Source organism: Lissotriton vulgaris, chromosome 3_1 (genome assembly GCF_964263255.1).
Source record: "Lissotriton vulgaris chromosome 3_1, aLisVul1.2, whole genome shotgun sequence".
Classification (NCBI taxonomy): domain Eukaryota; kingdom Metazoa; phylum Chordata; class Amphibia; order Caudata; family Salamandridae; genus Lissotriton; species Lissotriton vulgaris.
Genome location: NC_141689.1, coordinates 466,801,872 through 467,790,523, shown reverse-complemented (window position 1 = coordinate 467,790,523; position 988,652 = coordinate 466,801,872). Strand labels below are relative to the sequence as shown.

The window sequence follows — 988,652 nt, the reverse complement described above, 5'->3', positions numbered from 1 at the left end:
TCGCTGCTCACATTCGGTGGGACTGTGGGGTCACGAGTTCGAGTCTAAACTTTCTCTTCAATGGCACTTGCTCGGAGGGAATGAAAAGTAAAGGGAAGGCGTGAACGTGCCACCTTGGGATTCCTGACCGCACCCACCTCCAAAGCCCCCCGCCCTCCATTTAAACCAGCAGAGAGCACAGCAGCTACATCACTGCCACCAGGGCACACAATAACACGCGGATGCCAAAATACAGACATATGACGTGTACCCCTCAGTTTGCACTACAGACAGTAGCCCCTGGGGCCGCAGAGCTATACTTAGTTTACATACATTCATTCATTCATAAATCTTTATTTCGGTAATTTGTTACTATAAAAGATAAGTATACAATTTATAAATTGTTAAAAATATAAGACAGTAAAATCATAAAAGATACATCAGAGTCCAAATGACAGATTCATTAGAGGAGGGAGTCACGTTCCTACTACAGTAAGAATCAGTGTCCAGCCTTAAGACACTGACTTCTCAGAAACCACATTGCTCCTAGGAATTTGGCCACTGCAAAGACAATCTGGTCCGACAAGTCTGTTTTCAACACTCTAAGGGCCAGATGTAGGTAGGCTTTTACCGGGTGGTAACGGCCGAATTCGGCCGTTACCACCCGGTAAAAGCAATTTGACATGTAGGTCCCTGTAATTTACAGACTCGGTAAATTTACCGATAGGTAAATTTACCGAGTATGTAAAATACCGAGTCGGTAACATTATGGCTACCGGTAAATTGGTATGTAGGTGGGACTCTTCTGAGTCCCACAAGCAGTACAAAATCGGTATTTTACCATCAAATAATACTTGATGGTAAAATACCGTTTCAGGTGTGCATGCACATGTGTGCATGCACACCTATGCCATATGACAGGCAGACCTGCCCTTAGGGCAGGTATGCCTGCCACATGGCACCCGAGCCTCTTTTGGGGGTGCCAGAGGGTGTCAAAGTGACACCCCCTGCACCCTTGTGGCTATCGGTATTTACCGATGTGGTAAATACCGACCGGTAAATGCCCGTTCATTCCTATGGGCTTCAAAGCCCATAGGAATGCATGGGCATCAACTGGTCGGTATTTACCGCATCGGAAATTACCGACTGTTTCCGATTCGGTAATTGCACATCTGCAATTACCTACATCTCGGTATTTTTATTTTCCGACCTCTTAAATACCGAGTCGGTATGACTCGGTATTTAAGAGGTCGGAAAATAAAAATTACCTACATCTGGCCCTAAATGCGGCCAGGCACTCTGCAAACCCCAGATTCCTGCATACAGGGACAATCCATTTCTTGCGGGACGTGCGATATGCCGGGCAGAAAAAAATTATATGCAGCTCAGATTCATTGGCCACTCTGCAAGCCGGACATATACTAACTGCTGGTTCACTCCACTTGCTGGTTAGAACTCGAATTGGAAGGGACCCATGTCTCCATTGCAAATAGAGCTTCCTGAGTAAGGCAGGATATAGGTTGTCCAAGGCTGGTTCAAAACTGTAAGTGTCCTTGATGCGTAAAAAAACCTCAGTGAGTGTCCCAAGGTTTTGCCGACGACAGAGTGCCGCTAGTTTGCTGTCGTAGTAAACCTTTGCCAGTCTCTTTTTGGGAATTAATGGACAAGCGGATGAGGGCTCAGACCAGAGTGTCGATAGGCCTAGTCCCTCCAGCTCAGTTTTGATAAATTTAAGCCATTTAATTTTCCCAGCGTTAGGCATGGCTAGCACCTCCTGAAGCCCCTGTCTATAGGTAATCAGTTCTGGGACTGCCCACAGCCTACGCTAATACATCAGTACCAATTCTTCAGCAAGAGGTCGCAGCCCTATATCTAACCTTAATGGAACAAGTGGCGTGCTGGGAGGAAGTGCTACGATCCGCCTAATAAACTTATTCTCCTCTCTGACCAAGTCTGGAGAGGATACATGACCCCAAAGCTCACAACCGTACATGGCCGCGCCCCTTGCCTGTGCCCTGTAGATCTGGAGGGGTGGGCCAACGGGTTTAATGGATGATATATTTTTTCCCATAAACTTTAGGACCCCCCTGTGTGCTTAGTTTACATACATCTTGGTAGTACGAGAGTCAACAGAGCTACCCCAGAGGTGCCACAGTTTTCATTAATGTCTGAGTCAACACAGATCTATACCAGGTCACTCTGCTCTCATCAAGGGCTTAGACAGAAGAGCTACCTCCAAGGTTGCACAACTCCCAGTAACGTTTCAGACAGCAGTGCGGTTATATGGATCTTATGATTGCCTGAGCCAGCAAATACTATAGGACCTTCCAGAGCTCTCATAAACATTTGGGACAGCAGGGCTTCCGCTTAGGTTACACAGATGTGGGGAAGCCATGGGCAGCACAGCTGTTTCTTAGCATACACACAGATCTCTGTAGCAATTAGGATAACAGATCTGCCCCTCAGGTGACACACCTCTCTGTAATACCGGTGACAACGGAGTTACCCCCTGGGGTTACAGTACACTCTGTGACTGCCAAGACTGAAGAACTATCGCTCAGTTTCCATAGGACCCGGACCCCCCAGCATTGTCCCCACCTCCCCCTATCTGACATTAACATGCAAGCCCACAATGAAATCACCATGAGATTTATGTGGGTTAAAACGGCCATGTTTATTCACAAACAATGCATAAACATGACAAGAAATTTACATGCATAAATGATATTTCAAAATTACACTTTTAATAAAGACTTTTATGATGGCTCTTCTCATGTCCTCCAGCACCAAGGGAGGAGCCCCATCTGGTTCGCCACTCGCAACTGAGTATCCTACGCCAGGTGCCGCGCACCTGCCCCTTAGAGTGGTGGGCCCCAACCTCTGATCCTTGTCCTCCATTACCAGGGCCCACCCCTCGACCACCAGGCTGCCCAGGGACCCAGGAGGCTCGAAATCTGTCGCCCTAGCCTCCCCAGCCGGTGGTAACTTCCTCCCAGCGGAGAGCTTACCATATCCCCCCTCGGTGCTGGCCAATGGAGTACGCAAGGCGGACTCCCGTCCATTGTGTTAGTCACTGTTACTGATCGCAGGTCTCTTTCCCGCAACACGCCCCTCTAACCACTAATCTAAGGGACGGGTGGGTGGGAGTTCACGAAGGTCGGGGTTCCGGAGACGGGGGGAAGCCGGTTTCAGCGCTGACGTGGGGTCTGGGTGATTGGAGTGGTAGCAGGGACAGAGACCGAGGACCCGGGGCTTGGACCCTAAATAGGACAGAGGTCTCCGCCCCCCACCACTCCGGAAGTGCATCACCCATTGACCCGGAAGTGAAAGGCGGCCGGCTGCCCATTGGACTACCCGGCCGCCCAACCACAAGAGTCCGGAGGCTGGGCCCGGGGGGGCCGGATCCTAAGGGCGCGCGTCTCGATTTTCCGCGCTTGGCATAGGACCCGGACCCCCCAGCATTGTCCCCACCTCCCCCTAACTGACATTAACATGCAAGCCCACAATGAAATCACCATGAGATTTACATGGGTTAAAACGGCCATGTTTAGTCACAAACAATGCATAAACATGACAAGCAATTTACATGCATAAATGATATTTCAAAATTACACTTTTAATAACGACTTTTATGATGGCTCTTCTCATGTCCTCCAGCACCAAGGGAGGAGCACCATCTGGTTCGCCACTCGCAACTGAGTATCCTACGCCAGGTGCCGCGCACCTGCCCCTTAGAGTGGTGGGCCCCAACCTCTGATCCTTGTCCGCCATTACCAGGGCCCACCCCTCGACCACCAGGCTGCCCAGGGACCCAGGAGGCTCGAAATCTGTCGCCCTAGCCTCCCCAGCCGGTGGTAACTTCCTCCCAGCGGAGAGCTTACCATATCCCCCCTCGGTGCTGGCCAATGGAGTACGCAAGGCGGACTCCCATCCATTGTGTTAGTCACTGTTACTGATCGCAGGTCTCTTTCCCGCCACAAGGGTGGCCAAGGCCCTCAGGTCTGACACCCTCCCCCACCTGCGCTCAGAAACACCGACCCAAGTTCCATGGTAAACTATCTGTGCCCAAGTCAGATAACTGCGCACCATCGTGGTGATACCTTGTGACCCCTGAGGTCCAGGGCCGGACTGGTGAGTCCGGGCACCGGGCAATCCCCCGGTCGGCTGGAGGGGTGTGGGGGCCGGTTTTCGAAAAAGGGGGCCGGTTTTGTGGTTGGGGGCCGGTTTTCAGTCCGACCGTCACAGCCTGTGACGGTCGGACTGAAAATCGGCCCCCAGCCACAACAGCGTCACTCACTTCGTTGGGACAGTTCCGATTCCGAAGCAGGCCTGCCCCGAATACCAGTGCCAGCAAGCCCGATTGACCTGTCCGGTGTGCACACATCGCTGAATGTGCAACCTAACAAAACAAATGACGGAGGAGGAGGTGCCTGTGCGCAGCGCGCAGTCTCTGTCTCCTCCTCTGCGTCTGCGCGCCTCAGTCTCTAGGGTTAGGCTGGATGGTGTAATGAATTCCCGAGCCGCATGCGCATTAGGTAATTAACTGCGCGTGACTGCCACAGGAGTGACGAGAGCCAAGGAGCAGAGGTGAGCATGGACGTCGTCGGTACTTAGTTGAAGGCAGGGGGCCATAATTTTATTCTACTGCCGCCTAGCCCGACCCCCGTGTCTGCCACCAATAGCTGTCAGCAGGCCTGTCCTGAGGTGAGTCCGTTTTCCTGCAGTCACACAGCACACAAGGACACGGAAATATAGGGCTGGCCAAAAAGATAGATTGTCAGACAAAGTGATAGAGACTGCTCAAAATGTGACTGCAGGAACGCAAGAGTAACCTTCAGACACTCGACAATGGATATAATTAAAGGGACTGAAATGTCAACGTTTACTTAATTTCGGTCCGGTTTTCAGAGAAATCCCTTCTATTTGGTGCCAACAAACAGGTTTCCATAACACTTAAACCAATCGAAACAAAGGCATCCAGAAACCCATAGAAACAGATACAAACATGTATGCACAACACACAATAACAGGCACTCTATACAGGTGGCACACACGTAAGCATGAAAGAAAGGATGGTAATGAGTGGGAGGGCACATTCTTACAGGCAGCATGGCCAGCACCGCTAGACATCCCTGTACAGAGGACAGCAATCATACACACAACAATGAACACTAGAGAACAGACGGGTCCTTTCAAACAGAGACCAGCAGGCATCTAAAAAAGGCATGGTATACCTTTACATAGGGGTCAACACGCCCGCACCACTGCACACACACTTACAAGTATTAATGCACATATAGACCAGACCTGCAATTACAGATAATACACACGGGTATATGGACAGAGAGACAGGCGGAGTCCCGGCCCGAGAGGTTATAACATATCAGCCAGGTACATAGTCACGTCGCGCTGCTTGCTTCTTTTAATTAGAAATGCAAATGCAATTAGGATCAGGTTCGCACTCGCAGAGTGATATTGCTTATGCTCATTTTTCACAGTTATAAGCAAGAGGCCACCAGGACATAAAGTTGCTGCCACGAATGGCCGTCTTCCTCCAGATTGTAAAGGACGTAGGTTCATAGCTGCCAAGGTTTCAGATTGCTATGTGTGACATTTTTATAATTTTACTGTAATTATGAGTGACATTTCAACGACTATGAGTGACTCTTTCTCGCAAGCAAATCCAGCAATGAAGAGGTGGGAAACCTATACTTATTAGAAATTACACCCACTTGAGAACAACACTCGATCTTAAAAATCTTGGAAGTAAGTGCTCAGGGTTACCTGGGTTAGGCAAAACATGAATGCATATACTTTAAAAAAAACGTAACTGTGGGTTTCCTTTCAGAGTTTCAAAACCTATTTCAATGATTTAATGTAGCAGATATTCTTGGAAATAGATTTTTGGGGTATGCAAAAAATGAATAATATACTTAAGACTACTGCACTTTCAGAAGTTCAGCTCTACCAGGGCATGATGAAAACGCACGGATTTGTGGCTATTAAGCAAACAAACGAGACTGAGGCATGGGTAAGGATAGCCAGTAAGCTGGTATCGCAACCATTTGATGGCACAACATTGGTTGCCATTGGAGAGGGATGAGTTGTTTGTGTACTTACCAGAGATGAACAGGCCAATTGCGACCAGGGGTTGTTGCCTGGGTTGTCTGCCAGGCTAGTTCCTTGATACCTTGCAAGTGGTGGGAAAGAGCTATATAACTACAAACCCTTTTTCAACTCAATTTAAGCCCCATGCTGGAATGTTCAGGTGAGGATTGGCGGGGGGGCTTGAGATGGCTGTTTCCTTGACAGCCAGCCTCACTGTAATGCCCACACCTCGTGGGGAGGGTAGGTGTGTATGGCAGACTGTGGCTCAGCACCCCCAATCCTTTGCGGGGAGGGGGCACTTCTGTGTATTTCCTCTTCGGAGGAGCTGTGCCACGGATCGCCTGCCTCTGCTAATGCAATAATTGAATTACCAGCCTATACACACGTAAAGGAATTACACTGCATTAGGCGCCACAGAAAGAGTTTGAAGAGCAACGCTGTTAGCACAAGCACCACTTTAAATATCGGGTGTTCCCACCGAGCCCAAAAGAAATGACGTTATTCCTGTCCTACATTAAACATAATGAAATCAGAGCTCCCGTGACCAGACCTCCGTTTTGAACACAAGTCAGTGACCACAAGGAAGTTCATACCGGCGTCTCCTTACCTTGGCTCTAAGTGACACCATGTAAATTCACTGCCCTGAACTCCCCGGGGTCTCGTGCCTCGGAGTCTGGAAGCGGACCTCCTCTATCTGCCGTCTCAGTTCTGCATCAAACGGGGAAGCCGGCTGCAGCAGGGGCCTACGCGTTGATGTTGCAGTGATTTGAAGATATTTGCTGCTCCTCGAAAACGAAAGCGCCGATACGCAAGATCACCTCATCCTGCCTCCCTGCTGCGGTGAGAGCGGCGATGTCAGGAGGAAGGAGCAGGAGCTAAACAGAATTTAAAGAAGCGCGGGCGGCAGGAAGTCAATTAACGTCACCAGTGGGCACTGCTGTGACGTCAGTTTAATTTCGGCGCCACGTGCTTCTACAACTTGTAACTTTGTAGCGGTACTTTTCAGAGCTGCAACCAGATCTAGCCAGGCCCAGCCCCGTTAGCCTCTGCCTGCTGGAAGCAGTGTGCGCACCGCGCTGACAGGTGCTGTAGCTCAATTTATAATGTGCATTTTTATAGCAGCACAGAACGGCGCTATAATGCGTGACAATGCATTTCAGTGCGATGATGCGGATCACCACACTGAAATGCATTAGCGTCACACTCAATGCGTGATACTTGACAGGACTGTAGGTTATCCAAGGGGCCAAAGTGGGACTAATTCCGTCCCTTTTTCATCAATTTGCCTATTGGTTTTGTTGATGTCATGAGACTCTGATAAACAATAAAGACTGTGCACTCAAGCTGCAGTGGGACCTTAGTTATTTTGTCACAGTATCGCTTCTTTGTTCTTAAAACAAAGAAAGAGCTCTAAGGCACTAGGTGCACCTTAGGTAGAAAAGGTGTAGAATTCATCTCCTACACTTCAAATTGCATTGAAAAAGAGAGTTCGAAGAGTAGGTTCGCCATTTTGAGTCCTAAAGTATGTATTTATTTGGTGTGAGCATACACACAGTTCTCTTGAGTAGCCAACTCAACTGAGTCCACAAGAACGCATGCATACAAATACACCAGCATTCCAATTAGATCGCAAGGACCAACACTGCCATGAGACTTGCAAGACACACTTGACAGATGCGCTCAACACATGATAAGACACACCATCATGTTCACAAAGTCGTTTTTTAGTAATACAATTTCCAGGAGCATCAGATCTTATCAGCTCAGACCATCTTCAGCCCGATAATCCCTGGAGAAACACCCTCAGGGATGGAAAACCCAGAGCACAGCCCGACCATGCATACCGCACCCGGAAACCAGGCATCTTCAGACAACACAGAAGCACTGGACAGAAAGATATGAGAGGAGGCCAGATGATTGACAGCAGTAAATCATGGTGGAACCAGCAATATCTAGTCTAGGACTTGCAATATCTAGTCTAGGGGAAGATAGGAGCTCAGAGTCTTACAGTATGGGTAATTGTATCACAGTGTCTACCTCTGATTCGAAACATGCCTCCCTCACTTGCAGAATAGTCCTCACATCTTACTAAATGCAATAATTGGGGCAGAGAGTGACTGAAAGAAGCAAACGTGTTACGTGACTGACTATGTACCTCATAACTTGTAAGTTATAACCTCCCGGCTCGAGAGGTACGTACACATAAGTCACTCATGTCACGCTGTTTGCTTCTTTCAATTACAAATGCAATTAGAGGATCATTTGCACTCGCAGACAAAATCCCACACAAGCTGCCTGTAAGCATTAAAAAAAACGGAAGCACTGCACTGGCACTGGCACTGCCCGCTGAGAAATGGATCAGGCAATGCTCCCATTGTCTTCTTCGCCGGGCCGCCCTGGTCTTACCCAGCCTGGTGATGTAGTGGTATGGTTCTCTTCTCCGCTCCGGAAAGAGTAACCAGGTCAAGGGTGCCCACAAGTCACATCGCCCCAATTCGGCTATTATTATGAAAGTGCTGCTGTGAAAGACTTAACTAGGGATAAATAAGACGTTTAGACGTTTTTATGATGTGCAATCTGAGCGCTGCCGCTTGATATTGTACCCCTTAAAGGGAGGAGTGTGGGATGGCAGCAGGGGATAGATTCAAGGATGGGCAAACAACCGTATGAAACAAGCTACAATGCTACAACTGCGGCTCTGGGCATCAGCTCTGGAGGATCCATCCCACAGCAGCATCGCAGTTCAAAGGGACCCTGAACGTAGGCAAAACACGGACAAACACAAAACAGTCAGTAACCCTCAGATATCGCTCACTCGCACAACACAACCCCTTAATACATCTGTGCCAAACCATCGCCATCCGTATTCACACCTGTCCCGTCCCATCCCCTGCACTCACCGCGCCAAGCCAGCCTTCTTCATGATGATCCTTGTAACCAGCATGATTAGGGTGACCAACTGGCATTGGTGCAAATTCAGGATGGTGAGTGTAAGAATTCAGGACAAAGGGTCAAAATTCAGGACAAAAATTCAGGACAGAACGTCAAAATACAGTACAAATCTTTTTGGCAAAAGGTACGTTTTACATACACATCAGAGGAGGCCCCGCAATAATATATAGGTAAATAGACAACCTACAGAAGTTCAAGTCAAAATATGTTTGTATAAGGTTGAGACAATTGTGGATTTCAAAGTTTTTCACGCAACTTTGGGCAAATGTGCAAGTCTTTTGTGGTATTTCATATGTTCATGATCTAGTTATATGGTCACTGCGCTGGGTTTTCTATATGTAGCAATAGTAAATTTGTCTCGAGTAGCCCATGTTTTTCGTATACATGTAACAAGTCTAGCATTTTTCGGTTGCATTGTAGATGCTGCTTCTCTTAACTGAATCTTTTTTCTATTTCTTCAGTCCCAGTTTTTGTTTGTTACTATACTTTTTGGCCATGCACTCTCCTCAGATCATCACTTTGAATAGCTCCTATTTATTTGCGCTGTATTATTTAGCATTCTCCTTCAACCTTCTCAATAAGGCCCGAACAGTGAATCTCCATGTTGGGATCTTAGTTCTGCCTTGTGCCCGATTTTACCATACCTCTGATCTAGAATGGTAGAGCAGGAATTTGGCCTAATATGCAGACTCTTCCTATTTAAATAGGAAGTCCTTTGTAATAATGATGTATTCCAGGTAATTATGAGTGCCATCTATTCACAAATATTAACAGGTTGTTGTACCCTCCAGAAGTGTATCACACTTATTTCATCGATATTCTTTGATGGTTGCACTCTGGACATGAAAAGCATTTGACTTGTGCATGTTACCGTAAACATTTTGAGGGCCATTTATAAATATCAAACAATACAGTCCAATAACCAGAGTTGACCTCCTTGCGTTGGCTCTCTTTGAGCCTGCTTTGCACCACGCACACACCTTTGTACCATAGTGAAAGGCTGTGAGCATTATGTCTACTGTCTAGCATAGGTTTCGCACTGAAACAACAAGTAATATCCATCCACTACAAAATCCTATGCTTAGGAAAACTTTAAAATGTTTACTGAACTGTATTTATGCTGTACTTTAGAGCATACATGCATTCTTGGAAAACCTCAAGAAGGCATCAGCTTTTGTCTTAAATCCAGGTCTACCTTTGTTAGTAGGTAGGGCTTTACATCAATACCCATGGGTAGTTGCTTGGGGACTTGCTCCGACATCTCATCCGTGAAGCACCCTCTTGACACAAATTAATGCAAAGTGCAATTGAATATAACACTTGTTTGAGAAGAAATACGTTATTATGTTTTATAGTATTTAATATCATATGAAGGATGTGCTACTACAGGCAGGACATGTTAGCTGTTTACAATGTCAATATGCCTACAATCATAATGTTGTGCACTGTTGCACTTTACATAAGATGCTTTATTTTAGCACTGTTTACAAAACTCAGGATATAAAAATCATTTAATGTTTGCACATTGTCTTGTACACTTTTTACTCTGAACCTTTGCACAATTGTTTGAAGTTCAGTGTGTTTTTAAATGTCTTTATGCTATTTTATATGAAGAATAAATTGGTTATATTTAAATTCATGTTTCATGCTCGACATTTCATTTGTTAGTGTTCTCTTTAGGAATGTCTGTGATTTAGGATTCGGTATCCTGGTGCTCTATAGGTAATCATTTACTATGCATTAAAAGTGAATACAATCTAATATGTAATGAGAAATGTGTTGAAAAATGCTCTGTTTTGGCCTTTCTGTCTCCCAAATTTTCTTGGGGGGGAGAAGTTCAACTCCCCAAACTCCCCATAGTGGTTGCTCACAGCGCTTGCTCGCTACACACCATGTGGGGGGGGGGGGGGGGGGGGGGGGTTGGTCTCACTTTTACTTTGTTCTCTCTGACTCACTACTTGTGTCTATTTATGGTGCTCTCTGAAAGAATGCCTATGGATACATATGACTGGGTGGGTAACCTGGTGTTCTTTAAGGTCATCATCTACTGTTTACTGTGCTTTGAAAGTTGATACAATTTGAATATGTACTGAAAAATGTGCTGTAAAATTCACCATTTTGGTCTGTCGTTTTTTGAAAAATTTCCCCCAAACTCCCCTAGTTGCCGTCGGGCTCGCTCGCTGCGCTCGCTCGCTACGCGCCGGACGGGGGCTGGCTCGCTACACGCCGGACGGGGGCTGGTCTGGAAAAATTTGCCAGGGCTGCTTTCAGTTCCCAGTCCGGCCCTGCTGAGGTCATCCGGTCCTGGCTATCACGCGGGCGGCCCTTCACTGAGCACAACCCTGCCAACTCTTCATAGACATTTAACATTGACTTCCCATTTAGATTTTAATCTTCCCGCACAACCGCCTACCAGCTCGCATCTTCTCTGCCGAGCATCCGTGCAAGGTGCAACGCCCCTGCGCCCATGAGGATTGGGCCCCCAAACGTCTGATCCTTGTCCACCCTTCCCAGGGGGCCCGCCCTCCGACCACCAGGCTGCCCAGGGACCCAGGAGGCTCATAACTTGTCACCCTAGCCTCCCCAGCCGGGGCCAACTCTCACAATGGAGAGCCTAGGGAGTACGCAAGGCGCACACCCATCCACTCCGTCGGTCCATTACCTGCTCAAATGATCTTTTTACTTCACCAAAGGGTACCCGGGCCCTCAGGTCTGTCGCTGTCCCCTTCAGGATGAACAAACCTAACACTCTAGGTCAAGTATTCGTACCAGTGCTTGATCACTGGATTCCATCCCTGCAATAAATTACCTCACCGGGAATTGTTCCGTGTATAATGTGACACGAGCGGCCCTTCGCTGAGCAGAACCCGGCCTTATTCCTTCTTAAGCCGCCTCGCCGAGACGTTCCAGGCTCATGGCCGTGCTCCGGAGCCCCTTCGGCCCTTGTATCATGCCGGACCGTGCGATTTCACCGGGGCAAGACCCTCGCCCGCCTGGCCTTCTCCGTTAGCGGCGCCACTTTGACAGTCCCGGGAAGGTGCCCCTGTATCCCTACCCTCTCGGTAGGGCATCCTAATGCATAGAAGAATTGGAAAATTATGCACATCCATGGCAAACATCGCAACCATCATTTAACAGCAACCCAGGCTGAATATGAAGTATTGGCTGAGTGAATGCCCAAAATATTCATTGTACACGAAATGTAGACCAAGCGCTTTCCCTGTCTGGGTGTTTCCTGCCCCGCCTTTCTTTTAATTTTAATATCCCGGTCGAAGATGAAACTATGCTGGCTGCCACTGACCCACGCAGGGTTTAGCGGGACCCCCTTCCTTGTTTGCCTCTACTTCGGCATCGTGATGATGACGGTTCGCCTGTCTGCTCTTGCCAAGCTACCAAGTGGGTGAACAGGGGTTATTTAAGGAGTGTATCCCCCTTTCCATGACTAGAAGCAAGGGTCCCCATTTGGACAAAGGGGCAAACCATTGCCAACTAGAGAACCCCATTTCTAACAAGTACCCTTTGCCATCCAGATCATACTCATTTATGTTTTTCTCGCTTTTTCAAGCCGGTTTCAGCGCTGACGTGGGGTCTGGATGACTGGAGTGGTAGCAGGGACAGAGACCGAGGCCCCGGGGCTTGGACCCTAAATAGGCCACAGGTCTCCGCCCCCCACCACTCCGGAAGTGCGTCACCCATTGACCCGGAAGTGAAAGGCGGCCGGCTGCCCATTGGACTACCCGGCCGCCCAACTACAAGAGTCCGGAGGCGGGGCCCGGGGGGGGCCGGATCCTTAGGGCGCGCGTCTCGATTTTCCGCGCTTGGCATTGCCATCACTTGGAACTGCGAGAGCAGAGCAGTACTTCATTTACACACATGTAGGTAGTGCGAGGGGCAGCAGAACTATCCTAAATGCGTCACAACGCTCATTAATGTCTGCGTCATCACAAGTCTGCCTTAGGCTACACTGCCCTCATCAAAGCCTTCGATAACAGTTTCTTCACTGGTTTCACATTTCTCAGTAATACTCTAAACAGCAGAGCTATCGACTGGGTCATGTCTCTCTCATTAATGCCTGAGACAGGAGGGGTCTATCCAGACTCCAAAGTTGTCATCAACAGTTGGGACAGCAAAGCTACCCCACAGGTTACATGGATTTTATGATTCCAGCCAGGCGGAAAACTAGAGCCAAATTTCGGGGGGAGGGCTGAAAAATATTCCGGGGGGAGGGAGGGGCAGGCTAATTCTTCCAACGACCACAGACAGAGTGACTGAAAGAAGGGGTGAAAACACAACAAACGCCTAATTTACAAGTAAATGGTCATTTAAAGACCTGTTAAGTACTCGGGTGTGGCTGCAATTAGATGCTCGCCAGCCCGCGAAGCTGTGTCAGCCTGGGCTGACACACACGATGGGGGTGGGGGACGGGGAGGGGTGGGGGGGGATGAAGCCCCATGGGTGTTGCGCGCCTGCTTCCAGCAACAGCTGTCCCTCGCAGGTAAGCATCCATACGCGGAGTTAAGCGTCAGGGTACACAGCTCTCACTAGGCCGTAAAACAGTAGTGCTATACCACTGGTTATTCTCGGGTTACACACCTCTGAGTAAGAGTTGAGATAGCAGAGCTGTCCCTCAAGCGAAATTGTCCTCAATATATTAATTATGTCCTCGTCTATGAAGCACTCAGAACCACCTAAATGAGAGCGTTCCGCCAGGTTACACACTCATGCTCAATGGTTAGATTCTAGAAACATCCACAAGTGGACCCATGGTCATATGTACAAGCCCCTGTCACCACGGGAACGTCACTTTTTGTGACGTTCCAGTGGTGATAGGGGCTTTGCCTTATGTACAAGGCAGCGTTGAGCTATTTAACGTGGCTTAACACTACCTTGTACACGAGGCACTATTACACACTATGTTTAGTGGGAAAGGGGCGTGCAGTGGGTGTTGTGGTGGGCGGTCCACGGCAATACCCATTGTATTTGACACTGCCCCCTATGAACAAAGGATGGCGTACATCGGAGGCAGCGGCAAAATTAAGATCAGGAAAACCCTGGTCTTAAGGTGACGAAACGAGGAGAAATGCGTTATTTCTCCTCGTTTTCCATTTTTCCATGTGTGCTGCCTTGTGCAGCACACATGGAAAAAGCAAAATGCAATGGGTTTTTTATGTACAGGAAGGTGTCCCTTCCTGTACATAAACCAACCTTTTTAAAAATGCCAACACACATAAAAGTGACAGAATGGCATTTTAGGATTTTTTATGTGCAGGAAGGTACACCGTCCTACACATAAGCAATCCTCCCCTACACACAGACACCCTTGCACTCTAGTGCAAGGGTGCCTGCGTTGGCGCTAAGTTGTGACACTTAGTGCCATTGCAGGGGGAAACGCAAGGCTGCACCTCATTCTTGCAAATATGGTGCAGCCTTGTGTTACCGAAGTGGCTGGCGTGTTGTTAAGCTCAGGAGGCTAACGGCACGCTCCGCCACTTCGTCGTACATATGGCCCCCAGTTGTCAGTAATACTTGAGACAGCAGAGCTGACTGTGAACCTATTACAGGGCCATTGAACGTAGTCAATTTTGCAACCACAAAGTTTTCAACATAGTTATGGATTTGGGCCATTCACACAGGATCCATCATCTGCTGCATAATTTGCAGATTTTAACAAACCATGTTTCTAGCTCATAAGGATGAAAAGTATCTAAAAAGCGGGACACCAGATCCGACGCAGTGGATGGCTCTTAACAAAGGTTGACTGGTCACATTTCAATTTCTTATTGTTGTATTTAAGTTTTAAACCAGCACACATTAGGTGAAACCTGGGCCCAGACAGTGGTGTTAGTAAATGACAAAATAATGAAGTAAAGCTATCGAAACATTGACAAATGACACATGATCTGGCTTCAGATGACAGAGCTAGCCTGTGTTAGATTAACAATCTCTCAGAACAGTAAACCTTGCCACAGCACTAAGGGCTTTAGAGAGCAGAGCTATATCTAAGTTTCGACGGCTCTCACTGACATCATCTTCGCCTCAACACTCAAAACCATTCCATTCAAGTAAATAGGATTCGCTTTGTCGACACTTACTTCTGTTTCTACCTCTCACCACTTCTTGAGGGAAGTCGGTTCTGAGCATTTCATACTGTGTGAAAAAGAACAGTCATATGCTGCCGCCCCTGTAAACCTCCAGCCTCGAAGTCCAACACTCCCCTTCAATGCTTTTGTTGGGAGTCGTTGATGGCTCCAGGGATGATAGAGCCGATCGCGCATTTTTGGGTACGGCCCTTATGGTCGCCAAATGAGATATTGCCACTCGCTGGAAAAATCCAACATCCCCTACATTCTCACAATGGCAAAGGGAGGTGCACTGGTGTGCATAACAGGAGAAACCAGTCTATGTAGCCCAGGGTTGGCTATGAGGTGGTAGAGTATGGAGGAAGTGGCTCAGTCAATTATCCTAGGGGTGCGAATTAGGGACAGCGAGCTAGTGTTGCTCTATGTAATGATATCACGTAATTTCCCACCGTGTAAGTGGTCATATTTTGTAAAGATTCTCTGATATCCTTTAAATGTGTCTTGTTAACTTTTTATTACAAAGATCAGTAAAATCAATTTATCAAAAAACAAACAACCTCTGCCTCAGTAGCAGCGCCTCCGAAGCACGTTAATGCCACCTCAGCATTTCAACCCTCTCTGAAGTATGTTAATCCAAATGTTACTCATCCCAGTACAGTGGTGCTCGAGTCTGGTAACAGTAAGCACATGTGCACATTACATTAAACAATCAGACACTGTAGTGGTTTTTTCAAGAAGGGACACGGTGCACTATAAATCAGTCCATAGAGCTTCAATTTTCAAAAAATAGTCCTTTTTATTGTATTTCAGAAATTCTTAAAAGGCCTCAGCCAACGCGTTTCATTCCAGATTGGAACTTCTTCAGGGCTAAATCGGTGGTAGATAAGCGAGAAAATATGTAGACGTAGAAAAGTCTTGAATAAAGTGCGGGTCCACCCTTGGTATTACACAACGCGACGTTTGCTTCGTGGAGCAATCTTTGAGAGAATGTAATTGCTATGCGGATTCACGATCAATATAATGGCAACCCTCCTAAAGTTGATATGCAACAAGAAAGCAAGACCCCTTCCACAAACACCAATATATATTTTTAGGTGAAATGCAGAGTGGAAAGAACAGAGGAGGGTCTAGGTCACCAAGGATTGAGGGTCATCCAGTTAGCTCGAGCGATAGTAGGGGCATGTATAACCCCAAAGAGATGTAAACGACACCAACTCCTTCCCTTATACAATAGAAGAGGCGTCCAGGAGTTGTGTGAGTGGTATTGGCGTAGAAATGAATGCTTTAGCCAATGTGAAGGGTTTATTTAAACTTTATTAGTCCCGAGCGTCGGGAACACAGCCGTTTACAAGCAATCGTGATCAGCACTAAAAATGGCCACCGCTAATGCCCGGCATGCATTGGGGTCCGTGCTCGAAACACTAGAGCGCAACACCACATATCTCCCCCCTTTGCAAAGAGGGAAGAAGACAGATGGGGGAGGGGGGGACAAGGAGGAATTCAATGAACAATGTCTTATTTGACCATCATGTCAAAGTCCTCGAATCTCTTCGGCAACTTGATCAGTCTGCCCAACCTTGTGCGTGAGTGTGTCTGGACAATGTCCACTCGCTGGCCACTCACTGGGGTACCTCTGCCCCAAGACGCATCGGTCTGCTGCGACCTTTCTCTTCCGCTGGTACCTGGGCTCCGTGGTGTTGACTCACTGGGTTCGTCCACGCCATGACTCCTATCCGGGGTGTCCAGTTCTTCACTTCCTTGGTTGGGCGTGGTTGGGTCTCGATCTGCTCCTTCTGGTGTCTGTGTCGTATCCAGCGGGTTGCTTTCTTCCAGGGCAGTTCGATTCATTCCTGATGGCTTTTCCCACTTCATGATTCGGTTGCACCTTGCCATCTTGTCCAGTGACCATACCTTCCCATCATTCAGAAGGGCTGAGCTGGTGTATGGCTCTACAACTTGTAATGGTGGACTGAACTTATTGTCTCCTTTCTTCTATAAAACACAGCTCGTTTCACCCTGACCCACTCGCCCTTTTCCAGGGTGACTTCCTTGACATTGTGTCTTTTGTTGTAATATTCAGTATATAAGGTCTGCGCTTTGTTAATATTGCGACGCACCACTGCCAGGGACCACTTGCTTTGGATGATTAGTTGTTTTCACGCTAGATTGTCTCTTGTGAAGGGGTCATGTCCGCGTAATATCTTGAAAGGACTGTACCCGGTATTTGCTGGGGTGATGCAATAGGCCCATATCATTCTTTTGAGTTCCTTCTCCCAGTCCATTCCCGCGCTTATCGCTGCCTGCACCGAACCCATGATAACTCGATTGAACCTCTCTGCTTGTCCATTTCCTGCTGGGTGGTACACAGGGGTGTGCTTGACTTCCATCCCATTGCGGTCCATGAATGCCTCCCATTTTGCTGACACAAACTGTGGCCCATTATCACAGGTCACGACCTTTGGGATACCTTCTCTTAAGAACGTGGTGGTGAGGAAGGACAGCACCACTTCTGTATCTGCCACTTGACAAACATCCACTTCCGGCCACTTTGAGTATTTGTTCATTAGCACAATTGCATACTTGGGCACCCCATTAGAATCCAAGATGGGGCCCAGGATGTCCACTGACAACACTTCCCATGGACTGGAAGGACAGGCGAATCTCCCTAGTGGTGGACACAGCAGGACTTGTGCTTTGTCTGCATTGTTGCATTGTACACACATCATGACATGTTTTTCCACCTGACTGTCTATAGCAGGCCACCAATACGCCTGCTTTGTCCTTGCCTTCGTTTTTACTATTCCCAGGTGTCCTCCGTGCAGAATGGTAAGAAGATGATCTATTAAGGGCTGCGGGGGACCACCTTATCTCCTCTCAGTAGGAACACTGGGTTGTCTGCTATGGATAATTCTTCTCGGACTTCACAAAACTTCCTTAAACTGCTGTCTAGGTACTTTTTATCCGGCCACCCTTGTGTCACCTTTCTTATTTCTTTACAACCTTAAGCGTGTCGTTGCTAGCGTAGGCCTCCTCCCACTCATTTTTTATTTTTTTTGAAATATATTTTTATTGCAGGAATCAGTAAAAAAAATTACAAAGTGGACCGGCATTATAAGTTCAGACGAAAATAGTAGAATATATCCCACCCCCCCTCAGTAAGATATTCAGGTACACAGCCATTCAGCCCACAACCGAGGGTCGGGCGGCGATTATCAGTGAGGGCCCAATAGGAGGTCGAGGCCGGTCCGGATGAACCACAGTCCGTCATCTGCTTTTCCAAACCATCCTACAAAAAAGGGAGCGAAAGAAAACCCCCCCCAAAAACCCTATGAACTAAACAGAACCCTCCCCAACCCCGACATCAGTGTATGGTAATAGATGTAGAAGGAGCCATGGGAGAATCCCCCGGGAATGCTACAGACATGTAAAGTACTATTGTCTATCGGGACTCGGGCCGAGCTGCATCCTCACTTTCAGAGTCGCTGGAAGCGCAATAATCCCTAAGGGCCTGCACCAATGTCTCCCATTCTAACGCTGCCTCCTGCGCCTTCTCGTTGTGTTGCCTCCTAGCCAACTGGTATCGCAGCGTGCTTTCCCCTGCCGCCCACTTCGAAAATTTGCTGTGCCACCGAACCCCCGTTGGACCAACCCTTGCCTTCCAGTTCCTGGTCACCTCTCGTTTAGCGAGGAGAAGCCCTAGATCGATGAATTTACTAGAGATTTTATTTTTGGGGGTATGCGGAAACCAGTGCAGGAGCCCCACTGCCGCATCAACCGATAAGGATCTCCCCGTCACCCTCTGCAGGGTGTCCCCCACTTCGAGCCAATAGGAGGACAACCCCGGGCAAGACCACAGCATGTGGAGGAGGTCTGCTCCAGGCGCTCGGCACCTGGGGCAGTCCGCAGAGTCCGTGGCAAAGTATTGCTGGATCTTCGCCGGGGTCAAATATGCTCTGTGGAGTACATAGAAGTGGACCAATTGAAAGCGGGCGTGGCGCGTGCCCTTCCAGGCCCGCCTCATGAGTTGTGACCAGGTCGTCTCCGGAATCTCCTTCCCTACGTCCGCCTCCCAGCGGGATCTTAAGGTGGTGAGGGGGGTTAACCCCTCGTTGACCAGTCTGTTGTACAGGCATGTGACCGCCTTGACCGTGCCCGCGGACATCATAACATACTGGCACACCGGGGATGTAGGAGGTTCCTCCAGTCCGTTCTTCCAGTGCGCCTGAATCGCTCGGACCAGGGCCGTGTGCAGAAGAAAGTCGCCACGAGGACATCAAAGCGGTCAATGAGCTCCTGAAAGGGTAGTAACGCCCCATCCTCATAGAGGTCGCCCACCAGCTGCAGGCCCGCGTCTTCCCAGTCCGCTAGTCGTGACCAGTCACCGCCGTGAGGCAGGGCCGTCAGCATACCTAGAGGTATTTCGGGTGCATACGGCAGCCGCAACTGTCCCCGGGCGTGGGCGCGGTTCCAGCATAAGCGAATGGTCTTTTCTTCGAGCGTCAGGTCCTGCAAGGCCAGACGTTGTCGCAGCGCGATGAAGGAGATAACATGCCTAGCCATCCCTGTGCCCCTCCCGGTCTCTGGGCCTCGGAACTCTCTGGCGACCTCCTGAGTGAAGGTCTGTAGCTGCGCTGCCAAATAATACTTCTCAAAGTCCGGCACCGCAAGACCACCCTCAGCTTTCGGCCTCATTAGGGTCTTGAGGGCCACTCTCCGGCGGCCCGAGCCCCAGAGGAATCCCACCACCATTGACCGCAGTAGACGAAAGGTGGCCGGCGGGACCCAGACCGGCAGCACACGGAAATAGTACAGCAGCCGGGGGAGCGCCACCATTTTTAGCAGAGCGATTCGCCCCGCCACTGAGAGCGGCAGGGTAGCCCAGAACTCCATGCAACCACGCAGTGCGCGAGTGCTACGAGCTATGTTCCCATCCAGGAGGTCAGTCGGGTCGTGGTAGATGTATCCCCCCAGATACTTGAAGCAGTCAGGTTCCCATCTAATCTCTCTACTGATGTCGGGGCTGGGCGTTCCCCTGTGAACCGGGAACAGACAGGTCTTGGCCCAATTCACCCGAAGGCCGGAGACCTCCCCAAACGCCATGAGCGCCGATGCAGCCCCATTCAAGGCATCAAGCGGGTCCTCAAGGAAGAGCAACAGGTCATCAGCGTACAGCGAGACATGATGTGGGCCCGATGGTGTCCGCAACCGTTAAAGTGGACCCCCGATCGGAGCAGCAGCGCCAGCGGCTCCACCGCTAGTGCGAAGAGAAGCGGGGACAGTGAACAACCCTGCCTCGTGCCTCTTTTCACCGGATATTGCGAGGAAATTAGCGGGCCTGCCCGTACCCTGGCCGATGCCGAGGCATACAATACCGTAGTCCACCTGACGAAGCCCTCTCCCAAGCCGAACCGCAGTAGTACACTACGCAGGTAGTCCCATTCCAGGCTGTCAAAGGCCTTTTCCAAATCCACCGAAAGGACCACCGGGCACAGGGCGCCCACGTGCGGTTCTCCCAGCAAACGGAACAGCCTGCGGATGTTCATGGTCGTGTTCCGCTTGGGAATGAATCCAGCCTGGTCCTCGTGTACCAGAGAGCGCATGTGACCAAGCAGCCTCGATGCCAATATGCTGCTCAGTATCTTATAATCGACCGTCAACATGGATAAGGGACGGTAGGACGCCGGGTCAGATGAATCCCTTCCCGGTTTGAGAAGGGGAACCACCAAGGCCTCACACATCGAGCCGGGGAGTCGACCCAGCCGTTTCGCCTCTCTGTAAACTATTAGCAGCCTTGGTGCCAGGAGGTCAGCGTAGGCGGCGTAAAATTCAATCGGAAGGCCGTCTAGGCCCGGGGTCTTATTCCTCGCCATCCTTTTAATGGCGCTGCGGATTTCACCCAGTTCGATGTCGGAGCCCAGAGCTTTCGCTACGTCCGGCTCCATCGTTGGGAGCTCCAGGGGACGCAGGTAGTCCTCAATCAGGTCGGGGTCCCTGGGTGAGCAGCTGCGGTACAAGTGTTCATAGTAGCGCAGGTAACAACTCAAGATCTCAGGCTGAGTGTACACTTCGGCCCCCTCCGCCGTGCGCATGGACGTCGTGGGCACAGCGGCAACCCCGGGAAACCAGCGAAGGTCCAGCAGGAGAGGGTTATGATCTGAAATAGTCCTGGTCAGATATTCAGACCAGATCGCTGCTGAAGCCAGCTCCGCCGAGCCCAGAAACCCGTCCAGTCGGACGTGCAACTCGTGCAGGCCCGAGAAGTAGGAGTAGTCCCTAGTGTCGGGGTGTTGCGCCCTCCAGATGTCCGTGAGCCCCCAGTGTGTTTGCCATTCCCTCCTACCTTTAGCCACACGGCGAACCGGAGAGTCAGGGAGGGGGGGGTACGAGCGGTCGGCCTCTACGTCCACTATTGAATTAAAGTCCCCTCCGACCAGGAGGGGCCCAGAGAAGAAGTGGGCCAATGAGCCCAATAACCTGGAAAGGAAGGCAAGCTGGTCCACATTAGGCGCATAAACACAGCAAACGTTTAGGTCCCTCCCCCCCAGTGTGCCTGAGATGGCTACGTAGCGACCCTCCGGATCCACCACCGATTTCGTAACCTGGAATGGAACCCCAGCTCTGATCCAAATCAGCGCCCCCCTGGCATACGCTGAGTATGAAGTATAGAAGACCTGCCCTCTCCACCTACGCTGTAGCGCCGCCCCTTCCGCCTTGTTAAGATGGGTCTCCTGCAGCAGCGCCATTTGCACCCCTCTACGCACTAAATAAGCGTGGACTTTGTGGCGTCTAGACATAGTGTGAAGTCCCCGTACGTTCCAAGTAATGCATTTCAAATTAGTAACATCAGCCATTGTCCCATAACGTTCGTTCTGGGTCTCCCCACCCTGGTCTCAACAAAGAAAGAGCAACAATCAACCCAACACTGATGGCGGCCATTTTCCCCAAACCAAAAAACAACAACTCCCGTTCGGAACGAACCCCTGCCCACCCTCCCCAGAACAGGACCCAAATAGTACCATCTAGTTCCCATCCAAACCATACTCCCAACAATCCCACAATCCCCGACTAATCCTGCGGTCGCCACCGCAGGAAGGCCTTAAGGGCTAGGTGCGGGCCGGGCGCCGGTAATGGGCCCTCGACTCCCGAGCTGCCGAGACTAAAGTGAGCCCAAAACACAAAGCTATGTCACGAGCAGGGCACCCCTCCCCTATTTTCACCGGAGTTCATGGGCAATCGCCTACCCCTGCCACCCTCGCTGCAGACCCCCACCCAAACGGAAGCAGCTCACCCCGTCATCCCTGTCCATCCAAAAGGTCCTCGACCGAGTTCGGAGTGATCACCGGCATGTGGGCACTGTCGGTCACCGATTCGTCCGAGTCCGTTGGTGCCCCCTCGTCTCCAGGGTCCGTTTCCTCGGCAATGGGGCCCTCTCGCGAACCAGACAGCGTAGACAGTACCTCCAACACTCCCTTCCGTTCCGCCGATGTCTCCACGGTAGAAGGCCTGCCTGCCTGGCCACGGCGACCCCGAAGCCTGTTGGACCGCCGTCGCTGTCCAGGGTCTGCTGCCAATTGGGATGACGAGCTGAAACCATCTTTACCAGCCCTGTAGAGTTCGAGCCAGTTACAGACTTCCTCCGGGGAATCAAAGAACTGGGTCTTGTCGTCCACGATTATGCGGAGCCTTGCGGGAAAAAGGAGCGAGTATTGGATGCCCTCGCTCCGGAGTTCGCGCTTGATCGCCAGGAATGAGGACCGTTTGCGCTGGGTCTCGTACTTGTAGTCCGGGAAGATGTTTACCTGGCTATTCTCCACCTTGTAAGGGCCATTATGTCTGGCGGCATTAAGGACGAGGTCTCTGTCTCTGAAATGCAACAAACGTGCCACCAACGGCCGTGGGGCGCGGCCCTGCTGCGGCGGCCTCGCTGGCACCCTGTGTGCACGCTCCAGGGTGTAGAAGGAAGACAGGCCTTCCGGGGCCACCGTGTCCCGGAGCCAGGCCTCCAAGTAGGCCACCATATCGCCATCTTCAATCTTTTCCGGCAGGCCCACCTCTCGAATGTTGTTTCGCCTGTTACGTCCCTCCGCATCCTCCGCTCGCCGCTCCAGGGCCTCAATCCGGGATAGGGCATCCTTCATCGTCGCGGCTAGGGTCTTCTGCGCGGGCTCTAAGGTCTTTACTGAGCCCTCCACTTCCTTGACTCTATCCGAGAGCTTGCCATGGTCCGCTCTAAGGAGGCCCAAGCTCGTCACCACCTGGGCAATGTCCTGCTGGAGGGCCGAGCGAGTGGTTGCTATCGCCTCCAGGACCCGGTCAAATTGTTGTTGCAAGTGAGGACCACCAGAGCTCTCCGGGTCCCCACAATCATCTTTGTCCGGCGCCTCCGAATCCGAGGCGGCTGGGGTGGTCCCCTTAGGTCCTTTCGGTTTTCCCATGGCACTGGAGTCCCACGGTGGAAAGTCAGTCAGATGCACCACCGAGTGCGGGCGTCGACTATGTCCCTCCCGGTAGCCTGTCGTGGAGCCGAGGGTCGTCGATCTCCGTCTCCAGGGCCTGTTGGTCTTCTGCAACCTCGGGCCGCGCCACCACCGTGTCGTCGGAGGGTGCTGAGGAGGAGGCGGGGACAAGCGCGCCAGGTCGGGTAGGCCCGCTTGGCCGATGAGGATCTGGAACGAGGGTCACCAACGCCGCCGGAGACTTTGTGGCGCCGAGGCGCCGTGCTGCCCATGGAGTTCAGTCGCTCGGCGGGGTGCAGCCGGGTGCAGCACAGGGGGTCGGCTCCACACCCAGGGCCGCCAGACGTCCGTGTTCCGAAGTCAACGATAGTTCGGTCCTCAGACCGTCCGGGATCGGTCACCGTGCTCAGATTCCGAGTAAAGCGACACCCAGGCCATCACATCATAGGGAGATAGGAGGTGGAGGGTGCGCCGTGCCCAACGATGCTCCTCTGGGTGAAGGGTCCCGGCCAAGGAGTCGAGAAGGTCCGGGCGCCATCTTGGGTCGCACTCCGCGGGTCCTCAAACTTCGATTTTCCGTCGGATCAATCGGTTTTCGAGTTTCACCGGGTGTCTCAGCAGGTCCCAATCAGTCCGATCATCAGTTTGCGGGGGCTAGGGTGCCCCGCGGACTCCGATCTGCAGGATCAACGCGGGCTCAGTCCCGGAGCCGAGCTCTCAGGCGACCATCGCCATCGGCGTCCAAGCCACGCCCCCCCGGCCTCCTCCCACTTATGTGCGCTTATCACTGCTTCATGGTCCTGTGTGAGTGCAACCATGTTTTCTTCCCACTCCGTGGGTTCTTGGTCCTCCGCTGGTTCCATTGCCACGGTCCTGCTCAGAAAATCTGTAACCTTGTTTCTGGTGCCGGGGAGATACTCCACCTCGTATACATAATCTAGTAGTCTCAGGGTCATCTTCGCGATGCAGAGAGTCTCTTGTGCATACCCGCAGGAGGTCAGGACTCTCACCAATGGTTTATGATCCGTGCGGAGCAAGAATTTCGAGCCCCATAGGAATTGTCTGATCCGCTCCATGGCCCAGACTGCTGCCAACATTTCCTTTTCGATCACACTGAATTTTTCCTCGTTGGGTGCTAGTGACCATGATGCAAAGCTTATTGTGGTGACTTCTTCTTCTTGAGACCTTTGTGTTAGCATCGCGCCTAACCCCTTGTCGCTGGCTTCTGTGGTCAGAATAGACAGTGCTGCCTGATCAAATCAGTTGAGAGGAACTGCAGCGCAGATATAAAGTTTCAAGAAGTCAAACTCCCTTTGCTCTTCTTCCGATCATTTGAAGGTATTCCTCTCCTTCAGGAGTTGTTGCAAGTGGTGTGTCTTTGACCCGAAGTGGGGCACGAACTTGCTGTAAAACTCCGCCATCCCTAGGAAGGAACGGACATTTTCTTTCTGCTTTGGTGTGGGTGCTTCTTTGATGGCTGCTACATTTGCACGTTTGGGCTCTTTACCCCTTACGCTAATCTTGTGGCCCAAGTACGTCACCGATCCCACACCAAATCTGTATTTTTCCCATTCTGCAGTGAGTCCATTTTGTGCTAGTACCATCAGGACAGCCTTCAGTTTTGCATCGTGAACCTGTTTTGATTTTCCCATGACGAGAATACCGTCTTGGAAGTATTGCACTCCCTCTATCTTCTGGAACAGCCGGTGCATGAGCTTTTGAAATACTGCGGCTGCGGACGCTAAGCCGAACTGCATCCTTAGGAACTTGTAACACCCAAACGGCGTGATGAATGATGTCAGGTGACGAGGGGTGCAGAGCAATTTGGTGGTACGCTGAGGTAAGGTCCACCGCGGAGAACCACTTAACTTCCTTTGTTTTTACCAACATCTCGTTTATCCTGGGTAGTGGGAACTTGTCTACCACTATGTTCTTGTTGAGTTCCCTCAAGTCTACACAGAGGCGCACTTTGCCATTTGGTTTTTGCGCGACTACCAGTGGTGCGAGCCATTCTGCACTTTCGATGGCTTCGATGACCCAGTTTCTTTCCAGACGATGTAGTTCCTCCTGCACAGCATCTCTGCTCATGAAGGGGATATTGCGAACCTTGTGGCTCACTGGTTTCGCTCCCTCTCTGAGGCAGATTTTGTGGGCGAATTTCGTCAGTCGACCTATAGTCCCTTTGAAGACTTCGGGATATTCCTCCTTCCACTTGTTTTCTTTGTAAGTTTAGACTGTGTCTGTCATGAGGACTTGGGTCGCTCCCCCCGGGTTCAGTTGGTTGCCGAGAGCCCCTTGGTCCATCCACCCTAGGACTGAAGGTCCCTCATCTGCGACATACAATTTTCCTTCTGCTGTCCGCCCCTTGAACTCGAACATCAGTGGTCGATAATCTACCATGGGTATGGTTCACCTGTGAACGTGACAGGATGTATGTCCGTGAGGACCAGATGGGCACCTACTCTGGGTTCGAAGTTTGATTCCATAACTTGCATTGGATTATGGTGTACATGGAGCCTGAATCCGCTACCATGGTCATCTGCACTCCTCCAATCGACATTTGTAACGCCGGCTTCCTGGATCTGGTGCAGTCTATTCCGAGTACTAGGTCATCTATGCACAGGACTTCGTCTTCTCCTTCTTCTCCGGGGACCTCTTCTTCTCTGTCCGATCCCTGAGAGACGTACTTCACTTCCGCTTTTCTGGGCTTGCGTCGGCATACCTTTTCATAGTGTCCCATTATTCCACAGTATGAGGACTAGGCTCTGAAAGCTGGGCATCCCTTATTGTTGCCTGCATGTGTATAGCAGGTGTTTCTGCTGTCCGCTCGCTTTCTTAGGGGTTTGGGGAACCTAGAAGGGTATTTATTCTGGTACCTCGCACTTTGCGGCGTCTGTTGCTGCGTCACTTCTTGTTTGCTCCTGTCCGAGATCTTGCACACAGGGGCCTTGTTGATGTTTTCTCTTCTCGCTTCTTCAGCGCACCTCTTTGACAGTTCAGCTTTCTTCACTAGCGCCACAACTTCCTTGAGGGGGGCATCTCCGTTGACCCATAACTTTTCTTGGATCGCTGTGTTTACTGTGTGCATTATGATCTGGCTCCTGATAAGTTTGTCGTGAATTGCACCGAACTTGCATGTCACAGCCAGCTTCTGTAGTGCTGCTACGTACTCATCTATCGATTCTCCGCTGTTCTGTTTCCGTTGGTAGAAATTGCATCTGTCGATTGCGGTGCACACTACTGGGCGATAGTGGGCATCGAGATCCACATCTGTGTCGTCCAGGGGTCTGATCTTCTTTACAAGGTTGTCATACACTCTAAGGCCTCCTGGGCCTAGGTTGTGCAGGAGGATTTTCTTTCTCCTTGAGTTGGAGAACGCCCCTTCGCTTTCCTCCTCCAGCGCGGATAAGCAATTCAAGAAATAGCGCTTCTAGCCTTCTCATGGCATCGCTGGATCACCCGTTCTGGGCAAGAAAGGGACTAGATTGGTGAGGGAGCACGACTGTGCGCACATGTTGGGAGCGTTGTGAGGCTGTGGGGTCGGCTGTGCTGCTGCTCCTGGCAGGCTCCCTGGGGCTTGTCTTTCACTGGATTCTGCTGCTTGCGTTGATGAAAGGTTGCTAACCCTCTCCTGGGCAATGTCTCAGTGCTCCAGCATTCTTTGCCCGCCCTGGGGCAAGGTGACTGACTTTGGCTGGATCACTGAACGCTTTCACTTGTCCGATCCTACCTCGTGCAAAAGCGTGCTGCTGTGTCACTCTCTGGGCACTCACTGTTGCTCAGGGAGCAGTGTACGCCTACCGTCCTTCAGGTTGATTTGGTCTTCCGTATTCCTACCCTCTGCACGTGGGGCACTCTGGATAGCTGGACAGGGTGTGGGTAGTTCCCCTCTGCTGAGCCTGGCTCCCTAGGACTACCCTTATGCCGCTCCGGCCTTGGGTCCAGTCTGCTTGCTCCCCTGGAGTCTGTGGGCGCTTGCAAGGCAGGGGACACGGCGCCGATGTGTGCTGCCGATGGCCTCTACAGTGCACTCTCACTCGGGGTGTGGGCGTGTCCTCTGCCGCGCTCGGGCGTGGTGTGCCGGTGCTTCGTGGGTTCTAGGGTGCGCACCGCTAGCGGGAACATGCGGTGGTACCCCTCCGAGCCTCATCGCCAATTGTAGTGGTATCGGCATAGAAATGAATGCTTTAGCCGATGTGAAGGGTTTATTTAAACTTTATTAGTCCCGAGCGCCGGTAACACAGCCGTTTACAAGCACTCGCGATCGGCACTGAAAATGGCTGCCACTAATGCCCGGCATGCATTGGGGTCCGTGCTCGAAACACTAGAGCGCGACACCACAGACACACTTGTAAAGGCGCATGCAAAACCTAAACAGGCTAACATAAAAGACCCCCCCACACCCACATACACAATACTACTCTCTTCACCCCAAACATACATAATTTAATCTGACCAGGTCTGGCCTCTGCCTCTTTGTGACGGTTCCCTCTTCCGGCTTGGCAGTGGCAGAGACAGCACCAGCAGCGAATACTGACAAGCCCTCGCATGCTCATCAGTCTGCAGCAGAGGAAGAAGGGCCCCTTTTATGCGGATAGCTCTCATTTAGGTGATTCTGAGTGCTTCACAGAACCCCGCCCCTCCCCCCCCTCTATATGTGCACCTGCACCTCTAAACCCCAGGAGTAGAAGAGAGCTAGCCTGGACATGTCTGCACAGGTTTCTGCTCAGTGAACCCTGGCCACTAGCAGAAACACCGGCAGCACCGCAGGAGCGATGGGGGACTTTAAGCCCCAGGGAGCCGTGCTTTCTGTTTGGAGCAGGGGCTGCCCGATGTGCAAATAAGCGCCTACGTCTTCCCGCTGTGCGGGCTGCGCCCGGGCCAAATGTGGGCCTGTCCTTGCCCGTCATTGCCAGAAAGAGGCAGGGCCACCTTATTTTGATTTGCGGGCCAACTAACTGTGAGTTCAATCTATACCCCTTTAGCTGCCACACCAGTCGAAGATCTGGTCTTAGGCCATTTGCTCAGTTGGGTTGTTTTTTGGATACCTTGGGCTGTTTGATGCTGCTTGATCACGGGTACAAATTATTGGACAAAAGTTGATGTTTGAGATAAAATGAAACACAATGTATTAAATATAAGATGCATTGAGAGGTGAATAAATGTTTAGACTAAGCATTGATAATTTACGAATACAGTACAAGATACTGATAATAGTATGTTTACCCACAGGATTTCTTTAACCACAAGGCAACCATCAAGTGCAGCTGATCAAGAGAGACCAAAAAAACAGTCTTGAAAAAGATGGCACAAAATTGAAACAAAAGCCATCGAAACGCGTCGACGCCATACAATTTGCACAATTGAGTAATCGTGCCTATCCTGTATACTGCAAGAATCAAATGTGCTTAGGATTGGTTGCTCTTTAATTTGAGATACTCGATGTGCTAGGTCTTAATGACAAATCATATTGTCTTCTTGTTTGTCTGTCCCTAGTGTTGTGTTTTTTTAATTGATGTAGTATATGGCACTGTCTGTTGTGGTTTGAAATTAGTATCTTGTGTTGACAAATCGAGTGTCATTTAGGACTATATACATTTTAGTTAGCACAAACTTTGATTAAGTATAACTGTTTTTATTGTGTGAATTTTTATGTTTTTAACAAAACAATAAATTTGATATAAGTTTTTATATATATATGTTTTTGTCATATTTGTTTAATGTAAATGTCCAATATTAACATTTGTTATACAAAGGTGGGGGTTGAACCCATATAGTCACGGGGACCTGGGTGCTATGCTGTACATATAAGAGGGGTCCCCGTAAGGGAAGTGTATTGTGAACGACATACACTAAAGTGAAATTACCAAAGGATCATTTGGATAAACATAGACAAAAATTATGAAGTTGGTACATATGATTTATTACCAAGAACACAGCAAAAATGCTGACAAATTAATGGATTAAATTATGCAAAGTGATAAGCCCCAAAGGGATGAAGGGAAGGTGGTGCTCTGGGAGGTGAAAAGGGAGTAAAAAAGTATTGACACAGTGTTAAGAAGGTTAACATCCAAATTCAAATACAGTACAAAACAATTACCATACAAGTGCCCAATTACAATTTTATAGGGCAAATTTCACACATAGTCAATAAATATATTCAACGGTCACAGCTAATCGCTCAGCAAATTGGGAGTGTGCCGGAATCTCAAGAAAGAAAAGTCGACGTTTCGACCCCTATTGGTAGGCTAACTAAAAGTCCTTAAGCGGGGTCTTCATCAGGACATCATACTGGAGAAGGGGAGGTGAGGGGCAGATCTGTGTAAGGAATAATTAGATTTTAGTATACAATGAGGACGACAGTGGTTCATCCTATCTATTTAGAGCAAAAAATAAAATAAGTTTACCATGGAGTACGGCCCAGCCGGGCTCTGTACAGGGTATGGCCGCCACACCAGGGAGTAGTGGTCAGTCCAAAGAAGTGGGAACCTCAGCTAGAGAGGAGACAAACATAACTGTAAAAAGATCGGCTAATCTAATAAATAATGAATAAAATACTTCTGTATTAAGGGGTTGTATCCAGAATCATTACGTGAATATTAAGTTACACAGCGGGACACAAATAGTCCTGTTTATTACCTACAAGTCGAGACCTCAGACTATTTGACAAAAAATCTGTTTATCCATATCTACAGCCAGATTACTACAAACAGGATAACCAGGGTCGCTTTACTAATCGTGGCCGTGGTGGTTACAGAGGACGAAGGAATTTCACTACCTTCTCTGATTCCTCATATAGTTCGGGCAGCGACGGAGAGGCAGGACCTAGTTATCCCTACCCAGCCTATCCCCCTCAAGACCCCTTCTACCAACAATACCCTCAACAATTCCCACCTCATTTTTTAGACCGAGGACGAGGACAATGGCGCCCTCCACGAGGCCGTGGGAACAACTGGCCTCGCGGGCAAACAAGAGGACAGCAACAGAATCAGGCGGGATGGGATGCCGGACGAGGCAAGCAGCAGAAACAGGTGACCTTCCGTCCGGAGCCTCATGGGGAGATATCGACCCGCAGGAACACATACAGGTGGTAGACTCTGACAGTAGACCTGATTCTACCGTGGCAACCAACATCAGCCCTGTGATTAACATCTCTAAACATACCCTCCAGGAAGAAGAACTTAAGGTCCTCGGCCGAGGACTTTCGTATGTCCCCACTGCTTCGGTTAACACATTTTTGCTCAAAACTGAGTTATACAGCTTCTTCAGGAGAATAAGACTACGATATTTTTTCCGAAATCAGACTTCAAGACCACAGTACTCTGTAACTGGCCTAAGGACACCGTCCACCTTTTTTCCACCAACATACGCCATGAGTAGTCGAATCCTTGCCTTTGAAGAAATTGTCACGTCAGCTGTAGACCAATCCCTCAAACAGCACAAATTCCTGAGACTCAACCTACCTGGATCTGAGAAAAAGGCCCTGACTTCCTTAAGTAACAACAAAAATGTAGTCATCAAACCCGCGGATAAAGGCGGTGCCATTGTGATACAAGATCTCCCAGACTATAAGGCGGAGATCTACAGACAATTGTCAGATGGCATCAGTTACCGGTTGCTACCCAGTGACCCCTCGCAGGAACTGGCCGATACTATCCTGAGAGTTACACAAAAAGGATTTGACACGGGTTTTCTGAGTAAACAGGAATTCGAATTCCTTAATCAGAAGTTTCCAAGAATCGCCACAATGTATACTCTTCCGAAGGTGCACAAAAACCTAAACCAACCCCCAGGACGCCCAATTGTATCTGGCTGTGGATCACTGTTGGAGCCCCTATGCCAATACGTGGATTTCTTCCTTAAGCCTATCGCCCTTAACACCAGGGCTTATCTACGGGATACCACTCAGGTGATCAACTTGATAGACGAGAGACCTTTTGACCCCCAAAAGACATTTCTTGTTACCTGTGACATCATATCACTCTACACAAGCATACCACAGCAAGATGCCTTAGAAGTGATGCGAGAGGCCTTAGATACTCGAATTGCGCCCGTTTAGGTTCCCACACAATTCATAATTGAACTGTTGGAGATTGCCATGATGCACAATTTTTTCATTTTTCAAGAAGACTTTTATTTACAGACCAAGGGGGTAGCCATGGGGGCAACTTTTGCTCCAAATTTGGCTATAATCTACATGGATTACTTCGAACATCAACATATCTTTCCTGTTACCAATCCTTTCAAAGCCCATTTATCACTCTGGGTCAGATACATCGATGATGTTCTGTGTATCTGGGATGGAAACCAAGACCAACTTCTACTTTTTCACGACTGGCAGAATACCCGGAACCCTCACATCCAGTTTACAATGGAATCCAGTAACGACACCATACCTTTTCTAGATATTACGATTTATGTAGAATCAGATCACCTCCAAACAACACTGTATAGGAAGCCAACTGAGCGCAACTCGCTATTACAATATGAGAGTCACCACCCAAGGGGCCTCAAGGATAACCTCCCAGTAGGACAATTCCTACGAATTAGGAGAAACTGCTCGACCCGAGCCAACTATCTCAAAGAGTCGGAGGTCTTAAGTCAACGCCTCATATCACGAGGTTACCCCTCCAGGATGGTCAAACGAGCCAGAAAACGGGCCTGGTATAATCCCCGGGACTCACTTCTGAATCCGGAGAACTCGACACGTGGAGCGACTGATCGAGTCATCTGTGTAACAACTTTTTCGACACGGAGCAATGATATAAAAAAGATCATCAATCGTAATTGGCCTCTGGTGGCTGATGTCATCAATCATACGGAACTGCCTCTTCACTCTTTCAAGAGAGCCAAAAACATAAGAGACATGGTGGTCCATTCCTATCTAGAACCAGCAAGTCAACCCACCTTAACATCACTCTGGAATTTGCCCCCGGTGGTCGGACACCACAGATGTGGAACGTGCACAGCCTGTGATACGACCATTCAAACCAAAACTTTTGACCATGGGGGGAGAACGTACAAGCTCAAACATCACACGAATTGTAATTCAGCTGGTGTCATTTACATGATTCGATGCCCATGCAGCCTTGTATATGTGGGCCAGACTCAACAAAAAATCAAGTCTAGGATTTCATCCCATTGCAGTAGAATAAGATGCAAGGTAACAGGTGCCCCTTTGGTTGACCACTGGGTGACAGCAGGACACTCAGTCACAGACCTACGTTGGCTTGTGATTGAGAAAGTTACCTTAGGGAGAAGAGGAGGGAATTTCCCAGCAATATTAAATACACGTGAGTCAAAATGGATGTCCCTTCTGGACTCCATTATTAATGGCCTGAATGAACAGGACAGCAGTCTAGCACAGTTAGCAGCCTTAGGACAACGTTAATACAACCTTAGCTGTTGTTCACTTGAACTGTTTTCATTCTAAGATGACTGTTTAGAGCATTATTGTAAATGTTCACTTGGACTGTTTTTATTCTAAGATGACTGTTTAGAGCATTATTGTAAATGTTGTACACCTTGACCTCCTTTTAGAGTAACATATATGCAGTAGCATGTTTATTATTCTTTGACTTATTGCTCTTTGTCTTATTGTTTGTCTGGTTTTATCCTCCTGTGAGAGAGATACACCAGCTATTTCTCTCCCTTCAACAAAAAGTTAATGTGACATTTGGTTTGTCTGTCTTTTTCCTCCTGTAAGAGAGATATACCTGTAAATTCATTTTCTCCCTTCAGCAAAAAGTTATTTCAATACCTGGTTCTAAAATTCAAAAACCCGGTTTTTGCCCCCTATGTGAGGGATGCTCCAGCAATTCTTGAGCATACCTGTGAGTTAATTCGTAAAATGTTTTAACACAAAAAAACCCCGTTTTCCTGGCATTTTTCCAATTCAATCCGGATAGGTATGCCTATCTCGTAAGTAACTCCTCTATTTCCATGAACTTGCCGTGTTGCATTCTCTACTTTGGCCACTCCCCAAACTCCGCGTTCTAGTCACTGCGGAGTTCGCGATCACATCGATGCAGACTACGCTGCTAGCCTTGCTGTGAGTATTGGCCCTTTCTATGACAGTTTTGACCAATTGTTGGTGTTCACCAAACTGATAGAACTGTGTCCTCACTTTCAGGAGTTACACGCAAGCGCCGAAGGCCCCAGCGTGCAATCCCTAACTGTGCCACTTGTGCCAGGCAGATGTGAGTAATTTCCGCCGTCTTTGTCGGCAACCCACGCGTCTCGTTTGTTGTTTAACATTTAGACGATACAAATGTATCCTCCATTTTCAGAAATCCACACGCGAGCGCCTGATTTAAAATCCTGCTCCTATTCACAGTGTTTGATCTTTCCCCGCTCGTCCATGTAGGACGGAGTTTCAAAAAACGACCTGTGAGTAATTCCGCATTTATTTTTCAGTGATGACGTAATGCGCGACCTTTGTGCTGTAATAACACAACTGTGCCCTTGTCTCGTAGGACTCACACGCTAGCACTGGAGTCTAAAGCACGCTTTTTAAACAGCGCTGCTATTTTCACTCTTTATGCGCGCATATGCTACCATCAGTGTCAGGTCACGGACACGACTCGCTAACTGTTTTCTCTAAAACGACAAAAATATATATCATTGATTTTCAGAACATACACGCGAACGCCGTAGGTGCATCCCGCCTCCAATTCACTACTACTACGCTCTACTATCATAATGGAGTCTAATTAATGAGTATTCTAGTGAGTATTAGACATAAAATTGTTTGATCATGAAAATTATTCTTTGTGGCTACATAACTGTAGCGGTTACCATGTATGTTTACCATATCCAGTATTCTCCTCTTCCAGTAGAATACTGAAGCAGCGCTACAATTTGTTCCTATGCGTCACACGTAGACCTGTTTCACTGACAGGAGCACAGGACTTGTAGGTAATAAACAGGACTATTTGTGTCCCGCTGTGTAACTTAATATTCACGTAATGATTCTGGATACAACCCCTTAATACAGAAGTATTTTATTCATTATTTATTAGATTAGCCGATCTTTTTACAGTTATGTTTGTCTCCTCTCTAGCTGAGGTTCCCACTTCTTTGGACTGACCACTACTCCCTGGTGTGGCGGCCATACCCTGTACAGAGCCCGGCTGGGCAGTACTCCATGGTAAACTTATTTTATTTTTTGCTCTAAATAGATAGGATGAACCACTGTCGTCCTCATTGTATACTAAAATCTAATTATTCCTTACACAGATCTGCCCCTCACCTCCCCTTCTCCAGTATGATGTCCTGATGAAGACCCCGCTTAAGGACTTTTAGTTAGCCTACCAATAGGGGTCGAAACGTCGACTTTTCTTTCTTGAGATTCCGGCACACTCCCAATTTGCTGAGCGATTAGCTGTGACCGTTGAATATATTTATTGACTATGTGTGAAATTTGCCCTATAAAATTGTAATTGGGCACTTGTATGGTAATTGTTTTGTACTGTATTTGAATTTGGATGTTAACCTTCTTAACACTGTGTCAATACTTTTTTACTCCCTTTTCACCTCCCAGAGCACCACCTTCCCTTCATCCCTTTGGGGCTTATCACTTTGCATAATTTAATCCATTAATTTGTCAGCATTTTTGCTGTGTTCTTGGTAATAAATCATATGTACCAACTTCATAATTTTTGTCTATGTTTATCCAAATGATCCTTTGGTAATTTCACTTTAGTGTATGTCGTTCACAATACACTTCCCTTACGGGGACCCCTCTTATATGTACAATATTAACATTTGGGCTTGATTAGCTAATAATCCTGCCAAGGGAAACTTTTTCACTCTACTGATGCTGCTTGATGCCAGCTTGTTGTCTATTTACTGCCTAACTACCGATCCACGTCTACACTTTATTGCAGATACATTTTAGAACTGACATCTTATTTGCATTTTATTAATACAGCGATATGCAAACGGTGGCCAGTTACATCAGCTTCTAATGGTTATTGCAGTTGCGATTTCTGTGTTCACTAGGCTGCATGCTGGGTATAGTAGCTTTAACTCCCAGCAAGTAAGGGCTCCGGGGAGTAACTCTGGCAAGATTACAGATTTGTAACATACAAAGTCCACACAAAATCTCTAGGGGGCAAAGAAAGACCAGAGACCCAGTAAATTGGGGACGGAGGGGTACAATCGAAATTAAAATCCCACAAAACCAGCAAAGCACGCAAATCAGCAGGTGGTAGTTGCGTTCTTGATCGCATAGACGATCTTCTTGTTGAATGCGAAGATATTTTAACCCCTTCAGCAGATTTACCCTTGACCTCTTGTCACCCTTGCCCCCTTACTCACCCAATAACGCTATTAATGCTAAGCCTTGCCAGCCTAAACATATACCATGTATGTTTAGAAAGCCTAAAACACGCATCGCAGAAAACTGTTCTCCTAACCATTTATTAGTGTCTCACACTCCAAACTATGTTGGAGAAGAGGCCGAGGAAGTGATACATTCCAGACCTCCTCCTACGGTTTCTGACAATGCTTCAGTTGATACTAGTTTAGCTACTGATCTTATACTTTCAAATAGGTTTCTCCCACTCTAGTAGATACACGAGTCTCTGGTGATAGTGGTGAGGGGCCTAGGTGACTCCCACAGTATACATAACGGGAGTCAGGAAACAAGAGTTAACCTAGGTCCCCGAGATACTCTAGCACAGTCCATATACGAGATTGCCACCACTGGTCAGGTCTTGAAGGATCAAGATTTTCTTAAGATCATAGTTGATCTGAGGTCCGAGGTGGACTTTCTGAAAAAGGCCATCCAAGAGTTAACGGATGAAATTACATTTCGAATAAATAAAGGTGCTACGGAAGCCCAACCTTTTAAGCAGCCTCCAGCAAAATCTTTAACCTGCACTACTATTTCTGATAGCTTGATGGCTCCAACTCCCGGACTGGTTCTCCACCCTCAAGAACCCCTCTGACCCTATGCCTAGGAATATTAAGTCCGATGTTAATATTGCCTGCAGACATACACCTGGCCTGTTGCAAGCCAGTGGTCTCCAATTCCCGCCCCCCCCTCATTGATGCTCACTTCCGGCAGGCCATACCTGGCAGGTAAGTTGCACCACAAGGGCCCCCCAAGAGTATTTTTCTGATTAATGTTCCCAGATTATCGACATCCATATGTTATGAAAATGAAGATTCCCTTATCAGTAAAATGTACATTGATAGGCCATGTGAAGGGGTGTCGCTCAATAATCAGAGAGGACCTCTATGGGATCAAAAGGATTAATGGAGTTAATTCCTTGTCAGACTCTATAGAGCTGCTTTTTGGTGATGTGAACCTTGCCCACGATTTAATCACATTGGAAGCGAGGGTCAATCCTTCTAGTTACACGGGAATACAGATCAAATATCGCCCTCTAACGCGCCCACTATAGCCACCTATTCACAGTCTAGCACTTCAGCAGAGCCTTAGATTGATTTTCGATGCAAATGATTTACTTGCATACCAAACTTCATCATCAGGCTCTACATTACATCCTTCTACTCTATTCTCTTATCCTCTTGAGACCACCTACCCTGATGCTTCAATCTTACCTCTAGTCATTGCCCTGCGCACTGCGACTGGCGAAGGGGGCTTGACTGCATCAAGTGGCCACAGTGAGGAAGGAAATCCCGCTGGACTCCGGATTGGATCTCAAGTAGGAGTTATGGGGTGGGTGTAAACCCTGTAGTTTTAGGTAAAAGAGTTCACAAAACCAAACTCACCCTACTGTCATGGAATGTTGCCGGGGTGAGAACAAAACTCACACTTGCCCATTGGACCCACTATGTCGAAAAGCATTACATCTGCATTCTACAAGAAATGTGGTCCCCTTCGCCCACCTTTATCCCTGGGTACATCACACACCATCGCCCTGCGATCACTAACAAATCTGGGCGCTCAGCTGGGGGTTTACTGATTCTTATCAAAATTGATCTTTAGTGTTCTGTCAAAGAACTCAAAACTCACAGCCCAGATATACTAGCTGTCCAGATAAGGACAGAGGATGGGTTGGGGTGGATCTTTTCAACGTGTACGCCAGAGGGACAAAATAGGGGCGCACTTTATCCACCGCCACCCTCCACGAGTTGGAGAACCCTTTAGACGCTAGAAATACCCAATTACTATTAATAGTCGCAGGAGACTTTAATTTCACTTTCGAACCACTTGGGCAGGAGGACCTGTGTGGTAGTAGGGAGGAGGAGGAGTTATGGCTTATTTCCCCTGTGGACCTTACTCCCATTAAGAAATGGTCCCAAACGGCTCTGCAGCTCAAAGCAATAACTCTTGAATTTGGTTTGAGGGCTACCAGTGGGCGAACCAACTCTGATAAGTCAGGAGCAAATACTTAAAAACATATATTTTTTTTATTATTTTCAAACATTAAAAGTCACGTATTCTGGTTAGTCTACAATAAAGCCATCTCTCAAGCATGTGCATAACATCAAAATAATAATTCTATGGCAGGACCGGAGGCTCGGATTATGCTTTTCTTTCTCCGCCATTTACTAACAATACAAAATCACAGCAGCCCAAGAAAAGCTCTTATAGGAACAAAATTATCTTTTTCCAAGAAAACTTGAGAAAAAACACCAAGTATCATAAATTTAGCACAAACGTCTCTGAAACAAACTACAAGTCCCAGTAATCCAACTTGTAAGGACTCGAGGAGAGTCTCTTCACAGTGTCCATTATCCCTATATAGGAAGTCCCCTCTCTCTGTCCTTCCTCTTTCTTCGCTGCTCACGCAGCCAGTTAAGTGTTTATCTTTTCCTCCTGGGGTGATGTAGTGTTTCTGCCTCAGGTTGGGGGTTTACTGTGTGTATTTTAGGGTCTGTTGGTGCGCTGTTACAGCTTTTGCCTTTCAGAGACCCGAGTGCGTCGCGGGAGCGTTTTTCCGCTTCTTTCGCGACTTTTATTCCCATTTCGCTGCGCGGCGTGTATTGGCCGCTAGAGGGCACTGCGGCGTCTCGTTGGTCTTCAGCGTGGTTTCTCCTCAGAGGAGCCGCGCTGAGGAGACCAATGAACGCGGAGCCTTGCCCTCGTGTCCCCTCACATACGCCCGGTGCTGTCTGGGTCTGTAGCCCTCACTTTAGTGATCTTTTGTCACATTTGAACGCCCTACAAAGGGTCTGTATTGCGGTTCTACCACGTTTATTCCGGTTTTGCCGGTTTCAGCACTCCATAGCTCCTGGTGTGGTAGCGCGCTGTGGGGGGGCAGACCTGGTCCCTTGTGGTGGGTCGGCGCGCTGTGTGGGGTCTGGGTGCGCCATAATTGCTGTCAGTCCCTGACGCCCATAATCTGTGCAGTCCTTTGGTCTGTCTAAAATCCTGTTGACCTCCACTCCGTTGGGGCAGTGTTTGTGAACCCGTGGGGTGTCTCTAGTTAGCGATAACTGTGGTGTGGACTCCCAGGGTGGCTTTAGTCATGGAGGATGAATATTATGAGGAGTCCCATTCATACCTTAATGATGATGAGTTCTATCAAGCGGTTGATAGCTCCATTTACCGGTGTGTGACTGAGGTGGTTGGCCCTATGGAGGACCGCCTTTCAGCGCGCATTGTGGAGGAGTGTGCCAAGTTAGCTCGCGCTGACCTCCCAGGCCCTTCAGGGGAGGGCCCCCCAGCCCCGAAGAAACCTTGCACAGAAGGGTCTTCGGAGGGTGTCCAAGGGGAGGGTAAGGGCGCCTTTGAGTGTCTTCGTGACGCTTTCTTGTCTAAGGCGACCGCGCCCCCGTGGAGCAGCCCTCTGCCCCTGACCCGGTGGCGCCTTCTGAGGTTGCCCCTTCCTCTCCTGATAAGGATTCCCCGGATTCGGACGAGGATGGTGAGTCTGAGCGTTCCTGGTGACCTTCGGGCTCGGTTGCTGAGTTGCCTCGGGATAGCTCGGGCATGCTGGACCCGGATGAGATAATTCATCCGCGGTCAGCTGCGTGGGCCCCGGGTGACAAGGTGGCCAAGTTCGTTGCAAGCCGGCTGCGCAAGCCACTAGAAAAGGAGGCCAGGGGATGTTTACGGGGGGAATGCCCTAGACCGTCTTTAGAAGGCAAAGTGGCCATGACACCAGACCTTGATGCCAAGATGGCGATCTTTTTGGCAAAGTTCATAAAGGACCCGCGCAAGGGCATAGACCGTTCTTGGCAGTCTTGTCAAGATAAGTTGCTGGATGCAGTGGGTCCGATCACCAAAATCCTGGATATGGCGGAGGAGGCCAAGGTCACGGGTGCAACTATTTCCCCGGAGGTGCTGTCGAATTGGGCGCAGAGGGTGATTATTTTCTTGGGTAACGCCAACTGCGCCCTATCGACGGAACGCCGAAGGTCCTTTTTAATTAAGCTTGACCCGAAGCTGTGGGATTTGGCCTCTTCGGAGGCAGGTGCTGTTGCCCAAGGAGGTCTCTTTGGGGAGCCCTTTATTAAGGAGTTGGGCAAGTTTGTCTCAACCTTTACTTCGCTGGATAAGGCACAATCCAGCATTAAGCGTGTTTTCCAGCAGCGTTTTTCCTCCGGGGCTGGTCGCAGCAGGGGCCGTGCGACCGGCCGTGGCGGGCAGAATGCCGGCAACAGAGGGCAAGGCTCCGGACGAGGGCAGTATAATACATCTGCCAACTATACAAACTTCTATCCCACAAGAGGACGGCGCTTTGGAGGTCAAGGCAAATGAAAAAATGCCGGAAACAACCCTGTTACCGGTGAGTGTGCTTCCTGCGGAACAGGTTCGCATTGGCGGCCGTTTAGCGGCCTTCTGGGGGGCGTGGGTACATCTTACTGCGTACGCGCGGGTGTTACAAACCGTCCACGGGTTCCATATCGAATTCTACGATCAGCCTTTTCAGGTGAGTGCCCCACCTCCGATGGTGTTCTCAGAGTCCGATGCGTTGTTGATAGACGAAGAGGTCGCGGAACTGCTTCGCAAAGGGGCCATTCATCATTCAACACGTCATCCCTCGGGGTTCATCAGCAACCTACTCTTGTGGACAAGCCCGGCGGAGGCCGTCGTCCAGTTATCAATCTCAGGGAGTTCAACAGGTGGCTGGTGTATCGCCACTTCAAGATGGAAGGGATCCATCTTTTGTGCGATATCCTTCTTTCACGGGATTGGTTGGTGCGGTTGGATTTAAAGGGCGCTTATCTGGTAGTTCCCATTCATCCCCCGCACCGCCGTTTCCTGCAGTTTGTCTGGAAAGGACAGGTGTTCGAATTCGTGGCCCTTCCTTTCGGACTGTCTTCCGCTCCCTGGTGCTTCACGAAAGTGTTGCATCCGGTGGTGGAGTTTTTGCGCGGCCAAGGCATCCGACTCATCGTCTACTTGGACGACATTTTGCTTTTGGATCAATGCCCTCAGAGGTTGCGGGTACAGTTGCAACTGGCAGTGTCACTTCTGCAGAGGCTGGGGTTCATTATCAACGAGGCCAAGTCGGTTCTCGTTCCCTCTCAACAGATAGAGTTCTTAGGTTTCATCATAGATTCTGTCGAAGCCAACCTCAGTCTGCCTGCTCGGAAGTTGTCCAAGATCCGGCATGTGTTGCGACAGACGGTGGGGAGGTCCCACACGTCCTTGAGGCAGATCGCCAGAGGGGTTGCCCTTCTGTCGTCGTCCATTCAGGCTATTTTTCCAGGGCCCCTTCATTACAGGGCCCTCCAGCGCCTCAAAGCCTTTCACTTGCGCAGGGGTTTGTCCTACGATCAAGTGGTTCCTCTCTCGGTAGAGGTGAAGGAGGAGATGACGTGGTGGCTTTCACACATGGAGGCCTGGAATGGTCGGGCGATTTTTGGTTCAGTCCCAGATCTGGTTATCGAATCCGATGCCAGCAGGGCCGGTTGGGGCGCACGCTGCAGAGATTTTTCCACAGGCGGCGCCTGGTCCCCGGAGGAGCAGAAGTTGCACATCAACTGTCTGGAACTTTTGGCGGGGTCCTTTGCCGTACATTGCTGGACCACGGATTCAGTGCAGTTGTGCGTCCTGCTGAAGATGGACAATGTCTCAGCCGTGCGTTATGTCAATCATCTGGGAGGTCCTCAGTCTCGTGCGCTAGCAAACCTAGCGAAGGAGCTTTGGACCTATTGCCTGGACAATCATGTGTCAGTGCAAGCGGAGTACTTGCCGGGCCAGTCCAACCAGGTGGCGGACTGGCACTCCAGATATCTTCGGGGTTTCAGTCAGTGGAAGCAGGATGTTCAAGTTTTTCAATGGCTGAACGGCCTTTGGGGTCCTTTTTCGATAGATCTCTTTGCATCTCGGTTGGACCATCAACTTCCGAGATTCTTCAGTTGGAGACCGATCCGGCGGCGGAAGCCACGGACGCATTTCTTCAGGACTGGAGCCGGGAGTCTCCTTATGCGTTTCCTCCCTTCTCCATGGTGACACGGGCAGCGGCACAGCTTCGCTGCCAAGGGGGAGAGCTGGTCCTAGTGACATCGCTCTGGAGGTCTCAAGTGTGGTTTCCAGTTCTTCTGGAACTTTCTTGGGATTCTCCAATCCTACTCCCCAGTTTCCTCACCTGCTTCTCAGCCCGGATCAGGAGCCTCATCATCTCCTCATGCAGGGTTCTCTCCACCTCATGGTATGGAGGCTTTCAGGGGACGCTGGTCGCTCCCAGGGCTTTCGCGACCGGCTGAAGGACTTTTGTCAAAGTCCTGGGCTCCCAGTACGTCGAAGCGCTACAAATCCGCTAGGACTAAGTGGGTACGTTGGTGTCTTCAACGAGGCCTGGATCCCTTGGTCGCAGGAGTGGTTCCCATACTAAATTTTCTAGCTGAATTGGCTACGGCGAGTTTGGCATATCGCACGATTAATGCCATGCGTTCAGCGATTTCTGCTGCGCATCTGCCGGTGGACGGTTCTCCTGTGGGTGAACATCCTTTTGTATGCAGGCTTTTACGGGGTATCCGGTTGTCCTTACTGCCGGAGCCTCGTTACTCCATCCTCTGGGATGTGAATGTAGTGTTGAACCTGTTTCTGTCTTGGCAGTCTAATAGATACTTGTCTTTAAAGGAACTGTCGGCCAAATTGGCCATGCTTTTATGTTTGGTGTCCTGCCGCAGAGTGTCAGATGTACGGGCGCTGGATGTGTCCGCACGGGTATTTTCACCTGATGGCGTCACCTTTACGATTGGCCGTCGCACGAAATCTGGCTCTAGGACGATTACGTATCCTGCTTTTGTGGATGTTCCGAAATTGTGTGTAGTGCATTGCTTGAAAGCGTATGAGGACATCACTTGGGATCTCCGCCCTCCGGGCGAGCGTCAGTTGTTGATTGCCTTGCGAAAATCACACCATGCAGTCTCTTCCCCCACCATAGCCAGGTGGGTGTGCTGGATCATGCAGGAAGCAGGCATAGATACTAAACGTTTCGGAGCTCATTCTGCCAGAGGGGCCATGGCCTCTAAGGCTTTTGCAGTAGGTGCACGGTTGGAAGATTTGATGCGGTGGCGGATTGGTCCTCAGAGTCCACTTTCAAGAAGTTTTACTTTAAACCAGTGGTGGATGTTGCCCGTTTGGTGGTGAGTAAGCTTTAAACTAGCATAATCCGAGCCTCCGGTCCTGCCATAGAATCGAAATTTGCCTAGCTAGTGTAACGGTAAGTTTCAATTTTATTAAGGACACGGAGGCGAGGATTATCCCACCCAGATCGTCCACATGTGCCGTCCCACCCGTATTTCAGTAAGTACGTAGGTTTTCCAGTTTTCTGTACTGTTGGATTCATGTCTGAGGTTGCCTCTGCTTCTGTTTGCTGACATGCATCTTGTTGTACAACGCTGACGCGGTTGTTTTTTTCCACTAGGAAATGACGGTGCCAAGAAGGACCAGTGAAGATGAAGCGTAATTCGCGAAGAAAGAGGAAGGACAGAGAGAGGGGACTTCCTATCTAGGGATAATGGACACTGTGAAGGGACTATCCTCGAGTCCTTACAAGTTGGATTACTGGGACTTGTGGTTTGTTTCAGAGACGTTTGTGCTAAATTTATGATACTTGGTGTTTTTTCTCAAGTTTTCTTGGAAAAAGATAATTTTGTTCCTATAAGAGCTTATCTTGGGCTGCTGTGATTTTGTATTGTTAATAAATGGCGGAGAAAGAAAAAGCATAATTCTCGCCTCCGTGTCCTTAATAGAATTGAAACTTACCGTTACACTAGCTAGGCAAATTTCGATTCAGTCACAGTAGTTTCGAAGATTGCGCCATATTCTGTTGCAGTTACATTTCCACAGTTGGGGAAAGACACAGTTCCCCCCGATACGCATTTCACTTGCCCAATAGGAGCAAATACTTTTAATCAGACCACCAATACGAGCCACATTGATTATTTTCTGTTCGATTTGAGACTATGGCCCAAATGTAGTGACATGGTTGTAGTGTCCACTATGGATAGCGATCATAATCCCCTTGAGCTGACTCTCATTGGGCTAGATACCTAAATTCCATTGTTACTAGTCTTGTCACCAGGGTAGTTCATTCCACCAACATTATTAGGCACCTTGAATGGGCACATGTGGTCATGGACCCGGAGAAGTTAGACCTAATTACCACCAACTAGGAGGCTAGCACTAGACGGATGGTCGGTCTGCTTGAACCTCTGGGTGATCTCGCCAAGATTGCTGACTGTCATAATAACTTTTTTAACTTGTTGGCTACTCATTTTAAAATCTAAAGACGCTCACAGGGGGTGAAAAAAACCCAAAATCACAGTTTGCTTGATTCACGCGAGAGTGCGGGGACATTAGAAGCCAAGTGGCCACTGCAATTCGTTCAAATAATGTGATCCAAGTGTGGGAAACCAGGCGATCCTACAAAAAAGCGATTTCTTAGGCCAAAAATGATTGGGAAGTGGAGCGTTGGTTACTGATCAGTGATGCTTGCGTGAAAAAAGATACACAGGGCCTCATTTATGAAAAGTGACGCATCACTTCATGAAAACTGTGATGCGTCACTTTTCATTGCGCCCTTCTTGCGGCATGCTGGATGCGTCATATTTACAGTATGACGCATCATGTCGCAAGGAGTTACAGATACGTCAGTATTTCTGACATATCTGTAGGCGCAAAAATGATGGATTGCTGGAGTGTGTCACAAAAGTGATGCAACCCCAGCAAAGTGTCCTTTCACATGGGGCAAGCCATATGTGAAATGGCCTGCATCAGTCTTACTCCTGCTGTGAGGCAGGCGTGAGATATCGACACAATGATGTTCTATAAGTGACACAATGAAATCTCATAGATTTTACTGCATCACTTCTACGAGGCTTACCTGTGTGGAAATGCCCCACCTGAATACATTATACCTGACGCAGGTATAATGTAGCGCAGGGGTTTACAAAGTGACGCATCTACTAAGATGCGTCACTTTGTAAATAGGACGCAACAGGGGGCATGTTTATGCCGCCGTTGCGTCACATAAAGTGACGCAACTGCAGCGCAAAACTGATGCAAGGCCTCATAAATAAGGCCCACAATGTTTCTGGCTTCTAATAACTAGGGGAGAGGAAAATAGGTCCCAGACACCTGACAATAATAAGTCTGTCGAGGAATGGCATCGTCATTTCTCGTCTCTATATACTGGGGAGCCTGTCCATGCTAACGATGACCAACAGTCATTTATGATTGTCCTGAGATTGATGGGTCTTTTCACCCTAACTGAAATAAGATTCAGTATTAATGCAATTATTAGATCTAAAGCCCCCGGACCGGATGCCATCCCCGGTGACTTATTTCTCAGCAATGTTGAGAATTGGTCATTGTATATTCTGGAGCTGGCCAAGGGAATAGCCGCTGGCTCTGCAATTCCATCCTCATGGAAAGGGGCTGAGGTAATCCCAGTGTTCACGAAGAGTGATCGCTCACTGCCTTTAAATTACAGACCCATTTGCCTGATCGACAGTGCCCAAAAGGTCTTTGCCCGAGCACTGCTTATGAAAATTTAAACTTGGTTAGAAGACAACAATATTCTGTCCCCTTTGAATCCGGGTTTAGACAGAAAGTCAGCACTGTCGATCAGGTTTTCCACTTCCTATAACTAACTTGGAAGACAGTGACTTTCTCTTGGGGAAGTTTATATGTTGCTTTCATTGATTTATGGTCTTCATTCAACCTTATTCCCAGACACAAACTTTGTTGTGTCTTGAAGGATATGGGCATCCCTCCTGAGATCTTAGCATTGGCCGTTCGCCTGCATGAGAACAACTATGCAAGGGTACGCTGAGGTAACCAAGGCCAACTGTCAGACCCGATCAGGGTCAATCAAGGGGTCAGACAAGGGTGTGTAATGGTCCCCACTCTCTTCTCACTCTTTATTAATGGCTTTGCAGTTTCTCGCTGAGAGCCCAGCAGATGCTCCGACTCTGGGGGAGTTAAGGTGACAACCTTACTTTTTGCAGACAACACTCTTATAGTTTCCAAGACCCGAGTGGACTGCAATCCCTTCTAAAATACTTCGAGTCCTTTTGTGTGCCAAGAGGTCTTGAGATAAACACTGCAAAGACCAAGCTCTTAATGATAAACCCTCTGATAAACCCTCACTGATTCTTTAAGGGGAAGTTGTTTCTAGAGGGGAAACCTCTAGAGAGAGTGAGTACCTTTGACTATCTGGGTGTCACTCTCTCTGATGACCTTTCCTGGAGACATCATGTTTTAATTTTTTTTTAAATAGTATTTTGTCCTCATTTACCTCAAAGCCCAAATGAACAAACAAGTTGTCCGTACCAATACTCGATGGTTCTGAGAAGGATAGGCTTTAGATTGGAATCTTGTAACCAAAGCCCGCCTAAAGGTACTTTGACGTCACTAACCCCTTAACCCCTTCCATGCTCATGACGAGCTCAGCTCGTCATGCAGTACACTGCTTGTGTGCTCATGACGAGCTGAGCTCGTCATGAACAATGGGATTCAGAAATCATCAGCACAGAGGGGGAATTGCTGTAGCAGCGATGGTGTTAAAAGGGGCAGGGGTGGGGCGTGGCCAAGATGGCAACGGAGTAAGACGTGCCTGCGAGCTCCTCCGGCACCCCGAGCCTTTCATAGCTTTGTTTAGCGGCATTGGGGCGATTTCAGCCTCGGCTCTGACTCTCCTGGGTTCGCTGAGGTGTCCTGCATTGGTTAGCTCCTTCTCCCGTCGAGCTACGACATGGGACGGCGGACTTAGCCGAGGTGTTACTTTGGTGACGCACGAGCACCGGAGCGGCCTACGGGACTTTGTCTGGGCGACATCGACTCTTCACACGAGGGGACTCGGGACTTTTGCAAGTTACTGAGTGAAGAGCTTGCTTTGCGAGTCCCCCCCACTGGGATTGTGGCGAGCCTGCCTGTGATCCCGGCGTCTTAGCTGGCTGTTGTCGCCGAGCGGAGGTGACGAGGAGGCGCCGGCCTGTCTGGGGCTTTGCTGGACAGCGCAGAAGACGAACGGACGGAGAGGTGGTGCCATCTTGCCTCTCACCATCTGAGCTGAGGTGTTGCATCATGTCGACGAGGAATCGCCTGAATAAACCGGGGAAGGATGGTCCCGGTAAGGGGGCATCTGGATCGCCCCCCGGCCCTAGCAAGTCGCCGACCAAAGACGACGCTGATGGCCCGGTCACGAAGGCCTTCCTGATTGAGCTTTTTTCCTCCATCAAGGAGGATATTACGGAGCTGAAAGCACAACTAGCCTCCGACCTCCGTGAGGTCTGCCGTGATGTAGACGGCATCGGCGAGCGTGTAGCGACCTTAGAGGACCACGACTTGGGCCTCAGTGGGGATGTCCATCAACTACAGCAAGATTTGCTCCAGCTCCGCGAGCAAAATCTGGACCTCCAGACCCACTGCGAGGACTTGGAAAACCGGTCCCGTCGCAATAATATCCGAATACGAGCGGTGCCGTGGGATGGGGACGGTGGAAACCTGCGGGAATATGTGGAGGCTCTCTTTTTGCACATTTTGGCGGAGGACGATCGCAATGAAGTCAAGATGGACAGAGTACATCGGGTGGGCCTGCCACGTGGCGCGCGCTCGCCGCCTCCCGACATCTTGGTTTGTGTCCACGACTTTCAGCTGAAGGAATCGATCTTGCGGAAGGCGAGGGATGCCAACAATTTGCTTTTTCGTGGGCACAGCCCTCAACTTTTTCAAGACCTGGCGCCTTCCACCCTGCAAAAGCGACGGGACTTCCGGCCGATCACGGCCTTCCTGAGGGAGCACGGGGTGTCCTACTTCTGGGGTCACCCCTTTCGGCTTATCTTCCGGTGGCAAAATAGGCTGGTGCAAGTGCGAACATTAGCGGCCGCCAGGGAGCTGCTCGGAATGGAGGAAACATCTGCATCGGCGGACGCCAGCGCCTCTCCAAGAAGACGTCAACGTTCCCGATCCCCAGCGTGGCAAAGAGTGGGCCGACATGGCGTAGCAGAGGGGCCATCTCCGTCGGCAAGCCAGAATGAAAGGGGAGAAGCTTTGGCCTCGGTGGCCCAGGTGACTGAGTCGAGCCGAGTGGACAGCTCCTCGGCGGCCTAGGCCCCCTCAACAGCGGCCCGTGGGGGCCGGGGGGCTCTACCATCTCAGGTACTCTGTGGGACAGTTCTCCGCTGGAGGGTTACCCCGACCCTGGATTCGGGGGGGCATTACCAGGGTCTTCTACCCCCGACCCTTACGGTCATGTCCGACTTTCATTGTTCTCTTTCTACTTTTTGCTTTCCCTTTTTTATGTTTTGTTTCTGAGGCTCCTGTGGGTTTAGGTAGGCTTGTTGGGGACGGATCCCGGTGGTGGTGGCTGGGGACCTGGTATGGCTGTGGTATGTCTGGTTTGTATCTGGCGGTGGGCTGCATTGATTGGAGCGATGGGGGGGGGGGGGTGTTGGACTCGATGTTGCCTGTTACAATAGGCTCCTGGAACGTTAAAGGCCTCAATTCTCCTCAAAAGCGCCAGAAAGTGTGGAAGTATATTCTTGATCATCAGCTAGATGTGGTGGGCCTGCAGGAGACTCATTTGGCCCGTAAAGATGAATCTAGACTTAAGCACAAGCAGTATCCCCTGATTTATAAATCCTCAGCCACTACTAAGCACCGAGGGGTTGCGCTTTTGTTCCGCTCTTCCCTTCAATTTCAGCCTGTGGGGGTGCGGGGGGACAAGGAGGGGCGGTGGTTGATGGTGAAGGGTATGCTCATGGGTAAGCTTTGCACGTGGGTGGTTGTTTATGCTCCAAATAGGGGCCAACATGGGTTCCTTGAGGCTCTTCTGAGAGTGATTGGGGACTTCGGGGAGGGAGCGTTGATTGTGATGGGGGATTTCAATTTGGTTTGGGATAAATGTCTTGACTGTTCACATCAACAGAGGACGGAGACGGGTCTCTTTTCCCCGGAGTTGCGCGATACTTTGTTGAGTCTGGGCCTTATTGATAGCTGGCGCTCCCTCCACCCCCACACTAGGGATCACACGTTCTATTCACATGTTATTATTATATTATAGAGGCTTTTGTAGCGCGCTCTGTTACTAAGAAAATAGTATCCTGGCGCGAGGTAGGTGAGAGGCAGAGCAGAGTGATTCCGTGTAGAGAGAGGAGTGAGACCCTATACAGTGATGTTAAAGAGGTGGGTCTTCAGTCCCTTCTTAAACACAGTAATGGATGGGGCTGTTCTCAGATGGAGAGGAAGGGTGTTCTAGGCTCTCGCAGCTCTGACAGAGATGGATTGGCCACCAAGCCTGCTGTATTTAAACTTTGGTACAGTCATTTGGTAGAGATTAGTTGATCTGAGAGGACGGTTGGGAACATATAGGGAAAATCTTTTCCTCAAATAGACTGGGCCGGTTTGATGGACAGCTCGGTATGCGAGGACAAGGATTTTAAATGAAATCCTATGAGCAACTGGGAGCCAGTGAAGGGTGCGGAGAGGTTGACGAACACTTAAACTTTTGGGTATGCTAAACAAACGCCGCACAGCGGCATTTTGAATAACTTGGAGACGGTGGATCAGGTAGGCTGGTAGGCCACAGAAGAGGCCATTCGCGTAATCCAATCTGGATAGTATAAGGGCACGAATGACAGTCTCCTTGGCCTCTCTCGGGAGGAGAGGGAAGAACCTGCGTAATGTTTTAAGTGTGGAGAAGCAGATCCCAGTGAGTTTTTTTAAATGATCCTCGAATCTGAGGTCATTATTAAACCAGACTCCAAGGTTTTTTGCGGGGCCTCCGATGGATTTGGGGCATGGCAGATCGGCAGGCCAAAGAGAGTCGCCAAAGTTGTCTGGGAAAGAACCATATAGCAGGATTTCCGATTTGCTTTCGTTACATTTTAGTTGGGCGAGGGCTAGCCATCGAAAGACAGATGATAGGCAGGATTGGGCTCCCGACGTATCCAGGTTGTTTTTTGGCCATGTGAACAGAAGTTGAGTGTCGTCAGCGTAGGCCATCATTTTTGCTCCCAGCTGTTCGGCGAGATAGATGAGCGGGGTCAGGTATATATTAAAAAGCAGGGGGCTAAGGGTAGAGCCCTGAGGTACGCCAGTTGCAAGTTTCTTGGGAGAGGAGGCAAAGAGCGGCATCCAGACTTGCTGAGATCTATTGTCTAGAAAAGATGTCAGCCAGTCAAGGGCGGAGCCTGTAATGCCTATGGTTGCTAGTCTGGTGAGCAGGAGGGAGTGAGGGACCGTATCGAAGGCGGCAGAGAGGTCTAATAAAATCAGAGCCGCTCTGCCACCTCCGTCCAGACACTCCCGGATAGCCTCGGATATTTCAACCAGTGCCGTCTCTGTACTGAAGGCTGCTCTGAAGCCTGATTGCGCTGGATGAAGTGCCTGGGAAGTTTCTACAAATTTGTCCAGCTGTGTGAAAGCGACCTTTTCACATATTTTTGCTAGAGCCGGCAACAGTGATATGGGCCGGAAGTTAGCGGGGACAGCGGGATCTAAACCATTTTTTTTTAAGAGTGGGAGCAATTTAGCTTGCTTCCAGCAGGCCGGAACAGTGGCAGTGAGGAAAGAGCGGTTAATGATATGTGTTACCTCATTGCCGACTGTGTCTGCAAGACGCGCAAACACTCTGGCAGGACAGGGGTCAGAGGGGGATTCTGATTGTAGGGCAGCAAGGATACTAACAATGTCTGTTTTTTCTACTGGGGTGAACTGGTCAAATTGTTCCTTAGGGGCAGGCATCACGGGGGACGGAATGACCAGTGAGGGTGGAAAGCTATTGCATACAGTAAGTAAATCGTCCTGGATTTTGGTGATTTTATCAACAAAGAACACAGAGAGTTCTTCGCACCATTTCTCCGAGGAGGTAAGTACAGGTTGGGCAGCACAGGGTGAGGTAAAGCTTTTCACAATGGCAAAGATTTCCCTACTATTGTTATTGGCCTTAATTATACGCCCTTCATAGTATTGGCTTTTTGCAGATCTAATCGCTGCATAGTAATTCTTTTGCGCCATCCTCAAGTCCTTTTTAGCCTCGGGGAAATAGGCTTGTCTCCATATCCGTTCAAGTTTTTTGCAACCTGATTTAAGATCACGGAGGGTGTGGGAGAACCAAGGTTTGGAAGGGGTAGAGCGCAGTCTGCAAACCCGACCTGTTTTTATTGATGCAGCAGTCCCACATTCAATCCATGAATTGAATGAACTAACGGCTGACTCAATTTCAAGAGGAAGAGTTGGGCGGGAGGTGTCTAGATGTTTAGACATGATCTCTACGTTAATTTTCTGTTTGTGAGCAGCTGGGTGATTGATCTCGGCCGGGCTGGTCAGGGTCCAGGAAAATCTAATCAGCATGTGGTCTGACCAGGTCACTATTTCAGGGTGAGATATGTCAATGTCAAAATTGGTACAAACCAGGTCAAGGACATGTCCACCTGAATGAGTGGGTGCCTTAACCCATTGTTTAAGCTGGGCCATGGCGAAAGCTTCGTTTAAGCGGGCCGTGTCAGGAAGATCTAGATTATCCACATGGATATTAAAATCCCCCAGGAGAAGGTATCTGGAGTATCTCAAAGCCCGTGGGACTACTATGTCCTCCAGTGTACCCAGGAATTTACCTGCATGACCTGGTGGTCGGTAAACCAGAGTGCCCCCTAAAGTTAAATGTGCCCCAAGTGATAGTGAGAAATGAAGCATCTCGGCATCAGCTGGGGGGCCCTGAAGGTCAAGAGAGAGTGTCCATTGTTCTCTGAATATGGCTGCTATGCCGCCACCTCTGCCTAATGGGCGATCATTTCTAATAATTTTAAAACCCCGTGGGATGGCAAATTCGACCGCAGGGCTGCATGTCTCATTTAGCCAAGTTTCTGTGACAAAGAGGAGATCGAACTGATTGTCGCTCAGTAATTCAAAGATGTCATCGGTGTGCTTGACCAATGATCTGGCGTTGATCAGGCCTGCACGGATGTGTGATGGATCATCGGAATGCTGAGTAGGACATGTAAGAATGGGCTGAAAGCGAAAGTTGCAGGTTTGACAAACCCGCGAGGGATTGTCAGCAGCCTCCCATTTGTTACTGCAAGGGCAGGAGTTCGCTCTTAGTGCCATAAGGTACTCACGGGAGTAGCGAGTTCTGGTCCTGTGGGGTATAAGTGGGGCACTGACAGGGGGGCTGGCGCTGGCCGCGTCCGGGACACGGACGGGCACAGACGGGCCCTCCTTTGGCGCTCCTTCGGTGCGCAGACGGCGCGCCCGCTGCGCGTGGCTGCTGCGCGTCTTAAAGTGCATGACTATTTGTAGGCAAAATCCCACCCTCCGCTGGACCACTAACTCGGGTCCCGCAGGGTCCGGCCCACACTCAAGATGGCGGCCGACCTAGCCCTCCACAACAATCGGCACTTGGAGCCGCGGTGGAACAGGGCTCAGGGGGACCTAATTAATGCAGTGCTAGTAGCGGTAGATTTTTAAAATGTACACACAGTAATAACACAGTAATTTTTAAAATCAATTAAAAGTGTTAAAAAGAGTCAGAGTAAATGCATCAGTGGGAAACAGGTAAGAGCAGAGGAGAGCCCTCGCAATCTGCTCGCCTTCTCAAGCGTTGTAATGAGGTGCTGCCACCGCCTCCAAACAACGCACAGCCCCACGAGCAACAGATCTATTTGTAGGCAAAACCCCACCCTCCGCTGGACCGCTAACTCGGGTCCCGCAGGGTCCGGCCCACACTCAAGATGGCGGCCGACCTAGCCCTCCACAACAATCGGCACTTGGAGCCGCGGTGGAACAGGGCTCAGGGGGACCTAATTAATGCAGTGCTAGTAGCGGTAGATTTTTAAAATGTACACACAGTAATAACACCACACATATTCCCGTCTTGACCATGTTTTTGTGCATCAATCTCTACAGGGCGACCTGCGCGATAGCAACATTTTTCCACTTTCGGTTTCTGATCATAGCCTTTTGGCGACGTGCTTGATCTGGGCCCCAGAGTCGTCCCCTCACCGCAAATGGTATTTCCCGGCATCCCTTACGCGGGATGAGGAATCCTGAAAGAAGCTTAGGGCGGCCATTGGTGAGTTCTTTGAGCTTAATAAGATTGGTGACACCTCGGTCTTCACCCAATGGGACGCCTTCAAGGCGACGACACGGGGCACGTGCATTGCATTGAACTCCGCCCTGAACAGGCTTCGTCGCGAGGAGAGGGAGGCGCTGGAGGCGGAACTGACGACGTTGGAAACTGCGCATAAGCAGAATCCTTCTAGAAAGACCCTTCGCCCTCTTGCTGCGGTGCGGGGGAAGCTTAGGGCGCACTATAATAATCGAGCTGAATATACCCTCCTGCGCCTACGGCGCCTCTCCTATGCTCAGGGCAACAAAGTGGGGAAGCACCTAGCACGGCAGCTCCGCGATAAATGTGAGAGGGAATATGTGGGTGGCATTCGGACCCCCTAAGGGGTAGTGGAACACAGGGATGCGGTTAAGGCAGAGCTTTTCGGCGACTTCTATGCCGCACTATACTCGGTGGACCGCTTGGTGCCGGCCGCTCAGCGAGCATACTTGGAGGCCCTGTCGCGTCCGCAGGTCTCCAAGGAATGGAACGAGCTCTTGGAGGCCCCCTTTACTAGGGAGAAGGTGCTGTCAGCCATTCGGTCCCTCAAACCGCAAAAGGCCTTGGGCCCGGATGGCTATACGGCTTCCTTCTATCAGACGTTCGCATCCGAGTTGGGAGACCACTTGGTGACTCTTTTCAATAACATGAGGGAGGCGGGCCATACTTCGGGCACTATGGCGGAGGCTATAATTTCGATCATTCCCAAGGCGGGGAAAGACCCCTCTAAATGTGAATCATACCGGCCCATAGCCCTATTGAATGTTGATGCCAAACTGTATTCTTCTATCCTAGCCACCCGGCTCAAGGACCTTATGCCTGCCCTCATCCATCCGGATCAATTGGGCTTTATAAAGGGTCGCCAGAACCATGATAACACTAGACGGCTGATCCATCTGATCGAGAAAGCTGAGCGCTTTAAGATTCCAGCTGTTCTGCTAGGCCTTGACGCTGAAAAGGCATTTGATCGGGTGGACTGGGACTTTCTCTTTGGTACTCTACATGCTTTTGGCTTTTCTCCCAAATTTATAGACATGCTTCGGGCCAATTATCATGGCCCGCGCTAGAGAGTTATGGTGAATGGTCATGTCTCACCCTTTTTTGCTCATTCCCGAGGCACAAGGCAGGGCTGCCCCCTATCTCCCTTACTTTTTGCGCTCAGCATTGAGCCTCTTGCCATTAGGGTACGAGAAGACCCAGATATTGTGGGTCTCCCCTTTTCGGGAGAACAACACAAAATATCTTTGTTTGCTGATGATGTCCTTTTGTCGCTAGCTGACCCCGGGACTTCCCTCCCGCGGGTGCAGGACGTGCTATCCCAGTTCGAGGCAGTGGCGGGTTTTCAGGTGAATCCCGGCAAATCATACATTCTCAATCTCACGCTTCCACCCTCTGAGGTGGAGCGCATTCGACCGCTTACGCCCCTGTCCTGGTCTAGCTCCTCCATACAATATCTCGGGGTCCGGCTGACCTCCTCCATCGCCACCTTGTATGCAGCTAACTTCCCTCCTCTGCTGACTCAGATACAGGCTGAGCTGAATCGATGGAAGCCTATGTTTATCTCTTGGCTGGGACGCGTGCATGCTGTCAAGATGACGCTGCTCCCCAAGCTTCTTTATCTGTTCCAGGCCCTCCCCATAACCTTGGACGGGGTTTTTTTTCGACGTCTAAAGACTATGGTTCTGCGTTACATCTGGCAAGGGGGCCGTGCTAGAATCTCCTTTCTTACGCTTCGCCGTCCATTGAGGAAGGGCGGGGCTGGCCTTCCAGACATGCTTCTTTACTACAAAGCGGCACAACTCCGGGTGCTGACTGAATGGACCCAAATGGAGTCGGAGAAGCACTGGCTGCATATGGATAGGAGTGTGGCGGGTCGTTCTATATGGGACCTGGTTTGGAAGGCGAAGGGGGATCGGCCTCGCAACGCATACATTAGCACCCCTACGAGCACCACTCTGAAGGTCTGGGATTCGGTCTCTAGTGATGAAAGATGGACCTCCTTTCCTTCCCCCTTCACACGTATTCACTTTAACCCAGCGTTTCCGCCGGCTCTTGTTGAAGGGCCCTTTGATGGGTGGAAGGCGGGGGGCTGCCACACACTTACAAATCTGTTCCATGGCTATGAGCCGCTCACCTTCCAAAATTGCATGTGTGACTATGGAGTGCCACCTACTGAGCGCTACCGGCACGCCCAGTTGCTGCATTGGGCATTGTCTCCGGAGGTACGGGAGGCCGCAACGAGGCCTCCCATGGATTTCGAATCTTACATCACACGCACATCATCTATGAAGGGGGTGATTTCCTTCCTCTATGATTTACTGTTAACCACGGCTATCTCACCTCGCCCTAGATACATGGGTCTGTGGGAGGAGCACCTGGGGCGGGATATCTCCGACGAAGAGTGGTCTCATCTTTGGCGAGATCTGCACAAATTTAACCATTCTGTCGATCTGCGAGAAGCACATATGAAGACCATGCTAGATTGATATCTGTATCCGACCCGGTTGAAAAAGATTTTTCCTTCCGCGTCTGACAGATGTTGGCGAGGCTGTGGTCTCCTGGGGGACTTTCGCCATATCTGGTGGGATTGCCCCATCATACGCCCCTATTGGGAGGAGATTCTGTCTCATATTAGGGAGATCCTGGGCTACCCGATTCCAGATTCCATTGGCTTCGTGCTCCTGGGCCTCCGGGACCCGCTTCTGGAGCACCAAACCAGGGCTGACAAGCACATCCTTTGACTCTGTTTGGGAGCGGCCAAATTGACTCTGGCTGCTGCATGGAAAAAGAGGGAGGCCCCAGCTCTTTCCCTTTGGTTCGCTAGGTTATGGAGGTTGCTGAGTGTGGAGCGTATGGCGGACATTTTCAGAAATAACTTTAAGAACTTTACTTTCGGATGGGGCCCACAGGTCCGCTTTCTCTCTCGAGGAATGCCGTCAGCGGTTTGCCCGCCCACCATACGTGCCCTACATCTGTTTCAGGTGTGAACTATGCTTGTGTGAATGGTTGTTGTCAGGCTGCCACCAACGGGGGGAAGGATGCACCGGGGAGGTTGGAGCGTCTGAGGGGGGGGGGGGGGGTTTGGTTTGTTTTTCTTTTCTGGAGGGGGATGTAGACGATTTGATTTTTTATGGTCTTCTTTGCCGCGTTGTCTTCCTTCTGGCCGAACCGCTTGGAGGCGTACATGGACTTGGTCGACTAAGCTTCTGACTTGGATAGCCTTGCCCGATGCCAGTGCGGGCTTTCCCCTCCGGGTTTTCTCGGGGGGCTTGACATTGTCCCGGGCAGATTTTTGAACTCTTTTTGAACTCTTTTTTCCTGCCCTGAGTGATGACGCTGTTCGGCCCTTCTTTACTGTTACTGCTGTTCGGCCTTTTGCATTGGCCCCTGCGTGGGCACTTCTTTGATTTGCAATTCATGTGCTTTCATCCCTTCTCTCTTCTGTTTATTCTATCTTTCTATTCTCTCAATAAACATATCTTTAACAAAAAGGGGCAGGGGTAACTCTTTATCTAGGCCCACAAGAACCTGATGGACCTCGTCGTTGGCGATCAGGATATATGGGGGTGCTCAACATAGTCCAAAGAGTATCCAGGAGGCATAATCATAGGACCTCGGAATAATTAAAACAAAGATGTGCCTCTCATTTATATTTGGCTCTTCTCCACTTTAGCAGCAGATCCCAGAATGCTGTCTTTTTCCTGCTACAAGCTGTAGACAGGTCCATCATGGATGTTTCAAATATGAAGCCAACCACTCTGCAGGCATAGAAGGGGAGGATTCAATCCAGTGCTTCCATATTTGTCTTCTGGCTAGAAAAATAGCATAAAATAAGAAGGATCTAGCTGGTCCTTTAATTTGTTCGATGAGGCCAAAAATGATCAAAGCAAGGTCTATATGAATGGGGAAGACCAAAATATCCACCAAAGGCTTCCCAACTTCAACTAAAAAAACTGCATTTCTCACATCTAACAGGAGTCCCCCTCACAAATGTATTCAATCTCAACAGAGAGATAGAGGCCCTATCGGTTAAGAGGTGGTTTCTCTTTAACCAGACAGGTTTTACTATACCAAAGAGAGTCTTAAATGAATCCTGCCTTAGTTGCTCACACTGTTCATTTGGTAAGAGTATGCCCCATTGTGCATCTGCAAGATTGAATTCACCATCCACGGCCTCCTCCATAGACCAATACCAAAAGGAGACCTCCATTCTCCCCGGTGGCCTGGCTACTAACTGATGTTCCAGGGAGTTACCCGAGCCAATGGGATTCCTCAGGCTATGTTGTGATTGGACCCAGCTCTGTAGCTGAATATACTTAAACTTTGAAAGGCCCTCTACCACTCTTTCTCTAAATTGCTCCCATGAGATAAGTGTACCCTCATAGGCCAGGTCTCCCCAAACCATCAGACCAGCTTCTCTGAGAGGTAAAGCGAGTCTGTCCCTCTAGCATTCAGGTGCACCGGGTGAATCCCAGAGTGGGGCTAAACTTGAGAATGAATTAAGGCCCACAAGATGCTTAATCTGGCCTATGTTCTAACCGTTGCCTTGAGGACTTTGAGTCTAACCTTCTTGAAGAATTTGGATTCACCAAATTTAAACACAAAGCCCTCTTCAGGTAGGCCAGCTCCCCTTAACATAGCCAAGAACACACCTCCATCTGCAGTGCTTTCTGGCATTCTTAACAGTATCCGAGAGTGTGATAACTGGAAGGCCCAGGCATAATATTGTAGATCAGGAAAAGCAAGACCACCTTTCTCTCTCCTATGCCTCAGCTTCTTCCAGGCTATTCTTGTAGTTCTATATACCCAGACAAAAAAATGTATGGCCTGCTGAAGTTTATCAATAGCGGAATTTTCAAAATGTAGGGGGATTGAATTAAAGAGAAAGGTTATCTTAGGGAGAACCACCATTTTAACCAAATTCAACCTCTCAAGAATAGTTATAGGAAGATGTGTCCAGGATTTGCTCTGTCTCTGATACTCCCTTAACAATAGTGCTAAATTACCTTGAGAGATTTTACTAATGTCCTGGACAATTCCCAAGTATTGCATACTGGGGCTGACCTGTAGCTGACTCCCCTTGAGGTTCCATATCATGACCTCAGTCTTTCGGCGTTTACCTCATACCCAGAAACCTGCCTGTATTCCTGTGCCAATCTAATCAACGCCAGGAAGGTTGCAGCCAAATTTGCAGATGAAACCAAGATGTCATCAGCATACAGGGGCACCTTCCTCTCCCACTCTCCATATTTAAAGGGCATGATACTAAGATCTTCCTGAGCCTCTGAGGAAAAGGCTCAATACAAAGATCGAAAAGGAGAGGGGAAAGGGGGCAGCCCTGCCTGGGTCCCCTAGTGATCTTGAAGGGTTTGGTCAGATTGCCATTGACCAGCAACCTTGCTGATGGATCTTGATATATATCAGCCGAATAGTCTGACAAAATTTCTTGCCAAGTTAAATTTCCCCAAGGCTTCTGACAGGTATACCCAATTGATCCTATCGAAAGCCTTGGTAGCATCAAGTGTCAAGGCCGCAAGAGGAAGTGAATTAGTACTGGCAATATCTATCGCCCCGATAAGGCCGTAAGTAAGATCTGATAAATGTCTACCTTTAAGAAACCCCTTCTGATCGGTGTGAAGGACATCACTCGCCACTAACCCCAACCTAGTCGCCTAAATCGTAGTGAAGATTTTATAATCTGTATTCAACAGCGAAATGGGCCAATATGACCCACGATTTGCTGGATTTTTACCAGGTTTCAAAATCAGAATGACTGTAGCGTCGTTCAAAGACTCTTGGGGCTTTAGGCCGTCTGATAAGATCTTATTAAATAATTGAGTCAAGACCAGACTTATCATCTCGCCCAAGGACCTATACAATTCAGCTGGAAGCCCATCGGGCCCTCCTGCCTTCCCTCTTTTACAGGCAGTTATAGCCTTCCTTACTTCTTCCTGTGTGATGACTTGTTCTAGTTCTTCCTGCTGTTTAGGACTCAAAGATGTCACTGTGGTCTTATCCAGCCAATCTTTAGCTTTGGGCCTGTCTACACCGTGGTGATCTTGCTATAGATCTTGAAAGAAATTAAAGAAGGCCTCACGATCTCTTCATCAGAGGAGAAGGCCTGTCCTCATTTTCTACGGTGATTTCCCATATCTGATTATGAAGCCTGGCCATTTTTGCCTTCCATGCCAGGAATTTTTCTGCTGCTTCCCCATATTTAAAATGGGCGATCTTACTTGCCTTCCATCTACGCATGAGCCTTCTTTGAAGAATACTCTCCAATTGCTCCTTCAATTTACTAAGTTTACCCAGAGCTTCTTGCTGCCTTCCCAGCTCAACCTGGCCATTGAGTTCCATCTCTACTACCTTCATTTCTGCCTCTAAAGATGCAATCTCCCCTCTATACCTTTTGTTCCTAAAGCTCACCCGACTAGTAATAAGTCCCCTTAGGAACACTTTGAGGGAGTCCCAGACCACGGTAATCATGGCTGAACCTAAATTAATCTTCAGGAAGTATTCAATCTCCCGGATTAGGAAGCAAATCTCTTCCTACTCTAGAAGTAACGTTCGGTCAAAAGAACAAACTCTGGGCTGCTGGGCCTGCCCCCAATCAAGGTCCAATAGTATACTTGAATCATCTGAAAGATGTGACATCAAATATTTTATATCTTTGACTTTGCCCCTTAAAAGATGGCTAACCAGGATATAATCAATTCTTGATTTGTGTTGATACTTGTTATTACAGTATGAGACACCCAGCTGCTGACATGATCTTTCTCTCCAAACATCACAAAGACCAGTTTGCGCCATCATGATCTGTAAATATGTCCTAGATTTGAAAGGGACGGCTGCTCTACTACTTACAGATTTATCAAGAATTGGATTCAGAACTATATTATAATCACAGGCCATAATAACAGGATCTGGGAAATCTAGAAGATGTAAAAAAATGGTCTTAAGAAAGGAGGGGTCATCTCGATTTGGACCATAATAGCCAATCAAAGTGAGCAGGAAACCCATTAATGTAAACGTCAGTATTTCCCAGTAACTAGTCACAATATCGAGAAAAAAAATATCGACTGGACAGAATATCAAGTTTTTTATATCGAATGGACAGAATATCGAATTGCAAAAATATAGTGGCGCAGAAAATTGAAATGCAGGTAAGAAATATCGAATTCCACAATATCAAAGTTAGTAATATCATTTTTTTTTAGTGTTTTAAGTGTTAGAGTATGTGTTAAAAGTATGTATTTTTTGTCATGTATGTTTGAATTTTGTAAAAGTAATGAATTTTATGTTAGTTAATGTTTGTGTAATTTAATTCCGTAGCGGGTTGTGGGTTTTTACGGGAATAGGGTGGGAAGTAATTTAATTATGATATATATGTTTAGCATTATTTAGAATTAATTAATTATATGTTAATTTTTTTGTGTAATTTAATTCTGTAGCGGGTTGTAGGTTAATAGGGGAATAGGGTGGCAAGTAATTTAATTGAAAGAAAGTAATTTATTATTTTATTACTTGATATTTAAATATTTAATCATTTATATTGTTAATTAAGTTAATTAATAATAAATAATTATACATTGATTAATAATTAATTGGTAATTGTGTTAATTGTGTAATATTTATTATTAATTAGTAATTAATTAGATATTAATTATTAACAATTAATTTGTAAGTATGTTAATTAATTATATTGTTAAACATAATTCGTTAATTAAATAATTGTTAATTAATTACATTAATTTATTAATATGTTACAATATTGTAGGTGATGTTTATAGGGGAAAATGGTGGGAGGTAAATACATTTTTACAAAATAATTAATTGTTAATTAATATGAATTATATTTCAGGAGTGGGTATATTAAATTATAACCCTATGCTATCCAACACCTTCCCTACTGTTGCACTCACTGGAGTGGGAATAGTAATTTTTACCCTCCCCCTATCCAACGCTTTCCCTACTGTTGCACTCACTGGAGTGGGAATAGTAAATTTTACCCTCCCACTATTCAACACTTTCCCTACTGGGAATAGTAATTTTATCTTTTACACTATGCAATATTTTAGTATTGTCATATTTAATGTAGTGTAAAATATAAAAAAAAAATGTAATTCATTTTAATGTTTTCACTTATATATAATTTATGTTTATATTTATATTATAAGTTATTTATATATATGTAATTATATTTAAAATTATGTTTTAACATTTAAATATTAAAAATATTAATTACTTTTTAATATTATTAAGTTAATATATATGTAATAAAAAATAAAAATGCATGTTTTTTTAACGTACATTTATTATTTATTAATTTTAAGGTTATTTAAGTATTTTTAAGTATGTTTTACTTAATTATAGTTATTATTTCTTTAATTATACATTAATTTCAGATTTAAAAATACGATATTTTAGCAAACTATAATATTTACAACGATATTTAGGATTCAATATTTTTGTACTTCCCTGTTTGTAGATAGGAATTCAATATTCTGGTAGTCGATATTTTGTCAGCGATATTCTGGCAGATCGATATTTTGATAGTCGATATTCTGTCATTGATCCGTATTACCCATCTGCCACATGGGTCTTCCAAATGGTGTAAGATCGGGGCATTTATTTATTTATTAAAGAGGATAAGAACCCCTCTGATGTTCGCAGTCTGGTTTGTAAAGATAAATGAGTCCACCCCTTTTGTTGTTTTAAAAAATGTCATTAGTTTCTTCCCTAAGGAGGTTTGTTTCCTAGAGGACAATGACTTGCGCAGGTGAGTCTTTTAAATATTGTAATATCTTAGCCCTTCTAGATCTCACGTGCAGGCCATTGACATTCCAGGACTGTATCTGAATTATGGTCATGGTAGTCTAAATCTGAGGCCCCAGATCCACTCAAAACCAGGAAATGATCAACACCATTTTTTTAGATTTTGCTGGAGACATCATGTTAAGAGGCAGAACCGCCAGCTAAGGCGTATCTCAGGGACTCTGATCAAAGAGCATACGATTTCATCGAACAAGCCAATAGCTGCCACACTATGCATTAATGATTACAAAGCAGTGGGAGCAGTTCTCTATGGGGTGGAACGCTGGGGGTTTGAAAAGCTGGATTCACTCTTAGTAACCGAAAATAAATTCTTGAGATCACTTTGCTCCCTCCCACAGAGTACCCACCTGCAACCGCTGAGATTAGACATGGGCAGATTTTTAATTGTACAAAAAGCACAGCTACGCCCTCTGCTCTTTTGGCTGCTTTTAAAAACCCTATGCTATCCAACACCAAATTGCAGGCGCCGGCAGATAGACAGAACTCCTGAGGCGGAAGCCGGGAGCAACGAGCGAGCCCTTTGAAAAATTTACTTTTATTGTGTATATCTTGTGTACTTGTGTACTTTTAAAAACTTACTTCTGGCAACATTCTCGCTATTACCCCTTCCCCGCACAGCCGATCTGAACGCTGTCGCGGGCCGCCATACCTTGCCACGTCATTCCGGGGAAGCCTGGTGAGGCCACGCCCCCTTCATCACGGGCCACGCCCCTTCCTGTTTTCCACCTACATAAACCATGTGCCTTCCACAACCTTTTCCCTACCCCCACGTAGATTCTGTTATCTCCACTTTCCCCTCACTCTGTTCTGTCTACCAGCGCCAGGAAGCTTCGGTGTCAGTGCGCTTTATAAGCAACACTTAACATAACATAACATAACATAACACCCCGGTGCTGCGCCCATACGTTTCTTCTTTGAACGAGGTCTATGCGTTGGACCACTATAAGACAATTGGCTGGCTGACCAGGGTGAACTTGTTGCAGTCCACTCTAGGGATGGGAGGCTCATGGGATACCGATACTCCATAATCTCTCCCAAATAAAGCCCCGGTCAAACAATCCCTCAGTTTACATCTATCCGATGGTCGCTTGACACTTGATTTCATGGAGTTCAAGATGGAAGGCTCCTTCGAGCAATATTTAGAGGTTATCAGAAATCCCTAGGATAGGAAACTCTACATGCAATTTAGATTTGGTTCCCTTCCTGTTAACACTTTTGTTGCCTCCTGGTGCCAGCCTTCTTCCAGATCCCAGCTCTGTCCAGGCCGCTCTCTTGCAGCGGAGTCCATCAGTCACATCCTTTTTGCATGTTCTAGGTATCACTATTTGGAATCTAGGAGGATAGCTCCTGTTTGTAGACAGCTAGGCACACACTGTCACAGTGATGCGTTATGTATCCTAAATTCTGATTCTAGCATATTGATTGTCTGTGCTGTTGCTAAATTCCTAGGCAAAATGTGGATCAGTAGGAGGAACACATTGACCATGCCAATTAATATAACTTTTATGCTTTTTAATATTCTTAAATGATTTTGTATATGTATTTGATTGGCTTTGAACTAATCTTAGAACTGCATATGCATGACGGGCCATGCCGTTAAATCCAACGGTATAGACTTTTGCTGATACAGTTCTTTGATATAACAAAACCTCTGTTTTATTATTTGCATTGGATGATCTGAGCTGAACTAGCTTTTGGAAATTTGTAATCAAATTTCGTTCTCTTTGCCCTTTAGGCACTGGCATTCTTAAGGCGTTGATTCGATAACTGGGGAAAAGGCTGATTTTATCAATCATAGTACTTGCTTTGTATGATGGTTATACATTTTTTATAATCAATGCACATGCACTTTTGTGGACTTCTTTCATCCCTAAGAGTATTAGGAAATCTGGACTCTCAAAGGAAAATTCTTCATGTCATTCCAGATTACTATTTTAAATTTGAATGTTTTACTATGTTTGTAATTGTACTGTATGCATGTGACACTTTTATGGCTGCAACGGCCGAAATAAAGTTATTGACTGAATGACATGTTAATTTATTCAGATTTTAACCCCTAAGATTTTAACTTTTAAAAGCAATTCTGAAAAGGAAGTTGTGGTATACTGTCTACCAATGGCATCCTGCCTCTCCCGTAGAATGGAATGTTCCCAGAGGCAGTGATGCTGCATTAGATTCTTCAAGAGTGTTTTCTGTTGAGCATTAATTCTAAGGACACTTTTAGTTCCTTATTCACATCTCAAAGTGTTAAACTCATCTTTTCTGTGATTGTTTAAACAAATGCATTTATATGGGGATGGAGAAGTGTGGTATACTGTTTACCAATGCCATCCTGCCTCTCCCTAGAATGGTATGTTCCCAGAGGTAGTGATGATGCATTAGAATCTTCAAGAGAGCTTTGGCAGTTGAAGAGTCGTCGTTTGTGAAGGTGCTTAATAAAGTGTACCTCTTACCTCAAGTTGACTCCGGCTCATCCTTAAGAAGATACTACAGAATTCAACAGACAAAACTATTTCGAGACAAGAGCTCGGATGTGCCAATTCTCCTGTCGCCTGCCCGGCCTAAAATGCAAAGTGTTTTCATGTAATTGTAACGCCAAACCTTTATGGTATGAAAGACAAGTCTGAATTTTGTCACAGCAGATTTGATTCAATTCACTGAAAACTGACACTTACTTCGTACTTAGGAGTGCAGTAAGCCCACACGAAAAAAACTGTAACAAAAATGTGTTAAAGGAAGGTACATTTTGTCGGCACTGATCAATTCAGCAAATACCTTTATAGTTGGTCTTGTTATCAACAAGGCCTCACCCCAAAAATATATATAACACCGCTAAAACCCGTTAACATTACATATTTTATTTATGACCCTGGAGTAGCCTCACTTCATAAAAGGTAAATTTACCTTTCATGACTACTTCGAAACGACACGTTGCCACATCAACACTACATCTTCTACAAGTAAGGTAACACTTTGGCATGATGTCCACATTGCCCAAAAGATTACCTTTAAGGGCCTCATTTATGTTTTTTTTGTCATGGGGCAGTGCAGCAGACCTTCATGCTGCGCTACCCTACAGCAAAAGAAAAGGGCAGGAATGTGCATTTCCTGCACGTTTCCTGCGGTTGATCCTAATACTAATGTTTTTCATACTTACACTGCGACTGCCGTGCCTGCAGATTACGCTCCATATAGGACACAGGAAGTTTTGAATTCTGCTTGGCAGCACGGCGTTTGATTTAAAGACGCCCTCCCCCAAACTTTGATGGCGGTCAGAATGGGGCCGTTGTCAATTGCAGGCGCTTCTTGGACTGTTTTAGCTGGTTATATCCCGCACCCTAATGCGGCGCGTTCTACAGCTGCTGAATTAAGGCCCCTTTATGCCTCTGCTGTGTCAGTAATAAGGGGTCTGGTTCATTATATTACCCACAACTTCCCGGGTGGGACCCCTGGTGTTGCGGCGCATCCAGTTGGACCTAATGGGCTGAAGCTTAGTCCTGTTATGGTTAATGCGGTTATGGGCAAGCGTCCCCAGGATAAGGATGAGATGCCTTTTTGGCTTGCCGAGAAATTTGAGCAGCTGGAGGCAGTATTTCCTAATACCACTCCTGTGGAAAAACACAGGATGCTTACTATAAGTTTGAAAAAAGACTTAGTGCCAGGCGTAAATGAATGTACCACATGGGGTGTGATTTTTGCGGCAGTCTATTCTAGGTGCTTCGGCACCCCGTCAATGTCTGTCCTGCCCTCCGTCATTAAACGTGTTCAGGATGAACACAGAAAGGAGGCGGCTGTAGAGTTGGGAATGCGACTCGTGGGAGCGTTTGACACGGTTTGCGATCTCGTCCTTGCTAACGTTAAGGGGGATGCGGTAAGTTTCCAGGTGTCTAATGCTTTGCGCGATGTTCCAGAAGCCGAGAAACCCCGTCAGTTACCGAAAATTATTACGGAGGCTTATAAGCCATTGGCCGTAATAGTTTGGGTGTTAAGCCTTTTTGCTAAAAAACAAACAGAGCAGCAAACTCAGTCGGCGTCTTCTGATAAAGATAATCGCCAGAAAGTTCCGAAACAGAATTGGAGTAAGAATAGAAAACAGGGGAAGCAGCAACAGAAACAGGGGTCCCGTCCTGCTTCACCTACACCTGCCTCTACTGAGTGTACATAGGAGTTGCGCGACCGAACTACGATTAAGTCACCTGATAGATTTCAGGTTTCTGAACAACGTTCTCCTCGCTCTTTGCAGGAAACATCGGTCTCACCCGCCGATGGAAGAGGCGGTGGCAGAGAACAATGTAATGTAAATGTAATGTAATGTAAGGTAAATGTAAATTGATACTTGTATAGCGCACTACTCACCCGCAAGGGTCTCAAGGCGCTTGTACGAATACCGCTGTGGAACCCATCCTGGCTTTCCCTGTGAGGCGTCCACTCCTGGGCACCCCCAAGGTGGAGGCCAGGCATCCTTAGCGTTGTGGGGGCCATTGTGGAGATTAAGCAAGCTATTGCCCAGAGTTGCAGAGTGGGACTCCATGATTGGAATAGGCACCGAGGCGAGAATTAGCAGGTCCGTGGAATTTTGAGCCCAAGACCCGCCTCGGCGGGGAATTGAACCCTGGTCCCGGGCCAGACCTCTGCATCAGGGTCTGCCGCTCTAACCATTGAGCCACACTTCTCCAACAGAGCCGTGAGCAGCCTCCCAAGGCTGACGGAAAAGGCAAGCAGGACGACTCACCTCGGCAAAGGCCTCAGTTTCAAAAGAAGAAAGTTGCAGCTTTAATACCAAGATATGCCACAGATAGTGAGAACGCAGCTTCGGAATCTGACATGGGCACTGACACTGTTGGACAGCGTAGCAGAGTTTACCATAGTGTGAGAGGCGCTGCGTCCACTACTGAAGGTGACAGTGACTGACACCTTTGTTGTAGTCGAAACAGACACCACTAGAGTGGCAGCCGCTGAAAGGCTGTTTGAAATTGACCTATAAATTGAAGGCGACATAAGTGCTGTAAAAGGTTTTTTTGGGGAAAATCTTACTACTACCTATGACATTTTGTTGGCGGAGGTCGACTGTCCCGCACCGTTTGTCTTGGCTGCTCAGCAAGGTGGGGAGATAATCCCTAGAGCAGGCCATGCATTTTGCAGAAGTTTGGGCTAAGGCACTTGCGCTGGTGGTGTACCTTACTCACTGTGGTTGAGACAAATTTTCCCCCAGACATGAGATACCCTTACGGTCTATGCCACAGCCTCAACCCCAATACCCCATGCGATGTGAAGGGAAAGCTCCCGTAGAGGAAATACTTGAGCAATTGGAATATCAAGGTGTAATTGAAACATGTGTGTCTCCGATGAATAACCCTCTTTTTACTGTGACCGAGCCTGATGGCTCGTACCGTTTGGTGTTGGATTACCGCCACCTGAACTCCCATAGTCGTACGTGTGCGGTACAAAATACTCACAGTTCTGCTCTTGTGGATAGTCTTGTGCACAAAAGGTTCAAAACCACACTTGACATATTCAGCTTCTTTGCCCACAATCTGTCCCCTATTAGTAGTCCATGGACATCTTTTATCAGTGGTGGCGAACATCGCCAATTTCATCATTTAGCTATGGGCTATAAAACAGTCCTGCGTCTTTGCCGCCCGCATAGTCTCTCTTTTAGAGGGACTCGACGCAGATGCATGTTCTTATGTGGATGACATCTATCTCACAGATGATGAATTATGGCCGCATCTGTGCCGTGTTGACCGCATGATTTGCCATTTTGCGGATTTTGGCTATAAATTTAACTTTGTGAAAAGTCACATTGCAGAGTACACAGTGTTGTTCCTGAGCTAAGAGCTCAACAGTGAAGGTCGAGGTTTAGCTCCTCACTTCCTGGAGAAATGCACACTTTTGCGCGCTCCCACAACACTGAAAAAAAAACTGCAATCTTTACTGGGCTTTTTGAATTTCGGGCGTACCTATATTCCCGAATATGCCCAGCGTATCAAGCCGCTTTACGCCTTGATACAACCTACTTTCTCCAAATCGTGCTGGCTGCCTGAACATTCAGCCATCTTGCAATCTTTGTAGGCTGATCTTCTAGAATCTAAATTCTTGTTGACTCATGATCACCACACCAACCTGGTGATAAGAATCGTACCAGGGGCGGTGGGTTTCATGTACCTCAATTTTAATGAGGGTCACACAGTCCCTATAGCTTACAAGTCACACTTGTACACTTCGGCTGAGTTGCGATTTTCCACTGTGGAAAAAGTTTTGACAGCAGACGGCGATTCTTAAGGAATGTGCACTGTCGCAGGGAAAACGTATTTTGGTTGTTACTCCGTATCTTGCCTTGGAGGCAGTGATAAAAGCCAGTGTACCAAATTCAAAAGCTTGGCACCAACGGTGGATACAATGGGCCACGTCCTTGACATCTACAGATGTCACGTTCATTTTTGATTCCTCCCTGCAGACTCAGGAGTTCTTGCAGTATGAATTTTTTCATTCTGCTCCTCTGACCATGCGCCCACTTGAGGATTTTCATTGTATCATTTACCCTGACGGAAGCGCGCAAGCGGCTACGAGTGCAAAGCACGCATATTCTTCGGCCTGCGCAATTGTGGTTGGTACTATGGTGGATGGTGAATTCAAGTCCGATGTTGTGCATACACAGACATTAGGGGACTGTACCGTCCAATTGGCAGAGCTTCGTGCTCTGATGCTTGCATTGGAGTACGCAGATCCCAGTGTGACTACTCTTATCGTAAGCGACTCTTAATACTGTGTTCAATCATACAATGACAATCTACCCTTTTGGACTCAAAATGATTATCGTAACTCCAAAGGTGGCATAATAAAACATAAAATAATATGGGTTTGAGTGGCTGAGCTTAAAGAACGGCTGCCACTCGTCTTTGTAATTAATACTCTGGGTTACCACCATGTCGGAGTTCACGCTGTTGGCAATTGTCTTGCGGATGAAGCCGTTAAGACAGCAGTTGCAGCATACTCAGTAGCAAAAGTTACACGTTCCAAAAGTAAGATTGATGGTGACATCTTGGCAGCTATTTCCGCAACAGAGAAGAGAAGTAATTACCCAAGAGGTATCCCTTCTAAATACTCTAATCATTTAAGTCCTGATAAAGTTCCTCATGTGAGAATTAACGACGTTGGTGACAGGTTAATCCCCCAACGCGGACCGCAGGCAGTCTTTGATTACAGCAGCCCATGGTGGGATGGCCTCATCGCATGCCGGAGTGTCAGCTACTGTATCTCTTCTACAACAACGTTACTATGTCCTTCAAAGTGACATTTGTCAGCAGATTAAACCTTCTTCTGCTACACGCCCGCCCCAAACACAGTTGTACATATCTAAAAAACCACTTGCGTGTGTTTATCTAGATCACTGCGGTTCTTTTTCATCTGATACTGCGTATAAGTACATATTAGTTGCAGTTGTTTCTTGCACGTGCTTTGTCTGGGTATGGCTGCAACGCTGGGCTGATTCCAGAACTGTCGTAAGGGATTTGCGTGTCTTTGTGGGAATTTTTGTGTGTGGTACCTTCCATTCGGACCAGGGTCCAGCGTTTGCCTCTAAGGCATACAAGGATGCCATGAGTTCTTTGGGAGTCCAGGTCAAACTTTCGTCTCCATATCGGCCTGAGGGCAATAGTGTTGTGGAGCGGATGAACCGTGACTTAAAGCAATCCTTAACAGCTAAGGTATTAGGTACAGGCCGAGACTGGATAACCCACCTCAATAGCATACAGCGTGCACTAAATAATCTCCCTAGAAGGTCTCTGGGTGGGCGGACCCCATACGAAATGCTATTTGGTATCAAAATGTTTGTTCCGGACCTTGTGGGTCTAGACATGGCGGCGTCTGCTGCATCCTTTGGCGTAGAAGAACATTCTACGTAAACCTCAAAAGACCAGAGACAGTCTTGCAAAGGAACATTTGCCCTCCACATCTGATGCTGCGAGGCAGATTCCGGTAGTCAGCTGGCTACTCCGAGTTGGAGAACTGATCCGAGAGAAGGTCGAGAACAAGAAAGAATTCGGCCCCTCCTATCGAGTTCCAGTTCCTGTGCTTGGAGTGCAGGGTACAAGAACAGTAATTTTACCTCCTCTTCCAGGGCGAAAGGGGAACAGGTACATCTCCATTGACAATGTCAAACTACACAGGGTGTCCGATTCTTCTTAGTATGACACCTGTGGTCTCGTGCCCAGCAATGATGCAAAACTCTGTTTTGGCCCCGGATACTGCCATCGGGCCTGATGTTGCCATTGAGATGAATACAGTTTCAAATCTTCTATTGAATCCACCTGCTGGTGATCCTCTTAATGATACTGAATATACTTACCCTATTGACTTGTCTATGCCTGATTTGGAGACCCATGTGGCTAATCAATCACGTTTTTCATTTGACACTGGCTCTACCACATCAGTCCCCTTCAAAAGTTTCGATTTTTGCTACTTGGTTTAAAAAACATTTTTTGATTCCCCCTTGGACTTACATTTGCCTGGTGCTTTTTTTCAATTTTCTTATTCATGTCAATTGGATTTGTGGTGTATTTTTTTCGTTTTGTGAATGGACACTACATTCAAGAAAGAACTACAATTAGACTAATTGATGGGACTTTGGCTCCCCACTCCTCATCACACATTATGATGAGGGACCAGATATTTGTGAACATAACTGCTTGGCCCATTTTAGATGGGATGCTGTAAAATTCCAGATTCATGGTCCCACAGAGGTCAATAATGTCCCTAATGTACTTCGTGTTTCTATGGGGGATGTGGTTAAACAAAATATTCGCTCTGATGATTGGGACATCCAGGCAGTACAGGCTCTATTTCCGATTTGAAATATTATGCTGCCTTTGATGTTGAAGATTTTATATCTAGATTCTACTAATTATGGCGATTTGTTCTGTTACCAGCACTATGGAAGTCACTTTGTGCATAAAGCAAACACGTTTAGGAATGTGGTACACACAGTGGGAAAATTATTCCGCACCTGTTGAAGGCAGCTCTAAAACTCTTTTAAAAAATGTTTTCCTACTTTACTGATTTTGATCAATCAAACCCAGATGCATTTTATTTTAAGATGACTGAGAAGTCCGCTTCCAAGGTTAGACGACTGCGCCAACACACTCACCCCGCTCAAGAAATCCCCCAACAGCCGCACCAGCAAGAAAGCCAACTGGTTCACCGAAAAGCTCCAGGCCTCCAAAAGTACATGCCGAAAACTGGAGAAGAAATGGCTCCACAACCGTACAACGGACAGCCAAGCAGCACACAAGGACGCCACCCGCAGACATCACCACCTCATCAGACTAGCCAAGAGATCTTCCTTCAAAACACGCCTAGATAATAACGCACACGACAGCAGAGAGCACTTTAGCATTGTGAAGGAACTCTCCAATGCCAACGACATACCACCATCACAAGAACTGTGCGACTCACTGGCCACCTTCTTCCACCGCAAGATCACTGACATCCACGACAGCTTCAGCACCAAGTCTACCCCGACCACGCCACACCTCACCCCTCCTGTGAACACCACCCACACCAACCGCCTGACCTCCTGGACCAACATCAACAACGACGAGACACGCAAGGTCATGAACTCCATCCAGTCAGGCTCACCATCAGACCTCTGCCCACACCACATATTCAACAAAGCAGACACAGCCATCGCACCCCAACTACAGAAGGTCATCAACATCTCCTTTGAGACAGCTACATTCCCGGAAAGCTGGAATCACGCCAACATCAGCACCCTCGTCAAGAAGCCCAAAGAGGACACCAAGGATCTCAAGAACCTCCGGCCCATCTCCCTGCTCCCATTCCCAGTGAAGGTCATCGAGAAAATCGTCATCACGCAACTGGCCCGCCACCTCGAGGACAAAAACATCTTAGACCCATCTCAGTCTGGATTCATACAAAACCACAGCACCAAGACAGCCCTCATCGCCGCCACAGACGACATCAGGTGCCAACTAGACAATGGCGAAACATCAGCCCTTATCCTCCTGGACCTGTCAGCTGCCTTCAACACGGACTGTCACCGCACACTAAAGACTCGCCTCCCTGAAGCCGGAATCCAAGAGAAGGCCCTCAACTGGACCACGTCCTTCCTCTCTGGCAGAACCCAGAGCATCCGCCTCCCACCCTTCCGTTCCGAAGCCACAGACACCATCTGCGGAGTGCCAGAGGACTCATCCCTCAGCCCAACACTGTTCAGCATCTACATGGCCCCCTCGCACAAGTGGCCCGCCAATACAACCTCAACATCATCTCCTACGCCGAAGACACCCAGCTCATCCTCTCCCTCACCAAGGACCCACTCACTGCCAAGACCAACCTCCACGAGGGAATGAAGGCCGTCACAGATTGGATGAGGAGCAGCCGCCTAAAGCTGAACTCGGGCAAGATGGAGGTCCTCATCCTCGGACCCATTCCCTCCGCCTGCGACGGCTCATGGTGGCCGACCACGCTGGGACCGGCACCTACACCCACCGACCACGCACGCAACCTAGGATTCATCCTCGACTCCTCCCTCTCCATGTCGAAACAGGTCAACGCCGTCTCCTCCTCCTGCTACAACACCCTCCGCATGCTCCACAGGATCTACAAGTGGATCCCCACCGAAGCCAGAAGAACAGTGACCCAGGCCCTCGTCAGCAGCAGGCTGGTCTGCGGCAACGCATGCGATGCAGGAATCCCGGCCAAACACCTGCGACGACTACAACGCATCCAAAACGCCTCCACCCGGCTGATCCTCAACATCCCCCTCCGAAGCCACATCACCCCCCACCTGAGAGAACTACACTGGCTCCCCGTCAACAAGAGGATCACCTTCAAGCTCCTCACCCACGCTCACAAAGCACTCCACAACACCGGACCAGCCTACCTTAACAGCAGACTCAGCTTCTAAACCCCTGCCCGCCAGCTCCGCTTCGCCAGCCTCGCTGCTGTCCCCCGCAACCAACGAGCAACCTCCGGCGGCAGAGCCATCTCCTTTCTCGCCGCCAGGACCTGGAACACCCTCCCCACCCACCTGCGGCAGACCCAAGACCTGCTCGGCTTCATGAAGAGGCCTCAAGACCTGGCTCTTTGAGCAGTAGCAGCACCCCCTCCCTCAGCACCTTGAGACCCTCACGGGTAAGTAGTGCACTTTATCAGTAGATTGATTGATTGATTGTAGAAATTTGCAATTGCACGGTTCGTGTAATGTAATGGGACCAAATCTTGCTTGTGTTTTGAAGGGCAACCCCACCCCAGCTATTACACACTTTCACGTTGCTTGCAAACGGTAGTTATTTGTTAATAAATAATGAAGATTTCTGTGGTATGCTTGCGGGAATTCCACACATCGTTACTGTTTCCCAACGTGTAGTTTGCTGTAAAAATGTTCTGTTTCCTCCTCCACATGGGAGGCTTGATGTTTCCATCTGGCCTTCTATTCCGACCTTGAAAGCAGAGTTCATCAAGATGAGTTGAATAGGGGCTCATTTGTCACAGAAAAAAGTCACTCGACATCTGCAAAACATTTGTCCTTCACGTTGCTAACACTCGTACTGAGGTACATGCTTTATTAAATACAGTCCTGCCCCTGCATTCCGTTGCTTTGATTTACACAATCTTTAATGCCTCGTCAACCACGGGCCTGGCACACTTTTTTTAAAGTAGTAAGTTCTGGCCTTGTGACCTCATTCCAAGCTATATTTGGTGTGATACCAGCATTTCTTAATTTGATTTTTTCGAGTGTCTTTGGCGATTTCCTGTTAATTCTCGCTTTGGGAGCGGGCATACTGCTGTTACTTTGCTTACTCCAAAATGGAAGCACATTCTGTGCCCCATGACGGGCTGCCCCGGCACCTCCAACTTCGGAACTGGATGCTTGAATACTATGGATCGCTATCTCTGGCGACTCTGAGTGTGGCGTATGGTTTATTTTTCAGGTTCTCTTACTTTACTTGCGTGCAGCCTGTTTTCCATTGCCTGGATTGCGGATTTGAATGGGCCCTAGATTTGTGTCTCTGCAACACAGTGCCTCCTGGCCCGGATTTTAATCTACTAATAAGTCCCTTAGTTGCTCATGAACTAAATTTTTCTGCTTTTGAGATTATGGCCTGGGCAGTGGCTCATGGGGTCCTGGGCAATTAGAACATATAGACTGCGGCCCAAGACTTTCTGGCATGCAGTTATCTCGAAGAAAGCCCTAGTTGTCCTCTGATGGTGCTAGAGGCTCCGGCTATTGAAGAACATGTATGTTCATTTCCATTACTGAATTGGATGGCTGAAATATTCACGGATGATAACAACGACTTCCTGCTGGAGGCGGTTGCAACATACTGTGCCTATACACTGTTGGATTGAAGTGAGACTTTTTTGCTTCATAGACACGTACGGGACTCGTGATTTTTTCAATGATGTCTTACATTTTTTTTCAATTCTTTTGAAATCTTATTCACACCATGGCCACCCATGAATGTTTTAATAAATTGGATAATTTTTAATTTGTTTTTTTACTCACAATTATCATGTTTGGCAACATTTCTGAACTTGGTTCTGTCTCATTCGAACTTGAACTCTGCGTTCTATAAATATTGCCCCCTTTATTATGCGTTCTCCGATCAAGGGAGGGTGTAGTGTGGCCTAAGCCTGGTTTGAAAGCATGTTATGTTAGCATGGCTTATTAGAAGTTTAAACTCTATTTTGCCTTTTGCCGCTTTTGCACACGACACTGCATATAGCTGTTTTTGTAAGTTAGGCTTTGTGAATGTCTGCACATGAGAAAAGGCTTGTTTTCGACATCCCTAGACTTGCATTGTGCCCCTAGTCTGCACAGTGAGTGCTGAAGACGTCAAGGTTATCAGACCATGGTAGCTGTTGTTCAAAATGATCGGCTAACGTTTTTAGACACAACAAATGGCAGCTGCGAGCCAACTGAAATCCTGGCGCCCTTATTATGGCACAGTTGCCATGATTTCACACACTTGGGAGATTTTCTTTTTCCAGGGATGCAGAGAGCTTTTGCTGATCCTGATGTGATTTACTCTTGCTGAGCTGAGAGGTAATGGAGTCCCCCATCCAAGCCTAAGAGACCTTCTATAGCTTATAAACATAGGGGCATATTATCAAGGGGGGTTATCTCTGCTTTTTTGGCTTTAAAAGCCAAGAAAGCGGAGATCAAATTATCTCCCTATTACCTAGCTGTCGCTAACACCAGTTAGCGACAGCTAGTAGGAGATAGCGACCATCTTGGGCCCCACTTTGCATGTCAGTGATATTTATCACTAATGACATGCAAAGTGGGCGTGCCAAGATGGTAGCGACTGAAAACAGTCGCTAACATCGCTATCTCCTATTACCAACTTTTGGAGATATTCGCGCTAAGCGCGAATATCTCCAAAAGCTAACACCTGCCCTGAGCAGTTCTTAGCCATGTTATCCAATGGGAGGTGGATAACATGGCTAAGAGCATTAGCTCGGTAATGCATGAATATCGTTGACTTTTCAGCGATATTCATGCATTGCGGCGATTTTTATCGCATTTGCGATAAAAGGTTTATTTGCGGTAAAAATCACCGCAGCTCGGCTGTAAATTTTTGTCTCTAACCAAGCAATAGCGATAATTATCGCTATTGCTTGGTAATATGCCCCATAGTTCCTATATAGGTAGGTTGTTATAACTAGGCGCTATAAGACCTGTTTTCACCATCATTTTAATATGATTTCTCCCTTTGTATTTTATGGAATTGTAACAATGCTGATCATATTATTTTTAATCATATGTCTGCTTATGTTGGCAAAGATACTGCACCTGAGAGCACGTCGTTAAAATAAATATTTTAACCTTACTAGTGTCTCCTATTTACTCCTGTTGTGGACTGGTATGAGAGTATAACAAAAGAGTGTTCTCACTTCCCACCATTCCTGAGTTTGTTCCTAAGTCGCATGTTCCAGGTTGTCTAATCATTGGTTACTTTGCTATAGGACGAAGAGCTAATGTGACACTGATGCTAGCTGGTTGGGGTTTTCTAGGTACTGAGGTGAGTTTCTGGTACACCACAATTCACTGATGTCCTGGGTCTCTGTGCAGTTCTGTGTAGGAGCAGGATCCTTGCAACACTACTAAACTAAGACAAAATCCTAACTTTACGACTTTCTGTATTCACAAAAGGGATTTAGTAGTAGTAACGTTAGGATTTTGTCTCAGTTTAGTAGTAGTAAAGTTAGGAATCCTAATTTTACTACTACTAAATGCCTTCTGTGAATACCAAAAGTAGTACGTTTAGGATTTTGTCTCAGATTAGTTCTGTGAATCGGCCCCATTCATACAAATGTAATATACGTCAGTGTGATGCCAAAGCTGTCCAAACTCATAAAACTTCTTTCATGTTTGGCAGGATACAACTTTGCCACAACTCATAATAACACGTGTAGGCTTTGTCTCCTCACATCGCAAACACGAAGTTTGCTCTTTAATCATACAGAAAGCAAGACCAGAAAAAAGTCATTTGGACTCGTGTATGTTTTCACGTGATTTAGAAATAAGTCTCACATTTCTAAAGGCCTTTTCTTATTTTATTCGTAATTATTTAGTACCTGTAATCATCAGTAAGTCAACACAGCACTTTATTGCATTTCGTCTTTCCTCTGAAGGTGCATCCCTCTCAACAAATAAAAGGGGCATTTTTTTAAACACATGGCGCTGTCCAAACTGTTTCGATTCGACTTTCTGGCAATGTTTGCCTCGAATTTTTCCCTATTTAACACATCAAAATAATCATTTATTCTGACTGTGGCAAGCGGCTCCTGCGAAGAGTGGAACGGATGGGTCTCTCTCTGTATAATACTGACATTGATTTCCATGAAGCGTGTCTGGGGGAAGGAGGGAGCTGGGACCCCTCCCCTTCTAGTGGCAATTGCTGCGCTTTGACTTCAAGGTGTAGGGTAGGCTGGGGTGGGGTCACATTGCACTTGATAGAGGCCAACCTACATATTTCTGTGCGAGGAACTTGCAAGGTCAGGCAGACGTCAATACTTTGTTGCATTCAGATCATTTCCTCCCAGGAAAAATGTCTGTTTTTCATTATTAGAGCGGAGGTCCACGACCCGATTTATTATATTTAGAAGAAAGGCCATGAAGTGAAGAAGAATTCATTTTTAATACCGCACATTCACTGTTTCTAGGCGCTGCGAACAGATGTTTCCCAAGTTAATGACGCATGTTGTTTTTAAATGCGCGGTGAGATTAGAATGAAGTACACCGCAGTGCAGCTTTAAAACACAGAAGAGGGAGACCCAGTTTCGTGGAAGGAAAGCAACACCCTGTAGCATTAGAATTAGTATTGTCGATTCAAACAAGCACTGTTAAAGCCAGCCAGCAGCACCTGAAAATCATGAAAACTGGATCAGCAAATAAATTGCTATAACGGGAAAGCAAAAACGACATGCTTGAAAAAGAGGACAGGGGGTTGGGTGGGGTTAGAATAAATAGTACCTACATCGCAGTGGACGGACACTAATAAAGTGGAATTAATCAGTACTGGGTCGGTGTTCCTCAGCTAGGAAGGAAAGCAACACCCTGTAGCATTAGAATTAGTAGTGTCGATTTAAACAAGCACTGTTAAAGCCAGCCAGCAGCACCTGAAAATCATGAAAACTGGATCAGCAAATAAATTGCTATAACGGGAAAGCAAAAACGACATGGCTTGAAAAAGAGGACAGGGGGTTGGGAGGGGGTAGAATAAATAGTACCTACATCGCAGTGGACGGACACTAATAAAGTGGAATTAATCAGTACTGGGTCGGTGTTCCTCAGCTAGGAAGGAAAGCAACACCCTGTAGCATTAGAATTAGTAGTGTCGATTTAAACAAGCACTGTTAAAGCCAGCCAGCAGCACCTGAAAATCATGAAAACTGGATCAGCAAATAAATTGCTATAACGGGAAAGCAAAAACGACATGGCTTGAAAAAGAGGACAGGGGGTTGGGAGGGGGTAGAATAAATAGTACCTACATCGCAGTGGACGGACACTAATAAAGTGGAATTAATCAGTACTGGGTCGGTGTTCCTCAGCTAGCCAATTATGAGGCAGCAAAGCAGAGCAATACTGGAGTCAACCTGTGGTACGCAGCAGGCTGGATCAAAGTCCTATATTGAATACAACATGTCTCCAAGAGAGCGCATGCATGCTGCCTAGGTTCGACCTAAAAAGAAGTGGGGGTACTAACCAAGTTAGGCAGTGTGCAAGTGACATGGTGTGTGACATCACAGCGCATAACATCATGGTATGTGACATCCCACTTGGCCTCACCAGAAGTGACCTTACAGGAACTGACATCCCAAGAAATGACATCAGATAAAAAGACCTTACAAATTTGTTTAACAGGTCTATCATGAGTACACTTAAGTGCATTATGAGATTTAACAGACAAGATTTTTAATCAGGGTTGTGCCAAAAAGTGGGACAAAACCAACGCAAAATCTGGGCCTCAAATAATACATTATTTTTTTTAAACACTGCCACAAAGAAATTGGCAACAAGGAGAAACATGGCAGTAGATCTTTTCTACTTAATTGGTTGCAAAGTCTGCATTTTAAAATATAATATGGGGCTAAGGCCCCATGCTGCGAAGATCTTTGTGTGCCCAGTAAATCTCAGGGAATAATAATAATAATATTCGTAAAAAAACTCTGGAGTTTAACGCTGTGCTGTAGAGATTAGTCTTTTGGGTAGTCCCAGATTTGAATCAAAGTAGTATTAAATGTTAATGTGTCTCCCACACAGGACTTCATGTGACATGCAGATAACAGATATTTATTTAGGTAGACAGTTAAGTGGGTTACTTTTTTAAAAACAGAGAACCATTTGTTACAAGCAGCTCATAAATTGTAATCCTTCTACTATAGCACAGCGAGCTACGAAAGTCGTGACTTCTATACCTTATCGCCCACATTTTCTTATGTAACACATATTGTACATTGATTCACACACTAATATAATTTATTTTCAATGTATGTGTATGTTACGTAAAGCGCTCTGTCACCCTGCATTGAAGTGAATAGCGCTACAAAAAATAGTAGTATTTAAATTATTTGTGTAAATACTAGGGCAAGTCAACACATCTGACATTCTTCTAGTGCATGCACTTACATACAGTGACTGAACAAAGTCAAAAGTATGTCTCTCTTAAGTACCTGTGAAGTGCCATCAAGCTGTGTGCATTTATTTTGCTTCTATTGCATTTGCACCTAAGTACAAGGCTCCAGACACTGCCCAGGAAAAGATAATTTTGGAACAAAAGGAGACATTGTTGTCCCTTAACTTGGGCTTTATCTTTGTCCCAGCTTGAGGTGAAAATAACAAACCCCCACCTCCGCCTGCACCTTCCTGCTGGGAATGGAAAGCAGACAGTGTGCTGGCGCTGTGGAATGCGTCCCTGTGTCTGAAAATTTCAATGGGACAAGTTCAGCATGTTTCATTGAGACCCAACTTCTTGGCAGGGGTCTACCCTGTGAAAATGGTGGGTAGATGCCATCTGCCCATGTGTACCCTTGACTTATGCCCTGACTGCCACCTTCCACAAAAGCCCACACAGACACAGCCAACTCTCAAACCTCAAAATTCTCTAACTCAATACCTTTCTCTCCACCTCATAGCCCCCCAAAGAAAGGGCCGTTTTTATTGTCGGGCCAGGCAAGTTTAATGGCCTTCTGTCTAACACTGTCACCTTGTTTAGATCTGTCAAGATACAGAACAGCGCAACCACTAACTGTAGCGAATGTGTTGAGTTACAAGACACACACATGGATTTCAGCAACATGGATGAAAAGGTAACTTTCCAAATGAAATAAGTCAATTTTAAAGCTGCATTAAGTGGATTGCACTAGTCACATTGGACGGAAAAGCTAGGCACAGGTCTCAAAAAGGTGGATATTCTTACTCTATGTGAACTGATTGTTTCTAAAATCCAGTGCATTGCGAAAAATAAATGGAATAGCATCACTGCAAAAAAGTATGCAACAGGCTATAGGAGATGAAGTCGACTTCAGATACATGCACCTTTTCATTTAAATGTGAAAGCTTTCACACAGCAGACCTACAGGCTTTGCCAGTACTTGTTAGTAGCATCAGATAAATAAGTAATAGTATTGGCATCGTTGTTAATATTTAGAAATAAAAAAGCAATTCTGAAAATAAGAGACTAGGGGCCAGATGTAGGTAATTCCTATTTACCGACTCTTAAATACCGAATTTTACCGGTTCAGTATTTAAGAGTCGGTAAATAGGAAGGGGGGAGATGTAGGTAATTCGAATTTAAGAATTACCGAATTGGTAGGATTCGGTATTTACCGATTCGGTAAATACCGAATCGGTATTGCCCATTGATTCCTATGGGCCATGAAGCCCATAGGAATCAATGGGCAATAACGATTCGGTATTTACCGAATCGGTAAATACCGAATCCTACAAGGGTGCAGGGGTGTCACTTTGACACCCTCTAGCACCCCAATTCCGGACTTGTGTGACATGTGGCACACAGACTTGCCCTAAGGGCATGTCTGTGTGTCACATTGCACAGGTGTGCATGCATGTGGGTTGCTCAAGCTCAAGCCCGTCGTCTCCACAAGCGGGAAATTCAACTGCAGCCACACCACCTCTCCTGGACTGACCACCATTGTACACATCATGCCTTCACCAGGCCCACCATACACCACCACCATCATCGCCCGGCACCCGTCGCAGCTGGATCAAGGCTGCAGAAGAACTTCTCGTCAACTCCCTCAGCACCACCACTCCGCCAACGTTTACAGATGACAACACCGCAGTGCGCAACATCCACCGATGGATCTCCAACTGCCCGACGCCCTGGCACCCCTCAAGTGAAGACCATGCAAACAACACTTCAAGAAGGCCAACTGGTTAACTCCTGCACTACACTAGTCCAGACGAAACTGCAGACGTCTCGGGAAGAGATGGAGCCTTAACAATACCCCGGAAACTCACACAACCGTCAAGTCCACCGTCAACGCACATCACACAGGGGAAGAGGAAATCCAATGGATTGATAGGTTTTGTGCAGGTAGGTGTCCCTTCCTGTACAACATCAATCAACTCTGCAACACCATGGCACAAGGGTGCCTGTGTTGGCGCATGGCAGCCATTGTGCGTTAATGTAGGGGGAAAAATACAGGGGGGCTCATTCATGAGACCCTTACAACAGTTTAAAGCCCCTGGTGCATCATTTTCTTGACGTACTTGCAGTATTAATTTTGCACCACGTTCCGTCGTATTTACAAAGTGATGCATCTAGGCATATGTGTGACCTTATGAAGCCCTGTGCCACATTATACCTGCATCAGGCATGATGTATGCAAGGTGGGCGTTCCCACTCAACCAAGTCTCATAGGAGGGGCGCAGTGTAATCCATCAGATTTCACTGCAACAATTCTAGGACGCCACTGCGTCAGAACCTTACACCTGAATAGCTACAGGCGTAAGGGTGACGCAGTGCCACATGGATAGGCTGGCCCCATGCATTGCTGGAGTTGCGTCATGTTTGTGACACAACTGCATTAATTGCAACATGGAGCGTCATACACTGAATACAGCGCATCCATGGTGTTGCATGAAAGGCGCAGTGAGAAGTGTTGCAACGCTGTTTTGTCGCAGCACTGCAACACACACTTTTCATGGATAAGGCCAAGGAATGCACCCTATCTTAGTGATTTTGTTTTGTCGCACTGTAGCGCAGCAACATTCCTTGCAGCTCTGTCCAGCACCAAAACCTTCTGAAATGAGGCCCCAAGTGTTTGCACCAATTTTAAGACAAGCTATTTTCTGGTCTTAAAAACAGCCTCTAACTGATGTTAGAGGCAGTTTTTGGGGTTCCTTGTAAATATCGTGAAGTGGGGTTAGCAGCAGTTTTTGCATGGGAACGTCCACCTTGGATATAATTTTCGTTAACTCCCACTTACAGAAGTGGCGATCCTAAAAATTTACGTTTACATCGGAAAAGTGCTGCAAACTGCAGTTAGAGGCAACTTGTAAATATGGCGATTAAACTAAAGCTGCGGTTACGTCAAACAATTGATGACGCTGCAGCGGCGTTAAGTCCTTGTAAATATACCCTTAAAACCAATAGTGTACCAATCATGCCTGTTCTCTTCTTCACGGTGTGTACAAAAGGGTCCCAGAACATAGGAGATCAAGGACAAATTATAAACACATTAATGAAAAAACATATAAACCTGAATTTATTACACAATTGTCAATTGATTACAATGTGTAAATGTAATAAATCATGTTAGGTTCATAAAATGCAATCAATTATTCAAACAACATTGGTGCCCCAGAAAAAGAGAAGGGGAGGGAAAGTGGTGGTGATGAAAGGACTGCAGAATGATAGGAGTTGTGACATAACATTGGTCAAAGCGACCTCGGTAGACAATACAATAAATCGGTATTAGAAAAACATTATGAACCAATGGTTCAAAGGACTATTACATATGTCATACTTCCTAAGTATTTCACTCAATGATACATAGGGAAGGAAGGTGACAAGAGGGAGGTTGTCGACGTTTCGACCCACGAGTAATTGCAGGTGATTACTGGAGCCTTGCTAGGGGGTCTTCATCAGGACGGAATGGAGAGATGGGGCAAATTACCATAAGGTGATCAGAATTCTGGTCACGGTATGGAGTTTTCATAATTGGCGAGGAACATCATGGGAAATATTTATAATGACTGATGGTCAATAAATGTTCCACAGCAATGGAGATAGAACGTTATTCGGTCCGTGTGTAAGGATTAAATGGATTAGGTTATCAGTTAGACAGGGCAGACCCCGCTGCCAGATCGGGAATCTGTTGGATTAAAACGCCAATGCGTATCTCCTAGGTCCCGTCGAACCGATCGGGGATCTAGTGTCGAAGAAAAATCCTCCGATGTGGTATTCGTGCGCACTCTCTTTTCACTTTATCCTTCCAGACATATTCTCTCACATCTGCTTCACTTAAACACACACACATCCCATTCACCTGTGAGCACTGTATTTTCTTTTACTTTTGCCTGTCAATATTTCAACAGGAGCTTTGATTCCCCTTCATACTCTTGCATATAATTACAATTGGTACACACCGTCATTGCTCTGTTCCCTCAGAGTGCTCGTACTACTTTTAGTCTCACCTCCAGTGCTTTCACTGATGGCCTGCTTTATTCACCCACCAGCAACCTACATTAACACAGATAGCTACAGGCAAGATGGTTCAAAGTATGCACAATAAAATATTGATATGTTGTATGCAAAAAATACAACAACAAAAAATCCAGGAAAAATGAACACTCTTAGGGAAGTTTAGTAAGCAAGACATGTGAAATGTAAATAGGAGAAATCTAGCTGGCATGACTGACATGGCTTGCTGTAAAAGGATTTTACAGTTGTTGTTGAGATATCTTTCAATGCTGTGCCCTGTAAAGGATACCAAAATAGAGCCCATTATATAGTCCTTCCAAAGTCAGATTTTAATTACTTCTGGGCCTGAGACACAGATTGACCTGCTTCACTCAAATCCTAACCCTTGGTGTTTGTTGCTCACCTTGCTTTGGCTCAGCCCTGCTTTTTATTGAATGCCTTCCCCTGCCATAGGCCTCGCTGCCATATTGTAGCGCTACGAAGCTATGTAGAGGAACACCTCCCCTGGGCCTCAAAGTGCTGGATAATAGGTGCCATGCCCAGGAAAGCCCCCTGCCCCAAACTAGGTCCCATCTCAGCCATGATCCAGCACTGTGAGGACCAGGGCATGGGGGGCCCTCTCCTGGGCATGATAGCACTACAGTGTAGATTTGAAGCTCAGGGCATGAAAAAGAATTCAGTAAAAGGCAGGGCTGTAGTAAGGCAAAGTGGGCGACGTAAACCCAAAGTCATGCAAGGCTTTCAGTGAGGCAGGTTCTCATGGTCTCATTAGAAGGGTCTAACTAAAATCTGACTTTGAAAAGGATCTGCTTAATGTCTTAACAATTACTGTAACAAGATTAAGCTGCTCCACAAGCTGTGAGGCCCAGAGCAGTGGGTTTCCGCCACTGGTCTTCACAGTCATAGTGCAGTGCAGTGCTGTGCGGCCCAGAAAGTGGGAGGCCTGACTTGGGCCTTACGCCACTGGAAAATGGCTGCAAGACTTAGTGAAGGTGGTCACATTTTATGACCTTGCTGCAGTGAATTAGCTCTGCAAGGCCAGTAGTGTTGTGAGACTGTGTGCTAGGACCCTTGCGGATCTAGGCGGGACTCAACAGAGGAATTATGTAAGTTGCTGGGAGGTTCTTAAGGAGTTTTTATTAACAGTTATAACGAAATGAGTGCAGTGTGTGATCATATGCTGAGGAATAAAGATTTCTATTACAGAGCTCAAGTGTGTGGCATATTCATTTGCATGCTCCCGGGCTGGGGAGGATGCTACATCTGGCGACGAGTAGGGGATGCGTGCCCAATTAAATGAGACTCCTCTCTCTGAGAGTTTGCAACCGTACAGAAAACTGCTCATGTTTGCCATGTGTGCCCAAATTGATGCAAATCTGTTCGAAGTTACCCTACGCTGAGTCAAAGTTCCGTTCCAGCCCAGACACACCCCTTGAAGAAAGTGAAAGCCTTGCGTAGGAGAACTGTTGGCAAGCCCACCAGAACCCACTGGTAAGGCCGAAGGAAAAGATACTGAGCTGGATATAACACAGAGTCATCATCCATGCAAAGCAAATGCTAGGAGCAGCAATAACCAGGTACAAAAGTACAAACGTACTTACCAGCACATGACCTCGAATTGGGTGTGACGACCTAGGTCCAGTTGAGGGGCCGATGCGTGCATAGCGGCCAGTGGCATCCTGCGCAATAAAAGTGATAGTAGTATTAGAAGTTTTCAACGGCTGCAGAAGGGAGAACAAAATACACGGTAGCCAAGTTACTGAAACCATCATCGTCATTCCACAGCGCCAAGAAGCAGATACTAGCGCCAGGTGAACTGAACAGGAAGGACGCAGACGATCATCATCCCTCCCTACTCCTCAATCCCTTACAAAATCACCAGCACTATACCGAAAGGCTCATTCTAACCCTCTTCAACATATACATGACACCTCTGTCCAACATGTTCAGGAGCCACAGACTCAACATCCTCTCCTACGCCGATGACACCCAACTCATCCTGTCCCAGACAAACGACAATCAAAGACAGGTTTAAAAAATGCATGAAGGATGTGGCCATTGGGATGAACAACAACTGTCTCAAACTCAACAAGACAGAAGTTCTCATCTTTGGAAAAGGCAAGGATACCCTATGAATAACGAATGGTTGCCACCTGAGTTGGGCCCTACCCCAAGCCTGCCCAATAACACGACCACAACCTCAGTCTCATCCTCGACAGCCAGCTATCCGTTAAGAAACAGGCCATCAATGTCTCCTCCGCATGCTTCCTCCCCCTACACATGCTCAGGAAGGTCTTCAGATGGCTCCCGCCCAACAGCTGGCGAACTGTCATGCAAGATCTCGTCACTAGCAGACTCTTGCGGAAACTCCAGCCACCCAGAACACAGCAGCCAGACTCATCCTCGACCTCCCCAGACAGACGCACATCACCCCTCACCTTAGCAAATGTTAGTAACTACCAGTCATGAAGAGATGCCAGTTCAAGCTGCTCACCCACCAACGAAGGGCAGGCCATACCTCAATAAATGAGTGAACTTCCACTATCCTACCAGGGAACTCCGTTTCCGATTCTTCTCTCTAGTAACTACCCAGCGCATCTGTTGGTTGAACAGTGGAGGCAGCTCCTTCTCCCACCTGGTGGCTAAGACCTGGAACACCATCCACCTACACCGCAGAGCAGCTCTGTCGCTTCAACAGTTTAGGAAGGACCTCAAGACCTGGATGGTCAACAACTAGCAGCGGGCAGTCGAATCCCATAGCAGGACCCTACATTGCTTTATTTATTTATTTATTTATTTATGTGCTTGTATAGCGCAGGACTCGACCCCCTGAGGGGTATCTCCGCGCTTATGTTCTTCCCGAGGTGTCTGAATCAGAAGCATGCAGTGCACAAATTTAAGAAGTAAGTAACAGGTGTGTCTTTAGGGATTTCCTAAAAGCTTGGAGGTTGGTGGTTTGCCTCAAAGGAGGGGGCAGAGTATTCCAGAGGGTGGGGCCCTTGTATGACAATGCTCTACCACCCTGTCTTGCCCTCTTGACTCGTGGGATCTGAAGTAGCAGTTGGTTACTAGAGCGCTGGAGACGGCCAGGTTTGTAGAGATTACATTTTTCTGCCACATATTTGGGGCCTGAGCCAAAAAGGCTTTTATGTATTATACAGCAGATTTTGAATTTAACCCTCTGCCGGATGGGCAGCCAGTGAAGGTTTTCCAGGAGAGGGCGTGAAGGGGACCTGGCTGGAGCATTAAGAACCAGTCTGGCCGCCGTGTTCTGGACTACCTGCAGTCTACTAAGCTCTTCTTCATTGGCAGATAAAAAGAGCCCGTTACAGTAGTCAAGCCTATTGACCACAAGTGTCTGAACCAGTGTTTTCCTGTAGCTGTCGGCAAGAAACGGGAACACGCGCTTCAGGAGTCCGATAACCCGAAGGCAGGAACCAGCTACCTGATTTGCGTGCTCCTTTAATAGCAACGCCTGGTCAAGTCGTACCCCTAGATTCTTCACTATCTGTTTGGGGCAGGGAGCTGGTCCCAGGTCTGGTGGCCACCATTCAGGGGACCACAGGAGAGGTGCCTCCCCAAAAAGCATGACCTCCGTTTTGCCCATGTAGGCAATTGGAGGCCATCCTATCAGATACTGCTCTCATACCTGCGGCAAATGTATGTTTGACTGCCGGTGTAAGGGTCTGGAATGGAAACAAGAGCTGAGTATCGTCAGCATACGATACTGGAGTGAACCCATATTTTCTCACAATGTCAGCCAAGGGAGCCACATACACATTAAAAAGTGTAGGGCTTAGGCATGAGCCTTGTGGGACTCCCTTGGTGAGCTCCCTAGAGATAGATTGATGCTAGCCCAACCGGACACTTTGTGAGCGGCCCGAGAGAAAGCTCTCAAGCCAGGACAGAGCCAAACATCTTATCCCCACCTTCTGCCTACGACATTCACAGTTTGAATACCAGGCAGAAGCAGATTACCTAAGAAGGCAACCATTTTCGCAGGCAGGAGATCCATAGGGGATCCAGTTTTAATATGACTGATCAGAGAAGTGACATCAGATTGGCTGACCTCTGGGAACACAGTCAGTGGGTTATTTTTATGCGCTGGTAGTATTGGGGGAGGGGTGCTAGCAACAATGTTGCTAAATTTTGCGGCTTTTGTAATTTTTCCGTAGATTAGCTCTATTTTATTCTCGAAAAACAGGGAGATGTCATCACACAGTGTTTGGGAGAAGTCATCAGGGCTCTAACAGGCCACAGGTTTCACAAAGGACTGTAAGATCTCATAAAGTTCTCTGGAGGAATTACCTGCTTCAGCCAGCTGTACAGTGAAACAATTCTTTCTGGCCAACTTAATGTTTTTATGATAAGTGGCCAAGGCATCTGAGTATACTTTCTTACTTTCTTCCGTGTGAGACTTTCTCCAGGTTTTTTCGAGCTTTCTGCACCCCTGTTTCTCCACCCTGAGCTCTTCAGTAAACCACACCTCTTTTTTAGACGTGGGGTACTGTTTATGTAGCTTCAAGGGAGCCAACAGTTCAACCGCCTCTAAGAGGGCTGTTTTGAACTTAGTTAAACCAGATTCCACGTTATCTGTCCCTAAGATGGTGGGTTCCTTCCATACCCTCTGTAGCTCATCCAATGTCACTTTGTGCCACTGTCTTCGCAAAACGGCAGGACGGGGTTTTAGAATTGGTTTGTCAAGGCCTAGAAGGGAGAATTCAACCATGAAATGGTCTGACCGGCATACTTGGGTCATTAACCGACATTTAATTTTGGGGCAATTGGAAAAAATTAAATCCAGAGTGTGTCCCCCTATGTGTGTGGGGCCACTATTCTGTATTACTAGCCCCAATAATGAAAGATCGGAAAGCAGGGACAACATATCAATGCTTTGAGACCCCCACAGGTGAAGCAGCCATGCTATACAAATCTTGATTGATAGATTGATTGACTGAATGGATCGGGACGTTCGATGAGTTCATAGATGTGCTGGAAGAAATAAACGATAAAAAAATCATTAAGTACTTAAAGAACCATGCTGGTGATGGAGTGAAAGAAGTGATAAAGAAAATATCACAAGCTGATATACAGTATCATACCGTCAAATCAAAGAAGCTTTGGAAGCCAAGTTCAATACGATGCCAAATGTTGACTATGAAAGGTACATTTTCAATCAAGCAAGGCAGCAAGATGGTAAAATGATGGATGAGTTTGTTGTGAGACTTGACATTCGTATCAAACACTGAAAATTTTATGAGTTTAATGACGAAGAAGTCATACGCCTCAGAGTCATCAATGGCTTTCAGTTAGACTCATTCAGAAGATGCATGTTGAGAGAGGAGCTCAGTTTGGAAAAAGTACTAATGACTGCAAGAGCCAAAAGAACAAATTGACAAGCTGCTGATATGGAAGCTGGTACAGCGAAAAGTGAATCAGCATTTATCATAAAAAGTAAGCAGAAGTACAAGGTACATGCATGCTAGTCAATGTCTCCCAAAAAGATGTGGATTTTTGTTTGCCCATGAAGGGAAATGTTCCGCTATAGGACAGACGTGCAAAGGTTGAGGGAAAGTTCACTTCATAACCGTCTGCAAGGCAAAAGAGAAACCAACTGCATCACAGCAAGAAAAGAATATAGATGGCAGAAGGTTCCAGAAGCGTGTTAGTCATGCCCGCAAGGCCATAAAGCAAATTCAGTTACGACATGTACAAACCAGAGTCGATTGTGATCAAGTTAAACCTACAAAGCCTCTTCAACGTCATTATCAAGCACCATTGAAGAAAATGGATGTGCTATGATGATATCGACCAAATAACGACATGCACAAGTTGGTCGGGCTGCTTGCAGAGACGAACATAGGACAAAGACAAACTCAAACCAATAAACAAAACAACAGAACTCCTTTGGACACTGCCCCACGATTACTACTAAAGTCAACAGTTGACCCATCACCTTTATCATAGACAGTGATGCATCAATTAACGACACGCCATTCGAAATGTGTAACAGCCTCTCTCCTGTGCCATCCCTCAACCCGTTCAACACAAAGTTATACATGTGGGCTGCCACCAAACTGTGGTAACCATGCGACATAAAACAACTTCAGTGCAAGCGCCAATTCACATTCTTCAAGGAACTTCATCAAGTGCATGTCTGCTCAGTTTTGCCACTGCTGCAGATATGGGACTGATATTCTTCAATTATAACCACCATACTTAATCTGATATTGTGAGTCAGCTTCCGCCACTGATTCATGGAGGGAAGGCTTAAGAAAATGAAAGTGCAACTCCATATCAATGAGGACATTTGCCCAGTTACCCAGCAGCACTGCCAAGTCACATTTCACTTGCAAGTAGCAGTTGAGGTAAAACTAGAAACACTGCTGCAGCATGACATCATTAAGATCACTACATGTCCTTCACCTAGGGCCCATAGTGCTAGTGCCAAAAACAATAGAGAGAGAAATACATCCTGATCCACACATAGCAGACATGATCATGCAACTCAACAGTTCCAAAGTCTACTCCCATCTTGGACAAAACAAGGGATACCCTCAACTCGAGTTGGAAGAGAACTGTAAGTACATACCTACTTTTCGAATCATGTTGGTATGTTCAGATGTAAAAGGTTGAGTTTTAGAGTGTAATCAACTGCAGAAATATTTCAGGATGTTGTACGTCGAATAATTCAACCTGGCGCGCATGCTTTTAATTATAGAGATGACATGTTGGTATTTGGGGCAACACAAAATGACCATGACAAGGCTCTTACACAATTGTGCCAGTTACTTGCTGATGCAGGTCTCACTCTGAATGCAGCAAAGTGTGAGGCTCACAAGACCAAACTAAAATTCTTTGGGCACATATTCTCTGATGGGGTAATGACTCCTGACCAGATAAGGTGCAAGCACTGTCAGCTTCTTGCCTCCCACAAGATCTCCATGCTTCATCCTACTTAGGCATAGCCAGTTATTGCTCAAGGTACATTTGGGACTTTGCTACTGTGAGTGCCTCATTGAGAGACTTTTCAGAAAAGGGGGTGGTGATGAACAGAGTGTCTGAATTAAGCAGACCACTCTTACCCAGTCCAAAGATCAGGGCTTGATCCATCACCGTTATTTATCTCACTGCACCATCCCAGCTCAGAACCTGGCTATATGCAAATCAGTCTGTCCCTGGCCCAGTGCATCATGGGAACAGGGCAGACTAAACTACCAAGCCAATTCTTCACCAGAAAGGAGACAAGCTACCGGGGACCGGTTTCTGGCATTTCAGCCGTCTTCGGCCCGGCTTGCTTGAATCCTGATGGTGCAGTGAGAAAGGGACTCATGTCTGAGTATACCCTGCCACACCTATAGTGGCCAAAAACGATTCAGAAAAGGGGGTGGTGATAAACAGAGTGTCTGAATTAAGCAGACCACTCTTACCCAGTCCAAAGATCAGGGCTTGATCCATCACCGTTATTTATCTCACTGCACCATCCCAGCTCAGAACCTGGCTATATGCAAATCAGTCTGCCCCTGGCCCAGTGCATCATGGGAACAGGGCAGACTTAACTACCAAGCCAATTCTTCACCAGAAAGGAGACAAGCTACCGGGGACCGGTTTCTGGCATTTAAGCCGTCTTCGGCCCGGCTTGCTTGAATCCTGATGGTGCAGTGAGAAAGGGACTCATGTCTGAGTATACCCTGCCACACGACTTGGCAAAACAATATGTCCCTTTCCAGTGATCTCCTGAATGTGATCAAAGCTTCATTGCTGGATTAAATCTTTTCTCACAAAAAGATATTTCCAGATACACTGCCCACCCTTCAAATCATCTTCTCGTGACGTGAGCTATGGGGTTCCACAGGGCTCTAGTTTGAGCCCCACATTGTTTAACATCTATATGGAGCCCCTGGCTCAGGTCGTAGAGAACTTCGGGGTGGGCATTGTCAGCTACGCCGATGACACCCAGCTTATGTTTAAGCTCACTCCTGACACCGAGAAATATGCTTCCAACTTCTCGGAATGCATGGCTGCTGTCGCCATGTGGATGGCCAGCAACTGCCTCCGGCTGAATGGAGATAAAACAGAGGTACTAGTGATAGGGAATAAAACCTCACTATGGTCTCAGGCGTGGTGGCCCACAACTTTGGGCGACTGCCCTCGCCCTGTTGAGAAGGTCAAAAACTTAGGAATCATGATCGACTCTGATCTATCAGGAAAATCCCATGTCAATAAAATAATAGGCAAATGCATCGGTACGTTAAGAATTCTTAGAAAAATCATCGACCTCATCCCTACTGAAGCCAGAAAATCCATCGTACATGCGCTTATTACACCTCATTTGGACTATGGGAATGTCCTCCTTTTAGGTTTGAATCAAAAACATCTTCACCAGCTTCAATGCTTACAAAATGCGGCCGCTCGCTTGGTACTGGGTCTTCCCAAAAGAACATCAGCCAAGGCGGCATTGTCCAAATTGCACTGGCTTCCCGTTAGGGAGAGAATCAAATTCAAGTGCCTCTGCTATGCCCACAAGATAGCCCACAACAAAGGTCCCACCTATCTAAGAGATCTCCTGACTATCCACCGCCCTATCAGAGACCTGAGGTCCTCGGGAATGTCTCTATTCAAACTCCCCCGTGTCCACAGAGCGAAAATTGGTGGCCGATCTTTTCGTTACCTCGGAGTGAAACATTGGAATGCCCTACCTGTTCACTTAAGAATGGAACCTTCAAAAACTCTTTTTAGAGCCAAACTGAAAACCCATCTTTTTCCCCAATAAGCCTGTGATGATCTCCATCCGTTCCCTTCTTGATTCTTTGTGAGTTTATTTTCGGCAATCAGCGTGGGGATACACAGTTGTGCAGCCATGCGCTTTATAAATGTTTTATTATTATTATTATTAAAATAATAAAACGTGTGATTGAAAATACAACCGAGATGGCCTATTTTGACCCCAAGTTACATACTGAGATCACAGCCCATGCGAGCTCGGTGGGGCTAGGGGCCATCTTGCTAAACACAATGGTCATCCGAATGCTCAAAGATGTAGTTTGGCATATGCAGGTCGAAGCCTGCTTGACACAGAACGTGCCTATTATCAGCCGCAGAAGGAGAGTTTGGCTGTAGTGTGGGCCTGCAAACATCAACCAATCAGCATTTGTATAGCGCAGCACTGTCATCTGCGTGTTGTGTTTCAGTCCCAGAGCCAGGTCTTGAGTCTCTTTCTGAAGTCTGCCAGCGAGAGGGCTGTACAGAGATGGAGGGGCAGGTCATTCCAGGTCTTTGCTATGGTGTAGAAGGAGCGGCCACTGCTGCAACTGCAACAATCTAGGGGGTGTGCAGGTTGTGTGTGAGGGCGAAGGTGGCAGAGTGCAGATGTCTGGAGGGTTGGTGAAAGTTGACTCGATGGACCTAAGTCAAAGGTCCTAGTTTATGGACGGCTTTGTAGGCGTGCATTAGGAACTTGAACTGGCATCTCTTGTGTATGGGGAGCCAGTGGAGATTTCTCAGGTGGGGCGCGGTGTATCCATTTGGGGAGGTCCTGGATGAGTCTGGCTGCAGTGTTCTGTAGGGTCTGGAGCCTTCTGAAGAGTTGGGTGGAGATGTTGGCATAGAGCGCGTTGCTGTAGTCGAGGCAGCTGGTGACAAGGGCCTGAGTGATGTTCTTTCTGGTGTTGGCTGGGAATCTGCGAAACATGCGAAGTGAGCGGTAGAATAAGGTGGCAACTGCGTTGACTTGCCATTTCATGAGGATGATCCCTAAGTTACTTGCATGGTCATTAGGTGTGGGGGTTGGTCCAAGTTAAGCTGGCTACCAGCTGTGGTCCCAGGTAGAGGTGTTGTTCCCGACGATCAGTACTTCTGTTTTGCCGGCATTGACTTTGAGGTAGTTGTCTCTCATCCAATTGGCTATGTTGGTCATGGCATTGGTGAGCCAAAGGACTAGTTAAGTGTCATCTACGTAGGAGTTTATGGTGAGGCTGTGGGAGCTGACGACGTCTACGAGGGGGTGTCATGAGGGTGTTGAACAGTGTGGGACTGAGGGATAAATCATTTTCATGTGTTTCTATACGGAAAGCGTTTCACTATAATAGCAGACCACCAAGTATTTGCTCACTATTCTGGAAACCCGAAAGCCTAGATGCCCCCTCACATTGAGAGGTAGGAGTTGCTACTGCAAGAGTACGATTATACATCTGTACACAAGCCAGGTAAAGATCAGAACCCAGCTGATTACTTTTCACACATACCGCTACACCGTCACAGTTCGACATTCAAAACGGCGGAGGAGTACATCAACTTTATTGCAATGTCCAGCACACCAGTAGCCCTATCCGTTGAACTTCTTTTGTCGCGGCCCCTCGATGCGATGGCGGTGGACTCTGCGACGATGTTCGCAGCGACGAGATGTGGTCCGCAAGCAGGTGGTGCGGTGGTTCTCATAGTGAAGACAGGCTCTGCAACGATATTCGCAGTGACAGGAATCTTCCCTCACCAGGGCGATGCACTCCGCAAGCGAACGATGAGCCAGTTGTTGCAGCGGCAAAAGGTGCTGCAACGAACTTCGCGGCGACGGGAATTCTCTCGCACTGTCAACGATGTGCTCCGCAAGCGAGCGATGCATGCAAAATTGTAGATCTTCTTTTCTTCTTCTTATCCAGCTCCCCAAACAGCAGACAACAACTCACAATGCAGAGTTCAGGGAGAAGCCGGGGGTGAAGTCCTTTTGTTCCTGGGACTTCTTAACAGGAGGCCAGCTCTCCTCAGGTCCATGGAGATCTCTTCCAGCAGGGGACATAGCAACAGCAAAGTCCTTCTCCTCTCCTTGGCAAAATAGCAACTGCAGGTCAGCCCACAAACACACAGCAGGACAGTCCCTCCTCTTCAGTCTTCCAGCTTTTTTCCTTGGCAGAGGTTCCTTTTTGATTCCAGGATGATCTAAAGTCTTGGGGTCTGGGTACCCCTTTTTATACCAATATTCTCTTTGCTCTCGGAAGGCAGAGATACCTTTACCTAGTCCAAACCAGTTTTGGTCAGTCCTGGAGCACTCTGTTTACATGACTTCTTCTTTCCTTTGAGAGAGAGGGGCAGGGTCGTCAAGCGCCCAGCAGTAGGTGGAGCCAGCATTGTGGACGGCAGGCACAGCCCTATTCAGGCCCAGGTGCTATCCCCTCCCACCACTCAAAATGCAGATGAAGCGATCCAGCCTAGTGCTGACTCACCCAGCCTCCTGGAGCCATCAGACCAGACAGTCAATTCACAAACAGGCAAAGGCCCCCAGAAAGGTCAGACAAGAAAACAGCCACTTTCTAAAAGTGTTTTTTTTTTGAACACAGGATTTAAAAACCATCCATCCTAAAAGATGGGTTAATACATTCTGAGTTCAGGGATACCAGACTTCAATTTTCTATCTTGCTTTTATGGGAAGATATGCAGGTACACATTATACACAGCATTCCCCATTCTAGCCCATGGGCAAGATAGCCTTTCAATAGTGAAAAACGAAATTGGCAGTATTTCACTATCAGAGCATGTCACCCACACTAGTACATGCTCTACCTTTCACATACACTGCACCCTGCCCAGGGGGGTACCTTGGGCCTTCCATAGGGATGTCCAATGTGTACAGAAAGGGAAGAGTTAGGCCTGGCCAGCGGGGACACTGGTCAGGTCAGCTTGGCAGTTAGCAACAGCACACAGACACTGCGGTGGCAGGCCTGAGACACAATGTTAGGGCTACTCATTTGGTTGGCACAATCAGGGCTGCAGGCCCACTAGTAGCATTTGAATCACCAGCCCTGGCACACTCAGTACACTTTACTAGGGACCTACTGATTAAACAAATCTGCCAGTAAAGGATAACCAATCACAATAACAATTTAAATACAGAGAGCATATGCACTTTATCACTGATCATCAGTGGTAAAGTGCCCAGAGTTCTATTGCCAATAAACACATGTCAGGAAAAACAAGGGAGGAAGAAGCAAAACATTTGGGGATAACCCTGCAAAAAGGGCCATTTCCATCAGGCATGCTTTGCATGGGAGGTGGATTCTTGGGTTACGACCACAGGGTCGTATCAGTAAGGTTTTTGCCATTTTTAGGTGAACATCGCTGGATTTCAAGCAATGTTCGCCCTTTTTCCCGCCATCGCTGGAATTCTTATCGCCAATGCGCTGAGCGTTGTTAACACAGCCCCAGCGCTTTGTTGAGAAAGTACAGAGAGAACTAAAAGAGAGCCATCAGTGCAACTGCCTTTACCCAAAGTAACACAGCATTGAATGACAATGTCTGACCTTTCTGCACATGCCAGGGAAAGTGTTGCAGTTAACTTCTTTGAGCCCTTGGAAACAGACATCATATCACGGTTGTCATTGATGAGTATTCACGCTTTCCTTTAGTAGAGGAGTTATCATCAACCACACATGACAAGATCATCGAGTGGCTGGATGATATCTTTGCAGCGTGGCGGTATCCCCGGAATTCTCAAATCTGACAATGGTCCACTGTTCAATAGCAAAGAATTCAAGGAGTTTCTAGTCAAACTCAATGTAAGATCCAAAAGAGTACACCTCTGTGGCCCCAAGCCAATGGTGTTGTGGAACGATTCATGGGTACCCTCAAAAGGGTAGTTCAGCGAGCATCGATGGATAGAATTGAGTTAAACACGGTCCTGTGTCAAGCCTTCTGTGCTTATTGTTCAGCTCCTCACTCCACCACTGTGAGAGTCCTGCCGCCTTCCTATTTGGGAGAGCCATTGGACCCAAACTGCCACAGTGGACAGTATACTGATCTCTGAATACTGACAAGGTTCATGTCACAAACATTTCTCAAAATTGCAAGTTGAAAACCTATGCCGATCAGCGTTGATGAGCTCAGGATACATTTTTCGATGAAGATGACTGGGTCCTAGTCCAGCAGAAACAATAGTGGAAAATAGACACTACATTTGCTATCGATCCTCTGAGGGTTGTGACGTGCGTAGGACACATGGTGATGGAACATCGTCCCAGAAAGTCAATCACGCGATAGTCATCACACTTTAAGCACCTACCTCAACGTTCGTTAGCACCTGCAATGATGAATGAGGTGATCCCGTCTAACAGTCCAGATTAAGCACCAGAACCTGTGCCAACGGTGCACAATCAAAGTGCATCTCAACTATATCAGACCACTCGATCAGGCCAACTTGTGCCAGCACCTCAACAACTTATTGAAGAAATATAATGTGACTGTTGTTTGTACTTTTCATTTGACAAAGGGGGAGATGTAATGTTGTGAGAATGTGCGATAGGGCACTTGCAGCTCTGGGCAGACTCAACAGAGGAATTACATAAATTGCTGGGAGGTGTTAAGGCTATTAACGGTTATGATGTAATGAGAGGTTAGTGTGTGATCGAATGCTGAGGAACAGAGATGTCTATTGCAGAGCTCCATTTGTGGCGTATTCATTTGCATGCTCCCGGGCTGGGGAGGATGGTACAAGGCCCCGGGCAGTGGGTACCTCCCCCCTAGGTCTCAAAGCTGTAGTGTAGCACTTTGTTGATAAACTCCGTAGCTAGCCCTGCCGTGAGAGTCTGATATGGTTAATTCCTCCTTCACTGGCACACTTACACTGATTTACATGCATTTGAATATATTCACAATTACAAATGGCACATCATAATTACTTTCTGAGCTCTATACAGGGACCAAGCATGATTGGATGAACAGATATTCTGAACTCATTTGTGAACCACTGGCAGCCACTGTGATCACCTCCCATAGTCACTATACTCAACTCAAGTGCTCTTAATCATTGGCAGTTATAAACACCCACTCACAACCTGAGCTCACACAAACACCTCTGGGCGAGTCTGTTCACAGTATGCACAATGCAAGATTGATATGCACATTAAAAAATACAAAGACGTTTGAATACTTTTAGGCAAGTAAATTAAGCACAACATATGAATTTTAAATGGGAGCAACCTCACATGACTGTCATGACTTACTGTCATGTTTTTCATGATGATTGTTGGAATATCTATCAATGTTTTGAACGATAAACTATTAAAATAGAGCACAATGTACACTTCTTTCAAAGTCAGATTATGATTACTCCTTGGCTGGAGACCCAGAGGGACCTGCCTCACTGAAAGCTTTGATCCCTGGTTTATACTGCTTAACTTGCTTTGGTTAAACCTTGCCTTTTTATGAACGCTTTACCCTGTCCTGGGCTTTGCAGCCATAATGCAGAGTCCCAGGAGACAGTCTACCTTCCCTGGGGCTCAGAGCCTTAAATCAAGACCTTGATGAGACCTTGTGAGGGGGGAACCCTCTTCTGGTCTTCAGACCCATTTTATCCAGGGCTTAAGTCCCAGGGAAAGAGGCCCTGAGTCTAGGCTTTGTAGTGCTACATTATGGCTGCGAGTGATGCCCTTTAAAGGAAAAACTGCAATGGGTAAACAAATCAACCCTTGACGGCTTGGGTAATATAAAATAAAACAGGTAGGTGTGCCAACAAGGGATTTGTTTGTACAATTAATTTGAATTATTAATGCTTTTTTACTTCAAGCAAGCTTTTATATTATGCTTGCAAATTAATTTCTTTTAGAGTATTTATCTGAACCACTAATATAGTTTTTAGTTTCCTATAAATATGAAAACATCAGCAGGTGTCAGAAGAATACATGAAAAAGATTTGTCAATAAATAATGTAACAAAACATGTATACTGAAAAAATAGATTTTATCGAATTGAAAAAATATATTAGGGGGTATTTGGATTTATCAAGCACCCAATGTAACCGGAAGTTGCATACATAAAAAAATATTAATTATACTTCTCAGTGACAATTGTGTACACTTTGTTCTGAAATAAGGCTAAGGCAAAACAAAGGAATAAAACAAATGAGTATTGCTATACAAATGTGGTACAGAAAATAAGTGTAGTTGTCGACGTTTAGGTCAATGGGCTGTCATCTATTCGACCATCTTCAGGACTGTAGGAGTTGTAGTGATAGCCCCTTATAAGAACACTTTAAGGATACAGTATCGATGGACAAGCAAGTATTTGTTCTGTACAAACTATCTTTTCAGAAGCGTTCGATCCGAATCTGAATATTATCGTAGCGATATGAGTAAAAGTCTAAACTCGTCTGTGTTATGCAGGTCTCTGGATATTCTATTGATCCTGGCAATTCATGCATCAAATGGAGATCTGAATGATATTGCGACAGTTGGGTTTTAATACTCTGTAAATTCGCCAAGAAAGTACGGCATTAGTAGAGAACACCGCTGATAATGCTACCACAAATGTCGTAGAGGTGTCATACATGGACCTGGCGCATATTGACCATGAACCAAATTTTGTATTTACTGGGGGCAAAATACTGAAACAAAACACGCCGGATCCTTACTTTGAATATTGTGAATACATTTTCTGCATTGGTAATACTCATGCACGGTGCAAAGAAATGAATTAAGTTGGTCTACTGGCCTCCCTCATTAAGCACAGCTATGCAACTGAGAGAGCGCAAACTGACCTAAATGTAGAAATACACCACACTTACACGTAGTAAGCACAAGTCATGAAGAGAAATGCCATGAGTGCTGATAGTACCTACATCTATATTCTGAAATGTGTAGTTAATGTAGAGATTTAAGTAGAAGTGGAACTAATGCAGAAATGTGTGAAACTATATGATTTTATTAGACGTGATTGTTCCTGAATCCATGTCGTGTAGCTGCTAAAATGTAAGATGGCATACGGTTAAACGTAGAACGTGGTAGGCCTCAGGGCCAGAGCTAGAAGGGAGGGGGAAGGTGGTTCATTTCACGACATGGATTGCACTAATGTTTAGTAATAACGTCAATAGGCCATGATTTATAGATGTGTTTACCGAATAATAGAATAGGAGTACTAACATGCTATTAATTAAAGAAGAAGTTGAATGCTATAATCATTATGAGAAATGCTGTAGGCCTGAATTGTTTAAACAGTGATTTACACATACTGGTTTGGGCCGAGGAATGTTGCAAACTTAGTTGGAAGTCTATGAGAATTGGGGTTTTGGCTGCCGATGTCTGTCTACAAGAGAAAAGGGGGGATCCAATTATAATTGAATGAATAGAAGTTTGTTCTAGAGACGGACCAGACATGGAGGAGGGTTCCAGAATGTTTTAAGGGGTATCAGCGGGCCGGAGAAGAGTCTGAGAAGCAAGGTCAACTCTAACCACGAAGCCTCATCATGGAAAAAGCCAGAAGCTACACCACGTGAGGGGCGTCTCACGAGGGGCGTCCCAAATGTTGTTATGTTTTTGCATTAGGGACAGCACCCCTGGGTGGAGTTAGAGCAGATGCCTGAGGACCCTTTAGAGAGCGGATGGGTAGGCAGAGAGGGGTCATAACTGGAGAACTATAGGTTTTCACCAAGAGCTTGAGAGTGGGTGACTTCCCTTGGGGGTCATTCACTGCTGACACCTTTTGATAGGTTGAGACCTGGTTAAGTAGGGATACCATCTAGAGCAGGGTAGGGACAGCCTAACCTGTATTTTCCCTCCGGCTGTAAATGACTGAGAGATCACAATACGTGTCTATGCTAATAGCCCTTTTATTTCTAGAATTGGTTCTTGTAGTTTCCGTTGCTCGTCTGAGGGCTTTCAGAGAGCACATGTATGTAGTTGGGCCTGTTTATCTTGTGAATCTCATTCTGAGATGCCTGTATCTTCAACTTATATTGACTTTATAATAAATCTTTGAAAGCTAGAAGTCGTTTGTGATCCTTTGGGCGGAGTCCTTTATTGGGTGAACTAACTTGGTAAGAGATGCACTTTCTTCCCTCAATGACAGGCAATAAAGGTTCAGTCGACCAGACCGGGGTTTTAGATCAATAGTGATAAGGTATCGATCAAAATCTCGCCCTTCCAGTTGGTAGCAGAGGATGGTTGCCTTCTTGAGGAAGGTGATCTAGGCCAGGTTAGATTATCCCAAGGCCCCTAGAGACCGATGATCGGAAGAACCGCCCGCCGAAGAAGGACCGGATGACGTGAGACAGAAAAAGCAGCAGTATCGGTCGAGAGTGAGTATAAAGGGTCATGCGTGCTAGATTGCGGTGTTTTTGTGTTGTATCTATGTTGTAATGTCTGGCGGAGTTGAATGCCTGTAGAGAGACTGTGGAACAGGTTGTGAGCGCGCGCAACCGGTGAAAATCTTAAGTTCAAGGAGAGCTTAAGTGGTTCGGGTGTATTGGACACCCAGAGTAATTGTCAACAAGTGTGGAGGGGGTCATGAGGTACCATTGATCACCCGAAGGACCAGATAGGGGGAACGTAAGAGTGAGTGCGTGAGTAACGGACGCTGGTCGGAAGTTACTGTGTGTGTAAAGAACCTATCAGAGAGACGATAGAAATCTCGTCAGTTGTGTTGACAATTACAAATAGACTGTGGACGTACAGTCGAGGGAAGTGACCGCTTGGTCGGAAGTAGTCATTTTTCGGTGTATGAATGGGACGCGTGCATGACCGCGAAGAGAGCTGAGAAAGGAGGGGTGCTGCTGCGAAGCGGAGACTAGTGACGTCAGAAAGTGCCGCGCTGGGATTGGCCGGCCGGTGAAAGACCGCGCTGCGATAGGCCAGCTAGCAAAGCCGCGCTAGGATTGGTGGATTGTCATCAGGAAGTAAACAAAGTATTCAAGCTGGAAATTTTGCGCATAATTATGAAGTGTTTTAAATGGTTAAGAGCGCTGTTTAAAAGAGAGAGGCGGAGATCTTATGAAGGGGAAGAAGCCCCGCCGGAGGGTACGCCGGCTTATTATATGGCGGCAAATGTTGGGCTGCACACAATTCTGTGGATTTCAGAGTGGAGTAAGATTACAGACGGAAATGAGGAACTGACGTTCCCAAAGTACGGGACGTTCAGATTAGAGGTGTTACACAGATTAAAAGCAATTATGACCGCAACGAGACCCTTGCCTAGACCGACCCAGTTTGAAGCCCTTAATGCGTGGATTAGGGCGGCGCATGAAAAGAACATGAACAGACGACAAGAAAGGGTGAAACGATCGGTAAGGGTAGTACAAGATGCAAAGTGGGATGCGGATGCTAAAAGATGGAGAGTGCATAACATAGAAGTAAATAAATTGTATCCAGTGTTAGAAATGCCCGGGAACAAAAGCCCCCTAGAAGAAGATGATGAGAGCGAGACAGAGGACAGCCTGATAAACAGATTATTGACAGACAGGCCACCCCCGTATAACAGAGCAGGGGGAGATGTCGAGAATAGTGAGAAAGGGGGGGGCAATGCAGGACAGCATGGGCCGCTTCCCAGTTCCGATTGGGATCCCGCTGCAAAGAAAGAACTGTCCCAGCCTAGCCAAGTGCAGCAGGTAGTCGGGAGGTTTGTGGTGCAAAGGGCGCCAGAAACGGAGTGTGCCACGTCCTACGCATTACCCGATGCACTACAGGTACCTGTTACCATAGGTCCTATAGTATCGATATATGACCCAGAGAGAGCTAGAGGGGAAGAACGGGTACGGAGGGACAGAGAAAGAGCAGAGACGGCAAGGAGGAACGATACGATTAACTCCCCAAGCCTGTTGCCGATACCAAAAGATTGGAGCACCCCAGTACACACAGCAGGAGATCCAGGGGGCCATAGATGACCAGAAGAGATGAGGGGATCAGGACGGAAATCCTTTCAGGAGCTAAACGAGTACATGAAGAAGTGGGATGAGGCAGTTGAGGCTCACAAGAGCATCATAGCTGCGGAAACTGGAAGAGAAAGTCAGGATAGCAGAGCCCGGACTCACTGCGGGGCTGAGGAGAGCAGCCCGGAGTGGGACGGGAGGGAGAACGAGAGTAGGGGAGTCACCCATTGGGCCCGGAGTGGAGGTAGATCAGGCCTAGAAAACGGGGGCCCAGAAAACGGGGGGGTGTCTCGCCCACAACATAACGAAGGAGACCGAAGGACTCGAGAGTATAGAGACAGCTTTAAGTGTATTCACTGTGTGCCCGGCAACAGAGAACAGAATGGGAGTTGCGAGAGGTCGCACCATAGTCCCTGTGATGACGGCCATGAGCGAAGTCCAGGGAATATGGGGAACCAGGAAGGATCGTATCAGATACTGAGTGATACTAGACCGAGAGAGAATGGAGACCGGAGAGAGGATAGCAGAGAGGCATGCTGCGAAAAGAGAGAAGAGAGAGAGAATGGGCAAAGTAAGATTGGGGGTAACAGGCCAGTATTCCATCACCTTCCAAGATCGGATGGCAGAGCATGGGACCTAGAAAGGTGGGAGCAAGGGAGAGCACTCCTTAACTCTCCCGAACCCAAACGTAGGGCCCGGAGTTGGGATGGGAGAGAAACCTGTGAACCTCCCTCGAAAGAGATATTGCGAGCGGAGATAAAAGCCAAAAGACTCGATGTCTCCAGCTTAAGGTCAGATCTGGATGACATGGTAGATGGTACCCTGCCCTTAGAAAGAATGGAAATGTATGAGCAGGAGGAAATTCTGTTCATGGCAAAGGACGTAACTCGAAAGGCGAGAGCAATTCATGAGAAATTAGTGGAACTAGCAGGCAAATATATGGTGGACCTGTCAAGGACCAAAGCATTACAGGGTAACCACAGGCTACATTACACAGATCGAGACCTAGATGAGAGGAGAACCATCGGATTGAAGACGCACATAAGGGAACTGATTACTGGAATAAGGACATGGAGGGCACTAGATAAGTGGGAAGAGAGGTGGTCCAAGGAAGGGACCGTCAGGAGAAGCACACTTGGTATGACACCAGGAAGACAGCAGGGAGTAGAGGCATACCCTTTGAGGGAAGTTGCAAATGGGACCTACGTCCACGTCCCGTGGAGTAGGGGAGATTTAGCCGCTTTTACCACCTCCTTCCCTAAATTGCGGGAAAACCCAGTGGAGTGGTACAAGCAAGTTGAGAGATTCGTAAAAATCTCAAAGGTCCTATGGATAGATCTGAACACGCTGTTTGACATTGTAGTGCCCGGAGATTTGTGGACGGCATGCAAGGTTAGCGCTGAGTGGCCCATAACTGAGCCAGAGAGAGATGCTAAGACTAATGGGCCGTCTGAGATTGTAATGGCAAAATTCGAGAGAGTAATGACTTGGCTGAAAGATAAAGTGCCAATGCAAGACATAGATTGGGTCAAAATAGACCGAACAAGACAGGAACCCAAAGAGACAGTCCACGAATACTATGAGAGATTGCTGAAGGCGTTTAAACAGTATAGCGGTCTGGATGTAATGGATCCAAAGGACATAGGGCAATTTGTGTCCAAGTTCGTCTTGGGCCTGAGACCGGATATTAGTTTGATGATCCAGCAACACTTGATTTGTTGGCAAAATAAGCCCCTAGATGAAATACTGAGATATGCCAGGTATTGCTGTGATGAAATAGACTCCAAGGCTAAGAAACTAAAGGAGAAACTGATGGTGGTACAGATGCAGGCAGCAGGGAAGGGGGGACAGCAGCAACAGCAACCAGGAACAGGTACTGGGGGAAGGAAACAATATAGTCAGAATAAGGGCAATGAGGAGAACTCCACCTTTAGACCTAGGATAGATATAGCTGCCTTAAAGAAAACGACAAGGTGCCACCAGTGTAACGAGGTGGGGCATTGGAAACGCGAGTGTCCCTATAATGTTGAGATAGGAGAACAGGAGATAGAGGAGGAAGAGACCCAGAGTGCGCCTACAAGAGGGGTAACGCAGTACCAGGGAAAGGTGCTCAAAGGGGGGGGGCCTCCTCCCCGAGCCCAGTTCCCGCAGGCACCCAGGGTAGCGACTATGGGTAAGACATATAGGCAGATGCCCCTGTTTGTCGGGGGAGAGGAATGCTATTATGTGGACCCACTAACGGGACAGAGAGTGGAAAGAGATGACTGCACTCTCGGGGCAGCTTTAGAGGTGGACCAGAGGGGACCCTATGTTGAGGCCGAAGTGGCAGGGTTCCCCACGACATTTTTAGTGGACACAGGAGCCACTCGATCCACGATCAGATCAGCCGCAGTTCCAGGCCTGCCCATGTCTGGAGAGACCATACAAGTAGTGGGGGTCGCTAACAGGAGAATGACCAGCCCACTGACCGAGCCCGTGCAGGTGAAAATAGGGAGGTACAGTGATGAGCACCAGTTTGTGGTTTGCGATTCTAGTCCTGTATGTCTGCTAGGAAGAGACCTTTTGTGCAAACTAAATTGCACCATATACTGCACACCACAGGGAGTGGAGGTATTGACTAATGACGATGATGCTGACTTTAAAGTCGCAAATTCCAGAATATGTGTGGAGCTGTATCCCACTCTGACAGTAGATGAGCTCCCCTGGGATCTGAGAGAGACAGTGTCCCCAGAAGTGTGGGATTTCACTGGCGAAGAGATTGGGTTGGTGAAAGGAGTAGACCCAGTGAAAATTGTAGTGAAACCTCATGCTGAGTTTCCAAGAACACCTCAGTATAAATTGACTCCAGAAACGATTGCAGGCATAAAACCCGTGATTGAGTCCATGATTAAGCAGGGAATACTGAAGGAAATCGTGGGTAGTCCATGTAACTCCCCGATTATGGGTTTGCAGAAACCAAATGGGAAATTCCGGATAGTGCAGGACCTCAGAAAGATTAATAACATAGTCGTTTCATGTTGTCCAGTGGTACCGAATCCATCAGTGATACTGTTTCAGATACCGTTCCAAGCAGAATGGTTCACTGTAATTGATCTTTGCCAGGCTTTCTTTTCGATCCCTTTGGACGAAGAGAGCCATTTTCTTTTCGCATTTAAGCTGGAAGGTCGCGTCCTAACATGGTGTCCTATTCCTCAGGGGTATACAGAGAGCCCATCGATCTTTAACCAGCTTCTGAAGAAAAATCTTGAAAGTCTAGTGCTGCCCCAGAGGTCAGTTCTGGTCCAGTACATAGACGACCTTCTTGTGGCGTCAGAAACAGAGGAAGCTTGCAGGGAAGACTCTATTGCGTTGTTAAATCACCTAGCTGAAAATGGGCATAAGGTGTCCCCGGGAAAATTGCAGTACTGCCTGACAGAGGTGCAGTACTTGGGACACAGAATTGAGAAAGGTAAACGAAAAGTGTCACCAGATAGGATAGAGGCCATCATGAAGATGAATGCGCCTAAAACACAGAGAGAAGTCAGGATGTTTCTAGGGATGGTGGGATATTGCCGACAGTGGATTGCAAACTTTTCACTGAAAGCAAAACCCTTGCAAAAACTGACGCACAAGGAGGTGAGTGATCCGGTACCATGGGACAAAGACTGTTTGATGGCGTTCCTACAGCTGAGAGAGGACTTGTGTCGTGCTCCGGCTCTGGGAATGCCAGATTACGATAAACCATTCTTGCTCTACTGTTGTGAGAGAGAGGGTTGCGCGCTGTCTGTGTTAGTCCAAATTCATGGGAATGCCCGTAGACCAGTCGCTTATTTCTCTGCTACTTTAGACCCAGTAGCCGCAGCGTTGCCCGGATGTCTCAAATCCGTTGCCGCAACAGGTGTCAGCATTGAGAGGTGTGAAAACATAGTCATGGGGCATCCGTTAGAGGTGCATGTGCCCCATTCTGTTGAATTATTGATGACCAGGACCAAAACACAGCATCTGACAAACAGCAGGCTCACGCGCTATGAGCAAGTTATTCTTGCTGCAGAGAACGTGACCCTCAGGAGATGCTCTGTTTTAAATCCTGCTACCTTGATGCCGCTTCCAAACGATATTGAGGATGATGATGAATGTACAGACCATGACTGCCTCGATGTGACTGAACTATGCACCAAACCAAGACCCGACATCGTAGATGAGCCACTGACTGACCCAGACGAAATTTTCTTTGTCGATGGCTCATGTATAAGAGACGAAGTTGGGCAGTTGAGAGCAGCTTACGCTGTTTGTACAATTACTGGAGTTGTGGAAGCTGGATGCCTGGAAGGAGTACACTCCGCTCAGGTGGCCGAGATTATTGCCCTGACGCGTGCCTGCCTGGCAAGCAATCAAATTCGAGTCACCATATACACTGACAGCCAATATGGTTACGGGGTAGTTCATGATTACGGGCAGTTGTGGTCTCAAAGAGGTTTCATGACCTCTTCAGGCTCTCCCATTCGCAATGGAGAGTTTGTGCGCCTGTTGTTAGAGGCGTTGCAATGTCCAGCAGGTATCGCAGTTGTGAAGTGCACCGCACATACCAGAAATATGGACTTCGTGTCACAAGGCAATAGATATGCCGACGAAGTCGCGCGGTATTGCGCGGAAACAGGGTACTCTTTCACAGAGGTGGAAGTGGGTGGAATAAATGTAAGGACTGAATTAGCCATGATATTAGAAACTGTTGATACTTGGGACGAATTGAAAGACATGCAAGAAAATGCTCCTGATTGTGAAAAAGAAACATGGCAAAAAGCAGGATGCGTGGTGGGTGAGGCCCATTTCTGGGTCTCAGCAGATGGCAGAGCAGTGTTGCCCAATGAGATGGTGAGCCCAATGGCCAGACACATACATGGTCCTGTCCACTTAGGAAGAGATGCTATGCTGAGAGTGTTTAGACAGACCTGGTACAACCCTAAGTTCAGAGTAGCAGCTGAAGCAGTGTGCCAGCGTTGTGTGACGTGTCAGCAGTTGAATGTAGGGAAAAAGACACCAGTTGCACTGAGCCACATAGGGAGGTCAGGAGGTCCATTCAATCGAATGCAGATAGATTTTATTGAAATGCCAAGGTGCAACCGCCTCCGCTATGTCCTGGTGGTTGTTTGCGTATTCTCCAGATGGGTTGAGGCATACCCTACACGTAGGTGCGACACCCTCACAGTAGCCAAGTTACTGCTTAGGGAGCTTATCCCGCGCTTCGGGGTGCCGGCCTCTTTGGAATCAGATAGGGGAACGCATTTCAACAGCGAGCTTGTGAAAATGATTTGTGCGGCTCTGAATATAGATCAAAAATTACATTGCAGTTACCGACCAGAAGCCTCAGGAATTGTGGAGCAGATCAATGGCACCATCAAGGCCAGAATCGCAAAAGTGTGTTCATCAACATCCTTGAGTTGGCCTGACGCTTTGCCATTGGTCCTTATGAGCCTCCGTAGTACCCCAGACAGAAGAACGGGGCTGACACCACATGAGGTGTTAATGGGGAGAGCAATGAGGTTGCCATCTGTCCCAACTACTGCACTGTTAAATATCACAGATGATATGATCCTGGACTATTGTAAGGGGCTGTCTGACGCCATTCATTCTGTGTCCCTTCAGGTGCAGGCTGCCGAGGTTCCATCGTGCCAGGACCCGTGTCATGACCTGTTGCCTGGGGACTGGGTCCTGGTGAAAAAACACGTGAGAAGAAGCTGCCTGGATGTTCGTTGGCGTGGGCCTTTCCAGATCATCCTGATCACGAACACGGCTGTGAAGGTGGGAGGCCTGCCCAATTGGATCCACGCGTCACATACGCGGAGGGTTCCAGCACCTCTGGAAGAAACAGCTCCTCTCTCGGATAGACGTCTAGCTGCGGACCGAGAAGCCATAGAGGGGGCTAGCCAAGCTGTAGAGGTGCCAGTGGAAGCAGGGAACGAGTCTGACCAAGCTGAGGACGGTCAGTACAGCAGCGAAACAGACGACGCTACTGAAGGAGAAAGTAGCTGGGAGTACGAGTCAGACACTGACAGGTCTGACAGAGAGCGTGAACAAACCAGAAGAAGAAGGAGTAGAAGGGTACGTGGAGAAGCTGATTGGCCGCAAAGAAGGAGCTCTAGCCTGAGGTCAACTCCGGAGAGAACCCTTCCTCCGATATCAGAAGACTCAGACCCGGAAGAAGGTGCTCAGGGCGCTGAAGCACCGGACTTGAGGAGGTCAAGAAGAGTGCGTGTGCCTAACAGAAGATACTCCACCCCTGAGTGGACATATCTGGCGACAAATGTCTTCGAAACCGGAGATAGGGAGGATCCGAGCGGTGGTAGTGTCCAGTTCTGAGCCCATCGTCACAGTGGAAATAAGACTGTTAGTACCCGGAGTCGAACAAGAAGGGTCACTGACATTCATGCTCCCCCGTCCTCCCCGCCTCAGCAAGTTAAAGCACATGTTTCTCACAGAATTGCAATTCCCCGATTTTGGTACAAAAATAACAGCCCATGAAGAGCACAATCTTCGTTTGGAAATATTGAACTTTGCTGTCGAAGCTGCAGGCGACCGCCTGATAGTTGATGCTTAAAAGACTTTGTAAATAAGCGTGAAGAAAAGAAGATTACCTAGCGCCCAGGAAGCAGAGAATCTTAGGGACTTTCCCTGAGTTGATGGAGAAGGGCTAGGGTTGTCTATATTGAACTGTTAAAGGACTTTTGCGAAGAAGGTTGTCAGCTTCCAGTTGTGTGGTTCTAAGAGCAAGAAGAGTAAAAGAGACTGTAAAGGAACGAAAAGAAAAGAACTTTGTGCTGGGTTACAAGAGAGCCATACTGTCTGACGAAATGGAAGCCGGCACCCAGAACCGCAGAGCTAAATGTATAATAGGCACACTAATAGTAGGAGTGATAATATTAATAGCTTTAGTGGTAACTGTTTCCTATGTAGAGGGACGTGATGAGGAGGCAAAGGTAACCGATGTGAAATCTGTAGAGACGCTTACCCCCACCGTTGCTGGGGAGAAAAGGGAAAACACTCGAGAAAAAGCGTTATTAGCTGCAGAAGCCCGCAGGTTACATGTAGATGAGTCCCAAGGTGACTTTAGGTCAAATGCTTATGCTAAACTTCTATATGAATACGTGGATGCCATGGAGGTTAAGGACTGCTATGTTTGCATGCAGTTGCCGGCGTCTGTAGATGAAGGCATTCGATATCATCACCTCCCGCTGACATATGGCATTACATGTAGCTTGTTGCTTAGTATATTTTATGGGAGAGATAGTTTTGAATACTATTTCTCCAATTATGATGCAGTGTTACCAGAAGTCCCAAATTATAAACAAATGAATAAATGGGACTACTGGAAAAGTGAAGACAGGTTGGCAAAGTTTTTCATTCCTTGGATTACCTTAGATACTTCACATGCCCGTAGAAATAATCTGACATGCAAGGTGTCAGAAGTCGAGAAGAAGTTCATAGGGCAGGTGGATGATCGAAATAGGAGACAAAAGATTTTGAAAAAATCAGGACAATGGAAAACAGATTGGACCGAAGAAGAGAAGGCACACAAGAGAAAGGGTAGTAGTGGTCCGATAGCTTTGGATAAAACGCAGAGAGGAAAGTTATGTCTTCACAGAGCCAAAACGTATTATGAAAATGTATACGTGGGAGAAGTTAGCTGTGAACATGCTTTCAATTTAGAGTACTATACCAAGGACTTCCTGAAGGGAATGCAAGTGATTCCAAATGTATATTTTGTATGTGGAAGAAATGCCTACGTGAGGCTACCTGACAATTGGTATGGCTCATGTTACTTGGCAATTATCTTCCCCAAAATATATCATGCCCAAGACTTAGAGATCATCGAGGGCAAGACATCATCGAGAGGAAGGAGAGATGTAGGAGATGTAGAAATGATTGGAGATGTCTTTGGAGCTGTGTTCCCTATTTTGGGATTAATCCTTAATGATGTAAAAATTAGACGACTAGCAACAGTCGTAGACAGGTTGTCTGCCAGCACTGCCCAGTCCTTAATGCTGGTAGAAGGAGAGATGCAATCGATAAGGGCTATGGTTCTCCAGAACCGTCTTGCATTAGACGTCCTATTAGCAAAAGAGGGCGGAGTCTGTAAGGCTTTGAAGGTCCAAGAATGTTGTACTTACATTCCAGACAATTCAAAGCCCCTTGAGAAAGTTATTAGGAACATAACTAATATTCACAAGGAGATCAAAGACCTGAGTAGAGAAAATGTCTGGGAAAAGGTGGGCCATGGAATGAGTGAAGCTGGAAGTTGGCTCACCACCTTAGGCAAAAGCTTTGTGTGGTCTATCTTAAAACCTATCATCATAATATTGATCTGTGGGATCGTGTTATGGGGATTGGTGAGGGTATTCAAATGGTACCGAGCAAGAAGGTCAGAGAGAGCCCAGAGAGAACAGCTGCAGAGATTGGCTGCCATACAAGATAGTCAGTACAGGAGTCTGAGGGCTCTGGAGACGCAGAAACGAGTTATGCTAGCAATCACTGCAGTTTAAATGTTAATGATGACCCCGAGAGGTCATCAAAGGGGGGAACTGAGAGAGCGCAAACTGACCTAAATGTAGAAATACACCACACTTACACGTAGTAAGCACAAGTCATGAAGAGAAATGCCATGAGTGCTGATAGTACCTACATCTATATTCTGAAATGTGTAGTTAATGTAGAGATTTAAGTAGAAGTGGAACTAATGCAGAAATGTGTGAAACTATATGATTTTATTAGACGTGATTGTTCCTGAATCCATGTCGTGTAGCTGCTAAAATGTAAGATGGCATACGGTTAAACGTAGAACGTGGTAGGCCTCAGGGCCAGAGCTAGAAGGGAGGGGGAAGGTGGTTCATTTCACGACATGGATTGCACTAATGTTTAGTAATAACGTTAATAGGCCATGATTTATAGATGTGTTTACCGAATAATAGAATAGGAGTACTAACATGCTATTAATTAAAGAAGAAGTTGAATGCTATAATCATTATGAGAAATGCTGTAGGCCTGAATTGTTTAAACAGTGATTTACACATACTGGTTTGGGCCGAGGAATGTTGCAAACTTAGTTGGAAGTCTATGAGAATTGGGGTTTTGCTGCCGATGTCTGTCTGCAAGAGAAAAGGGGGGATCCAATTATAATTGAATGAATAGAAGTTTGTTCTAGAGACGGACCAGACATGGAGGAGGGTTCCGGAATGTTTTAAGGGGTATCAGCGGGCCGGAGAAGAGTCTGAGAAGCAAGGTCAACTCTAACCACGAAGCCTCATCATGGAAAAAGCCAGAAGCTACACCACGTGAGGGGCGTCTCACGAGGGGCGTCCCAAATGTTGTTATGTTTTTGCATTAGGGACAGCACCCCTGGGTGGAGTTAGAGCAGATGCCTGAGGACCCTTTAGAGAGCGGATGGGTAGGCAGAGAGGGGTCATAACTGGAGAACTATAGGTTTTCACCAAGAGCTTGAGAGTGGGTGACTTCCCTTGGGGGTCATTCACTGCTGACACCTTTTGATAGGTTGAGACCTGGTTAAGTAGGGATACCATCTAGAGCAGGGTAGGGACAGCCTAACCAGTATTTTCCCTCCGGCTGTAAATGACTGAGAGATCACAATACGTGTCTATGCTAATAGCCCTTTTATTTCTAGAATTGGTTCTTGTAGTTTCCGTTGCTCGTCTGAGGGCTTTCAGAGAGCACATGTATGTAGTTGGGCCTGTTTATCTTGTGAATCTCATTCTGAGATGCCTGTATCTTCAACTTATATTGACTTTATAATAAATCTTTGAAAGCTAGAAGTTGTTTGTGATCCTTTGGGTGGAGTCCTTTATTGGGTGAACTAACTTGGTAAGAGATGCACTTTCTTCCCTCAATGACAGGCAATAAAGGTTCAGTCGACCAGACCGGGGTTTTAGATCAATAGTGATAAGGTATCGATCAAAATCTCGCCCTTCCACCTACTATTGACTCTCAGAGAAAACTACAGCCCTGATGAAGTTGTTAAATCTGACGAGACACGTGTTGGCTACTTGAACACTGAAAATGATCTGCAATAAAAGATATCCGGAGTCCAAGATTTGGATGACTACAACTCTCGTATGGATATTGGAATTATTCAAGAACATAAGCTTGATGAATACTAAATTGTGAAAACATTTTGTTATATAATTTGTACGTAGTGTGTGCCTGAGGTTTGGTTTGAATAAATGGAAGGTGTTGACTTAAATAACATAATTTTGTTACGTCTGTATCCTGCTCTGCTGCTTTGTAACTAAGTTTGTGCTATAACAGTCCGCAAACACACATAACGCACAGCTTACGGAGCTTGGATAAGAACTGAATATGCCAAATTATCCTGGTGATGGTACTTTGTAATTATACCTGTTGTTTAATGAATACAGTAACTTTTATCTTTTAAAACTTTTGTCACTGAAATCGGTTTTGATAATTTTATTAGCTGAATATATTATTGTGTATTATTTACATGTTGACCTCAAGGATGTTTTATGTAATATCTAACATCTACTCACATTCATTCATCCAGCCTCGTCTTAGTACTATTCACAAGATTTCACCTTACAGCTGAAAAATAATGAAAAATGAAAACCCATGTCAGTTTGATTGATTTGTTTTAAAATCCATGTCAACTGGTTTCATTCAAAGCACAACCCATGTCAATTCATCTTATTCGAGTTGGCCATATGTTCCAAATTTACATAAAGAAGCATGAGGATGGGAGGGCGTGGCTTGCCATCATTGTAGTATCGTGCCCGTAACGCAACGGTCACATACTCAACGTGGAGGTCATGTGACCTCAGTTTGATAAAAGTTAGGTGCGCGCTCACGCACGCCATTCAGGCTGCGGAGGCAAGCTTAATTACATCAGCACTACCGACTCCTGTGATCATTTAACTGTGCCCCATAGGCCCATAGCCAGCATTACCCCCAGTGTTGTCCCCCAGTCAGGTGGCCAACACAACAATTGGCGACAAGGGTGGTGAAGGACTGGGTTTTTCTAAGACCCAGCGGTGCCAGGGATAACACCTAAAACCTTCGTGGGTAACCTGTTCCGGCGTACAAATGACAGAGACACGGGACACTTCCTTCGGCGTCAAAGATTCGAGATTTATTACTGCAGGGAACACAGAAGTCACAAGAAGTACAACACATGTAGGTTCGAGGAGACTGCTTCGAATTGTATCTGTGGATCACTCTTTTTATGCAGTTTTTAGTCATAGGATAACATGATGGACAAAAGATTACAACCCGGTTCCCACAGTAAATATCATAGGGGTTCGCTTTCATGTATTCAGGGCCCGGAACATAATTACAGTAGCATTTGGCAGTTCCCAACTGTAAAAGTACATCTTCCCACCATTAGCACATTCCGTTCGGCTGTAAACGAATCAGGGAAGAGACAGAAACAGATGCAGAGGAAGACGAGGATAGCGAACAAATCGAGGAGAGTGTAAAAGAGGTGGTATCAGGAAACACGATTGCAGGGATCAAAGGAGACGTGCCTAATGAATACACAACTGAGACAATAGACCGGCACGGCAAGATGAGCCTCGAGCGGGGCCATCTGCCTTACAGTGTCACCCCCCTCATCATAAAGACACCCTCAAAGGAACACGTGTCTTCCGCAAGAGTTTGGGAATCCCAGGGTCATGAAGCGGACAGCGTCCGTTCGCTGGCTACTTGAGGGCAAGAAACAAAATGGATGCCGTATCTAAAATGGAACCCGTGGGTTCAGATGAAGAAACCCACGAAACAAACGAACGATTTAGGCTAGCACAGCGTAAACGCGTACACCCACTAAACTCGTCATTTGCGGTTCATAGATACCAGACTCGACCATGTTCGGGCGAGTCGAAAACACCACTTACGATTGTCACGGAACCTCAGACGCTCCTTTTGCCCTCATGTAGGCAAGCACTAGTCGGAATCAGAATCGATCTCGATATTCATCAGACCATCCAGATGCTGCTGCAACATAATTCTATCCATCAGCGTTCCTTTGGTAACAGGCGGCCGCCTTATACACGTCGTAGCACAGAGGCCACATAAGGCAGGACCACACTGCACACAAAGACAACACGTGAACAGGAATGCTACAACAACCCCAATGATCATCAGAATCTTCCAACCCCAAGTCGACATTAGGCCCCAAAACCACCCTAGTAGCGTCCAATCCCCTACGTCCACGTGTATGGACTCGGAGATTTTATGCAACTTCGAGATGGCTTTATAGACAGTCGGAGCGTTGTCAGGAATGAAAATACAACAGCTCGAATGGATCACCTTACATACTCCACCTCGATCTGCTAAGACGACGTCTAAAACCATACGATTTTGTAACGTCATAAGCCTGTCAGCCTGAAGCTCTGCTGTAATGTTGCCAAGGGCACTCGCAGTGATATTAGCGGTCGATTCCACCACTCGAGTCAACTGTCTCAGGTTCCTACTATTGATCATAGGTCCCCAAAACGGCAAGAAACCCTTGAAAAAGTCTCCTGCTTCTTGACCGGCAGTGTCTTCTTTGCTAATCACGCCTCTCACAACTCTAGTCTTGTGATAATCTGAGGCAACCGTGAAAGTCGGTGGCAACAAATTTGCAATATAACAGGTGCCCGAGAAGTCAAGGGGCAACCATGTATATGCACGGTCGTAACAGACAAAGTACGTACCCTTGGCAGTCAGGAGAACAGGGGAAGAGAGCATTGGTAAAACGTACGTTTCAGTGCAAGCACTCTCCCCAAGGTGAGCTCTCAGGCTTCGGCCACGACCTTTCAAACAAAAATTACCAAGGTGGGGTACGATCCATATTGGAGATGAACTTTTGAGCTGTCTATCGCCCACGAGCACACTATACTCAGCCTCACTCAGATCCCTATAGGCTCGCACCTCTTCCTCTGGGATGAGCGATGAGTCATAGATATCCCTATCTAAATCAGCAATCGCTATTGCCAAAGACTTATGGTACAGGCCGGGACCAAAGTGTGGAGAACGTGGCTCTCGATTGGGGTAAGAATCTAGTGCGCTTCGAAACATTGTTTGGAATGCTCGAGATGAACCCTGGGAACTGTAAGGAAGGACCGAGTACGGAATTCCCTTATCGGTGGTATGTGGCATTAACCCACACACCCAACAATTGGTAGTGTTCATCACCAACTGATGCTGATGAAGGAGCTGAACGAAGGAATTGTTCATAAATTCCGCACGTCTAACCTGCTCGTGTTGGGGTAGGATGTGGAAGGAATGAGGAGAGACAGTGGAGGTAGGTTTAGGGTCAGAAGAAGGGGTAGGTGAGGCAGAAGGCAACAATGACTGTATCATGTAATACACCCCACCCACCAATAACGAAGAAACAGTTAGGAATAGAAGGAACACCTGAAACATGAAGCATTTAGTACGTGCAATTCTATGCAGTTCGAATCTTTGAGCTTGAGCCTTTTCCAATTCCGACAGCTTCGAGAAAGCCATCCTCTAAAACCGTCCGCAACGTTCTTGACGCACTTCGTTCTGTGTAGCAATAGTCAATCCCCAGGAGTTCCTAGGAATCGACGGCCTCCGACCTGGTGTCAGGACCTACTAACCAGAAGGAAGTACCCGCACAGCCCTACGGTCCACCCGGATGTAAAGTACTTTAATTAAACAGTATATACAAAATCTCCTAGCTGTGGAAACAAATACACATGTGCAGAAAAAGACTCAAGATGTACGAAAATCACAGTTATTCAAAAATGTTCGAAGTGGTAATGGGGTAACGTAAATGTCAGGGGAGAAAGCAAAAATATTTTTTATTTGTCTCTGGTGTTGGAACGAAGAAAATATCTGCTTCTCCCTGGACGAGTCTGATCTTCAAACAGTTGGTCAGATGCTAAAACAGAGTCCTGTCGGCCAGACAATTGTTCAGATCTTGAGTCCTCCGATGACAAATGTTCAACAATATCGTCCGGCTGCACTGAGGTATCTCCGACAGGCTGAGCGTCGCTGAATGGGACAAAGTTCGGTACAACCTCAGCTTCAGACGAGGCGATGCCCTTCCTCACCCACGAGTCCGCTGGCAAAGGTATAGGGACCTTCTTGGTGTGGGTGGCATGCACCCAGTGCTTGCGCCCCTCCAAACAAACAGCAGTCCTCGTGGCAAGGAGCACCTGATAGGGTCCAATGAATCTTGGCTCAAGATTTCTTTTTCTGCCAAAATTCCTCGTCACCACCCAGTCTCCGGCCTGTAGCTGGTGGCCTGGACCCTCCGTCTGCGTCGGTAGTGCTTCAAAGACCTGTTGGTGAATTAAACTCAGTTTAGCAGTCAGATCATGAAGATAATCGATCAACATTGGGTACTCAAGATCAGAAAACACACTGGGTCTAGGGACCCCCCAACATTGGCAGGACGGCCGAACACAATCTCATATGGGCTGAGCCCTACTCGAGAGTGTACAGTCTCCCTAGTTGACAGAAGAGCTAAGGGCAAAGCGTCAGGCCACGAGAGACCAGTCGTAGCCTGAATCTTCGCGAGTTTTAATTTGAGGGTGCCATTGTACCCCTCAACCAAACCTGCTGACTGGGGATGATTGGCGCTGTGGAATTTCTGTGTAATTCCAAGGCCCTTACACACACTCTTCATCACACTCCCCACAAACTCACTTCCGTTATCAGACCATACAATCCGTGGCATTCCATACCGAGGAAAGTATTCCTTCAGTAGGACTTTCGCAGTAGACAGGGCAGTATTGTCTTTAAGAGGGTAGGCTTCAATCCATCGGGAGAATGCGCAAACCACAACTAAAACGTATTTTAGGTTATTGCATCGCTCCATATGGATGAAGTCTAACTGGATCACCTCAAAGGGACCTGAAGGAGGAGCAAAATGGCCAGGGGGTGTAGGAGTTCCCTTACCAGGATTGTACATCATACATATCATACAATTCTGGACCAATCTCTCAGCACACCTAGCGATACCATCATTCTTCCATACAGGGGACAACAACTTACAGATACCTTTCGCACTAATATGTGACAAGCCGTGTGCCATCGTCACAACAGCTAGCACATACGCATCCGGCAACATCCACCTCTTATTCTCGGACAAATCGATCCAACAGCCATTCGCATCCAGCTTTCCCGTACTCTCTTTCCACTTAGTCTTTTCAGTCTCAGTGGCCTCATTCTGAATCGCTTTCACACTCTCGATAGTGTCTTCACACATACCAGTTTCTGCAGGCCACCTTACCGAACTCGTCACATACATTCTAGTTGTAAGATTCCTTGCAGTCTTCTTAGCAATCTCATCAGCGAACGCATTGCCACGACCAACATCATCCGTCACCTTACGGTGTGCACTACATTTAATAATCGCTACCTGCTTGGGCAATGTAAGTGCATCCAAAAGATCATTCACAAGCTGTCCATGCTGAATCTTTGTACCATGCGATGTCATAAAACCTCTCTCTCCACAATCGTCCAAAGCTGTGCGCAACACCAAACGCATACTGGCTGTCCGTAAACACATTCACCCGTTTCCCTTTCGACAAAACACACGCTCTGGTCAAGGCAATCAGCTCTGCCGCCTGTGCAGAATTCTGTTTTAATCTCGCAGTCTCCACAACCGTACTCAACGTCACCACAGCATACGCAGTCGTCACAACACCATTCGGCAACTTAAAACATGAACCATCCACATACAAGGTACCATCGGGGTCTTCCAAAGGAGTGTTTTTCAGGTCCACACGACCTTTTGTTTCCTCCTCAGTTCGTAGGTAACAGTCATGGGGTGCTACCTCATCTGATTCCATACTGATTGGCAACAAAGTCGCCGGGTTTAGGACATTGCAGCGCTTTATTTGAATGTGACTTGCCAGAAGCGTCAACTCATAACCAGACAACCTTGCACTCGTCAGATGTTGAGTTTTCGTACGATTTAAGAGAGTGTCAACTGCATTCGGAACCATCACCGTAGGCATATTATCCATGACCAATCCTGCAGATTGTCGGATGGACACCGCAGCTGCCGCTGTTGCTCTCAAACAACTCGGCAATGCTCTAGCTACCGGGTCCAAGGTCGAGGAAAAATATGCACATGGACGCTGCTTACCACCGAATTGTTGCGTCAAGACACTCAACGCACACCCTTCCCTCTCGTGAACGTATAGTGTAAACGGCTTACTGTAGTCAGGAGTACCTAACACAGGGGCCGAACACAACGCATCACGCAGTTCAGAAAAACTTTTCTGACATTCTTCCGTCCATGGTAAAGGAGTTGGAACATCCTTGCACGTAAGAGCCACCAATGGTTTCGCTAGCAATGAAAAATTCGGAATCCATTGCCTGCAGTATGACGTGATACCTAAAAAGGCACGCACATCTCTCTGAGTTGTTGGCACAGTCATACGAGCAATCGCTGCAATTCTCTCTGGGGTCAACCTTCTTCCCTCCTTTGACAATAAGTGACCTAGATAGGTTACTTCTTGACAACAATATTGCAGTTTAGAAGGTGACACCTTGTGATGTAAGTCACAGAGATGCTGCAACAACGACACCGTGGCAATTTTGCAAATGTCCTGTGTGTCCGCAGCCACCAATAAGTCATCGACATATTGGATCAAGGCCGCACCGGCCGGCAACACAAACGTGTCAAGTTGGCTCTTCAAGGCTTGGCTGTATATCGATGGGCTCTCACAGTAGCCCTGGGGAGCGCGTTTAAACCTAAAGCTGCGGCCACCTAGAGAGAAACCGAAAAGGTCCCTACTCTCCTCAGCAATGGGAATGCTAAAGAAAGCATTCTTCAGATCGATCACTGAGAACCAGGATGCAGATGCTGGAATCAGAGTCAGTAAAGCCGTAATGTCGGGCACCACAGGGAACTGAGGAATCACAATTTTATTCACCTCCCGTAAATCGATGACAAAACGATAAACAGGAGGCTTAGATGGATCAGTGCATTTCAGAATGGGCAGCACAGGGCTATTACACACGTTTCCCCGAGTCTCCTCGATAACATCTTTTTTGATCAAATCGTAGATGATCACTAACAGCGCTCGCTCACCATCAAGGGAGATACGATACTGGGGAATACGTGGTAAACGCACACTGGATTTCAGGTGAACAACATAAGGGGAGATGTCAAGCAGGCCCATGTCATTGGGACCCGTTGCCCACAAAGATGCAGGAAGAGAACTCAATTCCGGTGGGAGCTTATCGATGGACAAGTACATAGGAGAGATAACTCTCTCACCCAATGTAAGCTTTACTCCCGCAGGAGAACAATACAGAGTCGCATACAGACGTTTCAGCAAATCCAGACCCAAAAGATTTTCACCACAGCCAGTAGTCAAAATCAAAGGAGCTTGCAGCTCACGAGGCCCAATTGTAAGGGGCGAAGGGCGTGAAACCGGATTGCTAACAGGGGCGCCAGAGAATCCAACGGAAACATTTGTTAAGCCAGACAAAGGTGCGCCAGGGAGTTTCGAATGCATGATGGAACTTTTCGCTGCACCAGTGTCCAACAGAAAAGGCTCAACTACGCCCGAGGTGGCAACTGCGACGTAAGGCCCTCTCTGATCAACCGGAACTGATACTACTCCCTCTCCTTTTCTATGGCTGTCCTAGTAATTACCGTCGTCAGTTTCCTGATCGACGTAATAATCGTCCACCTTATACTGTGCGGATCTGCCTTGCGATGATCCACGCTGATCAAAACAATTATTAGAATCAGAAGAATTATTAGAACGTTCATTTTGATTTTGCGTGACACCACAACCTCTACCTCGTTAAGCCTGCTGAGGACCACTACGACCTCCTCTAGATGAATTACCACTATTTCGGTCACACAAAACTGGACAATCAAATTTCAAATGACCCTCGTTTCTACAGTAGGCACACTGATTGTACCCAAGCATAGATGTCTACGAAGAAGAGTCATTTCGTGATTGTGGCCTATTTGACTGAGACTGCGATCGATTCCGCTGCTGCGAATCATTCTGATTCGAACGCGGAGGATACGCTTGTTGCAACAACACTTTTGTTGTGAGCTCTTTCGTCTTTTTGTCCGCACGATCATTTTCCTCTTTCTCTCTATTCTCATAATATTGGGCCGTAGCCAATATCTGAGCAGAGGTGGAAACAGCCCACGCACTCTCTGAATTCTTTAATTTGTTGCTTAGGTCCGGTAACAAATTCGACACAAATTTGTCCACGAACAACCTCTGACCTCCCTCAGTGCCCATATCTTGACCACTATGATCAATGAATGCCTCCTCAAATCTCGTAAAGAAATCGGAGACACTCTCATCCTTCTTTTGCTTGCAAGTGGACAATTTGTCCCAATTAACCTTCATAGCTGGCATAAGCGTTTTCATAAGGATGATTATTCTGTGTGGCAGAACGGTAATGAGCTGGTCAGGCTTAGCCCCACCGACTTGCAAGTCATCTGCGGCTCGAAGTGCAGCCCAGTCACCACCTAATTCTGCTGCATGATCCTGCTGACGAATCTTTGCCCATACCGGTTGCGGTACGACATTGCCGAACAGCAAATCGATGTCGGCAAGATTCATTATTGTAGCATCCACTAGCTGCTACAATTCTTTATAATACCCTGCAGGATTTTTGCGAGGGTCAGGCAAAGATTGCTTCACCTGCAAGACTTCCGATCTTTTCCACGGAAGATGTATCCACACTCTCTGGAAGTGTGGCAGGACCGCAGGATTTCCACCAGGATTACCTGGCATCCACACTGGTGGAACCTCGCGCATGGGATACTGACCAGGCGCTGCTGTCAGTCCCTCAGTTTCATCTGAAAACAATGCACGAGGCGTCATAGTGGGACGAAAAGACAGTAGGTGCTCGACTGCACGTCGAACATTGCTACCCACAAGTATTCCGCTCGCAAACTGAAGCTGAAGGTCAGTCAGAGCAGTCAATACATCGTCAGGTGCATCAACCGATATCACATCGCATAGGAACTTACACATTTCTTCAAACACGTATCTTTGTGTCGGCTCATTGAATTGAGAAAACGTATCAGCAACCACACTGGCAGGATTCCTAAAGGGATATCGAATCCAATTTGTCACCATATTATATAGCGTGTCACGTTCCCTACCACCAGGGAGCTGACTTCGTCTTTGGGGAGCATCAGAACCCGCGGACCCAAGTACTGGTCCAAGAGAAGAGAAAAAATTGGCAGCAATATGAGGAATGCGCCGCCCAACAGACGAGGAAGAAGAGAGAAGCAAGGGGGTAACAATAGAAGAGTCAGGAACAGAAGGAACAGCGGGAGTAGCCACAAGAGTAGAAGTAGCGGGAACAGGAGTATGAGAAGGTATAGACGGAGGAGCAGTAGGAACAGGAGCAGGTGGAGGAACAGGAGCAGGTTGAGGAATAGGAACAGGCTGAGGAACAGGAGGAACCACAGGAACTGTGGTATCCTGTGCATACGGAGGTGGCGACTTCAATAGATAGGACAACAAAGGGTCCTCTACTACTTCCTCTCCCTTCTTATCCGTACCCGTCGGTAAAGCGGGGTAACACTTATCCACTGTCATACGCTGCAACCTATCAAAAACTTCCTTTTCCTTCTCCTCCTTATCTCGCTGAAACTGCTCTGCATTTCTCATTGTTGTAACGATACCTTCCCTCTTATTATGTTTAAGCTGCTTGACTTCTTTCTGCTTGGCTTCTTTACGCCACAACCGAAAAATATCAAACATGGCCGGCCTTGCTTTTATTTGGAACAATTTAGCTTCAAGATTATCTAAAAATCGGGGCCTCAAAACTACCATGAGGTGGCCAACTAAGGACACCGTCTTTTTTAGTGTAGCGAACCCAACACTCATTGAATGTGATCGGACCCAAACCATGTCGACTATATAATTCGTAAGTTGGAGTTCCAACCGGAGGTATCGGACACAAGTCCTCCAGCCGGGAATCCGCACCACAACCTCTAAAGCAACTGAACAAAGTACTACGGCCAGGCATCGTGCACACTAACCGAGTTTCACAAACGTCAAGGGTTATAGGATTACAATGTCCCTGCAAAAGTGCAAAAACCCTCGGTTTTTGGCGACTGCAGACGTCAAATAGCACAACAAAGAACAAAATACCAAGAACCACAAATGCAATGGAACCATGCAACAACTAAGCACCCACAACAACAAAGGACTCTGGGAGCGACCCACAAATACTTAACTCAAAGATCAGTGGCGTCACCAGGAAGGCCCGTCAATCGTCTCGCTGTACCAAGGTCTACGCCAGGCGCCAAAACAGGTCTACAGTCAGGGCAGCAGTCCGTCGCAGCCATCAGGAGGTGGGGATCTTCGCGGGAAAAGTCGTCGGGCCACTTGTTTCGACAACAGGATCGATGAAGCGGGGTGCACCTTCCCTCGGAGATTTCACACGAAGTTCCTCACGATCGTCGGGCTTTGGACCGGTACCGCTGATGTAGCCCCACATTGGGCGCCAACTGAAGGACTGGGTTTTTCTAAGACCCAGCGGTGCCAGGGATAACACCTAAAACCTTCGTGGGTAACCTGTTCCGGCGTACAAATGACAGAGACACAGGACACTTCGGCGTCAAAGATTCAAGATTTATTACTGCAGGGAACACAGAAGTCACAAGAAGTACAACACGTGTAGGTTCGAGGAGACTGCTTCGAATTGTATCTGTGGATCGCTCTTTTTATGCAGTTTTTAGTCATAGGATAACATGATGGACAAAAGATTACAACCCGGTTCCCACAGTAAATATCATAGGGGGTCGCTTTCATGTATTCAGGGCCTTGAACATAATTACAGTAGCATTTGGCAGTTCCCAACTGTAAAAGTACATCTTCCCACCATTAGTACATTCCGTTCGGCTGTAAACGAATCAGGGAAGAGACAGAAACAAATGCAGAGGAAGACGAGGATAGCGAACAGATCGAGGAGAGTGTAAAAGAGGTGGTATCAGGAAACACGATTGCAGGGATCAAAGGAGACGTGCCTAATGAATACACAACTGAGACAATAGACCGGCACGGAAAGATGAGCCTCGAGCGGGGCCATCTGCCTTACAGTGTCATCCCCCTCATCATAAAGACACCCTCAAAGGAACACGTGTCTTCCGCAAGAGTTTGGGAATCCCAGGGTCATGAAGCGGACAGCGTCCGTTCGCTGGCTACTTGAGGGCAAGAAACAAAATGGATGCCGTATCTAAAATGGAACCCGTGGGTTCAGATGAAGAAACCCACGAAACAAACAAACGATTTAGGCTAGCACAGCGTAAACGCGTACACCCACTAAACTCGTCATTTGCGGTTCATAGATACCAGACTCGACCATATTCGGGCGAGTCGAAAACACCACTTACGATTGTCACGGAACCTCAGTGGTCGTGCCCTCGCACCAGTTGGAGTGGCGGCCACGAGCGTGTTTTCCTGCTCGCTGTGCTTGTGCCCCGACGTGTGGCGGTGAAGAGCTGTGCGGTCCTGGCGTCCCGTGAGGGGACTGAAGTCATTGTTGAAGTAGCCTGGTGAGGCCAATTAGGTGAGCCCGCCCCAGCGCCTGTCTCCAAAGCTGCTCATCGCCCGCGTGGCCCACCATGTGCGGCGCCTCACGGTAAAGATCCCAGAGGTGTGCGGGCGCACAGAGGTGCTGCCCTGCTCATCGGCACCTCGTGTGTGTTCTGTGCGGAGCGCTTGGCGGGCCTGTGCTCGTGTGTGCTGCCCCCGTGCCCCTGTGTCATCAAAGGGGCCCAGGAAGGAGGCACGCGACAACGCCGCACACGGGGGCAATTAAGGCCTCAACACAGGCCTGGAAGATTTGGCCTTGACACGGGCCTTTCCATCCCTGGAGTGGAGTGAGAGGCCTCTGCACAGGCAAAAGGGGAACAAAGGCCTTGTCACGGGTCATATAATTCAAGGCAGGAGGGTACATGCAGTGCCTGCCCACAAGCCATAAAGGGGAGCACAAAGCCCAGACACCGCTTCGGCACTAGACTACCATCAGAGCAGGGCTGTGAGTGGAAGTGAGCTGAGGCAGTAGACGGCCCGGGAGGAAGAATCAAGGGGGGGGACCTTGCATCAAGCCCGGGGTGCACGCATCGCCCCGCCCAGGTAGCAGAAAACCCAGTGAAGGGCAGAGAGGACGCCCACGCTGAGAGCGCAAAGCTGCTGTGGGGAGGAAATCACAAGAGAATAAGGTGCTCACACAGTCAAGACTTACAAGGTCCAAAGCATCAGCCATGTCCACGATACCGGGCATAGAGCCGTTCATAGTGGAATGGTCGCCTTCAACACTAGCACCCAAGTGGAAAGACTGTGTAGACCGCCTGCTAATCTTCTTCAAGGCCACCAAGGTCCATAAGGACCAGAAAAGAGCGATGCTGCTACACCTTGGAGGCAAAGACATACATAAAATCACTAAGATGCTTGTAGAAGCCACGCCACAGAATCACCACACATTAATAAATGCCCTCAATGGACACTTTGAGCCAATGGCCAATCAGGACTACGAAAGACTCATATTTAGGTAAGCGCACCAGCTTCCCAAAGAGTCGTTGCACACGTACCGCGCAAGACTCAAAAACCTTGCATCCACGTGCCGATTCCAAGACGAGACGGAAGAGATAAGAGGTCAGGTGATTCAGGGTTGTGCCTCCGCCAAACTTCGTGAGCGAATTCTAGAGAAGTCCGGCAAGTCCCTCACGGACATATTGACCCTAGGTCGCACCAAGGAGTTATCCAAGGCACGTGCAGCACACATGGAGGCACCCCTCCAAGCCCCAGTGAAGATTGAATCGGTGAATGCGGTCACGACCAAGACCAAGACCACGTTGCGATGGAACAAGAGAGGACCAGGGACAGCAACCGGGGGACCAGCTAAAACATGTGGATACTGTGGTGGATCTCCACACCCCGCAACAGAATGCCCGGCCAAAGGAAAAAGGTTCTCCGGATGTGGGAGATTCAACTATTTTGAGAAGGTGGTCAATGCACTGCCCGAGGGCACCCAGTGACATGGACGACGATGAGGAGGAAAAGCGGGTAGTCCACAAAGTACACATGGTTGGTGCTGCCTCACTGAAAGCGCGACGGTTGCCGCAGTGAAACATTCGTGTGGGGTCCCAGGACATCATGGCTGTAGTGGACACCGGCGCCACCATCAACATCATGGCTTCTGCTCTCCATCGAACCATGTGTCCGGCTCCCAAGTTGTGTACTTCAGCAATAACGGTGTTCACGTATGGCCAAGACACGCCCCTGAAAATAAAATGTCGCTTCAAAACGTCTATTTCCCATGGAGACAATGAAATCACCACCAATGTCTACATCACAGAAGATGGTCAAGGGATGTTGCTCGGTGCCGTGCAGCAGAGGACTTAGGGGTGGTGACGTTTGCATTCAGCGTGCATCACGAGTCAATTCAACAATTGCTAGATGACTTCTCAGAAGTCCTCGAGGGAATCAGAAGATTCAAGGGTAAAGAAATCCATCTACATATCGACCCAACGGTCCAACCCGTGGCTCTACGGCACCGGAGGATAGCTTTTCATCTGCGACCCCAGGTAGAAGAGGAACTCAAGAAGCCGGAGGCCGCGGGGATCATTGAGAAGGTGACTGGGCCCACACCTTGGGTCTCTCCCATCGTTGTCACTCGGAAACCTAAGCAGCCCGGTGCGGTGAGGATCTGTGTAGACATGCGGCTCCCTAATGCTGCAATCAAACGGGAATGACCTATTACCCCAACTATAGACAATCTCATCAGGAAATGGCCGGCACCTGTTGGTTCGCCAAGCTTGATCTACGGTCAGGATTCCATCAGTTGGTGCTAAATGAAGCATCCCAAAACATCACCACCTTCTCTACCCACGTGGGACTTCGCCATTATACACGGTTGAGTTTCGGGGTGTCCAGTGCGGCGGAGGTTTTTCAGAACATCATACATGAGCTGATCATGGACATCCCCGGTGTTATCAACGTCAGTGACCACATCATGGTCCATGCGAAATCACTTCCTGAACATAAACCTCGCCTCACGCAAGTGCTTCGTCGGCTGCGAGATGCTGGACTTACCCTGCAACGTGAAAAGTGAAAATTCCTGAAGAAAAAGCTACAATTCTTAGGCTACACCTTCTCCTCAGAGGGAGTCAACCCAGATCCAGAAAAGGTCTGAGACATCAAAGACGCAGCCGCTCCCGCCAGCGTGACGGAAGTCCGCAGTTTTTATCGGTATGGTGAACTGTTGCGGCAGGTTCATTCGTGACTTAACCACCTTGACAATACTGCTGCAGGTACTTACTAAGGACTCGTCCCGTGGAAGTGGGATCCGGAACAAGCCAAGGCTTTCAAGGAGATCAAGAATGCACTCTCGGAGGCCACAACGCTCGCCAACTTCGACCCGGGGAAGATGACCCAGATAGTGGTGGATGCGGGACCCCAGGGTTTAGGAGCTGTATTGCTGCAAATACGTCAGGAAAATGACTGGGCCCCCGTGGCCTTCGCAAGCCGGTCCCTTACCAAGACTGAACAGAGATATTCTCAAATCGAGAAGGAGGCCATTGCTATTCACTGGGGGTGCCGTCACTTTCACCTGTATGTCACGGCAAGACGTTTGTAGTGACCACAGACCACAAACCTCTCGTGGCTCTGTTTTCCGGCACTTCTACTAAACCACCAGGATCGAGAAGTGGATGTTGCAACTTCCAAATTATAACTGCAAGGTAGAATATCAACCTGGATCTCGCTATCCTGCAGACTACCTGTCTCGACACCAGCGAGCAGCAACAGCCCTGGAAATGGAAGAAGCGGCTGACACCAAAGAGTATGTCAGGTGTGTTGCGGCCCGCTAATGTCCACTTCCCTTATCTATGAGTGATCTCACAAAAGCGACCTCCAAAGATGACTGCAGAGGGCCAAGGCGGCTATCCAGAGTGGCAATTCGCACAAGGCTAAAGAGGAGTGGAAGATATGGACTCCATCTGCCCAGTGGATAATGGAGAGCTTATACCACGTCAGAGATGAGCTCACCGAAGACACGAAGGGATGCTTGCTGAGGGGACATCGGCTGGTGATCCCCACGTCCTTAACGAATAGGTGTGTTCAGCTTGCTCACATCGGACATCAGGGCATGGTAAAGACTAAATCCCGTCTCCGCAGCAAAGTGTGGTTCCCACTGAAGGACGAACTGGTGGAGGCTACTGTCCGTTCTTGCTCATCATGTCAGGTGACGGGGGAGATGCCACGTCCTGCCCCCATCATTGCAGAACCTCGGCCGATGTCTCCGTGGTCCTGCGAAAGTCTGGATTTCGGCAGTCGGCCGGATGGTCGGCATACATTTGTGGCCATTGATGAACATTCAAAGTATCCCGAAGTTGAGATAATAGCTTCTCCTAGTGCCAATGAGGTAACACCGAAGACTGAAAAGATCATTGCTGCCCATGGCCTCATCCAGGAGCTGCAAATAGATAACGGGCCTCCTTTCCAGGGGCAGGAACTGGCAGCTTACCTCAACAATCTTGGCATTTGACACCGCCAAAATACTCCCAGATGGCCTCAAGCCAATGGTGAAGCGGAAAGGTTTATGAGGACTCTCAACAAAGTGATTCGAATCGCCTATGACAAAAGACAATCTATTGAGCCGGCTATCTTCACGTTTCTGAGAAGCTACCATCAGACGCCCCATACCACCACGGGCGTCGCGCCCACTCATCTGCTTATGGGCCCGGTGGTCACCGACTTCATACCTCATCACCCGCACTGGCAGCCGCCAATACCCGATGATTCCCGGGTTGATGCTCGGCGTAAGGAAGCGTACTCTCAAGTCAGTCGATGGAGGAAGGCCAAGTCTCGGCAATTTGAAAAGGGGAACTTGGTACTATTAAAGAACCAATTTGCCAGAGGCAAATTTCAGATGCCATATGAAAAAGAACCTTGGACTGTGGTTAATGCCAAAGGAACCCGGGTTATTGCATCCCGTGGCTGAGAAACTGTTGCCCGAAATGTGTCGCACTTCAAGAAGTATCACAAAGAGGTGCTGGCCTCGCCCCTGGATCTGCCTGAAGTTGAACATGGCCCCCAGTCAGAGAGTGGGGCCGGTTAATTAGGGAAGGCGATGGAGTTAATTCCACGGGAGGACGGTGGTGAATCCAGCACTCTCCTTCATCTCAACAGAATGATGTCTGCCGTGCGGAACTGGAGGTATCTCCGAATCCGCCTGGGGCTGGTTGCTCTGGGTCCATGGCTCAAGCTTAGGATTCTGAGGTATCCAATCGCGGTCTGTCTCAGTACAGCCTGCGAAGAAATCCTGAGCCATCCTGCCGATTGAAGGACTATCTAACGTAAGACTGTTCTGGTTTTGGTGTTAACTGAATATGATTATGATGCCAGGTTTAAAATGTATAGTTTGATAACTTAGCTGGCAGTAGGATTCCATGCTTATGTGGTTTTAATGTTTGTTGGGAAGGAATGTAGTAGTGTGCCCATGACGCAACGGGCACGTACTCAACATGGAGGTCATGTGACCTGAGTTTAATAAAAGTTAGGTGCGCCCTCACGCACGCCATTCAGGCTGCGGAGGCAAGCCTAGTTACATCAGCACTCCCGACTCCTGAGATCATTTAACTGTTCCCCATAGGCCCATAGCCAGCATTACCCCCCAGTGTTGTCCCCCAGTAAGGTGGCCAACACAACAATCATGACAGTGTAGACGTGCTCTGAAAGAGCTCCGTGAGGTGGCCCAACCTAGGGAAAATCCTGCATCATCCTGGCTCATGCCTGCTATGAAAAACAGTCTCCTGGGACGCGAGAGATCCTGCGCTACCCTACGAGTGGTTGCGGCCGTTTAGGGACTCCGGTGTTTGCTGGAACGGAGCCCGGACTTTAGAGAGGGAGCAGGCACCATCTTGGTTCTCTGAAGTATGACAGGGCCACGTAGACTGGGTCTCAGCCTGATCAGGCCACGTCGAAGCGGCTTCGGCGCATTATAACCCCTGCGGAGGACGGACTGTGGAATTGGCCTGTGGGTAGAAAATGGGCCGAAACGCACGGACAACATGACGCTCAGCCAGGTGGTAGCTGCGCAGCCTTGAGACGCAAGTGCTGCTGCGTGGACGTGTGAAGACCAGGCCGCCCGGGAGCAGTAATCGGCGCCAGAGATGATCAGAGGAGCTTTTAAATAAAATTTAAAAAAGACAGGTGAGTGACTGCCCCCTCTTGCACTCCTTTAAGAGGAATGGCTCTACTGCGGGTTCCCAGGGTTAGTGAAGCTGCGGCGGGAGGGTCGGATTGACAACTGTTCGCCCCGGGACCTGTGAGGCTGCTGAGAGGCCACCGCCCAGTGTATTGTCATGGCTAAGGGTAGTTGAGGAACAGAGAAGAAGCCGCCGGCCAGTGCTTAATTTGCGCCGGTGCCTTCGGGTGCTCGGCTCCTGCACCTAATTGCCGGCACTTGGAACAGCTGCTCATTTAAAGGTGAGCATGAAAACAGTTATCTAATAATTCAATACATGTTTAAAACAACTAATACCAGCCACCCAAACCCTTTTTAAAGCTTAAACAGTCTGAATCCTCGCACTTGTAGCAGTGTGATGGTTAGTAATTGTGTAAGTTCTGTTACTAGCAGCGCTGGCACTGGCAATTTGTGGTGCAAACTGTGGTGGCCTCATCATGAAGGTCCGGCACTTTTTTGTTTACAAATTAAGCCCTATTGGCCTAGGAAAGATTGTGGTGAGTGTGTATTTGAAGGTGCTGTTTGCATAGAGGGGATTGGGACCACTATGGCTGATGGATGCTGGTTGGCGTTCTTCCCGGTAAGACTATAAATACGCAGGGATATGAGAGGTGCCCCCCAACATGATACTAAAAGTGGAGTGCGGCGCAGGATCTATAGAGAAATAATGTGATGTGGACCTTGACTGTGATTTGTATGGTGGCCAAGGTCAGCCAGATCCCACGCAAAAGAGATTTTTGAAGGGGGTGCACACTAAAAGACTGAGGAGATTGCGGTGGGGTTTGCGCTCGATAACACCGAGCATTGGAGGGGCTAAAGTATCTGTGTACGGAGTGTCTATTGGATTCCCCTCCCTGGGCGAGCCCCACAGGATTCTGGTAGGGACACTGTACTGGTAAACATGGGAGAGGACAAGATATCGAAGGCACGGACCAACAAAATCTCTAACTATGCACAGCCGATATCCCATGGCCCGAGGCCAGGGAGGAGAACCCTGTGCCGGGTAAGGGGACAGCAGAGGGAGGTGTCGAAGACCTTCCCACACTAAAAGATGTTATTCAAGCTATCCAATCGACCAGGAACGACATGGTCCTAAAAATAGACCCAGTAGCCTTAGACGTTAATCTATTGCGGTGTGATCTTCGGAACGTCACAGACAAAGTGACTGCTACAGAACGCCTTAAAGCTGGAAGTGAAAAGTCTTAGCGCCACGTGGTGGAACTGAAACAGCAGGTCATAAAACTGGATGATAGGGCTGAAGACTCAGAAGGAAGGTCGAGAAGAGGGACCCTGAGATTTATTGGTTTCCCGAGAAAGAAGAAGGCCCCTCCATGGAACTGTTTCTTGAGGAATGGATCATACATGAAATGGCTCCCAAACAGTTGTCCAAGTTTTTAATATTGAAAGAGCGCACAGAGCATTGGTGGCTCCGCCTAGACCTGGAGCGCCCCCCAGGGCTATCATTGCATAGCTTTTCAACTTTAGGGATAGAGATTTTTTTCTCCAGTTTTCGCGATGTGGGCGGCGCTTCTTCTTCAAGGGCCATTAAATCACGGTGTAGCCCGATTACACCCAAAGAGTCCAGGAATAAAGGTAGACCTTTGTTGCAGTCAAGCGGAGACTAAGAGACTTGAATCTAAAATACAGCCTTATGTTTCCTGCCAAACTGAGAGTGGAAAGTGCTGTTTTTCTTTTCGGCAGCGGAGGCGAGGGTCTTGCTAGACACCAAGGCTTCTGAGGGGAGACGCCTGGTGGCATCCACGGCCTCCACTGGAGCAGAAACGCTGAGGACATCCCTGAGGGGCTACAGACATTCTACACGTTAGACACAGCCCAGACAGACGGCAATCATATGGGTGAATTTAATGGTTTTCCCTTTTACTTCCCTCTGCTAATTTCAGTTTGATTGTATATGGGGAAACCATGGAGACTGCTATTAAAATTAAAGGCATGGGCGGCCGTTGGAGTAGCGATGCCCCCACTAGAGTCCAGGCCCGCCAGGCAAGCTTGAGAGCAATCTCGCACCCTGGTGTAGTCAGCTCTCTTGCACAGCACACAGTGCCAGTTACGACAGGGTTGAGTTTTGGCCCTAGGTCAATCGAACCAATATTTAAATGTTTATTGAAAGGGGGGGTGGTATGGGGCGGTATGGGCTGCTTCTTCTATGGAACATAAGGTACACAGTGGAATTCTCACAACTGCACACGGGGAGGGGAAGGGGTTGGGTTTGTTTACTTTTCAAAGTTTTTTACTGTTCGTTTTTTGCAAAATCTTGGCGTCACACACGGAGTACACTATGCCAGACAGTCTACTAGGTCGAAATGTCGGACTCAAAGGGGAGCGGGTGGTAGAAATTGGACGTATAGGGCCTTGACGCCATGTCAATGCAAACGTTGAAGATATTAAATAGGAATGTTCAGGGCATTGCCGGACTTGACAAACGCCACAAGGTGCACACATTTTTAAAGAGGTATAGAATAGCAATTGCAGGGCCTCAGGACCGCACATATGGGGGACTATATAGCAAGTGTACGGAAACAGTGACGGGGTCAGCTGTATGCAACTTCGTTTTCCGGCTATGCATGAGGGACGCTGGTGTGAGTGGCACCGGGGGTACCATTTCAGCACCCCTACCATGTCCTGGACCCTAAAGGGCATTAAGTCATTTTATTCGGGTTGTCGGAGGGCAGGGAAATTTGCATTGTTAATGTTTATGCGCCTAACTGTGACTGCCCCGACTTCTTCTCGTCAGTCATGAAGGCAGCAGCACCGTATATGGGTGCGGAACTTATTCTCTTCTGTGATTTCAATTGCATCTTTGATGGGGAGTTGGACACAGAGTCCTCTAGAGAGAACACCAAACCTTGCATGTCGAAGGTTCTCGCAAGGCATGCAACTGAGGGATGAATGGCAAGCGCATCACCCGACTAAGAGAGTTCTCCTGTTACACTCCAGCCGCTAATATATTTACTCGAATTAATTTTTGCTGCCTCTCATCTGCCCTTTCCGTCACCACAGAGGGCATATCCTACTTACCTCAATACTTCTCTGACCACGAACCATTGTTGCTAACCCTGAAAAATGGGCTCGGTAGACCGGCATTCCACTATGGTGGCTCCGGGCGGAGGCACTCACAGATCCCCCATATGCACAGACAGTAATGGAAGCCTTACAACATAATTTTGCAAAGAATTGGGGATCAACAGATAACAGATCCACAGAGTGGGAAGCTATGAAGGTGGTTATCAGAGGGATTTGTATGCAGACCACTTATGGGGTCCAGAGCCAACTCAGTCATGATATCGCATCCCTAGAAACACAACCAAAAACCCTGGATGATGATCTCCGTGAGGCGCCAATGGGTGCGACTGAATGGACGCGGGTCCATGGAGAGTTGCTAGAGGCCTGGTCCAGACTGGAGAAGCATAGGTACACTACCTAAAGACAGAGGCTGCATATGAGGGGGACAGGATGGGAGCGCTCCTGGCGCAATTATTTAGGACGGAGACGGAACATGCACCTATTCTGCAGCTCTGGCACAGGGAAGGGAACATGGTTTGCACACAAGTCGCGATTCTTAAAGAATTCACAACCCATTTGCGACACACATGCTCATCTTCCGCCCAGATGGGGGTATAAACACTGCAGGACTTCTTTGAAGGGTTGGCGCTGCCCACACTGGGGGATGAGGAGGCTGAGGCCTTACGGGCACCAATTTCCAAAGAGGAAGTACTGGCATCGATTAAGAAGCTGAAGTCAGAGAATTGTCGCGGGAGCGGTGGGCTCCCGGCGAAGTTTTATAAACAAATTCACCCCACAGCTGGCTGACTGCCTCTTAAAATTGTTTAACGAAGCCCTGGCTCACGGAAACCTTCCCAACACTATGAGGGAGGTACTGGTGTCCATGATTCCCAAGCCAGACAGAGACCTCCTCTCCCCTGGCTCCTACAGGCCCATCTCTCTCCTTACTATTGATGGAAAAATACTAAGTGGCGTGTTGGCGGCACGTCTTCTGCCATATGTGGTCTTACTGATCCTCCCGGACCAGGCCAGATTTTTTCCCAGCCGAAACACCAAACACAATTTACGTAGACTTGCGCATATATAGCAAGCCCCTAATTTGAGGGAAATGAACTGGGCCTTATGCATTCTGGATATTCAACAGGCCTTCCATTCTGTTGAGTGGGACTATTTGTGGATGGTGCTTTGCATGATAGGGCTAGGGGAAAAATACATACGATGGGTGAAACTGTTATACTAATAGCTAGGGTACGCCTTCAAAACCATGTATCGGATAGATTTGAGCTTCAAAGGGGTACACAACAGGGGTGTCCCTTATCGCCACTTCTTTCCGCTCTTGCGATGGAACCTCTGGTGATCACCCTTAGAATTAAGTTGGAGAAATGGGGGATCCAGTTGGGCAATGCTATCCATGTGGTGTCCATGTATGCCGACGATACGTTGGTATATCTTCGACATCCTGAAGAGGCAATATCTGTGCTTCTGTCGGAGCTGACCGGCTTTGGTGAAATATCAGGATTATGCCTCAATCCAGAGAAGTCTAAGCTCTTCTCTATGGGACGCCTGGTTGAGAAGGAGGAAAGTGAACTTCCCCCGGTGGGAATGAGCTGGGTCAGTGACGAAGTACGCGACCTGGCAATCAGACTGGCACACATGCAGGCGGTCTATTTGAAGAGAAATAAGGGGAGGTGTGTTCAAGGCATCCAAAAATCGATTGCGTTCTGGCGAGACTTACCGCTATCTTTGATGGGTAAGCTAGCGCTGATAAAAATGGGGATCCTATCACGCTGTCTATACATCATGCAAAATTTGCTTTATACTCAGGAGTACTTCCGACAATTAGATCGCCTAATGGTAGAACTGCTGTGGGCCTCCAAAACGAAAAGAGTAAAACTAGATACACTTCATACGACATGGCAACAAGGGGTTCTTGAGGTCCCTCTGCAGGGCCTCTATTATATGGCAGAGCACCTCCAACATGCAGTGCACTGGTTGGACGAGCACGACAACTAGGCAAAGCGGTTGCTGGCGAGTACACATCGGGGGATCCCATTCCCTGACCTCCTCATGCTAGGGTTGAGGGTGCCTGACCGGCTCCCATACATTATCCGACATGTAGCCATGCTCTGGGAAGTTCAATTAAAACTGTGATTAAAATGCCATGTGCTCCAGATCCCCGCTGTGGGCCGTGTTACCATTTAACAGATTAGTCATACCAAGTCAATTACTAAATGGACAGAAGGAGGCTGCCATGTTATGGGTTATTTATACTCTACTCAACAGTTCCTTGCTCGGGAAGATGCAGAATTTATATTCGAGCTGAGCTAGGGGCAATACCTTCAATACGCCAAAATATCAACAGTCGCTTGTGATCTGTGGCCGATGTTTCCACAAGAACCACCTATATCGGCTACCCTGCAGGCTATTTCAACTTTAGAGGGAGGACGCAGATTAGTTTCCTACATCTACGGGCACTTTGCCGGGATGCCCCGGCTGGTCCCCTACCAGTACAGGCAAAATGGGACGTGATAGTAGATGATCCCGGAAAATGAGTGGAGGAGGGTGCACAAAGGAGTCCAACAAATCAGTTCTAATGCTAGATTTAAACTCACACAATATAATATTGTACATCAAACCTACCTGACTCCACGAGTACTACACAGAATATACCCAGACCGCCCAACTAACTGCCCCAAATGTGGTCACACAGATGCCCATTTCCTACATTTGACTTGGGATTGTCCGGAATTGGTAATATATTGGGAATCAGTGATTGTTAGATTTGGTCTCTAGTTGGCAGAGGTAGGTACCTTTGAACAAATAGGGACCCTTGCGTCTAGTCAGGGTAAGGGGGTACACTCCCAAAATAACCCCTGCTCACCGCCTTGGTAGCTTGGCATGAGCAGACAGGCTTATCTCAGAGGCAGTGTTTAAAGCATTTGTTAACACATACAGTAACCCAATGACAACACTACAGATGGACACCACACAAGTTGTAGTATAAAAATAAGTATTTTTATATAGACTTAACACAAGACCACAAACGACAAAATCCACAATACTGTACTTAAAAAATGGTAGAATTAGCTCAGTTCTCTTAAGATGTAAAATGCGACACCTGGAGTTCAATGTACCATAGGATGCATAACGCTATACAACGAAAGTGTTGCAGGAAGGTGATGCGTCAGTTCCTTACACACAAGAACGGTGATACCCCGGTCCCTACTGATACGTAGGGGATGCGTCGGCTCTTCTCTGCAAGGGGAGGTCATGCGTCGGTTTCTTATTGAGTTTCCGTGGCAATCCAACCAGCAACGCTGCGATGTGATGAAGAACCGATACAATGCGACAAAGATGGCATCTTCTTCTTGATGCGACACGATGGGTGCACGCCAGACGGCCTTGCGGCGACTTAACAATTCTTCTGAGCCGCGACTGGCCTTGAGACACGCTTCCCGAAGATGCAGCGACATCTGGTGCGACTTTGATCCTCTTCTCCGGAGATACGAGGCGCTTCAGTGATGATGCGACAGCTGCAGCGGTGGTGACACGCTTCTCTGGTGATGCGACAGCGTCTGATGCAGCGTCGATCCTCTTCTCCGAGAATGCAACAACAGCGGCTGTAGCGGCGACATGCTTCTTCTTCGTGAGTCGCGCTTCCAGCTCCTTGCAACACACAGTTCCTCAGAAAGCCTAACACAACTGTAGGCACTTCGAAAGAACTCTTGGGTAGCTGGTGGGTAAAGTCTGTTGTCCCTGAGACTTCAGCTGGAGGCAAGCTCTATCTCAAGCCCTTGGAGATCTTTCACAAGTTGATGAAAGTACGCACAAAGTTCCTCTCTCTTCGCTTTGGCAGTTAGGCAACCATTGCAGGCCAATCCCTCAAACAGCACTTCAGCTGAGGGATAGTCTCTCATCAGTCTCTCTTGTGCCTCTCCTCAGTAAAGGTTTCTTCTCATTTACCAAAAGTGATCTAAAGTTCTGGGGTCTGGGTCCCCCTTTTATACTCTTTTTCTCTTTGCCTAGTCCAAACTGGTTCTAGTCTCAGTCCTGGGGCACTTTGTTGACAAAACTCCTTCTTTCCTTTCACAGTATAGGCCAGGGCCATCAGACGCACCACAGGAGGTGGAGCCAGCATTGTGGAGGGAAGGCACAGCCCTATTCAGGTCCCAGGTGCAACACCTCCCTCCCATCTACATGCAGATCTCTCTTTTCATCCCTGAGCTGACTCACCCTGTATCCTGTAATCCCCAGCCCCTGTCACTCAAACTCCAGAAACGGAATACACAACCTAGCTGAGGCAGGCTTGGATAGTTAGGCAAGAAAATACCTACTTTCTAAAAGTGGTACTTTCAAACACAGAATGTTAATGTTAAAACCAACTTCACTAAAAGATGTATTTTATCATTCTAAGTTCAGGCATACTAAATTCGAATTTCTGCCCATTCTGGCCTATGGGGAACAGGTAGCCTTGCAATAGTGAAAAACGAAAATGGCTGTAATTCACTATTAGCACATGTCACACACATCAGGTCATCAGGTCATGTCCTACCTTTTACCTACAATGCACCCTGCCCTGGGGCCTACCATAGGGGTGACTAATATGCAGAAAAGCGAAGGTTAGAGACTGGCAAGTGGGTGCACTTGCCCAGTCAACATGGCAGTACCAGTCTGCACACAGGCTCTGCAATGACAGACCTGAGACACACTTTACAAGCTGCTTCTGTGGGTGGCACAACCAGTGCTGCAAGCCCACTAGCAGCACTTGATTTACAAGCCCTGGGCCTACGCAGTGCACTGTACTAGGGTCTGACAAGTAAACCAAACCAGCCAATCATAGAGTCACTAATCCATACATCAATTTATAATAGGGAGAGCATATGCACGTTAGCACTGATCAGCAGTGGTAAAATGCCCAGAGTCATAAAACCAACAAAAACAGGTCAGACATAACACAGGAGGAAGGCAAAAAGTTCAGGGATGACCCTGCAAAAAGGGCCAAGTCCAACAGTGATAGACAGTTTACAAAAAGTTACAGGATGGACGATACCTCACTCAGTTAAGGACTGTTTATTGTTATGATGTGTAGTTTCATGATAACACAGTTTTTGCCCGGATCCAGTAATGTGTCCCATTAATGTATGATTGTTACAGCAAATATGCCATATTTTGGAATGCAATGTGCAGGCATTATTGTCATGAGCTCCTGTGATGTATATCTGCTGGCATGATTTTACTGTGATTCTAGGGGAAAAAAAACTGCAATAAACATAATATACATTTTTTTTAAAGAAGCATGAACATACTGGTATTTAGATTTTGTATGGCATGAAATGTGGTCCCTCTGAATGCCAACTAGTGTTTGGTATTGATAGTAAAAAGGAGTGAATAAAAAGGAGAAAATATTAGAATACTTAAATCATACTAATGGCCATTATTTTAACTGCATTTAAAAATTATGTCAACCACAAAATGACTACCTACATGCCTATGGGTGAAGTAATCAATTACAGCAAGAAACGTTGCTGCTTTCATTAAGTTGGTATGCATCCAAAGAATTGTCAAGGTCTTTTTAACTAAAAAGAATTTATTAACAATGTAAAATGTATTATATATTACAGTCTGAGATAAATCCAGCATGCCCTATAAGAGTAATAATATGTTACTGTGCAGACACCATGCTTTTACCATCCATGAAAACAAACTAAGATCATATTTTGCTTTACATTTCAGGGGATTGGTTTACTTTTGAACACCATTTTTAGACAGGGTGACTTCATTCTTTGGACAATACATCATTGGGTTTAAAGGAAAAAAATACATGTAAGCATGATATAGTAATGGTGATAGTGTATTTACAAGTCATACATGCTCTTCATATATGCGCAGGTCCTTAACCTCTGTATAAATATTAACAGAAAAATACATCTGTGGTTATAAATTAATATATCTTTCTTTTTAACTTGTCTGTGGTATTATTCGGTTTCTGTGTGGAAGACTAAATAGGATTGGTAACACAACACAATGAGATAATTTGTGCCCGTTTGAGATTTGTTCTTGCTTAACAATATATCTGTTATTTGGAGGTACCCACATTTTCCTGCATTTCACAATTTCACACATAAAATTGTTTTTATTGTTAGTACATTTTACCAGGATGCTAAGGGATATACAGTAGTCATAGCATGGCACGTGAATAATTTGCCCAGTTTGCACATAAAGCAAAATTAACGTAGTGCGTTTTATCATACTTAATGCTGGCGTCTAGTCATCAAACAGTTGATTGCTAGCATGCGGGGTGAAATAAAAAAAAAAAGAGTCCGTAAAAAAATGGTAACAATTTATGATCTTTCTCCGGTTTGACTCCTGAAATGGAAGTATTTCATCTGTAAATCTGGTGAGCAAGAAAAGGTGGAGTGGAAGAGATTAAGCACCATAGAAAATCGTGGATGCATAACTTCAAACTAATAATGTTCTGCTGTGGTACAGGTTACTGGCGGCTTCAGGGATTCTCCAAAGCAGACCTGTCAAATATAGTGAGGCCATTAGACAAAAAATCGATATTCATTGCAATTGTGGTTAACAAGTGGCTCGTTTGCAAAACGGTGCAGTTGTTTGGCATGCCGCAACTGGCCAATCACACACAGCGCTTTTTAAAATAAATTCTAAAGTCAAATTATATTGAAATCATTGACGAGGTGGAAGTCTTGGTATTATGAAGCCGTGTTGATTAGCTGGAGACAAGACAACACAATCCAAAGAACTTTCGCTTCCGTCTTCTCACTGGTGGGTAAGGAGTCAGGTTCAGGAGGCTGCTGTCATCTGAAATAATGAAAGGAGTTCACTTGTTTAGTGAGGAAAGGACAAGTCCACAGGCACAACTACTATTCACATGTTCAGGAGTACAGAGTCCTTCCTATTTTAAATCTGTTTAAATCCAAACGACTGTCAACGAAATAATATGTAAATGTTTACATTAAACATGGCTACAGCGAACATCCATGGCCCTTGTTCCTCTAGGGTTTGATTCACAAATCTATTTTCTGTGAGTGGTTGTGGAATGTGTGGCTCAGACCTGAAAATACAGGAGTATGAAATGCTTATTCTAGTACATGAACATAAATCTTTACATGGGGGATTGGGTGTGACATGATCTGGAAACAAGGGTACAAATACTGCCAGACCTACGCCACCACGTAAGTGACAATGCTGACATATGAAGAATGAAGCATAGTGTTGTGTTCTGACTTTGTGTGTTCTCTTTGGAATGGCAGGGTTGGAATTCTCGAGTGTTTTGGTACGTGGGTGCTAGGCTTGTCAGTTGCTCGCGGACACCTGGAGCTGAGTGTGTTCGCTGTGCTGTCTAGAATAAATGAGTACCTTCTTCTACACCGTGCGTACCCTCTTCATTTCACTGCTCAAAGGAACCCACTGCATTTTGGCAACAATTGGGTCTGTCTAGAATAAAGGAGTACCTTCTACACTGTGCAAGAACACTCTTCATTTCACCGCTCACAGGAATCCGCTACACAAAGACACAGATACTAAACATAACCATTGACACTGAGATATTCACGCAGAGAGACACTGACATGGGGACACTGTCATTGGGACAGACCATTCAATGCTGACGGTGTACCCCAACCTGGTTTACCCAGGAGCAAGTCTCTGGAGAGTTTCTGATTTACAGTCACAACAATCTTGTATTTATGCTGAGAACTACTTCATTTATGCCCCTGAGACTCAAAGCAGGGCTCTCTGGTTCGTAGTGGTGCAACATGTATGCCTTCCCTACCGAGTGTAACTAACTCAGCTCAAAAGATTGCATGAGTCTGGCTATGGCGGCAGGATGTTAGTTGATAATAGCAGGACAGGACATTTTAACTGTAACCAGCAGAAGAGAGCAGCTTAATGACCTGACCAGTTCTAAAGTTCTACCCAGTCTTATGTAACTTAGGACCACAAGTATCAACATTTGTAATAGCGAGGACATAATTGCGATTTTCAGCACATCCCAATTAGGTAATCACTATTACAAATGTATGAAACTCCAAGAGTTTCATATAGCGATTCGTAGAGGGTCGCAAATCGACCTACCTCATTAATATTAATGAAGTAGGTCGTAATTTATGACCCCCTAGGAATCGCTCAAATCACCGGGATGGTGGCCTACTGGGGTCAGCAGACCACCATGTCCTTGATTGCTCTTAAATTAAGCAATCTTTTATTTTTTTTTAATGCAGACCGTTTTTCTTAAAGGAAAATGAGCTGTGTTTAGAAAAAAAAATTAATAGTTCACTTTCCATTTTTAGGTCTCGCCTGGCGTTAGCAGCACGCATGCACTACCCTCCCTATGCGAGAGCCTATTGGAATCGATACGGATTCAGATGTGCACGCGGACGGACAGAAGATGTGCACGCGTACGGGTCACGACACCCTGTCCAGTTTTAGCCACGCCCACCTGGACTGGAGGCTTCACTGGCAGCATGACACTCTAGACACTTTTTTTTACACCAAAGCCATTGTTTTCTTCTTCATGACGGGGCCCAGAAATCTGCCAAAACGCCGCGTGCATTGCTTCGAGTGAAAAATGGCATGACTAAACTGGCCAAGCCACTGGTGGAGCCGGGGCGCGCTCCTGGGCTCTATATGGAGCGTTCTCAGAGCCGCACCAGCCTGTCGCTTCCTTCGAGTCCCTGGCCATCTACTTCCCCTACATGAACTTGTTTGATAAGAAAGATGGGGCTAAGTCTTGCAATGCAATGTCTCACTCACCACCCTCGCTCCATAACCTGCTTTAGGATGGTCAGTCTGTGGCTTGTGATGTCTCACACATCACCTCTCACAGGAAGTGCCCTTTGAAGATAAGACCTACTGCCACATGCATCATTGTTACATTTTGCGATTTCTTAATTGCGAAAATTAAGGAATCGCAATTAAAAAATAGCAAAATGCTATGCATTAAGAAATCGCAATCTTTTTGCGATTCCTTAATTTTCCATAATTGCGATTCACAATTTGCTAATCGCAATTATGGAATCCCTTCCCATTGATTCCTATGGGCCTAGAGGCCCATAGGAATGAATGGGAAGCCATTCTCATTTTGCGATTCGCAATTAAGGAATCACAAAATGAGAATGCTATTTCAAGGGTGCAGGGGTGGTGTTCCAAGGACCCCCCCCCTGCACCCCTGAAATTTAACTTTAAGAACATTTTTCACACACACATGCCCTAAGGGCATGTGTGTGTGTAAAATGAAACTTTCAAAAATGCACTTTTGTGCATTTTTGAAAGTTTTAGCAAATTACCATGAAGTTCAACTTCATGGTAATTTACCTCTTCCTATTTGCGAATTCCCCCCAAAAATATTCATGCATTGCATTTAAGAAATCACAAAGTGCGATTTCTCAAATGCAATCGCAATTTAAGAAATTGCAACATAATTGCGATTCCTTAAATTGCTAAAAAATAAAAAAAATGATGCATCCCAAAAAAGGAAATTGAATTCGCAAACAGCCGTATTTTGCGATTCGCACTGTTTGCAAATGCAATTTACCTGGATGCATGTGGGCACATGTCCTGAAATGTCTCACTCACCATGCCCCCCCTTCAAAACACCTAGAGTTTGGAGGCGAGGCGATGTCTTGCAATATTTCACTCGCAACACAAACACCGGCCTGGGGTTTGGAGCTATGTAACATGCCTCGTAATGTCTCATCTTTCGTCATCTCCCCCCAAAAGACCTGCATTATTTGAGACCACATATTTAAACGTGCCACTCTCACAGCCCTTTTACTCAAACATTCGATTAATGGAGGCCAGTCAATCTTCTATGACGTCTCGCTCACAACCCTTCTTCCCGCTCACCTGTAATTTCGAGCTCAGACATTGTTTAGGAATACCTCACACATAACCCTGCCTCCAAACGCATCACTTTTGGGGGCACTTGCAGTCTGGTCTTGCCACACCTCACTGACCAACCAGTCTCCTGAACACAGGCATTCTAAGAGGCCAGTCCATGCTTTGCAAAATGCTGCTCACCACCCTCTTGCCAAACAACCTGGGGTTTGAATAAAAGTCCAAACCTTGTAATACCTCACCATTTGCTCTCTCTTCTAGCCACCGGATTTTGAAGGCCAGTCCATGTCTCACTCACCACAAATCTCAACAAAAGCCAGGGGTCTGGACAGTAGCAAAGCTAGGATGCCATTGGAACTGGTTCAAGCAAGGAAAATGCTCCCTTTAACTGCAGCTGGGCAGTTAATACAGCAATAAGTGTGGTTCGATGTGCCCCGGTGCCACAGCACCTGCTGAACCAATAGCAGTTATGCCCCAGGGGGTTGTAACCCAGTCCATCTGTTGCACCGTCGGACTGGCCGCCCTTCCTCTCTCTTTAAATGGCTGATCTTTGTCCTAAATGCTGAATTTCTAACACTCGATGCCAAGTTCTTTCTATCAGATTTAACATATGTGCGGCATTACGGTTTTGGAGGCTGAGTGAATAAACACAGACACGGAACACTTGTGGCGAGGTTGCATCTGTGGTGGCTGGAGTGCATACAACAAAGAAGTGTCCACAATTGTGTGCATGAAACACGCACACCTCCTTTAGTGCACTTGCAGGCATCTGGAAGGGGGGGATTCACTGGGTTGTTAACTAGAGTGACCAACCGTCCGTAAATTTCACGGACAGTCCGTAATTTGGACCTCACGTCCGTTGTCCTTAAGGAAACCTTTTACGGACGCCTTTTGTCCGTAATTTTGGCCATCACAGGGAGCAGCACTGCTCCCCTGTGAGAGGCCTCACCTTCCTGATGGGGCGCCTCGCGCTCCTCCTTGAGGAAAAGAGCAGCCCCTCCCCGCCCATTGTCATTCTGTATGGGGCTGATGATTGCCACATACAGAAGACAATGGGGCAGTCTGGGCTGGTAAAGCATGTGGCGGCCTCCTCATGCCTCGGTGTACAGCAGGGCGTTCTGTAAAATAAAAGGCAAAACGCTAATGCTGCAACTTTAGCACCGTGAGAAAACAGTGTATATAAAGAATCCTGTAAAATAAGTTAAAAAGAACGGGTTATCGTTCATCATCATTTTTTAACTGAAGTATTTTCAATATTATATCCAACAAAGCCATGGTTGCTGCTTCTTTTTATTTTAAGCAACTAACAACCATTGACAAAGCCAATAGTCCTGGTTTTTGTTGGTGTAATGATACTTGCTGTATTATATATCAGGATGTAATGACAGAAACAACATAATACCAGTCGGGCGAAACACTACGCTAGCGCTGATTTTTAGCATAGGTGTTTTAAACTACGCCCTTAATTACATCGAACACCCCCTTTGAAGAGACCCCCCAGTTTTTTTTACACCACTTCAAGCCCTGGAAACAATGCCAAGTCACAGTCACCTGCATCATGTGTGACTCATGACTACTACGTTTTCAGACTGCCTATGTGCAGGGGCATAGTGAACTTTCCCCCACCCCACCCCTTGCTTTAGGAACTACAGCGATGGTGAAGTTCTTCATGGGTCTCTTCTGTCTGCAACTCTGTAGACAAAGGCTCGGCTCATAATGTGAAAAGGTGGGTGAGTAAATAAGTGAAGGAATGTGTGAATGGCTGGATGGATGACTGAAAGGATGAATGGATGAATGAAAGGGTGAATGGATAGATAAAAGAAAGGATGGATGGATGAGTGGAAGTATGGATGAGGGAAAAGGTAAATAGATGGATGTATGGGTGGAAGGGTAGATGGATGGGTAAAAGGGTGAATGGGTGTATGAAAGGATGGTTGGATGAGTGAAAGCTTAGACGATGGGCGAGTGAATGGTTGGATAGATGAGTGAAAGGATGGATGGATTGAATTGATAAGTGAAATGGTGAATGTATGGATGGATGAGTGAAAGGGGTAGATGGACAAAATGATGAATAGATGAGTGAAGAAGTGAAAGGGTGGATGGATGAGAGAACGGATGGATGGATGAGTGAAAGGATGGATGAGTAATAGGATCAATGGATGGAATAAATGAATGGATGAGTAGATGGATGGGTGGATGATGGATGGATGGATGAGTGAAAGGGGGATGGAGAGAGAAAGGGAGGATGAATGACTGAAAGGGTGTATGGGTGGAAGGATAAGTGACTGGGTGGGTGGATGAGTAAGTGAATGAATGAATGGCTGGTTGGGTGAAAGGGTAAATGGCTGGATGGATGAGTGAATAGATGGATGGGTAGAAGAGTGGATGGATGACTGTACGGATGGATGGGGTGAAAGGGTGGATAGATGAATAATGGATGGATGACTGAAAGGGTGGATGGAGGGATGGATGAGTAATGATGGATGGAAGGATATATGGTGGATAGGTTTGAAAATTGTTAAATATGTTTGGATATAAATGGGCATATATATGAAAGGCTAGAATGAATGGTGAAAGACTGAATAATAGATAAAAGAATGATTACACCTTGTAGCACCCATTATCTTAAGTAGCATTTCCTATACATTGACTTTCACGTTAATATGAGACATTGTCTATATATAAACACTATAAGAGAAATTAAATACACATGAGAGACGGTCTAAGTGAAGATGAGGGGCACCATTGAAGGGTGATAGCAAGGCAGGACTGGCCGGACCGGGCATCGGGTGTTTCCCTGGGAGGCTGGAAAGAGGGGGGGGGGGAGGGGGGGGAGCGGTTTTGTCACTGGGGGCTTGCACTGCAAAGTTCCTTATATATCCAGTAGTTTTCAATCAACAATCAACAATAAAAGCGGCTTCACTTATATTCAGGTGTGGTTCACCATTGGTGATTAATGTACCTGCTGGAGCGAGATGCGAATTTTGAATTGTCTAAGGCAGCAAGCTGCAGCCATACTGAAAAACCGTGAAGTGCACGATTGTCTCAACCTAATATAAACCTATTTTGACTTGTACTTAGATGGTTGTCTGTTTACTTACATATATACTATTGCGCGACCACCTCTGAAGTATCTGTAAAACTTACGTTTTGTCCAGAAGTTTTGTCCTGAATTTTGACCTTTTGTCCTGATTTTTTGTCCTGAATTTTGACCCTTTGTCCTGAATTTTTACACTCACCATCCTGAATTTGCACCTATGCCAGTTGTCCACCCTATTGTTAACGCAGGTGCGTAATGCGGCAAGCGGTGTCTAATGTAGGCCTGCAGCCTTTAACCTGTGAGCCTCGTGTTGGCAAGCAGAAAATTGCATTTTACAGTGACAGCTTTGTATTTGAAATAGACAGTGACGTGAAACGTGATATACCCAGCTGTTTTTGTATAAATGGATCATCTTGCTAGAATGATCCTATCTGATACCCGCAGTATGTGAAATAAGCAGCTATACCCTGAATTTCGAACAATTATTTGAAAATATCAGTATATCGCTAGATGAAATGTGCTCTTTCTGTGACACTTCAAGAATGGCGATGGAGGCCATATGGTTCGGGGGTGTGCCGCCACTCGTCGTCATGCATCCACGTCTTTTCTTTATGCTGATTTTCTGTTAAACCTTTCAAGAAGCCAAGAAAATAAAAAAAAAACAATTTGCGGTGCACAATGAAAAAAAACCGCACTGATTGTAGGCAGGACCAGGACACTAACAATGGCATCTTGGGACCAACTGTGACATTTTCATAGAAAGTACTGGAATGTCAGCTTACAGGCTGTTTTTCAAAAGCTAGATCGATGCTAACAGAGTCTCAGAATAGCGTGTGCATGAGCGCATCGCACATTCCGCTCCAATGTCGTACTTCTGTATTTGCAGAGCTGCTGTTTACTCACAAAATACATTCTGTTCTTCTCTGAAATGTGAAATATTTGCATATAGTGTCTGTTAATGTGTTTCCCGGTGCTTAATTTGTAACACCCCCCCCTCTCCCCCTCCCAAAAGGACCCAAAGTTTTTCTCTGGACCCTGCCATCGGTGATGCTGAAAGCCTTTGCTGATGAATACCATGGTTGTCTGGTCTTGATTCCACCTACGACTCCCACTTCCACCACCCTACATTTCCTGTTTCTTTATCTCACTCCTGTAAGATCTTTTTCAGCTCCCCTTTCTCCCTTTGTTACAGTTATGATTTCTTTCTCTTTCGTCCTTTCTTCTTCCTTGTCCCCCTTTTTTTCTCTCTTGCTCGGGAACAAAGTCTGATTAGTCTAAAACAAAGTCTAAAGGCTGCGGATGACATCAGAGCCATACGAGACCAGGGGGGGACAGCACTCCTGGTACTGCTGGATCTTTCGGCGGCCTTCGACACGGTCGACCACAAGATCTTAGTCGACCGTGTCGAACGACTGGGGGTCCAGAAAACTGCTCTGGACCTGCTTGTATCGTTTCTGGTCAATAGATCACAAGCAGTATCTCTAGGACCCTACCAATCATCGAAGGTGTCTCTGCCGTGTGGGGTCCCTCAAGGCTCATCCCTGAGTCCGACACTATTTAATATCTACGTGTCGGACTTTGCAAATTTCATCAAAGCATTTGGGATGAGCCTGACCTCCTACGCCGATGACACCCAATTGGTACTGGCTATCAAAGGGGACGGGGAGGAAGTGGCCAATCGATTCACGAGAGGAATGATGGCAATAGGTGACTGGATGGCCACGAATTGTCTGAAACTCAATTCAGAAAAAACTGAAGTGGTCATCTTCGGTCACCTCTCCCCGGGCTGGTCACCTGTCTGGTGGCCACCGTCTTTCGGTCCCCCGCCGAGTCCAGCTAGCAAAGTGAGAAATCTAGGCGTCATCTTCGATGCTGGCCTCAATTTTATGGCACATGCGAATAAAACTGCGGCTTCAGCTCATATGAAATTGAGAATGATTAGGAAAATACTACCTTTCCTACCGAACACGGCCGGGAAAACACTGGTCAGCTCACTAGTCCTGTCCTCCTTGGACTATTGTAATGCTCTATTCTTAAATGCCCAAGTCCGAGTGACAAATAAGATGCAGTCAATCCAAAATGCAGCCGCACGAATGCTGGCTGGGATCCCCAAGTTCGCACCAGTTACAAACATCATTAGGGTTCTCCATTGGCTCCCGATACGCAGCCGTATCAAATTCAAATCGCTGTGTATCGTTTACAAGTCACTCAATAATCAAGGTCCCCACTTTCTCAAACAGAATCTTCTCCATCATGTCCCAACCCGATCTCTTCGTTCCTCTATTCAGAACTTCTTGGCTGTGCCTTGCACTAGAACAGTCACCTGGGGTGACACCCTTCCTGCACATATCCGAGCAAGTCCCTCCCTGTTCACATTCCGCAAACAGCTAAAGACGTGGTTATTTGACCATTAGCCTTGTATATCTTCTTTACCCCAGTTGCTGATCCATCCCTTAACTAGCGCCTTGTATATCTTCTTTACCCCAGTTGCTGTTCCATCCCTTAACTAGCGCTGAGACGCCCACGGGTATTCGCCGCGCTCTACAAATGTCAATAAATAAATAAATAAATAAATAAATAAATTACAAACAAGCATTGGCATAGCCAATAGGTCTTGCCTGTGGGACCCTATAAGTGTTTAGTTATGCAGCACAATATCCTTGGTGCAACAACATCAACTGTTGCATGGCTAAACACTTATAAGGTCCTAATGGCGAGACCAATTGCCTATACCAATCTGTGTTTAGGAGCAGGCAGTGGTCTCACTGCCTGCTCTTAAAAAAAGCTTTTGCATACATTCACAAAGGGGAAGGGGTCCCTCTGAGACCCCTTTCCATTTGCGGATGGGTTACCACCAACTTAAAGTTGGTGATAAAATGCTAATGTTTTGTGACCGCATTCACAGTCACAAAACATTCATCCACACCATTACGATTTGGTATTTGGAAGGGGTGCCCTAAACACGCCCCTTCCAAATACCGAATCGTAAACCCATTTTGCGATTCAGTAACAGGTTACCGAATCGCAAAATAGGGTTTGATACATGTGAAAAGCATTTTATGTGTTCGAAAACAGGCCAATTCTGAGAACTGGCTCATTTGCGAATGCAAAAATGCTTGATATATGTCTCCCTTAGTCCTTTGCTACATTCTGTACGCATGGATGGAGAGCATGTATGTCAACCTGGTGTGCAAGGAAGGATGAACCTGGTGTGTGTGGGTAGTGATTGAGCTCAGTGGAATCCACTGTGGATTTCTACTGCAGGCATGCTGCACAAAATGGGGTTTGGATGTAAATTACCAGACTAGAATTGCGTATTGCTAGCATCCTAAAGCCTTTATGAAAAGTAAGATTGCGAGACACATGGGGAATTGAAACAGCATTCTCTTTAGATCTGCAGAACCAGCTTTTTGCAGCGTCCTATTATTAAGTCCTTTCCAGTGTTACCACCATTAGATTGAGGGAAGGTGGAGGGTGCGGGGGAATGTCCTTAGAAGTGTAAGTTAGACTTTTGTCAGTGGCAGCCCTTTTGTTACCCTGGAGTTGAGTTTCTGAGGAGGGTAACAAGTATGAGGTGTGAGGGCTTCCTTGCCCATTGACGATTGTGCAGTGTTTTTGTTTTCTCCCAATAGGAATTTTCAGTCTCAACTCCTTGTGGCTGTTGTTACCTGAAGACAAAGACTGTGAATGACCTGTCTGAAAATAGATGCACAAAGTGGCAGAACCTTCTTAATGCTGCACCAGGGCTACAGTTATGTAAGACACAAACTCTACAGAATTCCATGGCTGGTGTTTTGACAGCCAGAGTCACAGCTTGGTGAGGAAATATCACCTGAAAAAGTCTTCAGTCATCTGCTGGAAGTGTTGTGGATCTGCTTTAGAAAGGAGTCACCCTTGTTTGCTATGAGAGTGGTGTCCACTGTAGGAAAAGTCTGCCCATAGAAGAAATTCAGTCACATCTACATGGTGGAGGAGCTGACCATAGAAGTGGAAGGATAATGGAAATTGAAGCAAGAACCACACCATAAGCAACAAGCATTGCCAATTCCAAAAGTCTGACTTTCGGGGAGCCAGACATAGTCGTGGTGAGGATTTCTAAGTTCGGAATTGGGGCCTGATGGCAGACCGGGTTACTCCATCTCAAACGTGACAGATATCCAGTCCGCCGTATTACAAGTCTATTATATCCTATGGTATTTGTAACACAGCAGATGGGATATCAGTCAAGTATGTGACAGAGTAACCCGCCCGTCAAACTCTCAATCAGGCCCTTTCTCACTTATGAGAGTACCTGCAGTCTGGACACCCTTTGGCAAAAGACCGCTGAACACGATTTGCTGCTGCAGAGAAGAAAGTAGTGTAAGCTACCGCAAAGTCAGGTCAACCGACGGTGCACCTTGGGCGGATTGAGGAGCAGGTTGGTTCCAGTCTTTCTTTGGTTCTAAGAGCAGTATTTATACAAAATATTTCTGAGTCTAAAGTTTTGGATTTTGGCTATCTTGGCTCCTTTACCACCATCACAAAGGGTCCAAGACTTGAGGGACACCTCTCAGGCTGGGTCCTGCTGCAGGTTCAAGATGGTCGGAGCCTGTTATGTCCTTGTGGCCCTGAACAGGAGGCCAGCAAACTAGACCTTGTTGTCACTCTGGGAGTCCTGGGTTCAGGTGATGAAGCAGGGCTCAAGCAGCAGGGCAGGCCTCTGAGTTTTAAAGATAGGCTCCCTGTAGCATAGCAGTCCTTCCAGTGCAGCAAAGCAGTATTGTGGAGTAAACAGCAGGCCACAGCAGCAGGCAGTCCTCTGAGAGTACTGCAAGTCCAGAAAGTGAACTGAAGAGTGGGTCTGAGGGTCCTATTTTTAAACCTGGTGGCTTCTTTGATGTGGTAGAAGTTTATAAAGGTTTATCTTTGAAGTCCTTGAAGTTTTCTGAATTCTCTGCCCTGCCTCCAAGCAGGCTGCATGAAAAATGCAGTGGTGAAAAGTTTTATGGGTGAAGGCAGAGCACAGCCTATTCGGTTTCAAGTAGAGCTCTGCCCCGCTCCGCGCTCCCCCATTTTGCCAATTCATGGCCAATCCAGGCACACCTAATCCCTCTATTGCTTGGCTGTCTGGGATGAATAACAGTTCAACTGCACACTACATCCAATCATTTGACCGAGGAACTGGAAACAGGCACCAATTGTTAGAGATAGGAAAATGCCAACTTTCTAAAAGTGGCATTTTCACAATTGTAAATTATAATCCAACTTTGCCATAAAAGAAGGTGTTGAATTACAAATTCTTAGACACCAAACACAACATTCCTACCTGCTCTCAATTGAAAGTTATCACTTATTAAATGTAAATCTTGCCCCAGGAATTCGGAACGCTCTTCCTCCCAAAATCCGATCGAACCTTTCATCCTACTCATTCAAGAAACAAGTCAATGGGTTATTACTGAATAACCAGTTGCAACAATCAACCTGAGGACCCCATGACTATTTTTGTTTCTTGTTGACAACATGGGTCTCTCATGCACTGTCGCAATTTTTTTCACTTTCCAGGTACCACGTTTGGTTTGCTCTTTTTTGTACATGTCCTTGTTAACGTATCTTATGTTTATTATATACGCTTTTACTTGCCAATCTTATCTGCTTTTTGTACAGCGCTCTGATACCCTTACAGGTCATGTTCTATATAAAACTTTTCAAATAAATACATAATTTAACTCAACATTATCCTATGGGAGAGTCAGGTCTTCTAGTAGTGAAAAAAAAGTTATAGAGTGTTTTGCTATCAGGACATGTAAAACTTAAACGTGCATGTCCAACTTATTGAATACACTGCACCATGCCCTCTGGGCTGTAGGGCCTACCCTAGAGGTAACTTAAATATATTATAAAGGAAGGTTTAGGCCTTGCAAAAAGCATGGAAAATCACTTGAGAGGGTCTCACGGGGATCCTCTGGAAACATGCAGCAGCCGAGGTTAAACCAAATGGCATACATACAAATCTGTATGCCCCCAGAGGAGAAACAAATAACATGAGATGTTGTTTTTTAAATTTTTATAATAATTCCTTTATTTAGATATATAAAAACATATCTTTAAAAGATTCTACCAACACATTAAGTACAATTTTGCAGATTAAAAGAATTAAAAAAAATAAAATAAAAATAAAATAATTTGGCCTTCTTATCAGTGCTTACTGCAGTGTGCCAATTTAAAAATTAGCACTCCCGGACAATGCAGATAAAGTTAAAGTACATATCATTCTATACAGTTATCAGCAAGGCACTAGTCGTTTCTAATTTTTCTAAAACACTGTAAACTTGCAGAACGAATTTGGCCAATTTTAAATTTAAAACAGTGTTCTCTAAGGACAGAGCAGCAATAATGGCGTACCTACAAGTCCGAACTCCCAGCCTGTTCCATTCTGACCTGAGTAGGCCTCTGCGTTGGAGAATAAAGAAAGGGCATGTACAAAGCACGTGCAAAAAAGTTTCATTTGCTGCCCCACACCCTCTGCACATTAGATCGTCCCTTTTTCGACGCCATACTGGGAGATTTTGAAGGAAACGCCAGTCTCCCAGTTTAAGGGCGATCAGGCATCGCTTTAGATGATAAGAAAATGTTGTCGAAAGGTAATTGGCCGGGGATAATCGTTTATAAGAGTTGGCTACTGCCCAGGCATGACTGTGTTTCGCAAGAAGAGCTTTGTCCATGATCAGGGATTTCAATCTTATACCTTTTCTAATTGTGTTTTTGAAAACAGTCTGGCTTGGATTAAGAGCCCAGAGACTCGCTGCAGACATTTGTTGAATGTGGTCATTTAGGAGGCGGCCGATTGATCCCCCCGGATTGCTCACACTGATTTCGTTCCCAAACTAGGAATTCCAGGGTACCTGCTTCTGCCTGTCTTAATTTGTGGATCAGGTTAAGATATGAGCCAACGTTGGAAGCTTCATAGTTAATTAAGCCCAACTCTAGTCTGACCTGTGCTGGCGAGAAAGAACTCGGCAGGTGAAGCAATTTCTTGTAGAGTTTAGTTGTTAGTTTATTTAAGGTATTGTTCATTTTACCCTTAAAAATCTCTATGCCATACGAAAGTGTTGGCCCGATCTTTGCTCTGAGCACTTCCAGTAAAGGCAAGACAGTGGGGCCTGAGAGTCTCCTCGACAGCTTAGCCAAGGATACCAATAACGCTGTAGCCTTGGCTGCAATCACAGTGTTCTGTTTGGTGAAACTGCCCCTGGAGTCCAAATGGACCCCTAAGTATTTGTAAGATTGGCCGATTGAGAGGCTTTCTTTATCTATTGTCCAGCCTCCACCGCTGTAGCGTTTTTTGCCAAATGGAACAACCATCATTTTTTTCATGTTGATTTCTAGTTGATTGTTGGCCGTGTATTGCATTAAGGCATGAAGGAGTCTTTGTAGCCCCACTCTGGTGAGACTGAACAGTGCCAGGTCGTCGGCATATAAGAGATAGCATAATGCCGTACCTCCTACTTTTGGTGGATGGCTGATTACCTTCTCTAGAGAGCTTGATAGGTCAGCAATGAATAGGTTGAAGAGGAGGGGGGCCAGCACGCATCCCTGTTTGACACCACGAAAGGTCGAGATTTTCCGGGAGAGATGCGAGCCAGACCCTAACTTCACTCGAACCCATGTGTTGGAATACAGCAGGATGATTGGATTCAGGATATTGTCTGGAATTCCCCACTGCCTCAGTTTTTGCCACAGTGCCGCCCTGGGCACCCTGTCAAATGCTGCTTTGAAGTCGACAAAGCAGCAAAAAATCGACCTGGAGTTTGAAAGAGCTTTGTCAATGATGGTGGAGATTGTCAATAAGTTTGTCATTGTACCTGATTTGGCAACGAACCCTGTTTGATTCAGGGCAATCAGATTATTGTCCTTTGCCCATTGTCTAAGATCCTCCAAAATGAGGCCTGCAAAGTGCTTTGCCTCTATATCCAGCAGGGCGATTAATCTGTAATTGTTCGGGTTGACTCGTGCTCCAGCTTTATAAATGGGATGGATAATAGCACCGCTCCAAGAATCCGGAATTGTTTGAGAGCTCAGGGTGTAATTAAAGAGGTTTAATAGCACCATAGACCAGAAGGGGATGTTGTGATTTTGGATGAAGTGGAACTTTTGCATCCTTGATTAGCACCAAGGTCTCAGAAATATTGTGTAAGGGTGAACAATCCACCCAGATATATTTATTCAATCCTCTAAGATCCACACACATTCTTCTCTTTTTGCCACCTTCCTTTGGCGCACGAACCACATGGTCAAGCCATTCCAATGCCTCAATTTCCTCAATCACTCCCAGATTCAACAATTGTTTTAATTATTAAGTTGTTCCAACATCATATTTTGAACCTTCTTCACTTTGTACACACAAAGAACAGCACTGTTTCTAAATGATCTTATTTTTCAAATTTCTGATCTTACCAAACTGCTCAGCAAAGACACCTGGAAACTCAGCTAGAAACATGGCATCTCCCCCTTAACAAAAGAGTCACACTTTCAGGTGAATTGGGATTAAGAGTTATCCCCATGTCACCCTGATGTCACCTTCCCAACAAGTTATCACCATGTCTGGCTACATACGCCTATCCTGCAGATTCCCTAACTTGGATTTTCATCACCGAAGAACAGCTATACTCACACATCCATAACCTACAACATTACTGTCCTTAGGAGATAATTCTGTGATATTCTTACCAGATATGCTGTTCCAATTAGGTCAAAATTCTTGGGGTTGGTGGGTCCAGATTTCTTTATTTAGGGTGGCTTGAGAACATTTCTGCCCCAGTTGGGCATTATAGCGGGATGCATGCGACCTGGCCCGGCATAGGGGTAGGCATTTTTGATGTTATTGTTGTTCAACAAATGTTCATGGGAGGAGGGAAGCGAATTGTTCTTATAAGTTTTCATGTTTAGGTTTGTTTCTGTGGTATACACCGCAGTACCTTTAGCATGGGCGTGCAGGGCTCGGGTTGGTAGCGTTGTGAGAACACCTTGTGATGGGCACTGATGATACATTTTGGACCTGGAATGTACGGGGATTGGACATGCGCACCAATAGGAATAGGTTATTAACTTTCGTCGAACGCCATCATATATCAATTGCCTGCCTTCAGGAAACCCACCTGGATGATAACGGTGCAGCCAGAGGAGCTAAGAGGTGGTGAGGCCAGATTCACCATTCCTCCTTCTCTACATATGCCAGGGGTACCCTGATCTGGGTGGCACCTGGCATACCATTTACACTGATATACAGTGAATCAAATGTGAATGGTCGTTATGTAATTTTGAGAGGCTTACTAGATGGCAGGGACATTGTTATCTTAAATATATATGCACCAAACATGGATGACTTTGCATTCTATCAGGCCATTCGGGAACTATTGTCCAACGAATTAGACGTTCCATACATATGGATGGGCGACTTTGATTGTGGCCTGGACTCAGCCCTTGAAAGATATCCCCCCAAGACAGGACCAAAACCCAGAATGTCCCAGGTGCTCAGAAGGTCATGCACGATCTGGGGGCCCATGATGTGCGGAGGGAAACCCACCCTACACTCCCACTCTTTACATGCCATTCACTTACACATGGAACACAAAGTAGGCTGGACAGGGTACTGGTGTCGATGTGCCGGCTTTCCCAGACCCACCTGGCACGCTTTTTGCCCTGGTACGAAGTTTAGTGAGGTGGGGGTCCCCATGTTGAGCCCGAGGCGTTGGAGATTCCCACCCGATTTGCTCAAGAATGAAGTGGTGAAGGCCTCTGTATCCAACACAGTAACAGACTATCTGTCGACAAACTGGTGGGGTCCCACTGGGAGGCTACTGAGTGGAAGGCTTCAAAGGCAGAGATCTTCGGGCGAGTATGGGTCTGGTGTGCGGGGTTAGGCAGCAGTTGCTTGGCGAGCTAGAAAGAGAGGAGAAAGCCTTAACTGACACACAGGTAGGGCACCTGACTGACTCTGAGGTGGGCGAGAGGGAAAGGAAACCGCATGAGTGTATAGCCGACATCTAGGATAGACTGGATAAGTACACTTTGACTCGTTACTGTCAAAGACTACATGCCAAGGGCGACAATTCAGGTCACCTACTGGCATGGATTCTCCGATGTGAGCGCCCTCCCCCATCTGTTACAGCTCTGAAGGCCGAGGGTGGGAATATAGTACACTCCAGGGCCAGGATCCTAGAGGTGTTCCAACATCACCTACAGAAGGTATATACTGCAGACCCCGGAGTGACAGCAGAGAGGTATGTCCCTGTGATTGGTGGGCTGGCACTCCCGGGGCTCTCGCCCACTATAGTTAAGGAGCTGGACGCCAATATTATAGCTGAAGAAGTTCAGGAGGCCCTTCGGGCCATGCCGGGGGCTAAGGCCCCTGGTGCAGATGGGTTACTAATGGCCTTTCTGCAGGCCTATTCCAACCAGCTTGTTCATCCTTTGCTAAAAGTATACGAGGAGGCATTTGAGGTAGGGTTATTGCCTCCGACCATGCGCAAAGGGGAAATTGTTATGCTTCTCAAGCCATGGGGAAATGAACAGGACTGCTCATCATACCGACCTCTAACAATGATAAACTCAGACGTAAAAATTCTATGCACATGGTACACCTTGTCCATGAAGACCAATGTGGTTTCATACCAAACCCGTAACACAGGCATGAATATTAGTAGACTAACGCATGTTTTGCATGAAGTAAGGCTAAGACACGATGACCTAGCCTTGGTCTCCATATATTTGAAGAAGGCCTTCGACTCAGTGGATTGGGGGTATCTATTGGAGGTTCTCAGGGTGGCTGGTTTTGGCCCGCAGTTCAGACGATGGGTACAGATCTTGTATACAGCGCCCAGCGCTAAGATTCGAGTGGGGCACAGCAGGTCGAGCGAGTGGCACCTGGAGAGGGGGACGCAATCTGCTTTCTCCACTTATGTTTGCACTGGCAATAGAGCCCCTGGTGACATGGGTCTGCAGGGACTTGGTTCACTGGGGAATCAAAGTCCGCGAGGCTTCTTATATCATATCATTTTATGCAGATGACGCGCTATTCTATATCTCCTCACCACAGGAGGAGGTTCCAAGGCTACTGCAGGTGTTGGAAGAGTTTGGTGGGTGCGTGTGGTTGCGGCTCAACAAATCGAAATCACTGATATTTCCCCTGGCTAACCTGGAGGCCTGCTCTGTGGAATCTCTCCCTAGATTGGGCTTACATTGGGAAAGGGAGTACTTCAGGTACCTGGGTGTGCAGGTGGCGGACGAGGATACACAGATATTGCAGCTCAATACCCACAAGACTATAGATGTATTAAAGGGGTCAGTGGACTTTGGAACACTCTTCGGCTCTAGGCCGGTAGGTTGGCGATAGCCAAGATGGTGGTGTTGTCCCACTGCCTGTACATGTTACAGAACACCCTGTGTCCCATCCCCAGGCGAATATTCCGCCTGTATTGGGCTGGTCGTCGCAGTAGAGTGGCACTTGCCACACTGAATCACACATATGAGGGTGGTGGCCTTTAGGCACCCAGAATGGAGATCTATTATTATGCCAGTCAACTGCAGCATAATGGTTTGCTGAGGGGGACAACTGGGAGAAAAGGCTGCTCCAGGATAGAGTGCAGGTTATTGACCTGCCATCCCTCCTCTTGCAGGGTGCGGGCACCTCTGCTGCGGTGCTATATGTGGTCAGACAGACCGAGCGCATTTGGCAAACATTTGCGGAGCGAATCTTGAAACAAGCCCGCTCCATCTAGAGTTGACGGTGTGGGACTTTGCACCGGTCAGGAGGGTAATGTCCAATATGTCATACGGAGCATGGCAGGAGGGGGGTTGTGATGTTCTTGCAGATCTGTACCCGGGCGAGTGCTTTATTACATTCGAACAAGCCTGTGACGACTTTGGATTGGGGCAGGGACAATACTTACAATACATCGCCCTAGCCAATATATTCAAAGAAATATGGCCCATGCACCCAATGATCCGGCAGCTCACGCAGACACTGGATATCCAACTTATGTGTGGGTTGGGAAGACGCACCATTTCGCTACTGTATAGGGCCATGAGGGAGGACGCTAATGCTCCCCCCCTGCGGCGTTTGCCACTTGGAACGCAGACCTGGAGGCGCTACTGGTGGATAAGGACTGGAGTGCGGTGGGTGCCCTCACTCACACAGTCTCCTGTAACACCTGTTTCCGGTTAATTCACTACAACTACATGCACCACACATACATGACCCCAGAAAGAATACATTGCATGGCCTCAATAGGTCCAACTCGTGCCCTAGGTGCCACAAGGAAAGGGCTAATTTCCTGCAAATGGCTTGGGAATGCCCCAACGTCAATAGCTTCTGGACGGAGGTGGTGGAGCACATCAAGGGCAAAGTGAATAGGCGAGTGTAATTGACCCCCACCTATTGCCTATTGGGGTTAATACGGAAACCTAAAAGGCAAAGCAAGATAGTTTATAGATTTCAGCAATTACTTTTGGTGCTAGCAAGGCGCAGAATTGCTATTGTGTGGATGGGGGTGCAGGCACCCGAGGTTTCGGCATGGATACATGATGCAAGTGAGTGGACATTAGCTGAGGAGGTGCATATGAAGAGGTGTCGCAGGGCAAAGTGGTTGGAAGTAGGCCATTACCGTTTTATCAAGAAGGCTTGCTTTAATGTCTTGAAACGCCTTATTGGCCGCCACCGTCCATTCCCACTTGTGTTCTTGCGGCGTGAGTGCCCTCAGGGGTTCCGCCAGAGCCGCCAGGTTGGGAATAAAACGGCCGCAGTAGGTGGTCATGCCCAGGAAGCTCTGCACTTCAGTGGGAGCCGGTGATGTGCCTCTCTCTCTTCACAGCCGCGTTGAGGAGCCTCATATCAACGCACAGTCTGATCGCCCCTGGTTGTTTTGGCTTGGGCGCCACGACCAGCGGGGATACCCAGGTAACGGACCTGATACCTTTTCTATCACTCCGAGGTCTTCCAGCTTCTTCAGTTCTTCCTCCACCTGTGGCCGGATGTTAAATGGTACTCGCCTGTGTCGGAGGGCTACTGGGCGTACAGATGTATCTATATGTAGACAAAATTTCTTCCCTTTCAGTTTCCTCAGGCCTTGGAATAGTGCGGGGAATTCCCTCAGCAGACTGTCCGCATGTGACTGATTCGCGAAGAATTCGAGCCCCAGGTCCTCCGCCGTGTGGCAGCTCAGTAGGGTGCCCTTCTTTCCTTCCGTAATGTGAAAACATGTCTCCGTCGAATAATCCCCGTTCACAACGGTGGTCCTGATTACTCCTCGCAACGGTAGCGGGTCTGTCCCCGTAGGTGTAGATCTGTGCACTGGAGTGTGCAAGGGCGTGCTTCGGTGACATCTTATCGTATTGATCTGAGTCCATTACATTAACCGACGCCCCGTGTCGATGAGAGCTCTCACTTCTATGCCATCAATGGAGACGGAGCACATGGGTGGCGGTCTCCTCTTCGTGGACCCTCTGCTGACATAGGAGATGACGTACACCTCATCATCGTCATAGTCTTCATATCGAGATTGCCTTTTCTGGGCCTGATTGTCGGGGTTGGTGGGTCCTGGTCTAGTGATAACTGTCGGATGCGCTGCAACAGGTATATGGGTCCGTGAGCTGCGCAGGATCTGGGGCATTCGGCCTATATCTTCCTCCCTGGCACACTACCGCGAAGTGGTTTAGCCGGCCGCACTTCAGACATGTCTTTCCTTTCACCCCGCACGTCGCTGTCGCTGGGTGATCTTCTCCACAGTACGCACACTGACTTCCCCGGGCGGGTGTGTGCTGTTGGCGGTTTGTCGGGGGCCTCCTCTGGATAGCTTCGATCCTTTCTTCTTTGATTGGTGTTGTTCTTGTCGAAGCTGGCGTGGCCACCGGTGTGCGTAGGGCAATCTCCATTTCCTCTGCCCTTGCGTCAGACAGTTCGTGCGAACGGGCTAGAACAAAGATTTCATCTATCGAGATCCCAGGTTGCCAGAGGATTAGTTTCCTTAGTAGCTTGGATCGACACCCCACTATGATCTGATCTCTGATCTCTTCTCTTGTGTTGGTGAAGGGGCAGGTGCTGGCCAGCCGGCGCAGCTGTGCATAAAACATGTCCACCGACTCCGATTCTGTTTGCCACGCCCTCTTAAATTAGAATTTTTCGAAGTCGTTGTTGAGTTGGGGAGAAATGAGTGTTGAGCGCGGTAACTGCTGCGTTGTAGACATCATCGGCCCCGGTATTGGGGAGTGTTTCAAAGAGGTCGTAGATTTCTGGTCCTCCGTACGGGATGAGGAGGGACCTCTTGACCCTCCCGTCGGTCTCTTGGGTGCCTTTGAAATAGAGGTTGAGCCTCCTGAACCAGGCCTTCCACCTGGGTGCCGCTGTCGCTGGGTCTGCGGCCTCGCTGAATGGGGGAAGTGGTGCTACGCCCGTGTGAGCGTGACCGTGTGGTTGCGGGGCGGGCATGACAGCTTGATTCTGGCCTCCTCCTGCTTGGCCCGAACCCGTCGCTGGATTCGACATGTCTCAGCCTTACCTGGTGCTTTTCACGGTTTGCCTGAGTGACTGGCGGGCAGCTTCGGGCCTACTTCCTCCCAAGTGGTCGCGGGCGCGCTTTCCCTGACGCTGCTGTGCACCGACGCAGTTCACCTCTCGGCAGCAGATGCAGCGGGGCTGCTTAGGCCACTCTTCTACACATGCTGTGGTGTGCGTGCTTCCGGCGCTTGATGACAGGTTGGGGCAGGGCAGCTGCCAACTGTGTGACTCCCTCTTGCCCTTGTGGAGTTGCCACTTCGACCAGGGGGCTCCTTCAGCCTAGTATTCCTGTCCAGATGTGTGGATTTGCCAGTGTTTGTATGCAGGTGGGGTGTTCTCAGGTTTGCCAATGCTTGTTTGCATGTGCAGGCTCGCCAATGCTCATTTGAAGTAGCAGGTTTGCCGATGCTTGTTTGTATGTTAGCCAGTGCTTGCTGACAGGCGCCTCCGCTCGCCGGAGCGTGGTCTGGGCCTCAGGCTGTGCCTGCTTCGCACGGGATTCTTCCGCGCCATGGGAGGCGCGCGCAGGGCCAGGCAGGCCGGGAGATATCGCGCAGGTGGGCAAAGATGAGATGACTCACCCCCGTTGTCGCGCTCGGCGAGTCCCGCCAGCCGAAGGTGCTCCCTGTGAGGAGACGCGTGGGCGGGCCTCAAGCTGGAGCGCGTGCAGGCGAAATGCTGCCAGACACCGGAGTAGCGCGGGTGGGCTCCGCGGCTCTTCTCCCAGTCAAACGTGCAGTCGCTCCGCGTCAGGAGGCGAGCGGGCACGCAGGCGTCCAGACCGGCCTCGTCGCCAATGTGGAGGGCCAGGACAGGGCCTGACATGTGGATCGCGGCCCAGGCAATAACAGAGACACAGACACTGTAGCTGGTTACTGGCCGGAAGACCCTGAGCGGTATTCCGCTTTATTTATACCCCCGAGGTGAGCCCGCCCCGAGGGGTGTGGGGATGCGTGTGCGTGTGCTACATTGTATGGGAGAGCCCGAATGGCTCTCTACAGGGGCGTAGAGCGACACCTGGCTCCCTCTCTGTGGCTCGTTTTTGGGTAAATCGAACCTGGGCCTTCCCGGGACATGTGCTCCTACCTCCTGACGGGGCCCACATGGGGGAAGGGCTGCCTCTGTTTCCAGGGAGCCTTGCCTCGGCATGGAGTGGAGGCGGCCCCGGTCTGTGTCCAGTTGCAGCCCCACAGCTGCAAGTGCCCTGGCATGGTGCAGCTGCTGCGCAGGGAGCGCTTGCAGCTCACCACAGTAGAGTAGCGGGGGCCTTGCGGAGCAGAGATGAGTCTGCATTGCACGTTTGTTGCCCTCCACGGCACTGGCTGCTAGGAGCTAGCCTTTAAGTAGGTCTCAGCCAGGATGAGTCTCCAAGGGCACCTTGCTGGGGGGGACCAGACTGCAATGGGTGTGCGCTCTGTGGAATTTGCCTGGTGTCGGCAGGAGTCAAACATGACGCCCGATAGCAATGGCATGGGTACTTAATTGCCAACACCAGTGTGTGAGACAGTCTGCCACAGGGTGACTGTCAAGCCAATTTAGAGATCCATACAACAAACGTTAATTATTGATCACACACATGCCTTTCTGGACGTGTGGCAAGCTTGCACATTTTGTGGTTCCGGGCCTGGTGTGCTGAATTGGGAGGGGGCAGTGGGTGGCCTATCCTAGGGTGGTCAGCGGTGGCCCAAGTGTGCCATGCGTGCACTGGTGCTACACTGATTAGTTTGAATTGTGCGACCTCTGAGAAGCTCTGAATCTATCTGGCATTGTCTTATCATTTCAGAACTGAAACTTTCAATATTCTTAAAAAAAAACGTATTTACCTTGCTACTATCAAACACGGGCAAAGTCAGTAGCCCTGGCTGGTTATAGGTAAGGTCACGGACCAGAAACATTAGGCCACTGGGTAGTCAACAAAGTAACGCGTGAGCATGAAGAAGGCCCTATTTTATTCCTGAAGGCCCACTTTGTGCTAGTTAATGGGGAGGACTTGTACAATAGATGAACATGCCTGCTTTATGAATACTTTCTTTCAATTAGAAGAGATGATTGCCTGTTTCGGGGTCAGTTGGGCGGATAGTCACTATACTTCTTTCACAGTCTCACCATTTCAGAAGGGTAGCACTTTCAGTATACTACTCCAACGAAGCCATATTGGGGCCCAGTGAGCTTAAGCATCCGACAAACATTGAGAAAGCCAAGAGTTTTGGCTTCTAAGTGTAGTGTCCACTTGTTAGTATATATCTGGTCAATATTCTTACAACAAGGCCAAAGTTGTTGCTTATTGACCATAGGAGCCCAAGATCGAATGCCGAGTGAGGCCACAGGTCCTGTTACACGTCTTATTAATTATTGGCAACTCAGGCCAGCCATTCGCAATGCAGGTTCAATAATTGTATCTTTCCTCTGCATAATATGAGCACAAAATAGTCCCAGGTTAAGCCCGTCTTTTGTCTGCGAGTAAAGGTAGGGGATTACGCCATGTTCAGTATATGCAAGTGAATGTTGTGAGGTTGACAGATTCAGCGACCACCGTAAGTGGGAGTTCTGCACAATAGCCATAGGCCGTCGGGTGGCGCAGGCAACAAGTTTCACCCAGCCGAAACAAAGCAAGACACTCTGGGTCTGATGCACAATAGACATACATTCGCAAGCCGGAGCGACAACATTCAATTGCCCTCGTAGTTATCACCAAAATTGCCAGGGCTGATGTCTGGTCGACGCCACTAATGATGGGCATGTTGCTTAAGTTAAGCTATAATCACCCGCCCTTTAGCCATGGCAGCCTGGCAGGTGTGGGGAGTTGTCACCTTACAAGTGTGCTGTGCTTTAGAAAGTTGGGGAAAAACAAGGGGCAATAATGTAGTAAGGAACACTAGACATTCCCAGATCCTAGAAAGGGCAGGTAGCTGGACGTACTGTTCATCCCTTGTTCCCACTGACTGGTCTGCCCCCCTGGTACACATTAGCAGACGTTTGGGAGAGCCAGACCTCACCTAGAGGTGCCTGGCTTAGGTTTTAGGGACAAGTCCAATTTGTCACATTTACTGAACGTCTAAATGTTCTAGTATCTCGCAAGCTTGTGCAGGCTGTGGTGTCCGCAGAGTTGTCAGGTCAGCATCCCCACCTTGCATTCAGCATTCCAACAGCACAATAGTTGATAGAACATGGGAAACGCCTTCCCAAATCTGGCACTAGAACACAGGGTTAGTCAGGGCTAACTTGTCTGTTGGGCGACTTGTGCAAGCGAAGGCTCACTACACTTCTTGCACAGTCACACCAGTTCGGAATTGAAGCATTGCCTTAGGTATCCCTGGGCATATAGGAAGGTCAGACAAGCAGCCAGGGGGTTAAAGAGCAGGTGTACTCTGCTCTTAGCATAGTATATGTCAGGCTGCATCATCTCACCTAGGAAGCAAGCACTTCTTTGGGTCCTGGGTTGGATGGATCCAGACAGGACATCAAGTAATAATTGAGCTATGCTAACTGCCGGTGAAGTTAATTTTATCGGGGAGCAATTGAGCGCTGCAGGTGGCCATTCCTTGCTTGAGATAGATGATAGCTTAGGTCCCCGTTAGTACTCACATACTGGTCCAGTGGCTACTGGCCCATCGCATCCCAGGTTGGGAAGTTAACACTGTTAAAAAACAGGGTGGACTACGAGGGTACGGGACTGGTGCTTTGGAAACCCTGACGAAGCAGGGGAGATCCTGGCAGTAGGCCCAGCACTTCACCAGTTCTCCCCCACCAGGGGTATTAAAAGTATCCCTGATTTTCACCATGTGAACAACACATAAGAAGGCTTGGGATACAATTTCACCTGTCCGCTGAGCTACAGCGGGTTGTTCCATTGGGGGAAAACTACAGCAGAGACTGGTAGGGAGGAGGTCCCCCGACACATCCTGGCCATCCACTTTGCTGTTCACAACAACTGTGCATGTGGGAGTCCAATTACCTGTGCAGAGATCATTCAGAGTTGCAAGCGTGAGATTCCCCCTATGTCAACTGGTCACATTATCAGCAGTAAAGCTGCCTGGGATGTCTGAGTGCAGTCACCACATATCAAACTGAACAGGCAACAGTCCAGCAGGAAAGGAGGGGTGTTGAATTGATTGCCCACTTAGCAATATGACTATTGCATAGGGGGAGGAGGGTGATTCAAGGGACACGGGTGGTATGGCGACGACGCAAGACGATCAGCTTATGCTGGGATAGGAGGTTCCGCATTACCAACCAGAAGGGTGGCAAGTGGCAAAAAACAGTAAATAGGTTTAATATATATGTGTCTCTGGCCTTACAGCTGTGTGGAGCCAGTCTCATTTAGAGGTATGCCCAGGTGAAAATTGTGTAGTTCTTAAGGTTCTCATGACCAATGAGGTTTTTGGTATCTCCCAGCGGATCCACTGAAGGTGCACTGCAGCTAAACATGAAACTGGGAATCTGGGATTCCGACACGTTTGCGGGTTTAAGAATCCAACGTCCTTCGATGGACAGCAAGTACTGTGCATCTGTGATCCAACAGCAGTTAAGCAAGCGGGTGCGTAAGATGTCACTTAACGAAAGGATGAGGTGTCGCCAATAGTGGGCACAATACATATATTGTTTCAAACCAGATGTTACACCATTAAGGTGTTCACCAGGGTTTAGCATTTAAAGGGGACTGTGCAATTGTCTGGTCAACGGGGCGAAGTAAGTGCACCTCCGAACCAAGTGTAGGTGACATGTTCCTGCAGTCAAGTTCAAATGCCAAGCCCGGTTAGCTATATTAGCTACGCTGGGTGGGGACGCTGCCAGCCAACATAGTGTGCTGCTGTCCCAATAAATGGGGAAACAAGGTGTCAAGCAAAAAAGGCTACGATGTAAAAAGAACATTTGGCTCGTCCAGTATTTAATGAAAATTAGAACTTAATGGAGAAGGTCATTTTCCACTGCTGGGGCTGCACAGAGTGGGCAGTGTGAACCTCCCCCCCCCCTTTTTAATATTCTAGGATTGGGGTAAAGTAGGACTTAGTCAATCCTGAACCCAGTTTGTTCAGCTACTGTCACCACGGTAAATCAATACACCTCTTTAACTCGCTATTTAAAAGAGCCTCCAAGGGAGCTCCCGGTTTGGGGGATTACCTTTTTTGGTAGTTATCCCCGTATAAACCGCTCCTTCCGGCTCCTTACCTACTGGATCCATAGCAGCAGCGGCCCTGGCACTGCCTGGATCGCAGGATCTCCTCATTGCCCAGCCGAACGGCCGCCATCCAGCAGGACCTCCCCCACGGCTCAACGGAGCTGCTGACGAGGCGCTACCGGCCAACGACGACCCCCCGTGCAGCCTCTAGCACCGCGGATTGTCCGGCTCCTGTCCTGCCTGGATCACGCTAGTAGGACTGCAGCCGATGTCGCTAGGCGCCCCCCAGCTCTCCGACGGACTCTCGCGGTAGGTCACGCTGACTGGAGCTCGGGCCCTGGAAATAAACACAGATCACCGGGTCAGTGCATGACAGCCGACCCCCAGCTGCACGATCTTGTCTCCGGGTGGCCTCCACCCTGCCAGCGCTTCCGCAGATGGGATTGGCGCTCGCCTGTGCGGGAGAAGAGATGGTTAAATAAGGAACATCGCCTTCAGTACTTTTAGCCCTAATATTGCCTGGACGCAAAATGGCGCCGCCTCTCTACTACGAGGATGTCGGTTTTCCTAAGTACTGTGGCACTCGTTCTGGACCAGAGGTGGGTGAACGAAAATCTTTTTTTTTTATTAATAGGAATAAGGGTGACTGAGAAATATTGCGGCTTATATGAATACAGGCCGATGGCTGCCTGACCCTAAGATGGCGGCTCTAAGAGGACACTGTAACTGCATCCCTTTGCCTGACCTTAAATGGGGAATACTATACCAACGTGACCACCCCACTCCAGCTAGCCTTTGAAATCACCACAGAATCTAACAGCTTCTGATGCCCAGTAACCTGCTGAGGCCATGAACTGACCCCCAAGCCTCGCAAACCCATCTCCCTAGTGCCTCTGCTGCCCTGAACAGGATCCCAGCACCCCCTGTGCTCCTGTGAGCTCCGATGCTTACTAGCCCCTGTCTGCCCTGTCATCATCCAGGTCCGAGGCCTCGCGACTTCACTAGTCTCTCAGCTCTCCATTGCAGCCCCACCCCTGCACATGGCCTCCTCCGTTCAGCGCTAGCACGCGTGGACCCTGTCATGCGACCAGACAGCAGCTCAACTGCTAACTGACTTGTGTCGCTGCTTAAGTACCCACCCTAGCCAGCATGTCTGGGCCCAGCCTAAGTGCTAACGGGGAAATCCCTCTTGCTCTGGTTTACCATCCCAAACTCTCCAAAGCCACTGCAAAAACCTTCAAGCACTCCACCCTGAAGAGCCACCCTGAGACATTGATTTCCGACCTACGTTATAGCACGGATAAAGGCCCAGTCATCAATGACCTAATCTTCTATTCCAAAAGGACCCCTTACTAGCGAAAAACCTATGTGCAACCAGGAACATCCCACATGGCACTAAGCTTACAATAGCACCCTGCGCAACCCTGCGAGCTGACCTAACAATCACCCTCTATAAAAGCGGCATTGTCTTGATCCAAGCCTCATCCAGAAACCTCAACAAATTTGCAAGCATTTTTACCAACCCCAGTAACCATGTGCGCGACACTAACAGGGTAACTAACACTTGCCCCGACGCCCCTCTGACCAGCCCGCCTATCATCCCTAACCACCCATTAACCACCTAGGGTTCCCAACACCGATCATCCCTTCCCCTCTTGCTTGGCGCCTGACCGTACCAGGAGAATCATCCTCGCATCTTAGATCCCCGCCCCGCCAGCTCCCCAGTCTAACTGTGAGTATCATACATCTTCAAACACCTGCGACACCTCCTGAAGAGTCTCTACCACTGCCCTTCCTAACATCGGTAACTTATCTCCTAGCCTTGCCAATAGAGTAGTCTCCAGACCTTTGGTCTGCCCCTCGCCAGTCCCACACGCTAACCATGGGACTGGTTTGCCGCCAGAATCCCACGGTATAGAGCGATCTACCCTTTCGACCCGGTCTCCTATGCATACCGATACCAGGGCTCCAGAAATACTGCCCACGCCCCCCTAACACCTTCCCCTTGCAGGGAGTCTGATAGCACTGGCCCAGAGCTACTGCCTCCCTGCCCGCCAACACCCCCCTCCTATAGGGATTTCAAAACCCTGCATTCCAGAGCTGCTACGTTAACTCAGAATATCCATATCTCCATACTAGACCTAATGAACCTCCTGCACCTCGTTGAACTCTCCCTTGCCAACCTCAAAACCCAGTGGACCTCCACCCCCCCCACACATCACGAGACCCCCAAGCACCCACTACCGTTACCTTCGAGTCATCTTCGCCCTCGCAAGCGACCATGCCACCTCTCGGAGGAAGAAACCCTACCTCTCGCCCTCTCCTACAACTCTACACTTGCCACCCCTAGCTCACTAGACCTCACTGAAATCCTTGCCATCCTCAGCGACTACAGCTCTGCCCCAATACCCTTTGCCTGCTAGACACCAGAACCGCACATGCCATCCAGTCTCTTTTAACACCAACAGATCGGCTACCTTCCGCAACAGAAGTGTGGGCAAAAGCAACCTATTGTCGGTACACTTGTCCACCCTAACTCAACACTCCCCCTGATTCCTCTCTGTCTGGCCTCTTAATCAACTGCGAATCAGCGTTTAAGCATGTCGTTGACATTGCTGCACTCATCATGAACAAAAACTTTGACTTAGCTATTCTAACAGAATCATGGCTCAATTACTCTTCATCTCCATGCCTGGACATCTTAGTCCCTCCTGGCTAAAACATTGCTACACTGGACAGGCAATCTAACAAGAAAGGAGGAGGCATCGCCTGCATCTACCGCTCCAACCTCAGTGCCACAGAACTCATGGCGGATTCTACCGACTCGTGTGAATGTCTTGCACTCTCCATCTGTAGCAACTCCACTCCTTTGTGCAAGTTACACATCATAAGTTAACTAAAGATAAACGCTATTATACATTGGAAGGAACATATCCTTATCTGAAGCAAGATTTCTATAAACAGAACCACTACGTTGACGAGATTAGACCTACCCCACAGAGAGTCAACAATTTCACTGACTCCTCAGACTCAGAAAATGAGGGACAAAGTAACTACTATGAGGCAGAAAATAACTATAACCAATACAGCGGCCCACGTACTAAGCAGCCTTTTTTAGCCAACAGGGGCCCAAGACGGGGCAGACCCAGAGTCCATTTTCAAACCCAGTCCAGGGGCAATTTCCAGCAAGCCCATCACCAACAACAACATCATCAGCACCCCCATCAACCACAGGAACCCCAATTCATACGGGAAACACGGAATCACCAATACTGGGGCCAGGGGATATAATCCCCATTTTCAATCTGTCCTCTAGACATTTAGATATTCATACTGAGTCTCTACTTTCCAAAGGTCTTTCATATGTCCCTCATGCCCATGTCAACGTATTTGAACTACAGAAAGACATTATTTCTTTCTTCAGAAAGATTAGACTAAAAAAGTTTTTCTCTTCCTCTGCATCAGATATCACAGATATGACTCAGAGAACCGGCCAGCTATCCTTACCTTCCACCTTCAACCCTTCGCTAGACCAGCTAGGGCCAGAGGTGGCAAGTTTTGAATTGGTTGTCCTACAACAACTAGAAAGATCCCTTCGGTTCATACCCAAACCTATCTATAACCTGAATAAAGAAGAATCAAAAGCTCTACAGAATCTTAGAAAGGATAAGAAGCTGATAATCAAAAGCTGCGATAAAGGCGGCGGTATCGTGCTGATTGATAGTGATAAGTATGAACGAAAGATGTTATCTATGCTATCGGACACTACCACTTATTCTGAGGTTAGAAGTAACCCTTTAGCTGCAACATCTAAGAAAATACTGAACCTTACACTTACAGCTCTTACATCTGGAGATATTAATCAAAAAGAATTTGATTACCTCAACAGCCATCAACATAAGACAGCATGCATATATGGCATGCCTAAGATTCACAAAGACCTGATCGACCCCCCCTATAGACCAATTGTCTCGACAATTGGCACCAATACAGAACCACTCTCTAAATTCATTGACTTTTACCTACGACATCGTGGATTTACCAACTTCAATCTCTGAAGCCCTTTGGGCTCAATGATAGAACCGAATTGAGTTGTTATTTATAACCTGACTGCTTGATATATTGAACCCTCGTTCTACATGTACATTGTCATCTGCACCTTGTTGTTATTACTTTGTTGTCATTTATTTTTCTGCTTTATTCACCATTACAAGATGGCCACCACGGTTTCGCGTTCACTCGGGTGTCTTTTCTTTATTTCTAACACTTTCAACCCTCCCCACGAACTCCGCAGTACCTCCGCGAAGTTCGAGACATGTAGTCTGCTTCTACAAACCCTACACAGTAAGTTATCGTGACCGCACGCCGGGCAGTTTTACCCGTTTTCACAAGCGTCTCCGCTTGTATGATAACCGCTGATTTTCCCTTCTCGTTGTTTGCAGCACTGACGTGAGCCGCTGACTTATGTGGAAGTGTAAGATTCATTTCACATTGTTTAATCATCCCTATTTCACCACCGCTCCGATTTTTGATCACTTGTTAAACCAGCACTGCCTTTAGGATTATTTAACACTCTGCACAATGGGAGTTACCCCCCCCCGTTTTTTGCATGTTTATCCACCATTCCACCTTCCCCTTCTTAGTCAATCCGGTACACATCAATTCACGAACTGTCGTTCTTTTGACCGCATGCTTTAATACTCAATTTCTTGAACCTGCATGCACCGAATTTCTTCTTGGTATTCCTCCATTCACGTGTTTTTGACAGCATGTGCACAACTTTTCAATTCGCTCATTTTTTCGTTGATCTAACATGCAGTTATTGTATCCTTCCCACAGTGCTCCTTGATAAAGGACTACACGAGTCCGAAATGCATTGGAGCATACCTTGCAACATTAATCATTGGATTACTGTCAATGGAATACATGGCGTGATGTAACGCCACTGTACAATGGACAACTTGAATATGTACTAAATATACACAAACTTTGAAAACATTTTTATTTGAACTGTTTCTTGAATCAGCGACGCTGAACTCTAAAAGTGTGCCCATACACAGGGATGTGCTTACGTATTACGTGACACACTGTTTCGTTATATTTCTGGACGTATTGGCTAGTTACGTCACCTGTTGGAGCACCTTCATTGTGTCTCATCTCATCAACCGTCCTTCACAACTTGTGTTTATCTCACATTTGCTGTGCGCCTGAGCCTCTTCTCTAGTTTTACTTTTACCTACGACCTCATATACCCAGTATCCCTTCTTATATTAGGGATACAGGGTCTATGATATCAAAAATAGAGAACCTACCCTTTGACCCCAATAAAGACCTGTTGGTCACAATGGATATTGAAGCCCTATACAGCAATATCCCGCAGAAGGAAGCCATACTTACCACTAGTTGGTTTATTGACACCTTTAACATTGCATGCCCAAAGGATTTCCTATTAAAACTGCTTCAGATTGTGTTATCTGAAAATATTGTTGAATTTGGAAATTCTCTATTTCGCCAAACGAAGGGCGTTAGTATGGGGGCGTCTGTGGCACCCTCCATCGCTAATATCTATATGGCGGCCTTTGAAACGAAATTTGTACACAATGAGATAGCGCCATTCTACGAGTCTATCTCCCATTGGTCCAGATACATTGATGACATCTTCTTCATCTGGACCAGTGGGAGAGACTCTCTTTTAGAATTTCTTGAATGGATCAATCTGACGGACGCAAATCTGAAATTTACGGCACAGTATAGCGACATTCAAGTTGAATTCTTGGACATAATTATCAAGAACCAAGACAACAAACTTATTGTAGACTTATTTATCAAACCTACAGCGAGGAATACTCTTCTTCACTTTAAGAGTTTTCACCCGCGGTGCCAAAGGGAGAGCATCCCTTTTTCTCAATTTCTTCGAGTCAGAAGGAATTGTTCAAATCTGGCAGATTTTGATGTCCAGGCTAAAGTCATGAGACAGAAATTCCTCAACAGAGGTTACCCGCATAGGTTGATCCGAGACTCATACAAACGAGCCAGATTTTACGATCGGGATCACCTACTTAGGACGAAACCGCCAGCAACTAATGACCAACTAGTATGCATAACGAAGCGTTCGACCCTAGACAATACAATAAGGCATATTGTGACCAAAAATTGGCATATTCTGAACTCGAATCCCTCCTGCAATAAACTAGAGAAACCCATCTTTGCACATAGGAGGAATAAAAATCTCAAAGATCTGGTTGTTCACTCACGATTTACATCAAACAATTCCCAGTCAGAATTTGTACAGAGGTCAATTAACAATAATTTTCCAGTTAAAGGTACGGTCAAATGTTCAGCCTGTAAATCCTGCAGCAACATCATTGAAGGTGAGTCTTTTGAACATAATGGCTGCCATACCTGTGCTACTGACATGTGGAACTGCAAAACTGCTAATTGTATATACTTTATCCTGTGCCCATGTCAGCTTGGCTATGTGGGCGAGACCTCTAGGTCCGTACAAACAAGGTTGACAGAACACAGGTCAGCCATTCGGACCAACAAACAGCTAGCGCCATTAGTGAAACATTTCACAGAAAATAACCATGCTCCAGACAATTTTAAATGGCGCATATTGGAAAAAATTAGACTCCCCAGTAGCAAGGGAGGCGACCAAGTCAGGAAAAAGAGGGAAGTGTTCTGGATTTTCTCCCTGGGAACTTTCAAACGAGGCCTCAATGCTGAAATTCCCTGGGAGAACGCGATCCTATAGGTATCCTTAGCCACTATTATTTTTATGTACTAAATATAACCTATGTAGCTGCCTTTCCAACTGTATACCCAATAGGTCTTTCATAAACTTAGATTACCCTATTTATTAGGGTAATCTAATTTGGGATTGATTTATTAATCAATCCCAAATTAGCTCTAGATCGAATCAGGGCAATATTAGCCATGGATGTACTAAAGGTTACCTATGTAGTTGCCTTTCTGTCTGTATACCCAATGGCTCGAATTAAGGTTATTTTAGTTTTATTTTGTGATAACTATTGGTAAGTTCAATTATGCTGTTTATCACCCGTATCCTACCACTTTACCACTGTATTTATATGCCCTTCTGTTTAGGGCTAACACGCATCGGGTTTACATCAGCTATAGATGTACTTAAGGTAACTCATGTAGTTGCCCTTCCGTCTGTACACCCTATAGCTCGAATTAAGGTTATATTAGTTTCATCTATTTTTTGATAACTACTATTAATTTTAATTACGCTGTTTATTACCCTCTATATAATATGTATAGTGCATCTTACCATCTCTGCAATGTATTTACGTGCCCTCTTGTTTAGGGCTTATAGATATTATCGATACAGTTCTTATTGAACAGCATATGCTACGGATATTGTCTAGTTTCAATATCCTTTCGAAGCCGCTCTATTTCTGAAGCAGAACGGGATTTAAATATATGTGATGATGGATACATCACATGTGATACTGACAACAAAATACGCGGGGAGTCCCGTGCCATTTACCTTTTCTGCGCACTTATGAGCGCCATTTTGAAACAGGATCGGTTTGTGTGATTTTAGTCCTACTTCGATCATACTACCGTCATCACCACGTCTTTTTCCCGCGTTAAAGACTCCCTTTAAATACGGAAGGTTCCCAACGTTGGACACTTTGTATCTTCGAGGAGGACGAGCCCCCACATGCCGGAACACGGAGCAGCTACATCTTGCTGTCCGCGAGTAACCATTCGTTTTTCGGTAAGAACCTCGTTATGGGGTAAATTGGGAGTACGCTTAGATCGTAGCAGGCTTTTTGGTGTGTTGCAATTTTGCAACATTGTAAACATAATTAAACTTAACTAACTGAGTAATCTGATTTTATTCTTTCAGAGTGTATCTTTTAATTCAACACCACAAGGCGCCATTCCGAGTCGACCTATTTGAAGTGTGTCTAACACAAGCGCCGCTTCATTTAATATTAAGGTAACCTCAAATAAGGATTGTTTGGGGCATGTTATTATATTCAAACAGCCCAGATTTGTTATACTGTCTCAATATGCAACCAACATTGAGACTATTTGGAAGTAATTTGCCATTACGATTTCCTTCTTTCAGAGCCCATTTTATTAGTTTTTATTCACGAGATAAAGTGCCATCACCTTGCTTCAAGCGTCAAGCCTACCAGCTTATGTAGCATCTTGATGAAGGTAATTATTATATTTACCGTCCTTCAAGAGCAATTTTATTTTCAAACCCACGCTGTGACAATGGTCATAACTCATGATGAATAAGCCTATTCTGTTTTCGTTCTTATCCATAGTGTATTTTCTGTACCCATCGATATGGGACATCTGTAATGCCTATATAAAGAATAAACTTCATCAACAACATTCACACATCGCATGTGGAATTATAAGGTACAAGGTTGGCACTACCATTTCCTTGTTTTTTGGTATACTACATCAGTCAATATGTTTGCATAGTCAGCACCTATCCCCCCCTTTTTCGTGTTGGTCTCCCATCGTGTTCATTTGCTTAATAGTCAGTGGACTCTATCTGGAAGTCTTCAGTTATCACTTGAGATCCCTGAGGGTCTTAACGTTATCATACACAGATAGCATGACCAGTATCTTAAGACAAAGTCATGTAATGGCTACATCCTGCATGAGCATGCATATTTCGTGTCCCATCCTTCTAAAATTATAACCTCTGCAGCGCCATCCACATGTCAAGAGCAAGATGTTGAGCCAATGTGTTTGTATATAGATTAATAATTCGGTATGTCCACCCGTTACTAATATTTAACTCTATCAAAAGGATTCCCTCTATCAAAAACTATTCCGTAAACGCATCACTATTGCATGAAGATTCCCCTTGGATGTTTTTGCTGCATGGATAGATTTCTACCGTTGTGAGTATACCCTTGTTAATCGAGCACTTGTGTTAAAGGCCTGGTATGATATCCTTCCAACAAACAGTTTTCTTAGAAAATAATCTGTAACTGATGCACACCTTTGTATACTTATTGTGTGCTAACAGCTTCAAAGATTGAGTCTGAATTTTATGAATTTGGAAGTGATTCTACTTCAGTCTACAAATAGGAACCTGATTGTATTCCTCTTCATTGTAAGGGGGTACCCTCGTAGACCAAGGGGTGTTATTCTTAGTTAAGTCAGATACTGTACAATCGTCAGACATTATGTGGCTTATCAAAGGCTTTGAGTGTACATAACAATAGTCATGGTCAGTCTTTAAGTTAGGAATGAGGTTTTAAATATGTTAGTAATAATAAATGAAAATGTTGTTGTTATAAATTCTATGAATGCTTAGATAACATAGATATTCTTTTATAACTGTGTTTCAGGAATTAAATTGTGTCTCCTGAAGAAGGCGGTCCCCTGCCGAAACGCGCGTCGAGTTCTTATGCTTGTTTTATTTTTGTGATTGCCTGTATACTTTTGTCAATATATTCCTTTATTTTGTGTATTATGAATTTTATGTTAACTTTTTATGATTATTGTATGCAATTTTGACAAAGACATTTTATATACCCATCATATTGTTTGACCTTTGTCATTTCCAATATGATTTTTAAATATACCAAATAAAAATATACTTTTTACATAACTTTGCCAATCCTTTCCTACTGCTCCTTCTTGATAACTGGCCTGACTTATCTGTACACTGATATACCTAGACGTCCTAGGAATTTTTTTGCATCTGTTGCTACCCTGCCCTAGGAGTCTATAGATTTTCACTACCCAGGGGGTCCTTGTTATTCTCAGTTGCAAGTTACACATCATCCATCATCCCCCTGGCACGAACAACTCCTTCACTGACCAACTCATGGAACTTATTACTGCTAAGTTCTCCTCAGACTCTAAAGATATCTTCCTGGGTGATTTAAGCCTGCATTGGAATGACTCCAAGGACCCTCATGTCAACGCCATCAAAGACCTCCTGTTCGATCAAGCCCTGACCCAAGCCCATTCACTCCCAACACACTCGAAAGGGGCCACCCTCGACTGGATCATCTCTAAGGAATCAACAGTCAAGCTTATCTCTATAGACCCGTGTGACTGGTCTGACCACCACGCCATCACATTCCTACTACCTGGCACTCACAAGATAAGGGCACCACAACCAGTGATTCCTAAACACTGGATTAGAGACACTAGAAACCTAGACCACAATGAACTGAAGGCTCGCTGCACATCTAACCCCGCCCTCACATTTCTCAACGGTCAATTACCTCAATAATCATTACTCTGCAACCATCTCGAACATCATGGATGAACTAGCCCCACTAAATCTGAAAAGAACCCAAACAAAAGATAAGAACCCCTGGTTCACTGGACCCCTCAACAATGAGAGGAGATGCCGAAAGCAAACGGAAAGAGTCTGGTGACAGCACCCCTCTGTCGCACATCTTAAACTTCTCCGCCAGGCCAGAAATGCCTAAAACAAGAACATCCTTAACTCTAAAAAATAATTTTTCAGATCCGAACTAGAGAACGCCAAGAACAGACCTCGCAAGCTCTTCGATCTGGTCAAAAACCACTCCAATAAACTGGTCAAAACCTCGAAAGAAACACCCAAGTCTTTAATATCATCAGAGGAATTCTCCTCCTTTTTCACTGACAAAGTCACGGCCTTAGAAAATGAACTTCGTGCCGCCACATACTCTCTTTCCCTTCCAGGCATGCACCCTCCTCCTGAGATGCCCCCACAGACTTCACCTAAGAATCAAGCACTTTGGACTGACTTCAACCTCTATGACGAAGACTTCGTATCTAAAATCCTATCGTCCCTAAAACCGAATAACCATTTCAACGACCTGCTCCCCTCCAACTGCCTAGTGGCCATAGCCCAATCCATTATTCCTAGCTGGACTGCAATAATTAACGCCTCGCTCCAGCAGGGTTCCATTCCTGACTCTCTGAAAGCCGGCCCAATCCTCCCTATTTTGAAAAAGCTGTCGCTGGACCCTGCCATTCCAGACAATTTCAGACCTATCTCCAGCATCCCCCTCTTAGCCAAAGTGTTGGAGAAGTGCGTACAACAGCAACTAAGTCAACACATCAACAACTTCCACCTTCTCGTTGACTTCCAATCTGGATTCAGACCTGGGCACAGTACTGAAACGACCATGCTCCACATAGTTGACAACGCCCTCCTAGCTTTGGACCTAGGGAAAACATGCCTTCTAATCCACCTATCTTTCCTCGGCCTTAAGCGCTGTCACCCACGGAAAACCAATTGAACGCTTCAAACTCAGGATGGGTTTGAATGGCTCTGTTCTAAAATGGTTTGGATCCTTCCTCCAAAACCGATTGCAGCGATTCCTAATCAATGGCAACCTCTCTGCTTCCTCTCCGGTCAAAGTCGGAGTCCCCCGAGGATCAACCCTGTCCCCTACTCTCTTCAACCTCTACCTCGAACCACTTGCCGAAGTATTACGCTCAGCAAATATCTCCTACCATATGTATGCTGATGACACCCAGCTCTACATCAAAGCCTCCTCTCTCGAGGATATTCTCTCCCTGAATGAGGCCCTGAAATCAACCGTCCATTGGCTCACCTGCAATCAACTCAAGCTCAACGCTAAGAAAACAGAATTTCTCTTAATTTCCCCACCAAAAACCAATCCCAAGACGCAGATATGGGTCAAGGCTATCACAGCCCTAGATTGCCCACCGACCATCGTGGACTCAGCAAAATCTCTGGGAATAACCCTTGACTGCAAGTTGAACATGCAAGACCACATCAACTCAATGGCCAAATCAGCCAGATTCCACTTGAGCTACCTCTGGAAACTGAAACCCTTCCTTGACACTGATGACCTAAAAAATGCAGTCCAGGCGCTAGTAATCTCTAGACTGGAATATGGCTGCTCGACTCTCTCTGGTTTACACAAGATCTCCCTGGCACCCTTAAAAGCCTGCCTTAAAACTGCCGCCAGACTTCTTACTAGCTCAAAAAAATTTGATCATATAACTCCACACCTGAAAGCATTGAACTGGCTTCCGTTCAAGGCCAGAATACAACTTAAACTAACCTGCATTACACACAAGGCCTTATACTCAAACTCCCCTGCTTATCTCGCACAGAAACTAGTGGTATCTGGCGGAATCAGAAACTCCCGGTCCGCCAGAGACCTCTTACTCCAACCTGCAAGGTTCCGGAAAAAAACAAACTTTTAACTGGGCTTTCTCTGGATCCGCTCCAAGAATATGGAACTCTCTCCCGCCAGCCATCAGAAGAATCCACTTTTTGGCACATTTCAAAAAAGAGGCCAAAACCTTCCTTAATGGTAAATTCCTCTCCTAAATGCTGCCTCCTACCAATACATAGACCTTGACCAACTACCGACTCCCTTCGGAATACCGCGCTACCTCATCAAGAAATCTGGGGCCTTATCTGGAGTTATTTAAATGTAAACTGTATATACATGTCCTCTACCCTTAATGTGATTCCTTGCCTAAAGTGATCCTTTGTAAAGCGCTCTGATACCCTAATGGGTCACGTTTGCGCTCTATAAAACAAAAAATAAATAAATAAATGTTAGGCACCATATTGCAGACCGTGCACACTGTAATAAATCAGGCAGATTCACTAAGATGGTATGCCTAAGGGGTTTCACCACAGAGGGAGCTGAGCAGGAGAAATTCCCATAAGGAATAAGGGTGTGTTACCGCTCCAACGCATCTTTTACAACGTAATGCTGTTACAACGCAGCTATTACATCGCAAATACCATTACAATGCATGCCATTACAACGCATGGCATTACATAGCAGATGCTATTACAACGCATACCATTACATCGTAAGTATTGGTAAGTATTTTTTTTTTTTTTTTATTTAATATTTTATAATTGATTTAATTATTATTAATTATTAAAAAATATTTATTTCGTTTTTAAATATTATAAATTAAATATATTAATTTAAGTATTTTTTAAAATAAGTATGAGTATAGGAGTATATGTTTTGGGGTACTGATGTATATGTTTTGGGGTGTTTGGGTATTTTTAGGTTTTAGGGCAGTGTTTGGGTTTTGGGGTACAGGGGTGTTTTTAGGTTTTAGGGCAGTGTTTGGGTTTTGGGGTACAGGGGTGTTTTTAGGTTTTAGGGCAGGGTTTGGGTTTTGGGGTACAGGGGTGTTTTTAGGTTTTAGAGCAGGGTTTGGGTTTTGGGGTACAGGGGTGTTTATAGGTTTTAGGGCAGGGTTTGGGTTTTGGGGTACAGGGGTGTTTTTAGGTTTTAGGGCAGTGTTTGGGTTTTGGGGTACAGGGGTGTTTTTAGGTTTTAGGGCAGGGTTTTGGGTTTTGGGGCACAGGGGTGTTTTTAGGTTTTAGAGCAGGGTTTGGGTTTTGGGGTACAGGGGTGTTTATAGGTTTTAGGGCAGGGTTTGGGTTTTGGGGTACAGGGGTGTTTTTAGGTTTTAGGGCAGGGTTTGGGTTTTGGGGTACAGGGGTGTTTTTAGGTTTTAGGGCAGTGTTTGGGTTTTGGGGTACAGGGGTGTTTTTAGGTTTTAGGGCAGGGTTTTGGGTTTTGGGGCACAGGGGTGTTTTTAGGTTTTAGAGCAGGGTTTGGGTTTTGGGGTACAGGGGTGTTTTTAGGTTTTAGGGCAGGGTTTGGGTTTTGGGGTACAGGGGTGTTTTTAGGTTTTAGGACAGGGTTTGGGTTTTGGGGTACAGGGGTGTTTTTAGGTTTTAGGGCAGTGTTTAGGTTTTGGGGTACAGGGGTGTTTTTAGGTTTTAGGGCAGTGTTTGGGTTTTGGGGTACAGGGGTGTTTTTAGGTTTTAGGGCAGTGTTTGGGTTTTGGGGTACAGGGGTGTTTTTAGGTTTTAGGGCAGGGTTTTGGGTTTTGGGGCACAGGGGTGTTTTTAGGTTTTAGAGCAGGGTTTGGGTTTTGGGGTACAGGGGTGTTTATAGGTTTTAGGGCAGGGTTTGGGTTTTGGGGTACAGGGGTGTTTTTAGGTTTTAGGGCAGGGTTTGGGTTTTGGGGTACAGGGGTGTTTTTAGGTTTTAGGGCAGTGTTTGGGTTTTGGGGTACAGGGGTGTTTTTAGGTTTTAGGGCAGGGTTTGGGTTTTGGGGTACAGGGGTGTTTTTAGGTTTTAGAGCAGGGTTTGGGTTTTGGGGTACAGGGGTGTTTATAGGTTTTAGGGCAGGGTTTGGGTTTTGGGGTACAGGGGTGTTTTTAGGTTTTAGGGCAGTGTTTGGGTTTTGGGGTACAGGGGTGTTTTTAGGTTTTAGGGCAGGGTTTGGGTTTTGGGGTACAGGGGTGTTTTTAGGTTTTAGGACAGGGTTTGGGTTTTGGGGTACAGGGGTGTTTTTAGGTTTTAGGGCAGTGTTTAGGTTTTGGGGTACAGGGGTGTTTTTAGGTTTTAGGGCAGTGTTTGGGTTTTGGGGTACAGGGGTGTTTTTAGGTTTTAGGGCAGGGTTTGGGTTTTGGGGTACAGGGGTGTTTTTAGGTTTTAGGGCAGGGTTTGGGTTTTGGGGTACAGGGGTGTTTTTAGGTTTTAGGGCAGGGTTTGGGTTTTGGGGTACAGGGGTGTTTTTAGGTTTTAGGGCAGGGTTTGGGTTTTGGGGTACAGGGGTATTACGACTTTATATAAATTAAATTAATTAAATTAATTTTATTTAATTTAATTACATTAATAACTATATTTACAATTATTAATTTAATTTTATTAATAAACGATTATAATTAAATTATATTATTTAAAAATGTTTAATTATTTAAATTCTTTTAATTTTATTAAATATAATTATATTATGTATTATTTATAACTAAATTAAATTATAATTATATTTATTGTAATTAATTACATTATATTATTTTCTATTTATAAATTTTTTATATTTCATTAATTATATTATTTTAAATATATTTAATTAATATCAATTTTAATATTAATTAAATTACTATAATTAAATTAATTACTGTTTTAAAAATGTTATATTATTTTTATTATTTTAAATTAATTTAATTAACTTTATTACATTTTTTAAAAAAAAGATATACTTACCTATACTTACGATGTAATGCCATGCGTTGTAAAAGTATCTGCTATGTAATGCCATGCGTTGTAATGGCATGCATTGTAATGGTATTTGCGATGTAAAAATCGCGTTGTAACGGAACGCGTTGTAATACATCGCGTTGTACTGACACCAATCCGGAATAAGGGATGCAAGAGCAGGAGGACACCCTTGCTCATTGTCACGTACTTCTAGTTATGATCATTCCTGTGTGTCATGATTAAGCAATCAAACGGACTGTGCAAATGTTAAGTATAAACCTTCTTGCCCTAATAGCCAAAGTAGGCAGGTGGGTTGTGGGAGCGGTCACCTAACAAGGGTGCTGCTGTCCCACAGATGGGGGACACAGGTGTTCAGGCACACATGGTGCTAGAGGAACGGCAGCTAGGTGAAATCAACAAATAGATGCGGCAATGTGAGCCATGGTGTCTGAAAACGTCCCGCCCAGATTTGGCACAGGTCTGAGGCATGTGAGACAGTGGAACTTTCCAGCAGGAGGGTGAATAGTTCATTGCAAAAGATCGCAGGCCAAAGGGGCTTTGGTTTCATCAGACACTAGCTGATCCAGGCTAACATCAAGGGATATTGTGAAATTGATGGGGGAGGGGGGGTCCCACCAATTTCTTAGTGACACACCTAGGGGGCAACAACCTCATTGCATTTGGGAGGAGGTCTCTTTTACAAACCATAAAAACTGACTTAGGGGAGATCAGTAAATACATGGGTCAATGTGAGCTCTGGCGGTCTGAGATTATTCCCCGCAGGGTGTGGCGCAGGGCTAAGTCAGAGGAGGCCGTTGAACATTCCAGGAAGAGAGTTAATAGTTCAATGCGTAAGTTCACAGACCAGAGGGGTCTTGGTTTCATCAGACATGAGATGATCCAAGCTAATGTGAAAAGGTACTTTGATAAAGATGGGGTTCATTTGTCACCAGTAGGGATGGATCTCTCCCTTTTAGATCTGCAGGAGGCCCTAGAGATGAGAGGTTGCAGGTAGAGTATAGCTGTTTTAGTGGGGGGCTCTGGCGGCGACGGGGGCCACCACCAGAACTGTGGCAGAATTACAGGGTGATCTGGAAGCAGATGAGTACAGAAGGGTACCTCTGCGTGGCACAATAGGGGTGCCACAGCCAAATACCAGGAGCCTCATGGCAGGTTCTGGGAAAACCGCGTTGGCGCACCATTAGTCCTTCAGGCGGTTGTGGACCTGAACAACCGGGGTCTTGCCTTGCTAAGCTCCGCCCTGAAAGGGGCATGAGTAATAAGGGACCAATATGTCACATGATACGGAAAGAGGATCACCTCATAAGGTGTAGCACTGATTGGGTTCTCCACAGTGCTTGGCTCATCAGGCGGGCATGGCAGCATAGGTTGGTTCAGCTGCCTGCCCTTGGATCGCCTGTAAGATAACCCACCATATTGCATACTTTTGTATGGAAAAAACCTGCAGCAATATTTTTCCAAACAAAAGTTGTGTTATGTTTTTATTTATTCAGCATGCATGCTCTGTTGTTTTGAGGGTGGGGTGTGTTGCCAATATTGGTATTATGCGGCTGCCCGAGGCCCACGCAGGGGGCCACCCTAAGTGAGCGGCCCCTTTAGTGCCATTTGGGCACCAATCCACCCCCTCCGATGACGGGACTCAGGGAGGAGTCCTCCTTTGCCTGTGGCACGCTAGGTGCATCACTTCCTGCGCGTCAAAGAACTGGGGAGGGTATATATGCATCCCCCCGCCATACTGGCGTACTCTGTTGCTCCAGGCATGCTATCTCCCACCCTACCTCTTACCTGGCATGCGGGTGGCAAGCAAGTTTCCTTGAATTTTGTAATGTTTTCCTTTTGTGTTGCAGGCGGAGTTACAGGGTGATCTGGAAGCAGATGGGTACGGAAGGGTACCTCTGCGCGGCAGGTGCCAGAGCCAAATACCAGGAGCCTCATGGCAGGTTCCTGGAAAATCGCCTTGGCGCTCCGTTAGTCCTTCGGGTGGTTGTGGGCCTGAACACCCGGGGGCTTGCCTTGCTACGCTCCGCCCTGAAAGGGGTGTGAGTAATAAGGGATCAATGTGTCACGTGATCTGGAAAGAGGATCACCCTATAAGGTGTAGCACTGATTGGGTTCTCCACAGTGCTTGGCTCATCAGGCAGTACAAAAGGGGGTGGTGATGGACGGAGCATCTGAATCAATCAAACACTCACACCCAGTCAAAAGATCTGGGTTTAATCCATCACCGTTCTTTAGGGTCAAGGCTGATTTGCATATGGCCATTGTCTGACCTAGGGTGGTGTGGAGTGCAAAAAAACGATGGATTTAGGCCCAGATCTTTGTACTGGGTTGAATGTAAGACATTGATCTGCATTCTATCCATCAACTGTGTTTTTTGCAATTTTCACCCCGAGTGGGCTGGGTATGCTCAGACGTGAGTCCCAGGCTCTCCACATCACTGGAGTCAAGCTATCCAGGCTGAAGAAGGCTGATAGCCAGAAACCGGTCCTTGGATGCTTGATTCCGGTCTAGGAAAGACATGGCTTGGTAGTTCGAGCTGGACTGTTCCCATGAGGCACAGGGTCAAGGCTGATTTGCATATAGCCATTGTCTGACCTAGGGTGGTGTGGAGTGCAAAAAAACGATGGATTTAGGCCCAGATCTTTGTACTGGGTTGAATGTAAGACATTGTTCTGCATTCTGTCCATCAACTGTGTTTTTTGCAATTTTCACCCCGAGTGGGCTGGGTATGCTCAGACGTATGTCCCAGGCTCTCCACATCACTGGAGTCAAGCTATCCAGGCTGAAGAAGGCTGAGACCAGAAACCGGTCCTTGGATGCTTGATTCCAGTCTAGGAAAGACATGGCTTGGTAGTTCGGGCTGGACTGTTCCCATGAGGCACAGGGTCAAGGCGGATTTGCATATAGCCATTGTCTGACCTAGGGTGGTGTGGAGTGCAAAAAAAACGATGGATTTAGGCCCAGATCTTTGTACTGGGTTGAATGTAATACATTGTTCTGCATTCAGTCCATTAACTGTGTTTTTTGCAATTTTCACCTCGAGTGGGCTGGGTATGCTCAGACGTGAGTCCCAGGCGCTCCACATCACTGGAGTCAAGTTATCCATGCTGAAGAAGGCTGATAGCCAGAAACCGGTCCTTGGATGCTTTTTTCCGGTCTAGGAAAGGCATGGCTTGGTAGTTCGGCTGGACTGTTCCCATGAGGCACAGGGTCAAGGCTGATTTGCATAATGCCATTGTCTGACCTAGGAAGGTGTGGAGTGCAAAAAAACGATGGATTTAGGCCCAGATCTTTGTACTGGGTTGAATGTAAGACATTGTTCTGCATTCTGTCCATCAACTGTGTATTTTGCAATTTTCACCCTGAGTGGGCTGGGTATGCTCAGACGTGAGTCCCAGGCTCTCCACATCACTGGAGTCAAGCTATCCAGGCTGAAGAAGGCTGATATCCAGAAACCGGTCCTTGGATGCTTAATTACGGTCTAGGAAAGAAATGGCTTGGCAGTTCGGGCTGGACTGTTCCCATGAGGCACAGGGTCAAGGCTTATTTGCATATAGCCATTGTCTGACCTAGGGTGGTGTGGAGTGCAAAAAAACGATGGATTTAGGCCCCGATCTTTGTACTGGGTTGAATGTAAGACATTGTTCTGCATTCTGTCCATCAACTGTGTTTTGTGGCTCATCAGGCAGGCATGGCAGCATAGGTTGGTTACAGATGCCTGCCCTTGAATCGCCTTTAAGATAACCCACCATATTGCATACTTTTGTATGGAATAAACGTACAGCAATATTTTCCCAAACAAAAGTTGTGTTGTGTTTTTATTTATTCAGCGTGCATCCTCTGTTGTTGTGCGGGTGGGGTGTGTTGCCAATATTGGCACTAGAGGCACAACACAGGGACACTGAAATTGCCTATCCCATTAGGTCTCAGGGTATAGAGGCTACCTAACACAAGCATTGGCAAAGCAAATGGATCTCCCCTATGCAAGACATACTTACTTTGACAATGTATTTAAGCCATGTCGTGCAGCAGCGTGGCTGCGCAGCAGGGCTAAAAGTTAGAAAGGAGGCATTGCCACGTTTTATCACATATTTTTTTGCAGCGGGGGGCGGTGGGGGGTGACAACATGAACAATGGGAGGGAACATGAAACGTAGGGTTGGAGGGAACTAGGAGCAAACAACATGGACGCAAGTTGCAGATTGTTTGATGCCACTGCTAAAAGCAGTAAAATGCATGCACATTCCAGGAACCTGATGACGCTATCAAACTTGATACAAATGTGGGGGTCCTTCAGTACCGCCAGGCTATGATGACCAGAGTCTGAAGCATGTTTGTCGAAACTTTCACAAACTATTCCAGAAAAGGCCACTAGATGGCAGGAGTATCCACATGGACAAAACGGACTAACACGGAACAAAACACACACACACACCAAAGAAGGATAGATCAGCAAGTTTGAAATAAAGATGAGTGAAAAGGTACACACGGGGAGAAAGACAACGAATAAGACAAGAGAAAAGGTGAATCAAAAGAAAGAGATAAGTAAGAGAAAATTGCTGCCAATGCATCCGCTCAGACACAGCAAAAAACTCTGGTGCCTCCGCTCAGACACAGAACACTGTCTCAAATCGATTGAACAAGTATGTGTACCAGGTAATAAGAAACACAGCTGGAAACCAAGTAAACACATATGACAAAAACACTAGCGTAGGATAACTAAGAACAACGGAAAGAAATATGAGGAGGATAAGCACTTTCTGGTGAGAAAAAGGGCAAACAAAAACAGAAATATACAAAAATCTGTCATCTGTATGTTACATGATGTGCTATTTAAGGGGTATGTTACAATCTATTATCAATCTATTATCAATCAATTTAATCTCGTGAATTGAGCATAGGAGGCGCTCCAGTGGGCTCCATGCAGAGACTTATCTGCTATCCTCTTAAATATAACGATCACTTTGAAATCATCAGAAAGCAAAGTAAACACAGAGCTCTCTGGGAGACACAGCTTGTCACTTGACCTGTTTTTGGATGCACAGAGATAAGAACACGTTTTACAGGGTTGTTTACAGAAATTGAGCTCCGGAAGAATACTGATGAATACGGTTTTGGCACAGGAGGGACCAAGTGAACCTGGAAGAGTCTAAGCCAGCATATGGACAGCAAAAATGCGAGTTACAAACCACAAAGCCAATGGCAAACAATGGGCAGAATGCATTCCCAGGATATCTTTCTGAAACTCCCCAAGATGTCTATTGCATACCACACAGATGCACTGTTGCGACCTAAAAAGGAGAGGCAGTCCTTAGAAACGAGGATTCAGAGCATAGCACTAAGGGCACTCACCTGGCGTTACCGCACTCACACCTCCCCTCCAGCAGTTAAACTCGAGCAGGGTTAACGGTAATGTGGGAGGAAGTAACTACAAGTCATCCACTACAGTGCCGCGGGTTGTGGTCCAAGAGCACTCATCATCATACAAACTTCAGGATACATGTAAGTTGGTTTGTAGCTTTATTTCAGTTACAGGCATGTGGATCACCGGATTCTCCAGCCCACTTACAACCGCCGCTTCCTTCTCTCTCACCCACCACCAAAATCCCTTCCCCAGGGTACCATCACCCAAAGTTCCCTTTTATTTAAATCTGCCACTTTCCTCATCTAAAATGTATGGGAGTCTAACGGATGATGCACTTTGTATGGGAGCAAACGAGAACATGGAAGGATGAGATGCTGAGAATTAGACACCCAATAGAGCACTTCAGTTTATGGTGAGCAATGAGCATGAGCTGTCTCTGCTGCTGAACTAACCAGACTGTCTTTTAAAATATTCAACTACGAAATCGAGCTGCCGATCATAAAACTGATACAAGAGTTCCACCTAGTGGGCATGAGGGAATCATAGTCTAAGAAAAACGTGAGAATTCTTCGCGCCGTAGTTTTGTGAAACTGTTTATTACGCTGCGTGAAATGTTGAACTGATGAATAAACAGCTCACTCCCATTTTGATGGTCTAGTGGGCTCAGGCAGGAACTACCAGACAAGTCTTTTAAAATATATATATATATACTTAATTAAAAAAATAATTTCCTACATTGTAAAAAATAGTACTACGTTGAAATACCAAAGCTAATAAAGCATTCGAGTCTTTTAAAGTCTACAAGATATGTATCTGGAAAAACTCACAATTAGCAGACTACATTACTAGAGAGAGAACATTATTTCAGATACCAAGTCGAACAATATGGCCCCTGTAGTATCCGGCTGGATACATTCTAGTGTTCCACCAGGATGTGACATACACTCTACACCAGAGGTCTTCAAACTTTTTGATGCTGAGACCCCCTGTCAAAATGTTTTAGGATTAATGACCGCCTCCTGACAAAAAAACGTAGTACTCCTCTTCATTGACAACTATGGACAACCATAAACGCACCAAATTCCCATAGCAAATCCTTTTTACAGTGAGGAAATAATATTAACAGTGTTTAGCAAACCAAGGGTCAGTGAGTGTGGGGGTGTATTCAAAGGTGTAGCTGAAAAAAAGGACCTCATCTATGAGGAATTGACATAGGGCAGCGCCACAAGTCTTCTCGCTGCGTTGCCCTATGCCAATGTGAAACAGCAGGAATGCACATTATTTATGATTCATGGTGTTCTTTTTGTCCTTTCCCCGTGCGTTGGTGCACAAATTGCTGTCTTACGCCAATGTAGGCAGGATTGTTTTTGTGCAGGAAGGGGCACCTTCCTGCACAAAAACAATTCAGAGAGGGGTTTTCCTCTTTCTATGTGTGCTGCAGAATGAAGCACACATGGAAAGAGGAAATAACGTGGAGAAATTAATACATTGTTCCTCATTTTGCCTGCTATCAGGAGGAGTAAGGTTTTGCCACTGATCCAGGTTTACATGGTTTTGTAAATCTGGCGCAGCGTCAAAATCCACAGGTGTTGCATGGGAGCACCCCTTGCAATCTCCATGTAACTTGACATACAGTAAGACACCGCAGCAAGTTGCACTGCTTTGTCTTCCTCCATATCTATGAGGCCATGTAAAGCCACAGAGTGACTTTGCGTTGCCTCATAGATATAATTGAGACACGTGTGCTGCCGGAGCTTCAAAAAAAGTGACTCTGGTTGCGCAAGCCTCTCATAAATCAGCCCCAAAATATTTTGTTAGTTCTTTAGGTCTTTCACCATCAGGTAGAGTACATATAAAATAATAGGTAGCGTAAATTAAAAATACATTTGAAAAAGTTGTTACTTGGAGGGAAATGCACTGTAGTACATTATGAAACCGCTATTAGTTAATGCGCTGCAAAGGTCTGTGTATAACCAGAGAGCCGCAAAATTTAATTTGGTTGGTGCAGTGAAGAATAGTGACTTGTGCATTTTTAGTGCTACGAGGTCACAGCCTTTGACACAAAGTACTTTGAATGTGTAAGTCATTAGTTTATGCTTGCATTTTAGGATAAAATGGAGCTTCCAAAATGTAGATTTCAGTAACACATGACTGTAAGTAATGCATTTTTTCTTTTTTTTAGAACTGTCCCTTCAACACCTCCTCAGGGGTACTAAGCGCTGTGTAAATACAATTACGATTAAATGCATGTATTTCACAGTTCAGTTGTAAAACTCTTAGTGCTACCACTAAACAAAACAATTCTTTGCCATCACAATGCTTGAAGAGAATCGGGCAATTAAAGCCCAAACTGCTCCCAAGCACCTTTTACATTTGCAGATTACCAAATAGTGAAAGTTTGCATTTTATTAAGGAACGCAGGCACCCTGACACAAGGACTGATTACCTGTCTGCCAGGCCTCTTCATTTCACAGCACAAAAGCCTCAATTAATTTAAGATGAAGCATTTTAAAGATCAGAGTGAAGCGTTCCAGATAGTGAGCACAAGTTCTGGATTCCAGACAGAAACAAGTCCTGGAAATACGCGACCCACTTCCAAAGACTCTATGGCCCCCCTGGGGGTCGTGCCCCACAGTTTGAATACCTCTGCTCTTCACCCACCCACCATAGGCGTCACCTGTCAGCTGACCCTGTCAATAAAAGGGGCCGGGCGCACATGCCCTGCGCTAGTGTTAGTACCCAAGTATGCTGTGTCAGCGTGGTAATTTCTCCAGCATGCGTGTCTAGGGCCCGAGATACCACAATGGCGACGAGTGGGTCTTATCCAACGTGTGAGGGAGCAGCTGCGTCCCGGTTCCTTGGGAGGGGGAGTGCTGCTTGACCATAGGGCACCTCCACACTTGCAGCAGAAGCGACAACAGCACTGGAGCTGTGTTACGCCAGGACATGCGCCCTCCAGTTTGCCCCTGCGCCCAACGGCATGCGGTCCCGGCTGTAGCCAGCTTCCCGTACTGGTCAGCGCAGCAAATGTAAAGACCAACGGAGCTAGCAACACATGAAGCCACAGTCTGCTAACTGAAGCCCGACACCCCCTCCTGCACCTATGGCGCAGCCATCCTAACTGGCTCTGCGTTGGGAACGTGAGTATCATGAAAGGGAGGAGTTCCGTAGCCAGCACCACAGAAGAAGCCCCTTCAGGCTGCCGACGATCGCTGCAAGCGATACAGACCCATACCAAGCTATGAAGGACCTGCGCAGGTGAAGGGCAGCACTGCGTTTCGAAGCATGCACGTGGCTGTCCCACACAGCGAGAGACTACCCTGCCCACAGGTGAGAGAAGCGCGGTTCTGCCCCACCATGGCCAGCACGGTCCCCCCCCCCCTAGAGCCTGTTGTACGGGGGTCAGAATGTAGGAGAGCCCCAAGAGCTACGAAGGCAGCAGTAGCATAGTTTCCACGTCACATCGCCACTCACTAGCCTGCATGTAGCGGCTGCTTCAAAAAAGGACACCCTGTTGTTGGCGCTGCGTCGACCCCCGCACCAGCGCGGCACCGAGAGCCCACAACCATGCCCAAGTAGTGACTCCAAGGAAAAGTTTTTTTTTCAAAAAACAAGGGGACCCAATGAGTTCCTAGGGACCTTGGGCAATCAACTTTTAAGGAGAACAACGGTCCTTAGGGTTAGAATTTTCAAATTCAGATGAGAATATAGACTCCAATCAGTACTATATCAGTCAATTTTTCAGTACCAAGCCGGGCCTGAAATTTTTATTCAAATATAATCATAGATAGAAGGACCACTGAAGGGGTCTAATACGGAAACTAATAGGGTACAAGCCTGTACCTATCCAGAACACACTCGAACAGAGTTCGGGGGTGGAAAAGGTAAGAAAAGAAGTAAAGAGGTAAAGAATATCAGGCAAAAAAGGAAAGGGGGAGCCAACTGTCCCTTGCAACATTAGCACATTTTGCAAAGCAAGCTCAGACAGACAATTACTGTAACAAATATTAACACGATGGCAAGGTTACAGAATTGTGAAAGTGTTGACGGCGTTTCGATCCCTGGCTCCTAGTGAACTGGGATCATCATCAGGACTTAAATCATATTGCCTGTTTGTACCTTTTGTAAAACCTCTCAGAGCGAGATGTGCTCCGCTCCTGTAGATCAGGGCACAATGGTTTGGGTTGGAGAGAGGATTGGTGCCTCGGGTTCCTGTAGCGAGGACTTATAAGTAATACTAATGTCCCCCCGAACAACCAGAGCTCAAGGAGGCGAATCACCCAGGAACAGTCTGTGCATCCCAGTCGAACTACAGCCTGCCGAAGTCAAGCACACCCGGCCATTAGAAGATCCGCCCTTGGGAACTACACAAGACTTGACTGTGGTCCTGTTGGGAGTTCTGCAGCAACCCCTAAGCGTGGCCTACGTAATGTCTCACACAGCCCACGCAGTCACGTGGCTGTCCAGGGGACAAGGGCCTCGACGTAGTTCCCGTGCGGCAGGAGGCCAAGTAGGAGAGGTGTGTCGGTTGCTGCTCAACGTCAGGCGCTAGAAACGTGAAGGTCACGGCTGAAGACTGGTCACCCACAAGATCGCCGGGGGAAGGCGCCTAACCCGACTCCAAATGGCGAGGACGCCCCGACGAAGACACCACCTTCAGAAGCTACTTGAGCGACTTGGCTGTGAGTCCGTTGGCAGTTCCTCAGCGACGCCTTTTCGCAGGACCCGCGAAGACCCGCACGGTCCCATCTCAGCCAGCAGGGAAAAGCCCTCCAAGAGGCTCCAGTGGCAAAGGAGTCAAGGTGAGAGAGGCAAGTCGAACGTCGCTCAGCAATCAGGGGTAAGGAGAGTCACCGTGCTCGTCACCTCACAGGAAGGCCTCACTCACAGAGATCGTCTCCGACACCAAACTGGATTTCACCACAGCTCCAGATGCAATGACACTGAATTTTTATATATAGACTTCAACACCGCAAGACCAGGCCGGTCTAAAGAACATCACCAAGGCAACTGAAGGCATCCAGACCATGCAATCAGAGGCTCCAGAGCTGCCTGGCTGACCGCCTGTATAGACTCATTTGGTGCTATGTGTTATTTATCTGTTTTCATTACAGGTTGGACTCTTGTTTTTTTCCATTGATTTGGGAGGGATGTAGTATCTGGCTGGATACATTCTAGTGTTCCACCAGGATGTGACATACACTCTAGACCCACCCACCACAGGCGTTGATGGAGCAAGGTGGAGAAACAAGTTTTTGTGTACTCCTTGAGAAGTCATATTTCCATAATTATAACTTGAACTAATTGAGTGTCGCATGAAACTAATCAACCTAGAATAAAAGTTGCACCTACACAGATACATGTGGGAAACTAATTATGCTTATGTTGCAATCATAAATAACTAATCCTGTGATTTTGTCATGTCCTAAACTAATGAGCAGCTTTAACATAACGGAATGCAGCATAAATGTGCTTTTTGTTTTCGTATTTTGTGGCAAAACGAGAGGATAAGTGACTATATTATGCTTAAGTGTGGCTATTTGCTTGGTAATTACTAATAGGGAAACCTTAGAAAGGGGGGCGGTAAACAGAAGGGTTGAAATACTTAAAATATATGTTTGTCTGTGTTTGTTTCTATGATAGTTCCCATATTTGATTCGTGAGGCCTAAAAAAAAATGAAGTCACTCGATTATTGTGGTCACAAAAGAAGTACGCATGCGCAAGCAAAGTCCGAGTCTGAATGCGAGCTGCTTGTGCCTGGAGTGACTACGGTTCAAGGACAGAATAGCCTGGAAGTATAGATGGCTGCCAAAATGATGAGCACAATGGTCAGAACGTGGGAATACATGGCAAAGTTGCGAGTGAGGAACAGGACTTACCCGGACTTGGGCCAAAACAAAGGACCCATTAGAAATTTGCAGACGGAAGGGAAAGTAATAATGTGATGACGAGATGATGCTCATCCACCCCAAAATTCGTCCAATCAGAACTCGAATTTAGGCTGAAAGTTGCACTTTTAGACAGAGAGAGCTAGTGAAAAAGGTATAAAAAGTGCTGATTTTAGTGAAGAAAAAACTTCTCTTCGATTTCCTCCAGAGATGCTGCTGGAATGCTGATATTCCTGAGATGTAAGACTCTGAATAGTTTTTCTATTTCTTTCCAAAGGGAGATGCACTTTAGTTGCAGGTTTAGTTAGGGAAGTTAGGAGAATAAATGATTATTTGGGAACTATCTGTCTTTTGCTAATACTTGCCTTATAAATTAAAACGAAAATGTTTATTTCAGAGTTTTCTTAAATAAATGGATCTAACTGTCTTGATTTCAAAATTCTTATTCTTTAAAATGTCAATTTTGAAATAAATAAATAAATAAAGTGAATACACTTTAGACATGCTAAATTTGCTCTTAATTAAAATTAGATAAATGGAGAATTAAGCTGGTCTTGAGTTTTCCTACGTCTAATTTTTACTAGCAAATCCATTGATCTCAATGGTGGTGTGTATAAATAAAATGTCGAGTTGAATGAAAACCATGGTAAACTCATCTAAACTGCAGGTGTAAATAGTATAAATATTTAATTTTAGTATTAGATACTCCACTATGATACAGCAGCTTTTCCTTGAATCTCACCGATCCATGAAGTAGGGTGGAAGTGTTTTATGAGTGATTTGCAGTGTCATGAGCCCCACTGACGTGAATATGTTTGATATGGTACTTCAGGAAAAGGTGACATGGTTTTAGAAATTATTTCCGGAGAAGCGCTGCATCAGTAATTAGCTTGGTAGCAGAGCATTAGTTGCATTAGAATTAGCTAGGATTATGTATAAAGTGTCATAAAAGGGTTTTTGATGTACAGAATTATGACTAACATCTGTTGAGTTCGTATTATGTTATATGTAGTCCTGAAAAGGCTTCCGAGGATTGCGTGAAGCTGGTTACTCTGTCTGCAGGCAGAGGAAGTGTGACAAGTGAAGTCGCACATCGCAGAGTCTGTTTCAAAAAAGTAGTATCGTCGTACACTGCGGTGGTATCGTCGTATATCACTGTTTAGGGACACTACGTGTGAAATGATAAATGCATAGGGAGGACAGTCTATAAAATCTTGGCTTTCAAGTACAGGGATCATTGCGTATCCTGATTTAAAACTTACTGCTGAGAGAGTAATAGAGCTTAACCCAAGCTTGTGAGAAGGGTAAAGTCAGAGGCAAGCGCTGTTTTATCAGCGAATGTAAAATTCTGAGGCAGAGAAGAGGTAAGTGCTGGCTACCAAAAAATACAGAATACTTGCATAATTGAGAAAATCTATCACTTTGCTTAGCGAAACAGACAAATGGAGTTGTTTTGTATAAGTTACTAACCAATTTAGTTGAATATCTTGTAAATACGGCTTGTGGAAAAATCCTGTAAAGGAGGGGTCAGTCGGCGCTGCAGAAGCCAAAGCACTGGTGACGTCAAAAGTGCCGCGCTGGGATTGGTCCTCGTGACCAAGACAGAGTAGGAGCTGATTTGTTCATCATGAAAAGCAGCAATATTATTGTTTAAGCACTAAGGAGACGTATCTTGTTCTAATTGGCACTTTAGTGTAAACTGCGCTGTGATAGGTTGGTGTTACGGAACAGCAATCAGGAAGTGTGCGATCCTTTGAATCACAGGGAATTTACAGAAAAAATGATTACTATTACGGAGAGGAAAGGAAGAAACCTTCATGGTTTAAGAAATTGAAAAGTGTGTTTGTGAAAGACCAGGAGATAGTCACAAGAGAGGGAAAGTTACTTCCTCTGACAAAAACGCCTGCTTCCGATACGTTGTCAAAATATGGTTACCATACGTGTGTTTGGTTAGAGAATTGGGTAAGATATACTAAGAATGATGGTGTACTAGCTTTTCCAGAGGGAGGATCATTTGATGTGGCAGTTTTGAGAAATTTGAGAGTAAAGATGATGAATTTTGAACCAAGACCCAGACCGACTCAGTTTGAAGCTTTAGTGTAATGGGAAGATGAGATGCATGAATTAGAAAGTGAAAGATTGAGAGGACATATCAGACCAAGAGGAAGATTTCGAAATCTATGGTGAGAGATACATGAGAGTAGAATGCATAGATGGAGAGATGCTGATATGTGTGATGGCAAGTTTCCGTTCAGATTAGTGGAAGATTATGAATGGCGGAAATGACCAGAAAAGAAGAACAATAAAGAAACAGGAAGTGAAAGGTATGGAGACAGTGAATCAGAGGATGCTGTATTAGAAGAAATATTAAATAGGAGACGGCCACCATATCAACCAGGTTCTTTATGGACTACACCTAATGCTCCAATTGTAGATGAAAGAATAAATGAGACTCCAAAACAATTTTCTAATTTTAAAGATGTACCAGAAAGAGTAGCAGTAAGATATAATCCGAATCCTCCAATGACAGAACCAAGACTTACCGGTACCTCCATGCAAATGAATGAACGAGCAGAAAAACGAGTTGAAGAACAAGCCAGTACTGCTGAATATATACGAACTACAAATGCATTGACAGAAAAGATACAGGAACTTACGAAAAACATAGAAGCAGTGACAGTTCCAGTAATGACAGGACCTGTAATTCCAGTGTTTGAAAATCAGAGAATAAAAGAACCAAGTTTGACAATTCCTTTACAACCGAGTCTGCAAAAAGTAAAAGAAAACATTTATCCAGATTTATCAGAAATAAGACGAGCAAATAATGTAAATCCGCCAGATTTAACTTTTAACCAGAGTTTATCATATAAGTATGCGACCGGAGCAGAATCTGATTCTGCTACACCTGAAAAGAGCGTAGAGAAAATAGATTTAACACAGACCCCTGTAGGACCATCAGAAAAGGAATTAAGTGATTGGATTAAGACTTTGAAAATAAAAGAGCATGAACCTAAAGTATTGGACGTAGCAAGATTAAAAGTTGATATGGAAGAATTATTTATTGGAACAATTGGGACAGAAAGGCTAAAAACATACCAAGATGATGAACTTATGTTCATGTGTAAAAGCATTACATGGAAAGCAAAATCTGTACATGATCAATTGGAAGGGCCAGCAGGGGCGTAGCTAGAGCTTGTGGCGCCCGGGGCTACCCCTCAGATTGCCGCCCCCTTGGGGGGGGGGGGTGCTGGGGACAAAGGACGGTGAGCACTTGAAAGATGTCCGAGTCTCCGAGAGACACGTAGTATTGCTGCTAACAGTTACCTCGATCATGCAAGTTACATGCACATACATGACACGGTCAAAGGCTAGATAGATTCGTTGCCATCAGATATTGTTGACAAAAAGTGTGATAAATAAATGAGCATATGCATCAATCTATTTTGTTCTTAGAGCAGCCACATAAGCCACGTTCAGTCTGACACGTTTCACACTGTCAATCAGAGCCGAAGAACACCCATTCACATAATCAACCCGAGCAGTGCCTTCCATCAGACTTTTGAATGAGTGCCAGAGACTGCCATGTACTGGTGGTCCAAGAGGTAATCTCCCAGTCCCAGAAATTCTCTGCCACCAACAGGACAACGCTTTGTCCTCCGAACCATGCTACCAACCAATAGATTTCCATAACTATTTTGACCACTGCACTGCCACATAACACTACCGCACATCCTCAGTCACCAACACATCATACCATAATCCTCACTCGCATAATACTACTTCACAGCAAAAGACTACCACCAACCGTCACCACTCGGCTACCCACCAACAACACACTAACGCCCCATTGGACCGCCTTAAAATATCTCTGCATCACTTTACCACTATATCATCTCAATACCGTCCCACACCACCACGCTGGCAACCCCACCTCAGCCCTAGACACTCCCCAATCAACACACAACCACCTCAGCACTACCAAGTTAGCACCTTCCAGAACCACAACACTATTCACTACCACCCAATGCAAATCACAAGTAAGCCAAGAACTACATTTCTCCAACAATATAATCCAACCGCATTACTGTATGGCGCAGTCGTAAAATAAATGCACTTCTAACCCCGACTGCAGTAAAACTGGTCTAACAATACCACCATCCTCTATTCCACCACAGCGCTATAACAAATACCACCTGACCTGAGAGACCTACATTACCATCTGTCACTACCAAACTATGATTCCCCATCACTCCACTACATAATCCCTTTCTATTACCTTGTCATATCACAAGCATCAGCACCCCCTCACATTACAACCACTTCACCTCTGGCAACCACACTATCAGTGTTACACTGCCACCTGACTACCAGCTCAGAGTTCCACACACCTACCCCACCACTCCACTAACTTCCAGGAAATTCCACCACTGAGCCCCAGCATCACACTGCCACCCGGTGAAGTAACAGTCCAACACTGCACAACTAAGGTAGCACAACAGTATTGCATCCCTCACCCTTACAACGCCACCACTACAACCAGCAAACCAGGTATTGCTGCTGCTGAAGCGACGTCATGTGTAAGCCACCAGTCTCCCACCTCAACAGGACTTGGCAAAACCAAGCAGTGGCTGGTTCTCAAGGCAACATGGTTTGCACACACATGCAATAGTGTCACTATCATTTTAATGTCGTTTTTCCTTGCAGGTTGTAGGGGAATTCTAATCTGCAGTAGAAGTGCATAGACCCAAAATCTAATGGCAGAGTGCAAAACGAGTCTGGGTGCTTGTTGGAGGAACAGGTAAGTAAGTGTAACTTGGTGCCGCCCGTCGTGCACGGTGCAATCATTGTAATTGGACGGACGGACAATTCTTTATTAATTTCTTTCTCTCTCTGAGACACCAGTTCACCAAGCCGAGAATCTATTATAGTAGCACAGTTGTCAAGTCTATTGTAATTTCATATTAAAGGTGTTTATCATTGCCCAAGGGTGATGTAGGTGACCTTTTATGGAAAGTTTAGAAACTATATTTCATACTTCAAACACAATAGGCTTAGTATTGCATACAAAACAGCAGTAACTGGAATATTAAATACAATTAATTACACATTAGGTTCAGGCTCACAACCACTACTTCATCAAGTCTTTTTTCTGAATTGGCTCTAATTCTGATAATGGTTGTAATCTCACTTATTGCAGAACTACTGCTGAAGAAATAAATCAACTCAGTAGACTGAAGAGGGTACTTAAAGACAAGTGTGACACAGGAAGCATTTCTGTCCTGAGAGCTTTTCCATATAAAATGAGCACCATGAATGCAGCCGGCACTCTCTGCTGATTCACTTGAATAATAGCACCATGAAGAAATAATGGTCAGAAGCAGAGTAGCGCGCTGTATATACACAGGGTGCCTTTTTGCCTAAGAGCCAAACCCGAAGGTTTTTCAGGGTTACATAGGAAAGTAATAGTGTTGAGGCCGGGCCAGTTCTGAAACAGAAACGTGAAACACTCAAAAGAGTTTTTTTGAGTCTTTTGTGAAAAAAAGCATTTGATAATTTTCTGTGTACAACCTCTAACACATAACGTAATTATTGAAACTTTAATGGGTCTGTATAAGTTGTGTGAATTAAGTTATCCTCTTTTCTGCCTGTCTTTTCCACCATCAATCATCGTCAAACTAAGCCTCACCTTTAATTATTTTATAGTTGCGTGCGTGCCACGGCGCTCACCACAAAAGAAAGCAGCAGTCTGGGCAAAAAGAATGGTGGTCTCTCCACGCACTCAAACACTCCTCGACATGACATGATGGGGCAAGCGCAGGGGGCTGTGACAGTGAGCGCCTAATGCGTCACACTGCTACGGGCGGCGAAGGGGCTGACCAAAAATGTTAAAGGGCCGTCATTGGTTGCGCTCGCGCGCGCTACCACTGGATTGGCGGTCCTGGAAGACCAGTGTGAGCGAGGCTGGGAGGGGGGAGGGGGCCAACAACGATCGTCACAGACAGTGAATGCGAACGAACCGATTTCAGTGGCACTGGTGTATTTATTTTGATTTTATTGTGCCATGCAAATTGAAATAATGCAATCCCTAGAAATACGTAATTGTCTCTGTGCTAACGGGCCTCGGCCACTGGTCCAGCGCAAAGTGACAGTCAGTGCACGCCAGCGCGGCCGCCTCTAAAAAGGTGCCGCCTGGGGCGGACCGCCCCCCCCCGCCCCCCCCTAGCTACGCGGCTGAGGGCCAGCAAATGAATTTTAAATAGAATTTGCAAAGAATAAAACGTTGCAGAAATCCTACAGAGTAGATTTTTCAGAAAAAGACCTTGAAAACATGAATACTGCAGGAAGATTAACCCAAATAAAAGAATTAATAGTTTTATTACGGAGATGTGGAGATGTGAATAAATGGAGAGTGAAATGGGCAAAGAAGAGAGAGGAGACTAGTGATAAATCTACATTAGCATTTCCAGTTCGAGAGAAAGAGACAGTTGCAAATGAGTTCCCAGTGAGAGAAATACCAGGTGGAGGATATGTACATGTTCCATGGAGTAGACAGGATATTTTATCATTTACGAATGATTTTCCCAGACTGAGAGAGAAACCGGAAGAGAGGTATCGACAAGTAGATCGATTTGTACAGGTTTCAAAGGTATTATGGGTTGATTTGGATGGTTTATTTGACATAGATCTGCCAGCAGACTTGTGGACTGAATGTAAAATATCTATAGATTGGCCGAGAGAGGAGTATCCTCGAAACAAAGTGACAGGTGCCCCGTCACCTGAAGTAATGCGAAAATATGAACAAGTGATAGTATTTTTGAAGAATAAAATTAAACCAAAAGAGACAGATTGGGTTAAAATAGACAGAACTACACAGGAACCAAAATAATCTGTACATTCATTTTAAGAAAGATTATTATTGGTATTCAAACAATACAGTGGATATGAAGAGCTGAGTGAAAAGGATATGAGTCATTTCATATATCGATTTGTATATGGATTAAGGCCAGAACTTGGAGACATGATCAGACATAATATGATTGGATGGCAGTCAGGATCTGTGGATGATGTCTTGAGAAAAGCCAAATATTGTAGTGAAGAAATTGATGATAAACAAAAGAAGTTAAAAGAAAAGGCCATGTGGGCACAAGTGAAGGTAGCAGAACACCAAGTAGCACAATTGGAAAATAAAAATGCTGATGCAAAACAAGGATAATTAAAAGGAAATTTCCAAAAAACAAAATTAGTAGGGAATATAGATGAGCTTAAGAAAAAAATCCCTTGTCATAATTGTGGCAGGATAGGGCACTGGAAGAAAGAATGTAAGTATCCACCAAGGGCTAATCCGGAAAATACATAATTGAATCCACAGGTGCAGAATGAGGTAATTTAACAGCAACCGCAACAGCAGCAGATAGTTACTCAGCAAAGTCAGGTGCCACAACCGCCACTTCCACACAGTATAAATCAACAGAGATACAGTGCAGAGACAGGATTCAGCAGAGTCGAACAGGTAAACAGATCACCTAGTGTGAATGTGATTTCCCAATATTGGCTGCGAGAAGAAGGTGGAAGTGAGTCGGATGAAAGTTTCTGACGGTGCCTGAGAGAGGGAGAAGAGTGTGTGCTTGTAGCCACTCTTGAGGTAGATCAGTCCGGTCCATTTGTAAACGGAAAAGTGAATGATGTAGAAATAACTTTCCTTGTGGACACTGGTGCTACCCATTCTACTGTTAGATCAGTGGAAGTCCGAAATCTTCCTCTCTCAGGAGACCACATCCAAGTTGTAGGTGTAGCTAATAGACAGATTAAAACTTCTCTGACACAACCATTTGAAATACAAATCGGAAATTTCAAAGATATGCACCGATTTGTGGTGTGTGATAGCAGCCCTGTAAATTTGCTAGGACGAGACATTCTGTGTAAAATGAACGGTGATATATACTGTTCACCAGATGGCATAGAATTGCAAACTCCAGATGAAGACAGTCTGTATAAAATGACCATGTTAATGATTGAGGCAGAACAAAATAAACTATTCCCTGTGTTTGATCGAGAGAGGATACCGGAGGAATTGAAAGGAGTAGTGACAGAAAAGGTATGGGATTTCACAGGAGAAGATATTGGATTGATGAAAGATGTAGATCCTGTAAAAGTCTCTATAAAAGAAGGTGTGAGTTACCCGAACATCCCCCAGTATAAAATTATGACAGAAATAATTGAAGGAATAACTCCAATGATAAATAAAATGATTGAGCAAGGATTATTGAGAGAAATAGAGAGCAGTCCTTGTAAATCCCCGATAATGGGACTAAAAAAACCTAACGGAACATTTAGGATCGTACAAGACCTCAGAAAGGTAAATAAAATTGTTGTCCCATGTTATCCAATTGTACCAAATCCAGCAGTGATTCTATATCAAATTCCCCGTGATGCAGAATGGTACACTGTGATCGATCTGTGTAATGCGTTCTTTACTGTTCCAATGCACCCAGAAAGTCAGCCAACTTTTGCGTTCAGATTCGGAGGAATTTTGGCATGGTGCCGAATTCCTCAAGAGTATACTGAAAGCCCATCTATCTTTAACCAATTGTTAAAGAAATCATTAGAGAGTTTGAGCATGCCTGGAGAGTCTGTATTGGTTCAATATATTGATGATCTCTTAGTGGCATCAAAGACAAAAGATGCATGCGTAACTGATACCATTGCATTGTTAAATCATTTGGCTGAAGAGGGACATAAAGTGTCTCCATCTAAATTGCATTTTTGCCAGAAGGAGGTGCAATACTTAGGTCATAAGATTGCTAAAGAATCAGACAAGTCACTGTAGAAAGAATTAAAATGATTCAGGGAATGCAGCCACCAAAAACTAAAAGACAAGTTATGTTATGTTATGTTATGTTATGTTATGTTATGTTATGTTATGTTATGTTATGTTATGTTATGTTATGTTATGTTATGTTACGGCTACTCCGATAGAGTGTCCCGGCGCTTTTTTATTAGTGACCAGAAAAGACAGACGACACACAACAAAAACAGGTCCACTACAAATGCGTAAGGGGGATCCAAGTAAGGATGTTCTTGGGAATGGTGGATTATTGTAGACAGTGGATTAGTGAATTCTCATTGATTGCAAAGCCATTGCAGAGATCAACAAAAGCAGATATCAGAGACCCTATAATTTTGACCAAAACTGAAACGGAAGCATTTGAACAGCTGAAAACAAGCTTATGTGAAGCACCAGCTTTAGGATGCCTGACTATGAAAAGGAATTTGAATTGTACTGCACTGAACGAGAAGGCTGAGCATTGTCAGTATTAATTTAAAGACATGGAAAACTGAGAAAGCCTATAGCGTATTTCTCAGCTGTTTTGGACCCTGTTGCAAAAGCATTGCCAGGCTGTCTGAAAGCAGTAGCAGCTACAAGTGTCAGACTTGAGCAAAGTGAAGGAATAGTGATGAGGATTTCCTGTAAGGGTGTATGTACCTCATTCTGTGGAGATTCTCCTCACGAGAACAAAAACACAGTATCTGACCAATAACAGAATGAACTGATATGAAAAGATAATTCTGGGAGCAGAAAATGTGACAATCTCTAGATGTGTGAATGTAAATCCTTCCACATTATTGCCTCATACCATGGATACTGAAGTGAGGAATGAGGTTGATCACAAGTGCCTAGATGTTCTTGAATACTGCACCAAACCAAGACCAGACACCAGAGATGAACCTTTGCCTGAATCAGACTATGTAATGTTTGTCGATGGTTTGTGTCTGAGAACAGAAGTCTGAGAACAGATGAGGGTGCCTTAAGCGCACCATATGCCGTCTGTACTGTGGCAGATGTACTGGAAGCTTCTTGTTTGAAGGGAATACGTTCTGCTCAAATAGTGGAATTGATTGCTTTGATTCGAGCATGTGAGCTGTGAAAGGAAATCAAGGTAACCATAGTGACCGACAGTCAGTATGGTTTTGGGGTTGTCCATGACTACGGACAACTGTGGTCCCAAAGAGGTTATTTAACTTCTACAGGTTCCCCCATTCGGAATGCAGAGTTTGTGAGAATGTTGCTGGATGCAATCCAACTGCCTGATAAACTGGCTATTGTTAAATGTCCAGCTCACAAAAGGGGGGATGACTATATCACCCGACTTAACAGGTATGTAGACACAATCGCTAAATACTGTGCTAAGAATTCTGCATCTATCAATAGGGACCGGGAGAAAGAGCATGTTTCAAGTCCTTTAATGCTAACTAATGTAGTTGACACTTGGCAGGAAGTGAGGAAAACACAGGAAGAAGCTGATGAGGAAGATAAAAATATCTGGCTAAAGGCAGGATGTTGACAAAGAGAGGAAGATGAAATATGGGTTTACAAAGATGAAAGACCAGTAATGCCCGATAGCATGATTTCAAATATGGACCGAATGTACCATGGTCAAGCTCATATTGGGAGAGATGCCATGCTTCGCTTATTCAGACAGACGTGGTACAATCCCAAGTTCAGGATGATCGCTGAGAGCCTGTGCCAGAGATGTTTGATATGTCAGCAGTTTAATCCAAACAGGAAAACAATTCTGAGTTTGGGAACCATAGGACGGGAGGGAGGTCCATTTACACGAATGCAATTGGACTTTATTGAGTTTCCGCCATGTAACAGACTCAGATATGTTTTGGTGATCATCTGTCTGTTTTCTCGATGGGTAGAAGCTTTCCCCACAAGAAGAAATGATGGGCTAATTGTTGCAAAATTACTTCTAAGAGAAATAATACTGAGGTTCGGTTTTCCAGTGACAATTGAAATTGATTGTGGCCCTCATTTTCAGAATGAACTCATACAAATGGTATGTGAAGCACTGGACATTGGCCAGAGACTGCATTGGGCTTACCGACCTGAGGCTTCAGGGGTAGTTGAACAGGTAAATGGAACCATTAAAAAAAAGATTGCAAAGATGTGTTTGGCAACAGGACTGAAGTGGCCCGATGCCTTGCCACTTGTGTTGATGACATTAAGGAGCATTCCTGACAGGAAAACTGGACTGAGTCCCCATGAGATCTTAATGAGCAGGTTGATGAGACAAGCATTTGTACCAGTTGATACATTGTTGACAATAAATGATGACATCATACTGGATTACTGCAAAAATCTATCTGACTTGGTGACTTCTGTGTTCCATCAGGTGGGAACTGAATCGAACACGAAAGAGAAAAATCCAGCTCATGATCTAGTTCCTGGAGACTGGGTGCGAATAAAAGTATACCGCAGAAGAAACTGCTTGGTACCTCGTTAGCAGAGGCCAAGACAAGTCATATTAGTAAGCACCACTGCAGTTAAATGTGCCGGATTAAAAACATGGGTACATGCTAGCTTCACAATCCGTGTGCCTGAACCTGAAAATATAAACGAAGAAGGTGAAAGTACAACTGACTCTGAAGGTGAACCAGAGAAAAATCCAGATACAGAAGATCGACAGGAACCTCGACATCTGGAAGTATCAGATACTAGCTCTGCATCTGAAGGAGAAGGAGAAATTTTGGAAGTACCGAATTCTGAAGATCAATCTGAAGATCAAGGATTGGTAAAGACAGACACCAGTAAGGACACTGAGCAAGGAGAAGATCAAACTGGTGAAAAAGAAAATTCTGAAGGACAGTCTAGAAGCTCTGAAAGCAGGAATGAAAATCCTGACACTGGAAAAGCGGAAACAGCTCATGAAGAGGATGAGATTCAAAGTACCAGCTATGGAAATCTTCCTAACGGAGTGAAAGGACTGTCTAAAGGGAAAAGTGACTCTGAAAATGAGAAAGACGTTATGAAAATTATCATAAATGAAACTGTCGAAGACACTGAAAGTGAAACAGATGACAGTGGAGATGAAACTCCATTGAGAAAAAGTTCAAGAAAAAGGGCTTGGAGAGTGGAGCATAACACCACGGAGCCTAAGACAAAAAGGGTTTGCAAAGGAGATAATTGGCCTAAAGGAAATGATGGACTGAGATTTAAACTGGTTAACAAAGAAAGACAACAAGAAGAATAAGTTAATGAAATAACCAGTAAGAGAGAAGCATTGGGAAAGAAAATAGAAGTTGTTCAGAGGCCAAAAAGAGTGAGGAGACAAAATCAGAAGTACAAATCACCTGAGTGGAAATATATTGTCCTGCCTCCATTTGAAGAAGTAAACAGTAGTCAAGAAAACTTGAATTGCCCAAAGAAAAATGGGAAAAGTGAGTAAAGGACTGAATTGCAAAGAAAGGTGGCAGTTGATCAAAGAAATAAGGTAAAGGTAAATCCTGAAATCCTGATAATAAGAAAAGACACTGTAAGTGAAAAGTAAAAGTTTGTAAGTGACACAAGGTCGAAGAGATTTTGTTAGAAAAGAAAAAGATTGTAAGACACAAGGTCGAAGAAAACCTGTAAGAAAATTTTGCTTTGTAAAAAAAAAAAAAAGGTTAATAACGAACATAAAGCAAAGTGTTCTATTTTTAGAAAATGGTGTCGATCATTCCTAATTTGTACTGGATTACTAATATTGATATGGATAATATTAGCTATTGTTATTCCTTTTCAAGATAACCTAGTGAAGTTGAAGCATAATGAAAGTACAGGTGAACAGGATGTGGAATTAAAGTCTAAAAAGCAGCATGTATATAGGCCAGAATTACATCAAGATAGCTCAATTAGTGACTTTACAAAGAATATATTTTCAAGATTTTTATCTGAATATGTCAGGACAATGGATGCTAGCGACTGCTATGTTTGTGTAAAGTTACCTGCATCTGTTTCCGAGGGGGTGACAAATCATCACCTTCCGCTGACATATGGAGTTACATGTAGTGTGATTGCAAGCCTGTTTTATCAAACAGGGAAGCTTGAATATCATTACTCAAATTCAGACGCAGTATTTGCGAAGTTGAAAATTGATAAAACGTTAAATAAAAAGAAATATGCTACAGTTATGGGAGAATACTTTTTATAAATAGATGAATTAACACACGATTATGCTTTTAAGAATAATTTGACATGCAAAATGAGAGTGGAAGAGAAAGCCTTTTTAGATATGGTTGAAGAAGAAAGGCTGGGTTATAAACGTAAAGAAAAAGTAAGACATGAGAAATCTAAATATTGGACATTCGATGATGAAAATTTTGATGAAAGATATGTGAATGTAGCTATAAACATAGATACTCCATTGTTAGGGAAATTCTGTATTAGGAGAGATAACACTATGTATGACAACTATTTTGTGGGAGCAAGTCAATGTAAAGACACTTATAGAATTCTAGGGGGTTGGGGATTTAAAGGGGGAAGAGATTCAGTTTTTCCTGGCAAAGATGCGAGTGAGAAACAGGACTAGGCCGGACTTGGACCAAAACAAAGGACCCATTATAAAATTTGCGGACGGAAGGGAAAGTAATAATGTGATGACGAGATGATGCTCATCCACCCCAAAATCTGTCCAATCAGAACTCGAATTTAGGCTGAAAGTTACACTTTTAGAGAGAGAGAGCTAGTGAAAAAGGTATAAAAAGTGCTGATTTTATTGAAGAAATAACTTCTCTTCGATTTCCTCCAGAGATGCTGCTGGAATGCTGATTTTCCTGAGATGTAAGACTCTGAATAATTTTTCTATTTCTTTCCACAGGGAGATGCACTTTAGTTGAGGGTTTAGTTAGGGAAGTTAGGGGAATGAATTATTATTTGGGAACTATCGGTCTTTTGTTAATACTTGCCTTATAAATTAAAACGAAAATGTTTAATCCAGAGTTTTCTTAAATAAATGGATCTAACTGTCTTGATTTCAAAATTCTTATTCTTTAAAATGTCAATTTTGAAATAAAGAAATAAATAAAATGAATAAACTTTAGACATGCTGAATTTGCTCTTAATAAAAATTAGATAAATGGAGAATTAATCTGGTCTTGAGTTTTCCTATGCCTAATTTTTACTAGCAGGTCCATTGATCTCAGTGGTGGTGTGTCTAAATAAAATGTTGAGTTAAATGAAAACCATGGTAAATTCATCTACACTGCAGGTGTAAATAGTATAAATATTTAATTTTAGTTTTAGATACTCCACTATGATACAGCAGCTTTTCCTTTGAATCTCACCGATCCATGAAGTAGGGTGGAAGTGTTTTATGAGTGATTTGCAGTGTCATGAGCCCCACTGACGTGAATATGTTTGATATGGTATTTCAGGAAAAGGTGACATGGTTTTAGAAATTATTTCTGGAGAAGCCTGCATCAGTAATTAGCGTGGTAGCGGAGCATTGATTGCTATGGAATTAGCTAGGATTATGTACAAAGTGTCATATAAGGGTTTTTGATGTACAGAATTGTAATGTAATGTAATTGTTGTTTGTATAGCGCCGGTTACACTCCAGGGAGCATCTTAGCGCTTCAGAGTGTGAGAGAACATGGTGGCTTATTGTTCTTGTGGTGAGAAACCCTTGATTAAAATGCTAGATCATATTTTTGCATTTTGTATCGGGCAAGGTGTAAATCCAGGTCTTAAGGGTTTTTCTAAAAGTTGTTTCTGTAGAGATTTGTCGGAGAGGTGATGGTAGTGAGTTCCATGCTCTGGACCCCAAGACAGCCAGGGCTTTACCTCCTCTGGTTTTAAGTCTAAACTTGGGAATAGTCAGAAGGTGTCACCTTGGGACCTCAGACACCCGGAGGGAGCGTAGCGTTGGAAAATGCTTTCGATGAATTTGGGTCCTCTTTTATTCACTGCCCTGAAAGTGATTAGCAAGATTTTAAAGAGCACCCTTTTATGTATAGGCAACCAGTGCAGGATGGTTATGGTAATTGTGGCTGAGATTCTTCTTTTCCATCCCAGCACTAGTCTGGCCGCTGCATGCTGCACCATTTGTAATTAATGCCAAACTGTCCTGTTAGTTCCTGCGTATGTGCTGTTGCAGTAATTTATGCGAGATGTAATGAGGGCTACTGCCACCGTCTTCCTTGCAGCGAAAGGGATTAGATCAAAAAATTTCCTGAGCCCTTTTATTATGCCGAAGCAGGTCCCTGCCATGGCTACTGCTTGTTGTTGAAAGCTCAGGGATGGATCGAATTTTATCCCTAGATTTCGGACAGCGTTGGCTGTATTAGGAGGAACGGTTGCATCTTCTGGCCACCATAGAGCTGGGTTGAAAGTGTTTCCCTTCCCAAACGGTAAGATCTCGGTCTTTCCAGTGTTGCATTTAAGGTGATTAGTCTTCATCCAGTGAAAAGTGGCTTTTAGGCAGTTCTTAAGTCTTGTTTCTACTTCACTGATTTCATCCTCCATCACTAGGATGAGTTGTGTGTCATCCGCGTACGAGATGGTGGCTATGCCGAAAGATGATATAAGGGAAATCAGGGGGGCCAAGTACACATTAAAAAGTGTCGGGCTCAGGCAGGAGCCCTGCGTTACACCTGAGTTTATAGGGATCTCTTCTGATTTGAAATGGCCCAGGGTGACCACTTGTCGCCTGTTTGTTAGGAAGTTTTTTAACCATCTCAGTGCCTTTCCAGTTATCCCTGCCGTGGCTAGTCGGTCTGTCAGGATGGAATGTGACACCGTATCAAACGCCGCGGACAGGTCTAAAAGTATAAGGACTGCTTTTTTTCCCTGGTCTAGCGCTGCTCTGAGTGTTTCCGATGAGAATATTAGAGCTGATTCTGTTGAGTGATTTCAGTGGCGTAGCTAGGGGGGGGCGAGGGGGGCAGACCGCCCCAGGCGGCACTGTTTTGGGGGCGGCGGCGTGCGGCACTGGTGGTCCGTTGCGGCGGCCTTTATCATTTATTTGGGAACACTCACTGTCCCCAAATAAATATTAAAGGCCGCCGGAACGGACCACCAGTGCCGCACGGCCGCCGAGCCGCCCTGTTTGAAGTGAAAGCATGCTCACCTGCTTACGCACGCTGCATGCACGCACGCACACGCACGCAAGCTGCACGCACTGGTGTGGTGAGTGCGCGAATCGCTACCGGTTCACTGAGGTCAGGACATGCAGTCTCTTGGGCAATGCCAACCTCCCATGCACTGCCGGGCGGCATGCTGCCTCTTCTGGCGCCCTGCCCCTCGTGCGCCATAGGAGCGGGGCCGGTCTGCAGCTGCAATATATGAATTCAATGGCTGTATAGCTGAGACAGGACACATGAAGGCGGGAGGCAGGAGGTGCAAGCTGGCGGCCGTTATGCTCAAAAGGCAAATCCCGCCGCTGACTGTAGTTGAAGTTCCCGACCCGAGGCACCGCTAGTGTTCAATGTAGCTCTGAGGTGCCAATAATGTATGCAGCCCCCTCAGCCGATCACGCCACACGAGAGAATTCCTGCAGCTGAGCCTCAAGAATTCTGCGCGAGTCCTGATTAGACCACGGCCGCGCTGTGTGAGTAGTAGTGTCAAGGTAATTAACTTCATTTAACTTCTGTCACCCCGCCCACCATCCTTAGCTCTCTCGTAACAATCCTCACCATTAGAAAGAAAAATAAAGTAGCTTCGGTTTGCAGCCATCTGAGATTAACACTATCTTTCAAGCCGAGATGTTTTACTTCACAGTACTTCGTTTATTCTCTTAATTTTTTACATTCTATGAGCATTTGATAGCGATCCTTGACTTCAGCTCTATTATGATTGTGGATGAAATGTTTACTGTACCCTTAGCAGGCTGGCTGAACAGTCTTCCTGAAAAATTTCATCATGTTTTGCTTTGTTTCTTAGCATTTATTTTCTTTGCCGACTTCCTCTTTGTTTTTCATAATTACTTAATTGTTACATTTTGTTTATTTGGAAATGGGCAGCTATGGATTTTATTTTATCCTCAGTAAAATAGAACGCACGCAGGAAGCGTGCTACCTGGATCGTATTAAAGCGCTATCAAGTCTGCATGCTCATTTCAAATCCATTATGTGAAAAAAATATCCAAAATGGAGTTGCCATTATTTTGAAAATAATGCTCTACAAAAGAAGGCACCCTTCTTACATTTTACTAGAATGTTTATAGCAGATGAAACGTACTGGATATTTATTGTTTGAAATGAAGTTATGTTTACTGAGATACAGATTGGGAATGGTAGAATGCAGACTAGTGAAGGGACTCTTGAATACCAACTGAAGTTGTTATATTATCATGCTTTTCTCTACCCCATCAGGGATATGTAAACGAGTGGATGCTGTTCATGAAGGTTTAAATACTGTGTGTGTGTGTGTTCGTGTGTGTGTATTCTTCCTTACTTTGGATTAACTATTTAGTCCATGTAGTGCCCTTATATAGATGTAGAACAGCGGACGGAAGAGTCAAAGAACTCCAAGTGGAAAGTTATGTGGCACGTGTCATTTTCAGCAGTGTGTCTTCTGATGGAGGAGCACTGTGCAAGGGATCCTCGTCATTCCAGGAGACTGTTACTCAGAAGGATATTTTCTGAGAATCCATCACAATGAGACTCCAAACAGATGTTTAAATTACCACTACTTTACCCACCATGGTGGACTATATACAACTGAGTCTTCTGTAGCATAAATATTTTTTATCACCCTCAGTAAACACAACCAAATTCAAACCCTAACCACACATAAACTCTTAATCCTTACACTACGCCTTGCCCACACTCTAATATGTATAGTGTCACCAACACTTTAACGTACCTTAATAGTACTACTCCCCACTACTTGTAGATCTGTGATGGACTGCTGCTTACTGCTCTGCCTGCGTTGCTGATTTTCCTGCAAGGTGCCTGCTCCACTGTCAGTGGGTAGCGAAGTGGGCATGGTGTAGGATCCTGGCTGATTTTGTTTTTGTTGTGGCCGGCACCATAGGTATGTCAGGTGAGAGCACATCTTTAATATGGCTCTCATGCTCCTAGCCCCCCTACCCCCGGACAGCATAATCACTGTCTTTCACTGATGCTGCAGGCCGCCCTTATAATATGTTGGTCACACTCAAGGAGCTGAGAGGCCGCAAGTACATACCGCTTACTGGCTACCATATTTCTTATATGAACAATTCCTATACTGCAGCACTTCAGCTTGACACTGAGGAAGCGCTATAATGTGTGATAATTATATTTAATGTGGTGAGTTGGAGACTTGGCTTACCCTTGATGTATGGCACTATAGGCTGCTGTAAAAGGCAAACTTCACCCGGACTTGAGCACCTTGGATTGTGACTTGATTTTGCTTGCGAGGAAGTGTCACTCATAGTCGTTGAAACGTCACTCATAATTACATTGAAATTATGAAAATGTCACACATAGCAATCTGAAACCTTGGCAGCTATGAAGGTTATGCTGAATACCTGAATGCTATTTCCACGGCCACCGAAATTACGCATTACCTCCTCACCCGTCTTACTCCTCACAATCCTTACCCATATTAGTGATTGTTTTGCGCATGCAGGCCTTGTTTACCAATCTCAGCAATAGCATTAAAAAAAGTACCCAATATAACTTCATCCTATGACTTTACTGTTCCCTCCTATAGAAAAGGAGAAAGTACACCTCCGAACTTCTTGTATTATCCAGGGTATATAAAAATGAAGCTGTAGTCTGTTTGCGTGTGTATGAAGAGGGAGGGTCGCTAACTAGAACTGTGACAAGTCATATATGCGATATTACCCAAGAACATCAAACAGCTGGTGTACCAGTTCAAATTAAAACTCTTTAGTCATATATTCAGCAACACCAGTGATTTATTCACATTTATAATTTGAGCTATTCTCATGTACGCTGATGAGGTATGTTAATCGAATACCCATGTTTTTAGGCCCTTCTTGAAATCCTGCAGGGTGGCAGTCTGTGTGTTCTCCTTTGTAATGCCGGACACTGGTGTATTCAACTGTGTTGCCGTGGACCGTGTCATGTATGTGCATGTAACTTGCATGATCGAGGTAACTATTGGCGGCAATACTACATGTCCTCCCCTGACACCCTCCCTCCCCCCAGGGGCGGCAATCTGAGGGATAGCCCCGGGCGCCACAGGCTCTACCTACGCCCCTGAGTGATTTGCTCTGAAACCAGCCTGATTGGGGTGCCAGATGTTGTTGGCCTCTAAGAAGGTGGTGAGCTGTTGGTTTACTACCTTTTCTGTGAGTTTACAAAAGGTGGGGAGCAGGGAGATGGGTCGTAGATTAGTGAGGGTGGTGGGGTCTGATGATGATTTTTTTTGTAAGGGTCTTACATCTGGTAGTTTCCATTCCTCAGGGACTACTCCCAAAGAGAGAGAGGAGTTGATAATGGTATTAATGCTAGGATTTACAATTTCCACCATGGTGTGGAGAAGTTGAGAACAAAAGGGGGGCTACGGGTCGAAGGGAGAGCCTGATTTGATTTTTAAGATTGCTCTCGGCGATTCTTCCAGACTGACTTCCTGAAAGGCAGTTAGTTGGCTAGTCCCACTATTTCTGTTTGGTTGGGGCTCTTCTGAGGGGAGGGGGTGTGGGAAATCTTTAATGAGTGTCTGTATTTTCTCATGAAAGTATTCCGCTATTTTATTGCACAGGGTGTGGGAGGGGGGAATGTCTCTCTGCATGGTTTTGGGGTTGGTGTATAAATTGACAATATTAAAGATGTATTTTTGTTTGTTGTTGCTGTTTGTTATTGCATTGGTGAAAAAGTCCTTTTTAGTAGTTTTTATCATCCTGTGATAGTGACGGCGGGCCACTTTGTAGCTGAGCTGGTCAGTTGTATCGTAGTTTCGCCGCCAGCTTCGCTCTAATGCTCTAACCTTCCTTTGTTCCTCCTTTAGGCTTTGGGAGAACCAAGGGGCAGAGGATCTAGGTTTCTTTTTATGTTTTGGTTTAGATGATGTTTTGTCATTATTCATAGATAGAGCACCCATCCATTTCCTGAAAGACTGGCTATCTTTCTCAGGGTCCCCTACTGGTCTGGTTTCTAGTGCCTAGAATTATGACTCACATCTGTTGAGTTCGTATTATGTATGCCGTGTCAGTGTGGTCATTTCTCCAGCATGCGGGTCTAGGGCCCGAGATACCACAGCCCCGATTAACAAAGCTATAGGACATAAATCTACATGTAGGAGCGAATATGGTTCAGTTTATTCCTGAGGTCAGGCGCGATTTTACGCCAATGCAGCATACAATTAATTATGCAGTGCTAAACCCAAAAGAACGAGTGGAGAGTGGTAGGTTACCAGTCTGTCAACAACAACAAACTTGTGAGCTTGCTGGAATTCAAAATTACTCTTCGACCCCACGCCAACCAGGTCATCAGGACCACATAGCTTCACTTAATTCAAGCTTTTCTATTTCATGAGAACCGATCATGGCATTTCACTGTGTCTTGGATAGAAAATGACTAGTTATAGTTCCTAATATTCTAATAGATTTTCAATTCCTAGAAATACTCATTGCATAATATACAAAATTAAACATAATACATAAAAAATCCCTCCTTTTTAAAAATTAAAAAGTCAAAAAATTTTGACGTGGCATTTCAGTGGACAACGGAATTCACCACCTTCTTAAGTACAAAGATTTTTATCATGTAATCATTCTAAAAGACAGAGAAATACATATAATTGCTATACATCTTGAATTCTAAATAGGAGATCAATTCTTAATGTCCGTTTGTTTTGAAACAATTGTCACAGAAATATTCACTATATCTATATTCATTGGTTGTTATATTTAAATACCCCCTCTTATTGAATGAGGTATACCCATTACTTGATAAAGACATCAGAATTATATTAGGGAGAATACATTTCACCACCAGTTATTTGTTCTAGCTATCATAAATCTTTTAGTTTATAATACCTGAACACTATAATACTATATATACCTGTGTATGTTTTACTTTCACAGGATGTCCGTGATACACTTTGCGGATCAGATAAAACGGCCTTTCAGGTTCTGTCAAGGTAATAATGTACTTTATACAGCACATGAAAAGTAAAAATAGCGTGACATTATATTGAGCGAGAAAAACGTTTCCGTGTGTATTGTCTAGATGTCTATAACTAAGGACCCACTTTGTTGTCATGCAAATGATATCATAACTCGAGTTATGATAAACCCCTCAAAAGCGTAGTGTACTATAGCATGAAAATAGTATACATTTTATTTATAAAAGTGTGAGTATTTAATTTTAGCAATGAATCTGTTCCCTAAATAGAACAACAACTGTTTACCTCATAATCTGGTTAGTTATTGGAAATATAATCCAAGTTGCTGATATGATAAAAGCAACCCCCTTTGTTTTATTTGTGTTTACAGGGGCTGCTTAAAATTGCTGTTCCTGGTACTTCTACTATCTAGAAATCTATAAAATATCAATACAAATTGTATCTGATGTTAAGATGACAGCCTCACCTTTGTGCAAGTTATCGTGTTCTTTCATCTTCATTTTTTATAATTATTGTTAAAAAAAATCTCTTGTTTGGGTAACAAAGCAGTATTTTAACAAGGAATGTTGTGATCTCACCTAACTTCTCCGAAACTCTCATATCTATTTCTCTATTGATATGGGTTTATAGATATAAAACACTCCTCCCCACTAGGTACTTGCAAGGCCTGCCTCAAGTGGAGTGCAATCTAATTACTTTCTAATGTTTTTAGCTCTCTGCTGTATTTAAGCCTCATGGATAATATACATACACTCTAAAATTATAAGCGTGCTCTTAAGTTACCCAGGGACACGTTACCTGTCCTGATAATCCTGTAGGCTTCCTAGCTGCCGTCACACACCATGAAACACATTCAGTGTTCATGAAAGGTAGGCACGCACTCTCCTATCAAACAGTTTTTAAGGGCATTAAACTAACTGCCCTATAAAAACAAATGTATTAATTTATTTAATGCTAGTAGCATCTTTCTTACCTCCCACAGCTGTCATCTGGCATATGCTTCTGCTTTCGCACCTCATACGACAGTGACTAGTATTTATATCCTATACCCAACGGCCGCTGAAGTGGACATGCATGGTTCGCTAAAGTCCGTATTTGGGGCCATATATGGGACAGGCATGAGGTAACAAATATATAGTTCGCATTTATATATTTTAAACACCCTATTTAAATAATCCCTCATACAGTTGAAAAATATAATTTCAGCAGATTATACATAACAACTGGACAGGAGCTTTATACTGAACCATAATGGAGTCGCGAAATGTATTTACTACTTTCACGCATGCACAAAATAAGATGGTCAAAAACCACGGCCATTAGTGATCCAGGCATACGAAAATTCTATTTGTATCTCATATTTTGCCCCTTATGCTACTTTGAAACAAAAAAAATCTATATATTAGAACCAATAGTGAAATAGTTGTCAGTTAAAATAATTGGTTATCTTCTTTTAAACAGCGAATGCCCTATCTTATAATTTGTACGGAGACAACTGGATACAATGAAATACGCGCTTAATACAATATTAATATTAAACAATGTCTCAGCCATCGGACAATCAGGCTAAGAATAGTCTGAGCAGTTTTATATTTAATCACAGGAAAAACCATTATCTTCATACAGTTAGTCATTTCCAAGAAATCACAAAAACTACTTGTAGTGTCCCAAAATACATATAATTCGATAGGCTCATTTAATTATTTGATGGCTACTGAGACCATATCTTCTAACCTATCAGACAAAAGGGTCTTTTTTTAATGAAGTGATTTTATCTCATTAGTCTTTCCCATTCCTCTCTGTTGTTTAAATTATATTTATGGGTACTGAATTTCAACATATATTATTCTCGTTCCTTTCTTTTAACATCAAGGTTTCCTCTACAAGCTGTACCTATTATACACTCCATGATACACCACTGTAATTAATTTTCTTTGTGTTTGCTTTTAACCTAATGTTCTACCAGAGGGGCATTTTTTCTCATAATACTAATAGCTGATATGCTCGTTCAGTCTCAACAGCATCTCTCTTCCGGTTTCACCTACTTAGCCTTTTTTACAGGGCATATTATTAGCATCAAACACTCATAATTGAACACTCCAGATGGAGCTACCTCATCCCAGGAACACATGCTCACCAAATGAAATGTTTTTCTTGAGGAACCCATGCTGAACATTTGGCCCTGCCATCATGTAAACCAAATCGACTAGATTCAAGCTTATTGATCCCCACTTTAACCTCCGCTGCATTAATTAAAGAAAGCAAGCGGTCCTGAGGAAGGTGGATTAAAGTGCATTTAACCACTGAAACGTCTGTCCGCCTCATCACTTTCCAGTTGGCGGCATAACCATGGAAAATAATGAAGGAATCTCGCCATGAGTTACATGTTGCAAGCCATATAGTAGCTGGAAAATCATGAATGTTGTGTGTGTATGTGTACGTTTGGTATGAAGAATACCTTCCCTGGCGCTCTTCAAAAAAGAAGCTAAAACCTTCTTAATGAGCAAATTCTTCCAATAACGCTCCCTTGGTGCACATACTGCCTTTTTCGTGATTTTTTTCTTTCACTTGACCTGCTACTTGTAACAACTCTCACTCCTTCCAATGCGCCCTGATCTTTGTACATATCTTTTACGTCCTATTGTAATCAAATTGCTCGCTGATTCTGGAACTGTATTGACACTTGCATATATCCACAGCTTTGTCCTACGTTTGTCATTTCCCTAACCCCCATCCTTGTATCCTGCCTATGTCATCCTATACTTGGATCTGTACCATTTATTTTATATATATCTTCCTTGTGCCCTATTGTAGTCAATATTTACAACAAGGGGTGGTGAGGAACAGAGTCTCTGAATTAAGCAGAAAGCTCTCACCCAGTCAAGAGATCAGGGCTAGATCCAACACCGTTTTTTAGCTGACTGCACCATCCCAGTTTCAGAACCTGGCTGTATGCAAATTAGTCTGTTCCTGTCCCAGTGCATGATGGGAACAGGGCAAACCAAACTACAAAAGCCAATTCTTACACTGGAAAGGAAACAAGCTCCCGGGGACCGGTTTCTGGCATTACAGCCGTCTTCGGCCCGGTTTGCTTGAATCCTGATGGTGCAATGAGCAAGGGTCTCACATCTGAGAATACCCTTCCACGCTTAGGGTGGACAAAAATATTTACAACAAGGGGTGGTGAGGAACAGAGTCTCTGAATTAAGCAGAAAGCTCTCACCCAGTCAAGAGATCAGGGCTAGATCCAACACTGTTTTTTAGCTGACTGCACCATCCCAGTTTCAGAACCTGGCTGTATGCAAATTAGTCTGTTCCTGTCCCAGTGCATGATGGGAACAGGGCAAACCAAACTACAAAAGCCAATTCTTACACTGGAAAGGAAACAAGCTCCCGGGGACCGGTTTCTGGCATTACAGCCGTCTTCGGCCCGGTTTGCTTGAATCCTGATGGTGCAATGAGCAAGGGTCTCACATCTGAGAATACCCTTCCACGCTTAGGGTGGACAAAAATATTTACAACAAGGGGTGGTGAGGAACAGAGTCTCTGAATTAAGCAGAAAGCTCTCACCCAGTCAAGAGATCAGGGCTAGATCCAACACCGTTTTTTAGCTGACTGCACCATCCCAGTTTCAGAACCTGGCTGTATGCAAATTAGTCTGTTCCTGTCCCAGTGCATGATGGGAACAGGGCAAACCAAACTACAAAAGCCAATTCTTACACTGGAAAGGAAACAAGCTCCCGGGGACCGGTTTCTGGCATTACAGCCGTCTTCGGCCCGGTTTGCTTGAATCCTGATGGTGCAATGAGCAAGGGTCTCACATCTGAGAATACCCTCCCACGCTTAGGGTGGACAAAAATATTTACAACAAGGGGTGGTGAGGAACAGAGTCTCTGAATTAAGCAGAAAGCTCTCACCCAGTCAAGAGATCAGGGCTAGATCCAACACCGTTTTTTAGCTGACTGCACCATCCCAGTTTCAGAACCTGGCTGTATGCAAATTAGTCTGTTCCTGTCCCAGTGCATGATGGGAACAGGGCAAACCAAACTACAAAAGCCAATTCTTACACTGGAAAGGAAACAAGCTCCCGGGGACCGGTTTCTGGCATTACAGCCGTCTTCGGCCCGGTTTGCTTGAATCCTGATGGTGCAATGAGCAAGGGTCTCACATCTGAGAATACCCTTCCACGCTTAGGGTGGACAAAAATATTTACAACAAGGGGTGGTGAGGAACAGAGTCTCTGAATTAAGCAGAAAGCTCTCACCCAGTCAAGAGATCAGGGCTAGATCCAACACCGTTTTTTAGCTGACTGCACCATCCCAGTTTCAGAACCTGGCTGTATGCAAATTAGTCTGTTCCTGTCCCAGTGCATGATGGGAACAGAGCAAACCAAACTACAAAAGCCAATTCTTACACTGGAAAGGAAACAAGCTCCCGGGGACCGGTTTCTGGCATTACAGCCGTCTTCGGCCCGGTTTGCTTGAATCCTGATGGTGCAATGAGCAAGGGTCTCACATCTGAGAATACCCTTCCACGCTTAGGGTGGACAAAAATATTTACAACAAGGGTGGTGAGGAACAGGGTCTCTGAATTAAGCAGAAAGCTCTCACCCAGTCAAGAGATCAGGGCTAGATCCAACACCGTTTTTTAGCTGACTGCACCATCCCAGTTTCAGAACCTGGCTGTATGCAAATTAGTCTGTTCCTGTCCCAGTGCATGATGGGAACAGGGCAAACCAAACTACAAAAGCCAATTTTTACACTGGAAAGGAAACAAGCTCCCGGGGACCGGTTTCTGGCATTACAGCCGTCTTCGGCCCGGTTTGCTTGAATCCTGATGGTGCAATGAGCAAGGGTCTCACATCTGAGAATACCCTTCCACGCTTAGGGTGGACAAAAATATTTACAACAAGGGGTGGTGAGGAACAGAGTCTCTGAATTAAGCAGAAAGCTCTCACCCAGTCAAGAGATCAGGGCTAGATCCAACACCGTTTTTTAGCTGACTGCACCATCCCAGTTTCAGAACCTGGCTGTATGCAAATTAGTCTGTTCCTGTCCCAGTGCATGATGGGAACAGGGCAAACCAAACTACAAAAGCCAATTCTTACACTGGAAAGGAAACAAGCTCCCGGGGACCGGTTTCTGGCATTACAGCCGTCTTCGGCCCGGTTTGCTTGAATCCTGATGGTGCAATGAGCAAGGGTCTCACATCTGAGAATACCCTTCCACGCTTAGGGTGGACAAAAATATTTACAACAAGGGGTGGTGAGGAACAGAGTCTCTGAATTAAGCAGAAAGCTCTCACCCAGTCAAGAGATCAGGGCTAGATCCAACACCGTTTTTTAGCTGACTGCACCATCCCAGTTTCAGAACCTGGCTGTATGCAAATTAGTCTGTTCCTGTCCCAGTGCATGATGGGAACAGGGCAAACCAAACTACAAAAGCCAATTCTTACACTGGAAAGGAAACAAGCTCCCGGGGACCGGTTTCTGGCATTACAGCCGTCTTCGGCCCGGTTTGCTTGAATCCTGATGGTGCAATGAGCAAGGGTCTCACATCTGAGAATACCCTTCCACGCTTAGGGTGGACAAAAATATTTACAACAAGGGGTGGTGAGGAACAGAGTCTCTGAATTAAGCAGAAAGCTCTCACCCAGTCAAGAGATCAGGGCTAGATCCAACACCGTTTTTTAGCTGACTGCACCATCCCAGTTTCAGAACCTGGCTGTATGCAAATTAGTCTGTTCCTGTCCCAGTGCATGATGGGAACAGGGCAAACCAAACTACAAAAGCCAATTCTTACACTGGAAAGGAAACAAGCTCCCGGGGACCGGTTTCTGGCATTACAGCCGTCTTCGGCCCGGTTTGCTTGAATCCTGATGGTGCAATGAGCAAGGGTCTCACATCTGAGAATACCCTTCCACGCTTAGGGTGGACAAAAATATTTACAACAAGGGGTGGTGAGGAACAGAGTCTCTGAATTAAGCAGAAAGCTCTCACCCAGTCAAGAGATCAGGGCTAGATCCAACACCGTTTTTTAGCTGACTGCACCATCCCAGTTTCAGAACCTGGCTGTATGCAAATTAGTCTGTTCCTGTCCCAGTGCATGATGGGAACAGGGCAAACCAAACTACAAAAGCCAATTCTTACACTGGAAAGGAAACAAGCTCCCGGGGACCGGTTTCTGGCATTACAGCCGTCTTCGGCCCGGTTTGCTTGAATCCTGATGGTGCAATGAGCAAGGGTCTCACATCTGAGAATACCCTTCCACGCTTAGGGTGGACAAAAATATTTACAACAAGGGGTGGTGAGGAACAGAGTCTCTGAATTAAGCAGAAAGCTCTCACCCAGTCAAGAGATCAGGGCTAGATCCAACACCGTTTTTTAGCTGACTGCACCATCCCAGTTTCAGAACCTGGCTGTATGCAAATTAGTCTGTTCCTGTCCCAGTGCATGATGGGAACAGGGCAAACCAAACTACAAAAGCCAATTCTTACACTGGAAAGGAAACAAGCTCCCGGGGACCGGTTTCTGGCATTACAGCCGTCTTCGGCCCGGTTTGCTTGAATCCTGATGGTGCAATGAGCAAGGGTCTCACATCTGAGAATACCCTTCCCCGCTTAGGGTGGACAAAAATATTTACAACAAGGGGTGGTGAGGAACAGAGTCTCTGAATTAAGCAGAAAGCTCTCACCCAGTCAAGAGATCAGGGCTAGATCCAACACCGTTTTTTAGTTGACTGCACCATCCCAGTTTCAGAACCTGGCTGTATGCAAATTAGTCTGTTCCTGTCCCAGTGCATGATGGGAACAGGGCAAACCAAACTACAAAAGCCAATTCTTACACTGGAAAGGAAACAAGCTCCCGGGGACCGGTTTCTGGCATTACAGCCGTCTTCGGCCCGGTTTGCTTGAATCCTGATGGTGCAATGAGCAAGGGTCTCACATCAAGTCATTGCTGATTTTGGAACTGTATGGACTCTTGTATATATCCACGGCTTGTCCCACTAGTGACTTTTCCCTATACCCCATCCCTGTACTTTGCCCATGCCTTCATGTACGTACTGTATCTTTCCTTGTAAAGCGCTCTGATACCCCAACAGGTCATGTTCGCGCTATAAAAATCTTCAAATAAATAAATGTGATAATTGTGTGCGAGGTTAGGTTTTATGTGAAAATGGTAAGGGGACATGTTATAATTTGTTATTTTGTATGTAAAAATTGCACAATCATGCTCTAGTTGCACATTTAAGACAAATTGCATAGTTGTTGAATAATTTATGATTTGCACTGTATATATGATCACGGAAAAATGATGGTTTTAATACCTGAAAAAAAAATGAAAAATATGGTCTATGAATTTTACAGTACATTATTTTTACTTTAAAAAATTAAAATGAATGCATGCATCTTGTATCTAGTGACATTGTAAGCAAAGGGTCAGCCTGTTCAGAGCTTCATATAGCATTGTATAGTAGGTGTTGGTCGAGTGGGAGGTTGTGTATAAGTACATATTTTTGTTTCCCCTTTTCTCCCAGACCACACGATTCAAATTGAGGTTCCTCAAAGATCAACTCTATCCCCTTCACTATTTAACCTTTACATAGAACCATTAACTGAAGCACTGCATAAGGCGAACATTTTGTTTCACATCTATGCTGACGACATCCAGCTGTATATGAAGATATCATCTCCGGAAGAGATCAACACTATGAACCATGCACTCCAGAAAACTGTTGAATGGCTAGCGGACAATCATCTTCAGCTCAACTAAAAAAAAAAAAAGAATTTCTTCTGAACTCCCCTCCGAAAAGTTCAGCCAAGATTAGAGAAAGGACCAAGATGATCACAGCGCTAAACGATGCACCGACTATAGTTGACTCAACCAAATCCCTTGGTATCACACTGGATAAAGATCTAAACCTGCGAGCACCCATCAACACGATGGCAAAATAAGCTAGTTTCATCTGAATTACCTCAGAAAACTGAAGCCACTCATTGAATCAGGTGATCTGAAAATGTCAGTCCAGGCACAAGAATTGAATATGGATGGGCAACGCTATCAGGACTCCCTAAGGTCCTTAACAGCACCCCTAAAAGCTTGTCTCAATGCAGCAACTAGACTTATAATGGGAACAAGAAAATACAACCACATCACTCCTCACCTGAAAGCGCTTAACTGGCTGCCATACAAAGCAAGAATAGAGCTAAAAAGTGCTTGTATCACTCACAAGGCAATACACCACAAAACTCCACATTATCTAGCCCATAGAATTACTCTATCCGGCTGCACCAGATTCTTGAGGGGATCAAAGGATTTTCCGCTGAAACCATCATTCTTCCTTTAGAAAAAAACCTATGAAAGATCATTCTCAGGAGCAGCACCAAGGATTTAGAATTCGCTCTTACTGAATGTCAAAAGAATCACCTATGCGCCACGATTCAAAAAGGAGACTAAGGGGCAGATTACGATGGCATTGCATTGGCAAAAGGGACCGCCCGCCACAGGTGCAGCAGTCCCGCTATACGAATCAGGATGCGCATTGCGGCGGGCAGTGCTGCAAGCAGCACCCGCCACAATGTAAAAATGCATGTTGTGCATTTGAATGTACAACGTGACAGGCTCCGTGCAGTGCCTGCCACCTTGTACATGCAAATGCAGGGGGGTATCATAGGTACCTCCCACGTGTAGCCCCCCAACCCCACCGGGGCCCGCAACTGGCCCCAAAGGCTTTCTCCGCCTGTCTTTTTGCGGCTCGTAATGCCCACGGCGGTGCCGGCACGGCACCACATAAATGCCCCCATTCTACTGGGTCCTGCAAGGCGGGTGGAAAAGGACCTTTCCGTCTTTCCGTCCGTCGCAGTACCATTCACATTCCCACCGCCATCCTAATGTGCCGGTGGGAATTTCAGGGTTGATGGGCGGTGGCGGTCCACCCGCCATTGTAATCAGCCCCATAGTCCTTTCTGGTTTGTACATTTCTCCCATAACGACCAACAGGGACGTTTAACTTGTTATGGAAATGTGCTGTAAAAGAGGCGATACTACCAGATGTTCAAATTATCTATTGTGAGCAGGAATACGACCCTACTAGACACAGAACAAAGAAACTGTTCACCTCCTGAATTAAGATACTGTAATTAACTTAACCCGAACGGCTAGCCTCATCACCTAAAAAGAAGTACAAGGCAATCTTGAATTTACTCTAGTATCTTATATTATTAATCATTATATTTTCATGTATGGTTAATTATATGCCAATGGTTAGCGGAACACATAGACATATTCTTGACGTGAAAGAATTGTATAACTGCTGATATCAAAGTGGTTTGAAATGTAAAGCTCTCTGACACCCAACTCTGGGTCTGGTTTGCGCTATAGGAAACACTGAATGAAATAAAATGAAAATAGTCCCTTAATGTTTCCCCGTTATGGTACATTTACTTTGAGAATCATTGAACATTTAGGAGCACTTAATGCCTAGGAACATATTGCCCACCTTAGGCAGAGAGACAGATTTCAAGGAAGGGTTAAGAAAGCCATACGCACTCATGCGGATGCTAGAAAGGATACAGAACAGAAAACTTGGAGAACTGATATTACTGCGGGAGCTAGATTATGCCCTGCCCTAACAAGTGAGGAAGAGAACAAAGGTAAACGAAAGGATAAGAAAAGAAGAAATGTAGCTGAGGACAGAGATAGAGATTCAAATGAGGATTTTATAACCAAATTATTATTAAACCGTCCACCCCATACAATGTGACCCAAGCTGGTGGAGCGATTAATGCACATACAAGTAAGAATTTTTATGCAGTTACTGCACCAGTATATGCAAGTTCAAATTTAATGGGAGAGAGTTAAGGAATGACAGCCACTTTAAATTCAACTACTTTAAATGCCCCAGATGCATTGACTGTTCTTGTCACAATTGGTTCTGTAGTTCCTCTATATAATCCTGGACCAGCAGGAAATACTACACATAATTTGGCTCTTCCTACTGGGATGAGTACCTAAAGTAACAATTATGTGAACTCGACAATGAGAGCAATTTCTCTAGTTCATTAGGTTTCGACACAAGGGAATACCCAACGTGCTGCAAGTACAGACCATATAGTAAATTAGACTGGGTTTGTTTGAGCCAACTGGAAGGTTTTCCCAAAGAGCGCCACCCTTTTTCTTGGCCAACACAAATGTGCTTCCAAGTGTTAATAACAGTACCCTTAGGACAGAAGTGCCAATGGGGTTCATCAAGTTCTGACATGTTACTTTTGAACTTACCACCTGATGCAAATTGCGGTTCTTTTAGCAGAGAAATAATTCTTAATACTCCGATAGAACAACCAGGTCTTACTGCCCGAGAACTTGATGATTGGTTCAGAAGTATAGACACCCTGACTAGTTGTGGGCATCGAGGACCAAATGGAAGGAATATCCATAGAGGGAAAAGACAATAGATGTGGCTAAACTGAAATTAGAATTAGATGAAATCTTGACATGTCCCAATTAAACGTCTATTGTGAGGATGAGCTATTGTTCATCTGTAAGGATATTACTAGACGTGCAGAGTAAGCTCATGAAATTTGCCTGAATTGGCTTACAGATATGAAATTGACCTACAGAAATCTAAAATCTTACAGAGAACCTATTGTTTAAGCTTTAATGACCCTAATCTCTCTAACATTAAACCGTCAGGATTGAAATGACAGATCATGGAATTAATTGACTATGTCAGAAAATGGAGTGAGCTGGATTGATAGAAAGGCAGGTGTGCAAAAAAAAAAGAATTGAAGAAAGTCAAATTAGAGCTGCCACCATCTGGAACTGAGGAGGAGGATTAGGATATACACATGCTTCCAATGAGAAAAGTGCATGGTAGACGTTATGTCCACATACCTTGGAGCAGGAGTGATCTTGTGTCATTTACAAAAGATTTTCTGAAATTGATAGAAAACCCAAATAGAATGGTGCAGACAGGTTGACTGGTTTGTAGAGATATCAAACATTCAGTGGAAAGATCTGAATACCTTATTTGAAATTGTGGTTCCAGGTGACTTGTAAATTGAATGCAAAATTGCAGAGGAGTGGCCTGAGACAGAGCTTATGAGACATCCCATATCAAAGACTCCATCGCTAGTGGTGATGAAAAAGTATCATCAGGTGATTACCTTCTTGAAATTGAAAATATCTCTTAAAAATATTGATTGGGTAAAGATTGATACAACAACCCAAGAGTCAAAAGACTAGCGGGAGAGAGACTATTGAGAATATAGACATCGGAAATTTTGTGATATGCAAAATACTGCAATGACGCATTGGAGACGAAATATAAGATATTGAAAGATAATTCAATAATAACAAAGATGAAAGCTGCACGGCAAGGTCAGAATCAGCAGTTTGTTGTGAATGCTGGTCCCATGCAGAGACTGCATCAACTGGGAGCTCCCATGATGCAAGGGGGTCATGGGTTTCAACAACAAGGTATAGTTTTTGGTGTCCCAAATTATCTGAGTACAGGGATTGATGTGCCTACTTTGAAGAAAACTAATCCTTGCCACACATGCGGCAAGTTGGGGCACTGGAAGCGGGAATGTCGTCTTAATGTTAGAAATCAGGTTCAAAATGGTAGATTTGCGCAATCTCAAGGTAATAATATGGTTCAGATACAGCAAGTACAGAGGCAGAGAGTACAACATTTTAACGTGACCCACAAATCAGGTAATGCAAACTCTACAACCCCCTTTGCCACATTCGAATGCAAATGCTTCTATATTTGTTCCACATCAGGTACCCAATGTAAACACAAATACTTTTGTGAATCAGGGTACATCTCATCAGTACTCTATGATACAAACGGATGAGGATTACAGCTCAGACCTGTCGCAATGATGGTGCCTAAAGGGGGAGGAGGTTGGCGCAACCTTAGAGGTAGACCAGAGTGGGCCATTTGTGGATGGTAAAGTGAATGGCCACCCCACATTATTCTTGATCGATAGTGGTGCTACCCGCTCTACTGTGAGAACAGCACAGGTTCCCAACCTACACCTCTTGAGAAAAAGAATCCAAGTTCCATCCCTCAGCCCATCACTCAGCTCATCCCTTAGCCTAACCACCTACAATGTCTACCTGACACCACTCACAGACAGCATCAGATCGCACAACATCAACGTCATCTCCTACGCCGACGACACCCTGCTCGTCCTCTCGTTCTTAACTGACCTCCCCCCCCTCGACAAAGACCAACTTCTACAACTGCATGAAGAACTTCTCAGCCTGGACAAAGGACAACTGCCTGCAACTCACCATGGACAACATGGACAAGACTGAAGGGCTGATCGTCAACAAACACACCACCCTCTGGAACAACTCTGGTGGACGTTGGAACTTCGACCCACCATCACGCCAAAAGACAATGCCCTCAACCTCGGCATCATCCTCAACAGTGCCCTCTCCATGAAACGTCAGGTCAGCACCGTTTCTCCTTCCTGCTTCCGCATGCTCAGCAAAATCTTCAAGTGGTTCCCGATCAGCACCAGGAAGACAGTAACGCAGGCCTTCATCACCAGCAATGCACTCTATGTAGGCACCACCTCCGAACTCATGCAAAGACTCCAGATGATCCAGACGCAGCCGCTAGACTAATTCTCAACCTGCCTTAGAGAACTCCAATCACCCAGCACCTGAAATACACTTGCTCCCAGTCCAGAAGAGATGCTATTTCAAGCTCCTGGCCCACGCCTACAAAGCCCTTCATGACCAAGGACCCACATACATGAACCACTGCTTGCACTTTATCCAACCACTCAGGAATCTCCACTCTGCACACCTCACATAGATCCCTGGCACACGCCACTGCCGCTCCAGAGGATGCTTCTTCACACATCTGGCAACAAAAGCTTGGAACACCCTCCACCTCCACATCACACCACACCTTCTCGGACAGACTTCAGGAAGGAGCTCAAGACCTGGCTCTATTCGACTGAGATCTGCAGCAAGCGCCTGGATACCCTATTGGGTGACAAGCCGCACTCTACAAGTACAACCTGATTGGAGTTGTAGGAGTAGCAAATAAACAAATGACTAGCCCCGTTCTCAGAAGTAGTACTTGTCAGAATAGGGTGCTTTGAGAAGAATCACTGATTTGTGGTGCTTGATTCGAGCCCTGTAATTCTGCTCAGACAAGACCTTATGTGCAAGCTGAATTGTTACATTTACTGTACTCCAAATTGCATCACCTTTCAGACTTATGCTGAAGACGCTGCCTTCAAACTTGTCAGTCAGAAATCAGAGATCGGATTTTACCCCATGTTGACAAAGGATGATTTGCCCTCAAAGTTGGAAGACTCAGCGTACCTGACGTCTGTGACTTTTCAGGGAAAGACATAGGTTTCATGAAAGGTGTTGAATCAATCCACATCACAGTGAAACCTAATGCTGAGTATCCAAGAATCCTACAATATGATCTGACCCCTGAAAGGATTGCTGAGGTTACTCCTATGATTGAGTCTATGAATCAGCAAAGCATTCTGAAGGAGATTATGGGGAGTCCATGTAACTCGCCCATTCTGCGTTAGCAGAAACCCACCAGTAAATATCTCATGGAACAGGATTTGAGAAAGATCAACACCATTGTTGTCCCTTGTCCTGTGGAACCGAACCCAGCTGTGAATTTATTTCAAATTCCATGTGAGGCTGAGTGGTTCTCTATCACTGATTTATGCCAAGCCTTCTTTTCCATACCGTTGCATGAGGATAGGCAATTTCTCTTTGCTTTCCGGTTCAGCAGCCGTGTTTTGGCATGGTGCAGTGTCCCACAAGGGTATAGGGAAAGTCCATCTATCTTCAACCAGAAACTTCAAAATAATCTGAAGTTTTTGGTGATGGCCTATCACTCAGTCCTGGTCCATTACATTGCAGACTTGTTGGTGGTGTCATATACACAGGAGGCTTGCACACGAGACACAATTGCTCTGTTGAACCACTTAGCTTAGAATGGACATAAAGTGTCTCCGGCCATTCTGCAGTACTGTCAGAGAGAGGTCCTGTACTTAGAACATCACATTGAGAAGGCAGCGAGAAATGTGTCATATAACAGAATCTTGGCGATTCTGCAAATGAATCCGCCAACTAACCAGAAGGAAGTCAGGGTGTTCTTGGGAAGGGTGGGCTACTGTTGGGGACAGTGGATTCCCCAAATGTTCTCTAGTAGCAAGCCTTTACAGAGGCTGACACACAGAGATGTATCAGACTTAGTACCATGGGATGACATTTTCATGCATGCCTTCTCAGAGCGGACTGAAAGTCTCTATTGTGCCCCAGCACTGGGAATGCCTAATTACAATAAATGTTTTGCTTTGTATTGTAGTGAGAGGGAGGGCAGTGCTCTCTCAGAGCTAACTCAAACGAATGGGAATGCTCGCAGAACCGTTGCATATTTTTCAGCTAGACTTGACCCAGTAGCTGCTGCTTTGCCCCACTATCTCAAAGAAGTGGCTTGTACAGGTGTCAGCATCGAGCAGTGAGACAGCATTGTTACAGGTCATCCTCTAAACGTTTCTGTTTCCTATTCTGTGAGAGGTGCTGTTAACTAATACCAGGGGCACTATCGCTACAGGTTTAGTTGCATTCTTACCAGGGGCTACCCTTACCCTTCCTGTCTCTCCTGGCACATACATTTCTGAGGACACCAACCTGTCACTCACTATGGTGTGATGGCACATGGGTCAACCAAGTCAATAGCAGGGATCCCATTTACCTGAATAGAGTGCAAGGTCCCTTTCCCACCCTCAGTGATCTCCAGTTTACAAACTGGACATGCCTTCCAGCAAAATGCTAAGAGGACCTCCTCATCTGAGGAGCCCTCCTCTATGGCTACACTGGACAGCAGCCCAGTGCTAACCACCTTCTTGGAACAGGGAGGATCATCCCTGAAGTGACCTGATAAACAAAGCACACCCTGTTGACCAAGTAATTTTTCAGCCCATGGTTCCCAGGACCAGGACTCAGCACCTCGCTTGGCAAAGTATGAGCAAATCATACCTGCAGCGGAAAACATCACCCTTAGGAGATGTAATACCCTTAATCCTGCTAGTCTCTTACCTGTACCTGGGAATTATGTCATGGGAGGGGAGACTAAGCATGACTGTCTTGATGTTACTGAAATATGCACTGAACCGAGACCCGACATACAAGATGTGCCACTGCCTTAATCAGATTATGTGATATTTGTTGATGGCTTCTGTTTACGTGACCATGAAGGAAGCCTAAAAGCTACCAACGCAGTCTCAACTGTCTCAGGTGTGGCCAAAGCCTCCTACCTTCAAAGAGTATTTTCTGCATAGGTGGCTGAACTGATTGCACTTACTAGAGCATGCTGTGTTTTAGGCCCACTGACAGTGACCATTTTCACTGATAGTCAGAATGGCTTTAGTGTTGTCAATGACTTTGGACAGTTATGGTCACAAAATGGATTCATAACCTACTCGGGGTCACCTATCTGCAATGGGGAAAGTGTACATAACCTGGTGAAGGCATGAGGTGATAATGGACAAAGACATGAGATTGACAGCTCTGCCTGCAAATGCACATGTGACTATTAAAGATGACAAGATTATTGATTACTGCAGTGGCTGATGTGGTGCATTCTGTGTCTCATCACATTGGAGAGGCTGAAGCACCGCCTCAACAGGAGCTACACAATGACCTAAGTCCCAGCAACTGGGGTATGATGAAGAAGCTCATGCGCAAATCGTGCTTGGAACCTCTGTGGCGAGGCCCTGACTAGGTCATTCAGGTCACTACAACAACTGAGAAATGCAGAGGTATTCCCAACAGAATACACACTGCCCTTACGAACAGAGTTCCTTGTCCCCTTGATGAGTTAACAGCACCTTCCCCTGAATGCTAGTGGTTACAGTGAGACAAAGGGAGCAGGTTAGTCAAGCTGTTGGGGACCAGCAAGGAGCTGGACAGCACTTGTTCAGCCTTAAGGGGGGTGTGAGAGAGTCATCAGTTGAAGTTGGTACCGGAGGGTGTCATCCTGTAGTATTGACTGTGCCAGATTCAGACCCTGGTGAAGGACCTAATGCAGTAGTACCGCGAGTTGTGTGTGAATACCAGTGGCCAAGAAGATAAGAAAGAGGGATACACAGTTTGCCTGAAGTGCATGTGCCATACACTATCCTAGAGGATACTGAATGATCTGGTCTAAGTGACAATGATGAAGAAGGGCCGGCAGAAAGGAGAGCAAAGAGGTCAAGAGTATCCTATCCGAGGTACTCCTCACCTGAATGAACATACCTTGCTGCCAACGACTGTGAGAGAGAATTTTGGACATTTTACTATAACAATTTCGCTTTGAACTGAGCCTCTTCGAACTGAACTTTGTGGCTGAACTGAGCTTTGAAATCGCATTGCCACTAAATGAATTGAGTCAATTTATCTTAGATGTGATCATTATTGAATTCGAATCGTGCATTTATTTGAAAGAACTTAATAGATTTTGCCCAAAACTACTAAGAAGAGTATTGATGCCAGAGTCTGATGAGGGAGCATAAGGTTGCCATTTAGAAGAACACAGAATTGGACTAAAGAAGTCTACCAAAGAACCTTTGTACATATTTTTCTGAAAAGACACTTGAACTTTGCTTTTCTGTTTGCACAGGTGGAAAACTAGCAAGAAGACTGGGCTGCGATCTTTCAACCAAATGGTCTGGCCTCAGAGAAACCATGGCGCTTAGCCCTAATACTGGTAGACGTAGAAGTTTATGTGTTGTTCTAACATGGGTATTAATTGCTTTGCTTGTAATGTTGCGCTTAGCCACCCTTTCTTATGTAGAGGGGTTTAAGTCTATAAGTGCCCCTCAACTACCATTTTCAACTGAAGGTAGTTTCCCTTCAATAGATAATAGAAACTTATATATAGATGGATCTAGAGGAGACTATTCATTGCATGCTTATTTCAAATTGCTTTATAAATATGTTGATACTATGGATGCTAGGGACTGTTATGTGTGCATGCAATCGCCTGCCTCTCTAGCAGAGGGTATTACATATCACTATATTTTCTTGACTACTGGGGGGTCCTGTAGTTTGTTGATGAGTCTTTTCTGTGGAAAGGGACGTCTCCAAAATTAATATTAAAATTATGATTTAGTCTTTTCAAAAATTCCTTGGCTGAAATATTTGAATTGTCAGGCTGATGCTAAAACACTGGATAAAGTTTTACATTGCTTTAAATCCACCATACTATTAGATAAAGCTTATGCACAGAGACATTATCTGACCTGAATATTGACGGTTGTTGAGAAAAAATGTATAGACTCAGTAGAAGATATTATAGGGAGAGCAGCAAATCATATGAATGCAACAACATGGTCTAAAGAAGAGCTTAAGCATAAGGTAGCTGGAAACATAGCTGCATTATCATTAGATTGACAACATCATGGGAAGCTGTGTGTTTTATTTTGTATGTGAGAGTGATGTGACTACACTTTTGAAATTCGTGAAAATTGTGATGGAGCAGACCCTGTTATTTCAGGAGTCTACTAATTTGTGGAAAGAATGCTTATTACAGGTTCCCAGGAGGTGGTATGAAACATGATACATGTAGATAGTTTTTCCAAAAATCTATCATGTGGGACACCTTGATGATCAAATAGGGGAAGGAAATTTAAGAATCTAGGGGCTGATTACGATGGCTGCCGTTGGCAGGTTCACCGCCATCGTAAGGCCAATTACCGCCTGCCAGATTAGGATGGCGGGTGGTGTGCCTGGCGGTTGGAAAGCCCGTCCGCCACGGATCCAACAGAGGCAATCGTTATGATTGCCTGTCGGACCGCACAGCATCCACAGAATGGTGGGGTGCCTAGCAGGCACTGTCCGCCAGATCAGGATGCTGGATCCCCACCAGCCTTTCTATGGCGGTTCAACTGCCATGGAAAGGCTGGCGGTGATGTACTTTGGGGGCCCCTTGCGGGCCCCTTTGTGCAGAGGCAGTTGGTGTGTGCACTTGGTTGATGCCCCCTACATTTCCCTGTACCATGTGGCAGGGACCACATTGAGCCTGCCACGTAGTGCAGGGAAATGTAAACAGTGCTTTTTTAACATTGCGGCGGGTGCTGCATCCAGCTTGTCATGCCATTTGCAGCCGCCGTGGTGGCGGTCGCATCCTAATTTCATTTGCAGGACCGGCGCCTTGTAGGTGGGTGGTCTCCATCCCGAGACGATGGCATCGTAATGAGCCCCTAAGAGAGGTTCCAGAGCTAGTGAAATTGTGGAAGACATCTTTGGTGCTATATTACCATCTGCAGGAGTGATACTGAATTTGCATAATATTAGAAAGCTTTCCAAAGTAGTTGACAAGTTGTCTACTAATATGGATAGTGGATTTTTAGTTATAGTTATAGATACTGAAATGGTTGCGACTGGATCCATGGTTTTGAAGTAGACGTGCATAAGACGTTCGTCTCGTGAAAGAGAACGGAGTCTGTCGGATTTTACAAGTTCAACAATGTTGTACTTGGAGGTATTCAGACAGAATATTGCGTTGGAAATGTCGACGTACACAAATATCGAGTTGGAAATATCGTGACACAGAAATAATGACAGAAAGAATATTGTGGTCAAGAATATCGAATTTAAGGTAAGAAATATAGTTTTTAAAAATATGGAGTCATTAATATTGTTTGCAAATATATAGCTGTTTAAAATACAGATTTTTTAAATTAGTGTTCTGTATTTTGGCTTATATTTTAAATGTATGTGATGTTTTTTTGTATAAGTAGTTTATGTTTTTAATATATGTGTTACATTTTTAGTATTAGCAGTTATCAATTTTATTTTAATTCAATTTAGCTTTTTTTAGTTCTGTAGCGCATAGTGAGGTAATAGGGGATAGGATCGGAAGTAATTTAATTATAATAAATTAACTGTGGGAAGTAATTAATTTGTAATTAAATATGAACTGGTTGTTAAATAATAATAATTAATTAATTGATAATTCATTATGGCAATTGTGTAATTTATTTTTAATTTCTTAATAATTAGTTGTTCATTTATATTAATTTATTGATTAAAATGTAATTATGGAAATTGTGTGTTTTATAGGGTTAAAGGATGGGAAGTAATTTATGTTTAATTAGATGTTAATTTATATTAATGAATTGATTGTAAATTAATTTTAGGTGATGGTTGTGGGGTTTATGGGGTAAAGGGTGGGAAGTAATTTATGTTTAATAAATTAATAATTAGTTCTTAATTAATAATAGTTAACTAATTGACATTTTAGGCATGGGTTGTGGGGTTTATAGGGGAAAAGGGTGGGGAGTAATTTATGTTAACTAATTAATAATTAGTTGATCCTTAATATTAGTTAATTGATATTTAATTAGGATAATTGTTTATATTTTTTTGTGGGTTTTACTTTTATAGGGGTAAAGGGTGGGGGGTAAATTAATTTTACTTACTTCATAATTGGGTGGTAAATACTATTAGTTTTTTAATTGAAAAGAAGTTTTAATTGTCTAATTAACCTTTTTACAGTTTAATTTTAGCTGTGGTTTGTGGTGCTTAAAGGGGTTAAGTGTGGGACGTTTTTTTTTTTGAAAACCTTTATTTAACATTTGCACACATATACAAACCCGGGCCTACAACCCCAAGGACTGGCCGCTAAGCAGTTGAGTATAGTTTCACAGTCGATTTCAAAGCAATTGTCCCTGGGGATCGTAATAACTCAGTTTACAAAGTACAGTGGGTGCGAGTGCAGTTCGTTGCGAATCAGGATAGGAGGTTTTCATTTTTCAATATAAATAGAAATGATCAGGTATCATATAGTGTCTCGGACCATGGGAATGGGGCGAACAGGAAAACGATGCGTCCATACCAGGTTCGCTACAGTAGAAATCAACGGCGTTTGGAAATGCGACATCAGGATAAACAGCACATTATTAATATCCACACCGTCATCGTTGGCCGCCCCCCAGCACCCAGGCCCCAGAGAGGTCTAGGCACAGGTGTAGAGATAAGGATACAGAAAAAGCCGAACCCACTACACTAACCCGGAAAAGAAAGGAAAGAGAGGCAAGAGAGAGAAGAAGAAAAAGAGGCCATAGAACAGAGACAAAAACAAAATACCCACCCCCGCAACCCTGCAAATGACTACGGCCACCCCCCACGCAGCGTGTCTGTTGCCCATCAACCGAAGCCCAAAATATAGAAGAAAGGGAAAGAGAAAAAGTAAGAAAGCCCCAATCGAAAGGGGAAATCGGAGGAGGGCATAATATTACGGACTCCCGGTCTCCTTCCCCCAACCTAGCCAACCCTGCACCGGAGTCTGTTAGGACAGTAAAGCAATCCCGTCAACCATAATTTCACCTCGATAAACCCAGATAAGGATCTCAACCCTGACCCCTACGATCAAATGTACTGAAGTCGGTAATTGAGAGAAGTCCCTTACACACAATGTCCCATAAGTCGACAGAACAGGAGCGCATAGATGTAGATTGCTGGTACCGCCATCGCCCCTCCCCATCTCCGAGGCCAAGCTCCGTCTCATCCGCCATCTTGAAAGACCGGTGGAGAAGGGGGATCGACCAGGTCCAAAACAGCATACAGTACAAAGTGAAGGGTACCACAGTGGGGACGTATAAATGTTCCGAAGGGTGCAGGATCGAAAGTTGAAACAGTTCAATCGGGTGTCCAGGCACACTCCAGTCCGGCAAATCCGTCACAATGGGGGCGAACACTATTTCCACCGCCGGGTCTAAATACGCCTCCGAAGCGTCCATTGCGAAGTGGGCTGGCTGCCGGGTCGCAAGCATCGAGTTAGGGTCCGGTCTCGAGACTGTGACCGCATCCATCGTAGACAACAAGGCGCGAGTCTGGGCTTTGATGGTGCCCTGAAGCGCCATAAGTGCCTCCATCACGGTTAACAGAGACGGGCCAGATCGGATCCGCTCCTTTAAACCTAGTCTGTCCTCAGGCATGGTGGTCCCAACGGAGAGGCGCCTTCTCCGGGGCAAAGCGAAATGGAGCAGGAATAGGTTAGGAGGGAACGGCGGTCAGCGAGCAGTGGTACGCGGCAGGGCGTCGATCCGGGGGGCTCGGCGTTATGGATGCCGGATCCCCGGTCAGGGACCCTCACAAGACAGTACCTTGCTTCATTCGTCGCCTCACACGCTATAGGGCACCAGGCAGCCGATGGTATCAAAACATTCGAGAAAAAGTTTGAGTGGACCAGAGACCGGGCCCAACCGCATGCAGCAGCCCGTTGTTGTTCAGCTCGGACCCGGCAGGGTCAGCACTAAAGATCCCGGCTTCCCAGGAGGGATAGGCCTCACTACGTTCCTCGACGTATCTTCGCTCCACGACGGCGGAAAACCTCCGGGATTGCACCACTGGAGTGTGGGACAGATCACCCACACAAATCCGGTGCAGGTAAGCAGGATTGTCAACAGGTTAGTGAAGCGTAGGACGGAGGTCAGCGAAGCCGGGAGACTATGCGGCCATCTTAGTTGGTGTCGTAGCTCCTCCTCAAGTGTGGGGCGTTTTTATGAGTTTTACTTTGTTTTTGAATTAATATTTCTTTAATTGGTAATTAATTATGTTAATTATGTAAGTGCTTTTTTAAAATGTAGATGTGGGTTGTGAATTGTGAGGTGTTATTGGGTAGAAAATACAAAAAAGTAAAATGATGTAATAATTAATGTTTTATTTTTTACTAAATAATTTCAAATGAAAGATATTTATTTTTTTGAAAATTATTTTTATTTTATTTAATATAATATGTGTAGGTATTTACCATATGCATTTAACATTATAATATGTTTTTTAATTTGTAATATTAAATATATTTGCATTTACATTTTTTACATATTTATATTTTTTTAATTTATTTTGTTTTTATTGAAATATTTTGTTGTTAATATTTTGTTTGTTTTTAATTTGAACTGTCTCGAGTGAGAATATTAAATGTTACCCCTCCGCAATCCAACACTTTCCCTACTGTTGCACTAATTGGAGTGGGAATAGTAAATTTTACCGCTCTGCATTCAACAATTTCCCTACTGTTGCACTGAGCGGAGTGGAAATAGTAATTTTTACCCCTCTGCTATCCAACACGTTCCCTACTGTTGCACCCATTGGAGTGGGAATAATAATTTTTACCCCTCATCTATCCATGACTTTCCCTAATGTTACAATTATTGGAGTGGGAATAGTAAATTGTACCCCTCCGCTATCCAACACTTTCTCAAATGTTGCACTCATTGGAACGGAATAATAATGTTTACCCGTCCACTATCCAACTCTTTCCCTACTGTTACACTCACTGGAGTGGGAATAGTAATTTTTACCCCTCCGCTATCCAACACTTTCCCTATTGTTGCAATCACTGGAGTGGGAATAGTAATTTTTACCCCTCTGCTATCCTACACTTTCCGTACTATTGCATTGACTGGTGTGGTAAATTTAAATTGAAAGATTTTTAAATAGTTTGAAGTTTTAATTGTTTTTGAACAGATTTTACGTTATTGGTATATATATATATATATATATATATATATATATATATATATATGTTTGTAAATTTTTATATAATTTTTTTATGTATGTGTGTTTAACTTTTGTAATTAAGTTTATTTGTTAAAATGTATATTAAATCTACTTCTTTTTTAAAATTACTCTTATCATTTAATATATTTCATATCTATTATTTTATATACGTATATAAAAATCAATATTTTGTACTATATTTTTAACATCAATATTTTTGTTTTGATATTTTTGTACTTACCTATTTAAGTATAGATTGTCGATATTTTTGCATTCAATATTTTTGCATCTATATTTTTTACGTTGATATTCTGTCAGTGAATCGTACTTAGATTCCCGACAAGAGTAAAGACTTGAAGAAATATATTAAGAACAATATTGACTTAAAGAGAGAACTGAAGGGGTTGTAGCAGGTGAATGGAAAGCAATAGGGAATGAACATTCTGTTATAGGCAGATGGTTTGGAAACTTATAGAGTGGGATTATCGGAAGCATCTTAAAACACCTACTTATTATTGCTGTTTGTGGAACATTCTTGTTTTTAATCTATATGGGATACAAATATGCACAAGTGAGTGGGAATAAAGAGAAAGAAAGCAGAAATAGAACTTGAAAATAGACAGAACAAATACTATGATGATATGAAGTTTGTGGAGGAATCCAGAAGAAAGATGATAAAAACAATTAGATTGTGATTTGTCCATCTGATAAGAGATACTTAACTTGATGGGATGGCTTTATTCTCCAATAGAGGGGGGACAGGAACAGCGTAATTATGGCTCTATCCTTCCACATCACAAATGCGCAAAATAAACATGCACTAACCTATGTACTTTGTGTGTCCTAACAATATTAATGTAAAGTCTTGCACTTGACATCACTGTAGTGTAGTTCCTATATTCCCAATAGGCTCTGCGCATTGGAATAATATATTCAGTAGTGTAGACGTAGGACTGAGGTCGACTAGGTCTCTACTGACTATATTAGACTTAAGGTTTGCTAGCTAGCTCAGAGGTCACTAGAAACTTTCTCGAATAAACAAGGAGGAGTTTAACCTCCCTGGATAGACAAGAAGGGATTAGCTTCCGACAACCATATAACATGACAACTTTGCTCCCTCAGAATAAGAGTATATCTCTAGAGTCGTGTGAAAACAATAGACAGCTATTTCACTCAGTCAATTGTGCGTTCTTAGTTTCACCAGAGTGCAGAGAAGCGAGAGACGGGCGTTTTCAATAAAAGGTATAATTTATTGAGCAGTCTTCCTTCTCATGCAAGAGAAATGAATTGCCAGAATTGCAATACATAATGTAAAGTAAAGTGCTTACAGTAAAAGGAGTATTATGAAATAATACTGTAAAAGCATTGATATGGTTTCTTAGCCATAAGATACTTTAAAATGGATAAAATATATACATACATATATACATTGACTAACATACTCAACTGGTGCTTCTAAAATACGCCTACCCGGGTGTACCTGACCTAAGCCTAATACGTGGGAAGGAGTAAGTAAGTAGCAGTTTAAGTTAAGTTGGTTTTGCCAAGAATCTGATTCAAGAATTCTCTTTAAGGGTTTAGTCAGCACTGTAACTTGGGAATAGAATGTAGGAGGTCTGGTATCTCTTTCCTCAGGACTCGATATTCCAGCAACCCGCTAGGGTAGGCTGGAAACGCCGGAGCTGGATTTTCTCAGCTGGAGAAAAAGACAGCGTCTTTCTCAGCGCGTCAATGAGGAGGGGCAGCGTCCGTGGCCTCTCGCATCAGCTGGGCTCTCGGGCAAGTAGATAGCTGCTCTGCTCCAAAACCACCACCGTGTGCTTGCTTAAGGCAACGTTGGTATATTTATACCTGAAAGGTGCCGAGTTTGACGTAAGGTTTGGACATAAGACGTCAATAAAGATGTCACTAAGAACTGGCCGTTCTTACAGTGCTTCACAGGAGTTCTAGGACGAAATCAAAACAAAAGCAAGTGGGGATTTCCCAGGTTGCTGGAGGTTTGGTGTGTTGAAAGAACTCATTGTGCTTTCTAGGAATCCGAGGAAGTAGCTTTGCCTTGCTTTGGACTGCCAGGGCTATTTACTAAATATGGATCTGATTCTCATGCCATTATAGGGATATTATTGATTATAGCCGTACAAGGGCATAAAATAGTAATATTCATTAAGGTTCCTAGATAAAAACACAATACCCACTCCATGATCTAATGTCCATCATTACTAAAACTAAGCAGTATTAAACATTTAAAGTGCATGTGTATTCCAACCCACCCCAAAATACATTTTTGCATTTGAAATGGTGTATGCGAAATACACGAAAGTGAATATTGGTACTGTACGCTTTTCAAGCAGTGTGATCATTCAGTTAAACATGCTTATATATATTAGCTGAACGATTTGCGAAAATTACACATGAAATGGCTCTTAATACAGAAAAGAAGGTCGAGACCATTCCATCACATATAAATACAGTTGCTGTAAATGTGCTAGAGGCTGAGGTAATATTGTCTCTAGAGTTTCTAAAAATAGAAGCTCTGTTCTTTAAGAATAGTTCTACTTTAAGCAGAGTACATGTGCCAGAAAAAGGTAAATATTTTTTAAGTTTCAAAAAAGAATTTGCTTTCAGGGGAGAAAGATAGTTCCAAATGTTTTCAGTAGCTTTTGTTTATCAAAGCTGAAGGCCGAATTCAGAGTTCATGGGAACGCTGTGTGCTCGTTGCTTAAAAGTTTATTCTTTCTGTTCAGGGGAGAACATCATTTCAGACAGACTCACAAAAAATTGGTCTACATATTCAGGTGAGAGTTCGACCAAGTTTGAAAATGCCGCAACAGTGCAGTCGTGAGAATGATTGCCATCATCGATGTCAGGATCAGCAATGCTCACAGAAGGTCGTACCTGGGTGATGTTGCTCTCATCTCGTACTTCACTGCCACCTAATCGTAGTGGTGAAGTCTCAACGAATGCCGTCATCAGGATTGGTAACCGCTGGGGACAACACGATGCATGAGCCGTAACTGGACATAGCAAAGTATCGATATCCATTGGTACAGCTGATTGTAGTGTAAGACAGGTGTCCAACACGCATTCTTCTCCGCATAGCATACATCGAAGCACAGGTAGGATGCAGTTTTGCCATATAGGTCTGAATGAAAGAAACCAGGTCATATTCAGATCTCTTAGCCGTGCTAATCCAAGGACTCTAGTTATGCGGTCCCGATAGCGTATTGCTAGGATCGTTTCTCCCATCGTTGCTGGAGTCTTGTCTGCGACTTGGCTTGCCATATCGGAGCAGAAGGACCAAAAATAAAATTCCTGCTACGAGTCCCAAAAGTAGTGGTAGGCCGCCAAAGACAGAATGGACAAAATTGGGAAACATGCCCAGAACTGTTTCGAAGGGTGTTAACAGTCCCGAAAAAATTGTCTTAAATATATGTGGGATACCACTGGTATCAGACATATTTAGGATTTGGCTTAGCATTTCTACGAAATGCACGGGGCAATTTGTTGATAAAAGAGTATGTATCTCTGCCGCTGTCCTTGTAACTAGAAGATCATACGTTTCTTTAGATGACGTTAAAGGTACGGATGTCTGTAAAAGAACAGACTTCATTCTGCTTAAAGTATCAATTCGAATAGAAGAGATATTCAAAGAAGGCCAAATCGTCGCCTCTGTATCTGGAGTGCTGTTTGGATACAATACTTGCATACAGCAAGTGACCATGGAACTAACGCTTACGAGATAGTCTTTTCCTGGCACCATGCCACAACAGCTGTGGTCCACTATTAGAATGTAACTCCCGTTAGAAAGCCGTCTAAAGAATGGCTCTATTTGTGTTGCAGGTGTGCCGTGCTGGTGACATAAAAGGTTATTTGAAGTCCCCTCACAGGCCCCATGCAGATTAATACCTTGGCACAGAAGTATACCGCTTAGCGAATGTTTACAATTGTTACCACTAAGAAATACATTCTGTTTCTTCCCACTATAACATGTGTGTGTGTATGGCAATTTCCATGATGACTTAATGTACCCTTTACCCAACCTTTCATACTGGCCCGCTGGTATATATTCTTGGCAGTATTTAAATTGGAAAGTTGTTATCGGAATTGTAATTATTCCGTGTATTATCCATTCAATGACAGGTCTTTCTGACATTGTCAATGGTAATCTCTCAAGTTTTCCAATGCTCAGAATCGTATAGTCTGCTCCTTTTTGTGCCTAACTGATTTGTTTATCATTAAGGTTAAAGATAGAGAATAATGACGTTGTGTTGATCAAACGCCATGGCACGTAGCCTGAACGCATATTTTGCAACGTCCAGCCTAGCTGTACAATAGAGCGTAATTGGGACTGACTGTGTTGTAACATTAGTAAGTCCTAATCTATTATATCGATAGCAGATGATACAATACTGTCCAGTGAATATATTCTGGAGGACAGAGTCATTAACCCATTGTTCACAACAGAAAGAGATTTTTCCAAATTAATACAATCAATTTCTCGTATTTGTTCTGCTGTCTCAATTTGCATTACTTTCCATGCTCCGTTGTACGCAGCGTATATACCCGCCGCTATGAAACATTTTTGACGCTGTTTGCGTGGTCCCATTATGAAATCATGCAAGTCAGCACCGTCTTTAAGTAAAGTCAAGTGTTGCTTAATTTCAGCCAGTGTGGATATCTGTAGCCATTCAAGGCTTAGTTTCCCTACACTGTATGTTGTTACTATCCCTGGATGTTGTCTCTGGGAGTATCTAGGGTCTGGTCTGGTGATTTTGAACCCCTGTATTTTGTTAAGGAATCTATCTTGACAGTTATTTGTGTCTGTTGGCCAGATCAACCACTTTTTCCAATCAGGATGTATTCTGTTTTGGTGTAAAATATGGGATACGTCTATCTCAATATCTGTAGTGGTATTACTATCAGGTATTGGCTTTGGAATAGACGGTTTGTTTAAGTCTTTTATCTTAGCTAGGCCAAGACAAGTAGTCTGTTGAATGGTGTCATTCAAGAACATTATTTGTTCTGAGATCATGCAGGCTCGAAATAATGCTTCTAAACCTTGGACCTGCCATTCTTTTGTACCCCAGATGGTTTTTGTTTCAATGCTGTTTTTCCAGAAATCAAAACCAAATGTAATCATCTTTTCATAAAATGTTCAGAATAAATCAATTTAGTATTTGTCAACATAGTTTTTATCCCTGTCTTATCTAACAGTTTATAATAAAAAATTTCTGCATCACTTGTGTTAAACCCTGAGAAGTATGGGAATTTCTCATAAAATGTTTTCAAACTGCTTTTAGGTGGAGTTGCACAATGTTCCCATTGATTATACTTAAAAACATTTCTAGGTTGAGCAGATTTATGCAAATAGTGGTGTGCAAAGTGGTTATAGCAGTACATTTGTTCATAGTTCGATGAACCCTGTAAATAATCATGTTCTGTAAATTTTTCTGACATTACTAAATCTGACATCATATAATTTATGCTTTCAAAATCCCAATCATCAGAGAATGTACTTGGTTTTACAAAGTCACTTATAGAAACCCTTAATTGATGTGGATATTTCCAGAGTTCAACCGGGCCATAGATTTCGTAATCCGTTTTGTCCCAAGCTACCCCACCGGGTATTGGAATGGCTGTGACATTCACTGATGATAGTTCTCTTTTCTCCAAATGAGATGACTTGTGTGGCTTTAGGACCAAGTTGATGTTCTGACTTGCTGTGTCCATTGTACTGTATTTTCCCTCAATGAATTTTCCCAAACAAAATACCATGATGAGCCAAAGCAGGAGGAAAAGTACACCTAACACAATCCAAAATTCAATCCATGGAGAAATCAGATAGGTTTCTTTGAGTTGGTGAAAGACTTCAGTTACTTTATCTTTGAAAGTTTTTGTTGTTGGCTTTTCTTATGGTTCGCTTGGATCTTCAGAAAAGTTATCGAAATTGATGAAGTAGCCTGATGCAGTTCTGTCAATTGTTGGAATTGCTTTCGATTTTTTTTTTGCTTTTTCAATTTTCTTTCATTAGCATAGTCTGAGGCTACATCGTTGTAGACTGGTGTTTCTTAACGAACTGTTTCAATTTGGGTTTCAAGAGGCACAAGTTCCATGGCATTGTTGCATAGTCCTTTTTTATTCACCGCAGGTTTATCAAATGTGATTAGTCTCTCAGTTTGAACCTCTTGGATTGTAGCAAATTTTTGTATTCTGCTATTTCTTGGGAGTCCACTGGGCCTACTACTTATTATTGACCACATGATTGTGGTTTTACCAGGTCGATGGATACAACTCGGTTCTCCTTTTTATCAGCAAGGGGCGATAGTGCAACTGATCTTGTTCCGCTGACAGCTAAGACAGGTACTGCTTTTCTGTAAGAAGGCCCAAATTCCTTCTTCACCGCGATCTTCTCTCTGACCAGATCCCCAATCTTTGGAATCCAGACAGGCCTTGCTGGGACAGGTGGTTTATCTTCAGTGGCTGTTGGCTGCTGTTTTAACTTTATGTTGCTCAGGGCTTTTCTGGTTTCATTTAAGTCCTGTAAAACAGCCAAACGATCTTTGATGTCAAAGCATTTTTTCTTATCTTCTACCACTGAAGTCTGACTATCTAAATACTGAATATACATTCTAATTCCGAACAATAGTTCGTACGGGCTGAAACCCAGGATGGAAGGGACAAGAGTACTGCAATGCAATGCCCATGCTGGTCATGGCCTCCTTATAAGCTCAAGAGCTGAAAGCAGGACCCTGGTCAGATTGTAGCATGCCAATTGCGTATGTGCCGATAAAGACTCGCAAATCTTTTATAACAGTTCTGGCGTCAGCCGAGCGCTGGGGTCTGTATTTTTAAGTGAATCTAGTCTTAAAAGGAAATTCATGCGACGCTGGAATTTACGTATAGTTAGCCTTATGCTGACTACAAGAAGGGCCATGGCAATACTCCGGTCGGTTCGCTTCTGCGATCTCTGTTACAGTTTGGACAACTCTTTGCAAATTTGTAATGTTGCATGCTCATCCCCGGCCACCAGTATTCTGATTGTAATTCTTTCAGAGATTTCTTGATCTGTTTGTGCCTCGGACCTTCACCCATGTGTGCGTCTGCTATTAATAAGACTCTCCTGTTCGTGTTTGGAATTACTCTATCCCCCACTCCAGGGATTCGAGCAAAAGGAACGGAGTTTGCATCAATTATGTATGTATAATTGAGTGGATAGTTCATGGGTAGTGCTGCACAGTCGCCTTTTGAAGACATTTTTACCGCCAGCATGGTTTTCCCGTCTATGCATTTTTCTGAACGCTTTTTTGTGGCTACGGAAGCCGGTTGAGTTGCTTCTGCTGTGGCTGTATTAGCCAATGAATTCCCTGCAATGTGAACACCATCACGTTGATGACTCAGTGTATGTATCACGTGAGTCTTTCGTAGTTCTTTCTGCAAAATAACTACCTGTTCCCAAAGCTTCTTATGCTTTATTGTGGCACCTGTGTCATCTTTGTAATCGTTTTGAACCCAGTTCTGCAAGTCATTATTGTAAGATTTGACGCAGAAATGTGAATCGCACACTATATGGCCGGGATACCCGTCACCCCCTCCCAACACAATCCCCACGGATGGGAAGACGGACACAGTTCTTGAACTTTTGGAAGGCGGGAGGGAGTTACCCTCCCGGCCGTATTTATTAAAATATGAAACAAAATTAAAACATTAAAATAACAGTTTCATATCATGTACAATTTTCCATTTATACATTACGATGTTTATTGGCTAACCTTAACAAATCTCTAATACAAAGGTTCTCCTAGCCGAGTCTAAACATCCTGCAAATGCATACTCTCTAAATAAAAATTGTACATCCTAACATTACGGGCCAACGGCAAGGTCGTAACCGGTGTCAGATCCCTAATACCAGAACTCCCCCCTCACTTGTGAGGGGCGGGCGCACAGAGGACTGCACCTCTGTGCCAACTTCCAATTTCCCTTGTCTTAGCGGGGGCCCCTTATTTAACTCGACGCCATCTTAGTGGTCGTCCGAGGACTCGTGTGAGGTGTCTAGAAGGTAGCGTAGACCCCCCTCCCACCCCACACTTCTTACCACATCCGCCATCGCGGATGTCCTGGCCCCGGGAAATTCGTAGGAGGGGCCGTAGCCGCCTCCTCCCCTGGGAGGGGCCTATGACCGCCTTCCCTTTAGGTGACCCCATACTCAGAGGGTGCCGCCTCCCCCCGGGCGCTCCCATCCATAATGGGTGGCGCCCCACCCCTAGGGATCTTCAAATTACTGCTCACCGATCATGACCTTACCGCCACAGGCCGGATAGTTGACCGGCTATCCGGACCCCCCACAAACTCCTACTAAAGGTCATGGACTCACAAACCCTTTAACCATGCTATGAAGTCTCCTATGAGTAAGACATTCCCCTCCCGGGACAAATGGACCCCATCTTCGAGATACATGTGGTCCCCCCGAATACATCCATGCGGAATACAATGCAACTGTCCTGAGCGAAACAACCTACTAAGCTTGTTATTGACTTTCTTAACTGAATGATTCAGAGCCGTCACAGAGAGGGCCCCCCGCCACACCTTCCTGGGAATCATGTGTGACCATGCTATCGTGCACCCTGGAACCCTTCTCGCCAACCAACTAACAGTGGATAGAACTCGCTCGAGCAGTACTCGTCGACCAATGGCCACCAAATCATTTCCTCCCAGGTGTACTATGATTACAGACGGCGGTGACCTTGTCCGCCCTAACAGTCCCTCAATAAAACATTGAAATTGGTCAATACAGAGCCCGCCCCTTCCGTGGAAGGTCACCCTGTACCCGTATTCCCCAGCCATGTGAATCATGTCACCTGCTTTGAATACGTCCCCGGCACGCCTCACGTATGAGTGGCCAACGACCCACACCACTCTTCCCTCAGCCGGTGATCTTTGACCGCTGGTCCCCAGGTGTCGGGTCAACTGCACAGTCCGCCCCGCAAAGCCTGCTCGCGAAACTGTAAACCAAACAGAAAACAAGAAGCGTGAGTGCATGACATTGGCTTCACAACATGTGCAACCGCACATACCTTTTATAACAGTTCGAGGACCAACGCCCCAATTGTTTCACTTTTTCAACACTCAGACCCCTGGCTGTAGCCTCTGTAGCAGCCCCTATCCGGAAGGAATGGGTCCCAAAATCGCTCGGGTCCAAGCCCGCTGCCGCGATTGCCATTGTTAGCACCCGCTGAAACTGAAACCTAGTCAGCGGGGTGGCGTCGGTGTGTCTCAGCAAGCTTCCCCCCCGCGATACTGCCCTTTGCGCCAAATACACCTCCACGCATTTCACTGGGCACGTGGGGGACCCTTGAATGCGCTGGACAACCACACTGTCCCCGATAGCTCCCTGATCGGTTTTGGACCTGGCTATTGTGACTACCATTGAATCACCCTTGATCAGAATGTGTTCTCGACACAGACCTCCCCCCGTATCTTGCTTGTTCCTCGCTACCAGCTCGCTTACCCGCATAGCCCCATGGAATGCTAATGCAAAAGCGGCCCGGAACAGCACTGCCTCTGACTGGGATGAACATGTCGCAGGGAGTACGGACATTAACAGGGACAATCTTTCTAGCCCGATCGGGCGCCTCACGTCCATTCTACGACCCTCGAGGCGTTGCCACCCACGCAGTGCCTTTTTTACTAGAAAGGACGATGTGGGGTCCTTGATGCCATGCGCCTGCGCCATGAAGGCAATGGCGGCCCGGTGCACATTGGCCGTTGCCGCTGATCGGCCCGCCTGGTGGAGTGACACTAGGAACTTCAGGACATACTCTTCCTGCCCCCAATGATCCCCCCTAGCTGGACCCAAAAATGACCAATAGGAACGGAACGCCCCTTCGTATGCCTTCCTTGTCCTGGGTGCTAGACTTGCTCCCACGAGGTCCTGTAATCCGGGGCACCGAGTAACCAGAGAGCTTCGGGAAATGGTGCCGCCACCAAGTCCGCGGAAGGTAGATAACCCCTGAAGGCCTGCATGTGGGAACGAGAGAGTGCATCAGCCGCCTGGTTCAGTACCCCCGGCACGTGCCTTGCCCTAAACTGGACGTTTAGTCTCAAACATAGTAGAACAATTTCCTTTAGTAATCTCAAAATCCATTTGCAGCGTGCTGCTTGATTATTGATACATTCAACCACGGTCATGTTGTCGGACCAAAACACCACTGTGCGATCACGAAACCCATCAGGCCATGTCTTCAAGGCCACAAGAATGGGGAACAGCTCAAGAAACCCAATATTACCTGTGAGCCCACTGTCGTGCCACCACGTCGGCCATGTTTGTGCCGACCATCGATTACCGAAGATGGCGCCAAATCCCACACTCCTCGCCGAGTCGGTCCATAAACCCAGCTCCTCGGAGGAAGCTGGTGGCTTGTTCCACACGACACGACCGTTGAAATCCGCCAGAAATGCCAACCATATGCGCATATCCTGGCGAACCTCTGCAGACAGTCTTGTGCGGTGGTGCCCATCCTTGAGACCGACCATGGCTTGTGCGATAGAGCGGGAAAAGGGGCGAGCCATAGGTAACAGTCTAAGGGCAAAGTTAAGCTGGCCCACTGCTTGTTGCAACTGATGGAGGGTCACCTTTTCTTTGTTGATGCACAATTCTAGCGAGGCCCTAAATTTCATTACTTTTTCCCTGGGCAGACGGAAGCATCCCTCCACTGAATCGAGCTCAATTCCAAGAAACTCGAGTGAAGTAGACGGCCCCACTGTCTTCCCCGGTGCCAATGGCACGCCGAATCGTTTCATGAGATCGCAAAATGCCTGCAAAGCCTGTGCACATTCCGTGTCACCGGCCGTCCCCAAGAACAAAAAATCATCAAGGTAATGCATAACCTGCGTATAGCCCGTAGCTCTGGTGAACGCCCATTGCAAAAAACAACTGAATTTTTCAAATGAGCACAAGAGATGGAGCAACCCATTGGCATACATTTATCCATGTAGTAGCGTCCTTGAAACACAAAACCTAGCAGACGCTGATCCTGAGGGTGTACCGGGAGCAACCGGAACGCTGATTCAATATCTGATTTGGCCATCAGCGCTCCGGGCCCCAGGCGATTCAACATGGCGACGGCCCCATCGAAGGATGCATACCGCACCGAACAAACTCCTGGGTCAATCGCATTATTCACCGAGAGACCCCTCGGAGCCGACAAGTTATGAATTAACCTAAACTCACCTGGGTCCTTCTTGGGAACTACTCCCAACGGTGAACAAATGAAGTTAGCGACTGGCGGTTGCCCATATGGGCCAGCAACCCGGCCACGGGCAACCTCCTTTGCAATCTTAGCCTGCACCAGCGCTGTATTCTGCTGAACCGATAGTTGGTTCTTACACTGCGATTGCCCCCGAAAATCCCCCGCCGGGATGTGGAAACCATTCGAGAAACCGTCTCGCAACACCCCAGCGGAGACATGATCAGGGTATTCATTCAGCCAAGGGATCATTGCCATGATGTCTACGGGGGTAGGTAGTGGTGCCCCTCGGTCGATGTTAGACCTGTTTGGCCCCTCCTCTACCCCCTGCATCACCATTCTTGGCTCTGCACGAACTCTCAGGGTGTGAAGATTGTCCGCACCCCGCACACTCATGCCTGAACTTACATGTCACTTGTGGCCTCGTGCACTTGCCTCTGTTGAAGCTCCAACAGACCCCTTTCCTACCCGAATTCCCCCCATTCCTTGATTGTTGGTCACTATTGGTGCCTGCTTGAAAGGGCGCCGCCGAATAATGGCGGGCGGGCTCCGCCCCATTCCCGCCAAGCGAAGACGACTTCGTCGTGCCCGGCATGAGCTGCTTCTGCCACGAAATGGAGTCGAAACAATCCCACGTCAGAGATGAGTCGTGCTCCTTGGCCTTACGAAACTTACTATCATAACCCAACCATTGATTGCCTTCATATGACCCATTATACGTGTCTGGTAGCAGGCCAATTCAGTCAACACCTCGGGCTTACGTTCCCCCATGATCGCAGTGAACATTGCAAATGCCCTGCCCCAATTAGAGATCGTCTCATCCACCCTGAATGCCGCCATTTTTGCACGCCATACGCTCGGGTGCAACAAGTCCTTCTGACTTTTGACGTGCTCTATCTCGTGGTGGTCAGTTAAGAGAGAAAACATGTTCACATATTTATCAGCCCAAATCATTTCTTTCGTGGCCAGCGGGATATGTTGGACCACCTTTTCCCTCCTCGAGGGTAACGATCCCTCCCCTGCCATCGGCAACGGCTGCTTACCCGAATCGGTAGCTGATCCTGCTGTTGTTCCAACGCCAGACTCCGGTCGTTCCGAGGGAACCTGAGGGGAAACAATAGGGAGATTCGCCTTCGCAGCATCTCTCGATTGCCGCAACTGCTTCATTAGTAACCTGGCCTCTTCGGCCTTGTCTCCTGGCGCCGTAGTCCCCTCTGTATTTCTTCCCAGCCATGCGGCCAACTGGGCGGCCAACTCCGGAGGCATATCCCCCTCATTATTGGGCGTAACTACAACGGGGATCGGTTGTCCCGCGTCCGGGATCGGAACGGGGGCCTCCACTGGACTCACCGGGCTTGCCGAGGGTGACTCGGGAACTGGGGCCTCCCCCCCTGCCGCCCTATTCCTGGCCCTTTTACCTCTCCCTGCGGGGACTACTCCCGGCAATGCTGGTCCGATGACCTTCTTCGGTCTGCCCGTATTATTCATTGCCGCCATCTGTTTCTTCATGTTCGCCATGTCTTTCACCAGCATGCGAAGCATCTGTTCGGTTCCAACCATCTTTCCGAGCTTCTTGCCAGGCATTGTCGTCGGATATTCGAAACTTGCTGCTCGACGAGGTCCTGGATCCAAAGATTCGAAATCGCTGAAAGAGAAACACAAAAATTACAAGTTCTCAAAATTGGCTCCTTGTTTTGTCGAGGGCTCACGTGCAACGAGGAGGTGCAGCTTCCAAGAACAGGAACAAGAGGATGTTTCTTAGGATCGTTGCTCCTTTCATTCTTCCTCGGGAGGGCGTGTACCCTCCTCCGGCCTGCCTACAGGGCGTGGCCAACGGTGTAGGTGTCTAGGACAACCCCTCTTGGTCGGGAAAAGGCGCGCCCCGGCTACGCCGCTTTGGGCATACCAGCCGAGACACGCCCCCCGCCCAAAATGGTTTCCCAGGTGGATCAGGGCACCCTACCATACGTTCGGGGGGACCGAATTGGTCGCCCCTTTCCATTAGTGTCGGGAATTCACGATCAGCATTTTCAAGCGCCATCTTTAAAGATCTGATTTCAGCTCGCTGAGCCGAACAGTTTCTCACTGATTCAGTTTTTGTTATTTTTGGTCTGAATTTACCACAGCGCCGGCGACCTTTAACAATCGCGCACGCTGCATTGTAGCATTTATTATCCAAATCGTAATGTTGTGTAAATCTGTCCGTATAGATTATACAAGAGTACTGTTAAAGAGGCAGAATTTCGATTGGCAGAGGATATTCTTCTTCATATTTCAAATCTTTCAGTTTTTTCATGTTTGGGTCAAAATAGTATTTCACGTCTTCTGCCGCAAGAGAATTTTCCCACTGTATCCATTTTGGATCTAATGCCACTGTTTTTAGATTAACTGGGCTTAATAACGCCTCAAGGGCTGATTCTGCTGTAAAAACAGTAATTCTTTTGCCTTGGGCTTGGGCTCTTTCTTTTGCTACAGCAGTTTGAACCGCATTTATATTATTTTCTGTGAGACTGAATGTTTTTTCAGCTTCTGTGTACAAATGTGATTTGTAAGCTATTGGTACCGTTTCTCCCTCATTAGAGGTCAGGTACGTGAATCCGCATCTTCCTGGGATGACTCGGATTACAAGGTTGCGTGTATTGTCGCGAGTTTGTAATTTTGTTTTAGTTAACATGTCTGTTTGCAATGATCTCAAAATTTCTGTGTGTTTCTGAGTCCAATTAATTGTTTTATAATCAGGTTTTATTAATTCATAGAGAGGTTTAACCCTCTCTGCATAATTTAGAATGTAAGTTCTTCCGAAATTCAGGAAACCTAGTATTGATTGCAAGTTCTTCAGCGTTTTTGGTGCTTGGAGTACAGCGCACTTCTCTAAGAAGTTGTCTGCTAGGCTTTTGCCTTCACTTGATATTTCATATCCTAAAGATAGGACTGTTAAATGGGCAATTCGTGACTTTTTAAAGTTGAATTTGTAACTCTCAGCTGCAAACCCAAGTATTAAGGTGTTTACTCTTTTCAAGTGAGTATCCAGGTCATCATCTGTGAGATAGATGTCATCGACATAAGATAATGCCTCATCATCATATATTTGTAGTAACTATGTTACCCTTGCTGAGAATAATCCTGGGCTATTCTTTTTTTTTTGTTGTGAACCTTTATTCGTCTTGCAATCAATTACAGGTACGGGCCTACAACCTTCACAGCCGGCCGCGAAACAAGGTAAAAATGTAGCAGTCAATATGAAGAATCAGAGCAATTCAAAAGCCAGAGCGATATATATATCAGGAGACAACATATGAGCATATGGTCAGGTCCGAAGTCAGGATTACAGAGGTTCATTTTTAATATAGGGAACTAAAGAAGTGCCATACAATCACACGTGGTCCTACAACACAGTACGCAAATCAGGATATTCACAATTAACATAAATACCGACGAAGTAGTGGGGATACGGCACACAAATCAGGAGATACATTGGCACAAATCCGAGGAGAGCAATCCCCAACCCCACCCCTCAAAGCAATACACGTCACAGGAACCACAAACGAGACGACACTATAGAAAAAGACATAGACTAAAGGGCCATGGAAACAAAAAACGGACAACCCCCACCCCCCTACCCCCACCCTGCACACCCGCGGAAGACCAAGGCCTACCCCCCAGCCGCGTGCCTGTCGCCCTAATGGAACCCGAAATTTAGAAAGAGAAGAGAGGAAACAAAGAGTATGGATGGAGGAGGGCCCTCATAGTCGCCACCCGGCCCCGCCCATCACCCCTACACATAGAGAAAGTCCAAAAGCAAAATGGAGGATCGCGGAGAACGTCAAGTACCAAGCACATCAAAAATACAACCCCAGTACCACCACACCCAAAGCACCGTCAGTTAACGTGAGGGCCGCCGAAATCTAAAGTGCATCACCCCTGGCCTCGTCTAACAACGGAGCCACCCAATGATCCCTTGTCAAACAAATTACAGTACTTTTTGAAGGATCTGAAGGATCCAAGCGAAGCAGTCCCAAGTAATACCAAAAAAGGGGGTAGCAACTCGAGTCCATCCAGTTGTATGCAACTAAAGTCCGAGGGCGGAAGTATCACGCCCGCAGGTGCCACAAAGCCCAAGCACAGTAGTACCATCCATGAAGAGGAAATATCACTGTCCGGCGAGTGCCACGGTGTTATTGAGGCTACCCGAGTAGAAGAGCAGCAGTGCGTCCCTAGGCTCAGGTTAGGTATGTGTCCCCAAGGAGCATTCACGTGTGCATCCGCACTGTCCAGGGGGGGCAAAGCAACCAGGTCTCTCGGCAATTCCCGGAATCCAGGCGGGGCCAAAGTCCTCCCCAAGGAAGTAGAAACGGGCCCAGAGGTAATCCATTGAAATCGGACTGCGTCCTCACAGGGCGGCGAAGCAGCAATGGCGGCCATTTTTTCGATCCAGGCCCCTGACGTTACAGATCAGGGACTCACGTAGATCCGTTAAGGCGGCCAGGACATCTTTGGGTGTGGGCTCCATTGTGAGCCGCCAGCATCCCATCACCATGTTTACAGCAGCCATCCGATCGGGACATGGACCATGTTGAGGGGTGTCAGCCGCCATCTTCGACAGTTTGGCCCCGTACCTCTGCACCGCACAGCGAGGACCGGCCCCAGCCCAGGGCGCCGCTAAATGAAAGCCCGGAACACAAAATTATGAGGCGGGTTCCCCAGGGAGAGCCACCAAAAGGCTAAACAAAAGACCCTACCGCTCCCTGGGGGCTGCCCGCCTGTCTCGGGGTCGATCCATGGTTACGTCCGGGCACGGAGTCCGAAGAGGGGGGGCCAGGAGCCACGCACCCCCCCTCGACTCCAGTATGCCCCACGGGCCCCCAAGGCTCTTCGACAAGGGACCTGGCTGATGCTGCCTTCAGCGGCACTCCAAGACAACGGCACCCTCCGACCGACTCCACACCACCAGAGGCGGCCGCTGTGGTTGCGATCGCCGCCGGCCGCCCGTTGCAATCGACACCCCGGCTTCGTCACTGCACGGGCCGCTGTGCAATGGGTGGGGAATTCTCTGGTTTCACAGCACGCAGGAATCTCAGGAGCAGGTGGTAAGTGAACGCTCACCTTCTAGTATCCAATTATACCTTTTTTGGCCAGAACGAACAACAGGATGGGCATGCAGGGAGAGATGGCTCACGGAGCCGAGCGGCTATGCGGCCATTTCGGGTGCAGGCTTGGCTCCTCCCCCCATCCTGGGCTATTCTTGAATCCCTGTAGGAGTCAACAGAAATTTTTCTGTGACCCCATTATTGAGAAAGCGGTTAAATACCTGCTTTCCGGCGCAATATTTTGACAAAAGAATCCATTAGAGATGTCTAATGTTGTTTTGTATTTTTTGCGAATGATGTTATTCATTAGTGCTGCACTGTGTGAGTTTTGTACTGCAAACGTTTTGCAACATGAGTTAAGGTGTCTGTAGTCCAAGACTAGACGATATGAGTCGTCTGGATTGGAGAGAGTAAACAAAGGATTGTTCATTTGTCTTTGTGCAGTTGGTTGACATTTTAACTGGATTTTGTGAGGAGGGGAGTCCTCATCCCATCCTACATGATTCTTATATAATGCAGGAGCTTGGGCTACTGCCCATTTTCTTGCATATGTGTATTTTCTATGAATTGGAATATGATTTGAGAAGGCAGGCATAATCATTTCTTCGCCATGAGGGCACTCCCTGACAAACTCTGGTGGCCAGTCTTTCTCAGCTAATAGGATGTCATAGCCTTTTGAAAGGTTATCCCAAAACAGACCCCTTACTTTCCTAGTCTTATCTCCCTCTATACGCAATGTTATTTTGTATATTTTTTGAGGTTCTCTAACTCTGGTATCTGCAGTTTCCACCTGATTGTATTCATTCGTGTCCACTGTCTCCAGATGATTCATCAGGATCTTGCGAGCTATTGTCACTTATGCTGCGCTGTCTAGCATTGTCTGGGCCCACTCTCCGTTTCTCAGCTGTGTCCTCAGTATTCTCAGCATGTTTGATTATTTTAATACTGGCTAAATTCTTTCTTGGAATTTGTAATTTTTTACTTTGACGAGCAGGTTCCTTGTCTTTGGAGTTGACGTGCTCTTCTCTGTTTTCTGACCGTCCTCTTCTTTCTGATTTCTGCGAGGAAGATTATGAAAGATTGTGTGAGAAGGATCTAGAGGGACGTGTATCAGTATCTTGATATCTGTCAGGTTTTCTTATTGCATTCCTATCTCTAAGGTTGTATCTTTTTTCAGAGGGCTCCCTTTGGGGAGACTTGTCTTCTCGGTCCGGAGATCTTTCTCTCCGTCGAGGAGACCTTCCTCTGGACTGGAATCTTTTCTCTTTGGGAGTGGATTGTTTATTTCCATCCCAGCTCTTTTTTGGAGTGTTTAGATTATTTTTAATAAATATCTTTTCAGGATTTTCAGTTAGTTGGGGTTTTACCGGTTTCCCACCGAAACTATCTCTACCTAGTTCTTCATATGATTTTTCTATGATTCTGGCAAGTTCAATTGGTTGGTCTGTTATATCTGTTTCCTTCAGTTTTTGGCGGATCATTATATCATCCCTAGTCAATTGAACTAATTCTCTATATGCCTTTGTTAATTCTTTTAGTTTAACTAGGAGTTGTTCGCTTGACATTATTTCGTAGTCTGGGTGTGTTGCATAGTTGCATAAGACCGGCCCCGTTGCTCCTGGTGTACCTAGTGGACCAAGCCTGGTGATGTGATTATTATGTTTTAGGGCGCCTTTAAACCAGAGCAGGTGCTCTTGGTATTTTAATGGGATCTCAATCTCCTCGAAAGGAGTGTATTCATCCGGTAATAGTAATACCGGATGTAATAGTGGAAATCTTTTGTTGTAGCGTGTGCTGCTGGAAATTGTATCCATGAATAGAATACCTCTGTCTGCCGATATTTGTGTGCCTCTATCACGAATAGGACTGTACCACATCGCGGTGTCAGGCCATTTTCTATAAGTTTTAGAGTTATAGTTCTTCTTAGATTGACCGGAATGAGTATTGCATTCGGTTCTGTTTCATGAAGACTTGTGTCTTCCTCTAAGAGTTGGGCTGCTAGTTTTTACTCGCTCCCTTTCCTCATAACTTTCTGTCATTTTACTGACTGAAAGTTTTCAGTTGCAGATTTAGTTTCAAGGAGAAAAAGATTAGGTGCACAATATTTTGGAACACTGTATCCTTCAACGTTGACTAAACCAAAACTCTACATAGGAATCTCTTCCTACTAAGTTTCGGCGGATTTTAACCTTTTACCCACTCCAGACGTCTTTTGGAGTATTTACGGGAAAAAGGGTCTGTGTGAAAAAGCACGACTGAGTTACTCTAACGTCTTGCGTTAGTTTTATCGCCTTACCAAACGTTGGGCGCCATGTAGTGTAGTTCCTATATTCCCAATAGGCTCTGCGCATTAGAATAATATATTCAGCAGTGTAGATGTAGGACTGAGGTCGACTAGGTCTCTACTGACTATATTAGACTTAAGGTTTGCCAGCTAGCTCAGAGGTCACTAGAAATGTTCTCGAATAAACGAGGAGGAGTTTAATCTCCCTGGATAGACAAGAAGGGATTAGCTTCCGACAACCATATAACAAGACAACTTTGCTCCCTAAGAATAAGAGTATATCTCTAGAGTCGTGTGAAAACAATAGACAGCTATTTCACTCAGTCAATTGTGCGTTCTCAGTTTCACCAGAGTGCAGAGAAGAGAGAGACGGGCGTTTTCAATAAAAGGTATAATTTATTGAGCAGTCTTCCTTCTCATGCAAGAGAAATGAATTGCCACAATTGCAATACTTAATGTAAAGTAAAGTGCGTACAGTAAAAGGAGTATTATGAAATAATACTGTAAAAGCATTGATATGGTTTCTTAGCCATAAGATACTTTAAAATGGATAAAATATATACATACATATATACATTGACTAACGTACTCAACTGGTGCTTCTAAAATACGCCTACACCGGTGTACCTGACGTAAGCCTAATACGTGGGAAGGAGTAAGTAAGTAGCAGTTTAAGTTAAGTAGGTTTGTTGCCAAGAATCTGATTCAAGAATTCTCTTTAAGGGTTTAGTCAGCACCGTACCTTGGGAATAGAATGTAGGAGGTCTGGTATCTCTTTCCTCAGGACTCGATATTCCAGCAACCCGCAAGGGTAGGCTGGAAACGCCGGAGATGGATTTTCTCGGCTGGAGAAAAAGACAGCGTCTTTCTCAGCGCGTCAAAGAGGAGGGGAAGCGTCCGTGGCCTCTCACATCAGCTGGGCTCTCGGGCAAGTAGATAGCTGCTCTGCTCCAAAACCACCATGTGTGTTTGCTTAAGGCAACGTTGATATATTTAAACTTAAAAGGTGCCGAGTTTGACGTAAGGTTTGGACATAAGACGTCAATAAAGATGTCACTAAGAACTGGCCGTTCTTACAGTGCTTCACAGGAGTTCTAGGACGAAGACAAGACTCAGCCCAAACTGTCATTTGACCCTAAGAGATCCAAAACCGGCGAGTCTACATCAGGGGGAGGTCCTGGGGAACTGGAGTCCATGGAGAAGCCACCTCAACAAGATATCCATAGCCTATTACTAGCCCCAACAGGGGGGGATTGCCACATTGGGAACCAAGATGGACTCACTCACCTATCGGATGGACCGCATGGTGGAGAGGCTTGACAAACAGGCGGAGCGGATAGACATGTCAGAGCGACGCCTCACTGAGGTGGAAGAGGCACAGACTTCCCTGGACTCAGAACATAAGCAGTTGAGCAGAGTGATGCAGATATTACAGGACAAGAAGGGGGACTTAGAAGCTCATTCTCAGAGATGCAATCTTTGTATTACAAGCCTTCCGGAAAACACACAGAGAGGTGTTCGTTGAAAACCTACTAAAGAAACTCCTTGGGGAAACGGCCTTCTCTGGAATGTTTGTGCTTGAGAGAGCACACCGCTCTCTAGGACCGAGACCAAAACCGGGGGCGCCACCGAGGCCTATAATCGCTAAGTTGCATAATTACAGGGTCCGCGATGTGGCGTTGAAGCTTGCAAGAGAGAAACAGCCATTTACAATACGAGGGATCGGTGCTTTCATTGTTCCCGGACTTCACTGCTAAAGTACAGGATGCATGGAGGCAGGTCGTGCCAATGAAACGGCAACTCCGAGATATGGGCACAGATTACGCAATGTTGTACCCCGCGAAGCTGTGGGTCAGCAGGCAGGGGAAGTCCGTGATTTTCACTGATCCTAAGGCTCTAGAGAAGGCCCTCAGAGACTGGCGTAGAGAGGGGCGGCCCTCCCCGAGCAGAGAGACAGAGGAGATGGGAGGTCCCCTGGACGAACAGGATTAACTGTGATACTTGATTTTGGGATGCTTAGTTTGGGTTACCTTAGGCCGGGAGGCTTAGGCAAGGGACACTTAGAAATGTGTGGAATGATAAGTCCTATGCTCCTCATTTTATTTTACAGGATTGCCCTGTATGGGGTGCGGGTTGCGGGTGCGGTTTGTAGAGATGGAAGTGACACGATACAAAGCTGTGATAACAGTTGGGTCATGGTACAGAAGTACATATTGTTACAATTAGGATGTGTAGTTAGCCAATGTATTGAAATTTTGCAAAGTGCAGTACTTGTGGGCTCCTGTGGGCAGGAGGACCTGGAGGACACAGAGGTTGATACCACTGCTGACTAAGAGATCATCTGAGTGCATGCTCAGCATTACCATGACGCTTGATACCTTGGTACTGAGACGGGGGAGGGGCGGGCGGCCACAAGACTTTGTTCGGCATAGAGTTTTTTCTGCTGGTTACCTACGCCCGCGTGAATTCCACTGTGCTCGAAAAAAAGTTTTGTTTTCACCTTTTGGTTTCAGGGTTGAGGGGATGGGATGGGAAGAGAGGGAGGTTCTGCTGTGGTGGGTGGATGACCCCAGTTGGGGTTGGGCAGGCGTGAGAGGGTGTGGGGTGGGGGAAGGGTCAGCACAGCGGTGTGTCGCCTGGGCTGGGGGGAATGTTTGCAGTTTGAGGGCAGGTTTAATGGGTTGTTAGGCACAGAAGCGACAAGACATGGCGTGAGGGAATATGTTCAGACCACCCCGCGGAGACATATACACCGACCGTTGCAGACAGGATGACTCCACCAGGGGAATCGTCGGATACACTGACGCTGATAACATGGAATGTCCGGGGTCTTAATGACAATAGAAAGGTTAGGAAGGTCGTACAATATCTTTCGAGCAATGGTGTTGATATCGCGCTCTTACAAGAGACGCACCTTCACCCAGATAGCCACATCATGCGATATAGGGGCTTCATGGGTAATATACATGCGGCGGGATTTACATTGGATGCCAGGGGGGTTCTCAGGTGGGTCAACCCTAAGACACTGCTGAAGATGACCCCACTGGAGACGGACAGGGATGGGCGGTACACGATTACGAAATGCTGCGGGAGTTATGCATAGTGAACACCTACTGTCCTAACTATGACCACCCTGCCTTCGATTCAGATTTATTGGTCAAGATCCTAGAGCACTCTGGAGGTGGAGTCCTCTGGGGGGGGTGATTTTAATATGAAAAGACAACCCAACATAGACAGATCGGATGGCCCTGAACGTCGTCCCTCTGCTTCCGCTAGGGCGCTGGAGGCGGCAATGACTCGACTGGACTTGCTAGACGTGTGGAGTCATCAACACCCTACTTTGGGGGGCTATACGCACTACTCAGCTCCACATAACATACACACTGGATAGACTACTGGCCACAGCTCATTTCATTCACAAAGTTCAGGCTTGCACGATTCTACCACGTACATACTCATACCACTCACCCTTGTTGTTGACAGTTTCCGCGCCGGCGAAGCGCATTCCGCCATTTGCTTGGCGTTTTCCTCCTTACTCCCTACTAGACGGCCCCTAAAAGGAGGAGTTAGCTGCGGCCATTGAGATGTTTTTTGATACCAACGTGTGCACTGTGGACTCGTTCCAGACTGTCTGGTAGGCCTTTAAGGCGTTCATCATGGGGGTTACCATATCTAAACAGTCGATTCGAGGTCGGTTAAAGACTTTAGAGAAAACACTCAAGGAGCTAGAGGCACGGCGACTGTAGCGAAGTCCTCACCCAGGAACTTGCCCAAACACTGCACGAATATCACGAGGAGGCCGACTCTGAAGTAAAAGTACGCCACTGCTAGATGCTACGGTGAAGGGGAGCGCCCCGGATTGGTGCTTGCGCAGTTGGCTAAACAGCGCAGAGGCAGGGTGCTGATACCGGATATGAGGTCCTCCCCGGCGGACGAGCCGCTTTCAGATGAACAGATTGCGGAACAATTTCGCGAGTATTACGAGGCCCTATACGCCTCCCGAGGCCCTGCCCCGGAGGAACGCATACTTGACTATCTCTCCCACATCGAGCTGCCCTGGCCTTCTAACATGCAACGCCAATTTCTAGTATGCCCGATTGAGCGAGAGGAAATCATATGGGCTTTATCTGCTATGAGGGCCAGGAGTGCGCCGGGAAGTGACGGCCTCACTGTTGCCTTTTACAAGGCATTCGCAGACCTTCTGATTCCTCGGTTATTCACACTATTTGAAGACGTGGTAGACATGGGCACTATGCCGCCCACTATGCGTGAGGAGATATTGGTGGCTATTCTTAAACCAGGAAAGACACCGGGAGATTGCGCCTCGTACTGCCCCTTATCGTTATTAAACGTGGATGCGAAGATATTCACCAAATTGATCGCAAACTGCCTTAGTCCCATGGTTACTTCGATGGTCGCCCCAGAACAGGCGGGATTTGTGCCCACCCGCAACCTCACGTATAATCTCAGCACAGTGTTTGCAGCGCACACACGCCTACAGGTTCCAGCTGTTGCGGTCTTCCTGGACATGGAAAAGGCCGTCGACTCTGTCAAGTGGCCTTTCCTGAGACATGTCCTAAGCCAAATGGGTGTGGGTACGCTGTTTCTTCAGCTATTAGCCACACTGTACACCTCCCCCATGGCCCGCATACGGATTGGATCGCTGACCACGGACCCCATACAGATCAGCAGAGGCACGAGGCAGGGATGCCCCCTTTCCCCTATTCTGTATGCACTTGTGGCTGAGCCTTTTGCCTGCTGCTTACGTGAATACCACGGGCACAGAGGTATACGTTTCCCCACATACAATTTGATTGTGTCCACGTATGCGGACGATACCCTCTTATATGTTCGAGACCCGGAGGTGCATTTACCGGCGGTGCTGCGCGAAGTGGTCTTGTTTAGCTCTCTTTCGGGCATCCATGTGAATTGGAGCAAATCCCTCATGTTCCAGCTCACACCGGCTACGAAGAGGTTTGACCCGGAATACCCTATTCAGTGGACTACTGATGCGGTGCGATATCTAGGGATCCGATTGCACACGGACTCGGAGGTGGTACTTCGGGAGAACTATGGGGTGGCCGTCTCCAAACTGGAGGATGATAATGAAAAGTGGATCACTTTGCCACTGTTGCAGTTGGGACGAATCTCTCTTATGAAAATGATTGCATTGCCGCACTTTTTATTCTTGATTAGCAATATCCCCATGGTGCTATTGAATCTATTCTTTCAACAGCTACACTCGTTAATGATCCAATTGGCTTGGACTGGAAAACAGCCAAGAGTGGCGTGGAAAATTCTTATACGTCCGCATGCGGCGGGCGGACGGAACGCCCCAGATCTAGAACTTTATTACCATGCTGCGCAAAGCGCACATGCTTACCACTGGATACATGGCCCAGTGGGCATCCCACATATACGTATAGAGTCAATAGTTGCAGACCCGGTACCTTTACCTGCGTTGCTCGCTCGGCCTTGAGACAGAAGGACGGGTATCCTGGACTCACTGAATGCTGTCACCCATGCATGGCATCATATGATGGATGTTCAAGCGTGCAGCCTACTGTATGCCCCAAAAGCCCCTATCGCCTGGTGTTCATGGCTGACTCCATGTAAGGACAAGGGGTACTAGCGGCGGTGGGTACATTGAATATACACAATATGGGTGACCTTTTTTCGGAAGGCACCGCAGGCACCTGGGGAGAGATTGACACTGAGGATGTTTCCTATCCGCTACTATCGCACTTTCAGTTCCATAGGGTGAGGCACACGCTTAAGGATCTTCTGGGAGAGGACATGGCGGAACCCCCGGTGGTTACGGCTTTTGCTTATGTCATTAACGCAAAGACCCCTACTAAATTGATAACCAATTTGTATCGCATTGCCCTCTCAGAGAGGACGGCAGACTGTGCTAAGCCCCGCTTAACATGGCAAAACGACCTGAATACAGATCTACCGGAAGAGAAATGGCAATACTGCTGCTCAAGCACGAGGAGAATTTCGCTTAACGGCCGTCATAGGCTGATGCACTTTAAATACCTAAACAGGATTTACTATACCCCGGAAAGGCTCTATGAATATGGACTACGGGAAAGCCCTAATTGCGAGAGATGCAGAGCGCAGGTGGCGGACTTTTTACAAGTGGCTTGGTCTTGCCTAGACATCTCTGCATTTTGGTGCAAAGTATACGAGGAGGTGAATAGGATCACAAACTAACGCTGATGCCGGATCCTTTATTAGCCATATTGGGTTACTCTAAGCCTCTGCGACAGGAACACAGAAGATTGGTTGACATGGCCTTTCTTTTAGCTAAGAGGTGTGTAGCGCTCTCTTGGATGCGAGGCCCGGTCCCTACTCTATCCCAATGGACCAATGAGATGATTTAATGCAGCACACAAACTGAACTATATAGCAGTGTATTGCCCCCTCGTAATAGACAAAAGAACTTCTGGTCAATGTTCATAAACAAGAGGTCCTTACTGGACACTGCGGAGGAGGAGGATGCAGATACACATACGCGGGTGGAGGATCTGCCTGGGGAATGCACCGTAACCTAGTGGATAGATTGCTCATGGCAGGATGGACTGTATTAACCCCGGACAGGGAGAAATATGTAAGATAGTCTGAACTTGGTGGGTCTTTCGATCTCAAGCAATGGGGACCGGAACTATTACTGTGTACATGTAACGCTTTATGTCATCAGCTTCCTTACATTGATTTTTGGATGATGTCTGTACTTCCAATGTCGCCTATTATTGTCAATGTCTTTTGTGCTTGTTTATTTCTGAAATACCAATAAAAATATTAAAAAATTAAAAATTAAAAAATAAATTCTTAGGGTCAGATGCACAACATACAACTGTTCACTCACGGAAAGTAGTCTGTTAACAGAGGTGTAGAACGGGACATCGTGCGCCAGGGTCCGGTCATTGCACAGGCGACACAGCAGATAGTCTGCTGTCAGATGAGGGTGCTTGCAAGCTAAGAGGCCGGGCAATGTATCATAACCAATGCTAAGGACCCCCCTCCCCCCCACTGGACTGCCTGAGAATGTGAGTGCAGTGGGATTTGCAATGTTACAGGTATTTTCCCAACCATACAAGGGCAGAAGGGTACATTACAGGAATCTGCAAAAATAGTGGGGGCAAGACCTATAGAACATCAAGGGTCACAGCTGGTTAGCAGGTATGTAGGTATCCGTTATCGAGCTTTAGTTAAGCAGGCCTAGTAGTTGGCGTAAGTTGTCACTCCATATGGTTGCTGTGACTGCTATAGTGTGCGCTATGCGAACAGTCTTGTTCGCCATTGTTTATTAATCGCAAAGGTTTGTGCACATGTCTGGTCAACCCCAACAAAGTAGGTGCACTCTGCTCCCAGGGCAGGTTACTGGCTGCTCCAGTGATGCATGACATGCCTCGTCTGCATAGCCAGAGTATATAGGCTGGTGTGGAAGCGGTCTTCTTAGAAAGTGTGCTGCTGTTCCATAAATTGGGGAAACAGGCACTAGGGAGCACAAAATGCTAGAAGGGCTGCAACTACAGGTTGCAGGAGGTGGGGGCCACATCAGTTTGCAGGGTAACATAGCAATGTTTAAGAGAGAGCTCCCTCCTGGGAAGCCATCACCATCTTGCAGGTCATGTGAGGCACTGGTACATTCCCAGAGAAGGATAACCCTCTCCATGCGCAAGTTAGCTGAGCAAGGGGCTTTGGCTTCCACAGGCATGGGCTATGCCGAGCGAACACCAAAGGTTATTTTGACAAAGTTGTGGTGCACCTGGCACTGGTGGGCATCAATCTGTTCTTACTGGACATGAATAAGGCCTGTGAAATTGAAGGTGGCAAGCGAGAATACAGCTGTGTTGTTGGGGGCTCTTTAGGCGACAGGGGCCGCCTCCAGAGCTGTGGCGGAGTTACAGGGTGATCTGGAAGCAGCTTGGGTACAGAAGGATACCTCTGCAAGAGCACAATAGGGGTGCCAGAGCCAAATCCCAGGAGCCTCATGGGAGGGTCCTGGAACAATGACGTTGGCTCCCCGTTAATCCTTTTGGCAGTTGTGGGCCTGAACAACTGGGGGCTTACCTTGCTACTCTCTACCCTGAAAGGGGCGTGAGTAATAAGGGACCAATGTGTCACATGATCCAGTAAGGGGATCACCCCTATATGGGTAGCGCTGATTGGGTTTTCCACAGTACTTGGCTCATCAGGTGGGCAGGGCAGCATAGGGTGGTACAGCTGCCTGCCCTTGGATCGCCCGTAAGATAACCCACTGTATTTGCATACTTTTATATGGAATAAACCTGCAGCAATATTTTCTCCAAACAAACGTTGTGTTGTGTATTTATTCCTGCATGCCTACTGGTGTGGGTGGGGTTTTGTGCCTATAATGGAACTATGAGCTTCGCCTCAACAGTCTGTATTTTCTGGGCAAATCACTTAAAATTGCCATGCCTGCAAACAAACAGGGATGTGTTCTTGTGCCTCTGACAAAGCCCCCTCTATTCATTGGGTGGGAAGGGGTCCTGGGAGGCATGGCCTGTTAGCGTCGAACAGCGGAAGCGTTCGTACAGGTTAGAAATGAGGTGTTCGTGAGATTCATGAGGGGCAAGATAGAAGATGCAAAAGGAAGCACATTTGTCCTCTGCTTGTTCCTCAGGTGCTGGCAGCATGTGCTTACCAGTAGTTACGTTTACTACGAGAGACAGTCTATCCGGCGTGAAGGGCTGCACCACACATGTCCTAAAGGGAAGCTGGTTGTTGATGAGTAGCCTAGAGGTCAGGTTTGGTAATTTCCAGATTAGATACGCGGTTGAGGCATCATGCTATTGAGCCCCCTATCTTACCTGAGATGGAGCTGATGAGGACCGTATGTGCTGAGCTTCATAGGCCAACACACGCTAGGGAAGCCAACGGGCCGCTGTATTGCATTTTGAGCAGGGCTAATCTATTGCCGACAGGTTCTCGAAGAACACATGCTGCATAAATCTTGAGTGGTGTGGTGGCTTGGTATAGATATTTCAGTTTTACTATCCAGGGGGGGGGCTCCTGGCCAGGATCTGTGGTAGATTCCAGGACGGTGATCATTCACTTGCTTGTTTGTGTCTTCAGTAATTCGTGCTCCATGGCTGTATTTTGTGACCACTGGTCCCTGGGTTATTCACTGCTAATGAGTTTCCCCGCAATGTGATTTCACTGTACAATTGATTATGCGTCGGGCAATTGGCACACAGTTGTGTGGTGCGAAAAATGCGCATGAAGAACAATACCAGTCACAACAATCACAGTAATATGTTGGTGAGGCCCATGGATCTTGCTATGGGTATATGAGTCTTCAGGTCCTCTGTAGGAAACTAACTTTTGCTTAACCACCTGGTAGCTTGGTGCAGAGCAGTCAGGCTTAACTTACAGGCAATGTATATAATTTCTGTGCAACACTGCAAGCTGTAAAACAGTGAAAGCACCACACAGAATGATCATTTGTTATCCTAATGTTGCAAAAAGAGTTCATTTTGGTATAGATCAATTCTTAGAAGCAAGAGCAAGCACTCTGAAACTATACTGCCTATCAGCATGGATGGCTTGTGACTACTATACCTTGTAGTCATCTGTCTGAGGTAACATTACATATGCACTAATTTAAACGCATATGATCAATTATCTCAGGGTAATGGGTGTGTTGTGTAAAGTGCACTGAACCTATACTGGTATGAAGAGAAAAGTGTGGGGCTCTCGTCAAGAAGTCACTTCAACTTGCACCACTAATTGTCATCATCAGCGCGGTCAAGTACATTACTCACAGAGCTACTAGCCATCATACGGCTGCCAGTGTGATGATTTAGTTGGTTCAATACCCCAAATCTATAAGGATGGCTTGGGCGACAGTTAACGAACGGATATGTATTCACAAGGACTCTGTTACCGTTCTCCCATCTATGAAACGGTTTAACAAACTGATGGATGCATAGCTTAGTGCCTTAAACAAGCAGCACGTTCGGCCTCATAGCGTGATGCGCTGGCTAACTCTCGCTATAGAAATGGTATCATGACTAAAATCAATTTTTCCATAGAAACTGCTGCAAATGCAGATTGAACAAGGGAGGCAGGGCAGCCATGGAAAGCAACTCTGCTCAGGATCTCCCTGGGGATTACGTAGATGATAGGGTTCATCAGTCCAACGGACCTTTAGATAGCAGGGTCCCTTAGATGGCACGCGGGGCAGGGAGGTGCATTTGGCAGGTAAATGGATGCGACAAACCTCTACTAGGGGCAGTAATAAGAGCGGGTAGCAGATAAGCCCGCAAAAATGCACGTGCCGGTTGGCTAGTGGGGTTGAAGCAACCAATTGCCAGGGACCACCTGAATGCGCCACAAGGTTTAAAGGGCGCGGGGACCCTCCCTTGAAGCGAACAATTGTATGGTACCACCTGAGTGCACCGGCTGGGACCTGGGGCCAGGACCCCTGCCCGTTTTCAGGCAGAGATGTGTTACTCTCCTGAAGAGCTACTTGGAATGCGCGTGGGCATCAAGCCCAATTGCACGCATGCTGGGGACCTTGATGCAGACTGCCCCAGGAACACATGCAGTTCCTGTGGTTATTCGTTTAGCCACTGGAAGTCTCTGAGAGGATTTAATAGGAAGCTCAAGTGCGCATTAATTAATTGTAGGTCTCCTAGGAAACACAGTATGGAAGTGCGAGATCTGCTTGGGGATAGCAAGTTAGATATTCTTTTCGTCACCGAAACGTGGTTAGACGAGGACTCAGCTCCCGAAGTGGCTCTCCCTCCAGATTACAGTATATGCAGATTAGACAGACCGTGCGGGAGGGGGGGAGGGATCGCAGTTATTTATAAGGACGAGATTGAGTGCACCATGGAAACTACCTCGATATCTGCGAGGCGGGCACCTTTTCTATAACTGTTTCTAAAAACTACATAATTAAAGGGATTCTAGTGTACAGACCCCCTGGAAATTGTAGCCCGTTTGCTGCTAGTCTTATGCAAAATATACTATCACCTGCTTTGCGCTATGAAAAATTCTTGTTGCTGGGCGATTTTAATATACATTTAGATGATATCTCGAATACTCCAGCCCAAGAGGTTCGCAATGAACTGTCAACCCTGCAATTAGTTCTAAAATCTGAATTGCCTACTCATCGATTAGGACCATGTTAGACCCCATTTTTTGCAACTGGGATACTCTCAAAGTTGACTACCCAGAACCTATGGTCTGGACTGACCATTACTTGGTGCAATTTCAGATCAATTGCTCCTTGGGAATGATCCCAGGGAAAGTAGATGGCACTTTTAAGAAACAGAGGAAATGGGCTAGGTTTTCCCCTGCAGATTTTAAGACCAGCTTGTTGCTGGGGGGACCACCGGAACGCCTTGGCTCAACTATTGACGGGGCCTGTGAAACGCTTGATCTGCGCATCCAGGCTGCCTTGGATGAGACCGCCCCGTGGTCCAATAAGGGACCCACGCGGCGTACTAAATCCGCAGCGTGGTTTAATGACGATTTAAAAAGGGCTATGACAGCCTGTAAGCGTCACGAAAGAATTTGGAGACAGGGGTATTTGCCAGACCATGAGAGGGCATATAAATTAAGTCTTAGAGGGTACCAGGCCTTAATTAGGAAAACCTGTGCTGCCTACTACACGGAGCGGATCGACAAAGCTGATTGCTCCATGAAAGAACTATTTGTAGTATATAAGGAACTATCCTCATTGGCCTCTCTGGAAAAACGTGCAGTGACTTCTGTGCAATCCTGCAATCAGATAGCCGACTACTTCCATAATAAGGTACAAGATATTTATACTGCTTTTCCCGGTACGGCCAGAGCTTGGGCCAGTGGTAACATACCGAAGGAGGAAGGACCCTTGGTCACAAATAGTCTGTGTGCTTTTACAGCCCCGGACTTAGACCAATTGCTCAAAGTGGCCGGAGGCATAAAATCTGGCTCTCCTAGAGATCCGGCGCCAGCCAAAATTATGCGAGGCAACATGGAGGCGTTAGCGCCGTATGTGAAGCATCTTCTTACTCTGTCTTTTGAATCGGGCAGGGTACCGACAACCTGGAAACAAGCGGTGGTACTCCCAATTAAGAAGAAACTACAGATTAGTTTAACTCAATTGAGTAACTTACGGCCTATCTCACTCCTTCCCTATATTTCGAAAATTGCCGAAAAAATTGGTCAATCAACGCCTTTCGGCTAACATCGAAACCCATCAACTGTTACATCCCACTCAGGCAGGATTTCGCGCTCTCCATTCTACGGAGTCAGCGTTACTCTACTCCACGGAGATGCTGCGGAAACATGTGGATGAAGGTCAAACAGCGGCACTGATTCTTTTTGATCTCAGTGCCGTGTTTGACACAGTGGCACATCACACTCTGCTTCAGTGCCTGAGGGAGGGTGGAGTTGGTGATAAAGCATGGCAATGGCTGGAATCCTTTCTCCACGGGTGCAGTTTTTGCGTGGAGCATGGCCCCCATAGGTCCAGGCCTATTGCCCTAACCCAGGGAGTCCCGCAGGGCTCCAGTTTGAGCCCCACCTTATTCAACCTCTATGTTGCTCCAGTGGCATTAGTCATGGAGAAACATGGGGTTGATGTGGTGACGTACGCTGACGATACTCAGCTGGTTGTGGCTCTTTCACAGCCAGCTGAACAGGTGGCCAGTCGATTTGCATCATGTCTTCAGGACTTGGCCAGCTGGATGTCAAACAACTGTCTTAGGTTAAACGGGGACAAGACGGAAGTGCTAATTGTTGGCAGACTCTGGGTCCTCTTCCCCAACCTAAAGATCAGGTCAAGAACCTTGGCATCTGGATGGATTCGAATCTATCTTTCGAGTGTCATACTAGACGTGTAGCTGGAACGTGCTTTGGCATCCTCCGTTGCCTGAGGAAAACCCTTGATGTGCTCCCAGTGTCAGCTAGGGGAGCCCTGGTCCATGCCCTGGTTACTTCCAGGCTGGACTACGGGAATGCCTTATATTTGGGAGCCAATGTGAGGTGCCTTCAACGATTGCAGCGTATTCAAAACGCTGCTGCACGCCTAGTGCTGACACTGCCAAAAAGATCCTCCTGCACGAAGGCCTTGAAGACGCTACACTGGTTGCCAATCAAGGAGCATATCCAGTTCAAAGCCCTTTGTATTGATCATCGGACTGGCCCCAGGTTCCTGCGGAACCTGCTCACATTGTACAAACACCTTGCAGATGTCTACAACAGGGACACCTCTAACCAAAGCTGAAGAAAAAAACTTAGCTCCGGTGGAATGAGCTCGATTACCTTCAGGAGGCTCCTTCTTGGCCAAGGCAGTGCAGATCTTGATGCAGAGGATGATCCACCTGGACAGCGTTCTCTTTTGGATAGCCTTGCCTTTAATTTTCCCCACATAACCAACAAAGAGTTGGTCATGCAGCCTGAAGTCTTTAGACCTGTCCAGGTAGAAGTCCAGGTAGAAGCTGACTGCTCTCTTAAGGTCCAGGCGATGAAGTCTCTCCTCTTCCTTGGAAGGGTGAGGGAGAGGATGGAAAGTGGCTAAAGGTATAGATTGTCCATGGTGGAAGGGAATGACCACCTTAGCCAAGAAAGCAGTTCTGGTCCTAGGAATCATCTTATCCGCATGAATAGAGGAAAAAGGAGGTTTGGAACTAACAGCCTGTAGCTCACTATCACTCCTGGCCAAAGTAATCGCAATCAGAAAAACTGACACAGAGGCATGATAAATGGAGTGGGAGGAAACCTGTTAGTGAGACCCTTGAAGAACCTCATGACTATGGGAGACTTAAATAAAGAGGGTTGGTCTGGTAAGCAAAGAAAGAAGACTAGGCAGACAAGTAGCCTTTAACATTTGGTTCTGCTCAACCCTGTTGAGCCAAGGAAATAGAGAAACTAAGAATATCAGATAAATGGGCCTGCAAAGGATCAATTGATCTCTCTCCACACCATTTAACAAACCGGGTCCACCTAACAGAATAAACAGATTTGGTGGAGTGTCTCCTGGCCGATTATATAATGTCCACCACATCTGGTGGGAGAGAGAAAGAACTCAGGTTGTCTCGTTCAATCTTCAGGGATGAAGTTGGAGGCTCTGGAGGTGGGGGTATAGAACCCGCGACTGCGAGAGGAGGTCTGCCCTGAAAGGGAGACGGAGCGGAAGGTGCGATGAGAGGTGAAGTAGGTCTGTGTACCACACCCTTCTTGGCCAATCCAGGGAGATAAAAATGCCTTGGGCTTGTTCTTGGCAAAGCTTCCTCAGCACCTGAGGAATCAAAGGTATGGAAGGGAACGCGTAGAGAAGTTGAGAGCCCCAATACAACTGAAACACATCCCACAATGCTCCCTGCATTGGATATTTGAGACTGCAGAGCAACGGGCAGTGCGTGTTCTCGTGAGCGGCAAATAGGTCCAACCGAGGAAACCCCCACATCCTGAAAATGTGATAGACGACCTCTGGATTAAGACACCACTCGTGATCAGCCGAAGAATGCTGACTAAGACTGTCCGCACGCACATTCAGCACCCTGGCCAGATGATTTGCAATAGCATAAATCTGATGGTCCTGAGCGCAGGACCAGAGTTGCATAGCCACTCTGCAGAGATGATACAACCCTACTCCTCCCTGTTTGTTGATGTACCACATTGCAGTAGTGTTGTCCGTCAGGACATGAATTGACTGGCCACGAAGGGAGGGAAGAAAGGCCTTGAGAGCCAAATGTATTGCCCACAATTCTAGAAGATTGATGTGAAACAATCTCTCCTCTTGTTGTATTTCTATCTAGGACCCTAATTCGATATTCCCGATTCATGCCCTTGTGCGGTTATAATCAATAATATCCTTACAAAGGCATAAGAATCATATCCATATTCAGTAATAGCCCATGCAGTCCAAAGCACATCACGGCTACTCCTATCGACTCCTAGAAAGCACAACGCGTTATTTAAACAAACCAAGCATCCAGCAGCCCGGGAAATTCCCCCCTGCTTTTGTTTTGATTTGAACAAGAACTCCTGGAGTCCAGCAAGAACTGTTAGTTCTTAGTGACGTCTTATGTCCAACCTTATGTCAAACCCGGCACCTTTCAGGTATAAAATACCAACAGTTGCCTTAAGCAAACACACAGTGGTTTAGAGCAGAGCAGCTATCTACTTGCCCGAGAGCCCAGCTGATGCGAGAGCCCACGGAAGCCGCCCCTCCCCTTTGACACGCTGGAGAAGCTACTTTTTCTCACGCCGAGAAAATCCAGCTCCGGTGTTCCCGAGTCACCCTTGCGGGTTGCTGGGAGATCGAGTCCTGAAGAAAGAGATACCAGACCTCCCACATTCTATTACCAAGGTACGGAGCTGACTAAACCCTTAAAGAGAATTCTTGATTCAGATCCTTGGCAAAAACAATCTTAACCAACTTAACTTAAACTGCTACTTACTTACTCCTTCCCAAGTGTTAGGCTTAGGTCAGGTACATCGGGGTAGGCGTAGTTAGAAGCACCAGTTGAGTACATTAGTCAATGGTTTTATGTATGTATATATATATTTTATCTATTTTAAGTATCATATGGCTAAGAAACCATATCTATGCTTTTACAGTATTATTTCGTAATACTACTTTTACTGTACGCACTTTACTTCATAATAAGTATTGCAATTGTGGCAATTCATTTCTCTTGCATGAGAAAGAAGACTGCTCAATAAATTAACATCTTTTTATTGAAAATGCCCGTCTCTCTATTTCTCTGCACTCTGGTGAATCTAAGTATGCACGGTTGACTGAGTGAAATAGCTGCCTATTGTTTTCACACGACTTTAGAGATACACTTTATCCTGAGGGAGCAAAGTTGTCATGTTTGTACGGTTGTCAGAAGCTAATCCCTTTTTGTCTAATCCGGTGAGTTAACTTTTTCCTGAACATTCGAGAAAGTTTCTAGTGACCTCTGAGCTAGCTGGCGAAACTAATTAAGTCTAATATAGTCAGTAGAGACCTAGTCGACCTCAGTCCTACGTCTACACTGCTGTTTATATTATTCCAATGTGAAGAGCCTATTGGAATATAGGAACTACACTACACTCTGGAGACCAAAAGCCCTTGACCTCCATATCCCCCAGATGAGCTCCTCACCCCAGAGTGGAGGCATCCGTTATCACTGTGGCCACCAGGGAAGGATATTGAAACAACTTCCCTTACCTGGAACACTCCACCATGACAGATCCACTGCAGTGTCTCTGGAGATTCTGACCACTTGCCTGAGATCTCAGTTGTACTAAAACCACTGCCTGCCGAGACACCACTGAAGTGCCCTCTTGTGCCAGGGTGCTTGGTTGACCAACATTATGTAGGAAGCAAACAGACAGGGCAAGCGTAGAACCTTCAGGACTGAAACAGCCGCTCCATCTTGAAACATGGCAATCATAGCCTGGATGTCTAGAATCCTCTGGGGGGGCAGGAAAGCACAACTCACAATAATGTCCAGTACTGCCCCTATGAACAGGTTGTGCTCAGAGGGCACCAGGTGAGATTTGGGTACATTTATCAAACAACCAAAGTCGAACAACAGCCTCACCATCTCTGGCGACTTTGCTTTAAGCAGCCAGTTGCCCAGATAGGGAAAAACAGGTGCTGTAGCGATGAGTCCGCTTTGGTACAAGTTAGAAATGTGGGTCTCTAGTTAGCAGAGGTAGGTACCTTTGTCCAAATAGGGACCCTTGCTTCTAGTCAGGCTAAGAGGGATTTACTCCTAAAATAACTCCTGCTCACCCCCTTGGTAGCTTGGCACGAGCAGACAGGCTTATCTCAGAGGCAGTGTGTAAAGCATTTTTGAACACATACAGTTATACTGTGAAAACACATCAAATGGACACCACACAAGTTTAGAAAAATAAGTAATCTTTATCTAAACCAAAACAAGACCAAACGACAAAAATCCACAATACAGTATTAAAAAATAAGGCTTTCAAATGGTAGAAATAGTTCAGTTCAATGCAAGTTGTAAATGCAACACTTTTCTCACAAAGTACCTGGGATGCGTCACTCAAAGCAAACAAAATGGCTGCAGGGAAGGTGATGCGTCAGTTCCTTACACACAGCGAAGGTGATGCCTTGGTTCCTTCCTTTGGGGGAGGTGATGCGTAGGTTCCTTACTGGAGAAGAGATGATACATCGTTTTCTTACTGCGTGGGGAGTTGATGCGTCTGTTTTTGACTGCATCCCCCAAAGATGCCACAGTCTTGGCGCCTTGATGCGATGTGTCGATTCGGTACGATGCTTTGTGCCGCCGCATAGCAGGCTTGCGTCGGGATCATAGTACCCTGTAAACTGCGCACCTGAGCGGGCGCGCACACTTAGATTTATCTCTGTGCCGAGCCCTACAAACACCGCGCACAACAAAGGATTTCTCTGCACTTGTGAAGTGCTTAATTGAAGCCTTTGAAATGCGGCTGTAGTTATTAAGCTGAGCTGTTAAATGCATTCTTAAAGTTGCGCTTTTGTCTTTAAAATGCTAATCAAGGAAGTTTAAACACCTGGAGTCATGAACCTTCACTGCAGCCCAAGAGTTTTAGGTGAGGCATAACTTGGGAAATATGGCCGTTGTTAGACGTTAACATACTCTGAAAGCAGTAGCAGCTGCCAGCAGGGCTAATTTGTGGGGCAGCGCGCTGGACAATTACAAACATTTTTGGGCAAAATAACTACAAATTGTTTACTACATAAGCACTAGGCGGTGCTATGATATAAAGGTAGTTTGTGGTGTACTTACCTTCTTATGATCAGGTTGAAAAAGTTTGTTGATCAGTCCTCTGCAGCACAACACTAGTTTGCTGATGAGGGTAATCTGAAGATGACAAGCCTGACAACGAGGTTTGTGAACCCTGGCCTTTCACAACAGCCGTGTACACACTAGAGCTCTTTCTGAGGTTCAGAGTTGACATATACTATGAATAGGGCCTTTTCTTAATATATTTTCTTAGGTGGTGGATATTTGCAATCACAGCATTTTTTCTGTATGTTTCGAAATATCTGTAAAAGAAATGTAACAGTCTGGTATTTTGTTTTCTATTTTGATGCTTTTGTCTGCTGACCAGATAAGGTTATTCATGACAAAATCCTTAGGAGTAGATTTTGACAAATAACAGAACTTCAGACAGCATCCATGTACAGTGTCATCAGTCTGCAACTACTGATGCGTGTGAGGAAGTCTGCAAGGAATGGGCTCAGAGAAATGTTTTATATTTAAGGGCTGTCCCTCTGGGACTGTTCTGCCTCTGGCTCCTTAAATCATACTAACTGTTTCACCCCAGGCTCTGCATTTCCCTATGGAGCCCATGAGGGCTACCCCTTCCGGTCCCTGCCTGGGAGGTTGTGTGGGGTTGGGTCAGGATGTGCAGTGGTGAAGTGACTAGCAGAGGTCTCAAGCTTCCCAGGTACATGTGTAGTGGCGCATCAAGGATGGTTTCTGCTTTGCATTCTGTGACCTGCAGTGCTATATATCCTATCATTGCTTCAAGACTGCAAGTCCTAGAATTCAAACAAAAACCATAGAGGAGCTGAGCTACTCATTTATAGTCCTGGGATGCTTGGGATCCCTGGAAGAAGGTGGAAGGGAAAAGGCTACAAGAGCACACTACTGCATAAGTATGCAAAGCATTACGGGTGGCACACTTCTTCCCTTTTAGTAACATCTCAAACACCTCTGGTGATACCAGAATCACAAACCAACCCCAAAAAATTACGTCTCCCCCTCAGACTCTGAGCTGTTGCTTGGCTCCAAGTTCACTTTACGCTCTGTGTTCACCCACAGTCACAATCTCACCTCAAAATTCGTCCTCTCCTCATTATTACAGACTTTTCTAACCCCCTACTCCCTTCTGCTGCCAAGTGGTACCCTGTGACACATTTATCTCAACCACTAACAAAATGTAAATGAAAACTTACCTGGCGCCACATCTTGCCGCCTCAGTGCTCTTCTGCTCAAAGGCTTCCAGATTCCCCATGTGCCAATCCAGACGATGCTCTCATGCTGAGTGTATAACATTGTTCTGCATTCTGTCAATCAACTGTTGTTTTTGCATTTGTCACCCCGAGTGGGATGGGTATGCTCAGACGTGAGTCCCATGCTCTCCACACCACTAGAGTCAAGCTATCTTAGCTGAAGACGGCTGATAGCCAGAAACCGGTCCTAGGATGCTTGATTCCGGTCCAGGAAAGACATGGCGTGGCAGTTCGGGCTGGACTGTTTCCATGAGGCACAGGGTCAAGGCTGATTTGCATACAGCCATGTCTGAACTGGGGTGGTGTGGAGTGCAAAAAAACAATGGATTTAGGCCCAGATTTCTGTACTGGGGTGAGTGTATGACATTGTTCTGCATTCTGTCCATCGCCTGTTATTTTTGCATTTGTCACCAAGAGTGGGGTGGGTATGCTCAGACGTGAGTCCCATGCTCTCCACACCACTGGAGTCAAGCTATCCTGGCTGAAGACGGCTGATAGCCAGAAACCGGTCCTAGGATGCTTGATTCCGGTCCAGGAAAGACATGGCTTGGCAGTTCGGGCTGGACTCTTTTAATGAGGCACAGGGTCAAGGCTGATTTGCATATGGCCATGTCTGAACTGGGGTGGTGTGGAGTGCAAAAGAAACGATGGATTTAGGCCCAGATTTCTGTACTGGGGTGAGTGTATGATATTGTTCTGCATTCTGTCCATCAACTGTTCTTTTTGTATTTGTCACCCCGAGTGGGATGGGTATGCTCAGACGTGAGTCCCATGCTCTCCACACCACTGGAGTCAAGCTATCCTAGCTGAAGACGGCTGATAGCCAGAAACCGGTCCTAGGATGCTTGATTCCGGTCCAGGAAAGACATGGCTTGGCAGATCGGGGTGGATGTTCCCATGAGGCACAGGGTCAAGGCTGATTTGCATATGGCCATGTCTGAACTGGGGTGGTGTGGAGTGCAAAAAAACGATGGATTTAGGCCCAGATTTCTGTACTGGGGTGAGTGTATGACATTGTTCTGCATTCTGTCCATCAACTGTTGTTTTTGCATTAATACTATTGCCCAGCATGAGTGAAGCACTGTTAATCGGCAGAGTGGCCTAGTTTCTCGCTCCCAGAGGGACTAAGAGCCTGTGGCTAGAGACAGGGCTTTAAGTGGGATGAAAAAACTGGGGGGTCTCTCAAAGGGGTGAAGCCACTGAAATTAGGGGCGTGGCTTTAACACACTTGCTAAAAATCTGTGTTTAGCCTAGTGTGTAAGACTTGTATTTTGGTGTTTCTGTCATTGCATCCAGATATGTGAGACAAGTAACATCAAACCTACAAAAGTAAGGACTATTGGCTTTGTCAGTGGTTATTAGTTGCATAAGATAAATAAGCTGCAACTATGGCTCCTTACATATAATATTGAAAAAGCTTTCAATTAAAGCCCTGGTGACCCTACCACAATGTTGCTGCTCTTGCGTTTTCAGAAAGGGAAGGGAAATCCAGAAAGAAAATGATTCTCATTAAAGGATTTCCCTTCCCCCACAACGCTCACCTGGCATTCCGTCATGCTGTAACTTCTCCACTAGTGAGAAGACCGAGGTGATAGCTGGCTCGAAACGGGTCTCTATCTGGCTGTTTTGCGCCCTGGCACTTTTATCCTGACTGCAGTGACAGCAAGCTGCTGTCACTGCAGTCCGGTAAAAAAACGGAGAGCCTATGCCAGGGCTCAAAACAGAGCCCGATAGAGACCCGTTTCGAGGCCCCCTTTAAAAAACTGCCGGTGCTCCGACCCCTTGAGACCCGGCACACTTAAAGCCCTGGCTAGAGATCAGAGCCCACGCTTGCTGTATCTCCATTCAAGAGCCTGGAGATATCTATGTGCGCATGATGGTTTGGCCGTCTCTTATACAGCCGGCCAAATATTCATGCGCACTTGCAGTGCCCACCACTCCTCCAAGTCCCTGCCGTTGTGAGACGATGGCCCACCCTCAAGACTCGGCTCCGGCATGAAAAATAAAATGATAATAAAACTGCTTTATTCTCATTTTATTTTTCATGTTGTTAATGTGTAGGCAGAGGCAGTGGGGTGACGCTCCTCTGCCCTAATGGAGGAGTCGCTGCTGTCTTGAAGTTGGGGCACACATTCATCATTTAGGTGGCGTACACCAGTAACATCTCAGAGGCTGAAACTTCATAACTAAATGAGAGCCATAAGTTTTGGATGCTGTTAGTTTTAACACTCACCTGCTAACAGGGTTTTGTGTTTTCATTGCTGAAACTTCACATGTTTTAAAGGGCAACGTGGATAGAAATTGTGAAGCACTTGCTGATGTGCCAGGGGCCCAAATCTGGAGTATACCATCAGGTAGCTCCTAAGTTAAAGTGTGAGTCAAAGCTCCTCTGATTTTCACTGTTGCAGATTTTCATAGTTTTAAAAATAATCGCTACAATTAATCCTCACAGTTTTACTACTTAGGTAATTCTGTTTTCAGAGTCCTCTATCCAAAGTAACGAAAAGGTTACAGAGAGGAGTACCACATTCCTATTGCCATACAGTCAGGGCCACTGGAATTGTGTGGCCAGGGAAGACCAAATTAAGTGTCAGCATGAATTTAATTATGCAATACTAACACGCAAATTATGCTGCACATTGCAGCACATTTTGTGATAGAATTGCTTCCTTATTTTGGTATTTTTTGCACTGTTTAACACTGTCTGGAAAAAGGGATCACCTCATTAATGTCAGCTCAACACCCAAAACAGCAATAAGCAACATAAAGGGGACCAGTCAACTTTTGCAAAGGGCCTTCCACTTTTTGACAACATGCTTGCCGCGTTTTTAGTAACTTATTATCTGTTTGCGCTAGAAACATAAACCTTTTAGATGCATGAATGCAAGGATGAGTAACAGAATTCATGTATGATGACTTATTCTGTACCTAAACCCATTAATGACTAAAAAGGCACTTTCATATATAAGCCACACTTATTGACATTGCCAATGCTTGTTATCAACTTTCAAGTGATAGCTAGTCGATTTTCCTAGTTGCACTTCTCATCACTCGGTTGCGCACACAAGCAAGAAACATGTGCACACAAACATTCTGTTGCCGCACACAAGAAAGAATAATTACAGGGAACATTGGTCGGGATTGGTGCAGGGATCTCGGACTTCAGAGATGTATGTATGTATGTATGTATTGCGATTTATATAGCGCACGTATCACCCGAAGGCATCAAGATGCTTGCTTAGGAAACCCGTCCTGGTATTCCCCTGTGTAATACCCCGGCAGGGTATCCGCAAGGTGAAAGCCAGGCATCCCGCCGCGAGGGGCCGTTGTGGAGATTAAGCAAGCTATTGCCCAGAGTCGCAGAGTGTGAACCCGTGAATCGAGTAGGTACCGGAGCGAGAATTGTCGAGTCCATGGACATTTTTTTAGGACTCAAGACCCCGCCGAGCCGGGAATTGAACCCTGGTCCCGGGCTGACCTCTGCTTCCAGGTCTGCCTCCTCTAACCAGTGAGCCACACTTCTCGTTGCACCCAATGCGTTGTGCAGCGATTTCTCGAGCCGCGGCTGGTGCTATGACAGTTTCTTCGGCGATGCGTCGGAAAACAGGTGCGGATGCGTGACAGTTCTTCGGTGTTGCATTGATTTTCCAGCTCCCAGGGACAAACAGCCTCTAGAGGTTCTAAAGAGCAGCAGGCACCTCTTTGCAAGTTGGAATTCCCAGCAAGGAAATTCAGGAGAGCTGGTGGAGAAGCCTTTGTGTCCCTGAGACTTCAGAACAGGAGGCAAGCTCAGTTTCAAGTCCTTGGAGATCTTTTCTTCAAGAAGGCGACAAGTCCTTGTTCTCCTTTCCTTGGCAGCAAGTAACCACTGCAGGCCAACCCCAGCCAGCAAACAGCGCAGGGGCAGTATTCCTCCTCAGCTTATTCGGGTCTTCTCCTTGGCAAAGGATCCTCTTCATTTCCCAGAAGTGATCTAAAAGTCTGGGGTCTGGGCCCCCTTTTTATACATCAAAATCCTTTGTTTTCTAAAGGCAGAGAGTGTCTGTACCCAGCCAAAACCAGTTCTGTGGGGCACTTTGCAAGTGCACAACAACCTCCTTTGTCAGTGTAAGCCCTGGCTCCAGACACACCACAGGGGGCAGAGCCGTCATTGTGGAAGGTAGGCATAGCCCTATTCAGGTGAAGGTGCTACTCCTCCCACCACTCCAAATGCAGACCAGGCCTATTCAGCCAAGTCCTGACTCATCAGACTTCTGAAGCCGCTGCCCTTCTCCAACCCTGTCATCCCGAAGCCAGACATGAAATACACAAACCTAGCAGAGGCACACTGGATGGTTAGGCAAGAAAATACCTACTTTCTAAAAGTGGTATTTTGAAACACAGAATGTAAAAATCACCCATACTAAAAGATGCATCTTAACATTCTGAGTTCAGGCATACTAAACTTTATTTTCCTATCTTGTTACCAGGGTTAGTAAGGCTTATAAGATGTTATAAGCAAAGCACCCATTCTATCCTATAAGAACAGATAGCCTTGCGATAGTGAAATGCTTCCAATTTCGTTTTTCACTATCAGGACATGCCACACACACCAGAGCATGTCCTACCTTTCATCACTTATACTGCACCCTGCCCACAGGGGTACACTGGGCCTCCTTTAGGGGTGACTAACATGTAAGAAAAGGGAAGGTTAGGGACTGGCAAGGGTATGCACTTGCCAAGTCGACATGGCAGTACCAGACTGCACACAGGTTCTGCAATGGCAGGCCTGAGTTACATTTACAGGCTGCTTGTGTGGGTGCTGCAGGCTCACCTGCAGAATGTGATTTACAGGCCCTGGGCACACATAGGGCATTGTTCTAGGGACTGACTAGTAAATCATATATGCCAGTCACATAATCATTAATCCATAAACACACTTTACACAGAGAGCATATACACTTTAGCACTGATCAGCAGTGGTAAAGTGCCTAGAGTCATAAGGCCAACAAAAACAGGTCAGAAACAATACAGGAGGAAGGCAAAAAGTTCTGGGATGACACTGCAAAAAGGGCCAAGTCCAACAGTACTGAAAAGTCTAGAGCCATCAAAAGGCAAATCCAAAAGTGTTGCCTGAACATCAGGAGAGAATCCCAGCCTTCTCAGTCAGGCGTGCCTCCTAGTTGCCACTGAAGAACCCATCACCCTAGCAACAGAGTCAGCCGAGCCTAGATTGAATAAACTAGCAGGCCACAGCTTGAATGTCCGACAGCACCTCTCCAAAGTGGCACTGTACATCCTCTGGGAGCGTAGGGATCACCTCCTTGGCGAATCCTTCAACACATGGATGTAGCGACCCAGTAGGCATGTTGCATTTGTCGACTTTAAAGCCCTACTGGCTGATGAAAAAACTTTTTTCGCTGATGGTTTCTTCTTTTTTACATCCCTGTCCTCAGGTGTGGACGGAACAGCGCCTGAAGATTGCTTCGAAGAGCATGATATCTGAACCACTAAGTTCTCAGGAGAAGGGTGCCTAGATAAAACAGCTGGACACCCAGGCGCAACTTTGTACCACCTTGCACTGATCTCGACACAACTGGGGCAGACATAGGCTGTGCCATACTGCTAGAATGGGTTCCTATAAAGCCTCAATAAATGGGAGCAGAAGCTCTATAACCAATGAAGAAGAGTGAAGAACCTCTGTCAGGATGTTCGATTTGATCTCTGTTGTGGGCAACTGCAAGTCCTGAAGATCAGCCACCTTCCTGATGACTGAGTGGTAGGAAGAGACCTCCTGTGCACGAAGACTCTAAGGAGAAGAGAGTTCCCACTCTGGCGACGCATCCAGCGCACTAGCTTCCTGAAGCCCTTCAAACTCATGCTTGGGATCCACTATTTCCATTTTCTCAGCCTCTTCCTAGTGCTCCTGGAATTCCTCCTCCTCTAGAAGCTTCTGTGCCTCCCTTCTTGACATTATCTTGGGTATTGTATTGGCATCAGCAGTGTCCGTGACTTTGGAGCCGGCGTCGATGAAAATCCTTCAGGAAAGGCCGGAGGCACCGCACGAAGTCGAGACGGCACCGGACTGGAACCCGACGGCGCCACAGATTTATCCACCCTTCCCTCCAGGGAAGGTATAGTTGTCGAGAACCTCAACAATGGGAGAGGCCAATACAGGATCATCAGCATGCATAAATGGCATAAAAGGTGCCTGGGCATAATGAGGAGGTAAGCCCATGTTGAATGACAGCGGTCTCACTGGGCCAACAGGCGCACCACAAGGGTTGGCCTTCCTGGCAAACATGCCATACATCGCATTTAAGAAATGCGAAGGAACTGTACATGGAGGCAGAAAACGTCGGTACAGATCCGGTACCACCTGCTCAGGAACAGCCCGAGGTCATAAGGCTGGATCTGGCTGCAGCGCCGGAGACACCGGAGCCAGGGGAGGAGTGTTCGGAGGCAAAAGCGATACTTTCCTAGGTGTCGGAGATTCCCTCATAGTCGTAGAATGAGCCAGAGTCACGTGAGGTGAGGAAAGCGATATCTCATCTTTCGTGTGACAACACAAAGCTGGGGACCCTGACTACGGCAACTTGTCCTTAGAAGAGCGACGTCTAGAGCCATGATGCAGCTTCTTCTTGTGCTTCCTCAATGACTTTGAGGTGTGCGGAGTCGGCAACTTGGACTTCGACCTTGTTCTTCTCCGACCCCTCTTCTGCTTCTTCGCCCTGGCCATGAACAGTTTCCCTTCCCTCTCCTTGAAAAGTGATGAGAAGGTACCACTTGGTGGGTTGACCTTTGTCACACTCCACCGGAGAGAAGAGCTTGCATTAAGCCCTAGGAACATACCCTACATGCCTCATGGGAGTAGAATGGAGGGCAGACCCTGTTGTCAGACTTGCCTCAAGGTGCGTCTCCTGTGTTTGCAACTAGGTGTATCCTTCTGTCCTCCCTGGTCATCCCACCAAGTGGTACCTTCTCACCACAAAATTGATAAGAACGGAGCCCCTCTCATTGGTACTGATGAATGCCACAGACCCACCTGGGTCAAGCGGCAGAAACATGTTGACCACCTTCACTATGGTGAGGGGACAATAAATTCCCCCATCTCACGTCCACCTTTTTAATACCATATAGCTACCCATCATATTAAAATGTATTTGGTAACTGTGATGGTTTTTACTTCACTCACTTTTTATGGGCCCCCCTCAGTTTAGAAGGGCCTCCCTGTCGTCAGGTGTTGGGCCGCCCTCTACCAAACAGAGTTTCTAGTGGGTGAGGACTGCTGATGATGAAGCATGACACCTGGTGGTGTGTGAGGCCAGTCCTTCACTTTTTGTGAGATGTCCACACTCACAATTCAGTTTTAGAGTACCTTCGGTCACTGTACTGGGAGCGGCCCCATTTGTGTTGAACATTTCGTGTTGGAGGCTGGCCTGCTCCTAGCGCCCGCACCTCTAGTTCCCTCCCCCAGGATTCCCATGGGGATAGTGTGGTTTCTAGGTCCTTGGGATACGTTACAGCAGGGACTCTTCAGATAAGTGCTCAGACATGGTCCTTGAGAGATATTACGGCAGGAATTTTTGAGGGCAGACAAAAGGGTAAGAAATTGTCAGTGCTTAGCTGGCACAGCATTTGCAGCTCAGGCATGGCCATGGGGTCACTAACGCCAGATATTCAGAAGCAAGTTGAAGCCTCTAAGCCACGACCTGCTGTACCAAGTAAGTGATAGGAGTAGAGCTGTCACAACAGTTGTAAGTTATGGTTATTATTATGCAATAAATTATAGGATGTGCACAGATTATCCTGTTACAAAAATGCCTTCTATTGACATCCAAGATAAGCCAGAAATTAGCTTGTTGATGACCAATGCCATCCCAACAAGTGTGTGTACCAACTTATGATGTGAATAAACTGCAGCCGTTCTAACACCCCAAAGAAGGTCTTGGTACACATAATTGATGGGAAGGAAAGAACAGCGGGAGGGCTCATGAGTCGCTCGCACAGCTAGGGAGGGTGGGGTAGAAGACAGTCTTAGGCAAGGAACTGAGTGCTGGTCACGGTATAGGATCCTCATTGCCACATGCCTGGCTCTCTGCCTACCTCCTTTCCACCCTGAATCTGCCCCCTGATTGCTGGTTTAAGCAGACAGCTGCAGATACCTGCAAGAGGAAGGCCTGGAACCGGATCTGGAGCTAGGCAGCTTGCAACTGTTCAATACTGACCAGCCGAAAGAAACGCCTTTGGCCAGTCTGAAGACAAAAGGGTTTTTAATTTTGTTCCCATTGTAATTTCAGACAGATTTGAGCTACGAAAGTTATGAGCCATGTTTAATGTAAACTCGTTGCTATTTTTTTTTGTTTCAAAAGGGAAAAAAACTTAGAATAAATAACAAGCATTGGCAAAGCCAAAAGGTCTCAACAATGCGATATCTATTGACTCGGTAAAAATGTTTAGCCATGTTACACAGCAGCGTGGCTGTTCTGCAACATGGCTGAAAGTAAAGAAATGAAAGCGCCAGCACTGACATTGCCATAGAGCTTTTATTTTCTTTACTTGCTGCGCAATATGCCTAAAAACATTGATAAAGCCAATAGAACTCGCATAGGCAAGACCTATTGACTTTGCCAATGCTTTTTCCTGTTTGTGACAGCTGAGCCTTCCTTGGTCACAAACAGGTAAAAACAGTTTTAGGCAAATCAATTCTAAGGCACGGCCGTCTGAGACTGCACCAGGATTGTGCCGTTCTGCTGCTTATAAATGAGGTGGGGGCTCTGAGAAGCAGGCCCGGTAGTAGAAGGCGGGCCAGGTGGGCCAGGCCCACCAACGGAAGATCCTGGCCCACCCAAGGCCATCCAGAAGTGGAAAAGAAGGTCCACATACCGTGGCAGACTTTCTTGCTGGGGCGCACAACTCAAAAGGCCGCTACAGCTTGAGTGTGACTCAGCAAGCCACAGAGTCTGGCCTGTCCATTGTCATGGGCAGAATGGCCATGGGCCGGCTGAGGAGGCACAGCATTGTGCATCTCCTCCCATCCCATACCTCGGGAGCTGCTTATGCTTTTGAGCACCACAATTAACAAGTCTTAGGTGGGGTACATTGACTTGCAGCAGGCCGCAACATTCGGATAGTAAAGCTGAGGGGGAGTTGAGGAATTCGATTTTGACAAAGTTGCAAATAGGACAAAGATGCAGTAAAAAAATAATGCACCCTCTATGTTAGGGCAAAAGGAGAGGTGAGAGCAGTGCAGAGATTAAGAAAGAGACAGATACAATAGAAAATAAGAGACAGCATGGGGAGTAGGGACAAACAGTGGGGGAGAGGAAAGAGCGAGAAATGATTGAGAAGAGAGGAAAGAGGGTAGAGCAGAGGGAAATAATTATTAATTAAACATTGAGGAAGTCTCTGGTGATTAATGATCCTGCTGAAGAGCAATCTTTTATCTGTTTGAAGTTTTGAAATGCAGATAAACTGTAGTTCATGTGGACAACTCAGTGGGTTACTGCCTTTTTTACAGAGATCCATTTGTTACTTGCAGTTCAGAGTTTACAGTCCTAACATAGGACAGTGACCTATGAATTGCCATCAAAGAGTTCATACAAACCTGAATGGTATAATTAAAATTTCTTTTTTTGGTGTGTGTGTGTGTTGTGATATTGTTTACATTTCCACAGTCTTTGATTATTCTAATGTTGCCATAAAGAGTTTGTTTGGGCATATACACATTTTAATCAGTAAAGTCAACCCCCTCAGCCACTGGGGTATGCTTTAAATCTTGTGTTTGTGCTTCTCCAGAACTAACCCTCTTAAAACATACTGCCCACCAGTATGAATGACATGTGATTCCTACACCGGGTAATCCACATTGGCTTATGTGGCATTCCCTAATGGCTGATTTACATACTTGTATGATTCATTGTCTTTGCATAATGTGTGTATGATAAAAAGTACTATGAAACCCTATACTACGAGTAGCGATATACAACAAATGAAATGCATAAGAGAGAAGGGTTATGGTGAGGTGAGGGGCACTGTTGGAGGTTGGCAGTGAGGGAATCTGAGAAGGAGGTCTTGAGGGGCTACGGAGAGATGAGGGGCACTGTTGAAGGTTGGCAGTGAGGGAATACGAGGAGGAGGTCATGGGGGGGTGCTACGGAGAGATGGCACTGTTGGAGGGTGGCACTGAGGGAATCCGATGAGGGGGCCATGGGAGAGGGGCTATGGAGCGATGAGGGGCACTGGTGGAGGGTGTCAATCACTTAACCTGAGGAGGTGGTCATGGGGTGTAGGGAGGGCCACTGAGAGATGAGGGGCACTGGTGAAGGGTGGCAGTGAGGGCATCCGAGGAATAGGTCATGAGAGATAGGGGCTTTGGAGAGATGAAGGGCACCGGTGGAGGGTGGTAGTGAGAGAGTCTGAAGAGGTCATGTGGGGGGGAGCCTACGGAGAGATGAGAGGCACTGGTGGAGGGTGGTAGTGTGGGAGTCTGAGGAGGAGGTCATGGGGTAGGGGCTTTTGAGGGATGAGAGCACTGGTGGAGGGTGGTAGTAAAGATATCTATGGAGAAAGAGGTCAGTGGTGGGGCACCAATAAAGACTTTTGCACCAGAGCTAAAGGCAGCCCTGTCATGGCCTTTCTGTTTTTATTTATTTAATTAGCAGTCGGGTCATTTGGGCCACTGTGTAACGTATTCTAAAGTGTGTGCTAATTAAATTTACCGTTATCTTCAATGTTTTAAGTTTGAGGGTGATTTTCAATTTTTTTTACAGGGAATAGTGAAAAAGGAGCAGGATAAGGTGCACAAGAGATGAATGGTAGAAAATTGATAATCAGGCCTGGAAGGGAGTGCGCTGCAGAGTCCGTGGTCAGGTAGAGGTAGTAATGAAGAGAGAGTCTCTCTGGAGCCTGGCAACGAGGGAGGCTGAGTAGTGTTACTTGCATGATACTCCCACCTCACAAACCTCCTCATCCCATCAAATAGACCTTACATGGGATGCATTTAAAAAAGAAAAATGAAACTTTTCAGTTTCATTTTTTAAGAGTAGGCAGTGGTCTGTGGGACCACTGCCTGCTCTTAAATAATATTTTCGCATCCATTCACAAACGGGAAGGGGTCTCCTGGCGACTACTTCCTCTTTCAGAGTGGCTGACCACCTACTTGAAGTAGGTGGTAAATTGCAAGTGTTTTGCAATTGCAATTGCGGTCGCAAAACAATGATACATACAAATGTTGCTCAGTATTAGGGCGGGATGCCCTTGGAACGCCACTTCCTAATACCGTCTTACACAATAGCGATTGTACATGCGGGCAGGGCAGGGCTAGGCAGGAGTGGTGTGCCCACTCCTGAGTGCGCAAAGACTGTTTAGCCACATAAACTCCTGGCTAGGCAGCGTCCTGACCAATCACAGCCCTGCTTGCAGCTTTGCTATTGGCTAAGGGGAAGGAGCCTGGCTGCCTGCTTCCTGTTCCTTTTAAATGAATATTATTAAATGAAACCCCCCACTCGACCTACCCGCGTGACCCCCCGCCCAACCCACCACCCACTCCTCCCGTCACGCGAGTCATGCCAGCTGTGACTGCCGCAGTGGCCCACCCGAATGCACCCTTGGCCCACCCAAAAAAATATTCTTGGAGCCGGGCCTGCTGAGAAGTAGGCATAGAAGATGTTGACCGATGTATAGAGGATGTCCGCTTTTGCCTACCTCTAAATAATCCTATAAGTCACACCTTAATACTGACATTTAAGCCACAAATGTTTTCAGTATGCGAGTCTGTCTGAAGTACACAACACCCTGATACATGGTGTGCCTGGCGCAGAGCACCTCATAAATTCTTATATTAAGTAAAAATGTAGTGGATCACACCATGCATTATAAACTTCTTCCAAAAGAACACTTGTTACAGTAACATATTTCAATAGCCTTTATACACTCCTCACTGTGGCAGTTGTTCCAATAGTCAGAACATTCAGTTTCTGAGAAGGCAAGCCTTGCTGCCAGAAAGCTATTAACAGAGGAGGAAGTTCACTTTATCTCGGCACGTCCTTCCCATCAAACTCCAGGCCTGCCTATAAAAGGCATTGTTGCTGTGCTCCAATAACAAGAGCTCTTTCTTTCCTGCGGGCGAATTCATACAAACACTACTGCAAGCTCGAGGACGTAAACGCCAGTCTCCTGCAGAGGATTTTGCGGCCGGCGCTCTATCTTGATATTAAAAATACAGACAGCAGGACTTACCTTGGTTCTTCAGTGGTAAAGGCATGGTCTCCCTGAGCTTACTTAAAAGGTTTTTCATTTCTCTCATATCTCTGTAGGAATGAAAAGTAACATAATTACTGCACTGCAAATAGTCCCACACACTTCAGGAATAATGACAGATGATCTGGAAAAGGGGAAAGCAGACTGCCAGTAGCACTTAAGATTATATAAATCTGACTCTTCCTTTGATGCCCTTATCTGCTTTAATGTAAAATGGCGGTCGTGCTGAATATTAATGCATGTACCAATGTGCCATTCACAGTTGTTCTGTACCCCTGCTTCACACATGCAACAAATGAGCATACTTATATCCACAAGGTCGGATTTAAAAAGTCAATTACGACAGTCAACCCACGTTTATGGCTAAAAATGGCTCCATTTACGCCGATAGCGAACTTTTGCCCTTGAATTGCTCCCAGGTATTCTCATGCAAGAATCGAGTGTGAAAGGGCCCAGACTGGCATGCCTGCAATTTACTAATTTCTTGGGGACAGAGTGGTGCACAAAACAATGCAGAACCTGCAGGGCCAGGGTAGATTCACACAAGTGCCACCGGTGCTTAATATAGAATTAACCTTGTTTTACAATTATTAAGACAAATAATAAAGATTGAAATCTTGTATGACTGGTATCATATGTCACGGAACTGGGCCTTATTAGTTTTTTATGTCACGTCATTCCAGATGAGGATTTTGTCAATAATCTTTTACAGATTTAAGTTTAGGACAGCTCCATGTTTTTGTTAAAAAATGTAATGAAGTTTTTCAATGAATCAATGTTACATTACATAGTGTTCAATAAGGATCACTTCCTATGAAATATAATGTAGTCAAACACAAGTAAAGAGGTCAGTTTTAGTGAGCCCCTATTATCTTAAAGCTCTTAGTCTCATTGATTTTGCTGAGACAAGTTAACATTACCTCAGTTTTCTAAGTAGGATTAGACTAGGAGGGGGAGAGCAAAGTAAAGCGCACAAGCATTTGACATGAGTAAGCAGTTAAGTAGACAGGAGGGGTATGTTGGGTAGGTGGAGTCTACAACTGACCACCCACCAAAGAGACTGCATTTTGAACAGGAGAGGAAGCATTTTGAGAGGGGGACAATGCATTTTCAGCAGGGGGCCTCTCCGTCGTAAGTACTTTAAGGAATATGCTACTTACCAGTATGCATCTGTTCTTGGCATAGAGGGCTGCAGAGTGGTACATTATGAATAGATCGCCATCTGGTGTTGGGCTCGGATGATTGCACTTTGTTTTTCTCTTGGAGAGTCTTTTGTATCTTGGTGACTCCTCCTTTGGTTGGTAGTGCGCATGGGCATCGGCTCCATCTTTAGATTGTTTTGCCATAGTAGGGTTAGATGGAGTAGTATGATAGAATACAGACAGGAATTCCCATGTAAGTGTATCTAAATAAGATAATGTTGGAACAGACACAGGTTTCCGGGGAGGCTGGGAGGGCATGTACCACTCTGCAGCCCTCTATGCCAAGAACAGATGCATACTGGTAAGTAGCATATTCCGTTTGAGGCATATGGGCTGCAGATGGTACATTATGAATAGACTATACAGCAGTTCTCTCCCTAGCGGTGGTCGCCCGTGTCTGTTGCAACTGTCTGAAATAAAGTCTTTAATACAGCTTGTCCCACTCTAGCTTGTTGTATTGTGTGCACATCTACACAATAGTGCTTTGTGAAGGTGTGCGGTGTAACCCAGGTAGCTGCTTTGCATATGTCATCTAGTGGAATGTTTCCCAAAAATGCCATAGATGCTCCTAGTTTACGTGTAGAGTGAGCTCTAGGAGGAACAGTTAATGTTCTCTTTGCTTTTAAGTAGCATATTTGAATACATTTTACAATCCATCTGGCAATGCCCGCTTTAGAGATGGGATTGCCCTTATGTGTAGGAGAAAACGCAAGAAATAGCTGTTTTGTCTTTCTGAAAGTTTGTGTTCTTTCTATATAGTACAATATTGCCCTTCTGACATCCAATGTATGTAGGGCCCTTTCCGCTACCGTTTGTGGTTTTGGAAAGAAAACCGGTAATTCCACTGACTGATTGATGTGGAATGCAGAAATTACCTTTGGTAGGAATTTTGGGTTTGTTCTAAGAACCACTTTATTTTGGTGTAACTGCATGAATGGTTCTTGAATCGTAAAAGCCTGCAACTCACTTACTCTTCTAAGTGACGTGATAGCTATGAGGAAAGCCACCTTCCATGTGAGGAATTGTATTTCACACCTATGCATAGGTTCAAATGGTGGCCCCATTAGTCTGGTAAGTACTATGTTGAGATTCCAGACTGGGGAAGGTGGTCGTCTTGGTGGAATGACTCTTTTGAGTCCCTCCATGAAAGCTTTAATTGCTGGTACTTTAAACAGGGAAAGATGTTGCCTGTTTTGTAGGTACACCGCTATAGCTGCGAGAAGAACTCTGATAGAGGTGTATGCTAAGTTACATTGCTGCAAGTGTAGTAAATAGCAAATGATCTGTTTAGTGGATGCGTCCAGAGGGTTGATGTGCTTACTGTTACAGTGTATAGCAAACCTCTTCCACTTTGCTGCATAGCATGCTCTGGTGGTAGGACGTCTTGCTTGTTTAATGATTTCCATACATTCTGGTGGTAAATCTAAATATCCAAACTCTATGACCTCAGGAGCCAGATCGCTAGGTTCAATTGTTTGGGATCTGGGTGCATTATTTCTCCATGGTTCTGTGTAAGATGCATGGGTAATAATCTTAGCTTTTGATGTGGCACCTGTGAGAGTTGTAGTAGCGTGGTGAACCACGGCTGTCTTGCCCACGTGGGTGCCACTAGTATCATTGTCATTGAGTGCTGCTGCAGTTTCTGAACCACTAACGGAATTAGTGGGAGAGGGGGGAAAGCGTAAGCAAATCTGTTGGACCAATTTATCCATAGTGCATTGCCCTGGGACCGTTGGTGTGGGTACCTGGATGCGAAGTTTTGGCATTTTGCGTTCTGATGATTGGCAAACAGATCTATCTCTGGTTGCCCCCATCTTTGGAAGAATGGCTGCAGTATTTGGTCGTGCAGCTCCCATTCGTGTACTTGTTCTGACTGTCTGCTTAGGATGTCAGCTATCTGATTTTGAACTCCTGGTAAGTGTTCTGCTAACAGATAGATCTTTTGAGGAATGGCCCATCTCCAAATGTCCTGTGCTAGTTTGGATAGTTGGAGAGAGTGTGTCCCCCCCTGTTTTTGAATATAATACATTGCAGTCATGTTGTCTGTTCTGATCAGGACTGCCTTGTTTGTTATTTGCATTTGGAAAGCTTTTAGTGCTAGAAATACCGCTAATAGTTCCAGGTAGTTGATGTGCAGTTTCTTTTGCTGCACACTCCACTTCCCCTGCACTGTGTATTTGTCCATATGCGCTCCCCATCCGGAGAGCGATGCGTCCGCTGTTATTATCACTTGTGGAATCGGTTCTAGGATCGACCGTCCTTTGGAAATGTTTGTTGTGTTCCATCACTTCAGAGAGCGATGCGTACGGTCGTCTACCAACACCAGATCTGTAATCTGACCTTGAGCCTGATTCCACTGTGTCGCTAGACACTCCTGTAGTGGACGCATTTGTAGTCTGGCATGTGGTATTAGCAGTATGCAGGAGGACATCATGCCTAACAGTTGCATAAACACTCGTGCTGGTAGTGAGTGTTGTGGTTGAAATCTTTGTATTAACCCGACCATTGTTTGTATCCTGATCGGATTGGGGTATGCTATTGCTCTTTCTGTGTCTATAGTAGCCTCCAGGTATTGCTGAATCTTGTTTGGTTGCAGGTGTGATTTTTTGTAGTTCACCGTAAACCCTAGGTGGTGCAGCAATTGAATTGTCTTCTGTGTGTTGTGAAGACATTCTTCTTGTGACTTGGCCTTTATTAACCAATCGTCCAAGTAGGGGAAGACATGTATTTGTTGTCTTCTCAGGTGTGCTGCCACCACAGCTAGGCATTTTGTGAACACTCTTGGTGCCGCTGTGACCCCGAACGGAAGGACTTTGAATTGATAATGTTGTCCTTCCACTACAAACCTTAGGTATTTCCTGTGGGCTTTGTGAATTGGGATATGAAAGTAAGCGTCTTTTAGATCCAGTGTAGAAAGAAAGTCCCCTTTCTTCAGTAAAGGGAGTACCTGTTGGAGCGTGACCATGTGGAAATGTTCCGAATTTATGTATGCATTGAGAGGTCTTAGGTCTAAGATTGGTCTTAGGGACCCATCTTTTTTGGGGATTAGGAAGTATAGAGAGTATACTCCTGTCCCTTGTTGATGTTTTGGAACCTTCTCTATTGCATGCTTTTGTAGCAGTGCTAGTACTTCTTCCTTTAACAATGCCAGATGATCTTGACTCATTGGACGCTGTTTGGGGGGGATGTTTGGTGGGGTAGCTGTGAGTTCTAGGCAATAACCATGTTGGATAATCTGTCTCACCCACTTGTCTGATGTGATGTTTTCCCAGACAGGTAGGAACTGTGATAGACGTCCACCGACCGGTGTTATGTGGTCTGGGGGAAGTTCTATGAAGTCACTGTTTTGGGGTTGAGGCGTTGCGGTTGTTATTATTTCCGCGGCCTCTACCCTTGTTGTTGTTACCCCTGTAACTACCTCTTGAATTACCTTTGGGTGATGTAGGTGTGAAAGAGGTGGATTGCTGATTTGTTCCTGTATTTTTTGAGCCTCCTCTATAGGTGGATCTACGAAAGGAACCTCTTTGTGTTGGCTGTTGCAATGCTCCCATTGACTTAGCCGTTTCTGTATCTTTTTTCATTTTTTCTAAGGTCTCATCTGTGCTTGAGCCAAAAAGTGTTTTTTGATCAAAGGGTTGGTTCAATAAAGATGTTTGTACCTCCTGTTTGAATCCTGAGATTCTAAGCCATGCATGTCTCCTTAACATGACACTGGTGTTGATGGATCTTGCTGCAGTGTCTGCTGCTTCTAGGGCGCACTTAATGGAAGTATTAGTTATTATCTTTCCTTCCTGTATTAACTGATCTGCCTTTTTCTGATGTTCTTTGGGGAGATGTGTGATGAGTTTTTCTAATTCATCATAATGTGCCCTGTCGTAACGTGCAAGTAGTGCCTGTGTATTGGCTATACGCCAGCTATTTGCCGCTTGTGATGCTACTCTCTTGCCTGATGCATCTATTAATTTTGACTCTTTATCAGGTGGAGGAGCCTCTCCTGTAGATAATGAGTTTGCTCTTTTACGAGCGTTTGAAACTACAAGCGAGTCCAGAGGTACCTGCCCTTTGATAAATATTGGATCCTTTGGAGCCGCCTTATATTTCTTATCAATTCTTGGGTTTAACACCCTAGCCCTCACTGGGTCTTTAAATATTTCTTCTGTGTGACTGAGAAGACCCTTCAGCATAGGAAGAGTACCTGATGTTCTTTGTGCATTAGGTAGCGTCTCTAATAGGAAGTCCTCTATTTGAGGTTCTGTATGTATATCTAGTTTATGATATTTTGCTGCCCTATTAATGAGCTGTACAAACCCTGTGTTATCATCAGGTGGTGAAGGCTTTGAGGGATATAACTCTGGGTCGTTGTCATCATCTGATCCTACGTTATAATTTTCCCATGGGTCATCCTCATCTGGGATAGTTTCATCATCCCCTTGAGGTTCTCCTCCCCTGAATCACTGTCTACATCAGACTGAGGTGTAGATGGTTTTGGTGTAGAAGGTGCAGGAATATTTGGCATAGTGTGAGGAATAGGAGAAGAGGGTGTGACTTTAGGTCGAGGAGAAGTAGGAGGAGTTGTATTTGTCCCTAGTATTCTCTTTTTTGAAGGAAGAGATTTGTCTTCTATCTGTTCATTCTTCCTCTTCTTCGTCACTACTTTGCCAGTTTGCGGATCTATAAACAAAATCTTTTGTTTGGGATCTGTCTGCTGCTCCTGTATCGGTACCGAAGGCCTTGGTTCCGAAAGGTGCTTTTGTTTTCGATCGTCAATGTTCGGTGTTTTCGGCACCGAGTGTTTACTCGATTCCGACTTCTTCGGTGTCGAGTGAGTCTTCGACGTCGAATCATGTTTCTGTTTCGACATGGAATGTTTCGATGCCGAGCTTTCCCTTGCATGAAGCTTCGGCGTCGAAGTCGATGTCGACCGTTTCTCTGATCCGACATGGTGGGAGGCCGAGTGTTTCGGTTTCAGTTTCGGTTTCGTTGCCGGGCCCGAAGGCGGGGCGTCAGAAACTTTTTTCTGCGGTTCGACCGGGCTCGAAGGCGGGGTCGTTACCACACGGGGTCGGTTTTTTGGTAAGGGGACGCCGTCACTCACGGTTTGTTGCACGTCGAATTCTTCGACATCCGACTCGTCCCCTTCCGACCCCGACTGATCCTCATGATCCTCTTCTTCCTCAAGTTGCTCGTCTCCGAACAGCTCCGGGATCGCCTCCGACTGCATTCTGGAAACCTCGTGTCTTCGAGCTCGATGATTTCTAATCGTCGACTTGGAGGAGAATGCTGCGCAGGCTTCGCAGTCCCTGGATTCGTGTTCAGGCGATAGGCAGAGGTTGCACACCTCGTGTAGGTCCTTGTGTGGGAACTTAGCACCACACGTTGGACATTTCTTGAATGGAGTCCTTTCCATGGACCCCGGGCTTGACTGCGTCGAGAAAGGCCTCCTGTTCGTCGACGTAGATCAAAGTTTTTTCTTCGATGTTGAAGTCGAAACGCGCCGGAATGGAAATGAAACGCGTTCGATAACAATACCGTCGAATTGGAAAGGGAATACGCGCCGATAAATCACTTCTTTTCGAAGTCGATCTGGAGCGTCTCGATCCTCATCCGAACCCGATGGCGGAAAGAAACAATCTAAGGATGGAGCCGATGCCCATGCGCACTACCAACCAAAGGAGGAGTCACCAAGATACAAAAGACTCTCCAAGAGAAAAACAAAGTGCAATCATCCGAGCCCAACACCAGATGGCGATCTATTCATAATGTACCATCTGCAGCCCATATGCCTCGAACATACTATTATCATGGTGTCCCAAGCTGTTGCAATGGGGCTTTGCGAATTCTATTGGTTTCTTCCCAGTGTAGCACAGAACTCTCTGCTTCACCCCAATGTCGCAGGTCCCTGCACCATCGTGCGAAAGACGTGGCCCGCTGAGCTCGCCAATGCCTGGCCAGCAGGCGCTTTGTCAAGACAGAAGCTACATTAGTAAAACACATCCTCACTTTCTGGATAATATTCCCAATGCTGTTGCTTCTCATGTATTGAGTGTTGTGAATTCTGTGAAAGTAGCCAATACAGTGTGTATGGGGTGCCTTAATTCAGTAACAATAGCGCAAGACCCAAGCATGTGTTTAAAATCTGCTAAATGGGCTCGTCGCCAGGGGCAGCTAAGATTTGCTGCTGGGAACATACGGTTCAATCTGGATGATGTGAGGTAAGCACTCTGAAGTAACAATAATTGAATATTTTTAAATCGTGAATTTCTGGAGATGATATGAGATGATTCAAGTGTCCATTTCCATTTCGCATCATGTAAGGGATGCTTAAGATCCTCCTCCCAGTCCTGCCGGAGTTCCGTTAGTGATACCCCAATATGTTCTTTATTCGTTCTATAAAACTATGTCATAAGATGCTGTCCTTCTTCCATGGTGTACAGGATATGTATTACTGCATGGGTGGGCGGCTCTATGGCAATCCCACCCCACAGCAACCTAAGGACACCCAATAACTGTCCGTGTAGAACAAACTGATTCACCGGAATATAATCCTGACATAATTGGTCATATTGCAATAAACTATCGTCCTGGAACAAATTCTCTACCGTATCAATAGACGTTCAAGCCAGGTTGCCAACTGAACAGGGGTAAAGTACCTAAAAGGGCCAGGTAGACCCTGGAGTAGCATGGCCAGGGGACAGGGTAGTATATGACTCGGAAGAGGTGTGGTGCCGCGGCTAGGGCGACTGACTCCGGAATCTGGGGATCATGGTTTGATCCCCGGAACCGGCGGCAGATTAGCCCAGCACCATGTGACTCTGGGCAATAGCTTGCTTAATCTTCCTGACGGCCCCCAGTGCCTAGAGACCCTTACGGGTGATTGTGCGCTTTACAAATGTGGATTGTTATTATTATTATAGTGAGTTGAAGGACTTGTGCAAAGCACCTCTGAGCTATCCACGCAATGACGTGTCCATGAACGGTGTAATTTAACGGTGGGATGAACAAACTGTTGGATCACATGTAGTGGCAGAGGACCATCCCCAATACTAGTTTCATATAGATTATTTCCGGACGGGCATTTTGTCACCCATTAAAGCTGTGCAACCAGAGAATAACCCTCAAAAGACGGCACCTCAATCCACCACTCCCACATGCAATTGTAACTTGCTTAAGGGCACCCTGCGTTTTACGTTATCCCAAAGCACATCCCCCATTGCCTGGTCTAAATCAACAACGAATCAGCATTTGAGAAAAACAGTGACATTTGCAAAGTAATACAGAGAGTAGGGAAGGACAATCATCTTAGTATGAGGGACTACCCGCTAGAGCCAACAGGAGCCACTGCCAAAACAGCATTTGCGACTTGAGTGCCATTAATGCACGCTGCAGATTACCCTCAAATAGATCTTGTTGAGAGTGATAAAGACGAACCCCAGGGTACTGAACCGCTGACTTCGACCAAGTTAATGGCTCTCTGCCCAGTGGTATTATCTGCGGTGAAGCATCATGATTACGCAGGAAAACACGATTACCCCCAGTTCACCCAGAAACCCACCACCTACTCAAAATCATGAAAAGCCTCCGCAATGAGGGCTACATCACTTGACACATCTCGAAGATATAATAGCTCATCGTCTGCATATAAAGACACTACATGCATCACATTATCCGACGGGATGCTAAAATGAAAGCGTTGTCTATCCAATCGTAGTTGCTGTGTCAAGGGTTCCATAGTGAGAGTGAATAGTATGGGTGAGAGCGGGATTCCCTGCTGTGTGCCACAAGCAATCGAGAGCGAGTTCGACATCACATTACCTACAAATACCCATCAAATAGTGCTTGTATATAACATTTTTTTTAAGCTAAGAGACGCCATCCCAGCCCTATGGCCCTTTAGAACCTCAAACAGGAAGTCCCATGATAAGGAATCAAAGGCCTTTTCTAGATCCAGAATAAGACATGCCGCTTGGGGATAGCTGAGTAAGACCTGATCTATTACATGGAAAAAATGTCTTTTGTTATTGGATTTGAGACCGGGTACAAACCCATTCTGATCTTCATGAATCAGTGCAGGTAATATGTGCACAAATCGCTTGGCTAGCACTTTTCCAAGAATTGTTTAATCTGCGTCCAATATAGCTAGAGGTCTGTATGATGAACGTTGGATAGGATCTTTTTCCTGTTTAAGCAGGGGAACCAAAAAGAACTCTTGAAGGGAAATTAAAAGTGAGCCTCATTGTATTTTTCAACCAATTTTGGTGCAAGAAGTATACCAAAGCAACCGTAATATTCCAATGGTAGTGCGTCTGAACCAGGAGTCTTATTTTGGGCTAAATTGTGCATTGCAGATTTCACTTTCTCCTCGTTGATCAAATCGTCGAGTTCCTCACGCTCAATGGCAGTGATGAGTGGCAAGGATAGTGGGTCTAAAAATGGTTTAATGGCCCCTGAGGGTGGTGCAGGTTGCGCCAGATACAACATGTAATAATAGTACCTGAAGACTTGCAATATTTCTACTTGTGCCAATAGGGTAAGCCCTCCACCCTGTCTGACCTCCATAATTTGCGGAGACCGCACATCCTAGGAAACAAGCCATGTGAGTAGACACCGTGGTTTATCACCCATTATGTGAATTCAAGCGGTGTATTCCAAATAGTTATAGCAACAGACACATTCTATCACTGCTGCATAACGTTTTTTTAGCATCAATCAGGGCACAGCAGTTTGTTTCATCCAGCGGTTGATTATTGTCTAATCTTTTTACCTCCTCCTCAATGGCCTTCAAGTCCTGATTCAGCTCTCTGCGAACCCTAGCTTTATTCTGTATGTAGAACCCCCTGATTACTACTGCAAAAGAGTCCCATTCTATGGCACAGGAGGTTGCAGCTGCATGATTATCTGTAAAATAACGGGCAATATGTGTACGTTGTTCTTCCTAGAAGACTGCCTCATCTGCTAATATATCCTTTGAAAGTTGCCAAGTGGAAATCAAGGGGTCCTCACGGAGGTGCTGGGCACATGGTTGGTGTTACAGGTTACACTACAAGGAACATGATTCATGATCGCCACAAGATATGCCCCGAATGAGAGACAGGAAGCATTTCTTAGTGAAGCCTTGGGTCAGCTGCTAACCTCCCCAGATAAGGAAATAGTGGTGGGAGGAGATGTTAACATAGTAATGGATACTAGCAGAGACAGGTCAGCCCCAAGGATGGGAAAGTATGGGGATCCTGCAGCGGGCACCAGACAATGGCTAAGCGAGGCAGGATTTACAGATATATGGAGACATACACACCCCAAAGCGGTTCACTACTCTTTTGTCTCGGCATCTCATCAAATGTATGCCTGTATAGATTATTTTCTCACAAAACCTGGGGTCATCCGCGACTCACTTTCAGTGGAAATTGGGTCAGCGCCACTTTCAGAGCATTCCCCCAATCCTGCAGTTTACCACAGAGAACAAACGCCCTCCCCACCCCCACTATAGACTGAACACACAACTCTTGACGGACGATAAAATAAGGGCAGACATGCAGATAGCACTACTCTCCTACCTAGAACATAACAATACTGAGACATCCATCAACACAGTGTGGGAAACCTTGAAGGTGGTCCTGGGAGCACACTTCTTGGGTATATCTGCAGGATTCAACAGAGAAGGAAAGGAGAAACTCCGTCAGCTGGAAACTTAGATTAAAGTTCTAGAGTTAGCCCATGGCCGGTTGGGTTCTGTAGCAACCCGCCTCCAAATGACTGTGGCAAGGAAGCAGCTGCGCGCAATAGAAATGTAAAGAGCTGAGTCTGCGCCTTCTTAGGATACGCCAGAAATACCATACTGGGGAAATAAAACAGGGTGCATGCCAGCGCACCATCTTCACGCACAGGCGGCGGATCGAAGGGTATCTGAGATACGAAGAGCAGATGGTGCCATGTGCTCTTCTGATGTAGACATAGCCAACGAGTTCCGGGATTTCTATAAGACTCTCTATCGGGCCGAGCCACTCAGAGATGCAGATGTGGAGACCTATTTGGTGTCTGTATTCCTTCTGGCAACAGAAAGGGCCACCTTTGAGGTACTGTAAAAGGACATTACCACACAGGAGATCCTCCTTGCAATACAATGATTACAACCTAACAAAACACCAGGCCCGGATGGTTACAGGCGGAGTTCTACAAACTTTTTTTGCCCTCAAATAGCCCCAATCTTAGCAAGACTATATAACTCATTGAGTGGGGAAAGGGGGCTACCAGCGTCGATGCTCCAGGCGACTATTACAGTGATCCCGAAATTGGGAAAAGATCTTAGGGACTGTGCATTGTATCACCCAATCTCCCTGCTAAATGTTGATGTGAAAATCTTCACCAGTATTCTAGCACACAGGCTCGTCCCTTATGTACAAGGGTTGGTCGACTCCGACCAAGCCGGATTTATCCTAGAGCGAGTATGTAGTGACAACACAAAAAAGATTGTGAACCTCCTGGACAAGATACATCGTTCGCAGGTACCAGCTCTTATGCTGACCGTCGATGCAGAGAAAGCATTCAACCGTGTACTCTGGCCGTACCTATATCGGGTGCTGGAGCGAGTGGGCTTTGGTCCAAGACTCCGCAGCTGGATCCAATCATACTACACCACTCCCCAAGCTAATATACGGGTGAACAGGATAAGGTCGTCAACTTTTCCTATAGAGCGGGGGACCAGACAGGGTTGGCCCCGTCCCCCTTTCTCTTTGCGCTCTTTATGGAGCCATTTGCATAAAGAATAAGGACCAACCAGCATATTTCTGGCATTGCAATGGGGGGACGGGAACACAAGATAATGCTTTATGCGGATGTTGTACTCTTGACTCTCACTGACCTGGATGCTTTATTGGAGGCTGTCTCGAATGAGCTGAGCGCGTTCCGGGCATCGGCAGGGTTTACAATTAATCAGCACAAATCCCTGCTCCTCAGTCTTACCATCCCAGAGACAGAGCGCACTCAACTTCATGGCCAACACCCGTACCAGTGGGCAGAGAGCGGCAACCTGTACCTTCGAATACAGATATACTCCACACTTAGAGCCACCGCTGCCTACAACTAGGGAAACCTCTTAACGTTTACGAGGAACGACCTCTCCAAGTGGAAGGCGCACGAGCTCTAGTGGCTGGAACGCATGGCAGCGGTTAAAATGACTCTTCTTCCTTTCCTATACATCATGCAAGCACTGACCCTCAACCCCCTCTCCCCTCCCCCCCAGGTCCTAGACAGGATACAATCACTCATGTGGGATTTCATCTGGGAGGGCAAGCGTGCGCAGATGGCCAAGGCCCGTGCTAACCTCCCCCTGTGCGGACGGGGCTTGGGAGTTCGGAATCTGCACTGCTACTATCAGGCGGCTCAACTCCGCTACATGGTAGAATGGTCTCGTACACTTACAGAAAAACACTGGTGTTTTATTGACCAGGCTATAGTGGCTGCTAAAAACACACAGACCGAGGGGCGTGTAGTTCTCTAGTCTTGTGGGCTATAGTTGGGGTGTGGGATAGGGTTCAGCAGCGATATGGTCTCTCCACCCCTAACTCACCACAGACACCCTTTAAAGGAAACCCAGACTTCCCACCAGCAGCTATGGGGGTAGCGTTTAAGGCATGGCAGGAGGCGAACTGAAAGCGCATAGGATACCTGTTTGATGCAGAAGGACTCATGGCCTTCTGCACACTGCAATCCTGTTACAGCCAGCCTCACACAGCGCGCAATACCTGACGGCAGCCCACTGGGTCACTCATCCCTGGATCCGCCCTCATGCCAGCAGAACATTGACAGCTTTCTGAAAGTGGATCCTTATGTGAGCCACTGATAAAAAGCTACTCTTGGATATCTACTCCTTCTTGATAAAGCTGCTCCGCCACACCTGTCTCACCGCCCGAGTCCCGATGGGAGAGAGAATGCGAACGTACTTCACAGACAAGTAATGGAACGACATCCTTCACCAGGCGCGTTCTTCAGCACTCAACTCAACTAGTAAAGAACAAACTCCTAAAGATTGCCCACCAGTGGTATCAGACCCCGGCCAAGATAACTGCGAAGGACCACTCAAGAGACAGGCAATGCTGGCGATGCTGTGGGCAATAGGGTACATTTACACACATCCTACGGCATTGTCCTAAATTAGATCCCTTTTGGGCCAAGGTCCTGGTGGCAGTAAACACCATGTTTCAAACCGATATACCCAAATTCCCGAGCTATATACTTCTAGGTCTCCCCAACTCACTCACATACTTGCTGCGATCACACAGAGGCAGAGCAATAACCTTACTGCTGGGGGCAGGGAAACAAATCTTACTCGCTAGGTGGGGTACGGAAGTCGTGCCATCACATTCGGATTGGCTACATATAGTGTGGGATATATTGGGTATGGAGAAGCTAACTGCAATAGCCACACAACAAATGCCTTGCTTTGATAAAATGTGGCACTTCTGCATACAGTACCTGTCAGAACAATTTCACGAACTGTCCTGCCCCAATCCTATGCTTAACGACACAGACCCCAACTGCAGACCACTAGCACATAGATGCCATGGTAGAAGTCTAGACACCCATCGTGCCTCCCGCCCCCCCACACAAGCTTGACACTCTTCTTGTCTTCTTTCTCCCATTTGTCTCAATTGTTATTATACGATGCACACTGCCCTGTTAACGCTGAAACACCACCGGTCACAGGATATAGGTGGTTTGTTGTGTATTGTGTTACTATAAAAAAATTTTTTTTATTTAAACCCCAAAAAAGTTAGTTCTTGAAATGGAGGATGTGGCAATTTACCATGCAGCCGCAAAAGCTGAAGTAAGGGCTATACACAACAGACCCACCAATCACATCATGTTCATGTAACACATACACAACAGACCCACCAATCACATCAAGTACATGTAACAGCTCCATGTTATGTTTTCTAATAATTCAAACACAAAAAAGACTAGAGAGCTGAGGTCTCCACTCATCATGGTCAACAATATTTAGCCCATGGATTCAATTATATGGAACCCCAATGTCTGCATTTGGGGAAAGCCACAATTCTAGAGCCATATTTTAAACATTGTTTTATATTTAATGCTAGCCAAATCAACCTACAACCACCAGTTATTACTCTTGGGTAGGGCCACTGGAATTATATGGCAATGAAAGGCTAAGGTGTCTGGTAGGGTTATTTCACTATTTATTATTTTACCACACATTAATAGTGTCTGAGCAAACGGTTTACCTAATTTGTGCCAGTTTAACTGCTGTAGGACAGAATATCAAGAACAACAATATTGTTAAACAAGAATATTTTGACAAAAATATTATCCACAAAAATATCAAGTTTGCATACTTTGTATGTAAACAACCAAAATATTGTGTAAAAAATATGGGGGAACAGAATATTGCCGAAATAAAGGAAGAATATACACATTTTATTGTATACACAGCATTATAAGTAATTTAAAAATATTAAACTATTTACATATGTACTTAAAGATATTAACACAATTAAACAATTAAAAAAATATATTATCTTATATTATCTTAAATATATTTACAATGACTTAAAAGTAAAAATTAACTAACATATACATAACCAAAACATAAATGTAAACTACTTTAACCCCTTCGCTGCGGCGGCAATTCCGCTGCAGTGCTAGAGGGGAGGGGGCCGAGAGGAGCTCGCATGCTCGTGACGGAGCCTCTCCGTCACGAGCCGCGGTTGCGCTGTGCTCATGACGGAGCGGTTCCGTCATGGCCCAACCCGCTCAATAGAACGGGCCGCACAGGCGTGGCGGCAGGGCCATGACGGAACCACTCCGTCATGAGCATGCATGGGGTTAAAAATGAAAATATAAACACTGTTTTTGCTAAGCATTTTAAAAAATTGCATTAATATTACCAATAACAAACACTTGTAATAACACGTATCACAATTAATTGAGAAATAAACTCATTATAAAAAAGTAAAAGTTAAACTTAAATGTAATTTTTTAAAATAATTTAAACATTAAAACATCTAATGCTAAAAAACCACAATTAACAATAAACAACACTACCAAAATAGTCAGCCTAAGTAATCTGACTCTAATTTAAGGAACTACAGGAAAACATTTGACATTTGGAGGGCTTTGATTTACTATTCTCACTCCAATGAAAGCAAAAACAGTACAAGTGTCAGCGTTTGGAGGGGTTAGATTTACTATTCACACTCCAATCTAAACAACAGTATTGGAAGTGTTGGATTCTGAAGGTGCTGAATTTACTATTCCCAGTCACTCCAATCTAAGCAACAGTAGGGAAAGTGTTGGATCTTCTGGGGTTGGATTAACTATTTCCAGTCCAATCTAAGCAACAGAAAGTGTTGTACTTAGGAGGTTTACATATGGCGTGATTCCAAATCCTAATCAATTTTTAAACAAACACATATAAAAATAAGATTTTACCTAAAAAACTAATAATACAACAATAATGTAACAAATATTTTTTTTAAAGAAATGCACTTCCTCCACTGTACCCAAAACACAACCACCGCAAAAATTATAAAAAATTAGGAGTAAAAAAAATATAATAAATACATAAAACAAATAAAATAATACTAAGAATAATTATAAAATAAAATACACTTCACACATTTTGTTAATTAAATACACTAATTAATAAATAAAAAATATTTAACATGATTAACCAGTAAATATTTAATTAAAATACTTTTTTTTACGTTATAATTTGAATAATTTCCCACCCTATTCCCCTACAAACCCTACGACCTGCCACTAAAAGATCAATCACCAGTTAACTATACAAAAATAAATTAACAAATCACAAGGTGACCTTAAATAAATTACCATCCTATTCCCCTACAAATGCTAAAACCTGCAACTAAAGTAACAATCAATAATTTTCTATACAAAAATAAAATAGCCATTAATCTCAAGGTACCCTTACATAGTTAAATCAAGTTGCATAATCACCAAATAAATATTTAATTAACATAAAAATAATGAAGAAAAAAACAATAATTTATCATTTAAATACCTTCCCACCCTAATCCCTTATAAACCCAACAACCTGCTACTAAAGTACAAATTACATTACAGAAAATAATTAGATGTTAACAATTACAAACTACATTAAAACAATTTGAAACATTTGCATTAATAATTTTAACTTCTAAAATTAAAAAATTTTAAAGACAAAATTATTTTAAAAGGGATACTGAATAGTGTTAATTAAAGTGAACTACAGTATATAAAACTTTTTTTAAAACAATATTCTTACCTTCTATATTTTGTCATTCTATATTTTTTAAGTGACAATATTTTTGACACAATACTCATGTCACACGATATTTTGGAGTCAATATTTTTGTAATTTAGCAGTTTACCACCGGAATGCAGTAATCAGCAACTAAAAAGCTGAGCAGATCAACTTTGCAAAGGGTGGCTGTATGAGAGGAACCTTTTTAGTAAAGTTTGATCTATTTGAAATAATAGAAATAAACTTTTTTGTAAAAAACTACAAATATGCAACAGATAGTAGATTATGTTGAAGTGCCGGTAATTCATACACAGTCACAATCGCTCAGTTCCAGTGGTCATGATTGTAGGGAGCCTCACTTTTTGATTTGTTCTCGTCATAATAGTTTCAAAGATAGATCCTCTCTAAGCAGGAAAACCATTCTGTAACCATCATTTTTTCCCCCGGAGTTTTAATTAGTAGGTGCTTCACAGATTCTCATCCTTGCCTGAAAAACCTGGATCCAATTCTATCTCAAATGTAACTCCAAACTTAGGTATCATATATTCTATAAACTATGGTGCACATCCATCAAAATAGGCAATTGCGATTCTTTAATTGCGATTTCTCAAGAATCGCAATGAAAAAATCGCAATTGCCTATGCATGTAGGAATCGCAAAAATATGCAATTCTAAACATTTCTTAATTGAGACTCGCAAATTGCGAGTCGCAATTAAGGAATTGCTACCCATTCATTCTATGCGCCTTGAGGCCCATATGAACTAATAGAAATTGCATGCGCAATTTGCGAGTACCAAATAGGTACTTGCAAATGGCACATGCAATTTCAAGGGTGCATGGGTGCCAAAAGGACACCCTGTTGCACCCTTGAAATTGCGATGTGACCACATGTTGCACACACACCTGCCCCAAGGGCATGTGTATGTGTAACATGTAACTTTGAAAAATGCACTTTTACCATTAAAGAGGATTTTTATTTCCAATTTCACAGACACCAAAACACAAAATACTTACCTGTTCTCAATCAAAACCTAGCAGATATTACATGTAATAAGGCAATCCAATGTTATTCTATGGGATAGGTAGGCCGCACCGTGGTGAAAAACAAATGCCGGAGTTTTACACTACCAGGACATGTAAAACTTAAAAGTACAAGTCCAACCTTTGAATTAGAATGCACCCTGCCCTATGGGCTACCTAGGGACTACTTTGGGGTGACCCATATGGAACGAAGGGAGAGTTCAAGCCTTGGTAAATGGGGTTATATTGTCATGGCAAACTGGCAGTTTACAACTGCAGTCAGGATGCAAGGCCTGACCTACAACATGTTTTAAGGGGCTACTTATGTGAGTGGCACAATGAGTGCTGCAGACCCACTAGTTGCATTTAATTTACAGGCCTGCGTCAATGATATACCACTTTACTAGGGACTTATAAGTAAGTTAAATATGCCAATCAGGTGTAAGTCAATTTTACCATGTTAAGTGGGGAGAGTACATGCACTTTAGCATTGGTTAGCAGTGGTAAAGTGTACAAAGTCCTAAAGCGAGCAAAAACAAATTCAGCAACATAAAAGTGTGAAAGCAACAGGAGTGGGTGGGAAGACCACTCTAAGGCTTACAGGTCTAACAATTAGTTGTGCACAAATTCCCAGCTGCTCTGATAGGTTACCCCAGTATTTATCACCCATCGTACTCGGAATAAGAGATCAATGATTATTATACTCTACCAAAAGAAGCATATCAAAATCACGAGTATGACTCATGTCATGATTAACTTGACCGCAGTAAGAGTGTAAACGGCATTGAAAGACATCAGTGATTCGCTTTTTTTTACTGCACTAATTTCAAAATCCCAAAATCTGCTTCTTGTTTATTCAGAGTTTATGGGCAGCCATACTGGAAAAGCTCACATTCCTTTTTCTTTTTCTTCTACTTTTGACCAAATCTGACAAAAATCATTCGATGAGGTTCTTTTTCATTACATGCCCCACACTTCTTTTTTATCTCCAAACAATGTTCTGCACTAAAGCTAAAAGCTTTGTAGCCTCTCAGTAGTAGAATATGCTTAGGTCTATGTGTTGCCTAAATTTTGCTACCACAAATGTAAAGCCCAAGGGACAGATTTATTATGGTATTGTGCTGTGTAGGAAGGTGCCCCTATTAGCATAGTTACCCCCAATTTATGCCTCGCATCTGAAGAAACCTGACTTGATGTGCCTTCGATCCTTGTGTCAGTCAGGTTCCCAGGGCCTGTGTTCTTTCCCAATACAGTACCTTTGTACCCACAATTGGCACATCTCTGTCCACAGGTAAGCACCTTGTAAAAAAGGTACCATGGGTACCAAGAGCACTGTGACCAGGGAAGGCCTCTAAGGGCTGCAGTGCCTATTGTGCCACCCTTAGAGTCCCTGTAAATTAGCACCCACACTCTGCCATTGCAGGCTGCATGTTTTGGTGTGGAGAAAAATGAAGAGTCGACCTGGCACACATCCCTGTGTGCCATGCCTGCAACCCACTGCTTGAGGTCTGGGGAGGTGACACCACTAGCAGGGTGCACTAGCCCTCAGGTGAGAGTACCGAGGCACGAGCCCTATGCCCCTACAGTGTCTAAGTCCATTCATAGACATTGTAAGTGTGGTAAAAACCATAAAGAGTATCTGGTCTGGAAGTTGGTCATTACGAACTCCACAGGTCCATGATTGCTTTACTAAAATCTGGGACGTTTGGTGGCAAACTTCTCAGCACATTACACTTACACTGATGCCAGTGTGGGATTTAATGTAAAATGCACTCAGAGCACATCTTAGAGATGCCCCCTAAACGAGGACAAGCCTGGCAAGGTTCCTGAATGGCGACCGCCATTTGCCACCACCAGACAGGTCCAGAAACAAAGCCCATCCTGGAAAAAGGTGTCAAGCCTCCTCCCCCAGGATGGTCTGGTTCCAGGAAGGGGAAGTTTTAAAGGCTTACACCTTTGTCAGCTGACCCTGCCTTTTGCCGCCCCCCACAGGTTCTACTCCCCACTTTGGGCAGGAGAATTGGCTGGAAAACCAAGCTAGGAGGATGGTGTGTCCACCTTCGCCCCCTCAGGTGGGGAAGGCGAGGTGAAGAACACTTCTCAGTCCCTTCCATCTTGAAGATTAGGGGACCCTGCCTATTAGGGAGAGGATCATGCCCCCCTCCAACTGTAGGGTGGTCTCATAGGGGATGTACCCACCACAAGGAGGGGACACACTGGTCCCAAATTGTACACCCCTTTAACACCCCTAAATTCAGTATTAAGGGGCACCCTGATCCTTACCTCCTCAGATTCAAGGAAGGAAGAAGAAGGACCCAGGAAGAAGACAACACCTAGTGCTTTAGCCCCAGCCCTACCGGCCTATCCTGCATTCAACCTGCCTACAGCAAGAACCTCCGCGAGTTCAGCTGCGAGCAACCCCCAGAGCACAGAGGACCTGCCCTGCACTCTCCTCTAACAGACTCTGTATCCCGTGAGCACCGGAGTTTCTTAAGCCAAGATTCACCCACAGAATCTGGATCGAGGCGGCTCCACGATTCTGCCTCACTCTGCACCTGACGCCCTCAGCCCGAGTTTGAGTGGCCCAACACCATGTGGCGGTCTCCTCAGCAATCCTGACCTGGGATCTGGTGATCTCCAACCTCCCCCAAGCTTCAAGACAACGCCTGCTGCCTTAACCTGAAGGGTTCCCGTGACCGGTGCTGGTAAAGAAATCCAACGCCAAAAGACACCCAGGCACCCTATGCCCCACGGCCTTGAGTGGCCCAATGAACAGTGACCAGGCATCCCCAAAGAACCCAACTTACCTCTCCATCGAGTGGTCACCTTCAGTCTCTCTGCCCGAGCCTGCAGCAAATTTGCTATTGAAAACCACTGGGTCCCCGACGTCTTCCTGGCACCCTGCACCCGGCTGCCCCTGTGCCACTGGTGGTGCAGCTCCAGTGCTGATTGTTGGCCCCTGCAGTGCTGGCCTTAACCCCAGAAGCTTTGCTCCCACACCCGAGTGGCCCATTAGTAAGCAGTCCCTAACCGAAGGCCCCCTAAGCCCCATTTGCTAACACTGGATCCCTGCACTCTGCACCTGGCCACCCTAGTTCTGTTGGTGGTGCAACTTGAGTGTCTACCCAGTCCTTGGAGAACCTTGGTCCTAACCCCAAAGCTTTCACTCGTAAGACGTTTACTTAACTGTGAACTCTATAACCCTTTTCTTCCATAGGAACCAATGTTATGAGTTTTGTTCCGGAGAATTGTCTGTTGAGCTGTACTTTGTATGAGACAAAAAGTAGCTAAACTGCAAACTTCAAAAAGGCTTGATTACCGTGTATTAAATTCAACCACAACTGTGCTTCCTTGTAAAGTATTGCATTTGAGAGTATATTTTACATACCTCTGCCAAGTCCTGCTTGGTTCTGAAAATAAAACATAAGTATATATTTTTTTAATACTTACCTAATTGGTGTGGATCTAGTCTCTAAGTATATTTTATCAGACTTGAGTGAGTAAATACAATCAACGCTCAAACCCTCTGGCTAAGCCTAACTGCTCAAACTTTTTTTTTAAAGTATCACATCACCATCACGTGGATATATATTTGATCTGTAGAAGGAAGTGATATATTTTTCTCATAGTCTTTTTTCATTTTTCATTTCGTGGATTCTATGTTTTGCGATCCATATGTTTAAACTGGCGTAATTCGCTATTATTTGAGATCATTTTGTGGTTAGTTTGTTGCAGTAAAGGACTCACACATGAAAAAAGACTATGAGGTCCAATATATATCCACGTGATGGTGATGTGTTACTTCAAAAAATAGTTAATCAAAGTAATTTGAACCTTTTTTTCTCCTTTTCTTTCAGAGACCAGATTGGGTCATTTTTTTGCAAGGGCCTACTTAAGCCCAGGAATAAATAGACTAGCTTATTTTTGAAAGTCTATTTTAGGTAAGTAGGCATATGACACAATAATTAGTTTTCTGAGTGTAGTAGCGATCAACATAGGCCCTGATGAGTAAAGCAGGGTGGACTGCTTACGAAACATGGCCACCAAGTAGGGCATAGTAAATAACCCTACCACAACCCCCTTTTAACATTTCCAGCTAGTGAAGTGAATAAATTGTTTTTTTTCTACTAGCCAGGGAATTTTTAACATTTCACATCTTTCATCTTTCACATAATCCTTCCACCCCTACCACTCACATTGTTTTCGCACCACACATAGCCTATCTTCATAACAACAAGTGCTCCCGCGTAATCCACAGGTAGTAGCACGCCCCGCCACGTAGAGGGACGGGAAGATCCCCATGATGAAGCATGGCACTATGGGAATCATAGTGTGTGAGGGGTATTTTAAAAACACATATTGCTTTTCCTCATCAACCACAAGGATCAGCAACACTCACTGTATCTACATCTCACTATATATATATATATATATATATATATATATATATATATATATATATATATATATATATATATATATATATATATATATATATATATATATATAACATTAAAATTAAAATTGATTGATAGAATCTTATTGATTGTAAACATTTGTACTGGATGTTGATTCTATAATACATACCTCTATCTTCCTCCTTTTGGTTTATTTAGGTACATGGGAATGTGTCAAAATGCTATGCCTTCACAGGGAATGCACACCGAGGAGAAATATGATTATTTCTCCTTGTTGTTGCCCCTTTTCTAAGTGTGCTGCATTTTGCAGCACACTTAGAAAGAGGAAAAAGCCTCAATGCAGCACACATAGAAGAAGGAAATAGACGATTATTTTTAGTCCGGAAGACGCAAGGGAACATTTGTTACGGCAGACATCAGATTGTGCGCCAGCCCAGCCAGAGAGCAGGAATGGGCCATATATTGGTAAATATGGTAAATTCCTGCTGTCTCCCTTTCAGAGCATGTCTTGCTGTGTTGCGTTGCATGAAGAATGGTAAATCTGGCCCGCAGTTTACAATTTGAAGAGTAACGTACTTAAGAATTATCCTGGAATTCCATTTCATCAATGTGCTCTTCGCCTGACAGATGCATAGGTGTTATAAACTCCAGGTCTGAGCTGAAGCACCCTTAGTATGATTAAACTTGGGTGATTGTGTGAGATCCAGAACACCTATCCAGCAACTCTTTGATCTTGGAGCTCAACTTGCTAAAAATAACTATTTCAGCTCATCTTTAGTGACGAAAGAAAGGGCATCCTACTTCTTCGTTATCCTAAATTCATCATGTGATTAAACTTATAGAGCAGCAACATTTCTTTTACTATCCTGCTATCTTGAGGTTTATTTATTTATGTGTTGTTTTATGTAGCCTGTATCAGACCCGGAGGGTTAGCAAAACAATTTACACAGGAAGACTAAAAATGACTGCAAAAGTGAACCATATACAACATCACATCAACTATAAGCACCATCAACAGAAAAATTATCAGTTGTGATGAGAATTACCCACAGGTGAGATGGAAGAACAAATTACTTACATTTGGTCACTTCTCTATATGGTAGATACCCTGCCTAACTGCGGAATCCCCTTTAGAATATCACAGACTGGATCTTGTAAGCTGACTGGTGGCACTGCATATGAGTGCCATCATTGTGCTCTGACCTCAGTTTCTTACTTGACACTTGCCATGCCCTCAGATGCAGGGTGTGACACAATCTTCAGTACCAGTGTGCAGATTTCTAACTTGGGACATTTTTAGATGTGATAAAGAGGCGACCAGGATGTGTCGTGGATAGTCAAGATGGCGACCGCATTCTAACATTGCCCCATGACCTACTTCGCCATACTTTGAAATCCTGCCACCGAATGACCCTGCAAGAGCCCTGGTGACTGCTGAAAAGACTCCCAAGTTGTAGAGGCCCGTTTTGGTGGCCCAGAGGTGCAAGGATAGCCTCCTGTTCCTAATAGAGCTGCGTAACCTCTGCTGCACTGCAATCAAGATAGGGGTGGGACAATAAGATTAGTCCTGAGGCACTGCTGGTGTAAATCCAACATACGAGGAGCGACACTTTATGTGAATTGAGCAGACCCTATCGAGGTGACAGAGGGCAACCACCACCTGACAGAGTGGAGGCAAGCCGACACGGCTACCTGACGGAGGTGGTCTAACAGCCTGCAGCAGCCTCCCCGGGTGAGTGCAGCCTAGCATGGGTAGGCCTCAACCCTGGGAATCTAAGAGGGTCCAGATAGACTCCTTCCACCAGGCTTAGGAGAGTGGCAGGTGGGGCGGGCTGTTTTTCTCCAGTGTAAAGAGAGATTGGGAATTGCTCTGCCACCAATAAACAGATATGTAGTGGGCTGCATATTTTGGACTGGTGCTCCTGTTCCCGGAACAGTTGAGAAGGAGAGCTCTTGACTCTGAGGGCAAAGCAGAGCACCCTACTGGGCTCCTGGGTCACCTTCAGGACAGACATCTGGTGCCCCCTGCTTAGTGGCATACCCTGAGGGTCCCCCCATAAGATTCCGGACTGAGCATTCACATCTGGACAGTTTCAGCAGCTCGCGCCACCTAATACTTGGATATCCATAGCAATTGGGCTGGGACGCACCAGGACTGCAGACAGCTCTTCACCCACAGTGGTTCTTAGGTAGATACCAGGGTTTTGCTGTGACTCTCAAGGAGCCAGCCCTGAGGGATCATATCTCTTGGCACTGAAAGCCCCTCATGGGGCTGGTGTGACACCCAGTGCAAGAAGAAATACATTGGCACACCCCGAGGGGACATCTTAACTTGATGAGACCCACTGTGAGCTCACAGATACCAATCATCCCACTCCTTTGCCTTGCTTCCCACTTTCTTGTGCTCGGTCTCACCCGGTCCACCATGCGGACATGGGAAAGAATAAGGGATCAAATGGAAAAACTCAAGTAAGAATTGATAAATACATGACTCCTGCTTCCAGAAGTACCTAACCATCTATGGGGATCTCCGCCTGTCAGTAGATAATTGATGCTAGTGACATCCAACCCATTCTTCATGTCATCCAGACATTCCGCGAAGCAGGTGAAACTAAGATTGCAGAAGTGGGAGCAGATGTAATCCTTCTAAGACATGATCTTCATGTGGTAGTGGGCTGAGTCTCTGGGGTAGAGGGTTGAGTTTCTGCACTAAAATACATAGTCAGAGAACTCAAAAGCAATGTGTTTCACATTTTATCCGTAACTACAAATATTGAAGAGATGGCGGAAGATGCAGAAAACAGATCACAGATCAACAACCTTTGTTTTGTTGGGTTCCTAGAGCCTGCTGAGTAGCCCAGGCATGCAAGGCATCCTACATGATCTGGGGGTGGGGTGGACAACCATGATAAGCATAAGTTGGTGGGTATGGCCACGCCACAGTCGTCAAAAAAAGAGAAATGATCCCCAAATAGAAATCCCCAGACCCTCCTTTATTGACAGAGTGGCGTGGAGCTAAAGATTAGAGTGCCAAGCAAGAGGAATCTATTGATAAGGCTAAAGGATGTCCTCAGAAACATGATTTGGGGAAGGTGGTGGGATTATCATTGGGGTAGTTAACATGTACTGAAACATCTGTGGCAGCGATAACGTGGAAATGTGCGAAAAGCTATATGCCATGGGTATTGGATGCCATTTTATCTGTTGTTCACTTCTAAGCATTGAAAACAATAAAGATCATATATAAAAAAATGGCCACCTCATAGAAAGGGGAGATGGGAGAGCAGTGAGGAATCTGCGGTGAGTTTCAGCCAGAAAGAGTGTTACCAAAGGTAAACAACTTTTTCTCCCAAAGGATACCTCTAATCACAGACGTATTACCCTTAGAATAGAAACAAAAGTAGTATCTCCCAAAGGTGAGGGTCTTTGGAGTAGACCAAAAAGTCCTGCATGTTGGAACTGGTGGAATGCCCTTCCCATTAGACCTTGCTGTCAAGGCAGTAGTGCTTCGCGAACAGAAGCACCGACTACCATGTTGCAACCTGCAAGGTGTCAAGGATAAGCACTCCGTTTGCAAAATCAGTGGTAGCAGCCTTAGCGGAACAGTATCTCATTCCTTCTGGAGGATACTTTTTGACCTGAGTGTAGCAAATCTAAGTGCTGAGGGCTATCCACATCCACAGAGTCCTCTACTGCGCAGCCTTCCCTTTTTTGCCCCAAAGGACCCCACAAAAAGATTATCGTACAATTAATGGTCCTTGCTACAATCTTTGTAAAAGTTTAAAGCTCTTTTGGGGTCCAAACATGGAGTGTCTCCATCTGTTTTGAGGGGTGAAGAAGTGAAAATAATGCTGAAAGAGTGATGGATTGCCCAGTGTTGAAAGGACTCACAACGTTATGCAAGAAACGACCAAGTCCTCAGCACCAACTTGTCTGGAAAAAAGTAATATAGGGTGTTTGCACTGACAGTGCCTGAAGTTTACTCACACGACAAGATGAAATAATCACAATCAGTAAGAAAGTCTTTAAGGTCCCAAGAAGCAATGCGCAGCTGTACATTGGTTTGAAGGGTGTACACATGAGAAAATTCCAGACCTAATTATGGTCTGCCTGTGACATCACAAACAGTTTGAGAGGAATTGTATGTGCCAAACCTTTAATAAACAGCATCACAACAGGTGATTTAATGAAGAACAGCTGGTCCAGTAAATGTAAACAGGCCAGAAGGGATGACGAATAACCTTAAATCGTTACCACTGAACGACACTGCTGGGCGGAAGAAACAACAAACAGGCCATATGACAGCTTAGCTTGTGAGGTATTTGTCTTGGTACTCCATGCCAGCCACAAATTTGTCCCAGCGCTTGGCATAAATGGGCTTTGTGAAAGATGCCTGGTGGCAAGAACGACATCCAACACTTCAATTGGCAGATCAAAAGCAGTCAACTGCAGCTGCTGAATCTCCACACATGGAGGTGTCAATTGGTAAGGGCCGGGTGAAGGACCCTGCCCTGCTGCTAAGACAGGTAATCCACTTTAAGTGGGGGCCTGATCGGAGGGCAGATAATAATGCTCAGAAGCTCCATGCACCACACTGTCTTACCCAAACCGGAGCCAGCAGGATGACTTGGGCCTGGTCATTCTTGATGTTTTTCAGAACTCAGGGGAAGAGAGGCAGGTGCGGCAAGGTAAACAGAAGTCCCATTTTCCACTGTGCAAAACCTTTGACTCTGAAGGGTTCTCAATGGTAGCAAAAAGATCTGTCAGGGTTCTCCCCACTGCTGCAGGAAGCCATGTGCCTCTGTGGGGTGGTGCGCCATTCGTTATCTGCCAGATGTGGCCAGCTCACATTGTCTGCCTTGTCATTCAATGATTCAAAAGTACTTTATTCGGTTATAAAAGCAAAATAACCATAAAAGTAGCATGAAAGGTACAATTTACAAGGGGTCAAGTAAACATTTTTAAAATCACAAAGAAAGAAAGAAAAAGAAAACTACAAAATTGAGTTCATATATACAATATAAAAAATTAATCCATTTGCATTGATTTGCGACACTTAAAAACTAATTTTAAAAATTCAGCAATTGAGGCTACCATAAAAACAGTTTCCATTTTCTGGCACTCTAAAAACGCTAGGCGACATCTATATACATTTAAATCTTTGAGGATAGGGATGATGAGTTTCTTTCGGAAAAAAGTATAAAATTTACAGGAAAAAAGTATATGTATATCGGATTGTTGGGATACATCATCACATGGACAAAGACATAAATCCTTCGACCAGCAATTCATCACGGGGAACGATAATGTCCTAAAAACAGTATTAAATGGAAGCGTTCATGGTTGGACATGTACAATGATAAATATGGCTGCAATTTCTCTCCGCATAAAATGTCCTGGTGGGCAGAAACAGTCTTTTTTCTCGCCTCCTCTATATGTCTTTTTTCCCTGAGGTACGACATACACAGATTTTTCAAGTCTCTTCTAGATATGTATGCCATTGATTGTGGGTCCTCAAAGTATTGGAGGCAACTTAATTTTTCAAAAAAGTTTCTGACATAACATATCCATTTAAAGTCATTGATATTGTCCAATGCTAAAATATCCTTTAAAATGGCCCGATTAACAACACATTCATCATTTGTCCAAACCCTATGCCATAGAAGGATTGGCTGAATTTTAATAGTGTCAGTAACGTAAGGTATTCCCAATTCAGCATGGCATATCATCGTTGCAGTACTTTCGGGCACGGACAGAATGTGGCATAAAAACTTATTTTCCATGATTTGAATTGAACTGATATTTGAGTAACCCCACAATCCTGCACCGTAGGAAACTACAGATAAACAAGTCGCGTTATAAACAGTTAAAATCTCCTTTATGGGTTTTTTTCCTAATTTTCTCATAAAGCATTTTAGGGCCATAATAGTTTTAGAGAATAACAAAGATCTAGCATGGATTGCAGTAGTCCATGAGCCACTTTCATGAAACAATATCCCCAGATATGGGAAGGTGGGGGTCCTGTCTAAGGGATTGGAGTTTATAAAAATTGGCTTCAAATGCTTGCTTGTTCTTGACCCACAATACATAGACAGAGTTTTAGAACAATTGATTTTCAAATCTAAACCAAGCATAAAACTGTTAAAGGATGTGACCAAAGTTTGTAAAGCCATTGGGGTGCGTGCCATCAAAACAGCATCATCAGCGTACATCAGGGCAGGGACAGGCCTACCTCCCACCATAGGCATGTCCCTGCCCTCCTGCACGAGGTGCTTCTCCATTCCATTTATATATAACAAAAATAAAAAGGGGGCAAGAACGCACCCTTGGCGCCTTGTCATTCAAGGATCCAGCCAGGTGGTTCACTGCCAAGGAAATGCCTTTCCAATCTTCTGATCTCCACCTCCACCAGATGACTGCCTCAACCCAGCAGTAAGGCATCCATCACCACCATCAACTCTGTGTCAGGAAGGGAGAGGGCTCTGAAGCAGGTCCAACTGCGATCAGGCAGCTAAAACTGCTTATCGTGTGCAATTGCCTCTGAAATCTGAATGGCATCTGACAGGTTTACTTGGTGCTGGGCCCACTAGAACTTCAGATTCCATTGCAGAGCCTGCATATGCCACCAAGGAGGATGCAGGAGCTTAAAAGTCCAAGAAGCCTCAGAGCTGCTCTCATCGAGACCCAGGACCGAGGCTGAAACACTAGGATTGTAGCCTGAATATTTTGGACTTATTGCAACAGAGGGAAGGACCTGAACTGGACTGTATCCTGGACAGCTCCAATAAAAGGAAGCCTTTACAGAAGAGTCAAGTGTGGCTCATTGATCATGAACCCCACAATATCAGGAGGTTTGCCTTCATCTGTAGGTGGTCTACAACTGACTGTGGTGTGCTTGCCTTCAACAGCCAGTTGTCCAGGTGGGAGAAAACCGGTACTCCCAACCACTGAACATGAGCGGTTACCCTCGAGGGTCACAGATTAAAGGGAGTACGGCGAATTGAAAATGCTCCTGGCCTACCTTTAACCACAGGTAACGTCTTTGGCACTGCAGGATGGGTACATGAAAATAAGTGTCCTGCAGGTCACTTGGTGTCAGGGTAAATAGAACCTGGGCCAGCGTGAGCATTTTTAATTTGTCCTTCCACAGGAGCGAAAATCTAAGATGGCCTGAAAGGCCCCATCCTACTTCGGCACGAGGAAAATAGCGAAGTAGCAACAATCTTTTATTGTTGAGTCCAGAACCATCTCAATGGGTTTTTGGAGAGTAAACTTCCAACTCTTGCAACTGAATACACAGGTGTTCCCATGAGATTCACTCTGAAGAGAAAGATGAATCAGTGGAGCAGAAAGAAAGGGTAGGGCATAACCATGCTGAATGATCAGAAGGACTTATCTGTCAGATGTGAAACTGCTGGATCCCGCCGCCCACAGGGTGGTTGTGCATCGCTAAAGCATGCTAAAGCAGATTGGTGGTTGTTGCTGGAAGGGAAAGGGATTTAGAAGACTGTTGCCCTTCATGACCTGCATGTTGCCTGCCCAATCCATGTTCCTAACCGCAAAATGACTGGGCTGATTGCAGCAGAAATTGAGGAGACCGACTGTGCCTATATTGCCAGGCCCCTAGAATAGCCTCAGAATCTCCAAAACGGATGAGGAAACTGTTTGGCAAGGGTCAAAAGGCTCAGAGAACGTGCCATGAACCTGCTCTCTTTGAGAAGTTTGAAAGCAGAGTAATATTTTTCACTGAACAGGCATGAGCCATCAAAAAGAATGTCCATGAGAGAGGCCTGTAACTCCCCAGATAATCCTGAGGATTTCGTCTGTTAGAAAGGGGGTAGCATGGTGCAGAGCGGGCGGGCCAAACTCCAGAGGAAATGTGTAAAGCATCCACGCAGCACACACAGACGACACACAAGGCACACTACAAAAAGAGACCACACCTGTTTAGATGGAAAGAATAACTTTTGTATTGTATAAAACATACAAGAATAACCACCTATGTAACCACAGTAGTCTCTAGACTGCGCCAACTGGCGCCAGGGTAATATATACAAGGGGATTATTTACAGGGTAAATGAAAAAGTATGTCCATCAGTTCCAAGGCTGTAGTAAAAAACATAAAGCACTCTCAGTTGGCATAAAATATTAGGCTTGAACTCCCCAGGATGCACCTTAGGGGAAGCATCAACACATGGTGCATGGCATGACACAGGGTCTTACAGCCTTACTCGCTGGGCGCTGACCGGCGGGTTGGGCTCCCGCTCCAGTCCCAATTCGCGAACGGGGCTCCCTCTTCAACACGGGAGCCCTGCAACACCTCCTGCTGGCTTCTTCCGGCTTCCCGGCGATGGCTTACATTAAGCGGGTCCCGCCCACCTCCAGGCGGGCTTCCGCACTTCTGAGTCTGCGGCGCCTCTTCTCCCCGGGCCGCAGCGGTAACTTGGCAGCAATCTGCGGTGTGGGGTAGGCACCCGCTGGGGTGCAGACGCGGCACTCTCATTCTTCTTGCTCCCGGGCTGCGGCGGTGACTCCGGGCAGTCTCAAAGCGCTGGGTAGGCACCCGCTTTTTTTTTAAATTGGCACCAGGGGGGCAATAATGCGGGGTAGGCACCCGCTCAGCTTCGACCATTCAGGGGCAGCACACATGTGGGGGGGCATCCGCGAGGGCGGCCATAATGCGGGGTAGGCACCTGCGGCAGTCAGCACAGCGCCACCATTACACTGGGTCGGCTACTGTGGCGCTTGTAGGTATAACAGGTCTTTCTGTCCCCAAAGCAACACAGATGAGTCCGGGGCATGCAGCGCTTTCAGAGGCGATTATAGCGCTTAGGGCCTCACAGCACTTCCCAGGTAGCACAGCACAGGGGTGGCCCAGTTCCCTCAATACAGCGCTTGCGAGGGGCTCAGACCCACCAGGGCTTTGGGGACACAGGTAGCGCTCCTCACCTCCTTCTGGGCCCAGGCAAAGGGGCTCCTTGTCAATCAGACAAGGCGCTCTTCTTCTCCAGGCGCTTGCCACCAGTCAGGGCCCAGGGGTAGCAGAGCAGGAGGCACTACTGGGCAAGGTCAACAGTCAGTGGGTACTCATCAAGACAGGGCGGTAGGCTTCCACCATCCCCCACTGTAGCGTGGCACTCCTCCTGTACAGAAGCCTCTACTCCTGCAGTGGGGCTTCCACTAGCCCTGTGGACAGCAGAGGGGTTTTAGTTGGGTGCAGGGTCCAGCACACAGGCCCAAGTGGCGGTACCCCCTGGCAGCAGGTCCCCTCATCTTCATGTCCCTGCTGTCTGAGCACAGGGTGGCACAGCCTCCTTATTTATACGCCCCTCACCCCACCTACCAGACAGTGCCTGGAGCTTCTAGAAGCCCCTGGGGAACTGGTTCTAACTGGCTCAGGTGGAGGAGTAGAGCACCCTGGGTGCCAGGCTTTTTCTCCAAAAGCTGGGATGGCTGGGAACCGAACATCTATACTGCTAACCTAATGCAGTCAGGTGGCATCACACACAGCTATGGCATCCATTTTAAATGCAGCATGTTATCAGGGTACATTCTTACAATGGGGGGTTAACACATGCGAACATCATTGCAGTACATTCCTTAGGGCATCTCACACCACACATGGCCTATACAACTGTCTACCATGGGGGAGACGTCCTCAAACAGGGGGGGGCCAAACCGAACATTTTTGGGAAAAAGAGCCAAGTCCAACAGCGTACATGCATGTTGGTAGAGCACAACACTAGTCACAACTCCCCTTCTCAGACAATCAATAGTGTCAAGAACATCCTGAATGGTTTGAGCCAGTTATGCCCTAAGGTGTTCTGGGACTGTCAGCAAGATCTTGCTTACCATGTCCCAATGGACACAAGCAAATCTGATCAACAAACTACTGCATAGACTGGCCTCAATGCTAGTCTAGCAACAGAGATCATTTATTTTCCAAATGCCTTAACTCTCTTATACTCTCTATCAAGGGAGTTTTGAGGAATGAGTGGGGGTGCACTTTACTGGTTGAAGCCTGAACCACCAGACTTTCAGAAGAAGATGTTTAGTAAGAAAATCAGGGTTTCCAGGTGCCGGTCTATGACATCCATCCACCTGCCTATTCATGGGTAAGCTTTAGTGAACACGACATGGGTCGGGATCGTACTGAAGTTGGTTTGGGGTCACATATCAGAACCAGCACCAGATCCTCTACAGGTGCAGGAGGCATGTGTCCAGCATTGACAAGGGAAGGACCTATGCAGGCGGCAAAGCAAGGGTGGAAGACTGTCCCAGAGGAATACAGAACTCCTGATGGGTCCAAGGGGGTCAGATTATACTGAGGAAGGATCTATCACCTGTAGCTCGATTGAGTGAGCCTGTGGAGCCTTGGTGCTCAAAGACACATCAGAGGGACATGAGTGTCAAATATCTGCAACATGGCCTCATTAAAGGCTCTGATCTACTCCAGAATTGTTGAAAAGCCCTGAAAATGCAGGGTGCATCACAGTCAGCTGACGAGCAACTCAGCAACTATCAATCAATCAATCAATCATGGAATTTGTAGAGTGCGCTACTCACCCGTTAGGGTCTCAAGGTTCTGGGGGGGGTCACTACTGCTCGACAGCCAGGTCTTGAGTTGCCTCCTGAAGGTGAGATGGTTCTGTGTCAGCCGGAGGAGGGTGGGGAGGGAGTTCCATGTCTTGGCTGCCAGTTAGGTGAAGGATCTTAAACCGGCGGTGGCTTTGCGAATACGTGGGACGGTGGCAAGGGCGCGGCTGGCGGAGCGGAGCTGGCGGGTTGGCGTGTAGAATGCGAGGCGGTTGTTGGGGTACATGGGGCCCGCGTCGTGGAGAGCCTTGTGTGCGTGGGTGAGGAGTCGGAATGTGATTATTTTGCTGACGGGGAGCCAGTGCAGATTCTTCAGATGGGCAGAGATGTGGCTGTGGCGGGAGATGTCCAGGATGAGTCTTGCCGAGGCGTTCTGAATGAGCTGTAGTATTTTCTGGAGCTTGGCTGAGGTTCCGGCATAGGGGGTGTTTCCATAGTCTAGGCGGCTGGTGACGAGGGCCTGGGTGACCGTTTTCCTGGTTGCGGTGGGGATCCATCGAAGATTTTTTGGAGCATGCGCAGGGTGTTGAAACAGAACGATGTTGCGGCATTGACTTGCTTGGTCATCGTGAGGGAGAAGTCCAGGATGAAGCCCAGGTTGCGTGCGTGGTCTGTGGGCTTGGGGGCGGTGCCCAGGGCAGGTGGCCACCAGGAGTCGTCCCAGGCAGAGGGGGATGGTCCGATTTCCGTCTTGTCTGAGTTCAGCTTCAGATGGCTGAGCTTCATCCATTCAGCGACGTCCTTCATTCCTTCCTGGAGGCTGGCTCTGGCGGTGGCGGGGTCGTTGGTGAGGGAGAGGATCAGCTGTGTGTCGTCGGCGTAGAAGATGATGTTGAGGTTGTGTTTGCGTGCGATGGCCACGAGGGGGATCATGTAGACATTGAAGAGGGTGGGGCTTAGCGAGGATCCTTGTGGGACGCCGCAGATGACTTTGGTAGCCGCGGAGGGGAACTGGGGGAGGCGGACTCTCTGGGTTCTACCGGCGAGGAACGAGATGATCCATTCTAAGGCCGCGCCGTGGATTCCGGTGTCGCTGAGGCGTTGTATCAGGGTGCGTTGGCAAACCGTGTCGAAGGCTGCTGAGAGGTCCAGGAGGATGAGTGTGGCGTTTTCCCCGTTGTCGAGCATAGACCTGATGTCGTCGGTAGCTGCGATGAGGGCGGTCTCGTTGCTGTGGTTAGCTCGGAAACTGGACTGTGACGGGTCGGGGGATCCGTTTGTCTCGAGGAAGGCGGAGAGTTGTTTGTGGACTGTCTTCTCAATGACCTTGGCAGGAAACGGGAGGAGCGAGATGGGTCGAATGTTCTTGAGGTCCGTGGGGTCCGCGGTGGGTTTTTTAAGGAGGGCGCTGAGTTCGGCATGCTTCCAGCTCTCTGGGAAGGTGGCTGATGCGAAGGAGCTGTTGAAGACGTTGCGGAGTTGGGGTGTGATGATGGAGTCGGCTTTGTTTAAGATGTGGTGTGGGCATGGGTCGGTGGGGGAGCCGGAGTGGATGGTGCTCCTGGTGTGGGTGGTGTCTTCAGTGCTGACCGGGTTCCAGGTGCAGAGGGTGGCGATTGGGTGCGCTGGTTCTGTGGTAGGGTGGTTGGTCTGTGCGCCGAAGCTGTTGTGTATGTCGGCGATCTTGCGGTGAAAGAACGAGGCGAGGGAGTTGCAGAGGTCTTGCGAGGGTGTGATGTCGTTGTTGCAGGCGCTGGGGTTGGAGAGCTCTATAACGATGTTGAAGAGTTCCTTGCTGTTGTGGGTGTTGGTGGTGCTTCCGGGTGGCTAAAGATCCAGAGCGAGACCGACTGACGTTATGATGCCCTCACATCTTCTCTTTGGGTAGAAAGTATTGGGATGGGACCAAGTCACACTTCATCTCCTTGTATTTACATTTGGACTTCGGCTTACAGGAGGACTTCAAAAGCGAAGTTAGCCTCTTACAAGAGTGGCCTTGCGAGAGGGAGCAAGCCTGCGCCCTCGACTTGGAATGAGAGTGGGACTTAATCAAGGCCCATGACTTCTAGGGTTCGGTGAATAAAGCTTTGCTTCCTCATCCCAGATAACCTTGGATGTATGTCACGCAGCTTTGAGTTCTGCCACAAGCTTAACCACCAGAGACACAACTTGTGCGAGTCTGCTACCAACATTTGTTTCCTATAGTCTCTGCATGGTTTGGGTTTGGAACCTCTAGTTTTAGGATGGTGTATCATTACCTAGAACACTAGACTTTCTCGTTTTAAGAGTTGCTGGAGACTGTCAAACTTGGGAATGGTGCTCAGGATCCACATTGGAAGGCATGGAAAGAAAGGAACTGACAACAGTGCACGTGTGGCAGTTAGATGTAGCTTTGCTATGTCATTTCCGGGGTTGTACGGAGCCAGTTTAGAGAGACACTGCACCACCAACGGTGCGAGGAGCAAAATTTAAAGGTTTCTGGATCCAACCTGATGCCTGGGGAAACGTGAGAATTCTGCAGTTAGAAGTTTCCATCAGAAAAATAAATGTACACAGGCTTTAAAGGTCCATGAAATCATATCAGCAGACACTCATAGTTAGATTATATTGACAGATTTGAGGATCCGCAGACTTACTGCAACACCTTACTTACCTGTAAGTACATTTTTCCAGCATTGGTATGTTTCTTACATTCACATGCTTGAGTAAATTCCCATCATCAAGGTGGCTACCTCTGGTTACATACAACAGCACTACAGAACAGAAATTAGTCATAGAGAAAACTGAACAGTGTAAGCTTAGGAGAACATTTATTGCACCAAAATTGTAATCAAACTCAACCCAATGTGGTGGTAGTGGTCTAAACTTTACCTCACCAGAGACTAACATAGCTCTGATTTCAAAGCACCTATGTAAACTGGGTTGGAGACAAGGTGAGCCTCAAAGTAAAAAAGTTGTCATGTGAGTCTGTGAGAGATACCAATGTTGGAGTACTGCAGCTATAGGTAACTCGTTTTCTTTCAGGCAATGGATCATTCATAGATTCACATTTGAAACAGAATAGTAAGTAGCACCAACAATTGTAAACTAAGTGAAAGAGGGAGAACAAAGCATACTGTATTGAATATGTTTATGAAAATCTGCTTGTCCTATTGCAGACTTACTTGCTGACTCTGGGTCTAAAGATATTGCTTGGTGAAGGTGTGACGAATTGTTCAGGGAGCTGCCCTAGAGAAGTCTGCCAGTAGGACTCTGGCATACAACATCATTGTCGCTACTATATTTCTTGTGGAATGCACTCTGATTCTGTCTTACAAAGCATGTTCTGCCCTTTTTAATTATTTTTCTAGGAAATCCATCAGGAAGTGTAAAGGAGAGTGGCTAGGTGTTTTATATATGCAGTGGCTGAGATTACAAAACATCCTTGCCAGGAAGCCAGACTAGGCAAAGAGTCCTGTGAGGCACCAACATGTGCACGGATGAACACATTTTATGCAATGCAGATGACCAAATTAAGGCCCAAACCAAACATTAAGGCAGAAGAAAACATTAAAAACAAAACTCCATAGGGTCAACCATTAACATAGTAGTCAAAGGAATCAATGTAGGTCTATCGAAAAGTACCTTCAAAAGTGCAGAGATCTTGCCTCCCCTCTGGCAGTGATCATCTCTCGGTTGTAGAGCTAACAATGGCCCACTGCATGATATATGCTGATTCTTCAGCCCAGAAATATGTAGAGGCAAAGTAGGTAGAGTCCTGGCTCACTTTAAGAGATGCATCGTAACTTACCAACATACAAGTAGGCATATTCTGTTTTGCTCTTTTAATTCTTACCTCTTCCCACGTTTGTATTTATAAAATGTATATGATATTTCTATAGAGCAAACTTAACCTAAATGCAGTGGAGATCTGTACATGGTCAAAAACAAGCATAAAGTCAACAAGTAATAGGAGAAAAAGCTGGGTTGTGAACGGTTAATGCACGTGAAGCTACATTCTTTAAAAAGGTGTTTTTTTTACTCATTTTCTTGATTGGAGCAGAGTTGGGGCAGTCCTGAAGGGTATGTGGATGTGGGTCCAAATCCTGATGGGAATGAATGGAAGTGGCCTGCTATCTTATTTTTCACACTTCTTTGTTTGCAGTCTGATGTTGTCCTGACTGCAGGTGTGATGTGAACCATCAGAGAGGTGAGCCTGTCTGCAAGAATGAAATGAATGAAACTTATATAGCGCACGACTTACCCTGGAGCATCTCAGCGCTTGCTTAGGGAACCCGTCCTGGTATTCCCCTGTGAGATAACCCTGGCCGGGTATCCACAAGGTGAAAGCCAGGCATCCCACCGCGAGGGGCCGTTGTGGAGATTAAGCAAGCTATTGCCCAGAGTCGCAGAGTGTGAACCCGTGAGTCGAGAAGGCACCGGAGCGAGAATTAACGAGTCCGTGAAATTTTGAGCCCAACACCCGCCTCGGCGGGGAATTGAACCCTGGTCCAGGGCCGAACTCAAGCTCCAGGTCTGCCGCCTCTAACCCCTGAGCCACACTTCTCCACGCTGAGCCACACTTCTCCACGGAAAAGGCAGGTGTTGGTCATGATGGCTTTGTAAATGATGTAGCTGGTTTTAAAGAAGTTGCGGGCCAGCAAGGGCAGCAAATGTAGTTCAACCTGGATGGGGTGATGTGATCATACTTCTTTATGCCCTAGATTAAATGTGCTGAGGAATGTAGGGTGCCATGAAGGTGTGCTAGTTTGGAGCCTCGGAGGTCATGGGCATTACCATTACCAAGATGCAAGAGTATGAGGGCTTGAACAGCAGCTTAAATTTGCTTTCTGGAAGAAAATGTTTGACTTTCTTTAGAAGAGAGACCTGTTAACAGGTAGTCTTTGCAATGTGTTCTTGAGGGTGAGGTTGGTGTCTAAGGTAAATCTAAGTGACTAGGCATTTGGCAATAGTTGGGAGTTCACATTCATCAAGGTTCATGTCATTGAGCCACATTTGTACTGTTTCATATTCTTGGCAAATAACAAGAATTCTGTTTTGGTTGGGTTAAGCTTAAGGTACATGTGGGACATCCAGGTCTGGATGATGTGCAAACAGGGTTTGAGGTGTTGGATGTATGAATCAGTGGAGACTTTCAAGTAGATTTGTATATCATTTGCATATTGGAGAATGCTGATGCTGTTTTCTGTGAGTAGAGCACCAAGCGTCTCCATGTAAAGGTTGAGCATGACAGGAGACAGTATGGAACTCAGGGATACTCCACAGACGATAAGGAAGCTTTGTGACCCCGGAGGTGCCCGTGTGAACAAACTAGTGTCTTTTGGAAAGGTAGGAGGCAAACTAGGGAAGGACACGGCTGGTGAATCCCATTTGAGACTCCATTGGGCAAATGAAGGTGTGAGTAAATCGAAGGCAGCTGAGAGGTCCAGCAGCATCAAGAGGCAGGGATCATCTTCATCTGTGGTCACAAGAGCATTGCCCACGATGTGTAAGATAGTGGTCTCCATTCTGCAGCGTGACCTGAAGTCAGAATGGTAGTCCAGCTGGAAATGGTTATTATTGATATGATCTTGGAATTTAACATAGGCAACTTTTTCAATAATCTTACTTATGAATGATAGGACAGTGAGGTCATCATGGTCTAGTATAGGTTTGTTTCACAGCCAAAGGAACTTATTGAGCGCACAAATCACCATAAGGTCTTATGGCGTAAGGTCTCAGGTTTCAGAATGGAAGATTTGGCCTGCCTTCAGAGCTTCAGGGACGATGCCTTCTGTGTGGTAGACATTTACAAAGGTGAGTAAGGGTAAGAGGAGAGAAATAGAGCTTAGATGAAGGACAAGGGTAACACATCATCTTCATAAGAAGTGGCAAAGGGCTGGAGTTGAGTATGTGTCCATCAATCAATCAATAGATTATAATTTGCAGAGTGCAGCTAATCACCCGTGAGGGTACCCAGGCGCTGAAGATCTTGCTGCAGAGGCTAAGTCGACCAGCCATGTCTTCAGTCCTTTCCTGAATTCCAGTAGTGAGTTTGCGGTCCGGAGGTGAAGAGCGAGGTCGTTCCAGGATGTGGTCGCAAGGTAGGAGAAGGAACGACTTCTGCTGCAACTTCAACGTATGCGAGGGGTGTGAGGGAGATAACGGGAGGTGGAGCGAAGTTCTAAGGATGGTTGGAGAAAATTCAAGTGGTGGTTTACGTATGCTGGACCTTTGTTGTGCAGGTCTTTTCATGTGTGAACCAGTATCTTGAAGTGGCATCTTTAAATGGGGAGCCTCTGGAGCTTGTGGGTTCGCTTGGGAAGGTTGAGGATGAGTATGGCTGTGAGTTCTGTATGGTCTGTAATCTCTTCAGGAGGTGCGATTTGATTACTGCGTAGAAGGCATTGCCATAGTCCAGCCGGCTGGAGATTAGGGCTTGTGTAATGGTGTGTCTGGTGTTGACTGACAGCCGTTTGAAGATCTTGCTGAACATGCAGAGGGAGAGAAATCAGCTGGAGAAGACTGTGTTGGTCTGGTCTGGTTGAATGGTAAGAGAGTGACGGGCCGGTTGTTGGCTAGGTCATCTGCGCGAAATAGAGCTTTGGGGATTGGCTGTTGCAGGATTCTACAGGAAATTGGGGAAGTAAGAGATGAAGCAGGTTTGGTGTTGTCAAGGTAATGCTGGATATTCTGTTTTTTCACTAAAAAAAGGTTAATGGCATTGCACTTCTCTATAGAGTGAGGAATAGGTGGGTCTAGGCAGGTGTTGATGAGGTACTTAATTGTCTGCTTCTGCTGGTGGCTTCATTGATGGTGTTGGTAAGTTACTTTGCTTTGGCTGATGTTATGAGCTGCCTACATGTTGCGTTGAAGGATTTCAGTACCAAGAGTTCATCAGGAGTTCTGTTTTTCCACAATTTTCTTTCTAGTCTACAGATGGATCATTTATTTTCAGCAACTTCTGTGGAGTACCTGGGTGCTGATGACTTTCACTTGCACTTGCATGTTATAATTTGAGCATGGACGTTTACATAGTTTCCAAAAGATTGTTGAAATTAGTTACAAGGGTGTTGGCACCAGTCGTTAAGTTAATACGTTAAGAGATGAGTTCAAGCATTATGTTACCCATGAGTAGTCTTTGAAGGATCTGAAGTTTTGGCCTTCTCTTTTTTGTTGACCTTGGTTTGATGGTAGGACGCTGAGCAGGGAGAAAGCGATGGCAAAGTGATCGGTCTAAAGTTATGTGTGGTTGTACTGGATTGTTGGTAAAGTAGAGAAGACAGGGTCAAGGAAGTAACTACTGGAGTGTGTTACTTGTGTGATTTGCTGTGCCATATTGAATGTATCAGTGAGGTTGAAGAGATTGTCTCTTGTTTTTGTTTAGCTTATGTTGTCTGGCAGGTTAAAGACACTTCCTGTGCAGATAACTGATGGGAAATGAAGTGGCATCACTTCCTTTGCAGATGGAAGATGGGAAATCCAGTAGTCTCACTTCCCATGCAGATGGATGATGGGAAATGAAGTCCTCTTGCTTGACTTCTTTTAAATACGGCTTTGATAGGAAATACACATTTACTTTTCGCAAAACGCATTTTAAGGTTCACCCTTTCTACATGTTTTTACCGGACCACAGTCAAACACCATATCCCAGGTACAACTATTTGGTTGAAGTTCTTTATTTCGGCCAAAGGCCATAAAAGATTTCATAATAATACATCATTCATAAAATAATCTGAAATACATCCAGCCAAATATTACATAATTTCAGTAAAAAGGGTCAAACGATCCCAATAAAACAATTTCAATCAATATATAATGCTTTTGATACATTAAAAGGATAAATGTCTAGTTATTTCCACAGTCCAAAGTGGTGTCCTCAGTCAAAGATATCTTGAATCTTCAACGCATCACAGGTTTAACACCACTGCCTTCCGTATTAATCCCACTATAAACAGATATCTAGATAACGCAAATATAACATGTGGTAAGGTGCTTATTGTCAATACCCTAAGTGCCTCTTGGTGCTGTGTGAATCCCATTTAATTACATAGTAGTTGGATCCATTTACTCCTTGCTCTATCATACGCCGGACAGAAAACAGAATATGTGCTATGTTTTCTGTATAAATTATGGACCCTAAAGTGCCTGTAGTGCGTAAAGTGCAAGATCGATCTTCCTTGCCTCCCCAGTTCTTTATCTGTAGTATGTTATATCTTAGCTTTAGATATAGGATTCTTGCTAAGTGTGGTTGTACATGGTCAATGAAATCCTCGTAATTTGTGCGTGGCTTGATAGAAAGGAATCCAGTAGTTAGCCTTCCTAGTCTCAGGTCACAATGAAGTGCGTTCAATATGTGTTGCCAATAGTTTCCCTTCAGGGTGCCTTTACAGCTTGGTGTTAGACTCTGTGGGTTAGTCCAATATGATTCAAGACCTAGCTCTATGAGCCATTTCCGGACAAATCTTAACCATGGGAAGGTAAGACATGTATCAATGGCTAATAAGTCGCTGACACCTTCTCTGTATACTTGTAATTCCGGCATTATCCATAGCCATATCCAGTAGAGCAATGGTCGCAGGGTTGCAAGATGCCCTATATGCTTCATATTTAGGTTGTGAAACATTGGGACAAGCAGTGTTGATTGGGGTAGCCCCAATAGTCTCCTCGCAAATTTGTTCTCCTCGGTTATCAGTTGTTTGATGTCACTGTACCCCATAACTCTGATCCATACAATGCTGCTGCCTGGACCTTACATTTGTATATCTCAAGGGCTAGTGTCACAGATTTACTTGTAGTTGAGATATTCTTCTTGAGGATTGCCCCTGACCCTTGGGCTAACCGTAGAGCTGAGTGGCTGACTTGCTGTTTCCAAGCTAGTTTGGTGTCTAATAATATACCCAAATAGGTGAAATTTGTGGCATATTCTATTCTCTCGTTGCTCAGCACAAGGTTCCTTTTAAAGCCCTTTCGTGGGTTCATGGCAATATGCATGGTTTTGGTTGCATTTATTTCTACGCCTTTTTCTATACAATATCTATTAAAACCATTCAGCATATTTTGTAGCCCCTTTATGGTCTGTGATATCAAGATGGTATTGTCTGCAAAAAGCAGCGCCAATACGAAGTTCCCATTTAGCTTTGGGTTTGCATTTGCTCTATCTTGTAAGTGGTTTACCACATCATTGATATAGAGTGAGAACACAACTTTGTCTCATTCCTCTTTCTATCGGGATTGGCTTTGTGAGTTCCCCATTCATACCCCAGCGGAATCTAGCATACTTTTCGTTGTGTAACTTTTTAGCTGCGTAACCAGGTTAAGGGGAGCTCACTGTTTTTTGAGTGAATCCCATAGTAAGCTTCTGGGTACGAGGTGAAAAGCTGCCCCCAGATTATCGAATGCCACATAAATGTGCCCCTTTCTGATCTTAACATATTTCCAAATAATGCACAAGAGTCTGAAGACTTGTTCTATTGTACCAATGGGGATCTGAATCCTGCCTGGTATGGGGACAGTATGCTATTGATCTCTATCCAATCATTAGGCCTATTCAGTAGTTGTCTGGCGTACATTTTTTGGAGTACATCTATCAGGCTAAATGGCCTGTAATTTTAAGGTTTGTATTTACTGCCCTTTTTGTGGATAGGGACAATTTCAGCGCCTTTCCACGTTCCAGGTACTGGAGCACCAGCTGATATTGCGTTGCTAAGAGCATTAACATATGGGACCCATACCTTTTTGTCATGTTTGAATAAGTCACCAGGGATTCTATCTAATTCCGGTGCTTTTCCTGGTTTGATTGAATCTATAGCGTTCTCAGTTTCTTGCTGTGAGAAGACGATCACCCCGCTATCTCCATCTATGTTAACAGGCCATCTATCTCCACTGATGGCTTCAATGGGCCGAAAACTGGAGTATAGATCAGTAAAGTGGTCGGTCCAAACCGCCGAGTCCAATTAGTGCTCTGTCCCTCTTACCTGATCCTTTTCCCCCCACATGCTATAATTTTCCAGAACTCTGCTGAGTTATTAGTTTTTGCTGCCTCCAGAAGATCAAGCAAACTATTTTCCTTCCAATTCCTCTTGGCGGTAGCCAATGCTTTCCGGTGAGCATCCCTGGCGCTACTTACTGGGTTTGCATTTCCCTGCTTTATTGATTCAGGTAGAACTGTCTTGGATCTTCTACATTCGGTTGTGTACCATGGGTTTGCCTTTAGTCCCGCCTCAGGTTTGGGTTTCGGGTTCTTCCCATTATTTTTAGGGAGGAAGGGCTCTAGCTTTGAAATCAGGGCAGTGTGAATAGATGTTACAGGCAAATCACTTGTCTTTAAGTGTGCACCCACAACTATTCAGATCTTTAGGGGTTTGAATGCCCAAGCAGAAAACGACCTAAAAGTTATTGAATGCAACATTGGTGTAGCTTAGAAATCACAGTTACTGAAAGTCCAAAAACATGCAAAGCTAAGGAGAACAGTTTCAAATCATCATATAACGAGAGGGGGGTGGTGGGGTGGTTAGAGGCTGTAGGTCACACTACACTAGTACATTCTGGGCATGTGTTTGAGCAGGGGTCACATTCTATGCCAGCTTTTTATGTTACCTGGTGAAGCCTTTCTTATCTCTGCAGAAACTGTGTGGAGGGAAACTAGTAAGTCAGTGGATCAATCTTTCACAGTTAGGAGATTTGAATCTTATTTATTAAGCATTTCTTATTTCAAGATCTACAAACCATGGTTTGTATTACTTAAATTGTGGTGTGGCGCAACAGTTGTATTTGCATGCTTTCTGCGCCTCGGGCAGTTTGGTATTACTTAAACGACTGCAGACCCTTGTGTGTCACGGTCTGTAATTCAGATAATGCTGGCATGAATGTACCACTGGTGCTATACTTAAGGGGCCTTCCTTAACTTGCATGGGGCGTGGTTCATGCAAATGAGGCACACACTTTGCATCCATGCCAAACCAGTATAATGAATGTTGTTGCAAAGGCATAGTGGCGGTTAGGAGGCGTACTGAATGTGATCTACAAAGAGGAGCACACTCCCTGCACCCTCCCACCAACTGAGGGAGACCCCTGTTGTCATTTACCGCATCCATCTGCAGGGGGATCTTTGTCCCCCACTGAGGTGCAAGATGGGTACTGCCTGCAATGTGAAAGACAAATCGGCTGCTTCAAACAGCCAGGCTGCCTTTCACTAATACAGTGCTCAAGGGCACAAACATGTTTGTGTCTGACTTCGGGCAGTGCATTCTCTGTAATAGCATGCACTGTCCCCGTTTGTGCCCATCACACCATCTTAGCGTCGGAAACTGGGACAGTGCACCCTACATACAATATTGCCCTAAGTGTGCCAAGACGGGATTTTCTATTCTTATTTGTGTGCATGGTATTTTCTATGCCACAAGGTCTATGGTGCATTAGGATCCATACTATCATTATATGAAATAATTACTGTGTAATCATGGTCTCATGGAAAGAGAACATAGCACAGAAAGAACGAGGTGGAGCAGCAGATGTAAAATATGAATCATAGGCATACATACCTTTCAGTGTTTTCAATATCTGCATCAACTTGCCATGAGTGCGGCTGAGATTCTGGTGGCGATGATGACGTATCTTCTAAAATAGGAACTTCAGAACTCTCGTCCATTTTACAGTCCATAATTTTGGGGACCAAACACACTTCTTTTCCTTGAAATCATTTAAAAGAAAAACAACCTCTATTTAAATTATATAAATTTAGGCTTAAGTTGAATTAGTCAAACACAGAACATACAATGAAATATAGCACTCATTGAAATGTTTTGAAAAATAAAAATAACGAATCATGGCAGAACAATATACTAGATATCACTCTTACGACACCCAGTAATACCTTTGCCCCTGGCTACCTGCTGAGCCGGTTAGGCAATTCTATTATTCGAGTGGGTGAGATTGACTTCACCCACGAAAATGCATTTTTAGTAAACATCAGTTTTGAAACTTTCAAACAATATACAGCCTGATTTGGACTTTGGCAGATAGTTTACACGGCTGGGATGGTAAAGGACATTACTTCCACCAACCATAGGGACCTCTGCCGGCAGATTTAGAGATGTTCGCTGGTCCTTCTCTTTCATATGTGAACAGGGAGACCTTAAAGTGCCACAATCTATGGTCAGTTTATTAATGTGTTAAATGATATAGTGTCTTACCTGTAATTCCATTTCTCTCGTAGGGGTATTTCCATGATAGTCATAAGCGTTGAATAGTCCCGTCCATCTGCGAGGACCATGGTGCACTGCAGCCAATATAAGTTCTTAAGTGCTAAAGTTGGCCTTTCTTCAAGAAGTCCTTGAAAAGTTACTTAAGAAGTCATAATGCAGCCTAGGGGTAGGCTACAATGGTCTTCATCTTGGAATGGCAAAAGAAGAGATTGTAATTATATATGCTCTCAGTAAATGAATTTTTTGTAATTGCACAGAAGACAGAAGCTTCACAAACCCTTTTGCTATGAGACACAGAGATGAAGAAGTACAGGGCAGTGTAGCCCATTGGCTGCTATTATAAGTGAGGAAAAGGTAGGCTGTGCCTTTCAGAGCAGAGAGACCACCAATATCCCATCATGCTCAGCCCGAGGCAGTTACCTCAGTTCTTTTTGAAAGCTACACTAAACCAATAATAATGGAGCATGAAATTATCTGTCCACTCCACTGGGGAGGGCTGCTTATGACTATCATGGAAATGCGCCTTCAGAGAGAGCTGGAATTACAGGTCAGAGACGATACCTCCTCTTGTAGGGGATTTCCATGTATAGTCAAAAGCATTGAATAGGTAGCAAGATCATCCCCCCTGATGCTGTGGAGTAGACAGAAAACACCAGAAATGTACCCCACTAAGTACAAAGGTTTCTGAGGGATGCTTGTCCTACTTGAGCATCTGCCCTAGCATCTGGACTGTCCTCCAAGTAGCTGCCTTGCAAATATCTGCTAAGGGACTATTCCTCATTAAAGCAGCAGTAGCTGCCTTAGCTCTGGTAGAGTGAACTTTGGGCCTGCCAGAAAGGGATTTGTTGGCTAGCTGATAACAACGGAAAATGCATGAAACAACCCACCTAGAGAATGGCTGTTTAGAAGTAGCTAAACCTGTGCGGACTGGGCCATAACTGCTAAACAGCTGTTGTGAGCTACCAATGGACGTGGTCTTGTCCAAATAGAATTTGAATACCCTTTTAACATCCAGCGAACGGAGAGCGTGGGTAAAGCAATAGTGTGGTTCACGTGGAAGTCTGAGACCCCTTTAGGGAGTAACTTAGGATGCGTGCGCAGCACTACTTGGGAAGAGTGGAAGACTGTGTAAGGTTCAAGGGTGCAAAGAGCCAGGATCTCACAAACTCTCCTAGCTGACGTAATGGCCACCAAGAAAACAGTTTTCCATGTGAGATGCTGTAATGAAGCTTTGTGAATGGGTTCAAAGGGAGGAAGCATAAGGCAAGAAAGTACTACATTCAGCTCCCATGGAGGAGAAGGGCATCTAATGGGAGGAAAAACCTTCTTTAACCTCTCTAGGAAATCTTTAATAAATGGAATCCTAAAGAGAGAGATTTCTGAAGGATGTTTCCTGTATGCCGTGAGGGGAGACACGTGGACTCTGATTGAGGAGTATGAAGACCAGATTTGGCAAGGTGTAATAAATACAGGAGAACTACTTCCTCCTGGCAATAGAGGGATCAATCTGTTTGGAGGAACACCAAATACAAAATCGTCTCCATTTAAAAGCATAAGCTTCATGTAGATAGTCGCTTCGCTTCCTTTAAAATGTCCATACAGTCCTGAGGCAGGTTTAGATGACGGTACTGCACGATCTCAGGAGCCAGGCTGCCAAACTCAAGGGGGAAAGGCTGGGGTGTAGCAGTTGGCCTTTGAACTTCGTGAGAAGGTTCGGTCTGCAAGGCAGCCTGAGATGTGGATGGATAGACCAGTGAAGGAGGTCTGGAACCCACAGTTGTCTCTGCTATTCTGGGGCTGTTGGGATGCCAGTTTGTGCAGGACTGCCTGTAACATTGGTATTGGAGGAAAAATTTAAAGAAATTTATTCGACCAGTCGATCCATACGGCATTCCCTAGTGACCTTGGATGGTAAAATCTGGTGGCAAAGTCACAGCATTTTTTGTTTTCCTCCTTGGCGAACAGATCTGTAGAAGGTGTGCCCCACAAGCTGAAGATATCTTGCACGACTTCTTCGTTCAGCACCCACTCATGGTTTTGCCAAGATCCCTGCTGAGCAAGTCTGCGTGGATATCCTGTGCCCCTGGCAGATGCACAGCTACCAAAGTTAGATTCCTGGCGATGAGCAAGTGGCAGATTGATTGAGGTTCTTGTAACAGGGCTCTGGACCTAGTCCCCACTTGCTTGTTCAGGTAGTACATGGTGGTTGTATTGTCCGTCTGAACAAGTAGGGTGTTGGTCGTGAACGAAGGATGAAAAGCCAGGTGTACTGTTCGGAGTTCCAGAAGGTTGATATGATATGTCTGTTCTCTCGGGAGCATAGCCCTTGTATCTGTAGGTCATCCATGTGGGCTTCCCACCCAAGCAGTGAGGCATCCGTGACCATGGACTGTGTTGGTGGTGAAAAGGCATTCCCCTCAGGAGATTTTTCTGGGAACACCACCACTGGAGAGATAATACAGCATGAGTTGAGAGTGTGATCTTGTCCTCTCAGTTCCCTGAGAGCTGATTCCACTGGTCCTCCAAGCACTCTTGGAGAGGGAGCATGTGTAGGTGAGCATTGGGAGTCAGAAATATGCGGGAAGCCATTGAGCCGAGGAGCAAGGAGATTATACGTACTGATGGATTGGTTATCCGCTGAAGATTGAGATATTTTCGGAGAATGGATAACCGTCGTTCCTCCGAAGGAAACACCTTTTCATGGAAAGTGTTGATGATAGCTCCTAAGTAATTTAGTATCTGAACAGGAGATGACGTGGACTTTTGAACACTGACGTGCAGACCCAAGCGATGAAGCAGATTGCATGTCCATAGGAAATGTTCTTGGGCTTCTGTGAAGGTGGATGCCTTGATCAGCCAATTATCTAGATAGGCATATACAAAGATTTTGCGTTTCTGAAGTTTGTGCTGCCACCACCGCCATGCATTTGAAAAAAGCCCTGAGGGCTGAGTTGAGGCCGAATGGTAGAACCGTGTATTGGTAGAGGTTCTGTCCCACAACAAACCTGAGGAATTTCCGATGGGCCTTTGCGATATGAATATAAAAATAAGCGTTGTAAAGATCTTTTGAACAGAGCCAATCTCCCTATTGAAGTGGAGGGTAAATTTTGGGTAAAGCCAGCATCCTGGTTTTTTACTTCCTGATCTACTAGTTCGAGATGCGAAGGTCGAGAATAGGCCTGAACTCTAGTCTACCTTTCTTTTGCACTAGGAAGTATCTGGAGTAGATACCTTGAGCTCATTGGTTTTGAGGGACTAGTTCCAACGCTTTTTTGTGGCACAGAGTGTTGAGTTACTCCAGTTAAAGCTTGAGGTGAGACATGGACGATCTCGGGGGAATGGATGGTGGTGGGGCAGGGAATCTGAGACAATAGCGTAGTTTGACGATATTCTAGAGCGTAGCGCCTGTTGTTATGCGTTGCCACTCTGTAAACACAAGGAGATGATGGACGGAGTGCTGAAACTTTTCAGACACTCACCCCCAGTCACATATCTGGGTTGAATCCATTATCATTCCTTAGCTCACTTAGCCACCTCAGTTCAGACCCAGCTATATGCAAATCAGTCTTGACCCTGTGCATCATGGGAACAGGCCAGCCCGAACTGCCAAGCCAGGTCTTCCCTGAACCGGGAACAAGCATCCTGGGACCGGTTTCTGGGTAACAGTCTTCATCAGCCAGGCTAGCTTGAATCAAGTGGCAAAGTGAGCAAGAGACCCACGTCTGGGCATACCCTTGCCACTCTGCCAGATAATTTGCAATGCTAACCCCTACTGAAGTGGGTAACGGAAGAGGGGGAAGAGACGATTCAGGGTTTTGCTGCAGCGGTTTGTCATCCTCCCTGGTTAGCTTGTTGGGAGTTTCGTCCCATGTGCCTTGTGCTGTGACTGGTATGGTTGTAGATATTGTTGAGATTTGCCAGACTGCCACTGAGAGAGGTTTGAACCCTCGTTGAGGGGAAAACGGAAGTGGTAAGGCGGGATGAATGCCGTTGCCCCTTAGACTTTTCTCATCCCACCGCTTTTAAGGTATCCACTTCCGCCTTCATTCTTGCCAATTCGTTGTCAGTGTGTGAGCGGAAGAGGGTGGAACTGGAAAAAGGTAAATTTTGTAGATGTAACTGGGCATCTGGCTTCAGAGATGTCAATCGCAGCCATGCATGTCGACGTTAAGAGATCCTGTAGCAGTAACTGTGGGCGGCTAGAATCAAGGCATCTGCTGCCGCGCTGGTGACTTGATTTGAGACAATAGCTTCCTCCTGGACGATTTCTAGAAAATCTTCCTGGTGCTCTTTTGAGAGGTGATCCGCAAAGTGGAGAATGGATTCCCATAAGGCATGGTTGTACCCAGGAGGGCTGTGGCACTGGCCACTTTCATGGATGTAACAGCGATGCTGCAGATTTTGCATACTGATGAATCCACCTTTTTGCTCTCATTATCGGGGGGAGAAGTAGCAGATGGTGAGGTGGCGTGGGATTTTCGTGCTGCTAAAATCACCACTGAGTCAGGAGGAGGATCGGCACGTAAGGACAGTGGATCCTGTTCCAGTGGTCGATCTTTCTTTTGGAGCCTTGATGGTGCTGATTTTGCCGTAGCAAGCGTAAGGATCAATTCCATGGCTGGCTCCAGAAGACCTGGTACTAAAGGAAGTAATGGTCTAGAGGCCATGCGTTGGTCGAGGGTCTCAAAAATGACAGAAGTCGATGAACTAGGGATCTCCATAGATATGTTCAATGTTGATGAACCTCAAACCAGAACCTCTTGAAAAGTGTTGATTTTATCAATTGGGGAAGTCCGAGGTTGAGGCGAGTCTGAAAATGTAGGAGAGTATACTCTGGTAGACAATGACGTATATTCATGGCGATGGGTTTGTGAGCGTGATCTTGACCTGTGGTTAGATCGGCGACGCGAATGGCTTGATCTCATGGATAAGTGTGTGAACCAATGGTGAGAACAATGGTGTGTTCTTGAACGTGATCTCCTAAGAGCAGGTGTGATGGAGACCTGAGGTACCACAGGAGGAGGCAGGACAGGTGCTGGCAATGATGGTATTACCGGAAGTTGAGGTACTGGCGGCGGAGGCGCAGCCTGTAGCACTGGAGGTAGTGGTGCTGTTGGAGCCGTTGCGTCTAGTCGAGGAGAGACCGGGATGGTAGACGCAGGTATCTCAACCAGCGATGGAGATCTGGAATGAGACTCAGATGAGGAGTAGATTCTCCTTCTTTTGGAGGGTTTTCGTCTCCTCGATGTCGATCTCCGTCGTTGACTGGCCTTCGACGAAGATCTGCTCCTCGACGTTGACCCCTGTTGACGTAGACTACTCGATGAAGACCGGCTTCCTGATGGCAACCAATCTCGTTGTCAACGTTTAGCTGTCAACGTTGACCTCCTACCTCTCAGCGACAGTGAGTCGGTATCCCTTGATGCCGACACCTGTCTCGCAGTCGGTGCGCAGTGGCTCTCGATGTCGCTCATGTGTTTCTAGACGTTGATGTTTATGCGATATTGAGCCAGTCAATGACTGCGAACATGTCGCGCGGCGTACCTCCTCTTGACGTCGACCGCCTCAATGTTAATAGGGTCCGATAGCATTTTCTGCCTGAAGAACGCCTCTCAGACCTCCCATGTTCACTGGAGGTTCAGGGAAGAGCTCTGGTGGAACAGTTGCCTCCCCCTTGCTCAGATGTCCCACTGGCTACTTGCTGTTTGGTCCTCTCTTCTGTTCCCTGCAGGCAAATCTTCTCCCTGTCACACAGGGTATGTCTGGAGAAGGTTTTGCAGATGACACAGGAGGCAGGAAGGTGAGGGGATGGTAGACAAATTGTTGTGAACGTATCTAGGACCCTAATTAAATATTCCTGATTTATGCCCTTATGTGGTTATAACAAATCATATCCTTATAAAGGCATAAGAATCATATCCATATTTAGTAATAGCCAATACAGCCCAAATACGGCAAGGCTACTTCCTTAAGACTCCTAGAAAGTACAACGCGTTCTTTAAACAAACCAAACCTCCAGCAGCCCGGGAATTCCCCCTGCTTTTGTTTTGATTTGTCCTAGAACTCCTGAGAATCCTGAAAGAACTGCCAGTTCTCAGTGACAGTTCTTAGTGACGTCTTATGTCCAACCTTACGTCAAACACGGCACCTTCCAGGTATAAATATACCAGAATTTGCCTTAAGCAACACACGGTGGTTTGGAGCAGAGCGGCTATCTGCTTACCCAAAGCCCAGCTGATGCGAGTGCCGAAGAAAGCGGTCCCTCCCATTTGACGCACTGAGAAAGACGCTGTCTTTTCTCCTGCCGAGAAAATCCAGCTCCAGTGTTTCAAGTCACCCTTGCGGGTTACTGGGAGATCGAGTCCTGAGAACGAGATACAAGACCTCCTTCATTCTAAAACCAAGGTATGGACCTGATTAGATCCTTAGAGAATTCTTGATTCAGATTCTTGGCAAAACTAACTTAACTTAAACTGCAGCTCACGAACTCCTTCCCACGTACTAGGCTTAGGTTAGGTACACCGGGGTAGGCGTATTTTAGAAGCACCAGTTGAGTACGTTTAGTCAACTTTTATCATTGTATGTAATTGTATATATTTTATCCGTTTTAAGTATCATATGACTCAGAAACCATATAAATGCTTTTACAGTATTATTTCATAATACTCCTTTTACTGTACGCACTTTACTTTATGATAAGTATTGCAATTGTGGCAATTCACTTCTCATGCATGAGAAAGAAGACTGCTCAATAAATAACACCTTTTATTGAAAACACCCGTCTCTCTATTTCTCTGCACTCTGGTGAAACTAAGTATGCACGATTGACTGAGTGAAATAGGTATCTATTGTTTTCACAAGACTCTGGAGATATACTCCTTATTCTGGAGGGAGCAAAGTTGTCATGTTTATGCGGTTGTCAGAAACTAATCCCTTCTTGTCTAATCAGGGAAGTTAATTCCTCCCTGTTCATTCGAGAAAGTTTCAAGTGACCTCTGAGCTAGCTGGCATACCTAATTAAGTCCAACATATTCAGTAGAGACCTAGTCGACCTCAGTCCTACGTCTAAACTGCTGTTTATGTTATTCCAATGCGCAGAGCCTATTGGGAATATAGGAACTACACGACAAAATAATACAGACCTCGTGTTGGTCTGTTTTAGCTTTTTTTTGCATTTGTCGAAAAGAGGTGACATTTGAATTAGTGAAAAATCCTCTTTTCTATCAAATACTTTGCTCGACTGAGACAGACAAAAGACCTCGAGTGAAGCAAAAAACAGTGAACTATGTAGATGTAAATTGGAGAAAAAATCTAAAAAGGTTGAGTTCAATGCTCCAAGGGTCCTGTCAGAAAGAGCCGGAAAAAAGAACTGAGGTAACTGCCTCTGGCTGAGCATAATGGGATATTGGTGATCTCTCTGCTCTTAGAGGCGCCGCCTACTTTTTCTTTACTTATAATGGCAGACTATGGGCTACATTGCCCTGTATGTCTTCATCTCTGTCTCTCATGGCAAAAGGGTTTGTGAAGGTTCTTTCTTCCGTGACATTACAAACAATTCATGTACTGAGAGCATACATATTTACAATCTCTTCTTTTGCCATTCCAAGATGAAGAACTCTGACCACTGTACTTACCCCTAGTCTGCATTATGACTTTCTTAGGTGACTTTTCAAGGCCTTCCTGAAGAAGGTGAACTTCAGCACTTAGGAACTTATATTGGATAAAGTGCTCCGAGGTCCCCGCAGATGGACAGGACTATCCAATGCTTATGACTATAAATGGAAATCCCCTCCGAGAGAAGGATTGAGTGTTGAAGGTTAGTGAAGCATTCTGGACATTGAGCAGATGACCCTTTTTAGGTTTCTTGCGCTGTGTTTGTAAAATGTATTTTATTCAATATATCTTCAAAGGGGCTCTAATCAGTTCCGTCGTCGAAGTACTGTGTTAATGCGCTTTTGTGCAGAACTTTTTTTTCGTTGGCATTACTTTCCCTGGCTGCATAACCCGTATCTCAAATATTATTTACTTTACCTAGCAGCCCTGCTGTATCTATTTCTTTGATTCTCTGCTCGGTCTCATTTCTTTTTAGGATTCTAACTTCTTTCAGCTTATAACTTTCACAGCTTGCTTATTTTCGAGTGAAACCGTGTTGTACATCAATGCCTTCTCCATTTGTTTAATTCGCCTATATGTTTCATACTTATTTCAGCTTTAACCTTTCACAACTTGCTTATTTGCCTTCAAATTGTCTCTCACATCACTTCTATCTCTATTTCTTTCATTTTACAATACGTTTATTACTTATTTGGACTTTTAACTTTCATGGCATGCACACATTTGCTTAAGTACTTTGGCTCATCGGCTTGCTCATTTTCGAATGAAACCGTGTCACACATTACTGCCAACTTGGGAACTAGGGTAACTGGTTCATGTTTCAGTGCCAGCATTACTGTAAATTTGGACAATTCACTTAATCTCCCCATACCTATTAAAAAATAAATGTGTCTTTGTGTAACAGAACTAGGGCAAATGTAAAAGCACTCAAAAGAGTAGTTGCTATTTCCAGCACTTTTAAATGGCAGGAGCGCAGTACAAACAGCAATACAGTAAATACTTTAATTCTAAAATTCCCACACAGAAATACCAATAAAATAAAATATGCTATTTTACGCAACAGAGCCCAACTGCGTCGCACATCAAATTTCACCAGCTACCCTTGTTTTTTATCTTTCACTTTGAATACTTATTCCAGCATTTACTTAACTTTCCCAGACTGCACGCATTTAAAACGTGCTTTTTTACTTCTAGAGCTATTATTTACATATTAGCTTTTCGGATGAGCACACGTTTATTTAGGCCTTTCATTCACTTACTCTGCCAACATGCATGTGTCCTGCATGTTGGCATCGTAGTCCTTAAAATTCATATTTGCATACCTTTGGTATCATAGTCTTTAAAATTTATCTTTGAGTGCCTTTGCCATCGTAGTCTTTAAAAATTATCTTTAAGTGCCTTTTGCAGGTAAAATTGAAAAATGTATGATTTATTTATTTTCTGTGCACATAAATTCCGGTTTTAAAGATGAACCTACGGGCATCCGTTAACATTTGAACAATAGGAATTGCAAAAGTTTTAACAAATGGAAGAAAGAGTAGGATCACACTTATACCAAAAGCTACCGCCTAGATTAAGTAAGGGTTGCATGATTGAACATTCAAAGCAGACAACTTTAAAACTCGGAATCCAGGTTAAAGTCTCAGCGCAGGCTCAACATCCTGTGTTTTTGGTCGGATTACTTAATTTCGCCTTGCCAACAACTAAAAATGTGTTTGTGAAACGTAACTGGGGCTCATGTAAAAACGCTCCTGTACTTTTCGGGTGGAGTTCACGTTATATAAAAAATGTAAACACAAAAAAACAAAAAACATGTGGCATGTGGCATCTGACCTTTACTAATGCACCTTTTTAGGAACTGTGCTTCTAATGTCTATGCTTTTATAGAGTTGTTTGAAGCATGCTGGCAAGCTGCATACATTTGTTAGGACACCACACGCTTGATTTATTTGCTTTCTGTAAGCATACATATGAAGCATGCATCATAATGTTAATATTTATAAGGAGCAAATTCACACATACAATAAAGGCTAGCACCTAGAAACCAAGAAACCTTGGTAACTCAAGAAACCTTCAGCAGATTCGACTATTCTTTCAAACTACCGCACCATTTCCCTTCTTCCAGCCTTAGCCAAGATGTGTGAAAAAGTGGCATTTAAACAACTGGAGAGATTTGTAGAATCCTCGGGAGCTCTTCACCCGGCACAATCTGGGTTTAGGACATCCTTTAGCACCGAGACAGCACTAGTGGAGATCGCGGAGGCTATTAGGGAGCGCCTGGACGTGGGCGGCAGGGCGGCTCTGATTTTGCTCGACCTCTCTGCCGCCTTCGATACGGTACCCCACCGCCAGCTCATTTCCCGCCTGTCTGACATCGGTATTACAGGCACGGCTTGGGAATGGGTCAAATCCTTCTTGGACAACCGCTCCCAACAGGTGTGGATGCCCGCCTTCTCATCATCGGATAATAGAGTGGTCACTGGTGTCCCTCAGGTGTCCACATTGAGCCCTCTCTTGTTCAATGTCTACCTTACACCCCTGATCTATTTGGCAGAGAAGCTGGGTGCCAAAATCATGGCTTACGCCGATGACACCCAGCTTCTCTTCATGTGGAAGGATGAGGATCTTCACACTGAGGTGGCCCATCAGTGCCTGTCATCTGTATTCTCTTGGTTAGCTCAGGCTAGACTGAAGTGCAATGACAAGAAATCTGAGGTGCTCCTCTATGGCCATTTCCCCCCGGCTTTTAGAGAGTCTCTCTGGCCTCCTGGGTTTCCATGCCCCACAGGAGACTGTGGAGTAGCTAAGAATCTGGGAATTTGGTTTGTGGCGGTTTAGGCTTTCACAAACAGATCAAGAGATTGTCAGGGGTGTGCTTCGGCACGCTTGAAGCCCTGAGGAGGTTTTTTCCCCTGCTACCTCGCTCGGCTAGGGAGACGGTGGCCAGGGCGCTCATCTTGTCTCGCCTAGAGTACGCCAACGCCCTTTACCTTGGCATCCTAGGGTACCTCCTGGGAAAGCTGCAGGTCATTCAGAATGCTGCTGTTAGGCTTTTATTTAACATCCCGAGGTGTATGAGCGTTCGCAAGCAGCTAAGCAACCTGCATTGGTTGCCCGTTGCTCAGCCAGTGCACTTTAAAGCTCTTTCTATGACTCACAAGGCACTTCACGGCTCGGGTCCTGCCTATATCAGTTCCAGGTTTGCCTTTTACACTCCCAGCCGACCCACCCGCTTTGGTTTGCAAAGACGGCTGGTGATCCCCAGATTTCGGAGAGCGCGCCTTGGGGGGAGTCCTTTGCGGTCAAGGCTGACACCCTGTGGAATGCTCTGCCGGATGATCTTCGGCACACCAAAGAACTGTCCACCTTTAAAAAGCGTCTAAAGACTCATCTGTTTAAACAATCCATCTAGCCCTTGCTGCCTCCCATGTTATTGTTCCTCCATGCGCCAGGACACTCTTGAGTAGCAGTGCGTGATACAAATTCCTTTATAACATTTATAACATAACCTACATTTACTAAAGGTTACACTGTTGCACACGTGCCTATGGGCAATGTTGCATTCTAGTGTTTTTTAGACAGTGCATTGGAATTGAAGGTATTGCAGCGACAACACATTCCTATTTTTGGTAGGCATGGGAAAATGTAGGAATTGGTCCAGAATCACAAAATGCTTAACTGATAAGGAGACCCGAACCTGGTTTCCCAGCTCTGGTCGTTAAGCCACATCCAAACCATTACACTCTTACTCCAAGCTTTGTTTTCTTCAGCTGTATGATGGAGGACGCTTTAAGCACATCATGCAGAGGTGTAACAATGTAATGTGCCTGCTGGGGAGGTGTCCATCTGCTGATCTCCAGCACTTGTTGCACTAGTTAGCACTGTCTGGGTATAGGTCGCAGCTCATTAGTACCTGGTTCACCACCCAAACATAGCAATAAGCAGCAGAAAGGTGACCAGTAAACCTTTGCAAACGGTAGTCCACAGCACATCACTGTTTCCTGTACCTTTTGAATCATTTGGGTTAGAAACTTTTTTTTAATCTGCAGATTATGCATCTTATGATGGATTGTGTGGCAAAAAAATCCATAATTGTGTGAAAAATGCTGTTACTACACAAATTGTCTTTCTCAATTAACAAGCCATAACACTTTAACAACATTTCAGTAACTTATATTGCATAACTGCTCACCAAGCTAAAATTTGCACACAAAAAATTATTATTAATCACCCTGCTGAAACCTATTGCATTTACCAATGCTTGTTGGTATTATTCTCAAGGCATCTTAGAGTAAATGAGTTGTAGGTTTGACATCAAGTATCTTTGTATACATAAACTGTACTATGAAAGCACTGGATTGCAGAATCCAAGATATGGACGACAAATGTGAAGGAAAATGAGACTCCTTCATCTTTTACTGAAGTGGTAGCGCCACCTTATTCACAGAAACCTCTACCACAGAAACCTCAACCTCTTTGAGGGTAGAAGGACGCCCCACGTTCTTGCAAACTGTGGTAATTCCACTGTCATGGTATTAGAACAGATGGTACATACTGCAACATATGCATGGCTGACAGTGGCCAATAGATCTTTTACTGAAGTGGTAACGCCACCTTATTCACGAAACCTCTACCACAGAAACCTCAACCTCTTTGAGGGTAGAAGGAAGCCCCACGTACTTGCAAACTGTGGTAATTCCACTGTCATGGTATTAGAACAGATGGTACATACTGCAACTTATGCATGTCTGACAGTGGCCAATAGATCCTGCCTCCTCTTCCCAAAATTCCAAGCAGTGAATACACAGTTATCCAAACATTACCACAAAATGTCCCTCTAACTTAATACATTGCTTGCCAAATGCGAATACCTGCTCTGTTGAATCAGATTTCAAAGAGCCATTTCACCCACATACATATACAAATGAGAATCAAGTATTCGTTCTAAAGAGGTGGCAGAATATGTATACGCTCGCTAGGAAACAAGCTGACCACTACGCCAAATTTGCAAGCACTTCCTTTTAAACATTAGAACTATTGGTCTTTTCTGCAAAGCAAGAATCTTGCCAATTCACTTACCCATATCTAGTAATTTGTCATGGCAGGAGTTAGGATCTTTATCGAATTTTACGAAAACCTACAATGTTTTAAACAGAGGGCTGGAAACCACCTTAACAACAATATTCCTGTCTGAAAAATGATCATTATAATTATTATTATTTTTACAAATAAAACACTGCCTATATTTTGCTTATTCATAACCCCATATAATTCCCCATATGAGATGCAGAAGTTCATTTTATAGTGCTTAACCAAAGCAGACCTGAATATAATTTACCCTTCACCATCAACGCACAATTATTAATATCACAATAATCCTGAGCACCAATGTTCAGATCACAGATACCCATCAGGGCTACAAGATAAATCCTAACCGTCCTTAGTTTTATACATTGTAGTTCTGATTCAAAATGATCACCACAGTGATAATAACCATCAGTGAAAATATATGCAGAGACCCCAAGCCCTAAAGTAGCATGTGTTTAAATACCATAATAATTCTATGACCAAAGAAATGTGTTGTTATAGAAGATTATTTAGGTATTCCCTATTAAGCGAAAGTAGAGATTATCTATAATAGCCCCGATTAAGTCATTGGTATACCTACCATAGACAAAACACATGTTGTCTACATATCACATTTTGATGTATTGGATGTAAACGAAGAGTGAAAATAAAAAGAAAAACACAACTACATCAACATACTGTGGAAATCTGTAACTTGAGCAGTGGTTCTCAGGATTATCGTGATTGTAATTGGGGGCATTTTCTGTCACCTACTCGAAAACGTGGAGCGGCTGCTTTGTATCATTGGAGCACCAAATTGGACTATTCCCTTAAATAATTTACGTGGTTGTGCCAGAAGTCACCCACCCACATCACAGTTGTACCTTCTCCTTAATACTCTCAAAGCCTGCATGGTCTGTAGAGACTTCAGCCCTCACTCTGAAAGTGCAAATTCTAGCTTATTGTTTCTTCCACCATTATACACAGAGTATCAGAGCATGGTACAAGATAGTTTTTCACAAACATTCTATGTCTTACAATGTATGGGTGCTCCACATCTGTGCCAAAGTAGTCTATCCTAGTAGTAATTCATGTGTGTGTTTGTAGTAGAAATATTCTATACGAGACTAATGGAATGCCATTGATACCACCACTAAATTGAACATCTTCATTACCTTCATTGATCATAGACATGAGGCTAAATGTGCCCTAGTTAGAGACGATGAAATGTCCAATTTAGGGCCTATTATGCAGTGGGTGTTTTCCTCAAATCACTCGTTAACTGCTTTATTGGCTACGGATATACATCACCTATGGAAAAAGTTGGGGTTGACTACTCTGGTGGCATTGTTATTTATCAGGCATGCTTTCTTTTGGTGTCAAGGCCCAGTAGGAGGGTGCGGTCTGTCTAGGAGACTAGTGGGCACTTGTTAACTTGGATATTGTCGAATGTGGTGAAAATGAGGTCCAAGAGGTATTTTTTATTGACATTCAAAGAAGAAATTGCAAGTGTTACATCAGGATATATGAGCTTTTTGTATGCAATGTCCTCTAGTAATATCCCAATCACTACAGTCAATCTGCGTGAATGTCTGACATAATATTGACGTCGAAAATATCAACGTCAAAAATATCAGAGGCGGAATATCGATGTCAAAAATATCAAAGTCCTATCTACATTAAGGTAAGTACAAAAATATCGAGAACAAAATATTGCTGTAAAAATATTGTTGTAAAAAATATTGTTTTTTTAAATGTTTAAAAATAATATAAAATTAAATAAATGATACATATAATCTAATAAACATAGATAAATATATGTTTACAATCATAAGTGACATATAATGTAAAACTTTTTTTTACATACAGATATAAAATATAATATATATATATATATATACTTAGGGGGTCATTAGGATGGCGGGCGGGTTGCCCCCGCCAGGCTAGCGGTAGCCACCTCCGGCCTGGGGGGGAGCAATCCGCCCGCCATCCGCAGCTAAATGCCCCCCGCCATATTAGTATGGCGGGGGTGACCGCAGCGGATGGAAAGACTGTCCGCCGCTTTTCCGCCCCGGTCACCTTGCGACCGGGGCGGAAAAGGTCTAACATGGTGGGGGTGTCTATTTGACACCGCCAGCCATATTAGGATGGCCCAGGAAAGCTGCCTTTCCGTGGCGGCAATGCCGCCACAGAAAGGCATGCAGTCTTCACTTTGGGGGCCCCCTGCGGGTCCTCGGAGTGAAGGAGAGGTGGGGGTGCACGGGGGGGTAACTGTGGTACCCCCCTGCATTTGCATTAGCAAAGCGTCAGGCACCACGCGCGCACCAATTTAGGGCCTATTATGCAGTGGGTGTTTTCCTCAAATCACTCGTTAACTGCTTTATTGGCTACGGATATACATCACCTATGGAAAAAGTTGGGGTTGACTAATCTGGTGGCATTGTTATTTATCAGGCATGCTTTCTTTTGGTGTCAAGGCCCAGTAGGAGTGTGTGGTCTGTCTAGGAGACTAGTGGGCACTTGTTAACTTGGATATTGTCGAAGGTGGTGAAAATGAGGTCCAAGAGGTATTTTTTATTGACATTCAAAGAAAAAAATTATTATTATTATTATTATTAACGAATTTTGTACCGCGCACGGTTACCCAGAGGCATCCCAGCGCTTATAGAGAATCAGAGCAAGCTGCCTATGTGAAGCAGAACAGATTTAGAATTATTCTGAAAATAGATAAGTTTTCAAATGCAAGTGGTACATCAGGATATATGAGCTTTTTGTATGCAATGTCCTCTAGTAATATCCCAATCACTACAGTCAATCTGCGTGAATGTCTGACATAATATTGACGTCGAAAATATCAACGTCAAAAATATCGAAGGCGGAATATCAATGTCAAAAATATCAAAGTCCTATCTACATTAAGGTAAGTACAAAAATATCGAGAACAAAATATTGCTGTAAAAATATTGTTGTAAAAAATATTGTTTTTTTAAATGTTTAAAAATAATATAAAATTAAATAAATGATACATATAATCTAATAAACATAGATAAATATATGTTTACAATCATAAGTGACATATAATGTAAAACTTTTTTTTACATATAGATATAAAATATAATATATATATATACTTAGGGGGTCATTAGGATGGCGGGCGGATTGCCCCCGCCAGGCTAGCGGTAGCCACCTCCGGCCTGGGTGGGGGGGCAATCCGCCCGCCATCCGCAGCTAAATGCCCCCCGCCATATTAGTATGGCGGGGTGACCGCGGCGGATGGAAAGACTGTCCGCTGCTTTTCCGCCCCGGTCACCTTGCGACCGGGGCGGAAAAGGTCAAACATGGTGGGGGTGTCTATTTGACACCGCCAGCCATATTAGGATGGCCCAGGAAAGCTGCCTTTCCGTGGCGGCAATGCCACCACAGAAAGGCATGCAGTCTTCACTTTGGGGGCCACCTGCGGGTCCCCGGAGTGAAGGAGAGGTGGGGGTGCACAGGGGGGGTACCTGTGGTACCCCCCTGCATTTGCATTAACAAAGCGTCAGGCACCACGCGGTGCCTGCTGCTTTGCTGATGCAAATGCATTCGTGCATGTTTAACATTGTGGCTGGTGGTGCTGAGAGCCCCGCCCGCCACAATGCTAAACATCCAGGATGCGCCCACCACAGTGGCAGGCGCATCCTAATGCCCCCCACGGGACCCCCGCCCTTATTGCGGGCGGTCCCAAAGACCGATAGGATGGCGGGCGGAGTAAGTCCGCCCGCCATCCTAATGACCCCCTTAATATTTACAATGAATTACTCTAATTACTTATAAATTGTTAAACATTTTAAAAATGATAAATACATACATACACATACAACAATAATATAAATAAAAATATCAAAACTATATATAACAATTTTTAAAAAATAATTTAAAATACATTTTACACTACATTAACTAAAACACTTAGGGGCCGATTCTGATCCGGGTCGGAAAACTCTCCAACTGAGCCAGATCCGGAGTGTTTTCCGACCGAGCCGGAGTCCTGCAGTACGACTGAGCGAGTACGATGCGGCCGGTTGCTGCCGGACTCGGTTCGGTCGGACTACCATAGAAGTCAATGGGAGTCAGTTATGTGACACGTATATGGACTCCCATTGACTGAATGGGTGGGTCTCACACAAGGGCACCCCCTACAGTGCCATCCGCACCATACATGCCCCTGTGTCTGCGTCATAGGTCTGCAGGTGACAGGAGGTCCAACGCAGACCCCCTAAGGCAACTTCCACGTTTTGCGAGCCGGACACTCGCACAGGCTGTCCGACGCGTGCATCGTACTGGTTCGGTCGTAAATCACATACATTGCACGCCACGGTTAGCTTACGGCCTAGACGTACAGAGCGGTTCGGACCCGGAAACGACTCAGTCGGTAAATATCACGTATTTCGCATCGTACTTGCTCGCTCGTACAGCTGTACGAGTCGGGCGGAAAACACATGGACGGCTCAAAGTTTTTCCGGCTGGATCGCGTTCGGTGCCCTTCCGACCCGGATCTGAATAAGCCCCGAAATATTGGATAGCGTAGGGATAAAAATGACTGTTTCAACTCCAGAGAGTGCAACAGTAGGAAAGGGTTGGATAGCTTAGGGGTTAAAATGACTATTCCAACTCCAGAGAGTGCAACAGTAGGGAAAGTGTTGGATAGCGTAGGCGATAAAATTACTATTCCAACTCCAGAGGGTGCAACAGTAGGAAAGTGTTGGATAGCGTAGGGGTAAAAATTACTGTTCCAACTCCAGACATTGCAACAGTAGGGAAAGTGTTGGATAGCGTAGGGGTAAAATTTCTATTCCAACTTCAGAGGGTATAACAATAGGGAAAATGTTGGATAGCGTATGTGTAAAAATTACTATTCCAACTCCAGAGGGTGCAACAGTAGGGAAAGTGTTCGATAGGTTAGGGATTAAAATTACTATTCCAACTCCAGAGGGTGCAACAGTAGGGAAAGTGTTGGATAGAGTAGGGGTAAAAATTACTATTCCAACTCCAGAGGGTACAACAGTAGGGAAAGTGTTGGATAGCGTAGGTGTTAAAATTACTATTCCAACTCCAGAGGGTGCAACAGTAGGGAAAGTGTTGGATAGTGTAGAGGTCAAAATAACTTACTAATAATTACAATAATGTTTTTGTAAAAAATAATAATTTAATTATTAAATTACAATGAATTAATTGACAATACCAATAAATAAACATTTAAAAATAATTACCAATTAATAATTAATTAACAATTAAAATAAATACAATTAAATAATAGTTATTACAAATATATTACAATTAATTTTCAATACCAACAAACAATAATTATTAAAAACATTTAGCAATTAATAATTAACAATAATTTATTGATAAATACCAATAAATTATACATAATCAAATGTTATTACCAATTAATAATTAATGAACAATAAATTAATGGTCACAAAAAATATGACTTATAAAAAAATGATTACCAATAAATAATTGATTAACAATAATTTAATTATGAATACTCAACACTAAAATAAATAATTACAATTAAATTACTTCCCACCCTATTGCCCTATAACCTCACAACACACTTCAATAATAGATTGATTCACTTAATATAATTACCTGTTAATCAATTAATAAAAATGAATGACCAATTAATAAAAATTCATTACCAATTAATAATTATTTTACATAAAATTAATTATCGATACCAATAAATAATACCTTAATTATAATTAAATGACTTCCCACCCTATTCCCCTATAAACCCACAACCCGCCACAGCACTAAAATGCAAAAATTATTTCAAAGTTTTTAATAAATCCTAAAAAATATTAAATTAATTTACTATAATTAAATTACTTCCCACCCTACTCCCCTATAAACCCACAACACGCTACAGTACTAAAACGCATACTTTACTTAAAAAAATTATTACTAACTCCTAAAAAACGTAATTCATATATTTTAAAACTAGTGCAATAATTAATAAAAATTATAAAAACAAACATATAAATTACATAATAAAATACACAACACTAATATTAATATTGATATTAGTAGCAACAATATTTTTGCTATCGATATTACTAACTTGGATATTAACAAAAACAATATTTCTTACCTTTAGGTCGATATTCTTGATTTCGATTTTCTGTCCCTCTGATATTTCCAACTCAATATTCTTGTAGGTTGGAAAAAAAATCGATATTTAGCCTGTTTATCCGTCTTAGTGCGCTACGACAAGCATCACAGTGAGATAACTCCACCAACTCCCTCCCCACCCTCCAATCCCCTTTCCTGTCCATGTCAGATTACTTGGTTACATAAAAAAGACTTATTGTTGTGTAGAGGTTCTAGGGTTACCATATTTGGTCCAGGCGCTGGTCCCATCTTGTTCTACCCCTAGAGAGACCTCCCTCTCCAGGGGTCCCGCAGGTCTCTGTGGCCTGTTCATCCCTGAGTTCTTCTAACATAGTAGCCCATGACATGAGATCATCTTCCTAATATGTACTTTAAAGTAAGGTGATACATCCAAAAATACACATTTCCATAGACCAGTTATTTTTCAAAATGTATTGTCAAAATGTATAGATCATTTTTATAAGTTAATGTTATTATATCACAAATATATAAAAGAAATCTTAGATACATCAACATTGCACATCAATAGTTGGGGAGCCCCGTTACCAGGATGAGAAACAGTGAACGTGATGTACACATCAGAAAGAAAAAAGAAACAAACATAAGAAAAGACAACACAGATGCGTCAATACAGATAAACCTAAAAAAAGACAAAAATCGTGAAGACACACAATTAAATACATGCATGAAATATACAATACAACATTTTCAAAATTAGATACATGTAAAAAGAAAATGCGCCGACGCGCGTATCGGTAATGAGATGTCCACAACAAATCCTTAATCAGGGAGCTGAGGTAACAAATAAATCAGTGGCTGCAAGCCATCTGTGTATCATACACTGTAGCTGGATATTCAGTGTGGGGGGCTCTGTATCACTATACGTTTATGAACAAGTCTGTAGGGACAACAAGACATAATATAAATAGTCAATAAAAACATATGCGTATATTCTTAATAATGGAGCATGGAGGTATGTTTATGTATTTGTGATATCAAACAATTAATGTATAAACATGATCTATACTTTTTGACAATACATTTTGAAAAATAACTGGTCTATGGGACACGTATATTTTTGGGTGTATCACCTTACTTTAAAGTATGTATTAGGGAGAAGAGTTTGTTGTTATTTATTGTGTGTTCCCTGTTTTCTTCTCCCTATTATCTTTACAATCAGGGACCCTCTTGCGTTCTGATGAGATCGTCTTCCACCTTATCATCCTTTCACACAAATTTCATTTGCACTGATTCCGCAGTCACCCATTCACATACATCTCTGATCCATTAATCAGGCCGTGGGGGACGGGGACGCATCTATGCAATCACCACCAGTCTCTTGGCCAAAACGAGCCCCAAGAGAGCAAACCGTGTACTCAACTTTATATTCTTTGGCACACATAGCAGTGCCAACAAGACTTGTCTAATCCCTCTAGGGATACCCCATCCTGTAGCCCCTTGTAATTGTGCAAGTATTTCGTGCTAGTAAGGGAGCATGCGTGGGCAGGACCAGATTATGTGGAGGAAATCTTCCATGCTTTTATTACATCTTGGACATTCATCTGTGCGGGACGGATATATTATGTGAAGTGTTTGCAAGGTGAGGTATACTTGATGTACTACATTATATTGGAGTAGCATAAACCGTGTGTTGGCACTAACCCGCCGTACCCCCTCGTGGACCTTCCTCCAGTCACCCTCTGTTAGGGGTTCATCTACAAGCGCATCCCATTTTGACTGGGTGATAAGCACTTCACTCGCTAGGTCTATAAAAGTTGGGAGATCAACCGTCTACCCTGCGTCATTTTTTTTTTGTTTGTATATATTTTATTAGTTTTTCCAACAGTTAGAAACAACTTACAATTATGCTCATTGTAAATGTGAGATAAAGCATTTATGTTGTTCAGCAGCATAGTTACATTACAGAGTCACATTAAATCATGTCCGATTTGCTTGCACATCTCACTTTGTATCTCAGCGTAAGTGACGGAGCACCACCGAAGGTGGCGTGTGGTGTATAGCATATGCTGATGCTCTACAGTGCTACCATCACAGTCTGAAATGTGGGGATGAGAGGTGGCGTGGGGCGGCATGGTCTTGAAGCGACGCCTCCATCTCCAACCCTCCCCATACGTCTGTATGTGGCTCGCTATCCAGTGCATTAGTGATGCAGGGGTATCAATCGTCAGGCAGTCTGCGACAATTAGTTCAATATATACCAGTTTATAGCGAAGATGTACATGTTGGGGATGTCAAAGTGTCTCAACAAAGGATGCTATTGGAGAGGCCGCTTGGGACCAAGTGTAGAAATGAAGAGGAAAATATCAGCTTAAACTACACTTATTAATGGGGGGGATGAACAAGTATGGAAAAGGAAAAAGAAAAAAAAAACTTTTTGATTACGAAACTAAGAAGAGGATATGGAGAAGTGAATGCGTCATACAGAGTGTCAATGTATGGCTGTGGAGATCTGTCTTTGTGTCCTTTGCCGGGTTGTTGTGCGGTGGGGGTCCTGCGGGGTGCGGGTGTTTCTAAGGAGAAGGGGGAGAGGGACCATCAGCGGTCGGTTTAATCAGGGTGTCGGGGTCTTGAGCATGGGGGTGTTCAGTAGCGATTGTAATGCAATACCATGTGAGTGTCTCTCTGTGAGGGTAGACACCCCTTCTCGGGACGTGTTCCGGTCGCGTGTGTGCCATCGCAGGTGTGTGCGTCGTTGTTATGCTTCATGTACAAAGCCGGCTCTGAGAAGGTTGTGGTTACGTTATGCCCTGGTCTAGACTTGCCCGCTGGAGGGACAGTAGGGTGTCATCCCAGAGTTGTGCTAGGGAACTTCCTCATGCCCGCCGTCTCCTCTCGGTGGAGAGTAGCGCTTTCCGCCCCTGCCCAGTTAGTAAATGACGCATACCAGTGCTTAGCATGAGGGGGTTTAGTCCGTTTCCAGCGTTTGGTGAGCAAGTGCTTGACTGTGATAGTTCCCAGATCCCAGAATCTAGCCGGTACCTTATTCAGTCTGGTCCTCTTATACAGCCCCAGCAGGCAAGCTTCCCATGTGTGTGGGATCTCCTCACCCGTGCTGAGCGTTAGTAGAGTTGGGACCGTAGTCCAGTATGTTTGAATAGAAGGACACGTCCAGAGCATATGTAGAAGGTCCGCTCCGGCAAGAAAACATCTCAGACACTCAGCAGTGGCAATTGAGAAATATCTGTTTATCTTGTCTGGCGACAGGTATGCTCGATGTAAGATATAGAACTGTATAGTTTTAAAGCGGGCGTTGCGTGGGACGTTAACGGGGCTGGCCAGCACCATTTTCCATTCTTTGTCTGTCCATTTCCGTCCTCTGTCCGTGACTCATTTTTCTCGGAGCTGTTGGGTAGAGTGTTGTGTGTGGGTTAATAGTGTTTGTGCTAGCCAGTGAATTACATGGGAGCATTGCCCATGACATGTAGGTATTGTATGAAATGATGCATTGGCGGTTCCTCAGATATGTCGCCCCAGGAGTCCGAGAGCATGCGTATTATGGACGTGTGGAGGAGGAATTGTCCGGCTGGTAGATCAGTGTCCCTGGCCAGCTCTGCAAAGGAGAGCAAGACGCCGTCTGCGTACAAATCCCCTATGGTCTCCACCCCCGCCTGCACCCATCTTTCGAGCGCGGCCTCCGTCACTGCGCCACCCCCTCCGGGGGGGCCCAGCAGGGGGAGCACCTGGGCGTACGGTCGCACTTCTCGGGTCAGTCTTAGGCTGCGCAGGAAGCACCTAAGTTCCACTGCCACGTGTAGTTGTGACGGGCAGGGGGCTCTGGTCCAAGGGTGGAACAGCGCAATCGTCTAGCCTGCGTCATATACAACATTACTTTCAATGTATCGGAGATGGGAGCTTGTCCAGAAACATTGGCCAAATCTCTCAGGCTACACTAGAGATCTTTTTGTATTGTAGGGATTGACCTTTCCCTAAACTGAAGGTGACATTTGCTTCCTCCCGGGTGATACATTTGAGTTAATAGAAATTTCCAGGTAACCAATGTGTCCCCCACTCGCACCCTATCCATGCACCCATGTTCCTTGTATGTCGTGTAACTTCTTTTCTGTTCATGCTAGAGAGACGCAAATACATTTGCGTCCAACGTTAACATGTCAGCTATCCAGCCATGCATAAATATCCCGTTAATTAGGCTTCTACGCCTATGGTGCCAACGTCTTTACATGGTGCATTTTCACGTTTTCGTCCACGTTTTCTGGCCCAGTCGAGTTAGGCCCCTAAGCGAGGCTCCGAGTTCTTTTCTCCCTCTGAATGCTGCTGTTTAGGTATGCATCCCTGACCTCTGCCTTACTTCCTGCCTCAGACGAGCGGTGCCCGGCTCGGCCTGGTTCGCTTGCCAAGATGATGTTTTACCTACAAGTTATCTGCTCGAAAACACATTCCAGTCTAGTGAAATAGGTAAACATATTCCCGGCTGCAGAGCAAAGGGCCCTGCCTCCCTGCTTTCCTGTCTCCATGCAAGTAAATTACTGCTCCTGTTACCATGGTAGGCCCATGGCCCCCGCACTCTACATGAAGATCCGTATGCACGCACTAGCATTCAGTGTTGAACGGCCCCTGCCCGAGAGACCTTTTACTCCAGACACTACATCCTCAAAACATACGATATCAGATATGCTATAGGTACAGGTCGTTTTGACACCCCAGACATTAGTCTCCTCTACTCGTGCAAAAGTCAAAGCCCCAGCTTTCCCCGGTTACACGTCATGCTCAGCTGCGCGCGCATATAGGTCATAAGTTTCTGCTGATTCTGCAATTTTCCCTATGCATCCACCCACTTGTGACGTTTCATGTGACGATTCTCTGACATGTCCAGTGCACGCCCATGTGTACGCCTTCTTACACGCCTCCTGTTACGCACATGTGTTCTTATCACCTCTCTTTTCACCTGTTACGCCTACTGTATTCACTTCCATGTATACTGTTTTACTATATATATTGTGTGATGCTAATAAAATGTTGAATGTCCCTTCCTGAACCTGAGTGGTGATGGAACCCGATGTCCCATGCTTCGAAGCATTATATTAAAGCCCGTATGACTCAGATACCACAGACTCTGCCTCTCATTTGAGCTATCCTTATGACTTGTAATTATATGGCAAATAAAAGATACGGTAATATAAAATTTACCACATAATTTGGCGCCCGAATAGGGGCACCCCCCTTCCCCACTCGCCGGCGATGTTTCGCAGGCTTTGACCCCTTCTACAGCCGCGACGGAACCGTGCACGCCTGCGGGTTTTCCTGCTATCTCCCTCGGGCCCACGGAGGAGACGGAGACTGCGGTCCAGCATCCAGACGAGGCGGTGAGGAATGCGGAGGATCCCGACCAGAGCCCCTAGTCGAGAGAGCAAGGTCCGAGGTATTCAGAGGCCCACCTGTTCCGAAGCGCATGCGGCGTAGTAGCAGCCAGATGTTGTAGCAGTCCAGTCCAGTCCAGTTTCCGAGGCCTTCAGTTTTTGCTTCCCGGTGAGTTCCGTTGTTGGGAACGCATCTAGACGGGTTCATTAATTTGTTTCCGGTCAAGACAGGTCTGGGTACACAGGCCTGGTCCAGACGTGTTCACTTAGGTGAATACGGTCCGACGTGTCTCTTTAAGGGACCGGTATTGTCTGTACTGTTTAGCAGTGCATCTAGTAATCCAGTAATTCAGTAATTCAGTATTCTAGTGTTGCAACTCGAGATTTCAGTGCTTATGTGTTTTCTATGTATCAGGTAAAATGTTTTTATGTGGTTTCAATGTTGTGGTATGAATGATTGTTTTTTGCTATTCATTACTGTGTTCACTGTGTCCACGTTTAAAGTAATCCGACCATGCCACTGTTTTCGAAGTTACGTCAGATAGGGACCAGGAAAGGGATATTAGAAGAAGCAGTTCCTGTTCCGCCTAGAAACATTCCTGGACATTTTATGTATAATAAGCATGGCTTAGAAGCCATACTGTACCTAGATTTATGGGCAGACTACACTAAGGGTCTGGAAGAGAAGTATAGATGGCCTGTCTCAGGGACATGGGATGCTGATTGCATCATGAGAGTAGAAGAAGCTTTATGGAAAAAGAAAGCCAGACAATCCCAGGAAGATGCCATAGAATTATGGCGTAAAGAAGCGCATAGAAGAACAGAAAAAGAACTCAGAAAAGCCGAAAGAAGTAGAGAAGAATCCGAAAAAGCTAGAGAAAAAGAGTTACTAGAAGAAGGAGAACGAGTCAGAATAGAACACCAAGACAGACAGAGAAATGCACTTATTACAGGACTGTATCCAGTTCTTGCCGAGGGCCTGCCTAATGCGACCCCGGAAGCACCCTGTAACCTGCCACCACCATTGGTTCCGACTAAACTCCGTCACAAACAGACCGCAGCGGACATTTTCCTTTCTTCCTATTTAGATGACGTAGCTCCCGCATATACCAATGTTCACGTACCCCCAGTTAATAATGTACAGCAACCTCTCCCGCCTGTCCAAAACATACAGCAACCTGCTCCATCCGCACTGTCTGTCCAAGACACGGCACCTGCACCCCCTCAAGACTCGACTTCCCCACCCGTTGTTATTCTCCCTCCTGTTACTACTGTCCCTGTCCCAACCATTCCTGTCACTACTATTACCACTGTTCCCACTACTGTTGGTCCTCATAATCCGTTCGGTATACCGGCAGCCCAGGGTCCGACATTACCTGTACCTACTTTCCAATTAATGACACCAGCAACAACATCACAACTAGGTGATGGTTACGCTTCCGCTTCAGGAGGCGCCGTAGGGGGTCATCTTCGTACCCCGCCACAGATAAAACGTCTAACATATAGAGAGTTAGCTTTACAACGTACACCCAGGGCAGCGACATTCGCAGCCCTTAAAGAGTATGTTACAGACTGCAGATATGACCCAGTACCCGGCGAGGACGGGATGGTTCTATACTCATTACGTTTACGGCGAGTTGCAAACTATTTGGTTCTTTTACCAGACATGGCGGACCATCTAGACAAAATATACCATTTTATAAGAACAGGAGAGAAACCAGAATGTATTCGCGAGGCCATGGCACATCAAAAAGTCGAGACACAAGGCATGATCTTACGGTTCCTGATAAATTGTCTAATACGGGAATGAGACCGGCCAGAGACAAGCAAAGAAGAAATGGATATGTTGATATATTGGAGTAATAACATAACGGATGGCAAACATGATAGACAGAATAGCATAGAAGCCATGTACAGAAAGATTCGTAAAGTAATCTTAAAATTCCATGAATATGAGAAAGTAGCCAGGGGAGCCGAGAAAGAGAGTGATAATTCAGAGGAGGAGGTAGATAGCACTGAAGAAGAAACACCAGAAACGATAGCGTATGTAGGAAGAGTGAAACTTCCCAAACAGTATTCTTTTGATAGACCTTTTTACAGACCCATTCGCCTAGAAAACAAGAAACGTTCCCTTTCTCCCATACCAGAACAATGTTCTCTTGAACATGTATTTCAAGTCACTGATAAACTACTTAAAGAAAGAATAGGTTACCATGAACTTAGTACAATGCGAGATCAGGAATTAGCACGGTCAGCAGTCCAATGGGCTGGAAATGATAGCACATATAAAGATGATTCAGTAGCACAAACGTTTTTGACCCTTTCCCCAGACGAACAGCGACTTGCTGGTATGTACATGATCCAGCATCTCATTTCACTATATGAGAGTCAGCATTCTGATCCAGGGCCCCTATATAATATATTGGAAGAATTACTGCTAAAAAGATGGAGAGGCCTAGGTACCGATTTAATTAATATCATTCTAGAACAACGACACAAATACAGAACTTTCTTGACTCCACACTTCGTTTCTGTCCCACCCCCAGTAAGACAACTGTTTCATATGGATAGACAGAATCCCTTACGAGAAGTGTACCCCATCCAGGCCGCAGGGGGTACGCTTCAGCGAGTATTCGTATACACACCCCTAAGCAAAATGGAACTATTAGAAATGAAGAAAATAGTGCCCTGTCATGATAAAGATCCGGCAGGTTTTCACCGTGAGATAAAAGACATGTTACTAATGGGAGATTATACATATTCTGACATTCTGAAAATGTTAAAGGTATTGTTGCCGGCTGGTATCTACGAAAAACTGAAAGAGAAAGAATGGGAGGTGGGAGATAAAAAGATTAATTGGGCTGAATTAGAGGACGAAGAAAACACACGTACCCCAGGTTTAGGTCTTGGGGAAAAAGCTAAAGCATTACCAGGATTATTAGTACAGGTTTTGCCGAGGTTATTGACAGTTAAAAAGGAAGACTGGGATGCAATCTCAGCCTGCAAACAGAAACAAGACGACGAAGACACTAGTGATTTTTATTCTAGATTCGAGAAATGTTTAATTATAAATAGTGGCCTGAAAACAAGTAGCGAATCATATCCACATCTTTTTGTAACCAAATTAGTCGAGAATTCCTTACCACAAGTTAAGAATAGAGTATTGAAAGTCGAGAGCACATGGCAAGCAAATACCCCTTCCCAGATGTTACAAATGTTACAGTATCACCAGAACAGAATTAGAGAGGAACATGATCATGAACAGAGACGTATGAGAGACACGAAGATGAAAGTACTAGTTGCCCAATCTGTTCCAGCTGACGGTCATAAAAAGGGTACAGCACCGCCAGGTCAATCTGCAGCTCCCGTTAAAGGGAACTGCAACTATTGTAAGCAGCCAGGACATTACATAAATGAGTGTTTGGTTTTGAAACACAATATTGCTACAGGCAAAACGAAAGAGAGACCGCCTCCACCTAGACCAGAACACGTTCCACAGAATATACCACAGAACACGCAACCACCTCCACAGCAAGCACAACAGACAGTAGCTGTGCCCCAACCCCAACCTATTGCTGCCACGCAACATGTCACACAGCAAATGTACCAGTATGCACAGTCAGATTATCCCGACTATCAGCAGTACACATGAAACAGCCTAGAGAGGGAGGTTGGCTTGCCCCTCATCGAGGTTCCTGTAGATCAAGATGGTCCCTATGTACATAGTCAGGTATTAGGGAAAGACAGAAAATTTTTGATTGACACAGGGGCGAGCAGAACTACCATTAGTCATGACGAGGTTCCAGGGGCACCCCTCTCAGGCTCACAGAATGTTTCCCTGGGTTTTTCAGGAAAGCCTATTGTTAATGAAGTGTCAAAGCCAGTTTCCCTTGCAGTTGGTCCATTGTCCCGTACTACAGACTTGTTACTTACGAAAGCATGTCCTGAGAATCTGCTTGGTATTAAAACGTTGAAAGCACTAGGTGCTGTAATATGTTGTTCTCCGGAAGGAGTAAGATTGTTCCTACGTGACTTTAAGGGCCATTATGTGTTGCGAGATTTTGATCCAAGATTGCAGAATGTACCAAAACATTTATGGGCACAAGGTCCAACTGATGTAGGTTGTATGCACATTACACCGTATCGTGTCACTCTCAAGCAAGGAGTTGTACTGCCCCGAATCCGACAATACAAATTGCCACCCGAGGCTGTAACAGCCTTACTGAAAATAATTGACGAGCTCATTGCCCAAGGAGTAGTCATTGAAACTGACTCCAATGTATGTAATTCCCCGATCATTCAGATTCTTAAACGAACTGACCCAAATGCACCACCAGTCTACCGATTGGAGATTGATCTTCGTGAATTGAATAAATGCATTGTTCCACAGTACCCGGTAGTGCCAGACATTTCTTCTCTTTTGACGGCTATTGATTCCGAAGCAGCGTTCTTTACTGTAATCGATCTCAAGAACGCTTTCTTTAGTGTCCCCATTCATCCTGAAAGCCAGTATTTGTTCGGATTCTCTTTAAATGGCCGAAGCTTCAAATTTGCACGTGCACCTCAAGGGTTCACGGAAAATCCTAGTATCTATAGTCAAGCGCTGAAAAGGCAACTAGACAGTATCCATATGCCTGCTGACACTGCTCTGCTCCAGTACGTCGATGATCTATTGATCACAGCACGGACCGAACGTGACTGCGAGCGCACGTCACTGACTGTTTTGTATTTCTTGGCCGAAAAGGGGCATAGAGTGTCCCCTTCGAAGCTACAATTCTGTGCCCAGCAAGTGGTTTATCTTGGGCACTTGCTGTCCAAATGGGGGAGACAGCTGACACCAGACTGCATTCAGTTAATCGCACATATGCCACAACCCAAGACACAAAAGGAGGTACGGGCCTTTATAGGCCTCACTTCTTACTGCAGACAATGTATCCCTCAGTATGCCTATCTAGGCAGCGACTTCGACTGTCCTCCCTTGGACTCAGGAACATACACAAGCTTTTGACGAGTTAAAGAAAGCCTTATGTCAAGCACCAGTTTTAGCGACACCATGTTACAGAAAACCTTTTACACTTTTTGTTACTGAACGCGATGGCACTGCATTATCTGTACTCACACAAGATCAAGCAGGACACCATAAGCCTTGCGCTTATTTTTCTAGTACATTGGATCCAGTGGCCCAGGCTCTGCCTGCGTGCCTCAAATCAGTTGCAGCGACAGCTCTAGCAATCAGACAAAGCGATTCCATAGTGTTAGGACATCCCCTGACAGTACAAGTTCCACACTCCGTGGAAGTTCTTCTGAACCGTACCCAGACTCAACACTTGACCATAGCAAGACTGACAGGATATGAATTGACATTGTTTCAGCCACACATAGACATCAGACGATGCAACACATTAAACCCTGCCACATTGTTACCCTCGAGCACAACTGATCCAACACCACATGATTGCGTAGAAGTCATCAATACTGTAACGAAGCCCAGACAAGACTTGACAGACATTGCATTACCCGACCCCGACCTGACACTTTACGTGGATGGTTCATGTATGAGAACAAACACAGGAGAGTTAGTGGCCGCCTATGCAGTGACCACTGAAACTGAAGTCATAGAAACACATCGTATTGACACCTTGTCTGCTCAAGCAGCGGAACTCATCGCTCTGACCCAAGCCTGTATACTAGCTAAGAACAAGAAAGTAAACATATATACAGATTCACAGTATGCATTCGGAGTCGTTCACGACTTTGGTATCCTCTGGCAAGAAAGAGGTTTCTTAACTTCTCATGGCGCCAAGATACAGCATGGTCCCCTCATTCAAGCTCTGTTAGAAGCAATACACTTACCTGTATCCATTGCTATCATGAAGTGCAAAGCACATACTAAAGCCACCGACACTATCTCTCAGGGTAACGACCTGGCAGATCGAACAGCTAAACTCACAGCTCAGACAGACATCCCAACGGACATGACAAAGACTGACGTGATATCACAGACACATTGTATGACAGTGAAGGATCCCATTCTAGACGTACTCGACATACAGACACATGCTACTCCCGACGAAATTAAGAAATGGACTGAACAAGGAGGGATCCAGACAGATCAGGGATGGATGACGAAGGGAAGAGCCACATGGTTTCTCCCCGACTCTATGGTTCAAGTAATCATTAACACAGCACATAGTCCAGCACACTTAGGAGAAAAAGCCATGTTAGACAGCATTCAAAACCTCTGGTTCAATAAACATTTACGAGCAGCAGCAAAACAGAAAGTGCGTACCTGCATGATCTGTTGTCAGTTCAATCCAGGCAAAGGTGTTCCCGTGGAACAAGGTGGATTCCATCCTCCTGACCATCCTTTTGAAGTCCTCCAGATGGATTATATCCAGATGGACAGATGTAGAGGTTTTAAATATGTCCTCGTAGTTGTATGTGCCCTTTCCCGATGGACGGAAGCATATCCAGTCCCAGATTACACTGCCGCGACCACTGCCAAGCAGTTGGTTCGTGAATTCTTCCCGCGATACGGCTTGCCCCGTGTCGTATACTCAGATAATGGACAGCCATTCTCGTCCGAGCTCATGAAGCAGGTTTCACTCCTGTTAGGTTACCAGTGGAGGTTCCACTGCGTACGACACCCTGAAGCAGCTGGTCTCGTAGAGAGACATAATCAGACCCTGAAAACACGCTTAGCCAAAGTATGTGCAGAAAAAGGAGTAGATTGGATAGTAGCTTTGCCAGTTGCCCTCTTCTATATGCGTATGGTTGCTCATTCCAGAACCGGACTATCTCCTTATGAGGTGGTTTTCGGGCGGCCTCCCAATATGTGGGGTACGCCTATGCCTCGTAGAATCACAGAAGTTGACTGTAATATGCTGACAGATTACCTAGCTTCCTTGATGTCTGCACTACAATCATGTCGTTCACAGGTTGCAGCTGCCTTCCCGGACAACACCCAAGTAAAATCGCACGAAGTCGTTCCGGGGGATCTGGTGCTTGTGAAGAACTTTGACCGTTCAAGTCCGCTGGAGCCGAGGTGGAAACATCCTAAGTTGGTGTTGATGACGACGAGGACCGCGGTCAAGCTGGAAGGAAGAAAGGGGTGGCTACACTCCAGCCACGTTAAAACATTTCACGGACTGTGTCCAGACATTTCGGTTAAAGACTGCCCCCTATCGGACTCTGACTCTAAACTCCCCTTGATAGAGAAAACTCCTCAACAGGAGTACCGTTCCAAGCTAAGGTCTAGTAAGTCAGACAGCGTTTAATTGTTTAAGTCCCCCCTGGGTGAAGCGGTTAGACAGGTTTCTGACATGTATAAGATAGACCCAAGTAGTCAGAGAGATAGGCGTATCAAGAAACGAGAACGATACTGTAAAGATTTGCACAGTCGATGTGTTATAACGCTAATTTTCATGTTTCTTCTGAGTCTTACGATCATATGCATAAGTTTAATGCTACATATTTTTTCCCTCTTGATTCACGTATACATGCTTCTTCTAATGACACTGTAGAGCACTCTTTTAGCGACCTGCCCCCACATGAACTTTCCTATCGATTAGCAATGCGCAACAATACATTCATTCGTATGTTACACCATACTCATCAGGCCAGCAATGCCACCAATTGCTGGGTATGTGGCCGACTTCCGCCTTATCAGAAATACAAGGGAGCTCTGCCTCTCTTTCCTTATCCGTTCACACATAATGGTTCATGTGGTGCATGGTTTACTTTAATGTCCTCCATAGACAGTAAGTCCAAGGTTTCCCAAGGCAATTGGATTTGGGGGAACCTGAATACAGTCATGAATAAAGCATGTTTCCCAGATGCAGACGGTCTTCCCCAAAGGAAAGGGACCGATTTAGGAAATGAAGTGTATAAATTAGGTAATTTTTCCCTCAATCTTATGATCCTGAATGTCCAGTCCGAGACTAATTCGAACTTGCCGTTTATTACAGTTTTGCCAGTGAAAGGTGAATTATGCGTCAGTAAGAATGGCTCAGTACATCTAGGACACAGTGATTGTAATACTGTGGTCGAATTCAGTGACAAAGGCAAGTCTACTTTCAAAGCCTCTCGCCATTCTTATTTCATTTGTGGTCACACCGCTTATGTACATCTGCCCCTTGATTGGGATGGGACGTGTTATATTGCGTTCCTGTTGCCACCTGTTTTTCTAGCTCCGCCTGATTATCATAGGAATTCACGGCTTGTGAATATTAGACATAGAAGAGACCTTCCTCCCATTATTGATGATTCTGGTTCTACATGGGATTATGTTAAAGGATATTTCTGGTTCATAGGTCCTGTCCAGAACAGTAAGATAATATGCAGGTTAACGAGAACACTTGAAGTGGTAGTGAACGAAACTACTTTTGCTTTAGGTAACCTGACCGAAGAACAATCTGCTATGAGAATTGTTGTTCTTCAGAATCGCCTTGTCCTTGACGTCATCCTGGCCGATAGGGGCGGGGCTTGTAGAGTCATCGGATCTAGTTGTTGCGTGTTTATTCCTAATAACGCGCCGTCCGTGTATAAGGCCATCACACGGCTTCACGAAATTGCTCACCTGATTCACCAGAATCCAGGCTCCTGGACTTGGTCCGGTTGGCTCTGGAGTGTGATATCCGCTTGGGGATGGAAATTGTTATCATTCCTAGGAATAATATTGGTCATAGTATTCAGTTGTTGTCTCTGTCTGCAATGTGGGCCAGCGATTTGCGGCTTGTGCGCCACCGCTTGTATTCCCCGTCCTAGTCCAAGTTCCCGTTCCCGGATGATAAAAGATGAACAAATGATGTTATATGAACAGATAGATGGTCTTATGAATATACATATATCTTAAAGAGTTTGGTAGGGGCCAAGGAGGGAATGAGGTAATAGAAATTTCCAGGTAACCAATGTGTCCCCCACTCGCACCCTATCCATGCACCCATGTTCCTTGTATGTCGTGTAACTTCTTTTCTGTTCATGCTAGAGAGACGCAAATACATTTGCGTCCAACGTTAACATGTCAGCTATCCAGCCATGCATAAATATCCCGTTAATTAGGCTTCTAGGCCTATGGTGCCAACGTCTTTACATGGTGCATTTTCACGTTTTCGTCCACGTTTTCTGGCCCAGTCGAGTTAGGCCCCTAAGCGAGGCTCCGAGTTCTTTTCTCCCTCTGAATGCTGCCGTTTAGGTATGCATCCCTGACCTCTGCCTTACTTCCTGCCTCAGACGAGCGGTGCCCGGCTCGGCCTGGTTCGCTTGCCAAGATGATGTTTTACCTACAAGTTATCTGCTCGAAAACACATTCCAGTCTAGTGAAATAGGTAAACATATTCGCGGCTGCAGAGCAAAGGGCCCTGCCTCCCTGCTTTCCTGTCTCCATGCAAGTAATTTACTGCTCCTGTTACCATGGTAGGCCCATGGCCCCCGCACTCTACATGAAGATCCGTATGCACGCACTAGCATTCAGTGTTGAACGGCCCCTGCCCGAGAGACATTTTACTCCAGACACTACATCCTCAAAACATACGATATCAGATATGCTATAGGTACAGGTCGTTTTGACACCCCAGACATTAGTCTCCTCTACTCGTGCAAAAGTCAAAGCCCCAGCTTTCCCCGGTTACACGTCATGCTCAGCTGCGCGCGCATATAGGTCATAAGTTTCTGCTGATTCTGCAATTTTCCCTATGCATCCACCCACTTGTGACGTTTCATGTGACGATTCTCTGACATGTCCAGTGCACGCCCATGTGTACGCCTTCTAACACGCCTCCTGTTACGCACCTCTCTTTTCACCTGTTACGCCTACTGTATTCACTTCCATGTATACTGTTTTACTATATATATTGTGTGATGCTAATAAAATGTTGAATGTCCCTTCCTGAACCTGAGTGGTGATGGAACCCGATGTCCCATGCTTCGAAGCATTATATTAAAGCCCGTATGACTCAGATACCAAGGACTCTGCCTCTCATTTGAGCTATCCTTATGACTTGTAATTATATGGCAAAAAAAGATACGGTAATATAAAATTTACCACACATTTACCATCTATATCGAGGTCACCCAATGTCTGGCATCCTCCTTCCCTCCAGTGATGCAACAAAATGGAGTCTGCTATATTGGCAAAAGGGCGCAGCACCCACAAAGGCATGTCCTGAGCATCGGGGGCATGTCGCACCACCCAGTGCACCACATACTTTCACACTGCAGCTACATGTCGCACAATGTATGGAGTCTCCCGGGGGCCCCACGTCCAAGCATCAATCTCCACACATCCCCATCAAGAGTCGTATCTCCAAATTATCCTCGCTGTCCAGCCAGTGGACCGCATGTTGCAGCTGGGTGGCCATATAGTCAAATTCCAATTGGGGGAACTCCAGTCCTCCCCCAGCCCAAGTCCTTTGCAGCGTTGTCAGGCGCACCCTTCTACTTCTATGTCCCCATAAGAGGTCTGTCATTAAACTCTCTAATGTATGGAAATAATGCTGTGGTATTGCATAGGGTGAGTGCTGCATTGTGTAGAGACAGCGAGGGTCGTTGGTCTTTCAGGTGAAAGTTTCTGTCTTCGAGTAGGATATAATTGCTTGCGTCAAGGGCGAGTGGTGCAACAAAGTAAATTATGGTGTTGTTGAAGTTGATGCACGGCCCAAGTGGTCTGTAGATGAAAATGCCACTTAGGATGAAGTTGGGTGTAACAAAGAGTTTGAAAAACAAGTTTTCCATGTGGGAGCATACCTTTCTGTGGAGGTGGTGCACCTGGAAGCATTCTTGTGGATGATGGTGATTTTGCCTCCAGGATTGTGTAGCCTGTCTTGCCTGGCGATACTGTAGCCAGTGGGGTGGTTGTGGAATTGTCAGGTGCAGATGAGGGCTTCAGTCAGGTTTCCATGAGGAACAGTAGATCCGGGGCATTGTCGTGCATTAGGCCCTGATCTCTGTGCCATGTTTGGGGAGTGAGCAGGTATTAAGGAGCATTCACTAACCTTGTGACCTGGTTCCAACTGCAGCGATTTGTGCTTTTATACCTTTCTGAACTCACTGCCAACCACAGACTGAACAATATGTTGGTTAGAAGTAGACCCATGAAAATGGGATTTATATAAGACAGAGAAACAAAGACATTACATATCCTTACTCTGCCTGGATCACCGAACTGGGAACTGGGCACGGCCTTTATTGTGGGAGCATTGATATCTAAAAACAAGGCAAAACTTTTAATTATTTTATCACTTTGAATCCAGAACCTAACTTGTAATATCATATAAAAAGTTATTTTTGGCAAACTCAGGGGCCCATTAGGGGCCCATTAGGATGACGGGCGGACTTTGTCCGCCCGTCATCCTGTCGTGTCTAGGGACTGCCCGCCATAAGGGTGGGAGTCCCGTTGGGGGCATTAGGTTGCACCCGCCACAGTGGCGGGCGCATCCTGTATCTTCAGCATTGCGGCGGGGGGTGCTGAATGCACCGCCCGCCGCAATGCTGAAGATACATGCAATGCATTACAAAGCACAACGTGACAGGCACTGAGTGGTGCCTGCCACGCTGTACTTTGTAATGCTGGGGGAACCATAGGTACCCCCCATGTGCACCCCCCACCCCCTTGGAGTCCCTGGGGGCCCACAACGGGCCCCCGTAGGGTGTCTCCGCATGCGATGCCGCCACGGAAAGGCATCTAACTAAGCCCATGCTAATATGGCTGGCAGTGTTTCATAGACACCGCCACCATATTAAACCTTTTCCGCCCCAGCCGCAAGGGGACCGGGGCGGAAAAGCGGCGGACGGTCTTTCTGTCCGCCGCAGTCCCCCCAGCCATCCTAATATGGCGGGGGAATTTAGGTGCGGATGGCGGGTGAATTGCCCCCGCCAGGCAATCCGCCCGCCATCCTAATGGGCCCTTAAGTGTTTGTAACTCTCTATTATCTTTTGAAGCTCTGTGGCTTTCCAAAGCTAAGGCACAATTATAATATGTATAATATTTGCAAAGAGTACTCTAAATAAATATGCGTTTCTTACTATAGGTAAATACTTTTAGTGTTCTATGAATATGCTCTGTTATTCAAATGATATTTATATTCTACCTGAGAGGTTCAAATATTGAAACATAATATATGCACATTAGTATTATACAGTTCATCTAACAAGCAATCGCTGTCCCATCTAAGTTGACACCTTAAGACTAAACGTGCAGCAAATAAAGTGCAAAAATCTGAGAAAGATGAGGATCTTTTTCTCTCCTATAGTGGAAAGAGCAAAATGTTCAATGTAAGAGCTCATAATCATCAAGTGATGACTTGTGGAAGTAGTGTTTAGTCGCAGTCTAAATCCTCAAGCAAAAGGATTGTTCTACAATGCTTCTCTGTTTCCAGTTAAGTCTTTTGCTGACTTCCAGGGACTCGCAATCTGCTTAGATTAACAAATTCTGACAACAAGTGTTGGACCTTACATCCATTGCAGTAGTTTCCCCCCAACTTTTTGTCTTCCATCCTCCTGTTTTTGCGGACTTCATTTTTGTTGGCTTTCGATATCTGCGCACTTTACCACAGCTAACCCATGATAAAGTACATGTGCTCCATCCTGTAAGCATGGTGACATTGGCTTACACCCAATTTGTACATCTAATTTACCTGTAAGTCCCTAGTAAAGTTGTACTACATGTGTTCAGGGCCTGTAAAGTAAATGCTACTTGTGGGCCTGGGACACTAATTATACCACCCACTTAAGTAGCCTTTAAAACCTGTCTCAGGCCTGCCACTGCAGCCAGTATTGGCAGTTTCAAACTGGAATGCAGCACACAGGGGAGGAAGATGTCATGCTTCATAACTGGAGACCCCTCCCAGAGCACTGTATCCTCCCAATGTCTGTCCCTAGAGGATCTGGCAGACAGGAAGGCTGACAGGGAGTTTAGGCTGCAGTAGGCCAATCTTAAGATTGAGGAAAATAAACTAGCCATAGATGCGGAGAAGGAAAAGGCTGCGACATCCCTGGAGGAAAAGAAACTGGCGATGGAAGAAAGGAGGAGGGTGGCCCATGAGTTCAGTTTCAGAGAGCTGGACATAAGAGCTAGGCAAGTGGAGTCCAGCATTATTGTAGGCGGCATACCTGCAGTGCCCTCTGAAGTCAAGAGGGTCTACATTCCAAGGGATCTAGTGCCTAACTTGGCTGTGGGAGATGACATCAACAAGTGGTTTGTAGCCTAAGAGGTTGTTCTAAAGATAAAAAGGGTTTTTGAGGAGGATTGGCGTAGCCATTCTCTGAAGGCACATACAGTCCCTAGAGAAAGGGGACAAGATGAAGTATCCCCCATGAAGAACAACCTTGTTAGGAAATATGACTTTGCCTCAGAAAAGTACAGGCAGATGCTTGGGGACAGTCAGAACCTGCCCCGTCAGTTCTGGGTGGATTTTGTAGATTCTTTTTGCAAGTCACTGGATGGTTGGGTGAAAGGCAATGAAGTGAAAGACTACCAAGTGCTGTACAATTTGGTGGCTGGAGTGTAAATATTCAGTCTTTGTTTTGCAGAACTGCCCCAACATCTGACTGATAGCAAGTTCACTGATGCTAGAGAACGTACCAATGAGGTGAACCACTGGCACAGCACCAGGGTTCACAAGAAGGTATCTGGCAGGGATCACCACAAGGTTGGAAAGGGGCCCCTCCAGAAGAAGGGGGGGGGGACTTAAAAATAAAAACAAGGAGTTCTCTAAAGATCCGCAAAATAGTTTCACAGGGCAGGATTCCCAAATCCCCACTTGGACAGAAAAATAGCAAGGTCCCTGACCATAGGTCTTAAGGGAAGTTCACCACTAAGTGCTATGAGTATCATCAGTTTGTGCACTTCAAGGGTGATGCCAAGTTTCCCAAGCAGGCACAGCCCCCCACTAATGGGCAGACACAGGGACTGGCGAGTGTAACACTTGGGGAGGAGATTGCCTCAGTTAGTATAGGAGGGTAGTGCAGAGGTTACCCTTGTTCCCTGATTGACTGACAGATCGTGCCAAAGGCCCAAATGCCTAGCAACACTAAAAGTACAGGCAGTGGGCCACCATCAATGGGCAGAGGATGGAGGATCTCACAGACACAGAAGCCAGCTTGACAACCATCAAGTGTCATCTGGTGTCCTCATAGCAATGTATTCCACCAGGTTGTATTGACTAACAACCATGAAAGTCACTATCCAGTTCCTCTAATTCCCTTTGAATAAGTGGGGGGGGGGGGGTTGGGGAGGTCCTTAGGTTCCTTGAGGGTAGCTGGAAGTCCATGCATGCCTGTGGATTGTCTGCTCGGTAATGACCCGGAGCACACCTTCTGGAAAGAAGTGGAGCTCCAGTCCCACCTGGAGATGTTGGGATTTCCTGAGTGGGTGTGCCTGACCACAAGTATCATGCCCTCCCAAGAGGGCAGTCGGGAGGACCTGGACCCTGAGACAATGGTCCAGATATGTGCAAAAAAGAGAAAGGGCAAAGAACATGGGAAACCCAGTCCTAAAACAACTATGGTCTGGGAAGAGGCGAAACCTACAGGAGAGGACATTCCGCTCTGGCAACATACCTGAACTGACCAATTAGCAGAAGGAACGAGGTCTCACCAGGGAGGAGTTCTGCAGAGCACAGAAGAAGTGCCCTACTTTGGAGGTCCGGCAGCAGCAGGCCAGGGCCCAGGAAGCTGACAACACCTCTGGTGATCACCTGATTTGCTTGGAGAATGGTTTCTTGTATAGCAAGCCTAAGGTTTCCGGACCTGTTGCAAATCGTGTGTTGGTCCTCCAGTGCTACAGGACCTTCCAAGTGGAGCTGGCTCATGATGTTTCCCTGGCAAGTAACCCAAGGCAGGACATGACCTGGCTTGTCACCCACTTCTACTGGACCCAGATGAAGGTGGCCTAAGATATGTTCTGCAGGTGATGTCCCACCTGCAAGGCCACTGGGAAGTCAGGAGGATAGCGCAAGACTCTCCTGGTTCCCCTTCCAGTCCCTGACACTCCCTTTGAAAGGGAGGGCATGGACATTGTTGGGCCTCTGGACCCCAAGACAGCCCTGGGCAACAGGTTCGTCTTGGTGGATCAAGCCACCCAGTACCCGGAGGCTATTCCTCTGAGGACATCAGCCAAGCCTCAGAATGACCAGTGCACTGATTCAACAAGACCCTTAAAGACATGATCACGGGATGTTTGAACCCAAGAGCATGCCAGATATTTACATACAGGGAGGTACAGCAGAAGGGGGCTGTATGCAGCCCGTTTGAAGTTCCGTATCGGCATCAAGGCTGAGGGCCTCTCTGTCTGGTGAAGAAGGTTTGGGAACAGGCTCCCAAGAAAGTTCCTCAGGATGTTTTCAGCAAGATGTTAGCCCTCTGAACCCAGATGAAGAGCTTGTGGAAGAATGCGAAGGAGAATCTGGAAGCCAGGCAGGAAGTTATGAAACAATGATATGACCAGAAGGCATAGCCATAAAGTGTGGCTGATGGAGCCTGTTGAGCTTCGGGTCCTACAAGACTGATGATCTGGGCCCTATTAGTTGAAAGATTGTAAGGGGGATGTCACCTAACTGGTGGAACTCAAGATCCCAAGAAACCCTTTACAGGTTCTGCATATTAAGTGCTTAAAACCCCACTTGGAGATATTTGGGATTACTATGCTCCTAGTCACGGATGATGGAGTGGGGGAGGACAGCGAGCCTCTCTCCGACCTCCCACTACAAGGTGTACCCATAATACTGACACTGGGGACAGTATGCCTGTGATAAATAAGATCTACAGGCTATCTAACAAAATGGGAGCCAGCATAAAGAAGGAAGTCTCCATAATGCTGGAACTATGTTAATTGATCCCTGAAGCAGCCCTTGGACCAACCCAGTGGTTCTGCCCCTCTAGGTACCAACCCTGAACTCCTGTTCTGCCTGGATTACATGGGAATCAATGCAGTCTCTAAGACTGACGCACACCCCATCCCCTGATCTCGTTGGTCGGTTAGGATCTGCTAGGTTCCCCAGCACGTTTCCTCTGACATCTGGATCTTAGAATATCACCTTAACTGAGGGAGCCAAAGAAAGGTCGTCGTTCTCTACTCCTGATGGCCATTTTAAGTTCTAAAAGTTGACCTTTGGGTTGAGGTATGCCCCTGCCACCTTCGAGAGATTGGTCAATCAGGTCCTGACTGGATTGGAGAATTTTAGTGCTGCGTAGTAGACGACATTGCGGTCTCCAGCTCATAGAAGTGCTACAAGATCTGCAGAGAGCAGGCCGGACTATCAAGGCCAGTAAGTGCCAGATAGGGCAGGGATCTGTGGTTTACTTGAGTCACCAAGGGGGAGGAGGCAAGGTGCGTTCCATCCAGGTCATAATTCAGACCTTAGGTGCCCCCAAAAAACAAGATAGAGGTGAAAGCCATCCTGAGTCTCACCAGGTACTACAGGAGGTTTGTCAAGGGTTATGGCACCATTGTTGCTCCTGTGACCGAACTGACTGCTAAGAAGCAGTCCAGACAAGTGAACTGGACGGAGGCGTGCCAGACTGCTTTAGACACCCTGAAGAAAGCCGTGTGCACGGCCCCTGTGCTCAAGGCCCCTGATTTCTCCCAGGAGTTCATTGTGCAGACAGATGCCTAACAGCATGACATATAGGCAGTGCTCATGCAGCTAAACAAAGAGGGCCTAGATCAACCAGTAGCCTTCATTTGCAGGAGGTTACTTCCCAGGGAACAGAGGTGGAGTGTAATAGAAAAGAAGCATTTGCAGTGGTCTGGGCACTGTAGAATTCAAGATTATACCTGTTTTTGGCTCACATCCAGATTCAGACAGATCAGAGACACCTCAGATGGCTAATGCAGACGAGGGTTGAGAATCCCAAACTGTTGAGGTTGTCCTTCTCCCTACAGAGAATGGACTGAACCGTGGACCATCACCCTAGAACTGACCACACCAATGCTGATGGTCTCTACAGGTTCTTCTGCCTAAGTGATGAGAACTCTCATTAGGGTGGATAGTTCTCCCTACTATCAGATGGGGGAACACAAGTTGGATCTGCCATCCTTGCATGGTTATTCCCAACTTTTTGCCTTCCATCCTCCTGTTTTTGCTGACTTTATTTTTGCTGGCTTTTGGTCTCTGCGCTCTTTACCACGCCTAACCAGTGATAACATGGTTGTGCTCTCTCCTTTAACCTTTGTAACATTAGCTTACACCCAATTGGCACATTTAATTTACTTATAAGTCCCTAGTAGAGTCGTAGTTCATGTACCCAGGACCTGTACATTTCATGCTACTAGTGGGCCTGCAGCACTAATTGTGCCACTCACTACATAGTCTTTTAAACATGTCTCGTGCTAGCTGTTGCATCCTGTTTGTGCAGTTTTAAACTGCCATTCGACCTGGCAAAATAACCTGTTTGCCATGCCTAAACCTTGCTTTTTAATATATATATATATATATATATATATATATATATATATATATATATATATATATATATATATATATATATATATATATATATATATATATATATATATATATATATATATATATATATATATATATACACATATATATATATATATATACACATATATATATATATATATATATAAGTCACCCCTAGGGTAAACCCTATACAGCCCAGAGGGCTATGTCCTGTTTATTTAGAAAAGTTGGATATGTACTTTTAAGCTCTAAATGTCCCGGTACTGACAAACTCTTACATTTGTTTTTCATTACTGCAAGGTCTACCTCTCTCATAGGATAACATTGGATTACCTTATTACATTTAACAGATGCTAACTTTCAATTGGGAGTAAGTAGAAATATTGAGTTTGGTGTCTAAGGAACTGTACTTTAAACCCCTCTCTGATGGTAAAGTCAAATTTGAAGTCACAATTCCGAAAATGTCACTTTTAGAAAGTTGACATTTTCTTGTCCTTACGTTTTGGTGCCTACAGCCTGTATCCTGGGTCACATGACTAAGTGTAGCTGTCACTTGCTCTTTGTGTACTGCTCCCAAACAGTGAGTCAAAGGAACATAGGTGTTAGCAGATGAGCTATCTCTGACTTGATGAGGGGGAGGAGCTGTCACCTTTCACACTTGCACATCACAAAGGCTCTGCCTGAACATACCCACAATGGGTTTGACACTAGTCTATTGTGACGCCAGACAAGTTGAAGCCAAGGCAGGAAGGCAAGGAATTCAAAGCACATCTGTGCATGGAAACCTCCAGAACCATCTCCTACTTCAAAGTGGACACCAGGTATAAATAATGGACTCTCAAACTCAACTCTACGGTACACCGCTGTGCGTGTAGAAGACTCAGAAGGACTGCTGTGCTACTCCACAAAATGGAATGCTACTCCGCTCCCCTCCTGCCTGAGTGAAAAGACTGGACCTGCTTCTTGAACCAAGGGTCACCAGAGTGACTCCCAGGGCTAGTTGCCTGGCCTCCTGATCAGAGCCTCAAGAACATAAAAGGCTCCGCCCACCTTGAGCCTAACACCTGGACTCTGTCTGCAATGAGTCTTATCTCCAAGTGGTGCCATCACAGTACTAGACCCCTGAAAGTGGGCCTGAAGGTGCTGTGCCAGGTCAGCTGTGATCCTGTGGACGGAACCCACGCAGAGCAAAGCACCTCCTTGCAGCTCAACCTTAAAACCGCTGCAGCACGATGCATCCCTGATGTCGGGTCTCGCACTGCAGCCCGAGGTCTCTTTGGAACCGCCAATGTGTGACGCATCCTTGATGGAATCCTTGGAGAAGAGGCAGAACTCTTCGCTGCAAACCCGTGGCTTCTTCGAAACCACCGTTGTGCCACACATATTTGACTCAGAAATTCTCATCACAAGCACCTCATGAATGGAATCCTTGACGATGACACAGGACTCCACATTGCAGCATCACAACTTCTTGGAATCGCTACTGCGCAGCGCATCCTCAACACAGGATCTCCTAACACTCTGAACTTTGGTACTTTGTTCAGAGGACCTAACTTGGTCCCTGTATCCAAGCCGCGCTCCATCACGGTAGGCTTGAACTCGTGACTTTGTCCCATTCGGCGTAACTAGTTAACCATAGTGGCACTTTTGTGCTTCTAGGTCAGGGGTGTGGAAATCTATAACATATCTACTTGTCCATGGGACAGGTTGCTTCATAAATCTATTTTCTCTTGTAAAGAAATCCACTTGTCCTTTTGGTGCCAAGTAGCGCAGTGACAAATTATTTCAGTAATCTCATTATATAAGAGCTCTGATAACAGCCTCTCTGATTATGCCAGGGCTCATACTATGGTTTGAATACTAACAATTCACATAGTTTGCCACCTTTCCACAAACCTACATCCTGAGGCTGGATGTAGGGGTAAGCCATAGCTTCAGGGTTGGAATTCACTTTTGAGTCTGGGCAAACCTACTAATTTGCATGTTTTCGGGTTTTTCACCAGCTCTTCTCTAATCTTTTTCCATACAGATAAGGGTTGTAAATTTACTCCTGACAAGGGCGGAAGTAAAACTTTTTCCAGGGTTGAAAAAAAAGGGGTTGGAGAAAAAGTGAACTTGTAACAACTCATCAGTTTTTCGAGTGAGCAAATCTGCACATACATATTTGCTCATGTTAAAATGCAGTTCACCAATATTTTTTAGTTGGACTATTTCCTAGCTTACTTCTTTAAATTCTTACAAATTCATGAAAACCATAAGTCTGCACTAATGCTAGGACATTTATCACTGGGTGTACTTTTAGTGATTATCTTTAACAATTGGGCCTCTAATTAGGTATGGCGTTAACGAAGACATTTTGCTTTTATTCAAATTCTTTCTCTCTCTATATATATATACATTGGCTGACTTAACTGTAAGTGACAGCATTCTGTTCTTTAACAAGGAGCATATCAGCACACAAAGTCGTTTTGTTCAATGCAACGGACTACTGTAACAATACATGTTTTTTTTAGATCAAAATTTTTGTTATAATGGTGAGGGCCCAGCATCTCCCAAAACAATAAAGTTTTACAAAAACCACGCCAAAACTAGAAACACATTAACAAATTGCAAGTGCTTGTTTATTTCCCTGTTTCCCTATAATCGTGTTTAAACTGGTTACACTGTTTTTCCATTATGAATATTATTGGAAATACTAGGATGCATTAACACATTTTACTGAATGATTCCTTAAAGAAATGGTACCTAAAACTTTACAGTAGTTTAGCAAAACTTGAATTTTTCTGTGAACATTGTATTTTTAAAGGAAATAATCATCAAGCTTGCTTTCAGGCTTCTGCAAATATAAGCATCTAATCGGAGAGCATTCTGAGATCATTTATACATAGCCTCATGTATGATTAAACTATGCAAACGTGGGTGCACATTTTTATACTGGAACCACTATCAGTAGTGCAGTCTGAGCTTACAACACTTCCTTAAAGTGCTCACCCTTGTAATGGAGTCTTTGCATTATTGAACCATCAATACAAGTTCGAACAGCATTAACATATGGACACAAATATACTTTAACTCTAGACAATGCCCTTCACTGATTCATAATGTGGTACTGTGAGCTGAAAGTTAAAGGGTTTGTGCTGCTGGGGATTGGGCCTAATTTCCCCAAGGACAAAATAAACATAAAAACTGGTTGTCCTCGACCCCACACAATATGTCCTGAGCCTCGAGCTATAGGAATCCCACACCTGTTAGGTGCTACTTTTGCTAGCAGGCAATGGGGGCGGGCAATTGTCCTAGGACCAGGCCTCAAGAAAGACATCTGTAAGTACTCCACTGGGAGTAAGGGTTCAGATGGGGTAACTCCCAGCTGAAGCACTTCTGTCCTCAGTGTCTTCAACAGGGTATTGGTAGCCATAAGCGTTCACAGACCCACCCATTCACCCCAAATCCAGGCCTATCAAAAGAATAAGGCACTGGCTCCAACATGAGGGGTCTTCTTCCCTGTGGGCACGAGTGATACCCATCCAGCTCTGTGTCGGAGTAGGGGATGCCTACGAAGATGGCGCAGCAGTAGAACATCTGTGGTGCCCAGGGCGTCGGCACTAGAGCAGGTGTTGGGGAAGGTCAAGGTGGCTTAGCTGGCACCGATCCCAACCCATCAACAGATCCAAGGGGACTGACTTGTGCAGGGGCGTACCCACAAGTGGAAGACTAGTAGGGGCCCCCCAAGAGCCAGTGGGGCCTAGAGGCACTCCAGCAGGGATAGGCTGCCCAAATATGAGGTGCATGGCCTCATAGAATTCTCATAACTGGGAAGGGTTCACTCTCCAGCTCCCGGAAACTCTGGGAGGTGCAGAGACAGCCCAGGCTCCTCCACAGAGCTAGATTGGAATGCCGATGCTCCCTTATCTCATCAGATGACTTTGACTAACATGGTTAAGTTGAAGATCTCTTCAACTTCTTGCTCTCTTTCTGCCTGTGGGACTTACACAATTTCCCAGACAAGTTGGACTGTAACCAACGAGCGCCTGGAGTAGTTCCGCAAACGATCTTAGGACCTTCCTCTCAACTGAGATCTTGAGCGTCGCAATGTCGCAGAGTATCAAAGAGCTTGAGGGCTCGCTCCCTCAAGGTCTTAGGGTGCATGGCGCAGCAGTCAACACAGGTTTTGTGGTCGCGCTCCATTCACCAGAGGCACACCAAATGTGGATCCGTCACCGATATCTGTTTATGACAGGTACCACAAGGTTTGAAACCAGCTTTTCAAGCAGACATCCCAATGTACCAGTAGACAAGGTCTTCAAAAAATATCGACAAAAAATCAAACAAGCATTGGCATAGCCAATAGGCCTCGCCTTTGAGACCTTATTAGTGTTTAGCCATGCAACAGTTAATGTTGTTGCACCAAGGATATTGTGCTGCATAACTGAATACTTATACGGTCCCAAACGCGAGACCTCTTGGCTATGCCAATGTTTTTTGGGGTTTGCCTTGCGCCATGCACACACCAGGCACCGTAGTGCAAAGCTATCTGCTTGAGACTAGCATTGCTTCTCTACTAGTGGTTGCATGGGACTGACCTAGTACCATCCATGGGATGCCCCATTGATGCATAGTATTGCAAATCACTACTTGAAATACTTTGAGCAACTTTCCAAAGGAGGGGGGCGGGGAATGTAGCTGAAAAGGATTTCCCAGAACACATAGTGCCGGCCTGCAAGACTTTTGGGGATTTTGGCCTGGCACAAAGTGTTGATAAAACTGTCCCTTAGTGTGTTTTAATAACACTGGAACTAGATTTGTTTATTTATTGGATCCATTATGTCCTTATAACCTAATTTTCATGTTTCTAGGTGCGACTAGGAGAAAGTACGCTTATTGGGACTTTTGCACCAGCATTTGCATATACGATCAGTGCGAAAGCATGGCACAGATAAACATGGGCAAAAAAGCACTGTTTGCAGAGTTTATCTGGAACCATTTTTAACTGGTATGCCATTATAGACGTCATGGTAAAATTCACGTAATCTGCCCTCTAAGTTTGTAATCACAATGAAAAGAAATGGACAGTTCATAGTTGTCCAGTGACAAGTTATGCTGGTTCTTTACCCAGTGGTCCACCCAAGAGCCTCTCTCATTAACCCCTTGAGCAGCACATCAGGTCAGGGAGTCGTTTGGGTTAGCAGATCTGATTACTTGTTTGCACACTGTCCCTCTAAATTGTGCTTGAAAATACATTTTTTTATAGTTAAGAGTTCTGTCCAGGCTGAAATATTACATTTCAGTCTTTGTAGAAGACTGCTCTTTGTTGTTTATAGTAAAGGCCACTGATATAACGTGATAAGAGAGTCTGTGGGACCCGCATTTTCTGCATGATTATTGATTTGCCACATAGGCCATCACCTGCTGCATAATCATTAGATTAAAAAAAAATCTAACTTCTATTGGTCAAAAACTACTAAAAATACAGCAACCAGCAGTGGCTAGCACAGATCGGGGGTGAGGGGCGGAGGGGGGGCCTCTCCGCATCTTGCATAAACGCATCCAAGAGTAAAAGGATGTTGCCGTCCAGCTGTTTCCCAACTGGCTGAGTCCTAGAGTCAGACCAAAGCACAGCCCTTTTCTGACCCTACCTCTAAGGTTGCTCAGAAAACTCAGGTAGGGACTATGTCCACCTTGTCTACACAAACACAGATTGAGACTCATGAAGTCTGCAACTGTCACCCCCAGTGCAAAACCTATAGATGGCTTTGTCACCCCCCAAATCTACCAAGTACCGTTAAAGAAGGTCATGTGGAAAACCTTCGAAATAAGTGAAACCATATAGTATGAAAGACTAATGGTATTGAGATTTCAGAAGCTCCAAACAAGGAGATAGCACTCTTCCCAACTACCTACTGTCAGATATCATATTCACTGCACCTACCAGCATAGACAAACCCAAATATTTGGAATACAACACTTTGAAGGATGAGATAAGGGATGTTTAGAGCTATAAGAATAATAGTCAAAAAGAAACATATGCGCTTTACTTCCATATGTAAATATTCATTTTTAATTCCAGTTTTAAGTATTAGTGATTAACCACATAATCTGCAGACTGCACGAAAAAAGATTGTTTCTAGTTCAAACAGATCAAAAGTCACAAAACATAGGGAGGCTCAGGTTCCTGCACACTGGAACACTTTTCACAAATGTTGAATGGTAATGTTTAAGTTGCTTATTGTTGTAGTTGAGGGTTAAATTGTAAATAATAAGGTGAACGCAATTCTCAGACACTATTACAATAATGAAGTAATACTGTCAAAAACGTGCTGCATTATGCCGCATATTTCGCCGGCTGGTATTTCAGCGAGGATTCTCAGTAGGGTGGACATTTGTGTGTGGGGGGGGTGGAGGGGGGGGGGAGTTTGGTTAAGGCTTTAAAAAACTGTCCCTTGGTTGCTATAACTGGTGGGATCTGCCTAGGGGTAGCGTGTCCTTTCCTGGCTGTGTACACTGGCAGACTGCCAAGGCACTCCTTCCTGGAGCGTGTTCCTGGGAAATCAGAGAGCGGGCGGGCCACCGCCGGGGCACCTCGTGCACGGCTGGAAGCTGACAGCATGCCCCGCCAGCTGCGAGCCATGGAAGCGTCCCTCACAGAGAGGACAAGTGCAGTGCAGGCAGTTAGTGTTAAGACGCGGCCCCTCGGCCATTAAAGTGAAAGTGGCCAGATGTCACCGGAGCAGCAGCCAGCGGCAGGAGCTGGAAACGCTCTGTGGTGGGGGAGCGGGAGGAGCATTCGAAAGGAAAGCCTTGATCCAGCCATGTGTGGAATGCAGAAAGCCCTATGCCAGCTGCGCGCGTGGCCGGAAGCTGGTGGTCAAGCAAAGCTGATGGGAGCACTTTGAAATGGCACTGACTAAATGTCTCGCAGAGCAGCGCATGCGCTGGCTCAGCGAGACCTAAATAATGACTGGGGGTAGCTCTTCCCGGATCTCCGCTGGTTGCAGCGTATAGAAAGAAACTGACATCAGCGCACTGGGGCTGCGCCTATATAGGCACTGCACATGTCTCCTCAAGTGCTGACAATGCCACGCAGGCTCTTAGCAGGCTATGTTGCATGTTCACCTTTTTGTAATGCTCCCCATATGCTTAGTTCGCTTACATTCTTATCACACGAATGAGTTCTCCCACTCACTGAAGATGGTGAATCAGTCCTGCTGAAGTGTTAAAGGCGAATCTAGAGAATTAGGTTACAGGGGGTCTAATACTCAATCAGGCATCACAAAAAAAGAAGCAGGTGGTGAAGAAGTGCTGGGTGAAGAGATCTGAAGTTTTTTAAAAGTTAAGACATTAACAGCAAGAAAGATGATAAAAGATTTGGGGAAATAAAAGTGTATTCTTATTACAAGTGGCTAGCAAATGTGTAAAAGCTTTTAGAATAATTGCCTTCAAGGGAATCCAAAGCCAAGTCTGTTCTGGAGGTCATCTAGGTTATATGCGTATATGCACAGGCCAGGCGAGTGCTGACATGAAACTGAAGTCAAAGTCCGCAAACAACTACTTGGATTCTTTACCTGAATTATTTATGGTACTGCAAAACCAGGTCCAGGATAGAAATTACAATCATTCCTGGCAAAAATGCTCAAACCACCCACAGAATGAAAGACGCTGCAACTGGAATGAGACCTGGGAGCATGGCTGGAATACAGTAACCCTCGACCCTGCATCCTATTGGGAAAATGCCAGAGCAGCAAAATGGCCGCTCCAGCCCCATGCGAAACTATCATCCACCTTGTGATGGTTTTTATTAACTTAAACAATAAAAGATTGATTGATTGACTATCATCCACCATTATTGTTTTATGTTATTAACAAAACAGCTGCATTAGGAGAAGACAATGATATAAAAAAGCTACTTGGTGTGCCTATCTCCAGTAAAGAAATATATATATCTATTTAAGATTTTCTCAATCAAAACTAGTCCTCCTTGATGGTTTATTATACTGACATTTTAACTATGAGTCACGAAAACTGTTCTGCTGAGTTCACTAGAACAGGGTAACAATTTGACTTAACGGCACCATCACAACTCGTCCTGCCCCAGACTCTCCTATTAACAAAGATTACATTCAGATGTAATAATTCAATCCTCCACTCATCTAATCTAAGACTACCCGTTCCAGAATTCACCCAATTGGTTCACGAAGTACAGGACTGGAAATAGGTTGTCTTCATGCCATGTCCTCATAGGACTATCCTCCTAAAAATGAACATTAGATGAGTATAAATGTGCGTTTAATAAGCAAACATACCTTTCCTTTGCAGTTGTAAGGATCCTAAAAGACATATGGATTTCAGCATTTCCGTTGTGTACATTTCTAAGCAGCATTGCAACTGGATGTAGAGTCTGCAGATTTCGGGGTGGATCTCGCCTTCTTCAGCGCTGTAACACAAAAGAGGAAAGAAAGACGTTTTAGTTTCTTCCACGAGCTGCTGCATGCACACAGATAATCTCCTTCAAAACAGCCTTAGTGACACGTTTTGTCTGCATCTCGCGCCCAGAGTTGTGATATGTTTTTATTATTGCTTGTTCACAAGATGAGGTACAATAAACCCCCACTGCAAGATATTTATGGTACAACCCAGACGAAAAAACATTTTATTTTTAGGAAAGAACAAAGAGAGCAGTGTGATGCAGCTGTGGTGGCTATGGGAAATATCCCATAATAATAACATGACAGCAACTTTTTGAAGCAATGTTAGCCTGTGAACTAAACCCGAGTCTTTTTGGCTCATGTGTCTTTCATGGTGTGATCTAAAAACAAAACTTTATTCGAGGGCTGGTGTTGTTTTTGCTAGACTGTGAAATGGCCGCTCCAAGCAGAGCCCAGCACTGCTGCATGTTTAACATGTGCATTAGATTATAGGGAGCGAGGACAACATAAAACCCCTCATCTTCACCTAAACAACAGAAATAAACAATATAACACACAGCGTCATGCTGCTTCCTGCCACCAGTACTGCTTGACCTGAAGACCTCAAGATGGACTACGATTCTCACCCTGGAGGGACCCTACTTCCCGAAGGCGACCCCAGCTGTTATCACATGTGGGTAATTGCTACATTTGCTGGGAATGTCCCCCACCTGTAGCAGATGTGACCATACTCTTTCCACCACAGGTCCACATGCTGGATATGCATTATGTATCACTGGCTCATACAAGGGTGCATGCACCTTCGAAAGAAACCAGCAATGTTCTGGCCCGAAGCCTGTGTGATGTAGGAAGGGGCACCTGAGGGTCGTCTTAAGAAAGCCCAGCGCCTGAGGAAGGTGGGATGTAGAGGTGTTCCCTTGGGGCAGTTTTCAGCCCAGGAGAGCTTCTTAGCTGTTTACACCTGGCTCTGCTGTGCAGTCCCATTAGGGAATGGCTGGCTGGGAATCCGGTCTGTCGGGCCCTTCTTTCTGGCCGGGGCAGAGCCAACACTGTATAGAATTGTTCTATGACCTGGCTTCACTGCACTGTGGGTGGCAAATGTTATGCAAGAAGGGCAACCATGGACTATACCAAAAACATACTTTATTCAAATAAACGATATTAACTCGTTCCAAAATCCACAAAAATATGAAATTGCACTATGGACCTCATTATAACCCCTGCCTACAATGGGAAAAGAACATAAAATATGTTAGTTTTGCAAGGATGTCTCGAAAAATCCTGACATTTAGATTATTAGTATATTGATAAATAATTTGGTCCACATGTGAGCATTTTCTTTCTTTTTAGATATAAATATAGAATTCACATTAGGAATAGCTCACTCCAAGCTGAGAGTCGGGTATTATTTTACCTGTTTACAAAACTTTGTTGAACTCACCTGTTACTATTAGAATAATTATGGCTTGCTGAGTTAATTGATCTTTTGTACATTTCCGTAAGATTGTTTAAGTTACAGCTTTGGAAAATTTATCACGTGAAATATAAACATAAAATATGAATTTGCGCTTATTGACTTTTTATCATTATTTATTATTGACTACTTTAATTTGAATTTTGAGAACAATAATGTAATCAGACTCAATAACAATGGGTGATCCACGGAATTCTAACTGCAATAAAATTGCTAGACCTCCCAACTGCCCCTTGTCAGCAAGTTCAATAGCAGGTTTATGCATGAACAAAATTCTTGTAAGTCGGTTATAAAATTATCAATTTTGGAATAGGTAGTAGTGGTTTAGAGGACCGCACATCTCAGATCTTATAGTATAGGGAATATGTACAAGGCTTATGAACCATATATGGATGATGTTATAATGTTACAATAGCAATTTACTGTCTTAAAACATGTTGATATAGCATACCTCATTGTAAACATGAGAAAGAATTTAGGACTCAAGCACTCAAAAAGAAGTCCAATAAAATAATTTGCGTTATCACAATTACTGTTATATCAGTTAATGTTGATTCAAATGACAGACAAAAGCCAAACGTTTGCCAATCAGCAACATGTATTCAGCAAGGAGCTAGCCAACACGTGTTTCGTCAAAATGAGGTGACTTATTCATGGCTGTAGATACATATACAAAAACACACACATTTGTATTTTCAATACATTCCAATGCCATTCTTTACAATTATTCATTCACTAATAGGCCCGAAAAGAAAGACCGTTGCAAATGTGCATGTATGTCGTTCTGTGAGTAAAAGTCAAGTTTACTTGCCAGCAGACCTCAATCGCAAGCAGGAGTAGGTACTCAGACATCTCTCTTCTGCTTCAGTGCGACCTTGACCCCACCTTGCCCTTCAGACTCGTGTTGGTGTCTGTCTCCTGCTGGTTTCCTGTTAGCTGGTTTTTCCACTCCCAACTCGGTAACTACTCTTTCTTTATTTGTGACACCTGTTCCATCTGCCCATGCCTCTGTTTGACGGCTCCTTTTTGCATCCTTTGTTCCTCTGAACTGTCCGTTTTTGCATCTTTCCCTCCTCTTACTGCCCAGTTTTGCATTTTGATCTTGCCTGTCAGCTTTTCTTCTCCGAATTGCTCTGCAGATTGTTTAACTGCCTTGCTGCTCCCCCTTTCTCACTCTTCTTCAGCCTGCTCACCCCCCTCCACGCTCCTCCCACTCTTTAAGGCCCTACTTAATGAAGCCTCTTCACGTCTACAAAACAAAGGCAAGCCCATCTGCACAAGTCAGTGCCTGGGCACTGCCCCGCGCCAGAAACCCTGGTCCAAACGCCTCCTGCAGCTACACTGCTGGTGAACTCCACAAACGCTGCTAAGAAGTCGTACATCAGTCCACAGTGGGTTCCTTTGACTGCTTGCATTGCCACCTCATGTGCCTCCACACAGTGCTCCCACACACACACTTTACCCCTCACCAAGCCAGAACTCTAGACCCTCGCTCATACTGCATCACACAGCCATCCTGCACAACAACAGTCACTCGCATGCATACTCCTCAACACGCTCACACAGCAAGCACTCCACTGGATTTGAGTCCTCATTGACTACAACATATCGGACCTCCACTTCCTCACGGTAACCAGGTTCAATCCCACATCAGCGCCGAACATCGCCGCAGCCATCCCTACTGCATACAAAATCCTACACCAAAACCAACTCCACAAACCAGGAGGAGGATTCGCTATCATCCACAGAAACACCATCAAGTGTCCCTCTTACACTGACCCAGAAGCCACTTTTATGGAATGCATGCACTTTAAGCTTTAAACAGACAGCAAAACTACTATCCAATAAACCCTCGCCTACCAGTGCCCAGGACCTCAGACACACTCCAGCAACTTCCTCACCAACCTCACCGCATCCCTCGCCATGGGCACCAAAGACTTCATATGCCTAGGCGATCTCCGCTTTCATCTCGACGACCCCACAGACGCCAAAATCTTCTCCTCCAGTGACGAGGTTAAAGTCAGCCACATTACTCCACTCATATTGAATGACCACTACATTGTACACTTTTACAAAACAGGGCCACAAACCACCCTTACGGAGTCCAGCAACACCCTAAGCTGCTGCTGGATGAAAGTTACAGAAACAGAATGGCTCAACTCCCTCCTATTAAACTACCCAGACCCGACCAACGACCACATCAATGACACAAACAACTTCAATAACTGGATCACCACATGGGTCAATACCCTGGCACCCCTGAAAAACATCAAACCCAAAAGATCCAGCAAGCAAAGAAGCTGGTACAACATAGAGTTCGCAAACATTTTGAAAGGGAATGGAAAACCCCCTGTGGAACCAGAAACAGCTACAGGGACGCACTTAGATACTATCCCTATCAAGTGAAAGAACAAGAAAAAGGCCCTGACCCTGAAAATCGAATCTAGCTCTAACAACCGCAACCGCAACAACTTTTCGCCAAAGTCAAGGAATTCACCAACCCAACAGCTGCAACCAACACCATGTCCTCTGCACAAGAATCCTGCAACAACCACCTTGACCTCCCCCATGAAAAAATAATCGAGAACTACAGCAACTTCTAACCCCAGTCACCCCCATTGACCTCCCAGTCTGCTAACTTCATCAACCAAAGACTACCAACTGACAGCATGGACCCCTCTATTTGTCTAGGACACTGCAGCAATAATGAAGACAGTCCACTAAGGGGCGCTTACAGACTCCTACCCCACCATTTCTAAAACCTTGGAAGAGACACGATCAGAGCTGCACTCACTTCCATCATCTACACCTCCCTTAAAACAGCCACCTTCTCAGATAGCTGAAAACATGCCAAGTCACCGTGCTCAGCAACTACGAGCCATCTCGCTGCTCATCTTCCAAGCCAAAGTCATCAAGAAGACCATCAATAGACATCTCTCTGACCACCTAGAAGGCAAATTCCTGGATGATTCGCAATCAGGATTTAGAAATAACAACAGCAACGAAACAGCCTTCAATGCTGCCACAGGTGACATACACACCATCCTCGACTGTGGATAGACCACTGCCCTCATCCTCCTCGACCACTTCGTAGCTTTAAACACCATCTCCCACCCCACACTCACTGCCAGACTACACACAGTAGAAATCCAAGGACCAGCACTCAAATGGATAGTATCTTTTTTCTCTGGAAGAACACAATGAGACTGTCTTAAGCCGTTAACACCAGAACCCAAGGACCTCCTCTGCAGAGTCCCAGAGGGATCATCACTCAGCTCCACACTTTTCAACACGTACATGACGCATCTGGCTAATATCATGAGATTCCACAGAATCAACATTATCTTTTATGCTGATAACACCCAGCTCATGTTTTGCCTCAAGCTCAACACCGACAAAACTGAAATGTCCATCTCCGGAAATAAGAGCTAACTTTGGGACTCCAACTGGTGGCATACCGAACCCGGACCCACACCATCCCCAACTGCCCACACTAGGAACCTAGGCCTCATCATGAACACCAACCTCACCATGAAGTTCCAGATAAACACAGTCACCTCCTCATGCTTTCACATCCTCCAGATGTTACATAAAATCTTCAAGTGGCTCCCACTGGACACCAGATGTACTATCACAAAGGCCCTAATCATAAGCAGATTGGACTACAGCTACGCACTCATCCCAACCCATCATTTTCACAGACCTCAAACCATCCAAAATGCCGCCACCAGACTCGTCCTCGACCTCCAGCACCCACATCACTCCTCAACTGGCTCCCCACACAAAAGTGTTGCCAGTTAAAACTTCTCACACACTCATTCAAGTCACTACACAACATGGGACCCGCATATCTCAAACACCGGCTTGACTTCCACCAACCCACCAGACAACTTTGTTCAGCATCGCTCTCGCTTGCACACACACCCCGCATCTACAGAAGTAGAATGAGAGGTTGATCGTTCTCCTACTGAGCTGCCAAATCCTGGAACAATCTCCCACTACACATCAGGGCCTCCTACTCACTTCTTAAATTCCACAAGAAGCTGAAGATCTGACTTTTCAATTAGTCTTCTTGCGGGACCAGTGAGACTGCCTAAACTCAGGCCTAGCCTCACCACACGCCTCTACTCACCTATGAAGCACATGAATACGCTCACAGGTACATGCAGCACTCTACAAATCCACCTTAATGTTAAATGGATCTATAAGGGAGTGAAACTATATGTATCCACTCAATTCTGTGGGCAATTAGAAGGACAACTTAAGTATTTATTGATGGAATCTGGTAAGCAGGAGGTGCTGAGGGAGGTACTGCTTTTAAATCCCCCGTTCACTGGACGGGTCGCCAGATCTCTCCATGTCAGTGGAAAATAATATTTTCAGTACTGATCGTTCCTTTAAGTAATGTAATCTGGTGTGTCCCTGACAAAAATTGATACTAAATCTCCCACAAAGCACCAGCATGTTAAATTAAAGCTAAAAACGTGTAAAATCGCAGTAGAGTAGACCTAAAAAACACAAGTCCGCACCCCAGCAAGGAGCCAGATACTGTTTAGATTGAATCTTAGCCTAAGAAAAATACACACAGTGTCTGACCTCTCTGGGGTGTAGACACTTACATCTGAGCTTCACGGAGGAGCCTGGAGCTGTTTGGATGTTTTCATATACTCTGAAAAATCTAAACAGCAGCTGGCTCCCTGCTGAAGCAGACACATATCTGTGCCCCAGCAAAAAGCCAGATGCTGTTTGGCAATTTTTCTTAGTCTCTCAAACAAAGTCTGTCTCCTTGCTTGAGGGCAGCTATACACACGTTTATACCTTAGCAAGGAGTCCTAACACTCTCTGGATTTTTCTGAGCCTCAGAAAATAACAAAATAGTGCCTGGCTCCAGGCTAAGGCATAGGCGCAGACAGACAGACACACACACGCACACAGGAGCTCGGATGCTATAAGGAGTTTTTCCTTAGATACAGAAATCCAAACAGGGCACAAAGACACACACTTGTGCCCCAGCTAGGAGCCTGGGTGCTGCTTGGAATTTTTATTTGTCTCAGAAAACAGCAAAACAATGTCTGGCTGGGATACAGGCAGACACATACACATCTGCAATGTTGTGAAGAGCCTTGATGCTGTTTGGATATTTTTCTTAGCCACATAAAAAATCCAAACACAGCCTGGCTCCTCACTGGGGTGCAGACACTCAAACATCTGCCACTCAAAGTGAAGTCTGAATGAGCCTCAGGAAAAACAGTGTCTCTGCCCCAGCTTGGAGCCAGGAGCCACACTCTTGCGCCGAAAATTGCAAAACATACAGTTGATGGACAGAATGTAGAACAATGTCATACATTCACCCCAGTACAAGGATCTGGGCCTAAATCCATCGATTTTTTGCACTCCACACCGCCCTGGGTTAGACACTGGCTATATGCAAATCAGCTCTGACCCTGTGCCTCATGGGAACAGTCCAGTCCGAACTAACAAGCCATGTCTTTCCCAGACCGGAATCAAGCATCCAAGGACCGGTTTCTGGCTATCAGCCTTCATCAGCCTGGATAGCTTGACTCCAGAGGTGTGGAGAGCCTGGGACTCACGTCTGAGTATACCCAGCACACTCGGGGTGAAAATTGCAAAAAATACAGTTGATGGACAGAATGTAGAACAATGTCATACATTCACCCCAGTACAAGGAGCTGGGCCTAAATCCATCGTTTTTTTGCACTCCACACCACCCTGGGTTAGACACTGGCTATATGCAAATCAGCTCTGACCCTGTGCCTCATGGGAACAGTCCAGTCCGAACTACCAAGCTATGTCTTTCCCAGACCGGAATCAAGCATCCAAGGACCGGTTTTTGGCTATCAGCCTTCATCAGCCTGTATAGCTTGACTCCAGTGGTGTGGAGAGCCTGGGACTCACGTCTGAGTATACCCAGCACACTCGGGGTGAAAATTGCAAAAAATACAGTTGATGGACAGAATGTAGAACAATGTCATACATTCACCCCAATACAAGGATCTGGGCCTAAATCCATCGTTTTTTTGCACTCCACACCACCCTGGGTTAGACACTGGCTATATGCAAATCAGCTCTGACCCCGTGCCTCATGGGAACAGTCCAGTCCAAACTACCAAGCCATGTCTTTCCCAGACCGGAATCAAGCATCCAAGGACCGGTTTCTGGCTATCAGCCTTCATCAGCCTGGATAGCTTGACTCCAGTGGTCCTCTGAAGCTTGTTTCCGGTCCAGGGAAGACATGGCTTGGCAGTTCGGGCTGGACTGTTCCCATGAGGCACAGGGTCAGACTGATTTGCATATAGCCATGTCTGAACTGGGGTGGCAGAGTGGGCTAAAGAACGGTGATGGATTAAACCCAGATCTTTTGACTGGGTGTGAGTGTTTGATTGATTCTGATGCTCCGTCCATCACCACCCCCTTTTGTACCACACTCTTGTCCCAGCAATAAGCTTGGATGCTGTTTGGATTATTTCTTAGCCTCAAAAAAATCCAAATAGAGCTTAGTTCCAAACTGCATCCCAGCAAGAAACATAAAACAGCACCTGTCTTCTTACTGTGCACAGAAATATGAGTCTGGGCGTAGGTTTGTCTGGCACCTTGACAAACCTACCCAGAATTCCCTTCCTTCACCGGTCAAAAAGTGTTTAGAAACAATTAAGAAGATTACTGTGACAGACAGCTTAGTTTAAGAAAATTCTGGGAATGGTATTTTCCCCAGCTTGCTGACAATTCTCATGGAATTACCCCAATCAAAAGCATTTTGGGGTGTCTGGTGAGTAGATAAATTCTCAAAACCATTGAAACCCAACCATGTCTTATAAACCCACACTCAACAGAAGAAGAATATTTGAGTTGAGCTTTGGGAGGGATATGTTCCCGATTAAAGAAGACTAAAGAAAACTACCATGTTTCAGGGAATAAAATAAAAATCTGATAAATGTGTTGTTCGGCCTTTGTCATGGGCAGGCTATTAGGGCAAGGACAATATGGCACCCAAGAACAAAATCCTTATGAGGTGTAGGTATTATATATAAACGTGTGGTATCTTTCCATACTGCCGGATATCTGTTGATATCTTTAACCAATAGAAAAGCATCCCAAACTGGCATATCACTTGCAGCTGCTTTTCAAATTTCCAAAATGCAACCCACCCAGTTTATCCCCTATAGACAAACTGAACCCTTAGAACAGTGTCTGTTACCCACACTCTCAAGACAACTAAAAAAACAATGTGGAGGTCAATTCTTGACAGGCATATGTTCATGCAAGAGGGAGACTGGAAGGAATTGCCATGTTTTAGAAAAAAAGCACAAATCTGACAAAGGTCACTTTCAGCACAATCTTCCAGCCAGCCAGTCAGGAAGAGGGAGGACTGACGTTCAGATGTTAAAAATACATGGTTGTGGTTTTCATGCAGACCAAAAGAAAAATAGCCTAAAGTTGCATTTCATGTGCAAATGCTCTCTAAATTTCCAAAATATCCTCCATTTAGTTTTTCACCTGTTGGCACCCTGAACCCACAGAAAACTCATACATTTCTGGTGAACATATACTCTGGCGACCCAGAAGAACAAAGGTTGGAGTCAATTCTTGGTAGTTCACTTTTGTGTGTGGTAGGAGGGTTTTGACTGTGATTTGTAATATAGCCATCTCTGTGCTACAGCATGATCTGAAGCCAAATTGGTAGTCTTGCAAGAGATGGTTGTCACGGATGCACTCATGGTATTATGCATATCTTTTTTCAGGATATTGTCTGTCTTTAGAGCCTCTTCTCAGAAGACCTGATTGAGGGAGATATTGATAATGGTAAGCAGAGGTGAGCAAGCTTCTTTGGAGAGTTAAAATATTATCTTTATCACCCAGAGTATGACACCATTCCAAGGTATACCCCAAAACACAGATTTTACAGAATTAGAGGAAAAAAAGGAATTTTCATTTTATATTATATGTAGTGTTTGTTAAGGAGTTATGCTGCACTGCAGCAGCTTCACATCTGTTCCAGGTGGGGTAAGAATTGTAGAAGACAAAAGGGAGATAGAAACTGAGATGGCAGTAGCAAAGTCACGTCTCACTTCTGTAGGGTTGGAGTGAGGTAAACAATGTGGGTTCAACCATGTTGGAATCACAGAGTCATTCTTTAGTAAAGGTTGAGGAGCTTCCATAGGCACTAGTCTTTAGTTTTGCACAGCCTACATTCCAAGTGCTATCAACAGCACCCAAGGTAAGATTGTAGGGAGAACATCTGATGTTTTCTTCTTGAACTTTAAATAAAGGAAGAGTCTATTCATATGGCAGTTGGTTAAATACTGTCACCATGTTAAAGTGAGGCAAACTTTTACCAACAATTCAGCTCATTCCATTGGAGATGGGAGGCACTTCGGATCGGTTTACAGATGTATGCACATTCTTGACCATCCCTGCCAAGTGCCACACATATTAGATGAGAGGAATACATTTTACTAATGTCCCTGTATTAGTGCAGGGACCTGCCTGACGCGCTCAGAGAAGGTCGCTCCCCAAGCTGCCTGCTGCTTTTGGTATCGTAACTGCTTCTCTGTTCTCTGTGCCTCTCGCTACTGCTGCCTGACATAACGTTAGAGCGGATTTAATTAATTAATTACCGCGCTTGTGTACTCCTCTACCTGCCGCTTGACACAACTCTAGAGCGTGTTTAAGTAATTAACCATTGCGCTGTGTACTCCACTAGCTGCCACTTGACTTAACGCTAGAGTGGATTTAATTTAATTAATTACCGCGCTTGTAGTCCTCTAGCTGCCGCTTGTCTCCACGCATCACCACTCCTTTGCCCCATCGAGTGCTCAGAAGTAATAGTGCCTGCCTGCCAGCTGCCGCGTGTTATAGCGCTTTACCATTTAAAATCTTTACAGAGTGTTTGAAGCCACTGCTGACGATTTCCCTACTCTCACCTTATTTAGCATTCACTATTTACAGTGTTGTGCGCAGGGCAGGTAGAATACGCGCTGTTGTGACTCTGACCCCATTTAAACATCGCGCCATTTTGTTGTTGTTGTTGTTGTGCACCGGAGCCTTCCCCTACGACCTGATCCCGCCTCCCAGCTGATCCTCCCTCGCCCCTCCCCTCCCACCATCCATATATGACAGAAGCCTATGCGCGCAGCGTTCACGCGCAGCGATCGCGCCCCAGTTGCGCCGAAGGTGCGCCAAAGGTAAGCCCGTCTACGCCCGTCCGCGCCTGGACCGCGCCCAGCGCCAGACCCCCTGGCCCCTGTACCCCCCACCCCACCCGCTTTACATACGACGCCTCTACCCTCTCAGCCCTAAACCCCGGGCGACTTCCCAACTGCGCCCAAGCCGCTCCTGGACACATCCATGGGCCCTTCACTTGCAAATCCTGTAAGTATGACTGCACCAAGACCAGCTCCTCATCCACGAGCACCAAACAGAGCTCCAACACTAACCACCTTAAATGCATCCTGCTCAACACCCGCTCGGTCCACAGACACGCCATCGACCTTTGGAATCTACTAGACACCATCTCTCCGGACGTCGCCTTCCTAACAGAAACATGGATGAACGCCTCATCAGCCCCAGACATCACCATTGCCATCCCGGACGGCTACAAGATCATCCGTAAGGACCGCTCCGAACAAACAGGAGGAGGCATCGCTATCGTCCATAAGAATTCCATCCGCATCTCAACCAGCTCAGACGTCAACCTCGCTAGCGCCGAACACCTTCACTTCTAGATCCACACCGACCCCAAGACCACACTTAGAGGCACCCTCCTCTACAGGCCTCCAGGACCCCGCGCACAATTCAGTGAAGACATCACTGACTTTATCACCCCACACGCCCTCCCCTCCGAGGACTACTTTCTATTGGGAGACCTCAATTTTCACCTGGAAAAGAGCAACGACAGCAACACCACCACCCTTCTGGACAATCTCGCAAACCTCGGACTCAAACAACTTGTTAATACCCCCACTCACTACGCAGGCCACACACTCGATCCCATCTTCACATCCAGCAAACATATCTCCTTCAGTCACACCACAGTTCTCCATTGGACGGACCACTGCTGCGTTCACTTTCCCTACAAAAAGACCACAATCCATAACCATCCTCAACCTACTCTGCGAAGAAACTGGAACAAAATCACCACTGACCAGATCTCCTCATCGCTTCTTCAAAACCCCCCTGCCCACTCTTCGAACCCCAACCAAGCAGCCACTAACCTCACTCAATGGCTAACCAACAGCGCCGACAACCTAGCACCTCTGAGAAAACGTCAAATCAAACTAGGCAGCAAAAACGCTCCCTGGTTCAACGATGACCTTAAGAAATCCAAGAAACTCTGTCGCTCCCTTGAGAAGGCCTCGAAAAAAGACCCAAACACCAGCACCAGGGACGCCTTCAAAAACGCCACCCGCATACACCACCAGCTGATCCGGACTGCCAAGAAAGCCGCATTCAAAAACCGACTAGACAACAACGCCCACAACAGCAAAGAACTATTCAACATTGTCAAAGAATTTACTCAGCCAACTCCAACGACATCACTCCCTCTCAAACGCTTTGCGACTCCCTAGCTTCGTCCTTCCACAACAAAATCGCAGACATCCACAACAGCTTCAACAACCAACCCGGAGACCAACCCACCCAACCTTCTGCCGCACCTCCACCCCCCTTGAACATCCTTAATGAATGGAACCCAATCTCCACTGAGGACACCATCCGCCTGATGAACTCCATCCACTCAGGATCCCCCACAGACCCTTGCCCTCACCACATCTTCAACAAAGCAGACTCCATCATTGCACCACACCTCCGAGACGTCATCAACTGCTCCCTAAACTCCGCCACCTTCCCTGAAAGCTGGAAACACGCCGATCTCAGTGCCCTTCGGAAAAAACCCACAGCAGACCCCACCGAACTCAAAAACTACCGCCCCATCTCGCTCCTTCCTTTCCCAGCCAAAGTCATCGAGAAAGCTGTCAACAACCAGCTCGCCGCCTTTCTCGAAACCAACAAATCACTCGACTCTTCACAATCCGGATTCCGAGCAAAACACAGCACTGAGACTGCACTCATCGCAGCTACCGACGACATTCGAACTCTACTGGATAATGGAGACACAGTCGCCCTCATCCTCCTTGACCTCTCCGCAGCCTTCGACACAGTCTGTCATAGCACCCTGTTACAACGCCTCAGAAACATCGGAATCCAAGGAACAGCACTGGAATGGATCACCTCGTTCCTTACCGGAAGAACTCAAAGAGTCTGCCTTCCACCATTCAAGTCAGAGGCCTCTGAAGTCATCTGCGGCGTGCCACAAGGATCCTCACTCAGCCCCACCCTCTTCAACGTATACATGAGCCCCCTCGCGACCATCGCACGCCAACACAACCTCAACATCATCTCCTACGCTGATGACACTCACCAAAGACCCGAACACAGCCAAAACCAACCTACATGAAGGAATGAAAGAAGTAGCAGAGTGGATGAAGCACAGCCGTCTGAAACTGAACTCAGACAAACCGAAGTCCTTATCTTAGGTACCTCCCCCTCCGCCTGGGATGACTCCTGGTGGCCAGAGGCCCTTGGAAAAGCACCCATCCCGACGGACCACGCACGGAACCTGGGCATCATCCTGGACTCCTCACTCTCGATGAACAGACAAATCAACGCCGTATCATCATCTTGCTTCAACATTCTTCGCATGCTCAAAAAAACATTTCGCTGGCTTCCCACCGAAACTAGAAAAACAGTCACCCACGCACTGGTCACGAGTCGCCTGGACTACGGAAACACCCTTTACGCCGGTACCACCGCAAAACTTCAGAAAAAACTCCAACGCATCCAGAACGCATCTGCCGGACTCATACTAGACATCCCGCGTAAAGACCACATTTCTAGTCACCTGAAAAACCTCCACTGGCTCCCCATTAATAAGAGGATAACATTCCGCCTCCTAACCCATGCTCACAAAGCACTTTACGAACTTGGACCCGAATGTCTCAACACACTACTTTCACTCCCGCCAGCTACGCTCCTCCAACCGAGCCCTTGCTGCTGTACCTCGCGTCAACAAAACCACCATGGGAGGAAGATCCTTCTCCTACCTGGCAGCTAAAACCTGGAACTCACTTCCCACTCACCTTCGCCTCACTCAGAACCACCTAGCATTCAGAAAGCAACTTAAAACATGGATTTTCGACAGGTAATTCCCCACCCTTCTTCAAGCGCCTTGAGACCCTCTGGGTGTGTAGCGCGCTATATAAATTATCTGACTTGACTTGACTTGACCTGCATCACCCACCACCAGAGATTTTGTTATGTGTTGATGTTTGAAGTGGACACGAGCGCTCACACACTCGTGTCAACTTCAAACAACATTCCACGTGGCATGGTATAATTTGAATTGTACCGCGTGGGATGTATAGATTCAAATTGTGATAGCAAGAGTGGTTTAGGTATGTGGGAGTTACGGGCATTCATGAGTTGTACTGGAGACATGCATATTGTCTAATAAACGACTCTCCACTGTACCTGTTCTCCTTTACTTTTCTTATTGGATTTGCGAGCAAGAAGATCTTTATAACACTGGCGATGATCGGGAACTACTCCACGCTCACAATTACTTGGCACAGATTTTATTTTCAAGTTTTAAGATTCTTCGTAAGCACAAAGCTTATTGGTGGCTCCATGTCCGGAATCAACGAGAGGAATGAATGCTTCTAGTCAACATCGACGCTGTGATTGGCTGAGTGAAACAATTGGCAAAGCCCTCTTCCGGATATTTATAAACCTTATTGGCATGACAGACGTGTGCTTCACTGCCTTACGCACAGGTCTAATCAAGCTATCTTGCCTGCTATTGGTTGCTGCAGCTTCAAGTCAATGCTGAGTTAACTCGTTGTGTTCCGATTTTAAGGAATACACGCAGTTGTGAATCCCATTTTGCTTACAATCGGCTAAGGATTGTAAGCATGATCAAGTGGAATATACCTTTGGTCCTTGTGAGGATTCAGCAAGCGCGATCAACTCAAAAGGCATTTACAAGGTTAGCTGTTATACACTTTTACCTTTCATGAGCATTTCTTCTGTGACACACACACATTTAACAACGTGTGTCATGGCATATGTTATATAACTATCTTCAAGTCATCTGTGGCACACACACACTGTTAATAATTATTAAACTGTTACTATTGATGTTTTAAAAAACAAAAAGGGAACATTAACAGTGTATTTTGTAGGGAAGGCATTCCTCAAGAGATAGTCACTGAAAATGGACCACAATTTGTTAGCAAGAACATGGAAGATTATTTAAAGACGTGGTATAAATCACAAAAAGATAGCAGTTTTCCATCCGTGCGCAATGGTCAAATTGAGAGATTTACTAGAGTTGTTCGGGAAGCTATTCAGCCAGCTGTTAAAGGAGGGTTGTGCTGGGATAACGCATTACAATCCATGTTACTTTCTTATAGAACAACTCCCAATGCAGTTACTTCATTGACCCCTTTTGAATTGTTGAGAGGTCGTAAACCTAGTACAAAATTTGTTCCTTGGTGGTTAAGGAATAAGAATAGAATTCAAGCAGAATCAGCTGAAATAGATTTCAAGGAAATTCGTCGTAAGGTAGATGCTTTTAAAATGAAAATGAAAGATAACGTATTAAAAAATAAGAATGTAAGGGAATGTATAATTCAGGTAGGAGATCTAGTACGGTTGAAGAAAGGTTGTTATGTACGTAAAGGATTATCTAATCGGTCTGATCCCTTGGAAGTGGTGGAAGTGCGTGTGGAAGATGGAAGTGTCTGGAATCTTTATAGGGTTTCAATCTACAAAGGCAGTATGGAATGTTGGGATTATAATTATTCTTCAAATCTATTTTTGGATGTTAATGTAGACAATGTAAGTAAGTCAAATACTGACCTATCCATGTCTGGACAAAATAATTGTGCTCCAAGAGAATGTTCTATTACTGATCAAAGTAATTCTGCTCCAGACTAAGTTACCATAAGCTCAAGAATTTGTGGGTTACCTGTCAAATTAAATGATTTTGTTCTTTCTTAAAAAAAAAACATTAAAGGGGGAGGTATGTTATGTGTTGATGCTTGAAGTGGATGCAAGCGCTCACGCACTCGTGTGAACTTCAAACAACATTCCATGCGGCATGGTATCATTTAAATTGTACCGCGTGGGATGTGTAGATTCAAATTGTGATAGCAAGAGCGGTTTAGGTATGTGGGAGTTACGGGCATTCATGAGTTGTACTAGAGACATGCATGTTGTCTAATAAACGGCTCACCACTCTACCTGTTCTCCTTTGCTTTTCTCATTGGATTTGCGTGCAAGAAGATCTATATAACAGATTTGTCACGCAATTCAGCGGAGTTCATCTGATAGGGGTCTCTTCAAGGTCTTCAAAGGTTTCGTGCATCAAAGAGAATATGTGGCGCCCACTTGCTGCACATGTCCACCTAGCAGCCGGGCATCAGCTTCAGTGAATGCCTTTTGTTCGTGGTACCTTGATTTAACCCACTAGCTTACATACAGCCTTGCCTAGAGGAGGCACCTTCCTGCCACATCCCACATGCAGTGTCAATGCTCCTGGGTGGGCAGAACACACTTCCGGATCCGAGCTGCAGATCACTGTGTGTGTTGGTTCCCAGTCAATTGGTTCACCTCTGTGTTGTATTAGCCTGTGATTCGTATTGGAATGTTATGAGGTCATAGTTAGAAAGGTAGAATGTAGTTGGTGTATTAGAATGTTGGCGACATTAGAAGCCTGCACCAGAGAAAAATTAATTTATATTTTCATGTACTTCCCTAATGGATTTTATTAATACTTATGTCAAATAAATTGACTTCCTTAACTCCCCTGAGTGCGTCTACTACTACAATTTGGTGACAAACTGAGGACGAACCTGAAAACCCTGCAAGCCGACCAAGGAGAAGGAAGTTGGACTTTGTTTTGCCCAATTGGCCTTCGTGAGACCGTCAGTGACGAACTGTATATACATTTTTTTTTTAAAAAGACGGTTTTGCATGAAACTGTGTTCACTCTAGAAGAGCAGGAATTATGTTACAAGGCTAAGGTGCAGCGTTAACGGGACTATTTAAAATTGTCGACTCCTCTAAAATCAAAGAAAGGTTATTTTGGTGAGGAAAAATCATAAGACTCGAGATGAAGGGAAGGAGAGGGCGTTTTTATGAGGGAAGTAAAGTGATTTTTGTGTTGTAGTTTAACACTGGATGGATGGCTTAGCACACATAACAGTCAGCGCGAGGTTCAAACAAGAGAAACATTAAGATTCAGCACTCAACATCACCTACCAATCTTCTTGCACATGAAGCGGTCCGTGAGTTGGGGAGCACATGCTTAAGCCCGCGACCGATATGATGGAGGAATCGTACAGCAGGAGGTTACGTCATCGTGCTAGCGCAATGTTGGCTTTACAAGCCCAACCTGATACAGAAATAAGCCGTTCATTTATCGACTGGCCTGTGTTCGACGACAGGCACGCATGGATTATTTAAAATGCAAAACAGCAACTGTGATTCACATACCTGGTGTGAACGCTAATTGATATATGTTAAATCTTTTATTTTATCAAAGACAAATAAGAAAGTCAAGACGGTGATTCGTACACCTGACTGCAGACACTGTATAGTTTGACCATCAAAAAACAACAGGAGAGTAAGGGTATGGATATTCACTCTTACACCCCCACCTTAGTAGTAATAAACAACAGAAGAGTGAAGATCAAACAAACAACCTCAAAATAATATGTGAGGTGGAAGGGAAAACAGAGGGATAAGACAATACAAGGTAATTTAAGAACCTTCACTCACCAACCTAGTGGTGACATGCTTCATCACAGGGACCTAGTGTCTTTCCAGTGTGCTTCAACGCCTGTTTACAGCGGAGCTGGTTCTTGTGTGTGGTGAGGGTGTATTCCGGCCAAATTAAGCTAGGTGAGTGCAAAACAGTGAAAAAGAATTTGAATAAAAAGTGCAAATTCGTGACTTTCAACTACTTTATTAATAGTTTGCACTGGTTAAAAACAGATATAAATGGACCCATAGGGTTGGTCTCAGTTATTAAAGACCCCTAGTCCATAGTGAAAAAGATTGGTCGACATGTTTCTGCTTTTTAGAGCCCAAGTCGCTCAGCTTTCATCAGGACCATATAATGTGATCCTCCTGTGGTGTACACGCACTAAGGTGCACCCTGCCGTGAGGAATTTGTGTGAAAAGAAAAAGAAAAAAATGTTTTCCTTTTATTTAGTATTTATTATACTTACGGCTATAAGCCGTTCAAGACCACTACAGCAATTTTGCTGGAGTCAGGTACAGGAGGAACGTCAATGTATGTCCTCGTGGGCGAACGCGGTGAGCGGTTATCTTCACGCCGCATATATTTTTGCAGGCGACTCCCCGCTGAATACCTATTTTGGCACCACCGCCCGGTGCAGGTTACAAGCATCTTCACTATTATTTACTGATATATTCTTGTTCTTTATTTCTCATTTTTGTTTCTCAAAACAATAAAGAACATAAAAAGGGCCTATCAAATCTGGCTAATTCAAACATTTTTACTCAACCACCATTTGTTTTGCAAACACCAAGAAAACCGGTTATGAAGTCGTAAAATTGGCACAAAGCTTCTTTTGAAACTATCTAATTGCCCAAGATGGTAAAAAGTTGACCCAGAGCGAAAAAAAGCTTTTGTATGTATAATTTGTTGGGGATCTCATTCCAAGAAATCTTTGACAATTTACCTGAATATGAAGCAGCAGCGGGTCTATTTGTGCCTTTGAATGAATATCAGGAGGCAGTAAAAAGATTGAAAAAGCAATTTATTGATCTACTAAATGTCATGGTTGAAAGGCACAGTTTCAATATGAGAAAGCAACAGGAGCATGAAAGTATTGAAGAGTATTTTGCCAGTTTGAGAATTTTAACATCACCATGTGAATTTAGAGACATGGTGGATATCTATTTGCGGGACCAATTTGTTTTTCATTGTCACTCCCCCAAAAATATAATAGAGAATTTGGGCATGTAGAAATCCTGCACTAAATGAAGTTATACACATAGCAAAAGGTATTGAGAGGTCATTAATATCAACAAAGATAATTTCCCCAAGTAACGCTCAGAATCAGTCAGTTTGCATTGTTCAAGACAAAAAAACAGATGGAAGAATTGGAAGTAATTCATTGCAAGAGCATGAGAAATATAAATGTAAAAAAAATTCCAGAGGAAAAATTTCTTTTTTTATAGACGTGGTTCAAAAAATAATTTAGGGAATCATTCTGGATGTCCAGATATTGGAAAGAAATGCGCAAAGTGTCAGAAAATTGGAAATTTTCGGTCTGTCTGTAGAACTGTAAAACCATTCATTAAAGTAAAAGTGTCTTCTGTAGAAGAATTTGACAAGGGAATGTGTGCCAACATTGTTCTTACTGTTGATACTAAACCTGGTACATTTAAGGAACCATTAGGAAATGCACATGTAGGCACAGTTGAATTATCAGTTATGGCAGACTCAGGATCTCCTATAACAATTTTGGCTGATCACGCATTCAATAGGTTATGGAGTAATGACCAAATAATAGACTCAGATGTGAATCCTAAAGTCTTTGGGGAGTTTGACATTATTATTATTATTATTATTATGTTTCTTATATAGCGCCTGAATCGACCCCCGAAGGGGTATCTCCGCGCTTGCCTTGGGAACCTGTCCTGGCTTTTCTCTGTGAGATAGCCCCTACAGGGCATCCCCAAGGTGAAAGCCAGGCATCCCACCGCGGGGGGCCGTTGTGGAGATTAAGCAAGCTTTATGCCCAGAGTTGCAGAGTGTGAACCCATGATTAGGTCAGGCACCGAAGCGAGAATTATCGAGTCCATGGACATTTGAGCTCAAGACCCTGCCGCGTCGGGAATTGAACCCTGGTCCCGGGTCTGACCTCTGCTTCAGGGTCTGCCTGCTCTAACCAGTGAGCCACACTTCTCCACTGATGTGTTAGGCTACTTTAATGATGTTTTAGAGTTTTCAAGGACGCTCCATGAAAACAAAGATCTACGTGGAGGTGAGAAGAAAAGACATAGTAGGTTGGCAGGACCTGGGTAAACTTGGAATTATACTCAAACCAGGTTCAGATGAACCTGTAGTTTTAGGTGAAATGCCCATACTTAGTGTAGAGCAACAAGAAGATTTATCCATGGAAAATTTATTGGATGCACATTGTAAGATATTTTCAAAAATTATTGGTTGTGCAAAAGGTTATTAACACCACATTAAACTGAAGGATAATGTCATTCCTGTAACACATAAAGTAAGGCATATACCACTTTCGGTTAAGAATGAGCAAAAAGAACCATTGGAACTCTATGTAAAGATGGTGTAATTGAACTGTTAGAATTGGGGGTCTCTAGTTGGCAGAGGTAGGTACCTTTGTCCATATAGGGACCCTTGCTTCTAGTCAGGGTAAGGGGCTACACTTCTAAAATAACCCCTGCTCAGCCCCTTGGTAGCTTGGCATGAGCAGACAGGCTTATCTCAGAGGCAGTGTGGAAAGCATTTGTGAACACGTACAGTAATACAGTGAAAACACTACAAATAGACACTAAAACCAGGCTAGAAAAATAGGTAATCTTTAGTAGATTCAACACAAGACCAAACAACAAATATCAACTATACTGTAATCGAAAATAAGACTTCAAAATGGTAAAAATAGCTTAGTTCAATGTAGATGGTAAATGCAGCACTTTACTCTCAAAGTATCTTGGATGCGTCACGCAATACAAACAAAAGGCTTGCAGGGAATGTGATGCGTTGGCTCCCTGCTTCGGGGGAGGTGATGCGTCAGTTCCTTACTGCAGCACAGGGGAGGTGATGCGTCCGTTCCTTACCGGAGAGGAGGTGATGCATCGGTTTCTTACTGCATTCCAGTTACGATGCGACAAGGTGACGCCTCAAAGCGATTTAACAATCCGATGTGATGCGACAAAATGGCGTCTTTAATGCGATGCGACAATGTTGGATGCGATGCAGGCACGCCTAACGGCTGTGCAGTGAACTCTGTAAATTCTAAGCCGCGACAGGCCCTGCGACACGCTTCTCCGGTGATGCGACCAGTGCGGTGGCGACAAGCTTCTCCGGTGATGTGACATGCTTTGTCTGTGATGCGTCGGCGAACAACTGCGGCGGCGGCACACTTCTTTAGTGATGCAACGGCAACTGCTGCAGTAGTGACACGCTTCTCCTCGTTGCGTCACGCTTCCAGCTCCCAGCAACACGCAGTCTTCTCAGAGGGTGCAACCAAAAGTAGACACCTCTCTGCAGGTAGAATTCCCAGCAAGGAAATTCAGGGAAGCTGGTGGTGAAGTCTTGTATCCCTTAGACTTCGAGCAGGAGACAATCACACTTCAAGCCCTTGGGGATTCTTCCTCAAGATTATGAAAAGTTCACAAAAGTCCTTTTCCTCTTTCCTTGGCAATAAAGTAACCACTACATTCCAACCCCAGAAATAGCAAAACAGCAAAGGGGCAGTCCCCTCCTTCCGCTTCCTTGGTTCTTGTCCTTGGCAAAGTTTTGTCTTGATTTCCAGAAGTGATCTAAAGTTCTGGGGTCTGGGCCCCAATGTTTATACCAGTAAATCCTCTGTCTTCTGAAGGCAGAGGGTGCCTTTGCCCAGACAAAACCAGTTCTGTTCAGCTTCCTGGCAGGAGGTGGAGACAGCGTTGTTGAAAGCAGACCTGGCCCAGGTAACTGAAAGGGAATCTCCTCCCCCTACTCTCTATTCTATGAGGGCTCAGGTCAGTGAAAGGAAATCTCTGCCCCCACTCTCTATTCAATGCAGGTCCTATTCAGCCCAGCCATGACCTATTGGACTGCTGGAGCCAAGGCCCTCTCCAACCTCCTGTCACTCACAAACCAGACATGTACACAACCCTAGCAGAGTGAGCTGGATGGTTAGGCTTGACAATACCTACTTTCTAAAAGTGGTATTTTCAAACACAAAATGAAAAAATCACCTGCACTAGAAGATGTATTTTAACATTCTGAGTTCAGGCATACTAAACTCGAATTGCTACCAAGTTCCCTGGGTCAGTTAGGCTTATAAGATGTTATAATCAAACAGCCCATTTTGGCCCATGGGAACAGGTAGCCTTGCAACAGTGAAAAACAAAATAGGCTATAATTTAATATCAGGACATGCCAAACACATCAGGGCATGTCTTAACTTTTACATACAATGTACCCTGCCCATGGGGGTACCTTGGGCCTACCTTAGGGGTGACTAACATGTAGAAAGGTAAGGTGCTGCAAGCCCACCAGCAACATTTGATTTACAGGCCCTGGGCACACATGGTGCACTGTGCTAGGGTCTAACAAGTAAATCAGATAAGCTAATCATGGAGTCACTAATCCATTACAACAATTTACAATAGGGAGCACTTTAGCACTGAATTGCAGCGGCAATGTGCCCAAAGCATCTAGATCAGCAAAAACATAGCAAAAACACAGGAGGCAACAGCAAAAAAATGGAAGGGAGACCCACACCAATGGTACCAGGTACCAGGTCTAACATGAACCAAATAATTCATTTGAATTATTTCTACAGTTGTTATTACTAAAATAAATATGGGGACATTAGGCCATGGGCAGATTTGAGATCTTTAAATAAAAAAATCATAGTGGATTATCATCCACTACCAAAAATACAAGAAATGTTAAATTCGGGTAGTGGATCACAATATTTTTCTATAATTGATTTAAAATCGGCATACCATCAGGTTAAATTATCGGACAATTAAAAAGTCTTAACTACTTTTGTCACACCTTTTGGAGTATACCGATATGTTCGTCAGCCGTTTGGTTTGGCGTCGGCTGCCAGTGTATTCCAGAAGTTGATGGATCATTTATTTGATGGTTTAGCTGGTGTACAGGCTTTTCAGGATGACATTATGGTTCATATTAAAACATTAAGTGAACATAATGTCTTTTTGAATAAAGTTCTGGAAATATTGGAGAATAGAGGAATGACTGCAAGCAAATCAAAATGTAAATGTGTAAAGACTAGTGTAGAGTATTTAAGACACAGTATCGATGGAAGGGATAGCACCCAAGATTGATTTAGTGAAGAGTATCAGAGAAGCACCTGTACCTCAGAATAATAGATTATTTGCGATCATTCCTGGGTATGAGTAAGTGTTATGCAAGGGTTATGCCATTCTAGTGGAACGTCTAAGAAGGCTGTTAAAAAAAAAAAAAAAGAAAAAGATGGCATTTCAGTGGAATCAAGATCAATCTTTTGAAAAAATTAAACTAGCAATTTTGAATGCACCAGCACTTAAATCCTCTGATCCCAAAGGAAGAAATGTGGTCACAGTAGATGCAAGCGGAATAGGGCTGCGAGTTGTTTTCACGCAGGTTGTTGATGACAAAGAATATACAGTATCTTTAATTTTGAGAGCATTAAGTGAGGCAGAAAAGAAATAGAGTACCATAGAAAGAGAAGTTTTAGCAAGTGTTTGAGCAGTGGAGAAATTGAAAAGTTATCTATGGGGTATAGTTTTTGAAAGTATCACTGATCAAAAGCCAGTGTTATACATGTTTGATGGATCGAAAGGTACAGCAACTACTTCATCAAGGTTGATAAGACTAATTTCTAGATTGAAGGAATATCATTTTGTAGTCAGAATGTATGCTTGTAATCAGGGCTAATGTAGATGAAACATTATAACTGCTATTGAATGAATAAGTCATGGATGTGGATAATATCTCTCTGAATTATATATTATTAAAAAAAAGGAAAACATCTAAGGAACAAACGCACTTGGTAGCCATTCCTGAAGGACCTTGGTTGAAATTAGGAATTGACTTTGCTGGGATGTTTAATTCTTTGACTGAAGATATGAGATTTTTAATAGTGTTAACAGACTACTATTCCAAGTGGGTGCATTATGATTTTAGTTCTACATTAGCTCCAGATATTGTTATTAATTTCTTAGAAAACATTTTTGCTAAAGAGGGAATTCCCAATATCTTAGTATCGGATAACGGCAGTCAGTTAACATCTAAATAAATGCTGGATTTCCTATGTAAATATTGCATCAAACAAGAAAAAACACCTCTATATAATCCCTCATCCAATGGTTTATTGGAGAGAGTCCATAGATTTCTAAAAGAAGGGCATACATATTTTTTTTTATATAGCGCAAACTAGACTTAAAGTACCAGGCATCAGAGCGCTTTACATGAGCACCAGTTTGGTTACAGATGGACATGGTCATTTTTGTTAGGCATGGAGAGATAAAGTGATTTGCCAAAAATCACAGGATGGTGAGCGTCATTGCCGAGACTCGAACCCTGTTCCCAGGCTTTGAGGCCCACTGCTCTAGCCCTAAGTCTACATCCTCCCCCCCAAATGACGTTGTCTTCTGATCTGCCTGTAAAAGAATTTGTGAGGAAGAAAATTGCAAACTTTAACAGTACCCCACATACAGTAACAGGTTATTCTTCCGTCTTCTTGATGAGAGTAAGAGTTGGTCAAACACCTTTGAAACCAAAAGAATAGTGTAAAGAAATGTGTAACTGAAATTGCGGATGAGAGCTTAGAGGTGAAACACAGGATAGAGAAAAAACAGAAAAAAGACAAAGCATATCATGACAACGTTCACAGAACAAAATCAAAACAATTGTCTGTAGGGGACTGGGAAAACCAATAAAGTTCAAAAGGGGAATCAAACTTTTTTTCGCCTAAACTAGTTTTGATGGTATGTGAGAAAACTGTATTACTAAGGTATAAAGGATGGTGGAACAAGAATGCAGTAGTGTTTTTGAAACAAGGACAAGAAAGGTTGTTTGATAATTCAGAAGAAAATAGCACATCACATGATTTTTTTGATATACAGGGTGCAGAAGTTAATATATAAGAAACACAAGAGCATAGTAATACAAATTGTTTTGAGAATGAAAATGCTGATTGTGAACTTGAATTACAAGATAATGCAGAAGAAACTAATGTTCGTACAAGGAGAAAAGTAGTTGTACCTGTTACACTCCAAAATTATATTCTTTATTAACCCGTTCCCTGCGTCGGCCAGCCGGGAGCCGTCAGATGTCATGGTGAGTGTGTCCATCGGACCCGGGGAAGCGCTTGCACCCCCCTGTGGGCCGCCCTTAAAGATGCCCCTCCCTCCGCTCCCCCTCCACGTCATTAGTGGATTTCCAACGCGGTGCTATTTGCTTCCAGCGCATTGGGAAGAGAGGAGGTGAGTTTCTCCTGGGGGGGGGGGGGTGAAGATATTTAAACAAAAGAGAGACCGGGGAAGGGAAGGGTCGCTCCCCTTATGGGGGTAATGGTTTTTTGTTATTTGGGGGGGGGCAGATCTTGCCATTTCTTTAATATAGGGCCCACTAGACCACCAGGGATTTATGGCCAAGAGGCTTCCAGGGATTTATTTGTGGGGAGTGGCCCCTTGGGCAAGGGTTGTTGCCCTTTGGGGGCAATCTTTTTGGCTGTGTCTGCCCCCTAGGGAGGCAGCTCTCACCTTTTTAAAAATAAATCGGGCCCACTAGAGCACCAGGGATTGATTTGTGGGGATCGGCCCCTTGGGCAATGGTCACTCCCCTTTGGGGAGCATTAATTTGGCTGTTTCTGCCCCCCTGTGGGGCAGATCGGCTGATATCTTTTGGTATGGCCACTAGGCCACCAGGGGTTTATTTGTGGGGAGTGGCCCCTTGGGCAAGGATTGCTCCCCTTTGGGGGCAATATTTTTGGCTGTGTCTGCCCCCATCTAGCCTTTTTGTTTTTAAATCGGTCCCACTAGACCACCAGTAATTTGTTTGTGGGGAGTAGCCCCTTGGACAAGGGCCGCTTCCCTTTATGGGAGGATGATTGTGGCCATTTCTGCCCTCTTTGGGTGGCAGATTGGCAGTATGTTTTTAGGCGGGCAGAAGACACTAGACAACAGGGTTTTTGTAAAAAAAAATGTTGGGGAGTGGCCGCAAGGGTTGCTCCCCTTTTACAGGGGTGAATATTTTATTTATACTCTTCGGCCTACCTACACCTTAGTGGTTGATTGTGGCTGGTTGATTGTGTGTGGACTGGTGCATTATTTGCATATGTGATTGTAATGTTTTTTTCTTCTTTTTATTCTAGTGTCAAGCTTTTGATTTCTGTTTGCAGTTTCGGCAGTGGTTGTGCTGCAGTTTTGCGTAGTTGAATTTTTTTGGTAAGAAAAACATTTTTATTGTATTTACTCCAAATGAGTATTATTGTCAAATCAAATCACATCAAAATTTGCTTTATTCGAGTCAAATATTAAATCATAATAGCATAATACAGGAAAAACATACATCAATTCTACAAAATATTTTAAAAACAATTAAAAAACATTATTAAAAAGACTTCAGCATCGAACTTCATCGTCCAGTTGCTCGCAATGTGGGGATGAGATATTACATTGTTTTTCTACATCTTACAACCCCTTTCATATATTTAGCTATACAATTGTTCAAAATGTCATTTTCTAAAAGTTGTAATTTAATAAATGCAGGACGGCATTGTCTCAGTCCTAGCTCTTTTAAAATTGGCAAAATCCATCTTTTCCTTAACAATGTATAAAAAGTACAGAAAAACATAATGTGAATCGTGGTCTGTGGGGATATATCAGCACACGGGCAAGGGTCTAGGGAGCGTGAACAATTGTTCATGTTTGGAAATGTAACAGTGTTATGAAAATTACCTAAGCGTAAGCATGTTAATAACATTCTGTCATAACTTCCCTTTGTATTTAAGAGAAATGGTTGTATCCCTGGTTGTATTAGTAACAATTGGTTCTCTCTAACAGTCGGTTTATCATTATTAAGAGAGAATCTCAAATTCTCTAAAAAGTAATTGCAGATGGTCTTTAGTTCTTGCCTTTGGATGGTAGAGATGCTAACAGGGTTGTAGAAGTATCCAGGATGTCCCAAGTTGGCCACGAAATGCTTGACATAGTTAAGCCATGGGATACTTGAAACACGTGGTAGTCTCCGGCAATCTTCAATCACGTCCCTATTAAGACCTGTGGCCACGCTTGACCAGATTTTGTGCAACAAAAGTACCGACTGCATTTTAATCAGGTCGGTCAGATATGGTATTCCCAACTCGGCATGGACAATGTACGTAGCCGTACTGTTTGTGATAGCTAAAAGAAATCTAAAAAATCTATTCTCAACTGTCTGCAATGAATCAACATTTACATATCCCCATATACCGGCTCCATACACGGCAGTTGAAATGCATCTAGCTTTAAAAATTATGAGCAATTCGGCAATGGGACTCTTACCTATCTTCCTGGCAAAATTTGTCAGAGCTCCTATGGCTTTGACGAATTGCAACTTTCTTGCTCTAATGGCATATGCCCATGTCCCCCCTTTATCGAAAACAACACCAAGGTATTGAAAATAGCTAACAAATTACAGTGTCTTGTTGTCAATAGCAATGTCTTAACACTTAACACTCAGCTTGCTACATTTCATGACATACATTTTTGTTATATTGACATTAAGTTCTAAGCTAGCCATGTATGTTACAAAGCTCGTGACACTTTTTTGCAATCCAATCTGCGTGCGGGATAAAAGAATAGTGTCATCCACATATAGTAAAACTCCTATAGGTTGTTTACCAATGAGGGGTAGATACCGGCATTCCCGGGATAGTGTAACACCTAAGCTAGCACACACCCATGCCTGACACCCTTCCGAACAGGGAATTTTGGCCTACATTCTCCTGCACTTCCATATCAGATGCTTGCCTGGGCTCCTTGAAATAACTGGCGTAGAAAGTTAATAAGCACCACCTCTACCCCCATAGACTCGAGGATGCTCCAAAGTTTCTGGCGAATCACACAGTCAAAAGCCGAGCTCAGGTCGACAAAGCATAAAAAAAATTCCCATGTTTTGCTTGAATGTATTTTCTAAATATCATACTTAAATTTAGGCATTGCTCCACCGTGCCTAGACCTGGGCGAAACCCGTACGTAATTCCGAGATTACTCCCTTCTCTTCCGCCCACGTCTGCAGTCTGTTTAAAATGACTACTCGGCCTGCCACTTTCACAAAGGAATCCAGAAGTGAAATTGGTCTGTAGCAGGCCGGGTCATTACGAGCCCCTTTTTTGAAGATGGGGACGAGTATGGAGTCAGCCCAGGTGGGTATAAAACCCTGTTTACAGCATGCTTTTAAGACAGAGGTTAGTAAAGGACCCCACAACAATGTGTTGTATTTGTATAGATCAACAAGTATACAGTCTGGGCCAGGGGCTTTACCATCAGTGCTCGAATTGATGGCCAGTATCACCTCATCCACAGTGAAGTCAATGTTGATAGGGAAATAGCTTATGGGACTTGCTCTACGGTCCGTGCGTTGATCTTTGTCAGAGTTGTCACTATAGAACTTGGTAAAATGGGACACCCATTGATGTTCTCCAATGTTAATCACAATACTGAGATTATTTTTAGAGGCCAGGAAAGGGGCATTAACTGCTGTCCAAAACCCTTTTGCATCTTTTAGTTCTGAAGCTTTGTGAAGGGCCTTCTACAGCTCTGTTTTGATTACTTCCTTGCGGACTCTAAGTGAGGTTCTATAGACAGCTATGGCCTTTTTTATTTCTTCCAGCTCTCTTACAGGCTTATGTGGGGCAATTTTTAACGCTGTGTGGGCTTTACTACATTTGGTGTCAAACCAACCTGTATTGTTAGTTCGGGGTTTTTTATATTCTATTAATAATTGCTTCTTTATGGCCTGGGATATGTTTTGAAAAGAATTAAAAATGTCATGATCTGCAGCAGACTCGTCCAGACAAATTGCAACTTCAAGCATGCAATTGCTTAGAAGTCACTTAGTTAGCTTCAGGGGGTCCACACCTTTCCATTTAATGGTGTAGCCATTAGGTCTATTAACTGCAATATTCTGCTCAGGGTAAATATCCTGATATGTTTTGGTTAGTACTTCAGTTGGCATGTCGAAGGTAATGCTATTTGGGTAATGGTCGCTGTAAGCAACGGTGTGAGTTACAAAATTAGATATTCTACTGGCATACCTATTAGAAACCAGTACATAGTCTATATATAGAACACGTCCCACAGCAGTTGAAAGTGCTACTGAAAGATATAGATGGTGAGCACAATTTATTTGCAAAGCCCATGTCCTCTGCGTATTTTATATGATTTAATTTATCCCTGAGTGGTGTATGCGAAAAGTGACTGGTGTCATTATCTTCGTCAGATGTTAGTCCACACACGCGTCCATCTGCATGATGGCACAGGCCAATATTAAAGTCCCCTCCCCAGATTACACAGATGTCCTTGTTTGATTCCTCCTGCAATTGACTTAAATCCTTCTCCAAGTGTCTCAGAACAACCTCTGTTTGTGCTACTAGGAAATTAATATAAAAGTTGACTATTGCAGTTCAGTGGGTCTTATCAGTGTGCAGTGTTACTACTTGATAATAGATATTTGACCAAGTGAAAACTAGTTTTTGGGCCTTCATCCTATAGGAAATGTGGGTGGATAACCCACCCTTTTTCCTCCCATGGCTAGTGGGTACGGCTGGAGTAAAAAATGTTTTATACTCATGAATGTGCTGTGCGGTATCCACCCAGGTCTCTTGGACACACAGTATATCATAGGTTTCTACAAATTCTAGCCAGTCAAGATTGTTGAGTTTAGTGATTATGCCCGCCACTTTCCAAAATAGTATTTTACTGGGACATGCCCTAGTCTTATCCTGGGTATTAGTGTCAGTTATTTGTGTATCAACATCAAGTAGGTTAAAAGAATTTGGTAAGTTTAGAGAAGAAGTAAATAGGATTGTCTTATCATTACACTTGTTACTCTTCTCAATATTGCCAGACTCTGTAGTAACACTGGCAACAATAAGATGGGGATGATCTTCTGATTCTGGCGTTTGATTTAGGCTGACGGGAAGTGTTTTATTGACATTAATACTATTGGACTTGATGTGATGCGGGTCAGCAAAATCGGTGAGTACCGATTTATGTGCAGAATGGTGTTTTATGTCCGATAGATTTGGATCTGCTAGGGTATCCGTGGGAATGAGTCAATCGACATTCTCCAAGGATGGGAGTATATCCTATTTATTCTAGTGTAAAGCTTTTGATTCCTGTTTGCGGTTTCGGCAGTGGTAGTTCTGCAGTTTTGCGTGGTTGCATTTTTTTGGTAAGAAAAACATTTTTGTTGTATTTACTCCAAATGAGTATTATTGTCATGCATGAATGAAGTTGTGTCATAACGGCAGCATATTTAGTTAGTATTTTCACCATGAAATTCTTTGCAATGTGTTTTGCATTGGCTGATGTGTCATTTTCTTTTCTTTTTCAGTGGGATATTGTTAATCCTTACAGTATCTGTGCAGAGTTCGTGGAGGTGAGTCTAGCTGCTTCTGGCAAGTGAGTGGTATAGTTTTGGAGTGTATAGGTCTTTGTAATAAAGAAGCATTTTGTTTATTACTTATTTTACAAAGTGTTTGTTATTGTTGACTTGTTTGACAAGTTACCTTTATTAGTAAGGATTATGCTAGCCGTAGAATTACGGCTCAGCATGTGGTTGGTATTCTTTTTGAATCTTCATCTGAGCAGGATTATGAGACTGACATCTGAGGCAGAGGAGGGTGTGCAACAGTCTGGCAGGGAGTTTTCTGTTCACGAGGAATCATCTGATGATGAAGCTACTCTCAGTACAGATGAAACTACTCAAAGTGCGGATGAAGTGTCTGTTTTAGAGGAGGACGCTGATGTGCCAATGGTGCAGCAAGAGACATCGGTATTGCAGCCTGGGGCTGCAAGGCTTCCTACTGGAAGTGCTGGAATCTAGGTTGATCCAAACATGGTGCAGCTGGTGTTGCCTGCCTTTAGTGGGGATTCAGGGTGTAGAGCGGATTGTGATAGTGTTTGCCTATACAGTTTTTTCAGTTGTTTATGGAGTATCTATTTTTGGCTGAGGTTTTTGAGCAGACTAATTTGTAAGCTGAACAGTTTTTGAGGATCAACAGTTCCACACTTAGGCCCGATGTAGAGCTACCCGTCGACTCCCACAAATCTGGATGAGATGAAGAAGATTTGGGGTTTTACTTTTTTGATGGGCTTGATAAGGAAGCCGTCCATGGCTTCATATTGGGATCGGTATTTACTTTTGCTTCGGATGGTGCATTTTTTTAATAATGCTTTGGAGATCACCCTGACTGTGACCATCTTTTTAAGATTTGGCCTGTTTTTCATCACTTTGTAGATTGATTTTCAGACATCTATACTCCAGGGAAAGAAATAGCTGTTGATGAGTCTTTGGTCCTGTTAAAGGGCAGTTTGGTTTTTAGGCAGTACATTCCTAGCAAGATACGTTATGGAATTAAGATGTATATGTTGTCTGAGAGTAGGACACAGGATATGTCTATAATTTCCGGTTGGACACTGGTAGGGATTCCACTATTGACCCCCTTGGTTGTCCGTCCACTTTTGGAGTTTCTGAGAAAATTGGGTGGGATCTTGCTAGAGGACACTTTAACAGAGGCTACCATTTATGAATCTTGATAACTTCTACACTGCTGTGCAATTGTTTAAGCAATTGTTTAAAGTGGACATTTTTTCTTGTGGCACAATCCGCTGTAACCGTAAAGGTTACCCAACAGAGCTTGTCTGCAAAAAGCTTCAGAGGGGACAGTGCAGTGCCTCGCATAGTGAGGACCTGCTAGCTGTAAAATTTGTGGACAGGAGGTATGTGTACATGCTGACTACCATTCATGATGAGAGTACTTCACCTGTGACTGCTTGGGGTCTGGTTGCTGAAGTATGCAAACCTGTGTGCATTGTAGACCATAATAAGCACATGGGTGTTGTCGACAGAGTAGATCAGAGGTTGGAACCTTACATTGCTGTTCATAAGGATTACAATTGGTATAGGAAGTTGGCCATCTATCTCTTCAATTTAGCAACTTTCAATGCTTGTGTTGTGTTCAAGGAGTGTTTTCCTGCGTCAAATATGACTTTTGTTCAGTTTCAGGAGTCTGTGGTAGGCAGCCTTGTTGTTGTGGCACAGCGAAGTGTTCCTAGAGTTGGAGTGGTGGAGGATGTGGCTAGATTGAAAGATCACCACTTTCCTGATGTAATTCCTCCCACGCCCAAAACAAACAATCCCTGTAAGAGATGTAGAGTCTGCTTGCGAAGAGGTATGCGGAAGGAAAGTCGTATGCACTGTGCCGATTGTCATTCTAATCCCGGGCTGTGTGTGCCCACATGTTTGAGGTTGTATCACACTCAAAAGACTGTTTGTGAGCATCTGTGAGTCTAATAGTGTACTGCCTGATCTGTGTGGTTTTATATAGTTGTTGTTCAGTTTCACGTTTGGCAATAGAAGTATGTCTTTAGTTACTGCTGTTGTTTTTATAGTTATAGTTTTGTATGTAGTTGCATTTGGTTTGTGTTTTCTTTCTTGATAAAAAAAAATGTAATGATGGTGTGAGTGGACTGGCGATTGGCAGCCGGTGTGCATGGACTGGAGCTTGGCTGGCGGTGTGCATGGACTGGCGCATGGCTGGCGGTGTGCGTGGAATGGCGCTTGGCTGGCGGTATGCGTGGACTGGCGCTTGGCTGGCGGTGTGCGTGTACTGGCACTAGGCTGGCGGTATGTGTGGACTGGCACTTGGCTGTCGGTATATGTGGACTGGTGCTTGGCTGGCGGTCTGCGTTGACTGGCACTTGGCTGTCCACGCACACCTCATACAAGTGAGGTATCATTTTACTCAGGAGACTGAGGGGAACGCTGTGGGGCAGGACATTTGTGCGGGCACAGTGATTCACACAAAAATATGTGGAAATGTGTTTTTTTCAGCTAAATTTGAGGTGTGCAGGGCATTCTGGGTAGGGAAACGTTGGGGGATTGACGCAAGCCATGCATCATTAGAATCTCCACCACCGGGCCGGAATCTCCGGCCCGAGTGCGGACATAAAGTTAATATGAGTAAGTGCATTCTGTGAATACCAAAATGAGTATGTGCCTTCTGTGAATACCAAAATGAGTAAGTACCTTCTGTGAATACCAAAATGAGTAAGTACTTTCTGTGAATACCAAAATGGTAGTAAGTTTAGGATTTTGTAGTAAGTTACTTCTGTGAATCGGGCCGTGTGTCCATGTTTAGTTTTGGGCTGTTTCCTGTCGCGGGCACTAGGCCTATCCACACAAGTGAGGTGCCATTTTTCTCGGAATACTTTGGGTAACGGGAGGGGGGTGGAAATTTGGGGATCCACACAGATTCTAGAACTTTCCACCACAGAAATATGAGGAAAATGTGTTTTTTTGACAAATGTTAAAGTTTGCAAGGGATTCTGGGTACCAGAACTTGGTGAGAGCCAGTCAAGTCACCCCATCCTGGATTTCTTTGAGTGCCTACTTTTAAAAAATGTATAGGTTGCTAGGTTTTCCTAGGTACCGGCAGAGCTAGGGTTCAAAATCTACAGCTAGGCACTTTACAAAAAAAAGGGTCAGTTTTCCCTGTGAAAATGTGGTGTGTCCACGTTGCGTTTTAGGCCTTTTCCTGTCGCGGGCACTAGGCCTACCCACACAAGTGAGGTAACGTTTTTCTCCTGAGACTTTGGGGAATGCGGCGTGGGTGGAATGTTGTGGATCCACGCAGATTTTAGAACATTTGTGCCGGCACGGTGATTCCACCCAAAAATATGTGGAAAATGTATTTTTTTCAGCTAATTTTGAGGTTTGCAGGGCATTCTGGGTGGGAAACGTTGGGGGATCCATGCAAGCCTTACCTCATTGCACTTCCCAGGGTGTCTAGTTTTCAGAAATGTGTGTGTTTGGTAGGTTTCTCAAGATGGCGGTGAGCCCGGGCCAAAACCCCAGGCGCCCTCCCCAAAACCAGGTAATTTTGAAGTCTCCACAGTACAAGTTGGACCATTTCCTGTTGCAGCCACTATGCCTATCCGCAGAAGTGAGGTAACATTTTTCTTGGAGGACTTTGGGGAACGTGGGGTGGGTGGAATTTTGTGGATCCACGTGGCTTCCAGAACTTTTCACCACAGAAATGTGAGGAAAATGTGTTTTTTTTTTTACAAACGTTTTGGTTTGCTAGGGATTCCGGGTAACAGAACCTGGTGAGAGCCAGACAAGTCATCCTATCCTGGATTCCCCGGGGTGTCTACGTTTCAAAAAATGTATAGGTGTGCTAGGTTTCCCTTGGTGCCGGCAGAGCTAGGGTTCAAAATCTAAAGCTAGGGACTTTGCAAAAATAGGGTCAGTTTCACTGTTAAAATGTGGTGTGTCCACGTTGCGTTTTGGGCAGTTTCCTGTCGCGGGCACTAGGCCTACCCACACAAATGAGATACCATTTTTATTGGGAGACTTAGGGTAACACAGAATTGTAAAGCTACTGTTATTGCCTATTGACTTTTGATGCATTTCTGCCTTCCAAATGAAAGACAATGTGTAAAAAAGAAGTCATTTTGAAAAATGACCTATAATTCCCATGCTAGTATGGGTACTCACAATTTCGAAAATGTGCAAATAACTACTGTTTCTAAACTCTATATTGTTTCAATTTCAGAAATACATAGGGGTCTTTCATACCAATTTGACCGGGTATATATTTTCCCAAATTAAGTTCTATATACCTGGTACATAATGAAAAACCATTGCAAGACGCTGCTCAGTTATTGGCTCTGGGTTCGTAGGGTTCTAGGTGAACCTACAAGTCCTATATATCCCCACAACAAGAAAGGTCCTATGTATTTAATGGTATAGTGCTTTCAAAGAGCTGTCACAATTAGAAGAAGTTACAGGTGAAAACGTTGGCACAAATGGCTGTTTCTTTCAACTAATTATCAATTTTTCCTATATTTAACTGTTAGTTTCTGTAAAGAATCTTTAAAGGATCCACACAAATGACCCTTTGCTGAATTCAGAATGTTGTCTACTTTACTAAACTGTATAGCTTTCGAGGATCCATTATTGCTTTCATACCCATTTCTACCATTAACTGGAAGAAGGGTGAAAGCACAAAAAATTGCAAAAATAGGCTATGTCCCAGTAAAATGCCAATACTGTCCAAAAAATGTTGGTTTTCTGACAAAAGTCTGTCAGTCCCTAAAAGCTGGGAAAATGGTGATTGCAGCCCCACAAACCCTTTATTGATACCATTTGCAGGGAAAAAGACTAAAGCTTTCATTTGTGCACTTTTTCCCCTTTTTTTCAAAAATCTAATAAAATATAGCTGTATTTTGGCTAATTTCTGGTTGTCCTCCAGGGAAACCCACAAACCCTGGGTACCTTTAGAATCTCCATGATGTTGGAAGAAAAGGACGCACATTTGGTATGGATACCAGATGTGGTCAAAAAGTTACAGGGGCCTAAGACTTAGCACAGGGTGGGCAAAGGCCTAGCAGCGAAGTGGTTAATGCTCAATTTTATTTTTCATTTTTTAAAAAAATATTTATAGGGGGAGGTGTTGCATTAGCCTGTGATTCCTATTGGAATGTGATTAGGTCATAGTTAGATAGGTAGAATGTAGTTAGGGTTTTTATTGGTGTGTTAGAATGTTGGCAACATTAGAAGCCTGCACCAGAGAAGCATTCGTCTATATTTCCATGTACTTTCCTCTATGGATTTCAGTAATACTTGTCAAATAAATCGACTTCCGTAACTCCTCTGAGTGCGTCTACTTACTACACTCTGAGATACCAGCAGTTGCAGAGGCGATCAGCGTTGCTGCGCTAGTAATCAGCAGGAACAATAAAATACCAGACTGCTCGGTGTGCAGGGGATTCTGTCTCATAGGTGGGGAATTGTGCACAGGCTCCTTAGGAGCTAGGTGTCGTCTACTTCCTTAAAGCCCGCCTCCCTCCCCTCGGCCATACCCTTGCTCTGGCTGCAGCAGACCTAGGAATGGTGATTCATGAGACTGCCAGTTAATCCCTGGTAATGATACTTTCAGCTTGATCTCCTCCCTTCCCTTCACTCCTCCATTGCAGCAGTTTTGTGGCGCTTTGCACATTTTTACATTACAAAAAAAGGGCTGATATGCAATAAATGAATTAGCCTCAGTGATTTTCATTAATCAATGGTTTGCTTGTAATTTATTTTTGAAGAGGAGCTTGTAGGCAGCCTGATAGTGTCCCCTCGATCTTCCTTCTGCTCGCTGCCTCTCCTGATTCATACCTTTTAGGTGCTTATCGAACCGTGGTTGGGAAGGCCGGGATCTTCTGGGTGTTATTCTTTTAAGTGGAGCTGAGTTTGCAATCCATGGATCTACGATTTGTGAATTTGTCTCGGGATTACTTGTAGTCAGGACACGAATTGGACTTGACAGGGGGGTTTCCCGTTCACTTTAATTCATGTTCTGTGGAGCTTCGTCTGTTTCTGGGCCATCCAGGTGGAATTGGAGTTCATCTGAGCATCAAAAGTTATAAAATGGTGGCACGTCCCGATTAAAGAGATATTCTCCCTAAAATGAATGCATGCTTGCGAGCTAAGCACTAGATTAATAGTATGACTGTTGTTGGATGGTGATGGCATTCACCTTTCCTCTGTCGCTGAAAAGTCATGCCATAAATATATACAACACAATTAAATGATATTTGTTTTAATGATGTACTGTATCTTTTTTCTTACTGTATTGTTCCATTAAAACATCGAAGAATACAATTAGAGCAAAAACGTTGCCCGTATTTGACAAATAGCCCATTAGTTGAAAACAATTGTGTGCACTAAGTTAATAAATATGCATCAACATGAATCCCTTCTTTTAGAAGACAAGGGACGGAATTAATTCGGCAATGATAAAATGTATATTGCTATCACTTGCAAAGCGACATCAGGCCCTTTCTGCAATCAAAATCTGCGCTAATGTAACAATCAACATTATTAAACAGTATTTTTTTCATTTGTATGTTTAAATCTTACTTTTAAATGTACAGGGAAAATGCCTTTCCAAACCCATGTCATTATGTAGCACTTCACTGCATTACTCTAAATTCTTTTATCTTGCACCTCATATTCATTAAGAGCTTATATTTTCAGGGACATCAGAAAATGAATACTATTTTAAGTGGTTATCACTTCTATCATTTACCGACTCTATAAATATCCACCTTGACAATGTGGTAAATGACCTATAGATGGAGCTCTTGCACAAATAACTGCTCTGCCATAGACAGTATTTTTTTTAATTCATTTTTTTAGCTTCTCGTTTGAATTTGCATTCAGTAACAACGTGGACACTACAATGATCTGGGTGGGCTTTTAACTTATAATGGATGATGCAACCACCCCCACCCCCTAAAAAATGAAATGAGTGCTCAGTGACACTGACAGGACGACAGATTATCGGCAACCAGTAAAGACTAGTAAAATATAGCATAGATGACAAGTTTTCAGTAAGCGTAGGAGGCATTTCGATGTTTAGGGTACTCCTTAAGTGTGACACCATAAATGTGGGACACTTTCATAGAGAGTAGAATGGAGCAGTTATGTTAATTTAATTCTATAAAGCCAGTTTTACTAAGGCAGTTACTAAGTCCAAAAAATCGAACTATCTCTAGACATCAACAACCCACACCTCCAGAAGAGCTACTCGACCTCCCCAGTGGCACTCCCATCCGACTCCTTTCCCTCCCCCTGGCTAAGCTTTCGCCCCGTCCAGGAAACTGAGATAATCGCGCTGATCTCGACCTCCAAACCTTCAGCACACATCTCAGACCCCATCCCCCCATCTTTAATCAAACAAATGAAGCTTACCTTAGCGCCTATCTGGGGAAGAATCATAAACAGCTCCTTACAAAGCGGTGTGGTCCCCGATTGTCTAAAAATGGGACAAGTCACTCCCCTCCTGAAAAAACCCGGTCTCGACTCAACTGACCTGAACAATTTCAGACCAATATCTAACCTCCCTTTACTCTCGAAAACACTTGAACGCTGTGTGCTCCTGCAACTGACGCAACACCTGGACAACATCAATCTCCTGGACCCCCTCCAATCTGGCTTCAGACAAGGCCGCAGCACTGAAACCGCGATGTTGAACATCATAGATGACATCCATGGATCTCTTGACGCTGACAAGTGCTGCCTCCTCATACTCCTTGATCTCTCAGCAGCGTTCGACACGGTGGACCACAAGCTCCTCATCACGACTCTCCAAGAAAGAGCCGGCCTTGGCGAGGTAGTTCTCAAGTGGTTTTCCTCCTTTTTACACAACCGTTCGCAACTAATAAAAATCAAGAACTTCACCTCCGATACCCAGCAAGTCAACAAGGGTGTCCCTCAAGGATCGGTGCTCTCCCCCCAGCTCTTTAACATCTACATGGAGCCACTCGCTAAGTTACTCAGGAACGCCAACATCAACTTCCACCTCTACGCGGACGACACGCAGATTTACCTGGAAATCTCCTCTCTTAAAGACATCCAGAGACTCAACGATATCCTAAATGAAGTTCAAGACTGGCTGACAAAGAATCACCTGAAACTCAACCCCGATAAGACAGAAACACTCCTCATCTCAAACAAAGAAGATAACCCTCAAATCACCGAGTGGCTAAAGTCGATCGATGCTCTCAAGGGTAACCTCACGCTAGCCGACTCCGTTAAATCCCTGGGCTTCACCTTAGACCCTAAACTAACCCTGACAAATCACATTAAGAACTCGGCGAAAAGCGCATTCTTCAACCTCAGACTTTTGAACAAAATTAAACCTTACATTCCCAACAAGGACCTCAAACTAGCCACGCAATCTCTAGTTCTATCAAGACTGGACTATGGGAACTCAATCCTAACAGGCATCCCCAAATCCCACCTGGCTCCACTAAAAACAACACTTCACGCGGCAGCAAGAATGATCACAGGCTGCAAAAAATATGATCGCATCTCCCCGGCTCTTAAAGAACTCGAATGGCTCCCTGTGGAAATGCGAAGTACCTTCAGAACGGCCTGCCTAACCCACAAGGCCCTCCACACCGGCAAACCGGAATACCTGGCTAACAAGCTCAAAAAAGCAGGCCAAGCCAGAAATTTGAGAAGCTCTAATTCCCTACTGCTCATCCTACCAAAAACCAGAAGGAAGAGAACTGCGGACTGCTCTTTCTCAGGAAATGCCCCCAAAATATGGAACGCCATCCCCCCGCACATCAGAACTCTACCGTCCTATGCAGAATTCAAGAGCCAACTTAAATCCTTGTGCCTGATCCGCTCCCTTGGTTATGGATAACTTGGAGCTGCAAACGTCTCAGAATCCATGCGGTATTGTTGAATCCAGTACTGAGAAGCCCTGCTGTCCGAACTTTTCTTCTTTCCAAATTGTCTGTCGCCGATTGCTTTTATTGGGTTTGTTTCATGTTGTTCTCTTTTTCATGCCCACTACTGTGAAGCGCTCTGATACCTTCGGGTCTTGTTAGCGCTATAGAAAACTTCTAAATAAATAAATAGATCACGGTGATGGTTTAGAGATCGCCTTAGAAACTCTGCAGCGCTCCTGAAGGGCCTCTGCCAGGTCACTAGCCGATGCCTTTATAGCATGCTCGATGCCCATAGCAGCTATTGTGGCAGCGTGTTCTTCCTGCGGTGTACACTCTGCTAGTGAAAGATTTTGAACTGGGACTGAATGTGTCGAATGACAGTCACAACCTTCCCAAAATACACATGCAGAACGGCAGGAATGATGGACAGCTGTGATGGGCCCCGGCATGGGCGGGTTGCACCATTTTGCACTTGCTGTGGCTCGGGGTCTCTGCTTATGAGTACCTTAAGTTCCAAATGCTTTCAAAGGCGAGCCTCGAAAATAAATGGGCTTGTTTGGCCCCTGGATGTGGGCAGGCCTAGGGCCTGATTCAGAGCAGAACTTCAATGGAAGAAAGGATACCACCCAAATCCAGGGGGCAATAGGCCTTTGACACCAATGCCCACCATACAATGCCTAAGGTGAAAGAATCTCAATGGGTAACCCCGCATTCCCACAGATTGAGAACTTCTACAGGAAACCAGAGGACTTGCCTCTAGCACACAGCTTCAAACCAGGCGCCAGACTGCTTGAGTGCAAGAGCACTTATCCAGCGCACTGCAGTGACCAAGGTGGTAACTCAGGACTAGACAAATCTCTGTAGAATATATTGACAGAATTGAATGAGTGAGACCTTAACCTTCCCTACTTTGTTGTTACAGGCAGGAAACATTTGATATCCTTCTCTTTTTAGGTCGAGCCTAGCGCAGCGTGCATGAGCTGCCCTAGGTAAAACAACCTCTTGGAATCGCTCTGGACTTCTGGCCCAAGGCTTGTGGTTATGAGCAACACGAGCGCGCGCGCACCACTCGCAGGACGCTGCAGCTGCATTCCTCGCTTGTGTTGCTCGTAACCGCAAGGCTAGGCTGGAAGTCCAGAGGACACTGCAGCGCTTTCACTCCATCACCCTTTCACCTTCGCGGCCGCGTGGCCACGCTTGTTTTTTTATCCTGTGCCCTCGCTGATGCCTGGCTCCTGTTGCCACACAGGGGCTGCAGCAACCTTTCCTCCTTCTGTGCCGGGGACCTGCACCCTCCAGCTCCCCCCTTCGGATGCCCCAGGCCACTCACTGTCCGTGACTCCATACAGCAGTGCCGGCGTGAGGTCTCTCCCAGTAGGCAGTCTAAGGGTACTGACAACTAGCTCATTGTATATCATGCACAGGCTGTGCTGTCAGGCCGCCTCTTAGCCCGAATGTGTTATGTGAACTGTGTTCAAACCCTGCTCATTCCAGTAGTCTGGTAAAAGGCCAGTCCTTTATTTCAAACAAACTCCAGCCTCTTTGCTTCTTTTTTCTCACTTCGGCTGCCTTTTAACATGTACGCACACCCGTTTCACAGAGGACCAGTTTGATTAGACGTTCCGAGCGGATTTTTTTGCTTCTGTAAATTAAAAATCTGGCTAATTGCCAAGCAGAACGGCTGAGGTCCAGATGTTGCCTATTTTAGAAAATGGAAAAGCTGTGTGCCTAAAACGTGTTAGCACAAAGGCGCCCTATGGGAACCGGGTGCCAATGCTGCGTGCCACTGAGATAATTGCACACCACTAAATTAACTTACTAAGTCTCCGGTAGTGTGATGCTGGAAGTCTTTCCTTACCTTGGTACCCAACTCCGCTGCTCTCACACCGGTAAAAAGTTACAGCTGTAGTAACCCAGTTGCCTAGCAATCACTTGAAGAACAGATTGCAGTGCCCTATAGCTGGTCTTGCTAAGCGGAAACAGAGTATCCACCAGTTTGGGACAGTCAGCAAGAATTCCTGGGCACGATTTATCTCCCCACGCGTAAACAAATATTTTTTGAAGACTAGAGTTCGGAGTGTTATCCTTGTTCTGTTTATCAATGTCGGGAGGCTGATCGGGAAAGATTTTCACGAAGTTTAACACCAAATTGTTCCCGAGGTATACAAGCTGGGTGCTGGCAGTCCTGTCAAGCGTCACGCAACAGGTGTGACGCTCACGCATTTCAGTGCGGTGATCCGCATCACCACATTGAAATGCGTTGTCACGCATTTTGTCACCTGCTGCCAGGCAAGCCACCAGCAGCATCCGTCACTGTGCCCGGGCTCTCTCTGCTGTTCCGAGAGGCGCGCCTGCTTCCCTCGTTCCTAAACAGTTAACCAGAGACTGCTACTCTCAGCTCTGTGGCTGAGAGCGCTACAAATGTTACCTCTCGACTGCACTTTGCCAGGAGCTGCCTGTTGCCCTGGAAAGAAACAAAATGCAGCAAATTATGGTGCGGCTCCAGCACGGCTCTCATGAATCATCACACACTGCAGGGGGGCCCGGCTGCCCTCTAAGTCCGTTATACTGCAGCCAATCACAGACCATCTGCTGCTCCCGCCGCTACCAGCACAGGCCCAGTAACAGTGGTGGCGAGGTTGGCTAGGCCGCGTGAGGAAGTAAATTGTAATCAATGATGAGTGACCCGCACAGAGCTGCCACTGCTGTGAGCCTGATTCAGTCTGATGGGGATCGCTGGCGGTGCGGCGCACGTTTGCCATTCCTAATACTGGAGACAAGTGAAAAGTTGCGACCAGACTCTGGGGAGTAACCGAAATTCCGTGGCCTCTCCTTGCAAGTAAGTGTGAGACCAGAGTGTCAAATGTTCTTTTTAACGCTTGCCAACATGTAGAGTAAATGAGCAAGAGAGACAGAGAGGTGCATTGCAACCATCGAAGTGTCTGTGTGTGTGTGAATTATTTGCATTATAGAAATAATTCCCTTGGCAGCTTCCTGCAGTCAGTCAGTCGTGTGACAGAACTTGCTGTAGCTCACTTACAGCGTCTGCCAGGCTCCGAAATACTGTATTTTTCTGGCCCTGTTAATATCTTTACCGGTTTATTTCTCAAAAGATCCATTGATAATTCAAAAGCTAGTTTCAGACAGTACTAGAAAAAAACGTTGTTGTGTGTAAGAATATTGCGCCAGCATCAGTCAGCTTGTGAGAATAATAAATGGTACGAGTCAGCTGAGACTCTGACAATTTGGCAGCCGAGATGCCTGCATCGGTCGGTAACTTCTTCATGTTGGGGCCTAGCACCATCCTTCCTGTTGGACCCGGTCCCACCTTGACCTAGAGAGGCCCTAGAATCCTGATGCTCGCTCCCCTGATTGATTCCGACAGGGAGGGGCCCTGCTCAGTAAGTAGGCAAAGGCTGGCTATCTCTTTTAATTTGTTTTTCTGCTGCCCATCTGTCAACACTAGGCACCAGTGAGAATGAAGAGTGTTATTGGGGCCTCACATCCTGTTTGGAATTGGCCGGGCTCCACCTGGGACAGAGAGGCTCTGAAGTGATGTTCTAAGCAGCTTCATATAATTGCGAAAGTGGGGTCCGAGGGAGGGGCAGTAAAGGTGAAAAAATTAAAACAGAAGAGGGCAGCTTGTCACTCAAAGATCCGTCAGGATTTCAAACATCTGCACAAGGTCACAGGTTGGTCGGCCTATTAAGGAGGTAACACATGGAGCAGATGTTAATAGGGATTTTTTTTTAAGTGCTGTGTTAGTTTTTCTGTAGTGTGTACCACAATGAGTCGCTCCCAGTCTTGGTGTTGCTAGTGTAAGTTACAGTGTTAGAATGTGAGTGCAGGCATCTCACAAAAAGTGAAGGACTGGTCTCACACACCACCGGGTGTCATGCTTCATCATTGACCAGTCCTCACCCTCTAAAAACTCAGTTTGATAGAGGGTGGGCATACACCTGACAACAGGGATGCACTTCTAAACTAAGTGGGGGCCCAAATAATATATAAAGTGATTTAAAAGGCCATTATGGTTGTCAGCTTAAATTTTAATAGTGCCTGGTATCCATATGGTAGTTAAAATAAGGTGATCAGTGTCATAGGGATATTAGTGTCCCCACACCGCTCAAAGTGAGGTCAACATGTTTCTGCCTAAAGCCCATCCGGGTCCGAGGCATTCATCCGGACCTTGAACTAACGGGCTCCACTCTTACCACACTCTGGTGAGAGGTTTCTACTTGGTGGGGTGAATGTGATCACACTCCACTCCTGGACTGGCTAAGTCTTGTACGCCCTGAGACGAGGTCATATTGGCCTCATAGGAGGGAAGGGCAGATGGACCCTTTCGGTCTTGGAATGTACAATGACGTGATCTCCGCCTCTAAACCTAGAAATGCAGGCCTCCGCTCCTGGCTTAGTTTTTATGTAGCCTGTTCCATATGATAGACCTGAGCCACTTTTGAATTGTGGAGTACTTTGATGCCTCTTCATGTTTGTCCATTATATATCGCTTATATTCACAGCAAGGTTTCTCTGCGCGCTCTGGGTACATGGTTGATAGGGTGTTGGTAGTGGTACTTTGTATGTGCCATTAGGATCGATTGAGGAGCTTTACCAAACGTCAGATGGTTTTGAATATTTATTAAGTAATGGTAGCAGCTGAGATCCGCTCTTGCGCCTCTCAGCTAGTAGGTCGGGTGGGCAGTCTTGTTTTCTGCAGAACCCTTTAGTTATTTAAAATTCGGAGGAACTTCTGGGTTTTTCTAGTTATGAAATTATGTAATTTAGGGGCATTATACAAGAAGGCTATTTCAGGTACAGCAAGTGTAGGGAGGGGCACATACCGGGCAGTTTCTAGTTCCGCTGTTGTTACAACGGGAAAAAGTTAGAGCTGTTCTGTTAATACCCCGGTGCTAAGCAACCACCCTGAAGCACAGATTCCAGTTTCCTGATGCTGATACAGTGCGCGTTTAACACCAGAGTGTCGGCAGGTGAACACCCTTTTTAGAATTTTCCTGGATAGTGCGTTTTTTGAAACTGAAGTCAGTTGCCCGTTACTGCACCTGTAACGGACGGTAATTATGGTGAGCACGACTGATGTTCTAACATCCTTTTTTTCAAGATAGTAAATCAGGTCATTCATTTTGTGTCCTGTGTAGTGGAAGTTTCATTTATTTATTTTTACCGTTCTTCCAAACACATTGCTTCCTCCTACCAGCTCTTGCTTTATGAGAATGATTCTCTCTTTGGAGACTGGCAACTTATTTGCAGTCTCTGAATTTCTCTAATATTGGCCCGAGCACCATTGGTTATAAAAGTGACCTCTTACCTCTGACCTCTGACACCCCCTGTGTGTTTTGTCTTGTCGGTATCTGTGGACAGGTCGCTTCTTAACGCAGCTACCTGTTAACAACTAAATGGGTATGTGGTTCCTGTCACACTGTTTCTGTAGCAAGAGTTTGGAGGCACCTCGCGGCCTCCCAGCAGGCCAGTGGCTTGGCTTAGCCGGTGCGGGCAGTTCTTTTATGCTGTGGTTATTTTGACCTGAAAGTGGCCATGGTTTACCGGGATGTGCTCCATCCTTTTCTGTCTTCTGCACGAACTCTGGATTAATCTTGTGGGCCCACTGAGGTAATTGCACACCACTAAATAACTTACTAAGTCTCCTGATAGCGAAGACAAACAGCAAATAAGCGGTATGTGCAAAAGAAAATGAGGGAAGAGACAAATATAACAAAAAAAAACATTGGCATAGCCAATAGGTCTCGCCTTTTGGACCTTGTAAGTAAAAAAAACAAAAAACCTGAAGTATAAGACTTCACGTTTACATTTCCTTTGTATTTAGGATGCAGTAAATGTAAACGTGAAGTCTTACACTTCTTTCTCTTCTTTGTGCTTTAGACACTCTCCCAAAATTCGCTTTCCGTCTTCCTCCCTATTCTCTCTTTCTCCCTATCCTGTCCCATTCTCCCACATTCACGCCAGGTTTCCGGTCAGCATAATCTTTCCACTCGTCTTTTCCTCATTTTCCCTCATTCTTTCCTTCCGCTCAACGTCTCTGTGCGCTCGCTAGATCTCTTCTCCCTCCACTGTCTTTCCAGCCTCTCTTGGCTTAGCTTTTTGACTCTCTCGTCTCTCTCACTTATCCCATCGTACCACCCACAATCTTTTTGTGTTTCTTTTTTCCTTTTTTCCTTTATTTTATCTCTTACCTCCGACTGTTGATAGGGGCTAGGGCGTTCACTGATTATATGGGTACATGCAACCTAACCCCAGCTCTCGAACAACACTATGGAGGAATCCAGACCGGAGTTTCCTGTGCGCCAAACGTAGCAGAGCGGCAGAACAGCTTCGGTGCGACGGCAGGGCTGCAACATTTTTGACTCGCGGGGCTGATCTTCCCCACCCCCGTCATCCACGGAGGCAGCTTTTAACAGCTTTTAACAGTCCCCAGACCAACGGAGTGAGCGGGCGGTGTAGACTGGTGTAAAGATGGCTCTTACTCCAGATTAATTTCCATGTACTTTATTGGCAACTCCGCTCATAGCACATCACCGACGATGTCTACATGTCCACATACCGCCATCAACTGTCCCTCCCTGGAACCCCACAAATGCATTCCTATACTAAGAACACTTCAACATTCCTAACTAAGAATACTACAACACAACACATCTTCCCCCTTAACAATAATAAATAAGCAAAAGAAAACTATATACTACATAATGGTCTACAACACAACACATCTTCCCCCTTAACAATAATAATAATGAGCAAAGGGAAACTATATACAACATAATAGACGGGCCATTAAAACCCATTTGTTCTCCCCGTGTATCTGATCTCCCCTCTTTTTAGCTCTGATCTGTTGTGTTGTGTACATGATCTGGCGCCAGGACGCCCCTTTGCTGGGGCAGCTGTTGCGCCTAATAAATGTTATTAACATAACATAACATAACATTTGTCTTTTTCTCTCTCCTCTCTTTTGTCTATTCATACTTGTAAATCACTCCGCATTCCTCCCATTGTCGGGCCCCCTCCATGCTCCTTAAATATGCAACAGCTCTCTGAAAGCATCCACAGTGGAGGCACAGAGGAGGTTTAATTGTATAATTAATGCATTTTAGCGCAAAGATGCGGTGGCAGGCACTAACATGCGATACGTTAACCCTTCATTCTTGGCACTTAGCTGGGCTAAACAATGCTATGATTACCAAAACAAACAAAAATGAAGACACAGGCAACTGGCACAGATGTGGGACTAAATATAGCAACACACCATGAACTCGAAGGGGTACACTAACACATCCTACAGACCTACGGTAAGTTCTATAAGTAAGATAAACACACACAAAATCTGTGGTTTAGAGGCTGTGCCCATTTCCGTTGCAGAGAGCTTTTTGCATGGTCCTAGGAAAACATTATAGATATTTGGTTATATCTGATTACCTCGTTTTGTCTTATATACTGTGCATTCTGGATCTTGTATTCATGCATTTGTAAAGATCGAAACATAACAACAAGTACCCGAAAACCCAGTTTAAAATCCGGACTGGGCAAGCATTGCGAGGGAGAGGAAGGGAATTTTCTGCAATGTGGATCAAAAATATGCAGTGCCCCTTTTTAAATTTAATAGAAATAAAAGTGTACTATGTGTTAAAAAAATGGTGCCAAATTAACTGGTGACCCTGGTGTGATAAAGGGATGGCTAGTGGAAATGTGAGTGTGTGTGCGCTTCCTTTTCATATTTTGATGTGCAAGCACCACTCTTTTCTAAACCGAGTCGTATTTAACCCAGTAAATAATGCTGGGACGCCAGGATAGGCCCACAGGACGTTTCAAGTTTCCTCTGCACTCATCACCCGCTCTGCCCCCTCTGTCAGGTTCTCTGCTGCAGCTAAAGAGGACTACAGAATGACATCCCCCCACAACTCCGACTGTTGATAGGGGCTAGGGCGTTTACTGATTATATGGGTACATGCAACCTAACCCCAGCTCTCGAACAACACTATGGAGGAATCCAGACCGGAGTTTCCTGTGCGCCAAACGTAGCAGAGCGGCAGAACAGCTTCGGTGCGACGGCAGGGCTGCAACATTTTTGACTCACGGGGCTGATCTTCCCCACCCCCGTCATCCACGGAGGCAGCTTTTAACAGCTTTTAACAGTCCCCAGACCAACGGAGTGAGCGGGCGGTGTAGACTGGTGTAAAGATGGCTCTTACTCCAGATTAATTTCCATGTACTTTATTGGCAACTCCGCTCATAGCACATCACCGACGATGTCTACATGTCCACATACCGCCATCAACTGTCCCTCCCTGGAACCCCACAAATGCATTCCTATACTAAGAACACTTCAACATTCCTAACTAAGAATACTACAACACAACACATCTTCCCCCTTAACAATAATAAATAAGCAAAAGAAAACTATATACTACATAATGGTCTACAACACAACACATCTTCCCCCTTAACAATAATAATAATGAGCAAAGGGAAACTATATACAACATAATGGTCTGCAGAAAGAAAATAAAATAAAAGAAAAAAAAATAAACAAAACTAAACAAACATATGGTCTTTTGGTCTGTGAGGAGTATTCTTCCAAATCTTCCCAGTTCATTTCCTATACAATTATCTTCTTCAGTTCTTACTTCATCTTCCACTTCGTCTTCCCACAACCAATCCTAGAACATAGCTGTAGCACTCCCCCAACATCCTCCTCTTCCGTTTTTTTACATCACAAAGTCTAACAGAGTTCTTTAGACACTCCACAACTCTTACATGGCTTAGAAAATACACTTCCTCCTTTGCCACTTTTCCCCACTTCTTAGTCTTTATCCAATCACCTACTTCAAGTTCTTCCACCCTTGTCACATTCTTTTTGTCAAAGATCTTTTTTGCACACTTGCGGTGCTTTTATAACATTCCCCTTAACTCTTTCCGGTGACCATTCTACATGTTTTGTACTATCCATCCATCCTATGTTGCCTCTCGTTACCAGTTCCCTACCTCTCATCGTCACAAATGGTCTCAAGCCAGTGAGAGAAGGTGTGAGACGATAACCCCACATCAATTTCTCTATCTCAACTTCCCAATGTGTAATTCCATTCTTTTTTATAAACTCCTCTTCCTATTCTACTGTAAAAAGTGTGCCATTGTCACTCACCACTCTTCCCACCTCAACATCTACACCTGGCCACCAAAATGAACTTTTTACTCTCTTCTTTGTCCTAACCACTCCAAAATTTCCTTCATGACATGAACCTACCACTCTTTTCCTCAAAGTTCTGGGTGGTATGACTATTCCTCCTCTGTAAACAAAACCAGATTCTACACTCAACTCACTTTCCACTTCCAAAAAGCACCTATCTTCTTCTGCATCCGGTTTCCCTTCACTCCAACCTTCTAAAATCTTCCCTTTTATTTCCTCCATCACCTCATCTTTTCCATAATGCAGAAGCCACTCTTTTTTATCAATTGACTCCTCGAACTCTTCCTCCACTACAGCAAATTGATACTCATCCCACTCACTCCTAGGTACTTCCTTAATCGGTAAGGGCATACCACTAAAACAGTCCGCAATTTTATTTAGTACACCAAGAACATATTCAATCCTGTAACTGTAATCCTGCAATCTCATTGGAAGTCTTGCTATTCTTGCCGATGCTCTAATCATACCGTTCGTAGTCAACAAATTCACCAATGGTTTATGATCTGTTCTTACATCAAACCCATTTCCCCATAAATACACTCCGAAATGTTCCTTTCCCCAAACACAATCAAGGGACTCCCTTCCTATTACAGAATAAAGTCCTTCTTCTGGTGTCAAACTCCTTGATGCAAATCCAATTTCTACCTCTCTCTCTCCTCCTCCATTTTTTGTCAAAATCACACCCATCCATACCGATGACACAAACCTCTCAATGAGAACTGATGTTTCCAACCTTATTAATTCCTTTTCCAATTCATTCCTTCCTGTAAACGTGACGTTTCTGACTTTATAATTTACAGGAACAGCATTCTCTTCCAATTTTATCTCATGTTTGAATTCACCCAAAACCATAACTTGCTCTTTTGCATTCGGATTTAGTATAATATCCAAGCTTGCCTGATCTTTCCATCCTAAAACACTCGGTCCATATTCCGCAACATACATTCTTCCCTCTGCTACTCTCCCTTCAAACACAAATTTCACATCTCTACACCCCACAATAGGAATGCTTTTCCCAGTGAATCGTCTTGGATTTATGTCACTTTTCATTAGATCAACACCAATACCCTTCTCAAATTTTTCCTTCCACATATCCAAATTAACTATAGTATACGGCGATCCTGAATCTGCCACTAATATCACTTTTACCCCCGCCACTTCAATTTCACATTTGGATTTACTTCTTCCTTTACTTTTTTCATCCATAATAAAATCTCTTATCATAAAAATGTCATCGTCTTCATCTGAATCGTTTTCATTAACTTGTTTCCTCAACTCATCTTCTTCCTTTGTCACATACTTTACCCTTGTAGTTTTATCTCTTCTATGACAAACTCTTGCATAATGACCAATTAAACCACATACTGTACATTTTTGATCTCTTGCTCTACATGCTTAGCTGTTCGCCAAATGTGTATAACTTCCACATCTAAAACATGCTAAATTAGTTGTGCTTCCTCTTCTATATTCATTTTTTGTTACTTGAGAATATTCCTTCTTCGTTTTTTCTTCATCAAATTTTTCTCTCTTCTCTGCCCCAACGCTGCTTGCTCTTATAGTTTTTCTCACAACACACACTTCTTCATAATCTTTTCCTTTCTCTTCTTCCAGGGCTGCTTTTGCACATCTGACTCATACTTCAGCCTTTCTTACTACCGCCAGCACTTTATTCAGTGTTCCATCTCACATGGTCCATAATCTTTCTTGCACCCTTTTATTGTTTGTGAGCATAATGACTTGATCTCTTATCAACTCATCTTCTAACTGTCCAAATCTACATTTCTCCGTCATTCTTTTCAAAACGCTCAAATAATCATCAATCTTCTCATCCTGTTCTTGCTTTCTCCTGAAAAACTTGTATCTGTCAATTGCCACACATACCGTTGGTGCATAATATCTCTCTAAATCGTCCAACGCATTCTCTTATACACCCATTTCATCTTCACCTCTTCCCTTCTTTTGCATCCGCACATACTGCCTGATTCCTTCTGGTCCTAAAGAATGCAGCAAAATCCCTTTTTTAATTTCCGGCGTCATTTCTTCATTTTTGATAGTGAACATGTAATTATTGAAATATACTTTCCATTCTTGCCATCTTATTTTTGGTTCTCCAGGTTCTGTTAAAAATGGTATTGGTGGCGTTAATGTGAACGTTTGCGCCGCACACATTCTCTCTTTTAGAATGTATTTATTACGCTTTTAATAAACTTTGCTTTTTTTTTTGTTAGTGTTTGTTCTTCCTTTTCTTTTTCTTCCTTTATTTCTACTTTTACTATCTTTTTTGTTGCAATTCCATTCTTCAAAAGCAAATTTTCCACATTTGAACTGCCTTTCCGATCTTTTTCAATCGTTTCCTACTTCAAAACGAATACGAGTCTTCCCAACTCGTTAAAACGGCCGCCGACGTGATGACGTCACACGCTAGCCAATCAGCGTGTGCGCATTCGCTTCCTTTAACATGCGTCACAATCACAAAGACGCTGCCTCTGCCGCTGCTGCGCGCAGTGTCTGAATCACCTTCCTCGCGCCTCTCACTGCTTCTGCTGCTGCACGCGATAACCTCCTTCCACGCGCCTCTCAGCTGACAACTCACGCGCTGACACCTCACGCGCTGCTTCACACTGGTAACACGTTATCTTTTCCTTCTTTTTAAAAAAAAAAATAACCATTCACTGCTCACTTGATTACTCCGTCGTTTCGCTCACCCCCGTCTTTAGTCAATTTCACTCCTCCGTTCCTCTTTTCAATTATCCTCGTCTTCCGTATTTATCTTCATTTCATTTCACCTGAAGCTTCTTTTTCTTTTAAACTCCGTGGGTCCACGCAGAGTTGCACGATCCTCCGTCGCCAAAATTGTAAAGATGGCTCTTACTCCAGATTCATTTCCATGTACTTTATTGGCAACTCCGCTCATAGCACATCACCGACGATGTCTACATGTCCACATACCGCCATCAACTGTCCCTCCCTGGAACCCCACCAATGCATTCCTATTCTAAGAACACTTCAACATTCCTAACTAAGAATACTACAACACAACAACTGGACTGACGGCAGTCCCTACTTTGTTTGCCCAGCGGGCCCGAGTCTGCGAACTGTGGGGAGCTGGGGTGCCAGGAAATTGGAACGGTGGCCCAGCTTGTTCATCTTGTGGGCTCGAGCCCGCCACCCTTTGGAAGCGGTCCGGAGGCCTCCAAAAATGGGAAAGGCCAGCAGTGTGCGACACAGACCGCTGTGTTGGCCCACCCGCTGCGCCAGCCTGGAACTTTCATCCTTGTGGCGCCTGCCTGTATGGAACTTTCACCCTTGGGTCCCTTCAGCCATTTAAGACGGTAAGAAGGTTTGGCCGCAAGTCTGCAAATCCCATAGATCCTGATATTCCTGAACCTTGCCCCATCTTGTTCACCTCTGCCCCCTCCCAGCTGCCTGAGAATTGCTGCAACCATCTTCAGCAGGCCGATTGGGAGTCTTCGGTGGTAGAGACAGCACCAGCATAAACAGTGAAGTAGGGCAGAGTGAGTGTACAGATGTACCATTATCAGCCTGGTTGGGAGATTTCAGTGGCAGAGGCAGAACCAGCACTAACAGCGAAGTGGGGCAGAGTGAGCGACCCCCACTGCCCGCCCCACATACCGGAGAGTGTAGCATCGTCTGCTTGGATTGTAATCTTGTATTTTGAGCTATGAGATCAGGGAGGGTAAGGGGTGAACCAGTAACATAGCGACTGCAATTGTGAAAGGACATGTTTAGACAGTGTTAGTGAGATTCAAGTCCGTGTGTTTGCAGCGCCCAGCAACCAGTATCAACCAAGGTAGCAGGCGAGGACAACGTGGAAGCTTCGCTCTCCTGGCTCACGTCCCCGCTCGCGGCCGGTACCATCGTTCTGGAATTGCCCTGTGCCCAGCCGAGGAGGGTTCTGCTGTCCCGGCCAGAGGCTCGCGCGCCCGCTTCCACCCTGCGAGTATTGTTCTGCGCCCAGCCCGCTTCAGGCCCAACTCCTGCCCTCATTAGCGGTTGGCGGGGTCATGGGCCGAGGTAAGGTGTGCGGATTGTGGATCGCAGATTGCGATGGTAGCGGTATGCAGTGGCCCCACTTGTGACTCCTGTGACCCCCCCCCCGTGGCTCGTGGTACGGTGGCAGTCCGATCATCCTCTCCTTCCCTTTTGACATCCCAAGGAAGGGAGGAGCAGCAGAGCAGCAGAAGGCCCAGCACTTACCTCCTCCTTCACCTCCTCCAATTCTGCCTCCTCCTGGTTGACTGACTGTGTGTACGCTCTCACCTGTTCTCGCCCCAGTGCTAGTGCCGCTGCCTTCCTGCGTTGTGGTGTTTTCGGCGCTCTTTGGCGGCAACGACGGCAGCTGGGTGGCCCTGTGGGAGTGCAGTGAGTGCAGTGAATGAGGTGAGGAAGTTGGGAACTGAGCTGCCGATTTGAACTGGCAGTCTTCTTCTTTCTTCTTCTCTGCTTCCCTGAGGCAAAGGAGTGCTGATCCCAAAAGATCCCAAGGATCGTGGATCAAGTGCTGGCTGCTCTACGCCCCTTTTCCTCTTCTTCTCAGTGACAGATCGCCAGTAAGCAGCAGGTAGCGTCCTGAGAGGAGCAGTAATTGAAGTGACAGGATTTTGAGTGGAGCAGGCATAACTAGTAACATACCTCTAATTAAAGAGAGGGACCCAAAATACCAAAGGGGTAGGGTACCAAAAGACAATCTGTCACAAAATATAGTCCCCTTTGGAACAATTATAAGCAGTCAGACACACTTACACATAGCGCCTTACTAATTGGTACATTTTTCCAAATTTGAGCAATACTAAAAGATGATGCAAAAAATAGTCAGAAATCATAAAAAGTACACAATTTAATATTTAAAAAAAAAAACATTTACATTAAAAAAGGATAAACCATATATCCTGATACAGTATATGCAGATAATGATCACACAGTGGGAACAAAAACAACACAATAGTTCAAAGATAAAACAGGGATACTATAATATAATTTCAGTAAATCATATTCCAATTTTGTGATTTATATCTATCCAATTGGAAAAGTTGTACAATCCAATGATTTAGTGTATCCCAATACACAAGGGCATCGACGCGTTTCGGTTTTGGCAAATTAAATTTCCAAGCCAACACCTTCATCAGGATGAAATTTTAAAATTCCCACAATATAAGACACATCTCATAAAGTAGGTAGCCACAGGCCAATTTAGGTCCTTCCAATATTATGTCACAAGGTAGGAGGTGATTAAATACACAGCTCAGTGCTGTCGCCCGTGAGGACTTTGTTATATATTTCGTCTCTCGGTGCTTAGCAGATTGAATTTTTGTGAAGTTGAAGACAGTTTGCCATCTGTCTTAAAATATACGAGCATGAGTAGGCGTTGAGTTGATGCAAGCTTCTCTTTTTCGACGAAGCTAATGCCTAAACGCAAGACCGCCAGCAGTCTGCGATCACGTAGAGTGCCTTCCTACTTGTGGGGTTCTGTTATGCACATAACAGAACCCCACAAGTAGAAAGGCACTCTACGTGATCTGTTATGCACATAACAGAACCCCACAAGTAGGAAGGCACTCTACGTGATCGCAGACTGCTGGCGGTCTCGCGTTTTAGGCGTTAGCTTCGTCGAAAAAGAGAAGCTTGCATCAATTCAACGAGACCGCCAGCAGTCTGCGATCGCGTAGAGTGCCTTTCTACTTGTGGGGTTCTGTTATGCACATAACAGAACCCCACAAGTAGGAAGGCACTCCACCTGATCGCAGACTGCTAGCGGTCTCGCGTTTTAGGCGTTAGCTTCGTCAAAAAAGAGAAGCTTGCATCATCTCAACGCCTACTCATGCTCGTATATTTTAAGACAGATGGCAAGCTGTCTTCAACTTCACAAAAATTCAATCTGCTAAGCACCGAGAGACGAAATATATAACAAAGTCCTCACGGGCGACAGCACTGAGCTGTGTATTTAATCACCTCCTACCTTGTGACATAATATTGGAAGGACCTAAATTGGCCTGTGGCTACCTACTTTATGAGATGTGTCTTATATTGTGGGAATTTTAAAATGTCATCCTGATGAAGGTGTTGGCTTGGAAATTTAATTTGCCAAAACCGAAACGCGTCGATGCCCTTGTGTATTGGGATACACTAAATCATTGGATTGTACAACTTTTCCAATTGGATAGATATAAATCACAAAATTGGAATATGATTTACTGAAATTATATTATAGTATCCCTGTTTTATCTTTTAACTATTGTGTTGTTTTTGTTCCCACTGTGTGATCATTATCTGCATATACTGTATCAGGATATATGGTTTATCCTTTTTTAATGTAATTTTTTTTTTTAATATTAAATTGTGTACTTTTTATGATTTCTGACTATTTTTCGCATCATCTTTTAGTATTGCTCAACTTTGGAAAAAATGTACCAATTAGTAAGGCGCTATGTGTAAGTGTGTCTGACTGCTTATAATTGTTCCAAAGGGCACTATATTTTGTAACAGATAACTAGTAACATAGAAACATCACATTTGGATGAAAGCTGTGTGATCAACAATTCTACGGTTCCGACTCAGTTTGCGGTGCGCTGTTTGTCTGTGAGCTTTTGAACGGCTGGTGATGTTTGGAACCGAGAGGCCAAGTAGTGTTGGAAGTCTAGGTTGCGTTGGAGCTACATTGGAGTCACCTGTTGCCGCAGTGCTGCTGTGGGGATTGAGCGGCGGTCTTTGGGAGGCTAAATAAGCAGTAAGAGGATTCAATTACTTTGTAATGCCATCTAGGTGTCTGCACTCAAGCGTAAAAGTGAAAACAGGAACAGTCTCAGAGTGTTGTCTCCCGAGCTAGAGGGGTCCTCTTAAGCTTCAGAAACCCATTTGGCGCAGGAGAAATAGGGATCACCATTCTTATCTGAAAACGTATCCATCAGTGATGTCAATGTTTACAAAAGGTGTAAGGCGTTCTAAGCATGGGAAGGGCTTGAATGTGGAAAAAACGAGGTCCAGGAAGACGAGGTGATCGACACTCATGTAACACCAGAGACTGAGGAGGGTATCCAGCCCACTAATTCAGAAGTAAAGGCAGCTCTTTACCCTGCTGTAATTATCCAACAGAACAATAATAGTGGAAAATCTGTACAGCCACCAGGTGAAATTCCTGCTTCACAATTAGGAGGGGTGGGTAGTAAAACGGAAATGGAAGTGGATATATTGGTGGACAAAGTAAAAGCCCCCCCCAATAAGAATGTGGTAAGAAAGGGACCCACCCCATTATCACCATTGGCAGGATTGGTATCCCTTTTTGACAATCTTCAAGTTTGTTCAGGAGGTAAGAACAAATTTGAGCCTGGAGTTTTGCAGCCCAATCTGAGTGATTTGTCATTAAAAATGCTAGTGTATAGAACGTAGCATTCAGCAGGTGAAAATGGAGGATTACACTCTACAGGATATTGCCAAGCACATGGAAAAGAATGAAGCACTAACGGCACAGCTTCAAAAGGCAGACGCCTTAGAGATGGATCCAGAACTGTCTCTGGTTTTTACACCTGGCCAACCACATATACCTGCTCTGTATAGTAGTACACCTACTAGTTCGTCCCATGCTACTGATTTACTAGAACTTTCCGTTGAAAGGATATCAGGTTGATCATCGGACAAGGGAACAGATAATATTATAAATTCATTTGAGAAGGTGCGGAGGGGGGGTACCTTGGAGATTTTTTACGCGTTAGGGACAATTTTATCTGCAATTTTATCTTTGCTAGAAAAAAGCACAGTAAATACAGATCATATATTGGATGTCCTCTCACCCATACTAACAGGGGTTCAAGAACTTAATAGGATCAAGCAAGCCATAAAAAATTTGGAAAAGGGTCCTGAAGTACCTAGTCATGCATGTCAAAAAGTGCTATTAATTTGATGGATGGGGAAAAGAAAGAAAGAAATGTGGGATCTAAAAGCATCACTCTTAAAGGTAGCCCAATTGTGAGTTTACCCACAGTTAAACTTCAGGAGAGCGCACAGTTTACAAGTCAAGGTGAAAAATCCAAATTTAAAAGGATCCCCAGTAACTCCCCATTACGAGTTTACTCTATTTTAATAAAAAGTAATCCAATCAACCGAAGCCCAAAGTTAACTGATGAATTAGTAAATACCCTAGACAGTGCACCCTTAGGGGAGGTCCCAGTATTGAAAGAAGGCTACGTCAGAATTGATAGAAGGGGCAAGAGGAAGACCAGGAACCGACGCATCCCTAAACGAAAACAAAAGAAATTGCAGTTCCCTCTAGTAAGTGAGGAAGTAAATAGTACAAATCTTCCTCCAGGTAGAATGGACACAGGGACTTTGAGGCAATCCATATCCATATTGAATACGGGTCAAAACAAAGGGCAAGAAAATAATAATCAGTCGTTCTGTGCGAACCGGGTGTTGATAGCCACACAGAGTCAAGAGGGTCAGGAAGAAAGTGGGAAAAACCATGAGATAAGTAGTGACCCCATATTAGGAAACGTAATGGCATTTTTTTGTGAGCAACAGACCATTACGTGGCTGTAGGAGGTGACATACTACACCGCAGTGGGCAGGATACTCTCCAGGCAAGGTTTGATCCTGGCCAGGGGACAGCTGAGGTGGGGGACCGGTTTACAGTACTTAACAGCAAAGGGGGGAAGTCAGATAGAGACACAGTCGTAGGACAGCCCGGTATTAGAACAATAAGGAATACTGGACCTGGAGTCGGGCAAAGGAGCAGGACTATGATTTTTGTCTCCCTGTTTGAAACAGAAGCAATGTTACTGAATAGAAGTGCCCTCCTACAGATGTCAACAGACATAAAGGATTTGGGATTAATAACCAGTAAAGATATTGTGACGGTCTACTTAGACTGGAGGAGCACTCCCCCAAGCACTAGAGCTACATTCATTTCCGGGATAGTGTCAGCACCGGTTATGGCTAATGAGGACTGCTTTAGGAATAGCGGTATAGATGTGATCCCTACTGTATCCCCTCACCGAGTTCCAGTAGAAAGCCTAGGAACGACTCATCAGACGCAAGGGTACGGGTGCTCTAATAATAGGGGTGCAAATATACCCATACATCTAAAAGATATTGAAATACCAGTAGGGAGAAACTTAGGAGATAGAGAAGTTAACATTTTAGTACCTGAAACCCGATGGCCCACTAGCCCCAATAAGGAAGATGAGGTAGCAAAGTGGAGTTGGGTTGCAGGTACCTTGAACGGGTCCATAACATCTACAATAAAGCCCATAGTGCGGGGGTAGCCAATTGGGAAATATCCTATCCTGGAGTGTGGTGGGGGTAGGAAAAGCGAGTTATAAACTTAAATCATTATTAGAATTAGACCCCAAAATAATTTGCCTCCAGGAAACGTGGATGGAGGAGGAGTTTCAATTTGAGAATTTTTATGTGTACTGTAATACAGCAAAAAAATCTGTAAAAGGGTATTCAAGCGGAAGTTTAGCTATTTTGCTTAGTTGTGATATAGTATGGGATCCTGTGATTTATAAGCACCCAAAAATGTTGTATTGTAGCCAAACTGAGGATGGGTGTAGATATCTGGGGACAAGTAATTTTTCTTTTACTGGTACATTCCCCCAGCGAGAGCGTCAAATGAATTGGTAGATTCTGTCTGTACTTTTGTACAAGGGTTAAGTAACAAAGAAGAATGTTCACGTATAATGATGGTGGGTGATTTTTACGCCAAATTATCCAATAGTGCAGTTATGTCCTTTTCTAACCCGGAACTGGAGGAGGGCTATTCCAGATTCTGTATTGCCGGTCCATTTAAGGTCAGATAAACAAGGCTTGTTACTCTTGCAAAATTTTAGAAGCGAGACGTGCCCCGCTTATGCCGAGACTAATTGTTCCGGACCAAGCCGGATTCATCTCGGAGCAGCAAACCGTAGATAACACAAAGAGGGCGCTACACCTATTCGAGAAAGCCACGCGTACGGAAGGGGAATATATGATGCTCGCAATCGACGCGGAAAAGGCGTTCGATCGAGTCCACTGGCCGTATCTGGAGCAGGTCTTGGTGAGGGCCGGACTGGGAGACCGATTCCGCACCTGGATCCTGAATTGCTACTCGAGGCCATCAGCGACGGTCCGTGTAAATGGGTGCTCCTCGCCCCGCCTCCCTATAGAGCGGGGCACGAGACAGGGATGCCCGTTGTCGCCCTTGCTTTTTGCCCTCTATATGGAGCCCCTAGCACAGGCCGTGAGACTCGCTCCCGAGGTCCATGGAATCAAAATGGGAGCATTCGAACATACCATAAGCATATATGTGGACGATGTTCTGCTGTCGCTATCCTCTCCCAGAGAGTCGCTACCGGCCTGTGTGGCTATTCTAGACACCTTCGCTGAGGTGGCAGGCTTTAAAGTCAATCTGAGCAAGTCAGTGGCACTCGACCTCTCCCTGGAGATGCCCACGAGGGCGCATCTGCAGGGGCTCTTTCCCTTTCCGTGGGCCTCGGAAGCTATCCCCTATTTAGGTGTTCAACTGGCGGCCACCCTACAGGGCACGGTCCGCCTCAATTATACACGACTCCGGCAGATGATCCGGTCAGAATTGGGCAGATGGAGACACCTTCCGCTATCTTGGCTTGGCAGGGTGGCGGCTATCAAAATGACGATCCTACCACAGGTCCTTTACGTGTTCCGAGCCATCCCTATGAGACCCCCAGAGGGATGGATCCGTCAGACCCAATCCGAATTAGCACAATTTATCTGGAACGGGCGCCGGCCACGGATGAAGCTTGGCTTGGCTATGCTGCCTCGTGAGAATGGGGGACTGGGCCTACCAGATTTGCTGTTGTACTACCAAGCGGCGCAACTGCGAACATTGGTGGAATGGAGCAAATGGGAGTCCGAGAAGCACTGGCTCTTTCAAGACCAGGCAGTAGCGGGCCGCACACTACAGGAGGTTCCTTTCCTGCGGCGGCAACATTGACCCCCTAAACTCTACGCTTCGTTTATCACGAGGACGCATCTGGAGGTGTGGGACCTCGTGGGTGTCGCACACGAGCTGACATCCTTCCCATCTCCGCTGACACCCTTACTGAACAATCCAGACTTTGGCCCTGGTATGGATGCAGTGGCGTTTGCACGATGGTGTCCTGCCGGATGAAAGGTGCTCTCGCACATGTATGCAGCAGAAGGGGCTATTCCCTTTGACGCCTTCCGACGAGAATATGACTTGCCCGAGGAGGAGCGCCTCCGCTATTTTCAGGTGCGACACTGGGCACTCCATGCACTTATTAGGGGCGGTGCAAACCCCAGACTCAGTGAGTACGAGTATTGGCTGATCTCGAGGAAGTCTGACCGAAAACTAATATCAGATCTATACCGCATGCTGTTAGGTAGATACACTCATGTCCACAATTCAGGGAGAGCGAGGTGGGAAAGGGACCTGGGACGCACACTCAGTAATAAAGAATGGGAAGGCATCTGTTACAGGGCCCGTCACTCCACCCATCACATGGGCTTGACAGACACCCTCACTAAAATCACTACATATTGGTACTACACCCCAGAGAAGCTCAATGTGATGGATCGCACGCGCGACACACTATGTCGGCATGGCTGTGGGGAGAGAGGTACACTGGTGCACCTATTGTGGGACTGTACTCACTTACAGGGTTATTGGAAACAAGTATTAGACGAGGTGGACTCACACTTTGACATGACACTTCTGAGATCCCCTGCTTATGTGCTGGGTTCACCTAATCCCATTACTTATCCCCTACGCTCCCATCTGGGTAGACTGATAGCCATAGCCCTGGGCTCCGCGCTGCAGAATGTTCTCACTTATTGGCACACAACACACATTCCCACCTTTCAGGGCTGGCTGCACCGTCTTTGGAATGTCTTGGGAATGGAGAAGCTGTCTCTAATTGCGAAAGGGGAGGGGGACAAGTACCCAGAATTGTGGCAACCCTTCTTGACGTTCTTAGCCAAGGAATTTAGGGAAGTGACCTGTCCTAGATATCTGCTCCTGCTGCGACTATCGCAAAGCAATCTAACGGAATCATCTAGCTAGACGATAGAGCTCAAGTGGATGGCATTTGGACCTGGAACGGGGTGGTGGGTGGGTAGTTCGGGGGGTGGAGGGGTTTGGGGTAAAGTGTTTAATTGTGGTTTTCTTTAATGGACACCACTATGAAACATTACATGGACCTGGCATGCATAACAACTGGCTCGTAATGATATTGTACGCATTTTACGCTGCTGCCAGCTGTCTTCCGAAATTCTTTTCTCCACACTTGGTACAACTGTTATGGTCCCGAAAAATGCAACTAACTGCTTATGTCTGTTCTTTAATGTCAATAACCTGATTTAATACTAAAAGCTGTATAAGCGCTGGGTGGGCCGAATGTTGACGCTAACCCAGTGTGTAAAGTGTATTTTGAACTGGACTTGCAGCACAATAAACAAAATGTAAACATAAAATATGAAATATATTTGGGTCCTGTTGGTGACATATCTTTGTTTAGAGGTCTCCCTTTGTGTGCATGTCCGACACGTACAAGGGCACTACTTCTCCTTCAATTCTAATACTTGTTTTTAGCTGCTCACTGAGGAACTCTAATTCACTTTTAACTGTCTGACATCACACAATCCTAGACTCGGACTACATATACCAGTTGTAGCCTTGCACATGAATTGTTACTCCCATGTGCAGTTTGTTTCTGGGTGTTGGGGTGGGAGGAGGGGTATTCTGTGGAAAACGTAGAATAATTGTTTTCTGTACTGAATTGCACAATATGAGGAAAACCTTGCAAACAGTAGAAACTATACATTTCATTAGATATTGCGCACAATGATAAGGGGATAGTAATGATATGTGATGTCATGATGTGTTGTTGAAACTCCAATAAAGACAGGTGAGACAACAAAAAAAATAATGTACAATGAGCTCCCAGCAGCAAAGTAACAGCCAGCCTTCAGTTAAGTTGGCAATTTTTGAAAAAGCAAATGAAGTTTTAAATCCACTTGAGTGCTGGCTACGAGTTCAAATTCGATTGCATAAACTACCTGCGATATAGGTCCTAGTATTTGGAAAGAATAAATAAGCTAGAGGTGGAAAACCCATACCTCTACAGAAAACTTATATAAAGATATTTTGTAGTGAAAGACAGAGAGGGAAGGTTCAATGTTGTGGCTCCAGATATGAAACTAGACCAGACGACCCAGAGATCGTGGAAAAGCTCCAAGGGAATTGTTAGTCAGACAGCTAAAAGTGAATATGTTGCTCAAATGCAGCTAGTTTACCATGAAGTTCTTTCTATTTGCAATGTTTTTAGAGAAATGACAAATTAAAAATGAAGGGGCCATCGTTAAACTGTTCCTCACCACAAACTTGTGGGAAAGACAGGGGAACATTTTAATACACATGGTGACAGCCTTCTTCGTTTCATGCAGCAGCAAGGAAACCTCTTTGAAATGACTAAACCTGTGTGACTACACAACTGTTGACCAAACAATATATGGATAACAAAATACAAGGCACTTCTACTAGAGGCCCTTGAACATAGATCGAAATGATATGCCAAACTGAAGCAGGAAAGATTTGTATTGAAAGAGATAAAGGAGTTTGACATAATCACTAAAGCTACGCTTTAATTGTCATAGCTTTGTCATCTGGGAGCCGCTGGACGAAGTAGCGGTGAAGATTTCTAGGTTTGGACTTAGTCTCTTTTTTGGGAATTTAAAGATCTTCAGCAGGATGAGGCAGGATACTGCAGCTGACGAGAGTCCAACCAGCTACTACTAAACAGTTCACAAAAAATCAACTATCACAAGCACATAGAGAGATGGATGTAGCAAAAGAAAGGGGTGAATTTATCAAGGACATTCTGTTGCATGATCTTCCAAAAAACGCATTATTTGATCAACCCGTAAAACGCGGAAATCTAGTTGCGCAATGCCGGATTAAAGTTGGAAAATATGTCAGATAGCAATAGAGCACGAGTGGGATACAAGAAGTGGATTGAGCCCGGTCGGCGCTTACCTCTGGGCTTTGTAGAAATTTTAAAGAACATTTTCTGAGAAGGTAAAGTTCAGTGAGACAAGGCTACAATAGGTGTCCGGAGAGAAAGCGTTGTCATCTGGGAGCCGCTGGACGAAGTAGCGGTGAAGATTTCTGGGTTTGGACTTAGTCTCTTTTTTTGGAATTCAAAGATCTTCAGCAGGACGAGGCAGGATACTGTGCAGCCGACAAGAGTCCAACTAGCCACTACTAAACAGTTCACAAAAAATCTACTTTCACAAGCACATGGAGAGATGGATGTAACAAAATACAGGGGTGAATTTATCAAGGACATTCTGTCGCATGATCTTCTTTCAACAACCACATTATTTGATGGAGATGCTGGAATAAAATTAGTGAAGCACAAACTTGTGCAAGAGTTAAAAAAAAAATCACCTGAAAAATGTCAATTCATAAAGTTGTCCTAATAGAAAACTGCTGTTGTTGTGGACTACGGGAGAAGTGTGGCTCACTGGTTAGAGGAGGCAGACCTGGAATCAAAGGTCAGCCCGGGACCAGGGTTCAATTCCCGGCTCGGCGGGGTCTTGAGTCCTAAAATGTCCATTGACTTGACAATTCTCGCTCCGGTGCCCACTCGATTCACGGGTTCACACTCTGGGCAATAGCTTGCTTAATCTCCACAACGGCCCCTTGCAGCGGGATGCCTGGCTTTCACCTTGCGGATTCCCTGCCGGGGTTATCTCACAGGGGAATACCAGGACGGGTTCCCTAAGCAAGCGCTTAGAAACCGCTCGGTGATTTGCGCTATATAAATTCCTGTAAATTTACTAAAGGTCACAATTGTGAAAAGTCAAGATTTCATCCATCCAAAACTTCGGAGAAGTCGTTCAGACTGTTCTTCAGATATCAAAGTCAGTGTGCACCTTGCAAAAACTGCACATTGTCTTTGACAATTATCTTGAATTATATGTCATAGAATATGAGATAATCAGACTAATGTCTAAAAGTGGAACAACTGACCTTGCCTGCACTAAAGATTCAACACCTATGTCTGTGCAACCTGATACATTCTGATAATCAACATCGAATTAGATGAACTTGGAGATGTTAACTCACCAAAACATTGCTGATGTTTCAGTGAACACTGAATCTCCAATTATTGCAAGTGGAATGATTGTCAATGAGCAGTTGGTGCCTGCAGAGATATATTCTATAGATAAGCGCCATATCGTTCAAGAACTTAACTGCAGATTGGAGGAAGATGACCTTTATGTTGTGCCACATGTTTAGTGGGCTATGCAAATGGTTCCAATCAAGTCTTTCCACTGTCAAATGACACAGATATTATTACTACGCTACTTAGATTTGTTGCAATGCTCAGAAGTCAAGGATTGTCAGAGTTATGGATACGTTATGGAACAGGCGAGAAAAGACACTTATTTCCGCCTCATATTCTGTTTAAGAAACTTGAACCAGAGATGCCCATTGTTCTTATCAAGGCACATATTCTTATGGGTGATGACACTATGAGCAACACTGGAACAAAGCTTGGAGCTTTAACTGTTAATTCTATGAAGTTTATAAAAGGATTTGCTGGGACAGAAGAAGAATATGACTTTAAAGATGTAGAAAAATACCTTGTGCGTGTGTGGAAAACAAGTTCTGACTATCACACATTTGACGACCTTCGGTACAGCGAGTTCAAGAGATCAGTCCTGCTAAATAACCTTCCACTCACATCATATTTTGTACGAGAACACATTAAAAGAGAGTTCTACTTGATCGGAAGATGTGTAAATGTTTTGGATCATGTATATGTAGAGAAACATCTGTGTGAATTTGGTTGGGAAGATATTGATGGGGTGCTAAAACCTTTGAAATGTCTAAGGCCTCCACCCACAGAAGTAATACGTACATGTACTTGAAAAACCTGTGCTTCAAAAAGATATCCCGGTCAATATGCTCTTCTCAAATGTTCTACATTCTGCAAATATATAGTGAGCAATTACTGAAACAAATAAAGCGAACTATTAAAAGGTGTCTAAAAAAGGAGTGATAGCATTATATTTACTTTGATTTGTTACAATGCTCAGAAGTCAAGGATTGTCAAAGTTATGGATACGTTATGGAACAGGCGAGAAAAGTCACTTAATTCCGCCTCATATTCTGTTTAAGAAACTTGACCCAGAGATGCCCATTTTTCTTATCAAGGCACATATTCTTATGGGTGATGACACTATGAGCAAGACTGAAACAAAGCTTGGAGCTTTAACTGTTAATTCTATGAAGTTTCTAAAAGGATTTGCTGGGACAGAGGAAGAATATGAATTTAAAGACTTAGAAAAATACCTTGTGCGTGTGTGGAAAACAAGTTCTGGCTGTCACACATTTGACGACCTTCGGTACAGCGAGTTCAAGAGATCAGTCCTGCTAAATAACCTTCCACTCACATCATATTTTATGGGTGAACACATTAAAAGAGAGTTCTACTTGATTGGAAGATATGTAAATGTTTTGGATCATGTATATGTAGAGAAACATCTGTGTGAATTTGGTTGGGAAGATATTGATGGGGTGCTAAAACCTATGAAATGTGTAAGGCCTCCACCCAGAGAACTTGCACGTACATGTACTTGAAAAACCTGGGCTTCAAAAAGATATCCCGGTCAATATGCTCTTCTCAAATGTTCTACATTCTGCAAATGTATTGTGAGCGATTACTGAAACAAATAAAGCAAACTATTAAAAGGTGTGTAAAAAAGGAGTTATAGCATTTAATATTTTTTCATATTGAGATCATAAACATTGTTTGGTGTATACATAAAAGGATTAAAAAACTTTGTTTAATTTCTACATATGTCTCTTCCTCTATTATAGCTGCAATTTTGGAAAATAGCTAAGAGTTGCTCTGAGGAGGTATTTTCTGTCTCTATAAGACTACCTGACCCCCAAAACCTATGTTTTTCCATCAAAATGAAGTATATAGGTCTCATGGTTTCTGAAATATTACACTATCACTGCAACACATCGCCATTTTAAAAAATGTCATCCAGAAAAATTTAGCCCGGATCAACAATGTCTAAATTACTTCTCTAATGAGCTAAAAACACAAATCAAAAATGAAAATCTGTGTAAAACTATTTTTTTACTGAGGTATATCAGGGGGCTGGGATTAATCAGGCAACTCTTACGGAATCGATAGAGTACTGTGATTCATGCTTTACACAGAGAACAAAGCAACAGAAACATATTTCTATCCCTGTATTAAACCCTTTGCTGCGGTGTTAATTTTGCCGTGGTGCGAGGGGGGGTGTGGGCGCAGCGCCGCGGTGCTCATGACGGCTCCGGCTGTCATGAGTCACAGTAGGCGTGTGCTCATGACGGCCAGGAGAGGTCCGAACTCCACCCACTGAATAATTCGCCCGCACAGGCGGGGAATTAATCGCGCATGGGCGGAGCGGCAATGTTCAGACGGCTCCCAGCCGTCAAGAGTACAAGACTACCGTGACTCATGATACCCGGGAGCCATCATGAGCACAGAACGAGTTAATTGGAAAGGATGGGTGTGTTCTGTGTGAGCGCTTTCTTAGTTTTTTATCATGAATTCCAAAGACATATTGGGTTAATAATGGCAGCATAACAATATGAGAAGGTACTGAAAAATTAAAGCAATAAGCCTGACTGTTGAATAGGCTGATAGTTCTTTTTACTTTTTTTATTGGTACAGTTACCCTGAGAATTGATCACAAAATTGGAAAATGTAGCTCTCTCTCCACTGTAGAAAAATCATAAAGAAATCCATTGTATTAGTAATTGTTTCACCAATACGATCACTGACTTTCATAAACTCGCTTCATGATATCTCGCCAGTATTTAAAATATTAAATATCACACTTGGATAGGGTCAATAAAAAATTATTAATAGGAAAAACATGCAAATATAATTCCAGTCGAAGCTCATCTTTTACCAGTTTCTTTTGAGAGTGTGAGACTTTCAACCTTTAATGCCTGGTATTGGACAGATACTGCAAAATAGAGAAGATTAAACATGGTCCGAACCCAGGAGTTTACTTAATTAAAGGTAAAGGAACTAAAATATGGAATTCACATAGTTCCAAAGAGCTGTAATTAAGTACAAAGGCAGCATATTCACAACAAGGCATAAAGCCTAAAAACATGAAGCTAGAGAAGTGTCCAAAGAATCCTATGAACGTGCATGTGAAAAACAAATTTAAGAAAGCATCCATGCTGCTATGAACCTAGTTACATCACAGCAGTGAATACACATATTTAGAATCTTGTATTTAAGCTTTGAATGTAAGAATTATAGATGGGTAACAGTGAACAAGGTTTTTTTTAGTAACATCAAATAGAAAATGAAATGGAATGGCCTCCAAAATCATCTGCATTTGCTTTTGATTGCTAAGCAGGAGTAGTGGTGGGGCCAATCTTAACACGCCCTCTCCTCCTGGTTCCAAATGCAAAAACATACCTGGTTCCCTGCAACCCAGCTCATCACACTCTGTGCTTCCCCCCACGACTGAATTTGTATGCTCTCCTCTTCAAAGGAGGAGAGAGCCAGTGCTGCGCTGACAGGCTCTCTGAAAACCCCACCAGAGAAGCCTGGAATTCCTTTATGACATAACAAAAGTGGGAACAAACGTTTGCTTCCCAATGTTGCTACATCACAGCAGTGAATAAGATGATTTAGAATCTCATACTGATGGAAGTGGCTCTCAGTGAGAGTCATAAATAACTAAAGAGACAACGCAACAGTAGATAAATTATGGATAAACCAAATTCTTGATTGTATAGAGAGCACAGCTGCGGGTGGTGTGCATTAAACAACTGCCTCAAATGTCTCAGCTCAGACACATATATAACAATGTTACACTAATGACCTAGCACTTGGAACGCTTCAATGCACAAGGTGCTATGTTCTAAATACATGACAACATTTCTCCCTTCTTACTACAAAAGTTATACATATTCACATTGGAATATGAAACGTGAAGCATCCCGCATTTAACATATGGAAGTGAAGAATGAGCAATTTAGAGGAGAAACAAAAAGAGATGTGACTTTTAATAAAACACAAAGTAATGGAACCTTTCTGGTACTCAAACTCACCTACCACCTCAAGTAATTCTAGTGTTAATATCCCTGTTTGAAGTACCACTACACCCATCTGCACCAAACTCACTCGTATTTACTCATGTATGTAAGAGATTGACAAATGTCCCAATGGTGTATGATCATCCGTGAAATCATACCCAACAGTCTAGGAAATGGACAGACTACGATCAGACACCTTGAACAGTTTACACAATCTGTTTACATTCCACCATCTTCTGTCTTCCAAACAAACAATGTTTTTGCCAACTTTAACCACTTGTTAAAAATAGAACACTGTGAGGCTCCCTTGACTTGCAAAATGAGTTTCCTTTTTTTGAAGCAGTCTCTCAGTTTGACACTAACCTTGATCACACCTGGTTTATTATGATGGTACCTTGTTTACTTTTCTTGGCTCAGCTTTATTCTTTTTTTGACAATTTATTATTTCTAGCTATCCTCAAAATGGTCCTTAAAAAACTTTTGCATCAACTCCACACAAAGAGGTCAAAAAACGTCTCTTTCCCAGCAGAAAGAATATTGATTCTTTAGCTACCGGATGAGGGTTATTTCTGTGAACCCAGATCATGATTTGGTAACATTAGCACTGGATGCACCAGCCCATTCCATACACTCTTTGATAATTTGATTGATCCTCTCTGCCATGCTACTGGCTTGGGGGTGATACATGGAAGTTTGTTTGTGATCAATACAAGGGTTAAAAAAAGATCTCCTTCTATCTGATATATTTTGGACACCATTATAGATAATAATCGCAGCAGGATAATCTTCCCTTACAAAAAAACCTTGTTAAAATTCAATCACATTTTTGGTAGTCGCATCACTAATAAATAGCCATTCAAGCAATTTGGTCCAGTAGCCAGTGACAGAATTAAGTATTTCAATTCAGGCTCAAATCTTCAAAATTGAACTAGAAAATAAATTCCTAATGTATGCCAAGATCTCATGGTGTGAATCAAGAGGAACCAAGAGTGCCAGTTACTTGTCTAAAATAGCAAAAACCTCACATCCGTGCAAATAGGTATACAGATCCGAATCTATGCATGGCCACTAAAACATATGAGGTAATCTTTTCCTTGGTCACAGTTCTGCCAATATATCCAACATGAGCAACCTGAATTCCCATATGCTTCAACACACTGGGAAGATTCAACTTTCTGTTACGACATACTAATTTGTCATAATTGCTTTTCTGATATATATAATGAGGTCCTTGTTCTGTATTATGAGTCCAATCTCAAAAGCTTAGAGAAATTCTGGGGTTTGCGAATAGAGAACATGCTGTGAGGAATAAATTGGATATAGGGGGTGCAGAAAGAGTTAGTCTACTATAATAAAAGTGTGAAGGAGCAATTAAACAAAGATTTTTGCACTGAAGAATAGATGATATATAAATGAGTCTGAAATTGCCTACTTTAACTGATCTGATTTTAATTTAATAAAATGTATGAAACATAAAATTCAAATCTTGATTTCAATGCAATAATATTGATCGGAAACTCATAATTTCTATAAATGCAGAGATAAAAATGTTTTGGGTCAGTCACACCCAAGGAAAGTAAGCAGTTGTTTTGGCTTTGAGTTTACACTTTTCACTGCAAATTTACAGATTGCTACTGATATACAATGGAAGATGTCAAGAGTCCTATTCGTGTTACATGGGCATCCAAGTTTAAAAGGCCTTTTCACAACATTGAAGCTTACCTCATAATGAATTTCAGTTCCCCTGGCGCACTCCACTGCACATTGTAGCAGGATGTTCAAGCTGAGTAGGCGTGTTTAATTAAAATCAATGATGTGTTCAAGTGCGGAACTGTCTTGGGATACATTGTAGTAATATAATTCTGTTGTACAGAGATAATGGTAGACAGGTGGAAACATAATACACATTACTGTTTACTCACTTTAAAGTGTAGCAGGAATCCTGGGAGATCAGTCAAGTGGATCAATTGATTCCCTGAATATTCACAGACCTCTTCTATAAGATCTCAAAAAAGGACACATTTGGTCGTTTTTTGCCTAGAACACTTTAGGTTTTCTTAATGAAAAATATAAGTCTTCAACTAACGAGTCACTCGCAAGATAATTACACTAACATTGAAAATAGGCTAAAAAACAACAGAATGCATATTTTTCAAATACAAAATCTGAAACCATTTTTTCAACAGTAAATGTGAATCAAAACATTAACTACTACATCAAGGTAATAGCCCTATTTACCTTTTACAGGATGCACAGTGCTCAATTCAGAAAGAGTAAACTCACAGCAGAAGCAAAAAGCTGGTGTAATCAAAGGATTTGGAACTGCAGAGAGCAAACACTGATTTAACAAACCAACAATAGTCAAATGCTGACAAAGCGTGGAAAAGCAAAAAAAGGAAACTCAACTAAAACCCAACTCCAATTAGATTGTCAAATGAGGTGGGTGACCAAACACCGATCAAAAGAAAATCTGTCTGTCGAGATACTGCCACATTTAAGCTAAAATACGGCAAACTGAAAGACTAAACATACAACATAAATAGTATTAAGATGATTGTTAAATATTTTAATGACGTACATGGGTAGTGTGAGAAAACAGGTTATTGGTAGAGTGGAGTGTGAACTCCTGTCAGGATGAACCACAAAAGTCACTAAATTATCCTGTGCTTAATCCCTGATAGCTTGCCATAAAAGCAGTCAGGCTTAACTTAGAAGCAATGTGTAAAGTATTTATGAAGCACACAAACTGTCATACAGTGAAAACACAACACAAAGAAAATCTCAAACCAATTTTGAAAAACAGAGTACATTTCAATAAATTATTTGATACCAAAATGACAAAACTCCAATCAGTAGAACTAGAGTTGTTCAATTTGAAAGTTTAAGGTAAGAAATAGTGCCTAAAATATCTAGTTGCACGCGACCGGATTAAAGTTGAAAAATATGGCAGATCGCAATGGAGCAAGAGTTGGATACAAGAAGTGGATTGAGCCCGGTAGGTGCTTACCTCTGAGCTTTGTAGAAATTTTAAAGAAAATGTTCTGAGAAGGTAAAGTTCAGTGAGACAAGGCTACAGGAGGTGTCTGAGGAGAAAGCGTTGTCCTCTGGGAGCCGCAGGACGAGTTAGCGGTGAAGATTTCTAGGTTCAGACTTAGTCTATTTTTTGGGAATTCAAAGATCTTCAGCAGGACGAGGCAGGATACTGCAGCCGACGAGAGTTCCACAAGGCTGGATAACCCTTAGGCGAAGGACTGCGAAACAAGATTTGCTGCTGCAGAGAACTTAGTCAGGCCGACTGTCAATGCACGAGCAGGTTGGTCCCGGTCTCCCCTTGGTTCTCACAGCAATTTTTAATCAAACATTTTTTAAGTCCCAAGTTTTGGATTCTGGCTTTCTCTGCACTTTAAGCACCTCACCAATGGTCTAGGACTGGGGGTAACCACTTGGGGTGGTCAGAAGTCACTAATGCTGGGTCCAGTGTGTGGGTTCAAGATGGTTGGAGCCTTTTCCGTCCCTGAGGCTCTGATCAGGAGGCCAGCGAACTAACGCTTGAAGTCACTCTAGTAGTCCTAGGTTTAAGTGATGAAACAGGGCTCAAGCAGCAGGGCAGGTCTCTGACAGTACAAAGCAGGCTTCAGGCAGCACACAAGTATTTCTAGATGCAGCAAAGCAGTCCTGTGGAGAATACAGCAGGCCATGGCAGCAGAGAGTCCTCTGACAGTCCATCTGCACGTCCGAAGAGTGGGTCTGTGGGTCCAATTTTTATATCTGATGCCTTCTTTGAAATAGAGGTTTTTCTACAGAATTCCCTTTGAAATGCTTGAAGTTTCCTCACTCCCCTGCCCTGGCTCCAAACTACCTGCATGAACAATGAAGGGGTGAAAAGTCCACAGTCCAGCTCCGCCCACCCCATTCAGCCACCCTAATGGGACATCTAGGCACACCTAAACCCTCTACTGTGCAGCTATCTGGGAGGCATAAGCAAAGTCCAAATGACAACTAAACTAGGTCATGTGACCTTGGACAGGCTGGAGTTACCAAATATTTAGGGCAGGAAAATGCTACATTTCTTAAAGTGGCATTTTCAAAATTGTTACCTAAAAACTGACTTTACCATTAAAGTGGACTTTTAACTCCAAATTCTCAGACAGCAAAGATGAAATGTTGCCTGCTCCCAAACAAAAGTTAGAACTTATTAAAAACACATTTAGGAGGTTTTTACAACCAAGGCATGTAAAACTTAAAAGTACACAACCAGCCTCTTTAATAACAACGCACCTTGCCCTATGGGCTACCTAAGCCTACTTATATTTATTAAATGGGAGGTTGGGACTTGGCAGGGGGGTTATATTGCCAAGTTGAATTGTCCGTTTAAAACTGCATGCAGGCTTTCTGCAATGGCAGACCTTGGACATGTTGGGACAAGGTGCGCCTTTAGTGGGTGGCACAATAAATGTTGCAGGCCCACTAGTTGCGTTTAATTTACAGTCCCTGATTATATGGTATACCACTCGATAAGGGATGTATAAGTAAATTAAGTATATCATGTTTAAGGGAGAGAACACAAGCACTTCAGCACTGGTTAGCATTGGTAAAGTACACAAAGTCCTAGTGCCAACAAAAATGAATTTCAGCAAAAAGTGCAGGACAAAGTTTGAGAGGAGATCACCCTAAAGCTGACAGGTATAACAGGTGGGCGCAGAAGAGAAATTGTTATAAGGGCTTCATCCGAGGCAAATGGTTGCCTGAGTCAGCGTGAGGAATTATGCTTTGTTTGGGATACTTAAGCAACATGGAAGCATCCATAAACAGATACTACCCATTTGACTATGTGGTTCAAGCCATGCTGTTTTTTTCTTGTGTTGAAATTATGAGCAAAGCTATTAACACAAATCAATGGCCATGGGGTTAAAGGCAGTCAGTGAGACACAATTTAAATAAATAGGTCTTGTGAGCATGACACACAGTGCCAGCTCCAAAGCCGTGCAACCGTGCAGCCGCACCTGGCTCTGTGTTTTAAAATACCTTATGGGTGTAAAAGCACTTGTTACAGAGTTGCTTATGTGCCCATCAGTTTTCAGGCAACAATAACAATATCAAGATAAGTCTGGTGATTAATATTTCTGCTGGAGAGATCAGAGTTTTGTCTGATGGCACTTTTGACTCATCATAAAGTAGCACAGAGGGTAAATATGCCTGCTGCAAAGTATGCGTACCATGCAGATCACAGAACTGTATTTTATGAGGAAAGTGCAGTGGGTTATTGCTTTTGTCATAGAAAGCCGTAAGTTAATGACAGTTTTTAAGTTACAATCGTACTACAGCATCGCGACCTATGAACTGTCATCAATGAGCTACATGCAAACTGCATGGTATAGGCTAGAAAGTTATGTTTTTTCTCTAGCTTTTCATTATTCAAATGTTGCTAATAAGGCAAAAATAGCATAGCCAAGCAAACCCAACCACTGTGGTACGTTGTAAATCCTGAGCTTGTACTTCTCTAGACCAAACACTCTTAAAATATGCTGCCTACTAGAATGGGTGACTTGCGATTCTTATTCTTACACCTTGTAATCCTCATTGGCATATGTAACAATTCCATCAGACTGATTTACACATGCATGATATGCATGATTCATTGTCTCTGTATAATGTTTGAGTGATGTAAAGTGCTCTGACACCCTACACTGGTATGCGTAGTGCTATAAAACAAACAAAATTTATGTGAGAGAAGTGCTACAGAGAGATATGGGGCACTGTTGGAGGGTGTAGTAAGGGAATCTAAGTCTGAAGAGGTCATGGGGTGGAGCCAAAAAAGATCACACTGGGTGCCACCAGTGCTAAGGCTGGCTAATGGCACAACTCAGATATAGGACTGTTAATGAATGGTTAGACTGGTACTGAGAAGCCAAATATGAGTGAGATACATATGTGTGACTTTTGTGGTATAAGGCCAGACCTGCTGCCTTCTATCCTAGTAAAGCAGCATGGAGGTGCTCTAAAAGAACTGAAAATCTGATAAATATCGTGGCACTATCATGTTGATGTGCTGTTTCAGTGGTGAGGTACCTTAAGATGAGATTTCTACTTGCCTTCCTCATGACTGAGACCACCTGTTAAAACATAGGCAGAATAAGTACTGGGATATGAAGGTAAATATACATGAGTAAATCTACATGTGTAAATTACTCTTACTCGCACAGTTTGGGGCCTATTACGATGACGGTCGGAGTTTCGTCTGACCGACAACATGGCAGAAACGCAACCGACCGACCTTTGGTCGGCGGTCCCGACCACCTCATTATGATGCAATGGCACATGGTGCGGTCGCATTCTCCCATTTCTCTATGGGAGCTTGTGTTACGGCCTTAAACCGGCCGTAACACAGGCTCCCATAGAGAAATGGGAGATTGTGTTAATCCCTGCACCGGAGAACTGCAAGGGAAAGGGGGCCCTTCCAGGGGCCCCTAAACACGCTTTCCCCCAGGGTTTCTATGTCGGAAAACCCAGCATGGAAACCCAGCCGGAAACCATGCATAGTAATCCGGAAGGCGTAAACTGCCATCCTTATGGATTACAGGCAGGTTCCAAAGGGCCCACGCTCACTGAGCCCATCGGAAGCCAGCCGGAATGACTGGCCCAATTCAATTCCAACCAGCTGTATCTTAATCCGTCGGTCGGAATTCAAACCGACGATGTCGGACCTAAAACCTACGATCTACGGTCAGAGGCTTTGCAACCGACATCATAATCGCCCCCTGTGTAGCAAATGTACTACTTTTGGCTATTTATCATTTAAATTTACTAGAAAGTGGAGACGTACATGTCCTGAATTCAGGGGGTGGAGCCTAGTTTACAATGGTAAAGTTAAATATTAGTAGCTTTTCACATGTAAGCAGAGACCTCTTCCTCCGGGGCAGAGAGCTCCCTCGGGTATAGTATGGGGAAAAGTGAAAAAGTAATATAAAACATAAACATTTTTTTCATTTTATATATTTATTTAACTGTAGAACAAAATAAAAAAATCTACAGTACTATTAACTTAATTATGAATTACATTCATATTTTATTTTCGAATTTTAAAAAGGTAACTAAAATAATAAGAACGTATATATTATTTATTTTATGTAGTTTTAACATTTGTTTACATTTATACATATTTTTCAAATGTCAAAATACAATAATTTATTTTCAAATTAGTTCTTTGTAGGGCAGTGTTTCTTAACGTTTTTAGTACCACAACTCAATTTTTACAAAGACAAATTTTTGCTTTGGTACGATAAATGTTAAGAAACACTGCTCTACAAAGAACTAATTTGAAAATAAATTGTCATGTTTTCTTGATGAAATAATGGATTTATGAAATAAACAACGAATTGGAAATACATAAAGACTACCTATGGACTAACTTTGAATTATCATGTCAAATGAATTATTACAAAGCACCTTGCTTGTGAAGAATTTATGAATTGTGAGCTCCTTTTTGTAGAGGTTATAGTTTGATTGTTAGTGGCCCAGTGGCGGTTGGACCAAAGTAGAGTGCAGTGGGAGCATAGTGACAAATTACCCGTATTGCACACCTGTGCGCACATCCTTCAGCCCTCACTGGTGGAAAGCTTTGTTAGATTAATATTAACCCAAAAACATTCTCTTTACAATGAGTTGCATTCCTCTCTAACAGCATTTGTTCTAAATATCACAACCTTGCCCACAAACTTTGATATGTCTTTATCGGACTGAGGCCAATATTGTGATCTGCACATAAAGGTAGCAGATGGTGAACTGCACTGCAGCAGGAACACTTTTCAGAGTGAAGTGCTGGCTTGTGGCATCTGTTTAATAAAATCACAACGCATCTGAAAAATCTTGGAGTATAGGGTAAGGCCTTATCTCATATCCAATTTTGTGTTAAAACGAAGCCAAGTAGTGCATTTTTCACGCTCTCTCTCACTACAATATATATGTATATATGAATGGTCAACCCCCTTGCCCAAATATAGAATTGCCATAAACTTTTGGATCAACTGAATATGTACATATTTATAAAGAAAATGACTGCGATAGCAATTATAAATATGTAAAGTATTGTATATATATCAGTAGAACCATGACTTGGCTAAAATAGTATGTTGAAAAATGAATAAGCCCATAAATGTGGAAATAATAGAGTACTTCACCGAATATAGCATCATGAAAATCCGGATATTATTGCAAAATAGAAATAATAGAGTACTGCATAAAACAGAGAACCATCATGCAATTGGATAATCATCATAAATTGGAACTGTACATAAGAAAGGAGATCACTATTGTAAAAATGTAAATATGTACATATTATAATATGGTTTGTAAGGTTTTGATTTAATAAAAGTAATTTACGAAAATATAGAAATGTAAAATGGCCACCTGAATGTGCCGGCCTGAAACAACTGTGCAGGGTTGTTGGTCTAGATGACCAAGGAAAGGGAAGAGGGTACTTACACTAAGCACTGTTTAAAAATGAGATCTAGACTTGAGGACTCTATGGTCCAGTTGAAGGCGAGGAGCCGAAACGCGTAGACCGTCCGTTAATTGATGCACGTTATTTTGCACATGGTGTGTAAATAAAAATCTGTGAACTGACCTGTTGCTGTGCCGTGACTTCATCTGTGGTAAACCGTAGGAAGAAGAAGCAAAGCAAAATTTAGCGCGTATACTGGAACGCGCATCACAGGCACTCTTGGACGAGGTGAGGCGGTCGGAAGTGAAGGAATCCAGTAAGGACGATTTGGAGAATCAACGATCGACATGTCTGCTGCAACTGCCGGGGGCTCCGGGATATATGCGCACGAAGAATCGCAGTAAACGGAGATTGCGGAGGATCGAGACGGCGAAGGACCCGGCGGTGAGTGAACTGGTTGGGGGATGTGTCGGTTTCACTTTGCCTCGCAGCGCGGCGGAGGCGGCGTTCGGGCGGGTTGAGACGGCAGCCTCCCGTCGGTGAACAAACCATCGGGAACGGTAGCCGGGGTGCTAGCGGGAAAGGGAAACGACTTCAAAATCAATTACACAAGTATAAGAATCGTGTAAGATCCTGCGCACCTTAGAATCCACAACCCGGCAAACGCCCGCAGTGTGCGGGATAAATTGTAAACTAAAATCACCCGGAGAGGGACCCGAGAAGAAACATTGTAACCTCGGAGAGATTCGATATCCCTTAAAGGGGCCGTGCAGCATATCAAGAGCCGAATGAACACATAGTGTTCACTAGGAGCAACAGACACATGGGAAGCCAGTGAACTTCAACATAAGGAAGCTGTCAACCCCAAACTTGGAATAAAGGACACACCTGGCAAAAACAAAAACAACATCAACTAGAATTAATTAAATTCAACCCTGCACAGTGAAGAATGGCAGACAAATCCAGAAATCGCCAATTGAGGGCGAGCGAGTTATTAAACGATGACAATCCCCCCGCCGCAATCACGAAATCTAAAGGGGATGGGGGAGAAAAAACAAAGGTCAGAACGATTGTAACCATAGTCAGAGAGCTGCAATTACAGCGCATTCAAGAAATAAACAAGTGGTGGGAGAAAACAACACTTGAGAAATATATTGAATATAAAAGAATTCCGCGAGGATTGAGGATCCTTAGATTGCAAACTCTGAATGATTTGGATATGGATTTAATCAAACTATGGCAAACAGACACAAATGAATGCTCCTTTAAATTAATGAGTACTTTGATCATCCATGCCGAAAGGAAACTTGAGAAAATCACTAGCATGATAACGGCATTAGAAACTGAACTCGCTGATATCCCCACATCGGAAGAAAATAAGGAAATCATTGAAAATATGGAAAAGAAGGTAGCAAAACACGAAATGGAGGTGGAAAAACGGAAGTCCAACAAATTTACTAGAGACAGGTTGGACTACACAAATGGGCGAATATACACATTCGCACGTAAATATGATACCTTGAGGAGCCATGTGGCAATGGATAAGAATACTGATACAGTCACTGAACCATCGACCTTTTTCATATACATATATAAAACCTATTTATTATTCAGAAAGACACATATTCACTGGAGTACACAGTACATTGCAGGCGCGCAAGTTATAGTGAGTCCAACTAACTATAACGTGGAATTTCAATGGTTTTATGTCAGTAAAATTTCCAGCTAACTATAACTGGTGTGAAACCTATGGTTTTTTCAGTGAATTTAATAGGTTTTTTAAATGTTAATTCCTAACTATAACTAGTGTGAAACCTATGGTTTTTTCAGTGAATTTCATAGGTTTTTTAAATGCTAATTCCTTTCCAAATCGAGTTTCTAACCTACGATTTTTTTTATAAATTTGCTGTTTTGTGTAAGTATTAATTATTATTATTTTATTTTATTTTTTTTATCATTTTTTCCTGGGGCGCTCTGGGTGCGCGCTCCGGTAAGCTCTCCGGAAAGCGCACCCAGAGCGGTACTTTCGTTCGTGAAAAAAAATATGAATAAAAAGTTAATAATATCGCAAGACATTTAGTACCATACATATAAAAGCAGTTTTTTTAAAATAAGGAAATGAAAATGATTTGCATTTCCGTGAAACTATCAAAACGTCACTTCGGCGCGCCGCGTAAGCGCCCCCCGGAAGCGCCTACGTTCGCGCCGCGTATGCGCCCCGGAAGCGCCTACGTTCGTGCCGCGTATGCGCCTACGTTCGCGCCACGTGTGCGCCCCGGAAGCGCCTACGTTCGCGCCGCGTATGCGCACCCGGAAGCGCTCCGGTGCGCGCAGTGTCAGCGCGTCAAGTCATGTGACCTTAAAATAACACTTTTCATTGGTTGCTAACAGTTTTTTTTACAAAGAATGAAATCCCCACCCATTTCCTTCACTTCTTCTTTCACTTTTGTGACTGAAAGACCTGCCTTTTTTTTCTCTTCAATCTTGCTTGATTAATCATGGCTGCCAGACAATCCAGCAGTGAAGATGAGCCTGAATTCATCAATGAAGAGCATCCTCAGCCAAAGGTGAAGGAGCATTTCATTTGGAAATGTTTTTCAATACCAGCTGACCAGAAGAAGGTGAATGCTCCAAAAGTGGAGTGCAGGATCTGCAAACAAGTCCTGTCACAGGGTGACCCCCCAAAAAAATATTCTTTTGGGAACTTCACAATGATACGCCATGTGGAGAGGAGGCACCCCCAGAATTTTGCCCTGGGAAAGTATCAGGGCTCTGGCACAAGAGGTTCCCAGTGATGGGGCCTCTACATTCACCGGAGGAGCAACTACTTCTTGAAGGGGGCGATCGCTGGAGCTGGTTCCTAATATACAACCTGCATTCAACAAAGGTGTCCTGAAATGCAGATACTGCGATCAACTCCTTACCTATGGGGAGCAAAGTGTCCTGCTCATGGTTCGAGCATTGGAGAACCATCACTGCCGTTCCCAGCCCTAATTTTTTTTTGCTCCTGTTGAGCAGGAAAAAGTGACAAGCACAAAAAGTGACGCACCGGCGGCGCAAAACTGTCACAAGGCCTTCATAAATAAGTCCCTGGATTTTCCCCATGCTTCGCTCCCCGGTGCGCGTACCGGGCGCTCCCCCACCGCACAAATCGATTTTTTTTTTGTGGCCCCACAGGACCCTATTATAGCCCCCACATCAAACCTAGGGGGTCTACCCTGTCCCCTTATAGTCATTTCCTCCTTTTTTTTATGCCACCTCTTGTGTCTCGATCCTACCGAGACACAAGATGGCGGCCGCTCCGGACTGTTTCGAATGTTTACAGACACTCGTGAACCAATCAGCTTTCAGTGCGCAAGTCGCGTTGCACGCCCGGTGCGCTCCAGGGTGCGCACGCCTATAGATATATATATTTTTTTAACCTAAATTACTCAAAATTCACTGGAGCACATATCTTGAGACATAGCAAAGGCACATCGGGCTACCAGTCCCTACAATTTTGCCAAGTTTGGTGTAAATCCATTCAGCCGCTCGGGCTAAAAGTGAGTTTGACCGCCCTATGGAAATTAACATGGGGAAAACGCGTTTTGGAACCCCCCTTTCACCTCGGACCCCGCTTGATGAATCCCCCCCAAACTTTCATGGAAGGACCGGAGCTCGACGAGGCCATTTTGAGAAAATTTTCAGGCAGATTTGTCAATCGGCGCCAAAGTTATTCCAAATAGAATTTTGAGATTTTGCATTGAAAAAAATCCTAACTATAACTACCTACTGGTGACCGCCAGTAGGTAATATATATATATGTATATATATATATATATATATATATATATATATATATATATATATATATATACATATATATATATATATATACATATATATATATATATATACATATATATATATATATATATATATATATATATATATATATATATATATATATATATATATATATATATATATATATATATATATATATATATAATGCAGAGGGAAAAATAGGAAAGATCTAATTTTCCCAGTAACAACGACAAAAACAACAGATCCCAACAGTAAAGACCCTCCCAGATTAATAACTGGTTACAACAGATACCACAGTAACCTACGTAAAATCCTGAGAAGACACTGGCCGCTAGTTCGGGGAGACACAAGCATAGGTGAATCAGTGGGCAACAGTCCTTTAATAACATTCAGAAAGGCAAAGTCTATGAGGGAGGAACTGGTCTGTAATGCGCCAGCACTCAAAAAGACCAAGAATTGGCTAGATTCCCAAAGGGGCTTCAAAAAGTGTTCAAAATGTAAAGCCTGCACCCACGGCGTGAACACCACTAAAGTTCAAGTCCCATTCAGGATCAAACCATATGTTTTAACGGACGCATTTACATGCAAGACAGACTTCGCAATATATGTGCTAGTATGCTCCTGTGGTAAGAAATATGTAGGCTCCACCATTCATCCAGCACACGTACGGATCTTACAACATTTGCGAGCAATCGCCAATAATGATCCAACGTACCCTGTAGCCAGACACATACATGAGACCCACAAAGGTAATGCTAAAAACATCCAATATTTTGTTATTGATAGCATTCCGAAAAACATGAGGGGAGGCAACCGCCCGTTAGCGCTACGCCGCCTAGAGTCAAGGTACATTATACTTTTGAACTCTAAGATCCCATTCGGCCTGAATGCGGACGAAGCCTTAAGTGTCCATTTATAACTAGCAGATATTAACACATCTGTTTTGCATTCCTTTCCCCCGAGTACCATTCGAATAACATCTGCAGTTCACATACTACACGACTCACGGGTTGCACATGGGCACACAAGAGCACACCTCAGACATAGGACTATGCCTGAGTACACAGCACTTATTATCCTTTATACCCTACAACACACTTAGACACTTTGCTTTACGTATTCCCCTAACCACTCACTCTACTCAGAGAAGTACGAATTGAATGGTTGTTCTTAATAGGTACACACGCAATACTCTACCCCTAACTCCAGATGTGGCATGGTTCATACAATTAGGCTTTACTGTGTTAAAGTTAACTGTAGTGATCCACACAACGTCCAGTGACCTACGGTAAATTTTGTAACTGCCACGGAACAATAGGCGAGCCGTTAAGCCCACTTGGGCAGCAATGCAGAAGCCTCAGCCGCGACATCACGAGTAGCATCAATAGGCATTCAAACACATGAATTGCTACACGCGCGAAGTACTCACATAGCGGCACCACTGGTCTGCGGCATGGCGCGGCTCATTCAGGCCAATCTGGTTTATCTCCGAACATGTACGCTGACATGTTTGGGGCGTCTGTAAGAGAATGGGAAACAGGCAAACCAGATGGCCTACTAGGATAGGACCTTTTATTAGGAACATCCATGGCAAGAGCACGGGGTAAACGTAGCAAAGTGTGCTAAATTATTATTTTTTCACGGAAATTCCAGCAAATGCTTTTTAAGTTATCTTTATGTTAGCTGTGAACACTAACATGCTACATGATGAAAAGGTTGTGAATACTATTTTAAACACATGTTTTGGTGATTCTAGGAATTTATAATATGTTTGAAAAATAATTCTGATATAATGCTCGCCATAAGTGTGAAAACTGAGAAAAGACTTTTCAAATACAGGGTTTGCCACAATGTAACCATGGCAACATCTGGATTTAACCTGTATGTTAATTGATAGACACGCCTATGGCTTTGTGTGTATATATGTACGCGCTTCATGTAGGTGCAGATGTAGTGAACAAGGCGGCAACGCCGAAACGCGTCTAAGCAGACACTGATCTAATAAATCGAGTTTGGATTCAGATTCATGGTGTCAGCGCCTTCTTCAAATCGTACAAGTTTGGCAAGACTGAATATATATATATATATATATATATATATATATATATATGAACCAAAACACCCAACTTCCACATGGAATCCATGGATAGCAGGCACGGACACGAAGTGGCATTGGATTCGCCATTTTTTTCAGTGCAGGACGCCCTCAATCACGAGCACAAGGAAAGACGTGTTTCAGCCTTCAGGAGGCCTTTGTCAATCTAGTTTGGCAATGCATAGCTCATACGTTAAATAGCCCATCCCACTAGCCCTGTTGATAAACATGGAAGACATACTATGGCGTGTGTATTCCCATATCAGCTTAAATACAACATGCTCGCGTTGCCTAAAAATCTTCATAAACATAAATGTAGGAAAGACGCAACATACTAATATAAAGTGCACAGTGCATTAACCAAAGTTGCAAAGTTACCTAGTAAAGCAGACAAAATATATGATGAAGCATGTATAACAATAAAATCACTGCTCAGTGGGATGCATACGGGCATTAAAACTGTTCAGCCAAACTAACATCCAGTGTTGCCAATATGTTCTAAAATTGTCAAAATAGTTTTAAATACTGCTGCCGGACATACTCATAGTAGTCCTTAATAATAATAATAATAAAAGGGGTCTTATCATGCGCAAACTTAGCCCAATGGGCGTCAAGGCGCCTAATTCAAAATCCAGCTCATAACATGGACCCTGCAGCTCAACCTGTGTAATCTCTCGAGAAGCACCACGTTTTAAGGGCCTTTTTAAACAGCGCTAGAGAGGGTGAGGTCTTCATCTCCATCGGCAAGATGTTCCAAAGCTGAGGAGCAACGACGGAGAAGGCTCTGGCTCCCCATCTGGTGAGCTTAAAGCGGGGGACAACAAGTTGGAATAGTCCCGAAGAGCGCAAACACCTTGTAGGATGGTACCGGGTAAGAAGGGAGCTGATAGCGCCTTTAGTACCATCCTCGAGTGCTCTATAAGTCATACACAGAATTTTGAAATAAATTCTGTGTTGGATAGGCAGCCAATGAAGGTCTCTCCTCGCAGCAGTGGCAGAAGAGGCCCTGGGAAGATCCAGGACAAAGCGTGCAGCAGCATTCTGTACGATTTGCAGTCGATGTATAAGGCCCTTGTTGAATTCCATGTAGAGAGAGTTGCAATAATCCAACCTAGAGCCAACAAGGGCGACTGCAATCTGCTTGCGTGCTTGGGGAGACAAATAGCTGCGAATTCTGTTGAGCGTCCTGATCACGCCCCAGCAGGTCGAGACAGTCCGATTCACCTGTAGGGACATCGAGAGCGAGGTATCGAACACTACACCCAGATTTCTGGCAGACTGAGAGGGAGTGGGGCAGGTGCCAAGAGAGGGAGGCCACCACTCACTCGACCAGATGTCTTGGTCCTTTCCAAAGACCAGGACCTCAGTCTTGTCGCCATTTAGCTTCAGGAAGTTGGTAACCATCCAATCTGCAACATGTTGCATACAGGACCTGAAGCTAGAGGCAGATGTTGCGACAGAGGACTGAGTAAGTGAAACCATGAGCTGGGTGTCGTCGGCATATGATACCACTTCCATCCCCAGAGATCTTACTAGCCTAGCAAGGGGGGCCACGTAGATGTTGAACAGGGTCGGACTTAGTGCCGACCCCTGTGGCACCCCGCATTGCAAAGACTTAGCTGGGGAGAGGTGGTCGCCGAGCATCACTCTCTGTTCCCTATCAAGGAGAAAGGAGTTAAGGAGACTCAGGGCCGAACCAGTGACACCTGCCTCCCTAAGCCGAGATGTTAAAATGGCAGGAGACAGAGTGTCGAATGTGGCTGTGAGGGCCAGTAGCACAAGAACAGTTGTTTGTCCAGCATCAACCTTGCGTCGGATGTTATCGACTACAGAGGTGAGAGCAGATTCTGTGCTGTGGTGTTTTCGAAAACCATGCTGGGTTGTATCAAGATACTCCGAAGCTTCAAGGAAAGAAGATAAATGGCGGTTCAGGTGAGCTTCTAGGATTTTAGCAGGTGCAGGGAGCAAGGAAATGGGTCTGAAATTTTTCAGGAGGCCGGGATCAAGTGAAGGCTTCTTGAGGAGCGGCTTCACTATGGCCTTCTTCCATATTGATGGAAAGGTGCCTTGATCAATTACCTTATTCATTACCTCAAGTAAGGGAGGGAGGAGGCTGTTCCTGCAATCTTTAAGCTTTTTAAGAGGCAGAGGATCTAGTGGAGAGGAGGATTTTGTCTTGTCTAGGAGAAGATTCAATCCCTCCAAAGACAAAGAGGGGAAGACAGAAAGGAGGCTAGAAGGGGCAGTATCCATTGCCTCAGAGAAACTTATGCCTGGAAAAGGATTTTCAACCAGGGAGAGGCGTTGTACTTCTAGGGAAGTATGAATATCAGAAATCTTTTTATGAAAAAAGTCTGCAATGTCGTCGCAAAGACGTTGAGAGCAGACTACGGGGTCTGGAAGTTGAAGGGAGCAAAGAGAATCAGCAATTTTGAAAAGCTCCCTAGGGGAAGTGAGTGAACTAGTGAGGTTGGAGAAGTATTCCTGCTTCTCCATTATCACTTTCTGCTTATACTCCCGTAGAGCAGACTTGTGAGCCTCCCTATCCGAAGAATCCCAGGATTTCCTCCATTTCCTTTCGCTACTTCTGCAGCCCTGTCTTAGAAGTCTAAGATGGTCCGAGAACCATGGCGCTGATGGTTTCCGCCGGGCTACATATCGTAGGGATGCAGGGGCAAGCTTTTCTACTGCAGTTGTAATAGAGTCCTGCAGGGATTGTGCTGCCTCATCTGCATCTTTTAGGGAAAGAACCTCTGGAGTAGGAACAAAAGGGGTAAAGGCCTCATTAGTAAAGTTTCTAAAATTTCTTCTAGAGACAAAAGAGGTAGTCCCTTTCTTAATAGGGTGAGAGGTGGAGTAGGCTAAATGCAAGGGAACCGCAAAATGATCTGTCCATACCAACGGTAGAGGTATGCCGCTGGAAAGTCTGAGATCATTAGAGAAAACCCCGTCAAGAATGTGACCCGCTATGTGGGTAGCACTAGTAACAAGCTGAGTAAGATCACAAGCTCCGAGAGATTCAACCAGTGATATAGTGTCCCTAGAATGGACCTCATCGAGATGAAAATTGAGGTCACCTAAGATGGTAAAGGAGGGCTTTCCAAAGTAGGGTTCAAGGATTCTCAACAAGTCAGAGGCAAAATTAGCTCTATGACCAGGCGGCCTGTAGATCAAAATGCCTGTAAAGGAGACTGAAGGGGCACAAGTAATACAAAAATATAGAGCTTCGAAGCGATCTTGGGGCGAAGAAAGTAAATTGACCGTACATAGCAGAGAGGATTTGAAGAGAATGGCAATGCCTCCTCCTCGACGTTTGGGTCTGTCTTGCCTATGTAAGGAGTAGCCATCTGGAATTGCCAGAAGAAGATCATGACCCGAAGAGTCAGTGGCCCAGGTCTCTGTAATAAAAACCCAGTCTGGCTGCCTTTCATCCACAAAATCGTGGAAGGCTAGATTGTGTTTAATTAGAGAACGCGCATTTAATAAAAACCCAGAGTTATGAGAAGTAGTGGGCCGTGGGGGGATAGAACAGAGGCTGGCAGAACAAGTGACAAGGGGATGAAAAGAAGAAGAACAGACCATACAACTGAGGTTCCGTGACAATTGTAAGTGGTGCTTTCGACTCGCACGAATATGGTCGAGTCTGGTATCTATGAACCGCAAATGACGAGTTTAGTAAGTGTGCGCAGTTTCGCTGTGCTAGCTTAAACCGTTCGTTTGTTATGTGGGTTTTTCATCTGTACCCACGGGTTCCATCTTAGATACGGCATCCATTTTGTCTCTTGCCCTCAAGTAGCCAGCGAACGGACGTTGTCCGCTTCGCGACCCTGGGACTCCCAAGATATTTGCGGAAGACACATGTTCTTTGTAAATGTCTTTATGACGAGGGGGATGCTACTGTAAGGCAGATGACGCCGCTTGAGGCTCATCTTGCCGCACGGGCTTATTGTCTCAGCCGTGCATCTCATTAGGCACGTCCCTTTGATGCCTGCGTCTCGTGTTTCCCGTTACCTCCCCTTTTACACCCTTTCCGATCTCCCCACTGTCTCCGTCTTCCTCTACACCTGTCCTTGTTCCAATTTCGATCTGTTTTACTGCTGATTGGAATTTGCTAATGGTGGGAAGATGGGTTTTTACAGTTGGAAACCGCCAAATGTTTCCGCACTTATGTTCCGGACCTTATGTGTTTCAAAGTGACCAAAGCGACCCCTCTGGGGGATAACTGTGAGAACCGGGTTGTAAACTTTTGTGTACAATGTTATCCTATGGGTAAAAACTGTATAAAAGGAGCGATCTACAGAACCAATTTGAAGCAGTCTCCCCAAGTTGCACGCTGTGTACTTGTCGTGATCTCTGTGTTCCCTGCAGCAAATAAACCTTGAATCTTTGACGCCGAAGGAAGTGTCCCGTGTCTCTGTGACTTGTACGCCGGAACAGGTTACCCACGAAGGTTTCAGGTGTTGTACCCTGGCACCGCTGGGTCTTACAAAACCCAGTCCTTCAGTTGGCGCCCAACGTGGGGCTGCATCAGTGGTACCGGTCCAAGCCCGACGATCGTGAGGAACTTCGTGTGAAATCTCCGAGGGAAGGTGCACTCCGCTTCATCGATCCTGTTGTCGAAATAAGTGGCCCGAAGACTTTTCCCGCGAAGATTCCCGCCTCCGGACGGCTGCGACGGACTGCTGCCCTGACTGTAGACCTGTTTTGGCGCCTGGCGTAGACCTTGGTATAGCGAGACGATTGACGGGCCTTCCTGGTGACGCCATCGATTTTTGAGTTAAGTATTTGTGGGTCGCTCCCATAGCTCTTGGTTGTTGACACTTTAGCGAGTGTTTTTGTTGTACACGCTGTGTAAGTGTTTTTGTCGGTGACACTTTGCTGGCGTACTTTGTTGTGTTGTTTGACGACTGCAGCCGCCAAAGACCGAGGGTTTTGTTCTTTGCTGGGACTTGGTAAATCCCGTAACCCTTGAAGTTTGTGAAACTCGGCTAGTGTGCGAGATGCCTGGTCGCAGTACTTTGTTTAGTTGTTTCAGACCTTGTGGTGCGGATTCCCTGCTGGAGGACTCGTGTCCGATACCTCCGGTTGGAACTCCTACTTATGATCTATATAGCAAACATGGGCTAGGCCCAATTACCTTTAACGATTATTGGATTAAATATACAAAGAAAGACGGCGACCTTCGTTGGCCACCTCACGGGAGCTTCGAGGCGTCAATCTTAGATAATCTACAAATGAAGTTGTTCGAACGAAAATCAAGGCCGGCCATGTTTGATGCCTTTCGGTTGTGGCGCAAAGAAGCCCGACAGAAAGAAATCAGACAGAATAAACGTAGTCAGCGAGATAATGTTGCTACCATAGTGAAGAAAGCTGAGCAGTTTCAGCGTGATAAGGAGGATAAGGATAAGGAAGTGTTTGAGAGACTACAGCGTATGACCATAGATAAATGTTATCCTGCTTTGCCTACGGAGTCGGACAAGAAGGAAGAGGTAGTTGAGGATCCTTTAATGTCCTATCTTATGAAGTCGCCACCTCCGTACGTACAGGGTACCGCAGCTCCTGTGGTCCCTGCCGTACCTGTCCTTCCACCTATTCCTCCTCCACTTGTTCCTCAACCTGCACCCGTTCTTCCGACTGTTCCTGCTCCTTTGTCTGTTTCTATTCCTACTGCTCCTCCGCTTCCTCATACTCCTGCTCCCGCTACTGCTCCTGTTTTGTTAACCCCTGTTGTTGCTACTGTTTCTACCCCTTCTCTTGTTAGTCCTGTGTCTTATTCTTCTCCCTCTACTCGTAGTCGTAATTCTCCTCTTGCAGCCAGTTTCTTTCAGTCGCTTGGGCCTGTTCATGGGTCTGCTAGCTCCGATGGTCCTCAGAGACGTAGTCAGCTTCCTGGAAACAGAGAACGCGTTGCGCTATATAATATGGCGATGGGTTGGATGGTAAATCCACAGAGAAATCCACCACGTGTTGTCCTTGAAACGTTTTGTCAATTCAATATACCAACCCAGAGATACGTGTTTGATGAAATGTGTAAGTTCCTTCATGATCAGATAGCGGCCGATGCGCCTGACGAGGTGCTGACCGCCCTGTCTGAGCTTCGGCTTCAGTTCGCAACTGGACTGATAGTAGATACCAATGTCCGACGTGCTATCGAGCGGTTACTATCTTTTCGTCCCGCTCCGATACCTTATGCATTGTTTGTTGAGGATATTGAGAAACAACCAGATGAATCTGGTCAATATCCCATGCGAGAAGTTCCACCGGTTTGGATGCCAGGTAACCCTCAAGCTGCCCCTCCGGTTCTACCGTACTTCCAGAGAGTATGGATACATCTCCCGTGGAAAAGATCGGAAGTGTTACAGGTGAAGCAATCATTGCCTGACCCTCGCAAAAATCCTGCAGGGTATTACAAAGAATTATCGCAGCTTGTAGATGCTACGATTATGAATCTTGCCGATATCGACATGTTGTTTGGCAATGTCGTACCGCAACCGATATGGGCTAAGATTCGCCAGCAAGATCATGCAAATGAATTAGGTGGTGATTGGGCGGCCATCTTGGCGGCAGATGCTTTACAAACTGGTGGAGCTAAACCTGAACAGTTGATTGCTGCCCTTCCCCAAAGAATTATTACGTTAATGAAAACTCTTATGCCAGCTATGAAGGTAAATTGGGACAAATTGTCAGCTTGCAAACAAAAGAAAGATGAGAGTGTTTCCGACTTCTTTACGAGGTTTGAGGAAGCATTCATTGACCATAGTGGTCAGGATATGGGTACCGAGGGTGGACAGAGGTTGTTTGTGGATAAATTTGTTTCAAATTTATTGCCCGACTTGAGCAATAAATTGAGAAATTCGGAAAGTGCATGGGCCGTTTCCACCTCAGCTCAGATATTGGCTACGGCACAATATTATGAGAATAGAGAGAAAGAAGAGACTGACCGTGCTGACAAAAAGACGAAAGAGTTGAAAACTAAAGTGTTGTTGCAACAAGCGTATCCTCCGCGGTCAAATCAGAACAATTCACAACAGAATCGATCGCAGTCGCAATCGAATTGGTCACAGTCGCGTAATGATTCCTCCTCCCAAAGATCATCGTTAGGGTACAATCAATGTGCTTATTGTAGACAGGAAGGACACATTAAATTTAATTGCCCCGTTTTGAATGAACGTAATAGTGGTAATTCATCTAAAGGAGGTCGTGGTGGTTCGCAACAGGCGTCACGTGGTAGAGGTCGTGGTGCTCAGAATGATCGCTCAGAGAACTCATCTACTTCTAATAACTGTTTTGACCAACGTGGATCATCGCAAGGACGATCTGCGCAGTACAATGTAGACGATTATTACGTCGATCAGGGAACTGATGACAGTAATTACTAGGACAGCCAAAGACAAGGAGAGGGAGTGGTATCAGTTCCGGTTGATCAGAGAGGGCCTTACGTCGCAGTTGCTACATCGGGCGTCGTTGAGCCTTTTTCTGTTGGACACTGGTGCAGCGAAAAGTTCCATTAAGCATTCGAAACTCCCTGGCGCACCTTTGTCTGGCTTAACAAATGTTTCCGTTGGATTTTCTGGCGCCCCCGTTAGCAATCCAGTTTCGCGCCCTTTGCCCCTTACTATTGGGCCTCGTGAGCTAGAAGCTCCGTTGATTTTGACTACTGGTTGTGGTGAAAATCTTTTGGGCCTGGATTTGCTTAAACGTTTGTATGCGACTTTGTATTGTTCTCCTGCGGGTGTAAAGCTTACGTTGGGAGAGAGGGTTGTCTCTCCCATGTACTTGTCTCTCGATAAGCTCCCACTGGAATTGAGTTCTCTTCCTGCGTCTTTGTGGGCAACAGGTCCCAATGATGTGGGCCTACTTGATATCTCACCTTATGTTGTTCAGTTGAAATCTAATGTGCGATTGCCACGTATTCCCCAGTATCGTATCTCCCTTGATGGTGAACGAGCATTGTTAGCGATCATCTATGATTTGATCGAGAAAGATGTTATTGAAGAGACACGGGGAAACGTGTGCAACAGCCCTGTACTACCCATTCTAAAACGTACTGATCCTTCGAAACCACCTGTTTATCGTTTTGTTATCGATTTACGGGAGGTGAATAAAATTGTGATTCCTCAGTTCCCCGTTGTGCCTGACATCACGGCGCTACTGACTCTGATTCCAGCTTCTGCATCGTGGTTTTCGGTGATTGACTTGAAGAATGCGTTCTTCAGCATCCCGATTGCAGAAGAGAGCAGAGACCTTTTCGGTTTCTCTCTTGGTGGACGCAGCTTCCGGTTCAAACGCACTCCTCAGGGCTACTGTGAAAGTCCATCGATTTACAGTCAAGCCTTGAAGGGTCAACTGGATGCGTTTCGGTTGCCGGTTGGTGCGGCTTTGATCCAATATGTCGATGACTTATTGGTGGCCGCTGATACTCAGGACATTTGCAAAATTGCTACGGTGTCATTGCTGCAACATCTCTGTGAGCTAAATCATAAGGTGTCCCCTTCTAAACTCCAATATTGTTGTCAAGAAGTAACCTATCTAGGTCACTTATTGTCAAAGGAGGGAAGGAGGTTGACCCCAGAAAGAATTGCAGCGATTGCGCGAATGGCGGTGCCTAAAACCCAAAGAGATGTGCGTGCCTTTCTAGGTATCACGTCGTACTGCAGGCAATGGATTCCAAATTTTTCATTGCTAGCGAAACCATTGGTGGCTCTTACGTGCAAGGATGTTCCAACTCCTTTACCATGGACGGAAGAATGTCAGAAAAGTTTTTCTGAACTACGTGATTCATTGTGTTCGGCTCCTGTGTTAGGTACTCCTGACTATAGCAAGCCGTTTACGCTATATGTTCACGAGAGGGAAGGTTGTGCTTTGAGTGTTTTAACGCAACCTTTTGGTTGACCCAGCACTTGACGAGTGCGAGGTTGTCTGGGTATGAATTGACGTTATTGGCAAGCCATATTCAGATAAAACGTTGTAATGTCCTAAATCCGGCAACTTTGTTACCAATTAGCGCAGAGTCAGATGAAGTAGCAGAACATGACTGCTACTTGAGGACTGAAGAAGAAACGAAAGGTCGAGTGGACCTTAAAAACACCCCATTGGAAGATCCGGATGGCACTCTGTATGTGGATGGGTCATGTTTTAAGTTGCCGAATGGCGATGTGACTACTGCTTATGCTGTTGTAACATTGAATACTGTTGTTGAAACTGCAAGATTGAATCAGAATTCTGCCCAAGCTGCAGAATTGATTGCTCTCACTAGAGCATGTGTGTTAGCAAAAGGTAAACGTGTGAATGTGTACACCGATAGCCAATACGCTTTTGGTGTAGCACATAGTTTTGGACGATTGTGGCGAGAGAGAGGTTTCTTGACGTCGCACGGTACGAAGATTCAGCATGGCCAGCTTGTGAACGATCTTTTGGATGCATTGACTTTGCCTACGCAAGTCGCGATTGTTAAGTGTAGTGCGCATCGTAAAGTCACGGATGATGTTGGTCGTGGAAACGCGTTTGCAGATGAGATTGCTAAGGAGACTGCCCGGAACCTTAGCACTCGGATGTATGTGACGAGTTCGGTTAGGTGGCCTACTGAATCGAGTATGTGTGAAGACACCATTGAAAGTGTGAAAGAAATTCAGAATGAGGCCACCGAGACTGAAAAGGTGAAGTGGAAAGAAAGTATGGGAAAGTTGGATGCGAGTGGTTGTTGGATTGATTTGTCAGATCAGAAAAGATGGTTGTTGCCTGACACGTATGTACTGGCCGTTGTGACAATGGCACATGGGTTAGCACATATTAGCGCGAAAGGTATTTGTAAATTGTTGTCGCCTGTGTGGAAGAATGATGGAATTACGAAATGTGCTGAACGATTGGTGAAGAATTGTATGGTGTGTATGATGTACAATCCTGGGAAAGGAACCCCAACTCCTCCTGGCAGTTTTGCTCCCCCTTCGTATCCCTTTGAGGTGATTCAATTGGACTTCATCCATATGGAGCGATGCAATAACCTGAAATACGTTTTGGTTGTGGTTTGCGCATTCTCCCGATGGATCGAGGCCTATCCCCTCAAAGACAATACTGCTTTGTCTACTGCGAAAATCCTACTGAAGGAATATTTTCCTCGGTATGGAATGCCTAGAGTCGTGTGGTCAGATAACGGAAGTGAGTTTGTTGGAAGTGTGATGAAGAGTGTGTGTAAGGGCCTTGGAATAAATCAAAAATTCCACAGCGCCAATCATCCCCAGTCAGCTGGGTTGGTTGAAGGGTACAACGGCACCCTTAAACTAAAGCTAGCGAAGATTCAGGCTACGACTGGTCTTTCGTGGCCTGACGCTTTGCCCTTAGCATTACTGTCAACTAGGGCGACTGTACACTCCCGAATAGGGCTTAGTCCCTACGAAATAGTGTTCGGCCGTCCTGCGAATGTGTGGGGGGTTCCTAGGCCAGGAATATTCTCTGATCTTGAGTATCCAATGCTGATTGACTATTTACATGACTTGACTGCTAAACTAAGGTTAATTCACCAACAGGTTTACGACGCATTGCCGACGCAGACAGAGGGTCCAGGCCACCAGCTCCAGCCCGGAGACTGGGTGGTAACACGCAACTTTTCACGAAAGAACAATCTGGACCCCAGGTTTACCGGACCTTACCAGGTGCTCCTGGCCACGAGGACTGCCGTTCGTCTTGAGGGGCGCAAGAATTGGGTGCACGCTACGCACACCAAGCGAGTCCCTATCCCTTTGCCGGCAGACCCGTGGGTAAGGAAAGGCATTGCGTCAACAGAAACAGAAACATTGCCGGCGTTTGTGCCTTTTAGCGACGCACAGCTTGTTGGAGAATCCTCAGCGCAGCGGAAAGACACTGTTGAACAATTGTCAGCAAAAGACTCAAGACCAGAACAATCGACTGATCAGCAGGACGCTGTCTCTTCAACGGATCCTTTGTTCGACGAGCAGACACGTCCCGGGAAACACCGATATTCTTTGCGATCTCGCACTAAGGACAAATAAAAAATTTTGCTTTGCTGAAATTGAAAACTGCATTATCCCCGTTTCCCGTGATCAGTTTTGAACATTCGTATCATTGTAATTTTTGTATATATCTATATATTGAGCTTCCTCCTTGTATCTTTTTACTCCCACAGCTGAGAGACATTGTGCTTATACATACATATTGTGTATTGAAGGCCGTAGGGCCGCGCGCGTACTTCCTTCTGGATAGTAGGTCTTGACGCTAGGTTAAAGGCCGTCGGTTCCTAGGAACTCCTAGGGATTGACTATTGCTACACAGAACGAAGTGCGTCAAGAAACGTTGCGGACGGTCATAGGGAATGGCATTCTCGAAGCTGAATGATTTGGAAGGAGCTCAGGCTCATCGATTCAAGCTGCAGCAACTCAGTCGTACCAAATGTTATATATTTCAATTGTTTATATTGTTTTTGACTGCTTCTGCATTATTGGCGGGTGGGGTGTACTATACGATGTCTTACTTCTTACCTGCTACACCTACTCCTACCCCTTACCCTAATCTCACCTCTACTGCTTCTCCCCATTCCTTTCACATGTTACCGGAACACGAGCAGGCTAGACGTGTAGAATTTCGCAACAATTCCTTTATTCAGCTCCTTCATCAGCATCAGTTAGTGGTTAACACTACTAATTGTTGGGTGTGTGGGTTGATGCCACATACTACGGATAAGGGAATTCCATATCTGGTGTTACCGTATAGTTCCCAAGGGTCAGCTCGAGCATTCCAAACAATGTTTCGAAGCGCACTGGGTTTCCACCCCATTCGAGAACCACGTTCCCCCTACTCTGGTCCTACCTCGTATCAGAAGCCTTTGTCAATAGCCATAGAGGATCTAGATAGCGATATCTATGATCCTTCGCTTATCCCTGAAGAAGAGGTACGAGCCTATAGGGTCCTAAGTAGAGGTGAATATAGTGTGTTCACTAGCGAAAAGCAGCTTAAAAGCTCGCCTCCAATATGGGTCGTACCCCACACTGGTAATCTTTGTCTTATGGGTCGTGGCCGAAGATCGCAAGCCCGACTTGGAGCAAGTGCTTGCACCGAAAATTACATTCTGCCAATGTTCTCGTCCCCTGTGTTTCTGGCTGCCAAGGGTACATACTTTATCTGTTATGATCGTGCATATGCATGGTTGCCCGCTGACTTCATGGGCTCATGCTTCATTGCAAATCTGTTGCCTCCGACGTTCACTGTAGATGCCGATTATCACAAGACTAGAGTTGTGCGAGGCGTAATTAGCGAAGAGGATACTGCCGGTCAAGAGGCAGGAGACTTTTTCAAGGGTTTCCTCCCGTTTTGGGGACCTATGGTTAACAGTAGGAACCTGAGACAGTTGACTCGAGTGGTAGAATCGACAGCTAATATTACTGCCAGTGCCCTTGGTAATATTACCACAGAACTTCAGGCGGAGAGACTTATGACGTTACAAAACCGTATGGTTTTAGATGTCATTTTAGCAGATCGCGGTGGGGTATGTAAGGTGATCCATTCGAGCTGCTGCATTTTCATTCCAGATAATGCTCCAACTGTCTATCAAGCCATCTCGAGGTTGCATAAGATCTCCGAATCCATACACGTGGATGTAGGGGATTGGACGCTGCTAGGATGGTTTTGGGGCCTGATGTCGACTTGGGGTTGGAAAATTCTGATGATCATTGGGGTTGTGGTAGTGTTCCTGTTCACGTGTTGCCTTTGTGTGCAGTGTGGTCCTGCCTTATGTGGCCTTTGTGCTACAACGTGTATGAGACAACCATCTGTTACCAAGGGGACTCGATTGGACAGAGCTATGCTACAGCAACATCTCGATGGTCTGATGAATATCGAATATGATTCCGACTAGTGCTTGCCTACATGAGGGCAAAAGGAGCGTCTGAGGTTCCGTGACAATTGTAAGTGGTGCTTTCGACTCGCACGAATATGGTCGAGTCTGGTATCTATGAACCGCAAATGACGAGTTTAGTAAGTGTGCGCAGTTTCGCTGTGCTAGCTTAAACCGTTCGTTTGTTATGTGGGTTTTTCATCTGTACCCACGGGTTCCATCTTAGATACGGCATCCATTTTGTCTCTTGCCCTCAAGTAGCCAGCGAACGGACGTTGTCCGCTTCGCGACCCTGGGACTCCCAAGATATTTGCGGAAGACACATGTTCTTTGTAAATGTCTTTATGACGAGGGGGATGCTACTGTAAGGCAGATGACGCCGCTTGAGGCTCATCTTGCCGCACGGGCTTATTGTCTCAGCCGTGCATCTCATTAGGCACGTCCCTTTGATGCCTGCGTCTCGTGTTTCCCGTTACCTCCCCTTTTACACCCTTTCCGATCTCCCCACTGTCTCCGTCTTCCTCTACACCTGTCCTTGTTCCAATTTCGATCTGTTTTACTGCTGATTGGAATTTGCTAATGGTGGGAAGATGGGTTTTTACAGTTGGAAACCGCCAAATGTTTCCGCACTTATGTTCCGGACCTTATGTGTTTCAAAGTGACCAAAGCGACCCCTCTGGGGGATAACTGTGAGAACCGGGTTGTAAACTTTTGTGTACAATGTTATCCTATGGGTAAAAACTGTATAAAAGGAGCGATCTACAGAACCAATTTGAAGCAGTCTCCCCAAGTTGCACGCTGTGTACTTGTCGTGATCTCTGTGTTCCCTGCAGCAAATAAACCTTGAATCTTTGACGCCGAAGGAAGTGTCCCGTGTCTCTGTGACTTGTACGCCGGAACAGGTTACCCACGAAGGTTTCAGGTGTTGTACCCTGGCACCGCTGGGTCTTACAAAACCCAGTCCTTCACAACGGCAAGAGTGTAGAAACTCCAAAGGAGTGAAACGATGTAAAGAGGAGCATAAAGGAGGTCTGAGAGCCAAAAGCGCAGAAAAAGGATAGCATATGAGAGGTTTACCGGGAAGTGAAGGAGCGGAGACCAGGTCCAGCCCGACCTGCAGCACGTCCTCAGCGCGGACGGGCGCAGACGGGCTGAACTCTGGCGTAACTCTGGCGTAACTCCTTAATAACTGTCCATCATCCTGGTAGCTCATTTGAGCACGTATCTATCCCGCCACACACGACCTCTGACGTTGTCCAGGAAGGAGAAATAATCTCTGCCATATAATTATCAACAGTTACTGCTGCCTGAAGCCCCGGGACCGGAAAATGTTCTTTGCGCATGGGGTAACATCTTTGCATCATTAAAGAAATGTCACATCAAAATTAATTCGGGCAGACGCTAGATCTCTGCCATATTATTATCAGCTGTTGCTGCAGTGTGACGCCCCTGGACCGGCAAACATTATTTGCGCATGAGGTAACATCTTTATGTCGTTAAAGAAATGTCACCTCAAAGTCAATTCAGGCACACACTTGGAATCCCTTAGAGACTGCGGATCCCACAATGCAGCAGAATAGTCAGTTAAATATAGGCAGTATAAACCTCTTGATTTTGTTGCAAAGTCAGTGTCAAAGACGCGGTTCACACCCAGGCAAGGACAGGTAATGTCTAAAGGACAAAAACGGCAAGCGTAAAAAATTTTAAATGGCACAACCTCGTGATTAAGGGGGACCCATCCGCAAAATAGATAACGCCATCACCACCTCACTGCATCGGCGTTGTAGCGTCTGCGGTGCCCAGTCACCAGTATGCACCAGTATTCCAGGCAAGGCATTTCTTGTCAGTGAGATACAGATCCATGCTGGCAGTCGTCAAAACAGCCCCGCTCTGAGACCTGCATTCCCTCGGCAGTCATCTTCGATCCTTATCCAGGTTGCACAGCTGGGTGCTCCCCTGATAGCACTCCAATACTCCTCCACTAAAACGGTTTTTGTTGATATATATATATATCAACAAAAACTCCCAAATGCTCTTGCGCACGAACGGAGAAACAGACTCTTTGCTGGTTTGAAGTTGCAGGTATTTTATTTTATTTTATTTTTCTCAAGTGAACTGCATGTGCTGATAGACAAGACGCGTTTCGGCGAACACAGTCACCTTGCTCACTTAACGTCACTGCTTACAAACCCAACTTTATTTAAAACACCACTAAACTAATCCAGTGCAAGGGTGTCACCTGGTTTTCGAAGCAAGAACATGGTAAAAAGACTTTCTATATTACCAAACTCATTCCGACAAAGGCACTGACGGTTTTTATATCACAGTGAAACAATTAAACATTTTCATAATTTAGAAAAGGACACCAGTTTTCCCAGTGACACGCAAATTGTAGAATTTTGAATAACTGTACAAATACTTAGGCGATGACCCATTTGAGTACTTTCTATCGCAATAAAAACTAGCAGAAACTGTGTCTACTGAAGAGAAATTCTATGCATAATACATAATCACTTTTCATTTGACTAATACCACGGGTTCAATACATTCATAATGCAATGGAATTTGCAATTGTATATGAATGGACCACCTCTAATACTGTGATAAAAACAAAATATGCTAAACGCTCTACCTATAAGGTGACCACCCAAAAAAGTGCAAGTGCTAATAGTGCAAAAAACAAATAACAAAAAACATTAGAAAATGTTAGATAATCAATACGGTTCCGTCCGGAACCTATGAAAGCAATTACAGATGTTGGGCAGGGAAAAAAGGGGATAGGAACACTTCACTGTATCCTAATTTGATCAAAAATCACCATTTTACAGTTTTGTAGTGCACAATCAAATGTTCTGCGAATATCTTCATGATTAATGAAATAGAATGCAGAAAGGCTCAATGCAGCATGTAATGAAAGACATAAATGCAAATTCCAAAAAATGTATCAAACATTTGGTCAAAGTCCAAAAATTGCAACTGATATTCAGGTGGATTGTATTAAAGGAGTCACTGTCAACATGACTGCAGACGTATTATGATATCAAGTAAATCCCAGAAGTTAATAGATTTGTGCAAATGTGCCAATTAATAGTATAAAACCACTCACTCATAAAAATATAAATAAATGGTAAAACACATATCGACCAGTAACACTACAAACATCTAAAAACATTTAAAAACAATTCCATATATAAAAAGGGACTAAAAGGACTATGTTCATAAAAATACCCAATGATAAATAGTTCTAGTGCAACATACAGAAAGACACATGCTCCTAATTAGAAAAATACTCAGACCCATGGTCTAGAGGAAGTAGTGTAGATCATCACAAATATTGAGCCCTCTTGGATGTTTTGTGTCTAGCTCAATAATATATTTTGTTTCCAATTGCCTGAGAATTCTTTCCCTATTCCAACCCCTTTTATTTTGTGGGACACTGTCAATAACAAAATATTGTAGAACATTAAGATTGTTGTTGTGCTCAGTTTTGACATGTCTAGCGACCGGGTAAGAAGGATCTGAATTAACCGTGGCCCTCAAATGTTGTAAAATACGTGCATGGACCTGGAGCTTTGAGCCCCCACATATTGTAGTCCACAAATACATTTGAGGACGTACACAGCGTGGTCCGTTTTGCACGTAAAATGACCTCCGATTTTAATAGGGACATCTGAAAAAGCATTAAAATAGGAGCTGGTGTTCACCCCAAACTTACAAGCGCGGCATGTGCTGCACTTAAAAAAAACGTTTTGGGGGGAAAGCCAATTGCTTTTATCAGATAACTCAGGACTTGTTTTCACCAAATCACTCCTCATAGAATGTGCTTTGCGATATGTAAAATTGGGTTTGATAGGCAAAACACTCTGCAGGACAACATCTGTTAAGACTATTGGCCACTTGGTGTTAATAATCTTTTTGATGGTCTGTGACTGCCTGCTGTAAGTGGAGATGAACTTACATGAATTCGCGGAAGGTCTCTCATGGTTACTGGTAGAGACACAATCTGCAGATGTATTCGTGCTTGTCTAAGGAGTCGTGCTGATCAAATCAGACCTCTCTCTGACATTGGCTTTTTTGATTGCTAGATCTAATTTGTGCAAATCATATCCTCGCGCCAATAGTCTAAGTTTGGCTGCTTGCTGCACTTCTTTGAGAGCTACCTCTGAACTGCAAGCTCTGCGAATTCTTAAAAACTCTCCATATTGCAGACTGTCAATGGTGTGATGTGGGTGGAAGCTCGAGGCATGCAAAAGTGTATTGCCAGCTGTCGGCTTCCTATACAGACAAGTTTCTATTACCTCGTTGTTCACTGTGACCATAATGTTGAGGAAATTAGTGGTAAGGGTATCTATGTCTGAAACTTGAAATTTAAATCATTCACATTAATCAACTCTACAAATCTCATACCTTCCTCCTGAGTCCCCTTCCAAATAATAAAAATATCATCTATGTATCTCCACATTTCCATGATATGTTGTTCATAAAGTGTCTTGTGCTCTCTCTGTAGGACATGCTCCTCCCACCAGCCTACATCTAGACATGCATAGCTGGGGGAAGAAGCATTTCCCCATCGCTATGCCCTGCTTCTGTTAAAAAATCTTGCCATCAAACATAAAAACATTGTTAAAAAGGCACCAATGAATCATCCTTAATAACATTTGATTATGATGGTACATATCAATACTCCTGCGCTTAAGGTAAAAAGTCTATGGCACGGAGACCATCTTCATTTTTGATGCTAGTGTATAGCGAGGCGATGTCAAGAGTTAAAAATAGATAGTCTTTGGCACACTGCACAGTACTTAACTTAAATAAAAAATCCCTAGAATCTTGTAGAAAAGAAGGTAGTGCACTCACAAATTCTTGTGGATAGTAATCAACATATCTTGAGGTACATTCAAAGGTGCTGTTAATTGCTGATATAATAGGCCTTCCTTGTAATGGATCCAAACCTTTGTGCACCTTTGGTATAAGTTAAAACGTGGGAAGGGTAGGAAATTCTTTGTATAAATCTTTTTATTCATCTTTAGAAATCAAACCTTCTCTTTGCCACCTTCCCAAATCTTTTTTGAAGTCCACATTGATCTTCTTGACAGTGACTCCATTGCTGAATTCATAACATTGTGTGTCATTTAGATGATGGTAGGCCTCAGCTCTATAAGATACCTTATCCCAAAGAACAATATTACCTCCTTTGTCTGCATTGTTAATGACCACTGAGTCATTGTTCTTTAATTTATTTATCAGTTGAAAGTACTCCTTGTTATTACCTTTCAATTTGTTCTTGGATTTCCATGTGTTTTTGTGTAGAGATTTCAATTCCTTGGCTATGCGTTCATGGAAAATAGCCACTGCATCCCTGGGCACGATAGGAACAAACGTGGAGGGAGCTTTAAAAGGACTGCAGCCTGGAGATGAAATATTGATGTTCTCCTCTTGAGCTACCATTTGTGTATTCATATCATCATGCTCAGATTCTGGTGTTTTCCTCCGCAAAGCATGTAACGTGTTTAGAAGTGGAATTTCCCCAGCTGAAAGGATCTCACTCGTTGTATGCCCAGGAACCGCTGATTTATTTTGACCATGATTTTTGATGGTAATATACTTGTTTAATTTTCGTTTCCGAATGAATTTTTACACATCCACACGTGTTTGTGCGAAACTAAAATTGTTTTTGGGGCAATAACTCAGACCAAAAGCCAACAACTGTTTTTCCGCTTCATTGAGCTCAATATTGCTCAAATTGATGATGGTTTGAGTATCAGGTGTGCTTACTTGCACCAGTTCTTTTTCTTGGGTTGCCCTCTGCCTCGTGCGTTTTGCACATTTTCTTCTTTGTCTCCTTCTGTGGTTCCTTTCTTTATTTGTGGCCCCTGTTGGTTTCTCGGTCGTAATGACAGCTTTCTTTGCTCCCGGACAAAATCCATCTCTTCAGCATAAGAAAGGGGCCCAATGTTGTAATGATGGTACCTTCTGCGCAACTACTGCGATTTGAATCACTGTCACTTAAAACGGTACTTGAATCAGAACCTGATGCTATGGCAATGGAGGCAGAAGCCTGTTCTAATAAATGCATGCTTTCTTGCTACACACCTGGTCTATAAAGCACTTTCTGTTTTTTGCTATAATCCTATTTGCGAGCAAAGGTAAAAACTTGCCCTTGCTCGTAATCGTTTTTGTCCCTTGCAAATGACCATACTTTCCTGGTTTTGATGGTCTCTTCATGTTTGTTTAGCCTGTCTTGCATTTCCTTCAAACTTCTATCAACCAAATCTCAGTTGTTAATATCGGTGAGCGCATCTATTTCACCCTGGATGCGTTGTATTTCTTTGAGATCAACTTCCCGATCTATACTGGCATATTTGATGAGCAGGCATACAAGTCTCATTGATGCCTCGAGGTTGCTCTCAGCCCACTCCTTTAAAGAAGCGGATTCGGTTTTTCGAAGATGGGTGCCAGCATGATTCGTAGCCCCCTTGGCACACGTCCTCCCTCGTGATATTTCTCCAGGGATTTGACCTCCCACCATTTTGTGAGTTCACTTCTTTTATGTTTCTCCAATAATTTAGTGAGACTCTTGAGATTTGGATTCTGTGTAATTCTTTTATTGACCGCAGGCAGATTATGAAAGAGCTCCTCCGCCGCCTTTTCCCTGTTCCTGAACGTTTCGTCCATCACAGCGCACAGCAGTACTCTCACTTGAATACAATGTCCTCGTTTAGCCGTATACGCGGTTAAACACACCCAAAACGCAACTCAAAACACCTCCTCACCTGCTCACGACGAAAGTGGTTTGCTCCTGACTTACTTCAAACTGCCAATGATGCCCTTTCTGGTCCTCCGACTTTTCCGGGACAACACCGCGTTGATTGCGGGGTTACGAACTTCAACACTAGGCAAGGGGCTGAACGCGAAAGAAACTCCCAACGAGTTGTATATCCAATCCGGTTTGCTGCAGGCGTTCAGCCTCAACACAAAGAGGGGTCCGTTAGAGGGAAGCCAAACCGAGCCTCCCTGATCAACATCAACAAAAACTCCCAAATGCTCTTGCGCAGGAACGGAGAATGGGCCCCCAGGGGGACTTGGCGAAGCCAATGTCCCCCTGGGGTATTTCGCGCGAGGGACGACCTCACGCGGCCTGATTGGGTGGCGGAAGGTTGGGCGGGGTTAGGCTTAAGTGCGGGGAGGGGAGGGAGGGTTTGACGTCACTCTGAGCGAGTGAGAGGAGCGGTGGTGTCGCGTTTGACAGGAGCAGCTGAGGTAATCCTGTCAGCGCTGTCATTCGTTTCTCTGGGCTGTTTTTCGACGTTTTTCTCGTCATTGTTGAAAGAATGGCGGCAGATGAAATTGCCAGAGAGGCAATTAGAGCGCTGGTGGCAGTGGCACGGTGTGACTTGCTGAGGCCTGGCGCTGTGGTCGACACTTCGGTGGCAGTGAAGCGTCCCCGCCGCCTAGCAGCAGAAGGAGTCCTGCGAGCTGTTGCTGCCTGCAGGTCGGTCCCGAGTGTGGTTTCTGAGGAGGCGGGCGGTGACAAGGTGCCGGCTGGGAGAGCCAGGAGAGCCCGTTCCGTGAGCAGAGGAGGCCGGGGTAAGAAGCCCCCACCCCTGCGCTCATCATCGGCCCCGAGTGTGTTGCCAGCAAACCGAAGGTTAGTTACCACACACGCCAGAAGACGTGCAGGCAGGCGCGGAGGCAGAGCTGATGGCGTGTTTGACACGCGTGTGGCGCAGTTTGAGATAGCGGAGAAGGATGCTGACAGGGTGTTCAATGAAGGCATGGAGGCCGCGTCGCAGGCGTCCAGAGTAGCAAAGATGCAGTCCAGCATGGCAGGGTCAGCAGATATGCCTAAAAGGTCAGGAGGTTCAGCGCAGACCGGCAATAGAATTGAAATAGCGCCTGAAGTGTCCTTTGCAGGGCACAAACAGATGTTGGTAGACTATTCCAGTGATAGTGAGACTGAAAACTTTGGACAGTCAGGAGTGGAGGAAGGAGAAGATGACAGGGGCGGTGAACAGGAGTTAGAGGACCTACTACAGCAGGAGGAGTTTATGGACTGCCAAGACATTATTGTTCCTCAGCCTAGAGGCCCCCCAAAGCAAGTTTGGGGTGAGGGAGTAGATGAGGATGGAGCATACAATACATATTTTCAACAAGATAATCAAATGATGTGGGGGGTGCGGGGGGAAGCATCGAGTGGGGCAGTACAGGAGTGGGAGGAGGGGGGATAAGGGTGGTAGGGGATGTGTGGGGCAAATAAGGGGAGAGGGTGCATTGTTTCCAGAGGCGAGGCCTCCGCCTAGGCATCCTCAAGTGGTTTTTGACTCGGGCCCGAGTCTCAGCAGGGCCAATGGGTATGGGTGGAGCATGCGGATTTGCCAGTGAAACACAGGTCTGGTATTTCTGCTATACAGGTATCAGGTAGGTATGGATCGGTTCCTCGCTCGAGCGGCGAGTACCTTACGGAGGCTGCTGGTTTGGTGACGGATGAGCAGTTCTTTGTGTCTCAATCTGCGAAGCTGAGTGCGGCTTTTGGGGGAGGGGTTAGTTCAAGAAGCGAATCTGGCCCGGATTTTATACCTGCGACTGGGCGCTTTACACGGAGGCCTGAGTCTGAGGTACATGGTCAGTTTACTAACGTGACGTCTGGCAATAGGCCAGGTACAAGTTTTGGAATTTCAGAAGTTGACAATAATCACGAAGGTGATGATGATGAATCTGATAAGGAAAATGAGAATTATTCAAGAGGTGGTTTGTTTCCTGAGGAAAGGGTAGGGGCAGGGAGGGGGGTAGGACAATTAACTTCTGCCAGTGTGTTTCAGAGTTCTGGAGCGGTTCTCTCACCGGCACGGAGGAATCAGAGCAGACATCATAAGCGTGATGGTCTGGACGACTTTCGTCAACGAGCTTCGCAGTTACCAGCAGGTAAGACAGACTGGTGGGCTGCTTGGACTCGGCCGTTGGCAGGTGGTCCAGGAGTTGCGCCTGCAGCGGGTGGTCATGGGGTGGGGGCAGGGGGTGAAGGGTTGGGGGCAAAAGTAGTTGAAAGTTTGCAATCACCGGCAGGACATGGGGGTAGGAAGGATAAAGAGGGGGGAGGGAGCCCTAGTTCGTCGGTAGCTAGCTCTGTACACAGTGACACACCAAGGTTAGGCAGCACTAAATTGCCATATATGGGAGTGTCGATGCCATTGGGTAATCATTTTTCTCATAGAACTAGGCAAAGAATTTGGAACCATGATTACGTGGATGTTTTCCGTCTACTTCATAGGGAGTTACAAGCCAAGGAGAGGTCAAAGGAGGAGGAAGTGGAATTGTCCCGTCGTCCCAAAGTACCCAAAACGATAGAGAATTGGACGGCGGCATTCCTTATTTATGCCAGCGTGTACTGCGAGCGTTACCCCGAAAGGGCAGTTTCGCTGTTTAAATACATTGATGTCATTAGAAGGGCGCATTTGCAGGCGGGAGGGTATGCGTGGTTAAATTACGACGAGGAGTTTCGGGCGAGGGTGAGTTTATTTAACGATAAACCCCTCGGGAGAAGTTGATCAAGAGTTGTGGTTGCAGTGGTTGTCAGGACATTCGTCCTCTAACACGATCCATACGGCAAGTGGTTTTCCAATACCTTATCGGCCCTTTTCTCAGCGTCCCGCCACAATGGGGGCGGGTGGTGTTGGAAGAGGTCAGTTGCCCACAACTGGAGCGTATTGGGGCTTTAATAGAGGTTCCTGCGTGCGTCAGTACTGTAAATTTAAGCATGAATGTGCGCAGTGTGGTGGCCGACATGCCATTTTTCAGTGCTTTCCCAACCAGCAATTCGGAGACCACGGGAGAGGTCAGAGGGGGCGTGGGACATTGCCACCCCTTATGCCAAAAGGCTCCTACCCCAATTAGATTGTCAGCGATGTTGAGTTATCTGGAGCTTTACACGGACGCGGAGGCGGCAGCTAAGTTGTTTTGGGGCTTTCGTCTGGGCTTTAGAATTGGGTACCAAGGTCCCAGAGTTTTGCATTGGGCGGATAACCTCAGATCTGCCAAGGAGCTGTCTACGGTGGTGAGGATGAAGTTGCAAAAGGAGTTGGATTTAGGCAGAATAGTTGGACCTTTCTCAAGCTGCCACATGAAAAATGGGACCCTCTCTATGTTTAGATTAATGACCAGGGGAAAGAGAGAGAAACAACAATATGAACATACAAAAATCCCGCCTTGGCCAGTTCCTACTTACACAACTAGTATCATCAAGCAAATTTATTCACCTTCTTAATAGCATAGGTAAGGCAACGACAAAGATTTCATTTTATATATTTTGTTTATTTTCTTTTTTTTAAAGTGTATCAAAAGATATATATATTTATCTTATTTTACTTTTTTGAATCATTTCTTGTCTATACATCAAGTTCATAAATATCATTCTCAATTCAGTTCAATTTAAAATTGTAGTACTCAGTACCATGATCTTCACAGAGTTGTTAGAATTTCAATCATTTATATAAAGCAAAAACAAAACACCCCTGCCATTCACACGTCAACCAACAATCACACTGACACATTCATACATTCTCCACATTTATTCCAATCCTAACAAAAGGCTGATTCTAAGGTTAAAGTGACACAGATGTCATTTGTGTCTTGTCCACGCCAGGTCTACGCGTGTTTCGGTGGATTGAACCACCTTCCTCAGGACCAGACAAGAAAGAGTATTGACTCTCTCTTCCGTGAGTGCGTGCAGGGTACCTTAAATTCTGATGGTAGCCTGAACTATCTGGATTCTTTTATAGATAAGTATAAGTTTATCTTCAAAGTCAATGTAGTGAGAAGACAAAACCCCCGAGTTATATCATGGGTACCTCACACAGGTAATGTTCCTTATCTTCCGTTGCAGAGGGGAGGCAAGCGATTCATGGTCTAACTTTCTTGAAGAGACGTCCTGTTATTTAAAGCGGTAAGGTGTACTTTTCAGTCCTTTTTAATGTGATGCCTTTTTCAAATCGATTTAATTCCTCTCTTCCTTAGTAATTGCAGTCTTGCTGTATTATTTTTCCAAGTCCGCTCGGTCGTCTTGCCGCATTCCGCCCGTTCAAATCTGATAGTGTCACCTCTTGGCGTTATTCCAAAGAAGGCGCAAGGCGAGTTTCGCCTGATTCATCATTTGTCTTGGCCGGAAGGGCAGTCAGTTAATGACTTCATCTCAACATCTGATTCTGCGGTGTCATATTCGTCAGTGGACGATGCTCTACAGATGGTGCGCAAGGCTGGGGTGGGAGCTGACCTTGCGAAATGTGATATTGAGGCAGCCTTTCGTCTTTTACCTATACATCCAGTGGATTTCGAGTTGCTGGGTATGTATTTTGAAGGAGAGTATTATGTGGACCGTGTGCTACCCATGGGTTGTGCTATCTCTTGCTCATTGTTCGAGACATTTAGCAAATTTTTGGAGTGGTGTATCATCTGGCGATCAGAGTATGTGGCAGTTTGTCACTATTTAGATGATTTTCTGTTTGTCGGAAAGGCTGGTACAGAACAATGTGCTAAGGTTTTGGCATGTTTTCAGGACATGGCCGGTGAGTTTGGTGTGCCATTGGCGAAGGACAAGACTGAAGGTCCAACGACAACATTGACCTTTTTGGGTATAGAAATAGATACCGTGGCAATGGTGGCCCGTCTGCCGTTGGCAAAAGTACAGGAGATCAGGCTTTTTCTTCAGGAAGTGTTGGGAGCCAAGAAAGTACAGCTGAGGCAGGTCCAGAGACTTCTGGGGTATTTGACGTTTGCATGCAGAGTGGTCAGGGCAGGTAGGACCTTTTGTAGGCGTCTAGGTTTTGCAATGGCGGGGGCCTCTTTGCCCCACCATCACATACGCTTGACATCAAAAATCAAGGAGGACTTGCTCATATGGTTAAAATTTTTGGAAGAATTCAATGGGGTGTCTGTGAATTTTGTGACGGAAGATACTGTTTGGCCAGTGCAAATTTTCTCGGATGCGGCTGGAGCCATGGGCTTCGGCTTATTCTGGGAAGGGAGATGGTGTGCTGAGCGGTGGCCGTCACTGTGGTTGCAGCAAGGTCGCAGCATCGCTTTTTTGGAATTCTTCCCACTTTTGGTGGCACTGCAGGTTTGGGGAGAGGAATTCAGAGACCGCTGCGTGTTATTTCATATCGATAACATGGCAGTGGTAAGCCTGGTTAATGGGCAAAGGGCTAAGGATGTGCGGGTGTTGCAGTTGCTAAGGGCGTTCATGTTGCGCGTCTTGCAGTTGAATATTGTTTTTAGAGCACAACACATTCCAGGAGTCAACAACTCAATTGCCGACGCTTTATCTCGTTGTCAGTGGCAGAGGTTTCGGGAATTGGCACCAGGAGCGGACAGATGCAGAACATCGATACCTTCGAACATGTGGGACCTGGGGAACTGAGAATGGCAGAGTTGGTTGAACAGTCATTAGCGGGCTCCACGAGACGCAGTTATCAGCTGGCATGGTCTGGTTTTTTAGGCTATGCTTATCAGCGCGGCATGAATGGTACAGCGGTGCAAAATGAACAGTTTATGTGGGAGTTTGTGTTATTTTTGATAGACAAGGGTTTGTCGCCCTCGACAATTTCAGGCAAGTTGGCAGGTATTTCCTTTTATAGTCAATTGTTTTTAGGGTGCGAGGTCCGGATGGGCTTCCGTTTACAAAAAATTTTAAAAGGTTTTGGGAGAAGCATGTGGCGTGCGAAAAAGTTGAGAGATCCCATTACTTTTGCCTTATTACAAAAACTGTTGGATGTTCTGCCCGCCTGTTGTTATAATGAATGGGAATGGTTTCGTTTCAAGTTATATATGGTGTGGTTGTTTTGTTGCGTGCTTCTCTAGGTTCCTGATCGATACTGTGACCTTATGCCCCTATTCGGCTATAAATCCATTTATTCCCTATATTGGCATAACCGTTCAAGTGCGATTTTCTGAAAAGTCATCTCTGGCCTCACACGAACAGAGCCACATTCCAGCATGACTCTCTGCTACTTCCTTTGCGACCAATTAGTGCAATGACAGAGCAGCAGTCACTATCTGATATTCCTAGATAACACTCCGAGTTCTTCAACAAGATAAAAACTTAGCAAACCTGGAAATCCCCGCTTGCTATGTTTTGATTAGTAATGGAACTCTAATGAGCAACTGATAACTGTCACTTCCTAGTGACATCTTTAATTGACGTCTTATGTCCAGCAAACTTGCGTCAAACCCGGCACCTGTCAGGTATAAATATTACCAACGTTGCCTTAAGCAATGTGAGCTGTGAGCTACAAGCTACTGTTGCTGATGCTGGCTGCCTGCATGACCCTGTGTTGGTAAATCTAGCACTCTGTCGCTGCAGCCTGCTATCCTGTGGTGGTGAAGCTGCTGATTACCATTATCGCCGCTACAGCGCGAACTATGGTGCAGTACGCTTAAGGAGCTGAACAGCCGTCCTCTGCGAAGACATCCAGCCGATTCCAGCTGCCCGCGGACGCTGTCCCCTCTCCTTCCTCGACGCGCTGAAGAGAGCTGCTGCCTTTCTCGTGCAGAGAAATCCAGTCCCGGCGCTTCCGGTTTACCCTCGCGGGTGACTGGGATATCGAGAGAAACCCCTGAAGGAGATACAAATCCTCCATCATTCTATTCAGAGGTATGGTGTTGACTGAACCCTTAGACGAGAATTCTTGAAACAAACCTTGGCAAAACCAACTTAACTTAAGCTACTTACTTACTCCCCTTTTCACGTGTTAGGCTTAGGTCAGGCACACTGGGGTAGGCTTAGTTAGAAGCACCAGTTGAGTATGTTAGCCTAATGTATATATGACTGTATATATGTTTTATTACTTTTAACCATTGTATGGCTAAGAAACCATATCAATGCTTTTACAGTTCTATTTCGCAATTCTTATCTTACTGTACGCACTTTTTATGATAACAGTTATTGCAATTGTGGCAATACATTTCTCTTGTATGAGAAGAAAGACTGTTCAATAAATGTTAACCCTTTATTGACAAACGCCCGTCTCTCTATTCTCTACATCTCGTGAAAGTAAACTGCACTAGACTGACTGAGTGAAATACATGTCTATTGTTTCACACGACCCTAGAGATCGACTTTTGATCTGAGGAGCAAAGTTGTCATGTTGCACGGTTGTTGGAAAACTGAATCCCTTCTTGTCTGTGCCAAGGAAGCTGATCACTTCCTATGCAGAGAAGAAAGTTTCCAGTGACCTCTGAGCTAGTTGGTAACACAACCCAATTAAGTTTAGCATAGTCAGTGGAGGCCTGGAATATAAGCAGTTCCACGTCGATACTACTGTTTATGTTATTCCAATGCGCAGGGCCTAGTGGGAAACTAGGAACTACACTACATGGCGCCCAACGTTTGGTAAGGCGATAAACTAACGTAAGACTTATAGAGTAACTCAGTCGTGCATATTTCACAGACCCCTTTCTCCCGTAAATACTCCAATAGACGTCTGGAGTGGGTGAAAGGTTAAAATCCGCCCGACCTTAGTAGGAAGAGATTCCTATGTAAAGCTCCGGTTTATTCAACGTTGAAGGATACAGTGTTCCAAAATATTGTGCACCTAATCTTTGTCTCCTTGGAGACCTACTCTGCAAACCTGCATTTTTTAAAATGTCAGTAGAAAGCGGAACCTCTGGGGCCGCAGTAGATGCGACTCAGCAAGGTCCCGAACAAGCAGACCCGGATGCTATTATCATCCCGGTTCACTTAAGAAGATCTATAACGTTAAAACTTATAGAAAACGGACTGACACCTCAGGGTGGTACAGTAATTTTGGTGATAGAGGCTCACGAGTATCGGCAGACAGAGGTATTCTATTCATGGATAAACTTTCCAGCGGCAAACGCTGCAACACAAGAGTTTCACTATTACAAAATAGAGGAACCTCCGGGAGAGTACGCTCCTTTCGAGGAGATTGAAATCCCACTTAAATTTCAAGAGCACCTGCTCTGGTTTAATGGCGCCCTAAAACACAAATAAAATTACACCACAGAACATACAGTCATGTCTTGGTAAAACACCCGTAAAACGGGAACAAATTCCTTTCTGGTTAGCACAGAAAATCACTCAAATAGAGGCAGTATTTCCTGATACTACCCCTATAGAGAAACACAGAATCTTGACCATCTGCCTTCCGATGGGAATCGCACCACACGTGGAGGACTGTGACACTTGGGGTACAGTCTTTGCTTCCATTTACACAAAAACACACGGTGTGCCGTCTATGGCGGTAATACCAGAAGTGCTAAAACAGATTCAAAATGAATTCAGTCCAGAGCCCGCTTTAAATCTAGGTATGAAATTACTGAAAGACTTCAAGCAGGTCACGGCTATATTATTAGCCAACATAAAGGGAGAAGCAGCATCTGTGGCGATTCGCCAGAAGTTGAGGGAAACAGATATAAAAGATCCTGTTGAGCTTGCAAAAATCATAGAAAAATGCTATGAAGAATTAGGTAGAGACAGCTTGGGTGGAAAACCAGTTAAGCCCCAACTGCTCGAAAATCCTGAAAAATTAGTTATTAAAAATAATTTAAACACTCCTAAAAAGAGCTGGGATGGAAATAAACAATCCACTCCCAAGGAAAAAGTTTTCCAGACCAGAGGAAGGTCTCCTCGACGGAGGGAAAGAACTCCGACTCGAGAACGCCAGTCTCCCCAGAGGGAGCCCTCTGAGAAAAGATATAACCTTAGAAATAGGGATAATCTGAAAAAACCTGATAGATATCAAAGTATTGATACACGTCCCTCTCGATCTTTTCCACAGAATTCGGAAAGAAGAGGACGGTCAGACCCAGGAGAGCACACCAAGTCCAAAGACAAGGAACCTGCTCAAAATAAGAAATCTCAATTTCCTAAAAAGAAGGTAGCCAGTATTAGAGTAATCAACCATGCCGAGAATACTGAGGACACAGTTGAAAAACGGGGAGTGGGCATTGACAATGTTGGACAGTGCAGCAGAAATCAGTATAGCGCGCAAGAACTTGATGAGTCATCTGGAGACAGTGGACACGAATGAATACATTCAGGTTGAAACTGCCGACACCAGACTTAGCGAGCCCCATAAAATATACGAAATAACATTGCGTATGGAGGGTGATAAGACTAGGAAAATTAAGGGTCTGTTTTGGGATAAGCTCTCAAAAGGCTATGATATTCTGTTAGCTGAAAAAGATTGGCCCCCGGAGTTTGTCAGGGAGTGCCCTCGTGGCGAAGAAGTAATTATGCCTGCCTTCTCGAATCACATACCGATTCATAAAAAATATACATATGCACGGAAATGGGCAGTAGCCCAGGCACCTGCATTATATAAAAATCATGTAGGATGGGATGAGGACTCTCCTCCTCACAAAATCCAACTAAAAAGTGAACCAACTGCCCAACGGCAGTATCCCATAAAGCAAGAAGCTAAAAAACAAGTCAGGGAGATCTTAGATCAACTTGAATACCAGGGGGTGATTGAAACATGCACCTCTCAAATGAACAATCCTTTGTTTCCTGTCTCCAAACCAGACAATTCATATTGTCTAGTTTTGGACTACAGACATCTAAATACATGTTGCAAAACTTTTGCAGTACAAAACTCGCATAGTGCAGCCCTAATGAATAACATAGTTAGGAAAAAATATAAAACGACATTAGACATATCTAACGGTTTCTTTTGTCAAAACATTGCACCAGAAAGCAGATATTTGACCGCTTTCTCTGCATTTGGGTCGCAGAAAAAATTCTGTCGACTCCCACAGGGGTTCAAGAACAGCCCAGGACTATTCTCAGCTAGGGTAACAGAGTTACTACAAATCTATGATGATGAAGCATTATCTTACGTAGATGATATTTATCTCACAGATGACGACTTGGATACTCACTTGAAAAGAGTGAACACCATTATACTTGGGTTCGCAGCAGAGGGTTACAAATTCAACTTTAAAAAGTCCCGAATTGCCCATCTGACAGTACTATTTTTAGGGTACGAATTATCAAGTGAAGGGAAAAGCCCAGCGGACAACTTCTTAGAGAAGTGCGCTGTACTCCAAGCTCCAAAAACGCTGAAGAATTTACAATCCATTCTAGGTTTTCTAAATTTCGGAAGAACTTACATCCTAAATTACGCAGAAAGGGTTAAACCTCTCTACGAACTAATAAAACCTGATTTTAAACAAATCAATTGGACTCAAAAACACACAGAAATTTTGAGATCACTGCAAACAGACATGTTAGCAAAAACAAAATTAGACACAAGTGACAACACGATCAATCTTGTAATCCGAGTCATCCCAGGAAGATGCGGATTCACGTACCTAACCTCTAATGAGGGAGAAAAGGTACCAATTTCAATTAAATCTCACTTGTACACACAAGCAGAAAAAACATTCAGTCACACAGAAAGAACTGTGAACGCAGTGCAAATCGCATTAGCAAATGAAAGAGAACTAGCACACGGAAAACGGATTAATATCCTCACAGCGGAATCCGCCTTCGAAGCGCTATTCAGCCCAGTAAACCTGCCTACAGTGTCACTGGATCCAAAATGGATACAGTGCATAGATTCTCTAGGAGCGGAAGACGTGAAATACTATTTCGCCCCGCAATACGAAGAACTGAATGATTTAGAGTATGAAGAAGAATATCCTCTGCCAATCGAAATTCTGCCTCTCCCACTATATGCCTGTATAATCTATACAGATAGCTCTGTACAGCATTTCAACGTAGAGAGAAAATCCTACGATGCAGCATGTGCGATCATTAAATGTCGTTGGCTGTGCGGTAAAATCAAACCGAAAATAACAAAAACTGAATCAGTAAAGTACTGTTCGGCTCAAAGAACTGAAATCAGATGTTTAAAGATGGCGCTCGAAAATGCAGAACGCGAATTCCCCACACTTATAGTGTGCGATTCTCATTTTTGCGTCAACTCTTACAACAATAAACTGCAGAGTTGGATCGAAAACAACTACAAAGATGACACAGGTGCCACAATAAAGCATAAAAAGAAATGCGTTACTTACCTGTAACAGCAGTTATCCAGTATTGGTGTCTTTCATAGATTCACATGCCTGAATCATTCCCCGTCGCCGAGACGGGAGCCTCCGGTACATGAAAAAGTAATGTCCTAAGGACATACATAGAGAATATAGGCCGAAGGGCCTCCCCTTTGGGGCCTTTCCACGTCCTTATGTAAAAAAGGACCGAACTCTCATCGTTAGCCAATCAGCTCCGACCTCCCTCTAGAACCTTCCCGGGAGGAGCCTCAGTCCCTCAGATTTTCGTACGCACCCAGCTAGGGTGTCAGCACTGTAGTCATAGAGGTACGTGAGTCCTTACCGGGGAGGCGGAGGGTGCATGTGAATCTATGAAAGACACCAATACTGGATAACTGCTGTTACAGGTAAGTAACGCATTTCTTATCCAGTATTTGGGTGTCTTTCATAGATTCACATGCCTGAATCAGAGTAGTTAGCAGTCACACATGCATAGTGGCAAGCACATTCCCACAACCGGCAGGTCTGCATAAATCACAGACAATGTGAGAGAAACATGGTAACATACAGTCATGCATATAGCAGAGATAAACAAAGACCATGAGGAATGTGCATACCTGGATGGCGGGACGAGGTAAGGCTCACCTTATTGGAAGAGATGGCGCAGCACCGCTTGTCCCACTGCAGCGTCCTTCTGCAGTTCGATGTCCAGGCAGTAGTGTCTGGAAAAGGTGTGCGGGGACTTCCAGGTCGCCGCTCGGCAGATGTCCAGGATCGTCACTCCAGCGAAGAGCGCCGCTGACGTTGACATCGCTCTGGTAGAGTGGGCAGCCACTCGGTCCGTCAAAGGCCGTCCGGCCTGATCATGGCAGAAAGCAATCGCTGAAGAAATCCAGCGGGAGATGCTCTGTTTCGTCAAGGGCAACCCCATGCGCGGGTTGCTGTAGGCTACAAAAAGTTGAGAAGACTTTCTGACGTCCTTGGTCCTATCCAAGTAGAATTTGAGACACCTTTTAAGGTCCAAGGAATGCAGCGCCCTTTCCGCTGCCGTGGAAGGGTTCGCAAAGAACGACTTGAGGACAATTGGTTCGTTCAGATGAAAGTCCGACGGCACCTTAGGAATGAATTTAGGGTTTGGCCTGAGTACCACTCGGTCGTGCCTGAATTGGAGATACGGTTCCTGAATAGACAGCGCCTGAAGTTCGCTGACCCGTCTGGCTGACGTCAGGGCCAGCAGGAGTGCCGTTTTCCAGGAAAGATGTTTGAGTGAGGCCCGGTGTATGGGCTCGAATGGGTGTTTCATGAGTTGGTTGAGCACCAAGTTCAACTGCCAGGTTGGAGGTACTCTCCGAGGCCTCGGGAAGGATCTGTAGAGCCCTTTTAGAAATTGTTTTATCAGTCGACTGGACCATAGGGAGGGTCCCGATGGGGTCCTGGTGAATCTCGAAATCGCAGCCAGATGAACCTTAATGGAGGCGTGAGCCAGCCCCGACTGAGCCAGGTGGAGGAGGTACGGTAGCAGCTGTACCGGGGTGACCCGGAGGGGGTGTAAGTCGTGTTCCGAACACCACAGGCAGAACCTTTTCCACTTCAGCGAGTAGGTCTTGTTCGTGCTGCCCGCCCTCGCTTTGGCTAGTACTGCCCTGCAGTCCTGCGGGATCTCTAGGTCTCCGAACTCTCGGTGCTCAGGAGCCAGGCCGATAATTTGAGCGATTTGAGGTTCGGGTGGTGTACCTGGCCTCCGGACATCGTTAAGAGGTTCGGGTGTTGTCGCAGGTGAATCGGGGGCCTGATGGACAGGCGAAGCAGGTCCGAGAACCAATGTTGTCTCGGCCAGTATGGAGCAATCAGTATCAGGGTGCACGGTTCCGTCTTCATCTTCCGGAGGAGCCTCGGTATCATCGGGAACGGAGGAAAAGCGTACGCAAACACGCTGAACCAGCCGATGGAAAAAGCATTTCCCAGCGACCCCCGTTGGGGATGCCAGCTTGCGTAGCTTTGGCATTTGGCGTTCCTTGCCGTCGCGAAGAGATCGATCCTCGGGGTCCCCCATTGCGAGAAGACGTGGGCCACCGTGTCGTCGTTCAGCTCCCATTCGTGGGAGAGAGAGGTCTGTCTGCTGAGGGCGTCCGCGATAGTGTTGTCCTTCCCGGGAACGTACTCCGCTTTGAGGGAGAGCCCGTGCGCCACCAACCAGTTCCAGATTTTTTGCGATTCTCGTGAGAGAGAGAGAGATCGCGTTCCCCCTTGCTTGTTCAGGTAGTGCATCGTCGTGGTGTTGTCCGTTTTGACGAGCACCGGGGAAGAGCCGATACGTGGCAGGAAGGCCTGTAGAGCCAGATACACTGCTCTCAGTTCCAGTAGGTTGATGTGTAGATGTTTCTCCTGGGCGTCCCATTTTCCGCTGACTCGAAGGTCCAACAGTACTGCGCCCCAGCCTTCCAGTGAGGCGTCTGTCGTGATGACCAGTGGTGCCGGTGGAAGGAGGAACCGTAAGCCGGCCGTCAGGTGCGTCCGGTTTCTCCACCACAGAAGGGCCTTTGTGATGGCCGGTGTGATCGTGATAATGTCCTCGAAGGAGCCGGAACTCTGTTTCCATTGTCTCGCCAGCGCCTCCTGTAGGGGACGCATGCGGAGCCTGCAGTGTGGTATGAGGAGAATGCATGAGGACATCATCCCTAGCAAGGAGGTGAATGTCCGTACCTTGATGCGAGGCTTCTTGGCCACCGCCGCGGCCAGGGACAGTATTTTGGAGGTTCTGTCCTCTGAGGGGAAAGCCTTCGCGCGCTTCGTGTCCAGGGTAGCCCCTAGGAAGGTGATCCTCGTTGATGGAGTAGTGCAGGATTTTTTGAGGTTGATCGTCAGACCCAGTTGCTGAAAAAGAGCGCTGCAGGCGTTGGATGAAGCCGTCGCGCCTTCCGGGGAAGGGGCCTTCACCAGCCAGTCGTCCAGGTAGGGGAACACCTGGTGACCCCTTTGTCGCAGGAAGGCTGCCACTGGCGCTAAGCACTTCGTGAAGATACGTGGCGCAGATTTGAGGCCGAATGGCAAGACCTTGAACTGGTAATGTCTGCCCGCTATTTCGAACCGTAGGTACTTCCTGTGCCTTACGAGGATGGGGATATGGTAGTAGGCGTCTTGTAAGTCCAGGGAGACCATCGAGTCCCCTCTTTCCAGTGCTCCCAGGATCTCCTGGATTGTGACCATCCGGAAGGATTGACTCCGCAGGAAGGCGTTGAGCGCCCGGAGGTCTAAGATCGGCCTCCACTTGTCCCCTTTCTGTTGGACCAGGAAGAAGTGGGAATAAAAACCCTTCCCCTTCTGGGACTTTGGGACTCTTTCGATGGCTCCTTTGACCAACATGGCGGAGACTTCCTTGAGAAGGAGGTGCAGGTGTTTGTGAGCACGCTTCAGCGGAGGGGTGTTGGGAGGGGTGTTGACCAGCTCGAGGGAATGTCCAAATTGAATTATTTGTAGTACCCACCGATCCGTAGTGATTTTTTGCCAATTGTGGAGGAAGTGGGTCAGTTTTCCCCCAATTCGAAAGGATTGAGACGGTGGTGGGACTGGCTGGAGTAAATGGTCACTGGCGGCCGCCAGCGCCCTTCTTGGCGGATTTGCCTCTGAAGGACGACCTCCCATAGGATGACTGTCGGGACTGTTGCTTGTGCTGGGGCTGGTTCCTGTTGCCGTAGGAATAGGACGACCGATTTTGGTAGGAACCTCTGTAGGAGTACTGACCTCTGGAGCGGCCCCCCGAAAGGATTGGTTCCGGGACTGGAGGGAGCCCAGAGCCCTCGCCGTGTCGGTGTCTTTTTTGATGGCCTGGAGTGCCTCGTCTATCTTCTCCCCAAAAAGGAATTGACCATCGAACGGCATATCCAGCACCTTAGATTGGACCTCTTGTCGAAAAGACGTCGCTTTGAGCCAGCCTTGGCGGCGGAGCACGGCAGCCCCGGCCAACTGGCGGAATCCCGTCGTGGCTGCGTCGATGGCGCAGTCGATAATTTCAGCCGCGGAGGTTTGTCCTTCCGCTAGAAGAGCTTTCACCTCGTCCTGGACCGCGGCTGGCAGACTTTGCAGATAGGGAGCTATGTCTTCCCATAGCTGGCGGTTGTAGCGGCCAAGGAGGGCGATGGAATTTGCCACCTTGATGGACATGGCGGACGTGGTAGAGAACCTCTTGCCTATGGTGTCCAGCTTCCTGCCTTCCTTGTCCGGGGGCGCGGACAGCGGCGAGGAGGGGTTGCGGGATAGTTTTTGGGCCGCCTGAGTGACAACCGAGTCCGGTTTGGGGTGGCCGGTCAGGCAGGCAGGTGCGGAGTTCGGGGCCTTATATTTTTTGTGTAGGCGCGGAACCACCGCAGGCACCGAAGCAGGCGTGAGCATCAGCTTCTTGCCCTGTTCCCATAGAAAGTCTATAAGAGGAATAGACTTGTCCGATTTCTGGCTGTGCTCTTTGAAATCATGGAGGAAGCATTCCGTTTCCGCGGATTCCACTGCCATGTGAAACCTCCTTGCAGCTCTGTCCACCAGTTTGTGGAAACCTCCCACGTCCGCCGTTTCAGAGTGGCGCGGTCGCGGGGACGCCGGGGTAGACGAATGGTGTGATGACGCAGCATCGGCATCGTCGTCTCTGTGGTCCGAGGCGACGTCTTGCACCTCGCCTTCCTCTAAGTCCGTCTCCTCCTCCTCGCTTTCCGATGAGTCCTCCGCCTGAGTTTGCGGTCGAGTGCGAGGTTGGGGTTGGTTCCGAGGACGGGCCTGGGGAGCGGAAGGGTGCGAGGCCGATGGTTGCGCTTGGGTGACCGGTACCTGGGTACCGCTGTCGGCGTCCGGGAACCGTCGTTTATAGTCCTGCACCAGGGATTTCAAATCGTTGACCAGAGACAGTGGCAAACAGATCATCGGGGTTTTCACCGTGTCGACGTTCAGGGAGCGGCCTTGATGCATAACTTCGTCCCGGGTCTCGTGGACGTCCTGGTGTTCCTCTTGAACCTCCTGTTCTTCGTCCGACTCCTCACTCTGGAGTGTTTCCTGTTCTTGCTCGGGTGCCAACTCCACCGTTGGGTGAACCGATGGCGTTGGAATCGAGTGAATAGAGACTTCGACCAATCTCGATTCTTTCCAAGATGGCGCCGGGGTCTCTTCCGACGACGTGCGTGAAGATGGCGCGCCCGCCGTGTGTTTTGGTGATTCGGGGACCTCCGTTAGGGTCAATGGCACCAAATTTTGCGGGGATAAGAGTTTGGCCGTCTTACTGATGGTAGGGCCTTGGACTTGAGATATCTTTGTCGAAGGCGTGCTTTTTGAACTTGACTTCGACGTTTTAGGTGACGAGCCTTCGGTATGAGGTGTTCTTTGCGAAGGCGTACCTGTAGATTTAGACTTCTTAGGTGACGAAGACGCCGTCTTCGTACTGGATGAAGGTTCCAGAGGAATGGTCGAGGAGACCGGTGCGCCTGAGGACGCAGTGGTGGTCGTCGTGGCCGTCGCGGAGGGCGATGAGGCCGTAGTGGTCGACACAGTGGTCGTGACTGAGGTGGTCCGCTTAGTAGATGGAGCGGGCTTCTTGAACCTCTGGCCATCCTTAACAGACACGGAGGAGGTGGTGGAACTTGCCTCCGAAGGCTTTCTGTGCGCCTTCTTAGGAGGAGTGTCTGTCTCTCCAGGGGACTGCACCCTGGGTCTCTTCTTGGAGACTTTGGAGGTCGCGGAGACACTACCCTCGGAAGATTCCAGAGTGTCTCGGACCTTAAGCCTGTCGAGCCATTCGCGAAGGCGAGTTTCCCTTTCCTTAACAGTCTTCTTTGGGAAGGCTCTACACACCCTACACTTGTCAGTGACGTGGTCAGGGTACAGGCAATATAAGCACAGGTCGTGCTTGTCCTCCGCTTGAATCCGCTGCTTGCCGCAGGAGGAACAGGCCCTTAGAAGGGCTTTCTGCTGTGAATCCGCCATGGACGAAGCTTTCTTATTAGGCTCCGACATGTAGTCGATGATAGGATAAATATCCCTTTCGTACAAAGTGAACTTCGGCGAAGTTTGAGACTTCGAATTTTGGAAAACCTGAAGAGCTCAGGTTGGAGACTCCCTAGCACAACGTGCGGTAGAAAATCTGAGGGACTGAGGCTCCTCCCGGGAAGGTTCTAGAGGGAGGTCGGAGCTGATTGGCTAACAATGAGAGTTCGGTCCTTTTTTACATAAGGACGTGGAAAGGCCCCAAAGGGGAGGCCCTTCGGCCTATATTCTCTATGTATGTCCTTAGGACATTACTTTTTCATGTACCGGAGGCTCCCGTCTCGGCGACGGGGAATGATTCAGGCATGTGAATCTATGAAAGACACCCAAATACTGGATAAGCTCTGGAACGAGGTAGCTCTTTTATACAAAGAACTACAAAAGACTCACGTGATTCACGCACAGAGTCTTCAACGTGATGGCGTTCACGTTGCAGGGAATTAATTGGCTAAAACAGCCACCGCGGAAGCAACTAAACCGGCTTCCGTAGCCACAAAAAAGCGTACAGATAAATACATAGACGGGGAAACCATGCTGGCAGTAAAAACGACCGTAAAAGGCGACTGTGCAGCACTACCCGTAAACTATCCACTCAATTATGCATACATAATCGATGCAAACTCCGTTCCTTTTGCTCGAATCCCTGGAGTGGGGGATAGAGTAATTCCAAACATGAACAGGAGAATATTTTTAATAGCAGACGCACATATGGGTTTGGGTCTGAGACACCAAACAATTAAGGAGTCACTGACTGAATTGCAATCAGTTTTCTGGTGGCCGGGAATGAGTGTAGAACACCAAATATATGCAAACAACTGTGAAAACTGCAATAGGGATCGCAGTAGCGAACCTTGCTACCGGCTACCAGTCAGAAAAAGCGTAACGCTGCCTGCACCCCAACCTGCGTCCTATTAATTAGTTAAGACGAAAAGCACTTTAAAAATGAGTCCTCCAGCACTCGGCTGACGCCTAGAACTGTTATAAAAGATTTGCGAGTCTTTATCGGCACATACGCAATTACCACGTTCCATTCTGACCAGGGTCCTGCTTTCAGCTCTCGAGCTTATAAGGAGGCCATGGCCAGCATGGAAATTGGGTTGCGGTATTCTTGTCCGTCGCATCCCGAAGGGAATAGTGTGGTAGAAAGAAAAAACCGTGACATAAAGCAATCTATAACAGCGAAGGTATTAGGTTCAGGTGCTGGGTGGGTCAAACATTTAATAAGTGTCCAGACTAGTCTTAACAACATGCCAAGAAATTCTCTAAAAGGTTTCAGCCCATACGAACTATTGTTCGGAATTAGAATGCGCGTTCAGGACCTCGATAGTCAGATGTCAGTGGTACAAGAAGAAACAAAGCACTTTGATGTAAAGGATCGTTTGGCTGTTTTTCAGGAACTGAATGAAACAAGAAAATCATTAAGCAACATAAAGTTAAAGCAACAGCCAAGTACCACTGACGAGGCACCACCCGCAACAGCCCCAGCAAGGCCTGTCTGGATTCCAAAGATTGGGGATCTAGTCAGAGAAAAGATCGCGGTTAAGAAGGAATTTGGGCCTTCTTACAGAAAAGCAGTACCTGTCTTAGCAGTCACCGGAACAAGATCAGTTGTGCTACCGCCCCTTGCTGGTAAAAAGGAGAACAGAGTCGTGTCTATCGATCTGGTAAAACCACAAGCATGTGGCCTATAATCAACAGTAGGCCCAGTGGACTCCCAAGAAACAACAGAATACCCAAACTTGCAACAATCCAAGAGGTTCAAACTGAAAGACTCATCACATTCGATCAGCCTGCAGTGCACAATGAAGGACTATGCAATAATGCCATGGAACTCGTTCCTCTTGAAACACAGATTGAAACAGTTCGTCAAGAAACAGCACCAGTCTACAATGATGTGGCATCAGAAAGTGCTACCGAGAGACAGATTGAAAGAACAATCCCATCAATTGACAGAACTGCCTCTGGTTATTTCATCAACTTCGACAACTTCTCTGAAGATTTAAACGACCCCGAAGTGATGCCAGAAACAAAAAAGTATTCTAAAGAAAATTCAACAGGACTCCTTCAACAAATCAAAGAACTATATCTGGATTCACCGTTGATTGAGCATTGGATTATCTCAGGGGTATTCATACTCCTACTATGCCTAATTTTAGTTTTAATTTTAGGAAAGTTCATTACAATTGAATGGACACAGCAAGTCAGAACATCAACCTAGTCCTGAAACCACACAGATCATCCCACGTGAAGAAAAGAGAACTGTCAACAGTAAATGTCACAGCAATTCCAATACCTGGTGGGGTAGTATGGGAGAAAACAGACTATGAGATATATGGTCCGGTCGAAATCCTGAAGTATGCTCATCAACTAAAGGTTTCCTTAAGTGACTTTGTGACTCCTAGTACATTCCCTGATGATTGGGACTTTAACAGTATTAATGACATGATGTCTGATTTAGTAATGTCAGCTAGATTCACAGATCATGATTATTTACAAGGTTCATCTAGTTATGAGCAATTATTCTGTTACACCCACTATGGGGATCATTACTTGCATAAATCTGCACAGCCTAGAAATGTTTTTATGTATAATCAATGGGAACATTGTTCTACACCACCTAAAAGCAGTTCTAAAGCATTTTTTGAGAAATTCAAATACTTCCCAGGGTTTAACACCAGTGATGCAGAAACGTTTTATTATAAACTGTTAGATAAAACAGAATGAAAACAATGCTGACAAATTCTAAATTGATATATTCAGAAGCATTTTATGACAAAATGATAACATTTGGTTTTGATTATTGGAAAAATAATATTGAAACGAAAACAATTTGGGGTACAAAAGATTGGCAGGTGCAAGGCATAGAAGCACTATTTAGAACCTGCATGATACCAGAACAAATGTTGTTTTTAAATGACACAATACACCAAACATCTTGTCTTGGCCTAGCTAAGAACAAAGACCTTAAAACACCGTCTATACCAAAGCCAATACCTGAAAATGTAACCGCAGATATTGAATTAGACGTGTCACAAATTTTACATTTCAACAGAACACATCCTGATTGGAAAAAGTGGTTAATCTGGCCTACAGACACAAATAGCTGTCAAGATAGATTCCTGAATAAAACACAGGGTTTAAAAATGACCAGATTAGACCCTAGATACTCCCAGAGACAACATCCAGGGATTATAACAACATACAGTGTAGGGAAACTCTGCCTAGAATGGCTAACTTCATCCACACTGGCTGAAATTAAGCAACACTTGTCTTTACTAAAAGATGGTGCTGATTTGCGCGACTACATTCTTGGACCACGCAAACAGCGTCAAAAGCGTTTCATAGCGACCAGTATCTATGCTGCTTACAACGAGGCTTGGAAAGTAAAGCAAATTGAAACTGCTGAAAAAATACGAGAAATTGATCGTATTAATTTGGAGAAATCACTTTCTGTGGTAGACAATGGGTTAACGACTCTGTCTTCCAGAATATATTCGTTGGACAATATTGTATCCTCTGCCTTTGATGTGATGGCCAGTCTCAATTACGCTCTATTATAGAACTAGGCTGGACGCTGCAAAACCTTCGTTCAGGCTATGTGCCTTGGCGTTTAATCAACACAACGTCATTATTTTCCAGTTTTAACCTTACTGATAAACAGATCAGTTTGGCACAGAAAGGAGCAGACTATACAATCCTGAGCATCGAAAGACTCGAGAGATTACCATTGACAATGTCAGAGAGTCCTGTCATTGAATGGATAATACACGGAATTATCACAATTCCGATAACAACTTTCCGATTTAAAAAGTGCCTTGAGTACATACCTGCTGGCCAGTATGAACATTTGGGTAAAGGATATGTAAAATCCGAATGGAAATTACCATACACTCATTCTTGCTATAGTGACAGCGACAAAAATGTATTTCTTAGTGGTGAGAACTGTAAACATTCACTAAGCGGTATACTTTTGTGTCAGGGTATTAATTTACACGGAGCATGTGATGGGAATTCAAACAACCTTTCATGCGACCAGCTAGTCACACCTGCAACTCAGATAGAGCCCTTCTTTATGCAACTCGCAAACGGGAGTTACATTCTTAGAACGGATCACAGGTGTTGTGGCCTCGCGCCAGGGACAAGTTATCTAGTACAAGTTACGTCCATGGTCAAATGCTGTATGCAAGCATTGTTCCCGAGCGGGCCTCCAGACATAGTGACTCCCCTCTGGCCTCGTCTGAATCTCTATTCTATACGAATTGATACATTAAGCAAAATGAAATCTGTGCTTTTACAGACAACAGTGCCTATAACGTCATCTAAAGAGACGTATGATCTTCTAGTCGCAAGGACGGCTACTGAAGTCCATGACCTTTTATCAACAAATTGCCCCGTGCATTTCGTAGAAATGTTCAGCCAACTCCTTAACATGTCTAGTGCAACAAGCATCCCAGGCATATTTAAGACAGTCTTTACGGGACTGCTAACACCCTTCCAGGCAATTTTGGGAATCTTTCCTAATTTTGTGCACTCCATTTTTGGCGGCATACCACTATTTTTGGGACTCGTTGCAGGGATTCTATTTTTGACCCTCCTGCTACGTTATGGCAAGCCTCGGCTCAGACATAGCTCCCATGGGAATGGAAGAGACAATCCTAGCAATGCGCTACAGGGACAGGATAACTGACGTCCTCGGATTGGCCAGGCTGAGAGATCTAAACATGACCTGGTTCCTTTCATTCAGACCGATATGGCAAAATTGCATTTTACCTGTGCTGCAGTGTATGCTTTGCGGCGATGAATGCGTGTTGGACATCTGTCTTTCACTTCCATCAGCAGTACCAATGGACGTCGATACTTTGCTCAGTCCAATACCGGCTCACGCATTGTGTTGTCCCCAGCGGCTACCAATCCTGATGACGGCATTTGTGGAGACTCCTGTACTACAGCCAAGTGGTAACAGTGGAGCGAGTGACAAAAGCAACATCATCCAGGTACAACGTGCTGTGAGCATTGCTGGTCCTGCCTTCGATGACAGCAATCATTCTCACACCTGCCAAGTTACAGCGCTATCTAATTTGGTTGAACTATCACCTGAATTTGTAGACCAATTCTTTGCGAGCCTGTCTGATACGATGTTCTCACCCACAGAGAAACAATAACTTTTAGAAGCTTTCCGACACACAGCGTTCCCATGAACTCTGAATTCGGCCTTCAGTTTTGATCAACAAAAACTGCCAGGAGCTTTGGAAATCTATTTTTTTTTTGAATTGGACAATTTTTCTAATATTGACCTTTTTTGGCACGAACAATTCTTTGCTTAACGTAAAAACTATTCTTAGAGAAAAGAAGCTTCACACTTCTATTTCTAAACACATCTAGAGACATAACAACATAACACCAGCCTCTAGCACACATGTTATTACAATGCATTTTTATGTGATGATTTATCTCGCATTTCTTCTGTCAGAGATACTTCATGTGTAATTCTCTATGCATAATCGTTCATTGATTTCATATGCAATAATATTTTGAATGATTACTATGCTTTAAAAAACGTACAGTACCTAAATTCCATGTATTACAAGTACGCCTATTTCGAATGCATTTATGTATTTTGGGGTGGGCAATGTTACACATGCATCTTATTGCTTAGTTTTAGTAATTTTGATGGACATTAACCAGTGGAGTGGGTGTTGCGTGCTTATCTAGGTTCCTGATCGATACTGTGACCTTATGCCCCTATTCGGCTATAAATCCATTTATTCCCTATATTGGCATAACCGTTCAAGTGCGATTTTCTGAAAAGTCATCTCTGGCCTCACACGAACAGAGCCACATTCCAGCATGACTCTCTGCTACTTCCTTTGCGACCAATTAGTGCAATGACAGAGCAGCAGTCACTATCTGATATTCCTAGATAACACTCCGAGTTCTTCAACAAGATAAAAACTTAGCAAACCTGGAAATCCCCGCTTGCTATGTTTTGATTAGTAATGGAACTCTAATGAGCAACTGATAACTGTCACTTCCTAGTGACATCTTTAATTGACGTCTTATGTCCAGCAAACTTGCGTCAAACCCGGCACCTGTCAGGTATAAATATTACCAACGTTGCCTTAAGCAATGTGAGCTGTGAGCTACAAGCTACTGTTGCTGATGCTGGCTGCCTGCATGACCCTGTGTTGGTAAATCTAGCACTCTGTCGCTGCAGCCTGCTATCCTGTGGTGGTGAAGCTGCTGATTACCATTATCGCCGCTACAGCGCGAACTATGGTGCAGTACGCTTAAGGAGCTGAACAGCCGTCCTCTGCGAAGACATCCAGCCGATTCCAGCTGCCCGCGGACGCTGTCCCCCCTCCTTCCTCGACGCGCTGAAGAGAGCCGCTGCGTTTCTCATGCAGAGAAATCCAGTCCCGGCGCTTCCGGTTTACCCTCGCGGGTGACTGGGATATCGAGAGAAACCCCTGAAGGAGATACAAATCCTCCATCATTCTATTCAGAGGTATGGTGTTGACTAAACCCTTAGACGAGAATTCTTGAAACAAACCTTGGCAAAACCAACTTAACTTAAGCTACTTACTTACTCCCCTTTTCACGTGTTAGGCTTAGGTCAGGCACACTGGGGTAGGCTTAGTTAGAAGCACCAGTTGAGTATGTTAGCCTAATGTATATATGACTGTATATATGTTTTATTACTTTTAACCATTGTATGGCTAAGAAACCATATCAATGCTTTTAAAGTTCTATTTCGCAATTCTTATCTTACTGTACGTACTTTTTATGATAACAGTTATTGCAATTGTGGCAATACATTTCTCTTGTATGAGAAGAAAGACTGTTCAATAAATGTTAACCCTTTATTGACAAACGCCCGTCTCTCTATTCTCTACATCTCGTGAAAGTAAACTGCACTAGACTGACTGAGTGAAATACATGTCTATTGTTTCACACGACCCTAGAGATCGACTCTTGATCTGAGGAGCAAAGTTGTCATGTTGCACGGTTGTTGGAAAACTGAATCCCTTCTTGTCTGTGCCAAGGAAGCTGATCACTTCCTATGCAGAGAAGAAAGTTTCCAATGACCTCTGAGCTAGCTGGTAACACAACCCAATTAAGTTTAGCATAGTCAGTGGAGGCCTGGAATATAAGCAGTTCCACGTCGATACTACTGTTTATGTTATTCCAATGCGCAGGGCCTAGTGGGAAACTAGGAACTACACTACAGTTTTTTGGTGCATTTAGGATATCAGAGTTACTGGGGTTGCGAAATCAGGTGGGGATCCAGTCAGCAGACATTGAAGTTTTGGGAAATGGACTGTTGCAGATTAAAGTGAGGCAGTCAAAGACAGACCAGAAAGGGTGTGGGATGCTGGTGCGGCTCGGAAGGAGTGGGGTGGGGGGTTGTTGCCCGGTTGGGGAGTGGGAATCATTTGTTCATTCGGCAGTATTTCAAGAAGGAGCGATATTTTGCCATGAGAATAAAAGCCAGTTGAATTGTTTCCAATTTTTAGCTGTTTTGAGAAAGGCATTGGCGTTGGTTGGGGAAAATCCGCACAGTTTTGGGACGCACTCTTTTAGAATTGGTGCGGCTACCGTAGCTTCTAGGTTGGGTTGGGGGAAAGCGGAGTTGCAGCAAATAGGGAGATGGAAATCTGATTGTTGCTTTAAATATGTCAGACTGTAAATAATAAAAAAAAAAAAAGAGGGTTTTTTTCTGTTTTAGTATTAACGATAGTTTTTCCATCACAGGTCGAGTGGCGGATTTTCCTCGGAAAAAGAGGACCTGGATTGTTGGTCACTCAATTGTAAAGTGGGCAGCGACCTTTGCTGAACAGTAGCTGTGTGGGAGAGGTCTTGGTTTGTACAGTAATGACCATGAGGTGATTTGGAAGGGTTTAGGGGGGATAAAATGGGGGGAGTTGTTTCCTGTGTTAACCAAGTTGGCTGCAGCATGGGGTACTCCAGATTTATTGATTCTGCACTTGGGCGAAAACGATCTGGTGGAAGTGTCTGGTTTGGCTTTAATCAAACAAATGAAACTGGACTTGGCGGTGATAAAAGACAGATGGGTGGGGACTCGGGTAGTGTGGACGGAATTTTTGTACAGGAGTCAATGGAAAGGTGCCAGAGTTCATGCGGCTGTGGAAAGAGCTCGCCGCAAAGTTAATAAGGCTTTAAAAACATTCTGTACAGCAATGGGCATCACTGTGATAGCACATGAGCATTTCAACAACGAAATGCAGCATTTATTGAGGAGTGATGGAGTGCACCTCTCGCCAATGGGTCAGTCTTATTACCTAATGGAACTGAGAAACACGTTGGCCAATCTCTGGTGTGTTGACCTGTGGTGCTAAAAAACAAAAAACCATATCAGCTGAACAATAAAAGACAGTGTTTTCCTTCAATGAGATTTTACACCAGACTTGAGCGGTCCATTTAGAATGAGGGGGGTCTGGGGTGGGGCAGGAAAACTCAGAGGTTTTCCTGGGTGGCGTGTTTGAAGGGATAGGATAATCTAGAGCGGATTCATCCTTTCTCTAAGGGGGAGGGCTTGGGAGGGTAGGCGGGGAAAGAGATGTAAAGAAGGAAAACATACTGATGGTATGGAAAACAAGTTATGGTTATTTGGAATTAAAGCAATAGGAAAAAGGAAATGTATTCTATGGAAAAGGTTTGGGGAAAATAAAAGCAAAGTTTTGTTGGAAAAGTTATTGTTGCGGGTCTGTCTTTGGCTGTCCTGGTAATAAAGGTGGCCTTTTATGCTATATTCAGAGTTGTGTGAGAGTCCTTATTTGCGCGATGGGCCCCCAGGGGGACTTGGCGAAGCCAATGTCCCCCTGGGGTATTTCGCGCGAGGGACGACCTCACGCGGCCTGATTGGGTGGCGGGAGGTTGGGCGGGGTTAGGTCCAAGTGCGGGGAGGGGAGGGGAGGGAGGGTTTGACGTCACTCTGAGCGAGTGAGAGGAGCGGTGGTGTCGCGTTTGACCCACCCTGGCTTTGAAAGAAGTCAAGGGTATGGTGTTTTTGTCTATAGTCTGGTGTTATCGTGTTATGTGGAAAAAAAAATAAATAAATAATAATAATAATAATAATAAATAAAATAAAATGTCCAGGATGTCACCTTAGGGCACTACAGGCAGACCTTTTTTGTTGTGTTGTTGGCGTGTTTGAAGGGATAGGATAATCTAGAGCGGATTCATCCTTTCTCTAAGGGGGAGGGCTTGGGAGGGTAGGCGGGGGAAGAGATGGAAAGAAGGAAAACATACTGATGGTATGGAAAACAAGTTATGGTTATTTGGAATTAAAGCAATGGGAAAAAGGAAATGTATTCTATGGAAAAGGTTTGGGGAAAATAAAAGCAAAGTTTTGTTGGAAAAGTTATTGTTGCGGGTCTGTCTTTGGCTGTCCTGGTAATAAAGGTGACCTTTTATGCTATATTCAGAGTTGTGTGAGAGTCCTTATTTGCGCGAACTGACTCTTTGCTGGTTTCAAGTTGCAGGTATTTTTTTTTTTTTTCTCAAGTGAACTGCATGCATACATGCCAACATTTCAGAAGAGCAAAGTGGGAGATTTTTTTTTTAAATCAGGAGAATGGGGCCTTGAATCGGGTTACTGTCATGTGTGGGCTTCGGAAGTGTGCTGCTGCAGGATCGGACATTTCAAACGCAAATGCACCTTCTGTTTCTTACCTTTCCGAAGCATGGAGCGCAATAGCAGGCAGAGAAAGGGTGATGCAAGTGTTGAACACTGCCTGGCCTGGCACGTTGCTGGCAGTGCATTTACCCCCTCCCCTCCCTCCTGAAACAGGGCACACACACCGCCGCCCCGAGTACTTCACAGGTCTTTAAAAGACCATCCGCTTGTTAATGAGGCTTAATTGGTTTTTCACCCCTCCTAGCTCCCGCATCGGCCCTCTGACGTTTCCTGGAAGAATTAGCACGTTATACAATACCAAGCCCTGTCAGCTGAAACCCCCGAGGAATCGGGTTTTTGCTTGCAGGAATCGGGAGGCGGGAGACTAGCCCTGAAATCGGTAGTCTCACGCCTGAATCGGGAGGGTTGGCATGTCTGCTGTATGAGCTGAAAGACAAGACGCGTTTCGGGGAACACAGTCGCCTTGCTCACTTAACGTCAGTGCTTACAAACCCAACTTTATTTAAAACACCACTAAACCAATCCAGTGCAAGGGTGTCACCTGGTTTTCGAAGCAAGGACATGGTAAAAAGACTTTCTATATTACCAATCTCATTCCGACCAAGGCACGGGCGTTTTTTATATCACAGTGAAACAATTAAACATTTTCATAATTTAGAAAAGGACACAAATTTTGTCAGTGACACGCACATTGTAGAAATTTTATATATATATATATATATATATATATATATATATATATATATATATATATATATATATATATATATATCACTGACAAACGGGGTTACAGGACATTAAAGTTAGGAAATAGAATTTTAAAAAACGTAGAAATTCACTGAAATGCCATGCACAGTTTTCTTATCAATAATTTCACTGCAAATGTTGCAGTGATATCAACAATGTCATAGAAGATGTCACGACTGATGTAATATGTGGTGTAATTAACAGTGAATGGCATCTCTTCTTCAATCTAGTCATCATTGTTAGACATTTGAGATGGACACCTGATCCAAACTGCCAGCAGAATTGGAAGAAGAATCGCAGCAGAGGAAGCAGCATAAAAATGTCGGGGGGAGCTTGGCTAACCGCCAATAGCGAGGGCCGCACATTAAGATAGCTCACAATGCAGGGATGCAGGGACGGGAGGGTTTGCGGTTTAACGGTTTCAATTTTGATAACACATGTGGTTGTTCAACCATCAGACATCCTTATGTAGGGGGAGTATGCTGGATTATGCCTATTCATTTTTCTATTTGCCCAGATTTGCTTGCTCATCTGCAGAGGGTACGAATGCTCTGGAGATAGTCAGTATGTACTGGGGAAGAATGGAAACACGGGAAGGGCTGTGAGGGGACCGGTGGCCCAGGAGAGACAGCATCTCCATCCATGGTTGGTGGTGGTTCGTATGGATTCAACATTTGGACCTGGAATGTTAATGGTCTGGGGAACAAGATAGAGCAGACATTAGTGCTTTAATATTTGCTGAGGCAAAAAGAACAATAGATGGACAGAATGCTGCACAATGTCAAACATTCAACCCAGTACAGGTATCAGGGCATAAATCTATCGTTTTTTTGCTCCCCATGCCGTTCCAGTTCAGACCCAGCCATATGCAAATCAGTCTTGACTTTGTTCCCCCTAAGAATAGTCCAGCTCAAACTGCCAGGACAAGTCCTCCCTCGACTGGAAACAAGCACCCTGGGACCGGTTTTGGGGCATCACCCCCCCATCATCCAGGCTAGCTTGACTCCAATGGCATATTTGCTTAGGCACTCCCCAGACCTCATCCTACTCCAGGAAACACACCTTAGGGGTAATGAGTATAGAGCTCTAAACAGGTTCGGGTATAAACTGATCGCCCGTGCTGGGTACACAACCGACTCCAGATGGGTGGAAATCTTACTTAAGCAGTCAATGCTCTTCGTAGTTTGCCGGACGTGGCAGGACCCCGGGGGCAATTTTTGGTTATATTGGGAGTATGGAAGGGACGAGCCTACTTTTAATATCTGCTCATTGGAAGTCCTGTCGCGACTCTACGCGGCTACCCTCCCAGAGGTGAGCGCTATGCTTTTTAATGTACCAAAGGGGATCTGGGAGGTTATATGAATGCAGTAACGGACCCTAGTATGGGCAGGCATACCAGTGCGACTACACTACTCAATCAGGGTTCCTTGAGGCCCTTCCTGGAGGCACAAAGACCGATAGACTTTTGGCACTTACAGCATCTGCAACTGAGTCACGACAGGTACTTCTCCCCAGGCCACAGCAGTTTCTCTCGGTTGGATTACCTCTGCACCCACCTGGCAAGTGGCAGTAGTTTTAGGGAGGCCAATTACTATGAACGAGGCATTTCGGATCATTTACTGGTTGGGTTGACACTAGAAGGTCCCACCAGGGCCCTTTCCCTACCCCCGAAAATAGAGACATGGTATTTAAAAGATAAGGGGCAGATGTGCAACCGTTTTTTTGCGGTCGAAAACAGAAATTCGGCCCGCTTGCGACCACAAAATCGGTATGCCACATGCAAAACCATATTTTGCAAGCCGCTAACCTATTAGCGACTTGCAAAATATGGTTTGCGACTCGGTATTAGGAAGGGGCGTGCCAAGGGCGTCCCTTCCTAATAGCGAGTCTAACATCAATGTATGCTTCTTTTGCGACCGCATTTGCAAAACAATCACAGTTTACCACCTATTTTAAGTAGGTGGTAAACCACTCGCAAACACCCCTTCCCTTTGTGAATGGGTGCGGAAAAAAAAAATTAAGAGCCGGCAGTGGTCCCAGGGACCACTGCCTGCCTTAAAAAATTAAACTGAAAAGTTACATTTTTCTTTTTTAAATGCATCCCGTTTTCCTGTAAGGAAAACGGGATGCATTTTTTTAAAAAAACTTCTTCATTGAAAGTGCAGTCACAGACATGGTGTTCTGCTGACCCCAGAAGTCCACCATCCCTGTGAGTGCTAGCCATTCCCAATGGAGTCGCAAATTGCACTTCCCTCATGAATATTGATGAGGCAGGCATGAAATTTGCATGCAATTTGCGACCCTATTTGGAATCGCAAACAGTGTCTGAGACACTTGTACATTCAGTATAGAGAGTCGGGTATGTAACTGTTACCACGGATTTTTTAGCACGCAGTACCGTTACCACGGATCCATTACCACGCAGGATCCATTACCACGGATACCTTTACAACGCTTTTTTTACAACGCAGGTACTATTAGAACGCATACCATTACATCGTAAGTTTAGGTAAGTTTATAGGTAAGTATTGGGGTATTGGATTTGTGTTTTGGGGTACAGGGGTATTTTTAGGTTTCAGGGCTGGGTATGCATTTTGGGGTACAGGGGTATTTTTAGGTTTTAGGGCTGGGTTTGGGTTTTGGGGTAAAGGGGTATTTTTAGGTTTCAGGGCTGGGTTTGGGTTTTGGGGTACAGGGGTATTTTTAGGTTTTAGGGCTGGGTTTGGGTTTTGGGGTACAGGGGTATTTTTAGGTTTTAGGGCTGGGTTTGGGTTTTGAGGTACAGGGGTATTTTTAGGTTTTAGGGCTGGGTTTGGGTTTTGGGGTACAGGGGTATTTTTAGGTTTTAGGGCTGGGTTTGGGTTTTGGGGTACAGGGGTATATTTAGGTTTTAGGGCTGGGTTTGGGTTTTGGGGTATTGGGGTATTTTTAGGTTTTAGGGCTGGGTTTGGGTTTTGGGGTACAGGGGTATTTTTAGGTGTTAGGGCTGGGTTTGGGTTTTGGGGTACAGGGGTATTTTTAGGTTTTAGGGCTGGGTTTGGGTTTTGGGGTACAGGGGTATTTTTAGGTTTTAGGGCTGGGTTTGGGTTTTGGGGTACAGGGGTATTTTTAGGTTTCAGGGCTGGGTTTGGGTTTTGGGGTACAGGGGTATTTTTAGGTTTCAGGGCTGGGTTTGGGTTTTGGGGTACAGGGGTATTTTTAGGTTTTAGGGCTGGGTATGGGTTTTGGGGTACAGGGGTATTTTTAATATATATTTTAAAAAAATTACAATTAAAAATAATTTCATTAATATAATTATTTTATGAATAAATAATGAATAATTAAATTAAATATTAAAAAAAATTATTTTAAATAATATAATGATTAATTAAATTAAATATTACAAAAATGATTTTTTTAAATATATATATACTTACCTATACTTACGTTGTAATGGTATGCGTTGTAATAGTATGTGCGTTGTAGTGTATTGCGTTGTAAGGGTATCCGTTGTAACATGACCTGCGTTGTAAAAAATCCGTGGTAATGGTATGCGTGCTAAAAGTACGCGTGGTAACGTCATATATCCAGAGAGTCGCAATTCTGCGCTATTTGTTACTCGCCAAACTAAATAGTGGTACATCTGGCCCAAGGGGATTAAAGGAAAACTTAAAGAGGGGGCAGAGCTGTACTTAACAGAGAAGGTTGGGTCGGTAGTCAGTGTGTTTACTATGGGAGATCTTCAAGGTGGTTCTGTGGGGTCAGGCTCTGTGACTGATTTGGGGGTGAAAAAGGAACAGAGACTAACTTGCTCTTCACTTGAGGAGGAGATCACGTAGCTAAAGGCCAGGGTGGTAACTGAAGGAGAGGCGGAACTGAAGCATCAACTATGCCACTGACAACATGATTTGAGAGCCCTGGTGAAACGGGCGGCCTGGAAACACGTTTTGGTGACGCAGCATCGCCTATATGACATTGGGGACAAGGCAAGCAAGCTCTTAGGTTGGTTTGAGAAATGAGACAAGACTCATTTAGGTCCTAGAAATACGGGATTAGTCAGGCACACCCCTGACCGCTAGCTCTGCCATTGCAGACACCTTTGCTGAGAATTATGAGGAACTCTATAGATCCACTGAGTCCCAGGCCCTGGCTGGCTGCACAGACCGCTTGTGAGATTTACCCCTGCCTACACATACTAGGGAAGATAGAGAGGCATTGGAGGCCAACCTGACGGACGAGGAGCTTGTGACGGCGGTGGAGGACCTCCAATCTGGTAAGGCCAGGACACAATGGCCTGCCGGTAGAATTGTTCAAAGGGAAGATTGAGAAGGTGGTGCCGCATATGGTAGCCATATTCAATGGGGCGCAGGAGGAGGGGTGTTTGTCACCAGATCTGAGGACTGCCTTAATAGTGGTCACACATAACAAAGGTAACCCTCCAATGGAGTGTGGGTCAAACAGGTCTATATTAATGCTAAATGTTTAAATTAAATTGTCGGCCAAAATCTTGGCATCCCGGTTACGTTCAGTAATAACATCACTTATACATTCAGACTATTCGGGTTTTATGCCTCACAGGAGTACTCAATTAAATTTACGTTGTCTGTTTGGGGTGATGCATGTGACAGGAAGCCAGAATGTAGGTGCGTCAGTGGGAATATTGCTAGACGCAAGGATGGTTTTCAACAGTATTGAATGGAATTATTTATTTGCCACCCTGTCCTGGGTTCAGCTTCTGTATCACCAGCTGCTAACGAGGGTGAGACTAGGAGGAGGGTATATCGGTGTATGTAGATGATAAAGTGCTGTATCTGAATAATCCGACCTCCTCCATCGGCAGGGTACTGCACATATGTGACCTCTTTGGCAGCTTTTCTGGATACCAGATTAATTGGTCGAAGTCATTGATCTTCCCGCCTGCAGGAGGGAAAGAAAAACGTCCTCGATCCTGTCAAACGCCACTGTGTGTGTGTAGCTTTGAGTATCTTGGACTTCATATAACTAGAGACCCCCAGGATTTTTTTTATAAAAATCTCTTGCCATAGCTGGAGAGATTGAAAGGGGACGTCAAACATTGAGGCACGCTTCCACTATCCCTGGTGGGTAAGGCGGCGTTATATAAAATTATGACGCTCCTGCGGTTGATCTATGTGCACCAAAATGTGCTATATCAAGTCCCCAAGGAGTTTTTTCAGAAGATTGAGGGTGAAGTACACACAGTATTGTGGCAGAGTGGAATGCCACGCACAGCGCTTGTTAAGCTGCAGCAAGGGGTCTGTAAGAGCGAATTGGCAATCCCGGACATTGCTAAATATTACTTGACTGCTCGTAATAAACAATTGGGTCTTAGTGGATTGTCAGGAACCAGTAAATAGGGTTGATAGGCAGGCAGTTGGGCGAGGAAGCCATGAGGCACTCCTCTATCAGAGGAAGAGAGAGAAGAGGTTGCAGCAGCACACGCAGACGGTGGTCAGGGCATGGAGAGAGGCCACTTGATTCTTGGGTGCTAGAGGGCGACTAACAAATATGACACCCTTATGATGCGGCAACTTGCTCCGTGAAGTGGGTGACATACAAGGTTTTTCAAAGTGGGAACTACTGGTAATAATAAATAATAATAATAATACCGACACTTAAAGCGCGAACAGCTACCTCAACCAGAAGTGTCCCGGTGCTCTAGTAGCAGGCAGTATGCACATAGGAGGTCCAAGTACTGGTCCCATGCATTAGTCTGACCTAAAGAGCCATGTGTTCAGCGCTTTCCTGAAGTTCGTCTCTGAATTAGCGTGGCGGAGGTTCCCAGGTAGGGCATTCCTTAATTTAGCCATCCCCACCGAAAAGGCTCTACCGAGGAGATGGGCCTTCGCAAAGCGGGGGATACAGAGCAGATTTTGCGAATTTGACCTCGGAGATCGGTTTTGCTTGTAGCAGCTTAGCCTTTGTTTAAGGTATCCTTCAAATCCCGGTAGGCCTAAGTCATGGCCTTGAATTCTATTCTTTTAGCTATTGGAAGCCCGTGAAGCTCCAGTAAATGCGGAGAGACGTGATGCCGGAAAGGTATGCGTCTGGTCAGTCTCGCAGACGCTTTCTGTACCATCTGAAGGCATCTAATCAAATATATAGGAAGACCAAGATAGAGACCATCTGAGTAGCCCAGCCTTGATGTCACTGTGTCATGGATTACGGATTTGCGGCAGTCTTCTGGCAGAAGATGAAGAGATTTCCGCAGGTTTCTCAGTTCGCTAAAGCAGGTAGCAGAGACCTGCTGTATTTGAGTTGAAAAGGAGAGGTCAGCCTCCCACTTTACGACCAGGTTTTTATTACTAGTGGCGGGAGTAGGGGTCTGGCCCATTTCTAATGGCCACCACAGTTCTGGTGCTGGCATAGGGCCCTTTCCAAAAAACAGCACCTCTGTTTTACCCGCGTTGAGTTTTAGCTTGTTTTTATTCATCCATATTGCTATATCTCTCAGACAACCCTTGAAGTTCTTAAAGGCAGCCACTGTCTGCTCTTGAAAGGGCAAAACCAGGTGGGTGTCGTCGGCGTAAGAAATTGCCTTTACCTTCCCAGTTGGCAATCAGAGAGAATAGCGGTGCCAAATACACATTAAAGAGCAGTGGGCTCAACGCTAAGCCCTGAGGAACACCGCACCCGAGGATTCTAGGTTTTGATTAGAAATGGTTGTAGGGCAACTGTCTGAGTAAGACCACTCAGATATGATTTCAGCCAGGCCAACACCTTCCCCCCGATGCCCATGTCCCCTAATCTCTGAGCCAACAGGGCATGGTCGACTCTGTTGAATGCCACAGAAAGATCCAGGAGCACCAGCATCGCTGATGCCCCTGAATCAAGCGACCCTCTCACCGACACAGCCACCTCGAGGAGAGCAGTCTCCATGCTAAAACCAGCCCGGAATCCAGATTGTGTGTCATGCAGAGAGCCCTGGCTCTATATAAAGTTACATACACAACAGAAAATGAGAGGAGGGTCTAAGGGCAGATTTAACGACTAACCAGGTACACGCCCCAAACACAATATCATGACACCAAATTGTACCTAGGAGTCAAAAAGAATGAGTCATTCAACATGGATCACAAAACCAATACCATACAGATAACACCAGTGGGAACACACCATGCAAGCTAATATACAATGCTGGCCAAGTAAAGGCTCAAGAGCATGTGGAGAAAGTTCCCATCAGAAGCCACACTGTACTGCCCTCTTTCTCATCATTTGGGTTCTCCTTGCCCAGGAGACAAAACAAAACGGCCGGTCTGATGTTACCGTGACCGATATAGATGTGAAAAGAAGGTAGTATATGTTAATCAATATGTTGAGGTGGCGACTGAAAAAAGCAGTGTGTGATGATAGGAGTGAGATAGTGAAGGGTTTTAAAATTAGGTGAACCGGGTAGAAAAACAATTTTTATTAGTATCTCCCAATCCCTAAGGTTAAAAGGCAAGTTTAAGTGCGGGTTTGAAATAATAACCGTACTTAGTAGTGGTCAACAAGTTTCTGCATTTAGAGAAAAGAGTTTCAAATGCATTCTTCAGGACCTGTTGTTTTAAAACTACTGCTTTTCGTGAATAGTAATAAAAAGATATCACCTGAGAGTCCCAGGTTGTGTGCTCAACCATATACCATATGTGATGGTTGAGGAGCTTCACCCCACCTGGCTGCGGCTCAGGTATGAGGAGCACCGTTCTAACCGTCGGTGTCTACTGACAGTCATCCGAGCTGTCTGGGGGGGCAGCCAAGTGGGGTGAAGCTCCTCAACCATCACATATGGTATATGGTTGAGCACACAACCTGGGACTCTCAGGTGATATCTTTTTATTACTATTCACGAAAAGCAGTAGTTTTAAAACAACAGGTCCTGAAGAATGCATTTGAAACTCTTTTCTCTAAATGCAGAAACATGTTGACCACTACTAAGTACGGTTATTATTTCAAACCCGCACTTGCACTTGCCTTTTAACCTTAGGGATTGGGAGATACTAATAAAAATTGTTTTTCTACCCGGTTCACCTAATTTTAAAACCCTTCACTATCTCACTCCTATCATCACACACTGCTTTTTTCAGTCGCCACCTCAACATATTGAATAACATATACTACCTTCTTTTCACATCTATATCGGTCACGGTAACATCAGACCGGCCGTTTTGTTTTGTCTCCTGGGCAAGGAGAACCCAAATGATGAGAAAGAGGGCAGTACAGTGTGGCTTCTGATGGGAACTTTCTCCACATGCTCTTGAGCCTTTACTTGGCCAGCATTGCATATTAGCTTGCATGGTGTGTTCCCACTGGTGTTATCTATATAAAGTTAGTCAGTTGGCACTGGACCAACTTCTGTAATATTTTGCAGGCACAGGCAGCAATGAAATTGGCCTAAAATTATTGAGATCGCCAGGTTCCCCATTTTGTTTTTTCCCCAAGCGGAGAGGGTTAGCATGTTTCCAGTTATCTGGAAAGACGCTGGATACGAGGGAAGTATTCCAGATAGGAGGCAGCGCACCAACGAGAGAATGAGACAACACTTTCCAAAGTTTGGGAGGGCATGGATCATCAACGGCACCTGATCTACATTTCTGGATTTCTGCCAGCGCATCATGCTGAGAAATTGGCAAGAAATTCAGCTCCCACCGGCCTGTCGGGTTTCTCTGTTGCCACTGGTGCTGAGAAGGAGTCATAAACCTTCACAATTTTATTGTCAAAGAAACGTGCAATCCTTTCACACAGAGCAGGGGAAGTTTGCACTTCAGTCTCTACTGCTTTAGACTTGAGAAAGATTTGAACCACCTTAAAAACCTCTTTACTGGAGTGATCTGCCTTGTGGAAACTATTGACTATATAGTTTCTCCTAGCTACTTTTATTAGTTTATGTGTATTTTTATAGGTTGTTTTTGCCAGCTCGCAGTAGCCTACTCTCCACAGGCATCCCAGACGTTTGCACCTGCTTTTCGCTACTCTAAGTGATTCAGAGAACCAAGGTATAGGGGTAAGGATAGAACAACTGGGAGATGTCTGGCATGATCAGACCTACATTACGTTTGAATCTTAAGCCAAGAATTTAAGCTGTGCGAAACAATGAGGTTCAGTTATCTCCAGTTGGGGCACGCCCTTGCACGACATCTATGAGAGGGAGAGTAGCTGTTGGAGGCTTCACCCTGGAGGACCGTCTACTTACTGACCATATCCCAAGCAACGCTATGTCCGTTATATATCGAAATCTGGTAAATAATTCGCCCGATCTGTTGATGGCATTTAGGGAGGTCTGAGCAGAGAATCTCAATGGCTTAGATGATGATGATTGGTAGGAGGCGATGCAAAGTCCTCGTGAGGTGGTCTTAAGTGTTAGATTTCGCCTGGTTCAGCTCTGAATGCTTCATCGCTCTATGTAACTCTAGGACCAGGCTAGCCAAAATTAGTAGGTAGCCCATGTCGAGTAGGGTACTTTCTTCCATATTATACGGGACTGCCCAGCAATACAAGCATACTGGAGGGGGGGCACAGATAATGTCCGGGGTGCTGGCCTAGGAGGTTCTCATGGAGATGAAGTGGCTCTTGCTAATGATCTCGGAGAAGAAGTCTGGCCGTAATATCCAAAAATCTGGTAAGCGTTACCGGTGGGGGTGGCCAAAAGGAACATAGCGAGAGCATGGGGTTCGGCAGATCCAAACAGGCTCCATGACTGGAAAACAAACTTAGACTGATGCATGAGACCCTCCGGCCAGGATTAAAAACGTGAAGGATGGTGGTGATTGGAAGATGTGATGTACTCCTACCACCCCTCCTTTACTGCCAGGTGGTCGATATGTTTCGGCCGTGTGTGTGTGCCCCACGTGCAGGTCACACCGGCCTTCCTCAGGATCCTACCTGTCCCAGTGTACTGATACTCTCACCTCCAGTTGAGATAATAGAGTGTCTTTAAAATCTCAGTTCATCCATCTATGAGGAATATCCTCTTGAAGGTTATGGGATTAAGAGTTTACCCCTATTTCGAGTTAGAACTGGCGGTGGGCAAGGAGAGACCCCTTATAGTCACACTTACTCCAAAAGTGGTACTTCTCTCACGTTTCTCGCCTTCATCCGCCGTGTAAGATATCAACAAGGGACCAGCAAATCAGACAGTGATGGAGATATCTAGTAATTGGGTAAATCTTTCATAACATCCATTATCTGTGATTGAAATTAAGGTTGTTAAATTGGGGCTATCTTTATGTCCAGTGAAGGATTTCAACTATGCTCAAAGCAGGATTGACTTGTTTTATTTTATTAAAAAATTAAAACTTCATGTGTTTTGCTTTAGAAAGTTACACTAGACCCAATGTTATGAAAGAGAAGACCTGCTATTAACGTGAGCTAACTTGGATCCTTAAAGTGGTAACAGTGAGGAAAAGCTTTTGAATTTGAACAATTTTAGGAATGATCCAGGATGAAGTTGCCCGAGTGATTTTAAGTCCAAGTCCATCTTTAATCCGACCCTGCCATATGATGCCATTGACATCTTTGAGGCTTAGTTATCCGTAATCAGAAATCTGACAATCTGAGCAAAATCAAACAACACCATTTCATTAAATAGATCTTGTGACCTAAAAATCGAAAGAGATGCTGTCACAGCTTTGCAGGAAGACAGATCATGGCATTGTCATCAGGCAGCCGGATAAGGGTGGCAGTGTTGTGGTTCTCTCTACTGACGCCTATTTAAAAAAGGGGTAAGTCAGCTAAATAACAGTGAATATTATGAAATTCTTTCCAAAAAACATAATGAGAAATCATATGATAAATTTGGTGATTTGTTGATTGATTATAGGGACCAAGGGTTGATTGAATGGAAGGAGTATGAATGTTTACACAATACGTTTCCAAAAATTCCCAGTAACCCTCCAGGGAGACCTATTTTTTCCTCTAGGGGCTCCTTTTTGAAGAATACATCTAGGTATAGAGACCATTTCCTTCACCCATTTGTATCATCTCTACCCTCATATATCCAAGATAGCTTGGACCTTCTCTGTAGGATATACGATGTTCCCTGGGAGGATGATTTTCTCCTTATTACAGTAGATGTGAATAGTCGCAATACCAGAATCAGGCCACTCTTTTGGTATCCAGGCCTATAAGCATTTTCTGAGGACAAGATCCCTGTCTCTATTATTCCACACTGAAATGCTTCTTAGCATGATTCCTCAATGTAACTTTTATTTAGGTTAAAAAGTATTTAAAGTACACACAAAAACATTCACAGTTCACTTAAAACAACAGCTCATGTACAGTATTTACATTAAAATAACCATTGGCATTAGTGCGATACTTGATTCTTAAAAATCAGATCTTAAAATATTCATTTTTGAATTACAATTTCAAACCCAATTTACCATGTGCAAATCCAACTGCTAATAAATACTTACACATGCTAAAAATTATGTTTGCATTGTATCACATTTCATTATTCTTAGGGATTCTTGATACTTCCTAAACCCCAACGTTTTACATAATGGATGGATCCATCATCTTATCTGCCAAGCAAAAGAAGAAAATATGTGCAATGTCTTCAATTTGGCCCAAAGTGCATAAAGTACAGGTTGCTTCATCTTGCAATTTCCATTTCGTAATATAGGCCTTGACTTGAAGAATTTCATATCGAAATTTCATGTGCAAAATTCTTGCCAAGTGAGATTTGACGGTATCAAGCATAGTATAGGCTTCACAATGAGAAATTGCAATGTCAGTCTACCTAGGTTCAGATTTCTATGGAGAGCATTCAGGACACATTCCCAGTATATTTGTTTTAAGTGCTTTCTTGAGCTTTGCACTAGTGATTGTGGCGCTGTCCAATAGGAAGAAAGGCCAAGCTTGTTGAGCCATTTCTGGACATGTCGGAACCAGGGGAAAGATAAAACGTGTTGAGTTCCATTATTTCATTATTGTCCTCTCGCTAATCTACCAGTCGTAAATAATCTGATCCAGTAAAGTATTGGATGCAGAATTGCAACGTGCTCTATCCATTTAATGTTTAAATGATGAAACATAGGAACAAGAGTTGTAGCCACTGGTAGACTTAGTATCTTTCTCACAAATGTATTCTGATCGGATACGATTTGTTTGACATTACTAATACCACACAGCTCAGACCCGTATAAGGCCTGCGCTTTATGTTTCTAGATCTCTAGCACCGGTGTAATCATTTTGGTTGTGGACAAATTATATTTACTTACAATAGATCTGGACCCTTGAGTGAGGACCATTCTAGAGTGGCTTATTTGCGTGTTCCGTGACAACCTTGAATCAAGCGTTATGCCTAGGTAAGCAAAATTTGATACATGCTCTAAGTTTTGTTCACTGATCTTGATATTCCTTCTGAGGTTCTTATGAGGTTTATGGGCATATTTTTAGTTTGCCCGATATTTATTTCTAAGCCCTTTTCGTCTCATTATAAATTGAAATCGTCCAATAGATTTGGAGACCCTTAGGCATCTGGGAGATCAAGGTAGTATTGTCTGCCAATAATAATGCAGGAATAGGGGTTCTGCAGTTTTGGGGTTGCGTACTTAGATTTGTTAGGATGATCAACCACTTCATTAATATTGAGTGAGAACAGGGTGGGTGCAAACACACATCCCTGCATCACTCCTCTATTGATGGGGACCGGATCTGTGAGTTCGCCATTCACACCCCAACGGACTCTCGCATAATTGCCTTTATGTAACCTACTTATCTGGCTCAAAATGCCTTAAGGTACACATTGGTTTTTTAACGAGGCCTGCAAGGCTGCTCTGGGTTGAGATTGAATGCTGCCCTTAGATCTATGAACGAAATATAAATATGACCTCCCTCTATTTTGGTATACTTCCACAAGAAGGGTGTATATATATATATATATATATAACCTACTGGCAGTAGGTAGTTATAGTTAGGACCTTGTTTCTATTCAAAAAGCCTTTTTTCTTTTCCCAATAACTTTGGCGCCAGTTGACGAATCTTCGCAAAATTTTCAAAACTTGTGGGGCGCTCTGGTCAGCTTCTATATTGAAAGTTTTGGGGTGATTCGGAAAGCGGACCAAGAAAAAAGGGGGGTCCCAAAACGTGTTTTCTCCATGTTAATTCCCATGGGAAACTTTAGACACAGCTACAGCTCGAACTGCTGAACGGTATTACATCAAATTTTGCAAAAAGGTAGCCCTTGTGTCAGAAAGAACTCTTTTTGTTAAATGGTGTTAATCCATTAAGTAGTTCCTGACAAATTAAAAAAAAAGAGGGCAAAAAATGCATTTTCCATAGGAAACTTTAGACACTGCTACAGCTGGAACTGCTGAACGGAATTACACCAAATTTGGCAAAAAGGTAGTGCTTGCTTCAGAAAGCATCCTTTTTGTTAAATGGTGTAAATCCATTCAGTAGTTACTGAGAAAAGCAAAAATAAAAGTTTCAATATTTAGAGGCACGGAGGATCCGCGCACCCTCCCGACCACAAGCTGTATTCTAATTGGCTGTCAACACTCCAAGCCAGGAAGTGTTGGCAGCCATCTTGTGCCTCGGTAACCGAGGCACAAGAAAAAAACACTAAGGCGAAAAACAAGAAAAGGGGACAGGGTAGAAACACCCTGACTACCCTAGGCCTGCTCAGGGGGGTCCCACAAAGACCCCCAGGGCCCAAAAAAGCATTTTTTTCAAATCGGCCAAATTCGCGCAGGGTGCGCGAATCCAGCCGGAAAAAAATTTAAAACCGAAGCGCGGCCTCTCGCGCTTCATGGTATTGAAGCCCCCGGGTGGGCCAGGTCCCAGCGGCAGTGAACAAAATGTGTGGGGGGCTCCAATCCCCCCACATTTCCTTGGGACCACCACCTCCCAGGGGCTTGAATAAATAGTTGCTGGGGGCACACAGCCCCCCCAGTCCCGGGTACCGCACCCCCAGGGCTAATTTTAAAATATGTGGGGTTCTCAAAGGCCCCCCAATCCCCCAGGGACCGTCACCCCCAGGGCTTTTCTTATTGATTAGAAGGGGGGCACACGGCCCCCCCGCTGCCCCGAGGACCACCACCCCAGGGGCTTTCAAAATAAATATTTAAACCTGTGTTGTGGGGCTCAAGCCCCCCACACGCCCCAGGGACCGCCATCTCCCCGGGGCATTAATATGCTAATTTGGGGGTCCGTTACGGACCCCTGAGCCCCGGGGACCAACACCACCCGGGGCTGTGCTTAGATGGGAGGGGGGCCGTGAGGCCCCCCTCCTGGAGCCCTTCATGGCCCTGGGGACCGCCACCCCCAGGGCCGGCTCTTGCAGTGTCCCAGGGTGCTCACCCCGGGACACTGCTGTTTGCTATGGCAGGGAGGGAGCCGCGCGGCTCCCGCCCTGTCATAGCAAACTTGTTTTGGATTTTGGAAGAGAGAGCAGGAAATCTGCTCTAGCTTCCAAAATCCAAACCAGATTGCTTTTCCACACAGGGAGCTGCATGTTAGCAGCTCCCCATGTGGAAAAGCAATGCCGGCTCCCGCAGGAGGTGGCGAGCCAGCAGGGACTGTGGGGGCATTGGGGCTCACCTCACGGTCCCCAACGAAGAAGCCAGGCTCTGGGGGTGGGGTCTCTAGGGCCAGAAGTGGCCTAGCAGGGGGGCCCCCCTCCATCACAAAAAAGAAATACATTTTAATAAAAAAGAGGCACAGCCCTGGGGGATGGGGTTTTCGCGCCTAATAATAATAGAAGCCTCAGGAGGGGGGGCCACGCAGCCCCCCTCCTAGTTTAAAATTAAAATAATAATAAAATTATCACCATGCCCCGGGGATGGGGTCCCCAGGCCGAAATTGGCCTCGGGAGGGGCGCCACACGGCCCCATTCCCGTTTACATATTTTTTTTTAAAAAAGGCTATGGCCCTGGGGGCTGGGGTCCCCAGGGCCCAAAAAAGGAAAGAGGGGGGGGGCAGACCGACCCCCTACTTAAAAAAAAAAATAGCCGTATCTCGGCTAGGTCCCGCCCCCTCCCTGCAGCACTTGGCTAACGCACCCCCTGGTGCGTTGTAAGTTGGGGAATTAATTCCCCTTGAATACTGAGGGTCCCTGGTACCTCCAGTATGCGCCAGGGAACTGCCTTGCAGAGAGGTGTTCAGAGGCCACGCCCCTTTATACACCTCTCTGCAATGCATCTCTGTGGCGCTTACTGGAGGTATATGGTGGGCTAGTTGGACCCCAGGGACCCTCCGGATTCAGGGGGACTTAATCCCCCAACATACAATGCGCTAGGGGGCGCGTTTGCAGAGTGGTGGAGAAAGGGGGCATGGCCTTTACCTAGTTCTCACCAATCCCACAGCGTGAGGCTTACTGGAGGTAAAAGGTAGGCTAGTTGGGCCCTAAAAGACCCCCAGCAGTGAAGGGGACTTCAATCCCTATCCAAGAGCATGCCAGGTAGCGCGTTTGTAGAGTGGTGGGCAAACTGGCCGTGACCTGGTACGAGTACTTCATATTGCTGCTGTGTGGGACTGACTGGAGGTAATAGTTTGGAAAGTTGGCCCCCAAAGATGTCCTTTGGGGCCAACTACCCCTCTTTTTACCTCCAGTAAGTCCCACACAGTGGGATTGCTAAGACGTCCTCGGAGGCCATGGTCCCCTTTCTCTACCACTTTGCAAACGTGCATCGTGGCAGACTATGGGATGGGGGAGGAAGTCTCATTTAGTCCTGAGGGAGTTTGGGGCCAATAATCCCTCCTGGTACCTCCTTTAAGTCCTACACAGCGGAATTCCTGAGCGATGGTTGGACGCCCAGCACCCTTTCTCCACCACGCAAACGCGACTACTAGATAAGTAGCATATTTCTGCACCTCTGACTTAGAGGTAGTTTTAATCCCCCTGGCCTATTATGTACTAGGGCCTTACAGAGGAGGTCATGCTAATCACAGGGGTACCCCAACGCATAGCGTTCCCTAGTGTATGTAGGTGTTTTCACTGTATTCTAAGTGTCTTTTACCAAAGCACTGGTTCTAGGCCTGGTTAGTCAGAGTCAGTTACCAACAGTACCCGTCTGAAAAAGTGGGCACAGGATGATTTTGCAACAAGGCCTCTTTCTGCTCCTCTGTTGGTTCTTTCTGCACATGTCTTCTTTCTTCCTGTACTTTTCTTCGTTTTTGTAGACTTCTGTTGCTTCTTTCTGCATTTCGTTTGCTTCTTTCTGTGTGTTTTTTCTTCTTTTGTCACATGTCCTACCTCTGTAGGCATAGTTAGAAACTAGCGTTTAAAAGACCTTTGAAATTCACTTAAAAAACATAGGTTTCAGGCATATTATAGTTAGAAATTAGCATTGAAAAAACCTTTGATATTCACTTAAAAAACATAGGTTTCAGGCACGTTATAGTTAGAAATTAGCATTTAAAAAACCTTAGAAATTCATTGAAAAAACCATAGGTTTAAGGGAAAGTTATAGTTAGTTGGAAATTTCACTCGTACAAAACCATAGAAATTCTCCCGTTATAGTTAGTTCAGCTAACTATACCTCGCGCCCCCGCAATGCACTGCTGATGACCTCCCATATTACATCACTCATGACATAGTCAGTGAGATCACTGATGACATCACTGATGACATCTCAAATGACATCACTGATGACATTACTGATGACATCATCCATGTGATAATTTGATGCATCTTCTCACACCCTTATATAACCTTTGATACACCCACTCTAAACTATAGACTGCTATTCTCAAAACCATAGACACTCCAACACTAATAACTACATATCCACTCACTGATTCTTAGGTTCACACACACATCCACTCACTCACCCATACAGTCACTCATACTTATTGTCACTCAGTTCAGGACTATCATATGCACTCATACACCTGTATAGACAGTCACACACCGCCACTCATCCATAGAGGTACTCACACACCTAGTCAGCCATGCAAATAATTAATCACACTGCCATTTACTCACCTATACAGTTATACACACACCATCTTAATTACTCATACAAATACTATCACATTCTTAAGCTCTCATACAATCACTGATACAAGCACACACGCATTCATACAGCCACTTTCACAATCACACACTCTCACTTATAGCCATTTATATACTCCAACACACATATATACTGCCTTTCACATATGTAGTTACTCACACATGTACCACTGAGATACACTCACCCACCCATACAGTCCATCACAGATGCACTCTTGAGACTATGCGCCCAGTGAATCACCCACTCACACATCTATGCACAGAGAAACACACTCCCCACACAAACAAACACTCAGGCACCCATACTGATACTCAGACAACCAATCAATAACCCATATAGACACTCATGTAGCTATTTGCAAACCCATACAGCCGCCTACAAACCAACAGACAGATGGATACAGACATTCACACAGTTTACTCACTAACCCATGCATTCAGTAAGATAAATAGTCAGTCACGCACCTACTAAATCATCCATTCAGACACTTATACACCCACTCATTCTTCAATACACCTTTCCCTATATATATTAAACATATTTAAACTTTACAGAAATACACAGTCACTGGATGATATCATCAGTGATGTCATTTGAGATGTCATCAGTGATGTCACTGACTATGACATGAGTGATATAATATGTGACGTCACCAGTGTATTGCGGGGGCGCGAGTTATAGTTAGCTGAACTAACTATAATGGGGGAATTTCTATGGTTTTGTACGAGTTAAATTTCCAACTAACTATACCTTTCCCTAAAACCTATGGTTTTTTTCAGTGAATTTCTAAGGTTTTTTAAATGCTAAATTCTAACCATAAAGTGCCTGAAACTTATGTTTTTTCCAGTGAGTATATATATATATATATATATATATATATATATATATATATATATATATATATATATATTACCTACTGGCGGTCGCCAGTAGGTAGTTATAGTTAGGATTTTTTTTCAATGCAAAATCTCAAAATTCTATTGTGAATAACTTTGGCGCCGGTTGATGAATCTGCCTGAAAATTTCCTCAAATTTGCCTTGCGGAGCTCCGGTCCTTCCTTGAAAGTTTGGGGGGATTCGTCAAGCGGGAGCCGAGATAAAAGGGGGGTCCCAAAACATGTTTTCTCCATGTTAATTTCCATAGGGCGGTCAAACTCACTTTTAGCCCGAACGGCTGAATGGATTTCCACCAAACTTGGCAAAATTGTAGGGACTGGTAGCCCGATGTGCCTTTGCTATGTCTCAAGATATGTGCTCCAGTGGATTTTGAGTAATTTAGGTTCAAAAAAATATATATATCTATGGCCGCGCCCCGGTACGTGCACCGGGGAGCGCAGCGGGCGCGACACGCGAGGTGCGCACGGAAATCTGATTGGCTGTCGGGTGTCTGTAAACATTCTAAACAGTCCGGAGTGGCCGCCATCTTGTGTCTCGGTAGGATCGAGACACAAGAGGTGGCAAAAACAAAGGGGGAATTGACCGTAAGGGGGCAGGGTAGACCCCCCTGACCCCCAAGGTTTGATGTTGGGGCTATAAAAGGGCCCCAGGGTGCAAAATATATATATATTTTTTTTATTTGCGTGGGGGGAGCGCCCGGTACGCGCACCAGGGAGCGGACCAGGGAGCGGCCCATGGGGATAGAAGAATGACATTATTATGAATTAAAAAATTTAGCCTTTTTTTATAAATTGGAGGTAGTTCTAAAAAGAACTGTTTTTTTCTTCTTTTTGTTGTTTTATTTTTTTGTGTTTTTGGAACATTTTGTACTTTTTTTGGCTTTTATGAACTATTTTATATATATTTTTTTATTTTTATGGGGAGAAACGAAAAAACAGGGAATTGAAAATGGCTCAACTGGAGCAAAAAAAAAATAAGAAAAAATTAGGGTTTTTTGGGGCATTTGTGGTTGTCCCCAGCAAGGACGATGAGCTTTATGCTCATTTCACCATAGGAGATGGTCTTACCACAATGAATACATGTTATTCTGAAATCCGCAAACCGTGGCTGAATGCAAGGGATCGTCTTTCTTGCCTCTGGTCCCGATTGAGTGGGTTGCTTTCTTTTGGAGCTGGTGCTTGAAGATTGGGGAGGGTTACTGGCCAGTTCCCTCATCTCTGCAGCAGAATAGTTGATCGGATGCCTGCGCTGCATGTGGCGAATCATGGTGTTGTTTCCAAAAGAGTATTTTTTGTTCGGGTTCCCCCTTGAAAGTTCCATGCCACAGATTAGGCAAGTCACCTTAGCCGCATTGACTTTTTTCTTGCCCTCTGGGATTGAAAAAAACTCCCATACAATGTGTGGTCTTGGCTGGTATGGGGTATTGTGTTCTTGCAGCCACCTTCTCCTCCCCTCCTCCTCCTCCTCCTCCTCCTCCTCCTCCTCCTCCTCCTCTTGTTGACCACCAATGTAATCTTGTGGTGGTCCTCTTGGTGGTTGTGGTAGTGGTGGTGTTGCAGTATTGTTTACATATTTAAATGTTTGTATCAGTGTTTCACTTTGTGTATAAGTGGCTGCATGGGTTGGTGAGTAGCTACATGTGTGTGTATATGGGTTATTAGATGTTGTTTTTAGTATCAGTATGAGTGTCTGTATGGTTTGGTGGGGGTGTTACTTAACACATAGATGCATCAATGACTGACTCACTGTGTCTATGTGTTTTGAAGACAGCATATGTGCAGGACTGTATGGGTGGATGTGTGTGTGTATATGTGTGTGTTAGTGAGTGAATGACTGTCTCACTAGTGTCTTTATCAGTAACTACATATGTTTTAATCTAGTATATGTGAGTATTGATGTATATAAGTGAGTATTTGTGAGAGTGAGAGATTGAAAGAGTTCCTGTTTAAATAAGTATGTGTTTCTATAAGTGATGGTTTAAGAGAGTAAGTATGTGTAAGTTTCTTTAGAAGTAAGGTGTTAGTGTGTGTATAGTTGTATATGCAAATAAATGGATGTTCAATAGTTTATTTGCATGTGTGAGTATGTGTGTGAGCAACTTTTGGATGTTTGGATGACTGTCAGTGTGTAAAAGGATGTATAGGTGTTTCACTACATATGATAAGTGAGTATATGTATGAGTGACTATATAGAACTGTTGGTGAATGAGTGGATGTGTATATAGATGGTGGTATTACTGAATTGGTTGTTGTAACTGGTATGGGTATCTCTATTTTTTTGAAAATGTTACTTTCTATTTTTGAATATGTGTTTCAAGGGTTACATTACACTGAAAGGAGGTCTGTCACTCTGTCACAAGGATGGTGTCATCAGTGATGTCATGAGTGATGTCACTGACCATGTCATGAGTGATGTAATATGTGATGTCATCAGCAGTGCATTGCAGGCGCGCAAGTTATAGTGAGTCCAACTAACTATAACGTGAGAATTTCAATGGTTTTATGTCAGTAAAATTTCCAGCTAACTATAACTGGTGTGAAACCTATGGTTTTTTCTGTGAATTTATTAGGTTTTTTAAATGCTAATTCCTAACTATAACTGGTGTGAAACCTATGGTTTTTTCAGTGAATTTCATAGGTTTTTTAAATGCTAATTCCTAACTATATATAGGACCTCAAACCTATGAAATGTAATATGTTTTATAATGAATCCTATATTGTATATTTATATAATACTATTTTATTATTTTTTTTGCCCTGGTGCGCTCCTGGGACGCGTACCAGGGAACGCCCCAGTCAGCGCAATTTTGCCGCGCGCCCCGGGGCGCGTACCGGTGAGCGGACCGTTAGCGCTATTGGCGCGAACGAAAACATCATCATGACGTATCGCGTAGCCGCGTCAGCGTGATACGCACGGCGTAAGCGCACCCGGAAGCACCCACGTGCATACGAACGCACTACGTAAGCGCCCCCGGCGCATAGCGTAAGCGCGTCGGGTCATGTGACCTGAAAATAACACTTTTCATTGGTTCATAACAGTTTTGGGTCCATAATGATGAAACCCCTGGTCTTGTGACCTGAAAATAACACTTTTCATTGGTTCAGAAAGGTTTTTTTTTCCAAATGATGAAAGCCCCCACCTTTTTTCCTCATTCTCACTTTGTACTTTGAGTGAGGAAGACCTATTTCCTGTGTACATTCTAAACAGTCCGGAGCGGCCGCCATCTTGTGTCTCGGTAGGATCGAGACACAAGAGGTGGCAAAAACAAAGGGGGAAATGAGCATAAGGGGGCAGAGTACATCCTCCCTGACCCCCTAGGTTTGATGAGGGGGCTTTATAAAGGCCCCGCGGGGCAAAAAAAAACAATTTTTATTATCGTTTTTTTTGCGGGGGGGAGCGCCCGGTACGCGCACCGGGAAGCGGTCCGGGGAGCGTAATATAGGGAAAAAAGAATGAAAGAATTTTCAAATATTGTATGTTTATTGATTGTTCTTTTTGTTGTATTTTTTTTTTTATTTAAGTACCAACATGTAGGTACCAATGCAGAGTCTAAAAATAAATATACACCGTCTCCTTTGTAGATATCTTGCATGTTGTTTCAGAAGTTATTGTGGTGTATGGAATTCATAGCATAGTCTGTCAGGAAAGCAGAAAGAACATGGAGGCAGGAGATGATAAAGAGATGTTAAATACACATTGGAGATAATATAGTGGGAGAACACAAAAAAGTTGCACAGTATATTTTAAGTCTCACTTTATATTTTATCTTTTTGGGTACTATTTCATAATTTTCATATTAAAAAGAATAATGTCTCAAACAATTTTAACTTTTAAAATTCAAATTTATTGTTCTGATTTTTCAAAATCTAAGATAATTTGTAACATTAAATCATCAGGTATGTCCTCCTTTTCATTCCAAGAATCACATTCTTCAGCACATTTTATTAATTCTTGGTCTACTGTTTCATCCATAAAGTCTACTTCTTCTTTTTCTTCGTTAGGATTGTTTTCAAACTTAATTTGAAATGAAATTGTCTTTTCTTTTTGCTGTGCTTCCATTTTCTTGCTGTAAATTGCATAACAAATAAATATATCAGTGGAGATAGGGCACTGTTGGGCTTAAGTTCAGACAGGTACTTGTGAGTTTTTAACAGTGAAGTTATCTTTGGGCAGTGCATGGTTTCAGGCAGGAAGTAGAACTATTAAAAAGTGCCTGTGATGAAGCCTAAGTAAATTCATTATTATACCACAGAAGCCTAACTCAATCAATAATTTAAATAATTAAGTCTTTCTCAATGACTAACTCTTATAGAGGGACAGTATGTAACTATCTGAAAACGTTTTCCTAAATTAATTTAAAGTGCATAACATAGTTCTCCTTTCAAATATTTTAAATTATATCTTACCTTTGAAAAAGAATTTAAAGTTGTCAGTGAAAATGCTCTTGAAATGTACTTCAGGAAGTAGTAGTCAAAATGGCTGTGTTTCTCTCTCTTTCTTTATATATATTCAGGTGCATAACCAATCAAATGTCTTGAAATAATAGTAGAAAATGAAAGAAACATTTTAATTGGTTGTCAATTCTAACACTTCATATGTGTTTTTGTCATGTAATTTACCTCAGGATATTTAGTCAGGCCTACAGCATAATTTTCTCAATGGAATTCCATCAAATTTGGGTAAATGGTAGGGACTGCTATGTAGTAGGGCCTATTCTATATTTGATGAAAGTGTCTCCAGTGGTTTTTCTGTAAATTACTTTCCCACCTTTTTTTAGAGAGCGCTCACCGGTGAGCGCCCCGGTACGCGTACCGGCAGCGTAACGGGAGTCCTCCATTTTGTGTTTCGGTAGAATTGAGACACAAGATGGAGGGCAAACGATGTTCGGAATAGGTACAAGGGGGCAGGGAATACACTTCCTGACCCTCTAGGTTTTCTGAGGGGGGCTTAGGACGCTCATAGGCAAGAAAAAAATGAAGAAAAAAACATTTGCATGGGGAGCGCCCGGTACGCGCACCGGTAAGCGAACCGGGGAGCGTACTTTGGTGAAAAATAGTGAAAAAACTTAGAAAAAGATAAACGTTTTGAATGATCAGAGGTAGGGTAGCTCTGAAAAGAGCTATTGGGTTCTGTGGTTAATTGAGGTACCTACAAGTAGGTTCCAATGCACAGTTTTAAATTCAGGAAGAATATTCTATTCCCCTCATCGGAGAAGTACACACCATCTCCTCTGTAGATGTCTTGCATGTTGTAACGCAAGTTATTGTTGTATATTAAACCCATTCTAAAGTCTCTCATGTAAGCAGAAACAGATTTATTCACATGTTTCCGTGCTTTCTCAAATTGTGGACAAAATTGGTTGGACCAGTTCCATTTCTGTCTTTGGCATATATTGGAATATACCAAGGCAGTTTGGGGAAAAAGTGTCATCAATTGATGAAAGGTGTCCTTTAAAAGCATTTCCAGCCCAACCCCAGCCATAGTCCCAAAATCTTTTCCACCACAGTGCACTATTAAGAGGTCAGGGTTTGGCAGATGCTTACAAAAATTATATTAAAAAGATATAAAATATATTTTTTCCTTTAAAAGAAGAATACATTTTACACCATTTGATACTTGCTATTAAAAAACCATTGAAATTCACTGAAAAAACCATAGGTTATAGACCATATATAGTTAGGAATTGGCATTTAAAAAAACTTGAAAATTCACTGAAAAAATCATAGGTTATAGACCATATATAGTTAGGGATTAGCTTTACAAAACCTTATTTTACTCACACAAAACCATTGAAATTCGCATATATAGTTAGTTGCACTAACTATATATCGCGCACCCGCAATCCACTGATGATGATGTCACATATTACATCATTCATGACATGGTCAGTGACAGCACTGATGACATCACTGATGACATCATTCATGTGATAATACGATTAACCTCTTCAGACTCTAATATAACCTTAGATACACTCAGTGTAAACAGACACTCACAGATTGTCACTCATCCATCGAGTTACTCATACACCTAGTCAGTCATGCAAAGAATCAATCACACCTCCATTTCCTCAACTATACAGTTATACACACCTTACTTATTCAAACATATTCTAACACATATTTACTCTCTTATACAATCACTGATACAAGTTTTCAATGATACATACAGCCACTCAACATTCACGGGCTCTTATACACAGTAATTTATATATGTCAACTCACACATGTACTGTGTTTTACATATGTACTTACTTTGACATGTAGCACTGAGATATCCATTCACTCACCAATACACTCATGCACACAGTCAACCACCCATACAGCTGTTTCCACATGCAGTTTTGAATCCATACATCTAGTGAATCAACTGTTCACACATTAATGCACAGAGTCACACACCTCCCAGCCACCCACACACACACTCACTCTCCCATACAAATACTTGGGCAACCAATCAATAACCCGTATAGTTAATCATATAGCTACTGATCAACACATGCAGCAGTTTACAGAACAACAGATATAATGATGAACAAATTAAGACAGTTTAGTCACTAACCCATGCTCTCAGTGAGACACATTTAATCACTCTCTCATACAGTCAGTCATGCACCTACTAAATCCTTCATCCAGACACTTATACATCCACTCATTCTTCAATATGTAAGACATATTTTAACTTTACAGAAACATACAGTCACTGGATGATGTCATCAGTGATGTCATCAGTGATGTCACTGACCATGTCATGAATGATGTAATATGTGACATCATCAGCAGTGGATTGCGGGTGCGCGATATATAGTTAGTGCAACAAACTATATATGCGAATTTCAATGGTTTTGTGTGAGTAAAATAAGGTTTTGTAAATGCTAATCCCTAACTATATATGGTCTATAACCTATGGTTTTTTCAGTGAATTTACAAGGTTTTTTAAATGCTAATTCCTAACTATATATGGTCTATAACCTATGGTTTTTTTAGTGAATATATATATATATATATATATATATATATATATATATATATATATATATATATATATAAATCCAGTAGGTAGTTATAGTTAGGATTTTTTTCAATGTTAAATCTCAAAATTCTATTTGGAATAACTTTGGCACCGGTTGACGAATCTGCCTGAAAATTTCCTGAAAATGGCCTCGTCGAGCTCCGGTCCTTCCTTGAAAGTTTGGGGGGGATACGTCAAGCGGGGGCCGAGATAAAAGGGGGGTCCCAAAATGCGTTTTCCCCATGTTAATTTCCATAGGGCGGTCGATTTCACTTTTAACCCGAACGGCTGAATGGATTTCCACCAAATTTGGCAAAATTGTAGGGATTGGTAGCCTGATGTGCCTTTGCTATGTCTCAAGATATGTGCTGCAGTGGATTTTGAGTAATTTAGGTTCCAAAAAATATATATATCTATAGCAGCGCACCGGTGCGCGCACCAGGGAGCGCTCCGGGCGCGTGACGCGAGGTGCGCATGGAAAGCTGATTGGCTCTCGGGTGTCTGTAAACATTCGAAACAGTCCAGAGCGGCCGCCATCTTGTGTCTCGGTAAAATCGAGACATAAGAGGTGGCTAAAACAAAGAGGGAACTGACCATAAGGCGTCAGGGATAGACCCCTTTGACCCCCTAGGTTTGATGTGGGGGCTATAAAAGGGCCCCGCGGGGCATTTAAAATAATTTTTTTTTTTTCGTTTTGCGCGGGGGAAGCGCCCGGTACGCGCACCAGGTAGCGCACCGGGGAGCGTAAAATGAGGGAAAAAGATGACAGAGTTTTAAAAAAAATGAAGTTTTTATTTAGAAATTGGAGGTAGTTCTAAAAAGAACTTTTTTTTTCTTCTTTTTGTTGTTTTATATTTTTTTTGTGTTTTTTGAACTTTTTGAACTTTTTTTGGCTTTTCAAAACAGTTTTATATTTTTTTTGTATTTTTTTAGGGGGAGAAACAAAAAAAGGGAATTGAAACTGGCTCAACTGGAGCAAAAAAACAAAAAACCCAAAAAATTACTTCTTTTTGGGGCACTTGTGATTATCACCTGCAAGGACGATGAGCTTAACGCTTTTTTCGCCATAGGCGATAAGCCTGCCACATGCAGAACAAGTGATTTTAAAATCAGCAAATCTCGGCTGAATGCAAGGCATCACCTCGGATGTTTCTGGTTCTGATGAGGTGGGTTGGTTTCTTTGGGAGGGGGTCCTTGATGACTGGGGGAGGTTACTGGCCAGTTCCCTGAACTCTGCACGAGAGTAGTTGTTTGGGTGCTTTCTGGTCATGTGCCGAATCATGGTATAGTTACCAAAAGAATATTTTTTGTTTGGGTTGCCCCGTGAAAGTTCATCATTGCAGATGAGGCAAGTCACCTTGGGCGCATTCACCTTTTTTTTCCCCTCTGGGATTGAAAAAAACTGCCATACAATGTGTGGTTTGGGTTTGTAAGGTGTATTTTCTTCTGGCAGCCATCTTCTTCTCCCCTCCTCCTCTTCCTCTTCCTCCTCCTCCTGTTCTTGACCACCAATATAATTTGGAGCTGGTCCTCTTGGTGGTTGTGGTGGTGGTGGTGGGGCAGATGCACCAGCTGATGCTACTACTGAAGCCATTATTTGGAGCAAAAAAGTAGAGGAAGCAACAAACAGGTCTTCCTCAGTCAAAGGACAAAGTCAGAATAAGGAAAAAAGGTGGGGTCTTTCATCATTTAGAAAAAAAAACTGTCCTGAACCAATGAGAAGTGTTATTTTCAGGTCACAAGACCATGGGCTTCATCATTATGAAACTAAAACTGTTATGAACCAATGAAAAGTGTTATTTTCTGCTCACATGACCCGACGCGCTTACGCTACGCGCCCGGGGCGCGCCCGGGGGCGCGCAGCGTAAGCGCGTCGGAAGTTTACGTTGTGCGATCGTATTCGCTCGAGTACTTCCGGGTGCGCTTACGCCGTGCGTATCACGCGGTCGCGGCTACGCGATACGTCACGATCATGTTTTCGTTTGCGATATTGGCGCTCACGGGACGCTCCCCGGAGCGCGCCCGGGGGCGCTTTTCAGAAATACGCTTTTCGGGGCGCACTCCGGGGCGCGCTCCGGGAGCGCTCCCCCAAAAAATTAAAAAAAAAAAAATGGGATAATTGTAGGGACAGGTAGCCCTATTCTGAAGTGGTTTGTAAAAAAATTAACTTTAGAAAAATATGTATTGTGCTACATTGGGCTTAATATATGTTAGAGCCAAAATGTAGCCCAAATGTAGCCCAAAGTAGCCCAATGTAGCCCAAAGATGGCCACCAGAGACCAAAAATTGTACATGTAGCCCAAATTTCAACTAGATGTAGCCCAACTGTAGCCCAATGACAGAATGTACCAGAGTGTTAAAAAGAACAACTAGAGTGCTAACAGTCTTATTTATAAAGTGAAACTTATAGTTAGGAATTAGCATTAACAAAACCTATGAAATTCACTGAAAAAACCATAGGTTTCACACCAGTTATAGTTAGGAATTAGCATTTAAAAAACCTATGAAATTCACTGAAAAAACCATAGGTTTCACACCGGTTATAGTTAGGAATTAGCATTTAAAAAACCTATTAAATTCACTGAAAAAACCATAGGTTTCACACCAGTTATAGTTAGCTGGAAATTTTACTGATATAAAACCATTGAAATTCCCACGTTATAGTTAGTCGGACTCACTATAACTTGCGCGTGCAATGCACTGCTGATGACATCACATATTACATCACTCATGACATGGTGAGTGACATCACTCATGACATCACTGATGACACCATCCTTGTGACACAGTGACAGACCTCCTCTCAGTGTAAAGTAACCCTTGAGACACATATTCAAAAATAGAAACTGAAATTTTTAAAAAATGGACATACCTATATCAGTTACAACAAGCAATTCTGTACTTCCACTATCTATATACACATCCACTCATTCACCAACAGTTCTATATAGTCACTCATACATATACTCACTCATCATATGAAGAGATACACCTATACATCCTGTTACACACCGACATTCATCCAAAAGTTACTCACACACATATTCACACGTGCAAATAAACTATTGAACAACCATTTATTTGAATATAGAGTTATACACACACTTCCACCTTACTTCTATTGAAAATTACACATATTTATTCTCTTAAACAATCACTTATAGAAACACATACTTATTTAAACAGGAACTCTTACAATCTCTTACTCTCACATATACTCACTTATATACATCAATATTCATACATACTAGATTAAAACATATGTAGTTACTGATAAAGACACTAGTGAGACAGTCATTCACTCACTAACAAACACATATAGACACTCATCCACCCATACAGTCCTGTACATATGCTGTCTTCAAAACACATACAAACAAAGAGTCAGTCACTCATGCATCTATGTGCTAAGTAATACCCCCACCAAACCATATAGACACTCAAACTGATACTAATAAAAATATCAAATAACCCATTTACATACGCATGTAGCTACTTATCAACACATGTAGCCACTTATACACAAAGTGAAACACTAATATATGTATTTAAATATTTAAACATAACTCACTAATATTTATTTTTCAGAAAGACACATATTCACTGGATGGTGTCATCAGTGATGTCATGAGTGATGTCACTCACCATGTCATGAGTGATGTAATATGTGATGTCATCAGCAGTGCATTGCACGCGCAAGTTATAGTGAGTCCGACTAACTATAACGTGGGAATTTCAATGGTTTTATATCAGTAAAATTTCCAGCTAACTATAACTGGTGTGAAACCTATGGTTTTTTCAGTGAATATATATATATATATATATATATATTCACTTAAAAAAAACATAGTTTTTTTTTAAAAGTGATATGGTCACTGACAGTCAGTGACATCACTGATGACATCACTGATGACATCTAAAATGACATCACTGATGAATCAAACACGCTGTCAGCTCGGCCATCAACCTAGCATACTTTGACACCAGGAAGAGAACGGAAATTACTGTTGATGCCAGTCCAGTAGGCCTGGGTGCCATTCTGGCACAGTATCAGGAGGACTCAGACCAACGCCACATCATCGCCTATGCCAGTCGCAGTCTCACCGACACCGAGAAGTCGTACTCCCAACCAGAGAAAGAGAGCTTGGCGGTGGTGTGGGCATGCAAACACTTCCATCTCTTCGTATATGGCAAACACTTCACCATAATTACGGACCACCGAGCCCTTGTCATCATCTTTGGCAAACCCAAAGCTAAGATGCCTCCACGCATTGAACGATGGGGACTACGTCTCCAGGACTATATTTACACTATCATCCATAAACCGGGGAAGGCAGAAAATTCGGCTGACTACATGTCCCGACACCCTCAGACACTCACCAGCGAGGAGCACTCGTTGGCAGAAGAGTATATTAATTTCGTCATCGACACTGCCTGTCCGCCTACAGTTCCTCTAGAGGCGATCCGGGAAGCATACATCCAAGACCCGGTCCTACAAGATGTCATAGGTCGTATACGCAGCAACTCATGGCGACATGTGAGAGACAAGTCCCAGAACTCCAGTCAGAGTGTCCAAGAACTAGTAGCGTTCAAGCACATCCAAGAATAGCTGTCTATCAGTGAAGACGGTTTGCTCCTGAGAGGGGGGAGGATTGTGATTCCACAAGGACTACGACAAGGAGTGATCACCTTGCTCATGAAGGCCACAGGGGACACAGGGGGATAAGTGCCACGAAGAAGGCCCTACGGGAGCGTGTCTGGTTCCCGACACTTAATCAAATGGTGGAGGCCACCCTCAAGGACTGTGTCTCGTGCCAACTAGTGAGTCGTGACAAACCACCAGCCCCTCTACAAATGTCAGAGTTGCCAAAAGAGGTATGGCAACAGGTCGCCATTGACTTCTTCGGCCCTCTAAAATCAGGCCAGTACATTGTCGTCATCATGGATGAATACTCCCGATTTCCATTTGCGCACCTAGTGTCATCCACCAAACCGACCACAGTGATCCCAGTTCTCGACGAGACCTTTGCGGCGTGGGGCATTCCGCTGCGAGTCAAATCTGATAACGGGTCGCCGTTCAATGGAAATGAATTTGCACAGTTCGCAAAACACCTTAACTTTAAGCACCAGAAGATCACACCCTTATGGCCTTAAGCTACCGGCATGGTGGAGCGCTTTATGGGAACTCTGAAAAAAGCGGTTCAACAAGCGGAACTAGCTCATCGAGATATCCAACAAGCTCTGAATGAAGTGCTGCGGGCCTATCGCACCACGCCCCACAACACTACCAACCAGTGCTCAGCCACTTTGATGCTAGGAAGAATCCCTCGCACTCGACTGCCCACACTGGACAGTACTCTCCAACCCCAAGCTGTGAACGTCGATCACGACACTCTAGTCAAAATAGATTATGACAAGAAACTACAGATGAAGACTTATGCCGACCGGCGCAGACGTGAGAAACACACCGACATCCATTGAGGAGATTGGGTGATGGTTCAGCGTGACCAAAGAACGAAAGCGGACAGTCGCTATCTCGCTCATCCTCTGAAAGTCAGTGGCCGAAAAGGGACTATGATTACAGCCGAGGCTGATCACAAACGGATAACTCGAAACATCTAACACTTCAAGAAATGCAACTCCAACAACCATGACGAGGGCCAGCCGCGTGAGCTTTCCACTGACTCAATGATCCAAAGTGAAAACAGTGACAGAGACTATTTTAGCCCAGCGAGATCTGAAGACTTCATGGGCCACCGTACCTGGACGCCGGAACAACTCAGTCGCCCCAGAAGGCAAACCAGACGACCAGCGCGCCTTATATAAGAGATCTGAGAGGCAGTAAGACTTTGTACAAAAGGGGGAGGTGTTGTATCGTTATTGCCTGACCTCTGTCTAGGGACAGGGCAGGCAAGGCAGGAAGAGGCGTGGGCAGAGGGCAGAAAATGAAAGTACGAGTTAGTTAGGAGTACGGCATGAAAGAATAAAGACGTGCCTGTTACTCACTTTTGGCTCCTGTGTTTTTATTGGGGGCAAAGCGACAGTAACCCTAGTTGTCGCTAAAATCCCACTGAAGAGTTCAGTTTTGGTCACAAAAGCTTTCAGAGGGACAAAGCTGCCATTCATAGTTAACGAATTCAGCTCACCACTGGGATGAAATTGTTGCCTCATCAGGGTTCTTGGTCTTTTGTCAGCTCACCACTAGAATGAATTTACTGACCCACCAGGGTCTTTGCTCATTGGTGATATTCCTTTAAGCTAATCTATGCAGAAATCCCACAAAATCCAATTCCGCTTTTTCTACACTTCCAGTCTTCCTTGACTATACACATTCATGGAAGCCTTCAACTGTAAACATTCACAGAGGCCACGCTCCCCTCTCAGGAGCTTCAAGTCTCCTTACAGATCTACCTGTATGAAAATAGGGAAACACAGCCTCTTCCTGATCTGCGAACAGGGTTCACCATGGCAAAGATGATTGTCAGAGAAGGTTCCCCTGATGAAAGGCTGATAAAAGGCTTTGAAAGAACAAATCCTCTTTTGCATCTGCATGTCAAAAGTGAGGCCCTCGCTCAAGAACTCTGTGATACTACCTAGCCCTGCTCTCTCCAAAATTGTAATATCATGGTATCCTGAAGCAATACTATGTCCGGTGCAAGTCTCTTGACTTATTGCAATACTATACTACGCTTGATTTTCAAGTTCACGCTATATAAAACTTTATAAATAAAAATAAATAAATATGTGCAGTGACTTCCCAAAAAACTCCTCTGACCTTTTTATGCATCTTTAGGATGCTGGCTACTGTCACTGGAGGGAAGGGAACCCCAGCCAGATTGGTTTATTATGGCCAAGCTTCCAGAAACAAAGTACGATTTGTAAAAGTTGCAAATCATAATGTACCTCCACCACTAAACTAGGTTTCTGATAAATCAAAAAAAGGAATTTTTCATCCAATTTCTTGCATTTCCTGAACCAAAATTAGAAAATTCTGAGTTGTATTCTCTACCCAGCCTATCCGTAGAAAAGCATCAGTTAATATCAAGCATACCCCATTTGTTAACAGTAAGCACCCCAACATGTAAGCTGTATGGCACAGCAGTTGAGGGTGATTTATCTAATCTCTAAAAGTAGATCTTTCTACTTAGCATGTTGAGTGAAAGAGTCAATCCTCAGCACACCTAGTAGATTTCCCTTACTCCTAAGGAAGTACGGGTATACCAGCTCACAATTCAGAATTGGAAAACAGACAGGTTTTGTCGCACTAAATTCCACTGAGATTTCCTACAGAGAGGTTTGCTTTAACAGCATAAAAGTACCTCTCAGAGACACAGGCTTAAGTGGGTGCCCATTCTCCTAAGATATCATGCACAAGAAATCTGGGCTAGCATTTTATATTTTGTTAGAAACTATTCTAGTGCAGAGTATATGCAAAAATATTATAGCAGAATGTTAAAGCAGATTTGCAATTCATTGATAATTAATGATCAGAGTAACTAATGAAAAGGCAGACAGCATATTACATTATACAAATTCCTTCCATACTGAGTGCTGACTAATAATCGTTGGCACTAAAAGCTCAGCCCTAGTGACATGCGCACTACATTCGTAGCATGCCTGAAAGCTGAAGTCAGGCAGCGAGGCACTCACAAGGATTACATTAAAGATGCTGGTTTTATATGAAATTCCACATGGATCATGAGAAATAGCTCTTGTGTGTGATTAATGTTGTAACATGAAAGAAAATAAATTAGAATTCTTCTACCATATAACATACGCAATTCAACTAGTTCTATCTAAAAACACTTTTTGTTATATGAATATCTGAACCTATAAACTAAAGACCCGCTACCAAACTAATAATACTAATAGTAAATTAACATACTATAATAAACAAAAATGCAGAAAAATAAGCATCAGTTGAAAATAAGAAACAACATATGTATCCTGTTAAAAATTGGGGTCTCTAGTTGGCACCTTGTCTAAGTAGGGACCCTTGCTTCTAGTCAGGATAAAGGAGCTACACACTTTAGATAACCCCTGCTCTAGCCCTTGGTAGCTTGGCATGAGCAGACAGGCTTATCCCAAAGGCTATGTGTAAAGTATTTGCACCCAGACACACAGTAACACAGTGAAAACACTACAAATGGACACCATAACAATGTAGAAAAATAAAGTATCTTTATCTAAACCAAACAAGACCAAAACAACAAAAATCCAACATACATAGTGGACAGAAGCATGATGTGGGGTGCAAAACCCACAAAAGGCAGAACAGAACCTGCGGTCCGATAGCCAGAATGGTGTACCTGAAGTCACACTTTATTTGGTCATACATGTGGGGGTATGGCAGCCAACATGCAACATTTAACTTCTACACCACTGGTGCAAATTGCTGTGCAAAGTTACCTTGGCCTTACTGGAACAGAGCACAAGAACCCTATCCGCGCATGATAGTATCATAGTGCAAAGACAATATTCTTGGTAAAAACAATCATTCAATTGGAGATCACTCAAAAATAAGTATTTTCTCACAATCACAACAAAACCAACATACACACACAAACCTATGGAGTGCCGAATAGTAAAGCACACTGCAACACAATCTCATGTCGAAGAATAGTTAAGTCTGAAGAAAAAAGACTTGTGTTTCCAAATTTGGCAGTATCCAATATGGCATGTACAATGCACAGCGATCCAATGATTGCCTTTTCTGTGGGATAAAACCCATACAGGTAGAGCTGATGTCTTATATAGCCTCATACCATAATGACCACTCAAAAGGTCAGCTGGGTTCAAAGTTCCCTTTTTTACGGACTCTAAAACCTATGCCAACATATTTGGAAATAAGTGCAAGTACATTTTTGGGATAAGAACTAATCTTCAAGTAGGATGTGGCCATTTGCTTTACCAGCTTGCTACGCTATGAGCATGAAATTACAATGGTTTTCAGATAGGACTTTGGATCCAAGTCAGGCTTGGATACATGGGATTGGGGCTGTACTTATGGCTATGGACTCATTTATTGCATATTTAATCCGTTTATAGATTTTACATGTACTTAAATACATCGCAAGCTTCCCCTTTCACATTGAATCCCTGTGGAAACAGGTCCATTTCTAATTGTACTTTCAATGCTTCAGCAGAAAGATAAGCACACAAGTAAAACCGAAAGGGAAATGTAGTATACGGCAGTTGCACAGGCACATACCTTAATTGTAACAATCTTAAACAACCGATTGATTTAACTACAAGTTAAGTTCTCAAGTTTCAAGTTTAAATACTTTATTCGACAACATTGTCATAAAAGCATGTATCCCTACGCTATACAAATATAAATACTTATCTAAGAATAAAAAGCATATTAAATTCCAAGTAATTTGAACTTTGTTGGCGAATAACACAATAAAAATAATCATTTTTAAAATAGCGACACAGCACAAAGTTTAAAAAAAATAGGATTTGGTGATCAAATAGTTCATAGGAGTTTTAAAGTGCGCGTGCGTATTATCCATGCCCACCCCATGTATTTAGCTACAGCAATTGCAAGATTAGGGGCACAATTTGATTTCAGAATCCTTAAGGCCTCTAAATATTTCCTTGTGCCCAAATTTCTGCATGCAGGCTTCAACCATCTATTCCTTGGGGCAGCATATAAGGGGCATACAAATAGAAAATGTGGGATATCCTCTACATGTGTTTTACAATAAAAACAAGTATTTACATTATCAGGAGACCATTTGACCGTGGAAGCATTTAAAGGTAAAGAGCCAATTCTAAACTGAAAATACAGTTTCCTATCTAAAGGCTTGGAGATCAAGTCCCAGTACTGTTCAAATTTTGGGATCGTATTAACTTCCAAAAACTGGGATGTCAAGGCAGATTGTTGGTTGGAAGTCATTGCAGCGTTGTTTATCATGTCCCAGTACAGTTTTTTCAATGTAATCTTTGAGGGAAAATCGTCTGGGTCTACTGCAGACCATAAGTGCTCAAGGTGCAATTTTTGGAGTAATTTCCTCACTTCTTTAAGCCAAAGTACTTTATGGAAAGTATCAGATTTGTCAACATCCAAAAGGGCAGCTGCGTAATGGCTCAACTCAGGAGTAGTTTTTATGCGCCTCCAATATAGGAGGGGACGCAGTCTGACCATGTCCTCGATCCTTTTCCTCCCAAGATCGTAGTGGAGGGGGGTCGTGGGGGTACTCTGTGGGACACCAATTATGCGCCGCAGAAATTTATTTTCTGCAACTACTAGAGTGTTCAGGTTGGTGAAACCCCATAATTCTGATCCATAAAGACATGCACCCAGCACTTTCATACCATAAATCTCCATTATGGGCTGAATTGGTTTTGTGAATGAAGATTTGTGCTTTTGGGCTATTGCCCCTGCCAGCTGGTTAAATTTTAGCACTGTAAAGTCCATATGTGATCTCCAGTTCATATTAGCATTTAGAGAGATGCCAAGGTAGGTAAAAGCATCCACTTCTTCCAAAAAAGCCCCATTGTAAACCATTTTCCCCTTGAATTTCTTAGTGGGATTCAAATTCATAAATTTAGTCTTTGATGAGTTTATTTCCAAGCCCCGAATCCGGCAGAAGTCACCAAAAGCGTTTATTGTCTTTTGTAAACCGCTAGGGGTCCGCGAGACCAGCAAGGTGTCATCTGCAAACATTAGTACTGGAACTCGCTTCCCGTCTAGTAGTGGAGCATCCGTCGGAAATTGCTTCAAAAAGTCAACTATGCCATTGATGTAGAGAGAGAATAGGGTGGGGGCCAGGACACAGCCCTGTCTCACGCCTCTCTCAACAGGGAAGGATTCCGTGACATCTCCCTGGGCTCCCCACCTAATCCGGGCATAATAGTTCTCATGCAACCTTACAAGCAAAGTTAGTAGTTCGGGACTTATTCCTAGTTCCCTTAAGACAACCCAAAGTTTTTGCCGGGGAACTAAGTCAAAGGCTGACTTTAGGTCAACGAAAACAGCGAACAGAGGACCATTTAGCAGGGTTACATTTTTCCAGTATATAGTTAAAAAGTGGAATACCTGGTCGACAGAGCTAGTTAAGGGGCGAAAACCAGCTTGGTATGGGGAAAGTATGTTCTTGTCAACTATCCAGGCTTGCATCTTGTTTTGTACCATCCTGCCCATCAGTTTTTGAGCGCAATCAATGAGGCTGATGGGCCTATAGTTACTTGGTAATGCCTTATCCCCTTTTTTGTAAACTGGAATTATTTCCGCTCCTTTCCATGTTGCTGGCATCTTTGCCCCTTGTGCAATGGCATTTCCAAGCCATACAAAGTATTTGCACCAGCTGTCCCTGTCCGCTAGGAAAACATCCGCCGGTATTCCATCGATTCCTGGCGCCCTACCTCTGGTTAAGTTAAGTTCTACTTTCATGACAGTAATTAAGGCAGCATATGTTACTTCTCAACACCTTTGTGCAATTGGATGGCTCATATGTTGAACCTTGTCTGGAAAGCGCATGTGACAATTGTGTGATTGAAATGCTCCTGTTAGGTTCGGTGTTCAGGACTGCTATGAATAGGATTATAACTAGGATGAAAGCCACTGCACGTGTTAAGTGGGTGCCAGATGCAGACTGTGCTAGATGCATCACTGTGTTTAAATCTGCCGTTTGTACAGTAGCAGCCACTGCCAATAACACTTGGTGAGGAGGGGGTAATAATAAAAAAATCATAAAAGAACTTACCTGCCGCTGCCGGCTGCCGCCTCGGTTCTGCTCTGGTCCAGCCCCTCAGTGCTTCTTTTCTCCTGTCCCCACCCAATCCCAACGCTGCTCTCACATGAATGAGAGCAGCCTCGTGATTGGTCTCAGCAGGCTGAAATGCTGCCCAGTTAGGGCCTGGGAGCCTACGCTGGTTTTCCACCCGGCTGTGCAACACAGCCAGGTGGAGAAATGTTAAGCATGCATGTCTGTTTGGCTGGCCTAAGACGCCGGCCAAACAGACATGAGCACTTAAAGTGTGCCTACCACTACTCCTCTCTAGCTGACGATGCTGCAGACTCTTAACAGGCAATACGTCATCTGCTGGGACCTTGGAAGGAGTGGTTATGATGCAATGCGCACAGGGCGTGGTTATATACTGAGGAATAAAGACGTCTGTTGCAAAGCTCCGTGTGTGGCGTGTTCATTTGTATGATCCCAGGCTGGGGAGGACGCTACAAAAATGAAAATGAAAAATGCGCATGGGACATTGTTACACAAGAAGACTTTTAACAACGTGTGATTTACCGCTGTAACTAGTTTCATGAATTATGGACAGTGAAAATGTCACTTGACTCATAGGAGTGGTGAAGTGATTGTAGAAGAAGCCAATTTGTGAGGCAGTTGTCGGAAGCAGAAAAGTCAAGTTGTGAGCTGGGAGGAATGAGCATACTGTAATGTTGCTGTTTATCAATAAATCGCTGCACCAATGTAGTTGGTAAACGTTATTTTATTAGTTACATGTAAACTTCCTAAAGAGCGCGAGCCGGCGCTGATGCCGGTATGCGTTCGCGCCTCCTAATGAGATGCGTGCACATCCTCTCAAAATGGCCGCCTGCACGTCACGTCGTTACCTGACGTGCAACAACTAGTGCGCCACTACATATCTCCCCTTTTTCCAACAAAAGATGAGTCACAGTTCGCTGTCCATATCGTAATCTTGAAGCCTGGAGGGTCTCACCACAGTCCTTCCGCTCCGGGTTACCCTAGTCGGGGTCACCGGGGCCTCCCTGCTCCTTATCTCTCTCAGCGCAGCCGCGCTCTCCTCAGTGCTCCTCCTTCGCGTGTCTATCTCTGGTCCTTGGTCATTGTCAGCACTTCTCTCCACCGATTGTTCTCTTCCTTCGCTTCTCTCTGCTTGCAGCTCTCCTGCCTGATGTTCCGAGCCCACCTTGGGTTCCTCCATGTCTTCCCATTCAGTTCCTTCTTGTTGCCATCGCATGATTTTGTTGCATCTGGCCATGCGATCTTGGGACCACACGTTCCCGTCGCTCAGCAAGGCCGCTCGGTCGTACACTTCCTTGACGTGCATGGGTTTACTATATTTGCTGTCTCCTTTCCTCTGTAGTGTAGCCAATTTTACTCGTACCCACTTGCCTTTTTCCAGCTCTGTCCCTTTCATATTCCTTCGTTTGTTGTAGTAGGTGGTATAGATGGACTGTGCCCTCTCCAAGTTGGCTTGTACTACTGCGGGAGACCATTCATTGGTAATAATTTTTTCTTTCCACACACGGTTGTCGTGCGTGAACGGTTCACGGCCTCTCAATATCTGGAATGGGCTGTATCCGGTTCCGGTGGGGGTAATTCTGTACGCCCATACCATGTTCAATATTGCCTTTTCCCGGTCCTTGTTGCTAGAGATCGCCGCTTGTACAGCTCCCATCACAACCCTGTTAAATCGCTCCACTAAGCCGTTGCCAGCTGGATGGTAGACCGACGTGTGTTTGACTGTGATACCATTCCTCTGCATGAATTTGTTCCATCTTTCTGATGTAAATTGGGGTCCGTTATCACTCAGGATGGACTTGGGGATGCCTTCTCTTACAAATGTGTCCGACAGAAATTTCAGTATGTTTTCCGCGTCCATGGGCTCATCAACCTTTACCTCCGGCCATTTGGAGTATCTATCTATAAGGACACATACATACTTCTGGACGCCTTGGCCATCAAGGATTGGCCCCAAAATGTCTATTGACAATTCTTCCCCCGGGTTCTGTGGGGGGTCGAACTTTCCCAGAGCCGGACGCAAGGGCTTAAGTGTCTTGTCAGCTCCTTGGCACTGTGGACAGTCTCTGACATGTCTCTCTGCCCGAATGTCCATACCTGGCCACCAGTAGTCTTGTTTCGTTCTTAGCTTCATTTTTCCTATACCCAGGTGGCCCTCGTGTAGGATGTCTAGCAGTCTGGGTATGATGCTTCTTGGCGGGACAACTTTGTCTCCTCTGTATGTGAACACTCCTTTGTCACCTAACGATAATTCTTCCCTGACTTCATAGTAGGGCTTGAGGCTTTCGCCCAGTTGTCTTTTGTCTGGCCAACCCTTTACGATGTGCATCTTCACTTCTTGCATGACGCTGTCCTCTTCATATGCCTCTGTCCATTCTTGGTAGCTGATGGCTCTTTCTTGGTCCTCCATGAGAGCTACCATCTCCTCCTTAGGTCTTCCTCACCGGGTTCCATGGCTGCCGCTCTGCTTAGGTAGTCTGCTACTCGGTTCCGATTTCCTGGAATGTACTCTATGTCGTACCGAAACTCGAGCAACTTCAGAGTCATTTTGGATATTCTGGGGGTGGCGTTGGCATGCCCACTGGACGTTAGCACCTTCACCAAGGGCATGTGATCTGTCCTTAGTTGGAATCAGGTTCCCCATAGGAATTGTCGAAATCTAGTCATGGCCCATACTACCGCCAACATTTCCTTTTCGATTACACTGTATTTCTTTTCGGTGTCGTTCAATGCACGGGAGGCAAAACTGATCGTCTCCATCTTCCCTTGCCCCCGATCATAGCCCCTTATCGCTGGTGTCGGTCGTGAGCACCGTTGTGCCTTGTGGGTCGTATCCTTGGAGCGGTACCGCTCTTGCAACATCTTTCTTGATTGTCTCAAACTCACTTTGAGTCTCCGGTGTCCACTGGAAGGTGGTGCTCTCCCTGGTCAGCATCCTCATATGGTGTGTTTTTGAGGCAAAGTGTACCACAAATTTTCTGTAGTACTCCGCCATGCCCAAAAATGACCTGACCTCTTCCTTGGTGGTGGGGGGCGGAGTTTCGGATATTGCCTTCACATTTTCTGCTTTAGGTGTGATTCCTTGCACCCCTATCTCGTGGCCTAGATAAGTCACCGACTCTAGGCCTAGTCGGCACTTAGTCCATTCTGCCGTGAGGCCCTTGATCTCCAGGGTTTCCAGCACTTTGCCAAGCTTCACGTCGTGGTCCATCTTGTCCCGCCCCATTACCAGGATGTCGTCCTGGAAGTATTGGACGCCTTCCATGTTCCTAAATAGCTGGTGCATTAGCTTCTGGAACACTGCGGCTGTCGAAGCCAAACTAAACGGCATACAGCAGAACTGATAGCATCCGAATGAGGTGATGAATGACGTGAGTTTTCTGCTGTCCCGGTGCAGGACTATTTGGTGGTAAGCGGAGGTTAAGTCAATGGTGGAGTACCACTTGACTCCCCGGGTTTTCGCCAACATTTCGTCGATCCTTGGGAGAGGGAATTTCTCCACCACTATGTTCTTATTTAGCTCTCTCAGGTCAACACAGAGCTTGACCTTCCTGTTGGGCTTCATGACTACCACCAATGGCGCGAGCCACTCTGCACACGTGATGGGTTCAAGTATCCCTTTTTTCTCCAAGTCTTGTAGTTCCATTTGGACCGCGTCTTTCACCGCTATGGGCACGTTTCTTACTTTGTGGGCGATTGGAATTGCTCCCTATTTTAGTATTATCTTGTGTATGAATCTCTCCAGTTTACCCACTGTGCCTCCGAATACCTTTGGGTAGTCCTCTTTCCACTTAGCTAGATTTGGCCACTCTTCTGGTTCCGTGAGCAGTATCTGTTCTTTGCCTCCTGGATCCAATTTGATTCCCAGGTCACCCTGGTCCAGCCATCCCAAGACTGACGGTCCCTTCTCTGAAATATATAGCTTGCAGAACGCTGATCGGCCTCTAAACTCGAACTTCAAGGGTCGGAATCCCGCCATTGGAATGCGGTCGCCGTTATATGTGACTGGTCGGATGTCCAGTTTCTCTAGTTCTGGCCCCAATTGTGGTCTGAAAGTTTCGTCCCATACCGCTCTCGGAACGATGGTGTAGGGAGAGCCAGTATCTGCTACTACGCTTATGGGTATTCCGCCAATTGTTATTTCCAAGACCGGTTTGGTCGTCCTTTTTCCATCCACACACAGCACCTGGTCGTATATGCACAGTACTGTGGCTACCTCTTCTTCCACGTTCTCTTCCTGGTCCTCTTCGCCCTGGTCGATGTATTTCACCACACTCTTGGATGATTTCTTCCGGCACACTTTCTCATAGTGGCCGATGATGCCACAGTACATGCATTTGGCCCGGAACGCAGGGCATTTCCTGACATGTGCCTCATGGGACCAACTCCAGCATCTGTAACATGTTTTCTTGTTGTCGCTGCTTGCTTGCTTCCCTGGGGTTCCGGCGTTGCCTTGCCATTTGTTGGGACCCTTTGGGATGGAACCCTTGTACTTTTGGTCTCTGCGCGGTTCCTCATTGTATACCCTGTTTACCATGGTGTTGGGCGTCGTTTCTTTCTTGGTTGCGTCTGCGCACCTGCGCGCCAGTTCCGCCCTTTTGACGATGACCATTACTTCCTTGAGTGTGGTATCCCCGCTTGCCCACAGCTTGTCCTGAACGTTCGTGCTGGTAGTGTGCATCACTATCTGGTCCTTAATGAACTCCTCCTCCCATGCTCCGTACCTGCACGTGGTCGCCAGCTTCTTCAGGGCAGCCACATACTCTTCTACCATCTCTCCTGGCCGTTGTCTCCTCTGCAGGAAGTTGAATCTGTCGACTGACACACATACCGTGGGCCGGTAGTGTTCGTTCAGGTCATCTATGGCATGGGCATAAACATCATCGTCTGTGCTTCCTCTTTGTTTGGGTACTAGGCTTTTGTATATTCTGAGTCCTTCTGGTCCTAGATTGAGTAGTAGTATGCGCTTTTTCCTTTTAGGGTTGAATTCTTCCTCACTCTCGTCTTCCAGGACCCCTATGAAATTGTCTATATACTCTCTCCAGTCTTCCCACTTCATTAGTGGTTCTCATGGCTTGGGCAGAAATTGGACTGGCGCTATCGCATATCCTGCTGGTGTGCTCATTTTCTCCTCCTTAACTTTGGGTGTAGCGCTCCCTTTGTTACTGGGGCTACCTGGGGTGCTGTCCGTTTCTTCTGTCTTTGGTTGCAACTGGGGACTATCAGAGTCAGCCCCCTCCCCCTCCATTGTGGTAGCCAGCGCTAATTCTCAACTATGGTGGTTGGTTTGTTTTGGCGCGCTCCTGTTTCTTGCCTCTTTTGTGTCTCAATGCTATTGGCCTGTTGTGCTACTGGCCTGCTGCTTACCCTCACAGGGTGTAGATGGGCTCTGCCACTCTCTTTAGGGTCAGTACCTTGGTTTGAGGCTCCTGTGCGAGTTCTGTCCACTTTGTGTTCGTCCTGGCCGCTTGTCCGTGCTGAGTAGACCTCTATCAGGGTCTGGGCTCACTGGTGTGGAGCTGTGTCCCACCACTGTATCCTCGTGGTGGGTCCGTTTTTTTTTTTCCTAGGGGTGCCTGGTGGTGGCATCCCACTCTCGTCGCCACTGTAATGTTGCTGTTTATCAATAAATCGCTGCACCAATGTAAACGTTATTTTATTAGTTACATGTAAACTTCCTAAAGAGCGCCGAGCCGGCGCTGATGCCGGTATGTGTTCGCGCCTCCTAATGAGATGCGCGCGCATCCTCCCAAAATGGCCGCCTGCACGTCATGTCGTTACGTGACGTGCAACAACTAGTGCGCCACTACACATACCGTGACAGACAGGGTTGGAAATGCCTAACTAAGTAACCAAATATAATTTAGTTAATTTGGAAGGAAAGGGGTGAAATGTATGAATCAATACGGAATACATAAAGGGGTTTGTAGCAAGGGCTGGTGTGTGGAAAAATTGTTCTGGCAGGGCATAAGGAGGAAAGAAAAGAAATGGATTATATTTTGTAATCTTCTCCACCCTACTAATTAATGTTCATCTATATTTAAGCAACTAAAAGAGGAAGCTACATATGAATTGGGTGATGTAAACATGTAAAACCTTCTTTGTGAATCCTTAACGTCAGGGCTCGAGTCGGGGTACCACGCGGGTGGACGGCATCCCCCCACTTATTTTACCGGCAAACAGCTGGACTTCATTCGGATTTCACTCTTAGGCCTCTGGGACAAGATTGGAGCGCACCTTTCGTGACGTCACTTCCTTTCGTGACGTCACTTCCGGTGACAGCGTCCCCCCCACTTCTCTTTTTAGGACTCGTGCCCTGCCTAACGTAACATAACTGTTTGAATTTTTCACTATGGAAAAGTTATGGATGCGTGACTGATGTTCAAGCCGAAATGTTTGTGAACAAAGTACACAAGTAGATAATGAGTGGAGGGAGTCTCATACAAGTTATGACTGCCTTCTTTTTGTCGCAAAAATAAAAGATTTTTACTTGGTGCCTTGGAACCTCCCATGTCAGAGTCAAATATTAACACGTGTCGCCAGGAGTCACAATTGCAATGTTCATTATGAGAATTAAAGAGGTTTCTTCTTCACTCTGATCTTTTAAATATAAATGAAGCTTTTGTTTCTGCCAGACTCAATTATTAAAGTGCAGTGCATGAGTGTGTGATGAATGCCCTGTAACATAAACTACCGACTCTGCAAAACAGCAAAGCTCATTTAATTTTCAGACTGAACAAATGGCAACGCTTCACTTTACCTTTGTGGCGCCTACTTTGCTCGCAGAGTGCTCATAATTGAAGGCTCTCAGAGGCCCACTATGATGGGATTGATAAGCTGGCTCCCAAACAAAACAAGCACTGGCAAAGCTAATAGGTTTCGCGTATGCGGAATTGGCTTTATCAAACCTTTCTTACAAGCTGCACAACAAATAAAAATAAAAAACAAAAAACAAAGTACTATGACGTGGCCAGCCTTAACCACAGTGTAACATTTTTTTTCCTTTTAAGCCATGTTGCACAGTAGTCTGCGCTGATGTGCAACATGTAAAAAAAACAATCATTTGCAATGCAATCGGTCTCACATTTGTGAGAGTTAGAGCTATTGCGTTGTAAATGGCAATGTCTGTTACCCATGTGTTTTTGGTTTGGAGTGGATGTATGTGGTTTGGAGTGGAATTATGTGGGTTGAACTGGAATTTTCAGTTGTGGACTTGTGTGGCATGAAGAATAGTTAGGGGTGACATCTGCACAGTACAGATAGAAACGAAGATACAGAGGGCTAGGTAGTTTGTGCACGAAGTGGTGAATAAACTCCAGACAGAGGAGAAGTAAAAGTGTGTGAGAAAGAGAAAGAAAGGGAGAGTAGGCCACAGACTCAAAGAGGGTGTGCCTCTGTACGAAGAAGACACCCCAAGAAGAGGAGAAGAGCGTAGGTTTGAGGGCCGGAAATCTTGACAAGACACAGGAAAGAAACGGTGCTTGAAGACCCGAAGTGAATCAATATGAGAGAGGGGGAAGTGTGCATGAGAGTGCGAGACAGAGGTGTACGAGAGAGAGAGAGGGAGTGTGACTGAAGGACATGAGCCTTCCCTGCTAGGCTTCTGAAACTTTGCAGTAATACTGCAAAGAAGTAGACCTGAGTCAAATCCCCCTTTAATAATATTTATTTGAGACGTATTGACTGCAACACAGCATAAAAGGAGTGCGTGCAGTGCAACAAAGGCTGCTGAATTTGTCACCTATTTCCATCCTCGGTTACATTCACTCTTACTCTCAGAGCCTGTTCCATAGGCTTCAATCGGCATTCGTGTTGAGAAAATAACACACTTAAAAGGAAATGGCCTGAATTTATCCTCGATGAGTTACTTGTAATGCCTATGTGAAATTGCATTGGACAGTTAGAACGGGTTTCTGTAAAATCCAATAACAGTTTGGGTCGTTTGGTGCTGGACTCCATTTGGGAAAAACTATACATTTATTTTAGTTAAGTAAAAATATTACAAATCAAACCATTACAACAGTTAAGCGGCTCAAAGAAGCAACACGAAAGCAAGTCTACAAATTATAGTATTCCAGGTGCTATTGGGTAAACTGATAACCCTGGCTGAATGTGAAATTATGTATTGGGACACGGGCCATCTTGTATTCATTTAAGGTCATTAATAGTTCTAACTGGAATTCTTTAAAAAAAGATCAATAGTTGCCCTAAATAAGCGCATCCTGCAACAACGACAATTTACAAATGAGCCTAAGGCACTCCAGCCTGGGAGACCAGCATGTAGGCCAGAGACAATGTAAACAAACAAAAGTGATAAAAGTTCCCTTTACCTTTCTCCAGTGTCGAGTGACGTTTACATCATAGTAGCAGCAACCAATCGTGTGTGGAGCGCAGCAGCAGCTGTCTGACCTACTGAGGGTAGAGTCGCTGACTTAAGCACACAGCTGAACAAATAAAATATGAAAAGTTGCAGGTTGTGTCGCACCCTCCACAAGACTAAGTGATAGTTACTGGAACCAAATAATTCATGAAAAATACGAAATATCATGTCACGTTTCGTTCATGACAGTAGATTGTTTGTTTGCGCTCCCCTTTCAACTACATAACTGTATTGAGCAAATAGCAAATCCATGCCTAAACTCGGCTTCACCATTATATCAAGTGTTGTCAGATTCTCGCTTGCTGGAGGGCCATATCCATCAGTTTTCTTGAAACAAGAAGAAAGTACAAATTACCCTTATATGGCACCCCTAAAATACACGCATTGCAAGGGAGAAGGCCCTATCCTCATTAAACTGAAATGATCCCAACTTTCACAAGTTGCCGTCTGAGACAGGTGTCCTGTTCTTAGCTGCAGACATATTAGAACCACTCCTGTGCATAGAACAGAATAGGCAACACCTTCTGCCCCCTACAGCAAGTCGTTGTAACGACTTGCGCTGTAATGGTATGCGATGTATCAACATAGTTGTAAATGATGTTTACCCAAAGAAAAGGATTAATACGGTCAGATGAGTATCACAAAGTAGCAGCACTATGGGATCTGAGGACATGCTGGCCGAGGTCCCTGACCAAAAAAGTAATGTCTTGGGAACCCACGCGAAAAAACGCACTGGCACCAAAGAGAAAGTTGATCTGCGGGAGTGTGCATTCACCGAGGACACCGTGGTATAAACAAGCGAGCAATCACCAACACATCCCTGAGGACTGTAATGGTATGTGTATGCCCCATGAAAAAACATTCCTCTTTTATCATGACAGCCACAAATGTACTCACCCCTCAGCAACGATGCAGGAAGTCCTCTCCCATGTGCACCCTGCTCCTTCCCCCTGTTTTAATTTAGACTGCTCTAAGCCCTCCAGTGTCAAAACCCATCTGGCTGTGAGGGAGGGGGATAGCCCGAGTGCACAGACCAAAGGCTTCTCAGATGCTACGGGTTGCACAGGCTCTGAGAAAAGCCCTACTATTGGAATCTGCCAGCCCAAACCCCTTCCTCCTGCAGCTTCAGCGCCGTTGCCAAGAGACAAGCTGGAGCTTTGTACCGGAAGCTGGTGCATTAAATGCTTAAGATGCAAACAAAAGCGAGAGCTACCGATGCAGTGGCCCTCGTAGATAGGAAACCACTCGTGGTAGTTTTAGTAGGTAATAGAAGATTAAAGCTATGCTCTTCCAGGTTGGACAAAAGGAATGTATAACAAAGAACCACTGTGTTATGAGATCGTATTACTACAGCCAATTGATGTGTGCTGGTCATAATTGGGGCATGCCTACTGGTTGTCAAGTCCGCATGTGCCTCTGTAGTGTATACGCTAAACAAGTTAGCAACCTGAGAGGGTGTGGTGTAATGTACAGACCTGCCGATTTTGGGATTGGGAACCCGGGTTCTAGTCTCGGCGTCGGCTCACCCCGTGCCTACAAAAATATGCTGAGCCGAACAAACATAATTAAATAAACAATGGCAAATCGAAACAAAATTAAAAAATGCTGATCCTTAGGAAGAAAAGGCCACATCAAAGAAAAAATTACAAATTCTGATCCATATTGGCAATGGTGGGCCTCCCTTCTGGTGAACACATACAGGAAGAACAGCCCACATCAAAGAACAAGGCTAAAGAAAAAACGAGTGTGCAGAAAAACACTTAAATAAACAAAATAGTAGGTGGACATGTAAGAGGGGCAGTAGCCATGAAGTGATAAGCACACCGAAAGGGGGGACAAATAAAGCCAATGCCCCACTAAAATGAAAGGATTTCCAAATGGTAGAAAAAAGAACCAATGAAAATGGTGAGCGTGTTTGAAGTCCATAAATGAAATACAGCATCTCTCGGTGAGACAGCGCATACGCTGCCTCGGCGAGATCTAAAAAAAAGGGGGAGGAAGATAAGACAATCTAAATGTGCAATTGTGGGTTGGGGGTTGCTTCAAAACAATGGCGAATAGGTGGGGGTTGGCTGAAAACACCCAAGTGAAGTTTCTGTTCTACGGCAAAAAGAATATCCACTCACTTGTGATGTTAGGCAACTTACATAACTCTTCTGTGCCTGCTTCCCTTATCTGCAAGAAATTGTGAGCACCTTGGAGACATTCACGTTGCAAAGTGTACCATGTATATCCGCCTACTCATAGGCATGCTTTTCACCATTTGGGAACTTAAATATCCTCTGTTGAAAGCAACAGTGTTGAAATTTCTCAACATTTTGGTATGACACCCATTGAAACGGCCCCTTCTAGAACAAACTGTGAAAACATTATAGGTATCAGTTTCTATTGCTTTATAGTTTTACCCTTTTTTGAGTGTTGACATTGGATCAGGCAAAGTATGTTTTTTTTTTATTCACAAGGGTCTATGCTCCATTAAAATAATGAATCGATTTACAAAAGGGGGTGGTGATGAACAGAGTGTCTGAATTGAGCAGACCACTCTTACCCAGTCCAAAGATCAGGGCTTGATCCATCACCGTTATTTATCTCACTGCCCCATCCCAGCTCAGAACCTGGCTATATGCAAATCAGTCTGTCCCTGGCCCAGTGCATCATGGGAACAGGGCATACTAAACTACCAAGCCAATTCTTTACCAGAAAGGAGACAAGCTACCGGGGACCGGTTTCTGGCATTTCAGCCGTCTTCGGCCCGGCTTGCTTGAATCCTGATGGAGCAGTGAGAAAGGGACTCATGTCTGAGTATACCCTGCCACACCTATAGTGGCCAAAATCGATTTACAAAAGGGGGTGGTGATGAACAGAGTGTCTGAATTGAGCAGACCACTCTTACCCAGTCCAAAGATCAGGGCTTGATCCATCACCGTTATTTATCTCACTGCCCCATCCCAGCTCAGAACCTGGCCATCATGCACTGGGACAGGAACAGACTAATTTGCATACAGCCAGGTTCTGAAACTGGGATGGTGCAGTGAGCTAAAAAACGGTGTTGGATCTAGCCCTGATCTCTTGACTGGGTGAGAGCTTTCTGCTTAATTCAGAGACTCTGTCCCTCACCACCCCTTGTTGTAAATATTTTTGTCCACCCTAAGCGTGGAAGGGTATTCTCAGATGTGAGACCCTTGCTCATTGCACCATCAGGATTCAAGCAAACCGGGCCGAAGACGGCTGTAATGCCAGAAACCGGTCCCCGGGAGCTTGTTTCCTTCCCAGTGTAAGAATTGGCTTTTGTAGTTTGGTTTGCCCTGTTCCCATCATGCACTGGGACAGGAACAGACTAATTTGCATACAGCCAGGTTCTGAAACTGGGATGGTGCAGTGAGCTAAAAAACGGTGTTGGATCTAGCCCTGATCTCTTGACTGGGTGAGAGCTTTCTGCTTAATTCAGAGACTCTGTCCCTCACCACCCCTTGTTGTAAATATTTTTGTCCACCCTAAGCGTGGAAGGGTATTCTCAGATGTGAGACCCTTGCTCATTGCACCATCAGGATTCAAGCAAACCGGGCCGAAGACGGCTGTAATGCCAGAAACCGGTCCCCGGGAGCTTGTTTCCTTCCCAGTGTAAGAATTGGCTTTTGTAGTTTGGTTTGCCCTGTTCCCATCATGCACTGGGACAGGAACAGACTAATTTGCATACAGCCAGGTTCTGAAACTGGGATGGTGCAGTGAGCTAAAAAACGGTGTTGGATCTAGCCCTGATCTCTTGACTGGGTGAGAGCTTTCTGCTTAATTCAGAGACTCTGTCCCTCACCACCCCTTGTTGTAAATATTTTTGTCCACCCTAAGCGTGGAAGGGTATTCTCAGATGTGAGACCCTTGCTCATTGCACCATCAGGATTCAAGCAAACCGGGCCGAAGACGCTGTAATGCCAGAAACCGGTCCCCGGGAGCTTGTTTCCTTCCCAGTGTAAGAATTGGCTTTTGTAGTTTGGTTTGCCCTGTTCCCATCATGCACTGGGACAGGAACAGACTAATTTGCATACAGCCAGGTTCTGAAACTGGGATGGTGCAGTGAGCTAAAAAATGGTGTTGGATCTAGCCCTGATCTCTTGACTGGGTGAGAGCTTTCTGCTTAATTCAGAGACTCTGTCCCTCACCACCCCTTGTTGTAAATACCATTAAAATAATGAACTTCAAAAAGCTCTTGTGGCGCATTGTTTGAATGTCATTGGCATCACATAATGTATCACTTTTTGAAAAATGTCACTTTGGGTTGACTGTGCGCATTCACTCTCGACTTTACACTTTTTATCATTCATAAAAATAAAATAAACGCCACTGTGAAATTTTTAACAAAGGACGAAGAAGAACGCACAAATGCTGTGAACTATCGCTTTGAAAACGATCTGCTGAGCCAGAAATCGTCCCGAGGCGTGCCCAGTAGATGGCCCACTCTGCTGTGTTTTTGATTGGAAAGGAGAGATAGCATTAATCAATTTAACAAACTAGTCTGAGAAGTGCCCTGGCACTGGAGCGAACCCTTCTACAAGCGAGGCAAAAGAAACAACAACAGTAATCTGTCATCTCATAATAAGAACTGAGTAGAAATTTTGTACATTGAGAACAAAAATAGGTATTGTGCTGATATATGAAATGATTATTTTACTGAGGAGTTTTCCCATGTACTTGATATTAATTTCTAAACTCTAAACTATGATGAGGGCCTGTAGAAAGATGATCTACACACAAGAGGGGAGAGGGCCCCAAAAGTTTAAACTCCAATACCCCAGGCCCCCCAAGGCTACCAGTTAATCACACACCGGGGGTATATAGAGTACACAACTACAACAGAGGAAAATTCCCCAATTTGGAAAAACTGCCCTCACTCACAGACCGAAGTATGTGACATGCTTCATCATAGGGCCTGCTACAAACGCCCTGGTGTAGCCACATCCAGGGCGGAGCATTAGGGAGGGGGAAAAAATAATAAATTCCACGTGACAAGACGTCCAATACAGTCAATTAATACGTACAACGAATAACATACATGAGTGATGAAACGTATAAGTAAACACCTCGTGAATCTGATGTGAGTGCGACGAAAAAAGTGCAGTTAGGATGTGATTAAAACTAATTAGGGATGCCAATAGAAAGTGTTGCTTTATTAAACCCAATTTTGATACCCCTATCAGGATTAAAAGTAATGAGAAAGGATGGGAAAATGTCTTATTGAGAAAATGAAGTTCCTCAAGACATCCCTCCTACATGGTAGGAGGGAAGTCTTGAGGTGTGGTATTGGGTTCCCAAGGCCTACATGCTCCGCAGAAATACCCACTTACACCAAAAGAACTGTTGGCACAGAAACTGAAAAGTACAAAAGACAAGTTTATTAAGACCCCATGGGGTGGTGGTACATTCCTACAGCACCCTTCGGCAATGCAAGAAGTATCACACCGAAAGTTGGTGCGAGTCCTTCTTTTATACAGATTTACAGCAATAAAAAGGTAGGCGGTACATGGTTACAAGATTTAGGTACATATATGGTCATTTTTGGAACACAGCCAACTCATGGGAGGGGTTACAACACCACTGGTCAGTTTGGCGGAACATTCCTAAGGGGTGACTGGTCAGTCGGAACTGCGCATGTACAGGCTTGACCGTTACTAAAAATAGCCTGTTGCTGGGCAAACTCGAGTGGTCAGTGGCACGGACAAAGGACTAAAGGGCATGCTGACCACTAGGCCGCTCATTCCCTAAAATGGCCGCCGTAACATACAAAATGGCGTTTTCGAATAAGGCCAAGTTAAGGGTAATAACGTGTAGCAAAGCTAAGCGCTAACCCAGCCATCGTCAAATTACGACAGAGGAACCTCATTTTAATCCTGATAGGGGTATCAAAATTGGGTTTAATAAAGCAACACTTTCTATTGGCATCCCTAATCAGTTTTAATCACATCCTAACAGCACTTTTTTCGTCGCACTCACATCAGATTCACGAGGTGTTCACTTATACGTTTCATCACTCATGTATGTTATTCGTTGTACGTATTAATTGACTGTATTGTACGTCTTGTCACGTGGAATTTATTATTTTTTCCCCCTCCCTAATGCTCCGCCCTGGATGTGGCTACACCAGGGCGTTTGTAGTAGGCCCTATGATGAAGCATGGCCTGTAGATAGAAACATATTTCAAGACCTTTCATGTTTTACAAGAACGCATATGGGAAATCATTGTTTGCCTACAACTGTTTTTATTTTGTTGCAGTTTTATAAAGCACAAACTCGACCCGAAGGTATTGGACCACTTGTAACATTAGGAAAAGACACATTGATGTATTGTGGCACGCAGAGATTAAGAGGTTTGCCCTTAATCACAGGAGGGGGAGCGTAAAAAAATAAAATATAAGCTAAAGAGGATGGAGGTGGGAGGTCACGCTGAAAAGCTGAGTGGGCTAAAGAGAAGGGGGGAGCGCAGAAAAATAAAATATGAGGAGAAGGGTTGGGGGGTCTGTAGGGTATATAGTTTTCAGGTTATTGTCGCATATCAGCTTCTAGTGCAATGAATATAGGCAATTACTGCCGTGACATTTTGTTCATTGTGATCAACAATACAGGGCAGCAAACGATTCAGGAGGGAGGAGGGGGTCAGCAAACAACATGGGATGGTGGTACTCTGGAGGAGTCAGCATGACAACAGATGCCAAGAGGAAAATTGGGAAGACGGAGAGGGAACATTGACTACAATAAAAAGACAACTAGTGGGTCAAAGAGTAGGTGGAGCACAAAAAGTGAAATACAAGCCTGCACGAAAAAATGGCTTAAAGGGCGTGAGGGAGGCATGTTACACTGAGAAGTTGACGGGGCAAAAGAGAAGGAGGAAGGGAGAGCACAGAAAAGCAAAATATGAAAAAAAGGGGGTGGAGGGTCCTCGTGCCAAAAAGTAAAAAGTAAGAATTCTCTGCCCTTAGGTTCTCTTCCCTCCCCCATGGGAGATGGAAAAATAGGATGATGAACCAGTCTATCCCGTTCTGTAGCTCTGCATGTTCTGATAAGAAGATGGGTGAGGTTTGCACTGTAACAACACATTGTGGCCGCAGCCCCTCCCCTGTCAAAACAAGTGGTGAATTAATGACACTATGATGCTCTCAAGACAGGGCTGGCGAAAATCAAGACACAGAGAAAGAACAATGAATAATTAAAAGGCTCAGTTATGAATCACAGCCAAGGGCATTAAGACACAATGGGGAACTAAATAACAGTACAGAGGCCCCTGACACCAAACCAAGGTATGCGATATAACTGGGTTGTGTAGGGCAGGTGGGGAAATGGAGGGCGGCTCAGAAGCTCTCAGAAAAAATATGATTAACGCAATTAGAGGAACCATCTGGAAAGGAGGAAAGGTCACACAGCAGAGAGTGAAAGGAGGGTAGTAGTGCAGAGGGTATGCTCGCTTCTAAATAAAATCACAAGGAAGTTTAAAGCAGATGAATAGGAGTACTTCGGCCTTGGGACACTGATAAGAACACACAAAGAACAACAGGAACTAATGTGCTACAATCAATAAAAACAGTGGAAAAGTAAGTGGCAAGCAAACAAACAAATGAAAAGTGAGGGCGGGATGTAAAATACAACAGATTTCACAAACCTAAAAAAGAGCCTCTAGAAACTTCCTGGTAATCTTCATTAGACGGATTCCTACTCTTCCTTATAAGAGTCCTTATGAGGGAACCAAGGACTGCAATGGAGAAGAGGAATGAGTTGATAATACACTGATAGCGTACCAGTAATCTACACCACCCTGAGTCCTCCTCTTTCCTGTCACAGCCCTAAGATCCTCATAATGTAAGGATGTGACAAAGAAGATGGGTGAAGTAATATTCCACTCTCTATCACAGAACCAAGAGCATGTACATCTTCGTTCAAAAAAGCATGTACTTATAATAAGATAGTTCCTTCAATTAGGACAGACTTTACTTGAGGAATAAGATTTCCGTTTATCCTCAGAAAATAGGCCTTTTTTAACTATCATGTGGTACAAATCTGAATGCATATACCTAACCAGCATCTCTTTCTTAGTTTATACTGCTCAACAATGATAAGAGACTGAGTACCAAGCATCCCACAAAAATAAATTCACAATGGAGTCACTATGTAGAAAAGAAAAGAAGAACACTAGTCTTTCAGGTAGGTGTCCGCTGTTTTCTTGGGAGGGGAAGCAGATCAGGTTAGGAGATAAACAGATCCGTTTGGGGGCAGATAGGCAGGGAAACTTGAGAATAAAATGAATGCTTATGGGGAAGGTGTGAGAAATAAGGGTCAAAAAGACAGAAAAAGGCAAAAGGGAGAAAGAAAAAGAGCAGCCTGGGGAAGGGGGTGATGAAGAGAGAGAACGGAAACACAAGCAACGATGTAAGATGTGAAAGGCAAGAGGCGAAGAAGATACTGAAACACAATAAGAAGATTGAAGGTAACTGAGGGAAGATAAATGGCAATAACAAATGAAAAACAGGGCTCGTGGAGATTAAAGGGGAGCAGCAGAGGGTCTGGGAAGTCCAGAAACATGGAAGCGGTTTTGCCATTTTTCCTCAACAATAGGTTTTGTCATGGAGAAGATGCATGATGGGATAAAAAAGAAAGGGCTGTTGGGGAAAAATGCACACCCTGAGGAGTGTGATAAATGAATTTTATAGATTCACATTTTTGTGTGTGATTAACAATGTGTACTATGCATTTACACACACAATTTCATATCTTCAGACTGATTTAATACAAATGCTTTTAAAATTAGTTTTCTATGATGAGTAGAAGTGTATTTTCTTATGTATTTTAGTTAGGCCACCTATCTGTGTAAAAAGCCATTTCAACAAGGATGGAAGTAATTTCTGTTACTTACACTGTGCTTCCCCCACACCCATCTTCTCCCCACAAATTCTTGCTCTGTTCTCGTTGAACTTTTTCTACCTCAGATGTAACTGGAAATATGTTGCCAGGTCCTCTGCTTCTTCAATAAAAAACCTATTCATTCACATAGAGATACTGTAAATGTATATTATTTTGTCAGAACATCTCCAAATGATATTAGCGTAGACGGTGCTGAATAATTATTTAAATAATATGCTAGTCCTTAGATGTTAAGATAATGACATTTATTTTTCTTGTCCTCTGATTTGCTAAAGAAATTATACATTTGCTTACGCGACAATGAATCTGCAGAAATGTTGATTTGATATGCAGAAATAGAGTATAAAAACTCTCGATTTTTGGGGTGACCCAGAATACTTTTGGATGCTGTCCGATTTGTTTCTGATTTTGCTGACCTGTAAGACTTAGAATATTTTGTTTTCCGATTTTTACATACTCTGTTTAACTCTGCAATTGAAAGCATTCATGGCATTGTCTCCATAACAGTTATTTTTTCAATGTTGTAATAAAACCTTTGAGTGGGTTCAGCTTAATTAATGAATTGTATTTTAAGTTGTGATTGAGGTAAATTTTGGGGTGTCTCAATTTTAAGGAACCCTTTTGCTCCCAAAACGTTGGGTAGCAGAGGATGGCTGCACATTAAAGAGCAGATCCTTTTTCTATAGGAGTTCCTTTTTTTATCCCGACCTAAAATAGTTGATTTTCAGTGTGGTTTATCCTGTTTGTCCTAAATTCTTCCAGATCAGGATTTTGCAAAGAAACCAGACTTGCAGTCGTGTTCCTGAGCGATTTGGAGTGTAAGTATGGATAGGATGGAATGATTTCAATCACTGAGAGTGATTTTAGTGTGTTTACAGTGTGTTGCTAAGGTTTCAAATGTGAGTTGAATTAATATGCTATGTGTGAGGTATTTCGTTATGCAATGCAGATATTTGGTTAGAGTTTGATTACTGTTGTTTTTATGGGCTCTTCCAATTTGTGATTTTGCTTTTAAAACGGTCTTGTTTTAATATTGGTTGGTTTGGTTATCGATTTGTAGAAATCCAAGATCATGAGATATTGTGGTTAACCTGTCTGCACAAGGTAGTGTGTTTTATGAAGTGCCTATGCCCACAGATAGGGTGTTCTGAATTAAGGAGTTTTCCTTTCTCGGAGGTTGTATGTCTAATGTAGGTTGATGTCCTTTGCTCCTAGGTGCAAGTGAGTAAGTGCATAGCCAGGGTAGATTGCCACTGGACATGGTCTGCCTAATGTGAAAAGTGATCTAAAACAGTACTGTGACAGTGCTACTCTAGTTTTCTATGGTTTGAGAATCTTGTCTTACTTTAACTTGCTTATTTCTTCCTATTTAGGTTGAACAGAAATTTTTTATTTTGTTTATTTAGTGTAAGTTTATTGAGAAAAATTGAAATGTCACCAAGAAGCCACGCTGTCATTGAGTGATTGCTGATTCTTTTGGTTGACTGGTTGATTTTAGAGTGTTTGTGAGTCGTTGGTATCAAAATAAGAGATGCTTTCCTGAAACAGCATAAAGTTTCAGTTGTACTTCCTACTGAGGGTCAGAATTTAACTGCAGAGGGAACGCCTGCGCACAAACTGATAATGGACATTGAGTTTTATAAGTGTACCACAATTTTCTGAATTGCTTCTGATAAAAACTTGCAATTTCCTTTAGAGGGTACCTTTAACCATAGAAAGCTAGATTTCCTGAGACACACAACGATTGACAGAAAGCTGTTACCTAGACCTACACAGTTAGGGGCACTGAACAAATGGGATTGAATGGCCACAGAGAAGTATGGAATTAAAATCACTAAGCACGTGAAGGGGTCCTTCACACAATGGCTTGAGAGTAATTAGGAAAGATATTAGAGGGAGAAAATGATGAAAGGAGTTAGAATTGGTCCTGCAACAGTTAAATTAACAACAGATAAAAAGAAAACCGGCGAGGGTAAGAAAGAAAAACAGAATCGTGATTCAAATGAGGAGCATAACTTTTTTAATTGCCTTTTAAATTCCAGACCTCCTCCATATACTGATGAAATACGGAGACAAGGGCCTGGTCCTGATGCTGCTGCAGTACCAGATATGGGTGCAGCAGTTTAACAATGGGTACCCCACTTGAGAATCCAATAACAGCATTGTCAAGTATTAGCAGTGATAAACCAGTTGTTTCTCAAATTCAAATTATCCACTTTTAACTATGGTTGTGGTCGAAGATACTCCAACAGAGAGAACTATTAATGTCGGTCTTTTAAAAATAGAATTTGGGGAAATGTTACAAGGAACAATTGATTTGAATAGACCATTGTCATACTATGTTTACAAGATGTGGTACTTGATCAGGGATGCAGCTAGAAGTGCAAATGAGGCTCATGATAAGCTAGAATTGTATGAAAAGAGTGAAGTCAATATCTGCAAAATGAAGAATGTGAGAAGAAATTGCAAAATGGATTTAACCCAGTATGAAATAAGGAATTGGGTTTAATGACTTTAAGAGCTCACATTGAATGAAGATTTAATTGAAAAAATGAGCGAGTGGAGTGATTTAAAAAATGCAGAGAAAGATGTAAGAGAGGGACAACAAGTAAAAAGAAAGCTACAGAGACAGGGATGAAGGAGGAGTCCAGTAGTAATTCAGAAAAAAAGACAGTGACAGAATTTCCATTGAGGCAGGCATCGTGTGCATGTGCCTGAGTTGAGAGATGATCATTATGTTTTTATGACAAATTTTATAAAGTTGCCAGAAGAACCTGAGAAGAACCTGAGAAAGGGTGCAATGATGTTCATAGGCTGACTACCAATTCAAAAAAGCTGTGGACTGACTTAAATTTGCTGTTTGAGATTGTGGTTCCTGGTGATTTATGGTCTGACTGGAAGGTTACTGTTGCTAGGCCGGCTGAAGAACCAGTTAGGTTAACACCTAATAATGCTCCTTCTGTTGAGACTGCAGAGAAATACAAGCAGATAATTGAACATCTGAAAAATAAGGTGTCTGAGAGAGAGATTAATTGGACAGAAAATGTGAGAAATTTCCAGGAGCCAAAGGAGTCAGTGCATGCTAATTAGCAGAAGCATATCCAGAGAAAGTTTGTTGACACCTAAAGAATAGAAAGAGGGCACATCCTTGACCTGCATCTTAACATTCAATCCTAAAGCTAATAAGGTGAAACAGATTATTTAAAAAAATTGGAGCTAATAGAACATCTGAATATCCCAAAACAGCTATTTGCGTTTCGTAAAGGAAAAAATATAAAGCAGCATTTGGTGAAGGCGAGTAGAGTGACGACAAGCAAAAAAGATACCAGGAGCTTATTAGGATTGCCACCCGTGATCGGACACTACCGCTGCATGAATTGTGCTGTGTGTCCGAATACTAAGGATCTGAAAAAGATTGATATCAATGGCCGTACACATACGATGCGCACCTTCTCTAATTGCAACACCAAGAACGCTATCTATGTAGTGACATGTCCTTGTGATTTGTCCTATATTGGGCAAACTACGCAAGCAGTCAAAATGCATATTGGACAGCATAAATTACGCATAAGGTGAAAGTACATTGGGGCGCCTTTAGTGCAGCACTATATGGTGGCAGACCATAATGAAGAAGTTGACTTGGGCAGTCTTAGTTACCATCTCAGCTAAAAAAAAAACTGAATTAGAGACCAAGTTGAATCGTACAGAAGCAAGACTAATAGAGACGTACCATACTTCTGAGAAGGGACTTAATGAGTGGGATGAAATTTGGGCGTTGATCTGAATCCATTGGTCCTTTGCCTTGATCTCTGTACTATGTATATTTCTGCTGTCGATTTTATTTAGTGAGTATGGATTGTGATATGGTATGGCACTAATTACTGATGTATGTGTAGATATGCTGTTTATATACAAACATATATATTTTTTTCTTGATGGGCATTATTATGTATATAATGGGTATTTATTGTGCCCTGCCACAGATTGAACATGAGTGGCATTCGTCTTTTTTGATACTGTCTCTTTTTTTTATACTGTTTAGTCCTTTGGGATGTAAGGTCACGGTGCCTTCTTTAGAATGGGAACCCAGTAGTGGAAATGAGTATTAGTCGATGGTACACGATTTGATGTTGTCACTGTGGGCTTTTTTTGTTTATTTGTTATCTTATGTTTATTTTTATCTTTTTGCATTAATTATTGTTTTTGTTCCTTTTTGCATGATTTAATGATATTGGGCTTCTTTCCGGAATAATTTGAGCTCGTGTGACCTGCTAGTGCTGGTGGATGTGCTTTAGTCTTGAGTAAACGGACTTTGGGATCGCTTGGGGATTTGTAGTCCCTTTTTAGTGTTGCCTGCGGGATGGGCGCACCATTTGACGTATGACACGCTTCATTAGAATGCGCGTTGTCGGCCGCCCCTAACTTCCTGGTGGTTTGACTGGAGAGACGCTGCAGCGAGCACTGTAACAACGTGCCGCCGACCCTTTTGAAACTGAAGGTAATTTCTTTCCCACTCTCCGCATATTGATGCGAGCGCGCTATGCCGGCAGTGAAGTCCTTGAAATTTATGTAGATTATTGAGGAGTGCGTTAGGTTTGATAGTGGAGTGATAGGCAGGTATGGCCCCCTCGGTTATCTTTCTTTAAGGGTCGTTGTCAGGGTTTGTAATCTAGTCGATATGTACTTTTGAGAACGGAATCCTCGGAGTTTGGTGGGCACGTGAATTATGGGTATTTTGAGCCGCCCCGTCTCTCGGATTTAGATCTGCACTTGACCGGCTGGCCTCCACTATTTGTTAAGTTAATAACTGGGAGTGTCTGTATAGGTGGGTGTACGCACGTAGTAAAGATTACAGATGTGTGTAATCCAGCATGTGTGCACCTCTAGTTAGTGCTTTTTTGAACACTGGTGGAGGGTATATGAGGAGAGAGGTTCGGGTGACTGACAATGTGTTGTTCCTCTCTTCTTCTTTCTCCTGGGATCCGGTATGATTGTAGGAAGACCGTGAGACTTGAGCCACTTCTGATATTATTGTCTATCTGGGCGGACACAGGGAAGATATAAGGTATGTTCGCCGGGATTTGGTTTAGATATCCTGTTGATAGTGATGGCTGCTATGTGGCCACTTCCCCCTTGTTAGATCTTCTCCTGTGATTGATTGGCCTCTCGAATATGTTTATTTCATGTAGAGTTCTCGAGACTAGAGCCGGGACGGCGGTTCCTACCCCACCTCCTTGGGTGGTTGTGTGGGGTGGCCAGCGATACCTGCCCTAGGTTTAGCCAGGGCCGTGAAGAATAGGTATTTATATTTGACACGAGATTTGTTTTGCAGTACTTGGCATGTATATACACTAATACATTCTGGGATATAATGTGAATCGATTGATTGTCCTTAGTTTTTAAATTTTGTCACATGTTTGCGCTGTTCACCCTTGGAGGTGTGGCTGTGGTTCTTTCGATAGTCTCTTGTATTATTAATATTTACTTTATTATTATTTGTTCTTGGAGTTTTCTTTGTCTGGGTGTTGACTATCTGTTTCTTTTTTCCTTCCTTGATGGAATCACCTATTGACACTGCATTTCCACATGTGGGGGAGAGGTTTTAATTCTAGCAGCTGTAATGTGTTGTCCTGTTTAGGTATGAAAGAGGATAATATATGTATTTGTTATTACTAGAGTACCCATGTCCTGATGAAGCCTATATCATCTGGCTGAAATGCGTCGACACCTTTTGCTTTGAACGGAGTCCCCTGTTAAAATTCAAGGAAGATTTGATTTTTTCCTAGGTGCACCCACACAAATGTAGGTTGGGTTGATGTGTTAACCCCCTGGTGCTTTGTTTCTGGGACTACTATCTTGTTGTATAGTCCACCCCAATTTAAGAGGAGGTACATATGTAAATTGGTGTATATATATATATATTATATATATTTTTTGTCTTGAGGGTACAGAGACGCTTTTTTGATATTGTAAATGTTTTGTATATTTGTATATAATGTACATGTGATGTGTTGTATATAGACTGTGTTATTTGTTTATATTGTGCCTCTCTGGCTGTTCTCTCATATATGTGTATATGAATTAATATATACTCATCATGCGTATAATTCGTAAATCACAAGATAATTAATTGTTTCTTGTTCGATAATTAAAAGTGGATTGATCCCTTCAGTAACATTTGTTTCTACTTTTTCATCCTTGGATGTCTCCTGCTCAGGTACCGGAGGGTGAGGTGGGCAGAATCCCTAACCATTTTTTCTAGTCTCATTTTTAAGAAGGACAGCAGCGTCGTAGATCCTTAGAAAGTTGGTGCTATGAGTTTCAGCTCTGTATGTTCATGCATTTGCATCCGGAGCTTAGTACTCACATACAGCAAAGTGAGATGTGCTGGCAGACAGAGTGTAGATAAAATGTTGAAGCTTTCCAAATACAGTAGAGATTGGATTGTTGCAAATTAAAAGAAAATCATTGAGAAACTGATGATTGACAGAAAAATCAAGTTGAGAGGAGTGCCTGAAACCGTTGATGGATTCAGATTTGGGTTATGTTCAATCTGAAAATGCTGCAATGAATGGGATGCCTCTGATGCTATATGTGAGAATGGGAAATGGAATGATGCAGATGCAATTTCTGCACCAAACGGACCCCCCCCCGGGTACGTGAGTACACCCCATGATTACAGGGGTACGGTGCTTAGGGGTACGGTGCTTAGGGGTACAGTGCCTAGGGGTACGGTGCTTAGGGGTACGGTGCTTAGGGGTATGGTACGTAGGGGTATGGTGCTTAGGGGTACAGTGCGTAGGAGTACGGTGCTTAGGGGTACGATGCTTAGGGGTACGGTGCGTACCCCCATGATTGTAGGTGTACGGTGCGTATGTGATTGAGTGGCTCTCCCTACGAATTGCTCATACAACGTTTTCCGTACAAATCGCGTTCTCGTTCCCCGGTCCAGATCGTACATGTCGGGTCGTACAGCATGTTTACGATTTGTACGGTTCACCGTGAGGGTCCATATCTTACTCATTTTCCTTGCTTTTCTTACGGCTCCCAAAGATTCGGACGTATTTTGTTCCTACAGATCGTACTACGCGATTCGGACAGATTTGTACGATTCGTCCAGAAAGGCCGACGAATTTGAATCGTCGTACCGATTAGTTTCCCGAATCGGAATCGACCCTATAATGTAAAAAAAAATGTTATATATAAAATATAATATGTATACTTACTTAATATTTACAATTAATTATTATAATAACTTATAAATTGTTAAAAGCATTTCATAAATTATAAATACAAACATACACATACAGCAATGATATAAATAAAAATATCAAACTTAAAAAAAAAGAAATTATACACTACATTAACTAAAACAGTAAATATTGGATAGCGTTGGGGTACAAATTACTATTTCCACTCCAGAGAGTGCAAAAGTAGGAAAAGTAATCGATAGCGTAGGGTTAAAAATTACTATTCCAACTCCAAAAAGTGCAAAATAAGGAAAGTGTTGGATAGCGTAAGGGTTAAAATTACCAATCTAACTCCAGAGAGTGCAACAGAAAGGAAAGTGTTGGATAGCGTAGGGGTAAAAATTTCTATTCCAACTCCAGAGATTGCACCAGTAGGGAAAGAGTTGGATAGCGTAGGGGTTAAAATTACTATTCCAACTCCAGAGAGTGCAACAGTAGGGAAGGTTTTGGATAGCATAGGGGTTAAAATAACTTAATAATAATTAAAAATATATTTTTTTTATAAATAATAATTTAATTATTAAATAATAATAAATTAATTAATAATGGCAATAATAAATACTTAAAAATAATTACCAATTAATAATTAATTAACATTTAAATTGATGGTAAATACAAATAAATAATAATTATTAAAAATGTATTACCAAATACAGAATATTTAGTTTTCAATACCCAAAAACAATAATTAGTAAAATAATTAAGCAATTAATAATTAATCAGCAATAAAATTATTGATAAATACCAATACATTATAATTAATCAAATAGAATTACCAATTATTAATTAATTAGCAATAAATTAATTTCCCCCAAAAATGATTAATTATTAAAAAGTTATTACCAAATTACTAATTCCACATTTTCTTAAACTAATTTATTATAATTAAATTACTTCCCACCCTATTCCCCTATAAACCCACAACCCGCTACGGTACTAAAACGCATAATTTACTTTAAAAAAAAATATTACTAACTTCTAAAAATGTAGTACAAATATTCTAAAACCAGTACAATAATTAACAAAAAATATAAACACAAACATATAAAATACATAACACTAATTTTAATATTGATATTAGTAACATCAATGTTTTTGCTATCGATATTACTAACTTTGGTATTAAAAAAAAATGTTCTTACCTTCTAGTCGATATTCTGGTCGTTGATAGTATTGATTTCGATATTGTGTCCCTACGATATTTCAAACTTGATATTCTTGTAGCTCGAAATAAAAAACTCGATATTTAGACTGTTTACACTCCAGAACTAAATAGTACAAACTTTTAAGAGAAGCAGAAGGAATTAAACCTATCACAGAGACAATGATTGAGTAGGAAATAATAGGGGAAGTGCTTGGTTGAGGAAATATCCACTATGTTATTGCCACTAAGGAGCCGATCCCAATCCGGGTTGTAAGGGCACCAAACGCGATCCGGCCAGAAAAAGGATGAGCCGTACGCGTGTTTTCCGCCCGACTCGTACAGCCGTACAAACGAGCAAGTACGATGCGAGCTATGTGAAATTCACCGACCAAGTTGTTTCCGGGTCCGAACCGCTCCGTACGTCTTGCCCGTCAGCTAACGGTGCTGTGCAACAGATGCGATTTACGACCGAGCCAGTACGATGCACGCGTCGGACAGCTGGTACGAGACGAAGTTTGCAGCTCGCAAAATGTCTGGGACGTTGCCTTTGGGGGTCCGCGTCGGACCCCCTGTCACCCGCAGCCTTACGACTCGGACACAGGGGGAGACCCAAGGGTCTCCCAACTCAGGCATGTATGGTGTGGATGGCACCGATGCGTACCTACTGTAGGGGCGCCTTTGTGCGAGCAGTACCCATTCAGTCTATGGGAGCCCATGTACCCACCGTGCGACCAGCTCCCATTGACTTCTATGGGAGTCCGACCGAAAAGACACTACGGATCTGGCTTGGTCGGAGAGCTTTCCTACTATACGACAATGAGGAATCTGAAAGCCAAATATTTTATCCACTCATTATTTTAGTAGATGCCTTTAATGCCTACCTACCATAAATGATGTATATTGCATTACAGAAAATGAAGCATGAGGCATCAGTTCTATAAATCTGGAAAGTACACCACTTCATGCTTTAACGTAATAACTAGTAAATATATGTCACACGTTTTCACTAGTTGTAACATATGTTTACTAGTTATTAGTATAATGCTGCCATACAGCCGCGGTCGGTAGTAGGTGTTCCTGCAGGGCGGTGACGTGGGGAAAGGGAGGGGCCGGGTGGGAGGTAGTAATCTATGGATTATGGAGCTTTACAGGTAAGTAAGCATATAAATAATTAAAATAAATTTCGTTGCGCGCACTGCATCGCATTTGAGGATGCACCTACTACCGACCGCGGCTGCTGCCATATCCTGAAAAGCAGAGTTTCATATTGGGGTGCAATAATTAACTATACCCTAAATAATATAAAATTTTGGGGTTCTTTCGAGGATATGATAAAGGACACAAAGAGAGTGACCAGGTCACCTGTTGTTAAATTAGCATCTTTGAGATATTGTTTTTTGTAATCTTGGGGTATACTAACCAAACGCATATCTGGCGCTAACTCAAAGACAAAAATACCAATCATTAGGGGCGTCTTCAATCCAGGCAATTCTGCATTATTGCCCTCAAGATAATTATTTCCCAAGATGATGATAAAGAATCAATCATGATCTATAACATCCTCAGGAATATCCCAAAAGGCTTATCTTAGTAGAGCTTAGAAATCTCTAAGTGTCAAGCACTTATTACTAGAGATGAGACATTACAAGCCTGTTCTCTTCAAGGAATTGCGATTAATGGAACAGAAACAAAGATTCCAGTTTAGGGTAATGGAAAAGTCAAAAAACGAAATTTATGATTGGTGGTAATGTTTTTCTCTGAGAGAATATTCTGATAACTTCGACATTTAAATATGAGAAACAGAAAGCAAGTTGCCTCTTTTAGAACAAACTTTATTCATATCTGCCATTTCACCAATTACCAGGAAGTCGGAGGAGGGGTTATCTCTTTTAACCAGACTTGAGGTCTATTGTGCAAAATGCTAATTCTGCATCTCAGAATGAGGAAGATACTTGGGGCCATCTACACTGCACTTTTCTTATCCGTGAGAAAACATTCTGTTACATTTAGAATTTTTCTGAGTAAGTGGGGAAACCGCTGCTGGTCTTCTCTGTCTAAAGCATGGATGATTTTCAATTTTCATTTACGTTACTTAAGCTTTTTTGACCCACTCTAATTCTAAAGAATCCTCATGTTTCTTTTACTAGAGAAAGGCCAGGTGAGTGTCTTTGAATAAAGGAGGAAAGCAACTTACATGGTTCATGGTCACATGTTTTTTCTGGAATATGGAGTACATTGAAAAATTAATTGTATGCACTGTTTTCTAGTCAACATAGGTTAGTCTACATGGATTTGAAACATTGTGCGATTTTATGATTGTAATCTGCCAAGCAAATCACAACCACTGGGAATGGAAAGGCCAACGAGACAGCACACCTTACAAGGATCTGGCACCTGCATTGGAAACCCTTTCTTTGAAAACTAAACTGAGATTAAGTCAGCTCATATTCTAAAGCCATGCTTAAACATCACAGTCTTGGAGATGTTAAATACGGCTGGGCTTTTCTTTTATGTTATCCAAATTACAAAGTACCAGCAGGATTTTAGAACTCTTCACGCATCTTAAGTAAAAACCTTTTCCCCGACATAATGGTGTAAAGCCCATCATGAGCCTTGCAAATCAACTTTGTTCTTATTTGCGCTGATGAAGATGGTAATCCTTCTACGCGTTCGGTATCTTTTTTTAAACATTCCTGTGCATTTAACACAATATTTTTTGACAGGCTTCGCTCCCTTTTGATCACATTAGCCTGGGGAGGTACAAAACCTCCGCTTAAGTGGGAGGCGATTACCCTTCCTTACGATCAGGGGGGTTTGCAACGCCTAACTTCCATCTTTACTATCTCTGCGTGCAGGCACATTACGCCTACTATTGGCAACATGACCCAGCATACATTTCTCATGTCGCTGTGGAGGCGGGGGCTGTGCACCCACTACCGCTCCAAGCCATGATAGTTAATAGGCACACGGTATTTGAAAAAGGGGAGTTCCACACTGTACGAAACACATATAAGGCCTGGCTTGAATTGGACAAGCGAGCACAGAAATTGCCATTATATGCACCTAGCATGCCGCTACTGCGTCACTCGGAACTATCTGTCACTAGGGAAATTGGTACATTAAAGACCCTTAAAGATATGGATATGTCAACAATCAAAGATGTGTTTCCTGGGGGTCAATTTATAGCTTCAGATAATATAAATGCCCGGGGCACTGCCACCACCATCCAACTGTTTGTCTACAATAGGTTGCGCTCCGCTCTGTGTGCGCTCTATCAACAATTTCCTATAGAACCACCGGCACTTGAAGCACTGCAACTTATATATACTACATCTAAAGCCAAGCTAGTCACTATACTTTATGAGGCATCACAGAGGGATGTAACAGATATGGGCATGTCTGTATTAGCGAAATGGAATGTCATACTGCCTGCTCCGCTTTCTGAAGATGAGTGGTTTGGCAGTTGCCATTTAACGGGTCAGCGGACGGCGAATGGCAATTCACGATTAGTGCATTTTAAATATCTACATCAACTGTATTATACTCCAGCTCAGCTCCATAGATGTGGGTTGCGGGAGGCTGACAATTGTAAACGTTGTGGCGCACCTGATGCTAATTTCTATCATTTAGCTTGGGAATGACCCAAGGTTCAGGAGAACTGGAGTTCAGTCACACAGATTTTATTTACGTCTGATGGTAGATGGGTCCATTGAATGTACCCCACAATTATGCCTGTTGGGTGTTGTCTCTAACATTAATGCGTCTAATAGGAAGTTTGTGGCCATAGCATTAATGTTGGCTAAGCGCAGGGTCTCCATATGCTGGGGCGGGCAGGCCTGTGCCTGCCACTAAACTATGGTTACAGGATCTGGCTTACTGTCGGGATCAGCTCACATGTTATGCGGAGAATGTATAAATAAAAAAATATGTATTTTTTTTAAGTTGTTCTAATTTGAGTAGGCAGGGTGCAAACAGACGATTTTGGCTTAGTATCCGTGATGTAACTGAAACTATAAGCAAATGGCATTTGTGTATTATATATGTTATTCTCGTTTTTTTTCCAATGGACTGAAAAACAGCAACAAAGGTAGTTTCAAAAAATTATTTTAAAAAGTAAATGTAGACAAATGATAGAGGAAAACAAAATTATTGATTGGAACAGCTTGTTCTATACCACAGTTCTCTATTATGTATATCCTCTCACCAGAATAATACCTTCTAAGCACAGGTCACTCATTACATCAGTGGGGTAGCTAGGGCTTTTGATGCCCGGGACAATCCCTTAGTTTGCCGCCCAGTGCCGTTAAGAGCGTGGGAGGATATGGGGGGCGGGGTGCTGGTGAAAGACCATGACGAGTAGGGGGGTGACAGACGACAATGAGCGGGGGTCGTTTAGAGACGCCAGCGAGGGAGAGTAAAGAACAAGCATTTGCAATGCAATACGTCTCGCATTTATGCGAGTTTGAGCTATTGACATTGCAAATAATCCTTTTTATTTTTATTTTTGTTTTAAAAACATAAATAAAAGGCATTGTTATTTAGAATGACAGTAGCTGAAACTCTCGTAACTGCGAGACCTATTGCATTTCAAATGCTTATTACTCAGTGCAGACAGTCTGAAGAACAGTCTCAAAGGACTGAGCCTGTGAGGAAAAGATGCCAAACCACCAAAATAAGCATCCCCCAGAAGATATCGTATATGCCAAGCAAAGGTATTTCAAACAACGAGAAACACTGTTACCTTGCAAAGAGCAGTGACTTCAAGCTGCCCATATTTGGCTATGCTATATTGCTGTGGTGTTGTCTGTCCCCGGCAGGACTACCTTTCCTTTTCAACTTACATGTTGCCCAAAGTTGCTGCCGCGTATTATGGAACCTTTGGTCTTCTTACTTAGAAATTAACTGATTAATCAAGTTGACATATGTTCTAATTCACAAGTACAGAATTTTATGGGTAATCTAAGTTGTTGTAAAATGATTATGAAAGAGGTCCATTTTCTTCACAGACTGCTCAAAGTCCCGATCAACTGGTAACTTCTGGGCTTAATTACTTAGATGAAGGTTCACTACTTTTTTTCCATTCAGGGTGATTTGAAAAGGGTACCACAAGGCAATGTTCTGCTCACAATTATGTATTTTGCAACACAACACAACACAAGCCAGTCTATGTAGACATTGCAACTGAAACCTTAATTTTCCCTTTTTTTATTTTAAGAAAAACACCACACCCAGAGATAAGTGTTGAGTCCCTTATATTATTACCTTGTTCAAAATTCCTGGAAGACAAAATGAGCCTACCGTAGTAGAGCACCTTAAAGTCACGATGGTGTTGAGCCTCAGAAAACTCCTGAGATCCTGTCCAAGTATATCCTGAAAATAAGTTCTCACATGGCGGAAGAATGAAACTAAGCCTTTACAAAAGCTCACAATTAAATAATTGTTGTATTTAGGATGTTAGGATTAAGCCTTGGCTCAGTGAAGGAAGCTGCATAAACATTAATCCGATTGGCGAGACATCGATCTCTTCTTCCCAATAAGCAGTCACAGGCCCCAATTAAAAGTGGGTTGGTGTTTTCTGGCCTCTGCGTAAGACCGTTTGCCAAGGGTAGAACTTACAAGTTAGGTGGCTTTTAACACATTCAGTAATTATCTGGTGCATTGAATATCTCACCTGTCATTAAATTTTTGGTAGGTGAAATCTGATTAATTTAACGAAGGAAGCGTACAAATTTACTGTAACATGCCAATTTTGATGTGGTAAGCATCAAAAACGATATATGTTGGCCCCAGAAACTCTTAATAGGTGCTAATTATCACATCTGATAATGAAGTTCCCCAGGTTATTGTTATTTATGTTGAGTGATAAAAAGCACCAGGATTCTGACAAACTCTGAATCACCTTCCATAACCTGTCAGCAATATCCATTAAATGTTGGCTAAACCAAGAACACTTGGCATTACCTACAACGGGCTTAGAAAACAAAACACCATAGCTGCCTCCCACTTTTCTCCACCTAGCATGCCACCCAGGAAGTGGCCAAATTAGTATGTCAAAAGACAGCTTTCTTTTAGTTGAGGAGGTAGGCATGTACCGTTGACAGTTGTAATAGTGACTTATGTGCTGCATGAAAGGTTACCCCACCTATCCAGAGCTCTCTTGTTAAGGCCAGTTCTAACTTCACTGTCACGAGACCTTTCTGTACATTTGATTTCCAATATGCCTACTTGTGGGATGCGAGTCACCTGTAAGCACACGCTTCTCTCCCGACTCCACTTTCTGTGGTCTACAATAACATCATCACCTACCAGTGAGATTCTTGTGGCAGATGCACTATTAAAACTACTGGCAAAATTAACAACTAAAATAAATGTGTAAATTATGTAAGGTGACTGAAATGATGAGGTCGACTGCCTTGATGGACTTGGCAGCCCAAACTATTATGCAACATTTTTTAAATGCATGTTAAACATCTGATAGTAGGAGCGACTCAAACCAAAGGCAGACTTCGTAAGTTATATATGCAAACGAGATCAATAGTCAACTAGCCAGGCCAATAATAAATAGTGTTTTGTGTTCTCAGTACCAGTAATTTACCACATAGTCCATTCACTCCAAACCTTGTGGAGCCTTGGAGAGCCTTGCTCAGCCCAGCAGTAGTGTCCCCGGCCCCTCTGGCTTCTCCCTCTTGCAGCAGGGAGGTGGCGGTGGAGTCTGATCCCTCCCACGCACACCCTGCGGGAGTGGAGGCATCAGAGAAGTGCACCCAGGGAACCGGATGGCCTGGAGGTTAACTAGCCGAGTTCTTGGGCTCTTCAAGAACTTCTCAAGCCAGTGTGGCGGCTGGGGGGGGGGAACCCCGTGGAGTGTTGGCACTGGGACTATGTAGGAGGGGTTTACGAAACCATGGCAACAAGAACACACAAGAGCCACATTTGACAAGTAAGTGCGAACCCTCTCACTTCCAACAGCATTTAAATCTGACCGCCACTCCCTTCTTGACCCTAACATAATGGCGCCTAAAAAGAGGCTTGCCCATTGCACGGACATAGATTGCGTCGAAAACGATGTCTCACCATCAACATTCGAAAGGGTCCCTCTAAGCACCTCCCAGTCACACCTATTAAAGAAGCCTCCATTTAAATCTCCTCATCTAGCTGCGGCCCTATTCTAGGTTCTTCACCTTAAATAGATGTCGGGTGAGCGCGACCATTGAAATCAGCGTGTCCTGCACTGAAAGCGGCGCCTCAAAACACACAAATGTGATATATTTTTACTTCTTTTCTAAAGGAGGCATCACTACACGTCCCCTTATAGATAAGAAACATCGTCACGAAAATCGTAAAGCGGCGATCCAGTCCGGAGGGGCCGGAAGAAAAGGCCAAAGGGAGGTAACCAAACAACCTTATTTCCAATGGTAGCTCACTGTTTAACATAAACTGGGACGCCAGCCAATGAAAATGAGGGGCATCCCTTTTCTGAAAGTCCTCTCCTACAAAATCTCTCACGGAGGCGAAGCAGCGCTTTGTGCTGCAAAGCACACGAGACCTAAAAAACAAAACTTACCTTGTGCTCCCGGCTCATCGCCACTGCCCAAAAAGTGACGCCCAAGGCAGACCGCCCCCCCCCTCCCCGCTACAACACTGCATTACATCTCATCTGCTGTTTCAGATGCTTTGCCACGCATGTAAATAAACCATGTGACACTTCTGAGACTCGGGTATAATCTTCATTTTAGACACGTTATGGAATCTGTTTACATGATGAACATTTGAATAAGATATGGTCAAACGCTTTGATATGAAAGGCAATTAATAATTTTAGAGGAAATGGCTTACAGGGACCGTTTCACATCAGTGTTAGCCTTCACAACTGTTAGTGGAGTTATTTTCTTCTGGTAGTACAATTTTTAATGTCTACCAAAAAATGACTGTGCTTGTAAAACAGATTAGCGAACCTTCTTTCTAGCGCATATTTTCTTAAACTGTGGGCCCTGGCTGATATTTGTTGGGTCCCAAGGTCCAAGTAATAAAAAAGCATGTCTTTAAATGTTGTCTTTTTCTTCTCACATTTGCTGTGCTTCAAACATAGAGTTCCAATGTCAGGCTAGGTCTCCTGACAAATTGCTTCTCTTTTTTAACAAGGGGATTTGTGTTTACAAACTTCTTTCCTCTTGCACTCAGAAAAAGAAAAGTAAAAGGAATTATGTGACAATCTTGCTGAGATACAGGTGTGTGAAAGGAAAGGCTGTAGGATGTCATGTTTTGTGACAAATAAAATGTGAAAATCTGTAAATTAACTGTGCACATACAGCAGTAAAGATGGCACACATTAATACATTTTTTTGTAATTCTGAAGTGTGAAGAAAACAGATTTTAATTGGATCAAAACAAATTAAGCAACTTTACTTGCTGGGGCACAAATGATAAATACTCACTGAAATACAATTTTCACACATTATCATTTGTTTACAATATAGAATTATCAGTAAATCTGTATGTCTGTGCAAATTTAGTGGTCATTTAAATGGAAAATGTGTTGTCTGTAAATGATAGCGCACTACCATATATATATATATATATACATTTAAAAAATACTGGCCTCGTGTCCATTAATGTTAAGTGGGCCGCAAATGTGTGTCGTTCTTAAAATTGGGTCATGCTTATAAACAGTAGAGGCCCGTGGTGGGAGTGATGCCGGGTGCTGACGTGGGGCGGGGAGGGGCATCGTGTAGGGTGACCAACCGTCCGTAAATTTCACGGACAGTCCGTAATTTTGGCCGTCTGTCCGTTGTCCGTGAAGGAATCTTTAACGGACGCCATATGTCCGGCATTTTAACAGGGCACCGGCTGCTCCACCCTAAAGCCGGCACAGCTGGCGCCCACCTCTTTTCTTCACTCCGATGCTGCACCAAAGCTCCTCAGATGCCACGCAGCATTGGAGAGGCACAGCGGGATGGCAACCCTCACACCTCCAGCCCTTGATGACCTGTTAAGAGGTGCTTGAAGGTGACTGAGAGGGAGGGGCTGCCGGTTCAGGAGCAGCGACATCTATTCACATGCAAACAGCCCTGAATGTGTCATGTCTCTGCTATTTAGAGGGGGGCTCACACATTCCATTTCTACCCAGGGCCCCAAACACCGGAGACTCGGCCAGATTACACCCCTGATTACACTGAGGCAGCACGTGGTTCTCTTCACAGAGCTTAATTACTGTCACTAAATTGTAAGCAAACCTCGGTTCTTCAAACATGCAGTCTATAATGTAAGAAAATAAAGAAATGGCACAATCGCACCCACACTGATTAACAAAGTATGGAGGACAATCAGTTCTCTTAGAGTATCTCCTGTAAGTACTGTACATCACAGTGGGGGATGGCATTTTGGACAGAGAGCCTGTCTTCTCGTTGTCTTGTGCAGGAGAGGAGCCCAAGATGATACTAGAATACTGCATGCCCACCCCTGTGTTCCCTCTCCTGGGATGGCTCCCGCCCTCCCCTCAGTGATGGCACATGTCCCCCCATGTGGTGGCTCCAGCCCACCCCACGCCTGGAATGGCTCCTGTCCCCAATGTTGTGGCTCCAGTCCACCCCCACCTGTGGTGGCTCTTGTCCCCCCTGTGGTGGATCCTGTCTCCTCCCTGGGTGGCTTCTGTCCCAGTCCTGGAACGGCCCCTGCAGCGAGGGTGAAGTTCTTGATGGGCCTCTTCTCAAAAGGGCTCAGCTCAAAATTAATATGGAAAGGTCGGCGAGTAAGTAAGTGAAGGGATGGGTGAATGGCTGGATGAATTAGTGAAAGGGTGAATGGACGAATGAAAGATTGAATAAATGGCTAATGAGAGAGGATGGATGGATTGATGAGTGAGGGTAAGGATGGAGAGAAAATGTAAATAGCTGGATGTATGGGTGGAAGGGTAGCTGGATGATGGATGAGGGGAAAGATGGATGAGGGGAAGGATGATGGATGAGGAGAAGGATGGATGGCTGGATGGAGGGGAAGGATGGATGGATGGAGGGGAAGGATGGATGGATGAGGGGAAGGATAGATGGATGGAGTGGATGGATGGATGGAGGGGAAGGATGGATGGATCAGGAGATGGATGGATGGATGAGGGGAAAGATAAATGGATGGGATGGATGGATGGGTGAGAGGAAGGATGGATGATGGATGAAAGGAAGGATGGATGAGGGGAAGGATGGATGGATGAGGGGAAGAATGGATGGATGAGGGGAAGGAAGGATGGATGAGGGGAAGGATGGATGAGGGGAAGGATGGATGGATGAGGAGAAGGATGGATGGGTGAGGGGAAGGATGGATGATGAGGGGATGGATGGATGAGGGGAAGGATGGATGGGTGAGGGGTTGGATGAGGGGATGGGTGAGGGGATGGATGGATGGATGAGGGAAAGGATGGATGAGGGGATGGATGAGGGGATGGATAGAGGGGATGGATGGATGGGTGGGTGAAAGGATGGATGGATGGATGATGAGGGGAAGGATGGATGATGAGGGGAAGGATGGATGGATGGATGATGAGGGGATGGATGGATGGATGATGAGGGGATGGATGGATGGATGATGAGGGGATGGATAGATGGATGATGAAGGGGTGGGTGAAAGGATGTATGATGAGGGGAAGGGTGGATTGATGGATGATGAGAGGAAGGGTGGGTGGATGGATGGATGGATGATGAGGGGGTGCGTGAAAGGATGGATGATTAGGGAATGGATGGATGATGAGGGGGTGGGTAAAAGGACGGATGGATGATGAGGGGAAGGATGGATGGATGATGAGGGGAAGGATGGATGATGAGTGGGTGGGTAGAAGGATGGATGGATGGATGATGAGGGAAAAGGATGGATGGATGATGAGGGAAAAGGATGGATGGATGATGAGGGGAAGGATGGATGATGAGGGGAAGGACGGATGGATGGATGGATGGATGGATGATGGGTGGGTGAAAGGATGGATGGATGGAGAGTCGGTGGGTGAAAGGATGGCTGGATGATGAGTGGGTGGGTGAAAGGATGGTTGGATGATGAGTGGGTGGGTGAAAGGATGGATGGATGGATGGATGAGTGGGTGGGTGAAAGGATGGATGGATGGATGAGTGGGTGGGTGAAAGGATGGATCAGTGGATTGGATGGTGGGTGGGTGAAAGGATGGATGAGTGGGTGGGTGGATGGTGGGTGGGTGGATGGTTGGGTGGATGATGGGTGGGTAGGTGGATGAGTGAAATGATGGATGGATTGATAAGTGCAAGGGTGAATGAATGGACGTATGAGTGAAAGGGTGGATGTAAGGATGGATGAGTGAGTGAAAGGGAGGGCAGATGGACAAAAGGATGAATAGATGTGTGGAGGAGTGAAATGATAGATGGATGAGTGATAGGATCAATGGATGGATTCACGAGTGGATGAGTAGATGAGTAGATGGATGGATGGGTGGGTGGATGGATGGATGGATGGAAGGAAGGATGGCTAAGTGAAAGGGTCGATGGAGAGAGAAAGGGAGGATGGTTGGATGACTAAAATAGTGGATGGGTGGAAGGATTAGTAAGTGAAAGGATGGCTGGATTGGTGAAAGGGTAAATGGCTGAATGGATGAGTGAATGGATGGATGGGATAAAGAGTGGATGGATAAGTGTACAGATGGATAGGGTGAAATGGTGGATGAATGGATGGATAATGGAGATGAGTGAAAGGATGGATGAGGGGATGGATGAAGCAATGGATGAGTGAAATGATAGATGGAAGGATACATGATGGATAGGTTTGCAAACGGTTGAATATGTTTGGAAATGGCTGGGCTTACTTATATACTATTGCGCGACCTCTGATGTGTCTGTAAAGCGTACCTATTGTCCTGAATTTTGACCTCCTGTCCTGAATTTGTGTCCTGAATTTTGACCCTTTGTCCTGAATTTTTACACTCCCCGTCCTGAATTTGCACCAATGCCAGTTGGCCACCCTAGCATCGTGGGGGGTAGTAAACTATGGATTACGGCAGAATAGAGGTAAGTAAACATTATAAATAAAACAGATTTTGTTGTGTGCGCTGCATCACATTTGGCAATGCAGCGCGTGCAACGAAATTAGTTTTATTTATTTATATGTTCACTTACATCTATTTGGCCGTAATCCATAGTTTACTACCCCCAATCCTGCCTCTCCCCTGCCCCACGTCAGCGCCCGGCAGCACTCCCATCACGGGCCACCACTGCTTATAAAAAGTTTGGGAACCATTGGTCTAGAAGATAAATCCATGCAATAAACAGTAACCCTACAGCTATAGCTTTTTTTGGGTATGAAAAATATAACAAATTTGATGCTAAAACAGAAAAATATATTTTGAAAAATATCGAATAAGTGCATGGACCACAAATGAGACACGTAACATGAAACAGTCAATTTATAAAATCAATTTGGACCAAATTTATGGTTTAACAGTTAAAAGCACGCACGCACAATGCTCTTCTTTTGATCTAAATTAGATCATAAAATGTGTAAATATATTTTATTTCATTGAGTCATGTATAAGAAAACATGGTGTGGACAGGTGATTGCTGTAAAACATGTAGCATGGACACATCCTCTGCTGAAAGTGTGTTTAGAACATAAATCACGAGGACTGTGTTTTAAACCGAAGGAAATGTGGTCTGACCTGCCATCATTCCAGACTTGCTGCCTTTGCCCAGGATCTGTGCTGCTAGCGATGCAACTGCACAGCCAGGGGATGTCATCACAAACATTAACTGACAACGCCTGCGTTGAAGAGAAGTATTAGCACTGCATTATGCATGGATCTTTATCTTCAGAACTGCTCGGTGTTAACGAAGAAGGAACAATCGCAAGAACGTTTCAACTTTTTTGGGACACGAAAGTGTAATGCATAGAAGATGTTTCCACACTTGGCTTTAATTAATCCAGTCCAAAAAAGTTCATTTCACAGGTTCTCTAAAAACTGTGAAGATAACAAATATATCTCAGCCTAAGAGATGACTTGGCACATCTTCGCCTATTTTATCTGTGTTAAATTCCTTTTACTTTTGATTAACACAACGATTATGCGCTATAAACAGGGGAAATTTGGAGGACGCTTCCAGAGCACAAGCCAGGGGACCACCATGTAAAATAAGTGGGAAAAGCTGGACTATCTAAGATGGCGAGTTACTTGCCTGCACAGCCACCTCTAACTTTCTAAGATACTAACCGGTCCATCTCCCAACTACAGGGCTGGCTGTCAATCTTGTGCAGCGCGCGAATGCGCTACCTACCAAAGTTCTGCTTTGCCCTTTGACCCTTCCCCCATCGCCTTGTAACCTTGCGTGGCACCAACCAGTGGACACTGTGACCTCCGACCAATCAGTGGCCACAGCCGTCGTCACGAGATTGGTGTACGAGCAACTCAGCAGTCCCGCCCCATGGTGCTACGCCCTTTATTTTTCGGGCTCTCGTACTCTGGCTCCTTTCCCTTTTTTAGGTCTCGCTCTCGAGACCTATTGTTGTTGAGATGCCTCTCAAGGGAGACAGGCCGGTGCACGCGCCGATTTGGGTGTGTGGACGCGCTTTTCAGACACCCACACACAGCCCCTGCTTCCGCTTGGCTCGCATGCAGTAACGGCTCGCACGTGCACACACACCACACACACACACAGCCCCCCTGCACACACACACATTGCACAAAGACACACGCACGCGCACCCCCCCTTACCTCTAGTCCTCTGCTCTGCTTGTTTTCTAAAAGCTTTCATTAATTGCAAGCATACCTACCCCACCCTGCACGTTCTAGCTCGCTGGAAGTATTCCGTATAGCCGCTTTTAAAAACCCTGTCCTTAAGCTCCTGGTTGGGCCCTACCTCAGTCGTTGCTCTGTTGGCAGCCGGCAGCTTCACAATCTCCACAGCCGCCTCTGCCTCACCTTTTTGGCATGGTGGTGCAGCAGTCATCCCCTGACAAATCCCAGTTCGTGGCTAGGCTTCTCAATCACGTCGCATCACCATTACCCAACGTGGCCGGACAGCTGATTTGCACGCTCACGGCGTGTCTACAACGTGCGCATGCCGCGCCTTTCACTTTCCCCTGTCATTACAATGCGGGCGTTATAGCAAAGTCTGGAGGATGCAAACAGAGATGACTGACCCACGCCGGGTGCCTTTCGTCAGTCTTCCTGCCACCCCAGGGGCGTAACACAGGCACCCGCAGCCCAAGCAGTGCGGGGGGCCCCCAAGCTCCAGGGGCCCCCCTCCGCACAGTCATCGGGCCAGGAGTTGGGCCGGCCGCCGGACGTAATATAGAGAGTTTAACAGTTCAGTTAACATGCTGCTGCAGCGGCATGTTAACTCTTTGAACTGATAGCGCCGTTTTCTATTTAGATGGTGTTTGCATCACCGTTGTCCTCTTTCAAATTGCCTGACTGAAGCAGCTGTAGCTGCGCGCGCCGTGGCAGAACTGTTAGTAGACTTCACAGGAGGGGCCCAATAGCTACTCCTGAGACAGGCACGAGCGTGCGCACTCTGCGCAGGTTGGATATTAAGTTGGCTGCTGGACTGGGTGGCAATTATGGCAGCGCTGATCATGCTGCACCCGGTCCCAGCAGGAGAACACCAGCCCTCGGGATCATCTTTAGTCATGCACGTTTGTGACGTTCTGTTGCATTTTTGCTCTGCAGGGGCCGGGTTCGGGGCCATGGTATCTGCAGACTTACACGTGCCACTAGCTGCCAGCTCTACAGGTAGCATGGTGGTAGCATGGTGGTAGCATGGTTTGGCAGCACACCCGTTGGGTCATGACTTCAGGGACACAATGCACTGCTGGTATTAAGGTGATTTAACGCATCTTAATTTTCAAAGCTGGTGCACTATATATTGTTTAATAACTTGTTGAACTGAAAATGTAAAGTGCTATATCGTGTGCTAAGGCTCTGTGTTAAATGAGATGCAAATGTTATCCTCTGATACTAGGTTGAACGATGACTAGTTCTCGGTCGGAGCGAACATTTTCTGTGTAGAAACGCACGCATCCTGACTACCAGCTTCTTTCACCTCCTGCCTCCGGTAAAGCTTTATATTTTCTAGTCTGAGCTTTTTCCTCGGGACACTGGTCCCCTTTTCCGGCCTGTTAGACTTTGGAAGATTCCCTAAAGTTGCCTTCAGAGCCATAGTAAATATCTATTTTGTTAATGAGACTTTTACTTGATTGTATACGCGGCTCGACCTCTAGAAAGTAACTATGGATGGCTGTACTTTGTCAAAGGAGCACGATTACAATCAATTAGGAGCCAATACATTGCTACTGACTGCAAGTAGTGTTCGCAGTGTTTGAAAATATTTTAGTTTTAAAAGCACCTGCCGCCCCTTACTTTCCTCCATAAATGTTTATACAACAATAAAAATGTCACGCTAACTCTGTGATTAATGTTCTTCCTGGAATGTGATCATTTTGTCTATTGGAAGTTTTGACTGATTATATAGTAGAGCAAATGGTAAATATGCCTGCTGCTAAGTACGTGTTCCATGCAGATCAGGAGTGCATATAATGAAAATAGATCAGTGCTTTGTTACAAAGATCCTTTTTAGGTCTCGCAGACCTACATTGCTTTGCATATATGTTTTAAGATCTTAAGAGTTTCTCATTGCTCAAATGGGTGTCATTTCTGATCATTGTATGTTTAACTTGTCTTCATTGCTTGATTTTGCCTGTGAGAAAGTGTCACTCATAGTCGTTTAAATGTCACTCATAATTCCTCTGAAATTATGACAATGTCACACATAGAAATCTGAAACCTTGGCAGGTATGCGGACAGCTCCAGATTGTGTTTGGAGGTGGCAGTTTCTGGGAGTGGGCAGAGGGGATACGCCCTTCCAGTTAATTAATGCGCTAAATGGATGGTAATTATAAAAGCAATTACCATCCTATTTTAAATTATATCAAAAGCGTCGGTGGACATCAGACTAAGTTGTCACAGCGTGACGTCTTGGAAAGGGAGGGGTTGCAGCATCTGTAAACTGACCTGACGTCAGAGCGGTTATGTGCTCTAAACAGTTACACGGCGCATGCTTCTGTGCCACATGTATTCTTTTTAGAGCTGTAATTGAGAGCCGACTTCAGGAGTTGCATCTGGGCCTCATTGAAATGAAGCACTGTGCACTGTTCTGATGAGACACCGACAGCTGGCAACATGACTGCTAGTAACTGGTAAGTGCTTTTAGTCCAACCTGGGTGTTGGAAAGTCTGTTCCACTTTCCCACCCTAAACCCCTTCCTCTCTTCCTTACCCCCACTGCCCTTGGCCTGTCACTCTCTCCTTTAACCTCTATTTCCTCTTGAGTAGCAGCAGTGGGAACAATTCATTCAACTAGTTTAAGTTAAGTGCTTTAACTGAAGTGTCATTGAACACGTCTCCTGTGCTGTAACCCCAAAGCCTGGCAGAGTGTGTACCTTCTGCCTGAAAGAAATGCAAATGTGGCCTACTAGTTAATCTGCAAATGTAAAGGGAAACATCTGCAAATGTAAAGGATGCCTGGGAGTTAGTAAGCATACTGGCTTTAATTGATCAAAGGTTTGTGATGGTAAAGACATTCTTTTTGATTGGTAGTGCAAAGAGTTAACAAGTGAGCTGTACAGTGAGTGAATTTAATTGGGATGGTGTTGAAGGGATAGTAATGTAAATAAAAAATACGTACAGTCTCAGTATTATTAATTTATATATCTTGGAAACACCATTTTATCTTGACCTTTTGAGCATTTTGTAGCAGAATATCTTCTGATGTGTGTACTGCAAGTTTAAAAAAGGGAATTACATAATCTCAGTGCTTTCTGTCACAGACTAACCTCGTGGCACTTGAAATACACAAGTAACTATTCTCCACTGCACTAAGATGTTATTCTGTGGCTCTCTGGTTACTGAGACCTCTTTCATAATGTACTACAGTGCATTTGCCATTATCATTTAAAAAAAATCATTTAAGTTGCAAGTTATTTTATGTGTAGCTTCCTGACGGTAAAGCTTTCATAATACTTTGACTTTTTTAGCCACACCATTTGTACAACTGATATTCTGAACCCTCCCCTCCCATGATCCACCCCCAAAAAGCCCTTTTCCACAGGTTCCCCCCCACAACCACACTCACACTCCAATGTTGCCCCTTATCTCTCCATAGCCCTTCTCTCATGTAATTCTGTTTTATACTTCTGTGTGTAGTGGGTACACTGTAGTTGAAGTGTAGGCTAAGGCGACTGCTAAGGCATTATATATTTCAAAGTGAAGTAAAGGTGAATACTGAGAAAGGAGAGGAAGATGGCGGCCGGCTAACACGCTCGGTCGGGAGCTCCGACCACCAGCCAAATGCGGAGTAAAGATTGACCTTCCTACAGGGACATTTTACAGACTCGTATGAGGAGGTTTTAAAACAAAGCATAAAAACAACGACTTGAGGAGTAAACGCTCGGAAAACGGCCGTTTCGGCAGAGGCACAAAGAGATGCTAGATGGAGATCGGCTGATTTTAAAACGGAGCTTACCGTTTGAACTGGGTTTCCCGCAGCAGCAGCAGCTGTCTTGCCCGAGCGCCGGTGCCTGGGTGAGTGCGCGAGAAGCAACGTGGAACTGTCGGAGGGCGTTCCAGAGAATCCCCTTCCAGTTCCGGGGCTTGGGCGGCAGGGTCAGCGGGAGAGAGTCGGGAGACACACAAGAGTGTCAAACGAGTAGGAAAAACGATACCTGGAGACGGTTTCAGACGAGAAAGAAACGCGGAGGGCACTCTATAAGACAAAGTATAAATATCAAGCTGCAAAGTGTGAGTTTAAAAGAAACACGGCTAATGAGCTCTAAAAAAGATATTTCGCTGCAGGTAACTGAGAGAGAGGCACTTCTTGCAGATCGGCAGATAATTGGAGATCAAGGAGCCTCAGAAGTAATAAAATCAGTGCACACTGACAGATCAGAAATATTAAAAAACATACCTAGTGGTGAGATAGATAAATTGAAGAGAACAACACCTGATTTGATCACAGACTGTTGCATTCAAGAGAGCACTGGAAAAAACAAAGAGGAAAACTTCACTCAGATAAAATCCAAGGTAAGGGTGTATAATACAAGAGCTAGGACAATAGAAAAAAATCCTAAAGACCCTGAAACAAATATAATAACAGCAGTAGGGAAAACTCAAGATCTGGAAGGGGGAGTGACATCCACTTATTGTTTAAGGAATCGCAAGCTTGCGTCACAGTTTGAACTGCCAAAAAAAGGTGTGTCCCCCAGGGCAACGAAGCGAAGTCAGAGAGTATTACCAAAGTTAGCAGAGCTGTCGGAAAATATTAAAATAAGATCTACAAGACCAAAGCTCCCAACGAATCGAAAAGTTAAAATTACTCCTTCCCTGCGGTCATATTTTAAGGTTCAGCAATCTGTGCAAGTGAGGGGTGGACATTTCTCTATACAGAACGAGCCCATTGAACCGTTAGCAAGTATTGGACCAAAAATCTTAAGTAACGTGAGTGGCGAGCTGATCTCAGGAAATACCGAGAGTGAAAAACCAACTTTTCAAGTCAGCAAGGCTCCGATTAACACACACTTAATGGAGCCAGCAACATCACAAGCTAAATCCACAGAGAGATCTGTAGATCAAGAAACAACGACAATAACGGAGCAAGAAGTAATAATCACTGAAAAAGGAATGGAGGTATTTACCGAAAAAATAATGGCAGCAATGGCAGAAAAATTCTCAGTCTCTGAGGAAAATCAAAATAAGATACGTGAAGTATGTGAAGGATTGGACCAAAAATTAAATGTGTTGGGAGAGAGAGTTACAGCAGTAGAAGCAGCAGTGGAATCCTTAAATAAGAAGGTTAGCACGAATCAAAAAGAAATTCGGAAATTAAAAGACAACGAGAAAACAATCAAAGAAAAGCTGGAATCAATGGAAAACCAAGGGAGGAAAAACAACCTTAGAATTTTAAACGTGCCGGAAAACATGGAAGGGTCAGATATCAAATCTTATATTGTCTCTCTCCTGGAAGAGTTTTTCCCGTGGACTAAAAGTTGCAACCTGATGGAGGATATACAGAGGGTCCACAGGGATCCTTTCAGAAAAAGTAAAGAAAAGAAAAATCCAAGGAAAATTCTGATCAATTTCATGACCTACACTCTAAAAGAAAGGATTCTGAGTGAGGGATTAAAAAATGGAACACTAAACAAAGATAATTGGTCCTTCAGAATACGTTCAGATATATGTAAAGCCACACAAGATAGACAATGGGAGTTGGGACAATATATGCAGGAGTTGAAAACATTAGGGGCAACTGTGCAGATGAAATTCCCAGCAGCATTGAGAATTATGTGGCGGAATAAAATGCATAACATCAGAGAACCTCAAGAAGTAGAGAACCTCATATTCCAGATAAAAGACCAGATTCAAAGGGAAAAAACAAATTAAGTTAAATATGATATATAAACCTCCAGAAAACCCGGAACTAAAGGGGGAAGGAAAATCTTTAATATAATCAAAATAAGAAAACTGGTGAGCAGGAGCTCGAAACGGGTGGAAAATTCCATCCAAAAGAAGAAGGGAGGCTTCCTCGGGGAGGGGAAAACGAGCCACATATGAGCACTACAATGTAAATAGAAATACACGGGTGGGGAGCAAACTAGGGAAAAAAATTAGAAAAAATATCCTCATAAATCAAAAAATGGAGTTAAGATGGCAAACAAAAACGGCACAAGAATGCCTTAATACAGCCCTCGCAGCAAAACTCTTTAGGAAGAAATGACGGGAAAAAAGACAGTAAGTGTTTTATCATGGAATGTTAATGGACTAAGAACCCCCAATAGAAGGAGGAAAATAATGGAATATATAAAGGATATAGAAAGTGAGATTATTATAATCCAAGAGACTCATCTTGTTAGTAGTGAGTGGGAACAGATAATAAAAGGATTAAACTGGGTAGAGAATTGTGTATATACTACCCAAGACTGCCATGTGAAAGGGGTAGCAATAATCTTTAAAAAATCTTTAAAGGCAAAACTCTTGAGTAAGATAGTAGATAACAAAGGAAGATGGGCCATAGCGAAAATAAGAATAGAAGGAAACATACTCAACATAGTAGGATACTATGGTCCAAATTTAGATGACCCCACCCCTCTTCAAAAACTATACTCGGAACTCCTATCCACAACTGACCCCATAATCATAGGGGGAGATTATAACATAATATTGGATCCAAAAAAAGATAGATCGCCACCAAACAAGCATCTTAACCTACCCAAGATGAGGGAATGGCTAAGCATATATAAAAAAGAATTAGACTTAGAAGACATGTGGTCACAAAAAGGAGATAAGGTTTATCCTTTTACCTTCCATAACAAAAAATTAGGACACAAATCAAGGATAGATTTCTTTCTTTTAAATAGATCCTTACAAAACATAGTTAGCAATATTGAACACCTTCCTGCACACTTATCTGACCATTCAGCAGTAAAATTAACTCTACTCATATCCAAAGATATAACTCCTTCTAGATGGACAGTAGATCGATCTCTACTAAACAACCAACTATATATCAATCAGCTACAAACTGTCTCATCAAACTATTTCGAAGATAATGCAACAGGAACCTCAAGGCAAACTACCTGGGACGCTTATAAAGCAGTGATAAGGGGTAAACTACTTAGCCTAGGAGCACATAAAGCAAAGGTTAAGAAACTAGAAATCAATAAGATGGAACTAGATATTAAAAATGCGGAAATACAACTAGAGAACATAATTCCTCCAGGAGAAAAAGAAGAACTAGAAAAAAAATATCAGAGATCAAAAGAAACTCTAGCAAATTACCTAGAAAACACGGTGAGAGAAAAATGGGAGAACAGTAAATTAGCAAATTATGAATATGGGGAAGGGTGCGGAAAATTACTAGCATGGAAAACAAAATCCGAACAATCCAGAAATAATATCTCATGTATTCAGATAACTGGACAAACACTGGAAACCTTTGAAGACAATTTAATAAGACAGGAGTTCTCAAAATTTTACTCCAGCATATATAAAGAAGACATAAATCCAACCAAAGAACAAATTAGTAAATATTTGGAAGTTATCTCTCTTCAAAAAATAACAGATGAAGAAAAAACAGAGTTAAATCAAAAGATCAACCATGAGGAAGTCAAAGAGGTGATAAGCAACCTAAAAAGAGGAAAATCCGCTGGCCCAGATGCCCTTCCAAATGAATTTTATATAGCACTGAATGAACATCTCATATACAAATTAACAGACTTAATGAACAGCATATATATAGATCACGAAAAAATCCCAGATACCTGGAACGATGCGATAATTAGTATCATTTTAAAACCCGGGAAAAACCCCAAAACGTGTGATTCTTACAGACCAATATCGCTATTAAACTGCGATTATAAAATTTACACACAAGTTATAGCAAAACGATTAGCAAAAGTTATGCCTGGATTAATTAACTTAGACCAGAAGGGGTTTGTAAAAGGGAGGCAAATCCATGAAATTACTCATGAATTGTTCGCAGCAATTGACATTGCCATTACTAAAAAACTTCCCCTCACTATAATCACTTACGACGCCGCAAAAGCGTTCGATAGGGTAGGTTGGTCTTTTCTAAATGAAGCTATAAGGAAGTATGATCTGGGGGAAAATTTTGTTCAAGCTGTAGAAGAAATATATAAAAATCCAAGAGCCAAAATATTAGTTAACGGCAATATAACCAACAACATAAATATACAACGCGGTACAAGACAAGGTTGCCCACTGTCGCCGTTACTCTTTAATCTATACATCGAACCATTGGCCACTTTGATCAGAGAACACCCACAGATTTCTGCTTTTAAATACCAAAACTGGGTAAAGAAAGTAGCATTATATGCTGATGACTTAATGGTTTTCACAACAAACTATGAAGGTGCCTATAAAGCATTAGAAGAAATAATGAATGACTTTGGTAAAGTCTCGGGCTACTTAACAAACAAAGGAAAAACTGAAACAATGAGCTGGAACTGTAACCCAATTTCACCATACAGTAGGGACAAACTAAAATATCTAGGTATCACCTTGGTAAAAGAAATGGAGAAAGTTCCGCATCTAAATTTAACGATAATTGCTAAAGAAATGAGAAAGCTATTTAAATCATGGTCAAGTTTACCATTAACTTTCCTAGGACGATCCAACATAATAAAAATGTCTATTATCCCAAAATTCACATACCTTTTCAACACCATACCATTGGAATTTAAAAAAGAACTCATGAAGAAGATTCAGGGCGAAATTGCAAGTTTTATCTGGGCCTCTAAAGGAACGAGAATAGCCTGGAGCAAACTTAGGAGAAAGAAAGATCAAGGAGGAATAGCCAGTCCTGACTTATTTGAATATTACAGATCTTTCCAATTCAAGAACTTTAGATCATTATTGAGGAAATATCAAGAATATCCAAGTTTCTTACAAAATATGACCGAGGAAACTGACCATTACCTGTTTAAATTCGGACACCCGAAATTCTTCAAAAAAATAAAATTGAAGATTCTATGTAACGCTGCTAAACTCTGGCTCCAAATAAGAAGCACAGTAAAAATCCCGTATTATAGCACAAAAGCACCGATATGGGATTCTCTAGGATTACCGGAATGTTTAAAAGATTCTTTAGCAGTGCCACTTAAAGTAGCAGGAATAGTAACATGGGGACAATTGCTAAAAGGAAATGAAATAATTCCATGGATTTCGTTATACGAACTTACAGATGGTAAAATATCAAAATTTAAATATTACCAACTAATAAACTGGGCAAAATCATTACAGGAGAAAAATACGGGAAATGAGATACTTGAAAATGAAATGACAAGAACCACAGCTATAAAAAAAGAAATATCAAAGTGGTATTGGTCACTTATTGAATCAGGAGAGGAAGACTTTATAATCCCGGAAAAAATATGGAGGAAAGACATACCTGCTCAAGAGATAGACCTGCAACTGGTATGGCAAGAATCTATGGGAAAATGTTGGTCCTGTATAAAATCAGCACCTTTAAGAAGGAACCACCTGTTTACAGTACATCGTGCTTATTGGACCCCAAAGAAACTGTCTAAATTCAAGGGATCCAACGCGAAGCTATGCCCCAAATGCGGAGAAACAAGAGCGGACGACATCCACATGTTTGAAAAATGCCCTGCAATAACAAAGTATTGGGAGGAGATTGGTAAGACAGTGAATATGATACTAGGAACCAACATAACTGTAAGTACTACTCTCATATTCTTTGGGGTACACAGCAGCATAGATGCTGATAGTAATAAATTAAATAAAAAACAGGAAAGTCTACTTTTTGTACTAACTCTACTAGCCCGGAGAGAAATCTGCATTAATTGGGTTAAACCGGTTGCCCCAAGTCATACAAATTGGTTAAATTATGTCATTAAAATTAATAACTTTGATAGAAACATGGGATACTCGAAGAGAACAAACTTTTGGGAAATTTGGGAGCAATATTTTCAAAGTAACTAAAATCTTCTAATAGGTCATGAACAATAAATCCAATGATTAACGCGATAACCTTAATACCAGGCAGAAATGGTTCTGCCGAGTAGTCAAGCTGGCTAGCTCACACCTCACTAACCAATGGTATTAATGGAAGGGATAAAGGGTAAGTGGAGAAAAAATTGATGAATCTAAACAACGAAAGGGATACTCCCCAAAAAAAAACAACTCCGGAAAGCGATGGGGCTGTGAAGGCAAAGTTTCCTAGAAAGATCATCAGTTTCTCCAGAAACCTCCTTATCTATACAATCGCAAAATGAGGATAAAAAAAAAAAAAAAAGAAAAAAAAGGTGAATACTGATGGTACGTTAACATATCCATATCCTGTTGTCACAATCATTACAATGACCAGACTCTAAAAGCCCACAACAATGGTTTCAATTCTTAGATGTTCAAGTCGTTGCATCAGTTTTGTACACTTTTATACTTCTAGTCTGGATGTGCGACTCCTGCTGTGGTCTTTTGAATGATTAACTAAATGAGTCCACAATATGCATATCTTCTCTTATTCCACCCCTCCCCCCATGACATGGGATTTGCCAGGTAGAATATCATATCATCACCAGGCAGGCAATACGTTAATCCTAAAATTTCTTCTTGAATGCTGCTAGTTTGTGACCTGTTTAGTTGGTTGTTTGTTAAATAAAAAAATCTGGGATTTACTCAACATTGTATCTCGAAGTCTGGTATGAAGCGCTCTGGTTATACTGAATAAGCAGCTACCTATGTTATTATATGATATCTCTTTACTAATGTAATACCTGCACTTACACAATTGCTTTATTAACCTTCTTGCTTTCTCAAATTTGCTTGAAAGTGCACCATTTGCCCACTCTTTTTTCAAACTTTTCTACCCCCGGATCCTTCTAAGGTTGTCGGACGCGCTCACTCGCCACGGTGCATTACAAAACAAACTTTACGCTTCACCACTTTCAAATGTCACCAGCCGCCACGGTGGAGGGGGGCCCCTCTAACGTACCTTGCAGGGGGGCCCCCTCAAGTTTCGTTACACCACTGTGCCACCCAGGTGGCTATTGTGGACGATGAGGTGAAGGGACAGGTCGGACAAGTGCTAGAAAAGCAGCGTCAGCTCTTCGTGACGTGTGCTGCACCCTCACTGGAACACGAGGTGGATTAAAGACGCCAGGGTCCACTGCAGCAGCTCGAGGCACCCCAGCGCCAGCTCCGCATAGGCTTGTTTGAGTGTGGCTTAGAGAGGTAAATGTGCTATGTAAGCAAATGGTCTGGTTTGTGTGATTTGTAAGGACAGTGTGCATAGCATTCTGTTCCGTCATTGAAATGCTATCAGCTGCTGTCATCGCCATGTTCAACAGACTCCTCTCTTGAAAGGTCTCTTTCTAATGACATTCCTGAATAAGAACCGGTGTGAAAGCCCTTAAACATGTTCAGCTTATTCAAAAACGACGGAGGGTTGCATCTTCATTGTGGCGCCTCAGAATGTGTGCCTGTTAACTAAGAGTGGAGCAGTGTTCAAGTGCTAGTGTGCGCGCACAGCCAACTTTCAGGTCGTTTTAGGTTTTTTCAAACCAAGAGCAGTCATTGCTTGGTATGTGGAAACATACAAATATAATACTTACTGGGCAGAAATACTGAGCTGTTGCCACAGCTGCGGATGGATGTCAGTAGCAAAGAGTCATCAATCCTGAAGGTGTTGAATGCAAGATAATGCGATTTTTTTTCACCAGTGCAGGCAATTATGAAATATTTTATTTGCAGAACTCACAAGGAGTCCTAGATGAGGTCATACATTAACAACTATTTGCAGTTGGCAACAAATCTTTGAGATGCATGTGCTACCAAGAAACCAATACTTTGTTCTTCATAAGAAAGACGCATGGATTTGTCCCTCATTCTGCACCTGTGCTGCTTTGTATGTGTGTGTTTTTAATGTAATTAGCCTATTTGAGATAAAACAAAATCTAAATCTTTTTCGTTGTGATCATTAGCATTGGTTCCGTTATATAGAGGTTTGCTAGTTGTTTGACATCGACCGGAAAGAGACAAAGCAATGTCTTTTAATATTTATTTATTTGTAGTATTTATATAGCGCAGACCCAGCCACAAGGGCAACAGAGCGTTTTACATATAACTGGAAAGAGAACTGTTTACTATCTCTCTGCTGAACTTTAAATGAGAAGGCTCCACTGAATAGGCGGTTAGTCTTCCACATCATGTAAGTGGATATAGTTTCACTTGCTTTTGAGTGACTCCTGTAGTATTCTTTCGCAAGGATAGTTTCAAAGCATCACACATGGCCAATAAGCTCGGTCGGGCCCCCCATACAATAATAATTCATCATTACTTCTGTCTTTGAAGAGTCTGGCTGATCGATGTTATTGCAGTTCAGTATTCAAACAGTATGCCATAACAAGCTTGTGCGATGGCTACAAATTTTTGTATTTCTTATTGCAAGCATATGCAGTACACGCATTGGCATAGCCAATAGGTCTTGACCCCTTTGGGACCTTATATGTGGACTACTGTTAACATGTAGGCAGTAGCGCTTGTGAAAAGCACAGCGCTCTAAAAACAAGCATTTGCAGTGCAATAGGTCTCACATTCACGCAAGTTTGAGCTATTAGCATTGCAAATGACAATGCCTTTTATCTATGTTTTGGTTTGTAAAACATAAATAAAAGGCATTGCCATTTACAATGCCATTAGCTCAAACTCGCGTGAATGCGAGACCTATTGCATTGCAAATGCTTGTTGTGAGTCAGTCACGTGATCCAGATATCGTCGTGTCTCGCCCACCCTCTCGACGAGACTCCACTTCCTTTCCTGGCCTCGTCTGCTGCCTGACCTGCCAGAGAGTGAAGGAGTTAAAATTTGCTTGGCGAAGGTCGGTGTAAGTCGATCACAAGGTAAGAGAGCAGCCAATGGCACCTGGGCTCTGCAGTGTCCATGACTGGGAGGCCGGGACAGAGCAGGAATAATTTGCTACTGGCAGGCCTACTGGTGATGAGGGCGCGTACACCCAGGCATGGAGGCAACTGGAATATCAACAGAGAGCTCTCCCTGATGGCAAATGTTACACCCCTTAGCAAAACACAGTGTAACAACCGCTAGCATAACACAACACATGGCACAACATGCAAAGTAAAGAGAAGCAGGGGGGAGGATGTGACAGGCGGGCAACTAGAGCCAAATTTCAGGGGGGGGGGGCTGAAAATATTTTGTGGGGGCTAATTCTTCCAACCATAGACAGAGTGGCTGTAAGAAGGGGTGAAAACACAACAAAAGCCTAATTTACAATTAAATGGTCTTTTAAAGACCTGTTAAGTACTCGGGTGTGGCCGCAATTAGATTGTCGCCAGCCTGCAAAGCTGACACACACGAAGGGGGGGGGCTGAAGCCCCGTGAGCCCAATGGGTGTTGCGCGCCTGGGATGTGAATGTTGGTGACTGAAAGTGGCAAGCCACGTGTGTGTGAAAATATCTGAAGGAGTCCCAGGAGTGTTAGTCTGTGAAACATATATTTCTGAATAAAGCCATTTATGACAGGAAAGCGGAACTGGAATGTTACGATGATATTCATTTTGTGCACTCCTGGCGCATTAAATTCGGAGCACAAGCATGCATGAAGGTGAGGTTATGAAAACATAGCACACTGAGTAAGTGGCACAGCATTCATAAAGAGGCCAAGCTTGGTTTATGCATACCAAGTAGTGACCCCGAAACCCCATGATCCTTTATAGTTGTCTTAAAATGATTAGTGACAATAAAAGTGGGATATAGGGGAAATACAGATGTGTCACAAAAGAAAACCACAAAAAAATGTAGCAAACATCAGAGGGCCCAGAGAACGAAACAGAATTTTAAGACATGGTCCGCGGTGGTGTTCAGCTGCAGCAGTTCTTGCGCTAGGTCGTCTTTTTTCCAGCAGATTGTGTGTGCCTCTGAGCAGCTGCTTCCAGTGGCGCCAATGTGTGTGTGCAATAACCATGTATTTAGTCCTTGTTTTGGGTACCTTGGGACGTGATCGTCATCATTTTGTTTACATTTGGGAAGCACCAGGTGTACATCTTTTGGCCAGCTTGATCCTCTGTTAATGTTGTCTTAGGTTCCGTTGATTTGCTTGTTTGTGTTATGTCTGTCACTCTCCTGTCTGTTTTCATCCACATTTATCTTTTGGCCATTTTATCTGTATGTATCCATATTTATTTTGTGCTTTGCATATAAATGAAGTTGTCAAACTGTATATTTCCATATTTATTTAACTCATACTTTGCTGTCTGTCGAGTTTTAGCTATTTAAGCTGGCAAATATTACATAACAATACATCCACTGTAATACTATCATTATTCCAATGTAAGTTGACATATGCCATTATTTAAAGAAATGTCATCCTGTTTTTTAATTTCCATGCTGTCCAGCTGCTGGCCCATAATTCATGAAAGACAGCATGGAGAGTTACTTAAAAGTAGGACAATTTATTGTATTTATCCACGTTTAAAAATAAATGCAGACAGAAAACTAATTATTTTCTGTCTGTATTTATCTGTAAAAAACGGGGCGCCTTACACATAAGCATCCTGAAAATTTGGCATGCCATGTTTTAGTATGCCCCACTTACAGCACTTAACAGTTTGACTTATGTATTTGTATCCAAACTTCATTCACATTTGAGCTGTTAATTCCTCGATACAGGGACCTTAAGTCACAGGCTTAAGTACTGAGCAGCTTCAATTGTTAAATGTTGCAATACATGCAAATGATGTATCTGCTGCACATGTGCTCTCACTTCCTGTTGTGATGTCACTTCCTGTTGTGATGTCACACCCTGTTGTGATGTCACTTCAAGCCATGATGTCACTTCCTGCTGTGATGTCACTTCCTGCCGTGAAGTCCCTTCCTGTGACACTACCTAACTTGGAGAGTCCCCTCACTTCTTTTTTTACGACTTGTGCCCTGGATGCTTCACCTTAGGCCTTTAATGGCGTAGTTTCTCCAAGCTGACATGTTTTGTGTCTAAGCACTGACAGAACTGAACGCCATTCATTAGATAGGACACGCATGGCTAATATGCCCCTTGCACTAGCGTCTTTCCATACACATCCTTGTGGGCTCCACTCTTGCTGGGAGTTGGACTTTGTCAGAAGCTAGTGCGATGAACCCAGCACTTGCAATGGAATAACACTATAATGTGCGACTTTCGGGAGTGTTAAGTACTGCTGCATCCAGTTTTGTGTAGTTTCCACTTTCCAGTAGGTACTTCACCTTTGTTGGGCAACAGAAGCGTTGGGATGATGCCAGACTGGTTCCGAGCACCCCGTACAATAAGTTGTCCTATAGACCAGCTAGCTCACAGTGTCACCAGAATCGTCCCATAACCCAGACTGGTAGCAAATGGTTTTGGAACCACAGACTCCCCCTAGGATCTCAAACCCTTTTGCTCAGTCACTCGTCCTCTCCCAGAGAAATATACAAAAAATACACAGAGGGGCATTTTCAATATTTATTGAACCTTCATGATTATTGTATAGAATATATGTGCTGAAATGATCAATAGACAGAAGCAGGTACAAATAATATGCAGAATAAGGCCAGTGAATAAGATAAATAGTTCCACCATCTTGCTAAATCAATGTCTATATGTAAGCATATAAAACAGTATATAGCATACTCCTACTATGCTTTCCCCAACTTAAATGCCCATTGTGTGTAAGACCGTTCTGCCAAGAATCCCGTATTGGATGATCCAACCCCTATTACCGGAAGGGAAAGTATGTAGGTCTACGTCTTGGTCACTGGTTGGACATCCCTCCTTGCAGAGGTCTCAGCAAGCAGCTGGGCTGAGGTTTTAGTGTGTAGTGATCTCACAATGACAACAAGTGCTCCTCTGCCACAACCCGCAAATGCTTGTTTGTTTATAATAAAAAGCATCCTTGCCCCAAACCAAAACCTTAGTCAGACCGCCATTGTTTATGATCTATTGATAGCTGCGTCACTGCATGGACGGACAACAAAAAATCACATTTGTACAGTGTATGTTCAGGCCTTGTACAGGATGTTCAAAGTGTTGTGCTATAGTTCTTATGAAGTGGAATTTGCAAGCAAATGTAGTTTCTTACAGTGCTTAGTTGGTAAATTAATAAGTGCCAGGGACCTGGCCAGGAGGCAACTGCAAATTGCATCACCTATTGCCCTTCATCGCTGTCAATGACGGTACCAAAACAAATCTTTCACCTGCACGTGCGACAGTTCAGTTTATTCAAGGTTCCCGTAATTAAAGGAATGGCTGGGAAGGTCAGTAGCCGCAATTTTTAATGTATTTTGTATTCATAAACAACCACTGATTTGCTCATCTCTAAATTAGATGGGCAGCGCCACCATATGGCAGATTGTCATATGTGTGCTGCTGTCAATTAAGTGCTGGTGCAGAGCACCGGAAATCAATTAAGTGCTGGTGCCGAGCACCAGAAACCACCGTCCCAAATTAAGCACTGGTTTAATCTATACAAATCCTGCACTGTCACACATGTGTGTTAAAAGTCATTGTGTAAAGAAGAAAGCAACTTATCAAATCATGTGCCTGTAAAATGGCAGTGTTTCTACCAGGGCCTAACTGAACCACATGACACCAGAAGACACCAGTCTCATAACCATTCAGGGTGTGGTGCACCAGTTTCTTTCTCTTGCTAAGCTCCAGGAAAGACAATGTCCCTTGCTAAATAAAACATTCCACCCGCTGATGAAGGTGGTTAATTCTTCCGCTAGCGGCGAAGCCTAAGCCATGAGGCATTGTAAGGTAATGTCTCCATTTGCCGAAGAACAGGTCGCTTAGTTAATTCTTCTGCCAACATATTCCTAATATGTGATCCATAAGAGGCTAGATAAAAATTACTCTGCTTAGGTAGAAGCACTGCATGGTGCTCAGGGTTGGACTAGGACAGAAAATAGTCCTGGGCACCAAAATAAAAGTGGCCCCCATTAGTGAATTGGATAGCTAAACATTGGTCCATGTTAACAAACTGGAGCAATTTGAGCTTGTAAAGACACGCTGTATAAGTGATTGCACAATATGGGAGACTGCATGCATTTGTGTTTGCTACAGGCAGTGCGTGTGGTTATATTAGGGAAATCAACAGTAAAGTGGGCCCACCAGGCCATAAAGCAGGTCCACAAACAGCCATAAAACAGGCCCACACACAGACCTGTCAGACTAGCCCTTCGGGCACTGTGTTCCCTTTAGGAGGTGTCTATGAAGCTCGCTTTCTGTGGTTAGAAGTGATACTCTGAGTTCGCCTACAATCAAGTTGGTCTCACTGAGACTGCCCATTGCCCCACCCTATATATACCTCCCAAAAACAGCCCAATAAAATGCAGGTCTACTTCAGTATAGCCCTCCGGCTTCATTCACAATATACACTATCTAATAATACCAATTGAAATGGAAGACAATATGGGCCATCCACAGGCGACAGGCAGTGTCTCCAGTAAGCCTCGGCAAGGCACTACGCTACGCTCGCGTAGTTTGCGAAGTTTGCGCTACTTCGCACTACGCGAATTGCACGTAGCACAGTGCAAACACGCGTAGCGTAGAGCAGCAGTCATTTTTTGCCTGCTCGCCGTCCTCAACGTCAAGTTGGCGACCGTGAGCCTGGAAAATAAACCTCCCGGCGAGTTTCTCAATGCAGAGAGGTCAGGTTTCTCATTGCGAGTGGTCATGTATGCTCGCGACCGCTCGCGATGAGAAACTACCAGTCCGCGTTGAGAAAGCTACTGCTCGAGTAGAAATCTACTCGAGCGGCAGAAAACGACCGCTTGCACTGTGCAAGATGCAGTTTGCACTGATTGCATAGTGCAGACAAGCATCCGGCACTGTGCAATCATTGCGAACAGCATTTTGCACAGTTCCCTATACATAGCTCATGTAGTGCGAAGTGCACTTCGCTTAGCTACGCGGAGCGCTACTTCTCTAACTACACCCAGGGTTAGTATCCAGCCAGCAGTGTATTCTCACCAGGGGAGACGCCATCTGTTCCAATGCACTTTCCGTAATTGCAGGAAGTAGTAACTTTCAAAAGATCGTCTACTGCAAGTGAAGTTGGTAACCACCGCCCAAGCATACAATCAGACCCAACATGCTTTAAGGCTCCCACTTCGTGAAGGTGCTCGGCCCGGCTCTGACGTCGGAGCCGAATAGCACGTAGCACAGTGCAAACACGCGTAGCGTAGTGCAGCAGTCATTTTTTGCTTGCTCGCAATCCTCAACGTCAAGTTGGCGACCGCGAGCAAGCAAAATGACATTCCGGTAAAACTTTTTCCTCGTTCGTGATCAGCAACATTAAGTTGCCGATTGCGAGCGTTGAAAATAAACCTCCCGGTGAGCTTCTCAATGCGGGGAGGTCAGGTTTCTCATTGCGAGTGGTCGCGTATGCTCGCGATGAGAAACTACCAGTCCGCGTTGAGAAAGCTGCTGCTCGAGTAGAAATCTACTCGAGCGACAGAAAACGATCGCTTGCACTGTGCAAGATGCAGTTTGCACAATCAATGGGGACAGCATTTTGAACAGTGTACTACGCAGTTTGCGTAGCTCATGTAGTGCGAAGTACACTTCGCTTAGCTACGCTTAGCGCTACTTCGCAAACTACGCCCAGGGTTAGTCTCCAGCCAGCAGTGTATTCTCACCAGGGGAGACGCCATCCGTTCCAATGTACTTTCTGTAATTGCAGGAAGTGGTAGTTTTAAAGGATTGCCTACTGCAAGTGAAGTTGGTAACTGTGGTGATGGGGGCCTAGGCCCACATGATAGATGATGGAGTGACACAGACACCAGTTAGGGGATCGTAACTCTGGCCTCGAGCACGTGTGCTCGGCCTCTTTTATTATCAGCGTCACCTGACCCAGTGACGTCTGAGGTGTGGGTGTACAGTGTAAGGTTACACGAAAAACAACTAGACTGTGTCCTTGCAGGACACTACAGTAACCACCGCCCACGCATACAATCAGACCCAACATGCTTTAAGACTCCCACTTCGTGAAGGTGCTCGGCCCGGCTCTGACGTCGGAGCGAACTTTGAGATTTTTCAGTCTCACCAAAAGCACCTGCACCACAAGGTTTATTTGGGCATTAAAATGTAGAATAATGCAGCTAAACTATTTCAATTCTGTTTTCCACACGCGCCCAGTTTTGGAAGAGTGAGAATGCAAAATAAAGCTCAGAGTGCATTGTTTCCTGGACTAACTTCAACAGACAAAACTGCAGGATGGTTATTGCTAAATGAAGCCAGATAGATGTCGTCTGGTGTCAGCTTAAAGAGAACACGTCATACGCTTGAGAGGCCAATTTCACAGCGCAGGCAAACACGAAGCAAATTATTTTCGTTATCCTTTACACAATGCACTCTGCAAAATATTATACCCTCGGCAAACGTCAGTGTGCTACAAATGTGGCTTACTTTACACGGCAATAGTTAACATGGTTCCCTTTTAATTTCGGCTGTACCTTGGGCCTAAACGCGGGACATTTTTTTTAGTTGTTAGTAAATATTACATCTTTTCTCTGCAACAAAAGTGGTGAAAAAAATATTTCTCTTTTAGTTCTGATACATGCTTTTAGTAAAATGAAACATGGGTCTGCAACACATAACGAATCGCCGTTTCACAATTCACATTTCCGTGTGAAATTGATTTATATTGCTTGTAGTCGACTGCAATAACTACTTCAGAACGCTAGCACAGTCCTGGGACTAAAAATAACCCCCCCCCCTCCCCCCCCCCCCCCCCAACCCCAGGCAATTTATGTACATCAGCCCCAAAAACCCAGACAGCACCTGGAGTCCGATATAAAGAGCTTCTTCTACGAATAGTTGTGTTTTATAGTCTTGATAGCCAGGTTGGATATGATTTACAAAGCATGTTCTGTCATGTAGTTTCCAGGAGTACGACATGCTTACCCACAGAAATTCATACCTAAGCCTGGAGAAAGAGGCACCGGCAGGGCTTTAAGTGGGATGAAAAAACTAGGGGTTCTCTTAAAGATGCGTGGCCAATATAATTAAGGGCATGGCTTAAAAACACATAAGCTAAAAAGTCTGTGCTTAGCATAGTGTGCTGCCTGACATGATTTTTGCTGTTTCTGTCATTGCATCCAGAAATATGATACAACAAGTAACATCATACCTTCAACAAATCCGGACTATTGGTTTTGCCAATGGTTGTTAGTTACATAAGATAAACAAGCAGCAACTATGGCTTGTATATAATATTGAAAAAGCTCCACTTAAGCCCTGGTGACACCACAACAATGTTGCTGCGCCTGAGTTTCAAAAAGAGAAGGGATATCCAGAGAGAAAAGTATTCTCTTTAAAGGATTTTCCCTTCCCCTACAATGCTCACCTGGCATGGCACCATGCCATAACTTGTCCACTAGTGAGAAGTGGGCAGTGTGAGCATGCGCACATCAATGTGCCTGCTGTCACTGCAGTCTGGAATAAAATGGACCGCCTGTGCCAAAGCACAAAACAAAGACCGATAGAGACCTGTTTCTAGGCCCCCTTTAAAAAACTGCTCAGCACCGGTGCCACCGGGCCCATTTAAAGTCCTGCTTCACGGCTAGGACGGTCGACCTTGGAGCGGGAGAACCGGGATCGAGTCTCGGCAGCGACGCTCAACATTCTGTGATTCTGGTCAAATCACTTAATCTCCCTGCGCCTAACAAAAATGAATGCGTCCGAAAAACGTAACTGATGCTTATGTAAAGCGCTCTTATACATTCGGTTCTAGTTTGCGCTATATAAAACGAGACGAAAAAAGTTGGTGTATAAGGCCTGGATATTCAAGTGTACCTGCACCTAAGCATGGCGTCACACACAGTAACTAACAGAGAAAGGAGTGTGAATCAAGATGCAGATGTTTGTCGTACGTGTTTGGAGCTGATTTGCACTAATTGTGTGGCTTGGTACTCGTTATCTTGGAAATGCTAGTTAGCACCACAACAGATTCAATGGGTATTATTTAAGTCAAAGTAAGGTTGTTTGGAATATGGGACAAATGGGCAGGTCATTGGAGGGGGAGATGTATGTATCTACCTTGCATTACCTGTCGGAATCCTGTAACAACCACTTGTGGTCTTGATGCACATTAGTAAAAGCTATTCTGGGATCAGACTTTGACTCTATAACATTCTGCAATAACAAAGACATTTGGAAATGTGGCAGGGGAAATACAATTGTTTTGCTCTAATGTGACCATAATTTATTAGGACTTTGGCTGACATCAATTATTACAGGTTGGGAACATTATCGCTGATGTCTTACCCAACTGCTAACTGGCTCTTACTATCACAATCTTGTTGTATGCTTTGGGGATCAATTCCTCATTGTGACCTAGATATCTCCTATCCATTGAAGGGTAAGTGTCAGAATCTTTTTGGGCCTCCCATTTTTATATTGCTTTTGATGCTTACAAGGTTAGTCCTCTCCTGATATTCTCATGGGTCAAAAATCATCAACTACATATAAGTGGCAACAAAACGTATTATGGACGAATAACATCTATTACCACGTATGCCAAAACTATGCGTGGATTAACTATGCAGTTGTTACCACGACTTCCATTCTAACACAAGTCACTACAGTGACTTGCTTTAGGGAAGAGCTGGATTTTGGAATAGTTTAAATTACTATTCCAACTCAAGTCGGTGTATCAGTACGGAAGGTGTTGCACTTAAAATCCAACACCAGTCCAACACCGCATTCGCTAAAGCAAGTTGTTGTAATGGCGTGCGTTGTAATGGAACTTGTGGTAATGTTGCAGTCGTGGTATTGACTGCATTGTAAAGGCACTAAGATGTAATGCCTGCATTGAAATAGATGTTTCCCATTCTGGACTTATTTTCATTGACCTTTAATGTCTCTGGCTCTAATGCAGGATCACCGCTTATATTTGCTTCCTTGAAGGAACTGAAATACTTTCTGTTATAAACGATTACACATCATTTCTCTGAGTAACACTGTCACCGCACTGAGTGCTGCCAATCATACCTTAGAGGAGTCACTATTGTTAATTATATATTGACAATGTCTTAAGAAGATGGCTGGAGGTTTCTGAGCAAAGGAAGCCAATAGATGAGAGAGGCTGACTCAAAGCCCCTTAAAGTAAGTATAGAATTCAATATGCTTGCCAAGAATGGTGAAAGCTCGCGGCGACAGAACAATTCCAGTATTTACAGATTAAGCATGCACTTCAATCCCTACTACCGCCAGGGACACGACCGGAAGAATCCTCGCCACTAGCGGACAGACTTTTAACAGACCACTTGCATATGAAAGCGATCTCACTGACCTACTGTAAGATAATTAACAACTACCCGGATCCCACGGCAGCGCTGAAGGTTACATGGGAGCGGGTACTAGGAGACATCGAGGAGGCTTACTGGCGAGAAGCGCTTGCGTCTCCCAGGGAGGTAGCAATCCCATCGAGACTAAGGCTAGTGCAGCTTAAAATCCTACACCGCACATATTACACGAGGACGCTTCTCCACAAAATCCACCGCACGGACACACCACTCTGTCTCAGAAAATGCGGGGAAGTAGGCATATTTTTCCATACTATCTGGCAGTGTGCCAGGACCGTTTCTTATTGGGCGGCGGTGATGCGAACACTCTCACAGGTCACACATGTCACAGTATTGCCAGAACCTAGGTGCTGCTTGCTCAACATCTGGGAGCCCACAGATCTCGCTGGGACGACCCAAGACTGGGTGACGTTAGACATGACAATAGCAAAGCCAACATCGCGCAACGCTGGGGATCCAGAGATAGCCCTACCCTCAGCCTATGGTGTAAGGATATGGACATGGCAATGAGGGCAGAAAAATCAGTATATATACATCGAGGATGTCCGAAAAAAATGGGCAAAGGTTTGGGGAGGATGGAATAGCTATAGAGGCGGCATATGTGACCCACCCCTGGTGGAGGACTCTGGGTCAGATGCTAGCATATGAGAAGGAGAGGTTAGCAGGTGCATGCCGACAGGATAGTTAACGAGAGCAAGGGGCGCACAGACTGATATTAATGCCCAGTACTAAAAATAAAAAAATTAAAAAATGGTGAAAGCACCATACATGTTGTTAGAAATGGGATCTCTGGTTGGCTAAGGCTTGCGCCAAAGCCAGGCAGAGACCACCACTATAGTCAGGGCAAGGGAGTTACATACCAAAGATAACCCCTGCTCACCCCCTTGATAGCTTGGCACGAGCAGTCAGGCTTATCCCGGTGGCAATGTTTAAAGCGTTTGCGCATCACACATACAGCAACAACATACTAGGCACATCACAAAAGGAACTCCACACAAGATTATATCAAAAATAGTCTTTGTATTATCATAAAACACATTAGAATAGTAATCACACAAAATACACTGTGCAGCCTGGCACTAGGCAATATTTACAGGGGATTATATACACATGAAAAGGCCACTTGGACCGCTGTCAGAACCATCACAAAGTGAACATAGTAAAGGTAGAACATATCATAAACATAGAACCTAATCAGTAATTACTGGCAAACACTGTACTCCGCATCATCCTGTAACACAAACCATATTATGCACAGTATCACATTAGGCGTGGAATATTTATTAAATATATTCTGCGCCAACCTCATGAGCCTAAACATATTAGACCATAACCTCCTTAGCATAACTCACAGTAGAGAATAATCTCACAAGCATAAACCACAGTAGAGAATAATCTCACAAGCATAAACCACAGTATGCAAAACCTCCTAACAAACCACAATAGAGGCATAAATCACAGTGCATTAAACACAGTATATGAATCACATTTCCTGCGCACCACATAAAGCACATTACGGTCTGGCAGCCTATCCACCCAACAGTTCCCCTGGCCAACTAGCCTTCTCAAAGGGGCTCAAATACCCTATGTGCCAAATGTCAGGGCATCTCAAAGTGCGCAATTGCGCAGACCTAAATGATGCATCTGTCACTAAGTGCTGTACAGCTGTGATGAGGAATATGCACTGGCACTAACTGTGCCCTCTGGAGTCCCCACTAGGACTCTCTCAACAATGTAGCCCAAAACGTTGCAGCTGCCCACTGTCCCGTGAGGCAGCTGTGTATGAATTAGCCCTGGCACCAACGTGCCACCTGAGCCCCTCTATGGGACTCTCTCAATCAATGTGCCCAACGTTGTGGCGGCCCGCTCTCTTGTGGGACCACCCTGACCAAGCACAGACACCGGCAACAATGACGAAGCCCCTACTCACCGGGGCTTGGATCGGGTTCCTCCCATCAAGGTGGCAGGCAACAGGGGAGCCCCCACTCCTCGGGGAAATCCTCTCACCTTCTCTCTTCGCCCGGTCTCTGCAGCACAGCAACACGCGGGGCTCTGTCTTCATCACAGGAGCCCCGCCTGGATTCCTGCTTCGGCTGCACTACGCAGCATTCACGAAGGCAGGGTGGGCTCCCGCCGGACTTCCCTCTTCTGTGCCCCAGTGCGGGTTGGGCTCTCGCCTGGATTCTCCTACACGCCGGGCTCTCACAGCTCACGGGAGCCCCGGTCACTTCCGGCGGTGCGCACCTGGCCCGCCCACAGTCAGGCGGCTCTTGCCTGACTTCCAGGCTGCACGATCGTGGCGGCCGCGATTTCTTTTCTTCTTGGCGGCAATGAGGGATAGGCTCCCTCTTAATTTAAAATATAAGCAGGATGGGTACCCGCCAATCAATGGAAGCAAAATGCGGGGTGGCCATCCACGAGGAGGCATCACAGGGTAATCCCTCACGCCGGGATTCCCTCCGACGCACTTTATACTGGACCACAGTGCTGAAGTGCACAGAGGTCTAAAACCACCAACACCAGAGGCAAAAAGTTTAGGGGTGAAACTGCCAAAAGGGCCAGGTCCAACACATGTCAAAGCCAAAAACTGAGAACAAACGGTCTAGATATTCCATTGGGTCCAGCACTATCTCACAGACCCACCTCAAGGTTTATATAGACTTTACAGGAGCATAGTCTCTAGTGTTAGAGCAATAATAAAGGGAAGCCGCACAAAACATCGGCACAAATCAGGATGCAGCACAATTGCATAAACTCACATCCTTCTTTACCTTGAAGGTATTTAAGGTATGTCTCATAATGATGATTTTAGCCTCTGCAACCTAGAAACGTAGGCTCAGTGGGGCTGGAACTAGTGGTGCTGGATGTGCTGCAGCACCTTCTAATATTATGGAAATGGTCACAATGCTACTTTTAACAACACCCTTCCTGTATGTGTGGGTGTGCACCCTGCATATCGTAACCCACAATATCAGTGGGACAGAATGTTGAGGACAACATATCAGAAACGTTTTTGACAGGTAAGTCTACATTACCTCCTCGTTAGTCTTCCTCGCCCCCTGAGTTACAAAGTGAGCTTTAGCTCCACAACAGAACCCTCCAAAGCAAAAAGAAACCACCTCCCACCCCCTCCCAACATGGCCGACCAGTCCCACCTGACCTCTATAAGAGGCGGGCCGGCCCAACCAATCAGCCTGTTTTTTTTGTTCTGCACGATTCTCTCCAGAGCACTGTTCAGGTAAGATGGGCCGGCGTGAGCTGGCCCTTGGGGTTTAGGGTGGAGGACCTGCTCTAGCGGTCTCTGGTGCCTTAGGCCTAAAAAATCCCCCCCCCTCTTCCTTCCCCCGGTCCTGTGGGGCCGGTTAGGTGCTGCTATAGCGTGCCAAGGGTCTACAGGGGGGGGGGGGCGGCCGGGGATGTGGGGTGTTTAGTCGTTCCCTTGTTTTCCCAGGTCGTTACGGATGGGCCCGGGCCACGATGTGGGCGTGTGGGTCCTACGCAGCAGAAGCCCATGTGTATCTTGTTCCCCTGGGCTCGGGCTGATCCCCTGTCTGCCTGCAGTTTGTGCATCAACATATTGTCTTACTGCGGTATGTGGATGATTTGAGGGGAAATGCTGTTGCATTTGAGTGGTCTACTAAGGAGGGCTGGCTAGTCATGTCAGTTTCCGCCTCTCCCGACTATGTTTCGTGCAACTATAAATCTGACCTCGTGCCTGGCTTTCCGCCGGGTGTTGCGCTCTTCCTTTTTCCCAGCGTGTGCGCTGGCTGCATTTGCCGACTCTGGAGAGCGCGACGTGCTGGGGCGCTTCGGCGAGGCGGGTGAACTCAGTGAACACACAGCGTGTGTCACCCGGCCTCGAGGCGGTGAGTCGCTAGCGCTCCCTCACAGAGGTTCAGTGCAATGTTAGGGAATCTACCCATCCCGGTTGCGAAGGTTCCTTCCTTCTCACTACGGGCCTACCTTGCCTGTCGGCGGGTCCTCGGGGGCTCCGCTGTCCGGGTCCGGATGCTCTCTCCGCGGCGCTGTGCGCCGCCGCCTCCCTTCGTATCATTGGCCCTACGGGCCGCGGCGGTTTGCGGAGCTGGTGTTGCCTCCGATCGCCCCCCGCCCCTCGGGGGCGGGGTTGGGTTGCCTCCAGATCCGATGAGGTCTTTCATCGGTCTGGCGCGGCATTCCCCGGCAGATTTGGACGCGGCATGCAGGGCGCGTCTGTCTCCTCCTCGAAGGGTCCGGGGTTCATTCCTCGGTGAGGGCAATTTTTTTTTGATTTCCTTGACTGCGTCACTGGCGCGGTGTACTTGCAGTTTCACTAATATTTTGGTGTCCGGCCCAGTATTGTCTGGCTGTCGCAGGCAACACAATGTGTAGTGTTCGTGTTGTTTGATGTGGTTGTTTGCCATTGACTGGGACAAGAGATTATGGTCTGACAGCTAGAGTACAGACTTTGGGGCTGGAAACCAAGGTTCGATCCTCGGGGTCGACTGCACATCCTGTAATTCTGAGCTGATTACTTAATTTCCTTGTGTAACTTAACCAATGTGTCATGTCCAGCTTCTCTGTGGTACACTGGCGCGACCTATGGGTGTGCGGTACGACGTGGGGTCAGATCCCTTAGGTCTGTTTTCCCATTCTGACGCCCTGGCTCGCCCTGGGCCGTCAGGTTGCTCCGGACTCGAGTGAGTTTGAGAGGCCGGGTGGCCGTGCCTTCTGGTCTCCTTGGGGGGGGGGTGATGGATCCCTTCTGTCTCCGTCTACGGGGTCTCCCTGTTTGGCGACGCTAGCCCTTCGGGCCTTGCGCGGCGGGGGCCCTTGACCCCTCCTCGCCTCGTCTACCTCTCGTCCAGTGGGAGTGTGGCCCGATGGTTGGTGCAGCGGTCCCGGGCGGGCCCGGGCACAATTAGCGGTTCCCCGCCTCGGCGGGTCTTGGGGGTCGGTTGCGTCCCCGGTCCTGGTATTTCTATACCTCGGTGCCTTACCAACCTGGAGTCACGTTCTGCGGCTCTGGGCATTTGCTTGCTTTTTCTCCGCATCGGCCCCCTCCGTGCTTCAGGGGTGTCCGGGGATGGACGCCCCAGGGAGTTAGTCGGGTGGGGGTCCGCAACAGCTTTTGTGCGAGCGCCTTAGGCCCTTGCGGGTGTGTTGTGTGCTATGTTTATGGCGTATTGCGCTTCTGTGCAGTTCGGCATGGCCCCTACGCAGGGAGGTCACGCATGTGCGTGAGTCGTCCCGCGTTAGGGCGTGGAGTTCCCTCTGCCGGCGGCGGGGGTATTCCCGGGGTTTCTCGGGGTGCGTTCTCTGCGCATGTCTCCGGTCTCCCGGCATCTGCCTGCGTCCATTGTGCTGGGCGTTGGGGAGGTGGACTTGGTCACCTTTGCCACTCAGATGGCCGCAAAGCTGGGGAACAGAGAAGACACGGCCGTCTGGTCTGGCTGCGTCCTTGTCGACGGTGACGGCTTTTCGTTGGGGCCCGCTCCCCCGGACACGGCCTTCCTTCGGACTCCCCGTCCGCCTGTGGATCCGGGCCCGAGTTTCGGCTCTCCCCGGTCTGGTGCTGGGTCTGCCGCTCCCTTCCTTTCGTCACCCCTAGGTTCTGGCTTTCGGCCCTCTCTCTCCTGGGGGTTCCCTGGGGGGGGGGGGCTGTGGCCTCCATTGCGTCCCGTCTGGGGACGCGGCTGTCCCCGGGGCGTTTGCCTTCTCGACGGGTTGAGGGGGGCCGGCTCCGTCCTTGGTCTCGCCTGTTGGTTTTTCCGGACACCTGGGGTCGGCCTGTGGGGCCGGCCGGCGAGTGGGGGTTCCCTCTCTCAGTTGCGGGTACTTCCGTTGGCCTTGCCTTCCGGCCCGGGGGTGGGAGCTGTGCTCCTGGCCCGCCTGGTGGATGTTCTTCGCCGGGTGTGGGTCTTGTCGCTCCCTGTCGGGAGGGGTGATTCCTCTCGGCCTCCTCTTTTTCGTGGGCTTCACGTCAGGCGGTGTCTCCCCTCCGTCGGGGTCCCTTCGGATCCCGTCTCGGGCTTGTACGCCTTCGGAAGTCGTATGGTGCTCGCTCCGGCAGCACATTTACTGAATTTGGAAAGATTAACATGGCCCCTGCGCACGGATGAAACGCAAATTCGTGAGGCGTTCCATATTCCTGGTCCCGGTGCTTCCCTCTGGTTCGTCCGGGGGGGTAGGGGGCGCTTGGGGGTCGTTGATGCTATCGCGCGGCTCCTCGTGCTTCGGAGGGCGGAAGGGTCTTAGGCGCTGTGTTTAGGCCGCAGTCTCCTCTGGAGGCGTGGGTTTTGAATCCCACTAACGATCCTCCTGGCCTGCCATCTGTTGCACCGGTGCATTCGGTGTCCCCAGGTCTTGGTCGGGTCGGTCGTCCTGCTGGTGTAGGTGTCACCGGTCTTGTCCCTTCGGGCTATCTTTCCCCCGGGGTCCGGCTGGGTGAGGGCGGTTCGACTGGGTCGGATCTAGCCTTCCTTGCCTGGTCTCGCCCTGACCCCGGTGGTGTTTCGGCGCCTGGGGCCGCGACTCGGCCCTCCGGCCCGGATTCTGCTCTCTCCTCCCGGGTCCTTGTGGTTGCCCTGTCTATCGCTGGCCCTTTCGGTCTGAGGTTCGCGTTTCCCCCGTGCCCTCTGAACTGCGGGATTCGCTTGGGCAGGGCCGGAGTACTCCTGGGCGCTTCGGCAGCGCATGGACTTCGGTTGGAACGATACAGTGCTGAGTGACCCCTGAGCGTTGTCTCGCAACTTCGGGGAGCGTTCCAGTTTGTGGTTCCCGGCGGGGCCGCCGCCCCTGGTACCCGCTCCTTTTGCGAGCGGGCGGTTCGAGCCTACTGGCCGTACGGGGTTCTTCCCGTTCCAGGGTTGGGTCCCCCGCACCCGGAGGCTAGGTTGAGCCTGCCCTTTTTCTGCTGGCCTACCTCCCTCGGCAGGCCTGATTCTTGTGCGGTTGTCGCTGCTTGCTCAGGGTTGATCTTCTGGGGCGGTGGTTTTGCTGCTGGGCTACCACTGGTCGTCCACTTTCTCTTCCTGTGCCTGGCGGGGGGGGGCTCCCCTCTGGCTTTGGTGCGGTCGGCTTGGTGCTGACCGCTCCTCCGTGGACCCTTTGCGGGTCTTGGCTTCCTGGCTGAGGGATTTTTCCTTGGGCGTGACCGCTTCGTCCCGGTGGGCCCGATGGGCTGCCTTGCGGGCCTTCCACAGTCCGGTGTTCGACGGGCTGGTTTCCCTGGTGGCTCGCTTGGCTCCAGAGTTTGGTTTCTCCGTCGCCCACGGGAGCTCTGCCGGTCTCCCCCTTGGGGGCTCGCTTCGGCTGCACATATACTAAAATTGGAACGATACAGGGAAGGGTGGCATGGCCCCTGCGCAGGGGTGACACGCAATTTCGTGAAGCGTTCCATTTGTGTTCTCTCTCTCGTTCTACGAGCTCTTCGGGGTCCGCCCTTTTGGGCCCCTGCCCTCGGTGGCTTGGCGGTTCCTCACCTTTTAGGTGGTTTTTCCCTGGTGGCAGTGGTGTCTGCTGGGCGGATGGGCGTGCGGGGGTCGTACCTCCGCTCCCCTCCATTCTTGCGGGTTTTGCCGGACGGGGTTGTTCCTCCGGCATGTCCCCCGTGTCCTTCCCGGGGTCCCTTCCCTGGAGCCTCGGACTCAGGTGGTATCCTTACCGCTTTTCCCGGCCAACGTGGTTCCTCCCTTGTCCGTGCTGGTTGTTCGGCGTGCTGTTTTGGCTTCTCTTAGCCGCACGTCTTTCCTTTCCCGGTGGGATGACCTGTGTTATGCCTTTTGGCCCGGTTCGTTCGGGCCGCTAACCCTCGTTCCTCCTTGGTTCGCGGGCTTACACAGGCTGGCATCCTTCTCTACGCTTCGCTGGGTTCGGTGGATCCGGCGGGGGCCCGGGGTCGGTCCGCGAGGTGTGGCTCTGTTCCCTGGGCACCCTTAGTGGGTGTCTCCTCTGTGGAGTTTTATCTGGCTTGGGCGTGGTCGTCCCCCGCCTGGTACGTGGGTCTCTAGCAGTCCCGGGGGGACTTCGCTGGGGCCGTTCGGAGTGCTGGAGCTGCGACTCCTGGTTGGCCTCCTTTTCCTGGAGGTCTTGGTTTCAGGTTTCCTGTGATCCCTGTTTTCTTTTCAGTTGTTATACTTCAACCTTGGGTTGGTTTCTCTGCATCACCGTGTGGTGTTGTTGTTATGGTGGTCAATGAAGCCTTGTTGGCTTGGGTATTGGCTCACTTTGTAACTCAGGGGGCGAGGAAGACTAACGAGGAGGTAATGCCCCGGTTACTTACCGGTAATCTTCATTACTCCGAGTATAGTCTTCCTCGCCACATGAGTTCCCTCCCCCCCTCCCTGTCTGGCTATCGGCTTCATTGTTTGCTTGGTAGATCAGGCTGATTGGTTGGGCCGGCCCGCCTCTTATAGAGGTCAGGTGGGACTGGTCGGCCATGTTGAGAGGGGGTGGGAGGTGGTTTCTTTTTGCTTTGGAGGGTTCTGTTGTGGAGCTAAAGCTCACTTTGTAACTCATGTGGCGAGGAAGACTATACTCGGAGTAATGAAGATTACCGGTAAGTAACCGGGGCATTTTCTATACCTATCTCAATCTATGTGTACATACATGGTACATATATCTTCAAGATATGCACATGTGGCGTTAGGAATAGTAAATCTATACTTCCCTATATGCCCTACCTTTCAATATTTTGACCCCGATATGCCATCCCTGATATTCTTCAATATTCTTCAATTCTTCAATTCTATCCATGTATCGATGTTGATATTCAATAGTACAACTCAGTCGCAGCCAGCATGACTTGAGAGTGGGGGTGTGGGGGGGTCGCGTAGGGTGTTTAATTTAAAATAAAAATTAACTTACCTTTGCGGGCCCGATTCCGCGTTGTATGTCCTGCGTCGTCTTCTCTGCCGCAGGCAGTCTCCCTTCCCTCCACTAAGCCAATCACAATGCAGCAATGACAGCATTGTGGTTGGTTGGTATGGCGCCCAGCCAGGGGCCTCTGGGGAGGCCATTTCAATGGCAGAGTGCACAAGACTGATTTGGTCGACCCCAGAGGGCCGACCAAACAGTCAGCGCCCACAACAGTGGGCAAACCACTCCTCCCCTGCCCTCAAACAGGAACACCCACCAACCCGCCCCCAACCAAACACTTCTGCTTTCTCGCAGTGCGAGAAGCAGAAACATAAAATGGTATTTATACTACCATTTTATGTTTCTGCTTCTCGCATTCCGAGAAAGCAGAAGGGTTTGGTTGAAGGCGGGCTGGTTGGTGTTCCTGCTTGAGGGCAGGGGAGGAGTGGTATTTATAATACCATTTTATGTTTCTGCTTCTCGCACTGCGAGGAAGCAGTGGGGCGATGCTCCTCCACCCACATGGAGGAACTATCCCTGATACACTGTGTGTGTATATGTGGTATTTCTTTAGCACAAAAGTAGCCAAAAAGCAGTGAAGTGCTGTACAAGGTCAAAGAAAAGCCTAAAGTCCACAAACGAATATAGAGGGAGCTGCTTTTTCGACTAATAAGGCTTTGTTATGTAGTGTTCTTAAAAAGAGAGGGTAGTCTTTTACTTTTTTCTAAACTGGTGCAGTGTTTTTTAATTTTTTTATGTGTTGATTAGATTTCCAGCAAAGATAAAAGTCAGCAAGAGTACAAAATGTGCATATGATATGAGACAATTTACCACAGCATAATATATGCTATCCTACCCAGTTCATAACACAAAAGCTTCGCCAGTGCCTATCCTGCATCCCAGAGGCCACAGTACAGCGCAGTGATGAAACATGTAGGGATCTCAGAGCTCACTATGGCTGGCAACCACAGCTGAAAGCTAACTGACTCATGTCTGCGGTGCACCTGGTCCCAGCTAAATGTGAAAGAAGAACTCCCAAGGGGACCGATCGAGCCATTTCATAGCACTTTTCTCTCTGTTGCACTACACCAGCAAACAATTACGAGTAGTAATTCCATTATTATAAGTACTCTATCATCTCACTCCTTTGGGGTTGCTGCTTCAAATTTCCTTACTTCGAACCGCAATTTGCATCATAATATCTCTCTAGTGAGAATAAAATGAATGTCAACACACTCTTAACCAACCAGAACTATCAAAAATGACACACTGTGAAGCATCTATGGCTTTAAATGATGAAAACATACGCTTAACCACCTAGAGTTATAAACAACAAGAGACTTAACCACCTAGGGCAGAGGACTTCAAACTTTTTGATGCCAAGACCCCCCTGTCAAAACAATTTCAGCATAAGGACCCCCTCCTGACAAAAATTTCTAGAACTTGGTCCTCCTCTTCATTGCCAACTATCAACAACCATAAACGCCCCCAATTCCTACAGCAAATAATTTTTACAATGGGGAAATAAATTAAACAGTGTTTAGCAAAGCAAAGGTCAGTAAGATAGCTTGGGGGTGTGGTTAAAGGTGTGGCTAAAACAAAGAGCCTTATTTACGAGGCATTGGCGTAGGGCAGCGCTGCAAGTCTTCTTGCATCGCTGCCCTACGCCAATGTGAAAGGGCAGGAATGCACCTTATTTATGAAATATGGTGCATTCCTGTCCTTTCCCACTGCATGGCGCACAAATTGTTGCCTAACGCCAACATAGGCAGGATTGTTTTTGTGCAGGAAGGGGCACCTTCCTGCAAAAAACGGATCCTGAGAGGGATTTTCCTCTTTCTACATGCATAATGCAGCACACATAGAAAGAGGAAAAACAAGGAGAAATGAAAACATTTCTCCTCATTACTCCTGCTGTGGGGAGGCGAAAGATGTTGGCGCTGCCCCAGGTTTATATGGTTTTACAAAGCTGGGGCAGCTTCAAAATCCATGGGTGTTGCATGAGAACACCCACTGCAATGCCTATGGAACGCCTACTTGACATAGTGTAAGGCAACGCAGCAACTTGCACTGCTTTGTCTTACTTCATATCTATGAGGCCATGCAAACCCACGCAGGGTGACTTTGCGTCACCTCATAGATTGAGACGCTTGTAAAGCTTAAAAAAAGTAACGCTCTGGCAGCGCAAGCCTCTCATAAATCAGACCCAAAATATTTTGTTAGTTTTTTAGGTCTTTCATGTAAAATAATGGGTAGCTTAAATAAAAAATAAATTTACTCAATGGGAAATGCACTGTAGTACATTATGAAACCGCTATTATTTAATGCACTGCAGAGGTATGTGTGTAACCAGATAGACACAGAATTAAAATTGGTTGGCGCAGTGGAGAATAGTGTCTTGTGTATTTTTAGTGCTATGAGGTCACAGCCTGTGACAAAAAGCACAGTGAATGTGTAAGTCGTTATTTTATACTTGCTTTACACACATTATACTATAGATTGCTACAAACTGTGCCAATCGTTTTAAAATAAAATGGAGCTTCCAAAATGTAGATTTGAGTAATATAAGACCATAAGTAATGTTTTTGGTTTTTTTGCATACCTGTCCCTTCAACACCTCCCCAGGGGTACTAAGCACTGTGTAAATGCAGTTATGGTTAAAAGCATGCCCTTCACAGCCCAGTAGTTAACTCTTTGTACCACCACGCAAGAACAAAAACACACCTCTTTGCCATCACAATGCTTGGAGTGTTTCAAGCAATTAAAGCCAGAACCACTCCCAAGCGATTAACTCCTAGTACACATTTTCATGTCATTCAGGCAAGCAGACACCCTGGCATGAACACTTACTTAAAGGATTGTTTTACCAGGCCTCTTCCTTTTACAGCACATGAGAGTCAATTAACTTCAGCTAAATCATTTTAAGGATCAGATTGAAGGGTCCCGGCCTCTGCCCAAAAGGAAAAGCACATTTGCATTCCAGGCAGAAGTTAGGACTGGAAATGCCCGACCCCCTTCCCAGGACCTCACGCCCCCCCTGCGGATTGCACCCCACAGATTGAAGACTGCTGATCTAGGGCTTTGAATAATAACACACTCTTAACGAGCTAGTACTGTTAAAATGACAACATGCTTTCTGACTGCTCCCCAAGGTTCCTCTTTAATCCCTGGAACATCATTTGGCCTTGGCCTTGTCTAATCAAGAAGGAGCTAGGGAAAAGGTAAGAGGCTAATATGAGAAGTTCTATTTCACCCAGAGCTGTCATTTTAATAACAGTTCTCAATTTCATAATGGGAGACAGTTTAATGTCTCTTCCAGGCAGGGTATGGATATTACATCGGTTTTAAAGGAGGGGCCTGTTCCTCATCATGCTGTATATCTAATACAGCAGAGTCGGTGAAGAGAACAATGGGGTGCTGTAGGAAAGCACATTGTGGGTAGAATAGGGGAAAATCATTAAAGAAAATAGTGCTCACAGACTAGATAAAGCAGACCGTGTGACAACACAAGTAAATAGTCCAGTCCTAATGGGAGATTACAAATGAAGACAAGGCAGTACCAAGAAGGGACTAAGAAACCTATTCATGAATCAAATGCAACGATTTAGAAAGGACAGTAACAGGAACCAATTGAAAAGATGAGTGGGAAGTAGGAGGAGCTTCAAAGTCCCTACCTGACTACAGCATGCATCACAGAGCAGCTCATGTGCAACCCATGCTCGACCTAAAAATGGAGCTACAGTATAATGGATTAATCTAGAAATATTACTTAAATTCTGCACTGCTGTATTGAAAGAGTTCTAGCTTGATAAATGAATACCTACAAGTGATACATAGTTATTGATGATTGTCAGGCTGTTACCATCTTTGTAAAAGTAAAAGAACATCTTCTGAGATAGTAAGATGGTCCTATAAAGCTTCACTTCACTGAGGTTGTTTGGTTGGGCTGTCAATATATCACCTAGTGCGAGCAATGTAAATATATATTGAGGCTAGTCAAACTATAACCCATTATTACATTCTCAATAAAGATTAGATGACCAGCCAGTGTTGTTAATACGTTTAAAGAACCTAATGATAGGAAATCAAAAAGCACTATAAAAACAAAGTATCAACATTCAGAAAGAATAATTTTTTTAAAGTAAACTTTATTGTTTGTTAGATTGGGTGTATTAGCATATTGTGACACTTCTAGCCAGGAACAGCACCAGAGTTTTATAAGAGTTCAGAAAGTTAAATCAGTTGTAACCAGTAACTCTTTCATCAACCCTGCCCTTCTGAGCGACCACAAGGAGAGGAAAACATTCAGCGAGCTCTATACCCCGAGTACTGATGGAGAGAGGGCAGCAGGGCCACTGTTGCCTCAATGAGCCCAACAGGCATTCGTCTCATGGATTGTACTTGACTACATATTCTTGTGGTCTTAGGCCTGGCAATGGGGAGCTCACTTTTGCTTTCTGCAACACATCTGATGTTTCAGAAAGTTTTACAGTAAGCGCGTATCAAGGATTGCAGAGCAAAGGGTGGCATCAAAGGGCATTAGGCCATTAGCTGTAAAATGCTGCCAGCACATGCCTAACCATCCATAAACTGCACTCTCAGAGCTCAGTATCACTTATCTAATGAGTATCAATGGACCTGGGCCTTTTCCTTTACAACAACAACTGTCACATTACAACATCTGCAATTGCTACACCCCAGTCTAGATAAGAGCACTCACAATGTGCAGCCCTCCTCTAAAACAATGCATAAAGATCACATTACAGCACATTGATACCTTCTAAACACTATCTGCAGTTAAACATGTCATAAAATCTATGGCTGCATATCTGGTGCCAATTTTAGCACACTAATGTTTATTGACACCTGGCTTACAGAACACCAGCAGCCCCTAATTCCATCATATAGACCCCCAGGACACAACATCTACCATGAGGATAGAATCACTACAATTGGAAATGGGGTTGCCATTTTTTATAGAAACACGTTAGATATATTTGTGACAAAGGACCAACCATCATGCCACAGCTGTGAATGTTTAGAAATATTATTTGCTATGTTTCCCAATGATACCTTTAGCTGTCTTTTAATCATTAGATGTCAGAGTAGTAATCTACAGATTATACAAGACTTACTAGATCCCATCAGGGCTCAATTCTGTCAAGTCATCTTATTTATTTCTAATGAGTGATGCTAATCAATGTAACAATCCAGAACAGTAGTGCTACAGAGCAACATCAGACATGGATTTCTGGAGGCAAAGTGTGCACATCGCAGGGCAATATAATCTGAGGCAGCGAAAAACGGCAGAGGCGGCAAGAGACGAGCGTGTTGTGCGAGCCTAGGCCGGACTGGCTGGCTGGAGCAGCCTGCAGCATCCTGAAGGCCTCTGGGTCGCTGTCTCAAGTGGCCCTGCGGTGGCTGGAATAGGCAGAGGGGACCCATGCCACAAAGATGGGCTGTGAGGCGGTACGGAGGTGAGGACTCAGGGGCCACACCAAAACACTCTGCAGCCGAGTGCAGCATTGCTGATGTGTGTGACCTCCCACCTACCCCTCCCGTCCAAGCGGCTGCAACATTGGGCCTACACTAGCCACGGTGGTGGATAAACCATCGAAGATCGGCGGTAGGAGCTGTCGATGTGGAGGATCCTCGTTGCGTGCACCAGACCGGCACTGAAAACCACGAGTTGGGAGCTTCGCCCGCTTTGCCCGCGGAGGCTAAGTGAGGAATGGGAGATATGTAGTCATACTCCAGGCTGCTTGGGAGCACTCAGCGCAGCTACAGGCTCGGCATGCTGAGATCTACCTTGCGATGAGATGCGCAGCCCGCAATACCAGCTGTGATGGGTGTTGCGGCCTAGTTTGGGCCTCCTTTTACTCTCTGGCCCTGACTGTGCCACCTGAACGGGCCGGCAGGCCATGTGGTTTGTGGCTCCTGCCTGACTGTGAATGCCTGGTGCGGTGTCCCTGGGGCTGAGGGCGCTGCTTCGGTGAGTGCTGAAGGAGCCGACAGAGGACACAAGCTGTGGTGACTGTGGATTGGGGCATGATAGGTGAAGGGCTTTCCCTGTCTGGCAGAAGCGGCCTGCCCTTTCTGGCTGAAGAACAAGATGCCATACGGCTGTGACATACAGAAACGCAGCGGTAACCGGGTAGGTAGATTGAGGCGGCACCGCACCTGCCCCATAACTGACCTGGCCCTGTCCATATATGGTGAAGAGGGGTCTACTGAATCGCGCCCGGACTCCGTGACCCGGTTTCGCGTTGTCCCCAGCCAGTAGCCCAACATCTACGTGTCTGGCTCTGCTCGGATTGCCTGGAGTGGCTCGGGGAGGCAGTAGTGGCCCTCCGGTGTGCCCCAGATTGTGATTGTGGGGTTCGTCTAGTGGGCCTACGGATGGAAGCACTACAGGCTTTTGGCTTCAATATAGTGTGACGGTGACCAGTTCTATCCAGCGGTGCACAATGGGACGCACGAAAGGATAGCTGCTGGAGTAAGTTTCCATTGGCAGAACGCAGCAAGGAGAATCGGTCAATGCTACCCAGATGCCCCCCATGAGCTGCGTCCCACCAACCAATATGGAGAAAGCCACAGACAAACTGGACTTAATATTACAGGAGGTCAGGGAGTCGCGGAAGGAAATAGAGCAACAAATAGGCTCATTGACAACTGACCGTACACTACTCAAAGCAGACCATGACAAGCTGACTTCTACAGTAAAAAGCAATAAACTACTTATTGCAGAACTGCTCCTGCAGCATAAGGATCACATGGGCCAGATATCACAGCTGCCAAGCCAATTGTCTAGCCTACAGGACCTCTTTTGCATTAAGAGAGCACACAGAATCTCCACGAAAAAGCCAGTGGGGGGTGCTCCTCCACATACAATAATTGCCCGTATACTCAATTACAAGGACCGGGACATGTTGCTCGGCATCGCCAGGGAGAAATCCCCTATCCAGTATGAAAACCGCCGGACTTCGTTATATCCAGACTTCACGGTCATGGTCCAACGCCAGAGGGCCTCCTACCAAATGAGTAAAAAGAAAGTCAGGGCTCTGAACCTCAAGTCTGCTTTGTTGTTTCCCGCCCGCTTAAAGATCATGCATGAGCAAAAGTCACACTTCTTCGGCAGCCCTGAAGTGGTAGGAGATTGGCTGGAAGTGACATTTCCCTCACACACGTCAGAGATATCGATGCCAAGCACAAACCTGGGATCACAAGCATCAGCAAGTGAGAGAACACGCCTCATCAAATCGAACTGCAAAGCCACGTTATGGCAGGACTCAGAGCGGAGTACACACATCTATGGCAACATCAGGAACTTATACTGTAGTCACTTGGAATGTTAGAGGGTCAGTGCACAAACGGCATAGGATCACACACCAGTTAAATAGGTGGACGGCACAATTTGCTGTGATGCTGGAGACGCATCTCACGGACTCTGAAGCTACCAAGCTCCGTAATAAGTGAAAAGGCTAAGTGTTTTACACATCATATTCCGCCTTTGCGAGGGGAGCAGCTATTTGGGTCTTTTGGCCTTGGAGCAGCGGATAGATGTAAATGGCAGGTATGTCCTAATCCATTGCACACTAGACGGCACACACATAGTCATACTCAGTATATACGCCCCTAACTACAATCAGGATAAATTCTTAACAAACCTCAACAAAGTTCTCGCAGACTGGGTGGGGTACCCATGGTTACTAGGGGAACACTACAACGATGTCTTGGATGTGCAACTAGACCACTCCCCTCCCTCCACTTCAGGGACCAGTCTCTATCAGGCAGGCGGGCGCCCCCTGAGGGTAGGTCGCTGGTAGACATTTGTTGCCTCAAGAACCCAAACAGGCGGGTATATTCATTCTAATCACCGCCCCACCTGCTTCACATGAGACTAAATAGAGTACTCTGCTCCCTCTCCATCACAACTCACTTTACTCACGCCACATACCTGGGGAAGACTTTTCCCGATCACAACCCACTGGAGGTCACGTTGTCATGGGGAGACCCTGCACCATTTCCCACCTGGAAGTTATGGCCACAGATGATGGAGGACGCCGTCTTCTGTGCCATCATTGCCACAGCCATCACTAATTATTTCAATGAAAATGCTAAATCAACGTATTCGCGCCTCATAGAGTGGGAAGCAATCAAGACCGCCGCAGTGAGGGGTACTGCTATCAGTGACACGGTGGGGGCCCGGGAAGAGATTCACAAACACCTTAAGATAGTAGAGGGCACCCTGAATAAGCTTGAACAGGACACGGTCACCGACCCCACTAAAGAGGGGGTGCTACAGGATGCACGAATACAACACGCAGAATTACTGGAGCGCCTCTGTGTAATGGATTACCAATCCTATACCCAGCTCAAACATGCAGAAGCAGATAAATCGGGAGTGGTGCTTGCATGGTCGTTGCACGATGCACCACCCCCACCCCTATACATGAGACAGCCTTGTCATACAACACCACAGTGAACACGCAACAAGACATTATATCGACCTTCTACAAATACTATGAGGCACGGTACAGGGCCCCGGGAGGACTGCTGTGGAATCAATAGAAACTTTCCTGTATGACCTCAGTCGTCCCCAACTTTCTCCGGCAAATCGTGGGGTGTGGCCGAGCAGCAAGATGGCTGCTTGGCGAAGTGGATCTGCCGGCCGAGCGTATAATCCAACATTTATCTGATACCTGGCTGACAATCCAAGGGCACATACCCAGGCATAGCACGGAGAAACCCTGTGGTGCAAACTGCCAGGCTCCGGGCAGCGCTTGACACATTGTAAAGCGCAGAAACAACGAGGCAGAGCTGCGGCCTGTACTGAGCCTGTGAAAAGTGGAGAGCGCAACGGGCTGATGTACCCTGCTGTACGCTGCAGCGGGACTCCCGACGCCGGAGAAACTTCCCCTCCCTGGGCGGCGGAGTTCCGGGAGTGCGGAGAAGAGTGACAAGTGCCACTTCGGCGAACGGAGGGGCCTGATACCCAGCGCAAGGAAAAAGTAGGCCTACCTGAGGGCTGGGAGCTGTTTGACGGCCTTCCTGCAGCGGCGATCTCTGTGAGCAGAGGGGCTGGAACGAGACACGTGCGCGTGCAGGACATCGCTGGCAACCCACCGCTGGGCCTGGAGCTCATCGGCTTCCTGACTGAAGCTCTGGGGGTTCGTGAAAGAATGAAAGGGCTGCATATGTGGACCAAAGGGGCACAAGACCGGCAGCAACAGCGGCGGGGCCTTCCTGAGGGCTGTGGCTGAGTGGAGGTCTTCCTGCAGCAGCAGCCTCTGTGAGTAGCGGGGCTGGGCAGAGACACATGTGCATGCAGGACATCGCTGGCAAAACCCCCTGCTGGGCCCGGAATTAGACTGCTCCCAGATTGAAGTAATGCTGCTGCGGCTTCGCACGTAGACAGTGCCACGATGCGACCTGCATCCTGTTGATCCCACTGACTGGGCCTATGGGGGAACTGCGGCCCCGGGACTGGGGTAAGAGCGATCTGCCTGAAAGCGCCAAACGCGGCTTGATGATCTCGGGAGTTAAGCCGCCTGCCAATTCTGCAATGGCCCTGCGGGAGAGGCCGGGTACTTGAGCAGAGAAATCGAGGGAGTCCCCCCTTGTGCGGCCCAGATCTCCTGCATCAAGGACCCCTTGCCATTAAGAGACATGTCTCCGGAGTAGTAAATACCACCAACATCTTCCATGCTAGTAGCGGCGGGCGTATTGAAGGCGGCAAAGCTCTGAGGACATTGCGCACCCGACGCCGCTCGAACCCTGTTGTAACCCAAAGACTGCAAGCGCAGCACACCACAGTTGGCAACCTCGCTGGTTAGACAGAGGGGGACACGAACACTGCATCGGGCGGTAGGGGAAGTGCGGGGCTGGAGGTGTTGCATCACCTGCAGTTCCATACATATACGCCAGAGCAGACTGGTGTGCTGCGAGACAAGTGACTGCACCGCTTGGCCCGTGTGCTGCGACCTCACGGAACCGGTCTGAACTGAGGGGGTAGACTCCGCCCGGAAGCGTGCCAGAGGCTTCCCACCTAACACAAGCGGAGAGATCGACGATAGCAGAGTTGGTTCTGGTGATGCACACCACCTTGGCGCCCTCCCCTGTATCCTCAGGCGGTGGTCTTGAGGGATTGGACTTGCCGTTTCGGCACACTGGGGTAAAGGACACCGCTGGAGGAACACCATGCGGAAAGCAGACAACAGGCAGGCTAAGATTTCCTTTGAGAAACGGAGCGCGTACCTACAGGACCCTGAATCAACTCCGATAATGATGGTGCCCGAAACGCAATTAGTCTAGGAACAAGATGATGGCATCAGAGCTATGAGACTAAGCTGGATGCTATGGCTATTTTTAAGAAATGTCACAGACTTACTCATTTTTCGGAGAGGCCATAAAACCTGGCTGTTCACTCACTGATCCCAGATAGCTCGCCTGGATCACAGAGAATTAGTGGTTTAGTGCCAGGACACCTTCGGGTAATTGTTGCGCTTTATAAATAATGATAACATAACATAACATATGGCGCTGCAAATGGACCAGGTGTCCCAGAAAGTGGATAAGCATGAAAATCGCCTTAACATGCTGGAACATGGGTATCGGACTCGGAGGACCGACAGGAGGAGACGCAGGGTCACCTGCTACGAATGGAGAAGGTCCAAGAGATCATCAAGGCACGTAACGAAGACCTGGATGCGAGGTCCAGAAGAAATAATGTGCTCATACCGGGCATTCCAGAGTCCACGATAATCCAGAACATGGAACGGTTTGTGGAAGAAATGTTGAGAGACCTGTGCGCTGAAGAATTTTCTCCAATGTTTCTAGTGGAGAGCGTCCACCACAATCTGGGGCCTCGGCCTTCTCTATGTGCCCCGCTGCGGCCAATCCTGGCTCAATTATTAAACTACAGAGACAGAGACATTGTCTTATGGGTGGCCAGAGAGAAAAGAGAAACACACTACCAAGGGAATAGGATTGAGCTCTACCCGGACTTCACCCAGGCCATCCAAACTGCACACAGTGAATTCATTCCCGCCAAGAAACTGCTCCAGCACAAAGTACGCAATGCTGTATTCCGCAAAGCTCAGGTTGCACATAGGGGGTAAACCCCTGATATTTACCGAAGCATGTGCAACCTTGAAATACGCCAAGCAGAACGCTAAGAAACACTGCAGCCGGGACGGTGGGACCTCGCCCTCCTCAAGCAACCAGCTTAGTGAAAATAACTGATGTCAGGGAAAAGACGAACCCACTCTGTAGGCCTACTGAGGCACTTAGAATCACAAACATGTCCCGGCAATCGCGGCGCTCATGGACGCCATCAAGGCATTTGACTCCTTGGAATGTGGGTTCCTGTTCCCACTGCTCCAACGAATCGACCTTAGCCCCGGTTTTATTCAACAGATAAAACTGCTTTATAATATGCCTACGGCACGCCTCAGGGTAAATGGCTTGCTTTACGAACCCATCACCATCACATGGGGTACAAGGCAGCGCTGCCCCTTTTCGCCGATACTTTTCGCCATAGCCACTGAACCGCTTGCAGCCCAAATCAGACAACACCACAAACATCGCAGCATTGGGTTTACCACCAGAGGTCTCACAGTGTCACTCTACGATGACGACATCACTCTTTATATGGTAGACCCTAAAGAGAATCTGGCACCCATGACGAGGGAACAAGTGCGCTATGGGGAACTATCCGTGGTATGGATAAATTGGAACAAATCAGTTATTATTCCCCTGAAACAGAATACCCTATTGACTGGGTGACAGGGCCAACGCGCTACTTGGGAATATGGATAAGCAATGACATAAACGAACTCTGGGTGGAAAACTACAGAAGAGCAGTAGATTGGATCATGGAGAGGGTGCGCCGCTGGAAGGCGCTCGCTTTGTCCCTGATTGGACGGAAAGCAGTAGCCAAATGATCATCCTGTCCAAACTCCTGTACCTCTCTGTAAATGTCCTCATCCCTTTCACCTCGCATTTCTTTAAAAACTGAGAACCCTCATGATCGAACTGGTATGGGCAGGGCAACAACCAGGGAGGTACTCACCTTACCCCAAGCCCAGTGTGGACTTGCAGCTCCAGAAGTTGCTCTATACGCTTACAGCGCGCAGGCGTAGTTCTGGGTACACCCCACGCCCTTTCAGCCACATGTAGCCATTAAACTGGACAGAGCAGCACCGCTTCCACTTGCCACTGCAGTATATCAGCCATTTAAGAGACCACAAAATGAAGTGTACTCTGTTGAAGCGCTGCGATGGGCATGGGCGGGACTGCGCAAACGTGCAAAACTAAAAGTGCTTTACATCCCTTCTATGCCACTGGCCAAAAATCCACAGATACCCCCACTAAGGGACCGCAGTGCATGAAAACGGATGGCATTGCATCAGCTGCGGGTGGGCAAGGACCTCTTTGCAGAAGACACCTTCCTAACGCTGCAACAAATGTGTGGCCCCGCAGACCCTTCGCCTGCGGACATGTTGCTATACTATCAACAGCATGCCTCTTGCAGAAGCAAGTTTGGCACGTATAGGAACACCCCCACTACAAGCACTCGAGAATATTCTTGCGATCGGTCACGGCCGCAAGTTAATCACTCGTATCCACACTGTCATGCAGCGTGACTCCGCACTCATTGCCCCGGGGGCTCGCGCAGCATGGGAGGCAGACATGGAGGAGGACATCACAGACGGTTGAAAATGCTATCCCCTAACTATCACCTTGGACAAATTGACTTCAAGTACATTTACTGCCTATACCGCACACTGGTGCAGCTGCACCACATGGGCTTGCGGCCTGATGACCGTTGCTGGAGATGTGGAGCAGCGCACGCAACATTCTTACACATAGCGTGGTAGTGCCGACCTATAGCCAACTTTTGGTTGCACACACTACACCACATACACAACATAATTGGTCAGTAGCTGCCCTACACGCCAGTGGTGGCGCTGCTGGGCACCATTACTGATGTACCACCGAAGAAGAGGAAATTAACGGCGATGTTGCTACTCATGGCCAAACGTCAGGCAAGCGTCACTCAATGTAAGACTCAGCTAGAGAGTTTCTGGGAACTAATGTCAACACGTGCCTGTCCCCACGAATTCTGGGACCCGTTTGTCAATTGGTTAAGCACAGTAGACACTGATGACCTCTAATATGGTCACTAGGAAATGGTGGCACCTCTGATGTACCGTAATCAGACCCTCCAGGATTTCGCGATTTCGTGATTTGCAAAACAATCGCAAAATCGGCAATTTTGTAAAAATGCTGCGATTTTTACAAAACTGCCCGTGAAATTTGGAAAAGTTAGAGGATGTTTAAATAAATAGGACAGTGATGGACTGGGAAGGTGCTGGGTTTGCAGTGAGGTGATAGTGGTATCAACGGCTAGGAGGCAGCGCAGTGAGCAAGAGTTACTGCAGGCAGGCATTCAGGGAGGAACAAAAACTGCTAAGAGGAAGGGGGACTGTTTAAAACTTCGGAGGATAGGTACGAGGTCTGAATAGAAGGGGTCGGCGTGGCTGCAATGACGAAAAGCCGCCGGGCAGAGGTGCCTGCCTGTGACCCTGTGTAAAGGCATCCCTGCCTGCAAGGACGCGGGCACCCGCTGGGCCTCCGGGCTAACGGGTTGTACGAGCGAGTGCGCCATTTCCTGGGGCAGGGAGAATGAAAAATATAGACATCTTGAGTGGCTGTAAGTCCAGCAAAACCAGCTCTTGATACTTGTGCTCTGGGAGCTACACGTTTCTGTCTCAGAGCGCAAGTGTAAGACAGCTTAGAATTCATTTGAGAGGCCTATTGTGCGGTGTTACTGGCCAGTATTCCCTATAGGACAACAAATCCAACAATGGATTGCACTGGATGCGTTGTGACACCCTGTAAGAGGCGTCATGAGGCCCGTCATTATGTCCACCTGGCCTGTTTCTAATATTACTGATGCTCTGTGTAACCCTGCTCGCCTCATCTACCCCGGATAAAGAACGAATGAAATCTAACATCAGGTTTACATCCCTGTTTGTATTCAGATTTTCCACATTTCCTTAATTTTGCGGCAAAAAACGGATTACAAAATCTCGAAAAAGTGACGCACCGGCGGTTGTAGAGGCTTGTTACGCCCCGTCCCCGCCCCCCCCCCCCCCCCCATCCCCCTCCTCCCGAGCCTTGTATGGTCTCAGAAATCATTATCGGATCTTTTTGGCACTTCACACGTTCACGTGAAGCCGTGCCCGCGAGCTCGGCTGGCGCCTACTCTTTATTTCGTTTACCTTCAAGGTTTCAGTAAGACACACACACAGACATACAAACTCGAGTACACAAAGAAACATACATTCAGATATGGAGAGGGAGAAATACACAAAGTTACACATGTAAACAGACACAAACACAGACACATTAAGATATATAGAGAGAGGAAGGCACACAGTCACATGTGTAAACTAACAAACACAAACATTCACATACAGAAAGAGAAAAACAAACACAGTCACACATGTAAACAGAAATATTCAGATATCGAGAGGGAAAAATACACACAGTTACATGTAAAGAGACACACAGAAACATTCAGATAGAGAGGTAGAGGAAGGCACACAGTCACATGTGTAAACTAACAAACACACAAACATTCACATACAGAAAGAGAAACACACAGGCACACATGCAAACAGAAACAATCAGATACAGGGTTGAGGAATGCACACCGTCACACGTGTAAACACACATACACAAACATTCAAACACAGACAGAGAAAAATAAACAGTCACACGTGTAAATAACAAACATTCAGATACAGAGAGCGAGAAACGCAGTCACACATGTAAACAAACGCACATGCATACATGGGCACTAGAACATCCCAGGGAGAAATACAGCTCCCTCCCACAAGGTTAGGACTGTAGCTGTGCTTCCGTAGAGCTGCAGACACTTTAAACAGGCCTATTTCAAAGTGGAATACTCTGCTAAAATACTTTCCATTGATTTCAGTCTGAAAATGAACGATTATCTGTAAAATAAAATGCCGCAAAAATGCCGCTAAATTTCCATATTTGTGCTGCTAAATTTCCATTTTTGTGCCGCTAAATTTGCTAATCCATGCCGCTATATCCTGGGGTGTTTGCATAATGCTGGGTAACTGTCCTATCTATTGAATTGAATAAACACTAGTCGACATGAAAGTAAGAACGTCTATATAATAAAATGTATTGAATGTGCATTTGTACGTGTATATGATGTACCTATGATGACGACACCTTCATACCACCGAATGGGTGGTCGACAAGCAATGTACTGTTTAGTGTTATTGAAGTTTGTATCATTACAAATGCTAATAAAAATAATTAAAAAAAAAAAAAATTCTCAGGCAGATCAAAAAGATTTGGTTGATTCTATCACTAAAACTGAAATTAGAGAGGTTCAGGGACTGAATGGCCTACTGGCAGAATTTTATTACACTTTTTCGGACAAATTAGTCCCCCATTTAGAGAGCCTTTATCAATCAGCCCTGGACGCTGGGAGCCACCTCCCCACCACTATGAGGCTTTGGTTGCCTCCCTTCCTAAGCCTGGCAGGGACCCCACAGACATGTCGGGCTACTGTCCGCTGTCGCTATTAGCTAACGAATTTAGGATTCTAAGCAAAATTCTGGCCCGCCAGCTGTTCCATCACCTGCCAAAGCGTATCCACACGGACCAAAATGTCAATTTCCCAGCTTGTTGTACCTCCCTGAACATCAGGCGTCTCTATCATGTCATGGAGGCCACAACTAGAGGCTCTCTAGGTGCCAGGTGCATATCCCTTGATCTGCATTAAGCCTTCGACACCCTAAATTGGGAATATATGTTAATTGCCCTTGTTAAATTTGTCATTCCACCGGTATATGTGAGATCGTCAAGTTGCTCTACACGGCTCCCACGGCAAGAGCCCCGTCTGGGGCATATGTCTCGCTGCCTTATCCAGTATGCTGAGGCACACAGCAGGGCTACCCTCTGTTGCCATTGCTATTTGTGTTGGCGCTTGAACCTCATGCTATCAGGCTTTGGAGGAAGGCCGAGATTACAAGTATCCAGGTTGATAATAATGCGCATGTAGTGTCAGCATATGCTGATAATCTCAGCCTATATACCACGACCTAGCGGGAGACCTAGCGCCTATACCGCGTATTTTTAAGCAGTTTGAACGCATCTCTGGCCTTAACATAAATGAGAATAAGTCTCACACGTTCTTTTTCAGACCAGAAGAGCACCCTGAGACCATCAGGTTTGGGCTGCTTTCTCTTCCAGTAGGCCCAATACCTTCAAATTCCTGGGCATCCAAATATATTGGATGTCACAAGATTTGCTGGGGGGCAACCTGATGCCAGCAGCTAAGGCACTCTGCACCCAAGTATCTTTCTGGGTGTCTCTGCCAGTTTCAGTAGCAGGCAGAATAGGCATCTCCAAGATAGTCATGCTCCCACGCTTACTGTATTTTTTATACAAATCTCCCAGTACTGCACCCTGCATCGCATTTTACGATGCAGGGCACACTACGAAATTCGTTTTATTAATTAAATTGTTTACTTACCTTCACTTATCCATACTCCAGTTTTTAACACCCCCCCCACCCTGCCCCTCCCCCGCCTCTCCACCCCACCGAAATTCCCTCCACGGGCCGTGGCTGGTCCCTGCCTCCGTTTTTAAAACTCTAGACAAACTCCTGTCCAATCTAATTTGGGGGAAGGGGCCACAGAAGAGTGGGGCTGACCAAGCTGCAGCTGGGTACAGAGAAAGGGGGCATGGGGGTGCCGGTCTTTTGTGCATACTGCTCTGCAAGCCAACTGTAATGGCTGGCTCTTGTACTGGCTGGCCCAGTGCAAACCTCCCCGAATTGGGCTATACAGCACAATCCCTGGTCGGAAGTGCTCTCTACACCTTACTGCTACCCCAAGGTAGGATTCCCTCTGGGACACCTCTGCTGCTGCGCATAGCTCTTGCCCGCTGGAAAAAAGCACTACAATATACAAACAAGTGGCTTTGCTATGCCCCTAACACTGCGCTGGTTGGAATCCCCACACCCACTGGGTTTATCACTAGGCGGAGTATACATAGCTGGATACAGGAGGGTGTGTCCACAGTGGGGGCGCTATTTGAGAAGGGTGTGTTGTTGGATCACACAAATTTTGCCCGGGAGCAAGGTGTCCTGTGCTCTCTTTTTGTCCTACATGTAGCTAATGTCAAATATGTGAAGAAGCATTGGGTGCCAGAAGGCAAGGAGCCTCTGACACATGAACTGATACATGCTGTATACCTGATCGGTGACAGTCGCCACCTGATAAGTTGGCTATACAGAAGTATCCGTGCACATGCAGAAACCTACCCCCCCCCCCCCCCCCCTACGACACTTAAGGAGAAGTGGGTTAGAAAACTGGGCAAGGACCTAACGGATAAGGATTGGGTCTCCCTCCTGGAATACCCTAAGAGGGTGTCCTGTAATGCTAAATTTAAGTTTATACAATACATAATCCTCCACAGGGTCTACCTCACTCCGCACCGCTTAGACCGCATGTATCGCACACCGCAAGTATGTTGCCCAAAATGCCATGCAGATGACTCTGACGTACTACACATCTTGTGGACGTGTCCACGTCTAGTGGTTTATGGTGCATACTGGGACTGTATTGTTGCTCTAAGATACAGAAAGTACATCTCAGACTCGCTGACCTAGCTCTAATCATTGTGAAGCGCTCCATCACCATTAGGTGGAAATCGGCCTTTCCCCCAACAGTACACAATTGGCATGAAGAAGTAATCCGGTGGGGTAGGGCAGAGAGTGCAATTATGAGGAGAGAGCAATACAGGGGACTGTGGAAAACGTTCATCTCCATGGACTAGATTCTTATGTTGGAAGTATTTAAAGTAATTGATCCCTCAATACCATAACACATATTAGGGCATACGTTTACCCTCCAGAGTACAGTTGTGGTCGGCGCCCCTGCGCCCATTTGGGGCAGGGCTCATTGTAGGGAGTTGCACCCATTTATGGGGACTCAACAAAAAGATGCCATGCGGATAGAGCTGCGTTCCGGGCTCGAATGGGCCTAGTTTGGGATGAGCCAAATGGGAGGAAGGTGGGCGGGAGGACTGGGTTTGTTTAATGGTTTAATTGACCTTGTCTGCTATTTACCTGCAATAGATACACTGTATTGAGATGGTACTAGGATAACAAGATCTCACATTGGTTTGCACCACAGTCCGGATTGTAACCTGTATACACAGAGATGTTTATGTTACTCCGCTCCCTACTGAGTTGATTCCGTACCGATTGTATCAAAAATCACGTGCATCGCTGCACATTGTAAAATTAATAAAGTATGTTTAAAAAACAAAATAAGACATGGATTTTACATCACTGGCGTAAACAGTCAAAGGACATACAGGAAACAACATACTTTTTTCTCATAGCTTGATCACCCTACACCCTGTAACGGAAGTTATTTGATCAGATCAACTTTTGGTTATAGTTGCCCTGGAATACGTCTACTACCACCAGCAAGAAAACTGAATCTCGATCTATCAACGAGCTTTTAAGAGTTACAATTCATTCATTACCATTGACTCTCCACATAAACAAACTACTATCCCACTTATACTCCTGGAGCTGTGAGTAACATTTGGGAATTTCAAATCATACTTTCAATACTTTTTAGACACTGTTTGTCTGTGCGTAAACCATGTATCCAGACACACCGGGACACCACGAGAAAGCGGATTGCGGAAGACAAGCACCCTAATACAGGTGCTCGGTGGTTAATGCCACGAACACCGCACTACTCTTCAGATTGGCTGCGGTATCGCCTTTATATTCGGCCTTCCCCGGGATACTGAGTCAAGAGGAATATAGTAATATTCCCCACGGGAACCAATAGACCTCCCGTCGAGCTATAATTCAACTGGACTCATCATCTGATCCTACACTCAATACCGGTCAGCCTTGGCGAACTTGGGAGTCTACCTTAGGATTCCAACTGGACCTATCTCACTTAGTGAGGACACCGTCTCTACAGGTCATACGACTTTGACCCACTATTGGTAGCCAATCCTTTGATCCTCACATCTTTGTCCAACTTTGTTGACAGCACTGAACTATACTCTTTTTGCCCTGACGAAGTTCCTTAAGGCAAATGGGACGAAACGTGTTGGCTGTGCCTATGTCCAATGAATACTACTAAATAAAGAAGAAGATATTTAATACTTTACTGCCTTTTTTGACTTTAATTGTGTGCACCTTCCATTTTATGTTTTCATGTATCCAGACTAACAGAATTCCGACCAGCCTTAATGTGGTAGGAGTTGGTGATTGTTCCTGGATGGCAGGACTCAGGGTACTTTCACCTTCTAATCCCTTTGGAGACAGATTAAGGATCATTCCTTAGCAAATGTAAGGGTCCGCGCCCAGGGTCCGGCCCAGTGCAGTGCCCACGAATCAGCAAGGCTAGCCCAAGACATTGCGACCAGTTTTAAAATGGTAAGGGATATTTAGTTTTTTTCATTGGTGGCAGGGCTTAATATATTTTCATCTTGTAATGCTGATGAAGGCAGATAGTGGATTATAGCTTTGCAAAGTGAAGGGTCAGCAAGATGTGGCCAAGTGCCAAAGAATCAGTGAGGCTAGCCTGACACATTGAAACTAGCAGTAAAGTAATAAGGTGTTGTCTATTGTTTCCCTACAATGTAAAGGTATGGCCCAACACCAGATTTCCTGGATGTACAAGGCAGGCAAATGCTCTGTTCTCCCACAGAAGACTTAAACTGTCGTATCTATTAGATTCAACCCGAACAGGCTGCTGGCTGGAGCCGGTCTTCAGAGAGGTTGAACTAGGGGTTTTCGAGGACAGAAAATGACACCTACTGGCTACTACTGTCTTAGTTGAAAGGCCTCTTATTAGAGGTAAGCGCAGAGTTAATGATGTGTGCAGGGGAAAGAGCAGCAGGGGGGAGGATGCAACGGGACGAGAGACCGGTATATTGTAACTTGTGAAGACATGTAAAAGGAATACTCACAAGGCTCACAGGTCAGAGAAGAGCGGAGCTAAGATTGAATAAACGGAGAACTACTAAACCACCGCTGTCGTGGCTAAAAGCAATTCAAGCAAGGAAAGTCAATTCCGCATATTGTCTATGGTTTAATCTGAAATGTAATTCAATAATACTGAATGCCTACCCTCTTCTGGGAGGAAAATCTAGAAGGTCAGGAGGACACCTCGTTATGTGAACTTGCAAGAACAACGGCCTGAGGGATCTAAGAAAAGTATTAGACTTGCATGGAGAAGTGAGGACAGCACAATAAGTGGGGGCAGGCCACGTCACTCTTGTGATGTCAGTGCTGCAATCTAACAAGTGCTTTGCCTGTCACCCTCGCATCTGCAGTGTGTCAGCCTGACAGGGGGCTGAACTCCAACCTGAAGAGGTCTTGCCTGATTGGTGCTCATCTGTCTCGGGACCCTTCAGGAGCTTAAGAGGGAGGAACCCCTACCCGATATGTTGGCCTTCTTCGGCCTAGTAGATGGAATCCGGTCCTTTTAAATTTGTTTAGTTTCTGCTTAGATTGCCAGGATAAATTGCGTTCCTACTTGCTTCCCCAAGCATAGGCTGTATTTATTCAGCAGGCAGGTGTCAGTATCCCCTGCCTTTAAAAATAAATACATTAGTAAAATAAAATAGAATGAAATCGTGCTTGGCTACTGTTTATGTCACCAATTTCATTCTTGCCCTTTTTGTATCGTTTTACTCACTGAACAGCTCTCAGCCTGACTTATGTCACTGTATGATTTACCAGGCCTTTTCTGATTACACCCCTTTTTGATGTACAGACACACAGCACCCTCTACCCCATCTGTCTCAGCTAGTTAGCCTTTATTATAATCATAATTTACACACCTATCTCTCACATTCCCTCACCCATCACACCTTCAGGTGCTGTATCAGTTAACTCCATAACTGCAACTCTGTGGTTTAAACGCACAACATGAAATCACTTCCCACATCGGCTAAAACAACAAGCATTGGAAATGCAATAGGTCTCGCATTAGAAAAGTTGGAGTTATTGGTATTGTAAATGACATATGTTATTTATTTGTTGGGTTTTAAAATTGCTAAATTGATGGCTTTGTCATTTACAATGCCAATAGGTATAACTTTTGCGAATGTGACACCTATAGCATTTGGAATGCAACATATTTTGTATTTACGTGACTTAGATGGCAGCTCTTGTCGTTAGGCCAAATCTCTAGAGAGCAGGAGAGTGCAGCAGGGGAGAGAAGCACAGCAATGCAATAGGTCTTGCATTAGGAAAGTTTGAGCTATTGGTATTGTAAAGGACACATTTTTTATTTATGTGCTTGTTTTGAAAATAGCGAATTAATAGCTTTGTTATTTACAATGCCAATAGTTTTATCTTTTGCAAATGTGACACCTATTGTAACACAATATGTGTTGTGAGGGTGAGTGAGGGTGAGGGTGAGGGGTTGAGGGTGAGGTGTTGAGGGTGAGTGAGGGTGAGGTGTTGAGGGTGAGTGAGGGTGAGGTGTTGAGGGTGAGGGAGGGTGAGGGGTTGAGGGTGAGTGAGGGTGAGGGGTTGAGGGTGAGTGAGGGTGAGGTGTTGAGGGTGAGTGAGGGTGAGGTGTTGAGGGTGAGTGAGGGTGAGGGTGGGTGAGGGGTTGAGGGTGAGTGAGGGTGAGGTGTTGAGGGTGAGTGAGGGTGAGTGAGGGTGAGGTGAGGTGTTGAGGGTGGGTGAGGGTGAGGGTGAGGCTGAGGGGTTGAGGTTGAGTGAGGGTGAGTGAGAGTGAGGGTGAGTGAGGGGTTGAGGGTGAGGGGTTGAGGGTGAGTGAGGGTGAGGGGTTGAGGGTGAGTGAGGGTGAGGTGTTGAGGGTGAGAGAGGGTGAGGGTGAGTGAGGGGGAGGGGTTGAGAGTGAGGGTGAGGGTGAGTGAGGGTGAGGGGTTGAGAGTGAGGGTGAGGGTGAGTGAGGGTGAGTGAGGGTGAGGGTGAGGCTGAGGGGTTGAGGGTGAGTGAGGGTGAGGGTGAGGGTGAGGGAGGGGTTGAGGGTGAGTGAGGGTGAGTGAGGGTGAGTGAGGGTGAGGGTGAGTGAGGGTGAGGTGTTGAGGGTGAGTGAGGGTGAGGGGTTGAGGGTGAGTGAGGATGAGGGGTTGAGGGTGGGTGAGGGTGAGTGAGGTTGAGGGTGAGTGAGGTTGAGGGTGAGTGAGGGTGAGGGTGAGTGAGGGTGAGGGTGAGTGAGGGTGAGTGAGGGTGAGTGAGGGTGAGGATGAGGGGTTGAGGGTGAGTGAGGGTGAGGGGTTGAGGGTGAGTGAGGGTGAGGGGTTGAGGGTGAGTGAGGGTGAGGGTGAGTTAGGGTGAGGGGTTGAGGGTGGGTGAGGGTGAGTGAGGGTGAGGTGTTGAGGGTGAGTGAGGGTGAGTTAGAGTGAGGGTGAGTGAGGGGTTGAGGGTGAGGTGTTGAGGGTGAGTGAGGGTGAGGCATTGAGGGTGAGTGAGGGTGAGGTGTTGAGGGTGGGTGAGGGTGAGGGTGAGTGAGGGTGAGTGAGGGTGAGTGAGGGCGAGTGAGGGTGAGTGAGGGTGAGTGATGGTGTGGGTGAGGGGTTGAGGGTGAGTGAGGGTGAGGGGGTTGAGGGTGAGTGAGGGTGAGGGGTTGAGGGTGAGTGAGGGTGAGGGTGAGGGTGACTGAGGGTGAGGGATTGAGGGTGAGGGGTTGAGGGTGAGTGAGGGTGAGTGAGGGTGAGGGTGAGTGAGGGTGAGGGTGAGTGAGGGTGAGGGTAAGGGTGAGGGTGAGGGTGAATGAGGGTGAGGGTGAGGGTGAGTGAGGGTGAGGGGTTGAGGGTGAGTGAGGGTGAGGGGTTGAGGGTGAGTGAGGGTGAGTGAGGGTGAGGGGTTGAGGGTGAGTGAGGGTGAGGGTGAGTGAGGATGAGGGGTTGAGGGTGGGTGAGGGTGAGTGAGGTTGAGGGTGAGTGAGGGTGAGTGAGGGTGAGGGTGAGTGAGGGTGAGGGCGTGTGAGGGTGAGTGAGGGTGAGTGAGGGTGAGGGTGAGTGAGGGTGAGGGTGAGTGAGGGTGAGTGAGGGCGTGTGAGGGCGAGTGAGGGTGAGTGAGGGTGAGTGATGGTGTGGGTGAGGGGTTGAGGGTGAGTGAGGGTGAGGGGTTGAGGGTGAGTGAGGGTGAGGGTGAGTGAGGGTGAGGTATTGAGGGTGAGGGGTTGAGGTTGGGTGAGGGTGAGGGTGAGTGAGGGTGAGGTATTGAGGGTGAGGGGTTGAGGTTGAGTGAGGGTGAGGGTGAGGGTGAGGGGTTGAGGGTGAGTGAGGGTGAGGGGTTGAGGGTGAGTGAGGGTGAGGGTGAGTGAGGATGAGGGGTTGAGGGTGGGTGAGGGTGAGTGAGGTTGAGGGTGAGTGAGGGTGAGGGTGAGTGAGGGTGAGTGAGGGTGAGGGTGAGTGTGAGTGAGGGTGAGTGAGGGTGAGTGAGGGTGAGTGAGGGTGAGGGGTTGAGGGTGAGTGAGGGTGAGTTAGGGTGAGGGGTTGAGGGTGGGTGAGGGTGAGTGAGGGTGAGGGGTTGAGGGTGAGTGAGGATGAGTGAGAGTGAGGGTGAGTGAGGGGTTGAGGGTGAGTGAGGGTGAGGGTGAGGGGTTGAGGGTGAGTGAGGGTGAGGGTGAGTGAGGGTGAGTGGTTGAGGGTGAGTGAGGGTGAGGGCTAGTGAGGGTGAGGGTGAGTGAGGGTGAGTGCGGGTGAGTGAGGGTGAGGGTGAGTGAGGGTGAGGGTGAGGTGTTGAGGGTGAGTGAGGGTGAGTGAGGGTGAGGGGTTGAGGGTGAGTGAGGGTGAGTGGTTGAGGGTGAGTGAGGGTGAGTGAGGGTGAGGTTTTGAGGGTGAGTGAGGGTGGGTGAGTGAGGGTGAGGGGTTGAGGGTGAGTGAGGGTGAGTGAGGGTGAGGGTGAGTGAGGGTGAGGGGGTGAGGGGTTGAGGGTGAGTGAGGGTGAGTGAGGGTGGGCGAGGGTGAGTGAGGGTGGGTGAGGGTGAGGGGTTGAGGGTGAGTGAGGGTGAGGCGTTGAGGGTGAGTGAGGGTGAGTGAGGGTGAGGGTGAGGTGTTGAGGGTGAGTGAGGGTGGGTGAGGGTGAGTGAGGGTGAGTGAGGGTGAGGGGGTGAGTGAGGGTGAGGGTGAGTGAGGGTGAGGGGCTGAGGGTGAGTGAGGGTGAGGGTGAGGGGCTGAGGGTGAGTGAGGGTGAGGGGTTGAGGGTGAGTGAGGGTGAGTGAGGGTGAGGGGTTGAGGGTGAGTGAGGGTGAGAGGTTGAGGGTGAGTGAGGGTGAGGGGTTGAGGGTGATAGAGGATGAGTGAGAGTGAGGGTGAGTGAGGGGTTGAGGGTGAGGGGTTGAGGGTGAGTGAGGGTGAGGGGTTGAGGGTGAGTGAGGGTGAGGTGTTGAGGGTGAGGGTGGGTGAGCGTGAGGGTGAGCGTGAGCGTGAGTGAGGTGTTGAGGGTGAGGAGTTGAGGGTGAGTGAGGGTGAGGGGTTGAGGGTGAGTGAGGGTGAGGGTGAGGGGTTGAGGGTGAGTGAGGGTGAGGGGTTGAGGGTGAGTGAGGGTGAGGTGTTGAAGGTGAGTGAGGGTGAGGGTGGGTGAGCGTGAGGGAGGGGTTGAGGGTGAGGTGTTGAGGGTGAGTGAGGGTGTGGGTGAGGGGTTGAGGGTGAGGGTTGAGGGTGAGTGAGGGTGGGTGAGGGTGAGGGGTTGAGGGTGAGTGAGGGTGAGGTGTTGAGGGTGAGTGAGGGTGAGTGAGGGTGAGGGTGAGGTGTTGAGGGTGAGTGAGGGTGGGTGAGTGAGGGTGAGTGAGGGTGAGGGGTTGAGGGTGAGTGAGGGTGAGGGTGAGGGTGAGTGAGGGTGAGGGGTTGAGGGTGAGTGAGGGTGAGGGGTTGAGGGTGAGTGAGGGTGAGAGGTTGAGGGTGAGGGGTTGAGGGTGATAGAGGATGAGTGAGAGTGAGGGTGAGTGAGGGGTTGAGGGTGAGGGGTTGAGGGTGAGTGAGGGTGAGGGGTTGAGGGTGAGTGAGGGTGAGGTGTTGAGGGTGAGGGTGGGTGAGCGTGAGGGTAAGCGTGGGGGTGAGTGAGGTGTTGAGGGTGAGGATTTGAGGGTGAGTGAGGGTGAGGGGTTGAGGGTGAGTGAGGGTGAGGGTGAGGTGTTGAGGGTGAGTGAGGGTGGGTGAGGGTGAGTGAGGGTGAGTGAGGGTGAGGGGTTGAGGGTGAGTGAGGGTGAGTGAGGGTGAGGGGTTGAGGGTGAGGGGCTGAGGGTGAGTGAGGGTGAGGGGTTGAGGGTGAGTGAGGGTGAGTGAGGGTGAGGGGTTGAGGGTGAGTGAGGGTGAGAGGTTGAGGGTGAGTGAGGGTGAGGGGTTGAGGGTGATAGAGGATGAGTGAGAGTGAGGGTGAGTGAGGGGTTGAGGGTGAGGGGTTGAGGGTGAGTGAGGGTGAGGGGTTGAGGGTGAGTGAGGGTGAGGTGTTGAGGGTGAGGGTGGGTGAGCGTGAGGGTGAGCGTGAGGGTGAGTGAGGTGTTGAGGGTGAGGTGTTGAGGGTGAGGAGTTGAGGGTGAGTGAGGGTGAGGGGTTGAGGGTGAGTGAGGGTGAGGGTGAGGGGTTGAGGGTGAGTGAGGGTGAGGGGTTGAGGGTGAGTGAGGGTGAGGTGTTGAGGGTGAGTGAGGGTGAGGGTGGGTGAGCGTGAGGGAGGGGTTGAGGGTGAGGTGTTGAGGGTGAGTGAGGGTGTGGGTGAGGGGTTGAGGGTGAGGTGTTGAGGGTGAGTGAGGGTGTGGGTGAGGGGTTGAGGGTGAGGGGTTGAGGGTGAGTGAGGGTGGGTGAGGGTGAGGGGTTGAGGGTGAGTGAGGGTGAGGTGTTGAGGGTGAGTGAGGGTGAGGTGTTGAGGGTGAGTGAGGGTGGGTGAGTGAGGGTGAGTGAGGGTGAGGGGTTGAGGGTGAGTGAGGGTGAGGGTGAGTGAGGGTGAGGGGTTTAGGGTGAGGGGCTGAGGGTGAGTGAGGGTGAGGGGTTGAGGGTGAGTGAGGGTGAGGGGTTGAGGGTGAGTGAGGGTGAGAGGTTGAGGGTGAGGGGTTGAGGGTGATAGAGGATGAGTGAGAGTGAGGGTGAGGGTGAGTGAGGGGTTGAGGGTGAGGGGTTGAGGGTGAGTGAGGGTGAGGGGTTGAGGGTGAGTGAGGGTGAGGTGTTGAGGGTGAGGGTGGGTGAGCGTGAGGGTGAGCGTGGGGGTGAGTGAGGTGTTGAGGGTGAGGAGTTGAGGGTGAGTGAGGGTGAGGGGTTGAGGGTGAGTGAGGGTGAGGGTGAGGGGTTGAGGGTGAGTGAGGGTGAGGGGTTGAGGGTGAGTGAGGGTGAGGTGTTGAGGGTGAGTGAGGGTGAGGGTGGGTGAGCGTGAGGGAGGGGTTGAGGGTGAGGTGTTGAGGGTGAGTGAGGGTGTGGGTGAGGGGTTGAGGGTGAGTGAGGGTGAGGGGTTGAGGGTGAGTGAGGGTGTGACCATATCCATTCCAGACACTGATAATTAATTGGCGACAAAAGTTATTATTTGACGTGGCATATCTTAATTGCTAGGTTTTTTAATTACTAGTTGATGTTTAATTTTTGTAATCATTTTTTTAAGTATGCACCTCTTAAAAAAGAAATAAAAATATTGCTTGTTATGTATTTCCATTTGTAGACCTAGAATAGTTATGGTGCATTGTATGTAGCTTTAAAAAATAAAAATGTAGACTGCTCAATGTATTTCCGTGAATAGATGCAGGTTGCCTCTTTCTGTCAAATAATATCCCTTGTTCAACTTACTATAGTGGCGCGGCATACTATGAAGCAGAGGAGGACTGACTGTCAGAGCCTTGCTCTTTCCTCTCTTGCCAACAGAGCTACTCCAGAATAAGACCACGAAAACCATAATTTGTGAAACATGGCCATTTGACTCGCAGCCCGGTCAGTGGAGGGGCTCCGCTTTCTGATCCGTAGAGGCTGATGCGCAGTCACTTTCTTGAAGAGGAAATGGGGAATAAAAACTTTACTTTTGCAGTGATGTCGATGAACCTGGCTTGATGTCACACTGCTGCATTGTGCTGATTTTCTAAGTAAAAACATGCATAGTGAGGAGCACTAATACGGGTTTGAGATGGTGGAAGAGCTGCTTATCTCTTATGGAGATAGATTATCTGGGGGGAGGAAGGGCTCCTAATGGGAAGTGTAGACGGGGAGAAATTGAGAAAAAAAAGCTGAGCAGGGAGGGTGTTATTGCGGCTATCTGTTTGCCCGAGGGGAGGAGAAATGCAGGCCTGAGGCAGAGCACACGCTGAGAAGCTTGTGGGAGGGGGGCTGGGCTGCCTTTGATCTGGTAATGCGAGGCAGGCAGGCAGGGGGCTGGTGGCATTGTGCACGCGCTTTTTAGGGCTTGAGCTTGCGCAATGACCTAAAAAGCACATGCACTTGAAGAAATCGCCAGTGGAATCGCCAGTGGTGGATCAACACTGGATAAGCCGTAATAGAGCTTCGCCAGCGATGCGCAGAAGCGCATCAGCAGGCGAGCCCTAAAAACAGTACCCTTCCAACCACACACCATACACGGTGTACCTTGCTGTCCGTGTGGGGCAGTGCTTCAGGATTCCACATATGGGTAGTAAGCCAAAATATACTATATAGTTCAATATACCTTGGCTTATGGAAAGCTAAAAACAATAAAACAACATCATAGCAATGAAATAAAATGCAAATATTTATTTATTGATATAAAAGGTTTTATATAGCACGGACATGACCCCTGGGGATATCAGAGCACAATTTAGCGATCATGAAAGGTACAGGAAGTAGTAATAATAAACCAACAGATCAAAATACGATCATAACAGTCAAATAGTAAACAAGGGTGAGGAGAGCGTGTCCTAGAGTAACTAGGCAGTGGGGGTTCTAGGGCAGAAATGTGGTCATCAGTAGCACTTCAACTTCTTTTTTGAAAGATGCTGTAGAGAGATTCAGTCTGATTACAGGAGGCAGGGAATTCCAGATTCACGAGGCAATACCCAAGACAGTTTGAGTGTCTAAGTTTTATTTTTATGGACTTTCTGTGGCTTCAGCAGTAAGGTGCTGGCACTTCTAGAGGATCTAGAGCCACCAGCGAGCTCTAGTTTTTGTGCGTGGTATATCGTGGTGGTGAAGTGTAAGGCTTAATGGGTCATGTAGGCAATTTTTAGTTGTAATCCTCGCTTCATATGGGAGCCAGTTTAGGGATTTCAGCTCAATTGAGATATGGTTGTTTCTTTTAGAACCTGTGATGAGCCTTGCAGCATGGTTAAGAGAGGCCCTAGGTGGTGCCATCTTAGATCATAACCAAGTTGGTCCCTGGGGATTTCCAAGTTGGAAAATCCCCAGGGACTGCATAGCAGACCTGAAGTCATTGAGGGAGAGGAATGGTTTTATTTTCCTTAAGATGTTTATTTGGAAGTTTGCTCCTTTGGTGAGAGCACTGATGTGATTCTGCATGTTAAAACTCTTATCTAGCATTATTCCCAGTAAGCTCATGGAGTCAATGATTTGCGGTATGCAATTAAGAGCTATTAGATGATTCATCCATTTTCAATGGCTGGTGATTGTTTGTGTGTGGTGAATAAGAGGAATTAGGTTTCAAGAGTGTTTTATTAAAGGTGATTAACAGTCAGCCAATTTTGGATTTTCTATAGAGATGTTTTGAGGGATCTGATGTCCTCAAGGGAGGAGACTTTCAGGTACAGTTGGGTGTCATAGGCATACATGTGATAATGGATGCTGGATTATTTCAAAATTTCTGTTAAATACCCCATGAACACATTGCAGAGAGTGGGTGAGAGCGTGACTCCTGTGGTACCCCTTAATGACCGGTGAGGGATTAGACAGAGACTGGTTCCCCTTGAATCTTTAGGTACTATTGTGGAGGAATTAGGCAAACCAATTGAGGACGGGCCTTGACAGCTTAATCCTGTGTTCCAATATGTCGATTAGGCGGTCATGTTTAACCATATTGAAGGCTGACGATAGGTCGAGGAGGATCAAAAGACAGTATTCGGTCTGATCAAGCATTATTAGTGCATCACCCACAATGTGAGTAAGAGCGGATTCGGTGCTGTGACCCTGAAGGAAGCTGGATTAGAATTGGTCTAACAGTCAAAATTGTTCTATGTGGTTACATAGCTGGACGTGGACACATTTCTTGAGTCGGAATGCTGGAAAGTAGACAGAAGTTGTGTAAGTCAGTGTGATCAGCAAGTCGTTATTTTTAGAATAGCAGTGACCTGCCCAGTCTTTAGGCAATATGGAATAGAGCCTTGAAGTAGTGAGGCATTGACTATCTTAGTCCAAAATGGGAGTATGGGTGATTTGATCGCACTGAAGAAGTTCAATGGCAGAGGGTCACTGTAGTGGTTTGAGGGTCTTAGTGCTACAAGAGTTTTGAGAATAATGCTTTCATCCAAGGTTTTGAATAAGCTCCAAGAAGCGTTGTTTTTGGGGGTGAGAACCCGAGTCAGTAGGGGTACAACAAACCGAGTAGGAGGGAAGCTGATATGTGGTATAATCGGCAGGTGCTCCAATGCAGACTGCAAACCCTATTCGATCTTTGTTGTCTTTTCAAGGAAGAAGGCAGCAATTTCCTCACAGTTTGGCTGTGGAAAGGATCCCACAGGAGAAAGGTTAGGTATTTGATTGAAGCTTGATGAGTTCAAAAACTTTTGGGTCCATTTTTAGCTCGCTCGAGTTGGTTTCTAAAGTAATTAGCTTTAGAACATTTAATGCGTTTGTTCTTCAATGATATCAGATGATTGAGATGTTCGAAGGATGGAGAGGATCTCCGCAATCGTTCCGCTAGTCTCAGATTTCGTCTTTCTGCATTTAAACTACCATTGTACCAAGGCTTGGAGACTTTGGAGGACATTCTTTTTAGCTATAAAAGTGCAATCGAGTCTAAAATGTTCGTCATGGAGCGATTGTAGAGGTTTGTAAGGTTATGGACATCTGAAATGTCCAGAGGAGGGGGCAAGATGTTATTACTGAAGGGTGTCAGATCATTCAAGTTAATGTTCTGTAGGCTTCTATGCCAGTGTCTGGGTTTCTTTGGCTGATTTTTTTGGGTTTTCACAGATTCTGTGATGAGGAATGTGATGCAGTGCTGGTCTGTCCAGTCGCAAGTGACGACAGATTCAAGTTGAATGGAGTTCACCTTACCGATTACTAGATCCAAGGTTGCTCCCTTGATGTGAGTACGGCTGTCACATATTTGGATTAGGTTGAGGTCCACTAGGAAGGTTTTAAGGCTATTGACTGCCGGGTCATTCACGTCATTCCAGTGGAGGTTAAAATCTCTAAGGAAGATCTGGATGCAGTGAAGCTCTGCGTTAGTTGAGATGATTTCCAGGATTTGTTCTATGAAGGAAATGTTGTCTCGTGGAGGGAGGGAGAGTCCGTTGAATTTTCATACTTGGTTGTTACATACAACCTCGGTGCAAAGGTATTCACATGATAAACAGAATTGTGACTGTTTGACTGATAGATTGTTAAGGTGTATGCAGGCAATACCTCCACCCGTCTCAATAGATCTGTCTAATCTAATGATGTTGTAGCTAGGACATACTAGTAAGTCAAGGATAGGTGCAGATGAGTTGGTTAGCCAGGTTTCAGTCAGCAAGATAATCTGTGAGGATGATGGCAGCAATGTATGTTGTGTGACTTACAGCTGATCTGCACTTCAGAAGCATGCATTTAAGCTTAGGCTGGGTGTCAGATATGGTAGTTTGTGTGGGATGACTCGTGTGAGGTTGTTCTTATTTAAGGATCTAGGTTCTCTGTGCCGGTCGGCGTGGATTGTCTCGAATTGACACATATTATCTGTGTTAGCGTAGAACGACGGATCATATGAGAGTAGGAGGGAAAGAAATATCCTTGTCAGACAGTGGATCATTTAGTCTAATGGGTCGAGAGGGGCTGTTAGGGTGGGGTGAGGTTTTCCATCTCGGGTGAGGAGAAGCCGTGATTGATCACTGTGCATGGTGGGAGTGCTGGAAGCCTGGTGCAGTAGTTAGGGGGATGTGCGTGGTTATGACTATTAGTCTTCCTAAAGATCAAACAAAGCACAGACACTATTTGGTTTGGTATAAAGGTTGGATTATGCTTGCTAAACAAGAGTACTGGAGGTCCATAATCAATGAAGTAACATGCAAAGCAAAATCAATGTTCTAGCTAGAGTCAGATGCTTGTGGTGGCATTTTTCCTACTAATGTCCAATTTAAAGTACTTCTGACGGACCAGTAGTAGGTTAATCCCCTAAGGATTTTCTTGCCCCTCATTTGGATCGGACCAACAAATTTCAATGCAAATTACAATGTAAATAGTAAAGCACAGTAGGAAGTATTAAAATAGAACCATGAAGGTTTGTTAAAGGTTTTAACCCATCAGCAAAAAATGGTTAGAATCAGTCAATTCGTCAAATCAAATCGAGTAATAGCATGTAGCACAGAATAAAGTGTAAATAATAGCAAAAGTAGAGGTTTTTTTTTCTTTTTACTTTTCAAAACCTTTATTAGCAAAAGGAGAAAAGGGTACAGTACATCAGTGCAATATTGCGACCAATACAGTGACGAATAGGCACGTAAGCATAAAGGCACCTTCCCGTACATGTTGACTATCAGTAACAAGAACAAAGAAATCAAGTTATAATTACAATTCCCCCCCCTCACAATAGTGCTTGCATCATACCAAGGTCCTATGACAGCAAATGTAAATTCAGCTGATAGCCATGCGACATGAGTAACAATAGATAAGGCAATACGACGCAGAACTTGCCAGGTCTGCATCTACCTGGTACCGCCGTGTCTCATCCTAGCCTGTTTGTCTCCTCTATCTATTCCCAGCCGTTGCAGTGTGTAGGGTGATCGTCTCTGTGTAAGCAGTCCATATGTACCTATCTCAATCTGTAGCTATGCGTGCGAGGGCGTTGCCTCTTCAAACTCCTGAGCTGTATTGTTTCCCCCGGTGTGTGTGTCCTCTGCCTCCCCCGGCCCCTCCACGTTGTCCTCTTGCTGTCGTAGAAGGTAGGATGTGAGCGGTCCCCAGACATCTTTTGGGCGTGACTTCAGAGATAGTAACTCTGCATATGTGTGCAGTTGGTCCTGCCACGTTGTCATGGTAGAGACCGAAGCCTTGAATTTAGGGGCTCGCCCCCTCCCCCATCTGCACTCCACTTGGCGTTTAGCTAAGAGAAGGCTTAGTGCCAGAACCTTTTTGTGTATGGTCGAGATGTTGGGTGAGAGGCCCAACAGCGCTATCAGAGGGCATGATGTTAGCTCTACCCCCAACATAGCCGACAAACCTGCGAAGACCTCAATCCAGTATTGGGACACTCTGGGGCAGGCCCATGCCCGGTGGAGAAAGTCCGCTCCCTCCTTCCCACAGCGGTTACAGCAGTCATTATCTCTGAGACGGAACTTGTACAGTTTAGCAGGGGTGTAATGTAGACGGTGGAGGAATATGAAATGAACTAGCCTCAACCTAGAATTCCCCGTGACTGCGTTTGTTTGTGTGCAGCTAGCCTCCCATTGCTCAGTGGTGTATCAAGATCTCCGTCCCAATCGGTGCGCGCCCATAGTGTGGTATTCAGTGGTGTGTTCTGCACTTGTTTGTAGAGTAGTGATACAACGTGTTGCGGAGCATCTTTTTGCAAGAGTGCGTGGAGAGGTGCGAGAGTATCTGGTTCATCCGGGAAGCTGGGGGTGATTGCGCGGACGCCTTGTCGGAGTCTGGTATATAGGAAGGTGTCCATAATTGTGGGTGGGTGTTCCCCAGAAAACCTGTTGCATCGTGCGGACGTACAGATCTCCCAAGGTGCAGTATGTGAGTTTGGTCAACATCTTGCGACAGATCTCCTCACAGGTGGGCAGAGAAGGCCTCTCGTCCGAATAGGTCTGCTATTAGTTTTTCTATGAAGTCCTCCATCCTGCCCGTGTTGGTGGATTTCGCCAAGCCAAGAATGCGGACATCATTCCGCCGGGAGCGTGCCTCCAAATCTTCGTTCTTTTCAGCTATCACCTTTAGTAGTTTATCCATTTGTAGCATTTGGGTATTTGCTGTCGCCGCCCCGTCCTCCAGTTCAGACACTCTGGTTTCGGCGTCCTTCAGTCTGTGGGCATGTTGTTCTAGCTTATGCACTACGGAGTCCATTATGGTGTTCATAGCGTCCATCTTGGCATCTATGGAGGTGAGACTCTGCCTCATGCCCAGCAGGATCGCCTTCCAGTCCTCATCAGGTTGCTCTGCTGGCCCGGTGTCTCTACTTTCAGCTGATTCGGATCTCTGTCCTTTTTGGGGGTCAAAAGAGAGTTTGTTTGGCTTGTTTGGCATCATTGCACCCCATTTCGGCCTTTCCGGCGCGTTGTCCTAGCTCCGCGAGAGCACTAGTCCGTCTCAGTCTGCCAGCAGAGCGCGATGGTGGATGGCGCAGTGCAGTGGCGGCGAGTGTCGTGCTATATATGCCCTCTGGGTGCTCGTGTCACCTGAAGCAGTGATGTTCCAGATCGTCCGTTGTACTGGCAGGGCCTAGTCTTGTTGTCTCCCTCTGTAATGTCAGGGGGGGGAGTTCCCGTAGTCAAGTGCTCCCTCCGCCGGTTAGCTAGGCCTCGGGTATGCACGCGGCCAGTGTTTCTCGTCCTCTTCCTCCCTCATTCTCTGGCCTTGGCCCCGGTGCTGTTGAGAGTATGAAGCTGTGCAGGACCATATGGCGATTGTGGCTGGGCCCAGTAATTTCTCTTGAGGCAGGGGGCTGTGGTGGCGCTCCCAGACTTGGGTGTCGGCAGTCCCGTGCTGGGTACTCTGGTGTCTCTCAGGCATTTTGCCCTGCTGCTCTTTCACCTTTCGAAATGGCGGTTTCTGGCCGTAGCAGTTGTGAAGGACGCAAGTTTTGGGAGGGTGTCAACTGTGAGGACCTAGGACTTCACCGGTGGTCTGGGGAATCAGGGCGGTGGGATGCACGATACGACGGTAACTGGCACCGCGTTATGTTAACAATCAAGTATGCCGTCTGTCTGTGGTCGAAACGCGGATATGCGGCGGCCCAGTTCTTCACGCCTTCACCCTTCTTCAGTCTCTGGCCTTATTTTCAGTGCCCTCTAGTTGTACGCGGTTGTGGTATGATAATTACCGCTGGGCCTAGCAGTGTCTCTCGGGGCAGGAGCCTGCAGTTTTACTCCCAGACGTATCGCAGCCTCGCAACGATGCCCCTGGTATGCCTTTGGCGCCGCTGGTCACCCCAGTCAATATGGCGCAATGTCAGGGGGGATCCCGGCCTCACAGGCAGTAGCCGCCGCCAGCACCCCAGGGAAACGGCGCGATTTGGCACGTGGGGCCTCTCTCCTCATTTGTTTCAAATACTTGTTCATTTTCTTTTATTGTGGTAATGCTAGTTGTGCATTTAATTAGAAAACCCCTATATCACTTGTCAAACCAAAAAATTTCACCCAGAAACACTGATACTTCAAGGATTTCTTAAATAAACTCTGCTATGAGGGGAGGTGTATCAGTAGCTGCTTCATGACACCCTGTCAAAAATGTTGTTTCAAAGTAGGCCCACCTCTTCGTTTACTCTGGAGCTATTGGTGCAACACATAAAACTGTGAAAACGCCGCACAAAATAATTCCACACCAAGATAGAACAAGAGATCTGACTTTAATAAATATAATACGACCAAAACAACAAAAATCCAATTAGTAGAACTGGAGATATTGATTTTTAACTTTTAAAAAAAACAAACGTATTTTTATTGACAAGGTTGCACATAAAGTTCACAGTAAGGACACATCCCTTTGTTAGCCAGACATCTCAGCTCTGAGCTATCTATATATGGACACAATACATCTCAAGTTTGCATCTGTGTAGCATACATTATGATTTTTAAAGGTTAAAGTGAAAAATAGCACCAAAAAGCACAAAGCGCCATTGGGGATATTTGATCGCACCAGACCGGGACAAAGTCACAAGTGCAGCCAGACCGCGGTGAAGTAACGGCTGGCTACTGGGACTCAGTTAGGACCGCTGATCAAAATACCTTAAATCCTGGTTCTGGAGGGTTGCGTGGATCCGCCTCCAAGATGTGCCACGCAGTAGAGGTGATGCATCGGTTCCGAGATGCGGAGAGGCTGAAGTGCAAGGACCTGATGCGTTGACATTGAGGATTCTGCTGTAGAGCTTGCGATGCAAAGTCTGTGTCGGGGATACAAGGTGCAGCAGAGGCGATACATTGATTCCAATGATCCGGGAAGCTGCGATTCTGAGTTTCAGCGTCGGTGGCAAGTCGACAAGAGATGCAAGCAGCTTGTGCCAAGAAAAGCGTTGCATAGCGGCAGTTCCGAGATGCATCGGTCCCAAGTTACGGGGGCAGCGGCGATGCAGTGGTTTCATTCTGGGATGCCCCGCTCAGTCATGTTAGGCCAACTTCCAAGGGTCCAGGACTGGGGTGGTAACACTTGGCTTTAAAAAAAAATGTGTCTTCATATTACCATAGCATCTGCAAGTTGAGGCCATTTATACAGTTACTTTCCAGCCCTCAGTCTGCTGCATTCTTCGCTGGGCCACGCCACACCACGCCAGTCGAACCAGTTGCACGGCTTCTAGCTGCGCCTTGGTGTAATCATAGGACCCCTCATTGAGTTGATATCATGGCCATCATACCTCTTCATCTTTGTAAACCGGCCTAGATAATTTTTCCATTAGCCCTCAGGGTTTACTCTCATTATCCATGCAGCAATTCCGTCTTAAGGCTTTGAGCCAGTCCACCGCACTCGGAGGTAAAGAATCAGCCCACAGATCTCCCTCCTGTCTAGTAGCATCAGATAAAACAGGAGACCCCTCTGTACTCTACTCCAATTAGGACCAATGTAAGGTTTAACATGATATTTACTCCTAGGTTATCGTTAACCACGTTCTCAACATCCTGCCAGTAAGCCTTTATCTCTGAGCAGGTGAAAAAAACGTATTGGTCATCACCTCTTAAAAGACCGCACCTACAACATCTGGGAGTCGGGTCCTGTACAACCTTCGCAATCTTTCGAGGGGTTCAATATAATCTGTTGATGGTAAAAAATGATTTCGCTTGAGGTTAGCTGACTCTACCACAGAATACAATAGCTTTATCGAGGTTTGCCATACTGTTTGAAGCTCAGTCTCCTGGATATCTCCTTCCTATACAGAATATGGCACCTTCAATTTCCTATCCTCTGCATCCAGAAACGTCCAGTACCACAAAGCTGCCTTTTTCTTCGTAGGTGTCCCATCCTGCAGTTCAGACTCAAATTTCCCTGCACCCCCAATCTCCTGAGTGTTGTTTGTGAACCAAGAAGACAGCTGTATATATTTAAACCTGGAGATGGAGCTATCAGTCTTAGCTCTTCAAACTTCCCAGGGTAGTATACCCTGCACTGTTAGCAATTCCCCTAGGTTTCTCTCCCGGCCCTCTGTAATGGAATGTTCAACCCGCTCTCAAACACATACTGGGGTACCCGGGGACTCCAGAATCGGTGCAAAGAATGAATAATAACCCATGGCCAGAATCCTCCAGACTCCAAGCCATAAAGTCAGAACTGCTTTTAGGACCTTTAGCTGGACCTTTTTTTAAAAAAAAAGATTGGTCCCAAACTTATACAAGAACCCCTCAGATCCCAACTCCCTAATCATCTCATCCTACACGTCTCCCCAGGTTGACCCATCCGGCTTTCCCAGGAGTACCCTACAATTTTTTAACTGAAATTCTATGCAATACAGATTTAAATCCGGCCGCGTTCGATGCCCTGTCTCCCGCCATCTTAACATCTCGGCTTAGGGAGGCAGGTGTTACTGGGCCGGCCCTGAGTCTCCTTAATTCCTTTCTCCTTGATAGGGAACAGAGAGTGATGCTCAGAAACTACCTCTCCCCTGCCAAGTCATTGCAATGCGGGGTGCCACAGGGGTCGGCATTAAGTCCGACCCTGTTTAACATCTACGTGGCCCCCCTTGCTAGACTAGTAAGATCGCAGGGGATGGAGGTGGTATCTTACGCCGACGACACCCAGATCATGGTGTCACTGGCTCATTCCTCTGTCAGGACATCCTCCTCCAGCTTCAGGTCATGCATGCAGCATGTGGCAGATTGGATGATCATCAACTCCCTCAAGCTGAACGGCGACAAGACAGAGGTACTGGTCTTTGGGAAGGACCAAGATGTTTGGTCGAGTGAGTGGTGGCCTTCTTCTCTTGGCACCTGCCCCACCTCCTCCCAATCAGCCAGAAATCTTGGCGTGGTATTTGACACCTCACTCTCGATGTCTCTACAAGTGAACCGGACCATGGCCACTTGCTGGGGTGTGATCAGGATACTCAATAGAATCCGTAGCTATCTCTCCCTCCAGGCGCGCAAACAGATTGCAGTCGCTCTTGTTGGCTCCAGGTTAGATTACTGCAACTCTCTGTACATGGAGTCCAACAAGGGCCTTATACATCGACTGCAAATCGTGCAGAATGCTGCAGCGCGCTTTGTTTTGGCTCTTCCTAAGACATCATCTGCAACCATTGCGAGGAGGGATCTTCATTGGCTCCCTGTTCAGCACAGAATTTCTTTTAAAATTTTGTGGCTGACATATAGAGCACTCGCGGATGGCTCAGCGGGTGCTATCAGCTCTTTACTCACCCGCTACTCTCCAACTAGATGTCTCCGATCCGCGGGACTATTCCAACTTGTTGTTCCCCGATTCAGGCTGACCAGATGGGGAGCCTGGGCTTTTTCCGTTGTTGCCCCTCAGCTCTGGAACGCTATTCCAATTGAGATTAAAACCTTACCCTCAATGGATTTGTTCAAAAAGGCCTTAAAAACGTGGTGCTTTTCCAGAGCCTACCAATGATGGATTGCTTCGGTGTTGCTATGAGCTGGTATTTATGAAGTAGGCGCCTTGACGCCCATTGGGCAAAGTTCGCGCAGGACAAGACTCCTTTCATTCATTCATTCAGATAAGCCTCCCTTTTCAAGCCTACGCCTCAGTTTTTTCCATGCTAGCTTGGCTCCTCTAGCTGGTCATATAAAACATACTATTTTCCCCTGAATCTTATCTGTGGCAAGTCTTGGGAATATCAGAGGTATGCAATTGAAAAGATACATCATTTTTAGAAGTGTTTTCATCTTAATTAGATTTACTCGCCCATGTATTGTCAGGGGGAGGTTCTTCCAACTACTAAGCAAAACATTCACCTCCCTTGCCACCCTCCCAGAGTTAATATGCGGTTTTGCCTCCAGCGAATTTACAATAGTTATACCAGGATACTTGATCTCTGCCCGTGCTTCCCCCTTCCAATCTGTTACATTCCAGCATATCACCTCCGACTTCAAGTTGTTTACTAGGTTTCCCGATAGAGCCTTAAATTCTTTTACTAAGTTTTCCACCCTAGCGATAGTCTGAGAAGGATCTGTATTGGGCAATTTTATTGCTAAAATGGCTGGAAGTAAAAGGAATGACATGCCCTTCTGTGTAGATGCTGGGCAAACGGCTCAATCTATATATAAATATATATCAAGCAATAAAGGAGAGAGAGGGCAACCCTGCTGGGTGCCTCTAGAAATACCAAAGCTCCTAGTCAGTGAAACATTAAGCAACATCCTGGCAGATTAATGTTCATATAGCCCCTGTAGCATTGCAATAAAGCAGGGACTAAAGCCCAATGCAGCCAATTCCTCCCACAAATAAACCCAGCAGACTCAGTTGAATGCATTGGTCACGTCTATAGTAACTAAGGCCAAGAGAATCGCCCGGGTTGTGGCAAGATCTATACAGCTGCTGAGTAAGCTGTGGATTTGTCTCTTTGGGAGAAAAACCCTTCTAATATGGGTATATTAGCTGAGGGGCAAGTTTGGTCAGTCTCCCTGCCAAAATGCCTGTAAATACATTATAATCCCCATTCAGCATAGATATTGTCTGGACATGAATCAGTCTTCCTAAGATCCTTTGCTAGTTTTAACAACAGTACTATCGTGGCTTCCTTCCCTGAACCATGAATCTGTTCCGTACCCTGAAAAACGAAATAAAAGAAAGTCTATCAAAGTAGTAAGCTCTCCTTCTTTAGGAGCTTATAGAGCTCTGGGGGATGGCATCAGAGCGGGATGCCTTTCCATTTTTAATATGCAACAAATGCCCTCTAATTTCCTACTAAGTAATCAGTGTTTCCATATACTCCTTTCCTTCTTCAGTGAGCCCAGGGAGGTCAAAAGCCCCCAAATACTCTCCGAGTCCCTGGGGTTCCGGGAAGATCTCTTCCGTATATAACGTGGAAAATAAGGAGACCAGAGGACCCTGCATATCTTCAACTTGGTTTGAAACATCTCCCTGGGGATATACGACCAGTTCCTTTATTATATTCCTGGATCTCTCCACCCTCGCCTTCCATGCCAGTAAAGCCTAAGCTTGCTCCCCATACTCAAACCGCCTCATACATCCAGCATACCACCTCTCCCTGAACTTTGATTATATAGTTTAACTGTGACCCTTTCAGCTGTTTTAGTACCCCTTCTTTATCCACCCCATGCTCTGCGGATGTAGGGTGGCGTCTAGGTACCCCAGCACTTGCTCCAATTTGGCCAATTCCACTTTATTCTTAAAATGAACTTGGCTTCTCAAAACCGCTTGAATAAACGCTTTAAATACATCCCATATAACTCCTAGAGCGCCCATGCTTGCATTGTCCAGGAAAAACTCAGAATATACTCTTCTCAGAATGGACGCCACCCCATCATCAAGAATAGCACGCTTTAAGGTTCACCTTCAGCTTTGCCTATTCCCAGGGCATTGCAATAGCATGGTAATAACTGAATGGTCTGAGATAAGCCCCGGAAGATGATTAAACTCTTTTATACATGCCACCAAATCTCTATCAGCCAACAGATAATTCAACCTAGAGTAATGATCATAGTTTTGCTGTGGAAAGTGTACCCTTGGTCTGGCCTTTTAGATATCACCAGACATCCACCGACTCAAGGTCCTGGAGCATATTCCTATGGGTCTGTCTCGTATGGGGTGCCTAAGTACGATCTCTCTGTGTTTAACTATCTAAAGTGGGGTCTAATAATGTGTTAAAATCTACCCCCAGAACCAACGGAACCGAATAATCCACTAAATTCCATTCCAGATTTGTAATATACTGGGGATCATCCAAGTTTGGTCCATAAAATCTTACACATGCAAACTCAAATCCAGCACATCTCATTTTTTTTTGTTTTTTTGAGACCAACGGTCCCAGATTTTATTTAATTTCACAAGTAACAAGCCAATAGATCATGCAATGTCATATAAACGACAATCATTACCCAGTCAGTAACATTTTCGACATTTCGGTCGTATATAGGTGAAAATAAACAGTAGCCAGGGAAGATGCATTAGTCCGCAATTCTCAGTTCCAGGAGAAATCTTGGGTTGCAGTGCCTGCAGCGTATGTCACTGCAGAAGGGCCAAAGTGGTCATGATAGTCAACAGCGGTTATTCTAGGTTGCGTTCCCTGGTTGGCACGGATGATGTTAAAGACAGGAATCACATCCCACATTACCATATGGGACACAGGGCTATAGTCGTGTGATCATGGCAGTATTTAATAAACATTGGAGAGAGGGTAAATGGGGCGGGGGAGATCAACATCATCGTGAGCACAGCAGAAACAAGCCAACTGCCAATCAAGAGAAATAATAGGGAAATAACGGAACTAGGAGGGAAAACACATCAACAACAATCAGACTAGTGTTAGCGTGTACAGCAGTGTATCAGTGACACTAATGGTGTATGTGACGCTGTATATGGACTGTGTGGGGGCGGGAATGGTCGTGGATTGAGGATTGCTGCGGCCATGTGGCGGTAGGAGGGAATAATAGCAAGCAGACTTTGTTGGGCGTTACCCCAGCGGCCGGGGGGAAATCCAGCACATCTCATGCCAGCTAAGACCCACCTTCCAGAGCTGTCCATTTTAGAGAATGTAACCTCCACCTTCCTTGTCAAAATCGCTATCCCCTTACACCACTCTCCTTGATCTGATACCACAAAACTCTCCACTCATCTACACCTGGAGATAAATCTCTAATCTCACTTTGCAATTAAGTGAGTCTCCTATAGGATACTGTTATGGGCGAGAGTTTCTTCTAAATGCAGCAACACCACTCTCTGCCTAATTCGGATCTAAAGACCATTAACATTCCATGTTAGTAAATTTATATTTTTACCTATGCCCATCAACATTAGACTGGTTTTAATTCCACGTCACATACACTATGCCTAAATAACACCTGCTTGGTAATATTAAGGGAATTATTTTTTCCCCACTGCTCCCCACACTGTGCCCATCCCCACATCCAGGCCAACACTCCACCCTGGAGAACCCTCCCAATGCTTTCAGGCCTTATGAGCTTCCACGGGGGTACAGGCATACAACACTCATAGTAATTTAGCCGCAATAAGCCACACTGTCATCTCCCACTCCATATACCTAGTCTTCACGAACGTCCCAATATTTAGGCCCACCTCCCTGCTCTTTGATGCAATCTATCAATGCGTCCACATCTTCCACAGCATGATAATTAAATATCTGATTGTTCCACATGATGTGAGGCATTGCATGAAATTTCAATTGCACTTTTGCTCCCAATTTCCATATTTCCTTCATCCTCTTGCCTAGTTGCCATTGCAGCTGCTCTGTTGCCTTACATGTATCCAATCTGATTATGACAGAAAATCCTCTGACAAAATATGAGCCTCCCTAACCACGTACGAGAAAAAATTAAATAGGATATTTCTTGGTTTTGTTCGTTAAGGGTTGCTCCTGAAACGATCCCTGTGCGCTCTCTGGATCTCCTGCTCTGGATTAATTTCTGGTCTATCTTTTAAGACTGTATCCCTCAAACTTTGATTTTTTTTAACCAACATACTAATCCCTGTGGCATTTTTTACTACGTCTAGCCTTATCGAACCTACCTCATCTTCTAAAACTCCAGTACATGCAACATCTTCATCAAGCTTCAGAGCCAAAAGAGAACCGGAGGTTTGAATGCCCACCTGGTTAGCCTTCCAGACCTCAAATCTATTTTTCATCTCTTCTTCTAAATCCAAAAGGAAGCCAGCCAGTGATTCCTCTACTTTCTCCCTATCCATCCCACCTCCATTTACCCTCTACTGACTTCTCAAGGGCAACTCCTCAGTCAGTTCGGGCTCTTCACTTAGCGCCAGGGCTTCAAATCGTTTACTGGTAAGAACCTGTACCACACTCCATAGGACTTCGCCTGCCCTCATCTCCACTTCAGGGGACCTGCTTGTACCAACAGGAATATCCATAGTGGTAGTAGTTGTGGTAGCAGAAACCACTGTGGGACTTTCCATTCTGAGGTTTTGCAGAGGCGTACTTTCTCCAAAACCCTTTACGCACTGCAAAACTGGAAGGACTTCAAAGAAAGATTTAAGTGAAGGGGTTATCTTAATTTGTTGAGCTGAGGACCTGCTGCCTCTACCACCAGAACGTTTGCAAGGAAACTTAACAGAATTCCCCCATTTAAAGGCAGAGGACATTGCCCCGGTGTCCCCACCAGGCACACATCGCTGCCCCCTCCTTAAGTTCTTCGTAACAACTGGCATAACAGCAGAGGACAAGTCTGACTTAAGACATAGCTTAGCAGCCACAATGTTTCTGGTATGCAGCATGTACCTTGATGCCCTATCTGAAGCCTTAGCGGTGGTTGGAGCACACCTCCATTCAGGGGGCTACTAATCTAATGATTCTGCCATGCTGCCTCCCAGCCTCCCTTCCTTCTGTCCCCCAATGTCTGGGGCCAACTGCACACCCCAGAGCATGTCCCGGTTGAATGCTGGGAATGTCTCCTGCCCCAACCTGACTTGTGCTGATCCTGCTGTATGCTTGCACACTAGCCGCCCTGCAACTCTGAAGTTCCAGCGCCGCCACCTCCCACCTTGAGTTCACAGTGCCTCCTGAAACAAAAAACACAGTCTCTACTGGGATCTCAACAGCAGACCCGTAGGCATATCCATCAGAAAGCAGGTAGAATAGAGAAGCTGCCATCAGGTGGAGTCTTTCAGGTCGTGAGAGACCAACCAGCCATTTGGCTCCAAGTGGAACAACCCCACGGGTCGCTCCCGGTTGCAGAGCGTGCAGCCGCCATGTTGTCCGACTAGTTTTTGAAAACAAAGCACTGTGTGGCACCACTTGGCAGGGTAGATTCACAGATTACAGAAACCAGGTGCAGGGGTTGGAAGTCTGTTTTGTCTCTGAGGCTTCAGATCAGGAGGCGAGCCAGCTAGACCTTGGAGTCACTCTGTGTTCTGGGGTAAAGTGACACAAATCCATTCCTTCGCACCAAGGCAACAGTGCAGCAGATCAGTCCAGCCAAGCAGGAATTCGGCATAGTGACAGTCCTTCAGGTGAATAGCAGTCCTCTTTCCTACAAACGTCAAGAAGTGTACTGAAGTGGCCATGTCTGAGGTCCCGTACTTTTACTCAAGGGTACCTTAGAAGTGAGAGAGACTTCAAAGACATGCCTTTGAAGTGCACTACAGGGGGGGAATGCAGCGCTTTGTCTGTGAACAGGACACAACCTATTAACGTGTAACTGAGGCTGTGCCCAGCTCCTCCCTCCCATTGTGCCAGAGATGGTCCATTGAGACCCGCATATGCTTCCATTGTGTGTGACTGTCTAGGAGGAAACTCAACTGCCAACTACTAAGTCATGTGATCAGAGACAGGCTACAGACACCAAAGGGCTTTTTAAAAGAGGCATATTCAGAAGTGTAATTTAAAATCCAACTTCACCTATGTTAGGATTTTAAATTAGGATTCCAGAGACACCAAACTTGAAGCAGTTATATCTTCCTATCAGGAAATTACACTAATAAAATGTAATAAGTTAATCCCAGTGTTGTCCAATGGGAGATATAGGCCTTGCATTAGTAAAAAAGGAGCTTAGGGTTCTTTCACTACTGGAAAAGTGCGAAACTTAAAAGTAGATGTCCTTCCTTTTAAATACATTACATCCTACCCTCTGGATTGTCCAGGGCCTATTTTAGGGGTTACATATGTAAAAAAAGGAAAGGTTTTGGCCTGGCAAAAGGTTTATTTCACCAGGTCGACATGGCAGTAGTGTGAACTGCACACACAGGCTCTGCAATGGCAGGCCCGAGACATGGTTAAAGGGGTACTTAAGTGGGTGATACAATCAGTGCTGCTGGCCCAATAGTTGCATTTAATTTACAAGCCCTGGGGAAACATAGTGCACTGTACTAGGGACGTCTGAGCAAATTAAATATGGCAATTGGGTATGAGCTAAGATTACAGTGTTTAGGGGCAAGAGCACATGCACGTTGGCACTGGTTAGCAGTGATATAGTGCGAAGAGTCCTAATATCAGCAAAAAAGAGGTCCGAAAAGTGGACAAGGAAGACAAAAATGTAGGGGGTGGACCACCTAAAGGCTCTCAGGTCTAACAGTGAATTTTCAGTGCATGAGACCTAAACTATATGTTTTGAGCACTAAGCATCATGCAATAAAAAAAAGCCACAAGGCAGTGCCTTGGATGAATGTACTTCATTCCTTGTGATGTCATACAGTAAAATATGAGTGCATGTAGACCTGAGTTGCGTGTTTTGAGCACTAAGCATGATGTAATAAAAAATGGCCCCAACCAAGTGTTACAGGTGAATATACTTTATTGCGACGCCACTCAGGCTGCCATTTCTGTGCTATATAATGTTATTCCAATACAGAAATCAAGGCATCATTGCAGCACATTTTAGGCGAGTAATACCCACTATGCATGTATGAGTGTATTGCATGGTATGTATGCTTGGAACGAACACCGGGGAAACGTCTTTTGGGTGTCCCGATAAAAGCCCTGGACCCAGGAGTCCTTAAGTTTATGGGCTGAAACATGTTGACCAACTATAAGCGTAATAGAACCATTATATACTTACCCCCTCATTGCAAATCTTTCAACCAAATCCAAACAACAGCGAATAAAGGGATACCTTGGTTGTTTGAGGTATTTTTATTATCCACTACTAGAATGGGTGAGGGTCTAACAAAGAAAAAATGAAATGAAAAAAGAGATCTTATTCTGGGTGGATAGAGTATGTGCTGCATTTTTGATCTTACTAGATCAGTTAGTAGCTTCCGACAACATGGACCTACCAGTTTTTCCCTAAAGATTACACAGAGTATTGAAGACAGCCCCCACTCCTATAGCAGGTTCCGTGCCTCCTTCCTTTCAAACGGAGGTTTTCCGTTTCTTCATCAACTAGGGTTCCTTGTGGGGCCCCTAACTACAAAATTGAGGTGCAGTCCTCTACAGATGATAGCCAGATAAACAATAAAATAACCTCTGATTCAACTGCCTTTAAACAAGTACAAGACTACTTGAGAGCTGACCAGGATTAGATGGCCTGTCATTTGTTACAACTGAACAGTAGTAAAACCAAGACTATCTTCTCTGGTCAGAAAAGATCTCCCCTAATGAATATAACCCCGTCCCTCCGATTTACTAAGACAACCCATCACTGCGGTTTCCAAAGTTTAAAGCCTTGACATGTATATTTATATATATATATCAACATAAATAGGACACAAATTCTGAAGTTTAAAGAGTGATTTTCTATTGGTAAGTCACATATGCCCTCACCTTTTTCATTCATTGCAGCCTTGTCACAGGGTCAGAAACAAACTCCCATCTTCATTACTGCAATGCAGTATATGCATGCTTTTCATCTACTGCAATAATTTGGCAGGAGTTTGTGCGGAAGGCAGACGTTAGACAGCTCTTTTGCATGAGGAAGTGGTAGCTTATTTATACAATCAAGCATGCCTTGCATTGACTACTGATAGAAAACACTCTATGTACACGTGTGTGCTTAGCATTTAAATCTTAGCAAAACCTGGCACCTGCCAACCGTGTGACTGCACTTCCTCAAAATAGTTTTGTATGATCTCTAATAAGCGTAAAGGAGCTGCGACTAATAGTACCCTTTTCAATCTTTACTTTAAAGAGGAAGAAAATTGTCTATCCAAGCAGCCACCATCTCAATTTACATTCCCTTGAATCGTTAGATGAAAAGCTTTTGAACAATTTAAAGCAACTGAAAGTTACCTGTGTTATTTTAGCAGTGATGTTATTTCACACAATTTTAGGCTGAAGTTAGAGATAATGATCAGTGTCTACAGACTCTACGATTTTAGTCACCTTACTAATGCTGTTATTAGTAGTTTGTAGTAGAAGCATTCAGCATTGCCCCGCTAATGGATTTCAATTTCAAAAAAGTGATTATGATTGAATGTAAAATCTGAGAGTGAGAGAATTCAGCAAAGTGATCCCTGTTATGAGAGGACTTTGCAAGCTCCATTTTTAAGTCTGTCCTGTTTAGAGATTTTGTCACAAAACCTCAAAGATTCAGTGGGACTTCGAACATCGAGTATGCAACTCTATGAAGACCTCTCAGGCTAAAGGGTCCTGTATTAAACTGAGGAAGAATATGGACTTCCATGAAAAAAATTAAGGACCTCATTTAAATCTTAGCCGAGCAGGAACTTCGTCGCAATGACAAATATATACGAAGACTGCTTCATCGTGTTTGCAGCTTCTCCTAAACATGCCACCTAGTCAAGTCAAGTCAAAGAATTTGAATAGCGCACTACATACCCATAGGGTCTCAAGGCGCTTAGGGAGGGGAGGAGGATTACTTGTCAAATATCCATGTTTTAAGTTGCTTTCTGAATGCTAGGTGGTTCTGGGTAAGGCGAAGGTAAGTGGGGAGTGAGTTCCATGTTTTAGCTGCCAGGTATGAGAAGGATCTGCCTCCCATGGTGGTCTTGTTGATGCGAGGTACAGTGGCGAGGGCTTGGTTGGAAGAACGTAGTTGGCGGGAGGGGGTGTAGAAGGACAGTCGTGAGTTGAGGCATTCTGGTCCGATGTCGTAGAGTGATTTGTGTGCGTGGGTTAGCAGTCGGAAAGTGATCCTCTTATTGACGGGTAGCCAGTGGAGGTCTTTCAGGTGACCAGAGATGTGTTCGTTACGCCGGATGTCTAATATGATCCTGGCTGAGGCGTTTTGGATTCGTTGGAGTTTCTTCTGGAGTTTAGCGGTAGTACCTGCATAGAGGGTGTTTCCGTAGTCCAGTCGGCTCGTGACCAGAGCATGGGTGACTGTTTTTCTGGTTTCGGTGGGGATCCAGCGAAATGTTTTTTTGAGCATGCGAAGAATGTTGAAGCAGGATGAGGATACGGCGCTGACTTGTCTGTTCATTGAGAGTGAGGAATCCAGGATAACGCCTAGGTTCCGTGCGTGGTCTGTCGGGATGGGTGCTTTTCCAAGGGCTTCCGGCCACCAAGAGTCGTCCCATGCAGAGGGGGATGTACCTAAGATGAGGACTTCTGTTTTGTCTGAGTTCAGTTTCAGACGGCTGTGTTTCATCCATTCGGCAACTTCTTTCATTCCTTCGTGTAGGTTAGTTTTGGCGGTGCTGGGGTCATTGGTGAGTGAAAGGATCAGTTGAGTGTCATCCGCGTAGGAGATGATGTTGAGATTGTGTTGGCGAGCGATGGCCGCAAGGGGGCTCATGTATACGTTGAAGAGGGTGGGACTGAGAGAGGATCCTTGTGGTACACCACAGATGACTTCAGTGGCCTCGGACTTGAATGGTGGAAGGCGGACTCTCTGGGTTCTTCCGGTGAGGAACGAGGTGATCCATTCAAGTGCTTTTCCTTGTATTCCGATGTTTCTGAGGCCTTGTAAAAGGGTGCTGTGGCAGACTGTGTCAAAGGCTGCAGAGAGGTCGAGGAGGATGAGGGCGACTGTGTCTCCATTGTCCAGTAGAGTTCGAATGTCGTCTGTTGCTGCGATGAGGGCGGTCTCAGTGCTGTGTTTTGCTCGGAAGCCAGATTGTGAGGAGTCGAGGGATTTGTTGGCTTCGAGGAAAGCGGCGAGCTGGTTGTTGACAGCTTTCTCGATGACTTTGGCCGGGAAAGGAAGGAGCGATATGGGGCGGTAGTTTTTGAGTTCGGTGGGGTCCGCTGTGGGTTTTTTCAGAAGGGCGTTGAGTTCAGCGTGTTTCCAGCTTTCCGGGAAGGTGGCGGAGTTGAAGGAGCAGTTGATGACGTCTCGGAGGTGCGGTGCTATGATGGAGTCTGCTTTGTTGAAGATGTGGTGAGGGCATGGGTCTGTGGGGGATCCTGAGTGGATGGAGTTCATCAGGCGGATGGTGTCCTCAGTGGAGATTGGGTTCCAGTCGTTAAGGGTGTTCAAGGGGGGAGAATGTTCAGCATATGGTTGGGTGGGTTGGTCTCCGGGTTGGTTGTCAAAGCTGTTGTGGATGTCTGCAATTTTGTTGTGGAAGAATAGAGCTAGGGAGTCGCAGAGGGCTTGAGAGGGGGTGATGTCGTTGGAGTTGGCCGAGGGGTTGGTGAATTCCTTGACGATGTTGAAAAGTTCCTTGCTGTTGTGGGCGTTGTTGTCTAGTCGATCCTTGAATGCTGTTTTCTTGGCATTTCGGATCAGTTGGTGGTGTATGCGGGTGGCGTTTTTGAAGGCGTCCTTGGTGCTGGTTGTTGGGTCTTTTTTCCAGGCCTTCTCAAGGGAGCGGCAGAGTTTCTTGGATTTCTTAAGATCATCGTTGAACCATGAGGCCTTCTTGCTGCCAGGTTTGCTTTGACGTTTTTTCAGTGGTGCTAGGATGTCGGCGGTGTTGGATAACCATAGGGTGAAGTTGGCGGCGGCTTGGTCTGGGTTAGAAGAGAGGGCTGGGGTGTTTAAAAGGAGCGATGAGGAGATCTGGTCGATGTTGATTTTGTTCCAGTTTCTTTGCAGAGTTGGTTGGAGGTGGTTGGTGGGTTTCGGCTTGTTGTAGGTGAAGTGAACGCAGCTGTGGTCAGTCCAGAGGAGATCCGTAGTGTGGCTGAAGGAGACATGATTGCTGGAGGTGAAGATGGGGTCGAGTGTGTGACCTGCGATGTGGGTGGGGGAAGTGACCAGTTGTTTAAGTCCGAGGTTGGCGAGGTTGTCCAAGAGGGTGGTGGTGTTGCGGTCGTTGTTCTTTTCAAGGTGAAAGTTGAGGTCTCCCAGAAGGATGTAATCTTTGGAGGGGAGCGCGTGTGGAGTGATGAAGTCCGTGATGTCTTCACTGAATTTTGCGCGGGGTCCTGGTGGTCTATAGAGGAGGGTGCCTCTGAGAGTGGTCTTGGGGTCTATGTGGATCTGGAAGTGAAGGTGTTCAGAGTTGGCGAGGTTGATGTCAGAGCTGGTTGAGATGTGGATTGATTTTTTATGGACGATAGCGATTCCTCCTCCTGTGTGGCCGGTACGGTCCTTGCGTGTGATCTTATAATCTTCAGGGATGGCAATGGTGATGTCTGGGGCGGAGGAAGCGTTCATCCATGTTTCTGTTAGGAAGGCGACGTCTGGAGAGATGGTGTCTAGTAGATTCCATATGTCAATGGCGTGTCTGTGGACCGATCGGGTGTTGAGCAGGATGCATTGTAGGTGGTTGGGGTCGGGAATCTGTGGTGTGGTCGTAGCGGAGATGTTGTTGGTGCCGATGAATTTGCAGGAGTAGCAAGAGAAAGGTCCATGGGTGTGTCCAGGAGCGGCTTGGACGCAGTTGGGGGCGCGACCGGGGTTAAGTGCTAGGAGGGTGGTGGCATCGTAGGTAATGCGGGAGGGCTGGGCAGCGCGAGGGGCAGGGGGTCTGGCGCTGGGCGCGGTCCAGGCGCGGACGGGCGTAGACGGGCTTACCTTTGGCGCACCTTCGGCGTGTACGTAGCGAGTGGACGCTGCGCGTGGGGGCATTTGGCCATAAATGGATGGTGGGGGGGGCGGAGCGTGGGAGGGGCAGCAGCTGGGAGGCGGTGGCGGGAGGAGGGGCTGACCAGGGGACAAACAACAACAACACAAAATGGAGGGTCAAAGGCGAGCACAGCCAGGGGCAGAAAATGCAAAGCGAGTAATAATAGAGCCTAAAGCGCACAAATCAATATCAGTGTAGCGGCAATCACTGTAACAGACTCGGCGAGGACGCGCTACAAATAAATAAATAATTATGCAACAGTGCAGCGCGAGTAAATTAATGGAGCGGCAGAGCAGCGCTGTAGTTAAATAAATAAATAGATGCGTGCAGCGCTAGGCGTTCAGAAGGCTTTACAGATGCAGGGTAGGAGATCAAAAACGATACCAGCGTGATAGCAGACAGGAGCGTGGAGGAGCAACCGGACTGAAGGAGGGTCCAGGCGGACATCAAAATGGCAGCTGAGATAAACATTGTAAATGAGTCCTGCTTTTAAAAGCCTCACGGGGGATATAGCCAGTAAAGCAACCTCTAACACAATTATCGACCACTGCTCAATGGACACGATATTAAAAAAGCTGGCAGAGGAGCATGATCACGCAAAATCCACAAAATAAAATATAGATTTCAGGCAATTGGAAATGACAGCAATGGGAGCGGGCATTAATACTATAAATAATAAGATAACGGATGCACAACAGAGGATTAGTACAGTGGAGGATTTGACCAACCAAACAAGCAAAGATCTGCAGTCACTCCACTTACCATCAAAAAAACTTGAACTGAAGACCGGAATAGAAGCGAGAATCTAAGAATCTTTGGTATTCCCGAGGACTCAGTACTCTCATGCCACTTCTTCTTATCCTTCCTCAAGACCTTCCTCCGTCACTGGTATGAAATGTACCAATTCAAACTGGAGAGGGCCCACAGGGTTCCACCTTTCAAGCCGTCCACTAGAAATTCAACAAGACCAATAGCATGCAAACCGCTATGTTTTCAACACACAGATTTTTTTTGCCTACGTGCCCAAGAACAATCACATTAGCTGGAATGGCTACAAAAGACATATTTCACAAGACTACTCCAAAACAACAGTCAAGACCAGAAAAGGAATTCTGGCTTTATGCGACAGATTAAGATACATGAATCTCCAATTTACTTTTGCAGGCCCGGCACAATTCAAAGTCATGGTCAAAGGCAAGTTTCACTCATTTGAGGACCCCAAGAACCTATCAAACTTTCAGGATGAGATCCGTGACCATGAGATGGAAATCTCTTGATCCGCCAACAACAAGAGGAAACAATGAATGGCATTTTAGTCGTTTCGCTACCTCTATAGAACGTTATCGGTATCTGTTACCATATGTAAAATTCAGATGAGTATACTATGCCTATTCGATTCCACACCCACTTAGATTGATTGATTGGTTGTTCATTCTCTGATGCTGTCTCATGCAGCTGGTTTTCATAATCACCACTCTGTATGGGTCTAAGGGCCAGTTGCACAACTCTATTTTGCATGTGCAAACAGGTTTGCGACTTGTTTGTGCATGCAAAATGTCACAGGGCCATGTACAATTCCTAAATAGCCAGTCGCAATTTATTTGCGACTCGCTATTTAAAAATTGTGAGTCGCTATTAGGAAGGGGCCTTCCCTTCCTAATAGCGACCCCAAAGCCATGTATGATTGTTTTGCGACTGCAACACTCGCAAATGACCACTCTCTTCAAGAGGGTGGTAATGCCCTCGTAAAAGGGAAGGGATCCCCTGGGGATCCCTTCCCCTTTGCAAATGCAGGGGAAAATATTTTTAGGGCAGGAAGTGGTGCCAGGAACCACTGCCTGCCCTTAAAAATTGAAACAAAAACAATGAATTTCTCCTTTTTTTTTTAAATACCATTTTATGTTTCTGCATCTCGCACTGTGAGAAAGCAGGAGAAGGGTTTGGTTGGAGGCGGGCAGGTGGGTTGGACGGGGAGGAGTAGCTAGCCCAATGTTGTGTGGGCTGAAAGTTTGGTCGGCCCCAGGGCCGCCAAACCAGTCATGCACACTCTCCTTTTTCTCCATGTAGGTTGCATGCCCCCTGCATGGAGAAAATGGCCTTCCCATAGAAGTCTGTGCAGTCTGCGTCCCAGCCAATTACATTGGCTTAGGGGAGGGGTGGGAGGCTGCTTCCTGCGAGGATGACGCAACGCGGGACTGGACCGCCGAAGGTACATTTTTATTTTTATTTAAAATAACTTCCCCAGCGCGACCCCAGAGCCCCCACCTTCAAGTCATGCCGGACGCAACTTTCTCAAAGAAACATTGAAAGGCACTCTAACTGACAAGCAGAAAAATAAATAAAACAAATAACAGCTTACTATTGAAACTCAAAGACAAAATCAAACAACTGGATTTAACACACGTCCAAAACTTAGATGAATCACCCTCTCTCTACTCCCACGAAAGAAATATGAATATAATAAGATTCTGAGTGAAAAAGCAGGAGTGTGGATAAACAGATTTAAAGGTCTCAAGCTCTGTGAAGCCAACAAAGCTGGCAAATGTTAGCCTCAAATCTTAAGCATAAGCAGAACCAAAAAAAGATAACCACCATTAAGGACAGTAAGAACATAACACGCACTAATCCACAGGAAATTATGGATGCCTTCAAAAATTCTATGAGAACTTATATACAGGCGATAATTAGATCTCCCCAGATCAATGTACCAACTATCTATGCAAACACCAAATCCCATGAAACAAAGCATCCTTATCCAAACAATCTCCCAAACAGAGATTAGTGATGCAATTATAAAGCCCCTAGCCCCGATGGATTTACTGCTAGATTTTACAAAACATTTGCACAATTGTGTCAACCAACCATGCTAGGTCTTTTCAACCACTTTGCTACTACCAATATCATTAAAGGCTCCAGAGCATAAGCCTCTTCACTCATAACAGAGGGGGCCGCCTTAATCAAATATAGGTAGAGAACAGCAGGGGAAAGCAGAAGTACAATTAAAGAAAAAGTTCTCTACCTGTACAAATCTATTCGTGCCAACAGTCACTGATAGTAGGAACACAAACCACTCGTGCCAAAATAGTGATCAAAAACACACATAAATGCAAATTATCAAAAAATGTATTATTTTAAATAATCACTATATCCAATGAGATTTACTAGGACACATATGTAGATACAATATTCACATAGCACATCCCACAAAACATTAATTCATTGATATCATACATCCTGATTCATAAACACACATACTCCCACATCACGCAATATCAGACATCCAACAACAAGATGTTTGTATACAGATGAGCGAGTCCCCCAAAATATCAAGAATTGTACAGAAGGTAAATTCACTTACATGAAAAATAATGAAACACATTAGGCAATAAGAATTTAGAAACATTAAAAAAACAGTTAAACAATCAAATAATAAATACAGTTTATCTAAGTGAGAAGATGGACATTTTTCATAATTTGGGGGATTTTTCAATGGAAAGCTCCAACTTGCTCATCCAGTGCCAACGCCCCTTTCGGTGTTAGACCCTTATACAGGTCTCACCTTTTTCAGGGCAACTGAGCCTACTGAATTAGTGGTGGGACGTGCCTGAAAGGACAAGCTGATACATTAATCGGATCCAGAAGGGCTAGTACAAACGCGAACGGTGCTAGTGTAATGTCGTGACAGGGTTGACGTCACGACCACGCAATAGGCGTGCTGGTCATGTGACCTTTGTTGAATAAAAGTAATGGGCATGTAAACGTACGCCAGTTAGGCGACGAAGACGAAGCCCAGCAGTCACCACGTAATCTGGCTCCTGTCATTATTATAGTCGCACCAAATACCTGTTGCCCCCAAAGGTCCACTACTGTTGTGTGGTCGCTGCCACCGCGCCCGACCAAACAATTGGTGACTAGGGTGGTTGTGCCCTCTTGTCCGTCAGAGAGGCGGCCGCGAGCGTGCCCTGGTGCTCGCGGCACTCGTGCCCCAGCGTTTGCTGCTGTCGTCTCCTGGTGCCTGTGAGCCGGCGTGGTGCCCCCGTCCCGTGCTGGGACGTGCTTAGCAGTGGCCTGGTGCGGCCGGATGGTGAGCCTGCTGCAGTGCGATATCACAGAGGAGTCGCCCGCCGCGTGCATCATCCTTGCAGCTGTGTGCAGCCTTCAGCCACGCCCCTCCCGAAGACTCGGTGGGCCAGGAGTCCTGCCCGATCCCTGCCTGCAGAGCGAGTGCGGCCCGCACTCTGGGGCGCTACTGAATCGGCGCTGGTGCTGCCGCGAGGGGAGGCCAAGTGTAGGCCGTGGAGAGGTGCTCCGGAAGGCCTGGGCCTAGTCAAGCTCCACACCTTTTCGAGGAAAGGCCCTTCAATTACAAGTAAAGGCCCCGAAGGAGGCTACAAGCTGCACAAGTACACTGCCGGGTGAGCAGGTACAAGGAACAGGGGGACAGCTGCCTGGTGATACATAGGTCCAAGCCAAGACAGCAATCAGGACTTGGTGAGAACCAAAGAAAAAGGGACTAGGAAGACAGGACAGTCCTAGGGAATACAGCGCACCAGTCACAGAACAGCACATGCGCGCGCATTTGATTACAGGGAGTACCCGCCTCGCCAAGTAAACGACCATCATGCGCTCACAAGGCGTACTGCTTGACTCACGGCTGGGAACCTCAAGGCGGGTGGACGCTGGAGAGTGTCGACACCCGGAAAGATCACAGGTGCTGCTATCTGAGGCTGAACCATGTTGCAGATACCGCCGGTAGAGCCCTTCATAGTGGAATGGTCCCCGTCCTCCCTTGCGCCTAAATGGAAAGACTGGGTGGATCGCGTACAAATATTTTTTGAGGCCACTAAGGTGCGCAAGAATCAAAAACATGCAATGTTGCTGCACCTAGGAGGAAAGATATACACAACATCGTCAAAACGATTGTGGAAGCCACACCCAAGAACCACCACACCTTAATCAACACCCTCAAAGGGCATTTTGAGCCAATGGCCAATCAGTACTACGAAAGGTTTATATTTAGACAGGAATGACAACTTCCCGACGAGTCATTGGGCACGTATCATGCAAGGCTAAAGAACCTCGCCTCCACGTGTGGGTTCCCGGACGTAACAGAGAAGATAAGGGGTCAAATAATTCAGGGGTGCGCGTCAGCCAAACTTCGAGAACGCATCCTAGAAGAATCTGGCAAACCTCTTGCTGATATCCTGACCCTGGGACGCACCAAGGAACTCTCCAAGGCCCGTGCTGCTTATATGGAGGCCGCAATCCAAGTCCCGGTGAAGACGGAACCAGGCAATCTGGTGACCACTAGACCCATAACAAGGTGGACCAAGAAATGGACCAATACCACGACGGCCGGACCAGCTAAAACGTGTGGATACTGTGGCGGGTCGCCACACCAGCCAGCAGAGTGCCCAGCAAGAGGGAAGAAATGCTCTGACTGTGGACGATTTAATCACTTCGAAAAAGTTTGCCGCTCTAAAAAGTACCAAAAGCCACGACAGAGGGCTAATGCAGTATCGGAGAGGGACAGAACACCAAGCGACATGGATGATGATGAGGAAGAAGAGAAAGTGGTACACAAAGTGCACATGATTGGCACAGCCACCCGGAAGGCCGGTCATTTGCCACAATGCAACATCCACATGGGATCTCAGGAAGTGATGGCCGAAGTGGACACCGGAGCCACCATAAATATCATGGCAGCTGCTCTACACCAGACACTGCGTCCTGCACCTGTACTACATCCCTCCGCGATCACGGTGTTTGCGTATGGACAGGAAACCCCTTTGAAGATCTTAGGGCGGTTCAAGACTTCCATAGCTCATGGGGAACGGACTGTTACCACTAATGTATATGTCACGGACGATGGACAAGGAATGCTGTTGGGGTGTCGAGCGGCAGAAGACCTTGGGAGTGTGACATTTGATTTCAGTGTACATCATGAATCCATACAGCACCTGCTTGACAAGTTTGCAGAAGTTTCAAAGGGATTGGCAAATTCTGAGGAAAAGAAATTCACCTTCACATCGATCCCACAGTGCAACCTGTCGCTCTGCGACATCGAAGAATAGCTTTCTACTTACGCCCGCAAGTAGAGGATGAACCAAAGAAATTAGAGGCTGCTGGAATCATTCAGAAAGTCTCTGATCCCACTCTGTGGGTCTCTCCCATTGTGGTCACGAGAAAACCAAAACAGCATGGAGCAGTGAGGATTTGCCCTGATATGCACTTGCCAAATGCGGCGATCAAGCGGGAGCGCCATATCACCCCGACTATCGATGATCTCATTTGAGAGATGGCAGCAGCCTGCTGGTTCTCAAAACTTGATCTACGGTCAGGGTACCATCAACTGGTACTCGATGAAGCATCACGAAACATCACCACGTTCTCGACCCATGTGGGGTTACGATGTTACACCAGTTTAAGCTTTGGAGTATCCAGTGCGGCTGAAGTTTTTCAAAATGTCATAGATGAACTGATCATGGACATCCCAGGGATGAACAATGTAAGTGACGATATCATGGTGCACGCAAAGTCACTTCCAGAACACAATGCCAGACTCACCCTAGTGCTCCGCCGCTTACAGGGATGCTGGACTCACTCTCCACAGAGAGAAGGGTGAATTCCTGAAGAAAAAACTCAAATTTTTCGGATATACTTTTTCCACTGAAGGGGTCAAACCGGATCCGGAAAAGGTTCAGGATATCAAAGAGGCTGTAGCCCCTACCATCGTGACGGAAGTTCGCAGCTTTCTTGGTATGATAAATTATTGCGGGAGGTTCATCCGGGATCTCACTACTCTAACACTGCCGCGACGAGAGCTCACCAAAGACTCTTTTCTGTGGAAGTGGGGTCCGGATTAAGCTAAGGCCTTCAAGGAGATAAAAAACGCCTTCTCTGAAGCGACGACACTGGCTTTCTTTGATCCTGCAAAAGCGACACAAATAGCCGTGGATGCCGGTACCACGTGTCTGGGGGCTGTGTTGCTGCAAAGACGACCGCAGGAAGAAGACTGGGCTCCTGTAGCTTTTGCGAGTAGATCCCTTACTGAAATGGAACAGAGGTATTCACAAGTTGAAAAAGAGGCCATTGCCATCCACTGGGGGTGTCGCCACTTTCACCTACATGCCTATGGAAAGCCCTTCACAGTTACAACGGACCACAAGCCTCTGGTGGCTCTCTTCTCAGGAACCTCCACAAAACCGCCGCCGAGGATTGAGAAGTGGATGCTGCAGCTTCAAGACAATAATTGCAAGGTGGAGTACCAACCGGGGTCCCGTAATCCGGAGGACTACTTGTCCCGACATCCTTGAGCCGCTACTAGCAAGGAAATGGAGGATGCTGCTGACACCGAAGAATATGTGAAGTGTGTCACTGCCCGGTCATGCCCAATTCCCTTGTCCATGGAGGATTTGGCAGAGGCAACTTCCACTGATGAATGCTTACAGAGAGCTAAGGTGGCCCTGCAACGCAACAACTGGCATAAGATCAAGGATGAGTGGAAAATCCTGGTGGTTCAAGCTCAGCAAATCATGGAGAGTCTATACCATGTCAGAGAAGAACTCACTGAAGACCCGACAGGCTGCTTGCTGAGAAGACATCGGCTGGTCATCCCCACATCGCTAATGGATCGGTGTGTACAGTTAGCCCATGTGGGACATCAGGGCATTGGCAGTACCCGCACCTCGACCGGAAAGTGAGGACAGCTGCAGTGGTGCTATGGGAGGTGCTTTCTCTAGTGATGATGGTGACTTAGGCAGCTTGGATGACTCCGGCCCTGTTGAACCCTGCCATGCAGAGCCGGATGTGTTTCCTGCTCCGTTGGAAGGCATTGGTAGTAAAGATACTGCAGAGGACGGAGTGGGCTTCTTGTCGGGGCAAAGCCAGTCCAAATATCGGCTGCAGAGAAACCCTGAACCATCCTGCCGGCTGAAGGACTACTTCACGTACGACTGTTCCACATACCATTAGGGCCTGTTAGGAGTGCTGGGGTGTTTTTGATGTAGACCCTGCTAATTCTCACTTTCTTTGTGTTTTCATAATGACACTTTTGTGGTTCTGTTTGTTTTGTTTATTATTGGGAGGAATGTAATATCGTGACAGGGTTGACGTCATGACCAAGCAATGGTCATGGGACCTTTGTTGAATAAAAGTAATGGGCACGTAAAGGTACGCCAGTTAGGCGGCGGAGACGAAGCCCAGCAGTCACCACGTAAACTGGCTCCTGTCATTATTATAGTCGCATCACCTACCTGTTGCCCCCAAATGTCCACCACTGTTGTGCGGTCGCTGCCACAGCGCCCGACACAACAGCTAGGTCGCAGAAATGGATGCAGCGGCCTGACTCAGTAGATAATACAGTCTGAGGGGAGTCTGCCGCTAATAGAAATCACTCGCTCGTGGATATGGATCCTGCTGGGTATCAATTAGAGAAACAGGAATCCCCAATTTGAGCAGACGAAACTGGAACGGGTGAGAAGTTCCGGCGTGGCATGTAAGGGGGTCCCTTGGCGAGGCGATGAGTTTCGGGTGACAGCAAAGTTGCACTCTCGAACGTAGATTCAGCCGAATCCAATATGAGAATAACAACGGGCGCACATCTAATAACAGCGCTCCCAAGTAAGTCTATAAAAGAGAAATATCAGCGCTCAGCAAACGGGTGACATACAGTCCATGACACCAGGTATCACGGACTGTGTGTCAGCCGTTTGCTGAGTGTAAGCCGCTTGCTGAGCGCTGATATTTCTCTTTTATTGGATGTTGATTAAAGTCAAATGAAATTAGGAAAATCGTCTACGACTTACATAGTAAATTGATATAATGGATAAAATTAGACTTGAGGTAGCATTGCCCCTTTCTAAACAATATATATTGACAGTTAACCACAGGGGGAGTGGAGCGTAGTTGTCACAAGACAAAATATGAATGCGACTGTGAATGACTTGTGCCACTTGAAAACCGGGGGGGGGGGGCAACAGGCAGATATGTACATAAATATAAGCTCATTTGATATAAATGTTAACATATGTTGAAGAATCTAAGAAAAGGGAGGTACCATACTGAACGAGTCACAGTTTTTTTAGATATGGTGTAAATAGCCATGAGGAAACCCCAATGTTTAATAATAGAGAACAGTTAGATTTACCAAATGTGACTGGAAGCATAGAATGTGCTAAATTGTTGGAGGGATATTGACCCACAATAACCAACTGCTTAATTATAAATTATGTTTTTTTTCCTTATAACAGGTTTTGAGACTAATGGCAACCATACAGTGCCAATAGAGGGGAAACAGCCATTACAACGCAACTAAAACAACGTACTACCATTTCAACAAAACTTTTACAACGCAGGATCCATTATAACGCATGCCATTACAACGCATGCCATTACAACGCAGCTGCTATTACAACGCATGCCATTACAACGTAAGTATGGGTAAGTATTTAATTAAATTTTAACCCCTACACCATCCAACACTAACCCTACTATTATGCCCCCCTGGAGTTAGAATAGTAATTTTAACCCCTACACTATCCAACACTTACCCTACTATTACACCCCCCTGGAGTTAGAATAGTAATTATAACCCCTCTACACTATCCAACACTTACACTACTATTACATTCCCATTAATGAAAATAAAAATACTTACCCATACTTACGTTGTAATGGCATGCGTTGTAATAGCAGCTGCGTTGTAATGGCATGCGTTGTAATGGCATGCGTTATAATGGATCCTGCTTTGTAAAAGTTTTGTTGTAATGGTATGCGTTGGGAATGTATGCATTGTAATGTCATACATCCCAATAGAGAGATCAATGATTGTCTTGATAAAGATGGAATATTATTAGAACCATTGAAACGTGTTGACGCCTCCTTGAACATAATCCGTGAACAAGTCTACCATGTAAAAATTGATTCTATCCAGGAGTAGTTAAAGAAGTGTTTTGTAGGATATGGTATTTCATGACAAAATGCATTGTCTGTGTGTTTCTCTCTAAATAAATGGTGTTGCTTCGGAATATATGTATTTGGGGTCTATAATGAATGTTTACTTTTCAGTAACTGGCCACGTGTGTGTTTTTAACAGTGTTTATGGAGTTTCAACGTATATTGTGATACAGATGTTTTAATAAAATATATATTTTTAACAGTGAAAAGGCAATCGTTGCTTGTGTAATTCTATCACATGGGCTACAGATTTGTTAGGTTGTATTGGTGCATGGTTTAGATTATACATTCGTCTTGCATGCCTGAGTACTGAAGTGTTGGTATATACTATTCCACCAAGGGATTTTCTTGTCTACATAAATTAAACAAAGACAAGTCTGAAGTTAAATCCCTCAATTCCTTCGGTACGAATGACCTATCTGAAAACTCAGGTTATAAAGGCAACCCCAATACATCAGATATTTAGGCATCAAATTCAGAGCTGATTTTATCAACACTATAACGCACAATGAAAAGCTCACCCTTAAGGAAACAGTAGAATTAATAGTAAGCTGAATACCCAAATTCATCACCTGGTGGGGACGCATAAAAACCATAAAAATGATGAATGCTCCTATATTCAATTACTTGATGAGCATCTTGCTGCTAATAATTTCAGAGGAATTTCAATGCAACTTAGATAAATTGATCACAAATTTTATCTGGCAAGGTAAAAGAGCGAGAATATCTCTGAAAAAAACTCTGACTTCTTTATACACTGGGGGAGTCAATCTCGCTAATTTTAGAAACTACCAGACTGCCTTTTTTTAGCAAAACTGGGCATACTCATCTTGCTGGAAGTTAGAGAAAGCCATCTTCGACAACCTAAACCCCACAACACTACTGACCGCCACCTGTAATCAACTAACCACGTCCAAATGTATATTTAAAAACTCTAGGAATGCACTACTTTCAATTGATAAGACACTACCTTCCCGTATGAAGCTTTTCAATCAAGCCTCTTTTTGGCACAAGGCCAACATCAAATACAAAGGCCAAGCCCTCTACTGGAAAACATGGATCAACAAAAGTATATACTTCCCTAAACAACAATGCTCTACAGCCTCCCCTGTAACCTTCTCAATCTTACAATCACTATACCTTTTAGAGGAAAAGTAATTCTACAATTTCCTCAAAATTAAGAGAGCAATTACCAAATCCAAACATCACTGCAACGTACCATCCCTCCCATCTTCCATATATACTCTTAACAAAGTGGCCCACCACGTTTTCAAATTTTAGCACTTATTGCAATCCAAAACATCAAGGGCAAACATGAAGGTAATGGCAAACTTTAACACTCAGTTTTCTAGTCCCTTATCTGAACCAGAACAGAATGCCATCTGGAATTCAGTGACCTCACACAAAATATCACCAGAAATTTTTCAAGCCCTTTTTGCTGGAATTGTAAAGAAGAAACGGGAACCTTGAACACCTAATCTTCCACTGCAAATAAGTTGGTCCCTTCAGGGGCAAGGTCTTTTCCTTTATCTGCAAGTTTTTTAATATAAGCCCTAAAAAAGGAATTTTTCATTTCTTATCAAGGGCTTCCTTGACACCAATATTAAATGCCCTATGGAAAGCCTCATTCTTGATCTCCCATTAACGTCTGCAGTTGAAACGATTATCTCTAATCCACCTTTAAAGCATCCTTTATGACTTGGTTAAACTGGATTTCAGATATCAGGAGTGCTGACAAATGTTGCTCTGCAACATTCCCACGGGAAATCCCTACGTAAACCTTTATGGAAAACCTAGACAATTATTAAATGCTTCCACTAAACCTCCATCAACCAGTAGCACAAAATGCATGTTATAAACCCAGCAGGATTGTATTGTACTCTCTTATACTCTATTGCAGTAGCTGCCCGTGGAGGGAATGCCGTGGGGCGGGGGAGGGATAGGAAGGGGGGTTGTAAACTCTGGCTCATGGGCGACTGGAGTAATGTAAGTAAATAAATAAATAAAACAAATTTAACTGCGCGCGCTGAAACGCCAAATGCGTTTCAGCACGCGCAATTATATTTGTTTTGATTATTTATTTACTTACATTACTCCGGTCGGCCATGAGCTGGAGTTTACTACACCCTCACCCTACCCCTCCCCCGCCCCACCACCCCTCGGCACTCCCTCCACGGACCGCTACTGCTCTATCATACTCTATTTGCATCCCTGTGAGTGATACATATGTCTTGAACATTATAATTGACCATTCTGATTTTTCCAATTTAAGTATGTATATCATTACTGTAAAAATGACACCTTATCTGTACAGTTCTCTTTATTTCAATCTAATTTAGCCTTCTGTGTATTTTTCTTTGCCTTTATTATATATTGAAAATGAATAAAGAGTATTTTGAAATAAAAAAAATAGTTTTCACTACCAGGTCATGTAAAACTAAAAAGTATGTGTCCTACATTTTACATACATTTCACCCTGCCCTCTGTGCTGTCTAGGGCCTTCCGTAGGGGTCACATATGTATGAAAAAGGAAGGTTTGGGTCTGGAAAAAGGTTTCTTGGGCTGGCAGTTTAAAATGTCACACACACACACAGGCTGAAAATGGCATTCTTGAGATGTGTTTAAAGGGCTACTTAAGTGGGTGGCACAATAACTACTGCAAGCCCAGTAGCAGCATATAATTTACAGGCCCTGGTCACAGATAATGCCCCTTTACTAAGGTCTTACATTTAAATAAATATGCCAATCTAACATGTTTTGAGGAGAGAGATCAAGTACTTTAGCACTGATTAGCAGTGGTAAAGTGTGCAGAGTCCTGAGGCCAGCAAAAAAGAAGACAGCAAAGACAGGAGATAGGAAGGTAAAAAGTTAACGGGAACCACGCCAAGGATGCCAGGTCTAACAGCGTTCATAACCCCAAAAAGCTTCAGGAGAAAGTCCACCTGGCACCAGAGAATTCCTCACTTCACTGTTTTTTTAGGGGGCAGCGTGGTAGAGCAGCACTCTAGGAATTACTATGTGCTCCCCCAGAGCCCTGGCACTAATGTCTTTCTGGGGGTTCATAGGGGGTGTTTACCCACAATCTCCCCCTGGGGGCAGTAAACACACTGGGTGCCAAGGGGATTGCAGAATTCACTGGTGTGGTGGGAAGTGCCATTGTGGACATGGGCATGTGCTTCCTCCCACCCCAATGTTCAACAGTCTTTCTGCCCCACATTGAGAGCAGAAAGGGGGTGATAGCCCCAAACTGCACCCCTCGGTGGGAGAGAAAGGCCAGTAGACCACCAGGGAATTTTTTATATTTATTGTTTGACGGGGCATGGGCCTATGCTCTTCCTCCACCCCTGGGCACAAGAGTCTTTCTGCCACCCCTGAGGCAGCTATAGGGGGTTTGTCCCCAATCTAACCCCCGGCCTCCCATCTGTAGGTCAGATTGGGGACAAACCCTCTATAGCTGCCTAGTAGACCACCAAGGAGTATTTTAGATTTATTGTTTGGGGGAGAGGCCCCTAGAGCAATGGGGTATGCTTTCGCAAACCCTGGGCCTTTCTGCCCCCATAAACAGTGGATAGGGGAAGTTCAGCCTCAATCTGTCCAGCCATGGGTGGAAAGCCCACTAGACCGCCTGGGAATGTTTTAGTTTTATTGTTTGTGGTGAAGTGGCCCATGTGGCATTAGATATGGACTCTCCCTAACAACCCAAGCAAAAATGTCTTTCTGGCCCCAAGCAGGAAGATAGGGGGTGTTTACCCCAGATTTACCCTCCTCAGTGGGGCAGAAAGAATGGTGGTGGATGGTGGCCAGAAGAATTGGGGGCAGTTCCGATCCCAAGGACTGAGGTTAAAAATCTAGGAGTACTGGTCAATAGAGACCTCAATTTGGAGGGTCATATTGCAGCAGTTAAACGCTCTTGCTGTTATGCGTTGAGCCTCCTTCGGAAGATATTTCATTTCTTACCTATGAGCACACGCAAAATGCTAATTCATGCTCTAGTCCTAAGTCGTCTAGACTACAGCAACGCTTTGCTGATATCTGCCAAGGACTCTGATTTTCAAAGTCTGCAGGTAGTGCAGACTACTGCTGCCCGTCTGGTGACTAGTGCCCCTTATCGTACCCCATCCCTTCCTCTCTTGCATAATCTGCATTGGCTCCCAATTTGCAAGAGAATTCAGTTCAAAGTTTGCTGCTTGGTATTTAAAGACCTTAATTCTATGGGCCCAACATATCTGTCAGAAAAACTAGTCAAATACCTTCCTGGGCGCCCGCTTCACCCTGAAGGCAAAAGCCTGCTTACCGTTCCTCTCATTAAGCAGACCAGATTAGGAGGCAAATCCTTTTCTTACCTGGCCCCCAAATTGTGGAATTCTATCCCATTAGAACTGCGTGAGGAAGCTAATTATCTGTCTATTAGGAAAAAACTCAAGACCCAGCTTTTCTAATCCTTTCTCCCTTGTGACATGTATATGGATCCTAAGCGCGGAGATACCCCATTTGGGGTGAGTCAGGCGCTCTATAAATGTAATAAATAAAAAAATTTTAAAAGCCCACAAAACACCAGGAATAAAAGGCTGGAAAAAGTAGAGGTGGCGGTGGGAGCGGGATGCCCATACATCGGGCTGTGCCCGCCCCCCAGAATGCGTCAAACAACCTTTCTGCTACCCTGAGGACTGCATGAGGGTCCGTATCTCCAATCGGCCCCGGTTTTGGGGGGGGGGGTCAAAAAGCCCACTAGACCACCAGGTCAAGAATGGTAAAATTAAAAAATAATAGATATCAGGCTTTGCCATGACCCACACCAGGCCAACAGTCTTTCTGTCCCCCTGGGGCTCATTAGGTTTGTCCCCAGTATACCTCCAGGGGGGCCAGAAAGTCTACAAGGCTTCGGGAAAAAAAAGAAATGGTGGCGGGCCTCCTTCTCAGGAATCAGGTGTGCCTTGAACTCAGAAGAGGCCCAGCAGTATTTCTAACCACTGGGGGTTGATTGGGGGTTTACCTGAATTCTCCCCTCTGTAGTGGGAGACAAAAAAGCCCAGTAAACACCATGGATATATATTTTTGTTTGAGTAAACAAAATATGGGCCTATCCCCCACCCTAGAGCCATAACAGCCTTTCTGCAACCAGTGGCGAAGAGCATCCCCATGGTGAGCAAATTTGCATTCTTTTTTTGCTGTTTTGACATATTCTCTCGCAGAGCAAAGGTAAATCCAAATGTTCTCTTACTTGCCATTCTGAATGGCTGCACTATTCAGACCCAGGCTCAGCCGCCACCCAAATCCAGAAATCCCTGTAAACTAGATACCCAGATAAGGCTAGGGTGGTGTGCCTTGCACAAATCCCACAATAGTTTCTTATTCACAGCTCCCTGCAAACCACAAACGTTGCTGAAATTCATGCGTTTTCCACGCATTTCTGTTATGGGTTCATCCAGAATTTGCAGGGATCCACGTAATTCCTACCACCTAGTTTTCCCACAGTTCTCCCGATAAAAATGCTGCTCCACTTTTGTGTCTTGGCATAGCACTCACAACACAAAAGGACCCAAAACGCAATGTGGACACATCAACAATGGGGGTAGCTGTGGTATTTGGACCCGGCTTGGATGTCACCGAGAGAAACCTACCAAGCCAAGACATTTTTGAAAACTGACCAAAATCCAGGGTGGCGTGCCTTGTATGATTCCCACAAGCTTTTTTATCTATAATAGCCTGCTAACCTTCCACTTTCATCACACTTTCATAACATCACACATTTTCTTCACATTTATGTTACAGAAACTTCCAGAATCTGGGGATCCACAAAATTCTTACCACCCAGTGATCTGAAGGCTGGTCCAGCAACCGCAAAAAAGTCAAAAGACCTAATAGGTTGCCCTTAACATTGCTCAACTTCAGACAAATTTGCTAGTAATGGGTCACTTTGATGGGTGCCACACCAATCCACAAATATGTACCAACGACTGGTGTACACTGATTTGTGGAGGGATGCTTTGCTGCCAAGATGACACCAACAACCTAAGGGAAAGGTCGAAAGAGGTCAACTGGCGCAGCTCAATCTCTAAGCATAGAAATGCAAATTGTGTGGGCCAGGGTGTGACAGAAGGTCCTGCTGAAGAGACAGCTTGATCTGTGGACAGCAGCTAATGCGGAGGAATTTCGGGTAACCGACTCTCCAGGATCAATCCAGTGCTACTAGGATGACTTGGGCCCAGTTGTTCCTAATCTTATTGAGAGCTCAGGGCATGGGACAATAACAGGAAGGCATACAGCAGTCCAGAGCTTCACTCTAGATGGAAGCATCTATGAGAGGATTATCTTGGAAACCCCAACATGCACAAGTTCTGACATTGCGTGTTCTTGTTGGTGGCAAAAAGCTCAAGCCAGGGTTCGGCCTATTGCTGGAAGACGTCCTGCGCCACCTCCTGGTGCAATTGCCCATCGTGATCCGCTAAGCACCTGTGGCTAGGTTTGTCCACCCTGGCATTTAAAGATCCTGGTTGTTTACCACTCAAAAAATTATTGACAGTCCAGCCTCTTCCGGATTGAACGTGGACCATAGGTCATGGGATGGCCATGAGTAACATTAAACGAGGGGGCTCAATCATCTAACCCACAGGGGGCTCAACACTTGACAATAGTATCCTGAAATGTTGCAGGCCTGAGATGTAAACTGCCCCTTACAGGCAGTTTTTTATTTTATTGATAAGGCTGTTATCATTATGTTCCAAGGCATGTAGGACTTAATGGCTTTCTGATAGGCAAGGCTACACAAGCATTGTTTTTCCAGCACAGAAGTTTCGTTCAGGCAGAGGTTCAGGGTGCCTTACAATATGGGTCAGTGTTAAGATATGGTGTTGGGTGAAACCATTAAGCATTAACTCCAAGGATATTCTAGGGCTACAACTTAGACCAGGGAATTACAAGACCCTTTTTTGTATAATGCATACAACCGGAAAAGCCCTGTAGCCATAGAGTCGGAGGTTTAACCAGTCTGAAAGATTGTCTATCCGTTCCTAGTAGAGATACCGCCATCATAATCAGGGGTGATTTTAATACATCCTTTGAACCCTCAGTTTTAATCTGAGAAATAGCTAGTGAAGAAGATGGCAATTATGGCATCTCCCAGTAACAAGGACCCTGTATTCCAACTACTTCCAATGTCGCTCTACAATTGGTAGATCTCTCATGCCAACTAAGAACCTATAATGGCCATACCCTTCAGATCAGACAGCCCACTTTTAGAAGGGGTCCTTACAGACCAACATTGATTACTTCTTCTTAGATCTCTATGTGTGGCCTGTACTGATTGACATGAGGATCGAGAACAGATATGAAAGCGATCACTTTCCCCTGCTCCTAACTCTCGAGGGCAGCCTTGTTCCAGCAAATCCAGACAAAGACTTGGCCAAAGGGGCTTTGGTTGTCACTAACAAAAGAAGAAACGTCAGATGGGATGGTATTCTTTCAAACCATGATGCCTTAAGTAAAATATACACTCACTTAGAGCTCTTTCTGATATTACTGAGCGTTCACGATACCAGCCCCGCAGATGCAGTAAAGCTCCATGGTGATAGTTTCACTGTTCTTAGGAACACTTGTTCGGCCAAAACCATAGGAAACTTTAACTACACGCATACCAACAATCACTCTTGGTACAATAAAGAGTGTAGAGAGGCAAAAACCTCGCTTGTTAAATACATACAATATGGCCAGAAATCAATATTCAGGAAGCAAGGGTCAGGTCTAAAGGAAGCCTCAAAAATAGCAAGAAAACCCAGGATTCCATATTTTGGGAGAATGAACTAGAAGCCATTCAAACTAAAAATCAAGCCACCTTTTAGCCATGGAAGTATATTGAGTGTAATTAGACCCAAAAGTAATATTCTACCCACAGACTGGGTGGCCCACTTCCAATAATCTATAGTAAGGGTAAATTAATTTACACCGAGCTGGACTTGCCTGTCCAGGAGCCATTGCCAGAAGACCAGCCCAGCACAGGCCGAGATTTATCTTGAATATGAATGAGGGTGGGATGCACACCTTTGTACTCAATTTTTTAAAGTCAGTATTAATATATCTTCTATTTGTCCAAAGTTAATCCTTTACGGCGTGCAATACTGGTTTTTGTGCCTCCCCCGGTGACACTTTTGAATCAATGAAGAAGGGTGGGGTAACACATGTCACCCCAAAACCAGTCGCAGCTGCCATCTTTGCGCCTTCTGGCAAAATTCCATCCACGTTTTTCACGTTTTTCCATTTTCCAAATATTCCATAGTTTTTACCATATTATTCCACAGTTTATCTCATTTTCTATGTTGCTCTGTCATTTCACTTCACGCTCAGGTTATGTTCTGCCATTTTCCAGATTTCTAATGCTTGAATCGTGCCCTCCGGACTTCATTTTCAAACATGATCAACGCAGTGGTTCGTCCAAAGCAATATTTATTTAAAATCCAATGCATTTCGGGCACATCATTGCCCTTCGTCAGGGAGCACTATAACAATAATAGCAAAAAGTAAACATCGTGTATTCTCTTGCATCAACTCAATGTTAGTCTAAACGATTGAATGTTTATACATCATGATCATTGTGCAAATTTTCTTATGCAGTCTGTCGCCTTAACCCTAGCAAACTCTATCTTTTTAAACAGTGCCTATCTAACCACATTTTCTCACTCGTAATCAGCGCTATTATGCATAGAGATTGTTGGCTCTTATTCCCCTTCCCGTTTGCATATCGTTTTCTGTTCACCCTTTCCTGTCAGAAGCTACGTTTTCTGCCCCCTTGATTTATAACATGATTATCTCAAATTCACTTTCAGTGCGTTTTTGATGTTAAATAAAGTATTCCTGTTTTCATTCGCAAGTCTGCAGACCCATTGGTCTTTTTCTATCTCCCTGCTACATTTTGAATCCTTCCACGTACCTGCAATGAACGCTAGAACCCATCCTGTCTTGCTTCCGAACCGGTAAAGTGACCCTCCTGTTGTTACCCCTTCATTTAAAACTCATCTCTATGCTACCTTGTTCCTAATTGGCCCGTGCCGCGCGCTATCACACGCTTTCGTGTTCACGTGGTGGTGCACATCATTTCGCTTGAGACTACGTTACCCACAATACCATACTAGCCTACGCGCAATATTAAGACGTTCTTAAATCTTCGCGCTTTGTTACACAATTGCATTTATCACTAAAAAGCTTTAATCATCTTTACATGAACAACATGTGCCATTATAAGTGTCGTTGATTTCAACCTAAAAAACATTGCTTTTTATAAAAAACGAACCAGGTCTTATTACGTGAGTGTCAATTCTTTTACAGTAATACGGCAAGAATCAAAGAGACTGTTATTTCTGCGGGTGCAATCCCAACATTTGGGGGAAATTTATGAACAATATGAATGAGGGTGGGATGCACACCTTTGTACTCAATTTTTTAAAGTCAGTATTAATATATCTTCTATTTGTCCAAAGTTAATCCTTTACGGCGTGCAATACTGGTTTTTGTGCCTCCCCCGGTGACACTTTTGAATCAATGAAGAAGGGTGGGGTAACACATGTCACCCCAAAACCAGTCGCAGCTGCCATCTTTGCGCCTTCTGGCAAAATTCCATCCACGTTTTTCACGTTTTTCCATTTTCCAAATATTCCATAGTTTTTACCATATTATTCCACAGTTTATCTCATTTTCTATGTTGCTCTGTCATTTCACTTCACGCTCAGGTTATGTTCTGCCATTTTCCAGATTTCTAATGCTTGAACCGTGCCCTCCGGACTTCATTTTCAAACATGATCAACGCAGTGGTTCGTCCAAAGCAATATTTATTTAAAATCCAATGCATTTCGGGCACATCATTGCCCTTCGTCAGGGAACACTATAACAATAATAGCAAAAAGTAAACATCGTGTATTCTCTTGCATCAACTCAATGTTAGTCTAAACGATTGAATGTTTATACATCATGATCATTGTGCAAATTTTCTTATGCAGTCTGTCGCCTTAACCCTAGCAAACTCTATCTTTTTAAACAGTGCCTATCTAACCACATTTTCTCACTCGTAATCAGCGCTATTATGCATAGAGATTGTTGGCTCTTATTCCCCTTCCCGTTTGCATATCGTTTTCTGTTCACCCTTTCCTGTCAGAAGCTACGTTTTCTGCCCCCTTGATTTATAACATGATTATCTCAAATTCACTTTCAGTGCGTTTTTGATGTTAAATAAAGTATTCCTGTTTTCATTCGCAAGTCTGCAGACCCATTGGTCTTTTTCTATCTCCCTGCTACATTTTGAATCCTTCCACGTACCTGCAATGAACGCTAGAACCCATCCTGTCTTGCTTCCGAACCGGTAAAGTGACCCTCCTGTTGTTACCCCTTCATTTAAAACTCATCTCTATGCTACCTTGTTCCTAATTGGCCCGTGCCGCGCGCTATCACACGCTTTCGTGTTCACGTGGTGGTGCACATCATTTCGCTTGAGACTACGTTACCCACAATACCATACTAGCCTACGCGCAATATTAAGACGTTCTTAAATCTTCGCGCTTTGTTACACAATTGCATTTATCACTAAAAAGCTTTAATCATCTTTACATGAACAACATGTGCCATTATTAGTGTCGTTGATTTCAACCTAAAAAACATTGCTTTTTATAAAAAACTAACCAGGTCTTATTACGTGAGTGTCAATTCTTTTACAGTAATACGGCAAGAATCAAAGAGACTGTTATTTCTGCGGGTGCAATCCCAACATTTGGGGGAAATTTATGAACAATATGAATGAGGGTGGGATGCACACCTTTGTACTCAATTTTTTAAAGTCAGTATTAATATATCTTCTATTTGTCCAAAGTTAATCCTTTACGGCGTGCAATACTGGTTTTTGTGCCTCCCCCGGTGACACTTTTGAATCAATGAAGAAGGGTGGGGTAACACATGTCACCCCAAAACCAGTCGCAGCTGCCATCTTTGCGCCTTCTGGCAAAATTCCATCCACGTTTTTCACGTTTTTCCATTTTCCAAATATTCCATAGTTTTTACCATATTATTCCACAGTTTATCTCATTTTCTATGTTGCTCTGTCATTTCACTTCACGCTCAGGTTATGTTCTGCCATTTTCCAGATTTCTAATGCTTGAACCGTGCCCTCCGGACTTCATTTTCAAACATGATCAACGCAGTGGTTCGTCCAAAGCAATATTTATTTAAAATCCAATGCATTTCGGGCACATCATTGCCCTTCGTCAGGGAACACTATAACAATAATAGCAAAAAGTAAACATCGTGTATTCTCTTGCATCAATTCAATGTTAGTCTAAACGATTGAATGTTTATACATCATGATCATTGTGCAAATTTTCTTATGCAGTCTGTCGCCTTAACCCTAGCAAACTCTATCTTTTTAAACAGTGCCTATCTAACCACATTTTCTCACTCGTAATCAGCGCTGTTATGCATAGAGATTGTTGGCTCTTATTCCCCTTCCCGTTTGCATATCGTTTTCTGTTCACCCTTTCCTGTCAGAAGCTACGTTTTCTGCCCCCTTGATTTATAACATGATTATCTCAAATTCACTTTCAGTGCGTTTTTGATGTTAAATAAAGTATTCCTGTTTTCATTCGCAAGTCTGCAGACCCATTGGTCTTTTTCTATCTCCCTGCTACATTTTGAATCCTTCCACGTACCTGCAATGAACGCTAGAACCCATCCTGTCTTGCTTCCGAACCGGTAAAGTGACCCTCCTGTTGTTACCCCTTCATTTAAAACTCATCTCTATGCTACCTTGTTCCTAATTGGCCCGTGCCGCGCGCTATCACACGCTTTCGTGTTCACGTGGTGGTGCACATCATTTCGCTTGAGACTACGTTACCCACAATACCATACTAGCCTACGCGCAATATTAAGACGTTCTTAAATCTTCGCGCTTTGTTACACAATTGCATTTATCACTAAAAAGCTTTAATCATCTTTACATGAACAACATGTGCCATTATTAGTGTCGTTGATTTCAACCTAAAAAACATTGCTTTTTATAAAAAACTAACCAGGTCTTATTACGTGAGTGTCAATTCTTTTACAGTAATACGGCAAGAATCAAAGAGACTGTTATTTCTGCGGGTGCAATCCCAACATTTGGGGGAAATTTATGAACAATATGAATGAGGGTGGGATGCACACCTTTGTACTCAATTTTTTAAAGTCAGTATTAATATATCTTCTATTTGTCCAAAGTTAATCCTTTACGGCGTGCAATACTGGTTTTTGTGCCTCCCCCGGTGACACTTTTGAATCAATGAAGAAGGGTGGGGTAACACATGTCACCCCAAAACCAGTCGCAGCTGCCATCTTTGCGCCTTCTGGCAAAATTCCATCCACGTTTTTCACGTTTTTCCATTTTCCAAATATTCCATAGTTTTTACCATATTATTCCACAGTTTATCTCATTTTCTATGTTGCTCTGTCATTTCACTTCACGCTCAGGTTATGTTCTGCCATTTTCCAGATTTCTAATGCTTGAACCGTGCCCTCCTGACTTCATTTTCAAACATGATCAACGCAGTGGTTCGTCCAAAGCAATATTTATTTAAAATCCAATGCATTTCGGGCACATCATTGCCCTTCGTCAGGGAACACTATAACAATAATAGCAAAAAGTAAACATCGTGTATTCTCTTGCATCAATTCAATGTTAGTCTAAACGATTGAATGTTTATACATCATGATCATTGTGCAAATTTTCTTATGCAGTCTGTCGCCTTAACCCTAGCAAACTCTATCTTTTTAAACAGTGCCTATCTAACCACATTTTCTCACTCGTAATCAGCGCTATTATGCATAGAGATTGTTGGCTCTTATTCCCCTTCCCGTTTGCATATCGTTTTCTGTTCACCCTTTCCTGTCAGAAGCTACGTTTTCTGCCCCCTTGATTTATAACATGATTATCTCAAATTCACTTTCAGTGCGTTTTTGATGTTAAATAAAGTATTCCTGTTTTCATTCGCAAGTCTGCAGACCCATTGGTCTTTTTCTATCTCCCTGCTACATTTTGAATCCTTCCACGTACCTGCAATGAACGCTAGAACCCATCCTGTCTTGCTTCCGAACCGGTAAAGTGACCCTCCTGTTGTTACCCCTTCATTTAAAACTCATCTCTATGCTACCTTGTTCCTAATTGGCCCGTGCCGTGCGCTATCACACGCTTTCGTGTTCACGTGGTGGTGCACATCATTTCGCTTGAGACTACGTTACCCACAATACCATACTAGCCTACGCGCAATATTAAGACGTTCTTAATATTTATCTTGGCCATGGCAAGAGCCTGTAAATGATATTCTGGTATTAACCCAGGGAGAAATCCTTGAATTGAAAGCTGGAAGGGCTCCTTGGCAGATAAAATTCCCTGGCTCTGTTTAAATCTGTACCTGAAATTTGGACACCATACTTAAACAGCATCTGCAACTCTATTGCAGCAGGTGCAACTTTCCAAGATTCCTGGAAGAGAGCAATAATAGACCCCATATACAAGAAAGGCGTGAGATCGGTCCCGGAAAACTACTGGCCAATAAGCTTGATAGATATAGCCCAGAAGATCTTTTGCAAACAAGACCTGAACACATGTCTGGTGGACAATAATATTTAGTCACCTTTTCAGGCGGATTTCCACACAAAAATAAGCACCGTAGATCAGGGTTTTAAGTTCTTAATGCTGAGGTGGAAAACTGTAGATCTCAATGGAGGGAGCCTTTACATAGCGTTTGTGGACCTCAAAGCTGCCTTCGATATGGTCCCAAGAGACGAACTGTGGGCCCCCTTGAAGGATATGGGCATCCCCGCGCTACTGGAAATTATTGTGCGATTACACACTGGAAATTATGCCCACGTAAAATGGGGCCCAGAGGGTGAATTAACTGAACGTATCCCAGTAGACAAGGGTGTAAGGCACGGATGTGTCCATGCTCCAACACTCGCTCTACTTTTTAACAATAGGAGTGTTGAATTCCTAATGGAGTTCATGAACGATTCTCCAGTGGTGGGTGGTGTTAAGATCCTGGCATTGTTATTTGCAGACGACACCCTTCTGGTGTCAAAAACCCCTAAAGTTTGGAACTATTGTTAAAAAGATTCAATTTGTTCTGCACCACCAACGGGCTAGCCCTAAATGATGACAAAACAAAAGTTATGGCTATTCACCCCCACAAACAATTCCGAGGAACAATTTGATTAGGGAGAGTTAATATGAAGAGAGTCTCAAACTTTGACTACCTGGGCATACGTTTGTCCAACTATGTCATGACCTGGCAATGTGCACTAGGACCCTGGGGTCAAAGATGTGGGGAGGGGACACCGGACACCACATCCGGTCAAGGGGCAGGGCATGGGCATTCAGGAGGGCAGAGGGCTAGGAGCAGGATGCACAACAGGCTGTATGAAGAGATACAATAAAGGTACCTGAAAGACACCAACTGCATCGCGTCATCATTGGGGGGCGAGCAGAATACTACAACTGACGACGAGGATGGCATGGTATCCACGTGTGTGCTGCCTGCCTGCTTCGCAATTTAAACAAGGATCCCACCCTGGATCGCGTTGTGTGCAGAAGGAGGATCGCGGCATCGCAGCGAAGCCAGGATCCCACCCTGGTTCGTGCCACGAAGAAGAGCAGCGACGCGGGAGCCCACCCCGACCGCTGCCAAAGGAACGTCCCAACTGCCCGGTAAGCGCCGAGCGTGAGACTTTAAGGGATTTTGGTACGAGCCCTCGCGAGTGTCTCGGCGGCCATTTTGAGGTTAGGCAAATAGAGCCAATCAGCGCACGGGAAGAGCCGGCGGCCATCTTTAAATCAGGCAACGCTCTGATTGGTCCCGAAGTCTCGCGGGAGTCTCGGAAGCCATTTTGGAGTCAGGCGAAAAGGACCAATCAGACAGCAGGAAAAGCCGGCGGCCATTTTGAGGCCAGGCAAAATCGAAAATAAAGGGAAAAATTCCCAAAAGAGCACCAGCAGGGCAGAAAAAACCCAAATAAAGACAAAAAGAGCCTCAACAAATAAAGAAAGTAGGCAACAAAGAAATTATAACAAGAAAGAAAAAAAAAGGAGGGAAATTAAAGAAGGCACAAAGAGATGCCACAAAAGACAGTCAATAGAAAATAACAGAAAGTAAAGTATAAAAAAGCGAAGGACACCAAGAGCACAAAGCAAAAGAAAATGGCAGAGCAAAGGAGTGAAAGGCAAAGCCCCCAATATCGCAGTCCTCTCCCTTTCAACCTCTCAGAGCCTCAAGTGGGAATAAGATCGGAGCGGTGGGTTCAAAGATTTGAAAGGTACATGGAAGCCACTGATGTAATAGAGGCCAAGCAACTAGGTCTGTTCCTCAACTTAGTGGGCGACGAAGTAGATGACCTACTGGTGACCCTACCAGAAAATGAGATATCAACGTACAAAGACCTAATAAAGTGCCTAACAAACAAATTCGAGCGATATACTTTCACCATAGCATTCCAACATACCGATGAGTCACTAGATGATTTTGCGACGAGACTAAGGAAGCTAGTAACTCACTGCGAGTTCGATAAATATGACAACGAACAAGCAATTCGCCTACGCATCATTGAAGGGTGTCGTGACACAGAGTTCCACACAAGGATTCTGAAGGAACCGACATCACTAGAGAACATCCTATCACTAGCAAGGGCGGAAGCCATACAAGCAAAGGAAATGGAGCGAGGAAAAGAACGACGAGTTGAACAGGAACACCGCATGACGGAAAATGGTCGCACCAACAACTGGAAAAAAGGAAAAAATTACCAAGTGACAGGAAAACAACCGGAATCATCATGCTACAGATGCGGACTTGAAGTTCCACATAGAGGCGCGTGCCCAGCGTTAGGCCAAACTTGCAGGAAATGCAACAGGAGCAATCACTTTGCCATTGTTTGCCAAGGACTGCAATTTAGAAGTGAAAGAGGAAGACCGGGAAGACCGCAAATGACGACAAGCAGACACGTCAGGCATGTCGAGACAGCAAACAGAAGCTCTTCAATAGAGTCGGCAGATGAAGAAGAAGAAAAGGTAGAGCGACTGTACCTCATGTCAGACACTGCTGTCATGTCCACAGATGAAGACAAGACTGAAGAAAGCCTCCACCTCGTAGACAAAAGCACCATAAAGAAGACAGAGTCTGTGACCATTGACGTAGGACCACACAGAGCACGGTTTGTGCTCGACAGCGGCGCCACATACAACATCATGTGTGCGTCGGAATATGAAAGGATGGAAGTGAAACCAGCGCTAAAACCGTCGAAAGTTGAGGTGTTCACATGGGGGTCAAAAAGGCCCGTGACCAACCTGGGAAAATTCACAGAGAACCTAACATACAAAAGGCAAACGACAAAGGAAGAGATTCATGTACTGAGAGGTGACATTCCAGCACCGTGCCTGTTGAGTAACGTCACAGCACAAGTGATGGGCGTGCTCGAGATGACATATAACATGTTGGGAAAAAAGAGCATCTTAAAAGACAATCCCAAACTACTGAAAGGGCTGGGGAAGCTAAAGGGGCGCCAAATAACGCTGCACATCGACGAAGCCGGTAGCTCAACACCACCGGCGAGTGCCAATACACCTGCAACCGCAAGTAGAAGAGATTGAGGTACTGCTCAGACAGGACATTATAGAACCAGCTGAAGGGCCGACACCCTAGGTGTCGCCAATAGTGGCTGTACCAAAGAAAAACACGTCCAAAACTCGCATCTGTGTTGACATGAGAGTTCCAAACACAGCAATTGAACGGGAAAGACACCCTGGACCTCATCTCAACGACATGATCAGCTGCCTAACAGGCACCAGAAAATTCTCCAAACTAGACTTGTGCAAAGGATATCACCAGCTAGAGCTTGATCCTCAGTTAAGATATATAACAACATTCTCCACGCACCTTGGTCTGTTCCGCTACAAGCGTCTGAGTTTTGGAATATCCTCAGCCGCCGAAATATTTCAAGAGACAATAAGACAAGTGATAAGGCCAGTAAAGAATAGCCTGTACTACAGCGACGACATCCTAGTGTTCGGCAAGTCGGATGAGGAACATGACAAGGAGCTGCGAGAAGTATGCTCTCAACTAGAGCAGGCAGGGCTCACGTTAAACGAAGACAAATGTGAACTTGGGCGAGATGAACTAGTATTTTTCGGACACATTTTTTCAAAAAAAGGAATGCGGCCAGATCGCAGCAAGGTGGACACACTGGAAAAAACCAGGCAGCCAAGCGATGTGGCAGACGTAAAGTCATTCCTTGGTCTTGCCAGCTACTGTGCAAGGTACATCAAAGACTTTGCCACAGTAAGCGCACCGTTGCAAGAACTGACAAAACAAGTACAGAGCTTTGCATGGACAGAGGAATGCAGCAAAGCCTTTGAAGAGATCAGAAAAGCTGTGACTGCAGTAGATCATCTGGCGTACTTCGATCCGCGACTGTGCACTGAATTGACAGTGGATGCATTCCGGTGGGGTTGGGAGCAATATTGGGGCAACACAGACCAGGAAAGGACTCACCAAGATGTGTGGTGGCATACGGAAGTAAGAGTCTCTCTGACGTTGAGCGAGCATACTCTCAACTGGAAAAAGAGAGTTTAGCAGTTGTGTGGGCCTGCGGACATTATCACATGTTCATGTATGGGAAACCATTCTCGATAATAACAGACCATCAAGCACTCATAACAATTTATGGAAACCCCAACGCAAAGATACCACCCTGGATAGAGAGGTGGGGAATAAGACTAATGGATTACAATTTAAAAATAATACACAAGCCTGGCAAAGAACACAACCCGGCTGACTACATGTCCAGACATACATTGCCACACGCAACTGAGGCCACGATAATGGCGGAGGAATACCTGACCTCCATACTGAAACACAACACGCCAGCCTCAATAACAATAGCAGAGCTGGAACATGAGACCAAGCGGGATCCCACCATGCGAGCGATACAGAAAGTGACAAGACAGCAAAGGTGGAGACATATCAACAACAACAGCATCGTGGATGAAGGAGTAGTGAAGGAGGAACGGTTGGCATTCAAGAAGATCCACCAAGAGCTCTCAGAGACCAAAAATGGCATCATGATGAGAGGAACGAGAATCGTGATGCCCTGAACACTGAGGAAGCAGATGATAGAACTGGCGCACGAGTCACACCGAGGAATGGTCGCAACTAAGAAAATGCTACGAGAATAAGTGTGGTTCCCGGGGCTAGACAGCATGGTCGGGGCGACTGTCATGCGTTGTCACGTCTGCCAAGTGACGGGGCCGCTGCCCAAGCCAGAGCCACTTCAGATGTCTGAACTACCAAAAGCTGTGTGGACTGAACTGGCGGCAGATTTCTATGGACCACTGGAGACAGGAAATTACCTCTTGGTAATAATAGATAAATTCTCTTGTTTTCCAATTGTCAGGCAAGTGGCGTCAACGTCAGCAAACGCGACACTACCTGTCATGGATGACGTGTTTGCAGCATGGGGCTCGCCCCAGACATTGAAGACTGACAATGGACCGCCATTCTCAGGAGAAGAGTTCCGGAGGTTTATGGACTACCTAGGCATCGCCATTGGAAAATAACACCTCTGTGGCCACAAGCGAATGGGATGGCGGAAAGGTTCATGGGGACAATAAAGAAGGTGGTGCAGAGAGCAAAGATAACACAAATATCGATAGGACAAGCACTATGCCAGGTACTGAGGGACTACATGAACACGCCTCACAGCTCTACAGGCCGGTGCCCGGCCGAGCTTGTGCTCGGACGCTCGAGCAGGACCCAGTTACCGCAGATGGAAGCAATGTCAAGTGTGGAGCGAAGCAACATAGCTGCAAAAGACAAAGAGGCAAAAGCAAAAATGAAGGCGTATGCAGATCAAAGGAGGCACGCCACCAAAGCAAGACTAACAGAAGGGGACACAGTGATAGTGCGGCAAAGATAGCAGAGGAAATCGGACTGTGTGTTCTCGAAGGACCCACTGACCGTGACGGAGGTGAAAGGACCGATGATAACAGCATCAGCAGGGCAGTACCACATCACAAGGAACAGCTCACACTTCAAAGAGTTGAGAATAAAAGAAAAAGAACAGCCGGCACCAGAACCGGGGACAACAAAAGAGGAAGAAAGAAAGTGTACAGGCGGACGACAGAGAAACAAGGCCGAGAAGGACATGCAAGAAACCACAGAGACTGATTGAAGAGATGTGATGTGGTGAGGGTCTGTGAAGATCTCTCTCTCTCTCTCTCTCTCTCACTCTTTCTCACTCTCTCTCTCTCTCTTTCTCAGCACTCACCGACTAGTGGCCACAGGCCGCGTCTCGACAAATGTTTAAATGTTTGTTTGCAACAAAGAGGGAGATGTCATGACCTGGCAATGGGCACTAGGACCCTGGGGTCAAAGATGTGGGGAGGGGACACCGGACACCACATCCGGTCAAGGGGCAGGACATGGGCATTCAGGAGGGCAGAGGGCTAGGAGCAGGACGCACAACAGGCTGTATGAAGAGATACAATAAAGGTACCTGAAAGACACCAACTGCATCGCGTCATCATTGGGGGGCGAGCAGAATACTACAAACACCAGCTCATGGAACAACCAGGTTGTCAAGAGTGAGTTACTTCTTAACCATAGGGCTACTGCCAGGCTGAATCTTGCCAAGGGTACATCTTTCCACCCAATGTCCCCATTGCTATAAATCTGTAGAGCCTAAGCCATGGCTGCTGTTATCTATGACTCTGAACTATGGGGCCACAGTAATGTCAATTTCCTGGGTATTGCTGAAAACAAGTTTTTAAGAATAGCACTTAGACTTTCCCAAGACACGCCCCCTTTTTTTTTGAGAGTGGACATAAATGTTTGCCCAATTGATGCCATAGTGAGATTAAAACCAATTTTATACTGACTGAGATTATGGTTGGTTACCAAGCTGGAATGCTTCAGGAACGGACAGGAGGACATCCTTCTAATTCCAGGGTGTGTCAACACCCTGCCGTACATAAGCCATATCATGCAATCCCTTTCTGAATTGGGGGCCTCTGATCTTGGGCAATATCCAGAGGGCATCTCTGCTTCCTCTGTAAAGTGGATCAAATATACCTTCTGGACAAAGAAGGGAGGAAGGTATTGGAAACCACAAGCAGTGGTAGTAAAGCTGATTTTTTACTGCATCATAAACCTGAACCAAGGTTTGAAAATGTATTAGACGAAATTGGCCCGCCATTTACTAGATCCCGGTATATAAAATTTAGGTTGGGTACTTTGCCACTTGCATCCTTCACTAGTAAATGGAGCTCCCATTCCGAGGGTAGTACAGCTCGGCCGGTGGACCAGCACAGGAGACAAATGCCCACTTGCTCCTTTTTTGTCCAGCATACACCAGACAACGAAGACACTGGATTGTCCCCATTTGCAGACACCTTGATATATGGCTTTATAAGCAAGCTTTGCATATTTGTAGGTCAGATACTGGGTCTTCTGTGGTTTTCTCAGTAGCTAAATTCTTAGAATCAGTCTGGCCTGTTCGTACTAGGGTCCTCATGCGAATGCTAGAATCTAAACATTGAGCATATATATTTATTTTAGCAAATTATTGATTTTATGCAGTTCTGCTTTTTGTATTTTATACCGTGAAACTGACTTTTTTGTATAGGTTTTATTCAATAAAAAAATATATAATACTGTGGCACCCTCTCTTGGGAATTTTAGCTTTTAGCTTGTGTATCATTAGCTTAATATACAATGCGTTTCTTATTTTGTGCTGCTTTTAAGGTCATTGATCGAAAAAAAAGAATTTAAACGAAACGAGTTAGTATGTTATGAGAAACTTTAAAATCAATTTGTTCCAGGTCCACTGCTATATTTGCCAAGCTTTGTCGGCGAAGGCACTGGTTTACAGAGCATCAGCGCAGCTAGACACCAAAGCCAAGAGCTGCAGAGTACCTTTGCCCTTTTCCGATAGTGCACACACCAGGAACGGAACCTGCGATGCTCCCCTCTCTCTCTCTCTCCCTATTCTCTCCTGCATATGGCCGGGGTGTGGGACCAAGTATGACAAGGAACGCAGACAAGGGGACGGATTATGCTCCATGTAAATATATATTTTTCTCCAATAAAAAATTACAGAAATATAAAAAAAAGAACAGGGGCAGGACGCTGCTTAGCGACAGGAGCAGGGAGGAGGGTGGGCTGTCTATGCACTGTTTAAAGTGTGCATGTCTTTTTGGCCAGCCCTCTTGCAACAGCCAGCCACGCGTGCACTTTAAACATCTCTAAACCAGCTGTCTTAAGACAGCTGAGTTAGAGCAAAGGCCGGCCTCCAGAGTGCTGTGGAGCACCGAGTGAGGCAGCTCCCTCCAATCAGGGTGCTACTCTCATGCTGCATGAGACCAGCACCAGGATTGATTAAGGGAGTTGCAGCATCCAGATCCTGAAAGAAGAGGCCCGGAGCGAAACACGTCTTGTTCGTCTTAACGTCATTGTTTTCTTTATGTTCTTTTCACACGTGCGCCCGCCTTTCCTCTACCTGTAGATGTCAACTGCGACTGAACATTAAACCATGACATGTTTTATCTTTTTGTAATATCCTGTCAAGACAATGAACAATTAAATGGGTTAATTGCTCAATTTTGTTTCTCATTTGGTGATTCTGAATATGGGATGTTAAATTGAAAAAAGTTGGGCAATTTTACGAGAAGGCGGTCGAATGGCATTAATTACAAACACTACAGTAGCAAAATAATAATTTGAACAGGAGAATTAGGATGCAGTGAAATTAAATAACTGAAAGCACATTTTCCACATTAAAATTAATATCTAACACGTTTTTTTTAAAAAAAGAAGAAACAGGAACGCTTATGTCCAATCCAGTTAACCAATTTTGTATCAAAATGGTGAAAAATAACATACGACGCAGAGAAAGCATCTACCAAGAAATGGAAGAACTCATTGGAATGTGTCTTATTCATGTGTAGGTGATGTCCTGTTTGTCCTTGTGCTGGTGGTACATCCATGCAACAAGAAGCCTGTGATCTCTTCTGACCATTATCAGGATTCAGAAATATTCTGCCTTTCAACTTTCACTAAACAAGTCATGTCTTCCTGTGCCGAAATATATCATAGGATTTTGTAATGAAGCATTAATTAGGTTCACAAATAGAAAAATCTAATTAAAAATATGAAGTAGGCCTTTCTAGAGAGAGAAAACATACTATTATAGTGGACTACTTTTATAGTCCGGAAATTCATATCCCAGGCACACACGTGTAATATGTTAGGAAATCGCCATTGTGACTAGAGAATTATGCCAATAAAAAACAAATTCACACAGATTCCCTATTACACTATTTTCTCAAGCTAAATACGAAGTTCTGACTGTTAAGTTGATCTGCCTTGTTAGTTTTAAAACATGTTTTCATTCTGCTACTTTCTACAGTGATCTTTGTAGGAGGGTATTAACATCTTGCAAGACATCAGGTAAAATAGAAATATCTCGCCTGTGGAATGCGAACGTCTTTGAATGGGCCTTATTTGAAAGAGCATTTTGCAACAAGCAAAAAAAAAATGGGAATTCGCTTCGGAAAAACCACTGTGTGTTGTCACAAGTAAGAGGCGCAGAGATAGAATTCTTTTGACTCATAGCTGACAATTGGAATGTGCTGCCAACCTGAGTTAAGCGACTGCAGCCTTCGCTTGAGGTTTTGAAAGGCACATCGCATAGCAGCATCCGAAAGGAAAATAAATAATTATAAACATAAATAGATGTCTCGCAAAGCATGCTCCTGCCAAAGGCATAGCTCATTAGATGAGCAGCCTGCGGTCCAGGCGCAGTTTGAGCTTTGTTCGACTGGGAGTGCGGGAGGAGGGGTTGGACACTTGCCATTCCGATTCCCCAGAGGCAGACAGTGAATCAGAATTTAAGGAGAGCCTGGTCTCGCCTACACCGCCTTACATTAACAAAAAAAGCAACTTCGGGGGTAATGGAAAGAGAGAGAGTGTTTGTAGTGATTCGTGCTGCACATTTGGAAGAGAATTACCCACACTGTGTCTACCTCTCCCCGTATTTGGTGGCTCACTCAAGATAAATCACATCCATGTGATTTAATAGATTCCACGAAACATCTGTAGACAAACAAGGGAGATTGTTCCACATAGGGGGTCGCTATGAATGTCCTACTGATGAAGATTCTCTATTTGCGGCCAACGACAATCATTTTGTGTTTTGCATTTTGTTACTCTGATGAAAGATTCACTCCAGGTCTCCTCAAAAATGTGATTACCACTATGGCTCAGCAATTATTCATGTTGACCTTGATGACGTTGCTGGTGTACTGAAAACCTCTACAAGTGTACCTTTTAGCTTCTTATGGCTTTATTTGGGAGTTTAAATTCCACTGAGTGTCTCTGCCAGACCAGGGTTTGGATTATTTTAGATTTCGTTCCTCACCTCGCCTTTTTGGAGTGTTATTAAGTTTTTTCATGTGTGTTGGTCGTCGTCTCTGATTTTCTCTGTAGCAGGTGTGGTTTAGTGGCTAATCTGTAAAGGTAAGGCAACGCGACCTCTCCCTTCGCAGCTGAGTGGGCCAATGAGGTGGTGTCTGCCTGCGGGTCGCTGTGTCCGCACAAAGCTCCCCACCCCACAACTTCACAAGTTCCATGCAGGCCTGAGGCAGGTGAGGAGGTGGAGTCCTGGTAGTTAGGTGGAACTGGCAGTCTCACCCATTGGACAGAAGGTGGAGTGAGGACTGCAGCACTAGGTCTGGTGGATCTGAGCCATAGGTTCCATCCAGGTGCCGCAGGGCCTTCAGCAGATTTCCTTGCGTTGGGATGTAACAGCACTCAGGCTAAGGAGTGGAGGGTTCATGGCAATGTTGCGGCTCACCCTCCACCGCCCCCAGTCTTCTGCTTGTTGATGGGAGTTGGTGGTACTTCTGACTGCTCATATTGCTCTCAGGTAGACTGAAGAGCTACTGAGGCAAGCAGGTAGGTGAAAATTACAATGCAGCATGATTCTGTGCCTCCCGGGGGGGGGGCCTGGTGAAGCTGGAGGAGGCTCCCCCAGGATAGTTCCTGCGTACCATCTTCTCTGTCCCTGTGGATGCTGGAGACTCTTTGACGGAAGTGAAGACCCGGAGTTAGAGAAAAACCTTGAGATGGCGCATCCACCTGCTTGGCTGCTCTTGGCCCCCTACTCTAAAATCCTTAAGGAAAGGGTGAGGAGATTGCATGTTTGGATCATCCTTATGACCTGTAGGGCCATGTGTGCTGGACAGCATCAGGGAGAGGACAGTGATTGATTATTTCTGTGGGATGGGTACAACTGAATCCTTCGGGCCTTACGCTATATGACTGCCTTGGTCCTCAGTTCAGAACGATGTACTGACTGTTGTTGATCCCCTGAGTGGCCTTGCTTTGCCTAGAATCTGAGACTGGTGGTGTTGGGAGGAGGAGCCAGAGCCTAGATTTGACAGCTGTGTTGGGGGCTAGCTGTGGACAACCCCTGCCTATTAAGCATGGGCGGAAAATCCGTTTCGCTCGCGGATTTTGCGGATTTTCGGTAAATTCGCAATCCGCGAGATTCGCGAATCTCCCGCAAAATCCGCAAATCCGCGAGCAGCGGATTTTGCTCGCACTGTTCGCGTGAGTTCGCGGCTTCCCAGTACAACTTCGGGCCCCGCGAATAAGTGCAAAATTGCAGAAATACGATCTTAGCAAAACTGAAACTACTTACCAGGTTCAAAAGTTCAGGCTCATCATTAGTAGCCATTTCCTGTAGTGCTTCCTGAGGGGCCCCTCCAGAGTTCAGTTGCCAGTTGCAACTATTATGTGACCCTGCTCTGAACCTCAGAATAGTTACACATATGCCACAAAGGTCCTGAATTACAGCTAAGTGAGACAAGCAGGAGCCAGGCTGGAAGTTCAAATCCATTAATCAGCCCCTAATTCATTATTGTCAGTTGGGGCAGGGCAGGTGTTGTAACTAATTTTGCAACAATGAAAGCACTTAGCAAGTGCAAAAGATCACTAATCAGGAAGCACTAAGGAAGCAGGTGCCAGCTAAAAAAATATTCTGTGACACATTAATCAGCCCCAAATTAATTCAGGTCACTTGAGGCAGGGAAGGTGTGCTTGCGTTGCCACAATAATGTACACTGACTGGACAACCAGAGGGTGCTGTGATGAAACAGAGGGTGGCATGGGTGGGCCAGAGGGTGGCATGAGTAGTCAGAGAGTGGCAGTGGTGACAGAGAGTGGCAGTGATGAAGAAGAGTGTCCCAAACAGGCTGGACACGTAGAAACAACAAGTTCGCGAAACTTGCGACCCGACAGGTAAGTTCGCAATTTGCGACATTGTACAAAACCCTCGCGAACTGACAGAAACCTGCGCAAACACAAAAAAAAAATCCGCAAATTCGTGAGAATTCGCGGATTTTGCGGATTGCGAGTTTGCAAATCCGCAAAATTCGCGAACGCGAGATTCGCAAAATTCGCCCATGCTTACTGCCTATAGAATGTAGCATAAGTTGTTGTTTTGGCCAGTTGTGGTAAGGCACACCATTGTCGCATCACCTCTGGCTCTCTTGGCCTATTTCACCTATTTCAAGAAACAACAAGTCCTGTCTGCCAATCAGATATATATATATATATATATATATATATATATATATATATATATATATATATATATATATATATATATATATATATATATTTACTGAAAAAAACATAGGTTTGACACCAGTTATAGTTAGCTTGAAATTTTACTGACATAAAATCATTGAAATTCCCACGTTATAGTTAGTTGGACTCACTATAACTTGCGCGCCTGCAATGCACTGCTGATGACGTCACATATTATATCACTCATGACATGGTCAGTGACATCACTGATGACACCATCCAGTGAATGTGTGTCTTTCTGAAAAATAAATATGTTTTCTATATGTATATGTAAAGGTCGATGGAAGAATAAATGTTTAAATAAGTGTCTAAATGGATGGTTTAAAAAAAAAATTTGATTGGTTAACTGGCTTATTAAGTGTATCTTAGTGAATACATATATTAGCGAGTAATGTTTAAATATTTAAATATATGTATCAGTGTTTCACTTTGTGTATAAGTGGCTGCATGGGTTGGTGAGTAGCTACATGTGTGTGTATATGGGTTATTAGATGTTTTTTTTAGTATCAGTATGAGTGTCTGTATGATTTGGTGGGGGTATTACTTAGCACATAGATGCATCAATGACTGACTCACTGTTTGTATGTGTTTTGAAGACAGCATATGTGCAGGACTGTATGGGTGGATGAGTGTGTATATGTGTGTGTTAGTGAGTGAATGACTGTCTCACTAGTGCCTTTATCAGTTACTACATATGTTTTAATCTAGTATATGTGAGTATTGATGTATATAAGTGAGTATATGTGAGAGTGAGAGATTGTAAGAGTTCCTGTTTAAATAAGTATGTGTTTCTATAAGTGATTGTTTAAGAGAGTAAGTATGTGTAAGTTTCCTTAGAAGTTAGGTGGCAGTGTGTGTATAGCTGCATATTCAAATAAATGGATGTTTAATAGTTTATTTGCATGTCTGAGTATGTGTGTGAGTAACTTTTGGATGACTGTCGGTGTGTAACAGGATGTATAGGTGTATTACTACATATGATGAGTGAGTATATGTATGAGTGACTATATAGAACTGTTGGTGAATGAGTGGATGTGTATATAGATGGTGGAATTACTGAATTGGTTGTTGTAACTGGTATGGGTATCTCCATTTTAAAAAAAATTTTAGTTTCTATTTTTGAATATGTGTTTCAAGAGTTACATTACACTGAAAGGAGGTCTGTCACTCTGTCACAAGGATGGTGTCATTAGTGATGTCACTGACCATGTCATGAGTGATGTAATATGTGACATCATCAGCAGTGCATTGCAGGCGCGCAAGTTATAGTGAGTCCAACTAACTATAACGTGGGAATTTCAATGGTTTTATGTCAGTAAAATTTCCACTAACTATAACTGGTGCCAAACCTATGGTTTTTTCAGTGAATTTAATAGGTTTTTTAAATGCTAATTCCTAACTATAACTGGTGTGAAACCTATGTTTTTTTCAGTGAATTTCATAGGTTTTGTAAATGCTAATCCCTAACTATATATAGGGCCTCAAACCTATGCTTTTTCCTGTGAATTTGAAAGGATCTTTAATAGCAAATTTCTATAGCTATTAAATGTAATATTTTTTATAATGAATCATATATTGTATATTTATGTAATACTATTTTTTTATGTATATTGTTCATGGTTTTTTTTTGCCCCGGAGCGCTCCCGGTGTGCGTACCGTGTGCGCACCGGAAAGCGCAGTCTTGCGGCGCTCCCTGGTGCGCGTACCGTAGAGCGTCCCATCAGCGCTATTGCCGCGAACGAAAACATCATCATGACATATCGCGCAGCTGCGTCCACGTGATACGCACGGCGTAGGCGCACCCGGAAGCACCCGTGCGCATACGATCGCGCTACGTAAGCGCCCCGGGGCGCGCCCTGGGGCGCATAGCGTAAGCGCGTCAGGTAATGTGACCTGAAAATAACTCTTTTCATTGGTTCAGAACATTTTTTTTTCCAAATGATGAAAGCCCCTACCTTTTTTCCTCATTCTCACTTTGTTCTTTGACTGAGGAAGACTTGTTTGTGGGAAATGGCTACAGTAGCAGCAGCAGCAGGAGCATCTCAACCACCACTACCACCACCACCACCACAAGGACCACCACCACACCACAGTGGTGGAGAAGAAGAGGAGGAGGAGGAGGAGGAGGAGAGGTGGTTCCTGCCTGAAGATAATACCCCCTATAAGCCAAAGTAGCACATTGTCTTTGAGTTTTTTAAAATCCCAAGGGGCCTTAAAAAAGTTAATGCTCCCAAAGTTACTTGTCTGATCTGTGGCACTGTACTTTCAAGGAGGAACCCTGCCGAAAAGTATTCTTTTGGCAACAACACTATGATTCGCCACATGTAACGCCGGCACCCAAAAAACTATGCTGTGGCAGAGGTCAGAGAACTGACCAGAAACCCTCCCCAATCTTCTCCCAGCACCTCCCAAAGTAAACAACCCACTCCATCGGGTCCAGAGACAAGGGAGATGGTCCCAAACATCCAAACCCAGTTTGGAGATTTTAAAATAATTTGTAAATTTTGCGGGACTACAATTTGCTATGGAGAGAAAAGTATTAAACTAATTCACCGTGCTGGAGTCATGCGCTGCTACTGGAAAGGCTGAGTGACTTTGGCATCAAAGGCCGGGCTTTCGAGTGGTTGCAGTCCTTTCTGTCAGGAAGGACACAAAGAATACAACTCGGAGAAGAAATCTCCGCAGTGGGAGAAATAGAATGTGGGGTACCTCAGGGCTCGGCCCTATCCCCACTGCTGTTTAATCTATATCTGCAGCCTCTGATTGCCTCCCTGGCGAGTATGGGCTGCACAGTATATAACTACGCAGACGACACGCAGCTGCTGCTGAGTGTTGACAATAAAAACACCGCCCAACTCCACACTCAGAATATCTTGAGACACACGGTCCAGTGGATGACAGGAAACCTCCTAAAAATCAATCCAGATAAGACTGAGGTCTTGGTTATTTCATCTACCACCTCACCATGGTGTGACCTCTACTGGCCCGCAGAGTTTGGTCCAGCCCCAAAACCCAGTTTGAACGTGAAGAGCCTGGGGATCAAACTGGATTGTGACCTCTCTATGGTCAGCCAAATCTCTTCAGTGGTGGGCAGCTGTACTAATATCATCCGACAGCTACGGAAATTAGTGCCTATCATTTCCCAATCTATGCTACGTTCCATCGTCGCAGCTACTGTGATTTCACGCATAGATTATGGAAATGCCCTCTACCTTGGCCTACCAAAAACCTTGATAAATAGACTACAGGTGGTGATGAATGATGCCGCTCGTCTTATCTTCAGACAGCCAAGACACACTAAAGCTTCCCCCCTGCTACAAAGCCTCCACTGGCTCCCTATTAAGGAGCGAGTGGAATTTAAAAATCTGTGCATCGCCCATAAAGCCATCTATGGCATGGCACCTGCTTACATCAAAGATCGCCTGGCAATGTATAGCCCAAAGAGAGCTCTTAGGTCCTCAGACTCTCAGCTATTAGTCTGCCCTCGGTACAAACTTGCCACCAAGGGCGGTAGAGCCTTTTCGGTGCTGGTTCCGCATTTATGGAACACACTACCTGAGCCACTACGAAAGGAAGGAAACCTCCTACGTTTCAGAAAGGGGCTGAAAACGCTGTTGTTCAGGAGAGCCCTGTGAGCCACGTAGGCTAGTGGATGCCCTCTGTACTGTCAAAGTTGTTGTTTACCATCGATTCCCGAGCGCTTAGAGGCCTGTAGGTGATTGAGCGCGCTACAAATCAAAAATAACAATAACAATAACAATAACAACAACCACAAGTGCAAAAACAAACCTTAATTTTTTCCTGGTTTTTTTTGCTCCAATTGAGCCGTTTACAATTCCCTGTTTTTTGTTTGTCCCCATAAAAATTACATAAAAAATATAAAATTGTTCATAAAAGCCAAAAAAAGTAAAAAATGTTCCAAAAAAAATATAAAACAACAAAAAGAATAAAAAAACAGTTCTTTTTAGAACTACCTCCAATTTATAAAAAAATGCTAAATTTTTTAAAAACTCTGTCATTCTTTTTTCCCCATGGTACGCTCCGCGGTGCGCGTACCGGGCGCTCCCCCAGCGCAAATCTAAATGACTTTGTGGGTGTCCTTTTATGGCCCCCACATCAAACCTAAGGGGTCAGGGGGGTCTACCCTGCCCCTTTTTGGTCATTTCCCCCTTTGTTTTTGCCACCTCTTGTGTATCGATCCTACCGAGACATAAGATGGCGGCCGCTCCGGACTGTTTGGAATGTTGACAGACACCCGAGAGCCAATCAGCTTTCCGCTCGCAAACTCGCGTAGCGCGCTGGAGTGCGCCCCGGTGCGCGTACCGGGGCGCGCTTATAGATATATATATTTTTGGGAACCTAAATTACTCAAAATCCACTGGAGCACATATCTGGAGACATAGCAAAGGCACATCGGGCTACCAGTCCTTACAATTTTGCCAAGTTTTGTGGAAATCCATTCAGCCGTTCGGGCTAAAAGTGAGTCCAACCGCCCTATGGAAATTAACATGTGGAAAACACGTTTTGGGAGCCCCCTTTTATCTCGGCCCCTTCTTGACGAATCCCCCCAAACTTTCAGGGAAGGAGCGGAGCGCAGCGAGGCAAATTTAAGGAAAATTACAGGCAGATTCCTCAACCGGCGCCAAAGTTATTCCCAATAGAATGTTGCGGATTTCCTATATCCTAATCCTAATCCTAATCAGTGAGGCGTTATGTGTATATGTTTGCAGCGTAATGGCGGCCGCCTGTAACTGACGAAGGCGTACCGCCGAAACGCGTCTGAACCTGTGATTTGTGTGCAATAAAATCTGCCTTGGATTTGACCCCCGCGTGTGCAGTTTTTCTCTTCGTGTCTAATCATATATATATATAACACTATTTGTAGTTGGTCCTCTCAAGAATGTGCCATGCACAACAAGTTAAGAATTGGAGCCTAGTTGGGCAGGGGAGGGTGCTGGGCCGGCCAGGAGCGCTAAAGGAGAGCATACTAATCTCATAAAAAATGGGCATTAAAAAGAAGGGCCATCGACCTCTATGCCTGTTTGCTAAAGTAAAAGTGAATTAAAGGTTACTTTAGGGTTTTGATACTGGACAACAGATGTGTCTGGGGTGGAAGTGTGTATGGGAGGAGCAAGAGTTGGAGGTGGGGCTCAGTTTCTTTATAGCTCTTTTAAGTTTTATGTTGCAGATGTGATTTCATCTCACTAATTATTTATACAACCTAAATGGCCAACTGTACAGAAGAGGCAACTTCTATTACATATTTGATCCTGTCCTGGAACGTCAATGAGCCGAACAACAGAATTACAAGGGGACACCATGAACTTCATTAAATGTGGTTCCCCTCATACCTTGCATGTACAAGAACCATGCCTTCTGGGTAACAACTGCGCCTTTCTGGCCAGGCACAGTTTCTAAAGGGTGTTCAGCTCAGGCTTTTTCACCAATTCTAAGTGGTTGGCGATCCTCCTCCATAAAACCTTCCATAAAACCTTCCCCCTGATGATGGAGCAGACCAAGACTGACATTCTGGGCAGGTACGTTCTGGTAAGGGGTTCCATTCAAGGACAGAGGTGATCCTTCATTAGCTTGTATTCCCCTACTGCCATCCTGAGAAGTTCTTTAAAATGGTTGCTTAAATTATGGGTATCCCCAGACGTGGGTCCCTTGCTCACTTTGCCACTGGATTCAAGCTAGCCTGGCTCATGAGGGCTGTTAGTCCAAAACCGGTCCAAGGGTGCTTGTTTCCGGTCCAGGGAAGACATGGCTTGGCAGTTCGGGCTGCACTGTTCCCATGAGGCCCAGGGTCAAGACTGATTTGCATTTAGCTGTGTCTAAACTGGGGTGGCAAAATGAGCTAAAGAATGTTGATGGATTCAACCCAGATCTGTGATGGGGGGTGAGTGTTTGAAATGTTTCAGCACTCCGTCCATCATCTCCTTGCGTTTGCTTTGTTCACCCTGAGTTGGCAGGGTATGCCCAGACATGAGTCCCTTGCTCACTTTGCCACTGGATTCAAGCTAGCCTGGATGATGAGGGCATTTAGCCCGAAACCGGTCCCAGGATGCTTGTTGCCATTCCAGGGAAGACATGGCTTGGCAGTTTGGGCTGGACTGTTCCCATGAGGCACAGGGCCAAGACTGTTTTGCCTTTAGCTGTGTCTGAACTGGGGTGGCAAAGTGAGCTAAAGAATGATGATGGATTTAACCCAGACCTGTGACTGGGGTTGAGTGTTTGAAAAGTTTCAGCACTCCGTCCATCATCTCTTTGTGTTTGCTTTGTTCGCATGCTTGTGGCATGCTTTGGAAGGGCAGGACTCTGTTCACAGGAGAGGGCTCTGAGTTCCAATTATTAAAATGGAACAGTTCGTTGTAGCTGGTGTGCAAAGAAAGTACCTGTTTGCCTAGTCACTCAGAGAGTGTTGCACGCTGTCAAAATGCCATGAGACTAGAGGCGCCAAGGGACATACAAAACACAGACACAAACGGCCACTACCAATCATCCAAACATTGATGGATTCCGCCAGACACTTCCTACCAGGGCCATGGTACAGAAAGACATTGCGGGGTTAGTCAGGTGCTAAAGTCCAGGTGTTTGCCAAGAAAAGAGAATGGAATTAAATACACGGAGGGAAGACTGAATGGCACGTGGGAAGAGAAGGACTGAGGAGAAAAAGGCGGTACACACGCGAGGCAGTAGTAAAAGCTCCACTTCTTTCTGAAACCTTTGAATATTTGATTTTCTATAGCACTAAATGCAATGGGGATGGTTACACCCACTCCTGCACTTCCACTTTGTGCTGCTGGCCCGGTTCACATATTGACATCCCCGGGCCCCTGCCGCTCCACATCAAGCGCCCCCTGGGCGGCGCACTGGCTCCCCACAACCTTTTTGCTATTCCGGGTCTGTTCAGGGGCGGCCTCGATGGGCCACTCAGCCGGTGACAGGAGAGGCCAGCCAGTCCTGTGAGACCGCATGAGAAGATCAGCGTGGTCTCGCTGCTTATGTCAGGTCGAGACCTAAAAAACACAAGGTCATTCATTGGATAAGACAAGTCTACGTTCCTTGATTTAGGGTGATGTGTTTTTTAAAGCGATTCTCCCCACACACTGAGCCATTTGGTTAAGTCAAACTTCTTTTAACAGACAGGACTGTTATGCAGATGACTTAGTGGTGCTTTTTCACCGGACTGTAATTTATTTTAAACTTAACCCTCCACGCCTGACATTGCCCAAGGTTGGAATTGTGAAATCACAAAGAGAATGTCTAGACCTGAAAACATTGTAACCTTAATTTGGATCTGGTTGCGAGTGAGAAGTTCAGCGCCTGACTGACGGGCGCGTGCTGCCTGTCCACAGACGTGTGAAGGGTTAATCATCCGGGTTGCGTGTGCCAGCGATCTGCAACAGCATTGACTGTCTCCCCAGGAAAGTCTCCTTCTCGAAGCGTTTAAGAAACAAGCTCTCAGCTTTGGCAAAGGCAGACACTTGTTTATAATTGCATTGCGTTTTCACTTTGAGTGAAAGCGCAATGCAAAAATAAACACGCGGCTAATTAGGAGACACTGTCTCCCGCTGCAGGTAAAAGATCCAATCCCGCTGGGTGTGGATAAAAGGAGACAGGGTGGCAACAAGCAGCGATTGACATGCCTTCAGTGCAATCATTGCACTGCCTTTGGCATAATTTGTGACGCAAAACGTTGCGCATGAATCAAAAATGAAGGAGTTGGGAGAGGGCTTCTGGAATCGTATTGATGCCAAGAAGCCTTGTATGACGAGTGCAGCGCATGCACTGCTTAGGTCAGGCCGAGACCTAAAAAGGGGTACAAAGGCAGCATTCTGCCACTACACCGAGTGTTAAAGCAAGACCTCACTAAGCCACACGTTAGAGGGGCTTGCATGAGATCAAGTGTTAAAATGTTTTCATCCTGGAAAAGTTAAATGAAGGTTAGCAGATACTCAGAACATCGATCTATGTAAAAGGGCGAGTAGAGATAGCTGCGCTATGCAAGACGACTTTGGATTTTAGCACTCTTTAACTATGCATGGGAAGCCAGACTGGATAGCATTAAAAGTTCTAGCATTACAAGCCTCCCCTGCCTGAACCTATGAAAGTCTTCACATAAAGCTGAGTAGATCAGAATTGATCAGTGCAGGTCGGGCTGGGGATATAATAATGAATGAAGATTACGCCCATCCTTGCACACTTCTAAGTTTGGGAAGTCAGCCTACTGTCTCCCTGGATATTTTTAATGATTGCACATAACTAACAACAGCCGTTTCTATGATCCGCCAATACAGTGGCTGGTTATCACCTTGATTATAGCAGTTGGATTCCACTGCATATATAGTTCACCTGAGTGAATAAAGTGTTTTTTAGGGAGGACAGACATATTTTAACTGAAAATGGAATACTGTATTTAAGTCCAAGTGAATAGGTATGTTATATTTTAGCACAGCACATGTTCTGCTCCCATTCCACCTACGTTCATTATAATGTGGAAGAGACCATGCTAAGACTCCAGCAGGGATGTAGCAGGAAAATATGTAGCCTGTGCGATAATTCTCTTTATGCACTGCCCACTAATGTACAAAGTAATCAAGGGTTTTATATAACGGAGACTGTGGTAGAGGACTTGAGAGGTGACTAGCCCTCTCAGTCAGTCCCCCAGGGAAAGGAGAGCTGCATAACCATCCCTGGTACATCCCACAGGAAAAGGTGTTATCTTGACTACTACAGAGCAGTACATTGCTTCTATCTCCCTCTTTATTGCAGTCTTTACTAAGGAGGACACCACCAGTAAGCTATAAACGTCCGCACAAATGCTGTAAATTCAAGTACACCCAGCCATCCCAGCTGCCACTAAAGATTCTGGCATTCCAAGTACTCCTTTGAACCTATGCCAGTCTTTAAAGAAGGATAAGTAGAGGAGAATATATCAGAGTGGGCAGAGGTGGGGAATTCATAAGTAATGAATAAGACTTATAAGTAATGAATATAACTTCCCTTCTTTTCAATTTGACGCCGTAGAGGCTCAGCAGATTCACATGATCCATCATTTCATTACTTCAGACTCCACAGTAACATCCACCCTGTGCTGCTCCTTCATTCCCTGGTACCTTTAACTGCAGTGCAGGCCTTAACTCCAGGCGAAGCACTGAGAGAGCTTGCAGAACTCAAGGTGATCTGGAAAAGTGGAAGCGAACTGCTGCTCGTGATACGTTCTATCTGAAAAATGGAGGTAGAGTAAGACTCCTTTTGCCACACTGTCGCTTTTCTACCATGAAATATCAATCCCTACTAATAATGAAAGTGGAGGAAATTCTAGTCAGCAGGAGTTTGACCAGATCATGTAAAACCTAGGAAGAGCAAGGATTGTGGGGATCTAAAATAAAGTACTGTGCTTGGATGATTGAGTGAAGACATAAGAGTAGTGAAAGACAAGCCAATTTGTTCTTGTGCAGTCTGAGCAGCAATCTGGCAAGCACTGTTTCTCTCAACCTAGCATGTGCAAGGTGCCAGTTTGGCTAGGGTCTGAGCCTTGAGAAGACTTAGGGTCATTCTGACTGGTGCTCATCCACCTTTCACCTTTAGGAGCCTTCAGGAATGGAACATGAGAGGTGCTCAAGGAAAGAACACTTGCTCAAAATATTGTCTTACCCTGGCCTATCAGAAGTAGGTTGCCAACCTTGATTTATCTTCCACTTCTTTCCTTGCTCATGAAATGTATTTGTATTACAGCAGGCAGTCTTGCTGCTTCAAAAAAAGGTGTGTGACTATTGCTCATGCCACCACCTCCATCTGCCCCATTTAGCATCATTGTACTCATTTGACAGTATCTCTGTTTTAATATGGATTAATAGGTCTTCTACGATTACACCACCTTTTTTGACATACGTGCACAGAGCACCATGCTGACCCTCTGGCTAGGCCAATGCTGTGTGTAGCTACGGCTATATTTTCCTCTTAAATATAGTTTATGCACCTATTTCTCACAATGCCTCCTCAATCACACTTGTAGCAACTGAGCCCAATACGACAAAAAGAGCACTTATCTGGTCACTCAAAACACCAAAATGCTTCCTACATAGGAGTACAACAAATACAAAACTGCCGACCATGCACTCCCCCATCGTGTAGCATGCTACCCATCCAAAAGTGTGCTTCTGCACATTCTAGGAGTATGCAAATAAATGCTACAATACAATGCAATTACTGTAATCTAATACTGGCACTCTGACGCTTTATGGCATGCACTGCCATAGTTTGGCTAGTCATCACAACTTATTGGTCATGGATGTTATGTGCGATGAGCACCATATCCTAGAACACGCCCTACCTTAGTAAAATGTCTACATTTTCTCTGTCTGGCTAAGAACATATTTCATAGACCAGGCAAACAAAATGTAAGATGGGCTTTTTGAGACAGGACAGTAAAAATTGTATTAGTGTACAAAACAAAATATATTTAACAGCACTTATGCAATCACAGAAAAACCACGGGTGAAAGCTGTAAACAAACAGCAAAGAGAACAATCACTGAAGCAAAGGCCTAGCTATCTGTTAGATAGGAAAGACTGTTACAGAAAAAATATTTCCATCTTTCCATGTAATCAAGTTCAACGCAGTAGAAACTGTACATAAATGTGTCACTAAAAGGCCGGTACCCTAACAATTTTGGGAGGAATACATATGTGATACATTATTCTCAAGAAATTCTTGAAGAATTTAAGTTAATAAAACTTCCAGTTACTTCTTTGTGAGTTATGCTATGCTGCCAGACCTTATATGTAAGTCCACTTATCAGTGTATCCTCTTTGTCAGAATGAGTACTCCAGTCTGTTTTTTAGGTCAAGTCTGTCAGCGCACATGCACTGTCTGCAAGACCTGCTGTCATCAATTACACGATTCTATTCGCACCTCCTGCTTATCGTTGGTTCATTCCAGCGTCATTCTTCGTTGCAGCCTTCTGCAGTGACTCAGCTAGACTGTTTGCCACCCATCGGCTGCGGGTTAAGAGCGGGGGTGAGGGGGCGGGGTGCCTCTAATCCCTGTGCTCGTTTGCCACCCCTGACGGCCGCGAGTAAGGGGGGGGGGCGACCCAAAGCTTCTGCCGCCTGGGGTGGACTGCCCCCACTTGCTAGGCCACTGGGCACTGGCCTCCTTTCTTGTTCCCGCAGATACCTCACCTCCTTTCAAGGATGATGAGCACCGGTGAAGTACAATGTACTTACGCTTGCCTCCGTTGTTTCCTGTTTCAGAGAACTTTTTATTGTAATGCCCTCCTGACATATTTTTTTGCACTGCCTCGTTCCTTGTCGCGTGCCACGTGCCATAAAGGCTTCAGTAACCATTAACTAACACTCACCCAGCCTTCCTCCCGTCCTGTTTTCCACACCCAGACGATTAGCAAAGCCAATCACTTGTTTCTATATCGTCTGGCCCGCTTGTTTTTTCACTTTCTGTTGCCCGTTTGCTTTTTAGGTTTCGCCTGCCGAAAGCTGCGCAAGCAGCGTTTAGCGCAAAGCGAAATGTTATGTCTTGCACTGTGTGCTTTAGTTCAGCCTCTCTCTTCCATTGGCTAGCTCCCTAAATGGAGGCTAGCCATTGGAAGAGATATCTGTCAGTCATTTCCCGAGGCGATTTGTGGGCGTTCCGCCGATTCTTTCCCTCCCCGCAACGTCATGAAGACGTGGGCACTGTGGGCGTGGACTTTTTTTTTTTTTTATACACCGGTTTGTGTTCATTGTTCGTCTTGTTCCCTGTCCCGCTGGCTGTTTCCTGACCTCCCTCCCGCTGTCTGTGTGCCTGCCCGCCCCCCCTCCCGCTGTCCGTGTGCCTGCCCGCCACCCCTCCCGCTGTCCGTGTAGCCGCCCGCCCCCCCTCCCGCTGTCCGTGTGCCCGCCCGCCCCCCTCCCGCTGTCCATGTGCAAACATTAAGCAAACATTGTAGAGCAAGGTGCGGTACACCACCCTTTCCAGTGAGGCACGGGGAGCAGCGTAATCAGGGGGCACAGTACGATTGGCAAACCCCGAGCGCGTGCACATAAGTCAAGCACGGAACAGCGACCCCATTAACCAACAGTGCGTCCCTGCACAGGACAGCCATACAACACCGCGCGGGAGAGGTCCGAGCCAACCGATGCCCCAACAAAACAGCACTTTCTTACCGGAGACAACAAAGGAAGTACTGGTGTTTGGGCACGGGGCAACCGGCGAGGCTCTAGACATAGAAACAAATGACGGACAACACATTGGACATAAGAGAAGCCTACTGGAGGCGGTGCATGCGATGCCCATGGCACCAGTTGGCAGTGGTGTAATGAAACTGAGTTCAAGTGCCCCCCCCCTCAACACACACAAAGTACGCGGTGGGAGCCATCACGATCCGAGCCCGCCATCTCTGCCTCACCTACCCCCACCCTCATTATCAGTACCATACAGGAACCCACCGACTACGGAACTCATTGACCTATGATTGTGGTACACACTAACCCCATGATTGTAGAAAAAAGTGTCTTGGGCGGGCGCCCCAATCACACACACTCTCAAAGTTAAAGTCAGGGGCTCAGAGCGCATTGCGCTGCTTCGCGCACACACAGTCAGTCACTGATCAAAGGTCCTATGATTGATGGGCCTGCCTCTGCGCAGGCACATGATGACCTGCCCACCCCTAGAGCAGGTCTGGCACCATCAATGATTGTGGCCTGCAGGCCTGGCTGGCTGCAGTCCTTGCTACATTCTTGCTTGTTGTGTGTTATCTCTGGTGTCACTATAATTCATTTGCTCGAAGGACGGCACGGACCCGCACGGTGCACACACACTCACTCCATACATGTGCGCTGTACCTGCACGCCCACCCGCTCCCCCCCCCCCCCAGGTCACCCGCTTGCTTGCAACATTAAGCCTGGAGGCATACATTAGCCAATGCCAAATTAGCCAATGTGGTAGGGGTCTCCCAGGGCGTCATTTGTGTAGCGCGCGAAAACGCTACCAATGACGGCCCTGGGCAGCAGTTGCGTTGGTCAGCCCCCGCGCGCTTCCCATATATGCGGGGGCTGACGTGAACACCCTCTCTTTCGGTGCGGGCCCCAGGGTGGCGGACGCGGTGTCGGTGATGAGTGGTGGACTGGTGGTGCCTGCGCCGTGGTGACTGACAGGCAGACTGTCCTCGTTGCACTGCGGGCGCACTCCACTGACTATGAGTGACTTACGGCCCGGGCTGCTTGCTGGGGAGGAGGGGAGGTCGGGAGGAGGACTCGTCGTGAGTCCGTGTGTCACTGCTGCTGCCGGCCCAGGCAGCCCCAGCCCTTGAAGAGCACAAGACACGGTGCGCAGAGCGTCCCTTGTTTGCCCATGGTGGAAGTAACACTGCACACCTCTGTCCCACCAGGGATCCAGGTACAAAGATGCTTTTGACCCATGTGTCGTTAATGCAAATGTCTTGCATTTCAGTTGTTTGTGTAATGGCTATATTTGGAGAAACATGGAAATGTAAAGCCCACGATTTCGCTTGGGATATACTGTGAGGTATAACACTTTCCATTCAAACAGCAGTCAGAGGGCCAATTTTCGTCCTTGCACTAGGGCTGGTGACGCTGGCTAGGCACTCGGAGGACATCTCTTCACTTGTCTGAAGAACGCTGTTATACAAATTTTGTCATTTACAATGCCAATAGCTCTAATTTTTCCAAAGGCGAAACCATTGCATTGTAAATGCTTGTTTTGGTCTATGTAATGTCGTCTGTTTGTGACTTTTTCTGTTCCGACGTGCAGCCTCGGGACGGAAAGAAAAAAAATTCACAATACTGAAAATCAGCAATTAATTAAATAAAGGCAGAGTAGTCGCAAAGTGCCCAGATTGGTTTTATTCACGCCCAACCACATTAGCGCCACTTGAGTTTACCTCTGTAGCACTACTTTCGTTGTTCGTCTTTCTTGAAAACGGCGATGTCAATAAACCTCTTTCCTCTCCTTTCCTTCATTCACTCCCCTGCGAACCCCCGCCCCTCCCAAAAAAAAGCTTTTGCTGTAATTGTTGTATTTTTAGGACATTTTTTCTGTTCCGAAATGCAGCCTCAAGACGGAGAGAGAAAAAAAGGTTCACAATACAAGAAGTAAATAATTAACCAAATAAAGTGGAGAAGTGTGGCTCAATGCTTAGAGCGGCAGACCTTGATGCAGAACGCTGGCCAGGGACCAGGGTTCGATTCCCGCCTCGGCGGGTTTCGGGCTTAAATTCCTCTGACCGGATATTCTCGCCTCAGTGCCGATTCTAAGCATGGGTCCCACGCTGCAACTCTGGGCAATAGCTTGCTTAGTCTCCACAAAGGCCCCCTGATACACAAGGGATGCCTGGTTTCACCATGGGACGTCCAGGAGTGGACACCCCACAAGGAAAAGCCAGGAGGGGTTCCCTTGTGGTAGGAGTACAAGCGTCGGGATGCCTCCAGGTCACTGTTCGTGCTATACAAATACGCCACATTTACAAAGCAAGACAAAGTGGCCAGAATGGCTTTATTCACACCCAAAAATGCTATTACAAGCAGGGCAACTTGTAAGCACTGTGCACTCTTCGCTGGGTTGTGATCAAAACCTCAAATTTTTAATACCAAGGTTTTGTTCTGAAATATTAGACAACACTCGTAATCATTTGTTCATAAATGAAGTTATTATTTTTCGAGTCTTAAGCATCTTCATGAACACAACAAAAACATGAACATAAATAAATATTCACTACATAATGTGATGCTTAATTATTATGTAAACAATACTATTCTAACTACATAATTCATACAAATTTTAATACAAGATTCATTTAAATGCCCGATGCATTTCGGGACGTTTCAGTCCCTTCCTCAGGGGCCAATCTAAAAGAAAAAAGAATACTCTTATAAGCTCATACATCAATGTTATGTGATACCACATTAGCGACATTAGCCAGTCACCTGTATTCGTCTGTATTCATAATTGTGTGACACCTATGAGTCCTAGAATACAATCACCATGTCTTGTCCGACATATCTACACGTACATGGGTGTTATTCAAAATCATGTGTCAAAAAAATGGTACGCGATTAGTGTATAAACACCCGGTGTGGAAAATAATGTCAAGGGCGGTCTGAAGAATGATGAAATACCTCATAAATTAATAAATGACTACTGTGGTGCCCTAACGTAATGCTCGTTTTTCTTGCTCTTTTATTCACACCCAGACACATTAGTGCCAAAACTCTAGCTCTGCCGCTGGCTTGTTGTTTCCTCTGGTGAGTCACTTCGCCCCCTTGTGTCTCTAACTGCATCCCCATTGCCTCAAACCATGCCACTGAAACTGACTGTCGTATTGACCTCAGGTGAGTTCTTGCTTACTGTGCTACCTCGGGTGAGCATAGCTGACAAGTGACCTCATGTCATATGTTGCACAGTTAGCCAACACCTACACTGGGACTTGTAGTTTAGTTGTTAGCATTTTCAGTATGGGCTAAAAATCTGTTTCTTGTTCTGGTCTGCGCGCATAGTATTAATAAGGTGTTGAGTTTAATGTTGCGGCAAGTGTGTCCAGGCATAGTTTCAACGCCAGTAGCTCATGGTTTCTCTATTTTGTTGCGCTGAGAATGTGAACTCTTTAGTAAGGCTACACAAGTGTGCTGCTACAAAGGGTTGTTTGCACAGGGTGTCAAATACAAGTTTTCATTGGCAGGTTGTCCTTTTTGTTGAAAGATATGTATTCTGCAAGCAAGATATACGGGGGCTTTGTTTTAAGAAGCATAGAATGTGATAGGTGCAAATCTGTCAAAATGACTCATAGTACCACATATTCCACAGACAGGATCATTTCGGCATCATCATTTGAAGTTGGATTACTTATGGTTTTACATCACCAGAAGCCTTGGAGTTCTAAAATAAAGTACCTAACCATATAAGAGCGTACTGTCCTGAAGATCTTCCTGTCCATGACTCATCCAGCTACTGCTTCCTCCTACTCTCCCGAGCTCCCTCCTTAACTTCCAAATTGGCACCATAGTTACATTTCTGGGACGTCCACCCTGCCAGCAGAGTACAGAAAGATCCTATTTTGGCTCAATCCAGACGGGAATACACTGTTGGCGTAAAATACAGATGTGCTTTGCAATGCTTCTTAACTGTTCTATAGACCCTCGGACATTTTATGTTATAGAAAAAGGGTAATCACCAGTATTTTCCCAGGGGCCAAAAAGTTCATCTGTGGAGTGACATGGAGTCGCATTAATGCCAACATGGTGGCGGTCGGGGCGTGGGAGGTGTAAGGTGGGCATAGGGGAAATGACATATGTACATCTAGTGGATGAGTTGCACCTGGGATCAATGTCCGCTTCCACACTTGACCAAACTGTGTGATACTGGGCAACTGTTTTATTTCACTTTGCCTATTGGCTTTGTTGTCAGGGTGAAGGTAGGAGGCATGAATATTTCTAAATTCATGTTTGAAAACTATCTCTTAAAAAAATCGTACTGCACTTTTATTATCTGATGTACTAAATGTAAATGTAAATGTAAATGTAAATGTAAATGTAAATGTATAGGCATTTATATAGCGCACTACTTACCCGTAGGGTCCCAAGGCGCTTCGACCGCTGTGAAACCCTTCCTGGCTTCCCTGAGAGAATGAAACACTTTTGTAGGTTAATGAAATACACTTTTTGAGTTTCTAAGGGACGTTATCATATTTCTAGACATTTGTTGCAAGATGTCTTTAAAAATTAAAGTGTTCTTAAAGTTAAGTGGTGCAGGACAGCTTCTGTACTTTTGTTTTACTTCAGTGTAAAAATAAATACTTCCCATTTATGTTTTATCTTTACAGGTATTAGTGCTTTGAAAGTCATCGGAAGTCTAGTGCTGCTGTTCAACCAGGTGCCATGTAAAGGTAAGGAGGGCCGGATTAGTATCACTGTTCTAGATGATTGGGGAGACCGAAGGAGAAGTTTGGAGGTGTGTGTGGGGGGAGAGAGCTCAAGTTGTTATATGTCTGACGGGGGAACCTTTAACCGTAGGACATGTGCAGTTTTGCTATTCTGAGGCAAACAAGCAACTCTAGAAAAGGAAACTACTCAAACGTGTGACATCTTAGGAAATTTGGGGGCGCTCCAGGTAAAATTCACTCAAATGCAGTACAATGGATGTGCAGCGCACGTAACCAGTAGATGAGAGACTTTCTGTCAGTCCACAAGCAGATCTCTCTTCTAAACTCCGCCTTTGCTCTTCGGGCATATGTTTAGAGCCTGCTATGAAGCCACTGTTAATGTAGAACTATCACTGCTAAAGACGTCCCCTTAGTGCACAGCTTTGATAAAGGGCTAAACCAGCCCGAAATGCATTGGGTTTGATTTATTGGGATTCCAGGATTCATTTATCACATGTTTTGCTGTATGGAACTGATTTACAAGTTCATTAGTCTACAAAAAGAATTTACAAGGATGATTAAATAAATCCTTACTGATGAAAACATCAAAACTAATTTTTTGTTTGAATCTATTTAAGTGATGACTCCATTCATTTGGAAACAAAAGCTGTGCACTAAGGGGACGTCTTCCCGGTGGGGGGACGCTTTTCTTTATTTGACTTTTCACGCTCATCTACAAGAGAGCGATACCCTTCATTGCACGCAAAACGTGGATACTATATGAAAGAGGGACACTCAGGAGTGAAAGGACCACTCTTCCTATTCATAACTGTCACTGCTGCCACGGAGTGCTGTTACTATCACTCCTTATTCCAGTGTGTCTCTCTTACCCCTCCATCTTTTTGTTATCACCACTTATGATCTCTTCTTCAGGGCCAGACTGAGTTTGTGCATTGCAAAAAAAAAAAGGTGAGATGCATACCTGTGATGTAAACACTGCAGATGTACTTTTCTGTGCTGTAACATCCCTACTGATGTCGATACCTGCCAAGTACCAACACTTGAAGACAGTGCTTTAGGTGGGAGAAATAAGAAACGGTACTCACTTTACTAAGCTGTGGACTGGAGATGGGGCAAGGGCAGGTTTACTGGCAGGACGAGGAGACACGCGTTTAATACAGCTTCTCCTCAGGCCTCCCCTTCATAATGTTTTATAATAAGACACACGGTTTCTGTTCCTTTTCCATTCCCCTTATGTCTTTCACATTCTGCTCCTTTTTCTCCAAGGTCTAGATTTGTCCAGTTACTTGTTGGTCTTCTAAGCAGCTAATATTTCCCTCCACTAATTCGTCCACCTGTTTATTTTCCACTTTTCCTTCGTGCGTCTTCCCCTTTCTCTCGCTCCCTTCTCCTTCCTATTTCTTTATTGTTTTGCCCTTCTTTCTTCTCTCTTCCCTTGTCTCTTCCTTATCCATCGTTCTTTTCCCTAACCGCCTTTCTCTCGTTCTTATTTTAATTCCTTACAGGTCTCGCATTTATTAAAGTCAGAACTGTTGGCGTTGAAAAGGACAATTTTTACTTTTGCCTATTTATACAAAAGGCAATAGCGCTAAGCAAATATAATTACTCCACTGCAAATATGAAAAAAAATGAAAAAAAACACTGTCATTTTCAAAGCCAACAGCTCTAACTTTAACAAATGCGAGACCTAATTTGCATTGCACATTCTTGTTTATTTGTTGGGAACATTTCAAAATGGCCTGCAGCGCCTGGAGTTTGAAGACATTCGTCGTCTTTAAATCACTGACCGGGGCACTGAGTGAGAACGAGTTGCCTGGAGCTGGCCTCCGGGAGGCAGCTGCTCTTTGTGATCTCTACAGTAAAGGAAGTGACAGAAGATGCCACAATCCGAGACGTTAGCTAGATGCAATCTCTGTACACTTTGCTTTCTGGGATTTAAAGTCTCCCGAGTCAGATAAAGCAAACGAGAAAATCGTTCTCGTTCTCGTCAGAGAAAGCAAACCAGGACATCGCAAATGACTGTTCATGTTCACGCATGCAACACTATGATTCGGCTAAAAGCTAAACCCGACTGAACGCTGGAAAGCTTTTCTTTGTTTTACTTTTTTACTTTTAAAGTGGCCGGTAATTATGACATATTTCCGATTAAAACATTCGCAAAACCATTAGGAGGGTAACCCTGCTGGAAAACATCCCCCCTTGAGACCAGCTGACTTCCTTCCCAGCTGACAACTCTTTGCTGCGTACTCTCTTCTGGCAACCATCACCTCACAGGAAGAGAAACCCGAATTCTCTTGCTGATGTCTGAGGAGGCGGCCTGGGGAAATGATTTGCTCTGTGCAGCCGAAAAGGATAAACAAAATTCTTGGTTACCAAGCAGCACTGGCAAACTTACACACTCTGCTATATGACGGTAGTGTTGGTCAGTCTTTCTTTCATATCCTTCTTTCACGTGCATGTGCGTGCTAGCTCTTACCTTGCAAGCGCGCTGTATTTATGTTTGTATTTTGATCCATGTTCTGCGTTTCATCACCATGGTTGCCAACTCCGACTCTTCAAAGGACCCATTGAATAATCTGACAAAACCGAGGTCCCTTTAACCTCCACCCACAAAGACAACCGGTAGGACCAAGCGGGATCAGTTGGTTTAAGAGATGCTTAACCAATCTACACTGGCCTCTGCTAAGGACTCAGCTACCGGTTCTCAATCCCACACTCATTCTGTTTCTGAAAGGAACTCTGATTCAGACCTAGCACCATTTACCAAGGGCTTCCGCACGTCTCTATTCGACTCACTCAAATCAGACATTCAGGCCTCTTAGGACTCAATATTAAATAATCAAAATGAGTGAATCACAAAGTTCATTTTCCAGAGTTTCTTGGAAAGATTGCGATGAAGAGCCTCAGCCGCACTGTCACAACAGCGGTATATCTTGGTTCTCCACTTATTTGATTAAGTGGGATGAATCATCATTGGGTCGCAGCACCTGAGTGTCCTGTTCTCCGGGTGTTCATCATCCTCCACCAGGAGGGAAACTATGATATGCGACAATTGTGAATGGGAAGTGTGCAAAATAAAAATAATGTAAAAAATATATATCTTCTCTCGTGTGTAGATTGTCTTTATTTTCACAGAAGATGGATAAGAAATATAAAGGCGAACGGTACTTGATTGGATGATTATGGATCCAATGGACCTTGAAAAAGGTTGGTCAACATGTTACATACTGTCGCCCCTATGGGTCGGAATCCTCGCCGGATCGATCCAAGCGATCTTCACCAGCCAGTCCACAGAAGCACATACATACCTGCAAATTGCGTCTGTATTTACAAAATGTTATAGCACCTTTTACACAGTCTCAGGTGATGCTACCACTGAGTTTTAGAACTTTCCTATAGATGACCCATCTAACCACCTCTCAACCCACGACACAGACTTGCTAGATAAACCCATTCGTATTGAGGATGTTGTCTCAGCCATAACCCACCTGAAACTGTTGAAATCCCCAGACTCCGATGGCTTCCCCACACAATGTTATAAAACATTTTGCCCTGAACTAGCTCCGGTCCTCATATGCCGATTTTATTCCTTTGCTACCACAGGCTCCGTCACAGATTCCATATTGGAAGTCTCGATTTCAGTCATGCGGCAAGGACCCAGCGGTTTGCGGGTCGTACAGACCCATATCTCTTCTAAACATTGATGCTAAAATATTTACTAGTGTTCTGATCCATCGCATTAACCTCATGATGCAAGGGAGAACAGAACCAGACCAAGCTGGTTTCATACCGGCACGCCAATGCAGAGATAATACTAGGCGTATCTTACATTTGCTTAACAAAACTACTCGAACACAAAATGAGGGCCTTTTGATTTCAACAGATGCTGAGAAGGCGTTTGAAAGTGTCCATTGATCCTATCTCTTTCAGATCCTAGAGCTCTTCGGATTTGGCGATCGGTTCTTAAGCTGGTTCCATAGTATATACAACACACCCAGGGCTACTACAGTTCAAGTTAACAGATGTCCCCTCCCCCCACTTTTTTGCTCTATACATGGAACCCCTAGCCTAACAACTACGTACTCATCCAGACTTCTCTAGGGGTTTGATTCGGAGGAAACTAACATCTTATTAGCCTCCATGCCGAAGACGTAGTTCTGGCCATTACAAACCCTTTTACATCTCTCCCAGCTTCGGTCACCGAGCTTAAAAACTTTGAAAACATCTCCGGTTTTAAGGTCAATAAGCAAAAATCCCAGATACTCAATTTATCAGTTACCCCACCACATGCAACCCAACTGTGCTCCCAATTCCAGTTTGATTGGGCTGTGGACTCTATCTCTTACTTTTGGATTAAACTAGCTTATTCCATCTTTTAAACCATCACACAAAACTATGCAGCCCTCACCACACAAATAAGGACTGACATTAATAATTTGTTCCGGCATGGCTAGCCGAGCTGCGAGATGGCCGCTTCCTAAGCGAGCTTCGCCAGCCGGGTGAATAATCCTGCTTTTATCCTGCTCCAATTGTGTTTAGAACTGTGCTAATGATGCGTGTTTGACGGGGGAGAAGTCGGAGCGCATAGCGGTGCTGCTTTTAAGTGTAACGTGGACGATTTGCCGAAGCTCCGGACGCTGATTTGTGGCGGCGGCTGGGACGTGATTTCTGGAGCCGACTGATGCCAGACAGCCCCAGACTATAACCCGGGGCGTCGGAGGCCGCTGAAGGCCGAGCTCGCCGACCTGCAAACCCCTACTGAGAGCTGCCGGGAGGTGAGCAGATACGAACCTGGAAGTTGTGAGGCTGTGCCAGTGGATTTGCATGTGGTAACTGCGGAGACTTGCTGTGGTGTTAATGGGCGAGGGGAAAAGCACAATACAACTGCGGCTTGTGCAATCGAGGAGATGGCGGCGCTCTGCAAGATACACACACGCTGCTGGATCGCCGATGCAGCAAGACTTTAGGCGAAAACTCGAGACTGTCTCAGCGGAGTGAGGGGTGCCTACTTACGTTGAGGATTGAGACGTCCTCATATGGTGGATGGTCGGACCACGATGCTGCGGAGCAGGAGCACTGTGTCTGCCTGAGACCTTCTTAAACAGCAGACGTAAAGGCGGGCTGATGCTGGCTACACGAAAGGCTGAGATGATATCGGATCGTGCTGTGGATGGGACATACCAGCAAGCGATACATTTACATAAGTGGGAAACACTGCTGGCTGTATGTACGGTGGTACAGTGAACTGCCATTTTGTTTAACCCGGAGGTACCGTGGTGTGGTGACCTTGAATTTAGTTTACAGCGACCCTGACCAGACGAGACTCCTGGACACGATCCATAGCTGCAAGAACGGAAGAGCTGGATGTGGCTGAGGAAAAAAATTGCACTGTGGCCACACTTAGGATATGCACCCTGAGAGGTAGGAAATCCTAGACAGGGTCAGAGTAACCCATAAAGAGATTGCTGAGGAGCTGAGGCTGAACTGCGCCGTCACACGGCGATTGGAGCAAATTCGCTGAGCTCACGCGCCAGAGACACGAGAAGCCTAAACTCAAATAGGAATTGCGCAATTTAACATGTAGTGATTAAACGCCGAGTGACACCAGATTCTAGTGGCGATAACACTGTGGGGTTGTTGCGCTGCCCCAGCTCGAGGAGAGGCTCGCATTTGGGAGCTAAATAGGAACGAGAGCTGAAAGGGGTGAGACCGTGACTCTAGATAACCCCCAACTATATCGAGTACTGAATACCTACGATAAGCCGCAGCTGTTTCAGATCCTGTATACTGGCGACATTATGGGTAAGCAGGACCCAAATCAACCAAAAATAATATTTGATGCCCTTCGTTCGACTAGACAGGCAGACTCCGAGCTTGGAGCACAAGGAGGCTCCGACATGGATCAATCTGGTGCGGAAGAGGACGATGTGAAGGCCTTATTGCTGGACATGCACACTAGTCTTAGAAGTATTGACTCCAAACTGGACGCGCTAACCCAACAACTGGATAATGTGAAAACCAAGTCTCCGTGCACAAAACAAGACTAGATGGCTTGGAGAACCGACATGTAGAAATTCACGAATTTCAAACGGAGACCAAAGACCAACATTTGCAAATGGATAAACTGTTGGAAGTAATAAGAGCGAAGAATGATGACTTGGAGGCGAGATCTCGTAGGAGTAACCTCTGAGTCACAGGCATTCCGGAAACAACAGCGTTATCAAAAATGGAAGACTTTATGATCGATCTCCTTCACGAGCTGTTTGATTCTCATTTATCAAAGGTGTTTATAGTGGAGAGGGAGCACAGGGCCTTGGGCGCAAGGCCACCAGTGGGGGGTCCGCCCGCCCTATCTTGGTTAAGCTGTTGAACTATCAAGATAGAGACGCCATTTTGCGCCTAGCGAGAGAGAGGGGTCAGATTAAACACCAAGGGAACTCAATATCATTCTATCCGGACTTCACACCGCTGGTGCAAGCCGCTCGAAGAAAATTTATTCCAGCGAAGCGACTACTGTTACAAGCGCAGATTCCATACTCCCAGATGTACCCAGCTAAACTGAAAGTGTCTCATGATGGTACTGCGCATTATTTTACGGATGCAAAATCTGCACTCAAATTCGCCAAACATGTCGCTGGCAAGTCATCCAGGAAGCGAGGAGAAGGGGACAAGCCCACTGCGGACAGACAGTGACAATGATTGAATTGTTCGACTTTTATATGTCAACATTGATGTTTTATTTAATGTCACATGATGTTCTATTTTTCCCCATAAATATCACGCTACTGCGCTCTGACATGGACCCCCATGGGCCCCCCCCCCAGAAAGGGTGGAAATATATGTTTCGATTGTTCATATACCACAAGGCAAGCACATTATGTAACCAACCCTGGACACCCTGCGCAAGTGAGGAAGTATGCCGGCCTACCCTTGCCCCCTTGGGAAGGTTCCCTATGCTTTATTTGTTGTTAACTATAGTTGGTATTGGGAGGGATATACTACAACCTAATTGGGGGGTTGGTGTGGGCGGTGGATTGGTGGGTTGGTGCGGAGGTTAGTCTGTTTGTTTACATGCCAAAATATAACAGCCACGAATGCAATGCAGACATATTGCCAATATCTTGATGAAAGTAGGTTGGGCAAAAACACAAGTAGTACATTTACTAAATGACGTCACATATGCACACACTTGGAACGTCAGGGGTCTGAACGATGGCCGAAAGGCAAGACTGGTGCATGCATATCTAAAGAGGCATAATATAGATATCTGTTTCTTGCAGGAAACGCATGTTAATGTAACACCATCGCAGAAACTAAGAAATATCAGATGGGGAAGATATACTCAGCCGTGTACTATAGTTATGAAAGAGGGGTGGCTATTCTCATTAATAAAGGATCTGACTGGAAATGTGAGTATTCATATGTGGACTCTGAGGGGTGTTTTATTCTACTGAATGGGAGGCTGGGCCGACGTGAGGTGACATTAGCAGCCATCTATGGCCCAAATACAGACTCACCTGATTTTTTCAGACAAATGTGATCTAGAATCACGGCGCTAGGTTGTCACACTGTCATTTGGGGGGGGGGCGGGGGGGAGGGGGGAGGAGACTTTAATGCAGTTCTTCCAGATACTGTTGATAGACAGGGTACAGCTAGATCATTGCACCCGCAGGCGCGGACAGCCTTGACGGACATAATGGCTGATGGGGACTTCTGGATATTTGGGGAGAACAAAATCCTACATTAAGGGAGGGTACCTGCATCTCTACACACCACATGGCCTGGTCCCGTTTAGACCTCTGGCTAGTCTCAGGGGATGTCGCTGCTTGGACAGTGACAGTGTCACATATGGCACGTTCACTATCTGATCACGCAACTTGCCTGCTCAGACTGTCCCTGCCTGGGGTCCCTCCACGCGCTTTTATCTGGCGTCTCCCTCAGAGTGCGCTGCTAGACAAGGTGTTTAAGGAGGAAATAAGGTCTGACATTGAGTTGTATTTTACCACAAATTCAGGTTCAGTAGACACTGAAGCCACTCTGTGGGACGCATTTAATGTTGTTATAAGAGGGCAATGTATAGCGAGACAGGCGGGTGTGCTAAAGGTCATTAGGGGTACACTGGCTGAGCTAGAGAAACAGATTAAGGATTTGGAGGGACAGATGTACTCGCACACAGATATTAAGACGGCGGGCCTTCTAAAATCTAAGATACTAGAATTCGAAGAAGAGGCGAATAGGGAGGTGAAATTCCTTGGAAAACATGCGGAGGTGAGACGCTATGGCGAGGGTGACAGACCGGGGCGTACACTGGCGAATATGATTAGACAAACCAAAGATGTTACCTTTGTGCATGAGATTAGGGGTGTGAATGGTGAGGTGGTCAGAGGTCAAAGTGAAGTACTAAATGAGTTTCTTACTTTCTACTCCAATCTTTATAAAACAGCTGGGGTGTCGGACTCTGAAAATATGTTAGTATTTCTAGAGTCCATTGCACTTGCATGGTTTAATGAAAATCAGAGAATACGTATGGATTTACCCATCACAAAAGAAGATGTAGCGCAAGTGATAAAAAGTCTCCCGTTGAATAATGCCCCAGGTCCAGATAAACTAACAACCGCTTTTTATAAAACCTATGTTGAAGAGTTAGGACCCAGGTTACTTGCAGTGTACGAGGAGGCTTTGGAGGCGAAGTCTTACCCCCATCCATGCGTGAAGCCATGATTATCGCTCTATTGAAGCTATAAAAGGCGGAAACAGAATTAGACTCATATAGGCCGCTATCTCTGATAAATGTGAATGTCAAGATTTATGCAAAACTATTGGCTAACCGTCTTTAGCCGATGCCCCCAATGATAGCATTCCCTGACCAGTCAGGATTCATCCCAGGGAGGTCGACGTCGCACAATCTGCGTACGCTATTTTCAGTTATACATTATTTACATCCCAGTGTCCAGGCCTCAGTGATATTTTTAGACGCTACCAAAGCGTTTGATTCCTTCGAATGGCCGTACCTTTTCCTGGTGTTACAGCGCATGGGATTCAATCCTTTATTTATAAAGCAGATTAGTTTATTGTATGAGAGCCCTACGGCCCGTTTTAGAGTGAATGGCATGGTGTCGGACTCGTTCCAGATCTCAAGTGGGACAAGACAGGGATGTCCGCTGTCGCCGTTACTGTTAGCCATAGCTATGGAACCATTAGCAGCAAGGATAAGACAACACCATACTGCTAGAGGCATAGGGTTTAGTATTCGAAGCCTTCTGATCTCCCTCTATGCGGATGATATCACCTTATACATTCTAAACCCAGAAGATAATCTTGACCCAGTGTTGCGCGAATTCATAAGATTTGGGGGGTTTGCTGGAATAACTATAAACTGGGCAAAGTCAGTGATTTTCCCGCTAACAGACGGAACTAGGGAGATTTCTTCTGAGTTCCCCCTACGGTGGGAGGCAGCCGAGGTCAAATATTTGGGTGTGCGGCTGAGCAGGAACCTCCATGACATCTGGAACCTAAATTTTGGAAGGGCCTATTCGTGGTTAGAGGGGAAAGTCGCCCTCTGGGCCAAGCTGCCTCTATCTGTGGCAGGTAAGGTGGCACTGGCGAAGATGGTCATCCTGCCTAAATTCCTTTATTTATTTGTGAATGTACCAATTCCTCTCACCAAGCATTTTTTCTGACTCTTGCATTCGCAGCTGTTGTCCCTAGTTGGGGCAAATGGGCAGGCCAGAGTGTCCTGGAACCTCCTGACCCTTCCCCTGAGACAGGGTGGACTAGGTGCCCCGGACATGAATTTATTCGCCCTAGGTGCGCAAGCTCAGTTCCTTCACTTCTGGGTACATGAGACTCCATTTCAGCCACACGTTGAGTTGAGCGGGACGCTGTGGCCTCGGTACCACTGGCCGTTGCTTTATATAAAAAAGCGGAGCGCCCGAGAGAAGGCGTTGATACTGTTGAAATATTACGATGGTTATGGCGCGAATTGCAAAGGAGGGCGGGTGTTCCAATACTTTATGCACCATCCATGTTATTGGAACATAACCCAATGTTGCAGTGCATTGAGGGGGGTGTTGGAAAGGCCTTGGCTGAGCGTATGAAGTTGAAAACTTTTGCTGATCTCTATCCAGATAATAATTTCAGGCCTCCCCCGCTTGAAGCAGACGGACATGAAGTTCCTTTTGCTGAAAAATTTCTATATCATAAAATAGGCACTGCATGGCGTGCGCTGTGTACGAACTTCCCCGAGGCCCCCCCGACACTGGTGGTGCTGGAAAATGTTCCTAAAACGCCATTGGCTCGGAAATTATTAACACGCCTATACACAATAATGCAGACTACTTAACCGATTCTGAAGCCCAAGTCCATGGAACTATGGAATAGAGAATTAAACGCGCAGATGACGGAGGAACAGTGGGAATACTGTTGTGGCCAATTGTCCGATCTGTCCCCCAACTATCGCCTAGGATTGATCCATTTCAAATTCCTACATAGATATTACCGGACACCGGATAGCCTACATTGTATGCGTTTGAGAGAGGATGACAGATGCTGGAGGTGTGGATATGAACAGGCGACGTTTTTGCATGTAGCTTGGGAATGCCCGAATTTGAGCACGTTTTGGGGGGAGGTGTTTGATGCAGTGAATAAAATTGTTGGCAGGGCTGATTCACCATCCCCAATGTTAGGGTCTTCTAGGGTAAGTGCGAGAAACGGTGCCGAAACGACGGAAGCTACATACACTCCTGCTACTTTATGCCCGTAGACAGGTTGCTATCCGGTGGGGTAGAAAACGGGTTCCAAAATGTAAAGATTGGCTATCTGACGTGACATATGGGCACACTCAACTGAGACTATTTTGGGACCAGATGCCTTCCACTTCCCGACCAACGGATATATGGGAACCCTTCCTGGAATGGACACGGTCGACTGATGACCAGCTTGTACAAGTTGAAAATTCTGTAGATTAAAGAAATAAGGCTAATTGAAAGGTAACAATGATGTATGTGACGCTGAGTGCTGATGCCCCAATTATATTGCAATGCCCAAAAATAAGGCTACCTATATATGTAGAATGTAATCTGCCTAGGTTATTGAGAAAAGTGTCTAATGTTGTAATTATGTTCCCTGACGGTATATGCTGAAATGTAACTGAAATATGTCTAACCTCTTTATCAGTTGTAAAAACGATATATGGACAAATTACGAGGACAGAAATGTTCTGATTTGATACGCTATATATATTGTAAGTGCGCTGCAACTGGCTATTAGTTGGCACTTAGTGCCTGTTGTTATGTCTACTGTTTGAAAACCAATAAACACAATTAAAAAAAAAATGTGTTCCAATAACACTTTTCTTGGCTCTGTTGAGTTGCCGCCATTAAAATGACTATCCTCCCTCGTATTCTCTATCTTTTTCAGACCCTCCCACTGACCCATCCAAAACATGCTCTTGGTTCACTGCAAACTGAAATAAATACATTTATGTGATAAGGAAAAAAATACGCCTTCAAAAACAGCTCATATATCACCCAACGCATGAAACTGGACTTGCAGTACCCTTTCTAACACAATATTAACAGGTCTCACAATTGATTTTTCTGTTTGAATTGAATCGCCCATTCACTGAGAAGCACTGGTGCTTCATGGATCAGGCGGTGGTGGGATCTTACATTTTGCAGGAACCCTGGCTTACTCGGAAATACAGGGCCTCTACTCTTCACCGGTTAATGAATGTTTTACCAGGTTTGAGACACAGTAGCACTTAAAGCGGGCTTGACTTCCTTTCCTTCTCCAATAACCCCAATCTTAACCAATCCAGACATCACTCTAGGGATGCAACTAGACAGATACCGACAGTAGCATGAGTGCGAATGCAAACGCATAAGTTGTATGTTTGACCATCAAGGGATCATTCTTTTCGATCAACTAAAATCTGATTACAGTCTTGATGAGGCCAATCGTATCCAACACCTTCAAGTTCGACATTGGGTGATGCAGCCCTCTATTAGGTCGTTTGCTGAAGGTCCCTCACACCATTCGAAAAATGGCTAATCCTCAATAAAGCCGACAAACGCCTCATCACTGAGTTATACACCTTGCTTAGTCAAGGGGGGACATGCACTAGAACCATGGGGCAGTTGAATTGGGAGGCCGAATTGAGAAGGTCGCTTTCTGATGCCAAATGGGAGGGAATTTTTTATTGAACCCGGCATACAGCACATAATATGTCTAGCACAGAGATGGCTTATAAGATAATGTCCTACTGGTATTTGCGCCCATCGGGACTCCGTGCTTAGAACGCTGGGCACTCCAAGGAATGTTGGAGGGGTTGTGAAGGGACGGGCACGCTACTACACCTTCTATGGCATTGCCGAAAGCTTACCGATTTTTGGGAACATATTCCTAATGGCACTGATCGTGCTTTTGACACTTCAATATTTAGACTCCCTGCCTATACTATTGTAGGCCTGCCCAATCATCAGACATTCCCATTACGATTATGGAGGGGCAAACAAATGGTGCTTGCGCTAGGAGTGGCACACCGGTAATTCTCAACATTTGGAGCAAGGACAAGAATCCGGAATGCTCATCCTGGCTACACATGCCATGGTTTTTACTGGGTATGGAAAAACTGTCCCTAGCTTTAGAACAGAAGAGTGACATCTACACTCATCAACAGGCACCCTTTATCTGGATCCTCTCATCTAATTTCAACAAACTGACATGCACAACCTATCTCAAACTACTCTGATTGCTCCATCCACCAGAACCCTCTCAGGTAGACAACCCTAAGCAGACCTCTTGATTTCAAAGCTTCATGCCATTCAAACCTCTGCCACAGCACTTCTATATGACCAACCACTTAGCTGTACCCTCTGAGGGAATATGGGAGGAGAGTGTGGGTTGATTTCTATTTCGTATTGTTAAATTGCCTCAGCAACACTGCCAGCCCCAGGGTTATAGGAAACAAGCTGTATAAACACTGACTTTCATGTTTGCTGATCGCTGCCGGCCCCTGGAGGTTGTAGACATTCAGCTGTGTACTAACAAATTGCACTATGACAAAGTAAATAAACAGAATTGATACATAAATGGACAGTAAACAGGTTTGCCTATTTCCTGACATACGTGTGCTGGCTCGTCAGAGGAGAAAGAAACTACAAGTGATTTGCAAAAATCTCTTGGAGCTCGGTATAAAGGCAACAATGGTGGTGTGGAATCCAGCAACACTAAGAGTCTGGCACAAAGATAAAAACCTATGTGTTTTTGAGCGTGGGAGCAGTCCAGTTGTACCCTGAAAGACTAAAAGCAACCCGATGGGAAGTACGAAGCTAATGGTGGCAATAGTTTGAGACTTGTGCTCCACTGTGTGCCAATTGATGCTCTCTTGTTGCCACATTCATAGCTACAGGGGTGTAGGTGACTGGATGCTTTGATATCTATTGAAAGAGAAGTGTAGAACATGAGGCGATCAATCCTCCCTACAAAATTCCTTTTAGGACTTACTTTCACTTAAAAACCCTTCCCTGCATTGTATAAATGGGTTTCCACCAGTTACTCTCCCTTTTTTGGATTTTGTCCCATCTTCAGTGTATTTAGTGTGCTCTTTCAACTCTGGTATTATTATATAACAGGACAATAGGTCTGTAAATAGAGTCACTGGATTCTGTTGTGTTCAGTGTTTTACATTGTTTCTATCCAAGCATTACATATCTAAATAAGAACTGACATCTCAGAAAAAGACTTTAGTACATCTTGGATTGGGAAACTCAAACTTCCTTCTAAAGACCACCATCTTGGAAAAGGCAGCTTGTTTTGCCTTTGACCCTTTTATAGACACTCCTGGCGTTCGATGGAAAAACCAAGAAGGAGTTCAGGATTGACATGCCTTATGGCATGCTGGGTTCTGAAGCCCTGCCGCCAACCTTCCTGTTTTTAGTTTAAAGGAGCTTGTAAAGCGCCTGGTGACACCTCCCGGCGTGTCCCCGCGCTGTGGAGAGAGTGAGTTTTGTGGAGAAAGAGAACCTATCACTGATTAAAGAGGCAAGTTTTCAATTTCTTCCTAAAAGAGGTTCAGTGCAAATAAAAATAAAGGAGAAGGAAAGAAATTAAAGGGGACCTATAAAAGGAGAATATTGAAAGCTGAAGGACTGGCTCACCACTCTGGCACTGAAGCACACTTTCAGGAGATTTGCAAATGTGATCAACCAAGATGCTGTCACTTACAGGGAAATTAAATCAGTGGTTGTAATGAGATTGCGCCTGCAGTATCCTGTTAGTGGCAGAAGCAGAATGTGAATGAAACTTTAACAAACTATTGATTGAAGAGGCTTGATGTTGGCATGGAAAAGTCCCCTGCATGGTGATAGGCGAGCACCCCTGCCCTGAGTGCCCCAGCTGCAGCGAGCTGGATCACTGGGACTGCTTTTTCATTATGGGCGGACATGGATCATGAGTGTGCACCATTACTTAGGTCTGACTCACGGACTGCGATTGTTATACTGGGAGGGGCGCATAAAGCATTACCCTGTTAGTGGTAAAAGGCTATGTCCTTACCAGGATTTAAGTAGCACAAGTGCAATCGTGGCAGCATACTGTTCTTGTCACTGAAGGTAGACCTAACAGCTCACAGCACTCTACTGCTGGGTACCTAAATCGTCCTTGGCCTACATCATATTAGGGCAGTGTGATTGTCATTCCGTGTGAGTGCTTTAATGTAAATCTGCCTGTGTATGGTACAAAACATCGAGGCCTCTGAATTCCATCTTGGAACCTCAGGGCCTTGGAAAGGCATGTGGTGGAGCCATCCCAGACAGATTTGTGGATTTCCTGCATTCCAGAGAGCTGGGTGGGTCACACACACTGGAGGAAGGGACAGCTAGGTTGTCTTGTGCACTTCAACGAGGCCCGGCGCATCTCAGGAAGGAGATGGGGCTGATAAGAGATTTATAAATGTTTGGGGCGAGGACCTTTATAAACTTTTGATAAACATATATCAGTGAGAATGACATCCAGGTATGATTCTGGTGACTCCCATGGCCTGTGTTGTGGTGCTATCCAGTTTGTTGTCGTTCCTGCTGTGACAGACTGCTTCCTGAACAAAGGACAGGGCAGAGTAGTGGGCACTTCAAAGTGGACAACCCCCACAACACAAATTTCAAAGACTAGGACACTAAATCACATTTGTGTCTGGAAACGGAATGTAAAGAGAAGCTCAAGCCTCCTAAATTTGTTAACTGTACCAATACATCAGAGTGGAGAAACACAGCACAGCGTCTGCCTGTTGTGACCAGGTCTGTTGGTCTCCCTGCTGGTTGAGGGGATATCATCCAGAAGAATCGAGATCACATACACTGGAGCCTGCAGCACCAGCATCTACCTGGCTGCTGAGAACAGAGGACCCTGTGAGGAGGAGGAGAGTACCTGGACAGAACGTAGTCCAATGGGGATCCAGTAGAGTGGATCCCTGAACGAAGTTTGAGATTCGGGTCAGCACGTATGCAGCTTTTCGCAATCTCAGTATGCTAGGTAGGGGCTGCGGTGAAGAGAAAGGGCTGCCCCCCCTGGTTCATCGATGTGACTGAGGAGGGCCGTCACCCTTTGCATTGTTGTAACCCGGAGGGGCTGTCACTATGTGTGTCACTGTTCGTGAACCCCGTATGTCATGTAGGAACTGCGATGAAGAGAGAGGACATAGAGGGCTGTCGCCTTTGAGTACCATGCAACAGTGAAGCGAGGCAGGTTGCAAATCCATGGAAGCAGAGCGTTGACCCAAACCCAGGAGAACTCGAGCCTGACTCAGAAAGACTTACCACACAATAGGAGAGATGCAGTGGACACTTGCCACCTTGTCGAAACATCCAAACTTCTGTTCACCACTAGGCCGCTGACCTGCGCCTTCTGTACCACAACTCTAGGAGAGAGCGGGTAAGACTGCTTAACAAGCTGCCAGGCCTCTGGGGGAACTTGCTCTGAATAAAGAACTGCGGCACCAATAAATTTTGGCTTTTAAAAAGCCATCATGGAACTTTTACTCATTAAGAAAACTTACCTGCAACAGTATTCTCTGAGATTCCATGTACCAGAATACCTGTCTAGAGGCTTTATCACAGTGTGATATCAATACATCTGGAAAAGGCTCAATGGCCTTTAAATAGGCTTTTCACATAAAATAAGGATATACTGCCTTTGTCGTAACGTTTCATAATCAACAGATTCAACTGATGGTATCCGACATTACTTTTCCACTTAAAATAATCACTTAGAAAACACATCCATGAGGGTAATAATGTACCTCTCCAAACTACCATCAGGCCCTATGATGTCCACCGCTAGACACTCCTATTATATTCTGGGTGCGTTGAGGTATTTGGGTCTAATGTTGTTGAGGGATTTGTAGGCGTGGGGGAAGAGTTTGAAACTGACCCTCTTTTCTACGGGGAGCCAGTGGAGGTTTTGTAGGTGTTGGGTTATGTATCCGTGACGTCGAGTCCCGAAGACGAGTCTGGCTGCTGTGTTCTGGATAGTTTTGAGTTTGTGTAGAAGAGTTCCGTTGATTTCGGTCTATAGGGCATTGCCGTAGTCCTGTCTGCTGGTTATGAGTGCATGGGTGACGGTCCTTCTGCAGTCGGGGGATCCATTTAAAGGTCTTGCGGAGGATTCGCAGGCAGTTGAAACCAGTGGAAGCGACATCGTTGATCTGGCAGTTCATGAAGAGGGAGGAGTCGAGGTCGATGCTGAGGTTTCATGCGTGGTCTGTAGGTGTGGGTGGATTCCTGAGGGCAGAGGGCCACCTGGTGTTGTCCCAGGCAGAGGAGCAGGGTCCAAGCATGAGGACCTCGGTCTTCTCTGAGTTGATCTTCAAGCAGTAGTCTTTTATCCAGGCTGCCACGTTCTTCATTCCTTCCTGGAAGCAATCTGGTATCTTCGGGATTCTTCGTGAGTGAGAGGATGAGCTGGGTGTCTTCGGCATAGGATACAATGCTAAGATCATGCTATCTGAAGATGGCGGCGAGGGGGGCCATGTAGATGTTGAAGAGCGTGGGGCTGAGCGATGAGAATTGGGGTGCTCCGCAGTTGATATCGATGGGTACGGAGAGGAAGGGAGGGAGTCGGATCCTCTGGGTTCTGCCGGAGAGAAAGGATTGGATTCAGTCGAGGGAAGCTCCTTGTATCCCTACGTCGTGAAGTCTGGCTGCAAGCATGCAATGTGAAACGGTGTTGAAGTCTGCGGAGAGGTCTAGAAGGATCAGGGCTGCAGTGTGTCCCTGGTGGAGTAGCATGTGGATGGCGTCAAGGAGGGTGGTCTTGGTGCTGTGGTTGCTGCAGAATCCAGACTGGGAGGCGACTGGGTTGGAGTTCTCTTCAATGAAAGCGGTCATTTGGGCGTTTACGAGTCTCTCAGTGACACTGCCCGCAAAGGGGAGGAGAGAGATGGGCTGGTAGTTTTTCAGGTCCGTTGGGTTGGCCGTTGGTTTCTTGAGGAGGGGTTCAACCTCCACCCGCTTCCAGTTGTCTGGGCAGATGCCGGACGAGAGGGAGGTGTTGATGGTCCCTCCTAGTTTGGGTGCGATGGCGGTGGCCCTGTGGAATATTTGAGGTGAGCCGGGGTCTGTTGAGGCTCCTGAGTGGGTTTTCTTCATGGTTGCAGAGATGTGTTCGACGGTGGTGGGATTTCTGCTCATGATGGTTGGCTTATCGGCGGTGGTGGGGAGGGGGGGTGGTGTCCGGGGTCTGTTCGTTGAAGTTCTCGTAGAGGACTTTGATCTTTAGATGGAAGTAGGAGCTGAGCTTGTCGCAGAGTTCCTGGGATTGTGTGATGTCCGTGGCTTCGCTGGGGGGTTTTGCGGACTGCTGTATGACGTTGAACAGTTACTTGGCATTGGTCGCTTTGGTCTGGGCTTTGTTTCTTATGAAGGTCCATTTGGTGTCTCTTATGCGCTGGTGGTAATCCTTCAGGGTGCTCCTGTGGTTGTTCAGTGCTTCCGTGGTTTTCTGGTTTTGCCAGGTTTTCTCTAGGAGTCTGCAGGAGCGTCTGGCTTCTTGTAGGTCTGTGATGAATCAGGCGGCCTTCAGAGGGCGTTGTTCGGCGGGGTGGCGGAGGGGTGCGAGCTTGTCGGTGCAGCGCGAGATCCAGCTGTGAAATTCTATGGCTGCGGAGTTGGTATTTGGTCGTGGCACTGGGGGGTCTTGGAGGAGGGTGGTGTTGAGATGTTCCTCTGTGACCTTGCTCCAGTTCATTCAAGGCAGGCGCGGGCCAGGCTTAGTGCAGTGGTGGTGTTGAAGGTAAAGTGAACGCAGTGGTGGTCTGTCCAGGGGGCTGGGTGGTGTTGCTGAGGCGGATGTTTGTACCTTCCGTGGAGATTGGGTCGAGGGTGTGTCCAGCTCTGTGAGTGGGTGTGTTGACCAGCTGCTTCAGTCCGAGGTTGGCGAGGTGGTCGAGGAGAGTGGTGGAGTCGGGGTCATTGCAGTTGTCTAGGTGGAAGTTCAGGTCCCTGAGTAGAACGTAGTCCGTGGAGGTGATGGCGTGGGGTGCGGCGAGCTCAGAGATGGTAGTTGCGGACTGGGTGCGAGGTCCTGGTCCCGGCGGGGCCACGTAGCGAGGTCCTGGGGCTGATCTGGATCTGGCAGTGGAGGTGTTCTGTGTTGGAGTGGGGGTCCGTTGTGCTGGATGTGGAGAGTCGGAGGGGGATCTTCTGTGCGATGGCGAGTCCTCCTCCTGGGCAGTGGGGGCGGTCCTTTATCTGGATCTTGTAGCTGTCAGGAATGGCAGTGACGATGTCGGGCCGGAGGTGGCGTTGGTCCAGGTTTCCGTGAAGAAGGCGACGTCGGGCGAGAGGGTGTCGTTCAGGTTCCCAGATCTCTAAGGCGTGTTGGTGCAGGGAGCACACGTTGAGAACGATGCCTGTCAGGTATTCGGCAGTGCGTGCATCAGGCGGGCTTTCGAAGGTTGTGGGGGCTTTGTCGATGGTGAAGGAACTGTGGCAGAGTCTGCAGGAGAACTGTCAGTGGGTGGTGTTCGGCGAGGCTTTGAGTGTGTGGACGTTGGTGGAATCGTAGCGGTGGGGCCTTGAAGAACCAGGGTTTCTTGCGCTGGTCGCGGTTGGGTCACGGATGGGCGCAGATGGGCTTGCCTTAGGTGCGCCAGCGGCGCGATAGCACAGCGGCTGCCATTAAGTAGGGGAGGGTGGGCAGGACTGGAGGTGAGGAGGCGGACCGCGGGGACAGCAGCGGCAGGAAAAATTTGGAGGGAATTTTTCTCTAAGGTGTCCTTTTAGGTCCTACTTTTTTGTGAGGGGTATTGATGCTTTAGGTACTGTAATAGTTGCATTGGAGAAGCATAGTAAGTAGAGAAGTCACAGTCCCCTGATTCAGAGAAGAGAAGTGAATCAGACAGCTGCAGCCAGTGCAGGTAAGCGTGGTGGGGGGGCACTGCGGGGGAGGGGGAGGGATGTCAACAGACGACAGAATAGGAGTTATTTATTTATTTAATTTGCCCCATTCCATCGTCTTTTGACACCCCCCCCCCTGCAGCAACTAGTCCGTCCAACTGCACTCATGTGCACCAGCCGCTCCTGTCATCAGAATGTACCAGCAAGATGTTCTGGTGGTGTCCCGGCTGGGGTTTCAATGTCCCTGTCGGCATTGGAAGTACAGGCCATGATCTATGCTGCAGTTACCAAACCCTTGTTCTGCAAACGTAAGGCTAAGAGTACTTTGGCCATGCTGTATGATGAGGATTCCAATTCTTCTTTTGTTTCTGAGCCAGAGAGACATGTGGTACCTGGTGGAAAGTTAATATTCAAGAACTGGCAGATATTCTCTGACATATCAGAGACAATCTGGGCATGGTGTCGCCTCCTGTGGAGGGGGCTGCTGAGGAACTTTTTTAAAATTTGCGAAGCTGTGGCACTGGCTTTGCCACAACATTCCAAGATTAAGGAGGTGCTTTTCAGGTCCTGGGAAGAGCCTGAACAGACCCAGATTCCCTGTTTTCTTCAAATGTCCTATGCATTGGAGGAAGGGGATAAGCTGTTGCCACATTCTGTCAAGGTAGGTCCTATCCTGGCCCCTTCGGACCACGTGGACTGCAAAGTGGATGGTGGACTTAAGGAGACTTTCACTGCCTCTAATCTAGTGCTCAGAGCAGCATTGTATGATGCATTAACGGTTCAGTCCTTGGTGTAGGATTTTGAGGTCTTGGGGGAGGACAGGCAGGAGGGCTTCAGTGTAACAGATGTCCTCGTACATATGGAACAACAGGATAAGTTCCTGTCTGATTTTTCAGCAGGTATAATCAAGGCAGCTTCTGCGGCTTGCTCACTGGTTAACATGGCTAGACATAACCTGGATTGGAAGGCGGATTTAGCAGCAAAGTCTGCTTTTTTTAAAGTTGCCATTTGAGGGGGGCAAGCTGTTCGGTGATCGTCTAGATGGTTTGAAAAGGAGATTGTTGAAAGCTCAGAAGTACACATGGTCACGTGGATACTCTTCCAACAAGTCATCTAAGACTTGGAGTCACTCAGATGCCATGGAGAACAGGGATTTTTCTCGTAAGGACAACCGATTATACTTGTTCAGGAGGAAGAGGTTTCATCCTAGGAGAGGCAAACAGCAGGATGTTTCTTCCAAGGTGGGGCCCTCAAATTAGCAGTCCTGTTAATGGAAGTCCTGTGGACGGTCGGCAGCATTTCTTCCAGCATGGGTGCTTTCTATCGCAGACAAATCGGTGAGGGGCACCGTGCGGCACAACTATCTCATCGACTTTGCCTCTTCTCCTACCGATAAGGGCTATATCCCTACTCAAGTTCCAAAGAACCTTGTGAAGAAGGAAACCCTGCTGACTGGTATCTTGACCTTGTAGGAAAAGATGGCAATCATCATAGTGCCAATAGATCAGGTCAGCCAGGGGTTCTATTCTATCCTCCTCCTGGTACAGAAGGTATTTGGGGAATTTTGGACGGTGTTGGATCTAAAATCCCTCAACAAATGGGTGGTGTCCATGCCTTTCAAGCTACTGTCCTTACAGCAGCTTATTCCTCTGGTATCCCCTCGAGACTTCATGGCAGCAATCGATCTTCAGGATGGGTATCTCCACATTTTTGTTCATCCAATTCATCAGAAGTTTCTGAGATTTCCTGTGGGGGTCACAGCATTTCCAGTTCCAGGTTTTTCCGGTCGGACTGAAGTCTGCTCCTCAAATGTTTACCAAAGTATTGGCACACCTTGATAGTGTTCTGCATCTGCAGAGAATTTTCATTTTCCCTTAGCTAGATAACATTTTGGTCGGGGGTGTCTCTTCCCCTTACCTGTTTTCACGTGAGAACAGTGCTGGCTCTTCTGTCACCTCATGGCTTCTTAGTGAATGTGAAGAAGTACCAGATGGCTCCGACTTAAGATTGTGTTTTCATTTGGACCCAGTTCCAGAAGGTTCTGGTCATTTTGACATTGCCAGACTCTACATTGTTAAAGATTCAGTTGCATCTGTATGATCTGTTGTCAGCACCTGTTCAGGTGGTCTACTCTGGATAAAGGTGCAAGGCTCTCTGGCTGCCACACGTGTTCTTGGTGCCCTGGGCATGGTGGAATATCAATGTAGTCATGAGGTTCATTCTAAGCACTCGGTTCCGAAGGTACAGGATTTGTAATGCCTTCTGCCTATGACAGGAGAGATCCAGAGGGAGCTCTCCTGGTGGCTGGTGACTTCCAACATCCTGAAGGTGGTTTCCTTAATCCCTCCAGACCCAGTGATCATCACTATCGATGCCAGCGAGCGTAGTTTAGTTTAGGGGCCTGGTCAGAGGCTCGCCCAGTTAGTGGCCTATAGTAAGTCTTCCAGAGTGCTCGATCTTCACTCTGGAGTGGATTCAGGTGGCCCTCCTTCACTGAGGGGCACGGACATCATCATTCAGATGGACAACACCACTGCCAAGTCCTATATTAATCGACAGGGAGGGACGAGAGCTCTGCCTTTATCTGCAATTGCAGATCAGATGTTCCGATGGACTAAGTCATCTGTAAGGTGTCTCAGGGACATCTTTATTCAAGTAGTTCCGAACTGTCAGTACCTGTTGTGTCCTTGGCCAGGGGGGCTTGATGTTTTCTTTTCTCCATTTCCTTTGATCCAGAGGTTTCTGATCTGGGCACAGATGGAGAGGGCTCAGGTTGTTCTGTTGGCTCCGGCATGGACCCGCTTTATCTGGTTGCCTCTACTTATGGATACTAAGGTGGGGTTGGCGTGGCGGCTTCCATTGGTCACGTCCCCACTGAAGTTTCCATGTATCCAGATACAGTTGTTCGCGAAACTCAGGGTGATGGCTTGGAGATTTTGGTTCCACTCTCTGTTTCTCTTCCTCAGGTGTTGGGAGTTTCTCCAGGGTGGTTTTCAGCTGGGTCTAAGCATTACCACTCTTAAAGTTCAGTGGGCAGCTGTTAAGGTGTTCCGGTCTCTTTCGTGTGATCTGGTGAATGACCAGGGTCTAGTCTATAGGATCTATAAGAGATTTTCTAATTTACGTCTGGTCCCGCAGGTGGTATGTCTTTCCTGGGATCTGCAGTTGGCACTGCAGGTTCTTCTGTATCCCCTTCTGTGGGGTTACGTCTTTTGACCTTGAAGGTTTTTTTCTGGCGGCCATAATTTCAGCCTACCACCTTGGGAAGCTAGTCTCTCTGTCTTGTTTGCCTCCTTTCTTCCAGGTGCTTGAGGACAGGACTGTTCTTCAGTTGGTTACAACATTTGTGCCCAAAATGAATTCTGTTTCATCTTCAGCAGGAAGTGATTTTTCCGGTTTTCTTTCCTGATCCTCAGTCTCCTGAGGAGGTGGCACTTCATTCACTTGATTTGCGGAGGGTGGTTTTGATCTACCTGGCCCAGGTGAAGGAGTTCCGGGTCTTCTCTGCTTGTGAATGTTGGTCTCGCCCGGAAGGGGGGTAAGCATTCGACTCAGGCGGTGAGCAGGTGAATTAAGCCTGTGAATCTGCTCGCATATAAGAAGTATGGTCTGTCTTCTCCTCTGGGGATCCAAGGACGGTCTACTTCCATGCTGAGGTGCAGGGTGCTTCTTGGGCGGTTCCTTCTACCTTTGTGACTCATTATCTGGTTGTCCAGGGTCCTGAGGTTCCGGATTTGTTGGGTTCCAAGGTTCTGGCTCCTATGTTGTAAACAGTTTTTTGTGCATGGATTAAATTTGTGTTTGCATATTCTGTGCAGTTGTCCTGGTCCGCTTCTTGGCTTAGGTACATCTCACTATGTGATTCATCACGACAAGAGGAACGAAGTGGTAATGCTGCGTTTACTTTCTGGTAATAGCATTACTTTGACTCCTTCTCTCGCTGTGATCAATCAGGCCATCCCGCCAACCCTTTTTCCTCCAACCCAACTGTATTGTGTTTGGGCTTGGTATCTGAAGGACTGAGGGATGAGGGTATTTTATATGTTGGAAATTGTTGTGATTGGAGGCACAGTGGCCTCACTATGTGATTCATCATGGCGAGAGAAGGACTGAAGAGTAATGCTATTACAGGTAAGTAAATACAGGATTATTTTGTTGGCCGCAATGATGCCTTTGCCAGAATCCGTTGGACCTTTTCACTGGCCCCCTTGCTCTCATTCTTCGGGAACTGCACACGGCGGCAACCAAACGTGCCCACATCCCTCCCCTCCACAAGGGCATCCTCCTGATACTGGTTCCTACGCATTGAGTACTGAACAGACGAACACACTCTCCAGAGCCGGAGTCCTCGAAACATGACGCTGCACGTTCAAGCTGTGAATACAATTCCTCCCAAGGCTGTCTGAGCCAGGAAGCTCTCAGTGGAGCTCTTTACACAGGACCATGAATAAAACAAAGCATTATCATTCATCAAACTGCATCACTCAAACAAAAGTCTGCTACGTCCCTGAGTCGACTGCTGCACATACTCCGGAAATAGCATGTGGGCAGGGAAGGGGCCTCCCTGAAGCTACAACCTCTGCCGTGAAGATGAGTCGTCACATTTGTGAAAATTATTCTGAACCCCAAGAAAAAAAGGTTATGCAGCTTGTTCCTTAAAGAAAGCTGCTATCCCCCTCTGGCATGCCCCGAGTATTCATAATACATCAATCTTTGGCAGCGATGCAAAACACAACACACTTTTCTGCACAGGAAGATGCATCAGTGCAATTAATTGTGTTTTTTTTTAAACGAAACAACAGATTAACATCAAGCAATAACGAGTAAGTGTGACTGGCGTTCAGATGTAATTTCCTTCATATCAAGTCTTTTTATGGTGACCTAAAAAACACAGAGTAGCAGAACTCTTCGTTTATATTCCACTTCAAACAATCTATGCTGCCACCCTTGAGCAGCTGTTTCATGAATATTAGGCTGACATGAAGATCAAACTAAGAGCTACTTTTGCAATTTACAGGCTGAATCCCTGGCGGCCCTCAAGACTTTGAAATAGTGCAGCACCTAGGCTGGGATTTCACAGCACCCGTTGCATGCATTTAAAACCTTTTTGAACAGGTTCCCGCTTGTGTTTAGCACAGTTAGGCTGTGGTTGAGCTGCTCCAAATAATAATGACCTCAACTTAATGTCTATTTCTCAACATGCATATAGGTCCTCAGGTGCATGCATTGTGAGTATGGTTTTTTGTTTGTTCAGGAAGGGATACCAATCTGCCCAAAAACACTCATCAGAGGCATATTTCTCATAGAAAGTATGCTGCAGAAAGAGGAAGTAACAGCATACATGCCAACATTTCAGAAGAGCAAAGAGGGAGATTTAAAAAAAAATCGGGAGAATGGGTCCTTGCATCGGGTTACTGGCATGTATGGGCTTTGGAAGTGTGCTGATGTAGGACTTGACATATGAAACACAAATGCACATATTTTTTCATACCTTTCAGAAGCATAGAGCGCAATGGCAGGCAGAGAGAGGGTGATGCAAGTGTTGTGCACTGGCCTGGCAGGTTGCTGGCAGTGCATGCTCCGAACCCCCTGTGTGACAGCCTGGGCTAAAACAGCTTCCTGTGCACACACACAGCCCCCCCCCCCAATACTTCACAGGACTTTAAAAAACCATTTCCTTGTTAATGACGCTTTGTTGGTTTTTCACCCCTTCTAGAGCCCCTGCATGGCCACTCTGACTATTGCTTGAAGATTTGGCACCTAACACAATACCAAGCCCTGTCACTCATCTGAAACCCCGAGGAATCAGGTTTTTGCTTTCAGGAATCGGGAGGCGAGAGACTAGCCTTCAAATCGGTAGTCTCACGCCTGAATCGGGAGGGTTGGCATGTTTGAGTAACAGGGAAATATTAAGATAGTTCTCCTTGTTATGCCTCTCTCGGGTAGGCATGCCATTTTGCACATACCCAGGGTTACCTCTTTTAGTAAGCCTGAGATTGTTTTAAAAAAACATGGGTGGATATATGGGAACACAAATGCTCCCACCATATACCCCCCATCTTTTCTGACTTCAGAAAGTCTGACTTCAGGAGCACCTCCTTGCCCCCTACATACCAGTTTGTGCTTTAGTGATTGGGCCTCAGGCATCTGAGCAGCTCCCCCCCCCCTCCCCCCACACACACAGGCCCTTACGTTTTAAGGTAATGTGCTCTTTAAACAGGTTTCCTATCGGTTGTTGCATCTGTGTTCTGATTGGTTCCTAAAACTAGGCTTTCTATTGGATCTAGTGTTTAGGGTTTGAGTTTTGATTGGTGGATAGGGTCAGGGAACTGATTGGCTTGTAGGTCTAGGGTTTCTATTGGACTTAGGGCTTAGGGTTTGGATTTTGATTTGTTGCTACGGCTAGGGTTGTGATTTGCTAATAGGGGTGGGCTGCCATTTGCTATAATGTTTATGGCTAGAGTTAGGGCTAGGGTTCCTATTGAAGCAAGGTCACTTGGTCGAGGGCTAATTAACGTTAAGGCTCAGGCACCTCAACCTAGGGGTCAAGGCTAAGGGTTGAAAGGACAAGGATAGTTTGAGCCTGTTCGGGCAGAGATGAGGCCCTTTTTCCATTTCACAGCAACTACCTTAAGCCATATCCTCAAATATACAAACACAGTCTCAGCAAAAACACACTGATCCTTTGCAACAAATCAACTCTAACCACATTTCAGTGTCTCAACAACTACTATAAAACCCCACAAACCACATCTATACACCCTTCTACCCTTACTGCCACACAATGGCACATTCACTCTCAAACAAACCACCACTTTGTCCTATACCACTATCAAATCCACACATCGCCAACACAACACAAACCCAAATTATAAATAACCTTAATCCCTTCAAACACACTCTCCCTGTTCTTACAACACACCAGTTTTACCCTCTACTGAATCCTAACAGACACCTTTCCGTCACAACTAACTCTATACTCAACCCGATCTCAGATCTACCAACAACACTCTCCTCTTTTCACCAAAACCACACAACCCAACATTCCTTACACTCCACTCCACCACAAATACAACCTCTTTCTGCTACCAAATCTAATACAAACACTCATAACCCCTGCCCATCTCCTCTCTCACACTGCACATACTCTCTTCTAATGCACAGCACCACCCCTTTAACATTTAACTTCCACTCGCCAACAGTACTTTACATTCAAATCCTTCACAGAAATTCACTTTATCCATATCTCTGTTTTTTGAGCTGCTTGTTGCCGCTGGACTGCTCTGTGTGCTCTGCTCACCAAACTCCGGATTTCTGCCTTCAACACCTCGCGGTTCCCGCTTCGCAGGACCCGCTTCGCTGCCAAGACTTGTGAAGTGCTAAGGACTACCCAGGGCGCAGAAAGGGCCAAGCAGGGCTGGGAGCAAGTGCAGGGACTCAATGTTCCAGGAGTCCCTGCTGGCCAATTGAGCACACCTGGCCCGCTCTCCCTGCTAGCCCGCCCACCTGAGCACCGGGTGATTGAAAGACCCATTTCTATTTGTTCCAATATCTTCTTAAGTGGGCCTCACCACTGCTGCGCGGGAGCGCGCGGGAGTGCGCCGGGAGAAGCCCGGGACAAGGGCGGGACCGTCTGTGGCCGTCAGGGGCCGTGGGAGGCCGGGCTGGGCCAGCCCTCTGATATTGCCCTTAACGGAACATATAGTACCAAGCGACAGATAAGTGCCTAACATTGTGTTTTGTAATAAGGTTGGTGATCACAACAATGCCTGTATCCCCAAGTAGTATTATTCCGACGACCCCACCGGCTGAGGTTGGGCCACTGGTAATTGGACCATTAGATAAATTCTTTTTTAACCGCCCGACCCAAAATATTGATAAAGAGATAACACTTGCTGAGAGGCGTGCTGAGCGTAGACTGTCTATTGAACTTCTTAAAAATCCTGTAGACAAGCGCTTTGTACAAATTTATCCTGCACTGGTAACACCTTTATCTTCAGTAAATCTGCCTGTTGTAGCTGAAACAACTCATGATGTAACCACTAATGAGGTAAACAAGGGTACGGCAGTTGAAATAATTTCTTCTTGTGTGAGCCATACTGACTCTATGACATGCACAGCAGAATCATGTGCCCAGGTTTCCTTGCCCCAATCCAAACTTGGATCAAAAAGAAAAAGGATTACTGCATCTAGAAAACGTTACTCTGCTAAACCCCCACACAAACTTAGAAAAGTAAGTAAAAGTACGTGCCTCTAGGAAGGCTGTCACTGAAGTAAGCCCTAGCAAGGAAACTATACAGGAAGGGGATGTTGTGCTATTAGACAGCCCAGATCCTAGTACTATTAATTCTTCAGAGACTGGTTTGCCAATGGATGGCAAACTACCACCTCTCTGTAATCTGTTTCCCGACTTAGAAAGGTTGCTTCGATCAATTCTGTCCCCAATAGAGGAACGAATTAGCAAGCTCTCTGACCGGCTAGACCATTTTGAGCAGGTAACACTAGATAATTTTTTCTCAACAAAAGCGCTGATAAAAACCCAAGTAAGGTTGGACGGAAGTAGTAAGCCCCAGAATAACACTCACTGTGTAACACAGGACAAGGGACGATGGCAACAAACTAATTCTCCATTGCCACCCAAGTCAGGTAGTGCGGCTGTGAAGAGACCATCCAAGCCTGCTGATTTAGCATCACCGGGACCTGCTAAAAATTCTACTAATATTGTAACCCCAGCTCTGATTACGGCGCAACAACCGCCGCTTAGTTTAAATCCTCTGCTTACTGTTGGAACAGTGGGTAATGTGTGTCCTACAGTAGGTACTGCCTCACCACCTGCCTCACTAACTAATAATCAGACTATAGCAAATAAACCTGCACTCCGCCCTACTCCTATAGTTTCCAGACCTATCCCACCACCTCCGACAAAGCCACCTCAAAAGAAACCCCCCTTGAACCTTACCCCAGATTCCTTCCCCTTTGTAGCAGTCCTCATAAATGTCCCATTACTATCAGCGGGACAGAGAGAAACCTTCCAGATGCTTAAAAATAAGGTTATGCACTGGTTAAGGGTGAACCGGCCTCTACCAGGGGAAGTTGATGGTTTAATTTTGGGGGTAAGGAGAATAGATTGGATAGGCTGTACTACCAAAGGCCTGGGGGGGGGATTGTATTGTGGTTAATTTTCAAGATCCAAGGGTGGCAGGATGGATAACTAGGCAGGGATGGGGCTCAAATAACGGAGGAATTGGCATTGTTGACCTTACTTTCTCCTACCCACGTCCTACTAGTGTTTCGACTAGCCTGCTTAATGAGCATAATGGTCCTTCCAACTTCCCATGGCTAAGGATTCCCACACCGGCTCCACTGCCACAGTGCCAAAACTATATTACTGGCCCGAATTATAATCCCCCGGTTGGATGGCAAGATCTAGGGTGGGGATGTTGACAAACCTTTCATCATATGTTTACTAGTAGGGGAGGAAATAGTAGGAATCAACAAGGGGATTGTGATGAATTCGATGTAAATGCTGGTCCAACGCTAAATGTCAGGAATATTGGCAATGAGAGTGTGATTATGGTGGAAGGATGTGGGGAAGTAAGTGCCAACGATGGAGCGGGGGAATTACCCACACTAACTGCAAACGATGATAATGACACGGATGGTGGTAGTATGAGGAAAATCGAGAGTCTTGTTGGGAATGATGCACGCTCAATGATCCCCCAACCATGTTCTAAAACAAATGCAGCATGTGGGGATGGGCTTAGCTCTGGGAAGTTTTTATCCTGGAATATTGCCGGGCTGGGAAGCAAGTTAGAATCACAAATTTGGTTAGATTTTATCAATGGGTTTGACGTGTGTTGCTTTCAAGAAACATGGGCCTGTGACCCTCTTTTCCTCCGTGGCTACTTAAATTTTTCAATCCCAGCCTCTAGAGGGGTTAGGGGTCGGCCAATTGGAGGGCTTACTGTATGGATAAAGCAGGACCAGGAAATTTCTATTAAAGTGTTGGATTTGGGTATTAGTGATTAACAAATGTTAAGATTTTCATCAAAAAAGGGGGATGTGATTGATCTGTATAACATCTACGCAAGAGGTACTAATTCAGAGAGTTCTTCCACCCTAGAGGCGTTGTCCGCCTTCCTAGAAACTAAGTCCCAAGGCAACAGGGTAGTAGTAGCTGGGGATTTAAATACGACCTTCGAACCACTTGACAGTACAAATGACCCCCTAGGTCAGGATGAGGACACTCTCTGGGGAGTACCATCTTTGTGTATAAATCCTGTCAAGAGGTGGACGAAGGATATACTGCTACTAAATGCCATGTGTATGGAGCATGGGCTAAGAGCCCTAAATGGGAGGACACCAGGGGACAAGGAGGGTGGTTGCACCTTTGATAATGGCCATAGCAGGAGCAGAATAGATTATGTAATATGTAGTCTTCCACTCTGGCAGGAGGTTCTTGATATGGTCATCAAGGGTAGATTGGAAAGCGATCACAATCCCCTTTGTGTGACCCACAAATGGTGGAATGTTGGACCCCAAAACATGCACATAAGAAATGACAACATCCCAGTAATGGCCAATTATATGCGAAGGCTAAAATGGCCAAGGGTACTAGCAAATGAAGAAACAATGACCCTTATTATTGTTGAGGTGGATAAGGCTCTTACCTCTATGGAAGCGGCAAAATCTACAATCCCTGGCTCCAGGGATATTACAGATATCCATAACAAGTTTTTTCCCTCCTAAAACCATACTTTATGCAATCACAAAGCACTAAAGGAAAAAAAAAACGAAAGTTGCCAGGTGGTTTAATTGCCAGTGTAGGTCTGCCCGATTGGCACTGGGTCATGCTATTAGAGAAAGAGACAGGGCTGCAATTAGCGCAGCCAGGAAAAATTGTATAAAACAAGCATTTTCCAGGCAAAGAGGAAATGGGATGAAGATCATTGAGTTAAAGGAGGCTTCCAGTAGTAAGGACTCCAGGTTTTTTTGGAAGATTATAAAGTGGGGTAGAGGCGGAACCCCTGCAAGGCCTGATAACAATGTAGCTGAAGAAGCCTGGGTTGAGTAATTCAGAGCACAATATGCAGAAGTAAAGAATGCTGGGATGGGGGAGGTTACATCACCAGTTTTTGCTACTGATAATCTGTTTTCCCTTAAGGAAGTCGAAATAGCAATTTGCTCTGTTCAAGGTGAGAGGGCACCAGGGTTAGACAGGATACCTTCAGATGTCTTTAAACACGACATGAAGAGATGGGCGAGGTATATTTTTCTGTTGGGTAATGCCATCGCTAAGGGAGGGGTGGTCCCTGAGCTTTGGCAAGGTGCCATTATCATACCCATCTACAAAAAAGGAGATCGGTGTCTCCCAGCTAATTACAGGCCAATAAGCTTGATAGCAACCATACAAAAAGTCATGGGGAAAAAGGTTGTAAATCAGCTTATGGACTGGGTGGATGACAATAATGCTCTTTCCCCCTATCAGGCAGGATTTAGGCGGGCTACCAGCACAATTGACCAGGTTTTCCGCTTCACCATATTGCGGTGGAGGACGGTATTGCTTGGCAAAGGCTGCCTGTATGTTGCATTTGCCGACTTACGGGCAGCCTTTGATTTAGTTCCTAGGTACAAGTTATGGCTGGTCTTGCACAAACTAGGCATTCCAGCTGAACTGCTCACCTTAATCATGCGATTGCATGAATGCAATTTTGCAAGAGTCCAGTGGGGAGGGAATGGCGAGTCATCATCGGATTTCCCGGTAGAAACGGGGGTCCGACAAGGCTGTGCAATGGCACCTCTACTTTTCTCACTATTTATCAATGGGATTGTGGAGAGGATGTTAGATGTGGGTGTAGATGCACCTTCGTTAGCGGGCGTCAGGGTCCCGATCCTGATGTTCGCTGACGATACCCTAATCATGTCAAAGACTCCTGTAGGTTTAGAGCGTGCACTAAACATATTTGATGTTTTTTGTAAAGAGCACGGCCTTGAAGTAAATGTGGGCAAGACGAAGCTAATGGTCTTTACCCCGCGCCACAAAATCCACCCTAGGGTATTCTTGAACAACACCAAGTTAGAGGTGGTTAGGAAGTTCACATACCTAGGTGTCCAAATAGCAGAGGGCCTGGGTTGGTCACATCATTTGGAAAAAACGGCATTAAAACACCAGCAAATTTCAGGGGCATTGCGGGGGGAACATAGAAAATCTAAGACTAAACCCATTAAGCCTGTCCTCATAGTGTATGATGCGAAGGTTCTAGGTGCGGCCCTTTATGGCGCAGAGTTATGGGCATGGGAAAAGCTATCGACCTTACAGATATCAGAGAACAGGTTCCTTAGAGGAATCACAGGTCTTCCCCAGAGCACCCCCCTAATTCCACTGTTTCTTGATCTAGGTAGACGATCAATTAGTGATAGAGCGCGACTGCGCCCCATTCTCTACTGGAGACGCCTTTGGACAACTCCAGAGATTAAGCATTACGCAGATGGTTTGCTGGCAATAATTAAGGAAGATAATTTTCACAAGATTAACTGGCTAAAAAACCTAAGAGCCATGTTAATTAAATTGGGCCTTTCTAATCTTTGGACTAACCCGCAGGGGGAAGTCTTTCCAAGCAAAGAAGCCCTCAAGTCTCAATATTGGGATTGGGTAGATAGCAGTCTTCTGAGAAGCACGAGATCTGATTCCATGGCTGGCCGTTTCCTGGAAGTCAAAATCTGTCCCATTTTAGAAAACTATTGGGACAGTATTACAGCCCCATTGGACAGGAAGTTAGTCTTCCAGTTAAGGTCTGGATCCCTCCTGCTAAAAATATTAACTGCAGGATGGCGGAGTTCGACCTCTATGTGTTGTCCAGCGTGTGAAGTTGCTACAGAAAGCCTAGGCCATATTTTATTTGTCTGCGAAGCTTATTCGTCACCAAGGAGGGTATGGCTAACTCCAGTTTGTAAAAATCTTGGGACACGACACAGTGTAGTGGCTATGAGAATCCTATGTACATCTACTCGCGAGTCGATTGTTCTTGGAGTGGCCAAATATCTGGGGTGGGCTTGGGCAATCAGGCGGAGGCTGATGGGTAGGTCTAGTTAATCCAATGTATATTTTTTAATGTAATTCTAATGTAATTTGGTGTTATATTTGTGTGTAATTTTTCATTGTTTGGTATTGTATGAGCCCGCACAACTGTTTTTTAAGAACATGTATATGTATAATGAATTGTTTTTATCTGTATTGTATTTGAGTTTATGTTGTGCTTTTATGAGAAGTTATCTCGAATAAAGCTTGTACTACTACTACTACTACTACTACTACTACTACCATATCTCATCTCAGTACTCCACAAAAACAAAACATACCATACAACCCAGCACATCAAAAACTCTCTCTCACAAACACACACACTATTTCATACTACATTATGTCACAAAATGGAAACAAACACCCACTCTCACCCTTATGACTACACAAATACAGATTCTAGACCGAGTTTAATCCCAAATATTCCCCAACAAAACTCTAATTTGCCAGCATCTCTTCCACTGAACAATTAAGCACCTTAAAATATAACTCACTTGCTCCACCACCACCAACTCATTCATCTTCTGGTATGTAACTGTTACCACGCATCTTTTACCACAAAATACTGTTACAACAAAACTATTACAACGCAGGACCCTTTACAACGAATACCTTTACAACGCATTACACTACAACGCAGATACTATTACAACGCATACCATTACAACGTAAGTATAGGTAAGTTTATCTTTTTTTAAAAACATTTATTACGGGTATTGGGTTTGGGTTATGGGGTACAGGGGTATTTTTAGGTTTCAGGGTTGGGTTTGGGTTTTGGGTACAGGGGTATTTTTAGGTTTCAGGGCTGGGTTTGGGTTTTGGGGCACAGGGGTATTTTTAGGTTTCAGGGTTGGGTTTTGGGGTACAGGGGTATTTTTAGGTTTCAGGGCTGGGTTTGGGTTTTGGGGTACAGGGGTATTTTTAGGTTTCAGGGCTGGGTTTGGGTTTTAGGGTACAGGGGTATTTTTAGGTTTCAGGGCTGGGTTTGGGTTTTGGGGTACAGGGGTATTTTTAGGTTTCAGGGCTGGGTTTGGGGTACAGGGTATTTTTAGGTTTCAGGGTTGGGTTTGGGGTTTGGGGTACAGGGGTATTTTTAGGTTTCAGGGCTGGGTTTGGGTTTTGGGGTACAGGGGTATTTTAGGTTTCAGGGCTGGGTTTGGGTTTTGGGGTACAGGGGTATTTTTAGGTTTCAGGGCTGGGTTTGGGTTTTGGGGTACAGGGGTATTTTTAGGTTTCAGGGCTGGGATTGGGTTTTGGGGTACAGGGGTATTTTTAGGTTTCAGGGCTGGGTTTGGGTTTTGGGGTACAGGGGTATTTTTAGGTTTCAGGGTTGGGTTTGGGTTTTGGGGTACAGGGGTATTTTTAGGTTTCAGGGCTGGGATTGGGGTTTGGGGTACAGGGGTATTTTTAGGTTTCAGGGCTGGGATTGGGTTTTGGGGTACAGGGGTATTTTTAGGTTTCAGGGTTGGGTTTGTGTTTTGGGGTACAGGGGTATTTTTAGGGTTCAGGGCTGGGTTTGGGTTATGGGGTACAGGGGTATTTTTAGGGTTCAGGGCTGGGATTGGGTTATGGGGTACAGGGGTATTTTTAGGGTTCAGGGTTGGGTTTGGGTTTTGGGGTACAGGGGTATTTTTAGGGTTCAGGGCTGGGTTTGGGTTATGGGGTACAGGGGTATTTTTAACATATATATTAACAAATTCTTTAATACAATTTAATTTAAATAATTTAATTATTAAAAAAATTATTAATTGCATTATTTTAAAACATTATATACTTACGTTGTAATGGTATGCGTTGTAATAGTATCTGCGAAGTAATGTCATGCGTTGTAAGTGATCCTGCGTTGTAAAAATTGCGTGCTAATGGTATGCGTGGTAAAAGTAAGCGTTCTAACAACATACATCCCTCTAATTTGCCAGCATCTCTTCCACTGAACAATTAAGCATCTTAAAATATAACTCACTTGCTCCACCACCACCAACTCATTCATCTTCTACCCCAAAAAAATGCAAAAAAAGAAACAAAAACTTACCATTCGTCACAACTTTGAATCTCTTTGTCTATTACATAAAAATACTACTCTACAAAAACAACACAGCCTAACAACTCACTCTCAACCACCATCTGCACACACAGACCCAACAAAATGCCTTCTAAGCCTGCTGGAAGAGGATTACAATATTGACAAACAACACTATTGCTATCTTGATACAGATAATACTAACAATAATAATACATCTGCTACTAGTTCAAAGAATACTACTCACTCTTCTAGAAAAGAAGGTCCCACCACCACCAAAAAAGAAGGTCCCACCACCACCAAAACACACTCTTTAGACTGCCTACTAATGAATGCTCGATTGCTCTCTAAAAACAAACACCACATCTACAACCTACATTCTGACACACAACTTGACTTACTGTCCATAACTCAATCATGGTTGGGAGAGGACATGGCTCCAGTATTGCATTAAGCTGTTCCTCAAGGCTATCAAACTGTCACACAAAATCACATAGACAACAGAGGAGGTGAACTAACTGTTATAGTCAAAGACATAATAAATCTCACCAAAGTTGATGACATTTCCATACAATGTTGTGTGGCCATCATCACCAAATGCAACACTACACCTACTTCAAGCCTGTAACTGCCTTCTTCTTTAAAGACCACCACCTAGCAATACAACTTTTCCAGACACGTTTCTAGACACAGTTTCACACCTTATGACACTTCACTCCAACCTAGGCATCCTTGGTGGTCTAAACATATGGTTTGACAAACCCAATAAACCCTATCCGAGACCTATCATCAGTGGCTGTTCTCTGTTCTTTTTGCCTGCCCGCCTGCCGCCAAGGAGACTCCATCCCCAACGTGCCCGGCGGCCCCGCTGCTGACGCTGGATCCATTTCACGCCAGTAGGCATCTAAATCACCACAGGACTCCCGCGCCGGGGGATATTCCGTCACTGTTCTTTTTGCCTGCTTTCCTGCCGCTAAGGGGACTGCATCCCCCAACATACCCTGTGGCCCCGCGGCTGACGCCGGATCTATTTAGCGCCTGGAGGCGCTTAAATCACCAAAGGACTCCCGTGGCATGGGAGCCTGTCTCTGCTCTTTTTGCCTGCCTGCCGCCAAGGGGACTCCATCCCCCAACATGCCCTGCAGCCACGCAGCAGACGGCAGATCCATTTAGTGCCAGGAGGTTCTTAAATCACCAAAGGGCTCCAGCGGTGCGGGTGTGCTGGGCTAAGCCTGGACCAATGGCGTGCCCGTCTGTGCCCGTCAGCAGCCGGAAAAGGCTTTGCAGGCATTTTCTTCCCTATCTCAGCCTCTATCTCGGCCAGGTAAAAAAACACGGTCAGACTTGGGGAGCCCATAAGGATCATATAGCTCCACAGGTGGAGTATACTCGGATGCTGAATAAAACTCCCTGAAATGGTCATGCCTCTCCTAGCATGTGATGTGATTAGGAGGCGTGTGTTCATCTGTCTTGTTACCCCAGGTAACTAGGGTCCAAAATAAGTTTGTGTCCTTGGCTGAACTTGCTTCCTCCAGTTGCTGCCACCGGGATTCGTCCCATTGTATCTTTGCCTGATGCAAAGTAGCTCTATAACTCTTCCTAGCAGCTTTAATCAAGGGGCTGTTCTTATCTTTGATTGCTGCAGCTAGGAGCAATCGTTTGCGCCTGCAGTATTTCTTATACCACGAACGGTGCCCTTTTGTTGGGAATCTGGGTATATTGCCCCGATTGGGGGCTAGGAAGTATACACTGAGTCGATCCACAGTACGAGAATGGACCGTGGGCACATCCACCAGTGCCCTTGTGTCAGAAGCTGCAGCCTTGAGCTCTGATGTGCTTAGGGCCAGGTCTTATCATATGCCAGCGATCTTAGATTCTTGCAGAGATACCTTGCCCCATTTTAAGACTCTATTGCAGTTAGATAGAACAATCTCTCTGGTGGTGGTTAAGTGTAAGGTGCTCTCGAGATAGTAAGAAACTTCCCACAGGGGATTCAAGGTTGCGCAAAGGGGATTGTGGTCACTGTCTGTGGTGGTGCCCACTCTCATGTCTATCAAATCTCCCCAGAGATTCACATCTAATAAAATATAGTCGATATGTGACGGGCAGCTAGCTCTGTTATATGTGTTTGCACCCTGTCTGTCCGATGGTGTTCTTTCGTTAGGTGCCCTCAGGCCGAACTCTATAGTACGTTGGAGTGCCAACTGAGTCCATCTTTTGACTGGAGGTAAATTTAGTGGGGGGACAGCCCATTTGTTGTCATCATCCTCAATTCCCACCAAGTCCTCTTTATCCAATGGCTCAAAGGTGCAGTTAAAATCTCCTGCCACCACAACTCTAGAGTGAGGCGACTAGGCTTTCTTCCAATGCTGAAATGGTGGGTGAAGGTCTATCCCCTTTTGTCCCCCTCGCATAGACATTAAACAGATCAATTAATTTGGATGGGTAGAATGTGATCCGGGGTGCAACTGGGGCTCGCTCTGCAGTCAATCGTTAGCCTCCAATGAAGTACCTTCAGCTAGAGGAATAAATGGTTGCCGGACGGGTTGACTACTCTGGCTAACATGAAAATCACCGAAGCTGTATGGATGAGGTTTCAGGTGGGCAGGTACGGAATTCCAGGGCAAGGAGGTTTTCTGCTAGATCAACCCCTTTGAAAGTAAGCTCAATGCAATCAAGTGGTTGAGCTAGAGAAGTACACCTCTGAGCCCTGATGATGTCACCTCGTATTACTGAGCGGCAGCCCCTGACATGGCGAATCCAATTAATTGATTTGTTGGTCAGGGAATATTCGCTCTCAAAGCCATTCTTTGTTTCAAGCTTAAGAACATTAACCATGTAGATTTTCGGGGCATCAAGCAAATAGGAGGTGTCTGAGTGGTTCGGCTGACGTTGGATGCTGCATGAAGAATTTGGTGCCTGGGATAAAGAGGTGGGCCTGGTGCAATTTACAAGGTCCTGTATGGCCACTATGTTGTGGCGGCCGTTGTTGGGATTAGTGTTAGCATTATATGAACGCTTAGCCTTAGGACGAAATGGGGTTTGCTTATGAATAGAAACAGCAGGGGGGAGCAGGGCAGGACCGTGGGCAATGGTACCCCTACCGTGAGCGGCTGCCTCGTGTGTCGAATAATGATCGTGACAAGGTTGTGAGAAGGGTCCTGTCACAAGGTTAACGTGCTGTGGGCAAGGTGAATCATTTTGCAATATTAGTTTAACCAGAGTGGTGAGACCTTCAGTCATGGATCTCATGGTCCCTATCTTAGATCTAAGCATGTTAATAAGTTGGTGCGTATCCTGGGGTTCTAGATTGGATGCTAATCCGATCACTGCGCTAGGTGCAAGAGGTGGCTGAGGTGTATCTTCCCTGTTGTCATTGGGCAGGTCCAGCAAGGGTAAGAACCTGTTTACAAAAGGGATAGCGGGTCCAAGCAGCTGTGTGTTAATACCAGGAGGGTTGGTGGGGGATTGACAAACCCTCACTGTATCTAATGGTGCCTCCGAATTGGGTAAGGGGGCCCCCTTTTGGGAAGATGTTTGAAACATTGCTGGAATGGTAGCTGAGTGGCTTGGGCTGGAGGATCAGGGAGGGGATTGGCCAGGAATAGTATACGCAGCTGGCTCGACCACTAGAATGCCTTCGCACTCCCTAATAAGGGTGTCTATTCGGTCGAGAACGAGTTGCTGCCCACAAGTTTCAGTGACTTCCTGGCCTTTTTTCCCTTTATCAACCTGGCCATTGCCACAACCAACACCATTTCCCTCCATGATTTTCCTCTTCCCCATCCCTCAGGGATGCACACTAAATAGCTATTGGCAAGAATGGACAAAAAACAAGTTACTTGTGCTCAAATCGTTAACTAAAGTTAAAACAATGTCCTGGCAGCAGTGAGGCAACATTGGTGTGCGATCCCAATATGGGTTACAGACAATGAGGTTTCAGCTAGTCTCTACACGAGGTCTGCATATGCAAGGACAAGGGAATAAGCTCAGTACCTTGAGAAACAGGTGCCAGTCAGCAGCGCAGTCCAAAGGCCAGACGAATGGGGGATGGCCCTGCCCTGCCTCTTCCTGGCAAGGACGGGCCTGCCTTTGGCCCATGCGCAACCCAGGTGCAGCTGGCGCACATCCTGTGATTAACGGCGCTTTAGTAGTGCTTTTGAGCCCAACCCTCCAGGAAGCTGAGCCGAGGCTTCTGGGTCCTGCAGTCCCCCCCCAGCAGGCAGCATTGATGGCAGTGGGTGTTTGGCGCATCCTGCACCACAGGAGATTAACAGCGCTTTAGTAGCACGTTGGAGCCCTCCCTAGGGAGCTGAGCAGAGGCTTATGGGTCCTGTTGTCCCTGTGCAGGCAGCAGTGATGGCAGCGGGTGTTTGCTGTGTCCCCACAAATAAGCACCACCCCTGCACTCTGATGTAAGTTTCTTGTAACTTCATCTAGCTGCACCCTCAGATGCGGAGCGCAGAAGAAATTGAGACATCGTTCTGAATTCATAACTTAGAAACTTTTTAGTTGGGAAAAATGCCACTCTGGAATGCAAGGTGGAAGGGAGGTTAGGAATATTCAGTTACATAGAGTATTCACCAGAAAGAACAGAGCACTACCGAAGTAACATTTCTTTTGGTGGATACTTCTAGCCGCACATTCTTCATCCTTAGGATAGATACCATAGCAGTATATTTTGGGCAGCAGACTCAGATTAGAATGTCCTGAAAAACCAAGCAGCTGATTTGATCTTCCCAACAGACTTGATTGTCAAGGCAGTAGTCGTTGGTAGACATATGCATCATCGTCCATATTGCAGCCTGGTAGATGTCTAGAACAGGCAGCCTTTGAGGTAAAGCATGGTGGCTTTGGCCCTGGTGAGATAAACCTACAGGCCCTCTGGGGGCTGTTTTTTGGATGATGAGAACACATTTCAATGCAGCAGAATGTCCACCTCAACAAGGTTCTCTTATGTGCAGACTTTCGTTTCCCCAAAGAAACCCACAAAGAGCTGATCAACCATGCAATAGTCTTATGTGCGGTTGATGTAAGAGCCCTCTCAGGGTGAAGTCAATGGAGTCTAAGGAGGAGTAAAATACACTGGAAGAGTAATCAATTGACCAGCATGAAAGGGAGTCACAACCTTATGTAGGAAAGCCGCTCAACCCTCAGTATCAATTGGTCTGGAAAGGAGGTGATGTAGGGTGAGATACTGACAGTCCCTGCAGTTCACTCACACGACATGCTCACATAAATGCAATGGAGAAGACGATTTTTAGTGTCAAGAATTGTAAAGAACAGCTGTGCATTAGCTCAATGGGCGTTCACATGATAAACATCAAGACCAAGTTCAGTTCCCACTGAGGCCTATCAAACGTGAGTCAAACCTCTTATAAAATGTATCACAACCTTTGACTTACACAGTGACAGCCCACTGCAAGGCCTTGCCAGCCTAATGAAAGAACAAACAAAAGAACATCAGAAACTCTGGCTTGTAATGGGGTCTGTTACTGCTTGTAAAGGCTGTCTACATGCAGAGGGTATATTTTCAGGTAATATTGTAAAATATGGGAAAAATAACCAAGATTGCATAAGAAATAAAGAATGTAAATTATTGTGACAAATTAAGTCAGCAGCCTCTGTGCAACATCAAAAGCAGTTGTAAGTGGAAAGTACAAACATGGAAGGAGATAATTGTCTAATTAGTGATACATGATGGTGTGCAATTATTCATAATGGTAATGGTTTCATCTGCATTGTCTTCATCAACAGACAAACTATGTCCTTCTTTTCTGCTGCTTCTGGGATACAGTATAGAAAACAAACGACAATGCACAAAACAGATTGTGAAAAAGCAGTATATGCATTACATTATATTTGGATGGGTTCTTAAGACCAAATGGCACAGGTATATTGACGATCTCTCATGTCATGATTTCTAAACCGTCAGCCTAATGTAATTTAATCCCTTCACAGCAATTCTCCGAAGCTGAAGGTAGTTACCTTGTCAGAAAAGAGAGTGATATTTATATCAAAGGGCAGAGTGACAATAGTTAGTTACATAACAATTTGTTCTGGTTTCAAAAATATCAGTGTTTTCACTTGAAACACATCGTCTGAAACAGAGGTATTCTGAAGTTATATTATTTCTATAGAAAGTGATAGATGGTTCAATTTAATCAACACGTACTAAGGACATGCATCTTCTGTTTAAATATCCACTACACAGACATCCCTTCCCAGCAGAGTGCAGAGTCAGAGTGGAGATATCCAATGTCCCATTTCTGTCTTATCCGATTCCCCATTCCCGGGGTTTCCAGTTAACAAAAAGATTGCTAATGCGTGGGGTTGGCTGTGGATACAGAAAAGTGCCGAGATATGCATTGCTCATGCTGGATCTGGACTACAAGATTAGTGCTTTCTGACAGGCAATCCTACAAATAAAGAAACCAGAAGGGAACGCAATTTACTTATGGAAGCAAAGTAAGCACACTCCTATATACATTCCTATATGATTTCCATACTTCCTTTATTAGTGGTCAAGTTTGCAGCAGCTAGAAGGAGTTTTCTAGAGATTTTGAGATAGGCACAAAAACAGTTCTTGCTGCACGCATTGTTATGATAGGTGCCCTTTTAAAGGCACTCCCAAAAAGGTACATTTTGAATGAGATCAAAGGTTCTGGAAAACGTGTAATATTTTACTTGGCATAAGCTGCAGCCATTTAGGCTGTGGTGTCCATTTAAGTTTCTTTCGTCTTTTCACTCTGCTTGTGCTATCTATTTTAGTTGACTTCCTGACTCAGCTAAAAGCAATGTAGGTGCTGAGAGTTTGTAGCTGCCAGAGCACCTCAGATGTTAACTGTCAATCATTTACTTCTGCCATAAACACTCCTGCTCCCCCTCCCACTTTGCTGACCATGTGGTTATTTATCTACCCTTGTTTGCTCTAAACTATTCCTAAAACTTGTCCTCCCTATTTCTGTTCACGTGCTTACACTGCGCAAAACGTGTATAAAAGACCAGTGTTCTGTGACTTCAGTGTACTACCTCCTCCACCACTTGAGAGTGCTGTGTGGATGTGGTACCACTCATGAGTGATTAATAAACTTGTTATTTATTTCCTACTCCAGTGTTGATCTCTACTTTGTTGGTTTTTGGACAAAAGGGTGACCCTGCACCAGTCTACCCCAAAATAGGTATATTTCCACAGTTGGCACCCTTCGTGGGACCCCATTGGAGACGAGGCCGTCCGAAGGAGTGGTCTAGACAGAGGATTGGAATCTTACTGAGGAAGCGCACTGCACAAGGAGACCTTTATCTTTGCAGGCCAACGTGAATTTTCTGGTTTTCCTGATTTGACCCTCCTAGTGGTGGCCGGTCTCAACTGGGGGTTTTCTTTGACGCACGTTTCTAGTGACCATTAGGTCGACCAGAGATCAGCAGGTGGGAGTTGGAGTCTTCTGTCTGGTAAGGTCGCTAAAGCGGCACTCTTGATTTAATAAGCATGGGCTTTTTGTTTGAATCTATAATTCAATCATTGCAAAGTTTGAAGGCAGGTAATGTGGAGATTTTTCTCCTTTTTGAATATTTTGAAGTAGTAATATTTTACATATATTTTTGAAGCATGCCTGTTCTCAGCACACTCCGTAGGTGGTGTTGCTGTTCTGGTGGTACCAAACAAAGTTTACAAAAAAGTCAGCCGGCTCTCCCTGAGGGGCACCTAATAAAGACATGTATGTCAAATATGGTATTTCTTCTATAATGTACGGTCCACTGTGGAATAAATACACAATACAAGATTCTGATCTACAATGACCAGTGAATGGGTAATTTGATTTTAAAAAGGTTCAATAAGTAGAGCAGTGTTTATTTAAAAGAAAAAGTAGACAGGATATGTTTGATTGTGTGTGTATGTGGGAGAAAGAAGTGTGAGAGAGAGCGAAAAGAGCAGAAGCTATAGCAAAAAAAGAACAATGAAAAACGATATATCAAAAAGCGCTAGAATAAAAAAAATAAAGAAAAGAAGGAAAAAGAAGATAGGGAACCTCGATTAGAGGTAAATGGCCAGTATCCTATTAGGCGCCCTATTTATCCCATACTTAATAAACCTCAGGATGACTGTATCCTATTGGAAAGCCCCCCCACCCCCGTATAAATTTTCTACTCCAAGTACCCCTGAGGATGAGGTTTCTGACGAGGAGCATTTGTCCTGAGACGAAAAAGATAAAGATAAGCAAGTTGGGCAACAGATTTGCTCTACTTTGACTAGCGCAGAAAAAGATAAATTAAAAACCGCTGCAGCATTGCTCATGTGGAGAAGTGTGGCTCAATGGTTAGAGCGGCAGACCCTGATGTAGAGGTCTAGCCTGGGACCAGGGTTCAAATCCCCGCCTCGGCGGGTCTTGGGCTCAAAATTCCACGGACCTGATAATTCTCGCCTTTGCAACTCTGAGCAATAGCTTGCTTAATCTCCACAACGGCCCCCACAACGCTAAGGATGCCTGGCCTCCACCTTGGGGGTGACCAGGAGTGGACACCTCACAGTGAAAGCCAGGATGGGTTCCACAGCGGTATTCATACAAGCGCCTTGAGACCCTTGCGGGTGAGTAGTGCGCTATAAAAGTATCAATTTACATTGTAATTATGGTTCAACAGTGGAAAAATATAGAGCAATTTTATTTTGTAGAAAAATTTGTTTAGGAGGTAATATTTGATTATAGACAATTTTCTCAGGAACTAGAACCAGCTGATATAAATACTAATTACAAACGATTAACAGAAGGGACTTTTCCTTTTTCAAACCTATCTGATATGATTAGACAAGTGGTTAAAATACGAGACACAACATTGCGTTTATGAAAGGATCAAGAACTAGCTAGAAAACAGAAAGATGTAGAAACAATTCAATCCCCATCGCAGAAAGTAGATGCCCCGGTGGATGAGGTTGCACCTGTTAGTAGTACAGGTGCTATAAAACCTATGCGTGAAGCTGCACCCCTTTATGTTCCTCCGAAGGTAGCGAGAACAAATGATGATAAATCTTTGGATGATGCAAAGGGATATTTTATATATAATTGGGTTTATACTCCTTGAAGTAGAACAGATGTGATGGCTCTTAAAGCTGCTTTGCCCGACCCCCGGAAAAATCCTGCCACCTTCTCTGAGAAGGTAGAAGGAGCCATTTGCTCCTGCACTATGACCTTGCCAGATATTGATATGTTCTTTGGGCTTATTTTACCTCCTGATATGTGGAGAACAATATGGTAAATAGATGACAATGTAGCATATGTTGATACCTGGGAACATTTTGATGCAATAGATGCAGAAAGGGAGCCTGCGAAAAAACCTCAGAAGGAGATTATAAGATCTCCCAAAAGCTATTGTGACTAAGTTAAAGACTCTCATACCCCGTAAGAACATAGATTGGACTACGTTAGCATCCTGTAAACAGAAAACGAATGAGTCAGTTTCTGATTTCTTTTCAAGATTTGAAGAAACATTCCATGATTTTAGTGGTTAGTCATTGGCCGATGATATGGGTAGGCATTTGTTTGTTGATAAATTTGTCGTTAATATGTTACCGGAAATAGCTAGTCAAATAAAGGCCAGCAAGAGTCCTTGGACCACGTCTTCCCCAGTTTCCCTTTTGACTATGGCCCAATATTATGAGCAACAGGAACAGGAAGCGAAAGGCAGGGAGGATAAGATGGTTAAAGAATTAAAGACAAAAGTCATGTTGGCTCAAGTATATGATCCACCATTTAGGGGAGGTGGAAGAGTCGGACATGCAATGTATACACCTGGAGCACCGCCTCTCCCTCGAGCAAATTTGTACCCTGATTAGTGTGCTTATTGTAAAGAGACAAGGTATTGGCGTTCTGAGTGCCCTTTTTTGCGAGGTCAGCAGTACCAACTGGGCAGGGGTAGTGTGAGAAGATGCCCAGGGAATTCAGGAAGCAGGGGAGGTACAGGAGCTCGCCCCAGATTTGAAGCAGTTGAACAAGGACCAAATTACTCTAATACTTTCGATAGATGAAATCAATATCAAATGTCTGATTATTCTGATGAGAGGTCCTTGCAGATTCTGATTACGCATAGGGATGCCTAGGACGGGGTAAGGTACCATTTGAGGTGCCAGTTGATCAAATGGGTCCTTATAATGATGCAAACGTCTTGGGATTTACTGATTGGTTTCTGGTTGATTCAGGGGCGACCCGTAGTGCTCTGTCTGAAAAATTGGTTCCTAGGGCTCTCCTGTCCGGCATAATGATAACATAGATAGGATTCGATGGGACACCTACACCTAGCCCACTTTCAAAGCCACTTAAATTCAGACTTGACAAATTCACTGCAACATATCCATTTTTGTTTTCCCCTAAACACGGGACAACATTGTCGGTATCGATATGCTTAAATATTTTCGTGTCACAATACGTTGTTCTCCGGAAGGTGTGCATGTTATTTTGAATGACAATTATTCAATGGTTGAGAGATCCTGTCTTATCAATGAGAATGCCACTCTGGCGTCCTTACCTAGTGTGAAGAAGGAACACTGGTATTGTTATCATTTCTTGCCTCCCATCATCACCAATTCTCGTGAAAGAAATTGTAATTTTATAGACAGCAGGTTACCTATTTAGGTCACCTCCTGTCTAAGGGGGGACGTGCACTCACACAAAACCGCATTAAGACCATTCTAGGCACTCCTGTACCCCGCACTCAGAAGGATGTCCGTGCACTGATTGGCCTCACTTCTTTTTGTAGGCAGTGCATCCCCAGTTATTCGCACATTAGTAAACCTTTGTTGGCCCTTTTGACTAAAGACACTCCGATGCCCCTCCCATGGACTACTGAAAGTCAGAATGCCTTCTAACAGTTACGTCAAGCCCTTTGTTCTGCACCAGTATTAGGTACCCCAGACATGTTGATGAGTGACTATTTGTCCCAGTTAACTGACAGCTTGTCTCCTATTTATCAGCAGGTGCGGGAAGCTCTTACTTCGTGAGCCCTGCTGTGCTGACAGATCATCGAAACATTTTGGTCACCGAAAAAGGACGAGCTGTGTCACCTGAAAGACCTGAGGCACTCTTCCCGGACCACACGATCCCAGGTACATTATATATCTGCACGATCCAGGAAGAAAGACATTTCATCGCAGTAAGAGACTGTTTGAGCCACTGTCCTGGGTGGTTAAAGACTGACTACAAAGGAGGGTAGCCTTTTAGTGACCACTCGTCTCAACGTTAGTGAAGAAACCAACACCTACCCAGGACCTTAGGGCATTGTTAGACCTGCTATCATTGGCGTGAGTCTCCCTTCCATTTTTTACTGATTGCCTCCTCTGCTTTTGATCTGTTTTGCTAGTTAGATGCTTTGGGAACTGTGCCACTGCTATTCAGTGCCACAGTGCAAGTGCTACCTTTGTTAAACTGATGTATTGAATAGTGGCTCCATGATTGGGTTATTTGATTTACTTGTCAGACCCAGTACAGTGCACCATGTGTGCACAGGGTTTGTAGATCAAATGCTGCTGGTTGGCTTGTAGAACTGGTTGTACCACCCACAGAAGCAGCTTGTAAAGTGTGTCTCAGGCCCGCCATTGCAGAGCCTGTGTGCAGTCTAGTAATGCCTTGTCGACTTGGCAAGTGCACCCATTTGCCAGTCCCTAAACCTTCCCTTTTCTTCATATCAGATACCCCTATGGTAGGCCCAATGACAGGGTTCATGGTAAGGATAAGGTAGGACATGCCCTGGTGTGTGTGGCATGTCATAATAGTGAATTACAGCCATTTTCGTTTTTCACTATTGCACGGCTACCTGTTCCCCATAGGCCAGAATGGGCAGTTTGATTATAACCTCTTATAATCCTAACTGACTCAGGGAACTAGGTAGAAATTCGAGTTTAGGATGCCTGAACTCAGAATGATAAAATACATCTTTTAGTGAAGATGGTTTTAACACTCTGTGTTTGAAAATACCACTTTTATAAAGTAGGTATTTGCTTGCCTAACTATCCAAGCCTGCCTCTGCTAGGTTGTGTATTCCTTGTCTGGAGTATGAGTGACAGGGGCTGTGGGATTCCAGGAGACAGGGTGAGTCAGCACAGGATTGACTAGAGAGATCTGCATGTAGATAGGTGGGAGGAGTTGCATCTGGGACCTGAATAGAGCTGTGCCTTCCCTCCACAATGCTGGCTCCACCTCCTGTGGTGTGTCTGATGCCCCTGGCCTACACTGTGAAAGGAAAGAAGGCGTCTTGTCAACAAAATGCTCCAGGAAGGACTGACCAGAACTGGTTTGGACTAGGCAAAGGCCTCTCTGCCTTCAGAGAACAAAGGGAAAATGAGTAAAAATATGAGGACCCATACCCTAAGATTTTAGATCACTTCCGGGAACAAGACAAACCTTGTGTCAAGGAGAAGAACCAAGGAAGCTGCAGGAGTTTTGACTGCCCCCCTGTCAATGTGCTGTGTTGCTGGGTTGGCCTGCAGTGGTTTCTTTATTGCCAAGGAAATGGGAAGGAACTTTTACAGAACTTTCATCATCTTGCAGAATATTTCCCCAAGGGTTTGAAATTGTGCTTGCCTCCTGCTGAAATCTCAGGGACAAAAGACTTCACCACCAGCTCCCCTCTGAATTTCCTTGCTGAGAATTCTGTCTGCAGAAGCCTGCGTGTCGCTGGGAGCTGGAAGCGCGACGCATAGAGAAGAAGCGTGTCGCAGTCACAGCTGTTGCCTTCGCATCGCCGGAGAAGTGTATCGACGCCGCATAGGTTGCCGCCGCATCACTAGAGAAGCGTGCCTTCATCAAAGCTGTTACCCGACGCATCACCGGAGAAGCGGGCCCTTGGGGGACGGAAATCACGACCGGAGAAGCAGCTGCAACTGCACCTCCCAGGTTGAGGTCCGCCGGGGCCTGCCCAGAGGACTGTGGAGAGCCAAACCGGGACCAGCTGCAGGGCCTATCGAGCCCCGCCGGCAACCCGCTAATGGGGAGGCGTGGCCGAGACCTGTAGCTTCCACCAACACCTGGGCCCTTGGCCCATTGAGGTAAGAATGCCCTCGAGGGTGGGTAGCTGAGACCAGCGGAGCGGCTGTTTCTGCCCATCTCCCCAGCTGCGATACTACTTGGCCCAATCGCCAGATCACAAATATCCTAGGGCCCCGGGAGAAACAGGAGCGGCCCCACATGGATGCTGTCTGCGGCGGAGACACACACCGTTTGTGATTTGGGCTTGCCCGCAAGGATTGACCTGGCAACTTTTCTCCTCTGCTTGAAGACCTGTAGTGGAGATGACAAATTGTGGTACCATCAAGGAAAACTAACGCAGGCATCGCGCTGTGCCTAGTCCGCTCCCCCGCCTGCGGGTCCTGGTGTGACGGAGGATAAGGGCTACAACAACATAGGCTGTGGCACAAGAACGGGGGAAGAATGTCTTGGAAGACCCCTGCTGGGGGTGCCACTGAGCCCTTGTGGCTTCGACTAGTCATAGGGCTCCATGCACGGCTGTAGTAAGGCAGAATTGTGGCAATATTTGCCATCGCCTGGAGCAGTGTCCACCGATCTCCTGGGAACATGGTAAGGAATCAAGGCCCTATACCTACACAGACCAGCAGACTTGACAAATACACAATCGTCATGGCAGCCGCTGGTAGCACGGAGGGAGAAGAGACGAGTGCTAACACCGGCCAAGAGGCACACCCTTTACCCAAACCTTCCCTACATGAAATCATGGCTGCCATAAAGGAACTTAGAGGCATGCTGGAACCTAAACCAGCCATTGTAACAGTGGACATTAATCTGCTGGGAGCATATGTCCGAAGTATTTCAGAAAAAGTAATGGGGGTTGAAGCACACAACAATTGTCTGCTTTCTAGACCGCGTTCTAGAACAAAGTGACTGGAAGAACAAATTTATATGCTCACGAAACAGAAAGCCATAACCACGGCCTGACTGGGGGACCAGGAGGGGCGAGCCAGGCGCAATAACATCCGTTGTGCGGGTCCCTGAGGGGACAGTGGGGGCGACTGCCGATCTCTTCCTAGAGGACCTCATCCTTAAGACACTCCATTCCAAGAGACTGTCCAAATGCTTTTCGATTGATAGGGCGCACACAGCACTGGGCCCCGCACCGTGCCCGGGCCCCCCATGCACAATCATAGCCAGAATATTTAATTATAGGGATCTAGATGAGATCCTGCATGCAGCTCGCACCCACTTTACTTTAAGAATTCTGCTATTAGTTTCTTTTCTGACTTCACCCTCCAGGTGCAGCGACAGTGGTGAAACGTTGAGTGAGCCAACAAAGCACTTTGAGACAAAGGGATCAAATACATGATGATGTAGGGGGGTAAAGAAAGTAGGACCTCACCCTTGGACAGTGATCCCGAAGTGCTCCAACCAGACCATGATGAAGGCCTGAGCCCCTCCTCCCACCGCAGACCCATGAGCAAAAACCTCCATGGTCATACAAAAATGGTAAAATGGTGGCATGCTGTGGGAGGGGAAGGGGTATGATATCTGATACTAAACTTAGACAGCAGGACATATACACTTCAGCTGGTGCGACTGGCATATGAGAGGTCACTATAGGGCACATATAGGGCACAGGACACTTAGAAATTACTAGCTGTTATACGTACAGAGTCTAAGGGGATGTAATGCTGAGTACACCAATCCTGAACCCATTCACATTGGTGGGAGCTGTGCGCCCTCGCTATTATATGCATATATTGGGGTGACAGGCACTCTGCAAGTTGGGGCTATGGGTGGACGCAGGGAGGGGGGAGTTAAGGGGTTTAAAATGTTTAATTTTGTCACTTAGTTTATTGGCTCATCTACACCGACCTACGTATGATAGAGGGCTAGGGAGAGGGATGCCATACCATAGGCTAGGCGCTGGTCATAATAACACCGGCCTCCGAAGATATGAATCCACTCAAACCATAACAACATGTCAATTGCAGGGAACACAAAACTGAGATTAAAAGCCTCGACATGCAACATCAACGGTAAACTCACGCTTGTCCTTCATTATTTGTAACGGCATGCTTTTGACCTAGTACTTTTCCAGGAAACACGCTTCATGGGTACCCACTATATATGGACAGCTTTGGTTACAAAAATACTGGCAAATGTGGGCTACAATACAGACTCAACAGGCACAGGTATACTGTCCAGAATGTTTCTGCCATTCACCCTGCTACGCACTTGGCACCATACTCAAGGTTGTTATGCAGCCCTGTCTGGAACCTGCGAGGGCATCATGCTAAATGTTTGCTCCCTTTATGTGCCGCCAGGGCTCCACCCCATGACTGAATGCCCTACTCTTAGAAATGCTCAAGGGTACCCTTATACTTGAGGGAGATATAATTGCCATCATGGAGCCCAAGTTAGACAGAAGGAGCATTGACCCTATGCAGACAGATGAGTGACCGCTGCTGGCCTTCGTGTCGGCATTGAGACTGACAGATTTGTGGACAGATCTTAACCACATCTTAAACAATGCATATACTTCTCAGCTACTCATGGAAGCTTCTCCTGACTTGATCATATTTTTACCCACCACACACAGATGGGCACCTTCAGAGCAGCCACACACTATGCATGTGGGGTCTCCGATTCCCTGGTTGGAGTCCTGCTGAGTGGACCAGCGCATGAGGCTACCTTAGTTCCAAGACTTGACCCTTGGTTTCTCAGAGATAGGGATATCAAATAGAAACTCAGAGCTACTACAGATTTCTACTTCCAATAGAAGCAGGGGACATCCACATGCGTTCTATAAAATAGACAAGGAACTATGTTTGTCCTATGGAATAGTGGTACGTCATGCATAGATATAGGAGCTGCAAAAGGAACTGCAAAAGGGAAGTATATGACGGGGGCTTGCAATTCCTGATGTTAGGAAATATTATTGGGCATCCCAACTGTTGGTAATTAACAAATGGGTCTTCTTTGGCAGGCAGGAACCAGCCTACCATGTCAATAGAAATGCGCTGGGTCGTGGTGGGCATGAGGCGATTCTGTACTGTAGGAAATCGAACAAAGGATTGCCACCACACACTGGGATGGTGGCTAAGATATGGAGGGTAGCTAGAGGATACTTGGGCTGGAGGGACAAACTCAAAGCTCTGACCCCTTTGTGGAGCAGTGACCTGCTCTATGAAATATGCACCCTGACAGGTTTCTCCAAGTGGGCACTGTTTGGTATGGAACATCTGGGAGATGTATGGAGGGAGAAATCCTTAATTACATTTGAGGTTCTCTGCCAAGAATTTGAGATCACAGACACCGAACATTACTGCTATCGCCAACTGGGGCATGCACTGCATAAACATATCTTCAAGGGAGAGCAATTAATAGAGGCGTTCCCATCTGGAGGACCACCTACCCACTGTGCCAATAATACGTGACAAAGGGAGCACCAGAGTCTATAAAAAACTGATTAATAATTCCCTTGACCTGTTGGGAGCCCTACGAAATGCTTGGACCGAGGATATGGGTGACAAAGAAAATAGTTGGGGGAGTATATGTTTCCCTGCTCCTTGCTTTGTTGCGATTGGCCACTGGCCGCCATCGTCAACCATGTTTTTTAATATCTGGTTCAGTTGTCTTCCACCTGAACCATTATGATTAACCATTTTGCATCGAGGGGCACCTCCGAAGAGATAACCCGGGACATAATTCGACTACCTTGCACCAAAACACTTGTATCGCAGGGCAAGTTCAGAGTAAATGAAAGAATGTGCTTTCCTGGTTACAGCCTCTGAGGCACAATGGTGTGTCGTCATACCTATTTTATGTAAGAGGGTCCTTGGGTAATATGTCACATGCAAAATTTTGTGTTGGACTAATCTGAACTTGGCTACAATGGTTATCTCCTGTGGACTCTGGAGAGCATATGTCCATTCTTCATCATCTGTCTGGGAAGATTAAACAAAGTCCAACTTCCAATCACACCCAGTCATGTGACCCAGGTAAAGGCTGAAGATGCTAAATAAGGCAGGAAAATGCCAACTTTCTAAAAGTGGCATTTTCAAAATTGTAACTTAAAATCCGACTTTACCATTAAAGAGGATTTTAAATTACAATTTCTCAGACACAAACATAAAACGTTTACATGTTCCCAATCAAACATTATCACTTATTAAACGTATTACAGCAACCCAATGTTCTCCTATGAGAGGGGTAGGCCTCACTGTAGTGAAAAACAAATTTAGGAGTTTTTCACTACCAGGGCAAGTAAAGCATAAACGTACATGTCCAACCTTTTAATTACAATGCACCCTGCTCTAAGGGTTATCTAGGGAGGGCCTATTTTAGCAGTTACTTATATGCAATAAAAGGGGAGTTTAAGGCTTGGCAATGGGGTTACATTGCCAAATCGTACTGGCAGTTTAAAACTGCATGCAGGTTGCAATGGCAGACTAGTGATTCAAGGGGCTACTTAAGTGCATGGCACAATAATGGCTGCAGGCCCACAAGTAGTCTTTGATTTATTGGCCCAGGGCGTATGGTATGCCTTTTTATTAGGAACTTATAAGTAAATTAAATATGCCAATCAGGTGTAAGCCAATGTTACCATGTTTTTAGGGGGTGAGTACAAGCACTTAAGCACTGGTTAGCAGTGCTAAAGTCCACAGAGTCCTAAAGCTAAAAGAACAAAATTCTGCAAAAATGGGAGGGGTGAAGACTGAAAGATTTGGTTGTAATCCAACAGAAGTCCAACACCAAGCAAGGAAAAAACAAAAACAGGAGGTAAAGAGAAAGACGGGGCATTCTTGCTCATATATGACCGACCCCCAGAAACAAAACCTACCCACACCGCTCCAAAACCAGCACCCACCTTTCCAGCCCACTGGGAAAACACCCAGTACCGACTAGGCCCTCTCCAGCCCTGAAACGTATTCTAATTTAATATTACATTGCTTTCTTGTTAATCATATGCCGATTTTGATTGGAAGCAGTGTGGCACAATGATTAGTGTTGATTAGATGGAAGCGAGTTGTGAGTCTGACACACACCCACACAGGGCCGGCGCTAGGCATGGGCAGCGTGGGCAGCTGCCCAGGGCCTCGCACTCCGCCCACCAGCATGGGGCCCCTAACAGATGTTGTGCCCTGTTGTTTCCCTGTCTCCCTGCAATTAGGGTCCATGGAAGGAGTCCCCTCCCTGGGCCTCTCAATGATCGTGTCTGGAGGCCTAGGAGAGGGAGACGCTTCCCCTTGTCCCAATTGCAAGGAGACCCATTCAGAGACACTGCAGGAGGCCCATTGTACAGGATTTTAGCGCCCCCACAGTGTTAACTCTCAGCCCACAAGCAATTCTTACACCTATCAGGCTGGAGGTGTGAGAATTGCTTGTGGGCTGAAAGTTAAAACTGTGGGGGCGCTAAAATCCTGTACAATGGGCCTCCCGCTGTGTCTCTGAATAGGGTCACCTAAGTAAATTAGAGGGGCCTCGCTCATTCACTTATGGCCCAGGGCCTCGCAAATCATAGAACTGGCCCTGCACCCACACATTAGCTAAGAGGAATGGTTACATGCAGCTCAGTTGTGAAAACCATAAGGGATCATAAGAGATCAATTACAGCAACCCTATGTATGATAAAGACATGCAAAGCAGATCACAGAGAGAGGTAAACAGATCCGATTTAAGAAATAATAACCACAGTGATAAAAGGATCTTGACAGAATAGGAGTTTGCATCTTATCGAAAAGGTTAAGAGCCAACACTGAACTTTGGGATCATGCGGCCTCGGCTTGCCTGTGATGTGACAATTAAAGAAAAATAATAGGATAAGTTCATAAGAGCAATCCCAATACACGATGGATCTCTCTCACTAGACTTGATCCTTCTAACCTCAGATTCTTGGCCACACTCTGCAGTTGCCACATGGCTACAGTTGGTGCTATCCCTAGCTCTTTGAAAAGTGAGAGTAATGCACAAATGGCTACCATGCTCGCCTCATACACACCGAAGCTGGAAATCATCCCTCGGAGTGCACTGCTTTCTATTACAGGAACAGGCATTGGATCCATTACAGTAAAACTATGACGGCCAAAGATCACCATTTTATGACCTAGCCCCCCGGGGTGCCATAAAACGGACTTCAGCTGTGCTTGATGGGGTGTAATGGAACACTACTACCTATCATGCTAACAACAGGGCCTCCTGGGGGCAATGACGTGCTTAGCCTTTGACTTCCAGCATTCGTACAACCCTGCTGAGAATGTTCTAACCATTTGAAATATCCGCGATTTTCCGGTATACGTGCACTCGTAAACATTGATTATAGGCCTTGCTATGCCTCAGATTGTTCTGAGCGCCACATCCTTCCAGGCACTGTAACGACCCTATAAAAGGGGGACACTGGAGTATACTGAGCTTAGAAACAGAAAGCCAGAGATAATCACAGGCCCATTTCTCCCCTCTGTGACAGTTCCAGATTTCCAGTACTCCAACTTCACAACATGTATGACGCTTTGTCACTAGGCACAGATGGATAATTCCTGCGAGCCCACCCATGATGCAAAATTGTGCATTTGCAAAGTTACATTTCCCCCAGAAGAAATATGTTTTTCTATCGATAAACCTTCTCTCAATGAAATCTGGAGCTGTACCCTTCCTTTTCTACTCCAAGAAAGATGTTTTTAGACATGTTTCACAGCAGCGCAGGCTGATGTGCAATATGTTATAATAGCAGTACGAGGCCGCGAGTACAAGCTCAACGTATTTTATTAAAGCGGGGTTTACTGTCACTGTAGAATGAGGGTTGAAGCAACAGGCACACAAAATGCAGTTACTGATTGACGATTGAAGTTGCTTTTACACATGAAAGTATGCGTGTGAGCGCATGTCCGTGTCTGCTGGCACGCATAAGTGTGCGTACAGTGACAGAAATGGAAGGACAGGTGGATGGACGATGGATTTTTTTTGACATATTTATGTTTTTAGAATGAAACAGATTACAATTTGAGACACAAATACGGTGCAGTGCTTTCCCAGAAAAAAATGAAGCAACGCAGGTTTATTGCAGAGCCTTGGCTTTATGACAAGTGAAATGTTTGCAGGGCGAGTTATCCCACGCCTTGGAGGTTCAGATTCAGTGGCAGAGGTTTCACCCACGCACAGGCCCGTAAAGGCAAAGGGTGTAAGTGTAATTTAAAGGATTCTGCTGTTGTTTAACTATTAGGTGTAAGGGGATTGGCACAATGTAACGGATGTGTTTATCGAATGTCATGTACATAAATCTGTTTAATATAGGTTAATTTGACGCACAGACTTTCAGCATCCAAGCTATTTACAGCAAGCCAAAATAACCAATGAAACACACTGGCAAAGGCAGTATGTTTCTTTTCTTTTTTTGCTTTCTTTTACAAACAGAAATATTGCAGTGCAGGTAAAAAAGCAGACTATTTTCTGTTCTGAGAAAAAATGTATTCTGCTGTGTTGGAATGCCGCACATTGTGCTGCTAACGCTGTTTTTTAGCGCCAGGAGCTTGTTCCGCACTGTAAATTCAGCCCAAACAGCACCAGGCAGCGTGCCAGAGGGCGCTGCATCTTTTTTTTGCTCGAGTAGATTTTCTACTCAAGCAACAGCTTTCTTAATGGGAATGGTTACAACCTGCTGCGACCACCCGTGTTGAGAAATCTCACCGGCAAGCATTCCAGCGCCGAAAATTGCACTAGAAGACGCTAATTCTCACTCGCCATCTTAAGGTTGGCGAGCCGTGCATGAGAAAAAACTCTGCCACGTTGCAGTTAGGGGAAATTTGCCAAAACACTGCGTTCCAAGTGGAGCGCAGGGTAGACAAAGCTCCGCAAACTGCCAGTGGAGTGGAATTTTCACCCACTGGGTTGCAAAGAGAAAGAGAGTGCGTATCAGTGCTGGGAGAGAGTTTCAGCCAGCGATTGCACCGAGTGTGTTAAGAGACCCTGGAAGTTTGGGGACCCCTCGCACCACAGGGGCTGCAGGGGGTCTTTGTTACGCCACTGTGCCAGTGAGTAGGAGAGAAGTAGTGTGCTTGTGTTTGCGTGAAAGGCTGTTTGTGAGAGAGACTGTGTGTGTGTGTGTGAGACTGTGAGAGAGTGGTTCTTACATTTACCGGTGTGTGAGAGAGGGGCTGTTACATTTGTGAGAAAGAGGCTGTGAACGTGTGTTAGAATGTGAAAAAAGAAGATATAACAATTCAGCCAGTGCTGCAACTACGGAACTGGGGAACAGGTTTGAGTCTCAGTGTCAGCTCAACAGCCTGTGATTCTGGGAAAATCACTTAATCTGCCCCGGCTAAAAAAAGATTTAAAAAAACAAATTAGTGTCTTTGTGTAATGTAATCGATTCAACACCTTCGAGTCAAATAGAGTGGGGGGGCGGGGGTGCAGGTGAAATCACGGGGAGCAGGAGGAGTGGGCTGGGGTGAAGAGAGGACTGCAGACATGTTTTCTCCCTAAGAGTGCAGGTAGAACATTTAAAAAAGGAGTCCCTGCAGCCTGTGGAAGGACACTGGCCACTGGAAGCAGTACTTGGTGCATGCTCTGTGACATGGATGAAGACTCAGAAGCCAGAGGCCAGGAGGTGCTGCTGATCAATTAGAAGACAGGAAACGTGAGTGGCATGGGAGCAAATCAAGGGTAAGCAGGGCTCGAGTCAGGGTACCACGCGGGTGGACGGCATACCCCCACTTATTTTACCGGGGGGACGTCATACCCCCTGCCAAACAGCTGGACTTCACTCTTTGGCCTTTCTGGTACGAGATGCTCGGCACCTTTCGTGACATCACTTCCAGTTGTGACGTCACTTCCAGTGACAGTGTCCTCCCACTTCTTTTTTTAGGACTTGTGCCCTGAGGGTAAGTAATGGTCCGGCTCTAAGTCTCTATTAAGATTTTGTGTTCCATTATAAGAGATTTCACAAGCACAGGGTAAGCGCTGTGCAGGCGAAACCTAACAAGTAGTCATAGAACTTAATGCCTCACTGCAGGTAAGATCACGGGGTACAATAACTCAAGAAGGCTCGAATGCCAAAGAACACAGGAAACCAGGCCAGCTACATTCATCCTGAAACACCGAGCTGGCAGGCAGGGTAGAGAGCAGAAGAATAGCAGTGACAAATGCGGCTGGATAGCCATGGGGAAGAAAGCAACTTGGGCACTTAAAGGGGTACACTACTGTGACAGTGTAAAGGTGATGTTTTCCAAGGGTAAATAATCCACAAGGAGCAGTAGATGAGAAAAGTGGATTTATTTCAAGTAAGTAGACAGAACACCACGGGAGTGCGTCCTTCCTCTCCGGAGCATGAACGGCAACTGAAAAGTGCAACTGTCCATGCCAGAGAGTCAGGCCACCCTCACGAGAATGCATATTTAAACAATATCATAGCATTAGACTTCATGCGCACCTAACAGGAAGTGTGCGCATGAAGTCGGAATTGAAAGAAAACATGAGCGCATGAAAATGCGCGTGTACATAAACATTAGCTTGAGCGCGTGTGTAACATGTGTGTACATTTTACATCACCCTTCCCATTTCATAAACAAATGAAGAAAGTTAAGATAAATAAAAATCTTTGTACCTTGAAGGAAAAGCGCAATTACGTGTTGGTCTTATTTGTTCAGTACACGCAACATCAGTACATAAAGAATTAGTTGATAGTATTGGATTAACCAAAGAGTTTCCTAACTCCTGACACCGTTCAACTTGATCTTGAGGAAACTCATTTTGTACACTTTGAAGTTCAGGCTCAAAATCAGATTCAAGGGGAAACTCATTTTGTACACCCAAATCCTCCAAAAAATGTGAAAAGTGTAAATCATCAGGTAAGACTTCTTTTTTTTGAATAATCTTTTTAGCTTGATCTGGTGTTAATTTCACCAAAACCCTTTTACTCCACCAACCTCTTTGACCAAGAAACAAAGATCCTTTTGAAGTTTTCAATACCTGTACAGGAAGAGAAAACCTGGAAGGACCTTTCTTAACTTTCATTGGACACTTGATCAATACCCAATCTCCAATTACAAAATCAGAATAACTTTTGCATTTCCTACCATCATAATATTTCTTCTGAGCAGCTTGCTTGAAAGCCACACTCTTGAGCATTCTCTCTTTATCGCTACAAACCAAACACGAGTTGTCACTTTTTTTTAAATCCTTAATCCATGAAGGACACAAAGTACCATTTGGTTCCCTTTTTCTCAAAAGCCTAAAGGGGAAAACACCAGAGGTCGTGTGTGGGGTAATGAGATATGCCCAAAGTTTCTTCTTTAGAAAAACACCCACAGGAACTCTCTCAGCTAAAGCTGTCTGTATTCCTTCTTTTATGACCCTATTCATTCGTTCAACTAAACCGTTAGCTGCTGGGGAATACAAAGCAACCTTCAAATGCTTGATGTCATGAGACAAGAAAAATGTTTCCATACTTGTTGAGGTAAAATGAGAACCATTGTCAGTTACTACTTCTTTAGGAAAACCCTCAGTCATAAAAATTCTTGATAAAAAGTTGATCACAGCACTAGAAGAAGCTGAGGAACAAAACTCAAACTCCACCCATTTTGAGTAATAATCAACTAAAACCAAAATTTACTTTTTATCATTGGGGAGTAGATCAAAGGGCCTGCAAAATCTAATGCGACTTTCAACCAAGCTTCTTCAGGTGTTGGTACATTGTGTAATGGAAGTTTTGCAATCTTCCAGTGCTTGTCTGAGACAAGACATGTACTACAAGCATTTACCCAGTTGGTAACGTCAGACTCCAAGGCAGGCCACCAAAAACTTTCTTTCAACCTTCTAGCTGTCGCACCTATGCCTAAATGGCCCTCATGTGCTATGTCAAAAATCCTTTTCCGTAAGGAAAAAGGAGGTACTGCTAAATCTCCACGCATAATTAAACCCTAAACTTTTCCACAGCCCAGGTACAAGCCAGGTACAAGCCAAAGCCTCCCTCTCTATCGTACTATATTTAGATTCAGCAATAGAGAGGGATCTAGAAGAGAAACCCACTGTGTTCTCTTTTCCATTCACCCATTGAGATAAGACAGCTCCTAATCCTTTTTGGCTCGCATCCACCGATAACATACATTTGTAACCAGGTGAAAATGGCGATAAAGCAGGAGCCTGAAGAATTAACTTTTTAACTAATTCAAACGCATTCTGTGCATCATCATTCCATGTAAACTGAATATTTTTCTTTAACAAAAGGCATAATGGTTGAACCACCTGATCGTAGTTGGACATGAATCTAGAATAATATTCCGCCATGGCCAGAAATAACCTAAGCAAATCTTTGGAATGAGGAACTACTACTTCATCAATAGTATTTGTAAGAGAAAACTTAGGGCTGATTCCAGAAGCTGAGATGGTATGCCCTAAATAATCTAGTGACTGAACCATAAATTTGCACTTATCCACACCAAGTGTAACTCCAAATTCCTTGAATTTCTCAAGTACTTTCCTTAGGGTAATAATGTGTTCATTCTTGTTTTTTGAGTAAATAAGGACATCATCCTGGTAAGCCTGAACTGAAGCAATGCCAGCTAACATGTGATCCATGAACCTCTGGAACACACTCGCCGCAGAGGCTAAACCAAAGGGTAACCTAAGGTATTTAAACGCACCAAAGGGTGTTATGAAGGTTGTAAGGTCAGTGGAAGGTGTGGATAAAGGAATTTGATGATATGCCGATTTCAAATCCAGGATGGAAAAACATGTGGCACCTGCAATATTTGATAATAGATCTTGAGTTTTGGGCAATGGGTGGCAGTCTACTACTATGTTTTTGTTCAGTGAGCGTAAATCAGCACACAAACGAATCGAATTATCTTTTTTCCGCACAATAACAATGGGACTCACCCATTCAGAGGAGTCTGTAGGAGTTATGATCCCCTCTTCCACTAATTTGTCAAGTAAAACCTTCAAATCAGTTCTCACACTTAAAGGAATGGGCCTAGCCTTATGTACAATGGGAATGGCATTCTCTTTTAACTTTATAAAATGTTCTACCTTAGTAATCTTACCAATGCGTGTTGTGAAAACATCTGAGAATTCATCTAGAATCTTTGCTGTGAAAGATGAAGCATCACTTGTTTCAGAAACATCATTATTGATTTGAATGGGATTTTCAGCACCAGGAACTAATTTTAAGCCCATCTTAGCTAAATCTTGCCATCCAATAATGAGCTTACCTTGAAGTGCCACATAAACTTTTGTCGAAATTTTTCTCCCCAAACAAGACACAAACTCAATGAAATACCCATACATTTCAATTTTTTGACCCCCATAACCTTTGGGAATATATCCAATTTCTCTAATACTTTACCAGGCCGGTGTTTCTCAAACAAAGTGTCAGAAATGATCGTAACTGGTGCTCCAGAATCACCCATCATTTCAAATTTTAAATCACCAATCATAAATTCAGCTAATGGTTCTTTGACCTTTTCTTCTGAAGAATTTCAATTTACAATATCAATATCAACAGAAAGCATCATTCTTTCCATACTATTAGAAAGAATGAGACTATGTTCAGCAGAGTCTTCATTTGAAATTTCTCTGGTATCTAGAGAACTGACTCTGACAACTCTCTTGCTTTTACAGACACCATAAAAATGACCAGTTTTTCCACATTTAGTACACTTTTTGCCTAAAGCTGGGCAAATGGGACTATCGCCTAAGTGCGATCTAGATCCACACCTGTAACAATATGATGAAGTTTTGTTTTGTCTCGCTTGAAAAGGCTTCGAAAAGCGTGACCTGTAAGAAATATTATTAACAGAAGCATCATGTTCAACAACATTAATAGGAGAAACATTTTCTTGATTCAAGCAAGAAGAGGTGATGATGGATCTCTCTATCCCCTTTGCCATGATAATGACCTCAGTCAAAGTTGGGTCTCTGCAACTAAGAATCCTTTCTTGTATCTTCTTATGAAAACAAGAGTAAACAAATTGGTCTCTTATATGATAGTCTAATTCGGCACAAAAGTTACATTCAGATGCCAAATTCCTGAAAACTGATATATAGTCTTCAACAGATTCATCTGAACTCTGTTTCTTCTTTCTAAAGTTAAATCTTTCTAGCATCACACTTGGCTGTTCCAAAAATGTCTTATTTAATCTCTGGATAGCATCCGTATATACATTCCATCCTTCACCTCCATCTGGAGGTGGAATAGTGAGTGGAAAATTATTAAAAGTCTCACGTCCAACTCTTCCCAAGAAATTATACAAAATGGCAAGTTTGCGTTTAGCTGAATAATCCTCTGCGTCTATGGCTACCAAATAGTTTTCAAAAGATTTAATCCAGAGTTTCCAGGGTTCTTTAGGTTTACCCTGATGAGGTAAGAAATGTTCTAATTGAAATATTTCTTGTTTTGCCATTACAAATACAAGTTTTGATTTGTAAATATGAAGCTTAACTCTTTCTTTTACTTAAATTGTTAATCAAAAATGTATTACTCACTTTTCTTTGAGTGAAAGTATAAATAAAGAAGAAAGAAAGAAAATAATACTTTCTTTTCAGACTTACAGTTCCTTTAAAGAGAAGAATTGTGTTCTGGTTTGTTTTAGAAGCCAGTAAAATTGTTTTCTAAGACACGATCGTGCTCCAATTCCCTAAACAAGCAGGAAAAGGTGACAAGCCAATCGTTTCATTTGGGGGCGTGGCCGCTCGAGAGAAAACCAATTAGAAGAGGTCTTTGTAAAGCAGGCGGTCCCCTTATGAGAAACGAGGCTCAGGGCTGGATCACGTGTTTCCTTTCCGGTTGCAAAGCCTTACCAGAGGGAGGGAGCAGTTGAAGGAGCAGATCGAGTGAGGCACAAATGAATGGTGATGTTTCTTTGAATCCACAAAAACGCCGAAAATCGTCGCCAATTGTAAAGGTGATGTTTTCCAAGGGTAAATAATCCACAAGGAGCAGTAGATGAGAAAAGTGGATTTATTTCAAGTAAGTAGACAGAACACCACGGGAGTGCGTCCTTCCTCTCCGGAGCATGAACGGCAACTGACAAGTGCAACCGTCCATGCCAGAGAGTCAGGCCGCCCTCACAAGAATGCATATTTAAACAATATCATAGCATTAGACTTCATGCGCACCTAACAGGAAGTGTGCGCATGAAGTCGGAATTGAAAGAAAACATGAGTGCATGAAAATGCGCGTGTACATAAACATTAGCTTGAGCGCGTGTGTGTAACACGTGTGTACATATTACAGACAGGCAGGGATCGGGTCATTCATGCACATTTTACTCGCTGGCAATGGGGTGGTGAATTTTCACCCCTCCACCCCCATAAAGAGGTTCTAAGACAGAAGCTGTGATCTAGGGTCCTACGTGGTACCAGGACCGTATGTCCCAAGATGGCAATGCATTCATCTGCATCATAGAATCACTATTTAATTCTGTCAGAAGGAGCATTGTGATGAGATGCTTTGCTGACACCACGTTTTTGCCATAGTGGAAGCAGCAGACATTGCCTTCGCCAGACTGTCCTACTTGCCACAAAACATGCCACTCTCAAGGCGCTACAAAATGAATGACATCAAAACGTAAAACCGAGGAAGAGGTGCAGTGGCACATCACATCTTCACAGCAAACAATACATTCTCCACAAGCTCTAAATCAGAGAAAAAGCAAACAATACATTGTGACATGACATAAGATATACAGGAATGCATTGTTCAAAAATATGTATTAGTTTTATAAAGCCTTCTACCTACGTTAGGTACATAATCCTGCCTCCTCGACTCTCCCATAGACAAAAAAAAAAATCACAAATGACATTTAGCGCTTTCCTGCACATCATTTTCATTGACAGACGGCAACCAAAACTGCTAGCTGTTATGGAGTTACGTGATATATATATATATGTATATATATATATATATATATATATATATATATATATATATATATATATATATATATCCCGAGCACTCAAACCACTTCCAACTGCCCCACACACGGCTGCTTCGGCGAGGAAAGAAACGCAGACCTCGTAGTTTTCTGGGCAATGTTCTTTCTTTAATCAAAGAGACCCCACACACAACGCGTTTCGAGCTCTGAAGCCCTTGATCATGTGTATATATATGCAAAAACTTGGTAAACCACTTGAGCCGAAATGAAGGTTACCAGCCTTTAATTACAAGTATGGAAAGTGCAGCATGCCATCAACAATGGAAACAGCCTTACTGACGCATTTTGAGCATTCTCTTCCTTCGAAGGCTTTGGACGAAGATACGTGCTGTGGCAGTCATTCACACCCATTATTTATTGACAAATAATGCCACGCCCCCATTGGGGGCTGTCCATCACCACCCCTTGTTGTTAAATATTTTGTCCACCCTAAGCGTGGAAGGGTATACTCAGATGTGAGTCCCTTGCTCATTGCACCATCAGGATTCAAGCAAGCCGGGCCGACGATGGCTGAAATGCCAGAAACCGGTCCCCGGAAGCTTGTTTCCTTCCCAGTGTAAGAATTGGCTTGGTAGTTTGGTTTGCCCTGTTCCCATCATGCACTGGGACAGGAACAGACTAATTTGCATATAGCCAGGTTCTGAGCTGGGATGGTGCAGTGAGCTAAAAAACGGTGTTGGATCTAGCCCTGATCTCTTGACTGGGTGAGAGTATTCTGCTTAATTCAGAAACTCTGTCCATCACCACCCCTTGTTGTTAAATACGCCCCCATTGGGGCTGCTCCAATGAGAGAATGTTTAGGCATTATGGGAGTTGTAGTGACCGTAATTCCTTCCATAATTTGGCGCCCTATTATTACTGTTTTTAACAACTTCAAGCTCTGTTTGAGCCCGAGCAGATGCACAAGTCTTAAATCCTGCATTTCGGCTACATATTAGGGTTGGTGAATCTGGTCCTTGTGGCCCCCTTGACATCCGGAGTGGTACATTCTCGGCAGACGGGCCGCCGCCTTTTGTTGCAAAAACTTGGTAACCCATTAGAAAAGCACTCGAGCCAAAATGAAGGTTAGCCTTTAATTACGGGTACGGAACGTGGAGCATGTTGGCAACAATAGAAACAGCCTTAATTCTAGCCTGATGCGTTTTTTTCGAGCATTCCTCAGAGGCTTTGGACGAAGGTACGTGCTGTGGTGGTCATTCACACCCATTATTTATTGCCAAATAATGACACGCTCCCACTGGGGCTGCTCCAATGAGACAATGTTTAGGCATTATGGGAGTTATAGTGACTATAATTCCTTCTGTAATTTGGCACACTATTATTACTGTTTTTAACAACTTCAAGCTCTGTTTGAGCACCAGCAGATGCACGAGCCCTAAATCCTCCATTTCGGCTCCACATTGGGGTCGGTGTTTTCCCTATGGATGTGCGGAATTGTGAACTTTTGAGAGATTGATGTCTACACATAGTGTTGTTTAGACAGCATAACAATGTGTGGGGCTGGGGTATTTTTTTTCTCATATATTTTTTTATTTCTGCGGAAACAACAGCCTGTCTACATAGTTATTTCAACGTCATTCATCAGCTTTTATTCATGTTATCCTTTTATATTTGTTTTCAGTGTCATGGTGCAGCTTTGAGCCTAACTAAAACTGACATGCTGGGATATTTTTGGGAAAGTTCTGCATATAAAGATATATAAAGATAGAAATATTTATACAAAGGTTTATGTTTTAAAAAAAGAAAAAACATTTTAGGATGGAAGGACCATGGCAATCTTTGTATGGTATAGCCCTGGTACTTCATGTGCTATTTCGTTGATATCTGATGTCCTCAACAGAGTGTTACATGATATTTTGCATTCTCACAAATGTGTGTTTGAACTAAGACTTGGTTGTGTTACAGGGTTTTCACACAAGTACTTTAGCCTTTTAAACAACTGGAGAAAGATGGAGAAATTGACTTGTGGATTCAACACAATGGGTTTTCGGAAAATGAGGCAGTATCTGTGAGGCCTGCACAAATACCATGACTACATCTGTCCCTCACTGAGAACCAAACACCCAATTGTAGCGCCTGACTCTCAGAGGGTAGCGTTGCAGAGCAGTCTGAGGCTTACTCTAGGGAGGTGGTGTGGGCTAATAATCGCCATTTCATGTGCGCATTAATAACACTCAATAATTGATTGTCCAGTCTGCTTTATAAAAGTAAGAGTACATTTATTAAACACACCCACTACTCACTACTATGCACCAATTTACAAATATACATAAACTGTTGGAATTACTTTGGGACATTGTATACCATCTCCACCCCTCCCGCAGGGGGGTGAGGTCTAGTACCACCACTCCCATGTATGCACACCATCTTGCCCCAAATGCAGTTAGTTGAACTTAACCTGGAGCGAGGGCCCTGTGCACTGGCATCATCCCAGTGGTGACTCACCCAGTTACCTCAACAAGCATTTAAAATAGGTACACCTCACCTGGTGACACACACAACCCTGACTGAGCATTTCCTACTGACCATGAAGTATACAGCCCTACGTCTTAAGGGCTAACAGTCTGGGTTCTTCATCTAAGCGCAGCAGCAAGAATACATATTTAAGCATCACTTTAGAATGACAGTACTCATCACATTTGTTAGACATTAGAATGCGTTGCAATTACAGCTCCTAAAGGCATCACAAATGAAATCACACAATCAAGCATATACAGCCAGACACCCTAGCAGGAATGTCTGGCAACATAACTTCGCTTTGCTTATGACATCACTTTACACAGGTACTTCACATTAAACATGTGACCTTCAGTCCCTCTGAAAGAAATAACATTAGTAAATGCACTACAGGTGCAATTACACCTCTTCACCTCCAGGGGATGCCCTTCTCCAGACATCCCCAACTCAGCTCTTCATCCCTTGGTGCACATCACTGGTGTTTAAATGCTGGCTGAGCCCTTGAGTAGTTATTCTTCTCCAGTTCCCATGAGACTTATGGAGAGACTTCCATTTTCGTGCTGAGAGAGACTGTGTTGCTCTTGCAGCTCCCCTTGCACCTTTGCACACATGTAGGGGTGACCCCGTTCTCCTGGGGCCACCACAAGCAGAGAAAAGCTGACTTTTCCTTGCAGGCCGGTACGGGCCTGCAAGGCATTATGGGCGCTCCCGCTTATTAGAGCAGCGGCTCCCCCGCTGCGCTGGGTAGAGCCGCGCAACCTGCATTTCTTCGCGCGGGGCCAGTCCCACCCGGGCCCTCCCGCCTCACCATACTCGCTGGGGGGGGGGGGGGCAGGTCCCACCCAGACGTCCAGGTAAGTGGATGCCGCTGAGAGCCCACCACTGGCCGCTCTGAGGGTTGTCAGGGGTCCAGTCCAACCCGGGCCCCTTGCAGCTCCTCTCTCTGTTTTTGGGGTCCTGGTTCCACCCGGGACCTCAACATGCCTCCGCGTTGGAGGGCAGCCCACACCCGGCTGCTCCCGCCGGCTCCCCCACGACCAGCACCCTTGCGTGCTGCTACTGGAGCCGACACCACATTTCTGGTCTGCCGGGTCCAAAGGGCAGACCCAGAAGCTTGCGCCGATCTCGCTGGCTTCGGGGGGGTGTGACGGCACCCCCCACCTTCTGGCAGCCGCAGGGGACTGGGAAGGCACTCTCCCATCCTCCCTCTGCACTTAGAGTTGGGATCCAGGGTCCTTCCTCTGACTTCACGGGGAGCGCGGCGTTGCTCCCCGACTTGAACTCTTCTGCGGGGCCAAGGTGGGCTCCTGGCACCCCGCGACAACCTGTTGACAAGGAGCGTGACAACGCTCCCCAGGTTTGCTTTGGGCCCGGGGATGGGGTCCAGGCCCCTAGAGACTCCTTTGAGGGGGTGCGATGGATCTCCCCACGTCCTCCTCCACACACGGGCCCGGTGTTGGGATCCCGGGCCCTTCCCCCTGCCATTCTTTATGGGGAGTGCACCAGCGCTCCCCGGCTTCTTTTTCGGCAGGGGCCAGGGTGGGCTCCTGGCACCCTGCGAGGGCACCTTCACGGGATGTGTGACGGCGCTCCCCGACTTGTGTTTTCTTGGGGGCAGCCCCCTGGACCTGACCAACCCTGGGGGCACATCATGGACCGGCAGCGGAGCCCCACGCGCTTCGTCTTTCGGTCCCTCCAGAGGTCAAAGGTCACCTGCCTTCTGGGGCGAATCTTGGCCCCCAGGGGTCCGATCTTCGTGATCTCGGCCTCTTGCTGCTCTTGGTGATGCACCCCAGCCTCTGGGTAACTCTCTTGTGCCCTCTGGGTCTCACAGAGTGGGGAGTCAGCAGGGAGCTGTCTTCACTGGCTCCCTGTGCCAGCCTTTCGCTTGGCTCTCCTTCTGGGCCTCTCTTCTCCCTGCGCAGTGGACCCTGTTTCTGCGCACTGGTCCTGGTCTCTTCTCCTGGTGCTGTTCAGGATCCTGAGACAGTCAGGGGGTTCCTCCTTCCAAATGCCCAGTGTGCCAGGCTCCAGCACCCTCTGCCTCAGCAGACCACAACCCAGAGAGAGCTTCTCTTTCTGTGCAAATACTTTTTAAAGTTTGGGGAGGGGGCTGGCAGGAATTCTCTGTTTGTCCTATCAAACAGCGACACATCACTTCACTGCCCCTGCTCCCTCCTATCTGCCCAGGCCTCTGGGTTGGTATAAGATGGCGTCGACCAGGGGTCTCCTGCCACACGGTCTCTAAAAGCCCCTTCCCCCACGCTGCCTTCTCCCTTGTGCAGCCTGGTGCCGTGCACCTGGTGACAGCTGCTGATGGATGAGCCTGTAGTTCCACCCATCTTCTCTTTAGAGAGGAGGCCGTTGCTCTTGGAATAAGGTGATTAATCCAGCCTGCTGGGGTCAGCCCCCAGCCAGGCCCTGGTTATGGCTGACTCAGAGAAATATAACATTTCTGGATGACCCAAAAGCAGTACAAATATGACTTTGGACTCTGCAGAATACTTCTTCTCACACAAGTTACAGTGGACTTTAGTGCATGCCTGGCATTGGAGGCCTTAGGAGAGTGAAACTAGCTCATGGGCTCCCCATCCCCATAGGAGTATAATGAATTGAAACCATTAAAACACTCTGCCTTTACCGGGCATGTTTCTTCCCAGTGTATAAAGGCTATTCCATGTCACCCACCAATTTAGCATAAGTCTTGTATCTTACTATCTGCTCCTGGGCTGCGCATGCCAGGAATCTCCCCTGCGCAGCCCGCACATGTGTGCACACGCATGTACACATGTGTCTGCATGTAACCAGTCTGGTGCCCCTTACTCCAGCTGCTGCGCAGCAGCCTAGTCAATATAGGGGGACACCAGTAAAGTCCACATGCAGTCTCTTTCATCGTGAGTTCACTGTGGGTGAGTCCCAACTTATGAGTCTCTCTCACAGTAAAAGCTCAACAAATAGGTGCTCAAAAAGCGAAAAATGGGCGGCCCAGAGTGTCAGAACAACCTTCTAACAATGGGTTACACCAATTGCTGTGGTAGAAAAAGAAATTGGTGAGATTCGATTGCGTGCTGATCTTAGACCGTTGAATAAAAGTATCCTTATTATTTGTCATCCTCTTCCCAAGATTCTGGAGAATATTGTACAGCTGTGATGCTAAATCTTTTTCAACAACTTGAATTGACTGAGGATTTTAGATCACTTACTACAATCATTACACCATATGGAGCATATAGATTTTTAAAGAATGCTGTTTGGCTTAGCATCAGCTGCTTCTGTTTTCCAGAAACTTATCTTTAGCATATTTCATGGGATACAGGGGGTGCATGCATTCCAAGATGATACCCTCATTCATGCTAACACAAAAGAAGAACTCAATAGAATAGTTGATCAGGTTTTGAAGGTTTTAGATAAACATGGTATGACAGTTAAATTGCAAATGCAAGTTTTTTTTAGTGAAGATGTGAAATGTTCATGTCTTCACCTTACATCAAAAGGTAATAAAACTCAGAGTGATTTTTCTTTAGGTATGAGTTAAGTGCATATCCCAGATAATGTGGAACAAGTTAAGTGTGTGAGTATTGATCACAGTTTGTAGAATGATTTGCAGAGGTAACTGAGCCCACCCGTGTAGCTAGGGGGGGCGAGGGGGGCGGACCGCCCCAGGCGGCACTGTTTTGGAGGCGGCAAGGCAGCGCGGCACTTGTGGCACGTTGCACGCACGTTGCGTGCACGTTGGTGCGCTGCGCGCCTGAGTCAGGCAGTCTATCCTGGGCAATGGCAACCTCCAGCGTGCGCAAAGACACGGGCTAATGCGGGCACGAGCCAAAGGTGAGGTCCCAGAGTCATGCTGAGCTCAGCTGCCACCTGCGGTGTGCGTCGCCGGCCGCGCAAGAGGCATGATTGTGACAGGCCGCCCAGGTGCGCAAAACACTTCTGCAGCCGCCGGCTCACAGTGAGAGTCTGGCTGGCGAGCGGCACGGGGGCCCGGGACGAGTCTGAGTGGCCAGGCAGCCTGAGAACAGGCTGCAGCAGAGTGCACCATCGATGGGCAGCAGTGCAGTCACGCACGGACGGTCCCGCTGCACTGGCTCTGTGAACTCTGCCCCCTGCACAGCCGCCTCTTCGCCCTCCTTTCACCTCTCCTCCTCCTGCCACTGAAGGTCGCGCTCCCTCTCCAACTCACAGGAACTGACAGCTGGGAGATTCACCCGACCCCGAGAACTGCCCTTGGGTTTTCATATTGTAACATACCTCCGAGTGAAGTCAGCACTACATACAACTGCAAAATAATATTGCTTTAAATATTCAAAGATTAAGAAGCATTTTTACAGGCTAAACGCTCATGTTATACCCGCCCAATAATGCCATTATAAATTCTGCTCTTTAAGTTTTCCTAAAGTTTAATGTGAAACTCTCCTCAGGAAATCTATTTTTCCGAATTGGCTTTTCTACGTCTACTTCTTTAGTTACTCCTTTCTTTCTTTCATGTGGGTGAAAACTGCTGTGATGCATACTGAAACGGTGCATAGTTGGCATAAGGGACTTATCAAGGTATTTAAATTTTTTAAACTTCTTTTTATTAAACAATGTCAGCAGTGCAAAACTGTTACATAGGCATGCCCTGAGGTACATGTTCCCTCGATGATTCACACAATCTGCGATTCACAAATATGGTATTACAGACAATTAGTCCGGATATACACTAGGGCCGAGTTTAGCAAATTGAAAGACAGTGAAGTACCGGGGGTGGTGGCCGAGCTCTCTCAATCTTTTCTCCTGAGGCTTGCATGCACCCCCATGCTTAATTGTGTCTCAATGTTAATTGCTTAGACTTGCAATGCAACGTAGCTTCAGCCTCCGGCGCTGCACACCCTGCTATTATCAGCGAATTATTTTTTTATCAAATTGCTCAATGTGTCTTTTTGAGATAAATTACAGTCTGCAGAGGGTTTGTGACCTCTAAGATATGCGTGTACCCTTCCATTTCCAGTACTTTGCTGCAGTTTTAAAATCTTCTTACAGTTCTCTTTGCGCAAATGGGTGTAATTTCTGATATTTATGTTTCCGTTGTTTTTATTGCTTGATTTTCCTTGCGAAAAAAGTGTCACTCATTCATAGTTGTTGAAATGTCACTCATAATTACGCTGACATTATAAAAATGTCACACTTAGCAATCTGAAACCTTGGCAGCTATGCTTCCTTTATGTCCGGCGTGCTGTTGTTACCTGTACGTCCGGTGCCAGCTGCCCCACTCCACATGCACAATCCATGAGCTGAAGATTGCAGGCATTGCTCTGCAACTGCAGAAACATAGACATGGCCACCGGTTGTATTGTGGGGTGTCGGAGAACATTCCATAAAGTATAGAACCCTGCGAACGCTGGTAATTTCTAAGTTTGTATTTCTTTATTTGAAATTTCATATCACACACAGACGACGTTAAAGTACTCTACAGTTATTTTTTTACAAAAAAATTTGAGAAATGATTCCAAATAATAAACATACATATTTACAAAGAAATGTTCAGGATGATGTCAGAGCATTTTGCAATTTGTAGATACATATTCTGAGAAATGCATCTAAGTCATACAAATCCATGTTAGCAAAGATGTGTTGTCTTATAGTGAACATTAAGTCGTCAGTTTGTTCTTCATGCTACAATATTTGATTTAAGAATTGCACTGCATATGTGGCGGTGTAGGTACTGGAGAGAGCTGCAATTAAATGTCACAAACGTAAGTGTTAGTATGGTGGCAGTCTGTGTGTTCTCCTTTGTACTGCTGGTCACCGGTGTATTTAACTGTGTAGCCTTGGACCGTGTCATGTATGTGCATGTAACTTGCATGATCGAGGTAACTATTAGCGGTGATACTGCGTGACTCTCGGTCCTTTTTCCCCAGCCCCCTTCCCAAAGGCGGCAATCTGAGGGATAGCCCCGGGCACCACAAGCTCTAGCTACGCCCCTGACTGAGCCCCCCAAAAAGTTAATTAGAAAAAAAGTAACATTTGATTGGTGAGAGGAGCATAATATCATTTCAAAAAACTAAGAAGATGATTGTAGAAGCACCAGCACTGAAACCTTTTCAAGAAGGTCTGCCATGTATTGTTACAGTTGATGCTAGTTCGATTGGGATTAGTGCTGCTTTCAGTCAGAAGTTAGGAACAAAAGAAAACACTATTACTTTCACTTCTAGGCATTTGAGGGGTTCTGAACTAAAGTACAGTACAATGGAATGTGAGGCTTTAGTTTGTGTACGGGCTACTGCACATTTAGGTATATTTGGAGTTGTAGGTTTGTACTTTGTACTAATCACAAACCTTTGCAGTATTTGCTTGGTGAGAAAGGATTAGGTAAGGCCTCTCCTAGATTGGTAATATCCTATCTATGTTACAAGAGTTCTATTTTCAGATTATTCATATTTTTGGCAAGCGAATGCAAGGGCAGATGTGTTATCAAAATAACCAGAATTTTTGAGAATTATCAATTGTACCTTAATGTTGATTGGGATTCCGTAATTGGATTGATTGGTCGTGTCTCAGAAGTAAATGGTGTGATTTATAAAGAAAGTTGATTACAGGAATCGGATAAGGAAAAGAAATAATAGAAATAAAGAGGATAACACCTACAAAAAAAGGTTTAGAGAGCATTTTTGGTGGCCGTCTATGGATACTTCAATTGAAATTTTCATTGCTTCTTTTTGGATATGTAGAAATGCAGACAATAGTGTTGTGGTTTGTGTATTACCACTAATTTGCACAGCATATCCGATTAACAGCATGGGAGAAACTGGCCATTTATTTTATTGGCCCGATTGCTGGTATAACTTTAGGTAAGAATTACATAATAGTTTTCGGTGGATTATCATTCAAAATGGATTTATCATAAATGGATTGGGACACCAAATACCAAATCTGTAATTGATTTTCTGAAAAATGCACATTGTTTGGAGTGATACCCTAGGTTTGAGGTTTCAGATAATGGCACTTAGTTTTATGTGACATATAACAGTAGTTGGCTACTATGGGTATCTAAAATATCAGAGTGTCTTTTTATAACCAACAATGTAACGGAATGGTAGACGGAGTGAACAGAATTTTGAAGGATACATTGCAGCTAGCTTTCAGTGCAAAACTAGATGCAAGTATTGCTTTGAGGGAACAATTTAAGAATTACCATATAGCATCACATTCCACCAAAGGAGTTAGTTCTTATAAAATTCTTAGGCTACAAGATCGTGTGCCTAAGCTTTCTCCATTCTATATTTGAGATTGGCCAAGGAAGGAAAATGACCCCAAGATGGATGATGTGTATAATAAGGTAATGGAAATCCAGGTTAAAAGTACGAATCAATATGATTTCACACGTCATGTTAAACATTTAAATTTCTATATTAGGCATTTGGTCACCGTGTGAAAACATGGTAAGGTAAGGAAGATTCAATATAAATGTTTCAATTGAAATGCATATCATTAGTTTGAAAAAAGAGTCTGTTTAAGTTGAGAATGGATAATGTTGGAGCAAGAGGAATGTTGTAGAACCAAGGAGGAGTGTGGCAAAGCAATGCATGAGTGAAGATTGAAGCTTGAGAATCAATGTGAATTTGGGCAATGATTCAGGAAATGATTCTAACTTCAATCATGTGCATGAAGGTATTGTTGATACTTGTAATGAACTTGCAGGTACTAGTGATTTTAATCAAGAGTAGAGTGTGGACTGACCTATGAGACGAAGGTTTGTGATATGATTTTACGTACATTTGAAGGTTGTTATTCTGTTTCTGAGTCAATCAATAGTTGTAGGTCGCTACCTGATTTTGTCAGAAAATCTAGTAGAACATTAAAGCCTTCTAAGTATTTACAGGATTTTGTATGTACACAAATGTTGGGATTTCTAATATGTCCACAGCTATTGGCATTCATTTATGTCTATTGTTATTTCAAGTTTAATTTTTGTTCTTTTCGGTTGATTTGTTTTCTTTAAAAAAGGGGGACGTATGTTAGTTACATTGTGTGATCAACCTAGTTTCGGTATGTGCTTTCTAGTGGCGGTGGGGTCCAGAATATTGGATTAGAATGTTGGGTAATGTCAAATATTAACTGCAGTGCCTGGAGGTTTGTAACAGGAGTTACTAGACCATTGTAGCTGGTTAGTTACGAATACACCTCTTTATTTATACTTTCTGTGTCAGAGTGAGCATAACACATAGAAGAAATAAAAACAGTAATCCATTGCATAAAAGCATTATCCTGGGTTTTAGGATGGTGTACAAGTCGAAAGGTCACAGAAATACTAGGAAAAAGTGAGAATATGGGGCAATTTGTGGAAAATAACCAAGATCCCTTAAGGAATAACACTTTAATATTATTGTGACAAATTAAGTCAGCAGCCTCTGAGTAACATCAAATGCAGTTATAAGTGTAAACACTGAAGGGGGGGATTGTTTAATTGGTGATGCATGGTGATGTGCGATAATTTGCAATGGTTTCAGCGGCATTATGTTTTCATCATCAGAAAAACCAGGCTTCTTTTCAGCAGCTCCTGGGATACTGTACAGGAATTAGATGTGAATACACAAGACACATTGAGAAAAAAATCACTGTATGCATTAGATTTTATTTGAATTAGTTCATGCCACCCCCGTGTGTACGTGTGACCCTACGGCGCAGTCATATTTACAATCTCTCATGGTTTTGAAACAGCCAGTATAACTTCATTTAGCTCCGTCACAACAATTCTGCCATCAGCGCGCCCAATCTTTCAAAAATATTTTTCTGAATATGTTACTTTGCTACTGTCTTTGCAATGGCATACCCTTTCTTCTTCACCCTGACTCTAACAGTACTTCCAATACATGGCTCCAAATCCCCATACTTTCCAAATTATTTCTGCTACAAAGCTCTCTAAACTCCTTCCAAAAGCTAATGCTCAGCCTCTCTCTGCTTCATCCTGGACAAGAATCCTGAAGTCTCCATCATCAACACCTCTCGCTACAGGTGATTTGGTTTGTTCTGAAATGTGATGTATTCTTCACATTACTCAAGAAGTCATTGGCACCGTTATTTAGGTTAGGACAATTTGAAATCCATTTGCAGTCAAATTAGTACAGAAAGCTGTGGCCTTCCTACTCTTTTCTTTTACCTTAATTGACTATTCTCTATATGTGTCGGTTAGATGACATAATAAATCCTCTGACTTCCAATAATGCACATACAGTCCTACTATATAGGATGCGCTAGGATTTGATGAATTGGGAGAATTCCATTCGTTCCCATAGCACCAATACCTGATTCACAAAGGTAAAGTTACACATTTTTGTAAGTTTACTCTTTTTCGGTATTCACAAAACTGCAATTTAATAGTAACCTTACGACTACAGAGACTCCGCAGTCAGGCAGAGAACTCCGCACATAAAATGATAGGCCAGCCCTATCTTTTTATGTGCAGAGCTCTACTCCCCTTTCATTAAATCATAGCACATTCTATATAGCATGAGTGTGTGTGTATATTATTGGAAAACAAAGGCCTGTCCCATTTTTTTTGTGCGGAGTTCTCCACCTTTAACTGTGGAGTCTCTGCAGTTGTACAGTTACTATTAAATTGAAGTTTTGTGAATACTGAAAAACAGTAAACTTGCACAAACTTGTAAGTTTACATTTGTGAATCAGGCCTCTAATCTTTAGGTTCTCTGTAATGCATAAACATTAAATGGTTCAAAGTGACCGACACAAAAACATTAACCAGTCTGAGGTCAATGACCACCGTAACTTTTGGAGTAAATCACTTGACTCTTTGTCTTTGGATCCTTGTTTACTACTGCTACCTGTGGCTGTGACCTAGAAGTCATGGCAGGGGGAAATGTCCTAACTGTCCATCTGGTATTACTTATATTTCAACACTGCTTCTTCCACGTTAAAACTTCGTAAATATTCTTACCATTTCTCTTTACTTCTTGCACAGTTTAATCATCATAAATGCCCTTAGCTCCTGATAACTAGAATATCGTGGTAGCATTCATTTGGGGGTTCTAGCTTCACCCAAACCCACTTATTAGAAGTGCTGCTGGTCTCCTGCTCAACAGAGCTGCAGGAGGATATGATTATCAAACCATCCAAGCTCACAATTGACTGCCAGTAAACAAACTAACCAAATTCAAAAACCTTTTGTACATTTCCTGCACCTTCCATGAAACTCTCCTTAATTCTGCTCACTTTATTCTCAAGGTATCCAGCACTTTGTGGATTCCTTCCTCTAGGTTTTTTTATTTTGCAATTCCAGCAAGGAAGGTCTCTCTTTCTGAGTCTCAGGGGTTTTTCTGCTGAACTCTCTTCAAGCCCCCCTCCAGAAGTGTCATACTCTCCTATCCTTCAGAAATTGAAACAATGTCCAATATGGGTAAACATATCTATGCATGGCTGGGTAAACTGTGGCACCTATCTCTGTTTAACGTTTTCTGGCCTGCCCTGTGTTTTATTCTAGTGAACTAGACAACCACTGGAAAGGTCGATGTGGAGCAGGAGGTGACTGGCAAGCAGGGCATGGGATAACTCAAGGATGGGCCGCCACCATCTTATCCAGCTGCGCGAGCCTAGCCCCCCAACCCATACGAAGGGGAGGGGGCAAGAAATGGCAGCCGGAGGGGAGCGTTCATCCTCCAACTCCCACACACTCAACTCAGCAGTGGTTGGAAACCTCCAGGCAGAGGCGAAGGCAAAGGGAAGAGCCAGAGCAAGAGGTGAGCCCCAATACTTAGCCAAGGCTCCCAACACAGGGGATCCCCTGGTCCTGAATATTGAAATTGGGCAGTCAGCCTCCTGATTGCCAAACATGGGGCGGGTGCAGATCCCACCTTGACTTGCCACCACAACCAGAGGGGAATCTGCAGGTAGGCAAGAAAACACAGCATCCGTGTTGTCGACAAGGTGCCAGGCAATTGGACAAGCACCCTGCGACACAGAGAGTCCAACACAGACCTGTCAACAGATAGGCCATCTGCATGGGACACCGTTGACTCCGTGGCCAACCGACAAGTACAAGTATGGCGGGAAGCTAGGAGGGCTTGTTTCCCGGGATGTTGTGGCTGGAACAATGGAACTTGGGAAGGGGTACTACCTCCAGGCCCACCACACATCTACTCGGGCCCCATTACCCCAAATAGACCAAGAGAGGCCAGGGAGGCAGCCATCCCATGATAACAAGACTGCAGCGCCCACCAGCAAAGAAGGACCAACACAGGAGAGAAACACCATGGTCTACCCCAAAATCAGCAAACCAGCAGGGAAGGTACTACATGTACAGAAATTCGGGGCAAAGAACAAAAAACCGTAAAAAAACTATTAGCCAAAATCAACTCTAATTGTTAGTTCTGTAATATGTTGTTCATGCAAAATGGTGATGAAAATGAAAAACTTGTTTGTTATTTACTTTTAATAAGCTATGCCCAAATTGTATATTATAACTGTTACAGGATATACTAATTTTAAGACTGAGAATAAAGCGTTTTATAAAAATGTTATGATAGGGTTTGGAAAGTGCCTTCTAGCAACTTTGCACAAATGCATCTTATTTATTGTTGTCCTCTATTAATGCTGCAAAACATTTTTTTTAATTTGTTCTTTGTTTACATAATGTGTTTTTATCTCTGTTTGATATGATTTTTTATTAATAATCAAATAAAGCAATTACTTACTTACTTACATATCCAAGGATTCCATGATTGAAGGTAATTGAGGACATTCCTGAGTTAGTTTTAATCACAGTCTTTGTTCTTTACAATAGTTTCCTCTATATATATGTATGTATTGTCTTCCCCATATACCCTTGGTCCATCCCAGGGGTTGGCAGCACAGGGATGTCATCAGCTAGCCCTATAATGAAGCATGCCACTATTAGTTGGTGATGCCAATTTTTACAAACCTTGTGTTTTTCTTTTGTGATAATCTAACCAGATATTTTCCTTTCCTCCTTTTCCCTTTTGTGTGTATGTTAAGTGATTTATGGAGGACGGATTAGGAGAGGTTCCTCTATCCCCTTTGTTTTGTGCAAGATAGTAATACTCTGCAACACCTGGGCCAACTACTATGGGATCTGCCCCAGATGATGACTACAATAGGCAGAGACTTCAACATGACAATAAACCCACAACTAGATAGAACTAGCCCCACTCAGGCCCGTACCCCCACACCAGGAAACTGGGTGACTTTGCGAAGGCAATGGGACTGTGAGATATATGGAGATCACTGCATGGGACAAACAGAGGATACATTTATGGATAGACTAATCCTTACACCACTGACGTAACTCCACAGGATCACCAAGGCAGAATTTAAGGCACAGGGGATTTCAGACCACTCACCGCCGAGCATCACATTGACAACAACAAAACTGCAAGGCAGGACAGATTGGAGAATGGCATTTTAGAGCCTGTCAAATGAGAAGTAGTGGTATGCTTTGACAAAGCCTTGGAGAACTATTTCAAAGAAAATCCTGAGACAGAGACAGACACACTAATCAGATGGGAGGCTTACACATCCACTATCTGGGAGATAATCATTGCAGACAAGATAGGAGAAAGAAGGGAAAATTCCTGACGCCGACAGATTTACAACAAGAACTTATGAGTACCACTCAAGACCATCAATCACCACAAGGCTATGCATCCTGACCAAAACTGAAGAATTCCACTCTCTGGTCACAGAACAATATAAATGGGCGCATATCGCTAAGCAGAAACATATATATTTCTTAGAGGATAAGGCGGGGAAACATCTGGTATGACTGAGTCAGGGCTACCAGGAAAGAAGCCATATTGGAGGCATTATTGCACTGAATAGCTCGACCGTCATGGGCAGAAAGGACATAGCGAACACAAGGTCAGAAAATATGCAGAACTTCTATGACAGTCCTGGAATTGGACATGGGGAAATTCACAATGGAGTGTCCTAGTAGGCGGCTTGAGAGAACAGCTGCTCTACAATTAGAGACTGACCTCACACAAGATGAAATACTCCCTTCGCTCACGCGGCTCATTTCGGGTCTGAACGGGCTCCCAGCAGAATTTTTCTAAAGAATGGCAGGTGGGAGGAGGAGCCAAGCAGGCAATCGAAATGGCCGCATAGTCGCTCGGCTCCGCGAGCCCTTTTGCCCCACACATCTATCCTGCCGAATATCCTGACCCACGGAGGCATACATTGATAAAGGAAAGAAAACGAGCACCTACCGTTTGCTTCCGGAGCTCCGGCGTGCCTCCGATCATGGGAAATATCCGGGTTGGGCGGCTGTTGCAAGGATGGGGCTGGGATGCTCGCAACACACAACGGAGTTCACACCCCGGGACGTGTTGGCTGCCCTAACAGTTTAGAATGAGACCATTGATTGCCATGTTCGAGACCTGGGTGCAAGGATGGACGCCATTGCTGTTTCGCCATCTATGGCGGCCACGGTCCTATTCCAGGGACCGGCCGATGAACCTGCTGCTGTATCCATGGAGGAGGTTACGGATCCTCGGGGGCACCTTGGGCCGCTTGTAGACCGGGCTCCCATGCCCGCGCGGACTGTCTTGAATGTTCGTATGGATGTATCCTTGGGACACGTGTCCGGCTGGCGGCTGGGGGTGGAGCGCTGTTTTCCTCCTTGGACTGGCCGGGTTGTGTTGTGGTGGTGGCCAGACTGTTTGACTCTCCTTTCCTGGATGATGTTATCAGTTGCCAGCTTTGGAAGGTTCATGAGACCGGCGTTGTTGTTGCCTGATCTTTGCTATCTATATTTGGATAGATTTGGATTACTATGCTCTTTTATGGCTTCGCCCCGTCCGGGCTCAACCATGCTGTTTGGACCCTCAGGACTGTGCTTTACATTGATCAACGAGAGGACTTTGGGCGGAACTACTGCCAGACGGGGTCAGGGATGAGGTGGCTTACAATCTATTTGCTTTATTACTGACAATCGGTGCAGTGGGTATCTTTGATCGATATTTCATGGTTCTTGTGCTCGGGATTTGTTACTCTTTCCTATGGTATTGTTTCCTCTCTGGGATTTCCGAAGTGTAGGGGTGAAGGGCGGGGCCGGGCGGCGCGATGAGGGCCCTCCTCCGCTTATTTTCTTTTCTTTTCTTCCTTTCTCTATCTTCTATATTTCGGGTTCTATTAGGGCGACAGGCACGCGGCTGGCCTTCTGTGGGTGTGCAGGGTGGGGGGTTGCGGGATGGGTGTTAGATTAGTTATTGTTTCTATTGCCCTTTAGTCTTTCTTCTCTTTTAGTGTCGCCGTCGCCCATGTTCCTTGCGGTGTGTTTGGGGTTGAGGGGCGGGGTTTAGACTTGTTACACGATGGGAATGTGCTCCACTTCTCCTGCTATGTATATTTTATCCCCGGATGCCCCCCCGCATTGCTACTGTTCCGGATATCCTGATTCGTACACTATCGCGGGATTGGGTGCGACTGTGCGGCACTTCTTTTTAGTTCTTTATTTGAAAATGAACCTTTTACATCCTGATTCAAGCTATTGGGTCCGCTTACAAACTATGTACTGTTATTTTATTATCCTGAGCTCCGAGCTGTTACAACTATGCATATTGCTTGCAAAGTTTTGGTTTTGTCTAGCGGCCGGCCGTGATGGTTGTAGGCCCATACCTGTAATCACATGTGCCTCAAATAAAGGTTCACCAAAAAAAAAAAAAGAATGGCAGGTGGGATAGCGGGCGAACTGCACAAGATGTATACTGAAGCATATAAAGGGGGGAGCTGTCAAGAGACCACTGAACCGCGACCACTGTTTTGTTTTGATCCCTAAGGCAGGCAAAACACAAGAATGCTGGAACTTATGTAGATCAATCTCTCTTTTTAACACAAATACAAAAATTCTAGCCAAGGCCTTGGCGAACAGACTACAGGGCTTGATCTTGGACCTGGTCCACCCTGACCACAACGGGTTCATATCCCATAGGTCGACCAAATTGAACCCCTGGCATGGCTTATTGTTGGATAAATTAGCGATCCACTGGCAATCGTGTCCCTGGAAGCAAACATAGCATTCAACTTCATACAGTGGTCCTTTCTGTTCACCATTATGGAGCAAATGGGATTCAGGTCCAAACATCTGAAACGGATCTGACCTCTGTATAACCAGCCCAGGGCCAGACACAAGGTGAATGGAACCCTGTCCTGGGAATTCCCCATCTAGAAGGACAGGTGACAGGGATGCCACCTGTCGCCGATGCCGTTAGCCATACCATAGAGGCACTCATTAAATGGATCCAGGTCGACACCCAGGTATGGGGCTGAAGCGAATCATGGGAGGACCGGATCTTGCTGTACCCAGATAATATCCTGCTTTATGTAGCGGAACAAGACATCTTCTTAAAAGGGCCTTGAGGAAATATTCACTATCTATGTCTCTTACTCAGGGTTAGGGGATTAACTGGGAGACATCCCTGACAAACAGGTAGGCATTGACCGTGATTAAACATATCTCAGAAATCAACTAGCATATAAAACTTGTACTAATTAAACATATCCTGGTACTACAGAATATACAACTGGCAGCAGCAAGTTAACGAGCCCCCAGTTGAAGTCCATGTTTCGATCAGGAATTGAAAATTGATCAATACAAGTGACCCTCAACAAAAACCTAGGGTAAGCCGATATTATCAAGACCAACTTACACGTTCGTCTATGAATTCTGGGTGTTTCAGGGTTAAGGTTTTACCGGATATTGTCCCCTGGTTCTTAGGGTAAAGATCGTACTGGATATTGCCCCCTGGTTCCCCGCAACAATATTCACAATAACCGCCTTATGTGGAAATAACAACGTGGAGTTGTGTTACCAATGAAAGGTCAAATTTACTAAATAAATAGCTTTGTTGGTTTTTATTAATGCTACAACTCTTTCAATGTACTTTATGAAAAGTGTAAGAAATACATGTTACAAACAAATGCCCAGTGTTAATAGATAGTGCGACATGATTTAGAGTGGTAACATGAAAGGTGATGAACCATTATCAGATATGCCCTTCTAATATGTAACCTTCTTGGCATAGATGTATGGGTCTTGTGAAAATTCACATATGTATCTCTAGAGCCCAGGATCCCAATTTACCGATATAATACTAGTATCAATGGGTTATAACGAATTGTGCACAGGTTGTGATTTATTGACACATGATTTATTGAAATGTAATAAGCACACTGCATCAATTTTGAAGTTAACTGTTTGTATGATATTCATTTCAGGGCAATTGTATATACTCCCTGGTATTGACAGATAAATCGCATGTCTTGATGAAGGTGGTAACAATAATGAGACACCACCGAAACGCGTCGACGCAACAAACTTTATAATTCAAGCCTCCAACACCATAATTGATATGCTGAGGTGGTAGCGATACAACACTGGTGTTATCAGCTCGGAGCAAGAATATACAAATCGTATCCAACAATTTTATGTTGTACCTGTTCTGTCTGTTCCTAATTGTGCAGGTCGCAATTAACTGTATTGTTTTAATTGTGTTTTAGATTAGGGATCTAGATCAGTCATCCCTATTATTGTAATTTTTAATTTATTAAAAATAAATAAATTTTTAACTTTCCTCGTGCTTTTGTTGTATGTACTTGTGACATTGTAAGGTTTAATATTTCAAACCTGTGTTTAGTTCTGCCTTAAGGGAACTTTCTTCTCTTACTTTGAGCACCAGACTCTGCCCAGTACTGGCTTTAAACAATGCCATCTTATTGCACTGGCCTCTCAGCATTGGAGGGGAAGGGTAGCAGTGGCTGAACAGGAAACATCGGGGACATTCTCCGAACCAATGAAAGGGAGGGACAGCCTGTTGAAATCCAGATGGCTATTGCATCTATGTTATGGTTAATACCCCGGGGAGGAGTCATAATTGCTCGACAGTGGCTGCTGCTTTTGATTTGTTCATATGTTTAATTATAAAATCAATCAAACGTTTCCAAAAAAGAAATGGAATGGTCTGTTAGATGATGATAGCAGATTTCGATATCTTCCATGTTTCAAATGCCTTTGTAGAAACGGATAAGAAACTCTATAAACTACTGACTAATCTGTATCCCCTGTATGGTATACATATATGAAATCACCTAATCACTAAATGCAGTTGCATGTTTAACACCATCTCATATCAGACAGAATTTCCAGTGACTGCTGGTGAGAAGTACAGTGGACATACTGAGAAGCCATTTGCTGCTAACACTAATTATTTGATCATCGAAGAAAACCTTGTCTGAAGGTCCACGCAGTTGCAGACAGGGCAGATTAGCAGCCTCCCCCTCTGTGAAGCAAACATTTAGTAATTCTTCACTGCACAAAAGGAGCTGCGTGTAGTGAGCCATGCAAGGCCCGTCGCATTAATGTTAATGAGGCAGAAATTGGCCGCGGACCTCCTTCCACATGGAAGCAAATACAGTGATGGAGGCTGCACAGGACAGCCGAGCTGCTCAGCGTTCGAGTAGCTTTAGCATTACAACTCCTGTCGGACAATAACGCCAAAAGTATTACGTTGTAAAATGGATAGTTGGCTGGGAATGTTGCCTGCTCCTCTGTACGCCCTGGTCCAGTGTGGACTGCTTACAATGCTCTGATGATTACTGCCTGCCCCCAGCAGTAGGCAGACATTCAATGCTGTCCAGACAAAGCACTGATGCGTTCCCTTTCAATACCCATGAAAGCAACGTATACCACCCAGCTCCCTTACATTTGTAACTTGTAGGGATACGCAATGTGCACAGCACTTGCAATGGCCATGGTGTCAGATGCAGTGTGATCAGCAGTGACCTGCAGCAGTGCAGTAATACATCTGCTTACTTTAACTTGTGCTGCCAATCGTGGGTGGGTCCAAATTCAGAAAATGTATTGGCAGGCCTCTGAATCAGAAAGGCCAGTAGGGGTGGGGAGGAGTCAGTGACATGTCATACAGTCGAGTCTGCACATATACTAAACGTGAACAACTCTACCCCAACCTTTCACACCAGCTAACTGAGATACCTGCCCTACACTCCAATCTTACTAAGGTTGCTGTAGTTGGAAGATTGAGGAGGGCAAGCTCTATATTTAGTTCCAGCATATTTTCCATTTCTGTCTTTTTTGAAATGCCGTGCCCCCTGAATCCCCTTTTGCAGTACTCTCATGTTTCTCATTTTTGTGTGTGAGAACTGATTCAGTCCAAGCTTTTCCTTTGCATTCCATGACTTTACTGTTAAATTGGTTTTAAGAACATGGATACAAAAGCCATGCAAAAGAAAAACTTGGAGCAGATATTCATACGTCCATGCTACTTCTAAGGGAGTCGGGAAAGTACTACATGCTTACTAATGCGATCTAAAGCAGTGGTGTTATTTCTGCAAATAGTTTTGGGTCCGTACATATTGCACGTTTTCAGTAACATCAATAAATTCTCTCTAATGTTCACAGTAATCCTTGACACAGGGATGATCCCGATCAATTGGAAAGGTGCGATAATTAGGCCAATCCATAAAAAAGGGGATATCTACGCACCCAGGAATTATAGACTAATTAACCTACTTGATATTGGTGAAAAGATATTTGCTAAAATAATATTAGGTAGGCTAAAGACTTGGGCAGAAGAGGGATCAATTATCCCAGTTGAAGAAGGCTGATTTAAAGAAGGCCATTCCACAATAGATCATTGTTTTGCCCTATGGGCCCTAACTCGGAAATCAATAGAGCAAAATGGGAAGTTACACAGTTGCTTTGTCGATTTTCGTACAGCATTTGACTCTGTGGACCGTAGTAGACTCTGGGAAAACATGATAAGATATAGAATCCCGGATGGCTTATTGATGATCTTAAAAGAGTTACATAAGCGCTGCGAGGCCCCAGGGCGGTTATGCGCTATACAAATGCAATTTTTCATTTCATTTCATTTCATAGTGGGAACTGGGCTCAGATATTTAGAGACACCCAGGGCACATTAACTCATAAGATACCAGTCTGGAATGGCCTGAGACAGGGGTGTGTTTTGGCACCCCTGTTATTCTCAATTTTCTTGGCTGATCTCCCTGCGACATTAGATGTCGAAAGAAGTGCTAGCCCAAGAATGAGCGGTCGCATAGTGTCTTGTCTCCAATACGCAGATGATTTAGTGATCCTGGACCAAACAGAAGTAGGTCTCCAAAGGAAACTAAATGCTTTCAAACATTACTGTGATAGGAAATTATTGACTGTAAATATGGAAAAAACTAAGGTTCTATGTTTTGGGAAGAGTAAAAAGAATTTTAATTGGTGCTTAGGCCACAACAAACTGGAGGCAGTTAAAGAATATAAATACTTAGGCCTCTGGTTCGATAGTGCGCTAAAATGGCGCACCCACTTGGAGGCACAAAAAGCAAAAGCCTTTTCGTCAATATGTGGATTAAAAAGATTTCATAAAGAATACTGCGATATGACACACAGACCAATGCTAAAGGCATTTGAAGCAATGATCCCCCCGCAAGTATTGTGTGGGGCAGAGGTATTATACTTGAGTGGTAAGCAGGGGTGGGATCAGGAAGAAGGAAAAATTTAAAAAATATTAATGTCTCTAGCTGCACAATGGTTGAAGCAATCAGAATGGAACTAGGGATAACTTCCTGGACAGTGCAGCCTCAAATGGCATTGCTAAGATTTTGGAAACGCCAGGACCCAGGAGTTGCACAGAAGGTCTCACAATGGTGTAGGGAGGGGATTCAAACAAGTAGCCTTGGTTGGGCAAAGGATGTGAGAAGAACCCTTCAGAAAGTAGCAGGGTGCCTTAACGTGAGATTCTCCCAGCACTCCTTTGTGGCCGATTTCACAAAGAGAATGCTTAGGGAACAAGGTCAGGTTTCTTCAAGGGCCCAGGACCTTGACTATATGTTATTGAAAAAATCGGTCCAGTGGTTAAAGAACTCATGGGAAAATGAAGCCTAGTTTCCGTATTTGGACATATTGCCCAACAAAGGGTTAAGAAATGAAATCTTAAGAACCCGAGTTGGGATTAATCCTTGGAAGATTGACGGAAAAATAAAGTCTGTATTGATTGGCCTGGATGGTATATGTAACTGTGGGCTAGGTTTAAGAAATGACATGTTGCACATATTGCTTGATTGCACATTTGTCCTTGCCACACGGAAACACTTTTTACGTCCAATATTTTATCACAAAGGATTAATTTGCGTGCCCAAGCGGTTTGCTTACTTACAGACATGCCCTCGTTGGAAATTGCAATAGGATTGGGAAAATTCCAGAAGGCTATAAAAGAACTTATAAGGGAAAAACTGTAGAAGGGGCAATGATTTTTAATTGTTTATAGGACTCCCATAAAATTTGAATTTTTCTTCTTTTAGAAATTCAGAGTGTTTCATAAACTGTGTTTAATGAATTGTAGGGCGTTACCTTCTTTTAATATGTATTGTATTTTAAATATTTATTATGTAGTAGAAATTAGATTGTTTACACTATTTGATCTTGTTTGCGTTTTGTACTGTTTATAAGGCTGTGGTCTAAATAAACAAGGTTTCTCTCTCTCAGTAACATTGGATTGTATGAAAAAGTCTATGAAGAGGTGTACCCATTGCCTTGACAGAGTTTACCAATTTCATAAGTGAATATTCCAGTCAGTTAACTTTTTCATTAGCTGCTGGTACTCATCTTCCGGCTTGTGGGTACTTCCCAATCCCATCAGGAATTTCAATCTACCCTGGAGTTCATTTGGAGCTGGATGGGCACTAATTCATTCAAGCTAGACACGGATAAGACTGAGCTGGTTAATCTCAAACACAGGATAGACCTCTGTGCCAACACCTATTTATTTGCCCTATGCCCCTCCTGCCCCAGTAACCTCTGCCAAGAGCCTGGTCATCGTGGTAGACAAGCAACTGTCCCTGATCCTCTAGATCAATCAATGCACCCACAGTGAAGTGTGTTAGTCAAGCGAAATCCACTAAGAAAGTTGCTCCTTGCTGTCACCTATGCCTTTAACAGCAGCTACTGCAGCAGTAATTGTGTTCCGCTTGGACAATGCAAACTCCCTGTATTTGGGTCTCCCTGCAACATCTTTACACAAGTAAAACATAATTCAAAATACAGCAGCAAGGATAACTTGTAAACTATATAGAGATGCACATATCTCTCCTCCCTTAATGAAGCTTTACTGGCTCTTTTTAAAACGGCTTGTATTATTCACAAATCCACTCGTGACTAGGCTCTAGCCTTTGTAGCAAGCAGAATTATGGGATTCGTTCCCACTCCAGCTCCCAGATCCTCCCTTGTCAACCACATGAGGATCCCTCAGCTTCTCTGTCCTTATCAATTCATCGGTCAGGCTGGAAACTAACTTCCTGAGGTACAAAAAGCTTTTGAATCCTGGCTGGTTGAGCAAGCTTTTAATTAGCCTTATCCCTCTCTCCTTTCCCTCCTGGTTATCACAACTCGAAGAAACCCTTGTATGTACGAGCGCTCTATAAGTATTTTTAACATAACATAACTTGAAGTCCTGAATTTATAATGAGATCATCAGTAATACAAGTAACAAAATCTTTAAACTAAGCACAGAGGAGTTCGGAAATCTTAAGAGCTCTGTCTTAACTTTTGGAGACTGCTTATTTTTTCTTTGACCACCTGGGTCTTTTTTGTATATCAAACACTGGGTACTAAGAGGAGCGCTACGAGAACAGTGCTTGCTGGAGGCACCACTTTTCCAGTCTTAGGCTTCCATTTAACAAATCAGTGCATTCTGAGTGCTGTTGTCTTGCTGCGCATTAATTGAAGCAAAGGGCCAACTCATCTGAAAACAGTCATTTGAGAAGGCCAAGTTGGACTGGAAAGTGGGCCTGTTTGCTGGGACTGTGTTTCCAATGCTAGCCTTTTATTTTACAAATAATCTCCTGTGTCTCAGTACAGTATGAGCAGATGAAGTGTATGAAGTCTACAACTACCAGAATGCAGAGGTGAATTAAATCGCAAACCATGGCTGGAGCAACCTGACAACCATGTATTATAGCAGGAGACATGTTTGCATAGCAAAACGAAGAATGCGAGTGTTGATCCTCAAAGTGAAGCCCATTTTGAGAGCCATGATCTTACCAGGATGCTTAAGTCTTGAGCGCATGGCTAAAACTCAGTCAGCTTATTGCATACCTAAGAGAGTCAGCTTTAAATGATACATTTATTGAAAACAGTAATGTCCTTCTCTGCAGTACTACAAAGGGACCATCTTCATATTGGCATCATGATGGTTGTATCAGAGTCAATGCACAACACCTTCTGCTGCTGTGCACAAGGTTAATATCAGGAATTAACAGAGTGAGTGCATGAACTGCAATGGTGTGATTTTGTTACTCACCACAAAAATTAAGGAGCAAATTCAGATAAACAACAAACTCTGATATTGTTGAATATGCCGTGCTTCTACTTCTTAAATACACCATTTCCCACATTCCTCAATACCAGCCAGTTGGAGTCTCCAAACACCACTGGTAACGCTGCCTTGAAATTCAATTCAATGTCACTAGCCCAGTTTACCAAAATGTTTTACCAAAATCCTTTGTGTGGAGAAATCTCTAGGACAATACAGTGGCTTAATGCAAAATAATGGGGCCCGCTGCTACTGATTAAGGGCCCCAATATTCTAATATCTCGCAATTATTAATTGACATTGGGTTAAAATCCTTGTCAGGGTGAATCACAAAAGTCACTAAATTAACCTGTACTTAACCCTCCGGTAGCTTGGTACAAAAGCAGACAAGCTGAACTTAGAGGCAATGTGTAAAGTATTTTTGCATAACACACACAATAATAAAGGGAAAACACAAAGAATTTTGAAATCAGGGAGTAAAATGTAAATAATAAAAAGACAGCAAAACAAATTAAATCCAATCAGTAGAACCGGAGTTATTAATACTTAACGCTTTTAGTGCAAAATAGCTTCTAAAAGATGAAGCGCCAACAGCATGTATCTGGTCGCGCAAGATTGGAGCAAAGTCAAAAGTTAAGGCCGACTGTAATGGAGTACAGGTCGGATACACAAGTTGGATTTGTCCCGGGCTCGGTTTACCTTCGGACTAAGAAGAAATTTTGAAGAAACGTTCATTGCAAAGTAGTGTTCAGCGGGGCAAGGAAGCAGGCAGTGTTTAAAGATGAGGTGTCGTCATCGGGGAGCCACTGGATGAAGTCACTGTGAAAAATGTTTACCTTCGGACTTGGTCACTTTTTTAGAAGTTTAAAATCTCGAGAGGGGTGAGGCTGTAGCCATCGAGGGCTCCACGAGGCAGGATACCTGTGCTGCGAGGTCCCGCTAATCAGGATTTGCTGCTGCAGAGAAGAACATAGTGGGAGCTACTGCAAAGTAAGGCCGACCGGCGATGCATGTTAGGAGTATCAGCTTGCATGAAGGTCCCGGTCTTCTGTCGGTTCTCAGGGCACTTTTTGGTGACAAAGTTTCTAAGCCCTAGCAACCAAGGGTCTAGGATCTGGGGGGCAGCACTTGGGGAGTTAGGACTCAATCCAGCAAATGCCAGGTGCAGGGTTCAAGGCCCAAAGAGCCTATTATGTCCCAGTAGTTCACATAGGAGGCCAGTCAAATAGCCCTTGAAGTCACGCCTGGTGGTCCTGTGTTCAGTAAGATGGTCCAGTTCTCCTTCAAGCAGAAAGACAGGCCTTCAAACAGCTGGGTAGTCCTTGGGTAGAAGCAGTGTAGTCTTCTGGGAGTCCAGTCAGTCCTTCTGACAATAGCAGGTTACGGTGACAAGTCACTGATCAAGACCAAAGGCCTATCTGGGGTCTTGAAATCTCCGAAATGCCTCCCAACAGTCTCAAGGCTACCTCTTGAATGTTAGTTTAAGACACTGAAATAGACAGGATGGATGAAGAGGTTACCAAGGCTAACTTCCTTAATCCACACCTGAAACACAACTTCTTTTTCCATGAAGATATCCCTCTGTGTCCCTCAGCCTTTTTCTTTGGCTTATTTTTCATGTTCATGACTGACTATATCTGGGGATCTCTGACCTCCATTTTAGCAGCCCGTCGATCGGCATGCTCATCAGCTCTGGCAGTCATGAAAACTCACTACTGACTAAGAGTTTCTCTCACTCGCTCCTGACTAAGAGTTTCTCTCAGCATTCGTCATCTGAATGAATCTGACAGGCATCTTTCAATACCTCTGCGATGTATAGCTTCCTCATCATTAAATTAAATGAACTTACAGTGTTTGATGAGCATATCCAGTCTCTCAACAAATTTGTCAATGCTTTAACCAAAAGTTTGTCTTTCTTAAATGAAAATGTATCTTTCATAATCTACATCTGGCATGGGATTTAACTTGATATTCAAGACTACTTCGCAGCATTTTCTTTATGACTTCTTTTACACATTCACCAGCAAGACTCTTAAGGTATTTGATAATATTCTTGTTATCTGCTTATCCTATTGCATCAATTAAATTATCAAATGTCTCTATTCAAGCAGCTAATCTGTTGCCATTTTTTTCCTTATTGGCTGTATCAAAGGGTGGTGGTGGTTTCAGGAAGGCAGAGGCATTGTAACCTTTGGTGAAACTTACTGACATGGAAAGTAGTGCTCTTTACAACGCTGCTTGGTGATCTTGCTTATGCACACCATCTCTGAGGCCTTGCAACGTGCTGGTCTCTGGGTCATCTTGGATAGTTACAGGAAACGTGGTCTCTTTCTTGGCCTCTATTGGGAAAACAAACTTTACGTATTCCGATTGCCGCTCTCGGCTTTCTGATTTTTGAAGACCTCTGGAGCTGTTCTGAGCCCTACTCTACAGCTTTTGTGGTGTAGCACTTCACGAAAGGACAGCGCCTGTGAACACAACCCCGGGCATGTCTTCTAGGGCCCCTTCCCCCAAGGCTGTGGTATGATGACCCTCTTTACTCAGTTCTGGTAAGCTTTGCTTTCAGGCGTCTCTTTGTACTGTCTGACATCTGTTTGATCTCTTCCTCTCAGCGCCTCTGATTTCATCGTTATCTTGCAATTTGCTGCTCTTTCAAAGCCTGGTTGCGTCTACCTTTAGCGTTATCACTCGTTAAGTTGTATAGCTTTAGGTTGTGGTTTGGCCAACAATATGTATACTTCTCAGTGAAGCTTTCATTATCTTCAACTACTTTACACAGGCTTGAGTTGCATTTTGACTCTACAAACCAATGCGTTGACTGAGGCAAACGTGGCACGCACAAGCAGTTTGCTGGACCACAGTATAACATATTTTTATTCTTCTGAGTGTAACCTCCAACTCAACATTGTAAATCTGAATTCACTTCACTAAGCTCAACACTTATGTTACAGTTATACAGAGTCCATCAGGAGCCAAAAGCGTTACCTCATTGCTAACTCACACAATACTTCATCTAGATGAGTTACTTGGATTGAGAAAAAAATCCAGGCCGCAAATAAAAGCTTTATGTTTCTCAACATAGTTGAACTAAAGAAAGAATGTATAAGGAAGGAAAGGAAGTGGAAGATAAGCTACGATGAAACATGTAAACTGACCTATAAAATAGCACTAAAAGAGTATCAATTTGCCATCAGGAAAGCCCGGATGTATGATTTTGCCCTGAGAATTGAAAGCTTCTCCAGTTCCCCGAAGGAACTTTATAAGACTGTCAACTTGTCTTTGAAACCTCAGATTGGTTCAGGCCCTCCCCCCTCAGAAATACTTTCTTACAAAAGCAAATATTATCTATGATCAGTTTGCTGGGGATTCAGATCTTAGAGACAAGATCAGTGATAAGAGCTTAGCGGTCTGGAACAAAGGAGATCTTACTATGTTTCCTCAGGTCAGCTTGGTGGAAATTACTAACATGGCCATAACCATAAAATCAGGCTCCCCCCTGGACTCTGCCCCCTTAACATTTTGCTGAAAGGCAGGGATACTATTATCTCAGTACTAACTGACATATGTAACCTGTCCCTGGACAGTGGCAGCGTGCCAGACACATGCACGGACGCAATCATTAGACCTCTGTTAAAGAAACTATCCGTGAACCCAGAGTTAGCTAAGAGATATAGGCCTTTCTCTCTCATCCCTGGTGTCAGCAAAATCCTGAACAAACTAATTAACAATCATCTCTCGACATTCATTGAAGCTCATGACATTTTACACACTGCTCAAACTGGATTCCAACCAGGATGTAGTGTGAAAACTGTGATATTTGCTGTGACGGAAGAGCTAAAAATGGACCTCGGCCATGGTGGCTCAGCTGCCATCATCCCTCTCAATCTAAGCGCAGCATTTGACACTCTCATATCCAATCTTAATGCAGAAGTTGGAAGAGGCAGGGATTATGGGGCCAGCATTAAAATGGTTCTCCTGTTTAAACAATTGTATTTTTCAAGTCAGAGACGGGCCATTTCTTTCTGTCACCCATCATTTGAAGTTTGGTGTTACGCAAGACTCCTCTTTGAGCCCAATGCTTTTATAATCTGCATGTCCGTCCTTAGTCAGACAAAATCTGCTCCAGTAGGTTTTTCTATGGTGTCCTATGAGGACAACACAGATCATTGTCTCCCTAACCCCCAACACACCAGTTGTCTCCCAACAACTTAATATCTGCCTAAAGCAAGTTGCTGATTGAATGGCTGCCAGCTGTTTGAAGCTAAATGGCGATAAAAGAGAGGACTTGTGGTTGGCAGAAGTAAAAAGCCTGGGTGTCAGACTTGATGGTAGAATAACCATGGGTGCCAAGGCCAGGAAGTTATCTTCTAGCCGTTTTGGCCTATTGTGAGCCATCAGGAATACACTTAGCTGCCTACCTGTCGCCATCCCGAGAGTGGTGGTTCAAGGCCTTAGTCTATCTCGCCTTGACTACGGAACTCCCTATATTTGAGAAGTCCACATTCAGTCATCAAAAGACTTCAGGTAATTCAGAAGGCGGCCCCACCAGCTCTCACCACTCTACACTGGATACCCATAAGCAAGAGGATTCAGTTTAAAGCACTGTGTATGGTTCATTACGAGAGACATAAGATGGGATCTTGCATTGTCAACCAGCTGATCAGCCCCTATCAATCAAATAGAGCACTCAGGTCTAGCAGCATGCGCCTGTTTTGCATTGTTAAGGTGAAAAAGGATAGGTGCAGAGGGCACCCCTTGTTTTTCTTGCCCCCCAAGCTGTGGAAAGCCTTGTCCCCTACTCTCAGATCAAATGACAACTTACTTAGCTTTAGGAAACAAATTAGAACCCATCTATTTGCTTCAAATCTCAGAGCGTGCCTAACATACCTTAGTGCTGAGAAGCTTGTCGGCTAACCAGGCGCTTGATAAAGTCCTTTGAATTTAAGTGGATTGAATGTGCAGTACTCTGTAAGCCACATCCTGCATATAACTCTTTCATGTTGATACGATGACCTTGGGCCACACCATGCATTGTCTCCTACTAACCAACTCCAAAGTGGCACAGGATATCATCGCCACAGTCTGCACTCTGTTTCTCTAACCACACTGTAGGCATAGCCTCTGTTAAAAAAAATGCCTCTTTTAGCAATGATCACCCTCATGTTTCTTTAACTGATGCTGCTGGTTTTTACTCTGCTAACCATGCCCCAGCATATGTTCTCTGACCCCTAAACCAATTGGAGTATTGGTTAAAAACCCTGATTGACACATTTAACTTACCTATACTATAAGTCCCTAGCACAAGTTACTCTGGATACCGTTCATGGCACTAGTAAACTGCAGAACTTATTGTGTCAACACCACTAAAGTGACCATGTACAACATAACCCTAGGCCTGCCCCAGAAGCCTAATTGTGTAGTTTTGAAACTGCTACTTTGACCTGGCAAAATATATATTTTCCCAGGAATAAAACTTGTAAGTCATCCCTAAAAAAGGCCCTGCATGCCCACAGGGCAAAATGTGTATTCATTAAAAGGTACAGCGTGTACTTAAGTTTTACATGTCCCCGCGCTGAGAAATTCTAAAAATTATTTTTCACGATGGCAAGACTGGCTCTCTCATAGAAAAGCACTGGTTCACATTATACAACCTTATAATACAATGTTTCAGTTTCAGACTAGCTAGACAAATTATTAAAGCACATTTTAATAGCAATCTAATGGTCAAATCGGATTTAACATAATAATTTTGAAAATGGCACTTTTAGAAATGTTGCATGTTCTTGCCTAAGCAAAATGTGCCTTTTTGACAATGTTCAGTGTCACCTGACTGCTAATGGCTCTCCTGTGATGAGATGTGTATTGCTTTCACAGAGTGGACAAAGGGCTTGAGAGAGGAGAGATGCTTCCCCAACATGATGTCCATCTGGGCTGTGCCCAGGAACTTAATTAAACTTCAGAAGGTACCTACACTGCCACAGGCAGAAGTAGCTGACACCTAGTCCTGCCCCCTTCATTGTTCTGCTAGCCAGCCAGGCACCATTCCCAGGGGAAGAGGGGCTGCCCACAGAACCGGCAGTCAGCTCGCTGATTATTATAGCCACACCTCCGGGTGGACACAGGGACCTCTACACAATAGTTTCTGCTGTGTTAGGTTTAGGTGGAGTGGGGCACTGTGGGACAGTTTACAGTAGACCACACAGGAAGTGCTGCAAAACTGGGTAGAGGCACCCTCAAGAACGATATCCCCAACGGTTAGAGAATTTCCACCACCCACAGGCTGCCTGGCACTGGGCATAAGTGGCATCCTCAGTTCACCCTTCAGAACACATCTGGACCTGTGGAAGGTAGAAGGACTGGAGAAAGCCCAAAAGGTTGGGCCTGATCCTCCTTGTACCCAAGACAAAGAAGTAGACTGAGTCAGTTAGCTGTTAAGCATCATGGACACTAAAGCTGCATTAAGCTCTCCTTCTTGAAGAGCACAGCTGGCCAAATCCAACTGGACCTGCACTAGACCCTGCTGGTGGCTTTTCCTGGAGTTAGTCCTGACCTCCAAGTTGAGACCCTAAGGCCCTGGGAATTAGAACATTTTTTAAAGAATGGTTGCTTGAAGACTGGGACAAACCTGCTAAGCCAATAATAGCAAGGTGCGCTGCCACTGGGCCAAAGATTCAGGTTGCTCTCGCTCTGAGGTTTTTTGCAGCAGCAAATTAATTTCTGCAAGACGTCACAGAGAAGGTTTACAGCCTCATGGAGCTCTGTTCAGCTACAGAATGCACCCTTGCCCCGCTGGATGAATCCAAAAAAGTGACTTATTCCGAGGCCAAAGACATCAAAAGTATCCGGCTGACAAGGGACCTTCCTTGGCGTCGAAGTTGTAATTTCTCCAGTTCAGGGCTTTCTAGCCAAAAGTTAAAGGCTTCACTGCCTCTTTGTCTGACAGCTATCTGGCCTCATGGAACTTCTCTCGGCCGCAGCCTACTACATTGTCCCACTGCAGTTTTTTGTCTGCCATTTCACAAGCTAAGTCAGATGGTAAACATTCTGATCTATTCAAACCTGGTTCGACCCGCCCTCCATCGAGGTCGGCCTTAACTTTTGACTTTAATCTGGTCTAGCACAATCGTTTGCTTGCTATTGGGGCTTTGTGCTTTTTAGTGCTAAAACATAATTACAATTAAAAAAATTCTTGTCTCTGGTTCATTCTTTTGGATTTTTGTTGCTTTGGTCCCATGTTGATCATTAAAATATTCTCTATTTTTATAAACGGAGAGAGATCTTTATACCGTTTTTTTTTATTGTAACTGTTTTCGTAATGATAAACACTTTACACATTTCTCCTAAGTTAAGCTTGTCTGTTTCGATCTACAACCACCAAGGGTTGAGCATAGATGTAGATTATTGAGACCTAACTGGACCTGGTAAGTTATTGTGACATTATTACTTGATGGGGATGCACATTCTTCCCAAATAATAATTCACATTCTCACAGTGTTCAATCAATAGTAGAATCAGTATGTGGCTTTCAACAAATCCCTGCACACTCTATCACTTCCCCAGCAAACTTCAGATTTTTAGCCATGCCCTGTGCAACCCTATTTACTTCCAGGTCACACTTTCACACCTCAGAACCCACTCCATGCTGCCTGCTCCCATTTAACACAGACTGAGGGCATATTCAAGCGGTAATAGACAGAAGGCATAGCCTTCTTACTACACTTTGTACAGTTATTCTAATCCCAGCACCCACTGACGGTACTCTTCAGCTCTTCCCAGTCACTAGTAGCCAATGAACTTTACCTACAAGCACAAATGACTCAGACCCTTTCTCTGCGGAAGATATGCACTTCAACTCTGTTCTGCCCTCTCAAACGTTACCCCAGCACCAACTGGATATGGCCTGAAGTCATGTTCAGCAGTCTGAAAATAAAGGGTGCTGTCTTCAGCCATTTTCTCCCCATTCTTTTAGTACACCCACAGGACAGAACATATTAGCTTTTACTTATACACGGATGTCAGTGATGATTAAATGCATTTTGTCATATGTAATACGAGATATTATCAATGCTGTGTTTGAAATGTCAATTGTTGATGTTGAATGCAGGCATGAGAAGTGCATGGTGGTATGTGAAATATGGTTGCTCAGCCAACCATATTCTGCCAACGTGAGTCTTTTTAGGGTTTCAAACAATGCTTTTCAAGTCATTTTTTGAAAGATGGGAAGTACTCTATTTTCTTTTTTTAATGCAATGTGTATTTTTTATGAATTTGTGTTCAATGATGTGTCTGTATTCGTATATAAATCACACATTTGTACTCTATATCCATCTACTTGCTGGGGGTGGTGGAACCCGCCGACCACTTCCACCTGCGTCACGTGGCAACTGTCTCCCTAGCCTCGCGTCCTCGCCATCATAGGAAGGCGGGGTCCTATGCTCTCTACCATTTGCTTCGCCTGGTCCCGAGCACTCCAGCATACAAAGATAAAACTTTTTTACGCCAGAGATCTCCCATCAGCAATACTGCCTTACCTCACGCACACATGGGGAATTGGGCTGGTCTGTGTTTGAGTGGGGGCCTCGAGGATTGACTAGACTCGAGGATTAGTACTTGAATGGCCAACTACCCTGCTTCCAGGACTTAATTGCTGAGTTTGATATTCCCCGTCATCTGTATCTCCTATATGGCGCAGAAGCGGCTACTGTTCGGCAGGTCTTGTGCGTCGAGGGACTGTAACCTACTGAGCATGTGTGTCTAAGGACCATTTGCACCACAACGGGCGAGGCCCACGCGATCACGCAGCTATTTCACTCTCTGCTCATTCAGGCCAAGTGCGACCTCTCTTCTTTGCAGGATAACTGGGCCATGAACTTGGGCCGGGAGCTGACGGATAGGGACTTGGCCAAAGTGCTGTGTTATACTTTTCAGACTTCCCGCAATGCCCGCTTTAAACTGATTCCATATTATTACTTGAAAAGGGTTTACCTGACTCCTAGTCGACTCAACAGGATGTTCCCGGGGATCCAGGCAGCATTCCCCAAGTGCCAACTAGATGGTGGGACTTTATTCATATGGCATGGGACTGACCGACTCTTACCTCATTTTGGGAGACACTGACAGCCATCATCAATGTCTCTATGGGCCGCACTCTCGGGAGCACACCGGTTGTGTGCCTGCTGGGTTTGTTCTCCAGACCCTGCGGTGGGCTTATCACGTCTAAGTTCACAGACATTACCTTTGTTCTTGCGTGTCGGTACATCGCTATGGCTTGAAAGTTCCCTGTCGGGCCCTCTCTCTTGGAACGGAGGCGGGAGCTCTCCAACTGGATGGAATGTGATAGTGCTGCTATGAAGCTAGAAATACAAAAGGGCTGATGAAGTCCAGAACATGTGCAGGTGTCTGATGAGAATTGAGTAATCTCTGTCTGTTTAGGGTTTGTTCATCCAATATGCGCTGCAACTTTACTAAACGATATGCAAGTGGAGCCCCAGTATATAATGTGCCTGCCCCCTCAACCGCATCCCCCCTTCTGCTTTAACGCTCTTCACTAAAGAACCCATTCCAGTGCCCCCTATGTTCATCCAGTTGTTTGTTTGTTTAGCCGATCCGCCCTCTTTTTGCCCCCTTCCCTTTGATCATGATTCCCCTAGATCGTTGGAACTCGCTTCTAGTACTTCTTTATATCACTCATATGGATATCATACATTTTTCTTTGTATGATTCCTCCTAGATTATAAACCAGATAGGCTGCTTTTTGTCTTGTTTCACTGTGGGTGATTCAGGTGCCTTGTAAGATGCATGAGTCGAGTTCACACTCATTACTTATCACTGTGATTGTTTATTATATTCAGAAAATGGCAATAAAGTTTGTTACAAAAAAATATAAATGTATTACTTGTGTGTGTATGCACAGAAAGACCAGATTCATGCAAACAGGTGTAACTTATGACTTTCTGGGGGGCGCTAGAGGGCGCACGGAAAGATGGCCGCTCTGTAGAGCAGCTCCGCCAGCCGAGCCACTGATCCGCTCATTAACCTTGCCATCCTGCCCTGGTTGATGCCCTGTCTACAATACCCGAACAGCGGAGAGTGACTGGACTCGCTGGATGTGCTGAGACGAATTCTGCGGGGCTCTTTGGCTGCCCAGGAGGCTTGTAATTCCCTGGGACCGTGCTGCCAACATGGCCACCCGGGCCATGCTCTGAGCGAGCGACTGCAGTGAGTTTGGGGTAGTGCAGGCTGCGGTTCACAAGGGCGACGGTGTGATCACTCTGCCCAGCTGGCGGGTAGTGGGTGGCGCGGCTTGGTTGGAGGCAACGGCCCCCCCTGCACTTGGGATAGTTGCTCCTGGGGAGTGGCCGGCCTCTGGTCTTTGCCTGTGCGACACCCTGTTTATGGACTCGAGGGGGCCGAATTGATCTGCTGCCACTCGGGGCTGTAGGCCCTGGCCACTACGGAGCCGCTGCGGATCGCTGCTGAGACCCTGGGTGGGTACCCTGGTGTGCCTACACTCTCCCTGATCCTCCAGCTGCACTTCATTGGGCTGCTCCTGCTGACATCCGCGCCGCGGCCTGGTGGCGGCTGCCCTGCGGAGGAGTAACTGTGTGCGCTGGGTGCTGGACGCCTCCGATCACGAGAATGGGATGTGGGTGACCCACCTGGTGCCTGATCATCGAGTTTTCTTCGACCACGGCTGGTGAGACGTCCGTGTGTCCCTGCTGTGTGGCTCCTCGGTGAGCGGCACCCGTTGACATCGTCTTCTTAGCCGGCCCTGCTCTGGGTGGAGGCACGGCGGAATGCGGCCTGGTTGGAGGCGCGGCCTGCTCTCTTCTCTCACTGGCGCTGGGCGCGAGGACATGTGCGGCCCGCGGTGCCTGGTGGCGCTCCACAGCATCCCTCTCTGTGTACCGGTGGGCCTGCTTCTGCTGTGAACGTGGGGACGCCTGATCGGCTCTCCTGCTGCCCGAGCCCCTTGCGTCCTTGTTAGATCGGCCTTGGAGGGAGTGCAGCCCCACTGGAAACCAAGCCCACTCTTCTCTTCCTAACTAGGTGACCACGCTACAGTACTGGGAGCGTGGGACATGCAAGGTCCCACGGCACTCCCTCCCACACATCTTGATCCTGGGCCTGCTTATCTTTGCACATTACAGTGTAGACTCTGTTCCTCTGCGCCAACTCGTTCTCGGTAGAAGTGGTGGGGTGCCACATTGCTGCAGACTGTATAGACCTGCCGGTGCCCTCGCTGTCCACGAATACTGGCATTGCACAGCCTTCCGCTCCTCTTTTGCTACAGTGCCGCAGTTATGGGTAAGTCTGAGCACAGCCAATCGCACCTCACATTCAAGTCCCACAGATAGGGCAAGGCATCTCAACACGCTGCCTCTGACTCGAAGACTGATGCTCTCAGTGCGCACTTAACCAACATTGATAAGACTCTACTTGCAGTTCAGGCTAGTTTGCAATCTATCAATGGGAAAATAGATAACCTGAATTTGCGCATGGATCACAAGTCCACGAAGCTGGATAAACATGCGTTACGCCTGGGGGAAGCAGAAATGCGAATTTCCAGCGATGAGGACGGATTGCAACAGGTGACCACCAAGGCGACTGCTATGGAGAAGGTGCTAGCGGTCATACTGGCCCGTAATGAGGATTTGGGGGCCAGATCACACCGCAATAATGTTGGAATCACCGGTCTGCCAGAGTCCATGAACAAGGGCCGCCTTGAGACCTACTTGGAGAATCTTCTTCGTGAGATTTTCTGGGCACAACAGCTATTGCAGGTCTTGATTGTGGAACTGGCTTATCGATCCTTGATTGCTCGCCCACCCCCAGGCACCCAACCATGCCCCATCATTGCCCGTCTTTTGAATTATGGAGATCGGGATGCTGTTCTCCGCATGGCTCATGAGAAGTGTGGCTCACGGTGTAGAGCAGGCAGACCCGGAAGCTGAGGTCAGACCCGGGACCAGGGTTCAATTCCCGACTCGGCAGGGTCTTGAGCTCAAATGTCCACGGACTCGATAATTCTCGCTTCGGTGCCTGCTCTAATCATGGGTTCTCACTCTGCAACTCTGGGCATTAAGCTTGCTTAATCTCCACAACGGCCCCCCTGCGGCGGGATGCCTGGCTTTCACCTTGGGGATGCCCTGTAGGGGCTATCTCACAGGGAAAAGCCAGGACGGGTTCCCAATGCAAGCGCCGGGAAACCTCCGGGTAGCTGTGCGCTCAATAAATGCAATAATAATAATAATAAAGGGTACCATCACTCACAAAGGTAACAATCTCGACTTCTACCCTGACTTTACCGTGGCTGTACAGGAAGCTCGGAGAGAATATCAACCTATTAAGAAGCTTCTCATCGCGGCACAAGTATCCTATGCTATGCTCTATCCCACACAACTGTGCCTAGATGTCAAAGGATAATCTCAGATCTTCATCATCCCAAAATCAGTGATGGACTTTGCCAAGACTCTTACCTGCCGGAGTCGGTCCCCCAGGGCTGTGGCGGGGGGCGAAGGTGGGGGCTCCGATGAAATGGCAGACGGGCAGTGACACAATAGGGCCGCATGCATTGGGAATGGGGTGCACCACTGATTTGTTTCACCTTTGGGAGGGCTAGCATTAGCTTGTTTAATATCATAGACTTTGAGGGGGGAGTCATATACATTTAGCGAATACTTAAACCGTGTTGTTGTCTCTCTCTCCCTGCTTGCAACTGTAATTCTTAACACTATGGCAGCTCATGTGTTGTTTTATGATATTGTGTTACAGAGGCTAGGAATTACTTTCACCCTTGTTCGGCCACCTCCCAACTCATCGGGAAGGGTACTGTGCTCCGGAACTCCTTCATGGGTATTCCCCACACCTGGTTACTCCCACGGAGCTGTGCTTGGGAATTGTTTTGGGGAGCTTGGGATGGCTTTGGCATGTTGGGGACGCTGAAGTGGGTGGGGGGTGATGGTGGATGAATAGGTTTTGCAGGGTTTGTTTCCGTAGCAGCTCATTTTGCTAAAATTGTGAATATCACATTTGTACGTTATACAGGAGGTACGATTTCACATACTGTGTGGTATACAACAAGTTCAGAGGGGGCTCATGAGAGACTATGTTTCATGCATATTTTGCTCTGTCTGTGCATAATGATGTAATGTCAATTTCTTGTTTAACCTGAAATGTACGGGGCCTCAATTCGCCCAAAACAATCAGTCAGGTGTTGGCACATTTAGTGGGATCAGCATTGCCCTTATCCAAGAAACACATCTAACGAGGCACTCCACCCGGTGGTGGGGGCTCGTTGGGCTGGCTACCGTCTAGCCTCCTCCTACTCCTCTTACAGCCGTGAAGTACTCACACTTATCAAAAAAGGCCTCCCATTCACCTTGATCAAATCATATACCGATACTGCGAGTCGATCTGCTATAGTGCTTGGAAATTTAGCGGGTCTCCTCATCACCATTGTGAATACTTATGGCCCCAATGTTGACGGTCCGCTCCTTAGGAGTGTCTAATTGCGATATTGCGAGACAGCCCTAAAGCTGTGATCATATGGGGGGCGACCTCAACACGCACCTGGACACTAGCAAAGATAAATAAAGTGAAAGAAAGGGACACTCCCCCGGGGTTGCTCGTGTAATGACTAAGGAAAAGGCTGAGCTGGTACTGCTAGATATTTGGCAACATCGTCACGAGGAGACATTAGAGGTCGCACATGGCAGCTGTTCTTGCCAGGATAATTGGCTGATGAGTGAGGGGGCGGTGGGCTGTGTATCTGCCGTAAAGGGACTACCTTGAACACTCTCGGATCACAACCCAGTCCAACTCACTTTGCATATACCACAAACTGTACCTAGATCCTTCACCTGGGGTTTCCGACCTGAAGCGCTGCTGGATCCCCTTTATCTTGAAACAAAACGTGTGGCCATCACACAATACTTTGCACACAATAAAGGGTCCGTAAACAGTGCTGGGACACTCTGGGATGGGTGTAAAGCTTTCATTAGGGTCACCCGTATAAGCACCTCGGCCGGCATTCTAAAAGACCTACGAAGCCAACTAGCCAAAGTAGAATCTACGCTGCAGCAGTTAGAGCGGGAGTATGAAACCTTGCCCTGTGAGTTGACACTGGCATCCATTAAAGACTCCATACTCAAGCACAAGGAGCTGGCAGAAAAGGAGATGAGATACATTCCAAGCGCCATGTAGCTCGCGCCTATGGTGAGAGTGGGAGACCGGGACATTCTTTATCCACCAAGATCAAAAACCCTATAGATCAACACATCATTACTAAAATTACAGACGACTCGGGTCGTGACCACAATAGAGATACAGGTATCACTGCCCAGTTCAGACATTCATATGCGAAATTGTATACCTCGCATCGTACGAAGGACATCGCCGAACTTGCTGCCTATTTGTTATCGCATCATTGTCAGATGGCCAGAGGGAGTTTCTTGGCCAGCCGATTACAGTGGAGGACATTCGGCTGCGATAAATGCCCTGGCTAACAATAAAGCGCCGGGACATGACAGGTTCCCCAGTGAATTTTATAAGGCCTATGCGGAGGAACTCACCCCATACCTATTGGACATGTACGCCGACGCTTACGATTCGGGAGCGCTGCCACTGACACTTCTCTAGGCCCTGATCATCACACTACTCAAGAAGGATAAACTGCCCTCTTGCTGCGACTCCTACCGTCCGTTGTCGCTTATTAACACATATGTGAAAACTTTGGCGAAAATTTTGCCCAGCCGTCTTCAGCCACTCATGCAAAACTTAGTTTCGCCGGATCAATACGGCTTCATACCCACATGATCCACCTCCCACAATTTGTGCACGCTTTTTGCCATGTTTCACACCTTGGATCCTGGTCTCCAAGCAGCGGCTGTTATGCTCAAAGGTGGAATGTGCATCCCCTCCCGTTGAGCTCCATCTTAACACATGCGCGCAGGATAGGGTGACCGGGTGTCCAAGTTTTGCCAGGACGGTCCCAGTTTTTAATCAGCTGTCCCAGCGAATTTCAAGAAATGTAGCTCATGTCCCCGTTTTTAAACGGTGGGAGGTGTTTTTTATGTTTTACAAAGCAGGGATAGTTAGCAATTGTTTCAAGAAAGCAATTTAATTAACAGGCAAGCTACTGGGTTTAAAAATTGGATTAAATGTATGTTCTAGCTGCCTGTTCTGTAATTCTCTGCTGGGGAGCGCTCGCATAGCTTGAAGCAAAAGTGTAGTCCTTCTTCTATTTTTGTGAACTGTCCCGGTTTTTGGCTTTAAAATTCTGGTCTCCCTAGCGCAGGACGAAACCCAGCGGTGAAATCAACACTGTCAACTCAACGATTGCTGCCTGGCAGGCACTGGGCCGCGAGGCCGGGAAACTACCACTGTATTCCCCGTTGCTGCCGCTTGCCTATCAGTCAGACATATCAGTAATGCATGAGGTAGGCGCCATGCGGACACGGGGACTGGTAGCGATAGATCGAATGCAGGACCTATATCCCAACGGCTCGTTCTTGACAGATGATGACATTAGCTATAAACAGAATAAGACGCCAGTCTTCATTTTCCTGTTTCATCGGCTCAAGAATGTGATGCGAGCCCATTATCCCACGTTCCCTGCAGAACCACATACGACACAGGCCCTGCACACACTGCTTATAAGCCCCACCCGACGTAAGCTGGTCACTGAGCTTTACCAAGCCGCTAGGGAAGATACAATTTTCCCCCACAATAAAAGCTTGGAAAAATGGAACACACACCTAGATCCACCCCTCGCGGAGAAAGAATGGAAGCTCTGCTGCCATCTGGCATCATCTACTTTAAATATCTTCATCAGAGCTATTACACATCTTACAAGCTGTTCAGGTATGGGCTCCGAGATTCCTACGCATGTAAGCGCAGTGGGACTCTAGGGGCGGACTTTTGGCACCTAGCTTGGGCATGCTGGCATGTGTTGGCGTTTTGGACAGATGTGATTTATAAATTGTGTCATGGTGTTGAGCTACAGTGCTCTCCGCAGGTGTGTTTATTGAGCTTGGTACCCTTTCTGAAAGGCACCACAGGCAAACTGGCTGAGTGGCTCTACTAATAGCCAAAAGACAAGTAGCAATGACGTGGGAAAGCATGCAGAGTCCTTCAACCACACAGTGGCTCAGGGATTTGGTGTACTGCAGAGAAAATCTAGTGCTTTACGCATAGGACGTCCAACTTCTTCCAGACCAAACGATATTTGGGAACCCCTGCTGACATATCTGCGTTCCACAGCACAAAATGATGCCCCCAACAGCGCCTCTCAGTGAACAAAAACGGTTGTCAATGCAACTGCCAGTAGTTATATGTGATTGTACCGATGTGATCTATATATCTCTGCTATATTTGTGTATTATGACCTCGGGCTGTTGATGTTTGTTTTATATTACTGTACTCTTTGATGCATTTACTGTACACTGCATAAGACTTAATAAAACTCATTTAATGACTTTTTCTTAAATAACACGTACATCTGCTCTTACATAACAGATGTATGATATTCATTTCCCTTACAGGCAGAGAGAATTTTTGTGAAAATTACACATATAACACAATGGACAGATGTAGTGTCTGATTTAGATCTGGGCGGACAGGTTACTCAATCACAATGGCGACGAATATCCCGTCTGCCGAAATATAAATCCCATTATATCCTATGGGATTTATATTTCGCGGACTGGATATCTATCACCATCATGACGGAGTAACCCATCTGCCAAGATCTAAATCAGGCCCCAAGTCACTTTTCCCACCACTAGGGTGTACCACATTTGTATGGGATTTTACCTAACTGCTCCCCTGACATAAGCCCTTAAGTGAAATTTAAGAGTAAACGTAAGCATGTTAACTTAAGAAGACTTCATTTACTGTTTAAACACCTTTTTTTAAAACTTTTATGAATATGGTGTAGATTACGAAAATTTGAGTTACTCCTTTTTATAGGTGTAAGTCAGTCCTAAGTCAGAAAACGCACTTTGCAAATCAAATTCTAAATACCCTATTCACAAAACTGGCATACCCTATGACTCTCTTAAATAATGCCTACAACTGTCCTTAAGTTATATCTATACGGAGTCCTCACTTACTTTTCCTTCTCAAACAAGTGTATCAACTTTCCCTTCTCAAACAAGAGTATCCTATGACTGCAATAAGGAACAGGAGTGAATGTGTAGTCTACAAAATACACCTACAACTGTTGTTTCAGCAGTAGGTTTTTGTATTTTGTGACTGCATGTAAAAATACATCAGTTTGGCCATAGGAAACGTACACATTACTACATTACCTTTAGAAATTCCTTCTTCTCTAACTTAAGAATATTTTTCTCTAACCTGTCCTCTCATCTTTTTATCCACTTTTCAAGCCTGGGTGACTGGTGATCTTTACTACACTCTTTGCAGCAGTTAAATCTTAACCTTCCAGTTGTGCCTTAGTCTTCAAACACGTCTATCCCAGTTTCGTTTAGTGCTATCTTTGAATGAGTTATACATAAACAAAAGATTGTTTAGATTGCCATGGTGAATTTGTTTGAAAGGACTGATAGTAATTGGAAAACACTGCTTCAATAGGTGGTACTGTCAGGACTGCGGTCCAACTGGCTTTCTATTCTAATTCCTTTCTCACTCACTGAAACACGTCTTTTGTTGGTAGGTTAGAAATCCAAACCTGTGGCTCTGGGGATTTTCAGCCTGATTCATCAAGCCGAAATCGGCTCGCAAAGGGCCAGCAGCCTGATTCATCAAGCCGAAATCGGCTCGCAAAGGGCCAGATTCTGAGAATCTGGCCCTTTGCGAGCGCTATTTTTGCATTTGGGATTCATCATCCCAAATGCAAAAATCGGTAATAGCGATTTCGCTATTTTGCGATGAATTACATTTAAGGAATCTCTATTTGAGATTCCTTAAATGCAATTCATCATCCATTTAAAAATTGCGAATTCGCAATTTCGGCCCGCTATTTACCGAGAGGTCAAACCTTGTGGTAAATAGCGAAAACTCAGAAAAATGCTTTTAAAAGCATTTTTCTGAGTTGCATGTTGCACACACACATGTAATTTGGACATGTGTGTGCGCAACACCTGTTTAAATTAGCATTTAAGGGGTGCTACAGGGTGTCCTCTGGACACCCCTGGCACCCTTTAAATCGCTATCTTATTTGCGATTAGCTAATTGCTAATCGCACATAAGGAATACTCCCCATTCATACCTATGGGCCTTTTGGCCCATAGGAATGAATGGGGAGTTATTCCTTATTGCGATTAGCAATTTGCTAATCGCAAATAAGGAATCAGTAGGAATCGCAAAAAATGTTGCTATTCCTACATGAATCCTGTTTTGCGAGTCTGGAATAGCGATTCTTATGATTCGCTATTTCAGACTCGCAAAACTTCCCTATGATGAATCAGGCTGCAGATTCTGAGAATCTGGCCCTTTGCGAGCGCTATTTTTGCATTTGGGATTCATCATCCCAAATGCAAAAATCGGTAATAGCGATTTCGCTATTTTGCGATGAATTACATTTAAGGAATCTCTATTTGAGATTCCTTAAATGCAATTCATCATCCATTTAAAATTTGCGAATTCGCATTTTCGGCCCGCTATTTACCGCGAGGTCAAACCTTGTGGTAAATAGCGAAAACTCAGAAAAATGCTTTTAAAAGCATTTTTCTGAGTTGCATGTTGCACACACACATGTCCTTTAGCAATTTGCTAATCGCAAATAAGGAATCAGTAGGAATCGCAAAAAATGTTGCTATTCCTACATGAATCCTGTTTTGCGAGTCTGGAATAGCGATTCCTTATGATTCGCTATTTCAGACTCGCAAAACTTCCCTATGATGAATCAGGCTGTTTGTATCATTTGGCACACAATGTGCATCTTCAGATTTATCTGGACTTTCGAGTTAGTTTTGATGACACCCTCAAAAACCAATTATTGGAAGCCCCCTCCTTCCTAAACATCACACATGAACCCCTCGACTCGACTCGACTCTAGGCTCTCTCCTTCCTCCTCCTCCTCCTCCTCCTTTCCCTGTTTCTGACACCCCTCCCCCACCCCCGGCCGGTTACTGCTTTATTGCTAAGGTTTTGCTATTCGGTTATCATTAGCGAAATTCCACCATCTGCTGCGAACATTACGCTTGCCCCACTGTTGACGTGCTGAGCTTTCTACTCAAATAAGCCTTATGCGGTATTCTACCTGATTCTTGCTTATGATACAGATAATATTTGATGCTTCCTCCTATTTCAAATGTACCTGCTGATGTATGATTCCGACTCACTGCCCAACCCTTTCGCTATCGTAGGAACCTTTATAATGACATAATGCTCCTCTGGTGTTTTACGCCGTTTATGGTGACCACTGTTTTCCCCTGAAATTTAAAAAAACAGATTTGAAAGAAAAACCAATGATTACATTTACATGGAGACGTCCTTTGTAATATTGGATACCACAGGACACCCGCGTTTTATGTAGGTATGTCAAGCTTCATTTATAAGGTTTTTATTCCCCAATCTGTGGTTTCTACTATAACTTTCATGTTTTTGAATCTTTACATTTAAGGGTGGCTCCTGTTGCAATAGGAGTAAATTACAGGGCAGCAGTTACACAAATCTGAAAGACAGAGTTGTGCCTTATAATGGGGGTGTAGTAACATTTGTGGTCAATGCACACACTGCATGTGCCTTTTTGAGATTTTCTAGTCTTCGGTAGATTTTGATCCTCTAGATACCGCTACAGGGTATTTGCACGCAAATACACCAGCAGCCGTGCGTGCACAATATAGGGTATTTAAGTCCCTAAAAATCCTTTGTTTACCAGAAACACCAAAATTGGCTTGCAGGCCAATTGCCACATACAAATTGGAATGTCACAGTAATGAAGGGGACGTTTTTAAAATTACTAAATAAAATAGTATCTCTGTACAGACAGTATGTACTACAGAATTGGACAGGCAGGGCAGTTCCCGTTGGAACTGCACCACAGGCGCAGGTTGCTGTTTAGGCAATTAGTCCAGACTATATACGCTATCAAGGGAAAGGTTTCGGTGAAGCGCAATGAAATTGCCTTCTGAACTGCTGACAAGATCAACCAGTTAGAAGCAGTCTATCCTCACACACCATCCAAAAACAAGCAAAGATTTCTGACTGCTTTCCCTTGAAATGATACCGCCTGTAGAGGAGTACAATACCTGGTTAAGTATATTTGTGTGTATTTACACTACTACGCATGATACACCCTCATTAGCGGTTCTTCCAGATTATCGAAACAAGTACAAATTGAACACAGAGCTGCACCAACTCTGCTTCTCGGGTTGAAATTAATGGGGAATTTTTAAACAATTTCTTCAAATATTCACAGCAACACTCGTGGAGAAACAGGGGCTTTGGCCATTCGTCAATCTTTTCTGTTCATGAACGTGAACAGGATTTACTAAAAAATAATATCAGAAACATATTTATCTGTGGGCCATGACACTCTTCGATCACAAGCTGACAAACTGGACAGCAGAAAAAAAGACGAGGTTGGTGTGTTTAGGTAAAGAAAAAAATTACACCTGAAATTAAAAAGAAAAAGAAAAAATGGATTGGATCTCCGTCAACTCAAGAGTTCAGCCAGAGTGGTTACAACCTGAGGGACTGTGATAAAATTAAAACGCTGGATCAGTATCAGCAATCTTTCAAAAATTATTTTCTGGCTTCTAAGAGTACAAGGACAGAAAGAAGTGGGCGGACTCAGTAAGTATCACAGAAAGAAGAACATAGCAAGCCGAAAGATGAATCAGGACGTCAAACCGAGGTTAGAGTCAAAAAGGAAAATAAAGGTTCTGACTCCAAGACGCACTCCAAACAAAAAAACGCAGTGGGCTAGCTAAAAACCATGCCGTACAAACTATAGATACTTCTGCGGAATGAGACATGGGTGATAGAACTTCTAGTCAGCAAAGGAGAAGTGTCAATGTTTAATCAGACTCTCCAAGAGTCTCTGATGGTGAGCCGAATGATGAATATTTACAAGCTCAAACTCCAGATAGACATTTAAATCCTCCAGACAAAATTTATCATGTAAGAATACAACATACCGGGTAAAATTAAAGCAGGATTCTGGCCCATAATACAGGTAGCATTTCTCTCCTTAGTACCTAATGATATCAGGGAAATATATGCAGAGAATGGCCTTTGAAAGAATCTCCATCCTTGTATAGAAAGCAAGAAGGGTAAGATAAAGATTCTGTTCCACATGCCATTTCTTTAAGGAGTGAGACCCAAATGCAGACTCGCTATCGACTGAATCTAGAAGCAAAGCATTATATAAAAGCCATTTTTAGAGCAATTACAATATCAAAACAGTACAATACCTTATAGTTCAACAATGATCACCCCTCTTTTTCCTGTCTTAAAAGCAGATGGATGCTATATGATACTATTAGACTATCAATACTTAAACTCACATAAATGCACTTATGTAGTATAAAACGTGGATTGCACTGACTCATGACAAACTTTGTAAGAAGAGAATATAAAACAACACTGGACATTTCCAATCCAATGGGTTTCCCAGTCACAACATAGTGCATGAAAGCAAGTATCTAACTGCTTTCTCCAATAACAGCCTTCAATTTTGTTTTAAACAAGTGCTGATGGTCTACTGACGGGGCATACCAATGGTCCTGGCTTATTTGCCGCACACATTATGGAGTCTGCACAACCAGAAACCGAGGCGCTATCTTATACTGGCGACATTTATATCACAGAGGATGATGTAAACACACATCTAATTAGAATGAACCGAATAGTGACAATAATGACCACACACAATTACAAAATGAATTGTAAAAAAAACCTAAATTGCTTACTTGAAAGTGATTTTCAATTTTTGAATTATCTAATGAGGCCAAGGCTCTTGCACAAGACTTCTTGAAAAAGTGTGCTAACTTCAAACTTCCAAACACATTAAGACATTTACAAGGCCTTAAAAAAAAGAGTTCACGGCAAATACATGAAAAAAATTTGGTAAAAAGGATATTTGAAAAGAAGGGTTCCGTGGACTTAAAATGGTGGGAAAAGGTTTAAAAATTTGCTCAATTAATGTATGTGGACTGAACAACTTAACGAAAAGACATAAAATAGCCGCAGAATTGATATATACTCAACCTGATGTTGTATGTATTCAGGAAACTCACATTCCGTGGTCAAAAAGGGAGGTGCTAAAAGATTTAGGATTTATATTAGTTGCTGCCTCTAGACAGACTAGTATGATAAGGGGAGTAGCCATTTTAGTTAAAGATAATTCTATAATTGTAGGACGGAAGGCTGAGGAAAAAAATGGGCGCTGGGCTATTGCAGAGTGTAAAAGTGGGGGTAGGCAAATAACGCTGGTTACTGTTTATGGGGCTAATCTGGATGACCCTGCCCCGCTGGTGGAAATTAATTTGGAGTTAGTTAATTTTCCTCAGGCGATAGTGATATGTGGGTATATGAACATAAATTTGTCTAACAATGCTTTATTGGAGGGGCATGGAAATTATAAAGGCCGTAAACCGAGAGTGTATAAAGCTCTTGTTAATGTATTAGAAGATCAAGGCCTAACTGATGTTTGGGGAAAGCTTGGTGAGGGGGATAATGGATTTACTTTTTATTCACATCCCCATAAAAAATTAGTTAGATTAGATTATTTCTTTGTCCCAGAATATTTGTTGGAAGGAACTAATATTAGAACTTACCGTAGAATCACTTCTGATCATTCCCCCATAGTGATTGAAATACAGAGCCCAGCGAAGAGGACAGCACCACCTAATTTTTCTTATGATCGGAAATTAGGGTTGAATGAAGAATTTAAAATTCATATGCAAAGTTGGATTCAATCCTTTTTCCTCAATAATCAAGGCACGGCTAACACTGGCATAGTCTGGGATACTTTTAAAACGGGTTTCCGGGGAGAGTGCATTAGTTTCTCATCTTGGCAACGTAAAAGATTAAAAAAAGAACTAGATAAACTATATGAGCTCTTGGTCAAAGCAGAGACTTTGTTAACTAGGGAAGTGGCACAGGGTAAAACAGAGCTTTCTGAGATCGAAAATGAGGTGGCTAAGGCCAGAACTAATATTCTTGGCTTCTGGGACAGGGAAATTGCTAGGAGATTTTTAACATCTAAAATGTTAAGCTATGAATTTGGGGAAAAAATAGGCAAAACTCTGGCAGTAAGACTACGAATGAAGCAGACAGCTCGGAATATTAGTTCAATGACAGATGCTCAGGGTAAATCGCACTCAGAACCAGAACGTATTCTTGGAATATTTCAAAGTTTTTATGCTGTGCTTTATTCTAGGGATGATAGTTTAGATCTAAATATGCAATGGCACGATAGAATGTTGGTTGGTTTGAAAGTTTTAGAACCCCTAATGGCGGAAGAACTGGATTTACCAATAACTATGTCAGAGCTAGAGATAGCAGTGAAGAGCCTTGCAGTTGATAAAGCTGCTGGACCCGATAGAATACCGGCTGAAGTTTACAAATTGTTTTTTAATACCCTAAAGGACGAATTGCTTCATATAATTTTGGTAGCACAACAGGGGAACCCACCCACCACTTGGTCTGATGCAACCATTGCGGTCTTTTGTAAAAAAGATAAACCTGTGGACAATGTAGGATCTTATCGTCCTATATCGTTATTGAATGTGGATAATAAGATCTATTCAAAGATTTTCACCAATCGATTATCCAAAGTTGTATCATCTTTAGTTTCGCGACATCAACATGGGTTTATCCCTAAATGAGGAACCGTGGATCATATCAACAAAGTAATCACGTTGTTTGATCTGGCGGCTGTAAACAAACGGAAGTTGGCGCTTTTTCTGCTAGACGCAGAAAAAGCGTTTGACCGGGTGAGTTGGGAATATTTATGGATATTAATGGCTAAAATGGGTTTTGGACAGAAATATATTATCGCCATTAAATCTTTATACGTTATTATTATTATTATGTTTCTTATGTAGCGCCTGAATCGACCCCCGAAGGGGTATCTCTGCGCTTGCCTTGGGAACCCGTCCTGGCTTTTCCCTGTGAGATAGCCCCTACAGGGCATCCCCAAGGTGAAAGCCAGGCATCCCGCCGCGGGGGGCCGTTGTGGAGATTAAGCAAGCTTAATGCCCGGAGTTGCAGAGTGTGAACCCATGATTAGGTTAGGCACCGAAGCAAGAATTATTGAGTCCATTGACATTTGAGCTCAAGACCCTGCCGCGTCGGGAATTGAACCCTGGTCCCGGGTCTGACCTCTGCTTCAGGGTCTGCCTGCTCTAACCAGTGAGCCACACTTCTCCACTAGAACCTACGGCTAAAATTTCAGCCCTGGGAGCCCTATCTGATTCTTTTAACATTACTAGAGGGACTCGCCAGGGTTGCCCATGCTCTCCGTTATTATTTGCGTTATACATTAACCCGTTTATAGAGCAATTAAGTCAGAACCCCTTAATTCCTCCTTTTAGAGTATCTGATTTTCGCTGATGCGGATGATATAGCGGTGGTTACCGATAGACCAGACACTGCTATTTTAGAGATTGAGAGGATGGCAAAAGAATTCGGAACCATAACTGGTTACAAACGTAATGCATCAAAGACTCAGATCTAATGCTCAGAAGCCATAACCTGGGAGGATGAGAGAGTGGTGGGAGAGGTCACTTACCTTGGCATACGGATCAAGACAAATATGTCTGAACTGGTTGATGTAAATTGGAATAGTGTATATGACAAAATTAAGGTTTCTCTTGAGAGATGGGATTGTTTATTTTTGACTATTGTTGGACGGACCAATGTTGTTGCTTTATTTGTTCCGTTCAATACCCTTAGCATTTTCGAAACCCAAGTTACAGGCTTTACAACCATTATGTGGAAAATTTATTTGGAGCCCTGGGAAACCAAGACGGGCCATGACATTTTTGACGTTACCAGTTGAAAGGGGAGGGTTGGGAGTACCCGATTTTTTTCTTTATTATATAGTTTGTTTTTTATTAAGAATGAGAGTGTTGACAAAAGGGGAATCAACGGAACCCATGTACAATCACCCATCTATATTTGAGATTTTGATGGGACCACAAGTGAGACAAAGCTTTTTTATTGAAATAGATGGCAGCTACTGATAGGAGCCCACAAGACTTGGAAATGGCTGATTCGTACTATCGGTATTGGGAAGTTGGCGTATTACACTCCCTTTACCACGTCAAGATTATTGCCCATTATATTTTTGGATGGAATGGCTTTGAAATGGCAAAAAAAGGGGGTGACATGTCTGGGGGATTTCTTTTTGGCGGATGGCAAGTGCAAATCATTTGTGGAATTGAGTGAGCAGTTCAGTCTACCAAGAAGCTATTTTTTAAAATTTCTACAAATTAGGGATTTTTTTAATAAACAAAAATTAAGTTTACAAAAGCATCAAGTTGTTGAGGGTATAGTTTGGCAGGTAAAGATTGGCACTTTGTATAGATTGCTTGTGGAGGAGAAACCGGACGATTTGGAGAGAATAAGGGAAAAATGGGCCGATACTTTAGCGGATACTGAGGTTGATGTGGAAGATCTCATCTTGCTCTCCAAAGAAGTTCTAATGTCAGCTAATTTAAAGGCACAGTTCTTTAAAACCTTGTTTGATTTATATTACACACCACAACAAATGTCAAAATGGGGAGATGGTTTTGATGGAAAATGCTTTCGGTGCAAAGCCGATCATGCAGATAGCTTACATATTTTTTTTTCTTGTCCCAGATTAAGGGGGTTTATACAAGATATTGAAAAATGTATGTCTTTAGTGCTCAATGTTCGCGTGGCGATCACTCCCTCCATGTCGATGCTGGGGAAGACACCCAACGACAACCGTGCTGATGGACTATATTGTTTTCGCTATTTCATTTTTTTTACTATGACTGTAGCATGGATATGTATTGCTACAGAGCGGCTTCAGGAAAATCCACCATTATTTCAGCAATGGCGAGCACGATTGTATAAATTATATAAATTAGAGTGAGGTCTTTTTTCAGTTTCTGGGTGTAGGAAAAGGAAAAAAATTGGACTGAAAATCTGGGGGGCTTTTTCACAGTATTATGAAGATTGAAAATGCCATTTAATTTCACTGAGATTATTATCGTTTATGTATGCTTTGTATATAATAGACAATATGGTTTTTCTGTTTTGAATGAACTAAGCCATTTTCTATTTGTATTTTCTGTATCTATGATCTAAGATGTATTTATGCCGTGAACCAATAAATAAAATAAAAAAAATAAAAAAGACATTTAGAAGGCCTTGGGGGGTTTCTTAATTTTGGGAGGACTTACTTGCCGCACTATGCTAAGTAAGTTAAGACCCTCTATGCTTTGATTTTTTTCAAAGTATTCTGAAAAACAATAGACAGAAAAACACACAGCTATCTTGCATGGACTCCAAGCAGACATGTTAGAGACAAAATATTTTCAGACTTGGAAAAAAAAAGCTAGTTACTAGAATAAATAATATATTATCTTCAGCCCTTGATCTTCTAAAAGAGGACTTAAGTCTTACACAGCTAAATTTGACGTTACAGACATTACGAAGTACTTCGGCAGTTTCCCAAAATAAAGTACCATATTTGAACCTTATAATCTGATTTTAACTCAAAAGGCCATGTCAAAAAGAGAAGCTACTTATACTCCCTTACGCATAGAGCATATAGAAGAAACCTATTTTCTGCAGCACAAAACACACCTATCACATGGCTCCTTCATGGAGTAAGCTCCCTTCCCATATCATTATTTCACTTTGATGGGTGCCAGAAATACGAGCTTTGAGGTTGGTATAAACAAATGCGTAATCCTTTCTTCATCACATATGGGAAATACGGTTTGAATTCTTCTGCCTAACTCAGGAGCATCCAGCGTTCATAGGGACATCTGGATGCTCAAACGCTCTAAGTCCCTCACTCTTGTGCAATTCCATCACTTTATAAGGGATTTGTACCTATTTTGAAACCAGGTCCGAACTGTAAACTATCAGTTGCATCTGTTTCAATCACACCAACATACACTTTTGAACAATGGTTCTTATTTAATATTAACAAATGAAAGTTGTTGTGGAATGGCCCAAAGACAAGCATAGTGAATAAACTAGTTGTAGTTCTGATACAAAAAGAGGTTCCTTTAACCTCAGTGGCAGAAAGATTGACTTACAAAAAGCCCATTCTCCTTCAGAGATTCAGAGACTCTTGCAGACCCAGTATCCTACCCATTTTGCAGACTTTGTGCACATGATCTTCAGCTCGGACACCTTCTTCGAAACTGCTAGATGTGGCATATCGACTGGTTTAAAAACTAATTCTTTAATTATTCCAGCCTCTATTATGCAGTTTATTGAGCGGATTTCCTGCAATCCTTCTCATCTTTCAGGTAAAGAAATAAACCAGTGCAACAGACAACATGAAGTCTGGTTATCCAACGAAAAGAAAATGCCATGAAACCCTTGAGTTTTATCTTGGCTTTGAATGTCTATCGGTACTGAGTGGGTACTAGACTCTAATCTTTCATAATAGGAGGACTCCTCATGTGAGACTGGTCTTCGGGTGTATTAATTGCCTGCAAGATTCAGTACTTAAGCTACCAATCGAGCAGCCCCCATAACATCGATCAACATGAAACGACTTCTGAAACTGCTGAAGCTGCACCAAGCTTATTGCTAAGCATTGCACCTGCCAATCGTGAAGTGTAATTAATATGACAGACAAGTTCTAATGTCTCATTCAGCAACAACCACTTGGATGCTAGGAACACTGATCTAACCAGAATCGAGATACAAGCGATGGCACCATCCCTAGGTACTCTGAGTATTGATGATCATTTTCAGTGCCTTGGTCCACAGCAGGTGATTCCAAATCTAAGCATAAAATGTGCTTTTTAGCTGAACACTTGTATGCAAACATGCGTGAGCGCTGCGGCAAAAACCTCTGGATACTCAGCTGATTACCAGACACCATCACCAATGTGGAGAAAGTAACCAACCACCCCAATCATTTTCCAGCCAAAAGAAAAGAATATGACTGTTTGAGCTCTTCAAAGATAACATGGTAAGACATCATAAAACAGACAGTGTGTACTCTTCTTATAGTTTTGCACCCAGCCGCATTAATTTGCAACCAAATATGTCACCTGGTTTGCTTTTTATCAACACACATACATTTCCAACGTGTTTTGTAAATGTCATCCTTTTATGCATTTATTCGTATATAATTCTAATATGATATACTACAATGTGTCAGCCAATTTAATGTTTCATTCAAATATGCTTATATGCTATTTTACATGATAACGTTGATAAAAATATATATAATGTTCAGTACTTTTCGTATGACAGTGCTAATTCCTTTAGTCTTTTTTCATTCCATATGTGCTGTTAGCTCTTCTTTTATCATTATTAGTACAGGGCTGGAAAAATCCTAAAAATGTTACTAGACCTGCACGTCTATTAACTTGAAAAAGCTACTCGATCTAATAATGTACTAGACTTCTTTCTCTGAAAGCGGAGCAAATGTGACAAGATAACAAGATTTAAAGGCATCTTTATTGCTCATTTACTTTGTGAGCAATAAAGATATCTTTTAATCTTGTTATCTTGTCACATTTGCTCCGCTTTCAGAGACAGAGGTCAAATGTCAGTTTGTCTTCCTACTCACCACAAATGGCAAGTAGGCCCTGAAAATAGCTAGTCCTGATTAAATCTGGCTTGCCATAGTGTGAGGGCGAGTGGATTTTTCGAGCCCTGATAGTCGATGTGCAGTTCCTAAAGCACGCACAAAAATGCTGATATCATCTTAGACGACAAGTCTGTTGGCTGACATGTTTTTTTCTATATTAATGCGTGTAGTCATTACAAGATGGCCCCTTAAGAGTGTAAGCTTATTATTTACAAATATGGTCGCATACTATCAACATGTGGATCCAGCGGACACCTTTTTCCCAATGTTAGTAGGTTTAATGTCTCTAGTACCTGATTTATTTTGTACATATTAAATATAATCAGTGGCCAAATAGTATATTATTCCCAGGATTTGGCCAGGAGAGGTCTTCACCCCAGAACTATTGCCAGAGATCCCGCCAGATTGCCATAGCCCCATCTCTGTCATAGAGTTGATTCCAGAAGCTGTGCTCGAGGCATCCTATTTAAAGGTCCTATGAAATTGGCAAGGGGGTTTAACTATTTAATGCAGTAGCTGAGGTTTAGCATAGCATTTAGGAAAAGCATTAAGCTGTTAGGATCTCAGAAATTTGCTACCAATGTTAGAAAAATGTACCTTGTTCTCGCTGACTGTTGCATTCTTAACTTCTGTGATTGTCACAATCTGTCGGGTTGCTACTGTACATATTTTATACACTAAACTAAGGTTTTTAAAATAAACATTTTATACTACATATCCCAATTTCTAAGTGCTATCTGTGAGTGTTATTCTTAAATGAATGAGCTTGTTTGAATTGCCACTGTGTCCCTGAACTTGTTTGCAGGCGCTGATAGTAACCTGAAAAAACTTCCTGCACAGGATTTCTTAGCTGGTTAGTGTCAGCGCTGCATTCCAACTGGCCTTTAATTCATATCTGACTGATTGAAATAAGTCCTTGAGTAACTGAATCAGAAATCCGATCCCTGCAGCTCTAGGGACCTCCCAGATTTTGTTTCAACACCTCGGTGCCTTTGGTTTTTAGTAGCTTACTGATGCTTACGATTATTAATATTTAATCATTTGTATGGAATGAAATAAAAATGTACAAATGTACATGCATGCTGAACAATTGAATATAAATTAGGGAATGGAACATTTCTTTAAGTAAATATGCACTCTTAGTCTGTTTTCTATTTTTCTATTTAGGGGGTTTTGTAGAGCGCTTGGTGACGCACAGCGGCGTGTCCCTGCGCTAATGAGCTAATATGTACCAGACTGATAAATGCAGAAAATTACTGTGAAAATAGAGCAGTCTTCAGCTTGGCTCTGAACAGTGTTTCTGAGGGTTCTAGTCCCAGTGCCATTGGTAGCTTGTTCCATCTGGATGCTGCAAGGAGCCTAAAAGATCTTCCACCCATCCGGGCTCTGGACACCCTGGGAATTGACAGGAGTCCTGAACCGGAAGATCTCAGAGAGCGAGATGGCTCATAGGGTGTCAGCAATCCTTTCAAAGGGAGCGGGGCTCTCCCGTTGATGATCCGGTGGCACGTGCACAGGGCTTTGAATTCCACCCTGCTGCGAATCGGGAGCCAGTGCAGAGACCGGAGGGCTGCTGCGGAGCCCGCTCTTCTAGATAGTCTAAGCACTAGTCTAGCAGCGGCATTCTGGAGAACCTGGAGACGGCTCAGGTTCTTTTCCAAGGTTCCCAAGTAGAGAAGATTGCCGTAATCCATCTTTGACGTGACTAGTGCATGCACCAGAGTTTGGCGGGCTCTGATAGGTAAGAATTTTAATACCTTCCTGAGACTTTTAAGGTCCCAAAACATGATCCAACCACCTGATTGATCTGAGGACCGAAGGCAAGGTCAGAATCAAACCAAATGCCCAGGTTCTTTGCTTTCTGGCAAGGGGCAGGTAGTGGGCCCAAGCACGGTGGCCACCACGCCGACGTCCACGCTGATTGGCCTCCCCCCACTACCAGTACCTCGGTCTGCTATTCTTCAGATTCCAAACTCCAGATGATTTTGACATCAGATATGAAACATCAAATCAAGCGCAATTATTTACGATTTACTAAAAATATGACACGGTACATGAAGTTTTAAATCATGTTTTTATTCATTGAGTGAGACACTACACTAGTTTAGTGCGGCTACATGGATAAAAACTATCTCAAGTAGTGATCTGACGTAGCTTGATAACTGCAATAAATATTGATAGACATTTGAAAAAAAATCATTTTGGGATTTCACCACATAAAACCACAAAAAGGACAACCAAAAATGACTAAAAGTGGCAACATGTTTTGTTCGTGTTAGATAGATTTGATACCGACCATTTTCAGTAGATATGTAAAATATGCTGGGTGTATATCCTGTAAGAAATAATGGCTGGTGTTTGAATCCTACTCGCGTTTTTAAACCAGCGTCAAAGCGCAGAGGTGTCTTCCTGAACTTACTGGAATCACTGCTACCGCACAATGAGTAAAAAGTGGGCATTTCGCTATGCAGCCCACCAGACCAACAGAGAACTAGGCTCTCTAGAGAAGGCGAATTGCCCGCTTATACATTTCTGCCTTCTCCCAGGGATTTCTCAGCCTTAAGTGCAAGCATAGGTTTGGCAGATGCAGTTAATGCGAGTTGAATGCCCTATCTTTTCGGCCCTCAAATAATTAATTGTTTGTGTTTCCAAACAAACTCCCAGAGTGGAAGTTTGTAAAATATAGAAAAATAATAATCCTGTCACATATGATTTTATCTCCCTGCACGCCAGGTCATTGCTTTTTTCCTGCTCAGAAATATCAAGCCTTGCATGGCAGTCCCTGGCAGAGTAATCAGTGGTGGTAGCCTTGCAGTGAATAGGAATTGGGGCACCTCCACCATCACCTGGCAGTCCTATAATTGACAGGCCGCAGGATCTAGGATGGCAGTCAGCAGAGCCTGCTTAGGAATCACTGGCAGTAATCTTGAGGTTCTTCAACACTAAATGGGAAGGCTGGGGAGGGGTGACATGCAAAGTTGGTGGATGGAAAATTTGCCTAATTACATCCCAGAGTTCACAATAAAACATACACCATCTACTTCTCCCTTTGACTCATCCCCTCTATGACAACAGTAGGGAATCATCTGAACTCACCTTGTGGCCTGTATAATGCTGTAAGCAACTTAAAATAGTTATATTTCAGATCTCAGGGTAATCTGAAATGAGAGCTAAGCCTTTGTGATGCTCCTATGACACATTCTATTTGAATCTGGGAATATGAGATCCATACAAGTGTTACCATGAATTTGTCACAGAAAATTAAAGGCTTGCAGAAGACACCACAAATTGACCCTTCAAAAAGTGTGAGTTACTTTTGGATAGCACATAGAACATGGCGAGAAAACGTTATCAGCCTGCATAAGGTTCAGGATGTTTAACCGAAAAAAAATATTACAATGTATTAACACAATTAGAAAGTATTTCAGAAGAGCAAACCCTACCCGGAGATAGCAGCTAGTTTCTGGTGGGCCTGCAGTGCCATCTCGCAGCCTCTGGTCCGAGTCTTATGCATCTCCGCCCGCAGAGAGGGGCAACTCGTAGACACATCCCCGATGGAGATAACCAACTCACGGTACAGAGCCACTTGTGTGTTGAAATCCTGGACAAGCTGAAAAACACACAACCCCTTTAGTTTCAGATAAAACTTCTGGCAAATATATCATGTAGTATGTGTTTGTCATATATAATGTTTCTATACAACACAGATACACGCATTTTGAAAGTTCAAATATAAAAGGCCCGATTCCGATCTTGGCGGATGGCGTTACTCGTGACGGATATCCCGTCCACCTAATTACAATTCCATTATATCCTATGGAACTTGTAATACGGCAGACGGACTATCCGTCACGTTTGTGACGGAGTGTCCTATCCGCCAAGATAGTAATCAAGCCTAAAGTCTTTCGAAGCTAGGTAAAGGTTGCAAGTGTATACTTGTCAATAGAGACTGGTGTGAGCAATGGGTGAGACAAATATACCATTGCCGGTCCCAGGATGCTTGTTTCCGGTCCAGGGAAGACATGGCTTGGCAGTTCGGGCTGGGCTGTTCCCATGAGGCACAGGGTCAGACTGATTTGCATACGGCCATGTCTGAACTGGGGTGGCTGAGTGAGCTAAAGAATGGTGATGGATTAAACCCAGATCAGTTGACTGGGGGTGAGTGTTTGATTGGCTCAAACGCTCCGTCCATCATCCCCTTTTGTATCGCTTTGTAATAGTCAGGAGGCATTTGAATATATATATATATATATATATATATATATATATATATAGAGAGAGAGAGAGAGAGAGATATAGCTATATATATTTTAATGTTACCGCAAATTTGCAGTGGAACAGCAATTCAGTAGTAAAATAAACAAAAACTTTTGTGGGTGGGTGCAGGAAGTGCTGCGGCCACCTAGCAACATTTAAAAAAAACCTGTAAGTTTCCTGGGTCATTACATCCATGCCCCCAGAAAGCTTATCATATTTTGTAAAGCATGCATAGCTGGTGCTCTATGCTCTTTAGCTGGAGTTCAGCCCCCATTTTAGTTGGTTACATGCCTACACTACGAAGCTTGACAATTTTTTTAATTAGACATTTTAATGTTTTTTTTAATAAAGCTTTATTATATATTTTTAAAATATTGTTTTATTGAGTGCTTTCTAACATCTATAAAAGTACATAAACAATGATCACATCCATCCAGGGTACAGCAGCAAGAAAGCACGTGTTACAGGAGTATATATCAAGTGTTAGATCACACATCAACGTAGAATCAACTCCCCTTCATCAACACATTGTGGTACCTCTCTCAGAAAGCGTCTCAAATTCTCCATACCTAACCCCAGGTGTCAGTCAAAGAACTGGCACCAGGGTCTTGGCGTCCCCATTTCACTCCTTCTCATGTTCCTTCCATTGGCCCCATATCTTCACATATTTCTGTGGGCACCCCATAGGCTGGTAAATAGGTTCTGCTGCTTGTCTGCACCACTCCATATTTGACCTTCATTCCTCCACTGTTGTGGGCTCCTCCCTCCCCCAGTGTTGCACAATGTCACATCTCGTGACTGCCAGGGCTGTGTTGCAGACAGCCAGAGTGAATCGGTCAAGGGTCCCTTCCCCTCAAATCCCCAGGGTAGGAGCCGGGGTAGGGGTGAACCCGAATATGAAAATGGCTCCCATCGTCAGCAAGATCCTGCTCTGTAAACCTGACCCAACCCTGTTCAATTTTGGCCATTTACAAATCACATATAGTAAGGTGCGCCGCAGCCACACACCCTTCGGCAGTGGTCAGTGTCAATCACTCTTAGTGCGTAGAGCCTTGTATGTGTGAAGTAAAGCAGGTGAAGTAGTTTCAACTGAATCATCTGCAATTCAGCCCATATGGCTACCTCCCCGTGTGGTAGGGGCATGTGACCTTCCCCTCCCATTTTTAGGTCTCGCCTAAGCAGCACGCAAGCGCTGCTTAGGAGGGGGGCCTCTTGAAATTGATCCGGGCTTTTGTGGAACTTGTGCATGTTCTGCACTGTTTCCAATGGGCCCTCGTGCATGTGCAGCGTTTGCATTGCAGGAGGGAGCAGCAGCACCATCTGTTAGCAATTATCGCGCCCATCGCTACTCGCTCCCGAAAGGGTACATTTGTTGTACTTATTGTGTACGTCAGTTGGCCAATATCAGTGTCGCTTGAACCACAGTGTCCTAGCTGGCAGAGACTGCTGTCCTGTGGCCCTGGCTGAGCAAGGCTATTATATTAGTCCGGTTGGGGGTGCTACTGCTTGCCTGGGTAATATCGTTCGTCTGACTGCTGCTTGTGACTGTTTCTTTAATTGTTCAGTTGCTGCTCATGTCTCGCAGCTAAGTATTAACACTGCCCACGTTGTGTGTCCAGGGGCTGGGGTCAAAGGCCCACCTTTGACCCCGCATCACGCTGCCAGGTAGGTAAACATGACCTTGCAATAAACTGCACCGATTTCATCAGCAGTCTGTGGTGCGAGTGCACAGTCAAGAACACACCCCTCTCCTGACAACGCCCCCTCCAGCGTGCCCCTGCCCAGCAGTCTGGGTCCACGCCCAACGCCGTGGAATCATAGAGGTGAACCCCTATAGCTGAGCCGACTCAGCCTTTCATCCCTCCTAGGTGGATACAGCTGGCATTACCTACTTCCTAGGTGGTGCAGTGCTCGCACGCAGGGCAGAATTTGTTTGGTAATGCGTGTGACTATACCGTGCAGCAGTGTCAGCTGAGTAAATAAACTAGTATTTGGTTTAAATGGCATTGATGGAAACACAGAGGGAGAGGTTAAGAGAGAAAAGCTGATGCTTTGTGCTTTGACGATTTGATGTGGCTTACTCCTGACTCAGGCAGTGCTGGGAAACTACATCTGCCCCCAGGTGACCACGAGCACACCAGCAACCCACCCCCTGAACCGCATGCGCCGCCAGCCCTCTAGACTTTTGCCACTATCTCACAAAAGGTGTTTAGTGTGGATTATCATGTTTTTTTAAATGTATTTATTTATTTTGATTTCAAACAAGTCTGCTGTCTACTTTGACATGGCTAACCACTTATAAGGTCCCTCCCAAAGGCGAGACCTATTGGCTATGCCAATTCCGTCAATGAAGAATCAACCAGAACTACATATAGCTTAGGAACTGGCCCCTAGATAGGTCATATTGCCTCTGTAGTTCCTTTACAAGCAGATGCAGTGGAGGAAATTTTGAAATCCGCTAAGACTGGGTCGCCTCTTGATATCATACCAGCTAAGATTGCTGCATTGGTATCTGCTCAGCTCGCTCCATCTAACTGCGCTATATTAAATCTCTTGATGAGTAAGGGCTAACTTCCCCTTGAGTGGAAGGCAGCTAAAGTAATCCCAATTCACAAAAAGGACATTCTATCTTCATCAATTCTGTCTAACTACCGCTACATTTTCCTTCTCCCTCTGATGAGCAAATTATTGGAAGGATGTATTAATAAAAAACTTACAGGACACATAGAGTCTACTGGTTGTTTAGACCTTTCACAGTCGGGTATTAGACCTATGTACAGCACGGAGTTAGCACTGATCAGATCACATCAGATGCTCTCTAGATAGTAATCAATCTGTATTGCTAGTGCTGCTGGATCTATCCACAGCTTTTGATACAGTGTCTCATCGAATCCTATTGCAAAGACTAGAGAAGATTGGAATTGGTGGACATGCCTTTTAATGGTTTACGACCTTTTTAACTCACTGCACCGCGTTATGGACCTAACCAAGGGAGTGCCACAGGGTTCTTGTTTGAGCCCTACGCTGTTAAACATATATGTGGTCCCCTTGCATAGATTGTGAGAGAATTTGGTTATATCCCTATTTCTTATGCGGATAATACTCAACTTCTCTTATATTTTAACAAAAGTTCCTTAACCACTAAATCTTGCTTTTCAGAGGGCATGAAAGCTATTTCTTCATGGATGGCGGATAACTACCTCCAGCTAAATGCTAGAAAGACTGAGACTAGCTCTTTGGTAATGCCAATATACAGATTGGGGCACTGCTCCTATCGCTAGAACAGTGGTTAAATACCTAGGTGTGTATTTAGATCAGACCCTGTCTATGAAGGACCAAGTTGGGGCTACCTCTAGGACCTGTTTTCATATGATGCGTCTTCTGCATTGAATATTCCCCCTCCTTCTATTACCTGTTTGTAAAACCTTGGTTCAGGCACTGGTCATCAGTCGTCTGGACTATTGCAACGCTCTTTTGGTAACTGCTAATGAATCATTGTTGAATAGACTACAGGTAGTACAGAATACAGCGGCGCTGCTTCTTACTAATATGCCCCCTAGAGCTGCCTCCCTCCCCCTCCTGCAACAACTACATAGGCTGCCCATTCGCCAGAGAATTAAATTAAAAGTCAGCTGCATTGTACATAAAGCCTTAAATGCCAAAGGACCCAGTTACTTAGTCAGGAAACGTATCCCCTACCAGCCGGAGAGGGTCTAACGTTCTGGAAAGAAATGTCTCTTTAGCATTCCTCATTTTAAAAAATCCTGTAAAGGAGGCAACGCTTTACAGATGGCCCCTTTGTTATGGAATTAACTTCCCCTTACACTTCGAAGATGTGATGATCTTTTAATCTTTAGGAAACTTCTTAAAACAGAACTTTTTGCTGTTTAACTGTCTGCTGGCTCTGCTCCTGTACTGCTCTAGCATGGAGATACCCCTTCGGAGGTGATTAGTGCGCCTTATAAGCAGTAAGGTAAATTAAATTAAATTCAAGGGCATCCATCCAGCTTCGTTTCACAAGTCCCTGAGCTTTATTGTGCTTAACATGTCTCACTGTTGGTGTCCTTACACCCCACGCAGTTCTGCCAACATGCTGGACTCCAACAACGGAGACCCTGGAGTAATTGTAATCATGCAACCCATTTAATACAGTGCCAGCTTCATTACATTTTTTATGACAATCAATTTTATTAAACATTGAACTGAATGAATGTAATTATTGGTCATTTAGATAAAGAAAGTACATGTGATATAAGTATGTTATTATTTTGAACTCTTCATAAAGCCAATAGTCCCACTTTTTATATTTTGGCGTTCTGACGCTTTGACAAAGTCAGTAGCTATGCATTACTTAAAATGACACCCATTAAATTCAGCCATGCATGCCTGCGGTTGTCAGGACGCCAGGCAAAGCACAAGCACCTGTTGCACATAGCTCATGTGCAGCGGGGGCTGGGCTCCAGTGGGAGTTGGGCACAGGGCTTGGCCCGTGACCAACTCCACACCCAGCATGGGCGAACACTGTGCATGGCCTGGGGTTGCCGCCCACAACACAGGCCCAGCCCTCAGCAAGCCGTAAGTCGGCCACAGTCAGCGGCCATATGCAGTGTAGGGTTGCCTGCCCATGAGGCCGTGCACAGCATAGGGTTCGCTGCCTGCGGGCGTAGGATGCAGGGATCAGGCACAAAAAAAGGCATGGGGTTGGCATTACATATGGTAATAAAATATTACTTTACATTAAGAAAAATCCTAAATATTCACACAAAAAAACAAAGGTTAAACAGACGTTATAGTTAGGTATGGAAACAATATCTTAATTTGCATTAAAAAACCTTAGGAATTCACTTAAAAATACAAAAGTTAAAAAGATTTTATAGTTAGGTGAAAATGTCAATTAAAGCCTTCAGTTAATACCATTTTAAAATTAACAAAACAAATGAAATTCACCACTTATAGTTATATCAAGTAACAATAAATTGTGCCATGAAGTAGCTATTACTCTCACCCTCACCATGCACCGCTTATAATCACTCATGACATGTTCTCTGACATCACTGATAAAATCACTGCAACATCTGAAATTACATCATTGAACGTGTTTCAGCTGCGACCGGCTACATTTAGACTACCTTGTTAGCTGAAACAGGTGAGGTCCCAGGAGGATAATAAATTGTATAAACACTCCCCGAGAGTTTTTGTCAAATTAGTGAAGGCTGTTCTGCAAATCATGCCTGGTAAAGGCATCTGCATGGTAAGTGCATGCGTGGTAAAGGCTGCATAGTAAAGGCATGTGTGGTAAAGGCACACATTGTAAAGTCATACAACCCATCCCTAGCTTTGGACCATTGCTTGGGTCAAAGGCGTCTTAGAGGCACAAGAGTTAAGTATAAATCAGTTAGACCACTTTGTTTTGTCAATCCTGTAACCAGTTATACCTACTGCTGCCATTGCAGGAAGACACCTTGGAAATAACCCATAATATCAACATCATTTTGTATAACACAATACAAATAAAACGATAAAGTGACGTTGTTGAAGTAAATGAGCCTATGAGGATGTCATACCTAGACCCAGTAAAGTATACAGGCTGGAGGATTCACTATTTGGTGAGTTATGGCCAGTAACAGTGTGTGTGACTATTGGTTCTGAGTGTTCTTTGGGTAAAATCAAGCTTACTCTTACTCTTTGATTGTAATATCTGGAGTAAACGACAGAGTTGTGCAGCAAGACTGTCATGAATAACATAGGTCAAGCAAATCCAGTCTTAAAAGCAAGCTCAACCAGATATTAAAGAATGAAGCAGAGAACTGCAATTCGCCTAATGAGGGAACGCCTTTGGACAAGCAGTTCTATGGAGAAGCATCATTTGCTTATAAATTTAAAGTGGAGCCACTGGAGGAAAAAATGATAAGTGCTTTGGATGTCAATCTGGTGGAAGCAATTAGGACACTATTATAGGCTAGACATATGGAGATCATAGCAGAACTACAAAATCTAATGTGGATTATTTAAAGTTGCAGGTACTAGATTTATTGAACAGGACCTTGCAGCATAGGGCTGAAGTTGGGAAGGAACTCTTCCCATCTTCGTGATTGCACTACATAGGTCGTGGATCTCCCTGAAAATGTCGGGAGACAGTTTATGAAAACAGATGGCACCCTGGTATGTTAATGGAAACCTTTAAGACTGAAAGAGCACTTAGGTTAATCATACTTTGACTACCTTCATTTGGTCCCAGGGGGCCTACAAATGCAACCCTGTTACACTATAATGATTGCTGAGAACTGATAGAACTACTGGTAGCAATGTGAAGATATTATTTTAGCAGAAACACAAAAGGGTTTCTTTGTCCAGCTCCATGCAAAATATGTGAAGGCAGAAAGAATAATTTCCAAGGTCTAAAGCAAGATCCACACTTGAGTCATAACGGAGTCATGGTTTTTCACTAACCCCCAGGATGAATGTAAACAGACGAAGTGTAATCTAGAATAAAGGGGACGTGATTCACAAAGCTGTGCAAAAATATGGTTTTATTCCAATACGATTAACTACTTGCATGCATACAAGTGATCAAATGTAATAGTGGGGGGAATTGGCTATTTCAAGACAAGATCACCCTGAAAGTCCAAGAACACAAAATAAATATTTCTCTTTGCGCATGCAATCAATGTTGTTGAAGCATATCAAAATTTTGAACTAGATGTCCTGGTAAGGTTCTGGTTCCCTCTAACCGGTTCTAGGTTTCTTTCTTTGTTTTAGTGTTTTTAGTTCTGGTTGAGAGACTTTGTTTTAGATTTTGTTTCTCTCTTTTTTTTTCTCAAAGTTTTCTTTCAATTTCTGATTCTGAACTATTTGTCTCAATAATGTGTGCTCAGGGACCACGTTGCAGGACCTTCGTGGAACGTTAGACCCTGTTCTGGTCTCCATACCAGTCATGGGCTCTAAGCTCTCTTGGACAAATTGTTCTGAGATTACATTTGTCCCTTCTTGGACACACCTTGTTCTGGGATCACCTTTGTTCCCTCTTGGACGAGCTTTGTCCACTCCTTGTTCTGGGACGACCTTTGTCCCCTCTTGAACGACCATTGTGCTTTGCAATCGTGGGTTCGAATCCCATCCTCGTCGCCAAAATGTTGTGAAGATGTTGAGATGTAAGTAGCAGGACACTTCTTAGTAGTTACAAATAGGGTTATTAAGATACAGCAGAGCAACACAGCCAGCTGACCAGCCCATTAACTGACAAGTGTGGAACATTCAAGTACAATGTAGAATGTACACAGGAATTCTGGGAGGCATAGTAGGTAGGAGGATAGAGAAAGGTCTAATGACAGCAGGTGGCCATGTTGGGTGGAGCACATGTTTACTACACAGGAACTAACAGATTCTAGCAGTAACCAAAAAGGCCCAGTACAACAAAAAGAATATACTTACTCAGATGTTATGCCCTAATTCCATAGGGTTATTACAGGCAAACACACATTAAGATACACGTTTTAAACAGATATGCAAATTACTGCTTACTGTACTGTTTCGGAATAGGTTGGTAAAGTTCCCCAAATATCAGGTGAAAGTGCTGTTAAAGGCTGTAAAGTCGAGCATACCAACACTGTCATTGTAGAAGTCCACAAATTGCACCCATTCTTTTTTCTTTGGAAGAGGGCCCCACCCTGACATCACCATTGGTTGTTTGGCCAGTTGTGAACCTTAAACTAGACCGCCCGCTGCATATCCCAGTAGCAATAACCACGACGAGGGGCCATGGGGAAACTTGAGAAATCATGTATCATATCTGTCATCATTTTCCCCAAATGTGGAATGCTCAGGCAATACTGAGGTGGATGAATGAAATCTGCACATAGGATTGCAGGCGGAGCTTACTGAGGGACAGGGTCTGTCTGGCCTATAGGGCAGTCTGGCAGTACCCGAAAGGCTGGTCAGGCTGGTCAGTGTGAGGCCCTTTTTTTTAGTAGTTTGTGTCCTTGTTTCATGGCCAGGAGGGCAGGTGTTTACATTTGATCTCTCTGATAACACTACAAACACTGCCTACAGCAAGCACAAATGCATGCAGTCTCCCATACCTTACAAAATACATATACAGCGGACCTTTACAAGTTCAAAACTGCCCTGATTGGGAAATGTGGGCCACTTATTCAGTTATCCTTTTCCACAATGGGGCCCACTTTTATTTTGGTATCTGGGCTTAATTTTTGTTCCAGTCTGACACTGTTTTAGGATCGAATTTATGTAAGTGGGTTGGAATAAAGTAAATCTGATGTAGAAGTTTGAAATGCACATGTTTGTATCAATAGTTGATGCATTCCTTCTACACATATTGCCAACGATATTTGACTATAACCCTTTCTAAATCAGCCTGCCATAGCTATGAGCAGGGTGTACTACATCTGCGCAGACCTTCGTAAACATAATATGCAATTTAAAGACCCAACTTTTAGCGTCTTTAGTATTGTTTACCTCAGCGGTGCTAACTCCAGCAGTTCAGCTGTAAGGGACGGTACTGAACGCTGCAGCCTACTGTCAATATTTCAAGCAGTGTAGCCTCTCGGTTCCTATGAAGTTCATCTATTGCCAAGAATCTTCAGTCTGTTAAACGGTGCACCATTTGACTCAGACCTATTTCATATGCTGGCAGGAGAAGTAAGGGGCTGTTTGAAGGGCGAACAGCAGACAAAAATAGCAGCCATTAGTTGCCCACATATCTTCTACCAACTACCAAGATGAAAATACACACCCACAATCTATATGAGAATGGTCACTTTGGGTAAATTTAAACGCAAGACAGTTTGGAGTGCGCCTGTCTCAGCCTGTCTCAGCCTAGTCTCTGTCCACCACCCTATGAGGCAGAACACGGTGGAACAAATATTTAGCAAAGTGAAGTAGAGCGAAAGATAACGTAAACTTTTCTGATGTGATCAAGGGTAGAGTGTTTAGGAAGAATGACTACTACTAAAGTGTACGTAGCTATGAAAGAGAGGAACATAATTGGCTAGCAAGATTTGGTAAAAATGGGTTGGTACCTAGTGCTGAAACTCCAGTAGTTATGGGGTATTTTTCAAAGGCTAAGAAGAAGATATGCAGGAGCAATTACCCATAGCTTGTGTAGATAGGGATATTCGTGATGTTGAGAACATTTTGACAGACTTAGGGGATGTCTTTGGGTAACAAGGCGGTGTGGTTAAAGAGTTCAAACACCACATTAAACTTTGACCAAGTGCACAACCTGTAGCCCACAAGGCGAGGAATGTTCCACTTAGTGTTAAGGAGGACTTGAAGAAAGTTTTGAAGACTATGTGTTTGGAGGGTGTTATTGAGGCACCTGAGTCTTCTCAATGTCTTTCTTCTTTTGTGGTAGCTAGGAAAAGATCAGGTGAGATAAGATTGTGCGTTGACTTGTGCACATTGAACAAAAACATGCTAATTGATGGTCATCCTGCTCCCAAAATACATTAATTTGTGACTAACTTAGGTGATGCTAAAATGTTTTCTATACTTGATTTGTGTTCTTCCTATCACCAAATTACACTGACACCTAAATCACAAAATCTTACCACATTTGTGACGCCTTTTGGGGCATACAAATACCTCAGGCATCCATTTAGTTGCACTTCACCGGCAAACGATTTTTCAAAAATTGATTCATGAGTTATTTGGTCACATGCAGGGCACACAAGCATATCAAGATGATATCTTGATTTTTTCAAAAGACAAAGAAACTCACAATCGGATTTTAAAGAATGTCTTGAAGGTTTTGGCACAGACTGGGATGACTATCAGACGAAACAAGTGTCAATTTGGCGTGCAGGAGCTGGAATATTTAGCTCACAGCATTTCGTCTTCTGGCATAAAACATATGTTTTGTCTCATAAAAGCCTTCAAAGTTGCGGAGGCACCCAAGGACAGAGACTGTCTCAGATCTTTTCTTGTGTAAGACGAATATTATGCCCGCCTTGTGCAAAGTTATGCACAGTTTGTGGAACCATTAAGAACCCAACCTACTTAGAAAGGGGGTAAAGTTTGCTTGGTTGAAGGAATTGGAGGAAGTATTTTTCAAGATTTAAGAACTTACAGCGGAAGCTCCAGCTTTAAATGCTTACAAAGCAGGTAGCAGATGCATGATCACGGTTGAGGCCAGTTTAACTGGTTTGAGGGCAATCCTCAGTCAGTGGATAGGCAAGGAACAAACAGTTGGATTTGCTTCGAGATCACTTAAGCAATCAGAAATGTACTACAGTACCACTGAAAGGGAAGCACTGGCATGTAAATGGCAGTACATAAGTTCAGAATGTACATTTGTGGGTGTCAGTTTGATTTATATACTGATAAATCAAACTGTATGACTTTGGAAAATGATGGTGGGGTTGTTATGGATGATACTGGATGCGGCCCTGGATGTCATCCGTGAGTGTGATAAGATTTTGAAAAAAAGTGGTCTGGGGCATGTCAGCGTGATGAAAATGAGTAAACAATAATACAATTTGTAATGAACAGTTGGCCTAAGACTAGATGTTTATTTGGTGATTTTAAAAAATTTGCTCAGATTTCAGAAGAATTGTAAATGGAATTGTTATGTATGGTGAGTTGCTTGTGCCACCTGAGAGTTTGACACATGAACTTGTGTTGTTGGTGCATCACAGGCATTTAGGAATTTCTAAGACCTGCCAGATGTTAAAACTATTTTATTGGTGGCCTTCATTGGATGCTAATATAAAGCATATTGTTGATAAATTCCCCAAATGTCTTCTTTCAGCTAAGCATTGGAAGACCAGAGAAACTCCTCTGCAATCGGTATCTTTTCCTGATGCTGTCTGAGGCAATCAACAAGATCAAATACCTCATGTTCGTTACTTCCGCACAACACAAGGTATTTGATCTTGTTGATTGCCTATTACTCAAAAAATATTTACTTTCTTTAATCAATTCTCCAAGTACCAATGCTGCCACTTAATTTTTTCCGAATATTTTCAATTTGATCTAGATTCTGAGGAATGTCAATAAACCCTAGGGGGCTAAAGAATTTGGCAGAAACATGTTGATAAAAGCAGAGAGGGTGAGAGGGACGCTAATTCCCTAAGTACACCCTAAACATATATTTTTTAACCCTATCAGGAATAAAAAGAAAAAAAAGAGGGTACCCTCCTAGATAGTTTTATTTTGATTACTGCCTCTACAAAATGGATCCCTAGTGTGTTTTTTAAGAAAATACAATTTGTATGCTCCACCCTGTATGTTGACCTGCAGCAGGGTGTAGAAACAGCGCTAGTGTTTCTCTAACACAGATTGAGACAAAATTATTAATATGATAGTTTTCCTTTTGTGTGTGTTAGATGTATAATTTAGGGAGGACTGGGGAAAGCTTTATCCTCTCATCCCATTCTTAGAGTGCGATTAAATTGTGATTCCTCACAGTACTTCGGAGGAAGACTAATTGACATTGTTAAGAAGACATAAGGTGCACACTTATTTGTTACCTAATTGGTTAAGGAACAAGGCTGAGAAAGAAGGTTTGCAACATTCTTGTGGGAGTGATGAAGTTTCTGCCACTGTATAATTGAAACAAGCTGGCATGAAAACATATTTTGATGAGAAATATAAATTTTTATGACAACAATGTTTTCATCGAGGATAGGGTACTGATCAAGAATCCAAGAAAAGTAAAAAAGGGGAGAATAAGTTTTCTTTGCCAGTTCGGAAAAAGTCACCAAAAGTTCAATTTTATTAGAGGGCAAAGGTTGGTGGAATAGAAGGCAGCTTGTCAAACTTTCCCTGAATAAGCGAGCATTATTAGGCAGAGGAAAAACACAGATACTGCTTCTGATTGGTCTGCTTGGTAACAGTCAGAAGGTGTGAGAAACACTAAACTTGTGGGAGTGGTATCCAACGTCCGGTGGCTCCGAACAAGCAGGGAATGAGCCTCCAAGTGTGGTGAGGAAAGTTGGTTCACGTGTGGTTCAAGATGCCAAGCAGATTTAATGACTATTTTATGTATTTTATTTTGGTTCATTCCAATTTACTTTAATTTTATTCATTTTTATTTTTAGTTGTGCGAGGGAGAAGGTGTTGTAATATGACATTTCATTTAATTACATTGCATGTATACTTTTAAATGTTATGTACTTACATTGTGATGCGATTTGTTTTGCAATGGAATGAATGGTGGCCTAAGATTCTGGCAGTGGTATGTTTGGCAGTTGTTGCTAGGATTTTGATTGGGCAGGACGTGTTTTGCTCATGGGCACTCTACCATGTCAATAAAGCTTGTCAAAACATGGGGCCCCAGTCGGACCGGTCAGGGCGGACGCTATTTTGCATGCCGACGGTCAGTTGTTGGAGCACAATTCATGCTTCCAACCTACCCCTGGCTCTTACAAAGGGACCCAAAATTATCTTTGAATCCCCCTAATCATTTTTAATAGACACCTTCCTTACCATACTTCTCACATATATTCACTCATCATCACACTCCATATCAGCAAAAAAGAAAAGATCTCTTTTAAAGAGCCACCTCGAGGGTCCTGTAGATCACTGTAGCGCCAGCCCAACGAGGAGCTGCCCGATGATGAAACATGACACGCCACGTGGTGTGTGAGGGTCCTTGCTCCTAAAAGGAGCACTCCCCTTGATTCACCACATTATAAGACCTAGATCTCCCCATAGGAACTGCACACTCCTTGTTCTCTTAGCCAATTTGTGCCTGCAGCCTGTCTCCGGTCACATGACAGAGTGTAGGGACAGTTGGGCTTTGTGTTTTCCTCCTAGACAGCCACTCACAATGGGAGTTTAGGTGTGACTGTTAGGGCATCATTGGCAGAAAGCGAAGAAGGAGCTGGACCAAGCTCACTTACACTTGAATACGCTGTGTCCTGTCTTCACACAAAGGGTCTACGATTCTGCATTGTCACTTCAGCCAGCTTGGAGCCAGGGAGGGGAAGGCAGGGCATCGGTGCTCTTCAAAGCTACTGTCTAGAAGCTTCTCCCACCTCCCAGAACCAGGGCACCAGTGAATAAAAGAAGAACCTTAGACACCAACTCTTCAATACACTACTGGACCTGCAGATAGTCTGCTAGGAAGGACCGCTGTGCTGGTGAAAGCACTGCCACTATGCTGGACTGCTGCTCTGAAGGAACTGCTTCCCTGCTTTGTTGACCTAGGACTGGACCTGCATCTCTTGAATGCAGAGTGACTCCAAGGGCTAGCTTTCTGACCTCTATAACTGAAGCCTCAGGGACATTACAGGCTTCTAACAACCTTGCACCTGCACCTAGACTCTGCCATCTGTGAGTCTTCCCTGCCAAATGGTGCAACCCTACTCCTGGAGCCTTGGAAGTGGGCCTATAGTGCTTGCCGGTGGGACAGACGCATCTTCTCTTCTAAACGGCGCATCCCCAAACAGAACTGATGGATCTGCTCTGCGGCCCATCCCCCAGCAAGACTGATGCATCTTCTCTGCTGAGCAGTGCATCCCCGAGCAGAACAGATGCATCTTCTCTGCTGAGCAGCGCATCCTCAAGCAGAACTGATGCATCAGCACTGCTGTGTGGATTGGACAAGTCACAAGGACTTACATAGCTGGCGCAGCCGCAACGCCTTCGGAACGGCCGCTGCACAACACATCCTCGGTACAGGCTCTTGCATCTCTCGTCGATGGCAGCCTCGATGATGACACCGGACTCCGCATTGCAGCCTCGCAGCTCTTCGGAACCAACGCATCGCCTGGTGCGTGCCGCATCCTGACACCGGAATTCGCATTACAAGCCCTGACAAAGGGGTCCTTGACGATGACGCAACAGTACCTTTTACTGCTGCTGCGCTGCATCTCGAAACTGACACATCGCTTCTGTTGCACAATGCACCTTCGACATGGATCCACGCACCACTTTCCAGCCCTGGATTTAATGTACTTTGTTCAGATGGCCTGGGTCCCTGTAGCCGGTCCGCACTCCATCACGGTCGGCCTGAACTTGTGACCATGTCCTGGTCTGGCATAACCAGATGCCCACACTTGCCGCTTTGTGCTTTTTGCCAATGTTTTCACTAAAATCCTCTTTGGAATTCGGAGAGCGCCAGGCTCGGACCCAAAGTTTTAGAAGGGCCTATTAGCATGCACCCTGCAAAGAATTTGATGTGTGTGGATGATGGACCTTTTGCTTTCTGTGCTCAAGTTTGTAGTTCAGCTTATTGCTATTGAATTTTATTTTGGGTCGAGGACTCAGGCTTGCTTCCTGCAGGGTGGGTGGAGGGAGGAACATATCATATACCCGCAAATGATGATGGCACCAACAGATTCAGTAAGACTAGAACACAGTTATCACCCTTTTTTATATGGCATGCTTTTATGGGCTCTCGCTAGTAACTTGGAATATTAGTGGGATGCACACAATATGTAAGCGGTACAAAATACACTTTCTTCAGAAGCGGAAAGGGGTTCACCTAGTCTTGCTCCAAAAGTCCCATATCAGCTGTGTAGAGTGGCCAAACTTCACAAGCAATGGTAAGGGTAGATGTTCCCAACTAATCTTTAAACATACAATATGGAAGCTCTGAGTTGGTTGACAGCAGGGGCCACTTTTAATTAGGCATGGTCACTGCAGACCAAGATGAAAGATTTGTTCTTGTAGAGGGCACATTACATGGAGACCCAGTAGGTATAGGTACCATTTACGTCCCCTCACATGAACAGCTGGCATTTCTTAACAGCCTGTCAGACAGGTCTGATATGATCATGCTGGCTTCAGCACTAGTCCCTCACAGACATATGGCAACATCATTCCTCAGATTTCTGACTTTACTACCCTCCCCGTGATCCCTTTGTAAGTCTGGATAGGTGTATATGTTCAGCCCACACAGCCTCACTCCTCTTCTCTTCCAATTACCTAGAGCGGTGGTACTCATAGTACGGCCCGTGAGGCCTTCCTTGGCGGCCCACAGACCTTTCAGGTAATGTACCCATGGCCCCCGAGAGAGAGAGAGAGAGAGACAGAGAGACAGACAGAGAGAGAGAGAGAGAGAGAGAGAGAGGAGAGAGAGAGAGAGAGAGAGAGAGAGAGAGAGAGAGAGAAAGTAGAGAGAGAGACTGACTGACTGACAGAGAGAGAGACTGACTGACAGAGAGAGTGAGAGAGAGAGAGTTGAGAGAGAGAGAGAGTGGAGCGAGTGGAGCGAGAGAGAGAGAGAGAGAGGGAGAGTGGAGAGAGAGAGAGAGTGGAGAGAGTGGCGAGAGAGAGAGTGGAGAGAGAGACTGACTGAGAGAATGACAGAGAGAGAGAGGCTGACAGAGAGAGACTGACTGACAGAGAGAGAGATTGACTGAGAGAGAGGCTGACTTGCTGAGAGAGAGACTGACACCGAGAGAGAGAGAGGCAGACTGACTGAGAGAGCAACCGTCTGACAGCGAGAGACTGACTGACAAAGAGACTAACTGACTGAGGTAGAGAGAGACTGCCTGAGAGAGGTAGAGAGGCTGACTGAGAGAAAGACTGAGAGAGAGACTAACTAAGAGAGACTGACAGAGAGAGACTGCCTGACAGAGAGAGACTGACTGACAGAGAGAGACTGATTGAGAGAGAAAGACTGACTGACTAAGAGAGAATGAATGACAGAGAGAGAGACTGACTAAGAGAGAGACCGACTGACAGAGAGAGAGAGAGAGAGACTGACAGAGAGAGTGAGACTGACTGACTGACTGACTGAGAGACTAACTAACAGAGAGAGAGACTGACTGAAAGAGACTGACTGACTGACAGAGAGACTGACTGAGAGAGAAAGACTGACTGACAGAGAAAGAGACAGACAGAGAGAGAAAGAAAGAGAGGCTGTGATGGAATTGGGGTTAAAGTGTGTAGGAAGCTATGCAATGCCTCTAAAGATTGCTATTGTCTGCTAATAAACATGTATTATCAAAATGTGCTCTTTGTAGTTACATCTGCTTTTGAAATACAGCATTGTCGAATTGTCTGTTTTCAAACAGGATTGTTTTTTTTACCTTAGCCCCACCCCCCCACTGACCCAACCCCTACCGGTGCGGCCCTCGGTCACAAACCACACTGTAATGTTGGCCCTCGACAGAAGGTTTGTGTGTACCCATGACCTAGAGACATAGCTGACCACAACTCTTTATTACTTACCCTTAACTGGGATAAACCCAAACCCCATTCCATCATAGTGCCTCCAGGGCCCATGCTGGAGAACAGGGCCTTCTGTGGAACCATTGCATGGAGATTACTTTGATAGCAATGCTGACTTAGCTTTCACTCCATCTGTTGAATGGGAGGCTTTTAAGGTGATTTTGTAGACCCATTGTATACACTCTGTAGTCTGTACTCTGTAGTTAGTTTTATAGGGACCATAGAAAGAGACTTTAAGATGGTAGAGGACTCCTTTATATGGCTTGAGAAACAGCGAGTAGCTTTGGGATCTCTTCCTGGCTTTGACGGAGGATGAGGCTACGCTGATGGAAGCCTCGATTACGCCACCTGTATCACAAGAGCTCATATTGAAGGGGATAATAATAATGATAATAATAATAAAGACATTTATAAAGCCAGATAAGACCAGTAGATTGTTAGAATGGCTAGCAAACCAGCAGTATGACACGTTCCACCTTACAGGGATGTCATATCCACTCTCAGCAGGCCATCCATATGGCTTTTTATTACTATTGCACCCTATATAAAAGCAGAACTAGAGTAGAAAATCTATCAGTAAGAATCCTCCAACAAGACTTAAACTTCCTAAGACAGCAGGAAATATAGACGGTCCCATCACCCCATAAAACATAAAAGAAGACATACAAGAATTGACTAGTGACAAAACCCTGGGGCTTCTATGGATTCCGGATACAGCTCTATAAAACTTTGGCTAATATCATAACACCCAAACTAGTCTTCATGTATGAAATGGCAATAGCTGAGGAACAACTGCGATCAACCCTTTATGAGTTCCATTTAGTTTATATACTCAATCCTGGGAGGATCCCCCACAGACCCTGCCTCCTATAGGCCTATAGCTATATTAAATTCTGATTTAAAATCCTAAGCAACATTTTTGCGAATTATTTCCTTTGAGTGTTACCTCAGTTACTTCACCAAGAACAAAACAGGCTTGTTCAAGGTAGGACATCATCCCTGAATGTAAGGAGAGAATAAAAATTAATGGAAGCGCTCCCACCAATATGGCAGAGACCTGCCTGTTTGGTCCTAGACCTAAAAAAGGCATTTGATACCCTGAGAAGGAATTGCTTCTTCAAAGTGATGGCTAGGTTTGGTTTGGGGATGCTGACCATACAGACGACCTGCTTACTTTATATGGACACCTTATGCAGAGTCCGAGTGGACAGATTGATATCAGCTTCATTAAGGTTGGGAGAGGGACCTGTCAGAGATGCCTCCTCTCTCCTCTGCTCTTTGGGCTCGCCATGGAGAACCATTATGCACAGCTTAGTTGGGCGTTAGTTGCATGGAGCATCCCCACAGCCCACCATACAGATTAAGTTTCACTGTATTCCAAAAACACTTGCTATAACTCAAGGATATTGAAGGAGACCCGAAGAATTTTGCCCAGACACTACAAGAGTTCAGCATTGGTTCCGGGCTCCAGGTTTACTGGCAAAAGTCCACTATAGTCCCACTATGCCCCAACACAACTTGATTTCAGTTACAGCCCCACTGAATGGAAAAGGGTCTCTTTTCGCTACCTGGGTACGCAGGTATACTACTTTGACAAAAACCCGCTAGAAGGGAACCTCATAAAGACAATGACTTTCCGGAGGGCAAATGTGACCTTTTAGAAACCCCTCTTGCGCTCGGTTATTGGGCATATTGCCCTATAAAAAATGACGATGACCTAGGCTCCGTTATTATTTCACTAATTTCACAAATATCCTTGTAAAAAATATTTTGAGAAGCAGACACTACTCAGTAGCTTTTCCATCTTAATGAATGACACAGGCAGGCGATGGCCAAGCTGGAACTCCCAACGAAGCGAGGCTTGCGAGGGGGCAACAAACTTCAAGTATTACTATCTAGCTGCACAGCTCCAATGGCTTGGCTGTTATCTGGTGGGTTTGTTATCAAAAAAAATATACTAAAACACAGCACAACAGCAGACAATAGGAGAGAGCGTTGCACAGCTATATGTGGTTAAAGAGCAGTGCAGGAAAAAAACTTGTGCTGATGAAAAAGAGGTGACGAGTTCACTAGAGAACAGAGTGCATGACCTGTAAGGTCTTAGTTAAAGGAAAACCCTTGCTTGACAAGCATGAAGGCATTTATGGCCTTAGCACATAGGCACATAGCACACCAGCACGTATTCTGTGTTTTCAATAGATTGAAATATGATAAAAAATGCGAGCAGGAGATTGAATTGGCCAAGAACACACAGAATCTGATAAGAGTTCTTAGAAGCACATACACAAATAAATATACATTCAACCCAATTACACATGCATTAAAAAGTAGAAGAATAATTAGTGTCTTAAGCATTGTTAGAACTGCTATGAGGAATGTGTAGAGAATTAGGTTAAACTCTAGGGTCATAGGTAACCTCATGTTTTCTTTGATGAGGTGAGCAGACATCGTGTTCTCCAAAGTTCTGCCTATTCACGGGGACGGGTGGTAATCAGGGATTGCCGCCTTCTAAAGGTGAGGACAATGCGGATTTCATTCCTTGTTTTTGTATATATTGTATGACATGTTTTTTTGGCAATGGTAAATACAGATGAAGATTTAAAGATATAAGAGAGATAATGGTATTGCATGCAAGATTGTGTACATGTGTTCCGCAATATTAAGTTGAAGGCACTACATAGTCAGTGTTGCAATATTTGACATAGAGGGATAGCTGAAAAGCTGATCTCGCTAAACTTTACTCAAACTGACACCTGGACCTAATGTCCAGAAGTCATTGTATTGTCTAAGAGATGCATGGTTTGAGGGTTATCCTCTAAGCACGGAGGAAAGTAGCCATTGGTTGCTGACTGCACTTACAGTTGCAGTGGCCTTAATTAACTCTAGGCTGGACTATTGCAATGGACTCTATGCTGGAGCTAATAAGATCGTTCTCCACAAATTGCAGATGGTCCAAAATGCGGCAGCCCGCCTTGTACTGCGCCTGCCCCGTAGATCGTCAGCCTCAACAGCCCTGAATATTTTGCATTGGCTGCCAATTGGGAAGAGAATTTTATTCAAACTTCTCCTAATCACTTTCAGGGCGTTCCATCAACGTGGACCAACCTACCTACAAAAGGGGTTCAAAAGATACCACCCAGCGCGTTGCTTGAGATCCACAAACCAGAACCTACTCTCTACACCTCATTTCAAACTGACCACGAAAGGTGGCAAATCCATCTTCGTTCTGGGAACCAAGGCCTGGAATAAACTCCCCTTTTTCCTGCGGTCTTTCTCTCAAGAAGTCCCCTTCAGGAAGGCATTGAAAACCTGGATCTTCTCCCTGCCTGATGCCGTGTGCCGGACCCTGGTGTAATGTGTGTGAAGAGATTAGGACATCTTTTTCCTTTCCAACTTTCCATCTGAGTTGTGTAAGCGCCAAGATACTCCTTGGAGTGGAAGTAGCGCGGTAGAAATGTCCATTACATTACATTACATTACTGTGTAGAGTAGAACAATGGTGATTCACATTTAGAAGTAGTTGAAGTGTTTTTAAAAATGTTTGACCAAGTGCACAACCTGTAGCCCACAAGGCGAGGAATGTTCCACTTAGTGTTAAGGAGGACTTGAAGAAAGTTTTGAAGACAAAGTGTTTGGAGGGTGTTATTGAGGCACCTGAGTCTTCTCAATGTCTTTCTTCTTTTGTGGTAGCTAGGAAAAGATCAGGTGAGATAAGATTGTGCGTTGACTTGTACACATTGAACAAAAACATGCTAATTGATTGTCATCCTGCTCCCAAAATACATTAATTTGTGACTAACTTAGGTGATGCTAAAATGTTTTCTATACTTGATTTGTGTTCTTCCTATCACCAAATTACACTGACACCTAAATCACAAAATCTTACCACATTTGTGACGCCTTTTGGGGCATACAAATACCTCAGGCATCCATTTAGTTGCACTTCACCGGCAAACGATTTTTCAAAAATTGATTCATGAGTTATTTGGTCACATGCAGGGCACACAAGCATATCAAGATGATATCTTGATTTTTGCAAAAGACAAAGAAACTCACAATCGGATTTTAAAGAATGTCTTGAAGGTTTTGGCACAGACTGGGATGACTATCAGACGAAACAAGTGTCAATTTGGCGTGCAGGAGCTGGAATATTTAGCTCACAGCATTTCGTCTTCTGGCATAAAACATATGTTTTGTCTCATAAAAGCCTTCAAAGTTGCGGAGGCACCCAAGGACAGAGACTGTCTCAGATCTTTTCTTGTGTAAGACGAATATTATGCCCGCCTTGTGCAAAGTTATGCACAGTTTGTGGAACCATTAAGAACCCAACCTACTTAGAAAGGGGGTAAAGTTTGCTTGGTTGAAGGAATTGGAGGAAGTATTTTTCAAGATTTAAGAACTTACAGCGGAAGCTCCAGCTTTAAATGCTTACAAAGCAGGTAGCAGATGCATGATCACGGTTGAGGCCAGTTTAACTGGTTTGAGGGCAATCCTCAGTCAGTGGATAGGCAAGGAACAAACAGTTGGATTTGCTTCGAGATCACTTAAGCAATCAGAAATGTACTACAGTACCACTGAAAGGGAAGCACTGGCATGTAAATGGCAGTACATAAGTTCAGAATGTACATTTGTGGGTGTCAGTTTGATTTATATACTGATAAATCAAACTGTATGACTTTGGAAAATGATGGTGGGGTTGTTATGGATGATACTGGATGCGGCCCTGGATGTCATCCGTGAGTGTGATAAGATTTTGAAAAAAAGTGGTCTGGGGCATGTCAGCGTGATGAAAATGAGTAAACAATAATACAATTTGTAATGAACAGTTGGCCTAAGACTAGATGTTTATTTGGTGATTTTAAAAAATTTGCTCAGATTTCAGAAGAATTGTAAATGGAATTGTTATGTATGGTGAGTTGCTTGTGCCACCTGAGAGTTTGACACATGAACTTGTGTTGTTGGTGCATCACAGGCATTTAGGAATTTCTAAGACCTGCCAGATGTTAAAACTATTTTATTGGTGGCCTTCATTGGATGCTAATATAAAGCATATTGTTGATAAATTCCCCAAATGTCTTCTTTCAGCTAAGCATTGGAAGACCAGAGAAACTCCTCTGCAATCGGTATCTTTTCCTGATGCTGTCTGAGGCAATCAACAAGATCAAATACCTCATGTTCGTTACTTCCGCACAACACAAGGTATTTGATCTTGTTGATTGCCTATTACTCAAAAAATATTTACTTTCTTTAATCAATTCTCCAAGTACCAATGCTGCCACTTAATTTTTTCCGAATATTTTCAATTTGATCTAGATTCTGAGGAATGTCAATAAACCCTAGGGGGCTAAAGAATTTGGCAGAAACATGTTGATAAAAGCAGAGAGGGTGAGAGGGACGCTAATTCCCTAAGTACACCCTAAACATATATTTTTTAACCCTATCAGGAATAAAAAGAAAAAAAAGAGGGTACCCTCCTAGATAGTTTTATTTTGATTACTGCCTCTACAAAATGGATCCCTAGTGTGTTTTTTAAGAAAATACAATTTGTATGCTCCACCCTGTATGTTGACCTGCAGCAGGGTGTAGAAACAGCGCTAGTGTTTCTCTAACACAGATTGAGACAAAATTATTAATATGATAGTTTTCCTTTTGTGTGTGTTAGATGTATAATTTAGGGAGGACTGGGGAAAGCTTTATCCTCTCATCCCATTCTTAGAGTGCGATTAAATTGTGATTCCTCACAGTACTTCGGAGGAAGACTAATTGACATTGTTAAGAAGACATAAGGTGCACACTTATTTGTTACCTAATTGGTTAAGGAACAAGGCTGAGAAAGAAGGTTTGCAACATTCTTGTGGGAGTGATGAAGTTTCTGCCACTGTATAATTGAAACAAGCTGGCATGAAAACATATTTTGATGAGAAATATAAATTTTTATGACAACAATGTTTTCATCGAGGATAGGGTACTGATCAAGAATCCAAGAAAAGTAAAAAAGGGGAGAATAAGTTTTCTTTGCCAGTTCGGAAAAAGTCACCAAAAGTTCAATTTTATTAGAGGGCAAAGGTTGGTGGAATAGAAGGCAGCTTGTCAAACTTTCCCTGAATAAGCGAGCATTATTAGGCAGAGGAAAAACACAGATACTGCTTCTGATTGGTCTGCTTGGTAACAGTCAGAAGGTGTGAGAAACACTAAACTTGTGGGAGTGGTATCCAACGTCCGGTGGCTCCGAACAAGCAGGGAATGAGCCTCCAAGTGTGGTGAGGAAAGTTGGTTCACGTGTGGTTCAAGATGCCAAGCAGATTTAATGACTATTTTATGTATTTTATTTTGGTTCATTCCAATTTACTTTAATTTTATTCATTTTTATTTTTAGTTGTGCGAGGGAGAAGGTGTTGTAATATGACATTTCATTTAATTACATTGCATGTATACTTTTAAATGTTATGTACTTACATTGTGATGCGATTTGTTTTGCAATGGAATGAATGGTGGCCTAAGATTCTGGCAGTGGTATGTTTGGCAGTTGTTGCTAGGATTTTGATTGGGCAGGACGTGTTTTGCTCATGGGCACTCTACCATGTCAATAAAGCTTGTCAAAACATGGGGCCCCAGTCGGACCGGTCAGGGCGGACGCTATTTTGCATGCCGACGGTCAGTTGTTGGAGCACAATTCATGCTTCCAACCTACCCCTGGCTCTTACAAAGGGACCCAAAATTATCTTTGAATCCCCCTAATCATTTTTAATAGACACCTTCCTTACCATACTTCTCACATATATTCACTCATCATCACACTCCATATCAGCAAAAAAGAAAAGATCTCTTTTAAAGAGCCACCTCGAGGGTCCTGTAGATCACTGTAGCGCCAGCCCAACGAGGAGCTGCCCGATGATGAAACATGACACGCCACGTGGTGTGTGAGGGTCCTTGCTCCTAAAAGGAGCACTCCCCTTGATTCACCACATTATAAGACCTAGATCTCCCCATAGGAACTGCACACTCCTTGTTCTCTTAGCCAATTTGTGCCTGCAGCCTGTCTCCGGTCACATGACAGAGTGTAGGGACAGTTGGGCTTTGTGTTTTCCTCCTAGACAGCCACTCACAATGGGAGTTTAGGTGTGACTGTTAGGGCATCATTGGCAGAAAGCGAAGAAGGAGCTGGACCAAGCTCACTTACACTTGAATACGCTGTGTCCTGTCTTCACACAAAGGGTCTACGATTCTGCATTGTCACTTCAGCCAGCTTGGAGCCAGGGAGGGGAAGGCAGGGCATCGGTGCTCTTCAAAGCTACTGTCTAGAAGCTTCTCCCACCTCCCAGAACCAGGGCACCAGTGAATAAAAGAAGAACCTTAGACACCAACTCTTCAATACACTACTGGACCTGCAGATAGTCTGCTAGGAAGGACCGCTGTGCTGGTGAAAGCACTGCCACTATGCTGGACTGCTGCTCTGAAGGAACTGCTTCCCTGCTTTGTTGACCTAGGACTGGACCTGCATCTCTTGAATGCAGAGTGACTCCAAGGGCTAGCTTTCTGACCTCTATAACTGAAGCCTCAGGGACATTACAGGCTTCTAACAACCTTGCACCTGCACCTAGACTCTGCCATCTGTGAGTCTTCCCTGCCAAATGGTGCAACCCTACTCCTGGAGCCTTGGAAGTGGGCCTATAGTGCTTGCCGGTGGGACAGACGCATCTTCTCTTCTAAACGGCGCATCCCCAAACAGAACTGATGGATCTGCTCTGCGGCCCATCCCCCAGCAAGACTGATGCATCTTCTCTGCTGAGCAGTGCATCCCCGAGCAGAACAGATGCATCTTCTCTGCTGAGCAGCGCATCCTCAAGCAGAACTGATGCATCAGCACTGCTGTGTGGATTGGACAAGTCACAAGGACTTACATAGCTGGCGCAGCCGCAACGCCTTCGGAACGGCCGCTGCACAACACATCCTCGGTACAGGCTCTTGCATCTCTCGTCGATGGCAGCCTCGATGATGACACCGGACTCCGCATTGCAGCCTCGCAGCTCTTCGGAACCAACGCATCGCCTGGTGCGTGCCGCATCCTGACACCGGAATTCGCATTACAAGCCCTGACAAAGGGGTCCTTGACGATGACGCAACAGTACCTTTTACTGCTGCTGCGCTGCATCTCGAAACTGACACATCGCTTCTGTTGCACAATGCACCTTCGACATGGATCCACGCACCACTTTCCAGCCCTGGATTTAATGTACTTTGTTCAGATGGCCTGGGTCCCTGTAGCCGGTCCGCACTCCATCACGGTCGGCCTGAACTTGTGACCATGTCCTGGTCTGGCATAACCAGATGCCCACACTTGCCGCTTTGTGCTTTTTGCCAATGTTTTCACTAAAATCCTCTTTGGAATTCGGAGAGCGCCAGGCTCGGACCCAAAGTTTTAGAAGGGCCTATTAGCATGCACCCTGCAAAGAATTTGATGTGTGTGGATGATGGACCTTTTGCTTTCTGTGCTCAAGTTTGTAGTTCAGCTTATTGCTATTGAATTTTATTTTGGGTCGAGGACTCAGGCTTGCTTCCTGCAGGGTGGGTGGAGGGAGGAACATATCATATACCCGCAAATGATGATGGCACCAACAGATTCAGTAAGACTAGAACACAGTTATCACCCTTTTTTATATGGCATGCTTTTATGGGCTCTCGCTAGTAACTTGGAATATTAGTGGGATGCACACAATATGTAAGCGGTACAAAATACACTTTCTTCAGAAGCGGAAAGGGGTTCACCTAGTCTTGCTCCAAAAGTCCCATATCAGCTGTGTAGAGTGGCCAAACTTCACAAGCAATGGTAAGGGTAGATGTTCCCAACTAATCTTTAAACATACAATATGGAAGCTCTGAGTTGGTTGACAGCAGGGGCCACTTTTAATTAGGCATGGTCACTGCAGACCAAGATGAAAGATTTGTTCTTGTAGAGGGCACATTACATGGAGACCCAGTAGGTATAGGTACCATTTACGTCCCCTCACATGAACAGCTGGCATTTCTTAACAGCCTGTCAGACAGGTCTGATATGATCATGCTGGCTTCAGCACTAGTCCCTCACAGACATATGGCAACATCATTCCTCAGATTTCTGACTTTACTACCCTCCCCGTGATCCCTTTGTAAGTCTGGATAGGTGTATATGTTCAGCCCACACAGCCTCACTCCTCTTCTCTTCCAATTACCTAGAGCGGTGGTACTCATAGTACGGCCCGTGAGGCCTTCCTTGGCGGCCCACAGACCTTTCAGGTAATGTACCCATGGCCCCCGAGAGAGAGAGAGAGAGAGACAGAGAGACAGACAGAGAGAGAGAGAGAGAGAGAGAGAGAGGAGAGAGAGAGAGAGAGAGAGAGAGAGAGAGAGAGAGAGAAAGTAGAGAGAGAGACTGACTGACTGACAGAGAGAGAGACTGACTGACAGAGAGAGTGAGAGAGAGAGAGTTGAGAGAGAGAGAGAGTGGAGCGAGTGGAGCGAGAGAGAGAGAGAGAGAGGGAGAGTGGAGAGAGAGAGAGAGTGGAGAGAGTGGCGAGAGAGAGAGTGGAGAGAGAGACTGACTGAGAGAATGACAGAGAGAGAGAGGCTGACAGAGAGAGACTGACTGACAGAGAGAGAGATTGACTGAGAGAGAGGCTGACTTGCTGAGAGAGAGACTGACACCGAGAGAGAGAGAGGCAGACTGACTGAGAGAGCAACCGTCTGACAGCGAGAGACTGACTGACAAAGAGACTAACTGACTGAGGTAGAGAGAGACTGCCTGAGAGAGGTAGAGAGGCTGACTGAGAGAAAGACTGAGAGAGAGACTAACTAAGAGAGACTGACAGAGAGAGACTGCCTGACAGAGAGAGACTGACTGACAGAGAGAGACTGATTGAGAGAGAAAGACTGACTGACTAAGAGAGAATGAATGACAGAGAGAGAGACTGACTAAGAGAGAGACCGACTGACAGAGAGAGAGAGAGAGAGACTGACAGAGAGAGTGAGACTGACTGACTGACTGACTGAGAGACTAACTAACAGAGAGAGAGACTGACTGAAAGAGACTGACTGACTGACAGAGAGACTGACTGAGAGAGAAAGACTGACTGACAGAGAAAGAGACAGACAGAGAGAGAAAGAAAGAGAGGCTGTGATGGAATTGGGGTTAAAGTGTGTAGGAAGCTATGCAATGCCTCTAAAGATTGCTATTGTCTGCTAATAAACATGTATTATCAAAATGTGCTCTTTGTAGTTACATCTGCTTTTGAAATACAGCATTGTCGAATTGTCTGTTTTCAAACAGGATTGTTTTTTTTACCTTAGCCCCACCCCCCCACTGACCCAACCCCTACCGGTGCGGCCCTCGGTCACAAACCACACTGTAATGTTGGCCCTCGACAGAAGGTTTGTGTGTACCCATGACCTAGAGACATAGCTGACCACAACTCTTTATTACTTACCCTTAACTGGGATAAACCCAAACCCCATTCCATCATAGTGCCTCCAGGGCCCATGCTGGAGAACAGGGCCTTCTGTGGAACCATTGCATGGAGATTACTTTGATAGCAATGCTGACTTAGCTTTCACTCCATCTGTTGAATGGGAGGCTTTTAAGGTGATTTTGTAGACCCATTGTATACACTCTGTAGTCTGTACTCTGTAGTTAGTTTTATAGGGACCATAGAAAGAGACTTTAAGATGGTAGAGGACTCCTTTATATGGCTTGAGAAACAGCGAGTAGCTTTGGGATCTCTTCCTGGCTTTGACGGAGGATGAGGCTACGCTGATGGAAGCCTCGATTACGCCACCTGTATCACAAGAGCTCATATTGAAGGGGATAATAATAATGATAATAATAATAAAGACATTTATAAAGCCAGATAAGACCAGTAGATTGTTAGAATGGCTAGCAAACCAGCAGTATGACACGTTCCACCTTACAGGGATGTCATATCCACTCTCAGCAGGCCATCCATATGGCTTTTTATTACTATTGCACCCTATATAAAAGCAGAACTAGAGTAGAAAATCTATCAGTAAGAATCCTCCAACAAGACTTAAACTTCCTAAGACAGCAGGAAATATAGACGGTCCCATCACCCCATAAAACATAAAAGAAGACATACAAGAATTGACTAGTGACAAAACCCTGGGGCTTCTATGGATTCCGGATACAGCTCTATAAAACTTTGGCTAATATCATAACACCCAAACTAGTCTTCATGTATGAAATGGCAATAGCTGAGGAACAACTGCGATCAACCCTTTATGAGTTCCATTTAGTTTATATACTCAATCCTGGGAGGATCCCCCACAGACCCTGCCTCCTATAGGCCTATAGCTATATTAAATTCTGATTTAAAATCCTAAGCAACATTTTTGCGAATTATTTCCTTTGAGTGTTACCTCAGTTACTTCACCAAGAACAAAACAGGCTTGTTCAAGGTAGGACATCATCCCTGAATGTAAGGAGAGAATAAAAATTAATGGAAGCGCTCCCACCAATATGGCAGAGACCTGCCTGTTTGGTCCTAGACCTAAAAAAGGCATTTGATACCCTGAGAAGGAATTGCTTCTTCAAAGTGATGGCTAGGTTTGGTTTGGGGATGCTGACCATACAGACGACCTGCTTACTTTATATGGACACCTTATGCAGAGTCCGAGTGGACAGATTGATATCAGCTTCATTAAGGTTGGGAGAGGGACCTGTCAGAGATGCCTCCTCTCTCCTCTGCTCTTTGGGCTCGCCATGGAGAACCATTATGCACAGCTTAGTTGGGCGTTAGTTGCATGGAGCATCCCCACAGCCCACCATACAGATTAAGTTTCACTGTATTCCAAAAACACTTGCTATAACTCAAGGATATTGAAGGAGACCCGAAGAATTTTGCCCAGACACTACAAGAGTTCAGCATTGGTTCCGGGCTCCAGGTTTACTGGCAAAAGTCCACTATAGTCCCACTATGCCCCAACACAACTTGATTTCAGTTACAGCCCCACTGAATGGAAAAGGGTCTCTTTTCGCTACCTGGGTACGCAGGTATACTACTTTGACAAAAACCCGCTAGAAGGGAACCTCATAAAGACAATGACTTTCCGGAGGGCAAATGTGACCTTTTAGAAACCCCTCTTGCGCTCGGTTATTGGGCATATTGCCCTATAAAAAATGACGATGACCTAGGCTCCGTTATTATTTCACTAATTTCACAAATATCCTTGTAAAAAATATTTTGAGAAGCAGACACTACTCAGTAGCTTTTCCATCTTAATGAATGACACAGGCAGGCGATGGCCAAGCTGGAACTCCCAACGAAGCGAGGCTTGCGAGGGGGCAACAAACTTCAAGTATTACTATCTAGCTGCACAGCTCCAATGGCTTGGCTGTTATCTGGTGGGTTTGTTATCAAAAAAAATATACTAAAACACAGCACAACAGCAGACAATAGGAGAGAGCGTTGCACAGCTATATGTGGTTAAAGAGCAGTGCAGGAAAAAAACTTGTGCTGATGAAAAAGAGGTGACGAGTTCACTAGAGAACAGAGTGCATGACCTGTAAGGTCTTAGTTAAAGGAAAACCCTTGCTTGACAAGCATGAAGGCATTTATGGCCTTAGCACATAGGCACATAGCACACCAGCACGTATTCTGTGTTTTCAATAGATTGAAATATGATAAAAAATGCGAGCAGGAGATTGAATTGGCCAAGAACACACAGAATCTGATAAGAGTTCTTAGAAGCACATACACAAATAAATATACATTCAACCCAATTACACATGCATTAAAAAGTAGAAGAATAATTAGTGTCTTAAGCATTGTTAGAACTGCTATGAGGAATGTGTAGAGAATTAGGTTAAACTCTAGGGTCATAGGTAACCTCATGTTTTCTTTGATGAGGTGAGCAGACATCGTGTTCTCCAAAGTTCTGCCTATTCACGGGGACGGGTGGTAATCAGGGATTGCCGCCTTCTAAAGGTGAGGACAATGCGGATTTCATTCCTTGTTTTTGTATATATTGTATGACATGTTTTTTTGGCAATGGTAAATACAGATGAAGATTTAAAGATATAAGAGAGATAATGGTATTGCATGCAAGATTGTGTACATGTGTTCCGCAATATTAAGTTGAAGGCACTACATAGTCAGTGTTGCAATATTTGACATAGAGGGATAGCTGAAAAGCTGATCTCGCTAAACTTTACTCAAACTGACACCTGGACCTAATGTCCAGAAGTCATTGTATTGTCTAAGAGATGCATGGTTTGAGGGTTATCCTCTAAGCACGGAGGAAAGTAGCCATTGGTTGCTGACTGCACTTACAGTTGCAGTGGCCTTAATTAACTCTAGGCTGGACTATTGCAATGGACTCTATGCTGGAGCTAATAAGATCGTTCTCCACAAATTGCAGATGGTCCAAAATGCGGCAGCCCGCCTTGTACTGCGCCTGCCCCGTAGATCGTCAGCCTCAACAGCCCTGAATATTTTGCATTGGCTGCCAATTGGGAAGAGAATTTTATTCAAACTTCTCCTAATCACTTTCAGGGCGTTCCATCAACGTGGACCAACCTACCTACAAAAGGGGTTCAAAAGATACCACCCAGCGCGTTGCTTGAGATCCACAAACCAGAACCTACTCTCTACACCTCATTTCAAACTGACCACGAAAGGTGGCAAATCCATCTTCGTTCTGGGAACCAAGGCCTGGAATAAACTCCCCTTTTTCCTGCGGTCTTTCTCTCAAGAAGTCCCCTTCAGGAAGGCATTGAAAACCTGGATCTTCTCCCTGCCTGATGCCGTGTGCCGGACCCTGGTGTAATGTGTGTGAAGAGATTAGGACATCTTTTTCCTTTCCAACTTTCCATCTGAGTTGTGTAAGCGCCAAGATACTCCTTGGAGTGGAAGTAGCGCGGTAGAAATGTCCATTACATTACATTACATTACTGTGTAGAGTAGAACAATGGTGATTCACATTTAGAAGTAGTTGAAGTGTTTTTAAAAATGTTTGACCAAGTGCACAACCTGTAGCCCACAAGGCGAGGAATGTTCCACTTAGTGTTAAGGAGGACTTGAAGAAAGTTTTGAAGACAAAGTGTTTGGAGGGTGTTATTGAGGCACCTGAGTCTTCTCAATGTCTTTCTTCTTTTGTGGTAGCTAGGAAAAGATCAGGTGAGATAAGATTGTGCGTTGACTTGTACACATTGAACAAAAACATGCTAATTGATTGTCATCCTGCTCCCAAAATACATTAATTTGTGACTAACTTAGGTGATGCTAAAATGTTTTCTATACTTGATTTGTGTTCTTCCTATCACCAAATTACACTGACACCTAAATCACAAAATCTTACCACATTTGTGACGCCTTTTGGGGCATACAAATACCTCAGGCATCCATTTAGTTGCACTTCACCGGCAAACGATTTTTCAAAAATTGATTCATGAGTTATTTGGTCACATGCAGGGCACACAAGCATATCAAGATGATATCTTGATTTTTGCAAAAGACAAAGAAACTCACAATCGGATTTTAAAGAATGTCTTGAAGGTTTTGGCACAGACTGGGATGACTATCAGACGAAACAAGGGTCAATTTGGTGTGCAGGAGCTGGAATATTTAGCTCACAGCATTTCGTCTTCTGGCATAAAACATATGTTTTGTCTCATAAAAGCCTTCAAAGTTGCGGAGGCACCCAAGAACAGAGACTGTCTCAGATCTTTTCTTGTGTAAGACGAATATTATGCCCGCCTTGTGCAAAGTTATGCACAGTTTGTGGAACCATTAAGAACCCAACCTACTTAGAAAGGGGGTAAAGTTTGCTTGGTTGAAGGAATTGGAGGAAGTATTTTTCAAGATTTAAGAACTTACAGCGGAAGCTCCAGCTTTAAATGCTTACAAAGCAGGTAGCAGATGCATGATCACGGTTGAGGCCAGTTTAACTGGTTTGAGGGCAATCCGCAGTCAGTGGATAGGCAAGGAACAAACAGTTGGATTTGCTTCGAGATCACTTAAGCAATCAGAAATGTACTACAGTACCACTGAAAGGGAAGCACTTGCATGTAAATGGCAGTACATAAGTTCAGAATGTACATTTGTGGGCGTCAGTTTGATTTATATACTGATAAATCAAACTGTATGACTTTGGAAAATGATGGTGGGGTTGTTATGGATGATACTGGATGCGGCCCTGGATGTCATCCGTGAGTGTGATAAGGGCATGTCAGCGTGATGAAAATGAGTAAACAATAATACAATTTGTAATGAACAGTTGGCCTAAGACTAGATGTTTATTTGGTGATTTTTAAAAATTTGCTCAGATTTCAGAAGAATTGTAAATGGAATTGTTATGTATGGTGAGTTGCTTGTGCCACCTGAGAGTTTGACACATGAACTTGTGTTGTTGGTGCATCACAGGCATTTAGGAATTTCTAAGACCTGCCAGATGTTAAAACTATTTTATTGGTGGCCTTCATTGGATGCTAATATAAAGCATATTGTTGATAAATTCCCCAAATGTCTTCTTTCAGCTAAGCATTGGAAGACCAGAGAAACTCCTCTGCAATCGGTATCTTTTCCTGATGCTGTCTGAGGCAATCAACAAGATCAAATACCTCATGTTCGTTACTTCCGCACAACACAAGGTATTTGATCTTGTTGATTGCCTATTACTCAAAAAATATTTATTTTCTTTAATCAATTCTCCAAGTACCAATGCTGCCACTTAATTTTTTCCGAATATTTTCAATTTGATCTAGATCCTGAGGAATGTCAATAAACCCTAGGGGGCTAAAGAATTTGGCAGAAACATGTTGATAAAAGCAGAGAGGGTGAGAGGGACGCTAACTCCCTAAGTACACCCTAAACATACATTTTTTAACCCTATCAGGAATAAAAAGAAAAAAAAGAGGGTACCCTCCTAGATAGTTTTATTTTGATTACTGCCTCTACAAAATGGATCCCTAGTGTGTTTTTTAAGAAAATACAATTTGTATGCTCCACCCTGTATGTTGACCTGCAGCAGGGTGTAGAAACAGCGCTAGTGTTTCTCTAACACAGATTGAGACAAAATTATTAATATGATAGTTTTCCTTTTGTGTGTGTTAGATGTATAATTTAGGGAGGACTGGGGAAAGCTTTATCCTCTCATCCCATTCTTAGAGTGTGATTAAATTGTGATTCCTCACAGTACTTCGGAGGAAGACTAATTGAAATTGTTAAGAAGACATAAGGTGCACACTTATTTGTTACCTAATTGGTTAAGGAACAAGGCTGAGAAAGAAGGTTTGCAACATTCTTGCGGGAGTGATGAAGTTTCTGCCACTGTATAATTGAAACAAGCTGGCATGAAAACATATTTTGATGAGAAATATAATTCTTATGACAACAATGTTGTCATCGAGGATAGGGTACTGATCAAGAATCCAAGAAAAGTAAAAAAGGGGAGAGTAAGTTTTCTTTGCCAGTTCGGAAAAAGTCACCAAAAGTTCAATTTTATTAGAGGGCAAAGGTTGGTGGAATAGAAGGCAGCTTGTCAAACTTTCCCTGAATAAGCGAGCATTATTAGGCAGAGGAAAAACACAGATACTGCTTCTGATTGGTCTGCTTGGTAACAGTCAGAAGGTGTGAGAAACACTAAACTTGTGGGAGTGGTATCCAACGTCCGGTGGCTCCGAACAAGCAGGGAATGAGCCTCCAAGTGTGGTGAGGAAAGTTGGTTCACGTGTGGTTCAAGATGCCAAGCAGATTTAATGACTATTTTATGTATTTTATTTTGGTTCATTCCAATTTACTTTAATTTTATTCATTTTTATTTTTAGATGTGCAAGGGAGAAGGTGTTGTAATATGACATTTCATTTAATTACATTGCATGTATACTTTTAAATGTTATGTACTTACATTGTGATGCGATTTGTTATGCAATGGAATGAATGGTGGCCTAAGATTCTGGCAGTGGCATGTTTGGCAGTTGCTGCTAGGATTTTGATTGGGCAGGACGTGTTTTGCTCATGGGCACTCTACCATGTCAATAAAGCTTGTCAAAACATGGGGCCCCAGTCGGACCGGTCAGGGCGGACGCTATTTTGCATGCCGACGGTCAGTTGTTGGAGCACAATTCATGCTTCCAACCTACCCCTGGCTCTTACAAAGGGACCCAAAATTATCTTTGAATCCCCCTAATCATTTTTAATAGACACCTTCCTTACCATACTTCTCACATATATTCACTCATCATCACACTCCATATCAGCAAAAAAGAAAAGATCTCTTTTAAAGAGCCACCTCGAGGGTCCCGTAGATCACTGTAGCGCCAGCCCAACGAGGAGCTGCCCGATGATGAAACATGACACGCCACGTGGTGTGTGAGGGTCCTTGCTCCTAAAAGGAGCACTCCCCTTGATTCACCACATTATAAGACCTAGATCTCCCCATAGGAACTGCACACTCCTTGTTCTCTTAGCCAATTTGTGCCTGCAGCCTGTCTCCGGTCACATGACAGAGTGTAGGGACAGTTGGGCTTTGTGTTTTCCTCCTAGACAGCCACTCACAATGGGAGTTTAGGTGTGACTGTTAGGGCATCATTGGCAGAAAGCGAAGAAGGAGCTGGACCAAGCTCACTTACACTTGAATACGCTGTGTCCTGTCTTCACACAAAGGGTCTACGATTCTGCATTGTCACTTCAGCCAGCTTGGAGCCAGGGAGGGGAAGGCAGGGCATCGGTGCTCTTCAAAGCTACTGTCTAGAAGCTTCTCCCACCTCCCAGAACCAGGGCACCAGTGAATAAAAGAAGAACCTTAGACACCAACTCTTCAATACACTACTGGACCTGCAGATAGTCTGCTAGGAAGGACCGCTGTGCTGGTGAAAGCACTGCCACTATGCTGGACTGCTGCTCTGAAGGAACTGCTTCCCTGCTTTGTTGACCTAGGACTGGACCTGCATCTCTTGAATGCAGAGTGACTCCAAGGGCTAGCTTTCTGACCTCTATAACTGAAGCCTCAGGGACATAACAGGCTTCTAACAACCTTGCACCTGCACCTAGACTCTGCCATCTGTGAGTCTTCCCTGCCAAATGGTGCAACCCTACTCCTGGAGCCTTGGAAGTGGGCCTATGGTGCTTGCCAGTGGGACAGACGCATCTTCTCTTCTAAACGGCGCATCCCCAAACAGAACTGATGGATCTGCTCTGCGGCCCATCCCCCAGCAGGACTGATGCATCTTCTCTGCTGAGCAGTGCATCCCCGAGCAGAACAGATGCATCTTCTCTGCTGAGCAGCGCATCCTCAAGCAGAACTGATGCATCAGCACTGCTGTGTGGATTGGACAAGTCACAAGGACTTACATAGCTGGCGCAGCCGCAACGCCTTCGGAACTGCCGCTGCACAACACATCCTCGGTACAGGCTCTTGCATCTCTCGTCGATGGCAGCCTCGATAATGACACCGGACTCCGCATTGTAGCCTCGCAGCTCTTCGGAACCAACGCATCGCCTGGTGCGTGCCGCATCCTGACACCGGAATTCGCATTACAAGCCCTGACAAAGGGGTCCTTGACGATGACGCAACAGTACCTTTTACTGCTGCTGCACTGCATCTCGAAACTGACACATCGCTTCGGTTGCAGAACGCACCTTCGATATGGATCCACGCACCGCTTTCCAGCCCTGGATTTAATGTACTTTCTTCAGATGGCCTGCCTGGGTCCCTGTAGCCGGTCCGCACTCCATCACGGTCGGCCTGAACTTGTGACCATGTCCTGGTCTGGCATAACCAGATGCCCACACTTGCCGCTTTGTGCTTTTTGCCAATGTTTTCACTAAAATCCTCTTTGGAATTCGGAGAGCGCCAGGCTCGGACCCAAAGTTTTAGAAGGGCCTATTAGCATGCACCCTGCAAAGAATTTGATGTGTGTGGATGATGGACCTTTTGCTTTCTGTGCTCAAGTTTGTAGTTCAGCTTATTGCTATTGAATTTTATTTTGGGTCGAGGACTCAGGCTTGCTTCCTGCAGGGTGGGTGGAGGGAGGAACATATCATATACCCGCAAATGATGATGGCACCAACAGATTCAGTAAGACTAGAACACAGTTATCACCCTTTTTTATATGGCATGCTTTTATGGGCTCTCGCTAGTAACTTGGAATATTAGTGGGATGCACACAATATGTAAGCGGTACAAAATACACTTTCTTCAGAAGCGGAAAGGGGTTCACCTAGTCTTGCTCCAAAAGTCCCATATCAGCTGTGTAGAGTGGCCAAACTTCACAAGCAATGGTAAGGGTAGATGTTCCCAACTAATCTTTAAACATACAATATGGAAGCTCTGAGTTGGTTGACAGCAGGGGCCACTTTTAATTAGGCATGGTCACTGCAGACCAAGATGAAAGATTTGTTCTTGTAGAGGGCACATTACATGGAGACCCAGTAGGTATAGGTACCATTTACGTCCCCTCACATGAACAGCTGGCATGTCTTAACAGCCTGTCAGACAGGTCTGATATGATCATGCTGGCTTCAGCACTAGTCCCTCACAGACATATGGCAACATCATTCCTCAGATTTCTGACTTTACTACCCTCCCCGTGATCCCTTTGTAAGTCTGGATAGGTGTATATGTTCAGCCCACACAGCCTCACTCCTCTTCTCTTCCAATTACCTAGAGCGGTGGTACTCATAGTACGGCCCGTGAGGCCTTCCTTGGCGGCCCACAGACCTTTCAGGTAATGTACCCATGGCCCCCGAGAGAGAGAGAGAGAGAGACAGAGAGACAGACAGAGAGAGAGAGAGAGAGAGAGAGAGTGGAGAGAGAGAGAGAGAGAGAGAGAGAGAGAGAGTGTCGAGAGAGAGAGAAAGTAGAGAGAGAGACTGACTGACTGACAGAGAGAGAGACTGACTGACAGAGAGAGTGAGAGAGAGAGAGTTGAGAGAGGGAGAGAGAGAGAGTGGAGCGAGAGAGAGAGAGAGAGAGAGGGAGAGTGGAGAGAGAGAGAGAGTGGAGAGAGTGGCGAGAGAGAGAGTGGAGAGAGAGACTGACTGAGAGACTGACAGAGAGAGAGAGGCTGACAGAGAGAGACTGACTGACAGAGAGAGAGATTGACTGAGAGAGAGACTGACTTGCTGAGAGAGAGACTGACACCGAGAGAGAGAGACAGACTGACTGACAGAGAGACTGACTGAGAGAGAAACCGTCTGACAGCGAGAGACTGACTGACAAAGAGACTAACTGACTGAGGTAGAGAGAGACTGCCTGAGAGAGGTAGAGAGGCTGACTGAGAGAAATACTGAGAGAGAGACTAACTAAGAGAGACTGACAGAGAGAGACTGCCTGACAGAGAGACTGACTGACAGAGAGAGACTGATTGAGAGAGAAAGACTGACTGACTGAGAGAGAATGAATGACAGAGAGAGAGACTGACTAAGAGAGAGACCGACTGACAGAGAGAGAGAGAGAGAGAGACTGACAGAGAGAGAGAGAGAGACTGACAGAGAGAGAGAGTGAGACTGACTGACTGAGAGACTAACTAACAGAGAGAGAGACTGACTGAAAGAGACTGACTGACTGACAGAGAGACTGACTGAGAGAGAAAGACTGATTGACAGAGAAAGAGACAGACAGAGAGAGAAAGAAAGAGAGGCTGTGATGGAATTGGGGTTAAAGTGTGTAGGAAGCTATGCAATGCCTCTAAAGATTGCTATTGTCTGCTAATAAACATGTATTATCAAAATGTGCTCTTTGTAGTTACATCTGCTTTTGAAATACAGCATTGTCGAATTGTCTGTTTTGAAACAGGATTGTTTTTTTTACCTTAGCCCCACCCCCACACTCCCCCACTGACCCAACCCCTACCGGTGCGGCCCTCGGTCACAAACCACACTGTAATGTTGGCCCTCGACAGAAGGTTTGTGTGTACCCATGACCTAGAGACATAGCTGACCACAACTCTTTATTACTTACCCTTAACTGGGATAAACCCAAACCCCATTCCATCATAGTGCCTCCTGGGCCCATGCTGGAGAACAGGGCCTTCTGTGGAACCATTGCATGGAGATTACTTTGATAGCAATGCTGACTTAGCTTTCACTCCATCTGTTGAATGGGAGGCTTTTAAGGTGATTTTGCAGACCCATTGTATACACTCTGTAGTCTGTACTCTGTAGTTAGTTTTATAGGGACCATAGAAAGAGACTTTTAGATGGTAGAGGACTCCTTTATATGGCTTGAGAGACAGCAAGTAGCTTTGGGATCTCTTCCTGGCTTTGACGGAGGATGAGGCTACGCTGATGGAAGCCTCGATTACGCCACCTGTATCGCAAGAGCTCATATTGAAGGGGATAATAATAATGATAATAATAATAAAGACATTTATAAAGCAAGATAAGACCAGTAGATTGTTAGAATGGCTAGCAAACCAGCAGTATGACACGTTCCACCTTACAGGGATGTCATATCCACTCTCAACAGGCCATCCATATGGCTTTATATTACTATTGCACCCTATATAAAAGCAGAACTAGAGTAGAAAATCTATCAGTAAGAATCCTCCAACAAGACTTAAACTTCCTAAGACAGCAGGAAATATAGACGGTCCCATCACCCCATAAAACATAAAAGAAGACATACAAGAATTGACTAGTGACAAAACCCTGGGGCTGGATGGATTCCGGATACAGCTCTATAAAACTTTGGCTAATATCATAACACCCAAACTAGTCTTCATGTATGAAATGGCAATAGCTGAGGAACAACTGCGATCAACCCTTTATGAGTTCCATTTAGTTTATATACTCAATCCTGGGAGGATCCCCCACAGACCCTGCCTCCTATAGGCCTATAGCTATATTAAATTCTGATTTAAAATCCTAAGCAACATTTTTGCGAATTATTTCCTTTGAGTGTTACCTCAGTTACTTCACCAAGAACAAAACAGGCTTGTTCACGGTAGGACATCATCCCTGAATGTAAGGAGAGAATAAAAATTAATGGAAGCGCTCCCACCAATATGGCAGAGACCTGCCTGCTTGGTCCTAGACCTAAAAAAGGCATTTGATACCCTGAGATGGAATTGCTTCTTCAAAGTGATGGCTAGGTTTGGTTTGGGGATGCTGACCATACAGACGACCTACTTACTTTATATGGACACCTTATGCAGAGTCTGAGTGGACAGATTGATATCAGCTTCATTAAGGTTGGGAGAGGGACCTGTCAGAGATGCCTCCTCTCTCCTCTGCTCTTTGGGCTCGCCATGGAGAACCATTATGCACAGCTTAGTTGGGCGTTAGTTGCATGGAGCATCCCCACAGCCCACCATACAGATTAAGTTTCACTGTATTCCAAAAACACTTGCTATAACTCAAGGATATTGAAGGAGACCCGAAGAATTTTGCCCAGACACTACAAGAGTTCAGCATTGCTTTCGGGCTCCAGGTTTACTGGCAAAAGTCCACTATAGTCCCACTATGCCCCAATACAACTTGATTTCAGTTACAGCCCCACTGAATGGAAAAGGGTCTCTTTTCGCTACCTGGGTACGCAGGTATACTACTTTGACAAAAACCCGCTAGAAGGGAACCTCATAAAGACAATGACTTTCCGGAGGGCAAATGTGACCTTTTAGAAAACCCTCTTGCGCTCGGTTATTGGGCATATTGCCCTATAAAAAATGACGATGACCTAGGCTCCTTTATTATTTCACTAATTTCACAAATATCCTTGTAAAAAATATTTTGAGAAGCAGACACTACTTGGTAGCTTTTCCGGCTTAATGAATGACACAGGCAGGCGATGGCCAAGCTGGAACTCCCAACGAAGCGAGGCTTGCGAGGGGGCAACAAACTTCAAGTATTACTATCTAGCTGCACAGCTCCAATGGCTTGGCTGTTATCTGGAGGGTTTGTTATCAAAAAAAATATACTAAAACACAGCACAACAGCAGACAATAGGAGAGAGCGTTGCACAGCTATATGTGGTTAAAGAGCAGTGCAGGCAAAAAACTTGTGCTGATGAAAAAGAGGTGACGAGTTCACTAGAGAACAGAGTGCATGACCTGTAAGGTCTTAGTTAAAGGAAAACCCTTGCTTAAGAGCATGAAGGCATTTATGGCCTTAGCACATAGGCACATAGCACACCAGCACGTATTCTGTGTTTTCAATAGATTGAAATATGATAAAAAATGCGAGCAGAAGATTGAATTGGCCAAGAACACACAGAATCTGATAAGAGTTCTTAGAAGCACATACACAAATAAATATACATTCAACCCAAATACACATGCATTAAAAAGTAGAAGAATAATTAGTGTCTTAAGCATTGTTAGAACTGCTATGAGGAATGTGTAGAGAATTAGGTTAAACTCTAGGGTCATAGGTAACCTCATGTTTTCTTTGATGAGGTGAGCAGACATCGTGTTCTCCAAAGTTCTACCTATTCACGGGGACGGGTGGTAATCAGGGATTGCCGCCTTCTTAAGGTGAGGACAATGCGGATTTCATTCCTTGTTTTTGTATATATTGTATGACATGTTTTTTTGGCAATGGTAAATACAGATGAAGATTTAAAGATATAAGAGAGATAATGGTCAGTGTTGCAATATTTGACATAGAGGGATAGCTGAAAAGCTGATCTCGCTAAACTTTACTCAAACTGACACCTGGACCTAATGTCCAGAAGTCATTGTATGGTCTAAGAGATGCATGGTTTGATGGTTATCCTCTAAGCACGGAGGAAAGTAGCCATTGGTTGCTGACTGCACTTACTGTGTAGAGTAGAACAATGGTGATTCACATTTAGAAGTAGTTGAAGTGTTTTTAAAAATGTTAATGGTGAATGCATTTGTGTGTGTGTAAATGGAAATGTTGCACAGAGTGATGTTGTTACTGAATAATGTTTAACATATTATTGTTCTGACGCATTGACAGATTTTCTTTTTTATAAGGACTAGTGTGAAGTTTTAAAAAGAAAATGTAATATTGGTCAAATGTTAAAGTAGCACGTTTTCAATTCCACAAGATATGACTCTTCAGAAGACATTTTATATATTATTACAGACAGATATGACATTAAGGATGAGATATCAAGCATGAAGAAGAGAGGTCGTCCTAACACTGTAGACTGGATCCAGATGGTTTTAGATTTACGGTTTTTAGGAGTAACATACACTCCCACGGAGTGTAATAGTTACTTAGTAAATCTTTTACCCCCAGATTGTGTTTGTAGGCCAGGATGTAGAGTTACTAGATCCGTTTTTGACCATGATCAATAGCATTCTGATATCAAATTCTCCTGTAGGGTAATGTCTTTATGAAATGGTACTGATGTTAGGATGCAGTAAAAAAAATGTGTGCAAATTTGGGACAACAACATTGCGTGTTACACTTGGATAGATAATATAGTTGTGAGACAGCCATGAGACTAACATCTGTTTCTTTGTGATTCAGAGGAAATGGCACTGTTAATGTAGGGCACAATACCAACTGTAGAGCTAAAATAGATAACACCAACATGCAGGGGGCACCTCCAGTCTCATGGACCATGTTTAGCAGTGTGGAGAACTACTTTACGCCCAGTTCCCACCGAACTGGGGTGGCCTCAGCACATTGGTCAACTTGCACGGCCCTGTCTTGGTAATTCCTGGAATTAATATATCAACTCTACATGAAAAGCTCATAAGCTGTTTGACGACTTTGTTACATCATCTTCAAAGGAAAGGAACTGCAGCATATCATGACACTACCACGTGAAGTGATAGTTCTCGACAATATTGGTTGTTTAATGATGCACAGCTGTTCTTTCGGAGCGTTCTGCAGTTTGTTGAGTCTAAGGCAACAGCTCAATCGCTGCAGCTAACTTGAGAGGAGCTCCTCAAGTGCATCAACAGTATAAAAGATGGATTCAATCCCATAAAGGAAGAGCTGCTATGTGCTAGGAGAATGATGATAATGCAGCACTGTAATGTACTTGACCTGATGACGGCCATGCAAGGAGGAGTATGTGCCAGGATAGGAACTGCTTGTTGTGCTTTCATGCTGTTCGACAAATAAGTGCTTTGACTGTTCTCTCTCCAGTTGTATTTTTGTGTCTTGCTGGTCCGGCGCCGGGAAACCCTTTGTGGGTAGCTGTGCGCCTTATAAGTGTTATAAAATAAATAAAATAAAATAAATGCCAGCAAACGATGCGGAAAATGGAACACTGTCAGAGGCTATACAAACTTTCCACATTCTACAGAATTAATGGTAGATAAAGTAGGTGCCCCAGATAACTGGTTTACCAGATGGTTTTCTTTTCTGCCATCCTGGATGTCGGACTGTTGAAAGCCTTGTTGCCAGTTATTGTGGTCCTACTAGTTGTGTATTGTTCTCTCTAATTAGTCTTACATGTTGTAGAAGGATTGGTTCCAAGACGGGAGAGAAGTTAGTATATAGGACACCGACTTGAGCAGTAGGTGTTCACTGCAACATATATCACCTAGTGCCAAGTGCACACCAAGGTTTAGACCCAGTAGTTGAAAAAATCAAAATCATATCTAATCTTGACCTCTTTGATCTTGTCCCTTTCCTTCTCTTCAGTGTGATCATTCATATCTTTTGTACAAGGATGATTCGTTGACTTTGGAACTAGAAGTTCTTATGATAGCTGAATGTTGTGTCTAGTCTTTATTTTATTGGGAAGGAGTGCATTTTCAGCATGTCTCTCATGAATGTTTTTGCTTCTTCTCAGTGTGTGAATTCTTGTCATCTTAATTTTTTTTCAACCATCTTTATTGGCTTTTTAACATTTGTACAAGTAGTATACAGATCAATACTTTAGCATAACAACAAGATTACTAGATAGGTCATTGCTGAGGGAGTAACTTGGATGTTAAACTCAGTAATCCACTGAGTTTAACATCCAAGTTACACAAGGGTGGGCTCCAATTGCTACACAAGCTGACCTATAAAGTATTTATGAAATCGGATGGAATTGTGGTATAATGTTCGTGATTGGGGATGTGAACAAAAAGATAGGGAACAATAACTGGTATAGGGTCAAGCAAGAGGAGCCAGCCATAAAGGAAAGGAGAGGTTGGCCAGGGAGATGTAAGCTCCATGTGATCCATTACAGTGAGTAAGGCAATTAAAGAATGTGTTATTGAGAGGAAGCCTTTTTTACGGAAGGTGGGGAAGACAGGACTGTCACAATCTGGAGTGTATATCTAGACTTGGACCTGAATGCGTCAGCCAACCCCAGTAGTTCAGGACTGTTAAGTGTCATTTTGAGGCCACCCTTAAGGGTCAGTAGAAGGGCATCCCAGTAGCTGGCAATTGGGCACTTCTACAGGCCTCTGGATTATTCTGTATGTAAGGTCCTACATTCTGCCTCAACCCATTTTTTGGTAGCTTAGCGCCAATTCTTGAGGGAGGGTCGGGCGGTGTTGCACAGTCTTCCATTGCATTGTAATCACCTGTTTAGCTGCCAATAAGCTACGGTCTAGGAAGCAAGCATGGATGTTTTACCAACCCATTAATATTTCACAGTTTAGTCAGGATTTCTTTTTATTTTAGAACTGTTTTTATTAATACAAAGGTTGCCAGAACACTGAAACATATACATTGCACATAGTAGATGTGCATTCTTGGTACAAATTAAAGCATTAGTGAGCAGCAGTGTTTGACAGAACACTTTTCCACATGTTGTTTCCAGGAGGGATACAGGAACAGGGCGTCTCTCCCCACTGTATGGGTTTTGGCCTAGGAAGTAGCCACTGGTCCCCCTCCCTATCGTACCTCTGACTCAATCCGGTGTGCGACTGTTGTCACCGTCTAGGTTTCCTATCTCTAGACAATAGTGTATCAGCCTTGTGGTCCAGATCTTAGTGAACTTTTTGGGGCAGCTCCGGGCTTTATATGTCACCTTTTCTGCGATCATATATAAATCCATGCCGCCCTGCATTCTACGAGTGTGGGGAGATCAGGAGCTCCCCAGTATCTAACAACGTCTCTTTTGCCCAATACCAGTCCAGGTCGCATAACAAAAGCTTGGAACAAGGTAGAACAATTTCTGTGGAGACTCCCAGCAGCTCGATTGACCTCCCTGTGGAGTTGGTCCTCCAGTGTCGCGCTCAGCTCCCCCACTATCTGGTCCCAATATATCTCTATAAGAGGACATTCCCATAATGAGTGTATGTATGTGCCATGTTGGGTTTTACATCTCAGGTAATTGGGTGAGTCTGATCTCTCCATGGTATGAAGGCACCCCCTTTTAAAGTATACTCTACACGTGATCTTGTATTGCTCCAAGCGTAGTCGTAGCTTAATCGCGACTTCCCTCTGGTGCATTAGTGTAGTCAGGATTTCTGACCAGTAGGGCATTACTGACAGGAAGGTCCAGAGCATGTGGCAGAGGTCAGCTTAGACTGTAGTGCAGCATGCACAGGAGGTATTAGCATCATTGTAAATTTGTTAATTGTGACGGGATAGGTAAGCCATATGTAAGATGTGGAATTGGAATTAATTTTCATTTTATATTTTGTGAAACAGCTTGGGGATATTCAACTATATTTTCCTATTCCTAGTCATGGACCACTCGCATTGCGGAGAAGCTGTAGGCATATGTGTGTATGGTATTGGAAAGCGTTATACAGCCATCTCATGGATTTTCTAATGTTGCCCATCACCAAAAAGGTTTGAATGAGGAGTGCATGACAGGTATTACGTCAGTGACAGACCATGTTGTCTGTAAAATACGGGCCAGAGCTCCGTGTTTTAGAAACTGTCCTCTATGAATGTTGAATTGGTCTTGCAGGGAAGCAATGGACAACAAGTCCATCACATGAAATGGGTCTCTCAAGGTCATGACACCTGTGACTTCCCAGCGATTGAGATCTCCTGCAGAATATTGTCCAAATGTCTGAGTTGTTGAATAAAGGGCAAGCCTGGGATGTAGACGACGATGTGTTTGGTGGCAGACAGGCGCTGAGCATAGCCTCTATTTGAAGTAAATTCTAATCATGGAGGACCTCCCCCGAGCTTACCACCTTATAGCAAGACTTTTCGTAGCTCTTCCCAGCAAGCGTGTGCCATTGGTAGAAGTCTCAAGCAAGAAACCTGTTACAGAATAACTTCACAATGAAGAAAAAGACAGACTCCTCTTGACTATGTAAAAACAGCTCTTTACTGTCACAGAAGGGAGAGCCGCAGTCTTCACACAAGTAAACAGCGGGTCTCAATTTGCTGCTTCACTTGCAGCTATTTTTATATACAGTTAAACAATGCCGGTTTGAAAAGTTGAAACAATGAATTACAAGGCAGTAACATATTGGTGCACATTAGGTATGGAAAAGCATGAGGTCACCTGTGACCATATACTTTAAACTAATTCACTACACATGCTTTATTACAGTTCGAACAATGCTAACAATGCTTAACAAACCAACTATTCTTCTACTTTTGAATGCATGTGTATTTGGGTTGAATGCATATTCATTTGTGTGTGTGCTTCATCATTGTGCTCCTAAGACATCTTATGGTTTTTGGTAACCCTAGGCGTAGTTGGCGTAGTAGCGCTAGTAGCGCTACGCGTAGCTACACAAAGTGCACAGTTCAAAATGCTGTTTGCACTGATTGCACAGTGCTGGATGCTTGTCAGCACTGTGCAATCAGTGCAAACCGCATCTTGCAAGCAGTCATTTTCTGCCGCTCGAGTAGATTTGTACCCGAGCTGCAACTTTCTCAACGTGGACTGGTAGTTTCTCGTGGCAAGCGGTTGCGAGCATACGTGACCACTTGCAATGAGAAACCGGACCTCCCCACGTTGAGAATCTCGCCGGGAGGTTTATTTTCCACGCTCGCGATCGGCAACTTGATGTTGCTGATCGCGGACGAGGAAAAAGTCTCGCCGGGATGACAATTTGCTGGCTCGCGGTCGCCAACTGGCTGCGGGCAAGCAAAAAATGCCCGCTGCACTACGCTACGCGTGTTTGCACAGGGCTACGTTCATTTCTCATATCAATCAATCATAGCATTTGTAAAGCGCACTACTTACCCGTGAGGGTCTCAAGGCGCTGGGGGTGAGGAATGCTGCTACTGCTCAAAGAGCCAGGTTTGAGGAGTCTTCTGAAGGTCAGCAGGTCTTGGGTGTGCTGTAGGTGGATGGGGAGGGTGTTCCAGGTCTTGGCGGCGAGGTGGGAGAATGATATGCAGTCGGAGGATGCGGGCGAGTGTGGCGAGGGCGAGGTCTGTGGAGCGGAGGTGGCGGGTGGGGGTGTAGAAGCTGAGTCGTCTGTTGAAGTACGCTGGTCTGGTGTTGTGGAGTGCCTTGTGTGCATTGGTGAGGAGTTTGAAGGTTATCCTCTTGTTGTCGGGGAGCCAGTGCAGGTCTTTTAGGTGGGGTGGGATGTGGCTGTGGCGAGGGATGTCGAGGATCAGCGTGCAGGCCGTTCTGGATGTGTTGAAGCCGTTTCAGGAGTTTGGCCGAGGCTCCTGCGTAGAGGGCGTTTCCGTAGTCCAACCTGCTGCTGACGAGGGCCTGGGTGTCCGTTCTTCTCATTTCAGTGGGGATCCACTTGTAGATCTTGCGGAGCATGCGGAGGGTATTGAAGCAGGAGGAAAATACGGCGTTGACCTGCTTAGTCATGGAGAGGGTGGAGTCGAGGAAGACCCCAAGGTTGCGTGCGTGGTCGGTGGGTGTTGGAGCTGTTCCCAGTGCAGTCTGCCACCAGGAGTCGTCCAAGGCCGAGGGGGTGGGTCCGAGGATGAGGAGCTCCGTCTTGTCCAAGTTCAGCTTCAGTCAGCTGTTCCTCATCAATTCAGCAACGGCCTTCATTCCTTCGTGGAGGTTGGTTTTGGTGGTGTGAGGGTCATTGGTGAGGGAGAGGATCAGTTTGGTGTCATCGGCGTAAGAGATGATGTTGAGGTCGTGCAGTCGGGCGACGTGGGCGAGCGGTGCCATGTAGGTGTTGAACAGCGTTGGGCTGAGGGATGAGCCCTGAGGTACGCCGCAGATGATCTCGGTGGCTTCGGAGCAGACAGGGGAGAGGCGGACGCTCTGTGTTCTGCCGGAGGGTAAGGAGGTGGTCCAGTCCAGGGCCTTCTCTTGAATCCCGGCGCCGTGAAGGCGTGTTCATAGTGTGCGGTGGCAAACCACGTCGAAGGCGGCTGACAGGTCCAGGAGGATGAGTGCTGTGGTTTCTCTGTTGTCTAGCAGGGTCCTGATGTCATCGGTGGCTGCGATGAGGGCAGTTTTGGTGCTGTCGTTGCTGCAGAACCCAGACTGGGACGGGTCTAGGATGTTGTTTTCCTCGAGGTAGCGGGTCAGTTGTATGTTGGCGGTCTTCCCAATGACCTTCGCCTGGAACAGGAGCAGGGAGATGGGCCGGAAGTTCTTGAGGTCCGCCTTGGGTTTCTTGAGTAAGGTGTTGATCTCGGCGTGTTTCCAGCTCTCCGGGAAGTTTGCTGTCTCGAAGGAAATGTTGATGGCTGTCTGGAGTTGGGGTGCAATGGCGTTGCTGGCTTTGTTGAAGATGTGGTGTGGGAATGGGTCTGACGGGGATCCGGAGTGGATGGTGTTCATGATCTTGATGGTGTCGTCGTTGATGTTGTTCCAGCAGAGCAGGCGGTTGGTGCGGATGGATGGTTGTCGTGGGGGCGGAGGTCTCTGTGGTTGTTGGGGAGGTCGTGGCGTTGAAGATGTCGTGGATGTCTGCGATCTAGCGATAAAAGAAGGTGGCGAGGGAGTCACACAGGTCTTGCGAAGGTGGGATGTTGTAGGTGTGGGAGCTGGGGTTGGAGAGTTCCTTCACGATGTTGAAGAGCTCCTTGCTGTTGTGTGCCTTGTTGTCTAGACACAGTGCGAAGTAGCGCAAACTTCGCAAACTACACGAGCGTAGTCTAGTGCTTCGCCCAGAGTTCGTTTTTGGCTAATTCAGTCTCCTGTTCCCATTGCCTAATCATGTTTCAATCTATTGAAAACACAGAATACATGCCTGTGTGCTAAGGCCATAAATACCTTTCAGCTTGTCAAACATAGGTTTTCCTTTAACTAGGACCTTATCGGTTATTGATTGTTTTCTCAAGTAAACCCTTCCCCTCTTTTTTTATCAGCATGAATTCTTGACCTGCACTGCTATTTCACCTTGTATAGCTGTGTGACGCTCTCTGCTGTTGTCTGCTGTTGCACCATGTTTTCATATTTTATTTCTTCCATAACATTCCCCCCTCTTGTTGATATAGTGGAGCTGACTTTTCCCTCTGGCTTGAATTTTGAAATAGGTGTTAAATCCGACCAAGTCTCAATGAGGAAGAAGGGAAAAGAATATTGAAACTGGTTTCCAAGATGAGCCAGACTCGTGGCAGGGTAGTTCCCAAAGGTGAAATGGTCTTGGAAGCAATTATGCCTATGGTATATGTAAAGAAAGCAATACAAAAAAATATAATGGAAAGACATCGGAGGAGCAGCAGACACGATGATGTCTGATTTTGTTGGATTTTGTTGGTTAAAGATTGGAAGAGAGAAGAAGCAGTGGCAAACAGTAATTTTACCTGAGGGAGGACACACACTCATATACACATCACTCACACTTATGCATTCAAATATGGACATACATTCATTCACAAAACTCACTAACACATACATTCATACATGCAGGCACAAACGCAAAAAACATAAAAAACCACATAAAACGTAACTTACATGCAGATTTCCGAGGAGAGTTTTGGAGGTCCCAGTAAGTTAGGTCAGCCAATGTGTAAAGGAAGCTGATCTTTGTTGAGCCTGACAGAGACTCTTCTTGCCTGTAAAAAAGGGGGGGGGTGGTTTGACCCACAGCCCAAAAGGATTGGCCGCAGCTGGGGAGAGGTGCATTTTGGCTATAATATAGGATCTAAGACGTTGGGTATGTAGATGAGGTTTATTAACTTGCTTGAGTTGCCAGGGGGAAAGGATGAGCAGACAGTCCATTATGATCATTTACACCAGGGTTTTGAGGTATTTCTTGGAATGTTTTAACTTCAGAAGTACCTAATTAATTATGGTTTGTAAATTCAAAGTGGGTATTCAAGGGTCTTGCGGAAGGGTTAATGCAACAGGCAGAAGGTTTGAAGTGGTGAACACAAGTGCAATGGAGATAAGTATGTTCTACTGGATCTGGGTGTACAATCGTGCACATAGCTACCCTTAATATGAAGGGGTTGAATGCTTTTAAGAAGAGAACAGGTGCATAGAATCTGATGAATAATCTGATATGTGGTATAATCTGCAAGGTGTCAATGAAGGAATCAAAGAGGATAGCATGCAAAAACATACAGAAAGGAGGAGACATAAACTTGACCATGTTTGCGGATGTGGATGGATCTTCAATCAGATTTCAGCCTGCTGGTATAACCCATAGGAGGGATTGAGCCATCTTGATTTATGGAGGCCAAAGCGCCCAATGAGGAGAGATTAATCCTAATACTCGCACATACAAGCATAAATCTCAACTTTATTCCCACAGAAGTAGCCAGAGGCATAAATATTTCAGAACTTTGCAATTTAACAAACCTGAGAATAGGCCCAGTTAACAGCAGAATTCAATTCACATAAAAGGAAGAATATACTATGAAAAATGGATATATAATGCTGCCATTAGTAAAGGCTTCATTGAAATGGATGAAAGCAGGGAGACCATTAAGCAATATGTGGTAATATTTATAATTGTATTATTTAGTCATGATGCAGTGTAATTGCATCACAGTGAATGTTTTAATGTGAACCAGTATTGTGCTTGTACTGCTGATGGTTGCTGCATATATCTTGAACTTCATTAAAGGTACTTCAGAAATTCATTTAAAGTATTGCGTGGATTACTACATAAATTGGCGAAGAGGATGGAAAGATGAATTACGGAAAATGATGTGGGGTCATGAGATTACGCCTCATTCGGTGACTGGAGTTTCTCGTTTTGTGGCCTTGAAAGGAAGGGAGCCGGGTACTAAGGAATCTCCGATGTGGTTGAAGGAGAAAAATCAAGTGTGGGTTGATAGGGAAGGAATGAGGTCAAGAGTTGTAGATTGTCAGTGGCGTAATAAGATGGATTTTGATAGTAGGAAAAGTGCTAAGGAGTTGGTGTTTGTGGAAGGTGATTGGGTTGTTGTAAGAAAATTTGGTTTTGTGAAAAAGGGAGAGAGTAAGTTTTCTCAGCCACATAAAGTAATTTCTGTCAAAGGTTCTGTGGCTGAACTGGACGATGGTAAGAAGTGGAGTTTTGGTAGTTTGTGCAAAGTATCTCATTTGTAATGTTACGTTTCTTTGTGCATTTTCATTTTGTATTTGTTTTCTATGGATTGAATATTTTCACTAATGTTTTCTTATTTTTTTTTCTTTTAGATTCCATAGGGGGGAAGATATGTGGTAATATTTAGAATTGTATGATGCAGTCATGATGCAGTAGAATTGCATCACAGAGAATATTCTAATGTGAACCAGTATTGTGCGTGTACTGCTGATGGTTGCTGCATATATCTTGTACTTCATTAAAGATACTTCAGAAATTCATTTAAAGTATTACGTGGATTACTTCATAATAGTTTAAGATAAATGATAAGGAGGTGTGGGGTGTGTTAAAAGCAGAGGGAAAGGAGTAATGTAATAACAACAGGTTATAAAATGAAAATGCTATACAATTTTACTTGAGAGGTTGAAACAGGAGCGTAAGGGCTTAGAAATATACAAAATCCACATTTTATTTCTATACATTTAAGAGAGTTAAAATACATTTCTGTCTCTTGTTTTTAACCTGCTGGACAGAACCTTGCAAAGGCAATAGAAGTAGGTAGGGTGGATCCCTCCCCTCTCCCCAATAACCAGGCCGGAGTTCCAAAGATGAATGAACAATAAAGACATCTTTAAATTTTGCTTTAATCTTGTCACATCTTCTGTGTTCATTGACAAAGGTCAAATGTCAAGTTGTGTATTCTGACAAATTGGGTTGTTCTTATTTAATATGGAGATTGGTGTTTACTTTTCTTTCGAACACTGCAAAGTCATAGAATATTGTAAAGTAAACTGCCTGACAATTTTGCTGTGGCACAGGAAGTGTGAAAGGAAAGGCTGCAGGACTTCAGTTTTTTTCTAACACACAGCAACATTTTAATTCCAGTAAATTAATTTTACAAATATTTCAAAATATATCTGTAGATAAGAAAGCGCAAATGATACACATTTTTTATAATTCTGAAGTGTGACAGAAACGAAGATTTTAAAAGTATCAAAACAAATAATAGAGAATACTTGATGATGTGAAAATTATAAATATTTTCAGAAATCCAATTTCCACACATTATCGTTTGAGTGCTATTTAAATGTATCAGAAAAACCGCATGCTATTACGAATTTTGTTGCCAATTCAATGGACAACGTGCAGTCCATAAATGACAGTGTTCCTACCACACCATGTTTCAGTAATATATTTGCAACAGTATGCTCCAAATTACGGCACTGGCCACATACCACACCTCTGTATCTGAATTGGCGTGACTCATTGCTATACTTGTTATTTCTGAAGCCCTCTGATTTTTCACATTCCCTATGACTTTATTAATGTAACTCTGGTGACTGCACCCTCACTTTGAAACTTGTTCCAGCAGAAATTGTACCTTGGCATCCAAGCTAAGTGGAAAAACCTGAAATCACACCTTACAATACTTACAGACACAATAGGTTCTTTGGTAGAAACAGATGCAGCGAAAACTGTGCTCTTTCACAATTTCAATCAGGCACAATACAAGGATGACAATGATAATGAACATCAATTTAAATATGAGGATCACACTTGACTGCTGGTGATACCTAGTCATCTGAGGGAAGACAATGAAATCTGCATCATGAAATATACAATATCTATGAAAATTAAGACACTGTCAGGGATGTGGATTTCCTTTAGTCCAACGCCCATGACATATTGTTTGGGGTCCAGAGCAACACGTTTTCATGTGTATTTTGTCCTTTGCGAAAAGTAGAGCCAACCCCCTGCAGGACAAACCCTTTGGCTGCCCGTATGCAGTACCACATTATGGACCAGGGAAGAGCACTGTCTGCAGTTAAGGTAATATTTTTGTCCATATGTGAATGCTTCAAACTTGTATTTATGTGTCATTAATTCAAAGCTTTTATTATTAGGGTGAGGGCTCTAAGTAAATGTTGTAAGCTCTGACTGCACTACTGAGAGTGGTTCCAGTATAAACATGTGTACACACGTTTTCAGAGTTTACCAATATGAGGCTATGTATAACGCTCCCAGAATGCTCTCTGATTTGATGCAATTTTTTGCAGAAGCTTGAAAGCAAGATTGATGATTCTTTGCTTTCAAAATAAAATGTTCATACACAAATGAAAGCAGAAAAAAAACATTTCTCTGAACTACTGTAAAATTTCAGGTACCATTTCTTTAGAGCATCATTTAGTAATATTTCTAGATGCATGCTAGTATTTTCCAAAAATATTGATAATGGAGAATCGGTGTAACCAGTTTCAATAAAATTATGGGAATCAAAAATAAACAAGCAGTGGCAAAGCCAGTAGGTCTGAAATTGGCGGTCAACTTTTTAGTTTTGTCAATGTGTGAATTGTTCTGCCATGGTTTTTGTAAAACCTTATTGGTGAGGGACCTGCCGGGTCCTCACCGTTATAACAAACATTGGCAAAAGACAAAAAAAGGATTGGTCTCAAAAAGCATACACTACCACAGTAGTTACTGGCATTGAACAAAACTACTTTGTGTGCCGATATGCTCCTTGTGAAAGAGCAGAATGCTGTTACTCACAGTGAAGCCAGCCAATACAGAGAAAGAGAGAGAGAATGTTAATAAACGCAAAAGGTCATGGTCAATGCCAGACCAAATTAAGGGCCCAATTATTAAAGAAAGTCTCAAAAGTGCACCCATGGCATATTTCCTTGCATTAAGTGCAGCTATACGACTTTTGTGAATTCCCAACAATTTACAGAAGTAGGACAAGAAATAGTACTCCGGGAAAATATTTGTGAACTGCATTTTAGCATGAACAAATATGCATGTGTAGATTTGTTCATGCGAAAATCTGAGTGTTTGGAGGTTCATTTTCACTGCAACCACTTTTTTCCCAACTCGGGAAAAAGGTTGGCGTCTGCCATTGTCAGGAGTAAACCTCCAACATTTCTCACTATGGGAAAAGATTAGAGAAGAGTTGTTGAAAACCCTTGTCATATGGTTACTGCGTTTCTATATATTGTGTTAAGTTAGCATGAGTTTATTAAATGTTTAAACACCATATTTTCCTTCGGCTTTAGTTTGCGCACGACACCTAATTGTTATTGTAGCTTTCAACCTAGACGAAAGATGTGATTTATTTGAGAATAATATGTTATTGCCCTGATATCAGTCGCGCCTGGTACACTTGGTACAAATGTCTGCACACTGAGAACTGCACCCTCTAAGAATAACCTAACACAAGGTTGCTGAAGGCCTGATCCTCGCACCACATTAGACATAACACAAATAATGTCGCTGCCAACATTGGGCTCTACTCGGGTTTAAGATAGAGTTACAGGTAGAGTTACAGGGAATGAATTAACACACTTGATGCTTCGCATGCAGAGAGCTGGTAGCTGTTGATGTGATCTCCTCCTACTGAGAATCAGAGGTATGGGCCCGCCCTGCTAGAACCCTAATGAGACCTTCTTAGATATAATATAATATTCTGAATAGGGTGCGCGAAATATAGGTGATACAGATTTCTATAGATTTTGCATTATAATATGCTATCACCGTTCGCTTACTATGGACTAGTGACTATGCTGCTAACTCTGATTTTTATAATATGTATGTTGATATTATACAAGATACTGCGTTTGAGAACTTTGCATTGAAAAATAAACATTTCAAACTTGCACGTTTGTTCTTTGCCTCCCAGTTTCGGTTTGTAATGATTATATAACGAAAGAGTGTTCATGTGTTCCACGATACCTGAGGTACTCTAAGTTCATGTTCTGGATTGTCTAAGTCATTGGTAAGTTATTACTACCGATGAGACACTGTAGCTAGCTTGGTAAGGGGATTTCTGAAACAAAGGTGAGTTTTGGGTCACCCTAACTCACCCATGTTCTAGATCTTTGTGCACAGTTCTGTGGGAGAACGGAAACCCTGCTACACCCTAAAAACATGCAAGTTAGTAGGTTTGCACAGACTCAAAAGGGCATTCTAACCCTGGAACTATTGCTTACCGCTACCTTCAGCCCCAGTATGTAGATCTGCGGAAACATGGCAACATAAGGGGATTGCAAGTATTAAAACACTACTACAGTATGAGGCCTGGCTTAATCAGGGAGGCTATATCGGAGCTCCTATATAATGAGATTACTGCCATAATTTTTCGTCACACTACATGGCACCAAAAGGACAAGTGGATTTTGTTACAAGACAAGTATATTTATGAAGCAACCTGCCCCCTGGACAAGTAGATATTTTATTAAATTCCACACCCTTGGCACTGAAAATAAACGAATCCACAGGACCAGTATGATAGATCTATTCCATAGCACATGGATAATACAATTCTAGGATGTAGGGAAAAGTTGTGTAATGCCTTATTAGTTACTGAGAAAATAAACTCTGCCGTGTCAGAAGTGTAAATAACTCCTATATCCAAAATGGCGAGTATGAAGGCCATTTCTCATCCACAGACCCATCATGCTGATCAATTTGTAAACCAAGATTTTAATTCAAATACCGATCTCAATACTAGACAATATACTATCTCATCTTAAAGAGCCAGGTAGAGCCAGAACAGTTGATCTACAACTCTAAAAGACAGATGGCCCATTTAAAATACCAAAAAAAGTGAAAGAGAGAGTTGTCTTAGCTGCTCTCCATGGACCCAAAACGGACTTGATCATATAGATTGGCGTACATGGAAAGATAAGGTGTATGCAATAACTGCAACTTATAATTGCAAATGGATCTTGGAAAAATATGCCTCCTGTCAATCAAAGTCTCTCTCTGCGAAAATAAGGTTCTAAAGGGGGCACAACAGGGATGCCCTTTAACCTTGTTACTATTTACATTTGGAGTTGAAATGTTAGCTGCAAATGTAATGGATAAAAAGCTACACATGGCATTTAGTTGAGGAAAAGAGACAAGGATAAGTCTTTTCATGGATGACATCATACTTCCAGTGTGGGACCCACAAATCTCCATCACTGCCCTAGTCTTGGACCAAGAACAATTTTTTTAAGTATTAGGACTGGAAGGTAATAGGGATATAACTAGACGACGAAACTCACAGATAAAGAACGGGATGCAACGAGTGAGAGGTACTTTAAATATAATACATGTGTACAACACAGAATTTTACTTTGTGGAAATCGAAGGCAACTTATTTGGCGTGAATGTCCAAAAGTTACACTGTTTGTGGCTCTGGAGGGGGATGAGAAACATGATATAGATCAAATTCTCCTATGCAATATACTTCTGATGGCGAAAAATGGTAATATCAAGCTTTTGGGGTAAGAAATGAAGCCCTTCAGAGTGCATGTGGTTAAACAACATATGGAATATTTCAGCATTGGACACATAATAGGTTTACAATGAGGATCATTAAAAAGTGTATCCTTAAGGTGGACCCTCTTTGAACTACATGGATAGAAACAACAAAGAACTGAAATCCCTGATTTATCTCAGTTCTCTTCATTTGTCTTTTAGATGTGAGAAGCCTAAAGCTCCTTCTGTAGAAGTTCTATTAATGATATCTATTCAGCCTATTGTCCGGGAATGTTATATTCCATTATTTAATGTGAAATGTACTGTTTATAAACCACAATACTGTGCCCCTGATTATCTATTGGACGCCCGATCCGTCACGGCTTGTGCCGCTAGCAGGGCGGGGTCTTTCCTCCCACAATAGCGCTTCCGGTAGCCCACACCGGTCAGCGCTCCAGACTCCCCGGAAGGCGGTCCCGCCCACTCCTGCATATAGCGGAGTGCGTAGAGCGGACTCGCGCAGCGACACGCAGGCAGCGCGCCAAAGTCAAGCCCTGCCTGTCTGCGCCTGTCCGCGCCAGGCCGGCGACAGGCCCACTCATTCTGATCCCCCGACAGCCCGTTGTCTACAAACAGGTATTAAATTAAAACAAATATAACCTGTAAAAATGATTACCTATACTCGCCCAGAGCTCCTGTCCCTCAACTCGTCCCACTTAGCTAACGTAGTGCCTCCTTCCAATCCTGGCCCCCACCAACTCGCAAACTACTGACCTGCCTTCATGGAAATGTGCGGTCGCTCCCTAAGCACTCTCTAGAGATCTGGGACATACTCGATCAAGAAGCCCCGGATCTTTTCTTTATAACCGAGACCTGGTTATTAGAAACATCCGGCCCAGACATAGCGGCAGCTCTGCCCTCCGATTATAAAATAGTCAGACTAGACAGAACTAGGAAATGAGGGGGAGGGCCTGCGATAATTTACAAATCGGAGATTGATATTAACATCATCGCCACTCATCTTGACACCTGTGGAGAGTTTTTAATCTTCTCTCTTGCCTTCAATTAGAAGGAGTCATGGAAAGGAGCCCTGATTTAATGACCCCCAGAAACCAAAGCTAATTTTGCTGCCCAATTAGTCGACATCCTGGCACCACATATATTAGCCTGTAAAAACTTCCTACTGTTAGGCGATCTAAACCACCACATGGAAAAAAACGATGACCCATATACAATGGAACTAATGAACAGTATTGAGTCCCTGGATTTAAGACTACTCGAAACTGACCCTACACACAAAGCGGGTCATACGCTGGACATTGTATGTACCAACTCCCAGGAAACGTATATAAACGATCTAATTCCTGTTTTATGGTCAGACCATGTAATAATCAAATTCACCATTAAAACCAATGAGTCCTTACAGGTTCACCCTAAAGAAAAAAAGCTGAGCCGCCCATGGAAAAAGATTAACTTAGAAGTGTTCTCCAAAACCTTTGCTCCTCCGAGAGTAAGCGAGGACATAGAACTAGATAAGTCGGTCCTAGACTTTGATTCCGCAATCAGTAAGACTCTGGATTTCATAGCTCCCAAACGCCAAATAAATTGCCCGAAAATGAAATCGCCCTGGTTCACTGAGGAATTGAAAACTACTAAACAACATACTAGGAAAGCTGAATGACAATGGCGCAAATCAAAAAACATTGACGACAAATTACACTACAAAACTGCACATAAAGAATATATGAGCAAAATAGCCACCGCTAAGAAAACCTATCTTGGGGAAAAAATTAAAGCAGCCGGTAATTCACAGAAAGAACTCTATTCTATTGTAAAAGATTTTTCAAACCCCCCCTGCTTGCCAAAAGGCCGTCCAGGAATCTCAGGACTGGGCTGATAAATTAGCTATCTATTTCAAAGACAAAATAAATATAATCCATGAATCATTTCCCACAGAAACAGGCACAATAAGTGAGGTATGCCATGCAGACCTACCTACCATAAACCCTATAAAGCAAAACCTAGCTGATTTTGGAATAATCACTGAGGACGAGGTAGCTGACATACTAAAAAAGGCTAAATCAGGATCTCCCAAAGACCCAGCGTCCGCCCACATTTTAGCAAAACTAGCACCCGCCCTGGCTCCCACACTGACATCTATTTTCAATGCGTCCCTAACACGTGCCACCTTCCCTACTCCCTGGAAATAATGCTTTTCGGCGCGGCCAAATCCATCTGGTCTCAAGAGTGGTAGCCACTGGAACTTGGGCCCTGCCCATCCCCAAAAAGCACTGTTTGGAATTTGGGCTTCACCCTTGACGACAAGCTGACCATGGCTCCCCACACAGATAAAGTAGTGCACACATGCATCGGTCTTATAAGGAGCCTTAGGAAAATATTCAAATGGCTACCCCTGATATACCGTAAACCACTAATACAAGGCCTAATAAATAGCCGCCTTGATTATGGTAACGCACTTCTCGCAGATGCGAATGAAGGCACACTAACTAAACTGCAGACACTCCAAATGCAGCAGCCAGACTGACTCTCCGCCTGCCCCCACGCACTCCTTCTGCCCCGTGCCTGAAGAAACTGCACTGGCTTCCAGTTAGAAAGCGCATAAGGTTCAAGATCTGCTGTCTAGTGCATAAATCATTAAATGGACAAGGCCCCAAATATCTAAAAAACAAACTTCAGGGATATTGCCCGGAAAGAACACTGCGCTCTTCAAACAAAAATCTCCTAAAAATACCAAGAGTTCGCACTGTTAGAAATGGAGATAGGAGTTTCCCGAAGGTGGGCCCCATGGTATGGAACTCCCTGCCTACGGCTTTAAGATCAAACTAGAATCATAAAATCTTCCGGAGAGAACTTAAAACATTACTATTCAAGGCAACGGCATAATAACCATTCTTTTTCGCATCCCCCATACCCTCTGTCAGCGCTATGAGACCTAATGGTGAAATGTGCGCTTTATAAAAATAAAATACATACATACAATAAAAATGTTTCAAACCAAGGAGCACCAAACCAGCTGCTACGTGCTTCCCCATACCTTTCTTGGGGGCAGGGGTGGGGCAAAACACAGAAAACCATTGTAAAATATATATAATTTTTGCTCTGTTTCACCAATGTTCCTGCCCTGGTGTGTTTTAAAATGTAGTATATCGCATTCGTTTTCCCAAAAATGCTATGAAATTGTTCTTTACCGTTCTGCAAAACTATACTTAATTTCTACAGTTTTCAAAGTCACTCACTTATGGTGCTTTAAAAAAAATTCTTTACCATGACTTCCCCAGAAAGTCACAAACAAAGAATCTATCCATCCTGCAAAATTATGTCCAGTTACACAACGCCAAGAAATGTATTGAGCTCTGTAAAATCTCACAAAGGTTTACCAGTTGCCCGACAAAATTCTAGAGACCACCTCTGCTCTTCAACTCAAACCACCCTTTGATGGTGTTGTTATTGAGAACTATGGATCCCAACAGTAGAAACACATGTATGGCTATCTGAGTCCTGTGACTGCCAGTGTACATGAAGAAAGAAAGGCATTTACCCAGAAGTGCTGTCTGATTTGCCGGAACTAAAGTTGATTAAGCCTTAACAACAGTAATGTGGCTAGCAGTCTTCAGGGCCACCAAGCCTTAAATCCTTCCCACTATAAACATACACCTTAATGCACCAGATCAATAAAAACATGGGCCCTTATTTATAGTTTGGAAGACAGGGTACTCCCCCAAAAGCGTGGCAAATGTCCCGTGCGCTTCATTACAAGCTCTTTATAGTCAATGGCACTGTGAATACGAAACACAAGACAGCTGCCACGTTTTGATGGAGTACCCTGTTTTACCAGACTCTAAATAAGGGCCAAGATGTTTTTCACTAGCACACCTCCCAGTTCGGAGCTTTTCCATCTCCACAAACCTCTGTACATAAGCTCTCACAAGTAAGTTTCCCCTTGTTGAGCTGGTCATACTAAACTCGGGGCTCCCTGCACACTGATGAGTAAAACAAATCTGTAAACGAAAGAGAATGTGACCGAATATAGCAGCCCAGTACATTCGTAGAGTTTGCACAAAGCACAGGTCTCTTAGCGACACCTTCCCTACCTGGCACTTTGTGTGATTATATTTAGGGCTCCCAGTTTTACGGTATTTTTTTTTAACATTTCCGTCTGTATTTATCCATATTTATTTTATGGCCATTTTATTGGTATTTATCCAAATTTATTTTATGTTTTGAGAATAAAATGAGACATAAAATGGTATATTTCCATATTTAGTTAACTGATCAACATGCACTTATACTTTGATGCCTGTCGCAATTTAGCAAAATAAGCAGGCACATATGACAAAACAAAACTCTGACAAGTAAATATTAGCATTATACACAAATACATGTTAATACATGCCTGTATTTAAGGGAATCTCATCTTTTGTAAGTCCCCATGGTGTCTATCTGCTTAGCAGTTGGTCTGGAATTTATGAAGGACAAGAAGAAGAGTCACTCACACGAAGCCCAATTTTTTGTATTTTTCTGCTTTTAAAAATAAATACAGACAGGAAATAGAGTGTTTTATATCTGTATTTATCTGTAAAAACGGAAAACAGGAAACCTTAATTAAATGTAACCTTCTTCACTACTGCAACTTGACTATTGTGTGTAGATCCTCTCAGCTGGTATAGGCAGAAGTCCATAAAAATAAATAATAGGGTCATGTGTGCCACACAAGCAGACTTTTCCCTGAAAAGACTGGTATATGTATTGCAAGAGCTGCTCATGGGGAAAAATAGCGACTGAAGCAGCCTATCTTTTCAAAGCAGAGTCCAAGCCCACATAATTAATGCCCCTAAAAGATGGGGGTTAACAATCAGTAAAGGAGGTCCATTTCATTTGTTTTCTGTCTACGACCATCTTGGTTTCAAAGGCAGCCATGGGCTTTAGGTCTGCCTGTGGGAATTATGTTAGATGGGCCACACTTAACTATGTTGCCTCTCCTATGCTTTTCATGTCAGCAGAAGACCCATCTACAGGTTGTCCTCGAAGGAAGAGCGGGTAGTTTAAATGCTGCCTTTCCTCACAATCTTGCAAACGCTGAGCATCTCCACTTTCAGATCCACACCGACCTCAGGACCACCCTTAGAGGCACCCTCATCTACAGGCCTCCAGGTACCCGCACTCAATTCAGCGATGACATCACAGAATTCGTCAGCCCACATGCCCTCGCCTCCGAGAACTACATTCTTCTAGGAGACCTCAACTACCACCTTGAAAACACACTCGACAGCAACACCACCACCCTTCTGGACAACCTGGCCAACCTCTGACTCAAACAACTTGTTGACATCCCCACTCACACAGCTGGACACACACTCGACCCTATCTTCACCTCCAGCAAGCACATCCCCTTCGATCGCACTACAGCTCTCCACTGGACGGATCACAGCTGTGTTCACTTCAGCTACAAAACCACCCTGACCCACAACCGTCCACAGCCCATTCCCCGAAGAAACTGGAACAAAATCACCACCGACCAACTCCTCACATCACTCAACCAAAACCCTCCCACCCCAGCAACGGACCCAAACCAAGCGGCCACCAACCTCAGGCAATGGATTACCCACAGTGCGGACGAATTAGCTCCCCTGAAAAAGCCCTAGTTGAAATCAGCCAACAAAAAGGCTCCCTGGTTCAATGATGAACTTAAAAAATCCAAGAAGCTATGCCGCACCATGGAGAAGAATTGGAGAAAAACCCCAACCTCAGACAACATGGCCTCCCTCAAGACAGCCACCCGCAAACACCACCAACTGATTCGATCCGCCAAGAAATCAGCATTCAAGGATCGTCTCGACAACAATTCTCATAACAGCAAGGAACTCTTCAATATCGTGAAAGAACTCACTAACCCCAATGCAGCATCCAACGACATCACTCCCTCCCAAGACCTCTGCGATGCGCTATCCTCCTTCTTCTACAACAAAATTGCCGACATCCACAACAGCTTCAAGAATACTCCCAGTGATCAACCCGCCCCACCCCCTTCAGATCCCACTCCTCCAACCAACAACCTCAGCGCCTGGAACCCAATCACCACTGAAGACACCATTCACCTCATGAACTCAATCCACTCTGGCTCGCCCTCTGACCCCTGTCCCCACCACATCTTCAACAAAGCTAACTCCATCATCGCACCCCAACTCCGCGATGTCATCAACTGCTCTTTCAACTCTGCCACCTTTCCAGAAATCTGGAAACACGCCGAACTCAGCGCCCTTCTGAAAAAACCCACAATTCCCCTCAGAACTGAAAAACTACCGACCCATATCCCTCCTCCCTTTCCCGGCCAAAGTCATCGAGAAAGCCGTCAACAGCCAACTCGCCGCCTTCCTTGAATCCAACAACTCCCTTGATCCATCTCAATCCGGATTTCGGGCCAAACACAGCACCGAAACCGCCCTCATTGCAGCGACCGACGACATCCGAACACTCCTGGACAATGGAGAAACAGTGGCCCTCATCCTACTCGACCTATCCGCCGCTTTCGACACAGTCTGCCACAGCACCCTTATACAACGCCTCAGCAACATCGGCATACAAGGAAAAGCCTTGGACTGGATCATCTCGTTCCTAGCTGGGAGAACTCAGAGAGTCCGACTTCCCCCATTCTACTCAGAGGCCACCGAAGTCATCTGCGGCGTTCCTCAAGGATCCTCACTCAGTCCCACCCTCTTCAACGTCTACATGAGCCCTCTTGCTTCTATCGCGCGCCAACACAACCTCAACATCATCTCTTACGCCGACAACACCCAGCTAATCCTCTCCCTCACCAAAGATCCCAACACCGCCAAAACCAATCTTCACAAAGGCATGAAAGAAGTAGCCGAATGGATGAAACAGAGCCGCCTAAAACTCAACTCAGACAAAACGGAGGTGCTCATCCTAGGAACCTCCTCCTCAGCTTGGGATGACTCCTGGTGGCCTTCCGCTCTGGGCCACAACACCCACACCCACAGACCATGCACGTAACCTTGGCTTCATTCTAGACTCCTCTCTCTCAATGTCCAGACAAGTCAACGCCGTCTCATCCTCCTGCTTCAACGTCCTTCGCATTCTCAAAAAGATCTTCCGCTGGATCCCCCTCGAGACAAGAAAGACTGTCACCCATGCACTGGTCACGAGTCGACTAGATTATGGCAACACACTCTACGCCGGAATTACAACAAAATTACAGAAAAAACTCCAGCGCATCCAAAACGCGTCAGGCTCATATTAGACATCCCGCGTCAAGAGCACATCACCGGACACCTAAAAGACCTCCACTGGCTTCCCGTCAACAAAAGAATTACTTTCCGCCTTCTCACCCACGCACACAAGGCCCTTTATAATCTAGGACCCGAATGCCTCAACACTCGACTGTCCTTCTACAATCCCACCCGCCAACTAAGATCATCCAATCAAGCCCTCGCCGCAGTCCCGCGCATCCGAAAATCCACCATGGGTGGCAGATCCTTCTCCTTCCTGGCTGCCAAGACCTGGAACTCACTCCCTACCCACCTCCGCCTTAATCAGAATCACATTTCCTTCAGAAAAGAACTGAAAATCTGGCTTTTCGACAAATAACGTACCCCTCCCTCTAGCGCCTTGAGACCCTCTGGGTGAGCAGCGCGCTATACAAATGACTGAACTTGAACTTGAACAATATAAATCAGCTAAAGGGATACAGAGGTGGAGGAAAAGCCACCCATTGTTTTTTCTGGCAAATAGCTCACTTCTTCCCAACTCTAAATAAGGCTTGAACTTCTACCTTCGTACAATGGTCAGACTTCCAAGCCCTATGTGACCATGTACACCTGCAAGGCATCTTTATTTTGGTCGAGATCCCACTGAACAGAGCCTACAGACATAGGCGCTGATTCACATGCATTTGTGTATACATATGTGGAAACAAAGTGTAAAAAAACGGATATATTTGAAGAAATTCCCTGATGACAATTCAGAGAATTCAGTGCAGTAGACGTTTATGCCCGTAGATCAGACTTCCAAATACAGACTAATCATCTGTCACCAGTCATAATTATGGGTGCTCAGGCGAAATAGTGGGGATTCCAAAAGGCTCTGCAGTTATTTACAAAGAGTCAATACACTGCTTCTTACCCTGAAAAAAGACACAACTGTTTTCCTATGTATTTCTGGAGTGAATACATTTTCCAGGGCAGGACAGAAAAATGTACGAACTTAATAAATTGGTGTAGGGGGTTGAAATTTCTCAAGAGAGAACAAAATCCTCTATCAGTAACAAAAAAGTGCAAATTTACACTTTTCTGTCATGCACAATGAAAGAAAATGGATTATTGGTTGAGGGGGAGGTGAAAGCCTTCTCAAACAGCAATCACAATTCTTCTTGGGGTGAAGTCACAAGTGAACCCTAAGATAACCTGTGCTCAACCCTTGGGTAACTTGGCACAGAGCAGTCTGGCTTTATTCAGACTCAATGTGAAAAGTATTTGTGCAACACTTTAAACAGTACAGTAACAACACACCACAAAAAGAGTTCACAACAAATGTAGAAAAGTAGAGTCGTTTTTTATAAATAAAACGAGACCAAAACAACAAAAATCCAATCAGTAGAACAAGAGATCTTCAATTTTAAATTGTTTAATAAAAATAGTGGCTGAAGGCGTAAAGTGCCAACTGTGGATATCTGGTCACGTCTGACCGGGACAAAGTCACAAGTTCAGGGTGACTGCGATGAAGTGTGGGCCGGCTAAAGAGACCCAGTTAGGCCTGCTGGACAAAGTATCTTAAATCCTGGTTTGCGTAGCATTGTCAGGATCCTCATCGAAGATGTGTTGCGCAGCCAAAGCGATGCATTGGTTCCGAGATGTGGCGAAGCTGCAGAGTGAGGTCCTGCTGCATTGTCAAAGATCCTGTTGACAAGGGCTTGCGTTTGTGAAGTCTGGAATCGGGGATGATTCACGCAGTCAGGGCGATGCATCGGTTGCGAGGCTGCAATGTGGAAAGTCGAGTTGTGATGAGATGCGAGGACCTGTGCTGAGGATGCTTCGCACTGTTGCGGTCCCGATGGGTTGCGATGCAGGTCTTTCCGCCGGTTCTCATCAACGTAGCAGCAGCATTGTGTATGTTCTGTTTGGGGTTGCGTCACGCAAGAATAGATGTGTCGGTTCTGCTGGATACACAGAGGCTGGCGGAGCACATTAGGCTCACTTCCAAGGGTCCAGGACTGGGGTGGCACCACTTGGCAGGGTAAATTCACAAATGGCAGATTCCAGGTGAATTAACACGGTTGTTGCAGCCTTCTGTTCCTGAGGCTCATGTCAGGGGGCCAGTCAACTAGCCCTTTAAGTCACTCTGGGGTTCTGGGTTCAAGAGATGCAGTTCCAACCCCTCTTACCCAGGCTGGAGGGCAGCAGGTCAGCGTAGCAAGGCAGGAGTCCAGCAGACAAGCAGTCTGGCAGAGTGACAGTCTTTCAACAGCTCAGCAGTCCTTCTTTCTGGCAAAGTATCCACAGGTCCAGGAGTGTACTGAAATAGTGATTTCTGAGATCCAGTATGTGTACCCAATTTTGCCTTTGAAGTGGGGGAAAAGGTTGTAGAGGTTTCCCGTTTAAGTCCCTAGGCATCCTGCTGTCCTGTCCTGGCTCCAGACTAACTACAGGGGGTATGCAGCCCTTTGTGTGGAGGCAGGGCATGGCCTATTCAGGTGTAAGCAGGACTGTGCCCAACTCCTCCCTCCCATCCTTCCAGTGATGGCCCATTCAGGCACACCTAAGCTCCCTACTGTGTGTGGTTGTCTAGGATGAATACACAAATCTCAGTTGCCAGCTACACACAGTCATGTGACTAGAAACAAGCTACAGGCACTTAATGGTTAAGGCGGGAACATGGAAACTTTCTAATGTTAAAAATTGTAAGTATTGTAATTGATAATCTGACTTCACCATAAATTAGAATTTTAAATTGGGATTCCAGAGACTGGTATTGGTTACCTCTTCTCATAAGGAAAGTTCCCTTATTAAATGTAATAAGGTAACTAATGTTATCTGATGGGAGAGGTAGGCCTTGCAGTAGTGAAAACGAATGAATGTAAGAGTTTTCTCTACCAGGCCATGTAAAACAGAGATGGCATGTCCTTCTTATTAAATACATTGCACCTTTTCCTCTGGGCTGTCCAGGACCTACCCTAGGGGTGACTTATATGTATTAAAAAGGAAGGTTTGGGAGGGGGCGTGGCTAGCAGCCGAACATGGCGGCAGCATAACCGAGAGGCTCCGGGAGTGAGGCGGCTTTCCCCAACAATCCGGCTATTAATCCGATACCTTAAAGCCTCGGAAGGGACACACCTGGGTCGAGGACCGAGTGGCGTCCAGCGGAGCGAGTTTGCACAACACTGCACACCGGGAAACAATCAGGCAGGGCCCCGACCGGCGAGGGCCTAGGAAAGGCAAGCAGCAACGAACTGTGGTGAATCCGGAGGCCGGGCGGAAGTGGAGGTGGAGCAGGGACGGGACACCGGAAGTCAGCCCCGAGGAAGACTACACACACCGCACCGGCGGTAACGAGGAGTAACCCACATAGACACCACCCGAGAGCCTGGCAGGGTACGCCCACGTCGGCGGGAGCTGGTCCAGCGGGGAAGGAAGCTGCGAGGAGCCCGGGAAAACTCCGGTACTGGCAGCAAATGACTGCGCTAGTTAGCGCATGCACCGGCAACGACCCGGCACAAGGAAGGCACCTGAACCGGAGGAAGAGTAAGGCCACACTCTCCGGCATCGCAGCGCAGGTCTAACTCGGGCACCAGGGGCCGCGCTCTGGCCCGAATGCGCCGTGACATAGCGCGTCAGCCCGTAGTCATCCCCAGCAGTCGGAGCTCGCAAGAGTTAAAGGCGTTGAGGGCCCCACACACGCCGGAGGCTAATTTGGGAGATCTCTAAGCATAAAGGGCTGCTGAGGAGGATACAGGCACGGAGGGGTGTGTACTCTGGCACAAATCGCTTAAAGCATCATGCCTACTCACCAACCGCCAGGCATTCAACACACAAGAGAGATCAAAGGACCCGGGGCCGTAGAGAACGCCCAGGGACCGGCAGAGGTCGTGAGCCCAAGAGGACAAACCGACAACCCAGTGGAGGTGGGGCACGGACAGCGGGAACCATGGCTGGCAGAGGCCAGAAACACACTTCGACACAAGCCAAGCTTGACAAATTTGCATATGACAAGCACAAACCCCCCAATGCGGAGCCTCGCACGTCCACGGGGAAGTCATCGGAAGGTGAGGGGTCCAAGAAGGTAACGCTTGAAGATGTAATGTGAGCACTGGCGCAGGTCCAAGCCACGGTGGGGTCATCTGCAACGGAGGTCACCCTATTGCGAGCAGACTTTCACAAAATGAGTGAGAGAGTGAAACAGGTCGAGGTGGTCACGAAATCCTTGGTAAAGGACGTTTCGGAATTACGAAGAGCGATGGAGCGAGTGGAGGCCGAAAAAAAATCACTCAAGGAGAAGCTGGACGATCAGGAGGGGCGTTCAAAAAGGAATGACGTCCGAAATATTGGGGTTCCAGAATCGAAAGGTACACGCGCAATGGACCTCTACATTGAAGAGCTGATCAAGACGAAATTACAGCCCAAGGGGCTCTCACACTTTTTCTCAGTGGAGAGGGCACACAGAGTCCCCGGTGGGAAGCCAAAACCAGGGGCCCCCCGGAGACCAATACTGGCGAGACTCTTTAACTTTCGGGACCGAGACGCCATTTTGCAGGCGGCGAGGGTGTCACCATCAATCCAGATCCAAAACTCAGCAGTGGCCTTCTTCCCGGACTACACAGCTGAGGTCTCTCGCCGGAGGAAGACTTTCCTAGAGGTCAAAAAGGAGTTGCGGGCAAAAGAACTGTCTTATTCAATGCTCTTTCCGGCTCGCCTAAGAGTGGTCGCGAACAATAAGGTTTGGTTCTTCGACACGCCGGAAACGGCCCAAGACTGGCTGGAGGGTTGGAGACAAGTGTGGCAGCCCCGCCGCACGCACGGGTCCAACCGGAGCCACCGAGAAGGCAGCCAAACGGGATCATGGACGTCAGGCAGAGACGGAGCGGACCGGTCTCCTACGCAGCAACACATAGGAGCAGAAGGGGGTGGGGAATCCTGAGTACCCGGCACAATCCTGAGTGATGATTGATAAGAACTTTGACGGTTGGTCGCGCTTGGACACTGCCCTGGCGGTCTCCGAAGAGGGCAGGGGGGCCGCCGGCTCCGGGGGACACTCTACCCCATCAAGCAAGTACACTGTTCATGGGTTGGGTAAAGCACTCTGCTAAGTTGGGGGGGTGGGCGGTTGGATGTCCGTTGAGCAGGGAGGCAGGAAGGGGGAGGGAGGGGGGGACAGGTTTGTTGTTATTGAAGTTCTACAAGTAAAGGCAGACACAGTACGAGGCACGCACACTGCTTAGGTTTCTGGGGCGGACATCACACTCCGGTTACGAGACTCAGTTGGCACAGATATGGTTACAAGGGTAAACAAGCACAACTCCCAATCCACTACATCTGAGGGGGGGACACTGAGGACACAGATCGCACCTCTCCGAATTATGACATGGAATGTGCGAGGGCTGGGAGACAAGATCAAGCGAGGATTGGTAATGCATGCAGTGAAGAGGCAGGGACCAGCCTTACAGGAAACGCACCTCACCGGGGGGGGGGGTCTAAAGCGCTAGACAGAAGGGGATACACGATGGCGGTGCACTCAGACTTTACGTCTGGTTCCAGGGGTACAGGTATTCTAGTCAGGAAGTCATCACCGTTCATACTACTGAGCGCTAAGGTTGACGACCAGGGATGTTTTGCGGCGATTCAGGGACAGTGGGAGGGGAGACTTTTGAAATTTGTATCGGTGTACATCCCCCCCAGTACTCCACTCAGTTACACTACCAGCATTGGGCGACTTTCTCCTGACCCTACCTGAGGGAGATATCGTGGTTGGAGGCGACTTTAACGCGACAGTGGATACTTTAGTGGATAGGTTCCTGGGGGTGACCCAGGCTCAAGGTCCTTTCCGCTTGCAAAGATTCCTAAACGCCCTGGGATTGATGGATATATGGAGACACACGCACCGCAATGCGAGACAATACACATACCATTCCACGGCACATAACAGTTTGTCTAGGATAGACTACTTCCTGGCGTTGGGGAATGGCCTGCAGCATGTAGATAGTATTGAAATCCAACCTAGGGGGATATCAGATCACTCCCCAGTTGTACTGACCCTATCCACCCAGGAGAAATCACGTAGAAGGATTTTTCCCATACACGCATCATATCTCAAGGTTCCCAAAGTTAGAAAGGGGCTCAGGAAAACGACTACACATTACTTTGTTGAAAATACTACATAGGTGCAGTCTCCCGCGGTTCTATGGGAGGCGTACAAGACGGTTTTACGAGGACAGGCTATAGCGTCCATTACGGGCTATAAGCGCGAAAGGCTACTAGAATTGTCCGAGCTTGAACTGGCACTGCACGATGCAAACGAGGCCCATAAGGCAGACCCAACGCCAGACACATCTCACACCCTACTCCTACGTCAGCAGCAACATAGGGAACACTTACGACATCTAACGGCTGAACAGATTACCGCGGCTACACATAGGATCTACGACTTAGGGGATAAGGCAGGGAAAATGTTGGCCTGGTTGGACAAGAGAGGGGGTGGCAATAAGGGGATACAACAAGTGTACGATGAGGAGGGGAAAGCGCAAACAAGCCCTGAAGAGATAGTGAAGGCCCTTGCAATACATTTCGAAGGCGTATATACCCCAGATAGAACTGTGTCGGCGGACATGGTGCGAGCTTCACTTAGTCACATAGTCACACAAACGCTGGCTCCGGAGGCAGTTGAGGAACTGGAGGCGGACATCACGACAGAGGAAATACAAAAGGCCATACACGCAGTGAGGTCGGGGAAAGCACCGGGACCAAACGGTATCCCGATTGAATGGTATCAAGCTATGTCGGAACGGCTCAGTGGGCCCTTATTGGCTATGTACACCAAAAGCCTGGCTACGGCTGAACTTCCGTTGGATCAACGAACCGCCACTATAGTGGCGATCCCCAAACCCGGGAAACCACCAGCGGAATGTACATCGTACCACCCCATATTCCTTCTAAATGCAGAAGTTAAAATATTGCCGAAACTCCTAGCTAGCCGGCTGATCTCCCACCTCCCACACCTGATACACCCAGACCAGTCGGGCTTTATGCCCCTCAGAAACACCGCCCTCAATCTGAGACGGGTGCATGGGGTACTAGCTAGGGCACAATCACATTCGGAGCCGGCAGTTATATTGGCTCTTGATGCGAAAATGGCCTTTGACATGGTGGAATGGCAATACTTTTTCGAGGTCCTGTCGCACATGGGGTTTGGCCCTAAATTCATTGCTTGGGTTCGGTTGTTATACACTAATTCCATGGCACAGGTTGTGGCAAACGGCCACATTGCCTATACGTTCCCTTTAGTACGGGGCACCCGGCAGGGATGCCCCCTATCACCGCTGCTCTTCGCAATAGCGTTGGAACCTCTGGCGACACTGATACGCTCGACCCCACTATTGAAAGGGATTTCCTGGGCAGATGGGTGGGAGGATCGTCTCTCGCTCCATGCGGACGACATGCTTGTATATCTAACGGACCCGGGTCATAGTATACCGGCACTTCTGGTGCTGTGTGACGAGCAGGGGAAAGCATCTGGATACACCCTGAACTGGGCGAAGTCTGAGATGTATGTTCTGCAGGGACCGGCCCCAATTCTTGACAATGACTGCCCCTTAAGAATAGCGGGGTCTTCCTTTAAGTACCTGAGCATCCATGTCACCAAAGACCCAATGGAATTCTTTGACAAAAATCTGAAACCACCGTTAAAACGGTTGAAACACGACGTAAAATATTGGGCAACACTAACTTTGACGCTACTGGGCAGAGAGGCGCTCTACAAAATGACGTCGCTGCCGCGATTTCTATATGCCCTAGATAACACACCATACCCGGTACTACCCGGATATTTCAGGTGGGTGTCAGCGCTGGTATCTGGCCTCCTGTGGAGCAATCGCCCGGCATGTATAGCACAGGATAAAATGAACAGGGGTTTGTACGACGGGGGGATTGCGCTGCCGAATCTGCAATTGTACTACTGGGCGGCTTAATTGAAGCACATTAACCAGTGGATACACGCACCCCAGGAAGACCCGGCATACAAGGCTGACAGGGCTCAGCTGGGTACCAACAGCATGTTAGCAACTCTTTGTGATAAACGCCTCATGAACAACTTGGGGGGACCCACAAAACTTACTACTGCACTGTGGTACACGGCACAGGCAAAACTGGGATGGAAGGGGCGAATTACTAAGCTTACCCCACTGTGGGACACCAGAGCCCTGGGGAACCTGAGACACTGTAAGGGCTTTACACACTGGGACAACATTGGTATATCAACAGTGGGAGACCTGTGGGACAAAGGCACGGTAGTCTCTTTCACTCAGCTGCGACAGCAATATGAGTTAGGACTGACGGAATCGTTTAGATATGTGCAGATTCGGCACGCACGACTTGCTGCCATTCCACCCGACTCGGAGGTCCCAGAGGCATCTCCTCTTGAGGATCGCCTCCTCACAGATTACATGCAAGAGCGAGCTACATCACTCACTTATCGTAAATTGCTCAACAACCTACCGGACCCTACATTAAAATTGAGAGATAAATGGGTGATGGATATATGAGAGATGGACGATTCTGAATGGAATGAAGCATTGGCATCACCAAGGAAGGTGGGCATATCGGCTAAGTTCCGTCTTGTGCAGCTTAAGATCTTACACAGGATGTATTACACAAGAACGACACTACACTTAATACAGCGGGCACAACATCCCTACTGTCTGCGCGGATGTGGGGAGGAGGGAACGCTTCTTCATACTATATGGGAATGCCCGCGCATCATGGAGTATTGGAGACAGATAATGCGCACCATATCTCAAACAATGGGGTTGTCCCTAGTCCCTGAGCCACGTAAATGCCTGTCAAATATTAGGGAACCGAACGATCTTACCAGACAAGGCCAACAGTGGTCCACGATAGGTATGATGATAGCAAAACATGATATAGCACAGAAGTGGGGTGCGGTAGAGGCCCCCACGCTGACACAATGGTGTACGAACATGGACAGGGTGATGATTACGGAGAGGGCAGTCTACACAGCCAGGGCCTGCCCACGTAAATGGAACAAGATATGGACCCCGTGGAATGTATTCAGGGGAGAGATTTGCGAACCCCTGCAGGAGGACGAGCAAACAACATCAGACGAAGAGGAAGAGGAAGAGTAAGAGGAGTTGGGGAGTGGTGTGCAGGCATAGCGACCCTTGAATTCCATGACGATACGCAATACAGAAGGGGAGGGAGTAGTAGACTGGTTAGTTTGAACCAATACAGCACCTACATTGAGTCACTCACCCGAAGGGGAGCAATACGCTAAACGAGCCTCGGTGGAGGTCTTTGTTCACCCACAGATTACAAATGTCGCATACAGGACGGGACAGGTGCTGTGCTCTTATTAAAATTGTCTGCCTCACGGTTTGTGTTTTATTAGTTTTACATTCAAGTTAGGTTGTTGCTATAAAACAGAAAACCCGGACCTACACTTATCAGGTGTGAACATGCGAGTTATGTACAAACATTGATCGATCACGCCGCTGGACTCCTCAGTTGTCGGCAAATGGGCTGTGTTATTCAGACAGTTTTGAACCACATTTGATCATGATGCGGCCGGCCCCTGGGGTTGTAGGCTATAAGCAGTGTAAGATTAGAAATGTACAATAAAGGTTTTAAAAAAAATAAAAAAAAGGAAGGTTTGGACCTGGCAAAAGGGTTACTTATTTAAGTTGAAATGGCATTTTAAAACTGCACACACACAGGTTGCAATGACTGGCCTGAGACATGTTTAAAAGGCTACTAAAGGGGGTGGCACAATGAGTGCTGCAGGCCCACTAGTAGCATGCAATTTACAGGCCCTGGGCACATGTAGCACCACTTTACTTGGACTTATAAGTAAATTTAATATGCCAATTAGGTATAAGCCAATGTTACGATGTTTTAAGCAGGGAGTACCTGCACTTTAGCACTGGTTAGCAGTCGTAAAGTTAGCAGAGTCCTATAGGCAGCAAAATCGAGATCAGGAAAAATGGAGGAGGATGGCAAAAGGTTTGGGGGAAGACCATCCTAAGGCTGACATGTCTAACACATACATCACTGGATTGTTGGCCAAACAAACAATCCACTGAAGTATGCAAAGTTGACAGTCATCATGCCTGAAAATTTGAGTGGATTTCTTTAAGGATGAATGTTTCAGAAAAGTTGTTTGCACAATCTTTTTTTTATTTTGCGAGAGACTTTTTGGGTAGCATTGTGGCCTGCAGCGAGTACTGTGTGCCCCCAGAGTAAGTCTTGAACTTGGCTTACACTGCCTAAGAAGGAGACAGGGAGAGAGTTAACGATTTTTCTGCTTTGCAGCTGTGTGGCATTAGTGACAAATTTTTGTAGCAGCTTTGTCATAAAGTATTTACAAAAGTATTATACCACCTGCATCTGTTTGTCATGTGGATTTCTTCAAAATACCAAAGACTTTAACAGGTCTTCATCTATTCTAGGATTGTATCCAGAAAAACCTAGATATGGTTATCACTGTTTTACCCCTGCCTCTGCAGTGCTACTTATTTTAGATTTAGAATTATTCAAATGAAAGAAAAATGAAGATTTTTTTTAAATCCCATTCTCTGGAAATGTTATTTAACTGTAGTACCTTTTGTGAGTTATTTATGCTGTTTCTTATAAGACTTCTTACACATTAAACCCAGAGTTTGTGTAAGCTTCCAAACACAGGATGGAAAGACTTAATATACCAATATCTGTGTAGAGATATATGCAGGAATAACATAGATAAGAGGTGGTAAACAGAAGCCAAGAATATTTGTTTTACTTTGTAACTGGGCCGCTGATTTCCTCACAACAGTACTTCTTTTTTAAATAGTGAAAAACATGTTTTTTGCTAAATGCTAATTTTTATGCACCTCTAGCTTTTTGCTAGAGGTACATAAATGCTTGCTTTCAGAAACAACAACAAAAGTTGTCAGTACAGACAAACCTCTGTACTCACAGTAAAAGGACTGCTTCATCAATGTGCTGTTATATGAAAAAGACAATACAAGTAACTAATTCCAGCCTCATTGGGGAATGTAACAGGCTCATAGTTAGAATATCCAAGGGGATGCTAGCATGGCACATGCATTGTGGGAATGCTTAGAAAAGAGTGCTACTGATCAAAATTCATTGGATCCTGTATATGTGGTGTGTATTAAAGAAGGATTTTTTGCAAACAAGATCTGACATTTTGTAATTTGGACTCAATGGGAGGTATGGTGCAGATGAATCACATACACGACTAACACTTGAACAATGGTCTCCATCAACATCCGAGACTGGTGGTATGCAATTGCCTATGTGAGGAGTGACTGTCTGGCTCATCCTGTTGATTCAGCCTACACAAAGGAGAAGAGTAGACTAAAGAGCGTTGTCTGTGCATAGTACATGCGATAATGGAATGTGTACCTGTTACTAAATTCCATATCATGCAAGTTCATTACAGATGTTCTTCTCTAGCTTTAAAACTCAGATAATGTTAATATAATTGTATTGAGCTGCTTCACAGAAGATTTAAACCTATTGCACATTTGAACATTTGACCTTCAGCCACGTATTTTTGTTGTTGGTATATTTTTGTCAGGTAAGCTACTTCGTGTGAATGACTAAATTGACGTACTTTTCTAACCAACAGACTGGTTCCAAATGTCTAAAAAATGTATATATAAAAGAAAATATACAATTTATTGGCCAGGAGACTACAGTGACAATGAGAAACAACACTTCAATGTATTAACACTAAGTGGCCCATGACACAAACTCCATGTAAGTGTTTCAAGTATTATGAACTCAAAATATGATGCTTCGCTCTAAACATGAGCGCGTCTTGAATATTCTCATTATACAGGCTACCATGAATGAGCTGCAATAAAATATGAAGCACGTTGTCGTGAATTGAACAGTCATGTGAAATAAACTGTGGGCACTTTTGTCTCACATTTAGTGTTCAGAACGCTAGTGACTGAAATGGGAGTCTGGGACTCTCTATGCAAAAGCACTTTGACACAGCTGTCTGGCTGGCAAACAGTTAATAGCTATGAACCTCAGCACATTACTTAGGAGCCTTGTAACCTAGGAGACAGGGCAGAGGGAGGCACAGGGAGGAGCTCTGGGAGAAGGAGTCACATACTGGAAGGCAATAGAGTGGAACAAGCCAAAGAAGTTCTTATTGTGGGTACCAGATGAAGCTGTTGTGTGTGCATTCCGTGGCTGTGTTGCAGCACTCCCCTGACCTTAATTAGATGCGGTTAGAACTAACTAAGGGATCCACGGTTCGAGCCCAATGAATCCCTTGCGAGACAGACTGACGTTCTTGACTGTGGCCGTGCTACCTGTAAAAGAAGGGGCAGGAAGGAGTACAACTACTACTGTGAGGGGGATACAGCCGAAGGTTGCCCTCTCCTGCTGCTCAGCAGGCAGAGGAAGGACTCGGGCCTTAAAAGTACCGGTACCCCTCTGCCAGATAGCAAATAAAAACACCGTCGATTCTAAGTTCTTCAAGGAATGGCCCTTTCAACTTTGGACCGTCCAGCATGAATTAGGTAATATACAGAATAAACGACCCGCTCCATTTCCCAGCCACATGCTCCAATGATTAGCGTATGTTTGATGCGCTTCAACTTCAGTTTAGTTAGCATTCATTTACCACACGTATGCGCCCGGCTCCCTGCCACCTCACAAACACGTACGGGCACCACCTTCGCGAGACACCCACCTGCCTCGCGAGCGCCGGATTTAATTGCCTATCATCGCCTCTCCCCAGCCATTAAGAACTGAACTGGGCGAGGGCGACTGCAGATTTAAAAATAGTGCATCCGCACGTGAGGGGAATAGTAAGTCTGCGGGGGGAGTGGCCGCGGCGCTAGAGCAGCATTTCTAGACATGCACGCCAGGCGCAGGGCTTGCTCGGTACCCACCATCTTGCAGACGTCCAGGGCTCGCAGGGTCCGGTGGCCGCTCTCGGAGCTCCCCCGGCGCTCAGTGTCTCGGGGGAAGGCTTTGCCGCTGATCTGGAAGAGAGATCCGGCCGAGCGGGGGCGGGTTTTGCGCCCATTCGGTGCAGAACTCATGCAGACACATCCACCAAAAGCCAAGGCTACGCCGAGACAGCAGAGCAAGGGCGGGCGGGGTGGAGAGAGCCGCAGCGAGGAGCCCGGGGCCGGGGCGCTCCAGGCGCTGCGTTCACAGAGCCGGGGCCGGCTGCAGCGGTTGCTGGTAACCTTCAGCTTGAAGGAGAGAGGGCTGAAAAGAGGCGGCTGCCCTGCCTTGCAGCATCGCTTTCCAGTGCCAACAAAACTGCTCGCTTAAACGTGAACCAAAACGAAAAAAACAGGTCAACTTCTCTTCAGCAGCATCTCAGTGCCTGCAGAAATATCCCAATGCTGTCATGCTGACGAGCCTTCCTCACCACATCGATTTTAAGGCATGGAAAACACAGCCATGTCTTGTAACTGAGAGTTTCCATTCAGAACTGAAAGGCTTTCAGAGCCAGCACGCGCAGGTCTCCGTGCGCCTGGATGCCCGGAGCTCCGGCTGCGGCTTCATTACTCAAACGAGGGAGCTCCGGGCTCTGAGGACCAGTAAATAGTCCTTAATTCGGCAGCCTGGATCTTGCCTCACAGGTCCCCCATGTCCTCACAGGTATCCTCTCGGCGCTGGCTTGGCAGTGGAGCTGGTAGACACACTGGGAGTCTGGCAAACTGACGTTGTTAGCGGCGCAGCACATTGATAGGACGGGCATGCTAATGTGGTCCGTCAATCCAGCCCCCATGCACCTTACACACTCGCCCTATCGCATGCTCAAGAATATCTTTTGTGATATTACTTCATTCCGAGCTATAATTAGAAACGCCAAGTGGCATCAGAGGAAAGAATACGAGCGCACCAAAACGAATTTCTAAGGGGTTTGGTAGGCAGAGCCCTTTTTCACGGGCTCCACCCAGAAAAGTTTATTTTATCGAATTCGTTGCTTCTTTGCTTTGCTGTCTCATCATTAGACAAAACAGCCGTCGCATTTTATGCAGGGAAGCGATGCACATAGACTATAGTCATGTTTTGCTAGACTATTGTACAACACCTTTATTCTGGCGTAATATTTTCTTATTTTTTTAACAAATGTTTTAAATCTTTTAGATGGATTCTTGCAGACTACAACATTAAAACCACAACACTAATTGTGTGTAGACCCACCGTATATGATATACCGGTCTCAGGTGAACAAATGTAATAGGGGCCAATTTATGCATGCTCATACCTCGTTATAAATAATTATTCTCAACCGGCACTATAGAATGCAAATATGTTGGCAAAATGAAATGGGCAAGATCACTGCGCTTGTACACATCGTAGTTAGATATGTTTCTACAACTAAGTCCAAAAAGATTTGTCAGACAACATACAAAATATTTTTCACACCAAATCCAGGGATATTTCCTGGACAAACCCTGCTTCCCATTTAGTGCTCGTGCAAATACAAGACTTAGATACTGCAAAATATTGTTTGGCCACCAATGGACTTTTGTAACTGCTTTCTGCAGCATTTGGATAGAAAGTGTTTTTCTTCAGTTCACGGTGAGAGCAATTAACAGGTGCAACAATTTTCCTTATCCAAGTCAATGAACATCAGCTGATTTCTTGTTTCGCGTTGTTCCACTATACTTCAGATACATGTACATAGATTAGTACCTGGGACACACAGTTCTCTATGTTTTGTATAAAGTGTCATGCTGTCCAATAATTCAAGGCTGCTTACAATACTTAATATGTTTTTATGTACAATTTTTTACCTGTTGGAATCTTTTTCTGCAGATTGGTACATGCTGAACACAAGTCGTTAGCTGTCACCTACACACAGATTTATTCCTCAATACAGAGCATGTTCAATACCTCTACACAGCTAAGATGCATTAGGAGCACATGCATTTTGTAAACACTCACATCCATTAGCTGGACCCAAGCTCTACAAAATAAAATTGTAAAGTAATATGACAGTTACCTAAAACTATGTAAACTGTAAAAAAAAAAGCATATTTGTTAGATGATGTCATGGGTGATGTCATTAATGATGTCAGTTATGTCATAAATGATGTCATAGAACATGTCATAAGTGATATAATATGTGAGGTCATAAGCAGTGGATGACAGGGGCACAAGTTATAGCTACTCTGCTTTTAGGGAAACGGCCTTCAGTGCTCCACGAACGCCGTGAGGGGAACGGCCATCGGTGTCCAGAACTAGGGACCAAACAACATCTCCCACAAGCCCTAACCCAGGCTCCTGGCATCAGCGTCATCAGGCGGCGCCTGGGCTTACTAAAGATCGGACGGAGCCCCGCAGCGCGGGACGCGCTTTTCCTTGTTGCTCTTACCTGACTTTGAGGAGGGGTGGCATTTCTGCCTGTGCTCGTGCCGTGAGGGAAACGGCCTTCAGTGCTCCACGAACGCCATGAGGGGAATGGCCATCGGTGTCCACAACCAGGGACCAAACTACATCTCCCACAAGCCCTAACCCAGGCGCCTGGCATGAGCGTCATCAGGCGGCGCCTGGGCTTACTAAAGATCGGACGGAGCCCCGCAGCGCGGGACGCGCTTTTCCTTGTTGCTCTTACCTGACCTTGAGGAGGGGTGGCATTTCTGCCTGTGCTCGTGCCGTGAGGGAAACGGTCTTCAGTGCTCCACGAACGCCATGAGGGGAACGGCCATCGGTGTCCACAACTAGGGACCAAACTACTTCTCCCACAAGCCCTAACCCAGGCTCCTGGCATCAGCGTCATCAGGCGGCGCCTGGGTTTACTAAAGATCGGACGGAGCCCCGCAGCACGGGACGCGCTTTTCCTTGTTGCTCTTACCTGACCTTGAGGAGGGGTGGCATTTCTGCCTGTGCTCGTGCCGTGAGGGAAACGGTCTTCAGTGCTCCACGAACGCCATGAGGGGAACGGCCATCGGTGTCCACAACTAGGGACCAAACTACATCTCCCACAAGCCCTAACCCAGGCTTCTGGCATCAGCGTCATCAGGCGGCGCCTGGGCTTACTAAAGATCGGACGGAGCCCTGCAGCGCGGGACGCGCTTTTCCTTGTTGCTCTTACCTGACCTTGAGGAGGGGTGGCATTTCTGCCTGTGCTCGTGCCGTGAGGGAAACGGCCTTCAGTGCTCCACGAACGCCATGAGGGGAACGGCCATCGGTGTCCACAACCAGGGACCAAACTACATCTCCCACAAGCCCTAACCCAGGCGCCTGGCATCAGCGTCATCAGGCGGCGCCTGGGCTTACTAAAGATCGGACGGAGCCCGCAGCGCGGGACGCGCTTTTCCTTGTTGCTCTTACCTGACCTTGAGGAGGGGTGGCATTTCTGCCTGTGCTCGTGCCGTGAGGGGAACTTCCTTCAGTGCTCCACGAATGCCGTGAGGGGAACGGCCATCGGTGTCCACAACCAGGGACTAAACTACATCTCCCACAAGCCCTAACCCAGGTGCCTGGCATCAGCGTCATCAGGCGGCGCCTGGGCTTACTAATGATCAGACAGAGCCCCGCAGCACGGGACGCGCTTTTTCTTGTTGCTCTTACCTGACCTTGAGGAGGGGTGGCATTTCTGCCTGTGCTCGTGCCATGAGGGAAACGGTCTTCAGTGCTCCACGAACGCCATGAGGGGAACGGCCATCGGTGTCCACAACTAGGGACCAAACTACATCTCCCACAAGCCCTAACCCAGGCTCCTGGCATCAGCGTCATCAGGCGGCGCCTGGGCTTACTAAAGATTGGACGGAGCCCCGCAGCACGGGACACGCTTTTCCTTGTTGCTTTTACCTGACCTTGAGGAGGGGTGGCATTTCTGCCTGTGCTCGTGCCATGAGGGAAACGGTCTTCAGTGCTCCACGAACGCCATGAGGGTAACGGCCATCGGTGTCCAGAACTAGGGACCAAACTACATCTCCCACAAGCCCTAACCCAGGCTCCTGGCATCAGCGTCATCAGGCGGCGCCTGGGCTTACTAAAGATCGGACGGAGCCCCGCAGCGCGGGACGCGCTTTTCCTTGTTGCTCTTACCTGACCTTGAGGAGGGGTGGCATTTCTGCCTGTGCTCGTGCCGTGAGGAAAACGGCCTTCAGTGCTCAACGAACGCCGTGAGGGGAACGGCCATCGGTGTCCACAACTAGGGACCAAACTACATCTCCCACGAGCCCTAACCCAGGCGCCTGGCATCAGCGTCATCAGGCGGCGCCTGGGCTTACTAATGATCAGACGGAGCCCGCAGCACGGGATGCGCTTTTCCTTGTTGCTCTTACCTTACCTTGAGGAGGTGTGGCATTTCTGCCTGTGCTCGTGCCGTGAGGGAAACTGCCTTCAGTGCTCCACGAATGCTGTGAGGGGAACGGCCATCGGTGTCCACAACCAGGGACCAAACTACATCTCCCACAAGCCCTAACCCAGGCGCCTGGCATCAGCGTCATCAGGCGGCGCCTGGGCTTACTAAAGATCGGAAGGAGACTCGCAGCGCGGGACGTGCGGGGGCTGTCGCCGGGCTAAGCCCGGGCAAAGGCCGGACCATCTGTGGCCATCCTGGGCTGGAGGAGGCTGGGCTTGGCCAGCCCCCTTTCATTTGCCACAGCGCCTCGTTTCTTCTTCAACTGGGCTCTTAGGTTAGTTACCCCTCTATGAAGTACTGCGATCCAGATTTAGGTTGTCCTTGAGATCTTTGTTAATTTAGCTTCATTGGTGTTCACTAAGGGTATAGGTTTTGTGGTTGAGTTATTGTACAGTCCTACTCTCCAATCGTGTATTTACCTATTTATTTGTGGAGGTTCCAACATGTCTCAAACTAAAGGGAAATGTAAGGGGAAAAACAGCGCTACTAGTAGTACAGGTGGGTCTATTTCAAGAACTATGGACCAGTTTATTACTAGGGCGGCTGTTGTGCTGGAACCCGAGATTGCCCTTACAGAGAAGAGACTTTCATTAGAGCCTATCTTCACTATGCGTTCCTCACTGGGCACTATTAGAGACGCTGTTACGACGGATCAATTTTCTTCATACTCTGCCAAGGACGAAAATCGACTGGACATTAGTAATGCTATGGAATTCTCCACTGTAACTGCTGATTGCTCTACAGTGGCTCCTATTATTTCAAAATTTCTACCAGAGCAGAGTTCTGTAAAAACCTCAGCTACACCGGCCAAACGTGGGAAAAGAAGGTGAGGGGGAGGTATGCAGAAGGGTAGGCACCCAAAAGTTTTTATAACAACTATCCCAAGAAGGGCTTCTGTTACGGTGCCTCATGAGGGAATTGCCAACATGCCGCTTAATTCTATAGCTTCAGGGAATACGATACCTGATAAGTTGCCAGCACAGTCCCCTGATAGTCTATTGGGCCAAATAGAGCATCTCATGAAGTCCTTGATGGTCCCCCTTTTCGAGAGAATTAAACGGATTCTCGAAATCTTGGGGAAATTGGAAGAAATTGTTACGGCCAATACGACGGCCCTAGAAAAGGGTGTGGGTGGTAGTATGGTCCCCAATTGCTCAGTTATAGGAGGTCTATTGATAGACTTGGGTACAAATGTAATAACTAGTTCTATTAAACCCCCCCCTTCAGCTTCCACTTGCTCAAGTCAGTTTGACAGGAAGGGCAATACAGGGGTTGACAGGTCTAGTTCCTTTAACAGTAAGAGAGTCGAAGTGCCAGGTGTGAGAGCAGGAAGGAGCTAGAAAAGACTGTAGTGGTGGTAGAAGTTCCCCACAAAGAGAAGGAGGTTGTTGAAACTGCTGGCAGGATGATGAAACATCCCATTATTGACCTCCCGCCGGATTCGGCCCCTTTACTGTGATCCTGTCAAGTGTACCAGAGATCCCTAGGGTAAATTGGAAAACCATTGGAAAACCACAGGGAACTGAAGAATAAAGTCATCTTCTGGCTCTGTAATTATAGACCTCTTCCCGGTCATATCAACAGTGAAATTCTGCTTGTAAGGAGGGTAAGCTGGCTGGGCAGTAGACGTAAGGACCGGGTAGGGGACTGTATAATTGTAAATTTTAGAGATCCCAGAGCTGTAAAGTTTATCTGTGAAGGATGGGAAGGTTGCAGGGAGGTGGGATCCATTCGCACAACTTATGCTACTTCTATCCTAGATATACCTTGGGTATTCTACTGCTCTCGAGGAATTGGTTTGATCTCCCTCTCAGCCTCCTGAACATGGCATTCAGGGCCGAGTGCCATCGACCCAGGGTCAATCAATTTAATACCTTGTTCAATCACCCTACTCCTACTTTTAATCGATTTTTCCCCTTGTCGACCTTAGGGGGAATCGACTGACTTGGGGTAGGGAAGGATGGGTATAGGCCTCAGTTATCCGGGTGCCAGTCTTACATCTCGGGGGGTTTAGGTTGTAGTTCTGATCCACCGTTGCCTGACTATGTTCTCTCACATTCCACTTCTTCTATTAATCCTAATACCTGTATAAGCAATCCCACTCCTGCCCTTGCCTTGGATTGCCAGGCGGTGATCCCTTGCCCCGTTATTCCCATGGTGAAGGTTTCTTCTTGGAATATAGCGGGCCTAGAATCCAAAATAAATTCACTTGATTGGGCTAGCTTTATTGATGAGTCCGATATTTGGTCTTTTCAGGTAACTTGGGCAACATCCCCCGTTTTTCGTACAGGCTTCCTGAATTTTTACAAACCAGCAATTAAGGGTACCAGAGGTAGACCGGTGGGAGGCCTGTCAATCTGGGTACGCCAATGAGAGGGTGTGACCGTGGTGGAGATCCCGATTGATAGCCCGGATATTATGGCTATTCGGGTTAGCTCAACGAAGGGGCTCAACGTTATCATTATTAATATTTATTTAAGGGGCCTTCCAGGCGGGAAATGTTCTCCGATTGCTCTTTTACTGGAGAGTTTTTTAAGTTCCTTAACTAATAATGTAAACAGGGTAGTGGTGGGGGATTTCAACACCTGTTTCGAGCCCCTGGGCACGGACGACGGGAAGCTCTCAGAGGTTGAGGACTCTCTGTGGGGGATCCCCCGGTTGGAGCTGGCACCCATCAAGAAATGGACGCAAGCTGCTCTGTATATGAAGGGGTTGTGCCTTGACAAGGGCATGCGGACTGCTAATGGCAGAATGAAGTCTGATATGTCAGGGGCAGTGACATATGATAACGGAAGATCTGGGTCCCGTATAGATTATATACTGGTTAATCTAGAGATGTGGTCTGTTCTTGTTGACATGGTGGTCACGTGTAGATATGAAAGCCACCACAATCCCTTAGTCCTGTCTTTAAAAGACAATAGCTTTTCCGACTCTATTAGGGCTGATGTCCCTATAGTTCAGGCAGAAGTCATCTTAGCAAATGATGAAGGAAGGGTACGTTGGCCAAAAATAGCTTTGAATGAGGGCTCGCTGACTTCGATTAGGAACATGCTTACCACCACACTCGACAAACTTAATAGTTTTGGGTCGCAAGCTGAGCTTAATGATAATATTCCTGACATTCATATTGACTTATTTTTAAAGCTTAAATCAATTTTTGTCAAGAGCTTACCACCCAATTCTAAGAATAAAGAGTTGAGACCCTGCTCATGGTATGATAATGGATGTAGACAGGCTCATAGAGCCTTGCTTTCTGCCATAAAATCAAGAGCACCAGATTCTATTCGTAGTTGTAGGGCTACATATAAGGTTGCCCAGCGAACTGCTAAGAGGAAGTGGGATGAGGATCGCTGGCGGGGGTTACTTCAGGCTTGTGAAGGCCGAAATATGATAACATTCTGGCACCTCCTTAAATGGGGCAATCACTCTCAAAATATGGTACCCTCTAATCATGTAGACCCTGGGCAGTGGGTCTTGTATTTTGAAAACCAATTTAAACTTAAGAATAAGTCAATTGTCGCAACACCGTCCCTTATGTGTGATGATGTTTTGGTATTTGCTCCTAGTAAAGTAAAGGTGGTCCTAAAGGCTATCCTGAGTGGTAAGACACCGGGACCCGACTGTATCCCTGCTGAACTTTTTAAACATGAATATGATTTATGGGTCCCCTATCTGAAATTGTTAGTTAATGCCCTTGCGAAAGGAGTAGCGGTTCCCGATTCGTGGTTGGGGGCCGAAATTCTTCCAATTTATAAGAAAGGTGATCGTACCGCACCGGCTAATTATCGCCCAATTAATCTTATTGACGCGGTTCAAAAGATTGTGGCCCGTCTGCTTTTGGGACGTATACAGAGCTGGATGATTTATTTTGATATTTTAACGCTGTTACAGGCGGATTTTCGGTCGCATGTTGGTACACTCGACCAAGTATTCAGGTTTATGCTCCTATATTGGAAAGAGGTTTTCCTGGGTCGGGGGGGGGGTCGTTTTTTGCTGCCTTTGTGGATCTTAGGTCCCCATTTGATCTAGTACCAAGGACCAAGCTGTGGGAAGTTTTATTGGGGATGGGTATGCCCAAAGAGCAGGTGGCTTTTCTTATCAACATGAATGCGCACACGCATGCTAAAGTTTGATGGGGCAAGCCAGGGGAGGTGACCGCTAGGTTTGAGGTCTCTAAAGGGGTTAGACAGGGGTGTGTGTTAGCTCTTACCCTGTTTTCCCTATTTATTAACGGGGTGATGAATTATTTTTCAACCACCCAACCGATGCACCCTCCCTTGCTGGAAAGAAAGTTCCCCACCTTATGTTCGCGGATGACACGCTCATAATTTCCAAAACGAGGCAGTATTTACAGCACGCTCTGTCTCGTTTTGAGATTTTCTGCAGCGAACATGAGCTGGAAGTGAACGTAGGAAAGATCACATTTATGGTCCTTCGTGGCCCAAGATCAGTTAAAGCAAGGGTTAAAATGGGTGGGGTCATTCTTGATCAAACTGCTGTCTTTACTTATTTGGGTGTTACCCTTAGTGAAAACCTAAGTTGGAAACCTCAGACAGACCTCCTCACCCTTAAGCATGCCCAACTTGGGGGAGCCCTACTGAAGGAACACACTAATTCCTTAACTAAGCCCTTGGCCGCCTTGATTAAAATCTATGGCTCCAAAATTCTTCCCGCTATTATGTATGGAGCGGAACTGTGGGGTTTTAGTGACATCTCCCAATTGAAGGTTGCTCAGAACAAATTCCTTAGATCAGCAATAGGGTTACCCCAATCTTCACCTCGTCCTCCCTTATTATTTGACCTAGGTTGCAACCCCGTGGAGGATATGGTACGGTATAGACCTCTGTCATTTTGGCGGCGTCTGTGGACTACACCGGAACTGTCCAAGTACGCTGAGGCTCTCCTGTAGATAAAAGGGTTACGGGGCTCATCTAGTGTTCCCTGGTTATCCGCAGTTAAAGCATCTCTAATGGATATGGGGCTGGGGTCCTTATGGACCAACTCTGTTACTACTGTTTTTCCCTCAAAAAAGGCTTTTAAGGGAATGTATTGGGGAAGGATCAAGGAAAAGAGATTAGCAACTGAGCTGTGTAATTCTATGACATCACTATTCCTCGTTATCAAGGATGCTCCCAGTTATGAAGATTATTGGGATATTATAACAAAGCCACTAGATCGAAAACTGTTTCACCAGCTAAGAGTGGGCTCTCTCCCTCTTCGTGGGTTAACGAGCTCCTGGAATCCACATAGCAGCGACAAATGTCCCTTTTGTGTGAAGGTGGTAGAATCTATTGACCACTTTCTATTCTGCTGTCCAATGTATTCATTACCCAGACACGTTTGGCTAGTGCCGGTATGTTGCTCACTGGGAACTAGATCTGCAATTACAGCTAGCAGAATCTTTAAAACTGACACCTCAAAATATAGTGTTGTAGGTGTATCTAAATTTGTCAGCTGGGCCTGGTTGATACGAACTCGGAACCTGAGCTCTTAAAACATCACTACACTATTGTATATGACGCAGTCGGAGTTTTTAGCAAGATTGAGTATTTTATATGGATTCAGTCGTGTGTCTTTGATCTAAACATTTAATAACTTTTTAAATCCCTGGTTTTTAGTATGTACAGAATTTATCGATTTTATGGATTATTATGAACTTGTTAATGCATTATGCTGTGTATGTATTGTATGTCTTTTATGATGTAAATCGAAATAAAGACCTTTTTGACTGACTGACTGACTGACTAGAACTGGTGAATTGGTGTATTTTCTTTTTAGTTCAAAACGTTAATGTTGTCCTGACTATTCTCTTAACTATAACGTTACTTTAACCTTTAGTTTTTCCAGTGAAAATAAAGGCAGTGAAGGGACTAAATCCCACATGGATAAAGTAACAAGAGACTCATTTCTTACACAGATAATATTATGACACATCTACCTCTAATGTACCATTTCACACAACATGTACTCCTCCCTAGCATGAATAGAATAAAGGAAACAGAATTTACATTGGGCTCTGCAAAAAAACTGATCACTAAACTTCCAGCTGCTCGACTATTCCTTACGTAAACAAAAAGAACCATATTTTGCTGGCACTGCAAGCACACCATTGGCTACGGTTACCACAAGTATTGTTATGTGCCAGAGTTAGGGCCATGTATCAATACTGCAATTTTTCTTACATTGTCCTCTTTTTGAACAATAACATTTTTTGCTGTGACCTTGTCCACAGTATTTGCGTGCGTGACAATGTTGGATTAGTTTCTCTGAAACTGCTTTGCTTATACATCTGGCTTCGTGCAACATTATCATGATGCATCGAACACTGAGTACAAGGCCTTTAAGCATAATGTACAAATGTCGCTCTATCTTCATTCCCGGGGTGACAGGGCTATCTGCATATCCATACCAATGCCAATCCGTGTATACATTTATGCACAATGTACAAATGTCGATCTGCCTTCATCCACGGGGCAACAGGACTATCTGCGTAGCCATAACAATGGTAATCTACGTATACATTGCAACAATGCTTTTTAATATAAATAAAGAAGAATTTCCAGTGGTAAGCGGAAGAAACACTTCTGGCGACATCAAAAGGTCCTGCATGCTGAGGCTTCGCTAAGCAGGTGTCTAACATCTCCATGAGGGGGTCCAGTCTGTGACCAAGACGGGGTCCTCCTGACATTCTTCCAGCCAGGTAATGGGGTTGGATCATCCCGGGGACGTGGGTCGGGGGTGGTTCCTCGGCTCTACACCCACACCCTAGAAATACCCAGAGTAGGGATTGCATAGTAGGAGTATGCCTGATTACTTAGTACCTTGTTCTATACCCCTGCATATATACTCTATCATAGCACCATGGTGGAACTATATCTACTATTTACTCTTTTGGTGCTTCTAATCACTTCGATTTGCTTCTGTCTACTGATTATCGCAGCACATGTATTCTACACAAAATTACATTGGTTCAAAAAATGTATTGAAAACGTCCCATTGTGTATTCTCTTTATACTTCTCTGATAAAAAAGGGCGTATGTGTAACTGAGCGAAAAGGTTATAGATCTGTTACCAGGATCGCTGAGGGGTCAGGGTTGTCATGTCCAGTGGTTGCCAGACACCATTTGCTCCTTGTTTAGGTTAGGGGGGCTTTTGTTGGCACTGTCAGCTAGCTGGTCTCTAGGCCAACATATACTACGGGGTGAATGTAATGCCGTTTGGGGTTGCCTCAGCAGTATCTGTGTTTCAGCGTCTTATGTCCAAAATACTGAAGGGGGGTTGCCCGTATTTCAAGACGATGTTCTTGGTTTTGCCCCTTACAGAGTCAAACATGATGCGATTTTGAAAGAAGTGCTGTCAGATAAGTGGGAAATACACCACAGTATAACCATCACAGCTTTCAGACTTGCCCATTCATGGTCTGGGAACGCACTCACTACAATTAAACCTAAAACTAGACAACCAAAGGAGAAATGTTTGAAACCAATCAGCCCCTTTACTGAAAGTAACTGTAATTGTAAATGTATTTATATAGCACGTATGAACTCTGACAACGCATTTTTCGGTGAGTAGCATTTTACTCCAGAACCAAAGATTAATAGTAGGCTAGTACAATTATTATTATTTTTTCCTGTACATTAGTTGTTAAGTTTGTGCTCTTGATTCCCTCCATGTTTAGTAAAGTTTGGAGCAGGGATAGAATAATAGGAATGGATTTTCAAAGGGGGATGTTGGAGTTTGGATAGAATGCTAGGAACGGAACTGAAAAAGGAAGACGTACGTTTTTTGTAAATAGTGATCGTGTGTGCTTGTTAGTTGAGTGGCATAACTAACAAGCAATTGGTCCCACCTTGTGGACCTTATATGTATTTAGCTATGCAGCACATTAGCCTGGGTGCTTTAACATCTACTGTTCTTCCAAATGGAGGGAAAGTAAGCACTAAACTGCGTAACATGCCAGGTATGGGAACACATGGAGAGAAATATTGCCTTTTAGCGGGAAATGGTATAGTCCAAAGCTCTGTTTTTAATATAAAATCACACTATAAATGCCCATTTGGCCTTCAGTGGTCATGTCACTGAAACTACAAGATTTGATAAAAATATTATTGTCTATGGGTGTTTGTGGAAGACAATTTCAATGGACTAGAATCTAGAGAATGCTAGAGTGATTCTGGTATTTTTTTTTTTACCTCTGCTGGTCGTTTTCTATCAAGAAAGTTGAATAGAGGCAGTTGCCAGAAAAATTTTAAAAATAGAAAGTCCCTCAGCAGAAAGCAATTCTGGTATTTTACTGACCTCTACTGATCGTTGTCTATCAAGACAGTTAAATAGAGGCAGTTGAACAAGCAGAAAGCAATTCTGGTATTTTACTGCCCTCTACTGGTCATTTTCTATCAAGACAGTTAAATAGTGGCAGTTCATCAGAAAAAAATTCCCTAAGCGGAAGCAGATATGTCCTAGGGCTGATCTCTAGAGCCCACAAAGTACATACACATATGGGTGCAAGTTTTTAGAAGGATGTTTGGGAGTTCATAGTAGTCACAAAGGTTTGGGATGAGAGAGAGAAGAGATTGGAAAGGATTTTTTTTTGTTTTTAATTGCAAAATGTAAATAATTTAAACATACAGAAATATACACACATGATGCGTGGTAAAGGTATATTTGCGTGATTAAACCTCTGTATATAAATACCCATCTGTATATTAAAGCAGCAATATTCACATGGTTTGCTGTCCACATTTATCTTGTGGTACATTTGTTTTGAATAACTGTAATTAACTTATGATACATAAATTAACAGATGCCACTTATTGTAGTTATCAGTAGCAGGCATATTCCTCTACATGTGCTTCTTTATGAACATAGAAGCAGAAATTTTGGCACGGTATATATATATGTTTATTTGGTGTAATAGTTTTCTCTTTTAAAAATGTATCTAGTAACAAGTACTCAATTACTACAAAAACACATATTTGGTATCAGTTTCATTGGATACACGGGAAGGCAATAGAGTAAACTCTCAAACAGAATCAGACTGATAAACGGCCACACGGAATTCAGACGTGCTAGACATTTTATGTCAGGTTTGTATATGCTGCATGCAAATCTAGCCTTACACATGTTTGCTTTTAGCTTCATGCATAGACTGATCACATGCTACTGCGACATGCAGCACACTTTGTAGGCACAATGCTTGATGTGAATGCTCAATATGTTTAGTTGACACCACTCACAACTACGTTCCTGCAACCAAGCAAAAATATTCTTAAACCAATATACATTAGTTCTTTTTTTTAATAAATAATTTTATTGGTTTTCATAAGCAACAAAGAGAACAGTGCATCACTATGACATATAAAGCGTTTTAGTGCATTTGTTAAGATTTCCCAACCTCTGGTCTCAGGATAGACAAGCCCTGTGTTGCTCCCCAAGACTTTCAAACATTTCCTGCGAAACATCAACCCAGCAAGCCCAGCCATTTGCCCAATATACGCTCGTGTTTGCCTCGTGCCTCATACACAGATTTTATTTGGATTGCTCACAAGTCCACTCCTCTACGAACTTCGCAATGGAAGGAGATGCAGAGTCTGTGGTAAATGAAGATGGTAAGTTGAAGTACGATTTATTCCAAATCAAGCTGAGCCATCAGCGCAGAGCATCATCAGCCACAACAAGCAAAGATCAACTGTCTAAACTGGAACCCTGGCGCAGAACACCAAGGCTATAAGGTTCTGCTCTATGGATATTAACAAGCATAGATTACTACATGGGTCTTCCCTTTAGAAAAGAAAACATTGGAAAGCATAAATAAGAAAACAATGGGAAGCCAAACTACAGACACGGAAAAGAGAAAGGAAAAGAATTGAAATGAATAACAAAGAAGCTCATAAGAAAAACAACCCCAATGCAAGAGGTATACAAAACTGAAAAGATATGACCAAGTACATTAAACTCTATACCAATGAGGAATTTTTCTGTCTCGAACACTGCGTCTCAAGGCAGTTTGGCCCGCACACTCTAAACTCGCCTCTAGGCAAGCACCGAGCCTAAGGGCAGGTTGTCCGCACAATCTATATTCCTCTCACCAGTTTCACTTCTAGAACGAGAACAAAGAATGGGGCTTTTCACCAAGAGGCACTTGTTCCACCATTGCCCATTTATGAGCTTGACAGAGTTGCCTCTCAAGTCTGCAACCTTGATCGGTGAAGCAAACTTAGGGAAGCCCTTCTTGACATGCACGGGTTTCTTAATGCAAACATAATCTCCCAACCTTATCTCAACATCTTGAGCACACTTCTTGAAATCAAAGTAAGTTTTCTGTTTATTTTGAGCTAAACTCACATGACTCCTGACACTCTCATCAGTACATTGTTTCCCTTTGATCCACTTGCTCATCCAACCAGGACAAAAAGCAGTGGAAGCTCTGTGACTCCGTAGTAACTCAAAAGATGATACACCTGTAGTTGAATGAGGAGTAGTGCGATAGAACCACAGCATGCTTCGTACAAAATTGGCTACAACACACTTGTCCGACAGAGCCCACTGTATGCATTCACCCAATACCCTGTTCATTCGTTCAACCAGACCATTGGTCTGGGGATGGTACAGTGAACGTTTGAGGTGTTTGATGCCGTAAGTATGTAGAAAATTCTCAACTTCAGAAGCAACACATTGGGTCCCATTGTCTGTCACCAGGAACTCTGGGAAACCTTCCTTTAAAAAAACATCATTAAGGAAATCAACTACTGTTCTTGCACTCACCTCCTTCAAAAATTTGACCCCAGGCCCCTTTGAAGATAGTCCATGAGGACTAAGGCAAACTTTGACCAAGAGTCAAGGGCATGACATGGCCTACAATGTCCAACCCCAACTTTACCCATGGCGCAGAAGGCAATTCTATAGGAGAGAGAGAGGGGGTGTACGCAATTTAGCAGCTTTATCGCAGCTGGAACAAATTGCACAAGACTTAACAATTTCATCAACTTGTCTATCCATGGAAGGCCACCAGAAGGATAGTCACACTCTTTTCTTTGTCAAATTGGCACCCAGGTGTTCCTCATGTGCATGCCTGACTAAAGCAGCCCTAAGAGCCAGAGGGGGAACAAGCTTGTCACCCCTCAGTAACAAACCATCTTCAATGGTAAGTTCATCTGCTACCTGCAAAAATGTCTTAAAGTCGAAACTCAAATTTCTCTCCTTAGGCCAACCTTTTTCAACGAATTTCATGACGTCCCAAAGAGACATCAGTACCAGGGGGTTTACGCCATTCATCCTCTGAAACCGCACACAACTGGGAAAGATCCACTACTGCCACAATAAACTCCTCCTTGTCCCCCTTGTCCTCCTTGTCCTCTTTACCTATTTCTGATTCATTCTCTACAATGTCAGAAGAAGGAGAGAAAACATCTGCACACCTATTCTTACATCAAGGAATATGTTCTGGATAAAAATCAAACTGAAGAAGCTTAGACGAAAGGCGTGCAATTCTAGGGGTGAAACTCCTGACATTCTTTCCTCTGAGGATGAAGACCAATGGCTTGTGGTCAGTTTGGAGATGAACTTCCTTCCCCAAATTAAGTTTCTAAACTTCATCACAGCCTACCAGCACTCCAATTATCCCTTCCCAATAACTAAATACTTAATCTCTGAAGGAGATAGGACTCTGGAGGCAAACCCAATAGTCCTGGCCTCTCCTCCGTTCTTCTCGGAGAGAACTGTCCCTAGACCCACATTGCTGGCATCAACTGTAAGTGTACAAGTAAGAGACGGGTCATAGTGTTTAAGGACTTTTGGTGACACTAGTTGCTGCCTGACCCACTCGAAAACACTTCTCTGCTCCATTCAAACACAACACCTTTCATAAGCATTTGCGACAAGGGCCTTAATTTGCTTGCAAGATCTTGAATGAATCTTGAATAGAAATCACAAAGCCCAAGAAACGGTTTGAGAGTAGCTTTGTCAGATGGTGCTTTGGATTTTACTATGGAGTCAACTAAGCGAGACTTTGGGAGAATTCCATTCTCATTGACCAAGTGTCCTAAATATTCAACTTCCTTGGCCATGAAGACACATTTGTCTCTGCGTAATACAACACCATTGTTCTGGCACCTTGACAGCGCTTCTTTCAAAATAGCATCATGTTTGACTCTGTCAGGGGCAAAAACAAGGCCATTGTCTTGAAATACGGACAACCCATCAATCCCCTTCAGTATTTTGGACATAAGACGCTGAAACACAGACGCTGCTGAGGCAAGCCCAAACGGCATGCACACATTTTGTAATGTGCCAAACGGAGAAACAAATGCAGTGAGCGGTCTTGACTCCTGGGCTAGTTCTTCCTGGTGATAGGCAGATACCAAATCTCATTTTGTGAATATCTTTGCATCCTTCAGATTCACCAACAGTTCATTATTGTTGGGAAGAGTGTGGGAATGTACCCAAATGTCTTTATTTAGGAAACGGAGGTCAACACAGACTCTGAGTTCACCGTTCTGTTTCCGTGCAACTACTAAAGGGGACAACCATAGAGATGACTCAACTGGTTCGGTTATACCTTTGGCACACAAAGAATCAAGTTCTTTCCCAAGGTCTTGCCTGACACTGAAGGAGACGTTTCTAAGTTTATGCTTGATGGGAGTCGCACCATCTTTCACAATGATTTTGTGTTTAAACTCACTAATCTTTCCTAGTTCTCCAGAGAACACATGGGTACATTCGTTATTTAAAACTTAGAGGTCAGGATTGTCCCTTATGGCAAGAACTTGATCTTTGGTTTCCAGCCTAAGCACCATCCCAAATAATCCCTGGTGGAACCAGCCCAAAATGTTCAATCCTTTGTGTGCCACATATATCTTCCCAGCAATCCTCCTTCCCTTGAATTCCATGATCTCCTCAATATATCCTGACAGATCAATTTCTTATCCCTCATATGAGACAGCCTTACGATCAGGGGGTGGAAGGGGCCTGTTAGTCCAGGTCGCTTGATAGAACTCTAATGTGAGATTGAGATGCGAGCACCGGAGTGAACAAGGAGTCTCAATACTCGATCTCCTACTAAAATCTCTACAAATGGATCAACACACATTTCAGAATTCCCCACAGTGACCCCATCATCTTTTACAACTACAACCATATTACTAAGCTCTTTAGTGATAGGCTCTTCTTCGTCTCCAAGCACACCTTCATTAATGACACATTTTACAGAAGAAGGTTTCGAAGGTATCTTACTTCTACTAGCCTGACACACTTTAGCAAACTGACCTAACTTATTACAGTTCTTGCATGTTACAAACTTAGCTGGGCACCTGGTACCTGGAGCGTGTGGCTTATACCCACATCTGAAACAAATGTAAGTCTTTGAAAAGAATGCATTCTGCCTTTCTGTAAATTTTTGTCTGTCCGATGTTTTGTTGTGTATGGTTTTTGCGTCTTTCACTTTGACAGCAGAGACAGGCTCACTTTTTTTTTCATCTAACTCCTTGGCTGACAACTGCGATGTTTCATTACTTTTGGCTACCCTGATGGTTTCGTCATGAGTAGGATTCCCCATAGAAAGAAATTTCTGTTTGATATTTTTGTCGGTGCAATGACAGATGAACTGATCACGAACCAGTTGGTCGTAAAAATTTTCAAACTGACAAACCGCTACAAGCCTTCTAAGTGCAGGTATGTAATTGCCTACATCTTTCCCCGCATTCTGAGTTCGCAGAAAAAACTTGTGATGGAGCACAACTAGACTTGGTTGAACATCAAACCTAGTTTGTAATTTTTTGACAGTCTCTTGGTATTCATCAAGTGGATTTCCATCATCAAGAACTGGAGAAGGACGATGTTTTGAAATGGTCCTACCCTCAAAACCTAATGAGTGTAGTAGAAGATACTTCCTTCGCTCAGCCCTAAATCTAACTGCGCTAATTGCACTAAGATAAGTCTCAAACCCATCATACCACTGCTTCCATTTGATGGGCGGATCAACAGGTGTTTCCAAATAAGGTGGTGGTGGAGAAACTACTTGCATGTTTTCTCAAGACTAATGCCACACCTTTGCTGTAAAATGTTAATGAATGGACTATCTGATTGTCCACCCTTATGAATACCAAGTGGAAAGACTGTATTGAACAGTCTAAAAAAACTGAAGGTGTGTACAGATGTCAATACAGTGTGTATATATGGATACTTTTATTCCAATAGGTCATGAACAGTGAGTACTGTGAATGTCACTCGCATTAACTGCTCCTTTGAGGCACACTCCGTCAAACACTGTGCAGATAAAAATAAAGGAATAGTCACTAACTTCAGTCTAAAGCCCCAGGTGATTGAGATATACTCATTCAATAAGCAAAAAAAATGGTCTGAAAGACTGATTCTTCTCTGCTTGCGGCTCCCTTTGTCTATTATGACGTAGGCTAATTGCTGTGGAAAATGAGGAGTCCCTGTAATGAATGCCTTGAAAAAGAGGGACTGTAACATAGTTATAAGGAAGATCGCTGTGCGTTTCTCAGCTGGAACGCAGACGCACTTACGTCATCACATGTTCTGACATCCAACATGCACCTTTTTTTATCGTTGCTGGAACGAAAGCCTGAATTCCAGATTTCACTAACCTCGTTTTTTATGTCGCTCTGCTCCCAGATGATGTTCTCTCACCTCCGCATGAATGCAGAATCACCCAACGGAGGAATTCTGTTTTGAATGACGAGTCCAGGCAGAGAAGATACTCGTCGTTCAGCCGGATCTGCTGCAATGATTTACTTTATCTTCAGCCGTCGTGGGATCGTGTGGATGGCCCAGCGCTCGTCGCCAAGAAAGGTGTGGTAAATTAAGATGAACACCAGGTAAGTTGCAGTACGATTTATTCCAAATCAAGCTGAGCCATCAGAGCAAAGCAGCATCAGCCACAGCAAGCAAAGATTAACTGTCTAAACTAGAACCCTGGCGCAGGACACCAAGGCTATAAGGTTCTGCTCCACGGACATTCCAAACAAGCATAGATTACTACAGAGTCCTTCCAGGTCACTGTAATGTCTCTCTTGGCTTTCAAAATGGCAGTCCCTAGGAACAATTTATCAGAACAGGAATTATCCATCCCCTCCATCACCCCCAAAAGAAGGGCAAGAGGTCTAAGAGAGACCATCCAGCCCAGTATGCTGATTAGCTCAGCCACAATCGACGCCCAGTATTTTAAAGGATTGCACAGGACCAGAGCATGTGGTAAACATCGTCTGCCTCTGCCTCACAACGTGGGCATTTTGGGGTCGGGAGGAATCCTGCTTTGTGTAGCTGCACTGGGGTGAGGTATGCACAATGGAGATAATAGATTTGAATGGGGCGGACCCTAGCCAATATGGTTAGCACCCTAGGGGCCATGAATGCATTCCACCAGTCATCCTCCTCATAAGGGCCTATCCAGTGTTCCCAGCGAGTCCTAAGGGAATCCAGTATGGACGGGGTATTGTTTATCAGGGATCAATAGATTTGGGATATTCCCCCCTTCCCCAAGTTCCCCATAAGGAGCTTAGCTTCCTACTGACTAAATTCTGGGAATGGCATGTGGTCGGTAATGTGGAAGGTCAGTCCATGACGCAACTGGCGGTATTTGAAAAAGTGAGTTGAGTGTAGGGAGTATGTTCGCTGCAGTTCCCGGAAGGAGGAAAAATGTTCTCCCCTCCATACATCATCCAAGCAAGTGATGCCTATTTCATCCCACTTCTGGAAGCCCGCTAATGTCCCAACCTCCCGCAGCCAAGTCCCACACCAAAGGGGCATTTATAGTGTAATTTTAGCATCCCATTAGGTGTGCAGCAGCGTGGACCACCACGCAAGGAGGGCCGTTCCGGTTACCGCTGGTAAAGTGTGGGGAATTGGAGCCCCGTAGAGCATAGCCTGGACCTGAGGGAACCCGAGGCTCTCCAGTTTCAGTCAGTAAGCCAGATCTGACCAACTGCTATTAAACCAGTTGTGGATCACCAAGAGACGGGTGGCCAGATAGTACAGGAAGGAGTTTGTCATCCCCATTCCCCATCATAAGGGGCCCATTGGCAGTCATGGCCCCCCCGTCCAACCTACGGAACCAACTGCAGGGAAGGTGGAGCGGGAGATTCTGGACTACATACAGAAGATGGGGCTGAACCATCATTTTGACAGGGCAATCCTACTGAGGGGGTTGAGTGGAAGCAATTGCCAACTATGAAGATTGCCTTTTGTACGTTTGAGCTGTGGGTTGACATTGAGGGACCAGGTCAGCTCCAGAAGAAACGCTACCCCGATGCCGAGATATTTGAACAAAAGTCTTCAAAGGGGGAAAGTTGTTTGCCAGTCCACGCATTCTCTTGAAGCATGAAGGGGAACCAGAGTGGAATTAGGCAGGTTAAGGCATAATCCTGATGCTCTCTCAAAGGAGTGGAGGATCCGGAGGCACCTCAGTCCGGATTGGGCCGTGTCAGCTAGAAAGAGCAGGACATCGTCTGCGCGTAGGGAAATTTGATGTTCATGGGAGCCCTGCCAGTGCCATCCCTGTATCCGGTCATCAGCCTGAATGAGACAAACTAGAGGGCCCTGATAGGGAATGCTTCTGATAATGCTCCATTTTTGAGGACCCTGGAAGATGGGCTGGATTAAAGGACTCCCACCATTCTCCGATACTGGCCGCCTCAGCCTGCTCTCTCTAGCACGCCCCACAAGTAGTGCCAGTCGACCGTATCGAAGGCTTTCTCAAAGTCGAGTAGCAATAGAGCTAGGTATAGATAAAGGTGGTTACGGTGGGCAAGGGTCACATGGAGGTGTCTCAGACAGTACCTTGTACTACGATACGGCATTAAACCACATTGATCAGGGTGTATGAGAGTGTGAAGTACCCGCCTCAGACAGGTGGCGAAAATCGTTGCGTCAATTTTAATCTCAGTATTAATCAATGAAAGTGGGTGGTAGTTGGAGCATTAGGCAGGGGGAGGGTCCGCTTTGTGAGTGTCAGGGGAAAGGCACCTTTTTCCAGAACCTCCTCAAACAGGGTATGGAGTGGTGGGGTCAGGATTTCCTGAAATGCTACATAGGTAAATAGCCAAACCGGAAGTCTTCAGGGTAGCTAGTGATGAGATTGCTTCATGGATTTCCTCAGTTGTGATGGGATCATCCATGGCCTTAATTTAATTCTCTTGATACTGCGGAAGCGGAATACCCTGGAGGAAGAAGGAGCTGGCAGCCAGCGTATGTGAGTGATCTGTTGACTAAACCGTTGCGTAGTAGTTTGCAAAAGTTTGTGCGATTTCAGCAGGGGCACGAAAGACTTGCCCTTGTGCATCATGGATTTCGGGGATGATTCAGTTGGCCAGGGATGGGTGTCAAGCCAATGAAAAAATGTGCCATTATTGCCACCCCAGCCTTAAACTCGGGCCACTGAGGACTCCAAATCAATTTAGCAGACTCAATAGAAATGATTTTGATCTCTTCACGTACTAAGTGGGGCTTACGGTGCTCCGCCTCCCCATCCATCATGGCCAAAGCCATTTCCAGGTGGAGAGCCCTGGCCTCAAGCTGAGAGAGGTGGTGGTCTTGGGCCTGCCGTCTGTGTTTAAGGAACCCATGGCATACGTGCAGATCGTGGCTTTGCCCGCCTCCCACAGCGTGCTGTGAAGTTGCATTGTGCCCACATTTTTGTGTAAGTAGTTTTTCAGTTCTCCCTCAATCCCCTGTTTATAAGCTTGGTCCTGAAGGAAGCAGCCGTTTAGTCTCCATATAGGCTGTAGAGCTCCCATGAAGCCCTCAATCCGTAGGAGGAGTGCGGAGTGGTCTGACGCCCCATGCGCCAGGATTTGGATCTCAGTAACTGTCCTACAGTCCGGAGCAGGCATGAAGATAAGGTCAATATGAGAGTGGGTACGGTGTACCGTGGATGTGTGGGTATATTGTAGTGTACTAGAGTTCCAGGTCCGCCAGATGTCACAGGGGCCCAATTTGGAACCCCAATCTCCGAGATGTCTGGCACCTAACCTTCTGTGGGAGGATGGTGTACCCATGGCATCCTTAATGGGTTATGGGACAGCATTGAAGTCTCCCCCTATCACAGTCATACCTTGGAGAGGGAGGATTTATTTTATCGCCACTGCGACCCAGAGAGTGGACTATAGGTTTGCCAGGGGGGCGTATAGCGACATAAATTGATACTGGTGTCTCCTAGGGGACCTGTGAGGGTGACAAATTGGCCCTGAGGGTCACTAGTTGCATGGACCGACGTGAAGGGGAGAGAGCATCACAAGAGGATCACCATTCCTTGAGCCTCTCTAGAGAAACATGAGTGCCAGACACTGTCAAATCCCTGGCCTTGCATCGGTTTCTCAACAGGAGAGTCTCTTGTAGTTACAGGACATCTGGGTTGACACTCTGTGCTTTTTTTTAAATCGCTGTCCATTTAATTTTATCTTGGAGTCCATTAATATTCCATGACAGGACTCTAAGGGGTTCACCCCTGCTACATGTCTGTGACATTATGATAATGCGACCATTTTAGGGCTATTGGCCTGGGAAGCCTAGGAGCTCCAGGTGGTTAGGCCTTGGGAGCAGTTGGGCACGGTCAGGTTCACTACGAGAGCTACCCGGGGGCACGTCATGGGTTTTGTACATAGTGTTGCAGAGAAACAGAATAGCACAAACAAGAGCAGGGAGAACAATCCCTACCAGATATCCCAACCAACTCCCCTCCCCATACTTCCCTAATTGAAGCATCTATCGCCCAGTGAACTGAGATTTAGAGTGTGAAGAGACTAGCTATTGAAGCGTGGTGAAAGAGCAACATGTTTATTCCCTCTACGTTTAAGGATTAGCATTTCTCCAGTTCAAGTTAATACTAATGGTAGTGCTTAGAATCAGATTTGGGGTTGGGTGAGAGGTCGGTGTCATCAGAGCTTGATTTTGGAGAGTCAATGGAGCCCTCCTCGGGCATCAGGTCTGATCTGTCAGAGTTTTCACGGAGTCTAGATGGCTCTTGGGATGCCAACAATCAGTTCTTCCAATGGGGGGAGCCAGTGGGCGAGGCAGATGCCGTTCCACAGGTGTTGCTCCATCTCCGGGACCCTGTGCATTGCCCAGAGGAGACTGTAGGTGCACCTACTTGCCCCCCTTCAGAGGGTCGACTGGGGGGGCGCCCTTTCCTGGACGAACTGGACATTTCTCAGTCACCCAGGTCCATGCCACCTCAGGCGTATCAAAGAAGTATGACTTATATTGGAAAATCACTTTGAGCAGGGCCGTAAAGAGGAGTCTATAGGGCAGATTGTGGTTTCGCAGCTTCTGTTTTAAATGGATGTATGATCTTCTTTGGGCCTGCACTTCCTAGGTGTAATCAGGGAAGATCATAATTTTGGCGTCCTTGTGAAACAGCTCTGATCAGGAGCTGGCTTCTTGCAGAATGGCATCGCAATCCCTGAAGTTTAGGATCCTCGCAATTATTGGCCGGTGCACGGCTCCCGGCAGCGGCCTGGGTGCAAGTGAACGGTTGGCCTGTTCCACCACAAACCATGAGGACAGGGCATTTGGGGGCATCCATGACTAGATCCAGTCTTCGATGAAGGTGTTCATTTGTGAGAGTTCTGTGCCGTCAGGAAGGCCTACCAGATGGAGATTATTCCAACGTAATCAGTTTTCTGCATCTTCAGCCCTTCTATGGAGATCGGCCGTGTGGGATAGCAGCTGTGTAACCTGCATCTTTGGAGTTTAAACACCTTCTTTGTCCTCCAAAAGGCGGGATTCTGTCTCTGTGATGTGAGCAGTTGTGGAGGTCCTGGCGAATGAGGGCCATGTCTGCTCGCACTTCCCCAATCTTGGTCACCATGGAGACTTGACATGCTTTGATAGCCTGCAGGATGGTAGCCAGGTCACCTTACATGGGACTAGACGAGGGGGGCGCTGGCTCCCAAGACCAAGACCACTGACAGCATGCAGCTCCAAACAGGTCTGGGTCGATGGGGGTTTTGCCCCTCTGTCTTTCTCCAAGGCTGTCTGATTTCCCAGAGGGGGTCTTCCGAACCCACCACGTGCGTGTCTGTTCAAGTTCCTGGAACATTGGCTGGTGTAGCCGTAAGAGCAGGCCTTGTGGCTCCAAAAAGAATTCTGTAGCCAGGTGGGGCCCCTGAGGCCCAGGCTGTCATAGTCTACCATTCAGATTGCCCGTAGTGCGCAGAGGTGGTCCAGTGCGTAAGGAGCATGTAATCCCAACAGAGGCGAGTTTAGGCTGGGGGAAAATGACACTCCACCCTTGGCGATGACAGGAGGGTGTGGGCACTTGTGCGCCAAGAGCGCAGATTAAGGAGCTAGGGGGCTCCCTGGATCCACCCAGGCATCTGACTTCGCCATCTTGTCGTCCGCCGATCAGGGGTAAATCAGTGGTGTCCCCCCTCTCAATGGGCCTCTGGATTCAGGCAGGCTCCCCCTCATAGGTTAATTCTGGATCTCCGAGTCTTCGGCCACTTCAAGGGGTCTTCCTGCCAATCACGGGCCGATACAGTCCCTATCTCCTGCGGAAGCACCCCGCTCCTTGGGTCCAGGGACTTTTGTAGGTACACACCGCTGCTACCGGGATGTAGGGGAGCCCTGCTACTCTTGTGGTTTAGGCCCACCCCCACTTTCAGGCTTTGTGTAGTGGTGGAGGGCCGGGGCCTCTCCCTGAGGCAGCCGTGCACTCCCGCCGATCGCGGGCCTATCAGTCCCTGCTCCTCATTTCAGGGACGCATGGAGGCAAGGCCCTACAGTTGAGGGCTTACCACAGGCCCACTGGAGGCATCCTATCGAATTCCAGTCAACAGCCTCAGCCGTCTTCACTGCCCAAGAGGATCCTGACTGTGTGTTGTCACCCCCGGGGATCACATCAGGCCGTCTGCCTACCGGGCCGGGTTTAGGAGATCCTCCAGTCCCACAGCTCTCAGGATCTCCGCTGGCCCCAGCAGGTGAGCGCATGGCCCTGCCGATCGGGGGCCAGCAAGCACCCTTGTCTCTCCCCCCAGGGGCGCAGGAGCAGGATTCACCACCGATGAGCACACCCCAGGCACCCCTCACAGTCAGGCCCGTGCTTCACGTCTGCCAATGGTTCTCACGAGGTGAGGCGCTCTGCCGACTGCAGGCCATATGCCTCTACAGCAATGCGCAGCTGGCCATATTTCAGCGTTGGGGTGCCGCCTCTGACTTTGATGGGAGTGCAATGGCTCCGCTGAGCCTTAGACGTTCCCCACTGTCATCTCTGGTTCTGCAGCAGATTGTTTCAACTATATTGCCTCTTAGGGTGCCATCTCAGACACCGCAGCCTCGGTAGGTTCCCAGAGCCGCGTTCGGCAGTTGCGGTGTTAGCGGATCAGACTCTTAGGCTCCCGGAGTCGGACAGGCGGTGGGGACTCTGGTTTGGCACATCCTGAGGCACCCATAAGGCCAGCCTCCCCGGTACTGAATACTTGCCGCCATATTCCCGCATCCGCGGGCAGTTCCGCGGATCGCTGCTGGCTGCCTTTTTTTTCATCCCGGTCCATGCCGGTTTTGGGGTCAGGGCTGCTACAGGCATGGGCACCCTACAGCTGGGGGTGCCCATGCAGGGTATCTTGCTCTGAAGGTGAGTTAGGATGACAGGGGATACTCAATGGGCCGGAGCACTCTTAGAGTGCAACTGCCATCTTGGCTCATCAAGCCACGCCCCCTATCCTTTGGTTCTTAAGACACTTTGAGACCACAGCTAGTGGCAGAAAAAAGAGCAATGGAAATGCTATATTACAAAGCAAGATATATGTCCCACTCTGTAGCTTCCAATCTCTGCACACACCTATAACCTTGAATAAATAGCAGTTATTCTTGAACTTGTGACTGCATCTGCCTTCTTTCTCCTTGACGGACACCTTTTGACTCACTTTAGTGCATGGGCTGCTTACAGGACTACCTTGAGGTGGAAGGCACTATTTGAATTTTCTTCGCTGAATGAATGAATGAATGAGGTTTTATATTGCGCAAACTTTGCCCAAGGGCATCAAGGTGCATCAGATGGAAAAAGGCTGAAAGCAGGGCAAAGACCGGGGAGGAAACTAGAGGTATGCTTGATTGCTTCTTGTTGCAGCGTGCTTTACAGTCCAGGTTAGATATCCCAGTCTTTGTGGTCTGTTTCACTTCATAAGCCTGTTAGACCCGGGATCCTTGGTTGGCTGAGTTGGGTACCTCAGGCCAAATAGGTACCCTCGTTTCCACATCAAGGACACCTTCTGAGATAGCACCCATTCACCCCCTTGGTAGCTTGGCACGAGCAGCCAGGCTCATCTTCAAGGGAAATGTGTAAAGTATTTGCAACCATGCTCACAGCAACTCAATGATGACACCACAAATGTTCCCCACGCGAGTTTTATAAAAATGAGTATAAATTTGATATAAAAAGATATACGATAAGACCACACGATATAAATCCAACATATGAGTATGTGTAATATTCCTCCTGGCTGGTTATTAGGACAGCCAGCCCTTGTAAGTTCTAGTGATATTAATGAGCACTTCAAAACATTCCACTGTAGTCCTAATAACATGTTATGCAGTTCGTTATGCTAGAATCAAGCACTGTGCAATGGAAAAGTAATACAATGCGTAACGCAACATTCAAGCACTGTGCAATGTAAAAATAATGCAATGCGTAACGCAGCAATCAGGCACCTTGCAACGTAGAAATAATGCAATGCGTAACGCAACAACCAGGTACTTCGTTATGCAGAAATAATGTAATGCGTAATACACTAATCAAGTAGTCCATTATACAGGAATAATGCAATGCGTAATACGCTAATCAGGTAGTTTGTTTTGCAGAAACAATGCCATGTGTCATACGACAATCAGGTAGTTTGTTATGCAGAAATAATGCCGTGCGTAGAACACTAATCAGGTAGTTCGTTATGCAGAAACAATGCAACGCGTAATACACTAATCATGTAGTTCAGTATGCAGAAATGATGCAATAGGTAATACGACAATCAGGTACTCCGTTATACAGAAATAAAATAATGCGTAATACACTCCAGCACCGATCACAGTGCCTTAGGCGGTCTCTCAGTCACTCGTGCTGACTCGCAAGTAGCCTCTGTCAACAGTTGCCCCCAATACAGGTATGGTATGACAAAAAGTGCAGCGCTGCACTCCGGCCCCAGTACTGGATACCCTTGGCAAGTGTAGGCCGCGATACAAGCTGAATCAGAGGCCGGGAGCATCTCCCTCCGAGCCCGCATCCCGCCCCAGGCGTCGACACATGTTACCTGGGGGGTGCAACATCAATCTCCTCTCCTCTTCCAGCGACTTGGGCCTCCGATGCAACCTTTGTGAATTGGCAACAGCGGGTTCGGGCCGGTGGCTCAGCTACTCCAGGGCTGCTGGACCTCCTGCTATGAAGATCTCAGGCTGCCACATGGCACACGCACACAGCGCCGCTGAGACTCACTTGAGCTTTGGGTGCACGATAACAGGGCACTCCTCACTAAGGTCTCAGGTTGGACGAAGAACACCCACACAGCGTCACTGAGACTCACTTTAATTAGGGTGCACGATAACAAGGCCATCCTCATGAAGGTCTTAGGCTGCACGAAGCGCACGCACACATCGTCGATGAGATTCACTTGGATTCCGGGTGCAGGTTAACAAGGCAATCCTCATGAAGGTCTCAGGCTGCACCAAGCACTCACTCACAGCATCGCAGAAACTCACTTGGATTCCGGGTGTGCACGTTAACAAGGCAATCCTCACAAAGGTTTCAGGCTGCACAAAGCACATGCACATAGCCTCGCTGAGAGTCACTTGAATTCTGGTGCACACGATAACAGGACGATCTTCATGAAGGGTTCAGGCTGCAAAAAGAACAATCAGACAGTGTCGCTGAGCCTCAAATGGACTCAGGTGCCCGCGATCACAGGGTCTCAGGCTGCAAACAGCACATGCATACAGCATTGCTGAGACTCTACTGGAAACGTTTGTGTTCCTGTGTTTCCGCAACAGGGAGCCAGCTCACCTCAGACCCTTGGGGATAAGTTACTTCAGGACACAACACAGCAAAGTCCTTCCAAGCAGGGGGACACAGCACACAGCAAAGTCCCTTTAGCATTTCCTTGGTTGAAAAAGCAAACTGCAGGCCAGCCCCAGAACACACAGCATGGGTCAGTCCTTTCTTTCAGTCTCTTCAGTTGTTTCTTCCTTGGCACAGGTTCCTCTTGACCACTAAGTAGCTCCAGTCTTGTTAAATCTTGAACACGCCATTCTCCAAAGTTTAGGGGCTTCAGCTCTCATAGTTATACCACTTAATGGCTTTGAAGTATTTGTGTTCAGGTGGGCACTGACTCCTGTTCAAACCTGTTCTGGGTGCCTCCCTGTCAGTGACACCTTCTTCCTTTGATTAGTGGGGGTCTGGATTCTCAATCACTCAGCAGGAGATGGGACCATTGGTTTACAACAGCAACCCTAGCCTCTTCACCTCCAGGGGCTACTCCTCCCCCTACACTCCAGATCCAGGTCAGCCTGTTGCTGTCTCACCTCCTCCCCAGGGTCAGGACATTCCCCATATCCTATTACTTTCAAATCCAGACAGTCAATCCCCAACCAGGCAGAGACACACAGAAATGTTACAGCACAAAAACCCAGCCACTTCTAAAAGAGTGGCTTCTAAACACACAATGCAAAAACCACCTTCATAAAAAGATGTGTTATTACACTGTGAGTTCAGTCATACTAAACTTCACCTCTCCATCTTAAGCCTTTGGGAAGATAGGCTGGAAAACATATTACACAGCCTCCCCATTTTGTCCTATAGGCAATATGGCCTTTCCACAGTGAACAACAAAATGGAGATTATTTCACATTCAGGACATGGTACACACCTTTGTACATGTCCTACCTTTCACGTGCACTGCACCCGGCCCAGGGGGTACCTTGGACCTACCTTAGGGGTGTCTGAGGTGCATAGAAAGGGAAGGGTAAGGTCTAGCAAGTGGGTGTACTTGTCAAAACAACATGGCAGTTTAACAAACTGCACACAGGCACTGCAATGGCAGGCCTGAGTTCCCTCTTTAAGGCTACTGGTCTGGGTGGAACAAGTAGTGCTGCAGGCCCACTAGTAGCATTTGCATTACCTGCCCTGGCACACATAGCGCACCTAACTAGGGACTTTACTAGTAAGGCAAACATGCCAATCATGAACAACCAAGTACCCTCACACTTTATACAGGGGGCACTTGCTCTTTCACACTGATCAGCAGTGCCAAAGTACCCAAAGCATCTAAGTTGGCAACACCATGCAGAAAAAAGGTATAGGGGGAAAGCAAAAAGTTTAGGGAACTTTTAGCCCAAAAGGGCCAAGTCCTACAAGAACTATTACACAGACTACACACTGCAAGTGATGACCGGAGACAAGCCGTAGGAATGAAAAGTAGTTTTCTCTAGGTACTGTAAGAGTATATATAAATTGCTCCACCGGGGGCTTGGCGTCTCACACCGTATAGCGCAGCCCAAGAACCTGACAAATTAGCCGAACACCTCGCATGGATAACCGCCAGGCGCCAGACTAGCCCCACACACCAGCACAGAGGATCTACTGACCCTCTTCACCTCTGTACACACACCCATTTCCCCGCTGATCCTGCATCAGTACCCCAGTTCAGCACCCAGGATTTTAGTTTAGGATACAAAGAAGCTGCTCAGATAACACCGGTGAGGGACAGGGATCATTAGCCACCCACTAGAGCAGCAGGCTCAAAGCTCCCATGAGAACCATGGGCAGACGTAGCTCCGTCACCAAGATTTTGATTAGCAAGCATTTCACAGGACCCTAAGTCTCACACCGATACCTTCAACCTATATATAATGCTGGGATTGTATTGATATATTATGACAGCTGTCTGAGAAAACATTTATTTATTCATAAAGTTTTATATAGCGCGATACGTATGTACACCAGAATGCCAAAAAATATCTCTATCTGCCTATGCATGTACCTTGAGATAGGAACCATTTTCCATGATTCACTGTATCTAAAGTGTTAAAACTCAATAAAAAATGTAAACAAAAATACCAGGGGCTTGGTGACTTGCCTGCACTGTGCTGTGGTCCTCTTATAATTGCAAGTGAATGACATCCAATACTAAACTACAGAAGACCTGTCACATCATACTTTCATGGGCACAATCAGGAGCATAAATAATGGACAGGAGACCACAATATTGCCTCTCTTTATGTCTTTAAGTATGTTTCGATGAATGGGTTGACTTAGGCACTGCAGCATAAACAGAAGTTTAAGCATGCAGTTCATTCATCTGATTTCGAGCCATGGCACTCTACATGAACGATGTCTTATGACGAGATTTCTAATCTAACAGACAAGAGGGCTGACACATTAGCATTTTCTGACAATGAAGCACAGAAAATGTATTTGCTAGTAGGTGAAGTAGAAATGTCCTTCTCTGGTACTTGCTCAATCCAAAGCAACATCAAACAACTGTTATTCTTCTCAAGGAGGGAGATAAGCCAACGCTTACGTCCTAGCACACTGATCAAATACCATCGAATACAAATGATACCAAGAGGGCTCAGGATTCCTCTAAAACCCTCTTCATGCAAAAACAACTCCAGATTCTTAGACAAATGGTACCAAATCCTCAATAAATGTTCCCTTGACTTAATCCTACTAATTGTGGAAGAATTATCTAAACTTCTTGAAGAACTTTCCATCAAGATTAATCAACTCAAAAGTGAATTATCTTCTAAAATGGAAGCTGATGAGTGGTCGAATACATTGGCCGATATTGACAACCAGCTTACCAGACAAACCTAAGAAATTAACGAGCGCAAGATAAGAAAGTTTAAATGTGACACAAGTGAATAGTAACTTGGGGAAGTATACAATGGGGCACCTTTTTATTAGTGATGAATACTTATATTACCAGTGTTAGAACTGGGGGTCTCTAGCTGGCTGGGGTAGGTACCTTAGTCCAAATAGAGACCCTTGCTTCTAGTCCATGTAAGGAGGGACAAACGTTTAGATAACCCTTGCTCACCCCCTGGTAGCTTGGCACGAGCAGCCAGGCTTATCTCCAAGGCAATGTGTTAAGTATTTGCAACCACATTCCCAGTAACACAGTGATAACACCAAAAATGGACACCACACTGGTTTCATAAAAATAACAGTATCTTTATAAAAAGGATTTCGATGAGACCAAACAATAGAAAACCAAGATATGCGTATTAGTAATAATTCACTTGGCCGGTTACTAGGCCAGCAATCACTGTATGTTCTTGCGGTATTAATGAGCAATTAACGATCTTCAATGCAGTCCTAAAGTAATGCTATGCAGTTCGTTATGTAATAATAGGACAGTCCTTAATGCAAGAATCAAGCACTTCGTAATGCAATAATAATGCGATTCGTAATGCAAGAATCAGGCAGTTCATAATGCAATAATTGTGCGGTTCGTGATGCAAGAATCAGGTAGTTCGTAATGCAAAAATGCGGTTCGTGGTGCAAGAATCAGGCAGTTCGTAATGCAATAATAATGCAATTTGCAATGCAATCTGTGTGGTCAACTCGGGCCCTACTAGGCCCCAACAGCAGAGACAATGTTCATAGACTTACAGGAGTGGCCCCAATCCTGCTGGGCAGGTCTGGGCCACTCAGGGTCTCAGCGTGTCTTATGCTGTGCAGCAGGAGACAGCTCGGAACATTCCTGTACTCCTCCTGCATGCCTCCACAGGCCACACACGCTTGTGGCTCCCAGCTGAGGTCCATGCCTTACTCGGGAGAGTGCGCTGCCTCTCTCTCTCTCCCCGCTCGTCGGACATCCTGCTGGGCGATCCCGAGCTCGTTGCGGCTCTGTTGCTAGGCGGTGCTGTAGCCGGTCAGGTTACCTGCCTTCTCTGTCGCTGATGATCTTGGGTAGATTCCTTTCGATGGGTAGATTCCTTTCGACGAGCAACGATCACAATCCCTTTCACCGTGTGATCATGGGCACCTCGTAAACAGTACCATGGACCACACGGCAGTCTCAGGTGTGCAAGAGCACCACGCATGCAGCTTCGTTGAGACAAGGTTGGAAACTTTTGTGTTCCTGAGTTTCCACAGGACATGGTACACCGAAGTGACATGCTTCATCATCTGGGATCTCCTCCTGGTTGCAACCTGGTGCAACTATGATAGTTCGCAGCATACAGGTTCCTTTGGCATTACAAACATCATATGCGATAGGAACTAGTGGGCACACACAAACGACATACTTGCAATTTATGTGCTTCTGCTCACTGCATTTTAATTGGAGAAAACGTGATGGCTTGATACATACAATTGCATGTGAATTAGGAAAGACATATTTATTTCATGCTAGCGTATGTTTGTTTTATACTGAAGTTGCCATGTTGTTCTGTCCAGAGATGCACAAATTTGGGTATTGATTTTTAAATGTGGAGGGAAACGGCATTACAGACTACAAGACGGGCTCCATGTCTGATTACTATTCTTGCCCTTTTCTTCTTGTTCATAGAGCGGGGCCTCATTCCCTAAACCGAAGCCAGGTGAGGTGAGGTTGTTTCCTCATGAATTACGGGTTAGCACATTTGAGTATATGTCATTTAGCTGTATACTATTCAGATACTTGCAATGCTGTTCATTGTTGTACCACACTTTACATTAATATATAACATGAACCCTTGACCTTTTTTCCTGTTTTCTAAATATAATTTTTTCCCTGAAGGTGCCATCTGCATTCTGTTAATCCACGGAGGATCTATATATCAGGTCATATGGTTGTATTTGTTCCAACCTTGAGTTATTATTTTTGTCACTTTCATTTATTCACAACGCAGTAGCAACATTATATTGAGGTCCTGAGGAAGGCCTGCACTACATATAATCCACACGGATGAAACATGTAGACCTTGTTTATACACCTATGCAGTTATTATGTCAAAACTGCATTTGAACTGTTTTTAATTTGGTTATCAAGAGATAAAAAATAAACCTTTTCCATAGAAGAATTGTTATTCCACTTACCTGTATGTGTACACTATGGTATCAAATATCTCTGTAGTTGATAGATAACATTTACAATTATGATAAATCAGTATGAGGCGCCCGCACTTTATGCACTTAAAATTCTGTTAATGATTTGTTAATTTATACTTACCTTCGATGTCGAATAGTACTGTAATCTTGAACTTAGAATTTAAAGTGTTGCAATTTAGAAGAGATTGCAGGTTTTATGTATTGCAAACACCTATCTATATGCTGCTAAAATTGATAAAATTGCATTTTAGGTACCCGAGTGTTAGGCATTACGCACTTTAAAAATTCTCGTATATCCTGCGAAAATACTGTACTTTATATATTGTTTTTTAATTGGTACAAAGATGTATGTCTACTTTTTATATTTTTTAATGGAAATGTTATGTCTTTTAACTGCTTTGATGATTCTGTGAATCGAATAAAGATGCTTAAATGGGAATAAACCTTTTTCTCTTTCAATTTCACTTCACACACTTATGTACTGCGCCCATCCTAGGAAAACTAGATTCTTTTGAAAACATCTGTGAGCTCCCCCTTCTTAGTTAGGCGGGTGTAGCCTTCAATTGCACCAGGTTGCAACCAGGAGGATATCCCAGATGATGAAGAATGTCACTTCGGTGAGTAATGGGAATCCGTCCTTTTTTAAGGATTTTCCTTTTTAAAGATTACAGGTTAAAATGTCTCTGCTTATGATAAGGGTCTGTTCAGGCTCACTAGACCCTCAGATACTTTGTTGTATTGAAAGTTATTTTTGGGGAATATATCCCTGCTTGGTCTCTAAACGTTCCCTTAGACCCCCTATTACTTTTCGTTTGTGTTGTTGTTGTGCAGCTGAGGCTGCGGGTCTTTTTCTGGCCCTAAGTTTCAGACAGTTGTAAACGTCTTTTTCTACAGCTCTTCGAATCAGTCCTATTCTTTGTGCTTGATACTGGTAGAATTCTCAACATGGCTGAGCTTACTGGTTTAGCTTTTGATGACACAGCACTTCAGGCTAAACTTACCACTCCCAGTATTCTAGATACGGTATCTAACACCGTGACTAACAATGGAGATGATTGGGCTACACTACTAAGTTTAAAAAAATCACATTCTCGGACTCTTATTCATGGGGCCATTATGACGGAATATCTCCGAGGTAATTTTGCCCCCACAGGGTTGATTGTCAGCAACACACTCAGGCTATTTCTTCAAGACAAGACTTTTTTGAAAGACTGGTCAGTCATCGAGTGGCGATGTACACGTGATTGGTTAATAATAATCATAAGCACCGTCTCAGATAAAGAGTATCATCTCTGCCACTCTATTCAAAAAGAATGTAGAAGAATCGAATAAAACAAATAAGGATTTTAAAGATTCTATCCTGCCGACCAAAATTGAGACATTTTAAAAATATCTGGCACGTTTCTCACATGAAAAAGTGTACCCATACACAAGTGACAACTACACTGCACCGGAATTCAACAGAAAAGGACAACGTTATGGTTCCTACTACTTGTCCTCAGGCTCTGAAGAGTGGCTGAGCGACTTAGACTTGTCAACCACTAGTGGACAACCAAACAGGGGCCATGGTAGAAACAACAATTTGAATCGGAGGAATGGTCCACAAGTTCCACAGTATCAACAATGATGCCCCCCCCCAGCCCCTGGGGATACCCAACACCTCCTTTCCAGCCCCAAGTAGGACCTTTTCAACCCCATCCTCAGTATTTTACCAACCAGCCTTTTTTAGGGTCTGGCCGCAGGCACTCCAGAGGAAGACTGAAAAAACAGCAGGCCCCGGTACACTGGAGCCCCGCACCGTCCTTCAGAAGCACCTGCAGCAAGAAGAAGGCACCCTACAACCAGGGACCAGTGCAGAGGTGATTTAGTAGTGAATTTAAGTAGTCGCACTCTGACAACGGATGAACAATCGGTACTCAACAGATGCTTAGGGTTTGTATCCACTTTCAGTGGAAACCCTTTTCAAACTCAGTGCAAGTTGGCAAAGTTCTTCCGCGAAATATGTTTACACTTTTTCTTTAAGGATAACGTTAATACTGGTTTAAAAAAAGTTCTACTTTTAACCCACCTGTTCATGCTATGCCGGCTCAAGTCCTGACCTTTGAGAAGGCAGTGACTGACGACGTAACTGCACTTTGTGCCACTGAGAACAGACATTCAACAATCTTCCTAGAAAAAAACAACAGGCACTCCGTACTCTGACAATGGACGACAAAATAACTATCAACCCGGTGGATAGAGGTGGTGCCATTGTGATCCTGGATACTACAACATACCGCACCGGATGTCTTTGCCAACTAGAGCACAGAAGGTTTTACCGCCCTCTCAAAACAGATTCTAAAGAGAGGATTAGATGTGAAATCTCCAATATGGTTGAAGAAGCGACTAATGAATGCTGGGTTACTGCCCAGGAGGCTACCTTTTTGACAACTCCATCCCCAGTGATGCCATACTTTTATGTACTTCCCAAACTGCACAAACAACAGAGATCACCACCCGGGCGGCCTATTATATCTGGCTTGGGTTCTATCCTTGATCCTTTTTCCACGTTTGTGGACCACTTCCTCAGACCTATGGTAAAAGACATGCCTACGTACCTTCATGACACAAAGGATGTCCTGAGACTGTTGCCTCAAGCGGAGTTCAACATGGAGACTGATTTGTAGTTTCATTTGACGTTGAGTCTTTATATACTTCCATCCCCCAGGATGAGACACTGGACGCCATTGGACTACTCTTAGCCAATAGAAGTCTGGACTCGATAACTCCGGTACAATTTATCATGTCTTGCGCTCAGCTTGCCATGAAAGAGAATTTTGTCAGGTATGAGGATACATGGTACACACCTCAGTACATGTCTTAACTGGATCACTGAAATATTATCGACGGTCAAATTATCGACTTGCTAAAATATCATTGACAAATTATCGACGACAAAAATATCGACTTTCTATACTTATTACACAAAGTACAAAAATATTGAGTAAAAAATATCGAGTATTTACAATATCGAGTACATAAATATCGCTTTAATAAATATCGACTACAAATATATCGTTGTACATGAAATTAGCCCTAACACTACAAAAATATCGACTAAAAAAATATAGACTACTAAAATATCGTTAAAAAAAAAATATCGAGTTCATTTTTGTACCCTTTCATGTCTAAAATACCATATTAATCATCAATAAAAGTCATTGCTCTATACAAAATACATTTTACATATAATACCTGTTACTTTTACAAAATTCCTATTTATCAACATTTGCTATACATTCTATTACATGCGTTATATCATTTTCTAAATATTCTTTGCATTTAACAACCTTTTTCATTACTTATTTTCACTTAAAAATCAATTTCATTTAACAACTAACCTGCTTTAATGCGGCAATCACCACATACCACCATTCTCACATCAACAAACACACCAATTAACAAAAAAAAATTCAAACTAGCCTATACAATGCTTCATTACATCCTACAACCAATCAAATCAAAGCACACAAAATACACATACTATAAAAGGGATACATGCATTCTACCATTTGTTGCTGCTAACTCTATGGAAAGTAGATGCCAACACTCTGAAGATTTTGTTCCTGAAGAAACATCTTTAAAGATCCAGCTCACTAGCTAATTATTCAAGTAAGTAACACTGCATTATTTAGAAATCTAAATTAGAAGTGTACTATTTTACTTACATCTCCTAACTCTTGCACTTATTTTATTTCAATCTCTTCCTACATTTCTGATAGAAACTACTCCAAAACAATTCCTATTACATGGTCATATTTCTTCAATTGGAAAATCAGATTGTAAGTATATATTAATGCTCTGTTATACACCAACTGCTGTTTTTAAACACTATTTCACAAGATTATTTCTTTATTTTAAACATTATATTTACAGATATACTGAGATTTTCCTATTTCTACACAAAAAAGGATAAAACTACACTAATTAAACATGTAAGTATAGATGTTTTTGTTATTAAACACCCGATTTTATAATTGCAAATTTCTAAGCAACATATCTTGCATATTACATCTTCCCTACAGATCATATAAAACATCCAACATCAACTATACCAAAAGACAAGACTACCCTTGTAAAAAATGTAAGTATACTTGTAATTTGTCTAAAACTGCTGAAAAAAACGCTAACTATATTCTTAACACCATGTTATATATTTTTAATTTCCTCTACAGATATTCTGAATACATCATACATCTATTCTAAAGATCCTATAAAAACATCAAACACAAACTATACCAAAAGACAAGACTACCCTTGTAAAAAATGTAAGTATACTTGTAATTTGTCTAAAACTGCTGAAAATAACGCAAACTATGTTCTTAACAACATGTTATATATTTTATATTTCCTCTACAGATATTCTGGATACATCATACAGCTATTCTGCCTACAGCAAAGAAAACGACTTATTTAGAAGTTAGTATACTTTTAAATATTTCCCATTTCCCAACGGTTCAAAATATTAATTATAATAATTTTCATTTATTTCTTCTATCTTCTCTACAGATCTGAACTTTACTACCTTGATGTACTCCACCAATTACTACAAGTCTACTATTTAAACAAATAAGTATATGTAATGTTTACATCAAATGTACAACTAAGCAAAATTGACAACTGCTTTTTTGTAGGAAAAACGTTTGTTATGTGTAAACATTAACTTGGCATTTCTATATTTTCATACCAACAGTAAATAAAGAAATACATACAAGAAAATCCTTCAAAATACAGTTCTGCATTTGTGATTACTACTTTTAGTAACTGTAAGTATAAATACATCATTAATGATGTTTGCACCACAAAGTGAAATATATGTGTTTTGATTTTGTTTCTTTCTACTCTTTCCTAGAACAAGTAAATCAAAATGACTGAAGGTGCAGAATTTGTTATGTCACAGAAAAATAAATTACTATTATGTTATATGGGTTATGTGTATAATCAGGAAAGACAAAGTGGTAGAAAAGTTTTTTGGAAGTGTACCAAATATTACTCCAACAAATGTTATGGGAGGGCTACTACTGAGGAAACTAATGTGTTATTTACCAGGGAACACAATCATCCCCCAAATGTCACAGAAATTGAAATAAGAGATGCTTTAGAAAGTATTAAAACTGCTAGCACACAAAATGATAAACCAACAACACAAATCCTTAAAGAAGAACTGGTAAAAGTCCCAGCCCATGCTTCAGGTCAACTACCCTCTATTGACTCCCTGAAACGCACAATTGCACGCACTAAAAGACTCACTAGCACAACCCAACCCAACCCAACTACTTTTGAGGAAATTATTATTTCACCAGAAATGGACATCACACACAATAAAGACACATTTATCCTTTTTGTCAATGAAAGCAGTACAAACAGAATCATTATGTTTGCAACTGCAAGTAATTTAAGAAAAATCCAACAATGTCCCCAATGGATAATGGATGGAACATTTAAACCATGCCCAAAACCTTTTTATCAACTGTATTCCATCCACGGTTTATACCATAACTCTAACATACCTTTCATTTACTGTTTGCTACCCAACAAACAGCAAAACACTTATACAGAAATATTAAATGTTCTCAAAACTGAAATCAATAATTATTTTCCTGAAAAAATAATTATTGATTTCGAATTAGCTATGATTAATAGCATTTTGAGAACATTTCCCCACACAGCAATCCAGGGTTGCTATTATCATTTTAATCAGAGCATATGGAGGCATCTCCAAAAAATGAACTTTAAGTATACTGTACTCAACAGATAGCACCTTTGCCTATCAAGTAAAAAAATAGCCCTGGCCTACGTTCCTGTTACAGATGTAGCGGAACACTACAATTTATTAATTGACAGCACATATTACAAGAGGAATGAAGATAAACTAACCCCATTACTGGACTATTTCGAAGATACTTGGGTGGGAAGGTTGCACAGATCTGGACATCGACGCCAACCCAAATTCCAAATCCCTTGGTGGAATGTCTATCTTAGTACTTTAAACCAAGAGGCTAAAACAAACAACAGTGTAGAAGGGTGGCATAATGCTTTCCAAGCAACCACAAGCAGAGGCAAACCCACATTCCATAACCTTCTAGAAGCTTTGAAAAAAGAACAAAGCTATCAGGAACTAAGAATGGAACAATCTGTGTCCCAAATTGGTCCAAAACTCACTAAACAAACTAAACAAATGTTCCGACTGCTGCAAAGTCAAGTCACACTATACCCTACAACTAGAGGATTAGAATACCTGTCAATAATAGCTAAAAGTCTACTATAAAAATGTCAACAAAATATACTAATGTCTTCTTACAATAATGGTAAAATTACATTTCATAAACATTTGTAATCAATTATAAATAATACATATTTGTTTAACAAACTTATCAAAATTTGAAAAAAAAATTCTTAACAAATATGCAATGTTTATAATTACATCACACATACACATTACATAAAAATCGACATTTCCCACCCAAGAAAAATTGTAATTTAAATACTTACAATTTTTGTAGATGAAAAAGACGCAATCAAGCAAAATGCAATCCATACAATCCAATCTAATATAGGACAATTCCAATATGGGAAATCCTCAAAAACCCGAAAATAAAGTAAAAAAATTAAAAAAACGCTCCAGGAAATCCCGAAAACAGTAGTGTGGACACTTTAGTATTTAAAGTGATATACACACAACGTTTAAAAAACGGTCACGCATATCAATGTATCAATCCAATTCGAAACCCTCCAAAAACCCGAAAAATGTTGAAAATGAGTAAAAACCGCTCCTGGCAAACACGAAAAATAGGAGATAAATGTCAAAATATAACCATAATAAGTCAAACATTAGTTTCTCCGGAAAAAAACACGCTTCCTTCCATGTAGTTTTCATGCGAGGAACCGGAACCTGTAAAATAACAGACATAACGAAACCCACCCACAAATATGCCATAACATTTGTAAATACACTCACAATTAACAGTAAACATGTAAGAAGACATTTCCGAACACTTAAAATAACACTAGAACTAAAATAATTTGCGACGCATCTATAACGAAAACATTTCACCAAAACGCTACTTAAACAATTCATACATACACCAAAAAACACTACAAAGTTCGATTATACCCTCAAACATGACCACTTACTTATAATTTGTATGTAAAAATAACCTTACCTCTCTCCACGGGAAGCACTCCTAACCGCGAGCTTCTCCAGTCCAGAATGGAGCGCAATAACCTTACGCGGTAAAAAAGTAGTCCCCTTAAACCATTTTTGTAAAAGTATCATAGACAATACAATGTTATAGTTAAAAAATATAATACATACACATTTTTAATTTTTCAAATTAATACACTATACTCATTATAATTTAACATATTTAAGAAATAGAAATATATTTAATATAAATTAGTATATAATAATTATTATATATTAATAATATTAAAAAATTAATTAAGACTTGGAATAAAAGATGTAAATTTTTTGGTATTGTGTACATTTATAGGAATACGTTTGTGTTTCTTTTTAAGTAAACATTATAATTGTTTATGGTAATAATTAATAATAATAAATAATATAACTTATTTATTGTTATTTATATCAAAATTATAACCATTTAATATATAAACAATGCCCAGAAATAATGTATTTTTTTTTATCTCTGAATGTATGTTTTTCTGAAAATAATAAAAGAATGATTATGTTTATTAATTAATACTAATAATAATAAATAAATGTGTTATTATTTTTATTAATTATTACAAAATGTTTTATAATCATTTCTAACTTTAAAAAAAGTATATAATTGCATAAATAATATTTTGGCAATACCAGATATTAATATTAAACATATTGTTCCCCTATACTGTTCTAAAGTTTACAACATAATATATTTATATGTTTCATTTAAAAACCACATTGTCTGAAATATGTAACAACAAATGTTTTAATTTGTATTTCAATTTCTTGAACAAATTTAATAATAGTCATGTTACTTGATAAAATTAAAAATGTTAAAAATATATATTTAATAATATTAATATTTAATATTAACATTATTAAATATTAATGGAGAAATGTTTTAAAAAAAGTGTTTTTTATTTATTTCAATATAAATACTTGTAACTCAAAGTTAATGAAGGGAATATTTTATATTTACTGAATTAATGTTGTTAACTAATTTATTTTTATAATTGACAACATGTATATAAATGATAATGTGTTATTCTGCGAATACTAAAAGTCAAAATAATGTTATGTTATTTTTGTTTGTGATTGTATAGTAGTACACAATAAAAATTTCAAAAATGGTTAATAAAGTTTTTTGAAAACATCCATGTTGCATTATTTTGTAATATTATAAGACAGTAATGTAAAAATGTATGCAAATGTGCTGGACACTGACCAATTTAATATGTCCTATTGCTACTCCAGTCAAGCTAATATCATTGAAGGTGCGGGACACTGACCAATAATTATTTACTATTCCTACTCCAGTCAAGCTAATATCAGTAAATGTGGTGGACACTGACCAATGATTAATTACTAATCCAATTCCAGTGTAGCTAATATCAGTGATGGTTCTGGACACTAACCAATTTATAATTACTATTCCAACTCCAATCTAGCTACTTTCTGGGAAGGTGCTAATACATATATTTTGTAGATAAATATAAAACTTAATAATGTAATGTAATATTTTTTTGTAATTTCATGTAATAGCTTTAATGTTTTTTTTTACCCTGTACGCCTGTACCCCAAAAATCCAAAACTGTCCCTGAACACTAAAAATACCCCTTCACCCAAAAACCCAAAACTGACCCTGAACCCAAAAAATACCCCTTTACTCAAAAACTGAAAACTGACCCAGAACCATAAAAATACCCCTTAACCCCAAAACTAAAAACTGACCCTGAACCCCAAAGCATACCCCTTTACCCAAGAACAGAAAACTTACCCAGAACCCTACAAATACCCCTTTATCCACAAACTGAAAACTGACCCTGAACCCTACAAATACCCCTTTACCCACAAACTGAAAACTGACCCTGATCCCAAAAAATACACCTTTACCCAAGAACTGAAAACTGACCCTGAACCCTTAAAAAACCCCTTAACCCACAAACTGAAAACTGACCCTCCACCCAAAAAATACCCCTTTACCCAACAACTGAAAACTGACCCTGAACCCTATAAATACCCCTTTACCCACAAACTGAAAACTGATCCTGAACCCTATAAATACCCCTTTACCCACAAACTGAAAACTGACCCTGATCCCAAAAAATACACCTTTACCCAAGAACTGAAAACTGACCCTGAACCCTTAAAAAACCCATTAACCCACAAACTGAAAACTGATCCTCAACCCAAAAAAATACCCATTCACCCAAGAACTGAAAACTGACCCTGAACCCTCTAAATACCCCATTTACCCACAAACTGAAAACTGACCCTGAACCCTTTAAAAACCCCTTTACCCACAAACATAAAACTGACCCTAAACCCAAAAAATACACCTTGACCCAAGAACTGAAAACTGACCCTGAACTCTTTAAAAAACCCTTAACCCACAAACTGAAAACTGACCCTGAACCCAAAAAAGACAACTTTACCCAATAAATAAAAACTGACCCTGAACCCTTAAAAAACCCCTTAAGCCACAAACTGAAAACTGACCCAGAACCCCAAAATACCCTTTTACCCAAAATCTGAAAACTGACCCTGAACCCAAAAAAATACCCCTTTAACATAGATTTTAAAACTGACCCTGAACTCTAAAAATACTCCTTTACACAACATTAAAGATTAATATTTAATTAACAAATAAATAATAATTAACAATAACAAAAAAGTAAATATATTAGCACATTAGCTATAATTAATAGAATAGCAGATTTACTTAATGAATAATTTGGGCTTTGATGTACTTGCAGCTAGTAGGCAAGGATCTAGGACAAGAGGAGTTGCTATTCTGGGGAGAAGAAGAGATGTGATAGTTAAAAGAAAGAAAGAAGACCAGTGGGGGAGATGGGCTATCGCGGAAGTAAGCGTTAAAGGGCTCAATGTAACATTAGTAAACGTATATGGTTCCACTGAGGATGATCCGGAGATGTGGCAGTTTTTAAATATAGAGCTAGCACAGTGGCCCGAACCAGTAATATGTTGTGGTGATTTTAACATGCATGACCCTACAAGTTCATTTATGGGTACAGGAATGGTGTATAATGGCAGAAAGAGAAAAGTAAATAGGGCTATCGCCAATATGGTTAAAAATAATCTTCTGGCAGATCCCTGGATAATGCAACACCCACTGTTAGATGGTAGCACTTTTTTTTCGGCACCCCATCAAGTGTTGGTGAGATTAGATTATTTTTTAGTCTCAAGGTCTTTGATTGTGGAGACCCAGATTGAAAAACAACCAAGGATTATTTCTGATCATAGCCCGCTAATATTGGAAGTTAGGGTCCCACAAGTACAGAATAAGAGATCTACATGGACGTTTGAGAGGAGTCTTCTCCAAGACCTCGAGTATAGGAAACACATGGAAGGGTGGATTAGATCCTTCTGGGAGATCAATCATGGAACTGCCTCTGTAGGGCAAACTTGGGATTGCTTTAAAGCAGGTGTTAGAGGAGAGACACTGAGCTATGTGCTGAACAGACGCAAGAAAGAGAGGTTAAAGAATGAAGCTATTCGTCAAAAGTTGATTATCGAAGAAGGAAAACTAGTTGCTGCCGTAAAATCCAAATCTAGCTTGGAAAATATATTATTAACACTAGTAGCATTGAGGGCAGACGCAGTAGAAAGTCTTTCGAAAAAGCTTGCTGAAAAATATCTGGCTAAGAAAGAAGAGACCTATGAGTGTAGCGAGAAAGTGGGCCACATACTTGCGGTTAAAGTTAGACAGCAGAGGGCTGATGCGGAGATAAAAGAGATATTGGACCCATTGGGGGTCACTGTCACAGGCTCAGATAAGATCAGAGATGTCTTTAGAGGTTTTTATGAAAAATTGTATACACAGGGAGATGCAGAGGGAATAGTGGAAATTAGGAACTATCTTAGAGATATCTGCCCATCTCCTGTTACAAAAGAAGAAGGAGAAATGCTAGAGTCTACCCTAGGTCTGGAGGAATTTATCGATGCAATAAATAGTTTACCATCAGGAAAGGCGACCGGACCTGATCAAATACCGGTTGAATTTTATAAAATATTTTGTGATTGTTTGTTGATTTATATGTTTGAGGTTATGCTTTATGTACAGCAAGGGGGGCAGTCACCGGACTCATGGCGTGGAGCAGATATAATTGTCATTGCTAAAAGAGGAAAGCCCGCAAATCTTCCTGGATCTTATAGACCCATTACATTGATGAACTCAGACAGCAAGGTATACTCTAAGATGCTAGCAAAGAGGTTAGCAGGCTGTATTGAACACTTGGTAAGCCCATCACAGCATGGTTTCATACCCGGGAAGGGTACTACACAGCATATTAGGACACTGATCACTATGATCGACGCAGCAGAAGTCGCAGGCGACCCTATTTCAGCGCTTTTTTTAGACGCTGAGAAGGCTTTTGATAGGGTCGCCTGGGAATATCTATGGGAAGTTATGAAGTGGTGTGATATTGGTCCAGGTTACATAAGAGCGATACAAGCCCTATATAGAGATCCGGTTGTTAAAATTAGAGTAAACGGAGGGCATTCGGATCTAGTACATATACAAAGGGGGACCCGCCAGGGTTGCCCGTCTTCTCCATTGTTATTCGCCCTGTATATAGAGCCATTATTACGCAAGCTAGGGGGAAACCGCGACATTCAGCCTATGTCATTAAATGGCTGCACTGTGAAAACCCTCGCCTATGCCGACGACGTGGCTATATTGACCCCAAATCCGGATATAGCTATGGTGGGAGTAGAAGCAGAAGCGCATGAGTTTGGGCTGATCTCAGGATATAGTTTAAATAAAACTAAAACCCAGATTATCGTGAATAGGTTTGCAACAAGTCTGGATAGCAGGGTGGTCAATAATGCAATATACCTAGGGATTGATTAATCGTAAAACTGGAGGAGTTAGTCGAGCGTAATATGGAACCACTGTTAGCAAAGGTTAAAAATGACCTGGAAAGGATAAACAATTTACATCTCTCACTGGTCGGATGTACAAATGTGTTGAAAATGATGGTTTTGCCTAAATCTTTGTATCTATTCAGGTCAATACCTTTAATATTTGAGAACAAATGGTTCAACAGGTTGGAGAGTGTAGCCAACAGATTTATCTGGGCACGAGGGAAAACTCGTAGGGCTTATAAATTTATTACATTGCCAAGGGATAGAGGGGGCTGGGGGGCTCCGGATTTTAGATCATACTACTTGGCTGCTGCTCTCCAGTACATGCAGGGAATAATAGGAGGAGGCGGGGGGCTTTCAAAGGCTATCAATATGTCGATCGAAGCTTATTCAGTGGTACTAGGACAAAACGCTGTGAATTGCTTTCTGTATTTTACGGATTTGGGCTATCTTAGAAGGCAGACATATAAAACTCTAAAGGCGGCACTTAAAATCTGGAGCATTTTCTTGAAAAAGACAGGTATGGGTAGATTTAATAGGTACACCAAAGTTTATAAAAATAAATCCTTCCCTGAAGAAATCTTTGCGGATTCAGTAATGGCGGACTGGGAGGATAAAGGGATACATCAAGTTGGGGAGTTAATAAAATCAGAGGGGATTGTACAATTTGAGGAATTGGTTAAAAGATTTAAAATAAATAGAAGGGACTTTTTTAAATACCTTCAGATCAGGAGTTTTCTTAGAAATAAACAAGGGGGGCCGCTGGGCTTTCACCCAAATGAATTGATGGAAGGGCTAACTACGGGGGAGGAATACTCCATTAGGCAAATATACGCTGCACTGGGAAAAAACAGACCAGATGATCTGGATAAGCATAGGGCTAAATGGGGGGATAGGATAGAGGCTACCCCTGAATCATTCAACGAATCATTGGATTTAGGCCGGTCCATGCTATGTTCGGCCCCCTTGCAATCCCAACACTACAAAACACTATTCTCGTTGTATCATACTCCAGCCAGGATTGCGAAATGGGGGGGTACCGAGGGTACTTTATGCCCCAGATGCAGTTCGACAGAGGCAGATATTGTCCATATGTTTTCCACATGTCCTCAACTATATACACTAATTAAGGATATTGAACAAATTTTAGTCAACTCATTAAAGATAAGGATAACCTTTACAGTTAGCTTAATTATGTTGGGAGTAGACCCAGGAAATGCCCAAATGGATGCAGGTGATGCAATGTTTGTGTTTATGGCAGCGGCTGTCTTTAGATTAATGTTAGCCAGAGTATGGTTAGATAAGAATCCCCCAACCATGCAAGTATGGTTATCAAATCTTATTGCTATACATAATTTAGAGAAATACATATATGCAAGGAAGGGTAGGGTAGGGAGAGCTCGAGGTATTAAAATATGGGGACCATTGGAGAAATGGAGGACAGGAATAGGATGATGCAAGTGGTTTTTCCCTTTTTTGATGTAATGCTCATGTTTTTTTTCTAAATGTTATAATATGATATTATGTTGCTTTGGCCTCCCCTTTCGGTGTTTAAATAGTTTTTGATTTAAAATTTCCGGCTATATTGTGAGTTGAACAAATGGAGAAAAATGTTGTATTCTTTTGAAATGTGTGCTTTTTTGAAATGTAAAATAAAATATATAAAAAAAAAAAATAATAATAATTAACAATAACAAAAAAGTAAATATATTAGCACATTAGCTGTAATTAATAGAATGTATTAATTAATATTGTTTATTTCCAATTAATTAATTAACATTAACAAAAAATTATATATAATAATAAAATTACTCCAATTAATGTAATTAACTAAATTAAATTAATTAATTACCAATTAATTAATCAAAAAAATATGGAAAAAAATAATAAAATAATTAACTAATTAATATTAATTAATTACCAATTAAAAACTAAATAAAAAAATTAACAAGCATATATTAATTAATTAATTATTATTAAATTACTTCCCACCCTATTCCCCTATAAACCCACAACCCGCTCCTAAACATTAACTACAATTTATATTCTTATTAATACTTTTTTTTAAACATTTTTTCTACTTATTCTCGATATTTTTTACTTTGACTAGTTATCGATATTTTGTCTGGTCGATATTTTTGAGTCGATATTTTTGTAAACGATATTTTATTGTCATTTTTTAAGTCGATATTTTGTCCAACGATATTTCTAAAGTCGATATTTTGGTAATGTCGATATTTTTACCTCGATATTTTGTTCATTCGATATTATGTAGTCGATATTATGTCCAGTTACCGTCTTAACTTTCACATACACTGCACCCTGCCCAGGGGGGTACCTTGGGCCTACTATAGGGGTGCATGATGTGCATAAAAAGGGAAGGTAAGGCCTGGCAAGTGGGTGCACTTGCCAGGACAACAAGGCGGTTAACAAACTGCGTGCAGGCACTGCAGTGGCAGGCCTGAGATCCTTCTTTAGGGCTACTTGTGTGGGAGGCACAATAAGTGCTGCAGGCCCACTAGTAGCATTTGCATTACTATTCATGGCACACATAATGCACTTTACTATGGACTTTACTAGTAAGGCAAACATACCAATTATGGACAACCAATTACCATAACACTGTTTACAGGGAGCGCTTGCACTTTGACACTGATCAGCAGTGGCAAAGTACTCAAAGCATCTAAGTCAGCAACATTATGTCAGAAAAAGGTCTAGGAGGAAGGCAAAAAGTTTAAGAAACTTTAGCCAAAAAGGGCCAAGTCCAACAACCTGCAAGACCGGTTCTCATTTCATCCTAGGTTCTCTTCAGGACATTTCCCCTGAGGAAGGGCCACTATGGCCCGAAATGCATTGGGATGATGCGAATTAATTGCCATTTGATGTATATTTGACAAAAGGACATGTCACTATCTAATTGAATTTCATCTCCCTTTGAACATTTTCATTCCTAAATAGTTGATACCTTGATGAATCAAATCAAGTGAATATCACAATCAAGCCAAATCTAATATCATTGAACTGTATTTACTGTTCTGTTTGGGGAATTCTACTTTGAATCTTGTGTGTTTCCCACCTGTAACAATGGTATCTGACATGAAGTTAATTTTCTCAACATAACTTTTGCAATTACCATCTTAAATGATACGTTGTGGTTGTATGACAGTGAGGTATCAGTGTTTAAAGACAGAATTTTTTTGTAAGGGAGTGAGGGCAGTTAAATCAGCAAATGGCAAAAGGAAAGCAATAGATGCATGGACTGAGTTACAAATTGTCTATATGTTTGAAGGGGAGACCAGGCCGACCAAATTTCTAGAATTTACAAAAATATTGTTTTGAGGGTGATTTGTGGGCTTATGATTTTCTGATTTTTTTCCCAAAGTTCAGTTAGTTTGAATATATGGATTAATTTCCAAAAAAACTCATAGTTTTTTGAATGACATCTAGACTGCCTATCCAGTAAAGGTCTATAATCAGATCAAAATCACACCTCAGGATTACAAGGGAGTCCCCTAAACTCACAAGTTCAGCTGCAAATGCCTTCACAACCTGGAAATATTGGCTGTTAGCCCATATACAATACAAAATTTCACCTGGACACCACCAAATTAGAGTGAAATTGTAACCAATTAACTACCCATAATCAGACTTCTGATCTTAAACAGCTGTATTGAGAGATTCATGTAACAGGATGTCAGTGCTATTTTCTACCTTTGATTGGGGGACAGACAAAACCAGGTTGCTGGGTTTTGGTCACACCTACTGTCAGGAAAAAGATAATTTATTTGTGGGGTGGGTGACCATATCATCTTAATAAGGCACTATCTTGCTAGGTTACAACAGTATTAGACCTGGTACCATTGGCGTGAGTCTCCCTTCCATTTTTTGCTGTTTTCTCCTCTATTTTTTATATGTTTTGCTGGTTTAGATGCTTTGGGCACTGTGCCATCGCTATTCAGTGCCACAGTGCAAGTGCTCCCTACGTTAAATTGATGTAATGGACTAGTGACTCGATGATTGGCTTATTTGTTTCACTTGTCAGACCCTAGTACAGTACACCATGTGTGCCCAGGTCCTGTAGATCAAATGCTCCTAGTGGGCTTGCACTGATTGTGCCACCCACAGAAGCAGCTTATAAAGTGTGTCTCAGGCCTGCCATTGCAGAGCCTGTGTTCAGTCTAGTACCTCCATGTCGACTTGGTAAGTGCACCCACTTACCAGTCCATAAACCTTCCCTTTTCAACATGTTAGCCACCCCTAAGGTAGGCCCAAGGGCAGGGTGCATTGTATTTGAAAGGTAGGATATGCCCTGGTGTGTGTGGCCTGTCCTGATAGTGAATTACAGCCAATTTCCCTTTTCACTATTACAAGGCTACCTGTCTCCATAGGCCAGAATGGGCAGTTTGATTATAACATCTTATAATCCTAACTGACCAGGGAACATGGTGGAAAAACAAATTTAGTATGCCTGAACTCAGAATGATAAAATACATATTTTAGTGAAGTTGGTTTTAACATTCTGTTTTTGAAAATATCACTTTAAGTAAGTAGGTATTTTCTGATCTAATCATCCAGCCTCCCTCTGCTAGGTTGTGTATTGCAAGCCTGGTTTGTGAGTGATAGGAGGGCTTGGGCTCCAGCAGTCTGATGAGTCAGAGCTGGGCTGAATAGGACCTTGGCTGCATAGAATGTGGGGGGCAGAGATTTCCTTTCAGTGCCCCCAGCCTTCATAGAATAGAGAGTGGGGGGAGGAGATTACCTTTCAGGTACCTCGGGTAGGTGTGCTTTCAACAGTGCTGTCTCCACCTCCTGCCAGGAAGCTGAACAGAACTGGTTTTGGCTAGGTACAGGCACCCTCTGCCCTCAGAGGACAAAGGATTTACTAGTATAAATATTGGAGCCCAGACCTCCAGACTTTAGATCACTTCTGGACATCAAAACGGACCTTTTGTCAAGGAGAAGAACTAGAGAATCTGCAGGAGTTGGACTGCCCCTGTGCCAGTGTTTTCGTTTCTGAAGGTTGACCTGCAGTGGTTTCTTTATTGCCAAGGAAAGGAGAAAGACTTGAAGAAGAATCTCCAAGGGCTTGAACTGTGCTTGCCTCCTGCTGAAGTCTCAGGGATACAAGTCTTCACTACCAGCTCCCCTTGAATTTCCTTGCTGGGAATTCTGTCTGCAGAGGCCTGCATGTTGTTGGGAGCTGGCAGCGCGACTCAACGAGAAGAAGTGTGTCGCATCCGCAGCTGTTGCCGTCGCATCATCGAAGAACTGTGTCACCATCGCATGGGTTGCCGTCGCATCACCGGAGAAGCGTGTCTCAGTCACAGCTGTTTGTCGTTGCATCCACAGAGATGCGGTTTGCCATCGCAAGGGTCGCTGTCGCATCACCGGAGAAGCATGTTGCAGGGCCTGTTGCGGCTCAGAAGTACCAGACTCACCGCACAGCCGTTGGGCATGCAGCATTGCCTTCACGTCGTCGCATCGCATCAAAGAGGCCACCTTCTTGCATCGCACCGGATTGCCGCATCGCATTGAGGAGCCATCTTGTCGCATCGCAGCCGGGACGCACCATGAGATCGTTGCATCACCTCCTCTCCGGTAAGGAACAGACGCATCACCTACTTTGCACAAGCACGGAGGAACAGATACATCATTTCCCCTGAAGCAAGGAATAGATGCGAACTTTTTGTTTATCTTGCGTGAAGCATCCAAAGGTACTTTGTGAGAAACGTGTCGCATTTACCATCTAAAGTGAATTGAGTTATTTCTACCATCTTAAAGTAATTTTCTTAATACTGTATTGTGGATTTTTGTCATTTGGGTCCTATGGTAAGTCTATATAAAGAATACTTATTTTTATAAAACCTGTGTTGTGTCCTTCTGTAGTGTTTTCACTGTATTACTGTATGTGTTCGCAAATGCTTTACACACTGCCTCTGAGATAAGCCTGCCTGCTCGTGCTTAGCTACCACAGGGTTGAGCAGGGGTTATTTTAGGAGTGTAGCCCTCTTACTTTGACCAGAAGCAAGGGTCCCTATTTGGACAAAGGTGCAAGCCATTGCCAACTAGGGACCCCCACTTCTAACAAACATCATTCACTGAAAAAAACTCTACTCAGATGCTCGTACCTATGGCACAAGCAGCAGGCTTTCGCCTAGAGAAATGCAAGAAAGGTTCTAGCAGTACTAAAAAAGACATTAAATAGAGAAGCAACAAGTAAAGATCCCAAACCAATTTAGAAAACACAGTAAACAATATTATAAGCTTAATAACATAAACATGGTTAAAATAGGATTAAGTTAAAATAGGATTAGGGGAACAGGAGATATTGCTTTAAAACAAAAAAATGTTTAAAATCTGCCTACAGGAATAATTGGGTGTATAATCATTGTAGTCTATGCTCATTATAAGAAAAATGGCCACCACACGCTGCTCTTATACCCCAAAAAATGAAAACAAGAATAGTTAACTGTTCTCCAGGAAGGTCAGGGGCAGAGAGATATCTTTAATGCAGGTACACTCCAATAATTTAAAATCTCTCTGGTACCCTTCTGCAAACTCTAGTTATAGCTCTAATTGTGGGACAGAGCAGTCTCTCCCTGCTTCCTGCTACATCAATTTCCTAAAAATATTTGAAAAGTCATTTTTGGTCTCTCCCGCTGCTCCTCGTTTCTAGGAAAAATTCCCAAGTTGAAGGTTTTCCTCCAGTGAGTGCTCTTGCAGAAAGCAGTGCAGTTCACTACCATTTAGATAGTTGCTTCTCCAGCACAGGAAGGATGAAGCCTGTCTTCAGCCATCTGTGTCCCTGAAGCCGTATGGGTGCAACCTGTTGGCTGCACCCATGGTGCTGGTAGAGGAGAGCACCTTTTATCTAATGCACTAGTAAGTTATTACTGATTTGCTCTGTAAAATTCTGGCTTAAAAAAGAACCCCCTACTTCATCAGTTCCTGTATAACTTGACTGTAAACCTTCCCAGAAACATAGATCTAAAATGACAGACGTGAGCCCCCCCATCTCCTCTCCCCCACCCCCGATTTCCTTCTAGCTGGAGGCAGAACAGAATGTTTAAGATGCCTATTTTAGTTAAAAGCTTCTGTCACTTGAGCATACTTGTGGTGTTTTCGTGACAAAACTCATGTCTTCTCTGCTCTTTTGTAATACAATCTACTTGTCTACTCCCAAATCATTTCTTAATTTGAGCCAGCGGTTTCCAGTGCTCGACACCAGGACTAATTGTGAACACCGGCACTTATGACAGTATGCAACATGGTGGCACTGTTTGTCTAACTTTGACATGAGCACAACAACAGTTGCCTATTAATTCAGTATACATTTAAAATATGACATACATTGCTGCCTAAGCCATTCTTATACCTTTGGGGTCCTAGAATAGTCTACTTTGTCAAACTTGTATGAGTGTAATGGTTAGTAGTTGTGTTGGTTCTGTCATCGGCAGCACTTGCAGGGGCAGTGGGTGGTGCAAGCTGCAGTGGCCCTGAAGAGGGCCCTAGCACTTATTTTTATTTATCAATGAAGCACTGTCCCAAATGGTCTATTCCAAATAGGTTCCCAATTCTTTATTTATGTATTTTTCTTGGAGTTTTATATAGCAGGATATAGACCCGAAGGTATCAGAGCACTTTACATGAGCACCAGTTAAGTTACAGACGGGCACATTCATTTTTTGGGTTTTTGTTCGGCATGGGAGATTGGGTGATTTGCCAAGAATCACAGGATGTTGAGCGTCCCTGCCGAGGCTCCAACCCCGTTTCCCAGTTTTAAGGTCGCCCGCTCTGGTCATTAGGCCACATTCACCACTCCTGTTTCCTGACTTTAGAAAGTGGTCTTTTGTGTTTTGGAAGAGCATTTCTTTCACGCTTCATGAGGAAGCTAGTTTCTGCCACTAAAAGGAAGGAAAAGCTACCATGTAGCTTTAGATGGCACGAAGTACAAATGTTAAAAATTACCTTTCAACTATAGTGAATTCAATTTATTGTAAAGAAAGATATTTTTAGTACATTTCTAGCTCTTTCTGGGCCAAAATTGGGACAAAATTGTTTAATTATAAGAAATGTGTAGTTGTTCACTGTTGGCAAATACTTTTTTTTTTAATCTTCCATGTTTCACTTTTACACATTAAGTACCTGTTAGAAATGGGATTTCTGGTTGGTTAGGGCATGCTCCTAATCCATGCAGAAACCACCGCTCTAGTCAGGGCAAGGGAGTGACACGCTGAAGATAACCCCTGTTCACCCCCTTGGTAGCTTGGCACGAGCAGTCAGGCTTATTTCAGAGGCAATGTGTAAAGCAATTGCACAACGCACACAGCAGCGACACACTAGACACACCACAAAAGAAACTCCACGAAGGTAATTTCAAAAATAACCTTTTTATTACTCATAAAACACACATTAGAATGTAATCACATATATACACTGTGCCACCTGGCACTTAGTATGAGTTTACAGGGATTATGTACATCACAGGGCCAATCGGGCCACTTTCATCACCATTAGAACTCACAATGTGCAGTTAGAGGAACCAACCAGTAACTACAGGTAAAAGTGCTCTTAGCACCACACATTAGGCATAAACATATTAGGTATCCATCCTAAATTAGCATCGGTGCATCGCAATCACTGATAATATGCATACATCACCTAGTGGCCTTACGCCCAACCAAAACTTCAGGGCGAACCTCAGGCCGACTGGCCTGATCCTCGGGGGCCCGTCCTGGGCATCCTCACAATTTCCTTTGTCCAAAAGTCAGGGCTCTCTCTACCCCTTGTGTTCATCAAGCAACTGCCCATGATCTGGCAATGCAGCTGCGAACACTGATCCTTGCCCCCGACACAGGGCAACACAGAAGCGCCTCAGGGCAGTCTTGGTCCCCGAGGGGGAGGGAAGCCGACATCTTGCTCCCCTTCCTCTGCCCTGGCTTAGAATGAGTAATACTCCCGCCCTCACTGTGACCGGAGCTCAATGCAAGGAAGCTCAGCCCCACTCACCATTCCCTGGGGGCTGAGCGAGTTACTAGCTAGCCGTATCACCACCAATGGCTCAGGCGTCTGTGCTCCACTCCTCTGCCTCTCGGTCTGGAGCACAATCCTGCTTCACCCACCCACAACCAGGCTCAACCTGGCTTCTACCTGCTTCCTCCCTCGGGTCGGCACCACGGGGAAGGTTCCCGCCGGATTATAGACTCTGCAGCGTCTCTCAATGCTTGGCTTCTGGTCGCAACCACATCCTTCCCTCAGCGTCTGCTCACGGGCCACGGGCCCCGCCCACAGTCAGGCAGAGCCTCTGCCTGACATTTGGCCCGCAGCTAATAACGGAGCGAGGTCTCTGTTGATTCTGGAGACCTGGCGTAACTCCTCAATCTGCTCCTGCCGGGCGATCATGCCCCGCGAGCCCCCTTCTCGGACTCAAGTAATACGTTTCAACAGTGCCCACCACACGCTCCTGGGGCGCAAGCACAGCACTGAGGGGCACAGTAAGGGTAAAGTGCTCCTCGCGCTCCAGGGTGGTGCACCAAGCACAGTGGTCACCACACGCTGCTGCGGGTGGAACCCATGCCAGAGGCTCAACACCTAGGACTCCTGCAGCACCCCAAGTCCCAAAATCCAGAGAGGCAGAACTTGGCACAGGCAGGCCAGCACGTAGGGACCCCCAGGAGACAGCAGCTGGGTCCCATAGCGGTTCCTCCTCATGCCCAGTAGTCCTTCAGCTCCAAGCAGGTAACCACTTACATGGGGTCACAGCCCCGATATTTATACTGCCAATGTCTTTGTTCTCCTTCTAAAATAGGGCTCTGTGCCTGGTCCAAGCAAGTTTTGGGGCGTACTTCAAAACATATTTACAGTGCACAACAACCTCCTTTGTTAGTGTAGGCTCTGGCCCCAGACACAGCACATGGGGGCGGAGCCAGCATTGCGTAAAGCAGGCACAGTCCTATTCAGGTCCAGGTGCTACTCCTCCCACTACTCCAAATGCAGATCGCCCTATTTAGCCTAGTGCTGACTCACCCAGCCCCTCTGGAGCCACTGCACCTCCCCAGCCCCTGTCATCCAGAGCCAGACATGCAATACACAACAGGCAGGCACAAGACACATAGCACACAGAAATGCCCACTTCTAAAAGTGGCATTTCTAAAATACTGATATTAAATCTGCGAACACCATTACGCAGCATTTATTACCACTATTCCAAGAATACCAAACTTGATCACGCCACCTCTCTCATATCAAGAAATACCACTGAAACACATATTAGGGAATCCCCAATGCATTTCTATGAGAGGGCAGCCTCACAGTAGTGAGAAACCAAAATGGTTCTCACTACCAGGACATGCCACTCAGTTAAGGCACATGTCCTACCTTTTACCTACAGCGCACCCTACCCATTGGGCTAGCTAGTCAGCAAGCACTTAGTCAGAGCTCATCTTTCTGCTAAATACCTTGTGAGAGGACTTTTGAAACCGTTTTTGCTGCATACTTTGTCAGAGAACATTGTGAAGTATTTAGGGGACTAAATCGAATCGAAGTTTTTAAAATTGCATTTGTGCCAAATAATTGTATTTCTGTTTTTAAAATTCACTTAACTGCACTCAGCATACTCGTCGCTCACACGCAGCCACCCCAGCACACACACGCTCGATTCCTGCCGATTTAGGGCAAGGCACCGAGCAGCAGGGAATTAGTGGCGGCCATTTTGGGGCGGGATAGAGCGGTGAGAGCGCTCTAGTCTCGGCGTTATAAGGAGCCCCCAGGCAGTGTCTTGCGAGTCAGCAAGCACTTAGTCAGAGCTCATCTTTCTGCTAAATACCTTGTGAGAGGACTTTTGAAACCGTTTTTGCTGCATACTTTGTCAGAGAACATTGTGAAGTATTTAGGGGACTAAATCGAATCGAAGTTTTTAAAATTGCATTTGTGCCAAATAATTGTATTTTTGTGTTTTTAAAATTCACTTAACTGCACTCAGCATACTCGTCGCTCACACGCAGCCACCCCAGCACACACACGCTCGATTCCTGCCGATTTAGGGCAAGGCACCGAGCAGCAGGGAATTAGTGGCGGCCATTTTGGGGCGGGATAGAGCGGTGAGAGCGCTCTAGTCTCGGCGTTATAAGGAAACAGCCCCTCTCCGCGTCAGCGGACGCGTTTCAGCGGACGCGCCTCGTCTTCGCCGGAGTCCAGCCAGAGTCAGCCCGTCTGTGCCCGTCTGTGCCCGTCTGTGCCCGTCTGTGCCCGTCCGGGCCAGGCCGGGACATAGGGCACGATTCTCGGCCCTGTCTATCCTACAGGTATGCTAACAGGCACCCAACTCAGGGCGTTATGCCCCATTAGCCATGACACCTGTATAACTTTGAATCCGTTACTGGCTGGTGCACAAACATGCCCGGAGTGTACCCTTACTCTGATTAATCACCAGCCCTATCCTGACACCCCACAGGGTACTGATTTTAAATTCTACCAACAGAGAGAGAGTTTTAACGATTTCACATTTTTTCTGATAAATTGTCGTTCACTACCCCAGCACAAATTAGATATCTTCCACCTATTGACTGACAAAAAGCCCTGCGCCATATTTTTAACTGAGACGTGGCTTCATGATGGATCGGGCCCTGACGTTGCAACTGCCCTCCCCCCGAACTATGCTATTGTTAGGAGAGATCGGGTAGGCCAAACAGGAGGGGGTATCGCCATTATTTACAGCAGAGACTATGTGTGCAATTTTGAACCTGCAGCTATCCCAAATTGCGAAGCAGCATCTTTCAAAATTACCCTCAGTCCTAACTTTACCTTTTCGGGTTTATTGATCTACCGACCGCCAGTACATAATCCCTCTTGGTCAAATGATTTGGCTGATTTCATCCTACCCCAACATCTGAAAGCCCAAAACTTCACTTTATTAGGAGATTTGAATCTTCATCTAGATGATGACAACAACAAGACCTGTAAAAACGTAATAGATGATCTCATGGTGTTAGACATGACGCTACGAAACAGTGGTCCAACTCACAAAGCCGGACACTTGTTGGACCCTATAATATCAAATATGAAAGAACTTTCATGGCTTAACACCACGCCTGTTCTCTGGTCAGATCATTTCCTACAAAGTTTCGCTATTTTATTAAAGCCCAATAAAGGTCCAATTTCGACCCCTTCAGAATCTTTTAGAAGAAACTGGAAATCCCTAAACTTGGAGGATTTGAACAATGCTTTGAAGGAAGATCACCCATATTTAGATGGAGATATGGATAGTATTACTGAGTCGACACAAAAGTGGTTAACTGGCGCTGTTGACACTTGCCTGCCCCTAGCCCGTTGCAAAGGGAAAGTTCATCGCCCCCCTGCTCCCTGGTTCACAGAAGCTCTAAAGAAAGAAAAATCTACCTGTAAGACTCTAGAGAGGCAGTGGCGAAAAAATTACGATCTATATCAAAAAGAAGTTTACCGAAAGGCCAGAAATTGCTACCATTCAGCATGCATGAAAGCCAAAGCATGCTATGTCACCAACACTATTAATATGGCCGTAAACAAATCCCAGACTCTCTTCAACACGGTAAAAGAGCTAGCTGGTGAGAACTCCAGAGCAGAACCTACCCCTCTTAACACCCAGCAATGCCAGGACTTGGCTTCTTTCTTCACTAATAAGATTGAGAACATCGTCTCCAATATTAAAAACGACAGTATGACCACAGACAAGCAAGGAAACCCCTCCCAAGTCTCTAGAGGAAACTGTCATCTTAAAGTCTGGCCTCCCATTAAATTGGACACACTGAAGGAACTACTAAAATCAATCAAATCGGGTTCCCCTCGTGACCCTATTCCTATCAGTATCATAAACAAACCAGAAGACGCTGCTTTGACTCCCATAGCAGAGATACTGAATGCCTCCATAGAGCAAGCCATAGTTCCTGCTCTATGGAAACATGCTATGGTCAGCCCTCTACTTAAAAAACCAGGCGCAGACCCTATGATATTGGCAAATTATCGCCCAATCTCATTACTACCTGCCTTTTCAAAAGTCTTAGAGAGGCATATCCATAAGGCACTCTCAAGCTAAGTGGAAAACAATGAACTCCTGCATTCGTCCCAATCTGGGTTTAGGAGTGGTTTCTCTACCGAGACGGCCCTGCTCGGGGTCACAGAAAAGATCAGGGAGCTTATGGATGACGGCCAAACAGTAGCACTGGTCTTGTTAGATCTTAGTGCGGCTTTCGACACCATCTCTCACTCCATACTGCTTGACAGGTTGGGGGAGAATGGTGTCGAAGGCAAAGCTCTGGAATGGATTAGATCTTACTTATCCCTTCGCACTTTCCAGATCTCCTCTTCGGAGGCATGCTCTGAGGTATTCCACTCTCCTCACGGTGTGCCACAGGGATCAATTTTGAGCCCTCTGTTTTTTAATTTGTACCTACGACCACTGGCCAATCTTGCAGAAAACTTTGGTCTAAGTTTAATGACCTATGCAGATGATTCGCAAATCCTGTTTTCACTCTCCAAATCCGACCTGTCTACCCCATCTGCATTAAAAGTAGGCCTCCAAGAAATATTTAGTTGGATGTCAGCCAACCAACTCAAATTAAATGGAGATAAAACAGAGGTCCTCCTGTTAGGGAACAGTAAAGACCTATGGAACGATTCCCATTGGCCATCGTCATTAGGTAAACTTCCACCTTCAGCCTCTCAGGTTAGAAATCTTGGGGTCATCATTGATGACAGTCTATCCATGACTCAGCAAGCAAATAAAGTGGCAGGTATATGTTTTACCATTCTTAAATGGTTACGCAAAATCGTCTGGATGTTGCCACCTACTACCCAGAAGACCGTGGTCAACGCCTTAGTGACATCCCGGCTTGACTACGGTAACATCTTATACCTGGGTTCAAACAAGGCAGTGATAAAGCGTCTGCAACTAGTGCAGAACGCTGCGGCAAGACTGCTCTGCAAAATCCCTAGATCCGGTAGGATCACCAAACATCTCAGGGATTTGCATTGGCTTAGGGTTGAAAATCGAATTCGATTCAAGGCCCTGAGTTATCTATTTAAAATCAAAGCTGGCACTGCCCCTAAATATCTACAGGCTCTTGCTAAACCCTACCTCCCAAATCGCAGTCTACGTTCAGGCACAGCTGCGAACTTTGTGGTACCAAGGTTCAAACGGGCCAGAATAGGCGGGAGATCTTTTTCCCACCTGGGCCCAATGCTGTGGAACTCACTGCCTATTCACATACGCAAAGAGGAAAGCTATGTGAATTTCAGAAAGAGCGTAAAAACTTGGCTGTTCAATAAATAATTGCTTTGACTGTTCTCTCTCAAATGGTATTGTGTGTCTTGCAAGTCTGGCGCCGGGAAACCCTTTGTGGGTAGCTGTGCGCCTTACAAGTGCTATAAAATAAATAAATAAAATAAATAGGGCCTAACTTAGGGATGACTGATATGTAGTAAAAGGGGAGTCACAGACATGGCAACCACTTTATGTAGCACGTCACAGCAGCAGTAAACTGCGCGCAGGCCCTGCAATTGCAGAGGCCTGAGAACGGTTTGAAAGGCTACTTTCGTGGGTTGGTGCAAGCAGCGCTGCATGCCCACCAGTAGCATTTAAATTACTGGCCCTGGGTATACGAGATATCACTTTACAAAGGACTGATAGGTAAATTAAATACGCCAAACAGGTGTAGACCAATCTTACCACGTTTACCATAGAGAGCACATGCACTTTACACTGGACAGCAGTGAAAAAGTGAACAGAGTCCTAAAACCTCCAACACCAGGTCTGAAAAAATACCAAGAGGAAGGCAAAAAGGTCAGGGATGACCCTGCAAAAAGGTCCAAGTCTAACAGTACCCAACCCTGTAAGTGTTCATGGCATGCTTAGCAGTTACTTAGCTAATATGTGAATTGATTTTTCTATCCAGCAGAACAATTTTCTCTGATATGTATAAATGGAGTGATTTAACCAGCCAGGTGACAATTGTTTACCTGGATCCATACTTTTTCAATCATATATGTGGAAGCAGTAAATATACATCTCACAGGTGCCATTTAATTTCCATGCCAGTCGTGCATTTCTTATGCTGATTAGCACTCAATGAATCGGGATTGTTATAGAGAGCAGCTAATCTCACGTCAGGGTCTAAAGGCATTGGGAGGGCGGTGTCTGCAGTTTAGTCAACCATGGCCAGACTAAAAATTTAAATAAACCAAATGGGTTTAGACATTTTCACCTCATGTTTTCAGAGACAGAGCACATGCACTATCACAGCACACACAATTGTAGTACTGTTAGAAATTGGGTCTCTAGTTGACAGAGCCCTGTACAAGTAGGGACCACAATCCTAGTCAGGGTAAGTCACAACACAATCCTGTGCTCACCCTCCGGTAGCTTGGCACAGAGCAGGCAGGCAATGTGTCAAGTATTTGTGCAATAACTTAGACAACAACAAAGTAAGGACACTACAAAAAGACTCCACAACAGTTTAGAAAAATTGAGAATATTTATCTGAGTAAAGCAAGCCCAAAACAATTAAAACCCATTAAGTAGAAGCCGAGATATTGAAAAAGAAATAAATGCAAAACATCACTTAAAAGCAGGTAGGACTAAAAAGGTTACTTCAGATTGTGAGGGACCGGTGCAAATCCAAATTTCAGGCCACGAGGCTAGGGGGTCCATTAGGATGGCGGGCGGAAAAAGTCCGCCCGCCACCCTAACGGAGATCGGGACCGCCCGCCTATAGGGCGGGGTCCCGACATTGGCATTAGGATGCGCCCGCCACAGTGGTGGGCGCATTCCTCAAATTAACATTGTGGCGGGCGGTGCTCACTGCACCGCCCGCCACAATGTTGAAAACAAATGCACGCATTTGCATAATCGAAGCGGCAGGCACCGTGCGGTGCCTGCCGCTGCGATTATGCAAATGCAGGGGGGTACCACAGGTACCCCCCGTGTGCCACCCCCCTTTGGCCATCACTCTGGGGGCCCACAGGGGCCCCCCAGAGTGAACACCGCATGCCTTTCGGTGGTGGCATTGCCGCCACGGAAAGGCATTGAAAAATGCCTTTTCTAATATGGCTGGCGGTGTCTGATAGACACCGCCACCATGTTATCCCTTTTCCGCCCCGGCCGCAAGGCGACCGGGGCGGAAAACAGGCGGGCGGTGTTTCCCACCGCTGCGGTCCCCTCTGCCATCGTAATATGGCGGGGGGGATGCAGGGAAGGATGTCAGGCGGATTGCCTCCGCCAGGGTGGCGGTGGCCACCGCTACCCTGGCGGAGGCAATCCGCCCGACATCCTAATGGGCCCCTTGGTGTTTTCCAGCGTCGGTTCCGAGAGGCTGTGCAATGAGGCTTTGCAAGGCTCCATGTCGTCCTGTGTTGGTTCAGAGAGCTGTCAGCTGTGTGGCAAGGCTTTGTAGGGTTTTGCGCAACATTGCGTCGGACTTGGTAGACTCCCAGCTGCAGAATTTACTTATAAGGCCTAGAACTTGGAGGGTGAAAATTAACAATGTCTCAACCGGTATTATTGAGAAAAACAATTTAACAAGTATGTACAAAACTTTACTCGACAAGGAAACAGGAGACTCGTAGTTTGTTGTGAAATGTGCACAAGGCATCATCATGTATTAAAGATAAGGAAACTGAATTGCACAAACACTAAAGAACAGTAGTATCAGCACTGTAGGCAGAAATTGCTGAGGCAACCCAAAATCTTGTGCACTAATGTGCTTGTGACACGCAAGGTGACGCGCAAGTGACAAGTGCGAGAAAAACAGTGAACGGCGCAACGCTAACAGGTAACAATTATATACAAGAATATATGGTTCATTAAGGTTACTCACGTCATATATCATGTATTAGAAATCATTTGAGATGAACCATAATTGACTGGGCGCTGCGAATTGCGCTGAAATGTCGACGACGTTTCAATCCTAAATATTTAGGATCATCTTCAGGACGGGGTTGCAGATTCGGGGGTATGTGACTGGTGCGCAAAGAGAACGACGTCACCAGTGGATGGAGTCCAGTCGGTGCAGGAAACCAGTTCAGGGATGGTTAGAGCTGGAGCTGGTGGGGGCGATCCGAAAGGCAGTGGGTTCAGAGGGACCAGCAGTCATGATGGTAGATCTGCAATGGGTCCGGGGAAAAGGGTCGGAGCCCCAATTCGCTGTCCTAGAATAAGTGGTAGAAGTCGTTCCGGGCGATCCATCCGAACAGAAGGCGATGCTGCAGATGGGTAGGGATCCGCAGTTAGGAGTTGATCCATGTGCTTCAAATTAATCAGAGATCAACTCAGGGCCGCCACTTACTTGTACGTATCCCTTCCCTTCCCACAAGGTGAAATTGTTGTGCTTAGTGTCTCCCTATTTGCCACAATGTTGTCTTTTGATAAAAGTCTAGAATTCGTACCTGCTCGCTACATGACTGAGGCCATCAACAATAAAGTTTTTTTTTTCTTGAAGTAACTTTCACCATCATTTTATTCTTTTATCATACTATAAGCCAGACATCATGTTTCCAAATGATCCATATATATGGTTACCAAGTGAGCAAGTTAAAAGGAGCCCCAAAAATATTCATGCTAAAAAATTAGAAAAACTGATCCAGGTCCATACTGATTGATGACCCAGTAGAGGATTAAGAACATTTCCCGAATGTGTGTTTACAGACCTGTATTTTTGAAATGTGAAAAACAAAATATTTGTCTTAAAAAGAAAAAAGCCTACTGGCATCTAGAAATCAAGCCACTTATTGAAACATTCAGTTCATTTGTGACAAAACAAAATCTGTTTGTACTGAAGGCAAAATAAGTACAGGTGTTATTTTCGCACTTGCTGTAGTGCATCACGGTCTTGGCACAGGTTGCATGGTGCTTTCTAGTTGTAGTATGGGATACAAATGAACAAAACACATACAGGTGATAAAGCAAGTGTTATTCAATTTCAGGGAAATAGTGCAATCTATGTCAGATCATGATCAGAGAGACTAGATACGAATGGCAGGTAATTGAGCATGTGAGCTTTTTTTTTTTAATAGAAAGTACTGCATGAAGTCACTGATATTGTTACAAACTGATGGATATGTATCAGATCAGCATTTCCAATCAATAGTGCATTGCCAGAGGAAGTTTTTTTTAAACTGAGAGTGTTCAGCTTGAGCGGGGCGTTGTTTCTTTATGTCCTGCTTTTGGCAGAGAGCAGAAAATGTTGTGAATGGTCTGGGTTTGTTTATGTGGATCACATTAAAGTAGTGTATGGAGTCTCATTCGCCTCATGGTCATGGACATCAACCAGGGATGTTATGACTGGTGCCACGCACTGAAATATTTTTCCATAGAATACTAGACAGGCTAAAGAATGAAGGACTCTGTAAAGATCGGGGCAGGGCAGTGCATAGCACATTTCTGTATTCTATATGTGAAAGGACTAGGGCTTGAATAGTTAATTTAATCTTATTTTGGGAGGAAAATCCTGACGTTGCAGATCATTTTCAGTTGCAATCTGATGTTCTTGGACCTCTCTTTGACGTGGTGCTGAAAGTAGACTATCTTGTTGGGTGTGCAGCCCAGAGGTTTTGCTGAGATGCTCTTTTGTGCAAGACCCATATCTCTGAGTTGATATGACCACTTAGCAGCAACTTTCTTTCCTTTGTTTGGGGAGAGAATGAAACTCAGTGTTCTGAGTGCTCAAATGTAGATTAAACTTGTCATTAAGGTCTGAATTTCTTTAGGGGAAGGAGGAAATGGGATTGTGTATCATCTGCACAATGTAGAAAGGAGATACCATGTTTTGTAGGCACTGCTCCTGGTCATTTCACATATAAAGTGCAAGGAAGTGGAGTGTAAGCTGGAGACTGGCGGGGTTCCGCAGGGGGATTTTATATGATTAGAAAATAATTTCCTATTTTAATTTTAAGATTATGTCTTAACTGGATGTGAGAATGACATCCTAATCAAATTAGGAAAATATGGTCCTGGAGATGTGGCTGGCCTGGCCCCAAGACAGCCACGTAGTCATGGAGCTATGAGCCAGTTCCCCTCTCTCCTGCTTGTTTTGAGGTAATTTATATTTCAGCTTCTGTGCCAACTTCTTCTTTGTATTAGTGAGACCCCTGAGAAGGAGTTTTGATTTCTTCAGTTTTGCTATCTTCAAGCATCACATCCCTCGCCAAAGGGGAAAGGGCTGTGAAACGGCGGGGTAGCTGGAGCCTTGTATGGAGCCCCTTGAAGGCGAGATAACATCCTAGCGCCCTTCTCTCTTCGCTCCCTGCGGACTAACTGCTGAGTTAAGCTGGCGCACACGGACTGTGTTGGCGAGGCACTTGCAGCCCTACCTGACGTTCCTACTTGGTAGCGGGGTTAGCCACACCTGACATAAAAATGTAAACAGCCAAGTGAGCACAGATGAGGAATGTTCTGCCAGTGTGGCCATGGCCTAACTGAGGCAGTGGCCGACAACTGTGGACTCCTGAAAGGCTGCCGGGAGGAGTCGGGGAAGATGCTCGGAGCACAGAAAGGGCTCAAATGATCGAGGGAGACAGCTTGGGTGACAAGAAGAAAAGACGGGAGAAACAATGCTAACAGGAGGGGCCCAATATAAGCACCAGACCCAACCTCTTCTCAGCACTTGGAGCGAACACCTGGAGAAGTCACCCTTTTGCAATGATTAATGTGCTTCACACAGACCCAGCCTAAACAACAAAGAATGAGGCAGGGGCGGAGTAGGTCCAGCGCATGCTGCAGGGGCTCTCTGAGACAGTGAAAAGGATGGCCTAGAGTCAGACAAGGTGGAGGCAGCAGCATCTTGACTGAAAAAGATGACTCTGCATCTCAGATGTGGCATGCTGCAAAGCCTGTGCCAAATACAGTATTTTGAAGTTGGACTACCACCCGGGTATCCTAGATAATCTTTGCAGAGGGCAATTTTCTGGTGCAGACGGTGCCTTTGAGACTACTTGTGTATTCTTTCAGATGAGATGGACAATGTATGAATGACCTGCTTGGGCTGCTCTCGGAGCCAACACAGCTAATTGTGAAGCAAGTATATCTTCTCCCTACGAAGTGACAACAAAGTGGACAACAGATCTGGAGGAATAGCAATGGTCACTAATGCCTGCAAATTGGGCAGAAGATTCTTCTTGCAGCAATTGATAAAGAAAGACAGTGACTTTTGGAGAGAGCCACTTATTTGTCTATTCTGACCCACACCTTGACAGTGAAGGGGGAGATGGTAGCTAAGGGCCTTGTTGCCCATGTGGAATTCCCAGTAATGCTCACAGCTGAACACAATGGAAAGCATTAGGTTTTCACTCACATGGAGTCAGGGAGGGCATTTCAAGCAGTTTATTCATCAGTCCTGGTTAATGGTAGTTTCACGCAAGTGTCATACATCAGCCTCGGCTTCTGGAAGAGCAGGACATAGAGCCGTCTGTAATTTTTAGTCCCAGGGTGCTTCTTTGGGGGTTAGGAGTTGATTCAGTGGTGTTTCTATTGACTGTCATTGTTACCAGTCTGTTGTTTCTCTGTTATCCTCCTCTCCTTCAGTGCCCTTTGTTCTGCAGCACTATATACAAATAGTTGTATTTGCAAATAGTGTAAGGGATAATTGTTGGATATACATTCTGAGGTTTAAATGTTTGGGAATATCTGCACTCCACATCACATTTGTTTCCTTGAATAAACAGATTTAAAGGTGAAAACTTTCGCAAGTATTTAAACATCAATGGCATAGGATAGTGAACAGGCCTCTCACCTCTACAGAAGGACGAGTTGATTTTGGCAATAAACTTTTAGCTTCCAATCAAGCCTGGTTATTTGACCGAACTCTCACTACACCATAACTTTTAGTCAAAAAATAAAATGTTCCCTTTGTGGCTCCTATAAACCTCTCTCAAATAGGGGCCTGATTTCGATGATGGACGGACATTGATTTGGTACTGGGACCGACCAACCTCCTGTCAGCAGTCCCAACCCATCAATTAGGATGCGAGCAAACACTGTTCGGTTGCACTCCCTATTCTTTACAATGGGAGCATGCATTGAATGCATGCTCTCATTGTAAAGAGAAAATGGGCAGTTCATCCCTGTACCCCATGGTAGGCACCTCAAGGTGCCTGTCACGGGTTGAGGGATTAACTGGAGGGCACCATCAGTGCCCCATCGGCCTCCAATTGGAGGCAGTGCACCCATGGGCCCTGCTGGGGGCCCCCAAAGTCGAATTCCGACAGCCTTTCTGTGTCGGAAAGGCCAGCACGAAAAGGCTGTCAGAAGCCAACATTGTAATCCCTCGGGTGAAAAGAGCCACCCTTGGGTTTACTGGAAGCTTCGCGAATGGCAGACAGGCTCTCCGAGCTAGTCGGAAGCCATTCGAGAATCCAGTTGTGATTCCTTTCCGACTGACTCCATCCAAACGGGTCGGACGGAAATTAATCTGAACAGCTGATTACGACGCCATAGGAATGGCTCCGACCACAAGTCAGACCCCTTTATCTTCATCAAATAGGATACTAATCAAAACCAAACAGTTACATGGCGAGGTTAAGCTGGACCTGTAATCCAGTTTCACAGGAAACTCATAAACCTTTTTGGGTTGACACCAATGAAAACTCTAATTGCATCTTTAATAACTGTGATCTTCATTACTCCAGTTCTTCCTCCTTCTCCTGTGCTTAATTCATTGAGGCCTCCAAATAGAGCGTCACTCCACACTGGCTTCATGACTTTGTCCGATGGCGGTGTTTCATTGGCATAACTGATTCTTGCTCCATCTGGTGCCTCATCAAGACAGGCACTCTAAACAAATGCTGTCTGCAATCCAAAACTCACCCCTGCTCGCTAGTTATGTCCTGCTCCCAAGCATGGGTCATAAAGTGTGGACACACCCACAACAATCGAGACTCAAAACTCCGTAAGGATATCCTCAAGGCCATAGACAAATATTTTTCTGAGAATGTAGGGTCCGTATCCTCATCCCAGACCCTATGGGAAGCATTCAAGACAGTAATCCGAGGTGCGGCTCTGTCCTTAATTGTTAGGGCGAAGAAAGAAAAACTAAATGAGATCCTTGCTATGGAGGCCAAAGTCTATCGCCTAGAGGGAGATCTAGAAATAGGCGTCACACCGGAGAAACTTAATCTCCTGAGTTTGAAACCGCATTATTACAAAGACCTAGTCACAGACAAGGCCAAACTCATGGGCAGAGAGCATCAAGTTAGAGACTATAACCTGGGTGACAAAGCAGGGAAGCACATAGCGTGGTTAGATAAAAAAGATTTGGCAAGTAGGTTAGCCCCGGAGCTCATAGTTGAGGGAGGTGCCTCACTCACTGGACCACAAGAAATAGTGGACAGATTTGCTCTCCATGTCCAGACAGTATACTCCAGGGTGACCTCGTATACTGATTTTATGGACAGTGACTTGACCGTAGATGAAATTGCACAGGCTATTCGTGCACTAAAACCGGGCAAGGCCGTAGGACCAAATGGTATCCCTATTGAATTGTACGAACTGCGGCCCGACACACTTGCACCACACTTAAAGTCAATGTTTGAGGAATCTAGAGACCATGGGGCATTATCGAGGGAGCAGAGAATAGCCACCATCGTCACCATATATAAAGATGGAAAGCCTAGAACAGACTGCGACTCATACAGGCCAATCTCCCTTCTTAACGCTGAACCCAAAATATTGGCCAAGCTCCTGGCTACTCGTCTGATTAAAGTAATTGCTAACTTAGTGCACCCAGATCAATCTGTTTTTTTGCCCCACAGAAACATGGCCTTGAACTTATGTAGAATCCACGGAGTGCTAGGCAGAGCATCACCTATTCAGGAGTCAGCTGTGATAGTGTCCCTGGACACGACCATGGCGTTCAACCCTGTTGAATGGCCCTACCTCTGGGCTGTTCTGGGCTGTTCTTTCTAAATTGGGCTTCAGCCCTAAATACATACGATGGGTGCGTCTCCTGTACTGGGAAGCCTTGGCCCAGGTTATGGTCAATAATAAACTGTCGGAAGTTTCTCGCTGAGCCGTGGAACCCGTCAGGGGTGTCCACTCTCACCTCTTCTCTTTGCCCTCGCTCTGGAGCCACTAGCCGCTTTGATCCGACAAGATCGTATGATACGAGGGTTGAGATGGTCACCGGATTGGGAGGACCGACATTTTGTTGTATCTGGCTTCCCCTTAAAATCCCTCATAGTAGTGCTAGACATCTTAGCAGCGTTCAGCAGATTCTCCGGTTTCACGGTCAACTGGGGGAAATCCTTACGTTTCGCTCTTAGAGGAGACCCTCCAATCCCTCCGGGTAATTGTCCAATCCAAGCCAACACAATTGGCTTCAAATACTTAGGTATTTTTATTTCACTCGATCCCCCATCTCGTTACGCACAAAACCTTCTTCCGCCCATGCGCAAACGCAAAAAAGATATTGCTAGATGGAAATTGCTCCCCCTTTCCCTGCTGAGCAGAGCGGCTCTGTTTAAAATGATGTCTCTGCCCAGATTTCTCTACGGATTGCAAAACACCCTGGACCCAGTTCCTGCACAATAGTTCAGGGAAGTGGAGGGCTTTCAGAGAGAGCTGTTTTGGGACGGTAGACCGCGTATCGCCCTAAACAAACTGACCCTGAACTGGTATGATGGGGGATTAGCCTCCCAGACATCAAAAAGTATTATTGGGCGACACACCTTGTGGCCGTAAACCACTGTACCTACAGACGAGGTGACGATCCCGGATATGCCATGGATAAATGGCTCCTCCCCGTGGCAATTTTAGCAGGGCACTCTATTTGCACCCCACGAAATTCACTCTGACATGCCCCCCTAACCACTCGGTCCAACTTTGTCATGCTGCTACTAATTCTCTTGAGTGGGGATTTAAATTGACGTTGGCAACCCCACTTTGGGATGCTGAATTCCTGGGTAGCCTTTGGAGATTCAAAGGCTTCGATAGATGTGACCTCATCATCATCTCCCAAGTCAGAGACATCTGGGGACCAGGGGGAGTCAAGTCCTTCAACACACTACAGGCCGAATATGACCTGGCCAACACTGAATATTTCTGATATGCTCAAATCCTACACTCGCTTCAATCACGTCTGCCCAAAGGGGTTACTCTACCTGAAGCTTCACCCTTAGAGGACAGAATCTTGGATGGCCACCTGCCACTAAAAAACAATTTCCTTAATATACAAAGAGCTGATATATAACATGACAGATCGCCTCCAGGCACTAAAGGAGAGATGGGTTGGAGATGGGATCGAAATGGACGACGAAGACTGGGGAGATGCAGTGTCCTCCCCTAAAGTAGTCGCCATACCAGCCCACCTTGGACTTGTGCAACTAAAAATACTTCATTGTGTATACATCACCAGGCCACGACTGATTCGTATGGTGAGGGTGGACAGGGGGCAGATGCCGAAGGGGATGTGGAGAACTGGGAACCTATTTACACATCATATGGGAATGTCAATACGTTAGCTCATTCTGGCAAGAGGTACATGATTCAATGTCTGCTGTACTGCACATCCAGTTATCGCCAGAAGCTAGACGCTGCCTCCTCAACATTTGTGAGCCCACAGACCTCAACAACTACCAGACGCAATGGGCTGCCCTGGGTTTCATGATTGCCAAGAGAAACATTGCATAATTATGGGGAGCTGTTAAACCGCCCTTGTTAGAGGCCTGGGTGAGGGACCTCGATTGGTGTATGCTTAGGGAGAAGACGGTTTATGTTGCTAGGTTTTGCCCCAAAAATGGGCTCGTATCTGGAGCCATTGGAATAGCTATCGAGGAAAAATATGTGTGCCGCCAGTCTGTTCTGATATAAATGTCCCCGTTTCCCCGTGATGTTCATTTCTCACATACAGCTGCAATCCGTGTCCTCCCTATGTTTTGTAAAATGTAATTCGATTGTGCCTACTGCTTTGATTATCTGTACTGATGTTGTTTTTCAATAAAAATATGTATAAAAAAATAAATTAAAAAATAGCTAAAACCGAAAAGGCTCAAAAATAAGCACCACAAGACTGCCATCTGGTGGTGAGGGCATCAATAGAAGGAAATCCCCGGAGGAAGGCCAACCAGATCTGTGCCACAGTTCACAGTAATAGAAATAGCGCCAGAGATACTATCGAGAAAAAGCGGACTATAAACACCAGAGCAACACCCAGAACAGTGTGGAGGGTGGGACAGCAGCTCCTGGAAAAGCAATGGCTGTCTCATATGGTCAGACAACACGAAGGAAGAGAGGAAACTGCACTGACATAAAGAGGACTAAACTGTGAAGCCACACCTATTCAACCATCATGAATGGGTTTTTGCACAGGAGTGGCTGAAAAAGTAGTGACTAATGCAGTGGCCTAGCTAGGGGGGAGCGGGGGGTGGCGGACCGCCCCAGTCAGCATTGTTTTGGGGCGGCGGCCGTGCTGCACTGGTGGCCATTGCGGCGGCCTTTATAATTTATTTGAGGACACTCACTGTCTGACACTTTACACTAGTGTCAGTCAGTGTCCCCAATTAAATTATAAAGGCTGCTTCAACGTGCGTGACCGGGTCACTGAAGTCAGAGAGGAAAGACTCCTATGAGCTCTCTCAGCTCAGGTTTCCTCTAGCAGACGAGCCCTCCCCAGGAAAGGGGGGGCCGCTCGGCCCCCACGCACACATGGCTGGGCCCGGCCCCCCCTTGTCAACCGTCCTGATTGGTCCCGCCATTTGGCCCGGAAGCAGTTTTGTGCTTCCGGGTCAAGGGGGCGGGACCAGTGGCTGGGGGGTGTTTAAGAGCCTGGGGAGCGCGGGAGGCGCCCTCTTTGTGTCCCGCGCTTCCCAGGCTCGCTCGCGCCCAGCCCCGCTGTGGGGCTTTTAATTTTCCCCACCCTCCATCCCTTGTTACAGAATTCAAGTTGAGGACATTGGTAGGTATCCTCTGAAACGCTTTTCAATGCTGTAGGTGTATAATGTGTTTTCTTCCTTAGGCCTTTTCTCCCATTCACAGGCAAAGGCTAATGTTAATTTTGCTTAAATGGTTGTGTTTTAATATGCATTAATCGTTTTCTTTAGGCCTTCTTTCCCTTTGTTAGCATAATTGTCGTATTTATTAAGTGGGTAAGGCAGTAAGGTCGTAATCGGTGAGCAGCAATTTAAGGTCCTTAGGGGGCGGCACCATTAACGAATGGGGCTGCCCAGGGGGAGGGGCCTATGGTCTCTCCTAGAACTTCAGGGGCAGGATATCCGCTTGCTTGGAAGGGTGCGGGGGAGGGAGTCACGCTTTCCTCGGGCTGGTAGCCACCCCGCACATACACTATGACGTCAGAAAATGGCGCGAGTGTAAGGGCCCTCCTTTTTGGTTAAATGGAGTTCACGGAGTGTACGAGGGCAACGAGGAGAGGGACGAACTCTCCCGGTAACCGGGCCCTTGTCGCGCATGCGCACTCAGACGTGAGGGCGTAGCTGGGTAAAAGGATCTGACACCGGTTAACGACCTTGCCGTAGGAACAGAAATTATTAGAATGCAAAATTGATGTGTAGGATGTTGCATTCGGTTAGGAAACACGATGTATTAGACATTTGTTAAGGTTAGCCCAGCATACCTGTCTAACTCGCTGTAAATATAATGTCTTAATTTTGCATTTAATAATTATGTAAATAATGTTCTATTATTTCAATTTTTGTTTGTTTTTATATTTTAATAAATACGACCGGGGGGTCGCAAGACCCCCTGCCTTCCAAAGAATTCTGTTGTTTGATTGATGAATGTTTACTGCAGTTCTCATGAGAGGGCGAGGGGTGGCCGGCAGTCCCAGACTATGTTCATAGGTGTTCATGTGAGCAGCAGTGCTTACTGTGTGTGCGCAGACAATCGGACTCGAACGGAGGCACGCAAGCGGCTGTATTTGTGGTAAGTACAGCCTAAAAGGTTTGAATTTTATTTCTGTGATATTTGCCGCCGCTGCCCACCACGTACTGCGTGTGTGGTTGCTTGTGGGTCCATCGGAGTGTGGAAAACTGTCCAGGAAAAAATGCACAGCTAATATCTGAAAATATAAATGCGGGGGTGGTCGAGGCTGTCGAGGATGGATTTTTGTAGGGGGGGGTGTTCACTGCCTCAAGACACATAGCTGCCAACGTTTCAAATAGCTGTGTGTGAGTGGAAGAGCCTGGGTGGCTCAGTACAGGCAGACCCTTGCCGTCAGAAAGTTTAAAGTTAATTAATTTCCAAACTTGTTCGCTACTCTGCTGTGTCCAATCTCAATTTTCCAGCTCATCCTTTGCCCAGTCTGTTGGCCTCTGCATTACTTCGCCAGGATTCCATGTCAACAGTAGATTGCAACCAGGTCGACCATATGTGCAATCCTCGTCCCCCCCCAATTCTACTTTCACTGGGCATGCTGGGTAATGTGTTTCTTCCTGGGCAGATCACCGTCTTCCAATCAGGCACGCTTTGTAGGACTAATGCAAGTTGCGCCAAGGTCTTTGCTTCAGACCCCAGCCCCAGAAGAATTGTACGGTGATCCTCCATCTGGTACCTATGCCATCGAGCGAGCCTGGCTGCCTGCAACAGGCTGCAGTAGAGTTGCATCCCCCCACCCTTAGACTCTGACTCCAGCTGACATATCCTAATCCTGGAAGTGTACGCTGTTCTGCACCGACTGTATCGGGGTACACAGTCAAAATATCAAGTTTTTAATTTCGACCTACCAAAATATCGTGTTTGAAATTTCGAAGGTGCAGAATATTGATGTCAAGAATATCGTTGGACAGAATATCGACCCTAAGGTAAGTAATATCGAAATTCTTTATATCGATGTAAGTAATATCGAAGTTACTAATATCGATAGCATACATATCGGTGTAACTAATTTCGATGACACTAATATCGATATTTGTATTATTTTTTTGTTTTTTATTATGTATGTGTTATATGTTTTAGTTAAGTATTTAAAATAAATTATATTGTATGTGTATTAATTTTATATATTAATACATTTTTTTATAAGTTAGTACCAGAGTGGGTAGGGGGTTTATAGGGGAATAGGGTGGGAAGTAATTTAATTGTAATTAATAAAATATGTATTGATGTATAATTTATTTTGTAATTAATTATTAATTGGCAATTCATTATTTTAATTGATAAATTAATTATGTAATTGGTAATTAATGTTAATTTTAATTAAATGTAATGTTTTAGTACTGGAGCGGGTTGTGGGTTTATAGGGGAATAGGGTGGGAAGTAATTTAATTGTAATTAATAAAATATTTATTGATGTATAATTTATTTTGTATTAATTATTAATTGGCAAATAATTATTTTAATTGATAAATTAATTATATAATTGGTAATTAATGTTAATTTTAATGAAATGTTATGTTTTAGTACTGGAGCGTCTTGTGGGTTTATAGGGGAATAGGGTGGGAAGTAATTTAATTGTAATTAATAAAAAATGTATTTATGTATAATTTATTTTTTAATTAATTATTAATTGCCAATTGATTATTTTAATTGATCAATTAATTATTTAAATGGTAATTAATGTTAAATTAAATGTTATGTTTTAGTACCTGAGCGTGTTGTGGGTTTATAGGGGTACTGGGTGGAAAGTAATTTTATTGTAAATATTTAATTAATTATACATTTTTAGTTATGGATAATTAATGTATTAAAAAATTATTATTTGGTAATTATTCATTTTAATAGATAATTATTTTTTAAATTGTCAATTAATATTTGTAATTTGTAAATATTTTTTAATAACTAGAAAAAATAATTAAATAATTGTTAAACAATATTTGTTCTAAAAATATTAATTTGTGTAATGTTTTTTAATTTTTAATATTGATTTAAATTTAAATAATATTTTATTGTTATGATAAATAAATTATTCTTTAATATGTATTATTTGGTGATTAATATAATAATTATTATTTATTGGTGTTTGTTGTTAATTTATAGTCAATAAATTATTCAAATGTAATTGTTTTTATTAAACATTAATTGTTTTTATTGATGTTGATGTATTTGAAAAATTAATTATACATTATTTCAAATATAAACATTATTTAGAAGTATGTGACAATACAAATCTATGTTATTAAACGCTTTCCCTACTGTTGCACCCTTTGGAGTTGGAATAGTAATTTTTATTCTTACGCTATCCAACGCTTTCCCTACTGTTGCAACCACTGGAGTGGGAATAGTAATTTTTACCCGTACGCTATCCAACACTTTCTCTACTGTTGAACTCACTGGAGTGGGAATAGTCATTTTTACCCACCCGCTATCCAACGTTTTCAATTTTAACCCCCTACACTATCCAACACTTTTCCTACTGTTGCACCCACTGGAGTGGGAATAGTAATTTTTACGCGTACGCTATCCAACGCTTTCCCTACTGTTGCACTCACTGGAGTGGGAATAGTAATTTTTACCCAGTTGCTAATTAACGCTTTCCCTACTGTTGCACTCTCTGGAGTGGGAATAGTAATTTTAACCCCTACACTATCCAACACTTTTCCTACTGTTGCACCCACTGGAGGGGAAATAGTAATTTTTTACCTATACGCTATCCAACGCTTTCCCTACTGTTGCACTCACTGGAGTGGGAATAGTAATTTTTACCCACCCGCCATCCAACGCTTTCCCTACTGTTGCACTCTCTGGAGTGGGAATAGTAATTTTACTCCCTACACTATCCAACGCTTTCCCTACTGTTGCATCCTTTGGAGTTCAAATAGTAATTGTTACCTTTACGCTATCCAACGCTTTCCCTACTGTTGCACTCACTGGAGTTGGAATAGTAATTTTTACCCATATGCTATCCAACTCTTTCCCTACTGTTGTACTCACTGGAGTGGGAATAGTAATTTTTACCCACCCGCTATTCAACGCTTTCCCTACTGTTGCACCCTTTGGAGTTGGAATAGTAATTTTTACCCTTACGCTATCCAACGCTTTCCCTACTGTTGCACTCACTGGAGTTGGAATAGTAAATTTTACCCGTACGCTATCCAACGCTTTCCCTACTGTTGCACTCACTGGAGTCGGAATAGTAATTTGTACCCACCCGCTATCTAACGCTTTCCCTACTGCTGCACTCTCTGTTGCACCCTTTGGAGTTGGAATAGTAATTTTTATTCTTACGCTATCCAACGCTTTCCCTACTGTTGCAACCACTGGAGTGGGAATAGTAATTTTTACCCGTACGCTATCCAACACTTTCTCTACTGTTGAACTCACTGGAGTGGGAATAGTCATTTTTACCCACCCGCTATCCAACGTTTTCAATTTTAACCCCCTACACTATCCAACACTTTTCCTACTGTTGCACCCACTGGAGTGGGAATAGTAATTTTTACCCGTACGCTATCCAACGCTTTCCCTACTGTTGCACTCACTGGAGTGGGAATAGTAATTTTTACCCAGTTGCTAATTAACGCTTTCCCTACTGTTGCACTCTCTGGAGTGGGAATAGTAATTTTAACCCCTACACTATCCAACACTTTTCCTACTGTTGCACCCACTGCAGGGGAAATAGTAATTTTTTACCTATACGCTATCCAACGCTTTCCCTACTGTTGCACTCACTGGAGTGGGAATAGTAATTTTTACCCACCCGCCATCCAACGCTTTCCCTACTGTTGCACTCTCTGGAGTGGGAATAGTAATTTTACTCCCTACACTATCCAACGCTTTCCCTACTGTTGCATCCTTTGGAGTTCAAATAGTAATTGTTACCTTTACGCTATCCAACGCTTTCCCTACTGTTGCACTCACTGGAGTTGGAATAGTAATTTTTACCTATATGCTATCCAACTCTTTCCCTACTGTTGTACTCACTGGAGTGGGAATAGTAATTTTTACCCACCCGCTATTCAACGCTTTCCCTACTGTTGCACCCTTTGGAGTTGGAATAGTAATTTTTACCCTTACGCTATCCAACGCTTTCCCTACTGTTGCACTCACTGGAGTTGGAATAGTAAATTTTACCCGTACGCTATCCAACGCTTTCCCTACTGTTGCACTCACTGGAGTCGGAATAGTAATTTGTACCCACCCGCTATCTAACGCTTTCCCTACTGCTGCACTCTCTGGAGTGGGAATGGTAATTTTACCCCCTACACTATCCAACGCTTTCCCTACTGTTGCCCCCTCAGGAGTTGAAATAGTAATTTTTACCCTTACGCTATCCAACGCTTTCCCTAATGTTGCACTCATTGGAGTGTGAATAGTCATTATTACCTACCCGCTATCCAACACTTTCCCTACTGTTGCACCCACTGGAGTGGGAATAGTAATTTTTACCCTTACGCTATCCAACGCTTTCCCTAATGTTGCACTCATTGG

At 45.0% G+C, this 988,652-nt stretch overlaps 2 protein-coding genes, 1 non-coding gene and 1 pseudogene across 3 annotated transcripts; 3 read left to right on the top strand and 1 right to left on the bottom strand.

Annotated features, from left to right (window-relative positions):
• Positions 1-108,548: 108,548 nt before the first annotated feature.
• Positions 108,549-110,814, top strand: LOC147726630 (uncharacterized). The gene has a single exon (XM_086962960.1). The coding sequence runs from the start codon at positions 108,549-108,551 to the stop codon at positions 110,235-110,237; it is 1,689 nt and encodes a 562-aa protein (XP_086819086.1). The 3' UTR covers positions 110,238-110,814.
• Positions 110,815-137,518: 26,704 nt separating this feature from the next.
• On the bottom strand, positions 137,519-912,521 carry RGS7BP (regulator of G protein signaling 7 binding protein). The gene is made up of 6 exons (XM_086960688.1): positions 911,737-912,521; positions 836,158-836,324; positions 378,532-378,662; positions 327,976-328,123; positions 283,997-284,067; positions 137,519-138,771 (listed from the first exon to the last, which is right to left on the bottom strand). The coding sequence occupies exons 1-6, from the start codon at positions 911,887-911,889 to the stop codon at positions 138,680-138,682; spliced, it is 762 nt and encodes a 253-aa protein (XP_086816814.1). The 5' UTR covers positions 911,890-912,521; the 3' UTR covers positions 137,519-138,679.
• Positions 611,541-611,636, top strand: LOC147726629 (U6 spliceosomal RNA; annotated as a pseudogene).
• On the top strand, positions 612,785-612,891 carry LOC147726628 (U6 spliceosomal RNA). The gene has a single exon (XR_015309680.1). It is a non-coding gene; the product is annotated as a U6 spliceosomal RNA (small nuclear RNA).
• Positions 912,522-988,652: the final 76,131 nt, after the last annotated feature.

Coding starts and splice junctions, on each gene's coding strand:
- LOC147726630 (XM_086962960.1), top strand. CDS start 108,549: ATGGAAGCCGGCACCCAGAACCGCAGAGCTAAATGTATAATAGGCACA.
- RGS7BP (XM_086960688.1), bottom strand. CDS start 911,889: ATGAGTTCTGCACCGAATGGGCGCAAAACCCGCCCCCGCTCGGCCGGA. Junction 836,325..911,736: donor CCCTGGACGTCTGCAAGATG/GTGGGTACCGAG, acceptor TGTGTTTTTCAG/CTTGTCCAGGATTTCAACAC. Junction 328,124..378,531: donor CTTACAACTGCAAAGGAAAG/GTATGTTTGCTT, acceptor AATGATTTCAAG/GAAAAGAAGTGTGTTTGGTC.